The 1153433-nt window shown below is 47.2% G+C and overlaps 5 protein-coding genes across 16 annotated transcripts; 1 reads left to right on the top strand and 4 right to left on the bottom strand.

The window, feature by feature from the left end:
* Positions 1 to 68030: 68030 nt before the first annotated feature.
* Positions 68031 to 68912, bottom strand: LOC137347027 (putative nuclease HARBI1). The gene is made up of 2 exons (XM_068011035.1): positions 68675 to 68912; positions 68031 to 68530 (listed from the first exon to the last, which is right to left on the bottom strand). Exons 1-2 carry the CDS (start codon positions 68910 to 68912, stop codon positions 68031 to 68033), a joined length of 738 nt encoding a protein of 245 aa, XP_067867136.1.
* A 3931-nt stretch (positions 68913 to 72843) lies between these two features.
* On the bottom strand, positions 72844 to 107056 carry LOC137346936 (C-reactive protein-like). Of its 2 annotated transcripts, none has more exons than XM_068010892.1 (3): positions 107017 to 107056; positions 80026 to 80101; positions 72844 to 74370 (listed from the first exon to the last, which is right to left on the bottom strand). In XM_068010892.1, the coding sequence occupies exons 2-3, from the start codon at positions 80087 to 80089 to the stop codon at positions 73754 to 73756; spliced, it is 681 nt and encodes a 226-aa protein (XP_067866993.1). In that variant the 5' UTR covers positions 80090 to 80101; positions 107017 to 107056; the 3' UTR covers positions 72844 to 73753. The 2 variants fall into 2 exon arrangements, with proteins under 2 accessions (XP_067866993.1, XP_067866992.1); XM_068010891.1 differs by lacking the exon at positions 107017 to 107056 and adding an exon at positions 80227 to 80279.
* Positions 107057 to 180074: 73018 nt separating this feature from the next.
* On the top strand, positions 180075 to 808985 carry col16a1 (collagen, type XVI, alpha 1). Of its 8 annotated transcripts, XM_068011106.1 has the most exons (71): positions 180273 to 180566; positions 228347 to 228397; positions 239759 to 239877; positions 246564 to 246635; positions 248960 to 249077; positions 313510 to 313633; positions 315300 to 315575; positions 317584 to 317664; positions 320200 to 320334; positions 334563 to 334601; positions 348148 to 348183; positions 375561 to 375587; positions 396715 to 396732; positions 404533 to 404568; positions 425492 to 425521; positions 427426 to 427488; positions 429650 to 429694; positions 432649 to 432744; positions 433933 to 433971; positions 436080 to 436124; positions 441911 to 441946; positions 443453 to 443560; positions 470011 to 470046; positions 470458 to 470493; positions 471584 to 471706; positions 479559 to 479603; positions 481084 to 481119; positions 486202 to 486255; positions 486648 to 486701; positions 493011 to 493124; positions 510611 to 510718; positions 512634 to 512756; positions 516138 to 516191; positions 516292 to 516333; positions 524551 to 524586; positions 530849 to 530902; positions 534675 to 534743; positions 541324 to 541377; positions 542779 to 542805; positions 548523 to 548600; positions 549680 to 549739; positions 549904 to 549975; positions 553095 to 553148; positions 558078 to 558122; positions 572672 to 572788; positions 584204 to 584248; positions 597811 to 597891; positions 599274 to 599318; positions 600472 to 600516; positions 603092 to 603145; positions 605629 to 605682; positions 624170 to 624223; positions 624960 to 625004; positions 632077 to 632130; positions 633134 to 633169; positions 634832 to 634894; positions 637096 to 637167; positions 651310 to 651363; positions 651448 to 651492; positions 652011 to 652055; positions 669604 to 669657; positions 675777 to 675830; positions 676939 to 676989; positions 677686 to 677775; positions 678664 to 678699; positions 689258 to 689302; positions 691532 to 691732; positions 693427 to 693493; positions 799782 to 799955; positions 800991 to 801068; positions 806213 to 808985. In XM_068011106.1, exons 3-71 carry the CDS (start codon positions 239796 to 239798, stop codon positions 806413 to 806415), a joined length of 4842 nt encoding a protein of 1613 aa, XP_067867207.1. In that variant the 5' UTR covers positions 180273 to 180566; positions 228347 to 228397; positions 239759 to 239795; the 3' UTR covers positions 806416 to 808985. The 8 variants fall into 8 exon arrangements, with proteins under 8 accessions (XP_067867206.1, XP_067867207.1, XP_067867208.1 ...); XM_068011105.1 differs by lacking the exons at positions 180273 to 180566; positions 228347 to 228397 and adding an exon at positions 180075 to 180139; XM_068011107.1 differs by lacking the exon at positions 228347 to 228397 and having other exon boundaries at positions 239783 to 239877.
* Positions 808986 to 814823: 5838 nt separating this feature from the next.
* trit1 (tRNA isopentenyltransferase 1) lies at positions 814824 to 865249 on the bottom strand. 4 transcript variants are annotated; one of them, XM_068011099.1, is made up of 11 exons: positions 865021 to 865249; positions 863100 to 863312; positions 858848 to 858946; positions 854668 to 854840; positions 847484 to 847626; positions 844943 to 845054; positions 840621 to 840730; positions 839061 to 839138; positions 826988 to 827097; positions 821314 to 821431; positions 814824 to 816149 (listed from the first exon to the last, which is right to left on the bottom strand). In XM_068011099.1, exons 1-11 carry the CDS (start codon positions 865156 to 865158, stop codon positions 816034 to 816036), a joined length of 1410 nt encoding a protein of 469 aa, XP_067867200.1. In that variant the 5' UTR covers positions 865159 to 865249; the 3' UTR covers positions 814824 to 816033. The 4 variants fall into 4 exon arrangements, with proteins under 4 accessions (XP_067867200.1, XP_067867201.1, XP_067867202.1 ...); XM_068011100.1 differs by having other exon boundaries at positions 863100 to 863240; XM_068011101.1 differs by lacking the exon at positions 865021 to 865249 and adding an exon at positions 864315 to 864427 and having other exon boundaries at positions 863100 to 863240.
* A 24916-nt stretch (positions 865250 to 890165) lies between these two features.
* col9a2 (procollagen, type IX, alpha 2) lies at positions 890166 to 1049187 on the bottom strand. The gene is made up of 20 exons (XM_068011034.1): positions 1049164 to 1049187; positions 1048333 to 1048386; positions 1047752 to 1047805; positions 1044452 to 1044505; positions 1039791 to 1039844; positions 1038600 to 1038653; positions 1027042 to 1027095; positions 962880 to 962924; positions 960818 to 960871; positions 960650 to 960703; positions 957775 to 957828; positions 933852 to 933923; positions 931400 to 931435; positions 925826 to 925870; positions 924093 to 924125; positions 922785 to 922931; positions 917487 to 917541; positions 906507 to 906695; positions 902812 to 902889; positions 890166 to 890699 (listed from the first exon to the last, which is right to left on the bottom strand). Exons 1-20 carry the CDS (start codon positions 1049185 to 1049187, stop codon positions 890506 to 890508), a joined length of 1404 nt encoding a protein of 467 aa, XP_067867135.1. The 3' UTR covers positions 890166 to 890505.
* Between the last annotated feature and the right edge of the window lie 104246 nt (positions 1049188 to 1153433).

The raw sequence follows: 1153433 nt of genomic DNA, 5'->3' as shown, positions 1-1153433 counted from the left end.
ATTTTTCTTCACCAATCTTTTTCTCTTCACATACCTAAAAAACTTTTACAGTCAGTTTTTATGTTCCCCACAAGCTTGCTCTCGTACTCTATTTTCCACTTCTTAATCAATCCCTTGGTCCTTCTTTGCTAAATTCTAAACTGCTCCCAATCCTCATGTCTGTTGTTTTTTTCTGGTGAATTTATATGCCTCTTCCTTGGATCTAATGCTATCTCTAATTTCCCTTGTAAGCCATGTTATGGCTACCTTCCCCGTTTTACTTTTGTGCCATACAGTGATAAACAATTGTTGTAGTTCCTACATGCTCTCTTTAAATGTTTGCCATTGACTTTCCACTGTAATTCCGTTCAGTAATGTTTCCCAATCTGTCATAGCCAACACGCGCCTCATACCTTCGTAGTTTCCTTTACTAAGATTCAGGACCCAAGTCTCAGGATCAACTACGTCACTCTCCATTTTATGAAGAATTCCATCATATTATGGTCGCTCATCCACAAGGGGTCTCGCACCACTAGATTGTCAATTATTCCTCTCTCATTACACAATACCCAGTCTAGGATGGCCAGTTCTCTAGTTGGTTCCTCAACATATTGGTGCAGAAAACCATCCCGTATATACTCCAAGAATTTCTGCTCTACGGTATTGTGACTAATTTGATTTGTCCAATCTATATGCAGATTAAAGTCACCCATAATTACAGTTGTCGAAAGCCATCAACACCCATTGACTTTGAAAGAGCCAATCCCTCCCCCCCTCTCCCCCACCCCTCCACCACCAATTATGTCTGGGCAGCCTGAGGGAAGACCCATGAATTTCAAAGAAAATTCCAGAAGAACCTCATTAAAACACAAAGAGGTGGTCATATCATGTGACTGCTTGTACAACTCAGAGAGATTGTGAGTGGTGATTCAGAAGGCAATAACTGAAAGTGATCATTGCAACAGTTCTCTCTCTCTCCACTTCTCCCCAGAAGATACAGAAAAGCCTCAGCTGCAGCTGGTAAAGCCTCAAACCTACAAACCGGCACAGCCAGCAAATGGGGACAAGGATCAAACCCCTTCTTCTGCCTTCTGGAGACTGAGAAGCCAATCTAAAACCATAGCCCAGCGAGGACTTTAGGACTACAATTTCAACTAATGACTCTGGGACTGAGATTCATTATTTAAATTCCATTTATTTCAGATGCTACTCCAACCACCCAACTTAGTTTTCCTTCTGTAATCTATTTGTGTGCTTGTGTGCGGCTCTTGTGTGAATGTGGGATTGGGTGTTTAGCATATATTATTAATTTTAACTGAATTAGAATGTGATATAATAAACTTACATCTTTCTTGTTTAAACTCAAGAAAACCTGTCTGATTGGTTCATTTGCAATTATTTTAGAGGAACATGAGCAAGTGCTCACTGAGGTGGTAAGTTCAATCAATGTGCTAAACAAGGATAAACCCTGTTGTGGTCAAACCAGAGAAGGGGCAAAAGGGGAGCCTGAGTCCCCCTCCTCAACTGGATATAACACAATAAATATTTAACATTTTTGTTTAGTGTGTTGGAAAAAGAAAAAAACTATCAAACTAAAAACTAGATGCAAATAATATAAATAACTTAGACTAAGATAGGGCAAAGCAGGTTGTGTGTCTGATCTGCAATATGTTGGAGTTTATGGACAGCAAGACTCTGTTTCAAATCTTGCCGGTTCAGTCATTGAACTGGAGTGTGAGTTGGTGACACTCCGACACATAAGGGAGGGGGAGCAGTATCAGGACAGTTTGTTCCAGACTTCATTCACACCTCGTAGAGAGGTACAGGTTCAGAATGATGTTGGTGTGACTGATAGTGTACAGAGCAAGGAGAACCCAGGTGAGATAGAAAAGGGGGATCTACATCAAGTGATCCTATCCAACGGGTACCATGTACTTGTTACCTTTGAGGATAAGGACAAAGACTGCCGGAAGGACTGCCAGTTGTGGACTGAAGCCAGTCCTGCAGCAGGAACACATTTAAGGTAATGTAAACAGACATTAAAGGATCAAGCAGCTGTACTGAGAAGGCAGTTTGTAAATTGACAATCATCAGAAATGGGCCAGGTTTCATATCCCATGGAACTTTTAACTGAACTCCTAAAACAATCATTGTCACGCGTGTGATCTTAGAACCATAAGAAGTGGGCATTTAGGATAGACTGGGCGACTTTCAAGGGTAACCGCATGAGGACTTGATCATCCGCACAGTCAGGAACATACTCCGCTGAGTGAAAGGGAACAGCGAATATGGGTACTGATTGAAATTTTTAGGGAATTGAGAACAGTGTATGAGAGCACTGCTTGAAATGAAAGTGAACAGCGTCCTGACATTGATATGTTATTTGTGGTACAATAAATAGTTAAAAGAATATTGATTTGTACTGAATTTTGAACATTGACCATTTTACACCCCCACGCCCAAATGGGTTCAGACTGGACTCTGGGATTAGAGTATAAGAGGGAAGGTGCGGGTTCACCAACCGAGAGGACCATGGCACCTTGGAGCAGGAGGCTGTCCAAAAGGGGAGGAGGAGGAGGAAGGACAGTGTAATATGGCAGTTGTAGGGGTTTCAATAATTAGGGGAACAGATCGCAACCTTTGTAAGTAGGTTTGAGAGTCCCTTATGGTACGCTGCCCACCTGATACCAGAGTGAGGGGCAATTTGAACTGGCTTGAAAAGATATTGGAGAGGGAAGGGCGGATCCAATGTCGGGATCAACAACGTCGGGAAGATTAAGCAAGAGGCCCTTTTTTGAGAGTGCCAGGAACTAGGAGCTAAATTAAAGAAAAGGAACTCAAGGGTTATAATCTGTGGACTTATTAGATGAACCACATGAAAATTGTCATAGGATAAACAGGTTAAGGAAGTGAACAGATGACTGAAGGAGTGATAGAGGAAAGAGGGGTTCTATTTCCTGGGACACTGACACCTGTACCATTAGGATGTGCTCCACCTGAGCCAGACCGGGATCAGGGTCCCAACGGAAAGGATAAAGTAGGATGATCATAAGGACTTTAAACTAGCAAATGGGTGCAGTGGTGGGGTGGGGTGGTGGGGAGAGGTGTTGGGGTGGTGGGGTGTGGTGGTGGGGTGAGGTGGTGGGGTGGGGTGGTTGGGTGAGGTGGTGGGCTGGGGTGGTGGGGTGAGGTGGTTGGGTGAGGTGGTGGGGTGAGGTGGTGGGGTGAGGTGGTGGGGTGAGGTGGTTGGGTGTTGGTGTGGGGTGAGGTGTTGGTGTGGGGTGGTGGGGTGAGGTGGTGGGGTGGTGGCGGGGTGAGTTGGTGGGGTCAGGTGGTGGGGTGAGGTGGTGGTGTGGTGGTGGGGAGGTGGTGGGGTGGGTTGGTGGGGTGTGGTGTTGGGGAGGGGTGGTGGGGTGTGGTGGTTGGGTGAGGTGGTGGGGTGAGGTGATTGGGTGAGGTGGTGTTGTGAGGGGGTTGGGTGAGGTGGTGGGGTGTGGTGGTGGGGTGAGGTGGTGGGGTGAGGTGGTTGGGTGAGGTGGTGTGGTGAGGGGGTTGGATGAGGTGGTGGGGTGAGGTGGTTGGGTGAGGTCGTAGGGTGAGGTGGTGGTGTGTGGTGGTGGGTGACGTGGTTGGGTGAGGTGGAAGGGTGAGGTGGTGGTGTGGGGTGGTGGGGTGAGGTGGTGGTGGGGTGAGGTGGTGGGGTGAGTTGTTGGGGAGGGGTGGTGGTGTGGGGTGGTGGGGTGAGGTGGTGGTGGGGTGAGGTGGTGGGGTGAGTTGTTGGGGAGGGGTGGTGGGGTGAGGTGGTTGGGCGAGGTGGTAGGGTGAGGTGGTGGTGTGTGGTGGTGGGGTGAGGTGGTTGTGTGAGGTGGTTGTGTGAGGTGGTGGGGTGTGGTGTTTGGGTGTGGTGTTGGGGTGTGGTGGTGGGGTGAGGTGGTGGGGTGAGGTGGTGGGGTATGGTGTTGGGGTGAGGTGGTGGAGTGAGGTGGTGGGGTGAGGTGGTGGGCTGAGCTAGTGGGTTGTAGTGTTGCGGTGTGGTATTGGGCTGAGGTAGTGGGTTGTAGTGTTGGGGTGTGGTGGTGGGTTGTGGTGTTGGGGTGTGGTTTTGGGGTGAGGTGGTGGGGTGAGGTGGTGGGGTGTGGTGTTGGGGTGAGGTGGTGGGCTGAGGTGGTGGGGTGAGGTGTTGGGGTGGGGTGAGGTGGTGGGGTGTGGTGTTGGGGTGAGGTGGTGGGCTGAGGTGGTGGGCTGAGGTGGTGGGGTGAGGTGTTGGGGTGAGGTGGTGGGGTGGGGTGGTTTGATGGGGTGGTGGGGTGAGGTGGTGGGGTGGGGTGGTGGGTTGGGGTGGTGGGTTGAGGTGGTGTGGTGGGGTGTTTGGGTGAGGTGATGTGGTGGGGTGGGGTGGTGGTGGGGTGTGGTGGGGTGTGGTGGTGGGGTGAGGTGATGGTGTGGGGTGGTGCAGTAAGGTGGTGGTGTGGGGTGGTACGGTGGGTGGTTGGGTGAGGTGGTGGGGTGGGGTGGTGGGGTGGGATTGTGGGGTGTGGTGGTGGGGTGAGGTGGTGGTGTGGGGTGGTGGGATGTGGTGGTGGGTTGGGGTGGTGCGGTGGAGTGGTTGGGTGAGGTTGTGGGGCGGGGTCGTGGGCTGGGGTTGTGGGGTGTGGTGGTGGGGTGTGGTGGTGGGGTGAGGTGGTTGGGTGAGGTGGTGGGGTGAGGTTATGGGGTGAGGTGGTTGGGTGAGGTGGTGGGGTGAGGTGGTGGGGGTAGGTGGTTGGGTGAGTGGTTGGTGAGGTGGTGGGGTGAGTTGGTGGGGTGGGGTGTTTGGGTGAGGGGTTGGGTGAGGTGGTGGGGTGGGGTGGTTGGATGGGGTGGTGTGGTGGGGTGGTGGGTTGAGGTGGTGGGGTGGGGTGGTGGGGTGAGGTGGTTGGTTGAGGTGGTGTGGTGGGGTGGTGGGGTGAGGTGGTTGGGTGGGGTGGTGTGGCGTGGTGGTGGGGTGTGGTGTTGGGGTGAGGTGGTGGGGTGAGGTGGTGGGGTGGGGTGGTTTGGTGAGGTGGTTGGGTGAGGTGGTTGGATGGGCTGGTGGGGTGGGGTGGTTGGGTGAGGTGGTTGGGTGGGGTGGTGGGGTGAGGTGGTGGGGTGAGGTGGTGTGGCGTGGTGGTGGGGTGTGGTGTTGGGGTGAGGTGGTGGGGTGAGGTGGTGGGATGAGGTGGTTGGGTGAGGTGGTGAGGTGAGGTGGTTGGGTGAGGTGGTGGGGTGTGGTGTTGGGGTGAGGTGGTTGTGTGAGGTGGTGGGGTGAGGTGGTTGGGTGAGGTGGTGGGGTGGGGTGGTGGGGTGGGTGTTGGGGTGTGGTGTTGGGGTGAGGTGGTGCGGTGACATGGTGGGGTGAGGTGGTTGGGTGAGGTGGTGGGGTGAGGTGGTTGGGTGAGGTGGTGGGGTGTGGTGTTGGGGATTGGTGTTGGGGTGGGGTGGTGGGCTGAGGTGGTGGGGTGAGGTGGTGGGGTGAGCTGGTTGGGTGAGGTGGTGGGGTGAGCTGGTTGGGTGAGGTGGTTGGGTGAGGTGTTGGGGTGTGGTGTTGGGGAGTGGTGTTGGGGTGGGTTGGTGGGGTGAGGTGGTTGGCTGAGGTGGTGGGTGAGCTGGTTGGGTTAGGTGGTTGGGTGAGGTGTTGGGGTGTGATGTTGGGGTGTGGTGTTGGGGTGGGTTGGTGGGGTGAGGTGGTTGGGTGGGGTGGTGGGGTTTGGTGGTGGGGTGTTGTGGTGTTGTGAGGTGGTGGGGTGTGGTGGTGGGGTGTTGTGGTGGGGTGTTGTGGTGGGGTGTGGTGTTGGGGTGAGGTGGTGCGGTGACGTGGTGGGGTGAGGTGGTTGGGTGTGGTGGTGGGGTGAGGTGGTTGGGTGAGGTGGTGGGGTGTGATGTTGGGGATTGGTGTTGGGATGGGGTGGTGGGCTGAGGGGGTGGGCTGAGGTGGTGGGCTGAGGTGGTGGGGTGAGGTGGTTGGGTGAGGTGGTTGGGTGAGCTGGTTGGGTGAGGTGGTTGGGTGAGGTGTTGGGGTGTGGTGTTGGGGAGTGGTGTTGGGGTGGGTTGGTGGGGTGAGGTGGTTGGCTGAGGTGGTGGGGTGAGCTGGTTGGGTGAGGTGGTTGGGTGAGGTGTTAGGGTGTGGTGTTGGGGAGTGGTGTTGGGGTGGGTTGGTGGGGTGAGGTGGTTGGGTGTGGTGGTGGGATTTGGTGGTGGGGTGTTGTGGTGGTGGGGGAGTTCCATATTTGTGTGGGAAACCCAGCAGTAAGCTTAATGCATCAGTTAATGGCTTTTTGACTCAACCGCCTCATTTTATTTCCAAGTTTCTTGTCCACTCAATGTCAGCAGGTGTGATAAGAACTGGAATGATACAATCTCAACTCCAGTATTTAAAGCAACAAATCAAAGATGCAATTTGAAGTTGAAGTTGGAATCATCAGAAGGAAAAGTTAAATAATGTATTGGAGACATTTCAAGGCTGTGCCCCAGTTCACTGTTGTCTCCCTTGGTGTGCTGCTGGGGGCTGTGACGATCTGGAGAGACATACTATTCTCCAGGAATGGGCGGAATAAACCTGTGGCAGAAACAACGACGGTTTGGCCGCGGCTGCCCAGGAGGTGAGCAGCAGGAGCCAAGTGCCACGCTGCTGGATCCAGCGCAGAAAGTGTTTTAATGACCTGATTAGCTCAGGAAAGGTGAGTACAGTTGAACATTCACCTATATTCTGCTGTGTTCATCACCCCATACATCCTATTGTATGTCTCATCACTCCTAACACCCACTTACCTTGTACAGTCCCCCCTTCTTCTCTTTCTTTGCACCTCCTCACATCCCTATCTATCCATCCACCATGACCACCCACCCTAATAATTATGAAATCTTATGCCTCTTTTTGACAGTCACCCTCACCTATTACACTATATCTATCGGTTAGACTCATGCCATTACAATCACTCATAGGTCTGTTCCGTACCTCATTGTAGGAGAAGTGAGCAGAGAACATCAGGCAGAGGTAGAGAACCAGAGGTATCCCAGATCCAGTCATCTCACAATTCACAACTGTCGAGGAGGAGGCATTGGAAATCAGTGGAGTTTCAGATTCTCTGATCATGAGAGATGGGGAGACAAGGAGCTCTCAGTTACTGGGTGACACAATTAAACATCAGCACCAACATGTCAAATAACACTCAATCATGTTGACTTGATTTCAACGGCCAGTGAAATATGATCATCCTTAGAATGGTAATTTGCAACACATTCTTAACTTGCCAATTCATGACTAATTCTAGTCTTTTATTTCCGACAGGACCTTCACGTGTGCAGCAGAAGTCGCTGGGGGTCATGGATGATGATTCCTCAGAGCAGCTGTGCCATTTTGTGGGTGCACTGACAGAGGACTCGTGTAGACCATGCACCAACTTAGATACTCACACTTAGACATATAGTTGGGTTTTAACCTGCTGGCTCACACTTCACGAGTGAGCAAGTGCAGATAGTGGTGGCAGGGACAGTTGTAGAGAGTCAGTGTTGGATGGTGCTGCCCTCTCCAAGCTCTGTTCAAGTGGACACAGATGCTGTACTCTGTGGGATGTCGATCAAGAGGAGATTCGTTGAGTAGCAGCAGAGAAAGTGCAAGGCACTGACAGGTAGCAAGCCCAACAAGAGAAGGGACAGTTCTGGATTTATTCTTAGGGAATGAAGCTAGGCAGGTTGAAGGGGTATCAGTAGAAGAGCATTTTAATGATAGTGATCATAATTCAGTTGGATTTAAAGTAGTTAAGGAAAAGGGTGAAGATAGACCAGGAATAAAAGTTCTCCATTGAGACAATGCCAATTTTACTAAGCTGAGATGTGATTTAGCAAAAGTGGACTGGAAATAGATACTTGAAGGTAAATCAGTGACAGAGCATTGTCAGAAGCATTCAAGGAGGTGATAGCGAAGTTTCAGAGCAAATATGTTCCCTGAAAGAAAAAGGGTGGGACTCCCATACCTTAAAAAGCATAAGGTTAAGATAACACAGAAAAAGGAAGCTAATGTCAGATACCAAGAGCTCAATACTGCAGAAAGCTTAGACGAATATACAAAGCACAGGGGTGAAATTAAAAAGGAAATTAAGAAACCAAAGAGAAGGCATGAAAAACTATTGGTAAGTAAAATCAAGGAAAACCCAAAGTTATTGTATAAATGCAAAAGAGTAAAGGGATAACTAAGTAAAGAGTAGGGCCTATTTGAGACCAAAAAGGTAATCCATGTGTGGAGGTGGAAGACGTGGGCATGGGTGCGAATGAATACTTCCTGTCTGTTTTCTAAAAAGAGGGAGACGATGCAGACATTGTAGTTAATGAGCAGGAGTGTGAAATATTGTATGGGACAGACACAATGACAGAGGAAAAATTAAGGGATTTAGCATTTTTGAAAGTAGACAAATCACCAGGCCCAGATATAATATATCCCAGGCTGTTAAAGGAAGTAAGGGAGAAAATAGCAGAGGCTGTGACCATCATTTTCCAAACCTCTCTGCCGATAGGTGTGATGCCAAAGGACTGGGGAACAGCTAACATTGTATTGTTTAAAAAGGTGAAAGGGATAGACTGAGTAATAGCAGGTCAGTCAGCCTATCTTTAGTAGTAGGCAAATTATTGAAAAAATTCTGAGGGACAATATTAATCATCAGAAAAGGTCACTCTTCATGAATTTGTTCTGGCAAGGTCGTACCTGACTAACTTGAATTATTTTTTTGAGGAGGTAACATGGGTTGATGAGGGCAGCGTTTGATGTCATACACATGGTTTTGACAAGGTCTCATGAGAGAGGTTGGCCAAGAAAGGAAAAGTCCAATGGGATCCAAGGAAAAGTGGCAAAATTGACTTCATGGTAGGAAGAAAAGGATAATGGTCAGTGGGTGTTTTTGTAACCGAAAGATTGTTTCCAGTGGGGTTCCGCAGAGCTCAATACTAGGTCCTTTGCTCTTTGTGGTATCTGTTAATGATTTAGACTTAAATATAGGAGGTATGATTAAGAAGTTTGCAGATTATATGAAAATTGGCCGTGTGGTTGATGGTGAGGAAGAAAGCTGTAGACTGCAGAAAGATATGCATGGACTGATCAGGTGGGCAGAAAAGTGCAAATGGAATTCAATCGGGAGAAGTGTGAGGTAATACATTTGGAGAGGTCAAACAAGGCAAAGGGCGGCACAGTGGTGCAGTGGTTAGCACCGCAGCCTCACAGCTCCAGTGACCCGGGTTCAATTCTGGGTACTGCCTGTGTGGAGTTTGCAAGTTCTCCCTGTGTCTGCGTGGGTTTCCTCCGGGTGCTCTGGTTTCCTCCCACATGCCAAAGACTTGCTGGTTGATAGGTTAATTGGCCATTATAAATTGCCCCTAGTATAGGTAGGTGGTAGGGAAATATAGGGACAGGTGGGGATGTGGTTGGAATATGGAATTAGTGTAGGATTAGTATAAATGGGTGGTTGATGGTCGGCACAGACTCGGTGGGCCAAAGGGCCTGTTTCAGTGCTGTATCTCTAAACGAAACTAAACTAAATACACACTAAATAAGGAGGATTCTGAGAAGTGTAGAGGAACAGAGGGACTTTGGAGTGCATGTCGACATATTCCTGAATGTAGGACAGGTAGATAAAGTGGTTACGGCCTAAGGCATCTTAGCTGAGGCATAGAATATAAAAGCAGGGAGATTGTGCTAGAATTGTATAACTGCTGGTTAGACCAGAGCTACAGTACTGCATATAGTTTTGGTCACTACTTTACTGGAAGGATATGATCGCATTAGAAAGGGTACAAAACAGTTTACAAGGATGTTGCTAAGAATGGAAAATTTTAACTATAAGGAAAGATCTTATAGAATGGCGGAGCAGGCTCGAGGAGCCGAATAGCCTACTCCTGCTCCTAGTTCATATATTCAAATGTAGATGAAGTGTAGGCCCAATTTAAACTCTCGGGGCATCCATTACTGTGGTTGCTGTGTGACTGGTGAAGGATGACAGGGAAGACTGGGCAGCCCCTTGGTTCTCAGACAATGACCTTGAAGTAATGCTGGAGGCCGTGAGGGAGAGGAGGCAAGTCCTCTACCCAATGGGTGGCATGAGGAGGCCACCCTGACAGACAAAACAGGCTTGGGTTGAGATAGCAGCCATGTCAGCTGCAGAAGCATTGTTAAATGATCCTAGATTCAGTGCAGGGAAAGGTTCAATGACCTCATATGCTCTGGCAACGTGAGTGCAACCCCCAACCCTCAGGTCAGGCCTCTGAGCTTGCACCTTCTAGCAGACACACCAGGTGAGGCACCTCAGGGCGCATGCTGCTCCTGGGCTGTGTGCCAACTTACCCAACTCTCAGAATGGCTCACAGCCATAGTGTGCTGAGGAACTGTCACCAGTGAAACATGTAGCTTCTAATGAATTGGGGCTGATGTCATTGGCCACAAAGGACAGCACTGAATTATCTCACTCCTTTTTGTCCTTAGAATCATGGAAAGTATAAGGCACAGAAAGAGGCCACTTGGCCCATCGTGTCTGTGCCAGACAAAAAACGATCCACCTATTCTAATCCCACCTTCCAGCATTTGGTCCGTAGCCCTGCAGCTTACGGCACTTGAGGTGCATATCCAGACTCCTTTTGAATGAGTTTAGGGTCTCTGCCTCAACTACCCTTTTCAGGCAGTGAGTTCCAGACCATCACCACTCTCTGGGTGAAAAAGTTTTTCCTCATCTCCCCTCTAATATTTCTACTAATGACTTTAAATGTCCTTGCAGGAGAAATGGGCATAAAATTCGCGGGAAAGGGTGCTGTTAAGGACAGGTGGGAGACAGTGTGGGTGACATCCACTACTCACCTCCCAACTGACCATAGTCAGAAGCTTTTAAAAAAATAGTGTTTTAGTCTCCGAGTGTTTGGTCAAATAAACAGACAATCAACATGTTTTCTTGTAGGTTGAAAAAGGAAAGATAAATATTTATTTGAACAATACCTAAAATAATATTTACAACCTCACCCACTCACTCACACACACACACAAGAAATGATAGAGATTAGAGGACAGTATGCAATTAAGTCTGGTTGTTGTTTTCTGGTCAGAAATTTTAAATTTTGCAGGCCTGATGTTCCTTTTTTTGATTCACTGATGTACTGCAGATTCCTTTGATTAGACTCAGTCACATTCGATGGTAAGAATCCCATGAGAATTTCTCACATGGAGAGTTTTCCAGGTCCCCTTGTAGTCTCTGCCTCTGTGGGGTAAAGAAATTTTTAAAGATGTTTCAGAGCAGGATCTTCTTCTTGGTTGAAATGGATCTCTCAGTTGCTGACTTTCTCTCTCTCTCTCTCTCTCTCTAACTGTCTTTTGGATAAATCACTTCCTTGACGAAAACAGCTTATCATGTTTGGTTTCGGTCAGGTAACCACAGATGGGGCTGATTTTTACCAGCCCCCCCGATGTTGGGTGTCATGGCAGGGAGGCCTGGAAAATACCTCCGGGAGAGGCCCACCATGGGCCTAGAAGCCGGGTAGGCACCATCGCATTTTACCAGCGGCGGCGACACCTCGGGGCAGCCCCCACCCACCACCCCACCCCGCCGCTCAGTGGCGGAGCCTTCATTTAAATATTTAAATAAATTTAAATAAATACAAAAGCACTTCTCTTGTCCCGATGGCCGCGCCACGCCGATATTCCGGCCAGTGGCTGCAACTCCCGTGCTTTCCGATCTCTGTTCGGAGATCCAAGGCATGACACTGGTGGGGAGGGGGGAGGAGTTAATTTTCCAGGGTGGGAGGTGGCGGGGAGCGGCAAATGGAACTTTTGACAGAGGCTGGCCCTGCAATGATGCAGGTGCAGCACCCTCTGGAGATGCCTCCACAGGCACGTCCACAAAGAAGATGACCAGCATGGGCACCTCAGCCAGAAGCAGAGACAAGTGAGCAGGCTGCCTCCACCTCCTCTGAGGCCACAAGGGAAGTACCACATAGGAGTGACTGCATGGGGAGGCCATAGTGTCACACGGAGCATGGAGTGGGTCACTGGGGTGTCTTCTTACTGACTCTGTGCTCTATTTCCCTTTTTTAACACTGTATAAATAATGACAGTTTAACCCATACATCCCATGTTTTGGGAGAGCACAGCACAGGCTGTGACCCTGGTAGGAGCGTATTGCAGGATGCCTCTGACTGGTCCAGGCACCAGAGGTGCATCTTGAGAAGCTCGATGGACTGCTCAATGGTTGTCCTAATGGGCAGGCGACATTGGTGTAGGGCCTCTGGGCCTCTGTCTAAGGCTTTTTTAGATGGGTGAGGAGCCATCTCTTCAAGGGATATCCCTTGTCCTTTGGGATCCATCCATGTACTTTGGGGGTTAGAGTGAAGATCTGAGGCAGTCTGGACTGGTGGAGGATGAAGGAGTCATGCCAGCTGCCAGGAAAGTGGGCACACGCGTAGAGGAAGCTCTTGTTGTGGTGACAGACCAGATGAATGTTGAGGGAGTGGAAGCCCTTCCCGTTGATGAACCTGATTGGCCGGTCACTTCACACCTTGAAAGCCACATGAGTGCAATCGATGATTCCAGCAATGGAGGTGAAACCCACTGTCCTCTGTGTCTGCGAGGCTGCATCTGTTGTGAAATGAATGTATCGTCCAGCTCTGGCAAATAGGCATCAGTGACCTGCAAGATTCCACCAAGGCCCGCAGCTGATCCTTGGAAAGAGCCAAAAGCGAAGAAGTTCAAGGGCACAATGACTTTGATGACTGCTAGCAGGGCATGGCAACCAGTGCTGTGAGCTGTGAGGTCTTCAACAATGAGGGTAATCATCCGTAACTATCTGCCTGGAGAGTTGCAGTCTCTTGCAGCACTCTATTGTGGTTATCTCCAGATAGCTCCATCTTTGGCGGTAGATCCTATGTAGAGGGTATAGCATTTATATCCTTCCTGTATCTCATTCCTCTCCCTTACGTTCCTGCTGCCTGGGGCTCCACCCTTCCTGTGCCCATCATCATCCTGGGCCCAAAATCTGAGAGTCATAGTCATTTACGGCACAGAAAGTGGCCATTCTGCCCATCAAGCCAATGCTGGCCCTTCGTGGAGCAATCCAGTTCCACTCCCTCGCTCAATTCCCCATAGCCTGCAAGTTTATTTCCTCAAGTGCCCATCCAATTTCCTTTTGAAGTCATTGATTGTTTCCGATTCCATTACTCTCGTGGGCAGAGTTCCAGATCATTACCAGTCGCTGTGTAAAAAAGTTCTTCCTCACATTCCTCCTCCATCACTTGCCCAAAATCTTCAATCTGTGTCCCCTAGTCCTTGTGCCATCAGTTAATGGGAACAGTTTTTCCTTGTCTAACTTATCTAAGCCTGTCAAAATCTTGTAAGCCTCTAACAAATCTCCCGTCAATGTCCTTTACTCCAAGGAGAACAATCCCAGCTTTTCCAACCTCACCTTGTAACTAAACTCCCCCATCTCTGGAGTCATTCAGGTAAATCTTATCAGCACCCTCCCAAGGGCCCTCACATCCTGCCTAAAGTGTGGTGAACAGTACTGCACACAATCGTCAAGTTGGGGCCTAACTAAAGTTTTATAAAGGTTTAGCATAACTTCCCTGCTTTTGTACACTATGGCTCTATTTATGAAGCCCAAGAACCCATGTACTTTCCTCACTACTCTCTCAATTTGTCCTGACATCTTCAAAGATCTATGCACGTGCACCCCAGGTTCCTCAATTCCTGCACACTCTTTAGAACTGCGCCATTAAGTCTATATTGTCTCATCCTATCCCTTTTGCCAAAATGCATCACCTACACTTCTTTGTATTAAATTACACCTGCCACTTGTCATCCCATTCTGCTAGCCTATCCATGTCCTGTTGCAGACGATTTGTATCATTCTCACTGTTTGCCACTCCTCCAAGTTTGTATCATTGGCAAGTTTTGAAAGTCTACTCTGTATTCCAAGATCCATGTCATTTATATATTGTAAAATAATTAGTGATCCACTGTCTACCTCCTCCAGTGTGAAAACAACCATTTACCACATCTTGCTGTTTTCTGTCTTCAGACAATTTTAAAAAATCTAATTGGACACTGACCCTCCTATTCCATGAGCCTCAATTTTGTTAACCAGCCTTTTATGTGGCACTTTGTCAAATGCTTTCTTAAAATCCAGATAAACAACATCCACCACATTCCCTTCATCAACCTTCTCTGTTACTTCATCAAAAAATTCAATTAGATTCGTCAAGCATGATCTGCCTTTTACAAATCTGTGCTGGACATTCTTAGTTAACTTGAACCTCTCCAAGCTCTTGTTGATTTTTTGTCTCTGATAATACCCACCACTGATATTAAACCAGCTGGCCTGTAGTTTCTAGGATTGTCCTCACACCCTTTCTCATAATAAGGGTGTCACATTTGCCATTCTCCAATCCTCTGGCACTTCCCCCATATCTAGGGAAGATTGAAAGATTATGACAAGCCTTTCCGCTATCTCCACCCACACTTTCTTCAACAACCTGGGATGTAAGCCATCCGGACCAGGAGACTTATATACCCTAGTGCCCCTATTGTCAACTGCAGCCTTCCTTGTGCTCAAGGGTGGCTGCCCAATTGTTCTTGGCTGCTTTTCCCCCTGCTCTTCTACCTAGTGATGCTAGGAGGGTGAGGACCCCCCCACCCCCCACCCCGCGCCCAAGCACTTACCGCCCATTCTCCCAAGGGTGCCTTTTTCCCAATGGCCAAGACCCCTCCATGCTCTTTACCCTTTTATGGGTCTAAAGTAATTTCCAGGGTGGACAAGACCAACTCCCCACTTTGTACTCACCTCCCTTCAACTGGTCTAACCCAGGCAACATGTGCAGCTGAAGAACCCTGTGAGAATTTCTACATCCCTTGTTAATGAGCTGTTAATGAGCTCGTTAACCAGCTTAATTGGCCTTAATCGGGGATTGGGCAAGATTGCGACCCTGCCTCCCCCTTGCCCTACTGAACAGTGCTGCATTGCAAAACCGGTATCCCGGCAGCACCAATACTTTCGAGCCCCTTCCGTCTCTGTATTCGCACTGGTGATACCCAAACATTCAGCCTAACTGTTGACCTTGTTTCCTTTGTCGGCCAGAGAGATTGATTGACATTGCATTGACAATTATCACATTGTTGAAAGGGACAGTTACCCTGAACCATGAGTCTTAACTTTCTGGACACGTTTAATGGGCAAATGCAGCAAGATCTTAAAAATAATGAGGAGGTTAAAGGTGAGATGCCATTTGTGCATAGCAAACGGAGGAGCAGTACAAATCAGTTCGAAAATTGCAGAGATTCACATTTCACCAGGTATTGCTGCATTCCCTGTGTGTGTTTGCCAATTTGCACATTAATAACTGTGTGCATAGTTAACACACCATTATTGTTTTGAAGAACTTGGCTCAAGGGGAGAGGAGGGAGGGTGCAAAGGTGAATGAAGTGAAATGAAGTGAATTGGAGGGAGGGGAGTGGAGGAGAGGGAAGGGAGGGAGGTTTCTCCTCCCAAAGTGCTTCATAGTCAATGAATTATTTTTGAAGCGAACTCACTGTTGTAATGTAAGAAACATGGTAGCTAATTTACACACAGCAAGCTCCCAGAACCAGCAATGAGAAAAAATGAGCAGGAGATCTGTTTTTGGCCATCTTGATTGAGGCTAGAACACTGGGAGAACTCTCCTGCTCTCCTTTGAATAGTACAATGGGATCTTTTACATTTGTCTGAGAAAGAAGATGGGGCCTCAGTTTCATCCCTTCTGTCTACTTCACATCAATTGGATTCCCTTCACTCCCTTCCACTGCGTAACTAGTGGGCACTGAGATCACCACAAACAATCAAGGCTAACATCAGAAAACCTGCTCAGTGTGAATTACTATTGCTCAGGGCCATGGCTCTGTTGATTGTGTATCCTCAAGTTACTCTAGTGGAAACACTACATTCCCTCCAGTGCTCCCAGTGGAAAAGCTGCACATACTCCAACAACCCCAGCAGAGCAACGACAGATTCCCAACAATTCCAGTAGAACAACTACAACTTCTACAGTGATCCCAGCAGAATTGCGTTGCCACCTGCAATGATCTCAGTGGAAATATTCCTCATTCTATTTTGAAGAACAGGCGGACCTGGGAGGAGGCGACTCCAGAGCGGGACCTGTGGAAATAAAGAGCAGGGCTCGAGGCCCTCACCTACCTCAGACTGGAGCAGCAGCAGTCGGCGGAGGACCTGTTTGGGTCAGCGCACGCTGGATTGCAAAGGAGGGAAAAAAACTAACAGTGACACCATGGGAAGTCTGTAAGCTGATTAGTTGGGAAGTAACGGTTGTTATTACCTGTAAAATGGCTTAAAAAAATCAGGGAAAAAAGTTATTTTTTTCAAACCCTCAAATAGCTACCTTGTAATTGGTAAGGTTAGTACTACTAAGGTTTTGTTTCAATTAGTGTAATTTATTAATAATTACTATGTAGAATAGTGCTGTTTGGACAGAGTCAGCTGTGAGTTGTGTGTGAGGGATTTTACTGACTCGGGGAAAGAAGTGCTCTTTGCAGTCTTTCTTTTCTTTTCTGACTTTTCAGCCTCCACGGTACGGGGAAGAAGCTGATTGGAAAGTAACTGGTAAGTTATTCCACTTATTACATTAGCAAAAGTTAGTTTGTAAAGCTAAGTAATGGAAGGGCAGCTCAATCAAGCGGAATATGCCTCCAGTGGCATGTGGGAAGTCATGGATGCACCAGGTGTCCTTGACAAACACATCTGCAGCAAATGTCACCAGCTGCAGAAGCTTGAACTCCGGGTTTCGGTATGCGAGCAGCAGTGACTGGAGTCACTGTGGCACATACGCGAGGCAGAGAAAGACGTGGATAGCAAGTTTCAGGAGGTAGTCACCCCGGAGCTTAAGAGAGCACAGGCAGAGAGGGACTCGGTGGCTGCCAGACAGACAAGAATGTCAAGATAGGTAGTACAGGAGTCCTGAGAGGGCATCCCACTTTCTAACCAGTATTCAGTTCTGAGTGCTGATGGGAAGGAGGGTTCCTCTGGAGAGTGCAGTGAGAGTCATGACCAGAGCACCATGGGTGTCTCAGCTGTGAAGGGAGGGAGGAGAAAGGACAAGAGGGCAATGGTGATAGGGGATTCTATAGTTAGGGGAACAGATAGGCATTTCGGTGGTCGCAGACGTGATTCCAGGATGGTATGTTGCCTCCCTGGTGCAAGGGTCATGGATATCACTGAGTGGCTACAGGGCATTCTGGAGGGCCAGGGTGCACAGCCAGTGGTCATGGTCCACATTGATACCAATGATTCAGGAAGACAGAGGGATGAGGTCCTGCAGGCTGAGTTTAGGGAGTTCGGAAATTAGATTAGCAAGCAGGACCTCAAAGATAGTAATCTCCGGATTACTCCCAAGGCCATGTGCTAGTGAGTATAGAAATAGGAAAATACACCAGATGAATGCATGGCTGGAGAGATGGTGCAGAAGGGAGGGCTTCAGATTTCTGGGGCATTGGCCCCAGTTCTGGGCAAGATGGTCGACACGTGACCAGGACTGGGACAAATATCCTTGCAGGAAGATTTGCTAGTGCTGTTGGGGATGGTTTAAACTAACTTGGCAGGGGGATGGGAACTTGAGTGCAGTCTTAGATAGGGCAATTTCAGGGCAGGGAACAGGAGGCAAAAAATTTGCAAGTGACTCTGAAAGACAGAAGAAGCAAAGGTTAAAAAGTGTGCAACACAGGAATTTGGCAGTGTTAAAGGGTATTTATTTAAACTCAAGGAGTATAGTAAATAAAGCCGATGAACTGAGGGCACAGATAGACACATGGCAACATGATATCATTGCTATAACGGTAACTTGGCTTAAGGAGGGGCAAGAATGGCAACTGAACATCCCTGGATATACAGTTTTCAGGCGGGATAGAAAGGGAGATAAAAAAGGAGGGGGTGTAGCATTACTAGTTAAGGAATCAATAACAGCTTTGAGGAGGGATGATATGCTAAATGAATCATCAAATGAGGCCATATGGGTGGAGCTCAGAAATAAAACAGGGGCAACCACACTACGAGGAGCCCAATAGTGTGAGAGAGGTAGAAGAACAAATATGTAGGCAAATTTATGAGTGCAAAAATGATAGGGCAATAATAGTTGGGGATTTCAACTACCCCAATATCAACTGGGATACAAACAGTGTGAAGGGCACAGAGGGGACAAAATTCTTGAACTGTGTTCAAGAGAACTTTTTTAGCCTGCATGTAACAAGCCCAGCGAGAGGGGGTGCAATTCTAGATTTAGACTTCGGTAATGAAGCAGGGCAAGTGAAGGAAATAACAGTGGGTGGCCATTTTGGAGATAGTGACCATAATACAGTAAGCTTTAGCATAATCATGGAAAAGAACAACGATAAAACAGAAGTAAAAGTTCTAAATTGGGGAAGGCAAATTTTAAGAAACTGAGAGGTGACTGAGAAGGTGGACTGGATACAGCTACTTGAAGGAAAATCAGTGGAAAACCAATGGGAGGCATTCAAAAGCGAGATACTACAGGCACAGTGTAGGCATGTCCCCACAAAGGTAAAAGGTGGTACCGCCAAATCTAGAGCTCCCGGTTGTCTGGAAGTTAAAGCAGAGAAAGAAAGTTTATGATGATCACAAAAATCTTAATACGTTAGCAAACCGAGAGGAGTATAGAAAGTGCAGGGGTGAAGTAAAAAAGGAAATTAGTTAAGCAAAGAGAGGACATGAAAAATTATTGGCAAGTAAAATCAAGGAAAACCCAAAGATGTTTTATCAGTATATTAAGAGCAAGAGGATAACTAAGGAAAGGGTAGGGTCTATCAGAGATGTACAGGGGAACTTATACATGGATGCAGAAGATGTGGGCAGGGTTCTTAATGAGTTTTTTGTCGCTGTCTTCACAAAGGAGAGGGTTGATGTAGACATTGTAGTTAAAGAGGAGGTGTGTGAAATATTAGATAAGATAAGCATAATGAGAGAGGAAGTACTAGAGGGTCTGACATCCTTGAAAGTGGATAAATCACCAAGGCCAAATCGATTGCATCCCAGGTTGTTAAAGGAAGCCAGGGAGGAAATAACAGATGCGCTGAGGATCATCTTCAAATCCCCACTAGATACAGCAGAGGTACCAGACGATTGGAGGTCTGCAAACATTGTACCACTGTTTAAAAAGGGTGCGAGGGATAGGCCAAATAATTATAGGCCGGTCAGTCTAACCTCGGTGGTGAGTAAATTGTTAGAATCTATTTTGAGGGACAGGATAAACTGCCACTTAGAAAGGCATGGATTAATCAGGGATAGTCAGGATGGATTTGTTAAGGGAAGGTCATGTCTTACCAAGTTAATAGAGTTTTTTGAGGAAGTAACAAGAAGGATTGATGAGGTAGTGCAGTGGATGTGGTCCACATGGATCTTAGTAAGACATTTGACAAGGTTCCATATGGCAGACTGGTCAGTAAAATGAAAGCACGTGAGATGCAGGGAAATATGGCAGGTTGGATCCAGAATTGGCTCAGGGACAGGAAACAAAGGGTAGTAGTCGACAGATGATTTTGTGAATGGAAAGCTGTTTCCAGTGACGTTCCACAGGGCTCAGTGTTGGGTCCCTTGCTGTTTGTGGTATATATTAATGAAGGCGTGATTGGGAAATTGGCTGATGACACAAAAATTGGCCATTTAGTTGATAGTGAAGAGGATAGCCGTAGACTGCAGAAAGATATCAATGGTTTAGTTGAATGGGTGCAAAAGTGGCAAATGGAATTCAATCCAGAGAAGTGTGAGGTAATGCATTTGAGGAGGGCAAATAAAGTGAGGGAATACACAATAAACAGGAGGATAATGAGAGGGGTATAAGAAGTGAGAGACCTTGGAGTGCATGTCCGCAGATCCCTGAAGGTGGAAGGACAGGTAGATAGAGTGATGAAGAAGGCATATGGAATGCTTTCTTTTATTGGCCGAGGTATAGAATTCAAAAGCAGGGATGTAATGCTGGAACTGAAAAAATGCTGGTTAGGCCACAGCTGGAGGATTGTTTACAGTTCTGGTCACCACATTACAGAAAGGACATAATTGCTCTGGAGAGAGTCCAGAGGAGATTTACAAGAATGTTGCCAGGGCTTGGAAGTTGCAGCTATGAGGAAAGATTGGATCGGCTAGGGTTGTTTTCCTTAGAACACAGGAGGCTGAGGGGTGACTTAATTGAGGTGTACAAAATTATGAGGGGACTAGATAGAGTAGACAAGAAGGATCTATTTCCCCCAGCAGAGAGGTCAATTACCAGGGGGCACAGATTTAAGGTGATTGGTAGAAGGATTAAAGGGGACACGAGGAAAAGCTTTTTCACCCAGAGGGTGGTGGGTGTCTGGAATTCACTGCCCGGATCGGTGGTGGAGGCAGAAACCCTCAAGTCTTTTAAAAGGTACGTGGAGATGTACCTGAAGTGCTGTAACCTGCAAGGCTCTGGACCAGGTGCTGGAAAGTGGGATTAGAATGGGCGGATCGTTTTTTCAGCCAGCACAGACACAATGGGCTGAATGGCCTCCTTCTGTGCCATAATTTTTCTGTGATTCTATGGTTTTAAATCAAAAAAAGGAAATGTGCAGTAAAACTATTACAGTTCTAAGGATTGGAGGAGGAGGCCCTGCCTCCTTGTACTCCTCTTGGTGAGAGTCAGTCACTTTTTATGTGTGTGGTGGGTTGCTGTTGTTGATCTACTGCTTCTACTAGGAGGTGGTCTGGGGGGCTCCCAGATATCAAGCAAACAAATTGTCTCAATACTGAAGCCCACATCACTCCCAATGCAAGTTGAATCATGCTGGGAAACCTTTAATGGCTGAGGTATAGAATACAAAAGCAGGGATGTAATGCTGGAACTGTATAAAACACTGGTTAGGCCACAGCTGGAGTATTGCGTGCAGTTCTGGTCACCGTATTACAGGAAGGACATAATTGCTCTGGAGAGAATACAGAGGAGATTTACAAGAATGTTGCCAGGGCTTGAAAATTACAGCTATGAGGAAAGATTGGATAGGCTAGAATTGCTTTCCTTAGAACAGAGAAGGCTGAGGGGTAAATTAATTGAGGTGTACAAAATTATGAGGGGCTCAGATAGAGTAGACAGGAAGGATCTGTTTCCCCCAGCGGAGAGGTCAATTACCAGGGGCACAGATTTAAGATGATTGGTAGAAGGATTAGAGGGGACATGAGGAAACACTTTTTCACCCAGAGGGTGGTGGATGTCTGGAATTCACTGCCAGAAATGCTGGTGGAGGCAGAAACCCTGAACTCATTTAAAAGGTACCTGGACATGCATCTGAAGTGCTGCAAGCTGCAAGGCTATGGACCAGGTGCTGGAAGGTGGGATCAGATTGGGAGGCTAGTTTTATCATCCGGCGCAGACACGATGGGCTGTATGCCCTCCTTCTGTGCCATAATTTTTCTATGGTTCTATTGAATCAATGTACGCACCCACCTGGACACACTTCATCAAACTGTGCACTGCATTTAGAGAATTTAGGTGTAAATTTGCATCCTAAACATTCAATTAAAAATAACTTGACTGTAAGAAAAGGGAGACTGAATAGTGCAGTGGATTTGGAGCTCAGCTTTCACTTTTGGGACATTTGACTCAAATGCAGCTCAGTCTGATAGGATAGAATGGAAAGCTTCACTCTGTATCGAGCTGTGCTACACCTGACCTGTAAGTATCTGACTCTGACACTGGGAACAGTGCCATTTTCCAGAATTAAATCCATCATCTTAACACGTGTTTAAAATTTATAAAAATAAAAAGTCATAAAAAAATTCCCTCAACCCAGAAAGGAAATGTATAAACAAAAGAATGAAGAAACATGAAAATTTACAGCTTATTGGAAGCCTGCCTTCAGCCAGCTCACTACACTACAGAACCTGAGACAGCTTTTCATTGTTGCTCAATGTTTCATAAATACCTCTCTTTTCACCAAAATGGTGTTTTGAAACAAATTGAAATTGCACACTAATCCTACAGGCTAGACCCTCCAGGTCACACACCATCCTGACTTTTATTTAGATTTAGAGATACAGCACTGAAACAGGCCCTTCAGCCCTCCGAGTCTGTGCTGACCATTAACCACCCATTTATACTAATCCTACACTAATCCCATATTCCTACCACATCCTCACCTGTCCCTATATTCCCCTACCACCTACCTATACTAGGGGCAATTTATAATGGCCAATTTACCTATCAACCTGCAGGTCTTTTTGGCTTGTGGGAGGAAACCGGAGCACCCGGAGGAAACCCACGCAGACACAGGGAGAACTTGCAAACTCCACACAGGCAGTACCCAGAATTGAACCCAGGTCGCTGGAGCTGTGAGGCTGCAGTGCTAACCACTGCGCCACTGTGCCGCCTATATCGCCATTCCTTCACTGTCGCTGGGTCAAAATCCTGGAACTCCCTTCCGAACAGCACTGTGGGTGTACCTACCTCACATGGACTTCAGCGGTTCAAGAAGGCAGCTCACCACCACCTTCTCAAGGCAATTAGGGATGGGCAATAAATGCTGGCCTGGCCAACGACGCCCACATCCCATGAAAGAATTTTTAAAAATCTGATTAATACTGAACAAGCAGATGGAAAGGATAGCTAGATGGGAGAATTGGTAGACGATTGTGAGACTATTTGTTTAAACCTGCCCCATCAATGATTTTGATGTTCTATGTAATATGTGTCTACCCCATGTAGGGACATTGCAACCTGGTTGGTAAGCTTCACAGGGAAGAGACTTGATGCTCCTCAACTCAACTGTCTGCACAGCCACACCAACCAGTCTATTGGATGGAGACAGATGGCTTTCTCCATGTCAGGGTCACTTGCCTATGTAGTGTTTGATGGTCCTGGCTGACCATGACTGGAATGGAATTCAGAGATCTGCGTTTATACCAAGTGCAGCAGCATCTGCACCTGCACATTCTGTGTCACTCCGAAACAATGCAAAGAGAACATTATCAGCAAAGCATCCCATGATACTCACCCTGCCTGTGGGCCTCTCACTCCCAGTCTCCTGTAACTCAAATCCCTCCACACAAGTTCAAACACTGACTTAATCATCGCTTTCTGAACCAGAGCTATCAATAGAATGATCTAGGACTCATGTGCAGACTCCCTGGTACAATTTCTTAATGTCTCTCTGTGCTTCCAGTAGTTAGTGAGGCATCTGCCCTGATTACAATTATGCCCCACCTCACCCTGCTCTTACACTAACTGACCAAAAAAAAATCCGCTGATTCATCCTGTTTCGTTGTCATTCTATCTGTGCTCCTCTGTCACCCTATCTTTCCTTGGCAGCCATATCTTTCCATCTTTGTGTCTACCCCTGTATCTCCTTTTCCTTTGTCTGTCCGTTTCTCGCACTGTCTCTCCCTCTCTATTCCTCTCTTTTCCTTCTGATTTTTATGCCCCTTGCCTAATTCTATTTGTTTATCTGTATGCCCCTTTATCACCTGTAGTTTTGGCCACATCTGTCTGCTGACCTTTCTGTTCCTCGACTTTACCTTTGACATCCTTTTATCCTGTTACATTTATTCCAAGTTAATCCACAGCTAGGGAAACACTGTTTTGATTTACTGGCAGACCTGATAAAGAACTAGCAGTAAATTAATATCGTTATCAAGGGGATCAACAAGCCCCACTCGAGGACTATCAACATTCACACTTCAGGGCAGCATGGAGGGGAGAGCACAATGTGACAATCAGCTGATGGTAACCAGACCCCTACCCTGCAAATCCTTTTCTGAAGGAGAATATGCAATTCTCCTGGTGTCATGGCCACCATTTCTCCCTCAACCATTACCATCGCAAACAGATTAACCTGTCATTTATCTTGTTGCTCTTTGTAGGTCCCTGCTCTATGCAAATTAGCTGATGGATTTATGACCAAAGAACAGCGGCTTCATTCCAGAAGTAATTCATTGGCTGTGAAGTTCTTTGGGATCTCCTGAAGATGTAAAAGGCAGTGCAAAAATAAAATGCTCTCTTTATTTACACATAGAAATGTTTCTGTTACCTGAATCCTCATAACTTGTGAGTAAATTTATGGCACATTAGGAAATGTCTGTGTTTTTTGTGTAAGCAAGAACTGTGACCAAGAATACAAGATGATTGAAATCTTTCCCAAACTGCAACCTGTGCATTTCCTTGCTGATCAAGATTATGTGCTGAATAAAAGAAGCTGTTGTACAATAAATGATCTTTTCAGGGACACATAAAAGGTCACATCTCTTATCTCTGGTTTGACAAATGTCCCCACTATCTACAGAATTTCCTCTTATTGATCAATCTGCCATCAGTGCAGCTGAAATATCAGCATCAGCCCTTATCACCTGATCAGAGCTGTCACAGTAATGGAAGAAGCATCCAACAGAATGTCAACGTTAGACATTGATGACAGGGTTAAAGACCCAGAGATTTGTCACCATCCTTTGCCTGAAACTCTATCTCAGTGAAGACTGGGGTCAAACAAGGCAATGTCATTGTACCAACCCTCTTCTCCATCTTTCTTGCTTCAATTATACACCTCACCTGCAGAAATTTCTCCACAGGAGTGGAGATAATTTACAGGATGGATGGGAAATTATTCAGTCTTTGTCACCGCCACTTCAAAACCTCAGCCATGAGCTTCAGTACACGGATGATGGTTGTGTCTGCGCTCACTTGGAGGCTAAGTTCCAAGTCATTGTTGACTCCTTCACTGAAACATATGAGAGGATGGGCTTTGTTTTAAACGAAGGTCCTCTTCCAACCCACAGACATTATGCAACATCACTCCCCATTGATCAAGATCGATGATGAGATCCTGGAAAATGTGGATCACTTTCTGCTCGACAAGAGCAGACATAGATGAAGAAATTCACCACCAGCCTCTATGTGCCAGCTGAGCCTTTGGCCAACTAAGGAAAAATATTCAAGGTCCAGGACCTCAGACCTGGGACTAAGGTCATGGTTTACCGGGAGCCAGTGATCCTCATGCTCCTTTATGCTTCGGAGACTTGGACAATCTACAGCAGGCATGTCAAGCCACTGGAGAAATACCACCAATGCTGTCTCCGTGAAATCCTGCAATTCATTGGCAGAATAGGCAGTCTAATGTCAGCATCCTCTCCCAAGCCAATATTCCTGGCATCAATATTCCTAATCACCCAAACCCAGCTTCGCTGGGCAGCTCAGGTTGTTCATATGCCCGACGCCAGGCTTCGGAAACAAATAATCTCCTCCGAACTTCATCAGGGCAAGAGACTCCCAGGAGGTCAGAGGAAACTTTTTAGGGATGTTCTCAAAGCGTTCCTGAAGAGATCAAACATCCCACCAAATCATGGGAATCCCTGGCCTGCAACCCCCCAAAATGGACAAGGAGCATTCGGGAAGCCCTGAACAACACAAAAGACTTTGATGGGAGCTCACGGAGGCCAAGTACAGGCAGCAGAAAGAGTCCACAGCCCCCACAAGCAAATTATTTACTCACTCATTCAAACACTACCTGCCCCACATGTGGTAGAGTCTGCGGATGATGCATCGGACTCTTTAGCCATATTAAACAGACTGAACCAGAGTGGGTGCAAGTCATCCTTAATCCAAAGAAGAAAAAGAAGAAAGACCCATGCATTAGCTGAGTTCCTGTTCATTTCCACAGGACAGAGACTCCATTTTCAAAACCTGGAATTGGAAAAGTCATGCCATTCTTCGATTTGTTTTCAAAAATCGTGCCTTAGTTTCGATATGAACAAATCCTTTGGATGGTGCCATGGGTTAAAAAGAGTGTTTTAGTGTGAATGGGTTAGACTCAGTGGAAGAGTCAGTTACTAGGGGACATAGGTTTAAGGTGCAAGGGGCAAAGTTTAGAGGGGATGTGCGAGGCAAGTTTTTTACACAGAGGGTGGTGAGTGCCTGGAACTTGCTGCCAGGGGAGGTGGTGGAAGCAGATACGATAGCGACGTTTAAGAGACATCTTGACAAATACATGAATAGGAAGGGAATAGAGGGATATGGGCCCCGGAAATGCAGAAGGTGTTAGTTTAGGCAGGAATCAAGATCGGCGCAGGCTTGGAGGGCCGAATGGCCCGTTCCTGTGCTGTACTGTTCTTTGTTCTTTGTTCTTTGACTCAACTCAGGAGTTCAGGAGTTCATTGACACCAGGAGAAGCATTGTGAATTGCACAATGAAACCCCAACTATGGTCAAGATTGTAACCTTTCTTTTGAACGCTGAGAACTTTAAGAACAGAAAGTGGGTAGTTGGCCAAATAAACTAATTTCCTTTTTGATCCCTCTTAGCCCCAGCCGCTCACCTTTTTGTAATATCCCTCAATCTCTTCACTATCTGACTGTGTCCCAATTCACTATGCATTGTCTGCCTCAGCGATCTCCATGACCCTTTGTGTAAAATGATCAGATATCTCACTCCCAACATCTGAAACTCTTTATGTCCCTTGGTATTAGAACCCTTCGCCACAGTGAGCAACTTCCCTGAACCAGCTCATAGAAACATAGAAAATAGGAACAGGAGTAGGCCATTCAGCCCTTCGGGCATGCTCCGCCATTCAAAAAGATCATGGCTGATGGTCTAATTCAGTACCCTGTTCCCGCTTTCCCGCCCCATATCCCTTGATCCCTTTGGCATTAAAAAATATATCTATCTCCTTCTTGAATATATTTAATAAGCTCGGTCACTGCCTTCTCACGATTCAAAACTTCTATTGCCTCACCTTGAAACCTTCCATTTTCTAATGGTTACTGTTTGACTCTTTCCTCCAAATTCAGATTGACACCCGATTTTACCTTCAGAATGAAAAGAGGTTGATTTTCCTCTCCCTTGCTTCTGGGACTCACTCTATTCCTAGGCGCAAAGCAGAGGGGAAAGGCATAGGGATCCATGATGCTAGGTCTCTGCTCCTTTTACCTTGCTCGGGGATTCTCTGAGGGGGGACAGAGTGTTTACACTCCAATAAGACACAGCAATGTAAACGAGGTGCGATTCGGTGTGACAAACCTTCCTGTCTCGTTATCCTCCCTCAATGTCAGACAGGTATCTGAGGAGGAACAACCTTAGGCTATGCTGTTTTCGTACATTACAACAGTGACTACACTTCAAAACTACTTCATTGGCTGTAAGTGCTTTGGGATGAGCTGAGGTTGTGACAGGTACTATAGAAATGTGAGATCTTTGATTTTCCTTCTTTTCATTCAGTCCTCAAATCGGAACAGGAAGGTGGAGCTGAAATAAGCTGAATACATTTCATTAACAGGTACCAGACACCAGCTCTCAGCTTGAAGGCCTACTGGCTGCTGCTTTTAGACAGGCCATTACTAGAATATCCATCCCTGTTTCTAGGTATAAGGCCTTGCTGCGTAGTATCAGGCCTCTTCTGGGAGAGCATCTGGCCTAGACTAATGACAGGAACCCAGATATAACATTCGGTTCAAACTCAACAACCCTAGAAAAGAGAAGACTCAGGGGTGACCTATTAGAGGTCTACAAAATGATGAAAGGGTTTGATACGGTATATGTAGAGAAGATGTTTCTACTTGTGAGACGTGGATGGAGGTGGGTGTGGATCCAAAACTAGAGGCCATAAATATAAGATAGTCGTTAATCTTTGAAAAAACAGAAAATGCTGGAAACACACAGCAGGACTGGCTGAATCTGTGGAGAGAGAAACAGAGAGTTAACATTTCAGAAAGATGATCTTTGTTACGACCAGGTGAGAAAGAGGTCTCTGGTTCCCTTTCAGCCTTCACCTGGTCTTACTGCAACAGGGTTTTATTTTTAAACACACTGTGTTTTTAGTTCCCCCTTGGTGAATCCTTGTTCATCGCTTTCCAATTATAAGGCAAAGAAACCAGCATAAACAGACTTTCTTAGGTTTAAAGAAAAAAAGTTGAAACTTATTAAACTTAAACTCTAATTCGGTTAATGCCTATGGATACACAATGCACCCATGCTAGCATGCAGATGTGATACACACATGCAAATAGAGACAGAAAAAGCAGAAGAAAAATAAAATGGAAAGATTTGAGGCAAAATCTGAAGAGTTTTTGTAACGGTTCTTCGAGCTCACTATAAAGTCCTTGATTGTAGGTAGATCTTGCTTTTCGTTGGAGCCCTACTTTCTTCTTAAACCTTGTTCACTGTAGGAGACTTTTCTGTCTTGGGGTTTATGTGCCTTCAGTGGATGAGAAAGAGATGGGAGCAGACAGGAGAGATTTTCTCAGTCCAGGAGCAGACAGACACTCTGAGTTCAAATTGTTTGGACAATTCAGAAAAACCCAGGTTGCCTAGCAGGTTAGCCATGTGACTAACTAGTCTGACCATGTCTTGGATTGTATCACTGTAGCAGTCTCTGGAATGCTCCTCTTACACACAATGCCTTGTGGTCAAGATCGATTGTGGGTTGAATGTGTCAGGGAATGGTCCTTTGTCCTTCCAATCACCGTCTGCTAATATGCAAATGTATTTTCCAGCCATGGCTGATCTGTTCAACAAGTCCTCCCCTCATAAGAACATAAGAAATAGGAGCAGGAGTAGGCCATTCAGCCCATCAAGCCTGCCCCACCATTCAATAAGATCATAGCTGATCTGTCCCAGTCCTCAACTTCTCTTTCGGGCCTGCTCTGCCGAACCCTCGGCTCCCCGAGATTTCAAAAATCTATCTTCCTTCTCCTTAAATACATTTAGTGACCTAGCCGCCACAACTCTCTGAGGCAGAGAATTCCAGAGATTCACCACCCTCTGAGAGAAGAAATTCCTTCGCATCTCAGTTTTAAATGTGTGCCTCCTTATTCTGTAACTATGTCCCCTAGTTCGAGATTCCCCCACTAGTGGAAGCATCTTCTCAACATCTACCCTGTCAAGCCCCCTTAAAATCTTATATGTTTCTATAAGATCACTCCAATGAATAAAGGCCTAGCCTGTTAAGCCGTTCTTGATAAGACAACCCCTTCATCCCAGGATTCAGCCTAGTGAACCTTTTCTGAACGGCCTCCAATGCTAGTATATCCTTCCTTAAATACAGGGACCAAAACTGTACGCAGTACTCCAGGTGTGGCCTCACCAACACCCTGTACAGTTGTAACAGGATTTCCCTATTTTTAAACTCTACCCCCCTAGCAATAAAGGCCAAAATTCCATTCGCCTTTCTAATTACTTGCTGCACCTGCATGGTAACCTTTTGAGTTTCATGTACAAGAACACCCAGATCCCTCTGTACTGCAGTATTTTGTAGTCTTTCTCCATCTAAATAATAATCTGCCTTTTTATTTTTCCTACCAAAGTGGATTACCTCACACTTTCCCACATTGAACGCCATCTGCCAAATGTTTTGCCCACTCACTTAACCTATCTATATCCCTTTACATCTTCTTTATGTCCTCAGCACAACACACCTTTCACCTATTTTTGTATCGTCAGCAAATTTGGATACGCTACACTCTGTCCCTTCTTCTAAGTCATTAATGTAGATAGTAAATAGCTGAGACCCTAGGACCGATCCTTGTGGCACCCCACTAGTTACGGCTTTCCAACCTGATAAAGACCCATTGATCCCGACTCTCTGCCTTCTGTGTGTTAGCCAGTCCTCAATTCATGCCAACACATTACCCCCAATACACTGAGCTCCTATTTTGTGCAATAACCTTTTATGTGGCACCTTATCGAACGCCTTCTGAAAATCCAAATACACTACATCTAATGGTTCCCCTTTATCCAATCTGCTTATTATATCCTCAAAGAACTCTAACAAATTTGTGAAACATGATTTCCCTTTCATAAAACCATGTTGACTCTGTTTGATTGCATTATGTTTTTCTAAATGTCCTGCTATTTCTTCCTTAATAATGTGCTCAAGCATTTTCCCAACAACTGATGTTAAGCTAACTGGTCAAGAGTTTCCTGCTTTCTGTCTCCCTCCTTTTTTGAATAGGGGTGTCACATTAATGGTTGTCCAACCCACTGGTACCCGACTGGAATCCAGTGAGTTTTGGTATATTATGACCAATGCCTCCACTATCTCTGCAGCCACTTCTTTTAAAACCCTTGGATGCAGGTCATCAGGTCCTGGCGACTTGTCTGCCTTTAGTCCCATCAGTTTGTCCAGCACCTTTTCCCTCGTGATAGAGATTGCTACAAGTTCCTCCCTCCCATTTACACCTTGTTCATCTATTATTGTTGGGATGTTTATAGTGTCCTCCACTGTGAAGACTGATGCAAAATATTGGTTTAAATTATCTGCCATTTCCCTGTTCCCTGTTATTAATTCCCCATTCTCATCCTCTAAGAGTCCCACACTTACTTTAGCTACTCTCTTCCTTTTAATATACCCATAGAAGCTCTTCCTGCTCGTTTTTATATTTCTTGCCAATTTACTCTCGTAATCAATTTTCTCCCACTTTATTAGTTTTTTGGTCCACTTAGTCACTCCAGTAACAGTTTAAAATCAATGTTCATGACAAAATTAATGTGCCTCAATCTTGGCAGGTGGGGGTCTAGCATGACACCTTTCATCAGAACTTTTGCTTTTGTACGAAAAAACCTCTGCTGAGAGAGTGGTTGGAATGTGGAACTTCCTATCACATGAAATGATTGATGTGATTCTTTTTTTTTTTTTCTTTTGGGCCTCCTTATCTCGAGAGACAATGGATACGCGCCTGGAGGTGGTCAGTGGTTTGTGAAGCAGCGCCTGGAGTGGCTATAAAGGCCAATTCTGGAGTGACAGGCTCTTCCACAGGTGCTGCAGAGAAATTTGTTTGTTGGGGCTGTTGCACAGTTGGCTCTCCCCTTGCGCCTCTGTCTTTTTTCCTGCCAACTACTAAGTCTCTTCGACTCGCCACAATTTAGCCCTGTCTTTATGGCTGCCCGCCAGCTCTGGCGAATGCTGGCAACTGACTCCCACGACTTGTGATCAATGTCACACGATTTCATGTCGCGTTTGCAGACGTCTTTATAACGGAGACATGGACGGCCGGTGGGTCTGATACCAGTGACGAGCTCGCTGTACAATGTGTCTTTGGGGATCCTGCCATCTTCCATGCGGCTCACATGGCCAAGCCATCTCAAGCGCCGCTGACTCAGTAGTGTGTATAAGCTGGGGATGTTGGCCGCTTCAAGGACTTCTGTGTTGGAGATATAGTCCTGCCACCTGATGCCAAGTATTCTCCGAAGGCAGCGAAGATGGAATGAATTGAGACGTCGCTCTTGGCTGGCATACGTTGTCCAGGCCTCGCTGCCGTAGAGCAAGGTACTGAGGACACAGGCCTGATACACTCGGACTTTTGTGCACATTAATGGTTGTCCAACCCACTGGTACCCGACTGGAATCCAGTGAGTTTTGGTATATTATGACCAATGCCTCCACTATCTCTGCAGCCACTTCTTTTAAAACCCTTGGATGCAGGTCATCAGGTCCTGGCGACTTGTCTGCCTTTAGTCCCATCAGTTTGTCCAGCACCTTTTCCCTCGTGATAGAGATTGCTACAAGTTCCTCCCTCCCATTTACACCTTGTTCATCTATTATTGTTGGGATGTTTATAGTGTCCTCCACTGTGAAGACTGATGCAAAATATTGGTTTAAATTATCTGCCATTTCCCTGTTCCCTGTTATTAATTCCCCATTCTCATCCTCTAAGAGTCCCACACTTACTTTAGCTACTCTCTTCCTTTTAATATACCCATAGAAGCTCTTCCTGCTCGTTTTTATATTTCTTGCCAATTTACTCTCGTAATCAATTTTCTCCCACTTTATTAGTTTTTTGGTCCACTTAGTCACTCCAGTAACAGTTTAAAATCAATGTTCATGACAAAATTAATGTGCCTCAATCTTGGCAGGTGGGGGTCTAGCATGACACCTTTCATCAGAACTTTTGCTTTTGTACGAAAAAACCTCTGCTGAGAGAGTGGTTGGAATGTGGAACTTCCTATCACATGAAATGATTGATGTGATAACACGGATAAATTTAAGGGGAATCGAGATAAATACATGAGTGAGAAAAGCATAGAAGACTATGTTGATAGGGTGAGATGAAGTAATGTGAGAGGATGCTCATGAGGAGCATAAACACAGGCATGGGTTGGTTAGACTGTATGGCCTGGAAAGGGGCAGCACCAACTGTGCAGGTATATTTAAAATCCACTTGCTCATCTATCTAATGACACTAAGACAACCTTTCAGACATTTTCTCCCATCAGGAACAGAACATATCTTTACCGTGTCTCGCAACAAAACATTCGCTTGTTATTTCTGTGGATCGATGTAGCGAGAGATGACATGGTGGGGGTGGTGGTGGGGGCAGAGGTTTGAAGAGTCGGGCAGAGCCTACTCATGTAACCCTGTAACACCTCGAGTGGGAGGGGCTTGGGCTTCCTTATGACATATTTCCAGTCTGCTGTGTGACTGGCTCCTGGCTTCTTTGTGATGTCACCTGGAGACAGGATAATACCCCTGGTTACACACAATCGGTGTGATGTTACTGTGGGAGGAGCCGGAGTGACAGTGGATATTGTGAGTGAGTTTAGTCCTAATAAGTGGGGACAGGAAAGAAAACAACTTTTCTTTTCGTTCATAGGTTGTGAGTATCACTGGCAAGGCCAGCATTTGTTGTCCTTCCCGGTGGTGAGCCGCCTTCTTGAACCGCTGCAGTCCATGTGGGGTAGGTATACCCACAGTGCTGTCAGGAAGGGAGTTCCAGGATTTTGACCCAGCGACAGTGAAGGAACGGCGATATAGTTCCAAGTCAGGATGGTGAGTGGCTTGGAGGGGAACTTGCAGGTGGTGGTGTTCCCATGCGTCTGCTGCCTTTGTCCTTCTAGGTGGTAGAGGTCGTGGGTTTGGAAAGTAAAAAGTAAGTAATTCATTAAATGTCATTAATTACAAGTAAATTCAAAATAAATATAATCATAGTCACAAAAATACACCTTTTTATTTTAATTCATTTTTATTAATTTTTCAATTTTTTATTTTCAAGATATTAAGGATTACAGATATGGTAGCTAAACAGAAACTATTTCTGTTCATTGAGGACTTAAGGATTAGGGGCAATGTCTAAAAATTCGAGCTAGACCTTTCTGGAGTTGTCAGGCAAGCCTCCCACCTGCCAAAAATGAGGAAAATTAATTTCACCACATGAGCATTGATTTTGGACTGTTGTTGGTGAAGAAAGAACTTGCTTTAAAAAACAATTAGAGGCTGTGGCTGGACAGAGATATTAGCATAGCAACAGACAGTACCCCAAATGACAAAGGGGCTATTCCCTGCTCCAATTTAATCCACAATGGACTTTTGATTACCAGACGTTGAAGATGGAAAGGCTAGCATTCCAGGTTAACTGCTAAGATGGCCGACTACACAAACAGAGCTGGTTGGACCGGTTTGGGTCACATGGCTAACTTACTGTTGAAGTTTTCTGAATTTGAACTTCCAATAAGGAATTTGAAATCAGAACGCTGTTTGTTCCTGGACTGGAAAGACCTTTCTCCTGGCTGCTCTCATCTTCCTCTCACCAGCTTCGGAAACCATTGAAGACATATAAACCCCAAGAGAGAAAAGTCTCCTACAGTGAACAAGGTTTAAGAAGAATACTGGGCCCCAACAAAAAGCAAGACTACCTGCAATCCAGGACCCTACAGCAAGCTTGAAGCACAGTAAAAAAAAAACTCTTTGGAGAGTGCCTCAAACCTCTCCATTTTATTTTTCTTCTCTTTCCTGTCCCTATTTGCATGTGTGTGTCACGTGCGCATGCTAGCTTGGGCGCATTGTTTTTCCGTAGGCATTAAATGTATTAGAGTTTAAATTTAAGGTTTAATAAATGTCACTTTCCTTCTTTAAACCTAAGAAAACCTGGTGTGCTCATTTCGTTGCCTTATAATTGGAAAGCTGTGAACAAGGATTCACCAAAGAGGGAGCTCAAAACACAGTCTGTTTAAAATTAATCCCCGTTACAATAAGACCAGGTGAAGACAGTAAAAGGCCCTGAAACACCTTTCTCACCTGGTTGTGCAGGAGTGCAGTTTGGAAATGCTTGTTCACACAAAGGGTGGGAGAAGTTTGGAATTAATACTCAATCAATTGGTAAATTTGAACCTGAGATTGATAGATCTTTGTTAACTATAGTTATTCTGGGAGATAGGGCAGAGGAATATGGAGTTGGGTCACATATCAAACATGAACACTTTGAATGGTGGAACAGGCTCAAGGAGCTAAATGGTATGCTAGAGTTCCTATTTTCCATTGGCTGGAGTCATAACTAGGACCAAGGAAGATGGTTGTGGTTGTTGGAGGCCAAACATTTTCGCCCCAGGACAACACTGCAGGAGTTCCTCAGGGTAGTGTCCCAGGCCCAACAATCTTCAGCTGTTACATCAATGACCTTTCCTCCATCATAAGGTCAGAAGTGGGAATGTCCACTGATGATTGCACAGTACTCAGTGCCATTTGTGACTCCACAGATACTGAAGCAGTCAGTGCCTGCATGCAGCAATACCTGGACAACATTCATGCTTATGCTGTTAATTGGCAAATAACATTTGCGCCACACAAGTGCCAGTCAGTGACCATCTTCAGCAAGAGAGAATCTAACCATCTCCCCTTGATATTCAATGGCATTACCATCGCTGAACTCCCTCACCATCAACATCCTGGGGGATTACCATTGACCAGAAACTTAACTGGACCAGCAATATAAATACTGTGGCTACAAGAGCAGGTCATAGTTTGGGAATTCTGCAGTGAGTAACTCATCTCCTGACTCCCCAAAGTCTGTCCACCATCTGCAAGGCACAAGCTGGGGTTGTTCTCCTTGGAGAAAAGAAGATGGAACATTGAGATTTGATTGAGGTCTACAAGATTATGACAGGTTTAGATAAGGTAGACAAAGAAAATCTATTCCCATTAGATGATTGTGCAAGGACTAGAGGACATAGATTTAAAGTTTTGGGCAAGAGTTGCGAGTGGTAATGAACTAGAAATTGCTGCCTATGAGGGTGGTAGAAGACAAGAAGATGAATGATTTTAAAAGGAAATTGAATGGGTAATTGAAAGAAATAAACTTGCAGGGCTACGGGGTTAGAGCCGGGGAATAGGACTGACTGGATTTCTCTACAGAGAGCCGCCATGATGATGGGATGAATGATCTCTATGGCTCGACTACAATCATCGTTCTTTTTGCCAGGCATGACAACAGCCAGTGGAGAGATTCTCTCCCTATTACCATTGACTTTAATTTTACCAGGGCTCCTTGATACCACACTTGGTTAAATGATGTCTTGATGTCAAGGGCATTCACTTTCAGCTCACCTCTGGAACTTAACTCTTTTGTGCATGTTTGGCCCAAGGCTGTAATGAGGTCTGGAGCTAAATAGTCCTGTGGATCCCAAATTGAGCATCGGTGAGCAGGTTGTTGCTGAGTAAGTGCCGCTTGATAGCACTGTCGACGACACCTTCCATCACTTTGCTGATGATTGAGAGTAGACTGATGGGGCAGCAATTGACCAGATTGGACTTGTCCTGCTTTTTGTGGACAGAACATGCCTGGGCAATTTTTCACTTTGTCAGGTAGATGCCAGTGTTGCATCTGTACTAGAACAGTTTGGCTGGAGCATGGCTAGTTCTGGATCACAGGTCTTCAACAGTACAACCGGGGTGCTGTCAAGGCCCGTAGCCTTGGTTGTATCCATTGTGCTCAACTGTTTCTTGATTTCCCATGGAATTAATTAAATTGGCAGAAGATTGACTTTTATGCTGCTGGGGAACTCAGGAGGAAGGTGAGATGGATCACCCATTTGGCACTTCTGGTTTAAACACTTCAGCCTTGTCTTTTGTACTCACGTGCTGGGTTCCATCATCATTGAGAATGGGGTTGTTCGTGGAACCTCGTCCTCTGATTAGTTGTATAACTGTCCACCATCATTCACTATTGGGCATGGCGGGATTGAAGAGCTTTGATTGTCCATTGGTTAAGTGTATTAAACAATTACAAAGCTATGAAGACAGAGTTGGTTAAAGTAGAACAAGAAAATAGGTTGAAAGGTAAGATGATAGATAAGCAGTTGCAGTCCTTTAAAGAGATATTTCATAACTCTCACCAAAGATATATTCCATTGGGGTAGAAAGACTCTATGAGAAGGATGAACCATCCGGGGTAACTAAGGAAGTTAAGTATGGTACCAAATTGAAAGATAAGGCATACAATGCTGCAAATATCAATTGGAGGACAGAAGATTGGGAAAATTTTAGAAACAAGCAAAGAATGACTAAAAAAAAGTGAGAAATTAGAGTGAGAGTAAACTAGCAAGAAATATTAAAAGAGATAGTCAGAGCTTCTACAAGTATATAAAAAGGAAGAGAGTAGCTAAAGTAAATGTTGGTCCCTTAGAGGATGAGACTGGGGAATTAATAATGGGAAACAAGGAAACGGCAGAGACTTTGAACAAGTATTTTGTATCTATCTTCACAGCAGAAGACACAAAAAGCATCTCAAGAATAGTAGAAAGTCAAGGGACAAAAGGGAGGGAGGAACTTAAAATAATCACCATCACCAGAGAAAAAATACTAGGAAAACTAATGGGACTAATGACTGGCAAGTCCCCTGGACCTGATGCCCTGTATCCTAGGGCCTTAAAATAAGTAGCTACAGAAGTAGTGGATGTAGTGGCAGTGGTAGTGGTTGTAATCTTCCAAAATTCCCTGGATTCTGGAAAGGTGCATCATTTACAGTAATCCATCATTAAGGAAGTTGTAGCAGGGCATTTAGAAAATCATAACACAATCAATCAGAGTCAACATGGTTTTATGAAAAGGAAGTTGTGTTCCACAAATTTATTAGAGTTCTTTGAGGATGTAACAAGCAGGGTGGATAAAGGGGAACCAGTAGGTATAGTGTATTTGGATTTCCAAAAGGCATTCGATAATGTGAGACATAAAAGATTACTGCACAAGGTAATGTTGAGCAGAATATATTAGCATGGATTGAGGATTGGCTAACTAACAGGAAACAGAGAGTCAAGATAAATAGGGCATTTTCAGGTTGGCAAGCTGTAATTGGTGGGATGCCAAAGGGATCAATGCTGGGGTCTCAACAATTTACAATCTATATTAATGACTTGGATGAAGGGACAGAATGCACTGTAGCCAAATTTGCTGTCAATACAAAGATAGGTGGGAAAGGAAGTCATGAAGAGGAGACAGAGAGTCTATAAAGGGATATAGATGGGTTAAGTGAGTGGGCAAAAATTTTACAGATGGAGTATAGTGTGGGAACATGTGAAGTTGTCCACTTTGGAAGGACAAAAAAAGCAGAATATTATTTACATGGAGAGCAACTGTAAAATGCTGCAGTACAGAGGGATCTGGGTGTCCTTGTACATGAATTACAAAAAGTTAGTATGCAGATACAGCAAGTAATTAGGAAGGCAAATGGAATGTTGGCCTCTATTGTAAGGTGGATGGAGTATAAAAGTAGGGACGTCTTGCTACAGCTGTACAGGGCCTGGATGAGACCACACGTAGAGTATTGCTTACAGTTTTGGTCTTCTTATTTAAGGAAAGATATACTTGCATTGGTGGCAGTTCAGAGAAGGTTCACTCGGCAAATTCCTGGGATGAAGGGGTTTCTTTATGAGGAAAGGTTGAGCAGGTTGGGCCTTTACTCATTGGAGTTTAGAAGAATAAGAGGTGATCTGGCAGTGGCAGTTACCTGTCAATTAGCTGAAAGCAGTTGTTTCAGTAAATGTTAATTACTGTAGTAGCTCGCTAGTGACTCACCAGAGGCTCTATAACAGCAGTCAGGTTTTCAAGCCGCACGGAGTGAGGGGCGCATGGAGTGGTGACTTGCCAAAGTGAGATGTAGTTTGAAGGTTGGAATTTGGTTCATGTGGAAATTTGGTGCAGAGGGGGAAAGAGGAATTGACATGTGATGTTGCAGCAAAGAAGGTAAGTGAGCATTTTTTTCTTTTTTTCTCTTATCTAAACTAAGGAATATTAATTGGAGTTAGTGTAACAGTAATTGGAATAATAAGAATAAGAATCTTCTGAGACTCAGGTAATTTATTAGCAAGGATTTATTAGGCGTGGGACTTAGTAGTAATCGGGTTTATTAATTATAAGTTAATTAATCAAATAGTTAATTAAAACACAATAAAGGCCGCAGGGCAGATAATGTGTTGCGGCTGTTACATGTGGGAACTGGTGAACACCCAGTCTAATCCATGGCAACCACATTTGCAGCTCGAGGAGCTTCGGATCAGAGTGGATGAGCTGGAGGCCGAGCAACAGACACTGCGACGCATCGGGGAGAGGGAAAGTTTCCTGATTACTTTGTTCCAGAAAGCAGTCACACCTCATAGGATAGAGTCTTCTGATTTGGTCAGTGGTCAGGGACAGAAGGGTGTGACTGCGGATGAGGTAGGTAAGGGAATTGGGAAGGCAGAAGTGGAGGAGCCTCAGCCCTTGCAATTGTCCAATAGGTTTGAAGTCCTTTCAGCTTGTACAGATGATACTGAGGGCTGCAGGATGGATGAGCAAACTGACTATGGCACCATGGTACAGGAAGCCATTCAAGTGGGGCGGGGGGTGGGGGGGGGGGTGGGGGGTTGGCGGTGGTGGGGGTGTAAATAGGGATGTAGTGTAGTCGGGGACATTATAGTCAGGCGGATAGACACAATTCTCTGCAGCCAAGAGCAAGAGTCCAGAAGTCTGTGTTGCCTGCCCAGTGCCAAGGTTCGGGACATCTGCTCACGGCTGGAGAGGAACTTGCAGTGGGAAGGGGAGGATCCCGTTTTCATGTGGGTACCAACGACATAGATAGGACTAGGAAAGAGGTTCTAAATCGAGAGTATTAACAGCTAGGGGCTAAATTAAAAATCAGAACCTCAAAGCTCATAATCTCTGGGTTATTACCTGAGCCACGGGCAAATTGGCATACGGTAAATAAGATTAGAGAGTTAAATACATGGCTCAAAGATTGGTGCGGGAGAAATGAGTTTTGATGCATGGGGCACTGGCATCAATACTGGGGGAAGTGGGAGCTGGACCGTTGGGACAGTCTTCACCTGAACTGTGCTGAGACAAGAGTTCTGGCGAGTCGTATAACTAGGGCAGTAGAGAGGGGGTCTTGAGCAAGGCCAGTATTTATTGCCTATCCTTAGTTGCCCTGAGACAGTGCTGGTGAGCTGCCTTCTTCCTGAACTTCTGCAGTCCATGTGGTGAAGGTGCTCCCACAGTGCTGTTTGGTGGGGAATTCCAGGATTTTAACTCAGCGATGATGAAGGTATTGAAGTTCTGTCACATTAAATCTAATGAAACTTCCACCTTTGAACTCTTCCATTCCTTGAAAATGCCATGTATTTCCCAATGACAGATTTCCAGGACCAAGAGACAAGCAGAAGATCGACAGATATGAATGGATAGAATGAATGAAGTGGTGAAAGCTTACAGAATGAAAAATCATGTAAAAAGGGTGAAAGTTATGTAGAATGGAAGAAATAATGTTGGGAAAGCAGAGGTCAAGATAAATGGTCAACAGCTGGAACAGATAACATAATTTAAACATCTGGGAAGCATCCCGTCAGAAGATAGTTACTGCATAATGAAATCTGAGCTAGAAAAGCATTGGCAAAGGCTGCATTCACCAAACATGCAGAATTACTCTTTATAGGAATGAATAGCGATCTTAAGAATTATCAAGACTGCAGTTTGGAGTGTCTTGTTGTGCGGGGTGAAATATGGATCTTGAGAAATGCGAACATCTAAAGATTAGAAAGGTGTGAAATGTGGTTCTGGAGAAGGATGGAGCGGGTCACTTGGAGAGACCACAAGAGCAATGAAGAGGTCCTCAGGATGGAGGAGGAGGATGGATTGTTAGTAATATCATCAAGAAAAGGTTGGATTGGCCATAATCTAAGGCATGAGAACTTGCTGAAGGAATTGATTGAAGGAAGATTAGAAGAATGTAGACCAAAAGGGAGAAAGAGATGATGATGTTAGACAACTCTAAATTGAAGATGGAAGGTTCCTACAAGCAACTGAAGAGGAAAGTGCAAGACCGTGAGGAGTAGAGAAATAAACAGAGGACTTACATTTAGGTAGATCACTATCACAAGAGACAAGAGCCAGAGACAAAAAAAAATAGGATATGTTCAGTCGCACTCTTCAATATCCACCTTGCTCATCTATCTAATGGCTCTTTTCCTCAATCAGCAGCAGAACATCTCTTTAATGTCTCCGCACCTAAACATTGTCTTGTCATGCTTTTAGATAGATGAGGACATGATGGCAGGGAGGTTGTGGGTAGACATTGAACTGTCAAATCACACATGAGGAGGCTGGGACAGAGGATTCATGAAGGGTAATTTTGGGAGGCTCTGTTCCATATTGGGGGCATTATTAGATGGGAGTTGGGGTCAGGCACAGGACCATAACACTATCGGACAGAATCTGTAACCTGCACTCATGCCCAGTGGGACTGTACACTCAGATCACAGCCTGGTCATGAGAACCTTTAACACCTTGAATGGGAGGGGCTTGGGCTGCTTTGTGACACAGTTCCAGGCTGCTGTTGTGATTGGCTCTTATTTCTTTGCTTTGTCGCATGGAAACAGCTTTTCACCCCTGGTTACCCAGAGTCATAGAGTGATACAGCCAACATCAACCACCCATTTATACTAATCCTACATTAATCCTATTTTCCCTCTCCCATCCCCACCTTCCCTCAACTCTCCTAACACCTACCTATACACTAGGGACAATTTTTACAATGGCCAATTTACCTATCAACCCACAGTCTTTAGCATGTGGGAGGAAACCCACACAGTCACAGAGAGAACTTCCAAACTCCACACAGGTAATACCCAGAACCGAACCCGGGTCGCTGGAGCTATGAGACTGCGGTGCTAGCCACTGCACCACCCCTGTGCAGTTAATGGATGTAACTATGGGAGGAGCTGGAGTGACAGCAGATATTGTGAGTTTACTTCATATAAGTAAGGGAAAGGAAAGAAAAGATTTATTAATGTTAAAGTAACTGAATCAAATGCAATAATGATGAATATGTTCATATTATGCTGGGGAGGCAGCCAACATCCCCAGCATATACACCCTACTGAGCCTGTGGCGCTTGAGATGGCTTGGCCATGTGAGCCGCATGGAAGATGGCAGGATTCCCAAGGACACATTGTACAGCGAGCTCGTCACTGATATCAGACCCACCAGCCATCCATGTCTCCGCTTTAAAGACGTCTGCAAATGCGACATGAAATCCTGCGACATTGACCACAAGTCGTGGGAGTCAGTTGCCAGTGATCGTCAGAGCTGGCGGACAGCTATGAAGGTGGGGCTAAAGAGAGGCGAGTCGAAGAGACTTAGCAGGAAAAGAGACAGAAGTGCAAGGAGAGAGCCCTGACAATTTTATCTGCAGCGCCTGTGGAAGAGTCTGTCACTCTAGAATGGGCCTTTATAGCCACTCCAGGCGCTGCTTCACAAACCACTGACCACCTCTAGGCATTTACCCATTGTCTCTTGAGACAAGGAGGCCAAAGAAGATTCATATTATAAAATATAAATTTTAATATTATAAAATATGATGTTTTATCAATACAATAAGAGTAAGAGGATAACTTAGGAGAGAGTAGGGCCAATAAAAGACCAAAAAGGTAACCTAAGTTTAGGGGTAGAAGAGGGTGGTAGTCGAGGGTTGTTTTTCAGTTTGGAGGCCGGTGTGCCGCAGGGATCGGTGCTGGGTCCTCTGTTGTTTGTCATGTATATTAATGACTTGGATGTGAATGTAAAGGGGCATGATTAGTAAGTTTGCAGATGACACCAAAATTGGTGGTATAGTGGACAGTGAAGAAGGTTGTCTAAGGTTACAACAGAGGATAGATCAACTGAGTAGGGATGTCATGTTACAGTTGCACATAACGTTGGTTAGGCCGTATTTGGAGTACTGTGTGTAGTTCTGGTCGCCGCACTACAGGAAAGATGTGATTAAGCTGGAGAGGTGCAGAAAAGATTCACAAGGATGTTGCCTGGTTTGGAGGGCTTGAGTTATAAAGAGAGATTAGATAGGCTGGGTCTGTTTTCCCTGGAGCGAAGGAGGCTGAGAGGGGACATGATAGAGGTATATAAAATTATGAGAGGCATAGATAGGGTAGATAGCCAGAGTCTGTTTCCCATGGTAGGGGTGACTAAAACTAGAGGGCATAGATTTAAGGTGAGAGGGAGGAGGTTTAAAGGGGGTCAAAAGGGTAAATTTTTCACACAAAGAATAGTGGGTATCTGGAATGAGCTGCCTGAGGAGGTGGTGGAGGCAGGAACAGTAGCGACATTTAAGAGACATCTGGACAGGTACTTGAATGAGCAAGGCATAGAGGGATATGGAATTAATGCAGGCAGGTGGGATTAGTATAGTTATGGTCGGCATGGACGCGGTGGGCCAAAGGGTCTTCTGAATGTTGAGTGTAAGCCCCATCTTCTCATATGTCTCAATAAATACACTGATGATTCTCTGAAGATCTATTTCTGACACAGCACTTACTGCAGCATCATCAGAGTACTGGAGGTCAATGACTGAAGTCGGAGTGGTCTTAGTTTTTGAATGGAGTCATCAGAAATTAAATAGTTTATCATCCATTTGATAAATAAGCTACACTCCAGCAGAGAGCTTGTCTCTGGTCAGATGGAGCATGGCTGCTAGGAAGATCGAAAAAAGAGTGTGGGCGATGACACAACTTTGTTTGACTCTTGTCTTAACCTCAAAGGGGTCTGTAATGGATCTGTTGCTGAGGATTACTGCTCACATATCATCATGAAGCAGGTGAAGGATGGTGACGAATTTTAGAGGACCTCTATATTTCAACGGTTACCGTGAAGACCTGTTAGGAATCCTAGAAATACACAGCAGACGGGGCTGTGGCAAACAATTCCTCAACGGTAGAACAGGCGGAGGAAGATATGCCATCCAAAATATCTCAATGGCTGTTCTGGTGGACAAAGGCTGCAGCAGAACAACGCTCCGCCCCCCCCCCCACCCCCCAACAGTCGCCTTGGTTTCCTTACCAATGGATCAAGGTGTTGTTCTGTCAAGATACGTGTGGAAGCTGGTGTGCAACAGTTTCTCCACATTAAAAGATGTCACACACAGGTGTCTTCCTTTCCGAGTACATCCTCCAAACCCTTCAGCGACCAGCAAATGGGGACGGAGTAGGATTGTGTTGTCTGGAAGCTTCTAGTCATGATCTGGCACGGAGGTGGCAGTTACAAGCTCAAGGAACATCGAGGCAGCTATAGAATCACAGAATAATACAGTGCAGAAGAGGCCCGACAGCCCATCGAGTCTGCATCGATGCATTAAAAACACCTGACCTGTCTTCGTAATCCCATTTGCCAGCACTTGGCCTATAGCCTTGAATGTTATGACGTGCCAAGTGCTCATCCAGGTACTTTTTAAAGGATGTGAGGCAACCCACCTCTACCACCCTCCCAGGCAGTGCATTCCAGACTGTCATCACCCTCTGGGTAAAATAGTTCTTCCTCAAATCCCCCTTAAACCTGCTGCCCCTCACCTTAAACTTGTGTCCCCTCGTAACTGACCCTTCAACTAAGGGGAACAGCTGCTCCCTATCCACCCTGTCCATGCCCCTCATAATCTTGTACACCTCGATCAGGTCACCCCTCAGTCTTCTCTGCTCCAGTGAAAACAGCCCAAGCCAATCCAACCTCTCTTCATAGCTTAAATATTCCATCCCAGGCACGATCCTGGTGAATCGCCTCTGCACCCCCTCCAGTGCAATCACATCCTTCCTATAATGTGGCGACCAGAATTGCACACAGTACTCCAGCTGTGGCCTTACCAAAGTTCTAGACAACGCCAACATGACCTCCCTGCTTTTAAAATCTATGCCTCGATTGATAAAGGCAAGTGTCCCATATGCCTTTTTCACCACCCTATTAACCTGCCCTTCTGCCTTCAGAGATCTATGGACAAACAGGCTAAGGTCCCTTTGTTCCTCGGAACTTCCCAGTGTCAGGCCATTCACTGAATACTTCCGTGTTACATTACTCCTTCCAAAGTGTATCACCTCACACTTTTCAGCGTTAAATTTCATCTGCCACTTTTCTGTCCATTTGACCATCCCTTCTATATCTTCCTGTAACCCAAGACACTCAACCACACTGTTAACCACTCGGCCAATCTTTGTGTCATCCGCGAACTTACTGATCCTGCCCCCACATAGTCATCTATGTCGTTTATATAAATGACAAACAATAGGGGACCCAGCACAGATCCCTGTGGTACGCCACTGGACACTGGCTTCCAGTCACTAAAACAGCTGTCTGTCATCACTCTCTGTCTCCTACAGCTAAGCCAATTTTGAATCTGCCTTATCAAGTTACCCTGTATCCCATGTGCATTTGCTTTCTTGTGGGACCTTGTCAAAGGCTTTGCTGAAATCCATGTAAACTACATCAACTGCACTACCCTCATCTACACACTTGGTCACATGCTCAAAAAATTCAATCAAATTTGTTAGGCATGACCTCCCTCTGACGAAGCCATGCTGACTATTCCTCATCAAATTTTGCCTCTCCAAGTGGAGATAGATTCTCTCCTTCAGAATTTTCTCCAATAGTTTCCCTACCACTGACGTGAGACTCACTGGTCTACAGTTCCCTAGCTTATCTCTACAACCTTTCTTAAATAGTGGGACCACATTAGCTGTTCTCCAGTCGTCTGGCACCTCCCCCGTGGCCATAGAGGAATTAAAAATTAGGGTCAGAGCCCCTGCAATCTCCACCCTCGCCACCCACAGCATCTTGGGACACAAATCGTCTGGACCAGGAGATTTGTCCACTTTTAAGCCTGCCAAAACCTCCAATACCTTGTCACTCCCGATGACAATTTGCTCAAGAACCTCACAGTCTCTCTCTCTGAGTTCCATATCTACTTCTTCATTCTCTTGGGTGAAGACAGATGTGAAGTATTCATTCAACACCCTACCAATGTCCTCTGGCTCCACCCACAGATTTCCCCCTTGGTCCCTAATGGGTCCTACTCTTTCGCTGGTTATCCTCTTCCCATTGATATACTTATAGAATATCTTGGGATTTTCCCTACTTTTACCAGCCAGAGCTTTCTCCTATCCCCTCTTTGCTCTCCTAATTGCTTTCTTAAGCTCCATCCTACACTTTCTGTACTCCACTAATGCTTCTATTGATTTGCTCTCCTTGTATTTGCTAAAAGCCTCTCTTTTCCTTCTCATCGTACCCTGAATGTTTCTGGTCATCCATGGTTCTCTGGGCTTGTTGCTCCTTCCTGTTACCCTAGAGGGAACATGTTGGGCCTGTACCCTCCCCATTTCCTTTTTGAATGTCCCCCACTGCTCTTCTGTAGATTTCCCGACAAGTAACTATTTCCAGTCTACCTTGGCCAGATCCTGCCTTCTTTTACTAAAATTCGGTCTCTGTCAATCCGAAACCTTTTTTTGCAACTTGTCTATTTCTTTCTCCATAACAAGCTTAAATTGTACCATGTTGTGGTCACTATCACCAAAATGCTCCCCACCAACACATCAACCACCTGTCCGGCTTCATTTCCCAGAATTAGGTCCAGCACTGCACCCTCCCTTGTTGGATCCTCTACATATTGAGCTAAAAAGTTCTCCTGTATACATTTTAAGAACTCCACTCCATCTAAGCCCTTAACACGATGACTATCCCAATTATTGTTGGGAAAGTTGAAATCACCGAATATAATTACCCTATAATTATTTTTACACACCTCTGCGAATTGCGCACATATTTGCTGCTCAATTTCCCGCTGACTATCTGGGGGTCTATAATAAACACCTAGCAATGTGGCTGTCCATTTTTTATTCCTAAACTCTACCCATAAAGCTTCATTTGATGCCCCCTCCAAGATATCATCTCTCCTTACTGTAGTAACTGACTCCTTAACGAATATTGCAATGCCTCCTCCTCTTTTACCCCCTCCTCTGTCTTGCTTGAAGATTCTACATTCCGGGATATTGAGCTGCCAATCCTGCCCCTCCCTCAACCATGTCTCCGTGATGGCTACAATATCACAATTCCATAAACTTTACTTTCTTCTGAAAGGGAAAATCAGAAGAAGAACACAGAATTCACGGAGTTGGATTTGCCATCAAGAATGAACTTGTCAGCCAGCTTCATGACTTCCCTCTTGGAAGTAATGAGCGCCTCATGACTCTTCATTTCAAACTGGCAAGGAGCCAATATGTCACCGTGATCACTGCATATTCCCCATCTCTAGATACTGCTGACGAAACTAAGGAAGATTTCGAAGCCAAATGGGATCAAGCGCTCTGTGGGATTCTGAAGGAGGACAGGTTTATTCTTATCGCAGATTTCAGTGCTAGAGTTGGAAAAGATTCCAATCTCTGTAATGGAACCATTGGCAAGGAAGGAATTGGAAACGGCAACTCCAACAGCATTCTTTTCCTTACCAAATGTGCAGAACATGGGCTCCTCATCACCAATACCTTGCTCCATCAGAAGAACAAATACAGAACGTCATGGCAATACCCACAGTCCGAACACTAACACCTGATCGATTATGTTGTTGCCCGTGCCCGGAATCACAAAGATATTCGCACCACCAGAGCTATGACAGGAGCTGATGACTGCTGTCATCGACTTATTCGTTCAATTGTGTCCATCAAACTGGCTCTCAAACGACGGATGCAACAGAAGAAATGTCCACGAAAGATCAACGTCAAAACTCTGAAGCACCAATCAAAAGAGACCGATTCCAACAATGCCCTTGGAGAAAAACTTGCAAACTTCAATCAAGAACAGAAGAAGAGTGTCCACAGTGCTTGGGATGTCCTTAAGTCCAATATCATCAATGCCTGCAAAGATATACATGGATTTTCTGTCAGGGAACATCAGGACTGGATTTTTTTTTTAGAGATACAGCACTGAAACAGGCCCTTCGGCCCACCGAGTCTGTGCCGACCATCAACCACCCATTTATACTAATCTGACACTAATCCCATATCCCTACCACATCCCCATCTGTCCCTATATTTCCCTACCACGTACCTATACTAGGGACAATTTATAATGGCCAATTTACCTACCAATGTGGATTGATGAAATTGATCAGGGCATCAATGAACTGATTGATCGCAAGCGCAAGATTTTCTGTGCCTGGCACAATGACCCAAACTCAAAGCAAAAGAAGGTTCTGAAGAAGGGTCACTGACCTGAAGCGTTAACTCTGCTTCTCTCTCCACAGATGCTGCCAGACCTGCTGAGTATTTCCAGCATTTCTTGTTTTTATTTCAGATTTCCAGCATCTGCAGTATTTTGTTTTTATCAAAGCAAAAGAATCTGGTTTACCAACAAGCAAAGGCAGAGGTACCCCCAAAATGAAGAACAGGTGGTGGACAGATAAGGCAAAGGAAATTCAGCATCTCGCTGACATGAATGACCCAAGTACTCAAGGACCAGCTTCTTTGAAGCCTAAGGATGAGGGAGATCTGATCAAGGAAATGGAAGCTGTCAACACCCTTTGGAAGGAGCACTTTGAAGACCTTTTCAATCAAGAATCTATTGTTAATGAGAATGTTTTCAACTCCATCCCACAGCAAACAGTTAGAGATGAGCTCGGAACTCCACCAATGCCTAAGGAGGTGATGAAAGCCATCACACAAATGAAGAACAACAAAGTGGCAGGATGTGATGGAATCCCTGCTGAAATCTTTAAGCATGAAGGAGAGGAACTAACATTACAGCTCCACGCCCTCATCCTCCAGATCTGGAATGAAGAGGAAGTCCTGAATGATCTCAAGGATGCGATTATTGTGACAATCGTCAAGAAAGGAGACAAATCCAACTGTGGAAATTACAGAGGCATCTCCCGGCTCTCCACTGCAGGGAAGAATCATTACAGGAACCCTTCTGAACTGATCATTACACTCGCTGAAGATCTACTCCCTGAATCTCACTGTGGGTTTAGGCCATCAAAAGGCATTGCTGACATGGTTTTCACAACTCGCCAACTGCAAGAAAATGTCATGAACAACATCAACCTCTCTACATAACATTTTTTGACTTGACAAAGGCCTTCGACTCTGTAAATCATGAGGCATTCTGGAAGATTTTGTGATCATCCACAATAGGCTCATGGATGGCAATGGCCTTGTTCACAAAGGAACATACATTCTGGTGCGAGTTGTGGAATGGGGCAGTGAGAGCTGATCCACTGGCACAGTCCACAGGACTGGAGCAGGGAAAAAGAGAGGGATGGGAAGGAGGTTGGCGAGATTAGCCCCCAGCAGGCATGCAGGGCAGAAAGGAAGGGAAAAGGGTAGAATGGGGCAATTGGGGTTGCTGCTTGTTAGGGAGGTAGTGACAAGTACCTTGGTAGGCCTTTTGGGGGATGCCAGGCACAGAGCAAAGCTGTAGGATTATTTAAGAATGGGTTCAAGCCTGGGACGGCAGTAGGACAGTCGGAAAGATGATGAATGCTGAATGATTGAGGTTTGTAAGGGTAGAATACTCAAGGGTGCAGAAAAGAGAGGAAGCATGATGGCTGGAGGGGTAAAGAGAAAAGAGGAATAATGGAGAGAAAAAGGAAACAGAAATGATGGGCTCAGGATCACAGTGGCAGCCAAAACATACACAAAATTTGCCACATGCTGTGTGATTCCTTTAGTGTCCAGGCCAGGTTAAACCAGGTGACCGAGGGTCAGATTTATATTGTTGCTCAGTGCCATTCCATATCTTGTATTTAATGTATTGTCCAATCAGGAAGAGGGTAATTTGGATTTTGGCCAGTGATGTGAAACGGGAGCAATTGATTCTGCTGCCCGATTTACATCTCATCAATTTTACACCCATCAAACTCAGTGCAAATGTAAATCAGAAGAGATGTGTACCAGGCAGCTGAATCAATATCACCTGTTATACACCATCACACAAAGTCAAAATTATGTCCAAAATCCTCATGATTTCTCAATCCTGAGGAAATACAATAACTTTCTTCTCATCAGTGCTCATTTTTGCACACCATAAATATTGTTGAAATGGATCCCTATTTTTCTCCCCTCGCCGTTAGTTCACGACAATCACTATATTCTTGCAGGAGGGTGAGTCAGTCCAACCCATTGATATTGCCATGGATCCTGTCAATGCTAATGTGAGAAAAATGAAGTTTTTGTGCCTATACCTTCATTCAGTATTGGCCCCTTTAATTCCAACACAGCAGCCAAGGAGTTTCATTCACAGAAAAACCTGCCTTAGCTTACTTTGATACAAATGTTTTAATCATTTGGTAAAATCCCCAGAAACCACATCTTGGCTGACTTGTGAGGAAGAGCAGTTGAGAGGTAAAGGATGATCTTTCCCTCGACCCCTACACGACCAAGACTAATGAAGTCAGTCTCCAAATGAAGTCTGAGCATGAAGATGGCTCAGAACTGAAATTGGGTCTCCATATGGTGGACACTCACAGAAAAACGTCTCCTAGTTTATGAAGACACACAAATGTACACCTACTAGACTCTTGAGTATTCAAAATGTTGAAAGAAAGAGTTGGAAGGCATGAGCCTGAATATGTTTACATAAAACTCCAGAGCAAACTCTGGCACAAAGCTCTCAATGTGCAATTCTTGCTCAAAGTTCAAGAAGTATTTATTCAAGTCCTCACTTTATTTTTATTAGGGCTGTATCCCCAGCCACAGCACACCGTCTCCTGCCCGTTGAGAGAAATCTGTTCTATTCCAAACTTTCTTGTATTCCAGATGGCAGAGAGGAATAAAAGCAAAATACTGCAGATGTTGGAAATCCAAAATAAAAACAGAAAGTGCTGGAAATGCGAGACATGCTGACAAGGGTGGTGCTGTTGTTGTCCGGCTTACCGACCTCTACCTTGCAGAGGCTCAGCGCCAACTCTCTCACACGTCTTCCTACCTCCCCCGGACCATGATTCCACCACCGAACATCAAGCCACTGTCTCAAGTATCCTCACCGACATAATTTCCTCCGGAGATCTTCCCTCTACAGCTTCCAACCTCATAGTCCCGCAAACCTGGAAAGCCGCTTCTACCTCTTTCGTAAAATCCACAAACAGGACTGTCCTGGCAGACCCATCATTTCAGCCTGTTCCTGCCCCACTGAACTTATTTCTTCCGATCTTGATTCTATCTTTCACCCTCCTTGAATAGAGGCCCAACCAGTCCCCATCCACCATCACCCTCCTCTGCCTGGCTGAACTTGCTCTCACATTGAACAACTTCTCCTTCAACTCCACTCACTTATTCCAAATAAAAGGTGTTGCTATGGGAACCCACATGGGTCCTAGTTATGCCTGTCTTTTTGTGGGTTATATCGAACATTCCTTGTTGCAGTCCTACTCAGACCCCCTGCCTTAATTCTTTTTCCAGTACATTGATGACTGTTTCGGTGCCATTTCCTGCTCTTGCCCCAAACTGGAAAACTTCATCAACTTTGCTTCCAATTTTCACCCTTCTCTCACCTTTACATAGTCCATCTCCAACACTTCCTTTCCCTTTCTCGACTTCTCTGTCTCCACCTCTGGGGATAGGCTGTCCACTAATATTTAATATCAGTCCACCAATGGCTACCTGAACTACACTTCCTCACACTCTGCTTACTGTAAGGATTCCATTCTCCCAGTTTCTCCATCTCTAGTGCATCTGTTCTGATGATACAACCTTCCACAACAGCACTTCTGATATGTCTTCCTTTTTAACTCAACTAAGGATTCCCCCCACTGTGGTTGACAGGGCCCTCAACCGTGTCTGGCCCATTTCCCGCACTTCTACCCTCACCCCTTCCCCTTCCTCCCAGAACCATGACAGGGTTCAATGTAAGCTCGAGGAGCAGCACCTCATTTACCAATTAGGCACTCTACAGCCTTCCGGACTAAACATTGAGTTCAACAATTTCAGAGCATGACTGGCCTTTTTAAAATTATTTTTTATTTTATATTTTATTTTTAACCATGTGCTTGCTTTAAATTTGTTTTTTCATGTTTGTACTTTTGGACAAAGCTGTTTATAGAGTCATAGAGACATAGAGTTGTACAGCACTGAAACAGGTCCTTCGGCCCATCGTGTCTGTGCCGGCTATTAAGCACCTACATATTCTAATCCCATTTTCCAGGACTTGGCCCGTCGCCTTGTATGCTATGGCATTTCAAGTGCTCATCTAAATACTTCTTAAATGTTGTGAGGGTTCCTGCCTTGACCACCCCATCAGGCAGTGTGCTCCAGATTCCAACCACCCTCTGGGTGTAAACATTTTTCCTCAAATTCCCTCTAAACCTCCTGTCCCTTACCTTAAATCTATGCCCCCTGGTTATTGACCCCTCCGCTAAGGGAAAAAGTTTCTTCCTATCTATCCTATCAATGCCCCGCATAATTTTGTATATCTCAATCAGTTCCCCCCTGAGCCTTCTCTGCTCGCAGGAAAACAACCCTAGCCAATCCAGTCTCACTTCATAGCTGAAATGCTACAGCCCAGGCAACATCCTGGTGAATCTCCTCTGCACCCTCTCCAATACAATCACATCCTTCCTATCGTGTGGTGACCAGGACTGTACACAGTACTCCAGCTGTGGCCTAACTAGCGTTTTATACAGCTCCATCATAACCTCCCTGCTCTTATATTCTATGCCTCGGCTAATAAAGGCAAGTATCCCATATGCCTTCCTAACCACCTTATCTACCTGTGCTGCTGCCTTCAGTGATCTATGGACAAGTACACCAAGGTCCCTCTGACCCTCTGTACTTCCTAGGGTCCTCCCATCCATTGTATATTCCCTTGCCTTGTTAGTCCTCCCAAAATACATCACTTCACAGCTCTCAGGATTAAATTCCATTTGCCACTGCTCCGTCCATCTTACCAGCCCATCTATATCGTCCTGTAATCTAAGGCCTTCCACCTCACTACTTATGACACCACCAATTTTAGTGTCATCTGCAAACTTACCGATGATACCTCCTATATTCACGTCTAAATTATTAATGTACACTACAAACAGCAAGGGTCCCAGCACCGATCTTTGTGGTACACCACTGGTCACAGGCTTCCACTCACAAAAACCACCCTTGACCATCACCTTCAGCCTCCTGCCACTAAGCCAATTTTGGATCCAATTTGCCAAATTGCCCTGGATCCCATGGGCTCTTACCTTCTTAACCAATCTCCCATGTGGGACACTATCAAAAGCCTTACTGAAGTCCATGTAGACTACATCAACTGCTTTACCCTCATCTACACATTTAGTCACCTCCCCGAAAAATTCAATCAAGTTTGTTAGATACGATCTCCCCCTGACAAAGCCATGCTGACTATCCTTGATTATTCCCTGCCTCTCCAAGTGGAGTTTAATCCTGTCCCTCAGAATTTTTTCCAATAGTTTCCCTACCACTGATGTTAGACTCACTGGCCTGTAATTACCTGGTTTATCCCTGCTACCCTTCTTGAATAATGGTACCACATTCGCTGTCCTCCAGTCCTCTGGCACCTCTCCAGTGGCCAGAGAGGATTTTAAAATTTGTGTTAGAGCCCCTGCTATCTCCTCCCTTGCCTCACATAACAGCCTGGGATACATCTCATCTGGGCCTGGGGATTTATCCACTTTTAAGCCTGCTAAAACAGCGAATATTTCCTCCCTTTCAAAGCTAATTTATTCAAGTATATCACAATCCTCCTCCCTGATCTCTACACCTACATCGTCCTTCTCCATAGTGAACACCGATGAAAAGTAATCATTTGAAACCTCACCTCTGTCCTCCGGCTCCACACACAGATTGCCATTTTGGTCCCTAATGGGCCTTACTGTTTCCCTGGTTCTCCTCTTGCCCTTAAAATACTTATAAAACGCCTTGGGATTTTCCTTTATCTTGCACACCAGTGCTTTTTCATGTTCCCTCTTCGCTCTCCTAATTACTTTTTAAGTACCCCCCACACTTTCTATATGCCTCTAGGGCCTCCGCTCTTTTCAGCCCTCTGAATCTGTCTCCTTTTTTTTCCTTATCCAATCCTCTATATTCCTTGACATTATTATTCTGCCATTAACACTCTGGATGAATGCTTTGTCGTTCACCACAAATATTAACACTCCCTTTGCCTTTGCCCCATGACATTTTTACAACTTAATCTCTCCTGCCCTCTGCCCTATCACACACCTTCCCTTTAGTTCTCTCCCCCTCACCCCCACTTCACTTGCTTAAAACGTTTTACATTTCTGACCGTTGCCAGTTCTGATGAAAGGTCACAGACCTGAAACGTTAACTCTGCTTCTCTCTCCACAGATGTTGGCAGATAGGAATGCTGTTCAATGATCTTAATAACAGGTCTGAGGAGCAGGTGTAAAGAGAGGAGCAGCAGGAGTCTTCACTTTGGCTCCTCATTTTCAGGTTGTATATAAAACCAATCTACAAAGCACACTATTAAGACTGATAGTGATTAGATGTTGAGTGTCTTTGGAATGGAGCCATACTCAGAACTGGTCTCTCAGGGAAATAGTGTGGCTCCCAGTTAGATCACCAGAGATTGGATACTGTATCTGCCCAATAGACAAAGATCGAACTCTCTCCTACCGGATCTCAAAGGGAAAACAATCACTGACTGCTCCAAAAAAGAAAGACTTGCATTTATATAGCACCTTTCACAACCACCGGACATCTCAAAGTTCTTTACAGCCAACGATGTACTTTTGAAGTGTAGTCACTGATGTAATATAGGAAACCTGGCAAACAATTTGCAAACAGCAAGCTCCCACAAACAGCAATGCGATAATGATCAGATATTGTATTGTGATGTTGACTGAGGGATGAATATTGACCAGGACAGTAGGGATAACTCCCCTGTCCTTCTTCAAAATAGTGCCATGGGATCTTTGACATCCACCTGAGAAAGCAGACAAAGCCTTGCTATGACATCTCATCTAAAAGGCAACACCTGACAGTGCAGCACTCCCTCAGTACTACACTGCAGTGTCATCCTTGATTAGTGTTTAAGTCCTGGAGTGGACTTTAACCCAGAATCTTCTGACTCAGAGAGAGAGCGAGTGTGCTACCAACTGAGCCACATCTGACACATCGGGTTGAATTTTAGGCAGACCCAGGGGACAGGAATGGAGGCATGGGGGGACATAAAATCGCAATGGAACACATCGGGCAGGAAGTCCAATGTCATGATGGCCCATCCCGATTTCGCCGATGGCGGCAATCACAGCAGGCAGGGGTCTGATGGCGATGCAGCGGGCATTTTAAGATAGTCAAGAGACCAATGGAAAGCAATTTTATGGTTGGGATTGAATTTTATAACTGGTGCACAGGTCTCACGGAGCTTCAGAGGCTCGCCACCTTCACGGAGGTGACATAGAGGCAGGAGAGCATGGCTGGCTGCTCGGGGAGGCCATTGAGAGGGCAACCATCAACTACCTGGCAGGGTGATGATTGTGTGAGGATTGAGGGGAAGGATGTCTGAGCTGCCAGGGGTCCGTTGTAAGGGGGCAACAGGCAAGTGCCACCTCCCCAAAGCTCACAAGTGCGGGCAAGAAGGAGGGCAGCTGGCAGTGAAGGAGTTGCATTTAGGGAGAGACCACCTGTCATGGTCCTCATTCATCCAAGCTTTAGGGACCCATTGAAGAGGAGGTGCAGCAGAGCAGGAGGGAAAGCCAGATACCTGCAGCTGCACCGCAATGGCCTGTGAGTGCACAGGAGGGTCAGCAGTGGCCTCCAGATGGTGGAGTAGCACACAGAGAAAACTCTCCAGGGAGGCCATCACTGACCTGTGTGTCATGACGAGGATGAGCTGTGCCCCAGGGGACTGCGTGGAAATCCAATGCCAGTGGTGCTGAAGGTCACTGTGGCACTGAACATCTACACCTCTGGATCTTTCCAGGGACTCACTGGGGACATGTGTGGGACCTCACAGTCAGCAGCCCATCAATGCATCAAGAAGGTCACCAATGCCCTTTCCAGTAGGGCCAGAGACTATGTGCCCTTCCACACAGATCTCAACTCTCAAGCTGAGATGGCCCTCTAGCTCAGAGACATCGCTGGATTCGCCCAGGTTAAGGATGGCATTAACTGCACACACGTGGCCATCCGAGCTCCTGAACACCAGCCAGTGGCCTTGATCAACAGGAAGGGCTTCCACTCCCTCAATGTACAACTGGTCTGTGACAACTGTAAATGGATCCTGCAGGTCTGTACACGTTTCCCGGGAAGTTACCACAATGTTTACATTTTAAGCCAATCCCAGTGCCAGTACTTTTCTGTCACCTTGTGCGTCTTCAGGGATGGGTCCTTGGAGACAAGGACATGGCTACTGATCCCTGTGAGGAGCCCACACACAGATGCAGAGGAGAGGTACAATGCCTGCCACGGGACAACACAAGCTACATAGAGAAGGCAATCGGATTGGTCAAGATGACATTCAGGTGCCCAGATCAAGCTGGTGGAGTCCTTCAGTATGCCCTGTCGAGTGTCTCACGTATTGTGGTGGCCTGCTGTGCCCTGGCGCTGCAGAGAGGTGAGCCAATGTGCAATGAGGAAAGTGAGGACCGGACTGCCGCCTCAAATGATGAGGATGCGGAGGGGGAAGATCAGCATGCCACGCCAGATGAAGGACCCCATGGCCAACAAGAGAATGGCATTGAGATGCATGCAATGGAGGCTCATGATGCCCTTATACATCTGTGATTCCTTTGATCCTTACTGCCAGTTTTAGCTTGACCAATATAGACTTACCTTTATGCAGCCATGTAGTCACCTTCCTTCCTTCAGGATACACTCGCTCATTGAACTTTTGCACAGCACAGAGCTGGCTAGGCTCCAGAGTCGATACCTCGCAGCATGATGTTTCGTCTCCAGCCTCTTCACAGAAACTGGGTTTCAGCGAAGGGCCAAAGGCCTAATGGAAGAGAAGAGAGGTCATCTATGCTTTAGAGAGACAATTTATCCACATTTACATTTGCATGCATAGGGCACAATCACCAGTGATAATCCCATGGTTTTATGTGCACTTCTTTATTCTCTTGGCTGAACTCCTATGTGGTGCTTCCCCGGCAATGTCAGCTGAGTGGAGGCTGGCTGCTGACCTTACTGCCCCTTGGCCATGATAACCTTGGCGGTCGTCCTTTGAAAGGCTTTGGCCTGGATGGCCCTGCCCCAGCATGCTGAGGGTCTCCTGCAAATAAGCAGTACCACCCTCTGTCGGCAGGGCTGAAGGAGGAACTGGCGACATTGGCAGAGGGGCAGAGGAGCAGCTGTCCACGCCAGGAGCATCCTGAGAGGAGCCCTCACCTGCAGGAGGCAGCTGTGCCTCCTCCATAGCAAGGTAGACTTCAAAGTCTGGGAGGGTAGAGGACCTGATGCTGACTCGATGGCCCCTGTCCCCCTCTCACTTGCCACTGCTGCCTTGCGCCCATGGTTAGGACGAGGGTATGGAGGTCTGCACGAATGTCCTGCAGACACTGGGTTCTCTACTGGATATGGCTCATCATCAGAGCTGCCAACCTCTCAATGGAGGACGTCACTCGTGCACCAGTCAGAGACATTGCTGAGCTCAAAGCCTGGATGGATTCCTCCATTGTCTGCTTTTGGACAGCGTTGCCTCTGGCATCTCTGCAACATGGTTCCATCGCTGCAAATGCATCCTTGGGCCCCTGGCGACGTTAATCACTGTCTTAGGAAGTTGCCCCTATCTCTCTGTCCGCGACAGTCCAGCTGTCATGAGGTCCGGTCAACTCCATGGCCTGCTCCTCCTTTTGGGTTACAGCACAGAGAATAAGCAGCCCAAGGCCAGTCTGGCTCTGTCTTCTCCAGTTGTGTGCTATCTTCTCCTGCCGACAGAGGGAAGAAAGTTGTGGATCATACAGTGAGAACTATCCCAAAATATAGTCCAACATAGTGTTAGTCCAGCTGCTACTCATGGCAGCACCAAGATGCCTCCTACATGCCCCCCTTTGCAGGGGCCCACGTAATTCTGCGATGACAAGAGGCCTCCTTTCAAGGCCACTTTGCCATGCCGTAGTCAGTTTGCATACATACCCTGATCCTTTTCTCACGTCTGGGGGATTAATCCCTCCCCTCCCAATGCACCCTCCTGCTTTGCCAGATGCAAGGCCCAAGAGGATGAGGGCATTTAGAGGTACTCACTTTCACTGCCCTGGTGAGGTCATTGATCCATTTGCCAACTGGATCCATGTCCTCTGCTTTCTGAAGCCATGCCTGTTTGGTTAGGATGCCAGGTCTCCTCCTCCCATCTCTCAGGAACAAGATGTCCCACCTCTCCCTTGAAGCTGGCAGAAGCACCTAGAAGGAGGTATCAGGAAAGCTTGGGGCCACCCAGGGTCTCCTGTCAGCCATCTCTATTTTCACTCGATCACCTCCTCCTCTCCCAGGCCTACAGAATGCAGAGTTCATTGCAGGGCTGGCAACCCTTTAAAAATGGTGGCAGCACCTGCCGAGGTGTGAGCCAATGCCGCACTCCCCTCCTCTGGGCCTGACTCTGACCGTACAATTGGCCGGATGTCACGCTTCATTGACCTTAATTGGCTGGCCGACTCTAGATTGCATGCCTTGCACCTGTTTCCGGTCCCAACGGCAGGACCGGTGTCTTCCCAATAAAATTCCCCCCATAGAGTGAGGTATACAGACAGACCCAAAGAGATCTGTATAGCAACAGAGAAACATTCACAGCCATGAGAGAGAGGCAAACTGACAGAGAGAGTCACAAACAGACAAACATAAAGCTACACACACCCAGGAAGGAAGCGTGTATGCACACACACTCAGAGTGGAAAGATGGGCAAATATACACACACTGGCAGATACACACACGAAAGAGATTAACAGACATGTAGACACACACACAAATAAAGAATTACAGACAGCCACACACTTACACAGAGTACGTAGATACCGACTGCAATTAGATTCACTATTTGCCTTTCTAGTTTATTTGTCAATGCTCTTGCTTCACCATTCAATTGAATGCAATCTTAAAATAATGAAAACCCCTATTCACTCAGTCAAAATATTAATTTTAACTGAGCTGTATTTATTTGGAATTTGATTTTTTTTTTTAAATATTGGAAGGGTGCCACATATTGCTGCAGTCATTAGATTGCAGTTTGTCCTGGACTCACTGAACCCAGTCTCCAGAAAGGATGTTGGAAGGCCTGTATTCTGAATGAGTTTTTCCCTCTTTGTTCAGGTGATCTGTGCCATTGATATTTGGGCTCTGCAATTTCTCTCGCCAGTTTATTGTCCTGTACCTGTGTGATACAGTGCATGTGTTAACATACTGGCTCCACACACCCTGCAGTTACAGACCATGAGTAATTGTTCTGTTTCACAGCAAGAGACTCCCGACTTATAGTTCAAACTATAAATGGATTTGATTAATGGCAATCATGAGAATCAAAGTCATTCATTTTTATTGAAGAAACAATTGCAAAAGATTAATTAAAACAAAGAAGTGGCTTTATATATTTACCCAGCTACTCTCACTCACCTACCCAACCATGTACCCATCTACCCACTGTCTCTCTTACGGGAAGTGTGACGATAAAACATTATGGACTAAAACTGAACAATTATCAAAATTGGCTTTGTCTTTTCAAGAAAATGGATTATGCTACAAAAGATGGCCGCATGTGTCTTTAAACATTGCCACACTGTCTGTTTAGAACAAAGAATACCTTCAAAGCTAGGAGGTGTCAATTGCCCCCAGCCTAAACCCATCCTGAAACATTCCTGAATTGAATGGGCTCTACTGAAACAAAAACGGTATGAAGTGAAAACATTATAACTGGGTTATTCTCATCCTGGCCATTGTGTGATCACCATGGAGGGGGGAGACCAGAGTTTTTCCTACCAGAGAATGATGTGACTAACTTAAAAAGGCAGCCCAAGAAAGAGAGAGAGAGAGAGAGACCTAGAAAGAAGCATAATCAAATAGCTTGTCCATCTAAGGGCTGGGAGAAGATCCAGCAAGCCAGAAAGGAGGTGCCCTGCTGTAAAATCCTACATTTTTAACTTAAGCAGCAGTGAACTGGAAGTGATCCTCTGTCTTCAAGCTGAACTTTCAACCAAGCCGGAAACTGACAAAAATCTCAGGCCTAAAACCAGCGAGAACTTGACTTCTGGGAGAATTCAGCAGGTTTACCGTGAATGCCAAAACCCTACGTCACCTGAAAACCATTTGCCCCTTATTCTCTCTATCTGTCTGTTATGTATGTGTGCAAGTGAATGTGCAAATGGATGCAGTTATGACAATTTTGGGATAAGGCATATTGATCAATAAATAACTAATCTTCTGTTTTAAATGTACAAGAAAACCTGTCACTGTCTGTTTATTTGACAAATCAAACACTAAGTAATCAAACCCAAATAACAAAAACACACTTGCTGCGGTCAGGTGGGAGTTGAACAGTAGGCATCACCCACACCCCTTTCCAAGTGACTGTTCCACCACTCACTCACTCACCCACTCATCCACCCAGTATCCACTCACCAATTCATCAACCTAGTCATGTAATCGACACTCTAACCTTTCAATCCAAATATCCACTTACCCAAAATCAGACATGTCAGGAGATGATGATCAGATCACACAGAATTCAAAGGGGGAGAAATTCATTAGCATAGTTTCAAGTGGCACTACTTAGATTAGGTCAATTTTTTGGGGAGCCAGCAGTGTTATTTGTGTTGTGTTGTGTTGTGTTGTCCGCACACATTTCTTCAATTATATCAATGGTTAAAGCGGCGCTACACGAATGAATTTCTCCCCCAAGTTGTATTTAACTGGACAGAGGAACAACTTATGGTTATATCCAGGAGAAGGAATAGACAAGTCACATCAGAATGCAAGAGCTATCCTAGATTATGTAAGGAACAGAAAGCTGAATTGTAGGTCTGCTCATCTGAATTGTAGCTTATGGAATGTGGTACCATTATTCAAGAAGGGTAGCAGGGATAAACTAGGTAATTATAGGCCTGTGAGTCTAACATCAGTGGGAGGGAAACTATTGGAAAACATTCTGAGAGACAGGATTAATCTCCAGTTGGAGAGGCAGGGATTAATCAGGGATATTCAGCATGGCTTTGTCAGGGGGAGATTATGTCTAACTAACTTGATTGAATTTTTCAAGGAGGTGACAAGATGTGTAGATGAGGGTAAAGCAGTTGATGTAGCCTACATGGACTTCAGTAAGGCTTTTGATAAGGTCCCGCATGGGAGATTGGTTAAGAAGGTAAGAGCCCATGGGATTCAGGGCAATTTGGTAAATTGGATCCAAAATTGGCTTAGTAGCAGGAGGCAGAGGATGATGGTTGAGGATTGTTTTTGCGAGTAGAGGCATGTGACCAGTGGTGTACCACAGGACCACAGGGATCGGTGCTGGGACCCTTACTGTTTGTAGTGTACATTAATGATTTAGATGTGTATGATCAGTAAATTCACAGATGGCACGAAAATTGGTGGTGTCGTAAATAGTGAGGAGGAAAGCCTTAGATTGCAGGACGACATAGTTGGGCTGGTAAGATGGGCAGAGAAATGGCAGATGGAATTTAATCCTGATAAGTGTGAGGTGATGCATTTTGGGAGGACTAACAAGGCAAGAGAATATACAATGGATGGTAGGACCCTAGGAAGTACAGAGGGTCAGAGGGACCTTGGTGTACTTGTCCATAGATCACTGAAGGCAGTAGCACAGGTAGATAAGGTGGTTAGGAAGGCATATGGGATACTTGCCTTTCTTAGCCGAGGCATAGAATATAAGAGCAGGGAGGTTATGATGGAGCTGTATAAAACGCACAGTTCTGGTCACCACACTATAGGAAGGATGTGATTGCACTGGAGAGGGTGCAGAGGAGATTCACCAGGATGTTGTCTGGGCTGGAGCATTTCAGCTGTGAAGAGAGACTGGATAAGTTGGGACAAAAACAAGAAATGCTGGAGTCACTCAGCAGGTCTGGCAGCATCTGTGGAAAGAGAAGCAGAGTTAACGTTTCGGGTCAGTGACCCTTCTTCTGGATAAGTTGGGGTTGTTTTCTTTCGAGCAGAGAAGCCTGGGATGGGGGGGGGGGGGGGGGGGGAACCTGATTGAGGTGTACAATCCGCCATTTCCGTCACCTCCAGTGTGATGCCACTACCAAACGCATCTTCCCCTCCCTTCCCCTGTCAGCATTCCGAAGGGATCGTTCCCTCCGCGACACCCTGGTCCACTCCTCCATTACCCCCACCACCTCGTCCCCGTCCCATGGCACCTTCCCCTGCAATCACAGGAGGTGTAACACCTGCCCTTTTACCTCCTCTCTCCTCACTATCCCAGGCCCCAAACACTCCTTTCAGGTGAAGCAGCGATTTACTTGTACTTCTTTCAATGTAGTGTACTGTATTCGCTGCTCACAATGTGGTCTCCTCTACATTTTATTTAGTTTTATTTTTTTATTTTATTTTATTTTTATTTAGAGATACAGCACTGAAACAGGCCCTTCGGCCCACCGAGTCTGTGCCGACCATCAACCACCCATTTATACTAATCCTACACTAATTCCGTATTCCTACCACATCCCCACCTGTCCCTATATTTCCCTACCACCTACCTATACTCGGGGCAATTTAGAATGGCCAATTTACCTATCAACCTGCAAGTCTTTGGCATGTGGGAGGAAACTGGAGCACCCGGAGGAAACCCACGCAGACACAGGGAGCACTTGCAAACTCCACACAGGCAGTACCCAGAATTGAACCCGGGTCGCTGGAGCTGTGAGGCTGCGGTGTTAACCACTGCGCCACTGTGCCGCCCTATTGGGGAGACCAAACGCAGATTGGGTGACCGCTTTGCAGAACACCTCCGCTTAGTCCGGAAGCAGGACCCTGAGTTTCCGGTTGCTTGCCATTTCAACACTCCTCCCTGCTCTCATGCTCACATCACTATCCTGGGATTGCTGCAGTGTTCCACTGAACATCAACACAAGCTCGAGGAACAGCATCTCATTTTCCGGTTAGGCACACTACAGCCTGCCAGACTGAACATTGAGTTCAATAATTTCAGAGCATGACGGGCCCCCCATTTTACTTTTATTTCTGGTTATTTTTTCTTTTTTCTTTTACATTTTTTACAATTTGTTTTCTTTTGTTTCTTTCATTTCATTGTAGTTTGTTCAGTTTGCTTACCCACAGTTTTTTTTCATGTTTGAACTTGCTGCTGTTCAACCTTCAGTTCGTTAACACCCTATCTGTACTAATGCTTTGTCTTTCAACACACCATTAACATATTGTTTGCCTTTGCTCCATGACCTCTTGGTCAGCTATGTGGCCTTGTCCAATCTACACCTTCTCCTTTGTTATCTCTTGCCCCACCCCTGGCTCACTTGCTTATAACCTTTGACATTTCTAATATTTGCTAGTTCCGAAGAAGGGTCACTGACCCGAAACGTTAACTCTGCTTCTCTTTCCACAGATGCTGCCAGACCTGCTGAGTGGTTCCAGCATTTCTTGTTTTTATATCTGAGTATTGTGTGCAGTTTTGGTCTCCATTTCTGCAGAAGGAAGTTCTTGCCATGGAGGAAGTGCAAAGAAGATTTACTAGGCTGATTCCTGTGATGGCAGGATTGACGTATGAGGAGAGATTGGGTCAACTAGGCCTATATTCACTAGAGTTTAGAAGAATGAGAGGGGTTCTCATAGAAACCTATAAAATTCTAACAGGACTAGACAGGCTCGATGCAGGGAGGATGTTCCCGATGGCTGGGGAGACCAGAACCATGAGTCACAGTCTCAGGATACGGGGTATGCCATTTAGAACCAAGATGAGGAGACATTTCTTCACTCAGAGGTGGTGAACCTGTGGAATTCTCTACTGTAGAAGGCAGTGGAGGACAAGTCATTAAATATATTCACGAAGGAGATAGATATATTTCTTAATGCCAAAGGGATCAAGGGATATGGGGAAAAAGCGGGAACAGGGTACTGAATTAGACGATCAGCCATGATCTTTTTTGAATGGCGTAGCAGGCCCGAAGGCTGAATGGCCTACTCCTGCTCCTATTTTGTATATTTCTATGTTTCTAACCACACAGAAACCTTAACTTACAGTAAGGGTCAGCTGAGGATAGGGATCTCAACAATGACATTCAGAGATTTCAGGTAAGTATGTGGAGTGTATGTTTGAAGCTGTTCCTGCACTGGGACATAAGGGGGTTGGTGAAAAGGAAAGAGAGCGAGAGCGCAAGAGAAAAAGATGGAGCCAAGAGAGAGCTTGGTGGGGGGGATGGTGGGGGATAGTGCGAGGGGGATAAAGACAGAGAGTGAGCAACATTGAGAAACTGAGAAACAGACAGAGAGCAAGCAGAAATAAAAATAAGAAATGCTGGAAATACTCAGCAGGTCTGGCAGCATCTGTGGAGAGAGAAGCAGTTAACGTTTCAGGTCAGTGACCTGAAACTGATCAAAACTGGCAAATGTTAGAAATATAAAAGGTTTTAAGCAGATAAAGCGAAGGTGGGGCAAGAGATGACAAAGGGCAAGGTGTTGATAGGACAGAGGGTCACAGAGAATAACTGACCAGAAGGTCATGGAGCAAAGGCAAACAGTATGTTAATGGTGTGTTGAAACACAAAGTGTTAGTGCAGAGAGGGTGTTAATTGACAGAAAACTGAACAGCCCTGGCCCAAAGCACAAACATGAAAAAACAGTGGGTAGGCACATGGTAAAAAAAAGTGAATGATGAAACAAACTAAAATAATAAACAAATAAAAATAATAAATAAGAAAAAAGAAAAAAGAAAAAATAACTGAAAATAAAAAAGGGGCCCGTCATGCTCTGAAATTATTGAACTCAATGTTCAGTCCGGCAGGCAATAAAGGCAATGAAGACCTGTGCTCCAGAACTAGCCACAACCCTAGCCAAGCTATTCCAGTACACCTACAACACTGGCATCTACCTGGAAATATGGAAAATTGCCCAGGTATGTCCTGTACACAAAAAGCAGGATAAGTCCAACCTGGCCAAATACCACCTCATCAGTCTACTCTCAATCATCAGTAAAATGATGGAAGGTGTCATCGACAGTGCTATCAAGCATCACTTGCTTAGCAATAACCTGCTCAGTGACACTCAGTTTGGGTTCCGCCAGGGCCACTTGGCTCCAGACATCATTACAGCCTTGGTTCAAACATGGACAAAAGAGTTGAACTCAAAAGGTAAGGTAAGAGTTACTGCCCTTGACATCAAGGCAGCATTTGACTGAGTATGGCATGAAGGATACCTAGCAAAACTGGAGTCAATGGGAATCAGGGGAAAACTCTCCGCTGGTTGAAGTCATAACTAGCACAAAGCAAAATGGTTGTGGTTGTTGGAGGTCAATCATCTGAGCTCCAGGACATCACTGCAGGAGTTCCTCAGGGTAGTGTCCTAGGCCCAATGATCTTCAGCTGCTTCATCAATGACCTTCCTTCCATCATAAAGTCAGAAGTGGGGATGTTCGCTGATGATTGCACAATGTTCAGCACCATTCGTGACTCCTCAGATACTGAAGCAGTCCATGTAGAAATGCAGCAAGACCAGGACAATATCCAGGCTTGGGCTGATAACTGGCAAGTAACATTCATGCCACACAAGAGCCAGGCAATGACCATCTCCAACAAGAGAGAATCTGACGATCTCCCCTTGACATTCAATGGCATTATCATCGTTGAATCCCCCAGTATCAACATCCTAGGGGCTATCATTGACCAGAAACTGAACTGGAGTAGCCATAGACTACCGTGGCTACAAGAGAAGGTCAGAGGCTAGGAATCCTGAGGCCAGTAACTCACCTCCTGACTCCCCAAAGCCTGTCCTCCATCTATAAGGCATAAGTCAGGTGTGTGATGGAATACTCTCCACTTGCTGGCATGGGTGCAGCTCCAACAACACATAAGAAGCTCGACAACATCCAGGACAAAGCAGCCCACTTGACTGGCACCCCATTCACAACATTCACTCCCTCCACCACCGATGCATAGTGGCAGCAGTGCGATGTGGGAAAATGGCGCACTGACTCGGAACACAAAAGTCCGAATGTTTCAAGCCTGTGTCCTCAGTACCTTGCTCTACGGCAGCGAGGCCTGGACAACAGATGTCAGCCAAGAGCGACGTCTCAACTCATTTCATCTTCTCTGCCTCCAGGGAATCCTTGGCATCAGGTGGCAGGACTGTATCTCCAACGCAGAAGTCTTTGAGGTGGCCAATATCCCCAGCATATACACCCCACTGAGCCAGCGGCGCTTGAGATGGCTTGGCCATGTGAGCCTCATGGAAGATGGCAGAATCCCCAATGGCACATTGTACAGCGAGCTCATCACTGGTATCAGACCCACCGGCCGTCCATGGCTCCGCTTTAAAGCCGTATGAAAATGCGACATGAAGTCCTGTGACATTGATCACAAGTCGTGGGAGTCAATTGCCAGTGATCGCCAGAGCTGGCGGACAAACGTAAAGGCGGGGCTAAAGTGTGGTGAGTCGAAGAGACTTAGTAGTTGGCAGGAAAAAAGACAGAAGTGCAAGGAGACAGCCAACTGTGTAACAGCCCCGACAACCAATTTTATCTGCAGCGCCTGTGGAAGAATCTGTCACTCGAGAATTGGCCTTTATAGCCACTCCAGGCGCTACTCCACAAACCACTGACCACCTCTAGGCACTTACCCATTGTCTCTCGAGACAAGGAGGCCAAAGAGAGAGAAAGAAAAGAGAATCACAAACACTTTAATTCAAAAGGTAACAGAAAGTCTGAATGAGTTAACTTTTTCTACAAAAGGCAAAGCCTTTAGGTCCCAATGATCACTTTTGATAAACAACTTGAAGTCTTGAAGCTGCTAGACTTGCTTGTTGTCTGATTTATGATGCACCTATTTTAAACAAAAGCACAAAAGATACATTTGGCTTGGAGCCAAATGAGTTAATTTATTCTAGCCGTATCTTGTCAATTTAAAAGAAAATTAAAATTCGTACTTTCCACCATATATAAATTCTCAATCAGCAAATTAGATTTGTAATGAATTAAACAGAAAATAGTGAATTCTCTGCCAGTTGGAAAAAAACAGAACAAAAGTTTTCAAATGTTTTTTTTATTCATTCATGGGATGTGGGCGTTGCTGGCCAGGCCAGCATTTATTGCCCATCCCTAATTGTCCTTGAGAAGGGCAATGAATGAATGTAATGACATCATTACTACACCTTTAAAAAACCTAAGGAACAAAAGACCACATGGTCTCCTTAAACAAAGAGCACTGTCATTATTCTTCAAATTCCAAGCTTTAGATCCCTTTTTTTCACAATTTGAACTAAGAGTACCCAGGATTATTCCAAGCTTGTACTGGTTATTTCCAAATTCCAATTTCTATACTATGATTTTTTTTAAATTTTCCATTTACTTTCTGAGGATTGTGTTCAAAGTAACTTCCAAAATGTTGATCATTATTACTCTCTCTCATATATATATATATATATATATATATTTCAGCTCACATCTCTCATTTCAGTTTAAACTTTGTGTTGAAACTAGTATTGCAAAAACCACAATTTAGGGAAAAACATTAAACCTCGAGACGTACAACAAGAAAAATCCACACAAATCCTTTATCAGACACATTCATTCACTCATGGAGGCTTCCATATTCACACATCATCTCTACAGCATTTAATTAAAAGCAAAATACTGCGGATGCTGGAAATCTGAAATAAAAACAAGAAATGCTGGAAATACTCAGCAGGTCTGGCAGCATCTGTGGAGAGAGAAGCAGATTTAATGTTTCAGGTCAGTGATCCTTCTTCAGAACTGGCAAATATTAGAAATGGAAAAGGTTATAAGCAAGTAAAGTGGGGGTGGGGCAAGAGATAACAAAGGAGAAGGTGTAGATAGGTCGAGGTCACAGAATAGACCAGAAGGCCTTGGAGCAAAGATATGTTAATGGTGTGTTGAAAGACAAAGCATTAGTATAGATAAGGTATTAACGGACTGAGAAATTGAACAGCCACAAGTACCAACATGAAAAAAACAGTGGGGAAGCAAACTGAAGAAACTAAGATGAAATAAAATAAAATAAACACAAAACAAATTTTAAAAAAGGAAAAAGGAAAAAAAACTAAAAATAAAAGTAAAATGGAGGGCCCGTCATGTTCTGAAATTATTGGACTCAATGTTCAGTCCAGCAGGATGTAGTGTGCCTAATCGGTAAATGAGATGCTGTTCCTCGAGCTTGCATTGATGTTCACTGGAACACTGCAGCAATCCTAGGACAGATGTGTGAGCATGAGAGCAGGGGGGAGTGTTAAAATGGCAAGCAACCGGAAGCTCAGGGTCCTGCTTGCGGACTGAGCGAAGTTGTTCCGCAAAGCGGTCACCCAGTCTGCGGTCACCCCTTCCCCACCTTCCCAGAACCGTGATAAGGTTCCCCTTGTCCTCACTGTCCACCCCATCAGCCTGCATATCCAAAGGATCATCCTCCGTCATTTCCACCACCTCCAATGTGATGCCACTACCAAACGCATCTTTCCCTCCCTTCCCCTGTCAGCATTCCGAAGGAATCGTTCCCTCCGTGACACCCTGGTCCACTCCTCCATTACCCCCACCACCTCGTCCCCGTCCCATGGCACCTTCCCCTGCAACCGCAGGAGGTGTAATACCTGCCCATTTACCTCCTCTCTCCTCACTATCCCAGTCCCTAAACACCCCTTTCAAGTGAAGCAGAAATTTACTTGTACTTCTTTCAATGTAGTATACTGTATTCACTGCTCACAATGTGGTCTCCTCTACATTGGGGAGACCAAACGCAGAGTGGGTTTAGTGTCGATGTAACCACAGCCCTCATTAACATATGACCTCCCATGGGCACTAGCATGTTTTGTAGCCGGACACAAGTCATAGAACACAAATGGAGAGGAGGTGACAGACTACATGCATTGAGGTGAGTTTTCATTGGTATATCTATGAGTGGTCATCAGGGAGACTGGAAGCGAGTCATTATGAGGTTGTCCCTTGCCTCTTTGGCACACCCCTCAATCTGCTTGGCCTCCGGTGCAATGTCTTCAGCATCCAGTGCTGCTTCCTCCACATCCTCCCGGTTGGTGGAGGTGTGACACTCACGCGTTTCATCGCCATGTAAGGCCTTCCCCCTCTGCAGTGCTGGATTGTGTAGAGAACAGCAGACCACCACAACAGGGCTTTCCCTTACTGGGGCAAACTGCAGGGCTCCACCTGATCGATCTAGGCAATGGAATCTCAACTTCAGCAGCCCAATGGCCTGTCGATAGTAACTCGGGTGGAGCTGTGGCAAGTGCTGTACCTCTACTCTGCTGCAGTAAGAGGGTTCCTCACAGACATGAGTAGCCATGTCTTCAATGGGTATACCTGTCACCGAGAATCCATCCCTGATGGCAAACAGGGGGTCTGAAAAGCTGTGGCACCTGGGACTGTCGAAGTACGTAGGTGTCGTGGCTGCTTCCCAGGAAATGGGCTCACACCTGCAGGAAACGCTTTTGCAGACCAGTTGAACGTTGATCGAAAGGAAGCCCTTCCTGTTGATGAAGGTGGCTGGCTGGTCCATTGAAGCCATGATGGAGACATGCGTGCAACCTATCACACCTTGCGCCTGGGGGAAACGAGCGATGGCCCCAAACCCAATGACCCTCTCGGCCTGACTGTCAGGGTTGGTCCGGTAGCGCACATAGTCACCAGCCTTCTTGAACAGGGCATTGGTCACCTCTTGGATGCAGCAGTGGGCTGCTGCCTGGGAGATCCAACACAAATCGCCGGTGGATCCTTGGAATGATCCAGATGCGTAAAAGTTCAGTGTTACTGTGATCTTTGGAGCCACTGGCATAGGGTGACGCCCCCGACCCCCACCCACACCCCCCCCCCCCCACCCCCCCCCCACCCACAACCCGTCCTGCAGCAGGGTACTTAAGTCAATGACAGCCTTCCTAGAGAGCCGTAGTCTTTGCTGACAATGCCACTGGCAGTTTTGGAAATAGCTGAGTCGAGCCTGCTACATTCTCTGGCACTGGTGGGCCTGCTTGGCATTGCCACCTTTTTTATTTAATTCATTCATGAGATGTGGGCGTCTCTGGCTAGGACAGCATTTATTGCCCATCCCTAATTGCCCTTGAGAAGGTGGTGATGAGCTGCCGTCTTGAACTGCGGTAGGCCATTTGGGGTAGGTACACCCACAGTGCTGTTAGGAAGGGAGTTCCAGGATTTTGACCCAGCAACAGTGAAGGAACGGTGATATAGTTCCAAGTCAAGATGGTGTGTGACTTGGAGGGGAACTTGCAGGTGGTGGTGTTCCCATGTATTTGCTGCCCTTGTCCTTCTAGTTGGTAGAGGTCGCAGGTTTGGAAGGTGCTGTCTAAGGAACCATGGTGCATTTCTGCAGTGCATCTTGTAGATGGTACACACTGCTGCCACTGTGCATCAGTGGTGGAAGGAGTGAATGTTTGTAGATGGGTTGTCAAACAAGCGGGCTGCTTTGTCCTGGATGGTATCGAGCTTCTTGAGTGTTGTTGGAGCTGAACCCATCCAGGCAAGTGGAGAGTATTCCATCACACTCCTGACTTATGCCTTTTAGATGGTGGACAAGCTTTGGGGAGCCAGGAGGTGAGTTACCAGCCTCAGGATTCCTAGCCTCTGACCTGCTCTTGTAGCCATGGTATTTATATGGCTACTCCAGTTCAGTTTCTTGTCAATGCTAGCCCCTAGGATGTTGATAGTGGGGGATTCAGCGATGGTAATGCTGTTGAATGTCAAGGGGAGATGGTTAGATTCTCTCTTGTTGGAGATGGTCATTGCCTGGCACTTGTGTGGCGTGAATGTTACTTGCCACTTATCAGCCCAAGCTTGGATATTGTCCAGGGCTTGCTGCATTTCTACATGGACTACTTCAGTATCTCAGGAGTCACGAATGGTGCAATCATCAGCGAACATCCCCACTTCTGACCTTATGACTGAAGGAAGGTCATTGATGAAGCAGCTGAAGATGGTTGGGCCGAGGACACTATCCTGAGGAGCTCCTGTAGTGACCACAACCATCTTCCTTTGTGCTAGGTATGACTCCAGCCAGCGGAGGGTTTCCCCCCTGATTCCCATTGACCTCAGTTTTGCTAGGGCTCCTTGATACCATACTCGGTCAACTGCTGCCTTGATGTCAAGGGCAGTCACTCTCACCTCACATCTCTTTTGTCCATGTTTCAACCAAGGCTGTCATGAGGTCAGGAGCTGAGTGGCCTGGTGGAACCCAAACTGAGCATCACTGAGCAGGTTTTTGCTAAGCAAGTGCCGCCTGATGGCAATGTTGATGACACCTTCCCATCACTTTACTGATGATTAAGAGTAGGCTGATGGGGCGGTAATTGGCCATGTTGGACTTGTCCTGCTTTTTGTGTACAGGACATATCTGGGCAATTTTCCACATTGCAGGGTAGATGCCAGTGTTGTAGCTGTACTGGAACAGCTTGGCTAGGGGTGCAGCAAGTTCTGGAGCACAGGTCTCCAGTACATTTGCCGGAATATTGTCAGGGCTCATAGCTTTTGCAGTATCCAGTGCCTTCAGTCGTTTCTTGATATCACGCGGAGTGAATCGAATTGGCTGATGTCTGGCATCTGTGATGCTGGGGACTTCAGGACGAGGCAGAGATGGATCATCAACTCGGCACTTCTGGCTGAAGATTGTAGAGCACCTGCTGATGCTCTTGTCATGAACAGACAGGCGTAGCAGCCTCTTGGCCCTCCCTCCATTGTAGATGCCACAGAGGTCCAAAAAGACAGGGTGTATGAGACACATGCCAGGTGATGGGTGGGCCTACAGAGTGTTTTCAATGCAGAGGAGACCCCACTTTTGACACTTCTCCTGGTAGACTCCTTGATGACCCTCTCTGCCCACCCTTGCTGATAGCCAGCTCTCTCAATCAGCAGCACGGGCAACCAAACATCTCACACAGCAGTTCTGTCACCCAATACACCCACCCAAAGCCAAGCCCCCCACCTTACAGAGCAACCGAAACATGACTCCCCTGGGTAGCAATGCCGCCTTGGTGCTTTCCCACCACTGACAAAATCCAGAAACGACATCATGATGCCGGATTTCCAGGTGGATGCTTACCATGCAATTCTCTATCCTGTCACGCCACCATTTCTGTTTAAAAAGCCAAATAAAATTCTACCCAAAGGGTGGTAGAAGTTTGGAACTCTCATCCGCAAACAGCAATTGATGCTTGATTAACTGTTAATTTTAAATTGGATATTGATAGATTTTTGTTCTGCAAAGGTATTAAGGGATATGGGGCAAAGTTGAATATATAGATTTAAGTTACAGATCAGCCATCATTCCATTGAATGGTGGAACAGGCTCAAGGGGTGAAATGATCGACTCCTGCTTCTATGTTCCTTAAAATCCCCAATAGCATGACTTGCTTCATCCAAGCTGACCATGCAATCTTGTAGCTGCTGCAATGAGGAGACAAGAGTGCGGTCGTCTGCAAGGAGAAGATCAAATGCAAGACTACCCATTGATAAAGAAAGGCTTCCGTTTATGGAGCAACTTATCATGTCTCTCAGGACCACCAATTGACTTCAATGAGAAATGTGCTGTGTACATTCTTTTGAATTGTATGTGAAACAAAGAATGTCTCAGAATCAAGTTACATCCACCCCCCCCCCCCCACCCCCAGTTACAAAGTCTCAATGTCCTGCGTATTATCATTGCAGAAAAGGAATTGGGATGGATTTCCTTCAGGGAGGTGAGTGCCAATGTTTCCTTTTAAGCCGAAATATTGCTGAACTCCCACTGGGGTTGGAGTAGGAGAATTTGCAGGTTACTCTGTAATCACTTCCATGTCTCATTGGCATCGTTTATAGAATTCACTCAGTCCCACTGGCTGAATGATTTCAGCTCATATCAGCCATTCTTCAGTGGTAACACTCTCACATCTGTGTCACTTAAGCTCATAAACCTAGGCTGACATTCCTGTTCGTACTGACAGAGTGCTGCACTGTCGGACCTGCCGTCTCATAGTTGTTTCATTAAACTGGGAACACGTCTGCTCTTTCGATGGACGGAAAAATTCCCATGGTATTAATTCAGAGAACAGCAGGAGAATTCTTTCCTGTGTCCTGGCCAATATGTATCCCTCAACTAACATCACGAGAACAGATTATCTAGTCATTATTACATTGCTGTTTGTGGGAGCTTGCTGTGCACATACAGGCTGCCATTTTTCCTACATTACAACAGTGACTCCAATTCAGAAGCACTTTGAGTGTGAAGGACTTTGGGACAAACTGAGATTGTAAAAGGCGCTATATAAAAGCAAGCTCTTTCTTTTTCATTCCCCTACTACAAGGAATATTCTACAGATTGATTATTGAGCTAAAGAACCCTGTCGAGACTCAGGTCCTTCTCATGGCCGCCAGCTGTCCCCCAGTGTGTGTGTCTAAACAGATAGTGATAGCAAGTTTTGTAACTATGAGGCGCATCACTGCTGGACTCATCCTTGCCCGGATTCAGCACACATAGCCCATCACTGAAAAGTGTATCAGTGGCAGAAATCCTGGTTGATTGCTGTAATGGACCCACCACCATTGTATCGGAATCATCTGACAACCCAGACCAGGGATGTCCTGTCCTGCTCCGTGTGTGAATCACTGAGCCTCACTGGGCAGTGCAGTTATTTAATTTGATGTTGGAGAGCTGGATTGTACTGAGTTTTAATTGATTAGATATAGACACACACACAGAGTAATTTAAACACACAGTAACATTTCCTTTTTAAATGCAAATTTATTACTATGATGAAGCAGCAACATTAGCATTTGATTACAATTTCTTTCCAGGCAGATCACAATGTTTGAACGTTACAAATCATGGTGCAATATAAGAAATGAGAAAGACAGAGAGAGAGAGAGAGAGAGAGAGTGAGACAGAGAGCGAGACAGAGAGCAAACAGTAATAATCCCAAATCAGCAGAGTCACAACCCACAACAGAATCAGCTTCTACTAAAGGGACTTTCTTACAATCTGACTGCCCCTCAACACCACACACATGTACATTTGACTATTTTATTTTCTGTCTGTGTGTGTAACAGATTAGAAGGCAGCAAACATCCTCTGTCACCGTTATATGCTGGTGCACCTTGTAACTTGGGATACAGAACTAATTCAGCTGGGATTTTAAAATGGGCACCAGTGGCATTAATGAAGGTGAATGTGTGGATAAAGTAGGTGGACTTGTCTATTCTGAGCAGTTTGTGAGATTCTCTGGACTTTAGTCAAGGGTCAGTATGTAGTGTAACACCCTGGGGATTTACACCAAGCCCAATCCTGTATGCATTGATCTAATTCCCCAGCTCTCCTTCTCCATCTGTCTCTCAGCATATTGATGGAGAATGGCAGTGATTCTTTTATATTGAGTTTGAAACCATCACCCAGATACTGAGGGAGGTGAGAAACCAAAAGGATATCAAGTGAATCATCCCTGAAACAAACAAAATCAGCCCTATGACAAATTCCCCTTTATTTTAGATTAAACTCAACACTTTTGCTGCCTGGTTTGATTTAGATTACAATGTAAAGCAATAATCTAACAATGCAGTTTGGGAATTTCTCCCCTTCAGCGTTTTCCTTCTAATCCTTTAGCCTGTTGTTCACAAAACTGTTCCATTCACAGAATTTTAAACTGTGCAGTCCTGGTTGTCTTCAATCTTCACCTCTCCTATTTTTCCGTACTGTATTGATTCCCAGTTGATGATGTTCCCCCCAAGACCGTGACAACTCTCACTTACAACCTTGATCTCACTGGCAGTTAACACATGGTCCCACAGATTAACATTTGTTATCTCGCCAACAAAACTCTGATCAATGTCAAACGATCCCCCGACTGAGTCCTGCTCCTGACCCAGGATAAATGTACCGTGACCACGCACCACCCGACTCTTATTGCTAACTTTCCTTACACTTCGCTCCCCATTCACCCAGAATGTCACCAACCCCAGCCGAGACTCCCAGGTCACACAGATGTGTCTCAGCAGCCCATTCATTTCCGGGAGGGAAAAGGAAACTATTGTTCTGCTGAGATACAGGGAAAATTCTCCATTTTTTCCTTTCCAGATCATTAATTCGTTGGCGTTATGTGAGGTCGCATAGGAGAATAAACCATAAGAGCGGGTCTCTTCAGAAGCTGCCGTCATGCAAAGCGTAAAGGCCAACAAATCGGGACAACGGATCGGGTACAGTTTGACAGAACTCGTCTTGGTTTTGGTTGGAAATGTCAGTGACTTCCCTGCAAGGCCTGTAAAATATCAAGAGTTTAGATGTTGTTAAGCGATTGTTTAAAATGTTAACAGTAATGAGCAACACACTGGAAAATAGGGATAGAAAGGAGATTTATCATTAAGAATGAAGGAAAGGGCAACTTACATTTATATAGCACCTTTCGCAACTTCAGGACATCCCAAAAGACTTTACAGCCAAGCAAGTATTTCTGAAGTTTGGACATTATTGTAATTTAGGAAACGTGGCAGCCAATTTGTGCACAGTCCACAAACAGCGATGTAATAATGACCAGTTAATCTTCTTGACTGAAGTTGGTTGCTGGATAAATATTGACCAGGACACAGGAGAATCTCCTGCTCTTCTGTGAAATAGTGCCAAGGGATCTTTTAATCCATCTGAAAAGGCAGACGGGGCCTTGCTTTAACATCATACCTGAAGGACAGCACTTTCAAAGTGCAGGGTCCCTCAGTACCACACTAAAATGTCAGCCTGAAATTTGTGCTAAAGTCTCAGCTGACAGAAAGGACAAAACTGGCCTAAAACATGCCTGTAAACTAATGCAGTTCTAGTCCACCAGGTCAGACTGTTTGTTACGGAAACATTTTCTGCCTAGGACACTACTCTGAGGAACTCCTGCAGTGGTGCCTGGGACTGAGATGATTGACCTCCAACAATCACAACCATCTTCCTTTGTGCTCAGTACGACTCCAACCAGCAGAGAGTTTTCCCCCTGATTCCCATTGACTCCAGTTTTGCGAGGGCTGCTTGATTTGATGCCACACTAGGTCAAATGCTGCTTTGATGTCAACAGCAGTCACTCACCTCACCTCTGGAGTTCAGCTCTTTTGTCCATGCTTGGACCAAAGCTGCAACAAGGTCAGGAGCTGAGTGGGTCCTGACGGAACCCAAACTGAGCATCAGTGAGCAGGTTATTGCTGAGCAAGTGCCACTGGATAGCACTGTCAAGGACCCCTTCCATCACATTGCTGATGATCGGAAATATACTGATCGGCTGGTAGTTGGCCGGGTTGGATTTTTCCTGCATTTTGTGCAGCGGACATACCTGGGCAATTTTCCACATTGCCAGTTTGATGCCAGTGTTGTAGTTGTACTGGAACAGTTAGGCTAGGGGAACGGCAAGTTCTGGAGCACAGGCCTTCAGTACTGTTTTCAGAATGTTGTCAGGGCCCATAGCCTTTGTAGTATCCAGTGCCTTCAGTCATTTCTTGATATCACGTGGCGTTAATCAGAATGGCTGAAGACTGGCATCTATGATGCCGGGCACATCAGGAGGAGGCCAAAATGATTCATCCTCTCGGCACTTCTGGCTGAAGATGGTCACAAATGCTTCAGCCATGTATTTTGCACTGATGTACTGGGCTCCCCCATCATTGGGGAAGGGGATGTTTGTGGAGCCTCCTCCTCCGCCTATCAGTTGCTTAATTGTCCTCCACCATTCACGACTGGATGTGGCAGGACTGCAGAGCTTATATCTGATCCGTCGGTTGTGTGTTCGCTTATCTCTGTCTATTGCATGCTGCATCCACTGTTGTAGCTTCACCAGGCTAACAACTCATTTTTAGGTATGCCAGGTGCTGCTTCTGGCATGCCCTCCTACACTCTTTATTGAACCAGGGATGGTTCCCCAGCTTGATGGTAGTGGTAGAGTGGGGAATTTGCTGGGCCATGAGGTTACAGATTGTGGTTGAACACACTTCTGCTGTTGATGACCCACAGTGCCTCATGGATTCCCAAATTTTAGTTGCTAGATCAGTTTGAAATCTATCCCATTTAGCAAGGTGGTAGTGCCACACAACACAATGGCAGGTCCTTCAATGTGAAGACAGGACTTTGGCTCCACAAGGACTGTGCGGTGGTCACTCCTACCAATAGTCCATGGATAGAAGCATCTGCAACAGGTAGGTTGGTGAGGACGAGATCAAGTAGGTTTGTTCCTCTTGTTGGTTCCCTCACCACCTGCTGCAAACCCAGTCTAGCAGCTTTGTCCTTTAGGACCCTGCCAGCTCAGTCAGTAGTGATGCTACCGAGCCCTCTTGGTGATGGACGTTGAAGTCCCCCAGCTAGAGTACATTCTGCACCCTTGCCACCTTCAGTGCTTCCTCCAGGTGGTGTTCAACATGGAGGAGTACTGTTTCATCAGCCAAAGGGGGTGCGGTAGGTGGTAATCGGCAGGAGGTTTCCTTGCCCATGTGTGACCTGATAGCATGAGACGTCAAGGGGACCGCCCGACTGTATACCACTGTGCCGCCACCTCTGCTGTGTCTGTCCTGCTGGTGGGCCAGGACATACCCAGGGATAGTGATGGTAGTGTCTGGGACATTTTCTGCAAGTTATGTTTCTGTGAGTATGACTATGTCAGGCTGTTGCTTAACTAGTCTGTGGGACAGCTGTCCCAGTTTTGGCACGCACACCCAGATGTTGGTAAGGACGACTATACAGGGTCGACAGGGCTAGGTTTTCCATTGTTGTTTCCAGTGCCTAGGTTGATGCCGGGTGGTCCATCCAGTTTCATTCCTTTTATTAGACTTTGTATCGGTTTGATACAACTTAATGGCTTGCTAGGCCATTTCAGAGGGCATTTCAGAGTCAACTAGGGTCTGGAGTGACATGTAGGCCAGAACAGGTAAGGACGGCAGATTTCCTTCCTTGGAGGACATTAATGAACCAGATGAGTTTTTACGACAATCGACAATGTTTTCATGGTCACAATAGATTAGCTTTTAATTCCAGATTTATTAATTGAATTCAAATTCCACCATCTGTTGTAGAGTATTAGCCTGGGGGCTCTGGGTTACTAGTCTAGTGACATTATCACTGCACCACTGCCTCCCCATCATTGGGAATCAGAGGGGAGACTCTCCACTGGTTGGAATCATACCTAACACAAGGGAAGATGGTTGTGGTTGTTGGAGACCAAACCTTAAAGCCCCAGGACATCACTGCAGGAGCTCCTTAGGGTAATGCCCTAGGCCCAACCATCTTCAGCTGCCTCATCAATGACCATCCCTTCATCATAAGGTCAGAAGTGGGGACGGTCGCTGATGATTGCACAATGTTTAACACCATTCGTGACTCCTCAAATACTGAAGCTGCCCATTTCCATATGAAGCAAGACCTGGACAACATTAGTGGTAAGTAACATTCACGCCACACATGTGCCAGGCAATGACTATCTCAAACAGGAGAAAATCTAACCATCTCCCCTTGCTGTTCAATAGCATCACCATCGCTGAATCCCCCACTATCAACATTCTGGGGGTTTTTGTTGACCAGAAACTGAACTGGACCAGCCACATAAATACCATGGCTACAAGAGCAGGTCAGAGGCTGGGAATTCTGTAGCGAGTAACCCACCTCCTGTCCACCACCTACAAGGCACAAGTCAGGAGTGTGATGGAATACTCTCCACTTGCCTGGATGGGTGCAGCTCCAACAACACTCAAGAAGCTCAACACCATCCAGGACAAAACAGCCCGCTTGATTGGCACCCCATCCACCGTCTTCAACATTCACTCCTTTCACCACCAATGCACAGTGGCAGCAGTGTGTACCATTTACAAGATGCACTGCAGCAACGCACCAAGGCTGCTTAAAGAGCACCTTCCAAACCCGTGACCTCTACCGCCTAGAAGGACAAGGGCAGCAGATGCATGGGAATGCCACCACCTGCAAGTTGCCCCTCCAAGCCACACACCATCCTGACTTAGAACTATATCACTGCTTCACTGTCACTGGGTCAAAATCCTGGAACTCCCTTCTAAGCAGCAATGTGGGTGTATCTACACCACAAGGACTGCTGCAGTTCAGGAAAGCAGCTCACCACCACCTGCTCAAGGGCACTTAAGAATGGGCAATAAATGCTGGCCTAGCCAGCGACGTTCACATCCCATGAACGAATAAAAAAAAATTGCTAGGGCTCCTTGATGCTACACTCAGTCAAAAGCTGCCTTGATTTCAAGGGCAGTCACTCTCACCTCATCTTTTTAATTCAGCTCTTTTGTCCATGATTGGTCTGGAGTTGTGTGGCCTGAATGGCTTGCTTTCCCATCTCAGAGGACAGTTAAGAATCAACCAAATTGTTATGGGTCTGGGGTTGCATCCAGGCCAGACTGGGTAAGCATAGCAAATTTCTTCCCGAAAGGGCATTAGTGAATCAGATGGGCTTTTAATAACAATCCAATAGTTACACAGTCATCATTATTGACACCTGCTTTTTATTCCAGATTTAATTAACTAAATGCAAATCCCCAGCTGGCATGGTGAGATTTGAACTCATTGATCCACATCATTCGTACAGGCCTCTGGATTACTAGTCCAGTAACTTGACCACTATACTCCTGTTCCTGACCACCACTGAGAGAGAAACCTCAACAAGCTGGTGACTCAGGAACAGCCCTGTTGTGGAAAAATGAGTTACAGTCTGAGTGGTCAGTCTGCACAAGACTTACACTAGAGCAGTACAAGGCAAGTACTCAAATGTTCAAAGGTGAAATCCAACTCCTTGAAAGTACAGCATTGGTTATATATTTACAGTGCAGGAAGGGAACAAGGAAACACCAACTTTGGATTTCTGTTCAACTTTTACAACAGCTGTATTCTCATTAGTTGTTATATATTTTTTAGAGTTGAAAAATAAATAGGAAAAAGTGACTATTAGACTTTCAATGAAGCTGTTACCCACCAAAGACAAAGTCACTCTCACCTCCCTTTGACAAGTTCCTTCTTTGTTAATCCATACTTGTCCAATTAGTTGTTAATTTTCTTCAGGATTATTGTTTCTACAAGTTTCCCCAACACTGAGGTTAAACTGACTGGCCTGCAGTTGCAGGGTTTATCGCTCTCCCCTGGCTTTGAACAAGGATACAACATTTGCAATCCTTCAGTCCTCTTGCACCACCCCTACATCAAAAGTGGATTGGAAGATTGTGACCAGTGCTTCTGAAATTTCCACCTTTACTTTCTTAAGCAAACAAGGATGCCTCATCAAGACTGGATGACTTATCCACTTTAAAAGCATGCTGCTAGCCTTTCTAGTCCCTCCCCTTTATGTATCTGTTTTTATCTCATTCAGTATCACAGCAACCTCCTTATTCATCATAGTTGAGGTAGAGTCCTGTTTCTCAGTGAAAACTGATGCAAAGTATTTCAAATATGAGAATAAACAGTGAAGATATTCAACTGTAGAGAGGAAGCAATACAGTTGTTGGTCTTCATTTATTAATACTTTGATATTTGCTCAGAAATGACTGAACATTGGTCAGGATCAGGAGCAGACTTGCCCACTTCTTACCCCAGATACTGAGCCTAATTTTAACACCACAACCCCATCTACTCTTTCCTGCTCCTTGTAGTTTAATCTGATCATTACATTTCTGTTTGCTGCGAACAAATTGGCTGCCCCATTTCCTACATTACAACAGTCACTACACTTCAAAAGAACTTCACTGGAGTTAAAGTGCTTTGGGATGTCCTATGGCCATGAAAGGTGCTATAGAAATGCAAAACTGCCTTTCTCTTTTTACCACACCAGGTGAGATTGGCTGAATCCACACAGGCCAAGAATGGAACCTGGGCTCAGTATCACAGCCCTAAAACATATTTTGAATGCTGTTTGCACCTGCAACCTGTGTATTTCAGTACTATTACATACCCTTATTGGCAGATACTGGCAAGTAAATGCACACCACAAGCACAAAGGGAATAAAGGTTTTCATCCTGTGACCAACCTGTAAAACAAATAATCAATAAGTAATTTCATTTTATTTGGCATCATGTACATCCATTTAAAATTAGAACTATTGCCCAGTTTCAGGTGTATTAGCAACACACAAATAGCTCCCTTGGTACTCACGAAAATACTTCACCAAACAAGTCTTGTCCAGAAGTGAATCCAATAACCTAGGTGCACAACCTGCTATAATTTATACTCTGCTGAGCTCAGTGACAGCCTATCAGATTGAAGTAAATAAGGAGGCGGTGCTAACACTGGCGTTCATCCAAACACTCAGACAGCTCACACTGGCATGACTTCCTGACATCACCAATTTTTAGAATTATCACAAAATAATTAGTATGAGGGTGTCCATTCAGCCCATCCTAGTTCATCCGTCCAGAAAGATAGATGATGAATTTCACCCTTCCCTACCTGATTTTTCCTTAATTGATTGGAGCTATTTCCCATCCCCTACTTTATCTGGGAGGCCATTCCACGTATCGAACCCTCCCAATCTCAGTCCGAAATTTCCTGTCACTAGTTTGACAACAGCTTTGCACCAACATAATTCTCAGACGTTCAGAACTCCAGGTGGCAGTTGTGGGGAAAAGCACTCATTTAGACTTGAAAGGCTGGATTGTGTGCAAGAACATTCGACTTTTAAACTGGGCATTTCATTGGTGTTAGCCTGTTACACTTCATTCCAAGTTAATGGGAAGAATGGTAATAATTCCACAATAAAATACAGGCTCAGAAAGAAAGAACTTGTGTTTTTATAGCACCTTTCATGAACTCAGGACATCCCAAATGTGTTCACAGCCAACAAAGTATTTCTGTAATGTGGGGAAACTCGGCAGCCAATTTGCGCACAGCAAAGTACCAGAAACAGCAACGAGATAATGACCAGATAATCTGTTATAGTGATGTTGGTTGAGGGATAAAGTTTCCCCATCTAGCATCTTGGGAATGGGTCACTCTGGAGCAGAGTACAGTCCACAGAACGGGACACTCCCCGCTACAGGGCAGGCTGCACGGCGGGACACTCCCCGCTACAGGGCAGGCTGCACGGCGGGACACTCCCCGCTACAGGGCAGGCTGCACGGCGGGACACTCCCCGCTACAGGGCAGGCTGCACGGCGGGACACTCCCCGCTACAGGGCAGGCTGCACGGCGGGACACTCCCCGCTACAGGGCAGGCTGCACGGCGGGACACTCCCCGCTACAGGGCAGGCTGCACGGCGGGACACTCCCCGCTACAGGGCAGGCTGCACGGCGGGACACTCCCCGCTACAGGGCAGGCTGCACGGCGGGACACTCCCCGCTACAGGGCAGGCTGCACGGCGGGACACTCCCCGCTACAGGGCAGGCTGCACGGCGGGACACTCCCCGCTACAGGGCAAGCTGCACGGCGGGACACTCCCCGCTACAGGGCAAGCTGCACGGCGGGACACTCCCCGCTACAGGGCAAGCTGCACGGCGGGACACTGTCCAGTACAGGGCAAGCTCCAGTTGTTTATACTCTCCTGTACATTGAACAGTCTCTTGTACGGGACCGTCTCAATTACAGGACATTCTCTAGTATGGGTCACTCACCGGTACAGGACACTACGCGGGACAGGACACTCTCAAGTGCAGACGACTCACCAGTAAAGGATAATTTCGAGTACCTGACATCTCAACTAGAGGGCACTATACACTAAGGGACTCACTCCAGTTGAGCTAATCTCTCCAGTACGCGACATTGTACAGTACAGGACACTCTCCAAGACAGGAAACCTTCCAGCCCAGGACAATCTCCAGTATGGCACACTCTCCCTTGCTGTTCACTCTGCAGTTCAGTATACTCTACCACAGGATACACTCCAGTACGAGACACTCTCCAGTACAAAAGACTCTACATTACAGGACAGTCACTAGTAGAGGACATTCTTCTGTATCAGACACTCTCCAGAATGGGATATTGTCCAGTACAGGTCCTCTCTAGTACAGGACACTCTCCATTACGGGACATTCCCCTGTCCCAGTCACTCTTCAGTATGGGACACTCTCCGTTACAGGGCAATCTCCACTGTGGAACACTTTCCAAATAGAACAATCCCCACTGTGGGACACTCTCCGGTACAGGGCAATCTCTAGCGTGGGACACTCTCCGGTACAGGACACTATCGAGTTGAGTAATCTCGCCAGAATGGATCATTCTGCACTCTGGGACTCGCTCCAGTACAGGACACCCGCACATAGAGGACACTCTCCAGTACACAACACTTTACAATTTGGACATTCTGGAGTGCAGGATATCTCCAATATGAGGTACTCTCCTGTTCTGGACGCTCTCCAGTAGTATATACTCTCCTGTATGCTGGACAGTCTCTCATACAGGTCTGTCTCAATTACACAACACTCTCCAGTATGGGGCCCTCACCGGTACAGGACACTATGCAGTCCAGGACCTCTCAAGTGCAGGACACTCACCAGTAAAGGATAATCTCTAGTATGAGACATGCTCAACTACAGGGCACTATAAACTAAGGGAGACACTCCATTAGAGCTAATCTCTCCAGTACGTGACACTGTACAGTACAGGACACTCTCAAATACAGGAAACCTTCCAGTTCTGGACAATCTCCAATATGGCACACTCTCCATTGCAGTTCACGCTCCAGTTCGGCATACTCTACCACAGGAGACACTCCAGTACGAGACACGCTCCAGTACAGGAGACTCTCCAGTACAGGACAGGATAATCTCCAGTATGGGACACTCTCCAGTGTAGGATCTTGTGCAGTATGGGACACCCTCCAGTGCAGGTCACTCTCCAGTATGCCACATTCTGCTGTCCAGTATGGGACATTCTCCAAGATGGAACATTAGTGAACAGTGTCCCATACTGCACACAGAGCACTCTCCAGTAAGGGACATGCTGCACTCGGGTCAATCTGCAGGAGAGGACTTTGGGACTCACAGGTGATCAGTAATCAGTAATTCACCAACAAATGCCAGCGATGCCCACATCCCATGAAGCAAAAACAAAATTGTCTGAATGTTGCCAGAGAGGAAATAGAAAAATGAGGTGAGTTGATTTGTTGCTCCTTCTCGGAAATGAGTTGATGAGCTGCTGTCACTTGGTCTTTGATCCGATAAGTGCTGGTGATGTTTGTTGAGGGTTGAATGTTGGCTAGGAGACTGGGAGAACTTGCTTTTCTTTGAATAGTGACAAGTATTAAAACCATCTGAATAGGCAAATGAGGCTCTGACAGATGACAGATTGATAAAGGCAGTGAAGGAAAATAATGTATGTGTGGAATTTGGCCATTAGCTGAAAACAAACAATCAATATTGAAGCTGTTATTAAAAGAAAGAATTCTAACCTGGTAACCACTTGGACATTTTGATGACAGACTAACCCTGTGTTGAGCACTGGAGAAGGCATGTTAGAACAGCAGTGATAGATTTTAGGCAACTGCTGAATGAGATCAGCTAACTTAACAGAGTGGAGATTAAACCGAGTTTGCTAAACAGTGAGATTAGCTATCTCTCCGAGACAGGACAATCTCCACTGTGGGAAACTCTCCGATACAGGACAATCTCCACTGTGGGACACGCTCCGATGCAGGACAATCTCCAGTCCGTGACGCTCTCCAGTCCGTGACGCTCTCCAGTCCAGAACACTGTCCTGTGCTAAACATTCTCCAATATGGGTGAGGTGAGAGTGACTGCCCTTCACAGCAAGGCAGCATTTGACTGTGTATGGCATCAAAGTGCACGAGTTTAGATTAGATTAGATTAGAGATACAGCACTGAAACAGGCCCTTCGGCCCACCGAGTCTGTGCCGACCATCAGCCACCCATTTATACTAATCCTACACTAATCCCATATTCCTACCAAACATCCCCACCTGTCCCTATATTTCCCTACCACCTACCTATACTAGTTACAATTTATAATGGCCAATTTACCTACCAACCTGCAAGTCTTTTGGCTTGTGGGAGGAAACCAGAGCACCCGGAGAAAACCCACGCAGACACAGGGAGAACTTGCAAACTCCACACAGGCAGTACCCAGAATTGAACCCAGGTCCCTGGAGCTGTGAGGCTGCAGTGCTAACCACTGCGCCACTGTTGTGTTGGAGAAAATCCAGATTGTGCCCAATTGTTGAACAAATTCTCCGGACTCAGACGTTGAGAATCAAACACTTTATTGCATGATATCATGGGGGATCACACCTTACCTAAAGGCGGTCCAGTGCTACTCCAAAGAGCTACAGATCGCCGTGGATTTATAGTATAACAGAGGCAGAGCTAACAATTTCACAATTAGATAAACGCCCACAAGATGATCACAAGACCACCTACTCAACTGTGCACCATGCAGAGTCCGAGGTCAGCAAAACATCAGTTTCAACAATAACAAACTAGTTCCTTAATTCAATGCCCACTCCAGACACCATATCTGACCGTAACGTCAGATTGTGGTTAGCTGCTCTGTCTACATTTTATGACCGTTGGTTAGATTAGCTACAAGCTGTGTCCTGTTTTTCTGTTCCTACAAAGTCAAGTAACAACTAGCAAGCACAGCAAAACTTCAACGAGCAAAACTCAAGTGCATGGAAATCAGTAGGAAAACACTCCACTGGGTGGAATCATACCTGGTGCAAAGGAAGATGGTTGTGGTTGATGAGGTTAAATTATCTCAGTCCCAGGACAGCACTGCAGGAGCTTCTCATGGTAGTGTCCAAGATCCAACCATCTTCAGCTGACCTTCCCTCCATAAGATCAAAATTGGGGAGGTTTGCTGTTGATTTTTGCACAATGTTCAGCACCATTCCCAACTCCACAAATACTGAAGCAGTCCATGTCCAGATGCAGCAAGACCTGGACGAATCCAGGCTTGGGCTGATCAGTGGCAAGTAACATATGCGCCACACAAATGCCAGGCAATGACCATCTCAAACAAGAGAGAATCTAACCACCTCCCCTAATGTACAAAGGCATTACCTTCGCTGAATCCTCCACTGTCAACATCCTGGGGGTTAGCATTGACTAGAAACTGAATTGGACCTGCCATATAAATGCTGTGGCTACAAGAGCAGGTCAGAGGCTCGGAATCCTTAGGTGAGTAACTCACCTCCTGACTCCCCAAAGCCTGTCCATCAGATACAAGGTACAAGTCAGGAGTGTGATAGAATTTCCGAAGAAGGGTCACTGACCCGAAACGTTAACTCTGCTTCTCTTTCCACAGATGCTGCCAGACCTGCTGAGTGGTTCCAGCATTTCTTGTTTTTATTTCAGATTTCCAGCATCTGCAGTATTTTGCTTTTATTTTAGTGTGATAGAATACTCTCAACTTACCTGGATGGGTGCAACTCGATCAACACTCAAGAAGCTCAACACCATCCAGGACAAAGTAGCCTGTTTGATTGGCACCCCATCCACCACCTTCAACATTCAATCCCTCTACCACCGACGCACAGTGCCATTAGTGTTTACCATCTACAAGATGCATTGTAGCAACTCACCAAGGCTCCTTAGACAGCATCTTCCAAACCCATGACCTGTACCACCTAGAAGGAATTGGGCAGCAGATGCATGGGAACACCATCACCTGCAAGTTCCCCTCCAAGCCACACACCATCCTGACTCGGAACTATATCACCATTGCTTTACTGTCACTGGGTCAAAATCTTGGAACTCCCTTCCTAACAGCACTGTGGGTATACCTACCCCACATGGACTGTAGTGGTTCAAGAAGGCAGCTTATCACCACCATCTCAAGGGCAATTAGGGATGGGCAATAAATGCTGGCCTGGCCACAGAACCCGCCCCCGCACCAATACAGGACCTCTCCAATACATAACCCTCTGCATTACGGGGCACTTTCCAGTATGGGCCACGCTCCAGTACGGGTCATCCTCCAAAACGGGACGCTCTCCAGTACGGGATATCCTCCAAAACGGGACAATCTCCAGAATAGGACATTCTCCAGTACGGGGACAGTTTCCAGCACGGGGCACCCTCCAGCACGAGTCACCCTCCAGCACCCACTCTAGATTATCTGCCTCAGTGGTCTGCATTACCCTTTGTGTAAAACTGTCAGTTTTCTCTCTCCTAACTTCTGATAAAAGTCACTGAGACAAGAAACTTCAGAACATTAATTCTGTTTCTCTCTCCAGAGGTGCTGCCAGACCTGCAGCATATTTCCAGCATTTTCTGTGCTTTTTATTATTGTTACTTAACCAGTATGTAGCACAGCTCTCCCAATTTTGATACCAGTCCCCAGATCTTAGAGGAGCATCAATGCACAAGCAGTCTTCACCACACTGACTGCCTACTTGAGCTATGAAAACATGTGCTTGTACAGCCCTCTGCACATACAGAGTAACATCTCAGAACAGTTGACTTGCCAAGGAGCACAGACTGGAGGGGGAAAGGGTAATGAAGGGTGGAGTGGTGAGCACCCAGTAAGAGAGAAGCTTTTTAAGGAGGTTTTTGAAGGCAGGGATGGAGGGGACAAGCTGGGAGAGTGCAATTGCTAAATTCCAGTCCAGCAGCTTGAACATCTGCTGGTGGTGCAGCAGACAGAGTAGTGTCTGAGGAATAACCTGAGTAGCAGAGAGAGGAGGGGAGATAGAAAGGGTGAGAGGAATGGAGGAAGGAGGAGAATGACAGAACCATAGAATTGTTACAGCACAGAAGGAGGCCATGCTGCCCATTGTATCTATGCCGTCACTCTGCAAGTGCAAGTCAGGTCAATTCCACACTCTGTCATTTCAACATAACCCTGCAAATTTTCCCTGTTCAGATAATTATCCAATCCCCTTTTGAAAGCCACAATTGAATCTGCCTCCACCACACTCCCAGGCCATGGGAACAGTTTCTGTCTCTCTCTACTCTCTCCAGAACCCTAATGATTTTGAACAGCTCTTTTAAATCTCTTCTTAATCTCTCTTCTCAAAGGAGAACATCCTAACTTCTCCAATCTATCCATGTAACAGAAGTCCCTCATCCCTGGAACCATTCTTGTAATTTTTTTTTCCTGAACCCTCTCTAATCCCTTAACATCCTTTTGAAGTGTGGTGCCCAGAATTGGACACAATACTCCAGTTGAGGCTGAACCAGTGTTCATCATAACCCCCTTGCATTTGTACTCTGTGCCTTTATTTATAAAGTCCAGGATGCCGTAGGCCTTTTATACCACTGTCTCAACTTACAATGCCACCTTCAATGATTTGTGCACATATACCCCCAGGTTCCTGCTCCCATTGCCAGACCTGCTGAATATTTCCAGAATTTTCTGTTTCTGTTTCAGATGACCAACATCCGGAGTAATTGAATGCTGGAGCAGGCTCGATGGACCATGTGGCCCATTCTTGCTCCCATTTCTTATGTTGTATATCCTTCCACCTTTAAGGATTTGTGTATATGGGCACCAAGGATTCTTTGCTCGTCTGCACTTTCTAAGATCAAGCCATTTATAGTATACTGTCTTTCCAAATTAGTCCTCACAAATTGCTTCACTTCACACTTCTCTGCGCTGAGCTCAATCTGCCATACTTCTGCCCACTTCACCATCCTGACACTCTAACTGGCCTCATCACTATCTACTACTTGTCAAGTTTCATACCATCCATTAACTTTGTAATGCTGCTCCTTACACCCGAGTCCAGGATATTTCTAACAATGGCAAAGCGTTAGGGACCCAAAACTGACCCTTGGGGAACAGCACTGCAAACCACCTGCTGGTCTGCAAAACATCCATCCACCACCACCACACTTTGTTTGCTGTCACGGAGATAATTTTGTATCCATACCAACAATTTCCCCTTAATTCCATGGGCTCCCATCTTCTTAGTAAGCTTCCAGGGTGGCACTTTGACAAATACCTTATAAATATCCTTTTTTTATTTGTTCATGGGATGTTGCCATTGCTGGCAAGGCCAGCATTTTTTGCCCATCCTGAATTGTCCTTCAGAAGGTGGATGGGCTTTCAGCAGTCAGGAGGTGAGTTACTCGCTGCAGAATTCCCAGACTCTGACCTGCTCTTGTAGCCACAGTACATATGTGGCTGGTCCAGTTAAGTTTCTTGGTGATCCCCAGGATATAGATGGTGGGATATTCAGCGATGGTAATACCATTGAAAGTCAAGGGGAGATGGTTAGATTTTCTCTTGTTGGAAATGGTCATTGCCTGGCACTTGTGTAACATGAATGTTACTTGCCACTTATCAACCCAAGCCTGAATATTGTCCAGGTCTTGCTGCATGCTTGCATGGACTGCTTCAGTATCTGAGGAGTTGTGAATGGAACTTGTCAAGAAAACAGCGCTATGCCAAATGAGGATTTTTAATTCATTGGTTGGAAACTGACATTAAACTTTTAAAAAGGAAAGCTGGGATCCGACAGTTAACTTTTCAAAAAGCTGGCAGCAAAGATAGCTACCACAATGTGAATTGAAATACCTCATTCCCAGACATCGAATTGGAGACACATGTTTAACAAGAATCCCATCCAGGACAATGCTTTAGCTAACTGAGTTGATTATCCAATATCACCCTCTTTAGTGAGTCATTCAAAGCCATCTTTGGACAGAGTGGATCGTCAGAAGCTTTTTCCCCAGGGTGGAAGAGTCAGTTACTAGAGGACATGGGTTTAAGGTGCAAGGGGCAAAGTATTGAGGGGATGTGAGAGGCAAGTTCTTTACACAGAGGGTGGTGAGTGCCTGGAACTTGCTGCCAGGGGAGGTGGTGGAAGCAGGTACGATAGCGACATTTAAGATGCATCTTGACAAATACATGAATAGGATGGGAATAGAGGGATACAGACCCCGGAAGTGCAGAAGGTTTTAGTTTAGACAGGCATCAAGATCGGCACAGGCTTGGAGGGCCGAATGGCCTGTTCCTGGGCTGTACTGTTCTTTGTTCATCTTGAAACATTCACGAGTGGAAACGTACCCCCTGGGGGGAAACACTGACAATACCACCTGAGAGAGAATTGGGTTTTACTTCGGACCTCATTGAAAACAAAAGGGATTGAGAGAACCATGTAGCAGTCTCAGCAGGCTCTGCAAAACTTAAAGTTTTGTTACATACAGCAGACAAGTTTCGAGTGCAAACCAGGTAGAACCCCAATGGGGCTGTGTGTCTCACTCTCTCTCTTTCTCCAGAGATACCGCAAGTTTTTGAAAACTGCCTGGGACTGCAGGACATCCTAGTTTACTATTGCAACAGACAGAGACCCCGGGGAAGAAAGCCACTTACATCACTGCCTCCAAGAAAAACCTAAACCAGCCAGAGACTTCAGAACCACAACTACAGCCTGAAGAAAACTGATTTACAAGACACCACAGACTGTATATTATCTTTTCTTGTTCTGGATTCTAATCCAAACCAAACTATCCCTCATCATTCTGTAATCTATTTGTGCGTGCGTGATTCTCATGTGTGTGTATGTGTGAAAGTGCAGCATAATTTATTGTTTATTTAGATCAGGTTCAGATTTTTAAGTACAATAAACTCACCTCTTGTTTAAACTCAAGAAATCCTGCACGACTGGTTCTTTTATGATCACAATAAAGGTAAAAGGTTAAGCACTCACTGAAGTGGTAATCACATCCACTGTTTAAAAAGGAATAAACCCTGTTTCGGTCAAAGGGGAAGGACATGACCCCAACCCACCAGATCGTAGTAAACTGGAAACTGTGAAATTGTCAGCCAACATCCACACTCTGACCTTATGATGCAGAGAAGGTTATTGATGAAGCAGCTGAAGATGGTTGGGCCGAGGACAGTGCCCCGAGGAACTCCTGCAACGATATCCTGGGACTGAGATGATTGGCCTCCAACAACCACAATCATTTTCCTTTGTGCTAGGTGTGAATCCAGCCCAGTGGAGTTTCTCCCTGATTCCCATTGACTTCAATATTATCAGGGCTCCTTGATGCCACACTTGGTCAAATGCTGCTATGATCTCAAGGGCAGTCACTCTCACCTCACTTTTGGAATTCAACACTTTTGTCCATTTTTGCAGCAAGGCTGTAATGAGGTCTGTAGCTGAGTGGCCCTGGCAAAACCCAAACTGAGTATCTGAGCGGCTTATTGCTGAGTGAGTGCCACTTGATAGCACTCTCGATGATACTTTCCATCATATGCTGATGATTGAGAGTAAACCGATGGGCTGGTAATTGGCCAGATTGGAATTGTCCTGTTTTTTGTGGACAGGGCAATTTTCCACTTTGTCGAATAGATTCCAGTTTTGTAGCTAGAGTCATAAAATCATAGTAATTTGCAGCACAGAAGGTGGCCATTCGGCCCATCCTGTCCATACCAGTTGACAAGTACATGTCCAGCCTAATCCCACTTTCCAGTTCTTGGTCAGTAGCCTTGTAGTTTACAGCACTTCAAGTGTATGTCCAAGTACTTTTTAAATGTTATGAGGGTTTCAGCCTCCACCACCCTTTCAGGCAGTGAGTTCCAAATCCCCACCATCCTCTGGGTGAAAAGAGTTCCCTCAAATCCCCTCTAAACCTACGACGTCTTACCCTAACTCTATGCTCCCTGGTGATGGACCCCTCAATGAAGGGGAATAGGGCCTTCCTATCCACTCGATCTAGACCCCTCATAATTTTATACACTTCAAATAGGTCTCCCCTCAGTCTCCCCTGTTCCAAAGAAAGCAACCCCAGCCTATCCAATCTTTCCCCATAACCAAATCCTCCAGTGCAGGCAATATCCGCATACACTCAAATTTTTATCCTACTCGTATTCTCTAGAGTTTCGAAGAATGAGAGGTGATCTCATTGAAACCTACAAAATACTTAAGGGGACAGGCAGGGTAGATGCAGCTAAGATGTTTCCCCTGCTTGGGGAGCCTAGAACCAGGGGACACAATTTCAAAATAAGGGGAAGCCACCTAGGACAGAGAAGAGCAGAAATTTCTTTCCTCACAAGGTTGTCAATCTTTGGAATTCTCTACCCTGGAGGGCTGTGGCAGCTCAATCATTGAGTATGTTTAAAGCAGAGATTGACAGGTTTCTAAATACCAATGACATAAAGGGATATGGGGATGGTGTGGGGAAAAGGCATTGAAGTGGATGATCAGCCAGGATCATATTGAATGGTGGGGCAGGCTCGATGGGCTGAATGGCCGATTCCTGTTCCTATGTTCCTATAAATCTCCTCTGTACCCGTTCTAGTGCAATCACATCTTTCCTAAAGTGTGATGACCAGAACTGCAAGCGGCACTCCAGTTGTGACCTAACTAGTGGTTCATAGAGATCCAGCATAACCTCTTATAAGTTCTTATATTCTATGCCTTGGATAAGAAAGGCAAGTATCTCTTATGCCTTTTTGGCCAACTTATCTACCTATCCAGCCAACTTCAGGGATTGTTGGGCATGCACTCCAACATCCTCTTGTTCCTCTACACTTCTCTGTATCCTACTACTTATTGTGTATTCCCTTGTTAGCTTTCCCCAAATGCATCACCTCACACTTCTCCAGATTGAATTCCATTTGTCACTTTCATCCACGAGTCAGTCCACTGATATCTTCCTGCAATCAACAGCTTCTTCTTCATTATCAACCACATGGCCAATTTTTGTATCATCTGCAAACTTCTTAATCATACCCCCTACATTCAAGTCCAAATCTTTGAAATATACCACAAAAAGCAAGGGACCTAGGACTGAGCCCTGTGGAACCCCACTGGAAACAGTCTTCCAGTCACAAAAGCACCCATCAACTGTTACCCTTTGCTTCCTGCCTTGGAGCCAATTTTGGATCCAAAATGTTACTTTGCCTTGAATCCCATGGGCTTTTACTTTTGTGACCAGTCTGCCATGCGGGACCTTATCAAAAGTCCTTGTTAAAATCCCTATAGACTGCATCAAATGCACTACCCTCATTAACCCTTCTTGTTACCTCCTCAAAAAATTCAATCATGTTAGTTGTACATGACCTTCCCTTAGCAAATTCGTGATGACTGTCTTTGACTAATTCATGTCTTTCTAAATGAAGATTTATCCTATCCCTCAGAATTCTTTCCATAATTTTCCCACCCCCGAGGTTAGGCTGACTGGTCTCTAATTGCTCGGTCAATCCCTTCTCCCTTTTAAACAATGGTACAACATTAGCTGTCCTCCAGATATCTCGCAATACACCTGTAGCCAGAGAGGATTGGAAATGATGGTCAGAACCTCCACTATTTCTTCTTTTCCTTCCCTTAACAGCCTAGGATACATTTCAACTGGACCTGGGGATTTATCCACTTTCAAAGATGTTAAACCCCTTCATACTTCCTCTCTCACTGTGTTAATTTTGTCTAATATTTCACACTCCCCCTTCCTGATTGCAATGTCTGCATCATCCCTCTCTTTTGTAAAGCAAGTACAAAGTTTTCATTAAGAACCATACCAATGTCCTTCACCTTCACACAGATTACCCTGATGAATCCTAATAGGCCCAACTCTTACTTTAGTTATCCTCATGTTCTTCATGTATTCATAAAAGATCTTTGGGTTTTCCTTGATTTTACTTGCCAATATTTTTTCATGCCCTCTCTTTTCTTTCCTAATTACCTTTTTAATTTCACCCCTACACTTCTTATACTCTAGCTTTCTGCAGCATTGAGCCCTCGGGATCTGTCATAAGCTTCCCTTTTGTTTTTTATCCTCTCCTTTTAGCCCCTTGACATCCAAGGGGCTCTGGATTTGTTAGTCTGTACCTTTTTCCTTTAAGGGAACATACTTGCTCTGAAACCTCAGTAACACATCCTTGAATGTCTCCCATTGATTTGGAACTGATTTAACTTCAAGTAGCCGTTTCCAATCCACTTTAGCTAAATCACATTTCAGCTTAGTAAAATTAGCTTTTCCCCAAATGAGAACTTTTATTACTGGTCTATCTTTGTCTTTTCCTTAACTGCCCTAAAACTAATTATGACCACTTACACTAAAGTGCTCCCCAACTGATGCCCCTTCCACCTGTCCAGCTTCATTCCCTAAAATTAAGTCCAGAAACACCCCCTCTCTTGTTGGGCTTGTTACATACCGGTTAAAACAGTTCTCCTGAATGCATTTTACAAATTTGGCTCCCCCTGTGCCTTTCACACTAATTCTATCCCTGTTTAATATTAGAGTAGCTGAAATCCCCCACTATTACTGCCCTTTCTTTTTGCACTTCTCAGGGATGTGCCTACATATTTGCTCTTCTGTCTCCCTCTGGCTGTTTGGGAGTCTATAGTACACATCCATTAGCGTGATTGGCCCTTTTTGGTTCTTCAGTATAACCTATTTGGCCTAACTTGATGATCCTGCGACCATATTATCCATCCTCATAGCAATAATTCTTGAATCAATATTGCAATGCCCTTCCCCTCTCTCATTTGAAAACCCTGCAATCAGGAATGTTGAGTTGCCATTCCTGCCCTTCTTTCAGCTATGTCTCAGTAATAGCTATAATATCATACAAGTGTCAATCTCTGCGCTTGACTTATCTGCCTTGTTCCCCAGACTTTTTGCATTCAAGTATATACTATTTAGCATTGCCAAACTCCCTTGGTGTCTATGTTCTACCCTTTGTTTCCTCTGCCTTCAAAACATCCTTACCAATTTTCTGTCTTTTATCTCCAACTTTTCTTCTCTCCCTTCTGAATCTATTCTCAGGTTCCCATTCCCCTGCCAAGCTAGTTTAAACCCTCCTAAATAACAGTAGCGAAACCCCCTGCGAGGATGTTTGTCTCGTTCCTGTGCAGTGCAACCCATCTGGCTTGTACAGGTCCCACCTCCCCCAGAAATGGTCCCAATGCCTCAGGAATCTAAAGCAGTCCCTCATGCACCATCTCTCCAGGCATGTATTCATCAGCTTGATCTGTACTGGAACAGCTTGGCTAAGGGCACAGCTAGTTCTGGAGCACAATTCTTCAGCGCTACAGCAGGGATATTGTCAGGACCCAGAGCCTTTGCTGTATCCAGAATGCAGAACATCCACTGCACTACCTTGACTAACTTTTGAGCACAACAGGGGTGACAGAAACAAAAAGACAAAAAGAAGAAAAAAGGAGAGTGATGAGAGAATTCGATCAATGGAAAAAAAAGATATAAGATAAAATCAGGCCATCCCAAAGTACTTGCTAAGCAATGAAGTATGTTTGAAGTGTAATCACTGCTGTAATATAGAGAAGCAAAGAGAAATGGTTAATTAATTAATCTAAAGGGGAAGGGACAAATAGAAAGTGATGTGATATGAAGAGACTAAGGGATGGATTTTCATTGTGGGGGTGGGAAACAGGAACCAGGTCTAATTTTGGGTCAGAAACCCACCTCCTCTGGGAAGCTGATTCAGATTGTAATTTTCAAGTGTGTAGGCCTTAGTTAGAATGGTTGCCAGTCCACATAGAGCCAGTGGGATTGAAAATGGCAGTGGGTCAGATTAAGTGTAGGGCTCATGTAGACTCCTACGGCAGCCATCACTGAGGCTGCTGGTTGTTCTGAGGGAGAGATCTGCCTTCCACAGCACCAGAGGGCAGCAAGATGTCACAGGGGAGCTGGAGGTCTGGGACCAAGGTCAGGCCAGACCCTTGCTTCCACAATGCCTACCTGGATCTAATGCTGCCACCCTCCGGGAAGAGGACCTCCCTCCTCTCCTTCATGGCTTGTTCACATCCAGTCATGAATGGTGGTGGACAATTAAGCAACTAATAGAGGAGGAGGCTCCACAAATATCCCCATCCTCAACGATGGAGGAGCCCAGCATATCAATGCAAAAGATAAGGCTGAAGGATTTGCAACAATCTTCAGCCAGATGTGCCGAGTGGATAATCCATCTCGGCCTCCTCCTGAGGTCTCCAGCATCACAGATGACAGTCTTCAGCCAATTCGATTCACTCCACATGATATCAAGATACCGCTAAAGGCACTAGATACTGCAAAGGCTATGGGCCCTGACAACATTCCGGCAATTGTACTGAAGACTTGTGCGCCCCTAGCCAAGCTGTTCCAGTACAGCTACAACACTGGCATCTACCCGACAATGTGGAAAATTGCCCAGGTATGTCCCATATACAAAAAGCAGGACAAATCCAACCTGACCAATTACCACCCCATCAGTCTACTCTCGATCATCAATAATATGATGGAAGGGGTTGTCTACAGTGCCATCAAGTGGCATTTACACAGTAATAATCTGCTCCTGAACTCATTACAGCCTTGTGTCCAAACATGGACAAAGGAGCTGAACTCCAGAGGTGAGGTGAGAATGACTGCTCTTGACATCAAGGCAGCATTTGACCAAGTGTAGCATCAAGGAGCCCTGGGAAAATTGGAGTCAATGGGAATCAGGGTGAAAATTCTCCGCTGGTTGGAGTCGTACCTAGCACAAAGGAAGATGGTTGTGATTGTTGGAGGTTAATCATCTCAGTCCCAGGACATTATTGCAGGAGTTCCTCAGGATAGTGTCCTAGGCCCAACTATCTTCAGCTGTTTCATCCAATGACCTTCCTTCCAGCATAAAGTGAGAAGTCTGGATGGTCACTGATGATTGCACAATGTTCAGCACCAACCATGACTCCTCAGATACAGAATCAGACCGCGTCCATACGGAACAAGACCTGGACAACATTCAGGCTTGGGCTGATCTGTGACAAGTTACATTCATGCCACACAAGTGCCAGGCAATGACCACAAGAGAATCCAACTATCTCCCCTTGACATTCAATGGCATTACAATTGCTGAATCCCCCACTATCGACATCCTGGGGATTACCATTGACTAGAAATTGAACTGGACCTGCCATCTAAGTACTTTGGTTGCAAGAACAGGTTAGAGGCTAGGAATCCTGTGGCGAGTAACTCACCTCCTGTCCACCCAGTGCCTGTCCACCATCTACAAGGTATAAGTCAGGGCGTGATGGAATACTCTCCACTTGCTGGATGAGTGCAGCTCCAACAACACTCAAGCAGCTCGACACCATTCAGGACAAAGCAGCCCGCTTGATTGGCACCCCATCCACAAACATTCGCTCCCTCCACCACTAACACATAGTGGCAGCAGTGTGTACCATATACAAGATGCACTGCAGCAACGCACCAAGGCTTGTTCGACAGCACCTTCCAAACCTGTGACCCCTAGCACCTAGGAGGACAATGACAGCAGACACATGGAAACACCACCACCAGCAAGATCCCCTCCAAGCCGCACACCATCCTGACTTGAAATTATTCCTTCAGAGTCGCTGAGTCAATATATTGGAACTCCCTTCCTACAGCACTGTGGGTGTAGCTACATCACAAGGACTGCAGCAGTTCAAGAAGGCAGCCCACCACCACTTTCTCAAGGGAAATTAGCGATGGGCAATAAATGCTGTCCCAGCCAGCGACGCCCACATCCCGTGAAAGGATAAGGAGGGGTCACCTCTTTGTGCAGCAGGGGCAACTCTCTGTTCACTGTTATTTCCCCTCCCCTCCCTCTTCCTCCTCCTCTTTTACCTCCTGCTGCTCAGCCGATGAGCTATCTCCTTCCAGGAGCTCACTGTCCTCAAGGTCCATACCTCTCTGGTGGGCCATGTTATGGAGGGCACAGCAGACCACCATATTGATTGAGACCCTTGCAGGAGGGTATTGGTGGGTGCCACCTGACTAGTTCAGGCACCAGAATTACATCTACTGAAGTCCAATGAATTGCTCAATGGTTGATCTGCTGAGCAGGTGGCATTGGCTGTTTTGCCTCTGCCTGGGCCTCCCATAGAGAGGTCAGTAGACATCTCTTCAAGGGATTTCCCTTGTCCCCTTAGAGCCAGCCACGCACTATGGGGGATGGAATGAAATCCTGAGACAGCCTGAACTGGCAGATGATAAAAGAATCGTGGCAGCTGCCAGGAAAGCGAATGCAAACATGGAGGAAGCTTGTTGTGGTAGAGGACCATTTGGACATTGAGGGAGTGGAAGCCCTTCCTGCTGATGGATCTCACTGGCCGGTCGCTGGGTGCCTAGATGGCCAGGTGGGTACAAACGATGAAGGCCTGCACCTGGGGGGAATCCAGCGATGGAGGTTGAGCCCAATGCCCTTTGTGCCTGTGCTAGCCCATCTGTGTTAAAGTGGATGTCGTCTCCTGCCCTCCTGAACATGGCATCTGTAACCTGCCTGATAATGTGATGAGCTGCTGATTGCGAGATGTCACCTAGGTCCACACCTGATCCCTGGAACGAACTGGTTGCTTAGCAATTCAGGGTGTCAGTGATCTTGACTGCTGCAGGTAGGGGACTACCATAGGGGCCATGAGGCCTCAGGTCATTGTGGATCAGAGCACACAGGACCGAGACCATCTGCTGGGAAAGGTGCAGGTTCCTACAGCACTGACACTCTGTTATTTGCAGGTAACCGAATTATTGGCTGTGCACCCGATGTTTCCTCTTGCAGCCCCCGCTGTGCTCCTCTGGCCTCTTGCTGTCCAGGAGGTTACATCTGCCGCAGCTCATACTGGCTGCTCGGTCCCATGTCTGTTCCCATCTGAACTCCCTCAACTGGGCTTTGTGCACTCACCAGGCCTTCTCCTGCCAACCCCAGCTGCCCAAGTGATGCCAGCAGCCTCACATCCCTCTCCAGAGTCCTGCCACTCTCCACTGAGTAAAGCAAGTCTTATAGCTGCAGCAATGTCCACCCTGTGTCACTTTTGAAGCAGCTGTGCTTTATTTAATGCCTCTGCAGTATTTTTAATCAGCCCTTCCCATAACCCTCAAGGCCCTCCACACTGTTCACATTTTCACAACCCTGCCATATTCCCCACTTGGCATCGTCCTGTTCCCAGTCATTAAAATTGTGCACGACTACTGACAAGCCTGTCAATGAGCTCTTTAATGAGCTCAACAGGCACTTAACTGGAGGCGAAGACCCAGCCCATTCCCTCACTGCTGGCGTCTCTTTCAAAATAACATTGCATTCCAGAGGCGACGGGACCCAGGGCCAACCTCGGAGAACACGATCTTGAAATAGTGATATCAGCCGTTCCCGTCATCAGCGGCCTTTGAAAATCTGGCCCTAAAAGAGGGAAATTCAGAGAGGAAAACTGATAGAGAAAACGAGTTTGGGAACAAAAATAGTAACTAGGAAATTGAAAGTGGGAGATGAGGAAAAGAAAACAAGATAGAGTTCCTACTTTGAGCACAGTTGCCGAGCAGGGGGAAAATTGTGCTTAAAATTGTACTCGTTTTTGGAAGTGAAGTTAGAGGCTAAATTTAGTGGAGCTGGCAGGGATCCTCAGACCAGGCTGTAAAGCTGTGGGGAACCCTGCCTCAGCCATTTAGAGCTGCCCTCAGCACAATTTAACGGTAATCATGCAATTCAGTGCCTGGCGCCGAGGTTCCCAGCCCTTTACAAATGGGGATCCTGCTTACCAGAGCTGTCAACCAGAGTGAGTGGTGGCCACAGTCAGTGCTGCACCAGGCTTCGGGGGGGCAGAGGGTGGTCGTTGAGGGCAGGGGTGGGTGGGTGATGGAATAGAGTGTGACTTTTGCTACCGGAAACCCTCCATGGGCAATAAATAGCCAACAGAGGAGGCTCCCTTCAAAGTCCTCAGGGAGGCCGGCTTGTTTACTAGGTGACCTCCCACATGGCGGAGGCCAACACCGCCCGCCGCAGGAATTACAACAGTAGTGGCAGGAAGAGGCCCTTAAGTGGATATTAATTGGCCTATTAAGGGCCTTAATTGGCTGATGGGCTGGAAGGCCATCCTTGGCCTTTCCCACCCCCTACTTAATTGCAGGGCGACAGGAAGGAGGTGGGCATTCCGTCCCCGTCCGGTCATCATTATTTTATGGGCCCCCCACATCACATCCCGGCTTCTGGGTGCCCATAAAATTCCGCCTGTGGCACAAGTTTCTGCTCAACACCATTTGCATAATCACAATGGGGGGAGGGGTGGCGTAGTGGTCATGTCACTGGACTAGTAAGCCAGAGCCCAGGTTAATGCACTGGGGCCATGGGTTCGAAACCCACCATGCCAGATGGTGAAATTTGAGTTCAATTAACAAAATCTGGAATTAAAACAGCTAGTCTAATGGTGTCCTGATGTCCTGGTGTGTCCTCAAATGACACACCAGTCTGACTTGAAACTATATCGCCATCCCTTCACTGACACTGGATCAAATTCCTGGAACTCTATCCCTAACATCACTGTTGGTGTACCTACACCCCAAGGACTGCAGCAGTTCAAGAAGGCAGCTCACCACCACCTTCTCAAGGGTAATTAGGGATGGACAATAAATGCTGGCCTTGCCATGATGCCCACATCCCATGAAAGAATAAAAATAAACACGCGCAGCATCGCTGAGACGAATGCCCAGATATGGAAGCAGCTGCACCTCCCCCTTGGCGCAGTGGTTAGCACCGCAGCCTCACAGCTCCAGGGACCCGGGTTCGATTCCGGGTACTGCCTGTGTGGAGTTTGCAAGTTCTCCCTGTGTCTGCGTGGGTTTTCTCCGGGTGCTCCGGTTTCCTCCCACAAGCCAAAAGACTTGCAGGTTGATAGGTAAATTGGCCATTATAAATTGTCACTAGTATAGGTAGGTGGTAGGGAAATATAGGGACAGGTGTGGATGTTTGGTAGGAATATGGGATTAGTGTAGGATTAGTATAAATGGGTGGTTGATGTTCGGCACAGACTCGGTGGGCCGAAGGGCCTGTTTCAGTGCTGTATCTCTAATCTAATCTAATCTTATAAGGCACACTTGCACCTCCCTGCTGACCTGAGAGGGACGAGGATCTGGTGGAAAATCCAGGTGCCTTACCCCCCTCCCTCTCGCTTTGCCACTGCTGAATGGAACTCATGGACAAAGCGACATTGTGCAGGTCTGCGCACATCTCTGGCAGCCACTGATTGGTTAGCTGGATCAGGCTGTCCATGAGAATCGCCCGTTTCTCAGTGGAGGAAGTTAGACACGCAACTGACAAAGAGAGTGCAGCACCCTAGGTCTGGATGGACTCCTCCATCATTTGCACTTTTGTGCACAGAGTTTCTGGCATTTCTGCCGGATGTTGCCTGACCTCTCGCTGCAGATGCAGAATTTCCTGTTTTGCTGCTGACACCAGAGGTATATCATCAGTCTAGGGCTCAGCATGGGCCTGGGCTGTCTCAGTCCCCAGACCGCCAGTGGCCTGGGCTCTCACAGTCTCTGTCAACTACCTGGGCACATCTGTGATGTTCTCTTGTGCCTGAATCTAAATGAGTTTCACTACCCACTGATGTGAGAGTATCTGCACTGGTGAAGGATGCGGGAAATGATGTGACAGTGCACCCTCTGTGGTTGCCTCCTACTCCTCAGAAGTGGCTGACTAACCCCAAACTCTTCAGTTCTTCTCTCTTGTTGTTAATCTTGATCTGCATGAGAAATCAGAGACACTGAAGGATTAGGGTCTGCCCATCGTCACATTCCAACCATCCCAACTGTGCAGATCCATTGATGCAGTGATCACATAACATTCACGCCAAACAAGTGCTAAGCAATGACGATCTCCAATAACAGAGAATCTAACATCCTCCCTTGATATTCAATGGCATTACCATCGCTGAATCCCCCACTATCAACATCCTGGGGGTTACCATTGACCAAAAAACTGAACTGGACCAGCCACATAAATTCTGTGGTTACAAGAGCAGGTCAGAGGCTGGGAATTCTGTGGTGAGTAACTCACCGCCTGTCCACCATCTACAAGGCACAAGTCAGGAGTGTGGTAAAATACTGCTCACTTGTCTGGATGGATGTGACTCCAACAACAATCAGGAAGCTCGTCACCATCCAGGATAAAGCAGCCTGCTTCATCGGCACCCCGTCTACCACCTTAAACATTCACGCCCTCCACCACCGATGCACAGTGGCAGTAGTGTGTACCATCTACAAGATGCACTGCAGCAACTCAGCACACCTCCCTCAACAGCACCTTCCAAACTCACGACCTCTACCACCTAGAACATAAGGACAGCAAATACATGGGAACACCAGCACCTGAAAGTTCCCCTCCAAATGACACACCAGTCTGACTTGAAACTATATCGCCATCCCTTCACTGACACTGGATCAAATTCCTGGAACTCTATCCCTAACAGCACTGTTGGTGTACCTACACCCCAAGGACTGCAGCAGTTCAAGAAGGCAGCTCACCACCACCTTCTCAAGGGTAATTAGGGACTGGCAACAAATGCTGGCCTTGCCGGTGATGCCCACATCCCATGAAAGAATAAAAATAATCACGCGCAGCATCGCTGTTTAGTACCAGATACACCCTTGTGCTCTAGGAGATGTTCACTCACTCTCTTGGGTAGATGCCCCTGTCTCGCCATCAGTTATGGAGCTGCCGTCTTGTTTCCCTGCCTGTTCCATGGCCTCCTCCTCCAACGGGTGAGGACATGGAGGTATGGCACTCCACCATCTGTCTTTTCCATTGTGGGGGGTCTTCTCCTGCAGCCACAATGATGAACCGAGTTAGTCTCCCAATGGCAAAATGCCCCAGATCTCTGATAGTCCAGCAGTCCATAATGGGGGCATACATGTGGACCCTCTTGAGTGACTGTGTATGGTCTAGCAATGACTGATGTGCACCCCTCACTGAGATACAGTCCAGCCACAGGCATCATGTCCTGATAACTTTCCCCAGTGAATGTGACTGTCTGGCCACTTCCTTAAAAAGAACTGTTTCCGCTCACTGAGCCACAGGCAATGCCCAAAGAGTCCAAGGTATTTGGAATTCTCACCTTCGCAGCCCAGATAAGATCATTGTCCCACTTCCTGCACTGAATCCATGTCCTGGAGGTGACCCCACAGCTGCTGACCTCCTCCGCAATCTCTGTCTAGGCTAGCATGGTCAAACAGGCAGTTCTCATCCTCCCACCTTGCCCTTGCAGTCTGGTGGAGGATCTGCAGGGAGGCATCACTAAACCCTCAGACCAGAATCTTCCTTCAGCCATGGCCAGTGCAGATTGCAATCAGCATCTTGCCCAGTATGCAGCAAAGGCAGCAGACAAGGTCCAGGGGCTGTGAAGGCAGAATTTATACCTCTTGCAGTACCAAGCTGTGTAAAGTGCAGCTCCCTCAGTAACATCCCACTGATGGTGTGTAACCAGGGTGTAAAGCTGTCTTCAGGTGACATCACAAAGGAGCTAGGAGCCAATCACAATGGCAGCCTGAAACTATGTCACAAAGCAGCTCAAGCTTCTCCCACTCAAGGCACGAAAGGGTCACATGACCAGACCCTGATCCTGGTGTGCAGTCTCACTGGGCATGAGCACAGGTTACAGATTCTGTCCAATAGTGTTATGGTCCTGTCTCCAACCCCAACTCCCATCTAACAATCCTCATGTGTGATCTGACTATTCAGTTGCCCCCAGCCCCAACGTCAACTTCATTCCTCATCTACTGAAAGACATAACAAGTTGATGTTTAGATGCAGGAGTCATTAAAGAGTCTGATTATTTTATGGCTAGTGACTGACCTCCTAACTCCCCAAAGCCTTTCCACCATGTACAAGGCACAAGTCAGGAGTGTGATGGAATGCTCTCAACGCACTTAGATGAGTGCAGCTCCAACAACATTTAAGAATCTCAACCATTCAGGAAAAAGCAGCCCACTTGATTGGGATAGCATCCGCCACTTTAAACATTCCCTCCCTCTACCACTGATGCAACCTGGCTGCACTGTGTACCATATACAAGATGATATTAAGATGTGGGAGATGTTGAAGAGAAAGCCTGCTGCTTAGTGGGGAAAAGATCCTAGAATGGTGTTGATATCATTAGTTAGATAGGAAGGTGGATCTTGATGAGTGTGACTGAACATGTCCTACATCTTTATGTCTCTCTCTCATTTCTTCTGTACAGTTCTGGTAATTTTCTGTCAATAATTGAGAGATTGCAGAACTCTGAGATGCAGAGGGATCTGGGTGTCCTAGTACACAAAACACAAAAGGTATAGCAAGTGATTAATCAGGTAAATGCAATAATGTTGTTTATTGCAAGGGAAATGGAGTATAAAAGTAGAGACGTTTTGCTACAGTTGTCTAGGGCAGTGGTGAGACCACATCTCGAGTATTGTGTACAATATTGGTCTCCTTACTTAAGAAAAGATATAATTGCATTGGAAGCAGTTCAGAGAAGGTTCACTAGACTGAGTCCAGGCATGAGAGGGTTAGCTTAGGGGGAAAGGTTGGACAGGTTGGGTCTGCATTCAATGGCGTTTAGAAGGACGAGAGGTGATCTTATTGAAGCATAAAATCCTGAGGGGACTTGACAGGGTGGATATTGTAAGGCTGTTTCCCCTTGTGGGAGAGACTAAAACTAGGGAGCACAGTTTAAAATAAGGGGTCTCCCATTTAAGACAGAGATGAGGAGAAATATTTTCTCTCAGAGGGTCGTGAGTCTGTGGAACTCTTTGCCAGAGAGCGGTGGAGGCTGGGTCATTGAATATTTTTAAGGCAAAGGTAGACAGATTCTTGACAAACAAGGGAGTCAAAGGATATCGGGATAGGCAGGAAAATGCGGTCGAGTCCACAAACACATCAGCTATAATATTATAGAATGCCGGAGCAGGCTCAAGGGGCCTAATAGCCTACTCCTGCTCCTAGTTTGTATGTATGTCTGTACGTCTGAAGGACAGTCCTGGTCTTCAAAGATAAGCTACAATGAAATAAGTGAAGAGATTAAAGCTAGAAAGTTCCTCAGGTTTAACAGCTCACACTGGCAATATTCCAAACACAACCTTAGGAAAAATATAAGCCTCGATTTTAACTCACTGAGAGTGCACTGTGGAGGGCTGAAGCAAGCAAAAAGCTTATGTGGTTGCACCAATCGTAGTTGCATTTTTCCAGTCCTGGCCACATCCTCGTAAATCTCCTCTCTACCCTCTTTAGTGTAATTACATCCTTTCTGTAATGAGGTGACCAGAACTGCACACAGTATTCAAGTTGCGGCCTAACCAATGAGTTATACAGTTCCAGCATAACCTCCTTCCTCTTATATTCTATACCTCAGCTAAGAGAAAGGATTCCACAGGCCTTCTTAACCACCTTATCGACCTGTCCTGCTACTTCAGGGATCAGTGGACATTCACTCCAAGGTCCCTCACTTCTTCTACACTTTCTCAGTATTTTCCCATTCATCATGTATTCCTTTGCCTTGTTTGACCTCCCTAAATGCATCACCTCACACTTCTCTAGGTTGAATTCCATTTGCCACAGAATCAGCTCAGCAGTTTAATTGATGGCCCAGTCTCCGATCCAGTTCCCAGCTAACAATGCCCCAGGCAGGGAGCACAGCCTCCCAAAAGATACTCTTCATGAATCCTTATATTCAACCATCTAATGGGAATTGCCACTATTTAATGTTCCCCAGTTCCCAATACCTTCACCTCCATCTTTCATTGTTTAATGTAACATTTAGCATTGTCCTTGCTCTGTTGATCAATATGTAAATGACAGAAAGATAGGCAGCATTGTAAGCAGTATAGATGGGAGCATAAAATTACAAAGATATATTGATAGATTAAGTGAATGGGCTCAACTCGGGCAAATGGATTTCCATGTAAACAAATGTGAGGTCATCAGTTGGACTTAAAAAGGAAAGAACAGGGAATTTTCTAAATGGTGAAAAACTAGAAACAGTGGAGGTCCAAGGTGACTTGAGGGGTCCAGGTACAGAGATCATTAAAATGTCATGAACAAAAAATAATGAAAAAGGCTAATGGAATACTGGCCTTTATATCTAGAGGAATGGAATATAAGGGGATAGAAGTCATGCTTCAGCTATACAAAGTCCTGGTTAAACCACGCCTGGAGTACTGTGAGCAATTCAGGGCACCACACCTTAGGAAGGATGTATTGGCCTTGGAGGGAGTGCAGAATAGATTTATCAGAATAATAACTGGACTCCGAGAGTTAAATTACGAGGAAAAATTACACAAACTAGGTTTGTATTCTCTGGAATTCCGAAGGTTAAGGGGTGATTTGATCAAAGTTTTCAAGATATTATGGGGAACAGATAGGGTAGATAGAGCAAATCTACTTCTGCTAGTTAGGAGATCTAGGACTAGGGGACATAATCTATAAATTAGAGCCAGACCTCTCAGGAATGAAATTAGAAACACTTCTTCTTGCAAAGGGTGGTAGAAGTTTAGAACTATCTTCCACAAATGGCAATTGATGTGCGTGGTAGCAGTTTTGCTGACCTTGGGGTCTACAGCTCTTTGCTTTAGTGACTCGTTTGTCTGCAGCAACCTGCTAAGCAAAACCGCAACCCACACAGACATTATCAACGGGCGAATGTGGTATCTGGAGTCTGCATTGACTGAAGGAAAATAATAGCTTGTTATGTACAGCCTTCTGCGAAGCTGACCTCGGATTCTGCATGGTGTATAGTCACGTAGGCCGTCCTGTGCTTATCTTGTGGTTTTGTAACTAATTGGGAAACTGTCAGCTCGGCATCTGTTGTACTATATAAATCCGTGGAGATCTGGAGCGCTTTGGAGTAGCACCGGACCGTGATTAGGAAAGGTGTGCACCCCATGATATCATGCAATAAAATTTGTTAATGCTCGAGGTCTGAGTCCGGAGAATGTCTTTGACAATCAAATTTCTTCAACAATGTGACATCAATTGGAAATTTTAAAACAGAGAATGATAGACTCTTGTTTCCAGTTATTAAAGGATAGGGGGTAAAGATGGATATATGAAGTGAGGTAGCAGAGCAGTCATGATGTCATTGAATGTGGAACAGGCTTGAGAGGCTCTATGGCCCAGTCCTATTCCTATGTTTCTAATACTTTTTGAAGTCATCAGGATGCATTAACCAGTTTCCACAAGTAGACTAATGACAGTCTCTGCCTCCTCCATTTACCCTAATATGTGTCCACTCTCTCGAACTGTCTATCCAATACTGAGATCTGAATGAAACAACATTTGCTCCAACTAAATGTCGATCAAACTGACTTCATCCTCCTCGTCTCTCAGACACCAACACTCCCCCAACATTGACTCCATCAGAGTCTCGCCACAGTCCAGAGATGTGGAACCTTGTGTCCAGCCCGACCCTGAGCTCAGCTTCCTCCCTGCCCCACCCCCACACACAATCCATTAGCAGCCTGCTTCCTGTTACCTCCAAAACATTGTCTGCTCACCCTCTGCTGCAAAACCCGAAACTTCCCAATATCACCTCAAAGCTCAATCTCTCAAATACTCCCCCTACAAACCTCCACCTCTGCCCTCCACAAACTACAAGGTACCTTGAAAGCACAGAGCAGGTCTTGACCCACTCCACTGGTCCCAGAAGACATCTCATTCACCTTTCCTTCTGTTTCACCATCAGCAGGTGTTCAATCTGGGCACCTGGAACTCCCAATTTCCCATCTTGTTTCCTCCCTGCCTTTAAAAACCTCCTCAATAACCTTCTCTTTCACCGAGCACTTACTGTCCATCCCTCTTTGCCTTTTCTCCCTCCAGTTTCTGCTCCCTGGTTGGTAAAGTATTCCAAGATGTGTCTCTGAACGTGTGGTATACGATACAGCCATAAGTTGTACTGGTCCAAATGGGCCAGGTGCTGGGCGCTCATCCGTTGATGCTCCACATCGTGGGGTGGCAGCTCCCGGATTCACCCACTGCACCCTCCCCATCACAGTGGAAGCTATATTAACCAAGGTGCTTACACAGAGGGAGGGAAACCATCACAGGCCGATTCTCACTGGGCAGCTGTCCCACAAATCCTAGTGCTGTTCAATTCCAGAATATGTCACTGGAAACAATAGGACTACTTTTGTGACTGTGATTATATTTAATTTGAAGATATTTTCCATTAACACATTTTATTCAATTACTTTAAATATGAAATTGTAAGCAGAAAGACTCAAGGCGATTAGATAAATGGGTAAGGTGGATGTCGATGAGTGTAACTGAACATGTCCTACCTCTTTGGTGTCTCTCTCTTGTGTCTTGCACGGTCCAGGAATTGTGCTGTCAGGAAATGCATGACATCTAAAGGACAGTCCTGGTCTTCAAAGATGAGCTGAAATAAAAGAATTGAATAGGTCAACAGTGAAAAATTCTTTAGGTTCAATGTCACAAGCCCGCAATATTCCAATTGCAGCCATAAAAAGATCATAAAGTCGATAGGAGTGGACAGGGACTGATCTCAAGAGGTTGTTTATGTACCTGCAGAGTTACTGCTGCATCTTCCCAGAATTAACTCCTTGGATTACATTGAATTTACAGCACAGAAATACGCCACGTCAGTGTTTATGTTCCACACAAGCCTCCTCACACTCTATTTACTTAATCTCAGCCTATCCACATATCTTTCTATTGCTTTCTCCCTCATGCATTTATCTAGCTTCTTCCTATATATTTATATGCTATTCTCTCATCTAGTCCATGTGGATGCAGGTTCCACATTCTAACCACTCTCTGGGTAAAGAATTTTCTCCTGAATATTCTACTAGGTGACCAAACAGGTGGATGAGGGTAAAGCCGTGGATGTGGTGTATATGGATTTCAGTAAGGCGTTTGATAAGGTTCCCCACGGTAGGCTATTGCAGAAAATACAGAAGTATGGTATTGAAGGTGCTTGAGTGCTTTGGATCAGAAATTGGCTAGCTGAAAGAAGACAGAGGGTGGCGGTTGATGGCAAATGTTCATCCTGGAGTTTAGTTACTAGTGGTGTACCGCAAGGATCTGTTTTGGGGCCACTGCTGTTTGTCATTTTTATAAATGACCTGGATGAGGGTGTAGAAGGGTGGGTTAGTAAATTTGCGGATGACACGAAGGTCGGTGGAGTTGTGGATAGTGCCGAAGGATGTTGTAGGTTGCAGAGGGACATAGATAGGCTGCAGAGCTGGGCTGAGAGATGGCAAATGGAGTTTAATGTGGAAAAGTGTGAGGTGATTCACTTTGGAAGGAGTAACAGGAATGCAGAGTACTGGGCTAATGGGAAGATTCTTGGTAGTGTAGATGAACAGAGATATCTTGGTGTCCAGGTACATAAATCCCTGAAAGTTGCCACCCAGGTTAATAGGGCTGTTAAGAAGGCATATGGTGTGTTAGCTTTTATTAGTAGGGGGATCGAGTTTCGGAGCCACGAGGTTATGCTGCAGCTGTACAAAACTCTGGTGAGACCGCACCTGGAGTATTGTGTGCAGTTCTGGTCACCGCATTATAGGAAGGATGTGGAAGCTTTGGAAAGGGTGCAGAGGAGATTTACTAGGATGTTGCCTGGTATGGAGGGAAGGTCTTACGAGGAAAGGCTGAGGGACTTGAGGTTGTTTTCGTTAGAGGAGGAGGAGGAGAGGTGACTCAATAGAGACACAAGATAATCAGAGGGTTAGATAGGGTGGATAGTGAGAGTCTTTTTCCTCGGATGGTGATGGAAAACACGAGGGGACATAGCTTTAAGTTGAGGGGTGATAGATATAGGACAGATGTCAGAGGTAGTTTCTTTACTCAGAGTAGTAGGGGCGTGGAACGCCCTGCCTGCAACAGTAGTAGACTCGCCAACTTTAAGGGCATTTAAGTGGTCATTGGATAGACATATGGATGAAAATGGAATAGTGTAGGTCAGATGGTTTCACAGGTCGGCGCAACATCGAGGGCCGAAGGGCCTGTACTGCGCTTTAATGTTCTAATGTTCTAAAAAAAAAATCTTCAAACTGTGCCCTGTCCACAGGCCATAGCTCCAATCTTCCGTGCTGTTGAGGAATCTATTTTATGGATGAAAGAAATGTCATTCTCTTTATGTAATGCAGTGTGACTATGGCCACCTGAAGACCACCACTGGCCAGAGATCTTGGAGCACGCTGCCCTGGGCTGTCCCTACCTCTGCACTCTCTACTGCCCTGCACCTCCCCACCCCTCCCACACCCCCACCAACCCCGCTCTGGGTGCAGAAAATCCACTCCTTAATATGCGGCCGGGTTTGAAAGACAGACAAATCGAAGTAAAACAGGCCAGAGACTCTATCATATTCAAATAACATTTACATATATGTTAATGAGGCACATGAAATTCTCCCATATATGATGCCAAGATTTTGCTGCTGCTCATTGATGCCGCTTTAAAATGGCCATTTAATATAACAGGAGGAGGCCATTCAGCCCCTCCCAGCCAGTTACGTAGCAAGAGGAGGAGGCCATTCAACCCCTTCAGCCTACTCCATCATTCAGTTAGGACATGGCTGATCTGGACTGTAATCAATTCCTATGTTATGAGCATGCACAGTGTGTAATGATGTCATTAAACTCATGAATAGGCCATCTTGTTGTCTGTTTTTCTTTGCATGTGCCTCCCAATACATAACAGATTTTGGCTACATGATTGATTCAAAGTACAAAAACACTGGCAGCAAACGGCAGCAAGGACTGTGATGAACAAGGTCAGACAGCTCCCAGTGACCTACCTGCTCTGATGGCGGAGGTTTCAACTGGATTGTGCTGAGCCTCACTGTTCCTGACATTGCTTCGTCACACTCAGTCGAATGGGTTGCTGCAGGGTCCTAGTGTCCATCTGATTCAACAACTGACTCGGCTGGTTTTGGGTGAGTTTGTTCTAACTAAGGTGACTTAGACTGTATTACTGTTAGAGACAGGCACAGTGAAGACTTACTGTGACATTATTGCATTTGAAATAAGACAAAATGGCTGCTTCCGTGGGATACATCGGAAGGCTAGGAACATATGAAAGAGCTTGAGAACCATTCAGTTTGTATATTGAAAGAATGGACATGTTCTTCAGAGCTAATAACATTTTAGAATTTGAGGGTGTAAGTTAAGACATCCAGACTCACAACAAGACAATTCTTGAGCAAAAGAAAGAAGTTTTACTAACAGAGATTGGCCCGGAAGTGTATGGCATGCTGACAAGCCTTCCTGCTTCCAACAAATAAAACCATGTGCCATTTGAAACGTCCATCACCAATTTGGAAGAACATTTTAATCCTAAACCACTGGAGATAGCAGAATGCTACAAATGTGAAACCAGAAGCCAGAAAAGTAGTGAAACAGTTGGTGAGTACATTTTCACCTTGAAGAATTGATTACATTGAAACTTTGGCACATTCTTAGACTGTGCATTATGAGACAGATTTGTGCATGGATTGGTGAATAAAAAAATCCAGTCAAAGTTACTAAACACACAAGATCCCACATTTGAACTAGCTTGGAAGATTCCACTTTCAATGGAGATGTCATCAAAGAATGTTCGGGAATTTTGTCCTATGCCAGTGACTAGTACAGCTTCTGTCCACTGTCAGAAGGCTTCCGCCAGGCCTAAAGGGGAGAGACTTAGTCAGAAGAATGCTGGTGATAGTGGTTTATTGTCTTGTTATCGCTGTAAGGTCAACCACACGGCACAAGCATGTCAATACTGAAATAGCAAATGCTTTAATTGCTAAAAGAAAGGCCAACTGCTGCTGAATGAAGGCCAAAGCAGGAAAGCAACAAATCAACATTATTGGGTAAGGATTGGCTTCGGAAGCTGAAGTTAGACTGAAAGCATGTTTTCTAAGTTGAGACGACCAAGAAGCTTGATCAGCTATTGCATAGTTACAGCAACATTTTCGTGGACAGTTGTAAAGGTATAATTGGTGTGAAATCTCATATCTGAATCAGGCCTGATGCAAAACCAGTATATTGCTCGGCTAAAGCAGTTCCTTATGGTCCTAAAATCCAGGCTGAAGGGAGATAAAGAAACTAAAGAGGAATGGTGTGGTGAAAACTGACCACAGTGAATGGGCAACACCAATTGTAGTAGTGCCCACGTCAGACAAAACCATAAGCCTATGCTGGGACACAATCAACCAGGCAGTGGATGATGATCAGTATCCACGACCAACCTCTCAAGATTTGGATGTGGAGTTAGCAGGATCCAAGCTATTCCCGAAGTTGTATTTTTAGCGACAGAGACAGCAGTATCTCATGAGAAACGTACACATGGGGTTATACTCCTACACGAAGCTGCCCTATGGTGCGAAGAATCTCCAAATATCTTTCAAGCTATAATGGATAAGATTTTGCAAAGAGTGCTGCATTGCTCATGTAATCAGGATGATGTGCTGATCGTGACCACAGTAGAAGAAGAGAATCTTCAAGTGTTGGATGATCTATTAAAAAGGCTCAATGATCACAATGTGAAGTTGAAAAAGAGCGAGTGTGCTTTCATGCAATCCGAGGTAGTGTACCTTGGCCTGAAAATCAATGAAAATCATCGGTCGGGGCAAAGAGTCTCAAAATAGGCAAGTTATGCTGCAGCTGTACAGAACTTTAGTTAGGCCACACTTAGAATATTGCGTGCAATTCTGGTCTCCACACTACCAGAAGGACGTGGAGGCTTTGGAGAGGGTACAGAAGAGGTTTACCAGGATGTTGCCTGGTCTGGAGGGCATTAGCTATGAGGAGAGGTTGGATAAACTCAGATTGTTTTCACTGGAACGACAGGAGGTGGAGGGGCGACATGATAGAGGTTTACAAAGTTATAAGCGGCATGGACAGAGTGGATAGTCAGAAGCTTTTTCCCAGGGTGGAAGAGTCATTTACTAGGGGACATAGGTTTAAAGGTGAGAGGGCAAAGTTTAGAGGGGATGTGCGAGGCAAGTTCTTTACACAGGAGGGTGGTGAGTGCCTGGAACTTGTTGCCGGGGGAGGTGGTGGAAGCAGGTACCATAAAGACACTTAAGAGGCATCTTGACAAATACATGAATAGGATGGGAATAGAGGGATACGGACCCCGGAAGTGCAGAAGGTTTTAGTTTTGGCAGGCATCAAGATTGGCGCAGGCTTGGAGGGCCGAATGGCCTGTTCCTATGCTGTTCTTTGTTCTTTTTTTGAAAATGAGCTACAGCCAGTGAAAGAGAAGATAGAGACTGTCCTTCATTCCCAGTACAATGACAACATTGAATATCACAGTTCGAAGGAGAATGCTATAGCTAACACATTGTTGCATTTGCCACATGAGGACTCAGAAGTCGGCTGTGAAGGTGCAGCCTTCATTGCAGAAAGACTCAGTGCTGAAAATTGTCTACAAACAGATGTTTAATGGTTGGACAGAATTTGACCAGTGTACAGATGAGGAACTAAAACCATTTCTCAGTCTTCGCAATGCGTTGTCATGTGAACAGGGCTGCATTAAGTGGGGCTATAGAGTGGTGGTTCCTAGTTCTTTGAGATGGGATTCTGGCAGAGCTCCATGCTTAACACACAGGAATAGTCAGTATGAAATCTTTAGCAAGAGGATTTTTATTGGCCTGGTCTAGACAATGATCCAGAATCACTGGTTCGCAAATGTACTATCCGTCAAAATTGAAGTAATAAACCGCCAAAAACTCCTTTGCAATCGTGATCATGAATGAGTCGACCATTTCAAAGAATTCATACAGACTTCTGAGAGAAGGAAAATGCCAATTTCTTAGAACTCATCGATAGTAACTCAAAGTGGATCAAAGTAAAGCACATGGGTCAAAACACCAATGCTGAATGAACAATAGACAAATTACGGTCTCTTTTTGCTTGCCATGGTTTACCAGAAGAGCTTGTCTCACATAACGGCCCTCCATTTCATTCTTCTCCATTCCAAAATTTCATGAAACACAATGGTATCAAACCTACCCTCATTCCTCCTTACCATCCGGCATCAAATGGAGAAGCTGAAAGATCCATTAGGATACTTAAAGAAGTATTCAAGGAACAAGTGCTGCATGGATGTTCAAACTTCAGTATGAAAGATTGGCTGGCTAAACTTCTGCTGAAGTGTAGAAACATAGAAACATAGAAAATAGGAGCAGGAGTAGACCATTTGGCCCTGCTCCATCATTCAAAAAAGATCATGGCTGATTGTCTAATTCATTACCCTGTTCCCGCCTTCTCCCCATATCCGTTGATCCCTTTGGCATTAAGAAATATATCTATCTCCTTCTTGAATATATTTTAATGACTTGGCCTCCACTGCCTTCTGCGGTAGAGAATTCCACAGGTTCACCACCCTCTGAGTGAAGAGATTTCTCCTCATCTCGGTTCTAAATGCCGTATCTAAATCCCCATATCCTGAGACTGTGACCCCTGGTTCTGGACTCCCCAGCCATCGGGAACATCCTCTCTGCATCTAGCCTGTCTAGTCCTGTGAGAATTTTATAGGTTTCTATGAGATCCCCTCTCATTCTTACCTCTAGTGATTATAAGCCCAGTCAACCCAATTGCTCCTCATACGTCAATCCTGCCATCCCAGGAATCAGCCTAGTAAATCTTCATTGCACTCCCTCCATGGTAAGAACATCACTCCTCAGATAAGGAGACCAAAACTGCACACAATACTCCAGATGTGGTCTCACCAAGGTCCTGTATAAGTGCAGAAGACATCCTTGCTCCTGTACTCAAATCCTCTTGCAATGAAGGCCAACATACCACTCGCCTTCCTAATTGCTTGCTGCACCTAAATGCTTGCTTTCAGTGACTGGTGTACAAGGACATCCAGGTCTTGTTGCACCACCCCCTTTCCTAATCTATCACTATTAAGATAATAATCTGCCTTTCTGTTTTTACAACCAAAGTGGGATAACCTCACATTTATCCACGTTATACTGCATCTGCCATGCATTTGTCCACTCACCCAACTTGTCCAAATCACATTGGGGCCTCTTTGCATCCTCCTCACAGCTCACTTTCCCCCCCAGCTTTGTATCATCAAAGAAGAACCCCACACTCCACTACAGGGTATACAGCTGCTGAGTGTTTGCTCAGGAGAATGTTAAGGACCTATTTGAGTCTGATCCTACCAAACTTGACTGTTGAACACAAACACTTCAGTCAAAAACATCAAACAGGAGAGAACAGAGTTTCAGGCTAAATTAACATGTTTGTATTTTGAGACCCTTCACAAGTCACACTAGTGCGATGTGGGAAACGTAGAAGTTTGTGGAACCAAAAGATACTTGGTTGAAATTGACAGAAAGATGAGAAATACCCATGTAGATCACATGATCCTGGCAAGGGATGAACCAAAACATGAGCACAATCCATCTGATTAATGGTTCATGCCAGAGTGTGAACCAGTTCGGATTTCACTGGAAGTTTCAATTTATGAGAAAGAAAGAAACAGGATTGTCTTTGATTACTGAACCAAAATAAACGGTCTGAAACCTGAGATCAGGAAGAATTCACAAACCAGTTATGAAAATTGATTTGCAAATTTTAAAAAGTCAGTTGTAATCATGCCAAGTGTGCATATTCACAAAGAGTTGTTTATTTCATTTCTCTGTTAAAGTTGTATAGCTAGTGAACAGGAAATAGTTTATTAAACTTTTTTTTTTAAAGCTGGAAGCAGTGTAATGTATTCCTAGGCTGTGTACCTCAACTACATTTACCCACTTTTACTCTACAGCCCTCGACACCCTAAAAAATCTATCGATCTCAGTGTTTAAAGTCCCAGTTGTCCCCAGCGACACAGCCATTTGGAAAGCGAGTCCAGATTTCTATTCCTCCTTGTTTGAAGGAGTGTTTCCTGATTTCACTCCTGAATGGTCCAGCTGTAATTTCAAGATTGTGCCCCCTTGTTCTGGATTCCCCACACCAGAGGAAATAGTTTCTCTGCATCTATCATAATAGAGTCAGTTTTAGCATCATCATGGAACAGGATAAAGATAAAACAGGAGTAAAATCAGTGACAAACCAGTGGGAGGCATTCAAAAGAGAGATACTACAGGCACACAGTAGACACGTCCCACAAAGATAAAGGGTGGTACGGCCAAATCTAGAGCCCTCTGCTTATCTAGAAGCTTACAGGGCAAGGTAAAGCAGAAAAAGAAAGCTTATGACGATCACAAATATCTTAATACTTTTGAAAGCCGAGAGGAGTATAGAAAGTGAAGTAAAAAAGGAAATTAGAAAAGCAAAGAGAGGACATGAAAAATTGTTGGCAGGTAAAATCAAGGAAAACCCAAAGAAGTTTTATCAGTACATTAAGAGCAAGAGGATAACTAAGGAAAGGGATGTTGCAGATATTGTAGTTAAACAGGAGGAGTGTGAAATATTAGATACAATAAACATAATGAGAGAGGAAGTACTAGAGTGTCTGACATCCTTGAAAGTGGATAAATCGCCAGGGCCGATGGATTGCATCCCAGGTTGTTAAAGGAAGCCAGAAAGGAAATAATGGATGCGCTGAGGATCATCTTCAAATCTTCACTAGATACAGGCGAGGGACCAGACGATTGGAGGACTCTGAACGTTGTATCATTGTTTAAAAAGGGTGCGAGGGACAGGCCAAATAATCATAGCCGGTCAGTCTGATCTCGGTGGTGGGTAAATTGTTAGAATCTATTCTAAGGGACAGGATAAATTGCCACTTAGAAAGGCATGGATTAATCAGGGATAGTCAGCATGGATTTGTTAAGGCAAGGTCCTGTCTTACTAACTTAATTCAGTTTTTAAGGAAGTAACAAGAAGGATTGATGAGGGTAGTGCAATAGATTCGGTCTACATGGATTTTAGTAAGGCATTTGACAAGATCCCGCATGGCAGACTGGTCAGTAAAATGAAAGCCGATGGGATACGAGGGAATCTGGCAGGTTGGATCCAGAATTGGCTCAGGGATAGGAAACAAAGGGTAGTAGTTGATGGATGTTTTTGTGAAAGGAAAGCTGTTTCCAGTGGCGTTGCACAGTGTTGGGTCCCTTGCTGTTTGTGGGATATATTAATGATTTGGACATAAATGTGGGAGGCATGATTGGGGAATTTGCTGATGATACACAAATTGGTTGTGTAGTTGATAGTGATGAGGATAGCCGTAGATTCCAGAAAGATATCAATGGTTTGGTTCAGTGGGTGGAAAAATGGCAAATGGAATTCAATCCAGAGAAGTATGAGGTAATGCATTTGGGGAGGGCAAATAAAACCAGGCAATTATGCAATAAACGGGAGGATATTGAGGGGGGTAGAAGAAGTGAGAGACCTTGGAGTGCAGGTAGATAGAGTGGTGAAGAAGGCATATGGAATGCTTTCCTTTATTGGCCAAGGTATAGAATACAAAAGCAGGATGTCACGCTGGAACTGTATAAAATGCTGGTTAGGCCACAGCTGGAGTATTGCGTGCAGTTCCTGTCACCACATTACACAAAGGACATAATTGCTCTGGAGGGAGTAGAGAGAGATTTACAAGAATGTCGCCAGGGCTCACAGGTTGCAGCAATGAGGAAAGATTGGATAGGCTAGGGTTGTTTTCCTAAGAACAGAAGAGGCTGAGGGGTGACTTAGTTGAGGTGTAAAAAATTATGAGAGTCCCAGATAGAGTAAACAGGAAGGACCTGTTTCCCCTGGCAGAGAGGTCAATTACCAGAGGGCACAGATTGAAGGTGATTGGTAGAAGGATTAGAGGAGACATGAGGAAAAGCATTGCACCCAGAGGGTGGTCGGAGTCTGGAATTCACTGCTTAGATCAGTGGTGGAGGCAGAAGCCCTCAATTCTTTTAAAAGGTACCTGGACATGCACCTGAAGTGCTGTAACCGAAAAGGCTATGGACCAGGTGCTAGAAGGTGGGATTAGATTGGACGGCTAGTTTTTTTGACTAGCATGGACATGGTGGGCTGAATGGCCTCTTTCTGTGCCATAATTTTTCTATGGTTCTATGGTACCCTATCATATGCTTTTATCATTTTTAAAAGCTTAATTAGATCATCCCTTAATCTTCTAAAAATGGAATAAAAGCCAATTGTTATGACCTGGAATGCACTGCCTCAAGCAGATTCAATATTAACTTTCAAAAAGGAATTGGATAAATGCTTAAAAAAGATAAATTTGTAGGGCGATGAAGAACGAACAAGAGAGTGGGACTATTTGATAGTTCATTCAAAGAGCCAGCACAGGAACGATGGGCTGAATGGGCTCCTTCTGTGCCGTATGATTGTGTGATCCCAAGTCCTCATAATTAACCCAGTTAACATTTTGGTAAATCAGCCCTGCTTTTGTTCCAAGCCCAGTATATCCTTCTACAATTCTCCATCTAACTTGCCCCGAGTGCTTTATGAGTGGAAATACAGTTAACTCAGAGCTGCAGTGCCAGTGGCCCTCATCAGAATATATGATAATGAGGTCACATGGGATGTGATATGGGAAGGGAAAATCCAGAGATTGATTCTGAGGCAGAAAACCAGGAAGAAATAGATTCTGCCTCAATTTGCTGCCTAAGAGAAAAGAATGTCCTCATGTTATACAGTGAATCAACTGTGAAGGGTGCGGGATTTCAGGGCTTTATACTTTAATGAATGTTACAAATTCTGTCCTGAATAAAAGAATAAAAAGAGTGTAAGTAGGAAAAAAAAAAGACTTGCAAATGCTGAAAATCTAAATCAGGGATAGAAAGTGTAGGATGCACACAGCAGGTAAAAAGACAGGTGAATATTGCAGATAATCAGCCATAGGCTGCATGTTCATGATGCAGGGGCTAGCTGATTATGGTTGCCAAGCCTCCAGGATTGTCCTGGAGTCTCCAGGAAGTAAAGATGATCCTGGCATTGTGATTAAACGTGCTGACAAGGGTGGTGTTGATGTTGTCTGGCGTACCAACCTCTACCTTGCAGAGGTTGAATGCCAACTCTCAGCCACTTCTTCCTCCCTCCCCCTCCATCATGACTCCACCAACGAGCTTCAAGTCACTGTCTCCAGGGCTGTCACTGACCTCATCTCCTCTGGACTGGTCACAGGCTTCCACTCGTGAGCTGCCTTCTTGAACCGCTGCAGTCCATGTGAAGTAGGTATACCCACAGTGCTGTTAGGAAGGGAGTTCCAGGATTTTGACGCAGCGACAGTGAAGGAACGGCGATATAGTTCCAAGTCAGGATGGTACGTGGCTTGGAGGGAAACTTGCAGTGCAGAGTAGATTTGCCAGAATGTTCTAGGGATGGGGGAATTTTAGCTACAAGATTAGGTTGGAGAAGTTGGGGTTGTTCTCCTTGGAGTAAAGGATATTGAGGGGAAATTATAAGATTATAACAGGTTTAGATAAGGTAGACAAAGAAAAGCAGTTCCCATTAGCTGATCGTACAAGGACTATGGGACACAGATTTAAGGTTTTGGACACGAAATATAGGGGGTTGTGAGGAAGAACTTTTTACACAGCGAGTGGTAATGACCTGGAGTTCACTGCCTGTGAGGATGGTGGAAGTGGAGATGATCGATGATATTGAAAGGTAATTGGATGGGCACTTGAGGGAAATAAACATGCAGGGCTATGGGGATAGAGTGGGAAATAGGACTGACTGCATTGTGCTACAGAGAGCCAGCATGAACCTGATGGGCCAAATGTTCTCCTGTGCCATAATGACTCCATGTTCAGGATTTTCCCCCCACTCCCTTGGGACCAGGCTGGAAGGTGTGGAGGGGGCTGGGTGCGTAAAATCAGGTGGGATGCTGTGGGGGGAGGGGGGGGGGGGGGTTCCGTGCCCATCATCTACTCACCCCCACTGGTATTTTACCAGCGGCAGGGGAGTTGGCAGGCAGCCCACTTGCCCTTAGGCCAGCAGTGGATTGGCATTTCATCACCGCCCAGTTAAACCTGGCATCCTCCTTGTGGGCTGAGTTGTGAGTCAGTCCTGATCAGACACCCTGTGCCCCACGGAGAGCTCCCCCCACCCACGCACCCGCCCACAGTGGCACAGGTCACCCCTGTTGGCACACCCCCACCTCCTCTCCTGTTCAACAACCCCTCCCCTTCACTGGGGCCTGGCTGATTAGCCCCAGTGAGCCTCAACCCCAGTTACCTTTTCCTCTAGTGTCTATAGCTGACTGGGTCAGGGGCTGCTGCAGTTCCAGCAATTGCCACCGCTCCTAGTGAGGCTACTGGCACTGAAGAGCTGACGGCCCTCTGATTGGCTGGCATCCCTTGGATTTGGGACGTCCTGCCTCAAAGTGGCGGAAGCCACGACCTCAGGCAATTGATTGTCTAAGGACCATTAATACGGATGTGGCTTCCAGGGACGGCGAAGGCAGGCTCACCTTTGGCTTTCCAGCTGGTGGGCAGGGTCACTGACCTATCATGAAATCCTGGCCTTTAACTCTATTTTTAGACCACTCGAACCCTTGTATTAGCTTCCAGCCTGTGACTCATTCCCAGATATTTGTTATTCACTTCCCCTTAACCTTCCAAGAAACACAGTTCTGGTAAGGATTTGCAAAAGACATAAAATGATACAGGGAAATGAGATGAAAGCAGGCACTGTTACAAGTGGGATTCGAGCTGGCACTGGTACAGGCAAGGTTAGAGCAGGCAGTGTGACAGGTGGGATTGGAGTGGGCACGAGTTATAGGTAGGGTTAATTTTGTATGCACCTGAGGACATTTAGGTGCTATATAAATGCAAGCTGTTGTCATTGATACAGGTGTAAATTCATTGATAAATCAATATGCATCAATTCAGTATAGATGAGGTATATGGACTGACTCTGAACTAATAAAGCTACAAATTATTACTGGCTATGGTTCATAGTTTTTCACTATCTGACTCGTTTATTTGTTGTGTGAAATGTGGATTGGAATTGTGGAAAGATTAGGGGTAGAATTCATATCTGTAGTATATCTCAGGATCTATCGGTGTGAAATGTGTGCAGTAAATGACTCTGATAGTTTAAATGGAAAAGAAATTCAGTGAAGCTGCTGATAAAATGAATCAAACAGCAGGTCTTACCTGATCAGGGCTACACAGGGAGGGCTGTGCATCAAACTAATCATCAGCCAATGGTTTCAGACTGCTGCTGTGTGAGTGCTGCACTCAACTGTGGGTCTTCCAATTCATTCATATCCTTTACAGAGACTTCTTTACGAATGTGTATCCTTCCACAGTTCTGGTTACACGATTCCTGGAAGACTGCTGAGGACTTTACTTGAATTTCTCTTTGAATGTTACTTTTGATGGGACTTTGTGTGTGAATTTCACATTTTCTCTGTCCATTTGCTGTTTCAGGACAGGAAGAGTACTGGTTCAACACAGAATAAAACTCCCTCTACACTATCCCATCAAACATTCCCAGGACAGGTAAAGCCTGGGATTGGCTGGGCAATTTGTGGAGCACTCCCTGTGTGCAATCAGCTGAAGCAGCTGCACCTGTGGGAGCAGCAGCTGGAATTGAAAAGGAGGGAACTGAGAACTAACAACTGTAACATGAGTGTGGGACTGAGTTTATTTATTGGAACAAAGGACCTGTGAGTTATTTTGGAGAGGTGGGTGTTGGAGCATGGTGAACTGTTTTGTTTGGACTGTTGGGAGAGGGAGGAGATACTGGAAAATCCAGGGGTAGGGCTGAAAGATTCTATAGGGGGTCCCTGTATTTGCTTCTGTGTTTTCCTGCATCTTGCACTCAGGGGCCTCCCTCCCCACCCCAACTGCATAACTCAGGACTGCTGAAGCTACCTGGGTAAAGAAACTTTGTAGCAAGAGCAGAAAGTGGAAAGAACTGGGGGTTCCAGCCGATGTGGGCAATGAACCCTCCCCTGACCAGAAGACTGGACTTTGTGTTCTGTAAAATAAGGTGCTCCAACCACCAATTGAGAAGAAATATCCTCACAGCCTTTCTCTCCCTTCCACCACTCAGCTACCTAGCCTCTACTCTCCCCTGATTTTCCTTTTCACCCCTAAATCCCCCCCCCCCCCCCTTTCATATTGCTTTAGTTAAAAACAAAGCTGTTTTCTTTATTTCTTAGGGGTGGGTGTGGCTCTTTGACCCCATGGCAAGCCCCTCTTTGCCAGTGGCAGGGCCTCCTCATACATATGCTGCAGCTACACCTGTTGCCCCATCGCAGTTTGCACTAATAACATCAAAGTATGGGGTCAAGAGCAACATCCACCCGAACATGACGATAAAGGTATGTGTTAAGGGAATGGTCGAGGTTGTCGGCCATTGTTGCAGCTTGTAAAATTCACGGGAAGGCTGTATTTTTCCTGAAGACCGAGCGGTTGGTGTCCTTGCCTCTGAGCATAGGGTTCACTGTGGGTGAGACCTTTCTGCTTGTGGAGGCCAGCCTCTGGCATGTGTACTCCTGCTGCCAGTTATTTATGCAGTTGGCGTGGGAGGAGGTCACAGAAGGCCAGTTTAATGTTGAGTTCCAGGGGATGGCCTACTGTGTCTTCTGGACCTTGGACAGGATGCGGTGCCATGTCTGTAAGGGGGTGGGGCATGTTAGTAAGAACTGCCCCAACCTCCTGGCTGCCAACTCTACCTTGGTGGCACTGCTGCACCTCCTCCCACTCCCCCTACACCTCCACCAGACACTGTTCAGTTGGTGCAGGAGGCTGTGGTTTTCATGGCCTCTGGTGGGGAGGGGGGTGCCCGTCCAATTGGAAGGAAGGCACAGTGGAAAAATAAACATCAAGAGGCGTGTCCCCTGAATACCGTAGCACAACCTGAGCCTGAACTCAGCCAAAGGCCCACTCCTGGGGAATCCACCTGCCCCGGGGCTGGGTTCAGGCCCAGGGTAACTTCAAAAAAAAAGGAGGGTGCGGAGGTCCCTGATGACATGAAGATCTCTGGGCCTCTGCGTCCCAATGGGAAAAAGAGAAGGCACCCCTCCACAGATAAACTCAGGGCCCTGAGATGCAGGGCCCATCTGTTGGAGGGGAGCTGTCTCCTGGCTCAGGTCCCCAGGTTTCCCCTGCCACGACCAACATCAAGGCTGCAAAGTCTGGGCAGAAGCTCCCTAGCCCACAGGATGGAGGCGATGGGGAGGGGGAGGCCCCTCTACATGCAGCCCCTCCTGTGGGAGGAAGTGGAGCCCTACTTGTGGGGGAGCCTGGGGACATTTCCCGTTCTGCCGCTGGGTCGGGTGCCCGGAACGGACCGGGCCGAAGGGTTGGCACTCTTAGCCAAAATCCACCACCAACCAGGAGATACCCAACCCAGAGAAACATAGAAAATAGGAGCAGGAGTAGGCCATTCGGCCCTTTGAGCCTGCTTCACCATTCATTATGATCACGGTTGATTATCCAACTCAATAGCCTGTTCCCATTTTTGCCCCATACCCTTTGATCCCCTTAGACCCAAGAGCTATATCTAACTCCTTCTTGAAAACATAGAATGTTTTGGCCTCAACTGCTTTCTGTGGTAGCGAATTCCACAGGCTCACCACTCTCTGGGTGAAGAAATTTCTCCTCATCTCATTCCTGAAAGGTTTACCCCGTATCCTGAGACCATGACCCCTGCTACTGGACTCCCCCACCATCGGGAACATCCTTCCTGCATCTACCCTGTCAAGTCCTGTTAGAATTTTATAGGTTTCTATGAGATCCCCCTTCACTCTTCTGAACTCCAGCGAATATAATCCTAACCGACTCAATCTCCCCTCATAACTCAGTCCCACCATCCCAGGAATCAGCCTGGTAAACCTTCGCTGCACTCCCTCTATAGCAAGAACATCCTTCCTCAGATAAGGAGACCAAAACTGCACACAATATTCCAGGCATGGCCTCACCAAGGCCCAGTATAATTGCAGCAAGACATCCCTGCTCCTGTACTCCAATCCTCTCGCTATGAAGGCCAACATACCATTTGCCTTTTTTACTGCCTGTTGAACCTGCATGCTTGCCTTCAGCGACTGGTGTACGAGAACACCCAGGTCTCGCTGCATATTCCCCTCTCAGTTTACAGCTGTTCAGATAATCTGCCTTCCTGTTTTTGCTACCAAAGTGGATAACCTCACATCTACCTACATTATGCTGCATCTGCCATGCATTAGCCCACTCAAATTGTCCAAATCACCCTGAAGCCTCTATGCATCCTCCTCACAACTCCCCCTTCCACCCAGTTTTGTGTCATCTGCAAATTTGGAGATATTACATTTAGTTCCCTTATATAAATCATTAATGTATATTGTGAATAGCTGGGGTCCTAGCACCGATCCCTGTGGTACCCCACTAGTCACTGCCTGCCCTTCGGAAAAAGACCCATTTATCCCTACTTTGTTTCCTGTCCGCCAACCAATTTTCTATCCATCGCCATACACTACCCCCAATCCCATGCGCTTTAATTTTACACGCTAATTTCTTATGCGCGACTTTGTCAAAAGCCTACTGGAAGTCCAAATAAACCACATCCACTGCCTTCCCCCTCACCAATTCTACTAGTTACATCCTTGAAGAATTCCAGTAGATTTGTCAAGCATGATTTCCCATTGGTAAATCCATGCTGACTCTGCCCGATTCTACCACTGTTCTCCAAGTGCTCTGCTATAAAATCTTTGATAATGGACTCTAGAATTTTCCCCACTACCGACGTCAGGCTGACTGGTCTATAATCACCTGCTTTCTCTCTACCTCCTTTTTAATTAGTGGGGGTTACATTAGCTACCCTCCAATCTGTAGGAACTGTTCCAGAGTCTATTGAATCTTGGAAGATGACCACCAATGCATCCACTATTTCTAGGGCCACTTCCTTAAGTACTCTGGGATGCAGACCATCAGGCCCTGGGGATTTATCGGCCTTAAATCCCATCAATTTCCCCAATACCATTTCTCTACTGATACTGATTTCTTTCAGTTCCTCTCTCTCACTAAGCCCTCTCTTCCCCAATATTTCTGGTCTGATATTTGTGTCCTCCTTTGTGAAGACAGAACCAAAGTATGCATTTAGTTCATCAGCCATTTCTTTATTCCCTAAAATAAATTCCCCTGTTTTGACTGTAAAGGACCTACATTTGTCTTCACCAATCTTTTTATCTTCATATACCTATCGAAACTTTTACAGTCAGTTTTTATGTTCCCCGCAAGCTTGCTCTCGTACTCTATTTTCCTCTTCTTAATCAATCCCTTGGTCCTCCTTTGCTGAATTCTAAACTGCTGCCTTCCTTGGATCTAATGCTATCCCTAATTTCCATTGTAAGCCATGGTTTGGCTACCTTTCCAGTTGTACTTTTGTGCCAGACAGGGATAAACAATTGTTGCAGTTCATCCATGCTGTCTTTAAGTGTTTGCCATTGCCTATCCACTGTCATCCCTTTCAGTATCCTTTCTCAATCCATCATGGCCAACTCGCATCTCATATCTTCGTAGTTACCTTTATTAAGATTCAGGACCCCAGTCTCTCAATCAACTTCGTCACTCTCCATCTTGATGAAGAATTCATATTGTGGTTGCTCGTCCCCAAAGGGTCTCTCACCACTAGATTGTCAATTATTCCCCTCTCATTACACAATACCCAGTCTAGGATGGCCTGTTCTCTAGTTGGTTCCTCAACGTATTGGTCCAGAAAACTATCCCGTATACACTCCAAAAATTCCTCCTCTACAGTATTGTGACAAAATTGATTTGCCCAATGGATATGCAGATTAAAATGACCCATAATTACAGATATTCCTTTATTGCATGCATCTCTAATTTCCTGTTTAATGCCATTCCCAACATTACCACTACAGTTTGGGGGTCTATATACAACCCCCACTAATGTTTTTTGCCCCTTAGTGTTTCTCAGCTCTGCCCATACCAATTCCACATCGTCAAAGCTAATATCTTTCCTCACTATTGCGTTAATTTCCACTTTAACCAGTCATGTAACTGCACCGCCTTTTGCTTTTTGTCTGTCCTTCCTAAATACTGAATATCCCTGGTTATTCATTTCCCATCCCTGGTCACCTTGCAGCCATGTCTCCGTAATCCCGACTATATCATACCCGTTTACATCTATTTGCGCGATTAATTCATCCACTTTATTGTGAATGCTCTGTGTGTTAAGGCACAAATCCTTAAGGCTTGTCTTTTTAACATTACTTGTCGTCTTCCCACTATTTTTCACTGTGGCCCTGTTTGATTCTGGCCCTTGATTTCTCTGCCTATCACTTTTCTTTTTCCTCTTACTGTCTTTTGTTCTTGTCTTTGATCCCCCCTTCTCTGACTCCTTGCAAAGGTTCCGATCCCCCTGCCATTTTAGTTTAAACCCTCCCCAACCACTCTAGCAAATACTACCCCTAGGACATCAGTGCCAGTCCTGCCCAGGTGTAACTTGTCCAGTTTGTACTGGTCCCACCTCCCCCAGAACTGGTCCCGATGCCCCAGAAATCTAAAACCCTCCCCTTCACACCATCTCTTCAGCCACGTATTGATCCGAAAAATCCTGCTATTTCTACTCTGACTAGCACGTGGCACTGGTAGTAATCCTGAGATCACTACCTTTGAGGTCCTACTTTTTAACTTACTTCCTAACTCCCTCTATTCTGCTTTTCGGACTTCATTCTTTTTTTTTACCTATGTCGTCCTGTCTCCCGCATCTCGGCGGCTTCCATGCAGTTGGTGCCATGCTCTGACCACCACCTGGTGTGGGCGAAGTACACTCTGCTCCACACGTGCGCGTGATCCACGTACTGGCACTTTAACAACTGGCTGCTGGAGGACGAACGGTTCTGGGACTTGTTCTGTCAATTCTGGGCCAACTGGAGAAGGAAGCAGGGGGCTTCCCCTCCTTGTGGCTATGGTGGGATGTGGGGAAGACTCATCTGTGTCTTCTGTCAGGAGTACATGAAGGGGTCGACCAAGAGGCGGGAAGCTGAGATCGGGTGCCTATAGAGGGAGGTGCTCGACGTGGAGTCCCGCCTTGGTCATGCCGTCGTGGACCTTGCCCTGTGGCAGGCGTACAAAGGGAAGAAGGGCGCGCTGAGAGATCTGCAGCTCATAGGGTCGCGAGGCGCGTACAGAGGTCACGGATCCAGATCCTGGAAGATTTGGACCGTGCCTCACCCTTTTACTACTCGCTGGAAAAATGGCGGAGGGTCCGTAAGCAGCACGGAAGGAATGGACCTCCTTGTCCATACCTATTACAGTGCTTTGTTCTCTCCGGATCTGTCCAGCAAGTACGCGTGCAGAGTTTTGTGGGAGGACCTGCTGAAGGTCAGCCTGGACGGCGCCGAAGGGTTGGAGGCTCCGCTCACATTGGAGGAGCTGACCGGCGCCCTCCACCAGCTCTCGAGGGGAAAATCCCCAGGGCTGGATGGGCTGAACCTGGAGTTCCTCAGGGAATTCTGGGATGTCCTGGGGGACGAATATGTGCGGGTCCTGGGGGAAAGCCTGGCGACCGGGGAGATGCCCCTCTCGTGGTGCAGGGCGGTCATCGTCCTGCTGAAGAGGGGCAATCTCCGTCCACTTACAAACTGATGTCCGGTCTCCCTCCTCAGCATGGATTATAAGATCTTTGCCTGGGCTATGTCTACCCGCCTGGGTTCCATGCTGGCTCACATGATCCACCCCAACCAGTCCTACCCGGTCCCGGGTCAGTCCATCCAGGACTGGTCCGGGACCTGATCCATCGTTCCCAGAGGACTGGTTCTGTCTATTGCCTTTCTCTCCCTCGATCAGGAGAAGGCGTTCGTCAGGATGGATAATGAATACCTTTTTGAGACTCTGCGTGCATTCAGACTCTGTCCGCAGCAGAGTGTCTGGTCAAAGTTCACGGGTCCTTGACTGAGGTCCTTCGCTTTGGGAGAGGAGTCCGTCAGGAATGCCCCATGTCCGGCCAATTGTATACCATCTGCGTGGAGCCATTCCTGTGCCTGCTTTGCAGGAGGTTGATGGGATTGGCTCTGCGCGAGCCGGCCATGCAGTTCATCCTCTCAGCTTACGCTGATGACGTGCTCCTCGCGGTCACAAATCCCGTTGACTGGTGGATGCATGACTGCCAGCAGACCTTTTCTGCTGCGTCCTCCACAAAGATCAATTGGGAGAAATGTTCCGGTCTCCTGGTGGGTCAGTGGCAGGTGGACTCCCTGCCGGAGGAGTTGAAACCTTTTGCATGGAGCACCACGCACCTCCTCTATCTGGGAGTCCACCTTAGCCCCGTTGAGGAAGCCTGGCCGGCAAACTGGCAGGAGTTGGAGGCAAAGGTCACCACTCGGCTGGGGCGCTGGACAGGACTGCTCCAAATGCTTTCCTACAGGGGCTGAACGCTGGTCATAAACCAATTAATTGTTGACCTCAATGCTGTGGTACCGGTTGGTCAATTTGGCCCCGCCTCCTGCATTTGCCACCAAGATCCAGAAGAAACTCGTCAATTTTATTTTTTTTTTCTCGGGCAAGAGCAACCACTGAGTCTCTCGATCGAGGAGGGCAGCCAGATGTTGGCGTGCGTCCGCACCCAGACTGTGACTCTCCGCCTTTGGACCCTGCAGAGGTACCAGAACTTAAAGCATCCTCCCAGATGGTGTGCGCTGGCGACGTATTTTTTCCGCCAGTGTCACTGCCTTCAAGACGACACGCAGCTCCTGGCAGAGATCGTTAGCCGCGCCTCTCTGAGGGAGATGTCTGTTTTTTACCGGGATCGATTCCAAGTCTGGAACATGGTCGCCTCCAGTCAGGGCGCTCCCCTGCCGGGCGACGACAGCTCCTCGACTATCCGGGCGGTCAACTCCAGGGACAGCCCGGCGGGCGGAGGTGTAGCCGGAACCCCCGGGATGCCCCTCGCTGCGGATGGCAAGAGGGCTCGGGAGTGTGGAGCGCTCCCGGCCAAGCTGACCGCCGCTTGGCCGGAACTGCTCATCGGACCAAGGGCCCGAAACCCTCCTTGGGAGCCGGTCCTGCACAATCCGAGCCGCCTCTCGGAAATGCCCTCTGCCATTCTAATTGGCACGACGGGGTTTCCTGTACGGGCTGCTCCTGCACATCTCCACTTCCTCAAACTCGTCAGCCAGCTGGACACGCCCTGGCTGTCCATGTTGCCATCTGATGGTGAGGGGAAACCCCGATGGAGGTCTCTCTACATGGGAGTCCTCCCCCTTTACATTGGGGACCGGGGTGGAGGGAGCTGCACAGGGCAGTCCCATGCAATAGACTTTTAAGTAGGTTCACGGACTCCCAGGTCACCTGTAATTTCTGCGGCCTGAACAAGTCCATGTTCCATGTATATTTGGAGTGTGCGAGTTTGCAGCCCCTGCTTGAGTATTTGAAGGGCTTCTCCTCAAGTTTTGGCTGCACTTCAGTCCCACGCTCCTGATCTTTGGGCACCTGGTGCGGAGGGTTGAGGGCCGGGAGGAGGATCTCCTCGTCTGTCTGTTCCTGGGCCTGACCAAGGTGGCAATTCACGGGTCCAGGCTGCGGGCCGTCAGGGCATCCATCCTCCCTGATTGCCTGCCCCTCTTCCGAGGTTACATTCACGCCCGGGTATCCCTGGAGAAGGAGCATGCGGCGTCTGCCGATACGCGTCTGTAGGGACTGGAGTGCATAATTGATGCTGAGAATGGCATTTTAATTTGAGTTTTGTTTTACTTTCTGTTTTTAATAGTTATTTTTCTAAAATGTATATAAAGGGGGCCTGAGGAATAAAGGCCCCCTCGACCAAAATAAATAAAAGTGGCCTGGGGCATAAAGGCCACCTTCAAAATAAAAAAGGTGTTAAATACAGAGAAAAGCTCCCTCTACACTATCCCATCAAACAGTCTCCGGGCAGGTACACCTTGGTTTAGATGCAGAGTAAAGCTCCCTCTACACTTGTAAGGGGAACTTATTTTTATGCAATGTTTTTATTGGTAACTTGTAACAGTTTATGAAATTGTGAAATGTGCTTTTTACAGATGTAAACTGGGACTTGGTGATTTTGTGTACAGAGTTTGACAAAGGGTGGTAGAGACAGAGTGCGGAGGATATCTGGATGAAGGGAGAAGAATTCTAACTGAAGACATTATCGCTGAGGCTCGTATTGAACTTTTTAAAAAATAAAGGCAGTTGTATCTGAGCAGGAACACACACACACACACACACACACACACACACACACACACACACTCAGACACATACCGATACACACAAACACCTTCAGACGCACGCACGCACCCCATCAGACACTCTGTCCACAACTCTCGTAGACAGTGGCCTCTCAGAGTATGTATCAATGGCTTTCTTCCTGCCTTATCAAGATGCAGTTATCACATCCATTTCTGGTATGCACCGAAGACACCCTCTGCCGAGAGCAGGAAATGACCTGCAGGTCGTCTTGCCATGGTGGGATTGATAAGGCGCTGAAACCCAATTAGAGAAAGTACCTGGTGTTACATGGCTGTGACTCAGGTTTAGAAAGGCAATGAGAGGTAGCCACAATCAGTTTAATTTCTCTTTAACTTCACACCAACTGCAGTATAACTAGAGCTTTAAAATACCCCCAGTTATATTTAGCATAATGCTGGCTGTCCTCTTGGATCTTTGATGTCATTGAAATTTAAATAATTGACCACTGCAAACTTGTGCAGAACTGACAGACACGACAGGCTGAATGGCCTCCTTCTGTACTGTAACCATTCCATGATTTTTCTGGAGAGTGATTCACAGCCACTGTATAATCCCATGTTGCTGCCTTGTATCAATTTAAGCAGGTATGACCCTCAACCCTGCACTCATGCAACACCACCACTTGCATAGACAGGCTGAAATATAGCTGAGGAGTTACTAGTTGAACCTGAAACTGGAACTCTCTCTGCATGCCCCTCACTGATGGGTTCTTTGTCTGGTTTGAGTCACTAGATGGCAGCCTCAGACTGTCATTGCCTGGGACTCCAGCCTCTCCACACAGCCCTAGTACAGAGATAACAGCTTTGTGGTTGGCACCAGCATTCAGGAATCATGTGGTAAGGATTTGCAAGGAATCTGTATATGTGCCAAGTGATTATTGGAGAAATGATTAAGTCCGCAGTCATTATGGAGCTGGTAGCTGTCTAACAAACCTTTAGGCAAAGGATTCTGGTTTTTGTAGAATATCACTCATTAGTCTTGAGTCCAGTGTATAGTGTCCAGAGTACAGTGTTGAGAGTGCAGAGTTCAACAACAACACTAACTTGTATGTATATTACACCTTTCACATCAAAAAATATCCCCAAATATGACACCGAGCCGCGTAAAGATATTAGCAAAGATGACTAAAAACTTGGCAAGAAAGCTAGCTTTTAAGGAGTGCCTTAAAGGAGGAAAGTGAATTAGAGAGGCGGAGAGGTGTAGGGAGTGAATTCTTAGTGCCTTGGTAGTAAACATACATGGTGGAGAGATTAAAATCAGGGTTGCTCAAGAGGCCACAATTAGATGAGCGGAGATATTTCAGAGGGTTGTGAGGGTGGAGGAGATTAAAGAGATAGGGAGGGGTGAGGCTCGGGGGACTTGAAAACAAGGATGAGCATTTTTAAATCGTGGCGTCACTTAACCTGTAGGTAGTTTCGGTCAGTGAGCACAGGGGTGATGGCTAAATAGGATGTGGTACAAGTTAGGACAGCAGTTTTGGATGACCTCAAGTTTATGAAGGGTCGAATGACAAGGAATGCATTGGCATAGTCACGTCTAGAAGGATCAAGGCATTGGTGAGGGTTTCAGCAGCAGGTGAGCTGAAATGTGCTTGAAAGCTCACTGTAGGGACAAATATGACATGGAGGTTACAAACAGCCCGGTTCAGTTTCAGACTGTTGCCAGGAAGAGGAGTCGGTTGCTAGGGAATGGATTTTGGAGAGGGGAGCGAAGACAATGGTTTCAGTCTTCCCAAAATTTAATTGGAGGAAATTTCTGCTCATCTAGTACGGGATGTCAGATAAGCAGTCTGATAATTTAGAGACAATGGAGATGTCGAGAGATGTGGTGCTCAGGTAGAGCTGCATGTCATCAGCCTACATGTGTTTTCAGATGATATCGCCGAAGGGCAGTGTGTGGATGAAAAATAGGAGGAGCCCAAGGATAAATGCTTGGGGGACACCAGAGGTAACTGTGCAGGAATGGGAAGAGAAGCCTTGATGGTGACTGTCTAGCTTTGATTAGGTAGATAAGGATGGAACCACGCCAGTGCAGTTCCACCTAGCTGGACGACAGTGGAGAGGTGTTGGAGGATGATGGTGTGGACAACTGTGTCAAAGGCTGCAGGCAGGTCGAGAGAGGAGGGATAGTTCAGATTAAGACAGTGTTCCAAATGGAACTCTCGGATTGAGTACCTGGATACACTAAGTTAATGATGGTATTGCAGGACTACAGCTCAACACATCACATAGAGTTATAGAGTCATAGAATAGTACAGCATAGAAACAGACCCTTTGGCCCACTGTGTCCATGCTGACCATAATGCCTATCTATACTAATCCCACCTGCCTGCATTAATTCCATATTCCTCTATGCCTGGCTCATTCAAGTACCTGTCCAGATGCCTCTTAAACGTTGCTACTGTTACTCCCTCCACCACCTCCTCAAGCAGTTCATTCCAGATACCCACTATTCTTTGTGTGAAAAATTTACCCCTTTGATCCCCTTTAAACCTCCTCCCTCTCATTTTAAATCTATGCCCTCTAGTTTTAGTCACCCCTATCATGGGAAACAGACTCTGGCTATCTACCCTATCTATGTGTCTCATAATTTTATATACCTCTATCATATCCCCTCTCAGCCTCCTTCGCTCCAGGGAAAACAGACCCAGCCTATCCAAGCCTATCCAACCTCTCTTTATAACTCAAGCCCTCCAAACCAGGCAACATCCTTGTGAATCTTTTCTGCACCCTCTCTCGCTTAATCACATCTTTCCTGTAGTGCGGCGACCAGAACTGCACACAGTACTCCAAATGGAGCCTAACCAATGTTATGTACAACTGTAACATGACGTCCCAACTCTTGTACTCAATGCCTCGGCCGATGATGGCAAGCATGCCGTCCGCCTTTTTCACCACCCTGTCTACCTGTGTTGCGACTTTCAGGGAACTATGTACTTGCACCCCAAGGTCTCTCTGGCCCAGGGCCCTGCCATTCACTGTATATGTCCTGACCTGGTTTAACTTCCCAAAATGCATCACTTCACACTTGTCTGCATTAAATTCAATTTGCCAATCCCTTGCCCACTTTCCCAGTTGATCTATATCCTGTTGTAACCTTAGACAACCTTCTTCACTGTCCACTATACCACCAATTTTGGTGTCATCTGCAAACTTATTAATCATGCCCCTTACATTCACATCCAAGTCATTAATATATATGACAAACAACAGAGGGCCCAGCACCGATCCCTGCAGCACACCACTGGTCACCGGCCTCAAATCTGAAAAACAACCCTCCACTACCACCCTCTGCCTCCTATTATCAAGCCAATTTTGTATCCAATTTGCTAGCTCACCCTGGATCCCATCTGTTCGAACCTTCTGGACCAGCCTACCATGCGGGACCTTGTCAAAGGCCTTGCCAAAGTCCATGTAGACAAGGTCCATCGCCCTGCCCTCCTCAATCCTCTTGGTCACCTCCTCGAAATACTCAATCAAATTCGTGAGACATGATTTCCCACGCACAAAGCCATGCTGACTATCCCCAATCAGACCGTGCCTTTCCAGATGCATATAAATCCTGTCTCTCAGAATCCCTTCCAATAGTTTTCCCACCACTGATATAAGGCTCACCGGTCTGTAGTTCCCTGGCTTATCCCTGCTGTCCTTCTTAAATAAAGGCATAACATTAGCTATCCTCCAGTCTTCCGGTACCTCACCTGCGGCTAACGATAATACAAAAATCTCTGCCAGAGCCCCAGCAATCTCCTCCCTTGCTTCCTATAGCATCCTAGGATACACCTGGTCAGGCCCTGGGGATTTATCCACCTTAATGTGCTTCAATACCTCCAACACCTCCTCCTTTGCAATGTTGATATGCTCCAGGATATCTGTGTTCCCTCCCTGAACTCACTAGCTTCCATGACCTTCTCCACGGTAAATATGGACGAGAAATATTCATTTAAGACCTCATCTATTTCCCATGGCTCCACACATAGATTGCCACACTGATCTTTAAGGGGACCTACTCTCTCCCTAGTTCCCTTTTACTCTTAATATACTTCTAGAATCTTTTCGGATTCTCCTTTTATCTTATCTGCCAAGGAAATCTCATGGCCCCTTTACGCCCTCCTAATTTCCTTTTTAAGTATAGTCTGACATCCCCTATACTCCTCGAGGGACTCTCGATCCTAGCTGCCTATACCTGACATATGCCTCCTTCTTTGTCCTGATCAGACCCTCAATATCCCTCGTCAACCAAGGTTCCCTAAACTTGCCAGCCTTGCCCTTTCATCTAACAGGAACATGCCAGCCCTGAACTCTTCCTATCTCACTTTTAAAAGCCTCCCACTTGCCAGACATCCCTTTACCTGTAAACAGCCTCTCCCATTCAACTTTTGAGAGTTCCTGTCTGATGCCATCGAAATTAGCCTTCCCTCAATTTAGGACTTCAACCTGAGGACCAGTCCTATCCTTTTCCATAACTATCTTGAAGCTAATAGAGTTATGGTCACGGTCCCAAAGTGCTCCCCCACTGACACATAACACTGTGAGTTATCCTGAAAGAAGACACGTGTGAGTTATTCTAACATATCTCATTGGTCTTATCCTGATACTGAGCACTGTGTGTTATCCTGAGATCAAATACTGTGGGTTACTCTGTTGAACACTGTATTATCCTGATATTCAACACTGTGGGTTACTCTGATATTGAGCATTGTGGGTTACTGTAGAATCATTGAATCAGAGCAAGTTTAAGGCACAGAAAGAGGCCACTTGGCCTATCGTGTTTGTGCTGGCTGAAAAACGATCCACTTATTCTAATCCCACTTTCCAGCATTTGGTCCGTAGCCCTGCAGATTACAGCACTTGCGGTGCATATCCAGACTCCTTTTTAAATGGGTTGAGGGTTTCTGCCTTCAGCTAGCCTTTCAGGCAGTGAGTTCCAGACCCCCACCACCCTCTGGGTGAAAAAGATTTTCCTTATCACACTTCTAATTTTCCTACCAATCCCTTTAAATCCCCTCGTCATTGACCTCTCTGCTATGGTGAATAGACCCTTCACCTCCACTCTATCCAGGCCTCTGATAATTTTGTACATTTCAATCAGATCTCCCCTCAGCCTTCTCTGTTCCAAGGAGAACAACCCCAGCCTATCCAATCTTTCCTAGTAGCTGCATTTTCCAGTCCTGGCAACATATTCGTAAATCTCCTCTGTACCCTCCTCAGTGCAATTACATCCTTTCTGTAATAAGGTGACCAGTACTGCACACATTACTCAAGCTGTGGCCTAACCAATGAGATATACAATTCTAGCATAGAACCATAGTAAAGAACAGCACAGAAGGAGGCCATTCAGTCCATCGTGTCTGCGCTGGCAGAATAAACTAGCCACCCAAACTAACCCCACCTTCCAGTACCTGGTCCATAGCCTTGCAGGTTACAGCACTTCAGGTGCATGTCCAGGTAACTTTTAGAAGAATTGAGGGTTTCTGCCTCCACCACCATTCCGGGCAGTGAATTCCAGACACCCACCACCCTCTGGGTGAAAAAGTTTCCCCTCATGTCCCCTCTAATCCTTCTACCAATCACCTTAAATCTGTGCCCCTGGGAACTGACCTCCCTGCCAGGGGAAACAGGTCTTTCCTGTCTACTCTACCTAGGCCCCTCAAAATTTTGTGCACCTCAATCAAGTCACCCCTCAGCCTCCTCAGTTCCAGGGAAAACAACCCTAGCCTATCAAATCTTTCCTCATAGCTGCAACTTTCGAGCCCTGGCAACATTCTTGTAAATCTCCTCTGTACTCTCTCTGGAGCAATTATGTCCTTCCTGTAATGTGGTGACCAGAACTGTACGCAATACTCCAGCTGTGGCCTAACTAGCATTTTATACAGTTCCAGCATTACATCCCTGCTTTTGTACGCGATACCTTGGCCAATAAAGGAAAGCAACCCATATGTCTTCTTCACCACTCTATCCACCTGTCCTGCCACCTTCAGGACCAGTGGACATGCACTCCGAGGTCTCTCACTTCTTTTACCCCTCTCAATATCCTCCCATTTGTTATGTATTCCCTCGTTTTATTTGCCCTCCCTAAATGCAATACCTCACACTTCTCTGGATTGAATTCCATTTGCCACTTTTCTGCCCACTGAACCAAACCATTGGTATCATTCTGGAGTCCATGGCTTTCCTCCTCACTATTAACTAAACGGCCAATTTTTGTGTCATCAGCAAATTTCCCAATCATACCTCCCACATTTCTGTCCAAATCATTAACATATACCACAAACAGCAAGGGAGCCAACACTGAGCCCTGTGGAACACCACTGGAAACAGTTTTCCATTCACAAAAACATCTGTCAACTACTACCCTTTGTTTCCTGTCCCTGAGCCAATTCTGGATCCAACCTGCCAGATTCCCCTGTATACCATGGACTTTCATTTTACTGATCAGTCTGCCATGTGGGACCTTATCCAATATCCATGTGAACCACATCCACTGCACTACCCTCATCAATCATCCTTGTTACTTCCTCAAAAAACTCATTAACTTAGTAAGACATGACCTTCCCCTAACAAATCTATGCTGATCTCCCTGATTAATCCGTGCCTTTCTAAGTGACAGTTTATCCTGTCCCTTAGAATAGATTCTAACAATTTACCCACCACTGATGTCAGACTGACCAGCCTATGATTATTTGGTCTATCCCTCACACAGTTTTTAAACAATGGTACAACGTTTGCAGACCTCCAATCGTCTGGTCCCTCGCCTGTATCTAGTGAGGATTTGAAGATGATCCTGAGCACATCCGCTATTTCCTTGTTGTCTTCCTTTAACAATCTGGGATGCGATCCATCCGGCCCTGGCGATTTAACCACTTTCAAGGATGTCAGACCCTCTAGTACTTCCTCTCCTATAGTCCCTACCCTTTCCTTAGTTACCCTCTTTCTCCTATTGTACTGACAAAACATCTTTGGGTTTTCCTTGATTTTACCTGCCAATAATTTTCCATGTCCTCTCTTTGCTTTTCTAATTTCCTTTTTTATTTCACTCCTGCACTTTCTATACCCCTCTCGGCTTTCAAAAGTATTAAGATATTTGTGATCGTCATAAGCTCTCTTTTTCTGCTTTACCTTACCCTGTAAGCTTCTAGATAACCAGGGGGGCTCTAGATTTGGCAGTACCACCCTTAATCTTTGTGGGGACCTGTCTAAACTGTGTCCATAGTATCTCACTGTTGAATGCCTCCCACTGGTTTGCCACTGATTTTTCTTCAAGTAGCTGTATCCAGTCCACTTTCGCCAGGTCACCTCTCAGTTTCTTAAAATTTGCCCTCCCCCAATTTAGAACCTCTGCTCCTGTTTTATCTTTGTCCTTTTCCATGATTATACTAAAACTAACTGTATTATGGTCACTGTCTCCAAATGGTCACCCACTGTTACTTCATCCACTTGCCCTGCTTCATTGCTGAAGACTAAATCTAGAATTGTGCCCCACTTGTTGGGCTTGTTACATGCTGGCTAAAAAAGTTCTCTTGAACACAGTTCAAGAATTTTGTCCCTTCTGTGCCCTTCACACTGTTTGTATCCCAGCTGATATCGAAGTAGTTGAAATCCTCAACTGTTATTGTCCTAAAGTTTTTCACTCAGAAATCTGCCTACATATTATTCTATCTCCTCCTCATTATTTGTGGGTCTATAGTACACTCCCAGTAATGTGGCTGCCCCCTTTTTATTTCTGAGCTCCACCCATATGCATTTAACGTATCATCCCTCCTCAAAGTTGCTATTGATTGCTTAACTAATACTGCTGTCCCTCACTATCCCACCTGAAAACTGTATATCCAGGAATGTTGCGCCCCATTAAGCCAAGTTTCCTCTTTTGCAATGATATTTTGTTGCCATGTGTCTATCTGTGCCCTCAACTCATCGGCTTTATTTACTATACTCCTTGCATTTAAATAAATACCCTTTAACACTGCCAAATTCCTGTGTTGCACACTTTTTAACCGTTGCTTCTTCTGTCTTTCAGAGTCACTGGCTAATTTTGCTAATTTTTTGCCTCCTGCTCCCGGCACTGAAATCTGACCAGACCATCAATATCTTCCTGCAGCACTACAGCTACCCTCCTCGCTATCTACCACACGGCCAATCTTTGTGTCATCAGCAAGCTTCTTGAGCATGCCCCCCTACATTTACGTCCAAATCATTAATATATGCCACAAAAAACAGGGGACCCAGTACTGAGCCCTGCGGAATGCCACTGGAAACCACCCTCCAGTCACTAAAACACCTGTCATTAATAACCCTTTGTTTCCTGCCACTGAGCCAATGCTGCATCCACCTTGCTGCATTACCCAGGATCCTCTGGGATTTCATTTATTTTTTTAACCAGTCTGCCATGTGGGACTTTGTCAAAAGCTGTACTAAAATCAATGTAGATCACATCAACTACACTACACTCATCTATTTTCCTTGTTACTTCAAAAAATTCGATCAAGTTGGTCAAATAAGATCCTCCCTGAACAAATCCATGCTGACTATCCTTGATTAATCTGTGCCTTTCTAAGTGGCAGTTTATCCTGTCTCTCAGAATAGATTCCAATAATTTGCCCACTACTGAGGTTAGACTGACTGGTCTGTAATTATTCGGTCTATCCTTCACTCCCTTTTTAAACAGAGGTACAACGTTAGCAGTTCTTAAATCCTCCAGCACCGCACTTGTATCTAGTAAGGACTGGAAAATGATGGTCAGTCCTTCTGCTATTTCCTCTCTTGCTTCTTTTAATATCCTAGAGGACATTTCATCTGGCCCTGGTGATTTATCACCTTTCAAAGATGCTAATCCCATTAATACTTCCTCTCTCCCTTTGTTTAACACATTCAAGACTTCACAGTCCTCCTCCTTAACTATAATATATGCATTGTCCCCTCTTTGGTGAAGACAGGTGCAAAGTATTCATTAAGAACCATACCAACATCTTCCGCCTCTAAACATAGGTTACCTTTTTGGTATTTTATGAGCCCTACTCTCTCCTTAGTTATCCTCTTATTCTTAATGTATTGATAAAACATCTTTGATTTTGCTTGCCAATATTCTGTAATGCCCTCTCTTTGCTTCTTTAATTTCCTTTTTGATTTCACCCCCCACTTTCTAAAGTCCTCTCGGCTTTCTGTAGTATTGAGTTCTCGGTGTCGGACATAAGCTTTCCTTTTCTGCCTTATCTTATCTTGTAGGCTCCTTGACATCCATGGGGCTCTAGATTTGGCTGTCTCACCCTTTTTCTTTGTGGGAACATGTTTATTCTGAATCCCTTGAATCTCTCCTTTGAATGCTGTTCTGACACTGATTTTCCTTCAAGTAGCTGTTTCCAGTCCACTTTTGCTAAATCACTCCTCAGTTTAGTAAAATTGGCCTTGCCCCAATTGAGAACTCTAACTCCTGTTCTATCTCTGTCCTTTTCCATAATTATGTTAAAACTGACTGAATTATGATCACTACCACCAAAATGCTCTCCCACTGCCACTCCTTCCACCTTCCCAGCTTCATTACCTAAAACTAAGTCTAAAACTGTGCCCTCTCTTGGACTTGCTACATACTGGCCAAAAAAGTTCTCCTGAATGCACCTCAAAAATTCTGCTTCCTCAGTTCCTTTCACACTAAAACTATTTCAGTTAATATTGGGGTAGTTAAATCCCCTACCATAACTGCCCTATTGATGGTGCACTTCACAGAGATTTGCCTACATATCTGTTCTTCTATCTCCCTCTGATTGTTTGGAGGTCTATAATAAACTCTGAGCAGCGTGATTGCCCCTTTTTTGTTCTTCAGCTCAATACATATGGCCTCAGTTGATGAACCTTCCAAAATATCCTCGCTCCTCACAACTGTAATAATTTCCTTGACCAAAATTGTCACTTCCCCTCCTTTCTTATTCCCCCCACATCGCATCTGAAAACCCTGTAACCAGGAACGTTGAGCAGCCATTCCTGTCCCTCCTTGAGCATGTTCCTGTATTAGCTATGATATTATATTGTTATGTGTCTATCTGTGCCCTCAGGTCAACTGCTTTATTTCCTATACTCTTTGCATTGAAATAGATACCCTTGATCCCAGCCAAAAACTCCTTGTAAGTTTTCTAACACTTGTTTCCTCTGTCTTCAAAACTCGTCCACTGATTTTCTGGCCTCCATTTTCATTTCTGATTTTGTCCCAACTGAGTCTACACTTAGGTGCCCATGCCCCAGCCAAACTAGATGTACTCTGAGATGGAAGCCTGTGGGCCACTCTGAGATGGAAGCCTGTGGGCCACTCTGAGATGGAAGCCTGTGATAGTCTGACATCCGACAGTGTGGGTTACTCTGATATAAAACAGAGTTACTTTAATAATGAAACCGGTGGGCTACTCTGATACTAAATACTGTGAGATACTTGAATATTGAAGTCTGTGGATTGCTCCGATATTAAGCACTGTTACTCTGATAATAAACACTGAGTTACTTGAATATTGAACATGGTGGGATACACTGATATTAAACATTGTTGTTACTCTGCTTTGAAACATTGTGCGTTACTCTGCTTTGAAACATTGTGCGTTACTCTGCTTTGAAACATTGTGCGTTACTCTGCTTTGAAACATTGTGGGTTTCCCTGATATGGAACATTGTGGGTTTCCCTGATATGGAGCATTGTGGGTTACTCCTTCATTAAACATTGCGGGTTACTCCGTCATTAAACATTGCGGGTTTCTCCGTCATTAAACATTGCGGGTTACTCCGTCATTAAACATTGCGGGTTACTCCGTCATTAAACATTGCGGGTTACTCTGACATGAAATATTGCGGGTTACTCTGACATGAAATATTGTGGGTTACTCCTTCATTAAACATTGCGTGTTACTCTGGACATTAAACATTGTGGGTTACTCTGATATTTATCATTGTGGATTATTATGATAGTAAATATTGTGGGTTACACTGATATTGAACATTGTGGGTTATTCTGGTATTAAACATTGTGGGTTATTCTGGTATTAAACATTGTGGGTTATTCTGGTATTAAACATTGTGTTATTCTGGTATTAAGCATTGTGAGTTACTCTGATATTAAACATTGTGAGTTACTCTGATATTAAACATTGTGTTATTCTGGTATTAAGCATTGTGAGTTACTCTGGTATTAAACATTGTGTTACTCTGGTATTAAACATTGTGTGTTTCCCTGATATTAAACATTGTGTGTTTCCCTGATATTAAACATTGTGTGTTACTCTGGTATTAAACATTGTGGGTTATTCTGGTATGAAACATTGTGGGTTATTCTGGTATGAAACATTGTGGGTTATTCTGGTATTAAACATTGTGGGTTATTCTGGTATTAAACATTGTGTTATTCTGGTATTAAGCATTGTGAGTTACTCTGATATTAAACATTGTGTTATTCTGGTATTAAGCATTGTGGGTTATTCTGGTATTAAGCATTGTGGGTTATTCTGGTATTAAGCATTGTGGGTTATTCTGGTATTAAACATTGTGGGTTATTCTGGTATTAAACATTGTGGGTTATTCTGGTATTAAGCATTGTGGGTTATTCTGGTATTAAGCATTGTGGGTTATTCTGGTATTAAACATTTTGGGTTATTCTGGTATTAAACATTGTGGGTTATTCTGGTATTAAGCATTGTGGGTTATTCTGGTATTAAACATTGTGTGTTATTCTGGTATTAAGCATTGTGGGTTATTCTGGTATTAAACATTGTGAGTTACTCTGGTATTTAGCATTGTGGGTTATTCTGGTATTAAACATTGTGTTATTCTGATATTAAACATTGTGTTATTCTGGTATTAAGCATTGTGAGTTACTCTGGTATTAAACATTGTGGGTTATTCTGGTATTAAGCATTGTGAGTTACTCTGGTATTTAGCATTGTGGGTTATTCTGGTATTAAACATTGTGGGTTATTCTGGTATTAAACATTGTGAGTTACTCTGGTATTAAACATTGTGGGTTATTCTGGTATTAAACATTGTGAGTTACTCTGGTATTAAACATTGTGGGTTATTCTGGTATTAAACATTGTGGGTTATTCTGGTATTAAACATTGTGAGTTACTCTGGTATTAAACATTGTGGGTTATTCTGGTATTAAACATTGTGAGTTACTCTGGTATTAAACATTTTGGGTTATTCTGGTATTAAACATTGTGGGTTATTCTGGTATTAAACATTGTGGGTTATTCTGGTATTAAACATTGTGGGTTATTCTGGTATTAAACATTGTGTGTTATTCTGGTATTAAACATTGTGGGTTATTCTGGTATTAAGCATTGTGGGTTATTCTGGTATTAAGCATTGTGGGTTATTCTGGTATTAAGCATTGTGGGTTATTCTGGTATTAAGCATTGTGGGTTATTCTGGTATTAAGCATTGTGGGTTATTCTGGTATTAAGCATTGTGAGTTACTCTGATATTAAACATTGTGAGTTACTCTGATATCAAACATTGTGTTATTCTGGTATTAAACATTGTGGGTTATTCTGGTATTAAGCATTGTGGGTTATTCTGGTATTAAACATTGTGGGTTATTCTGGTATTAAACATTGTGTTATTCTGGTATTAAACATTGTGGGTTATTCTGGTATTAAGCATTGTGGGTTATTCTGGTATTAAGCATTGTGGGTTATTCTGGTATTAAGCATTGTGGGTTATTCTGGTATGAAGCATTGTGGGTTATTCTGGTATTAAGCATTGTGAGTTACTCTGATATTAAACATTGTGAGTTACTCTGATATCAAACATTGTGTTATTCTGGTATTAAGCATTGTGAGTTACTCTGGTATTAAGCATTGTGAGTTACTCTGGTATTAAACATTGTGGGTTATTCTGGTATTAAACATTGTGTTATTCTGGTATTAAGCATTGTGGGTTATTCTGGTATTAAACATTGTGGGTTATTCTGGTATTAAACATTGTGTTATTCTGGTATTAAACATTGTGTTATTCTGGTATTAAGCATTGTGAGTTACTCTGGTATTAAACATTGTGGGTTATTCTGGTATTAAACATTGTGGGTTATTCTGGTATTAAACATTGTGTTATTCTGATATTAAACATTGTGTTATTCTGGTATTAAGCATTGTGTGTTACTCTGGTATTAAACATTGTGAGTTACTCTGGTATTAAACATTGTGAGTTACTCTGGTATTAAACATTGTGGGTTACTCTGGTATTAAACATTGTGTTATTCTGGTATTAAACATTGTGTGTTACTCTGGTATTAAGCATTGTGGGTTACTCTGGTATTAAGCATTGTGGGTTACTCTGGTATTAAGCATTGTGGGTTATTCTGGTGTTAAACATTGTGGGTTATTCTGGTATTAAACATTGTGGGTTATTCTGGTATTAAACATTGTGGGTTATTCTGGTATTAAGCATTGTGAGTTACTCTGGTATTAAACATTGTGTGTTACTCTGGTATTAAGCATTGTGGGTTACTCTGGTATTAAGCATTGTGGGTTACTCTGGTATTAAGCATTGTGGGTTATTCTGGTATTAAGCATTGTGGGTTATTCTGGTGTTAAACATTGTGTGTTACTCTGGTATTAAGCATTGTGGGTTATTCTGGTATTAAGCATTGTGAGTTACTCTGGTATTAAACATTGTGTGTTACTCTGGTATTAAGCATTGTGGGTTACTCTGGTATTAAGCATTGTGGGTTACTCTGGTATTAAGCATTGTGGGTTATTCTGGTGTTAAACATTGTGGGTTATTCTGGTATTAAACATTGTGGGTTATTCTGGTATTAAACATTGTGGGTTATTCTGGTATTAAGCATTGTGGGTTATTCTGGTATTAAACATTGTGGGTTATTCTGGTATTAAGCATTGTGAGTTACTCTGGTATTAAACATTGTGTTATTCTGGTATTAAACATTGTGGGTTACACTGATATTAAACATTGTGTGTTACTCTGGTATTAAGCATTGTGGGTTACTCTGGTATTAAGCATTGTGGGTTACTCTGGTATTAAACATTGTGGGTTATTCTGGTATTAAACATTGTGGGTTATTCTGGTATTAAGCATTGTGGGTTATTCTGGTATTAAACATTGTGGGTTATTCTGGTATTAAGCATTGTGGGTTATTCTGGTATTAAGCATTGTGAGTTACTCTGGTATTAAACATTGTGTTATTCTGATATTAAACATTGTGTTATTCTGGTATTAAACATTGTGGGTTTCCCTGATATTAAACATTGTGTTATTCTGGTATTAAGCATTGTGTGTTACTCTGGTATTAAACATTGTGAGTTACTCTGGTATTAAACATTGTGAGTTACTCTGGTATTAAACATTGTGTTATTCTGGTATTAAGCATTGTGGGTTACACTGATATTAGACATTGTGTGTTACTCTGGTATTAAGCATTGTGGGTTACTCTGGTATTAAGCATTGTGGGTTATTCTGGTATTAAACATTGTGGGTTATTCTGGTATTAAACATTGTGGGTTATTCTGGTATTAAACATTGTGTTATTCTGATATTAAACATTGTGTTATTCTGGTATTAAACATTGTGGGTTTCCCTGATATTAAACATTGTGTTATTCTGGTATTAAGCATTGTGTGTTACTCTGGTATTAAACATTGTGAGTTACTCTGGTATTAAACATTGTGGGTTATTCTGGTATTAAACATTGTGGGTTACTCTGGTATTAAACATTGTGTTATTCTGGTATTAAACATTGTGTGTTACTCTGGTATTAAACATTGTGTTATTCTGGTATTAAGCATTGTGAGTTACTCTGGTATTAAACATTGTGAGTTACTCTGGTATTAAACATTGTGAGTTACTCTGGTATTAAACATTGTGAGTTACTCTGGTATTAAACATTGTGAGTTATTCTGGTATTAAACATTGTGGGTTATTCTGGTATTAAACATTGTGTTATTCTGATATTAAACATTGTGTGTTACTCTGATATTAAACATTGTGGGTTTCCCTCATATTAAGCATTGTGGGTTACACTGATATTGAATATTGTGGGGTGGGTTACTCTCCTATTGAGCATTTTGAGTTACTCTAATATAAACCACTCTAGGTTTCTTTGATATTGAAAACTGTGTGTTATTTTGATTAACAATGGTGGTTACTCTGATATTGAACATTGTGTGTTATTCTGATATTAAACTTCGGGAGTTACTCTGATCTTTAACACTGTTATTCGAATCTTGAAAACTGTGGGTTACACTGAAATTAAACACTATGTTACTCTGTTATTGATCACTGTGAGTTCCTCTAATATTGAACGTTGTAGGTTACTCTGATATTAATCACTGTGGGTTACTCTGATAACAAATACTATGGCCGGAATTTTACCGTTAGCACTGCTTCTGGGGCGGATGCGGCTTAAGCGGATGAGGGCTCCGGTTCCGCTCTGCGTCTGCTGACCACCGGCAACACACGTGGGGTGGCCATTTAGCGGCCCCGTGACGTATCTGTGAAATGAAAGGGCGTGTGCGGGTGGGATGATAATCAGCCTTGGGGGTGGGTCCACATCTGGGAAAGGCTGATGTTAGCCCTTGAAAATGGTTTACTGCAATGAAATCGAACAGCTTGTTCTTACCTGGATTTGCATTAAGACATCAGTGGCATTAGTTCTGGAGAATTAAAAGGCTCTACACCTGCAAGGAGAGAAGGACTGGCAGAGTACAGGAGAAGTACAAGAAGTGATGGAGGGGAGAAGCATTCGCTCAGCCCCCCGATTTTCGGATGAATCACTGCAGGTCCTCCTTCAGGCGGTTGAGCAGAGGCGGGAGATCCTCTTCAATCCAAATGGCAGAAGGCGACTTTCCCAAGTGACCAAGACGGCCTAGTTGGAGGTCGCGGAGGAGGTCAGCAGCCATGGCGTTGTAAGGCGAATGTGGATCCAGTGCTGCAAACGCCTCAATGACCCGTTTCGCTCTGCCCGGGTAAGGGACATTCCTCATTCATCTAATGGTTAATGTGTCAAGGGAGGGTCTCTGTGTACTCATGATGCAATGTGGAAGCCCTGTGTGATCATTGCTTGGCGACTGCCTTGCATTGGGATGCAAGATGGGCACGTCTGAGATGGACGGTGATGTGGAAGTGTTCAAGTCACACTCAGCACTGACACAGCAGTGAAATGCAACATCAACCCCTTTGGAGTGCGTGAGATGCCAACAAATATGTTTAAACTAAGTATTTTTGTTTAATTAGGAAAAGTGGGCACACAATGCCCGAGAGAAGTCCCGGACAGGTGGTGGCGTGGCCAGTCAGGCAACCTGACAGGGTTAATCTGATTTTGAACATTGCGAGTTACGCTGATATTAAATATTGTGGGTTACTCTGATATTAAACTGAGTTACTCTAATAAACTCTGAGCTACTTTAATATTAAACTCTGTGTGTCACTCTGATATTGAACACTATGAGGAACTCTCATATTGCCAATGTGATTGACTCTGATACTAAACACTCTGGGTTATTCTGATGTTAAACACTGTGAGTTATTTTAAAATTGAACACTATGGTTACTCCAATACTAAAAACTGTGAGTTACACTAATAGTGAAAACTATGAGTTATCCTGATTTGAAAAACTGTTGGTTACTCTGATGCTAAACACTGTGGCTTACTCTGGTATTAAACACTGTGCGTTACTCTGCTATGAAACACTGTGCGTTACTCTGCTATGAAACACTGTGCGTTACTCTGCTATGAAACACTGTGCGTTACTCTGCTATGAAACACTGTGCGTTACTCTGCTATGAAACACTGTGCGTTACTCTGCTATGAAACACTGTGCGTTACTCTGCTATGAAACACTGTGCGTTACCCTGGTATGAAACACTGTGCGTTACCCTGGTATTAAACACTGTGGCTTACTCTGGTATTAAACACTGTGCGTTACCCTGGTATTCAACACTGTGGCTTACTCTGGTATTCAACACTGTGGCTTACCCTGGTATTAAACACTGTGCGTTACCCTGGTATTCAACACTGTGCGTTACTCTGGTATTCAACACTGTGCGTTACCCTGGTATTAAACACTGTGGCTTATTCTGGTATTAAACACTGTGGCTTACTCTGGTATTAAACACTGTGGCTTACTCTGGTATTAAACACTGTGCGTTACTCTGGTATTAAGCACTGTGGCTTACTCTGGTATTAAGCACTGTGGCTTACTCTGGTATTAAGCACTGTGGCTTACTCTGGTATTAAGCACTGTGGCTTACTCTGGTATTAAACACTGTGGCTTACTCTGGTATTAAACACTGTGCGTTACTCTGGTATTAAGCACTGTGGCTTACTCTGGTATTAAGCACTGTGGCTTACTCTGGTATTAAGCACTGTGGCTTACTCTGGTATTAAGCACTGTGGCTTACTCTGGTATTAAAGACTGTGGCTTACTCTGGTATTAAACACTGTGGCTTACCCTGGTATTAAACACTGTGGCTTACCCTGGTATTAAACACTGTGGCTTACCCTGGTATTAAACACTGTGGCTTACTCTGGTATTAAACACTGTGCGTTACTCTGGTATTAAACACTGTGCGTTACCCTGGTATTAAACACTGTGGCTTATTCTGGTATTAAACACTGTGGCTTATTCTGGTATTAAACACTGTGGCTTACTCTGGTATTAAGCACTGTGGCTTACTCTGGTATTAAGCACTGTGGCTTACTCTGGTATTAAACACTGTGCGTTACTCTGGTATTAAACACTGTGGCTTACTCTGGTATTAAACACTGCGTTACTCTGGTATTAAACACTGGCTTACTCTGGTATTAAACACTGTGCATTACACGCATGTTTAACACTGTATTACTATGATATTTAACACTGTTTTATTCTTGAAATTTAACACTGTTGGTTGCTCTGATACTAAACACTGAGTTACTGTGATATTAAAAAGTGTGGGATTCTCTGATATTGAACATTTTAGGTTTCTCTGATATTAAGTACTGTGAATTATCGGGATGTTGAACGCTGTGGGTTACTCTAATATTAAACATTATGAGTTACTCAGATCGTAAACACTGTGGGTTACTCTGATATTAAACATTGTGGGTTGTCTGGCATTAAACACCATGGGTTACTCTGATATTAAACACTGTTGGTTACTCTGATATTAAACACTGAGTTACTGTAATATTGAACAGCGAGTGTTACTCCAATATTGAACTCTGTGTTACTCTGATATGAAACAATGTGAGTGACTTTAATATTGAACATTGTGGGTTACACTGATAAATTATGTGGGTTACTGTAATATTGAACACTGTGGGTTACTCTGATAGAACTGTGGGTTCATCTGCAATTAAACAATAAGAGTTACCCGGATGTTGAAAGCTGCGGGTTACACCGATTTGAAAAACTGTGGGATTTACTGATATCGAACACTGTGAGTTACTCTGATATCGAACACTGTGGGTTACTATTGTATTGAACACTATGAGTACCTCGAGTATTGAACACTGAGTTACTCTGATATGAAATACTGTGAGTTACTCTGATATGAAATACTGTGAGTTACTCTGATATGAAATACTGTGAGTTACTCTGATATGAAATATTGTGAGTTACACTGATATGAAATACTGTGAGTTACACTGATATGAAATACTGTGAGTTACTCTGATATGAAATACTGTGAGTTACTCTGATATGAAATACTGTGAGTTACACTGATATGAAATACTGTGAGTTACTCTGATATGAAATACTGTGAGTTACACTGATATGAAATACTGTGAGTTACACTGATATGAAATACTGTGAGTTACTCTGATATGAAATACTGTGAGTTACGCTGATATGAAATACTGTGAGTTACTCTGATATGAAATACTGTGAGTTACTCTGATATGAAATACTGTGAGTTACTCTGATATGAAATACTGTGAGTTACTCTGATATGAAATACTGTGAGTTACTCTGATATGAAATACTGTGAGTTACTCTGATATGAAATACTGTGAGTTACGCTGATATGAAATACTGTGAGTTACTCTGATATGAAATACTGTGAGTTACTCTGATATGAAATACTGTGAGTTACTCTGATATGAAATACTGTGAGTTACGCTGATATGAAATGCTGTGAAGTAAACTCATATGAAACTCTGAGTTGCTCTGATATTGAAGACTGTGAGTTAAACATTAGAGACAGTCGGCATGGCTTTGCGAGGGGCAGGTCATGCCTCACAAGCCTTATTGAATTCTTTGAAGATGTGACAAAACACATTGATGAAGGAAGAGCAGTGGATGTGGTGTATGTGGATTTTAGCAAGGCGTTTGATAAGGTACCCCATGGTAGGCTCATTCAGAAAGTGAGGGGGCATGGGATACAGGGGAAGTTGGCTGTCTGGATACAAAATTAGCGGTACCATAGAAGACAGAGGGTGGTAGTAGATGGAAAGTATTCAGCCTGGAGCTCGGTGACCAGTGGTGTTCCACAAGGATCTGTTCTGGGACCTCTGCTCTTTGTGATTTTTATAAATGACTTGGATGAGGAAGTGGAAGGCTGGGTTAGCAAGTTTGCCGATGACACGAAGGTTGCTGGAGTTGTGGATAGTGTGGAAGGCTGTTGTAGGTTACAACGGGACATTGACAGGATGCAGAGCTGGGCTGAGATGTGGCAGATGGAGTTCAACCTGGAAAAGTGTGAAGTGATTCATTTTGGAAGGTCGAATTTGAATGCGGAATACAGGCTTAAAGACAGGATTCTTGGTAGTGTGGAGGAACAGAGGGATCTTGGGGTCCATGTCCATAGATCGCTCAAAGTTGCCACCCAAGTTGATAGGGTTGTTAAGAAGGCGTATGGTGTGTTGGCTTTCATTAACAGGGGGATTGAGTTTAAGAGCCGCGAGGTTATGCTGAAGCTCTATAAGGCCCTGGTTCGACCACACTTGGAATATTGTGTTCAGTTCTGGTCGTCTCATTATAGGAAGGATGTGGAAGCTTTAGAGAGGGTGCTGAGGAGATTTACCAGGATGCTGCCTGGACTGGAGGGCATGTCTTACGAAGAAAGATTGAGGGAGCTAGGGCTTTTCTCATTGGAGCGAAGAAGGATGAGAGGTGACTTGATAGAGGGGTACAAGATGATGAGAGGCATAGATAGAGTAGATAGCCAGAGACGTTTTCCCAGGGTGGAAAGGGCTATCACCAGGGGGCATAATTTTCAGGTGATTGGAGGAAGGTTTCGGAGAGATGTCAGAGGTAGGTTCTTTACACAGAGTGGTGGGTGCGTGGAATGCGCTGCCAGCGGTGGTAGTAGAAGCAGATACATTAGGGACATTTAAGCGACTCTTGGATAGGTACATGGATGATAGTAGAATGAAGGGTAGGTAGTTAGTTTGAACTTGGAGTAGGTTAAAGGTTCTGCACAACATCGTGGGCCAAAGGGCCTGTACTGTGCGGTACTGTTTTATGTTCTATGTTCTATACTGATATGAAATAATGTGAGTTACACTGATATTGAACACTGTGAGTTAAATTGATATGAAGCGGGAGTTAGAGGAGCAGATATGTAGACAGATTTTGGAAAGATGTAAAGGTAACAGGGTTGTAGTGGTGGGTGATTTTAACTTCCCCTATATTGACTGGGACTCACTTAGTGCCAGGGGCTTGGATGGGGCAGAATTTGTGAGGAGCATCCAGGAGGGCTTCTTGAAACAGGATGTCGATAGTCCAATTAGGGATGGGGCCATTCTGGACCTGGTATTGGGGAATGAGCCCGGCCAGGTGGTCAAAGTTTCAGTGGGGGAGCATTTCGGAGCAGTGACCATAATTCCATAAGTTTTAAGGTACTTGTGGATGAGGATATGAGTAGGCCTCGGGTGAAGGTGCTAAATTGGAGGAAGGCTAATTATAACAATATTAGGCAGGAACTGAAGAATTTAGATTGGGGGCGGCTGTTTGAGGGTAAATCAACATCTGACATGTGGGAGTCTTTCAAACGTCAGCTGATTAGAATCCAGGACCAGCATGTTTCAGTGAGGAAGAAAGAAAGGTTTGGCAAGTTTCGGAAAGCTTGGATAACACGGGGCAAAGTTTAGAGGGGATGAGCGAGGCAAGTTCTTTACACAGAGGGTGGTGAGTGCCTGGAACTTGCTGCCAGGGGAGGAGGTGGAAGCAGATACGATAGCGACGTTTAAGAGACATCTTGACAAGTCTATGAATAGGAAGGGAAAAGATGGATATAGGCCCCGTAAGTGCAGAAGGTGCTAGTTTAGGCAGGCATCAGGATCGGCGCAGGCTTGGAGGGTCGAATGGCCTGTTCCTGTGCTGTACTGTTCTTTGTTCTTGAAATACTGGGAGTATAACTGACATGCAATACTGTGAGTTACTCTGATATTGAACAATGTGAGTTACTCTGATATTGAACAATGTGAGTTACTCTGATATTGAACAATGTGAGTTACTCTGATATTGAACAATGTGAGTTACTCTGATATTGAACACTGAGTTACTCTGATATTGAACACTGAGTTACTCTGATATTGAACACTGAGTTACTCTGATATTGAACAATGTGAGTTACTCTGATATTGAACAATGTGAGTTACTCTGATATTGAACACTGTGAGTTACTCTAATATTGAACACTGAGTTACTCTGATATTGAACACTGTGAGTTACTCTGATATTGAACACTGTGAGTTACTCTGATATTGAACACTGTGAGTTACCTTTGATATGAAATAGTGAGTTACTCTGATGAGAAATAGTGAGTTACTCTGATATGAAGAAGTGTGAGTAACCCTGATATGAAACACTGTCAGCTACTCTGATATGGAACGCTGTCAGCTACTCTGATATGGAACGCTGTCAGCTACTCTGATATGGAACGCTGTCAGCTACTCTGATATGGAACGCTGTCAGCTACTCTGATATGGAACGCTGTCAGCTACTCTGATATGGAACGCTGTCAGCTACTCTGATATGGAACGCTGTCAGCTACTCTGATATGGAACGCTGTCAGCTACTCTGATATGGAACGCTGTCAGCTACTCTGATATGGAACGCTGTCAGCTACTCTGATATGGAACGCTGTCAGCTACTCTGATATGGAACGCTGTCAGCTACTCTGATATGGAACGCTGTCAGCTACTCTGATATGGAACGCTGTCAGCTACTCTGATATGGAACGCTGTCAGCTACTCTGATATGGAACGCTGTCAGCTACTCTGATATGGAACGCTGTCAGCTACTCTGATATGGAACGCTGTCAGCTACTCTGATATGGAACGCTGTCAGCTACTCTGATATGGAACGCTGTCAGCTACTCTGATATGGAACGCTGTCAGCTACTCTGATATTTTAGAATTAGAACATTACAGCGCAGTACAGGCCCTTTGGCCCTCGATGTTGCGCCGACCTGTGAAACCATCTGACCTACACTATTCCATTTTCATCCATATGTCTATCCAATGACCACTTAAATGCCCTTAAAGTTGGCGAGTCTACTACTGCTGCAGGAAGGGCGTTCCACACCCCTACTACTCTCTGAGTAAAGAAACTACCTCTGACATCTGTCCCATATCTATCACCCCTCAACTTAAAGCTATGTCCCCTCGTGTTTGCCATCACCATCCGAGGAAAAAGACTCTCACTATCCACCCTATCTCACCCTCTGATTATCTTATATGTCTCTATTAAGTCACCTCTCCTCCTCCTTCTCTCCAATGAAAACAACCTCAAGTCCCTCAGCCTTTCCTCGTAAGACCTTCCCTCCATACCAGGCAACATCCTAGTAAATCTCCTCTGCACCCTTTCCATAGCTTCCACATCCTTCCTATAATGCGGTGACCAGAACTGCACGCAATACTCCAGGTGCGGTCTCACCAGAGTTTTGTACAGCTGCAGCATGACATCGTGGCTCCGAAACTCGATCCCCCTACTAATAAAAGCTAACACACCATATGCCTTCTTAACAGCCCTATTAACCTGGTTAGCAACCTTCAGGGATTTATGCACCTGGACACCAAGATCTCTCTGTTCATCTACACTACCAAGAATCTTCCCATTAGCCCAGTACTCTGCATTCCTGTTACTCCTTCCAAAGTGAATCACCTCGCACTTTTCCGCATTAAACTCCATTTGCCATCTCTCAGCCCAGCTCTGCAGCCTATCTATGTCCCTCTGTACCCTACAACATCCTTCGGCACTATCCACAACTCCACCGACCTTAGTGTCATCCGCAAATTTACTAACCCACCCTTCTACACCCTCTTCCAGGTCATTTATAAAAATGACAAACAGCAGTGGCCCCAAAACAGATCCTTGCGGTACACCACTAGTAACTAAACTCCAGGATGAACATTTGCCATCAACCACCACCCTCTGTCTTCTTTCAGCTAGCCAATTTCTGATCCAAAGCTCTAAATCACATTCAACCCCATACTTCCGTATTTTCTGCAATAGCCTACCATGGGGAACCTTATCAAACGCCTTACTGAAATCCATATACACCACATCCACTGCTTTACCCTCATCCACCTGTTTGGTCACCTTCTCGAAAAACTCAATAAGGTTTGTGAGGCACGACCTACCCGTCACAAAACCGTGCTGACTATCGCTAATGAACTTATTCTTTTCAAGATGATTATACATCCTGTCTCTTATAACCTTTTCCAACATTTTACCCACAACCGAAGTAAGGCTCACAGGTCTATAATTACCAGGGCTGTCTCTACTCCCCTTCTTGAACAAGGGGACAACATTTGCTATCCTCCAGTCTTCCGGCACTATTCCTGTCGACAATGACGACATAAAGATCAAGGACAAAGGCTCTGCAATCTCCTCCCTCGCTTCCCAGAGAATCCAAGGATAAATCCCATCTGGCCCAGGGGACTTATCTATTTTCACACTTTCCAAAATTGATAACACCTCCTCCTTGTGAACCTCAATCCCATCTAGCCTAGTAGTCTGAATCTCAGTATTCTCCTCAACAACATTTTCTTTCTCTACTGTAAATACTGACGCAAAATATTCATTTAACACTTTCCCTACCTCCTCTGATTCCACACACAACTTCCCACTACTATCCTTGATTGGCCCTAATCTAACTCTAGTCATTCTTTTTTTCCTGATATACCTATAGAAAGCCTTAGGGTTTTCTTTGATCCTATCCGCCAATGACTTCTCGTGTCCTCTCCTTGCTCTTCTTAGCTCTCCCTTCAGATCCTTCCTGGCTAGCTTGTAACTCTCAAGCGCCCTAACTGAGCCTTCACGTCTCATCCTAACAGAAGCCTCCTTCTTCCTCTTGACAAGCGCTTCAACTTCTTTAGTAAACCACGGCTCCCTCGCTCGACAACTTCCTCCCTGACTGACAGGTACATACATATCAAGGACACGCAGTAGCTGCTCCTTGAATAAGCTCCACATTTCGATTGTGCCCATCCCCTGCAGTTTCCTTCCCCATCCTACGCATCCTAAATCTTGCCTAATCGCATCATAATTTCCTTTCCCCCAGCTATAATTCTTGCCCTGCGGTATATACCTGTCCCTGCCCATCGCTAAGGTAAACCTAACCGAATTGTGATCACCATCACAAGTTATTAAACGAATATGAAATACTGTGAGTTACCCTGATATTAGAATTAGAATATTACAGCGCAGTACAGGCCCTTCGGCCCTCGATGTTGCGCCGAACTGTGAAACCATCTGACCTACACTATTCCATTTTCATCCATATGTCTATCCAATGACCACTTAAATGCCCTTAAAGTTGGCGAGTCTACTACTGTTGCAGGCAGGGCGTTCCACGCCCCTACTACTCTCTGAGTAAAGAAACACAATGAAACACTGAGTTACCTTGATATGAAATACTGAGTTACACTGATATGAAATACTGTGAGTTACACTGATATGAAATACTGTGAGTTACACTGATATGAAATACTGTGAGTTACACTGATATGAAATACTGTGAGTTACCCTGATATGAAATACTGTGAGTTACGCAGAAATGAAATACTGTGAGTTAACCTGAAATGAAATACTGTGAGTTACACTGATATGAAATACTGTGAGTTACCCTGATATGAAATACTGTGAGTTACGGAGAAATGAAATACTGTGAGTTACGGAGAAATGAAATACTGTGAGTTACCCTGAAATGAAATACTGTGAGTTACCCTGAAATGAAATACTGTGAGTTACCCTGATATGAAATACTGTGAGTTACCCAGAAATGAAATACTGTGAGTTACCCTGATATGAAATACTGTGAGTTACACTGATATGAAATACTGTGAGTTACCCAGAAATGAAATACTGTGAGTTACCCAGAAATGAAATACTGTGAGTTACCCAGAAATGAAATACTGTGAGTTACCCAGAAATGAAATACTGTGAGTTACACTGATATGAAATACTGTGAGTTACCCAGAAATGAAATACTGTGAGTTACCCAGAAATGAAATACTGTGAGTTACCCTGAAATGAAATACTGTGAGTTACACTGATATGAAATACTGTGAGTTACACTGATATGAAATACTGTGAGTTACACTGATATGAAATACTGTGAGTTACTCTGATATGAAATACTGTGAGTTACACTGATATGAAATACTGTGAGTTACACTGATATGAAATACTGTGAGTTACTCTGATATGAAATACTGTGAGTTACACTGATATGAAATACTGTGAGTTACTCTGATATGAAATACTGTGAGTTACACTGATATGAAATACTGTGAGTTACACTGATATGAAATACTGTGAGTTACTCTGATATGAAATACTGTGAGTTACACTGATATGAAATACTGTGAGTTACTCTGATATGAAATACTGTGAGTTACTCTGATATGAAATACTGTGAGTTACACTGATATGAAATACTGTGAGTTACTCTGATATGAAATACTGTGAGTTACTCTGATATGAAATACTGTGAGTTACACTGATATGAAATACTGTGAGTTACTCTGATATGAAATACTGTGAGTTACGCTGATATAAAATACTGTGAGTTACTCTGATATGAAATACTGTGAGTTACACTGATATGAAATACTGTGAGTTACTCTGATATGAAATACTGTGAGTTACTCTGATATGAAATACTGTGAGTTACTCTGATATGAAATACTGTGAGTTACACTGATATGAAATACTGTGAGTTACTCTGATATGAAATACTGTGAGTTACGCTGATATGAAATACTGTGAGTTACTCTGATATGAAATACTGTGAGTTACTCTGATATGAAATACTGTGAGTTACTCTGATATGAAATACTGTGAGTTACGCTGATATGAAATACTGTGAGTTACGCTGATATGAAATACTGTGAGTTACGCTGATATGAAATACTGTGAGTTACGCTGATATGAAATACTGTGAGTTACGCTGATATGAAATACTGTGAAGTAAACTCATATGAAACTCTGAGTTGCTCTGATATTGAAGACTGTGAGTTAAACATTAGAGACAGTCGGCATGGATTTGCGAGGGGCAGGTCAAGCCTCACAAGCCTTATTGAATTCTTTGAAGATGTGACAAAACACATTGATGAAGGAAGAGCAGTGGATGTGGTGTATGTGGATTTTAGCAAGGCGTTTGATAAGGTACCCCATGGTAGGCTCATTCAGAAAGTGAGGGGGCATGGGTTACAGGGGAAGTTGGCTGTCTGGATACAAAATTAGCGGTACCATAGAAGACAGAGGGTGGTAGTAGATGGAAAGTATTCAGCCTGGAGCTCGGTGACCAGTGGTGTTCCACAAGGATCTGTTCTGGGACCTCTGCTCTTTGTGATTTTTATAAATGACTTGGATGAGGAAGTGGAAGGCTGGGTTAGCAAGTTTGCCGATGACATGAAGGTTGCTGGAGTTGTGGATAGTGTGGAAGGCTGTTGTAGGTTACAACGGGACATTGACAGGATGCAGAGCTGGGCTGAGATGTGGCAGATGGAGTTCAACCTGGAAAAGTGTGAAGTGATTCATTTTGGAAGGTCGAATTTGAATGCGGAATACAGGCTTAAAGACAGGATTCTTGGTAGTGTGGAGGAACAGAGGGATCTTGGGGTCCATGTCCATAGATCGCTCAAAGTTGCCACCCAAGTTGATAGGGTTGTTAAGAAGGCGTATGGTGTGTTGGCTTTCATTAACAGGGGGATTGAGTTTAAGAGCCGCGAGGTTATGCTGAAGCTCTATAAGGCCCTGGTTCGACCACACTTGGAATATTGTGTTCAGTTCTGGTCGTCTCATTATAGGAAGGATGTGGAAGCTTTAGAGAGGGTGCTGAGGAGATTTACCAGGATGCTGCCTGGACTGGAGGGCATGTCTTACGAAGAAAGATTGAGGGAGCTAGGGCTTTTCTCATTGGAGCGAAGAAGGATGAGAGGTGACTTGATAGAGGGGTACAAGATGATGAGAGGCATAGATAGAGTAGATAGCCAGAGACGTTTTCCCAGGGTGGAAAGGGCTATCACCAGGGGGCATAATTTTCAGGTGATTGGAGGAAGGTTTCGGAGAGATGTCAGAGGTAGGTTCTTTACACAGAGAGTGGTGGGTGCGTGGAATGCGCTGCCAGCGGTGGTAGTAGAAGCAGATACATTAGGGACATTTAAGCGACTCTTGGATAGGTACATGGATGATAGTAGAATGAAGGGTAGGTAGTTAGTTTGAACTTGGAGTAGGTTAAAGGTTCTGCACAACATCGTGGGCCAAAGGGCCTGTACTGTGCGGTACTGTTTTATGTTCTATGTTCTATACTGATATGAAATAATGTGAGTTACACTGATATTGAACACTGTGAGTTAAATTGATATGAAGCGGGAGTTAGAGGAGCAGATATGTAGACAGATTTTGGAAAGATGTAAAGGTAACAGGGTTGTAGTGGTGGGTGATTTTAACTTCCCCTATATTGACTGGGACTCACTTAGTGCCAGGGGCTTGGATGGGGCAGAATTTGTGAGGAGCATCCAGGAGGGCTTCTTGAAACAGGATGTCGATAGTCCAATTAGGGATGGGGCCATTCTGGACCTGGTATTGGGGAATGAGCCCGGCCAGGTGGTCAAAGTTTCAGTGGGGGAGCATTTCGGAGCAGTGACCATAATTCCATAAGTTTTAAGGTACTTGTGGATGAGGATATGAGTAGTCCTCGGGTGAAGGTGCTAAATTGGGGGAAGGCTAATTATAACAATATTAGGCAGGAACTGAAGAATTTAGATTGGGGGCGGCTGTTTGAGGGTAAATCAACATCTGACATGTGGGAGTCTTTCAAACGTCAGCTGATTAGAATCCAGGACCAGCATGTTTCAGTGAGGAAGAAAGAAAGGTTTGGCAAGTTTCGGAAAGCTTGGATAACACGGGGCAAAGTTTAGAGGGGATGAGCGAGGCAAGTTCTTTACACAGAGGGTGGTGAGTGCCTGGAACTTGCTGCCAGGGGAGGAGGTGGAAGCAGATACGATAGCGACGTTTAAGAGACATCTTGACAAGTCTATGAATAGGAAGGGAAAAGATGGATATAGGCCCCGTAAGTGCAGAAGGTGCTAGTTTAGGCAGGCATCAGGATCGGCGCAGGCTTGGAGGGTCGAATGGCCTGTTCCTGTGCTGTACTGTTCTTTGTTCTTGAAATACTGGGAGTATAACTGACATGCAATACTGTGAGTTACTCTGATATTGAACAATGTGAGTTACTCTGATATTGAACAATGTGAGTTACTCTGATATTGAACAATGTGAGTTACTCTGATATTGAACACTGAGTTACTCTGATATTGAACACTGTGAGTTACTCTAATATTGAACACTGTGAGTTACTCTAATATTGAACAATGTGTGTTACTCTGATATTGAACACTGAGTTACTCTGATATTGAACACTGAGTTACTCTGATATTGAACACTGTGAGTTACTCTGATATTGAACAATGTGAGTTACTCTAATATTGAACACTGTGAGTTACTCTAATATTGAACAATGTGTGTTACTCTGATATTGAACACTGAGTTACTCTGATATTGAACACTGTGAGTTACTCTAATATTGAACACTGTGAGTTACTCTAATATTGAACACTGTGAGTTACTCTAATATTGAACACTGAGTTACTCTGATATTGAACACTGTGAGTTACTCTGATATTGAACAATGTGAGTTACTCTGATATTGAACACTGAGTTACTCTGATATTGAACAATGTGAGTTACTCTGATATTGAAAAATGTGAGTTACTCTAATATTGAACACTGTGAGTTACTCTAATATTGAACACTGTGAGTTACTCTAATATTGAACACTGTGAGTTACTCTAATATTGAACACTGTGAGTTACTCTGATATTGAACACTGTGAGTTACTCTGATATTGAACACTGAGTTACTCTGATATTGAACAATGTGAGTTACTCTGATATTGAACAATGTGAGTTACTCTAATATTGAACACTGTGAGTTACTCTAATATTGAACACTGTGAGTTACTCTGATATTGAACACTGTGAGTTACTCTGATATTGAACACTGAGTTACTCTGATATTGAACAATGTGAGTTACTCTAATATTGAACACTGTGAGTTACTCTGATATTGAACACTGTGAGTTACTCTGATATTGAACACTGAGTTACTCTGATATTGAACAATGTGAGTTACTCTAATATTGAACACTGTGAGTTACTCTGATATTGAACACTGAGTTACTCTGATATTGAACACTGAGTTACTCTGATATTGAACACTGAGTTACTCTGATATTGAACACTGAGTTACTCTGATATTGAACAATGTGAGTTACTCTGATATTGAACACTGTGAGTTACTCTGATATTGAACACTGTGAGTTACTCTGATATTGAACACTGTGAGTTACTCTGATATTGAACACTGTGAGTTACTCTGATATTGAACAATGTGAGTTACTCTGATATTGAACACTGTGAGTTACTCTGATATTGAACAATGTGAGTTACTCTGATATTGAACACTGTGAGTTACTCTGATATTGAACAATGTGAGTTACTCTGATATTGAACAATGTGAGTTACTCTAATATTGAACACTGTGAGTTACTCTGATATTGAACAATGTGAGTTACTCTGATATTGAACAATGTGAGTTACTCTGATATTGAACACTGAGTTACTCTGATATTGAACAATGTGAGTTACTCTGATATTGAACACTGTGAGTTACTCTAATATTGAACACTGAGTTACTCTGATATTGAACACTGTGAGTTACTCTGATATTGAACACTGAGTTACTCTGATATTGAACAATGTGAGTTACTCTGATATTGAACACTGTGAGTTACTCTGATATTGAACACTGTGAGTTACTCTGATATTGAACACTGTGAGTTACTCTGATATTGAACACTGTGAGTTACTCTGATATTGAACACTGTGAGTTACTCTGATATTGAACAATGTGAGTTACTCTGATATTGAACACTGAGTTACTCTGATATTGAACACTGAGTTACTCTGATATTGAACACTGAGTTACTCTGATATTGAACACTGAGTTACTCTGATATTGAACACTGTGAGTTACTCTGATATTGAACACTGTGAGTTACTCTGATATTGAACACTGAGTTACTCTGATATTGAACAATGTGAGTTACTCTGATATTGAACAATGTGAGTTACTCTGATATTGAACAATGTGAGTTACTCTGATATTGAACAATGTGAGTTACTCTAATATGAAATAGGGAGTTACTCTGATATGAAATAGGGAGTTACTCTGATATGAAGCAGTGTGAGCAACCCTGATATTGAACACTTTGAATTAAACGGACAAAAAATACTGTGAGTTACTCTGATATGAAACGGTGTGAGTAAACCTGATACTGAACACTGTGAGTTACTCTGATATTGAACACTGAGTTACTCTGATATTGAACACTGTGAGTTACCTTTGATATGAAATAGTGAGTTACTCTGATGAGAAATAGTGAGTTACTCTGATATGAAGAAGTGTGAGTAACCCTGATATGAAACACTGTCAGCTACTCTGATATGGAACGCTGTCAGCTACTCTGATATGGAACGCTGTCAGCTACTCTGATATGGAACGCTGTCAGCTACTCTGATATGGAACGCTGTCAGCTACTCTGATATGGAACGCTGTCAGCTACTCTGATATGGAACGCTGTCAGCTACTCTGATATGGAACGCTGTCAGCTACTCTGATATGGAACGCTGTCAGCTACTCTGATATGGAACGCTGTCAGCTACTCTGATATGGAACGCTGTCAGCTACTCTGATATGGAACGCTGTCAGCTACTCTGATATGGAACGCTGTCAGCTACTCTGATATGGAACGCTGTCAGCTACTCTGATATGGAACGCTGTCAGCTACTCTGATATGGAACGCTGTCAGCTACTCTGATATGGAACGCTGTCAGCTACTCTGATATGGAACGCTGTCAGCTACTCTGATATGGAACGCTGTCAGCTACTCTGATATGGAACGCTGTCAGCTACTCTGATATTTTAGAATTAGAACATTACAGCGCAGTACAGGCCCTTTGGCCCTCGATGTTGCGCCGACCTGTGAAACCAACTGACCTACACTATTCCATTTTCATCCATATGTCTATCCAATGACCACTTAAATGCCCTTAAAGTTGGCGAGTCTACTACTGCTGCAGGAAGGGCGTTCCACACCCCTACTACTCTCTGAGTAAAGAAACTACCTCTGACATCTGTCCCATATCTATCACCCCTCAACTTAAAGCTATGTCCCCTCGTGTTTGCCATCACCATCCGAGGAAAAAGACTCTCACTATCCACCCTATCTCACCCTCTGATTATCTTATATGTCTCTATTAAGTCACCTCTCCTCCTCCTTCTCTCCAATGAAAACAACCTCAAGTCCCTCAGCCTTTCCTCGTAAGAACTTCCCTCCATACCAGGCAACATCCTAGTAAATCTCCTCTGCACCCTTTCCATAGCTTCCACATCCTTCCTATAATGCGGTGACCAGAACTGCACGCAATACTCCAGGTGCGGTCTCACCAGAGTTTTGTACAGCTGCAGCATGACATCGTGGCTCCGAAACTCGATCCCCCTACTAATAAAAGCTAACACACCATATGCCTTCTTAACTGCCCTATTAACCTGGTTAGCAACCTTCAGGGATTTATGCACCTGGACACCAAGATCTCTCTGTTCATCTACACTACCAAGAATCTTCCCATTAGCCCAGTACTCTGCATTCCTGTTACTCCTTCCAAAGTGAATCACCTCGCACTTTTCCGCATTAAACTCCATTTGCCATCTCTCAGCCCAGCTCTGCAGCCTATCTATGTCCCTCTGTACCCTACAACATCCTTCGGCACTATCCACAACTCCACCGACCTTAGTGTCATCCGCAAATTTACTAACCCACCCTTCTACACCCTCTTCCAGGTCATTTATAAAAATGACAAACAGCAGTGGCCCCAAAACAGATCCTTGCGGTACACCACTAGTAACTAAACTCCAGGATGAACATTTGCCATCAACCACCACCCTCTGTCTTCTTTCAGCTAGCCAATTTCTGATCCAAAGCTCTAAATCACATTCAACCCCATACTTCCGTATTTTCTGCAATAGCCTACCATGGGGAACCTTATCAAACGCCTTACTGAAATCCATATACACCACATCCACTGCTTTACCCTCATCCACCTGTTTGGTCACCTTCTCGAAAAACTCAATAAGGTTTGTGAGGCACGACCTACCCGTCACAAAACCGTGCTGACTATCGCTAATGAACTTATTCTTTTCAAGATGATTATACATCCTGTCTCTTATAACCTTTTCCAACATTTTACCCACAACCGAAGTAAGGCTCACAGGTCTATAATTACCAGGGCTGTCTCTACTCCCCTTCTTGAACAAGGGGACAACATTTGCTATCCTCCAGTCTTCCGGCACTATTCCTGTCGACAATGACGACATAAAGATCAAGGACAAAGGCTCTGCAATCTCCTCCCTCGCTTCCCAGAGAATCCAAGGATAAATCCCATCTGGCCCAGGGGACTTATCTATTTTCACACTTTCCAAAATTGATAACACCTCCTCCTTGTGAACCTCAATCCCATCTAGCCTAGTAGTCTGAATCTCAGTATTCTCCTCAACAACATTTTCTTTCTCTACTGTAAATACTGACGCAAAATATTCATTTAACACTTTCCCTACCTCCTCTGATTCCACACACAACTTCCCACTACTATCCTTGATTGGCCCTAATCTAACTCTAGTCATTCTTTTATTCCTGATATACCTATAGAAAGCCTTAGGGTTTTCCCTGATCCTATCCGCCAATGACTTCTCGTGTCCTCTCCTTGCTCTTCTTAGCTCTCCCTTCAGATCCTTCCTGGCTAGCTTGTAACTCTCAAGCGCCCTAACTGAGCCTTCACGTCTCATCCTAACAGAAGCCTCCTTCTTCCTCTTGACAAGCGCTTCAACTTCTTTAGTAAACCACGGCTCCCTCGCTCGACAACTTCCTCCCTGACTGACAGGTACATACATATCAAGGACACGCAGTAGCTGCTCCTTGAATAAGCTCCACATTTCGATTGTGCCCATCCCCTGCAGTTTCCTTCCCCATCCTACGCATCCTAAATCTTGCCTAATCGCATCATAATTTCCTTTCCCCCAGCTATAATTCTTGCCCTGCGGTATATACCTGTCCCTGCCCATCGCTAAGGTAAACCTAACCGAATTGTGATCACCATCACAAGTTATTAAACGAATATGAAATACTGTGAGTTACCCTGATATTAGAATTAGAATATTACAGCGCAGTACAGGCCCTTCGGCCCTCGATGTTGCGCCGACCTGTGAAACCATCTGACCTACACTATTCCATTTTCATCCATATGTCTATCCAATGACCACTTAAATGCCCTTAAAGTTGGCGAGTCTACTACTGTTGCAGGCAGGGCGTTCCACGCCCCTACTACTCTCTGAGTAAAGAAACACAATGAAACACTGAGTTACACTGATATGAAATACTGTGAGTTACACTGATATGAAATACTGTGAGTTACCCTGATATGAAATACTGTGAGTTACCCTGATATGAAATACTGTGAGTTACGCAGAAATGAAATACTGTGAGTTAACCTGAAATGAAATACTGTGAGTTACACTGATATGAAATACTGTGAGTTACCCTGATATGAAATACTGTGAGTTACCCTGATATGAAATACTGTGAGTTACGGAGAAATGAAATACTGTGAGTTACCCTGAAATGAAATACTGTGAGTTACCCTGAAATGAAATACTGTGAGTTACACTGATATGAAATACTGTGAGTTCCCCTGATATGAAATACTGTGAGTTACCCTGAAATGAAATACTGAGTTACCCTGAAATGAAATACTGAGTTACCCTGAAATGAAATACTGTGAGTTACCCAGAAATGAAATACTGTGAGTTACCCAGAAATGAAATACTGTGAGTTACCCAGAAATGAAATACTGTGAGTTACCCAGAAATGAAATACTGTGAGTTACACTGATATGAAATACTGTGAGTTACCCAGAAATGAAATACTGTGAGTTACCCAGAAATGAAATACTGTGAGTTACCCAGAAATGAAATACTGTGAGTTACACTGATATGAAATACTGTGAGTTACCCTGATATGAAATACTGTGAGTTACCCTGATATGAAATACTGTGAGTTACCTTGACATGAAATACTGTGAGTTACCCTGATATGAAATACTGTGAGTTACCCTGATATGAAATACTGTGAGTTACCCTGAAATGAAATACTGTGAGTTACCCAGAAATGAAATACTGTGAGTTACCCAGAAATGAAATACTGTGAGTTACCCAGAAATGAAATACTGTGAGTTACACTGATATGAAATACTGTGAGTTACACTGATATGAAATACTGAGAGTTACACTGATATGAAATACTGTGAGTTACACTGATATGAAATACTGAGAGTTACACTGATATGAAATACTGTGAGTTACCCTGATATGAAATACTGTGAGTGACCCTGATATGAAATACTGTGAGTGACCCTGATATGAAATACTGTGAGTGACCCTGATATGAAATACTGTGAGTGACCCTGATATGAAATACTGAGAGTTACACTGATATGAAATACTGTGAGTTACACTGATATGAAATACTGTGAGTTACCCAGAAATGAAATACTGTGAGTTACCCAGAAATGAAATACTGTGAGTTACACTGATATGAAATACTGTGAGTTACACTGATATGAAATACTGTGAGTTACACTGATATGAAATACTGTGAGTTACACTGATATGAAATACTGAGAGTTACACTGATATGAAATACTGAGAGTTACACTGATATGAAATACTGAGAGTTACACTGATATGAAATACTGTGAGTTACCCTGATATGAAATACTGTGAGTGACCCTGATATGAAATACTGTGTGTGACCCTGATATGAAATACTGTGAGTTATCCTGATACTGGAACCTGTGAGATACCATGATATGAAATACTGTGAGTTACCCTGATACTGGAACCTGTGAGAGACCATGATATGAAATACTGTGAATTACCCTGATATGAAACACTGTGAGCTTCCCTGATATGAAACAATGCGAATTCCCCTGCTATTGAACGCTGTGAGTTAGCCTGATATCAAATACTGTGAGTTACCCTGATATTGAACACTGTGGGCTGCATTTTATTAGGCCGCGGCACCCTTTCAACTCAGCGGCGCACCTTCATTCGCTGGCTGTCGCTGATCCCCTTGATAGTAATCACAGGGGCTCATTAAAATCACGGTACCGAGCCGCCCTCTCCATATTACATGCGGAGAGGCGGGACATTCGGCGCAATGAGAAAGTTTTTGACAGCTGTGCATCAGGTACTGGGGCCCTATTTTAAGCGCCCCAGCACCTGCTTCTTGACAGCTGTCAAAAAAATACTTACCTGACTGCTGACGTGTGGGGCTGCTGTCAATCTGACAGCAAAGTCGGAAGTCCTGCAGAAATTAGCAGGTCAGGCAGCATCTGTGTAGAGAGAAGCAGCGTTAACTTGTCCAAGCTCACTGACCTGAAAGTTAACTCTGCTTCTCTTTCCACAGATGCTGCCTGACCTGCTGAGTGTCCCCAGCACTTTCCACTTTGCTGCCACATACTTACCCTGCTGTGTCCTGTGAAGTTACGATCCTCTTCATGCACTCAAGTGCAGCATTCCTCCTTGTAGGCGTGCCGCACCTGGGTGAATAATCTTAAACTTGCACATTCCAGGACGTGATACTTCAGTAGACCATAAAAGTTATTGCAGAGCTTTACAGAGAACACACTGACACAAATGGGAATGCAGCAAATTAAATACACCTTTCACTAAATGTTCCTCACCAACATGAGTGTCCTTTTCTGTGTGAATGATGTGTGCCAGCATGTAACGCCAATGTTACATCCGTTTGCACCATTGGCCCTTCAGGAAAGCCAACGTATGCAATAACATCATTGCCATGCCACCATTACCCATGAGCTTCTCCACGGATGCAGTGTCATGGACATTGGCTCAGCCCGCTGCTGCCTCTAATGGTTTACACAGGGCTGCTGCAGATGTGGACTGGTGCAAAGCAGGTGTGGAGGGTGATGTGTGGCTTGCAGAGCTCATGTCAGTTCCTATGAAGCAGACAGCCTTTGTCTGATAAGCCACTGCTGTGCATCCCTCCATCACTGCTAGTCCTGCGTGCAGAGCCTGGGTGCCATTTGCCTTCCTTTATGTCTTTCATGTTGTAGTTCCGCAGTGTCCTCATATTCCGAGGAGGAATCCTGTTGACGTCCCTCCTCATCATGCCAGGCCTATTGTGTGCGTAGTTATGTAGAGCAGCAAAGAAAGGAGCTGGCCTTCTCGGCCCGTAGTACAGGGTATCACCCTATCCATACAGGCATCGTTGACGCTCTTTCAGCATGCTGATCTCCTGCTCAATGGTGGCTCATGTAGCTCAGTGGCTGGCGTTCTATCTCTCCTCCTCAGCAGTGGTGGGGTCTCTCACTGGTGTCGGGAGCCATGTCAGCAAAGGATAGCCCTTATCTCCAAGAAGCACTCCTCCATCTGAGCCAGTTCAGTGAACAGCCGGGACTGGCGCAAGACCCAGGTGTCATGGCAGCTGCCTGAGTAGCGGTCACACATTCGCTGCAAGCATCTGCAGTGTTCACATACCAGCTTCACCTAGATTGAGAGGGCTCCTTTAATAGTGATGTCTGAGGGTGGTACCCTGTCAGTAGGGCTGATGGCTACATGAGTGCAGTGTATGAACATTACAACCTATGGTTCTCCAGCAATGGTGCCAGAACCAATGGCCCTCTGGGCCTGGCTGTGAGAGTCCGTCCTGAAGCGGACATACTCGCTGGCCCTCGGGTGCAGGGCATTGGTGACCTCCCTGATGCAGCGGTGCATTGCTGACTGCGTGACCCCACAAAGGTCTCTGGTGGGCCCCTAAAAGGCTGCAGAGGTGTTAGGCTTGAGAACCGCTGCCACTATGAGGATCAAAGGAATGGGATGTCCACCAGAGCCCATGGGTTGCTGGTCATCCTTCAGCAGAGCACAGAGATGTCTCACCACCCTCTCTCTATATGCACAATCGCCTCTGACACTGGTGCTCTGACATCCGATGGCATGTCATGTGGGGCCTGTAGATGCAGGGCAACCGTAATGGTGAGCTCCCCTTGGGGGCTGCTGCTCATGACCGGGGGCCTCTACGTGGATCGCACCTGCCTGTTGGTATTTCCTCTGGCACATACGGATCCTCACATGCAGAGGCTCACACAATATCGGATGAGCCATACCTATTTCCATGTGATAAATAAAGTTGAACTCTGCATGTATTCGAAGGTTCCTAACAGGGTATGGATTGGTGTTGACTGGTACATCAGCTGCTTTCCTGGATCAACTATGTGGCGTGCCAGGATATTGCCCATCTTGGCCAACACTCAGAGTGGCACAGCATGGCCAAATCAAGATCCTATCAGCTGAATCAATTGCCCCCACCTTCCATAAAACCTTCATGTTCCTGCTCTTTCTGGCACCCTCCCCACACACAGGGTGCCTAGTGTGCCATTGCCCCCTCACAAACACAGAGCGTACACTGTTAACGGAGGGATGGTACACGGTACCTCCCTTCATGCCAGCAGTTTTCCCTCCAGTAATCCCAGACCCCCTTCCTTTCAGAATGCAGAGTGTGACATCTGCATCTCCCCCTCATCCCTCACTTCCAGAATGCACAATTAGACCCCTGCATATCCCCCCTTCTCTAAGAATGCAGAGTTAGACCCCTGTGTATTCCCCCTCCCTCTTTCCCTTTAAGAATGCAGAGTTCGACCCCTGTGCAGGGGGAGTTCAGTGAGTTAAAAAAACAGGACCTCTAGGGTTGTAACCTTGGGATTACTCCCTGTGCCACATGCCAGTGAGGCTAGAAATAGGAAGATAGTGTAGCTAAACAACTGGTGTAGGCGGGAGGGTTTCGGATATCTGGATCATTAGGATCTCTTCCAGGACAGGTGGGACCTGTACAAGAAGGAAGGGTTGCATCTAAACCGGAGGGGTACAAATATCCTGGCTGCAAGGTTTGCTAGCGTCACTCGGGAGGGTTTAAACTAGTGTGGCAGGGGGGTGGGAACCAGAGCAGTCGGTCAGCAGGTGACATAACTGAGGGGGAACTAGTGCATAAAGCCAGTAAGACCAAGAGGAAGAACAGGCAGGGAGATGTTGCGGAGCACAGCGGGACTGGTGGTCTGAAGTGCATTTGTTTCAATGTGAGAAGTATAACAGGTAAGGCAGATGAACTTAGAGCTTGGATTAGTACTTGGAACTATGATGTTGTTGCTATTACAGAGACTTGGTTGAGGGAAATACAGGATTGGCAGCTAAACGTTCCGGGATTTAGATGCTTCAGGCAGGATAGAGGGGGATGCAAAAGGGGTGGGGGAGTTGCATTACTGGTTGAGGAGAATATCACAGCTGTACTGCGGGAGGACACCTCAGAGGGGTCATGCAGAGAGGCAATATGGGTAGAGCTCAAGAATAGAAAGGGTGCAGTCACGATGTTGGGGGTTTACTGCAGGCCTCCCAACAGCCAGCGGGAGGTAGAGGAGCAGATATGTAAACAGATTTTGGAAAGATATAAAGGTAACAGGGTTGTAGTGGTGGGTGGTTTTAACTTCCCCTATATTGACCGGGATTCACTTGGTGCTCGGGGCTTGGATGGGGCAGAATTTGTAAGGAGCATCCAGGAGGGCTTCTTGAAACAATATGTAGATAATTCAACTGGGGAAGGGGCCGTACTGAACCTGGTATTGGGGAATGAGCCCGGCCAAGTGGTTGAAGTTTCAGTAGGGAAGCATTTCGGGAACAGTAACCATAATTCCGTAAGTTTTAAGGTACTTGTGGATAAGGATGAGTAGTCCTCGGAGGAAGGTACTAAATTGGGAGAAGGCTAATTATAACAATATTAGGCAGGAACTGAAGAATTTAGATTGGGGGCGGCTGTTTGAGGGTAAATCAACATCTGACATGTGAGAGTCTTTCAAACGTCAGTTGATTAGAATCCAGGACTGGCATATTCCTGTGAGGATGAAGGACAAGTTTGGCAAGTTTTGGGAACCTTGGATAACGAGGGATATTGTGAGTCTAGTCAAAAAGAAAGCATTCGTAAGGGCTAGAAGGCTGGCAACAGACGAAGCACTTGAGTAATATACAGAAACTAGGAAAGAACTTGAGTAAGGAGTCAGGAGGGCTAAAAGGGGTCATGAAAAGTCATTGGCAAACAGGATTAAGGAAAATCCCAAGGCTTTTTATAGGTACATAAAGAGCAAGAGGGTAGCCAGGGAAAGGGTTGGCCCACTCAAGGACAGAGGAGGGAATCTATGCGTGGAATCAGAGGAAATGGGCGAGGTACTAAATGAGTACTTTGCATCAGTATTCACCGAAGAGAAGGACTTGATGGATGATGAGTCTAAGGAACGGAGTGTGGATCGTCTGGGTCATGTCGATATTGAAAAGGAGGAGGTGTTGGGCGTCTTGAAAAACATTAAGGTAGATAAGTCTCCAGGGCCTGATGGGATCTACACCAGAATACTGAGGGAGGCAAGGGAGGAAATTGCTGGGGCCTTGACAGAAATCTTTGTATCCTCTGGCTACAGGTGAGGTCCCAGAGGACTGGAGAATAGCCAATGTTGTTCCTTTGTTTAAGAAGGGTAGCAAGGATAATCCAGGAAATTACAGGCCGGTGAGTCTTACGTCAGTGGTAGGGAAATTATTGGAGAGGATTCTTTGGGACAGAATTTACTCCCATTTGGAAACAAATGGACTTATTAACGAGAGGCAGCAATGTTTTGTAAAGGGGAGGTCGTGTCTCACTAACTTGATCCAGTTTTTTGAGGAAGTGACGAAGATGATTGATGAAGGAAGGGCAGTGGATGTTGTCTACATGGACTTCAGTAAAGCCTTTGACAAGGTCCCTCATAGCAGACGGTACAAAAGGTGAAGTCACATGGGATCAGAGGTGAGCTGGCAAGATGGATACAGAACGGGCTCGGTTTCAGAAGACAGAGGGTAGCAGTGGGAGGTGCTTTTCTGAACGGAGGGATGTGACTAGTGGTGTTCCGCAGGGATCAGTGCTGGGACCTTTGCTGTTTGTAGTATATATAAATGATTTGGAAGAAAATGTATCTGGTCTGATTAGTAAGTTTGCGGACGACACAAAGGTTTGTGGAGTTGCAGATAGTGATGAGGATTGTCAGAGGAATACAGCAGGATATAGATTGGTTGGAGACTTGGGTGGAGAAATGGCAGATGGAATTTAATCCAGACAAATGTGAGGTAATGCATTTTGGAAGGTCCAATACAGGTGGGAAGTATACAGTAAATGGCAGAAACCTCGAGTTTTGACAGGCAGAAAGATCTGGGCATACAGGTCCACAGATCACTGAAGGTGGCCACGCAGGTGGATAAGGTAGTCAAGAAGGCATACGGCATGCTTGCCTTCATCGGTAGGGGCATAGAGTATAAAAATTGGCAAGTCATGCTGCAGCTGTACAGAACCTTAGTTAGACCACACTTGGAATATTGCGTACAATTCTGGTCGCCACACTACCAGAAGGATGTGGAGGCTTTGGAGAGGGTACAGAAGAGGTTTACCAGGATGTTGCCTGGTCTGGAGGGTATTAGCTATGAGGAGAGGTTGGATAAACTCTGATTGTTTTCACTGGAATGACGGAGGTGGAGGGGCGACATGATTGAGGTTTACAAAGTTATGAGTGGCATGGACAGAGTGGATAGTCAGAAGCTTTTTCCCAGGATGGAAGAGTCAGTTACTAGGCGACATAGGTTTAAGGTGCAAGGGGCAAAGTTTAGAGGGGATGTGCGAGGCAAGTTCTTTACACAGAGGGTGGTGAGTGCCTGGAACTTGCTGCCGGGGGAGGTGTTGGAAGCAGATATGATAGAGACGTTTAAGAGGCATCTTGACAAATACATGAATAGGATGGGAATAGAGGGATACGGGCCCCGGAAGTGCAGACGGTTTTAGTTTAGGCATCAAGATCGGCACAGGCTTGGAGGGAAGAATGGCCTGTTCCTGTGCTGTACTGTTCTTTGTTCTTTGTTCTCTGGGACAATCCTACCTACAGGTATTTGTGCTGACGTAACTGCATTCCCCTGTGACACTGTCCCCTAGAGGTCTTCGCAGGTTCCTGTAAATGCTGTTAGCAACTCTGCTGGGGTGCTTCTGGAGTCTACATTTACCGAGGTGGATGTGGCGTCTAACTTTTCACATTTTTCGGGTTTGGTTGCCCAGGCAGTAAGGGTTTTCATCCTGGATTCTTCCTGGAGTTCCTTTAACCTGCCCTCTGCATCACTTTTTCCCCTTCTCTTTCTAAACTTTTGCCAGCTGTGTGCTTGCCTGTCCCCTTTTGTTCTCGGTGGGGGTCCTTTACAGTTCACCAGCCCTCTGCTGGAGGGTCCTCCTAACAAAAGTACAGGACATAGGGGTGCAGATTTCACTGTAGGTTGGGGTTTCCCCTCAACCTGGCACATGTGGCAACTCCTGCAGTACTCCACCACATCTTTGTGGAGTTTTGGCCAGTCAAATTGCTGTCTTATGCGGGCTGTGGTCTTTCGTATACCGACATGTACAGCTCCTGTAGTCTTGTGGGCCCTTCTTAATATTTGTCCCTGGTACCTCTATGGCACCACTAACTGGTGAACCACTGTCCACTCCTTGCTCTCAGGTCTGTGAGGAGAACTCCATTTCCTCATCAATACCTCATTCTTTAAATAGTCACGGTCAGGGACTCCCTCTGCTTCACTTTCAGACTGGGCAGCCTGTGCTAACTCTCTCAATACTGGGTCAGCTCACTGAGCCTCAGTGAGGGAAAATCCATTTAATTCATTCCCTGGGTCTCCTAACTTCCCAAGGAAAGTCTCAGACAGACAGACCTGGTCATCTGCCTGCAGTGCCAATTCAGTCTCCTCTGGGGGTACTGGTTTGATCATGGCCTGATCCACTACACATTCAGGGAAACTGTAGGGATCCATCTCCTGCCACCACCCTGTCTCTCTAACCTCCTGTGGTCTTTCTTTCACTACTGGGGGGGCTACCACCTTTACCCCCAGCAGATCATTATCTAGGAGCAGGTCAACCCCGTCCACAGACAAACTAGGGACAATCCCCACAGTCACCAGTCCTGAATCTAGGTCGCACTCCAGGTGCACCTGGTGTACAGGTACAGGCATACACTGCCCTCCAATACCATTCACCACCATACAGGTGTTCATTGCACTCTCTGGGGGAAAGGTCAGGCCTTTTCCCAGTAAAAGGGATCTGGTGGCTGCTGTGTCCCTAAGAATCACTAGGGGCTCACTTGCCCCACTCAAGGGGTATGGGGTTACTTTCCCTTCAAATGCAAAACCCTGATAGCCTTCAGGAATCTTATTAACTTTTCCTGCACTGGCCGTAGTAAGCTTCCTGGGTTGCACTTTTACTTCAGTTAAAGCCACAGCTTGTTCTGTGTTTTCCATCAGATCCCCATCTTCATTGAGCGGGTGTGCTCTGATTAACCCTACCAATTTCCCCTAGAGTTTCCAGCAGTCAGCTTTTAAATGCCCTGCCTTATTACAATGGAAGCACACAGGTCTCCAGGTCTCACTCTAGCTCGCAGCACCTTCCTTTTTGGCTGGAGGAGTTCCCCTGTGTCTCCTGCTTTCCTTTCTCTTCCCACCCTCTGTCCTTTTCGGATTGGTGGGGCTGATCAGGAAAGGTTCTTCCCCAGGAAACAGACTTGTAAATTCATCGGCCAGAATGGCTGCTTGCAGGCCCCCCGAATGAACTGTTCCTGTACATGTGTCTTTATTGAGAATGGGAGAGAGTTTTGAAATTCCTCTGACAGGATTACTTCTCTGAGAGTCTCAAAAGCTAAGTTGTATTTTTAAAGCCCTCAGCCACTGGTCAAAGCCAGCTGCTTACTTCTTTCAAACTTCAGATAGGTTTGATTGGCTTGCTATTTGAGGATTCTAAACTTCTAACGACAGGCTTCGGTTACTAATTCATATGCCCCGAGCATAGCATTTTTGGTCAGCTCATAGTTTGATGAACTCTCATCTGGCAACAAGGAATAAACCTCATGGGCTTTTCCCGTTAGTTTGCTTTACAGTAAAAGAGACCAGGTCTCAGCTGGCCATTTTAGTTGCCTTGACAGTTTCTCAAAAGACACAAAAAAAAGCTTCCACATCTTCCTCATTGAATTTTGGAATCAATTGGGCGAGTTTTAGCAATCTTATACCCAAGCCTGAATTCTGAAGCTCCATATTGGCCATGCTTTCACTGGGGTTACTTTGTCGCCCCCCTAGCTAACTCAAGCCGCCAAAACTCTCTTTCTTAACATTCCTTCCAGAATATTCTTTCTCTCTCCTTTCTCTTTCCTTCTCCTGTCTTTCTTTTTCTTCACATTCCTTTTGGAAGGCTCTGTCTTTTTCCCTCTCCTGCCTTTCTCTCTCTTTTTCCCTTTCCTCTGTTCCAATTGTATGTTTGCTAACAATACCCTGTCGAATTCTGCTTCTAACCCTGTTTCTACTTATTCAGATTCAAGGAAAAAATGGTTGGCCACCAGCCTTCGGAGTTCAGACTTTCTAGCCTTGCCGTATACAGTGATCCCACACTGCTCAGCCATTTTTCTCAACTCCTCCATAGACAGTGCTTTTAATTTATCCCAAGTTACTTCACCCTGGCTTGGAGAGCTACTCACTTTTTAGTTGCGCTCATATTATTCAATCATACACAACCAGACGAAAACCTGTATTGATTTGCTCTGTTTGATTGGGAACAATTTGGTTCCCACTTCCAATTTCACTCATTTGTCTGTGTGTACATTCCTGGACGCTAGCACCCAATTTCTGTTACGACCAGGTCAGAAAGGTGTCTGGGGGTCTTTGCCTGGTCTCATTGCAACAGGGTTTAATTTTAAACACTGTGTTTTGAGCTCCTCCTTTGTGAATCCTTGTTCACAACTTTCCAATTAGGAGGCAAAGAAATGAGCACAAACCGGTTTTCTGTGGTTTAAAGAAGAAAGATGAAGTTTATTAAACCTTAAACTTAAACTTTAATATGGTTAAGGCCTACAGATATATGACACGCACACACTAGCATGCACACGCAATACACACATGCAAATAGGCACTGAAAAGAGCAGAAGAAAAGATCAGCAATATCTTGTAACTCTTTCTCAAGCTCGCTGTAGTCCTTGATTGAAGATATGTTCTTGTGTTTCGTTGGAGCCCAATATTCTTAGTAAACCTTTTTTTCACGTAGGAAACTTTTTTCTCTTTTTAAGGTTCACGTGTTTTCACAAGATTCAGTTCCATGGGAAAGAGATGGAGACAGGCAGACAAGTGAGGGTTCTGCTTCAGTTCCAGTAGCACAGCCTTCACTCCATGAGCACACGGCTTTGTCTGATTTCAAAATCTGCTTTTCCAATTTAAAACTCTCCTAGTTGGCCAGCAGGTGGTCATGTGACCAACTGGTTTGACCAGGTCTCCTCTTTGTATTGGGGCAGCAACTACTGGGTCCCCATTGTTTCAACATTGTCTGGTACTATGCAAATATCTTTCCAATCAGGGGGCTTGCAATTTTAAGTTTTAATGTTCATGTGGTGAAATCATGTGTGCCTCAGTCTTGGCAGGTTGGGGGGGGGCGGGCAGGTTGCCTGACAGTATTGAGACTGTAATGAGGAAAGATGTTCCATGCAGTTTACCCTGATCCACAGCATGGGCACCTGGAACACCTACACATTCCTGCTGTGCCTAGTGTATATTCCAGCAAGTCTGAGTTCACTGTGAATACAGGCATGAGCGCTAAAAGAAATTGCATTTATATCGCACCTTTCACAACTTCAAGAACACTCAATATGCTTTGCAGACAATGAAGTACTTTTGAAGTGTAGTCACTGTTGCAATGTAGGAAATGCAGCAGCCAATTTGTGCACAGCAAGATCCCACAAAGGCAATGTGATAGTGGCCAAATAATCTGTGCCAGCAATGTTGGTTGAGGGATAAATATTGGCCAGTCCACCAGGGAGAACTCCCATGCTCACCTTTGAAATCGTGCGATGCAAACCATTTGAGAGGGTAAACATTGTTGAACATCTCATCAAAAGACGGCACCCCTGACAAGGCAGCACTCCCTCAATATTACAGCTTAGTTTATGTGCTCATGTCTCTTGCAGGACTGGAACCCACACCTTCTATTTCAGGGCTCAAGCACCACCCCATCGAGAATGACACTATGGGGGAAGGATTTCCAGAGACAGGAGCAGCTCTCGGTGAAGCTGCAGCTTCATGCTGAGATTGTCAATTGTTGTGGAATGTGAAGATGCAGCTGCAGTATCTCTTATGTTCCTGAAATAACATGGAGGGCCCATTTATCTCTATCATGTGTCACGTTGAGAACAAGATTTCTCAGTCATGTTCACTCCCAATGTTTGAAAGGCTATTTTTCTCTTCTACTGAGACAGAGGGAAAAGCCTGCTCCTGGTGACAAAAGCCTGATTTATACGTGTGCTTCTGGAGCTGGGCAGCAGTCTAATGTGTTTTCCTCCTTGTAAATTAGAAACATTTGCCTTTCAGTAAGCTGAAAGCCAGTCATGTTTTCCAATCTCAGACTGTGCTGACATCATTTCCTTTCAGTCCAGTTGCTGCACTCTGCATGACAGTCTAACACTGAATGTGAACACAGCTTGGGACGTCAGGATCCTGCAAAGAATCCAGAGTGGCCAGTGCCATAATAGACCTCCCTGTTTCTGGGTTAGAGATAAGAAAGCATGCAGGATTCCTCCTCTTGATTTGTTATAAAGTGACCTCTCTCCCCATCTTCTCCCAGCACCAACATCAACCACAAAAACTGCAAGTATGTGAATATCTGATATGAGCAAGATTCACTCCATTGTGATACCCCCACAGTCAAATAGCCTGCCAGCACATTGTGCAGGCTCACAGCTGAAGAATGCACACTTGTAAGCTCACAGAGGATTACCAGTATGCATGAATCATCCCCTTCGGGGTGGGGGTGAAAAGGAGTAATGAGGAAAAAAAAATTAAAACTTAAATATTTTGTCACTTCTTGTGCAACATTCCTGTTCTCAGGCCTCTGCCAATTGTCCTCGGTCATGATTCCCCAGGAGGTGTCAGAATGGCACAGAATGACCCAATGCCAGTCCCTCTGGTTTTGGTGAATGTCTCATCGGCACATTACTGCAGGCAGTCTGACGTGCTTCAGCTGAGGTTGAATGAAGCTACATCACCAACTTGCTCATTATAAAGTTTCAGTGTAACAAGGGAAAGTGAAAGTACCATTTTGGAGAGCTCAACAGATGCGGGATCAGCCCTCAAACAGTGCAACGTTAACTGGCAGCTTTGCTGAAACAGATAATATGGAGACCTGGCATGGCAGGTTGGGGCAAAGGTCACATTGACCTACCCTTAAACTGAAATACATAGGGCTTTGAAGAAAAGTAAAGGGTTGGGCTGGCAAAGAGGTTGAAAGGTGAGTTTCTCAGCATATGGAATTGATGGAACACAGAAACAGGAGTAGGCCACTCGGCCGCTCAAACCTGTCCTGCCTTTCAATGAGATCATGGCTGATCTGCATCCTAACTCCTTGACTTTTGGCCCCATAACCCTTAATGCCCTTGACTAACAAAAATATATCAGTCTCAGATGAAGCATTATTAATTGAACAGCTTTTTGTGGGAGAGTTCCATACTTCCACTACTCTTGGCAGGAAGAGTTTCCGAACTTCGAAGGCTTTGATTTTAGCTTTGTCCTAGACTGCCCTATCAGCAGAAGAATGGAAATGCACTTTAAACCTGATGACAAAACAGGTTTTTTAATTTGTTTCATGGGAATGTGGGCATCACTGGCAAGGCCAGCATTTGTTGCCCATCCCTAATTGCCCTTGAGAAGGTAGTGGTAAGATGCCTTCTTGAACCGCTGCAGTCCATATGAGGTAGGTACACCCACAGTGTTGTTAGGAAAGGACTTCCAGGATTTTGACCCAGCGACAGTGAAGGAACGGTGATATAGTTCCAATTCAGGATGGCATGTGGCTTGGAGGGGAACTTGCAGGTGGTGGTGTTCCCACATGTGTGCTGCCCTTGTCCTTCTAGGTGGTAGAGGTCACAGGCTTGGAAGGTGCTGTCAATGGAGGTGTGGTGCGTTGCTGCAGTGTATCTTGTATATAGTACACACTGCTGCCACTGTTCGTCAGTGGCGGAGGGAATGAACATTTTTTAAGGTGATGGATGGTGTGCTGATCAAGCAGGCTGCTTTGTCCTGGATGGCGTTGAGGTTCCTGAGTGTTGCTGGAGCTGCACTCATCCAGGCAAGTGGACTGTATTCCATCAAACTCCAGAGTTGTGCCTTGTAGATGGTGGACCAGCATTGGGGAGTCAGGAGGTGGATTACTCACCACAGAGTTCCCAGCCTCTGACCTGCTCTTGTATTTATGTGGCTGCTCCATTTTAGTTTCTAGTCAATGGCAAACCCAGGATGATGTTAGTGGGGAATTCAGCAATGGTAATGCCATTGAATGGCAAGGGGGAATGGTTAAATTTTCTCTTACTGGAGATCGTCATTGCTTAGCACTTGTGTGATGTGAATGTTACTTGCCACTTATCAGCCCAAGCCTGAATCTTGCTGCATATGGACACAGACTGCTTCAGTATCTGAGAAATAGCGAATGGTACTAAACATCATACAATCATCAGTGAACATCCCCACTTCTGATCTTATGATGGAGGAAAGGTCATTGATGAAGCAAATGAAGATGGTTGGGCCTAGGACACTACCCTGAGGAACTCCTGCAGAAATGTCCTGGGGCTGAGTTGGGGACCTCAGGGGAAGGTCAGAGGCTGAGTATTCTGCAATGGGTGACTCACCTCCAAATTGCCCAAAGCCTTTCCACAACCTGCAAGATGCTCTGCAACTACGTGTCAAGACTTCTTCAACAACCATTTCCCAAATCTGCAACCTCTAACACCTAGAAGAACAATGGCAGGAGGTGCATGGGAACGCCATCACGTGCAAGTGCCCCTCCAAGTCACCAGCATGACTTGGAACTACACACCACTGCTTCTTAATCATTGGGACAAAATACCAGAACTCCCTCCCTAACAGCCCTTTGGACTGCAAATGTTCAAGAAAATTGGCTCAGCAACACCTTCTGAAGAGCAATTAGTGGTGGATAATAAATGCTGGCCCTGCCAGAGTTGCCTGTATCATGTGAATAAATAAATTAAAAATATAAAAGTGCAAGTCTTTCTTTAATTGCGAGTTGGAAGAGCATGATAGGATAGAGAAGATACCAGAAGTAGGGCAGGACCCAGGAGGGATCATGCTCTATGTTGCTTCCAATGGGAGACATTTCAAATGGCCCTGTTGAAAGGTGCTCTCTTGTAGTTACTGTTTCTGGCTGGAATTCTCCGATAACTAAAGGCATTTTCGAAACTGTATCTATTGAACACATTCTGAACACTGTACAATCAAGGCAGCTAAACTCTCCCAGACAGCTCTGCTCTGGATTAATAGAATCCGGACTCACGAACCTGATCAATGATATGAAACTGGCTGCTTTGCAATTGCTGAAACATTGCAATATAGTTTGTGCCCATTTTCATCAATAGTTTGAGGTGTGATGTTGAGTTATCAAACAGAGGGGGAATGAAAAACATTTCCTGTTTTAGAATCTGTGACCTCATCAACCACTCCCAAGGCCAAACTGAGAATAAAACTCTGCATTTTACCTCATCTGTGTACGTTAGCAACCAACATCAGAAGATTATCCCATTGTACCTTTACCTCGCATACCAGCCCTCCATGTAACCTGAGACTGCCACTGACAGCACCAGCTAGGGCGGTTTTGTGCACGAGAATCATGGCCATTTAGCACTGGGTGAACAAATCCAAAGGCATCTCATTTAAGCTTCCTGCAGCTAACACAGGTGAAATATAGTCCATTAGCCTGAGTCACATTTTAATCCAAGTCCCTGAGATGAAACAACTCACATTTATAAAGCCCCTCAGATTTAGTCAAACTTCCCTGATCATGTGATCGGGGTTAGCTGGGTACTGAGCAGGAAATGGAGATGACTGCAAGCAGAGTTAAAGAAGTGAGTCGAAGAGGCTTTTGAAGCAGAAGAGATGGGTAGCCAGGCAACATAATACGGCCAGAGATGCTGGAGTGTGGGGGCATCAGGGAGTCAAAATCCAGCATAGGTCAGAGCTATGGGAGGGAGGGGATTGCAGAAGGTGAGGGGAGGGTGGGGATTGCAGAGGGGGGATGGATGGAGCGGATTGCAGAAGGTGAGGTGAAGGGAGGGAGGGGATTGCAGAAGGTGAGGGGAGGGTGGGGATTGCAGAGGGGGGATGGATGGAGGGGATTGCAGAAGGTGAGGGAGGGAGGGGAGTGCAGAAGGTGAGGGGAGGGAGGGGGTTGCAGAGTGTGATGGAAGGGAGGGGATTGCAGAGGGTGAGAGGAGGGAGGGGGTTGCAGAGTGTGATGGAAGGGAGGGGATTGCAGAGGGTGAGAGGAGGGAGGGGGTTGCAGAGTGTGATGGAAGGGAGGGGAGTGCAGAGGGTGAGAGGAGGGAGGGGGTTGCAGAGTGTGATGGAAGGGAGGGGAGTGCAGAGGGTGAGAGGAGGGAGGGGGTTGCAGAGTGTGATGGAAGGGAGGGGATTGCAGAGGGAGATAGAGGGAGGGGATTGCAGAGGGTGAGGGGAGGGGATGGGATGGAGGGGATTGCAGAGTGTGATGGAAGGGAGGGGATTGCAGAGTGTGATGGAAGGGAGGGGATTGCAGAGGGTGGTAGAGGGAGGGGATTGCAGAGGGTGAGGGGAGGGAGGGGATTGCAGAGTGTGATGGAAGGGAGGGGATTGCAGAGGGCGATAGGGGGAGGGGATTGCAGAGGGCGATAGAGGGAGGGGGTTGCAGAGTGTGATGGAAGGGAGGGGATTGCAGAGGGCGGTAGAGGGAGGGGATTGCAGAGGGCGATAGAGGAAGGGGGTTGCAGAGGGTGAGGGGAGGGAGGGGATTGCAGAGTGCGATGGAAGGGAGGGGATTGCAGAGGGCGATAGAGGGAGGGGGTTGGAGAGTGTGAGGGAAGGGAGGGGATTGCAGAGGGTGCGGAGAGGGAGGGAATTCCGAAGGTGCGGGGATTGCAGAGGGCAACGGATGGAGGGGATGAGGATGGAAGGAAGCCATGTATGGATCTGAAGACAAAGCTGAGTTTGGTAGGACAATGATGCAACGAATTACCTCAGGCAGTGACATGTTGACACTATGTTATTTGAAGAATCTGTATGAGACACAATACAGGAATAAAGAACACTCGGGATTTGTGTCAACCTGGTTATTTCAAATTGAGATTTTCCCAAGGTGACTCAGACCTTTGGATATTTACTGGACACCAGATTGAAATAGTTGGTGGCCATTTCCAACACAGCCAGGATGGTATCTGTAGATTGTATAAGCTCAGTCCTGGTGGTCACCTTGGTCAACATCTGCCTGGCAGGAGTGGCCAAACAATTGGGGACAACGGAGACCTCAATACTGGCAACTAAGAAAGGACATGTCTGCACTAAAGACCATCTTACTTCAATATCCCATTGCCTGCACTGATCCAGTCAAAAGCATCCCGCCTCCTTACAAAGTATTTCTATTTTACAATGTCCCGCCAACTCAATCCTTAAACCAGATGTGAGTTTGAAGTCAGCATCGATCGTCAGTTGATGTCTGAACATCCGCAGTCAAACGTCTGGCTCTAAAAGAAAAGCAAGTTTGTGCAGAGTTTCTAACTTTTTCCACGTTTGTTTTTGGTTAAGTATTGTTGCGGGTTGCTCTTGGATCGGGAGCGGGTTTACATTCCTGCACGTCCCAGAGTTGTGCCATTCCCATTCGGGACCCCTTCTGAACTCGTCTGCAGCTCCTGTCTGGGCAAGTCTGAGTGGGGGGGAAGAGAGAGAGAGGAAGCGGGGGCTCGGTATATCTTCCATCCAGGAGCCCAGGTGATTATCAGGAACACAGTGAGGACAGCCCAGGAAAACTTTCACTGAATGATTTAGGGGGATCCAATTCTAAAAGGGAAAACTAACTCGCTGTGTGAGAGAGAGAGAGGGAGAACGAGAGGTCCCAGACATACCTTCAAACCCACTCAACCTGCCCTCAGGGGATTTACTCAGAAGACTCGCTTGTACAAAGGGTAAGTTTGGAAACTTCTTGACTGTCTCTGTAAACTTCTCCGGTGATCTGAGTGTGTTTGTGTTTTATAAGGAGTCTGTCCCTTCACTGGACATGTTTTCAGAGTTTGACTGTGGTTCTGCTGTGGGAGTGAGGGTTTTGTGAATCAGCCTCTTCTGTGCATTGTCTGCTTACTGACATTTGCCTTTGTAAAGGAAGCGGGGCTGCGGTGCGTTCCCGGGGACTGGACTGGCTGGGAGTCCCATTAAAGCGGAATGTGATACCTGGGAGCCCCAATACAGAGCGTGATGGAGAACAGGGGAGTCCTGGAGAAACTGGGTAGATCAGGGCATAAATTAGGGGGTTTGCCAATCGTGTTTTTGAGGAGAGATTCAGCTACTGTGAGCTGTAGTCCAGGCTGCTAAATTAAGGCGTTTTAAAATGGTTTATTAATGAAACCACAATTCAGACTGACTCCCAAGTTCATACTCATTGTCCCCTCGCCTGCTTCATACTGACTCTCCCTCCAAAGGTTATGTAGAAGAGTGTGAACTTTGTACAGCAATCCCTGGAGCGTGTCAGTATGTGCAGGAAGTTCGCTGCATTGTGTTAGGAGTATCAGCAGTCCCTGGAATTGTCATTATTAATACAGGACTCTGGAATTGTGTCAATATCAATACAGAGCCCTGGAATAGTGTCAATATCAATACAGAGCCCTGGAATAGTGTCAATATCAATACAGAGCCCTGGAATTGTGTCAATATTTATACAGGGCTCTGGAATTGTGTCACTATCAATACAGAGCCCTGGAATTGTGTCAATATTTATACAGGGCTCTGGAATTGTGTCAATATCAATACAGAGCCCTGGAATTGTGTCAATATTTATACAGGACTCTGGAATTGTGTCAATATCAATACAGAGCCCTGGAATTGTGTCAATATTTATACAGGGCTCTGGAATTGTGTCAATATCAATACAGAGCCCTGGAATTGTGTCAATATTTATACAGGGCTCTGGAATTGTGTCAATATCAGTACAGAGCCCTGGAATTGTGTCAAAATTTATACAGGGCTCTGGAATTGTGTCAATATCAATACAGAGCCCTGGAATTGTGTCAATATTTATACAGGGCTCTGGAATTGTGTCAATATCAATACAGAGCCCTGGAATTGTGTCAATATTTATACAGAGCCCTGGAATTGTGTCAATATTTATACAGGGCTCTGGAATTGTGTCAATATCAATACAGGGCCCTGGAATAGTGTCACTATCAATACAGAGCCCTGGAATTGTGTCAATATTTATACAGGACTCTGGAATTGTGTCAATATCAATACAGAGCCCTGGAATTGTGTCAATATTTATACAGGGCTCTGGAATTGTGTCAATATCAATACAGAGCCCTGGAATTGTGTCAATATTTATACAGGGCTCTGGAATTGTGTCAATATCAGTACAGAGCCCTGGAATTGTGTCAATATTTATACAGGGCTCTGGAATTGTGTCAATATCAATACAGAGCCCTGGAATTGTGTCAATATTTATACAGGGCTCTGGAATTGTGTCAATATCAATACAGGGCCCTGGAATAGTGTCACTATCAATACAGAGCCCTGGAATTGTGTCAATATTTATACAGGGCTCTGGAATTGTGTCAATATCAATACAGGGCTCTGGAATAGTGTCACTATCAATACAGAGCCCTGGAATAGTGTCAATATTTATACAGGGCTCTGGAATTGTGTCAATATCAATACAGGGCCCTGGAATAGTGTCAATATCAATACAGGGCCCTGGAATAGTGTCACTATCAATACAGAGCCCTGGAATTGTGTCAATATTTATACAGGGCTCCGGAATTGTGTCAATATCAATACAGGACTCTGGAATTGTGTCAATATCAATACAGGGCCCTGGAATAGTGTCACTATCAATACAGAGCCCTGGAATTGTGTCAATATTTATACAGGGCCCTGGAATAGTGTCAATATCAATACAGGGCCCTGGAATAGTGTCAATATCAATACAGAGCCCTGGAATAGTGTCAATATCAATACAGAGCCCTGGAATAGTGTCAATATCAATACAGGGCCCTGGAATTGTGTCAATATTTATACAGAGCCCTGGAATTGTGTCAATATTTATACAGGGCTCTGGAATTGTGTCAATATCAATACAGGACTCTGGAATTGTGTCAATTTCAATACAGGGCCCTGGAATAGTGTCACTATCAATACAGAGCCCTGGAATTGTGTCAATATTTATACAGGGCTCTGGAATTGTGTCAATATCAATACAGGGCCCTGGAATAGTGTCAATATCAATACAGAGCCCTGGAATAGTGTCAATATCAATACAGGGCCCTGGAATAGTGTCACTATCAATACAGAGCCCTGGAATTGTGTCAATATTTATACAGGGCTCTGGAATTGTGTCAATATCAATACAGGACTCTGGAATTGTGTCAATATCAATACAGGGCCCTGGAATAGTGTCACTATCAATACAGAGCCCTGGAATAGTGTCAATATCAATACAGGGCCCTGGAATAGTGTCAATATCAATACAGAGCCCTGGAATAGTGTCAATATCAATACAGGGCCCTGGAATAGTGTCACTATCAATACAGAGCCCTGGAATTGTGTCAATATTTATACAGGGCTCTGGAATTGTGTCAATATCAATACAGGACTCTGGAATTGTGTCAATATCAATACAGGGCCCTGGAATAGTGTCACTATCAATACAGAGCCCTGGAATAGTGTCAATATCAATACAGGGCCCTGGAATTGTGTCAATATTTCTACAGGGCTCTGGAATTGTGTCAATATTTATACAGGGCTCTGGAATTGTGTCAATATCAATACAGGGCTCTGGAATAGTGTCAATATTTATACAGGGCTCTGGAATTGTGTCAATATCAATACAGGACTCTGGAATTGTGTCAATATCAATACAGGGCCCTGGAATAGTGTCACTATCAATACAGAGCCCTGGAATAGTGTCAATATTTATACAGGGCTCTGGAATTGTGTCAATATCAATACAGAGCCCTGGAATAGTGTCAATATCAATACAGAGCCCTGGAATAGTGTCAATATTTATACAGGGCTCTGGAATTGTGTCAATATCAATACAGAGCCCTGGAATAGTGTCAATATCAATACAGGGCCCTGGAATTGTGTCAAAATTAATACAGGGCCCTGGAATTGTGTCAAAATTAATACAGGGCCCTGGAATTGTGTCAATATTTATACAGGGCCCTGGAATTGTCAATATTTATACAGGGCCCTGGAATTGTGTCAATATTTATACAGGGCTCTGGGAGTGTGAGAGTATTTATACAGGGCCCTGGGTGTGTCAGAATTTATACAGGGCCCTGGGAGTGTGTCAGAATTTATACAGGGCCCTGGGAGTGTCAGTATTTATACAAGGCCCTGGGAGTGTGTCAGTATATTTATACAGGGCCCTGGGAGTGTGTCAGTATTGATACAGGGCCCTGGAATTGTGTCAATATTTATACAGGGCTCTGGGAGTGTGTCAGAATGTATACAGGGCCCTGGGAGTGTGTCAGAATTTATACAGGGCTCTGGGTGTATGTTAGTATATTGATACAGGGCCCTGGGAGTGTGTCAGTATTGATACAGGGCCCTGGGAGTGTGTCAGTATTGATACAGGGCCCTGGGAGTGTGTCAGTATTTATACAGGGCCCTGGGAGTGTGTCAGTATTTATACAGGGCCCTGGGAGTGTGTCAGAATTCATACAGGACCCTGGGAGTGTGTCAGAATTTATACAGGGCCCTGGGAGTGTGTCGGTATTTATACAGGGTCCTGGGAGTGTGTCGGTATTGATACAGGGCCCTGGGAGTGTGTCAGTATATTTATACAGGGTCCTGGGAGTGTGTCAGTATATTTATACAGGGCCCTGGGAGTGTGTCAGTATATTTATACAGGGCCCTGGGAGTGTGTCGGTATTTATACAGGGTCCTGGGAGTGTGTCAGTATATTTATACAGGGCCCTGGGAGTGTGTCGGTATTAATACAGGGTCCTGGGAGTGTGTCGGTATTTATACGCGGCCCTGGGAGGTTTTCGGTCATTACATGGACGATTCTGTCAATATTTGGAGCAAGTCGCAGGATTCATTGAAGCACGTAATCATACAGAATGGAAGGAAGCCATTCAGCACATCATGTCTGTACCAGCTCTTTGGAAAAAGTTGCAGCTGCAGCTCCTGGAAGCCCGGGTTTCAGAGCTGGAGCGGCAGCTGGGGACACTGTGGAGCATCCACGAGGCGGACAGTATTGTGGATGGCACGTAGAGAGGTGGTCACACAGCAAGCTCAGACCCCACAGGCAGGAGGGGAATGGGTGACCACCAGGTAGAGCAAGAGGACCAGGCAGACAGTGCAGGAATCGCCTGCGGCTATTCCCCTGCAAAACAAGGTATACTGCTTTGGATACTGTTGGGGGGAATGGCCTCTCGGGGGAAAGCAGCAACAGCCCATTTCATTGCACAGAGGAGGAGTAAAAAGTGTGGCAATGCAATAGTTATCGGGGATTCAATTGTAAGGGGAATAGATAGGCGTTTCTGTGGCCGCAAAAGAGACTCCAGGATGGTATGTTGCCTCCCTGGTGCTAGGGTCAAGGATGGCTCAGAGTGGTTAGATGACATTCTGGAGAGGGACAGTGAACAGCCAGTGGTCGTGGTACACATTGGTACAAACGACGTAGGTTAAAAAAAGGATGAGGTCATAAAAGCAGAATATAGGGAGCTGGGAAGTAAGTTGAAATGTGGGACCTCAAAGGTAGTGATCTCAGGATTACTACCAGTACCACGTGCTAGTCAGAGTAGAAATAGCAGGATATATTGGATGACGACAAAGAACAAAGAACAGTACAGCACAGGAACAGGCCATTCGGCCCTCCAAGCATGCGCCGATCTTGATGCCTGCCTAAACTAACACCTTCTGCACATCTGGGGCCCATATCCCTCTATTCCCTTCCTATTCATGTATTTGTCGCTGTCGTATCTGCTTCCACCACCTCCCCTGGCAGCAAGTTCCAGGCACTCACCACCCTCTGTGTAAAAAAAAAAAACCTGCCTCGCACATCCCCTCTAAACTTTGCCCCTCGCACCTTAAACCTATGTCCCCTGGTAACTGACTCTACCACCCTGGGAAAAAGCTTCTGACTATCCACTCTGTCCATGCTGCTCATAACTTTGTAAACCTCTATCATGTCGCCCCTCCACCTCCGTCGTTCCAGTGAAAACAATCCGAGTTTTTCCAACCTCTCCTCATAGCTAATGCCCTCCAGTCCAGGCAACATCCTGGTAAACCTCTTCTGTACCCTCTCCAAAGCCTCCACGTCCTTCTGGTAGTGTGGCGACCAGAATTGCATGCAATATTCTAAGTGTGGCCTAACTAAGGTTCTGTACAGCTGCAACATGACTTGCCAATTTTTATACTCTATGCCCCGACCGATGAAGGCAAGCATGCCGTATGCCTTCTTGACTACCTTATCCACCTGCGTTGCCACTTTCAGTGACCTGTGGACCTGTACGCCAAGATCTCTCTGCCTGTCAATACTCCGAAGGGTTCTGCCATTTACTGTATACCTCCCGCCTGCATTAGACCTTCCAAAATGCATTACCTCACATTTGTCCGGATTAAACTCCATCGCCATTTCTCCGCCCAAGTCTCCAACCGATCTATATCCTGCTGCATCCTCTGACAATCCTCATCCTTATCCGCAACTCCACCAACCTTTGTGTCGTCCGCAAACTTACTAATAAGACCAGCTACATTTTCCTCCAAATCATTTATATATACTACAAACAGCAAATGTCCCAGCACTGATCCCTGCGGAACACCACTAGTTGCATCCCTCCATTCAGAAAAACACCCATCCACTGATACCCTCTGTCTTCTATGACCGAGCCAATTCTGTATCCATCTTGCCAGCACCCCTCTGATCCCGTGTGACTTCACCTTTTGTACCAGTCTGCCATGTGGGACCTTGTGAAAGGCTTTATTAAAGTCCATATAGATAACATCCACCGCCCTTCCTTCATCAATCATCTTGGTCACTTCCTCAAAAAACTCAATCAAATTAGTAAGACACGACCTACCCTTCACAAAACCATGCTGTCTCTCGCTAATAAGTTCGTTTGTTTCCAAATGGGAGTAAATCCTGTCCCGAAGAATCCTCTCCAATAATTTCCCTACCACTGACGTAAGGCTCACCGGCCTATAATTTCCTGGATTATCCCTGCCACCCTTCTTAAAGAAAGGAACAACATTGGCTATTCTCCAGTCCTCTGGGACCTCACCTGTAGCCAATGAGAATGCAAAGATTTCTGTCAAGGCCCCAGCAATTTCCTCCCTTGCCTCCCTCAGTATTCTAGGGTAGATCCCATCAGGCCCTGGAGACTTATCTACCTTTAATGCTTTGCAAGACACCCAACACCACCTGCTTTTTGATAATGAGATGACTGACACTATCTACACTCCCTTCCCTAGGCTCATCATCCACCAAGTCCTTCTCTTTGGTGGATACTGATGCAAAGTACTCATTTAGCACCTCGCCCATTTCTTCTGGCTCCACACGTAGATTCCCATCTCTGTCCTTGAGTGGGCCCACCCTTTCCCTGGTTACCCTCTTGCTCTTTATATACGTATAAAAAGCCTTGGGATTTTCCTTAATCCTGTTTGCCAATGAATTTTCATGACCCCTTTTAGCCCTCCTAACTCCTTGCTTAAGTTCCTTCCTACTGTCTTTATATTCCTCAGGTGCTTCGTCTGTTCCTAGCCTTCCAGCCCTTACAAATGCTTCCTTTTTCTTTTTGACTAGGCTCACAATATCCCGCGTTATCCAAGCTTCCCGAAACTTGCCAAACTTGTCTTTCTTCCTCACAGGAACATGCTGGTCCTGGATTCTAATCAGCTGATGTTTGAAAGACTCCCACATGTCAGATGTTGAAGTCACCACGTGGCTGAACAGATGGTGTGAGGCGGAGGGTTATACCATCCTGGGGCATTGGGACCAGTTCTGGGGGAGGTGGGACCAGTACAAACTGGACAGGTTACACCTGGGCAGGACTGGGACTGATGTCCTAGGGGGAGTATTTTCTAGACTGATTGGGGAGGGTTTAAACTAAAATGGCAGGGGGATGGGAACCTTTGCAAGGAGTCAGAGGAGGGGGGATCAAAGACGAGAACAAAAGACAGTAAGGGGAATAAGAAAAGTGATAGGCAGAGAAATCAAGGGCCAGAATCAAACCGGGTCACAGTGAAAAATAGTGGGAAGGGGACAAGTAATGTTCAAAAGACAAGCCTTAAGGCTTTGTACCTTAATGCGCGGAGCATTCGCAATAAAGTGGATGAATTAATCACGCAAATAGATGTAAACGGGTATGATATAGTCGGGATTACGGAGAGATAGCTGCAAGGTGACCAGGGATGGGAAATGAACATCCAGGGAAATTCAGTATTTAGGAAGGACAGATAAAAAACAAAAGGCGGTGGAATTGCATTGCTGGTTAAAGAGGAAATTAACACAATAATGAGGAAAGATATTAGCTCTGATGATGTGGAATCGGTATGGGAAGAGCTGAGAAACACTAAGGGGCAAAAAACGTTCATGATCGGTTGTATATAGACCCCCAAACTGTAATGGTGATGTTGGGAATGGCAATAAACAGGAGATTAGAGATGCATGCGATAAAGGAACATCTGTAATTATGGGTGAATTTAATTTGCATACAGATTGGACAAATCAAATTAGTCCCAATACCGTAGAGGAGGAATTCTTGGAATGTATATGGGATGGTTTTCTGGACCAATACGTTGAGGAAACAACTAGAGAACAGGCCATCCTAGACTGGGTATTGTGTAATGAGAGAGGAATAATTGACAATCTAGTTGTGCGAGACCCCTTGGGGGCGAGCGACCATAATATGATAGAATTCTTCATCAAGATGGAGAGTGGCGTAGTTGATTCTGAGACAAGGGTCCTGAATCTTAGTAAAGGAAACTACGAAGGTATGAGGCGCGAGTTGGCCATGACGGATTGGGAAACGTTACTTAAAGGGATGACGGTGGATAGGCAATGGCAAACATTTAAAGAGTGCATGGATGAACTGCAACAATTGTTTATCCCTGTCTGGAGCAAAAGAAAACTGGAAAGGTAGCCAAACCGTGGCTTACAAGGGAAATTAGAGACAGCATTAGATCCAAGGAAGAGGCATATAAATTTGCCAGAAAAAACAACATAGCTGAGGATTGGGAACAGTTTAGAATTCAGCAAAGGAGGACCAAGGGATTGATTAAGAAGGGGAAAACAGAGTAAGAGAGCAAGCTTGCGGGGAACATAAAAACTGACTGTAAAAGTTTCAATAGGTATGTGAAGAGAAAAAGATTGGTGAAGACAAATGTAGGTACCTTACAGTCAGAAACAGGGGAATTTATTATGGGGAACAAAGAAATGGCTGACCAACTAAATGCATACTTTGGTTCTGTCTTCACAAAGGAGGACACAAATATCAGACCAGAAATGTTGGGGAACACAGGGCTTAGTGAGAGAGAGAGGAACTGAAGGAAATCAGTATTAGTAGAGAAATGGTGTTGGGGAAATTGATGGGATTGAAAGCCGATAAATCCCAAGGGCCTGATGGTATGCATCCCAGAGTACTTAAGGAAGTGGCCCTAGAAATAGTGGATGCATTGTTGGTCATCTCCCAAGATTCTATAGACTCTGGAACAGTTCCTACAGATTGGAGGTTAGCTAATGTAACCCCACTATTTAAAAAGGGAGGTAGAGAGAAAGCAGGGAATTATAGACCAGTCAGCCTGACGTCTGTAGTGGGGAACATTCTAGAGTCCATTATCAAAGATTTTATAGCAGAGCACTTGGAGAGCAGTGGTAGAATCAGGCAGAGTCAGCATGGATTTACAAAAGGGAAATAATGCTTGACAAATCTACTAGAATTCTTCGAGGATGTAACTAGTAGAGTTGATGAGGGGGAGTGAGTGGATGCGGTTTATTTGGACTTTCGGAAGGCTTTCGACAAAGTCCCACAGAAGAGATTATCATGTAAAATTAAAGCGTATGGGATTGGGGGTAGTGTATTGCGATAGATAGAAAATTGGGTGGCGGACAGGAAACAAAGAGTAGGGATAAATGGGTCTTTTTCCGAATGGCAGGCAGTGACTAGTGGGGTACCGCAAGGATCGGTGCTTGGACCCCAGCTATTCACAATATACATTCATGATTTAAATGAGGGAACTAAATGTAATATCTCCAAATTTGCAGATGACATAAAACTGGGTGGGAGGGTGAGTTGTGAGGAGGATGCAGAGAGGGTTCAGGGGGTGATTTGGACAAGTTGAGTGAGTGGGCTAATGCATGGCAGATGCAGTATAATGTGGATAAATGTGAGGTTATCCACTTTGGTAGCAAAAACAGGAAGGTAGATTATTATCTGAACAGCTGTAAACTGAGAGAGGGGAATGTGCAGCGAGACCTGGATGTTCTCGTACACCAGTCGCTGAAGGAAAGCATGCAGGTGCAACAGGCGGTAAAAAAGGCAAATGGTATGTTGGCCTTCATAATGAGAGGTTTTGAGTACAGGAGCAGGGATGTCTTGCTGCAATTATACAGGGCCTTGGTGAGGCCACATCTGGAATATTGTGTGCAGTTTTGCTCTCCTTATCTGAGGAAGGATGTTCTTGCTATAGAGAGTGCAGCGAAGGTTTACCAGACTGATTCCTGGGATGGCGGGACTGATGTATGAGGAGAGATTGAGTCTGTTAGGATTATATTCGCTGGAGTTCAGAAGAATGAGGGAGGATCTCATAGAAACCTACAAAATTCTAACAGGACTTGACAGGGTAGATGCAGGAAGGATGTTCCCGATGGTGGGGGGAGTCCAGAACCAGAGGTCATAGTCTAAGGACTAAGATGAGGAGAAATTTCTTCACCCAGAGAGTGGTGAGCCTGGCATCATTCTAGTAAATCTCCTTGCACCCTCATCAAGGTCTTGATATTCTTCCTAAAGTGTGGTGGATGGAATTGGGCACAGTTCTCTAGCTGAGGCCTAACCAGTGTTCTATAAAGGTTTAGCATAACTTCCTTGCTTTTGTACTCTATTCCTGTATTCAGAAAGCCAAGAATCCCGTATCCTTTTGCAAAAGCCTCATCAACTTGTCCTCCCACCTTCAAAGATTTGTGCACACACACCCCAGGTCTTTCTATTCCTCTACCTCATCATTGCCCCATTCTTCCTTCCAATGCCTGTTTGGCATTTTTTTAACCCAATGTTTTTTCCAGGTGACCATTAATTTTGTCCCCATTTATTGTTCCTAGATGTTTTCCCAACAAGTTGGTGAGGCTGACTAACCTGGGGTTACCTCTCCCCTTTTTTAAACAGGGGTGTAACATCTGAAACTTTCCAGTTGCTGCCATATCTAAGGAGGATTGAAAGATTTTGGCCCAAGCCTCCATTATTTCCACCGTTACTTCCCTCAGCAACTGAGGATGCATCACATCTGGACAGAGTAACCTTTCTATTTAGAGAACTGCTAATATTTTAAGTGTCTTTGTCTATTTTTCCCATCTGATATCCCCTTTACTACTTCATTGGCAGTATATTCTTCATAAGGATAATTATGTTTTCGTCCCGAATCAGCATGACCATTCTTTTTGTTTTTCCTTTTATTCTTTATATGTTTTAAAAAGACTGAAGTCCCCCATTATCAGTACTCTATTGTTATACATCTTTTTGAAATGTGCTTGCAGATTTGTTCCTCTATCTTCTTTCCACTATTTGGTGGTCTACAGTATTCACCCAACTGTGCACCAGATCAAGAAGTGTCTAGGAATGTTATTTATATGGATTTCCAATGGGATTCAATAAGATTCCACAAGGGGACTGGGAACAAAAGTGAGGGTCCCCAGCAACGGTGTCTGGTGCCAACACACAGGGGCTGGCACCATGTTTAAAGGGCTGCAAGCCCTTAGGAGAGATTTTAATTTTTAAAGGAATATTGTCAAAGGTTATTTAATAAAAATTAAATGCATGATGGAGGTCCTTACCCATCAATGCCCCCCCCCCCCCAAAAATGTTTTTTTACAGGACATTCGCAGAAAAGAAACTTTATTACCAACCCTCACTTTCCCCCCCAACCTCTTTACATCTGCCCTTCAACCCCTTCCCACCATCCCCACATCCAATCAAAAGTGTTTCCCCCACTCCTCCACCCCTCCCGCCCTGAAAATTCTATTCCTCGCACTCCCCACCAGGTTTTCGCCTTGGAACTCCGTGTGGAGTTTCAAAAGTGCGTGGAGCACGAACGGCGGCCATAATGTTGGTATGGGATGGCCACCGCCTACAGGTAAGTTTATTTACATATGATTAATGTTAATTTCCATATGCTGATGAAGGGCCTGCTGCCAGGCGGCGGTGGGGGGTGGGGGGCCGCACCGAGGTCCTCCTGCTGCCGCTAATATGTGGTGGGCCCTTTGCGACGTGGCGGGTCGAGGCGGGCCTCTTCCCGCAGAATTTTACCGGCCCCCGCACCGCGACTCGCGGCATCGAAGGGCTAGTAAAATTCAGCCCAGTATTGCAGATGTGGTCTCACCAAAACCCTGTACAATTGCAGCAAGATTTCCTTATTCCTGTACTCCAATCCCCTCGCAAAAAGGCCAACATGCCATTTGCCTTGCTAATTGCTTGCTGTACCTGCATGTTAACTTTCTGCGTTCCTTGTACATGCACATCCAAGTCTCTTTGAACATCGACACTTACAAGTTGCACACCTTTTAAAAAATATTCTGCTTTCCTGTTCTTATAACCAAAGTGCATAACTTCACTCTTCCCTACATTATACTCCATCTGCCATCTCACTTAACCTGTCAACATCTCTTTGCAGTCTCTCTGTGTCCTCCCCTTACCTTTCCACCTACTTTTGTATCATCAGCAAACTTCGATACATTATTCTCTCTGTCTCTTCATCTAAGTCATTAATATAGACCGTAAAAAGTTGAGGCCCCAGCACTGATCCTTGCAGCACTCCACTATTTACTGCCTGCCAACTTGGAAATGCACTGTTTATGCCCACTCATTGCTTCTTGTACGTTAACCAAGCCTCTATATCCATGCTAATATATTACCCCCAACTCCTTAAGCCCTTATCTTGCCTATTAACCTTTCGTGTGGCATCTTATCGAATGCCTTTTGGAAATCTAGGTATACTATATCTTCTGGTTCCCCTTTATCTCCCCTATTAGTTCCATCCTCAAAAAGCTCTAATAAATTTGTCAAACTGGATTTCCCTTTAATAAAACCATGTTGACTTGTTATAATCATACTGTGCTTTTGCATTGTTAAGACTTACTCAATAATAGATTCCAGCATTTTCCCAATGACTGACGTTAGGCTAACTGGTCTGTAGTTCACCGTTTTCTCTTTCCCTCCTTTCTTGAAAAGCAGTGTAGCATTTGCCAACTTCCAATCTGATGGGACCATTCCCGAATCTAAGGAATTTTGGAAAATCGTAGCTAGCACCTCCACTAAATCTGCAGCTATCTCTTTTTAGAACCCTAGGATGTAGGCCATCAGGTCCTGGGGATTTGTCAGATTTTAGTCCCTTAATTTTCTCTAATACCTTTTCTCTGCTGATATGAATTTCCTTAATTTTCTCACTCTCTTTAGCTCCTAAGTTACTGTCTATTTTTGGATTGAAACTGATGTCTTCTACTGTGAAGTTTCTAAATTGGGGGAAGGCAAATTTTACAAAAGTGAGGGGTGTGACCTGGCGAAGGTGGACTGGATACAGTTACTAGAAGGAAAATCAGTGGCAAACCAGTGGGAGGCATTCAAAAGCGAGATACTACAGGCACAGTGTAGGCATGTCCCCACAAAGATAAAGGGTGGTACTGCCAAATCTGGAGCCCCCAGGTTATCTAGAAGCTTCCAGGAGAAGTTAAAGCAGAAAAAGAAAGGTTATGACGATCACAAATATCTTAATACTTTCAAAAGCCTAGAGGAGTGTAGAAAGTGCAAGAGTGAAGTAAAAAAGGAAATCCGAAAAGCAAAGAGATGACATGAAAGTTGATAGGTAGGTAAAATCAAGGAAAACTCAAAAATGTTTTATGAGTATATTAAGAGCAAGAGGATAACTAAGGAAAGGGTGGGCCTTTCAGAGGTGAACTTGTATGTGGATGCAGAAGGTGTAGGGAGGGTTCTTAATGAGTTTTTTGTCTTTCCAAAGGAGAGGGTTGATGTAGAATTTGTAGTTAAAGAGGAGGTGTGAAATATTAGATACAATAAGCATAATGAGCGAGAAAGTACTAGAGAGTCTGACCTTGGTGGTGGGTAAATTGTTAGAATCAATTCTGAGGGACAGGATGAACTGCCACTTAGAAAGGTATGGATTAATCAGGGTTAGTCAGGATGGATTTGTTAGGGGAAGGTTGTGTTTTACCAACTTAATTGAGTTTTTTGAGGAAGTGACAGGAGGATTGATGAGGGTAATGCAGTGGATGTTGTCTAAATGGATTTTAGTAAGGCATTTGACAAAGTCCCACATGGCAGACTGGTCAGTAAAATGAAAGCCCATGGGATACAGGGGAATGTGGCAGGATCCAGAACTGGTTCAGGGCCAGGAAACAAAGGGTAGTAGTCGACAAATGTTTTTGCGAATGGAAAGCAGTTTCCAGTGACGTTCCACAGGGCTCAGTGTTGGGTCCCTTGCTGTTTGTGGTATATATTAATGATTTGGACTTAAATATAGGAGGCATGATTGGGAAATTTGCTGATGACACGAAAATTGGCCGTGTAGTTAATAGTGAAGAAAATAGTTGTAGACTCCAGAATAATATCACTGGTTTGGTTGAGTGGGTGGGAAAGTGACAAATGGAATTCAATCCAGAGAAGTGTGAGGTAATGCATTTGGGCAGGACAAATGAAGCGAGGGAATACACAATAAACGGGAGGATATTGAGAGGAGTAGAAGAGGTGAGTGATCTTGGAGTGCATGTCCACAGGTCCCTGAAGGTGGCGGGACAGGTCGATAGAGTGGTAAAGAAAGCATATGGATTGCTTTCCTTTATTGGCTGAGGTATAGAATGCAAAAGCAGTGATGTGATGCTGAAACTGTATAAAACACAGGTTAGGCCACAGCTGGAGTACTGCGTACAGTTCTGGTCACCACATTACATAAAGGACATAATTTTTCTGGAGAGAGTACAGAGGAGATTTACAAGAATGTTGCTCGGGCTTGAAAGTTGCAGCTATGAGGAAAGATTGGATAGGCTAGGGTTGTTTTCCCTGGAACTGAGGAGGCCGAGGGGAGACTTAATTGAGGTGTACAAAATTATGAGGGGCCTAGATAGAGTAGACAGGAAGAACTTATTTTCCCTGGCGGGGAGGTCAGTTTCCGGGGGACACAGATTTAAGGTGATTGGTAGATGGATTAGAGGGGACATGAGGAGCAACTTCTTCACCCAGATGGTGCTGGAATTCACTGCCACCAATGGTATTGGAGGCAGAAACCCTCAATTCTTTTAAAAGATACCTGGACATGTACCTGAAGTGCTGTAACCTGCAAGGCTGTGGACAGGTGCTGGAAGGTGGGATTAGAATGGGCTGCTAGTTTTATCAGCCAGCATGGACATGATGGGCTGAATGGCTTCCTTCTGTGCCTTAATTGTTCTCTGGTTTTATGGTTCGAAGACAGACACAAGGTATTTGTTCAATGCCTCTGCCATTTCCTCATTCCCCATGATAATTTCTCCTGTCTCTGCTTCTAAGCGACCAACATTTACTTCAGCTACTCTCTTCCATTTTATATACTTATAAAAGCTTTTACAATTGGTTTTTATACTACTGGTTAGTTTACTCATATCCTATTGTTACATTTTTTATCAACTTTTTGGTGGCCCTTTGCTGGTTTCTAAAACACTCCCAATCCTCAGACTTGTTAGTCTTTTTTGCAACATTGTAAGCCTCTTCTTTTAATCTAATACTATCCTTAACAGTGTTCAAATCACACGCAGCTTCCACAGTGCAGACTGCAACACCGACCACTCCCTGGTGTGCAGCAAGGTTAGACCAAAGAAGTTGCATCATTCCAAGCAGAAGGGCCACCCGCGCATCAACGCTAGCAGAATTTCTCATCCACAGCTGTTACAAAAATTTCTAAATTCACTTGTAACAGCCCTTCAAAACACTCCCACAGGGGATGCTGAGACCAAGTGGGCCCACATCAGAGACGCCATCTATGAGTCAGCTTTGACCACCGACGGCAAAAGTGCGAAGAGAAATGCAGACTGGTTTCAATCTCATAATGAAGAGCTGGAACCTGTCATAGCCGCTAAGCGCATTGCACTGTTGAACTACAAGAAAGCCCCCAGCGATTTAACATCCGCAGCACTTAAAGCAGCCAGAAGCACTGCACAAAGAACAGCCAGGCGCTGCGCAAACGACTACTGGCAGCACCTATGCAGTCACATTAAGCTGGCCTCAGACACCGGAAACATCAGGGGAATGTATGATGGCATGAAGAGAGCTCTTGGGCCAACCATCAAGAAGATCGCCCCCCTCAAATCTAAATCAGGGGACATAATCACTGACCAACACAAACAAATGGACCGCTGGGTTGAGCACTACCTAGAACTGTACTCCAGGGAGAATGCTGTCACTGAGACTGCCCTCAATGCAGCCCAGCCTCTACCAGTCATGGATGAGCTGGACATACAGCCAACCAAATCAGAACTCAGTGATGCCATTGATTCTCTAGCCAGTGGAAAAGCCCCTGGGAAGGACAGCATTACCCCTGAAATAATCAAGAGTGCCAAGCCTGCTATACTCTCAGCACTACATGAACTGCTATGCCTGTGCTGGGACGAGGGAGCAGTACCCCAGGACATGCGCGATGCCAATATCATCACCCTCTATAAAAACAAAGGTGACCGCGGTGACTGCAACAACTACCGTGGAATCTCCCTGCTCAGCATAGTGGGGAAAGTCTTTGCTCGAGTCGCTCTGAACAGGCTCCAGAAGCTGGCCGAGCGCGTCTACCCTGAGGCACAGTGTGGCTTTCGTGCAGAGAGATCGACTGTTGACATGCTGTTCTCCCTTCGTCAGATACAGGAGAAATGCCGTGAACAACAGATGCCCCTCTACATTGCTTTCATTGATCTCACCAAAGCCTTTGACCTCGTCAGCAGACGTGGTCTCTTCAGACTACTAGAAAAGATTGGATGCCCACCAAAGCTACTAAGTATCATCACCTCATTCCATGACAATATGAAAGGCTTTCACATGCGTTCAAGTCCTCTGAAGAAGGAATTTTCCTCCACACAAGATCAGGGGGCAGGTTGTTCAACCTTGCCCGTCTAAGAGCGAAGTCCAAAGTACGGAAAGTCCTCATCAGAGAACTCCTCTTTGCTGACGATGCTGCTTTAACATCTCACACTGAAGAATGCCTGCAGAGTCTCATCGACAGGTTTGCGTCTGCCTGCAATGAATTTGGCCTAACCATCAGCCTCAAGAAAACAAACATCATGGGGCAGGATGTCAGAAATGCTCCATCCATCAATATTGGCGACCACGCTCTGGAAGTGGTTCAAGAGTTCACCTACCTAGGCTCAACTATCACCAGTAACCTGTCTCTAGATGCAGAAATCAACAAGCGCATGGGAAAGGCTTCCACTGCTATGTCCAGACTGGCCAAGAGAGTGTGGGAAAATGGCGCACTGACACGGAACACAAAAGTCCGAGTGTATCAGGCCTGTGTCCTCAGTACCTTGCTCTACGGCAGCGAGGCCTGGACAACATATGTCAGCCAAGAGCGACGTCTCAATTCATTCCATCTTTGCTGCCTCCGGACAATACTTGGCATCAGGTGGCAGGACCGTATCTCCAACACAGAAGTCCTCGAGGCGGCCAACATCCCCAGCTTGTACACACTACTGAGTCAGCGGAGCTTGAGATGGCTTGGCCATGTGAGCCGCATGGAAGATGGCAGGATCCCCAAAGACACATTGTACAGCGAGCTCGCCACTGGTATCAGACCCACCGGCCGTCCATGTCTCCGCTTTAAAGACGTCTGCAAACGCAACATGAAATCCTGTGACATTTATCACAAGTCGTGGGAGTCAGTTGCCAGCGTTCGCCAGAGCTGGCGGGCAACCATAAAGACAGGGCTAAAATGTGGCGAGTCGAAGAGACTTAGTAGTTGGCAGGAAAAAAGACAGAGGCGCAAGGGGAGAGCCAACTGTGCAACAGCCCCGACAAACAAATTTCTCTGCAGCACCTGTGGAAAAGCCTGTCACTCTAGAATTGGCCTTTCTCGCCACTCCAGGCGCTGCTTCACAAACCACTGACCACCTCCAGGCGCGTATCCATTGTCTCTCGGGATAAGGAGGCCCAAAAGAATACTATCCTTAACTTCCTGAGTGTGCCACGGGTGGGTCTTTCTGGCTGAGGTTTTGTTTTTCAAAGGAATGTATTTTTCTTGAACATTTTAAATTGTTTCTTTAAAGGTTTCCCACTGTTCATTCACCACCATACCTTTTAGTCTATTTACCCAATTAACCTTAGCCAGTTCTCCCCTCATGCCCACCTAATTGGTTTTGTTTAAGATTAAGATTCTTGTTTGTGATTGGAGCATGTCACTTTCAAACTTAACATGGAATTCAGTTGTATTGTGATCACTGTTTCCCAATGAATCTTTTACTATGACATTGCTTATTAACCCTGCTTCCTTACACAATACTAGATCTAAGATAGCTTTATCCCTAGTTGGCTCCACAATGTATTGCTGCAAGAAACAGTCCCAAAAACATTCAACAAATGCATCTTCTAGACCAATCCTGCCAATTTCATTATCCCTGTCTATATGAAGATTAAAATCCCCCACATTTATTACATTACCTTTGTTACAAGCTACAATAATTTGTGTTTAATGCTCTGTTGAATGGTAGAACTACTGTTAGGGAGCCTATAAACTACTCCCACCAGTGTCTTCTGATTCTTGCTATTCCTTATTTCCACCCAGACTGATTCTACTTTATGATCTTCTGAGGCCAGATCCTTTTTCACAAATGCCCTCATGTCATCCTTTACCATCAGTGCTACCCCTCCTCCTTTGCTATTCTCTTTTTCTGAAATATTGTGTACCCAGGAATGTTTATTTCCCAACCTTGATCACCATGTACCCATGTCTCTGTAATGGCGATTAGATCTAAGTCATGTACCCCTATTTGTGCCATTAGTTCATCTATCCTATTGCAGGTGCTTTGCGCATTCAGATATTGAAACTTTATTTTCATTTTTTTTGCTTCTATTCCCTTCAATTACCTTATTTGCTGATGTACAATTTCTGTCCCTTCTTGTCTATATGTACCTACATGTTAAATTTCTGTGATTCATGTAAAAGGACATCCAGGTCTCTCTGAATGCAAACATTTTCTAGTCTCACCATTCAAAAAACATTCTGCTTTTTTTTATTTTTTTCTACCAAAGTGGATAATTTCACACTAAGTCACATTGTATTCTTGCCCACTCACTCAACATGGCTATGTCCCTCTGCAGCATCTTTGTGTCCCCTCAACACTTATCTTCCAACCTAACTTTGTTTTGTCAGCAAACGTGAATATATTACACTCAGCTGCCTCATCTAAGCCATTAATATAGATTGTAAGTAGCTGAGGCCCATGTACTGATCCTTGCGATACCCTGCTAGTTACAACCACGAACTGGAAAATGTCCTGTTTATTCCTACTCTCTGTTTTCTGTCCATTAACCAATTCTCAATTCATACTCATATATTATCACCATCCTGTGACTTCTAATTTTGAGTAATAACATCTTGAATGGCACCTTTGGCCTTTTGAAAATCCAAATACACGACATTCATTGGTTTCGTCTTGCCCATCTTTAACGGAATACAGCGTTCAAAGGTGCTTCACGGGCATTATAAAAGAAATTATAACACCAAGGAGATATTGGGCTGGATTTTACAGCACCCCCCCACTGACATCGGGGGTCATGGCTGGGGGGTGGATGGAAAATCTCTGAGAGAAGCCTGCCATGGCCTCGACGTCGGGAAGGCCTGGCTTGATATTGCTGGTGGCGGTGAGGCTTCTTGGCGGTGCCCCTCCGCACCCCCACCCCCACCCCCCCCCCCCCCGCCGCTCGGCGACGGGAGCAGCATTAACACAGTCAAAAAAATGAAAATGAAATCATTTAAATACTTCTCCACTCCCACCCTCCATTCTGTTTGGAGATCCAATGCAGGACATTGGTGGGGAGGGAGGAGCAGTTAAGTGTTTCAGTATGGTGGTTGGGGGAGTGGGGTCAAACTGTTCTAATTGGTGGAGGTGAAGGGGTTGAAGTTAAATGTTTATGAATTTTGGGGGAGAAGGTCAGGTAAACAAGGTAAGTATTTGGGGGGGGGGGTGGTGAGAGGCAAGGAATTAACTGAATGAATATTGGGGGGAGATGGGAGAAGTGGTAGAAAATGTTTTTAATTTTTTAAATTAAATCAAAAATGCCGATTCCTTTAAATATTTAAATGAAATGTGAGGGCTGGAAGCCCTTTAAAAATGGCGTTGGTGCCGGACGCTGTTGCCGGAGATGGACCGCCCGCCCCCTCCACGTCATCTGGGGGAGCGGTCCGCCATGGCCATTTAATTGAGCCACCGCGTTTAATATCACAGCGGCTCCGCGACGAACGGTCCATGCGTAAACCATAGTTTACGGCTGGCGGCGGCAATGTAAAATCCAGGCCATCATGCCAGATGACCAAAAGCTTGGTCAGAGGTAGGTTTTAAGGAGTGTCTTAAAGGAAGAAAGGGAGGTGGAGAGGTGTAGGGAGGGAATTCCAGAGCTTAGTGTCACCAAAGGTGATGCGATTAAAATCGGGAATGCTCAAGAGGTCAGCATTAAATGTGCACAGATATCACGGAGGGTTGTAGGGCTGGATGAGATTACAGAGATAGGGAGGGGTGAGGCCGTGGAGGGGTTTGAAAAGAAGGATGAGAATTTTAAAAGCAAGATGTTGCTTGACCAGGAGACAGTGTAATTCTGGAGGACCTCAAGTTTTCATGGGATGTGAGCGTCACTGGCCAGGCCAGCATTAATCACCCATCCCTAATTGCCCTTGAGAAGGTGCTGGTGAGCTGCCTTTTTGAACCACTGCAGTCCATGTGAGGTAGGTACACCCACAGTGCTGTTAGGAAGGGAGTTCCAGGTTCTTGACACAGTGACAGTGAAGGGACGGCGACATAGTTCCAACTCAGGATGGTGTGTGGCTTGGAGGGGAACTTGCAGGTGGTGGTGTTCCCATGCATCTGCTGCCCTTGTCCTTCTAGGTGGTAGAGGTCGGGGGTTTGGGAGGTGCTGTCTAAGGAGCCTTGGTGAGTTGCTGCAGTGCATCTTGTAGATGGTACACACTGCTGCCACTGTGCGTCGGTGGTGGAGGGAGTGAATGTTTGTAGATGGGGTGCCAATCAAGAGGGCTGCTTTGTCCTTGATGGTGTCGAGCTTCTTGAGTGTTGTTGGAGCTGCACCCATCCAGGTAAGTGAAGAGTATTCCATCACACGCCTGACTTGTGCCTTGTAGATACTGGACAGGCTTTGGGGAGTCAGGAGGTGAGTTACTCACTGCAGGATTCCCAGCTTCTGACCTGCCGTTGTAGCCACAGTACTTATATGGCTACTCCAGTTCAGTTTCTGGTCAATGGTAACCTCCCAGGATGTTGATAGTGGGGGATTCAGCAATCGTAATGTCGTTGAATGTTAGGGGGAGATGGTTACATTCTCTCTTGTTGGAGATGGTCATTGCCTGGTATTTGTGTGGCACAATGTTACTTGTCACTTATGAGCCCAAGCCTGGATGTTGTCCAGGTGTGGCTGCATTTCCACACGGACTGCTTCAGTATCTGAGGAGTCACGAATGATGCTGAACATTGTGTAATCATCAGCGAACATCCCCACTTCTGACCTTATAATGGAGAGAAGGTCATGGATGAAGCAGCTGAAGATGGTTGGGCCTAGGACACTACCCTGAGGAACTCCTGCAGTGATGTCCTGGAGCTGAGATGATTGACCTCCAACAACCACAACCATCTTCCTTTGCACTTGGTATGATTCCAACCAGTGAGCGCTAGTTCACTGCAGTCTAGAGATAAGAAAGCACAAATGAGGGTTTCAGCAGCAGATGAGCTGAGGCAGGGCAAAGTCGGGTAATGTTACAGAGGTGGAAATAGGTGGTCTTAATGATGGTGCAAATTTGTGGTCAGAATCTTGATATCAACTATTACACATGGGTTGAGAACAGACAGTTGCTAGGGAGAAGGATGGAGTTGGTAGCTATGGAACACAGTTCAGAGTCAGGACCAAAGACAATGGCTTATTTTTCCCAATATGTAATTGGAGCAAATTTCTGCTCATCCAGTACTGGAAGTCAGATAATCTGTCACTAATTTAGCAACAGTGGTAGAGTTGAGAAAGCTGGTGGTGAGGTAGAGCTGGGTACATGTGGAAATTAACAATGTGCTTTCAGATGATGTCACAGAGGGGCAGCCTGTATCGAATCATAGAATGGTTACAGCACAGAAGGAGACCATTTGGCCCATCAAATCTGTGCCAGCTCTCTGCAAGAGCAATTCAGCTAGTCCCACTCCCCTGCCCTTGCTCCATAATCCTGCAATTTTTTTATCTTCAAGTTCTTATCCTATTCTATTTTGAAAGCTGCAATTGAACCTGCCTCCACCACACTCTCAGGTAGTGCATTCCAGATCCTAACCATGTGCTGTGTAAAAAAATGTTTTCTCTTGTCGTCTTTGGTTCTTTTGCCAATCACCTTAAATCAGTATCCTCTGGCTCTTGACCCTTCTGCCAAAGGGAACAGTTTCTCCCTGTCTGCACGGAATAGACCCCTCATAATTTTGAACACCTCGATCAAATCTCCTCTCAACCTTCTCTTCTCTAAGGAGAACAGCCCCAGCTTCTCCAAACTCTCCTAGTAACTGAAATCCCTCAACACTGGAACCAGTCTCGTAGATCTTTTCTGCATCTTCTCCAAAGCCTTCACATCCTTCCTAAAGTATGGTGCCCAGAATTGGACACAATACCTCCAGTTGAAGCCAAACCAATGTTTTCCAAACATTCATCATACCTTCCTTGTTTTTGTACTTTATGCCACTGTTTATAAAACCCAGGATCCTGTAGCCCTTTTTTAAGCACTTTCTCAACCTACTCTGCCACCTTCAACAATTTATGCACATATACCCCCAGGTCTTTCTGTTCCTGCACCCCTTTTAGAATTGCATCCTTTATTTTATACTGCTTCTCCTAATTCCTCCGAACAAAATGTATCACTTCACACTTCTTTGCATTAAATTTCGCCTGCCCACTCCACCAGCCTGTCTATGTCCTCTTGAGGTCTATCACTATCCTCACAGTTCATGATACTTCCAAGTTTTGTGTCCTCTGCAAATTTTGAAATTGTGCCCTACAAACCCAAGTCTAAGAAATGAATATCGATCAAGAAAAGCAGTGGTCCTAGGGAACTCCACTTTAATAAAAGCAAAATACTGCAGATGCTAGAAATCTTAAATAAAAACAGAAAGAGCTGGAAATACTCATAGGTCTGGCAGCACCTGTGAAGGGAGAAGCAGAGTTAACGTTTCAGGTCTATGACCCTTCATCAGAACTGACAAAGGTTAGAAATGTAATAGATTTTAAGCAAGTAAAGCAGGGGGAGGAAGAGAACAAAAGGGAAGGTGTGTGATTGGACAGAGAGCCGAAGAGATTAACTGACAAGGAGGTCATGGGGCAAAGGCAAAGAGAGTGTGCTCATGGTGTGGTGAAAGACAAAGCATTAGTGCAGAGGGAGTGAAGATCATAATAAGAACTAGGAGCAGGAGTAGGCCGTCCGGCCCCTCGAGCCTGCTCCGCCATTCAATAAGATCTTGGCTGATCTTTTCGTGGACTCAGATCCCCTTACCCGCGCTTAAAGACGGAATAATGTACAGCCCTAGTCAAAAGCACAAACATGAAAAATCCAGTTTAAGGCAGGCACATGGTAAAAAAAGATAAAATAAAATAATAATACAAAGGGGCCAGTCATGCTCTGAAATTATTGAACTCTATGTTCAGTCCGGAAGGCCTGAGTGCCTAATCGGTAAATGAGGTGCTGTTCCTCGAGCTTACATTGATGTTCACTGGAACACTGCAGCAGGCCAAGGACAGACATGTGGGAATGAGAGCAGGGGCGTGTGTTGAAATGGCAAACAACCGGAAGCTCGGGGTCATGCTTGCGGACTGAGTGGAGGTGTTCCGCAAAGTGGTCACCCAATCTGCGATTGGTCCCCCCAGTGTAGAGGCGACCACATTGTGAGCAGTGAATACAGTATACTAAATTGAAAGAAGTACCAAGTAAATCACTGCTTCACCTGGGAGGAGTGTTTGGGGCCTTTGATGGTGAGGAGAGAGGAGGTAAATGGGCATCATGTTGGAGATGGCGGAAATGGTGCAGGATGATCCTTTGGATGTGTAGGCTGGTGGGGTGGAAAGTGAGGACATGGGGAGCCCTGTCATGGTTCTGGGAGGGAGGGGAAGGGGTGAGGAAAGAAGTGCGGGAAATGAGTCAGACATGGTTGAGGGCCCTGTCAACCACAGTGGGGTGGCGGGGGGCGTGGAATCCTCGGTTGAGGAAAAAGAAAGACGTTTCAGGAGCGCTGTTGTGGAAGGTTGCTTCATCAAAATAGATGCGCGGAGATGGAGAAATTGGGAGAATGGAATGGAGTCCTTCCAGGAAGTAGGGTGTGAGGAAGTGTATTCGAGCTGGCTGTGGGAGTCACTTGGCTTAAAATAATATTAGTGGGCAGTCTATTCCCAGAGATAGAGACAGAGAAGTCAAGGAAGGGAAGGGAAGTGTTGGAGATGGACCATGTGAAGGTGAGAGAAGGGTGGAAATTAGAAGCAAAGTTGAAGAAGTTTTCCAGTTCAGGGCAAGAGCAGAAAAATACGGTCATTAATGTAACAGATAAAGGGGGAGGGGACCTGAGTTGGACTGGAACAAGGAAAGTTCGACATCCTCCACAAAAAAGACAGGTATAATTGGGGCCCATGGGGGTACCCATAGCAACTGGGTGTCAAACATGATTTCCCTTTCATAAATCCATGTTGACTCTACTTATATGATTTTCTAAGTGCCCTGTTATCACATCCTTACTAATAGATTTTTGCCTACCACTGATAAGCGAATTGGCCAATAATTCCCCATTTTCTCGCTTCCTCCTCCCTTAAATAGCAGGGTTATGTTTGTTATCTTCCAGTCCTTGGGAACTATTCTAGAATTTAATTAATTCTGGAAGATCAAAAGCAATGCATCCACTATCTCGGCAGCCACCTCTTTTAAAAACCTAGAATGCAGGTTGTCAAGTCCAGGAGACTTATTACGTCTTAGTGACATGGTGGTGTAGTGGTAAAGTTACATGATTTAAATACTCTAGATAGGCCAGGTTAATTTCCTGGGGATATGGGTTCAAATCCTACCATAGCAGTTGGTGAAATTCAATTAATTAAAAAATCTAGAATTAAAAGGTAATCTCATTGATTTTTTAAAAAAATCCGTCTGGTTCAGGAATGTTCTTTACGGAAGGAAATCTGCCATCATTACCTAACATCATGGCCTAACAAGCCACTCAGTTCAAGGGCAATTCGGGATGGGCAACAAATGCTGGCCTTGCCAGGGAAGCCAACATACCATGAAAGAATTTTTTTTTTAAAGTCCCATTAATTTCTCCAGTAATATTTCTTTACTAACACTGATTTATTTAAGTTCCTCATTCTCGCTAGACCCTTGGTTCCCATTATTTTTGGAATGCTTTTTGCTTCTTCTACCATGAAGACAAAGTATTTGTTTAATGTCTCTACCATTTCCTTATTCCCCATTCTAATTTCACCTGTCTCTGCCTTTAATGGGCCCATATTTACTTTCACTAATCTATATATATACCTGTAGAAACATTTACAATCTGTTTTTATGTCTCTTGCTATTCTGTTCTTATATTGTCGTTCCTCTTTCCTGACAATTGTTTGGTCCTCCTTTGCTTAATATTAAATTCCTTGCAATCCATAGGCCTACTACCCCCTTTTGGAAACATTATAAGCCTCTTCCTTTGATTTAGTACTATTTTTAAATCTTCCTGTTAGCGACAGTTGGACCATATTTTCTGTGGAGTTTTTTTGCCTTAAAAGAATGTATATTTGTTGCAAAATGTATATTAATTATTTAAATGTTTACCATTGCTTGTCTACCATCATATTTTTAATGTAGTTTCCCAATTTATTAAAAACCAACTTGCCCTTCATTCCTACATAGTTTTCGTGTTTAGATTTGAGTCCCTAATTTCAGATTTAACTAAATCACTTTCAAACTCAACATAAAATTCTATCATATTTTGGTCATTCTTTCCTAGAGGCCCTTTACTATCAGGTTATTAATTAACTCCTTTTCACGGCATAATACTAGATCCAAAATAGCCTGTTCCCTAGTTGGTTCATAGAATCATAGAATGGTTACAGTACGGAAGGAGGCCATTCGGCCCGTCGAGTCCATACAGGCTCTCTGTGAGACTAATTTACCTAGTCCTCCTCTACAGTCCTTTCCTGTAGCCCTGCGACTTTATTCCCTTCAGGTGCTTGTTCAATTCTCTTTTGAAAGCCATGATTGAATCTGCCTTCATCATGCTCTCAGGCGGTGCATTCCAGATCCTAACCACTTGCTGTGTAAAAACGTTTTCCCTCGTTTCTGTTTTGGTTCTTTTGCCAATCACCTTAAGTCGGTGTCCTCTGGTTCTTGACCTTTTGCTATTGGTAGCAGTTTCCCTCATCAATCTGTCTGGATCTTGTCATGATTTTGAACACCTGTATCAAATCTCCTCTTGACCTTCCCTTCCTGAAGGACAGCAACCCCAGTTTCTCCAATTTATCAGCAGTAACTGAAGTTCCTCATCCCTGGGACCATTCTCGTGAATCTTTTCTGCTTCTTTCTCTAAAACCTTCATATCCTTCCTAATGTGTGATGCTCAGAAATGGACACAACATTCCAGTTAAAGCCTAACTATTGTTTTATAAAGGTTCATTGTAACTTCTTTGCTTTTGTACACTATGCCTCTATTTATAAAGCCCAGGATCCTATATGCATTTTAATCACAACCTGTCCTGCCACCTTCAACAGTTTTTTTTTACATTCACCCCCAAGTCTTTTTGTTCCTTGACACACTGATCCAGCAACCTATCTTGTATACATTCCATGAAGTAATTCTCCGCACTATTACTGCAAATTTGGTTTGCCCAGTCTATATGAAGATTGAAGTCCCCCATGATTACTGTGTTACCCTTGTTACGTGTGCCTCTAATTTCCTGATTTTATACTCTGCCCTACACTACAACTATTGTTCTTTTGGGCCTCCTTATCTCGAGAGACAATGGATACGCGCCTGGAGGTGGTCAGTGGTTTGTGAAGCAGCGCCTGGAGTGGCTATAAAGGCCAATTCTGGAGTGACAGGCTCTTCCACAGGTGCTGCAGAGAAATTTGTTTGTTGGGGCTGTTGCACAGTTGGCTCTCCCCTTGCGCCTCTGTCTTTTTTCCTGCCAACTACTAAGTCTCTTCGACTCGCCACAATTTAGCCCTGTCTTTATGGTTGCCCGCCAGCTCTGGCGAATGCTGGCAACTGACTCCCACGACTTGTGATCAATGTCACACGATTTCATGTCGCGTTTGCAGACGTCTTTATAACGGAGACATGGACGGCCGGTGGGTCTGATACCAGTGGCGAGCTCGCTGTACAATGTGTCTTTGGGGATCCTGCCATCTTCCACGCGGCTCACATGGCCAAGCCATCTCAAGCGCCGCTGACTCAGTAGTGTGTATAAGCTGGGGATGTTGGCCGCTTCAAGGACTTCTGTGTTGGAGATATAGTCCTGCCACCTGATGCCAAGTATTCTCCGAAGGCAGCGAAGATGGAATGAATTGAGACGTCGCTCTTGGCTGGCATACGTTGTCCAGGCCTCGCTGCCGTAGAGCAAGGTACTGAGGACACAGGCCTGATACACTCGGACTTTTGTGTTCCGTGTCAGTGCGCCATTTTCCCACACTCTCTTGGCCAGTCTGAACATAGCAGTGGAAGCCTTACCCATGCGCTTGTTGATTTCTGCATCTAGAGACAGGTTACTGGTGATAGTTGAGCCTAGGTAGGTGAACTCTTGAACCACTTCCAGAGCGTGGTCGCCAATATTGATGGATGGAGCATTTCTGACATCCTGCCCCATGATGTTCGTTTTCTTGAGGCTGATGGTTAGGCCAAATTCATTGCAGGCAGACGCAAACCTGTCGATGAGACTCTGCAGGCATTCTTCAGTGTGAGATGTTAAAGCAGCATCGTCAGCAAAGAGGAGTTCTCTGATGAGGACTTTCCGTACTTTGGACTTCGCTCTTAGACGGGCAAGGTTGAACAACCTGCCCCCTGATCTTGTGTGGAGGAAAATTCCTTCTTCAGAGGATTTGAACGCATGTGAAAGCAGCAGGGAGAAGAAAATCCCAAAAAGTGTGGGTGCGAGAACACAGCCCTGTTTCACACCACTCAGGATAGGAAAGGGCTCTGATGAGGAGCCACCATGTTGAATTGTGCCTTTCATATTGTCATGGAATGAGGTGATGATACTTAGTAGCTTTGGTGGACATCCGATCTTTTCTAGTAGTCTGAAGAGACCACGTCTGCTGACGAGGTCAAAGGCTTTGGTGAGATCAATGAAAGCAATGTAGAGGGGCATCTGTTGTTCACGGCATTTCTCCTGTATCTGACGAAGGGAGAACAGCATGTCAATAGTCGATCTCTCTGCACGAAAGCCACACTGTGCCTCAGGGTAGACGCGCTCGGCCAGCTTCTGGAGCCTGTTCAGAGCGACTCGAGCAAAGACTTTCCCCACTATGCTGAGCAGGGAGATTCCACGGTAGTTGTTGCAGTCACCGCGGTCACCTTTGTTTTTATAGAGGGTGATGATGTTGGCATCGCGCATGTCCTGGGGTACTGCTCCCTCGTCCCAGCACAGGCATAGCAGTTCATGTAGTGCTGAGAGTATAGCAGGCTTGGCACTCTTGATTATTTCAGGGGTAATGCTGTCCTTCCCAGGGGCTTTTCCGCTGGCTAGGGAATCAATGGCATCACTGAGTTCCGATTTGGTTGGCTGTATGTCCAGCTCATCCATGACTGGTAGAGGCTGGGCTGCATTGAGGGCAGTCTCAGTGACAGCATTCTCCCTGGAGTACAGTTCTAGGTAGTGCTCAACCCAGCGGTCCATCTGTTTGCGTTGGTCAGTGATTATGTCCCCCGATTTAGATTTGAGGGGGGTGATCTTCTTGATGGTTGGCCCAAGAGCTCTCTTCATGCCATCATACATTCCTCTGATGTTTCCGGTGTCTGAGGCCAGCTGAATATGGCTGCATAGGTGTTGCCAGTAGTCGTTTGCGCAACGCCTAGCTGTTCTTTGTGCAGTACTTCTGGCTGCTTTAAGTGCTGCGGATGTTAAATCGCTGGGGGCTTTCTTGTAGTTCAAAAGTGCAATGCGCTTAGCGGCTATGACAGGTTCCAGCTCTTCATTATGAGATTGAAACCAGTCTGCATTTCTCTTCGCACTTTTGCCGTAGGTGGTCAAAGCTGACTCATAGATGGCGTCTCTGATGTGGGCCCACTTGGTCTCAGCATCCCCTGTGGGAGTGTTTTGAAGGGCTGTTACAAGTGAATTTAGAAATTTTTGTAACAGCTGTGGGTGAGAAATTCTGCTCGTGTTGATGCGCGGGTGGCCCTTCTGCTTGGAACGATGCAACTTCTTTGGTCTGAGTCTAACCTTGCTGCACACCAGGGAGTGGTCGGTGTCGCAGTCCGCACTGTGGAAGCTGCGTGTGATTTGAACACTGTTTAAGGCGGCTCGCCTTGTGACAATGAGGTCTAGCTGGTGCCAACGACGTGATCTTGGGTGCCTCCATGAAACCTGGTGACAGGGTTTAGTGTGAAAGAACGAGTTGGTGATGCAGAGGTTATGATAGGTACACAACTCAAGCAGTCTCTGCCCGTTCTCATTCATCCTTCCAACGCCATAGCGCCCAAGGCAGGAGGGCCATGAGTCATGGTCGGCCCCAACCCTGGCATTAAAGTCCCCCAGCAGGAATAGGTGTTCGGTGTTGGGGATGCTGCTAATGATGTTATGGAGTTGTTCATAGAACTGGTCTTTAGCTTCAGGTGCGGAACAGAGTGTTGGAGCATAGATGCTGTGTCGGTGTACTGGACCAGAGGTGGTGAGCAGTCGGATGGACAGTATGCGTTCCGAGCCATTTGAGGGAGGCTCTATCATGCTGAGCAAGGAGTTTCTGATGGCGAAGCCCACTCCATGCTGTCTTGGTTCAGAGGACCTATAAACAACTCCCACCAATGTTTTCTGCCACCCAAACTGCTTCTACTTTTTGATTTTCTGAGTAAAGATCCTTTCTCACTACTGTCTTTATCCCATCCTTTATCAAGGATACCCCTCCTGCTTTTCCATTTTTCTTACCTCTTCTCACAATTAAATATCCTGGAATATTTAGTTCCCAGCCTTGGTCACTTTGCAACCACGTCTCCGTAATGGCTATTTGATCAAACCTATTAATTTCTATCTGTGCTTTCAATTCATCTAATTTGTTGTGAATGCCTTTAGCTTTGGAATCTAAACATTTTTCCTGAGGTCACCTTAGTCACTAATACCCTCTCTCTCCATCTTTTCCTGACCCACTCTGCTGCTTCTGATCCAAAATGCTCTACAGCCTTAACATTTTCCCTTGCTGCTTTTAAATTTATAATTTCCTCAATTCCCCCACCCCTCCTTTTATCAGGTTAAAGCCCTGTCTTTTTTATTCGATTGTGCGATGTGGGCGTCACTGGCATTTATCGCCCATTCATAATTGCCCTTGAGAAGATGGTGGTAAGCTGCCTTTTTGAACCGCTGCAGTCCTTGGGATGTAGGTACACAAACAACGCTGTTAGGAAAGGAGTTCCAGGATATGAGTTCCAGCGGCAGTGAAGGGATGGTGATATAGTTCCAAATCAGGATAGTGTGTGGCTTTGAAGGAAACTTGCAGGTGGTGGTGTTCCCATGTATCTGCTGCCCTTGTCCTTCTAGGTGGTAGTGCTCATGGGTTTGGTAGGTGCTGTCGAAGGAGCCTTGGTGAGTTCCTGCAGTGCATATTGTAGAAGGTACACACTGCTAGCACTGTGCATCAGTGGTAGAAGGAGTGAATATTGAAGGTGGTGGATGGGGTGCCAATCAAGTGGGCTGCTTTATCCTGGATGCTGTTGAGCTTCGTTAGTGTTGATGGAGCTGCATCCATTCAGGCAAGTGGAGAGTATTCCATCACACACCTGACTTATGTCTTGTAGATGGTGGACAGGCATTTGGGGAAACAGGAGGTGAATTACTCACCACAGAATTCCTAGCGTCTGACCAGCTCTTGTAGCCATAGCATTTATGTGGTTGGTCCAGTTCAGTTTCTGGTCAATGCTCATCTCCAGGATGTTGATAGTGGGGGATTCAGTAATGGTGATGCCATTGAATATCAAGGAGAGATGGTTAATATATCTCTTGTTTGAGATGGTCATTGCCTGGCACTTGTGTGGTGTGAATGTTATTTGCCACTTATCAGCCCAAGCCTGGATGTTGTCCTGGTCTTGCTGCATCTGGACATGGGCTGGTTCAGTATCTGAGGAGTCGCGAATGGTGCTGAACATTGTGCAATCATCAGTGAACATCCCCACTTCTGACCTTATGATAGAGGGAAGGTCATTAATGAAGCAGCTGAAGATACTTGGGCCTAGGACACTACCCTGAGGAACTCCTGCAGTGATGTCCCGGGACTGAGATGATTGACCTCAACCGTCTTCCTTTGAGTTAGGTATGAAATTGGCCAGTGGAGAATTTTCCCCCAATTCCCATTGACTCCAGTTTTGTTTTGGCTCCTTGATGCCATACTCAGTCAAATGCTGCCCTAGTTGTTTGATTTGGCAGAACACTGGTCCCAGCCTGGTTTAAATGGAGCCGTCCCAACGGAACAGCTCCCTCTTACCCCAGTATTGGTGCCAGTGGCCCATGAAGCAAAAACCCTGCATCCTGCACCACTCCTTCAGTCACACACTTAACCTTCTAATCTGTTTATCCCTACGTCAATTGGTGTGTGGGTCAGGTAACAATCCAAAGATTATTACTTCTGAAGTTCTGCTTTTTATCTTGGGCCCTAACTGCTCAAACGCCCTCAGCTGAACATCATTCCTAGTTCTACCTATGTCATTGGTTCCAACACGGACCACAACGACTGGATCCTCCTCCTCCCTCACCAGGTTGTTCTCCAGTTGCAAGGACATGTCTTTAACTCTGAAACGAGGCAGGCAATACAACCTTTGTAGTCACTGGTCTTGGCTGCAGAGAACAGTATCTATTCCCCTGGCTATACTGTCCCTAATCACTGCCACAGTCCTTTTCACTCCCCCCCCCACTTGAATGGTTTCTTGCACCATGGTGTTCTGGTCAGTTTTCCCATCCACCCTGCAGTTCTTGTTCTCGTTCGCACAGGCAGGAAATGCCTCGAGAGTATTGGTCAAAGTCAAGGACCAAAGTTCAACCGTCACTACATCTTTGATCCCAATACCTGTCTGACTCGCAGTCATACCCTCCTGTTCCTGACCACTGACCAACACTAAAGTTTGGCTTAACCTAAGGAGTGTGACTGCCTCCTGGATCAAAGTGTCCAGGTAATTATCCAGTTCCCTGATCCTCCAAAAATGTCTGCAGCTCGAACTCCAGCTCAGAGCTGAATTTTCTTAAGCCACACACACTTGCCTCAGGTATGGTTGTCCAGGATTGCAATGCTCTCCACAAACGGCCACATGTAGAATTACAGCAAACCACGTGTCTTGTATGTCTAACCTTTATTTATTTATCTGATTGGTTAATTAGTTCCTAATTTAGTAAAGTAATGTAATAGCAAGTTACAGTTTCCTAGTTTAAAGACAAAGGAAAAACACTCACCAGCTGCTGGAGTAAAAAAATAGTAGCATCTCCTTTCACCTCTGCACTGAATTCCTACTTCCACCAGATTTCCGACTTTCGCACTCTGTTAACAAAGCACTCCTTTCTATGACCACTCTGTGCTCTACACAGAAATGCCTGTCTACGCCCCAACAATCAAATGCCTGTAACTAGCCAGAGGCACTTCCTGTACTGGAGTGATTGTCCAGAGCACATGAAATGTCCTGGAATGTGTCGATAGATACAAGGGAATTCCAATATTGTGTATTTTCTGGGAGTTCACAGGGGTGTGTTTTTTGTTATTCGTTCCTTGGATGTGGGCGTCACTGGCTAGGCCAGCATTTATTGCCCATCCCTAATTGCCCTTGAGAAGGCAGTGGTGAGCTGCCTTCTTGAACCACTGCAATCCATGTGGAGTAGGTAAACCCACAGTGCTGTTAGGAAGGGAGTTCCAGGATTTTGTCCCATCAACAGTGAAGGAACGATGATCTAGTTCCAAGTCAGGATGGTGTGTGGCTTGGAGGGGAACTTGCTGTGAACTAGTATTTGCTGTGATCCCCACGTGTGTGTTAATATTTGCTGGGGATCTATGAATGTGTATTAATAATTTAACAGAGTCCCATGGAGTGTGTCAGTATTGGCAGGGACTCCCCTGGAGTGTGTCAGTATTTGCTGGGAGTCACCATCAGAGTATCATTAATTGAAAGGAGTTTTCAGGAATGTGTCAGTATTTACAAGGAAACCCACTGAAATATATTAATATTTCCAGTGAATTTCAGGAAGTCATAGAGTCATAGATGCATATATGGCATAAAAGGAGGCCATTTGGCCCATCATGTGCACAACAGCTCTCCACAGAGCTATGCAGCCAGTCCCACTCCCCAGCTTGATCCCTGCAGCCCTGCAAGCCTATTTCTCTCAGGTGGCCATCCAGCTTCCTCTTGAATCACAGAATCACAGATTTGTTCCAGTGCAGTAGGAGGCCATTTGGCCCATCGTGTCTGCACTAGCTCTCTGAATGAGCAATTCACTGAATGCCATTCCCCTGACTTCTCCCTGTAATCCTGCACATTCTTCCTTTTCAGATAACCGTCTAATTCCCTTTTGAATGCTTCAGATTGAACCTGCCTCCACCACTACACACTCAAGCAGCACATTCCAGACCTTAACCACTTGCTGTATGAAAAAGATTTTCCGTATGTCTCTTTTGCTTCTTTTACCAATTACTTTAAATCTGTGCTCTCTTATTCCAATTTGTGAAAGGATTGAGAACAGTTTCTCCCTATCTATTCTATCCAGACCCCTTATGATTGTGAATACCTCTATCAAATCTCCTCTCAGCCTTCTTTTCTCCAAACTACCTTCATAACTGAAGTTCCTCATCCCTGGAACCATATTCATGAACCTTCTCTGCACTCTCCCCAATGCATTCCCATCCTTCCTAAAGTGTTGTGCCCGGAACACTCCAGCTGAGGCCAAACTAGTGACTTGTACAAGTTCAACATAATTTCCTTGCTCTTGTACTCAATGCCCCTATTAATAAAGCCCAGGATACTGTATGCTTTAACAACTACTCTCTCAACCTGTCCTGCCACTATCAATGATTTATGCACATTTTCACCATTTATTTTATATTGTCTCTCCATGTTCTTCCTACCAAAATGAATCACTTCACAATTCCTCTCATTGTACTTCATCCCCCACTTGTCTGCCCATTCCACCAACCTGTCTCTGTCCTTTTGAAGTTCTGCACCATCTTCCTCACAGTTCACAACACTTGCAAGTTTCATATAACCTGCAAACTTTGAAATTGTGCCCTGTACACCAAGGTCTAGGTCATGATATATATTTGGAAAAGTAAGGGTCCCAACACTGATCCCTGGGGAACTCCACTACAAACCATCCTCCAGCCGAAAAACACCCATTAACCAATGCTCTTTGTTTCCTGTCACTCAACCAATTTCATATCCATGTTGTCACGGCTCCTTTTATTCCATGAGCTACAAGTTTGCTCACAAGTCTGTTGTGTGACACTGTATCAAATGCCTTTTCAAAGTCCATGTATACCACATCAACTGCATTACCCTAGTCAACCCTCTCTGTTACCTCCTCAAAAAACTCCAGCAAGTTAGTTGAATATGATTTTCCCTTAAGAAATCCATGCTGGCTTTCTTTAATTAACTCACATTTGTCCATGTGACTATTAATTTTGTCCTGAATTTATTCTTTCGAGATGTTTCCCCACCACTGAAGTTAAACTGACTGGCCTGTAGTTGCTGGGCTTATCTTAACACCCTATTTTGTACAAGGGTGTAACATTTGCAATTCTCCATTCCTCTGACACCACCCCCGAGTCTAAGGAAGATTAGAAAATTATGGCCAGGGCCTCTGCAATTTCCACTCTCACTTCCCCCAGTATCCTTGGATGCATCTCATACATCCAGCACAGATGCTGCCAGACCTGCTGAGTATTTCCAGCATTTCTTGTTTTTATTTCAGATTTCCAGCATCCGCAGTATTTTGCTTTTATCATACATCCTGGTGCCTTAACCACTTTAAGTACAGACAGCCTAATCAATATCTTCTTTTTCAATTTTAAATACTTCTAGTGTCTGAATTACCTCCTCTTTCACCATTGCCTGGGTTACACCTTCTTCCTTGGTAAAGACAGATGCAAAGTATTCATTTAATACCTCAGCTCTTCCTGCTGCCTCCATGCATAAATCCCCTTTTTGGTTCTTAATAGGTCCCACTCCTCCTTTTACCACTATTTTACTATTTATATGTCCAGAGAAGACTTTGCGATTCCCTCTTGTGTTAGCTGCCAATCTGTTTTCATACTCTGTCTTTGCTTCTCTTATTTGTATTTTCACTTCCCCTCATTGTCATGGATAGTCACCACTTCCACCACCCTTGTGGACAGTGAGGGTCATTACCATCCACTGCATAAAAAAGTGTTTCGTCACATTCCCCCTGCATCTTTTTCCCAAAACCTTCAATCTGTCTCCACTAGTCCTTGTACCATTTGTTAATAGGAACAGTTTTTTCTTGTCTAACTTATCAAAGCCTGTCATAATCTCATACATTTCTATTAAATCTCCTCACAATCCCCTCTGTTCTAAGGAGAACAAATCCAGCTTTTCCAACCTAATCTTGTAACTAAAATCCTCCATCCCTGGAACAATTCTGGTAAATCTCCTCTGCACCCTCTCAAGGACCCTCACCTCCTTCCTGGAGTGTGGTGACCAGAATTGGACATAATAGTCCAGTTGTGGCCTTACCGGAACTTTATAAAGGTTCAGCATAACTTCCCTGATTTTATACTCAATGCCTCTATATTTATGAAGCCCAAGATCCTATATGTTTTACCAACCACTCTCTCGATGGGCTGCATTTTGTGGAGGAGGTGGGGCTCCTGACACTTGGCCTAAAAGGTTGGGAGGAACCAGCCTTGGCCTTTTTGTGCCCCCCGAGCGATCCTCTGGTATTTTCCAGCCTGAGTGCCCCGCACTGGGTTCCCTGTCCATTTAAAGATGGGGAACCTGCCTCCAACAGCTGCCGACCAATCACAGGGCCAGCAGCTCAGCAGTATTGACAGCGCTACCAGGAGTGGTGGCCACTGCCGATACTGAAGAGTCCTTGGACCCAGGCAGAGCACTGGAACCCCAGACCTCAGGAAAGTGAAATCTGGGGTGGGCGGAGGTCCATGGAGGTGGATGTTTTGCTGACGGGGGTCCTCCGTGGGCCACAGATTGCCCACGGCGTAGGGACCACCGCCCCCAAGCCCACAGGGAGTGCACCTTGTTTTACAAGGCGTCCTTCCAATGTGGCAGAGGCACCCTGCCCCCCCCCACCCCCCCCCCCACCCCCGCTGCTGGTTAGATCCCAGCGGTGGCGGGAAGAGGCCCTTAAGTGACAGTTAATAAGCCACTTAAGGGCCTCAATTGACCTCTGGGCAGGAAGGCCATGGGCGGCTTATCCTTCCCCTGGCAAAATTGCTTGGCAGCAGGACAGCAATGGACCCTCCACCTCCCCCACCCGTTGTGATTCTATGGGACCCCCCCCCCCACCCCACCAGCCTTAGGGGGGGGGCCCGTAGAATCCAGCCCAATATGTCCTGCCACCTTCAAAGATCTGTGCACGTACACCCCCAGGTCCCTCCATCCCTGCACACACTGTGCCATTAAGTATATATTGCCTCTCCCTATTCCTTCTGCCAAAATGCATCACCTCACATTGTCAATATTAAATTCATCTGCCACTTCTCTGCCCATTCTGCTAGCCGATCTATGTCCTGTTACAGGTGGTTCATAGCATTCTCACTATTTGCTGCTCCTCCAAGTTTGGTGTCATCAACAAATTTTGAGATTCTACTCTGTATTCCAAGATCCAAGTCATTTATATATAGCGAAAAAAGCAGTGGTCCCAGTACTGACCCCTGGGGAACATCACTGTCTACCATCCACCAGTCTGAAAAGCAACCATTTACTATGATTCACTGTTTTCTGTCATTAAGCCAATTATTTAGTTTAGTTTAGTTTAGAGATACAGCACTGAAACAGGCCCTTCGGCCCACCGAGTCTGTGCTGACCATCAACCACCCATTTATACTAATCCTACACTAATCCCATATTCCTACCACATCCCCACCTGTTCCTATATTCCCCTACCACCTACCTATACTAGGGGCAATTTATAATGGCCAATTTACCTATCAACCTGCAAGTCTTTTGGCTGTGGGAGGAAACCGGAGCACCCGGAGAAAACCCACGCAGACACAGAGAGAACTTGCAAACTCCACACAGGCAGTACCCGGAATTGAACCCGAGTCGCTGGAGCTGTGAGGCTGCGGTGCTAACCACTGCACCACTGTGCTGCCTGACTCTCCTATTCCATGAGCCTCAGTTTTGCCAACCAGCCTTTTATGTGGTACCATATCAAACGCTTTCTTAAAATCCACACGAACAACTTCCACCGCATTCCCTTCATCAATCTTTTCTGTTACATCATCAAAAACTTCAGTTAGATTAGTCGCGCGTGATCTGCCTTTTACAGATCAATGCTGGCTATCTTTAATTAACTCAAACCTCTCTAAGTATCTGTTGATATTTTCCCTGATTATTGTTTCTAAAACTTTACCCACCATTGATGTTAAACTAACCAGCCTGTAGTCGCTAGGACTGTCCTTACTCCCTTTCTTGAATAAGGGTATCACATTTGCCAGTGTCCAATCCTTTGACACCTACCCTGTATCCAGGGAAGATTGGAAGATTATAGCAAACCCTTCCACTATCTCCACCCTCACTTCCTTTAGCAACCTGGGGTACAAGCCATCCGGGCCAGGTGACTTATCTTTTTAGTACTTCCCCTCTCTCAATCTTTACCCTGGTCATTGCCTCTACTCTTTCCGCTCTACCTGTATTTTGTCAGATTCCAGTTCCTTAGTGAACACTGATACATAGTACTTAATCAGTATATTAGCTATGCCCTGTGCCTCTAAGCATATGTTATCCTCTTTTTCCTAAATCGGCCCCATCCCACCTCTTACTACTTGCTTACTATTTACATGCTGGTAGAAGATCTTTGGGTTCCTTTTTATGTTGACTACCATTCTATTTTCAGATTCTGTCTTTGCCAGAACTTATTGTACATGGCCTGGTTTTCACTTGATGAATTCACCTGACATGCGTCATGCACCCTCTTTTTTTTTTTGTTTCATCATAATCTCTATCTCCCTCATCAACCAAGGAGCCCTGTTCTTGGTTCTCCTACCTTTCGCCCTTGTTGGAATGTTCCTAGCCTGTACCTGCAGCATCTCTTCCTTAAAGATAATCCATTCTTCCAAAATAGCTCTTCCTGCCAGTTTTTGGTTCCATTCTACTCTGGATAGATCCCTTCTCATCACGTTGAAATTCTACCTTATTTTGTTCCTTGCTTTTCTGCATTCCTAGTCAAACCCTTATGATATGATGATCACTCTTATCCAAGTGCTCCCCCACAGACACTTGGTCTGCTTGGCCCAGCTCATGTCCCAGCAATGCCTCCTTTCTAGTTGGGCTGAGAACATACTGATCAAGGAAGTTCTCCTGAACATGTTTTATAAATTCCTCTCCCTCCTTACCCTTTACTCTAAAGTTAGCCCAATTGATATTTGGGTAATTAAAGTCTCCCAATATCACCACTCTATATTTCTTGCACATCTTGGTGATTTCCCTGCAGATTTGCCCCTCTCACTATTTGGAGGCCTCTAGAATACCCCCAGTAGTGTGACCATACCCTTTTCGCTCCTCAACTCTAACCAAATGGATTCTGTCCTTGTCCCTTCAAGGACATCCATCCTTTCCAGCGCTGTAAAGTCTTTCCTAATCAGGACTGCTATCCCACATCCCTTTTTCCCTTCTCTATCTTTTCTGAACACTTTTCTTTTGGGCCTCCTTATCTCGAGAGACAATGGATACGCGCCTGGAGGTGGTCAGTGGTTTGTGAAGCAGCGCCTGGAGTGGCTATAAAGGCCAATTCTGGAGTGACAGGCTCTTCCACAGGTGCTGCAGAGAAATTTGTTTGTTGGGGCTGTTGCACAGTTGGCTCTCCCCTTGCGCCTCTGTCTTTTTTCCCGCCAACTACTAAGTCTCTTCGACTCGCCTGAACACTTCGACTGAACACTTTACATCCTTGAATATTAAGCACGCAGGCCTCACCATTTTAAAGCCTCATTTCTGTTATTGCCACTCCACCATATTCACATACTGCTCTGTATGCTCGTAGCTCACCAACCTTATTCACGACACTTTGTGCATTTGCACACATGCACTGTAATCCTGTCTTTTCATTCCTTGTAGTCCTTCTCAGTCCACTCCCATCTAATACGGAATTATTCCCTTCTCTAGTACTGTCGAACATTCTCACTCTGACCCCACCTAATATTTTGCTATTTCTTACTCTAGTGCTATCTGTCTCTTCCAATTCTCTGTGCATCTTGCTGTTCCTCTTTTGTATTATCTGCTGTTACCATATCCCTGTCAAGTTAGTTTACACCGTCCCCAATAACACAAATTCCCTTGCAGGGCAATTTGCTGGTATCGGCTCTGCTCAGGTGCAACCAGTCTGGCCTGTACAGGTCCCACATTCTCCAGAACTGGGTCCAGTGTCCCAGGAATCTAAGCCCTCCCTCCTGCACCATCTTTCCGGCCATGCATTCATCTGCACTATCCTCCTATTTCTAGACTGACTTGCGCGTGGTACTGGGAATAATCTGGAGATTATTACTTTTGAGGTCCTTCTTGCTAATTTCTTACCTAGCTCACTAAATTCGTTCAGCAGGACCACATGCATCTTCCTACCAATGTCGTTGGTACCAATGTGGACCATGCCAGCTGGCTGTTCACCCTCCACGCTCAGGCTGCTCTGTAGCCGTTGAGTGAAATCCTTGACCCTGGCACCAGGGAGGCAACACCCCATCCTGGATTCACATCCGGAGCCACCAGAACACTGTGCGGGTGGCACAGTGGTTAGCACTGCAGCCTCACAGCTCCAGGGACCTGGGTTCGATTCTGGGTACTGTCTGTGTGGAGCTTGCAAGTTCTCCCTGTGTCTGCGTGGGTTTTCTCCGGGTGCTCCGGTTTCCTCCCACAAGCCAAAAGACTTGCAGGTTGGTAGGTACATTGGCCATTATAAATTGTCACGAGTATAGGTAGGTGGTAGGGAAATATAGGGACAGATGGGGATGTTTGGTAGGAATATGGGATTAGTGTAGGATTAGTATAAATGGGTGGTTGATGGTCGGCACAGACTCGGTGGACCGAAGGGCCTGTTTCAGTGCTGTATCTCTAATCTAATCTAATCAGAACACTTGTCTGTTCCCCTGACTATTGAATCTCCTACCACTATTGCTTTTCCAGTCTTCCTTGTACCCCACTGTACAGCTGAGCCACCTGTGGTGCCATGTCCTTGGCTCTGGCTGCATTCCCCAGATGAACCATCACTTTCCTCAGTATTCATAACTGAATACCTGTTGGAGAGTAGGATGCACTCAGGGGTCTTCTGCAGTATCTGCCTGTTTCTTCTTGACTGGCGGTCAACCATTCCCTCATTCCCTGCCTACTCTTAAACTGTGGGGTGACCACATCTATAACGTGCTATCCACAAAGTTCTCCACCTCACAGACACTCCAAAGCGACACCAGCAGTTGCTGAAGTTCCGATACTCGGAGCTTGAGCTGCTGTAACTGACGACACTTCCTGCACATATGGTTATCCAGGACGCAGGAAGAATCCTGGAGTTCCCACATAGCACATGCTGTGTATTAATATGCAGATGGAGTCTCTGAAAGTGTGTTAATATTAATCTAGTTTCTAATTTTACTGGATGTCCCTGGGAGTGTGTCAGTATTTGTTGCAGGTTTCCTATGCTGTTCTAATCCAGTGGGTTACAGAGTGAAGCTTCAACTAATTGTGCTATTGACAGAACCGTGGGGTTGCTCCACTGACGGGTATCAATTACTGTTTAGACTGTGTGCATTATGGAAAGTTACTGGTTACTGTCAGTGCAATGAGCAGACCTGATGGATATGTCTGAATTTGAAAATGCTTGTGGGAGAGGTCCACCACAACCCAAGACGCCGAGAAGGCCCCACTGCATATTATCGGCAGCGGCAAGGCCTCGGTGCAGCCCCCTCCCCACCCCCCCCACTGCCAAGTAGAGTTCAAGGAAAAAGAAAGAACTTACATTTATAAAGTACCTTTCATAACCTCAGACTATCCCAGAACACTTTATAGCCAATGAAGTATTTTTAGCAGAGAATTTGTGCAAAGGAGGTCCACGGTTTAACATCTCATCTAAAAGATGGCACCTCCTGCAGTGCAGCACTCCCTCAGTCTTGCATTGAATTGTCATCCTCCATTATGTGCTTGAGTCTCTGGAATGAGACACAATATTCTAGCTCAGCAAGGGGAGATTAATCTTTAGCTCCTGCAGACTTCAGGGAAAAACCTTACATGGGGCTTTGTTTCCTACTTGCATTGCCAGGCTCATTCACCTGTAAAGTCTGCCAGACCTGACTCTGCGCAGTGTGCCTCAAACATAATGCGAGCCAAAGCAGTGTTATAAATAACATTAACGGCTGTGGTAATAGAGGCAAATGGAAACCATCTGCTGTGGAAGGCAGTTTATTAGTACTTGGACACCAGGAAATAGCTAATAGAGTCTTTATTTAGTTGGAGAAACTCACAGGAATATTCAGGACTCATAGCACAAGAGCCAATTGTGCCAAGAACTCACATTTCCAATGCACCAGAGTGCAGTAGAATTCAAATAAAACTCTATTTGTTCTTGGGATGTGGGTGGTAGCATTTATTGCTCACCCTTAGTTGTCTTGATGAGGGTTGCTTTTACAATTGAGTAGCTGCTACGAATTGGTAAGGCATGTTGGAAGGTGCTAAAGGATAAATCCTCCTGGGTCTGTGCTTGTGTGCAGTGAATGTTGGGTGAGACTAATTTCATACTTACGTGACGTGCAGGGATTGCATATACAGAACTCAAACTGAAGAGTTATAAAAATTGACTTTTCCTTTAAAAAGTGGACAGTGTGCTGGAAACCAGACCTGGGCTTGTATATTCAAACTCTCCTATTGTTTGGTAAGAACAAAAGAATATATTTCAAGCTAAGAAGTGTCAATTACACCCATCGTGAACCCATCAAGACATTTTTGAATTGCATGGGTTCTTCTGAAACAAAGAAGGTGTGAAGTAGCCATATCCTGAGCTAATATGGGTCACCACAGAAGGGGTAGGAGGTCTACATCTCCCAACAGAGGCAAAATGTAAGAGATTTTTGACTTTAAAAAAGTAGCTTCCTGGAGAGAGAAAAAGAACTAGGACAAACATCATGAAAGCCTATCCAGCTAAGGGTTGGGAGAAATCCAGCAAAAGCCAAAGGAGGTGAGTTCTACACTTCAGCTTGTGCAGCAGAGAACTGCAAGTGATTACCCGTCTCCAGATTGAAGACACAACTGCCAAAGAAATCTACAAACAACCCAGGCCTGCAACCTTAAAAAAGAAATTGACCCCTGAGAAGATTCAAAATGTTTACCATGAACCCTGAAAACCCACCTCACTTCAACCGCTTACTCCTTTTCCTCTCTATCTCTTGTTTGTGTGTGTGCACAAATGAGTGTGTGTGCACGGATGAATGTGTGTGTGTGTGTGTGGTTATGACCATTTCGGGAAGGAATATTGCTCAATAAATACTAAATCTTCGGTTTTAAACCTACAAGAAAACCTGTCACATCTGTTTATTTGACAAAATAATACAAAAGAGGTTAAAACTCTAGTAACAAAAACACTTCCTGCAGTCAGTTGGGAGTTGAACAGTGGGAACCACCCATACCCCTCACCACGTGGCCGTAACACTGAGCACAGGTCTCTTAAGGAACCTGTACAATTCTCTTTTCACTTAAAGACAGAAAGGATTCACATTTCTATAGTGTTATGAACGCTGGTCTTTGTAGCATTATTGTTTTAAAAACTGTGTTTTTTAACGTACTGTAAGATGGAGTCAGAGATATCAGGTGACCTCACACCAACTCTGTTTAAAGACATGACAACAAGGAGCCCAGATCAAAGACTCTTTTGAAAAGCAGAGAATGCAGGGTTATAACACCTGACGGACAATGGGTTTCACTTTCCCGGACTCTCAGATTGTAAACAAGGAGCCAGTGGCTCTGAAAAAGGAAATGCAAATTGCAATTGCTAACACCTAGAAACAAAAGTGCTGTGGTCAGACTGGTGGGCTCTACATATTGAAAAAAAACAAATGACTATTGACCTTCTGTTTCTGGATAAATTCTGCAGACTTTGCGAAATCTGCAGGCTGTAAGGAAGACCGGAAAAGAATGACTAGCGGTGGGAGCTTCAAGGAAGAGAGAGAGTGGAGACCTGCTCTCGGAACACTGATATGGCGAAAGGCTGTGAAAGCTTGAACCTGATTTGAAAGTTGAGGTTTGTGGAGGAGGAAAAGACCGACAGGATTATCAGTGGTCACCTTATTCATGGAAGTCCCAGTCGAAAGTGCTCAGAAGAAGTGAGCAAAGAGGACATTGACTTTGAGAAGGTCTTGGAGATCCAACCCAATGCAACTGGGAGGAGTTTGGGACTTACAGCTGCAAAGCGTTTGCTTCAGGGAGGACTGTGTAACATAGAAATGTGGTGTGAAGTTTTCAAGTGTTTTAATGTCAAGAAAATGCATTTCTTTGTAATTTGGAATATTAGCAACTTACAAAGTATTATTTAGTTAATGGTGATCTTCAATTTAGTTGTTACAATAAAAGTGTTAAAACATGAAATCTTATCATGTAATTCTTTAAATTGGTCTGGCACATTTATATCTTGTGATTTAATATTAACGGTCTCACTGTGGTCATAACAATTGCTTATTTCACAACCTCAGAACATCTCAAAGCACTTTACAGCCAATGAAGTACTTTTGAAATGTAGTCACTGTTGTATCAGGCCCTTTACAGGTGAGCACTTTGTCCCACCCAATATTCAATGCTGCAGGCAATCAAGAAAATTCCTTCATGAAGAGTGGACTGAAGTCACATGAAGTCTAGTTTCAGGAATGGTGGAAGGTTCCTTTCTCAGAAGGGCTCCTTATGACAATTCAGCAGTTTTCATAGCCATTTTTAGTTGGATTTATTGGATTAACATCACAATTTGTCAAGGTCGGATTTGAGTTTAAGACTGCTGCTTGTTCAATCCAATAACCTCTCAATACCTATACAAATGTTGGAAACTCACAGTGGGTCATGCAGCATCCAAAGGAGAATGGAACAGGTTAATGTTGTAGATGAGATCCTATTTCAGAACTAAATACACAACACTGGGTTAAAAACAAGAAATGCTGGAAACACTCAGCAGGTCTGGCAGCATCTGTGGAAAGAGAAGCAGAGTTAACGTTTCGGGTCAGTGACCCTTCATCGGAACTGACAAATATTAGAAAAGTCACAGGTTATAAGCAAGTGAGGTGGGGGTGGGGCAAGAGATAACAAAGTAGGGCTAGATTGGACCAGGCCACATAGCTGACCAAAAGGTCACGGAGAAAAGGCAAACAATATGTTAATGGTGTGTTGAAAGACAAAGCATTAGTACAGATTAGGTGTAAATACACTGAATATTGAACAGCAGCAAGTGCAAACCTGAAAAAAAACAGTGGGTAAGCAAACTGAACAAACTAAGATGAAATTAAATAAATGCAAAAAAAGATTGTAAAGAATGTAAAAAAAAAAGGGAAGAAAAATTAACTAAAAATGAAAGTAAACTGGGGGACTGTCATGCTCTGAAATTATTGAACTCAATGTTCAGTCCGGCAGGCTGTAGTGTGCCTAATCGGTAAACGAGATGCTGTTCCTCGAGCTTGCGTTGATGTTCACTGGAACACTGCAGCAATCCCAGGACAGAGATGAGAGCAGGGGGGAGTGTTGAAATGGCAAGCAACCGGAAGCTCAGGGTCCTGCTTGCGGACTGAGCGGAGATGTTCCGCGAAGCGGTCACCCAGTCTCCGCTTGGTCTCCCCAATGTAGAGGAGATCACACTGTGACCAGCGAATACTGTATACTACATTGAAAGAAGTACAAGTAAATCGCTGCTTCACCTGAAAGGAGTGTTTGGGGAACCTGTGACTTTTCTAATATTTGTCAGTTCCGATGAAGGGTCACTGACCCGAAACGTTAACTCTGCTTCTCTTTCCACAGATGCTGCCAGACCTGCTGAGTGGTTCCAGCATTTCTTGTTTTTATTTCAGATTTCCAGCATCCGCAGTATTTTGCTTTTACACAACACTGGGTCTCCACTTGAAATGTGAACACAACTTTTTCTTCTCTGGATGCTGATGGTTTGTCATGGATTTCTGACATTACTGTATTGGTTATTTTACACTTCAGAGCCCATCTCATCAGTGTGCGCCCCAGAGCGCCAAGCCTTCACGATTGCTGATTTGTATTATGTAATCATCGGCATGCTCCTCACCATTTTCAGGTTCAGGATATTATGAGGAGTGCCTGTGATTTACCAGTGTACATTCCTGGTGAGTGAGTCTCCCCTCTGGGGCTATGATTGTTAAATCGACCCAGAGGGCTTCCATTTCCTGGGACACTGATACCAGTGCTGGAATAGAAGCAGCTGCTCTGCTGGGACGCACTGCACCTGAACCGAGCTGCGAAGTGTGAGGTCATCTGCTTTGCATAAATTACCTAGCACTGACAGCATAGAAAGAGGTCATTCAGCCCAACTGACCTATGCTGGTGTTTATGCTCCACACAAGCCTCCTCCAACCCTATTTCATTCAACCCTATCAGCACAAGCTTCCATTTCTTTCTCCCTTTTATGTTTTTATCGAGGTTCCCTTTAAATGCAACCAAGCTATTCACCTCAACTACTCCTTGTGGTAGCGAGTTCCACATTCCAACCACTATCTGGGTAAAGACGATTCTCTTGAAATCAGTATTAGATTTAGCAGTGACAATCATCTTTATAGCCTTTAGCTCTGGTCTACCCTACTAGAGTCAAAGAGGCATGGAAGGAGGACATTCAGCCCATCGAGTCCATGCCAGCTCTCTGTAGAGCAATCCAATCAGTCCAATTCCCTCCACAGCCACGTCAGCTTATTTCTCAAGTGCCCATCCAATTTCCTTTTGAAATCATTCATCAACTCTGCTTCTACCACCCTTGTAAGCAGCAAGTTCCAGGTCATTACCACTCTCTGCAAAAAAAGGTTTTTCCTCACATCCCCACTGCATCATTTGCCCAAGACCTTAAATCTGTATCTCCTAATGGTGTGTGTCAGCTAATGGGAACAGCTTTTCTTTGTCTAATCTATCCAAACCTGTCATAATTTTGGACACCATCAAACCTCCCACAATCTCCTTTGCTTCAAGGAGAACAACCCCAGCTTCTCCAACCTAACTTTGGAGCTAAAATCCTTCATCCTGGAACCATTCTGGTAAATCTCTTCTGCACCCTCTCAACGACCCTCACATTCTTCCTAAAGTGTGGTGCAGAACTGGATGTAGTACTCTAGTTGTGGCCTAATCAGAGCGTTATTAAGGTTCAGCATAACTTCCCTGCTTTTGTACTCAATACCTCTATTTATGAAGCCCAAGATCTCATATGCTTTGCTAACTACTCGCTCAATATGTCCTGCCACCTTCAAAAATCTATGCACTTGAAACCCCGGGTCCCTCTGTCCCTGTACACACTTTAGTACAGGCCCCATGCTAGTTAGTCTATATTGCCCCTTCCTTTCCCTTTTGCCAAAATGCATCACCTTACATTTCTCTGTATTAAACTTCATCTGCCACTTGTCTGCCCATTCTGCTAGCCTATATATATCCTGTTGCAGTCGACTGGTATCACCCTCACTATCTGTAACACCTCCAAGTTTGGTATCATCGGTACAAGTGGAAACAACTTCTCCATGTCTACCATATCAAACCCATTCTTAATCCTTAACACCTCTATCAGGTCCTCTACAGACTTCTTTATTCTACCAAAAAGAGCCCAAACCTGTTCAATCTTTCCTGATAGATATAACCTTCCCATTCTGGTACCATCCTTGTGAATGTATTTTGTATCATCATTCGCACCTCTATATCCTTTTTATAACATGGAGACCAGAACTGTTCACAATATTCCAATTGTGGTCTAAAGAAGTTTGATACAAATTAAACGTAACTTCTTTGCCTTCAATTTTACCCCTCTGGAACCAAACCCAGGGCTTTGTTTGCTTTTTTTTTTAATGGCCTTATTAAGCTGCGTTGCTACTTTTGGGGATTTGTGTATCTGTACTCCCAGAATGTACATTATCCCATGATGAATCATTAGCTACATGACATTAAATAGGTATACTATCTTCATTGCACCCATGTATAGAAACACATTTAAAATAGACAAATAGAATCCCATATCCACTGTCTCCACAGGAGCCAGTGTTTCAGCAGCTAAAGTACTTTCAACAACCCTTTTTATTTTCTTAGCTTCCCAAAGGACAACATTTCTCATTTTCACTGATCAGGAATATGCTGAAACCAGCTGCACTCGAATACCCATCTGGAAGATTAGCATGTAAGCATTGCTAAAAATGACTGGTTTCATGTTCTTTAGATCACTTAAAGATAGGAACTTAAGTTAGCATTGGGAATATACCCTCCAACCATCTGAAGCAAATTCTTTGCATGAACTGTGAAGATGGAAATGGTGTGCAGATCGCAAGCTGAGTGTGGAGATTTGAGTTTGGTGAGTGGGGATTTTATGTGTTATCTTTATAAAAGTTCAGTCTGCAGTTAGCATTTACCTGGGATTTACTCTCTAGATAAAGTAGGGTTAAGGAAATAAAGCAGGGTTAAGAAAGTAAAGTAAGTTTCTTACAGTCTTGGGCAGGGATTAACAGGCTCTACTGTAGAGTAGCTGATTAGTTATGTAACTGACCAGTCAAATCTGGTTGCTGCAGTTTCAGCTTCAAAAGGTATAAATACAGAGATCTGTGTGCAGCCTGCAAACGATGTGCAGAATGCAAGCTGAATGTGGAGATTTGAGTTTGGTGAGTGGTGAGTTCGGTGAAGGGGGCAGCGGTGCTCCATTTATCTACTTTTTTTCATACTTTTTTAACCCTCCAGTATTTGGTTCCTGCTTTGGTGCAGTGGAAGGAGCTGTTTGGTGAGTGCCTGGTAAGCTATTCTACTTATAATAAATAGTCTGTAAAGTTAAGGTATGGCAGGACAGCTCTGCAGAGTGGAATGTAGAGCCTGCAGTATGTGGGAAGACTTGAATGCACCACTGTCCTAGACAGACACATCTGCAGGAAGTGTCACCGGCTGCAGAAGCTTGCGCTCCGGGTTTCGAAACTCGAGCAGCAGCTGGAGTCACTGTTGTGCATCCACAAGGCGGAGGACTATGTGGATAGCATGTTAAGGGAGGTGGTGACACCGCAGGCTAGAAATATGTAGACAAATAGGGAATGGGTGACTGCCAGGCAGTCTAAGAGAACCAGGCAGGTAGTGCAGGAGTCCCCTGAGATGATCTCGCTCGCTAATCAGGTTTCCATTTTGGAGGGAGATGGTTCCTCAGAGGAGTGCAGTCAGAGCCAAGTTTGTGGCACCACAGGTGACTCAACTGCACAGGAGGGGAGGAAGAAGAGTGGAAGAGCAATAGTGATAGGGGATTCGTTAGTTAGGGGAACAGATCGGCATTTCTGCGGCAGTAAACGTGACTCCAGGATGGTGTATTGCCTCTCTGGTGCCAGTTTCAAGGATGTTATGGAGCAGCTACAGGTCATTCTTCTGGGGGAGGGTGAACAGCCAGAGGTCGTGGTCCACATTGGTATCAATGACATAGGTAAGAATGGGGATGGGGTCCTGAAAGCAGATTTTAGGAAGGAGATAAAAAGCTGGACCTCAAAAGCAGTACTCCCAGTCCCAAGTGCCAGTGAGCATAAGAATAGGAGAATTAAGCGATTGAACACGTGGTTGGAGAACCTGGTGTAGGAGGAAGGGCATCATATTTCTGAGGCATTGGTGGGTGGGACCTGTACAAGATGGACGGATTGCATCTTAACAGAACTGGGGTGAATATCCTGGCAGGGAGATTTGCAAGTGCTGTTGGGGAGTGTTTAAACAAAATTGTAAGGGAGATGGGAACCTAAGAGGGAGCTCAGATTGGAGGGAAGCAAAACTGGTAACTTGTCGGGGGTGTGTGAGCCAGGAGAAAGTATTAGAGAGGAATACTGGAGGAGATAGATAGCAAGAGAGTCGGGAATAATACATTATGAGGTGGGGTCGGAGGGTTAATGTGCATGTATGTGAATGCACGGAGCGTGGTTATTGGCGAGGTACAGGTGCAGATTGCCATGTGGAAATATGATGTGGCTATAACAGAGACCTGGCACAAAGAGCAGGACATGGTGTTAAATATTCCTGGATTCAAGGTGTTCAGGAAAGATAGGAAAGGGAAAAAAGTGGGTGGGGGGGTGGGTGGTGGTGGCAGTATTGATTAAGGAAAGCATTGCAGTGCTGGAGAAAAAGGATGTCCCAGAGGGGTCAAGGGCAGAATCAAGAACAAAAAAGATGCGATTACATTGCTCAGTGTTGTCAAAAGGCCACCAGCTAGTAGGAAGGACATGGAGTAACAAATGTGCAAGGAAATTACAGAAAGGTGCAAACATTATAGGGTAGTTCTAATGGGGGACTTAATTATCCAAATATAGGTTGGGATAATAGCAGTGTAAAGGGCAGTGAGGGGCAAGAGTTCCGAGAGTATGTTCAGGAAAATTTTCTGCAACAGTATGTTGCTAGTCCAATGCCACTGGAGGCACTGCTAGACCTGGTTCTTGGGACTGAGGTGGGCCAAGTGGATCAAGTATCAGTAGGAGAGCATTTTGGAGATAGTGATCATTGTATCATAAGGTTTAGGCTGACTATGGAAAAGGTAAAAGAGCAATCCAGGGTAAGAATAATTAACTGGGGGAAAGCCAACTTCAATGGGGTAAGAATGGAGCTGGACGAATAAATTGGAGTCAAAAGTTGGCAGGAAAACTGGTAGCTGAACAATGGGCTACCTTCAAAGAAGAGATAGTTCGGGCACAGTCAAGGTATATTCCCTTGAAGGGGAAAAGGAAGGCAAACAAATCCAGAGCTCCCTGGATGGAAAAAGAGTTGGAGATTATGATAAGGAAGAAAAAACGTGCTCATGACAGATGCAAGATAGAAAATACTATTGAGAACCAGGCTGAATATAGAAGGTCCAGAGGGGAAGTGTAAAAGCAAATAAGAGAAGCAAAGAGAGAGCATGAGAACAGACTGGCTGCTAGCATTAAAGGAAATCCCAAAGTTTTCTGTAGACATTTTAATAGTAATAGGGTGGTAACAGGAGGATTGGGGCTGAATAGGGACCATTAAGGGGATTTACACATGCAGGCAGAGGGCATAGCTGAGGTATTAAATGAATACTTTGCATCTGTCTTTGCCTGGGTTGCATCTTCTTCCTTGGTAATGTTGAAAGAGGAGGTAAGTAAGACACAAGAGGGGTTTAACATTGATAAAGAAGAAGTGTTAGATTGTCTGTCTGTACTTAAAGTGGATAAAACACCAGGGCCGGATGAGTTACATCGAAGGATACTGAGGGAAGTGAGGGTGGAAATCACAGAGGCACTGGCCATAATTTTTCAGTCTTCGTTGGACTCGGGGTGGTCCAGAGGACTGGCGAATTGCAAACGTTACACTCTTGTTCAAAAAAGGGTGTAAAGATAAGCCCAGCAACTATAGGCCAGTCAGTTTAACTTTGGTTGTGAGAAAACTTCTAGCAAAAATAATTAGAGACAAAATCAATAGTCCCATGGGCAAATGTGAGTTAATTAAGGAAAGCCAGCATGGATTTCCTGAGGGAAAATCATGTTTAACTAACTTGCTGGAGTTTTTTGAGGAGGTAACAGAGAGGGTTGATGAGGACAATGCTGTTGATGTGGTGTACATGAACTTTCAAAAGATGTTTGATACAGTGTCACACAACAGACTTGTGTGCAAACTTGTAGCTCATGGAATAAAAGGGACGGTAGCAACATGGATACAAAATTGGCTGAGTGACAGGAAACAAGGTGTAGTGGTTAATGAATGTTTCTCGGGTTGAAGGAAGGTTTGTAGTGGAGTTCCCAAGGGATCAGTGTTGGGACCCTTGCTTTTCCTGATATATATTAATGGCCAAGTGTACAGGGCACAATTTCAAAGTTTGCAGCTGATATGAAACTTGGAAGCATTGTGAACTGTGAGGAGGATAGTGTGGAACTCCAAAAGGACATAGACAAGTTGGTGGAATGGGTAGACAGGTGGCAGATGAAGTTCAATGCAGAGAAATGTGAAGTGTTTCATTTTGGTAGGAAGAACATGGAGAGACCATATAAAATAAAGGGTACAATTCTAAAGGGGGTGCAGGAGCAGAGGGACCTGGGCGTATCTGTGCATAAGTCATTGAAGATGGCAGGACAGGTTGAGAGAGCAGTTAATAAAGCATACAGTATTCTGGGCTTTATTATTTATTATTATTTATTTATTTATTTATTTAGAGATACAGCACTGAAACAGGCCCTTCAGCCCAGCGAGTCTGTGCGACCAACAACCACCCATTTATACTAACCCTACAGTAATCTCATATTCCCTATCACCTCCCTACACTAGGGGCAATTTACAATGGCCAATTTATCTATCGCCTGCAAGTCTTTTGGGGTATAGAGTACAAGAGCAAGGAAGTTATGTTGAACTTGTATGAGACACTAGTTTGGCCTCAGCTGGAGTATTGCATCCACTTCTGGGCACCGCACTTGAGGAAAAACGTGAAGGCATTGGAGAGAGTACAGAAAAGATTCATGAGAATGGTTCCAGGGATGAGGAATTTCAATTATGAAGATAGATTGGAGAAGTTAGGACTGTTTTTCTTGGAGAAGGGAAGGCTGAGAGGTGATTTGATCGAGATATTCACAATCATGAGGAGTCTGGACAGAGCAGATGGAGAGAAACTGTTCCAACTCATGAAATGATCGAGAATGAGAGGGAACAGAGTTAAAGTAATTGGTAAGAGAAGCAAAAGTGACATGAGGAAAAACTTTTACATGCAGTGAGTGGTTAAGGTCTGGAATGCACTGCCTGAGAACGTCGTGGAGGCAGGTTCAATTGACGCATTCAAAAGGAAATTGGACAGTTATATGAAAAGGAAGAATGTGCAGGGTTATGGGGAGATGGCAGGGGAATGGAACTGAGGGAGTTATTCTTTCAGAGAGCCAGTGCGGTCATGATGGGCCGAATGGCGGCCTTCTGTGCTGTAATGATTCTGTGATTTTATGCAGCATTTCATTGATCCATTGCTGAAAGGACTTTCAGCTGTGGGAGTCATGATCAGGATGTTCATCTTTCCACACATATCTCCGAACTTGTTATTGGCAAATTCCCCTCCATTATCAGTCAGAAACATCACTGGTTCCCCAAGTCCAGTCGTATCCATTTCTCCATAATTTTGTTTATAATTACCTTTTTGTCCTCACTATATATTATTGTAGAAAGACTAAATCAGATTGCCAGGTCTGTAAAATGTAGAATGAAAATATTTCTGTCTTTGTCTCATACCTTTAGATCCATGGAACTACCTGCCAATGGAAGGCATACAATAGGACGTGGCTGCATTCTCCAATACTTTTTACAAATTTCACACTTCTCACGAATCTCTTCTATTAGCCTTGTATATCATTCATCAACCACACCTGCATCCTTTAGCAGGATTTTTCATCTTTGACGAGCAAATTGCCGAAGTAACTTGAAGAAATCAGGTTTTGTTTAGTGGATACAATAATGTCCTGATTGGGTAAACTGCAGATCTACTGACTTCCCAAATATAATTGACTCATTTCGAGTTTCATTTGTGCCTTTTTCATCAAAGGTTTACTCAACAGCAAAGTTATCTCAATAGAGACAACATCAGTACTAATAAAATGGCTTCCTCCAGCTATTTTACATGGAATTATAAATCACTTTAGTGTCTTCAATGTGTTGTCATCACCAAACCTAAAGCAAGTAGTACTTAAATATTTCTTAATGCTGCGTCAATCCTCACTACTGAAGAATCTAGATATAACATTTTAACCAATCTGTTCCACATACTGTAGAAGTGCAAGCACTATCTAGCAGAGCACTGTTGAACGAGTCTACAACTGACGTCACAGGACTAAAACTCCTTGTGACAAAAGCAATTCATTCAGATTCATCATTATCGTTATTTGCCTCAGAATTCTTTGTGTCATGTGTTAGTTCAAGGATCGTGCCTCTGTGCTTTAGCCAGTTCATTGCATACTGAAACTTTGATTCATACCTGAAGCACCTATTAACTGTTCCTTGGGCATTCCTGGGATTCATTTGCCAATTATTGCAATTCTAATTCTGGCTTCTGCTGAAATAGCTAGATCTGCCAAAGGTGCTTTAATTCTCATTCCTCCTGTCTGCAACTCTTCCATCGTACTGACACCTGTATCTAGTATCTGGATCATTTTGAAATCTGGAAATCATTGAGTCCTCTTCTTTGTGCCACCGCAGAATTTCCCATTTGCAGGAAATTACTCATTCCCCAGGACTTTTCTTAAGGCAACAGACATCTGATCCAACAGGGAGTCTCTCTCTTAGAACCAAACACCAGTCAGAACCAGGAGCCTGACCATATGCGACACCCTAGCACAATCCAGCAATTTAAATGCTGATTCTGAACTAGGGATCTCTAAATTTAATTTCCTCAATCTTTTATACTGTATATCCGTTAAAGTTCATGATATATTCCTCCATTGAATAACCACCTTTTTTTCTGAAATCTATCAAATTCTGACCATGCCTTGTAGGCATTTAATAGATTATCATTCTTGTAAATTTTATCCAAGAATTCTAACAGAAGATCTAAACTTTCATCAGTATCAACTGACAGGCATCCAGCTCACAAAATAATTTATTTCTTCTTTTACTTCTGTTACGAAGCAATAATGCCAAGGGCATGCCTTGTTTCCTCTTTGGTGGGGTCGTAACCCATGTCCACTTATCCACTTCATTCTTCCATTGGTCATATGGTTCCGATTCCAAGAACAGAATGTTGGAGTGTTATCATACCCAAACAATTTACACATGCTTGCTTCTATTTCACACAATGGACACAAGGATTATAGACTTCTTTCTAATTTTTTTCTTTGTTTCCAACCATTACCGTCAGGCAACAATTCTTTATTACCATATTATTTTCCAGAAAGCCAGCTGGTAAAGCACTGGAGCCAATCTTTACTCAATTCAGCATTTATTTACAGAGTGAAACAGTACAAGCATACACCTCCTAACTGAACCTTACCAAAATCTCACTAAGTGTCTCTTTGGATATGCTCAAGTGAAACTCTAATTAATGCCCTCCACCTGCATATAACTGAACACAATTGAAATACACTTAACAATCTCATTCCCTCCCTTATCCCCTCCTTGTCCCTCATCCCCTCCCCGTCCCGAATCCCCATTTGATTTTGGACTGAGCACAAACTGCCGACTGTAAGAGCCAAAGGAAACAACAGAGCCTGCCAAATCATTTTGCGTTGATCTGTCTGTAGAGATTGGCTCCTCTGTGTTTTACTTCAAGTTCGTCTGAAGTCCTTTGCCTGCTCTCAAAAGGCTTGCTATGAACAAAAAGCACCTTTCTTGTGGTAAAAGCCAAGAGCTTTGCCAAGCTGCCCACAAGTCACTGTGGTTAACCGTAAACTAGGCACAGTACCCTTAACATGTTAAAGGGGCTGTGAGCTTCAGCTTGGGGCTGAGGCTCTTCACTTTAGCAATCTCTGGAATGTTTACTCTTTGTGACTCACATCAATGGGAAGCATTTTTTTTAACCTTAAACTAAATAGTTTATTTTTTATTAAATAAAAACAGAAGTGAATGCATGCTGGGATAGTGTGGAGAGAATTCCTTTGGCTCACAGTCAGATGTATTTGAAATAATGACTGAGACTGATATCTGGGCTGAGTTAGCTATTCTCAGTCAGGGTGGGGGTTAGACTCAATGCCCTGGGCAATACTTTATTCTGCTTTCTTACTTTACGGTGCATTTCTCCTCAAACAATGCAACAAAATGCTTTGTTTCACTTCATTCTCGGGATATGGGCAGCACTGACAGGTCGACACTTATTCCACAGTCCTAGTTATGATAAAACTTTTCAGGTCAGTTGAGAAGAGAGTTATGAGTCAATCACATTGGTGTGGGACTGGAGTCACATATAGGCTGGGTAAGGATAGCAGTTTCCTTGCCGAAAGAACCAACTGGGTTTATATGATAGTCCAACAGTTTTACTGATACTAGCTTTGTATTTGCAGATCATTTTGAACCTGAATTCAAAATGTCAAAGAGAAAGAAAGACTTGCACTTATACAAATATTTCATGCCCTCAGGAAATCCCAAAGCACATTATAGCCAATGAAGTAGCATTTTGAAGTGTAGTCACAGTTATAATGTTTGAAACGTGGCAGCCATTTTGTGCATAGCAAGCTCCCACGAACAGCAATTAGATAATAGTTTCAGTGATTTTCGTTGAGGGATAAATATTCTCCAGGACACTGGGGAGAACTCCCCTGATCACCTTTGAAAAGTGCCATGGGGTTTTTTCCATCAGTCTCTGTGACTGATTCTGCTCTAATAGTCAGGGGGACAGGTTTTACAATGTTACAATACTAACTCTCTCCTAGGTGGGTCTTGTTACCCTCCTGTCCCAAGGAGAGGTAGAATTAACTGCAGCTCTCGCTCTGCATCACTATCTGATGACACAGTGATGGAAAGTGTGAAAGGGAACAGGATTAGGCTTAGCTGTGATCTGTGCTACTGAACCACACAGCCTAGAAAATCACAGCTGCCTCCCCTGCCCTGTGCTGAACTAACTAATTTTCTCTGGCTGTGTTGGGGGACAGGCCATCTTGGGCCTTTTCTCCAAATTGTTATCGGGACAGTCCTGCTGGAAAGTGTATATGTGTGCATGGGTATTGGATGACCACATGATCAGGCTTGGCTAGGATGCCAAGCTCACTTACTGCCTGGAGTGGCCAATATCTGCTGAGGGTGCAGGATTGCCAACCCTCTAGGATTGTTCTGGAGTCTCCAGGAATTAAAGTTTGATTTCCTGGACACTGCTGTGAGCAAACTCGAGGGAGAAAATTCATATGGCATTAAAGAAAGTGGGCTGAATTTTTATAGCTCGCTGCTGAAATCGCGGAGGCTCGTTAACATGGAGGGGCGGGGCTGGACCGCCCGCCCCCTCCATGTCATTGGGAGTGGGTGCACTGTCCCCGGCAACGGCATCTGGTGCCACCACACAGGCGCCAACGCCATTTTTAAAGGACTTCACGCCCTTATGAGTCATCACAATTTTTAAAGAGGAATGGATGTGTGTGTTTCCTCTCATTTTTGTTGAATATTTTCATTTAGAGTTTGTTATTAGTGATGATAAAAATCGGAGCCCCTCTCCCATACCCCCGATGACCACATAATTTATTTATGGCCCTCTCCCGACAAATAAAACGTTTCTTCCCAAGCTGAACTTTCCCCCTCGAACTTCATCACCTTTGCCGTTCAACCCCTTCCCACCATCACCTCAGCCAATAGTAAGGGTTCTCCGCGCACCCTGAAACTTACACTCCTCCCCTTCCCCACCAGCATTACGCCTCAGATTTCCGAATGGAGATCCAAAGGCACGGGACATCAGGCCACCAGCCGGAATATTGGCGTGAGACGGCCGTTGCTGCAAGGTAAATAATTATTCATTCATTAAACTTTATTAACATATTTAAATTAAGGTTTTTGCACTACACAGCAAGGGGGCTGCCCCGAGGCCTCGTCACCACTGGTAAAATGGAGCGGGGCCTTCCCAGCCTCGAGGCCGTGGCGGGCCTTTCCCAGCAGAATTTTCCAGACCCCCCCCCCACCATGACCCCCGACGTCAGGGGCCTAATCCTCTCATTTTTGTTGAATATTTTCATTTAGAGTTTGTTATTAGTAGTGATAAAAATAGAGATGGAAAAAGACTGATTGGGCGGAGCAGTTGGAGGCATGAGGTTATGTGATGAAACCTGCAGGATATTCTTGGTGGTATTTTTCTGAACCAGTGAGGAAGGAGGCATTGCTGGATCGGGAATGAGGTGGGTCAGGTGGATCAAATGTCAGTAGGGGAACATTCAGGGAACAGTCATAATAGTATAAGGTTTAGATTAGTTATGTAAAATTACAAGAAGCAATCTATAGTTAAAATACTTAATTGGAGGAAGGCCAATTTCAATGGGTTGAGAACAGACCTGTCCCGAGTAAATTGGAATGAAAGATTTGCAGGCAAAACTTTAAGGGAACACTGGGGCCGCCTTTAAAAGGAGATGGTTCAGGTATAGTCGACGGGCATTCCCATGATGGGGAAAGGGAGACCAATCAAAGCCAGAGCTCCCTGGATGACGAGAGAGAGAGTAAGATGAAGCAGAAAAAGTCGACATTTGACACCTGCACGGCCATCCTGATAGAACCCTGTTTCATTTATTTAAAAAGTTAGTCTGTGTATTTAATCAACATAACATATAATTTTTAGCCTTTTAACTAATTACTGGTGGTTAGATTCTGTCTTGTTGGAGATGGTCATTGCCTGGCATTTGTGTGGCATTATTAGCCCAAGCCTGGATATTGTCCAGGTCTTGCTGCATTTCTACACGGACTGTTTCAGTATCTGAGGAGTCACGAATGGTGCTGAACATTGTGCAATCATCAGCGAACATCCCCACTTCTGACCTTATGATTGAAGGAAGGTCATTGATGAAGCAGCTGAAGATGGTTGGGTCTAGGACATAATCCTGAGGAACTCCTGCAGTGATGTCCTGGAGCTCAGATGCTTGACCTCCAACAACCACAACCGTCTTCCTATGCGCAAGGTATTGTCCAACCAGCTGAGAATTTTCCCTCTGATTCCCATTGACCTCAGTTTTGCTAGGGCTCCTTGATGCCACACTTGGTCAAATGCTGCCTTGATGTCAAGGGCAGTCACTCTCACCTCATCTCTTGAGTTCAGCTCTTTTGTCCATGGTTGAACCAAGGCTGTAATCAGGTCAGGAACTGAGAGGCCCTAGCAGAACTCAAACTGAGCATCACTGAGCAGGTTATTGCGAAGCAAGTGCTGCTTGATAGCACTGTCGACGACAACCTCCATCACTTTACTGATGATTGAGAGTAGACTGGTGGGGCGGTAATTAGTTGGGTTGGACCTGTCCTGCTTTTTGTGTAAAGGACATACCTGGGCAATTTTCCACATTGCCGGGTAGATGCCAGTGTTGTCGCTGTACTGGAACAGCTTGGCTCGGGGCAAGTTCAGGAACACAGGTCTTCAGTACTACTGCCGGAATATTGTCAGGGTCCATAGCCTTTGCAGTATCCAGTGCCTTCAGTCGTTTCTTGATATCACGCGGAGTGAATTGAATTGGCTGAAGTCTGGCATCTTTGATGCTGGGGACTTCAGGAGGAGGCCGAGATGGATCATCGACTCGGCACTTCTGGCTGAAGATTGTTGCAAGTGCTTCAGCCTTTCTTTTGTATTGATGTGCTGGTTTTCCCCATCATTGAGGATGGGGATATTTGTGGAGCCTCCTCCTCCAGTTAGTTGTTTAATTGTCCACCACCATTCATGAATGGATGTGGAAGGACTGCAGAGCTTGGTTCTGATCCGTTGGTTATGGGATCACTTAGCTCTGTCTATCGCATGCTGCTTACGCTGATTGGCCTGTGAGAAATTGAACTCAGAAATACCGGCACCGTCTTTGAACTGAAGTATTAACTGCCTGGAGACTTTAGCAACCCAGCAAGAGCAAGGTAACCAGCAAAAAAGGCCTGCAACTTTAATACTTACCTTCTAAGAGGATCCCACAGGTTTTCCTGAAAATTGCAGTCTTTCACATCTTGAACTATTAAAGCCTCTTTTTTTGAGTGAGTAAATGTGAGCATGGTTGGTATTGCGAACATTTCTTCAATAAATATTTAATCTTCTGTTTAAACTCACGAGAAAACCTGTCACTCTCTGTTTATTTGGATCAAAAAACACAGGGACTGAAACACCACTTGAAACAAAAACATGACCTGTGGTCAGTTAGGAGGTGACCAGTGGAAACCAGCCATGCCATTTGCCACCTGTCTATAACAGCTTGCAGAAGAGTCGGTAGCTGGGGACAGGTTTAAGGCCATCAGCAATAGAACCAGAAAGGAGAGGAGAACTTGTTTTACGCAGTGAGTTGCTGGGATCTGCAATGCACTGCCTGAAATGGCAGTGGAACCAGATTTAATAATAACTTTCAGAAGAGAATTGGATAAATTCTCGAAAAGGAAAAGTTTACGGGGCTATGGGGAAAGAGTAGGGGAATGGGATTAATTGTCACAGGCATGATAGGCCAAGTGGCCTGTTTCCATGTTGTTTGATTTGAGGCTCCCAGTAACATGTCTTTCTCTTCACCCTGCTACTCTTCCCAGGTAATGATTAATCATTGTTGACAGATAGTGGTGCAGAATGTGGACTGTTTGGATCAGCATCCTGTTGGTGTCCATCCGAGCTCAGCTATCCAGTGGAGGGGTGCTGGCAGCACACAGAGGTAAGGATTTATATTCTGAAATGAGATTGGGCACCACCTTTCTGCTCTCCAGTTCCCTCAGGATGTCTTAGGAGTAGGGGTCAGTGTCTGGGGAGCAGGGGTCAGTGTCCAGAGAGCAGAGGTCAGTGATCAGGGAGCAAGGGTCATTGTCTGGGGAACACCATCGGTGTCCAGCGATCAGGGATCAGTGTCTTGGGAGCAGGGGTCAGAGTCTGGGGAGCAGCAGTTCAGTGATCAGACCAGGAGTTAGTTATCAGCGATCTTGAACAAGGGTCAGTAACTTGGACCAAGGGTCACTGACCGGTGAATGGGTTCAGATCTAGTGACCAATGAATGTGATCAGGGGTCACTGACCAGTGATTGGAATCAGGGGTCACTGACCAGTGATTGGGATCAGGGTCACTGACCAGTGATTGGGATCAGGGTCACTGACCAGTGATTGGAATCGGGGGTCACTGACCAGTGATTGGAATCGGGGGTCACTGACCAGTGATTGGAATCGGGGGTCACTGACCAGTGATTGGGATCAGGGGTCACTGACCAGTGATTGGGATCAGGGGTCACTGGCCAGTGATTGGGATCAGGGGTCACTGGCTAGTGATTGGGATCAGGGGTCACTGACCAGTGAAAGGGATCAGGGCCTCCCACAACACTCAGACCATTAATGGAGATAATAAAAATCAATGTCCCTAACATCCATCCTGTGGAGTTTCACTGGTAACCAGTCTCCAAGCAGATCCTCAACCGTTAATAACCATTTACTGTAAATGAAGAATGTAGCCAGTTCTTAAACCACTGGAAACTCTTCCTACCAATTCATAGGAACATAGGAAGATAGGAACAGGAGTAGGCCATTCAGCCCCTCGAGCCTGTCCTGCCATTCAATGAGATCATGGCTGATCCGCAGCCTAACTCCATATACCTGCCTTTGGCCCATATCCCTTAATATCTTTGCTTCCCAAAAATCTATCTATCTCAGATTTAAAATTAACAACTGTTCCAGCTTCAACTGCTGTTTGTGGGAGAGAGTTCCAAACCTCTACCACCATTTGCGTGAAGAAGTGCTTCCTAACATCTCTCCTGAATGGTCTGGCCCTAATTTTTAGACTATGCCCCCTAGTTTTAGAATCTCCAACCAGTGGAAATAGTTTATCTTTATCTAGCCTGTCTTTTCCTGTTAATATCTTGAAGACTTCGATCAGATCACCCCTTAACCTTCTAAATTCTAGCAAAAACAGGCCTAATTTGTGTAATCTCTCCTCGTAACTTAACCCCTGTAATCCAGGTATCATTCTTGTAAACCTACGTTGCACTCCCTCCAAGGCCAATATATCCTTCCTAAGGTGTGGTGCCCAGAACTGCTCACAGTACTCCAAGTGGGGTCTAACCAGGGTTTTGTACAGCTGCAGCATAACCTCTGTGTGTTTATACTCCATTCCTCTAGATATAAAGGCTAGCATTCCATTAGCCTTTTTGATTGCTCGTGGCATTTTAAAGATCTATGCACCTGAACCCCCAAGTCTCTTTGGACATCCACTGTACTTAACCTCTTCCCATTTAGACAGTACCCTGCTCTATCCTTTTATGGTCCAAAATGGATAATCTTACACTTGCCCACATTGAAATCCATCTCCCACAGTATCTCTTTGCAATTTTATGCTATCATCTAGACTGTCTACAATGCCACCTAACTTTGTATCATCAACAAATTTGGATATATGGCTTACTATGGCCATCATCCAAGTCGTTAATGAATAATGTGAATAATTGAGGCCCCAACACAGATCCCTGCAGGACACCACTAGTCACATCCTGCCAATTGGAGTACTTACCCATTATCCCCACTCTCTGTCGCCTACCACTCAACCAACCTCCTAACCATGTCAATAATTTTCCCTCAACTCCATGGGCTTCTACCTTAGTTAACAGTCTCTTATGTGGGACTTTATCAAATGCCTTCTGGAGGTCCATATAAATAACATCCATAGACATTCCCCTGTCCACTACCTTAGCCACCTCTTCAAAAAATTCAATGAGATTTGTCAGGCATGACCTTCCCGTCATGAATCCATGCTGGCTATCCCTGATTAACTGAAATTTTTCTAAGTGTTCAGTCACCCTATCCTTGATTATAGACTCCAGCAACTTGCCCACCACAGATGTCAGGCTAACTGGTCTGTAACTTCCTTGGTTCACCCTTTCACCCTTCTTAAAAAGTGGAGTGACATGTGAAACTTTCAATGAGACAGACCATTTAAACATGGGGTAGTAATGGTGCTGACCATTTAAATATGGGGTGGGAATGGGACAGACCATCTAAGCGTGGGGTGAGAATGGTACAGACCATCTAAACATGGGGTGAGAATGGGACAGAACATCTAACAGCACTGTGGGAGTACCTTCACCACATGGTCTGCGGCGGTTCAAGATGGTGGCTCACCACCACCTTCTCTTGGGACCCCGGGATGGACAATACATACCGGCATTGCTAATGACGCCCATATACATAGAATGAATAAAATGGCACTCTTGTCACTAGTTCTGTGGGAGTGCTGTAGAAGGCTGAGGAATTAAAGGAAGATCATATGTGATGGGTCTGGCTTTCTCTGTCAGTTTCTGTGCTGCAGCATTCCTGACCTTGAGTGTTCTGTGCACTGAGGTGACAGCATCTTGGGGTAAGTTTTCGGTCAGCATTCAGAGTTAGATTAAATGATTCAGAATAAACGGTGGATTTAAACCAGAGATCAGCAAGCAAGTTCTAACTGGCAAAGAAGTTAGCAAACTATTTTGTTAGCCACACAGAAACCTTAACTTATAGTGAGGATCAGTTGAGGGTAGGGATCTCAACCTTAACATTCAGAGATTGTAGGTAAACATGTGGAGTGTACGTTTGAAGCTGTTCCTATACTGGGACATAAGAGGATTGGCGAGAAGGGGAGAGAGAGAAAGAAGTGGGAGAGCCAGATAGAGAGAGCAAGACAAAGAGGGAAACTGAGAGAGAGTTTATGGGGGATGGGGGGTGCAGAGAGGGGATAATGGCAGAGAGCGAGAGACAGTGGGAGACTGAGAAACAGACAGAGCAAGCAGAGATCCACAGAGACATAGAGGGAAACAGAGATTGAGAAAGAGACAGGCAAAGACAGAAAATGTGAGAAAGAGAGAGAGGGGGAAAGTGACAGAAAAAGAGAGACAGTGGGAGATAGATGGCAAGGAGTTTGTATGGGGACAGAGTGGGAGATGGAGGGAGAGCTCCTGGTGAGGGGGTGGAGAAGAAATGATGAAAAAGGAAGCCTTGTATTTAAACAACTCCTTATCCTATTCTCGAGAAACATTACGCAGAAAGTCACATCAAACAAATAACTTTGAGGTGCAGCATATGTTATGAGGGTAAATAGGGAAATGAAAGCAGGCCTTTGTATATTTAAAGAGCCAAACACCTGTATCAGGTGTGGGTTCTGGATGCCTTTTTTTTTACCTATTCCAATATGGAGGATGACGCAATCCAAGCTCCTAATGAGCATGTCCTTCCTGTTGGCCATATATTGAAGGCTTAGGCAGCTATTTTAGCTTATACACCCTACTGAGCCAGCGGCGATTGAGATGGCTTGGCCATATGAGCCGCATGGAAGATGACAGGATCCCCAAGGACACATTGTACAGCGAGCTTGTCACTGGTATCAGGCCCACCGGTCGTCCATGTCTCTGCTTTAAAGACGTCTGCAAACGTGTACGAAGTCCTGTGACATTGATCACAAGTCATGGGAATCAGTTGCCAGTGATCGCCAGAGCTGGTGGACAGCCATAAAGGTGGGGCTAAAGAGAGGTGAGTTGAAGAGACTTAGCAGTTGGCAGGAAAAAAGACAAGCACAAGGAGAGAGCCAACTGTGTAACAGCCTCGACAACCAATTTTATCTGCATCACCTGTGGAAGAGTCTGTCACTCTAGAATTGGCCTTTATAGCCACTCCAGGCGCTGCTTCACAAACCACTGACCACTTCCAGGCGCGTATCCATTGTCTCTCGAGATAAGGAGGCCCAAAAGAAAGAAAACCTGTGGAGGAGTCTGTCACTCTAGAATTGGCCTTTATAGCCACTCCAGGCGCTGCTTCACAAACCACTGACCACCTCCAGGTGCTTACCCATTGTCTCTCGAGACAAGGAGGCCAAAGAAGAAGAAGGCAGCTATTTAGTGCCCGATAAACACATGCATCATCTTGGAATTTCTTGCCATTGTATTTTGTCTGTTACATTTTAGGAATGCAGGATCCTTGAGTCAGTACTTTGCATCCTAGTCATAATAGATTTTTACTCTCTCTTTCCATTTCACAAGCTCATTGTTGGGTTAGGCACAGTTCCAGTCCAGTCAGAAAAACTGCTGCAAATTTATTTCAACACAGGGATGATCCATCCTTAATTGTAAAGCACCGTTTGTACAAGGTTTATCAGAAGATCCTCAACTAAAACACTGCGCTCAGTTAGCTTAGCCAAAGCCTGGCATGATCTTGGGATGTCGAAGCATACCTCCCAGTCCATATTGTGGATAACAACCCAAAGGCTATCCATGGAGAGCACAATAACCTCCTCAGTAATTACTCATTCCCAGTTAGGGTCACCAACGTTCCAGGATTAGTCCTGGTGTCTCCAGAAGGTAACAATTAATCTCCTAAGCACTGCCTCCAGAAAAATCAAAAGGGCACTTCAAAAATGTGAAATAAAAACAGAAAGTGCTGGAAATACTCATCAGGTCAAGCAGCATCTGTGGAGAGAGAAACAGAATGAACGTTTCAGGCCTTTGACCTTTCATCAGAATTTTCCACCCCACCAGCCTTCACATCCAAAGGATCATCCTCTGCCATCTCCAGCAAGCTGCCACCACCAAACACATCTTCCCTCCCCTCCCCTATCAGCATTCCGAGGGGATTGTTCCCTCCGCGACACCCTTGACCACCCCTCCATCACCCCCAACACCTCGTCCCCTTCCCACAGCACCTTCCTATGCAATCGCAGGAGGTGTAATACCTGCCCTTTTACCTCCTCTCTCCTCACCATCCATAGCCCCAAACAATCCTTTCAGGTGAAGCAGTGATTTACTTGTACTTCTTTCAATGTAGTATACTGTATTCACTGCTCACAATGCAGTCGCCTCTACATTGGGGAGACCAAACGCTGACTGTGTGACCTCTTTGCGGAACACCTCCGCTCAGTCCGAAAGCATGACCCAAGCTTCCAGTCGCTTGCCATTTCAACACCTCCCTCCCCCCGCCCGCTCTCGTGCCCACATTTCTGTCTCTGACCTGCTCCAGTGTTCCAGTGAACATCAACGCAAGGAGCAGCACCTGATCTTGCGATCAGGCACTCTACAGCCTTGCAGACTGAACATTGAGTTCAATAACTTCAGAGCATGACTGGCCTTTTTTGTATTTTCATTTTATTTTATGTTATTTTTTAACTATGTGCCTGTTTTACATGTAGACAGAGCTACTCATTACTCTGCCATTAACACTATCTCTGGACTAATGCTTTATCTTTCACCACAAGTATTAAACTCTCTTCGCCTTTGTCCAAGGACAGCTTTGTTATTTAATCTCTCCTATCCTCTGCCCTATAACACACCTTCCCTTTTGTTCTCTTCCCCACCATCACCCCCCCCCCCCCCCCCACTTCGCTTGCTTAAAACCTAATTCTTTTTTAACCTTTGTCAGTTCTGATGAAAGGTCACAGACCTGAAACATTAACTCTGCTTCCCCTCTCTACAGATGCTGCCTGACCTGCTGAGCATTTCCGGCACTTTCTGTTTTTATTTCAGATTTCCAGTATCTGCAGTATTTTGCCATTTACTTTGACCACTTTTGCTATTAGTTATAAAAATATTGGAGATGGAACAAAAGTTGCTTGACTGAGTCAAGAGTCACTCAATCAGGTAAAAAAGAGTTTGTTTGCTTTCCATGTGATGCAGGAAGATGTGTCAGGCAACCAATGGCAGCAGCATGGGGACAGGATGGTTGAAAGTAGCAGGGTCATGTGGTGACACCTCCAGGAATAAGTCCAACAAGAGTTGGTAACCCTAGTTCCCAGCCGGAGCCTCCGACCTGAACTTCCCGGCAGCAGATTGTGATTTCAGATGGTGTCGAGTGTGATCACTTGGGCAGTTCAGAGTGACAGCAATTCAAGCTGACAAGGGTTTCTGTTTGATCTTTGGGCTTATTACATTACCAGATATTATTTGATAAGGAAAACTCTGGTTTATAGGGAGCAGGGGATTAGTAATGGGAATGCTCGATGGCACTGAGCAGAACCAAACCTAAACATTACCTGTATTGAGAGCTGTGCTTATTGCCGTATTTGGCCTTTTATCTCCAGACGATACTGATACCTGCTGGGTTACAGTTCCAAAGCTCCATTCTTCGTATGTAAGCCTAGGCATCAGGTGCTTGGCAGACTATTCGATTGCAAGGACATCACTGTTTACTCAGGTCCTGTCATTTATCTCAGCCAATTTGTGTGAAGCAAGCTTGCACAAACAGCAATCACATTTTCCGACATTTCAAAAGTATTTCATTGGCTGTGAAACAGTTTGAGATATCCTGTGGTTTTGAAAGACACAATGTGAGTTGTTCCCTTCTATATGTAAGTGTAGATGGATGCAATAACAGTGCTTAGAGTCATTCATGGATCTTTCTTCTGCAGATATTCCGTGCCCTCGTGTACATGGCGATGGATGGAAGTTACAGAACCAGGAGCAATATGTTAATGTTTCAGGTAGAGTGCCTCACTTCAGAATCACTCACTAATTGTCAGCGTGGGCCACAATAACCCCTGACTTTTGCTGAAGGCCCATTCGCTTGAATCCTGTACCACACTGACATGACATGAGTTGGCAGCTGACACTGCCCACAGTGACCTCCTTGATTTCAGTCATCCCAGATTGGTACCTGCCTCTCAGATTTGCTGCATCACTCCCTAACTTCTGTCTTTGATGCCCTTGTACCCATTAAAACCATACCCCTCTCTCACCCAGGCCATTCCCCTTGTCATGACCCAAAGCTTCACTCCTTTAAGTCCTACAGACACAGATTGAAAGTTTATGACAGACAACTGGTTTAGCCATTCACTGCCAGATCTGACTGGACCACATCAAGTGTTATCAGGCCCTGCGGCTCAAACTGTTCACTATTCCAGGATCATGCTGGAACACAAAGAAAACCCCAGGCTTCTTTCTCTATTGTAAACTGTCTTCTTATACCCCTTGCCACTGCTCCCTCTGCACTCATTTCCAACAAGTGTGAGGAGCTCATGAACCTTTTTGTCTCTAAGATTGAAGCCATCCATTTAACTGCCTCTGTTGCTTCCCTCCCTGCCCCTAGCCCATCGAGTCAAACTTCCCCCAGCTTCCCCCTGCCCTAATCCTGAACTTGTATCTTTCTTTGCTTTCTCTCCTATTTTCCACCATTCCCTGTTCAAACTCAACTTGTCTTTGCAACCCACCTGCTCCTCCTTTGACCCGATTCCCACTAAACTGCTGACTACCCAACTTCCCTTCCTGACCCCACATTGCCTCATACTGTCAATGACTCTCTCTTCAGGTACTGTTCCCCTCCCTTTCAACCCAGCCATCATCACCGACTCCTCAGAAAACCACCCTTCACCCCTTTGTCCTTGGAGAATTTCACCCCATCTCCAACCTCCTTTTCCTCTTCAAAATCCTTGAATGGTTATCCTCCTTCCAAATGCATATGCATCTTTTCTGGAACTCCAAGTTTGAATCTCTCCAATCAGGTTTCTGCCCCCGCCAAAGTACCAAAACAGCATTTATCTAAAGCACAAAATGACATCCTGTGTGACTCTGATTGGAGTAAACTATCCCTCCTTATCATTCTCACCATGTCTGCTACCTTTGACCTCCTGCATTGTCCAACTCACTGGATTGCCCTGGCTCCACACTTATTTATCCAGTCATACCATTGAATGTTCAGTGATGACTTCTCTTCCCACTCCTGCATCGTTACCTCTGGAGCTCCCAAGGATCTGCATGTTTTTGGTATCTCTCTAGACTTGACTATTCCAATGCTCGCCTGCCCAGTGTCTCATTTTTCACCCTCCATAAATTTGAGCTCATCCAAAACTCTTCACCTGCATCCTAACTTATACCAAGTCCAGCAATGCCTCGATTTTAAAATTATCATTCTTGTGTTCAAATCCCTCTATGGCCTCGCCCTTGCTCCCACCTCTGTAACCTCCTCCAGTCCTACAACCCTCCAAAAACTCTGCATTCCTCCAACTCTAGCCTCTTATGCATCCTCACTTCCTTCACCCAATCATTGGCAGCTGTGCCTATGCCCTAAACTCTGGAATTCCCTCCCGAAACCTCTCTGTATCTCCACCTCTCTCCTCCTTTAACATGCTCCTTAAAGCCCTTGGACCAAGCCTTTAGGCCACTTCCTAATATCTCCTATGCTCCCATAATGCTCCTTGGGGCATTTTAATATTTTAAAGGAGCTCTATAAATGCAAATTGTTTTGCTTACTTTTCATTTTCCCAAAATTCACAATTCTACACAAGGGAAGTGGCCATATCTGAGGACCACTGAAATACAGAAGCATTTCAGGCTAAGTTCAAAAAGTTGCAACTCCCCTCCCCCTGCAGTTCCCAATGTCATGAATCATGTCGGTCAGTGAGAAAGGTGTTTACAGGAGTGTGTGCACTGCAGCACCCTCACACTAAAGTCATTGACAACTTCGACTGTGAGGCTCTCTCTTGGTAGAGGGGACATCAGTCTGTTCCGCAGCGCAGCTGTTTCACAAGACCATATCTTCCTGTTTCCTCTTCTGATGCACTGGGCTCAGAGTCAGGCCTACACCTGGACTGGAGGCAGCCCTGAGCCTCATGGCCGAGGCTTAGTTGTGATCCACATCTAAATTTCGGATGACAGCAGCTCCTTGATGATGTGTTAGTGATGGAGGCTGCAGTGGTCTATTGAACCCTCCAGATAGGATTGAAGGGGAGAAAGTAGGAAATTGTGGAAATCTGCAAAGCCCTGATGTCAGGACAGTTAACATTTATTAAAGCTCTGTCTTTCCTTTCAGGCTTTAATTTGCTGAGGAGGTTCTCCCTCTTTAAGACACCAGCGGTGAAGAAAATCCGGAATCCAACAGGATCTTTAGTTGTGAGATTAGGAAGATTATCACTCGTCAGACCTACTGAGTAAGTCCCAGTTTGTGTGATGATGGAAGCCGTGACTATACATCGTGAGTTGACAGCAGGGTTAGTCAAGTGCTGTGCTGGGGGCAAGTCTTAATGGAATGGCAGTTCAAAGTGACACAGTCCCCTTGAAAGGACTCTGGTGAAGTTGGGTTATTAGGGGAGAATTATAGTGGTGAATGTCCCCAGTGCGGGGAAAGGGGTGGTTGATTGTCGTAACTTTGATGCAAGAACTGTAGAAAATCTACAGCACGTTACAGCAGCTTCCCCCATAACCCCTCCGAGCAATACCAGGCTTTAGCCATGCCCTGAACCCTCACTAGGCCATTTTCATGAGGGGTCCCCAGATCGTTCCAAAGACCCCTGAAGTGATCAATCACATGACTCCCCAGTGACCCTGCAACATTGGAGGGGTCGGTAAAGGAGGCTAAGGAGCAGCACTTGCACCATGACGTGCCACGCCATGCATTTCCGGCCAGTGCTTTTACACGTGAACTTATAGCATTGTGCCATGTATTTGTACGAAATCTTGAAGGGCTCGCCCTGCTAACGGTCAGATTTCTGTCTCTCTTTCACACAGTGCTTTAGAGTAGCTGGTGGTAACAATGGAAACTGGCCTCCATTATGGAGTTTGACAGTGGGGATTGTCTATCGAAATCAGGCCAGTTAATTGATTAGGAAATTAGTCAGGACACTGAGCTTTCAGATTATCAAGGCACCAGCAGGTATCTGACTGTCTCGCAATGTGTGACAAACTGTCTAAAAGCATTTCATACAAACCACCCTACCTGCTGTGTGCTTTGATGGAGCAGTTGATGACACTGATTCCTGTGTGTGACCCACGCTCACACTCCTTTATCTGGGGAAATGCTTCTCTCTCACTCTGCATCTAGGGAGACCCCTCTCTCGCACTCTGTACCTGGGGAGATCCCTCTAACCCTTCAGGATCTCTTGAAGTGAAGAACTGTGAAATTCTCCTTTAATCATTAGTTATTGCAAAAGATCTGAATTCTGGATGAACTATAATAAATATCATCTTTACGCAATGTTTCATCTTCCATGTCTACAGCAGAGAGTTTCATCTTGTAGTCCTGTTGTTCCTTACACTCAGTTAGAATAGTCTTTTAAAAGATGTGGACTGCCTTCAGTTTTATTCTTTCTGTGTAGTTTTCTTAAGGAACAGACTTCTGTTCATTTCTTAACCTGTAATAAATCTAACTCAGTAGTTTAGCCTGTATACAATGGTATTTCTCACCTTTCAAATGAGAAAGAAGAATGTTCTTTAGGCATCATTTGTCGTCTCCAGTGAGCATCATTTTGTGATTAGGGTATAATTGTTAAGTGGGCTATGTTTCTCTGTACACAGCATATACAAGGGCCAGGTTTTAGTTCATAAAAAACTCAATTGCTTACAGAACCCATAAACATACAAATGTGGTTGAAACAATTCTTGATTCAGGAATCGCTCCTTTAGAATGGACAATTGCACGAGTCATTCTGCTAGTTAAAAAAGGTGAGAGAGGTAAACCAGAGAATTGTAGACCAGTTAGCTTAGCATCTGTTGTCAGAATCAATAATTAAAGATAGTGTGACAGAACGTCTTGAAATTTTTCAGCTGATCAGAGAGAGCCAACATGGACGAACCTGATTTAATATTTTTGAAGAGGTAACTGAAGTAGTGGACAGGGTAATGTCTATGGATGTTATTTATATGGACCTCCAGAAGGCATTTTATAAAGTCCCTCTTTAAGACACTCTTAGCTAAAGTAGAATCTCATGGAATTGAAGGCAAATTAATGATCTGGTTGTGAAATCGGCTAAGCGGCAGGAGAAAGAGAGTCGAAAAGAGGAATAAGGTGCAGAAAAGAGCGAGTGTTGGATAGTACTAGAGAAGGAACTTGTACCTTATTAGAAAGGAGCAGACTAAGTAGAACTACGAGGAAGATGAAGACTGGCTTAGAATGCATGTATGTAAATGCACAAAGTGTGGTGAATAAGGTTGGTGAGCTACAAGCACAAATAACTGTGTGACAATATGATGTCATGGCAACAATGGAAACATGGCTTAAAGATGGTGAGGTATTGGTGCTTAATATTCAAGCGTGTAAAATGTTTAGAAAAGATAGGGAAGGAAAAAAAGGAGGTGGGGTGGTGGCACTGATCAGAAAAGACATTGTAGCGTTGGAAAAAAGGAATGTCCTTGAAGGAGCAAAGACAGAATCTATTTGGCTAGAGTTGAGAAGCAAAAAGGGTGCGATCACCCTACTGGGGATATACTTTAGGCCTTAAAATAATGAGAGAGGGACAGAGGAGCAAATCTGCGGGGAAATCACAGCAATGTGCAAGATCTATATAGTAGTGATATTGGGGGACTTTAATTACCCAAATATCGACTGGGATAATGTTAGAATAAAGGGAAAGGAAGGGGAGGAATTTCCGAAATGTGTTCAGGAGAACCTCTTTGACCAGCATGTTCTCGGAGGGAGGCATTGTTGGATCTGGTGCTGGAGAATGAGGTGGGCCAAGTGGACCAAGTGTTTGTGGAGGAAACTTGGGAAGGAGTGATAACTGTATCATAAGGTTTAGATTAGCAATGAAGAAGAGCAAGGAACAATCTGAAATAGAACGTCGAAATAGCCAGGATAAAATGGAACAAAATGTTGACAGAAAAAACTATAACGGAACAATGGGTGCTCTTTAAGAAGGAGAAGTTTCAGCTACAGGCTGAGTCCATTCCAACAAGGGTGACAGGAGAACCAAAGTCAGGGCTTCTTGGATGACGAGGGAAATAGGGAATATGATGAAATAAAAAAGAGGATGTATGATGCACGTCAGCTGAATTCTTCAAGCGAGGTCCAGACCAAATGCAATAAGTTGAGGGGGGAAGTGAAGAGGAAAATAAGACAGTCTCTCTTTGTCAATGTGTATAGAATGGCAGTTAACATTAAAAGGAACCCAAAAATCTTCTACTGGCTTGTAAATAGTAAGCGGGTTGTAAGAGGTGGGGTGCGGCCTATTTGGGACAAATATATATATAAATGACTTGGATATTGGAATAAAAAATAAAATATCAACATTTGCTGATATCAAACTTGAGCAGGCAGTGAGGATGATACCAATCGACTGCAACAGGACGTCGATAAGCTGGCAGAATAGGGAAAAGCAATATAGACTTAATGGCTAATGACATGGTTCTAAAGTGTATACAAGGGCAGAGGGTTCATGTGCATTGTCATGAACACGTGCTGTGCAGAATGATGATTCTTAATCCATCGGTTGGAAACCTGAATGAAACGTTTTTTTTTAAAGGAGATAAAGAACTGATAAGGTGATTGCTAGCAGCTAAAATGGCCACCACAATTTGCATCAAAATACCCTACGTACCAAGGTATTGAAGTGGAGATGCATGTCTGAATATCTTTCATCCCGAACAATGAATTGAGCATTTTGAATGAGCTACCTGCCTCACTTCCATTAGCAAGACAGTCAGAGCCACCTTGGAACATTAACACTAGTGGAGATGAACTCCTCAAGGGGTAAACACTGAAACAATGAGACCCAAGAGAGATTGGATTTCTTAGACTTGGATCTCATTAAAGTGCAAATGAGAGAATACGCTGGAGCAGCATGTGACTGACACCACCCCCCCCCACCCCCTTCCAATATCTGGGTGAAAACTTGCAGTTTCGTCTTGCTACAGGTGACAAGTTCCTGAGTTTTTGCCCAGTGCAGGACCCAAGGAGGGGTCTCTCTCTCTCTGTCCAAGTGACCTTGGATGTTCCAGCCCTGTCTGCTGGCTGCAAAACCTCCAAGTCTACCATTGCTTCAGACGGAGACTCCAGGAAGAATACCAGCTCATCGCTGTCGCCAAGAAACCCCCAAACCAGTGTGGCTACATATACCAGCCAGGAACTTTAGGACCACGACTTCAGCTGGAAGACAACTGGATTACCAGACTTCACAGACTATATTTTTTTTATTTAATCTGGACTCTAATCCAACCAATCTATTCTCCACTCTGTAACCTATTTGTGTGTGTGTGTGTTCGCATGTGTGAGAGAGAAAGTGAAAGTTGGAGTATAGCTTATTAATTTTACTTAGATAAGATTTTGGTTTTAAGTACAATAAACTAACCTATTTCTTGCTTAAACTCAAGAAAACCTGTCTGGTTCTTTTATGATCATAGCACAAAAAGGGTGAAACACTCACTGAATTGGTGAGCATAATTGTTTAAAAGAAATAAATCCTGGTGTGATCAAACAAGGAGAGGGACAAGAGGGGAGCCTTTTGACCCCTGCTCATCTGATCGTAACAGAAATTTGGGGCCTCGCGTCTGGGATCAAAAGCCAAAGACAAACGAGAAATTGGAAGTGGGGAACTAAATTGATCCCCAGCAAAATTTTAAAAACTTCGATCACAGGTTATCTTGTGGTTTTCAGTGCTAGAGTACTAAAATGTCCACATTCGAGGCCAGTACCTTCCTAGACCAGAGCGAAGTAACTTGGAGAAGGTTAAAAGTCCGATCTGCTGAAGAGTTAAGGAATGTAGCTGGGCAGCTACAGATTACTATCTATCCAAAAGCTAGGAAACCTGAAATCCTAAAACTTGTAGCCAACCATTTTGCACTTGACACTGAGGAATCAGAGACTGGTTTAGAGTTGGAAACAAAGTAACATTAGCTAAGATACAGCTGGAATCGAGGAGACTAGAATTAGAATTCCAGAAGGAGAGAGAGGAGAGAGAATATCAGGAAAGGGAAAAAGAAAGAGCTTTCCAAAGGGAGGTAAGGAAGCTCAAACTAATTAGGGAACTAACTAGGACTTAATGCACCCAGTGAAGGCACCACTAGTGAGGGAATTACCCCTAGCTCAGGACTGAGTGCTGAACTCATAACATTCTCCCAATTGATGCCAAAGTTCAATGAGGGGGATGTGGAAGCATTTTTCATCTCTTTTGAAAAGCTTGCAAAACAGCTGAAGTGGCCAGCAGACAGCTGGACCCTGTTATTGCGGAACAAACAAACAGAAAAAGCCCATGAGGTTTATTCACTGTTGCCTGATGAGAGTTCATCAGACTGATATGTCCAAAAATGTTATCATGAGTGCATACAAGCTGATACTGGAGGTGTACCACCAAAAATTCCAAACCCTCCAAAAGCAGCCCGAACAAACTTAGCTCGAGTTTGAAAGAGTGTAATCAACTCGATTTTGACCAATGGATATGGGCACTCAAAGATACAGCCCACACATAAAACCACAGAGAAGTGATCCTTCTCCAGGGTTTCTCACTTCCCCTGTCCATTAAAACCCACGTGGAGGAACAAAAGGTTCCAAGAGCCAGGCAGGCAGCACACCCGGCTGATGAATTTATGCTTGTCCACAAGTACTTACCCCAAGGGAAACCTTTCCCTAGTCACCCCCAAAAACCCGAAAAGGATAAAAGGTGGGAGGGTGACAGGCGTCTGAACAGTCATGGGTAAGAAGGGAAAGCTGGACACACAGGGGGCCTTGCTCAGGCCAAAAAGGACAATGCTGAGAGCAGGAGTGATGCCTCAAAGCCTGTGTGTTTGCATTGTAACTAGGCAGGTCACTTTCGAGCTGACTGCTGCAAGTCACGGGGAAAACCTGTCAGATTAATCGGGGCACACTAGATCAGTGCAGGAAAAGGGGCCCTGATGGAAAGCACAGCAGACCAGGGTATTGCTTTAACTGTGGCAGTCAGACCCAGTAAACATGTCATGAGAAAACTTAAACATAGACATAGAGAGTTACCAGGATTTTGTGTCCAAGGAAAAGTGACCCCATACTCGTCAAGTGAGGCGAGTAAGCCCATTGTCATACTTAGAGATTCAGGACCATCCAATCCCTTCTACTGGGAAAAGGCATGAATGCTTGAGTGCTAGTAAACGGTATTGGAGGAAGGTATATGTCCATACCCTTACACCGGGTGCACCTGGAGTGTGGCCTTGTTTCAGGACTAATAACCGTAAGGATTGTTCCTAGTTTACCTGTGGATGGTTTCAACCTGCTCCTGGGTAATGATCTGGTGGGGGGGGGCGAAGGTGGTAGCTTACCCAGTGGTTTTAGAGAGACCAAACAAAGTCAGGGAGACAAAGCACTTACAGGAGAAGGTCCCTGGCATTTCCCTGACTATGGCCAAACAGGCTCTGTCAGAGGAGGCTGAACTGGCACTGTAGACAGATGACCCTGTTGTCTGGTTATCCAAAACCTCCTTTGGGAAGTTAGAGGATCCAAAGGATGTGTTAAAAGGGTCTTTTTTGGTTGAGGCTCAGCAAGCCGACCCAATGTCAAAAGAGTTAGGACAGACTGCCCAAACTGAAGCTGAAAGGGAGTCCCAGAGTGCTCCTATTTAAAGAATGAGATGCGGATGAGGAAGTGGCGATATCCTGACAGACCTGCGGACAAAGAGTGGGCAGTGGTCCAGCAGTTAGCGGTGTCACCAAGTTACCGTAAGGAAATACTAAGAATTGCCCATGAACTTCCGATGGTTGGACATGGTATACGAGAAACCCAAGCCCACATAAGACAGCATGGGAACTTGCAGGTGGTGGTGTTCCCATGCATCTGCTGCCCTCGTCCTTCTAGATGATAGAGGTCGTGGGTTTGGAAGGTGCTGTTGAAGGACCCTTGTTGAGTTGCTGCAGTGCATCTTGTAGATGGTACACACTGCTGCCACTGCACCAGGTAAATGTTAAAGGCAGTGGATGAGGTGTCGATCAATCAGGCTTCTTTGGCCTGGATGGTGTTGAGCTTTTTGAGTGCTGTTGGAGCACTACTCATCCAGGCAAGTGGGGAGTATTCCATTACACTCCTGACTTGTGGATAGGCTTTGGGGAGTCAGGAGGTGAGATACTCACTGTAGAATTCCCAGCCTCTGACCTGTTCTTACAGCCACAGTATTTATGTGGCTGGTCCAGTTAAGTTTTTGGTCAATGGCAACCCCAAGAATGTTGATGGTGGGATATTCAATGATGGTAATTCTGTTAAACTTCAAGGGGAGATAGTTAGAATTCCCCTTGTTGGAAATGGTCATTGCCTGACACTAAATGCCATTTATCAGCCCAAACCTGAATGATGTCCAGGTCTTGCTGCATTTCTACGTGTACTGCTTAAGTATCTGAGGAGTTGCAAATGGAACTGAATATTGTGCAATCATCAGCGAACATCCTCGCTTTTGACCTTATGATGGAGGGAAGGTCATTAATAAAGCAGCTGACGATGGTTGGACCTAGGACACTACCCTAAGGAACTCCTATAGCGATGTCTTGTGGCTGAGATGATTGGTCTCCAACAACCACAAGCATCTTCCTTTGTGCTAGGTATGACTTCAACCAGTGGAGAGTTTTCCCCCTGATGCCCATTGACTTAAATTTTGCTAGGGCTCCTTGTTGCCACATTTGGCCAAGTGCTGCCTTGATGTTCAGGGCAGTTACTCTCACCTCACCTCTGGAATTCAGCTCGTTCAATGGCCGTGGCATTGAACAAATATTTTGTGTCTGCCTTCACAGTAGAAGACGTAAGTTTCATACCAGAAATAAACAGTAACCTAGGGGTAAAAAGAGTAAAGAAATTAAGGAAATTAATATCAGCAGAGAAAAAGTATTGGAGAAACTTAAGGGACTAAAATCCGACAAATCCCTGGGACCTGATGGCCTACATCCTAGAGTTCTAAAAGAGGTAGCTGCAAAGATAGAGGATGCACTAGCCATGATTTTTGAAAATTCCTCAGATTCAGGAACAGTCCCATCAGATTGGAAGTTGTCAAATGTTACACTACATTTCAAGAAAGGAGGGAGAGAGAAAACAGGGAACTACAAGCCCTATCAGTCTACTCTCAATCATCAGTAAACTGATGGAAAGTGTCATCGACAGTGCAATCAAGTAGCACTCAATTTGGGTTCCGCCAGGGCCACTCAGCTCCTGACCTCATTACAGCCTTGGTTCAAACATGGATAAAAGAGTTGAACTCAAGAGGTGAGGTGAAAGTAGTGCCTTTGACATCAAGGCAGCATTTGACCGAGTATGGCATCAAGGAGCCCTAGCAAAACTGAAGTCAATGGGAATCAGGGGGAAAACTCTCCGCTGGCTGGAGTCATACCTAGCACAAAGGAAGATGGTTGTGGTTGTTGGAGGTCAATGATCTGAGCTCCAGGACATCACTGCAGGAGTTCCTCAGGGTAGTGTCCTAGGTCCAACCATCTTCAGCTGCTTCATCAATGACCTTCCTTCAATCATTAGGTCAGAAGTGGGGATGTTCGCTGATGATTGCACAATGTTCAGCACCATTCATGACTCCTCAGATACTGAAGCAGTCCATGTAGAAATGCAGCAAGACCTGGACAAAATCCAGGCTTGGGCTGATAAGTGGCAAGTAACATTCATGCCACAGAAGTGCCAGGCAATGACCATCTCCAACAAGAGAGAATCTAACCACCTCTCCTTGACATTCATTGGCATTACGATTGCTGAATTCCCCCACTATCAACATCCTGGGGGTTACCATTGACCCGAAACTAATCTGGAGTAGCCATAAAAATACCATGGCTACAAGAGCAGGTCAGAGGCCAGGAATCCTGCAGCGAATAACTCAACTCCTGACTCCCCAAAGCCTGTCCACCATCTACAAGGCACAAGTCAGCAGCATGATGGAATACTCTCCACTTTCCTGGATGGGTGCAGCTCCAACAACACTCAAGAAACTCGACACCATCCAGGACAAAGCAGCCCTCTTGATTGGCACCCCATCTACAAACATTCACTATCTTCACCACCGTCGCACAGTGGCCGCAGTATGTACCATCTACAAGATGCATTGCAGCAACGCATCAAGGCTCCTTAGACAGCACCTTCCACGACTAGAAGGGCAAGGGCAACAAATGTTTGTGAATACCACCACCTGCAAGTTCCTCTCCAAGCCACACACCATCCTGGCTTGGAACTATATCGCTGTTCCTTCACTGTCGCTGTGTCAAAATCCTGGAACTCCCTTCCTAACAGCACTGTGGGTGTACCTACCTCACATGGACTGCTGTGGTTCAAGAAGGCAGCTCACCACCACCTTCTCAAGGGCAGTTAGGCATGGGCAATAAATGCTGGCCTGGCCAGCGACGCCCACATCCCATGAATAAATTAAGAAAAATCTAAGTTTGCTGATGATACAAGGGTAGGAGGAAAGGTAAGCTGTGAGGAGGACAGAGAGACTGCAAAGAGATGTAGACAGCTTAAGTGAGATGGCAGATGGAATATTATGTAGGGAAGCACGCAGTTATTCACTTTGGTTATAACAACAGAGAAGCAGAATAATTTTTAAAAGTGGTGAAATTTGTAAGTGTTGATCAGATAGACTTGGGTGTGCTCGTACAAGGAATGCAAAAAGTTGGCGTGCAGGTACAGCAAGCCATTCGGAAGGAAACTGGCACGTTGGCCTTTATTGCAGGGCGATTGGAGTACAGGAATAAAGAAGTCTTGCTGCAATTGTACAGGGTTTTAGTGAGACAACATCTGGTGATTGTGTGCAGTTTTGGTGCCCACATTTAAGAAAGGATATACTTGCATTGGAGGCAGTACAGCATAGTTTCACTAAATTGGTTCCTGGGATGAGGGGGTTGTCGTATGATGAGAGGCTGAGTAAATTGGGCCTATATTCTCTGTAGTTTAAAAGAATGAGAGGTAATCTCATTGAAATCATATAAGATTCTAAAGGGGCTCGATTGGGTAGACATGGAGAAATTGTTTCTGCTGGTCGGTGAATCTAAAACACTGGGGCACAGTTTCAGGATAAGGGGCTGATCATTTTACTCGAAAGGTTGTGAATCTTCAAATTCTCTATCCCAGAGGTTGTGGGTGCTCCATCATTGAACACATTTAAGGTTGGGATAGACAGATATTTGGTCTCTCAGGGAATCCAGGGATATGGATAGACAGGAAGGACCTGTTTCATCTCGTGGAGAGGTCAATTACCAGGGGTACAGATTTAAGGTAATTGGTAGGATGTTTAGAGTGGACATGAGAAAAATCTTTTTCACCCAGAGGATGGTGGGTGTCTGGAATTCACTGCCAGGAATGGTGGTGGAGGCTGGACTCATTTATAAGGTATCTGGACATGCACCTCAAGTGCTGTAACCCAAAAGGCTACGGACCAGGTGCTGGAAGGTGGGATTAGAATGGGCGGCTAGTTTTTTTTCATCCGGCTCAGACATGATGGGTTGAATGGCCTCTTTCTGTACCATAACTTTTCTATGGTTCTATATGGCGAGTGGCCGGGAAAGTGGAGTTGAAGCCTAAGATCAGTCATGCTCGTTTTGAGTGGCAGGACAGACTCGACAGACCATATGATCTACTCCTGTTCCTAATTCTTGTGCTCTTTTGTCCATGTTTGGACCAAGATTGTATTGTGGTCTGGAGTAGAGTGGCCCTGGAGGAAACCAAACTAAGCATGATTGAGCAGGTTATTGCTGAGTAAGTGTGTTTGATAGCACTTTTGATGACACCTTCCATCACTTTGCTGATAATTGAAAGTAGATTGATCGGGTGATAATTGGCTGGATTGGATTTGCCCTGCCTTTTGTTGACAGGATGTACCTGGGCAATGTTCCACATGGCTGGGTAGAGTCAATGTTGCAGCTGTACTGGAACAGCTTGCCTAGGAGCACAGTTAGTTCTGGAGCATAAGTCTTCAGTACTACAGACGGAAAGTTGTCGGGGGCCCATAGCCTTTGTTGTATCCAGTGCCTTCAGCTGTTTCTTGGTATCGCATGGCGTGAATCAAAGTTAATTTTTAGAGAATGCTGAGAGCAGTTAGTAACATCACTGCTTCAGTTGTGTCTCACAGACTGACCAGCACGGGTTCATGTTAATAAGTGTGCCACAGGTTTGTGCTAATACTCTGTTTAATTCTGCATGTGTGTGTTTGGGTGGAGGAGCGAGCGCTAGGACCTGGGTTCTGGTCTGGCTCAGATCAGTAGATATTGTTTTAATTTGCTTTTAAGAGACCTCTAGTTGTACACTTGGATTGATATCAATTTATTCTGAAACTTATATCTTTGAAAAGCTTTGGCATAAAAATCCATACATACCAACTGGCAAACAGCTGCGAAAAATCTGACAACTCAAAAAAACAATGTTAAATGTCTTCTTCCTTGAACTCAACCTTTCAGCAGCTCAGAATCCTCTTCACTTTGCTGTTTGTGCCTTCTCCCTCTCTCCAGGACACCCACCTCTCCTGTTCCCCTTGATCATCTGGTCAGGAAGGGGCAACTGATTGCCACATGGATAGGGTCATGTTTCATTGTATTAATCCCTGGTGTTGGCTGCAACCAGGCACTGTTACACTCAGCCAACTGTACCCCTTCACCCTGCCAACTGTACCCCAAACTCTGTCAGCTGTGCCCCTTCACTTTTCCAACTATACCACTCCACTCTTCCAGCTGTACCCCAAACTCTGTCAGCTGTGCCCCTTCACCTTGCCAACTGTACCCTACACTCTGGCAACTATTCCGTTACACTATACCCTAACCCTAACACTGTAAGCCTGCCAACTGTACACATACACTTTGCCAAATGTCCCCCAAACTCTGCCAACTGTACCCCCACACTCTGCCAGCTATACCCTTAGTGTGCTAATTGTAACCAGTCACACTGCCAACTGTAAACCTGGTCAACTGTACCCCCACACTCTACCAATAGTGCCCCTTCATTCTGCCAACTGTACACCTACACTTTGTGGACTCTACCTCTATAAGCTGTCAACTGTGCCCCTTTTATAGAATCATAGAAATTTACAATATGGAAAGATGTCATTCGGCCCATCGTGTCCGTGCTGGCCAGCAAGTAGCCAAGTACCTCTACACTCTGCCAACTGTTTCCCTACACTGTGTCAGCTCTACCCCTCCCCATTTGTCCATCCCACTCATTCACTGTCAGTGGAAATTAAAATGGGGCAAGATGTGTAATGGGTGGTTGAATGGCTATCACCTGTTTGATGATCACCAAAAGTCATATTTTCTCCCAATCAGTCTTGGTGAGCTTGCTGGGGACTAAAAGGATGATCACAAGAGAGACAAGACCTCCCCACACCAATCCAACATCCGGTCTGCGTTTCACAGGCTGCCGTTGCTATGGCTTCATGAGATTTACCCACTCACTGTACAAACTGAGACTGCTGGCATCACTGCTGGGTCAAAGGGGCAATGCCAGGTAGCACTGCTGGGCAGGTTGGGTGAGGTTTCCTCAGGAATCAATGCTGGGCATCAGTGCAGGGCAATTCGGTTCCCCAGTGCTGAGATTTCCTCAGCTGACTCTACAGGACTCCATTTGGCTTTGTAGAATTTTCTATGCAAATGATCTGTCACAGCCTGCCAGCTGTGATTTTCCAGATGGCGGAGAATCCCAATTGACATCATTCTTATGTCTTAACAATTTATCTATTTCAACAATAAATAGCAATATAAAATAAGGAAAGACACTGAGATTTCAGATTGGGTATAAAAACAAGAACTGCTGGAAATACTGAGCAGGTCTGGCAGCATCTGTGGAGAGAGGAGCAGGGTTAGCATTTCAGATCAGTGACCTTTCATCAGATTGGGTAGTTCAGTAATCTATCTTGTACCTCGGTCCAGAGGAACCTGAATTGTGGTGAGAACTGGGGTCCGGCCTCAGGTATCTTTAGGTTGTGGCGATGTTGGAGATCAAGTTTGAGATGCAGCAAACAAATGCATTATGTATAAAAAGAATTCATCAATTTTCTATCAAGCTCTATAGTTCAAACATAAAACTGAAAACCTGCTAACGTAACTGGCAGGTGATATGTGAGGCTGTAACTGTCGTCTAATAAAATAGCCTTGGATAGATTTAATTGTCTCATGGATACATCCCTATGTTTATTTGTTTATCTACATGCAAGGAGATAAGGCATTTTTTATTCGACTGCAAGATTGTGCTGTGGATCCTTTTTCAATTTTTGGCACGTTGAGGTCACAATACATAGTGTAAGACCAAGAGTGCTGACGGTGGAGGAAGTGCGGTAGTAGCCTTTTAACCCAGCTGACAAAGTGTGACTAGTGTAATCTGAGGTTGGAAGAAATTGGAGGGGAGAGAAGAGAGGAGAGGGGGAGGGGGGAACTGGGAGAGGAGAGAGAGGAAGAGGGGGGAGGAGAGAGAGGAAGAGGGGGGAGGAGATTGTGCTCTTCTGCAAAGAATCTCGTGATCTTGGTATTGGCTGAGAGAATATTTGTTCATTTAACCGTTAATAAATCGGCAAGTGTTTGACTCATTGTTTCAATCTCACTCTTGGCACATTAAACTGCAGCCTCTGATTATTTTATTTCAAAAAATTCATTTCCAACAGTCACAAGGCAACAGAAATGATTTTGAAATGTAGATCCGGAGAAAGGCTAGCTCTGCAGTGTGAGAGTTCTGCTCCCATTTCCCAAAACAGCCATTCCTGTGGTCTGTCTGAATGGGATTGCCAATTCAGTGGCAACAGTGCCCTATGAGGGAATTTTTTTAAAATCATGGATGCATGCCCAATCGGAAATTTGGTGGGACCGCCTCAAACTCATTTAGGATGGAGCCAGCAGAACAGAAAGAAATAAAGATTTGTGTCTTATCATGTCTCACAGAAAATGCTTCAGAAGGAATGAATTAGTGTGGGTGAATGTGACGGCCTTTTCAGAGGTCCACAAAAACAAAATAAATCCAACTCAGCCAATTTCTGATTTGGAAATAACGCTTACTTAGCAAAACCTGCTCACCAATGCTCAGTTCAGGTTCCACCCCTCATTCTAGCCTGGGTCCAAACATGGAGTCAAGAGCTGAATTCCAGAGGTGAGATAAAAGTGACTGCCTTTGACATCAAGGCAGTGTGGTACCAAGCGAGAGTGGCATCATGGGGTCATGGATTATTTAATTATCTCCTTTTTATCTATTTTTATCCTCTCCAATTTCTCCACCACCTCCTCCTCCTTTACTGCTACATTAGGAGCACCCTGTTCTGTGAAGACAGATGTAAAGTGCTCATTTAGTACCTCAGCCATACCCTCTGCCTCCCACAAGAAGATTCTCCTTTTTGGTCCCTAATTGGTCCAAACCTTCCTTTCACAATCTTTTTACAATTTATATGTTCAGAAAAGAATTTCGAATTCCTTTTTGTTAGTCGCAAATCTATTCACATACCCATCAGTCTGACTGGATTTGGACTCAGGGCCCTGGAGTGAAAGGGCAGTGTTTACAATTACCACATAAGGAAATCTTCAGGAGCTCTATCGCTGCAACTAATGAGTATCTTCCAATTCTTCCTACATACAACAGTGACTACACCTGCAAAGTGCTTTTGGACATCCTGAGGTCATGAAAAGTGTTACATCATTACAAATTCTTTCCTTCTCCACACACATTCTATGGGATGAGAGAGACTGGAAAGGGCTGAGAGTACAAACACCCTCCCAATGTGCTGCTTATGACTCCAGAAAGGAAAGGCATGTTGGTTTTCTCAATCCATAAATCTGGGTGAGGACTGGTCCGTAGAGATTTCGAGCAAAACAACTGGACTAGCTGGGGTTTGTGTGTGTGCAGTTGTGGGCCAGGGTGAGAATATGCACTTCATAGATATTGACACAGAATAATAGCATTAACTCACCCCCAGGCATCCCCCCCCTCAAGAACTTAGTGCATGCTCCAGTCAGCATATTCCTGCTCCCCCCACCCCTCTCTCCTGCATTAATTGTCCTCCTGCCCCTCTGTTAACTCCTTCTGTCTCTCGCTTTTGTGCTTGTACTGCAGTCAGTGTCTTCTTGCTACAGTCTGACTGAGATCAGCAATTTTCCCTCATGGACTCATGGCCATTAAATTTGTGCCCTTGCTCCATGCACTTTGATATTGTAAAGCTCCTGCCCACCACACCAGCCCATAGCAAATAGGAAGAAAATTAGAGATGAGATTGCTGCCATATTGGCTCATTGTCCCTTTAATATGTGTCCTGTCATCTGCTCCCTGTTGGAAGACAGAGGTGTAGTATTGGTTCAAAAACAAGAAATGCTGGATTCACTCAGCAGGTCTGGCAGCATCTGTGGAGCAAAATACTGCGGATGCTGGAAATCTGAAACAAAAACAAGAAATGCTGGATTCACTCAGCAGGTCTGGCAGCATCTGTGGAACTGCCAGACCTGCTGAGTGAATCCAGCATTTCTTGTTTTTGTTTCAGATTTCCAGCATCCGCAGTATTTTGCTTTTAGTGTAGTATTGGTTATTATCTAATAGTCGTTTGATACTCAGTGAGAAACATATGAATTAAATACTATTAGTCACATTAGGGAGAGTTTAAACATTGAGCTTGGAAGCAAATCTCTGCATGTTTTCCATAGTTATGAAATACTAAATTGATTTTCCAGCTGCTGCTAATATCTTCTACTTCTTGTTTATCAGCCTGACACTAACAGTAGATGTTATTGTGTAAAGCACTGACTTCAGTCACATTATTTTTCCGTTTCACTATTTTAACACGGCCATTAGCCAAGTTCAAATAGATTGACCTGTACATCTTAAAACAGCAGTAAGAGGAATTTCACTAATGTCCTTCAAAGAAGGAAATCCCCTGTGCTTACCTGGTGTGGCCTAGAAGTGTCTTCAGACCCACACAACATGACTCGCAACCATCTCTAAATGACCTAACGAAACATTCCGTTGTATCTAAACTACTCAATGTTTCGTGAAGAAAGCCCACCACCACCTTCGCTGGGCAACTCGGGATGGGCAATAAATGCCAGCCTTGCAAGTGATGTTTTAGTTTTTAGTTTAGTTTAGAGATACAGCACTGAAACAGGCCCTTCGGCCCGAGTCTGTGCTGACCATTAACCACCCATTTATACTAATCCTACACTAATCCCATATTCCTACCACATCCCCACCTATCCCTATATTTCCCTACCACCTACCTACACTCGGGGCAATTTATAATGGCTAATTTACCTACCAACCTGCAAGTCTTTTGGCTTGTGGGAGGAAAATGGAGCACCCGGAGTAAACCCACGCAGACACAGAGAGAACTTGCAAACTTCACACAGACAGTACCCAGAATTGAACCCGGGTCGCTGGAGCTGTGAGGCTGCGGTGCTAACCAGTGCACCGCCCCTTTGGCGTCCTGTAAATGAAAAAAAAAAGTATCTGGGGTTCAGACCCTGTCATAACCCAGAACTGCAATTCAGAGCCTATCATAACCCAAACCTGGGGTCCAGACCCTGTCATAAACCACACCTGGGATTTAGATCCTGGCATCGAAGAATGAGAGGTGATCTCATTGAAATTTACAAAATACTTAAAGGGTTAGACAGGGTAGATGCAGCTAAGATATTTCCTCTGGTTGGGGAGTCTAGAACCATGGGACACAATTTCAAAATAAGGGGGAAACCACTTAGGATAACATGTGCTGTATCTGCCCTGGGAGTGTTTGATGGGATGGTGTAGAGGGAGCTTTACTTTGTATCTAACCCATTTTTTTCTTTTTTTTTTGTCGAGGGGGCCTTTATTTTCCAGGCATTTTTATAGACATTTTAAAATAACTTTTATTAAAGAACAGATAAATAAAAAACTCAAATTAAAATGCCATTCTCAGTGTCGATGATGCACTCCAGTCCCTGCGGTGTCCACTGGTCGCGAAAGACCTCAAGTGCGCTGGCAGACGCCGCATGCTCCTTCTCCAGGGACACCTGGGCACGAATGTAACCTCAGAAGAGGGGCAGGCAATCAGGGCGGTCGGAACCCCGATGACCCATAGCCTGGACCTGTGAATTGCCACCTTGGCCAGGCCCAGGAGCAGACCTGATGAGGAGATCCTGCTCACAGCCCACGCCCCTCCACTCTCAGTACCCAAAGATCAGGAGCGTGGGGCTGAAATGCAACCAAAACCTGAGGAGCAGCCCCTTCAAATACTCAAACAGGGGCTGCAACCTCGCACACTCCACATATACATGGAACACAGACTCATCCAGGCCGCAGAAATTACTGGCAGCCTGGGAGTCCATGAACCTACATAATGTCTATTGCATGGACTGCCCTGTGCAACACCCTCTACCCCAGGTCCCCGATGTAAAGGGGGAGGACTTCCACATAGAGAGACCCCCACCGGGGTTTCCCCTCGCCGCCAGAAGGCGACATGAGGCCGGCTGATGAGGGCGAGGAAATGGAGAGTGTGCAGGAGCAGCCTGTTCAGGAAACCCTTCCACACCGATCGGAACGGAGGGCATTTCGAGAGGCGGCTCAGGTTGTGTGGGATCAGTGCCTGAGAAGGGTTTCGGGGCCTGGGTCCGATGAGCAGTTCAGGCCGAGCTGACCCCCGCTCGGCCGGGAGCGCTCTGCAGTCCCGAACCCCCTCATCACCCACAGTGAGGGGTGTCCCAGGGGCTTTGGCGGCTACTCCGCCCGCCGGTCCATCCCCGGAGTCGGTCGCCCGGACAGCCGAGGCACTCTCCTCCGCCGGCGGGGGAGCGCCCTGACTGGAGGCGGCCATATTCCAGACTCTGAATAGATCCCGGTAAAAGACAAGCAACTCCCTCAGAGAGGCACAGCTAACAGACTCCGCCGGGGACTGAGTGTCGTCTTGAAGGCAGTGACACTGGCGGAAAAAATATGTCACTAGCGCACACCACCTGGGAGGACGCTTGACGTACGGATATCTCTGCAGGTTCCGAAGGCGGAAAGTCGCAGCCTGGGTGCAGACGCACACCAGCGACTGGCCGCCCTCCTCGATCAGGAGACTCAGGACCGTGGCAAAGACCCAGAAGAAATCGACAAGCTTCTTCTGGATCTTGGTGGTGAAAGCAGGGGGTGGAGCCAAAGTGACCAACCTGTACCACAGCATCGAGGCCACCAGTTGTTTTGTGACCAGCGTTCAGCCCCTGTAGGAAAGCACTTGGAGCAGTCCTGTCCAGCGCCCCAGCTGAGTGGTGACTTTAGCCTCCAACACCTGCCAGTTTGCCGGCCAGGCTTCCTCGGCGGGGCTCAGGTGGACTCCCAGATAGAGGAGGTGCCTGGTGCTCCACGCAAAAGGTGTTAAATCCTCTGGTAGGGAGTCCACCCGCCACTGACCCACCAGGAGTCCGGAACATTTCTCGCAATTGATCGTTGCAGAGGACGTGGCAGAAAAGGTCTGCTGGCAGTCGCGCATCCTCTGTGACGGGATCTGTGACCGCGAGGAGCACGACATAGGCGTAAGCCAAGAGGACGACCCACATGGCTAGCCCATGCACAGCCTATCCCGTCAACCTCCCGCGAAGTAGGCACAAGAACAGCTCCACGCAGATGGTACAAAATTGGCCGGACATGGAGCATCCCTGACGCACTCCTCTCCCAAAGCGAAGGGGTGCAGTCAAGGACCCGTTAACATAGACCAGACACTCTGTGGCGGCATATCAAAGTCAGACCCGGGCCACAAAATGCGGCCCCAGTCCAAATGCGTGCAAAGTCCCGAAAAGGTATTCGTGATACACCCTGTCTAAAGCCTTCTCCTGATGAAGGGAGAGAAAGGCAACCGACAGACCAGTCCTCTGGTAAAGATGGATCAGGTCCCAGACCAGGTGGATGTTATCCTAGATGGACCGGCCTAGGACTGGTCTGCGTGGATCATGTAGGCCAGCACGGAGCCCAGGCGGGTAGACATACTCCGGGTAAAGAGGAGGGAGATCGGACGCCAGTTTTTAAGCAGGTGGAGATTGCCCCTCTTCGGCACCAAGACGATGATCACCCTGCGCCATGAGAGGGGCATCTCCCCGGTCGCCAGGCTTTCCCCCAGGACCAGCGCATAATCGTCCCTCAGGATGTCCCAGAACGCCCTGAGGAACTCCACGGTCAGCCCATCTAGACCCGGGGATTTTCCCCTTGAGAGCCGATGGAGAGTGCCAGTCAGCTCCGCCAACGTGAGCAGAGCCTCCAATCCTTTGGCGCCCTCCTGGCTGACCTTTAGCAGGTTCTCCCACAAAACTCTGTGCGCGTTTTCGCTGGATGGATCCGGAGAGAACAACGCTCTATAGTAGTTATGGACGAGGAGGCCCATTCCCTCCAGATCCGTGATGGAGGATGCGCCGTCGGAGAGCAGCTCGATGAGCTGCTTACGGGCCCCCCACCATTTTTCCAGCAAGTAGAAAAGGGTGAGGAGCGTTCCAAATCTTCCAGGATCTGGATCCGCGACCTCACGTAATGGCCTCTGGACCGTATGAGCTGCAGGTCCCTCAGTGCGCCCTTCTCTTTGTACGCCTGCCACGACGGCATGACCGAGGCGGAACTCCAAGTCGTGCACCTCCCTCTCTAGGTGCCCGATCTCAGCTTCCCGCCTCTTGGTCGACCCCATGCGTACTCCTAACAGAAGACATGGATATGAGTCTCGCCCACATCCCACCATAGCCTCAAGGAGGGGAAGCCCCCCCTGCTTCCTCCTCCAGTCGGCCCAGAATCGACGGAACGAGTCCCAGAATCACTTGTCCTTCAGCAACCGGTTGTTAAAGTGCCAGTAGTGGACTCCACCCACATCAGGTGGTGGTCCGAGCATGGCACCAGCCGCACGGAGGCGGTTGAGACGCGGGAGACATACGCCTGCGAAAAGTAGGCGCTCGAGTCGGGATGGCGATTCCACCAGACATCCACCAAATTGAGGGAACTGATCAGTTCCCTCTACTTTTCCACCGACACTTGGGGACCAGAGCGATCCTCCACCTCGAGGGTATAGTTAAAATCCCCCACCCCAAGGATGATGCACTCGCCGCTATCAATGGAGCTCAAGAGAGCGGACACTTCTTCAAAGAACTGCGCTTGCAATGCGCCAGGCCTGGGCGCATATACGTTCACAAAGTGGAGCGGCACGCTACCCAGGCAAACGGCGAGGTGGAGCAAGCGGCCCGGCATGAGCTCCTTGACCCCCAAAATCTCCAGCTGAACAGTTGGGCCAACAAGATAGCCACCCCAAGAGAAATAGGGGTGAGGTGGCTCATGTAGACCCCATCCTGCCACTCGAGGAGCCAGGTGGCTTTGTCTTCCGGAACGGTGTGGTTTTCCTGCAGAAAGCTCACCACATATCTCCCTTTCCTCAGAATTGAGAGATTGTGAAATCTGTGGTGAGTCCCCCTACTGCCATTGATGGTGAGGATGGCTATGGTTATCTTTATGCCAAAAGTACTCTGAAACCTGTCACCAACACCTCACTGTGAGAAGGGAGTGGAAGTGCACCTGGCCTTCCACTCCTCCAGCAACCCATTAAGGAATGCGTTAAACCGGCGCCTCTCAACCAGTTTCACGGCCGCGCCTTTCCCTGCTTTCTTGAGGGCGGCACGGATGGACCGGATGATCAACGCCAGATTCGACCAACAGCCGAGGGCCAGTTGAACTTTATTGCGGCAACCCCTGTATGCTGCGAGGAAATCCCGGAGTTCCGCCGTGGGGTTGAGAGGAGGCTCGGTGGGAGGCATGAGAGTCTCCACTTCCTCACTAGCGACGGAATCAAGATCGTCCTCCATGCCCCACATTGAGTCCCCGTCCTCATCCAAGCCAGCGGCCGACATACCCACTGCACACTGTGGGGCGGACGTCGCGGCCGCGCCAGCTGATCCCACTTGAGTCACGATTCCACCCCCAGGATCGATGGCGGAGGAGTCCTCTCTGGGTTCTCCTGTGGAACTAGAACCTATGGGCGCAAGCAGTTCAGGACCCTCCTGCACCTCCGTCCCCAGGCCAATGAGCGCTCCAGGAGAGAAGGAAGTTCCCGACTCCAGAAATCCAGCTGGAGCCGAGACCGGAGGCGGAGAGAGGTGGCCATCTCCTGCCCCGACAGCGCAGCATTTTCAATTATAACTGGGTCGGGTGCATCCTGGTGGGGAGTGGATTCTGGCTGGGAGGGCCGACCCTTTGGGGCCTCGCCCTCCCCTCCAGTCAGGCCACCCGACCCAGCGGCAGGAAGGGAGTGGTCCTCGGGCTTCCCACCACAAGCAGGGCTCCACTTGCTCCTTCAGGAGGGGCTGCGTGCACAGGAGTCTCCCCCTCTCCTCCATCCTTAGGGGTAGGGAGCTCCTGCCCAGACTTTGCAGCCTTGATGGTGGTGGTGGCAGAGGGAACCTGATGACCCGAACCAGGAGACAGCTCCCCTCCAACAGATGGGCCCTGCACCTCAGGGCCCCGTGTTACCTCTGTGAAGGGGTGCCTTCTCTTTTTCGCAATTGGGCATGTAGGTTCAGAGACCTGCATGTCATCAGAGGCCTCCACACCCTCCTTTTTATTTCAGTTACCCTGGGCCTGAGCCCAGCCCTGGGGCAGGTGGGTACCCCGAGAGCGAGCCTTGGGCTGAGCTCAGGCTCGGGTTGTGCCATGGTATCCAAGAGACATGCCGCTCAGTTTATATTTTTCCCCATGCCTTCCTTCCACTCAGACGGGCACTTCCCTTCCCTTCCCGCTGGAGGGCATGAAAACCACAGCCTCCAGAACCGACTGAGCGGTGTCTGTCGGAGGTATAGGGGAGTGGGAGGAGGTGCAGTGGCGCCACCCTGGGCTGCCGAGGTGGAGTTGACGGCCGGGAGGTTGGGGCAGTTCTTAAGAACATGCCCCACCCCCTTGCAGACATGGCAACGTGCCCCGTCCGAGGTCCAGAAGACGCAGTAGGCCATCGCCTGGATCTCCACACTGAAGTTGCCTTCCAAGACCTCCTCCCACGCCAGCTGCATAAATAGCTGGCGGCGGAGGAAGTAGGCATGTCGAAGGCTGTGCTCCCGAAGACCGAGCGAGATTGGGGTGATCCCTGACCTCACCACCTCCAGTTGGTGCAGGTGGGGGTTGTGGAGGTCATCAGGAATGAAGGGCGGGATGTTTGATAATATTATCCGCTGCGCACTGGCCCCCAGAGGGTTCACTGGCAGGAAGGTCCCACCCACTGTGAGCCCCTTACTCAGGGCAGGGGCCAGCGCCCACTTGGTCTTCAGGAAGAACACAGCCTTCCCGGACATCTTTGAGGCTGCCACAATGGCCGAGGGGCCAACAACCTCGGCCATTGCCTTAACGCAACCCTCAATAGTCATGGTTGGTTGGGTGTAACTCTTCATCCCATGCTTTGATGTCAAGATTTTAAAAGGCGACGGGGCCACAAGAGCGCCTGCCACAGCTGCTGCAGCATCAGAAGGCCCCGCCACAGGAGAAGGCTGAGAAACCATGCGGTAGGAGAGTTAGAGTTACACGGACTGTGTGTTGAGAGAGCAAAAAAAAAGTAAATACAATAATAAATGGAAAATGCAAACACTTAAAGGATTATAGCAAAGGGGGAAGAGGCTGAGGGGGAGGAAGGCCAGGAGGAATCAGTTTTGTTGGTATTTACAACAAGTATTTTAGCTGGTCTTCGAGTTGGGAGGGTGGGGGCGATGTCTTCACCTGGGTCAGCTGTAAGCTGCCCAGGCAAATGGCGCTTTAGATGTTGAGATAAAAAGTCTTTTCACCTGGGCAGCTCCAGCTGTCCCAGGCTTGGTGGTTGGGGTGGGGAGGGGAGGGAGCTTCCTATCCAAAGGTGTTAAACACAGGGGCTCCCTATTGAACAATCGAGCCCCAGCCAAGGTCTTCAGGTCTCTTCTCCCCCCACCCCCAACAATCAATGAAAAAGACTTCAACGTGAAACAAACTCACAGAAGAGCGACCAGTTCTCTGCCTTCCTTTGTTGCCAATGTGGAAAAACCTTTCATTCAATCTCAGTCTCTCCCTCTTGCAGCAGGCACACAGCTTCCAGCCTCTGCTCACAGCCACAGTCAGCTGAACCTTGTTTACCACTCAGTACCTCCAATTAGGCAGCAGCAAACCCTGTTTTTTTTTAAAAACATAACTTTATTAAAACCAGATAAATAAACAAAAAACTCAAATTAAAATGCCACTCTCGGCGTCAACAATGCACTCCAGTCCCTGCGGTGCCCACCGGTCGCGGAAGGCCTCAAGCGTACCGGCGGACACCGCATGCTCCTTTTCCAGGGACACCCGGGCGCGAACGTAACCGCGGAAGAGGGGCAGGCAATCGGGGAGGACGGACCCCCCGACGGCCCGCAACCTGGACCTGTGAATTGCCACCTTGGCCAGGCCCAGGAGCAGACCGACGAGGAGATCCTCCTCCCGGCCCAAGCCCCTCCGCACCGGGTGCCCAAAGATCAGGAGCGTGGGACTGAAGTGCAGCCAGAATTTGAGGAGCAGCCCCTTCAGATACTCAAATAGGGGCTGCAACCTCGCACACTCCGTATAAATGTGGAACACGGACTCGTCCAGGCCGCAGAAAGTACAGGTGGCCTGAGAGTCCGTGAACCTACTTAAAAGCCTATTGCACGGGACTGCTCTGTGCAGCACCCTCCACCCCAGGTCCCCGATGTAAAGGGGGAAGACTCCCGCGTAGAGAGACCTCCATCGGGGTTTCCCCTCGCCGCCAGATGGCAACGCGGACCGCCAGGGCGTGTCCGGCCGGCTGACGAGGGCGAGGAAGTGGAGAGTGTGCAGGAGCAGCCCGTACAGGAAACCCCTCCGCGCCGATTGGATTGGCACGGAGGGCATTTCCGAGAGGCGGCTCGGGTTGTGTGGGACCGGCTCCCGAGGAGGATTTCAGGGCCTGGGTCCGATGAGCAGTTCCGGCCGAGCAGGGGTCAGCTCGGCCGGGATCGCTCCACACTCCCGAGCCCCCTCGCCACCCACAGTGAGGGGCGTCGGCTACTCCTCCGCCCGCCGGACCGTCCCCGGAGTCGGCCGCCCTGACAGCCGAGGCGCTCACCTCCGCCGGCGGGGGAGCGCCCTGACTGGAGGCGACCATGTTCCAGACTCGGAAAAGATCCCGGTAAAAGACAGGCAACTCCCTCAGAGAGGCGCGGCTAACGGACTCCACCGGGAGCTGCGTGTCGTCTTGAAGGCAGTGACACTGGCGGAAAAAATACGTCGCCAGCGCACACCATCTGGGAGGACGCTCGACGTACAGGTATCTCTGCAGGGTCCGAAGGCGGAGAGTCGCAGCCTGGGTGCGGACGCACACCAGCGACTGACCACCCTCCTCGATCGGGAGACTCAGGACCGCGGCAGAGACCCAGTGTTTCCTCTTGCCCCAGAAGAAATCGACGAGTTTCTTCTGGATCTTGGTGGCAAATACAGGGGGCGGGGCCAAAGTGACCAACCGGTACCACAACATGGAGGCCACCAGTTGGTTTATGACCAATGCTCGGCCCCTGTAAGAAAGCACTCGGAGCAGTCCTGTCCAGCGCCCCAGCCGAGCGGTGACTTTCGCCTCCAACTCCTGCCAGTTTGCCGGCCAGGCTTCCTCAGCGGGGCTAAGGTGGACTCCCAGATAGAGGAGGTGCGTGGTGCTCCACGCAAAAGGTGTCATCTCCTCCGGCAGGGAGTCCACCCGCCACTGTCCAACCAGGAGTCCGGAACATTTCTCCCAATTGATCCTCGCGGAGGACGCGGCAGAAAAGGTCTGCTGGCAGTCACGCATCCTCCGCAAGTCAACGGGATCTGTGATTGCGAGGAGCACGTCGTCGGCGTAAGCCGAGAGGACGACCCGCATGGCCGGCTCACGCAGAGCCAATCCCGTCAACCTCCTGCGAAGCAGGCACAGGAAGGGCTCCACGCAGATAGTGGCGCAGTGGTTAGCACTGCAGCCTCACAGCTCCAGGGACCCGGGTTCGATTCTGGGTACTGCCTGTGTGGAGTTTGCAAGTTCTCCCTGTGTCTGCGTGGGTTTTCTCCGGGTGCTCCGGTTTCCTCCCACAAGCCAAAAGACTTGCAGGTTGGTAGGTAAATTGGCCGTTATAAATTGTCACTAGTATAGGTAGGTGGTAGGAAAATATAGGGACAGATGGGGATGTTTGGTAGGAATATGGGATTAGTGTAGGATTAGTATAAAACGGGTGGTTGATGGTCGGCACAGACTCGGTGGGCCGAAGGGCCTGTTTCAGTGCTGTATCTCTAAAAAAAAAAAATGGTATACAATTGGCCGGACATGGGGCACCCCTGACGCACTCCTCTCCCAAATCGAAGGGGCGCCGTCAAGGACCCGTTAACTTTGACTAGACACTCTGCGGCGGCGTATAAAAGTCGGACCCGGGCCACAAAATGCGGCCCGAGTCCGAAAGCGCGCAGAGTCCCGAAAAGGTAATCGTGATCCACCCTGTCGAACGCCTTCTCCTGATCGAGGGAGAGAAAGGCGTCCGACTGACCAGTCCTCTGGGAAAGATGGATCAGGTCCCGGACCAGGTGGATGTTGTCCTGGATGGACCGGCCCGGGACCGTGTAGGACTGGTCGGGGTGGATCATGTGGGCCAGCACGGAGCCCAGGCGGGTAGACATCGCCTGGGCAAAGATCTTATAATCCGTGCTGAGGAGGGAGACCGGACGCCAGTTTTTAAGCAGGCGGAGATCGCCCCTCTTCGGCAGCAGGACGATGACCGCCCTGCGCCACGAGAGGGGCATCTCCCCGATCGCCAGGCTTTCCCCCAGGACCCGCGCGTAATCGTCCCCCAGGACGTCCCAGAATGCCCTGAGGAACTCCACGGTCAACCCATCCAGCCCTGGGGATTTGCCCCTTGAGAGCTGGTGGAGGGCGCCAGTCAGCTCCGCCAACGTGAGCGGAGCCTCCAATCCTTCGGCGCCCTCCGGGTTGACCTGCGGCAGGTCCTCCCACAAAACTCTGCGCGCATCCTCGCTGGACGGATCCGGAGAGAACAACGCACTGTAATACGTCCGGACCAGGAGGCCCATTCCCTCCGGATCCGTGATGGAGGATCCGTCGTCGGCCAGCAGCTCGACGAGCTGCTTACGGACCCCCCGCCATTTTTCCAGCGAGTAGAAGAAGGGTGAGGCGCGGTCCAAATCTTCCAGGATCTGGATCCGCGACCTCACGTACGCGCCTCGGGACCCTATGAGCTGCATGTTCCTCAGCGCGCCCTTCTTCTCTTTGTACGCCTGCCACAGGGCCGGGTCCACGACGGCATGACCGAGGCGGGATTCCAAGTCGAGCACCTCCCTCTCAAGGCGCCCGATCTCGGCTTCCCGCCTCTTGGTCGACCCCTTTGCGTACTCCTGACAGAAGACGCGGATGTGAGTCTTGCCCACATCCCACCATAGCCTCAAGGAGGGGAAGCCCCCCTTGCTTCCTTCTCCAGTCGGCCCAGAATCGACAGAACGAGTCCCGAAATCGCACGTCCTCCAGCAGCCGGTTGTTAAAGTGCCAGTACGCGGACCCCGCCCGCGTGCGGAGCGGAGTAAACTCCGCCCACACCAGGTGGTGGTCCGAGCACGGCACCAGCCGCATGGAGGCCGCCGAAACGCGGGAGACGTACGCCTGCGAAAAGTAGAGGCGGTCGATTCGTGACCCCCCTCCTCCAGACCTCCACGTGAAGGCGCTGGAGTCGGGATGGAGATTCCGCCAGACGTCCACCAAGTTAAGGGAGCTGATCAGTCCCCTCAACTTCTCCACCGACGCTTGGCCGCGCTGGGGACCGGAGCGATCCCCCACCTCGAGGGTGCAGTTAAAATCCCCCCCGAGGATGATGCACTCGCCGCTATCGATGGAGCTCAAGAGAGCGGACACTTCTTCAAAGAAGCGCGCTTGCAACGCGCCGGGCCTGGGCGCGTACACGTTCACAAAGTGGAGCGGCACGCTACCCAGGCGAACGGCGAGGTGGAGCAAACGGCCCGGCACTAGCTCCTTGACCCCCAAGATCTCCGGCTGAAAAGTCGGGGCCAGCAAGATAGCCACCCCACTAGAAATAGGGGTGAGGTGACTCATGTAGACCCCACCCTGCCACTCCAGGAGCCAGGTGGCTTCGTCTCCCGGAACGGTGTGGGTTTCCTGCAGAAAGCTCACCGCGTATCTCCCTTCCCTAAGGACTGAGAGATTGTGAAATCTGCGGTGAGCCCCTCTGCTGCCGTTGATGTTGAGGCTGGCTATGGTTATCTTCATGTCAAAGGTAATTAAAAACCCGTCACAAACACCTCACTGTGAGGAGGGAGTGGAAGTGCACCTGGCCCTCCATTCCCCCAGCAACCCATTGAGGAACACATTATAACGGCGCCTCTCAACCAGTTTCACGTCCGCGCGCTTGCCCGCTATCTTAAGGGCGGCACGGACGGACTGTATGATCAGCGCCAGATTCGACCAACGGTCGAGGGCCAGCTGAACTTTATTGCGGCAACCTCTGCAAGCCGCGAGGAAATCCCGGAGTTCCGCCGTGGGGATGAGAGGAGATTCGGTGGGAGGCACGAGGGACTCCACCACCTCACTGGCGATGGAATCAAGATCATCCTCCGTGCCCCGCACCGAATCCCCATCCTCCTCCGGGTCGTCACCGCCAGCGGTCGACACATCCACCACACACTGTGGGGCGGACGTCCCGGCCGCGCCAGCTGGTCCCGCCTCCGTCACGATCCCACCCCCAGGATCGATGGCGGAGTCCTCCTCTCTGGGTTCTATTGTGAAACTGGAGCCTGTAGGCACCAGCGGTTCAGGACCCCCCTCCACCTCCATCCCCAGGCCAATGAGTGGTCCAGGGGAGACAGAAGTTCCGGACTCTGGGAAACCAGCCGGAGCCGAGACTGGAGGCAGCGAGAGGAGGCCATCTCCCGCTCCGCCAGCACCCACAGGCCCAGCAGATGGGGCAGCATTCTCAGTTATAACTGGGTCGGGTGTCTCCTGGTTGGTGGTGGACTCCGGCTGGGAGGCCCGACCCTCTGGGGCCTCGCCCTCCCCTTCATTCAGGGCACCCGGCCCAGTAGCAGTGGCGGAATGGGCGGCTTCCCCAGGCTCCCCCACCACAAGCAGGGCCCCACTTACTCCTTCAGGAGGGGCCTCAAGTACCGGGGCCTTCCCCTCCCCTTCATCCTGAGGAATAGAGTGCGCCTGCCCGGACTTTGCAGCCTTGGTGGTGGCAGTAGGGGGAACTCGAGGACCAGAAACAGGAGGCAGCTCCCCTCCAACAGATGGGCCCTGCACCTCAGGGCCCTGTGTTATTTCTGTGGAGGGGTCCCTTCTCCTCTTTTTCGCACTTGGGCGCGGAGACTCAGAGACCTCCATGTCATCAGAGGCCTCCGCCTCCGCACCCTTTTTTCCCTTTTTAGTCACCCTGGGCCTGAGCCCAGCCCTGGGACAGGTGGATTCCATGGGAATGGGCTTTGGGCTGAGCTCAGGCTCGGGTCGAGTCAAAGTGTCCAGGGGACGCGCCTCATGATGTTTCTTTTTTCCCCGCGTCTTCCTTCCGCTCGGACGGACGCTCCCCTCCCCGCCAGAGGCTGTGAAAACCACAGCCTCTGGAACCGACTGAGCGGTGTCTGTTGGATGTCCGGGGGGAGTGGGAGGAGGTGCTGTGGAACCACTCTGGGCCGCCGAGGTGGAGCTGGCGGCCGGGAGGTTGGGGCAGTTCTTACGAACATGCCCCACCCCCTTGCAGACGTGGCACCGCGCCCCATCCGAGGTCCAGAAGACGCGGTAGGCCGTCCCCTGGAACTCCACATAAAATTGGCCCTCCGTGTCCTCCTCCCGCGCCAGCTGCATAAATAACTGGCGGCGGAAGGAGTAGACATGTTGGAGGCTGTGCTCCCGAAGACCAAGCCGGACTGGGGTGATCCCCGACCTCACCTCCCCCAGATGGTGCAGGTGGGGGAGGAGGAGCTCACTGGGAATGAAGGGTGGGACGTTGGACAACATTATCCGATGCGCAGTGGCCCCCAGAGGGTCCACTGGCAGGAAGGTCCCCCCCACAGTGAGCCCTTTACTCAGGGCCAGGGACACCGCCCGCTTGGTCTTCAAAAAGAACACAGCCTTCCCATACATCTTTGAGGCCGCAACAATGGCCGAGGGGCCGACAACCACGGCCATTGCCTTAACGCAGGCCTCAATAGACATGTTGGGGTGGGGATAGCTCTTCACCCCATGGCTGCATGTCAATAATTTAAAGGGTGACGGGGCCACGTGGGCAGCCACAGAAGCTGCAGCTGCGTAGGTAGTAGAGGGCCCCGCCACCGGTGATGAAGGGCTTGCCATGGGTCTAACAGCTAAACCCACCCCAAATTGTGGACTTGCACACTAAATATCAGAGATTCACAGAAAAAAAAAAATTGAATATGTATTAAAGACAAACAAACAAACAACAGATTAGTGGAGAGGCTGAGGTAAGAGAGGAGAGGTAAAGACAGGCTGGAAGGGATGACTTGCTTTCTGGAGGTGGTGCTCACAGTACACTTAAAACAAACAGTCTTTGAAGTTGGTCTTCTGGTTGGGGGAGTCGTCTTCACCTGGGTCAGCTGAAGCTGCCCAGGCACTATCTATCCCCTTCCGTCTGTTTAGCTGGGCAGCTTCAGCTGACCCAGGTTTGGAAATTGGGGTGGGGAGGGAGCTTCCCTGTGTGCTTGTGCAGTAGCACAGACTCCTGTTGAATTGGCAGCCCCACCCCTTGTTGTTCCAGCCACTTGTTCCTCCCCCAACAGTCCAAAGTAAATTACTGGTGTTCAGCACCCACCTCCAGACAAAGCCTTGTTTCCAAAAAATGTCTCTTTCTTCTCTTTAATGGAGACTGTTGTTGGAGTTTTCCTCTGCTTGTTTGTAGCTGCTCTCCTTTGCTCAGTGCAGCTCCTCTCTCCACCTCTGCAACCTCCAACTGCCACCAGCACTGTCAGCTGCACCTCGTTGAGGCACTCAACACTCAGGCTTCCCAATCAGAGAACAGCCAACCCCGTTTTTTTTTTTTTAGTTTTAGTTTTAAAATAACTTTATTAAAACAGATAAATAAACAAAAAACTCAAATTAAAATGCCATTCTCGGCGTCGACGATGCACTCCAGTCCCTGCGGTGCCCACCGGTCGCGGAAGGCCTCAAGCGTACCGGCTGACACCGCATGCTCCTTTTCCAGGGACACCCGGGCGCGAACGTAACCGCGGAAGAGGGGCAGGCAATCGGGGAGGACGGAACCCCCGACGGCCCGCAACCTGGACCTGTGAATTGCCACCTTGGCCAGGCCCAGGAGCAGACCGACGAGGAGATCCTCCTCCCGGCCCAAGCCCCTCCGCACCGGGTGCCCAAAGATCAGGAGCGTGGGACTGAAGTGCAGCCAGAATTTGAGGAGCAGCCCCTTCAGATACTCAAATAGGGGCTGCAACCTCGCACACTCCGTATAAATGTGGAACACGGACTCGTCCAGGCCGCAGAAAGTACAGCTGGCCTGGGAGTCCGTGAACCTACTTAAAAGCCTATTGCACGGGACTGCTCTGTGCAGCACCCTCCACCCCAGGTCCCCGATGTAAAGGGGGAAGACTCCCGCGTAGAGAGACCTCCATCGGGGTTTCCCCTCGCCGCCAGTTGGCAACGCGGACCGCCAGGGCGTGTCCGGCCGGCTGACGAGGGCGAGGAAGTGGAAAGTGTGCAGGAGCAGCCCGTACAGGAAACCCCTCCGCGCCGATTGGAATGGCACGGAGGGCATTCCCGAGAGGCGGCTCGGGTTGTGCGGGACCGGCTCCCGAGGAGGGTTTCGGGGCCTGGGTCCGATGAGCAGTTCCGGCCCAGCGGGGGTCAGCTCGGCCGGGATCGCTCCGCACTCCCGAGCCCCCTCGCCACCCGCAGTGAGGGGCGTCCCGGGGGTTTCGGCTACTCCTCCGCCCGCCGGACCGTCCCCGGAGCCGGCCGCCCGGACAGCCAAGGCGCTCTCCTCCGCCGGCGGGGGAGCGCCCTGACTGGAGGCGACCATGTTCCAGACTCGGAAAAGATCCCGGTAAAAGACAGGCAACTCCCTCAGAGAGGCGCGGCTAACGGACTCCACCGGGAGCTGCGTGAAGTCTTGAAGGCAGTGACACTGGCGGAAAAAATACGTCGCCAGCGCACACCATCTGGGAGGACGCTCGACGTACAGGTATCTCTGCAGGGTCCGAAGGTGGAGAGTCGCAGACTGGGTGCGGACGCACACCAGCGACTGACCGCCCTCCTCGATCGGGAGACTCAGGACCGCGGCAGAGACCCAGTGTTTCCTCTTGCCCCAGAAGAAATCGACGAGTTTCTTCTGGATCTTGGTGGCAAATACTGGGGGCGGGGCCAAAGTGACCAACCGGTACCACAGCATGGAGGCCACCAGTTGGTTTATGACCAACGCTCGGCCCCTGTAGGAAAGCACTCGGAGCAGTCCTGTCCAGCGCCCCAGCCGAGCGGTGACTTTCGCCTCCAACTCCTGCCAGTTTGCCGGCCAGGCTTCCTCAGCGGGGCTAAGGTGGACTCCCAGATAGAGGAGGTGCGTGGTGCTCCACGCAAAAGGTGTCATCTCCTCCGGCAGGGAGTCCACCCGCCACTGACCAACCAGGAGTCCGGAACATTTCTCCCAATTGATCCTCGTGGAGGACGCGGCAGAAAAGGTCTGCTGGCAGTCGCGCATCCTCCGCAAGTCAACGGGATCTGTGATTGCGAGGAGCACGTCGTCGGCGTAAGCCGAGAGGACGACCCGCATGGCCGGCTCGCGCAGAGCCAATCCCGTCAACCTCCTGCGAAGCAGGCACAGGAAGGGCTCCACGCAGATGGTATACAATTGGCCGGACATGGGGCACCCCTGACGCACTCCTCTCCCAAATCGAAGGGGCGCCGTCAAGGACCCGTTAACTTTGACTAGACACTCTGCGGCGGCGTATAAAAGTCGGACCCGGGCCACGAAATGCGGCCCGAGTCCGAAAGCGCGCAGAGTCCCGAAAAGGTAATCGTGATCCACCCTGTCGAACGCCTTCTCCTGATCGAGGGAGAGAAAGGCGACCGACTGACCAGTCCTCTGGGAAAGATGGATCAGGTCCCGGACCAGGTGGATGTTGTCCTGGATGGACCGGCCCGGGACCGTGTAGGACTGGTCGGGGTGGATCATGTGGGCCAGCACGGAGCCCAGGCGGGTAGACATCGCCTGGGCAAAGATCTTATAATCCGTGCTGAGGAGGGAGACCGGACGCCAGTTTTTAAGCAGGCGGAGATCGCCCCTCTTCGGCAGCAGGACGATGACCGCCCTGCGCCACGAGAGGGGCATCTCCCCGGTCGCCAGGCTTTCCCCCAGGACCCGCGCGTAATCGTCCCCCAGGACGTCCCAGAACGCCCTGAGGAACTCCACGGTCAACCCATCCAGCCCTGGGGATTTGCCCCTCGAGAGCTGGTGGAGGGCGCCAGTCAGCTCCGCCAACGTGAGCGGAGCCTCCAATCCTTCGGCGACCTCCGGGCTGACCTGCGGCAGGTCCTCCCACAAAACTCTGCGCGCATCCTCACTGGACGGATCCGGAGAGAACAACGCACTGTAATACGTCCGGACCAGGAGGCCCATTCCCTCCGGATCCGTGATGGAGGATCCGTCGTCGGCCAGCAGCTCGACGAGCTGCTTACGGACCCCCCGCCATTTTTCCAGCGATTAGAAGAAGGGTGAGGCGCGGTCCAAATCTTCCAGGATCTGGATCCGCGACCTCACGTACGCGCCTCGGGACCCTATGAGCTGCAGGTTCCTCAGCGCGCCCTTCTTCTCTTTGTACGCCTGCCACAGGGCCGGGTCCGCGACGGCATGACCGAGGCGGGATTCCAAGTCGAGCACCTCCCTCTCAAGGCGCCCGATCTCGGCTTCCCGCCTCTTGGTCGACCCCTTTGCGTACTCCTGACAGAAGACGCGGATGTGAGTCTTGCCCACATCCCACCATAGCCTCAAGGAGGGGAAGCCCCCCTGCTTCCTTCTCCAGTCGGCCCAGAATCGACAGAACGAGTCCCGAAATCGCACGTCCTCCAGCAGCCGGTTGTTAAAGTGCCAGTACGCGGACCCCGCCCGCGTGCGGAGCGGAGTGAACTCCGCCCACACCAGGCGGTGGTCCGAGCACGGCACCAGCCGCATGGAGGCCGCCGAGACACGGGAGACGTACGCCTGCGAAATGTAGAGGCGGTCGATTCGTGACCCCCCTCCTCCAGACCTCCACGTGAAGGCGCTGGAGTCGGGATGGAGATTCCGCCAGACGTCCACCAAGTTAAGGGAGCTGATCAGTCCCCTCAACTTCTCCACCGACGCTTGGCCGCGCTGGGGACCGGAGCGATCCCCCACCTCGAGGGTGCAGTTAAAATCCCCCCCGAGGATGATGCACTCGCCGCTATCGATGGAGCTCAAGAGAGCGGACACTTCTTCAAAGAAGCGCACTTGCAACGCGCCGGGCCTGGGCGCGTACACGTTCACAAAGTGGAGCGGCACGCTACCCAGGCGAACGGCGAGGTGGAGCAAGCGGCCCGGCACTAGCTCCTTGACCCCCAAGATCTCCGGCTGAAAAGTCGGGGCCAACAAGATAGCCACCCCACTGGAAATAGGGGTGAGGTGACTCATGTAGACCCCACCCTGCCACTCCAGGAGCCAGGTGGCTTCGTCTCCCGGAACGGTGTGGGTTTCCTGCAGAAAGCTCACCGCGTATCTCCCTTCCCTAAGGACTGAGAGATTGTGAAATCTGCGGTGAGCCCCTCTGCTGCCGTTGATGTTGAGGCTGGCTATGGTTATCTTCATGTCAAAGGTACGTAAAACCCGTCACCAACAGCTCACTGTGAGGAGGGAGTGGAAGTGCACCTGGCCCTCCACTCCCCCAGCAACCCATTGAGGAACACATTAAAACGGCGCCTCTCAACCAGTTTCACGTCCGCGCGCTTGCCCGCTATCTTAAGGGCGGCACGGACGGACTGTATGATCAGCGCCAGATTCGACCAACGGTCGAGGGCCAGCTGAACTTTATTGCGGCAACCTCTGCAAGCCGCGAGGAACTCCCGGAGTTCCGCCGTGGGGATGAGAGGAGATTCGGTGGGAGGCACGAGGGACTCCACCACCTCACTGGCGATGGAATCAAGATCATCCTCCGTGCCCCGCACCGAATCCCCATCCTCCTCCAGGTCGTCACCGCCAGCGGCCGACACATCCACCACACACTGTGGGGCGGACGTCCCGGCCGCGCCAGCTGGTCCCGCCTCCGTCACGATCCCACCCCCAGGATCGATGGCGGAGGAGTCCTCTCTGGGTTCTATTGTGAAACTGGAGCCTGTAGGCACCAGCGGCTCAGGACCCCCCTCCACCTCCGTCCCCAGGGCAATGAGTGGTCCAGGGGAGACAGAAGTTCCCGACTCCGGGAAACCAGCCGGAGCCGAGATTGGAGGCGGAGGGAGGAGGCTATCTCCCGCTCCGCCAGCACCCACAGGCCCAGCAGGTGGGGCAGCATTCTCAGTTATAACTGGGTCGGGTGTCTCCTGGTTGGTGGTGGACTCCGGCTGGGAGGCCCGACCCTCTGGGGCCTCGCCCTCCCCTTCATTCAGGACACCCGACCCAGTAGCAGTGGCAGAATGGGCGGCTTCCCCAGGCTCCCCCACCACAAGCAGGGCCCCACTTACTCCTTCAGGAGGGGCCTCATGTACCGGGGCCATCCCCTCCCCTCCATCCTGAGGAATAGGGAGCACCTGCCCGGACTTTGCAGCCTTGGTGGTGGCGGTAGGGGAAACCTGGGGACCCGAAACAGGAGACAGCTCCCCTCCAACAGATGGGCCCTGCGCCTCAGGGCCCCTTGTTACCTCTGTGGAGGGGTGCCTTCTCCTCTTTTTCCCAGTTGTGTGCGGAGGCTCAGAGACCTCCATATCATCAGAGGCCTCCACCTCCACACTCTCCTTTTTTTTATTCACCCTGGGCCTGAGCCCAGCCCTGGGGCAAGTTGACTTCCCGAGATCGGGCCTTGGGCTGAGCTCAGGCTCGGGTAGTATCACGATATCCAGGGGACGCACCTCTCGATGTTTATTTCTCCTCCGCGCCTTCCTTCCACTTGGACGGTCACCCCCCTCCCTGCCGGAGGCCGTGAAAACCACAGCCTCCGGTACCGACTGAATGGTATCTGGTGGTGGTGTAGTGGGGGTGGGAGGAGGTGCAGTGTCGCCACCCTGGGCCGCTGAGTTGGAGTTGGCAGCCGGGAGGTTAGGGCAGTTCTTACGAACATGCCCCACCCCCTTACAGACATGGCACCGCACCCCGTCCAAGGTCCAGAAGACGCGGTAGGCCGTCCCCTGGAATTCTACATTGAAGTGGCCCTCTGTCACCTCCTCCCGCGCCAGCCGCATGAATAACTGGCGGCGGAAGGAGTAGACGTGTCGGAGGCTGTTCTCCCGAAGACCGAGCGGGACTGGGGTGAGCCCCGTCTTTACCTCCCCCAGATGGTGCAGGTGGGGAAGGAGGAGCTCACCAGGGATGAAGGGTGGGACATTGGATAAAATGAGCCTTTGCGCAGTGGCTTCCAGGGGGTCCACTGGCAGAAAGGTCCCGCCCACGGTAAGCCCCTTGCTCAGAGCCAGGGACACCGCCCGCTCGGTCTTCAGGAAAAACACTGTCTTCCCGTACATTTTAGAGGCTGCAACAATGGCCGAAGGGCCGACAACCTCGGCCATTGCTTTCACGCATGCCTCTATAGTCATGTTCGGGTGGACGTAGCTCTTGACCCCATGCTTCGTTGTTAATAAAGCAAACGGTGACGGGGCAACAGGTGCAGCTGCAGCAGCCGCAGCAGCATATGAACGGGAAGGCCCCGCCACCGGCGAAGAGGGGCTTGCCATGGGGTCTAAGAGCTACGTCCACCCCCAAGAAACAAAACAAATTTACACAATTTTTTTTTAAAAAAGCAAACTTTAAACAAGGTGGAGTGGGAGTAGAGGAGGATGGCGTAGGATGGTAAAGGAAAAGGGGAGGATAGGTGATTGAGGCGACTGAGTGGAGGAAGGGAGAGAAAGGCTGAAAAGGATGTTTGTTTCAACTGCCAGTTGGAGCACCTTTATCACAATTAGTCCAAAACTGTATGTTGTCTTCCAGTTGGGGGAGGCTTCTTCGCCCGGGACAGCTGGAGCCGCCCGGTACTCTCCTCTTCTGATTTTAATAAGACAGTCTTCACCCGGGCAACTCCAGCAGGCAGTTGGGGTGGGGAGGGAGCTCCCTGTGTGCAAACACCAATACAAACACAGGGGCCCTTACTGGATTTGGCTGCCCCACCCCTGAGTCTTCAGGCCTCTTCTCCCTCCCCCAAACAGTTTAAACTTAATAGTCTTTCAGGTGCCCTGACACCCACCTCTCCAGAAAAATTGCAGCCTTCCTTGATGGTTTCCCTCCACTCTGTATTGACCTTTCTCCAGTCTCTCTCTCCAGTTGCTGCAGTTTCCACTCTGTCTTCAACTTTCTCCAGTTGCTGCAGTCTCCACTCTCCTCTCTGCAATTGCTGCAACACAGGTGCAGCTGCTCCCCCTGATTGCTGGCAGGAAGTGCTCCAAATTGACCAGCCAATCCCAGTGCTGTACCTGTCCTGGGAGTGTTTGAAAGGACAGTGAAGAGGAAGCTTTACTCTGTGTCTAATGAGAAATTTCTTTACTCAGAGGATTGTGAATCTTTGGAATTCTCTACCCCAGAGGGCTGTGGAAGCTCAGTTATTGAGAATGTTTAAAGCAGAGATTGACAGATTTCTAAATACCAATGACAAAAGGGGATAGGAGATTAGTGTGGGGAAAAAGACACTGAAGTGGATGATCAGCCATGATCTTATTGAATGGCAGGGCAGGCTCAATGGGCTGAATGGCCTACTCCTGTTCCTATAACCCACACTTGAGGTTGGATCCTGTCATGAGGAGGAGGGATGGCAGTATTAGAAAGGCTGGCTGTACTTAAAGTAGATGTCATCAGGACTGGACAGGATGCATCTGTGGATATTGAGGGGAGGAAACTGCGGATGTACTGGCCATATCTTCCAATCCTCCTTAGATATGGGGGTGGTGCCAGAGGACTGGAGAATTTAAATGCTACAACCTTGTTCAAAAAAATGTGTAAGGATAAACCCAGCAACTACAGGACAGTCAGTTTAACCTCAGTGGTGGGAATGCTTTTAGAAATGATAATCCAGGACAAAAATTTCACAGTCACTTGAACAAATGTGGATTAATGAATGAAAGTTGGCATGGATTTGTTAAGAGGAAATTGTGTTGAATGAATTTGATTGAGTTTTTCAATGAGGTAACAAAGAGGGTTGATGAGGGTAATGCGGTTGATGTGGTGTACGTGGACTTCCAAAAGGTGTTTGATAAAGTGCCACATAACAGGCTTGTAAGCACAGTTGAAGCCCATGGAATAAAAGGTTCAGTGGCAGCATGGATACGAAGTTGGCTGCATGACAGGAAATGGAGAGTAGTGGTAAATGGTTGTTTTTCAGACTGGAGGCAGGTATATGGTGGGGTTCCCCAGGGGTCAGTGTTAGGACCACTGCTTTTCTTCATATATATGAATGACGTGGGTGTACAGCGCACAATTTCAAAATTTGCAGATGACACTAAACTTGCAAGTATTGTAAACTGTGACGAAGATAGTGATGGACTTCAAGAGGACAGAGACAGGCTGGTGGAATGGGTGGGCACATGGCAGATGAAATTTAATGCAGAGAAGTGTGAAGTGATACATTTTGGTGGGAAGAACAAAAGAAACTGAAGGGTACAATTCGAAAAGGGGTGCAGAAACAGAGACACCGAGGGGGCCATTTGTGCGCAAATCGTTGAAGGTTGAGGAAGTGGTTCTTAATTCATATGGGATCCTGAGTTTTATATATACAGGCACAGAGTACAAAAGCAAGGGGGTTATGATCAACATTTATGAAACATCGGCTCGGCCTGAACTGAAGTATTGTGTCCAATTATTGCTATCATACTTTAGGAAGGATGTCAAGGCTTTGGAGCAGTGGCTCTCAAACATTTTTTGTCTGTCGGCCACTTAGGCGGGGCAAAAGACCCCACAGACCACCTACCAGTCCTACCCCACCTGTTTTCACTTGCCACCGTAAAAAACTTATCAGAATTAATGGGAACTTAAGGAAACAAATATTTTTCTGCTTTTTCCCTACTAAATAAAATAAATTTACATGCATTTGTTAAAAATTAAATACAAGTAAATTAATAATTCATGGCAGGAAAGTATAGACATTTTCATATTATAAACATTAATACTACAATAAAACATGTTTATTTGAAAGTTTCTATGTGTTATAAAATCATCACAATAGGCTTCTTCTGAGAAACTAATACTTAACTGACATCTGTATTAATCAAACAAAATCACCAGTAAGTTAAATCTTGCTTACAGAACCAGTGGACACTGATTTAAGGTGAATGGGAAAAGAACCAACGGTGACATAAGGAAAAGCTTTTTCCCACAGCCAGTGGTTAGGATTTGGAATGCAATGCCTGGAAGGGTGACTTTCAGAGAAACATAGAAAATAGGAGCAGGAAGAGGCCTTTCTCCAGCATCGGCAAAATCGGCAGCAAGCAGGACAAAACTTACTCCAAAATTCTGTTCGGTTTGGTCAACAAGCACCTGCACAATTCTCCAGACAGAATGTACATCGTGTTCCAAGACCTGGATGCTGCTAATGTTGGCTGGAATAGCACCACCTTCTGATCCAGAGGATTCCTAAATGACCACTGTAATAAAAAATGTTCAAGCCTGCTCCGCCATTTATTATGATCATGGCTGATCATCCAACTCAGTAACTTGTTCCCGCTTTCACCCCATATCCTTTGATCCCTTTAAACCCAAGAGCTATATCTAACTCCTTCTTGAAAACATACAATGTTTTGGCCTCAACTGCTTTCTGTGGTAGCGAATTCCACAGGCTCACCACTCTCTGGGTGACAAAATTTCTCCTCATCTCAGTCCTGAAAGGTTTACCCCGTATCCTTAGACTATGACCCCTGGTTCTGGACTCCCCTACCATCGGGAACATCCTTCCTGCATCTACCCTGTCAAGTCCTGTTAGAATTTTATAGGTTTCTATGAGATCCCCCCTCACTCATCTGAACTCCAGCGAATATAATCCTAACCGACTCAATGTGTCCTCATACGTCAGTCCCGCCATCCCAGGAATCAGTCTGGTAAAACTTCGCTGCACTCCCTCTATAGCAAGAACATTCTTTCTCAGATAAGGAGACCAAAACTGCACACAATATTCCAGATGTGGCCTCACCAAGGCCCTGTATAATTGCAACAAGACATCCCTGCTCCTGTACTCGAATCCTTTCGAATCAAGGCCAACATACCATTTGTTTTTTTTATTGCCTGTTGGACCTGCTGCTTACCTTCAGCGACTGGTGTACGAGAACACCCAGGTCACGTTGCATATTCCCCTCTTTCAGTTTATCGCCGTTCAGATAATAATCTGCCTTCCTTTTTTTGTTACCAAAGTGGATAACCTCACATTTATCCACATTATACTGGATCTGCCATGCATTAGCGCACTCACTGAAGTTGTCCAAATCACCCTGAAGCCTCTCTGCATCCTCCTCACAACTCACCCTCCCACCCATTTTGTGTCATCAGCACATTTGGAGATATTACATTTAGTTCCCTCATCTAAATCATTAATGTATATTGTGAATAGCTGGGGTCCTAGCACCGATCCCTGCGGTACCCCACTAGTCACTGCCTGCCATCAGAAAAAGACCCATTTATCCCTAATCTTTGTTTCCTGTCCGCCAACCAATTTTCTATCCATCACAATACACTACCCCCAATCCCATGCGCTTGAATTTTACATGTTAATCTCTATGTGGGACTTTGTCAAAAGCCTTCTGAAAGTCCAAATAAACCACATCCACTCGCTCCCCCTCATCAACTCTACTAGTTACATCCTCGAAGAATTCTAGTAGATTTGTCAAGCATGATTTCCCTTTCGTAAATCCATGCTGACTCTGCCCGGTTTTACCACTGTTCTCTAAGTGCTCTGCTATAAAATCTTTGATAATGGACTCCAGAATTTTCCCCACTACCAACGTCAGGCTGACTGGTCGAGAATTCCCTGCTTTTAAATAGTGGGGTTACATTAGCTACCCTCCAATCTGTAGGAACTGTTCCAGAGTCTATAGAATCTTGAAAGATGACCACCAATGCATCTACTATTTCTAGGGCCACTTCCTTAAGTACTCTGGGATGTAGATTATCAGGCCCTGGGGATTTATCGACCTTCAATCCCATCAATTTCCCCAACACCATTTCTCTACTAATACTGATTTCCTTCAGTTCCTCTCTCTCTCACTAAGCCCTGTGTTCCCCAACATTCCTGGTATGATATTTGTGTCGTCCTTTGTGAAGACAAAACCAAAGTATGCATTTAGTTGGTCAGCCATTTCTTTATTCCCCATAATAAATTCCCCTGTTTCTGACTGTAAGGTACCTACATTTGTCTTCACCAATCTTTTTCTCTTCATATACCGATAGAAACTTTTACAGTCAGTTTTTATGTTCCCCGCAAGCTTGCTCTCGTACTCTATTTTCCCCTTCTTAATCCCTTGGTCCTCCTTTGCTGAATTCTAAACTGCTCCCAATCCTCAGGTCTGTTGTTTTTCCTAGCAAATTTATATGCCTCTTCCTTGGATCTACTGCTATCTCTAATTTCCTTGTAAGCCATGGTTTGACTACCTTTCCAGTTTTACTTTTGCGCCAGACTGGGATAAACAATTGTTGCAGTTCATCCATGCGCTCTTTAAATGTTTGCCATTGCCTATCCACCATCATCCCTTTACACAATGTTTCCCAATCCGTCATGGCCAACTCGTACTTCATACCTTCGTAGTTTCCTTTACTAAGATTCAGGACCCTCGTCTCAGAATCAACTACATCACTCTCCATCTTGATGAAGAATTCTATCATATTATGGTCGCTTATCCCCAATTATTCCTCTCACATTACACAATACCCAGTCTAGGATGACCTGGTCTCCTGTTACTTCCTCAACGTATTAGTCCAGAAAACCATCCCGTATACACTCTAAGAATTCTTCCTCTACTGTATTGTGACTAATTTGATTTGCCCAATCTATATGCAGATTAATGTCACCCATAATTAGAGATGTTCCTTTCACGCCTGCGTCTCTAATTTCCTGTTTAATGCCATTTCCAATATCACCACTATAGCTTGGGGGTCTATATACAACCCCCACCAACGTTTTTGCCCCTTAGTGTTTCTCAGTTCTACCCACACAGTTTCCACATCGTCAGACCTAATATCTTTCCTCACTATTGCATTAATTTCCTCTTTAACTAGCAATGCACTCCACCGCCTTTTGCTTTTTGTCTGTCCTTCCTAAATACTGAATATCCCTGGATGTTCATTTCCCATCCCTGGTCACCTTGCAGCCATGTCTCCGTAATCCCGACTATATCATACCCGTTTACATCTATTTGCGCGATTAATTCATCCACTTTATTGCGAAAGCTCTGCGCGTTAAGGCATAAAGCCTTCAGGCTTGTCTTTTTAACATTACTTGTCCCCTTCCTGCTATTTTTCACTGTGGCCCTGTTTGATTCTGGCCCTTGATTTCTCTGCCTATCACTTTTCTTATTCCTCTTGTTCTGGTCATTGATCCCCCCCTCCTCTGACTCCTTGCAAAGGTTCCCATCCCCCTGCCATTTTACTTCAAACCCTCCCCAACCACTCTAGCAAATACTCCCCCTAGGACATCAGTCCCAGTCCTGACCAGGTATAACCCGTCCAGTTTGTACTGGTCCCACCTCCCCCAGAACTGGTCCCAATGCCCCAGGAATCTAAAACCCTCCCCCTCACACCATCTCTTCAGCCACGTATTCATCCGATATATCCTGCTATTTCTACTCTGACTAGCACGTGGCACTGGTAGTAATCCTGAGATCACTACCTTTGAGGTCCTACTTTTCAACTTACTTCCTAACTCCCTATATTCTGCTTTTAGGACCCCATCCGTTTTTTTACCTATGTCGTTTGTACCAATGTGTACCACGACCATTGGCTGTTCACCCTCCCCCTTCAGAATGTCCTGTAACCGCTCTGAGACATCCTTGACCCAGGGAGGCAACATACCATCCTGGAGTCTCTCTTGTGGTCACAGAAATGCCTATCTATTCTCCTTACAATTAAATCCCTATAACTTTTGCAATCCCATACTTTTTACTCCTCCCCTGTGCAGCAGAGCCAACCGTGGTGCAACGAATTGGGCTGTTGCTGCTTTCCCCTGAGAGGCCATTCCCCCCAACAGTATCCAAAGCAGTATACCTGGTTTGCAGGGGAATAGCCACAGGAGATTCCTGAACAGCCTGTCTAGTCTTCTTGCTCTGCCTGGTGGTCACCCATTCCCCTCCTGCCTGTGGTCTCTGAGCTTGCTGTGTGACCACCTCTCTATACATGCTATCCACGATACTCTCCGCCTCGTGGATACTCCACAGTGTCCCCAGTTGCTGCTCCAGCTCTGAAACCCGGGCTTCCAGGAGCTGCAGCTGGATACATTTCCTGCAACATGCTGGTCCCGGGCACTGGAATTGTTCCCGGCTTCCGACATTGAGCACGAGGAGCACACCATGGCTTTGCGCTCTCCTGCCATGACTTAACCCTTTAAATTAAATTAAACCTTCTGGAAGATTTTAATGTCCAATAATATTAGTTGCTTTAGGGCCCTTCTTCCCTGCTCCTCGTTACTACAGAACTCCCTAAAAAAAAAAACTACTTACTATATTTGAAATAAACTTTAAACTTTTCTTACCTGAGATACTTACCCAGCTATTTAGAGCTATTCCCTAACAGCATTGACTCACCAACCAATCACATGGCAGCTCTCCTGTGACGTCACTGTTGGCTTTTTTTTTTCAAAACTTCGGCATGCTGCCGCTGCACTTTTAAACTCTGCCGGTCTCACTCAGTCTCGCTCCTTCCCGCTGCCGCTGCACCTTTAAACTCTGCCAGTCTCACTCAGTCTCGCTCCTTCCCGCTGCCGCTGCATTTTTAAACTCTGCTGGTCTCACTCAGTCTCGCTCCTTCCCGCTGCCGCTGCACCTTTAAACTCTGCCAGTCTCACTCAGTCTTTCAAAATAGAGTTGGATGATAAAGCAGGAAAAACTTGCAAGGCCAGCTGAGCCACTCTTGCAGAGGGGCAGCACAGATACAATGGGCCAAATGGCCTCCTTCTGTGTTATCACAATTCTATGATTCCATGTTGCAAAAGGACATGTGATTTTATTTGCTCCGTTTTCGCTACAGGAAATCTGGAAATCGGCTTTATGTTCTGACTTTGTCACTGTTGGGAGGGTGACCCTGTTCCCCGTAGCAGTCATGGGCCTGACTGTGCCATCAGGTTACTTAACAATGGAGATACCATCATTATCCTGGGAAGTGTGGGAGCAATAGAGGAGCCATCAACTTAAACTCTATCTGTTGATTTGGATATCAGCAGATCCATCACCTGAAGAAAATAAAATACCTGTCGCCAAACACATCTTCCATAAAATTACAAGTCCAATAGATATTATTGGAGTTTCCAGAAGCATTACCACCAAGGGTTTCCATGCCAATCAGTGATGAACATCAGATTCTGGTACATAGCTAGAGATTTCCTCAGAACCATTCAAGATGGGTCACATGATGCCTGGCATGCTTTTATACATTATTTGTCGAGGAGGCCTTTATTCCCCAGGACCCCTTTATTATACATTTTATAAATAAATAACTTTATTTGGTTTTAAGAAATAAAACAAAAACTCAAATTAAAATTGCATTTTCAGCATCGATGATGCACTCCAGCCTCTGCGGTGCCCACCAGTCATGGAAGGCCTCAAGCAAACCACTGGATACTGCATGCTCCTTCTCCAGGAATCCTCAGTTATGAACGTAACCACGGAAGAGGGGCAGGCAATCAGAATGGACAGAATCCCCGATGGCCTGCAGCCTGGACCTGTGAATTGCCACCTTGGCCAGGCCCAGGAGCAGTTCGGCGAGGAGATCCTCCTCCCCCCCCCCCCAACCCCTCTGCTTCGGGTGCCCAAAGATCAGGAGCGTGGGGTTGAAGTGCAGCCAAAACCTGAGGAGCAGCCCCTTTAAATATGCAAACAGGGACTGCAACCTCGCATATTCCATATAAACATGGAACACGGACTCGTCCAGGCTGCAGATATTACAGGCGGCCTGAGAGTTTGTGTACCTGCTTAAAAGTCTATTGCACAAGACTGCCCTGTGCAGCACCCTCCACCCCAGGTCCCAGATGTAAAGGGGGAGGACTCCTGTGTAGAGTGACTTCCATCGGGGTTCCTCCTTGCCTCCTGATGGCAACACGGACCACCAGGGTGTGTCCAGCTGGCTGACAAGGGCGAGGAAGTGGAAAGTGTGCAGAAGCAGCCTGTGCAGCAAACCGCTCCGCGCCAATTGGAATGGCACAGAGGGCATTTCCGAGAGGCGGCTCGGGTTGTGCGGGACCAGCTGACGAGGAGGGTTTCGGGGCCCGGTTCCCATAAGCAGTTACGGTGGGTCAGTTCGGCCAGGAGCGCCCCGCACGCCCAAGCCCCCTCGTCACCCGCAGTGAGGGGTGTCCCAGGGGCTTCGGCTACTCCTCCGCCGGTCGGTCCGTCTTCGGAGCCGGCTGCCCGGACAGCCGAGGTGCTCTCCTTTGCCGGCGGGGGAGCCCCCTGACCGGAGGTGACCGTGTTCCAGACTCTGAATCGATTCCAGTCCAAGATGTTCTCCGTTGGCAGCTGCGTGTCATCTTGAAGGCAGTGCCCCAGTAGAATAAATACGCCACCAGCGCACACCATCTGGGAGGACGCTCGACGTACAGGTATATCTGTAGGGTCCGAAGGTGGAGAGTCGCAGCCTGGGTTCAGATGCACACCAGCGACTGGCCGCCCTCCTCAATCAGGAGACTCGGGACTGCGGCAGAGACCCAGTGTTTCCTCTTGCCCCAGAAGAAATCGACAAGCTTCTTCTGGATCTCGGTGGCAAATGCAGGGGCCTACATGACCAACTAGTACCACAGCATTGAGGCAACCAGTTGGTTTATGAACAGCGCTCGGCTCCTGTAGGAAAGCATCCGGAGCAGTCCTGTCCAGCGTCCCAGCCGAGTGGTGACTTTCGACTCCAACTCCTGCCAGTTTTGCCGGCCAGACTTCCTCAGCGGGGCTAAGGTGAACTCCCAGATAGAGGAGGTGTGTAATGCTCCACGCAAAAGGTGTCAACTCCTCCAGCAGGGAGTCCACCCACCACAGACCCACCAGGAGTCTGGAACATTTCTCCCAATTGATCCTTGCGGAGGACGCGGCAGAAAAGGTCTGCTGGCAGTCGCGCATCCTCTGCAAGTCAACGGGATCTGTGACCGCGAGGAGCACGTCATCAGCGTAAGCCAGAGGATGACCCTCATGGCCAGCCCATGCAGAACCAATCCAGTCAACCTCCTGCAAATCAGGCACAGGAATGGCTCCACACAGATGGTATACAATTGGCCGGACGTGGGGCATCCCTGACGCACTCCTCTCCCAAAGCGAAGGAGCACCGTCAAGGACCCGTGAATTTTGACCAGTCACTCTGCGGTGGCATATAAAAGTCGGACCTGAGTCCAAATGCACGCAGACTCCCAAAAAGGTATTCGTGATCCACCCTATCGAACGCCTTCTCCTGATCGAGGAAGAGAAAGGCAACCGACTGACCAGACCTCTGGGAAAGATGAATCAGGTCCCGGACCAGGTGGATGTTGTCCTGGTTGGACCAGCCCAGGACCGTGTAGGACTGGTCAGGGTGGATCGTGTGGGCCAACATGGAGCCCAGGCAGGTAGACAGAGCCCGAACAACGATCTTATAATCCGTGCTGAGGAGGGAGAGTGGACGCCAGTTTTTAAGCAGGTGAAAATCGCCCCTCTTCGGCAGCAGGACGATGACCGCCCTGCACCACGAGAGGGGCATCTCCCCGGTCGCCAGCCTTTCCCCCAGAACCCGCGCGTAATTGGGCTCCAGGACGCCCCAGAACACACTGAGGTACTCCACGGTCAGCCCATCCAGACCTGGGGATTTACTCCTCGAGAGCTGGTGGAGGGTGCCGGGCAGCTCCAGCAATGTGAGTGGAGCCTCCAAACCTTCGGCACCCTCCATCCTGACCTTCAGCAGGCCCTCCCACAAAACTCTGTGCGTGTCCTCGCTGGATGGATCCGGAGAGAACAACGCACTGTAATAGGTATGGACCAGGAGGCCCATTCCCTCTGGATCTGTGATGGAGGATTCATCGTTGGCCAGCATGCTCATTGAGCTGCTTACGGACCCCCTGCCATTTTCCCAGCGAGTAGAAGAAGGGTGAGGCGCAGTCCAAATCTTCCAGGATCTAGATCCGTGACCTCACGTACGTGCCACGGGACCCAATGAGCTGCAGGTCCCTCAACGCACCCTTCTTCTCTTTGTAAGCCTACCACAGGGCCAGGCCTGACCGAGGCGGGGTACCAAGTCAAGCACCTCCCTCTCTCAGCACCCGATCTCTGCTTCCCACCTCTTGTTTGGCCCCTTTGCGTACTCCTGACAGAAGACACGGATGTGGGTGTAGCCCGCATACCACCATAGCCTCAGGGAGGGGAAGCTCCCCTGATTCCTTCTCCAGTTGGCCCAGAATCGACGAAATGTGTCCTGGAATCACTCGTCCTCCAGCAGCCGGTTGTTAAAGGGCAAGTACGCGAACTCCGCCCACGTGCGGAGCAGAGTGAACTCCGCCCACACCAGATGGTGGTCCAAGCATGGCACCAGCCGCATGGAAGCTGTCAAGACGCAGGAGACGTACGCCTGCGTAAAGTTCAGGCAGTCGTTTTGGGACCCTTCTCCTCCAGACCTCCACGTGAAGGCGCTGGAGTTGGGATGGAGATTCCGCCAGATGTCCACCAAGTTGAGGGAGCTGATGAGTTCCCTCAACTTCTCCACCGACGCTTGGCCACGCTGGGGACCGGAGCGATCCCCCACCTCGAGGATGATGCACTCGCCGCTATCGATGGAGCTCAAGAGAGCGCTCACCTCTTCAAAGAAGCGCGCTTGCAACGCGCCGGGCCTGGGCGTGTAGACATTCACAAAGTGGAGCGGCACGCTACCCAGGCGAACGGCAAGGTGGAGCAAGCGGCCTGGCACAAGCTCCTTGTCCCCCAATATCTCTGGCTGAAAAGTCGGGTCCAACAAGATAGCCACCCTACTAGAAATAGGGGTGAGGTGACTCATGTAGACCCCACCCTGCAGCTCCAGGAGCCAGGTGGCTTTGTCTCCCGGAACGGTGTGGGTTTCCTGCAGAAAGCTCACCACATATCTCCCTTCCCTGAGGACTGAGAGATTGTGAAATCTGCGGTGAGACCCCCTGCTGCCGTTGATGTTGAGGCTGGCTATGGTTATCTTCATGTCAAAGGTGCTGAAAAACCGTCACCAACACCTCACTGAGAGGACAGAGCAGAAGTGCACCTGGCCTTCCACTCCCACAACAACCCACTGAGGAACACTTTAAACCGGCGCCTCTCTACCAGTTTCACGCCCACATCCTTCCCGCTTTCTTGAGGGTGTCATGGAAAGACTGGACGATCAGCGCCAGATTCGACCAATGGCCGAGGGCCAGCTGAACTTTATTGCGGCAACCCGCAAGGGAGGTGGGGGGGGAGGGGATGGCCAACAGTTGTAATCTATCTGAGAAAACACGAGGCTGGGAATTAACGGCTCTCCATATCTTCCCCCTCCCCCCACACACAAAAAAAAAGCAACCGAAAGGAGGAGGTTAGACCTCGAAACAAGATGAAGACTCGTGTCACTGGTTGCAAGAACTGGGACCTCCGTAGCCGCTAAACCGGCCTCGGGAGTAGCCATCATTCCGGTAATAACCATCGCCCCTCGATTCGTACTGCCGAGAGCTGTAACCGCCACCGCCTCGTCCACGTCCGTAGCGGCCGCCTCGGCCTCCTCCGTAGCCGCCGCCCGATTTTTTTCTCTGCCTGGTCCACACGGATCTGCCGCCCGTCGATGGATTTTCCGTTCATCGCGTGCATCGCGTCTTTGGCGTCACCGCCAGCAGCCAACACACCCACTGCACACTGTGGGGCGGACATCCCGACCATGCCAGCCGGTCCCACCTCCATCACTATCCCACCCCCAGGATCGATGGCGGAGGAGTCCTCTCTGGGTTCTACTGTGGAACTGGAGCCTATGGGCACCAACGGTTCAGGATCCCCCTCCACCTCCGTCCACAGGCCAATGAGCAGTCCAAGGGAGATGGAAGTTCCCAACTCTGGAAATCCGAGACCGGAGGTGGAGAGAGGAGGCCATCTCCTGCCCCGCCAGCAGACGGGGCATTATTTTCAACTGTAACTGGATCAGGTACATCATTGTCAGGCGTGGATTTTGGCTGGAAGGGCTGACCCTTTGGGGCCTCGTCCTCCCCTCCACTCAGGGCACCCGACCCAGTGGCAGAATGGGAGGCTTCTGCAGGAACATCCCCAGGCTCCCCCACCACAAGCAGGGCTTCACCTGCTCCTTCAGGAAGGGCCACTTGTCTCCCCCCTCCTCTCCATCCTGAGGGCGAGGGAGCTCCTGCCCAGACTTTACAGCCTTTATGGTGGTGGTGGCAGGGGGAACCTGGGGACCCGACCCAGGAGACAGCTCCCCTCCAACAGATGGGCCCTGCACCTAATGGCCCTGAATTACCTCCGTGGAGGGTTGCCTTGTCCTCTTTTTCCCACTAGGGCACGGAGGCTCAGAGACCTCCATGTCATCAGAGGCCTCTGCCTCTGCACCCTCCTTTTTTTTTAAGCTACCCTGGGCCTGATCCAGCCCTGGGGCATGTGGGGGCCCCGGGATTGAGCCTTGGGCTGAGCTCAGGCTCAGGTTGTGCCACAGTGTCCAGGATGTTTATTTTTCCTCCGCACCATCCTTCCACTCGGACGGGCACCCCCTCCCTGCCGGAGGCCGTGAAAACCACAGCCTCTGGAACCGATGGAGTGGTGTCTGTTGGAGGTTTAGGGGGGAGTGGGAGGAGGTGTAGTGGCGCAACCCTGGGTCACCAAGGTGCAGTTGGCAGCCAGGAGGTTGGGGCACTTCTTACGAACATGCCCCACCCCCCTGCAGACATGGCACCACGCCCCATCCGAGGTCCAGAAGACACAGTAGGCTGTCCCATGGAACTCCACATTCAAGTGACCCTCCATGACCTCCTCCCGCGCCAGCTGCATAAATAGCTGGTGCGGAAGGAGTAGACATGCTGGAGGCTGTTTTCCCGAAGACCGAGTGGGACTGGCGTGATCGCCGACCTCCCCTCCCCCAGATGGTACAGGTGGGGGAGGTGCAGCCCACTGGGAATGAAGGGTGGGATGTTCGACAATATTATCTGCCGTGCAGTGGTCCTCAGAGGGTCCACCGGCAGGAAGGTTTCCTCCCTTCCCCCCCCCACAGTGAGCCCCTTACTCAGGGCGAGGGATACTGCCCGCTTGGTGCTCAGGAAGAACACAGCCTTCCCGTACATCTTCAAGGCCGCAACAATGGCCGAGGGGCCGACAACCTCGGCCATTGTCTTCACACATGCCTCAATAGACATGTTGGGGTGGGCATAGCTCTTCACCCCATGGTGAGAAGTGATAAACTTGAATGGTGAAGGGGCCACATGGGCAGCCGCAGAGGCTACAGCCGCATAGGTATGAGAGGGCCCGCCACCGGTGATGATGGGCTTGCCGTGGGTTCAGGAGCCAAACCTATCCTGAGTTGCAGGCTTGCAAAATAAAAAACAAACAAAAGTTCACAAGAAACAATGTCTAATCAACAAGTAGATTTGGGGAGAGGCTGAGGGTATACAGGAAAGGGGAAAGACAGGCTGCACGCAATGACTCCGCTTTAAGGATGGTACAGAGAGCACTCTAAACAGTCCAGAGTACCACTCCTAGTCTTCTGGTCTTCCAGTCTTCTGGTTGTGGGAGGGGTCTTCACCTGGGTCAGCTGAAAGCTGTCCAGGCCCTAACTATATCCTTCTGTCTCTTTAGCCAGGCAGCTTCAGCTGACCCAGCCTGGGCAATTAGGGTGGGGAGGGAGCTTTCTTGTATATTAAATGCAGTTGCACAGCCCCCTGTAGAATAGTACATCCCCCGCCCCTTGTTGTTCCGGCCTCTTCCACCTCCCACAACAGTCCAAATCAAATAAAGATCTGGTGCTCGACCACCCACCTCCAAATACAGCCTTATTCCAAAGTCTTTTCCTCCTCTGCAGCAAAAGTTGTTGGAAGTGTTGCAGCTCTCACCTCAGCTCTCCCTCTCCAGCAGCACCTCCAGCAACTGACTGCAGCACTGTCAGCTGCACCTCGTTGCCCAATCAGAGAGCAGCCAACTCCGTGCTGTACCTGTCCTGGGAGTGTTTGATGGGACAATTTAGAGGGAGCTTTACTCTGTATCTAAGTGATTTGAGTAGGTTGTGGTGAGGTTGGGCTTCCTTTGTAGTTGTGTAATGGTAGTTGGAGGCAGAATATTCCAGTTCTTGCACCACTGATGCCAGTTCTCAAGAGCAGTTAATCCCTCAGCTCATTTTACAATAACAAACTCCAGATGAGCTCAGTTTGATTTCTGGTTCTTAGATTCTGAAAAGTTTTGGACAGCAATGACCTAATATTTCATATTTTGCTGCTGATGAGGATTTTTCTCATATTTTGATCCTAAATGGGCCAATAACAAAAGGGTCAGTGATAAAATGGCTGTAAAATTGGCTACAGGACAGAAACAGAGAGTAATGGTAAAGGGTTGCTTTTCAGACTGGAGGAACGTACGCAGTGATGGCCTCCAGGCGTCGATATTGGGACCATTGCCCTTTCTGATTTATATTAATGATGTGGGCTTTGGTATAGGAGGCAAATTTTCAAAATTTGCAGATGAAGCAAAACATGGAAATGTAGTTAACAGTGAGGAGGATCGAAAAGTCTTCAGGAGAACATAGACATAGTCAATAGTAATTTTCAAAAGGGAAATGATATATACTTGCAAAGGAAAAGATTGCAGGGCTGTAAGAAAAAACAGGCGAGTGGGGATAATTGGATAGCTTTTTTGAAGGGCCAGCACAGGTGCGATGGGCCGAATGACCTCTTTCTGTACTGTAAAATTTTGCGATTCAATAGGAAGGTAGACTGCAGTGGTCTGAGCTCCGACAACTTTCGAAAGCCTGGCCAAGCCTCCTTCTGCAGGTCACTGAACTAGATTTCTCTCGATGGAATGACCCCAGCCCGGTGATGTCAGACTGTCGGGCGTTTCTCGATTTATAATGATGATGGAGTTTAGACGTTGTCATGCTCACGAGGAGTGTAGCGCTGAAAATACAAACTGAAAAGTTATAAAACTAAAAACAAATTTCAAAAGATTGGGACATTAGTTGTCAACAAAGTGGAGGCCAAGACACATGTTCATACCACCTCCCGCCCTGTAATACGCATCCAATGTCTACTAAGACTGAAAACCAATCAACACTGTGTGAAAATAAGACAAATAATCACACATGGATGTGAGCTTTACTCAAACAAACTAAGACAAAGGTCTTCTCCAGACTTTGTATCTCCAACTAACCTTCACTACAATGGAGTGTGAACAGCCCTCATATCCTCAAAATGGAGCCATCAAAAGGCCATTGTGCAGCCCAGCAAGAACTGAAGCATAAAGTCACATGGATAGAACTAACACTAAGTTCACCTTAAAAGTTAATCATTTTGAGGAACAAAGGTGGGGTCTGACCAGTACAGAACTTCAGACATCAAGGTCAGGCTGGTCTCTCCTCAGCCACAAGCCAAAAGACTTGCAGGTTGGTAGGTAAATTGGCCATTATAAATTGCCCCTAGTATAGGTAGGTGGTAGGGAAATATAGGGACAGGTGGGGATGTGGTAGGATTAGTATAAATGGGTGGTTGATGGTCGGCACAGACCCGGTGGGCCGAAGGGCCTGTTCCAGTGCTGTATCTCCAAACTAAACTAAACTAAACTACACAGAAAAACAAAAAGCCATCTTGAATCCAGCAAGGCTGAGAGAGAGAGAAAGAGAGAGAGAAAGATCACAGTAACATCACGGAGAAGGCAATCCAAGGGCTGCAGAAAGATCTAGCCTAAAACAAGTGGAATCCCTGCTGCTAATTATACACTTCAACTTGATGCAGCAGAGAAATGAAAGTAGCCGCCACCTCCAATCTGAAATCTTAACCACCAGAAATCTACATCTCAACAAGTTCAAGACTACAAACAACCCCGGCCTGCAGCTTTAAAAAGAGACTCTCCCACTTCGAAAATTCACACCATGAGCACCTACCACACCTTGAACTCTTACCCTTTACCTTCTATCTATCTTCTCTTGAGAGTGCCTGTGCGGGTGAATGCGTGCATGAATGGTGTTGCAAATATTTCAAGGAATGAATATTGTTCAATAAATAGTTAATCTTCTATTTTAAACTTACAAGAAAACCTGTCATTTGTCTGTTTATTTGACCCTAAAAAACACTCAGGGGCTGGCTCATCATTTTAAACTAAGCACGATTACGGTCAGTTGGGAGGTAAACAGTGGGAGCCACATTCCTGAGGTCCTGTCCATAACAATGTCGAACCCCTCAGTCTTCTGTTCAACTTCTCTTCCCTATAAACTCACAGGGTTGAAATTAATTTGTAAATTTGATGATGCCATATGCCAAGCTGGTTGAAGACTAGGTCAGAGTATTCCCATCTCCATCTGTCATTCCCTTTAAGCATAGCTCCCTTTTGGGATAGCGGGACTGTTGAATTTATCCTCAAGCCGTAACCGTTCTTGTCTCTCTCTCTCTCTCTCTCTCTCCCTCTCTCACTTTTATTCGTACAATATGATCAGTGCTCCTCAGGACTGCTCTTGTTCTTCAACATGCTGTCCTGGGATTCCTTCTGCCCTTCTGTTAAAATCAGAATTCGCCACACCATTTTCTTCTCCAGCTCATTCTGTCCTGAGACTTCAAAGCTGTGGAACTCTTCACCTTCTCCCACTCTTCCCTTCCTCATTCAATTGGCAGCTTCATAAAACCCAATCTTGGTGTCACCTAACCAGTGCCATTTGCCTCATTGTCACTCCCATTCTTCTCAAGCTTGATGGCATCCTGCATTACTGCCTTTGGCCTTTCCCTTGGGTTACTCAACAGAGCAATTCTTGGTACAAGATTTTGAAGCTGTAGTGATGTCAAGTGTTCGTGAATAAATTCAAGTCTCACCATTTGCCAGTACTCATAGCAGGTTGGTTGGGATGATCTTCCCAATAGCAGATAGGTAAAGAAAGAAGAAAGAGTTTGCATTTCTATAGCTCCCCACAAACAGCAATGTGATAATGAGCAGATCATTTACTTTAGTGATATTGATTGCGGGATACTTATTGACCAGGACATCGGGAATAACTCCTCTGCTCTTCAGAATTGTGTCATGGGATCTTGTGTATCCACCTGAGCGGGCAGATGGTTTAACGTCTCATCTGAAAGTTGGCACTTCCAACAGTGTAGCACTCCCTCAGTATTGCACTGGAGTGCCATCCTAAATTTTTGTGCTCAAGTCTCTAGAGTGGGTCTCAATCCCACAATCTTCTTACCCAGATGTGAGAGTGCCACTACTGAGACTAAGCCACAGGTAGGACCTGCATGGTAGTAATGGGGGAGTTGGCACTATTGCAATGGATGTCCCTTGATCTGGGAATAGTGGGAGGCAGTGTTGGAATTTGGGAGCAGTGTAATGGAGAACGGGGTGCTAATGTTTGAAAATATTATGTTGTGGCCTCCAAAGACAGGGAAGCAATTGGGAATGTTATGGGGTGCCGTGAGCTGGATGTGGTGGGGATGGGGTGTGCTTGTATTGGTGGAAGTTGAGTATTGGAGACTTGGAGTACTGAGAGAGGCAAGTTAAGTGTTTGTGTATTAGGGAGGGGTCTCAGAGAATCTGGCATTATTAGACACAGTGCAAGGACTGCTGTGCTTAGGGAACTGTACCGGAATGTTGTGGCAGGGGATTCAGGATCAGTATGGATATGGCAGGGTCTAGGAATGTTTGGTACAAGTGTCATGGGATTTGAGATGGGGGATAGTGGGGAGGATGATGAGAGAGTCTAGGAGGATTGAGGAGGGGAGTCTCAGTTTTTGCGTGGATTGGGATGGTGGTCTGCCATTTTGGAGGGGTTGGGGTCTGGGAGTGAGAGAAGTGATAGGACCAGGGGGAGATGGTGTATAGAGTGGAGGCTATGATTGTTGAGACCCATGTCCCTCGATAGACAATGCATTGTTAACAACTGGTCTATCTCAGCACTGAGCCAGGCATCGGCTGTTGATTAAAGAGTTTAACACGGCCAAGTGAATGAAAATAATTGGGTTATTGGCAACTAGCATTGTTCCAAAAGGAAGAGATCTTGACTCAGTAAATTCCTTGACTTCTTTAAAGTGGCGTCCTAATTGGATGATGGGAAGCTGTAATGTCCAGAGTGCCTAGACTTCCATAAAAACTTTGGTGCCATCGTACATGAAAGGCTGCTACAAACTTAAAATCGTGATTATGCTGGGTAAAACTTAGAGGTGGACATGGCATCAGCTGAATAGGAAGAAGCAATGGGTGATGCTAGGCTGAGAATATGCACTGAATGTAGTGTCTTCTAATGTCTGCAGATGGTAAGATGGTGGGTTCTGATCACAACTGAGTGCTCCTTAGCCATGGAGGACAGAAATGATACCTTTTAGTTTCTACAATTAATACCATTTTAAAGGGTAAATAGGAGTAAAGACACCTGGGGTTGTTTGTACACAAATCTTAGAAGGTGGCAGGACAAGCTGAGAAGGCTGTTAAAAAGTATATGGGATCCTGGGCTTTATAAATAGAGGATAGAGTTCAAAATCAAGGAAGTTTTGCTAAATCTTTATAAATCACTGGTTCAATCTCAGCTGGAGTATTATGTTCAATTCTGGCACCACAGTTTCGGAAGATGTCAAGGTCTCAGAGAGGGTGCAGAGGTGATTTACTAGAATGGGTCCAGGGGTGAGGGGTTTTAGTTATGTGGGGACACTGGAGAAGTTGGGTTGTTCTCTTTGGAGCAGAGAGGATAAATGGAGATTTAATAGTGGTGATTAAAATTAGGAGAAGTTTTGATGGAGTGAATAAGGAGAAACCAAGTGACAGGAGGGACATTACTAGAGGACACTGGTGCATGTTAATTGGCAAAAGAAAACAGAAGGGAGATGAGTGGGCACTTTTTTTATGCAAAAGTTGTTGTGAATGGGCACTTGAATAAATACTTGAAAAGGAAATATTTGTAGGACTGTGGGAAAAGAGCAGGGCTGTGGGATTAATTAGATAGCTCTTTGAAAGAGCTGGCACTGGCATGATGGGTAGAATGGTCTCCTACTGTGCTGCATTATTCTATGATTCTATGGTGAACAATGAACTGAATTTGGTTCTTATTTCACATCTCCAATAACTTGTTGACATTCCAGCTCTGAAATTTCTGGTCCTGGAAAGATGCCAGGACATGGATCCACCAGATCGCCACACCTTGGGCTGCATGTGCGGGCTGCAGGCCAAAGAGCCACCGCGATCTCCAGCACAGCAGCTCATTTAAATAGCCGCAGTGGCCCACGGCTATTTAAATCACGTGGAGGAGGGGGGGGGCTGTCCGTCCCCAGCAATGGTGTCAGCTGTCTGCGCACAGGCACTGGCGCCATTTTTAAAGGGCAACCAGCCCTACGGCCCAATAAAATTTTTTAAAGACATACCCACCAAAATTAAATATATAAATTCCTAACGCCCCTTCCCCCCCCCCACCCCCCACCATTACAATAATTATTTTCCCTTTCCCCTGGTCCCAAACACTTAACTTTTAAATGTGACCTTCCCCCCCATCCTCCCAGGCTGCACAAAGTTTAAAGTTCACCCCTTCCCACCATCCCCTACACCCATCATGTTTATTTAACCCTGTCTCCCCCCACTCCCCCGCACTGAAAATATTACCTCCTCCCCCCTCCCCACCAGTGTGGCACCACCTTTCCCCGGACAGGGAATTGAAGGCGCGGGATTGCCGACCGCCATGCCAAAGATCACGGCAGGCGCTCAAGATTGCAGGGAAGTCGATGTAAATGTATTCCTTTATTCATTTGAATATTGTAATTGAGGTCCCGTTGTCCAGTGGCGGGGGGGTGGGGGGCATCACGGAGCCTCGCCACTGCCGGGAGGATCAGGCCGGGCCGTGCCGTCGTCGAGGTCCGTGGTGGGCCTAATTCGGACCCATTTTCAGGCCCCCCCCCTCCCCTGCCATGGAGCCCGACATCGAGGGCTTGGTAAAATCCAGCCCCTTGTGTCAATTCTGAAGGAGATTAGGGAAGGGGTATCACCCTGTTCCCCCAAAAACGGCACAATGCAGATGTATTTGCTATGACAGGATAACATCTGGGCCCACAATGTCTTCGTAACTGGCGACCTTTAACTGGAGATTTTGATTCTGAAACTCTGAGCTCTTGCAACAGAAGAGTCTGTTCCTGCCAACTTAGGCAAGGGGCTGGTGCCCTTTGAACTCCACAGTGCTTTTAGTTCTTTCACGGAGTTGTGTCAGTCCCAATCAACTACACGAGGGTTGCCAACTCGCCTGGATTGTTATGCAGCCTTCAGAAATTAAAGCTTCAAATATCATAAAGAATTCCCAGTCAGAAACTCCAACATAGTACATACCAACCATTTACAAAAGAATATTCTGCCATCTGGGTGAACTTAGAATTCTTTCCGGGATGGTTGTATATTAACACAGGGCGGGCAGACTGCTCACTCCATTACATTATCGAATTATGTTTAACCAGAGCTGGAGGTCCAAATGAGATTGCGGGCTGATTCCCAATCCTCTGTGTGTAGGAGAATCAGGCTGACTGTGCTGCACAATTTCAGGAAGAGCAGAGGAGTTCTTCCCAATATCCTGCCCAATATTTATCGCTAATTTGTCCAGATATCATGAAAAAGTGATTATCTGGTCATTATCACATTGTCGTTTGTGGGATCCTGCTGTCTGCAAATTGGCTGCTGTGTTTCCAACATTACAACAGTGAGTACACTTTAAAAGTACTTCATTGGCTGTAAAGCATGAGGGAATTCTGAGGGTCTGAAATCCTCTATTTAAATCCAAGTTCTTTCTTTTCATTCTTTCAATTCTTAGCCCAGAGCTTATGAGCGATCAGTACCCAGGAATGATGCTGGGTTTCATAACAGGCACAACCGCCCAAGGCAACTCATATAAACAATCCCTCTGCCCAATCCTGACATCTACTCTCGTCTTTAAATAGCTGGTGGGTTTCCCTCTGCTCTTTGGTTTATAACTCTGGAAGAAATATATCTCCTCCCAGAACTCCCCCATTCTTGGGCAGCAACCCACAGAATGCGCAATCCTGACTCATAAAAGCCACTACTGGATAATTGGCAGTATTACAGAACGATTCATTCATCATGTCACTGTGTGCTGCAGTGAAAAGTTATGATCCCTGCAAAGGGACATTGTGTATGGATCTGCTGACACTGTTATTTCCTGTGCTCCAGTATTGGTTGCCGTGCTTCAGCTGTCCGGGCCCTAAGCTCTGGGATTTCCACCTCTCTCCGATAAGAGGTTGTTTAAAACCTCCCTCTTTGACCAAGCCTTTGGACATCTGTCCGAATGTCTCCTTGTGGTTCCATGTCAAATTTTGTGTGATTACACTGATGCAAAGCACCATAGACATTTTACGACATTAGACGTGCTACAAAATTGTTTTTGTGGTTGGGCAAATGTGTTGCACAATGAGCAGCAGTGACACAGTGAAAGATTTACAACACACAGAAATTAGTGCTGTTAACTGTTTGGTAATTAGAAAAGGGATCATAATTTATAATATCTCCAACACTTATTGTAAAGCTACCAGTGAGAGTCAGCACCTTCAGGAACTGTAACAGGGGTACAGTTCCTGATGGTGCTGACTCTCACTGGGGTAAAATTCCTGAAGGTGCTGACTCTCACTGCTGTAAAGTTCCTGAAGGTGCTGACTCTCACTGGGGTACAGTTCCTGAAGGTGCTGACTCTCACTGGGGGAAAGTTCCTGAAGGTGCTGACTCCCACTGGGGTACAGATCCTGAAGGTGCTGACTCTCACTGGGGTAAAATTCCTGAAGGTGCTGACTCCCACTGGGGTACAGTTCCTGAAGGTGCTGACTCTCACTGGGGGAAAGTTCCTGAAGGTGCTGACTCCCACTGGGGTACAGATCCTGAAGGTGCTGACTCTCACTGGGGTACAGTTCCTGAAGGTGCTGACTCTCACTGGGGTACAGATCCTGAAGGTGCTGACTCTCACTGGGGGAAAGTTCCTGAAGGTGCTGACTCCCACTGGGGTACAGATCCTGAAGGTGCTCACTCTCACTGGGGTACAGTTCCTGAAGGTGCTGACTCTCACTGGGGTACAGATCCTGAAGGTGCTGACTCTCACTGGGGTAAAATTCCTGAAGGTGCTGACTCCCACTGGGGTACAGTTCCTGAAGGAGCTGACTCTCTGGGGGAAAGTTCCTGAAGGTGCTGACTCCCACTGGGGTACAGATCCTTAAGGTGCTGACTCTCACTGGGGTACAGTTCCTGAAGGTGCTGACTCTCACTGGGGTACAGATCCTGAAGGTGCTGACTCTCACTGGGGTACAGTTCCTGAAGGTGCTGACTCTCACTGGGGTACAGTTCCTGAAGGTGCTGGCTCTCACTGGGGTACAGTTCCTGAAGGTGCTGACTCTCACTGGGGTAAAGTTCCTGAAGGTGCTGACTCTCACTGGGGTAAAGTTTCTGAAAGTGCTGACTCTCACCGGGGTACAGTTCATGAAGGTGCTGACTCTCACTGGGGTAAAGTTCCTGAAGGTGCTGACTCTCACTGGGGTAAAGTTTCTGAAAGTGCTGACTCTCACTGGGGTACAGTTCCTGAAGGTGCTGACTCTCACTGGGGGAAAGTTCCTGAAGGTGCTGACTCCCACTGGGGTACAGATCCTGAAGGTGCTGACTCTCACTGGGGTAAAATTCCTGAAGGTGCTGACTCCCACTGGGGTACAGTTCCTGAAGGTGCTGACTCTCACTGGGGGAAAGTTCCTGAAGGTGCTGACTCCCACTGGGGTACAGATCCTGAAGGTGCTGACTCTCACTGGGGTACAGTTCCTGAAGGTGCTGACTCTCACTGGGGTACAGATCCTGAAGGTGCTGACTCTCACTGGGGTACAGATCCTGAAGGTGCTGACTCTCACTGGGGTACAGTTCCTGAAGGTGCTGACTCTCACTGGGGTAAAATTCCTGAAGGTGCTGGCTCTCACTGGGGTAAAGTTCCTGAAGGTGCTGACTCTCACTGGGGTAAAGTTTCTGAAAGTGCTGACTCTCACCGGGGTACAGTTCATGAAGGTGCTGACTCTCACTGGGGTAAAGTTCCTGAAGGTGCTGACTCTCACTGGGGTAAAGTTTCTGAAAGTGCTGACTCTCACTGGGGTACAGTTCATGAAGGTGCTGACTCTCACTGGGGTACAGTTCCTGAAGGTGCTGACTCTCACTGGGGTAAAGTTCCTGAAGGTGCTGATCTCACTGGGGTACAGTTCCTGAAGGTGCTGACTCTCACTGGGGTACAGTTCCTTAAGGTGCTGACTCTGACTGGGGTAAAGTTCCTGAAGGTGCTGACTCTGACTGGGGTAAAGTTCCTGAAGGTGCTGACTCTCACTGGGGTAAAGTTCCTGAAGGTGCTGCCTCTCACTGGGGTAAAGTTTCTGAAAGTGCTGACTCTCACTGGGGTACAGCTCTGAAGGTGCAGACTTTCACTGGGGAACAGTTCCTGAAGGTGCAGACTTTCACTGGGGAACAGTTCCTGAAGGTGCTGACTCTCACTGGGGTACAGCTCTGAAGGTGCAGACTTTCACTGGGGTACAGATCCTGAAGGTGCTGACTCTCACTGGGGTACAGTCCTGAAGGTGCAGACTTTCACTGGGGAACAGTTCCTGAAGGTGCTGACTCTCACTGGGGTACAGTCCTGAAGGTGCAGACTTTCACTGGGGAACAGTTCCTGAAGGTGCTGACTCTCACTGGGGTACAGTTCCTGAAGGTGCTGACTCTCACTGGGGTAAAATTCCTGCAGGTGCTGACTCTCACTGGGGTACAGTTCCTGCAGGTGCTGACTCTCACTGGGGTACAGTTCCTGAAGGTGCTGACTCTCACTGGGATACAGTTCCCGAAGGTGCTGACTCTCACTGGGATATAGATCCTGAAGGTGCTGACTCCCACTGGGGTACAGTTCCTGAAGGTGCTGACTCTCACTGGGGTACAGTTCCTGAAGGTGCTGACTCTCACTGGGGGAAAGTTCCTGAAGGTGCTGACTCTCACTGGGATACAGTTCCTGAAGGTACTGACTCTCACTGGGATACAGTTCCCGAAGGTGCTGACTCTCACTGGGGTACAGTTCCTGAAGGTGCTGACTCTCACTGGGGAAAGTTCCTGAAGGTGCTGACTCTCACTGGGATACAGTTCCTGAAGGTACTGACTCTCACTGGGATACAGTTCCCGAAGGTGCTGACTCTCACTGGGGTACAGTTCCTGAAGGTGCTGACTCTCACTGGGGTACAGTTCCTGCAGGTGCTGACTCTCACTGGGGGAAAGTTCCTGAAGGTGCTGACTCTCACTGGGGTACAGTTCCTGAAGGTGCTGACTCTCACTGGGATACAGTTCCCGAAGGTGCTGACTCTCACTGGGATACAGATCCTGAAGGTGCTGACTCCCACTGGGGTACAGTTCCTGAAGGTGCTGACTCTCACTGGGGTACAGTTCCTGAAGGTGCTGACTCTCACTGGGGGAAAGTTCCTGAAGGTGCTGACTCTCACTGGGATACAGTTCCTGAAGGTACTGACTCTCACTGGGATACAGTTCCCGAAGGTGCTGACTCTCACTGGGGTACAGTTCCTGAAGGTGCTGACTCTCACTGGGGGAAAGTTCCCGAAGGTGCTGACTCTCATTGGGGCACAGATCCACAGCTGTTTGCACAATCCTGATGCGTTGAATGGCCTCCTTCTACTGTATGATTGTATGTGCATTTTGAAATATTCATGGTCTGACAGGATGTGGAGATTTACCGCTTCTGTTGATTACATGCCCGAGGACCTGTTATTGTAGATTTAAATAACAGCCTTGTTTGGATAGTTTGCAGATCACAGATATTACCTCAGGAATCTGGTATGCAGATGAGGTATTCATTTTTCACAGACTTCTTTTCTGGGTCAGATCAACAGCCCGATCAATTCTACATTGGATTATCGAACCAACTCCACCCAGATGCTGGCACATTTGAAAATACAAAATGTCAAAGTAATAAACATCCTGTCAACATCTGAGCATTTGATATGTCGAGTTAGCCTTTCATCTGTTGCAGCTTTGTTTATCTGTTCAACTACTCAGATGTGTCTGCAATGTCAGAAGTTCCTGCAAAGAACTTTGATAAGATCAGGACGAAGCAATTCAGCATCTCAAGCCTTTGCCAACATTCTGATCTGTATGTTAACTCCATTTTCCCACCTTGTTTCCTTAACCTTTAAAACCTTAACAAAAATCACATTGTGAAATTTTCAGTTGATCCCCAGCCTTAGCAGCTTTGTGGGGGAGAGACTTCTCGAATTTCACTAACCTATCAGTGAAGAATTGTTCCTGACATCACCCTTGAATGGCTTGTCTCTAAATTTACGGTTATGCTGCCAGCAACATTTAAAACTCCATGTTTGGAGGTTCACGGGCACAGAGGAGCTGTGAAGGGACTCGTGCGCTGACTCAGCATTGCTGTCGATGTATTGAGTTTGTGCTGCGGCCACTTCCCAATACTCCGTACCCGCAGAGCTCAATATCGTCAGGCCCAATCCAGTCTGCGCTCAGGGCAGCAGCACTGACCAGCAGTCAGCCCAGGGTGAGCCTGTGCAACTACCAGGGCATTCTCAAGACCCACCGGCCCCGTCCTGCCAACAGATTTGGTGCCTGGGGGGTGGGAGGGGTTTCCTGCCCATTGGCGGGCGGTTGAGGAGGAAGGTTAATCAGCAGTCCCTAAGACCCAATTGAGCCCCCATGGCTGTCTATTCAAGGGACCGATGCAGTTTTTAAACTTTGTTTTGGGTCCAGCCACTGAGCTGGTGGGGCCACCTACGCCCACCCGGAGATTGGCAGATCTCACCTCACTTGGAATAATAAAGCAGATTGCAGCTGAGCTGGGGAAGCAGGAAGTGCAGCGTAGGGAGTCCCCACAACGCCCCCCCCCCCACCCCCCCATCACTAGGCACTAGGGCTTCCATCTGTCATCATTGGCCTAAGAAATTCCGGCACAGGATCAGCCTCTCAGAAGACCACCTGAGAAAGCCCAGCACTGGCTGCTGGCACAGCTTGTCCCTGCCATTTTCTGATAGTTCCACCAGATTCCTGATGGGGTTCAGAGGAAATCTGGGACTCTTTTATCATCCAGTAGGTAAAATAAAGAAAGATCTCAAATGTGGGAATTGGTCTGAGTTTTTAATGCACACACTGGGCCGGGATTTGAACCCCTGCCTCCCTCACCTGGCCCAGTGAGCAGGGTGCAGGGGAGGGGAGGGGAGGTCAGACCGAGGCTTTAGGTTGATCTGTCTCCACCCAGCGCCATTTCACTTTCACCGACCTTCAAGTTGTCCGAGGCTTCCAGCAGTTAGTGGAATGGCTGGGTCCGGGCAGCACTTTGGGAACTGGTACGTTCATGAGGCCCTGCGTTAAGATCGGCTGAGCCTCCACACCCCCAGATTCTCCAGTGCTGCACTGGCTTTGGGGCTCACGCAAACTGATCCCACCCCCATTTAAAGGTTGGAAATACTCCGTTTTTAATGTGCTGGCGAAGTGTTACTGGGACAGAACTGTTGATAAAGTACAAACTGAACCAATCACAAAGTTGACATATATCCTGTAACCAGGGAGACCATAGCAACAAGCGAAGCAGCATTGCTTCAGGATAAACCTGGGACAAGACTGCCTAAAAACTGTTCCTTTAAATTTAACAAAAATTTAACATCACAAAAAGAACAAAGGCTGCGATTTGGAAGTTTTAGGATGATAGAAGCAGAGTCCATCACAGCCTTTAAAAGGGAAGAGGATAAGTATTAAGATAATTTTAAAAATTAAAGGTATTGGGGGGTAAGAGATAGGTAAATAAGAAGGAAAGACCTGCATTTATATCGCATTTTCTATAAGCTCAGGCTGTCCCATACTGGTTTACATACAATAAAGTACTTTTGAAGTGTAGTCACTGTTGTAATGTAAGGAGTAAATGTGCAGCTCAGAGAGCCAGCACAGGCATGATGGACCAAGTGGTCTCCTGTCTTGTAAAAGTCTATAATTCTGTGACACTAAGGGCCTGGAATGGGTGGCATGTCTGTAGCTCGCAAGTTATTAACATTTGTGCGAGCTGTGACACCTGCTGAGCCTGTACGGGCAGCTAGCTGATAAAGATAAATATCAAACTGCGTGCCTCAATGGGCAGAGGAGACCTGGAGGTGGGGGAGAGCTCATGCCAGCAATGGCCCTTGGGAACACACTCCTGCTCCATGTCAAGCTTGAAAAGAAATTGCTTACCTCATCAACATCTGGAAAAGCTGAGTAGAGCAGGCTCGAAGCATCAGAGCATTTTCCCTGAGGGGTCCGACAACAATTGTTAGGCCCCTCATTAGCATATGCTGAGATGGCTGAAAAACGGCTCGACCTAATATCAGGTCAGACATTTTTCAGCCACGCCTGGGGCCCGTGACATTGCTCCCCAAAAACTGAACCTCATTGGAACAGTCTCGTGGCCTATAAAACAGGCACAAGGAGATCCAGTTTCTACCCAGAAATCGAAAGTTATCCGCCATTTTTACCACAATGAATTGGAGTGCGAGGAATCTTGCTAATGGAATTGGAGAATGAGGCAACTGGTTATTTGCTGGAAGTTGATTGAGAGTTTACTGCCTCAGCTTTCATTTCTATTGTGAATCTACCCCTGATCCAGAATAAATTCCAGGGAGCATTCACCATAACTTGTGCTGACGAGTATTCAGCACTGTGGCCAGTAGGTTGCAGGTGTGAGCTGCTATTGGACAGAAATCTACATGTATATAGTGCCTTTAAAGTAATGAACTGTCCCAAAGCATTTCACAGGAGAGTAAAATTGGCTGAGCCACATCAGGAGATAGCAGGACAGGTGACCAAATGCTTGGTCAACGAGGGAGGCTGTAAGTAGCATCTTAAATGAGGAGAGCGACATCGAGAGGCAGAGACACTCAGGGAGGGAATTCCAGTGTTTAGGGCCTCGGCAGCTGAAGGCATGGCAGCCAATGTTGGGGTGAGGGAAGTGGGGGTGGACAAGAGGCCAGAATTGGAGAAGTGCAGAAATCTTAATGGGTTGTGGGGCTGGAGGAGGTTACAAAGATGAGGAGCTGTGAGGCCATGGAGAGATGGTAACACAAAGATAAGAGTTTTAAAATCAAGGAGTTGTTGGACTGGGAGCCAATGTTGGTCAGTAAACACAGGGGTGGTGGGGGAACGGGACTTGGTGGGCCATTGGTCATTCAATTAAATCCTTGTTTTTCTAATATTTCAGACTGGTGTTCCCTCATGGCCTGCCACATGACTTCACCTTTCTCACTACACTGCTGCTGAAAAAGAAGAAATTGAAGGAGAACTGGTACATGATAAAAATCACTGACCAGCAGGGCCTGACTCAGGTAACATGAAGATAGCATGTTTCAGCCATGCCAGTCCCATATTTACACAGTGTTCTGACCACCGAGACAAACCCAATCGTGCTGGGCTGGAAGTCACTGAGTCCGGAGAAGCTGGACTGGACATTAGCTGTCGTTAAGCTCACTGGAGTCAATTTTGACTTTCAGTCAGCTGTGCATTCTGATGGTGAAAAGGCCTCAGTCTCATTTCAATTCAGCAGCTGGAGGCCAAACAGGAGTTGTGGTACAGTTCGCTCGACTGAAACTGAAGATACCCCCGTGGTGTCTGCCAGCAAGGCATTAGAGGGTGGTGGGGTAGTGACCGTGGAGGGTATGGGTCCCAGGTGACAGCAGCCTAGATTAATTTTGTAAAGCCCAGAGGATTCCTCAAAGTTATTTGGCAGCTACCTTTGGTGGGCCTCGACTCATCTATCATCTATAGAACCAGTCACATGATACATGGCACAGCTCTGACCAGAGCTAAACAAAATTGCAAGTTTCCCTCATGTCCCAGCCAATATCTCTCAATCAATCCCTCAAAGCAGATGGTCTGGTTATCACAGAGCTGTTTGTGGGACCTTGCTGTGCGCTAATTGGCTACCACATTTCCTTCAGTGCCATCATGTCAAAGGAACTTCCTGCAGATCCTGAAGTCATGAAAGGCACTATATAAATGCAAGTTATTTCTTTGTCTTGAAAGGGGGAGGTTCCTCTCTCAGTTTAAGCTGTTTTTGGGGTTTGGAGGGGAGGAACCCACCAGTTAGATCACTCTGACACAAACATGAACAGCTGGAATTTCCACAATAGTTCTCCCATCTCCAGCCATTCCAATCTCCGTTAAAACCGTTTGTCTGGGAATTTTACCCAAGAGATTAAAATCAAAGTGAAATCATGGGCTAGATTTCAGCAGACCGTTGGGGATGAGCTGGAAGGCGGAAAAGCTGACAAGATGGTACGGGAAGGTGACGGGTAGTGTGCCCACCATCTTCCTGCTGCCATGCCATCTTGCCAGCAATGGGAAAGGTGGCAGCCAGCCCTCCCCCTCAGAGCTCAATTAAGCCACTGAAATGGCCAACTAAGGGCCTCTTCTGTCCTCTGCTGGCATTTTACCAGTGGTGGGGGGACCTCCATCATGTGGGGATATCATTCGCAGCCTCCCGGTGTGCTCTTTGCGGGGGAGGGGGTGCATGGTGGCGTCCTTTGTGGCACTCTTTGGCCCTTGGAGGGGCCCTTGGCAGCAATGGCTGCCCCCCGCCATAATGGCGCCACCTGCCCTCACCAAACACATTCCCCCTCACCGGGGCCTGTTTAACTTGCCCCTGCGCCCCCAGATCCCACTTAACTGGTTGTGAGGGCGCAGGTCCATTGATGCACACTCCTCCTCCAGGTGTAGCCCCAGCAGTGGCCACTACCCCTGGTGGTGCTGCTGTGCTGCTGACCCTCTGATTGGCCATCAGCTTTTGGAGGCAGGCAACTGTCCTTAATATTAATTTGCTGCCACTGACAAGATATGTTCCTGGGTCCCTCTGACCTCACTCCCTGCTTTCGGGCCTGGCGATGGGACCCCTGCCGCAGCATTAAATCCAGCTCCATGGTTTTTTTTTGCTGTTGATGCTTTGTACTGATGTTTGGATCTTGTTGTCTGATTTCTTTTCTCTGTCATTTTTAGTTTTCAGTTCGCATTGATGGAAGGGACAAAGCGGTGGAATACAAAGCCAAAGGTCGTTTCCAAGACTATGTGCACTGGGTGTTTGGCAGCGAGGGGGTGGCTGCCCTGTTCGACCTGCGGTGGCATAAGCTGGCAATCAGCGTGCAGGCGAACGTGGCTTCCCTCTACATCGACTGCCACCTGATCGAGATCAAATCCGTGGAAGAGAGGGCTAACATTGACATCAAGGGTCAGACGGTCATGAGCAGACTTGTCGGGGAGAACAAGCCAGCTGAGGTTTGTGTCATTGTCACACCACAACCCACAGCGCATATCATGCCCTCTCTGGCTCCCATGGCAATACTGAACACTGGGGTGGAGTTGGGGGTGGGGGGAGAGCAGCCATCTCTGGCGTCCAGCAATGACATGGTGACAATGATGGGATATGTCAGATAATGCGGTTCCCCCAATTGTATATTGTTTTATGATGCTTACTCATATATGGCCCAATGCTACTGGAGAACCTCCTCGTTTCCAGTGGGAAATCCCAGAATGGGGGAAAGGCAGCTGATTGATTCCCACTGCATGTCCCCACCCAAGCTAATAGGAACGTAAGAAAAGGAGGAGGCCATTCAGCCCCTCGAGACTGTTCCGCCATTCAATTAGATTATGGTTGATCTGCACCTCAACTCAGTTTACCCACCTTGCTTCCATAATCTGTAATACCCTTATCCAATAAATGTCTTTCTATATCAGTTTTGAAATTTTCAATTGACTCCCAGACTCAACTGCATTTTGGAGGAGAGAATTCCAGATTTCCATCACCCTTTGCCTCCTGACCTCACCCCTGAACAGCCTAACTTTAATTTTAAGGTTCTGTCCTCTTGTTCTCGACTCTTCCATCAAAAAAAATAGTTTCTCTCGATTTACCCTATCAAATCCTTTAATCGTCCGAAACACTTCAATAAGATCACCCCTTAAACTTCTCTGCTCAAGTGCTCACCAAGGTTATACCAGAAAAATGCCGTTCCCACTGCCAAGCATGTACCCAGAAATACTGGAGTCTAGGGCAGAGGAGGTGCTGAGTGAGGGACACTACTGGGGACCTGCATGCATCCAGAACCAGCCACAGTCTCGTGAGGAGAGAGAAGAATGGCTCAAATCCAAGGAATTTTCATTGTAACAGACTTAGTTCTTTACATCAAGCTTCAATGAGTTGAATGGGTTCACTGATGGTTGGAGTTTGCCCCTTCGTATTTGCTGAAGGAATGCTGGTTTAGAAAGAGCTTTGCAGATGAACCTTCAAATAGGTGATTTTTAAGAGTCATTGTTGAGGCTTTCTCAATGATTCAGGGTATCAAAATGCTTCCTGACCTGATACTCAGACATACAGACCAGGATGGGGCCCTACAATTGGTCTCTATTACTCTGAACTAGGAAGGAGGGAGGGAGGAGTCAATAGATTGAGTCCCATTACAGGTACCAAGGGATTCTTTTATATTTGTTAGTGGGATGTGGGCATTGCTGGCTAGGCAATGTCCATCCCTAATTGCCTTTGAACTGAGTGGCTTGCTAGGCCACTTCAGTGGGCAGTTTCGAGTCAACCACATTGTTGTGGGTCTAGAGTCATATGTAGACCAGATAAGGACAGTAGATTTCCTTCCCTAAAGGGCATTTATAAACCAGATGGGTTTTTACAACAATTGACAATGGTTTTATGGCCATCATTCGACAAACTTTTTAATTTCAGATTTATTAATTTAATTCAAATTTCACCATCTGCCATGGTGTGATTCAAACCTGTGATACCAGTGCATTAGTCTGGACTCTAGATTACTAGTCCAGTGACATTACCACTAGACCAACATCTCCCCCACTTCTGATTGCTGTCCAATAACTCTTGAGAAGGTGATGTGTATGACATTGGGTAAGGGCATGGTCATGCTTTTCTTATGATTCCTTTCCTGGTACAAGAGGTTGCCAACATCCATTGTGCACACTGATGCAATAAGAATGGTGACTTGTGTGATGGAGGACTTCCAGTGCCCCTGACAACATGACCCTCTCAACACCGCTCCCCCCCACCCCTGAATTTATACGAACATCAGTCACCACCTCAGGACAGGAGACAATTGGAAAGGTGCGAGTGGAAACCACTCTGTACAATTCAGGCTCTCACTCCACTGTCCATATACTCAAAGGCCAATGGCAACACTGACTGAGCAAAGCCAGCTGATATTGGTCAATCACATGGAAAGATCTGAGCTCTCCTCTTCTAAATTTATTGCCCTGTCTCTCTTTACAGGTCGACCTACAGCAGATGATTCTGTTCTGTGACCCTCTCATGGCAGAGAAAGTGATGTGCTGCGAAATTCCAGGGATCAGGGTAAGTGACAGAATCTCAGCAACTTCCGAATCCCACCAGAAACCTGTCATCGACCTGAGCGTCTGACGGCATTCCTGGAATCCAGGAATCACCTCCTGCTGAAGTATCCCATGGTTTCTGTAAGATCAGAGATGGTCATCAGCTGCTTCCTCAGCACTGGAGTTACATCTGATGGCCGAGAGAAAGAGACTGTCCAGTGAGCTGTCCAGTTGGATTCAGCCAACTGTCCACTGATGTCCATATCTATCTATCTATATCTATCTATATTTATCTATCTATCTATCTATCTATCTATTCAGTGAGCGAGTGGTCTATCTTTGGAATCTTGAGCGATGCTGGGAGCACTTAGTGTCAATTACTTGAAATGCAAAGAAGATAGATTTCTTTCAGAAAATAACATTTTGGGAAACAGAGTATGAGCAATTAGCAATGTAACAAATGATAAGTGTAGCTTGGGAGGCACAGGTAAGTTTGGATCTATCCCAAAGCTCTCCACCACTGGGATTTTCCTCACCTTGTGTCTGGATCTGTTGCAGACTATCTATAGAGATTGATTGCTGTGATTAGTCAAGATTCCCATTATTGTTGTATTATGTGATTGCCAGGATAGCAGAAGGTGCACTTTGGTCTTTGTTCGTCCAGCAATCCCTAAGTTTCTAACTATTCTCCATCTCTCTATCCATATTCTTCTTCAGATACTGGTACAATAGTGTACAGATTTCAATGTCACATTCATGATTTACTCCAACATCAGTGTCACACCTTTTGATTCAAATCTCACATTCAACAAATGATGAGACAGTAGGTAAGAACACAACAAAAAAACTCAAAATCTTTTCCACCATAACCAGTCAGAACTCATTAACTACAAGATTGAGCAAATAAAAAAATATAACTTCATATGTAAGTAATATGTAAAAACAGAAAACATTACAAAAATATTTTCACTTGCCCTTAAAAAGAGACCAGTGAATGTATTAAATGTCACATCAAGACCTAGGGCTTGTACATTAGACACACTCAACCTAGCATGGTGAGTTCCTGACCCATCATAGGCAATTCTTTATAAACCCTTAAGTATATACACAAAGGTTTGGGACATGTCCATCATTTCACACTATCACACTGCCACACAGACATCCCATTACACCATCACACTGCCACACAGTCACACTGTAACCCCATTACACCATCACACTGCCACACAGTCACACTGTAACCCCATTACACCATCACACTGCCACACAGTCATACTATCACATTGCCATACTGTGCACCATCATACTGTCACGCCATTACACCATCACATGTTCAGATTTTTATGTCACATTTAAAACAAAACCTGAGAGAATAGTGAAGGAGACAATCATTTCCAATACACAGAGAAGCTTCCTGGGCGGTAAAAATTGTTTACTAATTAACATCAGGGCTCACGTATAAAAATAGCTCTTTGACTGTTCTGGGCCTGAAGGAGGCCCAGCAATAACACTTTGTGGCCTTACAGTGAGTCAGAAAGTTAGGCACAAGTGCACTTTACCAGTGGAGTACTGCATTGTGCAACACATGTCAAAACTCCTTGCGTATAAGACAGTGTATTTATCTGACTTACTATGGGCCTTGGCACAGTAGATAAGTATTGCATCAAAAATACAAATTGCTGCAATAATGTTGTTCAGTTCTGATGAAAGGTCACAGACCTGAAACATTTACTCGGTTTCTCTCTCCACAGCTGCTGCCAGACCTGCTGTGTATTTCCAGCACTTTCTGTTTTTCTTTCATCCACTCAGTTCGGGCTGGATTCAGATCGAGGATGTAGAGGTCCTGGGATGGTGTCCCAATCTCCTATATCATCCGGTCCCTTCAAACGTACTACATCTACTGAAAATATTATGAAGCAGTCACAGATTTTAAAACATTGTCTTTCAACTTTCCCTGGGAACAATTGCTGATGGGTATCTGATGGGTTTTCCCAGCTGTGAGCAGGGTGGGTGGATGTGATGTTATCTACAATGATGGAGCATTCTACCTGGGGGAGATCGCCCTTCCCTATAGTGTACACTTCCTTGCTTACTCAGTGCTGCTGAATGCTTCATTGAAGCATTGAACCTCTGGAATACCCTGTCCCCCCAATAGGCTTCCTGGATCTCCATGGGTAAAACAACTCCCACCTCTCTGCACAGTTGCCACAAAGATGTTCCTGGGCTCCCAGGTGGTTATCAGCTCCTTTTCTCCCCAGTTCTTCACCTCCCTTTGTTTATCCTTCACCTAAACACAACATCCTGGACTACCTCATCCACTTTCCTCTCTTCACCCTTGGTCTATCCTATGCTGTGAGCCTCACACAAGGTTTCCCAGTTAAAAAGCTAAAAAGCAGTGTGGGAGCACAGGGCTGAACATATGGGCATCTTAGGTGAGGGGAAATTGAATTACATTATGGTTAGAATTAAAAGTTTCTCTCTCAGTTGAGTTTTTGCGGTCAAATAAATGTCAGGTGTGCATCGCTAATTAGTTGCCATTGACTGTCCTCCCTTGCAGTGTGCAACGGAGTCACTCATTCTGAAGAATCGGCGGAATGCTGAGGTGGAGAAGAAGTTGATTACAGCACTACCTCAGATGAGCGGGAAGGTGCACACCAAGTGTTTCTGCGTCGAGGAAGATGCAAAGACAAAGGTAAGCCAGGGCAGTTCGCCTGCCAGTTCTGTGTTGCACATTGTGGAGAACATTAAGCCCAGTGTTCTGATCTGCTGTACTACCCAGACTGTATATCAGGGGCAGCTTTAACAAACAATGCCAACCTTTGTATGGGCTGTGAGCACAGCGAATTTGTACAATGACTGTGTGTCCTTCAGCTGAATTCTCCAGTAAACAAAGTGCACCTTAATTTGACATTTCACAACTGAACTGAAGTAATGTTGACATTACTGGGTGGCAGTGGGGATATTTTTTCAATACTAGTTTTAACACTTGAGACAAGCTCGCATCTTGTTTTGAAATGTTTCAGTGAAAATCTTAAAATATCCTGTTTTGCAGAATCTTGTATGAAAAGTTCTTGAACTCTCCAACAACCTGTGCATTTTAAAGTGTTAGTTGTGGCTCAGTGGTTGCATTTTTATCTCTACATCAGAAGGTCAGGGGTTCAAGCCCCACTCCAAAGTCTTGAGTACAAAATATAGATTGATACTTGAGTATGATACTGAGGGAGTGCAGCACTGTCAGAGGTGTTGTCTTCTGGTCGAGACATTAAACCCAGGCTCCATCTGTCCTCCTCAGGTGGATGTCAAAGATCCCACGGCACTATCTGAGGAAGCGCAGAGGAGTTCTCCCTGGTGACCTGGCCAATATTTATCTTTCAACCAGCATGACTAAAATACATTACCTGGTCATTATTTTATTGTTGTATGTGGGATCTTGCTGTGCACAAATTGGCTGCTGTGTTTCCTATGTTACAGCAGTGATTACACTTCAGAAACTCTTCATTGGCTATAAAACCGTATTGGTCTCCTTATTTAAGGAAGGATGTAATGCGTTAGAAGTAGTTCAGAGAAGTTTTACCAGATGAATACCTGGAATGGGCGGGTTGTCTTAAATGGAAGAGGGTGGGAAATTGGTGCAATCACTGTGTGTATTGACATTGTCAACATATTTCAAAACAATTTGCTTCATTACACGCATTGGTGGAGACAAGTTATTTATGGGGAGATGTTTGGATGGGAACTTGTCAAAATAAAAGGTCTCTTTTTCAAATCAGAATTTCACAATGAGGTTCAAATAGAAACATTGGTTCCAGTAATCTCACAATTTGAATAAAGCTAAACGACCTTGTCAAGTAAAAACTCAAGAACACACATTCCAAGCCCCAGTGATGTGTTGCTGGGCTGTCAATACTTTTGCTCCTATTCACGACAATATCCCAGTGAACATTTAGATTGTGAGTTCTATGGAAAGGAGTGGTCAGATTAAAAAAATAATAAAAATTTCGGGGACCACAACGCCATTTCTCCGCTATATGATCCAACGAACTGTGCTCGGCTCCCCCACCACCCCCTCGTGTGTTGATCTTATCTGTCTGCAAATTTTCTCAGGTTCCTACGTTCATAGCAACATCAATAACTTGCATTTATATAGCACCATTAACATAGGAAAATGTCCCGAGGCGCTTCAGAGAATCGAGAAACAAATAAAATTTGACAGCAAACCACAAAAGTAGATATTTGGACAGGTGACCAAAAGCTTGGTCAAAGAGGAAGGTTTCAAGGAGCGTCTCAAAGGAGGAGAGAGAAATAGAGAGGTGGAGAAGTTTAGGGAGAGAATTCCAGAGCTTAGGACCAAGGCAGCTGAAGGCATGGCTACAAATGGTGGAGTGATGAATTATCAAGGATGCACAGCAACCCAGAATTGTAGGAGCATAGCTATCTTTCAGAGGGTTTTAGTGCTGTAAGAGGTTACAGAGATAGGGAAAGGCTGGGTTTGAATACAAATCCTGTTGCTGGATCCAGACCCAATGTAGGTCAATGAGCAGAGGGGTGAGACAGAATACTGATAGCAGAGTTTTGGATGAGCTTAAGTCTATGAAGAGTGGAAAATGGGAGACTGGCTAGGAGAGCATTGGAATAGTCAAGTCTAGAGGTAACAAAGGTGTGGATGAGGGATTCAGCAGCAAATGAACTGAGGCAGGGTTGGTGCTGGTCAATGTTACAGAGGTCAAAGTTTTGGTGACGGAGTGGATATGTGGTCAGACACTCATCACAGGGTCAAATCGGACAACATGATTGTGAACAGTCTGGTTTGATCTCAGACAATGGCGAGGGAGAGGGATGAAGTTGGTAGCTAGTGAATGGAGTTCAGAGCAGGGACCAAAGGGCTTTGGTCTTCCCAATATTTAGTTGGAGGAAATTTCTGCTCAAAGAGTATTGGATGTTGGACAAGAAGTGTGACAAATCAGAGACAGTGGAAGTGTCGGGAGAGGTGGTGATGAGGCAGAACGGGGTGTCATCAGTGAAGATGTTGAGTTTTTGGTTGATATTATTGAGGGGCAGCATGTAGATGAGAGATATGAGGGGGCCGAGGATAGGTCCCTGGGGGCTTCCAGAGGTAATGGTGCGGGAGTGGGAAGAGAAACCACTGGAGGTGAGTCTCAGACTATGATTGGAGAGATAAGAGTGGAACCAGGCAAGTGCAGTTCCCACCCAGCCAGACGATGGGCTAAGGGCTTTGGAGGAGGATGGTGTAGTCAACCATGTCAAAGGTTGCAGACAAGTTGAGAAGGATGAAGAGGAGTTTACCATGGTCACAGTCACATAGGTTGTTATTTGTGACTTTGATAAGGGCCATTTTGGTATTGTGACAGAAACTGATTGAAAAGTTTCAAACATGGAGTTGTTGGAAAGATATGCTGAGATTTGGGAAGTGACAGCACGTTCAAGGACTTTAGAGAGGAATGGGAGGTTGGAGATGACATGGTAGTTTGCAAGGACAGAGGGATCAAGGGTAGTTTTTTGAGGAGTGGGCAGTAATGATGGTAGATGAGAAGGAGACAGTACCTGAGAAGAGATCAAAAGGTTAACAATATCAGCTAACAAGGGGCCAGGAACAGAAGTTGGGTGATCAATGGTTTAGTGAGAATAGGTCAAGGGAGAAGGCAAGATGAGCTCAGAGACAGCATCAGGGGAGATAGGAGAGAAACCAGAGAAAGATGTAAGCTCAGGGGTAGCCTTAGGGAAAGTTTAGCTGGTAGGCGAGGGAAAGAAAGGGAAACAGTAGGGGCAGCTAATCAGATGTCCTTGGTCTCACTGACAAAGAAGTCCATGAGCTCCTTGCAGGTGTTGAGGTGGGAGGAGGCAGGGGAGACAGGTTTAAAACGACAGTTTGTAGTGGAGAAGAGAAGCCTAAATGCAACTCAGCCTAACCATGGTCAGCTAGCCATCCCCACCAGTTTTGTTTTGGAGTTTGACTTTGAATATTGAAAGCTTCCTGTCTTCCTGATGCAGGAGGAGGGGCCAAGTGATTTGCCTCCCTCACACCGCACACCCAAACTTACATCAGCACGTTCAGATTAAGTGACACCAAACTTGAAGTTTAAAAGCATGCGGGATGTAGGAAAATGCCAGAAGATGATCAGAGGTTGCACAGCCAGAGAGATAGGACTTAAATCCAGGAGCAATTGTGCACTTCACTTCAATTTCTTTTCTTCATTTATGGGATGTGAGCGTCACTGGCTAGGCCAGCATTTGTGCCCATCCCCAATTGCCCTTGAGAAGGTGGTGGTGTGCTGCCTTCTTGAACCACTGCAATCCATGTGGTGTAGGTACATCCACAGTGCTGTTAGGGAGGGAGTTCCAGGATGTTAGCCCAACGACAGCGAAGGAACAGTGATATAGTTCCAAGTCAGGATGGTGTGTGACTTGGAGTGAAACTTGCAGGTTGTGGTGTTCCCCATGCATTTGTTGCCCTTATTGTCCGAGGTGGTAGAGGTCGCGGGTTTGGAAGGTGCTGTTAAATGAGCCTTGACGAGTTTTTGCAGTGCATCTTGTAGATGGTACACACTGCTGCCACTGTGCACCACTGGTGGAAGGAATGAATGTTTAATGTGCTGAATGGAGTGCTGATCAAATGGGCTGCTTTATCCTGGATGGTGTTGAGCTCCTTGAGTATTATTGGAGTCACACTCATCCAGGCAAGTGGAGAGTATTCCATCATACTCCTGACTTGTGCCTTGTAGATGGTGGGCGGACTTTGGGGTGTCAGGAGGTGAGTCACTCACTGCAGAATCTCCAGCCTCTGACCTGCTCTTGTAGCCACAGTATTTATATGGCTGATGCAGTTACGTTTGTGGCCAATGGTAACTCCCAGGATGTTGATAGTGGGGGATTCAGTGATGGTATTGCCATTAAGCATCAAGGGGAGATGGTTAGATTCTCTCTTGTTGGAGGTGGTCATTGCCTGGAACTTCTGTGACATGCATGTTATTTGCCATTTACTTCAGCCTATACCTGGATGTTGTCCATGTCTTGCTGCATGTAGACAAGGACTGCTTCAGTATCTGAGGAGTTGCGAATGGTACTGAACACTGCATAATCATTTGTGAACATTCTGACTTCTGACCTTATGATGAAGGGAAGATCATTGCTGAAGCAGCTGAAGATGGTTGGGTGGAGGACACTACCCTGAGGAACTTCTGCAGTGATTTCCTAGGGCTGAGATGACTGACCTCCAACAACAACAACCATCTTCCTTTGTTTTAGGTATGACTCCAAGCAGCAGAGCATTTTCCCCTGATTCCCATTAACTTCAATTTTGCTAGGGCTCCTTGATGCTGCACTCTGTCAAGTGCTGCCTTGAGTCATAGAGTCATTTATGGCACAGAAGAAGGCCATTCAGGCCATCGAGCCCATGCCAGCTATCTGCAGAGCAATCCAGTCAGTCCCACTCCCCACTCGATCCCCGTAGCCCTGTAAGTTTATTTCCTGCAAGTGCCCATCCAATTTCCTTTCAAAATCATTGATCACTTCCGCCACCCTCATGGACAGTGAGTTCCAGGTCATTACCACTCACTGTGTAAAAAATGTTCTTCCTCACATTCCCCCTGCACCTCTTTCCCAAAATCTTCAATCTATGTCCCCTCGCCCTTGTACCATCGGTAATGGGAACAATTTTTCCTTATCCAACTTATTTAAGCCTGTCATAATCTTGTACACATCTATTAAATCTCCCCTCAATCTCCTTTGTTCTCAGGAGAACAGCCCCAGCTTTTCCAACCTAACCTTGTAACTAAAATTCCCCCAGACCTGGGACCATTCTGGTAAACCTCCTCTGCACCCTCTCAAGCACATTCACATCCTTCCTAAGGTGTGGTGCAGAACTGGATGCAATAATCTAGTTGTGGCCTAACCAGAGCTTTCTAACGGTTCAACATAACTTCCCGGCTTTTCTACTCTATGGGCTGAATTTTACGAGTGCGCTGCAGTTTGCAGCGCCGCACTCTGATGGTGGCATGCATCCCGCGTGGATGCGCCGTCCCTGCGCCCCCGCGGTATTATGTGCGGGGGCTCATTTAAATGGATGGGGTGGAACGGCTTTCCCCGATGACGTAGAGGGGGCAGCCACTGCATCCCCGACAACGGTGTCCAATGCCACCGTGCAGGCACCGGCACCCTTTTTAAAGGGCTGCAAGCCCTTAGGAAAAATTTTAATATTTAAAGTAATATTGTGCAGCATTGTGTCTAAAAGATTAAATAAATACTGGAGGCCCTTTCCCACCTTTTCAGGGCAGTATCATCAAAAGGAACTTTATTCCCAACCCGAACTTTCCCCCCCACCCTCTTAACATTTGCCCTTCAACCCCTTCCCACCATCCCCAGAGCCAATAAGATGTGTTATTCCCGCTCCCTTCCCTCCCACCCTGATAATTTCACTCCTCCTCACTCCCCACCAGTGACTCGCCTCGGAACTCCAAATGGAGTTCTAAAGGCGCACGAGTTGTGGCTGGTGCCCGTAATATAGGCGTGGGACAGCCGCCGGGACTAGGTGGGCTCCTCTGCATGTTTATTTAACTCATTGTAATATGTAAATGAAGGCCCCGCCGCTCGGCGGTGGGAGGGGGAGCGCTGCACCAAGGCCTCGCCTCCGTCGGTAATAAGCATTGTGGATCATGGCGGGCCTCTCCCGCAAGTATTTTACGGGCTCCCCCGCGACGACCCACCAAGTCGAGGGGCTGGTAAAATTCAGTCCTATGTCTCTATTTATGAAGTCGAAGATCCCATTTGTTTTACTAACTACTCTCTCAAAATGTCTTGCCACTTTCAAAGATCAATGCACATGCTCCCCAAGGTCCCTCTCTTCCTGCACGCTCTTTAGAATTGTGCTGTTAAGTCTATGTTGCCTCACCCTATTCTTTCTGCCAAAATGCATCTCCTCACACTTTTCTGTATTAAATTCCACCTCCCACTTGTCTGCCCATTCCGCTAGCCTATCTATAGATGTCCATGGCAGTCACTGTCACCTCATCTCTCGAATTAAGCTCACCTGTCCATGTTTGGATCCAGGTTATAATGAGGTCTGGATCTGAGTGGCTCTGGTGGAACCCAAATGAGCAACAGTGAGCAGGTTGTTGCTGAGTAAGTGCTGCTTGATAGTTTTTTTTATTCTTTCATGGGATGTGTGCGTCGCTGGCAAGGCCAACATTTGTTGCCCATCCCCAATTGCCCTTGACAACTGAGTGGTTTGCTAAACCATTTCAGAGGGCAGTTAAAGAGTCAACCACATTGCTGGGGGTCTGGAATCACATGCAGGCCAGACCTACTTCCCAAATGGTCATTAGTGAACCAGATGGGTTTTTAATGACAATTGATAGTTTCATGGTACCATTACTGAGTCTAGCTTTCAATTCCAGATTTTTATTAATTAATTGAATTTAAATTCCACCTGCTGCCATGGTGGGATTTGAACTCTTGTCCACAGGGTATTAGTCTGGGCCCTTGGATTACTAGTTCAATGACATTACCACTACACCACCATCTCCCCAACTGGCGACCACACTTTCTATCTCTTTGCTGATGATTGAGAGTAGACTGATCGGGCGGTAATTGGCCAGATTGGATTTGCCCTGCTTTTTATGGACAGGACTTACCTGGGCAATTTTCCACATTGTCAAGTAGATACCAGTGTCTGTATTGGAACAGCTTGGCTAGGGGTGCGGCTAATTCTGGAGCACAAGTCTTCAGCTGAGGTGTTGTCAGGGCCCACAGCCTTTGCAGTATCCAGTGCCTTCAGCCATTTCTTGATACAATGTGGTGTGAATCAAATTGTCTGAAGACTGGCATCTATGATGCTGGGGACCTCAGGCAGGGGCCGAAATGGATCATCAGCTCAGCACTTTTGGTAGACGATGCTTGCAAATGCTTCACTCTTATTTTTTGCACTGACATGCTGGGCTCCCCCATCATTGAAATGGGGCTGTTTGTGGAGCTTCCTCCTCCAGTTAGTTGTTGAATTGTCCACCACCTTTTTGGACTGAATGTGGCCGTTCTTTCTGCAGGCCTTTGATGTGATCCAACGGCTGTGGGATCGCTTTGCTCTATCACATGTTGCTTCTGTGTTTAGAATGCATGTAGTCCTGCATTCTAGCTTCACCAGGATGGTACCTCATTTTTAGGTATGCCTGGTGCTGCTGCTGGCATGCTCACCCGCACTCCTGATTGAACCAGGAGCCATGCGTAGAGTTTGGGCCGTCGGGGACATCCTGTGTTTGGAAAAGGGATAGAGGAGGGAAACTAAACTCATGTAGACATGAGGGAGAGGGAATGGAAGGATACCAGGTGAGGGGCAGGGTGGGAAGAGGTAATTAGAGTGGGAGGAGGCATATGACGAGCATTGAGCAGTTGGGCCGAATGGCCTGTTTTTGTGCCATAGATTCTATCAATATCTGAAATAGCAGAAGGGGCAAGGGAATCTTTACATTGGATTAAAGAACACTCAGGAGAGCTTTTTGAGTTTGTACAGGTAGTGCACTGAATGCACTGAATCTTAATAAGTTGTTTGACTGTGAGCAAGCTGGGCAGGTGCAGACCTAAACTCAGAAGAGGGCAGGTGAATAGACAGTTGCAATTACTGCACGGACCATGTGTGTAGTAAGCTGTCTGCAGAGAAAGCAGAGGAGATTCTAGAGGAATCAGGATAATTTCTTGAAGTGGCTGTGAAGTATAAAAGATTTGGGCCAAGATTTCAAGTTGGTGCTGGACCTGAGCGTGAGCCAGAGAGAGGAGTGATATATCTCAACTCAGAGCTCGCTTTTAGCAAGGCTGGTGGGCAATAAAGTGAGGCAGTTTCTGAACACCTGCCCCAACCAGATGTGGTACATATGTTTCCCTTGATCCTGATGCTGATTTAAACAGAAACAGTCTGTTCCATTTATAGTTTTTCCTGGTGAATTCCATTATTAAACTTTTTGTTGGATCCGTGCCTCTTCCAACTTCGACCCAGAGCTGAAAGGTGAAAGTTCAGCTCTGGGCTGTCTGCCTGTTGGGAGCTGTTTTATTTTTACAGCCTCTGCCTGTGATTCAGATCTTGGTGAGTTTGCAAGCCCTGGCAAACTGCTTTTTTCTTACAGATTCCCCTGAATGGGCCATGTTTCTGCTCGTCCTGCTTGTGGGAGGAGACTAGAGAGGGGGTTAGAGGTGCAGCCAGGAGCAGTGTTCTATGGAGATCTGATTTTCACACATTCAAAACCCATCAATATACACAGAGTTAAAATCGAGCCCCAGGTTCAGAATTCAACTCCAATGCCATTCTGGTGTCTGTCTACAGTGACTCTGGTTTCATTCAAGCCACAATAAGAGGGGGGTGGAATTAAGTAAAAGTTGCATTTATATATTGTCTTACACAACCTCAGAACTATAGCCAATGAAGTAGTTTTGAAGTGCAGTAACTGTTGTAATGTAGGAAATGCAGCAACCAATTTGCACACAGCAAGCTCCCACAAACGGCAAAGTGATAACTAGATTGTCCATTTCAATGATGTTGGTTGAGGGATCAATAGTGGCCACGACACTGAGGAGAACATCCCTGCTCTTCAAATAATGCCATGGAATCTTTCACAGCCATCTGAGAGGGCTAACGAGGCCTTATCTCAACGTCTTAATGTCTTATCTCAAAGACGGCACCTCTGAGAATGCACTGGAAAGTCAGCCTAGATTAAATGCTCAAGTCTTTAGAGGGGCATTTCAACCCACAACCTTCTGACTCAGAGGCAGCAGTCAACTGAGTCATGGCTGACACTTAATTACTACCAACCGCTGACTAGACTTTGTGTTGCCTCCATAATCACCCATTTCCACAATAATGTTTGAACCATCTCTCTGTAAATCTGTTTGCAGTAAGAGAGCCGACAATTCCCTTAGACAGGCCGTCGACGTGGATCTGCTGTGTGTCAGCTGGGCTCGGTTGGTGATGCACTGGGTTAGAAGGTTGGAAACTTGAACACATTCGTTGGTCTGACACACCAGTGTCTTGTGCATTGAGGAACAGCTGCTAGATCTGTCCCTCAGGATAAACCATTAAATTGATGTATCACCTGCCCATTCCAGTCATCGCTCCAGCCTTCGGGACAGATTTGTGCATTGGCAAAACCTGACTAGAGTTCAACAATTAAAATGAGGCATCTGCCAATCATTCAGTAGATTACAGCAACCCATTATATGACACTGAGCAATTTACAAAGATCTCAGGTTTAATATCTGCTTTGTGCTGAGTTAGCTGATATCAGTTGTTAGGAATTAAAATTTGTCCTAAGTACCTGAAGACAAAGAGGGACAGGAGGAGGCCATTTAACCCCTCGAACCTTTTTCACTATTCAGTTAGATCATGACTGATCTGTACCTGAAATCCATTTATCCACCTTTGATAATCATGTGTCAGGGTTTGGATGTTGATGAGAACACCCTGGTGATAGCTAGGGATGTCCTTGTTGGTTGATTGGTATCCTGACCCTCACTGTCTAGGTTGCAATGCAAAGAATGGCCACTCGGGGAACTGTGGAGCTGTGGGCTGCAGCTATCTGTTGAGATGTAACCCACTACATGTCAGCAACTTTAGAAGGGGAGAAAAGTAAATTGGAGAAGGAAGGAAAGGCAGTGAGATGGCCAAATCACGCCTGGTGCTGTGCTACGAAACAGGCCCAGGCGTCAGGTTTCCCCGTTAAGTCCTAAATCACTTGTCACAGGATGGGAGGAGGAACAGATAAGAGGGATGAATCAATTCAGACACTTGTACATCTTGAAGAACCTCCTCTCAGGACAGAGTGACAGCAGTTTGACTGCAGGTCCTTTTCTCTAAGGATGTTCTTGGCTGAGGTGAAGAATAGAATCAGCTAGGGAAACCTATTTGAATCAGGAAATTTAGTATGTTTGAATTTGAACAAATGGTTTGCCCAGTGACTCTGAATGAATACAGCTTATAGCTTTACCACTCAGAGCAGGAGTACCAGATTCAATCTCAGCCTGTGCTAAGTTAGCTGAGCTGAGCCAGTGGCCAGTGTATTACAATTGGCCTCAGTGTCCTGGGTTAGGGGTGGGAAAATGCAGCCACATTTGTTCATTATCCAGTTACTTGTCTGGGAAACATCGGAACCGCAAATGTCCTGAGGGTAGGACCCAGCTCGACCAATGACTCTCATGGTTGAATAGATGACTATGTTCGTTGTCTTAGCTCATAAAGTCAAGAATGTTTTGGGATGTTACTCATTGCGATCAAGTCCGTCTACACTGTCCCATCAAACACTCCCAGGACAGGTACAGCAAGGGGTTAGCTGCAGAGTAAAGCTCCCTCTACACTGTCAAAAAAACAAAAAATGGGTTAGATACAGAGTAAAGCTCCCTCTACTTGTCCCCATCAAACACTCCCAGGACAGGTATGGCACGGGGTTAGATACAAAAAAAAGAGGGAAAAAATGGGGTGAGATACAGAGTAAAGCTCCCTCTACACTGAGTAGATAGTGAGGGGCAGTCACAGCCAGAGAGAGAAATGGAGACAGAAAGAGGGAGAAAGACAAACAGAGCAAAAAGAAAGGGAGGGAGATAGACATGTCAGAGAGAAGGAGAGGGATAGATAGAGAGGCAGTGCTGCTAGGTATACTGATAGATAGGAGAATATGGGGCAGCAGAGGGAAGGAGGGATCTTTGACTGTGGGAGGTTAATTGTGATGAGATGAGGAAAGTGCAGCTGGAAATGCTGATCAGGGAATGAAGTGGAGATGCTGTTTGCACGTGGGCCGTGGGCTAGAGGAAGAGCCAAAGAGTAATTCTAGCCCGGCTAGTTCAACATTTGTGACTAATTGAAGTATTAAGCTTATCGAGCAATTAGGTGGAAGGAGCAACATGTGACAGTGTTCTGTTAAGCATTCAAGACACGAGTTGAATTTCTGTTCCAGCTGTGCAATTAAAGATATTCCCCTGATAAAGCCTAATAATGTGTGAAAATAAAAGCTGACCGTCTCTGTTGATTTCCACAATCTGGGACCGAAGGGCTGATGTCAAATTTAACTCCCAGCATGCCTTGCTGCTGCTCTGAAACTGCTGGACTTCACTGATGCAGTGTCATGGGCAAAATGGGCAACCGCGAGCACCAAAACTCAAACCAAAACTGAACATGTCAGAAACAGATAACAGTTCAATCAGAATTTCTTTGTTCTCAGAGAAACGTGGCCCTGTAGTCTATCCTTGAACCCCTGATAATGGACACACCCAGAGTGTCCTGGAGGTTTCATCATATGACCACCTGCCTCCAACCATCCAGGCTCCACCTTCCCACCATTGGTCACCCATGTCATCCTTGCAGAGCCCTGCCTTCCCAAACCAATTGGAAAGCAAAAAGATTCTTCATTATTCAAGTGAATGATTCTTGACTATCAGTTAAACAGCCTTTCTTCTCCAATCTCCAATATTTTTAAAATAATAACTAAAGTGTTCAAACAAATGGAAAAAGCACACCATTTATTTATGCCTCCAATGATCTTTCTCTGGGTTGCACGTAGCAACGCCTTCAATTCCTGGTCACTCCTGGACAATCCTGGAGAGTTGGCTGTTATATGATTGCCTTTAAGAGTGATGTCCCTTTAAGATCTTAGTATACTAATGAACTAAGTACCAGGATGCAGTCATGTGACTCAGAGCCAGAGTCACTGTCCAACTATAACAGCCAGATTAAGGTTCTGTAAATAGTTAGCTCTGTACTGTATATAATAGTGTAGCTGTAAATAAACCTGTTTTGAGATCTTCAACATAACTGAACTCCACACATCTCATTTACATTGCATCAGACAACATAAAAGAACCCATTAAATGGTGGCAACGGTGGTGAGAAAAAAAAAAGTCTAAGTTGAAGACCACAGGTAAAACTGTTCTGAAAAAGATCTTCCCTACAGCCACTGGAGAGAAAGTTCAGAAAATATTGGCACAAATGGTTAAAAAAAGAACTTACCTAAAGGTGTAAAAGACAGAGCACAGAACGACAGGCTGCAAGGGAATAGGATGAGTCATTGTGCTAACAGTCAAGGGATACTGTTTTTAAAAGAATCAACCCTTGAAGTGCTAAAAGATTGATCTTTTTCTGAAGCTCTGTGTAAAAAAAACAAGGAAGACCCAACTCCCCTCCCGGGCTGATCAAGGTCAGTGCCATTGCAACAGGAGTCCGTCAGAAAAATCACAGGAAAACCCGATCACTGCAGAGCCTTCATCCACGCAGCCAAAGTTTTAAAAAAAATTAAAACCACTCAAGCATGAATAAGAGCTTCCATTCACGAAGCCACAGTAAAAAAAACTCATAAAACCTTAAAGATTATTAAAAGGGAAATGGTGCAGAGTCCTAGAACAGGTCTTAAAGCAAGTCTTAAGCAAAACAACAGCAGGAAGATGGATAGCAAAATTTCCAGCATGAACACGAAGGCCATGGATATCCTATCCAAGTTCCAACTGTTCAAACAAAGAATGTAGTTATCCTTCACAGACCAAGTAATTGTAGAACCAGAAAAACAGGCTGTGCAAATATTAATAGCAGTTGGAAATGAGGGGTTACACAGAATCAACTGTGTAATCAACTCTGTGACTTAACTGAAGAGGACAGAAAGATCCCGCAAAGATATGGAAGTTGCTGGAAGATCAACTCCGATTACGAGTGAATTTTAGAATTCATCTCCTGGAATTGATGTCCAAAAGGCAACAGCCACAGGAATCAATAGACCAATTCATTAGTAGATGCCGTTGTGAGAGCAATGAATGGGACTTCTCAGAAACTGAGCTGTCAGACTGAATAATGGAGCTGGTGATTGTATCAACATCTATTGAAGTGTTTCAGAAAGACCTCTTGGAGAAAAAGAAAGATCACAGCAATGATCTGCTGCTGGAAGATGGCAGGAAATGCAAAGCCATTGTAACTGGACAACAGCACCTGCAAGCACTAGGTGCAGCCAACAGTATTGGTACAGTAACCAATTTGAAAAGAGCAAACAAGCTGTTAAGTGTGGTTAGTCCCACTCACTGCGAAGTTGTCCTGCATTTTGAGACCTGTGCAAGGTGTACAATGCAAAATGACACTGAGCCCGCTTATGCAAACAATCTGGCTCCAAAGATATGGCCAGAAGTCACAGTCGGACACAAACAAACAGATGACAGGAGTGGCAACAGCAGCAAAGAAAGTGCCAGAGATCTGCATAAACGCAAGCCGATACACAAAGTCCACAGCAAAGCAGACCTGAGACAAGACTCAGAGAGAACTAATTCTCAGCGAGAAGACAAACTAGTGATATTGATTGAGGGATAAATATTGGCCAGAATGCCAGAGGTAACTCCCCTGCTCTTCTAATAGTGTCATGGAATCTTAAAGTAAGGCCCTAAAGAGGAAGGTGGGGCCTCAGTTTAATGCCTCACCCGATCGATGGCACCTCCCTCAACATTGCACAAAAGTGACAGCTGGATTTTGTGTTCAGGTCTGTTGAGTGGGACTTGAACCCATGATCTTCTGTCAGACGCAAGAGTGAGCCAAGGCTGCCACCTAAGAGACTGAAGTGAAGCAGCATAAATTAGCATGTGGTTTGCAAACTGTGTGGGATCAGTATTAGCACACACCAGCACAGGCTGATAGAAGGTGTTTGTACAACAGTGACACCCAGACTCAGTGTGAGTATTGTCTGGGAGGTGCCAGTAACCCTACTGTTTGATGGCTTTCTCTCCATCTTCAGCACCGCGTTTGTATCTTTGACTAACAGGCTCACCTGAAAGATTCTCAAACTGTCCGGGTGCCCATGTTGATCAAATGATAAACTGGAAGCCACAGGAAATGAATTGATGGCTAAGGGTTGTAACATCAATTCATATCTGAAAGCTCATTTTACCTGTATTTTTTCTCTGCAGGTTGGTAAAGCTGGGCAAGAAGAAGAGAATGATGGAGAGGTGAGCCTATTTTGATTTGAAGCTCCTGTGTTGTTTAATTGATGAGACAGGACAGATCTGAAGGTTTTTGTTCCTCAGGGTTCTTTAACTTGTTACTAGTTATCCTGCACTCCCTCGGCCCAGGCAGCTGAAAACAACTTCCATTTACCAGGCATTCTCCAACCTTGGGAAACACATCCTGACTGCGGTGATTGCTCCCCACTTGTTTCTATATATTGCATTTCAATAAATAATAGTCAGTAACAGAACCAATTCAGCCACAGGGAAATCAGCTTTGAGATGAGCTCAGTCTGAAGATTCTGATTCAGAAATTCATTGCAGTTGAATCCAGACTTGACTATTCCAAAGCTCGCCTGCCCTGTCTCCCATCTTCCACCCTCCAAAACATTGAGCTCATCCAAAACTCTGCTGTCTGTATCCTAACATATACCTAGTCCTGTATACCCGTCACCACTGTGCTTACTGACCCATATTCATCCCCAGTTCCCACATGCCTCCATTTAAAAATCTGCAGTCTTATGTTCAAATCCCTCCATGGCTTCACCCTTCTCTCTCTCTCTAACCTCCTCCAGCCTTACAACCCTCTGAGAACTCTGCCTCCCTCCAACTCTGGCCTCTTGTACAGCCCTGACTTCCTTCATCCCAGCATTGGTTACCATGCCTTCAACTGTCTGGGCCCTGAGCTCTGGATTTCCCTCTCCAAACCTTTCTACCTCTCTAATTCGCACCAAGTCCTGTTCACCCATCACTCCTGTACTTGCTACTTAACATTGGTTTTCGGTCCAACAATGCTTCATTTTTAAAATTCTCACCTTAATTTTCAAGTCCCTGCATGGCCTCGCCCCTCACTATCTCTGTATCCTCCTGCAGCCCTACAACACTCCACGCTCCTCCAATTCTGGCCTCTTACACATCCCCAATTTTAATTGCTCCACTGTTGGTGGCTGTGCCTTTAGCTACCTAGATCCTAAGCTCCAGAATTCCCTCTCTAAACCTCTCTGCCTCTCTATCTCTCTCTGCTCCTTTAAGATGCTTCTTAAAACCTACCTCTTTAACCAAGCTTTTGGTTATCTTTCCTACTATTTCCTTTTGTGCCTCAGTGTCAAATTTTGTTTAATAATGCTTCTGTGAAGCACCATGGGACATTTCGCTATGTTAAATGTGCTATAGAAATATGAGTTCTTGTTTAATCTTTTGCTGTGGTGACGCCTTCAGTCTCCTCTCCATTCAAACCACACCTCAACGTCTGTCCCTTTGTTTAATTTATTTTTCTATTTATTCCCACTCCATAAATCACATTGGGAACGTTATCAACATTAAAGGCCCTAATCCAATGCAAGTTATGACTGTTTAACTAGCAGGAGGTAGACATTGAATTGGGGCAGTTAGGAGTGAGAATGGTAATAGAGTTAGGGAATGAGTTACCAGGGAAGGAGGTTGAACAGATAGGGGCCAAGATACGATTAGATACACTTCGAGAGAGTGAAGGAATTGAAGAACATGGTGAGAAGGTGAAGAGGGGGGACTGAGGTATATACTTATCGAGAAAGTCGGAACAGACTGGGGCTGTTTTCTCTAGAAAGAGAGGGCTGAGGGGTGACCTGATAGAGACCTTTAAGATAATGAATGTGTTCAATAGGGTGGACATAGAGAAAAAGTTTCGAGCTATGGGGGTGTCCAAACTAGAGGTCATAATAGAAGATGGTCACTTATAAATCCAGTAGGAAATTCATGAAAAACTTAATTGCCCAGAGAGTGGTGCAAATGTGACACTTGACATCACAACATAGATGCATTTAAGGAGAAGTTTGATGAGAAAAGAATAGGAGGGTATGCTGATAGAGTGAGATGAAGTAAGGTGGAAGGAAGCTCATGTGGATGATGGCATGGATGTATTGGGCCGAATGTCCTGTTTCTGTGCAATAGGTTCAATGGAATTCTATGTAAGGTGAGGAATTGGGGCTTTGAGAGATGGTGAGAAGGCAAATGGGTGGGATTGAGGGATATGGTGAGATGGTTGTGTAAGTGCATGCGTGCATGTGTTTAAGTGTTTCTATATCAATGAATCTGTGCCACTGGAAGAAATTCTCCACCAAATTGTCTTATAACTTTTAACTGTCCAGCATTTGGCCCTGCATTCACCATGGAATGTAAAGATAACCCCTGGCTCCTTTACTCCACAACCAACTGTCTCCTAGTCGGGATGCTGTGTTGCTTGGAGGGGAACTTGCAGGTGGTGGTGTTCCCGTGCATCTGCTGCCCTCATCCTTCCAAGTGGTATAGGTCACGGGTTTGGAAGGTGCTGCCGAAGGAGCCTTGGTGAGTTGCTGCAGTGCATCTTGTAGATGGTACACACTGCTGCCACTGTGTGCCAGTGGTGAACGGAGTGAATGTTTAAGGTGGTGGATGGGGTGCCGATCAAGTGAGCTACTTTGTCCTGGATGGTTTTTTCTATTCATTCATAGGATGTGGGCATCGCTAGCTAGGCCAGCATTTGTTGCCAATCCTTAATTGCCCTTGGGAAGGTGGTGGTGAGCTGCCTTCTTGAACCGCTGCAGTCTATGTGAGGTAGGTACACCCACAGTGCTGTTAGGAAGGGAATTCCAAGATTTTGACCCAGCGACAGTGAAGGAACGGCGAGATAGTTCCAAGTCAGGATGGTGTGTGGCTTGGAGGGGAACTTGCAGGTGGTGGTGTTCCCATACATTTGCTACCCTTGTCCTTCTAGGTGGTAGAGGTTGCGGGTTTGGAAGGTGCTGTCTAAGGAGCCTTGGTGCGTTGCTACAGTGCATCTTGTAGATGGTACACACTGCTGCCACTGTGCGTCGGCGATGGAAGGAGTGAATGTTTGTAGATGGGATGCTTTCCTGGGTGGTGTCAAGCTTCTTGAGTGTTGTTGGAGCTGCACTCCTCCAGGCAAGTGGAGAGTATTCCATCACACTCCTGACTTATGCCTTGTAGATGGTGGACAGGCTTTGGGGAGTCAGGAGGTGAGTTACTAACCACAGGATTCCTGGCCTCTGACCTGCTCTTGTAGCCACAGTACTTATATAGCTACTCCAGTTCAGTTTCTGGTCAATGGTAACCCCCAGGATGTTGATCGTGGAGGATTCAGCAATCGTAACGCCATTGAATGTCAAGGGGAGATGGTTAGATTCTCTCTGGAGATGGTCATTGCCTGGCATTTGTGTGGTGCAAATGTTACTTTCCACTTATCAGCCCAAGCCTGGATATTGTCCAGGTCTTGCTGCATTTCTACACGGACTACTTCAGTATTTGGGAATTGCAAATGGTGCTGAACATTGTGCAATCATCAGCGAACATCCCCACTTCTGACCTTATGATTGAAGGAAGGTCATTGATGAAGCAGCTGAAGATGGTTGGGCCTGGGACACTACCCTGAGGAACTCCTGCAGTGATGTCCTGGAGCTCAGATGATTGACCTCCAACAACCACAACCATCTTCCTTTGTGCTAGGTATGACTTCAGCCAGCGGAGGGTTTTCCCCCTGATTCCCATTGACCTCAGTTTTGCTAGGGCTCCTTGATGCCATACTCGGTCAAATGCTGCCTTGATGTCAAGGGCAGTCACTCTCACCTCATCTCTGGATTTCAGCTCTTTTGTCCATGTTTGAACCAAGGCTGTAATGAAGTCAGGAGCTGAGAGGCCTTGGCGGAACCCAAACTGAGCATCACTGAACAGGTTATTGCTAAGCAAGTGGACGACACCTTCCATCACTTTACTAGTGATTGAGAGTAGACTGAAGGGACAGTAATTGGCCTGGTTGGACTTGTCCTGCCTTTTGTGTACAGGACATACCGGGGCAATTTTCCACTTTGCCGGGTAGATGCCAGTGTTGTAGCTGTACTGGAACAGCTTGGCTAGGGACGCGGCAAGTTCTGGAGCACAGGTCTTCAGTACTATTGCCGGAATTTTGTCAGAGCCCATAGCTTTTGCAGTATCCAGTGCCTTCAGTCGTTTCTTGATATCACGTGGAGTGAATCGAATTGGTTGAAGACTGGCATGTGTGATGCTGGGGACTTCAGGAGGAGGCAGAGATGGATCATCCAATCGGCACTTCTAGCTGAAGATTGTTGCAAATGCTTCTGGCTTTTCTTCTTGTTGAGCTTCTTGAGTGTTGTTGGAGCTGCTCTCGTCCAAGTCAGTGGAGAGTATTCCTATGACTGTGAAGAATTACCCCGTCTCATGCATTATACAGACCTTTACAGCCCAGCCTTGGTGCATCCTGATTTATCTCCTCTTCATGTCTTCACATCCTCTACCATGCTGCTGACTTCACCTGGGAGAATCCCAGACTGATCTGGCCTGAGGTGATTTTAATTAATAATTGTCTGCAGAATGGATACCTGATTGATCTACCTGTTCATCCTATTGATTCTGTGTCACTTGCTTCAGTTATTAATTTGCAATGAAGGCTGTGAGGTTTTGTTTCCCTCTGTCTGTAAAAACCCAAGATTTCTGTAAGCCTCAGTTTGATTGATGGAATGGACTTGCATCATTGCCTTGAGGGGTGGGGGGGTGGGGCAGCATTACTATTTTGAACATAAAGATGGATGGGGCCCCAAGAGGGACTAAACCAATAATAACTGGCATTAACATGAAGCCATCGTCAAAGTGGTCCCAAAACACTCACTGTTGAGGTGTGGAGAATTTCATTTCAATGATCACATTTCAAACCTAGATTTTGTTTTCTTTCCATGACGAGCATTTTGATCAACAATCCCCTGTTCAGAATTGCAGATCCTACAGATGTAAGCTCCTGATGTGTCTGGCATTTTCACAGAGGTTGTAACAGAATTTAACTAATTCCCATCCAGTGGTTTAAAACAGGAACTCGCAACCACGCTTTTTATGTCCCGAATGTGAATTTTAATCCTTTCTTATCTCTCAGTTTTCACCACACAATTATGAACATTATTTCTCAGACGTTTCTTCGCAGGTTCCGTCAATGCTTCAAATACAAATGCACTATTCATGCCCCAAACACCCTCTCAGCGTTCAAAGGAATACGCATTGCATCATCTCCTAATTTGGCAGGTGGGCTGTTCAACTGACCAGGTGATGTAATCCTCACCCTGTACTGTGTGGCTCTCACCATCTTCCATTGAAACTGCTCTTGGGTGCAGGCAACAAAGCCACCTTCCTAAAGCAGCGGAGTGCCTCTTTATTGGGCTCTGACCTTAGCTATGACCTGTCTGGGGAAATCGCTGCAGCTTTTCCCACCAGATAGAGAACAACAGTGGGAGCACAAGAGGCCACTTGAAGTCAGGTTTCTTACTTACCTCTGAGGGGCCAGGGGTGCTCCTATGAACGCCACAAAGAAAATTTAGGCCTTCACTTTCCCTGGACTTCTCTTGCCTTCCAACCTATGAGTCCCCAACCCAGAACCCTCTCTGAGTCCCAGCAGCTGGACAGGGACTGCCGAGATCTCCGCACTCCGTCAGTGTACAGCCCCAATTTCGATCGCTCCACTATTGGTGGCTATGTCTTTAGCTGCCTGGGCCCGAAGCTCTGGAATTCCCTCCACAAACCGCTTCACCTCTCCATCTCTCTTCCTTTAAGATGCTCTTTGAAACCTACTTCTTTTGGTCACCTGTTCTAGTATCTCCTTATGATACTTGGTGTCATTCATATAAAGCCTTCAACATAGTAAATCTTGTAGTCTATACAAACCAAAATGTTTTCTTTCAGTGGCTTCACCTGCACTTGTACTTTCAAGGAATTGCCTCACATTACTCTTCATACTCGCATACCCAAGGACCTTCTGTATGGTGAGGTAGCTGGGGCCAGACGACCAGTGGGACGCCCAAAGCTCTGCTTCAAGGATGCTTGCAAGCGTGACATGAAGTCTCTAAATGTCAACTATCTGTTGCACTAGCTGGTGAAAGAGGGAAATGATGACACAGTCTGTGCATTGGTCTGCACTACCATGACGACCAGTGGCTGCAGCATCTTGGCAACTGACACCAACGTCAAAAACAACAATTCACAGCGTCACTTGGCAGCTTCACGTGCAGCAAATATGGCAGAACCAGCCTCTCAATGGCCGATGGATGTTTTTGCAAATGGAAAGTGGTTTCCAGTGCCGTTCCACAGGACTCAGTGTTGGGGCCCTTGCTGTTTGTGGTATATATTAATGATTTGGACTTAAATGTAGGAGGCATGATTGGGAAGTTTGCTGATGACACAATAATTGGTTGTGTAGTTAATAGTGAAGAGGAAAGCTGTAGACACCAGAATGATATCAGTGGTTTGGTTGAGTGGGCGGAAAAGTGGCAAATGGAATTCAATCCGGAGAAGTGTGAGGTAAAGCATTTCGGGAGGGCAAACAAAGCGAGGGAATACACAATAAACGGGAGGATAGTGAGAGGGGCAGAGGAAGTGAGAGACCTTGGAGTGCATGTCCACAGGTCCCTGAAGGTGGCAGGGCAGGTAGATAGAGTGATGAAGAAGGCTTATGGGATGCTTTTTGTTATTGGCCGAGGTATAGAATACAAAAGCAGGGATGTAATGCTGGAACTGTATAAAACGCTGGTTAGGCCACAGCTGGAGTGTTGCGTGCAGTTCCTGTCACCATATTACAGGAAGGACATAATTGCTCTGGAGAGAGTTCAGAGAAGATTTACAAGAATGTTGCCAGGGCTTGAAAATTGCAGCTATGAGGAAAGATTGGATAGACTAGCGTTTGCCTTCGAGCAGAGGCGGCTGAGGAGTGACTTAATTGAGGTGTACAAAATTATGAGGGGCGTCGATAAAGTAGACAGGAAGGACCTGTTTCCCCTAGTGGAGAGGTCAATTACCAGGGGGCACAGATGATTGGTAGAAGGATTAGAGGGGACATGAGGAAAGACTTTTTCACCCAGATGGTGGAGGGTGTCTGGAATTCACTGCCAGGAATGGTGGTGGAGGCAGAAACCCTCAATTCTTTTAAAAGGTACCTGGACATGCACCTGAAGTGCAGTAACGTGCAAGGCTATGGACCAGGTGCTGGAAGGTGGGATTAGATTGGGCAGCTAGTTTTTTTCTGCCAGCGCAGACATGCTGGGCTGAATGGCCTCTTTCTGTGCTGTAAATTTTCTATGGTTCTACGGTTCAAGGATTGGCCTTCACAGCCATCAGCAAACGTGCACCAAGAGAAGACACCCCACCTAAATGGATTGTTTTCTGCGTGTCCATCATCTTTCAAGTTCAAATTGTCCATACTTAATGTGGACAAAAGTGGACCCAGCACTGACCCCTAGGGCACATCAGCAGTAGCAGCAGCAGTAGACTGTACAGCTCCTCGAGCCAGCTCCACCATTCAGTGTGATCAGGGCTGATCTTCGATAATAACTCTACTTTCCTGCCTGCTCCGCCTGTCCCTTGGTTCCCTGAGAGACCAAAAATCTATCTCAGCCTTGAATGTACTCGACAATGGAGCATCTACCATCCTCTGGGGTAGAACATTCCAAAGATTCACAAACCTCCAAGTGAAGAAATGTCTCCTCATCGCAGTGCTAAATGATCAACCCCTTAACCTGAGACTGTGCCCCCGTGTTCTAAATTCCCCAGCCAGGGGAAAGAACCTTCACCCTGTTAAGCCCCTTCAGAATCTTGTATGTTTCAGTGAAATCACCTCTCATTCTTCTGAACTTCAGAGAGTTTCAGCCCAGTTTACTCAGCCTCTGATCATTGGCTATCCCTCTCATCCCAGGAACCAATCTACTGAACCTTTGTTGTACTGTGTCCAAGGAATACACTCCTTAGATGTGGAGACCAAAACTATGCACAATTTTCCAGGTTCAACATCTCTGCATTTCCTCAATTCCCATGATAATTTCTCCTGGCTCTGCCTCTAAAGGAGCTTCATTCACTTTAGCTAATCTTTTAATATACTTATAAAAGCTTAAAATCCGTTTTTCTATTTCTGGCTAGTTTATTCTCATTCTATTTTTTTCCCTTTTTGTCAACTTTTTGGTCACCCTTTGCTAGTTTCTAGAAGTCTCCCAATCCTTAGGCTTACGACCATTCTTCACAATATTATAAACCTCTTCTTTTAATCCAACATTATCGTTAACTTCCTTAGAAAGCTGCAGATGCATCTTTCTGGCTGAGTTCTTGCTTTTTAATGGAATGTATTTTTGGTGAACATTTTGAATCAATTCTTTAGATGTTTCCCACTGTTTATTTACCAGTCTATCTTCTACTCTATTTACCCAATCAACCTTTGCCAGCTCTCCCAACATGCCTATCTAATTGGCTTTGTTTAAGTTTAAGATTCTTGTTTTGGGCTCGAATGTGTCATTCACAAATTTAATACGAAAATCAACTGTATTATGATCACTTTTTCCCAGAGGATCTTTTACTCTGAGATTACTAATTAACCCTTCTTCATGACACAATACTAGATCTAAAATAATTTTGTCCCTAGTTGTTTCCACAAAGTATTGTTCTAGGAAACTGTCATGAAAGCATTCTACAAACTCATCTTCCAGACTACCTTTGCACATTTGATTTGTCCAGTCTACATGAAGATTAAAACTCGCACGATTTTTACATTGTCTTTGTTACAAGTTCTGATTATTTCTTACTTAATGTTCTTACTATTGTTAGGGGGCCTATAAACTACTCCCACCAGCTTTTTCTGACTCTTGCTATTCCTAATCTCTAACCATACTGACTCTACTTCCTGATCTTCTGTGTCAAGATACTTTCTCACTACTGTCCTTATGTCATCCTTTACTATGAGGGATACTCCCCTTCCTTTTCTATTCTGCTTGTCTTTTCGAAATGTTGTGTACCCTGAAATATTTATCTCCCAACCTTAGTCACCTTGCAACCATGTCTCTGTCATGGTGATTAGATCTAAATCATTTATCTGTTTGTGCCACTGGTTCATCTATTTTATTGCAGATGCTTCACATATTCAGATAAGAGCCTTTAAGTAAATTTTTTTACCGCTATTCTTTGCATGACCCTTATTCGCTAATGTACTGTTGCCGTTAAACTCTCTGTCCCTTCTTGTCCCACTCTGCTTGTCTTTACCCAAATCGCTACAGTGCTCTATTGCCTCAACTTTTTACATTTCTAAATCTCTCTTCACCTGAACACCTTTTCCCTCTCTTTTAGCTTAAAGCCTCATCCACACCCCAGTTATACAATTCGCCAGGACACTGATCCCAGCCCAGTTTAAGTGGAGCCCATCCCAATGGAACAGCTTCCTCTTTCCCCAGTACTGGTGCCAGTGCCCCATGAATTGAAACCCCATCTTCCCACATCACTCATTGAGCCATGTGCTTAATTCTCTAATTTACTTGACCCTAGGCCAATTGCTGTGTGGCTCAGCTAACAATCCAGAGATTATTACCTATGAGGTTCTTTGCTTTAATTTGGACCTGAACTCCTGAAACTCGCTCAGCAGAACATAGTTCTATCTATGTCACTAGTTCCTATATGGACCATAACAACATAGAGTCATAGAGTTATAAAGCACAGAAACAGGCCCTTCGGCCCATCGTGTCTGTGCCGGCCATCAAGCACCTATCTATTCCAATCCCACTTTCCAGCATTTGGCCCGTAGCCTTGTATGCCAAGGCATTTCAAATGCTCATCTAAATAGTTCTTAAATGTTATGAGGGTTCCTTCCTCTACCACCCCTTCAGGCAGTGCGTTCCAGATTCCAACCACCCTCTGGGTGAAAATTTTTTTCCTCAAATCCCTCCTGAACCTCCTGCCCCTTACCTTGAATCTATGCCCCCTGCTTATTGACCCCTCTGCTAAGGGAAAATGTTTCTTCCTATCTATCCTATCAATGCCCGTCACAATTTTGTATACCTCAATCAGGTCCCCCCTCAGCCTTCTCTGCTGTAAGGAAAACAACCCTAGCCTATCCAGTCTCTCTTCATAGCTGAAATTCTCCAGCCCAGGCAACATCCTGGTGAATCTCCTCTGCACCCTCTCCAGTGCAATCACATCCTTCCTATAGTGTGATGCCTAGAACTGTACTCAGTACTCCAGCTGTGGCCTAATGAGCATTTTATACAGCTCCTTTATAACCTCCCTGCTCTTATATTCTATGCCTCAGCTGATAAAGGCAAGTATCCCAGATGCCTTCCTAACCACCTTATCTCCCTGTGCTGCTGCCTTCAGTGATCTATGGACAAGTACACCAAGGTCCCTCTGACCCTCTGTACTTCCTAGGGTCCTACCATCAATTGTATATTCCCTTGCCTTGTTCGCCCTACCAAAATGCATCACCTCACTCTTCTCAGGATTAAATTCCATTTGCCAATGTTCCACCCATCTTAGCAGCCCATCTATATCATCCTGGAATCTAAGGCTTTCCTCCTCACTATTTACGACACAACCAATATTCATGTCATGTCCGAACTTACTGATCAAACCTCCTATAATCAAGTCCAAATCATTAATGTACACTACAAACAGCACCGATCCCTGCTGGTCACAGGCTTCCACTCGCAAAAACAACCCTTGACCATCACCCTCTGCCTCCTGCCAGTAAGCCAATTTTGGATCCAGTTTGTCAAATTGCCCTGGATCCCATGGGCCCTTATCTTCTTCACCAATCTCCCATGCAGAATCTTATCAAAAGCCTTACTGAAGTCCATGCAGACTATATCAACTGCTTTACCCTCATCTACACATCTAGTCACCTCCTCGAAAAATTCAATCAAGTTAGTTAGACACGATCTCCCCCGACAAAGCCATGCTGACTATCCCTGATTAATCCCTGCCTCTTCAAGTGGAAATTAATCCTGTTCCTCAGAATTTTTTCCAATAGTTTCCCTACCACTGATGCCTGTAATTACCTGGTTTATCCCTGCTACCCTTCTTGAATAATGGTACCACATTCGCTGTCCTCCAGTCCTCTGGTACCTCTCCTGTGGCCAGAGAGGATTTGAAAATTTGTGTCGGAGTCCCTGCTATCTCCTCCCTTGCCTCATATAACAGCCTGGGATACATCTCATCTGGGCCTGGGGATTTATCCACTTTTAAGCCCGCTAAAACAGCTAATACTTCCTCCCTTTCAATGCTAATATGTTCAAGTATATCACAATTCTCCTCCCTGATCTCTACACCTACATCGTCCTTCTCCATAGTGAACACAGATGAGAAGTAATCATTTAAAACCTCACCTATGTCTTCCGGCTCCACACACAGATTGCCACTAAGGTCCCTAATGGACCCTACTCTTTCCCTGGTTATCCTCTTGCCCTTAATATACTTATAAAACGCCTTGGAATTTTCCTTTATCTTCCCCGCCAGTGTTTTTTCATGTCCCCTCTTCGCTCTTCTAATTACTTTTTTAAATACCCCCCTACACTTTCTATACTCCTCAAGGGCCTCCGCTGTTTTCAGTGCTCTGAATCTGCCATAAGCCTCCTTTTTTTTTCCTTATCCAATCCTCTATATCCCTTGACATCCAGGGTTCCCTGGACTTGTTGGTCCTACCCTTCACCTTTACGGGAACATGTTGGCCCTGAACTGTCACTGTTTCCTTTTTGAATGACTCCCACTGGTCTGATGTAGACATTCCTCCAAGTAGCTGCTCCCAGTCCACTTTGGCCAGATCTTGTTTTATCATATTGAAATTGGCCTGCCCCCAATTCAGTACCTTTATTTCTGGTCCGTTTTTGTCCTTTTCCATAACTACCTTAAATCTTACAGAGTTATGGTCACTATCCCCGAAATGTTCCCCCACTGACACTTCTACCACTTTTCCGGCTTCATTCCCTAGGATTAGGTCCAGTACTGCCCCTTCTCTTGTAGGACTTTCTACCTGCTGGCTCAAAAAGCTCTCCTGTATTCACTTTAAGAATTCCGCCCCCTTTAAACCTTTTGCACTAAGACTGTCCCAGTTGATATTGGGGAAGTTGAAATCCCCTACTATTATTACCCTATTATTTTTGCACCTCTATGAGATTTGCCTCCATTTCTGCTCCTCTATCTCTCCCTGACTGTTTGGAGGTCTGTAGTTCACTCCCAGCCAAGTGATTGCTCCTTTTTTGTTTTTAAGTTTTACCCATATGGCCTCGTTTGAGGAACCTTCGAAGATATCATCCCTCCTTACTGCAGTAATTGACTCCTTGATCAACAGTGCAATGCCACCTCCTCTTTTACCCCCTCCCCTGTCATGCTTGAAAGTTCTATACCCTGGAATATTGAGCTGCTAGTCCTTCTGTTCCCTCAACCATGTCTCTGTGATAGCAATAATACCATATTCCCATTTGTTAATCGATGCCCCCAATTCATCTGCCTTACTCGTCAGACTCCTTGCCTTAAAATAGATGCAATCCAGCCTTGCATTATTCGCTTGTGCCTTCACAGGTCTTCATTTGCTCTGCCTTCCAGACTGACTCAGTTTCTCTTCAATATTTGACTGTGCATCACCCCCTACTGCACCTCCACTCTGTATTCCATCCGCCTGCCAAATTAGTTTAACCCCCCTGCCCCCCAACAGCACTAGCAAACCTCCCAGCAAGGATGTTGGTCCCTTTCTGGTCCAACTTGTACAGGTCCCACCTTTGCCAGAAACAGACCCAGTGATCCAGAAAACTAAAACCCTCCCTCCTGCACCATTTCCTCAGGATCCTCCCCAACACTCCAAGTTCATCTCCGCAAGGAGATGTCTTTAACCCTAGCACTGAGCAGGTGACACAATCTTTAAAACATCCAGTCGCAGCTGCAGAGAACAGTATCTATCCCCTGACTATTCTGTCCCTCTACACTTCTGCATTCCTTTTCACTGCCCCCACTTAAATAGCTTCCTGCACCATGTTCCAATGATCAGTTTGCACATCCATCCTGCAGTCCTTGTTTTCATCCACACAGACAAGTACCTTAGTACCTGTTGGTCAAGGTCAAGGGCCGAGGCTCCTCCATCACTACATCCTGGATTCCCATCGTAGCCTGATGTGCAGTCACACCCTCCTGTCCCTGACTATTAACCAACTCTAAGGTTTTGCTTAACCTAAGGGTGTAACTGTCTCCTGCAACAAAGTGTTCAGGTAATTCTCCCACATCATGATGCCCGGCAGTGTGTGCATCTTGGACTCCAGCTCTGAATTGAAGATGCTTGAGCTGCAGACAGTTACTGCAGATATGGTTGTCCACACCCACGTGTCTCATCTTATTTACTTTTTTATTTGATTAGTTCATTATTTACTAATTTAGTAAAGTAAAGTAACAGTTAGTTACAGTTTCCTAGCTTTGAAACAAGGGAAGAACACTAACCAGATACTGGAGGTAAAGCACAAGGAATAAAAAAAGGACCATCTCCTTCCCCCACTTCACTGAATTCCCAGCTTCAGCACTCTGTTTACCGAGCACTCAGTTCCCTGATCACTCTGTGCTCCACACACACTGTCAAGGCTGATAGATGCACTGTCAAGGCTGACACATACATTGCTGAGACTGGACATGCACACTGTCATGGCTGAGTGTGTGAAGCTTTAGTCTTATCAATGGCTGAGCAATGGATCCATTTGCTTCAATGACATTGGCTTTTTGTGTCTTTCTTTTCCAGTGCAAGTCATGCATCGAAAGGGCACCTGGACAAAATGTGAGTACTGCATGGATTCCTTTCCAGTTATTAAGAACTGTACATTTCCTTTACTAAATGGTATATTACCTTGGCATTACTGGAATCTCAGGATATCCTGGCATTGGATTCCCAGTGGAGAGAGCAGTGAGATTAGATTGCAGTGATGGCAACCTATGAACACAGCTCTGGCCATGGGACTGAGGCCAGAATGTTATGAAATAGCTTCGTCTCTGACTGAGTTACAGTTCTCATGTCACCAAGTGATGTTGGACTCAGCTCATTACATATTATCCTTCGGTGTTCTTCACCTGTTCTTTATAATCGGTCAGTGTCAGTGTCAGTGTCAGTTTCAATGCCTGAACTCCGTGGAACCTGCTGCTTTGCGCTCATTGGTTCAATCTTGTGTATCAGTAACACCGTCATGTTGCATCACAAATTGGTCACACTGCTGGGGTGGTATAGGCCCATGCAAACCAGGTTCAATCCCCAGTCTGTGCTCCATTTCCCCACACTGCTTCTGGATGAGAGCAGAATACAACTATAGGCAGGGTTGCCTCTCCAGTTAACTACCCAGTGCTAGAAAGTGAGTGTGTATGCACGTTGGGTGAGGGACATTCAGCATGATTGGCCCAATGTTGAATATCCCGCGCTGCCTACGCTGGGTGCCAAACGCAATTTGCATGGTGGCTTTGATCATGGTGGGCAACTGATATGGGTCCTATTGAGCAGAAGTTATTTCGATTCACATTGGCACGCATTCTGACTGTTTGTTTGGATGTCAAATGTGTTCAATGTAAACAAATTTCCAAACGTGGGATCCTGCACCTAATCTGTGCTGTCAGCATGGCAATTACCATATTGATCCTCATTGCTTTTAGGCATCCGTGCTGAATAGCTGGGTCTGCACTGGATTGTAGGTGTGTCCATCTTAATGCCCAAAGGAACTCAACTTTCATTCCCATGGTCGGTGACCTACTCATTCTCCCTCCCTAGGAGCACAACAGGAACAGGAAGAGGCTATTTAGCCCCTTGAGCCTGTTCCACCATTCAATGAGATCATGGCTGATCTGTGACATAACTCCATATTTTCACCTTTGATATATTATTGATATTATCATTTAATATCTTTGGTTAACAGAAATCTATCAATCTCCGTTTTAAAATTAACAATTGTTCTAGGATCAATTGCTGTTTGGGGAAGAATTCCACATTTCCACCACCCTTTGTGTGTTTTCTAACTTCACCACTGAAAGATCTGATTTTAATTTTTAGACTATGCCCCCTAGTTCCAGACTCCCCAACCAGTGGAAATAGTTTCTTTCTATTTACCCTATCTATTCCCCTTAACATCTTGAATACTTTGATCAAATCACCCCTTAACCTTCTAATTTCTAGGCAATACAATCCTGATTTGTGTAATGTCTCCTCATAAGTTAATCCTTCGAATCCAAGTATCATTCTGAACAATCTATTTCCTCCAATGCCATATATCCTTCCTAAAGTGTGGTGCCCAGAACTGTTCACAATACTGCAGGTGTGGTTTAACTAGGACTTTGTATAGCTGAAGCATGACGTCTACCTCTCTGTATTCTTATCTAGTTCTCTAGATATAAAGGCCAGCGTTCTATTAGCCTTTTTTGGTTATTTTCTGTCCCTGTTCATGGCATTTTAATGATCTATGTGCCTGGACCTTCACTGTTTCTAGATTTTCACCATTTAGAAAATACCCTGTTCTATTCATTTTTAGGTCCAAAGTAGATGACCTTAGTGAATAGTTGAGGCCCCAACACGGATCCTTTCAGAGCACCGCTAGTCATATTCTACCAATTAGAGTACCTGCTCATTATCCCTACTCTCTCGCTGCTGCTACTCAGCCATTTTCCTAACCAGGTCATTAAGTTCCATTCAATTCCATGAGCTTCAACTTTAGCTAACAATCTCTTACGAGGAACTTCATCAAATGCCTTATGAAAGTCCATATAAATAACATCGATAGACATTCACCTGTCCACTACTTTAGTCACCTCTTCAAAAAATTCTATCAGATTCATCTGGCGTGATCTATCTTTTTGAAATCCATGCTGGCTCTCTCTGATCAGCTGAAAATTTGCAAGGTGTTCAGTCACTATCTTTAATTATAGACTCTAGTAATTTCCCAACAACAGATGTTAGGTTGGTTGGCATCCTTCCATCTATGAAAGATGATGGACATGCAGTAAACAATCCATTTCGGTGGGGTGTCTTCTCTTGGTGCATCTTTGTTGATGGCTGTGAAGGCCAATCTTAGGTAGTCAGGTTCTGCCACTAGTGTTGCATGTGAAGCTGCCAGGTGATGCTGTGAGTTGTTGTTTTTGATGTTGGTGCCTGTTGCCAAGCTGCTGTAGCAACCGGTCATCATGGTAGTGCACACCAGTCCACAGGATGTGTCACCTTTTCCCTCTTTCACCAGCTAGTTACTCCCAGGTGCAATTTAGGGCCTTTAGCGCCTTGATGTCACGCTTACAAGCACCCTTGAAGCAAACCTTTAGGCACCCCGCTGGTCGTCTGGCCGCGGCTCCCTCACCATACAGAAGGTCCTTGGGTTTGCGACGGCCTTCCATCCTGCGGACATATCCGATCTACCGAAGCCGCCTCTGTTTGATTGGTGCCAACATACTTGGGAGCTCTGCCTTTGAGAGGACTGCAGCATTTGTGATTTTGTCCTGCCAGGATATATCCATCATGTGCCACAGACAGCGAAGATAGAAATTATTGAGCTTCTTTTCCTGGTAGCTGTAAGTCACCATGTTTCACAGCCATACAGCAAGGTGCTGAGAACACAGACGTAACCATGGGCGTAAAGGTCAGCTTGGTGTTATCCCATGAGCGATTCGCAAGTCGGCCGAAGGTGGTTGTTGCTTTCCCAATGTGTGTCGCGATGTTAACTGGTCCATAATTCCCTGGTTTCCTTCTCATCTGTCTTAAATAGCAGTTACATGTGCAGTTTTTTAATCTAAATGTACAGTTCCCGAATCATGAGAATTTTGGAAAATTATAGTTAAAACATCTACAATATTCTCACTGACTCCCTTTAAAATCCTAGGATGGAAACCATCAGGTCCTGTGGCTTTATCACTCTTTAGTGCCATTATTTTCTTCATTACTATTATTTTGCTTATGTTAATTTTGTTCAGTCCCTGTCTCTGATTTGATATACATATTCTTGGTATTTTCGGCATGCTAACCTCTTCCTCTACTGTAAGTACTGCAAAGAAATGATTCAATATGTCCACCGTTTCCTTATTTTCACTGCCAATATCATTGTTATCTGTTTTCTAGGGACCCACATTGCTCCTGACCATGCTCTTTTTCCTAATATAATTCGAAAAGTTTTTTGTGTTGATTTTGATATCTCTTGCAAATTTCTTTTCATACTGCCTTTTTGTAACTCTTATTATCTGCTCTGTCACTCTTTGGTGTTCTTTGTACCATTCGCATTCACCAGAATCTGTGCTGCTTTTTGCATTTTTATATGCATTTTATTTTAGTTTTATGTTGTCTCTGTATTTGTCCACGGCTAATTTTTTGGCAAGTAGAGCTCTTGTCCCTTAGGGGTATAAACTGTGTCACATTAAATTCTTTTTTGAACCCTGCCCCAGCTGTTCACAATATATGTTTATATATATATATATATATATATAATATATTAATGACTTGAGTGAGGGAACTAAATGTAACATTTCCAAGTTTGCAGATGACACAAAGCTGGGGGGGAAAGTGAGCTGTGAGGAGGATGCAAAGAGGCTCCAATATGATTTGGACAAGTTGGGTGAGTGGGCAAATGCATGGCAGGTTCAGTATAACGTGGATAAATGTGAGGTTATCCCACTTTGGTTGTAAAAACAGAAAGGCAGATTATTATCTGAATGGTGATAGATTGGGAAAGAGGGTGGTGCAACGAGACCTGGGTGCCCTTGTACACCAGTCGCTGAAAGCAAGCATTCAGGTGCAGCAAGCAATTAGGAAAGCAAATGGTATGTTGGCCTTCATTGCAAGAGGATTTGAGTACAGGAGCAAGGATGTCTTACTGCAGTTATACAGGGCCTTGGTGAGACCACATCTGGAGTATTGTGTGCAGTTTTGGTCTCCTTATCTGAAGAAGGATGTTCTTGCCATGGAGGGAGTGCAAACAAGATTTACTAGGCTGATTCCTGGGATGGCAGGATTGATGTATGAGGAGAGATTGGGTTGACTAGGCCTATATTCACTAGAATTTAGAAGAATGAGAGGGGATTTCATAGAAACTTATAAAATTCTAACAAGATTAGACAGGTTAGATACAGGGAGGATGTTCCCGATGGCTGGGGAGTCCAGAAACCAGCGGTTACAGTCTCAGGATACGGGGTATGTCATTTAGAACCGAGATGAGGAGAAATTTCTTCACTCAGAGGGTGGTGAACCTGTGGAATTCTCTACCGCAGAAGGCAGTGGAGGCCAAGTCATTAAATATATTCAAGAAGGAGATAGATATATTTCTTAATGCCAAAGGGCGCAAGGGATATGGGGAGAAAGCGGGAACAGGGTACTGAATTAGACGATCGGCCATGATCGTTTTTGAATGGCGGAGCAGGCCCAAAGGGCCGAATGGCCTACTCCTGCTCCTATTTTTTATGTTTCTATGTTTCTTCTGTTGTTTTATCCATAAACAGATTTGCCCAGTTTACTGTGGAAAGGTTTTGCCTTATTGCATTGAAGTCAGCATTACCCAAATCTAGAGTCCTAGTAGCTATATTGTGCTTCTCCCTTTCAAACACTTCATTAAATTTGTTCATAGTAGGAGTGCTATTAGATAAATGTTCATACACTGTTAGGTTGTGAACTAAATCTGGCTCATTACTCATGACTAAATGTAAATGTTGGTTCTAGGACATATTGTTGCAGAAAGCTATCCCAGACACACTCGAGATATCCATTACCTTTCTGACCTGTGCTAATCTGCGTATCCCAATCTATATGGAAGTTAAGATCCTCCACCCCCCCCACCCCCCCATTAAAACCACACTGCCTTTGCTACATGCTTGACTAATCTCTGCATTTATTCAATCTACCACTTCATAGCTGCTATTTGGGGATCTATGCACGATTCCCACTACAGTCTGAAATCCTTTTCTATTCCTCAATTCTACCCATAAAGTTTCCACTGCCTGCTTAGCTCTCATTATATCCTTTCTTATCATTGAATCACAGAATCACAGAATAATACAGTGCAGAAGAGGCCCTTCGGCCTATCGAGTCTGCACCGATGCATTAAAGACACCTGACCTGTCTACCTAATCCCATTTGCCAGCACTTGGCCCATAGCCTTGAATGTTATGACGTGCCAAGTGCTCATCCAGGTACTTTTTAAAGGATGTGAGGCAACCTGCTTCTACCACCCTCCCAGGCAGTGCATTCCAGACCGTCACCACCCTCTGGGTAAAAAAGTTCTTCCTCAAATCCCCCTTAAACGGCACAGTGGTGCAGTAGTTAGCACCACAGCCTCACAGCTCCAGGGACCCGGGTTCGATTCTGGGTACTGCCTGTGCGGAGTTTGCAGGTTCTCCCTGTGACCACATGCGTTTTCCCCGGGTGCTCCGGTTTCCTCCCACAGCCAAAGACTTGCAGGTGATAGGTAAATTGACCATTGTAAATTGCCCCTAGTGTAGGTTGGTAGGGAATATGGGATTACTGTAGGGTTAGTATAAATGGGTGGTTGTTGGTCGGCAGAGACTCGGTGGGCCGAAGGGCCTGTTTCTGTGCTGTATCTCTTTAAAAAAAAAACCTCCTGCCCCTCACCTTAAACTTGTGTCCCCTCGTAATTGACCCTTCAACTAAGGGGAACAGCTGCTCCCTATCCACCCTGTCCATGCCCCTCATAATCTTGTACACCTCAATTAGGTCACCCCTCAGTCTTCTCTGCTCCAGCAAAAACAACACAAGCCTATCCAACCTCTCGTCATAGCTTAAATGTTCCATCCCAGACAACATCCTGGTGAATTGCCTCTGCATCCCCTCCAGTGCAATCACATCCTTCCTATAATGTGGCGACCAGAATTGCACACAGTACTCCAGCTATGGCCTTACCAAAGTTCTATACAACTCCAACATGACCTCCCTGCTTTTGTAATCTATGCCTCGATTGATAAAGGCAAGTGTCCCATATGCCTTTTTCACCACCTTATTAACCTGCCCTTCTGCCTTCAGAGATCTATGGACAAACACGCCAAGGTCCCTTTGTTCCTCGGAACTTCCCAGTGTCAGGCCATTCATGGAATACTTCCGTGTCACATTACTACTTCCAAAGTGTATCACCTCACACTTTCCAGGGTTAAATTCCATCTGCCACTTTTCTGCCCATTTGACCGTCCTGTCTATATCCTCACTGTTAACCACTCGGCCAATCTTTGTGTCTTCCACGAACTTACTGATCCTACCCACCACATAGTCATCTATGTTGTTTATATAAATGACAAACAATAGGTGACCCAGCACAGATCCCTGTGGTACGCCATTGGACACTGGCTTCCAGTCACTAAAACAGCCGTCTGTCATCACTCTCTGTCTCCTCCAGCTAAGCCAATTTTGAATCCACCTTATCAAGTTACCCTGTATCCCATGTGCATTTGCTTTCTTGATAAGTCTCCCATGTGGGACCTTGTCAAAGGCTTTGCTGAAATCCATGTAAACTACATCAACTGCACTACCCTCATCTACACACCTGTCACATGCTCAAAAAATTCAATCAAATTTGTTAGGTATGACCTCCCTCTGACAAAGCCATGCTGACTATTCCTAATCAAATTTTGCCTCTCCAAGTGGAGATAGATTCTCTCCTTCAGAATTGATGTGATTTCATCCTTAATCACAAAGACTATTCTCCCCCTCAACCGATTTCTGTATCTTCCTGACGGTCTTGCAGCCATGTCTGATTAATGGCTACCAAGTCATAACCTTCAAGTTGAATTTTTGCTTGCAATTCATTCAATTTGTTCCTTATATCCTGTGCATTTGTATAAAGACACTGATTTGAGCCAAACACCCGTACCTGTCCTTCTGCTGTGGTGTTTTACTCACACTTTTCTTATTTCTTGTTCCAGGTTTAATTACTTTACATATTTTAGTTTTCCCTTTACCTTCAGTGCCTAAAATGAAATTTCTGACTGATACTCTACCCTCTTCCCTTTTGTTTATTTTTGAACTATCATCTATACTACCTTTTCCACTTGAGCCCTCCCCCAATTTAGTCATCCTTGTGAACACTCTATTTATCCTTTCCACTAGGACCCTGGTCCCAGCCTGGTTAAGGTGGAGCCCGTCCCAGTGGTACAGTTCCTTCCTGTTCCAGTACTGGTGCCAGTGTCCCATGAAATGGAACTCCTCATTCCCACACCAGTCCTTCAGCCACATGTTCTCTTCCCGAATGTGCTTATCCCGATTCCAATTTGATATATGTCTTGCGTAATAATCCAGAGATTATAACCCTTGAGGTCCTGTTCTTTAATATAGCTCCTAGTTCCTGGTACTCTTCCCTATGTTCTTGGTTCCAACACTAGATCCTCCCCCTCCCTCTCCAATATCCTTTCAAGGCAGTTCAAGATGCCCCTCACCTTAGTACCAGGTAGGCAGTATACCATTTGGGACTCTCAAACCTGATAACAAAGGTTGCTATCTGTTCCCCCTAATTATTGAAACCCCTACAACTAGCACATTATACTTCCCTTCTTCCTCTTTCTCCCTTTAGATATCCTCCTGCTCCAAGGTGCTGGGGTCTACATTCTGGCTGTCCTTCCGACATTGTACCTGTTAAATAGGATCATTCTGCTGTTCCTCATTCTCTATCTCGCCTGTACCCTTACCCTGTATGCTAATGGTCACACCAACACCATTCTGAGCCTGCACCTCCCTATGAGGTGTAACCAAAGTCTGAAGCAAACTATCCAGATACTGCTCCCCTCGCTTGTGTTTCGGAGTGTCTCCAACTCTTGCAGAAGCTCAATGACTCTGAGTCAGAGAGATTCAAGGTGGAGACCTACACTGCAGATGTATTCACTTGGGACAGTCTCACAGTCCACAAACCCCCACATACTGCAGTCCAGACACACAACCTGCTCTCCAATTAGTCAAAATTATTTATACTATTTATATCTGGCTGTGTTTGTTGACAACACAACCACTAGGTGGTGCAGTACTGGTACATGCTCAAATGCAGCCACATCCACTGAAACGTCACTGTCTGCGACATCTCAGGCAGCTGCTAGTAATAGATATGGCACTGCTCAATTTGTCACAATTTGTTGGGGTGGGAGACAGCACTACACCCCCCACTGAGAGCTTTGGAATCCACAAACGCAGGAATGGTTGAGCGAGCTGGTCACATGACTAACGGGCTGGTCCAGGCTTTTGAACTAGGCACAGGACACTTTGAAGTCAGACTGCAGATTGTAACTGAACTTGGTTCCCTCCTGGCTGGTTCTCTCTCACTTTCTCACAAGCCCCCAGACCCATTGAAGTCACTTAAACGCAAGAGAGAGAAGACGCCTGCATCGAAACAAGTTAAAGCATGCACTGGGCCCCAACGAACAGCAAGACTTACCGGCAACCAAAGACTCCACATTGAACTTAAAGGACCATAAATAACTACCAGATATTGCCTCAAGCTTTTCCCCTTTATTCCTTCTACTTTTTCTGTCTCTATCTGTGTGTGTTTATCGCGTAGGCATGCTAGCGTGGTCACATTGCATCCTCTTAGTCGTTAACCGAATTAAAGTTTAAGATGAATAAACTTCCACCTTTCTTGATTAAATCTAAGAAGACCTGTCTGATTTCTTTGCCTTGCAATTGGAAAACAGTGAACAAGGATTCACTGAGAGGGAGATAAAAACATGGTGTTTTAAAAAATTAAACCCTGTTACGGTTAGACCAGGCAAAGGCTGAGAGGGAACCCCTAGACCCCCATCTCACCTGAACATAACAGAAATTTGGGGGCTAACGTCCGGGATTTGACCCACAGACAAACGAAAAATTGGACGTGGGAAGTCAAATTGTTCCCAATCAAAAAAAATAAAAGATTTCAATATAGGTTTTCTTGTTGTGTGATTGAATATTAACATGTCTGCAACTGAAGCTCTCCAAGCCAGGGTGAAGTAACTTGGGATAAGTTAAAAGCACTGTCTATGGAGGAGTTGAGAAAATGGCTGAGCAGTGTGGGATCACTGTATGTGGCAAGGCTAGGAAGTCTGAACTCCTAAGACTAGTGGCCAATCATTTTTCCCTTGAATCTGAAGAAGCAGAAACAGAGTTAGAAGTAGATCCTGACAGGGTATTATCAGCACAGATACAATTGGAACAGAGGAAACTTGAATGAGAAGACAGGGGAAGAGAAAGAGAGAGACAGGAGCGAGAAAGAGAAAGAATCTTCCAGAAAGAATGTGAAGAGAGAGAGCTGAGGCAACTTGAGTTAACTAGGGGGTGACAGAGTAACCCCAGTGAAAGCTGGTCAATATGGAGGAGCATAATTCAGTGCTGGGTACAGAATTGTAAAACTTTCCAAACTGATACCGAAATTCAATGAGGGAGACGTGGAAGTGTTGTTTGTGTCCTTTGAAAAACTGGCAAGGCTGTTAAATTGGCCAGCTGAGGTTTGGACTCTGCTGTTACAGAGAAGATTAATAGAAAAAACCCATGAGTTTTAATCCATGTTGCCAGATGAAAGCTCATCAGATTATGAACTGACAAAAATCCTATCCTCGGAGCATATGAGTTACTACCGGAAGCCTATCACCAAAAGTTTAGAACCCTCAAGAAGCAAGCTGATCAAACTTACCTGGAGTTTGAGAGAAATAAGCAGCTGGCTTTTGACCTGTGGCTGAAGATTCTTAAAGTACAGCTCAGCTATGAAAATCTCAGAGAAGTAATTTTGCACATGAAGTGGAACAGAAGGTTCATAGAGCCCGGCCAGCAGCAGTTCTGGCCGATGAGTTTGCTCTCATTAATAAGTCGGTTGCCCAGGGGAAAATCTTTCCTAATCACCCCCACAAATCTGAAAAGAACAAAGGGTGGGAAGGTGATAGAAGACCAAGCAGTCCTGGGAGGGAAAGAAAATCAGGAGACAGAGGAGGCCCTCCTCCAGCCAAAGATGAAAGTGCTATAAGTAGGAGTGAGACCCGGAGACCTGTGTGCTTCCATTGTAATAAAGCAGGGCATTTAAGAGCTGACTGCTGGAACCTAAAGGGAAAACCTGTAGGGTTAATCAGGGCATACCCACTCAGTGAAGGAGAAGAGACCCTGATGGAAAACACAGCAAAACAAGCAAAAACAAGAAATACTGGAATCACTCAGCAGGTCTGGCAGCATCTGTGGAAAGAGAAGCAGAGTTAACGTTTCAGGTCAGTGACCCTTCTTCGGAACTGACAAATATTAGAAAAGTCACAGATTATAAGCAAGTGAGGTGGAGGTGGGGCAAGAGATAACAAAGGAGAAGGTGCAGATTGGACCTGGCCACATAGTTGACCAAAAGGTCACGGAGCAAAGGCAAACAATATGTTAATGGTGTGTTGAAAGACAAAGCATTAGTACAGATTAGGTGTGAATACACTGAATATTGAACAGCAGCAAGTGCAAACCTGAAAGAAAACCTGAAAAAAACAGTGGGTAAGCAAACTGAACAAACTAAGATGAAATCAAATAAATGCAAAAAAAGATAGTAAAAAATGTAAAAAAGAATGTAAAAAAAAGGAAGAAAAAATAACTAAAAATGAAAGTAAAATGGGGGGCTGTCATGTTCTGAAATTATTGAACTCAATGTTCAGTCCGGCAGGCTGTAGTGTGCCTAATCGGTAGATGAGATGCTGTTCCTCGAGCTTGCGTTGATGTTCACTGGAACACTGCAGCAATCCCAGGACAGAGATGTGAGCATGAGAGCAGGGGAGAGTGTTGAAATGGCAAGCAACCGGAAGCTCAGGGTCCTGCTGGCGGACTGAGCGGAGATGTTCCGCAAAGCGGTCACCCAGTCTGCGCTTGGTCTCCCCAATGTAGAGGAGACCACACTGTGAGCAGCGAATACAGTATACTCTTTCTTCTTTTTCTTTTGGGCCTCCTTATCTCGAGAGACAATGGATACGCGCCTGGAGGTGGTCAGTGGTTTGTGAAGCAGCGCCTGGAGTGGCTATAAAGGCCAATTCTGGAGTGACAGGCTCTTCCACAGGTGCTGCAGAGAAATTTGTTTGTTGGGGCTGTTGCACAGTTGGCTCTCCCCTTGCGCCTCTGTCTTTTTTCCTGCCAACTACTAAGTCTCTTCGACTCGCCACAATTTAGCCCCGTCTTTATGGCTGCCCGCCAGCTCTGGCGAATGCTGGCAACTGACTCCCACGACTTGTGATCAATGTCACACGATTTCATGTCACGTTTGCAGACGTCTTTATAACGGAGACATGGACGGCCGGTGGGTCTGATACCAGTGGCGAGCTCGCTGTACAATGTGTCTTTGGGGATCCTGCCATCTTCCATGCGGCTCACATGGCCAAGCCATCTCAAGCGCCGCTGACTCAGTAGTGTGTATAAGCTGGGGGTGTTGGCCGCTTCAAGGACTTCTGTGTTGGAGATATAGTCCTGCCACCTGATGCCAAGTATTCTCCGAAGGCAGCGAAGATGGAATGAATTGAGACGTCGCTCTTGGCTGGCATACGTTGTCCAGGCCTCGCTGCCATAGAGCAAGGTACTGAGGACACAGGCCTGATACACTCGGACTTTTGTGTTCCGTGTCAGTGCGCCATTTTCCCACACTCTCTTGGCCAGTCTGGACATAGCAGTGGAAGCCTTACCCATGCGCTTATTGATTTCAGCATCGAGAGACAGGTTACTGGTGATAGTTGAGCCTAGGTAGGTGAACTCTTGAACCACTTCCAGAGCGTGGTCGCCAATATTGATGGATGGAGCATTTCTGACATCCTGCCCCATGATGTTCGTTTTCTTGAGGCTGATGGTTAGGCCAAATTCATTGCAGGCAGACGCAAACCTGTCGATGAGACTCTGCAGGCATTCTTCAGTGTGAGATGTTAAAGCAGCATCGTCAGCAAAGAGGAGTTCTCTGATGAGGACTTTCCGTACTTTGGACTTCGCTCTTAGACGGGCAAGGTTGAACAACCTGCCCCCTGATCTTGTGTGGAGGAAAATTCCTTCTTCAGAGGATTTGAACGCATGTGAAAGCAGCAGGGAGAAGAAAATCCCAAAAAGTGTGGGTGCGAGAACACAGCCCTGTTTCACACCACTCGGGATAGGAAAGGGCTCTGATGAGGAGCCACCATGTTGAATTGTGCCTTTCATATTGTCATGGAATGAGGTGATGATACTTAGTAGCTTTGGTGGACATCCGATCTTTTCTAGTAGTCTGAAGAGACCACGTCTGCTGACGAGGTCAAAGGCTTTGGTGAGATCAATGAAAGCAATGTAGAGGGGCATCTGTTGTTCACGGCATTTCTCCTGTATCTGACGAAGGGAGAACAGCATGTCAATAGTCGATCTCTCTGCACGAAAGCCACACTGTGCCTCAGGGTAGACGCGCTCGGCCAGCTTCTGGAGCCTGTTCAGAGCGACTCGAGCAAAGACTTTCCCCACTATGCTGAGCAGGGAGATTCCACGGTAGTTGTTGCAGTCACCGCGGTCACCTTTGTTTTTATAGAGGGTGATGATGTTGGCATCGCGCATGTCCTGGGGTACTGCTCCCTCGTCCCATTGAAAGAAGTACAAGTAAATCGCTGATTCACCTGAAAGGAGTGTTTGGGGCCTGGGATCGTGAGGAGAGAGGAGGTAAATGGGCAGGTATTACACCTCCTGCGATTGCAGGGGAAGGTGCCCTGGGACGGGGACGAGGTGGTGGAGGTAATGGAGGAGTGGACCAGGGTGTCGCGGAGGGAACGATCCCTTCGGAATGCTGACAGGGGAAGGGAGGGGAAGATGCGACTGGTAGTGGCATCACGCTGGAGGTGGCGAAAATGGCGGAGGATGATCCTTTGGATATGGAGGCTGGTGGGATGAAAAGTGAGGACAAGGGGAACCCTGTCACGGTTCTGGGAGGGAGGGGAAGGGGTGAGGGTAGAGGTGCGGGGAATGGGTTGGACACGGTTGAGGGCCCTGTCAACCACAGTGGGGGGAAATCCTCGGTTGAGGAAAAAGGAGGTCATATCAGAAGCACCGTCATGGAAGGTAGCATCATCAGAGCAGATGCGTCGGAGACGGAGAAACTGGGAGAATGGAATGGAGTCCTTACAGGAGGTAGGGTGTGAAGAAGTGTAGTCGAGGTAGCTGTGGGAGTCGGTGGGCTTATAATGGATATTGGTAAACAACCTATCCCCAGAGATGGAGACAGAGAAGTCGAGGAAGGGAAGGGAAGTGTCAGAGATGGACCATGTAAAGGTGAGAGAAGGGTGGAAATTGGAAGCAAAGTTGATAAAGTTTTCCAGTTCGGGGCGGGAGCAGGAAACAGCACCGATACAGTCATCAATGTACCGGAAAAAGAGTTGGGGGAGGGGGCCTGAGTAGGACTGGAACAAAGAATGCTCGACATATCCCACAAAAAGACAGGCATAACTAGGACCCATGCGGGTACCCATAACGACACCTTTTACTTGAAGCAAAACAAGCTGTGGCTTTAACTACAGTAAGAGTGAGACCCAGGAAGCTTACGGCTGCAAGTGCCAGAACATTTAACAGGATTCAGGGTTTTGTGTTTGAAGGGAAAGTAACCCCATACCACTCAAGTGGGGCAGGCAAGCCCAGAGTAATTGTTAGGGACACGGGCCACTATTTCCCTTTTACTGGGAAAAGGCCTGACCTTTCCCCCAGAGAGTGCAGAAAACACCAGAATGGTGATGAATGGTATTGGAGGGCAGTGTATGCCTGTACCTGTACACTGGGTGCACTTGGAGTGCAACCTAGTTTCAGGACCGGTGACCATAGGGTTTGTCCCTAGTTTGCCTGTGGACGGGGTTGGCCTGCTCCTCGGTAACGATCTGGCGGGCACGAAGGTGGTAGCTTCCCCAGTAGAGAAAGAGAGCCGCAGGAGGCCAGAGAGACAGGGCAGTGGCAGGACACAGTCCCCTGCAGTTTCCCTGAATGTGTAGTGAATGAGGCCATGATCAAACCAGCTCCCCCAGAGGATACTGAACTGGCACTGCAGGCAAATGACCATGAGTTCCGTCTGTCTGAGACATCCTTTGGAAAGTTAGAATACCCAGGGAATGAATTAAATGGATCTTTCCTAGCTGAGGCTCAGTGAGCTGACCCAGTATTGAGTTAACACAGGCTGCCCAGTCTGAAAATGAAGCAGAGGGAGTCTCAGATTGTTACTATTTAAAGAATGAGGTATTGATGAGGAAATAGAGTTCTCCTCACAGACCTGAGAGCAAGGAGTGGGCAGTAGTTCACAAGTTAGTGGTGCCGCAGAGAGACTGGAGAGAAATAGTAAGAATGGTCCATGAGATTACAGTGACTGTACATGTCGGTGTATGAAAAACTAAAGCCCGCATAGGACAGCAGTTTGACTGGCCAAAACTCCACAAAGATGTGGTAGAGTACTGTAGGAGTTACCACATGTGTCAGGTTGAGGGGAAACCCCAACCTACAGTGAAATCTGCACCCCTAAGTCCATTATCAGTGATTGGAGGACCCTCTAGCAGAGGGCTGGTGAACTGTAAGGGACCCCTGCAGAGAACAAAAGGGGACAGGCAGGCACAAGGCTGGCAAAAGTTTAGAAAAGAAAGGGGAAAAAGGGACCAAGAGGGCAGGTTAAAGGAAGCCTGAGAGGAATCCCTACTGTCCAGTCAGCCAACCACGAAATATTTGAAAAGTTAGACCCCACATCCTCCTATGTAAATGCAGAAACTAGAAACACCCCACCAGAGTTGCTAATAGCATCTACTGGAACCTGAAGAGACAAAGAAAGTCCTCAAGAATGCAGAGAAACTGTGAGGATGATGCCTCACCTCGTCGAAGTGCTGCAGGGGAGTGCAGTAGAATCTGGACAAATACCTGCGACCAGGAGTGTCCCAGAGGAGAAGGAAGATGAGCAAAGAATCTTCCCCCACATTCAGGAAAAAAAGGAACCAGCCATCCCCTAAGGTGAAAAGCTCTTGCATGACTCATCAAAGCACTGAAAAAGAGTTCAGAGTGGAACTGCCCACTGCCACTGCCCCTGAGCAGAACTCCAACCTCGGACTAATTAAATCTAACCTCCCCCCTGCAGATCTCAACAAGAAGAAAGACACCCTAGGCAGTCATTGAAATGTGCAAACTGAAAAACTTCCCCAGAAACCACATGTTTATTGAGATGCCAAAAAAGGGCAGTTTAAAGCAACACTGCTACCAAAAAAAGACAGGCTGTAACAACTGTTAGGATTTCTGAATGAATAAGAGAGATGCATGTGTGTTTTCCTGTATTTACCTTCTCTCTAGTCTCTTTTAATGAAATGCTCATTTTAAAAAAAATTACATTTCATGCCGCTAGGTGTGGAGGTGTCATGAAGAGCCCCACCTGCCAAGAATGAGGCATATTAATTTCGTAATATGAACATTAATTTCAAACTGTTGCTGGAGTCAAAAAATGACTTGTTGATAAAGAGATCACCAGACACTTGGCTGGAGGACATTTGCATACTAAAAGACAGTGCTTGGAGAGACAAAAGAATTGCTCACTGATTCAATTAACAGAGATTGGGCTGAGCAATGATGATCCACATCTTGTCTGGCTGGGAGACAGCACTACACCCCCCCCGCCCCACCTCCCCCAACGAGAGCTTTGCAATCCACAAACGTAGGAGTGGTTAAGCCAGCTGGTCACATGACTAACCAGCTAGTCCAGGCTTTTTGAACTAGACCCAGGGCAGTTTGAACAGACTGCAGATTGTAACTGAACCTGGATCAAGACAGCCTCTCTCCTGGCTGGCTCGCTCTCACTTTCTCACAAAGCTCTGGACCCAGTGAAGACGCTTAAACCTCAAGAGAGAAAAAACTCCTGTATCGAAACAAATTGAAGTGTGCATTGGGCCCCAACGAACAGCAAGACTTACCATCAACCAAAGACTCCACACTGAACTTAAAGAACTGTAAATAACTACCAGATATTGACTCAAACTTTTCCCCTTTATTCCTTCTACTTTTTCTGTCTCTATCTGAGTGTGTGTTTATCGTGTATGTATTCTAGCATGGTCGCGTCTCATATTCGTAACCGTTACCTGAATTAGAGTTTAAGATTAATAAACCTCCACCTTTAATGTTTAAATCCAAGAAAACCTGTCTGATTTCTTTGCCTTGCAATTGGAAAGCAGTGAACAAGGATTCACTGAGGGGAGCCAAAAACAGTGTTTTTATAAGTTAAACCCTGTTACGGTTGAACCAGGCAAAGACTGAGAGGGAACCCCTAGGCCCCTATCTCACCTGGTCAGAACACAAACACAGCCTAAATCCCCACAGTGACTGTGATCTCCATCTCCATCCCATCCCCAACAGTAAGTACCCTGCTCCCTCCTGCCACACACTGCGGCACAGTGGTGCAGTGGTTAGCACCGCAGCCTCACAGCTCCAGCGACCCGGGTTCAATTCTGGGTACTGCCTGTGTGGAGTTTGCAAGTTCTCCCAGTGTCTGCGTGGGTTTTCTCCGGGTGCTCCGGTTTCCTCCCACATGCCAAAGACTTGCAGGTTGATAGGTTAATTGGCCATTATAAATTGCCCCGAATATAGGTAGGTGGTAGGGGAATATAAGAACAGGTGGGGATGTGGTAGGAATATGGGATTAGTGTAGGATTAGTATAAATGGGTGGTTGTTGGTTGGCACAGACTCGGTGGGCTGAAGGGCCTGTTTCAGTGCTGTATATCTCAATCTAAAATCTAAAAATCACCGCTTCTCTTCGCCACTCCCTCCCACACCCGTCTACTCGCCGATCGCTCCATGCCTCGCCGCTTCTTCCCCCTCGGCCACTCGCTCCCTGTCTTCCCACTGCTTTTCCTCAGCCACTTACTCCCCTCTGCGCCGCTTCCCCAACTTGGCCGCTCACTTCCCTCTCCCCTCCACCCAACCCCGGCCGCTCGCTCCAGGCATCTTCACTCCCCTTGTCTTCGCCACTGGCTCCCGTGACGCCCCGTCACCCCTCAGCCTCTCGCTCCCCACCTTGCCGCTTCGGCGGCTCGTTCCCCGCTCCCTCCAGCTTCTTCGGCTGCGGCAGCGGGGAGCAATCTGCCGAAGGGGGAAAAGATGAAGCTGGGAGTCAGTGGCTGAGGGGAGGAACGACGAGGGCAGGAGTGGGGAGTGGAGTGGGAAGCAAGCGGCCAAAGGCGAAAGAGACAAGGCCGTTAGTGAGCGGTCGAGAGGGGGGAAGGGCGATGTGGGGAGCGGGTGGCTGCAGGGGAAAGCGGCGAGGCTTGCAGCAAGCGGCCGGGTGGGAGGGGAAGCGACAAGGGCGGGAGCGAGTGGCTGAGGGAAGGCAGTGGTGAAGCAGGATGGAGCTGGAAACTGAATGCAGCGATTGAAGTGGGATGGTGGGGTATTGTTTGGTGGGGTATTGTTTGGGGGAAAGGCGATCGTGGCTATTGAGCGGTGATGACGTCAGTGCGTGGTGACATCAGCACACATGTGCGCACATTCACACTGGCAAGCTGTTGTCAGGAGTCACTTTGTTTATATCTAGTCATTAGTTTGTTGCAAGTTTGCATTTTTTCTTTTCCTACAGAATAACTTGCGCTAAGCACTAACTCTACACACTTTTAAAGCCTATTTTTATTAGCCTACTATCTTAACTTACTAGAAATAAACTTCGGACTTATTCCTGATCTGATCTGGGAAAAAATACCCACCACAAGTGTATGATAGATGTCAGGTTGATAATACAAGTGAGAACCAGGCTGAATATAAAAAGTTCAGAGAGGAAGTGCAAAAGCATATCAGAGAGGCAAGAAGAGAGTATGAGAAGAGACTGGCAGCCGACATAGAAGGGAATCCAAAAGTTTTCTATAAGCATATAAATAGTAAAAAGGTATTAAGAGGTGTTGTGGGCCAATTAGGGACCAAAAAGGGGATGTACAAATGGAGGTAGAGGGCATGGCTGAGGTACTAAATTAGTACTCTGCATCTGTCTTTACCAAGCGGAAGATGCTGCCAAAGTCATAGTGGAATAGGAGCTAATTGAGACATTGGATTGGCTAAAAATTGATAAAGAAGAGGTATTAGAAAGGCTGGTTGTACTTAAACTTGATAAGTCACCAGGAGCGGATGGAATGCATCTGAGAATACTCCGGGAAGTAAGGGTGGAAATTGTGGAGGTACTGACCATCACCTTCCAAAACTCCTTCGATACAGGAGGAGCGGTGGTGATGGAGTGGGGGGGGGGGAGGGGGTGAGGGGAAGGGGTTGGTGGGGAGGTGGTGGTGATGGAGTCGGCGGGGGGGGTGGTGGAGATGGGGGAAGGGGTTGGTGGGGAGGCAGCGGTGATGGTGGAGATGATGCCAGAGGACTGGAGAATTGCAAATGTTACACCCTTATTCAAAAAAGGGTGTAAGAATAAACCCAACAACTACAGGCCAGTCAGTTTAACCTTGGTAGTTTGAAAGCTTTTGGAGACGATAATCTGGGACAAAATTAACAGTCACTCTGACAAGTGCTGATTAATTAGGGAAAGCCAGCATGGATTTGTTAAAGGCAAATCATGTTTCACTAACTTGATTGAGTTTTTCAATGAGGTAACAGAGAGGGTTGATGAGGGTAATGGGGTTGATACATGGACTTCTAAAAGGCGTTTGATAAAATGCCACATAATAGGCTCCGGGCGGCACAGTGGCGCAGTGGTTAGCACCACAGCCTCACAGCTCCAGGGACCCGGGTTCGATTCTGGGTACTGCCTGTGTGGAGTTTGCAAGTTCTCTCTGTGTCTGCGTGGGATTTCGCCGGGTGCTCCGGTTTCCTCCCACATCCAAAGACTTGCAGGTGATAGGTAAATTGGCCGTTGTAAATTGCCCCCAGTGTAGTTAGGTGATAGGGAATATGGGATTACTGTAGGGTTAGTATAAATGGGTGGTTGTTGGTCAGCACAGACTCGGTGGGCCGAAGGGCCTGTTTCAGTGCTGTATCTCTAAATAAATAAATAAAATAGGCTTGTCAGCAAACATGAAGCCCACGGAATAAAAGGGACAGTGGCAGCATGGATACGAAGTTGGCTGAGTGACAGGAAACAGACAGAAGTGGTAAACAGTTGTTTCTCAGACTGGAGGAAGGTCCCCAGGGATCGGAACTAGGATCACTCTTTTTCTTCATATATATTAATGGCCTAGACTTGGGTGTACATGGCACAATTTCAGAATTTGCAGATGACACGAAACTTGGAAATATTGTGAACTGTGAGGAGGATTGTGATCGAGTTCAAGAGGACATAGGCTGGTGGAATGGGCGGACACATGGCAGATAAAATTTAACAGAGAGAAGTATGAAGCGATACATTGTCGTAGGAAGAATGAGGAAAGACAATATAAAATAAATGGCACATTTCTAAAGGGGGTGCAGGAGCAGAATTGTTGAAGGTGGCAAGGTAAAGCCTGGCTCGGGTGTAAAATTAAAACCCAACCCGTGCCCAACCCGACAACAGCCAACCCGAACCCAACCTGGGCCCGAGTCCTTTAATTTTTTTAAATGCCTGACCCAACCCGAAAATAACAGACAGGAGATTCTGTGGTCACGAGCGAGACTCCCGGATGGTATGTTGCCTCCCGGGTGCCAGGGTCAGGGATGTCTCGGATCGAGTCTACAGGATTCTTAAGGGGGAGGGGGAGCAGCCAGAGGTCGTGGTACCAATGACATAGCGAGGAAAAGGGATAAGGACCTGAAAAGCGAATATAGGGAGTTAGGTTGGAAGCTGAAAGGCAGGATGAGCAGGATAGTATTCTCAGGATTGGTACCGGTGCCACATGCGAGTGAGGCTAGAAACAGGGAGCGAGTGCAGCTTAACACGTGGCTACAGAACTGGTGCAGGAGGGAGGGATTCAGATATGTGGATCATTGGGATACCTTCTGGGGAAGGTGGGACCTGTACAAGAAGGACGGGTTGCATCTGAACTGGAGGGGCACCAATATCCTGGGCGGGAGGTTTGCTAGAGCTCTTCGGGAGGGTTTAAACTAGTTTGGCAGGGGGATAGGAACCAGAGCTACGGATCAGTGGATGGGGTAGCTGTTGAACAGGCAGATACCGAGTGCAGAGAGTCTGTGAGGAAGGTTAGACAGTTGACAAGGCAAAGTTGCAGCCAGTATAATGGGTTGAAGTGTGTCTATTTTAACGCAAGAAGTGTCAGGAATAAGGGTGATGAACTTAGAGCATGGATCAGTACTTGGAGCTATGATGTTGTGGCCATTACAGAGACGTGGATATCACAGGGGCAGGAATGGATGTTGGATGTTCCGGGGTTTAGATGTTTCAAAAGGAATAGGGAGGGAGGTAAAAGAGGTGGGGGAGTGGCATTGCTAATCAGGGATAGTATCACAGCTGCAGAAAGGGAGGTCATCGAGGAGGGTTTGTCTACTGAGTCATTATGGGTGGAAGTCAGAAACAGGAAAGGAGCAGTCACTTTGTTGGGAGTTTTCTATAGACCCCCCAATAGCAACAGAGACATGGAGGAACAGATTGGGAGGCAGATTTTGGAAAGGTGCAGAAGTAACAGGGTTGTTGTCATGGGTGACTTCAACTTCCCTAATATTGATTGGAACCTCCTTAGTGCAAATAGTTTGGATAGAGCAGTTTTTGTCAGGTGTGTCCAGGAAGGTTTCCTGACTCGATATGTAGATAGGCCGACTAGAGGGGAGACTATGTTGGACTTGGCGCTTGGCAACGAACCAGGCCAGGTGGCAGATCTCTCGGTGGGAGAGCATTTCGGTGATAGTGATCACAACTCCCTGACCTTTACTATAGTCATGGAGAGGGACAGGAGCAGACGGAATGGGAAAATATTTAAATGGGGGAGGGGGAATTACAATGCTATTAGGCAGGAACTGGGGAACATAAATTGGGAACAGATGTTCTCAGGGAAATGCACGACAGAAATGTGGAGGTTGTTTAGGGAGCACTTGCTGCGACTGCTGGATAGGTTTGTCCCGATGAGGCAGGGAAGGGATGGTAGGGTGAAGGAACCTTGGATGACGAGATGTGGAACAGCTAGTCAAGAGGAAGAAGGAAGCTTACTTAAAGTTGAGGAAGCAAGGATCAGACAGGGCTCTACAGGGTTACAAGGTAGCCAGGAAGGAACTGAAGAATGGACTTAGGAGAGCGAGAAGGGAACATGAAAAAGTCTTGGCGGGTAGGATTAAGGAAAATCCCAAGGCGTTCTACACTTATGTGAGGAACAAGAGGATGGCCAGAGTGAGGGTAGGGCTGATCAGGGATAGTGGAGGGAATTTGTGCCTGGAGTCGGAAGAGGTAGGGGAGGTCCTAAATGAATACTTTGCTTCAGTATTCACTAGTGAGAGGGACCTGGTCGTTTGTGAGGACAGCGTGGAACAGGCTGATATGCTCGAACAGGTTGAAGTTAAGAGGGGGGATGTGCTGGAAATTTTGAATGATATGAGGACAGATAAGTCCCCAGGGCCAGACGGGATATACCCAAGGATATTACGGGAAGCTAGGGAAGAGATTGCTGCGCGTTTGGCGATGATCTTTGCGTCTTCACTGTCCACTGGAGTAGTGCTGGATGATTGGAGGGTGGCAAATGTTGTTCCCTTGTTCAAGAAAGGGAATAGGGATAACCCTGGGAATTATAGACCAGTCAGTCTACGTCGGTAGTGGGCAAATTATTGGAGAGGATTCTGAGAGACAGGATTTATGATTATTTGGAAAAGCATGGTTTGATTAGAGACAGTCAGCATGGCTTTGTAAGGGGCAGGTCATGCCTCACAAGCCTTATTGAATTCTTTGAAGATGTGACAAAACACATTGATGAAGTAAGAGCAGTGGATGTGGTGTATATGGATTTTAGCAAGGTGTTTGATAAGGTTTCCCATGGTAGGCTCATTCAGAAAGTAAGGAGGCATGGGATTCAGGGAAAGTTGGTTGTCTAGATACAAAATTGGCTGGCCCATAGAAGTCAGAGGATGATAGTAGATGAAAAGTATTCAGCATGGAGCTCAGTGACCAGTGGTGTTCCACAAGGATCTGTTCTGGGACCTCTGCTCTTTGTGATTTTTATAAATGACTTGGATGAGGCAGTGGAAGGCTGAGTTAGCAGGTTTGACGATGACACAAAGATTGCTGGGGTTGTGGATAGTGTGGAAGGCTGTTGTAGGTTGCAACGGGACATTAACAGGATGCAGAGCTGGGCTGAGAAGTGGCAGATGGAGTTCAACCTGGAAAAGTGTGAAGTGATTCATTTTGGAAGGTCGAATTTGAATGCGGAATACAGGCTTAAAGACAGGATTCTTGGTAGTGTGGAGGAACAGAGGGATCTTGGGGTCCATGTCCATAGATCGTTCAAAGTTGCCACCCAAGTTGATAGGGTTGTTAAGAAGGCGTATGGTGTGTTGGCTTTCATTAACAGGGGGATTGAGTTTAAGAGCCGCGAGGTTATGCTGAAGCTCTATAAGGCCCTGGTTCGACCACACTTGGAATATTGTGTTCAGTTCTGGTCGCCTCATTATAGGAGGGATGTGGAAGCTTTAGAGAGGGTGCAGAGGAGATTTACCAGGATGCTGCCTGGACTGGAGGGCATGTCCTATGAAGAAAGTTTGAGGGAGCTGGGGCTTTTCTCATTGGAGCGAAGAAGGATGAGAGGTGACTTGATAGAGGGGTACAAGATGATGAGAGGCATAGATAGAGTGGATAGCCAGAGACTTTTTCCCAGGGTGGAAAGGGCTATCACCAGGGGGCATAATTTTAAGGTGATTGGAGGAAGGTTTCGGGGAGATGTCAGAGGTAGGTTCTTTACACAGAGAGTGGTGGGTATGTGGAATGCACTGCCAACGGTGGTAGTAGAAGCAGATACATTAGGGGCATTTAAGCGACTCTTGGATAGGTACATGGATGATAGTAGAATGAAGGATAGGTAGTTAGTTTTGATCTTAGAGTGTGTAAAGAACCTACCTCTGACATCAGATGGTGGCATAGTGGTAATGTCACTGGACTAGTAATCCAGAGGCCCAGGCTAAAGTCCTAGGGATATGGGTTCAAATCCCACCATTGCAGCTGGTAGAATTTATAGGGAGGCACAGTGGTTAGCACCGCAGCCTCACAGCTCCAGCGACCCGGGTTCAATTCTGAGTACTGCCTGTGTGGAGTTTGCAAGTTCTCCCTGTGTCTGCGTGGGTTTCCTCCGGGTGCTCCGGTTTCCTCCCACATGCCAAAAAGACTTGCAGGTTGGTAGGTAAATTGGCCATTATAAATTGCCCCTAGTATAGGTAGGTGGTAGGGAAATATAGGGACAGGTGGGGATGTGGTAGGAATATGTAATTAGTGTAGGATTAGTATAAATGGGTGGTTGATGGTCGGCACAGACTCGGTGGGCCGAAGGGCCTGTTTCAGTGCTGTATCTCTAAAAACTAAAAACTAAAGGTTCGGCACAACATCGTGGGCCGAAGGGCCTGTACTGTGCTGTACTGTTCTATGTTCTATAACAAACATATTTTTGAAAGAGTAAAAGATCATGGACTAAAACAAAAACAATACGAAACAAAATAGTACAGTCCAGCCCGAGCCGACCCAAACCCGAATGCTGGACGCCGAATATAGACCTGACCCCACCTGAACCCTACACGTAGTTGGGTTTGGTTGGGTTCGGGGCGGGTAGCCAGGCTTTATGGCGGCTTTATGGCAAGACAGGTTGAGAAAATGATTAAACAGGTATATGTGATCCTGGGCTTTATAAATAGAGTACAAAAGCATGGACGTTACGATGAAACAAAACACTGGTTCAGTCTCAACTGGAGTATAGGGCAGGATTTTAAGCAGCTGGTGGGAGTCCTGATGCCAGGCCAAAAAGGAGGGGAATCCTGCCTCAACCATTTGGGGGATGCCTGGCTGCATCTTACTGCACTCGGGCAATTCACATCCTGGCGCCGAGGCCCCGTCCCTTTAAAGGGGATTCCACCTCCAAGAGCTCCCGGCCAATCAGACGGCCGGCAGCTCAGCAGTCCCAGCAGCTCCACTGAGAGCGGTGGCCACTGCTGGAACTGCAGCAGTCACTGCACAAGGAGGAGCCACGGAGCCCCGAACCGCAGGTCAGTGGAGGTGGGCTCACAGGGCATCAGGAAGGCGGTGAGCGTTCCACCCTGCCGTCCTTCACAATTTTATGAACCCGCCTTCGCCATCCTTCCTGTCCTTCGAGGGCTCATAAAATTCAGCCCATTGTGTCCAATTCTGGGCACCAAACTTTAGAAAGGATGTGAAGGCTTTAGGGAGGATGCAGAAAGGATTTACAAAAATGATTCTGAGGATGAGGGACTTCAGTTATGCGGATAGATTGGAGACGCTGGACCTATTTTCCTTAGAGAAGGAAAGGTTAAGGGGAGATTTGATGGAAGTGTTCAAAATCATGAGGAGCCTGACCAGAGTAGATAGGGAAAAACTGTTCCCGTTGTCAGAAGAATCAAGAACCAGCGGACACAAATTTAGGGTGTTTGCCAAAAAGAACGAACAGTGACATGAGGAAAAAGTTTTTTTTACACAGAGAGTGGTTAGGATCTGGAATGTTCTGCCTGAGTATGTGGTGGCTCCCCTCCAAACCCCACACCATCCTGACTTGGAACTATATCGCCGTTCCTTCACTGTCGCTGGGTCAAAATCCTGAAACTCCCTTCCTGACAGCACTGTGCACGTACCCACACCACATGGACTGCAGCAGTTGAAGAAGGCATAAGAGCTTTCAAAAGGAATTGGATAAGCACCTGAAGAAAAAAAAACTTGCAGGGCTACAGGGAAAGGTGAGGGAGTGGGACTAACAGATTTGCTCTTCCAGAGAGCCACACAGACATGATGGGCTGAATGGCCTCTTTCTGTGCCGTAACTTTTCTATGGTTCTAAATATTCTATATGCAAGTAAATAGATATTTCACTTATATACTTGCCGTAAACACTTTGATTCTGCTTTTTAAAAAAATCTTTCATGGGATGTGGGCATCGCTGGCTAGACCAGCATTTGTTGCCCATCCCTAATTGCCCTTGAGACGGTGGTGGTGAGCTGCCTTCTTAAACCGCTGCAGTCCATGTGATGCAGGTACATGCACAGTGCTGTAATGAAGGGAGTTCCAGGATTTTGACCCATCAACAGTGAAGGAACACCGCTAGAGTTCCGAGTCAGGATGGTGTGTGGCTTGGAGGGGAACTTGTAAGTGGTGGTGTTCCAATGCATTTGCTGCCCTTGTCTTTCTAGGTGGTAGAGGTCACGGGTTTGGAAGGTGCTGTCAAAGGAGGCTTGGGAGTTGCTGCAGTGCATCTTGTAGATGTTGCACACTGCTGCCACTGTGCATCAGTGGTGGAGGGAGTGAACGTTGAAAGTGGTGGATGGGGTAAATGTTTGGAGATGGGATGCCAATCGAGCGGGCTGCTTTGTCCTGGCTGGTGTTGAGCTTCCTGAGTGTTGTTGGAGCTGCACTCATCCAGGCAAATGGAGAGTATTCCATCACACTCCTGACTTGTGCCTTGTAGATGGTGGACAGGCTTTGGGGAATCAGGAGTTGAGTTACTCATCACAATAGTCCCAGTCTCTGACCTGCCCTTGTATTTATGCGGCTGGTCAATGGTAAGCCCTCAGGATGTTGATCGTGGGGGATTTAGCGATCATAATGATATTGAATGTCAAGGCGAGATGGTTATATTCTATCTTATTGGGGAGCATCATTGCCTAGTATGTGTGTGGCGCGAATGTAACTTGCCACTTATCAGCCCAAGCCTGAATGTTGTCCAGGTCTTGCTGCATATGGACATGGACTGCTTCAGTATCTGAGGAGTTGTGAATGGTATCCTGACTTGGAATTATAATCACCGTTCCTTCACTGTCGCTGGGTCAAAATCCTGGAAATCCCTCCCTAACAGCGCTGTGCGTGTATCTACACCAGGTGGACTGCTGCAGTTTAAGAAGGCAGCTCACCACCACCTTCTCAAGGATAATTAGGGATGGGCACTAATTCTGGCCTAGCCAGTGATGCCCTCATCCCAAGAATGAATAAATAGATGTTTGCCACAAAGCGGTGATTAGATGATTTCACATGATGCCCACTTTTAGGCAAAGTAGGAAATGTTCAGAAACAGAGGGGAAGGATCAAATTACACTTGGATTTAAGTTCTCTCAATGGCCTAGTGGGTAAAGAAGCCACAATGGGAAGGTCCCAGGTTTGATTCCTACATCCTATTGAGTTAGTTGACCTCAACCAGGGTGACAGGTGGGTGACAGACCTGGTCTCAATACATTGAGGGTAAGCAGAGCAAAACCAGCCAGGAGTTCATTCCTGATCATGATCCAGTACTGATGCATGTTGGGCAAGGTGAAACATAGAAACATCGAAAATAGGAGCAGGAGTAGGCCATTCAGCCTTTCGAGCCTGCTCCACCATTCATTATGATCATGGCCGATCATCCAACTCAGTAACCTGTTCCTGCTTTCATCCCATACCCTTTGATCCCTTTCACCCCAAGAGCTATATCTAACTCCTTCTTGAAAACATACAATGTTTTGGCCTCAACTGCTTTCTGTGGTAGTGAATTCCACAGGCTCGCCGCTCTCTGGGTGAAGAAATTTCTCCTCATCTCAGTCCTGAAAGATTTACCCCATATCCTTAGACTATGACCCCTGGTTCTGGACTCCCCCAACATCGGGAATATCCTTCCTACATCTACCCTGTCAAGTCCTATTAGAATTTATAGGTTTCTATGAGATCCCCTTCTCACTCTTTTGAACTCCAGCGAATATAATCCTAACCGACTCAATCTGTCCTCATACGTCAGTCCCACCATCCCAGGAATCAGTCTGGTAAACCTTCGCTGCACTCTCTCTATAGCAAGAACATCCTTTTTTAGATAAGGAGACCAAAACTACACACCATATTCCAGGTGTGGCCTCACCAAGGCCCTGTATAATTGCAGCAAGACATCCCTGCTGCTGTACTCGAATCCTCTCGCTATGAAGGCCAACATACCATTTGCATTTTTTACCGCCTGTTGGACCTGGGTTTAGATTCTGCTGTGCTGCTTCCTTGGTGGAATACGTTGCTGACAACTATCCTACCAGGTGAATGAGCAAGGTGCTGGCTGGAGGAACTGAACCCCAGAGAGAGACACCATCTTCAGCAGAGGAGCTGGAGGAGGTGGAAACTGGCCAAATATTATTTGGAAATGGAATTAATTCAGCTCTTTTCTATCAATCTCTTGCAGGAAGCCAGTGGAGTGGCCAGACAGAAGGTAATTAACAGTAATCACTGAGTTTCAAGCTCTAGGTATTTACAGTAACGCTTCAGTAATGAACTCCAGTGGGCATGAATTGGAGCTTCTGTGAATCTGCGAGTAGAATGTAAATGCATCAAAGGCTAATGGAGATTAGTCAGTGACTGATTCTAAACATAACCATCATAAACACTGGGCTTACTAACACTGCAGTGGCTCAGACTGCTTCATTTTTCACTGTGCGAGAGAGGAGAGGTGTAATTTGCATATTTATTAGTAATAAGCTTCCAAATCTCTCTCCATTCAGGAATTGTGCCAGCAGATTGAAAAATTGCAAATGTTTCTTCATTATTTAAGAAGGCTGGGGGAGAGGTGCCCAGGCTAGAATTTTATGCCTCCAAAGCAGATGGTAGTGGAGGTGGGGTGGGCCATAAAATTGCGTGAGTTAGAACAAGTCGGACCTCTGACATCATCACGCCGGGGCTGCAATTTACCGGTGGTGGACAGGAACCCGCATGGGGACGCACTAGTGTTTTCAAAAGGAGCAAATTAGAGATAATTAACATTGTCAAGAAGCCAATAGTTTGCGATTTTATGGGCCCCTCTGGATTTTGCGATGAGAGCGCGGGGGACACAGGGCACCGGAGACTCTGCAGGTTTTAAAGGGCAGCAATGGGGCAGCAGCTGAGGTCAGAGCTGTAATCAGCAGCACTTTTTCTTCATTGGTAGGAAGGTCCAGTGTAGGCATAACATTTATCATGCAGGCGAGGTAGTTAGGAAGTCATTGATCTGAGGTCGAGCCTCCATCAATGCCATTGAGGACCTGGCAGGGGAAACAATTGAGAGGGGCCTGAGACAAGAGGTGGGGCGACGAGTGTTGCAGCAGCTGCGGGCAGGCTGACACTTCAGACTGGCAGTGCCCAAGTGCCATGGGCATCGTTCTTTCAGGAGGAGGGTCCTCCAGTGAGGAGGAGAACCTGAGAGGACGATGTGGGCAAACAACAGCAGCAGCTGCAACCTCATGGCCCACCTGCCGTGCCAGCCTTGTGATGGGGAAGCAGTAGAAGGCCGCTGAGGGGACTGTGAGCAGGTGCCAATGCAGAGGTGAAGGTACCTTGCAGCAAGGGTATACAGAGAGAGGATGAACTAGCTCCAGAAGTTGGGGACGCAGTGTCACCACAGACTGTGCCTCTCCCAAGAGTCCATGACTGATCTTTGTGCCATGTTGGTGGAGGAGGTGAGCTCTGATTACAGTGGTGGTCACCCAAAGCCAGTGGCCATTAAGGTCACCACGGCCCTACATTTCTAAGCCTCCGGTTCATTCCAAGGGCCCACTGGAAATGCCTGGCATCTTCCAATCAGCCACACATCACTGCATCAAGGTGGTGACAGATGCCCTCTGCAGGAAGGCCAGCCAATACATACAGTTCCGAATAGATGCAGACAGTCAGGCCGAGAGAGCCAGAGGATTTGCACCATCACTGGATTCCTTCAGGTATGAAGTCTCATAGACTGCATGCATGTGGCCATCAAGACTCACACACTTCAGCCAGCGACTTCAGTAACTGTAAGGTATTTCATTCCCTCAATGTGCAACTGGTCTATGACCACACACAGTGGTGTGTGCTCGTTACCCTGGCAGCAGTCATGATGTTTATATATTCCAGCACTTCCAGGAGCCACAGCTTTTCACCACCACCCACCAACCTCACGTACCTGCGAGGATGGATTCTTGTTGACCAGGGATATGCACTGAATACCTGCGAGAAATCCCAGAACAGAGGCTGAGGAACGTTACAACGTGAGCCACATGGTAACCCGAGCGACCATCGAACAGGCCATCTGGGATCCATAGGCGGAGAGTTGCAGCCTGGGCACAGACACGCACGAGCAACTGACTGCCCTCCTCAATCAGAAGATTCAGGTCTGCAGCAGAGACCCAGTGCTTCCTCTTGCCCCAGAAGAAATCGATGAACTTCTTCTGGATCTTGGTGGCAAATGCAGGGGGCGGGATCAAAGTGACCAACTGGTACCACAGCATCGAGGCAATCAGTTGGTTTATGACCTGAGCTCGGCCCCTGTAGGAAAGCACTCAGAGCAGTTCTGTCCAGCGCCCCAGCTGAGTGGTGACTATCAGACAACTCTTGTCAGTTTGCCGGCCAGGCTTTCTCAGCGGGGCTCAGGTGGACTCCCAGATAGAGGAGGTGCGTGGTGCTCCACACAAAAGGTGTTAACTCCTCCGGTAGGGAGTCCACCCGCCACTAACCCACCAGGAGTCCTGAACATTTCTCCCAATTGATCCTTGCGGAGAACACGGCAGAAAAGATCTGCTGCCACTCGCGAATCCTCTCTAAGTCAAGGGGATCTGTGACCATGAAGAGTACGTCATCGGTTTCAGCCGAGAGGCTGCCCAGCCCGCACAGAGACAAACCCACCAACCTCCTGTAAAGCAGGCACAGGAATGGCTCCACACAGATGGTATACAATTGGCCAGACATGGGGCATCCCTGACACACTGCTCTCCCAAAGCAAAGGGGTGCCGTCAAGGACCCGTTAACTTTGATGAGAACTCTGCGGCAGTGTACAAAAGTTGGACCCGGGCCACAAAATGCAGCCCGAGTCTTAACACATGCAGTGTGCCGAAAATATATTTGTGATCCAGCTGGTTAAACGCCTTCACCATATTGAGGGAGAGAAAGGCGACCGAAAGACCAGTCCTCTGGGAAAGATGGATCAGGTCATAGAATTTTAGAATCATAGAAAGTTTAAGGCACAGAAAGAGGCCACTTGACCCATTGTGTGTGTGCCAGCCGAAAAATGATCCACCCAGCCTAATCCCACCTTCCAGCATTTGGTCCGTAGCCCTGCAGCTGACAGCACTTGAGGTGCATATCCAGACTCCTTTTGAATGAGTTTAGAGTCTCTGCCTCAACTATCCTTTCGGGCAGTGAGTTCCAGACCATCACCACCCTCTGAGTGAAAAAGTTTTTCCTCATCTCGCCTCTAATTTTTCTACCAATCGCTTTCAATCTATGCCCCCTCATCACTGACCCCCCACCCCCCCAGCCCCCGCTAAGGTGAATAGACCCTTCACCTCCACTCTCTCCAGGCCCCTCAAAATTTTGCATATTTCAATCAGATCTCCCCTCAGTCTTCTCTGTTCCAAGGACAACAACCCCAGCCTATCCAATCTTTCCTCATAGCTGCATTTTTCCAGTCCTGGCAACATCCTCGTAAATCTCCTCTGTACCTCTCCAGTGCAATTACATCCTTTCTGTAATGAGGTGACATTGAGCACACAGTACTCAACTTATGGTCGAACCAATGAGTTATACAGTTTAGTTTAGTTTAGAGATACAGCACTGAAACAGGCCCTTCGGCCCACCGAGTCTGTGCCGACCATCAACCACCCATTTATAGTAATCCTACACTAATTCCATATTCCTACCACATCCCTACCTGTCCCGATAGTTCCCTACCACCTACCTATACTAGGGGCAATTGTTAATGGCCAATTTACCTATCAACCTGCAAGTCTTTGGCATGTGAGAGGAAACCGGAGCACCCGGAGGAAACCCACGCATACACAGGGAGAACTTGCAAACTTCACACAGGCAGTACCCAGAACTGAACCCGGGTCGCTGGAGCTGTGAGGCTGCGGTGCTAACCACTGCGCCACTGTGCCGCCCCAGCATAACCTCCCTGCTCTTATATTCTATACCTCAGCTAATAAAGGAAAGGATTCCATATGCCTTCTTAACCACCTCATCGACCTGTCCTGCCACCTTCAGGGATCTGTGGACATTCACTCCAAGGTCCCTTCCTCTACATTCTCAGTATTTTCCCATTAATCGTGTATTCCCTTGCCTTGTTTGACCTCCCCAAATGCATCACCTCACACTTCTCCAGGTTGAATTCCATTTGCCACTTTTCTGCCCACCTGACCAGACCATCAATATCTTCCTGCAGCCTACAGCTATCCTCCTCGTTATCTACCACACGGCCAATCTTTGTGTCATCCGCAAACTTCTTGATCATGCCCCCTACATTTACATCCAAATCGTTAATATACACCACAAAAAGCAGGGGACCCAGTACTGAGCCCTGCAGAATGCCACTGGAAACAGCCCTCCAGTCGCCATCAACAATTACTCTTTGTTTCCTGCCACTGAGCCAATTTTGAATCCACCTTGCTGCATTTCTCTGGATCCCAATGGATTTAATTTTTTTAACCAGTCTGCCATGTGGGACCTTGTCAAAAGCCTTGCTAAAATCCATGTAGACCACATCAACTGCACTACCCTCATCTATCTTCCTTGTTACTATTTCAAAAAATTCGATCAAGTTGGTCAAACAAGATCTTCCCTTAACAAATCATGCTGACTATCCTTGATTAACCTGTGCCTTTCTAAGTGACAGTTTATCTTGTCTCTCAGAATAGATTCCAATAATTTTCCCACTACTGAGGTTAGACTGGGTAATGATTCGGTCTATCCTTCGCTTTTTAAACAGAGGTTCAACATTAGCAATCCTCCGGCACCACACCTGTATCCAGTGAGGACTGGAAAATGATGGTCAGACCCTTTGCTATTTCCTCTCTTGCAGCTTTTAACAGCCTAGGATACATTTCATCTGGCCCTGGTGATTTATCAACTTTCAAGGATATTAATCCCTTTCCTTTCTCCCTATATTTATCACATCCAATACTTCACACTTCCTCCTTAACTACAATATCTGCATCGTCCCCCTCTTTTGTGAAGACAGATGCAAACTATTCATTAAGAACCACAGCAATATCTTCCACACCTACACATTGGTTACCTTTTTGGTCTTTTATGGGCCCTACTCTCTCCTTAGTTATCCTCTTACTCCTAATGTATTGATAAAACATCTTTTGGTTCACCTTGATTTTGCTTGCCAATATTCTTTCATGCCCTCTCTTTGCTTTCCTAATTTCCTTTTTGATTTCACCCCCCACTTTCGATACTCCTCTTGGCTTTCTGTAGTATTGAGTTCTCGGTGTCAGAAGCTTTCCTTTTCTGCCTTATCTTACTCTGTAGGCTCCTTGACATCCAAGGGGCTCTAGATTTTGCTGGCTCACTCTTTTTCTTTATGGGAACATGTTTACCCTGAATCCCTTGAATCTCCCCTTTGAATGCCTCCCACTGCTCTGACACTGATTTTCCTTCAAGTAGCTGTTTCCAGTCCACTTTCGCTAAATCACTCCTCAGTTTTGTAAAATTGGCCTTGCCCCAATTGAGAACTCTAACTCCTGTTCTATCTCTGTCCTTTTCTATAATTATGTTAAAACTGACTGAATTATGATCACTATCGCCAAAATGCTCTCCCACCGCCACCCCTTCCATCTGCCAATCTTCATTTCCTAAAACTAAGTCTAAAACTGCACCCTCTATTGTTGGACTTATTACATACTGGCCAAAAAGGTTCTCCTGAATGCACCTCAAGAATTCTTCTCCGTCAATTCCTTTCACACTCAAACTATCCCAGTTAATATTGGAGTAATTAAAATCCCCTACTATCACTGCCCTATTGTTATTGCACTTCTCAGAGATTTGCCTACTTATCTGCTCTTTTATCTCCCTCTGACTGTTTGGGGGTCTATAGTGCACTCCCAACAGTGTGATTGCCCCTTTTTTGTTCCTTAGCTCAATTCATATGGTCTCAGTTGATGAACCTTCCAACATATCAGCCCTCCTCACAACTGTAATAATTTCCTTGACCAAAATTGACACTCCTTCTCCTTTCTTATCCCTCTCCTTATCGCGTCTGAAAACCCTGTAACCATGAATGTTGAGCTGCCATTCCTGTCACTCCTTAAGCCATGTTTCTGTAATAGCTATGATATCATACTGCCACGTGTCTATCTGTGCCCTCAGCTCATCTGCTGTATTTGCTATACTCCTTGCATTGAAATGGATTCCCTTGAACACTGCCGAACTCTTTTTCTTAATTTTCCTTTTTTTTATTTTCTATTTTCTTATCCCGACTAGCTGTATGTTGTCCTGGATGGACTGGCCCGTGACCGTGTCGGACTGTTCGGGATGGATCATGTGGGCCAGCACAGAGCCCAGGCGGGTAGAGATAGCCTGTGCAAGGATCTTATAATCTGTGCTGAGGAGGGAGACTGGATGCCGGCTCTTAAGCAAATGGCAATCACCCCTCTTCAAAAACAGGACAATGACTGTCCTGTGCTGTGAGAGGGGCAGCTCCCTAGTCACTAGGATTTTCCCCAGGACCCACATGTAATCAGCCCCAGAATGCTCTGAGGAACTCCCCAGTCAACCCGTCCAGCCCCAGGGATTTTCCCCTCGAGAGCTGGTGACGGTGCCGGGTCAGCTCCGCCAGCGTTAACGGAGCCTCCAGTCCTTCGCCACCCTCCGGGCTGACCTTTGGCAGGTCCTCCCACAAAACTCCATGCACATCCTTGCTGGATGGATCCGGAAAGCACAATGTGCCGTAATAGGTACAGACCAAGAGGCCCATTCCCTCCTGATCCGTGACAAGGAATCCGCCGTTGGCCTGCAGCTCGATGAGCTGCTTATGGAACCCCCCCACCCCGTCATTTATCCAGCGAGTAGAAGAAGTCCAAATCTTCCAGGATCTGGATCCGTGACCTCATATAGGTGCCTCAGGACCCTACGAGCTGCAGATCCCTCAGCGTGCCCTTCTTCTCTTTGTAAGCCTGCCACAGGGCCGGGTCCGCGACGGCCTGACCGAGATGAGACTCCAACTCTTGAACCTCCCTCTCCACGAGCTCGATCTCGGCCTCCCATCTCTTGGTCCACCCCTTCGTATACTCCTGACAGAAGACACGGATATGAGTCTTGCCCACATCCCACCACAGCCTTAAGGAGAAGAATCCCCCGCTTCCTTCTCCAGTCGGCCCAGAATCGACGGAACGAGTCCTGGAAGTGCCAGTCCTCCAGCAGCCAGTTATTAAAGTGCCAGTACGTGGACCGCGCCCATGTGTGGAGCAGAGTGAGCTCCACCCACACCAGATGGCAGTCCGAGCATGGCTGCATGGAGGCTGCTGGGACGCAGGAAACATACGCCTGCGAAATGGCGAGGTGGTTGATTCAGGACCCTCCTCCTCCAGACTTCTGGGTGAAGGCACAGGAGTCGAGAAGAAGATTCCGCCAGACGTCCACCAAGTCAAGGGAGCTGATCAATTCCCTCAACCTCTCCACCGACGATTAGCCACGCTGGGGACTGGAGCGATCCCCCACCTCAAGGGTACAGTTAAAATCCCCCCCACCCCACCCGAGGATAATGCACTCGCCATTATCGATAGAGCTCAAGAGAATGGACACTTCTTTAAAGAAGCGCACTTGCAACGCACTGGGGCCAGGTCCGTGCACGTTCACAAAGTGGACCGGCACGCTACCCAGGCGAAAGGTAAGGTGGAGCAAACAGCCCAGCCCATGATCTCCAGCTGAAAAGTCGGGGCAAACAAAATAATCACCCCACGAGAAATAAGGGTGAGGTGACTCGTGTAGACCCCACCCTGCCACTCCAGGAGCCAGGTGGCTTCGTCTCCCAGACAGTGTGGGTTTCCTGCAGAAAGCTCACTGCATACCTCCCTTCCCTGAGGACGGAGAGATGGTGAAATCTACGGACAGACCCCCTGCTGCTGTTGATGTTGAGGCTGCCTATTGATACCTTCGTGTCAAAAGTACTTTGATCCTATCACCGAAACCTCACTGTGAGGAGGGAGCGTGTTTGTCGCCTGCCACTCGCCCCACAACCCAGAGAGGAACGCATTAAAACCCCGCCTCTCAACCAGTTTCACTTTCTTGAGGGTGGCATGGATGGATCGGATGATCAGCACCAAATTCAACCACTGGTTGAGGGCCAGCTGAATTTTATTATGGCAACCCTCCAGACAGCAAGGAAGTCCCGGAGTTCTGCAGTGGGGATGGTTGGAGACTGTGGGAGGCACGAGGGATTCCGCTGCCTCACTGGCGATGGATTCAACACTGAGTCCCCATCTCCTCTGGGTAGTCATCACAGCGGCCGACACACGCACCCCCCCCCCCCTCACACACTGTGGGGCAGATGTCCCAGCTGCGCCAGCTGTTCCCACCTCTCCTTCACGATCTCACCTCCAGGGTTGATGGCAGAGGAGACCTCCCTGGGTGCTTCTAGGGAACCTGACCCTATGGGCACCAGCGGTTCAGGAGCCCCCCACCCCCCCATCCCCAGCTCTGGGTCAGGTACATCCCGGGCGGCAGTAACAGGTGGTTGGAAGTGTTGACCCTCAAGTCTCACCCCCCGTCCAGGACCTGACCCAGTGGCAGATGTTGCAGTGTTGCAGATGAAGGGAGAGTAGGGGGAGGTACAGCGGCGTCACCCTGGGCCGCCGAGGTGGAGCTAGCAGCCCGGAGGTTGGGGCAGCTCTGCCAAACATGCCCCACCCCCTTGCAGGCATGGCGCTGTGCCCCGTCCGAGGTCCAGAAGACATGGTAGGCCGCCCTCCGAGCTCGACATCGAAGTGGCCCTCCAAGGCATCCTCCTGCACCAGCTGTATAAAGAGCTGGTGGCAGAAGGAGTAGACATGCCGGGGGTTGCTTTCCCAAAGACGGATCAGGACTGAGGTGATCCCCAACCTCACCTCTCCCAGAAGATGTAGATGGGGGAGGAGGAGCTCACCTGGAATAAAGAGCAGGACGTTGGATAGCATTATGCGCTGCACAGTGCCCCAAGGGGTTCACTGGCAGGAAAGTCCCATCCAATGTAAGCTCCCTACTCAATGCCAGGGACACTGCCCACTCAGTCTTCAGGAAAAACACTGCCTTTCTGTACATCTTCGAAGCGACAACAATGGCCTAGGGGCCAACAATCTCAGCCATTGCCTTTACACAGGCTTCAATGGACATGTTGGGGTTGGGATAGCTGTTCATCCAATGGCTGGAAGTGATTAGTTTGATATATGACAGGGCCTCATGGGTGGCCACAGAGGCTGCAGCCGCACAGGTGTCAGAGGGCCCTGCTCCTGCGCAGCTGGATTCGCCATGGGTTCAAGAGCTAAACCCACTCCAATTGTAGGTCTGCAGATTTCAAAAAAGTTTACAAGAATATAAATAACAAACTAACAAACAAGTTATGAGGGAGGCAGAGGGTACACTGAAAAAGGAAAAGACAGGTTGAGAGCAATGACTTTGCTTTCTGGAGGTGGTGCACGCAGCACACTTAAAACAATCTTTGCCAACACATTTGCTCTTCCGGGATCTGGTTTGGGGAGGCGTCGTCACTTGGGTCAGCTGAAAGCTGTCCAGACACTACTTGTCTCCTTCTGGCTCTTTAGCCAGGCAGCTTCAGTTGGCCCAGGCTGGGTAAATGGGGTGGGGAGGGAGCTTCCCTGTGTGCTTAATGAAAGTGCACAGCTCCCTTCAGAGTTGACAGCTCCACTCCTTGCTATTCCGGCCACTTCTTCCTCTCCCAACAATTCAAAGCAAAGAAACCCTCTGAATTAGAAGTTATCAGTGGATGGGTGCTTTTCTGAATGGAGGGATGTGACTAGTGGTGTTCCGCAGGGATCAGTGCTGGGACCTTTGCTGTTTGTACTATATATAAATGATTTGGAGGAAAATGTAGCTGGTCTGATTAGCAAGTTTGCGGACGACACAAAGGTTGGTGGAGTTGCGGATAATGATGAGGATTGTCAGAGGATACAGCAGGATATAGATCGGTTGGAGACTTGGGCGGAGAAATGGCAGATGGTGTTTAATCCGGACAAATGTGAGGTAATGCATTTTGGAAGGTCTAATGCAGATGGGAAGTATACAGTAAATGGCAGAACCCTTAGGAGTATTGACAGGCAGAGAGATCTGGGTGTACAGGTCCACAGGTCACTGAAAGTGGCAACGCAGGTGGATAAGGTAGTCAAGAAGGCATACGGCATGCTTGCCTTCATTGGTCGAGGCATAGAGTATAAAAATTGGCAAGTCATGTTGCAGCTGTACAGATCCTTAGTTAGGCCACACTTGGAATATTGCGTGCAATTCTGGTCGCCACACTACCAGATGGACGTGGAGGCTTTGGAGAGGGTACAGAGGAGGTTTACCAGGATGTTGCCTGGTCTGGAGGGCATTAGCTATGAGGAGAGGTTGGAAAAACTTGGATTGTTTTCACTGGAACGACGGAGGTGGAGGGGCGACATGATAGAGGTTTACAAAGTTATGAGCGGCATGGACAGAGTGGATAGTCAGAAGCTTTTCCCAGGGTGGAAGAGTCAGTTACTAGGGGACATAGGTTTAAGGTGCGAGGGGCAAAGTTTAGAGGGGATGTGCAAGGCAAGTTTTTTACACAGAGGGTTGTGAATGCCTGGAACATGCTGCCAGGGGAGGTGGTGGAAGCAGGTACGATAGCGACGTTTAAGAGACATCTTGACAAAAACATGAATAGGAAGGGAATAGAGGGATATGGGCCCCGGAAGTGCAGAAGGTGTTAGTTTAGGTAGGCATCAAGATCGGCGCAGGCTTGGAGGGCCGAATGGCCTGTTCCTGTGCTGTATTGTTCTTTGTTCTTTGTTCAGCACCCACCTTCAAACAAAAGTTTGGAAAAGTCTCTCCCTTCACTGTAAAGGTCGTTATTCAAGCTCTCCCTCTGCTCAGTGTAGCTCCTCTCTCCACGTCTGCAACCATCACCTGCTACCAGCACTGTCAGCTAAGGCTCGTTGCTGTACTCAGCACCTCCAATTAAGCAACAGCCAGCCTTGTGCTGTACCTGTCCTGGGAGCTATCACAGGGGTCAGTTCCACCGTGAGAACACCCTCCAGTCTGTATTGAAACTGTTTTACCAGTAATGGGTTTCATACATTATCTCATTGCTAGAATATGTTAATTTGGTTGAAAATCCCTCTTTACTAACCCTGATAACCCCATGCCCTAAGCATACACCCAACACCAGCCCCAAACCGACTTGCCCCACCAGCCCAAGATCTGATTTTACGGTAAGTAATTAATGGTGATATTCTGAGTTTGTGATTCTGCAGGGCACCTGTTGCACAGGGGAGGTGTTTCTGAAGATTGTGATGGACATACCCTGACTGGTACATGGCCTCTTGACTGTCCATCTATTGGATTATTCCGGCCTATTGTGCAGTCTGACACTTTGTGCCATGAGCTGACCATTCTAATCTTTTATACTTTCTGCAAAGGAATGTGCAAGTGAGCCTCAGCCACTCCTTGGCTCCTAGGCTTGAAGCTGCATGCAGATCTGCAGGCCTCTGTGGGCTAGCTCTAATCATTCCTGGTCCCTCCTTCCCTAACAACTCAGGCAAGTTCTGTATTGCCTCCACTAGAATCAGCACAATATGTCACACACACGGCCATTTTATTTCCAGATTACTCAACCATTGAGGGTCTCATGGCTGTGCCCAAACCACCCCTTAACAGGACATTATTGTGAGGTGCTGGAACCCCAGTTTTCTTTCCCTTTCTGCTTCTCCAGGAGGCCAATTGTATCACCCGCTTATTACTGCTCTGCCTCAGAACAGCTACCTCTGCAGAGATCAAGGGTCAAGCTTGGGATCTTGCTACTCTTTAAAGGTCAGCACTACAGGAAGTGGTGCCTTTGATCTTTGAGAATTCAGTGATCTCGTGCGTCTGCTTGTATACAGCCTGCATTCTGCTGCCTTGCCAAACCACAGTAGTGACTGCACTGTGCTCATCCCTTTTGTCTTCACTCCCTTCACTTCCTTTTTCCAGTCTCTCCTCACCAACATCTGCAGTGCATAATTCATAACATTTTTCTTAATACCCTTTTAACTTCATGTTTATCAAAATCAAAAGAAATCGCCTGACTGCGATGGCCAAGCCCTGTTGCTATGTTCGTGACATGTAGGCCTGAGGCTCCCTAGCAAGGCCTCACAACAGCCCTGATTACAATAAACTATTTGATTTAGACACATAACAGGGATTGGCAGTAAACCCAGAGCTTTATATTATGACACGTGTCCACGTAGAGCAGTGTGCTTGCTGGAGACTTTGCAGCAAAGAGATGAGTTTCTAACCCAAGCAGTTTGTGGGTTGGAGACGTTGGGCATTCAGCCAAAGCTCAATGTGGTAACCATTAAACAAAACGGCCGACTGCCAACTCCAACAGCTGCTTTTTTTCAGGCTATGGATTCCCAAAGCAGAGTGAGGGAAGAACAGCCCAACCTGGGGCCCTTCTTGTGAGGTGGAGGCAGAGACCATAATATCATTGAAACAGGAATTGAAGAAGTATTTGACACTGAAAGTCTAAAACAATTCGAACTAGAGTTGCCAACCTAACCATTGTCCTGGAGTCTCCGGGAATTAAATATGAATCTTTCAAACAGTGAGCAACTCAGGCAAAAAATCACACGGTTTAAAAACCTTTACTTGGAACACTTTAGGTAATTCATTATAAACATATTGGAGATGGGATAAAGAGGATGTTTGACTAACAGTCAAGAATTATTCAGTCAGGTAGCAAAGAGTATGTTCGTTCTCATGGCATGGAAATTCCTGGAGGTGTCATCATGGCTTCCTGCCTCCGACTGCCCGTCCCCACTCTCCCGCCATTTCTGGAAAGGGAGTGCACTAGAAGGTTGGACGTGTTGTGCAGCCAATGGCGGGATTGTGGGGGCAGGGTGGTTGCAGCCAGGAGGTTGTGGCGAGATCCAGGAAGATGTTCAACCAGAGTTGAAAACTCTAATTAGTGTAGAAGAGCTCACACGAGCACAGGCATGATAGGCCAAATGGCCTCCCTTTGTACTGTAATGTCTAAAATTCTATATCCACCATTTTTTTTAGGTTTTTTTATCACTAGCTGTTATTGTCACCATTCGCAACAAGTCATAGAGTTATACAGCACAGAAACAGGCCCTTCGGCCCACCGTGTCCGTGCCGGCCAACAAGTCTATCTATTCTAATCCCATTTTGCAGCACTTGGCCCGTAGCCTTGTATGATCTGGCATTTCAAGTATTGATCTAAAAACTTCTTAAATGTTGTGAGGGTTCCTGCCTCTACCACCCCTTCAGGCAGTGCGTTCCAGATTTCAACTACCCTCTGGGTGAAAAAATATTTCCTCAAATCCCCTCTAAACCTTAAATTGATGCCCCCTGGTTATTGACCCCTCCGCTAAGGGAAAATGTTTCTTCCTATCTAGGCCCCTCATAATTTTGTATACCTCAATCAGGTCGCCCCTCAACCTTCTCTGCTCTAAACAAAATAACCCTAGCCTATCCAGTCTCTCTTCACAGCTGAAATGCTCCAGCTCAGGCAACATCCTGATGAATCTCCTCTGCACCCTCTCCAGTGCAATCACATCTCAACTGTAATTTAACTGTAGTCTTCACTTGTCCATTGTCCCTTTCTGTCCTAAATATAATCCATTCCTTTTCACCTCAGGCCTCCGAGTGACTGATTTAGACCCTAGCACAGTGATGTCAGTGACTTTTTCTTTTCAAAATGTAGCTTTGTTATTTAAGGTTTGTTCCTTCAGAGAAACACGGAATTGCCTGAGCACCTGAGTGAGGAAAGTTCTTGCAGTAACAATAAATGTGGAACTTGAAACAGGTTTTCAAACATACATTTAGTGGATGAAGGAAATCCCTGCCTGGCGGGAGCTGAAGGTCCTGGAGTAGCTGGTAGAGTTAAGCTCAGCTCAGGTCTTGGCCAGATTGCTCCACAGGGCAGATAGAATTTACCCCAACCCTGCATTACCGACACATGCTGACAAGTGGTGCCACAACCGTTCATGGTGGAATATAGAGGGCATCAGCAGCCACTTTGGTGAGAAGGAGCAGGGACAGGAGGGGCAGTACTTCACCTCCTAACTCAATACATCCTTCGGCAGAAGCTTGGAGTTCTGATGGGACTAGCACAGTCCTGACGGCGAGCATTACTCACAGTGTGCCTGGAAACAGGCCCAGCTCTAGACGAATTTATCTTGATGAAGATACAGAGTCTATGACATATTTTACAATTGGGCTGTGTATCAGGCCCGATTTTATAGGCCATTACTTCCTGGCATTAGATTTTTGGTACAATAAAAATACTAGCTGGGTTAGATGTGGACTATCCTGTGAGGACTGATAAAATACAGCCTATAAATATTCCAGCAACCTATCAGATGCTTCAGCCTCCATCCGTAGAATAAACATTATTGTTATTCATTGTTTTTAATTAAGGAAGCAAATGTAAGCCCAAGCGAATGTGTGCTTTGCTATTGTAAGGAACATTAAAGAAGAATATTCAAAAAAAAAAGTTGGTCTTTTTTTCTTGGAGAAAGCATTTGAAGTTTTGAGGATTGTGAAGGGTTTTGTCAGAGCAGGTTCAGTGTGATTTGGGACTTTTGCCAAACTGTTCTACTGTTTAAGAAACGGAGGTCTTCATTGCAGTGACGTCATATTCCATGATCTGCGAATATGACTTTCTGATCTCATGCCAAATGTGCTAGAGTTAGAAGAAACAGATGAGCAGCCCTTTAAAACATCTTCAATTAATTTAACTAAAACTGGGTGGGAGGGTGAGTTGAGAGGAGGATGCAGGGAGGCTTCAGGGTGATTTGTACAAGTTGAGCGAGTGGGCAAATGCATGGCAGATGCAGTAAAATGTGGATAAATGTGAGATTATCCACTTTGGTAGCAAAAACAGGAAGGCAGATTATTATCTGAACGGCTATAAATTGAGAGAGGGGAATGTGCAGCGAGACCTGGGTGTTCTCGTACACCAGTCGCTGAAGGTAAGCATGCAGGTGCAACAGGCAGTAAAAGGGCAAATGGTATGTTGACCTTCATAGTGAGAGGATTCAAGTACAGGAGCAGGGATGTCTTGCTGCAATTATACAGGGCCCTGGTGAGGCCACACCTGGAATATTGCGTGCAGTTTTGGTCTCCTTATCTGAGGAAGGAAGTTCTTGCTATAGAGGGAGTGCAGCGAAGGTTTACCAGACTGATTCCTGGGATGGCAGGACTGACGAATGAGGAGAGATTGAGTCGGTTAGGATTATATTCGCTGGAGTTCAGAAGAGTGAGGGGGGATCTCATAGAAACCTATAAAATTCTAAGAGGACTTGACAGGGGAGATGCAGGAAGGATGTTCCCGAGGGTGGGGGAGTCCAGAACCAGGGGTCATAGTCTAAGGATACGGGGTAAACCTTTCAGGACTGAGATGAGGAGAAATTTCTTCACCCAGAGAGTGGTTAACCTGTGGAATTTGCTACCACAGAAAGCAGTTGAGGACAAAACATTGTATGTTTTCAATAAGTAGTTAGATATATCTCTTGGGTTTAAAGGGATCAAAGGATATGGGGTGAAAGTGGGAACAGGTTACTGAGTTGGATGATCAGCCCTGATCATAATGAATGGCGGAGCAGTCTCGAAGGGCCGAATGGCCTTCTCCTGCTCCTATTTTCTATGTTTCTATATTGATTCCCTTGGTGAAAGGTCTTGGTGTTTTTTTTTACTAATTCAGACAGCTGCAAATTATGGGCATGTACTATTGATTCTGCTTTGACCCTGAGGTAAAGCACTGACCACATACCCTCTCCAGCACCAAGACCATCTACCTCCACCTCCACCCCGCCTCAACTCATCTGCTGCTGGAGCCTAATCCATGTTTTTCTTACCTCTAGACTTGACTGTTCCAATGCTCTCCTGGCCAGCCTCGTATCTTCCACCGTCTATAAACTTGAGCTTGTTAGAAACCCCACTGCCCGTCTAATAAGTCGCATCAAGTTCCATTCACCCATTACCCCGGTGCTCACTGGCCTACAGTGGCTTCTGGTTAAGCAATGCCTCAGTTCTAAAATTTTCATCCTTGTTTTCAAATCTCTCCATGACGTCACTCTTCTCTATTTCTGTAACTTCCTTCAGCCCACAACCATCCAAGATCTCTGCACTCCTTCAACTCTGGCCCCTTGTGCATCCCTAATTTTCATCACTCCACCATTGGCGGCTGTGCAATCAGCTGCCTAGGCCCTAAAATATCGAATCTCCTCCTTAAACCTCTCCCTCCTCCTTTCAGATGCTTCTTAAAACCTTCCTCTTTGACCAGGCTTTTGGTCACCTATGCTAATATCTCCTTACGTGGCTTGGTTTCAAATTATATGAATCACCTTGGGCCATTTTACGACAGTGAAGGCACGAGATAAGTGCAAATTATTGTTGTTACCTAATGAAAATACATTGTGGGACAGGCTGAGTAATGTGATTGTCTGTTGATGATTCAGTAAAGGACGACAATGACGCTGACTCAATTCACTGGTTTTATTGATGTGACTCTGCAAGAGGGAAATTTGAGATTAATTTACAGGGCTGGATTTTATGCACCTGCCGCTGAGAGTGGCAGCGGGCGGAAAAATGGCAGCCCGCGTGTGTGGGCCATGAGCCACCATGACCTTCCTCGCGGCAGCTCACAATAATATGGCGGTTGGGCCGCCCCTGCCCCCACAATCATGTGGAGGGGGATGGGCTCTCCGATACGAATAATGGTATCAGCTGCCTGTGCATTGGCGCTAGCACAATATTTAAAGCCCGGCCGGCTAATTAAATTTTTTTAATTTATAGCAACCACCCCCCCCCACCCCCCCAACTGTACTGATTAAAAATCTGCCGCCCCTTTCCCATCCCCCAACAACAATAAAATTCATTATTTGCCCTCTCTTCCCCCCCACTCCCCCCCCCCCACCCCACCACAAAACACGTACCTTCCACACTTGACCTTGCCCCCACCAAACTGAACAAAGTTCACAGGTCATTCCTTCCCACCATCCCCTATACTAATGACGAAAGTTTGACCCCGTTTCCCCCCCCCCCCACCCCTCACAGCGCTAAAAATCTCATGTTCCCCCCTTCCCCACCACTGCGGCACCTGCTTTCCCCACGGGAAAGTGAAGGTACGCAAGTGCCAGCCGCCACTCTGAAGATTGCGGCCCAACAGTAAGATTGGAGTCAATTTTATTTATATGTATGCATTCTGCTAATTTGAATATTTTAATCCGGATCCCGTCGCCCAGCGGCGGGGAGGCTGCCACAGAGCCTAGCCGCCACCGGGAAGATCGGGCCCGGCCCTCCCGGCGCGGGTTTTGTGGCGGGACAACGTTCCAGACCCCCGCCATGGAGCCCGATGTTGGGAGCTTTGTAAAATCCCAGCCATTGTGTGACAGTCAATCTGCGTTTGAATAATTTCTTTATATAAAATTTGCAGGACAGTATCTAATTGAATAATCCTTTTCTTGTGTGTCTATGTGTGTGCAATACTCTTCTCTCAACCTTATGCTCTATCACTTTTTTAATTGTTTTATGGGATGTGGGTGTCACTCGCAAGGCCAGCATTTGTTGCCCAATTGCCCTTGGCAACTGAATGGCTTACTATGCCATTTCAGAGGGCAGTAAAGAGCCAACCACTTTGCTGTGAGTCTGGAGTCACTAGATGGGTTTTTACAACAATCGATAGTTTCCTGGCACCATTCCAATGGTTTCAATTCCAGATTTTTATGAATTAATTGAATTTAAATTCTACCAGCTGTCGTTGTGGGTCTTGAACTCATGTCCCCAGGGCATTAGCCTGGGCCCCCGCATTACCAGTTCAGTGACATTACCACTGCGCCACTGTCTCCCCTATTTCCACCCATCAATCTCATCGCTGTCTCTCTCTTTCCAGTTCCTATGTGGCGGTAATTAGAACTGCTGCCTCACAGTTATGTGATTAATGTTCCATGTGGTGTATAAAATGGTTCTTGCCAAAAGCCTTTATTTTACTTATCATGACATCAGAGGTCACGTGTACGGCAAGCCAAAGTGTACAAAAGTATTTCTGCAAATGTCCCTGTTTTCATAAAAAATGTCTGTTCTTTCTTGTCCTTTCAAATTTGTCTGAGCCGACACACACAATTCACAAGTAGGGCTGGATTTTACGGACCCTCTGACGTGGGTTTTGTGGTGGGGTGGCCTGAAAATGCCTGCAGGAGAGGACCGCCACGCACCTTGACACTGGGAGGGCCTGGCTCGATATTGCTGGCGGTGGCGAGGCCTCATGGCAGCACTCATTCCCACCCCCCTGCCGCCCAGCGACAGGACCCCTATTTGCATATTCAAATAAATGTAAATGAATGAATTAATTATACCTGCGACCCCGCCTGGAGTTCTCACTCTGATCTTTGGCCCAGTAGCCGGCACTCCCATGCCTTCAGATCCCCGTCCAGGGAAACGAGGCGGACCAATTGTGGGCATGGGGGAGGAGGTAAGTTTCTCAGTGCAGTTGGTGGGCAAATGGGGTCAAAGTAACATCATTGGTGCAGGGGATGATGGGAAGGGTTTGAGGTTACAGTTTATGCACTTTGGAGGGGCAAGGTCATGTGGACATGGTAAGTTTTTTGGCGGGGTGAGGGCAAATAATTAATTTAATTTTCTTATTTGGGGGTGAGAGAGAGGCAGAAGAAAAGTTTTTATTTTTATTTCCTTGCGCTTTAAATATTTAAATTTAATCATTTGGTTTGAAACCCTTTAGAAATGGCGTCAGCGCCTGCGCACAGGCAGCTGACGCCATTGCCGGGGACATACAGCCCGCCCCCTCCATATGATCAGGACGGCTATTTAAATGAGCCACCGCACTTAGGATCGTTGCGGCTCCATGACGTGCAGCGCCTCACCCGTATTGTTCTTACCCACTGCTGAAATCAGCAGCAGGCTTATAAAATTCAGCTCATAATCTTTAAAGCATTCAGGTACCATCGCTGAATCCTCCACTATCAACATCCTGGAGGTGACCATTGACCAGAAACTGAACTGGAGCAGCCACATGAATACTGTGGTTACAAGAGCAGGTCAGAGGCTGGGAATTCTGCAGCAAGTAACACCTCCTGACTCCCCAAAGCCTGTCCACCATCTACAAGGTACAAGTCAGGAGTGTGATGGAATACTCTCCACTTGCCTGGATGGGTGCAGCTCAAACAACACTCAAGAAGCTCGACTACATCCAGGACAAAGCAGCCTGCTTGATTGGCATCCCATCTGCAAACATTCACTCCCTCCACCACCAATGCACAGTGGCAACAGTGTGTACCATCTACAAGATGCACTTCAGCAACTCACCGAGGCTCCTTCGACAGCACCTTCCAAACCAATGACTTCTACCACCTAGAAGGACAAGGGCAGCAGATGCATGGGAACATCACCACCTACAAGTTCCCCTGCAAGCCACACACCATCCTGACTTGGATCTTATCGCCGTTCCTTCACTGTCGCTGGGTCAAAACCCTGAAACTCTCTTCCTAACAGCACTGTGGGCGTACCTACTCCCCAAGGACTGCAGCGGTTTAAGAAGGCAGCTCACCAGCACCTTGTCAAGGAAAACTAGGGATGGGCAATAAATGCTGGCTTTGCCAGCGATGTCCAGCTGCCATGAATGAATAAAAAAAAAGGTTGTTTCATGGTTCGCGTGTGAGTTGTTATTGGCTGTTTGTCTGGCGTCTGCTGGTCCCTTGGGTGATGTTGCTGGTGTACTTCCTCTGGGGAACGTTGTTGCTATGGTGATTGTTGCTGCTGATCTATTGCTCTGGTTGGAGTACAGTTGACCATTGGGACTGATGGTCATTCAGTTCCTTGCTCAGTTGGCGAACGCAGTTCCCATTAACAGCAATGAAATAAATGACCTGATATTCTGTTGTAGTGATGTTGCTCTAGGGATGAATATTTGTCCAGACACCAGGAAGTATTCTCCTCTTCTATCTGAAATCATGCCGTGGCATTTTTTATATCCACCTGAGAGTGCCTCCATTTAATGTATCATCTGAAAGTCAGCTCCTCTGACAGTGCAGCACTCACACAGCATTGCACTGGAGGGTTCAGCCTAGATTGTGTAGTCAAGTGTCTGGAGTGGGATTTAAACTGACAACCTTCCAACGCAGAAGCAGAATAGCTCCACTGTTGCTGAGCTAACACTTAGGCATCACAACCATCATCAGAAGAGCAGCCAGTAGCAGCCCAGCCTGGTGTTTCTCCATAGCCCACTCCAGTGGTCCTGTGAGTAAGATTGCCAACTAGCACCAGATTAGAGGAACTGCCATAAACTGGACTGAAACTGCCCAACCCAATCCATTTTTGGACTCTTACGACTAAGTAAGGGGGAAATTTCATCACATTGGTGTAGGCTGATATTCCAAAGCTCAATGTGCTTTCCCTTCCAACCCATTCCACCTCCTTTGCTGCTCTGCCTGTCTTGGTCAGACGCAGTGTGTTTGTGCCATGTGAAAAGTAAATATGTTCCAGGCAATAAATGAAAGGCAGTATCATTTTGGCGGTGTGTCTACCAGTATTGATGGGAGTGCAAACCTGGTCCCATCTTCACACATGCACTTTCCAGCAATTGTCACTGGGCAATAATCAAGAGCAGGAACCCTGACTTATTTTATTGTTGCACAGCCCAGGGCACTGAGGCCAGTTGGAGTGGCTGCTCCTGCTGTCCTGGCTGATGTTGCATGTTCTTTGAGATAGGCGGCACAGTGGCGCAGTGGTTAGCACTGCAGTCTCACAGCTCCAGGGACCCGGGTTCAATTCTGGGTACTGCCTGTGTGGAGTTTGCAAGTTCTCCCTGTGTCTGCGTGGGTTTTCGCCGGGTGCTCCGGTTTCCTCCCACAGTCAAAATCTTGCAGGTGATAGGTAAATTGGCCATTGTAAATTGCCCCTAGTGTAGTCCTAGTGTAGGTAGGTGGTAGGGAATATGGGATTACTGTAGGGTTAGTATAAATGGGTGGTTGTTGGTCGGCACAGACTCGGTGGGCCGAAGGGCCTGTTTCAGTGCTGTATTTCTAAATAAAAATAAATGTTATTTGGTTGCTCGTCCTCAAGTTCCTGCATTCCAGCCCATTGTTACGGTCCAATCTCTGGTCAATCGTATGGACATGTGATCTGTTCAGAGGTCTATTCTCATATCATTCTGATGCTAGCTATTAAGATGTGTATAAGAGTAGCATGAGTTAATTGAGGAGGTGCCTTTCCTCTGTTGGGTGCGCCTTGTAGATGTCAGCTGAGATCAGAATCTGCCCATATGGGAACCACTGAAGATGTTCTAGATTTGTACAATGTCAATGGTAAAAGTTACAGTTTTGATCTGTATTTGTACATTTTTAATTTTTTTTTTATTTTCCCTCCAGGCTGAAGGCTGTGTAATGGTAAGTAACTATCAATCTCCTATAATAACAAAAAGTGCTGGAAATACTCAGCAGGTCTGGCAGTTCTGTGCATAGAGAAGCAGAGTTAACATTTGAAGTCAGTGACATTTCATCAGAACTAGCAAAGGTAGGAATGTAATAGATTTTAAACAAATAAAGTGGGGTCTGGGAAAAGAGAACAAAAGAGAGGACAGAGGCTCAGAGAGATCAACTGACAAGGAGGTCATGGGGCAAAGGCGAAAAGTGTGCTAATGGTGTGGTGAAAGACAAAGCATTGGCACAGAGAAGGTGTTAAATGACAGAATAATGAACAGCCATAGCCAAAAGCACAAACATGAAAAAAAATGGGCAAGCACATGTAAAAAAAAAATGGATGATGAAATAAACTAAAATAAAATAAAAATGAAAAATAAAAATAAAAAGGGCCAGTCATGCTCTGAAATTATTGAACTCTGTTCAGTCCGGTAGGCTGTAGCGTAAATGAGATCCTGTTCCTCGAGCTTACGTTGATGTTCACTGGAACACTGCAGCAAGCCCAGGACAGAGATGTGGACATGAGAATGGTGGGGTGGGGGGGCGGGGTGGGGTGGGTCGGTGTTGAAATGGAAAGGACAGGAAGCTTGGGGCCATGTTTTCGGACTGAGTGGAGGTGTTCGCAAAGCTGTCACCCAATCTGCGTTTGATATCCCCGGCGTAGAGGAGACCGCATTCCCCCACCCCTGCTTTATTTATTTTAAATCTATTACATTCTTACCTTTGCCAGTTCTGATGAAAGGTCACAGATCTGAAACGTTAACTCTGCTTCTCTCCACACAGACCTGCCAGACCTGCTGAGTATTTCCAGCACTTTTTGTTTTTATTTCAGATTTCCAGCGTCTCCAGTATTTTGCTTTTATATCAATCTCCTATATTCGTGATTAAAAGGACACTTTAATTGATATTGAAGAACCTTGGAAGTAACACTTATCACCACACAGATTTGCGATGCTCCAGAACAAAGCATAGGAAAAGTCAATCGCCCCTTCCCATTGTATAGAATTCCAATTCATCAAACTCTCTTCCATTCACTCTCAATGTATAGCATCCCAATGGATCAAACCCCTTTCCATTCATTCATATTGTGTAGAATCCCAATGGATCAAACTCCTTCCCATTCACACACATTGTATAGAATCCCAATGGATCAAACTCCTTCCCATTCACTCTCATTGTATAGAATCCCAATGGATCAAACTCCTTTCCATTCATGCTCATTGTATAGAATCCCAATGGATCAAACTCCTTCCCATTCACACACATTGTATAGAATCCCAATGGATCAAACTCCTTCCCATTCACTCTCATTGTATAGAATCCCAATGGATCAAACTCCTTCCCATTCACACACATTGTATAGAATCCCAATGGATCAAACTCCTTCCCATTCACTCTCGTTATATAGAATCCCAATGGATCAAACTCCTTTCCATTCATGCTCATTGTATAGAATCCCAATGGATCAAACTCCTTCCCATTCACTCTCATTGTATAGAATCCCAATGGATCAAACTCCTTCCAATTCACTCTCATTGTATAGAATCCCAATGGATCAAACTCCTTCCCATTCACACACATTGTATAGAATCCCAATGGATCAAACTCCTTTCGATTCATGCTCATTGTATAGAATCCCAATGGATTAAACTCCTTCCCATTCACTCCCATTGTATACAATCCCAAAGGATCAAACCCCTTCCAATTCACTCACATTGTATAGAATCCCAATGGATCAAACTCCTTCCCATTCACTCTCGTTATATAGAATCCCAATGGATCAAACTCCTTTCCATTCATGCTCATTGTATAGAATCCCAATGGATCAAACTCCTTCCCATTCACTCTCATTGTATAGAATCCCAATGGATCAAACCCCTTCCCATTCACTCCCATTGTATAGAATCCCAAAGGATCAAACCCCTTCCAATTCACTCTCATTATATAGAATCCCAATGGATCAAACTCCTTCCCATTCACTCTCATTGTGTAGAATCCCAATGGATAAAACTCCTTTCCATTCACTCTCATTATATAGAATCTCAATGGATCAAACTCCTTCCCATTCACTCTCATTGTATAGAATCCCAATGGATCAAACTCCTTTCCATTCATGCCCATTGTATAGAATCCCAATGGAACAAACTCCTTTCCATTCACTCACATTGTGTAGAATCCCAATGGATCAAACTCCTTTCCATTCACTCTCATTACATAGAATCCCAATGGATCAAACTCCTTTCCATTCACTCATATTGTGTAGAATCCCAAAGGATCAAACCCCTTCCCATTCACACTCATTATATAGAATCCCAATGGATCAAACTCCTTTCCATTCACTCTCATTGTATAGAATCCCAATGGATCAAACTCCTTTCCATTCATGCCCATTGTGCAGAATCCCAATGGATCAAACCCCTTCCCATTCACTCATATTGTGTAGAATCCCAAAGGATCAAACCCCTTCCCATTCACACTCATTATATAGAATCCCAATGGATCAAACTCCTTTCCATTCATGCCCATTGTATAGAATCCCAATGGATCAAACCCCTTCCCATTCACTCATATTGTGTAGAATCCCAAAGGATCAAACCCCTTCCCATTCACACTCATTATATAGAATCCCAATGGATCAAACTCCTTTCCATTCACTCTCATTGTATAGAATCCCAATGGATCAAACTCCTTTCCATTCATGCCCATTGTGCAGAATCCCAATGGATCAAACCCATTCCCATTCAGACTCATTGTATATAATCCCAATGGATCAAACTCCTTTCCATTCACACTCATTATATAGAATCCCAATGGATCAAACTCCTTTCCATTCACTCTCATTGTATAGAATCCCAATGGATCAAACTCCTTTCCATTCACACTCATTATATAGAATCCCAATGGATCAAACTCCTTTCCATTCACACTCATTATATAGAATCCCAATGGATCAAACTCCTTTCCATTCACACTCATTATATAGAATCCCAATGGATGAAACTCCTTTCCATTCATGCCCATTGTGCAGAATCCCAATGGATCAAACCCATTCCCATTCACACTCATTATATAGAATCCCAATGGATCAAACTCCTTTCCATTCACTCTCATTGTATAGAATCCCAATGGATCAAACTCCTTTCCATTCATGCCCATTGTGCAGAATCCCAATGGATCAAACCCATTCCCATTCAGACTCATTGTATATAATCCCAATGGATCAAACTCCTTTCCATTCACACTCATTATATAGAATCCCAATGGATCAAACTCCTTTCCATTCACTCTCATTGTATAGAATCCCAATGGATCAAACTCCTTTCCATTCACTCTCATTATATAGAATCCCAATGGATCAAACTCCTTTCCATTCACACTCATTATATAGAATCCCAATGGATCAAACTCCTTTCCATTCACACTCATTATATAGAATCCCAATGGATCAAACTCCTTTCCATTCACTCTCATTGTATAGAATCCCAATGGATCAAACTCCTTTCCATTCACTCTCATTATATAGAATCCCAATGGATCAAACTCCTTTCCATTCACACTCATTATATATAATCCCAATGGATCAAACTCCTTTCCATTCACACTCATTATATAGAATCCCAATGGATCAAACTCCTTTCCATTCACACTCATTATATATAATCCCAATGGATCAAACTCCTTTCCATTCACACTCATTATATAGAATCCCAATGGATGAAACTCCTTTCCATTCATGCCCATTGTGCAGAATCCCAATGGATCAAACCCATTCCCATTCAGACTCATTGTATATAATCCCAATGGATCAAACTCCTTTCCATTCACACTCATTATATAGAATCCCAAAGGATCAAACTCCTTTCCATTCATGCCCATTGTGCAGAATCCCAATGGATCAAACCCCTTCCCATTCACTCTCATTGTATAGAATCCCAATGGATCAAACCCCTTCCCATTCACTCCCATTGTATAGAATCCCAAAGGATCAAACCCCTTCCAATTCACTCACATTGTATAGAATCCCAAAGGATCAAACCCCTTCCAATTCACTCACATTGTATAGAATCCCAATGGATCAAACTCCTTTCCATTCATGCCCATTGTATAGAATCCCAATGGATCAAACTCCTTTCCATTCATGCCCATTGTATAGAATCCCAATGGAACAAACTCCTTTCCATTCACTCACATTGTGTAGAATCCCAATGGATCAAACCCCTTCCCATTCACTCTCATTATATAGAATCCCAATGGATCAAACTCCTTCCCATTCACTCTCATTGTATAGAATCTCAATGGATCAAACTCCTTCCCATTCACTCTCATTGTATAGAATCCCAATGGATCAAACTCCTTCCCATTCACTCTCATTGTATAGAATCTCAATGGATCAAACTCCTTCCCATTCACTCTCATTGTATAGAATCTCAATGGATCAAACTCCTTCCCATTCACTCTCATTGTATAGAATCCCAATGGATCAAACCCCTTCCCATTCACTCTCATTATATAGAATCCCAATGGATCAAACTTCTTCCCATTCACTCTCATTGTATATAATCCCAATGGATCAAACTCCTTTCCATTCACACTCATTATATAGAATCCCAATGGATCAAACTCCTTTCCATTCACACTCATTATATAGAATCCCAATGGATCAAACCCATTCCCATTCACTCTCATTGTATAGAATCCCAATGGATCAAACCCCTTCCCATTCACTCCCATTGTATAGAATCCCAAAGGATCAAACCCCTTCCAATTCACTCACATTGTATAGAATCCCAATGGATCAAACTCCTTTCCATTCATGCCCATTGTATAGAATCCCAATGGAACAAACTCCTTTCCATTCACTCACATTGTGTAGAATCCCAATGGATCAAACCCCTTCCCATTCACTCTCATTATATAGAATCCCAATGGATCAAACTCCTTCCCATTCACTCTCATTGTATAGAATCTCAATGGATCAAACTCCTTCCCATTCACTCTCATTGTATAGAATCTCAATGGATCAAACTCCTTCCCATTCACTCTCATTGTATAGAATCTCAATGGATCAAACTCCTTTCCATTCACTCTCATTATATAGAATCTCAATGGATCAAACTCCTTCCCATTCACTCTCATTGTATAGAATCCCAATGGATCAAACTCCTTTCCATTCATGCCCATTGTATAGAATCCCAATGGATCAAACTCCTTTCCATTCATGCCCATTGTATAGAATCCCAATGGAACAAACTCCTTTCCATTCACTCACATTGTGTAGAATCCCAATGGATCAAACCCCTTCCCATTCACTCATATTGTGTAGAATCCCAAAGGATCAAACCCCTTCCCATTCACACTCATTATATAGAATCCCAATGGATCAAACTCCTTTCCATTCATGCTTATTGTATAGAATCCCAATGGATCAAACTCCTTCCCATTCACTCCCATTGTATAGAATCCCAATGGAACAAACTCCTTTCCATTCATGCTCATTGTATAGAATCCCAATGGATCAAACTCCTTTCCATTCACTCTCATTATATAGAATCTCAATGGATCAAACTCCTTTCCATTCATGCCCATTGTATAGAATCCCAATGGAACAAACTCCTTTCCATTCATGCCCATTGTATAGAATCCCAATGGATCAAACTCCTTTCCATTCACTCACATTGTGCAGAATCCCAATGGAACAAACTCCTTTCCATTCACTCTCATTATATAGAATCCCAATGGATCAAACTCCTTTCCATTCACTCACATTGTGCAGAATCCCAATGGATCAAACTCCTTTCCATTCAGACTCATTATATAGAATCCCAATGGATCAAACCCCTTCCCATTCCCACTCATTATATGGAATCCCAATGGCTCAAACTCCTTTCCATTCACTCACATTGTGCAGAATCCCAATGGATCAAACTGCTTTCCATTCACTCACATTGTGCAGAATCCCAATGGATCAAACTCCTTTCCATTCAGACTCATTATATAGAATCCCAATGGATCAAACCCCTTCCCATTCCCACTCATTATATAGAATCCCAATGGCTCAAACTCCTTTCCATTCACTCACATTGTGCAGAATCCCAATGGATCAAACTCCTTCCCATTCACTCACATTGTGTAGATTCCCAATGGATCAAACTCCTTCCCATTCACTCTCATTATATAGAATCCCAATGGATCAAACTCCTTTCCATTCACTCACATTGTGTAGATTCCCAATGGATCAAACTCCTTTCCATTCACTCACATTGTGTAGAATCCCAATGGATCAAACTCCTTTCCATTCATGCCCATTGTATAGAATCCCAATGGATAAATCCCTTTCCATTCACTCCCATTTTATATCTCTTTTGGACCAATGGGAGGTTGTTAATAAAGAGGAACTAAGTGCCCCTTCTGCAAGGGGCACCACTAATATACTGCAACAAAAAACCCAAAAATTTTAAAGGAAACTTGGCTTATCAAACTAAAGTGACATTCCCAGGGAAGATCATGCACTCCAGTACTTCCCCACCCCTCCCCCCCACAACACCACCAGTTGCAGAAGGCCTCAAGAGTACTGGCGAACAACGCATGCTCCATCTCCAGGGACATCCAGGCATGAACGCAGACACAGAAAAGAGGCAGACAGTCGGCTGGCCGACCCCCCTCAACCACCCACTGCCTGGACCTGTTGATGACCACCTTGACCAGGCCCAGGAGCAGTCCCATGAAGAGGTTCCCTGATCTGCCCACTCCCCTCTGCACTGGTGGCCAAAGGTCAGGAGCATGCAGCCAACAATTGAGGAGCAGCCCCCTCAAATAATGCAAGAGGTGCTGCAACCTGTCACACACTCTCTCTATATATATATACACACACACACATATATATATATTCCAGGTGGCCGGGAACTTGACTCCACAGCCTTCTGACTCAGATGCAAGAGTGTTACCAACTAAGCTGACAGTAGCCACTCCCATTTTATCGACTCCCAATGGAAAAACCTTCCCCTTGACACTCATTCAGATTTTATACAGTGCGAGTGAATTGAAATTATTTAATCCAGTAGAATTCTGTACAGTGGAAGGGAATAATAGGGGCTCTGCTTGGATTAATTAGACTTTCATTGGATAGGTTCGGATTTACCAGGAGTGGGTTGCAAATGAAAAAAAAGATTGAGCATTTGGGAGTCAGATTCCAGGTCGAGCAGCTGCAGAAGAAGCACTGATCATTCCTGATTTTAATAATCCATTGAGGAGGAGTCTGCAGACCTGGTGAAAAGTGTATAAATTGCCAAGTGCGAGCTTGCATCTCCCTCACAAATCAGAATACAGGCAAATTTACGGAATTCTTATGAATTTAAGTTAAGATTATTTTTTTATATTTTCATGTGGAGTCAAGTTGTGCTCCTGCCAGCTCCACAGTCCTTCTGCCCGATGCGGGCTGTGATTCCAATACCCCCAGGTCAGCCACCTTGCTGTCCTCCCTCCCCAACATCCTCCCCCCCATTCACTGAGGCCACTGCAGCCAAGGTGGGTGGCCTGAAATCCAATGGTGCAGAAGAGCCTGTCGAGGCACAGTTAGTGCTTGTAGCTAGCCCACATTATTTAGATAAAGCCTGAGGCCCTATTCTGGGCCAGCCTCGGGCCTCCTGGTTTGCGCAGGAGTTGATGCCTCACTTTGCCTGCATGCTCAAAACCAGACACCCATGAATTTGTACCCCATAAATTCTCCCTGAAGGATAACCTGACTGAACCTTTCTCATTTACTTCCAGTGTCCACAAGGGCAGAAAGGAGAGAAGGGAGAGCCGGTGAGTATTAACCTTCCTCACTGTTAACAAGTCAGTGCTTCTGAGTCTGTAAAGTGAAACTCACTCTCATCCCTGAAGAATAAAAGATTATTTCTGCTTTTTAATGCTGTTGCTGCTCTTTCTAGAACATCTCAGCCCCTTTCCTCTGTTAATGATTACTCTCAGCCATTCTCTCTCACCCACATGTGCTTCTCATGGTTACCAGTCGGATACACATAAAGGATGCAAGGCCTGGTTGCACTTAACTGACTGCCCAGTGTGCTACTGAGTCATCCAAATCAGGAAGCACCCGGGTTTGATCCCGAGTCCATACTGATCTCAGCCTGGCCCCTGGTAGAGGTTCCTGGGATAGGAATGGGCAGAAATCAGGTAGTGTTCCACTCAGGATTGTTGGATAAATCCTCCACCCAGTAAGCAGATTCATACAACTAGAGACAGCAATCCATGGGATAATTCACTTCATTTATTATTGGCAAAACGTTAATCTTAAACACCCGAACCAACCATGCAGAGCATTGCACATCAGCATCGCACCCAGACCTTACTGAGCATGGATTTAATGAGGACCTGTGAAGGTGGCTTCTCCGAATCCGTTTACGCTGTTGGGTCTCGATGGAAGCAAAGATCTTTCTTTACTTCTCATTAAAAGCATGGCATTTCTTATAACCATTTTCTTTTATGGTCTATTTCCCGTTGGATACGACCCTATCTAATGTTTTATCACCATCCAGTTGATTAAACTGATTGCCAAGTAGATGAGAGGACCCATGCCTTTTCATACTGCACTAATACTTCCTATCAATGCTTTCCTGTTCACCTATCACCCTTGTGCTCACTGACCTACATTGACTCCCAGTTAAGCCATGCCTCGATTTAAAAATTCTCATCCTTGTTTTGAAATCCCTCCATGGCCTCACCCCTCTCTATCTCTGTAACCTCCTCCAGCCCCACAATCCCTCTGAGATATCTGTAATCCTCTAATTCTGGCCTCTTGAGCATCTCGATTTTAATCGCTCCACCATTGGTGGCCAGGCCTTCAGCTGCCTCAGACTAAGCTCTAGAATTTCCTCCCCAAATATCTCCACCTCGCTCCTTGCTTTCCTCCTTTAAGAGGTCGCTTAAAACCTTCGACCAAGCTATTGGCCTTCTGTTGTTATATCTTATGTGGTTTGGCGTCAAATTATTTTGATAATGCTCCTATCTTAACGATGCTATACAGATACAAGTTGTTGTTTTCCCTGAGCCGTAGCTTTGCTGAAAATAACCTTTAATGTTCTTACACTACCTGCTGCTGTGACGAAAAGCCAGGATTTTCAAGAAGACAATTTAAACCAATTGTATCTACATTACTGATCGGTCTTTGTTATAAACAAAAGTAATGTAAAACGTATCAATATTGTTACAATGATTTCTAGAAATATGGATGTCAAATAGAGTGCCCTCCTACATCCTTAGCACTAGGGCCCTCGCAGGAAGTGTGGCCACTTTGGTAAGGTAAGGGCTGCACCCATGAGACCAAAGCTTCACAAGAACTAGGACCTTCAGTAGAGGAGAACAAATATAAAAAGAAAATAGAAAAACAATGTATGGGTACAGCAGTCAAGCTTGTGTCTCAGTGGCTAGCTCAATAGCTTAGTTACCTTCTCAAGAGGCCAATTTATATGTAATTATTCTATGCATGGGCAAACCCAACCGTCCCTACCCCATGTACCTCTTAAAGCTGATTAACAATGGCAGTGCCAAGGAGATTCACACAGTGCTGAAGACAGAGCCAGTTAGAAATGGTACATTGCCAGCTACCAGTCACTACAAAAACATTCTAACCTCCTGTGCCAAGGGCACCCTCACACTCAAGTACTACAGTGTGTAGACAAATCACAGTCTTTTGAAGCTGAGGGTCGAGGAGTGCTTTGTGACTTTATTGGTTCTGTGCTAGCCCGCACTGGCACTCGGTTCTGCATGTGGTGGAAATTATACCCTTGTTTGGGTTTCAGTATGTAATGAGCCTGTAATTAGCCCCGCTGGGCAGACATGACTTTTGTTAAGAGACTAGCTCCAACCAATTTATTTTCTTGACTGTGCCAAGAAATGTTTCTTAGATTGCAAATTAGGCAAATACTGGATCTGGCCCTGGATGATTTGTTCTGTATTTAGTCTCATTCAACTGTAAACTAGGTCACACATCATACTAGTCAGTCCCCCACCCTCAGGCCTCATTTACATCAGGGCTCACACTGATATTTTCACTCTAAATTGGTGGCTGAGTGAAATGTACAGGGGTGAACACTTTCCCAGCTGAAGTGAGCCTGCAACCACTGTTAGGAATGAAGAAAAAAATATTTGTGTCATCAATCCCATTTTCTCCAACAGAGCTTTCCTCAGTTTTATTTCATCTCCTAAGTGAGTAGGTATAACATCTCATACGGTGAATCAAACAGGATTTGCTCAGATCAGAAGGTTTGTGGAGGGATCCATTGAAAGTTATCCTTGTAAGAGTTTTCAGTCTCCCAGTGACTCAATGTAAATACCCTGTCAGATATAACTGAACCAGAAATAAAAACAGAAAGTGCTGGAAATACTAAGCAGGTCAGTCAGCATCTGTGGAGAGAGAAGCACAATTAATGGAAATATTAAATCAGCTGAATATTTCCAGCTTTTGCTTTTATTTCAGATTTCCAGCGCCTGCAGTATTTTGCTTTTATTTAACTGAACCAAAAAGGCCAGTCAGGTAGTAGGTCTGGTTTGTGTTGTATTATCTCAGTTGGCGTGGTACTTAGGGTTGGGGAACTGGCCTCTCCATTGCTTTCAATCTCAAGCTGTTCACACAGACGGACTGATTCAAGTCTGATTTACTTTTGTATATTTGTTCCTGCTACGTTCAACCTTGTTTGTAACCAGCTACCTAACCTGATAATCTCTCTATTTGAATAAAAGTCCTGAAAACGTCACTCACGTTCCAGACACCAGACTCCAGACATTGTGCACAAGACATCACACTCCAGACTCCAGACACCATACACAGGTTATCATCCTCCAGGCATCATGCACAGGAAATCACACACCAGACTCCAGACACCAGACATTGTGCACTAGACATCACACTCCAGACACCATGAACAAGACATCACACTCCAGACACCATGAACAAGACATCACACTCCAGACCCCAGACATTGTGCACAAGAAATCACACTACAGACTCCAGACACCATGCACAGCACATCACACTCCAGACACCATGCACTGGACATCACACTCCAGACCCCAGACATCGTGCACAAGAAATCACACTACAGCCTCCAGACTCCAGACACCATGCACAAGACATCACACTCAGACCCCAGACACCATGCACAGCACATCACACTCCAGACACCATGCACTGGACATCACACTCCAGACACCATGCACTGGACATCACACTCCAGACACCAGACATCATGCACAAGACATTACACTCCAGACCCCAGACACCATGCACAGGACATCACACTCCAGACTCCAGACACCAGACATTGTGCACAGGACATCACACTCCAGACACCAGACATCATGCACAGCACATCACACTCCAGACTCCAGACACCATGCACAGGACATCACACTCTGGACACCAGACTCCAGACGATAGACATCAGACACCATGCATAGGACATCTCACTCCAGACTCCAGACACCATGCACTGGACACCAGACTCCAGATACCAGACATCAGACACCATGCACTGGACATCATACTCCAGACACCAGTCACCATGCACAAGACATCACACTCCAGACTCCAGACACCATGCACAGGAAAACACACTTCAGACATCCAGACACCATGCACAGGACATCATACTCCAGACTCCAGACACCATGCACACGACATCACACTCCAGTCTCCAGACACCAGATACCATGCACTGGACATCAGACATAAGACATCAGACAGCACGCATAGGACATCACACTCCAGACTCCAGACACCATGCACAGGACATCACACTCCAGACACCAGACACCATGCACTGGACATCAGACATCAGACATAAGACATCAGACAGCACGCATAGGACATCACATTCCAGACTCCAGACACAATGCACAGGACATCACACTCCAGACTCCAGACACCAGACACCATGCACTGGACATCACACTCCAGACACCTGACACCAGACATCATGCACTGGACATCACACTCCAGACACCATGCACTGGACATCACACTCCAGACACCATGAACAAGACATCACACTCCAGACACCATGCACTGGACATCACACTCCAGACACCATGAACAAGACATCACACTCCAGACACCATGCACTGGACATCACACTCCAGACACCATGCACTGGACATCACACTCCAGACACCATGAACAAGACATCACACTCCAGACACCATGAACAAGACATCACACTCCAGACACCATGCACCGGACATCACACTCCAGACTCCAGACACCATGCACTGGACATCACACTCCAGACTCCAGACACAATGCACAGGACATCACACTCCAGACTCCAGACACCAGACACCATGCACTGGACATCACACTCCAGACTCCAGACACAATGCACAGGACATCACACTCCAGACTCCAGACACCAGACACCATGCACTGGACATCACACTCCAGACTCCAGACACCATGCACTGGACATCACACTCCAGACTCCAGACACCAGACACCATGCACTGGACATCACACTCCAGACTCCAGACACCATGCACTGGACATCAGACTCCAGACTCCAGACACCAGACACCATGCACTGGACATCACACTCCAGACTCCAGACACCATGCACAGGACATCACACTCCAGACTCCAGACACCAGACACCATGCACTGGACATCACACTCCAGACTCCAGACACCATGCACTGGACATCACACTCCAGACTCCAGACACCAGACACCATGCACTGGACATCACACTCCAGACTCCAGACACCATGCACAGGACATCACACTCCAGACACCATGCACTGAACATCACACTCCAGACTCCAGACACCATGCACAGGACATCACACTCCAGACACCGTGCACTGGACATCACACTCCAGACACCATGCACTGGACATCACACTCCAGACACCATGCACTGGACATCACACTCCAGACACCATGAACAAGACATCACACTCCAGACACCATGAACAAGACATTACACTCCAGACACCATGAACAAGACATCACACTCCAGACACCATGCACTGGACATCACACTCCAGACACCATGCACTGGACATCACACTCCAGACACAATGAACAAGACATCAACCTCCAGACACCATGAACAAGACATCACACTCTGGACACAATGCACTGCACATCACACTCCAGACTCCAGACACCATGCACTGGACATCAGACATCAGACAGCACGCATAGGACATCACATTCCAGACTCCAGACACAATGCACAGGACATCACACTCCAGACTCCAGACACCAGACACCATGCACTGGACATCACACTCCAGACTCCAGACACCATGCACTGGACATCACACTCCAGACACTATGCACTGGACATCACACTCCAGACACCATGAACAAGACATCACACTCCAGACACCATGAACAAGACATCACACTCCAGACACCATGCACTGGACATCACACTCCAGACTCCAGACACCATGCACTGGACATCACACTCCAGACTCCAGACACAATGCACAGGACATCACACTCCAGACTCCAGACACCAGACACCATGCACTGGACATCACACTCCAGACTCCAGACACAATGCACAGGACATCACACTCCAGACTCCAGACACCAGACACCATGCACTGGACATCACACTCCAGACTCCAGACACCATGCACTGGACATCACACTCCAGACACCTGACACCAGACACCATGCACTGGACATCACACTCCAGACTCCAGACACCAGACACCATGCACTGGACATCACACTCCAGACTCCAGACACCATGCACTGGACATCACACTCCAGACTCCAGACACCAGACACCATGCACTGGACATCACACTCCAGACTCCAGACACCATGCACAGGACATCACACTCCAGACTCCAGACACCAGACACCATGCACTGGACATCACACTCCAGACTCCAGACACCATGCACTGGACATCACACTCCAGACTCCAGACACCAGACACCATGCACTGGACATCACACTCCAGACTCCAGACACCATGCACTGAACATCACACTCCAGACTCCAGACACCATGCACTGGACATCACACTCCAGACACCATGCACTGGACATCACACTCCAGACACCATGCACTGGACATTACACTCCAGACACCATGCACTGGACATCACACTCCAGACACCATGAACAAGACATCACACTCCAGACACCATGAACAAGACATCACACTCCAGACACCATGCACTGGACATCACACTCCAGACTCCAGACACCATGCACTGGACATCACACTCCAGACACCATGAACAAGACATCACACTCCAGACACCATGAACAAGACATCAACCTCCAGACACCATGAACAAGACATCACACTCTGGACACAATGCACTGGACATCACACTCCAGACTCCAGACACCATGCACTGGACATCACACTCCAGACACCATGAACAAGACATCACACTCCAGACACAATGAACAAGACATCAACCTCCAGACACCATGAACAAGACATCACACTCCAGACACAATGAACAAGACATCAACCTCCAGACACCATGCACAGGACATCACACTCTGGACACCAGACTCCAGACGATAGACATCAGACACCATGCATAGGACATCTCACTCCAGACTCCAGACACCATGCACTGGACACCAGACTCCAGATACCAGACATCAGACACCATGCACTGGACATCATACTCCAGACACCAGTCACCATGCACAAGACATCACACTCCAGACTCCAGACACCATGCACAGGAAAACACACTTCAGACATCCAGACATCATACTTCAGACTCCAGAGACCATGCACACGACATCACACTCCAGTCTTCAGACACCAGATACCATGCACTGGACATCAGACATAAGACATCAGACAGCACGCATAGGACATCACACTCCAGACTCCAGACACCATGCACAGGACATCACACTCCAGACACCAGACACCAGACACCATGCACTGGACATCACACTCCAGACTCCAGACACCATGCACAGGACATCACACTCCAGACACCATGCACTGAACATCACACTCCAGACTCCAGACACCATGCACTGGACATCACACTCCAGACACCATGCACTGGACATCACACTCCAGACACCATGCACTGGACATCACACTCCAGACACCATGAACAAGACATCACACTCCAGACACCATGAACAAGACATCACACTCCAGACACCATGAACAAGACATCACACTCCAGACACCATGAACAAGACATCACACTCCAGACACCATGCACTGGACATCACACTCCAGACTCCAGACACCATGCACTGGACATCACACTCCAGACACAATGAACAAGACATCAACCTCCAGACACCATGAACAAGACATCACACTCTGGACACAATGCACTGCACATCACTTTCCAGACTCCAGACACAATGCACTGGACATCACATTCCAGACTCCAGACACCATGCACTGGACATCACACACCAGACTCCAGACACCATGTACTGGACATCACACTCCAGACACCATGAACAAGACATCTCACTCCAGACACAATGCACTGGACATCACACTCCAGACTCCAGACACCATGAACAAGACATCACACTCCAGACACCATGCACTGGACATCACACTCCAGACTCCAGACACCATGCACTGGACATCACACTCCAGACACAATGAACAAGACATCAACCTCCAGACACCATGAACAAGACATCACACTCTGGACACAATGCACTGCACATCACTTTCCAGACTCCAGACACAATGCACTGGACATCACATTCCAGACTCCAGACACCATGCACTGGACATCACACACCAGACTCCAGACACCATGTACTGGACATCACACTCCAGACACCATGAACAAGACATCTCACTCCAGACACAATGCACTGGACATCACACTCCAGACTCCAGACACCATGAACAAGACATCACACTCCAGACACAATGCACTGGACATCACACTCCAGACACCATGCACTGGACATCACACTCCAGACACCATGCACTGGACATCAAACTCCAGACACCATGAACAAGACATCACACTCCAGACACTATGCACTGGACATCACACTCCAGACTCCAGACACCATGAAAAATACATCACACTCCAGACACAATGCACTGGACATCACACTCCAGACTCCAGACACCATGCACAAGACATCACACTCCAGACACCATGCACATGACATCACACTCCAGACACCATGAACAAGACATCTCACTCCAGACACAATGCACTGGACATCACACTCCAGACTCCAGACACCATGCACATGACATCACACTCCAGACACCATGAACCAGACATCTCACTCCAGACACCATGCACTGGACATCACACTCCAGACACCATGAACAAGACATCTCACTCCAGACACGATGCACTGGACATCACACTCCAGACTCCAGACACCATGCACTGGACATCACACTCCAGACACCATGCACAAGACATCACACTCCAGACTCCAGACACCATGCACTGGACATCACAGTCCAGACACCATGCACAAGACATCACACTCCAGACTCCAGACACCATGAACAAGACATCACACTCCAGACACAATGCACTGGACATCACACTCCAGACACCATGCACTGGACATCAAACTCCAGACACCATGAACAAGACATCACACTCCAGACACAATGCACTGGACATCACACTCCAGACTCCAGACACCATGCACAAGACATCACACTCCAGACACCATGAACAAGACATCTCACTCCAGACACAATGCACTGGAAATCACACTCCAGACTCCAGACACCATGAACAAGACATCACACTCCAGACACAATGCACTGGACATCACACTCCAGACTCCAGACACCATGCACAAGACATCACACTCCAGACACCATGCACATGACATCACACTCCAGACACCATGAACAAGACATCTCACTCCAGACACCATGCACAAGACATCTCACTCCAGACACAATGCACTGGACATCACACTCCAGACTCCAGACACCATGCACTGGACATCACACTCCAGACACCATGCACAAGACATCACACTCCAGACTCCAGACACCAAGCACTGGACATCACAGTCCAGACACCATGCACAAGACATCACATTCCAGACTCCAGACACCATGCACTGGACATCACACTCCAGACACCATGCACAAGACATCACACTCCAGACACCATGCACTGGACATCACACTCCAGACTCCAGACACCATGAACAAGACATCACACTCCAGACACCATGCACATGACATCACACTCCAGACACCATGCACATGACATCACACTCCAGACACCATGCATATGACATCACACTCCAGACACCATGAACAAGACATCACACTCCAGACACCATGCTGTGGACATCACACTCCAGACACCATGCACATGACATCACACTCCAGACACCATGAACAAGACATCACACTCCAGACACCATGCTGTGGACATCACACTCCAGACACCATGAACAAGACATCACACTCCAGACACCATGAACAAGACATCACACTCCAGACACCATGAACAAGACATCACACTCCAGACACCATGAACAAGACATCGCACTCCAGACACCATGAACAAGACATCACACTCCAGACACCATGAACAAGACATCACACTCCAGACACCATGAACAAGACATCACACTCCAGACACCATGAACAAGACATCACACTCCAGACACCATGAACAAGACATCGCACTCCAGACACCATGAACAAGACATCGCACTCCAGACACCATGAACAAGACATCACACTCCAGACACCATGAACAAGACATCACACTCCAGACACCATGAACAAGACATCGCACTCCAGACACCATGAACAAGATATCACACTCCAGACTCCAGACACCATGAACAAGACATCACACTCCAGACACCATGAACAAGACATCGCACTCCAGACACCATGAGCAAGACATCACACTCCAGACACCATGAACAAGACATCACACTCCAGACACCATGAACAAGACATCACACTCCAGACACCATGAACAAGACATCGCACTCCAGACACCATGCACAAGACATCACACTCCAGACACCATGAACAAGACATCACACTCCAGACACCATGCACAAGACATCACACTCCAGACACCATGAACAAGACATCACACTCCAGACACCATGCACAAGACATCACACTCCAGACACCATGAACAAGACATCACACTCCAGACACCATGCACAAGACATCACACTCCAGACACCATGCACAAGACGTCACACTCCAGACACCATGAACAAGACATCACACTCCAGACACCATGCACAAGACATCACACTCCAGACACCATGCACAAGACATCACACTCCAGACACCATGCACAAGACGTCACACTCCAGACACCATGAACAAGACATCGCACTCCAGACACCATGAACAAGACATCACACTCCAGACTCCAGACACCATGAACAAGACATCACACTCCAGACACCATGAACAAGACATCGCACTCCAGACACCATGAACAAGACATCGCACTCCAGACACCATGAACAAGACATCACACTCCAGACACCATGAACAAGACATCACACTCCAGACACCATGAACAAGACATCACACTCCAGACACCATGAACAAGACATCGCACTCCAGACACCATGAACAAGACATCACACTCCAGACACCATGAACAAGACATCACACTCCAGACACCATGAACAAGACATCACACTCCAGACACCATGCACAAGACGTCACACTCCAGACACCATGCACAAGACATCACACTCCAGACACCATGCACAAGACGTCACACTCCAGACACCATGCACTGGACATCACACTCCAGACACCATGCACAAGACGTCACACTCCAGACACCATGCACAAGACATCACACTCCAGACACCATGCACAAGACGTCACACTCCAGACACCATGCACAAGACATCACACTCCAGACACCATGAACAAGACATCACACTCCAGACACCATGAACAAGACATCACACTCCAGACACCATGAACAAGACATCACACTCCAGACACCATGAACAAGACGTCACACTCCAGACACCATGCACTGGACATCACACTCCAGACACCATGCACAAGACGTCACACTCCAGACACCATGCACAAGACATCACACTCCAGACACCATGCACAAGACGTCACACTCCAGACACCATGCACTGGACATCACACTCCAGACACCATGCACAAGACGTCACACTCCAGACACCATGCACAAGACATCACACTCCAGACACCATGCACAAGACGTCACACTCCAGACACCATGCACAAGACATCACACTCCAGACACCATGAACAAGACATCACACTCCAGACACCATGAACAAGACATCACACTCCAGACACCATGGACAAGACATCACACTCCAGACACCATGCACAAGACGTCACACTCCAGACACCATGCACTGGACATCACACTCCAGACACCATGCACAAGACGTCACACTCCAGACACCATGCACAAGACATCACACTCCAGACACCATGCACAAGACGTCACACTCCAGACACCATGCACTGGACATCACACTCCAGACACCATGCACAAGACGTCACACTCCAGACACCATGCACAAGACATCACACTCCAGACATCATGCACTGGACATCACACTCCAGACACCATGAACAAGACATCACACTCCAGACACCATGAACAAGACATCGCACTCCAGACACCGTGAACAAGACATCACACTCCAGACACCATGAACAAGACATCACACTCCAGACACCATGAACAAGACATCACAGTCCAGACTCCAGACACCATGTACTGGACATCACACTCCAGACACCAGACGCCATGCACTGGACACCAGACTCCAGACCCCAGACATCAGACACCAAGCACAGGACATCACACTCCAGACACCATGCCCTGGACACCAGACTCTTGACACCAGATGCCATTCACAGCACATCACACTCTAGACACCAGACACCATGCATTGGGCATCATACTCCAGACACCAGACACCATGCACTGGACACCAGACTCCAGATACCAGACATCAAACACCATGCACAGGACATCACATTCCAGACTCCAGACACCATGCACAGGATATCACACTCCACACTCCAGGCACCATGCACAGGCCTCCAGACTCCAGACATCATGCACAAGACATCAGACTTCAGACTCCAGACACCATGCACAGGACATCACACTCCAGACACCAGACACCATGCACAGGACATCACATTCCAGACTCCAGACGCCATGCACAGGACATCACACTCCAGACACCATGAACAAGACATCACACTCCAGACACCATGAACAAGACATCACACTCCAGACACCATGAACAAGACATCGCACTCCAGACACCATGAACAAGACATCACACTCCAGACACCATGAACAAGACATCACACTCCAGACACCATGAACAAGACATCACACTCCAGACACCATGCACAAGACGTCACACTCCAGACACCATGCACAAGACATCACACTCCAGACACCATGCACAAGACGTCACACTCCAGACACCATGCACTGGACATCACACTCCAGACACCATGCACAAGACGTCACACTCCAGACACCATGCACAAGACATCACACTCCAGACACCATGCACAAGACGTCACACTCCAGACACCATGCACAAGACATCACACTCCAGACACCATGAACAAGACATCACACTCCAGACACCATGAACAAGACATCACACTCCAGACACCATGAACAAGACATCACACTCCAGACACCATGAACAAGACATCACACTCCAGACACCATGAACAAGACATCGCACTCCAGACACCATGAACAAGACATCACACTCCAGACACCATGAACAAGACATCACACTCCAGACACCATGAACAAGACATCACACTCCAGACACCATGCACAAGACGTCACACTCCAGACACCATGCACAAGACATCACACTCCAGACACCATGCACAAGACGTCACACTCCAGACACCATGCACTGGACATCACACTCCAGACACCATGCACAAGACGTCACACTCCAGACACCATGCACAAGACATCACACTCCAGACACCATGCACAAGACGTCACACTCCAGACACCATGCACAAGACATCACACTCCAGACACCATGAACAAGACATCACACTCCAGACACCATGAACAAGACATCACACTCCAGACACCATGAACAAGACATCACACTCCAGACACCATGAACAAGACGTCACACTCCAGACACCATGCACTGGACATCACACTCCAGACACCATGCACAAGACGTCACACTCCAGACACCATGCACAAGACATCACACTCCAGACACCATGCACAAGACGTCACACTCCAGACACCATGCACTGGACATCACACTCCAGACACCATGCACAAGACGTCACACTCCAGACACCATGCACAAGACATCACACTCCAGACACCATGCACAAGACGTCACACTCCAGACACCATGCACAAGACATCACACTCCAGACACCATGAACAAGACATCACACTCCAGACACCATGAACAAGACATCACACTCCAGACACCATGGACAAGACATCACACTCCAGACACCATGCACAAGACGTCACACTCCAGACACCATGCACTGGACATCACACTCCAGACACCATGCACAAGACGTCACACTCCAGACACCATGCACAAGACATCACACTCCAGACACCATGCACAAGACGTCACACTCCAGACACCATGCACTGGACATCACACTCCAGACACCATGCACAAGACGTCACACTCCAGACACCATGCACAAGACATCACACTCCAGACATCATGCACTGGACATCACACTCCAGACACCATGAACAAGACATCACACTCCAGACACCATGAACAAGACATCGCACTCCAGACACCGTGAACAAGACATCACACTCCAGACACCATGAACAAGACATCACACTCCAGACACCATGAACAAGACATCACAGTCCAGACACAATGAACAAGACATCACACTCCAGACACCATGAACAAGACATCACACTCCAGACACCATGAACAAGACATCACAGTCCAGACTCCAGACACCATGTACTGGACATCACACTCCAGACACCAGACGCCATGCACTGGACACCAGACTCCAGACCCCAGACATCAGACACCAAGCACAGGACATCACACTCCAGACACCATGCCCTGGACACCAGACTCTTGACACCAGATGCCATTCACAGCACATCACACTCTAGACACCAGACACCATGCATTGGGCATCATACTCCAGACACCAGACACCATGCACTGGACACCAGACTCCAGATACCAGACATCAAACACCATGCACAGGACATCACATTCCAGACTCCAGACACCATGCACAGGATATCACACTCCACACTCCAGGCACCATGCACAGGCCTCCAGACTCCAGACATCATGCACAAGACATCAGACTTCAGACTCCAGACACCATGCACAGGACATCACACTCCAGACACCAGACACCATGCACAGGACATCACATTCCAGACTCCAGACGCCATGCACAGGACATCACACTCCAGACACCATGCACAGGACATCACACTCCAGACACCAGACGCCATGCACAGGACATCACACTCCAGACTCCAGACTCCATGCACAGGACATCACACTCCAGACACCATGCACAGGACATCACACTCCAGACACCAGACACCATGCACAGGACATCACACTCCAGACACCATGCACAAGACATTACACTCCTGACTCCAGACACCAGTCACCATGCACCGGGCATCACACTCCAGACTCCAGACACCATGCACCGGGCATCACACTCCAGACTCCAGACTCCAGACACCATGCACAGGATATCACACTCCACACATGACAAATTGTATAAAACAGCAGCAACCTATGACTGAACAATCCTGGAACAGTTATACGGAAAGAGAAGGAAAGCCAGTCATTCTTGTTGCTTTGTCCTGATCTTCATATTAATTGGTGGTTTGGAAAAGGAAATAAATGGAAGTGGTGACAAACTGCTGCAAGTCTGGAGAAACATACTGCAACATCAGAAATGAGTCTCTGATAATTATTAGCACAGACTGAGACCACACTATCTGGAGGAATACCTAAGCGGTGGTGTTAATGGCATAGGCCAGGTTAGGAGTTAAACATTACAGTCAGGCTCCAGGCCCTAGACCAATGATGAGCAATGTCATGAGAGGTCAAATCATTTATAAAGCAACTGCAAGCAACTACATATTAAATGATCCTCTCATTACTCCCACAAACACCTTTGCAGTTCCCTATAATTTTCAAGTCTTGCTGTTTGTCTACCAGTGTTTAAATTAGGCAAACTGGCTTTGCCTACAATTTCGATGCCATTGAGCAGTTTGAAACACCTCCACACTCATCTCCAATTAAAATGAACCAAAACAAAGCTATGGACATGCTTTCCTGCTGTGCGGAGATACTGGTGCTTGATGCACCTCATAGATACAAGTGACAGAAAGAAAGCTAAAGTGTTTCACTTCAACCTCTGTGCTCAGAGAGTTTGAGATTCAAAGTAAAGCAGCGGTGGATGGCGAGAGTAGCAGAATTAACCAGTGCCGTTTTTCCCCATAAGATTAACGCCATTAAGTAGTTCTATTTCTTCCCAGTAAGGTTAACATTATTGACTAATATTATTTCTACCCCTCTATCAAAAGACTATAACTAGTGCTATTTCTCCAGCCCCTACCAGATCCTGTAGTGCTCCCCCAATCACACTGACTGATGTGTCCACCCTTCTTGTTATGAGCAGGCTATTTGACTCTGGGAGGGCAACATTGCCAAGCCCAATCTTGTCTGACACACATTGACACATACCATTTGTCAGATGCTCATGAACAGGTATCCAAGCTACTATTTTCCACCTTACTAGCCCAGGGGTAGCCAAAATCTTTCATAGTGCCCCAAGTACCTCTTCAAGTGTGAGGCTAACACATTAAAGCTATAACTTTCTTGGTCTAACTCATTTTTATATTGGGCCTATCATCCTACAGGGTTGACCTCCTAGTCTTTTTTTTTTTATTCATCCATGGGATGTGGGTGACGCTGGCCAGGCCAGTATTTATTGCCCATCCCTAATTGCCCTTGAGAAGGTGGTTGTGAGCTGCCTTCTTGAACCGCTGCAGTCCATTTGGGGTAGGTACACCCACAGTGCTGTTAGGAAGGGAGTTCCAGGATTTTGACCCAGCGACAGTGAAGGAACGGCGATATAGTTCCAAGTCAGGATGGTGTGTGACTTGGACGGGAACTTGCAGGTGGTGGTTTTCCCATGTATTTGCTGCCCTTGTCCTTCTAGTTGGTGGAGGTCGCTGGTTTGGAAGGTGCTGTCTAAGGAGCCTTGGTACATTGCTGCAGTGCATCTTGTAGATGGTACACACTGCTGCCACTGTGCGTCAGTGGTGGAGGGAGTGAATGTTTGTAGATGGGGTGCCAATCAAACGGGCTGCTTTGTCCTGGATGGTGTCAAGCTTCTTGAGTGTTGTTGGAGCTGCACCCATCCAGGCAAGTGGAGAGTATTCCGTCACACTCCTGACTTATGCCTTGTAGATGGTGGACAGGCTTTGGGGAGTCAGGAGGTGAGTTACTCGCCTCAGGATTCCTAGCCTCTGACCTGCTCTTGTAGCCACAGTATTTATATGGCTGCTCCAGTTCAGTTTCTGGTCAATGGTGACCCCTAGGATGTTGATAGTGGGGGATTCAGCGATGGTAATGCTGTTGAATGTCAAGGGGAGATGGTTAGATTCTCTCTTGTTGGAGATGGTCATTGCCTGGCACTTGTGTGGCGCGAATGTTACTTGCCACTTATCAGCCCAAGCCTGGATATTGTTCAGGTCTTGCTGCATTTCTACACGGATTGCTTTAGTATCTGAGGAGTCACAAATGGTGCTGAACATTGTGCAATCATCTGGGAACATCCCCACTTCTGACCTTATGAAGGAAGGTCATTGATGAAGCAGCTGAAGATGGCTGGGCCTCGGACACTACCCTGAGGAATTCCTGTAGTGATGTTCTGGAGCTCAGATGATTGACCTCTAACAACCACAACCATCTTCCTTTGCACTAGGTATGACTCCAGCCAGCGGAGGATTTTCCCCCTGATTCCCATTGACCTCAGTTTTGCTAGGGCTCCTTGATGCCATACTCGGTCAAATGCTGCCTTGATGTCAAGGGCAGTCACTCTCACCTCTTGAGTTCAGCTCCTTTGTCCATGTTTGAACCAAGGCTGTAATGAGGTCAGGAGCTGAGTGGCCCTGGCGGAACCCAAACTGAGCGTCACTGAGCAGGTTATTGCTAAACAAGTGCCGCTTGATGACACTGTCGATGACACCTTCCATCACTTTACTGATGATAGAAAGTAGGCTGATGGGGTGGCAATTGGCCGGGTTGGATTTGTCCTGCTTTTTGTGTACAGGACATACCTGGCCCCACTTTGCAGGGTAGATGCCAGTGTTGTAGCTGCACTGGAACAGCTTGGCTAGGGGCGCAGCAAGTTCCGGAGCACAGGTCTTCAGTACTATTGCTGGAATATTGTCAGGACCCATAGCCTTTGCAGTGTCCAGTGCCTTCAGTCTTTTCTTGATATCACGCGGAGTGAATCGAATTGGCTGAAGTCTGGCATCTGTGATGCTGGGGACTTCAGGAGGAGGCCGAGATCGATCATCAACTCGGCACATCTGGCTGAAGATTGTTGCAAATGCTTCAGCCTTATCTTTCGCACTGATGTGCTGGGCTCCCCCATCATTGAGGATGGGGATATTTGTGGAGCCACCTCCTCCAGTTAGTTGTTTAATTGTCCATTCACGGCTGGATGTGGCAGGACTGCAGAGCTTAGATCTGATCCGTTGGTTATGGGATCGCTTAGCTCTGTCTATTGCATGCTGCTTATGCAGTTTGACACGCAGATAGTCCTGTGTTGTAGCTTCACCAGATTCACACCTCATTTTGAGGTATGCCTGGTGCTGCTTCTGGCATGCCCTCCTGCACTCTTCATTGAACCAGGGTTGGTCTCCTGACTTGATGATAATGGTAGAGTGGGGGATATGCTGGGCCTTGAGGTTACAGATTGTGGTTGAGTACAATTCTGCAGCTGCTGATGGCCCACAGCGCCTCATGGATGCCCAATTTTGCACTGCTAGATTTGTTCGAAATCTATCCCATTTAGCACGGTGATCGTGCCACACAACACGATGGAGGGTATCCTCAATGTGAAGGCGGGACTTCGTCTCCACAAGGATTGTGCGGTGGTCACTCCTACCAACACAGTCATGGACAGAAGCATCTGCAGCAGGCAGATTGGTGAGGACGAGATCAAGTATGTTTTTCCCTCGTGTTGGTTCCCCCACCACCTGCCGCAGACCCAGTCGAGCAGCCAAGTCCTTTCGGACTCGTCCAGCTCGGTCAGTAGTGGTGTTACCGAGCCACTCTTGGTGATGGACATTGAAGTCCCCCACCCAGAGTACATTTTGTGCCCTTGCCACCCTCAGTGCTTTCTCCAAGTGGTGTTCAACATGGTGGAGTACTGAGACATCAGCTGAGCGAGGGCGGTAGGTGGTAATCAGTAGGAGGTTACCTTGCCCATGTTTGACCTGATGCCATGAGATTTCATGGGGTCCGGAGTCGATGTTGAGGACACCCAGGGCAACTCCCTCCCTACTGTATACCACTGTGCCACCACCTCTGCTGGGTCTGTCCTGCCGGTGGGACAGTGGGACTTAGTGGGAAAGAGCCCAGGATAGACTTTCACTAACCTCTGACCTCAGCTAGACCTGGCACAACAGCTAGAGGGACAGTAGCAAGGCTACTCTTCACTGCCAAATCCCAGGAAAATCCTGCAATGCACTGACAGGAAGTACCAGTGCCACCTCAGCTGGGCAGTGTCACTCTGAATGGTGGCCAGGACCAAGCTTTGGCCACCCAACATCATCATACAAATTAAACTCTCATGTTTCTGTACATGTGTGGGCACCTCCTAGACAGAAAAACTGAGGGACTGAACAGAGGCCTAAAAGTGACAGAAGCCTGGTGGCACAGTAGTGGAGGGCCAGGGCTGACAGAGGCCTGATCACTGCCTACCTCTTGGTTGCAAAACAGGGAAAACAAATTCTGTAAAAGAAAATATCACGAAGAAAAGACGAGCAATATAACTTGGAAAGCCTGACCGACAGGCGTTCACTGATGTCGGATCATAAAATCATCAGAAATAGGAGGAGATGTCAGCCGTTTGGCCCCTTGAGCCTGCTCTGCCATTCAATAAGATCATGCACGATCTGATTTTGGCCTTAACTTCACTTTCCTGCCAGTCCCCCATCACCTTGACTCCCTTGTCGATCAAAAATCTGTCTAACTCAGCTTTGAATATATTCATTGACCCAGCCTCCACTGCTCTTGCTAGTTTATGAGTTCAGAGAACCTCATTCATTTCCTGCACTCACAGATCTGTGAAAAAAAACCCTGTTTTGGGCGGGAATCTCCTGGAATTAGTCATTGGTCTCGGCGTGCTGCTACTGGCAGCTCAGGAGAAACGTTCCCTGTTAATGCAGTTTGCGTATGTGCAGTACCCTGGCTGTTGTGACTTACAAGCAAACCATGATGTCTCGGCCTGCTGAGTCACCCCACTATTCAGAAACATCACTTCATTGTCGGTTGTGAGGATGACAACAAGAAACACTAAATCTATGTGTTCTCAGAGAGAAACTGGGGAAGGGAGAGAGAAACTGGGGAAGGGAGAAAAAAACACAAACTGGGGAGAGAGAGAGAGAGAAACAAACTGGGGAGGGAGGGAGAGAGAAAAAAACTGGGGATGGAGAGGGAGAGAGAGAAACACAAACTGGGGATGGCGAGAGAGAGAGAAACACAAACTGGGGAGGGAGAGAGAGAGATAAATACAAACTGGGGAGGGAGAGAGAGAGAGAGAGAAACACAAACTGAGGAGTGAGAGAGAAAGGGAAACACAAACTGGGGAGGGAGAGAGAGAGAGAAACACAAACTGGGGAGGGAGAGAGAGAGAAACACAAACTGGGGAGGGAGAGAGAGAGAAACACAAACTGGGGAGGGAGAGAGAGAGAGAAATACAATCTGGGGAGGGAGGGAGAGAGAGAGAGAAACACAAACTGAGGAGTGAGAGAGAAAGGGAAACACAAACTGGGGAGGGAGAGAGAGAGAGAAACACAAACTGGGGAGGGAGAGAGAGAGAGAGAGAAACACAAACTTGGGAGGGAGGGAGAGAGAGAGAAACAAACTTGGGAGGGAGAGAGAGAGAGAAACAAACTTGGGAGGGAGAGAGGGAGAGAAACACAAACTTGGGAGGGAGAGAGAGAGAGAGAGAAACACAAACTTGGGAGGGAGAGAGAGAGAGAGAGAGAGAAACACAAACTGGGGAGGGAGAGAGAGAGAAACACAAGCTGGGGAAGGAGGGAAAGAGAAACACAAATTGGGTAGGGAGAGAGAGAGAAAAACACAAACTGGGGAGGGAGGGAGAGAGAGAGAAACATAAACTGGCAAGGGAGAGAGATAGAAACACAAACTGGGGAGGGAGGGAGAGAGAGAGAGAAACACAAACTGGGGAGGGAGAGAGAGAGAGAAAAACACAAACTGGGGAGGGAGGGAGAGAGAGAAACACAAATTGGGTAGGGAGAGAGAGAGAGAAAAACACAAACTGGGGAGGGAGGGAGAGAGAGAGAAACATAAACTGGCAAGGGAGAGAGAGAGAAACACAAACTGGGGAGGGAGACAAACTTCCCAAATAATTTGAGTTTATTCTGTTGTTAAACAGGGAATTCTAGGAGGACCCATGGGGCCTCGGGTAAGTGTTTCTGCAAACTTTCAGTCATGATACATGTTGAAAAGAAGTCTGCCTCTATTGGTTCAGTAGGATCTCTTTTGAACCGTATTCTCATTGTATTTCTCCCAACTGTCTCACTCATTGTCATATCAGTATTATTGAGATTCTGCAGCAGAGTTTCTGAATTGGATGCAATCAGCTATTCTGGCACAAACTGTGCCCAAAATTGAATCCGTTTTGACAAGCGTTTGTTTCCTTGGGTTTCTGCTCAAACTCATTTGCATACCAACAAACATCAAACCTGCCATGAACCGTCACAATTGACAGCGTTTTAAAATGGTTTTTATTTTGCGTTAAAAAAAATGTTCTTCGTTATTTTTAAGAGAGGCTGTTTGGTGCAGATTGATGAATGCAGCTGAAAATGGGTTTATCACAAATAATAAACATTTTAAATTACAGTATCAAGCTACAACGTCTGAGTAACTAGATTTCAAATCACTGAAAATTACTTTAAAAATTACACAGAAGCATATTGGAGTACTTATAAATCAGTTCCTTATGAAATGAAAAAATGTGCCCAAAATAACCAGCTTAATTTTTGGAGTCTCCTTGAAGGACTGCAACCAAGAGCAATTAATGGAAACTTTCAATGGTGATTAATTTGAACTGGCCCTCTTGTGGGCGGAGTCTGCATCTAGCACAATGGTATTAAAACTAGCTCAAAAGATCACAAAATTCAAATTGTGCTGCATGCAATTTACTTTTAAAATTCCATGATGTTTGGCATGGTTATGGTAATATTGGGGGAATCGCGCCAAAAAAAACAGCACAATCAAGGAGAAACTCTAGGCCTTCATGTTTTTATGTCTTTTTATTTACCGCATAATCTATGATGAAATTGAACGGCCTCTGGCCACAGAGGAGCCTGCACAGGGTGAACATTGCACCGACCTCAGAATTAAAATGAACCAGCTCTCCGATTCTCTCCTCATCATGTCCTTGCTCCTTTTCTGCCTCGCCATGGGACTCACTCCTCTTTGCATTGGCTCTTCAGTTTAGTTTAGAGATACAGCACTGAAACAGGCCCTTCGGCCCACTGAGTCTGTGCCGACCATCAACCACCCATTTATACTAATCCTACACGAATCCCATATTCCAATAACATCCCCACCTGTCCCTATATATTTCCCTACCACCTACCTATACTAGGGTCAATTTATAATGGCCAATTAACCTATCAACCTGCAAGTCTTTGGCATGTGGGAGGAAACCGGAGCACCCGGAGGAAACCCACGCAGACACAGGGAGAACTTGCAAACTCCGCACAGGCAGTACCCAGAATCGAACCCGGGTCCCTGGAGCTGTGAGGCTGCAGTGCTAACCACTGTGCCACTGGCTCTCCTGCCAGTCATGTGCCAGCTTGAGTCAGTTGGTAGTAGTCATGGATTTGAATCAAATTCTGCACCAGGATTTACACACACAATCTAGGCTGGCACTCCAGTGCAGTGCTGAGGGAGTGCGGCACTGTCAGAGATGCCATCCTTCAGGTGAGATATTAGACTGATGCCAACCTGCCCATTAGGCTTGGAGTTCTCAAAGAATGGGATACAATGGCTGCCTTCAGCTAAATATTAATCCTTTAGGCTGACAAATAAACCCAGGACCCTGTCTGATGTATTGGTACAGTTTAGGCCACTAGTTGCTGTGCCCATTTCTAGTTAGCTGACTCCCAGTAAGCAGAGTGTGGAGACACTAACTGATGGCATTCGTATCAATTGTTCTTGGTCTCAGTTGCTCCCAGAGGTGTGCCACCCTTTCCATTGACTTCTTTCTTTCTAATTTTGTGTTGGAACGTGAGCAGGTTTTTGAGTTGGAGCCTGCATTTATTCGTGTCTAACTTGAGAACATTCTGTTTGCCTCTGCAGTCTGAAAAAGGTCAGAAGGGTGAGCCAGGATTGCAGGGATCAGCTGGTTTCCCAGGCAGAGATGTGAGTATTCTGCGTATTCTGATTAAACTTTCTTATTATGTTAGAAAACTTGACACAAATTCACTCCAATCAGTGATGGGATACTGGATTCATGGGAAGGAATAAATTTAAGACCTGGATGTTATGACAGGAAGAGAGTAGGGTTGATGTTCTGGAAGGTGGAGCTCATCTTCTGCTTCCCAACCAACCTTGTGATATTTAACAGATGCAACACCAGGAAAGGTGGATATGCAGTGGCTTTAAGATTAATGGAGAGACCCAAATGATGACTGCATGATTTTTATCTATTCATTTATGGGATGTGGACCTGAGAGGTAGTGATGAGCCTTCTTATTGAAACACTTTAACACAACTGAGTGGCATGCTGGGCCACTTCAGAGACCAGAAACAAGCACATGGGACTGGAGTCACCTCACAGGCTAGACTGGATAAGAACGGTAGAAATCCTTCCCTAAAAGGTATTAGTGAAGCAGTTGGATTTTTACAACACTCCAACAGTTTTTTTTAAATCTCTAGTTCTGGTCACCACACTATAGGAAGGATGTGATTGCACTGGAGAGGGTGCAGAGGAGATTCACTAGGATGTTGCCTGGGCTGGAGCATTTCAGCTATGAAAAGGCTAGGGTTGTTTTCCTTAGAGCAGAGAAGGCTGAGGGGGGACCTGATTGAGGTATACAAAATTATGAGGGGCATAGATAGGGTAGATAGGAAGAAACTTTTTCCCTTAGCAGAAGTGTCAATAACCAGGGGGCATAGATTTAAGGTAAGGGGCAGGAGGTTCAGGGGGGATTTGAGGAAAAAATGTTTCACCCAGTGGGTGGTTGGAATCTAGAACGCACTGCCTGAAGGGGTGGTAGAGGCAGGAACCCTCACAACATTTAATAAGTATTTAGATCAGCAATTGAAACTCATACAAGGCTACGGGCCAAGTGCTGGAAAACGGGGTTAGAATAGATAGGCTTGATGGCCGGCGGAGACATGGTGGGCCGAAGGGCCTGTTTCTGTGCTGTATGACTCTGTGACTCAGACCTTTTAAAATGACCTCAAAATGCCACATTGGGATTTGAACTGACATTCTTCAATTACCAGTCCAGGCATCTGGGTAACGAGTCCAGGCCTTGGAATTCCTAGTCCAGTCCTCTGGGTAACCACCACACGGACATACCCTGTGAATGAAAGTTGTGTGCTTTTGCAAAATATGTTTTTTCTGAGACCTGGGTTTGAATCCAGCCTGGACTGTTAGGATGAAATTCTGTTCTATCTTCCAACATGGCCTATTTGAAATGCATCTAGCAGATTTTGGGATGTGGCTATCTGTCAAGGCAGTATTTGTTATCCATTCCTAGTCACCCTGAGGACATTGAGAACCAACCACACAGCATGAGACTGGAGATACCCATAGAGCAGACTCAGTTAAGGAAGGCAGGTTTCCTTCCCTGAAGGACATTGACCAACCAGTTGGGTTTCTACAGCAATTTGATCACTGGCCTACAAATGGCCAGATTTATAAAATTCAATCTCACTACATGCTGTGGGTAGACATCCAGAGTGTGAAACTGAAACAGTGTTAGATTCTTTCATCATTTGAAAATTATCATATGCAAATCACAGGGTGGTTCAAATGTGGATTGTTGTTGAAGCAGAATTCAAAAATAATTTTAAAAGTAAGTTAGACAGTGCATGGAAAAGAATAATAATAAAGGGAATGGGGAGCAAGTAGGGGATTTGGATTGGGCTGTGTGGGATATTAAAGTGCATGGGGAATGAGCAAGAGAATGGGATCATATTAGGAGAGCTCGTATGGAGAAAACCACTGGTGGATTTGATGGACTGAATGGACTGTTCCTGTGCTACAACGTTGTATGATTGTATCAGGAGGTAATTTCAGTTGCCACTGAAGAGTCAGAACCCAGTGGGTTGCTCCAGTAAGAATGGGATACCTGAAGGTGGGCTTCTTGGCCACTAGGGGCAGGATGACATCACTGCACCAATCTCCCTCCAATTTGATGCTTTAAATGAAGCACTGATTCTGCGAAACAGGAGTCACTATCCAATAACTAGATTTAAATTGTTTTAGAACTGATCGTCCATGTTTGGTTTCATTGTTCTATTCTTCATCGCCATTCTAACTGTTCTTTCTCCTGTATTTTTCTCTTATTAGGGAAAACCAGGAGAGTTGTGTGTGGCTGGACCAAAGGGTGCAAAGGTTTGCCAATAATCTCTCATAGCTTCTCAATGTGTTGTGTTGTGTTTGAAAAGTACAAGTTGCTGGGACTGTGGTATGAGGCTACAACAACTGGAGGGAGTGGGGATGATATCAGGAAATGGGAGTCTGACCTTTAACCCCTGAGGCATGTGGAATAGCTTTCGACTCTGTTGAAAAAAATGTTCAGAGGAAGCTGATCCCTGAATTCAGAGGAATGGGAAAGACTGGGAGACATCTTTAACCTTAAAGGGAGGTGAGTGATGGGAGATATCTTTAACAATGCTTATTGAGCTATCAAAGATATTAAATGGTAGTTTCTTTATTCATTCATGGGATGTGGGCATCACTGGCAAGGCCAGTATTTATTGCCCAGCCCTAATTGCCCTTGACAAAGTGGTAGTGAACCGCCTTTAGGCTGAAATGTGACTGACTCTTTGGGAAAGGGGTCAGGGACCCATTCTGCCAGCTCACTGCCTGTTTGCTGCCTTCCTGTGTCCTGCCTACAGTGGCAAACCTGTCCACATATATTTAAATGACAACAATACATTACCTGACCCGTTTTCCATCACTTGTGGCATAGCAACCCCAGATGGTTGGGATACCTGTTCATCTGCCATGTCGCTATGGCAGCAGAAGGATGGTAATTAAAATTCACAATAATTGATTGTGCGGGGATGGAGGGATGCTGGTTAGGCAGCACCATCTCCACACCTGCCCCTCCAGGATGGAGACTGTGGGAGTCCACCTCATTTATTGGAATGACTCACAGGCCAGGAAATTGGTCTTGGGTCAGAGCAAATCGTAGACCTTCCACTCTAACAGTGCATTCCCTTCAGCTCTGCAACAGCAGCATGATCTAGCCCTCACTGTGCAGTAGGTTAGTTTCTCAATTCTTCAGATCACGTTAAGCTGCAACCATCTTATTCCGAGGCCTGGGATTCGGAGTCCTTTGGCAATGCCTGCAGTGTCCAACATATGATTGGGGAGGTGGAAGGAGGAAGAGAGGCAAAGGGCAGGAGTAGGGCGGAGAGGGGGTGGTTAGGAGGTTGGCAGTGTGAGGAAACAACACCATCTTCAGGCAAACCCCCCCCCCCCCCCTTACAGGACAGGTAGTGCACACGAGTGTTTTAAAGGGGCATGGCCAGGGTTCCCAGGAGGTACAAACGGCCCACATCATTTTTGAAACATGAAAGTGACGCTCTGGTTTTTCATGGTTAAAAGTGAATTAAATGGGGAAAAATTTTATTTGTAAGAATTTGCAAATACAAATTCACATATGTATGACATGTGGCCTAGAAATTTGGGCACCCTGGAGATCACGTGGGTGGGGATGGAGAGTTATGGGCAGCATCAGCTCGTGTGGTTCCAATCTAGGGTCACGAGGACAACTCCTACATCTCCTGGCTCCACATTCCGATAAGTATATTTTAAACACTTACCCTGTTAGTTACGGCCTTCAAAAGTCCCTTTGAGAGCTTTTAGGCTGCATGTTTTTTTATTATTCATTCTTGGGATCCAAGGTCACTGGCAAAGCTAGCGTTTATCACCCATCCCTAATTGCCCTTGAGGAGGTGGTGGTGAGCTGCCTTCTTGAACCGCTACAGTCCATGTTGGGTAGGTACACCCACAGTGCTGTTAGGAAGAGAGTTCCAGGATTTTGACCCAGCGACAATGAAGGAATGGTGATATAGTTCCAAGTCAGGATGGTGCGTGACTTGGAGGGGAACTTGCAGGTGGTGGTGTTCCCATGCAACTGCTGCCCTTGTCCTTCTAGGTGGTAGAGGTAGTGGGTTTGGAAGATGCTGCCTGAGTAGCCTTGGTGCATTGCTGCAGTTCATCTTGTAGATGGTACACACTGCTGCCACTGTGCTTTGCTGAATGGTGAAGGGAGTGAATGTTGAAGGGGCGCTGATCAAGTGGGCTGCTTTGTCCTGGATGGTGTTGAGCTTCTTAAGTGTTGTTGAAGCTGCACCCATCCAGGCAAGTGGAAAGTATTCCATCACACTCCTGACCTATGCCTTTCATATGGTGGACAGGCTTTGCGGACTCAGGAGATGAGTTACACGCTGCAGAATTCCCAGCCTCTGATGTGTTCTTGTAACCACTGTACTTATATGGCTGCTCCAGTTCAGTTTCTGGTCAATGATAACCCCATGAATGTTGATAGTGGGAGATTCACCAATGGTAATGCCATTGAACGTCAAGGGGAGATGGTTAGATTCTCTCTTGTTTGAGTTGGTCATTGCCTGGTACTTGTCTGACATGAATGTGACTTGCCATTTATCAGCCCAAGCCTGGATTTTGTCCAGGTCTTGCTTCATATGGATATGGACTGCTTCAGTATCTGAGGAGTTGTGAATGGTACTGAACACTCTGCAATCATCAGAGAACATCTCCATTCCGACCTTATGTTGGAGAGTAGGCCATTGATGAAGCAGTTGAAGATGGTTTGGCCCAGGACGCTGCCCTGAGGAACTCCTGCAGGCCTGATTTCCCTGAGTGCCAGCTGCCTTAGGGTAAACTAATCTTGCAACTGGGGCCTCACACGGGCATTTGGCTCTTTATTTGCCGATGCCTAAAGTTTTAATGCCTATTTCAGGCATATGCACTGCAAGCTAATGTTTCAGCTTTTAGCAACTTTGTGAGTGGCACACTTCCAGCTCATAGAGTGTGTGGGCCTCCTACCCACCATGTTGGATACTTAGGAAGCTGTTTAGCACCTGAAAATTAGGCACTGTGTGGCCAGGTCACTGGGCCATTGTCCCTTTGGCATGCTATTGATTCAGAAATCCTGCAGTTAATGCTGACCAGCACCATGGCAACTGAGTGTCTACCAGCCTGGGATTTGCCAGTTGCTTGGTTCTGATTTTTAGCGTACATCCGTTCACCAAAATGTTCTCGCGAGAATGAGACTGTCTCGTTCGGATTTAGATTCTGTTTGTTCTGTTAATTAGGGAGATCCAGGACCAGTTGGGCCAGAGGGACTGGCCGGTGAGCCAGGATCCCCAGGACCCCCAGGACCCCCAGGAATAGGAGTTCCAGGAAAACCGGTGAGTGTCCCAACAGTTCCCTGTTGCAGGCTAGACAGCAGAAGGAGTAAGCAAGGGAGTGCAGCCCACAGTGTTACTGCAGCACAGGATGACAAGGTCAAGCTGGGCGAGGAGCCTAGACCGCCCTCAGTGTGACCATCCCCTTCCCTGCGTTTCCCAGTGGAGTAATCTTCCTTTCATTGAGGTGCAGTATATTCCCTGAAGGCATGATAGTCAGTTAGAACCAGAAACATGTGGTGATCGCACTCTGGGTGAGGATCACACATTCCTCCTCATCACACATCACCTTCCTCCTCCCCCTCACTGCACCATCCCCCACCCCTCACCATCCCCCACCCCTCACCATACCATCCCCCACCCCTCACCATACCATCCCCCACCCCTCACCATCCCCCACCCCTCACCATCACCCACCCCTCACCATCACCCACCCCTCACCATTCCCCACCCCTCACCATCCCCCACCCCTCACTATCCCCCACCCCTCACCATACCATCCCCCAACCCTCACCATCCTCCACCCCTCATCATACCATCCCCCCTCTAACTCACCATCCCCTTCCCCTCCCCCTTGCCATTCCCATCTTCACTCCCTCTCCGCACCGTACTGTCACCTTCTAACTCCCCTTCACCGCACCATCCCCCTCACCTTCGTCCTCCCCCTCCCCATCATTCTCCCCCTCCCCTCCTCTCTTGCCTGTCAGTCACACAGCCTTTTTCCCATTTCCAGTATATCTTAGAAACTAATCAATTAAAGTGTTGAAAGAAAATGTAAATGTAAAGTATCATTTTGTTTCCTGTCTCTGTGATCCTTCTCCTGGGTGTTGCTCACAGCAATGTGCTGGAAATTAATCTTCAATTCCCGGCAACCCAGGACAATCCTGGAGATTTGGAAACTATACCTCCCTCCCTGCTTTGTTTACTCTTCCCATCGGGCTCCCTGATTCCAGTTTCCTGAAAGGTTATACCTGAAACATATAGTGTTTTTCTCTGTTCCCCTGGATCTTGTGTATTTCCAGTGTTTTCTGTTGTTGTAGCTGTAAGTTTTGCCTCTTTGCTGATCTCTGCTCCTCTGTGTTCAAAAGGGCATCGAGCTCGATCTCCTTTGTTTATTCCTATCGCCCTGTTACAAACAGCTTGATCATCTCTGGTTAGTACAGTTCTAACGTTTACTTTTATTTCCGAAAGGGAAAACCCGGAGGCCCACCTGGACCAAAAGGAGACAGGGTAAGTTCTTTTCAGAAATAGGCCTTCTCCAGCTCAAACCTCCTGACCAGGAAGTGCTGCTCAGTCCCTCCATTTTAAGCCACTCAAGTCCTGGCTAATCTCAACCTCATGTCCCTTGATCATTGCTGCTGGATACTCCCCCTTCACTGCCCTGGTCTATGTCACTAGTTAGCTGTTGCAAATGGGTAAATTCAATCTTACAGGAGTGCTGCAGTCTCCAGGAATGAAAGATTAATCACCCAGACAATGCTGCAAGCAGTTGGGGAGTAAAATCACTGAGGCATTAAAACACAACTGTGTGTTTTTGTTTTCTTTGAACAGTTTCTAGGGTCGGGTGCTGCTCAGGGCCCAGTATTTACAGAGAGGCGAGGAGGATGCATGGGCGGGCAAAACACACCAGGGAACTGTCAAATTGACAGACTGGCCGACTGCTGGGCAGGAAGCCACAACCAGGACCCTTAGAGACAGCCCTGGGTAATCTGGGAGGGGTGTAGACCAGAGATCAAGGCCTTGAGGAGTGGTGGGGAGTTGGTCGTGATCACAGTCAGGAATGAGCAACCGAGAGAGCAAATCTGCGGTTGACAGAGGGGATACCAAATGCTTCCTTGAGGGGCTGGTAGGGTGGGGTGGGGTGGGGGGGTGCAGTTCTGCTCTTCCTGCACACCAGGAATTCTGGGAAAAGTATTACCCTGTGAAGCCAACAGCTTCTGCCTCCATTTCACTCTCAGGTTTCCCTGAGCCCTGGGAAGCCCAGCCAGCGTCAAATTTAAATCAGGCTCCCAGATGGACTGTGGGGGGCCCTATTTAAATATGTTAATGAGGCACCCTGCCTCTCCACAGGAGGATACACATATGGCAGGAAACTCATGCTGATTTGGGAGGGGGCACGTTAATAAGAAGACTTGCATTTATATCGCGCCTTTCATGACCAGAGGACGTGCCAAAGTGCTTTACAGACAATGAAGTACTTTTAAAGTGCAGTCACTGTTGTAAGAAACGTGGCAGCCATTTTGCGCACAGCGAGCTCCCACAAACAGCAATATGATAATGATCCGATAATCTGTTTAGTGATGTTGATTGAGGGATAAATATTGGCCAGGAATCTGGGCAGAACTCCCCTGCATTTCTTCATAATAGTGCTATGGGTTCTTTTACATCCACTTGAGAGGGCAGATAGAGGCTCAGGTTAACGGCTCATCCAAAAGACAGTACCTGTGACAGTGCAGCACTCCCTCAGTACTGCACTGGAGTGTCAGCCTTGATGTTGGTGTTCAAGTCTCTGGAGTGGGACTTGAACCACAACCTTCTGCCCCACTGGTGAGAATGCCACCAACTGAACCATGGCTGAGACTTTCTCTATTTTTGTTAATGGCCCCCACCCTCTCCCAACTTTTGTGGGGGCGTGAATATTGAGCTCAGTGTCTCAGTAAAGTCACCGTCCAATGCTTAAGTGTTTGCTTCAGTTACACAGAACCGAAATGACATGTCGAATGGTGCTCCTGGTATCTGACTATTACTACCATTTACAAGTAACAGTTTGAGTTATGAATTGCTCGACCCTGAAGGGTTGGGTCTTGGAACTTGTCTGCAAGCTAGTTCCTGGAAATCTGCAATAAAAACAGAAAATACTGGAAATACTCAGCAGGTCAGTCAGCATCTGTGGAGACGTTTCAGATTGATGATCTTTCATCAGAACCGGAGAAAGATTATCAACATGATATTTTAACCCTACCTTTCTCTCGCCATCGATGCTGCCTGACCTGCTGAGTATTTACAGCATTTAAAGTTTAATTCACTGTTCTAAATCTGAATTGGAACCTCGTTGTTAAATTTACATTGCTCCCCCTTCTCCTTCCCAACACTGCTTCTGTTGGACTCTTCCATCCAGTGGGTCGAACAGTAGAAGGAGATTCCACCAATCTTTAGGGAAGGGGGAACTGATTTAAAATGTTGTTGGATTATCATGAAATGTGGGGGCTGGACAAGGTGAGCTGAAGGATGAGGTCATAGGTCAAGTGATTCTGACCTCTTTGTGGTTAAACAGCAGCAAGCAGCTCCTGACGGGGCATTTTGTCTTCAGTGCCTTCACCTGTCCTTGTGTTCTGTAGGGAGACGACGGCGATCCTGGCCAGGACGGCATCCGGGGAAAACCTGTGAGTATCACTTTTGCGTGGCTTTGAAGGAGAAGTTATTTTTGCCCACTGATTCCAGCAGTCAGGTGCATTTCAGGATCAACTCAACTCCTAATGGGTGTGAACACACCAGCGAATTGTTTAATCCTGCAATCCGAATCTTAGTCAGAGTGGCCAAGGGGCTAGCAAGTGAGAAAGAGTTTGCAGTAAGTGATTTCATGTAACATCACCAATTAAAGCCCAAAATTGGGGCTGTGCAGAGGGAGCTTTATATTTATAGGGAAAAGATAGCAAAATGTAATTACATTACAGGGCTCCAGCTGAAGCTGGCTTTTCTCTATGCTGTAATTTAGCTTTATTATCTTTCCAATATTTAGTTCAGTGTAAACGAGCTTTACTCTGTACCTAAGCTGTTTTTTTAAAATTTATTTATTTATTTTTTTATTTTTTTTTGTATCTAACTCCGTGCTGTACCTGTCCTGGGAATGTTTGATGTGGACAGTGTAGAGGGAACTTTACTCTGTATCTAACCCCGTGCTGTACCTGTCCTGGGAGTGTTTTATGGGGACAGTGTAGAGGGACATTTACTCTATATCTAACCTGTGCTATACCTGTCTAGGGAGCATTTGATGGGACAGTGTAGAGGGACATTTACTCTGTATCTAACTCATTCTGTACTTGCCTTGGGAGTGTTTGATGGGACAGTGTAGAGGGACATTTACTCTGTATCTAACTCATTCTGTACTTGCCTTGGGAGTGTTTGATGGGACAGTGTAGAGGGAGCTTTAAGTTCCTGCTTTATTTTAATGAATGAAAGCAACTTGTCAAAACAGATACCTCAACCAGTTCCATCACTGTGGTCTGGAGTATAATAGGTTGATTGCTGATATCAATGCTTAACACAAATAGCTCTTCAATAAATAACTTTTGAGAACTTGTGGGACTTCAGTCAAGTTGAACAAGTGAGTTCCCACCCACACCCATTCTTCCACCACCCCAGCCCCCCAGTGAACAAGAGAGCCAGTCGGAGCTCTCTCTCTGCTCCCTAACAAGGGTTACCCCTGCCCTGGCCGACTGGTGTTCCTGCTTCAGTGTCAAGAATTACACAGGGCCCTTAAATCTGGCGTTTACAATCAGCATTTTTCTGTAAGTCTTAAAGTAATGTTGAGTGAAAAGTCTAGGCCTTAGCATGTGTATATTATGTGACCACGTTACCCGCCCCCCATCCACCCACCACCACTCCCTCTGGTGGTCTGTCCTGCTGGTGAGACAGTACATACCCAGGGATGGTGATGGAGGAGTCTGGGACATTGGCTCATAGATATGTTTTCATGAGTTTGACCATGTCAGGCTGTTGCTCAACTCATCAGTGGGGCAAAGCTGCCCACTTTAACTCTGGTCCCCATCAGGGTGCCTTTGTGGGATTGCTCAAGTTTTGTCCCCATACAGTGCCTGGGCCATTGGCATTTCAGTTGTTCTGTTTTGTAGCAATTATATTTAACAATTGAGTGGTTTCTACGGTCACATCAGAGGGCATTATGAATTCAACATGTAATGTGGAACTGGAGTTACATTTAATATAGAATCATAGGATGGTTACCACACAGAAGGAGGCCAATTGGCCCATCATATCTGTACTGGCTCTCTGAAGGAACAATTTACCTAGTGCCACTCCCCCGCCTTCTCCCCGCAGCCCTGCACATTCTTCCTTTTCAAATAACAATCCAATTCCCTCTTGAATGCATCAATTGAACTTGCCTCCACCATCCTGTCAGGCAGTGCATTCCAGGTCCTGACCACTCACTGCATGAAAAAGTTTGTCCATATGTCATTATTGCTTCTTTTGCTGATTGCCTTAAATCTGTGTCCTCTGGTTCGCAACGCTTCCACCAATGGGAACAGTTTCTATCTACTCTGTCCAGACCCCTCATGATTTTGAATAACCCTGTCAAATCTCATCTCAACCTTCTCTTCTCCAAGGAAAACTGTCCCAACTTCTCCAATCTATCGACATAACTAAAATTCCTTATCACTGGAACCATTCTCGTGAATCTTTTCTGCCCCCTTTCTAACACCTTCATATCCTTCCTAAAGTGCAGTGCCGAGAATTGGACTCAGTATTCCAGTTGAGGCCGAACCAGTGTTTTATACAAGTTCAACATAACTTCCTTGCTTTTGTACTCTATGCCCCTATTAATAAAGCCTGGGATGCTGTAGGTTTTATTAACTGCTCTCTCTACCTGTCCTGCCACCTTCAATGATTTGTGCACATATACACCTTGGTCCCTCTGCTCCTGCACCTCCTTTAGAATTGTAGCCTTTATTCTATATTGTCTTTCCATGTTCTTCCTACCAAAATGAATCACTTCACATTTCTCTGCATTGAACTTCATCTGCCACCTGTCCGCCCATTCCACCAACTTGTCTATGTCCTTTTGAAGGTCTACACTATCCTCCTCACAGTTCACAATGCTTCCAAGTTTCATATCGCCCGCATATTTTGAAATTGTGCCCTGTACACCAAGGTCTAGATCATTAATATATATCAGGAAAAGCAAGGGTCCCAACACTGATCCCTGGGAAACTCCACTACAAACCTTCCTCCAGCTCAAAAAACATCCATTCACCACTATTAGTTTCCTGTCACTCAACCAATTCCGTACCCGTGTTGCTACTGTCCCTTTTATTCCATGAGCTATAACTTTGCTCAAAGTTCTGTCGTGTGGTATTGTATCAAACGCCTTTTGAAAGTCCAAGTATTTGAATGTCCATCAACTGCATTGCCCTCATCAAACCTCTCTATTACCTCTTCAAAAAACTCCACCCTAACTTATCCTCCATTTCACCAACCTATGCCCTTTTGAAGATCTACACCATCCTCACAGTTTGCTATCCTTCCAAGTTTTGCATTGCCTACAAACTTTGAAATTGTGCCCCGTACACCAAGGTCTAAGTCATTCATACATATCAGGAAGAGCAGGAGTCTGAACACTGGCCCCTGGGATCTCCACTACAAACCTTACTCCAGTCCAAAAAACATCCATTAACCACCGCTCTCTGTTTTCTGTCACTCAGCCAATTCTTGTTGCTACTGTCCCTTTTATTCCATGAAATCTAACTTTGCTCACAAGTCTGTTGTGCGGCACTGTATCAAACACCTTTTGAAATTCCATGTACACCATATCAACAACATCACATCAACAATACCCTTACCAACCCTTTCTGTTAACTCTTCAAAATACTCCAGCAAGATAGTTAAACATGATTTGCCCTGCACAAATGCATGCTGGCTTTCCTTAATTAACTCGCATTTGTTCAAGTGGCTATTAATTTTGTCCCGAATTATCGTTTCTAGAAGTTTCCCCACCACTGAGTTTAAATTGACTGACCTGTAGCTGTTGGGCTTCCTTTACACCCTTTTTTGAACAAGGGTGTTACATTTGAGATTCTCCAGTCCTCTGAGTCAAAGGAAGATTGGAAAATTATGGCCAGTGTCTCTACAACTTCCACTTTCACTTTCCTCAGTATCTTTGGATGCATCTCATCCGGTCCTGGTGTCTTATCAACTTTAAGTACAGACAACATATCCAATACCACCTCCTTGTCAATTTTAAACCCTTCAGATGTCTAAACTACCTCTTCTTTCACCGTAATTTGTGTAGCATCATCTTCCTTAGTAAAGACAAATGCAAAGTATTTATTTAATACCTCAACCATGCTCTCTGCCTCCATGTGTAAATGCCCTTTTGGTCCCTAATCAGCCCCACTCCTCCTTTTACCATCCTTTTACTATTTATATGCCTATAGAAGACTTTTGAATTCCCTTGTATGTTAACTGCCAGTGTCTTCTCATACCCTGTCTTTGCTTCTCTTATTTGCTTTGTCAATTCCCATGTGAACCTTCTATATTCAGCCTGGTTCTTGGTTGTATTATCCACCTGGCATCTGTCATAAGTATTCTTTTTCTTCTTTATCTTAATCTCTATCTCTTTTGTCATGCAGGGAGCTCTGGATTTCTTTGCCCTACCTTTCCCCTTTGTGGACTATGCCTTGACCTTGCCTGAACTATCTCTTTTTTAAAGGCAGCGCATTGTTCAGTTACCGTTTTGCCTGCCGACCTTTGATTCCAGTTTATCTAGATTAGATCCATTCTTACCCCATTGACGTTGGCTTTCCCCAGTTAATTATTCTTACTTTGGATTGTTCCGTGTCCTTTCCCATAGCCATCCTAAACCTTATGATACAATGATCACTGTCCCCTAAATGCTCTCCTACTGACACTTGATCCACTTGGCCCACCTCATTCCCAAGAACCAGGACTAGCAGTGCCTCCTTTCTCATTGAACTGGAAACATACTGCGATAGAAAATTCTCCTGAACACCCTCTGGAAACTCTTGCCCCTCTCTGCCCTTTACACTACCACTATCCCACTCTAAATTTGGATAAAGTCCCCCATTATAACTACTCTATAATTCTTGTACCTTTCTGTAATTTCCTTGCAAATTTGTTCCTCTGCATCTTTCCCACTAGTTGGTGGCCGAAAGACAACACCGTGCAATGTAATTACAGCTTTTTTTCTTCCTTAGCTCTAGCCAAATAGAATCTGTCCTTGACCCCTCTGGGACATTCTCTCTCTACAGTACTGCAATACTCTCATTAATAAATACTGCCACACTCCTCCTTTTGTTAAGACCTTGTATCTAGGAGTATCTAATACCCAGTCCTGCCCTTCTTTGAGCCAGGTCTCAAAGGAATCCATGAATTAGTTGAAGTTATAGCTTCAACATCATATTTCCACATGGCTATCTGTGCCTGCAGCTTCCCAATCTTATTTACCACACTCTCTACATCCACATACATGCACAGTAAACCTAATTTGGACGTTATTACTTTCATCTTACACTAACCTCACTTAATGCCTTACTATTACCTACTCTGGTGCTATTTGTCTCTCCCATTATTCAGTGCACCTTGGTATTCTTCTCTAGTATTATCTCCTGGTTCCCACAGCCCTGTCCCTGCCAAATTAGAGTAAACCCTCCCCAATAGCACTAGTAAATTGCCCCGCAAGGAAATTGGTCCTGGCTCTGTTTAGGTGCAACCCATCTGGCCTGTACAGGTCCCATCTCCCCCAGAGCTGCACCCACTGTCCCAGGAATCTAAAGCCCTCCATCCTGCACCTTCTTTCCAGCCACAGATTCATCTGCTTTATCCTCCTATTTTTACACTCACTTGCACATGGTACAGGGAGTAATCCAGAGATTACTACTTTAGAGGTCCTGCTTGCTCATTCCCGATTTAGCTCTCTAAATTCTGACTGCCGGACCACATCCCTCTTTCTGCCTATGTCATTGATACCAATGTGGACCATGACTGCTAGCTGTTCACCCTCCTCCCTCAGGATGTAGGCCAGACCAGGACAGGCATCGTGAATTAGTTGGACTTTTTATGGATGTTTTTGCTGGTACCAGCCCACAAATTATCAGATTTATTGGCTTCAATTTCACAATTTTCCCTGGTGAGATTTGAACTCATGACCTCAGGGTTGCTAGTCCAGCACCATAACTGTACTCACTGTCTGTCAGTGCAGTATAATGTACAGAGCTGCTGGCAGTGTGTCCTGCAGCAATCTGACTAAGTAATTCTGTATACGCAATATTATAAAATGATTTGATTTATGGATCTGATCACTGTTATTGCTTCTGACAGTAGGAAACGGATGTTGCTGTTTGTAATTAAAGTTTCATCAGCTCCTCTGACACTCTGAGATTCATCAAATCATGGCCTTTTTTTCCCCACATTTTAGGGTAAAGCTGGATTGTCGGGGCCAAAGGGAGAAAAGGTGAGTCACTGCGACTCTAAGCAGCTGACAGCTTCAGCTGTAATTCCGCCAGTTCCTGTCGATGTAGAATTGGTCACCATGAGGTAGAATCAGCCCAGCCTGAAGAACATAAAATGATTGAGCAAAGCTCCACTCATAGCTGACTCAATAAATATACAGCCCAGTGCATTACAGAGCAGAGAGGCTCCAGGATTTATCTGGGGCCTGAGCTGACCATGCTCATCTCAGCCTGGTGTGGATTTGGAGCTGTTACAGCAGGTTCTCAGTGTCTCTGGGCTATGAAGGGGACATTCTGGGTGGTGGTGGTGGGGTGGGGGTCCTGTTCCTGATCCTGAATCACTGACTCCTGCTGGAAGTGTATGTACTTGGGTTTGTGTGAAGAATCCTGCTCAGCTAGAGTGACCCTTAGGGTCAAGCAGCTTACCAGTAATCACTGTCGACGCTGATAAAAACTAATCACTTGGGTGAGATATAGAACTTGGATTTGGTGGGTATAAAATTAGGAGGAAAACCACTTTTAGGATAAAAAAATAAGGCCACTAGGCCCAGAAAGCTTTCACCATTCTGGCTGATCACAGTCCCAAATTCTCACCATATCCTTCAGTGCCTTATCTCTCTAGAATTTTATCCAGATCCCTCTTGAACCCATTTTCCTCAATGAGATGGGGATTGCATTCGAATCCAGAAAGCCACTTGGTGAGGGATAGAACTGGATCCATCTTTGCACACTTTTAGCTTTTTTTCTAGAGTTACACATTATAAGCATACACCTCCTAATCTAACAACCACAGTTTCAGTCTATGTCTATTAAAAGGGGCTCAAATGAATTACCAGTTTGTGTATATGCAAGACCACCACTTGCACACAATTAAACACAATTAATATACAATTAATTGGTTGTTCCCCAGCCTTCCACTAGGGGTCACATGTAAATATGCCCCCGCCCCATCAAGGATCATGTGTAAATATGGCCCCTGCTATTGGTATGGGCTTCTGCTAAGGGTCATGTGCAAATATGAGGCCCCAGTAGAGGTCACACGTAAATTCAGCCCCCCCTCCCCCACCATCACCAAGGGTGACGTGCAAATATGGGGCCACATTAAGGGTCATGTGTAAATGTGGAACCCCTGGTAAAACATGGTTGTGTTTTAATGGATTGAGAGAGGGGGGATTGTGTGGGGAGAAGGATAGGATGTTGGGGGAAGCAGGAGGAGGGTAAAAGGGTTCTGAATACACTTGGTTCCCCAGGGCCAAAAGAATTCTTAGTCAGACTCTGTTTGTTCGTACTTTTCCTCGCAACTTATTCCGTGCATCCAGCGCCCACTCAGCAAAGATGTCCCACCATCTTCCCTCGACACTCTGAATTTCCAACTTTTGAACTCATCACTTCTGGAATGTGAGCTGTTCAGCACAATTTCTTAATTTTCTTTACTGGTTTTGAAGAGCTGAGATTTCTGAAGCTGATTTGCAGTCCGCTGGTAATGAAGCCCATGTTATTGTCCACAGGGAGATCAATGCGGGGTTTGTCCTACACACCTGGAGGGAGGTGGAGGTGATGCTAAACTCACAGGAAGCCACAGTAAAGGAGCGGAGCCTGGAGAGGCTGGGAAACCGGTGAGTGTTGGTCCCTGGATCTGGGAGTGCACTTGTCAGAGGATGGGAGTTCTTACAAGTTACTCCACAAAATAGTAGTCTACATACCATTGAATGTAGATGTTCACAGAATTATTAAGAATTTTGGTAATACTTATTATTGACAATAACTAAACATCGAACCCGGGTCACAGCTCCAGGGACCCGGGTTCGATTCCTGGTACTGCCTGTGTGGAGTTTGCAAGTTCTCCCTGTGTCTGCGTGGGTTTTCTCCGGGTGCTCCGGTTTCCTCCCACAAGCCAAAAGACTTGCAGGTTGATAGGTAAATTGCCCCTAGTATAGGTAGGTGGTAGGGAAATATAGGAACAGGTGGGGATGTTTGGTAGGAATATGGGATTAGTGTAGGATTAGTATAAATGGGTGGTTGATGTTCGGCACAGACTCGGTGGGCCGAAGGGCCTGTTTCAGTGCTGTATCTCTAATCTAATCCAATTAACAGAAACATGACAAAACCTTGCAAGTTTTAGCCAGGAAATCCAAAACATGTTAACGTTCCAAATGCAAAGCAGGCTCGGAGGGCCGAGTGGCCTACTCCTGCTCCTAATTCTTATGGTCGTATAATGTACTTGTTGATCAAATGTTTGAATTCCAACATATTGGCCAGCACAGACACGATGGGCCAAGTGGTCTCTTTCTGTGCCTTAAACTTTCTATGATTCTATGTCCACTCTTTGTATCCATTTTCACAACCAGATTCTGACAATCAATATGTTCCACAACATTATCTGAAGCTAGTTATCATTCAACACGGATTTGCTTGTCATGTCCTTGTAGCCATTGATTGTACTCCTAACTTGGCTCACACTCTCTAACTTTTCAGATCGATAGTCTTTCTCAGGCAAGTGCTTCTGCAAGGCTCTTTTAAAAAAGGGAGCATTCCTGCCTGTTCTGTGTCTGATAACTTTAGTTTTAACAAGTTATTTTCCTTTATCAATACCCTGCTTCTGAAAAGGATGATGTATTTGCAAATATATCCTCCGGCAAAACTTATCAACTAATTACTGGAATGTCTTTTAATTGGGTTTACTGTTCAAACTAACAATTACCCTTCATTGAATTCTGTGTTAATAAAGTAAAACAAACTTGTTTTATGATTACACTTTCATTCCTTTAACAGAAACTCACTTAATGGACAAAGGCTGAAAGTTAATATTCCTACAATATAAAAGACGGTTGATTTAACCCTTCCTTTACGCACTCTATTTCAAATGCTTCTCGTCTCTCACATCCTCCTCCAGTTAAAGGGGCAGGATGGCCAGACAGTACTAGTCTGTGATTGGCAGTCTGTGCTGTAGCTAGGTTGGAAGTTACTGTCCCTTCTGTGCCCCTCTGCTGATGATGAAAGATCACTTGTACCAAGAGGTGTAAGGTCACTAAAGGTTCAAACACTCAGAGCGAAGGATGACAGGTGTGAGCGACGGGATGAAGAGCCCTGGGCTCCCTCGACTTATTTTGGAAATAAAAAAAAAACAGAGTTGGATGTTGGGCAGCCATTCAACTCACCTAACTGAAGGCATGCAGTCTGAGTGGATAGGGAATGCAAAGACTGTACGTCAGATGTGTCAGAGGTCTCGCTCTCTGTCCCTCTGTCTCTGTCTTTCTCTCCTAATCTCTGTTTCTCTCTCTCTCTCTCTCTCTCTGTTTGTCTCTCTGTCTCTATCCCTCACTGCCTCTCTCTCTTTCTCTGTTTCTCTCTCTCTCTATTTGTGTCTCTGCAGGCCAGTGACAGAGCAGGGGAGGACCTGAGCCCCTGGCTGCTGAAGCTGAGGTGGTTTGGCAGGAGGTGGTCACAGGGTGGATTGTCCTCTGTACCAGTTCATTTCTCCATCCCAGTGAGCCAAACTGCAGCATTGCTGGGAGAAGTTGGAGAGAGGCCAGAGGCAGCAGTAGGCCAGCAGTGGCTTTGGATGTTGCGGCCCCAAGCTGCATGTGGGCAGCAGGAGTTCTTACAGCAGACAACACCCCACATCTGGCTCTCAGCTGACCCAGAGCTTGCAAAGATAGCTCCACACAGTTATTGCCAGGTCTGTGCGACAATTCCTGAAAATGTAGGTGACATCTTGGCATAATGGGCCATTAGGCTTTGCTGGGTGACAATCTCCCTGTCTGCTATACCATATGAAGCAAGACATGCGATGATTCATGGCTGATTAGGGATGTTGTAACTCTTTTTGCTGTGTTTTTTGTTGTTCCTGCTGTTGCTGTCACTGTTCTCAATGGCCCAACATGGTTTTATGAAAGGGAAATTGTGTTTGGTAAATCTATAACGAGTAAGATAGATAAGGGGGAACCGTGGATGGAGTTTATTTGGATTTTCAAAAAACATTTCATAAGGTGCCACGCATGAAATTATTACACAAAATTAGGATCATTGGAATTGGGGGTAATATATTAGCATGTATTGAGGATTGGTTAACAGCAGAAAACAGAATAGGAATAAACGGGACATTTTTGGGTTGCTGGGCTGTAACTAGTGGGGTACCACAAGAATCGGTGCTTGGGCTTCAGCTATTTACATTCTATGTTACTGACTTAGATGAGGGAACCATGTGTAATGTATCCAAGTTTGCTGATGATACAAAGTTAGGCGGGAAAGTAAGCTGCAAGGAGGACGCAAAGAGGCTTCAATGTAATATAGACAGGTTAAGTGATTTGGCAAGAGCTTGGCAGATGGAATGTAATGTGGAGAAATGTGAAGTTATCCACTTTAGAAGTAAAAATAAAAATGCAGTATATTTTTAAACCGTGAGAGACTGGGAAATTTTTGCATTCAGGGGGACCTGGGTGTCCCTGAACATGAATCACTGACAGTTAACATGCAGGTACAGCACCAATTAGGAAAGCAAATGGTATGTTAGCCTTCATTAGAAAAAGATTAGAGTATGGGCCTCAGTGAGACCACACTGTGTATAGGATATGTTTACCTTAGAGGGAATGCAACAAAGTTTCACTAAACTGATTTGTGGGAATGAGGGGGTTGTCTACGAGCAGAGATTGAGTAGACTAGACCTTTACTCTCAAAGGTTTAGAAGAATGAGAGGTGATCTAATTGAAACATAAAATTCTTAGGGGACTTGATCAGGCAGATGCTGGGAGGATAATTCTCCTTGCTGGGGAGTCTAGAATCGGGATCACAGTCTCAGAAAAAGGGTCAGCCATTTAGGACTGAGATGAGGAGAAACTTCTTCACTCAAAAGGCTTTAGATCTTTGGAATTCTCTACCCCAGAGGGCTATTAATGCTCATTCATTGAGTATATTCAAGATAGATGTCAATATATTTCTGGATACTAAGGGAATTAAGGGATCTGGAGATTAAGGGATATTGCGGGAAGGTGAAATTGAGGTAGAAGATCAGCCATAATTTTATTGAATGGTGGAGCAGGCTTGAAGGGCTGAATGGCCGACTCCTGCTATTTCCTATGTTCTCATGACCCTTTAAACTGACTGCTCTGTACCTGTTGATTGCCCAGCAGCCATAGATATTACTCACAGAGAAGTGACCTGGACGTGTAATAAACACAAAGGTCAGAAAAGGATATGGGAGGTATCATAATGGCCCTCCAATTGCATATCATAAAGTAATTCTGGATTGAAGGAAGAAGCTGCCTCCTTCTGCATTCAGGCCCATTGAAAATGCATGTGCAGAATAATCACATATTAACAGTAGACTCCATTTTACAATGGTCCAGGAAGCAAAAGATGGTTTGGAGTACACCTTGTCTATGCAGTTGTTTGATTAGATGTGGAAAAAACAAACCTGGAATCTTTATCCCTAGGTCAGGAGATTCAGGTAGAAGATCAGACATAATTGAATTAAATGGTGGAGAAGGTTTGAAAGGCCAAATAGTCGACACCTGCTCCTATTTCTCACGTAATTATGACCCTTTAAACTTATTGCACTGTACTGTTGAGTGCCCAGTAAATTGTTCTATTAAATATGAAAAACTCTAAACCCATCATCGTGAATCCTTTACTCAGTCTGAAGTTGACATATCTACCTGTATTTCACATCACACTCTGCACAGTGGGAGTGAATGCAATAGGGTTTGGTCAATAGGATTCGATACATTGGAATTGAATGGGAAGGGGTTTGTTCAATAGATTTCTATATGGTGGAAGTGAATGGGAAGGAGTTTGGTCAATGTGATTCTATACGGTGGAAATGAATGGGAAGGGGTTTGGTCACTGTGATTCTATACAGTGGAAATGAATGGCAAGGGGTTTGGTCAATGTCATTCTACACAGTGGAAGGAAATAGGAAGGGGGATGGTCAATAGAATTCTATACAGAGAAAGTGAATGGGAAGGGGTTTGGTCAACGTCATTCCATACAGTGGAAGTGAATGGGAAGGTGTTTGGTCTATAGGATTCCATACATTGGAAGTGAATGGGAAGGGGTTTGGTCAATGTGATTCTATGCAGTGGAAGTGAATGGGAAGGGGTTTGGTCAATAGGATTCTACACAGTGGAAGGAAATAGGAAGGGGGATGGTCAATAGAATTCTATACAGAGAAAGTGAATGGGAAGGGGTTTGGTCAACGTCATTCCATACAGTGGAAGTGAATGGGAAGGTGTTTGGTCTATAGGATTCCATACATTGGAAGTGAATGGGAAGGGGTTTGGTCAATGTGATTCTATACAATGCAAGTGATTGGGAAGGGGTTTGTTCAATAGATTTCTAAATGGTGGAAGTGAATGGGAAGGGGTTTGGTCAATGTGATTCTATGCAGTGGAAGTGAATGGGAAGGGGTTTGGTCAATAGGATTCTACACAGTGGACGGAAATAGGAAGGGGGATGGTCAATAGAATTCTATACAGAGAAAGTGAATGGGAAGGGGTTTGGTCAATGCCATTCCATACAGTGGAAGTGAATGGGAAGGTGTTTGGTCAATAGGATTCCATACATTGGAAGTGAATGGGAAGGGGTTTGGTCAATGTGATTCTATACAATGCAAGTGATTGGGAAGGGGTTTGTTCAATAGATTTCTAAATGGTGGAAGTGAATGGGAAGGGGTTTGGTCAATGTGATTCTATGCAGTGGAAGTGAATGGGATGGGGTTTGGTCAATGTCATTCTACACAGTGGAAGTGAATGGGAAGGGGTTTGGTCAATGTGATTCTATACAGTGGAAATGAATGGGAAGGGGTTTGGTCTCTGTGATTCTACACACTGGAAGTGAATGGGAAGGGGTTTGGTCAATAGGATTCTACACAGTGGAAGTGAATGGGAAGGGGTTTGGTCAATAGGATTCTATACAGTGGAAGTGAAGGGAAGGGGTTTGGTCAATGTGATTCGACACAGTGGAAGTGAATGGGAAGGGGTTTGGTCAATGTGATACTATACAGTGGCAGTAAATGGGAAGGGGTATGGTCAATAGGATTCTATACAGTGGAACTGAATGCAAAGGGGTTTGGTCAATAGGATTCTATGCAGTGGAAGTGAATGGGATTGGGTTTGGTTAATGTGATTCTAAACAGTGGAAGTGAATGGGAAGGGGTTCGGACAATAGATTTCTATACAGTGGATGTGAATGGGAAGGGGTTTGGTCAATGTGATTCTTTACAGTGGAAGTGAATGGGAAGGGGTTTGGTCAATGTGATTCTATACAGTGGAAGTGAATGGGAAGGGGTTTGGTCAATGTGATTCTATACAGTGGAAATGAATGGGAAGGGGTTTGGTCAATGGATTTCTATACAGTGGAAGTGAATGGGAAGGGGTTTGGTCAATGTGATTCTACACAGTGGAAGTGAATGGGAAGGGGTTTGGTCAATGTGATTCTACAAAGTGGAAGTGAATGGGAAGCGGATTGATCAGTGTAATTCTATACATTGGAAGTGAATGGGAAGGGGTTTGGTCAATAGACTTCCATACATTGGAAGTGAATGGGAAGGGGTTTGGTCAATGTGATTCGATGCAGTTGAATTGAATGGGAAGGGGTATGGTCAATCTTCGACTGCAGAGTGGAAGTGAATGGGAAGGGGTTTCGGCAATGTGATTCTACACATTGGATGTGAATGGGAAGGGGTTTGGTCAATAGGAATCTATACAGTGGAAGTGAATGGGAAGGGGTTTGGTCAATGTGATTCTATACAGTGGAACTGAATACGAAGGGGTTTGGTCAATGTGATTCTGCACAGTGGAAGTGAATGGGAAGGGGATTGGTCAATGTGATTCTATACAGTGGAAGTGAATGGGAAGGGGTTTGGTCAATGTGATTCTATACAGTGGAACTGAATACGAAGGGGTTTGGTCAATGTGATTCTGCACAGTGGAAGTGAATGGGAAGGGGTTTGGTCAATGTGATTCGAGACAGCGGATGTGAATGGGAAGGGATTTGGTCAATGTGATTCTACACATTGGATGTGAATGGGAAGGGGCTTGGTCAATAGGATTCTACACAGTGAAAGTGAATGGGAAAGGGTTTGGTCAATGTGATTCTACACAGTGGAAGTGAATGGGAAGGGGTATGGTCAATGTGATTCGATACAGTGGAAGTGAATGGGAAGGGGTATGGTCAATGTGATTCGATACAGTGGAAGTGAATGGGATGGGGCTTGGTCAGTGTGATTCGAGACAGCGGATGTGAATGGTAAGGGATTTGGTCAATGTGATTCTACACATTGGATGTGAATGGGAAGGGGCTTGGTCAATAGGATTCTACACAGTGAAAGTGAATGGGAAGGGGTTTGGTCAACGTGATTCTATACAGTGGAAGTGAATGGGAAGGGGTTTGGTCAATGTGATTCTATACAGTGGAAATGAATAGGAAGGGGTTTGGTCAATGGATTTCTATACAGTGGAAGTGAATGGGAAGGGGTTTGGTCAATGTGATTCTATGTAGTGGTAGTGAATGGGAAGGGGTTTGGTCACTGTGATTCTACACAGTGCAAGTGATTTGGGAAGGGGTTTGGTCAATGTGATTCTACACAGTGGAAGTGAATGGGAAGCGGTTTGATCAGTGTGATTCTATACATTGGAAGTGAATGGGAAGGGGTTTGGTCAATAGATTTCCATACATTGGAAGTGAATGGGAAGGGGTTTGGTCAATGTGATTCTATGTAGTGGTAGTGAATGGGAAGGGGTTTGGTCACTGTGATTCTACACAGTGCAAGTGAATGGGAAGGGGTTTGGTCAATGTGATTCTATGCAGTTGAAGTGAATGGGAAGGGGTTTGGTCAATGTGATTCTATGCAGTTGAAGTGAATGGGAAGGGGTTTGGTCAATGTGAGTCCACAGAGTGGAAGTGAATGGGAAGGGGTTTCGTCAATGTGATTCTACACATTGGATGTGAATGGGAAGAGTTTTGGTCAATAGGATTCTATACAGTGGAAGTGAATGGGAAGTGGTTTGGTCAATGTGATTATATACAGTGGAACTGAATACGAAGGGGTTCGGTCAATGTGATTCTACACATTGGATGTGAATGGGAAGGTGCTTGGTCAATAGGATTCGACAAAGTGAAAGTGAATGGGAAGGAGTTTGGTCAATAGATTTCTGTACAGTGGAAGTGAATGGGAAGGAGTTTGGTCAATGTGATTCTATCGAGTGGAAGTGAATGGGAAGGGGTTTGGTCAATGTGATTCTATATAGTGGAAGTGAAAGGGAAGGGGTTTGAACAATGTGATTCTATACAGTGGAAGTGAATGGGAAGGGGTTTGGTCAATAGATTTCTATATGGTGGAAGTGAATGGGAAGGGGTTTGGTCAATGTGATGCTATACAGTGGAAGTGAATGGGAAAGGGTTTGGTCAATGTGATTATACACATTGGAAGTGAATGGGAAGGGGTTTGGTCAATAGGATTCTACACAGTGGAAGTGAATGGGAAGGGGTTGGTCAATAGGATTCTACACAGTGGAAGTGAATGGGAAGGGGTTTGGTCAATGTGATTCCATACAGTGGAAGTGAATGGGAAGGGGTTTGGTCAACATGATTCTATACAGTGGAAGTGAATGGGAAGGGGTTTGGTCAATGTGATTCTATACAGTGGAAGTGAATGGGAAGGGGTTTGGTCAATAGAGTTTTATACAGTGGAAGTGAATGGGAAGCGGTTTGGTTCATGTGATTCTATGCAGTGGAAGGGAATGGGACGGTATTTGGTCAATGTGTTTCTGCACAGTGGAAGTGAATGGGAAGCGGTTTGGTTAATGTGATTCTGTGCAGTGGAAGGGAATGGGAAGCGGTTTGGTCAATGTTATTCTACATAGTAGAAGTGAATGGGAAGGGGTTTGGTCCATGTGATTCTATACATTGGAAGTGAATGGGACGGAATTTGGTCAATGTGATTCTGTACAGTCAAATTGAATGGCAAGGGTTTTGGTCAATGTGATTCTGCGCAGTGGAAGTGAATGGGAAGGGGTTTGGTCAATCGTTTTCTATATGGTGGAAGTGAATGGGATGGGGTTTGGTCAGTGTGATTCGAGACAGCGGAGGTGAATGGGAAGGGGTTTGGTCAATTGGATTCTCCACAGTGAAAGTGAATGGGAAGGGGTTTGGTCCATGTGATTCTATACATTGGAAGTGAATGGGACGGGATTTGGTCAATGTGATTCTGTACAGTCGAAGTGAATGGCAAGGGTTTTGGTCAATGTGATTCTGCGCCAGTGGAAGTGAATGGGAAGGGGTTTGGTCAATCGTTTTCTATATGGTGGAAGTGAATGGGATGGGGTTTGGTCAGTGTGATTCGAGACAGCGGAGGTGAATGGGAAGGGGTTTGGTCAATTGGATTCTACACAGTGAAAGTGAATGGGAAGGGGTTTGGTCCATGTGATTCTATACATTGGAAGTGAATGGGACGGGATTTGGTCAATGTGATTCTGTACAGTCGAAGTGAATGGCAAGGGTTTTGGTCAATGTGATTCTGCGCAGTGGAAGTGAATGGGAAGGGGTTTGGTCAATCGTTTTCTATATGGTGGAAGTGAATGGGATGGGGTTTGGTCAGTGTGATTCGAGACAGCGGAGGTGAATGGGAAGGGGTTTGGTCAATTGGATTCTACACAGTGAAAGTGAATGGGAAGGGGTTTGGTCCATGTGATTCTATACATTGGAAGTGAATGGGACGGGATTTGGTCAATGTGATTCTGTACAGTCGAAGTGAATGGCAAGGGTTTTGGTCAATGTGATTCTGCGCAGTGGAAGTGAATGGGATGGGGTTTGGTCAGTGTGATTCGAGACAGCGGAGGTGAATGGGAAGTGGTTTGGTCAATGTGATTCTATACAGTGGAAGTGAATGGGAAGGGGTTTGGTCAATGTGATTCTACACATTGGATGTGAATGGGAAGGTGCTTGGTCAATAGGATTCTACACAGTGAAAGTGAATGGGAGGGAGTTTGGTCAATAGATTTCTGTACAGTGGAAGTGAATGGGAAGGAGTTTGGTCAATGTGATTCTATCGAGTGGAAGTGAATGGGAAGGGGTTTGGTCAATGTGATTCTGTATAGTGGAAGTGAAAGGGAAGGGGTTTGAACAATGTGATTCTATACAGTGGAAGTGAATGGGAAGGGGTTTGGTCAATAGATTCCTATATGGTGGAAGTGAATGGGAAGGGGTTTGGTCAATGTGATTATACACATTGGAAGTGAATGGGAAGGGGTTTGGTCAATAGGATTCTACACAGTGGAAGTGAGTGGGAAGGGGTTGGTCAATAGGATTCGACACAGTGGAAGTGAATGGGAAGGGGTTTGGTCAATGTGATTCCATACAGTGGAAGTGAATGGGAAGGGGTTTGGTCAATAGAGTTTTATACAGTGGAAGTGAATGGGAAGGGATTTGGTCAATGTGATTCTGCACAGTGGAAGTGAATGGGAAGCGGTTTGGTTCATGTGATTCTATGCAGTGGAAGGGAATGGGACGGTATTTGGTCAATGTGTTTCTGCACAGTGGAAGTGAATGGGAAGCGGTTTGGTTAATGTGATTCTATGCAGTGGAAGGGAATGGGAAGCGGTTTGGTCAATGTTATTCTACACAGTAGAAGTGAATGGGAAGGGGTTTGGTCCATGTGATTCTATACATTGGAAGTGAATGGGACGGAATTTGGTCAATGTGATTCTGTACAGTCAAAGTGAATGGGACGGGATTTGGTCAATGTGATTCTGTACAGTCGAAGTGAATGGCAAGGGTTTTGGTCAATGTGATTCTGCGCAGTGGAAGTGAATGGGAAGGGGTTTGGTCAATCGTTTTCTATATGGTGGAAGTGAATGGGATGGGGTTTGGTCAGTGTGATTCGAGACAGCGGAGGTGAATGGGAAGGGGTTTGGTCAATTGGATTCTACACAGTGAAAGTGAATGGGAAGGGGTTTGGTCCATGTGATTCTATACATTGGAAGTGAATGGGACGGGATTTGGTCAATGTGATTCTGTACAGTCGAAGTGAATGGCAAGGGTTTTGGTCAATGTGATTCTGCGCAGTGGAAGTGAATGGGATGGGGTTTGGTCAGTGTGATTCGAGACAGCGGAGGTGAATGGGAAGTGGTTTGGTCAATGTGATTCTACACATTGGATGTGAAAGGGAAGGGGTATGGTCAATGTGATTCTATACAGTGGAAGTGAATGGGAAGGGGTTTGGTCAATGTGATTCTACACAGTGGAAGTGAATGGGAAGGGGTATGGTCAATGTGATTCTATACAGTGGAAGTGAATGGGAAGGGGTTTGGGCAATGTGATTCTACACAGTGGAAGTGAATGGGAAGGGGTTTGGTCAATGTGATTCTATACAGTGGATGTGAATGGGAAGGGGTTTGGTCAATGTGATTCCATACAGTGGAAATGAATGGGAAGGGGTTTGGTCAATGTGATTCTATGCAGTTGAAGTGAATGGGAAGGGGTATGGTCAATGTGAGTCTACAGAGTGGAAGTGAATGGGAAGGGGTTTGTTCAATGTGATTCCACACAGTGGAAGTGAATGGGAAGGGATTTCGTCAATGTGATTCTACACATTGGATGTGAATGGGAAGGGGTTTGGTCAATAGGATTCTATGCAGTGGAAGTGAATGGGAAGGGGTTTGTTCAATAGATTTCTATATGGTGGAAGTGAATGGGATGGGGTTTGGTCAGTGTGATTCGAGACAACGGATGTGAATGGGAAGGGGTTTGGTCAATGTGATTCTACACATTGGATGTGAATGGGAAAGGGTGTGGTCAATGTGATTCTACACAGTGGAAGTGAATGGGACGGGATTTGGGCAATGTGATTCTATACAGTGGAAGTGAATGGGAAGGGGTTTGGTCAATGTGATTCTACACAGTGGAAGTGAATGGGAAGCGGTTTGATCAGTGTGATGCTCTACAGTGGAAGTGAATGGGAAGGGGTTTGGTCAACGTGATTCTATACTGTGGAAGTGAATGTGAAGGGGTTTGGTCAATGTGATTCTATACAGTGGAAGTGAATGGGAAGGGGTTTGGTCAGTGTGATTCGACACAGTGGGAGTGAATGGGAAGGGATTTCGTCAATGTGATGCTTTCCAGTGGAAGTGAATGGGAATGGGTTTGGTCAATGTGATTCTATACAGTGGAAATGAATGGGAAGTGATTTGGTCAATGTGATTCTATGCAGTGGAACTGAATACGAAGGGGTTTGGTCAATGTGATTCTACACAGTGGAAGTGAATCGGAAGGGGTTTGGTCAATGTGATTCTAGACAGTGGAAGTGAATGGGAAGGGGTTTGGTCAATAGATTTCTATATGGTGGAAGTGAATCGGAAGGGGTTTGGTCAATGTGATTCTAGACAGTGGAAGTGAATCGGAATGGGTTTGGTCAATGTGATTCTAGACAGTGGAAGTGAATGGGATGGGGTTTGGTCAGTGTGATTCGAGACAGCGGATGTGAATGGGAAGGGGTTTGGTCAATGTGATTCTACACATTGATGTGAGTGGGAAGGGGCTTGGTCAATAGGATTCGACACAGTGAAAATGAATGGGAAAGGGTTTGGTCAATGTGATTCTACACAGTGGAAGTGAATGGGAAGAGGTTTGGTCAATGTGATTCTGTACAGTGGAAGTGAATGGGACGGGGTTTGGTCAATGTGATTCTATCCAGTGGAAGTGAATGGCAATGGGTTTGGTCAATGTGATTCTGCTCAGTGGAAGTGAATGGGAAGGGGTTTGGTCAATAGGATTCTATACAGTGCAAGTGAATGGCAAGGGGTTTGGTCAATGTGATTCTACACAGTGGAAGTGAATGTGATGGGGTTTGGTCAATGTGATTCTACAAAGTCGAAGTGAATGGGCAAGGGGTTTGGTCAATGTGATTCTATACAGTGGAAGTGAATGGGAAGGGGTTTGTTCAATAGATTTCTATATGGTGGAAGTGAATGGGATGGGGTTTGGTCAGTGTGATTCGAGACAACGGATGTGAATGGGAAAGGGTGTGGTCAATGTGATTCTACACAGTGGAAGTGAATGGGACGGGGTTTGGGCAATGTGATTCTATACAGTGGAAGTGAATGGGAAGGGGTTTGGTCAATGTGATTCTACACAGTGGAAGTGAATGGGAAGCGGTTTGATCAGTGTGATGCTCTACAGTGGAAGTGAATGGGAAGGGGTTTGGTCAACGTGATTCTATACTGTGGAAGTGAATGTGAAGGGGTTTGGTCAATGTGATTCTATACAGTGGAAGTGAATGGGAAGGGGTTTGGTCAGTGTGATTCGACACAGTGGGAGTGAATGGGAAGGGATTTCGTCAATGTGATGCTTTCCAGTGGAAGTGAATGGGAATGGGTTTGGTCAATGTGATTCTATACAGTGGAAATGAATGGGAAGTGGTTTGGTCAATGTGATTCTATGCAGTGGAACTGAATACGAAGGGGTTTGGTCAATGTGATTCTACACAGTGGAAGTGAATCGGAAGGGGTTTGGTCAATGTGATTCTAGACAGTGGAAGTGAATGGGAAGGGGTTTGGTCAATAGATTTCTATATGGTGGAAGTGAATCGGAAGGGGTTTGGTCAATGTGATTCTAGACAGTGGAAGTGAATCGGAAGGGGTTTGGTCAATGTGATTCTAGACAGTGGAAGTGAATGGGATGGGGTTTGGTCAGTGTGATTCGAGACAGCGGATGTGAATGGGAAGGGGTTTGGTCAATGTGATTCTACACATTGATGTGAGTGGGAAGGGGCTTGGTCAATAGGATTCGACACAGTGAAAATGAATGGGAAAGGGTTTGGTCAATGTGATTCTACACAGTGGAAGTGAATGGGAAGAGGTTTGGTCAATGTGATTCTGTACAGTGGAAGTGAATGGGACGGGGTTTGGTCAATGTGATTCTATCCAGTGGAAGTGAATGGCAATGGGTTTGGTCAATGTGATTCTGCTCAGTGGAAGTGAATGGGAAGGGGTTTGGTCAATAGGATTCTATACAGTGCAAGTGAATGGCAAGGGGTTTGGTCAATGTGATTCTACACAGTGGAAGTGAATGTGATGGAGTTTGGTCAATGTGATTCTACAAAGTCGAAGTGAATGGGCAAGGGGTTTGGTCAATGTGATTCTATACAGTGGAAGTGAATGGGAAGGGGTTTGGTTCATAGGGTTCTATACAGTGGAAGTGAATGGGAAGGGGTTTGGACAATGTGATTCTATGCAGTAGAAGTGAATGGGATGGGGTTTGGTCAATGTGATTTTTCAGTGGATTTGAATGGGAAGTGTTTTGGACAATGTGATTCTATACAGTGGAAGTTAATGAGAAAGGGTTTGGTCAATGTGATTCTACACAGTGGAAGTGAATGGGAAGGGGTTTGGTCAATAGGATTCTATACAGTGGAAGTGAATGGGAAGGGGTTTGGTCAATGTGATTCTATACAGTGGACGAGAATGGCAAGGGGTTTGGTCAATAGTGATTCTATGCAGTGGAAGTGAATTGGAAGGGGTTTGGTCAATGTGATTCTATCCGGTGGAAGTGAATGGGAAAGGGTTTGGTCAATGTGATTCTACACAGTGGAAGTGAATGGGCAGGGGTTTGGTCAATGTGATTCTATGCAGTGGAAGTGAATGGGAAGGGGTTTGGTCAATAGGATTGTATACATTGGAAGTGAATGGGAAGGGGTTTGGTCAATGTGATTCTGCTCAGTGGAAGTGAATGGGAAGGGGTTTGGTCAATAGATTTCTATATGGTGGAAATGAATGGGCAGGGGTTTGGTCAATGTGATTCTATGCAGTGCAAGTGAATGGGAAGGGGTTTGGTCAATAGGATTGTATACATTGGAAGTGAATGGGAAGGGGTTTGGTCAATGTGATTCTGTACAGTGGAAGTGAATGGGAAGCGGTTTGTTCAATAGATTTCTATATGGTGGAAATGAATGGGAAGGGTTTTGGACAATGTGATTCTATCCAATGGAAGTGAATGGGAATGGGTTTGGTCAATGTGATTCTACACAGTGGAAGTGAATGGGAAGGGGTTTGGTCAATAGGATTGTATACATTGGAAGTGAATGGGAAGGGGTTTGGTCAATGTGATTCTACACAGTGGAAGTGAATGGGCAGGGGTTTGGTCAATGTGATTCTATGCAGTGGAAGTGAATGGGAAGGGGTTTGGTCAATGTGATTTTATACAGTGGAAGTGAATGGGAAGGGTTTTGGACAATGTGATTCTATCCAATGGAAGTGAATGGGAATGGGTTTGGTCAATGTGATTCTACACAGTGGAAGTGAATGGGTAGGGGTTTGGTCAATAGGATTGTATACATTGGAAGTGAATGGGAAGGGGTTTGGTCAATGTGATTCTGTACAGTGGAAGTGAATGGGAAGCGGTTTGTTCAATAGATTTCTATATGGTGGAAATGAATGGGAAGGGGTTTGGTCAATGTGATTCTTTGCAGTGGAAGTGAATGGGAAGGGGTTTGGTCAATGTGATTCTATACAGTTTAAGTGAATGGGAAGGGGTTTGTTCAATGTGATTTTACACTGTGGAAGTGAATGGCAAGGGGTTTGGTCAATGTGATTCTATACCGTGGAAGTGAATTGGAAGGGGTTTGGTCAATGTGATTCTATACAGTCGAAGTGAAAGGGAAGGGGTTTGTTCAATGCGATTATATACAGTGGAAGTGAATGGGAAGGGGTTTGGTCAATAGGATTCTACACAGTGGAAGTGAATGGGTAGGGGTTTCATCAATCTGATTCTTTGCAGTGGAAGTGAATGGGATAGGGTTTGGTCAATAGGAATCTATACAGTGGAAGTGAATGGGAAGGGGTTTTGTCAATGTGATTCTAAACAGTGGAAGTGAATGGGAAGGGGTTTGGTCAATGTGATTCTATACAGTGGAAGTGAATGGGATGGGGTTTGGTCAATGTGATTCTATACAGTGGAAGTGAATGGGAAGGGGTTTGGTCAATGTGATTCTGTACAGTGGAAGTGAATGGGAAGCGGTTTGTTCAATAGATTTCTATATGGTGGAAATGAATGGGAAGGGGTTTGGTCAATGTGATTCTATCCAGTGGAAGTGAATGGGAAGGGGTTTGGTCAGTGTGATTCTATACATTGGAAGTGAATGGGAAGGGGTTTGGTCCATGTGATTATGTACAGTGGAAGTGAATGGGAAGGTTTTTGGTCACTGTGATTCTACACAGTGGAAGTGAATGGGAAGTGGTTTGGTCACTGTGATTCTGCACAGTGCAAGTGAATGGGAAGGGGTTTGTTCAATGTGATTCTATACAGTGGAAGTGATTGGGAAGGGGTTTGGTCAATGTGATTCTTTGCATTACCAATTATTTGATCCACTTAAATATGTTCAGAAGAACGGTGAGGTTTCCTGGAGTCAACCATTATGAAGATGAGTTCAAGCTTGCGGGAAACAGAAAACCTGTCTGTAAAAGTTTCTTTAGGTATGTGAAGAGAAAAAGATTAGTTAAGGCAATTTTTTTTTAAAGAGATACAGCACCAAAACAGGCCCAACAAGTCTGCACTGACCATCAAGCACACATTTATACTAATCCTACATTAATCCCATTTTTTCCTCTCTCAGCCCCACCTTCCCTCAATTCTCCTACCACCTACCTACACTCGGGGCAATTTTTTTTTAACAATGGCCAATTTACCTATGCAACCCACCCTATCCAACCCACAAGTCTTTTGGCATGTGGGAGAAAAGTAGAGCACCCAGAAGAAACCCATGCAGTCACAGGAAGAACTTGCAAACTCTGCACAGGCAGTACCCAGAACCAAACCCGGGTCGCTGGAGCTATAAGGCTGTGGTGCTAGCCACTGCACACTGTGTCACCCTTAGGGCCCTTACAGTTAGATACAGGGTAATTTATTATGCGGAACAAAGAAATTTCTGACCAACGGTCTTAACAAAGGAGGGCACAAATATCATACCAGAAATGTTGGGGAACACAGGGTTTAGTGAGATAGAGGAACTGAAGGAAATCGGAATTAGTAGAGAAATGGTGTTGGGGAAATTGATGGGATCCCAGAGTACTTAAGGAAGTGGCCCTAGAAATAGTGGATGCATTGTTGGTCATCTTCCAAGATTCTATAGACTCTGGAACAGTTCCTACAGATTGGAGGGTAGCTAATGTAACCCCACTATTTAAAAAGGGAGGTAGAGAGAAAGCAGGGAATTGTAGGCCAGTCAGCTTGACATCGGTAGTGGGGAAAATTCTAGAGTCCATTATCAAAGATTTTATAGCAGAGCACTCAGAACAGTGGTAGAATCGGGCAGAGTCAGCATGGATTTACAAAAGGGAAATCATGCTTGGCAAATCTACTAGAATTCTTCAAGGATGTAACTAGTAGAGTTGATGAGGGGGAGCCAGTGGATGTGGTTTATTTGGACTTTCAGAAGGCTTTCGGCAAAGTACCACATAAGAGATTAGCGTGTAAAATTAAAGCGCATGGGTTTGGGGGTAGTGTATTGCAATGGATTGAAAATTGGTTGGCAGACACGAAACAAAGAGTAGGGATAAATGGCCGGCAGTGACTAGTGCGGTACCGCAGGGATCGGTGCTAGGACCCCAGCTAATCACAATATATATTAATGATTTAGATGAGGGAGCTCAATGTAATATCTCCAAATTTTCAGATGGCACAAAACTGGGTGGGAGGGTGAGTTGTGAGGAGGATGCAGAGAGGCTTCAGGGTGATTTGGACAAGTTGAGTGAGTGGGCAAATGCATGGCAGATGCAGTATAATGTGGATAAATGTGAGGTTATCCACTTTGGTAGCAAAAACAGGAAGGCAGATTATTAACTGAACGGCTATAAACTGAGACAGGGGAATATGCCACGAGACCTGGGTCTTCGCGTACACCAGTCGCTGAAGGTAAGAATGCGGGTGCAAAAGGCGGTTAAAAAAAGGGCAAATGGTATGTTGGCCTTCATAGCGAGAGGATTAGAGTACAGGAGCAGGGATGTCACCTATAAAATTCTAACAGGACTTGACAGGGTAGATGCAGGAAGGATGTTCCCGACGGTGGGGGAGTCCAGAACCAGGGGTCATAGTCTATGGATACGGGGTAAACCTTTCAGGACTGAGATGAGGAGAAATCTCTTCACCCAGAGAGTGGTGAGCCTGTGGAATTCGCTACCACAGAAAGCAGTTGAGGCCAAAACATTTTATGTTTTCAAAAAGGAGTTAGATATAGCTGCTGGGTCTAAAGGGATCAAAGGGTATGGGGAGAAAGCGGGAACAGTTTACTGAATTGGATGATCAGCCATGATCATAATGAATGGCGGAGCAGGCTTGAAGGGCCGAATGGCCTACTCCTACTCCTATTTTCTATGTTTCTATGGTTCTATGAGTTTCACAGTAAACAGACTGAGACTGTGCAAAGACCTGCAACATACCTGCCTAGTCTGTATTTGGAAATTAAATGTTTGACAGTGACTGAAATCCTATGTATTCAGCAATTCCCAAAACTTATAGCAAGTGAATGTGCCAAATAGGTGAACTTGAATTACTGGAGCAGTTGAAATAAAGACTGGAAGCTCCTGGCGGATGTCACAACTTGATTAGGTTCATATGTTCAAGTAATTCTCAGTGTAAGAGTACTTCAAGTGCCTGCTGCCTGGCACATGTAACTATTGCAGATGGAAACTAGGAGAGAAAAGGGTGAACACACAGAGCAGGAAGCCAGTCAGGCAGCGCACGTTTGCTGAGTCTTCCTCTCACCTGAGCCTACTTTGCTGGGCGTTATACCTCATCAGCATCTGATTGTCAAATACACGCTCCTCTTCCATGTGGGATATGCAACTTACTCAACTTACATAGAATTATATAGTATTTACTGCACAGAAACAGGCCATTCGGCCCAACAGGTCCATTCCAGTGTTTATGCTCCAAACAAACCTCCTCCCACCCCTCTTTATCTCACCCCTTATCAGCATATCCTTTCTCCCTCACGTGTTTATCTAGCTTCCCCTTGCATGCATCTATGCTATTCACTGAAACTGATCCTCATGGTAATGAGTTCCACAATCTACCTATTCTCTGTGTAAAGAAATTTCTCGTGAAATCCATTTTGGATTTATTTGCAATGACCTTTTATTTACTTAGATAATTATAGAAATCAACAAGCGCATGGGTAAGGCTTCCACTGCTATGTTCAGACTGGCCAAGAGAGTGTGGGAAAATGGCGCACTGACACGGAACACAAAAGTCCGAGTGTATCAGGCCTGTGTCCTCAGTACCTTGCTCTACGGCAGCGAGGCCTGGACAATGTATGCCAGCCAAGAGCGACGTCTCAATTCATTCCATCTTCGCTGCCTTCGGAGAATACTTGGCATCAGGTGGCAGGACTATATCTCCAACACAGAAGTCCTTGAAGCGGCCAACATCCCCAGCTTATACACACTACTGAGTCAGCGGCGCTTGAGATGGCTTGGCCATGTGAGCCGCATGGAAGATGGCAGGATCCCCAAAGACACATTGTACAGCGAGCTCGCCACTGGTATCAGACCCACCGGCCGTCCATGTCTCCGTTATAAAGACGTCTGCAAACGCGACATGAAATCGTGTGACATTGATCACAAGTCGTGGGAGTCAGTTGCCAGCATTCGCCAGAGCTGGCGGGCAGCCATAAAGACAGGGCTAAATTGTGGCGAGTCGAAGAGACTTAGTAGTTGGCAGGAAAAAAGACAGAGGCGCAAGGGGAGAGCCAACTGTGCAACAGCCCCAACAAACAAATTTCTCTGCAGCACCTGTGGAAGAGCCTGTCACTCCAGAATTGGCCTTTATAGCCACTCCAGGCGCTGCTTCACAAACCACTGACCACCTCCAAGCGCGTATCCATTGTCTCTCGAGATAAGGAGGCCCAAAAGAAAGAAAGAAAAAAAGAAAATTATACTTACAGCATAAGAGTGACACTGAAACATACATGAACCATAAATTATACGTCAGAAGAACCCAACATGAAGTGACTGGCTTTCTTCCTATTTTTATTCAAAGATTTGTAATAAAGTATGACAGCTGGAGTAGTCGACAGAAGAGATATAATAACAATGACCTAATTTCATACAATCCCTTTAATATAGACCAGTGTCTCAGGATGCTTTGCAGAGACATAATGGGAAATAACCAGACACTGACTGAGGTTTTATTCACCCCACCTCACATCTTCTTGGCTCAAAGAGGTGACTTTTAAGGACAGTCTTTGGCTTTGCATTCACCATAACATTTCTGCGACTGATTTGCTCAATTCTCACTTCCACCTTTGATGCTCTAATCCTGAATAAAACCATTCCTCTCTCTCACCCTGGCTATTCCTCCTGTTACAGCCCTCATCTCCACTCTCTAAGCCCAAGGGGTGCAGACTTTCTGCCTTTAAGACACTCCTTAAAACCTAATTCTTTTACCAAGCTTTTGGCCACCTCGCTTATTGTCACCTTATGTGGCTCGATGTCATATTTTGCTTTATAATTCTCCTGTGAAGTGCCTTGGGATGTTTTATGACATTAAAGGTGCTATATAAATAAAAGTTGTTGTTGTAAAGGAGGAGTGGGACATTGAGAGGTAGAGGTGCTTAGGGAGGGAATTCCAGAACATTGAACCTGGACAGCAAAGGCTTATCCATCAGTGAGGGGACAATGGACTAAAGGTTAGAGTTGGAATGAATGCACAGTTCTCTGAGGGTTGTAGGGCTGGAGCAGATTACAAGGTAGGGAAGGGTGAAGCTATGGAGAAGTTTAAACTTGTGGATCAGAATTTTAAATTGGTGGTGTTGAGGGTCTAGGAACCAGTGTAGGTCAGCAAGCATAGAGTAATGGGTGAACAAGACTTGCTATAAGTTAGGATACAGTCAGCAGACTTATGGATGAACTCAGGTTTTTGGAGGGTGCAAAGCATTGGAATACACGATTCTAGAGATAGCAAAAGCATGGATAAGGGTTTCAGCAGGAGATGAGCTGAGGCAGGGAGGAAGAACAAGATCAGATCCTTGTGAACTCCAGAAGTAACAGTGCTGAAATGCAAAGAGAATCCATTTCAGGAGATGCTCTGGCTATGACCAGATCGGTAAAAAGGATACCAAGTGAGAGCACATCCACTGCAGTTCCAGAGGAAAAGGTTGACCATGTTAAAAGTTGTAGATAGGTCGAGATGGTTGTGGTTGAAGGAAGATGGTTGTGATGGTTGGAGGTCAATCATCTGAGCTCCAGGACATCACTGCAGGGGTTCCTCAGGGTTGTGTCCTAGACCGAACCATCTTCAGCTGCTTCATCAATGACCTTCCTTCAATCATAAGGTCAGAAGTGGGGATGTTCGCTGTTGATTGCACAATGTTCAGCACCATTCGCGACTCCTCAGATATTGAAGCAGTCCGTGTAGAAATGCAGCAAGACCTGGACAATATCCAGGCTCGGGCTGATAAGTAGCAAGTAACATTCACACCACACAAGTGCCAGGCAATGGCCATCTCCAACAAGAGGCATAGTGGCGCAGTGGTTAGCACCGTAGCCTCACAGCTCCAGCGACCCGGGTTCAATTCTGGGTACTGCATGTGTGGAGTTTGCAAGTTCTCCCTGTGTCTGCGTGGGTTTCCGCCGGGTGCTCTGGTTTCCTCCCATGGCCAAAGACTTGCAGGTTGATAGGTAAATTGGCCATTGTAAATTGCCCCTAGAGTAGGTAGGAGAATGGTGGGGATGTGGTAGAGAATATGGGGTTAATGTAGGGTTAGTATAAATGGGTAGTTGTTGGTCGGCACAGACTCGGTGGGCCGAAGGGCCTGTTTCAGTGCTGTATCTCCAAATAAAAATAAATAAAAAACCATCTCCCCTTGACATTCAATGGCATTGCCATCGCTGAATCCCCCACTATCAACATTCTAGGGGCTACCATTGACAAGAAACTCAACTGGAGTAGCCATATAAATACTATGGCTACAACAGCAGGTCAGAGGCTAGGAATCTTGCGGTGAGTAACTCATCCCCTCACTTCCCATAGCCTGTCCACCATCTACAAGGCACAAGTCAGGAGTGTGATGGAATACTCTCCACTTGCCTGGATGGGTGCAGCTCCAACAACACTCAGGAAGCTTGACACCATCCAGGACAAAGCAGCCCACTTGATTGGCACCCCATCTACAAACATTCACTCCCTCCACCACCGATGCACAGTGGCAGCAGTGTGTACCATCTACAAGATGCACTGCAGCAATGCACCAAGGCTCCTCAGACAGCACCTTCCAAACCCGCGACCTCTACCAACTAGAAGGACAAGGGCAGCAAACACATGAGAACACCACCACCTGAAAGTTTCCCTCCAAGTCACACACCATCCTGACTTGGAACTATATCGCCGTTCCTTCACTGTCGCTGGGTCAAAATCCTGGAACTCCCTTCCTAACAGCACTGTGGGTATACCTACCCCAAATGGACTGCAGCGGTTCAAGAAGGCAGCTCACCACCACCTTCTTCAGGGCAATTAGGGATGGGCAATAAATGCTGGCCTGGCCAGCGACGCCAACATCCCATGAATGAATTTTAAAAAAACAGAAGAGGGGGAATAATGCGTCATGGCCATAATAATGTGGCCTACACCAAAACCCACATGCAATCACAATCAAATGCTGATAGAATACACCTGGCCACCCCTCCCCCAACTCATCCGGACATTCCATGTGTAGAGTTACATTGAATTTTATAGCATAATAACAGGCCATTCAACCCCTCAGTTCCATGCTGGTGTTTATTTAGAGATACAGCACTGAAACAGGCCCTTCGGCCCACCGAGTCTGTGCCGACCATCAACCACCCATTTATACTAATCCCATATTCCTACCACATCCCCACCTGCCCCTATATTCTCCTACCACCTATCTACACTAGGGGCAATTTATAATGGCCAATTTACCTATCAACCTGCAAGTCTTTGGCTGTGGGAGGAAACCGGAGCACCCGGCGAAAACCCACGCAGACACAGGGAGAACTTGCAAACTCCACACAGGCAGTACCCAGAATTGAACCCGGGACGCTGGAGCTGTGAGGCTGCGGTGCTAACCACTGCGCCACTGTGCCGCACGCTCCACACCAGCCTCCTCCCACCCTACTTCAACCAACCCTATTACCAATCCTCTATTCATTTCACGCTCACGTGCTTATCTAGCTTCCCCTTAAATGCAGCTGTACTATGTGCTTCAATTTCTCACTGTGGTAGTGAGTTCCACATTCTCACCACTCTCTGGGTATAGAAGTGGCCCCTGAATTCCTTGCTGGACTTATTAGTGGCCCCCACAGTAAAGATTTGATCTCACCTGAGCCATTGGGAGTAATGAATAAGCACGAACAAGATACTTATCAAGTGGGAGGGAAATAAGTTCCTTTTTAAGTGTGTCTCTGTTTATATCCATATCAATCTATCACTGGAGGGGGTCTTCAATTGGGTAGTAAACCAGTCCTCTGATATTGGCTCTGATGTGCATGCTGGTGTGGAGAGGCCAGTGAGTTGGAAGAACATATCAAATAGAAAAGTAGGAAAGTGACAGGATTGTTGAATGTAACATAAAACAAGCCTGAGCTGGAAATTTTCCCAAAGTTATTTTTATCTGCTCAGTCGGGAGTTTCTGATGCAATGGTTTTGGCCAGCACAAACTTGCTGCATTGATGTGAAGCAAAAATCACCCATGAGGCCAGCAAGTTTCCTTTTGCTTATTCTTCATTGTTTTTATTCCAAGTTTAGCTGAATGCTGATCCAAGAAAAATCTTCCGAGTGAAAGAGATCCCAAAGATCTCACGGAATTACAGGTTCTTGTCAGCCAGTCTGTTCAGGTCATTCACTCAATGTTCGCTTTGCATTAATCTTTGGCTGTTCTGAACTTGCTTGCTCTAGACTTTATTACGTTCAGAGGGAGGTTGACAGCTTTGTAAATCACAGAAACGTTACAGCACTGAAGGAGGCCATTCAGCCCGTCATGTCTGTGCTGGCTCTCTGAAAACAATTCGCTCAGTACCACTCCCCAACCTTCTCCCTGTAGCCCTGCAGATTCTTCCTTTTCAGATAACAATTAAATTCTCTTTTCAATGCCTTGATTGAACCTGCCTCTGAAGTGATTTATGACTTTAACCCCTTATAGGGACTAAACCAAATCAGGAGTACATCCCTGTTAATCACTTTCAATTAAGTTCAAACCAGACAGATTCTCACAGATACTTGTGTGGGTCCAAAGAATTGAACTCGCTCGCCTTTAAAGAAAGAAATTCACAGAGAATATTACCATCCTTCGGATAGCCTATTTTAATAATTTAGAGCGACGCAGAAATATCCCAGATGTATGGGTCTGGGAAATTCTCTTCAATGCAAGGCCCCACTTAAGGAGACACAGAGAGGGGGTTCTTGCAGTTGTATACAGCATGCTACATGAGACGATTTATTAACTTTTATAAATATATTAAAGAATTGAACGTGCAATACACTTTAAGTGGCTAAGTATACTACATCAAAGATTACTAAACGATGTAAAACATAATCTTATTTCTAAAATAGAATCCAGAAGTTTAACCTTGACAATGGGCGGCACAGTGGCGCAGTGGTTAAGACCGCAGCCTCACAGCTCCAGCAAACCGGATTTGATTCTGGGTACTGCCTGTGTGGAGTTTGCAAGTTCTTCCTGTGACCGCGTGGGTTTCTGCAGGTGCCCTGGTTTCCTCCCACAGCCAAAGGCTTTCAGGTTGATAGGTAAATTGGCCATTATAAATTGCCCCTAGTATAGGTAGGTGGTAGGGGAATTGAGGGAAGGTGGGGATGTGGTAGGAATATGGGATTAATGTCGGAAAAGTATAAATGGGTGGTTGATGGTCGGCACAGACTCGATGGGACGAAGGGCCTGTTTCAGTGCTGTATCTCTAAATAAATAAATATTACAGCAGTGTCTTAGAATATCCATCAAAATTCAGAGTAAACTGTTACCTTAAACTCCCCAAGTAGACTTCCTGCTTCACAATACAAAACAGTCTCCGTTAAGAGTAGAGTTCTCTTGCCACACAGTCGGCCACCATTACCATAGGTTGAGAAGCATTATTGAGGAACTCAATACTTATGATTTTTCAATTCAAAACTCTCATGTTTATATTGTTTCTAATCAATTAACTCGTCCTTGGCAAATGTGAGTTTACATTTCTGTAAATGTTCCTCCCCCTTTCATTATCCATATATGGTTGTATCATTCCCAATGAATTTAATTGCTGAGAATTCACTTATCATTTAGTTGTGAGCTTTTATCTGGTCAAAATGTCTGTGGTGTTTTATAGTCAAACTGTTACTTTGTTTTATAAATGTGTTCTTTTCTAAAACGCTGTTTTTTAAAACGAACTTTGTGCAGTAACTGATTTTCTCTTAAATTAAATTGGAGTTGCATGGCATCTGAAATTCTTACGTAATGTGCTATTTTTGTGATTGGTCATTCGTAATGATTCTTTGGTGATATTATTGTCTATGTTTTTATATTATTATTAGAAATGTGAAGTGATTCATTTTGGTAGGAAGAACATGGAGAGACAATATAGAATAAAGGGTACAATTCCAAAGCGGGTACATGAGCAGAGGGACCTGGGTGTAAATGTGCATAAATCATTGAAAGTGGTAGGACAAGTTGAGAGCAGTTAATAAAGTATACAGTATCCTGGGCTTTATTCATAGGGGCATAGAGTACAAGAGCAAGGAAGTTATGCTGAACTTGTATAAGACACTAGTTTGGCCTCAGCTGGAATATTACGTCTAATTCCGGGCGCCACAATTGAGGAAAGATGTGAGGGCATTGGAGAAAGTACAGAAAAAATTCACGAGAATGGTTCCAGGGATGAGGAATTTCAGTTCTGAAGATAGATTGGAGAAGTTAGGGCTGTTTTCCTTGGAGAAGAGAAGGCTAAGAGGTGATTTGATGGAGGTATTCAAAATCATGAGGGGTCTGGACAGAGTAGATAGAGAGAAACTATTCCCATTGGTGAAAGGATCGAGAACGAGAAGGCAAAGATTTAAAGTAATTGCTAAGAGAAGCAAAAGTGATATGAGGCAAAACTTTTTGACGCAGCGAGTGGTTAAGGTCTGGAATGGGCTGCCTGAGAATTGAAACATTCAAAACGGAATTAGACTGTCATATGAAAAGGAAGAATGTGCAGGGTCACGGGGAGAAGGTGGGGGAATGGCACTAGGTGAATTTCACTTTTGGAGAGCCGGTGCAGACACAGTGGGCCGAATGGCCTCCTTCTGCGCTGTGACAATTCTGTGATTCTGTGAATTCTGGAAACCCAGAAGTGTTGGCTACAGTTTTGGAGCTATGCTAATTAGCAGCAGAGGGTTTTGGGGGTGGTCTTGTAGAATCACAGAGAGAAAGGATTGTATCTCAGGGAAGGGGAGCTATCAATATCCCAGAGGAGCTGCTTGTGGAAGGGCTACCTATATCCTGGGAAGGGGGGAGTGGAGATGGGGGAGGGAGGGGGGGGCTCTATCCCTGGGAGAGTTGAAGCTATTTATATCTCCGAGGAGCTGTGGAGGGGAAGACTTGTATCCTTGGGTGAGGGGCTGCATTAGCTTTAATGTGAACCTCAGTTTCAGACCCGCCCGGGAACTGTTCCAAAGTGACTCAACCTGGGAAAGCGCATACTCCTGACAGTGCTCGCTGTGCACTGTTATTAGATAATGCCGATTACATGTTAGGGCATTCTCCCCCAGTCTTCCCTTCTCCCTTATGAAATATCAGCAATACTTTTTGTTTCTGTTGTTTTGCTAACACTTGAAAAATGCCATTATTAATCAGCCTTCAGTCACAGCCTTAGACTGAGGTTATCGCAGCTCGACCGATTTGACTGTATAAAATATTAGGGAGAGGAGTGGTGTTATTTGTCACCACATGTTTCCATCTGGATGGCAATGATCTCGGGAATGTAAATGAAGATGTTAGCTGTCAAAGGATTCTGACTAACAGGCTGCCTTGTCTGTGAGTCATCTCTACTGAAAGATATTATATGATATCTAATTATCTTTTTCTATTCAATCCTAGGGCATGTCTGGACCTCCAGGAACACAGGGTGAGAAGGTACGTTATAAGAACCAAGCGAACTAGATCTGTATCCCTGCATTAGTAGGATTGTGGGGTATTTATTGGGATCAGAGGTTGGGTGGTGTGGGATATTTATTAGGATTAGAGGCACGTGCTATTCAGCACTCCAAATTGCCTGTCTAACTTCATAACCTGCTTTGTCCAGTTGGTTTTTCTGACATGTTTCCATTATTCCCTTATTCCACAACATGGACAGGACATGACATCAACTCAGAGGTTTGAGGTTTTAACAAGCTGCTGACTTGGAGATTTGCCAGTTTAAAAAAAATGTGGTGGGATACTTGGACGTTTGATTGTTATTAATTTGGATTGTGTCCCAGACGGCGTAATGTTATAAAAGAACATTAATTGTTTTATCTGATGAATCTTTGTTTAAATTCCACTCAGGGAGATACAGGAGATCCTGGTCTGAAGGGAGAGAAGGTGAGTTCACTAACTGTTGAAAGCCAAGAATTCCTATTCATAAGTCCATCGTCATAAAAGTTAATTGCCTTTACGTGAACAGAAACATATGCTTCCTCTGTCCTCTGCCTCATATCTAAGGGCCACAAATGGGAGACCAAGATAATTGGCAGAAGTACCATAGGGGCGATGAGGGGAATTATTTTTACACAGTGAGTTTTGTGATCTGGAATGTGCTGCCTGAAAGGCTGAAGGAAGCAGATTCAATGGTAGCTTTCAAAAGAGAACTGGATAAATATTTGAATAGGAAACTTTTTCAGGGCTATGGGAAGGGGCAGGGAAGTGGCACTAATTGGACTAATTCATGGAGCTGGCACAGGCACATTGGGCTGAATGGCCTCTTTCTGTGCTGCATCATTCTTCGATTCTAAAGTCTAAATCTAGGGCTCAGGTACATTCTGCTGAACCATACATAGTCGGAGTTTCTACACTTCTGGCTTTTTGAAGTAGCATTTACTCATTCAAACAGCCTGAAAACAGATTCAGTGGGTGGACGACACCCCTTGTGATCTGAAATGAGCTCATGTAGAGCCAAGGTAACCCCAATCTGTCCAATAACCCTGATTTTCATTAAATGTAGATTCTCACTGTGGCTTAAGGCGATCAGACACTAAGGATGATAGATGACCTGCTAAACTACTAAGCAACTAACCTCATGTATTTACTCTAAAATAATTGACAGTAGCAAGGATATCCGGGAAGGACAGTACAATCTGAGTAGTAATTTGCAATACACATGCCAAGATTATATTCTCAAGAATTAGTTACATTGACAGTTTTTCTTGGCATGACTCAGTGTATTATCACATGACTCTGGGAGAAAGTTGGCAGCTGGTACATAAACCAGCTGCTCACCCAGTTCTAAGTTTGAATCAGGTTTCAACAATCGGAGAGGAATCCTTTTAAGGATAGGGCTGTCATTACCATAGATACCAAGTTACTTTGTCATGTGAGGATATGTGTAGAATCATTCTGCTGTTGTTTTGTTGGGAAGGCTGGGGAGGGGATTACTCACCAAGATGACATATCTCATCCCTGTTCCATATCATAGGGCGAGTCGTGCAAGATCTGTCCACAACTTCCTGATGAACTTGGAAACATTGTGGGACTTCCAGGACCACCAGGAGCTAAAGGTGACCCAGGGCCCCCAGGAGTTCAAGAACCTGGCCCACCTGTGAGTACCCAAAATGAAGGGGGTTCAAGAGTCAAAGGGAAATAAGTCTCTCCTGCATGGAAATCACCTCACACTTCATATCTTTGCATTGATTCTGCTCAGTTGTCATGGGAGGATTTGGAAAAACAGCGACATCTCTTGATCCATATCACTGCCCCACATTAAAGCAAACCTCGTGGCTTCACTAGTGTCACCTCAATGGACCTGCCAAACTCTCAAAATAAGCAAGTCTGCTTGGAAAACCAGTTGGAGGCTCGGGAAAGTTGAGTTCAAATTTCCTTTGCCTCCTTTGTCTGGAATTGCTTCAGAGCTGGAGGTAAACTAGCTCCAGGTACAAATGCCCTCACTGAATAGAAAGCCCCTTTTCTCTGAGCAGTTTGCTGTTCGCCTGTGTTGGTTAGTTCAGGATCAATCTCACCTTCTCAGTGTATTGGAGGTGTGTTTGATTGACCCCAGGACCTGCTCTGTGATGTAATTTTCTGTAAACACTGTTAATCTTAGTTTGGGTTTACGCTGAATGATCTTCAATGGTCAGAATAAGGCAATTGTTCAAATCTGTCAACCAAAAGCAAGATGGCTACTGGTGTTTGCACACACTCTGAATCATGGTAATTAGTTGCTTGAGCAGCCATGTGATTCAATCCCTGGCACAGATTAGCTGTTTGGTGATAATCACTTGGGACATAAGAGTTGCCAACTGTGGTTGGACTTATTCCGGGAGACTTCATCACATGACTATCTGCCTCCAACTGTCCCTCCCCCAAGCTCCCACTAATATGTCCATCCTTGTGCACCCCGTCTTGCCACGCCAATTGGTAGCCAAATTGGGTGATTATTGGCTCTCAATCAAACAGCTTCTTTCCCATCTCTGATGTTTTTATAACTAATAAAAGTATTCAAAGAAAATATGAAAAAGACACTTTTATTTATTGCCGCTGTGAATTTTCTCCTGAGCCATTCGCATCAGTGTCCTGGGGATTATGGGGGGGAGGCAGTCATGGTAATGTCACTGGACTAGTAATGCAGAGGTCAAGCTACTGCTCTGGGGACATGGGTTCAAATCGTGCCACAGCAGATGGCAAAATTAATAAATTATTATTCAATTAATAAATCTGTAATTTAAAAAAACTGGTTTAATGGTGACCATAAAACCATTGTCAGTTGTTGTAAAAACTCATCTAGTTCACTAATGTCCTATAGGGAAGGAAATCTGCTGTCCTTACCTGGTCTGGCCTACATGTGACTCCAGACACACAGCAATATGGCTAACTCTGAAATGGTCTAGCAAGCCACTCAGTTCAAGGGCAAATAGGGATGGGCAATAAATGCCCACATCCCTATATTATGAAAATATTTTTAAAAGATTCTCCAATTCCTGGAGAATCCTGGGAAGAGCAACTGATTTTCATCTGCGCAATGTTCCATAAAATTATGGACTGTCTGCATTTGATTGGCAAACATGAATTTGAAGCTAAAATAAAAGCAAAATACTGCAGGTACTGGAAATATGAAATAAAAACAAAAAGTGCTGGAAATACTCAGCAGGACTGGAGCATCTGTAGAGAGAGAAGCAGGGTTTGCCTATTACATTTCTAACCTTTGTCAGTTCTGATGAAGGGTCACTGACCTGAAACGTTAACTCTGCTTCTCACTCCACAGATGCTGCCAAAGCTGCTGAGTATTTCCAGCACTTTTTGTTTTTATTTGTGAATTTGAACCTTTTTGACAAGGAAATGAGTCCTGTGGAATTAGTTCTGAACAAATCAGTGCTGAATAACGCTGACCAATACCTCCTGGTTATGTTAGTGGTTCTGACTGCCCTCCGTGCCTCTGTCTGTTAGAATTCAGGTTCCTGATCAGTCAGATATGCACCAGCATGAAATTTCTGTTCGGGAGCAAACAGCAGCTCCCCCTGATGGCTCAGTTACTAAATACACCATTCAGTTCAGGAGTGATCCACACAGAAAGGAAGCTCCCAGGGTCAATTCTTAGTCTTTGTCAAGTTTACTGATCTCAACTGGGATTGTGGTGGGACTTCAGAATTGGGCTCAATGCCAGTGGGATATAGGATAGGTGACGAATCAGAACCAAACTGCATTGACCAGATCCACAGATTAGAGAGATATTTATACTTTGTTTTATAATGCTCCTGTAAAATGCCCTGACACATTTTATTATGTTAAAAGCACGATACAAGTGTAAGTTGTTGTTGTTGACTAATGCAACAACATGGATTGAGAATTGGTTGACAGACAGGAAACAGAGAGTAGGGATAAATAGATCTTTTTCTGGGTGGCAGGCAGTGACTAGTGGGATACTGCAGGGATCAGGGCTTGGGCCCCAGCTATTCACAATATATATTAATGACTTGGGTGAGGGAACTAAATATAGCATTTCCAAGTTTGCAGACGACACAAAGCTGAGGGGGAAAGTGAGCTGTGAGGAGGATGCAAAGAGGATCCAATGTGATTTGAACAAGTTGGGTGACTTGTCAAATGCATGACAGATGCAGTATAACATGGATAAATCCACAGATGCTGCCAGACCTGCTGAGTGGTTCCAGCATTTCTTGTTTTTATTTCAGATTTCCAGCATCCGCAGTATTTTGCTTTTATTTTAGTGGATAAATGTGAGGTTATCCACTTTGGTTGTAAAAACAGAAAGGCAGATTATTATCTGAATGGCAATACATTGGGATAGGGGGAGGTGCAATGAGACTTGGGTGTCCTTGTACACCAGTCGCTGAAAGTAAGCATTCAGGTGCAGCAAGCAATTAGGAAGGCGAATGGTATTTTGGCCTTCATTGCAAGAGGATTTGAGTACAGGAGCAAGGATGTCTTACTGCAGTTATACAGGGCCTTGGTGAGACCACATCTGGAGTATCATGTGCAGTTTTGGTCCCCTTACTTGAAGAAGGAAATACTTGCCATGGAGGGAGTGCAAAGAAGATTTACTAGGCTGATTCCTGGGATGGTAGGATTGACGTATGAGGAGAGATTGGGTCGACTCGGCATATATTGACTAGAGTTTAGAAGAATGAGAGGGGATCTTATAGAAACCTATAAAATTCTAACAGGACTAGACAGGCTATATGCAGGGCGGATGTTCCTGATGGCTGGGGTGTCCAGAACCAGGAGTCACAGTCTCAGGATATGGGGTCTGCCATTTAGAACCAAGATGAGGAGAAATGTCTTCACTCAGAGGGTGGTGAACCTGTGGAATTCTCTACCGCAGAAGGCAGTGGAGGCCAAGTCATTAAATATATTCAAGAAGGAGAGAGATATATTTCTTAATGCCAAAGGGATCAAGGGATATGGGGAGAAAGCGGGAACTTTTTTTTATTCATTCATGGGATGTGGGTGTCACTGGCTATGCCAGCATTTATTGCCCATCCCTAATTGCCCTTGAGAAGGTGGTGGTGAGCTTCCTTCTTGAACTGCTGCAGTCCATGTGGGGTAGGTACACCCACAGTGCTGTTAGGAAGGGAGTTCCAGGATTTTAACACAGCAACAGTGAAGGAACGGTGATATAGTTCCAAGTCAGGATGGTGTGTGACTTGGAGGGGAACTTGCAGGTAGTGATGTTCCCATGCATCTGCTCCCCTTGTCCTTTGAGGTGGTAGAGGTCACGGGTTTGGAAGGTGCTGTCTAAGGAGCCTTGGTGCATTGCTGCAGTGCATCTTGTAGATGGTACACACTGCTGCCACTGTGCGTCGGTGGTGGAGGGTTTGAATGTTTGTGGATGGTGTGCCAATCAAGCGGGCTGCTTTGTCCTGGATGGTGTCGAGCTTCTTGAGTGTTGTTGGAGCTGCACTCATCCAGGCAAATGGAGAGTATTCCATCACACTCCTGACTTGTGCCTTGTAGATGGTGGACAGGCTTTGGGGAGTCAGGAGGTGAGTTACTCGCCACAGGATTCCTAGCCTTTGACCTGCTCTTGTAACCATGGTATTTATATGGCTACTCCAGTTCCGTTTTTGGTCAATGGTCGCCCCTAGGATGTTGTTAGTGGGGGATTCAGTGATGGTAATGCCATTGAATGTCAAGGGGAGATGGTTAGATTCTCTCTTGTTGGAGATGGTCATTGCCTGGCACTTGTGTGGTGCAAATGTTACTTGCCACTTATCAGCCCAAGCCTGGATGTTGTCCAGGTCTTGCTACATTTCTACACGGACTGCTTCAGTATTTGAGGAGTTGTGAATGATACTGAACATTATGCAATCATCAGCGAACATCCCCACTTCTGACCTTATGATTGATGAAGCAGCTGAAGATGGTTGGGCCTAGGACACTACCCTGAGGAACTCCTGCAGTGATGTCCTGGAGCTCAGATGATTGACCTCCAACAACCACAGCCATCTTCCTTTGCGCTAGGTATGACTCCAACCAGCGGAGAGTTTATCCCTGATTCCCATTGACCTCAGTTTTGCTAGGGCTCCTTGATGCCATACTCGGTCAAATGCTGCCTTGATGTCAAGCGCAGTCACTCTCCCCTCACCTCTTGAGTTCAGCCCTTTTGTCCATGTTTGAACAAAGGCTGTAATGAGGTCAGGAGCTGAGTGGCCCTGACGGAACCCAAATTGAGCGTCACTGAGCAGGTTATTGCTAAGCAGGTGCTGCTTGATGGCACTGTTGATGACATCTTCCATCACTTTACTGATGATTGAGAGTAGACTGATGGGGCAGTAATTGGCCGGGTTGGACTTGTCCTGCTTTTTGTGTACAGGACATACCTGGGCAATTTTCCACATTGCCGAGTAGATGCCAGTGTTGTAGCTGCACTGGAACAGCTTGGCTAGGGATACGGCAAGTTCTGGAGCACAGGTCTTCAGTACTATTGCTGGAATATTGTCAGGACCCATAGCCTTTGCAGTATCCAGTGCCTTCAGTCTTTTCTTGATATTACGCAGAGTGAATTCAATTGGCTGAAGTCGGGCATCTGTAATGCTGGGAACTTCAGGAGGAGGCCGAGATGGATCATCAACTTGGCACTTCCGGCTGAAGTTTGTTGCAAATGCTTCAGCCTTATCTTTCGCACTGATGTGTTGGGCTCCCCCATCATTGAGGATGGGGATATTTGTGGAGCCACCTCCTCCAGTTAGTTGTTTAATTGTCCATTCACAACTGGATGTGGCAGGACTGCAGAGCTTAAATCTCATCCGTTGGTTATGGGATCGCTTAGCTCTGTCTATTGCATGCTGCTTATGCAGTTTGGCATGCAAGTAGTCCTGGGTTGTAGCTTCACCAGGTTGGCACCTCATTTTGAGGTATGCCTGGTGCTGCTCCTGTCATGCCCTCCTGCACTCTTCATTGAACCAGGGTTGGTCTCCTAGCTTGATGGTAATGGTAGAGTGGGGAATATGTCGGGCCATGAGGTTACAGATTGTGGTTGAGTCCAATTCTGTTGCTGCTGATGGCCCGCAGCACCTCATGGATGCCCAATTTTGCATTTCTAGATCTGTTCAAAATCTATCCCATTTAGCACAGTGATAGTGCCACACAACACGATGGAGGGTCTCCTCAATGTGAAGGCAGGACTTCATCTCCACAAGGACTGTGCTGTGGTCACTCCTACCAATACAGTCATGGACAGAAGCATCTGTGGCAGGCAGATTGGTGAGGACAAGGTCAAGTATGTTTTTCCCTTTTGTTGGTTCCCTCACCACCTGCCACAGACCCAGTCTAGCAGCTATGTCCTTTAGTACTCGGCTAGCTTGGTCAGTAGTGGTGCTACTGAGCCACTCTTGGTGATGGACATTGAAGTTCCCCACCCAGAGTACATTTTGTGCCGTTGCCACCTTCAGTGCTTCCTCCAAATGGTCTTTAACATGGAGGAGAACTGAGTCATCAGCTGAGGGAGGACACAGTAGGTGGGAATCAGTAGGAGGTTACCTTGCCCATGTTTGACCTGATGCCATGAGACTTCATGGGGTCCGGAGTCGATGTTGAGGACTCCCAAGGCACCTCCTGCCCTACTTTATCAAAGTAGAGTGGGAGAGTTAAGGCCAATATTTACCCTCTATCAACATCACAAAAACATTATCTGGTCATTATCATGTTGCTGCTTGTGGGAGCTTGCTGTATGTACATTGGCTGCTGCATTTCCTACATCACAACAGTGACTATGTTTCAGAAGTCCTTTGTTGGCTGTAATGTGTTTTGGAATTCTATATAAATGCAAGTCTTGTTTTTTTCTTTTTAGTTGATGTCTCTCAGAGGAGATGCTAAACCAATTTCCTATCTGCCTGTTGATGTAGATATTAGTTTCCCATGGCCTGAATTTCCCTTCTCTATTCTGGCCCAATCAATGGGGGTGGGTGGGGGGGGGGGTGGAATAATGGGAGACATGGCAGGGAAGATCGAGTGCTGAGGTCCCCAGCCCCCCTCCCAATTAATTATTTTTCCCCTGCCCAAGTCAGAACCACCTGCATTTCCACCCTCCACAACCCCACTCCCCCATCCATGCCCAATGCATCCAAACACTAGCCGGGAGGTGGGGCTTGAGTTCCCTGCCATATGCCCCTCTTCTTGCTGCTGTTCGGCACTATCAGGTGAACTCTGAGTGATTGCCGTGGAGTCAGGATGGGAAAGCCCCAACATGTGGGAATGGAGAGAGGGGGATTTGGTGTGGCTTCCTGTCCCTCCAGATTGGCCTTCAGACAGCTGCCTTAGTTTTGGGTAAGGCCAACAAAACCTTGAGCTGACTGTTTCTGTGAAGCGCTGCAGGCCTCTGCAGTGCCCTCTCCCACACTGGGTGTTGTAGAGGTCTTCCTACTGCAAGACCTACAAGAGGTTCAGAAGGAGACGTGATGGTGTGAAGTGGGTATACTTTATAAATAGATTTAAAAGAACGCACAGCAGTCACAAAGTTAACGAGCTGACATAATCCTTACATTCAAGAACTGCCTAGTAGTTCAACAAGTTACGAGTAATGCAGACATGATATTACCCAGTCCTGCTGGGAGGATCATTGACTTCAGGGCACACTTCCTTCTCTGTCTCCACATGTGGAACTTCTTGTGCTATTTCACACTTTGCCATATCTTGTTATTTGCAGCTCATCAGTCAGGGTGTTGTGGGAGATCAAGAATGGCTACATCTAATCAAGCACCCCTGACCTGCTGAAATGTATTCTGGGATACTTAGCCATTTTAGATTGTATCTTATAGATCGGTTCAGTATTTCAGGCTTGTGCTTCCAGTTGGTGATCCTGCTGGGTGTCCACCATAAATACATCAAGGGGTCTGTGTGGCATGTGGATTGTCGTTCCTCCCCTTGCCCATAGGAGCAGATTAAGGAAAATGCAGACCAATACCTTTATTTAAAGAGGAGCAGGGTATAGTGTTGTGCTGTGTTCTTAAGCCTTCATTAAGTGATAGCCACAGGCTTTTTCTTCAGATTCAGCACAAACATTATTTATTGTCTTACTTCATTGCATGATCTCAGACCAGTGAGGAAAATACCTGGACCTGTTTGTGTGTGCTCTGCAAGCCATGTGCTGAGTGTGTCTCTCAAAATGGTGTCTCTTAATATATGCATGATGATGTCATCAGTAGCCTGGGGGGTCTCTTAAAGGGATGGTTTCCTAAAGTTGAAGTCACCACATTACATAGGGAGTTCTTCCAGTATCCTGGCCAGCATTCCTCCCTTGGCCAACAACACCAATTAAAAACAGATTAATGGTCATTCATTTGCTGTTTTGTGGAATCTTGCTTTGCATAAGTTGGTTGCCACCTTTACCTAAATAAGAACAATGATTGCATTTCAAGAAGTAATTCATAAGCTATGATGTTCTTTGGGACATCCTAAGGAAGTGATGAGCTGCCATATCAATACATGTTGTCTCTTTATAGGGCCAACCGGGGCCTCCAGGCCTACCTGGCTTAAATGGAGAAAAGGTAAGTCACTGAGTCAACAATATCTAAAAAAACTGCACTTCAACAAACAAATTGCCTGGTTCAAGTCATGTTGAACAGTACTGTAGTGTAGTGGTTATCTTCGTTGACTAATAATCCAGAACTAAACTCAATCCAGAGAACCTGACTTCAAATCCCACTCTGGCCATTTGAGAATATTTCAGACAGATAGATGCCACAGTGGAAGTATACTGTGTATATAATATTGGCAAAGATTCCTCATTTGGTCCTTCTCATGATCTGCTTGTGATCAGGATCAAGGTACAAAACCCTTCTACCTCTTCCCCAGGCCCTGAGTCAAAAATGATCAAATGTAATGCTGATTGTTGCTTGAGTTTTGTGACAGTCTGAATGGGATCAAGGTTTGCCTGCAGTCCACCTCTTCTTCACCTGTGGACCTCTGCAGATCAGCATTTTCCTCTGAACCTCTATACACCACCCTGTAGTGCCAGGATACCACGAGTCACATTCTGCCAGTTTGGGTACAATACCCATTTTGCCTGCTCTCTGTGTCCTTCTTTCTAACCAGTTCCATTTTTGTTCTGTGTCTTATCTGGAGACTTGTGGATTGCCTTCTGGAGATCCTATAATAACATCCATTGATATATTCCATTATCTGTTAGTTACCTCCTCAAATAATTCAGCTAGGTTAGTTACACATGACTTAGTCTTTACAAATCCATGCTCATATTTGTCCAAGTGCTCAGTCACTCTCCCTCCAACAACAGATTCCAGTACCATCCCCACAACTGATGTTAGACGAATAGGTCTATAGTTTCCTGCTCGATCTCTCTGACCTTCTTAAATAATTGAGTGACATTGGCAATTTTCCAATCCAAGGGAACAATTTCTGAATCAAGAGAGCTTTGGAAGATCATGACTAGCGCCTCAACAATTTCCTCCCTTACGTCCCTTAATACCCTGGGGTGAAAGCCATTGGCTCCTGAAGGTTTGTCTGCTTTAATCTCATGAACTTTCCCATCAACATTTTTTTTTTACTTATATTGAATCTAGTTAGTTCCTTCCCTTAATTAATTTTTTTAATTTTCCTTGTATTTCTGGTATTTTATCCCCCATCTCTACTGTGAAGATCAATACAAAGTAGTGTTTTAGGAAGTCTGCCATTTCCTGATTTCCAATTACATTATCACCTGTGTCTGTTATTAAGCTGCCCACAATCCTCTTAGCTACCCTGTTTCTCTTAATATAATTGCAAAAATCTTTAGTGTTGCCCCTGATATCCCTTGCAAGCTTTGTAACATATTCCTTTTTGCAGATTAGTTAGTGAAAGGTTGGTAAAAAGCATCAGGTTAGTTTAAATATTGTGTAAACGTGAATCCTGTGACTCATCAAGTTAAGCCAACGTCTGGAGAACTGAGTGTGTAAAAAAATGAGTCCCTTTAAACAGACTGGAATTCCTGGCTGTTGTACACTGTTCAAGTGACAAGTCTCCATTTCACAGGGTAACATCGGCAAGCCAGGAGCCACTGGGAAAACCGTGAGTACAGTGACCATTTCTCGCTTACTTTACAACCTCCTGTCTCACATCAGTTACAATAGGACTAACACAGAACATAAAACCGAGCCTTCATACAGAGTGGAATGAAGTGCTCGTACCAGAGACAAGGATTCAACTGCAAGAAACAGTGAACCTGCTCACTCCGTTGTGCACTCTGGCTTTTCCTTTGGGGCCCCAGTTTTCAATCCAGCTCAACCTAAAGGGTTGAAATTCTCATCTCTTCACTGGTTGTTAGGATCCTAAATGCAATGAGGTTAAATCCTGAACACAGAAACACTTATTTTGCAATAACCTTTGATGCACTTGCCCTGGGAACAGAAGAATAGGAAGCCAGTTCGCCCCTCGGGCTTGTTCCACCACTCAGTGAGATCATGGCTGATCTGTGACCTAACTCTATATGCCCATCTTTGACCTGTATTTTTCCCATTTACTTGGATCTGTGCTATTTGTTTGCACTTTTATATGCTACTTTGTTTAGTTTTATGTTCTCTTACCTCTTTGGCCATCCAAAGAAAGAACAAAGAACAGTACAGCACAGGAACAGGCCATTCGGCCCTCCAAGCCTGCGCCGATCTTGATGCCTGCCTAAACTAACACCTTCTGCACTTCCGGGGCCCATATCCCTCTATTCCCTTCCTATTCATGTATTTGTCAAGATGTCTTTTTTTTTGGCCAGTAGAGTTCTTGCCCTTTTGGAGCGTAAACTGGTTCTGTATCGTATTAAATTCATTTTTGAACACCTCCCACTGATCTTGTCATTTTGCCCATAAACAGATTTGTCTAGTTTACTGTGGACAGTCTCTGTCTTGTCCCATTGAAGTCAGCCTTACCTAAATCTAGAATCTTAGCAGCTGTTTCATGTTTCTCCCTTTCAAACACTATTTTGAATTTGATCATGTTATGATTGCTATTAGATAAATGTTCATGTACCGTTAGACCTGGCTCATTACTCATTATTAAATTTAATAAGGCATGCCCCCTTATTGGTTCTCAGATATATTGTTGCAGAAAACTATCCAGAACATACTCAAGAAATTCACTGGCTTTCTGACATGTGCTAGTCTGCCTGCCCCAATCTATATGGAAGTTAAAATCCCCTCTATTAAAAGCATTCTGCCTTTGCTACATGCTTGTCTAATATCTGCATTTATGCAATCTACCACTATACAGCTGCTACCAAGAGGTCTTTCACTACAGTCTTAAATCTTTTCCTATTTTTAATACTACCCATAATGTCTCCACTGCCTGCTTACCTCTCATCATTGAAGTGATTTCATCTTTAATCACGAAGACTACTCCTCTTCCACTTTCCATTTTCCTGAAAATTCCTGTAGACATTACAAGCTGGTATATTTAGTTCTTAATATTTAGTTTAGGAGTGTTTGATGGGACAGTGTAGAGGGAGCTTTACTCTGCATCTAACCCGTGCAGGACCTTCCCTGGGAGTGTTTGAAGGGACAGCATAGGAGGAGCCTAATCTATATATAATCCATGTTTTTCCTGCGCTGGGAGTGTTTAATGGAATACAGTTCAGGGAGATTTACTCTGTGACCAACAGGATACAGACACTCTTCAAAATTGTTTATTTCACATGAATAACTGCAAATAAAAAACAAGAAAGATAAATCAGTGTCAGAACAGTGGGAGGCATTCAAAGGGGAGATTCAAGGGGTTCAGGGTAAACATGTTCCCACAAAGAAAAAAGGTGAGGCAGCCAAATCTAGAGCCCCATGGATGTCAATGAGCCTACAGGGTAAGATAAGGCAGAAAAGGAAAGCTTATGTCCGACACCAAGAACTCAATACTACAGAAAGCCGAGATGAGTACAGAAAGTGGAGGGGTAAAATCAAAAAGGTAATTAGGAAAGCAAAGAGAGGGCATGAGAGAATATTGGCAAGCAAAATAAAGGTGAACCCAAAGATGTTTTATCTAGACATTAAGAGTAAGAGGATAACTAAGGAGAGAGTAGGGCTCATAAAAGACCAAAAAGGTAACCTATGTGTAGGAGCGGAAGACATTGGCATTGTTCTTATTGAAACATTTGCGTCTGTCTTCACAAAAGTGGGGGATGATGCAGATATTGTAGTTAAGGAGGAGTGTGAAGTATTAGATGTGATAAACATAGGGAAAGAGGAAGTATTAATGGGATTAGCAACCTTGAAAGTTCATAAATTACCAGGGCCAGATGAAATGTATCCTAGACTGTTAGAAGAAGCAAGAGAGGAAATAGCAAAGGGTCTGACCATCATTTTCCAGTCCTTACTGGATACAGGTGTGGTGCCGAAGGATTGAAAAATTGCTAACGTTGAACATCTGTTTAAAAAGGGAGTGAAGGATAGACTGAATAATTATAGGCCAGTCAGTCTAATCTCAGTCGTGGGCAAATTATTGGAATCTATTCTGAGAGACAGGATAAAATGTCACTTAGAAAGGCGCAGGTTAATCAAGGATAGTCAGCATGGATTTGTTAAGAGAAGATCTTTTTTGACCAACTTGATCGAATTTTTTGAAGTAACAAGGAAGATAGATGAAGGTAGTGCAGTTGATGTGGTCTTCATGGATTTTAGCAAGGCTTTTGACAAGGTCCCACATGGCAGACTGGTTAAAAAAATAAAATCCATTGGGATCCAGAGAAATGCAGAAAGGTGGATACAAAATTGACTCAGTGGCAGGAAACAAAGGGTAATTGTTGACGGCTGTTTTAGTGACTGGAGGGCTGTTTCCAGTGGGGTTTTGCAGGGCTCAGTACTGGGTCCCCTGGTTTTTCTGGTGTATATTAACGATTTGGACAGAAATGTAGGGGGCATGATCAAGAAGTTTGCGGACGACACAAAGATTGGCTGTGTGGTAGATAGTGAAGAGGATAGCTGTAGGCTGCAAGAAGATATTGATGGTCTGGTCAGATGGGCAGAAAAGTGGCAAATGGAATTCAACTTGGAGAAGTGTGAGGTGATGCATTTGGGGAGGTCAAACAAGGCAAAGGAATACACAATTAATGGGAAAATACTGAGAAGAGTAGAGGAAGTAAGGGAGTTTGGAGTGAATGTCCACAGATCCCTGAAGATAGCAGGGCAGGTCGATCAAGTGGTTAAGAAGTCATATGGAATCCTTTCCTTTATTAGCCGAGGTATAGAATATAAGAGTAGTGAGGTTATGCTGGAACTGTATAAATCATTGGTTAGGCCACAACTTGAGTACTGTGTGCAGTTCTGGTCACCTCATTACAGAAAGGATGTAATTGCACTAGAGAGGGTACAGAGGAGATTTACGAGGATGTTGCCAGGACTGGAAAAATACAGCTATGAGGAAAGATTGGATAGGCTGGGGTTGTTCTCCCTGGAACAGAGAAGGTTGAGGGGAGATCTGATTGAAATGTACAAAATTTGAGGGGCCTGGATAGAATGGAGGTGAAGGGTCTATTCACCTTAGCAGAGAGGTCAGTGACTAGGGGGTCATAGAATTAAAGTGATTGGTAGAAAAATTAGATGGAAGATGAGGAAAAACTTTTTCACCCAGAGGGTGGTGGGGGTCTGGAACTCACTGCCTGAAAGGGTAGTTGAGGCAGAGACCCTCAACTCATTCAAAAGGAGTCTGGATATGCACCTCAAGCGCTGTAATCTGCAGGGCTATGGACCATATGCTGGAAGGTGGGATTAGAATAGGTGGATCGTTCTGCAGTTGGCACAGACACAATGGGCCAAGTGGCCTCTTTCTGTGCCTTAAACTTTCTACAATTCTATACACATTTTCAATCATTGATCATTTATAACAGGGTTATTTTTCTGAAAGCAACTGCCCAGTGTCAGTGAGGAGGCAGCTGCTCCAATTGATTCTCCTCTGAGCTCATTCATATATCGCAGGCAGATTGCATCCTTAGCCAGGGTGTTCACCTGTAAATCAGTAAGAACATTGCAGTTGAGTTGTAGACCTTGCAGTGACTTCAAGGTTTGAAGCCTTGTGACTGCTGCTGGAAAGCTAATTGTCCCAAGGAGGAGGGAAGGTTAGGTGAAATGAAAGCTGTGAAAAGTCACCTTGAAGTCTGTAGTCCACTGGCAGGACACCCTCACCCTTGCCCCCGAGACCCCTCAGTCCATGGTAATCTAATGGTGGGCTTTGCCTGGTTTTCACAGGTGGCCCTCTGTTGTGTCGACTGGGTGAAAGTGCAAGGTAACAGGTTGTCTCTCTTCCCTCATTGTAATAGATAGTCTGGGCCTGGGGCCTGCGACAGGCCCAATTATCCTGGCAGGGAAGGCCCCAGGATATCCTGGGGTGGGTAGGGGCAGGCAAGGAGAGACCTGAGGAAACATAACTGCTCAGCCAATTCCCGAGATCCAAGGGAGAAGGAAATCTCCCTCAATTTTATCTTGTGAGCAATTTTTGACTATGATTAGAAGGTGAAGATTGGAGAATCTTCCCACAGTGAAGGATCCTTCCCGCTGGCATCAGCAAGGCTCTGCAACTGCAGATTTCCCTCGGGACCCCTCGTCCCTGATCCTTCTCAAAGCAGACATGTCATCAGCAAAATAAGTGGCGGTTACCAATGTTTGTTCGGTGTCCGCCGTGGCTCAACTGGTAGCACTCTCACCTCTAAGCAGAAAGTTGTGGATTCAAGTCCCACTCCAAAGACTAGACAACAAAATCTAGGCTGACACTCCCAGTACAGTACTGAAGGAATGCTGCACTGTTGGAGGTGCCGGCTTTCGGATGAGATGTTAAACCGAGTTCCTGCCTGTCCTCTCAGCTGGATATAAAAGACGCCATGGAGTAGGGGAATCCTTCCAGCATACTGGGCCAATATTTACCCCCCAATCAACATGACTAAAAGAGATGATCTATTCATGATCATATTTCCATTTGTCGGAGCTTGCTGTACACAAATATACCACAGCATTTCCTACATTACAGCGGTGACTACACTTCAAAAGTATTTAATTGGCTGTAAAGTGCTTTAGAATAGCCTGGAATTGTGAAAGGCACTATAGAAATACAAGCCTTTCTTTCTTTAATCTCTATATCTTTGCCATCCTTGACCAAAGCTGTGTTTTCTTTTGTTTCTTAAAGGGCAAGCGTGGTAATCAGGGGATCCCTGGGCATGACGCTGAAAGGGGTGACAAGGTAAGTGCTTGTATCTCTAAACATTACTTTGCAACTTTTCCCTGCTTCTACAGTTCAGCTTCCAGAGATGGGAAGATTTGTGCACGAAACGTTATTCTTACAAAGTATCTGGAGTGGGATATCTAGCCCGCAGCCTCCAGCTGCATATACCTCCTGATCCCCCAACCGAACCTCGGGGGGCAGCAAACGAAATCTGAATTAAACTACTCCACAAAATGCAATGGTTTCATCAGCTGAGGCCTGATGAATGGTTACTGGTAAAATGATTACCTGTGGAACTGTATCCCAGTCAGAATTTTGTTTTTAGGAAACTGGTGTACTCTCGGTTTAAATCTATCACTGTGTTACACTTGGGGTTGAATTTTCCATCTACACTCTTGTCTGTTCTATAGGGTGATCGCGGAGATCGAGGGATTGCTGGAGCTCCTGGGTCCAAAGGAGAAAAGGTTTGCATTACATTTTGTTGCAAAAAAATAGTAAGATTTCTTGTCTGCCAGTACCTCGCGAGTTTATCTCCATTTTGTTCCTCCCTATTTATCAGTGACAATCATGGCTGGGAGGTAGCACTCTCACTGTGGCTCAGAAGATTGTGAGTTCAAGTTCATTCCAGATTCCTGAGCATGTAATTCAAGCTAATGTTGCAATGCAGTACTGAGGGAGTGTTGCACTGTCAGAGATGTTGTCTTTTGCAGGAGAGGTTAAACCAATGATCTGTCTGTCTTCTCAGGTGGACATCCAAGATCCTATCACTATATTTGAAGAGCAGTGGAGTTCTCTCTGGTGTCCAGGCCAATATTTTTCTCTGCGCTATCATCAATATAACAGATTATCTGATCAGTTAACTCATTACTGTTAACATAACTGTGTGCAAATTCACTGCCATGATTCCTAATCAGAAGACCTCAAATATACTTCATTGGCTATAAGTCAGCATCCTGAGATTGTGAAAGGCACTGTGTAATGCAAATTGTCCCTTAGAATTAGACTGTCTCTTTATATCAAATGCAAACAATAAGAAATTGCATTTGTCTCAGTGCTACAACAGTCCAATGTACTTCACAGAGGCTTAATAAGAAATGAATTGATGCTGAGGCAAAAGGGGTAGACTTGGGGCCAGGAAGGGCATTAGGGTGGTCAACAATCAGCAAGTCTCTTTGGTGAGTAAAGCTTGGAGAGGGCATAGTCGCAAGATAAGAGAATAACTAGACAAGGATGTGGGGTCAGGGTTAGATCAGGGGATCCCTTAAGGGAATAAAAGCAAAATTCTGCAGATGCTGGAAATCTGAAATAAAAATAAGAAAGGCTGGAAATACTCAGCAGGTCTGGCAGCATCTGTGGAGGGAGAAACAGAGTTAATGTTTCAGGTCTGAGACCTTTCATGAGAACGGTGGGGAGGTGGTTCCCTTGGGGAGATTCCCTTGGGGGAAGTTTGGCTTGTTGGTGAAGGGGAGAAACAGCAGTGGCAGCTGAACAAATAGTCTAGGCCTTAGTGAAACAAGAGTCCATGCACTCCTGGCACTTGTCGATGAAGATGGAGGAGGAAGGGGAGAGGGGTTTAAGAAGATGGTTGATAATGGAGAGAAGAAGTTAAGGGTTAACATTGTGTTCCAAGATGATTCTGGACAGTTTTCTAAAAGGACAGCAAGGCCAACCAGATCTGGTGATTGATGGCCAAACCTGTTCTGCACTTGATACTCACAAGTCTGCACCTTTTGGGCTTGAGGGAGTGATGATGAAGGGGCATGATGACCTGGATGGCAGTGAGTAAAGATTTTACTCAGGGCAAGGGCTTTGAAAATGGAGGTGAGAGAGGGGTTGAGTAGATTGATGGCTGCAGATGTTTTATGGTGACTGGAGATTGGTAAAATTATCCCTCGATGGATGCATTGCGTGGAAGATCAAGAGAAGAGAGGAGGTTGGATTTGTTGCTCTTAAGGAGATAGCCACGGGTGTCCTGATGGGCCCTTCGGAGAATGGCAAGAATGCAGTGGGTTTATCTAAAGGTTATTCAAACCTGGAGCAGCGACAGAAGATTTGTAAGGCAGAGGACTGGTTGAGATAGAGACTGGTGGGGTGGGGGGCAAAGTTACAAAGTACCCAAGAACAGAGAAATCAAAAGTGGCTTGACTGGGTGGCAGGAGTCATACTGGGCTGGATTTTTAAAGCACACTGGGGGCAGGAGCGGGTGTGCTTACAAATTAAAAATTGCATGCTTGGAGGTTGGCAATAGGTCCCATAAGCTGCGGAACACAAAACTATTTTTAAAGGGATGCCGGGAAGGAGGAAACAGCAACCTCCAATTGAGTGCTTGTTGAGCTCATTGCGGACTTCATTAACAGCCTTGTCAGTAGCAGTTTACAATTTTTAAAGGAAGGGAATGGGGAGAACGTCATGTCTGGGACACAGCACTGTGTACAAGTTGTGAACAATGCAATGGCCATGAGGGCTATGGGAAGGGCTGATTAAAATAATGCAGAGGCACGAAACAAAACTCAGCTGCTCCAAGAGTGCTACAGAGTGGTCACTGCTGGAATTGTAAGACTTGTTTTTCTCAGTGGTGAATTCAGAGAAGGACATGAGGCCTCTGACATCACTTGGGCAGCTGGGGTGGGCAGGGGAAGGCTTGGTGAATGCACAAACCCCAGCTGAGGGATTTCAGATAGGAACAGATTACTCTGACATTGGGCACGTCAGCCAGGAGATGCAACCTCCTGGACAGCAGGAGGCCAGAGGAGCACAGCAAGGGGGGCTGCAAGGAGATGAAGGTGCTACCCAAGACATCAGGTGTACCACCCAAGATTCAGCTACCTGCAAATGATAGAGCACCAGTGCTGCAGGAGCCTGTGCCTATCCATGCAGATGGTCTTGGACCTGCGTGCTCTGATCCACAATGGCCTGCATGGCGGTTCCTTACTGAAGCCATCAAGGTTATCAATGCCCTAAACTTCTCTTCAACCGAGGTCTTTCCAGGGATTAGCTGCAGACCTAGGTGTGCAATCAGCAGCTCATTACACCATCAGGCAGGTGGCAAATTTCACATTCAGGAAGGTAGGGGACTACATCCACTTTGACACAGATGGGCCATTGCAGGAACAGAGGACTTTGGGCTTTGCTGGAAATGATGGATCCCCTCAGGTCCAAGGGCTCATTGATTGTACCCACATAGCCACAAAGGCACTGACACACCAGCTAGTCAGATTCCTGAACAGAAAGGGTTACCATTCAATGAATGTTTAACTGGTCTGTGACCACAGGAAGCGAATCTTGCATGTCTGCACACAGTTCCTGGGCAGCTGTCATGACTCCTTTATCCTGCAAGAGTCCCAAGTGCTGCACCTCTCCAGATTCCATGGCTTTCTGCTGGGGGATAAGAGTTAGATCCCCTAAGGAGATGGGTCCTGGTGCCCGTCCGAAACCGATACGCAGGTGGGGAGAGGTGCTACAACCAGAGCCGCCACCTAACATAGACCTGCATTGAACAGACCATTAGCCTCTTGAAGATGTGCTTCCGTTGGCTTGACCAGTCAGGGGTGGTGCTCTCCAGTACGAGCCAGCCAGAGTGTCTCAGAGTGTCATATCACAACATGACACTGGCGGTGGATGACGACGAGGAGCTGGAACACCACTCCACTTCAGAGAAGGGCTGGAAGGAGGAGGAAGGGATCGATCAAGAGGTGGCCGGCGCCCAGGCAGTGGAGGATGCCTGTCAACGCTGTCCGAGACCTCAGGTCGAACTGCAAGCTGACATGGCAGCAAGGGCCACACTGATTTAGCAGCGCTTCACCTGATCACCCTTAACCCCTTATGGCTGATGACATCACAACTCACCTTCCAGCATACAGAGCTATTTCACCACCATGACCCTTAACTGCGAGGTCTCATTGGCAGCCATGCAGACTGAGGGTTCCTCTGCCAACATTGGCCAACATCACAAGGCATGGGCACAGAATATTCTCAGGGCCCCACATCCCTGTCACCCACCCCACAATATTACGTCCCCCTTCTGAGATGAGACATCAAAAGCACACCTGTCAGAGTGATGACTAAAGAAGTTATATTGTGATGCCAACAAAGTAACACAGATGTAGACAATAGCACCCATGTGATGCATTAAGTGAATTCAATAGTGTGGTGCCTTCCTCTCCCTACCACTTCTATGGGGTGCTCCCCTGTGGCAGAAGATGAGGTGAATGCAGACTTCTCCCTACGCTCTGCCTCCAGCTGAAATGCCTATGGCTTCCTTCCTTGTTTTGGAGTTGCCCGTGGAGGCTCCTTCACAGGCTGCCGGGCCTGCATCATTGCATGGGTTGCCTCTGTCACAGTGCCCTGGCACATAGATGGCTCCTGAATCGGAGTGGGCGAGGGGCTGAAGGGTGATGCCGGTGCCCCCTGAGGCACAGATCCTTTGTCTGCTGCCACCGACTGGGATGCAACTGGCATCCACTCTGAGCACCTTTGCGCCATCAGTGACACTGAACGGTCAGTGCTACAGAGAGTCTCACTCTTTCTGTGCATGTCAGCACGCTGCTCCTGCAGGGTGAGGTAAAGTCACCCATGGGCAGTCCCCCTTTGGAGGACAGAGGACAGACACAGTGATGCTTCACTGAGCCAAGATGCTGGGCCTCAGATGTCACAGACAAGGAGGGCCTTCCTCGAGAATCAGAGTCAAATAAGTTCCCAATTGTTAGAGTTCCTTGAGGCCTTAAGGAGCCATGGCCAATCCATGCAGTGCATGTGCTCTGCCATGACTCAGGGATTCGATTGCATGTGCTCCTCCATTGGGAGACTGGGCATTCTTGGAGAGCAAAATGTTGCACCACACTGTGTGAGTGTTTGCACTGCTGTGAGGTTCACCCAGCACTCCCCTTTCTATGCTAATCCATCAAATGAAAAATCAGCCCATAGAGTCATAAAAGCACAGAAGGAGGCCATTCGGCCCATCAAGTTCATGCCAGCTGTCTGGAGAGCAATCTGGTCAGTCCCAGTCCTCGGCTCTATACTCGTAACCCTGCAAGTTTATTTTTCTCAAGTGTCCATCCAATTTCCTTTTGAAATTATTTACCATCCCCACTTCCACCACCCTCGTGGTCAGTGAGTTCCAGGTCATTACCACTCACTGCATAAAAAATTTCTTCCTCACATCCCCCCTGCATCTCCTGCCCAAAACCTTAAATCTGTGCCCCCTGGTCCCAATGGGAACAGCTTTTCTTCGTCTACCTTATCTGAACCTATCATAATCTTGCCCACCTCTATCAAATCGCCCCTCAATCTCATTTACTCCAAGGAGAACAACCCCAGCTTATCCAACCTAACCTTGTAGTTAAAATCCCTCGTTCCTGGAACCATTCTGGTAAATCTCCCCTGCACCCTTTCAAGGACCCTCACATCCTTCCTAAAGTGTGGTGACCAGAACTGGGTGCAATACTCTAGTTGTGGCATCAACAGAGCTCTATAAAGGTTCAGTATAACTTCCCTGCTTTTGTACTCAACACTTCTATATATGAAGCCCAAGACCCCATATAGTTTGCTAACTACTCTCTCAATATGTCCTTACAGCTTTCAAAATCTATGCACATGCACCCCCAGGTCCCTCTGTTCCTGCACATTCTTTAGAACTGTGCCATTAAGTCTATATTGCCTCTCCCTATTCCTTCTGCCAAAATGCATCACCTCGCATTTCTCTGTATAAAATTCTATCTGAAACTTGTCTGCCCATTCTGCTAGCCTAACTATGCCCTATTGCAGTTGATTGGTATTATCCTCACTGTTTGCCACACTTCCAAGTTTCATATCATTGGCAAATTTTGAAATGTTACTCTGTATTCCAATATCCAGGTCATTTATATCTATATATATTTATATCCTAGCACTGACTCTTGGGGAACTCTACTGTCCACTATCCTCCAGTCTGAAAAATAATCATTTACCCTGACTTAAAAAGAAAAAGTGCTGGAAATACTCAGCAGGTCTGGCAGCATCTGTGGAGAGAGAAGCAGAGTTAACGTTTCAGGTCAGTGAGATCAGGAGATCTGATGAAAGGTCACTGACCTGACCCCTCTCCACAGATGCTGCCAGACCTGCTGAGTATTTCCAGCACTTTTTCTTTTTATTTCAGATTTCCAGCAGCTGCAGTATTTTGTTTTTAATTTTCCATGACTTGTTGTTTTCTGTCCTAAAGCCATTTTTTTAATCCAAGCTGACACTGAACTTCCTATTCCATGAACCTTAATTTTGTTAACCAGCCTTTGTTCCAACCCCAGCTTCTCCAACCTAACCTTGTAGCTAAAAGGAAGGTGGAGAGACCGGAGAGAAGGATCAAGAGAAAACAAAAAGGAGGTAGAAATAATGTGCTTGAGTCTGGAAAGGCAACCGAACTTCACACACAAATGGACAGGAAGTGGGAATTCAGGTTACATAGGCCTGGTCATAAACAAAGCACAGGGAGGAAATTGAATGAGAGATCCAAAATTAAAGTCTGCCTGGGACTAAGTTGACTCATAGATAAGATGGAGTCAATTTGGAGTGTGCATGGGGCAATGTCCAGTTATGGAGGTAGTGGTGAAGAAGGAATGGAGGGTAGAGTGACTCACTGAGAAACTGCAAGCCTGTCACCGCAGTGTGATGAGCCCACTTGGCCACTGTTGAATTATTTGCGTGTGAGTTCCAGGCTGTCAGAGGGCATGTTATTGCCAGTGTGGGTTGCTAGAGAGTTGGCAATCTGCACCGCGACTCACATCTTTCTCTTTACAATTTAGGGCGATGGATGTGGGCTCTGCTTGACTGCTCAACCTGGTCATCTTCAAGCAATTGATGGAAACAGGAGCAACACAGGAACACAACCTGCATCCCAAATTCAGCCTGGCAAACAGGTGAGAAATTCCAGATCACCTGAAGGATCCTGACTTTTCCTCTCTCGTGTCCTCAAATTTGGAAACAAATCAGTTGTCATGTGTTGTGGAATGTTGTGTGTGATGGGAACTATTGATATTTTTCTTCTGATTTAGATGGAGTAAGGCCCTTTGAATAGTTTCTTGGTGAGGAATATGCTCATGACGCCAGATGCTTGACTGGAAAATCATTACTACCTATTCCCATGACCCTGGTTTGTGCAGGGTTGATATGACTCTAATACCCACTTCATCTTTATGTGTATGTGAAAAGCCATTTTGTTGGTTTAAGAACCACTGCAGGATTTAGTTGCACCTCAGCAGAATGTCAGCAACTGGTCATTAGCGTGGGAGAGCGAGCTTTCCCTGATGGATGAAAGACGCATCTCCATTGCCCTTCCTTGGGCAAGAGGATCAGTTAAGGCCTACTCCACTTTAAAGCTAAGAAAGATAGATCAGAGTATTGTTTAAATGGTGTAAAGCTAGAAACTATGAAGAGATTTAGGAGTCCAAGTACAGAAATCACTAAAAACTAGTGGACAGGAACAAAAAATAGTTAGAAAGACTAATGGAATATTGGCCTTTATCTGAAGAGGGTGGAGATTATGTTACAACTGCATAGAGCCCATTTCTAGTACAGTGCTCAGCTCTGGACACCGCAAATCAGGAAGGATGTATTGGCCTTGGAGTGGGTGAGGGCAGATTCACCAGAATTATACTGGGGCTAAAAGGTTTAAAATATGAGGGCAGGTTGCATAGACTTGGTTTGTATTCCTTTGCGTATAGAAGATTAAGGAATGATCTTAATGAGGAGTTCAAGATGATTAAAGGATTTGATAGGATAGATAGAGAAAAACTAGTTCCTCTGCTGGAAAATTCCAGAACAAGTTGGCAGAACCTTAAAACTAGAGCTAGGCCATTTGGGGGTGATGTCACACAAGGAGTAGTAGAAATCTGAAACACTCTCCCCCATAGCTGTTGGGGCTCCGGGTCAATTGAGCTTTGGAGCTTTATTAGGCAAGGATATTAAGGGTTATGGAACCAAGGTGGGGAGATGGAGTGAAGATGCAGGTCAGCCATGATTTAATTGAATTGCGGAACAGGCTCGAGGGACTGAATAGCCTCCTCCTGTACCTAAGTTCCTAGTGGCCTTATCAAATAATGTTCTGTGTCAGTAGCTAATGGGGACAGATGGTACCGTTTCCCTAGAGACCCACTAGCTCCATTCAGCACCTCTCTAAAATGGTGAGGCTCAGGCCAGTGGGGAGATAGTGAGTGGAAACTGGTAGGTTTCCTATGAGGGAAGGAAGGAAACCCTGGGACCTACTGTCCACTGACCTCCCCTAACACACCGATAACCTACAGCATCCTGTAGGATTTTTATCCAGACGGTCTGATGTGATGAGGGTTGCTCACTCTGGTTGGACAGATTCCTGGCGATTTGATCATGTGACACCTGATCATAAGCAAGGAACAGCAATGATTGGTCAAAGCTACCAATTATTTTATGGAAATGAGCTCCCTGATTCCTCACTCGATCATCAGACTACCCAACCTGTTATATCCCAGTGAGAGTCAGTGCCAGGAACCAGATCCCAGCCACAATCTCTGGAGCACGGCTCAGGCACTGTGTTCACAACCCCTCTGGTCCCTCCAGTGCTATCAGCCATCTCAATTCACCCTCAGTAAGTGCTTACAAGTATCAAACACAGGAGTGGGAGATGTGCTGAGGTGCTGCAATGAACTCAAGTTTGAACCCTAAAGGTGTCAGCTGTGACTCAGTGATAGCATTCTCACCTCTGAGTCAGAAGTACAAGTCCCACTGCAGGGATCTAAGAACATAGAAATAGGAGCAGGAGTAGACCACATGGCCCATTGAGCCTGCTCCGCCATTCAATATGAATACGGCTGATCATCAGCTTCAACTCCACCTTCCTGCCTACTGTCCATATTCTTTGACTCCCTGAGAGATCACAAATCTATCGATCTCAACCTTAAATATGCTCAACTATCAACCATCTGTAACCCTCTGCGGTAGATAATTCCAAAAATTTACAACATTCGGAGATAAGAAATTTCTCCTCATCTCAGTCCTAAATGATTGACCCCTTATCTTGAGGCTTTGCCCCCATGTTCTAGATTCTTCAGCCAGGAGGAACAACCTCTAAGTGTCTACCCTGTCAAGTCCCTTCAGAATCTTTTATATTTCAATGAGATAACCTCTCAGTCTTCAAAACTCCAGAGAGTATAGGCCCAATCTACTCAGCCTTTCATCATAGGACAACCCTTTCATCCAGTAAAGCAATCTAATGAACCTTCGCTGTACTAACTCCAAGGCATGTATATACTTCCTCAGAAATGAAGGCAAAAACTGTGCATAGGTGCTCCAGGTGTGGTCTCACCAAAACCCTATACAATTGTGGAAAGACTTTGTGATTCTTGTACTCCAACCCCCCTTGCAATGAAGGCCAACATGCTATTTGATTTCCTAATTGCTTGCTTTATCTGTATGTTAACTTTGTGTTACTTGTATGACTACACCCAAGTCTCTGTGAACATCAACATTTAGACATTTCACACCTTTTAAAAAATATTCTGTTTTTCTATTCTTACTATCAAAGTGAATAACCTCACACTTCCCACATTATGCTCCATCTGGCATCCTGTTGTTCTTTCACTTAACGTATCTATATCTCTTTGCAGCCTCTTTGTGTCCTCCTCACAATTGCATTCCCACCCAACCTTGTATTGTCAGCAAATCTGGATACATTACTCTCTGTCACTTCGTCAAAGCCATCAATATAGATTGTAAATAGCTGAGGCCCCAGCACTGAACCACTAGTTATAAATTCCTGCCAACTTGAAAATGCCCCATTTTTCCCTACTATCTGCTTCCTCTCCACTGACCAATCCTCCATCCATGCTAATATATTGCCCCCAACTATATGAGCCCATATCTGCTTAATAACCTTTTGTATGGCACTTTATCGAATGCCTTTTTGAAATCTATGTATACTACATCTGCTGAGTCCTCTTTATCTATACTACTAGTTACATCCTCAAAAAACTAATACATTTTTTAAACATGATTTCCCTTTCATAAAATCATGTTGACTTTGACTGATCATCTTATGATTTTCTAAGTGCATTGTTAAGACTTCCTTAATAATAGATTCCAGCATCTTCCCGGTGACTGATGTCAGGCTAGCTGGCTTGTCGTTGGCTATTTTTTCTCTCCCTCCTTTCTTGAACAACAGTGCTACATTTGCTAACTCCCAATCTGCTGGGGCCATTCTAGAATCTAGGGAAAATTGGAAAATCATAACCAGTGCACCCACTATCTCTGCAGCTACCTCTTTTAGAACCCTAGGATGTAGACAATCAGGTCCTGGGGTTTTAGCAGCTTTTAGTCCCTTCAATTTCTTCAATACTTTTTCTTTGCTGATATTAATTAACTGATATTCCTCACTATTATTAGCCCATTGGTTACCCTCTATTTCTGGTACGTAATTTGTGTCTTCTACAGTGAAGACAGACACAAAATATTTGTTCAACGTCTCTGTCATTTCCTCATCCCCCATGATAATTTCTCCTTTCTCTGCCTCTAAGGGACCGATGTTTATTTCTTTTTATATACTTGTAAAAGCTCTTACAATCGATTCCTGGATAGTTTACTCTCCATTTTTTTCCTTTTTATCAACTTTTCGGTCACCCTTTGCTGGTTTCTAAAACATTCCCAATCTACAGGCTTACTAGTATTCTTTGCAACATTATAAGCCTCTTCTTTTCATCCAATACTCTCCTTAACTTCCCTCGTAAATTATAGATGGATCTTTCTTGCTGAATTTTTTGATTTTTAATGGAATGTATTTTTCTTGAACATTTTGAATCATTTCTTTAAATGTTTCCCACATTTTACTCTATTTACACAATAAACTTTAGCCAGCTCTCCTCACATACCTATGTAATTGACTTTGTTTAGGTTTAAGATTCTTGTTTGGGACTGGCATATGTCACTTTCAAACTTAATATGGAATTCAATTGTATTATGATCATTTTTCTCCCCAAAGGATCTTCTACTGAGATTACAAATTAAACCTGCCTCATTGCACAATACTAGATATAAAATAGCTTTATCCCTAGTTGGTTCTGCTAACTATTGTTCCAGGAAACTGTCATGAAAGCATTCTACCAAGTCATTTTCCAGACCAACTTTGCCAATTTGAATTGTCCAGTCTACATGAAGATTAAAGTCCCCACATTTATTACATTGTCTTTGTTACAAGCTCCAATAATTTCTTGCTTAATGCTCTGTACAACAGTATAGCTCCTGAAAGGGGCCTTTAAACTACTCCCACCAGTGTTTCTGGCTCTTGTTATTCCTAATCTTCACTACTTCCTGATCTTCTGAGCCAGGATCCTTTCTCACTCCTGTTCTTGTGTCATCCTTTACTATCAGGGCTACTCCTTTGCCATTCTGTCTGGCTTTTCAAAATGTTGCGTACCCTGGAATATTTATTTCCCAACCTTGATCACCATGTAACCATATCTCTGTAATTGTGATTAGATTTAAACCATTTACCTCTATTTGTGCCATTGATTCATCCAACTTATTTCAAATGTTTTGTGCATTCAGATAAAGAACCTTTTTTTTTACTGCTATCCTATGCATGAACCTTATTCAATGATAAACTATTACCGTTAAACTCTCCGTCCCTTCCTGTTCCACTCTGATTCTCTTTACCCATATCACTTCACTGCTCTGTTAGCTTGTCTTTTCTCTTCCACCCCTACCACCTGCGCAACTCCCACACCCCACCCCCAGTATAACCCCTATCTAGCGCCCTCGTTATATGATTCACGAGGACACCAATCCTAGCCCAGTTTAAGTACAGTCCATCTCAACAGAACAGCTCCCTCTTTCCCCACTACTGCTGCCAAAGCCCCATGAATTGAAATGCCTTCTTCCCACACCACTCTTTGAGCCACACATTTAAATTCTCTAATTAGCCTGACCTGAGTATATAAGCTATACTGACACACCAGTGCAGTTCTGACGGAGGTATCCTCTTTCAGATAAGATATTAAACCAAGTCCCCATCTGCCATCTCAGGTAGATTTTTTTATTTTTTATAGATACAGCACTGAAACAGGCCCTTCGGCGCACCAAGTCTGTGCCGACCAGCAACCACTCATTTGTACTAACCCTGCAGTAATCCCATATTCCCTACCACCTACCTACACTAGGGGCAATTTACAATTGCCAATTTACCTATCAACCTGTAAGTCTTTGGCTGTGGGAGGAAACCGGAGCACCCGGCGAAAACCCACGCTGTCACAGAGTGAACTTGCAAACTCCGCACAGGTAGTACCCAGAATCGAACCCGGGTCCCTGGAGCTGTGAGGCTGCAGTGCTAACCACTGCGCCACCCTAGATGTAAAAGATCCCATGGCATTAATTAAATAAGAGCAGGGAAACTCTCCCTGGCATCCTGTTCAATATTTGTCCCTCAACCAACATCACCAGAAATAGATTTCTGGCCATTATTTCATTGCTGTCTGTGGGATCTTGCAAGGAACAATTTGGCTATTGCATTTCCTACAACAGTGACCACACTTCAAAAATACTTCGTTAGCTGTAAAGACTTTGAGATATCCTGAACTTGTAAAAGGTGCAATGTAAATGCAAGGCCTTGAGTTACTTTCCTATAATGTGTGCCTATATATAAAAAAAAAGTGTTGCCTCCAATGTGTGTGTCACTGCATCTCATTGATTCAAATATGCCTTGTAAAACAGCAACAACTGACAGCTGAGTGGAGAAGAAGCCCATCGAACTGACAAGTGTCAATTTAAAGAGAGAGACTGAAGGCAATTTACCTCTAATTGGCTTCAGGATGGGCAATTCACAGCAATTAATCTTTGTGTCCTAAAGGGACATCCAAGCTGCTCCAGCTCTGCCAAAGCAGAATATCACATACATAAAAGTTCAAACATGGAGTCCGTCCATTCAGCCAATGTTGGTGTTAACCCTCAAAATAGCAAACCGTTCAAATCACATTGACCTGGCCTGTTCCCATATTGTTTCATCCACCTATCCAAATTTACCTTGAATATTGACATAGTTTTTGCCCCAACCACTCGCCCTGAAAGTAAATTGCACAGCCTCACAACTCTCTGTGTGGAGTTTCTCTTATATTTAACATTGTATTAATGATCCATTATTCATGACACCTCAACTACTGGAAACAGTCTGCTTCTATCTACCCTGTCCTAAAATGTCATAATTTTAAGCACTCCGATTATGTTCCTCCATAGTTTTTTTCACGTCTTTCTTTATATTTGCATTTCCTCATACCAGGCAGCATCATGGAGACTCTATTATACCCTATCTAAAGCATTGATATCCTTCCCGTAGTGTGAAGCCCAATTCTGCACACTCGAACTGAGGTCTTATTATACTTTAATATTGTTCATCATTATCCCTTGGTGTTTATATCCAGTAAATTCTTTGATTAGATCTGAAAATTACATTAGCATTTTTAATGGCCTTATCAACCTGAGGTGCTACCTTTAGGAACATAGGAATCAGGATGGTCTTCACCTGAACCAGAGGGGTACCAATATCCTGGGGGGGAGATTTGCTAGTGCTCTTCGGGGGGGTTTAAACTAATTCAGCAGGGGAATGGGAACCTAAAATGTAGTGCCAGTGTACAGGATGTTGAGAGTAGTGAGGTCAGGGATAAGGTTACAAGGACGCAAGAGGGCACTGGCAAGCAAGAACCTGGCTTAAAGTGTGTCTACTTCAACGCCAGGAGCATCCAGAATAAGGTGGGTGAGCTTGCAGCATGGGTTGGTACCTGGGATCTTGATGTAGTGGCCATTTCGGAGACATGGGTAGAGCAGGGGCAGGAATGGATGTTGCAGGTTCCGGGATTTAGATGTTTCAGTAAGAACAGAGAAGATGGTAAAAGGGGGGGGGGGGGTGTGGCATTGTTAATCAAGGAGAGTATTACAGCGACAGAAAGGACGTTTGAGGACTCGTCTACTGAGGTAGTATGGGCCGAGGTTAGAAACAGGAGAGGTGAGGTCACCCTGTTGGGAGTCTTTTATAGACCTCCAAATAGTTCCAGAGATGTAGAGGAAAGGATAGCGAAGATGATTCTCGACAGGGGCGAGAGTAACAGGGTAGTTGTTATGGGGGACTTTAACTTTCCAAATATCGACTGGAAATACTATAGTTCGAGTACTTTAGATGGGTCAGTTTTTGTCCAGTGTGTGCAGGAGGGTTTTCTGACACAGTATGTAGACAGGCCAACCAGGGGCGATGCCACATTGGATTTGGTACTGGGTAATGAACCCGGCCAGGTGTTAGATTTAGATGTAGGTGAGCACTTTGGTGATAGTGATCACAATTCGTTTAGGTTTACCTTAGCGATGGGCAGGGACAGGTATATACCGCAGGGCAAAAATTATAGCTGGGGGAAAGGAAATTATGATGCGATTAGGCAAGATTTAGGATGCGTAGGATGGGGAAGGAAACTGCAGGGGATGGGAACAATCGAAATGTGGAGCTTATTCAAGGAGCAGCTACTGCGTGTCCTTGATAAGTATGTACCTGTGAGGCAGGGAGGAAGTTGTCGAGCGAGGGAGCCGTGGTTTACTAAAGAAGTTGAAGCGCTTGTCAAGAGGAAGAAGAAGGCTTATGTTAGGATGAGACGTGAAGGCTCAGTTAGGGCACTTGAGAGTTACAAGCTAGCCAGGAAGGATCTAAAGGGAGAGCTAAGAAGAGCAAGGAGAGGACACGAGAAGTCATTGGCGGATAGGATCAGGGAAAACCCTAAGGCTTTCTATAGGTATATCAGGAATAAAAGAATGACTAGAGTTAGATTAGGGCCAATCAAGGATAGTAGTGGGAAGTTGTGTGTGGAATCAGAGGAGGTAGGGGAAGTGTTAAATGAATATTTTGCGTCAGTATTTACAGTAGAGAAAGAAAATGTTGTCGAGGAGAATACTGAGATTCAGGCTACTAGGCTAGATGGGATTGAAGTTCACAAGGAGGAGGTGTTATCAATTTTGGAAAGTGTGAAAATAGATAAGTCCCCTGGGCCAGATGGGATTTATCCTAGGATTCTCAGGGAAGCTAGGGAGGAGATTGCAGAGCCTTTGTCCTTGATCTTTATGTCGTTGTCGACAGGAATAGTGCCGGAAGACTGGAGGATAGCAAATGTTGTCCCCTTGTTCAAGAAGGGGAGTAGAGACAGCCCTGGTAATTATAGACCTGTGAGCCTTACTTCGGTTGTGGGTAACATGTTGGAAAAGGTTATAAGAGACAGGATGTATAATCATCTTGAAAAGAATAAGTTCATTAGCAATAGTCAGCACGGTTTTGTGACGGGTAGGTCGTGCCTCACAAACCTTATTGAGTTTTTCGAGAAGGTGACCAAACAGGTGGATGAGGGTAAAGCAGTGGATGTGGTGTATATGGATTTCAGTAAGGCGTTTGATAAGGTTCCCCATGGTAGGCTATTGCAGAAAATACGGAAGTATGGGGTTGAAGGTGATTTAGAGCTTTGGATCAGAAATTGGCTAGCTGAAAGAAGACAGAGGGTGGTGGCTGATGGCAAATGTTCATCCTGGAGTTTCGTTACTAGTGGTGTACCGCAAGGATCTGTTTTGGGGCCACTGCTGTTTGTCATTTTTATAAATGACCTGGAAGAGGGTGTAGAAGGGTGGGTTAGTAAATTTGCGGATGACACTAAGGTCGGTGGAGTTGTGGATAGTGCCGAAGGATGTTGTAGGGTACAGAGGGACATAGATAGGCTGCAGAGCTGGGCTGAGAGATGGAGTTTAATGCGGAAAAGTGTGAGGTGATTCACTTTGGAAGGAGTAACAGGAATGCAGAGTACTGGGCTAATGGGAAGATTCTTGGTAGTGTAGATGAACAGAGAGATCTTGGTGTCCAGGTGCATAAATCCCTGAAGGTTGCTACCCAGGTTAATAGGGCTGTTAAGAAGGCATATGGTGTGTTAGCTTTTATTAGTAGGGGGATCGAGTTTCGGAGCCACGAGGTCATGCTGCAGCTGTACAAAACTCTGGTGAGACCGCACCTGGAGTATTGCGTGCAGTTCTGGTCACCGCATTATAGGAAGGATGTGGAAGCTATGGAAAGGGTGCAGAGGAGATTTACTAGGATGTTGCCTGGTATGGAGGGAAGGTCTTACGAGGAAAGGCTGAGGGACTTGAGGTTGTTTTCGTTGGAGAGAAGGAGGAGGAGAGGTGACTTAATAGAGACATATAAGATAATCAGAGGGTTAGATAGGGTGGATAGTGAGAGTCTTTTTCCTCGGATGGTGATGGCAAACACGAGGGGACATAGCTTTAAGTTGAGGGGTGATAGATATAGGACAGATGTCAGAGGTTGTTTCTTTACTCAGAGAGTAGTAAGGACGTGGAACGCCCTGCCTGCAACAGTAGTAGACTCGCCAACTTTAAGGGCATTTAAGTGGTCATTGGATAGACATATGGATGAAAATGGAATAGTGTAGGTCAGATGGTTTCACAGGTCGGCGCAACATCGAGGGCCGAAGGGCCTGTACTGCGCTGTAATGTTCTAATGATCTAAAGGAGGCCATTCAACCCCATGAGCCGTTTCTGCTATTCAATTAGATCATGGCTGATCTGTAACCGATCTGCATTTACCCATTGTAGTTCCATAATCCTTCAACCCCGAAATAACAAAAATCTAACAAACTCAATTTTGAAATTTTCATTTGACTTCCCCCACCAGTCTCAACAGCTTTTTGAGGAGACAGTTCCAGATTTTCACTACCCTTTCTGTGAAGAACTGCTTCCTGACAACACCCTGAACCCCTGAGCTCTAATTTGAAGATTCTGCCCCCTTGTTCTGGACTCTTCCACCAGAGAAAATAGTTCTATTTATCCTATTAATTCCCTTAATGATCTTAAACGCCTCAATTAGATCATTCCTTAATCTTCCATTCTGAAAGGGATACAAGTCCAGTCTATGCAACCTGTCCTCATAATTTAACCCTTTTAGCCCCTTTTTAAAATTTGTTCATGGGATGTGGGCATCACTGGCATGGCTAGAATTTATTGCCCATCCCAAACTGCCCTTGAGATGGTGGTGGTGAATCGCCTTCTTGAACCACTGCAGTCCATATGGTGTTGGTACAGCCACAGAGCTGTTAGGAAAGGAGTTCCAGGATCTTGACCCAGTGACAGTGAAGGAACGGTGATATAGTTCCAAGTCAGGATGGTGTGTGACTTGGAGGGGAACTTGCAGGCGGTGGTGTTCCCATGCATCAGCTGCCCTTGTTCTTCTAGGTGGTAGAGGTCGTGAGTTTGGAAGGTGCTGTCAAAGGAGCCTTGGTGAGTTTTTGCAGCACATACGAACGTATAAATTAGGAGCAGGAGTAGGCCACTCAGCACTTCGAGCCTGCTCCACCATTCAATAAGTTCATGGCTGAACTGATTACTCCACATTTCCACCTACCCCCGATAACCTTCCATCCCCTTGCTTATCAAGAATCTATCTACCTCTGCCTCAAAAATATTCAAAGACTCTGCTTCCACCACCTTTTGAGGAAGAGAGTTCCAAAGACTCACGACCCTCTGAGAGAAAAAATTTCTCCTCATCTCTGTCTTAAATGGGCGACCCCTTATTTTTAAACAGTGACCCCCAGTTCAAGATTCTCCCAAAAGGGAAAACATCCTTTTCACATCCACCCTGTCAAGATCCCTCAGGATCTTATATGTTTCAATCAAGTTGCCTCTTACTCTTCTAAATTCCAGCAGATACAAGCCTAACCTGTCCAATCTTTCCTCGTAAGACAGCCCGCCCATTCCAGGTATTAGTCTGGTAAACTTTCTCTGTACTGCCTCCAGCGCATTTACATCCTTGTTTAAATAAGGAGACCAGTACTGTACACAGCACTCCAGATGTGTTCTCACCAATGCCCTGTATAGCTGAAGTATAACTCCCTACTTTTATATTCAATTCCCCTTGTGGTAAATGATAACATTTTATTCGCTTTCCTAATTACGTGCTGGACCTGCATACTAACCTTTTGTGATTCATGCACTCGGACACCCAGATCCCTCTGCATCTCAGAGCTCTGCAATCTCTCACCATTTAGATAATATGCTTCTTTTTTATTCTTCCTGCCAAAGTGGACAATTTCCCACTTTCCCACATTGTACTCCATTTGCCAGGTCTTTGCCCATTCACTTAACCTATCTATATCCCTTTGTAGCCTCCTTATATCCTCTTCATAAGTTACTTTTATACCTATCTTTGTGTCATCAGCAAATTTAGCAACCACACCTTCGGTCCCTTCATCTAAGTTATTTATATAAATTGTAAAAAGTTGAGGCCCCAGCACAGATCCCTGTGGCACAGCACTCGTTACATCTTACCAATCAGAAAATGACCCATTTATGTCTATTCTGTTTCCTGTTAGCTAGCCAATCTTCTATCCATGCTAAAATGTTAACCCCTACACCATGAGCTTTGATTTTCTGCAATAACCTTTGATGTGGTACATTATCAAATGCCTTCTGGAAATCTAAGTACAATACATCCACTGGTTCCCCTTTATCCACAGCACATGTAACTCCCTCAAAGAACTCCAATAAATTGGTTGAACATGATTTCACTTTCACAAAACCATGTTGACTCTGTATAACGTCTTTAATAATAGCTTCTTCCATTTTCCCTAAGACAGATGTTAAGCTAACTGGCCTTTAATTTCCTGCTTTCTGTCTCCCTCTCTTTTTGAACAAAGGAGTTATATTCACTATTTTCCAATCTAACGGAACCTTTCCCGAATTTAGGGAATTTTGGAAAATTAAAAGTAACGCATCAACTATCTCACTAGCCACTTTTAACACCCTAGGATGAAGTCAATCAGGACCCAGAACTTGTCAGCCCACATCTCCAACAATTTGTTCAGGACCATTTCCCTGGTGATTGTAATTTTCTTGAGATCCTCCCTCCCTTCCATTTCCTGACTTACAGCTGATACTGGGATGTTACTTATATCCTCAATAATGAAGACCGATGCAAAATATCTGTTCAATTTATCTGCCATCTCCTTTTATCCATTATTAATTCCTCAGACTCACTTTCTACAGCACCAATGCTCACTTTGTTAACTCTCTTTTTAAAATATCTATAGAAACGCTTACTATCTGTTTTTATATTTCTCACTAGCTTTCTCTCGTACTCTAATTTTAGCTTCCTTATCAATCTTTTCGTCATTCTTTTCTGTTTTTTATGTTCTGTCCAATCTTCTGACCCGCTTCCCATCTTTGTGCAATTATAGGCTTTTTCTTTAAGTTTGATACTATCTTTAACTGTTTTAGTTAACCACGGATGGCGGGTCCTCCCTTGGAACTTTTCTTTCTTGTTGAAATGTATCTATTCTGTGTATTCTGAAATATCCCCTTAAATGTCTGCCATTTCATCTCTACTGGCCTTTACCTTAACTTTATTTGCCAGTTCACTTTAGCTAGCTCTGCTTTCATGCCCTCATAATTGCCCTTATTTAAGTTTAAAATATTAGTCTTGGACCCACTCTTCCCTCCCTCAAACTGAATGTAAAATTCAATCATATTGTGAACGCTGCTACCTAGGGCTGCCTTAACTATGAGTCATTAATTAATCCTATCTTGTTGCACAATACCAGGTCTAGTACAGCCTGCTCTCTGATTGGCTCCAGAATGTATTATTCCAAGAAATTATCCTGAAAACATTCTCTGTACTCCTCATCTAGGCTACCTCTGCCCATCTGATTTTTCCAGTCTATATGTAGATTAAAATCCCCCATAATTATCACTGTACCTTTCTGACAATCTGCCATTATTTCTTCCTATATACCCCGTCCTGGAGTGTGGTTAATGTTAGCTGGCCTCTACACCACACCCACAAGTGACTTCTTGCCTTTATGATTTCTCATCTCTACCCAAACTGCTTCTACATCCTGGTGTCCTGAACTTAGGTCATCCCTCTCTATTGCGCTTATATTATTAATTAACAGAGTTACCTCTCCACCTTTTCCTCGCTTCCTGTCCTTCCTAAATGCCATGTACCCTTCAACAGTCAGGTCCCAATCTATGTTGTCCTGTAGCCATATCTCTGTAATAGCTATCAGATCATACTTATTTATTTCTGTCTGAGCTCTCAGTTCATCTGTTTTGTTTTGAATGCTACGTGCATTCAGAGACAGAGCCTTTAGTTTTGTCTTTTTATTACTTTTGTAACTTCTAGCCTTATCTGTTGATTTACACTTAGATTTGTGCGCTCTGTCCCTTCCTGTCAGTCTATCATTTCCCAAATTACTACCTTTCTCTCTTGCCTTGTCTCTACTCCTTGATTTACCATATCTTCCCAAATTTGATCCCTTGCCCCCACTATTCAGTTTAACACCTTCTCTACTTCCCTAGTTATGCGGCTCGCTAGAACACTGACCCCAGCACGGTTCAGGTGAAGACCATCCCAACGGTACAGCCACCACTTTCCCCAGTTCTGGTGCCGGTGCCCCACGAACTGGAACCCACTTCTACCACACCAGTCTTTGAGCCACGCATTAATTTCTCGAATCTTATTTGCCCTATGCCAATTTTCATGTGGCTCAGGTAATAAAGATCAAAGAACAAAGAACAGTACAGCACAGGAACAGGCCATTCGGCCCTCCAAGCCTGCGCCGATCTTGATGCCTGCCTAAACTAAAACCTTCTGTACTTCCGGGGTCCGTATCCCTCTATTCCCATCCTATTCATGTATTTGTCAAGATGCCTCTTAAACATCGCTATCGTACCTGCTTCCACCACCTCCCCCGGCAGCAAGTTCCAGGCACTCACCACCCTCTGTGTAAAAAACTTGCCTCGCACATCCCCTCTAAACTTTGCCCCTCGCACCTTAAACCTATGTCCCCTAGTAACTGACTCCTCCACCCTGGGAAAAAGCTTCTGACTATCCAGAGATTATTACCTTTGAGGTTCTGCTTCTTAATTTGGTGCCTAGTTACTCATACTGACTATGCAGAACCTCTCTCCTTGTCCTGCCTGTGTCATTGGTACCTGCATGGACCGTGCTGACTGGATCCTCCCCCTCCCACTGTAAGTTTCTTCCAGCCCTGAGCAGATGTCCCGAACCCTGGCACCGGGCAGGCAACACAGTCGTCTGGACTCTCACTCTTTGCTGCAGTGAACAGTGTCAATCCCCCTAACTATACTGAACCCTACTACCACTACATTCATTTTTTCTCCCTCCACTTGAATGGCTTCCTGTACCATGGTGCCATGGTCAGGTTGCTCATCCACCCTGCAGCCCCCACTCTCATCCAAACAAGCTGACAAAACCTCCAACCTGTTGGGCAATCACAAAGGCTGAGGCTCCTGCACTCCTGCCCTCTGGGTCCCCTTACCTGCCTCAGCTGCAACCACACTCTCCTGTCCCTGACCACTGACCGAATCAGAAGACCCTATCCTAAGGGGTGTGACCACCTCTTGGTACAAAATGTCCAAGTAACTTTCCCCCTCCCTGATGTGTCGCAGTGTCTGCAACTCAGACTCCAGTTCAATGACTCTGAGCCAAAGCTCTTCGAGCTGCAAACACTTATTGCAGACGTGTTTGCCCTGGATCACACTGGCATCCAGGAGCTCCCACATGCTGCAGCCATGACACTTCGCCTGTCCTGCCATCCTTAATGTGTTTCAATTAACTACTTAATTATTTTATTCAATTATTTATTTCATTTTCCTTAGTTTATATGTTTTATTAAGCTTACCACTTGTTCCTTTACTATTTTGAACGTTAGGATTAGAATGGACCTTAATCACTTAACAGATACTCACCAAACAGGTAGCTTCTTCCCAAACCAATCACCTACCTGCTTGCCTGTGATGTTTGATGCTATGTTTGATTGAAATTAAGTTAAATTAAAAGCTTACTGTATACTCACCTCGGCGGCTCTCCGTTCCCCTGCTCTCACTGTTGATTGTGACATCACTTTTCGATTTTTCCCTAATCCGCTCGAGCTCCTCCTTCTCTCTCTGCTCCCGGCATGCTCCTCTGTCTCCGCTTCCGCCGTGCTCCTCGCTCTCTCTGCTCCCGCCGTGCTCCTCGCTCTCTCTGCTCCCGCCGTGCTCCTCTCTCTCTCTGCTCCCGCCGTGCTCCTCTCTCTCTCTGCTCCCGCCGTGCTCCTCTCTCTCTCTGCTCCCGCCATGCTCCTCTCTCTCTCTCTCCGCTCCCACCGTGCTCCTCGCTCTCTCTGCTCCCGCCATGCTCCTCTCTCTCTCTGCTCCCGCCGTGCTCCTCTCGCTCTCTGCTCCCACCGTGCTCCTCTCTCTCTCTGCTCCCGCCATGCTCCTCTCTCTCTCTGCTCCTGCCATGCTCCTCTCTCTCTCTGCTCCCGCTGTGCTCCGCTGTCTCCGCTTCCGCCGTGCTCCTCTCTCTCTCTGCTCCCGCCTTGCTCCTCTCTCTCTCTGCTCCCACCGTGCTCCTCACTCTCTCTGCTCCCGCCATGCTCCTCTCTCTCTCTGCTCCCGCCGTGCTCCTCTCTCTCTCTCTCTGCTCCCGCCATGCTCCTCTCTCTCTCTGCTCCCACCGTGCTACTCTGTCTCTACTCCCGCCGTGCTCCTGTCTCCGCTCCCACCGTGCTCCTCTCTCTCTCTGTTCCCGCCGTGCTCCTCTGTCTCCACTCCCACCATGCTCCTCCTCCTTGCTCTGCTCCCGCTGTGCTCCTCTCTCCGTCTCCGCTCCCACCGTGCTCTTTTCTCTCTCTCTCTGCTCCCACCTTGCTCCTTTCTCTCTCTCTCCGCTCCCACCATGCTCCTCTCCCTCTCTCCGCTCCCACCATGCTCCTCTCCCTCTCTCTGCTCCCACCATGCTCCTCCTTCTTGCTCCGCTCCCGCTGTGCTCCTCCTTCTTGCTCCGCTCCCGCTGTGCTCCTCTCCCTCTCTCCGCTCCCACCGTGCTCCTTTCTCTCTCTCTCCGCTCCCACCGTGCTCCTTTCTCTCTCTCTCCATTCCCGCCGTGCTCCTCTCTCTCTCTCCGCTCCCGCCGTGCTCCTATCTCTGTTTCCACTCCCATCATGCTCCTCTCTCTCTCTCTCCACTCCCACTGTGCTCCTTTCTCTCTCTCTCCGCTCCCACCATGCTCCTTTCTCTCTCTCTCCGCTCCCACTGTGCTCCTTTCTCTCTCTCTCCGCTCCCGCTGTGCTCCTTTCTCTCTCTCTCCGCTCCTGCTGTGCTCCTCTCTCTCTCTCTCACTCTGTCTCCGGTCACCGACTCTGGACTTTTGATGTGCTTTTTAAACCTCCTCTCCCACCGTGCTCCTCTCTCTCGCTCTATCTTCAGTCTGTAGATGGTACACACTGCTGCCACTGTGTGTTATTGGTGGAAGGAGTGAATGTTTAAGGTCGTGGATGAGGTGCCAGCCAAGTGAACTGTTTTATCCTGGATGGTGTCAAGATTCTTGAGTGTTGTTGGAGCTGTGCCCATCCAGTCAAGTGGAGTGTATTCCATCACATACCTGACTTTGCCTTCTAGATGGTGGACAGGTTTGAGGGAAGTCAGAAGATGAGTTACTCTGCAGAATTCCTGACCTGCTCTTTGTAGCCACAGTATTTATATGGCTGGTTCAGTTAAGTTTCTGGTCAATGGTAACCCCCAGGATGTTAATGGTTGGGGATTCAGTGATGGTAATGCTGTTGAATGCCTTGGGGAGATGACTAGATTCTCTCTTGTTGAAGATGCTCGTTGTCTGCCAGTTGTGGTGTGCGAATGTTACCTTTCTGCCCAAACCTCCAGGTTTTGCTGCATTTGGGATTTTAATGTCCTGTGAACCTCTATCCCCAAATCCCTCTGTTTCTCCATGTTATGTTACATCTTGTAACCCCTTGTCATAACCTGTATTATCCAATGTACTGTTAACAGTACCATGGGAGAGGGAGCCAGCAAGTCATCCTCGGGCAGTACAGGGTCCAATCAGAGATGGATCGGCACCTTCTCTGCCTTAGACTTGTGGAACAGCAGTTCACCCAGTGGTTTGGAGACACTGCAGAAGCAGTCTAGCTTATCCAAGTGCCTGTGTGTGCTAGGGGAGTGGGAGAGAATATCCCGACAGAAGGGGCCTACCCCAATTGCACTAAAGCAATTTGTGTCCAGCTCCACTCTCCTACCTCTCTCTGCCGAATCGCCCCACCAAGTGGAGACGAGATGAATTCCTGCAGCTCCCTGCCCTTACCTCAGGTTTTTCTTTTCCTTTTGCCACTGTGAGGAGCCTTGGGATATTTCTCTATGTTCTAGGTGTAATATAAATGCAAGTTGTTGTTGCTGCTGACACTTGGTGGCAGGGTGGGTGTGCAGTGGGGAGCTTGGATTTAAATTTTAAATGGGACATGCATGTAACTCGTGACTTTCTGACGTTATCCCCTTGATTTAGGATGAACCTGGTCCAAAGGGTGACACAGGAGAGCCGGGTCCAAGAGGAATTCCAGGTATACCTGGGATTCCAGGGCTGCAGGGCCACCATGGACTGAAAGGTGAAAAGGTAAGTCAGCAAATTATCATTGGCCTTTATCTCAAGGGGTCTGGAATACAAAGGGGGGGAAATAATTATGCTTCAGATGTACAGAGCCTTTGGTAGATCCCATCTGGAGTAACTGCATTCAGTTCTGGGCACCGTACCTCAGGAAGGAGGTATTGGCCTTGGAGGGGATGCAGCACAGATTCACCAAAATTATACCAGGGCTAAAAGGGTTAAATTACAATGGCAGGTTGCACAGACTTGGCTTATATCCCCTCGAGCATAAAATATTGAGGGGCAATCTGATCGCTATCTTTAAAATGATAAAAGGATTGAGAGAGAAGCTGTTTCCTCTGATGGGGTGTCCAGAATAAGTGGGTGTAATCTTAAAATGTGATCATTCAGGAGTGAAATCAGGGAGCACTTGTTCACACAAAGGGTGGTGGAAATATTGAATTCGCTTTCCCAAACAGCTGTGGATGCTCAGGGTCAAATGGAGCTTTCAAGACTGATATTGACAGACCTTTGTTGGGTAAGGGTATCAAGGGTCATGAGTAAAGGTGGGAAACTGTAGCTGAGGTACAGGTCAGCCATGATTGGACTGTATGATGCCTGTGGCTACAAGACTGTTGAGGTAGGGAGAGGTCGTTCGTGTTAATTGTATACCAGTTGGTGCTTAATAGCATTCAGGAGTGGGTATTAATTAGGGACTAACCTGTGCTCTATATATGCATGATATGCAATGTGTGTCTTTGTAAATGAAAGCTTCTAAGTATCTAAAGACTAAGCTCCAGTTCTATCTGGCTATCTGAGTTGTAACACTCCAGGATTCCCTAAGTTAGGTGGCCCTGTATCCAGCCCTGAATTGGGATGTAGCATTGGCAGGTAAATCGAATTTCACTTCTGCTGGTTTCGGCAAGGTGCATCTAGTCTCAGCAGACAAACCCTGCTGAAACTGGTCCCCCAAAGATGATTTGTTAAAGTCGCCTTCTGAAACAGTTCAGAAGTGGGTCCCTAAATGATCTATACTCCACTTCTACCTCTTCTTTTTCTACATGTTGCTCCATTGTGGTCTTTAGTAGAAGTCAAACTCTATTGACACAATGGCCATGTCAGCTGAAGTGTTCACCCCCTGCCAGGTTAATAATGAGCTGTAGAGAATTATTTATTATTTTTATTTATTCATTATTTAGAGATACAGCACTGAAACAGGCCCTTCGGCCCATCGAGTCTGTGCTGACCAACAACCACCCATTTATACGAACCCTACAGTAATCCCATATTCCCTATCACCTACCTACACTAGGGGCAATTTACAATGGGCAATTTACCTATCACCTGCAAGTCTTTGGATGTGGGAGGAAACCGGAGCACCCGGCGAAAACCCATGCAGACACAGGGAGAACTTGCAAACTCCGCACAGGCAGTACCCAGAATCGAACCCGGGTCCCTGGAGCTGTGAGACTGCGGTGCTAACCACTGCGCCACCCAATTACTAGACACTAATTCAAATCTCACCTCTGCTCTGTTCGAAAGCAGTCATTAATTACCTCTTTCGTTCTTAGAAGGTGGGCATTTCTGGGAAGGCCAATATTTATTGTCCGGGTGTTGAAGGGGTATTAACCCTGGTCCATCCACTTTGCTACTGGTTTCCGCACTCATTAGGCAGCCTCCAAACACCCACCCATCCAGCTTGAGTCAATGCTTGCTATCACTTCCAATTACTGCCTCCTTGCCCTGATAGCATGTCAAATTTCTACCCAAACTTACTTCAACTCTCTCTTTACTGTTACATTCACCCTTCAATAATTCATCTAATTCCTCTCCAATAATCCCACTGTTTTAATGAGCTGCCAAACCCCCTGACTCAAAAGTCCTGATTCTGGCAGGTTTTGTTTGATTAATTCAGTTTGTACTGAGGTCTCGTTGTGTTGTGCAGGGGGATCAGTGTGAAATTTGCCCCACCATTCCGGAAGACTTCAAAGACGTAATAGGACTTCCAGGGAAACCAGGCCCTCAAGGGGACCCCGGACCGCCTGGGACAGGAGAACCTGGAAAACATGTGAGGCCAAGTCACTAAAACCAGACTTTGATGTGTATGTGTACCAGATGGAGTATTGCATTGGAAAAAGAGCTTGGGACAACAAGCTGTATAAGTCACTCACTTGTAAATTACACCAGCGTGTTTGTCTTTCAATATCCAACCTCTCAGTCTCTGACTCTCGCTCTGTCTCTCTCAGTCTCTGGTCTCTCGCTCTCTCGCTCTGTCTCTCTCAGTCTCTGATCTCTCGCTCTATCTCTCTCAGTCTCTGGTCTCGCTTTGTCTCTCTCAGTCTCTGATCTCTCGCTGTATCTCTCTCAGTCTCTGGCCTCGCTCTGTCTCTCTCAGTCTCTGATCTCTCGCGCTGTCTCTTTCTCAATCTCTGATCTCTGGCTCTATTTCCCTCTCTCGGTCTCTGATCTCTCGCTCTGTCTCTCTCTCTCAGTCTCTGATCTCTCGCTCTGTCTCTCTCTCTCTCTCAGTCTCTGATCTCTCGCTCTGTCTCTCTCTCTCTCTTTCTGATTCTTGCTGTCTCTCTCTCAGTCTATGATCTCTTGCTCTGAATCTCTCTCTCTCTCCTGGCCTCTGATCTCTCGTTCTGTCTCTCTCTGTCTCTGATCTCTCGCTCTGTCTCTCTCTCTCTCCTGGCCTCTGATCTCTCGTTCTGTTTCTCTCTCCTGATCTCTGATCTCTCGCTCTGTCTCTCTCAGTCTCTGATCTCTCGCTCTGTCTCTCTCGCTTTGTCTCTGATCTCTCGCTCTGTCTCTGATCTCTCGCTCTGTCTCTCTCTCTCTCTCTCTCTGATTCTTGCTCTGTCTCTCTCTCTTTCTCTTGGCCTCTGATCTCTTGCTCTGTCTCTCTCCTGGTCTCTGATCTGTCGCTCTGTCTCTCTCTCTCTCTCTCCTGGCCTCTGATCTCTCGCTCTGTCTCTCTCTGTCTCTGATCTCTTGCTCTGTCTCTCTCCTGGTCTCTGATCTCTCGCTCTGTCTCTCTCTCTCTCTCCTGGCCTCTGATCTCTCGCTCTGTCTCTTTCTCTCTCTGTCTCTGATCTCTCGCTCTGTCTCTCTCTGTCACTGATCTTTCGCTCTGTTTCTCTCTCCTGGCCTCTGATCTCTTGCTTTGTCTGTCTGTCTGTCGGATCTCTCACTCTGTTTGACCAATTGTTTCTTGCAACTGATGTGTCGCTTCCCATTTGACAAGTTTGTATTGGGTTTGTATTGCCAGGAGGATGTCACAGCTGCTGACCTTGCAGATCAGTTATCGGGGTCGTGGCCTGAGCACACTCCCGGTGTATCACTCGATCACCACCTCAGTACAGTCCAAAAAATGGCGCCAGTGGAGATCTGGGAGCTGGACTTTATTGTAATTGTATGGGTCACAGGATGGTATGTGAAGTGACAAGTGGGGAAGGAGAAGGAGCAAAGACTGAGAGCAAAGGAGGAAATAAAATTATTGTAAAGATTCCTCCCAACAGGCACAGCAATACCAATATGGGGATGGTTAGTGCCCAAAGCTTGCCAAGCCATGCTCAGGAGCTGAGATATGGGCCGGAATTTTACGCTGGACGGACGGGAGCCAGACTCCGACATAAATGTCGGTGCCGAACCCGCTTCTGCCCAGCCTGGGGATCCGTCCCGTATTTTACGGATCCCCAGCCTTTAATTGGCCCGAGGCGGGACTTCCACCCACTTGAGGGAGGAGGTCCTGCCTCAGTGAGCTGCCGGCCAATCAGCGGGCCAGCAGCTCTTAGTCTCAGCAGCGCCACTGGGAGCAGTGGCTGCTGCTGGGACTGCAGCCCAGCCGATGGAGGAGGACGCAATGGAAGTGGGACAGAAGGTAGGTTTGGGCAGCCTCACCAGGGGAATCGGTCATGCCCTGGTGAGGCTAGGGTGGTCGTTTGAGGGGAGGGAGGTGTCTTGGATCCTGGGGTTGGGTTGTGAGGCAGGGCTGGCCGTCAATCGGGCACCCTCTGCCCGATTGCCAGGCAACCCTCCCCGGGGTGCGGAAAGGCTGGCAGCTATAGCTGGGCGGCTTTTCACATCCCCGGCACACCTGCTTGCCACGGGTAAAATAACCGTGGAGGCGGACGAGGACCCTTCAGTGGCCACTTAAGGGTCTTGATTGGCCTCGGGCGGGTGGGCCGCTTATCGCCCCCCGGACCCCTGACGGACCTCCGTAAACTTGGTCGGAGTCGGAATCGGGGCGGTTAGGCCACCCGGAGCCTGCCGCTCAATTTTACGCCGCCCCCATGCCACCACCTTTCCTGGGGAGAGGTGGAAGAGGGATGATGCCACAGAGATACAAAGAACCATGCTCATCTGTCCGCTGTGGCCAGCAGAGAGCCTGACTGGCAAAGAACTGGGGACAGGTCACGACGTACTCTCCTGACTGGAGACAGAGCAAAACCAGGGTACGAAAGCTATGTTTTTGCTGCATGAAAGATACTTCAAAGCTCCCCAAAGCTTCTGTTGCAGTGTCTCACATGGTAAAGAACCCTTATGATCCAGGAATTTCCAAATTGGAGCCCTGGTCTGCGCTGTGTTTGCGGATCTCTCCCAGAGTTGCTGGAATGGTGGTACAATTGGCCTCAGCACTTGGTTGATGAGATGAAGATCATTCTGACTTCCTGCTTCCTGCAGCTACTCGGTAGTGTGTGTGTTTTTTTCATTTATTTGTTCTTGGGATGTGGGCGTCACTGGCTAGGCCAGCATTTATTGCCCATCCTTAATTGCCTTTGAGACGGTGGTGGTGAGCTGCCTTCTTGAACTGCTGCAGTCTATTTGGGGTAGGTATACCCACAGTGCTGTTAGGAAGGGAATTCCAGGATTTTGACCCAGCAACAGTGAAGGAACGGCGATATAGTTCCAAGTCAGGATGGTGTGTGGCTTGGAGGAGAACTTGCAGGTGGTGGTGTTCCCAGGCTTCTGCTGCCCTTGTCCTTCTAGGTGGTAGAGGTCGCGGGTTTGGAAGGTGCTGTCTAAGGAGCCTTGGTGAGTTGCTGCAGTGCATCTTGTAGATGGTACACACTGCTGCCACTGTGCGTCGGTGGCAGAGGGGGTGAATGTTGAAGGTGGTGAATGGGGTGCCAGTCAAGCGGGCTGCTTTGTCCTGGATGGTGTTGAGCTTGAGGCAAGTGGAGAATATTCCATCACACTTCTGACTTGTGTGTGCCTATAAGTGTGTGTGTGTGTGTGTCTCTCTGCCTGGCTCACAGCTGAAAAATGGAGCCTTGGGTGAGCTCTGGGAGGGGAGGGAAAGGGAGGAGACTGCAGAACACTTGGAATTGTCTCCAACAAGCTTTGGTGCCTTCAGGGAAAGAAAGGAGATGATTAAACATAAACAACATATATGTGTGCTAAAAACGCAATGTTTTAATAACTTGTAAATGTTGGATTAATTTAGGGTCAACCCGGACTGCAGGGATTGACGGGGTCTCCTGGTATGAAGGGTGAAAAGGTAAGTGTGAAGTCTCCACACTTGTGCTCAATGGTCCTTTCTGCTCGATGCAGCTTCATGTGATTAGTGTGTTAATGATTGATCCTTTTACCTCTTACAGGGACAGGCAGGACTCCCAGGAAAAGGACTGTCCGGATTGCCAGTGAGTTAATAACTTGCATTTGTTTAGCATTATTAATGTAGTAAAATGTCCCAAAGCACTTCCCAGGAGTGTTTACTAACAAATTTGGCACCAAGCCACATAAGGAGATATTAGAGCGGGTGGCCAACAGCTTGGTCAAAAAGGTAGGTTTAAAGGAGGGTTTTAAAGGAGGGAAGAGAGGTAGAGTGGTCAAGAGGTTTAGGGGAGGTATTCCAGAGCTTAGGGCTAGGCAACTGAAGGCATGGCCACCAATGATGGAGCGATTAAAATCGGGGATGCACTACAGGCCAGAAGAGCCAGCACAGAGTTCTTGATGGGTTGTGGGGCTGGAGGAAATACTGAGATAGGGAGGGGCGAGGCCATGGAGGGGTTTCAGAACAAGGATAAGAATTTTAAAATTGAGGCATTGTCTGATCAGGAGCCAATATAGGTCAGCGAGCATTGGGGTGATAGGGGAACAGGACTTGGTGTGAGTTAAGATACAGCAGCAGAGTTTGGATGTCCTCAAGTTTACGAAGGGTAGAATGTGGGAGACCAGCCAGGAGTGCATTGGAATAGTCAAGTCTAGAGGTAAAAATAAAAAAGCATGAATGAAGATTTCAGCAGCAGTTGAGCTGAGGCAGGGGCAGAAACAGGACATATTACGGAGGAGAATTAGGCGGTCTTGGTGATGAAGAGGATATGGTATCAGAAGGGTTAAATATGACTCTCAGGTTGTGAACAGTCTGGTTCAACCTCCAACAGTTACCAAGGAGAGGGATGGGGTCAGTAGTCGTGGAATGGAGGGACCAAAGCAATGGCTTCAGTCGTCCCAATATTTAGTTGGAGGAAATTTCTGCTCATCCAGTACTGGATGTCAGACAAGCGGCCTTATAATTTAGCAATAGTGGAGGAGTCGAGAGAGGCAGTGATGAGGTAGAGCTGAGTGTTGTCAGTGTACATGTGAAAATGAACATGTTTTCAGATGATGTCACTGAGCAACAGCATCTGGTGAGAAATAGTAGGGGGTCATGGATAGATCCTCGGGGGACACCAGAGGTAACATAGTGGGAGTGGGAAAAAAAGCAATTGAAGGACATTCTCTGGATAGATTGGAATGGAACCAGGTGAGAGCACAACTGGACAATGGAGGAGGATGGTGAGGTCAAGGACTGCAGACAGGTCGAGCAGATGAGGAGGGATAGTTACCATGGTCAGATTCACATAGGATGTCATTTTTAACTTTGAGTAGAGCCGTTTCAGTGTTGTGCTAGGGGCGGAAACCTGATTGGAACAGATCCCTTTGAACCCAGCCCCATTCCCCTTTTCTCCTGCCTATTTCATGATAACTCCCTGCTTTGTATCCTGTTTTATTTTATCTTGGCACTCCATATTCCAGGCACCATTCATTATCCAGTTGGGCCTGGATAGATTTTTGACAAACTACCAGACGGCTGCTAACAGTTTCTTTCAAATACTTCTCTTAATCTCTGACAATTTCCTCCTTTCCTGTTTCCCATCTCAGTTGCTGCAGAAACTGTGGGTGGCTCGGGTATAAAATTAAAACCCAACCCGGGCCCGACCCGACAACAGCCAACCTGAACCCAACCCGAGCCCAAGTCCTTTTATTTTTTTAAATGCACAACCCGACCCGAACCCAACACGTAGTCGGGTTTGGTCGGGTAGCCAGGCCGAGTGCAGAGTCCGGACTGTCATTTCCCACCTTGATGTCCTGAATGTTCGTTTGAAGATTACTTCCCGGAGCAAGGCAGCACTGTCCACATCCAAACCAACCCGACCCGAGCCCGAATGCTGGACCCGGAAGAGAGACACGGCCCGACCCGAACCCGACACATGTCGTTGGGTCTGGTCGGGTTCGGGTCGGGTAGCCACGCTTTACTCCAGTCAGCTATTGGAGAGAGGGCAGGCAGAGGCTGCCAATTCCCATCAGATGTGAGACTGCAAGACCTTGTTTCAGTGTGAGGTTAGTGTGTACCCTTGCACTCTGCTTATCTCTCACTCTTTGCTGTTCTGTCACTTGCTCTCTGTCTCCCTCTCTCGCTCTTGTTCTCTCTGTCTCTCACTGTCTCTCACTATGATGCTCTTTGTGGGTGGAATCTTACCGTTTTTGAAATTTTTCTGCTGTCGGGAACAAATGTGGGTCCCAACCCCAATGGTAAGAAGTAAGGAGTCCAGCTCGATGGAGTACTGCTTTGACAGAGTACTTAATTTGGGAAATTTGGTGAGTGAGTGAGGGAATTTGGCACAGTGAGGGAAGAGGTGCTGTCCTGGTCTTCTACAAAACAAGGAGTGGTCCGTGTGAGGGAGTTGGGGACAGTGAGACCTGAAGTCTAGAGGCATTAATTAGGTGAGCAGGGAGGAGCTCATCTGTATTACAGAGAGACTCAGTGGCAGCAGCAGTAGTGGCAGACCTGGGTGGACACTGAGCACAGCAACCGAGGAGTTAAAGAAGGAGAGAGAAATTCCAGTGAAATCTCCAACAACAAAAGCAGCATCTGCAAAACAACGAGAGTGACGTCCCAACCAGGGATGGTGCCAACTGGTGAGTAGCTGACAAGTGTTTCCAGATAATAGACTAGAAAGTAAAGGCATGGCAAGGAACCTCAGCCCCGGGGAATGCACATCCTGTGCCATGAGGGAAATACTGGACACTTCTCGTGACCTGGACGACCACACTGTGTGTGTTGCCAACTACAGCAACTCAAGTATTTGTTTTCAAACCTTGAGCAGCAGCTGGAGTCACTACAGGACATCGCAAGGCTGAGAGTACTATGAAAAGCACGTTTCTGGAGTTGACCACCAGGCAGGCGGGGATACCATGAGTGCAGCTCGCTCTCCAACAAGTATTCAGTTCTGAATACAGGTGAGAGTGATGGCTCTGCCTGCACTCCTCAGAGAAACCAAGTCCACAACACCATGGGTGGCTCAGCTGCACAGGTGGGGGGTGCGGAACTAAGAAGAGTGGAACAGCAATAGTGGTAGGGAATATGATATTGAGGTCAACGGACAGGCGCTTCTGCAGCCGCAGATGTGACTCCCAGATGGTTATGTTGCCTCCCTGATGCCAGGGTCAAGAATTACACTGAGCGACAACAGGACATTCTGAGGAGGAGGGGGAGCAGCCAGAGGTCGTGGTCCATATCGGCACCAATGGTGTAGGCAGAAAGAGTGCTGTTGGGGAGGGTTTAAACTAGCTTGGCAGGGGGATGGGAACCTAAGATACAGATTTGGAAAGAAAAAAGAAAGACTTGCATTTATATAACGCCTTTCACGACCACCAGACTCAAAGCTTGACAACCCATGAAGTATTTTTTGAAGTGTAGTCACTGTTGTAATTCAGGAATGGAGAGAAGAAAAGTTGGAAATGGAAGGCAGAAAATTAGTAAACATCTTTGGAAGGCAGACGAAACGAAGGCTAGAAAATAGACACTAAGGGACTTTAGCAGTGCAGTATGGTATATACTTCAATGCAAGAAGTCTAAGGAAGAAGGCAGATGAGCTGAGAGCATAGATTGACACATGGGAGTATAATATTATAACTATTACTGAGACATGACTGAAAGAAGGGCAGCAATGGCAGCTCAGCAAGATAAAAAAGGACAGAGGTGTCACAATATTGATTAAAGGAACAATTATAGCGGCGAGGAGGGATTTTATGGTAGAAGATTCATTAAATTAGGCTGTATGGATTGAACTGAAATCCAAAAAGGGGCACTCACACTACTGGGAGTGTTCTATAGACCCCCAAACAGAGCGAGATAGAGGTTGGAATAGAGGTGCTCCCAGTGGTCCTGTTGGGACTGAGGAGCTCCCAGCTCTCTGGCTGGCAGCTCTTGGAGGCAGGACCAAGGCTTATTAAGGGCCTAGGCAACGTCAAATTGCTGTGTGACTTCCAGGCCTGGCGGAGGAGGGCTGTCCTCCGACTTTTCAGCTGATGGGCTGGACCATCCCCTCAACGTAAAATTCTGGACAGAAGAGCAAATATGCAGGCAAATCTCTGAGAAGTTGCAAATACAATAGGGCAGTAATAGTGGGGGATTTCAACTACTCTAATATTAACTGGGATCGAATTAGTGTGAAAGGCTCAGAGGGAGCAGAATTCTTAAAATGCATTCAGGAGAAATCTTTGGCCAATACATTGCAAGCCCAACAAGAGAGGGGGCGGTTCTGGACTTAGTTATAGGGAATGAAGCTGGACAGGTGGAAGGGGTATCAGTTGGGGAGCACTTTGGTGTAAGTGGTCATAATTAGATTTAGGGCAGTTATGGAAAAGGACAAAGATAGACCAGGAAAAAAAACTCTCAACTGGGGAAAAGCTCATTTTACTAAGCTGAGATGTGATTTAGCTAAAGTGAATTGGAAACAGCTACTTGAAGGTAAATCAGTGTCAGATCAGAGGGAGGCATTTACGGGAGAGATACTGAGGGTTCAGAGCAAGTATGTTCCTTCAAAGAAAAAGTGTGGGACTAACAAATCCAGAGCTCCCTGGATATCAAGGGGCTTAAAGGAGAGGATAAATAAACAAAAGGGAAGCTGATGACAGATTCTGAGGGCTCAATACTGCAGAAAACCTAGAAGAGTATAATAAGTGTAGGGATTAAATTAAAAAGGAAATTAGGAAAGCAAAGAGAGGGCATGAAAAACATAGGCAAGTAAAATCAAGGAAAACCCAAAGATTTTTTTATCAATACATAAAGAGCAAGAGGATAACTAAAGAAAGAGTAGGGCCTAGTAGGGACCATCAGGGCAACCTATGTGTGGAGGTGGAAGATGTGGGTATGGTTCTTAATAAATATTTTGTGTCTGTTTTCACAAAAGAGAGGGACGATGAAGACATTGCAATTGGGGAGGAGGAGTGTGAAATATTAGATGAAATTAACATAGTGAGAGAGGAATTATTAAGGAGTTTAACATCTTTGAAAGTCGATAAATCTCAAGCTCTGGATGAAATGTATCCTAGGCTGTTAAGGGAATCAAGAGAAGAAATAGCACAGGCTTTGACCATCATCTTCCAATCACCAGTTCCGATGAAGGGTCACTGACCCGAAACGTTAACTCTGCTTCTCTTTCCACAGATGCTGCCAGACCTGCTGAGTGATTCCAGCATTTCTTGTTTTTATCTTCCAATCTTCTCTGGCTACAGGCATGGTGCCAGAGGACTGGAGTGCAGCTAATGTTGTACCATTGTTTAAAAAGGGAGAAGGGGATAGATCGAGTAGCTACAGGCTAGTCAGCCTAACCTCAATGGTAGGAAAAGTATTGGAAGAAATTCTGAAGAACAGGATAAATCTTCATTTAGAAAGACATGGATTAATCAAAGACAGGCAGCATGGATTTGTTAAGGGAAGGTGGTGTCTAACTAACATGATTGAATTTTTTAAGGGTGTAACAAGGAGGGTGGAGCATTTGATGTTGTTTATATGTATTTTAGCAAGACTTTTGATAAGGTCCCACATTGGCAGGTCACGAAGGTAAAAGCCCATGGAATCCAAGGCAAAGTGACAAGTTGGATCCAAAATTGGCTCAGAGGCAGGAAGCAAAGGGGAATGGTCGATGGGTGTTTTTGTGACTGGAAGGCTGTTTCCAAAGGGATTCCACAGGGCTCAGTACTAGGTCCCTTGCTTTTTGTAATATACATCAAAGATTTGGACTTGAATGTAGGGGGTATGATTAAGAAATTTGCCGACGATATAAAAATTGGCCATGTGGTTGATAATGAAGAAGAAAGCTATAGACTGCAGAAAGATATCAGTGGACTAGTCAGTTGGGCAGAACAGTGGTAAATGGAGTTCAATCCGGAGAAGTGTGAGGTAATTCATTTCGGGAAGACTAATAAGGCAAGGGAATACACAATAAATGGTAGAATACTGGGAAATATAGAAGAACAGAGAGACCTTGGAGTTCATGTCCACAGATCCCTGAAGGTATAGAACAGGTAGAGAAAGTGGTTAAGAAGGCATATGGGATATTTACCTTTAATAGCTGAGGCATAGAATATTATGTTGTACTATTCTGTGATTATTCTATGATAAGAGCTGGGAGGTTATGCTGGAACTGTATAAATCACTAGTTAGGTCCACAGCTTGAATACTGTGTGAAGTTCTGGTCACTGCACTATAGGAATGATGTGATTTTACTAGAGAGGGTACAGAGGAGATTTATGAGAATATTACCTGGACTGGAGAATTTTAGTTATGAGGTAAGATTGGATAGGCTGGGGTTGCTTTCTTTGGAACAGGGGAGGCTGAGGGGAGACCTAATTGAAGTGTATAAAATTATGAGGGGTCTAGATATAGTGGATAGAAAAGCCCTATTCCCCTTGGTTGAGGGGTCCATAACCAGGGGCGTAGATTTAGGGTAAGAGGTAGAAGGTTTAGAGGGGATTCAAGGGGAATTTCTTTCCCCCAGAGGGTGGTGGGTTTCTGGAACTCACTGCCTGAAAGGATGGTAGAGGCAGAAACCCTGATAACATTGAAAAAGTATTTCGATCTGTACCTGAAGTATCGTATTCTACAAGGCTACAGACCAGGAGCTGGAAAGTGGAATTAAGCTGGATGTCACCTCATTGGCCAGCGTGGACATAATGGGCCGAATGGCCTCCTTTCATGCTGGAAATTTCTATCATCCTTTTTATGATTCTATGGTGTCGGCTGACCACATGGCCTTACAATCTTACAGGAAGCGGCCAATTAAGATGCCGGCTCCGCATTCGCCGTCCAATTAAGAATGATGGGCAGGTTCCCAGGGAGGGAGGCCCAATCAGAGGGTGCAAAGCTGTGGACGGCTGGCAGCCCCACCGGGACAGGTGGGCAATGCTGAAACCTGTAGGGGACCTCAAGGGCACCTCAAACTGGGGGCGCTCTCTGAAGCCTTATGAAAATATAAGACTCATTCAGCGCCATAGCTAACAGGCCATCAGTGTGAAAGCGGATCTGCTACACAGGTTGGTTTGTGGCCGTGGCTCTGGTCATCTCATCCCAGAGGCTCTGTGCTGGGATGATTACGAGGAAGTGCCGATGGCTCTGCGACCTGCTGCCAGAGGCTGCCTCCTTTCACTTGCCATATCCAGCCTGAGCGGAGGGGGCACATCTGTCATCACAAAGATCCTGGTAAACTTCCCCAAGTTGCTCCCTTAAAGGGCCTAATTGGCTACCCACACTGCTGGGAGGGGAGCTGCCGCATTAACCCTGTCTCCGGCAAGATCGCTCAGAGGCGATCAGGGAACCGAACCAATGTGCTAATTTCCAAGTTTTTCCTGGTCCCACCTCCAAGTCCACCTCCGCGGTTCTGGGAAGATTCCATCCTGCGTGTCTTTCTCTCTCAAGACAGGACTTTTCCTGCGGGCTTCAGGACTCCGATTTCAGGGTCAAATGAGGGTCAGAACCCTGCACTGTGTGGGGAAGTCACCCGACAGTGATTTTCCCCAAATTGGCCAATTAGTGGCCAGAGGGCAGGCTCATTGTCCATTTAAGGGTGGTAGGTGGGCTGTTGAAACTGGAGGGCCAATAGGAGGCCCTCCAGCACGGAAGAAGCTACAGGCAGCCTTTTCATGTGAGAGAGGGCGAGGGGGCACCTGAAGATGGAAGCACCCTCGCTCCAACTTTCTAAAGTTTTAAATAAAAAATAGGCTGAGCAGCTGGGCGACAATTGTGGAGGAACCCCTTCACGGGGTGGCACTGCTGAGGCCAGGCAGGCAGGTTAGAGGGTTCAAAGCCTGCCTGGAGCCTTGCCCCCTCACCCACCCCCACTCCTCCTGATCTGCTGCCAGGAGGCTCCAGGCATCTGATCTCTGCTCCAACATCTCCTTAATTGGCCTTTAATTATCATTAAGTGGCTACTGACCGCTTGCTAGGAAAATGGCCCAGGGGTGGGACGGAACCAGCAAACTGGCACGCCAGCTGGCAGCGTAAATTGTCACGCCCACCCGCCTGCCTCTGTGCAATCCCCATTGGGGGCTAGAAATCCTCCCCTTTATTTCTTTTTTTCTTTCCCCCTAGCTTTCTGTCTGTGTCTCTGTCTCTTTCTCTGTCCTGTTCTGTCCCTCTCTCTCTACCACCCCCACGACCCTCCGCTCCCTCCCTCTGTGTGTCTGTCACTCAGAGACAGCACTTGGTCAGATTTTGCGAATTTGTAACAGTTTTGTATGGAGATAATCCCACCGGTTCAGTGCAAATACACATTTTGTAAATATTTAAGTTTAATCTTATTTATTTTTAGGGAAAGGATGGCATGATGGGAAAACCAGGAAACCCGGTGAGTAAATCCTTGGAATGTTTCAACATTTGCTGGAACTAGATTATATTCTGATGCTCACAGGCAAGCGAGTGACTGTTGACTCGAGCTTTTTACCTTTTGGCATTGAAGAATGGTGTCTCACCTGTGCCAGTGAAGCTGCAGTCTGTTGTCAGCCCAGGAACCTAGGGCCAGATCTTGTGCTCATTTGGAAGGTGGGTCTCTTGGCGGGAGGGGCCGGAGAATCAGAGCAGAATTGCCCGCCACAGAACCTGATGCCAGAATTCCCGGTTCCGATCTTCCAGGCGGCGGGATAGGCCGATGACGACGTTGCCACACAGAGGCCAATTGAGGCAGGGGCCGGGCCTCTGCTGCACGGGCAGGACACTTTGTAAAACGAGGTGCCCTCCCTATAGCCTTGGGGGGGATCTCTGCTTCGTGGGTAATTTGTGGCCCACAGTGAAACCCCCCCACCCCTCCCTCAGTCTGGAAGGCCCCAAAGACCCCACCTCACCGACCTGACCTCAGGTAGGTCTGGGCTTCCAGCACTGGATCTGTGTCTGAGGCCTCTGTAGTACTGGCAGTGACCACCTCTTCCTGTAGCGCTGCTGAGCTGCCAGCCCTGTGATTGGCCAGCAGCTGTTGGAGGCGGGATCCCTGTCTCTATAAAGTTTTTAGCTCCAAAAGACCAGAGGATCACTCCGGGGGGCTGCAAAATTCTGAGGTGGGAATCCCCCTGCCTTTTTGGCCTGGTGCCGGGAGCCCTGCCTCCTGCACAAAATCCAGCCCCAGAGTGTCAGACTGTATTCGTGAGCCTGTGTATGGAGTGCTGAATCTTCCAGTATCAGTGTGGGTAAGCAGCTATCACCCAGCTCCAGACACAATGCAGCCACTGCCTGGAACATGGACTGCACAACAGCTTGGAAAGTGGTCAGCTTGTATCTGGTAAATGTTGGTGGTTCCCCTGCGTTTCGGTACTTGGGTCACCATTGTCATTGGCAGATGTTCGACCAGAGCCAGCACAGTGTCAACATCACAAGGAAACTGTTTCCAATGGCAGGAGTGTCATTAACCAGAGGACACAGATTTAAGGTAATAGGCAAAAGAACCAGAGGGGAGATGAGAATTTTTTTATGCAGCAAGTTGTTGTGATCTGGAATGTTCCGCCTGACAGGGTAGTGAAAGCACATTGAATAATAACTTTCAGAAGGGAATTGGATAAATACTTAAAATGAAATATTTGCAGGGCAATGGGGAAAGAGCAGGGGAGTGGGACCAATTGGATAGGTCTTTCAAAGACCTGGCACAGGCAAGATGGGCCGAATGGCAGTAAGATTCTAAGATTAGTTTTGAATTTACCTCTGTTGACCATGCGATGCTCATGAACCTCTGCAGAGCCATCGGAGACTGATCCAGAGGTCGGTGGGGGCAGGGTTCGGAGGCTGGTGGACAAATTCGAAGGGCTACTGCCCTAAGGTGCAGTGAGGGGGTGAATTACAGCTAACGTGTGGTGCTCTGCCTCCCACCCATGCCTGCTTTAAGCATGGCCTGACTGCTGAGAGCACAGGTCGTAGACAACACCCTCAGCTCTTTAGGCAATGAGTTCACTCATCCGTAGCCAGCAGAGAGGTGACCCTAAGAAGCCATTGTACAGTCATCTCCAGGAGCAGAGAGACTGAGCTGGCCCAGTTCTTCACAGAGGATCGTAGGAATAGGAGGAGGCCATTCAGCCCCTCAAGCCTGTTCCAACTTTCTGTTAGATAATGGTAGATCGATATTTAACTTAATTTATCTGGCTTGGTTTTGTAACCCCTATTACTCTTACCTAATCGATCTCAGTTTTGAAAGTTTCAACTAATGCCCAGCCTTGGGGAAAGAGTTCCAGATTTCCAGTAGTGTGTGTTAAGAAGTACTTCCTGACATTATCCTTGAATGGCTTAGCTCTAATTTTAAGGTTATGCCCCTAGTTCTAGACTCCCCTCACCAGAGGTGATAGTTCCTTTCTATCTACTCTATCAATTCCTTTAATCATCTTAAACACCTCAATTAGAACACCCCTTAATCTAAATTTGAGGGAGTACAAGTCTAGTCTAGGCAACCAGTCCTCATAATTTAACCCTTTTGGCCCCAGTATCATTCTGGTGAAGCTGTACAGCTCCTCCTCGTGCTCTTTCTGCCAGGCTCTAGAGACTGAAATGTTTCAGGTGAGCTCCTGGTGCCAGCTTTGATGCAACATACAAGCCTGCACTTGGCTCCTCTGCAGGGGGTTGGAGAGCAGAGAGCCAGGGAGAGGCAGCGTGCATTGTGCTGAGGTTTGGGTGTGTTGTGTGCAGTGGGATTAGGGAAGAACTGTCAGGCTGGGTCATTTAGAACCATCTTCGTAGATAGGACTAGCTGTGGATATCAGAGTGAGTTCAGTTCTGAGATGAGTGCAGAAATGGTCCTCCAGGCCCATCTCCTTTCACTGATTAATCTGTTCAAAGTGGGAGAGGTGACCATTAACCTCCCCCGCCTCCCCTCCTCTCGTAATTCTCAATCCACCCTGAGATCTCACCTCCATCCCTGAAATCACTCCATCGCCCCTGAAACCCCTTCCCAACCTGAGGGTGTTTGCCAATGGCATGAAACTCAGAAATGTAGTTTACAGTGAGGAGGATAGTAACAGAATTCAGGAGGACACAGGGAGACTGTGAAATGGACAGATACATGGCAGATGAAATTTAACACAGAAAAGTGAGAAGTAACATATTTTGAAAGGAAGAATGAGAGGCAATATAAGCTAAATGATACAATTATAAAGAGGGTGCAGGAACAGAGAGACCTGGGGTATATGTACACAAATCTTTAAAGGTGATAGGACAAGTCGAGAAGGCTGTTCAAAGGCATACAGGATCTTGGCTTTATAAATAGAGATAGAGTACGAAAACCAGGAAGTAATGCGAAACTCTTATAAAACACTGGTTAAGTCCCTGCTGGAGTATTGTGTTCAATTCTTGGCACCAGACTTTAGGATGGATGTCAAGGCCTTAGAGATGGTGCTGATTTACTAGAATGGTACCATTGATGAGAGACGTCAGTTATGTGGCAAGACTGGAGAAGCTGGGGTTGTTCTCCTTAGAGCAGAAAAGGTTAAGGGAGATTTAATCGAGGTGTTCAACATTGTGAAGGATTTGGTAGAGTAAATAAGGAGAAACTGTTTCCAGTGGCAGAAAGGTCAGTAACCAAAGGATACAGATTTAAAATAATTGGTGAAAGAACCAGCAGGGAGATAAGGAGACTTAATTTTAGACAGTGAGTTATTGTGATCAGGAATGCATTGCCTGAAAGGGTGGCGCAAACAGATTCAATAGTAACATTGAAAAGGGAATTGATTTAGTAGTTGAAGGGGGAAAATTTACAGGGCTATGGGGAAAGAGCAGGGGAGTGGGATGAATTGAATAGCTCTTTCAAAGGGCCAGCATAGGCACAGTGGGCCAAGTGGCATCTTTGGATTCAACAGTTAGGGGGAGTGGTAGCATCCTTTGTAAGTGGGGTTGAGAATCCCACATGGTATGTTGCCTACCTGGTGCCAAAGTGAGGAACATCTCGAATCAGCTTGAAAAGATATCGCAGAGAGAGAGGGAGCATCCAGTGGTGTGATCCATGCTGGGACCAACAACATAGGGAAGAGTAGGCAAGAGGTCCTGTTTGGAAAGTACCGGGAACTAGGAGCTAGATTAAAGAACAGGACCTCAAGAGTTATAATCTTCGGATTATTACCCAAGCAGGGTGCAATTTGGTATTAAGGATAAACAGATTAGTTTAGTTTAGTTTAGTTTAGTTTAGAAATACAGCACTGAAACAGGCCCTTCGGCCCACCGAGTCTGTGCCGACCATCAACCACCCATTTATACTAATCCTACACTAATCCCATATTCCTACCAATCATCCCCACCTGTCCCTATATTTCCCTACCACCTACCTATACTCGTGGCAATTTATAATGGCCAATTTACCTACCAACCTGCAAGTCTTTTGGCTTGTGGGAGGAAACCGGAGCACCCGGAGAAAACCCACGCAGACACAGGGAGAACTTGCAAACTCCACACAGGCAGTACCCAGAATTGAACCCGGGTCGCTGGAGCTGTGAGGCTGCAGTGCTAACCACTGTGCCACTGTGCCGCCCCTTTGAGAGGTGAACAAATGGCTGAAGGACTGGTTTGGGAATGAGGGGTTCCATTTCATGAGACATTGGTACCAGTATTGGGACCAGAAGGAACTGTGCATTGGGACGGGCTCCACCAGAACCAGGCTGGGACCATGGTCCCAATGGAAGGGATGAAAAGAGTGGTCACAAAGACTTTAAAGTAGTAAATTAAGTTTGAAAACAAACAAAAGGGAAGAAAGTAGAGTAACAGTCAAATTGTGCTTTAGGCACCATGCGTACAGGGAATACTAAAAGATGTTTAGTGATTAAACCAAGAGAGAGAAATAAGAAACATGTGAGTCTAGAACTAGAACAGGACAGATTATCAGGAGTGGCCCAAATAAGGATTCTTTATGCAAACACATGGAGTATAAGAAACAAATTGAATAAATTGGAGGCACAAATTCAACTTGGAGGGTACAACTTGGTAGTCATTACTGAGACATGGTTGCAAGATACGCTGGACTGGGAAGTAAATCTACCAAGTTATAAGGTCTACAGGAAAGATAGGGAAAATAGTAGAAGGGGAGAGTAGTCTTAGTGATTAAAGATAAAATCACTTCACTGATGAGAGGGGATATAAGAAAAGATAAACTGTAATGGAGACTTTATGGATAGTATTAAAAAATAGTGAAGGATTTAAGACTGTAGCGGGAGTTCTGTATACGCCCCCTGGTAACAGCTGTGAAGTGGCAGATTGTATAAATACAGAGATTTGACAAACATGTAGCAAAGGCAGAGTGGTTTTAAAATGGGGGATTTAACTTTACAAGGGGGTAGAAGTCATGCTTCAGCTATAAAAAGCCCTGGTTAGACCAGACCTGGAGTTACTGTAAACAGCTCTGGGCATCACACCCTAGGAAGAATATCTTGGTCTTGGAGGGAGTGCAGAGTAGATTTACCAGAATAACTGGACTCCAAGGGTTACATTATGGGGAGAGATTACACAAAAAAGGGCTGTATTCCATGGAATTTAGAAGATTAAGGGGTGATTTGATCAAAGTTTTCAAGACATTAAAGGGAGCAGAAAAGGGTAGATAGAGAGATAATATTTCTGCTGATTGGTGAGTCTAGGACAGATGGTATAATCTAAAAATTAGAGCCAGACCTTTTAGGAGTGAAATTAGGAAACACTTCTACATACAAAGGGTGGTAGAAGTTGGAACTCTTCTGCCCAAATGATAATTGATAGTTTTAAAATCTGAGATTGATAGATTTTTGTGAATCAAATGTATTAAGATTATGGGGCAAGGGTGGGTATATGGAGTTTGGTTGCAGATCAATCATGATCTCATTGAATGGCGAAATGGGCTTGAGGGGCTAAATGGCCAATTCCTCTTACGTTCTGTGCTGTATTGCAAAGGTATTGCAAAGGAAAAGCAAGACTGCAATACCAAAGAGCCGCCAGCAGGTGAGGATGCTGTGCTTTGGAAAGCTTTGCCCTTCAGGACAGAAGCTTTGAACATTTTTTTCACAATGTTCCCTGGGCTGCCACAAAGGTTGCCAACTCTGGTTGGACATAGTCATGGAGGATTCATCCCGTAACCTCCTGTGTCCAACTGGCCAGCCCAGTCAAACAGCTTTTTCCCAACTCTAATATTTTTATATCTAAAAAAATTAAAGTGATGCTTCAATGATTTTTGTCCGAGGTGTTACATGCAGCAGAGTCCTGAAGATTAATTTTCACTTCCTGGAGGGTTGGCAACCCAACTCGCAATTCAACAAACTAGTTGTTGCTGAAGTCGTTCCAATCTACCTGTCCTGGGAGTGTTTGATGGGACATGTGGAGGGAGCTTTACTCTGTATCTAACCCTGTGCTGTACCTGTCCTGGAAGTGTGTGATGCTGACACCAGGCACAAATTAATGAACTGAAGGTGTTGATGGGCTGTTAATGAAGCAGACCAGGGTGACGAGCCAGGATTAACCCATGCCTGCACCATCCACAGTCCAGAAACTTCCACTATTCACCCTGATGTCAGTAAAACAGGCACTGGAGCCGTCGTTGTACAATAACTTCCCTTCCACCTCGAGGACAGCTCAGCAGCCAGACCCTGTCCTTTGTACCGACTCTTTCTAATATATGTGCTTCTCTGCAGGGTGCAGCAGGAATCCCTGGGACACCAGGAGCTGGAGGACCAAAGGGCAGCAAAGTAAGTATCTACCATTCATTGCACCTTTTATAAAGAATTCCCATTCCTCACCCCCAGTCTCACATTTAGTTTGGCATTTCTGACCATGAAAATAAGTAATTACTTCCTCATCACTGGTCAAAGACCCCCAGAACCGGACCCACTCCCATCCCCCAGTCAGATTGGAACCCTCTCCCCAGTCAGAGTGGGAACCCCAGGTCAGGGCAGGACTTCCAGTGCAGACACCCTGCACACAGTTAATGGAGGATGTGAACACCATCCCAGATGGTGGAAATGGAATAGTTTAAATAGCCAGGGCTAACAGCTGGCGCTTTCACTGGTGCAAAGGAGGTACCCGTGGGACTACAAGAAGTGATTTATGACTTTAACCCCTTGTAGGGACTAAACCAAATCAGGAGTACATCCCCACGAATCTCCTTTAATCAAGTTCAAACCAGAAAAATTCTCAGACACTTATTTGGGTCCAAAGAATTGTACTAGCTTTCCCTCAAAGAAAGAAAACCAATAGAGAATTTTACCATCGTTCGGATAGCCTATTTCTAATATTTTTATGACTAAGTCATAAATATCCCAGATATTATAAGAGTCTGGGAAACTCTCTTCAATATGTATCTCTCATCTTAAAGAGACACAGAGAAGGGGGTTCTTGTGGTTGTATACAGAATACTACATGAGACAATTTATAAACTTTTATATATTTATTAAAGAATTTAACATGCAATAAACTTCTTAAGTGGATAAGTAGATCACAATATCAAACATTATTGAGATATGTATCACATATTCTTACTTCTAACATAGAATCCAAAAGTTTAACCTTGCTAATGTTACAGCAAAATTATCTTAGAATATCCAGAATATCCATCAAAATTTAAAGTAAACTTGTACCTTAAATCCCAGAATAAGGCCTGGGATGAGAAGTGTTGTTCGAGGATTCAACACCCCTAAGTGTTTGCTGCAGAACCTTGTATTTTTATGCTATTTCTAAGGTGTCATATGACTTTTGCATTAAATGTGTTCCCTTTTAAAATCTATATCTTTAATTTAATGTTTTACTGGAATTTGAAGTTTGTGAGCTTTTATCTGGTCAAAATATTCATAATTGTGTTTACCTGACCTCTCTTGTTCCTGTGAGTACATTCCATTTATTGTTAATTACCCTTTCCACGGTCCCCACAGCAACCTCCGGAGCCGACCTGTCTGAACAACAACCCCATAAACCAATTAAGTTTTATTGCTACCTCTTACTGAAGTCACACAGGATATTTCAATGTATGTGTTTATCTCCCAAGTCTGTGGTAACAGCAATTCTATTCTAACAGAGACCCCCTGGTAACAGAGATTCTATTCTAACAGACACCTTGAAATGTTTAACTCTTCCATCTTAAATGGAAACTTCAGTGAGCTCTGAAAGCTAACCATTTATTCAATCTTTAACTCTAAAGGCATAATACGCTAACTATTTCCAAATTCTACTTAATCAAGCCTATTATACCGATATTCCTTCACATACCCAGAAGAGGATCAGCATGTCACGATCCTGCCCCCTTAAGCCAGGAAGGGCTGAGAGCCAGTCCCACAAACTACTGACTTTCCCAAAAGGAAACAAATGCCTCAGTTTTGAGCTAATCTATCCCACCCTGGGATCTGGTCCTTTGATGGGGCCTTTGCAAGGCCTGTTGTTGAAACACACCTGGCTTCTGCTGGGCTATTGCAGGCAAATGCAGGCTTGAGAATACCCCTTGTTATCCCTCCAAAGCTGCACTCTGGAGTTCCTGTGGCAATAAAAACTTTCTCACTAGACGTAGCCAGAGCATCTCCAGCCCTGGCTTCTCTTCCCAACCCCACACTGCCACCTCTAAGCTCCTGCAAGGACCTATCCCAGACTCCCTCCTTTTCCTCATCTACATGCTAACCCTCAGCAACGTCATTCTGAAATATGGGACCAACCTCTTACATAAATCCCAATGGCCTACAGTTCTACATCAGCATCACCTCTCTTGACCTCTCCACTGTCTCTGTGTTCTCAGACTGCTTGTCCAACATCCAGTTTGAGACGAGCTGCAATTTCCTCCAATTAAGCATTGAAAAGACCAAAGTCATCATCCTAGACTCCCTTCACAAACTCTATACCCTCACCACTGATTCCATTCGTCTCTTTCAGGCTGACCCAGACAGTTCGCAACCTCTGTATCCTATTTGACCCCAAGTTCAACTTCCGACCCCATACCCTTTCCATCGCAAAGCCTATTTCTACTTGTGTAATATCATGTGTCTCTGCCCCTGCTTCAGCTCATCTTCTGCTGAGACTCTCATTCAAGCTCTTGTTAACATTAAAACTTGACTGTTCCAATGTTCCCGTGGCCAGCCTCCCAACTTGCACCTTCCAAAAACTTTAGCTGATCCAAAACTCTGCTGCTCATATCCTGACTTGCACAACGTCCAGCTCATCTGTCACTCCTGAGCTCACTGACCTACGTTGGCTCATGGTCCCCAATATCTCCAATTTAAAATTCTCATCCTCATGTTTATATCCCTCCTTGTTCTCACCCCTCCCTGTCTCTGTAACTTCCTCCAGTCCTACAACCCTTCAAGAACTCTAATTTTCTGATTTGTTGCATCCCCTACCTCCTTTGTTCCTCCATTGATGGTGTAACTTCAGCCACCTAGACCCCATGTTCTGGAATTTCCTCCCTAAACTGTCTGCTTCTCTACCTGTCTATCTTTAATGCCTTCATTTTAAACCCATCTCTTGGACCAAGCTTTTGATGGCTCCTGCTAATATCTCCTTCTTTGACATGACATCCATTTTTATCTAATTACACTTCTGTGAAGGGCTTTTTTCTATGTTAAAGGCGCTGTATAAATGCAAGTTGTTGTTGATCTGAGAGTATTTGGTAGGATAGCATAAATGGAACTTTACTCCAATAATAAAAGCAAAATGTGCCAGACCTTGTTTTTATTTACTCTAATAATGTTTGATACTGACACTGGGGGTGTCAAAACATGGAATACATTCCATTCTCCAGTCACTTGGCTGACACAAAATTCATGCACCACAAAACCTGTGCTTGAACTGCACATTAGCAGCAAAGTTCTGAGAAAGGGCTGTGTAATTTTCAGTGCACTTTCAGCATTGTAAAACTGCGGAATAATGCAAGAGGTTTTGAAACGTCACAGGGAGTTGGTTTGCTCCACAATCCACTCCCAGATTGAATTCCTGAGTTGAGTGCGAACTTCCCATTGGAAATGGAAGGGAAGGGAAGAATAGCAATTGTTGAGTTTTGGGGTAAGTTAGTGTAATGTAGTGTTTATGTTATTGGACTAGTGATCCAGAGAACGTGAATTCAAATCCACCCTGGCAGTTTGAGAATTTGAATTCAGTTTTGACAAACTGGAAATAAGAGGCTGATGTCAGTGAAAGTGATCATGAAGCTATCGAATTGTTGTAAGAACCCAACTAGTTCACTAATGTCCTTACCCATTCTGACCTATATGTGACTCGTTCCACACCAATGTGGTTGACTCTTAACTGCCCACTAAAGTGGTCAAGTAAGACACATGGTTAGCAACAAGGGGTAGGCAATTAATGCAGCCTTGCCACTGATACCAACCTCCCATTAATGTTTGCCCCTACAGGGGCTTTTACACAGGCTTAGTGGGCATGCTACCCAGGCCATCAGTAGTGGGAGCCAAATTTATAAGAAATACTAGAGGCAAAATGTGACTGATTTTCAAACAATCGTATTTCTAATTTTATCTTGTGTTTTAGGGACAAGCTGGAGAGCATGGGATCCCAGGCCACCCGGGGTCCCCTGGTGTGGGGTTACCTGGAATGCGGGTAAGCACAATCTACTCAATTAAACCTCGTTAGCTCTGAGCTGCCCCTTCATCCAAGGGTGAACTCCTATGACTGGGCAGTGTGACAATGCCTTGGCGATTCAAAGAGATTCTCCACCTGCCCTCCACAAAGGTGCCATGAGTAATGTGGGGAACTTTAACGATAAAATGCCTGAAAGAAATGGAGTAAAAACAGAAAATGCTGGAAATACTGAGCAGGGCAAGAAGCATCTGTGAAGAGAGAAACAGAGTTAATGTTTCAAATCGATGACCTTTCATCAGAACTCAGGATGATATAGATGGGCTGGTAAGATGGGCAGAGCAGTGGCAAATGGAATTTAATCCTGAGAATTCTGAGGTGATGCATTTTGGGAGGACTAACAAGGCAAGGGAATATGCAATGGATGGTTGGACCCTAGGGAGTACAGAGGGTCAGAGGGACCTTGGTGTACTTGTCCATGGATCACTGAAGGCAGCAGCACAGGTAGATAAGGTGGTTAGGAAGGCATATGGGATACTTGCCTTTATCAGCTGAGGCATAGAATATAAGAGCAGGGAGGTTATAATAGAGCCACAGCTGGAGTACTGTGTACAGTTCTGGGAACCACACTACAGGAAGGATGTGATTGCACTGGAGAGGGTGCAGAGGAGATTCACCAGGATGTTGCCTGGGCTGGAGCATTTCAGCTTTGAAGAGAGACTGAAAAGGCAAGGGTTGTTTTCCTTAGAGCAGAGAAAGCTGAGGGGGGACATGATTGAGGTGTACAAAATTATGAGGGGCATAGTTAGATTAGATAGGAAGAAACTTTTTCCCTTAGCGGAGAGGTCAATAACTAGGGGACATAGGTTTAAGGTAAAGGGCAGGAGGTTTAGAGGGGATTTGAGGAAATATATTTTGACTCAGAGGGTGGTTGGAATCTGGAACGCACTGCCTGAAGAGGTGGTAGAGGCAGGAGCCCTCACAACATTTAGGAAGTATTTAGATGAGCGCTTGAAATGCCATAGCATACAAGGCTGCGGGCGAAGTGCTGGAAAATGGGATTAGAATAGTTAGGTGCTTGATGGCCGGCACACACACGATGGGCTGAAGGGCCTGTTTCTGTGCTGTATAACTATGACTCAACAGGATCCCAAGGAAATGGAGGCCTGGGACTGGGGAATATCAGGCCACCCTCCTGGGGTCAAACACATTGGATAAAAATCTCTTCTATCTGCTGGCTGTATGGAGTGCAGAGTGAAATGAATTTGTCACAGACTAAGTCAAGCACCTGGAGGCAAGAACTGTGCAAGGAAATAGCACATGATACCAGCCTGATTCAGAACGCTGCTCTGAGAAAAGAAAGACGTAAGACAAAAAATGCATTTTGTTGCGTTAGGGGCATTTTTCTGAGGGCTGGGACTGAGGTAAGTTGTTAAGGCAATGCTAACGGGAGCTTATTTCTACATATACGTACCTGCCCTGGGAACATTTGATGGGGATAATATAGAGGAAGCTTTACTCTGTATCTAATCCATGCTGTATTTGCCCTGGGAGTTTTTGATGGGACAGCGTAGAGCAGGGTTGTCCAACAGATGGCCCACGGGCCAGGATCGGACCTGCCAAAGGTTTCAAATGGTCCGCGGATGTAAACTGTACCTGGGGCCGTTCCTCATCCTCACCAGGGGATCCGTGACTGGAGAAGGGATATTTCCTTTTGTCTTCCTCTTGTAGACCGGTCTTTTATAAAAACATCGCACTGTCAGTTTCACAGATGACAGCTACTGAAGCAGGAATGCACTTCCCAACTTCAGACAGATTCGGGGTTTTCCAACTTTTTTTAAAAGCCCGCTGGAAAACCCATATCTATCTGAAGTTGTGAAGTGCATTCCTGTTTCAGTAGCTGTCAGCTGTGAAACTGTTAGTGCTATGTTTTTAAAAGGGGGGACAGAGAGAGAGGAGGGAAACAAAGAGACAGAGAGGGGGGAAACAACGAGGGGGAGGAAACAAATAGAGAGGTGGATACCAAAGAAAGAGAGTGGGAGAAACAAAGAAAGAGGGGGGAGCAAATAAAGAGAGAGATGGAGGAAACTAAGAAAGAGAGAAGGGGGAAACAGAGAGAGAGGGGAGAAACAAAGAGGAGAGGACAGAGAGAGAGGGGGAACCGAGAGAGAGAGAAACAGAGAGAGAAAGGGAGGGGAAACAAAGAGAGAGGGGGAGAAACAGAGCGAGAGAGGGTGAACCAAGCGAGGGGGTGAAGTAAAGATAGGGGGGAACAGAGAGAGAGGGGGAGAAACAGAGCGAGAGAGGGGGTGAAGTAAAGATAGGGGGGAACAGAGAGAGGGGGCAGCGGAGAGAGAAAGAAGGTTTGGACAGAGAGAGGGGCGGACAGAGAGAGAGAGGGGAGCCGGACAGAGATAGGGAGCTAGAGACACAAAGAGAGCTAGGAGGGGACAGAGCGAGAGAGAGGGGGTCACAAAGAGTGGGCATGACACAGAGGGGGGGAAACAACACAGAGAGGGGGAAACTCAGGGAGAGAGAGACCGTGCGAGAGATCAAGATCACTCCTGACAGATGGCTATCTATCCGGAATACAAGAAGTGTGTGGGCATACATTGACTACTTGTGCAAGCAAAAAAATACCAGGTATCGCACTAAATTAGTGTCCAACATAGTGATGAGAAAGTAAGTCAATAAATTAATTTTCTCATTTAAAGCTTGTTCACAAAAATGTACATTTGCTGTTGTTTTGATCAAAAGTAAAATAACTTTTTAATACCTTTATCTTTATGATATTGTTTCACTGGCCCCCCATGAAAAACAAAAGTTGTAATGTGGCTCCCCACGTGAAAAGGTTGGACGACCCTAGTGCAGAGAGAGCTTTACAGCATGTGCTGTACCTGCCCTGGGCATGTTTGATGGGACAGTGTAGAGGGAGCTTTACTCTGTATCGAGCATGCTGTATCTGTCTTGGGAGTGTTTGATGGGACAGTTTTGCTTTTTGAAAGGTGCAGAATCCCCTTCGAATGTTTGAATCTTCAAAGCAAAATACTAAGAAATCCCCACAGAGTCTGTAATCTCTGTAGGAATGCACTCCCTATCTGTGACAGATAGAATTCCGGTCACAATGCTAGGTATAGCTGCACAGGACTCAGTAATGATCCTGAAATACTGCTCCATCATTATCCATACCCTGCGATACTGCAGAGAACCCAGTGCAGGTATTGGATTACTGGCTGTGCCGCAAAGCTGTTCCAATCTTCTCAAGTCTGTTGGAGATGTGGACCCCATACAATGGCACTAATGGTGGGGGAGGGGGCACGATCCTACCCAACAGACCCCATGGTACTGAGCAAATTCATGACAATGGAACTATGAAAATTAAAAAGTAGGACCTCAAAGATAGTAATCTTCAGATTACTCCCAGTGCCATGGACTAGTGAATACAGAAATTGGAGGATAGAGCAGCTGAATGTGTTGCTGGAGAGATGGCGCATGAGGGCAGGCTTCAGATTCCTGGAGCATTGGGACCAGTTTGGTGGAAGGTGGAACCTGTACAGGCTGGATGCTTTCACCTCAACACGACTGGAAGCAATGTCATGGCAGGGAAGTTTGCCAGTGCTGTTGGGAAGGGTTTGAATGAGCTTGGCAGGGGAGGGGGAACCTGAGCATAGATTCAGGAGGAAGCTGGAACTCGAAGGCAGAAAGTTAATAAGCGAGTATGGAAGACAGAGGAAACAAAGAAAAAAGCTGAGAGTGCAGATGGGCACTTGGAAGTCTGATATCATGGCTATTACTGAAACCTGGCTTAAGAAGGACAGAAATGGCAGCTCATTCCAGGTGACAGGGTTTTCAGGCAGGATGGTGGGGTGCGGAGGTGAAAAAAGGAGTGGGACTGGTCGCAATATTGGTTAAGGAAATGATTATAGCTGTGAGGAGGGAAGCTATGGTAGAAGGAGCATCAAATGAAGCCATATGGGTTGAATTGAAGAGCCAAAAAGGTGCAATCACACTACTTGGAGTGTACCATAGACCCCCAGTCAGCGGGTGATAGAAGAGCAAATATGTAAGCAAATTGCTGAAATTGCAGAAACAAAAGGGCAGTTATAGTAGGGGATGTCAACAACCCTAAGATTAACTGGGATGAGTTTATTGTAAAAGCTACAGAGGATGCAGAATTCTTAAAATGCATTCTGGAGAAACCTTTTAGCCAGTATGTAGCAAGCCTATCAAAAGAAGGGGTGGTTCTGGTCTTAGTTTTAGGGAATGAAGCTGGGCAGGTAGAAGGGGTATCAGTGGGACAACATTTTGGTGATAATGATCATAATTCATAATTTAGCATAGTTATGGAAAAGAATAAAGGTAGATTAAGAGTAAAAGTTTTAAATTGGAGAAAAGGCCAATTTTTACTTAGCTGAGAGGTGATTTAGTAAAAGTGGACTGGAAACAGCTACTTGAAGGGAAATCAATGATAGGGCAGTGGGAGGTATTCAAGGAGATATAGAGGGTTCAGAACAACTATGTTCCCACCAAGAAAAAGTGTGGAACACCTAAATCTAGAGCCCCCTGGATGTCAAAGAGCATACTGAATGGGATAAGACAAAAAAGGGAAGATTATGTCAGATACCAAGAGCTCAAAACAGCAGAAAGTCTAGAGGAGTATAGAAAGTGTAGGGGTGAAATTCAAAAGGAAATTAGGAAAGCAAAGAGAGGGCATGCAAAAATGGTAAATAAAATAAAGGAAAATCCAAGGATGTGTTATAAATACATAAAGAACAAGAGGGTAACGAGGAAAGAGGAGGGCCAATTAGAGACCAAAACGGTAACTTGTGTGTGGAGGCACAAGACGTGGGCATGGTTCTTAATGAATAATTTGCTTCTGTTTTCACAAAAGAGAGGGATGAAGCAGACAATGAAGGAGGAGTGTGAAATATTGGATGGGATAAACATGGTGAAGGAGGAAATATTAAGGTGTTTAGCATCCTTGTAAGTAGATAAGTCACTACTTCCCAATGAAATGTATCCCAGGCTGTTAACGGAGTCTGACCATCATTATCCAATTGTCTCTGGCTACAGGTGTGATGCCAGAGGACTGGAGGCTGCTAACATTGTACAATTGTTTAAAAGGGAAGGAAGGGTGAGATGGAGTAATTACAGGCCAGTCAGTCTAACTTCAGTGGTGGGCAAATTATTGGACAAATTTCCGAGAGGCTGTATAAATCATTTAAAGAAGCATGGATTAATCAAGGACAGTCAGCATGGATTTGTGGAGGGAAGGTCATGTCTGACTAACTGGATTGATTGAAGTTTTTGAGGAAGTAACAAGGAGGATGAATGAGGGTAGCACGTTTGATGTAGTCTACATGGATTTTGGCAAGGTTGCACATGGCAGATTGATCAGTAAATTAAAAGCTCATGGGATCCAAGAGAAAATAGCAAGTTGGATCCAAAGTTGACTCAGTGGCAGGAAGCAAAGGGTGTTTTTGTGAATAGAAGGCTGTTTCCAGTGGGTTCCACAGGGCTCAGTACTGGGTCCCATGGTATATATTAATGATTTAGACTTAAATGCAGGGGCATGATTAAGAGGCTCGCAGATGATAAGAAATTAGTCATGTGGTTGATAGGAAGAAAGTTGTAGACAGCAGCAAGATATCAATGGACTGGTCAGGTGAGCAGAAAAGCGGCAAATAGAATTCAATCTGAAGAAGTGTGAGGTAATGCATTTGGGGAGGACAAGCAAGGTGAGGGAATACACAATAAATGGTCGAATTCTGAAAAGTGTCGAGGAACAGAAGGATCTTAGAGTGTATGTCCATAGATTCCTGAAGGTAGCAGGACATGTAGATAGGATAGTTGAGAAGGCATACTGGATACTCTCCTTTATTGGCCGAGGCCTGGGGTAAAAGAGCAGGGAGGTTATGCTAGAACTGGATAAAACGCTAGTTAGACCACAGCTAGAATACCGTGTAAAGTTCTGACACCACATTGCAGGAAGGATGTGATCACACTAGAAAGGGTACAGAGGAGATTTATGAGGATGTTGTCAAGAATGGAGAATTTTAGCTATGAGAAAAGATTGGAAAGGCTGGGTTTGTTTTCTTTGGAAGAGAGGAGGCTGAGGGGAGATTTAATTGAGGTGTATAAGATTATGAGGGGCCTGGAGTGGATAGGAAGGACCTATTTCCATTAGCAGAGAGGTCAATAACCAGGGGGCATAGATTAAAAATAATTGGTGAAAGGATTAGAGGGGATTTGAGGAGAAGTTTCTTCCCCCAGAAGGTGGTAGGAGGCTGGAACTCACTGCCTGAAAGGGTGGTACAGGCAGAAGCCCTCATCACATTTAACAAAATGCTTGAAAATTCATTTGAAGCCATAAACTTGCAGGGCTGCAGACCAAGAGCTGGAAAGTGGAATTAGGCTGGCACAGACATGATGGATTGAATGGCTTTCTGTGCTACAAATCTTTGTGTTGCTATGCTGTTAAACAAACTAAAGAGGAATACTTTGAATCAACACCCAGTTACCCGCAATTGGGCGTCATCATGTAATAAATGGGAAAGTCTCTCTGACCCTCAATGGACTGACTCCTGTTTGTATTTACCAGGGAAAGGATGGAGAGATCGGAGATTCAGGGTTACCAGGGAAACGAGGCCTGCCTGTAAGTGCTGTTCAATCTATTACTGATGGTCCCTCATTCACTTTTGCCATGGTAGATTCGTTAGCCAGCTCCAACTGTCTAGGGGCAGACATGATGGGTGAGGGGGGAGTCTGGTGCAAGAGCCGCATCCCAGGGAGCACCTCAGGACAGGAGCAGAGATATAAGAAGGAAACTAAAGGAGAAAGGGAGTAAGGCAAAGAGAACCATCAGCAGGACAGGGGTGTCTGTCCCAGGATTTCCAGAAACACTATAAATTATACCATTTCATGTCCTGATCTCCCCGCCATGAACTTACTCCACAATTTCCAGAAGAAGTAATTTGAATCTGCCACAGTGAGCGTAATGGTGAATCAGGGTCCTCAGGATTGGCCCAGACAAACACCTTACTGTGCTGAATTTCATCACTAGCAAAAGATTAGTTGGGTTCTGGACTCTCTCGGCTGCTGTGTTTACTTTTCAGGAACATTCCAAATCACAGATTTATCTTTTTTTACTATTAATTTAGAAAATGGCATCATAGTAATTTAAACGACCAGAGAAGGTTCCACAAGATGGTGCTGCACAAAGATGGATGTGTTGAGCGATCAACGGCAGAAGTTTGAGGTTGAGGTTATTGGAGATGGGAGGTCATGTGATGAAATTTCCAGGAATACATGTAATCAAAGTTGGTAACCCTAGGTCTCCAATATTAGGCAAATATTGAGTGAAAGGTCAGACAATTGTCTAGATTATCGAGAAAACCTTGAATGAATGAGCGTGCTATCAGCGAGGCAATGCTCAAAGTGTCTATGTACCTCTCTTCAAAGGGTTAAATTATGACAACAAGTTGGGTAAACCTGGCTGGTGTTCCTTTGAAGATTGTGGGCTAATCTGATCAAGGTGTTTAAAATGATTAAAGGATTTGATAGGGTAAATAGGGAGAAACTATTTCCTCTGGTGGGAGCGTTCAGACAAAGGGTCACAATCCCAAAATTAGAGCTAGGCTGTTCAGGGGTGAAATCAAGAAGCAATTTTGCCATACATCTGAAATCTGGAACCCTCTCCTGCAAAAGGCTGGGATCCTGGGGGACAATGGGAGCATTCAAGCCTCAGATTGATAGATTATTTTTGGGTGAGGTTAGCAAGTAATATGGAGCAAAGGGAGGTGAATGAGATTGATGATACAGATCACCAATGATCTAACTAAATGGTGCAGCAGGCCTGTGGAGCTCTTCCAAAGTTCCTCTGTCCACCAGTTTAATCGAGATGTTTGCCTGTTTAATATAAAGAGGGTAGATATATTATTATGGGCAATGGGATGCCCCACAAGCATGTTAAGCATCTGTTCACCACAGGAAAGTTCTCAGCTTTGAACTCTCCCAGTTACTGAACAAACTTCTTTCATGTCTTTCTTTTTTTTAGGGTATGCCAGGAATCAAAGGTGAAAAGGTATGCCCGTGTGAAGAGGTTTATGCATTTATTGTAAAATGCCAAAACAAAGTCTTGTGGATTGCGGAGTTTCCCAAGAGAGAGTCAGCAGGTGGAGTGGCAGTTTAATTGGTGCTAAGCATTAAAGTGGAAGGTCTCACTTGGAACAGCAACCCCTCTGCTGACACGAACAGTCCCAACAGCCCTTGTATCATTTCATTTACTGGGATTGTCCTGTCTCTATCAGAATGATACAGCAGAGAATCCATTCAGCCCATTGTACCTGTGCTCCTTCTGCCTCGACTCCACACAAACCCAACAGCTGGAAGCTGCAATAAAACCCCAAAGCTCATCCGGCACAGACTCAATGGGCTGGATGTTCCCACGGGTGTCGGGACCTCAATGTCGAGACCACATGCTGGTCCTGAGCGCGAGCATGGCCTCAGCACACCTGCTGCAGCAACTTTACATGAGGGGGCTTCCTAAATGTCCTCCTCCACATTCGGTGTCCAAATAAGGACGGTGGGTACACCCGGGAAGCGGGAGGCCCAATAGGAGGGCCCGTGGCAACGCCTGGACAACAGCCCCAGCTGGAGAGCTGCGCACTGCTGGAGAAGAGGGAAACCGGGGGTGGGGGGGGGGGGGGGGGGTGCGGGGAGCGAAGGGGAAGGGGAAAGGGGGGGGGGGGGGGTAGGTACCTCAAAATGGAGACTCTCAGGAAGGCTTCTTTCTCCAGTGATGAAAAAGATGACAAAGTACAGTGAGGGGCCTCAGGGTGGAGGGTTGACCCCTCCAGAAGGGTGCCTGCGGCCTACTCCTGGATCCCTGTGAGCTTTGCGGCTCCCTGATACTGCAAATTAATTCAGCCACCCAGGGCCCACCGAGCTCCCAATGAGGGGCATCCTCTACAGCATTGTCGAGCTCTCGACGCAGTGTGGGCGGGGGGGGCCTATATGACACTGGGAAAGTTGCAGCGCTATGAGAAACTTGCCCTTAATTGGGGCTTTAATTGGCTTCATTGCCCCTGCCCACCTCCATGGAGCCCCCTGGGAAACACACCTGAGGCAGGACAGCCTCGGGGAGCTGTCCTGACTGGGTTTTCCGCTACTTTCCTGGTCGCCCACCCACCCCACCTCCAAACCCATTTCCAGGAGGCTGGGAATATTCAGCCCATTGTCTCAACAGATTTGGCAGCATTATTTAATGGCATGAAAGTGCACTATGAGATTTCAGCCATATCAGTGGTGCTGAAGGGAATGATACCTCACATTCTCCAGTGTTAAATTCCTCAAAATAGCGATGGTGGTAACAGCTACTCTGAAGGGAATGCAGCCCGACTTCAAACTTATATGTAAATTGAAGTGCTCAATCAGACAGTGTGGAGGGAGCTTTATTCTGTATTGAACTCATGCTGTACCTGTCCTGGGAGTGTTTGATGGGACGGTGTCGAGGAACCACTCACTATAATATTTACTCTAGCTCCCTTCTGTAGTATAATGGTCTGAAAGGGTTAATGTTGAGAGAGTGTAAAGAATACCTCCTATCATGATGATGTAAGAGAGACTTGAAGATAGATGCAGCATGGCTTTAGAGGAGTCTCACGGACTGGTGTGAAGCTATACATAATTACAATGTAATAAAGGTTAATGTTCCAATTACTCCAGACTAAGGAATCTCTCTATGGTAGACTAACTAAACAAATATATAACAAGGTAATCAGCAGTGAGATCAAAAACAACAGTGGTTCTTATCATTCTACATCCAGAAGAAGATTTTAAAGAAAATGGAAGAGGGCTGACCTGGGAAAAGTGCAAAAACTGCAGAACTTGATAAGAGGCTGTGGAGAAGTTTCAGAGCTCCAGACACGGATCGTCGGGCAATCAGCAGTAGAAATCTGGTCCAGCGATAGAAGGCTTCGAGTTGGCAAACCAAGCAACGATCAAGGATCCGATGAGCAACCCTGAAAGAGGATCAAAATCTTACTCGGCAGGCAGCACCAGAAAAGTCCTTGACGGGGTTGATCTGAGGTCAGAACCATTGCACATGGTGACCAAAGCAAAGAGAGAAAATAAAACAAGGTTACAAATATTTGATTCTCCGCAAGAAGGGAGTTAAAGGATTATAGCAGTAACTCTATAAAACAGAGTTTAATACAAGGAGCAAATTAATCCTAAGTCTTGCAGCAAGATTTCAAAAACAGAAACATTGGCCATAGCGGAAGTCAGCGTGGGGCTGAAAAAGCACAGGCAAAATCCAATACTGGAGGGGAAAAAACCCCAAAAGTGAAAGTAAAACAAATTGAAGTATGGAGCTTAAATTCACAATACCAGAGAGGATTTTGGAGAGACAAAACTGCTTCCAAATTAGACAGCCGTTTGAAACAGAGCAAGTTAACACATTGTTGTATTCCATTGGGGCTAGAGCAGATGATATTGCAAGACAAGGCATTAATGAAACATCTGCCAAATTCGAGGAAGTTTTAAAAGCTTTTGATTCTAATTTCAACTGGCAGAGCAATGAGATTTTAGAAAGAGCAAGATTCAACAGAAAGGTCCAGAAATCAGGCACAACAGCTGATGCTTTTATCAATGACCATTATAGGCTAGCTGAAGGATGTGAATATGGAGATCTTAAAGAAGAATTAATGAATCCCTATCAGATTTATTGCAGTCTAAAGAAGACCTAACCCTGGACAAAGCTATTCAGATAATGAGACAAGCAGAGGTCCGCAAGAACAACAGAGCAATCTGAAAGGTGAAGAAAGACCTTGGTTCAGGAAACCTCCAGCAACCATACAGTTTCTTAACCAGAGGACTGTAAATGAAGCAACAGAAAAAAGGTACACTGTGGGAGGCGGGTGGGAGGAAAAGACGCCATTAAATCCCACCAGCGATGTGGCGGCAAAAGTACGCACAGTCACGAACAGTGTCCTGTAAACAAAGCAGAATGCTTCCACTCTCACAAAATAGGGCATTTTGGTAAAATGTGCCAAAGTAAAATCTCTACTCCCACAAGTTCAAAAGAAAAGCATTCAAACATAGACTGGTTACCGAAGTTAAACAACCTCCTTCAGGAGAGCACCCAAAACACTTTCTTGGTGAGATCAATGATCCTAATTAGGCATTTTGATCTGCAGATATACATGTCAACAGACATGTCACTAATTTTAAACTCGACACCAGAGCAAGTGTAACGGTCTTGGATAAAAAGCCATGGTTATCTACCCATTTTCTGCAACTGATAGAAACTCAGTTACATGGCCCAGGAGGGGTTGAACTCGAAGTAAAGGGGAAGTTTCAGGCAACACTCCAGTGCAAGGGAAAGCAAATATTAGAAACATTGTATGTTCTAAGGAATCAGGAATTCTCTCTCTTAGTAGAAGAGCTTGTATTGATCTTCATTTTATAAAGAAAATGGAAGAAGTGAAGCAACAAGAAGCCAGGAATCACTTCCAAGAGGAATTTCCAAAATTGTTTACTGGTCTAGAGAGACTGAAGACCGAATATAGTATTGATTTGCGAAAAGATGCTAAGCCAGTATGTCTTTTCACACCTAGGAAGATTACACACCCACTAATGAGGCTGTGACACGGGAAGTTGATCTGATGTCCTCAGCGGCCAAAAGCTTGGTAAAGTTATCCTAAAGTACTGTCTTCAGGAAGCTTGACGACAATAGTGGCTTTTGGCAAGTTCCATTGGATAAGAAGTCAAGGTTATTGACAACCTTCATTACACCGTTTGGAAGATTTTTGTTTTAATGTCTACCATTGATATCATGTCAGAACCGGAAATATTCTAGAGAACTATGTCGAATATTCTGCAGGGTTTTGAAGGTGTAACATGCCATATAGATGACATCTTAGTTCATCGTGAGTCCATTGAAGAACATAATCTGAGGGTTAGAGCGGTTTTGAATTGTCTGCAGGATGAAGGCCTAACACGTAATGAGAAGTGTGAATTTTCAAAAATATCCATTCATTTTTTTCGGACACAGTGTCAGCAGTAGCGCTCTCATGGCAGACCCACAAAAATTGAGAGCCATTAGCGAATTTCTACTTATTTCGGTCCAACAAATTGATCAAGGGTAGATGCAAGATGAAGAATGCATCTCTGTCCACCAATATTGCAAGCACGGTTAGCTGCAACAGAGTCCCAGTGGTACGAGGATGAAAATCATCTTCAAACTCAGACAATTTACCATAGATTTACTGGTATATGATGAGAGACTGGTGATTCCAGAGTCACTCCGGGTAGATATCTTGGAGAAAATACACCAGGGTCGTATGGGCATAACTAAATGTAGAGCACGGGCTCAGGTGTCCACGTGGTGGCCAAGATTACCGAAGGTTATCAAAGAAATTATTTCAAATTGCCACGTATGTGCAGTTCACAGACAGGATCAGAGAGAACCTCTTATCTCGACGCAATTCCCAACCAGACCGTGGGAACGTTTAGCGGTGGATCTGTTCATCTTTAATGGAAAATCCTATCTGATTGTAGTCGATTACTTTTCTAGGCGGATCAAGGTTAAATGTATGTACACAACAACAACTGAAGCAGTCATTCGAGTGTTACAAGAAATCCTCACAGCACATGGTATACCTGATGAGATAGTGTCTGATAATGGACCAATTTGCAAACAATTACTTCACGCACTTTGCAGAAAACTGTGGATTTGTAAATCTAACAAGTTCCCCTAGATATCCCAATCTAATGGAGAAGCTGAGCGAGCAGTCAGAACCATTAAAGCACTGTAAAAGAAAAATCAAGAATTCCAAACAGCACTTCTGAACTACAGAACGACTCCATTGTTATGTGGATTAGCACCATCCGAAATGTTAATGGGAAAAAAACTTAGAACACAACTTCCAATCCTACCCAAGAAGTTACCTCCAGGGCTACAAGTCCATGATGATCAGAAATTTCAAAACAGAAAAAAAGTCTTACTGAAAGCAACAAGCCTATAATTATAACAAGGAACCTACCAAAGTTGTCAGAAGGGTAAAAGGTATGGGTACGAGACCAAAGCAAAGGAGTAATTGTCCAGAGAGAGAGAATCAACAGCAATCTTATTTAGTAAGAACTTCAGAAGGTACTATATGAAGAAACAGAGGAATCTTATTCCTGTACATCAAAGACGCCAATCAGTCATTCATTTGAACGAATCAGAGGTTGAACCTGAAATTCAGAAAGCACCGGATACTACAGACCTCAATGAAGGCTGTCCAAGTCAATAAACAAGAGTTCAGAAAAAAGACTACCAATCTTCCTCATCTGACAACAACAAGATCAGGGAGAGTTGTGAAGCCTCCTAACAGATTGTTGTCAGAGACTTGGGGGGAGATAGGGTAGTATGTAAATAAAAAGTGAATGTATGTAATTATATATTTGGAGAAAGACTTGGGGGGAGATATCGTATAAGGTTCTGAAAGGGTTAATGTAGAGAGAGTGTAAAGAATAATGATGATGTAAGAGATCACACGTGAGAGAGATTTGAAGATAGATGTCGTGTGGCTTTGGAGGAGTCACACAGACTGGTGTGAAGCTGTATATAGTTGTAATGTAATAATAGTTAATGTTCTAATTACTCTAGATTAAGGAATCTCTCTAAGATCGATTAACTAAGCATATTAAGGTGGCAGCATACCAAATGAACACACAACACCTTCCTGCCACTCTGTTGCACGTTGTTACAGTATTTTTTGATAAATCACTGAAGCTGTACTTTGTGCTGTGCAGGGAGCAGCTGCTGAGCCTTGTATCTGTGTCAATGGGCCCCCAATGCAGCCAGGGGAAGGGCGATACCCAGGAGCTTCTGTAAGTATCTACAAAATGTGTGGCGATAACTAACTGGAGGCTTGTGTCCACGTACATATGCTCTGCATGGGGATCCTCCTGGTGATGGCAATGTTTTGGTTGTGTAGTATCTGAAGTCTGCAGGTTTCTCACCAATGTTAAAAATACAGTCAATCCAATATCCTTGCATTAATTTCAATGGAAATAAACCCGAGGTGGTGTGTAAGCCTGAGTAATCCTCCTGGCACAGATTACTTTTTGCTCCTCTCACCCACCCTCTCGGGGAAGGACTGAGCATCCCACAGGCTCTTGGCATGATCTTCTGTCCAGTCAATGAGTGTGGAATGGACAATGACTATCTCAGCCAGCACCTCTAGCCCCTAATGATGGTTTACCCCCGTCACTGCAGCATGATGCAGCGGAAGATTGACCTCACCTTCTCTGTGACTGTCACAGTCTCTCCTGTGCATGGTCTATATTTTGTGACATTGCGACTGTGCTCACGCTAACAGCCTGGTAACAACAAGGAGTCAGATGGAGCTTGTGCCCTGTGACATTAAGGTTACTCAAAGCTACCAAGAAATCAGCAGCTCAATTTTAACCTCATAGGTTCAGAGTTTGAAGCATTGTATCCAAACTGGATTATGTTGGGCTTGCTGATGTAGAAATTTAATGAACAGGGTTGAGTCCATGATCAGGCAGAGTGTATGTGAGCTGTGGGAGGAGACTAAATGGGTGGGAAGAATGTACATGGGTTGTGGAGTGACTGGGTTTGATTTTGCTCCCCTTGATTGTTGGGTTCAGTAATTCCTGTCAATAAGTTCTCTCAATTACATTCAGAGTATTTACTCTTCCCAAAATCAACCAAATAGACAGAAAATCATCAGCAAATAATATTATACACAATTCCATGTACATGTTTGACCTTTGAGTGGGTTACCTAATGGTGGCATTCCTTCTTTTTATGGACTCTTATGAGAGACATCCAACAAACATTGCTGCAAGAATCTGTGCAGATTGGTTTTCATGATAAGTTGCTGACCTGTATCACGTTGACCTGTTTTCATTGACTTAGCACCTTGCTCTTTGATTTACTGAAGGGAGAACAAGGCCATCCAGGTGCCCCGGGCGAGCGAATGACATGGGCTCTGGGTCCTCTGGTAAGTGTGACTTTCTGCACAATTGGCTTCTTGCCTTTAACTGCCCGTTTACCTTAACCTTCTACCGTTAGACAAAGACACAGCAAACATGTAAAACTTCAGCAGTTAAATTTCAATCTTTATTTTCAGTTGACAAAATCATTTTTTCAATTGATTTTCGCCAGGGCCCACCTGGACCACCTGGACCACCTGGGCCTCCAGGACCAGCAGGATTACCTGGAGGAAATGGCCGGCAGGTAAGATTTGTAGAAGAAACAAATCACACAGAGGGAAAAAAGTCAATTCAGCTCAACGCGTGCTGCTTGGAAATGGTTATCCACTGTAATACTCTGATCTACCCACACCCCCTCACTTTAATACTGTGATAAACCCAACACCCCTCAATATTACACTCTGATATACCCCACACCCCTCACTAACATTCTGATATGCCCCACAACCCTACTGTAATACACAGACATACCCCACACCCCTCACTAAAAAACTCTGACATATCCCGCACCCTCACAGTTACCCTCTGATATACCCCACAACCCTCACTGTAACACTGATATACCCCACGCCCCTCAATATTACACTCTGTTATATCCCACACCCCTCACCGTAACTCTCTGATATACCCACACCCCTTCCTGTAACACTCAATATACCCCACACCCCTCACTGTAACACTCTGATATACCCCACACCCCTCACTGTAACACTCTGATATACCCCACACCCCTCACTGTAACACTCTGATATACCCCACACCCCTCACTGTAACACTCTGATATACCCCACACCCCTCACTGTAACACACTGATGTAGCCCACACCTAATTTTCCTGCTACGTTGGCTGCAAATAAATCACTAAAAGCCACTTGAAAATTATTTCACATCATGACAATAAGTCATTCTAAACTGAAAACGAGTAACCTGGGCAGTAACACACATGAACTCTTGGCTCTGTCACTGATCCAGAGGCCCAGGGACAGATCCCTGACTCTCTTACTGATCCAGAGGCCCAGGCACCTGAACTGGAACGGGACCAGCAACCTTGCTGGGAGGTCTGCTAGTGCTGTTGGGGTGGGCGGGGGCATTTAAACTATATTGGCAGGGGGATGGGATACAGAGTGGAAGCACAGTAGGGGTGTTGTACAATCAAATATAAATGAGAAGCTAAATCAGTCTGGAGGGCAGAGTAAATATAGACCTGTTAAGGCTCAAGCAAATAATGCAAGGCTGGATTGTATCTATTTTAATGCAAGGAGTCTTACTAGTAAGGCAGATGAAAAGAGGGCGTTGATTAACACCTGGGAATATGATATTATTGCTATCACAGAGACATGGCTGAGGAAAGGGCAGGACTGGCAGCTTAATATCCCAGGGTATAGAATCTTCAGACATGTTAGGGGAGGGGGTAAAAGAGGCGGTGGCATTGCACTGTTGATTAAAGAGTCAATTACTGCAGCAAGGAGGACATAGGTGAGCTTTTAAATGATTACTTTTCATCTGTGTTCACTATGGAGAAGGACGATGTAGGTGTAGAGATCAGGGAGGGGGATTGTGATATACTTGAACATTTTAGCATTGAAAGGGAGGAAGTATTAGCTGTATTAGCGGGCTTAAAAGTGGATAAATCCCCAGGCCCAGATGAGATGTATCCCAGGCTGTTATGTGAGGCAAGGGAGGAGATAGCAGGGGGCTCTGACACAAATTTTCAGATCCTCTCTGGCCACAGTAGAGGTACCAGAGTATTGGAGGACAGCGAATGTGGTATCATTATTCAAGAAGGGTAGCAGGGATAAACCAGGTAATTACAGGCCAGTAAGTCTAACATCAGTGGTAGGGAAACTATTGGAAAAAATTCTGAGAGACAGGATTAATCTCCACTTGGAGAGGCAGGGATCAATCAGGGATAGTCAGCATGGCTTTGTCAGGGGGAGATCTTATCTAACTAACTTGATTGAATTTTTCGAGGATGTGACTAGATGTGTAGATGAGGGTAAAGCAGTTGATGTAATCTACATGGACTTCAGTAAGGCTTTTGATAAGGTCCTGCATGGGAGATTGGTTAAGAAAGTAAAAGCCCCTGGGATCCAGGGCAATTTGGCAAATTGGATTCAAATTTGGCTTAGTGGCAGGAGGCAGAGGGTGATGGTCGAGGGTTGTTTTTGTGAATGGAGGCCTGTGACCAGTGGTGTACCGTAGGGATCAGTGTTGGGACCCTTGCTGTTTGTAGTGTACATTAATAATTTAGACGTGAATATAGGAGGTTTGATCAGTAAGTTTGCAGATGACACGAAAATTGGTGGTGTCATAAAGAGTGAGGAGGAAAGCCTTAGATTACAGGAAGATATAGATGGGCTGGTAAGATGGGTGGAGCAGTGGCAAATGGAATTTAATCCTGAGAACTGTGAGGTGATGCACTTTGGGAGGACTAACAAGGCAAGGGAATATACAATGGATGGTAGGACCCTAGGGAGTACAGAGGGACCTTGGTGTACTTGTCCATAGATCACAGAAGAAAGCAGCACAGGTAGATAAGGTGGTTAGGAAGGCATATGGAATACTTGCCTTTATTAGCCGAGGCATAGAATATAAGAGCAGGGAGGTTATGATGGAGCTGTATAAAACGCTGGTTAGGCCACAGCTGGAGTACTGAGTACAGTTCTGGTCACCTCACAATAGGAAGGATGTGATTGCACTGGAGAAGGTGCAGAAGAGATTCACCAGAATGTTGCCTGGGCTGGAGCATTTCAGCTATGAAGAGAGACTGGATAGGCTAGGGTTGTTTTCCTTCGAGCAGAGAAGGCTGAGGGGGGACCTGATTGAGGTATACAAAATTATGCGGGGCATTGATAGGATAGATAGGAAGAAACTTTTTCCCTTCGGGGAGGGGTCAATAACCAGGGGGCATAGGTTTAAGGTACGGAGCAGGAGGTTTACAGGGGAGGGGAGTTGAGGAAAAATGTTTTCACCCAGAGGGTGGTTGGAATCTGGAACACACTGCCTGAAGAGGTGGTAGAGGCAGGAACACTCACGACATTTAAGAAGTATTTAGATGAGCATTTGATATGCCATAGCAAACAAGGCTATGGGCCAAGTGCGGGGAAGTGGGATTAGTTTTGGACGGATGCTTGATGGTCGGCGCAGGCGAGTTGGGCCGAAGGGCATGTTTTTGTGCTGTAAAACTCTATGACTCTATGACAGACCCCTGACTAAAACAAGACACCTCCCGACAACACTGACTTAATCCATTGCTTCTGCTTCCTTCACGAACAACAACAGTGCCCAAAGTGCCTTCCTCACCCTGTGACAGTACACTCTTGCTGGGGTGAAGCTTGCATCTAACACTATTTTTATTTTTCAGGGAATTCCAGGGAATGATGGGATGCCTGGTGCCCCTGGACTTCCAGGAATGGTGGTGTGTACATTAGTATCTGTAGATTGTTTGGGATGTGGAGAGAGTAAGATGAATGTCTTCTAATGTTGTCTATAACTGACAGGCCCCAACCCCTTGCCCCATTCGCTCGATTTCCAACCACATACCCCAGCACCTCTGCTGGAGTGTTTGGTAAATTTTAGTCATTTCCAACACTGAGGGTCGATTTTTCACTGCGCTCAGCTGGTGTTACCAGGGCAGTAACGGCCTCAGGATGGTCTCAGTAACCTTGCCATCCCAATAATACCAGCAATGCCATGTTAAAAGGGGCTTCCTAACGGGTGTCCAAATCACTCGCCTGTTTCAGGCATGGCCCCATTTAATATGGAAATCAGGATCCTATGGCATCCCTTTTTGGTAGGATCTGGTTGGAGCCTGGGCCATGCTTATCCTCATCAGTTCCTTGGGCAATGAAATAGAAGAGGTTCAGCAAAGATACAATTTGAATTATTTTTATGTATCGAGAGAAGTAGAAATGCTCCTCTGGAACCTATATAAAAAAAACTGGGGTGTTCCCCTCGCCACCCGCCCTGCCATCCCATTCCAGGTCCCCACCCTCAGCGATTGCAACCTCTCTCCCTGCATCTTTCCTCACTAATGGTTGTCCAGATTGACAGTACTCGAGCAAGCGAGCTGTGTCTGGACTCCAGTTTGGCACCTGCCAGTGGAAATCAGGCCAGAGCCTCAATATACAAATCTTGATATTCACCAGCAGCATGGTCAGTCAACCAAAAGTCAAAATCTACCCCCTGGAGTTTATATTCTTACAGAAAAGAAACATCAAACACCCTCTGTCCCCCACAAGGACAGCAATACTGCCGGAGGAGGGCTCAGTTATGTTTTGATATTCCTTCACTGGATAAACCACTTGGGCTCAGTGTTGATGACCACTCCTGTAAGTGGGCTTTGCATCCCCTATGTATCGGAGTGTGACTTTATCTCCCTAATATGTAGTGGGCCTGGGGATCGAACAGAGACTCCTTCCTCCCATGTTCCAGTTCTTGGAATATCTCACTATCATCCACGTGATGCTGCCTTCAGTGGGAGACTGAAGAATGCACTCCATCAGACCAAGGGTAAAGCTACAAACCACCAGGCATGTTTATTTAGGATTGGTCAATGAGCATTACTCAGTACAAACAAAATATTTACAGTCATTCCAAACGATACTATTTTTCACAAGTTGTCGAAACAATATAAACGTTTCTCCTGTGAAAACCCTCTACATAAAATTCATCCTTTAAACATAATTCATTGTATTTAATCAGCATAATGTCAGACCTGGCTTCAGACTGACTGAGGATCCATCTTGACATTGTGCATGAGTGTAAAATGGATATTAGTGAGTCTGTAGCCTGTTTTACATCTCTCCTGATTTTGATTAACATTAAAGTCAATGGGAATAAAGTCTGTTTTTCACTATTGTTTAAAGTCAACGTTTCCCCCACTGACTTTATAGGAGAACCAATGTTGCAAAAAAAAATGAAAGATAAAAATCCATGGCTTGGAATTTCCTCAAAGCTGCTCTCAGTGTAACCTCACCGTAACCTCAGCATAATATCACTAACTTCACCATAACTTCACCATAACTTCACCATAACTTCACCATAACTTCACCATAACTTCACCATAACTTCACCATAACTTCACCGTAACTTCACCGTAACTTCACCGTAACTTCACCGTAACCTCACCGTAACTTCAATGTAACCTCACCATAATATTGCTGTAACCTCACCATAACTTCACCGTAACCTCACCATAATATTGCTGTAACCTCACCGTAACTTCACCATAACCTCACCATAATATTGCTGTAACCTCACCGTAACTTCACCGTAACCTCACCATAATATTGCTGTAACCTCACCGTAACTTCACCGTAACCTCACCATAATATTGCTGTAACCTCACCATAACTTCACCGTAACCTTGCCATAATATCGCTGTAACTTCATCAAAACTTCACCTGTAACCTTGCCTTAACCTACTTGTGACGGCACCATTAACTTGCTGTAACCTCACCGTAGCTTTAGCATAACATGCCATAGTGTTACGATGACCTCACTGTAACCTCACCATAAGTTTCCCATTACCAAGTTATATTGTCAATATAACCTCACAGTTTGATGTGTAAATGGGCTAAACACATCCAACATGATTACGGCCGCGGAATGGGGGCAGGTCTGAGAAAATTCCCAATCCACAGCTCTCAACATTAAATCAACCATTCACAGGCTCTCAGTTCCATGCAGCATTAATCCACACAAGTTTAGCTACCACTTCCAGGAAGATCTGCCTGTCTCCCTGTCTGTGTCCTAACCAAACACCTAAGCAGACAGGGGACAAGACGAGGCTGTTTGAATGGCCATGTCCAATACTTCCAATTACCTGCAAGAAAGGTTCGCATTCAGGCACTAATTGAAGATCCATACCAAGGGATTACTGCCTTGCACTGAGCTGCAAGTATTTGCCAGTCTGCAGTACCAGTTGTCACCAGCCAGCAAGAACTGTCCTCAAGTCCGTGCGTGCACTGGAGCCAAGAATAAAAATAGAGTTGATATTTAAATCAAGTTGAAATGCCAATTAATGTAGTGGGTCAGGCATCTGTAATAGAACCCACTCCCTTTGGAAAATCAGGATCTTTCCATACTGTATGCAATCCCGGTTTTACACTCCAGTGTTAAGGTGAGGATTACCTGCTTCACTTCCTCCTCTTCTTTCAGGGGAGGGGTCGCTGTCACACTCGCTCCCAGAGCTTTTTGCTCCCCCCCCCCCAAGAGCCTCTCCCACTCTCCCACCCAAAGCCTCCTTCTCCCCCTCTCTAACCTGTTCTTTCTCCCAGACCCTCTTCCTTCTCCTTGTCAGACCTACTCCCCTCTCTTTCACCCAGACCCTCTCTCTCTCCCTTCCAGATGAGCTTGCTCTTTTCCTCTCAGATGCTTTCCCAGTTACCCCCCCCCCCCCCTCAAAGGCCTCTCACTCCCCCTCCAGGACTCCCCTCCTCTCTCCCTCCGAGAGCCTCATCCCTCCCTTTCTCAGACCTTCTGACAGTCCCCCTTCAAGAGCCAAACCCTTCCCCTCCCATACGCTCTCTGCACCCTCTCCCAGAGCCTCTCACTCCCCCTCCTAGACCCCTCAGCCCTCTCCCTACCAGACCCACTCCCACGTCCCTTCCCATAGTCACAGTGACAGAGGCTGATGGATATATTCACTGTGGTGCATGGGGATGTTACAGATAACATGAAACAGGACAAAGTTGCCTAGTATAAGATGGGGTGGGGGATAGTATTCTTTGTGCTCTGACTCGCTGGGAGCTCCTCGCAGAGATTCAGTCACAGACTACTGGTGATTTCCGGAGTGTGCGCAGGTGAATGAATAACGAAGTTCAGTTTGATTCAGATATGCTGAGTGTTCTTCTGTTCACCAAGGGAGCCAACCACGGCCTAAAAACCTGCCCGATTTCCCTCAGAATTGTAGCTGCCCTGACCAAGAAAGAAAGACTTCCGTTTATATAGTGCCTTTCACAACCTAAGTATGTCCCAAAGCACTTTACAGCCAATTAATTGTTTTTGAAGTGTAGTCACTGTTGTAATGTAGAGAAATGTGGCTGCTAATGTGTGCACAGCAAGATCCCATAATTGGCAAGGTAATCTGTTTTAATGATGTTGTTTGAAGGATAAATATTGGCCAGGAAACCAGGAGAATTTCCCTCTCTTCAAATAGTGTCATGGGATCTTTTCTATCTACACGAGTGGGCAGACGAGAGATTCAGTGCAGCACTCCTCAGTACTGCATTGGGAGTGTTAGCCCAAATCTTGTGCTCAGCTCTCTGGAATGGGACTTGAATCTACATCCTTCTAACTCAGAGGTGAGAGTGCTACCACTGAGCCACAGCGATTGTTCCTAGTGTTACGACCAGGTGAAAAAGGGGTCTAGGGTTCCCTCTCAGCCTTCACCTGGTCTTACCGTAACAGGGTTTTATTTTTAAACACATCGTGTTTTTAGCTCCCCCTTGGTGAATCCTTGTTCACCGCTTTCCAATGATAAGGCAAAGCAACCAGCACAAACAGGTTTTCTTAGGTTTAAAGAAGAAAGGTTGAAATTTATTAATCTTAAACTTAAAGTCTAATTCGGTTAACGCCTATGGATACATGACGTGCCCACGCTAGCATGCATACGCAATACACACATGCAGATAGAGACAGAAAAGAGCAGAAGAAAATAAAATGGAAAAGTTTGAGGCCATCGCTGAAGAGGGTTTTTGTTACGGTTCTTCGAGCTCACTGTAGAGTCCTTGATGGTAGGTAGAGTCTGCTTTTCGTTGGGGCCCAGTATTCTTCTTAAACCTTGTTCACTGTCGAAGACTTTACTCTCTTGGGGTTCATGTGTCTTCAGTGGATTTGGAGTTCCATGAGAAAGAGATAGGAGCAGACAGGAGAGGCTGTGGCGAGCCAGTCAGGAGAGGTCTTTTTAGTTCAGGAGCAAACAGACACTCTGAGTTCAAACTATTTGTACAATTGAGAAAAAAACAGGTTGCCAAGCAGGCTAGTCACGTGACCAGTTGGTCTGACCACGTCTGTTTGTGGATTCTCTGGTCTTAGCCGACCCTGGAATGTCTCTTCTGACACACAATACCTGGTGCTCAAAGTCCATTGTGGGTTAAATTGGAGTAGGGAAGTAACCCCTTTGTCTCCACAAGCACTGTCTGTTAATATGCAAATGTATTTCAGCTGGCAGCCCTTGTAACAGGCCTTCTCTTCTTCCCAGCAAGTTTTAAAATCAGTGTTCATACGACACAATTAATATGCCTCATTCTTGTCAGGTGGGGGCCTGCATGACACTTAGAGTTAGGATTTTTTCCCACTTTCAATGAACTCATTATTTTAAAAGCTCTACTTTGTATTTCAGCCTCCGCTATCAATGGTTGCTGACAGGAACGATTCATTATTCAAGGTAGGCAGCAGACTCCTGGAGACTGACCTTAAAGAGAATTGCAAATACACTTGAAACAGAAACATTCACAGGCCTGTGGGAAAGAGCAGGAGAGTGGGGCTAATTGGATGGTTCATTTAGAGAGTCAGCACAGGCACATGGGTTGAATGACCTCTCTGTTGGAAAATGAACCTGTGCACTTATTAGCACACGGATAATGTGTTTAAATGAAAGCCCTTATTCATTGGTATAACAGCACTATTTACCAATTTATTTTAAAAGGATTTGCACCTTTTTAAATAAAAATGGTAATCAAAGGAATTTCATACAAACTGTGAAGCATTTAAACACTGTGTCATTATCAGGCATTTTGCGTTTATCTACACAAACGTTTGTCACTACATTCAGGCCTTTTACCACACTTTGCTCCCAGATAAGCAGCTGGACAGTCCATTGCCAATGTCAGGTTGCCAACCCTCCAGGATTAACTTGGAGTCTTGAAGAATTAAAAATTAATTTCCTAGTCACTGCTTTGAGTGACCCAGGAGGAAAATCATTCAAAAATTCAAAAAAAATGTTTTTAATAAAAAATTTTATTGGTTATAAGAACACTGAAAATGGGAAAAATGTTTTTTGACTGACGCTCAAGAATCATCCAATCAGCTTTCAGATAGGCATGGATAGGTGGTGCCCTGTGAGGATGCATGTGTTGGGTAGCCAATGGCATAAGCATGGGGGCAGGTCAAGTGAAGACTGGAGGCCATAAGATGAAACCGGTAGGACCACATGCAACCAGAGTTGACAATCAGGCAGTTAATCCAAGCTGTCTCTTGCTTGGTCTGGCTTCCGACCGTTATTTACCATGTGAGAGTAACACTTTGATGGGACACCTGTGCAAACAGTGGTGTGGATTTTAATTCAGTTTCCTGCCAGCTTCTGGCACTCGTGTTTAGTTTCTGGATAATTGAGTGACAATATTGTTTTCCTGAGCCTCCCCTAGATATAGACTTTTTTTAAATTCATTCATGGGATGTAGGAGTCACTGGCTAGGCCAGCATGTATTGCCCATCCCTAATTGCCCTTGAGAAGGTGGTGGTGAACTGCTTTCTTGAACTGCTGCAGTCCTTGGGGTGTAGGTACATCCACAGTGCTGTTAAGGAGGGAGTTCCAGGATTTTGACCCAGCGACAGTGAAGGAACAGCAATATAGTTCCAAGCCAGGATGGTGTGTCACTTGGAGGGCAACTTGCAGTTGGTGGTGTTCCCATGCATTCGCTGCCCTTGTCCTTCTAGGTGGTAGAGGTCAGGGGTTTGGTGTGGGGCTGAAATAGCTCAGTTGGGAGAGTGTTAGACTGAAGAGCGAAAGGTCCCTGGTTCAATCCCAGGTTTCAGCAATTTTAAGGCGGCACAGTGGCCACAGTGAACACAAAAGTCCGAGTGTATCAGGCCTGTGTCCTCAGTACCTTGCTCTACGGCAGCGAGGCCTGGACAACATATGCCAGCCAAGAGCGACGTCTCAATTCATTCCATCTTCGCTGCCTTCGGAGAATACTTGGCATCAGGTGGCAGGACTATATCTCCAACACAGAAGTCCTTGAAGCGGCCAACATCCCCAGCTTATACACACTACTGAGTCAGCGGCGCTTGAGATGGCTTGGCCATGTGAGCCGCATGGAAGATGGCAGGATCCCCAAGGACACATTGTACAGCGAGCTCGCCACTGGTATCAGACCCACCGGCCGTCCATGTCTCCGTTATAAAGACGTCTGCAAACGCGACATGAAATCGTGTGACATTGATCACAAGTCGTGGGAGTCAGTTGCCAGCATTCGCCAGAGCTGGCGGGCAGCCATAAAGACGGGGCTAAATTGTGGCGAGTCGAAGAGACTTAGTAGTTGGCAGGAAAAAAGACAGAGGCGCAAGGGGAGAGCCAACTGTGCAACAGCCCCAACAAACAAATTTCTCTGCAGCACCTGTGGAAGAGCCTGTCACTCCAGAATTGGCCTTTATAGCCACTCCAGGCGCTGCTTCACAAACCACTGACCACCTCCAGGCGCGTATCCATTGTCTCTCGAGATAAGGAGGCCCAAAAGAAAAAAAAGACAGTGGCGCAGTGGTTAGCACTGCAGCCTCACAGCTCCAGCGACCCGGGTTCAGTTCTGGGTACTGCCTGTGCGGAGTTTGTAAGTTCTCCCTGTGGCCGCGTGGGTTTCCTCCCCAATGCCAAAGGCTTGCAGGTTGATAGGTAAATTGGCCATTGTAAATTGCCCCTAGTGTAGGTAGTAGGAGAGTTGAGGGAAGGTGGGGATGTGAGAGGGAAAATGGAATTAATGTAGGGTTAGTATAAATGGGTGGTTGATGGTTGGCACAGATTCGGTGGGCCGAAGGGCCTGTTTCAGTGCTGTATGACTCTATGCTGTCGAAGGAGATTTGGTGAGTTGCTTCAGTGCATTTATGTGGCTGGTCCAGTTCAGTTTCTGGTCAGTGGTGACGCCTAGAATGTTGATGGTGAGGAATTCAGCGATTGTAATGCCATTGAATGTCAAGGGGAGATGGTTAGATTCTCTCTTGTTTGAAATGGTCATTGCCTGGCACTTGTGTGGCATGAATGTTACTTGCCGCTTCGCATCCCAAGCCTGGATGTTGTCCAGGTCTTGCTGCATCTGGACATGGACTGCTTCAGTATCTGAGGAGTTGCAAATGGCACTAAACAATCATTAGCCAACGTCCCCACTTCTGACCTTATGATAGAGGGAAGGTCGTTGATGAAGCAGCTGAAGATGGTTGGGCCTAGGATGCTATCCTGAGGAACTCCTGTAGTGTAGTCATGGGACTGAGAGGATTGACCTCCAACAACCACAACCATCTTCCTTTGTGCTAGATATGACTCCAACCAGCGGAGAGTTTTTCCCTTGATTCCCATTGACTCCAGTTTTGCTTGGGCTCCTTGATGCCATACTGGGTCAAATACTGCCTTGATGATAAGGGCAGTCACTCTCACCTCATTTCTGGAGTGCAGCTCTTTTGTCTTTGTTTGGACCAAGGCTGTAATGAGGTCAGGAGATGAATGGTGTGGGCGGAACCCAAGCTGAGCGGCAGTGAGCAGATTATTGCGAAGCAAGTGCCGCTTAACAACACTGTCAACAACTCTTTCCATCACTTTGGAATTGATCGAGAGTAGACTGATGGGGCGGTAATTAGTCAGGTTGGACTTATCCTGCTTTTTGTGTACAGGACATACCTGGACAATTTTCCACATTGCAGGGTAGATGTCAGTGTTGTAGCTGTACTGGAACAGCTTGGCTAGGGGCGCGGCAAGTTCTGGTCTTCAGTACTATTGCCGGAATGTTGTCAAGGCCGTTAGTCTTTGCAGTATCCAGTGCCTTCAGCCTTTTCTTGGTATCACATGGAGTGAATCGGATTGGCTGAAGACTGGCATCTGTGATGCTGGGGACTTCAGAATGAGGCTGAGATGGATCATCCACTCGGCACTTCTGGCTGAAGATGGATGCAAATGCTTCATCATTGTCTTATGCACTGATGTGCTGGGGTCCCCCAACATTGAGGATGGGAATATATGTAGAGATTCCTTCTCCTGTTAGTTGTTTGATTATCCACCACCATTCACAACTGTGCAGGACTGGAGAGCTTATATCAGATCCCTTGGTTATGGGATCACTTAGCTCTGTCTATTGCATGCTGCTTCTGCTGTTTGGCATGCAAGTAGTCCTGTGTTGTAGCTTCAGCAGGCTAACACCTCATTTTGAGGTAAGCCTGGTGCAGCTCCTGGCATGCCCTCCTGTACTCTTCATTGAACCAGGGTTGATCCCCCGGCTTGATGGTAATGGTAGAGTGGGGGATATGCCGGGCCATGAGGTTAAAGATCCATAGAATCATCGAAAGTTTAAGGCACAGAAAGAGGCCACTTGGCCCATCGTGTCTGTGCCGGCTGCAAAATGATCCACCTATTCTAATCATAAGATCATAAGATCATAAGAACTAGGAGCAGGAGTAGGCCGTCCAGCCCCTCGAGCCTGCTCCACCATTCAATAAGATCATGGCTGATCTTTTCGTGGACTCAGATCCACTTACCCGCGCTCCCACCGTATCCCTTAATTCCTTTATTGTTCAAAAAGATATCTACCTTAGCTTTAAAGACGTTTACTGAAGAAGCATCAACTACTTCACTGGGCAAGGAATTCCATAGATTAACAACCCTCTGGGTGAAGAAGTTCCTTCTTAATTCAGTCCTAAATCTGCTCCCTCTAATCTTGAGGCTATGCCCTCTTGTTCTAGCTTCACCTGCCAGTGGAAACATCCTCTCTATTTGTATCTTATCTATTCCCTTAATGATTTTATATGTTTCTGTAAGATCCCCCCTCATTCTTCTGAACTCCAATGAATATAATCCCAATCTACTCAGTCTCTCCTCATAAGCCAACCCCCTCAACTCCGGAATCAACCTAGTGAACCTCCTCTGCACCCTCTCCAGTGCCAGTACATCCTTTCTCAAGTAAGGAGACCAAAACTGCACACAGTACTCCAGGTGCAGCCTCACCAGTACCTTATACAGCTGCAACATAACCTCTCTGCTTTTTAAACTCAATCCCTTTAGCAATGAAGGACAAAATTCCATTTGCGTTCCTAATTACTTGCTGTACCTGCAGACCAACCTTCTGTGATTCATGCACAAGGACACCCAGGTCCCTCTGCATAGCAGCATGCTGCAACTTTTTACCATTCAAGTAATAATCCTTTTTACTGTTACTCCTACTGAATGACTTCACATTTATTAACATTGTATTCCATCTGCCAGACCTTTGCCCACTCACTCAATGTATCTATGTTACTCTGCAAAGTTTCACAGTCATCTGCACACTTTGCTCTGCCACTCATCTTAGTGTCATCTGCAAACTTTGACACCCTACACGTGGTCCCCAACTCCAAATCATCTGTATAAATTGTAAATAATTGCGGTCCCAACACCGATCCCTGAGGCACACCACTAGTGACTGATTGCCAGCCAGAATAGCACACTTTCCAGCATTTGGTCCGTAGCCCTGCAGCTTACAGCGCTTGAGGTGAATATACAAACTCCTTTTGAATGAGTAGAGGGTCTCGACTTCAACTACCCTTTCAGGCAATGAGTTCCAGACCATCATCACCCTCTGGGTGAAAAAGGTTTTCCTCATCTCCCCTCTAATTTTTCTACCAATCACTTTAAATTTATGCCCCCTCATCACTGACCTCTCTGTTAAGGTGAATAGACCCTTCACCTCCACTCTATCCAGGCCCCTCAAAATGTTATGCATTTCAATCAGATCTCCCCTCAGCCTTCTCTGATCCAAGGAGAACAACCCCAGTCTATCCAATCTTTCCCCATAGCTGCATTTTTTCCAGTCCTGGCAACATCCTCATAATCTCCTCTGTACCCTCTCTAGTGCAATTACATCCTTTCTGTAATGAGGTGACCAGAACTGCACACAATACTCAAGTTGTGGCCTAACCAATGAGTTATACAGTTCCAGCATAACCTCCCTGCTCTTGTATTCTACACCTCGGCTAATAAAGGAAAGGATTCCATATGCCTTCTTAACCACCTTATCGACCTGTCCTGCTACCTTCAGGGATCTGTGGACATTCACTCCAAGGTCCCTCACTTACTCTAGACTTTCACAGTATTTGTCTATTTATCGTGTATTCCTTTGCCTTGTTTGACCTCCCCAAATGCATCACCTCACACTTCTCCAAGTTGAATTCCATTTGCCACTTTTCTGCCCATCTGACCAGACCATCAATATCTTCTTGCAGCCTACAGCTATCCTCTTCACTATCTACCACACGGCCAATCTTTGTGTCGTCCGCAAACTTCTTGATCATGCCCCCTGCATTTATGTCCAAATCGTTTAGATATTCCACAAAAAGTAGGGGACCCAGTACTGAGCCCTGCGGAACGCCACTGGAAACAGCCCTCCAGTCGCTAAAACAGCCATCAATAATTACCCTTTGTTTCCTGCCACTGAGCCAATTTTGTGTCCACTTTGCTGCATTTCCCTTGATCCCACGGGATTTTATTTTTTTAAGCAGTCTGCCATGTGGGACCTTGTTAAAAGATTGTGGTTGAATACAATTCTGCTGCTACTGATGGCCCACAGTGCTTCATGGATGCCCAGTTTTAAATTGCTAGATCTGTTCGAAATCTATCCCATTGAGCACATTGGCAGTGCCACACATCACAATGGTGGGTACCCTCATTGTGACAACGAGACGTCATCTACACAAGGACTGTGCGGTGGTCACTCCGACCAATACTGTCATGGACAGATGCATCTCCGATAGGTAGCTTGGTGAGGATGAGGCCAAGTAGGTTTTTCCCCCTTGTTGGTTCCCTCACCACCTGCCGCAGACCCAGTCTAGCAGCTATGTTCTTTAGGACTCGGCCAGCTTGGTCAGTAGTGGTGCTACCGAGCCACTCTTGATGATGAACATTGAAGTCCCCCACCCAGAGTGCATTCTGTGCCCTTGCTACCCTCAGTGATTCTTCCAGTTGGTGTTCAACATGGAGAAGCACTGATTCATCAGCCGAGGCGAGGTGTGGTGGGGGCGGGGGGGCAGTAGGTGGTAATCAGTAGGAGGTTTCCTTGCCATATTTGACCTGATGCCATGAGACCTCATGGGGTCTGGAGTCAATGTTGAGGGCTCCCAGGGTAACTCCCTCCTGATGGTTTACCACGGTGCCGCCACCTCTGGTGGGTCTGCCCTGCCGGTGGGACAGGACATACCCATGGATGGTGATGGTAGTGTCTGGGATTAGATTAGATTAGAGATACAGCACTGAAACAGGCCCTTCGGCCCACCGAGTCTGTGCCGAACATCAACCACCCATTTATACTAATCCTACACTAATCCCATATTCCTACCACATCCCCACCTGTCCCTATATTTCCCTACCACCTACCTATACTAGTGACAATTTGTAATGGCCAATTTACCTATCAACCTGCAAGTCTTTTGGCTTGTGGGAGGAAACCGGAGCACCCGGAGGAAACCCACGCAGACACAGGGAGAACTTGCAAACTCCACACAGGCAGTACCCGGAATCGAACCCGGGTCCCTGGAGCTGTGAGGCTGCGGTGCTAACCACTGCGCCACTGTGCCGCCAGATATTCTCTGTGAGGATGTATATGCACACATCCCCAATTAAAGTTTCCAAGATTGTGAAGAAATGTGATCATATCAGATTGGAGTAGGCCATTCAACCCCTCAAGCATGTTCTGCCATTAAATTAGATCACAGCTGATCTGTATCTTCTCTCCATTTACCCGCCTTGGTAGCCTATTCCTTGTTAAATCTTGTTTTATCTCAAGAGGGCTGGACAACAAAGGATGGAAGTTATGTAACAGTTGTATAGAGCTCTGTTCTGCAACTCTCTCTCTCAAAAAGCTGTTGAGCTGGGGGTCAATTGAAAGTTTCAAAACTGAGATTGACAGGTTTTTGTTAGGTAAGGGTATGAAGGAATATGAAGCCATGGCAGGTAAATGGAGTTGAGATACTAATCAGCCGTGATCTTATTGAATGGTGGATCAGGCTCGAGGGCATGAATAGCCCTTCCTATATTTTGTTCATGACAGTCAAAAATTTGAAAGTAGGAATAGGATTTGCACAGGGCATCTTACATGAAAGGGAGTTAGATTTGGGCAAAAAAATAACAGAGAGGATCACTGAAGTTTAAATGGGCTCAATTTGCAGCTGAAAATCTTTCTGGAGAGGGAAGTGCTGTATCTCTGTACTTACGATATTTACATGCAGCTTTATCTGTATTGATAATATACACACGGTGCTATATGTGTATTGATAATATACAGACGGTGCTATACGTGTATTGATAATATACAGACGGTGCTATACGTGTATTGATAATATACAGACGGTGCTATACGTGTATTGATAATATACAGACGGTGCTATACGTGTATTGATAATATACACACGGTGCTATACGTGTATTGATAATATACACACGGTGCTATACGTGTATTGATGATATACAGACGGTGCTATACGTGTATTGATGATATACACACGGTGCTATACGTGTATTGATAATATACACACGGTGCTATACGTGTATTGATAATATACACACGGTGCTATACGTGTATTGATAATATACAGACGGTGCTATACGTGTATTGATAATATACAGACGGTGCTATATGTGTATTGATAATATACAGACGGTGCTATACGTGTATTGATAATATACAGACGGTGCTATACGTGTATTGATAATATACACACGGTGCTATACGTGTATTGATAATATACACGGTAGCTTTTCCTTTTATATTTATTGTACGGCTGCGTTTGCTGACGATGCAACCATTAGGTGTCGCAATACTGGCACATGCGCAAATGCAGCCTCATCCACTGAAACGTCACAGCCTGCGACATCTCAGGCAGCTTCCAGGAATCAAGATGGCGCTGCTCAATTTATCACAAAAGACAATTTGAGCCCAAGTCCCCTCAATGGCTGCGATCGCCGCCTGCATCCCACCCCAAACAGTACCCTGCTTCCTCCCGCCATCGCACTTCTCTTCACTGCTCACTCCTGCGCCCGTCTGTTTGCCACTCGCTCCCTGCCTTGTGCATTGGCGACTCGTTCCCCACCACTTCGGGCGGCGCAGAAGGGAGCAATCGGCCGAGGGGAGCACGTGGTGAGGCCTGGGGCAAGCGGCCAGGATTGGTGGTGGGGGGGGGGGGTAAAGTGGGGTGAGCGGGAAGCGGCAAGGCCAGGAGTGAGTGGTTGAGGGGAGGCAGTGGGGAGGTCAGGAGTGAGTGGTTGAGGGGAGGCAGTGGGGAGGTCGGGAGTGAGTGGTTGAGGGGAGACAGTGGCGAGGTCGGGAGTGAGTGGTTGAGGGGAGACAGTGGCGAGGCCGGGAGTGAGTGGCTGAGGGGAGGCAGTGGCGAGGTCGGGAGTGAGTGGCTGAGGAGAGGCAGTGGCGAGGCTGGGAGTGAGTGGCTGAGGAGAGACAGTGATGAGATCAGGAGTGAGTGGCTGAGGGGAGGTAGTGACGAGGTCGGGAGTGAGTGGCTGAGGGGAGACAGTGGCGAGGCCGGGAGTGAGTGGTTGAGGGGAGATAGTGGCGAGGCCGGGAGTGAGTGGTTGAGGGGAGGCAGTGGCGAGGCCGGGAGTGAGTGGCTGAGGGGAGGCAGTGGCGAGGTCGGGAGTGAGTGGCTGAGGGCAGACAGTGGCAAGGCCGGGAGTGAGTGGCTGAGGGGAGGCAGTGGCGAGGTCGGGAGTGAGTGGCTGAGGGGAGACAGTGGCGAGGTCGGGAGTGAGTGGCTGAGGGGAGGCAGTGGCGAGGTCGGGAGTGAGTGGCTGAGGAGAGGCAGTGGCGAGGTCGGGAGTGAGTGGCTGAGGGAAGGTAGTGGCGAGGCTGGGAGTGAGTGGCTGAGGGAAGGTAGTGGCGAGGCTGGGAGTGAGTGGCTGAGGGAAGGTAGTGGCGAGGCTGGGAGTGAATGGCTGAGGGGAGGCAGTGGCGAGGCCGGGAGTGAGTGGCTGAGGGGAGGCAGTGGCGAGGCTGGGAGTGAGTGGCTGAGAGAAGGTAGTGGCGAGGCTGGTAGTGAGTGGCTGAGGGGAGGCAGTGGCGAGGCTGGGAGTGAGTGGCTGAGGGAAGGTAGTGGCGAGGCTGGGAGTGAGTGGCTGAGGGAAGGTAGTGGCGAGGCTGGGAGTGAATGGCTGAGGGGCGGCAGTGGCGAGGCTGGTAGTGAGTGGCTGAGGGGAGGCAGTGGCGAGGCTGGGAGTGAGTGGCTGAGAGAAGGTAGTGGCGAGGCTGGTAGTGAGTGGCTGAGGGGAGGCAGTGGCGAGGCTGGGAGTGAGTGGCTGAGGGGAGGTAGTGGCGAGGCTGGGACTGAGTGGCTGAGGGGAGGCAGTGGTGAGGTCGGGAGTGAGTGGCTGAGGGGAGGCAGAGGCGAGGCTGGGACTGAGTGGCTGAGGGGAGGCAGTGGTGAGGTCGGGAGTGAGTGGCTGAGGGGAGGCAGTGGCGAGGTCAGGAGTTAGTGGCTGAGGGAAGGTAGTGGCGAGGCTGGGAGTGAGTGGCTAAGGGAAGGTAGTGGCGAGGCGGGGAGTGAGTGGCTGAGGGGAAGAAGTGGCGAGGCCGGGAGTGAATGGCTGAGGGGAGGCAGTGGCGAGGCTGGGAGTGAGTGGCTGAGGGAAGGTAGTGGCGAGGCTGGGAGTGAGTGGCTGAGGGAAGGTAGTGGTGAGGTCGGGAGTGAGTGGCTGAGGGGAGGCAGTGGTGAGGCTGGGATGAGTGGCTGAGGGGAGGCAGTGGTGAGGTCAGGAGTTAGTGGCTGAGGGAAGGTAGTGGCGAGGCTGGGTGTGAGTGGCTGAGGGGAGGCAGTGGCGAGGCTGGGTGTGAGTGGCTGAGGGGAGGCAGTGGCGAGGTTGGGGAGTGAGTGGCTGAGGGGAGGCAGTGGCGAGGTATGGAGTTAGTGGCTGAGGGGATGTAGTGGTGAGGCTGGGAGTGAGTGGCTGAGGAGAGGCAGAGGGTAGGTAGTGGCGAGGCCGGGAGTGAGTGGCTGAGGGGAGGCTGAGGGGAGGTAGTGGCGAGGCTGGGAGTGAGAGGCTGAGGGGATGTAGTGGCGAGGCTGGGAGTGAGTGGCTGAGTGGAGGTAGGGGCGAGGCCGGGAGTGAGTGGCTGAGGAGAGGCAGAGGGTAGGTCGTGGCGAGGCCGGGAGTGAGTGGCTGAGGGGAGGCTGAGGGGAGGTAGTGGCGAGGCTGGGAGTGAGTGGCTGAGTGGAGGTAGGGGCGAGGCTGGGAGTGAGTGGCTGAGGGGAGGTAGTGGCGAGGCTGGGAGTGAGTGGCTGAGGGGAGGTAGTGGCGAGGCCGGGAGTGAGTGGCTGTGGAGGTAGGGGCGAGGCTGGGAGTGAGTGGCTGAGGGGAGGTAGTGGCGAGGCTGGGAGTGAGTGGCTGAGGGGAGGTAGTGACGAGGCCGGGAGTGAGTGGCTGAGGGGAGGTAGTGACGAGGCCGGGAGAGAGTGGCTGAGGGGAGGTAGTGGCGAGGCTGGGAGTGAGTGGCTGAGGGGAGGCTGAGGGGAGGTAGAGGCGAGGCCGGGAGTGAGTGGCTGAGGGGAGGTAGTGACGAGGCCGGGAGTGAGTGGCTGAGGGGAGGTAGTGGCGAGGCTGGGAGTGAGTGGCTGAGGGGAGGCAGTGGCGAGGCCGGGAGTGAATGGCTGAGGGGAGGCAGTGGCGAGGCTGGGAGTGAGTGGCTGAGGGAAGGTAGTGGCGAGGCTGGGAGTGAGTGGCTGAGGGGAGGCAGTGGTGAGGCTGGGAATGAATGGCTGAGGGGAGGCAGTGGCGAGTCTGGGAGTGAGTGGCTGAGGGAAGGTAGTGGCGAGGCTGGGAGTGAGTGGCTGAGGGGAGGCAGTGGCGAGGCTGGGAGTGAATGGCTGAGGGGAGGCAGTGGCGAGGCTGGTAGTGAGTGGCTGAGGGGAGGCAGTGGCGAGGCTGGGAGTGAGTGGCTGAGGGAAGGTAGTGGCGAGGCTGGGAGTGAGTGGCTGAGGGGAGGTAGTGGCGAGGCTGGGAGTGAGTGGCTGAGGGGAGGCAGTGGCGAGGCCGGGAGTGAATGGCTGAGGGGAGGCAGTGGCGAGGCTGGGAGTGAGTGGCTGAGGGAAGGTAGTGGCGAGGCTGGGAGTGAGTGGCTGAGGGGAGGCAGTGGTGAGGCTGGGAATGAATGGCTGAGGGGAGGCAGTGGCGAGTCTGGGAGTGAGTGGCTGAGGGAAGGTAGTGGCGAGGCTGGGAGTGAGTGGCTGAGGGGAGGCAGTGGCGAGGCTGGGAGTGAATGGCTGAGGGGAGGTAGTGGCGAGGCTGGTAGTGAGTGGCTGAGGGAAGCTGGTGGCGAGGCTGGGAGTGAATGGCTGAGGGGAGGCAGTGGCGAGGCCGGGAGTGAATGGCTGAGGGGAGGCAGTGGCGAGGCTGGTAGTGAGTGGCTGAGGGGAGGCAGTGGCGAGGCTGGGAGTGAGTGGCTGAGGGAAGGTAGTGGCGAGGCTGGGAGTGAGTGGCTGAGGGGAGGTAGTGGCGAGGCTGGGACTGAGTGGCTGAGGGGAGGCAGTGGTGAGGTCGGGAGTGAGTGGCTGAGGGGAGGCAGAGGCGAGGCTGGGACTGAGTGGCTGAGGGGAGGCAGTGGCGAGGTCAGGAGTTAGTGGCTGAGGGAAGGTAGTGGCGAGGCGGGGAGTGAGTGGCTGAGGGGAGGAAGTGGCGAGGCCGGGAGTGAATGGCTGAGGGGAGGCAGTGGCGAGGCGGGGAGTGAGTGGCTGAGGGGAGGCAGTGGCGAGGCCGGGAGTGAATGGCTGAGGGGAGGCAGTGGCGAGGCTGGGAGTGAGTGGCTGAGGGAAGGTAGTGGCGAGGCTGGGAGTGAGTGGCTGAGGGAAGGCAGTGGCGAGGTCAGGAGTGAGTGGCTGAGGGAAGGTAGTGGCGAGGCTGGGAGTGAGTGGCTGAGGGAAGGTAGTGGCGAGGCTGGGAGTGAATGGCTGTGGGAAGGTAGTGGCGAGGCTGGGAGTGAGTGGCTGAGGGAAGGTAGTGGCGACGCTGGGAGTGAGTGGCTGAGGGAAGGTAGTGGCGACGCTGGGAGTGAGTGGCTGAGGGAAGGTAGTGGCGACGCTGGGAGTGAGTGGCTGAGGGGAGGCAGTGGCGAGGTTGGGGAGTGAGTGGCTGAGGGGAGGTAGTGGCGAGGCTGGGAGTGAGTGGCTGAGGGGAGGCAGTGGCGAGGTTGGGGAGTGAGTGGCTGAGGGGAGGTAGTGGCGAGGCTGGGAGTGAGTGGCTGAGGGAAGGTAGTGGCGAGGCTGGGAGTGAGTGGCTGAGGGGAGGCAGTGGCGAGGCTGGGAGTGAGTGGCTGAGGGAAGGTAGTGGCGAGGCTGGGAGTGAATGGCTGAGGGGAGGCAGTGGCGAGGCCGGGAGTGAATGGCTGAGGGGAGGCAGTGGCGAGGCTGGGAGTGAGTGGCTGAGAGAAGGTAGTGGCGAGGCTGGTAGTGAGTGGCTGAGGGGAGGCAGTGGCGAGGCTGGGAGTGAGTGGCTGAGGGAAGGTAGTGGCGAGGCTGGGAGTGAGTGGCTGAGGGAAGGTAGTGTCGAGGCTGGGACTGAGTGGCTGAGGAGAGGCAGTGGTGAGGTCGGGAGTGAGTGGCTGAGGGGAGGTAGTGGCGAGGCTGGGACTGAGTGGCTGAGGGGAGGCAGTGGTGAGGTCGGGAGTGAGTGGCTGAGGGGAGGCAGTGGCGAGGCTGGGACTGAGTGGCTGAGGGGAGGCAGTGGCGAGGTCGGGTGTGACTGGCTGAGGGAAGGTAGTGGCGAGGCTGGGAGTGAATGGCTGTGGGAAGGTAGTGGTGAGGTCGGGAGTGAGTGGCTGAGGGAAGGTAGTGGCGAGGCTGGGAGTGAATGGCTGTGGGAAGGTAGTGGTGAGGTCGGGAGTGAGTGGCTGAGGGAAGGTAGTGGCGAGGTCGGGAGTGAGTGGCTGAGGGAAGGTAGTGGCGACGCTGGGAGTGAGTGGCTGAGGGAAGGTAGTGGCGACGCTGGGAGTGAGTGGCTGAGGTGAGTGGCTGAGGGGAGGCAGTGGCGAGGCTGGGAGTGAGTGGCTGAGGGGAGGCAGTGGTGAGGCTGGGAGTGAGTGGCTGAGGGGAGGCAGTGGCGAGGTTGGGGAGTGAGTGGCTGAGGGGAGGCAGTGGCGAGGTATGGAGTTAGTGGCTGAGGGGATGTAGTTGAGGCTGGGAGTGAGTGGTTGAGGGGAGGTAGTGGCAAGGCCGGGAGTGAGTGGCTGAGGAGAGGCAGAGGGTAGGTAGTGGCGAGGCCGGGAGTGAGTGGCTGAGGGGAGGCTGAGGGGAGGTAGTGGCGAGGCTGGGAGTGAGAGGCTGATGGGATGTAGTGGCGAGGCTGGGAGTGAGTGGCTGAGGGGAGACAGTGGCGAGGTCGGGAGTGAGTGGCTGAGGAGAGACAGTGGCGAGGTCGGGTGTGTGTGGCTGAGGGGAGACAGTGGCAAGGTCGGGAGTGAGTGGTTGAGGGGAGACAGTGGCGAGGTCTGGAGGGAGTGGTTGAGGAGAGACGGTGGCGAGGCTGGGAGTGAGTGGCTGAGGGGAGGTAGTGGCGAGGCTGGGAGTGAGTGGCTGAGGGGGGACAATGGCGAGGTCGGGAGTGAGTGGTTGAGGAGAGACGGTGGCGAGGTCTGGAGAGAGTGGCCCAATTCCAGCACAGAATGACGTTTTAGAGCACATTGTGGATTACTCCTGACGAGCCGTGTGCTGATGCAGGCTGTGCATGCACAGCACTATACTGGCAGGAAGAAACCGTTCTGCTCATCTGTGCAGCTGGAAAAGCTCTGCTGACGTCTGCACTTGGCTGCATTATCAGGAGTCACTTTGTTATTGTACAATCAGCACTTACCTTCCAATGACTGGTGACTGGATATCAGATTCAGAATTCCAGTGTTGCAGTGTCACAAGTGGTGCAGGTGTTGACACAACAGTGTCACTTGTTCCTTCCTTTTGATTTGTTATTTTTCCCATTCTTTGTTCTGTCTGTTGTAGAGTTTTTGTGGTAACTGCACTTCTGGATTCCCTGGAGCACAGGCATTCACAGCGATGAAGGTGGAGCAGATCGAACATGGCACTCCCGGGGCAGCTGGTGTGGACCATTGTGAAAAGGTCAGTGTGCCCTCTTGGTCCAGTCTTTATTTTACAGTCTTGCCATGAGCAGGCGCTCATGCTCTTGCCAGGAGTCCACTGTCTGGACCTCTTCAGTGTCTGCATTTCAGAAGGTATACCACCAAGGTCCCTGTTTTCAAACACCCATTTTCAAAAGCTGACCAAACACAAGAATCTGCCATCTCAGGCCTTCCCTCAGTCTCCGTTGGCAGATGACAACTCTGTTTAGATTAGATTAGATTAGATTAGAGATACAGCACTGAAACAGGCCCTTCGGCCCACCGAGTCTGTGCCGAACATCAACCACCCATTTATACTAATCCTACACTAATCCCATATTCCTACCAAACATCCCCACCTGTCCCTATATTTCCCTACCACCTACCTATACTAGTGACAATTTATAATGGCCAATTTACCTATCAACCTGCAAGTCTTTTGGCTTGTGGGAGGAAACCGGAGCACCCGGAGAAAACCCACGCAGACACAGGGAGAACCTGCAAACTCCACACAGGCAGTACCCGGAATCGAACCCGGGTTCCTGGAGCTGTGAGGCTGCGGTGCTAACCACAGCGCCACTGTGCCGCCCTGTTCTATGAGAGGGTTCTCCGAAGTGCAAGCCCCTCGTCTCCCGAGAGAATTGTCCCCACATGTGAGTGTCAAGGGCAGGGTTCATCTCAAGGAAAGGAGGATGAATGTTAAAAAATTTAGAAACAGTGGAGGTTCGAAGAGATTTAGGGGTCTCTGCACACAGATCGTTAAAGTGTAACAGTGGGATACAAAAAACAATCAAATAGGCTAATGAAATGTTCGTCTTTATATGTAGGGGACTAGAATATAAAGGGGAAGGAAATTTATCTACACCTGTACAAAGCCCTGGTTGGACCACATCTAGAGTATTGTGTATAATTTTAGCACCTCAGCTTAGGAAGCATATATTGGTCTTGAAAGAAGTGCAGTGCAGATTTACCATCATGTTACCAGTGCTCCAACGTTAGATTATTTGGCAAGATTGCATAAACTCGATTTGTATTCCCTGGAATATACATAGAATTAGAGAATATTCAGAGCAGAAACAGGCCATTCAGCCCAACTAGTCTATGCTGACGTCAGTACTCCTCCCATTCCATCTACCTTGCCTCAGCGTTTTTCACCTTTTTATCCCCTTTTCTCTCATGTACTCACCTAGTTTGCTTCTACATGCATCTCATTTGCCTCAACCATTTCCTGTGGTAAGTTGCACATGCTAACCGCTTTCTCAGTAAAGAAATTTCACCTTATTTCCCGATTTGATTTATTACTAACCACTTTGCATTTATGGCCCTGAGTTTTGTATTCTCCCACAGCTGGAAACATTCTTTCCACATCTACCCAATCAACCTGTTCAAAATTCGAAAGACTTCTATCAAGTCACCTCTAAGTCATCTTCTTTTCTAAAGAATATATTATGTTAAGCTCATCCTGATCACGTTGTACTAAGTGACAGAAATTTGTCGGAATAAATCCCAGTGCTTTGCCCTGGATATAGAGTTTTCAGGCGGGATAGAGAGGGGGATAAAAAAGGAGGGGGTGTAGCATTATTAGTTAAGGAATCAATAACAGCTTTGAGGAGGGATGACATGCGAAATGAATCATCAAATGAGACCATAGTATTTATACCTAGAGGGCTGGAATATAAGGGGAAGGAAATTTATCTACTACTATACAAAGCCATGGTTGGACCCCATCTAGAGTACTGTGTATACTCTCAGAAATAAAAAAAAACGGGCAGCCACACTACCAGGTGTGTACTATAGACCCCCAAATAGTGAGTGGGAGATAGAAGAACAAATATGTAGGCAAATTTCTGAGTGCAAAAAGTATAGGGCAATAATAATTGAGGATTTCAACTATCTGAATATCAACTGGGATACAAACAGTGTGAAAGGCACAGAGGGAACAAAACTCTTGAACTATGTTCAAGAGAACTTTTTTAGCCAGCATGTGAAAAGCCCAACGAGAGGGAGCACAATTCTAGATTTAGTCTTCAGTAATGAAGCTGGGCAAGTTACAGTGGGTGAAGTTACAGTGGGTGACCATTTTGGAGATAGTGACCATAATACAGCACGTTTTAGCATAATCATGGAAAAGGACCAAGATAAAGCTGGAGTAAAAGTTCTAAATTGGGGCAAGGCAAATTTTAAGAAATGAGATGTGACCTGGCGAAAGTGGACTGGATACAGCTACTTGAAGGAACATTAATGGCAAACCAGTGGGAGGCATTCAAAAGCGAGATACTACAGGTACAGTGTAGTCATGTCCCCACAAAGATAAAAGGTGGTACTGCCAAATCTAGAGCCTTCTGGTTATTTAGAAGCTTACGGGTTAAGTTAAAGCAGAAAAAGAAAGCTTATGATGATCACAAAAATTTTAATACTTTCGAAAGCCTCAAGGAGTATAGAAAGTGCAGCGGTGAAGTAAACAGGAAATTAGAAAAGCAAAGAGAGGACATGAAAAATTATTGTCAAGGAAAACCCGAAGATGTTTTATCAGTACATTCAGAGCAAGAGGATAACTAAGGAAAGGGTAGGGCCTATCAGAGATGTACAAGGGAATTTATGTGTGGATGCAGAAGATGTGGGCAGGTCAGCAGTGGTCAGCATTTTCATTGCTTTGCTAACCTGCTTTTAATGTTTGTTCACCTGCATCCCAAAATCCCTTTGCTCTTCTACCCCATTCAATTTCTTATTTTTGAAGGTGCAGGTGATGTTTCTATTTTTCTTACCAAAGTGCATCACCTCACATTTACTTCTGTTAAAGTTAATTTGCCACTTAACTGCCCAGTTTGCAAGTTTCCTTATGTCTTCTTGTAACATGTTGCATTCTTCCTCAGTGTTAGCTGTACCTGACTCCCCCAGTTCGGTATCAACTGCACATTTCAATATTGAGTTACTTGTTAAATCCAAATCATTAATATAAATTATGAATAACAGTGGTCCCAGCACGGATCCTTGTGGAACACAACTTTCCACCTTCCTTCAATCTGAATCACTGCCCTTTACTACCTCGAGCAGGTGAAAGGGTGAGTTCATTGAGTTTTTAGGATTTTAATAGGAATTGATCGGGTAGATGCTGTGAGTGTCAGGACAAGGGGACATAAACTTAAAATAAGAGCCAGGCTATTCATGAGAGAAGTTAGGAAACACTTCTTCATGCAAAGTGTGGTGGAAGTTTGGAACAAAAAGTAGTTAAAAACCTGCTCAATTAATAATTATAGAATAATAGTCATTTATGGCGTAGAAGGAGGCCATTCGCCCTCTTGCGTCCGTGCCAGCTCTCCGTTGAGCAATACAGTCAGTCCTATTCCCCCGCTTGATCCCCATAGTCTGCAAGTTTATTTCTTTCAAGTGCCCATCCAATTTCCTTTTGAAATCATTGATTGTCTCTGCTTCTACCACCCTCATGGGCAGCGACTTCCAGGTCATTACCACTCGCTGCATAAAAAATGTTCATCCTCACATTTCCCCTGCATCTTTTGCCCAAAACATTCAATCTGTGTCCCCTCGTCATTGTACCATCAGTTAATGGGAACAGATTTTCCTTGTCTAATATATCTAAGTCTGGCATAATCTTGTACACCTCTATCAATTCTCCCCTCAATCTCCTTTTCTCCAGGGAGAACACCACCAGCATTTCCAACCTAACCTTGTAACTAAAATCCCCCATCTCTGGAACCAGTCTGGTAAATCTCCTCTGCACCCTCTCAAGGACCCACACTCAGCATAACTTCCCTGCTTTTGTACTCAATGCCTCTATTTATGAAGCCCAAGCTCCCATATGCTTTGTTAATCACTATCTCATTCTGTTCCGCCACCTTCACAGATCGATGCACATGCACCCCCAGGTCTCTCTGTTCCTGCACATTCTTTCGAACTGTGCCATTAAGTCTACATTGCTTCACTCTATCCCTTTTGCCAAAACGCATTACCTCACACCTGTCTGTATTAAATGTCATCTGCCACTTACCTGCCCATTCTGCTCGTCTATCTATGTCCTATTGCAGGCAGTTCGTATCATCCTCACTGTTTGCCACACCTCCAAGTTTGGTATCATCAGAAAATTTTGAAATTCTACTCTGTATTCCGAGATCCAAGTCATTTATAGAAAGCAAAAAAAGCAGTGGTCCCACCACTGACCCTTGGGGAACACCATTGCCTGCAATCCTCCAGTCTAAAAAACTACCATTTACCATGATTTGATGTTTTCTGTCCTTGAACAATAGAACATAAGAACTAGGAGCAGGATTAGACAATTCAGCCCCTCGAGCCTGCTCCGCCATTCAATACAATCATGGCTGATCTCATCTTGGCTTCAACTCCACTTTCCTGCCCGTTCTCCATAACCCTTCAACCCTTTACTAATTAAAAATCTGTCTATCTCCTCCTTAAATTTACTCAATGTCCCATCATCCACTGCATTCTGGGGTAGTGAATTCCACAGACTCACGACCTTTTGAGAGAAGTAATTTCTCCTCATCTCTGTTTTAAATCTGCCAACCCTTATCCTAAAACTATGACCTCTCATTCTAGATTGCCCCACAAGAGGAAACATCCTCTCTACGTTTACTTTGTCAATGCCCTTCATCATTTTATACACCTAATTTAGATCTCCTCTCATTCTTCTAAACTCTAGAGAGTAAAGGCCTAAACTGCTCAATCTCTCTTCATAAGACAAACCCCTCATCTCTGGAATCCATCTAGTGAACCTCCTCTGAACTGCCTCCAATGCAACTACATCCTTCCTCAAGTAAGGGGACCAAAACTGTACGCAATACTCCAGGTGCGGTCTCACTAATGCCTTGTACAGTTGCAGCAACACTTCCCTACTTTTATACTCTATTCCTTTAGCAACAAATGCCTAAATTCCATTTGCCTTCCTTATGACCTGCTGTACCTGCAGACTAGTTTTCAGCGATTCATGCACGAGGACACCCAGATCCCTCTGCACTGAAGTTTCTCTCTAGTTAGATAATTTGCCTTTCTATTCTTCCGACCAAAATGGATAACCTCACACTTATCCACGTTAAACTCCATCTGGCAAATTTTGGCCCATTCACCTAACCTATCCATATCCATTTGTAAATTTCTTATTTCTTTATTTCAACTTACTTTTTTTTTGTTAGTTAGAGATACAGCACTGAAACAGGCCCTTCGGCCCACTGAGTCTGTGCCGACTATCAACCACCCATTTATACTAATCCTACACTAATCCCATATTCCTACCACATCCCCACCTGTCCCTATATTTTCCCTACCACCTACCTATACTAGGAGCAATTTATAATGGCCAATTTACCTATCAACCTGCAAGTCTTTTGGCATGTGGGAGGAAACCGGAGCACCCGGAGGAAACCCACGCAGACACAGGGAGAACTTGCAAACTCCACACAGGCAGTACCCAGAATTGAACCCAGGTCGCTGGAGCTGTGAGGCTGCAGTGCTAACCACTGCGCCACTGTGCCGCCCTTTTAAAAAGGCCCTTTGGCCCACCGAGTCTGTGCCGACCATTAACCACCCATTTATACTAATCCTACACTAATCCCATATTCCTACCACATCCTCACCTGTCCCTCAATTCCCCTACCACCTACCTATACTAGGGGCAATTTATAATGGCCAATTTACCTATCAACCTGCAAGTCTTTTGGCTTGTGGGAGGAAATGGGAGGAAACCGGAGCACCCAGAGGAAACCCACGCAGACACAGGGAGAACTTGCAAACTCCACACAGGCAGTACGCAGAATTGAACCCGGGTCGCTGGAGTTGTGAGGCTGCGGTGCTAACCACTGCGCCACTTATCCCACCTATTTTAGTGTCATCTGCAAATTTGGCTATAATACCTTCTATCCCTGCATCTAAGCCATTGATCTAGATTGTAAATAGTTGAGGCCCGAGGACCGAACCCTGTGGCACCCCATTAGTTACATCTTGCCAACCAGAAAAAGACCCATTTATCCCAACTCTCTGTTTTCTGTTGGTTAGCCAATCCTCTATCCAAGCTAATAAATTGCCCCTAACCCCATGTATTAACCTTTTGTGTGGCACCTTATCAAATGCCTTCTGGAAGTCCAGATAAACTACATCTACAGGATCCCCATTATCCACTTTGCTTGTTACATCTTCGAAGAACTCTAGCAAATTAGTCAAACACGATTTACCCTTCATAAAACCATGCTGACTCTGATGGATTGCGTTTTGACTTCTTAAATGTCCTGTTATTACTTCCTTAATAATGGATTCTGATAATTTCCCAACGACAGATGTTAAACTAACTGATCTATAGTTTCTGCCTCCCTCCTTTTTTGAATAAGGGCGTTACATTAACTTTTTTCCAATCCACTGGAACCTTTCCTGCATCCAGGGAATTTTGGAATATTATAATCAATGGATCCACTATCTCCACTGCCACTTTCTTTAAGACCCTAGGATGTCAGCCATCGGGCCCTGGGGACTTGTCTGCCTTCAATCCCAATAGTTTGCTCAGTACTTTTTCCCTAGTGATGATGATTGTTCTAAGTTCCTCCCTTTCTATAACCTCTGCATTACCTGTTACTATTGGGATGGTACTAGTGTCCTCCACCGTGAAAACTGAGGCAAAATACTGATTTAGTGTCTCCGCCATTTCTGTGTTCCCCACTATTAACTCCCCAGTCTCATCCTCCAAAGGACCAACATTCACTTTAGCTACTCTCTTCCCTTTTATATACTAAGAGAAGCTTTTGCTATCCGTTTTTATATTTTGCACTAGTTTTCTTAATTTACCTTTGCTCTTTTTATTACTTTTTTAGTAATCCCTTATTGATCTTTAAAAGTTGCCCAATCTTTCAGTCTGCCACTGACCTTTGCAATATGGTATGCCATAGTTTTTGTCTTTATGTTATCCTTAACTGCCTTGCTTAGCCATGGATGTTTTTCCCCCTCTTTTTTTATCCAATTGGACACTGACCCTCCTATTCCATGAGCCTCAGTTTTGTTAACCAGCCTTTTATGTGGTACTTTATCAAACACTTTCTTAAAATCCATATAAACAACATCCACTGCATTCCCTTCATCAACCTTTTCTGTTACTTCATCAAAAAATTTAATTAGATTTGTCAAGCATGATCTGACTTTTGCTGGCTATCCTCAATTAACTCAAACCACTCCAAGTGCCTTTTAATTTTGTTTTCCTGATTATTGTTTCTGAAACCATATGTTAAACTAACTGGCCTGTAGTTGCGAGGACTGCCCTTACACCCTTTCTTGAATAAGGTGTCACATTTGCCACTCTCCAATCCTCTTACAGCTCCCCGTATCTAGGAGAGATTAGAAGATTATGGCAAGCCCTTTCATTATTTCCATCCTCACTTCCTTTAGCACCCTGGGATGCAAGCCATCTGGACCTTGTGGCTTATCAAACCTAAGCAAACCAAGCCGTTCCATTACCTACTCATTCTCAATTTCTACCCTATCCATTGCCTCGACTCGCTACGCTTCTACCGATATTTTGTCAGATTCCTCTTCCTTAGTAAATACTGATACAAAATACTCATTAAGTATATGGCCTTGTCCTGTGCCTCTAAGCATATAGAGTCATAGAGTCGTAGGCCCCGCTCCACCTCTTACTATCCACTTACTATTTACATGCTGATAAAAGTTTTTTTGGGTTCCCTTTTATGTTGACTGTCTTCACCTCCCATCTCAACTTATGGTATATGGCCTGGTTCTCACTCGAAGAATTCACCTGACATGCATCAGGCACCCTCTTTTTTTGTTTCATCATAATCTCTATCTCATCCAAGGAGCCCTGTTTTTCATTCCCCTACCTTTTGCCCTTGTTGGAATGTACCTATCCTGACCTGAAGCAACTCTTCCTTAAAGGTAACCCATTGTTCTGTTACAGTTTGCCTGTCAGTCTTTGGTTCCATGTTACCCTGGCTAGATCCCTTCATACTGCATTGAAATTAGGCCTCTTCCAAACTAGCCCTTCTACCTTATATTGTTCCTAGCATTTCTGCATTACTAGGCTAAACCTTATGACACAATGATCATTCTTACTCAAATGCTCCCTCACGGACACTCAGACCATTTGACTCACCTCATTTCCCAGCACCAAATCCAGCAATGCCTCCTTTTCTTGTTGGGCCGAGAACATACTGATCAAGGAATTTCTCCTGAACAGAATCCAGAAATTCTGCCCCCTCCTTTCTCTTTACTCTAAAATTACCCCAATTGATATTTGGGTAATTAAAGTCCTCCAATATCACCACTCTATAGTTCTTGCACATCTCTGTGATTTCCCTGCAGATTTGTTCTATATCTCTCTCTCAATATTTGGAGGCCTATGGAATATCCTTAATAGCATGATCAGACCCTTTTTGCTTCTCAACTTAATAGATTCTTTCCTTGCTCCCTCAAGGACATCCTTTCTTTCCAACACTACAATGTCTTCCCTAATCAGGACTGCCACCCCCCCCCCCTCCTCAATGTTATCCTTCTCTATCCTTTCTGAACACTTTATATCCTTGTATATTAAGTGCCCAGTCCTCACCCTTTTTAAGCCACATTTCTGTTATTGCCACTACATCATATTCCCACACAGCTATTTGTGTTTGTAGCTCACCAATCGTATTCACCACACTTTGTGCATTTAGGCCCTTCCCAGTTTGCTCCTATCCAATATAGAACTATTTCCTTCTCTGGTACTGTCTAACACTCTCACATTATGCATCTTATTCCTCTTTTCTACTTCTATATGCTGGTGCCCACCCCCCCTGTCAATTTAGTTTAAACTCTCCCCAACCACACTAGTGAATATCCCCGTGAGGACATTGGTCCCAGTCCTGTTGAGGTGCAAACTGTCCCTTTTGAATAGGTGCCTCTTGCCCCAGAACTGGTCCTATATATGGGATATGAGGATAGTGTGGGAAAAAAGGCCACAAGAATCTGAAGCCATCTCTGCACCATGCTTCAAGCCATGCATTGATCCTCCCTAGCCTCCTATTTCTACTCTCGCTAGTATGTGGAATTGAGTAATCCAGAGATTACTACCCTCGAGGCCCTACTCCTTAACTTCCTCCCTAGCTCCTGACAATCTGACCATAGGACCTCAATACCTGCCCTTACTATGTCATTGGTACCAATGTGTCACAACTTCTGGTTCACTCACTTCCCCCTGCAGAATATCCTGCACCCTTTCCGTGATGTCCTTAACCCTGGCACCAGGGAGGCAACATTTCATGTGGGACTCACGATGATGGTTACAGAAATGCCTATCTGTCCCCCTAGCTGTGGAATCTCCCATAACAACTGCATTTCTACACTTTGCTGCTTCCTCCTGTACAGTCCCTTGTCCATTGGTACCATGGTCTGGACTACACACCTTGACGGTCTCATCACTCCCAGCAGTCTCCAATGCTGAGTACCTGTTTGAGAGTGGTACACACCCCAAAGACTCCTGCACCTCCTGTCTCTTCCTAGTCTTTCAGTTGGGCACCCACCTGGTACCCTGAACCCCTACTGCTTGTGGGATGCCCACCTCCTGTAAAGTACGATCCAGGAAACTCTCCTGCTGCTTGATGCTCCGCAGTGACTCCAGCTGATGCTCATATTTGGAAATCCTGAGCTTGAGCTGAAGCAGCTGGAGTCACTTCCTACACATGTGGTTCCCCAAGACACGCAAAGTGTCCTGGAGTTCCCACATGGTGCAGGAATTGCAAGCAACAGGTCGCAGCTACCCATCTATGATCTAAAAAAAAAAACATCTTTTAGAATCTAGTTGGTACCTTATTTAGGAACATAGGAGCAGGGGTAGGCCATTCAGCTCATCGAGCCTGCCCTGCCATTCAATACGATCATGGCTGATCTTCCACACTTAACTCATATCCCATATAGTTATCATATTTGCATTTAGAAATCTGTCAATCTCTGCTTTAAACATACTCAATGACTGAGCTTCCACAGCCCTCTGGGGTGGAGAATTCCCAAGATTCACAACCCTCTGAGTCAAGAAATTTCTCCTCATCTCTGTCCTAAGTGGCTTCCCCCTTATTTTGAAATTGTGTCCCCTGGTTCTAGACTCCCAAACCAGGGGAAACATCTTACCTGCATCTACCCTGTCTATCCCTTTAAGTATTTTGTAGGTTTCAATAAACTATTAATTTTAATTAATACCTCTAGACCTGCGCTGTCTAATACTTGTATTAATTCACTCACTGTTATACTCACCCTGATAGAGATTATTAATTTCTCGGCTCCTAATTTGAAAAATGGCCCTAATTCAGAGAAAGAAAAAGGGAAATACTCACCAACCGGTTACTTACCTACTTTCCTGTGACATCACTCTGATTTTTTCTTTCCCCCTGGTTTCCTCTCACAGTGTGCTCTCCCTCACTCTCTCTCTCTCTCTCTCTCTCTCTCTGCTGCTGCTTTATCCCCGCTGTGTTCTCAGTCCTTCCCCGCTCTTCTCGCTGTGCTCTCTGTCTACCGCTACTTTATCCAGGCTGTGCTCTCAGACCTTCCATACTGTTATCGCAGTGCTCTCTCTCTCACTCTCTCTGCCGTTGTCAGATCCCCGCTGTGCTGTCAGACCTTCCACACTGTTTTCTCTCTCTCTCTCTCTCTCTCACTCTCTAAGATTGATCTGAGATTGATAGATTTTTGCTAGCCAAGGGTATTAAAGGAAAAACAATCAAAGCAGGTGGGTAGAATTTGGATACAGATCAACCATGACCCCGATAAATCGAAGACAGGTTCAAGGGGCTGAATGGCCTCCTGTTCTTAGGATGTCCCTAAAACCTCCAAGAGTGAACTGCCCTCTTCTTCAAGGATTGTCTCTCTGTAGGTCCATGAGGGAAGATCTGTGTTCAGCCCTGGAAATAAATGTCAATTCAAATGTGATTGGTAGTGGCTTGGCCTAAATGTGGGTGAAACTCTGTATCTATCTGAGCAATGATTAAAGTTCCACAACCATGGCAATTCCTTTGTTGGGTCCAGGGAATTCTGAAAGGTTCCCAGTTTTACATATAATTAAGGACATGAAAAGACCTTTCAACCAATCAAGACCATCCCATCAGACATAGTGTAGTCTCCATCCCAGTATATCTCCTTCCACCCACTTCCCCTCCTGTCCCAGTATCACATTCCTTTGGGAAAGGCAAAAAGCAGAGGAAAATACTTGTCAGCAATTGAGGAAATAACTGGGAAATTCCTTTCTGACCTAAATCCTTCAGGTAAGGTGATTGGAATAACTTCTCAACCACTTCAATTGGTAGCTACAAAGGGGAGTGTCTTCTCTGCAGAACAAGGCAAGCTATCTCTTCAAGAAAAGCAAGGAGACCATATTTGGTCCTGTTCCTTTACACTGCTTGTGTAACCCCTCTAATTCTTTCCTCCACAGTGCAAGCTGCAGCAGCGTGAAATTCCTAGATCAGAGGAGCATATGGTATGTACCATAAAACACCAAACCATTACTATTACAATGACAGTCCTTGTTCCCATGGTTTTTGTGCTGAGATGCTGGATGGTTAGGGCACATGATGCAGCAGCCCTTATAGCTGCTCCCAGTCCTGTAAATTTCATTAGCCAGAGAGTGGTTAGAATGTGGAACTCGTTACCACAAGGAGAAGTTGAGGTGAATAACATTAATGCATTCCATGGGAAACTAAATAAACACATGAAGGAGAAAGGAATCGAAGGATATGTTGATATGAAGTGATTTATGACTTTAACCCCTCATAGGGACCAAACCAAATCAAGCGTACATCCCTATAAGTCTCCTTTAATTAAGTTCAGACCAGACAGATTCCTACAGACACTTGATTGGGTCTGAAGAACTGAGCAATTCTTCCCTCAAAGGAAGAAAGCTAACAGAGAATATTACTATCTTTCAGATAGCCTATTTTTAAATAATTATAGCTAAGTCATAAATATCCCAAATATTATAAGGGTCTGGGAAACTCTCTTCAATAAGTATCTCCCCACTTAAGGAGAGGGGATTCTTGTAGTCATATACAGAATGCTACTTGAGATGATTTATTAATTTTTATATATTTATTAAAGAATTGAACATGCAATACACTTTAAGTGGCTAAGTATAATACAATGTCAAAGATTACTAAGAGATATAAAATATAATCTTATGTCTAAAATAGAATTCAAAAGTTCAACCTTGACAATGTTTCAGCAAAATATCTTAGAATCTTACCTTAAATTCCCCAAGTACCTTAGGTTGAGAAGCATTGATGAGGATTTCAAGACTTCTGTTTTTTTTGGTTCAAAATTCTCATGTTTATACTATTTTTAATCTTTCATCTCATCTTTTAGAATGTAGGTGTTACCTTCCTGTGTGTTTTTCCTGCTTTTGAGATCCATATATGTTAATATCATTAGCTACCATTCCCACTTAATGTATTTGCTGGAAATTCCCTTCTCTTGAAGTTGAGAGCTTTTATCTGGTCAAAGTGTTTGTAATTGAGTTTACTTGTTTTTGTAAGTTGAAAACTGATCATTTATTCAATCTTTAATTCTAAAAGGTATAATGTATTAATTATATCTGAATTCTACCTAATTAAGCCTATTATACCTATGTTTTATCATACCCCCCCCCCCTTCTTGATCAGTATAAAGGCGAACAGCGAAGATAGGTTGTTTTAACTAAGGATTGTCTAAAATGTAAACATGCAATAAAGTGTTACTACCTATTTTTTTTAAACAATGCAATAATACAAAAGACTACATCCACAACAATCATAGTTCGCCTTCTTACATGGATTATCTAAAGTTTCCAAAAATTAATCTTTTATCACTGAGTTCAGAATAATACTATGCGAAGTGTCAGTGATCTGAGGTCGCGAAATGTTTAATGAGATGATTGTATCTTGTCATGTCGAACATCAATGATCAATCAATAAAACCCATGTGATGAGTTAAAGAAGTCTGATGAAGCGAAGTAGACACGTCTTTGATGAGATGGACAATAAAACCGCTCAACGCTGGTCCGAGATTCTATTTGCGGAGCTAAAAAAACTTACAGCAGCAAAAGAGAAAAAAAGAAAAAACCCTGCAACGACTACAGTATTGAACATAATTTGAAAAGGAGGAGAAAGAACAATCTCTATTACAGTGAATGAAGATAACAATCTCTATTACAGTGAGCACTGAAACGTGATATGAGAATATACCAGAAGTACATCCAAACACTCCTGTGACAGCATCAGTAAGACATCCAATGGCAGATTTAGCAGCAGAGGTCAATCCCAGTATTGCCTCTACAACCCCTTGACCAATAGCCTGTAGCCAATTTGGTGCTTGCCAAATATTAGTCAATTTAACCTGTGACAGCAAGTGTTGTGCCCTTTTAATAGTTTCCTCAACTAAATAATCGGTATAGGTAAGAATCAAATCTATGCCCTGTAAATGGCTAAGTACGGTACTAAGCTTACTAAGTTTAACAGGCATATAAATAACACAAGGAGCATAGGAATTTCTAGATCTAGAGGATTTAATATGTTGGAAAGTGTGAGCACAGCAAGTAACATCTTCAGAGGGTGTGTTTGTAGAGAAGTAAGGTTCCGTAGCTGCCTCTCGATCTTGAATCGATAAAGTCCTGTTGGCATAAACTAAATGTGCTTTAGTCTATTTTTAGTCACATTCCAGCCAACATCCTCACACCAGGAATAAAGTGAATAGACCTTAACATCAGGGAATTCTGATGTTTCCTGGATAGAAGTGTTATTCGGAACTTGCTTATCTTTTATAACAGATGTACACTCCATCAGAAGCTAACTTGGCGATACAAAGAGAAACCTTTCCACCATGTATTCCTTTGTGCCATCGCACTCTTCCAATGTGATAATGAATGGGACCATTACATGCATTACCTCCCCTCCAAATGTCACTCAGGTCAAATGCAGTAAAATGTTTCATTTCTGCTTCTCTGCAGGAAATCGTATAGTGTGAGGTGTTCAAGTAGGAAGACATTTCTGCCATGTCACATGCACTGCTTGCATCCAGAAGACCTTTAACTAAGAATTTACCAGTACCTTAATCCTTTCTTTACGTCAGAGCAAGTCCCATCACTGAGAGTCTTTGATGCTTTGTTCCTTTCCCGCAGTATTTCTGTCTTCTGATATTGTGACTTGACTATCACTCGTTGCGTCGGATGTGGTTCCCAGTGAAACCAGCCTTTGAGGCGCTGTGAGGTCCTGCATGGGGGAGGAACAGTTATTGACGCAGTTCGATTAACGTTGTTTCTGATGCCATCCTCCAGACTATGTCCTGAAAGACAGTGTACGACTGCACCTTGTACTGTTCCTCCATTCCTGTACCCTTCAAGACACCTCTTCAGGTTGTCTACAGAGACAATTTTAAGAGATTGCTTGCCATTCAGCTGGTTAACAAATATTTTGACAGTTGTTTCATTAATAACAGAATGTATTTGAACACTTAGGTCTCAAACCAGGTTGCTGTTCAAACTTTCTCTCCTGAACCCACTCCCCAGTTACAGGTTTCCAAGCTTTGTTAGTTGTCTGTTTTTGTCCAGCCTTCTCTCTGATTTTCTGATCAATTTTATGAATTTGATCGGTTATTTCTTGTTTCAAATCTAATTGTTGCTGTCGGGTCAAGGAGTCAGAAAGCATAGAGGCAAAAAAAGAACCGCATTTCAACGCCAAATATTAAATAATACGGTGTTCTAGGGAACACTGTCCCTGATGCACACATGGGTACATTATTTAGTGATAACTGTACTTCCGGAATGATGGCGGCCCACTTATTCCCTCTGATTCTCAACAGTTTGGTCAATAGCTTTTTTACTTCCTGGTTTTTACGTTCCACCAGTCCCGCTGACTGCGGATGATGTGGTGCGCTTTGCTCTAACCCAATACCCCTTTGCACACAACAGTCTTTGAAAATCTTGGAAACAAAGGCTCTGCCTTGATCAGAGTGTAGGATTTTGGGTGTACCAGCTACAGTAATAATGTCAGTTATAGCATTGACAAGTGCAGTTTCTGAAACAGTTTTTATGGCGACCAGCCAGCAGAAAGAAGTGCAGCCAGAAATACAAACGAGAATATGTTTATACCCCATTGATGCGGGTAGTGGTCCAATGAAATCAATAAAAAATTTCTCCATTGATTTATTAGGCTTCACAGGAGCCAATGGTGGTGGTTTAATAAGTGATGATTTGTTGATCAAATTACAGGGCTCACAATTTGCCACATACATTTTACAGGTTTTAAGCATGCCTGGCCACTAATATAAAGGAGTCAATTTACAGAATGTTGTTCAGGCACCACTATGTGCCTGACATATACCCTCGTGAGCTTCTTTTATAAGCTATCCTCGTCTGTGAGTCGGGGGTACGTCCCGGACACCCTTGGGCAACTTAACCAGTACAATACCAGTCAGGGTCTCCGAACAGAGGTACTTTGATGGATATTCATTTGGATTCTCTTTCATCGGGTCTAATAGCTGAATCAGTTCCCCATCCTGAAAGGGGAGGGTGAACAGTCAGAGGTTGTGGTACACATTGGTACCAATGACATAGGTAGAAAGAGGGATGAGGTCCGGCAACAAGAATTTAGGGAGCTAGGTAGCAGATTAAAAAGCAGGACCTCAAAGGTTGTAATCTCTGGATTACTCCCAGTGCCACGTGCTAGTGAGTATAGGAATAGGAGGATAGTACAGATAAATGCGTGGCTGAAGACATGGTGCAGGAGGGAGGGCTTTAGTTTCCTGGATCACTGGGTCTGTTTCTGGAGAAGGTGGGACCTGTACAATTTGGACGGATTGCACCTGAACCGGAATAGGACCAACATCCTTGCTGGGAGGTTTGCAAGTGCTGTTGGGAGGGGGTTTAAACTAATTTGGCAGGGGTGGGGGGGAGTGGGATACAGAGTGGAGGTACAGTAGGGAGTGATGCACAGTCAAATATAGAAGAGAGACTGAGTCAGTCTGGAAGGCAGATCAAATATAGACCAGTTAAGGCACAAGCGAATAATGCAAGGCTGGATTGCATCTATTTTAACACAAGGCGCCTTACTAGTGAGGTAGATGAATTGAGGGTGTTGATTAACACATGGGAATATAATGTTATTGCTATCACAGAAACATGGTTGAGGGAACGGCAGGACTGGCAGCTCAATATTCCAGGGTATAGAATCTTCAGGTGTGCCAGTGGAGGGGGTAAAAGAGGAGGTGGCATTGCACTGTTGATCAAGGAGTCAATTACTGCAGTAAGGAGGGATGATATCTTAGAAGGTTCCTCAAATGAGGCCATATGGGTAAAACTTAAAAACAAAAAGGGTGCAATCACTTGGCTGGGAGTGTACTACAGGCCTCCAAACAGTCAGGGAGAGATAGAGGAGAAGATATGTAGACAAATCTCAGAGAGATGTAAAAATAATAGGGTAATAATAGTAGGGGATTTCAACTTCCCCAATATCAACTGGGACAGTCTTAGTGCAAAAGGCTTAAAGGGGGCGGAATTCTTAAAGTGCATACAGGAGAGCTTTTTGAGCCAGCATGTAGAAAGTCCTACAAGAGAAGGGGCAGTACTGGACCTAATCCTAGGGAATGAAGTCAGACAAGTGGTAGAAGTGTCAGCGAGCATTTTGGGGATAGTGACCTTAACTCTGTAAGATTTAAGGTAGTTATGGAAAAGGACAAAGAGGGACCGGAAATAAAGGTACTGAATTGGGGGAAGGCCAATTTCAATATGATGAAACAGGATCTGGCCAAAGTGAATTGGGAGTAGCTACTTGTAGGAAAGTCTACATCAGACCAGTGGGAGTCACTCTAAAAGGAAATAGTGAGAGTTCAGGGCCAACATGTTCCCGCAAGGTGAAGGGTAGGTCCAGCAAGTCCAGGAAACCCTGGGTGTCAAGGGATATAGAGGATTGGATAAGGAAAAAAAAGGAGGCTTATGGCAGATTCAAAATGCTGAAAACAGCGGAGGTCCTAGAGGAGTATAGAAAGTGTCGGGGGGTACTTAAAAAAGTAATTAGGAGAGCGAAGAGGGGACATGAAAAAACACTGGCGGGCAAGATAAAGGAAAATACCAAGGCATTGTATAAGTATATTAAGGGCAAGAGGATAACCAGGGAAAGGGTAGGGCCCATTAGGGACCAAAGTGGCAATCTGTGTGTGGAGCCCGAGGACATAGGTGAGGTTTTAAATGATTACTTTTCATCTGTGTTCACTATGGAGAAGGACGATGTAGGTGTAGAGATCAGGGAGGAGGATTGTGATATACTTGAACAAATTAGCATTGAAAGGGAGGAAGTATTAGCTGTTTTAGCGGGCTTAAAAGTGGATAAATCCCCAGGCCCAGATGAAATGTATCCCAGGCTGTTATGTGAGGCAAGGGAGGAGATAGCAGGGGCTCTGACACAAATTTTCAAATCCTCTCTGGCCACAGGAGAGGTACAGAGGACTGGAGGACAGCGAATGTGGTACCATTATTCAAGAAGGGTAGTAGGGATAAACCAGGTAATTACAGGCCTGTGAGTCTAACATCAGTGATGGAGAAACTGTTGGAAAACATTCTGAGAGACAGGATTAATCTCCACTTGGAGAGGCAGAGATTAATTAAGGATAGTCAGCATGGCTTTGTCAGAGGGAGATTGTGTCTAACAAACTTGATTGAATTTTACGATGCAGTGACTAGATGTGTAGATGAGGGTAAAGAAGTTGATGTAGTCTCCATGGACTTCAGTAAGGCTTTTGATAAGGTCCCACATGGGAGATTGGTTAAGAAGGTAAGAGCCCATGGGATCCAGGGTAATTTAGCAAATTGGATCCAAAATTGTCTTTGTGGCAGGAGGCAGAGGGTAATGGTTGAGGGTTGTTTTTGCGAGTGGAAGCCTGTGACCAGTGGTGTACCGCAGGGATCGGTGCTGGGACACTTGCTGTTTGTAGTGTACATTAATGATTTAGACGTGAATATAGGAGGTTTGATCAGTAGGTTCGCAGATGACACGAAAATTAGTTGTGTCGTAAATAGTGAGGAGGAAAGCCATAGATTCCAGGACGATATAGATGGGCTGGTAAGATGGATGGAGCAATGGCAAATAGAATTTAATCCTGAGAAGTGTGAGGCGATGCATTTTGGGAAGACTAACAAGGCAAGGGAATATACAGTGGATGGTAGGACCTTAGGAAGTACAGAGGAACAGAGGGACCTTGGTGTACTTGTCCATAGATCACCGAAGGCAGCAGCACAGGTAGATAAGGTGGTTAGGAAGGCATATGGGATACTTGCATTTATTAGCCGAGGCATAGAATGTAAGAGCAGGGAAGTTATGATGGAGCTGTATAAAATGCTAGTTAGGCCACAGCTGGAGTACTGAGTACAGTTCTGGTCACCACACTATAGGAAGGATGTGATTGCACTGGAGAAGGTGCAGAGGAGATTCACCAGGATGTTGTCTGGGCTGGAGCATTTCAGCTATGAAGAGAGACTGGATAGGCTATGGTTGTTTTCCTTGTTTTTTAAGGTTTTAGTTTAGACAGGCATCAAGATCGGCACAGGCTTGCAGGGCCGAATGGCCTGTTCCTGTGCTGTACTGTTCTTTGTTCTTTGTTCTTTAAAGCAGAGAAGGCTGAAGGGGGACCTGATTGAGGTATACAAAATTATGAGGGGCATTGATAGGATAGATAGAAAGAAACTTTTTCTCTTTGCGGAGAGATCAATAACCAGGAGGCATAGATTTAAGGCAAGGGGCAGGAGGTTTAGAGGGGATTTGAGGAAAAAAATTTCACCCAGAGGGTGGTTGGAATCTGGAACACACTACCTGAAGGGACGGTAGAAGCAAGAACCCTTACAACATTTAAGAAGTATTTAGATGAGCGCTTGAAACGCCATCGCATACAAGGCGATGGGCCAAGTGCTGGAAAATGGGCTGAAGAGCCTGTTTCTGTGCTGTATAACTCTATGACTATGATTCCTGATTAGCTATGCGTTCTGCCCTAGTGATTACATTAACTATGGCAGGCGCCTTTCGAGGGGGTGTCATGCAGAATGAATGTTTTGCCTGTCCATCTGCAAGACAGTTGCCCTTTGAATGTACTGAACCAATGGTATGCCAGGGTATATGAATTACTTGACAATTATGTTTCTCCTTTCATAAATGGACAATATGTTCCCACAATGATTTGTGTTTTATTGGTTTACCTTTGTGATTGGTAAAGCCTGTTCGCTTCCAGAACACAGTCTCGGTTGTAGGCCCATTTACAATAGTCACTATCTGTCCAAATTAATGAGGGCTTAACAGTGTCTGCCTTTTCTAAAGCATACCCTAATGCTGCAGTTTCAGCATACTGTGCTGTCCATTGGCCAAGGGGTATGGACAGCAATTCTTCTGAATAGAAAGAATAAGAATCCCGAAAGATACCTATTAATATCCCCATCCCAGCTGAGGATTGTTAGGATGTCCCTTTTTTAATAATCTTATCTTTCAGAATGTGTTACCTTTCTGTGTGTGTGTGTGTGTGTTTCCTGCTTTTGAGATCCATATATGGTAATATCAATAGCTACCATTCCCACGTAATGTATTTGCTGGAAATTCCCTTCTCTTGAAGTTGTGAGCTTTTATCTGGTTAAAACTTTTGTAATTGGGTTTGCTTGGCATCTGTTTTTGTACGTACCATTTCATTTTATAATTTTCCATCTGTTGTTGTCTTTTTATGGTACCTTGTACTATCCTCTTGAGTCAGTCTGTCTATATCACTAATACTATCAACTAATTAAGTTTATAGTTATCAGTACTGACCTCACATAAATTGTCCCGTGTGCTTCATCTTCTAATTCCATTGTAGCAGAGACCTTGGTGCAAACTGACCATTTTTTCAATCTTCAATTCTAAAAGGTATAATGTATTAATGATATCTAAATTCGACCTAATTAAGCATATTATACCTATGTTTCATCACAGATAGAGTTAGATGAAAAAGGGCGAGAGGAAGTTCGTGTAGAACAGAATGACCAGCATGGATCAGTTGGGCTGAATGACCTGTTTCTGTGCTGTAAATATTATGTAATTTTAATATTAAGTACATTGTTCAGCATCCATCTGCATATTAAGGGAAATTTAATAATTTTTTGCCCTTTGCATACAGCAACACCCCGCTGGAGCACATGTTGGGAACTCTAGAGCATGAGCCCATGATATTGCACAAAAGAGCAAACATTCTCAAGAAGTACATCTCCAAATTGCTGACATGCACTCCCAACAGGCAAGGTTCTGTGCCAGGGCTGGGAGTTTGCAAAGTTACCCCGAAGTGCTAGTTCATGTGATAAAACTTGCATGGATTCATTCAAATGAAGAGCAAATGATATTGGGACCTTGTGGTTTGTATTTGTATGTTGTTATGGACAGGAGAGAGATGATAGGGATGGCTCCCCCTTTTCACCTCTTGACTGACTGAAGACAACGTGTTTAAAAAAAGTGTTTTAACTCCTGAGTGTTTTAATTGTCAGGAATGGTCAAATGAAAGGTTTTCTCATAAGTTTTAAAAGAAAGATAAATGTTTACTGCTCAACACTCAAATATACACAGCTACACTCAAGAAAAGATGGCAATGTTAAAAGTAGTATGCAGTTAGGTCTCATGATTTCATGAGTTCTCTGTTACACTTGTTTTTCCCTGGGTTGAGGTCTTGAAACGATGCAGGTCTGTAATCCCTTTTTTGTCCACTGAAGAAAAGCTCTGTAGGTTTAGGAGGATGGATTTGCTCATGTTTTATTTTTGCAGCAGAAGATTTCTCTTGTTATACTCCAGTCAAGGTTCAATGGTAAAGCCCTGGTGCAGAGTTCAGGGCCAACTAGAATCTCTGTCTTGTTTCGACCGACCGCTCCTGTCAAAGCCCCCCAATCAAAATATACGATTCTGATTGTGGTGGCATCAACACACTGTTGATTCAATCCCGTCACTCCACAGATCCCGTCACTCCACAGATATCATTTGAAACTTTCCAAATTAAATAAAGGCCCAGCCAAATTGTACCATCTATTAACCTCCAAATGAGGCTAACCAAACCAGGTGTCTTTAAATCAATAAACTAACTCTTTAATTAGAAGAACTAAATTCTTAAATACTATGAAGATATAAACCACATTTAAAATAGAAAAAATTAGAGTCCTTGCAAACTTACAGTCCAATGTTGCTTGAAGTTCTCACAGGATGTTGCTCGAAGTCCTCACAGGATGTTGCTTTCCTTCTCCAGTGAATTTCAACAATTAATGACTTGCAAATACTTTCAACAGAATCAGTCTGACTTTAGAGTTTTTGAGGGAAAAATGTTTGTCACAGTCTAACTTCCCTTTCTTCTCTGTTTTGGCTTGACTTTTTCTTAGAATTTTGAGAGATAATAATAAACAAAGAACAAAGAACAGTACAGCACAGGAACAGGCCATTCGGCCTTCCAAGCCTGCGCCGATCTTGATGCCTGCCGTAACGAGCACCTTCTGCACTTCCGGGGCCCATATCCCTCTATTCCCTTCCTATTCATATATTTGTCAAGATGTCTCTTAAACGTCGCTATCATATCTGCTTCCACCACCTCCCCCGGCAGCAAGTTCCAGGCACTCACCACCCTCTGTGTAAAAAACCTGCCTCGCACATCCCCTCTAAACTTTGCCCCTCGCACCTTAAACCTATGTCTCCTAGTAACTGACTCTTCCACCCTGGGAAAAAGCTTCTGACTATCCACTCTGTCCATGCCGCTCATAAATTTGTAAACCTCTATCATGTCGCCCCTCCACCTCCGTCTTTCCAGTGAAAACAATCCGAGTTTTTCCAACCTCTCCTCATAACTAATGCCCTCCAGACCAGGCAACATCCTGGTAAACCTCTTCTGTACCCTCTCCAAAGCCTCTGCGTCCTTCTGGTAGTGTGGCGACCAGAATTGCACACAATATTCTAAGTGTGATCTAACTGAGGTTCTGTACAGCTGCAACATGACTTGCCAATTTTTATATTCTATGCCACGACCAATGAAGGCAAGCATGACGTATGCCTTCTTGACTACCTTATCCACCTGCGTTGCCACTTTCAGTGACCTGTGGACCTGTACGCCCAGATCTCTCTGCCTGTCAATACTCCTAAGGGTTCTGCCATTTACTGTATACCTCCCACCTGCATTAGACCTTCCAAAATGCATTACCTCACATTTGTCCGGATTAAACTCCATCTGCCATTTCTCCAACCCAAGTCTCCAACCGATCTATATCCTGCTGGATCGTCTGACAATCCTCATCATTATCCGCAACTCCACCAACCTTTGTGTCGTCCGCAAACTTACTAATCAGACCAGCTACATTTTCCTCCAAATCATTTATATATACTACAAACAGCAAAGGTCCCAGCACTGATCCCTGCGGAACACCACTAGTCACATCCCTCCATTCAGAAAAACACCCATCCACTGTTACCCTCTGTCTTCTATGACCAAGTCAGTTCTGTATCCATCTTGCCAGCTCACCTCTGATCCCGTGTGACTTCACCTTTTGTACCAGTCTGCCATGAGGGATCTTGTCAAAGGCTTTAATGAAGTCCATGTAGACAACATCCACTGCCCTTCCTTCATCAATCATCTTCGTCACTTCCTCAAAAAACTCAATCAAATTAGTAAGACACGACCTCCCCTTCACAAAACCATGCTGCCTCTCGCTAATAAGTTTGTTAAACAAACTAAATTCCTATTCCTTCAGTTTAAATGGTAGAGAGCTCTTTTTCCAGATGCTACCACCAGCTGTCCTCTGTGTCTATCTGTTAGAACAAATTGTCTTCCCTAACAGCCAATTCAAAACTGAATTGAAACAAATGTATCGCATCAGACTCACTCCCAAAGGCTATATCTATGGTAACGAGAATGCACCATTTGAATCGCAGTCGCCAAATGGCTGTTTCTAAGGCAACGAAAATGCACATTCCTGTAACCCCTAGGGCTTGCCGGCTCTTAAAGCAATACTGATCCTCTGCAAACCTTAGAGGCAAACTGCATATCCCGAAAAAAACTACAGGACCATGACAGCCTACATGTGGTCTAAAGCTGGTGGTCTTAGTCAGGGTCTGTACTCTTCATTGGCATAGATGTTTTTCTGCTTCTGTCTGCCCAGAATGTGTCTAGTTTCTGTCATGTGACCAGAGTATCTCTTTCCATTGTCCTCATAAATAGTGTCTGATGGTTAGGCCATTGTCAGACAATGGAGTCTGTATAACTCATCCACCTACCGTCTTGATAAAATAGAGATTTTTCACACCCATTTTCTGGATTTCAAGTTTGGAGTCGAAGGGTCTGCAACAGTATTGTGAACTTGAAGAAATACAGCCATTACCTCAGCAAGTGTCGTTTGCATTTTAATGAATTCTCAAAGATATGTCCAGACATGACAATTAACTTGTGCTTCTTGCAGTTCCATGTGTATTGGAAAGAAAAGGTCATCTGACCGTCCAACTCCATTGCAGGAAAATGTGTGTTTTGTGTTCACTTCATAAGTTGATAATTATATTTCATTAAGTTCATTTTAGACGATGTCTAATAAAATCTGTCCCAAGAGCCTGTTTCTGTGCTGTATATCGCTCTGACTCTATGACTCTAAGAGGATATATCTGTATGTAAACCCCTAATCAATAACAACAAAAGAACATAAGAAATAGGAGCAAAAGGAGATCACGTGACCCATCAAGCCTGTCCGCCATTTAGTATGATCATGCCTCATCTTCGGCTTCAACTTCACTTTCCCGTCTGCTTCCCATATACCTTGATTCCCTGAGAGACCAAAAATCGATGTATCTTAGTCTTAAGGTACAATGTCAGTAATAGAGTTGGAAAGGGAGCTGTGTAATACACTGAGGTAGACTTTGGCCTTTCAACTTTGGGACAAGGATTTTAAATCTCATCTGCATTAATGGGTTGGAAGCAATGCTCGCTTTAAGCTACGCGGGTGTGCAGCCACACAGCAATCCGAATGTACCGCGCAGGGAACAAACAGGCCATGCATAACCAACGTTCCCTTTAAGATGCAAGCATGCACAGTCATGCAAAATCTTAAAGAGACAGTACATTGCAACAAGCAGGCCACGCAGAAGAAAGAAAAATTAGAAGGAACATCAGTTCGAAGGGTCTTGTCTTTGTGAGTGGGGTTCCTACTTTCAATAAATTTGGTAGTCTGGGTTCAGTTCCTAGTTTCGGGCTCTCACAACGTAAAACTGTTCTCAGTTTGGTAAACGTTCTCATCGAGGACACAGGGTGGGAAAAGGAAAATTAACACACTGGAGAACTCCTCTATAGATTTTATGAATAGTGTGGAAGGGTTTTACTCTGCATCCCACCCATACCATACCTGCCCTGGGAGTGTTTGACACAACAGTGTAGAGGGAGCTTTACTCTGTATCTAACCCGTTTTTTTTTGTTGAGGGGGCCTTTATTCCTCAGGCCCCCTTTATATACACACTTATATTTTTAAAATAACTTTATTAAAAACAGAAATAAACAAAAACTCAAATTAAAATGCCATTCTCGGCGTCGACAATGCACTCCAGTCCCTGCAGTGCCCACCGGTCGCGGAAGGCCTCAAGCGTACCGCATGCTCCTTCTCCAGGGACACCCGGGCGTGAACTAACCCTGCTAGTGTCCATCACTTCCTAGTCTCTGAGTTATTCGCCATGCTCTCAGCATCCCATAAATTCTGCTCTTGGGATTTCTCCCTTCCTTAAGTATTGTTTCCTCTTTGTGGTTAGGTGTGTGTCTAAGTGACTCAGCCTCTCCTTTAAACCACCATGTAAGGATACAGTAAGAAAACAGCAAATGTGTGTCTCGTCACCCTGTGACATTGCACCTTTCTGCGATGGATTGTTGATGTTCTGTTCTTTGCTCCTTGCTGTTCCTGAAGCGAATGGCGGCTGAGCCAGGAACAGTCCCATTCCATCCGGGAGTGTGTTGGCAGAGGAACGCGATTGAAAAATGCTGGTAATCAGAATCATATGTTTTGGTTTTCTCTAGCCAAACCATAGAGACTGCGGATATCCAGGGCTTCCTGGGATGCCTGGACCTCCAGGTGAAACAGGAGTGAAAGGAGAACAGGTGAGGATATTGGGATACAAAGAACAATTGCTGAAATTACAAAGGAGATGAGCTGAGGGAAGGACAGAGGAACATTAAGTAACAAAGGAGGGAGAAAAAAAGTGGGAATGAGAAGTCTGAAAGGAAATGTGTCTCATTGTTGAAACCAGCACTCATTGAGTCATGTGTTTGTTGACCTTGGTTATAGTCTAGCAAGCACAGACGAAAACCTTTTGCCGTTCAGTGGACAATTCTTTCACCTCTAGACTCTCTCCTCTGAAGCTGCTTGGAACATTCTTGTCTTCTCCATCTTTCACTTCCGCTACTCTCTCTTCTTCTCCTTCCTGCATAAGAGTACAGTCACAGGAGTAGGCCATTCAGCCCCTCAAGCCTGACTGCTATTCAGTGGCTGATCTGTATCCTAACTCCATACACCCACTTTGGCTCCAAATCCCTTCATACCCTTGCTAGTAAAAATCTATCGATCTCAGGTGATATTGAACTAGCATCTATTGCTTTTTGTGGGAGAGAGTTCCACACTCCCACTAAGCTTTGCACAAAGTGTTTCCTAACTACTGTCCTGAACGGCCCTGCACTGATTTTAAGATTATCCCCTCTTGTCCTGAACTCCTCCAGCAGTGAAAAATGTTTCTCTGTCCAGCCTATGAATTCCTTTCAAAACCCTAAAAACTTCAACCAAAGCACCCCTTAACTTTCTATATCTCACGGAATACAAACCTAGTTTATGTAATCCCTCCTCATCATCCTCACTGCGCTGAAGTTAAATTCTTCCTTCCATCTCCAACTCCAACTCATTTCTCTACAGAATCTCCACATGGTAGAACTCAGTAACCCTAAAAATTCACAGACCTTTGCCACCACGACTTGTTACGTTATCTCAACTTCTTTCCTACTTATTTCATCCTGGCTCTATCCTGGTTTCTCCGCAATATCATTTTAAAAAAGCAGTGATGCAAGTGCCAAGGAACAAGGGAGGCATTCAGTCACTGTGAGCTGCGCAGGGACGAGCCACAAGGCCGATCCCAGTGTCAGGTCAGAGTGACAAGGAGAGACGACAGAGATTTGGGCTTTTCATCCAGGAAAGGAGGCGACTGAGAGACCATTTTAAAGAGGGATAGAAGATTGTTGAGGGCATGGAAAAAGTTAACCCGGAATATTATTTCAATTAAACTGCAGAGTTTCAAACGAGAGAAAACTAATGTTAGCACTGATATCGGTAAGCTCTTCACACAGAGGGAGCAGGTTATAGGATCTCTCTGGAGAGAGAAATTAAGATGGGCCAAATGGCCTTCCTCATCTGTAATTATCTTGTAGTTACATGGAGATGCAGACCTGTTTTGCTGTCTAATTTACATTAAAAAGAAACCATTTTCTTTCTCCAGGGTCCTCCAGGTCTCCGAGGATATGCTGGGCCCCCGGGGCCACCAGTGAGTATTGCTTTAACCCACTCAGGCCGGACTGGAACAGCTCATATAAAAGGAAATCCATCTATCCAGCAGTAAATTCCTCCCTCAGAACATGTTCTCCAACCAGTCAGTGGCTGAATACATGGACTGTCACATAGACCATAAATGTCATCTCCCCCAATATGGACTATTCCACTGAGTGATAGAATTATGAAAGGTTTTGATAAAGTAAATAAGGAGAAGCTACTTTCAATGGCAAGAGGGTCAATAACCAGAGGACACAGATTTAAGATAGTTGACAAAAGAACCAGAGGGGGAGCTGAGAATGTTTTTACGCAGTGAGTTGTTGTGATCTGGAAGGCACTGCCTGAAAGGGTAGGGGAGGAAATTCTAACCAGGCCAGCAGGAGCTCGCAGGTAGGAGGCCACAGCTGGGATCAGTGCACAGCGGTCAGGGAATTGATAAGGGAAGAGCCGCTGGGTGCGAAGGCAATGGGGAGAAGTGGAGGGAACCCGGAGAAAGGGAGCTCCAGGGTTTCCTTGTAAAGCCTGTAGTGGTGCTGCTACTCCTTCTGGTGCTGCAGAATGTTTAAACCTCACCTGCCTGGACCTCTTCTGCCCCTTGACCCCCTTTGGGTGGGGGAGGGGAGGTGGGCAAGCCGTCACTGCTCCCTCACATCACATCCCAATGATGCCATCAGGCTCTTATCTGCAAAGTCTCAATGCCACTAGGCTAGGCAGAGGAAAGAACAGCCAAGGTCTCTCCTCGTAATCACAGGCCACCTTATGTGGACAGGATCAGAGTCGGCTGTGATGCCTCTCATGCATGAATAGCCTTCCCACTCTGGCTTAGACGTGAAGGCTGGTTACTGTCTTCAGGGTTCTAGAGCTGCTGGGATTTATGGAATTTATAACAAGATTCAGCATCTTCGGCAGAGAGAGGAGAGAAAATGGGAGGAAAAAATAGAAGGAAACATTGGGAGAAAGGTCAGAGGTGTACAGAAGAGTTTTGAAATCTTAGAAAGTCAGCAAGTCACAGGGATCACAGGGTTCATAGGTCAAGAGATCACAGGCTCACAACACGTCAGTTTCCATCTATTACCTTGATGAATTTATCCCCTGTTCTCCTTCACTTTCTGCAGTTTAGCACTAATTGAATATTGTTTTGCCTTTAGGGACCCTCTGGATTCCCTGGTTCTCCCGGAACCTCTGGTTTACCTGTAAGTACCCAGTGGGCAAAGTATCCCATCACTTTTCATCTTGGACTGTGTGAGAGATGGACAGGGATGAGGCAGGGAGCTGAGCTGCTTCACCCAGCGTAGTTACAGCAGCCATATAAGGAATGTCAAGCAGCAAAGACCAAGCTAGGAACAGGCACCAAAAAGAATAATGTTTGATTAAAACACCCAGACATCCCTCCTTGACACTCCACATTTATCGTAGGATCCACTGGTATCTGCCAGACACTTGGAGAAATTCCCTAATTGAGGAGGAAATGAAACTGGAATGTCTGTGATGAGTTTTTAGGAGTGAATCTCTCACCTGACAACACATGCTGTCCGTGGACCTTCCACACAGTAGCAAGCAGAAAAGATTCACGAGAATGGTTCCAGGGACAAGGGCCTTTAGTGGGTGGAGGTGGCATAGTGGTAATGTCGCTGGACGAGTAACCCAGAGCCCAGGCTAATGCTTTGGGGTCATGGGTTTGAATCCCACCATGGCAGAAGGTGGAATTTGAATTCAATTAATAAATCTGGAATTAAAAGCTAGTCTAATGATGGCCATGAAACCATTGTCGATTGTTGTAAAAACCCATCTGGTTCACTAATGTCCTTTAGGGATGGAAATCTGGCCTACATGTGACTACAGCAATGTGGTTGACTCTAAAATGCCCTCTGAAATGGCCTAGCAAGCCGCTCAGTTATATCACACCAGTACCTACACCCCAAGGACCGCAGTGGTTCGAGAAGGCAGCTCGTCATCACCTTCCCAAGGGCAATTAGGGATGGGCAGTAAATGCTGGCCTGGCCAGCGATGCCCACAACGCATGAGTGAATTTTTAAAAAAAGATAGATTGGAGAAGTTGGGATTGTTTCCCTTAGAGAAGAGAAGGCTGAGAGGAGATTTGATAGACATGTTCAAAATCATGAGGGGTCTGGACAGAGTAGAAAGGGGAAAAACTGTTCCCACTCGTGAAAGAATCAAGAAAAAGAGGGCACAGATTTAAAGTAATTGGCAAAAGGAGTAATGATGACATGAATTTTCACACAGCGAGTGGTTAAGGTCTGGAATGCACTGACTGAGAGTATGGTGGAGGCAGGTTCAATTGAGGCATTCAAAATGGAATTAGACAGTTATCTGAAAAGGAAGAATGTGCAAGGTAACTTGAAGAAGGCAGGACAATGGCACTAGGTGAATTGCTCAATCGGAGAGCTGGTGTAGACATGATGGGCCGAATGGTCTCCTTCTATGCTGTAACAATTCTGTGATTTTGTCTTAATCTCGAAATTCCAGCCCCTTCTAAATAGGAATATGGGACAGGATTCAGATCTGCCTGGATTCTGCCCCACTTCAATCCAGCATTCTGACTCAGAGTGAATGCTTTTCTGCCCACACACCGCCTCCACTTCCCTCCCTTCCCCTTCCCTCCCCTCCCCTTCACTCTCGTCCCCTCCCCTTCGCTCTCCTCCCCATCATATGGACCAGTTTGCCTATGTATCTGAGGGCTGCAGAGAGCAGCTGCAAAAGGAAAGATTGGATAACGCCTATTTCTCTCGGACCTTTCACCACCTTCAGACATCCCAAAGTGATTTATAGCCAATGAAGTACTAGTGAAGAGTGGTCACTCTTGTAATACCTGAAACATAGCAGCTAATCTGCGCACAGCAAGCTCCCACAGACGGCCATGTAATAAGGAACAGATAATCTATGTTAGTGATGTTGAAGGATAAATATTGGCCAGGACACAGATCTCCCCCCACCCCCACTGTTCTTCAAATAGTGCCATGTGACCATTTAGATCCATCTGAGAGAGCCAACAGGGCCACTGTTTCACATCGCATCTGTAAGACAGCACTATGAATGTCAGCCTAGATTTTTGTGCCCAAACCTCTGGAGTGGGACTTGAACCCATGAGCTTTGGGCTCAGGAGTAAGAGTGCTCCCACTGAGCTGCAGGTTATGATGCAGATCTACAAAGGAGATGTGAGGAAATAGATCACAGGGAAATGATGCACCATTGTTGCGCCTTTCATTCACGGGAGGGATGTTACTTTGTTTGGTTTCAAACAAAGGCCCAATGAGGTCCTTGAGTTGGCTCTCTTGGGATGGCGAGACAGTTGTTCTGGGTTCGCGCTGGCATTGCTGGGCAAACATCTCCCCAGACACAGGACGCCTGCCCCGATTAGTCAATGACAGGAACTCTGTGATTTGAGACAGAGTCTGGGCGAGGCCAAAGTGATGGAGTGAGGACTGATCCCTTCACTCAGTGTCAAGGTCCTGCAACCTCTGTGTTACGGTATCTTTGTGTTCTCTGAGTAACAGGGCAGTAAGTTATACACAGGCAGGGCTCAAAGGTGATTGTACAATGGAGGAGCAACTTATACCTGGGCACGGATTATACATTGTATCAACAACCAGTTGAGAAGCCTGCCAGGCAAAACTTGGAGCACAATCTCCCAGGAGCCTATCAGAGAATACAATCCAATATCAGATTCTCACTTTGACAAGAGTCATTGCTGAAAGAAGTTAATGACTGCACTGAAAATCTTTTAAGAAATATATTTTTCACTAACAGGGCCTTCAAGGAGAGCGGGGTTTGCCAGGACTGTCTGGACATAAAGGAGAGCAGGTGAGTCCAGGCCCTCGGGGCTCTGTAGCTATAACAAAACAGTGTTTGATGTGTTCCGATTAATGTTTGATATGCAGCTACGTGGCTGGAAATTACTGCCAGCATTAGGGAGATGTACCTCTGGCCAAGAGAGTGTGGGAAAATGGCGCACTGACACGGAACACAAAAGTCCGAGTGTATCAAGCCTGTGTCCTCAGTACCTTGCTCTATGGCAGCGAGGCCTGGACAACGTATGTCAGCCAAGAGCGATGTCTCAATTCATTCCATCTTCGCTGCCTCTGGAGAATACTTGGCATCAGGTGGCAGGACCGTATCTCCAACACAGAAGTCCTCGAGGCGGCCAACATCCCCAGCTTGTACACACTACTGAGTCAGCGGCGCTTGAGATGGCTTGGCCATGTGAGCCGCATGGAAGATGGCAGGATCCCCAAAGACACATTGTACAGCGAGCTCGCCACTGGTATCAGACCCACCGGCCGTCCATGTCTCCGCTTTAAAGACGGCTGCAAACGCGACATGAAATCCTGTGACATTGATCACAAGTCGTGGGAGTCAGTTGCCAGCGTTCGCCAGAGCTGGCGGGCAGCCATAAAGACGGGGCTAAAGTGTGGCGAGTCGAAGAGACTTAGTAGTTGGCAGGAAAAAAGACAGAGGCGCAAGGGGAGAGCCAACTTTGTAACAGCCCCGACAAACAAATTTCTCTGCAGCACCTGTGGAAGAGCCTGTCACTCTAGAATTGGCCTTTATAGCCACTCCAGGCGCTGTTTCACAAACCACTGACCACCTCCAGGCTCTTACCCATTGTCTCTCGAGATAAGGAGGCCAAAGAAGAAGAAGAAGAACCACTGGAGAGTGAAAGAGCACTTGTATCAGGAGCAACGTGTATCAGCAGGAGTGGGACATAGCATCAGGACATGGGCTAGCATCAGGATTGAGGTGTAGATGCAGTACCTACCTGTTTATCGCATGCAGTATTTTGCAGAGGCAACAATTTCCTCACTCTCACCACTGACTAAAATTGAGTTTTGCCATCTTTCCCAGAATACAGGGAGTCATTGCTTGACTCCGTCATGTTATTTGGGCCCCGCAATGAACCAAACGGGGTTTTATTATCTCTGTGCCCAATTCGTATACCAGCACGGAGTGCTGCCCTGGGAGGAGTCACAATGTCACCATCCCAAGGCCATCATTTTGTCATCTGTATCTGAAGGGGTTTGAGAAGGGAGAGAGACCAGCTCTCATGATGGCCTTGTGCCAACAAACAACAGGAAGCAAAGTGGCGCAGTGGTTAGCACCGCAGCCTCACAGCTCCAGCGACCCGGGTTCAATTCTGGGTACTGCCTGTGTGGAGTTTGCAAGTTCTCCCTGTGTTTGCGTGGGTTTCCTCCGGGTGCTCCGGTTTCCTCCCACATGCCAAAAGACTTGCAGGTTGATAGGTAAATTGGCCATTATAAATTGCCCCTAGGTGATAGGGACAGGTGGGGATGTGGTAGGAATATGGAATTAGTGTAGGATTAGTACAAATGGGTGGTTGTTGGTCAGCACAGACTCTGTGGGCCGAAAGGCCTGTTTCAGTGCTGTATCTCTAAATAAATAAATAAACAAAGCACAGAGACAATGGGATCTTTGGCTTTATTAATAGAGGCATGGATTGCAAAAGCAAGGAAGTTATTCCTTACCCTTTATAAATCATTGGTCAGACCCCAGCTGGAGTTTTGTGTTCAATTCTGGCAGCTAGACTTCAGGAAGGATGTCAAGGCCATGGATAGGGTGGAGAGGAGATCTATTAGAATGAGATGAGGGATGAAGGAGTTGAGTTATGTGGACAACTTGAAGAAACTGGGATTGTTCTCTTTAGAGTAGAGAAGGTTAAGGGGAGCTTTGATAAAATCACGAAGGATTTTGCTGAATAAGGGTTTGAATAAGAAGAAACTATTTCCAGTTTCCAGTGGTAAAGAGAGGAGACAGATTTAAGGCGATTGGCAAAAAAAAAAACAGAGGCAACATCAGGAAAAAAGGAGGCACAGTGAATTGTTATGATGCGGAACACATTGCCTGAAAGGGTGGTGGAAGCAGATTCAGTAACATCTTTCTAAAGGGAAACCATTTGCAGGGCTATGGGAATATAACAGGGAATGAGATTAATTGGATAGCTCATTCAAAGAGCACAATGGGCTGAATAGACTCTTCCTCTGCTCTATCAATCTGTGGTTCTTGCAAGGCTCATACTGCAACCAGAATGAGAATCAAACATACTGCAGGGGACCTGAAGGAGCCTTTCAAGTCCACCCCTGGGGTGGACTAGCCCAACAGGCTCTCATTAGTAACCATTATCTGTTGCCTGCTCCGTAGATTTGCTTTATTTGCAATGTGGCTGCAGGAACACTGAAGCTGCCCAGTGAACCCCTCAGAATAAGCTGCTCTCTTTATGAAGTTAGACCAGTCAGCTGGAGTAATCATGCTGTGATGTGTTTGCATCCTAGGGTCCTATCGGCCAGTCCGGATACCCAGGATCAGCAGGACTGCCCGGTCTCCCGGTAGGTCTCATGTGAGAAGCTTCTGTGAAATGATCGCGGTTACCGGGTTACAGTCTGGGACGGACCGGGGCAGCAGCATGTTCTCTACACAATTAGCACCTGCTTCGTGTATTACCTGCCCTGGCTCTGTTAGAAAATATCCTTCCTGCGGGAACCATCTGAATCCAGAAGGTCCCAGGTTCAAACCCTAACTTTTATTGAGTTAGCTCATCACAATCTCAATGCCACTGCTCCAAATCACTGTCCAGTGTCCCTGCTCCAAATCACTGTCCAGTGTCCCTGCTCCAGGTCACTGTCCAGTGTCCCTGCTCCAAATCACTGTCCAGTGTCCCTGCTGCACGTCACTGTCCAGTGTCCCTGCTCTAGGTCATTGTCCAGTGTCCCTGCTCCACATCACTGTCCAGTGTCCCTGCTCCATGTCATTGTCCAGTGTCCCTGCTCCAGGCCACTGTCCAGTGTCCCTGCTCCACATCACTATCCAGTGTCCCTGCTCCACGTCACTGTCCAGTGTGCCTGCTCCACATCACTGTCCAGTGTCCCTGCTCCACATCACTGTCCAGTGTCCGTGCTCCACGTCACTGTCCAGTGTCCCTGCTCCACATCACTGTCCAGTGTCCCTGCTCCAGGTCATTGTCCAGTGTCCCTGCTCCACATCACTGTCCAGTGTCCCTGCTCCACATCACTGTCCAGTGTCCCTGCTCCACGTCACTGTCCAGTGTCCCTGCTCCAGGTCATTGTCCAGTGTCCCTGCTCCACGTCACTGTCCAGTGTCCCTGCTCCACATCACTGTCCAGTGTCCCTGCTCTAGGTCATTGTCCAGTGTCCCTGCTCCACATCACTGTCCAGTGTCCCTGCTGCAGGTCACTGTCCAGTGTCCCTGCTCTAGGTAATTGTCCAGTGTCCCTTCTCCAGGTCATTGTCCAGTGTCCCTGCTCCACATCACTGTCCAGTGTCCCTGCTCCAGGTCACTGTCCAGTGTCCCTTCTCCAGGTCACTGTCCAGTGTCCCTGCTCCACATCACCGTCCAGTGTCCCTGCTCCACGTCACCGTCCAGTGTCCCTGCTCCACGTCACCGTCCAGTGTCCCTGCTCCACGTCATTGTCCAGTGTCCCTGCTCCACGTCATTGTCCAGTGTCCCTGCTCCACGTCACTGTCCAGTGTCCCTTCTCCAGGTCACTGTCCAGTGTCCCTGCTCCACGTCACTGTCCAGTGTCCCTGCTCCAGGTCATTGTCCAGTGTCCCTGCTCCACATCACTGTCCTGTGTCCCTGCTCCAGGTCATTGTCCAGTGTCCCTGCTCCACATCACTGTCCAGTGCCTCTGCTCCACATCACTGTCCAGTGCCTCTGCTCCATGTCACCGTCCAGTGTCCCTGCTCCAAGTCACTGCCCAGTGCCACTGCTCCACGTCACTGTCCAGTGTCCCTGCTCCACGTCACCGTCCAGTGTCCCTGCTCCAAGTCACTGTCCAGTGTCCCTGCTCCACATCACTGTCCAGTGCCTCTGCTCCAGGTCACTGTCCAGTGCCCCAGCTCCTCCTCACTATCCAGTGCCACTGCTCCATGTCACTGTCCAGTGTCCCTGCTCCACATCACTGTCCAGTGCCTCTGCTCCAGGTCACTGTCCAGTGCCCCAGCTCCTCCTCACTATCCAGTGCCACTGCTCCATGTCACTGTCCAGTGTCCCTGCTCCTCCTCACTGTCCAGTGCCACAGCTCCACGTCACTGTCCAGTGCCCCTGCTCCTCCTCACTGTCCAGTGTCCCTGCTCCTCCTCTCTGTCCAGTGTCCCTGTTCCACGTCAATGTCCAGTGCCCCTGCTCCTCCTCACTGTCCAGTGTCCCTGCTCCACATTACTGTCCAGTGTCCCTGCTCCTCCTCACTGTCCAGTGCCCCAGCTCCTCCTCACTATCCAGTGCCACAGCTCCACGTCACTGTCCAGTGTCCCTGCTCTAGGTCACTGTCCAGTGTCCCTGCTCCTCATCACTGTCCAGTGCCAATGCTCCTCATCACTGTCCAGTGCCAATGCTCCTCGTCACTGTCCAGTGCCACTGCTCCACATCACTGTCCAGTGCCCTTGCTCCTCATCACTGTCCAGTGCCCCTGCTCCTCGTCACTGTCCAGCATCCCTGCTTCACGTCACTGTCCAGTGTCACTGCTCCTCGTCACCGTACAGTGCCCTGCTCTTCATCAATGTCCAGTGCCCCTGCTCCTCATCACCGTCCAGTGCCCCTGCTCCTCGTCACTGTCCAGCGTCCCTGCTTCACGTCACTGTCCAGTGTCACTGCTCCTGGTCACCGTACAGTGCCCTGCTCTTCGTCAATGTCCAGTGTCTCTGCTCCCTGTCACTGTCCAGTGCCCCTGCACGCCGTCACTGTACAGAGTCGCAGCTCCTCATCAATGTCCAATGTCCCTGCTCTGGGTCACTATCCCATGCCCTGCTCCTCATCACTGTCCAGTGCCTCTGTTCCTTATCACTGTCCAGTCCCTCTGTTCCTTATCACTGTCCAGTCCCTCTGCTCCTTGCTGGAGAATGTCGGTGTGAGCGTCACGGGAAAATAGAAATAGGCGTGGCCTGTGATGCCCCCATGCTTCAAGAGCTTGCCAACACCGCTGTCTCTCAGTCACACACAAACAACAGGGTATTGGGTGAGACATTGGAGGCAGTGGACATTCATGAAACCATCAGCCTCCAGGAGAGGAGGGTTTCCATTTCACAAGGCTCTGTGCGTTTAAGTGGTGCCTTGAGTTTGTTTTGCACTCAGACTTTGTTTGAACCAAAGTATTGATTGGCCACTCTTCATACTTGATTCAGACTGAGCCACGTCCCATCGGGCAGAGTTAGCAAATACAGCTCTACATTGGGCACAAGTTGGCACTAAATTGAATAAGAGTGACCTGACGATGGAATGGTATAACGAATAGTGATAGGTCAGAGCTGCAGTTGGCCGCTGATGTACAACTGGGGCTGACTTACATTTATAGCAAAGTGCAGAGGGAGCTTTACTCTGTATCTAACCCACACTGTACCTGCCCTGGGACTGTTTGATGGGTCAGTGTAGAGGGAGCTTTACTCTGTATCTAACCCACACTGTACCTGCCCTGGGACTGTTTGATGGGTCAGTGTAGAGGGAGCTTTACTCTGTATCTAATCCTTTTTTTTTTAACCTGTTTATTTTTCTTTTTTTAGGTGGCCTTTATACCTTAAGCCCTATTATTTTGTCAAGGGGGGGCCTTTATTCCCAGGCCCCCTTTATACACATATTAAATAAATAACTTTATTTTAAAACAGATAAATAAAACAGATCTCAAATTAAAATGCAATTCTCTGCATCTACGATGCACTCCAGCCCCTGCAGTGCCCACCGATCGTGAAATGCCTCAAGCAAACTGTTGGATACCACGTGCTCCCTCTCCAGGGACACCCTGGTGCGAGCATAATTTTGGAAGAGGGGCAGGCAATCTGGGCAGATGGACCCCCTAATGGTCTGCTGCCTCAATCTGTGACTAGCCACCTTGGCCAGGCCCGGGAGCAGGCCAACGAGGAGATCCTCCTCCCAGCCCACGCCCCTCCGCACCGGGTGCCCAAAGATCAGGAGCGTGGAGCTGAAGTGCAGCCAAAACCTGAGAGCAGCCCCCTCAACTACTGAAAGAGGGACTGCAATCTCGCGCATTCCACATACACATGGTATACGGACTCATCCAGGCCGCAGAAATTACCGGTAGCCTGGGAGTCCGGGAGTCCATGACCCTGCTTAAGGGTGTATTGCATGGGACTGCCCTGTGCAGCACCCTCCACCCCAGGTCCCCCATGTAAAGGGGGAGGACTGCCGCATAGAGAGACCTCCACTGGGGATTCCCCTCGCCGCCAGATGGCAACACGGACCGTCACGGCGTGTCTGGGCAGCAGACGAGGGCGAGGAAGTGGAGAGTGTGCAGGAGCAGCCCGTACAGGAAACCCCTCCACACAGTGGGGAATGGCATCAAGGGCATTTCCGCGAGGCTGCTCGGGTTGTGTGGGACAAGCTCCCGAAGAGAGTTTTGGGGCCTGAGTCCGATGGGCAGTTCCAGCCGAGCGGGGGTCAGCTCAGCCAGTGAGGCGCGTCCCGGAGGCTTCAGCTACTCCTCCATTTGTTGGTCCGTCCCCAGATCCGGCTGCCCGGACAGCCAGAACCCTCTCCTGTGCCGGCGGGGGAGCACCCAGACTGGACGCAACCATTTCTTTTTTTCTTCTTTTGTTTTTCTAAGCTGGCCTTTATACCCCAGGCCCCTTTTATATTTTTCATGTCGAGGGGGCCTTTATTCCTCAGGCCCCCTTTATATACATATTTACAAAAATAACTTTATTAAAAACAGATAAATAAGCCTCACAGCTCCAGGGACCCGGGTTCGAATCTGGGTACTGCCTGTGTGGAGTTTGCAAGTATTGATTGGCCACTCTTCCTGTGTCTGCGTGGGTTTTCTCCGGGTGCTCCGGTTTCCTCCCACAAGCCAAAAGACTTGCAGGTTGATAGGTAAATTGGCCATTATAAATTGTCACTAGTATAGGTAGGTGGTAGGGAAATATAGGAACAGGTGGGGATGTTTGGTAGGAATATGGGATTAGTGTAGGATTAGTATAAATGGGTGGCTGATGGTCGGCACAGACTCGGTGGGCCGAAGGGCCTGTTTCAGTGCTGTATCTCTAATCTAATCTAATCTAATCTAAAAAAAACTCAAATTAAAATGCCATTCTCGGCCTCGATGATGCACTCCAGTCCCTGCCGTGCCCACCAGTCGCGGAAGGCCTCGAGCGTACCGGCAGACACCGCATGCTCCCTCTCCAGGGACACTCGGGCGCGAACATAACCACAGAAGAGGGGCAGGCAATCGGAGAGGACGGACCCCCCGATGGCCCGCAGCCTGGACCTGTGAATTGCCAACTTGGCCAGGCCCAGGAGCAGACCAACGAGGAGATCCCCCTCCCGGCCCATGCCCCTCCGCACCGGGTGTCCAAAGATCAGGAGCGTGGGACTGAATTGCAGCCAGAACTTGAGGAGCAGCCCCTTCAAATACTTGAACAGGGGCTGCAACCCCGCACACTCCATATATACATGGAACACGGACTCGTCCAGGCTGCAGAAAGTACAGGCGGCCTGGGAGTCCGTGAACCTACTTAAAAGCCTATTGCACGGGACTGCCCTGTGCAACACCCTCCACCCCAGGTCCCCGATGTAAAGGGGGAGGACTCCCGCACAGAGAGACCTCCATCGGGGTTTCCCCTCGCCGCCAGATGGTAACGCGGACCGCCAGGGCGTGTCCAGCCGGCTGACGAGGGTGGAGAAGTGGAAAGTGTGCAGGAACAGCCCGTACAGGAAACCCCTCCGCGCCAATTGAAATGGCACAGAGGGCATTTCCAAGAGGCGGCTCGGGTTGTGCGGGACCGGCTCCCGAGGAGGGTTTCAGGGCCTGGGTCCGATGAGCAGTTCCAGCCGAGCGGGGATCAGCTCGGCCGGGAGCGCTCTGCGCTCCCGAGCCCACTTGCCACCCGCAGTGAGGGGCGTCTCGGGGGCTTCAGCTACTCCTCTGCCCACCGGTCCATCCCCGGAGTCGGTCGCCCGGACAGCTGAGACACTCTCCTCCGCCGGCGCGGGAGCGCCCTGACTGGAGGGGACCAGACTCGGAATAGATCCCGGTAAAAGACAGGCAACTCCCTCAGAGAGGCGCGGCTAACGGTCTCCGCCGGGAGCTGCGTGTCGTCTTGAAGGCAGTGACACTGGTGGAAAAAATACGTCGCCAGCGCACACCATCTGGGAGGACGTTTGACGTACAGGTATCTCTGCAGGGTCCGAAGGCGGAGAGTCGCAGCCTGGTGCACACCAGACTAGAACCGCGGCCTACCCCCTGTGTTTCTTCTTGACCCAGAAGAAATTGATGGCTTCTTATGGATCTTGATGGCTGTTATGACAAGGTGAGAAGGGGTCTAGGGGTTCCCTCTCAGCCTTTGCCTGATTTAACCATAACAGGGTTTAATTTTAAAAACCATGTTTGTACTCCCCCTTAGTGAACCCTTGTTCACTGTTCCAATTGTAAGGCAAAAAATCAAACAGGTTTCCTTAGATTTAAACAAGTAATGTAGACGTTTATTAATCTTAAACTCTAATCCAGTTAACAAACTATGAATATGCGACGCGACCACACTAGCATGCATACGCGATAAACATACACGCAGATAGAGACAGAAAAAGTAGAAGAGAAGAAAGGGGAAAAGTTTGAAACAATATCTGGTCGTTACAGTCCTTTAATTTCAATGTGGAGTCTTTGGTTTCCGGTAAATCTTGCAATTCGTTGGGGCCCAGTTCACACTTCAACTTGTTTCGATGTCGGAGTCTTTTCTGTCTTGAGGCTTATGTGTCTTCTGTGGGTCGGGAGGGTTCGGTGGCTTGGGAGAAAATGAGAGAGAGAGAGAGAGCTTCCTTGTTCCAGCTTCAAATGCACACTGACTTCTAAATTCCAACTGTCCTGTGGCTAGTTCAAAAAACCTGGACCAGCCACTTAGTGATGTGACCATCCTGGTTCTGTGGACTGTATCATCTTAGCAGTCTCTGGAGTGCGCTTCCTTACACCTTCAATATCTGGTGATCAAAATCCATTTGGGTTAATTGGAGCAGGGAATAGTCCTTTGTCTCCACAAGCAGCGTCTCTTAGTATGTAAATGTCCTTCCAGCCCAGTGTCTGGTGATCTTCAAACAAGTCATTTCTTTACTCCAGCAGCAGTTTGAAATCAATGTTCATATAACAAAATTAATATGCCTCATTCTTGGCAGGTGGAGGTCTGCATGGCAATGGCAAATGCAGGGGGCGAGACCAAAGTGACCAACCGGTACCACAGTATCGAGGCACCAGTTGGTTTATGACCAGCGCTCAGCAGCTGTAGGAAAGCACTCGGAGCAGTCCTGTCCAGTGCCCCAGCCGAGAGGCGACTTTCATCTGCAACTCCTGCCAGTTTGCCGGCCAGGCGTCTTCAACGGGGCTCAGGCTCTGGAAGACACTCCCAGATAGAGAAGTGCGTGGTGCTCCACGCAAAAGGTGTTAATTCCTCCAGCTGGGAGTCCACCCGCCACTGACCCACCAGGAGCCCGAAACATTTATCCCACTTGATCCTCATGAAGGATGTTAGCGGGAATGAATCTAGAAGAATCACTCGACACTCAGGTCTGCTCCAATGTCAAACAGTTTATTTAAGTTACGCCAGCGGGGAGCAGGTCACTGGTCTGTCCAGATGCCTCTCCACTGAACAAAGGAAAATCCACAACAGATAAACAGTTACTCAGCCCATCCCGGCTGGACATAATCCAATCATAACGGTTATTGATTACATACATTATATTCATTACCAATAAAATTATTAATTATGCATCATGTGGTTGTGGGGATAGCTCATGGTATGCCCCTGACCATCTCAGCTTGTTTACAAAACCCCCCTTATCAACTATCCTTGAGTCTTCACAATGAATCCTTCTACCTCTATCAGGCCTGCATTCCTAGTTGCTTTGTGCAGTCCGCAATTAGACAGAGCAGCTGTCTTTTGAGGGGCCCTCCTTGGTCAGGCTAATTGCCTGTGCTAAGCAGTACCATTCTCAAGGCTGCAAGCTAACTAACTTGTCCCACAATGCCTTGGGTAAATATCCCATTTTGTAACAATATGTGGCTACACTTTCATCTTATATATATATATGTGTATTTATTTAGCTGCATCGGCCACAATTTTTCCCTCTACAATCCCCCCTTTCGGTAAAGGACTACCCCTAGTCCTGTTAACCGACATACCTACTTTATTATCCCCGTTTTACCCCTGTCCGGTATTCCCTGCCTCTATGTACTGGCCAGTCACGTGATTTCAGGAATCCCGGTCACTTAAATCAAATCAATATGACCCAAATTATCGTGTCCCTTTGAGGTTAACCTCCTGTGTTGTTCCTTTACCAAAGCCTTTGCTTTCATTCGCATAGTATATTGTCCGCATGATCTGTATTCCCTAGGTGAGAGCCAGTACCAATTGCACTCCCACCAACACGTGTGATATTATCCTGATCCAAGGGTGAATATTGATGTTCATCCCCCAATACCAAACTCTTCCCCGCCAGCTTGTACTTTGAAGTTCCTGTTCAGTATTTTCCTTGAGAACCTTTAACTTTCTTTTTAACTGATGGTAAAGCTTCACTGAGTGACCTACTTTGTCCCGTAATCCGCTCAATTTCTCATCTACGTGTGGGATTGGGGCTTGCTCTGACTCTTTATAATGCTGGAGGTGATCGTGGAGCTGATCAGTTGCATTAATGGTTTCCAGCCCCCGCTGTTGGATATAAACTATCCAGGCTAGTCCTATAGTGACTGGTTGTTGAGGGGTAAAACAGAAGTCTGGGTATGGTATGGGACAGCGTCAACTTCCATAGCAGTATGATGTTTCGATGGTGGAAACGCAGGACTTTCCATTTCCCTGGTACCCCGACCTTGCAAAATCTCTGTCAGATAATATCGGAGGGAGGTATTGCCCTGTCGATCCAATCTGGTACCTCCCCCGTTTGGAGCTGATCGAGGTTGTGTTTCATTTGTTCCACCATCCACAGCCCATAAGTGTGGCACAATTGTCCCTGCCGGGTACAGCATCCAAAGTGATTAATAGTCTTGGCATGGGCCTCCAGCACTGCTATTCCATCTAATTGTATTTCCATTGTTCTCTGCCCCAGACCTGTTTGATTGGGCCCCCTCAGCTTGAATTATGAGCTCCCTTATAACCCTCCAGAGTCGTTCCACATTCTCGTTTACCGCTTGTGTATGTAAAGAATTGATTAAAGAAGTCCCAATATTGATCCCTGTTACTTCATCATTTAATATTTTTTTCCTCTTGTATCTATGAAATGGGTTACGCCCCCTTATCCTTGTGGCCCCTGTGGCGTCAGCAGCTTGTCGCACTATTACAGTGGCTAACATACTATACATATTCTTAGCCTGTTCTGAACAATACTCCGGCATCCGGATACCTGAGACATTGATCAACACAGGCACAATTTCATGTTTTACATTATCACACAACGCTTCCCCTGGGCTCGATGTACCCACACACATCCATGTTCCTTTCAAATTTCCTTATCATCTGTTGCCCAATGGGAGAGGCACAAACAATTCCAAAGACACAGCTCTCAGTTACCCCTTCCCCTTTCTGTCTGGTCACGCAGTTAGCACGGTCATCTGTGGAACACCGTACACATACTGCATCTTTGCCCGGATTCACCGTAAACCATGCATTCAAGTAGGTTTACTCGCCGTTATACACTTCCCATCCAACATGTTGTGCAATGCCCCATAGTTCATATAGTCCAAATTAATACTCCTTTCATTAATCTGTTGTGCATCCATTACCGGGTCTTTGTTCTTCCTCTCCGGATATTAGCATCAGGCCCCACAGCCACTGCAGTCCAGTTCCTTCCCATTTTCCACTAGTGGTTATATCTGTAATTTAAACACACTGCCCTGGTGGTCACCAGGTGTTAGTACTTGTCCATGTTATGAGTATTCCCTGATGAGGGATACATGTCTACCTGTGGGGACCGAACATGTCCTGGGGAATCCAGGAGTTAATTTATATTCTTATCATCTCTACTCTTTTGAAATTATCTATATGGTCCCATCACGCTCGGGCTTCGTTCCCCACAATCCTTGCCCAGTTAGTAGCCCATCTAATAATAATCCAAATGCCCATCAATAATACCATTATTCCCAGTCCCCCGAGTAGTCCATTCTCAAGTGTATTCTTCCATTCCCGGTATCTCTTTGTGTACCAGGTGGTGTTTATTTCGGAGTCTATCATTTGCTGTTGTCTTTATATACCTTCATTTGGGACCTTTGTTTCCATCGGCCCTTCCCTTTACCATTACTTTGTCACCCACAACAGGCACCTTTGTCAGTTCCTCTTTCATGTTTCTATAGAACCTCCTGCCTCACCTTGTGCAATTGTCTGCACAACTCCTTCAAAAATCTTTTAACCATTTCTCTTGCGGGTCCTATTTCCTCACTACCTGCTATGACATCCCCTGGCAACCTCATTGCCCTTCCTGTCGTTATTAAGGTGTTTAATTTATCCTGATTATTATAAAGTCATTTTCTCTATGTGAGTTGTCTCACTGCACTGGCTGCATTAAACATTTCATGCCATGCTGTTTCTCAAGTCAGTAAACATGTTTGAGACCCGTTCGTCAGGTGATCTTATCAAAAGATCAAAAATGGCCAGACTTTCAAATGTAGCTCTCTTAAAAACTCATATCTCCAAGAGAAAACTATCAATTGCCAGTCTTATCTACACTTTCCTGACTTTCACTGGAAAATTCTAGACTTCTTGGAAATTTCACACTTCATTAATTTAACTGTTTGAATTCTAATTTCACCATTTGTTTATCCCCAGAATTCCTTTATTAGCTCTTGCATCCGCCAGATCTAATTGCCAATTCCTATTAATTATAATTCTATTTCATTGTGAGCCCTGGAGAACCTTTACAATCAATATTCATAATTCCTTAAAACAGAAATCAAACATTTCCATTTGATTACTATATATTGTTTGTTTTTTTTTACCTTAGATGACATTTTAATTCCTTAAATAACTTGCCAGATTAAACCTGGATTTTTGACATCTCAGATGATTCCAAATTCAAATAATAGTAAATTTCCCTTTGAATGCTTTAAATCACCACTCATATCAATTTAATTTTGTTTATCGATTCCAATTTCTTATGCCCAGACTTGGTGATATTGCATTTTTTTTTACTAAAGACAGAAGTGCTTGCAACTATTTCTCCTTCTCAAGCACTTTGTCTCATTGATAAAGATAGCTGCAGCAAGGTTAATTTCTTTGCTTGTCTCCAAGGGGGCGGAGCAAAGCATTCTCAACTGTGTCGCTTCAGGTAACCTTTTTATTTCCTTTTCGAAAAGAACTAAACTCCACTTTCAACGTTTTTTTGGTATCCTTAGGATTTTCAAACAACAAAATCTTTAGTAACATTATCAACTTCAAAGGAAACCATCTCCATCAGGAAAGACAGCATTTTAGATTGAACTCCAATTGTTTCCAAACTTTTAGCATCTTTTGTAAGAGATTTCTAGTCCAAGGATTTTATACGGCCGAGATGATTCCAAATTCCGGTTCACGTCAATAAACATTTAAAAGTTTTCCTCAACTTAACAGGTTACTTTGTGTAGTCCGCAATTAGACAGAGCAGCTGTCTTATGCACTGATATGGGGGGCCCTCCTTGGTCAGGCTAATTGCCTGTGCTAAGCAGTTCCATGCTCAAGGCTGCAAGCTAACTAACTTGTCCCACAATGCCTTGGGTAAATATCCCATTTTGTAACAATATGTGGCTACACTTTCATCTTATATATATGTGTGTATTTATTTAGCTGCATCGGCCACAATTTTTCCCTCTACAAAGGACGCAGCAGAAAAGATCTGTTGGCACTCGCGCATCCTCCGCCTGTCAGTGGCATCTGTGACGGTGAGGAACACGTCATCGGCGTAAGACTAGAGGATGATCCGCATGCCCAGCCCATGCAGAGCCAAACCCACCAACCTCCTGTGAAGCAGGCACAAGAATGGGCTCCACACAGATGTTATATAATTGGCCGGACATAGGGCATCCCTGACGAACTCCTCTCCCAAAGCGAAGAGGCTCTGTCAAGGACCCGTGAACTTTGACCAAACACTCTGTGGCAGCATACAAGTCGGACCCAGGCCACACAATGCAGCCCGGGTCCAAATGCGTACAAAGCCTCGAAAAGATACTCATGATCCACCCTGTCGAGCACCTTCGCCTGATCGGGGGAAAGAAAGGCGACCGACAGACCAGTCCTCTGGGAAAGATGGAACAGGTCCCAGACCAAGTGATAAAAGCAAAATACTGCGGATGCTGGAAATCTGAAATAAAAACAAGAAATGCTGGAACCACTCAGCAGGTCTGGCAGCATCTGTGGAAAGAGAAGCAGAGTTAACGTTTCGGGTCAGTGACCCTTCTTCGAAGAAGGGTCACTGACCCGAAACGTTAACTCTGCTTCTCTTTTCACAGATGCTGCCAGACCAAGTGATGTTGTCCTGGATGGACTGGCCCTGGACCGTGTAGGACTGGTCAGGGTGGATCCTGTGGGCCAGCATGGAGCCCAATTGGGTAGTCATAGCCTGGGCTAAAATCTTATAATCTGTGCTGAGCAGGGAGACCGGACTTTAGTTCTTAAGCAAGTGGAGGATGCCCCTCTTTGGCAGCATGACAGTGACTGCCCTGCGTCATGAGAGGGGCATCTACCCGGTTGCCAGGCTTTCCCTCAGGACCTGCATGTAATCGCACCACCCTCATCCCCCAGGACGTCCCAGAACACCTTGAGGAACTCCGTGGTCAGCCCATCCAGCCCCGTGAATTTGCTCTCGAGAGCTGGTAGAGGGCGCCGGTCAGCTCCGCCAACATGAACAGAGCCTCCAATCCTTTGACACCCTCCCAGCTGACCATCAGCAGGTCCTCCCACAAAACTCTGCGCGCATCCTCGCTGGACGGATCCAGAGAGAACAACGCACAGTAATAGGTACAGACCAAAGGGTCCTTTCCCTCTGGATCTGTGACAGAGGATCGGTCATCAGCCAGCAGCTCAACGAGCTGCTTACGGACCTCCCACCATTTTTCCAGTGTGTAAAAGAAGGGTGAGGTTCGGTCCAAATCTTCCAGGATCTGGATCTGCGACCTCACATAGATATCGCCTCGGGATCCTCAAGCTGCAGGTCCCTCAGCGCCCCTTCTTCTCTTTGTACACCTGCCACAGAGCCGGGTCCGTGACGGCATGACCGAGGCGGGACTCCAAGTCGAGCACCTCCCTCTCTAGGAACCCTATCTCATCTTCCCGCCTCTTGGTTGACCCCTTCGTGTACTCCTGACAGAAGACACAGATGTGAGTCTTGCCCACAGCCCACCATCGCCTCAAAGAAGGGAAGCCCCCTGCTGCCTTCTCCAGTCGGCCCAGAATCGACGGTATGAGTCCTGGAGTCACTCGTCCTCCAGCAGCCTGTTGTTAAAGTGCCAGTGCGTAGACCCCGCCCGTGTGCAGAGTGGAGTGAGCTTCGCCCACACCAGGTGGTGGTCCGAGCACAGCACCAGCCACATGGAGGCGGCCGAGATGCAGGAGACATAAGCCTGCGAAATGTAGAGGCAGTCAATTCGGGACCGTGACCTCCATGTGAAGGCTCTGGAGTCAGGTTGGAGACTCTGCCAGACTTCCACCAAGTCGAGGGAGCTGATCAGTTCCCTCAACTTCTCTACCAATGCTTCGCCGCGCTGGGGACCAGAGCGATTCCTCACCTCAAGGGTACAGGTAACAACCCCCCCCCACTCAAGGATGAAGCACTCACCGCGATCGATGGAGCTCAAGAGAGCAGAAACTTCTTTAAAGAAGCGCGCTTGCAACGTGCTGGGCCTGGGCGCGTACACATTCACAAACTGAAGCGGCATACCACCCAGGCAAATGGCGAGGTGGAGCAAGCAGCCCGGCACAAGCTTCTTGACCCCCAAGATCTCCGGCTGAAAAGTGGGACCAACAAGATAGCCACCCGACAAGAAATAGGGGTGAGGTGACTCATGTAGACCCCACCCTGCCATTTCAGGAGCCAGGTGACTTTGTCTCCTGGAACGGTGTGGGTTTCCTACAGAAAGCTCACCACATAGTTCCCTTCCCTGAGGACTGAGAGATTGTGAAATCTGCGGCAAGACCCCCTGCTGCCGTTGATGTTGAGGCTGACTATGGTTATCTTCATGTCAAATGTACACTGAAATCCGTCACCAGCACCTCGCCTTCCACTCCCCCAGCAATCCTTTGAGGAACGTTTTAAACCGATGCCTCTCAACCTGTTTTACGCCTGCACCCTTCCCTGCCTTCTTGAGGGTGGCATGGACGGTCTGGATGATCAGTGCTAGACTTGTCCACTGGCCAAGGGACAGCTGACCATTATTGCGGCAACCCCTGCAGGCTGCAAGGAAGTCCTGGAGTTCCGCGGTAGTGATGAGAGGAGACTCGGTAGGAGGCACGAGGGAGTCCACCACCTCACTGGCGATGGATTCAAGATCATCCTCTATGCCCAACACCAAGTCCCCATCCTCCTCCGGGTAGTCACCGCCAGCGGCCGACATACCCACTACACGCTGTGGGCTGGGTGTCCTGGCCACTCCAGTTGGTCCTGCTTCCATCACGATCCCACCCCCAGGATCAAAGGCGGAGGAGTCCTCTCTGGGTCTTGAATGGAACTGGAGCCCATGGGTGCCAGTGGTTCAGGAAGCCCCCCTCCCCACCCCCAACCTCGTCTCCAGGCCAATGAGTGGCTCAGGGGAGATGGTCGTTCCCGACTCCAGAAATCCAGACAGAGCCAGGATCGGAGGCCGAGAGAGAAGGTCATCTTCTGCCCCTCCAGTGCCCACAGGCCCAGCAGATGGAGAACTATGCAAATTGGCCTCAGGGTCGGTTATATCCTGGGCGGCAGCATCAGGTTGTTGGGAGGGTTGACCCTCACATGTCTCACTCCCACCCAGGACACCGACCCATCGGCCAAAGAAGTGATTTCTCCCATGGGGTCTAAAGGCTCCCCCACCACATTCGGGCCTTCTCCCCCTCATCCGGAGTTCTCAAAGCTATTGGGGCATCTCTCCCCCCCTTCATCCTGAGGGACAGAGGTTTCCCACCCAGGGCTCGAGGCCCTAATGGTGCTGGTAGTGGGGGGAGCCCGAGGACCCATGCCAAGAGATGGGCCCTGCAACTCAAGGCCCTCTTCAGAGGAGGGGCGCCTCCTCCTCTTATTCCGGGAGGGGTGCGGAGGCTGAGAGACCTCCATTTCAATCGAGGCCTTTGATTCTACCCCTGCACTCCCCTGCTCAGATTCCTCGGGCCTGTGCTCAGCTGTGGGGCAGGTGGGCTCCCCTGGATTGGGCCGAGGGCTAAGCTCATGCTCAGGTTGTTGTGTTGTATGCAGGGGGCGGGCCTTTGGGTGTCTTGACTTGCGCTGTGCCTTCCTTCCACCTGGATGAGTCTCCCCCTCCCCACCAGAGGCGGTGAAAACCATGGCCTCCGGAATGGCCTGAGCGGTGTCTGATGCAGGTTTAAGGGGAGGTCAGCGGTATCACCCTGGGCCGCCTAGGTGGAGTTGGCAGCCCGGACGTTGGGGCAGCTCTTACGAACATGCCTCACCCCCTTGCAGGCATGGCAGCATGCTCCATCTGAGGTCCAGAAGACACAGTAGGTCGTCCCCTGGCACTCGACATTAAATTTGCCCTCCGTGACCTCCCCCCCCCCCCCCCCCCCGCAGCAGCTGCATAAAGAGCTGGCGGTGGGCGGAAGGAGTACATATGCCAGAGGGCTGTTCTGCCGAAGACCGAGCAAGATTGGAGTGAGCCCTGTCTTTACCTCCGCCAGATGGTGTAGGTGCTGGAGGAGGAGCTCACCAGGAATGAAGGGCGGGACATTTGACAAAGTGACCCGCTGCGCAGGGGCCTCCAGGGGGTCCACTTGCAGAAAGGTCCCGCCCACAGTGAGCCCGTTGCTCAGGGCCAGGGACAACCGCCCGCTCGGTCTTCAGGAAAAAGACTGCCTTCCCATTCATTTTAGAGGCAGCAACAATGAGGCCGACAACCTCAGCCATTGCTTTTACACATGTCTCTATTGACATGTTGGGGTGGATGTAGCTCTTGACCCCATGCTTAGATGTATTCAGCGCAAACGGTGACAGGGCAACAGGTGCAGCTGCAGCAGCCGCTGTAAGAAGGCCCCGCCACCATGGGGGTCGAAGAACTACGCCCACCCCTCAGGAAAAAAAGCAAATAACAGTTTTGTTTTAGACTTTAAGCGATATGATGGGGTGGGTGGGAGTAGAGCAGGATAGGGGTGGAAAGGAAAAGAAGAGGACAGGTGGCCCAGTGGTGGAAGGGAGAGAAAGGCTGTGAGGATGTTGCTGTATGATTGGTGGTCGGAGCACCTTCCTGCAGAGTCCAAAATCCAGACTTCCAGTCAGGGGAGGGTTCTTCTCCCAGGTCGGCCGGAACTGCCCGGTTCTCTCCTTTTCCTTCTGTTGTATAAAAACTTACTTCAGCCGGGCGGCTCCAGCTGTCCCGAACCACGCAGTTGGAGGTGGGGAGGGAGATCTCTTTGTGCAGGATAGAAGAAAAACACAAGAGCAAATACAGGAGCTCCCTATAGAATTTGGCAGCCCCACCCCTGGATCTTCCGGTACCTCCTCCCTCCCCCAACAGTTCAAACTAAAAAACAGTTCTCTGGTGCTCCAACAAACACTTGTAGGTCTTCTTTGTTCTCACAAAATAGAAACAGTTCCACAGTTGATGTTGTAAATCTGTCAGCTCTCTGATCTCTCCTGTCCAGTTGCAGCTCCCACCAGCCTGCACGGGTGCTGCTGTTTCACCTAATTGCACACAGGAAGTACTCCAAACTCTCCAGCCAATCCCATGCTGCACCTGCCCTGGGAGTGTTTGATGGGGACAGTGTAGAGGGAGCTTTACTCTGTATCTAACCCCGTGCTGTACCTGTCCTGGGAGTGTTTGATGTTGATATTTGATAGCTAAAATCATGAGCAGAAATACTCTCTACCCTGATCTAAATGTGATGATCACAAGAGGTGAATTGAGTGAGTGTGGCGTGGTCAAGAAAATTGCTGGGAATTTCCTCAGGACTGTTTCCGCTGTGCTGGTGGTCCTTTGCTGGAAGTGTGGCAGGAATTCCAAGCGCATGCTTAACTGGGGCTTCCACTGAAAAACCAAATTAGGAAAAGCTCCGAGGACTTTTGCAACCAATAACTTCTGCTGTGATTGGCTGTTGTGAAGTGCACATGGATGGTGCAGGTTTTCACCATCCTCCCTGCACCGCTTCCACAGAGAATTGGCATCTGACTGACATTCTCTTCCCCTCCAGGGAGAGTGCTGCAATGAAACTGGGTCACTGATCCTGCCACTGGGCAGACCAGGGCTTTCCAAAGATCCACCTTGTCGGATCACCTTGTAGATTTATTTTACTGACCGTCCGTATCACCAGCAGCACGCTCCTGGCTTAGTTCTACCGGGACTGCAGTGGAGTGACTGGAGATTTGGCCTAGAGCTGACATGTTAAGTCCGAGCCTCCACTGCTTATTTTTGGGGGCGGAGGAGGAGGCACCTGTTTGGAATGGACCATCTGATGTGCCCTTGCTGCTGGGTTGGGGAAGAAGGAATTCCACATCTCTAACCTGACAAGCACTCGCCAAGGTGTACAGGCCCTCTACGTGGAGAAGGTGGGGCCCACCAGGGGGATCCAGGCCACTGTGTGACAAGATGACTGTCCCCACCCCGATCTGCAGGAACCACTGTCAGAAGACCTTGCTGCTGCCCACTGCTGCATTACACACCCGCACCCCTTCTACTAACACCCTCTCCCTTCTCCGTCGTCCCACCTCTCTTTCAGCTCTTAAAATGCTCCTTCAAACCTACTTCTTTCACCAAGCTTTTCGTGATCTTTCCTAATATCTCCTTTGCCTCAGTTCAATTCTTATGTGATAATGCTCCTGTAAAGCATCCTGGGACATTTTACTACATTAAAGGCACTGTGTAAATGCAAGTTGTTGTTGTTGTTGTTGGGGATAAATGGGAATTAATGGGCACAGGAGTTCAAGCTGTATATTTATATAATGCCCCATGGTGCTGACCTATATGACGCAGGAGGACGAGAAACTGAGATGCCCTCTGTACCTATAACCCTCCCTGCTTTGTTGTTACATCTCTGCTTCTCCAAGTTCTATTGGGGTGATCCCAGCCTTATGATTGGAGAATGGGATGTAAGTGATGTAGCACTGGAATCCTAAAATGTTTTATGACAGATGGTCTTAAGTGACGGCTGCTGGAAAATTACTGAAAAGTAGTCAGGTCGGAACAAAATTGGAAGCACGTCATGCATGGGTGAAATGTGTCACTGATTGGCTGAGGGTGGATGATGTCATAGCATTGGATGCCGCATGGAGTCGGGCTGAGGGGCGCGGTTTATAACGAACTGCCTTAATGGGGAAAGTCAGAACAGGAGCAAAGACCAAAGGCATGAATAGTTTCAACACATGATCACCTGTTCTGTACAGGTTTGGGAAATGTCCATCTTTTGTACTTAACTGTCTTGTTACTGTCGGTAACTAGTTGTTCTATAATCATTAAAATTACTGATGCTAATGTGTTGGTTGTATTACCAAACTGACCTACAGCACTATCTCAGCCCACACTCTCTTAGAGCAATCTAAAAAGCTTATGCAGCAAAATAATGTTGCCAAGTACCCCTTAGTTACATGGATGTGTCCTTGTGATGGGACCTGTGCTGTCAGGCCGTCAATTTATGCAGAAAATTCCATTCATTCCTGAATGCCGGAGAGTGACAGATATCCCCATAAATTTATTTTTTAATGTTTTTTCAGGGACTGAAAGGAGAGCGGGGCTATGCTGGTTCTGCTGGAGAGAAAGGCGAGCCGGTAAGAACAAAATGATAAGTAAAGACAGAGAATCTGTATTGACTAGCTCAGCACCTGTGGCATTGCGCAGGCCAATTTCTTTTTAAATTGTAGTTCTCTTTCTGTCACTTCGACCTCTCATAATCTCTATTGCTTTCTCTCTTTCTCTGGTTTTGTTTTACAGGGCCCAGGAGAAACACTTCTGGTCCTTGTTGAAAGTGAAAAAGAAACTTTGGCCATTTTCTGGGTGGCCTCCAGTGGTACATTTAAGACCTGTTGGTCAGGCTGCTTATTGCCTGCTACAAATGGGCAGAGAATACACAGAGAACACTCCACCCATTGGTACCTCATTATTACAAATGGGGTCCCATAAACATCATAAAACCCTGATTTACATATTACAGGTGGCCTCTTGCCTGAAACAGGCAGTTGCTTTGGTCACCCAAATCAGGACCCTATCTAAGAATGCAGCAATCAGAGTTTCAGTGTAAATGGGGCAATAATTGACCTCCACCAGCTTGGGGCCCTTCACATCTTCCCTACTATGTCCAATCCATTTGGTGCCTGATATGGGAGTGTTTGATGCTGATAGTGTCTCGGGTTCAAACAGACGATTTGAGCCTGAGCTGAGCTTCCAACCCCATAATCCTGCCCGCCACCACGACCGCCTACTTCCAGCCCTGTACAGTAAGTACTTCACATCCTAGCTCCTCCATTCTGACAGAATGCTTCTCATTGGTGTCCTTCTCTCCTGCAGGGTCCACCTGGTATCCCTGGTTCCCAAGGCCCAGCAGGCCCAGTGGTGAGTATGCTATGTTCTGAAATAAATGACTATTGATAGATCGATAAGAAAAGCTAGATTATTAGAAACCACAAACTAGATCTAGCTTATATGTGTGAGCCAACTGTGTGGTCAAAGGGGAAGCCACAACACTCCAAAGGTCTGTTAAATTAAACTAACTGTACAGATGATGGAGTCAAAGGGACTGACTGTAGAGCAGAGTGGAAGGCAGTTTAGAGCAGGCCTTTAGGAAACATTTCACAAGTCGTATGTCTCATCCCAAGGCAGGTTTTCTGCTATTGACTGTCAGTCGGATGGGAAATTTAACCCAGCCTCCTGGGTATTGAGGTGACGGTTGCTCTCAGCAGTGTGTAATGTTCATCCCCGTTACTGGTACAGGAGCAGATGTGACAAAAGTTCAATTGTGAATCAACTTTATTGAAAGAAAGCCAGAACAAATTTATTCAGTTTTATGCAAACTAAAGCAATAAACCTGGGCAGCGATCGACAGTCTAACGCATGTTATATACTTCCTGCATTAGTGCTGGACGGGGAGTGCGAGTCTTCTCTTGCAGCTTTTGGTCTTCAAACTTATTTTCTCTTTGTCTTCTTGTTTCTGGTTCTCTCCATCTTGCAGACCCGACCAGGAGGGTCTCTTTTATCCTGGCTGTTATCCAATTAACACCTCCCAGTGCCCAATCATGCTCATCCCCACGGTGATCATGCCCTGTGCATGATAGATCATGTGAACTACACTCGCCTGAGCATAATCTCGTAAGGTTTTCCCGTTCTGTTTCCCCTTATCTCGACCTGCTACATCCTGTGGTTTCTTATCTGAGAGAGTCTCCATCACTTCTGCTCTTTTAGCTTACACAAGCAATTTGAAGTTTCTGCAAGGACTTAGCTTTTAGCTGCTGCAAGTGTTTTACAGCTTGACATTAGTTTCCATAATTCCTCTACTTTGATATGATTTAATAGTATGACCTGCTTCTGTATACTGTCCTAAATTTCCTGTTAACACATTAGGAATCTGCCGGCGACTGCGGAGTCTCATCCCAACCTGGGTCACTGACTTTAAAAAAGGAAGAATGAACTTGTACTTATTGAGCCCCTGATATTATCCTTAGGATGTCCCAAAGTGTTTCACAACCAACAAATTACTTCTGAAGTGATATTGCTGATATTAGATAGGGAAAAGCTGCACAACTTACACAAAATAACCAATGATTGGTTAACCTATTTATGGGGATATTTTACCCAGGATGGCAGAAGTACTCCCTGCCCCTCTTCAAATAGCACTATGGGATTTTCAACATATGTTCCTGTTTAACATCTTAGGCAGCACTGCATTCCCTTGGGACTGCACTGTAGTGTCGGCCTGGACTTTCGGAGAAAATAGAAGAAAAGCATCATCAGCTGACCCACATCAAACATCTTCCTGACTGTGTGATAGGACAGGTAGCGTGTGGACCACGTCTAACCTTCTAGCATGCTTCCCACAAGTGTAGCTGAAAGTACACACGTTGAGAGGATTTAGGGCTTGTTGGAAATCTATTGTCATTAAATATCCAAGCGACATTCTTGTGTCCCACACTTCAGCTTATTTACTAATTTAATGTGTGCAGGCTCCATGTATAATTCTGGATATTTTATGACAATTCCAGTCCTCATGAGCACATAGACTGCCAGATCATTTAGTTATTGGGTAATGATTCACTGATGTGGACATGGATTATATTCATCCACAAGAACACTTATCATCTTCATGAAGGCCCCACAGGTAAAGAGCTTAGGTGTGCTGTCCTAGTCCAGTTGAGCAGTGCCTAACTAACACGTGACCAGTTGAATCCTGGTTAATGATCTGTAGGGTTGGAGATGAAATGGTAATTTATAGGAGCAACTGCTGTCCACTCTTCACACTAGTAAGTTGGTAAAGAAAATTCAAAGGAGTCATAAAAGATTGGCAATAATAGGTGTCACGAGAGGAGCTACACTGTTGTTGGGCTGTTCCTCCACAGGGAGCTGTTGCTATTGCCGTACCAGTCTGGGTATAACTATGGGGCTAATATTATGGTCTGGACATGGTGAAGCATTGGGCACTGGCCATGGGGTCCCAACTGACACAGGGTCAGATAGTTAAAATATTTCAGTGGTGGTCCGAGGGAAAAACATGTGTGGAACTGAGAACATGCTGAGGTCCTGGGGCAAATAATCAGGTGGCAACAGCTGTTAAAGGGCTGCTGGTTGCCCTTAAAGATTCACTGGCTTTGTTTTTGGAAAAATATGGCTTCCACTCGCAACACCATAATCATTGACAGGGTGTTGGAGGCAGTGGAACAAGACGCTGTGCAGTACAGGGTGGCCCGAGGTGGAGGAGAGAGGCATCCATCAGAGTGATGTCCTTGTTGCAAACTGCACTTAGCATATGTAGCACTGTACATATCCTTTCCCTACATAGAATGGGCCCTAGAATGAGCCTCTGGCACAACAGTTGACTCCCACTCAACATGAGCTGGCATGTCCAGGCTTAGTGCCAGGACCTTGTAGCTTTATTGGCCCTCTATGTATCTGTAATAACGTGTGTGGTTATACAGTTTCCCAGTGCAGGGCTTCATTGGACAGCAGTGCAAGTAAGAAGTTTTTTTTTCTTTCACAGGATGTGGGCATCATTGGCTAGGCCAGCATTTATTGCCCATACCTAATTACCCTGGAGAAGATGGTGGTGAGCTGCCTTCTCGAACCACTGCAGTCTATGGGGTGTAGCTACACCCACACTGTTGTTAGGAAGGGAGTTCAAGGATTTTGACCCAGCAACAGCGAAGGAACGGTGATATAGTTCCAAGTCAAGGTGGTGTGTGGCTTGGAGGGAGCCTTGCAGGTGGTGGTGTTCCCAGGTGTCTGCTGCCCTTGTCCTTCTAGGTGGTAGAGGTTGCTGGTTTGGAAGGTGCTGTCGAAGGAACCTTAGTGAGTTGCTGCAGTGTATCTTGTAGATAGTACCCACTGCTGCCACTGTGCGTCGGTGGTGAAGACACTGAATGTTGAAGGTGGTGGATGGGGTGCCAATCAAGCAGGCTGCTTTGTCCTGGACGGTGTCGAGCTTCTTACGTGTTGTGGAGCGGCATTCATCCAGACAAGTGGAGAGTATTCCATCACACTCCTGACTTGTGCCTTGTAGATGGGGGACAGGCTTTGGGGAGACAGGAGGTGAGTTCCTCGCTGCAGAATTCCCATCCTCTGACCTGCTGTTGTAGCCACAGTATTTATATGGCTGATCCAGTTATGCTTCTGGTCAATGGTAACCCCCAGGATGTTGATAGTGGGGGATTCAATGATGGTAATGCCATTGAACATTAAGGGGAGATGGTTGGATTCTCTCTTGTTGATGATAGTTATTGCCTGGCACTTAGTGGTGCAAATGTAACTTGCCACTTATCAGGCCAAGCCTGAATGTTGTCCAGGTCTTGTTGCATATGTACACAGACTGCTTCAGTATCTGAGGAGTTGCGAATGGTGCTGAACATTGTGCAATCATTAGTGAACATCCCACTTCTGACCATATGATGGATGGAAGGTCATTGATGAAGCAACAGAATATGATTGGGCCTGAGGAACTCCTGCAGTGATGTCTTGGAGCTGAGATGATTGACTACCAACAACCAACAACCACAATCATTTGCCTTTGCGCTAGGTATGACTCCAACCAGTGGAGAGTTTTTCCCCTGATTCCCATTGACTCCAGTTTTGCTAGGGCTCCTTGACGCCATCTTCAGTCAAATGCTGCCTTGATGTCATGGGCAGTCAATCTCACCTCATCTCTTGAGTTCAGCTCTTTTGTTCATGTTTGGACTAAGGCTGGCCAAGTAGGACTATAACACTGAAGGCCAGTTCTCAGATCTGAACCTCCCTCTAGTGAAGCTTCACGCTGGAATCTTGAGTCACTCTGTTCATCCCTTGGCGTTAGTCTATTGGTGAGACTGAGCACCAATAACAAAACCAAATCTCCCAACCTCCGCTGGTGAGAACAGAATGGAAACTGGCTCACTGCTCCTTGTGTCTTTATGCTGCTGTGTCATATCTGTTACCAAAACAGCTGATTTTCTGTTAAAAGAACGAATTCACTTTTATGTAGCACCTTTCACAATCTCAGGACATCCCAGAATGCTCTTGCAGTGTATTCACTGCTGGATTGTAGGAGCCATGACTGCCAAATTGCACACATCAAGATCCCATGAACAGCAATGAGCTAATGATCAGACAATCTGTTTTAGTTACCTTAGTTGAGAGATAAATATTGACCAGGACACTGGGAAAACTTCTCTGCTCTTGTGGTGGTGGTGGTGGTGGTGGGTGATTTTAACTTCCCCTATATTGACTGGGACTCACTTAGTGCTAGGGGCTTGGATGGGGCAGAATTTGTGAGGAGCATCCAGGAGGGTTTCTTGAAACAGTATGTAGATAGTCCAACTAGGGATGGGACCATTCTGGACCTGGTATTGGGGAATGAGCCCGGCCAGGTGGTCGAAGTTTCAGTGGGGGAGCATTTCGGGAGCAGTGACCATAATTCCATAAGTTTAAAGGTACTTGTGGATAAGGATAAGAGTAGTCCTCGGGTGAAGGTGCTAAATTGGGGGAAGGCTAATTATAACAATATTAGGCAGGAACTGCAGAATTTAGATTGGGGGCGGCTGTTTGAGGGTAAATCAACATCTGACATGTGGGAGTCTTTCAAAGGTCAGCTGATTAGAATCCAGGACCAGCATGTTCCAGTGAGGAAGAAAGACAAGTTTGGCAAGTTTCGGGAAGCTTGGATAACACGGGATATTGTGAGCCTAGTCAAAAAGAAAAAGGAAGCATTTGTAAGGGCTGGAAGGCTAGGAACAGATGAAGCACTTGAGGAATATAAAGACAGTAGGAAGGAAATTAAGCAAGGAGTCAGGAGGGCTAAAAGGGGTCATGAAAAATCATTGGCAAACAGGATTAAGGAAAATCCCAAGGCTTCTTATACATATAGAAAGAGCAAGAGGGTAACCAGGGAAAGGGTTGGCCCACTCAAGGACAGAGATGGGAATCTACGTGTGGAGCCAGAGGAAATGGGCGAGGTGCTAAATGAGTACTTTGCATCAGTATTCACCAAGGAGAAGGACTTGGTGGATGATGAGCCTAGGGAAGGGAGTGCAGATAGTCTCAGTCATCTCATTATCAAAAAGGAAGAGGTGTTGGGTGTCTTGCAAAGCATTAAGGTAGATAATTCCCCAGGGCCTGATGGGATCTACCCTAGAATACTGAGGGAGGCAAGGGAGGAAATTGCTGGGGCCTTGACAGAAATCTTTGCATCCTCATTGGCTACAGGTGAAGTCCCAGAGGACTGGAGAATAGCCAATGTTGTGCATTTGTTTAAGAAGGGTGGCAAGGATAATCCAGGAAATTATAGGCCGGTGAGCCTTACGTCAGTGGTAGGGAAACTATTAGAGAGGATTCTTCGGGACAGGATTTACTCCCATTTGGAAACAAACGAACTTATTAGCGAGAGACAGCAGCATGGTTTTGTGAAGGGGAGGTCGTGTCTTACTAATTTGATTGAGTTTTTTGAGGAAGTGACGAAGATGATTGATGAAGGAAGGGCAGTGGATGTTATCTGTATGGACTTTAGTAAAGCCTTTGACAAGGTCCCTCATGGCAGACTGGTACAAAAGGTGAAGTCACACGGGATCAGAGGTGAGCTGGCAAGACGCATACAGAACTGGCTCTGTAATGGAAGACAGAGGGTATCAGTGGATGGGTGTTTCTCTGAATGGACAGATGTGACTAGTGGTGTTCCGCAGGGATCAGTGCTGGGACCTTTGCTGTTTGTAGTATATATAAATGATTTGGAGGAAAATGCGTCTGGTCTGATTAGTAAGTTTGCAGACAACACAAAGGTTGGTGGAGTTGCGGATAATGATGAGGATTGTCAGAGGATACAGCAGGATATAGATCGGTTGGAGACTTGGGCGGAGAAATGGCAGATGGAGTTTAATCCGGATAAATGTGAGGTAATGCATTATGGAAGGTCTAGTGCAGGTGGGAGGTATACAGTAAATGGCAGAACCCTTAGGAGTATTGACAGGCAGAGAGATCTGGGCGTACAGGTCCTCAGGTCACTGAAAGTGGCAACGCAGGTGGATAAGGTAGTCAAGAAGGCATTCGGCATGCTTGCCTTCATCGGTCGGGGCATAGAGTATAAAAATTGGCAAGTCATGTTGCAGCTGTACAGAACCTTAGTTAGGCCACACTTAGAATATTGCGTGCAATTCTGGTCGCCACACTACCAGAAGGACGTGGAGGCTTTGGAGAGGGTACAGAGGAGGTTTACCAGGATGTTGCCTGGTCTGGAGGGCATTAGCTATGAGGAGAGGTTGGAAAAACTCGGATTGTTTTCACTTGAACGACGGAAGTGGAGGGGTGACATGATAGAGGTTTACAAAGTTATGAGCGGCATGGACAGAGTGGATAGTCAGAAGCTTTTTCCCAGGGTGGAAGAGTCAGTTACCAGGGGACATAGGTTTAAGGTGCGAGGGGCAAAGTTTCGAGGGGATGTGCGAGGCAAGTTTTTTACACAGAGGGTGGTGAGTGCCTGGAACTTGCTGCCAGGGGAGGTGGTGGAAGCAGATACGATAGCGACGTTTAAGAGCCATCTTGACAAATACATGAATAGGAAGGGAATAGAGGGATATGGGCCCCGGAAGTGCAGAAGGTGTTAGTTTAGGCAGGCATCAAGATCGGCGCAGGCTTGGAGGGCCGAATGGCCTGTTCCTGTGCTGTACTGTTCTTTGTTCTTCAAATATCAGCACGGATCTTTTAGTTTGACCTAAAAGGGCAGACTAGGCCACAGTTTAACATCTCACTGGAAAGACAACACCTCCGACAGTGCAACACTCCATCAGTACTGCAATGAGTGCCAGCCTAGATCTCGTGCTCAAGTTTCTGTGCTGGCCTTAAATCCCTGACCCTCTTACTCAGAGGTGAGGGTACTACCATTGAGCTACAGTTGACATCTCAACTGTTATACTGTCTTCTATGATGTTGAACCCTCCTGCTTTTTTTTTCCTGACAGGGCCTCAAAGGTAGCAGAGGAGTACCTGGTGCTCGAGGAGAGAAGGGAGATCAAGTAAGTGTGCTTTTGATTGTAGTTTTGACCTATAATTAATGCCCATAGTCCTTTGGGTAAATTCTTCCATCCAAAATCCTGGTGGACAACCAATTCCGAAATTGTTGGTCAGGGAATCACAATTACAGCATTGTACACTGCCTCTGACCCACGACCCCGCCATGCAGGCCCCACCCTGCTGGAGGTCTGGCTCACAGAGTGTATATTTTTGAGGTTGCCTCTCCATCCTAGGCTGCACATCTCTGTTAGAGCTTCGGACTATCATAGGTGAGAGCGCAGTCTTTCATCAGTGGAACTCGTGCCTGGTTATAGCCCAGATTCACAATGGTAAGCCTCCCCATGACAGGGATTCAAAGACACTCTGCATTAGAGCGCTGTTCTTTCCTCTTGAAACTGAATGTGTCCCAGATCAAAGGGATGTTCACTCTGATGAACAGCCCAGGCCTGTGGTGAGTTCGAACAAGGGGCATCATCTTAAAGTTGGAACCAGGCCATTCATGGGTGATGTGGGGGTGCACTTTTTCACAGAAAAAGTATTGCAAATCTGAAACACTGTCCCACAAAAGGCTGTGGAACCTGGGGGTAATTGAAAGTTTTAAAACTGATATTGATAGATTTTTGTTAGGCAAGGGTACTAAGAGATATGGAACAAAGGTAGGTAAATGGAGTTGAGGTACAGATCAGCCAAGATCTAACTGAGTAGCAGAACAGATTCAATGGGCTGAATGGTCTCCTGCTATTCCTAAGTTCCTAACATTGGTCTTTTACTTCTGGAACCAGGCGTGAGATTGGGGTAAGTGAACCTGGGCACCATCCAACTGATGTTGGTCCAGCTTGGCATTATTGAGGAACGGGGGGCAGAATTGCTGCCTGGGAGTCGTGGGGAATTGGAATCTAAAGGGGCTGGGTGAGGGTGGCTCTGTTTCAATGATGATGCTGAAGGTGAGAAACAACATGGTAGAAATTCCAGATCTAGGTCTCATTTCCCAGTATTCTTTTCCAGGGATTTCAAGGACAGCCTGGATTTCCTGGACAGCAGGTGAGAGAGACTTGACTGTAAGGAAGTTGAATGGTTGAACAATGCTTTGGGAGTTAACATGTTCAGATGGACAGACAAGACTATTTTTAAGCTGGACTCCAAGCTTAGAATTAGAGGATTTGAGGGCAACATTAGGAAAATGAGATTAGATTCCCTCTCCACCGCCTCCCCCCACCCCCCTCGGGTGTGGAGATGTGGAACAGAATCCCAATAAATTATAGTTAATACTTTTTTACAAAGAGGTGTCTGAATATCTGCTTAGAAGAAAGACTTTCATTATCCAGCACCTGTCACATCCTCAGGAAATCCCAAAGCTCTTCACAACCAAAGATGTACTTTTGGAGTGTAGTCAAATTCTTCTGTCAGCAGACACAGTGCCCAATTTATGTAGAGGAAGAAGCCACAAACAGCGTTGAGATAAATTGACAATTCATCTGTTTTTAGTGAGTTGATTGAGGGGCAAATATTGGCCGGGACACTGGGAGATCTCCCCTGCTCTTTAAATAGTTTCATGGATCTTTTATCAAAGAGCAGATGGGGCCGCAGTTTAAATTTCAGCAGGGTCCTCCCTGCACCACCATCCCACCTGATTTCATGCTCTCCCCGCCTTCAAACCGCCCCAGAGGAGAGCATAAAATTCCACCCTTAGTTTCCATCCTGTGAAGAGCAGGAAGTTTGCAGAGGCCCTTCCTCAGGGTGTGAGATAGTTGGGGAAAGTTTATGACAGCCAATTGTCTCTTTGTATTTTCCCAAGACCAATTTGCAAGCAGGAGATAGTTACCACTTTTCATAAATGTTTACGGAAAAATAATGTTGAACATACTGACCAGTGTAGCCAGGATACAGTGAAGAGTCGACGCTATACTGTCTCAGGATGTGTGAGATTCACAAGACAGCTTTCAAAGCAAAGGTTTAGGGACCAAACTGAACCTTTTGGGAACTTGCCGAACCCCCATCATTTAACACCAAACATCATTAGGAAATGACACCCAATGAAAGAGTAGCTTCTTAAGATTTTATTCTCAGACTGAACCTACTGTCCACTGTATCTTGTGTTGCTGTGTTGTACTGATATTCAGTGCTGGGCTGTACAGGTGTTCAGTACTGTGTTATATGGATGTTCAATCTCACCTTGTACAGTGATGTAGAGATGTCCAGTGCAGTTCTGTAGAGATGTGCAATACTGTGTTGTATAAATGTGCGGTTGTGTGATGTAAAAATGTGTAATGCTCTGCTTTGTGCTGTGTTGTGCTGATATTTGAATGGAGGTTTTCAAATTATGAAAGTGAATACTGAGATGATATTTCTCTGATTGAGGGGTCAGTGATGAGGGGTTATTAATCTATAATGGTCATTAGGAGTGTGCCAGAGAGGTTGGGTGAAATGTCTTTCTGGAGAAAAACATAAAGAATCTTGGAGGTAGAGGCCATTCAGTTTTTTAAGATAAAACTGATAAACTTTTCAAGAACAGGAAGATACAGGGCTGTGGGGAGTTTTGGAATACTGTAGGAAAGAGCTGGCAGATGGGCTGAATGGCCTCCTTTTGTGATGTAAATTTCTTTGGTTCTCTATAATTTATGGGATTATTATTTGCAGAAACACAATGATTGTGGCAGTAAATAATCTACATTCTTAACCCTGCCTTTACTGTGTGTTTGCTAGGGGCCTATAGGTTTCCCAGGAAAGTCTGGCCCACCCGGATCCCCAGGACCTTCCGGTGAAAAAGTAAGTCCAATCTGATGAAAATTGGTTAAATTGGGAGTGATGAAGTGAGCAGATGTCAGCAAGACTGAGATGGATAGATTTTTGTTGGGTAAGTGTGTCAGGGCATGGAGCAAAGGTGGGAAAATGGAGTTCCAGTGCAGATCAGCCATGATCTAATTGAATGGTGGAACAGACTTAAGGGCTGAATGTTCCTGTAATTCAAAGCTGTGGAGGGTACTACACCATATACTCATGTGAACCCATGGATACAGTGTTACGGACAGTGAGGAGATGGTGTGGATGGCTTCCACTCTTCACCTCTCAACATTGTTCTTAAAAATATTTTTTTAGTCCCTGAGTGTTTTAGTGGTCAAACAAACAGACGAATGACAAGTTTTCTTGTAGGATTAACAGAAAGATAAATCATTTATTAAACAATACCTTAAAATATTCACAACCTCATCCACTCTCACATGCACACACACAAGAAGCGATAGCGATTAGAAAATAGCATGTATTTAAGTCCGATTGTTGTAAAAAGAGTTCACTTTGAAACCTTCTTGGCTTTCTAGGAGGATTTTTATTTTAACAGTGGTGCAGGCCTGGTGATCCTTTTCTTGGTTCACTGATATATTGCAGACTCCTCTGCTAAAGAGTCAGTCTAAGTCATTGGCGAGAAGCCTGTTACAATTTCTCAGTTTTCAAGGTCACTTTGCAGTGTCTCTACCTTTGTGGTTTAAAGATGTTGAAGCAGGGATGGATATTCTGCTTCCTGGCTGGCTGGTTTTCTCTCCTGTCTTTCAGAGAAGTCTATTTTTTAAGGAAAAACTTATGTTTGGTTTTGGTCAGATGACCATAGATGCTCTCTCCTGGTGTTCATACAATATCTTTGAACATGTGGCCATTGCTACACAATGAGGTTTGAATGTGGCTTAGCTTGATAAAGTGGTGTTATGTCCCACCTGTTATCTTGGCTTTGAATCTGTAGTCTCCCTGTCTGCGAAGACCTTTGTCAACCCAATCCTTGAAGATAGGAGCCATTGAGCATTGAATAGGCTGTTTCGCATTTAATGTGCCTTCCCCAGAACTAGTCCAGACATGATGAACGGTTTAGTCTCACTATGTATATTTGCAGTACAGGAAAGGTCACCTGACCTCTCACTCCATCTTGTCTGTAGCAAAGGTGTCCATTTTTTGGAGGTTAGTTCATCAGTTCATTTCTACAGTTCATAATTGCTCCCGTTTACTTTAGTTTGTAACTGTTCCTTGCATAAGCTTGACGACAGTATCAATGGATAAAATGAGCTCCACACTTTCCAGTCAAAAACCTGAAATAAAGAAGCTATGGCCCAAGTGTAAGATGCCCCAATTGTTTGTGCCCCTCCCTAAGAGCAGGAACTTGGATTTAATGCCCACTGACAGTCCCACTCATAGATATAAGAGAAGCTGAGAGAAGGGAATGGAAGAGAGCAGAATGGAAGGCCAGGAGTGGGAGAGGTGTGAGTGGGACACCGGGAGCAAGATAGGAATGATAGATCTTGAACAGGAGAAAGGGGAATGGAAGACCAGGAGTTGGAGAGAGGGGTAACACGAGACCAAAGGACAGGACGAGACCAGGACTGAGTAAGAGGGGAGCTGGCGTTGAGGAGCCTGAGAAGGGAGCAGTGGTGAGAACCTAATGAGTTGCAGGAGAGTCCAGAATAGATAGGAGACTGATCAGTCCTGGAGGAAGTGAGTTCCATCACAGTGGACTGACTGTTAAAGGACTCAAAATGTGACCCAGATTTCTAGCTTTTTAGTGACTGTTTACAAAAGATATGGCCCTTTTATAGCTGTCAATATGGATCAATGACAACCTAGTAACCCTACATTTGTCACTATGAGTCAGTGAAGGAACAAGTAACCCTACTCTACTCAGTGTGGGTCAGTGAACTCTGTGATGACATTATTGCTGTTAGTGTGGTTCAGTAAAGGCTGTGGTGACCCTGTGGTTTCCACATTGGTCAATAAAAGTCAGGTGACCCTACAGTTGTCCGTTTAGATTATCAAAAGTTTGGTGGCTGAGCTAAGTCTGAAACAAGAAAGAAACAACTTTCCAGACTTCCATTTGTGCCCAAATTATATACTGGAGGTAATGGGACTAAACCAGATAATGGGTGGTTTCTGTAGAAGCAGGTGAATACCTATCGATAAATGAGATACATTTCTGTTCTGTGTTACAGGGTAATGATGGGAGTCCAGGTCCAGTAGGGCCAACTGGCCCCGCAGGTCGAAGTGGGTCTCCTGGACTGCAGGTGAGTCATTCTTCCCATTGGTATTTTTTTGTGTTTATTTTATTTTATTTCATCTTAGTTTCTTCAGTTTGTTTACCCACTGTTTTTTTCATGTTTGTACTTGTGGCTGTTCAATTTTCAGTCCGTTAACACCCTTTCTGTACTAATTCTTTGTCTTTCAACATACCATTAACATATCTTTGCTCCATGACCTTCTGGTCTATTCTGTGACCTTGTCCTATCTACACCTTCTCCTTTGTTATCTCTTGCCCCACCCCCACTTTACTTGCTTATAACCTTTTACATGGAGCAAAAATGTCAATGGTGTGTAAAAAAAAAAGGAAAAAGAAAAAATAACTAAAAATAAAAGTGAAATGGGGGGCCTGTCATGCTCTGAAATTATTGAACTCAATGTTCAGTCCGGCAGGCTGTAGTGTGCCTAATCGGTAAATGAGATGCTGTTCCTCGAGCTTGCATTGATGTTCACTGGAACACTGCAGCAATCCCAGGACAGAGATGTGAGCATGAGAGCAGGGGGGAGTGTTAAAATGGCAAGCAACCAGATGCTCAGGATCCTGCTTGCGGTCTAAGTGGAGATGTTCCGCAAAATGGTCAAGCAGTCTGCGTTTGGTCTCCCCAATGTAGAGGAGACCACATTGTGAGCAGCGAATACAGTATACTACATTGAAAGAAGTACAAGTAAATCGCTGCTTCACCTGAAAGGAGTGTTTGGGGCCTGGGATAGTGAGGAGAGAGGAGGTAAATGGGCAGGTATTACACCTCCTGCGATTGCAGGGGAAGGTGCCGTGGGAAGGGGATGAGGTGGTGGGGGTAATGAAAGAGTGGACCAGGGGTTACGGAGGGAATGATCCCTTCGGAATGCTGACCGGGGAAGGGAGGGGAAGATGCGACTGGTAGTGGCATCACGTTGGAGATGGCGGAAATGGCGGAGGATGATCCTTTGGATCTGGAGGCTGATGGGGTGGAAAGTGAGGACAAGGGGAACCCTGTCACGGTTCTGGGAGGGAGGGAAAGGGGTGAGGGTAGAGGTGCGGGAAATGGGCCGGACACGGTTGAGGGTCCTGTCAACCACAGTGGGGGGAAATCCTCAGTTGAGGAAAAAGGAAGACATATCAGAAGCACCGTCATGGAAGGTAGCATCATCAGAGCAGATGCATCGGAGACGGAGAAACTGGGAGAATGGAATGGAGTCCTTACAGGAGGCAGGGTGTGAAGAGGTATAGTCAAGGTAGCTGTGGGAGTTTTTGGGAATCACTTTATCAAACACCAGGAGGGAAATAAAAAGCAATGAAGGTGAACAAGATAAAAGCGACAAACGAAAATCCCGTCGGAGAGAAGAGCAGAACTTCTTCAAGGTAGGCATTCCTGGAAGAGAAGTGGCAGTGAATTCAACACAGTTCCAGTCTCAGCCAGTCTGGAGAAATCACAGTTCCAGTCTCAGCCAGTCTGTATAAATCACAGTTCCAGTCTAGATCAGTCTGTATAAATCACAGTTCCAGTCTAGACCAGTCTGTATAAATCACAGTTCCAGTCTAGATCAGTCTGTATAAATCACAGTTCCAGTCCGGACCAGTCTGTATAAATCACAGTTCCAGTCCAGACCAGTCTGTATAAATCACAGTTCCAGTCCAGACCAGTCTGTATAAATCTCAGTTCCAGTCTGGACTAGTCTACATAAATCACAGATCCAGTCTAGATCAGTCTACATAAATCACAGTTCCAGTCTAGATCAGTCTGTATAAATCACAGTTCCAGTCTAGACCAGTCTGTATAAATCACAGTTCCAGTCTGTATAAATCACAGTTCCAGTCTAGATCAGTCTGTATAAATCACAGTTCCAGTCTGGACCAGTCTGTATAAATCACAGTTCCAGTCTGGACCAGTCTGTATAAATCACAGTTCCAGTCTAGACCAGTCTATATAAATCACAGTTCCAGTCTAGACCAGTCTGTATAAATCACAGTTCCAGTGTGGACCAGTCTGTATAAATCACAGTTCCAGTCTGGACCAGTCTGTATAAATCACAGTTCCAGTCTGGACCAGTCTGCATAAATCACAGTTCCAGTCTGGACCAGTCTGTATAAATCACAGTTCCAGTCTGGACCAGTCTGTATAAATCACAGTTCCAGTCTGGACCAGTCTGCATAAATCACAGTTCCAGTGTGGACCAGTCTGTATAAATCACAGTTCCAGTCTGGACCAGTCTGTATAAATCACAGTTCCAGTCTGGACCAGTCTGTATAAATCACAGTTCCAGTCTGGACCAGACTGCATAAATCACAGTTCCAGTCTGGACCAGTCTGTATAAATCACAGTTCCAGTCTGGACCAGTCTGTATAAATCACAGTTCCAGTGTGGACCAGTCTGTATAAATCACAGTTCCAGTCTGGACCAGTCTGTATAAATCACAGTTCCAGTCTGGACCAGTCTATATAAATCACAGTTCCAGTCTAGACCAGTCTGTATAAATCACAGTTCCAGTCTGGACCAGTCTGTATAAATCACAGTTCCAGTCTGGACCAGTCTGTATAAATCACAGTTCCAGTCTGGACCAGTCTGTATAAATCACAGTTCCAGTCTGGACCAGTCTGTATAAATCACAGTTCCAGTCTGGACCAGTCTGCATAAATCACAGTTCCAGTCTGGACCAGTCTGTATAAATCACAGTTCCAGTCTGGACCAGTCTGTATAAATCACAGTTCCAGTCTGGACCAGTCTGTATAAATCACAGTTCCAGTGTGGACCAGTCTGTATAAATCACAGTTCCAGTCTGGACCAGTCTGTATAAATCACAGTTCCACTCTGGACCAGTCTGTATAAATCACAGTTCCAGTCTGGACCAGTCTGCATAAATCACAGTTCCAGTCTGGACCAGTCTGTATAAATCACAGTTCCAGTCTGAACCAGTCTGCATAAATCACAGTTCCAATCTGGACCAGTCTGCATAAATCACAGTTCCAGTCTGGACCAGTCTGTATAAATCACAGTTCCAGTCTGGACCAGTCTGTATAAATCACAGTTCCAGTCTGGACCAGTCTGTATAAATCACAGTTCCAGTCTGGACCAGTCTGTATAAATCTCAGTTCCAGTCTGGACCAGTCTGTATAAATCACAGTTCCAGTCTAGACCAGTCTGTATAAATCACAGTTCCAGTCTAGACCAGTCTGCATAAATCACAGTTCCAATCTGGACCAGTCTGCATAAATCACAGTTCCAGTCTGGACCAGTCTGTATAAATCACAGTTCCAGTCTGGACCAGTCTGTATAAATCACAGTTCCAGTGTGGACCAGTCTGTATAAATCACAGTTCCAGTCTGGACCAGTCTGTATAAATCACAGTTCCAGTCTGGACCAGTCTGCATAAATCACAGTTCCAGTCTGGACCAGTCTGTATAAATCACAGTTCCAGTCTGGACCAGTCTGTAGAAATCACAGTTCCAGTCTAGACCAGTCTGTATAAATCACAGTTCCAGTCTGGACCAGTCTGTATAAATCACAGTTCCAGTCTGGACCAGTCTGTAGAAATCACAGTTCCAGTCTAGACCAGTCTGTATAAATCACAGTTCCAGTCTGGACCAGTCTGCATAAATCACAGTTCCAGTCTGGACCAGTCTGTATAAATCACAGTTCCAGTCTGGACCAGTCTGTAGAAATCACAGTTCCAGTCTAGACCAGTCTGTATAAATCACAGTTCCAGTCTGGACCAGTCTGTATAAATCACAGTTCCAGTCTGGACCAGTCTGTAGAAATCACAGTTCCAGTCTGGACCAGTCTGCATAAATCACAGTTCCAGTCTGGACCAGTCTGTATAAATCACAGTTCCAGTCTGGACCAGTCTGCATAAATCACAGTTCCAGTCTGGACCAGTCTGCATAAATCACAGTTCCAGTCTGGACCAGTCTGTATAAATCACAGTTCCAGTCTGGACCAGTCTGTATAAATCACAGTTCCAGTCTGGACCAGTCTGTATAAATCACAGTTCCAGTCTGGACCAGTCTGTATAAATCACAGTTCCTGTCTGGACCAGTCTATATAAATCACAGTTCCAGTCTAGACCAGTCTGTATAAATCACAGTTCCAGTGTGGACCAGTCTGTATAAATCACAGTTCCAGTCTGGACCAGTCTGTATAAATCACAGTTCCAGTCTGGACCAGTCTGCATAAATCACAGTTCCAGTCTGGACCAGTCTGTATAAATCACAGTTCCAGTCTGGACCAGTCTGTATAAATCACAGTTCCAGTCCGGACCAGTCTATATCAATCGCAGTTCCAGTCTGGACTAGTCTACATAAATCACAGTTCCAGTCTAGACCAGTCTGTATAAATCACAGTTCCAGTCTAGACCAGTCAGTGTAAATCACAGTTCCAGTCGAGACCAGTCTGTATAAATCACAGTTCCAGTCTGTATAAATCACAGTTCCAGTCTGGACCAGTCTGTATAAATCACAGTTCCAGTCTGGACCAGTCTGTAGAAATCACAGTTCCAGTCTAGGCCAGTCCGTATAAATCACAGTTCCAGTCTGGACCAGTCTGTATAAATCACAGTTCCAGTCTGGACCAGTCTGTATAAATCACAGTTCCAGTCTGGACCAGTCTGTATAAATCACAGTTCCAGTCTGGACCAGTCTGTATAAATCTCAGTTCCAGTCTGGACCAGTCTGTATAAATCACAGTTCCAGTCTAGACCAGTCTGTATAAATCACAGTTCCAGTCTAGACCAGTCTGCATAAATCACAGTTCCAATCTGGACCAGTCTGCATAAATCACAGTTCCAGTCTGGACCAGTCTGTATAAATCACAGTTCCAGTCTGGACCAGTCTGTATAAATCACAGTTCCAGTGTGGACCAGTCTGTATAAATCACAGTTCCAGTCTGGACCAGTCTGTATAAATCACAGTTCCAGTCTGGACCAGTCTGCATAAATCACAGTTCCAGTCTGGACCAGTCTGTATAAATCACAGTTCCAGTCTGGACCAGTCTGTAGAAATCACAGTTCCAGTCTAGACCAGTCTGTATAAATCACAGTTCCAGTCTGGACCAGTCTGTATAAATCACAGTTCCAGTCTGGACCAGTCTGTAGAAATCACAGTTCCAGTCTAGACCAGTCTGTATAAATCACAGTTCCAGTCTGGACCAGTCTGCATAAATCACAGTTCCAGTCTGGACCAGTCTGTATAAATCACAGTTCCAGTCTGGACCAGTCTGTAGAAATCACAGTTCCAGTCTAGACCAGTCTGTATAAATCACAGTTCCAGTCTGGACCAGTCTGTATAAATCACAGTTCCAGTCTGGACCAGTCTGTAGAAATCACAGTTCCAGTCTGGACCAGTCTGCATAAATCACAGTTCCAGTCTGGACCAGTCTGTATAAATCACAGTTCCAGTCTGGACCAGTCTGCATAAATCACAGTTCCAGTCTGGACCAGTCTGCATAAATCACAGTTCCAGTCTGGACCAGTCTGTATAAATCACAGTTCCAGTCTGGACCAGTCTGTATAAATCACAGTTCCAGTCTGGACCAGTCTGTATAAATCACAGTTCCAGTCTGGACCAGTCTGTATAAATCACAGTTCCTGTCTGGACCAGTCTATATAAATCACAGTTCCAGTCTAGACCAGTCTGTATAAATCACAGTTCCAGTGTGGACCAGTCTGTATAAATCACAGTTCCAGTCTGGACCAGTCTGTATAAATCACAGTTCCAGTCTGGACCAGTCTGCATAAATCACAGTTCCAGTCTGGACCAGTCTGTATAAATCACAGTTCCAGTCTGGACCAGTCTGTATAAATCACAGTTCCAGTCCGGACCAGTCTATATCAATCGCAGTTCCAGTCTGGACTAGTCTACATAAATCACAGTTCCAGTCTAGACCAGTCTGTATAAATCACAGTTCCAGTCTAGACCAGTCAGTGTAAATCACAGTTCCAGTCGAGACCAGTCTGTATAAATCACAGTTCCAGTCTGTATAAATCACAGTTCCAGTCTGGACCAGTCTGTATAAATCACAGTTCCAGTCTGGACCAGTCTGTAGAAATCACAGTTCCAGTCTAGGCCAGTCCGTATAAATCACAGTTCCAGTCTGGACCAGTCTGTATAAATCACAGTTCCAGTCTGGACCAGTCTGTATAAATCACAGTTCCAGTCTGGACCAGTCTGTAGAAATCACAGTTCCAGTCCAGACCAGTCTGTATAAATCACAGTTCCAGTCTGGACCAGTCTGTATAAATCACAGTTCCAGTCTGGACCAGTCTGTATAAATCACAGTTCCAGTCTGGACCAGTCAGTGTAAATCACAGTTCCAGTCTGGACCAGTCTGTATAAATCACAGTTCCAGTCTGGACCAGTCAGTGTAAATCACAGTTCCAGTCTGGACCAGTCCATATAAATCACAGTTCCAGTCTAGACCAGTCTGTATAAATTACAGTTCCAGTCTGGACCAGTCTGTATAAATCACAGTTCCAGTCTAGACCAGTCTGTATAAATCACAGTTCCAGTCTAGACCAGTCTGTATAAATCACAGTTCCAGTCTGGACCAGTCTGTATAAATCACAGTTCCCGTCTAGACCAGTCTGCATAAATCACAGTTCCAGTCTAGACCAGTCTGTATAAATCACAGTTCCAGTCTAGACCAGTCTATATAAATCACAGTTCCAGTCTAGACCAGTCTGTATAAATCACAGTTCCAGTGTGGACCAGTCTGTATAAATCACAGTTCCAGTCTAGACCAGTCTGTATAAATCACAGTTCCAGTCTAGACCAGTCTGTATAAATCACAGTTCCAGTCTGGACCAGTCTGCATAAATCACAGTTCCAGTCTGGACCAGTCTGTATAAATCACAGTTCCAGTCTGGACCAGTCTGTATAAATCACAGTTCCAGTCCAGACCAGTCTATATCAATCTCAGTTCCAGTCTGGACTAGTCTACATAAATCACAGTTCTAGTCTAGACCAGTCTGTATAAATCACAGTTCCAGTCTAGACCAGTCTGTATAAATCACAGTTCCAGTCTAGACCAGTCAGTGTAAATCACAGTTCCAGTCGAGACCAGTCTGTATAAATCACAGTTCCAGTCTGTATAAATCACAGTTCCAGTCTGTACCTGTCTGTATAAATCACAGTTCCAGTCTGGACCAGTCTGGACCAGTCTGTATAAATCACAGTTCCAGTCTGGACCAGTCTGTAGAAATCACAGTTCCAGTCTAGGCCAGTCCGTATAAATCACAGTTCCAGTCTGGACCAGTCAGTGTAAATCACAGTTCCAGTCTGGACCAGTCCATATAAATCACAGTTCCAGTCTGGACCAGTCTGGACCAGTCTGTATAAATCACAGTTCCAGTCTGGACCAGTCTGTAGAAATCACAGTTCCAGTCTAGGCCAGTCCGTATAAATCACAGTTCCAGTCTGGACCAGTCAGTGTAAATCACAGTTCCAGTCTGGACCAGTCAGTGTAAATCACAGTTCCAGTCTGGACCAGTCCATATAAATCACAGTTCCAGTCTGGACCAGTCTGTATAAATTACAGTTCCAGTCTGGACCAGTCTGTATAAATCACAGTTCCAGTCTAGACCAGTCTGTATAAATCACAGTTCCAGTCTAGACCAGTCTGTATAAATCACAGTTCCAGTCTGGACCAGTCTGTATAAATCACAGTTCCCGTCTAGACCAGTCTGCATAAATCACAGTTCCAGTCTAGACCAGTCTGGATAAATCACAGTTCCAGTCCAGACCAGTCTGTATAAATCACAGTTCCAGTCTAGATCAGTCTGTATAAATCACAGTTCCAGTCCAGACCAGTCTGTATAAATCACAGTTCCAGTCTAGACCAGTCCATATAAATCACAGTTCCAGTCTGGACCAGTCAGTGTAAATCACAGTTCCAGTCTGGACCAGTCAGTGTAAATCACAGTTCCAGTCTGGACCAGTCTGTATAAATTACAGTTCCAGTCTGGACCAGTCTGTATAAATCACAGTTCCAGTCTGGACCAGTCCATATAAATCACAGTTCCAGTCTGGACCAGTCTGTATAAATTACAGTTCCAGTCTGGACCAGTCTGTATAAATCACAGTTCCAGTCTAGACCAGTCTGTATAAATCACAGTTCCAGTCTAGACCAGTCTGTATAAATCACAGTTCCAGTCTGGACCAGTCTGTATAAATCACAGTTCCCGTCTAGACCAGTCTGCATAAATCACAGTTCCAGTCTAGACCAGTCTGGATAAATCACAGTTCCAGTCCAGACCAGTCTGTATAAATCACAGTTCCAGTCTAGACCAGTCCATAAAAATCACAGTTCCGGTCTGGACCAGTCTGTATAAATCACAGTTCCAGTCTGGACCTTTCTGTATAAATCACAGTTCCAGTCTAGACCAGTCTGTATAAATCACAGTTCCAGTCTAGACCAGTCTGTATAAATCACAGTTCCAGTCTAGACCAGTCTATATCAATCACAGTTCCAGTCTAGACCAGTCTATATCAATCACAGTTCCAGTCTAGACTAGTCTATATCAATCTCAGTTCCAGTCTAGACCAGTCTGTATAACTCTCATTTCCAGTCTAGACCAGTCTGTATAAATCTCATTTCCAGTCTGGACCAGTCTGTATAAATCACAGTTCCAGTCCAGACCAGTCTGTATAAATCTCAGTTCCAGTCTAGACCAGTCTGTATAAATCACAGTTCCAGTGTGGACCAGTCTGTATAAATCACAGTTCCAGTCTGGACCAGTCTGTATAAATCACAGTTCCAGTCTGGACCAGTCTGTATAAATCACAGTTTCAGCCTAGACCAGTCTGTATAAATCTCAGTTTCAGTCTGGACCAGTCTGTATAAATCACAGTTCCAGTCCAGACCAGTCTGTATAAATCAAAGTTCCAGTCTCGACCAGTCTGTATAAATCTCAGTTTCAGTCTGGAGCAGTCTGTATAAATCACAGTTCCAGTCGAGACCAGTCTGCATAAATCTCAGTTTCAGTCTGGACCAGTCTGTATAAATCACAGTTCCAGTCCAGACCAGTCTGTATAAATCAAAGTTCCAGTCTCGACCAGTCTGTATAAATCTCAGTTTCAGTCTGGAGCAGTCTGTATAAATCACAGTTCCAGTCGAGACCAGTCTGTATAAATCTCAGTTCCAGTCTAGACCAGTCTGTATAAATCACAGTTCCAGTCCAGACCAGTCTGTATAAATCAAAGTTCCAGTCTAGACCAGTCTGTATAAATCTCAGTTCCAGTCTAGACCAGTCTGTATAAATGACAGTTCCAGTCTAGACCAGTCTGTATAAATCTCAGTTCCAGTCTAGACCAGTCTGTATAAATCACAGTTCCAGTCCAGACCAGTCTGTATAAATCAAAGTTTCAGTCTGGACCAGTCTGTATAAATCACAGCTCCAGTCTGGACTAGTCTGTATAAATCACAGTTCCAGTCAGGACTAGTCTGTATAAATCACAGTTCCAGTCTGGACCAGTCTGTATAAATCACAGTTCCAGTCTGGACTAGTCTGTATAAATCACAGTTCCAGTCTGGACCAGTCTGTATAAATCACAGTTCCAGTCTGGACTAGTCTGTATAAATCACATTTCCAGTCAGGACTAGTCTATATAAATCACAGTTCCAGTCAGGACTAGTCTGTATAAATCACAGTTCCAGTCAGGACTAGTCTGTATAAATCACAGTTCCAGTCTGGACCAGTCTGTATAAATCACAGTTCCAGTCTGGACTAGTCTGTATAAATCACATTTCCAGTCAGGACTAGTCTATATAAATCACAGTTCCAGTCAGGACTAGTCTGTATAAATCACAGTTCCAGTCAGGACTAGTCTGTATAAATCACAGTTCCAGTCTAGACCAGTCTGTATAAATCACAGTTCCAGTCAGGACTAGTCTGTATAAATCACAGTTCCAGTCTGGACCAGTCTGTATAAATCACAGTTCCAGTCTGGACTAGTCTGTATAAATCACAGTTCCAGTCTGGACCAGTCTGTATAAATCACAGTTCCAGTCTAGACCAGTCTGTATAAATCACAGTTCCAGTCTGGACTAGTCTATATAAATCACAGTTCCAGTCTGGACCAGTCTGTATAAATCACAGTTCCAGTCAGGACCAGTCTGTATAAATCACAGTTCCAGTCTGGACTAGTCTGTATAAATCACATTTCCAGTCAGGACTAGTCTATATAAATCACAGTTCCAGTCAGGACTAGTCTGTATAAATCACAGTTCCAGTCAGGACTAGTCTGTATAAATCACAGTTCCAGTCTAGACCAGTCTGTATAAATCTCAGTTCCAGTCTAGACTAGTCTGTATAAATCTCAGTTCCAGTCTAGACCAGTCTGTATAAATCACAGTTCCAGTCAGGACTAGTCTGTATAAATCACAGTTCCAGGCTAGACCAGTCTGTACAAATCTCAGTTCCAGGCTAGACCAGTCTGTACAAATCTCAGTTCCAGGCTCGACCAGTCTGTATAAATCTCAGTTTCAGTCTGGACCAGTCTGTATAAATCACAGTTTCAGTCTGGACCAGTCTGTATAAATCTCAGTTCCAGTCTAGACCAGTCTGTATAAATCTCAGTTCCAGTCTAGACCAGTCTGTATAAATCACAGTTCCAGTCCAGACCAGTCTGTATAAATCACAGTTCCAGTCTAGACCAGTCTGTATAAATCTCAGTTCCAGTCTGGACCAGTCTGTATAAATCTCAGTTCCAGTCTAGACCAGTCTGTATAAATCACAGTTCCAGTCCAGACCAGTCTGTATAAATCTCAGTTCCAGTCAGGACCAGTCTGTATAAATCACAGTTCCAGTCTCGACCAGTCTGTATAAATCTCAGTTCCAGTCTAGACCAGTCTGTATAAATCACAGTTCCAGTCCAGACCAGTCTGTATAAATCACAGTTCCAGTCTGGACCAGTCTGTATAAATCTCAGTTCCAGTCTAGACCAGTCTGTATAAATCACAGTTCCAGTCCAGACCAGTCTGTATAAATCAAAGTTTCAGTCTGGACCAGTCTGTATAAATCTCAGTTCCAGTCTAGACCAGTCTGTATAAATCTCAGTTCCAGTCCAGACCAGTCTGTATAAATCAAAGTTTCAGTCTGGACCAGTCTGTATAAATCAAAGTTTCAGTCTGGACCAGTCTGTATAAATCACATTTCCAGTCAGGACTAGTCTATATAAATCACAGTTCCAGTCTGGACTAGTCTGTATAAATCACAGTTCCAGTCTGGACTAGTCTGTATAAATCACATTTCCAGTCAGGACTAGTCTATATAAATCACAGTTCCAGTCTGGACTAGTCTGTATAAATCACAGTTCCAGTCTAGACTAGTCTGTATAAATCTCAGTTCCAGTCTAGACCAGTCTGTATAAATCACAGCTCCAGTCTGGACTAGTCTGTATAAATCACAGTTCCAGTCAGGACTAGTCTGTATAAATCACAGTTCCAGGCTAGACCAGTCTGTACAAATCTCAGTTCCAGGCTAGACCAGTCTGTATAAATCACAGTTCCATTCAGGACTAGTCTGTATAAATCACAGTTCCAGGCTAGACCAGTCTGTACAAATCTCAGTTCCAGGCTAGACCAGTCTGTATAAATCACAGTTCCAGTCAGGACTAGTCTGTATAAATCACAGTTCCAGGCTAGACCAGTCTGTACAAATCTCAGTTCCAGTCGAGACCAGTCCGTATAAATCTCAGTTCCAGTCTAGACCAGTCCGTATAAATCTCAGTTCCAGTCTAGACCAGTCTGTATAAATCACAGTTCCAGGCTAGACCAGTCTGTACAAATCTCAGTTCCAGTCGAGACCAGTCCGTATAAATCACAGTTCCAGGCTAGACCAGTCTGTACAAATCTCAGTTCCAGGCTTGACCAGTCTGTATAAATCTCAGTTCCAGTCCAGACCAGTCTGTATAAATCACAGTTCCAGTCAGGACTAGTCTGTATAAATCACAGTTCCAGGCTAGACCAGTCTGTACAAATCTCAGTTCCAGGCTAGACCAGTCTGTATAAATCACAGTTCCAGTCAGGACTAGTCTGTATAAATCACAGTTCCAGGCTAGACCAGTCTGTACAAATCTCAGTTCCAGGCTAGACCAGTCTGTATAAATCACAGTTCCAGGCTAGACCAGTCTGTACAAATCTCAGTTCCAGTCGAGACCAGTCCGTATAAATCACAGTTCCAGGCTAGACCAGTCTGTACAAATCTCAGTTCCAGGCTAGACCAGTCTGTATAAATCTCAGTTCCAGTCCAGACCATTCTGTATAAATCACAGTTCCAGTCAGGACTAGTCTGTATAAATCACAGTTCCAGTCCAGACCAGTCTGTACAAATCTCAGTTCCAGGCTAGACCAGTCTGTATAAATCTCAGTTCCAGTCCAGACCAGTCTGTATAAATCACAGTTCCAGTCAGGACTAGTCTGTATAAATCACAGTTCCAGTCCAGACCAGTCTGTACAAATCTCAGTTCCAGGCTAGACCAGTCTGTACAAATCTCAGTTCCAGTCTAGACCAGTCTGTATAAATCACAGTTCCAGGCTAGACCAGTCTGTACAAATCTCAGTTCCAGGCTAGACCAGTCTGTATAAATCTCAGTTCCAGTCCAGACCAGTCTGTATAAATCACAGTTCCAGTCAGGACTAGTCTGTATAAATCACAGTTCCAGTCCAGACCAGTCTGTACAAATCTCAGTTCCAGTCCAGACCAGTCTGTACAAATCTCAGTTCCAGGCTAGACCAGTCTGTACAAATCTCAGTTCCAGTCTAGACCAGTCTGTATAAATCACAGTTCCAGTCAGGACTAGTCTGTATAAATCACAGTTCCAGTCCAGACCAGTCTGTATAAATCACAGTTCCAGTCAGGACTAGTCTGTATAAATCACAGTTCCAGTCCAGACCAGTCTGTACAAATCTCAGTTCCAGTCCAGACCAGTCTGTATAAATCTCAGTTCCAGTCCAGACCAGTCTGTATAAATCACAGTTCCAGTCAGGACTAGTCTGTATAAATCACAGTTCCAGTCCAGACCAGTCTGTACAAATCTCAGTTCCAGTCCAGACCAGTCTGTACAAATCTCAGTTCCAGGCTAGACCAGTCTGTACAAATCTCAGTTCCAGTCTAGACCAGTCTGTATAAATCACAGTTCCAGTCAGGACTAGTCTGTATAAATCACAGTTCCAGTCCAGACCAGTCTGTACAAATCTCAGTTCCAGTCCAGACCAGTCTGTACAAATCTCAGTTCCAGGCTAGACCAGTCTGTACAAATCTCAGTTCCAGGCTAGACCAGTCTGTACAAATCTCAGTTCCAGTCCAGACCAGTCTGTACAAATCTCAGTTCCAGGCTAGACCAGTCTGTACAAATCTCAGTTCCAGTCTAGACCAGTCTGTATAAATCACAGTTCCAGGCTAGACCAGTCTGTACAAATCTCAGTTCCAGTCGAGACCAGTCCGTATAAATCACAGTTCCAGGCTAGACCAGTCTGTACAAATCTCAGTTCCAGGCTAGACCAGTCTGTATAAATCTCAGTTCCAGTCTGGACCAGTCTGTATAAATCTCAGTTCCAGTCTCGACCAGTCTGTATAAATCTCAGTTCCAGTCTAGACCAGTCTGTATAAATCTCAGTTCCAGTCCAGACCAGTCTGTATAAATCACAGTTCCAGTCAGGACTAGTCTGTATAAATCACAGTTCCAGGCTAGACCAGTCTGTACAAATCTCAGTTCCAGTCTAGACCAGTCTGTATAAATCTCAGTTCCAGTCCAGACCAGTCTGTATAAATCACAGTTCCAGTCAGGACTAGTCTGTATAAATCACAGTTCCAGGCTAGACCAGTCTGTACAAATCTCAGTTCCAGTCTAGACCAGTCCGTATAAATCACAGTTCCAGTCTCGACCAGGTATAAACCACATTCACTGAACACAATGATGGCTTCGTACGTCATATGTTTCAGTCTTGTCTCATGATATTGCAATAATTGGCAAATTTTAAGAAGATGTTTTGTTGAAATATTTACTGGTGAAGATAATGCTCCTTCAACAGGAGCAGTGTCTACACTGGCCAATAGGATAATGGAACCTAAGTGGACAGGTGATCCTACTTGAATTGGTCCATTTCTGCATTGCTCCAGCCTTCTACTGATACATGTTTTATTTTTTCTTTCCACAGGGCCCACCGGGAATGGATGGCCTAGATGGGAAGGAAGGGAAGCCTGGCTCACGGGTAGGACATTACCTCATGTCCAATGCTTTGAGGTCTTCTCAGTCAGTTGGCAGAGACACTGATGGTGATTGTTTTGTTTTGCAGGGTGAGATTGGCCCTCTTGGACCCCCAGGGCCCAGGGGTCCTCATGTAAGTAATTGTACTGTCCAGCCAGGAGCACAGGAGACTTCCTTCACTTTGCTCCCGATTATGTAAAATAATTTTTAAACAATTTTCCATCTAGAATGATACTGGAGCTTAAAGGGATAAGATGACAGGCTGCATAAACTTGGTTTCTATTCCTTTGAGTTTACAAGATTGAGGGTTGGTGCAATTAGTTATTGAAAGTGACTAAAAGATTTGATAGGGTAGATAAGGAGGAAACTATTTCCTCCGGTGGGAAAATCCAGAACAAGGGGTATAACCTTAAAATCAAAGCCAAGCCATTCAGGGGTGATGTCAAGAAGCACATTTTCACACAAAGCATAGTGAATATCTGGAACCCTGTCCCCTGTAAGCCTGTGGATGCTGGGCGACAGTTGGAACTTTCAAGGCCGAGATGGATCGAGTTTTGTTATGGAAGGGGATTAAACAAGGTGTTTCGGGGAGGGGTTTCAGTGATACCTTAAAGGCGAGAGCTACGCTAACTGGCTTCTTTTCTTCAACAGGGATTTAAAGGAAAACACGGACTTCCAGGGCAACCCGGACAGAGAGTAGGTATCTGTGTGTGTGGATTCTGTAGGTATCTGTGTGTGTGGGTTCTGTAGGTATCTGTGTGTTTGGGGGTTCTGTAGGTATCTGTGTGTGGGGGGGGTTCTGTAGGTATCTTTGTGTGGGGGGGTTCTGTAGTTATCTGTGTGTGTGGGGGTTCTGTAGTTATCTGTGTGTGTGGGGGTTCTGTAGGTATCTGTGTCTGTGGGTTCTGTAGTTATCTGTGTGTGTGGGTTCTGTAGGTATCTCTGTGTGTGGGTTCTGTAGTTATCTGTGTGTGTCGGGGTTCTGTAGTTATCTGTGTGTGTGGGTTCTGTAGTTATCTGTGTGTGTGCGTTCTGTAGGTATCTGTGTGTGTGGGTTCTGTAGTTATCTGTGTGTCGGGGATCTGTAGTTATCTGTGTGTGTGGGTTCTGTAGGTATCTGTGTGTGTGGGTTCTGTAGTTATCTGTGTGTGGGGGTTCTGTAGTTATCTGTGTGTGTGGGTTCTGTAGTTATCTGTGTGTGTGGGGATTCTGTAGGTATCTGTGTGTGTGGGTTCTGTAGGTATCTGTGTGTGTCGGGGTTCTGTAGGTATCTGTGTGTGTGGGTTCTGTAGTTATCTGTGTGTGTGGGGGTTCTGTAGGTATCTGTGTGTGTGGGGGTTCTGTAGTTATCTGTGTGTGTGGGGGTTCTGTAGGTATCTGTGTGTGTGGGGGTTCTGTAGGTATCTGTGTGTGTGGGGGTTCTGTAGGTATCTGTGTGTGGGGGTTCTGTAGTTATCTGTGTGTGTGGGGGTTCTGTAGGTATCTGTGTGTGGGGGTTCTGTAGTTATCTGTGTGTGTCGGGGTACTGTAGGTATCTGTGTGTGTGGGGGTTCTGTAGTTGTCTGTGTGTGGGGGGGTTAGAACATAGAACATAGAACATAGAAAATACAGCACAGAACAGGCCCTTCGGCCCACGATGTTGTGCCGATCCTTTGTCCTCTGTCAAGGACAATTTAATCTATACCCCATCATTCTCCTTTATCCATATACCTATCTAAAAGCCGTTTGAAAGTCCCTAAAGTTTCTGACTCAACAACTTCCCCAGGCAAGGCATTCCATGCCCCGACCACTCTCTGGGTAAAGAACCTTCCCCTGACATCCCCCTTATATCTCCCACCCTTCACCTTAAATTTATGACCCCTTGTAACGCTTTGCTCCACCCGGGGAAAAAGTTTCTGACTGTCTACCCTATCTATTCCCCTGATCATCTTATAAACCTCTATCATGTCACCCCTCATCCTTCTCCGTTCTAATGAGAAGAGGCCTAGAATGTTCAGCCTTTCCTCGTAAGACTTATTCTCCATTCCAGGCAACATCCTGGTAAATCTCCTCTGCACCCTCTCCAAGGCTTCCACATCCTTCCTAAAATGAGGCGACCAGAACTGCACACAGTACTCCAAATGAGGCCTTACCAAGGTCCTGTACAGCTGCATCATCACCTCACGGCTCTTAAATTCAATCCCTCTGCTAATGAACGCTAACACCCCATATGCCTTCTTCACAGCCCTATCCACTTGAGTTGCAACTTTCAACGATCTATGCACATAGACCCCAAGGTCTCTCTGCTCCTCCACATGCCCAAGAACCCTACCGTTAACCCAGTATTTTGCATTCGTGTTTGTCCTTCCAAAATGGACGACCTCACACTTTTCAGGGTTAAACTCCATCTGCCACTTTTCAGCCCAGCACTGCAACCTATCCAAGTCCCTTTGCAGACGACAATAGCCCTCCTCGGTATCCACAACTCCACCAACCTTTGTATCATCTGCAAATTTACTGACCCACCCTTCGACTTCCTCATCCAAGTCGTTAATAAAAATCACAAACAGGAGAGGACCCAGAACTGATCCCTGTGGCACGCCACTGGTAACTGGGCTCCAGGCTGAGTATTTACCATCTAAGACCACTCTCTGCCTTCTATCAGTTAGCCAATTCTTAATCCAACTGGCCACATTCCCCACTATCCCATGCCTCCTGACTTTCTCCATAAGTCTACCATGGGGGACCTTATCAAATGCCTTACTAAAATCCATGTACACCACATCCACTGGTTTACCCTCATCCACTTGCTTGGTCACCTGCTCAAAGAATTCAATCAGGCTTGTGAGGCAAGACCTACCCCTCACAAAACCGTGCTGACTGTCCCGAATCAAGCAGTGTCTTTCCAGATGCTCAGAAATCCTATCCCTCAGCACCTTTTCCATCAACTTGCCTACCACCGAAGTAAGACTAACTGGCCTGTAATTCCCAGGGTTGTTCCTATTCCCTTTCTTGAACAGGGGCACAACATTTGCCACCCTCCAATCACCTGGTACCACCCCCGTCAACAGAGAAGATGAAAAGATCATTGCCAGCGGCTCTGCAATTTCATCCCTTGCTTCCCATAACATCCTTGGATATACCCCTTCAGGCCCGGGAGACTTGTCTATCTTCAAGTTATTCAAAAACCCCAACACATCTTCCCTCCTAACGAGCACTTCCTCGAGCTTACCAGTCTGTTTCACACCGTCCTCTTCAGTAATACACCCCTTCTCATTCGTAAATACCGAAGAGAAGTACTCATTCAAAACCTCACTTATCTCTTCCGGCTCAACACACAGTCTCCCGCTATTGTCCTTGACCGGACCTACGGTCCCCCTAGTCATCCTCATATTTCTGACATACGCGTAAAAGGCCTTGGGGTTTTCTTTTATCCTACCCGCCAAGCATTTTTCATGCCCTCTCTTAGCTCTCCTAATCCCTTTCTTCAGATCCTTCCTGGCCATCTTGTATCCCTCCAGAGCTATGCCTGTGCCCTTTTTCCTCAACCTTATATACGCATCCTTCTTCTTCCTAACAAGACTCTCAACCTCTCTTGTCAACCACGGTTCCCTCACATGACCATCCCTTCCCTGTCTGACAGGGACATGCTTATCAATGGCCCCTACTATCTGCTCCTTGAAAAAGTTCCACATTTCGACCGTGCCCTTCCCTGCCAGCATATGCTCCCAACTTATGCTCCTCAGTTCCTGCCTGACAGCATCATATCTACCCTTCCCCCAATTGTAAACCTTGCCCTGTTGCACATACCTATCCCTCTCCATTACCACAGTGAATGCTACAGAATTGTGATCACTATCTCCAAAGTGCTCGCCCACCAACAGCTCTATCACTTGCCCTGGTTCATTACCTAGTACCAAATCCAATATTGCCTCCCCTCTGGTCGGGCAGTCTACATACTGAGTCAGAAAAGCTTCCTGGACATACTGCACAAACACTACCCCATCCAAACTATTCGATCTAAAGAGTTGCCAATCAATATTTGGGAAGTTGAAATCCCCCATAATTACTACCCTGTGACTTCTGCTCCTTTCCAAAATCTGTTTCCCAATCTGCTCTTCCACCTCCCTGCTGCTATTGGGGGGCCGATAGAAAACTCCCATCAAGGTGACTGCTCCTTTCCTGTTCCTGACCTCAACCCACAGTGCCTCAGTCGGCAGATCCTCCTCGAAAATTCTTTCAGCAGTTGTTACACTATTTCTAACTAACAATGCCACTCCCCCACCTCTTTTACCACCATTCCTAATCTTATGAAAACATCTATAACCAGGTACCTCCAAGAACCATTCCTCCCCCTCACCTATCCACGTTTCAGTGATGGCCACAACATCGTAGTCCCAAGTGCCCAACCACGCCTTCAATTCACTCACCTTATTCCTGATGCTTCTTGCGTTGAAGTATACGCACTTTAACCCTTCTCCGTGCCCATCTGTCCTCTGCGACAGTGCTACCTTCCCCAATACCTCACTACACTCTTTGTCTTTCTGAGTGGACCCACTGGTCCCTGGACTACAAGTCCGGTTCCCATCCCCCTCCCAAACTAGTTTAAACCCTCCCGAACAGTACTAGCAAACCTCCCTCCCAGGATATTGGTGCCCCTCTGGTTCAGATGCAGCCCGTCCTGTTTGAACAGGTCCCATCTTCCCCAGAATGCAGTCCAATTATCCAAGAACTGGAAGCCCTCCCTCCTACACCATTCCTGCAGCCACGTGTTCAGCTGTGCTCTCTCCCTATTCCTAGCCTCACTATCACGTGGCGCCGGCAACAAACCAGAGATAACAACTCTGTCCGTCCGAGCTTTCAGCTTCCAGCCTAACTCCCTAAACTCACTTCTAACATCTGTGCCACCCTTCCTTCCTACGTCGTTGGTGCCAATGTGCACCACGACCTCTGGCTGCTCCCCCTCCCCTTTAAGGATCCTGAAGACGCGATCACAAACATCACGGACCCTGGCACCAGGGAGGCAACAAACCATCCGTGCGTCTCGCTTGCTCCCACAGAACCGCCTGTCGGTACTCCTCACCATCGAGTCCCCGATGACTAGTGCTCTCCCGTTCTCCCTCCTTCCCTTCTGAGCCACAGTGCAGGACCCCGTGCCAGAGGCCCGTTCACTGCAGCCTGCCCCCGATAGGCCGCCCCCCCCAACAGTATCTAAAACTGTATACTTGTTGTTGAGGGGAACGACCACAGGAGATCCCTGCACTGACCTCTTCCCACCTCTAACTGTTACCCAGCTGCCTTTGTTTTGTGGAGTAACGACATCCCTGTAGCTTCTATCTATCACCCCCTCAGCTTCCCGAATGATCCTCAGTTCATCCAGCTCCAGCTCCAGTTCCCTAACACGGTCTGATAGGAGCTGGAGACGGATGCACTTCCAGCAGGTAAAGTCGGCAGGGTCCCCGGAGGTTCCCCTCACCTCGAACATACTGCAGGAGGAGCACTGCACTCCCCTGGCTGCCATTTCTTTTACTCAATTACCCCTTAATTAAGTACAAATATAGATATTAACAAAAACAGTGAAATAGCTTACCTGTTCAGTCCTTTTTGGTTAGAGGAGGAGGGTAAAAAGGGTCTTATTATTAGGTTAGAGGAGGAGGATGGGTGGGAGACACTACATGTGTAGTGTCTCGGGTTAACTCTGCTCCGCACCTTTAAAGAAAATACCAACCCAGGAGTCCTTGCTGCCGTCCAGCTTCCGGTTCCTCCCGCGCCAAAAGTAACTTGAACACAAGGAAAACAGTAAGTACAACTTTTAAAACACAGCTCCTGGTGCCTTCACTTACCCACCGAAGAGTCGCTACCTTCTCCTGCTGCTCCGCCGGGAAAATGTGTGTGGGGGTTCTGTAGTTATCTGTGTGTGTGGGTTCTGTAGTTATCTGTGTGTGTCGGGGTTCTGTAGGTATCTGTGTGTGTGGGGGTTCTGTAGTTATCTGTGTGTGGGGGGTTCTGTAGGTATCTGTGTGTGGGGGTTCTGTAGTTATCTGTGTGTGTGGGGGTTCTGTAGGTATCTGTGTGTGGGGGGGGTTCTGTAGGTATCTGTGTGTGTGGGGGTTCTGTAGGTATCTTTGTGTGGGGGGGTTCTGTAGTTATCTGTGTGTGTGGGGGTTCTGTAGTTATCTGTGTGTGTGGGGGTTCTGTAGGTATCTGTGTCTGTGGGTTCTGTAGTTATCTGTGTGTGTGGGTTCTGTAGGTATCTGTGTGTGTGGGTTCTGTAGTTATCTGTGTGTGTCGGGGTTCTGTAGTTATCTGTGTGTGTGGGTTCTGTAGTTATCTGTGTGTGTGGGTTCTGTAGTTATCTGTGTGTGTGCGTTCTGTAGGTATCTGTGTGTGTGGGGGTTCTGTAGGTATCTGTGTCTGTGGGTTCTGTAGTTATCTGTGTGTGTGGGTTCTGTAGGTATCTCTGTGTGTGGGTTCTGTAGTTATCTGTGTGTGTCGGGGTTCTGTAGTTATCTGTGTGTGTGGGTTCTGTAGTTATCTGTGTGTGTGCGTTCTGTAGGTATCTGTGTGTGTGGGTTCTGTAGTTATCTGTGTGTGTGCGTTCTGTAGGTATCTGTGTGTGTGGGGGTTCTGTAGGTATCTGTGTCTGTGGGTTCTGTAGTTATCTGTGTGTGTGGGTTCTGTAGGTATCTCTGTGTGTGGGTTCTGTAGTTATCTGTGTGTGTCGGGGTTCTGTAGTTATCTGTGTGTGTGGGTTCTGTAGTTATCTGTGTGTGTGCGTTCTGTAGGTATCTGTGTGTGTGGGTTCTGTAGTTATCTGTGTGTCGGGGATCTGTAGGTATCTGTGTGTGTGGGTTCTGTAGGTATCTGTGTGTGTGGGTTCTGTAGTTATCTGTGTGTGTGGGGGTTCTGTAGTTATCTGTGTGTGTGGGTTCTGTAGTTATCTGTGTGTGTGGGGATTCTGTAGGTATCTGTGTGTGTGGGTTCTGTAGGTATCTGTGTGTGTGGGTTCTGTAGTTATCTGTGTGTGTGGGGGTTCTGTAGTTATCTGTGTGTGTGGGTTCTGTAGTTATCTGTGTGTGTGGGGATTCTGTAGGTATCTGTGTGTGTGGGTTCTGTAGTTATCTGTGTGTGTGGGGGTTCTGTAGTTATCTGTGTGTGTGGGTTCTGTAGTTATCTGTGTGTGTGGGGATTCTGTAGGTATCTGTGTGTGTGGGTTCTGTAGGTATCTGTGTGTGTGGGTTCTGTAGTTATCTGTGTGTGTGTGGGTTCTGTAGTTATCTGTGTGTGTGGGTTCTGTAGTTATCTGTGTGTGTGGGGATTCTGTAGGTATCTGTGTGTGTGGGTTCTGTAGGTATCTGTGTGTGTGGGTTCTGTAGTTATCTGTGTGTGTGGGGGTTCTGTAGTTATCTGTGTGTGTGGGTTCTGTAGTTATCTGTGTGTGTGGGGGTTCTGTAGTTATCTGTGTGTGTGGGTTCTGTAGTTATCTGTGTGTGTGGGGGTTCTGTAGTTATCTGTGTGTGTGGGTTCTGTAGTTATCTGTGTGTGTGGGGGTTCTGTAGTTATCTGTGTGTGTGGGTTCTGTAGTTATCTGTGTGTGTGGGGGTTCTGTAGTTATCTGTGTGTGTGGGTTCTGTAGTTATCTGTGTGTGTGGGGGTTCTGTAGTTATCTGTGTGTGTGGGTTCTGTAGTTATCTGTGTGTGTGGGGGTTCTGTAGTTATCTGTGTGTGTGGGTTCTGTAGTTATCTGTGTGTGTGGGGGTTCTGTAGTTATCTGTGTGTGTGGGTTCTGTAGTTATCTGTGTGTGTGGGGGTTCTGTAGTTATCTGTGTGTGTGGGTTCTGTAGTTATCTGTGTGTGTGGGGGTTCTGTAGTTATCTGTGTGTGTGGGTTCTGTAGTTATCTGTGTGTGTGGGTTCTGTAGGTATCTGTGTGTGGGGGTTCTGTAGTTATCTGTGTGTGTGGGTTCTGTAGTTATCTGTGTGTGTGGGGATTCTGTAGGTATCTGTGTGTGTGGGTTCCGTAGTTATCTGTGTGTGTCGGGGTTCTGTTGGTATCTGTGTGTGTGGGTTCTGTAGTTATCTGTGTGTGTGGGGGTTCTGTAGTTATCTGTGTGTGTGGGTTCTGTAGTTATCTGTGTGTGTGGGGGTTCTGTAGGTATCTGTGTGTGTGGGTTCTGTAGTTATCTGTGTGTGTGGGGGTTCTGTAGTTATCTGTGTGTGTGGGTTCTGTAGTTATCTGTGTGTGTGGGGGTTCTGTAGTTATCTGTGTGTGTGGGTTCTGTAGTTATCTGTGTGTGTGGGTTCTGTAGGTATCTGTGTGTGGGGGTTCTGTAGTTATCTGTGTGTGTGGGTTCTGTAGTTATCTGTGTGTGTGGGGATTCTGTAGGTATCTGTGTGTGTGGGTTCCGTAGTTATCTGTGTGTGTCGGGGTTCTGTTGGTATCTGTGTGTGTGGGTTCTGTAGGTATCTGTGTGTGTGGGGGTTCTGTAGTTATCTGTGTGTGTGGGGGTTCTGTAGGTATCTGTGTGTGGGGGTTCTGTAGTTATCTGTGTGTGTGGGGGTTCTGTAGGTATCTGTGTGTGGGGGTTCTGTAGTTATCTGTGTGTGTCGGGGTACTGTAGGTATCTGTGTGAGTCGGGGTTCTGTAGGTATCTGTGTGTGTGGGTTCTGTAGTTATCTGTGTGAGTCGGGGTTCTGTAGGTATCTGTGTGTGGGGGTTCTGTAGTTATCTGTGTGTGTGGGGGTTCTGTATTTATCTGTGTGTGTGGGGTTTCTGTAGGTATCTGTGTGTGTGGGTTATGTAGTTATCTGTGTGTGTGGGGGTTCTGTAGGTATCTGTGTGTGTGTGGGTTCCGTAGTTATCTGTGTGTGTGGGGGTTCTGTAGTTATCTGTGTGTGTGGGGGTTCTGTAGTTATCTGTGTGTGTGGGGGTTCTGTAGGTATCTGTGTGTGGGGGTTCTGTAGTTATCTGTGTGTGTCGGGGTACTGTAGGTATCTGTGTGTGTGGGGGTTCTGTAGTTATCTGTGTGTGTGGGGGTTCTGTAGGTATCTGTGTGTGTGGGTTATGTAGTTATCTGTGTGTGTGGGGGTTCTGTAGGTATCTGTGTGTGTGGGTTCCGTAGTTATCTGTGTGTGTCGGGGTACTGTAGGTATCTGTGTGTGTGGGGGTTCTGTAGGTATCTGTGTGTGTGGGGGTTCTGTAGTTATCTGTGTGTGTGGGGGTTCTGTAGGTATCTGTGTGTGGGGGTTCTGTAATTATCTGTGTGTGTGGGGGTTCTGTAGTTATCTGTGTGTGTCGGGGTTCTGTAGGTATCTGTGTGTGTGGGGGTTCTGTTGGTATCTGTGTGTGTGGGTTCTGTAGTTATCAGTGTGTGTGGGGGTTCTGTAGGTATCTGTGTGTGTGGGGGTTCTGTAGTTATCTGTGTGTGTGGGGGTTCTGTAGTTATCTGTGTGTGTCGGGGTTCTGTAGGTATCTGTGTGTGTGGGGGTTCTGTAGTTATCTGTGTGTGTGGGGTTCTGTAGGTATCTGTGTGTGGGGGTTCTGTAGTTATCTGTGTGTGTGGGGGTTCTGTAGTTATCTGTGTGTGTGGGGTTTCTGTAGGTATCTGTGTGTGTGGGTTATGTAGTTATCTGTGTGTGTGGGGGTTCTGTAGGTATCTGTGTGTGTGTGGGTTCCGTAGTTATCTGTGTGTGTGGGGGTTCTGTAGGTATCTGTGTGTGGGTTCTATAGGTATCTGTGTGTGTGGGGGTTCTGTAGTTATCTGTGTGTGTGGGGGTTCTGTAGGTATCTGTGTGTGGGGGTTCTGTAGTTATCTGTGTGTGTCGGGGTACTGTAGGTATCTGTGTGTGTGTGGGTTCTGTAGGTATCTGTGTGTGGGGGTTCTGTAGTTATCTGTGTGTGTGGGGGTTCTGTAGGTATCTGTGTGTGTGGGGGTTCTGTAGTTATCTGTGTGTGTGGGGGTTCTGTAGGTATCTGTGTGTGGGGGTTCTGTAGTTATCTGTGTGTGTGGGGTTCTGTATTTATCTGTGTGTGTGGGGTTTCTGTAGGTATCTGTGTGTGTGGGTTATGTAGTTATCTGTGTGTGTGGGGGTTCTGTAGGTATCTGTGTGTGTGTGGGTTCCGTAGTTATCTGTGTGTGTCGGGGTTCTGTAGGTATCTGTGTGTGTGGGTTCTGTAGGTATCTGTGTGTGTGGGGGTTCTGTAGTTATCTGTGTGTGTGGGGGTTCTGTAGGTATCTGTGTGTGTGGGTTCTGTAGGTATCTGTGTGTGTGGGGGTTCTGTAGGTATCTGTGTGTGTGGGGGTTCTGTAGGTATCTGTGTGTGGGGGTTCTGTAGTTATCTGTGTGTGTGGGGTTTCTGTAGGTATCTGTGTGTGTGGGTTATGTAGTTATCTGTGTGTGTGGGGGTTCTGTAGGTATCTGTGTGTGTGTGGGTTCCGTAGTTATCTGTGTGTGTGGGGGTTCTGTAGGTATCTGTGTGTGGGGGTTCTGTAGTTATCTGTGTGTGTCGGGGTACTGTAGGTATCTGTGTGTGTCGGGGTACTGTAGGTATCTGTGTGTGTGGGGGTTCTGTAGGTATCTGTGTGTGTGGGGGTTCTGTAGTTATCTGTGTGTGTGGGGGTTCTGTAGGTATCTGTGTGTGGGGGTTCTGTAGTTATCTGTGTGTGTGGGGGTTCTGTAGGTATCTGTGTGTGTGGGGGTTCTGTAGGTATCTGTGTGTGTGGGGGTTCTGTAGTTATCTGTGTGTGTGGGGGTTCTGTAGGTATCTGTGTGTGGGGGTTCTGTAGTTATCTGTGTGTGTCGGGGTACTGTAGGTATCTGTGTGTGTGGGGGTTCTGTAGTTATCTGTGTGTGTGGGGGTTCTGTAGGTATCTGTGTGTGTGGGTTATGTAGTTATCTGTGTGTGTGGGGGTTCTGTAGGTATCTGTGTGTGTGGGTTCCGTAGTTATCTGTGTGTGTCGGGGTTCTGTAGGTATCTGTGTGTGTGGGTTCTGTAGTTATCTGGGTGTGTCGGGGTTCTGTAGTTATCTGGGTGTGTGGGGGTTCTGTAGGTATCTGTGTGTGTGGGGGTTCTGTAGTTATCTGTGTGTGTGGGGGTTCTGTAGGTATCTGTGTGTGGGGGTTCTGTAGTTATCTGTGTGTGTGGGGGTTCTGTAGGTATCTGTGTGTGTGGGGGTTCTGTAGGTATCTGTGTGTGTGGGTTCTGTAGTTATCTGTGTGTGTGGGGGTTCTGTAGGTATCTGTGTGTGGGGGTTCTGTAGTTATCTGTGTGTGTCGGGGTACTGTAGGTATCTGTGTGTGTGGGGGTTCTGTAGTTATCTGTGTGTGTGGGGGTTCTGTAGGTATCTGTGTGTGTGGGTTATGTAGTTATCTGTGTGTGTGGGGGTTCTGTAGGTATCTGTGTGTGTGGGTTCCGTAGTTATCTGTGTGTGTCGGGGTTCTGTAGGTATCTGTGTGTGTGGGTTCTGTAGTTATCTGGGTGTGTCGGGGTTCTGTAGTTATCTGGGTGTGTGGGGGTTCTGTAGGTATCTGTGTGTGTGTGGGTTCTGTAGTTATCTGTGTGTGTGGGTTCTGTAGTTATCTGTGTGTGTCGGGGTTCTGTAGGTATCTGTGTGTGTGGGGGTTCTGTAGTTATCTGTGTGTGTGGGGTTCTGTAGGTATCTGTGTGTGGGGGTTCTGTAGTTATCTGTGTGTGTGGGGGTTCTGTAGTTATCTGTGTGTGTGGGGTTTCTGTAGGTATCTGTGTGTGTGGGTTATGTAGTTATCTGTGTGTGTGGGGGTTCTGTAGGTATCTGTGTGTGTGTGGGTTCCGTAGTTATCTGTGTGTGTGGGGGTTCTGTAGGTATCTGTGTGTGTGGGTTCTGTAGGTATCTGTGTGTGGGGGTTCTGTAATTATCTGTGTGTGTGGGGGTTCTGTAGGTATCTGTGTGTGGGGGTTCTGTAGTTATCTGTGTGTGTCGGGGTACTGTAGGTATCTGTGTGTGTGTGGGTTCTGTAGGTATCTGTGTGTGGGGGTTCTGTAGTTATCTGTGTGTGTCGGGGTACTGTAGGTATCTGTGTGTGTGGGGGTTCTGTAGTTATCTGTGTGTGTGGGGGTTCTGTAGGTATCTGTGTGTGGGGGTTCTGTAGTTATCTGTGTGTGTCGGGGTACTGTAGGTATCTGTGTGTGTGGGGGTTCTGTAGTTATCTGTGTGTGGGGGGGTTCTGTAGGTATCTGTGTGTGTGGGTTATGTAGTTATCTGTGTGTGTGGGGGTTCTGTAGGTATCTGTGTGTGTGGGTTCCGTAGTTATCTGTGTGTGTCGGGGTTCTGTAGGTATCTGTGTGTGTGGGTTCTGTAGTTATCTGTGTGTGTGGGTTCTGTAGTTATCTGGGTGTGTGGGGGTTCTGTAGGTATCTGTGTGTGTGGGGGTTCTGTAGTTATCTGTGTGTGTGGGGGTTCTGTAGGTATCTGTGTGTGTCGGGATTCTGTAGGTATCTGTGTGTGTGGGGGTTCTGTTGGTATCTGTGTGTGTGGGTTCTGTAGTTATCTGTGTGTGTGGGGGTTCTGTAGCTATCTGCGTGTGTGGGTGCTGTTGGTATCTGTGTGTGTGGGTGCTGTTGGTATCTGCGTGTGTATGTATGTGTGTGTGTGTGTGTGTGTGCTGGAAGTATCTGTGTGCTCAAGGATACTACTATCCACACACGTGCCTGAAGATGAAGTAGGTATATTTGTGTCAGTCATATATTTCTTTGTGTGAGTGTGCATCTGTGTGTGTGTCTGTTTCTGTGTATCGATGTCACTTAGAGTGGGAGGAGAAGGATCCAGTTGTTGTGGTCCATGTAGGAATCAACAAAATAAGATCGAACTAGGAATTATGTTCTATGTACATATGAGCATACATACATCTATTCACTGAGAGAATTGGAAGTGTTGGGGGTTCAAATTGAACAGCTGAACCTCAAAAGTAATAATCTCTGGATTGTTACCTGAGCCACACACTAATTGGCATCGGGATAAAGAGATTGGAAGGTTATATGTGTGACTGATGGACTGGTGAGGGAGGCAGGGGTTTCACTTCATCGGCCACTGGCATCAGTACTGGGGAAAGAGGCAGCTGTTCCATTGGGTTGGGCTCCATTTAAACCAGGCTGGCACCAGTGTCCTGGTGAATTGAATAACTTGGGCAATAGACAGGGCTTTAATCTAAAAAAGGGATGGGGTCATGGTGGGAGAATTCAAGAAAGGGTAAATTCAAAAGCAGCAAGGGAAATGTCAAGGCTGTAGTGCAGAGCAGTGTTCTGGGAAAAAATAAGCAGAGTGGTCAGGAAAGGATGGAGAGAGTAACAAAGGTAATATGGTATTAGTGACTAAGGTAACATCAGGGAAAATTAGAAATAAAGTCAAAGCTAAAGGCACCATGTCTGAATGTGCACAGATTCACAACAAATTCGATGAATTAATAGCACAATTATAAATTAATAGGCTTGATCGAATAGCCATTAGGGAGACGTTAATTTTTTCTACTTGTTGGGAACCAAATGCGGGTTCTGATCTTGATGGTGTTGGCTAGTCACATAGTGTTGCAATCTTGCGGGAGGTGGTGACTTAGGAGGCCGCCTCTGCCTTCGTCACCCAATTAAGGACGACAGGCAGTTTCCAGAGGCAGGAGGCCCAATCAGAGGGCCTGAAGGTATGGATGACCAGCAGTCCTTCCGGGAGAGGTGGGCACTGCTGAAGCTTGTAGGGGACTGCAGTGGCACCTCAAAATGGAGGTGCTCTGTGAAGCCTTATGAAAATTTGTACGTGACGAATGGCCACAACTGGCAGCTCATCCTTGTGGAGGAGGAACCCCTCTACAGGATTTCTCTTAGCCCTGGTTATGTCTCCAGTATGGGGGTATTGAAAGCAGGCATCGATGGCTGTCCAGCCTGCCAGTGAGAGGTCACTTGCAGGTACCTACCGGGCTTCGGCCTCAGCAGGGAGCCCTTCCAAAATCGGGAAGATCCCAGCGGTGGCAGCATTCTTCCCCCACTTGGTCACTAAAGTGGTCTTAGTTGACTACGTATTGCTGCCAGGCAGGTAAGCACTGCTGCATTGACCCCACTTCCGGCAAGATTACTTGGAGGTGGGAACATGTAGGGCCAGCTCCGCTCCCACCTTCAGCCCTACCTTCTGTGGGGCCGAATTCCACCCAAGGTGCGAGAACTAAATATTCCTGGACACTTAACTTTCGAAGAGATTGGCAAAAGTTAAAAGCAGGAGGGGAGCCCTAATAACAAAGGATGGGCTAAAGACAGTGGAAAGAAAGAATCTTAGCTCATAAAATCAAAAAGTATATTAGTTTGGGTGGAGCTAAGAAAAAGCAAGGGGCAGAAAACATTGATGGGAGTTGTTTATAGGCCCCTTAACTGTAGTTGTACTAGTGGGCAGATTATAAATTAGGAAATTAGAGCTGCATGTAATAAGGATAATACAGTAATCATAGGGGACATATAGTTCTCTAGATCAGTGTGTCAAGGAACCAACTAGCGAACATGCTATTTTGGTTCTAGTATTGTACAATGAGAAAGTGTTAATTAATAACTTTGTAGTAAAGGCTTTAGGGAAGAGTGACCATAAGATGATAGAATGTTATATTGAGTTTGAAAGTGATTTAGTGAAATCTGAAAATAGGGTCTTAAATCTAAACAGTGAAAACTATGTGGGTATGAGGTCCAAATTGGCAAAGGTAAATTGGGAAACTACATTAAAGGACATGACGGTAGACAAGCAATAGCTAGCATTTAAAGAATTAATACACAATTTGCAACAAATATGCAGTCCATTAAGGCACAAAAATGCCACAGAAAAAGTGGCTAACAAGAGGATTTAAAGAGAGTATTAGATTATAGGAAGAGGCTTATAATGTTCCCAAAAAGAATAGTAAGCCTGACGATTGGGAGGATTTGAGAATTCAGCAAAGGAGGACCAAGAAATTGATGAGGAAAGAGAAAAGAGAATATCAGAGTAGACCTGCAAGTGACAAAATAAACAGATTGCAAGCATTTTTATAGGGCTGTAAGTAAGAAGAGATTAGTGAAAGTAAATGTGGACCCATTATGGAAGGGACAGGTGAAATTATAACGTGGAATAATGGAATATAGAGACATTAAACAAATACATTGGGCTGAATTTTATTAGCGTGCCACAAATCATGGCGGCGTGCTTTGAAGATAGCGGTCTTCAGGCACAGATGCGCCATCGCTGAGCCCTCGCAATATTTTGTGCAGGGGCTCATTTAAATGGAGGGGGCGGAGTGTGGCCGCTCCTTCCCCAGCAACGGCATCCAGCCCCACCGCGCAGGCACCACCCTCATTTTTAAAGGGCTTCAAGCCCTGCAGTTTAGTTTACATTTTTAAAGGTCCCACTGGATGAAAATTGTACATATTTAAACTTTGAATCCACTTTCACACAACACAAAGCACACTGAGTTCACCATAAATAAAATGACTACCCACCATGAAAACCACTTTTTAATATGCCGACCTTTCATTCCACCCCCCCCCCCCCCCCCCCATCTTCAGCACATTTAACGTGGCGTAGTGGTATTGTCACTGGACTAGTAACCCAGAGACCCAGGGTATTGCTTTGGGGGCATGGGTTCAAATCCCACCACAGCAGAAGGTGGAATTTGAATTGAATTCATAAATCTGGAATTTAAAAAAAAAAGCTAGTCTAATGATGGCTATGAAACCATTGTCGATTGTTGTAAAAACCCATCTGGTTCACTAATGTCCTTTGGGGAAGGAACTCTGCTGTCCTTACCTGGTCTGGCCGACATGTGACTCCAGACCCACAGCAATGTGGTTGACTCTTGCATGCCCTCTGAAATGGCCAAGCAAGCCACTCAGTTGGCAGCTCACCACCACCTTCTCAAGGGCAGTTAAGGATGGGCAATAAATGCTGGCCTGGCCAGCGACGCCCACATCCCATGAATGAATAAAAAAAAACCCTTCCTACCATCCCTACAGCCAATTACAAGAGTTCTCCCCTCTCCCCCCCCCCCCCCCCCCCCCTGAAATTTTCACTTCTCCCCCATCCCCACGCCTCGAAGATGAGTTCTGGCCGACGGACAGAATATCGGCGTGAAACGGCTGTCACTACCAGGTAGGTAATTATTCTTTCATTTTAATCTTATTTGCATATTAAGATGAAGGCAGTTGGGGGGCTGCATCGAGACCTCGTCACCGCTGGTAAAATATGGGGAGGCCTTCTTGGTGTGGAGGTTGTAGCAGGCCTCTCCCGGAAGAATTTTCCGCTTCCCGCCTCCCCACCCCCCTGTCATGACCCCAGACGCCAGAGGGCTCATGAAATTCAGCCCATTGTATCTGTCTTCATGGTAGAAGAGGCAAAAAAATTCTGGAAATAATGGGGAAACCAAGGGTCCAGCAAGAATGAGGAATTCAAAGAAATCAGTATAAGTAAATAGTACTGGAGAAATTTATGGGACCAAGTGGGGACAATCCCCTGGACTTGACGGTTTGCATTCTTGGATTTTAAAAGAAGTAGCTGCAGAGATAGTGGATGCCTTGGCTTTGATCTATCAGAATTCCTTACATTCTAGAACACTTCCCAGGATTGGAAGGCAGCAAACATAACCCTGCTATTTAAGAAAGGAGGAAAAGAAAAAATGGGGAACTATAGGACAGTTAGTCTGACATCAGTAGTAGGCAAAATGCGAGAATCTATTATTAGGGACATGGTAACAGGGCACTTAGAAAATCATAATATGATTAAGTAGAGTCAACAGAGATTTATGAAAGGGAAATTGTGTTTGACAATCTGTTATTAGAGATTTTTGAAGATTTAACTAGTAGGATGGATAAGGGGGAACCAGGAGATGTAGTGTATTTGGATTTTTAAAAAGCATTGGTAAAGTGCCAGACAACAGGTTATTACACAAAGGTAGGACTCATGGGATTGGGATTATATTAACATATAATGAGGATTGGTTAATGGACAGAAAACAGAGAGCAGGAATAAATGGTACATTTTCAGGTTTGTAGACTGTAACTAACAGGGTACCAGAAGGATCAGTACTTGGGCCTCAGCTATTTACAATCTATATTAATGACTTAGAAGAGGAGACTGAGTGTAACGTATCCAAGTTTGTTGTTGATACAAAGTTAGGTGGAAATGTAAGCAATAAGGAGACTGCAGAGGGATATAGACAGGTTGGGTGAGTGGGCAAGAACATGGCAGATGGAATACAATGTAGCAAAGTGTGAAGTTATCCACTTTGGAAGGAAAACGTTTAAAAAGCAGAATAGTTTTTGAATGGTGAGAGACTGGATAATGTTTGCATTCAGAGGGACCTGGGTGTCTTTGTACACAAATCATAGAAAGTTAACATGCAGGTACAGCAATCCAATAGGAAAGCAAATGGTGTGTTAGCTTTTGTTACAGAAGGATTGGAGTATAAAGTAAAGAAGTCTTACTACAATTATACAGGGCATTAGTGTGGCCACACCTTGAGGACTGTGTGTAGTTTTGGTCTCCTTACCTTAGGAATGACATACTTGCCCTAGAGAGAGTACAACGAAGGTTCACTGGACTGGTTCCTGGGATAAGGGGATTGTCCTGTGTCAGAGATTGAGCAGACTAAGCCGATATTCCCTGGAGTTTAGAAGATTGAGAATTGAAACATAATTGATCGAATTAAACATATAAAATTCTTAAGGGGCTTCACAGAGTAGATGTTGAGAAAATGTTTCCCCTGGCTGGGGAATCTAGAACACTGGGTCACAGTCTCAGAATAAAGTGTTGGCCATTTAGGACTGAGATGAGGAGACATTTCTTCACTGAAAGGGTAGCGAATCTTTGGAAATGTCAATCCCAGAGGGGAGTGGATGCTCAGTCGTTGAGGATATTCAAGACAGAGATCGATAGATTTTTGGCTACTGAGGGAATTAAGGGATATGGGGATAGTCTGGGAAGGTGGAATTGAGGTAGAAGATCAGCTATGATCTTGGTGAATGGTGGAACAGGCTCGAAGGACCAAAATAGTCGAATCCAGCTCCTATTTCTCATGTTCTTATGTTCTTATGTGTATGTGTTTCTGTGTATCTGTCAGTGTGCATGCCTCTGTGTGTGATTTTAGTATGTGTGTCAATGCATGAATCTTTTTGTGTGTCCTAATGTCTGTGTGTGTGTGTGTGTCCCGCAGTGGATACCTTCACTCTTGTGCACATGTGTTTGTACAGCAATGGATGTATTTGATATCAGTCTCTCCACTCACTGCTACAGGGTGAACCAGGCATAGCAGGACCATCTGGAAATGCAGGCCGGCCAGGTTTTGAGGTAAGTTTGAAAACTTTTTAATTGTTTATGTACTTTTGAAACATGATTTTCCATGCATTCCCTATACGCTCCCCCCCACCACCTCAACAATGTGGGTCTGCTTTTAACCCATTCAAAATCCACCCACTTGCACAGAGTTAAAACCGGGCCCACAGTCGGGTTTATTTAAACCCTGTATCTGGGTATTTTCGACTGCAGCAATGACTCCCACACACACTTCACAGCAGAAACAGGGGGTCCCTGGGAGTGTGTCCTAGTATACAGGGGGTTCCTGGGAGTGTGTCCTTGTATACAGGGGTTCCCTGGGAGTGTGTCCCTGTATACAGGGGGTTCCTGCGAGTGTGCCTAGTATACAGGGGGTTCCTGGGAGTGTGTCCTTGTATACAGGGGTTCTCTGGGAGTGTGTCCTTGTAAACAGGGGGTTCCTGGGAGTGCGTCCCAGTATACAGGGGGTTCCTGGGAGTGTGTCCTTGTATACAGGGGTTCTCTGGGAGTGTGTCCTTGTAAACAGGGGGTTCCTGGGAGTGCGTCCCAGTATACAGGGGGTTCCTGGGAGTGTGTCCTTGTATACAAGTGGTTCCTGGGAGTGTGTCCTAGTATAGAAGGGGTCCCCAGCAGATGTCCTTGTATACAAGGGGACCCCGGGAGTGTGTCCTTGTATACAGGGGGTCCCTGGGAGTGTGTCCTTGTCTCCAGGGGGTCCCTGAGAGTATGTCCTAGTATAGAAGGGGTCCCCAGGAGATGTCCTTGTATACAGGGGGGGGGGGTCCCTGGGAGTGTGTCCTTGTATACAGGGGGTCCCTGAGAGTGTGTCTTTGTATACTGGGGGTCCCTGGGAATGTGTCCTTGTATACAGGGGGTCCCTGGGATGTGTCCTAGTATACAGGGGGTCCCTGGGAGTGTGTCCAAGTACACAACGGGTTCCTGGGAGTGTGTCCTTGTTTGCAGGCGGACCCTGGGAGTGTGTCCTAGTATGCAGGGGTCCCTGGGAGTGTGTGCTAGTATATAGGGGGCCCCTGAGAGTGTTTCCTCGTAAACAGGGGGTTGCTGGGAGTGTGTCCCAGTATACAGGGGGTCCCTGAGAGTGTGTCTATGTATACTGGGGGTCCCTGGGACTGTGTCCTTGTATACAAGGGTTCCCTGGAAGTGTGTCATTGTGTACAGGGGATCCCTGGGAGTGTGTCCTAGTATACAGGGGGTCTCTGGGAGTATGTCCTTGTATACAGCGGGTCGCTGGAACTGTGTCCTTGTGTACAGGGGATCCCTGGGAGTGTGTCCTTGTATACAGGGGTTCCCTGGAAGTGTGTCCTTGTGTACAGAGGATACCTGGGAGTGTGTTCTGGTATACAGGGGGTCCCTGGGACGGTGTCTTTGTATACTGGGGGTCCCTGGGAGTGTGTCCTAGTACACAGGGGGTCCCTGGGAGTGTGTCCTTGTATACTGGGGGTCCCTGGGAGTGTGCCCTAATGTACAGGGGGTCCCTGGGAGTGTGTCCTTGTATACTGGGAGTCCCTGGGAGTGTGTCCTTGTATACAGGGGGTTCCTGGGACTGTGCCCTTGGATACAGGGAGTTCCTGGGAGTGTGTCCTTGTATACTGGGAGTCCCTGGGAGTGTGTCCTTGTATACAGGGGGTTCCTGGGACTGTGCCCTTGGATACAGGGGGTTCCTGGGACTGTGCCCTTGTATACAGGGGGTTCCTGGGACTGTGCCCTTGTCTACAGGGGGTTCCTGGGACTGTGCCCTTGTATACAGGGGGTTCCTGGGAGTGTGTCTTTGTGTACTGGGGGTCCCTGTGAGTGTGTCCTTGTATACAGGGGGTCCCTGAGAGTGTGTCTTTGTGTACAGGGGATCCCTGGGAGTGTGTCCTAGTATGCAGGGGGTCCCTGGGAGTGTGTCCTGGTATACAGGGGGTCCCTGGGACGGTGTCTTTGTATACTGTGGGCCCCTGGGAGCGTGTCCTAGTATACAGGGGCTCCCTGGGAGTGTGTCCTGGCATACAGGGGGTCCCTGGGACGGTGTCTTTGTATACTGGGGGTCCCTGGGAGTGTGTCCTAGTATACAGGGGGTCCCTGGGAGTGTGTCCTTGTATACAGGGGGTTCCTGGGAGTGTGTCCTAGTATACAGGGGGTTCCTGGGAGTGTGTCCTTGTACACAGGGGTTCCCTGGGAGTGTGCCCTTGTCTACAGTGGGTTCCTGGGAGTGTGTCCTTGTATACAGGGGGTTCCTGGGAGTGTGTCCTTGTATACAGGGGGTTCCTGGGAGTGTGTCCTAGTATACAGGGGGTCTCTGGGAGTGTGTCCTAGTATGCAGGGGGTCCCTGAGAGTGTGTCTTTGTATACAGGGGGTCCCTGAGAGATTTTCCTCGTATACAGGGGGTCCCTGGGAGTGTGTCCTAGTGTGCAGGGGGTCCCTGAGAGTGTGTCTTTGTATACTGGGGGTCCCTGGGAATGTGTCCTTGTATACAGGGGGTCCCTGGGAGTGTGACCTTGTATACAGGGGGTCTCTGGGAGTTTGTCCTAGTATGCAGGGGGTCCCTGAGAGTGTGTCTTTGTATACAGGGGGTCCCTGAGAGATTTTCCTCGTATACAGGGGGTCCCTGGGAGTGTGTCCCAGTATGCAGGGGGTCCCTGAGAGTGTGTCTTTGTATACTGGGGGTCCCTGGGAATGTGTCCTTGTATACATGGGATCCCTGGGATGTGTCCTAGTATACAGGGGGTCCCTGGGAGTGTGTCCTAGTACACAGCGGGTTCCTGGGAGTGTGTCCTTGTTTACAGGAGGTCCCTGAGAGTGTCTCCTCGTATACTGGGGGTCCCTGAGAGTGTGTCGTTGTAAACAGGGGGTCCCTGAGAGTGTTTCCTCGTATACAGGGGGTCCCTGAGAGTGTTTCCTAGTATACAGGGGGTCCCTGGGAGTGTGTCTTTGTATACAGGGGGTCCCTGAGAGATTTTCATCGTATACAGGCGGTCCCTGGGTGTGTGTCCTAGTATGCAGGGGGTCCCTGAGAGTGTGTCTTTGTATACTGGGGGTCCCTGGGAATGTGTCCTTGTATACATGGGATCCCGGGGATGTGTCCTAGTATACAGGGGGTCCCTGGGAGTGTGTCCTAGTACACAGCGGGTTCCTGGGAGTGTGTCCTTGTTTACAGGAGGTCCCTGAGAGTGTCTCCTCGTATACTGGGGGTCCCTGGAAGTGTGTCCCAGTGTACAGGGGAACCCTGGGAGTGTGTCCTAGTATACAGGGGGTCTCTGGGAATGTGTCCTAGTCCACATGGGGTCCCTGGGAGTGTGTCCTTGTATACAGGGGGTCCCTGAGAGTGTTTCCTCGTATACAGGGGGTCCCTGAGAGTGTTTCCTAGTATACAGGGGGTCCCTGGGAGTGTGTCTTTGTATACAGGGGGTCCCTGAGAGATTTTCATCGTATACAGGCGGTCCCTGGGTGTGTGTCCTAGTATGCAGGGGGTCCCTGAGAGTGTGTCTTTGTATACTGGGGGTCCCTGGGAATGTGTCCTTGTATACATGGGATCCCGGGGATGTGTCCTAGTATACAGGGGGTCCCTGGGAGTGTGTCCTAGTACACAGCGGGTTCCTGGGAGTGTGTCCTTGTTTACAGGAGGTCCCTGAGAGTGTCTCCTCGTATACTGGGGGTCCCTGGAAGTGTGTCCCAGTGTACAGGGGAACCCTGGGAGTGTGTCCTAGTATACAGGGGGTCTCTGGGAATGTGTCCTAGTCCACATGGGGTCCCTGGGAGTGTGTCCTTGTATACAGGGTGTCCCTGAGAGTGTGTCTTTGTATACAGGGGGTCCCTGGGAGTGTGTCCTAGTATACAGGAGGTCCCTGGAAGTGTGTCTTTGTAAACTGGGGGTCCCTTGGAGTGATTCGTAGTACACAGGGGGTCCCTGGGAGTGTGTCCCAGTATACAGGGAGTCCCTGGGAGTGTGTCCATGTATACAGGGGGTTCCTGGGTGTGTGTCCTTGTATACAGGGGGTTCCTGGGAGTGTGTCCTTGTATACAGGGGGTTCCTGGGAGTGTGTCCTAGTATGCAAGCGGTCCCCAGGAGTTGTCCTTGTAGACAGGGGGTTCCTGGGAGTGTGTCCTTGTATACAGGGGGTTCCTGGGAGTGTGTCCTAGTATGCAAGCGGTCCCCAGGAGTTGTCCTTGTATACAGGGGGTTCCTGGGAGTGTGTCCCAGTATACAGGGGCTTCCTGGGAGTGTGTCCTAGTTTACAGGGGGTCCGTGGGAGTGTGTCTTTGTATACAGGGGGTCCGTGGGAGTGTGTCCTAGTGTACAGGGGGTCCTTGGGAATGTGTCTTTGTCTACAGGGGGTCCATGGGAGTGTGTCCATATATACAGGGGGTCCGTGGGAGTGTGTCCTTGTATACAGGGGGTACGTGGGAGTGTGTCTTTGTATACTGGGGGTCCCTGGGAGTGTGTCCTAGTATACAGGGGGTCCGTTGGAGTGTGTCCTTGTATACAGGGGGTCCGTGGGTGTGTGTCTTTGTATATAGGGGGTCCCTTGGTGTGTGTCTTTGTATACTGGGGGTCCCTGGGAATGTGTCCTAGTATACAGGGGGTTCCTGGGAGTGTGTCCTTGTAAACAGGGGGTTCCTGGGAGTGTGTCCTAGTATACAGGGGGTTCCTGGGAGTTTGCCCTTGTATACAGGGGGGTTCCTTGGAGTGTGTCCTAGTTTACAGGGGGTCCCTGAGAGTGTGTCTTTGTCTACTGGGGGTCCCTGGGAATGTGTCCTCGTATACAGGGCGTCCCTGGGATGTGGTCTAGTGTACTGGGGGTCCTGGGAGTGTGTCCTTGTACACAGCGGGTCCCTGGAAGTGCGTCCTAGTATACAAGGGTTCCCTGAGAGTATTTCCTCGTATACAGGGGGTTGCTGGAAATGTGTCCTCGTATACAGGGGGTCCCTGAGAGTGTGTCTTTGTATACTGGGGGTCCCTGGGACTGTGTCCTTGTATACAGGGGTTCCCTGGAAGTGTGTCCCAGTATACAGCGGGTCCCTGGGAGTGTGTCCTTGTATACTGGGGGTCCCTGGGAGTGTGTCCTAGTATACAGGGGGTCCCTGGGAGTGTGTCCTAGTATACAGGGGGTCCCTGGGAGTGTGTCCTTGTATACTGGGGGTCCCTGGGAGTGTGTCCTAGTATACAGGGAGTCCCTGGGAGTGTTTCCTAGTATACAGGGGGTTCCTGGGAGTGTGTCCTTGTGTACAGGGAGTCCCTGGGAGTGTTTCCTCTTATCCAGGGGGTCCCTGGGAGCGTGTTCTTGTGTACAAAGATTCCAAGGAGTCTGTCTGCTGTTTCTCCTGGTCCCACAGAATGACAAGCTAGAAGGAAACTTTAGCATTTTCATGGCACCTGCAGTCCCTTTTAAGAGCTGCTGGATCGGCTGCTCAGTGCCTGGTCAAAATGGTGGAGACAAGCATGGGGCACTCAATCCATTTTGAGCCCAATTTGCCAGTTTAAGCAGCCTCGCTGCACGTCCTTTCACAGGCCCATATGAAAATTGCAACAGGTGTGCCTTGGATGTCAGTGGGGAAGCTGAGGTTCCCTGAGCCAGACAACCTTCCGAGATATCTGCACTCCTGACCATCCCTGAATTTCATTGCTCCACCATTGGTGGCCGTGCCTTCAGCTGCCTGGGCCCAAAACTCTGGAATTGTCTCCATAAATCTCTCTGCCTCTCCACCACTCTTTCCTCCTTTAACACATTCCTTAAAACCTACTTCTTCCCTTTCCTAATATCTCCTCCTTTGGCTCAATGTCAAACGTTCTTTGATAATCACCCAGGAAGCACCTTGAGACATTTTACTATATTGAAAGTGCCACATACAGGCCAGTTGTTGCTGAATATTTTCTCTCTCCAGCCACATTTTTGACATTGTTTTGAGGTAGGCGGGTGCAGGAATAGGAACTGCAATATATTTTTGTAAATTTCTTCTTTAACGAGATGGTTTTTGAAGGACCACCAGCGAACTAAAACAAGGCAAGTGTGTTTATGTCACAGACAGTGATGCCCACCTGCCCTGTGCCTGTTTTCAGAATGATGGATAGAAACCGATCTTCGATCTTTAAGGCAGCTGAATGAATGTATGGATTTTTGTTTGTTTGCAGGGTGAGCCCGGCCCACCGGGGCCTGTGGGACCTCCGGGACTCCCTGGGCACATTGTGAGTATTATTAATATCTAGCTCAAGGTTGGAATGTTCATGAGGGGACTCCCAATGCCCCTGGTGTGCCCTGAGATGTGTACCCTGTTTCTCTGGAGGTTTCCCAGGAGACTGGAGAACTCCAGTGGAGTTACAGTGAACTATGGAACTCCAAAGCACACACACAATGGCCCCGAAACTCTTCAGGGTCAGTTCCACCAGCGCAGGTCCGACCGATTCAGGCCCAGTACTGGGGGCCAGGGTCATTTCATAGACAGGGAAGGCTTCTCAGCCTGCAAGGGGACATCAAGCAGCAGCTGGCCTGGTTCAAGCTGAACTGGACATTTACAGAGTGGAACAGTGCACAGCTTCGCGCACCCCCCTCACCCACCCCTACTGAGGGTCTCCGAGGCTCGAAGAGGTGAAGAGACAATCTCCTGTCTTCACTTCAAAAGGAGTCATTACTGCAGGAGTTATCCCCTCAGTCTGCTATACAATCAGGTCTTCACATAATCTCAAAGCCATTTAGGCTAAAGACTGGCATCATAGAATCACACAGCACCAAAGAAGGCCATTCAGCCCACCGTGCCTGAGCTGGCTCTTGGAAAGAGCGATTCAATTAGTCCCACTTCCCTGCTCTTTCCCCACAGACCTGTAAATGTCGCCTTTTTCCCATGTTTATCCAATTCCCTTTGGAAAGTTATTATTGAATGTGTTTCCACTGCCCTTTCAAACAGTGCATTCCTAATCACAACAATGAACACTAAAGGGTAGAATATTCTAGGGAAGCCCAGGAACTACCCCAAGACATCTACTTGATGTGGGAAGGGGTGCGGGGTTGCAAGCAGAATATCCACCCACAGTACCCCCTCCCCCCGCACCAATCTAAACAGAGTGACTGGGTTCTACCCAACAATCCAGGACCCCCGGGTGAATATCAGGCTGTGATCCCCTCCAGTGTGTTCGGGGCAGTGTGCAATCATGCGAAGGGATACAGCTGTTCAGTGCATTGTTCGGGCAGGTGTCCTGCACTTCCCTGTATGAGCACCAAGTCTGAGCCTATGAAAGAGCTCAGACTAATTTCTCCCCGATTGTCTCCTGTGTTTAACGGCCTCGTTCTCATTGTCAGGGTGCAGCTGGGATTCCAGGAGCTCCAGGTCCTGCAGGACCACCAGGAATGGTGAGTCAACAAGTGACCATTCACGGGAGACACAGCTCGAGCTTCAGTACAGCTCTCTCTCTCTCTGTTACACCATCACTGACAGTACAGAGCTCTCTCTCTCTCTCTGTGTTACACCATCACTGACAGTACAGAGCTCTCTCTGTGTTACACCATTACTGACAGTACAGAGCTCTCTCTCCCTCTCTGTTACACCATCACTGACAGTACAGAGCTCTCTCTCTCTCTCTCTCTCTCTCTCGCTCGCTCTCTGTTACACCATCACTAACAGTACAGAGATCTCTCTCTGTGTTGCACCATCACTAACAGTACAGAGCTCTCTCTCTCTCTCTCTCTCTCTCTCTTTCTCTCTGTTACACCATCACTAACAGTACAGAGCTCTCTCTCTCTCTCTGTTACACCATCACGAACAGTACAGAGATCTCTCTCTCTCTGTGTTACACCATCACTGACAGTACAGAGCTCTCTCTCTCTCTCTCTCTCTGTTACACCATCACTAACAGTACAGAGATCTCTCTCTCTCTGTGTTACACCATCACTGACAGTACAGAGCGCTCTCTCTCTCTCTCTCTCTCTATTGTCTTTGTCACTTGCACTAACCTGTCAATTTCAATTTTAATTGTTACACTCTGCGCTCAGTTTAAAATTTCCTCATAATACTGATTGCATTTTTTTTTACTGATTGGTTGTATTTAGGGAGCAAAGGGTGATCGAGGACCTTCTGGAGAAAGAGGCTTGCCTGGATTGGCAGGCCCACACGGCCCACCTGGAGCCCCTGGGTTGATGGTAGGTCCCCTTCTGCTGTTACGTCCCCTTCAACCACAGTTACTGGCTGTATCCAAACGCCAGGTTTGGATGGCTGCTTATCACTCAACACTTGGCAGTGCTCAGGGTGCTAGGCTGAGCCTCTGTTTTCAAGCAGTGTTCAGTCTGGTTTGACTGCACTACCATTTATTTAGACTCTGATCAGTGATGTGGCCTCCTGATTTAAATGCCCTCAAAATTTAAGAATCACATCTGTTTCTCAGTTATCTGCAAAAGACGCAGGTGGAGTCCGCACAGTTGCCCACTGTTGAAATTGTTGCGTATTGTCAAGTGGAAGCTAAAGTGGTTTAATTGGCTCACTTTAAACAGAAATCCAGTCCCCTCCTTTCTCATTTCGAACACAGTTCGACCTGGGTAGATTTCTGAGCTGCCTGCCATTGCTGGGGTTTGAAACTGGTTCTCGTTGTACTGACCGCTGTACTGCAGGACCAGCCGATGTACTGGACAGACCTTGGCCTGGTATTGGTAGGGAGGGCCAAGGGTCCCCCCACAGTGGTCAGTGAATCCAGCAAGGCCATAATATGGTGATCAGTACAACCTCATGTAAATAAATCACTGCAGATCCCGACCCAATAGCTGGCCTGATGGACTAGCCAGACTGGCCGGTGAGAGGGAGAGCAGTTAGCAGCAGGAGGCTGCAGGCTGGGTGCTGTGGGGGTGGCCCCCAGCAGTCTGCATGGGGTGGGCCTGGGTTAAAATCAAGACCGTCGAGTGGCCTGGCCAAGCTCAGAGGGAATATTCTGAGTGAAGTCTGAAAGAAGGGTGTTTGAAATTGTACATTCAAACACCTAACTGTATACAATCATGTGTCCCCAGCTAACTTCTGTCTATATCCTTCCATTTCTTTAGGGAGAGCCAGGCCAAGATGGGCCAGTCGGAAAAGAGGTAAGATGGGTAAAACATATATATTGATATCGGGCTAAAGTGAGTCATTCTCATTTGTTCAAAGTATGAGGGAGAGAGTCTCTGGTTAGACTGATTGCCTGCGATATTCCAGAATTCTAGGTGGTGAAGGATAGAGCTGGAGCCAAACTTTACACGTTTTTATAAGCATTTCTTTACAGAGATACACGATAAAAACATGCATCTCCTAAACTAACAACTACCCTTTCAGTCTGTTCCTATTTATAGGAACACAAGTGAATCCCCAGTTAATGCCCACAACCTCTATACAATTAAACACAATTATTATACAATTTATACAGTTAACATTGCCTCTTGTGAAGGAAGGTTAAGACTTTGTGCTCCAGTGTGAAGCCTTTCCACTGACTGGGCTCATTCCCTCCAAGATACCGTATACAACCAGTGCCAGCAGAGACCTTCCTCACATCTGGAAACATCTGGCAGGTGGGAATAACTTCGGATACTACATCCCAGCAGGAAAAGTGCTGCTGTTTCTCTCTGAACCTGAAAGGAATCGAATGAAAGGTTTTTGTGCCTCTTCCTGTATTCAGATATTTTTCTCCCCCACTTTTTCGCTGCCGCCCCCTCTCCCCCACAAGAAGTGAACATTCTTCATTTCTGAGTCTGGACAATATGCGTCAGCTGGCTGATCAACCATGAAGTTCATCCAGCTGAGCTGAAACCTGTTCTCACCCAACCAGCGAACGCACACCCTCACATCTTTCATTGCCGTGGATAGTGATCAGGAGCAAAATAAATCAGCCAATTTTTATCTTCCCAACCCAGGTCACAGGTCAACCATTTCATCCCTACTACCAGCATGTTGAGATCAGCCACTGTATATATACTTCCCTCCAGTCTGAAAAACAATCTTTCCCTGCTGCTTTCTGTCCTTCAGCCAATTTTGTATCCATGCTGCCACTGCCCCTTTAGTCCTATACACAAGAAATAGGAGCAGGAGTAGGCCTTTTGCCCCCTTGAGCCTGCTCGGCCATTCAATAAGATCATGGCTGATCAGATCGTGGCCACAACTTCACTTTCCTACCTGTTCCCCATCACCTCTTACTCCCTTGTAGATCAAAAATCTATCTAACCCAACCTTGAATATATTCAATGACGCATTCTCCACTGCTCTCTGGGATAGAGAATTCCAAAGATTGGAATTCTAGAGGTGAAATTCCTCCTCATCTCAGCCTTAAATGGACAACCCCTTATTCTGAAACTATGCCCCCTAGTTCTAGATTCCCTCACAAGGGGAAACATCCTCTCAGCATCTACCCTGTCGGGCTCCCTCAGAATCTGATATCTTACAGTAAGATCACCTCCCATTCTTCTAAACTCCAATGAGTATAGGCTCAACCTGTCCTCATAAGACAACCCCTTCATCCCAGGAATCAGCTTAGTGAACCTTCTCTGAACTGCCTCCAATGAAAGTATGTCCCTCCTTAAATAAGGTGACCAAAACTGTATGCAGTACTTTAGGTGTGGTCTCATCAATGCCCTGTATAACTGTAGCAAGACTTCCGAGCTTTTATACTCCCTTTCAATAAAGGCCAACATTCCATTTGCCTTCCTAATTACTTGCTGTACCTGCATGCTTTTTGTTATTCATGTATGAGGACACCCAGATCCCTCTGTACCACAGCATTCTGCAGTCTCTTTCCATTTAAATAATATTCTGCTTTTCTATTCCTCCTACCAAAGTGGATAGCCTCACACTTTCCCACATTATACTCCATCTGCCAAATTTTTGCCCACTCACTTAACCTATCTATAACCCTTTGCAGACACTTTGTGTCCTCCTCACAACTTGCATTCACAGCTATCTTGTATTGTTAGCAAATTTAGCTGCAATACACTTGGTACCTTCATCCAAGTCGTTAATATAGATCATAAATAGTAGAGGCACCAGCACCGATCTCTGTAGCACTCCACTAGTTATAGTTTGCCAACCTGAAAATGACCCATTTATCCCGACTTTTTTTCCTGTTAGATAGCAAGTTCTCTATCCATGTTAATATATTAGCCCCAACACTATGAGTTCTTATCTTGTGCAGTAACCTTTTATTTGGCACCTTATCGAATACACTACATCTACTGGTTTCCCTTTATCCACTCTGCTTGTTACATCCTCAAAGGACTCTCATAAATGTGTCAAATGTGATTTCCCTTTCATAAAACCATTGACTGCTTGATTGTGTTATGATTTTCTAAATACCCTGCTACTTCTTCCGAAATAATAGATTCCAGCATTTTCCCAATGATTGACGTTAGGCTAACTTGTTTACAGTTTCCTGCTTTCTGTCTCCCTCCTTTCTTGAATAGAGGCTTTACATTTGTGGTTTTCCAGTCCTCTGGGACCTTTCCAGAATCTAGGGAATTTTGGAAGATGGCAACCAATGCATCCACTAACTTTTCAGCCACTTCTTTTAAGACCCTAGGATGCAGGCTATCAGGCCCAGGGGACTTGTCAGCCATTCGTTTTCCTAGTACATTATCTCTAGTGATAATTGTTTTCGGTTCCTCTCTCCCTTTTCTACTATTCTTGGGATTCTTTTAGTGTCTTCTAAGAGAAAACAGAATTGTAGACTATTAGAATGGTTACAGCACAGAAGGAGTCCATTTGGCCCGTCATGACCATGCTCGCTCTCTGCAAGAGCAGCTCAGATAGCCCTTAATCCCACTCCATCACCTTAAGCCCATAGCCCTGCAGATATTTTCTCCAGATATTTGTCCAATTCCCTTTTGAAAGTCTTTATTGAATCTGCCTCCACCTCACGTCTTAAATCAGTGGCTTCTGGTTCTGGATCCTTCAGCCAATGGGAACAGTTTCTCTCTATCTACTCTGTCCAGACCCCTCATGATTTTGAACACCTCTATCAAATTGCGTCTGAATCTTCTCTACTCCAAGGAGAACAGACCTAGCTTCTCCAACCTATCCACGTAACTTAAGTTGCTCATATATGGAACCATTCTTATGAATCTTTTCTGCACCCTCTCTAATGCCTGAACATCCGTCCTAAAGTGCGGTGCCCAGAATTGGACACAATACTCCAATTGAGACCAAACCAGTGTTTATCATAATTTCCTTGATCTTGTACTCTATGCCCCTATTTATAAAGCCGAGGATCCCATATGCTACATTAACCGCTTTCTCAACCTGCCCTGCCACCTTCAATGATTTGTGCACATATACCCCCAGGTTCCTCTGCTCCTGCACCTCCTTTAGAATTGTACCCTTTAATTTATATTGCCTCTGCTCATTTTTCCTACCACAATGAATCACTTCACACAAAATGCTTGTTCAAAGTCTCTGCCATTTCCCTGTTTCCCATTATTAATTCCCCAGTGTCATCCGCTAAGGAACTAACACTTAGTTTAGCTATTCATTTGCATTTTATACACTAATGGAAGCTCTTCTTGACTTTTTTTTTATGTTTCTTGCTAGTTTACTCTCATATTCTAATTTCTTCCTCTTTATTTTTAGTCATCCTTTGCTGGTTTCTAAAAAATGTTCTAATCTTCTGGCCTACCACTAATCTTCACAGCATTGTTCACCTTTTCTTTCAATTTGATACCATCCTTAACTTCGTTAGTTAGCTACGGATGGTTCCTCCTTCTCAGAGTCTTTCTTTCTCAATGGAATATATCTTTGTTGAGAGTTACAAAATGTCTCCCTAAATGTCTGCCACTGTTTTGTCAAACCCCTTTTGAAAGTCCATATACACATCAACTGCACAACCCTCACCAACCCTCTCCGTTACTTCATGAAAGAACTGAATCACGTTAGTCAAACATGATTTTCCTTTAACAGATCCATACTGACTTTCATTTATTAACCCATACTTTTCCAAATGACAACTAATTTTCTCCCAGAAAATTGTCTCTGGAAGTTTCCCCACAACACGGTGACTTGGATATCACAGGGGCAGGAATGGATGTTGGATGTTCCGGGGATTAGATGTTTCAAAAGGAATAGGGAGGGAGGTAAAAGAGGTGGGGGAGTGGCATTGCTAATCAGGGATAGTATCACAGCTGCAGAAAGGGAGGTCGTCGAGGAGGGTTTGTCTACTGAGTCAGTATGGGTGGAAGTCAGAAACAGGAAAGGAGCAGTCACTTTGTTGGGAGTTTTCTATAGACCCCCCCAATAGCAACAGAGACACGGAGGAACAGATTGGGAGGCAGATTTTGGAAAGGTGCAGAAGTAACAGGGTTGTTGTCATGGGTGACTTCAACTTCCCTAATATTGATTGGAACCTCCTTACTGCAAATAGTTTGGATGGAGCAGTTTTTGTCAGATGTGTCCAGGAAGGTTTCCTGACTCAATATGTAGATAGGCCGACTAGAGGGGAGACTATGTTGGATTTGGTGCTTGGCAACGAACCAGGCCAGGTGGCAGATCTCTCGGTGGGAGAGCATTTCGGTGATAGTGATCACAACTCCCAGACCTTTACTATAGTCATGGAGAGGGACAGGAGCAGACGGGATGGGAAAATATTTAATTGGGGGAGGGGAAATTACAATGCTATTAGGCAGGAACTGGGGAACATAAATTGGGAACAGATGTTCTCAGGGAAATGCACGACAGAAATGTGGAGGTTGTTTAGGGAGCACTTGCTGCGACTGCTGGATAGGTTTGTCCCGATGAGGCAAGGAAGGGATGGTAGGGTGAAGGAACCTTGGATGGCAAGAGATGTGGAACAGCTAGTCAAGAGGAAGAAGGAAGCTTACTTAAGGTTGAGGAAGCTAAGATCAGACAGGGCTCTAAAGGGTTACAAGGTAGCCAGGAAGGAACTGAAGAATGGACTTAGGAGAGCTAGAAGGGGACATGAAAAAGTCTTGGCGGGTAGGATTAAGGAAAATCCCAAGGCGTTCTACACTTAAGTGAGGAACAAGAGGATGGCCAGAGTGAGGGTAGGGCCGATCAGGGATAGTGGAGCGAACTTGTGCCTGGAGTCGGAGGAGGTAGGGGAGGTCCTAAATGAATACTTTGCTTCAGTATTCACTAGTGAGAGGGACCTGGTTGTTTGTGAGGACAGCGTGAAACAGGCTGATATGCTCGAACAGGTTGATGTTAAGAGGGAGGATGTGCTGGAAATTTTGAAAGACATGAGGACAGATAAGTCCCCGGGGCCACATGGGATATCCCCAAGGTTATTACGGGAAGTGAGGGAAGAGATTGCCGCGCCTTTGGCGATGATCTTTGCGTCCTCACTGTCCACTGGAGTAGTACCAGATGATTGGAGGGTGACAAATGTTATTCCCTTGTTCAAGAAAGGGAATAGGGATAACCCTGGGAATTATAGACCAGTCAGTCTTACGTCGGTAGTGGGCAAATTATTGGAGAGGATTCTGAGAGACAGGATTTATGACTATTTGGAAAAGCATAGTTTGATTAGAGACAGTCAGCATGGCTTTGTAAGGGGCAGGTCATGCCTCACAAGCCTTATTGAATTCTTTGTAGATGTAACAAAACACGTTGATGAAGGAAGAGCAGTGGATGTGGTGTATATGGATTTTAGCAAGGCGTTTGATAAGGTTCCCCATGGTAGGCTCATTCAGAAAGTAAGGAGGCATGGGATACAGGGAAAGTTGGCTGTCTGGATACAGAATTGGCTGGCCCATAAAAGACAGAGGGTGGTAGTAGATGGAAAGTATTCAGCATGGAGCTCGGTGACCAGTGGTGTTCCACAAGGATCTGTTCTGGGACCTCTGCTCTTAGTGATTTTTATAAATGACTTGGATGAGGAAGTGGAAGTCTGGGTTAGTAAGTTTGCCGATGACACAAAGGTTGCTGGAGTTGTGGATAGTGTGGAAGGCTGTTGTAGGTTGCAACGGGACATTGACAGGATGCAGAGCTGGGCTGAGAAGTGGCAGATGGAGTTCAACCTGGAAAAGTGTGAAGTGATTCATTCTGGAAGGTCGAATTTGAATGCAGAATACAGGCTTAAAGACAGGATTCTTGGTAGTGTGGAGGAACAGAGGGATCTTGGGGTCCACGTCCATAGATCCCTCAAAGTTGCCACCCAAGTTGATAGGGTTGTTAAGAAGGCGTATGGTGTGTTGGCTTTCATTAACAGGGGGATTGAGTTTAAGAGCCGCGAGGTTATGCTGAAGCTCTGTAAGGCCCTGGTTCGACCACACTTGGAATATTGTGTTCAGTTCTGGTCGCCTCATTATAGGAAGGATGTGGAAGCTTTAGAGAGGGTGCAGAGGAGATTTACCAGGATGCTGCCTGGACTGGAGGGCATGTCTTACGAAGAAAGATTGAGGGAGCTAGGGCTTTTCTCATCGGAGCAAAGAAGGATGAGAGGTGACTTGATAGAGGGGTACAAGATGATGAGAGGCATAGATAGAGTGGATAGCCAGAGACTTTTTCCCAGGGTGGAAAGGGCTATCACCAGGGGGCATAATTTTAAGGTGATTGGAGGTAGGTTTCGGGGAGATGTCAGAGGTAGGTTCTTTACACAGAGAGTGGTGGGTACGTGGAGTGCACTGCCAGCGGTGGTAGTAGAAGCAGATACATTAGGGACATTTAAGCGACTCTTGGATAGGTACATGGATGATAGTAGAATGAAGGGTATGTAGGTAGTTTGATCCTAGAGTAGGTTAAAGGTTCGGCACAACATCGTGGGCCGAAGGGCCTGTACTGTGCTGTACTGTTCTCTGTTCTAACTAAAATTAGGTTGACTGACGTGTAGTTTCTGGATTTATCCCTCTCACCTTTTTGAATAAGGGCGTAGGATTTGCAATCCCGCAGTTCTCTGTCGCCATTCCCATAATGAAGAATTGGAAGATTGTGGCCAGAGCCTCCTTTATCTCTACCCATACTTCCCTCAGCAACTAGGGTGCATCCCAACCAGACCAGGTGACCTTTATACTTTGAGGACTGCCAAACTTTTAAATATCTCCTCTTTATTCACTTTTATCCTATCTAATGTTGCTATGCCTCTTCCTTTACTGCTACATTGGCAGCAATCTCTTGTCTAGTGAAAGCAGATTCAAAGTATTCAATTCGGACCTCAGCCATAAACTCTACCAACACGTGTCCATAATCAGCCCCACTCTTCCTTTAAACTGCCCTTTTGCTATTTATATGTTTGTAAAATATCTTTGGGTTCCCTTTTCTAGAACCCACTAATCTGTTCTCAAACATACCCTCTTATTCCCTTTTTTAGATCTACTGTATATTTTCTGTATTCAGCTTAGTTCTCAACACTATTAAGAACCTAACGTTTATCATCAACCTCCTTTTTCTGTTTCATTTTAACCTCTATATCTTTAGTTATCCAGGGATCTCTAGCTTTGAATGTCCTTTTCTCCACCATAGGAATGTGGCTTATCTGTATCTGAACTGTATGCTCTTTGAAGGTGCTCCATTGTTCAGTTACTGTTTAGCTTGCCAATCTTTGATTCCAATCCACACTTTTCAAATCATCAAAATTAGCCCTCCTCCAGTTGATATTTTCAGATTTGATTGTACCTTGTCCTTTTCAATAACTACTCTAAACCAAATTATATTGTGATCACTGTTTCCCAGATGCTTTCCCACTGAAACATGCTCCACTTGCCCCATTTCATTCCCCAGAACGAAATCCAGCACTGCTTGCTACTTCATTGGGCTGGAAACATTCTGATCAAGAAAGTTCTCTTGTACACATTTAGTCATAGAGTGATACAGCACTGAAACAGGCCCTTCGGCCCACCAAATCTGTGCCAACCATCAACCACCCATTTATACTAATCCTACATTAATCCCATATTCCCTACCACTCTCCTACCTACACTGGGGGAAAATTACAATGGCCAATTTACCTATCAACCTGCAAGTTTTTGGCGGTGGGAGGAAACTGGAGCATCCGGTGGAAACCCACGCGGTCACAGGGAAAACCTGCAAACTCCACACAGGCAGTACCCAGAACTGAACCCGGGTCGCTGGAGTTGTGAGGCTGTGGTGCTAACCACTGTGCTGCCCAGAGATGATGGTTTTATGGTACCACTACTGAGATTTTAATTAATTGAGTTTAAGTTCCACCTGAAGTGGGATTTGAACCTGTGTCCATAGGGCATGAATCTACATAGGTGAGCTTTTAAATTATTACTTTTCATCTGTGTTCACTATGGAGAAGGACGATGCAGGTGTAGAGATCAGGGAGGGGGATTTTGATATACTTGAACATATTGGTATTGAAAGGGAGAAAGTATTAACTGTTTTAGGGGCTTAAAAGTGGATAAATCCCCAGGCCCAGATGAGATGTATTCCAGACTGTTATGTGAGGCAAGGGAGGAGATAGCAGGGGGCTCTGACACAAATTTTCAAATCCTCTCTGGCCACATTAGAGGTACCATAGTATTGGAGGACAGCGAATGTGGTACCATTATTCAATAAGGATAGCAGGGATAAACCAGGTAATTACAGGCCAGTGAGTCTAACATCAGTGGTTGGGAAACTATTGGAACAAATTCTGAGGGACAGGATTAATCTCCACTTGGAGAGGCAGGGATTAATCAGGGATAGTCAGCATGGCTTTGTCAGGGGGAGATCATGTCTAACTAACTTGATCGAAGTTTTTGAAGCAGTGACTAGATGTTTAGATGCGGGTAAAGCAGTTGATGTAGTCTACATGGACTTCAGTAAGGCTTTTGATAAGGTCCCGCATGGGAGATTGGTTAAGAAGGTAAGAGACCATGGGATCCAGGGCAATTTGGCAAATTGGATCCAAAATTGTCTTTGTGGCAGGAGGAAGAGGGTAATGGTCGAGGGTTGTTTTTGTGAGTGGAAGACTGTGACCAGTGGTGTACCACAGGGATCAGTGTTGGGACCCTTGCTGTTTGTAGTGTACATTAATAATTTAGACGTGAATATAAGAGGTATGATCCATAAGCTCGCAGATGACACGAAAATTGGTGGTGTCGTAAATAGTGAGGAGGTAAGCCTTAGATTACAGGACGATATAGATGGGCTGGTAGGATGGGCGGAGCTGTGGCAAATGGAATTTAATCCTGAGAAGTGTGAGGTGATGCATTTTGGGAGACTAACAAGGCAAGGGAATATACAATTGATGGTAGGACCCGAGGAAGTACAGAGGGTCAGAGAGACCTTGGTGTACTTGTCCATGGATCACTGAAGGCAGCAGCACAGGTAGATAATGTGGTTAGGAAAGCACATCGGATACTTGCCTTTATTAGCCGAGGCATAGAATATAAGAGCAGGGAGGTTATGATGGAGCTGTATAAAATGCTCGTTAGGCCACAGCTGGAGTACTGTTTACAGTTCTGGTCACCTCACAATAGGAAGGATGTGATTGCACTGGAGAGGGTGCAGAGGAGATTCACCAGGATGTTGCCTGGGCTGGAGCATTTCAGCTATGAAGAGAGACTGAAAAGGTTAGGGTTGTTTTCCTTAGAGCAGAGAAGGCTGAGGGGGGACATGATTGAGGAATACAAAATTATGAGGGGCATTGATAGGCTAGATAGGAAGAAACGTTTTCCCTTAGCGGAGGGGTCAATAACCAGGGCGCATAGATTTAAGGTAAGGTGCAGGAGGTTTAGAGTGGATTTGAGAAAAAAAAATTTCACCCAGAGGGTGGTTGGAATCTGGAACACACTGCCTGAAGAGGTGGTAGAGGCAGGAACCCTCACAACATTTTCCAAGTATTTAGATGAGCATTTGATATGCCATAGCATACAAGGCTACAGGCCAGGTGCTGGAAAATGGGATTTGAATAGTTAGGTGCTTGATGGCTGCCACAGGCACGATGGGCCGAGGGGCCTGTTTCTGTGCTGTATAACTCTATGACTCTATGTTTGATTAGTGCCAACAAACTTGGAGCTCTGCCTTTGAGAGGACTACCACATTGGTGATTTTGTCCTGCCAGGGGATACCCAGAATGCGCCACAGACCTTATTAAACCACACTACGTGCATTTACACACATACATTCCAAACCCATTCTAGTCTGCCTTGCATTCCTGTCCCCTCCCCCAACCCCCATCAGACCCCTCCTATTCCTGAACACCTTTTTATTCTAGCGCTGCTTTTCTCTCCCAATCCTCTGTGTATCTGTTTCCCCTCTCTAATTCATCCTGGTGTTCCTCCTCCTGCCAAATTAGTTTAAACCCCTCCCGAGGATATTGTAAATCCATGTGCATTTTGAATGCTCAGTCTCATTATTACTCAAGTCATATTCACTGTGATATCAGAGCAACACACGAGCAAAGTCAGAATTGCACTCCTTCAACCCCCAGTTCTTCATTACAATTCATATTACCAGCTTGCTGCTTATTATCAAGTCAGCAGTGAGGGGGGTGAGCCCTTATTTCAGAGGTCATGATAAACAAAAACTTTCTTCTGTTTAGAACCAGAATAGCAGGGCAGGATGTCAGTCCATTACATTGCAGGCGTCTAACGGACCCTGAGTATATTAAATAAAAACCAAAACATGTTGGTGGGCTTTCCAGTTCTTGGGTTTTATCAGTCACAAGGCCTTGTAGCGTGTTCATGCTTCAAACTGTAATGTACGTTACTTTTGTTCTCCTAGGGTTCAGCTGGTGCACCTGGAATTATGGGACAACCTGGGCCAAAGGTATGAAATCTTACTGAGGAGATTCTTTATAAATTAAATGGATTGGCTTGGCTCAGTGGAATACTCCAGGGATTATCTGTACTTTTGTAAGAATATTGAAGCCTTTTTATTGTTTCCTTACTCAGTTGGTATGTCAGTAGCGCTAGATAACAGGCACTCACTAAAGGGTTTATTTTATGTTTGAGGCGAAAGCCCTTTCTGCTTGAGGTCCATAAAGAGGATGGACGATCTAACCCCTGACCTCCAGCAATGCTGCTATAACTAGAGGTTTGGTCCATTCGCTGCGTGGGTGACTTTCTCCCTGATTTCCCCTCACTTCCTGCACAACAACACACACCAGCTGCTCAGCAGCTCCCCAGAGTAATTATTGGGAGCGCAATGGTGTGGGCTTCTCTCGGATCACCACTTCCTGCCTCTCAGCATTGCTGCTGCAGTGCGGCACCTGCTTGGGTTTTTGTCAGTCTCACCAGCTGTTAATAGGATCATCATCTTTTCACAGTCTATTAAAGGGTTCTCAAAGCATTCATCAGAGAATGTTGCTCAAAAAGAAACTACTATGTAACAGCGCAGGTGGGATCTAGCAATACCCACCCATCATGCCAGGCCCCATTGTAGATGTGTTGGAGCAAATGATGAATCTGTCTTGTTGACTGGTCGGAATGTTCTAGAAGAATTTTGAAACAAAGTCAAAGACAAGACTGAAGATGAGGCACAGAGTATAATGAAGAAGAAAGGATTGCGTTTGTGTTGCACCTTATCGCAAAAACAACTCAAAGTGATTCAGGGACAATTACTCAGTTTGAAGCAGAACCATTTTTTGCTCAGCATTGAGATGAATGTCCAGTTAATCTGACTTTGATAGTATTGGTTGAGGGCAGAATATTGACCAGAAAACTGGAAAACTTCTGGCTCTTCTTCAAATGAGTGTTGTGGGATGTTTAGCATCTACCTAAACAGGCACCTCTTCAGCATATCATTTAAGGATCGGACATCTGGCAGTGCAGCATTAATGTTGTAGCGTCAGCCTAGATCAGGTACAGAACCTGAACTCGCAACCACTGTTCAGAAAGCGCTGTGGAATTGCCAGTTCTTTCTTTTTATCGATCATTTCAAAGTCCTGCCTGCTTACTTAAGGGTGTTTTATTTTCCAAATGACCATCCATTATGTGCTGTTTGATTCCCATAATCCATGAGGAACTTGCAAGGCCTTATGAAGCCTGTTTGGTCAGAGCCACCCATCCCTCTATTACTAGTGGTTGTCGCGTGTTCTCTTAACTTCTGTGTTAGCTGCTACTATACACAAAGCACTGACCACTCAAGACGGGATCAGTAACACAGCAATGTGGATTCTTTCTTTGAGGATGGTTCTGCAACTACACAGAGGTCTTTGCTGTACAGTACTTACTTAACACTGCCCACCATCCAGAAATCACATGGTGTTTTACATCACAGCTCTTACACTGTGGCATGTTAACATAATCACCCTCTTAAAGGTGTACACACAACAGTGATGTCATCCTTCCTCCCCAGGTGGTGTTCACACTTTGTTCCATCTCTTGTATTAGCACAATTACTGAATACAGAGCGGGCCCACAGGATCACTGATGTTATAAATTCATTCTCAGGATGTGGGCGTCACTGGCAAGGCTGGTATTTATTGCTTATCCCTAGTTGCCCTGAGAAGATGGTGGGCCTACTTCTTGGAATAACTGTCCCTGTGAGGCTTACTAGGCCCCCTCAGAGGGCAGTTAAGCTTCAACCATGTTGGCCTGGGATTGGATTCACAGATGAGCCAGACTGGGTAAGGGCAACTTGTTTTCTTCCTAAAAAGAAATAAGACACCTGACTTCCGTGATCTTGTTTCCTCATTGATTATGTGAATCAAACTGTACATAGAGGATGGTCTATTCGGTAACCAGACAAGGCTTTGAAATGATATAGGCTCTTCGGCTCCTCACAGGTATTAGTGAACCTATTCAGTTTTTGCAATCCACCAACTTCATGGTCACTTTTACAGATGTGAGCTTTTTGTTTCTCGATTTTAGTAAACTGAATTCAGCTGGGATTTCAGCTCAGGTTCTCTGGATAATGAGCAGTACAAGGAATACTACACATTCGCAAATCAGCCTGTCATATTGTGCCCCATTTCTTCCCGGGGATGTGGGGAAGGAATCCTATCCCAGGCAGGGAATGAATATCTAATACTTTCTCCACACTTTTTATCCCAAGGGTGAGCCAGGAGCACCGGGTGAAAAGGGCGCACAGGGAGAGAGAGGAAAACCTGGGATGTACGGAGGGTATTCGGGCAAGAGTGGCGGCATGGGGCTCCCAGGCCCTCCTGGTTCTCTCGGAGAAAGAGGATTGCCTGGCCCCACAGGACCTGCAGGTATTCCTGGAATGCCAGGTACACCAGGAACACCAGGAACAGCGGTAAGGAGTTCAGCAAAGTGTACTTAATGTAGAATGGTTCTTTCAGAAGATGTGAGCCTTCTCTTGGGTCTTTGGTAAGCACTGAACTGTGTGCCATGGGTCCGATTCCTCTCCACTGTGGACCAATTTTTCCCACGCCCTTCCTGTTGCATTCGTTGGAAACTCTCAGGACTTCAAAAGGCGCTGACCGTAAGAATTCATAGTTTACATTGGGATCATGCCCATGGTGGAGTGCCTCCAGTGACCCTGCTGAAGTCCTCGAGATCAGGGGGAAGATCCCACAGAAGCAGCCTTTCAGTGTTGTGCCCAACAAACATAGGAGCATCGGAACAGGAGGAGGCCATTCAGCCCTTCAAGCCTGTTCCACCAGTCAATTAGATCATGGCTCATTTGTATCGGAACTTTGTTTACCTGCTTTGGTTCCATAATCCTTAATACCCATACCTAAACAAATCTCTTGTTTTGATCACTTCAATTGACCCCCAGCATACAGAACCTTTTGGAGAGGGAGTTCCTGATTGCCACTACCCAGATTCCAGAAACATCAGCAGTAGCTGACCTGCCCCCTTCAGAGTGAGAATTTGGGCACTCCTTTGCTTCGTTCCTAAGTCTGTGACTTTGGATCGACTTTAAACTGCATCTGCCAGTTGTTGGCCCAGTTCTTCAACCAATCCCTCCACTCGCCATGCTCCCACCACCCCCCCACAACCCCCGCCCCCAACTTGGTGGAGATTGAGGTGCTCACTAGATATAATGCTGTTTGGGGTCATTTAACATCAATAGGCTTCGCCATCAGCTCAGCAGCTGGTAGGAAGCACATAGAGGCCATTGGCTCAGTGAAAAACATCCCCTTGTTGGACCAGGATGAGCAGGTGTTCCCCAGATCTCAGGAGGTCAGATGTGGCCTCCCATGATCCAGCCTGTTCCACAGGTATTTCTCTGACTCCTCCCTTGATCAGTAATTCTTCAGTAGTCCTGTCAATAAAACTGACCATCTCTTCGTATCCACCCCCCACTGCCACCTCTCCAGGTGGCAGGTTCAAAGAATACATCTCCTGCTATGATGAAACATCGGGGAACAGTGTAGCTGCTTCCCAGTGGCAGACCGGTGTGGAGAGGAGATGGTCAATCTTTCCGAATAGTTATCATCTCTCAGTTCTGGTAAAAATCCATGTAAATCCTTTTATTATATGGAGATCAGAACAGTGGTTCTGAGAAACCTGATCTGGTGACAGAAACTCATTCACCCCAAAGACATATTCAGGAGGTTAACCAGGAAAAGTTAATAAATCCTGAAGTTAGGGATCATATGGCATGTTTATTATTTTTCTTGTCCTTAAGGAGAGTTCTGTAATTAGGTGGACCAAGGTGATGACATACAATTAAATCTGTTATTCCAAGATATTTCAAGCGGCATTGCCTTCATTCTTTTGTTGAGCCCACACCATATAACATAAATGATCTTAAAGCACCTCATCACTCTGGATTCATGTGCCAGCGGAGGGTAAATGTGTGCCATGTGTGGTGAAGCTGCAAACTTGTTCTGTCTAAATGTGTTTACGTATCTTTTAACACAAAGGGAACATTCCCTCATGCAGTTTCCATAAGGGAACTCCCGCTTCAACCTGATTTCTCCACTCAGTCAAGTGACCCTTTCTCAAACTAACGCAGTAGTCTTTGATTCCATCCCCCAGGCTGAAGCTGTTAATTTTGATGAGATCAAGAGGTTAATAAGACAGGAAGTTACAAAAATCTTTGATGGTGAGTGAACCTTTTTATTTACGTTCCTTTATCTCCTTCAGTTCACACATTGGATAATTACAGTTCCACAATCTCAACAAGGAAATTTATTGTCTGCCTCCTTACCAAACAATAACCTGGGGCAGGGTTTTCCCCACAGGCTTCATCACCCTCAAATAGGGGTTGAAGTCCGCACTGTGTGGGGAACAGTTACCCCTCTGGTTTTCCCCAAATTACCCAATTATTGCCCAGAGGGTGGGCTCACCATCCAATTAAGGGCAGTGGAGAGGGATGGGGATGCTGTTGAAGCTGAAGGACCAATAGGAGTCTCTCCAGCTTGCTAAGCAGCAGGATATCTTTGCAGGGAAGTAAGGGAGAGGATGCCCCAAGATGGAGGCGCCTTCTCTCCAACTTCTTAAATTTAGAATAAAAAATGGCCTCAGCAGCCAGATCACCATTGTGAAGGGGAGCCTGTCCACAGGGCCACCTGCGGCTGTATCTGAAACCAGGCAGGGAGGGTCTCTAAGCCTGCCTGGAGCACTGATACCGTGTTCCCTGCCCCCCCCCCCCCACACACTGGTCTGTCACTGGGAGGCCTCTTACAGGCAGCTACACTATTCCCCGACATCTCCGGAGACCTGGAGGCCGACTGTTAAATATCAAATTCCAGACAGCCTACAGCAATAGGCCTTAATCAGCTGAATCAGCTACCTGCCACTCCAGGAAAATAGCCCAGGGAGGCGGGATGGAGCCAGAGAACCGGAACACCGGCCGGCAACAGGAATTTCCATGCACATCCCCTCCATGTCTGCCACATCAGGGGCTAAAACTCCTCCCTATGATGACTGGGAACTGATTTGCCAGGGACAGAACGACACACACCCAGTTCCTCCTAATTCCAGAATTCCTGATCTGGGTCCTTTTGCTATAAGGAGCTGCTGAGTGGAAGCTGGGTACTCTTTCCCTCCTGTCATGTTGGAGGAGAGGGTAATGATCTCTGAGCCACACTCACACAATTTGTATGAGCATCAGGCAGCTGGGATTGATAGTGGCTGGCGTCTGGGAAGGGTCATTAACTCACCCTCTGAGTCACGAGAGGAGCGAAACCCATAAATAATCTCATTGTATCACTGACAGAATGGGTACTCTGTCATCGGCAAAATGGTGCTGCCTGGCATCCCTCTTCTCAGTGGAGGGACATCACTCTCCCCATTATAGGGGCAACCCTCTCCCCACCAAAGGTACATCCCTCTCCTCAGTGGAGGGACATCCCTCTCCCCTCCAAAGGGACATCCCACTCCCCACCAAAGGTACATCCCTCTCCTCAGTGGAGGGACATCCCTCTCCCCTCCAAAGGGACATCCCCCTCCCCACCAAAGGGACATCCCTCTCCCCTCCAAAGGGACATCCCTCTCCCCTCCAAAGAGACATCCCTCTCCCCTCCAAAGGTACATCCCTCTCCCCTCCAAAGGTACATCCCTCTCCCCACCAAAGGGACAACCCTCTCCCCTCCAAAGGTACATCCCTCTCCCCTCCAAAGGGAAATCCCTCTCCCCACCAAAGGGACAACCCTCTCCCCTCCAAAGGGACATACCTCTCCCCACCAAAGGGACATAACTCTCCCCACCAAAGGGACAACCCTGTCCCCTCCAAAGGGAAATCCCTCTCCCCTCCAAAGGGACATCCCTCTCCCCTCCAAAGGGACATCCCTCACCTCAGTGTAGGGACATCCCACTCCCCTCCAAAGGGACATCCCTCTCCCCTCCAAAGGGACATCCCTCTTCCCTCCAAAGGGACATCCCTCTTCCCTCCAAAGGGACATCCCTCTTCCCTCCAAAGAGACATCCCTCTCCCCTCCAAAGGTACATCCCTCTCCCCAGTGTAGGGACATCCCTCTCCCCAGTATATGGCTGACCCTCTCCCCAGTATATGGCTGACCCTCTCCCCAGTATATGGACGACCCTCTCCCCAGTCTATGGACGACCCTCTCCCCAGTCTATGGTCGGCCCTCTCCCCAGTCTATGGACGACCCTCTCCCCAGTCTATGGACGACCCTCTCCCCAGTCTATGGACGGCCCTCTCCCCAGTCTATGGACGGCCCTCTCCCCAGTATATGGACGGCCGTCTCCCCAGTATATGGAAGGCCCTCTCCCCAGTATCTGGACTGCCCTCTCCCCAGTATATGGACTGCCCTCTCCCCAGTATATGGACGGCCCTCTCCCCAGTATATGGAAGGCCCTCTCCCCTGGATATGGACGGCCTTCTCCCCAGTATATGGACGGCCCTCTCCCCAGTATATGGAAGGCCCTCTCCCCAGTATATGGAAGGCCCTCTCCCCAGTATATGGAATGCCATCTCCCCAGTATATGGAAGGCCCTCTCCCCAGTATATGGACGGCCCTCTCCCCAGTATATGGACGGCCCTCTCCCCAGTAGATGGACGACCCTCACCACCGTATATGGACGACCCTCTCCCCAGTATATGGAAGATCCTCTCCCCAGTATCTGGACGGCCCTCATCCCAGTATCTGGACTGCCCTCTCCCCAGGATCTGGACGGCCCTCTCCCCAGTATATGGACGACCCTCTTCCCAGTATATGGACGACCCTCTCCCCAGTAAATGGAAGGCCCTCTCCCCAGCATATGGATGGCCCTCTCCCCAGTATATGGAAGGCCCTCTCCCCAGTATATGGACAACCCTCTCCCCAGTATCTGGACGGCCCTCTCCCCAGTATCTGGACTGCCCTCTCCCCAGTATCTGGACGGCCCTCTCCCCAGTATCTGGACGGCCCTCTCCCCAGTATCTGGACGGCCTTGTCCCCAGTATATGGAAGGCCCTCTCCCCAGTATATGGACATGCCTCTCCCCAGTATATGGACGACCCTCTCCCCAGTATATGGAAGGCCCTCTCCCCAGTATATGGAAGGTCCTCTCCCCAGTATATGGACGGCCCTCTCCCCAGTATATGGACGACCCTCTCCCCAGTATATGGACATCCCTCTCCCCAGTATATGGACATCCCTCTCCCCAGTATATGGACATCCCTCTCCCCAGTATATGGAAGGCCCTCTCCCCAGCATATGGAAGGCCCTTTCCCCAGTATAAGGACGGCCCTCTCCCGAGTATATGGACGTGTCTGTCCCCAGTATATGGACGGCCCTCTCCCCAGTATATGGACGGCCCTCTCCCCAGTATATGGACGGCCCTCTCCCCAGTATATGGACGGCCCTCTCCCCAGTATATGGGCGGCCCTCTCCCCAGTATATGGGCGGCCCTCTCCCCAGTATAAGGACGGCCCACTCCCGAGTATATGGACGACCCTCTCCCCAGTATTTGGAAGGCCCTCTCCCCAGTACATGGACGGCCCTCTCCCCAGTACATGGACGACCCTCTCCCCAGTATATCGACATCCTTCCCCCAGTATATGGAAGGCTCTCTCCCCAGTATATGGAAGGCCCTCTCCCGAGTATATGGACGTGTCTGTCCCCAGTATATGGAATGCCCCCTCCCCAGTATATGGACATCCCCTTCCCCAGTATATGGACATCCCTCTCCCCAGTATATGGAATGCCCTCTCCCCAGTATATGGAATGCCCTCTCCCCAGTATATGGACATCCCTCTCCCCAGTATATGGACATCCCTCTCCCCAGTATATGGAATGCCCTCTCCCCAGTATATGGAATGCCCACTCCCCAGTATATGGACATCCCTTTCCCCAGTATATGGACATCCCTCTCCCCAGTATATGGAATGCCCTCACCCCAGTATATGGAATGCCCTCTCCCCAGTAAATGGGCATCCCTCTCCCCAGTATATGGAATGCCCTCTCTCCAGTATATGGACAGCCCTCTCCCCAGTATATGGACATCCCTCTCCCCAGTATATGGAATGCCCTCTCCCCAGTATATGGGCATCCCTCTCCCCAGTATATGGAATGCCCTCTCTCCAGTATATGGACAGCCCTCTTCCCAGTATATGGAATGCCCTCTCCCCAGTATATGGACATCCATTTCCCCAGTATATGGAATGCCCTCTCCCCAGTATATGGAATGCCCTCTCTCCAGCATATGGACAGCCCTCTCCCCAGTACATGGACATCCCTCTCCCCAGTATATGGAATGCCATCTCCCCAGTATATGGACGACCCTCTCCCCAGTATATGGAATGCCCTCTCCCCAGTATATGGAATGCCCTCTCCCCAGGATATGGAATGCCCTCTCCCCAGTATATGGAATGCCCTCTCCCCAGTATATGGAATGCCCTCTCCCCAGTATATGGAATGCCCTCTCTCCAGCATATGGACAGCCCTCTCCCCAGTACATGGACATCCCTCTCCCCAGTATATGGAATGCCATCTCCCCAGTATATGGACGACCCTCTCCCCAGTATATGGACGACCCTCTCCCCAGTATATGGAATGCCCTCTCCCCAGTATATGGAATGCCCTCTCTCCAGCATATGGACAGCCCTCTCCCCAGTACATGGACATCCCTCTCCCCAGTATATGGAATGCCATCTCCCCAGTATATGGACGACCCTCTCCCCAGTATATGGACGACCCTCTCCCCAGTATATGGAAGATCCTCTCCCCAGTACATGGACATCCCTCTCCCCAGTATCTGGACGGCCCTCACCCCAGTATCTGGACGGCCCTCTCCCCAGGATCTGGACGGCACTCTCCCCAGTATATGGACGACCCTCTCCCCAGTATATGGACGACCCTCTCCCCAGTATATGGACGGCCCTCTCCCCAGTATATGGACGGCCCTCTCCCCAGCATATGGACGACTCTCTCCCCAGTAGATGGACGACCCTCACCACCGTATATGGACGACCCTCTCCCCAGTATATGGACGACCCTCTCCCCAGTAAATGGAAGGCCCTCTCCCCAGTATCTGGACGGCCCTCTCCCCAGTATCTGGACGGCCCTCTCCCCAGTATCTGGACTGCCCTCTCCCCAGGATCTGGACGGCCCTCTTCCCAGTATCTGGACGGCCCTCTCCCCAGTATTTGGACGGCCCTGTCCCCAGTATATGGAAGGCCCTGTCCCCAGTATATGGACATGCCTCTCCCCAGTATATGGACGACCCTCTCCCCAGTATATGGAAGGCCCTCTCGCCAGTATATGGAAGGTCCTCTCCCCAGTATATGAACGGCCCTCTCCCCAGTATATGGACATCCCTCTCCCCAGTATATGGACATCCCTCTCCCCAGTATATGGAAGGCCCTCTCCCCAGCATATGGAAGGCCCTTTCCCCAGTATAAGGACGGCCCACTCCCGAGTATATGGACGACCCTCTCCCCAGTATTTGGAAGGCCCTCTCCCCAGTACATGGACGGCCCTCTCCCCAGTACATGGACGGCCCTCTCCCCAGTACATGGACGGCCCTCTCCCCAGTACATGGACGGCCCTCTCCCCAGTACATGGACGACCCTCTCCCCAGTATATCGACATCCTTCCCCCAGTATATGGAAGGCCCTCTCCCCAGTATATGGAAGGCCCTCTCCCGAGTATATGGACGTGTCTGTCCCCAGTATATGGAATGCCCCCTCCCCAGTATATGGACATCCCTTTCCCCAGTATATGGACATCCCTTTCCCAGTATATGGACATCCCTCTCCCCAGTATATGGAATGCCCTCTCCCCAGTATATGGACATCCCTCTCCCCAGTATATGGACATCCCTCTCCCCAGTATATGGAATGCCCTCTCCCCAGTATATGGAATGCCCACTCCCCAGTATATGGACATCCCTTTCCCCAGTATATGGACATCCCTCACCCCAGTATATGGAATGCCCTCTCGCCAGTAAATGGGCATCCCTCTCCCCAGTATATGGAATGCCCTCTCCCCAGGATATGGAATGCCCTCTCCCCAGTATATGGAATGCCCTCTCTCCAGCATATGGACAGCCCTCTCCCCAGTACATGGACATCCCTCTCCCCAGTATATGGAATGCCATCTCCCCAGTATATGGACGACCCTCTCCCCAGTATATGGACGACCCTCTCCCCAGTATATGGAATGCCCTCTCCCCAGTATATGGAATGCCCTCTCCCCAGTATATGGAATGCCCTCTCTCCAGCATATGGACAGCCCTCTCCCCAGTACATGGACATCCCTCTCCCCAGTATATGGAATGCCATCTCCCCAGTATATGGACGACCCTCTCCCCAGTATATGGACGACCCTCTCCCCAGTATATGGAAGATCCTCTCCCCAGTACATGGACATCCCTCTCCCCAGTATCTGGACGGCCCTCACCCCAGTATCTGGACGGCCCTCTCCCCAGGATCTGGACGGCACTCTCCCCAGTATATGGACGACCCTCTCCCCAGTATATGGACGACCCTCTCCCCAGTATATGGACGGCCCTCTCCCCAGTATATGGACGGCCCTCTCCCCAGCATATGGACGACTCTCTCCCCAGTAGATGGACGACCCTCACCACCGTATATGGACGACCCTCACCACCGTATATGGACGACCCTCTCCCCAGTATATGGACGACCCTCTCCCCAGTAAATGGAAGGCCCTCTCCCCAGTATCTGGACGGCCCTCTCCCCAGTATCTGGACGGCCCTCTCCCCAGTATCTGGACTGCCCTCTCCCCAGGATCTGGACGGCCCTCTCCCCAGTATTTGGACGGCCCTGTCCCCAGTATATGGAAGGCCCTGTCCCCAGTATATGGACATGCCTCTCCCCAGTATATGGACGACCCTCTCCCCAGTATATGGAAGGCCCTCTCGCCAGTATATGGAAGGTCCTCTCCCCAGTATATGGACGGCCCTCTCCCCAGTATATGGACATCCCTCTCCCCAGTATATGGACATCCCTCTCCCCAGTATATGGAAGGCCCTCTCCCCAGCATATGGAAGGCCCTTTCCCCAGTATAAGGACGGCCCACTCCCGAGTATATGGACGACCCTCTCCCCAGTATTTGGAAGGCCCTCTCCCCAGTACATGGACGGCCCTCTCCCCAGTACATGGACGGCCCTCTCCCCAGTACATGGACGGCCCTCTCCCCAGTACATGGACGACCCTCTCCCCAGTATATCGACATCCTTCCCCCAGTATATGGAAGGCCCTCTCCCCAGTATATGGAAGGCCCTCTCCCGAGTATATGGACGTGTCTGTCCCCAGTATATGGAATGCCCCCTCCCCAGTATATGGACATCCCTTTCCCCAGTATATGGACATCCCTCTCCCCAGTATATGGAATGCCCTCTCCCCAGTATATGGAATGCCCTCTCCCCAGTATATGGACATCCCTCTCCCCAGTATATGGACATCCCTCTCCCCAGTATATGGAATGCCCTCTCCCCAGTATATGGAATGCCCACTCCCCAGTATATGGACATCCCTTTCCCCAGTATATGGACATCCCTCACCCCAGTATATGGAATGCCCTCTCGCCAGTAAATGGGCATCCCTCTCCCCAGTATATGGAATGCCCTCTCCCCAGTATATGGAATGCCCTCTCCCCAGTATATGGACATCCCTTTCCCCAGTATATGGACATCCCTCACCCCAGTATATGGAATGCCCTCTCGCCAGTAAATGGGCATCCCTCTCCCCAGTATATGGACATCCCTCTCCCCAGTATATGGAATGCCCTCTCTCCAGTATATGGACATCCCTCTCCCCAGTACATGGACGGCCCTCTCCCCAGTAAATGGGCATCCCTCTCCCCAGTATATGGAATGCCCTCTCTCCAGTATATGGGCATCCCTCTCCCCAGTATATGGAATGCCCTCTCTCCAGTATATGGACAGCCCTCTTCCCAGTATATGGAATGCCCTCTCCCCAGTATATGGGCATCCCTCTCCCCAGTATATGGAATGCCCTCTCTCCAGTATATGGACAGCCCTCTTCCCAGTATATGGAATGCCCTCTCCCCAGTAAATGGGCATCCCTCTCCCCAGTATATGGACATCCCTCTCCCCAGTATATGGAATGCCCTCTCCCCAGTATATGGGCATCCCTCTCCCCAGTATATGGAATGCCCTCTCTCCAGTATATGGACAGCCCTCTTCCCAGTATATGGAATGCCCTCTCCCCAGTATATGGACATCCATTTCCCCAGTATATGGAATGCCCTCTCCCCAGTATATGGACATCCCTCTCCCCAGTATATGGAATGCCATCTCCCCAGTATATGGACGACCCTCTCCCCAGTATATGGAATGCCCTCTCCCCAGTATATGGAATGCCCTCTCCCCAGGATATGGAATGCCCTCTCCCCAGTATATGGACAGCCCTCTCCCCAGTACATGGACATCCCTCTCCCCAGTATATGGAATGCCATCTCCCCAGTATATGGACGACCCTCTCCCCAGTATATGGACGACCCTCTCCCCAGTATATGGAATGCCCTCTCCCCAGTATATGGAATGCCCTCTCTCCAGCATATGGACAGCCCTCTCCCCAGTACATGGACATCCCTCTCCCCAGTATATGGAATGCCATCTCCCCAGTATATGGACGACCCTCTCCCCAGTATATGGACGACCCTCTCCCCAGTATATGGAAGATCCTCTCCCCAGTACATGGACATCCCTCTCCCCAGTATCTGGACGGCCCTCACCCCAGTATCTGGACGGCCCTCTCCCCAGGATCTGGACGGCACTCTCCCCAGTATATGGACGACCCTCTCCCCAGTATATGGACGACCCTCTCCCCAGTATATGGACGGCCCTCTCCCCAGTATATGGACGGCCCTCTCCCCAGCATATGGACGACTCTCTCCCCAGTAGATGGACGACCCTCACCACCGTATATGGACGACCCTCTCCCCAGTATATGGACGACCCTCTCCCCAGTAAATGGAAGGCCCTCTCCCCAGCATATGGATGGCCCTCTCCCCAGTATATGGAAGGCCCTCTCCCCAGTATATGGACAACCCTCTCCCCAGTATCTGGACGGCCCTCTCCCCAGTATCTGGACGGCCCTCTCCCCAGTATCTGGACGGCCCTCTCCCCAGTATCTGGACGGCCCTCTCCCCAGTATCTGGACTGCCCTCTCCCCAGGATCTGGACGGCCCTCTTCCCAGTATTTGGACGGCCCTCTCCCCAGTATTTGGACGGCCCTCTCCCCAGTATTTGGACGGCCCTGTCCCCAGTATATGGAAGGCCCTGTCCCCAGTATATGGACATGCCTCTCCCCAGTATATGGACGACCCTCTCCCCAGTATATGGAAGGCCCTCTCGCCAGTATATGGAAGGTCCTCTCCCCAGTATATGGACGGCCCTCTCCCCAGTATATGGACATCCCTCTCCCCAGTATATGGACATCCCTCTCCCCAGTATATGGAAGGCCCTCTCCCCAGCATATGGAAGGCCCTTTCCCCAGTATAAGGACGGCCCACTCCCGAGTATATGGACGACCCTCTCCCCAGTATTTGGAAGGCCCTCTCCCCAGTACATGGACGGCCCTCTCCCCAGTACATGGACGGCCCTCTCCCCAGTACATGGACGACCCTCTCCCCAGTATATCGACATCCTTCCCCCAGTATATGGAAGGCCCTCTCCCCAGTATATGGAAGGCCCTCTCCCGAGTATATGGACGTGTCTGTCCCCAGTATATGGAATGCCCCATCCCCAGTATATGGACATCCCTTTCCCCAGTATATGGACATCCCTTTCCCCAGTATATGGACATCCCTCTCCCCAGTATATGGAATGCCCTCTCCCCAGTATATGGACATCCCTCTCCCCAGTATATGGACATCCCTCTCCCCAGTATATGGAATGCCCTCTCCCCAGTATATGGAATGCCCACTCCCCAGTATATGGACATCCCTTTCCCCAGTATATGGACATCCCTCACCCCAGTATATGGAATGCCCTCTCGCCAGTAAATGGGCATCCCTCTCCCCAGTATATGGAATGCCCTCTCCCCAGTATATGGAATGCCCTCTCCCCAGTATATGGAATGCCCTCTCCCCAGTATATGGACATCCCTTTCCCCAGTATATGGACATCCCTCACCCCAGTATATGGAATGCCCTCTCGCCAGTATATGGAATGCCCTCTCCCCAGTATATGGACATCCCTCTCCCCAGTATATGGAATGCCCTCTCTCCAGTATATGGACATCCCTCTCCCCAGTATATGGAATGCCCTCTCTCCAGTATATGGACATCCCTCTCCCCAGTATATGGAAGGCCCTCTCCCCAGTATATGGACATCCCTCTCTCCAGTATATGGACATCCCTCTCCCCAGTATATGGACATCCATCTCCCCAGTATATGGACATCCATCTCCCCAGTATATGGAATGCCCTCTCCCCAGTATATGGACATCCCTCTCCCCAGTATATGGAATGCCCTCTCTCCAGTATATGGACATCCCTCTCCCCAGTATATGGAATGCCCTCTCTCCAGTATATGGACATCCCTCTCCCCAGTATATGGAATGCCCTCTCCCCAGTATATGGACATCCCTCTCTCCAGTATATGGACATCCCTCTCCCCAGTATATGGACATCCATCTCCCCAGTATATGGAATGCCCTCTCTCCAGTACATGGACATCCCTCTCCCCAGTATATGGAATGCCATCTCCCCAGTATATGGACGACCCTCTCCCCAGTATATGGACGACCCTCACCACCGTATATCGACATCCTTCCCCAGTATATGGAAGGCCCTCTCCCCTGTATATGGAAGGCCCTCTCCCGAGATTATGGACGTGTCTGTCCCCAGTATATGGAATGCCCCCTCCCCAGTTTATGGACATCCCTTTCCCCAGTATATGGACATCCCTTTCCCCAGTATATGGACATCCCTCTCCCCAGTATATGGAATGCCCTCTCCCCAGTATATGGAATGCCCTCTCCCCAGTATATGGAATGCCCACTCCCCAGTATATGGAATGCCCACTCCCCAGTATATGGACATCCCTTTCCCCAGTATCTGGACGGCCCTCTCCCCAGTATCTGGACGGCCCTCTCCCCAGTATCTGGACTGCCCTCACCCCAGTATCTGGACGGCCCTCTCCCCAGGATCTGGACGGCCCTCTCCCCAGGATCTGGACGGCCCTCTCCCCAGGATCTGGACGGCCCTCTCCCCAGGATCTGGACGGCACTCTCCCCAGTATATGGACGACCCTCTCCCCAGTATATGGACGACCCTCTCCACAGTATATGGACGACCCTCTCCACAGTATATGGACGGCCCTCTCCCGAGTATATGGACGTGTCTGTCCCCAGTATATGGAATGCCCCCTCCCCAGTTTATGGACATCCCTTTCCCCAGTATATGGAAGGCCCTCTCCCCAGTATATGGAAGGCCCTCTCCCGAGTATATGGACGTGTCTGTCCCCAGTATATGGAATGCCCCCTCCCCAGTTTATGGACATCCCTTTCCCCAGTATATGGACATCCCTTTCCCCAGTATATGGACATCCCTCTCCCCAGTATATGGAATGCCCTCTCCCCAGTATATGGAATGCCCTCTCCCCAGTATATGGAATGCCCACTCCCCAGTATATGGAATGCCCACTCCCCAGTATATGGACATCCCTTTCCCCAGTATCTGGACGGCCCTCTCCCCATTATCTGGACGGCCCTCTCCCCAGTATCTGGACTGCCCTCACCCCAGTATCTGGACGGCCCTCTCCCCAGGATCTGGACGGCCCTCTCCCCAGGATCTGGACGGCCCTCTCCCCAGGATCTGGACGGCACTCTCCCCAGTATATGGACGACCCTCTCCCCAGTATATGGACGACCCTCTCCCCAGTATATGGACGACCCTCTCCCCAGTATATGGAAGGCCCTCTCCCCAGTATATGGCCGGCCCTCTCCCCAGTATATGGCCGGCCCTCTCCCCAGTATATGGCCGGCCCCCTCCCCAGTATCTGGACGGCCCTCTCCCAGTATATGGACGGACCTCTCCCCAGTATATGGAAGGCCCTCTCCCCAGTATATGGAAGGCCCTCTCCCCAGTATATGGACGGCCCTCTCCCCAGTATATGGCCGGCCCTCTCCCCAGTATATGGCCGGCCCCCTCCCCAGTATCTGGACGGCCCTCTCCCAGTATCTGGACGGACCTCTCCCCAGTATATGGACGGACCTCTCCCCAGTATATGGACGGCCCTCTCCCCAGTATATGGCCGGCCCTCTCCCCAGTATATGGCCGGCCCCCTCCCCAGTATCTGGACGGCCCTCTCCCAGTATATGGACGGACCTCTCCCCAGGATCTGGACGGCCCTCTCCCCAGGATCTGGACGGCACTCTCCCCAGTATATGGACGACCCTCTCCCCAGTATATGGACGACCCTCTCCCCAGTATATGGAAGGCCCTCTCCCCAGTATATGGACGGCCCTCTCCCCAGTATATGGCCGGCCCCCTCCCCAGTATATGGCCGGCCCCCTCCCCAGTATCTGGACGGCCCTCTCCCAGTATATGGACGGCACTCTCCCCAGGATCTGGACGGCCCCCTCCCCAGTATCTGGACGGCCCTCTCCCAGTATATGGAAGGCCCTCTCCACAGTATCTGGACTGCCCTCTCCCCACTATCTGGACGGCCCTCTCCCCACTATCTGGACGGCCCTCTCCCCAGTATATGGACGACCCTCTCCCCAGTATATGGAAGATCCTCTCCCCAGTATCTGGACGGCCCTCTCCCCAGTATATGGACGACCCTCTCCCCAGTATATGGAAGATCCTCTCCCCAGTATCTGGACGGCCCTCTCCCCAGTATATGGACGGCCCTCTCCCCAGTATATGGAAGATCCTCTCCCCAGTATCTGGACGGCCCTCTCCCCAGTATATGGACGGCCCTCTCCCCAGTATCTGGACGGCCCTCTCCCCAGTATATGGAAGATCCTCTCCCCAGTATCTGGACGGCCCTCACGCCAGTATCTGGACTGCCCTCTCCCCAGGATCTGGACGGCCCTCTCCCCAGTATATGGACGACCCTCTCCCCAGTATATGGACGACCCTCTCCCCAGTAAATGGAAGGCCCTCTCCCCAGTATATGGATGGCCCTCTCCCCAGTATATGGAAGGCCCTCTCCCCAGTATATGGACAACCCTCTCCCCAGTATCTGGACGGCCCTCTCCCCAGTATCTGGACGGCCCTCTCCCCAGTATCTGGACGGCCCTGTCCCCAGTATATGGAAGGCCCTCTCCCCAGTATATGGACATGCCTCTCCCCAGTATATGGACGACCCTCTCCCCAGTTTCTGGAAGGCCCTCTCCCCAGTATATGGAAGGTCCTCTCCCCAGTATATGGACGGCCCTCTCCCCAGTATATGGACGGCCCTCTCCCCAGTATATTGACGACCCTCTCCCCAGTATATGGACATCCCTCTCCCCAGTATATGGACATCCCTCTCCCCAGTATATGGAAGGCCCTCTCCCCAGTATATCGACATCCTTCCCCCAGTATATGGAAGGCCCTCTCCCCAGTATATGGACGTCCCTCTCCCCAGTATATCGACATCCTTCCCCCAGTATATGGAAGGCCCTCTCCCCAGTATATGGAAGGCCCTCTCCCGAGTATATGGACGTGTCTGTCCCCAGTATATGGAAGGCCCTTTCCCCAGTAGAAGGACGGCCCTCTCCCGAGTATATGGACGTGTCTGTCCCCAGTATATGGACGGCCCTCTCCCCAGTATATGGACGGCCCTCTCCCCAGTATATGGAATGCCCTCTCCCCAGTATATGGAATGCCCTCTCCCCAGTATATGGACATCCCTCTCCCCAGTATATGGAATGCCCTCTCCCCAGTATATGGAATGCCCACTCCCCAGTATATGGACATCCCTTTCCCCAGTATATGGACATCCCTTTCCCCAGTATATGGACATCCCTCTCCCCAGTATATGGAATGCCCTCTCCCCAGTATATGGACATCCCTCTCCCCAGTATATGGAATGCCTTCTCTCCAGTATATGGACATCCCTCTCCCCAGTATATGGAATGCCCTCTCCCCAGGACATGGACATCCCTCTCCAGTATATGGACAGCCCTCTTCCCAGTATATGGAATGCCCTCTCCCCAGTATATGGACATCCCTCTCCCCAGTATATGGACATCCCTCTCCCCAGTATATGGAATGCCCTCTCCCCAGTATATGGAATGCCCTCTCCCCAGTATATGGAATGCCCTCTCCCCAGTATATGGGCATCCCTCTCCCCAGTATATGGAATGCCCTCTCCCCAGTATATGGAATGCCCTCTCCCCAGTATATGGAATGCCCTCTCCCCAGTATATGGGCATCCATCTCCCCAGTATATGGACATCCATCTCCCCAGTATATGGAATGCCCTCTCCCCAGTATATGGAATGCCCTCTCCCCAGTATATGGACATCCCTCTCCCCAGTATATGGGCATCCCTCTCCCCAGTATATGGGCATCCCTCTCCCCAGTATATGGAATGCCCTCTCTCCAGTATATGGGCATCCCTCTCCCCAGTATATGGAATGCCCTCTCTCCAGTATATGGACAGCCCTCTCCCCAGTATATGGACATCCCTCTCCCCAGTATATGGAATGCCCTCTCTCCAGTATATGGACATCCCTCTCCTCAGTATATGGAATGCCCTCTCCCCAGTATATGGACATCCCTCTCTCCAGTATATGGACAGCCCTCTTCCCAGTATATGGACAACCCTCACCCCAGTATATGGACATCCCTCTCCCCAGTATATGGAATGCCCTCTCCCCAGTATATGGACCTCCCTCTCCCCAGTATATGGACATCCCTCTCCCCAGTATATGGAATGCCCTCTCCCCAGTATATGGACATCCCTCTCCCCAGTATATGGAATGCCCTCTCTCCAGTATATGGACATCCCTCTCCCCAGTATATGGAATGCCCTCTCCCCAGTATATGGACATCCCTCTCTCCAGTATATGGACAGCCCTCTTCCCAGTATATGGACATCCCTCTCCCCAGTATATGGACATCCCTCTCCCCAGTATATGGAATGCCCTCTCCCCAGTATATGGAATGCCATCTCCCCAGCATCTGGACGGCCCTCTCCCCAGTATATGGACGACCCTCTCCCCAGTATATGGACGACCCTCTCCCCAGTATATGGACGACCCTCACCACCGTATATGGACGACCCTCTCCCCAGGATATGGAAGATCCTCTCCCCAGTATCTGGACGGCCCTCACCCCAGTATCTGGACGGCCCTCTCCCCAGGATCTGGACGGCCCTCTCCCCAGGATCTGGACGGCACTCTCCCCAGTATATGGACGACCCTCTCCCCAGTATATGGACGACCCTCTCCCCAGTATATGGACGACCCTCTCCACAGTATATGGACGACCCTCTCCACAGTATATGGACGACCCTCTCCACAGTATATGGACGGCCCTCTCCCCAGTATATGGAAGGCCCTCTCCCCAGTATATGGACGGCCCTCTCCCCAGTATATGGCCGGCCCTCTCCCCAGTATATGGACGGCCCCCTCCCCAGTATCTGGACGGCCCCCTCCCCAGTATCTGGACGGCCCTCTCCCCAGTATCTGGACGGCCCTCTCCCAGTATATGGACGGACCTCTCCCCAGTATATGGACGGCCCTCTCCCCAGTATCGGAACGGCCCTCTCCCCAGTATCTGGACGGCCCTCTCCCCAGTATCTGGACGGCCCTCTCCCCAGTATATGGCCGACCCTCTCCCCAGTATATGGAAGATCCTCTCCCCAGTATCTGGACGGCCCTCACCCCAGTATCTGGACTGCCCTCTCCCCAGGATCTGGACGGCCTTCTCCCCAGTATATGGACGACCCTCTCCCCAGTATATGGACGACCCTCTCCCCAGGAAATGGAAGGCCCTCTCCCCAGCATATGGATGGCCCTCTCCCCAGTATATGGAAGGCCCTCTCCCCAGTATATGGACAACCCTCTCCCCAGTATCTGGACGGCCCTCTCCCCAGTATCTGGACGGCCCTCTCCCCAGTATCTGGACGGCCCTCTCCCCAGGATCTGGACGGCCCTCTCCCCAGGATCTGGACGGCCCTGTCCCCAGTATATGGAAGGCCCTCTCTCCAGTATATGGAAGGTCCTCTCCCCAGTATATGTACGGCCCTCTCCCCAGTTTCTGGAAGGCCCTCTCCCCAGTATATGGAAGGTCCTCTCCCCAGTATATGGACATGCCTCTCCCCAGTATATGGACGACCCTCTCCCCAGTTTCTGGAAGGCCCTCTCCCCAGTATATGGAAGGTCCTCTCCCCAGTATATGGACGGCCCTCTCCCCAGTATATGGACGGCCCTCTCCCCAGTATATGGACATCCCTCTCCCCAGTATATGGAAGGCCCTCTCCCCAGTATATGGAAGGCCCTTTCCCCAGTATATGGAAGGCCCTCTCCCCAGTATATGGACATCCCTCTCCCCAGTATATGGACATCCCTCTCCCCAGTATATGGACATCCCTCTCCCCAGTATATGGAAGGCCCTCTCCCCAGTATATGGAAGGCCCTTTCCCCAGTATATGGAAGGCCCTTTCCCCAGTATATGGAAGGCCCTCTCCCCAGTATATGGAAGGCCCTCTCCCCAGTATATGGAAGGCCCTTTCCCCAGTATATGGACATCCCTCTCCCCAGTATATGGACATCCCTCTCCCCAGTATATGGAAGGCCCTCTCCCCAGTATATGGAAGGCCCTTTCCCCAGTATATGGAAGGCCCTCTCCCCAGTATATGGAAGGCCCTTTCCCCAGTATATGGAAGGCCCTCTCCCCAGTATATGGAAGGCCCTTTCCCCAGTATAAGGACGGCCCTCTCCCGAGTATATGGACGTGTCTGTCCCCAGTATATGGACGTCCCTCTCCCCAGAATATGGACGGCCCTCTCCCCAGTATATGGACGGCCCTCTCCCCAGTATATGGACGGCCCTCTCCCCAGTATATGGGCGGCCCTCTCCCCAGTATATGGACGGCCCTCTCTCCAGAATATGGACGGCCCTCTCCCCAGTATATGGACGGCCCTCTCCCCAGTATATGGACGGCCCTCTCCCCAGTATATGGACGGCCCTCTCCCCAGTATATGGAAGGCCCTTTCCCCAGTGTAAGGACGGCCCTCTCCCGAGTATATGGACGTGTCTGTCCCCAGTATATGGACGGCCCTCTCCCCAGAATATGGACGGCCCTCTCCCCAGTATATGGACGGCCCTCTCCCCAGTATATGGGCGGCCCTCTCCCCAGTATATGGGCGGCCCTCTCCCCAGTATATGGAAGGCCCTCTCCCCAGTATAAGGACGGCCCACTCCCGAGTATATGGACGACCCTCTCCCCAGTATTTGAAAGGCCCTCTCCCCAGGACATGGACGGCCCTCTCCCCAGTACATGGACGACCCTCTCCCCAGTATATCGACATCCTTCCCCCAGTATATGGAAGGCCCTCTCCCCAGTATATGGACGTCCCTCTCCCCAGTATATCGACATCCTTCCCCCAGTATATGGAAGGCCCTCTCCCCAGTATATGGAAGGCCCTCTCCCGAGTATATGGACGTGTCTGTCCCCAGTATATGGAATGCCCCCTCCCCAGTTTATGGACATCCCTTTCCCCAGTATATGGACATCCCTTTCCCCAGTATATGGACGACCCTGTCCCCAGTATATGGAAGGCCCTCTCCCCAGTATATGGACATGCCTCTCCCCAGTATCTGGACGACCCTCTCCCCAGTACATGAAAGGTCCTCTCCGCAGCATATGGAAGGTCCTCTCCCCAGTATATGGTCGGCCCTCTCCCCAGTATATGGACGGCCCTCTCCCCAGTATATGGACGGCCCTCTCCCCAGTATATGGACATCCTTCTCCCCAGTATGAGGACGACCCTCTCCCCAGTAAATGGACGACCCTCTCCCCAGGACATGGAAGGCCCTCTCCCCAGTATATGGAAGGCTCTCTCCCCAGTATATGGACGACCCTCTCCCCAGTATATGGACGACCCACTCCCCAGTATATGGACGACCCTCTCCCCAGTATATCGACATCCTTCCCCCAGTATATGGAAGGCCCTCTCCCCAGTATATGGACGTCCCTCTCCCCAGTATATCGACATCCTTCCCCCAGTATATGGAAGGCCCTCTCCCCAGTATATGGAAGGCCCTCTCCCCAGTATATGGAAGGCCCTCTCCCGAGTATATGGAAGGCCCTCTCCCGAGTATATGGACGTGTCTGTCCCCAGTATATGGACGGCCCTCTCCCCAGTATCTGGACGGCCCTCTCCCCAGTATCTGGACGGCCCTCTCCCCAGTATCTGGACGGCCCTGTCCCCAGTATATGGACGGCCCTCTCCCCAGTATATGGACATCCCTCTCCCCAGTATTTGGACATCCTTCTCCCCAGTATTAGGACGACCCTCTCCCCAGTAAATGGACGACCCTCTCCCCAGGACATGGAAGGCCCTCTCCCCAGTATCTGGACGGCCCTGTCCCCAGTATATGGACGGCCCTCTCCCCAGTATATGGACATCCCTCTCCCCAGTATATGGACGGCCCTCTCCCCAGTATTTGGACATCCTTCTCCCCAGTATTAGGACGACCCTCTCCCCAGTAAATGGACGACCCTCTCCCCAGTAAATGGAAGGCCCTCTCCCCAGTATATGGAAGGCCCTCTCCCCAGTATATGGAAGGCCCTCTCCCCAGTATATGGAAGGCCCTCTCCCCAGTATATGGACGACCCTCTCCCCAGTATATCGACATCCTTCCCCCAGTATATGGAAGGCCCTCTCCCCAGTATATGGACGTCCCTCTCCCCAGTATATCGACATCCTTCCCCCAGTATATGGAAGGCCCTCTCCCCAGTATATGGAAGGCCCTCTCCCGAGTATATGGACGTGTCTGTCCCCAGTATATGGACGGCCCTCTCCCCAGTATCTGGACGGCCCTCTCCCCAGTATCTGGACGGTCCTCTCCCCAGTATCTGGACGGCCCTCTCCCCAGTATCTGGACGGCCCTGTCCCCAGTATATGGAAGGCCCTCTCCCCAGTATATGGAAGGCCCTCTCCCCAGTATATGGAAGGCCCTCTCCCCAGTATATGGAAGGTCCTCTCCCCAGTATATGGACATGCCTCTCCCCAGTATATGGACGACCCTCTCCCCAGTATCTGGACTGCCCTCTCCCCAGTATCTGGACGGCCCTGTCCCCAGTATATGGACGGCCCTCTCCCCAGTATATGGACATCCCTCTCCCCAGTATTTGGACATCCTTCTCCCCAGTATTAGGACGACCCTCTCCCCAGTAAATGGACGACCCTCTCCCCAGGACATGGAAGGCCCTCTCCCCAGTATATGGAAGGCCCTCTCCCCAGTATATGGACGACCCTCTCCCCAGTATATGGACGACCCACTCCCCAGTATATGGACGACCCTCTCCCCAGTATATCGACATCCTTCCCCCAGTATATGGAAGGCCCTCTCCCCAGTATATGGACGTCCCTCTCCCCAGTATATCGACATCCTTCCCCCAGTATATGGAAGGCCCTCTCCGCAGTATATGGAAGGCCCTCTCCCCAGTATATGGAAGGCCCTCTCCCGAGTATATGGAAGGCCCTCTCCCGAGTATATGGACGTGTCTGTCCCCAGTATATGGACGGCCCTCTCCCCAGTATCTGGACGGCCCTCTCCCCAGTATCTGGACGGCCCTCTCCCCAGTATCTGGACGGCCCTCTCCCCAGTATCTGGACTGCCCTCTCCCCAGTATCTGGACGGCCCTGTCCCCAGTATATGGACGGCCCTCTCCCCAGTATATGGACATCCCTCTCCCCAGTATATCGACATCCTTCCCCCAGTATATGGAAGGCCCTCTCCCCAGTATATGGACGTCCCTCTCCCCAGTATATCGACATCCTTCCCCCAGTATATGGAAGGCCCTCTCCCCAGTATATGGAAGGCCCTCTCCCGAGTATATGGACGTGTCTGTCCCCAGTATATGGAATGCCCCCTCCCCAGTTTATGGACATCCCTTTCCCCAGTATATGGACATCCCTTTCCCCAGTATATGGACATCCCTCTCCCCAGTATATGGAATGCCCTCTCCCCAGTATATGGAATGCCCTCTCCCCAGTATAAGGAATGCCCACTCCCCAGTATAAGGAATGCCCACTCCCCAGTATATGGAATGCCCACTCCCCAGTATATGGACATCCCTTTCCCCAGTATATGGACATCCCTCACCCCAGTATATGGTATGCCCTCTCCCCAGTATATGGACATCCCTCTCCCCAGTATATGGAATGCCCTCTCCCCAGTATATGGAATGCCCACTCCCCAGTATATGGAATGCCCACTCCCCAGTATATGGACATCCCTTTCCCCAGTATATGGTATGCCCTCTCCCCAGTATATGGACATCCCTCTCCCCAGTATATGGAATGCCCTCTCCCCAGTATATGGAATGCCCACTCCCCAGTATATGGAATGCCCCCTCCCCAGTTTATGGACATCCCTTTCCCCAGTATATGGACATCCCTTTCCCCAGTATATGGACATCCCTCTCCCCAGTATATGGAATGCCCTCTCCCCAGTATATGGAATGCCCACTCCCCAGTATATGGAATGCCCACTCCCCAGTATATGGACATCCCTTTCCCCAGTATATGGACATCCCTCACCCCAGTATATGGTATGCCCTCTCCCCAGTATATGGACATCCCTCTCCCCAGTATATGGAATGCCCTCTCCCCAGTATATGGAATGCCCTCTCCCCAGTATATGGACATCTCTCTCCCCAGTCTCTGGAATGCCCTCTCCCCAGTATATGGAATGCCCACTCCCCAGTATATGGACATCCCTTTCCCCAGTATATGGACATCCCTCTCCCCAGTATATGGAATGCCCTCTCCCCAGTATATGGACATCCCTCTCCCCAGTATATGGAATGCCCTCTCTCCAGTATATGGGCATCCCTCTCCCCAGTATATGGAATGCCCTCTCCCCAGGACATGGACATCCCTCTCCAGTATATGGACAGCCCTCTTCCCAGTATATGGAATGCCCTCTCCCCAGTATATGGACATCCCTCTCCCCAGTATATGGACATCCCTCTCCCCAGTATATGGAATGCCCTCTCCCCAGTATATGGAATGCCCTCTCCCCAGTATATGGGCATCCCTCTCCCCAGTATATGGAATGCCCTCTCCCCAGTATATGGAATGCCCTCTCCCCAGTATATGGAATGCCCTCTCCCCAGTATATGGGCATCCATCTCCCCAGTATATGGACATCCATCTCCCCAGTATATGGAATGCCCTCTCCCCAGTATATGGAATGCCCTCTCCCCAGTATATGGACATCCCTCTCCCCAGTATATGGGCATCCCTCTCCCCAGTATATGGGCATCCCTCTCCCCAGTATATGGAATGCCCTCTCTCCAGTATATGGGCATCCCTCTCCCCAGTATATGGAATGCCCTCTCTCCAGTATATGGACAGCCCTCTCCCCAGTATATGGACATCCCTCTCCCCAGTATATGGAATGCCCTCTCTCCAGTATATGGACAGCCCTCTCCTCAGTATATGGAATGCCCTCTCCCCAGTATATGGACATCCCTCTCTCCAGTATATGGACAGCCCTCTTCCCAGTATATGGACAACCCTCACCCCAGTATATGGACATCCCTCTCCCCAGTATATGGAATGCCCTCTCCCCAGTATATGGACCTCCCTCTCCCCAGTATATGGACATCCCTCTCCCCAGTATATGGAATGCTCTCTCCCCAGTATATGGACATCCCTCTCCCCAGTATATGGAATGCCCTCTCTCCAGTATATGGACATCCCTCTCCCCAGTATATGGAATGCCCTCTCCCCAGTATATGGACATCCCTCTCTCCAGTATATGGACAGCCCTCTTCCCAGTATATGGACATCCCTCTCCCCAGTATATGGACATCCCTCTCCCCAGTATATGGAATGCCCTCTCCCCAGTATATGGAATGCCATCTCCCCAGCATCTGGACGGCCCTCTCCCCAGTATATGGACGACCCTCTCCCCAGTATATGGACGACCCTCACCACCGTATATGGACGACCCTCTCCCCAGTATATGGAAGATCCTCTCCCCAGTATCTGGACGGCCCTCACCCCAGTATCTGGACGGCCCTCTCCCCAGTATCTGGACGGCCCTCTCCCCAGGATCTGGACGGCACTCTCCCCAGTATATGGACGACCCTCTCCCCAGTATATGGACGACCCTCTCCACAGTATATGGACGACCCTCTCCACAGTATATGGACGACCCTCTCCACAGTATATGGACGGCCCTCTCCCCAGTATATGGAAGGCCCTCTCCCCAGTATATGGACGGCCCTCTCCCCAGTATATGGCCGGCCCTCTCCCCAGTATATGGACGGCCCCCTCCCCAGTATCTGGACGGCCCTCTCCCCAGTATCTGGACGGCCCTCTCCCAGTATATGGACGGACCTCTCCCCAGTATATGGACGGCCCTCTCCCCAGTATCGGAACGGCCCGCTCCCCAGTATATGGAAGGCCCTTTCCCCAGTATATGGAAGGCCCTTTCCCCAGTATATGGACATCCCTCTCCCCAGTATATGGACATCCCTCTCCCCAGTATATGGAAGGCCCTCTCCCCAGTATATGGAAGGCCCTTTCCCCAGTATATGGAAGGCCCTCTCCCCAGTATATGGAAGGCCCTTTCCCCAGTATATGGACATCCCTCTCCCCAGTATATGGACATCCCTCTCCCCAGTATATGGAAGGCCCTCTCCCCAGTATATGGAAGGCCCTCTCCCCAGTATATGGAAGGCCCTTTCCCCAGTATATGGAAGGCCCTCTCCCCAGTATATGGAAGGCCCTTTCCCCAGTATAAGGACGGCCCTCTCCCGAGTATATGGACGTGTCTGTCCCCAGTATATGGACGGCCCTCTCCCCAGAATATGGACGGCCCTCTCCCCAGTATATGGACGGCCCTCTCCCCAGTATATGGACGGCCCTCTCCCCAGTATATGGGCGGCCCTCTCCCCAGTATCTGGACGGCCCTCTCCCCAGTATATGGACGGCCCTCTCCCCAGTATATGGACGGCCCTCTCCCCAGTATATGGAAGGCCCTCTCCCCAGTATATGGAAGGCTCTTTCCCCAGTATAAGGACGGCCCTCTCCCGAGTATATGGACGTGTCTGTCCCCAGTATATGGACGGCCCTCTCCCCAGTATATGGACGGCCCTCTCCCCAGTATATGGGCGGCCCTCTCCCCAGTATATGGGCGGCCCTCTCCCCAGTATATGGAAGGCCCTCTCCCCAGTATAAGGACGGCCCACTCCCGAGTATATGGACGACCCTCTCCCCAGTATTTGAAAGGCCCTCTCCCCAGGACATGGACGGCCCTCTCCCCAGTACATGGACGACCCTCTCCCCAGTATATCGACATCCTTCCCCCAGTATATGGAAGGCCCTCTCCCCAGTATATGGACGTCCCTCTCCCCAGTATATCGACATCCTTCCCCCAGTATATGGAAGGCCCTCTCCCCAGTATATGGAAGGCCCTCTCCCGAGTATATGGACGTGTCTGTCCCCAGTATATGGAATGCCCCCTCCCCAGTTTATGGACATCCCTTTCCCCAGTATATGGACATCCCTTTCCCCAGTATATGGACATCCCTCTCCCCAGTATATGGAATGCCCTCTCCCCAGTATATGGACATCCCTCTCCCCAGTATATGGAATGCCCTCTCCCCAGTATATGGAATGCCCACTCCCCAGTATATGGACATCCCTTTCCCCAGTATATGGACATCCCTCACCCCAGTATATGGAATGCCCTCTCCCCAGTATATGGACATCCCTCTCCCCAGTATATGGAATGCCCTCCCCCAGTACATGGAATGCCCTCTCCCCAGTATATGGAATGCCCTCTACCCAGTATATGGAATGCCCTCTCTCCAGCAGATGGACAGCCCTCTCCCCAGTACATGGACATCCCTCTCCCCAGTATATGGAATGCCATCTCCCCAGTATCTGGACGGCCCTCTCCCCAGTATATGGACGACCCTCTCCCCAGTATATGGACGACCCTCACCACCGTATATGGACGACCCTCTCCCCAGTATATGGAAGATCCTCTCCCCAGTACATGGACATCCCTCTCCCCAGTATCTGGACGGCCCTCACCCCAGTATCTGGACGGCCCTCTCCCCAGGATCTGGACGGCCCTCTCCCCAGGATCTGGACGGCCCTCTCCCCAGGATCTGGACGGCCCTCTCCCCAGGATCTGGACGGCCCTCTCCCCAGGATCTGGACGACCCTCTCCCCAGTATATGGACGACCCTCTCCCCAGTATATGGACGGCCCTCTCCACAGTATATGGACGACCCTCTCCCCAGTATATGGACGACCCTCTCCCCAGTATATGGAAGGCCGTCTCCCCAGTAAATGGAAGGCCCTCTCCCCAGCATATGGATGGTCCTCTCCCCAGTATATGGAAGGCCCTCTCCCCAGTATATGGACAACCCTCTCCCCAGTATCTGGACGGCCCTCTCCCCAGTATATGGACGACCCTGTCCCCAGTATATGGAAGGCCCTCTCCCCAGTATATGGACATGCCTCTCCCCAGTATCTGGACGACCCTCTCCCCAGTACATGAAAGGTCCTCTCCGCAGCATATGGAAGGTCCTCTCCCCAGTATATGGTCGGCCCTCTCCCCAGTATATGGACGGCCCTCTCCCCAGTATATGGACATCCCTCTCCCCAGTATATGGAAGGCCCTCTCCCCAGTATATGGAAGGCCCTCTCCCCAGTATATGGAAGGTCCTCTCCCCAGTATATGGACATGCCTCTCCCCAGTATATGGACGACCCTCTCCCCAGTATCTGGACTGCCCTCTCCCCAGTATCTGGACGGCCCTCTCCCCAGTATATGGACATCCCTCTCCCCAGTATATGGACATCCTTCTCCCCAGTATTAGGACGACCCTCTCCCCAGTAAATGGACGACCCTCTCCCCAGGACATGGAAGGCCCTCTCCCCAGTATATGGACGGCCCTCTCCCCAGTATATGGACGGCCCTGTCCCCAGTATATGGACGGCCCTCTCCCCAGTATATGGACATCCCTCTCCCCAGTATTTGGACATCCTTCTCCCCAGTATTAGGACGACCCTCTCCCCAGTAAATGGACGACCCTCTCCCCAGGACATGGAAGGCCCTCTCCCCAGTATATGGAAGGCCCTCTCCCCAGTATATGGAAGGCCCTCTCCCCAGTATATGGACGACCCTCTCCCCAGTATATGGTCGACCCTCTCCCCAGTATATCGACATCCTTCCCCCAGTATATGGAAGGCCCTCTCCCCAGTATATGGACGTCCCTCTCCCCAGTATATCGACATCCTTCCCCCAGTATATGGAAGGCCCTCTCCCCAGTATATGGAAGGCCCTCTCCCCAGTATATGGAAGGCCCTCTCCCGAGTATATGGAAGGCCCTCTCCCGGGTATATGGACGTGTCTGTCCCCAGTATATGGACGGCCCTCTCCCCAGTATCTGGACGGCCCTCTCCCCAGTATATGGACGGCCCTCTCCCCAGTATCTGGACTGCCCTCTCCCCAGTATCTGGACTGCCCTCTCCCCAGTATCTGGACGGCCCTGTCCCCAGTATATGGACGGCCCTCTCCCCAGTATATGGACATCCCTCTCCCCAGTATTTGGACATCCTTCTCCCCAGTATTAGGACGACCCTCTCCCCAGTAAATGGACGACCCTCTCCCCAGGACATGGACGGCCCTCTCCCCAGTATATGGACGGCCCTCTCCCCAGTATATGGACGACCCTCTCCCCAGTATATGGACGACCCTCTCCCCAGTATATGGACGACCCACTCCCCAGTATATGGACGACCCTCTCCCCAGTATATCGACATCCTTCCCCCAGTATATGGAAGGCCCTCTCCCCAGTATATGGACGTCCCTCTCCCCAGTATATCGACATCCTTCCCCCAGTATATGGAAGGCCCTCTCCCCAGTATATGGAAGGCCCTCTCCCCAGTATATGGAAGGCCCTCTCCCGAGTATATGGAAGGCCCTCTCCCAAGTATATGGACGTGTCTGTCCCCAGTATATGGACGGCCCTCTCCCCAGTATCTGGACGGCCCTCTCCCCAGTATCTGGTCGGCCCTGTCCCCAGTATCTGGACTGCCCTCTCCCCAGTATCTGGACGGCCCTGTCCCCAGTATATGGACATCCCTCTCCCCAGTATTTGGACGACCCTCTCCCCAGTAAATGGACGACCCTCTCCCCAGTAAATGGACGACCCTCTCCCCAGTATATGGAAGGCCCTCTCCCCAGTATATGGACGACCCTCGCCCCAGTATATGGACGACCCTCTCCCCAGTATATGGACGACCCTCTCCCCAGTATATGGAAGGCCCTCTCCCCAGTATATGGAAGGCCCTCTCCCCAGTATATGGAAGGCCCTCTCCCCAGTAAATGGACGACCCTCTCCCCAGTAAATGGACGACCCTCTCCCCAGTATATGGACGACCCTCTCCCCAGTATATGGACGACCCTCTCCCCAGTATATGGACGACCCTCTCCCCAGTATATGGAAGGCCCTCTCCCCAGTATATGGACGACCCTCTCCCCAGTATATGGACGACCCTCTCCCCAGTATATCGACATCCTTCCCCCAGTATATGGAAGGCCCTCTCCCCAGTATATGGACGACCCTCTCCCCAGTATATGGACGACCCTCTCCCCAGTATATCGACATCCTTCCCCCAGTATATGGAAGGTCCTCTCCCCAGTATATGGACGTCCCTCTCCCCAGTATATCGACATCCTTCCCCCAGTATATGGAAGGCCCTCTCCGCAGTATATGGAAGGCCCTCTCCCGAGTATATGGACGTGTCTGTCCCCAGTATATGGACGGCCCTCTCCCCAGTATCTGGACGGCCCTCTCCCCAGTATCTGGACTGCCCTCTCCCCAGTATCTGGACGGCCCTCTCCCCAGTATCTGGACGGCCCTCTCCCCAGTATCTGGACGGCCCTCTCCCCAGTATCTGGACGGACCTCTCCCCAGTATCTGGACGGACCTCTCCCCAGTATCTGGACGGCCCTCTCCCCAGTATCTGGACGGCCCTGTCCCCAGTATATGGAAGGCCCTCTCCCCAGTATATGGACATGCCTCTCCCCAGTAAATGGACGACCCTCTCCCCAGTATATGGAAGGCCCTCTCCCCAGTATATAGAAGGCCCTCTCCCCAGTATATGGAAGGCCCTCTCCCCAGTATATGGAAGGCCCTCTCCCCAGTATATGGAAGGTCCTCTCCCCAGTATATGGACATGCCTCTCCCCAGTATATGGACGACCCTCTCCCCAGTATCTGGACTGCCCTCTCCCCAGTATCTGGACGGCCCTGTCCCCAGTATATGGACGGCCCTCTCCCCAGTATATGGACATCCCTCTCCCCAGTATTTGGACATCCTTCTCCCCAGTATTAGGACGACCCTCTCCCCAGTAAATGGACGACCCTCTCCCCAGGACATGGAAGGCCCTCTCCCCAGTATATGGAAGGCCCTCTCCCCAGTATATGGACGACCCTCTCCCGAGTATATGGACGGCCCTCTCCCCAGTATATCGACATCCTTCCCCCAGTATATGGAAGGCCCTCTCCCCAGTATATGGACGTCCCTCTCCCCAGTATATCGACATCCTTCCCCCAGTATATGGAAGGCCCTCTCCGCAGTATATGGAAGGCCCTCTCCCCAGTATATGGAAGGCCCTCTCCCGAGTATATGGAAGGCCCTCTCCCGAGTATATGGAAGGCCCTCTCCCGAGTATATGGAAGGCCCTCTCCCCAGTATATGGACGGCCCTCTCCCCAGTATATGGACGGCCCTCTCCCCAGTATCTGGACGGCCCTCTCCCCAGTATCTGGACGGCCCTCTCCCCAGTATCTGGACTGCCTTCTCCCCAGTATCTGGACGGCCCTGTCCCCAGTATATGGACGTCCCTCTCCCCAGTATATGGACATCCCTCTCCCCAGTATTTGGACATCCTTCTCCCCAGTATTAGGACGACCCTCTCCCCAGTAAATGGACGACCCTCTCCCCAGTAAATGGACGACCCTCTCCCCAGTAAATGGACGACCCTCTCCCCAGTATATGGACGACCCTCTCCCCAGTATATCGACATCCTTCCCCCAGTATATGGAAGGCCCTCTCCCCAGTATATGGACGTCCCTCTCCCCAGTATATCGACATCCTTCCCCCAGTATATGGAAGGCCCTCTCCCCAGTATATGGAAGGCCCTCTCCCGAGTATATGGACGTGTCAGTCCCCAGTATATGGACGGCCCTCTCCCCAGTATCTGGACGGCCCTGTCCCCAGTATATGGACGGCCCTCTCCCCAGTATATGGACATCCCTCTCCCCAGTATTTGGACATCCTTCTCCCCAGTATTAGGACGACCCTCTCCCCAGTAAATGGACGACCCTCTCCCCAGTAAATGGACGACCCTCTCCCCAGGACATGGAAGGCCCTCTCCCCAGTATATGGACGGCCCTCTCCCCAGTATATGGACGACCCTCTCCCCAGTATATGGACGACCCACTCCCCAGCATATGGACGACCCTCTCCCCAGTATATCGACATCCTTCCCCCAGTATATGGAAGGCCCTCTCCCCAGTATATGGACGTCCCTCTCCCCAGTATATCGACATCCTTCCCCCAGTATATGGAAGGCTCTCTCCCCAGTATATGGAAGGCCCTCTCCCGAGTATATGGAAGGCCCTCTCCCAAGTATATGGACGTGTCTGTCCCCAGTATATGGACGGCCCTCTCCCCAGTACATGGACATCCCTCTCCCCAGTATATGGAATGCCATCTCCCCAGTATCTGGACGGCCCTCTCCCCAGTATATGGACGACCCTCTCCCCAGTATATGGACGACCCTCACCACCGTATATGGACGACCCTCTCCCCAGTATATGGAAGATCCTCTCCCCAGTACATGGACATCCCTCTCCCCAGTATCTGGACGGCCCTCACCCCAGTATCTGGACGGCCCTCTCCCCAGGATCTGGACGGCCCTCTCCCCAGGATCTGGACGGCCCTCTCCCCAGGATCTGGACGGCCCTCTCCCCAGGATCTGGACGACCCTCTCCCCAGTATATGGACGACCCTCTCCCCAGTATATGGACGGCCCTCTCCACAGTATATGGACGACCCTCTCCCCAGTATATGGACGACCCTCTCCCCAGTATATGGAAGGCCGTCTCCCCAGTAAATGGAAGGCCCTCTCCCCAGCATATGGATGGTCCTCTCCCCAGTATATGGAAGGCCCTCTCCCCAGTATATGGACAACCCTCTCCCCAGTATCTGGACGGCCCTCTCCCCAGTATATGGACGACCCTGTCCCCAGTATATGGAAGGCCCTCTCCCCAGTATATGGACATGCCTCTCCCCAGTATCTGGACGACCCTCTCCCCAGTACATGAAAGGTCCTCTCCGCAGCATATGGAAGGTCCTCTCCCCAGTATATGGTCGGCCCTCTCCCCAGTATATGGACGGCCCTCTCCCCAGTATATGGACATCCCTCTCCCCAGTATATGGAAGGCCCTCTCCCCAGTATATGGAAGGCCCTCTCCCCAGTATATGGAAGGTCCTCTCCCCAGTATATGGACATGCCTCTCCCCAGTATATGGACGACCCTCTCCCCAGTATCTGGACTGCCCTCTCCCCAGTATCTGGACGGCCCTCTCCCCAGTATATGGACATCCCTCTCCCCAGTATATGGACATCCTTCTCCCCAGTATTAGGACGACCCTCTCCCCAGTAAATGGACGACCCTCTCCCCAGGACATGGAAGGCCCTCTCCCCAGTATATGGACGGCCCTCTCCCCAGTATATGGACGGCCCTGTCCCCAGTATATGGACGGCCCTCTCCCCAGTATATGGACATCCCTCTCCCCAGTATTTGGACATCCTTCTCCCCAGTATTAGGACGACCCTCTCCCCAGTAAATGGACGACCCTCTCCCCAGGACATGGAAGGCCCTCTCCCCAGTATATGGAAGGCCCTCTCCCCAGTATATGGAAGGCCCTCTCCCCAGTATATGGAAGGCCCTCTCCCCAGTATATGGACGACCCTCTCCCCAGTATATGGTCGACCCTCTCCCCAGTATATCGACATCCTTCCCCCAGTATATGGAAGGCCCTCTCCCCAGTATATGGACGTCCCTCTCCCCAGTATATCGACATCCTTCCCCCAGTATATGGAAGGCCCTCTCCCCAGTATATGGAAGGCCCTCTCCCCAGTATATGGAAGGCCCTCTCCCGAGTATATGGAAGGCCCTCTCCCGGGTATATGGACGTGTCTGTCCCCAGTATATGGACGGCCCTCTCCCCAGTATCTGGACGGCCCTCTCCCCAGTATATGGACGGCCCTCTCCCCAGTATCTGGACTGCCCTCTCCCCAGTATCTGGACTGCCCTCTCCCCAGTATCTGGACGGCCCTGTCCCCAGTATATGGACGGCCCTCTCCCCAGTATATGGACATCCCTCTCCCCAGTATTTGGACATCCTTCTCCCCAGTATTAGGACGACCCTCTCCCCAGTAAATGGACGACCCTCTCCCCAGGACATGGACGGCCCTCTCCCCAGTATATGGACGGCCCTCTCCCCAGTATATGGACGGCCCTCTCCCCAGTATATGGACGACCCTCTCCCCAGTATATGGACGACCCTCTCCCCAGTATATGGACGACCCACTCCCCAGTATATGGACGACCCTCTCCCCAGTATATCGACATCCTTCCCCCAGTATATGGAAGGCCCTCTCCCCAGTATATGGACGTCCCTCTCCCCAGTATATCGACATCCTTCCCCCAGTATATGGAAGGCCCTCTCCCCAGTATATGGAAGGCCCTCTCCCCAGTATATGGAAGGCCCTCTCCCGAGTATATGGAAGGCCCTCTCCCAAGTATATGGACGTGTCTGTCCCCAGTATATGGACGGCCCTCTCCCCAGTATCTGGACGGCCCTCTCCCCAGTATCTGGTCGGCCCTGTCCCCAGTATCTGGACGGCCCTCTCCCCAGTATCTGGTCGGCCCTGTCCCCAGTATCTGGACTGCCCTCTCCCCAGTATCTGGACGGCCCTGTCCCCAGTATCTGGACTGCCCTCTCCCCAGTATTTGGACGACCCTCTCCCCAGTAAATGGACGACCCTCTCCCCAGTAAATGGACGACCCTCTCCCCAGTATATGGAAGGCCCTCTCCCCAGTATATGGACGACCCTCGCCCCAGTATATGGACGACCCTCTCCCCAGTATATGGACGACCCTCTCCCCAGTATATGGAAGGCCCTCTCCCCAGTATATGGAAGGCCCTCTCCCCAGTATATGGAAGGCCCTCTCCCCAGTATATGGACGACCCTCTCCCCAGTATATGGACGACCCTCTCCCCAGTATATCGACATCCTTCCCCCAGTATATGGAAGGTCCTCTCCCCAGTATATGGACGTCCCTCTCCCCAGTATATCGACATCCTTCCCCCAGTATATGGAAGGCCCTCTCCGCAGTATATGGAAGGCCCTCTCCCGAGTATATGGACGTGTCTGTCCCCAGTATATGGACGGCCCTCTCCCCAGTATCTGGACGGCCCTCTCCCCAGTATCTGGACTGCCCTCTCCCCAGTATCTGGACGGCCCTCTCCCCAGTATCTGGACGGCCCTCTCCCCAGTATCTGGACGGCCCTCTCCCCAGTATCTGGACGGACCTCTCCCCAGTATCTGGACGGACCTCTCCCCAGTATCTGGACGGCCCTCTCCCCAGTATCTGGACGGCCCTGTCCCCAGTATATGGAAGGCCCTCTCCCCAGTATATGGACATGCCTCTCCCCAGTAAATGGACGACCCTCTCCCCAGTATATGGAAGGCCCTCTCCCCAGTATATAGAAGGCCCTCTCCCCAGTATATGGAAGGCCCTCTCCCCAGTATATGGAAGGCCCTCTCCCCAGTATATGGAAGGTCCTCTCCCCAGTATATGGACATGCCTCTCCCCAGTATATGGACGACCCTCTCCCCAGTATCTGGACTGCCCTCTCCCCAGTATCTGGACGGCCCTGTCCCCAGTATATGGACGGCCCTCTCCCCAGTATATGGACATCCCTCTCCCCAGTATTTGGACATCCTTCTCCCCAGTATTAGGACGACCCTCTCCCCAGTAAATGGACGACCCTCTCCCCAGGACATGGAAGGCCCTCTCCCCAGTATATGGAAGGCCCTCTCCCCAGTATATGGACGACCCTCTCCCGAGTATATGGACGGCCCTCTCCCCAGTATATCGACATCCTTCCCCCAGTATATGGAAGGCCCTCTCCCCAGTATATGGACGTCCCTCTCCCCAGTATATCGACATCCTTCCCCCAGTATATGGAAGGCCCTCTCCGCAGTATATGGAAGGCCCTCTCCCCAGTATATGGAAGGCCCTCTCCCGAGTATATGGAAGGCCCTCTCCCGAGTATATGGAAGGCCCTCTCCCGAGTATATGGAAGGCCCTCTCCCCAGTATATGGACGGCCCTCTCCCCAGTATATGGACGGCCCTCTCCCCAGTATCTGGACGGCCCTCTCCCCAGTATCTGGACGGCCCTCTCCCCAGTATCTGGACTGCCTTCTCCCCAGTATCTGGACGGCCCTGTCCCCAGTATATGGACGTCCCTCTCCCCAGTATATGGACATCCCTCTCCCCAGTATTTGGACATCCTTCTCCCCAGTATTAGGACGACCCTCTCCCCAGTAAATGGACGACCCTCTCCCCAGTAAATGGACGACCCTCTCCCCAGTAAATGGACGACCCTCTCCCCAGTATATGGACGACCCTCTCCCCAGTATATCGACATCCTTCCCCCAGTATATGGAAGGCCCTCTCCCCAGTATATGGACGTCCCTCTCCCCAGTATATCGACATCCTTCCCCCAGTATATGGAAGGCCCTCTCCCCAGTATATGGAAGGCCCTCTCCCGAGTATATGGACGTGTCAGTCCCCAGTATATGGACGGCCCTCTCCCCAGTATCTGGACGGCCCTGTCCCCAGTATATGGACGGCCCTCTCCCCAGTATATGGACATCCCTCTCCCCAGTATTTGGACATCCTTCTCCCCAGTATTAGGACGACCCTCTCCCCAGTAAATGGACGACCCTCTCCCCAGTAAATGGACGACCCTCTCCCCAGGACATGGAAGGCCCTCTCCCCAGTATATGGACGGCCCTCTCCCCAGTATATGGACGACCCTCTCCCCAGTATATGGACGACCCACTCCCCAGCATATGGACGACCCTCTCCCCAGTATATCGACATCCTTCCCCCAGTATATGGAAGGCCCTCTCCCCAGTATATGGACGTCCCTCTCCCCAGTATATCGACATCCTTCCCCCAGTATATGGAAGGCCCTCTCCCCAGTATATGGAAGGCCCTCTCCCGAGTATATGGAAGGCCCTCTCCCAAGTATATGGACGTGTCTGTCCCCAGTATATGGACGGCCCTCTCCCCAGTATCTGGACGGCCCTCTCCCCAGTATCTGGACGGCCCTCTCCCCAGTATCTGGACGGCCCTCTCCCCAGTATCTGGACTGCCCTCTCCCCAGTATCTGGACGGCCCTGTCCCCAGTATATGGACATCCCTCTCCCCAGTATATGGACATCCCTCTCCCCAGTATTAGGACGACCCTCTCCCCAGTAAATGGACGACCCTCTCCCCAGTATATGGAAGGCCCTCTCCCCAGTATATGGACGACCCTCTTCCCAGTATATGGACGACCCTCTCCCCAGTATATGGACGACCCTCTCCCCAGTATATCGACATCCTTCCCCCAGTATATGGAAGGCCCTCTCCCCAGTATATGGACGTCCCACTCCCCAGTATATCGACATCCTTCCCCCAGTATATGGAAGGCCCTCTCCCCAGTATATGGAAGGCCCTCTCCCGAGTATATGGACGTGTCTGTCCCCAGTATATGGACGGCCCTCTCCCCAGTATCTGGACGGCCCTCTCCCCAGTATCTGGACTGCCCTCTCCCCAGTATCTGGACGGCCCTCTCCCCAGTATCTGGACGGACCTCTCCCCAGTATATGGACGGCCCTGTCCCCAGTATATGGACATGCCTCTTCCCAGTAAATGGACGACCCTCTCCCCAGTATATGGAAGGCCCTCTCCCCAGTATATGGAAGGCCCTCTCCCCAGTATATGGAAGGCCCTCTCCCCAGTATATGGAAGGCCCTCTCCCCAGTATATGGAAGGTCCTCTCCCCAGTATATGGACATGCCTCTCCCCAGTATTTGGACGACCCTCTCCCCAGTATCTGGACTGCCCTCTCCCCAGTATCTGGACGGCCCTGTCCCCAGTATATGGACGGCCCTGTCCCCAGTATATGGACGGCCCTGTCCCCAGTATATGGACGGCCCTCTCCCCAGTATATGGACATCCCTCTCCCCAGTATTTGGACATCCTTCTCCCCAGTATTAGGACGACCCTCTCCCCAGTAAATGGACGACCCTCTCCCCAATATTTGGACATCCTTCTCCCCAGTATTAGGACGACCCTCTCCCCAGGACATGGAAGGCCCTCTCCCCAGTATATGGAAGGCCCTCTCCCCAGTATATGGAAGGCCCTCTCCCCAGTATATGGACGACCCTCTCCCCAGTATATGGACGAACCACTCCCCAGTATATGGACGACCCTCTCCCCAGTATATCGACATCCTTCCCCCAGTATATGGAAGGCCCTCTCCCCAGTATATGGACGTCCCTCTCCCCAGTATATCGACATCCTTCCCCCAGTATTTGGAAGGCCCTCTCCGCAGTATATGGAAGGCCCTCTCCCCAGTATATGGAAGGCCCTCTCCCGAGTATATGGAAGGCCCTCTCCTGAGTATATGGACGTGTCTGTCCCCAGTATATGAACGGCCCTCTCCCCAGTATCTGGACGGCCCTCTCCCCAGTATCTGGACGGCCCTGTCCCCAGTATCTGGACGGCCCTGTCCCCAGTATATGGACGTCCCTCTCCCCAGTATATGGACATTCCTCTCCCCAGTATATGGACATCCCTCTCCCCAGTATTTGGACATCCTTCTCCCCAGTTTTAGGACGACCCTCTCCCCAGTAAATGGACGACCCTCTCCCCAGTAAATGGACGACCCTCTCCCCAGTAAATGGACGACCCTCTCCCCAGTATATGGAAGGCCCTCTCCCCAGTATATGGAAGGCCCTCTCCCCAGTATATGGACGACCCTCTCCCCAGTATATGGTCGACCCTCTCCCCAGTATATCGACATCCTTCCCCCAGTATATGGAAGGCCCTCTCCCCAGTATATGGACGTCCCTCTCCCCAGTATATCGACATCCTTCCCCCAGTATATGGAAGGCCCTCTCCCCAGTATATGGAAGGCCCTCTCCCGAGTATATGGACGTGTCTGTCCCCAGTATATGGACGGCCCTCTCCCCAGTATCTGGACGGCCCTCTCCCCAGTATTTGGACATCCTTCTCCCCAGTATTAGGACGACCCTCTCCCCAGTAAATGGACGACCCTCTCCCCAGGACATGGAAGGCCCTCTCCCCAGTATATGGAAGGCCCTCTCCCCAGTATATGGACGACCCTCTCCCGAGTATATGGACGACCCTCTCCCCAGTATATCGACATCCTTCCCCCAGTATATGGAAGGCCCTCTCCCCAGTATATGGACGTCCCTCTCCCCAGTATATCGACATCCTTCCCCCAGTATATGGAAGGCCCTCTCCGCAGTATATGGAAGGCCCTCTCCCCAGTATATGGAAGGCCCTCTCCCGAGTATATGGAAGGCCCTCTCCCGAGTATATGGACGTGTCTGTCCCCAGTATATGGACGGCCCTCTCCCCAGTATCTGGACGGCCCTCTCCCCAGTATCTGGACGGCCCTCTCCCCAGTATCTGGACGGCCCTCTCCCCAGTATCTGGACGGCCCTCTCCCCAGTATCTGGACTGCCCTCTCCCCAGTATCTGGACGGCCCTGTCCCCAGTATATGGACGGCCCTCTCCCCAGTATATGGACATCCCTCTCCCCAGTATTTGGACATCCTTCTCCCCAGTATTAGGACGACCCTCTCCCCAGTAAATGGACGACCCTCTCCCCAGTATTTGGACATCCTTCTCCCCAGTATTAGGACGACCCTCTCCCCAGGACATGGAAGGCCCTCTCCCCAGTATATGGAAGGCCCTCTCCCCAGTATATGGAAGGCCCTCTCCCCAGTATATGGACGACCCTCTCCCCAGTATATGGACGACCCACTCCCCAGTATATGGACGACCCTCTCCCCAGTATATCGACATCCTTCCCCCAGTATATGGAAGGCCCTCTCCCCAGTATATGGACGTCCCTCTCCCCAGTATATCGACATCCTTCCCCCAGTATATGGAAGGCCCTCTCCGCAGTATATGGAAGGCCCTCTCCCCAGTATATGGAAGGCCCTCTCCCGAGTATATGGAAGGCCCTCTCCTGAGTATATGGACGTGTCTGTCCCCAGTATATGAACGGCCCTCTCCCCAGTATCTGGACGGCCCTCTCCCCAGTATCTGGACGGCCCTGTCCCCAGTATCTGGACGGCCCTGTCCCCAGTATATGGACGTCCCTCTCCCCAGTATATGGACATCCCTCTCCCCAGTATATGGACATCCCTCTCCCCAGTATTTGGACATCCTTCTCCCCAGTTTTAGGACGACCCTCTCCCCAGTAAATGGACGACCCTCTCCCCAGTAAATGGACGACCCTCTCCCCAGTATATGGAAGGCCCTCTCCCCAGTATATGGAAGGCCCTCTCCCCAGTATATGGACGACCCTCTCCCCAGTATATGGTCGACCCTCTCCCCAGTATATCGACATCCTTCCCCCAGTATATGGAAGGCCCTCTCCCCAGTATATGGACGTCCCTCTCCCCAGTATATCGACATCCTTCCCCCAGTATATGGAAGGCCCTCTCCCCAGTATATGGAAGGCCCTCTCCCGAGTATATGGACGTGTCTGTCCCCAGTATATGGACGGCCCTCTCCCCAGTATCTGGACGACCCTCTCCCCAGTAAATGGACGACCCTCTCCCCAGGACATGGAAGGCCCTCTCCCCAGTATATGGACGACCCTCTCCCCAGTATATGGACGACCCACTCCCCAGCATATGGACGACCCTCTCCCCAGTATATCGACATCCTTCCCCCAGTATATGGAAGGCCCTCTCCCCAGTATATGGAAGGCCCTCTCCCCAGTACATGGAAGGCCCTCTCCCCAGTATATGGAAGGCCCTCTCCCGAGTATATGGAAGGCCCTCTCCCAAGTATATGGACGTGTCTGTCCCCAGTATATGGACGGCCCTCTCCCCAGTATCTGGACGGCCATCTCCCCAGTATCTGGACGGCCCTCTCCCCAGTATCTGGACGGCCCTCTCCCCAGTATCTGGACGGCCCTCTCCCCAGTATCTGGACGGCCCTCTCCCCAGTATCTGGACGGCCCTCTCCCCAGTATCTGGACTGCCCTCTCCCCAGTATCTGGACGGCCCTGTCCCCAGTATATGGACATCCCTCTCCCCAGTATATGGACATCCCTCTCCCCAGTATATGGACATCCCTCTACCCAGTATTTGGACATACTTCTCCCCAGTATTTGGACATACTTCTCCCCAGTATTAGGACGACCCTCTCCCCAGTAAATGGACGACCCTCTCCCCAGTATATGGACGGCCCTCTCCCCAGTATCTGGACGGCCCTCTCCCCAGTATCTGGACTGCCCTCTCCCCAGTATCTGGACGGCCCTCTCCCCAGTATCTGGACTGCCCTCTCCCCAGTATCTGGACGGCCCTGTCCCCAGTATATGGACATCCCTCTCCCCAGTATATGTACATCCCTCTCCCCAGTATTTGGACATACTTCTCCCCATATTAGGACGACCCTCTCCCCAGTAAATGGACGACCCTCTCCCCAGTATATGGAAGGCCCTCTCCCCAGTATATGGACGACCCTCTTCCCAGTATATGGACGACCCTCTCCCCAGTATATGGACGACCCTCTCCCCAGTATATCGACATCCTTCCCCCAGTATATGGAAGGCCCTCTCCCCAGTATATGGACGTCCCACTCCCCAGTATATCGACATCCTTCCCCCAGTATATGGAAGGCCCTCTCCCCAGTATATGGAAGGCCCTCTCCCGAGTATATGGATGTGTCTGTCCCCAGTATATGGACGGCCCTCTCCCCAGTATCTGGACTGCCCTCTCCCCAGTATCTGGACGGCCCTCTCCCCAGTATCTGGACGGCCCTCTCCCCAGTATCTGGACGGCCCTGTCCCCAGTATATGGACATGCCTCTCCCCAGTAAATGGACGACCCTCTCCCCAGTATATGGAAGGCCCTCTCCCCAGTATATGGAAGGCCCTCTCCCCAGTATATGGAAGGCCCTCTCCCCAGTATATGGAAGGTCCTCTCCCCAGTATATGGACATGCCTCTCCCCAGTATTTGGACGACCCTCTCCCCAGTATCTGGACTGCCCTCTCCCCAGTATCTGGACGGCCCTGTCCCCAGTATATGGACGGCCCTGTCCCCAGTATATGGACGGCCCTGTCCCCAGTATATGGACGGCCCTCTCCCCAGTATATGGACATCCCTCTCCCCAGTATTTGGACATCCTTCTCCCCAGTATTAGGACGACCCTCTCCCCAGTAAATGGACGACCCTCTCCCCAGTATTTGGACATCCTTCTCCCCAGTATCTGGACGGCCCTGTCCCCAGTATATGGACGGCCCTGTCCCCAGTATATGGACGGCCCTGTCCCCAGTATATGGACGGCCCTGTCCCCAGTATATGGACGGCCCTGTCCCCAGTATATGGACGGCCCTCTCCCCAGTATATGGACATCCCTCTCCCCAGTATTTGGACATCCTTCTCCCCAGTATTAGGACGACCCTCTCCCCAGTAAATGGACGACCCTCTCCCCAGTATTTGGACATCCTTCTCCCCAGTATTAGGACGACCCTCTCCCCAGGACATGGAAGGCCCTCTCCCCAGTATATGGAAGGCCCTCTCCCCAGTATATGGAAGGCCCTCTCCCCAGTATATGGACGACCCTCTCCCCAGTATATGGACGACCCACTCCCCAGTATATGGACGACCCTCTCCCCAGTATATCGACATCCTTCCCCCAGTATATGGAAGGCCCTCTCCCCAGTATATGGACGTCCCTCTCCCCAGTATATCGACATCCTTCCCCCAGTATATGGAAGGCCCTCTCTGCAGTATATGGAAGGCCCTCTCCCCAGTATATGGAAGGCCCTCTCCCGAGTATATGGAAGGCCCTCTCCCGAGTATATGGACGTGTCTGTCCCCAGTATATGAACGGCCCTCTCCCCAGTATCTGGACGGCCCTCTCCCCAGTATCTGGACGGCCCTCTCCCCAGTATCTGGACTGCCCTCTCCCCAGTATCTGGACGGCCCTGTCCCCAGTATATGGACGTCCCTCTCCCCAGTATATGGACATCCCTCTCCCCAGTATATGAACATCCCTCTCCCCAGTATTTGGACATCCTTCTCCCCAGTATTAGGACGACCCTCTCCCCAGTAAATGGACGACCCTCTCCCCAGTAAATGGACGACCCTCTCCCCAGTATATGGAAGGCCCTCTCCCCAGTATATGGAAGGCCCTCTCCCCAGTATATGGAAGGCCCTCTCCCCAGTATATGGACGACCCTCTCCCCAGTATATGGTCGACCCTCTCCCCAGTATATCGACATCCTTCCCCCAGTATATGGAAGGCCCTCTCCCCAGTATATGGACGTCCCTCTCCCCAGTATATCGACATCCTTCCCCCAGTATATGGAAGGCCCTCTCCCCAGTATATGGAAGGCCCTCTCCCGAGTATATGGACGTGTCTGTCCCCAGTATATGGACGGCCCTCTCCCCAGTATCTGGACGGCCCTCTCCCCAGTATCTGGACTGCCCTCTCCCCAGTATCTGGACTGCCCTCTCCCCAGTATCTGGCCGGCCCTCTCCCCAGTATCTGGACGGACCTCTCCCCAGTATCTGGACGGCCCTCTCCCCAGTATCTGGACGGCCCTGTCCCCAGTATATGGAAGGCCCTCTCCCCAGTATATGGACATGCCTCTCCCCAGTAAATGGACGACCCTCTCCCCAGTATATGGAAGGCCCTCTCCCCAGTATATGGACATGCCTCTCCCCAGTATATGGAAGGCCCTCTCCCCAGTATATGGAAGGCCCTCTCCCCAGTATATGGAAGGCCCTTTCCCCAGTATATGGAAAGCCCTCTCCCCAGTATATGGAAGGCACTTTCCCCAGTATAAGGACGGCCCTCTCCCGAGGATATGGACGTGTCTGTCCCCAGTATATGGGAGGCCCTCTCCCCAGTATATGGGAGGCCCTCTCCCCAGTATATGGACGTCCCTCTCCCCAGTATATCGACATCCTTCCCCCAGTATATGGAAGGCCCTCTCCGGAGTATATGGACGTGTCTGTCCCCAGTATATGGAATGCCCCCTCCCCAGTCTATGGACATCCCTTTCCCCAGTATATGGACATCCCTCTCCCCAGTATATGGACATCCCTCTCCCCAGTATATGGACATCCCTCTCCCCAGCATATGGACATCCCTCTCCCCAGTATATGGAATGCCCTCTCCCCAGTATATGGAATGCCCACTCCCCAGTATATGGACATCCCTTTCCCCAGTATATGGACATCCCTCACCCCAGTATATGGAATGCCCTCTCCCCAGGATATGGGCATCCCTCTCCCCAGGATATGGGCATCCCTCTCCCCAGTATATGGGCATCCCTCTCCCCAGTATATGGAATGCCCTCTCTCCAGTATATGGACAGCCCTCTCCCCAGTATATGGACATCCCTCTCCCCAGTATATGGAATGCCCTCTCTCCAGTATATGGACATCCCTCTCCCCAGTATATGGACATCCCTCTCCCCAGTATATGGACATCCCTCTCTCCAGTTTCTGGACAGCCCTCTTCCCAGTTTCTGGACATCCCTCTCCCCAGTATATGGACATCCCTCTCCCCAGTATATGGAATGCCCTCTCCCCAGTATATGGACATCCCTCTCCCCAGTATATGGAATGCCCTCTCCCCAGTATATGGACATCCCTCTCCCCAGTATATGGAATGCCCTCTCCCCAGTATATGGACATCCATCTCCCCAGTATATGGACATCCCTCTCCCCAGTATATGGAATGCCCTCTCCCCAGTATATGGAATGCCCTCTCCCCAGTATATGGAATGCCCTCTCTCCAGTACATGGACAGCCCTCTCCCCAGTATATGGACATCCCTCTCCCCAGTATATGGAATGCCATCTCCCCAGCATCTGGACGGCCCTCTCCCCAGTATATGGACGACCCTCTCCCCAGTATATGGACGACCCTCACCACCGTATATGGACGACCCTCTCCCCAGTATATGGAAGATCCTCTCCCCAGTATCTGGACGGCCCTCTCCCCAGTATCTGGACGGCCCTCTCCCCAGTATCTGGACGGCCCTCTCCCCAGTATCTGGACTGCCCTCTCCCCAGTATCTGGACGGCCCTGTCCCCAGTATATGGGCGGCCCTGTCCCCAGTATATGGACGGCCCTCTCCCCACTATCTGGACGGCCCTCTCGCCAGTATCTGGACGGCCCTGTCCCCAGTATATGGGCGGCCCTGTCCCCAGTATATGGACGGCCCTCTCCCCACTATCTGGACGACCCTCTCCCCAGTATCTGGACTGCCCTCTCCCCAGTATCTGGACGGCCCTGTCCCCAGTATCTGGACGGCCCTGTCCCCAGTATATGGACATCCCTCTCCCCAGTATATGGACATCCCTCTCCCCAGTATTTGGACATACTTCTCCCCAGTATTAGGACAACCCTCTCCCCAGTAAATGGACGACCCTCTCCCCAGTAAATGGACGACCCTCTCCCCAGTAAATGGACGACCCTCTCCCCAGTATATGGAAGGCCCTCTCCCCAGTATATGGACGACCCTCTCCCCAGTATATGGACGACCCTCTCCCCAGTATATGGACGACCCTCTCCCCAGTATATCGACATCCTTCCCCCAGTATATGGAAGGCCCTCTCCCCAGTATATGGACGTCCCACTCCCCAGTATATCGACATCCTTCCCCCAGTATATGGAAGGCCCTCTCCCCAGTATATGGAAGGCCCTCTCCCGAGTATATGGACGTGTCTGTCCCCAGTATATGGACGGCCCTCTCCCCAGTAACTGGACGGCCCTCTCCCCAGTATCTGGACTGCCCTCTCCCCAGTATCTGGACGGCCCTCTCCCCAGTATATGGAAGGCCCTCTCCCCAGTATATGGAAGGCCCTCTCCCCAGTATATGGAAGGCCCTCTCCCCAGTATATGGAAGGCCCTCTCCCCAGTATATGGACATGCCTCTCCCCAGTAAATGGACGACCCTCTCCCCAGTATATGGAAGGCCCTCTCCCCAGTATATGGAAGGCCCTCTCCCCAGTATATGGAAGGCCCTCTCCCCAGTATATGGAAGGTCCTCTCCCCAGTATATGGACATGCCTCTCCCCAGTATATGGACGACCCTCTCCCCAGTATCTGGACTGCCCTCTCCCCAGTATCTGGACGGCCCTGTCCCCAGTATATGGACGGCCCTGTCCCCAGTATATGGACATCCCTCTCCCCAGTATTTGGACATCCCTCTCCCCAGTATTAGGACGACCCTCTCCCCAGTAAATGGACGACCCTCTCCCCAGGACATGGAAGGCCCTCTCCCCAGTATATGGAAGGCCCTCTCCCCAGTATATGGAAGGCCCTCTCCCCAGTATATGGACGACCCTCTCCCCAGTATATGGACGACCCACTCCCCAGTATATGGACGACCCTCTCCCCAGTATATCGACATCCTTCCCCCAGTATATGGAAGGCCCTCTCCCCAGTATATGGACGTCCCTCTACCCAGTATATCGACATCCTTCCCCCAGTATATGGAAGGCCCTCTCCCCAGTATATGGAAGGCCCTCTCCCCAGTATATGGAAGGCCCTCCCCCGAGTATATGGAAGGCCCTCTCCCGAGTATATGGACGTGTCTGTCCCCAGTATATGGACGGCCCTCTCCCGAGTATATGGAAGGCCCTCTCCCAAGTATATGGACGTGTCTGTCCCCAGTATATGGAACGCCCTCTCCCCAGTATATGGAAGGCCCTCTCCCGAGTATATGGAAGGCCCTCTCCCAAGTATATGGACGTGTCTGTCCCCAGTATATGGACGGCCCTCTCCCCAGTATCTGGACGGCCCTCTCCCCAGTATCTGGACGGCCCTCTCCCCAGTATCTGGACTGCCCTCTCCCCAGTATCTGGACGGCCCTGTCCCCAGTATATGGACGTCCCTCTCCCCAGTATATGGACATCCCTCTCCCCAGTATATGGACATCCCTCTCCCCAGTATTTGGACATCCTTCTCCCCAGTATTAGGACGACCCTCTCCCCAGTAAATGGACGACCCTCTCCCCGGTAAATGGACGACCCTCTCCCCGGTAAATGGACGACCCTCTCCCCAGTATATGGAAGGCCCTCTCCCCAGTATATGGAAGGCCCTCTCCCCAGTATATGGACGACCCTCTCCCCAGTATATGGTCGACCCTCTCCCCAGTATATCGACATCCTTCCCCCAGTATATGGAAGGCCCTCTCCCCAGTATATGGACGTCCCTCTCCCCAGTATATCGACATCCTTCCCCAAGTATATGGAAGGCCCTCTCCCCAGTATATGGAAGGCCCTCTCCCGAGTATATGGACGTGTCTGTCCCCAGTATATGGACGGCCCTCTCCCCAGTATCTGGACGGCCCTCTCCCCAGTATCTGGACTGCCCTCTCCCCAGTATCTGGACGGCCCTCTCCCCAGTATCTGGACGGACCTCTCCCCAGTATCTGGACGGCCCTCTCCCCAGTATCTGGACGGCCCTGTCCCCAGTATATGGAAGGCCCTCTCCCCAGTATATGGACATGCCTCTCCCCAGTAAATGGACGACCCTCTCCCCAGTATATGGAAGGCCCTCTCCCCAGTATATGGACATGCCTCTCCCCAGTATAGGGAAGGCCCTCTCCCCAGTATATGGAAGGCCCTCTCCCCAGTATATGGAAGGCCCTTTCCCCAGTATATGGAAAGCCCTCTCCCCAGTATATGGAAGGCACTTTCCCCAGTATAAGGACGGCCCTCTCCCGAGTATATGGACGTGTCTGTCCCCAGTATATGGACGGCCCTCTCCCCAGTTTCTGGGAGGCCCTCTCCCCAGTATATGGACGTCCCTCTCCCCAGTATATCGACATCCTTCCCCCAGTATATGGAAGGCCCTCTCCCCAGTATATGGAAGGCCCTCTCCCGAGTATATGGACGTGTCTGTCCCCAGTATATGGAATGCCCCCTCCCCAGTCTATGGACATCCCTTTCCCCAGTATATGGACATCCCTCTCCCCAGTATATGGACATCCCTCTCCCCAGCATATGGACATCCCTCTCCCCAGTATATGGAATGCCCTCTCCCCAGTATATGGAATGCCCACTCCCCAGTATATGGACATCCCTCTCCCCAGTATATGGACATCCCTCTCCCCAGTATATGGAATGCCCTCTCTCCAGTATATGGACATCCCTCTCCCCAGTATATGGACATCCCTCTCCCCAGTATATGGACATCCCTCTCTCCAGTTTCTGGACAGCCCTCTTCCCAGTTTCTGGACATCCCTCTCCCCAGTATATGGACATCCCTCTCCCCAGTATATGGAATGCCCTCTCCCCAGTATATGGAATGCCCTCTCCCCAGTATATGGACATCCCTCTCCCCAGTATATGGAATGCCCTCTCCCCAGTATATGGACATCCATTTCCCCAGTATATGGAATGCCCTCTCCCCAGTATATGGACATCCCTCTCCCCAGTATATGGAATGCCCTCTCCCCAGTATATGGAATACCCTCTCCCCAGTATATGGAATGCCCTCTCTCCAGTACATGGACAGCCCTCTCCCCAGTATATGGACATCCCTCTCCCCAGTATATGGAATGCCATCTCCCCAGTATATGGAAGATCCTCTCCCCAGTATCTGGACGGCCCTCACCCCAGTATCTGGACGGCCCTCACCCCAGTATCTGGACGGCCCTCTCCCCAGGATCTGGACGGCCCTCTCCCCAGGATCTGGACGGCACTCTCCCCAGTATATGGACGACCCTCTCCCCAGTATACGGACGACCCTCTCCACAGTATATGGACGACCCTCTCCACAGTATATGGACGGCCCTCTCCCCAGTATATGGAAGGCCCTCTCCCCAATATATGGACGGCCCTCTCCCCAGTATATGGACGGCCCCCTCCACAGTATCTGGACGACCCTCTCCCCAGTGTCTGGACGGCCCTCACCCCAGTATCTGGACGGCCCTCTCCCCAGTATATGGACGGACCTCTCCCCAGTATATGGACGGACCTCTCCCCAGTATATGGACGGCCCTGTCCCCAGTATATGGAAGATCCTCTCCCCAGTATCGGAACGGCCCTCTCCCCAGTATGTGGACGGCCCTCTCCCCAGTATGTGGACGGCCCTCTCCCCAGTATCTGGACGGCCCTCGCCCCAGTATCTGGACGGCCCTCTCCCCAGTATATGGAAGGCCCTCTCCCCAGTATATGGACAACCCTCTCCCCAGTATCTGGACGGCCCTCTCCCCAGTATCTGGACGGCCCTCTCCCCAGTATCTGGACGGCCCTCTCCCCAGTATCTGGACTGTCCTCTCCCCAGAATCTGGACGGCCCTCTCCCCAGTATCTGGACGGCCCTCTCCCCAGTATCTGGACGGCCCTCTCCCCAGTATCTGGACGGCCCTGTCCCCAGTATATGGAAGGCCCTCTCCCCAGTATATGGAAGGCCCTTTCCCCAGTATAAGGACGGCCCTCTCCCGAGTATATGGACGTGTCTGTCCCCAGTATATGGACGTCCCTCTCCCCAGTCTATGGACGGCCCTCTCCCCAGTATATGGGCGGCCCTCTCCCCAGTATATGGGCGGCCCTCTCCCCAGTATATGGAAGGCCCTCTCCCCAGTATAAGGACAGCCCACTCCCGAGTATATGGACGACCCTCTCCCCAGTATTTGGAAGGCCCTCTCCCCAGTACATGGACGGCCCTCTCCCCAGTACATGGACGACCCTCTCCCCAGTATATCGACATCCTTCCCCCAGTACATGGAAGGCCCTCTCCCCAGTATATGGACGTCCCTCTCCCCAGTATATCGACATCCTTCCCCCAATATATGGAAGGCCCTCTCCCCAGTATATGGACGTGTCTGTCCCCAGTATATGGAATGCCCCCTCCCCAGTTTATGGACATCCCTTTCCCCAGTATATGGACATCCCTCTCCCCAGTATATGGACATCCCTCTCCCCAGTATATGGACATCCCTCTCCCCAGTATATGGACATCCCTCTCCCCAGTATATGGAATGCCCTCTCCCCAGTATATGGAATGCCCACTCCCCAGTATATGGACATCCCTTTCCCCAGTATATGGACATCCCTCACCCCAGTATATGGAATGCCCTCTCCCCAGTATATGGACATCCCTCTCCCCAGTATATGGAATGCCCTCTCCCCAGTATATGGAATGCCCTCTCCCCAGTATATGGACATCCCTCTCCCCAGTATATGGAATGCCCTCTCCCCAGTATATGGAATGCCCACTCCCCAGTATATGGACATCCCTTTCCCCAGTATATGGACATCCCTCTCCCCAGTATATGGAATGCCCTCTCTCCAGTATATGGACAGCCCTCTCCCCAGTATATGGACATCCCTCTCCCCAGTATATGGACATCCCTCTCCCCAGTATATGGAATGCCCTCTCTCCAGTATATGGACATCCCTCTCCCCAGTATATGGAATGCCCTCTCCCCAGTATATGGAATGCCCTCTCCCCAGTATATGGACATCCCTCTCCCCAGTATATGGAATGCCCTCTCCCCAGTATATGGAATGCCCACTCCCCAGTATATGGACATCCCTTTCCCCAGTATATGGACATCCCCCTCCCCAGTATATGGAATGCCCTCTCTCCAGTATATGGACAGCCCTTTCCCCAGTATATGGACATCCCTCTCCCCAGTTTATGGAATGCCCTCTCTCCAGTATATGGACATCCCTCTCCCCAGTATATGGAATGCCCTCTCCCCAGGACATGGACATCCCTCTCCAGTATATGGACAGCCCTCTTCCCAGTATATGGAATGCCCTCTCCCCAGTATATGGACATCCCTCTCCCCAGTATATGGACATCCCTCTCCCCAGTATATGGACATCCCTCTCCCCAGTATATGGACATCCATCTCCCCAGTATATGGACATCCAACTCCCCAGTATATGGAATGCCCTCTCCCCAGTATATGGACATCCCTCTCCCCAGTACATGGAATGCCCTCTCCCCAGGATATGGAATGCCCTCTCCCCAGTATATGGAATGCCCTGTCTCCAGCATATGGACAGCCCTCTCCCCAGTACATGGACATCCCTCTCCCCAGTATATGGAATGCCATCTCCCCAGTATCTGGACGGCCCTCTTCCCAGTATATGGACGACCCTCTCCCCAGTATATGGACGACCCTCACCACCGTATGTGGACGACCCTCTCCCCAGTATATGGAAGATCCTCTCCCCAGTACATGGACATCCCTCTCCCCAGTATCTGGACGGCCCTCACCCCGGTATCTGGACGGCCCTCTCCCCAGGATCTGGACGGCACTCTCCCCAGTATATGGACGACCCTCTCCCCAGTATATGGACGACCCTCTCCCCAGTATATGGACGGCCCTCTCCACAGTATATGGACGACCCTCTCCCCAGTATATGGACGACCCTCTCCCCAGTATATGGAAGGCCGTCTCCCCAGTAAATGGAAGGCCCTCTCCCCAGCATATGGATGGCCCTCTCCCCAGTATATGGAAGGCCCTCTCCCCAGTATATGGAAGGCCCTCTCCCCAGTATATGGACAACCCTCTCCCCAGTATCTGGACGGCCCTCTCCCCAGTATATGGACGACCCTGTCCCCAGTATATGGAAGGCCCTCTCCCCAGTATCTGGACGACCCTCTCCCCAGTATATGTACGACCCTCTCCCCAGTATATGGACGACCCTCTCCACAGTATATGGACGACCCTCTCCACAGTATATGGACGGCCCTCTCCCCAGTATATGGACGGCCCTCTCCCCAGTATATGGAAGGCCCTCTCCCCAGTATATGGAAGGCCCTCTCCCCAGTATATGGCCGGCCCTCTCCCCAGTATATGGACGGCCCCCTCCCCAGTATCTGGACGACCCTCTCCCCAGTATCTGGACGGCCCTCTCCCCAGTATATGGACGGACCTCTCCCCAGTATATGGACGTACCTCTCCCCAGTATATGGACGGCCCTCTCCCCAGTATACGGAACGGCCCTCTCCCCAGTATCTGGACGGCCCCCTCCCCTGTATCTGGACGGCCCTCTCCCCAGTATATGGACGACCCTCTCCCCAGTATATGGAAGATCCTCTCCCCAGTATCTGGACGGCCCTCACCCCAGTATCTGGACTGCCCTCTCCCCAGGATCTGGACGGCCCTCTCCCCAGTATATGGACGACCCTCTCCCCAGTATATGGACGACCCTCTCCCCAGTAAATGGAAGGCCCTCTCCCCAGCATATGGATGGCCCTCTCCCCAGTATATGGAAGGCCCTCTCCCCAGTATATGGACAACCCTCTCCCCAGTATCTGGACGGCCCTCTCCCCAGTATCTGGACGGCCCTCTCCCCAGTATCTGGACTGTCCTCTCCCCAGGATCTGGACGGCCCTCTCCCCAGTATCTGGACGGCCCTCTCCCCAGTATCTGGACGGCCCTCTCCCCAGTATCTGGACGGCCCTGTCCCCAGTATATGGAAGGCCCTCTCCCCAGTATATGGACATGCCTCTCCCCAGTATATGGACGACCCTCTCCCCAGTATATGGAAGGCCCTCTCCCCAGTATATGGAAGGTCCTCTCCCCAGTATATGGACGGCACTCTCCCCAGTATATGGACATCCCTCTCCCCAGTATATGGAAGGCCCTCTCCCCAGTATATGGAAGGCCCTCTCCCCAGTATATGGAAGGCCCTTTCCCCAGTATAAGGACGGCCCTCTCCCGAGTATATGGACGTGTCTGTCCCCAGTATATGGACGTCCCTCTCCCCAGTATATGGACATCCCTCTCCCCAGTATATGGACATCCCTCTCCCCAGTATATGGAAGGCCCTCTCCCCAGTATATGGAAGGCCCTTTCCCCAGTATAAGGACGGCCCTCTCCCGAGTATATGGACGTGTCTGTCCCCAGTATATGGACGGCCCTCTCCCCAGTCTATTGACGGCCCTCTCCCCAGTATATGTGCGGCCCTCTCCCCAGTATATGGGCGGCCCTCTCCCCAGTATATGGAAGGCCCTCTCCCCAGTATAAGGACAGCCCACTCCCGAGTATATGGACGACCCTCTCCCCAGTATTTGGAAGGCCCTCTCCCCAGTACATGGACGGCCCTCTCCCCAGTACATGGACGACCCTCTCCCCAGTATATCGACATCCTTCCCCCAGTACATGGAAGGCCCTCTCCCCAGTATATGGACGTCCCTCTCCCCAGTATATGGAATGCCATCTCCCCAGTATCTGGACGGCCCTCTTCCCAGTATATGGACGACCCTCTCCCCAGTATATGGACGACCCTCACCACCGTATGTGGACGACCCTCTCCCCAGTATATGGAAGATCCTCTCCCCAGTACATGGACATCCCTCTCCCCAGTATCTGGACGGCCCTCACCCCGGTATCTGGACGGCCCTCTCCCCAGGATCTGGACGGCACTCTCCCCAGTATATGGACGACCCTCTCCCCAGTATATGGACGACCCTCTCCCCAGTATATGGACGACCCTCTCCCCAGTATATGGACGGCCCTCTCCACAGTATATGGACGACCCTCTCCCCAGTATATGGACGACCCTCTCCCCAGTATATGGAAGGCCGTCTCCCCAGTAAATGGAAGGCCCTCTCCCCAGCATATGGATGGCCCTCTCCCCAGTATATGGAAGGCCCTCTCCCCAGTATATAGAAGGCCCTCTCCCCAGTATATGGACAACCCTCTCCCCAGTATCTGGACGGCCCTCTCCCCAGTATATGGACGACCCTGTCCCCAGTATATGGAAGGCCCTCTCCCCAGTATCTGGACGACCCTCTCCCCAGTATATGTACGACCCTCTCCCCAGTATATGGACGACCCTCTCCACAGTATATGGACGACCCTCTCCACAGTATATGGACGGCCCTCTCCCCAGTATATGGAAGGCCCTCTCCCCAGTATATGGAAGGCCCTCTCCCCAGTATATGGCCGGCCCTCTCCCCAGTATATGGACGGCCCCCTCCCCAGTATCTGGACGACCCTCTCCCCAGTATCTGGACGGCCCTCTCCCCAGTATATGGACGGACCTCTCCCCAGTATATGGACGTACCTCTCCCCAGTATATGGACGGCCCTCTCCCCAGTATACGGAACGGCCCTCTCCCCAGTATCTGGACGGCCCCCTCCCCTGTATCTGGACGGCCCTCTCCCCAGTATATGGACGACCCTCTCCCCAGTATATGGAAGATCCTCTCCCCAGTATCTGGACGGCCCTCACCCCAGTATCTGGACTGCCCTCTCCCCAGGATCTGGACGGCCCTCTCCCCAGTATATGGACGACCCTCTCCCCAGTATATGGACGACCCTCTCCCCAGTAAATGGAAGGCCCTCTCCCCAGCATATGGATGGCCCTCTCCCCAGTATATGGAAGGCCCTCTCCCCAGTATATGGACAACCCTCTCCCCAGTATCTGGACGGCCCTCTCCCCAGTATCTGGACGGCCCTCTCCCCAGTATCTGGACTGTCCTCTCCCCAGGATCTGGACGGCCCTCTCCCCAGTATCTGGACGGCCCTCTCCCCAGTATCTGGACGGCCCTCTCCCCAGTATCTGGACGGCCCTGTCCCCAGTATATGGAAGGCCCTCTCCCCAGTATATGGACATGCCTCTCCCCAGTATATGGACGACCCTCTCCCCAGTATATGGAAGGCCCTCTCCCCAGTATATGGAAGGTCCTCTCCCCAGTATATGGACGGCACTCTCCCCAGTATATGGACATCCCTCTCCCCAGTATATGGACATCCCTCTCCCCAGTATATGGAAGGCCCTCTCCCCAGTATATGGAAGGCCCTCTCCCCAGTATATGGAAGGCCCTTTCCCCAGTATAAGGACGGCCCTCTCCCGAGTATATGGACGTGTCTGTCCCCAGTATATGGACGTCCCTCTCCCCAGTATATGGACATCCCTCTCCCCAGTATATGGACATCCCTCTCCCCAGTATATGGAAGGCCCTCTCCCCAGTATATGGAAGGCCCTTTCCCCAGTATAAGGACGGCCCTCTCCCGAGTATATGGACGTGTCTGTCCCCAGTATATGGACGGCCCTCTCCCCAGTCTATTGACGGCCCTCTCCCCAGTATATGTGCGGCCCTCTCCCCAGTATATGGGCGGCCCTCTCCCCAGTATATGGAAGGCCCTCTCCCCAGTATAAGGACAGCCCACTCCCGAGTATATGGACGACCCTCTCCCCAGTATTTGGAAGGCCCTCTCCCCAGTACATGGACGGCCCTCTCCCCAGTACATGGACGACCCTCTCCCCAGTATATCGACATCCTTCCCCCAGTACATGGAAGGCCCTCTCCCCAGTATATGGACGTCCCTCTCCCCAGTATATCGACATCCTTCCCCCAATATATGGAAGGCCCTCTCCCCAGTATATGGAAGGCCCTCTCCAGAGTATATGGACGTGTCTGTCCCCAGTATATGGAATGCCCCCTCCCCAGTTTATGGACATCCCTTTCCCCAGTATATGGACATCCCTTTCCCCAGTATATGGACATCCCTCTCCCCAGTTTATGGAATGCCCTCTCCCCAGTATATGGACATCCCTCTCCCCAGTATATGGAATGCCCTCTCCCCAGTATATGGAATGCCCACTCCCCAGTATATGGACATCCCTTTCCCCAGTATATGGACATCCCTCACCCCAGTATATGGAATGCCCTCACCCCAGTATATGGACATCCCTCTCCCCAGTATATGGAATGCCCTCTCCCCAGTATATGGAATGCCCTCTCCCCAGTATATGGACATCCCTCTCCCCAGTATATGGACATCCCTCTCCCCAGTATATGGAATGCCCTCTCTCCAGTATATGGACATCCCTCTCCCCAGTATATGGAATGCCCTCTCCCCAGTATATGGAATGCCCACTCCCCAGTATATGGACATCCCTTTCCCCAGTATATGGACATCCCTCTCCCCAGTATATGGAATGCCCTCTCTCCAGTATATGGACAGCCCTCTCCCCAGTATATGGACATCCCTCTCCCCAGTATATGGAATGCCCTCTCTCCAGTATATGGACATCCCTCTCCCCAGTATATGGAATGCCCTCTCCCCAGGACATGGACATCCCTCTCCAGTATATGGACAGCCCTCTTCCCAGTATATGGAATGCCATCTCCCCAGTATATGGAATGCCCACTCCCCAGTATATGGACATCCCTTTCCCCAGTATATGGACATCCCTCTCCCCAGTATATGGAAGGCCCTCTCCCCAGTATATGGAAGGTCCTCTCCCCAGTATATGGACGGCCCTCTCCCCAGTATATGGACGGCCCTCTCCCCAGTATATGGACGACCCTCTCCCCAGTATATGGACATCCCTCTCCCCAGTATATGGACATCCCTCTCCCCAGTATATGGAAGGCCCTCTCCCCAGTATATGGAAGGCCCTTTCCCCAGTATAAGGACGGCCCTCTCCCGAGTATATGGACGTGTCTGTCCCCAGTATATGGACGTCCCTCTCCCCAGTCTATGGACGGCCCTCTCCCCAGTATATGGGCGGCCCTCTCCCCAGTATATGGAATGCCATCTCCCCAGTATCTGGACGGCCCTCTCCCCAGTATATGGACGACCCTCTCCCCAGTATATGGACGACCCTCACCACCGTATGTGGACGACCCTCTCCCCAGTATATGGAAGATCCTCTCCCCAGTACATGGACATCCCTCTCCCCAGTATCTGGACGGCCCTCACCCCGGTATCTGGACGGCCCTCACCCCGGTATCTGGACGGCCCTCTCCCCAGGATCTGGACGGCCCTCTCCCCAGGATCTGGACGGCCCTCTCCCCAGTATATGGACGACCCTCTCCCCAGTATATGGACGGCCCTCTCCACAGTATATGGACGACCCTCTCCCCAGTATATGGACGACCCTCTCCCCAGTATATGGAAGGCCGTCTCCCCAGTAAATGGAAGGCCCTCTCCCCAGCATATGGATGGCCCTCTCCCCAGTATATGGAAGGCCCTCTCCCCAGTATATGGAAGGCCCTCTCCCCAGTATATGGACAACCCTCTCCCCAGTATCTGGACGACCCTCTCCCCAGTATATGGACGACCCTCTCCCCAGTATATGGACGACCCTCTCCACAGTATATGGACGACCCTCTCCACAGTATATGGACGGCCCTCTCCCCAGTATATGGAAGGCCCTCTCCCCAGTATATGGCCGGCCCTCTCCCCAGTATATGGACGGCCCCCTCCCCAGTATCTGGACGACCCTCTCCCCAGTATCTGGACGGCCCTCTCCCCAGTATCTGGACGGCCCTCTCCCCAGTATATGGACGGACCTCTCCCCAGTATATGGACGTACCTCTCCCCAGTATATGGACGGCCCTCTCCCCAGTATACGGAACGGCCCTCTCCCCAGTATCTGGACGGCCCCCTCCCCTGTATCTGGACGGCCCTCTCCCCAGTATATGGACGACCCTCTCCCCAGTATATGGAAGATCCTCTCCCCAGTATCTGGACGGCCCTCACCCCAGTATCTGGACTGCCCTCTCCCCAGGATCTGGACGGCCCTCTCCCCAGTATATGGACGACCCTCTCCCCAGTAAATGGAAGGCCCTCTCCCCAGCATATGGATGGCCCTCTCCCCAGTATATGGAAGGCCCTCTCCCCAGTATATGGACAACCCTCTCCCCAGTATCTGGACGGCCCTCTCCCCAGTATCTGGACGGCCCTCTCCCCAGTATCTGGACGGCCCTCTCCCCAGTATCTGGACTGTCCTCTCCCCAGGATCTGGACGGCCCTCTCCCCAGTATCTGGACGGCCCTCTCCCCAGTATCTGGACGGCCCTCTCCCCAGTATCTGGACGGCCCTCTCCCCAGTATCTGGACGGCCCTGTCCCCAGTATATGGAAGGCCCTCTCCCCAGTATATGGACATGCCTCTCCCCAGTATATGGACGACCCTCTCCCCAGTATATGGAAGGCCCTCTCCCCAGTATATGGAAGGTCCTCTCCCCAGTATATGGACGGCCCTCTCCCCAGTATATGGACGGCCCTCTCCCCAGTATATGGACGACCCTCTCCCCAGTATATGGACATCCCTCTCCCCAGTATATGGACATCCCTCTCCCCAGTATATGGAAGGCCCTCTCCCCAGTATATGGAAGGCCCTTTCCCCAGTATAAGGACGGCCCTCTCCCGAGTATATGGACGTGTCTGTCCCCAGTATATGGACGTCCCTCTCCCCAGTCTATGGACGGCCCTCTCCCCAGTATATGGGCGGCCCTCTCCCCAGTATATGGGCGGCCCTCTCCCCAGTATATGGAAGGCCCTCTCCCCAGTACATGGACGGCCCTCTCCCCAGTACATGGACGACCCTCTCCCCAGTATATCGACATCCTTCCCCCAGTACATGGAAGGCCCTCTCCCCAGTATATGGACGTCCCTCTCCCCAGTATATCGACATCCTTCCCCCAATATATGGAAGGCCCTCTCCCCAGTATATGGAAGGCCCTCTCCGGAGTATATGGACGTGTCTGTCCCCAGTATATGGAATGCCCCCTCCCCAGTTTATGGACATCCCTTTCCCCAGTATATGGACATCCCTTTCCCCAGTATATGGACATCCCTCTCCCCAGTATATGGAATGCCCTCTCCCCAGTATATGGACATCCCTCTCCCCAGTATATGGAATGCCCTCTCCCCAGTATATGGAATGCCCACTCCCCAGTATATGGACATCCCTTTCCCCAGTATATGGACATCCCTCACCCCAGTATATGGAATGCCCTCTCCCCAGTATATGGACATCCCTCTCCCCAGTATATGGAATGCCCTCTCCCCAGTATATGGAATGCCCTCTCCCCAGTATATGGACATCCCTCTCCCCAGTATATGGAATGCCCTCTCCCCAGTATATGGAATGCCCACTCCCCAGTATATGGACATCCCTTTCCCCAGTATATGGACATCCCTCTCCCCAGTATATGGAATGCCCTCTCTCCAGTATATGGACAGCCCTCTCCCCAGTATATGGACATCCCTCTCCCCAGTTTATGGAATGCCCTCTCTCCAGTATATGGACATCCCTCTCCCCAGTATATGGAATGCCCTCTCCCCAGGACATGGACATCCCTCTCCAGTATATGGACAGCCCTCTTCCCAGTATATGGAATGCCCTCTCCCCAGTATATGGACATCCCTCTCCCCAGTATATGGACATCCCTCTCCCCAGTATATGGACATCCATCTCCCCAGTATATGGACATCCAACTCCCCAGTATATGGAATGCCCTCTCCCCAGTATATGGACATCCCTCTCCCCAGTACATGGAATGCCCTCTCCCCAGGATATGGAATGCCCTCTCCCCAGTATATGGAATGCCCTCTCTCCAGCATATGGACAGCCCTCTCCCCAGTACATGGACATCCCTCTCCCCAGTATATGGAATGCCATCTCCCCAGTATCTGGACGGCCCTCTCCCCAGTATATGGACGACCCTCTCCCCAGTATATGGACGACCCTCTCCCCAGTATCTGGACGGCCCTCTCCCCAGTATATGGACGACCCTCACCACCGTATGTGGACGACCCTCTCCCCAGTATATGGAAGATCCTCTCCCCAGTACATGGACATCCCTCTCCCCAGTATCTGGACGGCCCTCACCCCGGTATCTGGACGGCCCTCTCCCCAGGATCTGGACGGCACTCTCCCCAGTATATGGACGACCCTCTCCCCAGTATATGGACGACCCTCTCCCCAGTATATGGACTGCCCTCTCCACAGTATATGGACGACCCTCTCCCCAGTATATGGACGACCCTCTCCCCAGTATATGGACGACCCTCTCCCCAGTATATGGAAGGCCGTCTCCCCAGTAAATGGAAGGCCCTCTCCCCAGCATATGGATGGCCCTCTCCCCAGTATATGGAAGGCCCTCTCCCCAGTATATGGAAGGCCCTGTCCCCAGTATATGGAAGGCCCTCTCCCCAGTATCTGGACGACCCTCTCCCCAGTATATGGACGACCCTCTCCCCAGTATATGGACGACCCTCTCCACAGTATATGGACGACCCTCTCCACAGTTTCTGGACGGCCCTCTCCCCAGTATATGGAAGGCCCTCTCCCCAGTATATGGCCGGCCCTCTCCCCAGTATATGGCCGGCCCTCTCCCCAGTATATGGACGGCCCCCTCCCCAGTATCTGGACGACCCTCTCCCCAGTATCTGGACGACCCTCTCCCCAGTATATGGACGGACCTCTCCCCAGTATATGGACGTACCTCTCCCCAGTATATGGACGGCCCTCTCCCCAGTATACGGAACGGCCCTCTCCCCAGTATCTGGACGGCCCCCTCCCCTGTTTCTGGACGGCCCTCTCCCCAGTATATGGACGACCCTCTCCCCAGTATATGGAAGATCCTCTCCCCAGTATCTGGACGGCCCTCACCCCAGTATCTGGACTGCCCTCTCCCCAGGATCTGGACGGCCCTCTCCCCAGTATATGGACGACCCTCTCCCCAGTATATGGACGACCCTCTCCCCAGTAAATGGAAGGCCCTCTCCCCAGCATATGGATGGCCCTCTCCCCAGTATATGGAAGGCCCTCTCCCCAGTATATGGAAGGCCCTCTCCCCAGTATATGGAAGGCCCTCTCCCCAGTATATGGACAACCCTCTCCCCAGTATCTGGACGGCCCTCTCCCCAGTATCTGGACGGGCCTCTCCCCAGTATCTGGACGGCCCTCTCCCCAGTATCTGGACTGTCCTCTCCCCAGGATCTGGACGGCCCTCTCCCCAGTATCTGGACGGCCCTCTCCCCAGTATCTGGACGGCCCTCTCCCCAGTATCTGGACGGCCCTGTCCCCAGTATATGGAAGGCCCTCTCCCCAGTATATGGACATGCCTCTCCCCAGTATATGGACGACCCTCTCCCCAGTATATGGAAGGCCCTCTCCCCAGTATATGGAAGGTCCACTCCCCAGTATATGGACGGCACTCTCCCCAGTATATGGACATCCCTCTCCCCAGTATATGGACATCCCTCTCCCCAGTATATGGAAGGCCCTCTCCCCAGTATATGGAAGGCCCTTTCCCCAGTATAAGGACGGCCCTCTCCCGAGTATATGGACGTGTCTGTCCCCAGTATATGGACGTCCCTCTCCCCAGTATATGGACATCCCTCTCCCCAGTATATGGACATCCCTCTCCCCAGTATATGGAAGGCCCTCTCCCCAGTATATGGAAGGCCCTTTCCCCAGTATAAGGACGGCCCTCTCCCGAGTATATGGACGTGTCTGTCCCCAGTATATGGACGGCCCTCTCCCCAGTCTATTGACGGCCCTCTCCCCAGTATATGGGCGGCCCTCTCCCCAGTATATGGGCGGCCCTCTCCCCAGTATATGGAAGGCCCTCTCCCCAGTATAAGGACAGCCCACTCCCGAGTATATGGACGACCCTCTCCCCAGTATTTGGAAGGCCCTCTCCCCAGTACATGGACGGCCCTCTCCCCAGTACATGGACGACCCTCTCCCCAGTATATCGACATCCTTCCCCCAGTACATGGAAGGCCCTCTCCCCAGTATATGGACGTCCCTCTCCCCAGTATATCGACATCCTTCCCCCAATATATGGAAGGCCCTCTCCCCAGTATATGGAAGGCCCTCTCCAGAGTATATGGACGTGTCTGTCCCCAGTATATGGAATGCCCCCTCCCCAGTTTATGGACATCCCTTTCCCCAGTATATGGACATCCCTTTCCCCAGTATATGGACATCCCTCTCCCCAGTATATGGAATGCCCTCTCCCCAGTATATGGACATCCCTCTCCCCAGTATATGGACATCCCTCTCCCCAGTATATGGACATCCCTTTCCCCAGTATATGGACATCCCTTTCCCCAGTATATGGACATCCCTCACCCCAGTATATGGAATGCCCTCTCCCCAGTATATGGACATCCCTCTCCCCAGTATATGGAATGCCCTCTCCCCAGTATATGGAATGCCCTCTCCCCAGTATATGGACATCCCTCTCCCCAGTATATGGACATCCCTCTCCCCAGTATATGGAATGCCCTCTCTCCAGTATATGGACAGCCCTCTCCCCAGTATATGGACATCCCTCTCCCCAGTATATGGAATGCCCTCTCTCTAGTATATGGACATCCCTCTCCCCAGTATATGGAATGCCCTCTCCCCAGGACATGGACATCCCTCTCCAGTATATGGACAGCCCTCTTCCCAGTATATGGAATGCCATCTCCCCAGTATATGGAATGCCCACTCCCCAGTATATGGACATCCCTTTCCCCAGTATATGGACATCCCTCTCCCCAGTATATGGAAGGCCCTCTCCCCAGTATATGGAAGGTCCTCTCCCCAGTATATGGAAGGCCCTCTCCCCAGTATATGGACGGCCCTCTCCCCAGTATATGGACGGCCCTCTCCCCAGTATATGGACGACCCTCTCCCCAGTATATGGACATCCCTCTCCCCAGTATATGGACATCCCTCTCCCCAGTATATGGACATCCCTCTCCCCAGTATATGGAAGGCCCTCTCCCCAGTATATGGAAGGCCCTTTCCCCAGTATAACGACGGCCCTCTCCCGAGTATATGGACGTGTCTGTCCCCAGTATATGGACGTCCCTCTCCCCAGTCTATGGACGGCCCTCTCCCCAGTATATGGGCAGCCCTCTCCCCAGTATATGGGCGGCCCTCTCCCCAGTATATGGAAGGCCCTCTCCCCAGTATAAGGACAGCCCACTCCCGAGTATATGGACGACCCTCTCCCCAGTATTTGGAAGGCCCTCTCCCCAGTACATGGACGGCCCTCTCCCCAGTACATGGACGACCCTCTCCCCAGTATATCGACATCCTTCCCCCAGTACATGGAAGGCCCTCTCCCCAGTATATGGACGTCCCTCTCCCCAGTATATCGACATCCTTCCCCCAATATATGGAAGGCCCTCTCCCCAGTATATGGAAGGCCCTCTCCGGAGTATATGGACGTGTCTGTCCCCAGTATATGGAATGCCCCCTCCCCAGTTTATGGACATCCCTTTCCCCAGTATATGGACATCCCTTTCCCCAGTATATGGACATCCCTCTCCCCAGTATATGGAATGCCCTCTCCCCAGTATATGGACATCCCTCTCCCCAGTATATGGAATGCTCTCTCCCCAGTATATGGAATGCCCACTCCCCAGTATATGGACATCCCTTTCCCCAGTATATGGACATCCCTCTCCCCAGTATATGGACATCCCTCTCCCCAGTATTTGGAATGCCCTCTCCCCAGTATATGGAATGCCCTCTCCCCAGTATATGGACATCCCTCTCCCCAGTATATGGACATCCCTCTCCCCAGTATATGGAATGCCCTCTCCCCAGTATATGGAATGCCCACTCCCCAGTATATGGACATCCCTTTCCCCAGTATATGGACATCCCTCTCCCCAGTATATGGAATGCCCTCTCTCCAGTATATGGACAGCCCTCTCCCCAGTATATGGACATCCCTCTCCCCAGTATATGGAATGCCCTCTCTCCAGTATATGGACATCCCTCTCCCCAGTATATGGAATGCCCTCTCCCCAGGACATGGACATCCCTCTCCAGTATATGGACAGCCCTCTTCCCAGTATATGGAATGCCCTCTCCCCAGTATATGGACATCCCTCTCCCCAGTATATGGACATCCCTCTCCCCAGTATATGGAAATCCATCTCCCCAGTATATGGACATCCATCTCCCCAGTATATGGAATGCCCTCTCCCCAGTATATGGACATCCCTCTCCCCAGTACATGGAATGCCTTCTCCCCAGGATATGGAATGCCCTCTCCCCAGCATATGGACAGCCCTCTCTCCAGCATATGGACAGCCCTCTCCCCAGTACATGGACATCCCTCTCCCCAGTATATGGAATGCCATCTCCCCAGTATCTGGATGGCCCTCTCCCCAGTATATGGACGACCCTCTCCCCAGTATATGGACGACCCTCACCACCGTATATGGACGACCCTCTCCCCAGTATATGGAAGATCCTCTCCCCAGTACATGGACATCCCTCTCCCCAGTATCTGGACGGCCCTCACCCCGGTATCTGGACGGCCCTCTCCCCAGGATCTGGACGGCACTCTCCCCAGGATCTGGACGACCCTCTCCCCAGTATATGGACGACCCTCTCCCCAGTATATGGACGGCCCTCTCCCCAGTATATGGACGGCCCTCTCCCCAGTATATGGACGGCCCTCTCCACAGTATATGGACGACCCTCTCCCCAGTATATGGACGACCCTCTCCCCAGTATATGGAAGGCCGTCTCCCCAGTAAATGGAAGGCCCTCTCCCCAGCATATGGATGGCCCCCTCCCCAGTATATGGAAGGCCCTCTCCCCACTATATGGACAACCCTCTCCCCAGTATCTGGACGGCCCTCTCCCCAGTATATGGACGACCCTGTCCCCAGTATATGGAAGGCCCTCTCCCCAGTATATGGACATGCCTCTCCCCAGTGTCTGGACGACCCTCTCCCCAGTACATGAAAGGTCCTCTCCCCAGTATATGGACGGCCCTCTCCCCAGTATATGGACGGCCCTCTCCCCAGTATATTGACATCCCTCTCCCCAGTATATGGACATCCCTCTCCCCAGTATTAGGACGACCCTCTCCCCATTATTAGGACGACCCTCTCCCCATTATTAGGACGACCCTCTCCCCAGTATATGGACGACCCTCTCCCCAGTATATGGACGACCGTCTCCCCAGTAAATGGACGACCCTCTCCCCAGTATATGGACGACCCTCTCCCCAGTAAATGGACGACCCTCTCCCCAGTATATGGACGACCCTCTCCCCAGTATATGGACGACCCTCTCCCCAGTATATCGACATCCTTCCCCCAGTATATGGAAGGCCCTCTCCCCAGTATATCGACATCCTTCCCCCAGTATATGGAAGGCCCTCTCCACGGTATATGGAAGGCCCTCTCCCCAGTATATGGAAGGCCCTCTCCCGAGTATATGGAAGGCCCTCTCCCGAGTATATGGAAGGCCCTCTCCCGAGTATATGGACTTGTCTGTCCCCAGTATATGGACGGCCCTCTCCCCAGTATCTGGACGGCCCTCTCCCCAGTATCTGGACTGCCCTCTCCCCAGTATCTGGACTGCCCTCTCCTCAGTATCTGGACGGCCCTCTCCCCAGTATCTGGACAGCCCTGTCCCCAGTATCTGGACGGCCCTGTCCCCAGTATCTGGACTGCCCTCTCCCCAGTATCTGGACTGCCCTCTCCCCAGTATCTGGACGGCCCTCTCCCCAGTATCTGGACTGCCCTCTCCCCAGTATATGGAAGGCCCTCTCCCCAGTATCTGGACGGCCCTCTCCCCAGTATCTGGACGGCCCTCTCCCCAGTATATGGACATGCCTCTCCCCAGTAAATGGACGACCCTCTCCCCAGTATATGGAAGGCCCTCTCCCCAGTATATGGACGGCCCTCTCCCCAGTATATGGACGACCCTCTCCCCAGTATATGGACATCCCTCTCCCCAGTATATGGACATCCCTCTCCCCAGTATATGGAAGGCCCTCTCCCCAGTATATGGACATGCCTCTCCCCAGTGTCTGGACGACCCTCTCCCCAGTACATGAAAGGTCCTCTCCCCAGTATATGGACGGCCCTCTCCCCAGTATATGGACGGCCCTCTCCCCAGTATATTGACATCCCTCTCCCCAGTATATGGACATCCCTCTCCCCAGTATTAGGACGACCCTCTCCCCATTATTAGGACGACCCTCTCCCCATTATTAGGACGACCCTCTCCCCAGTATATGGACGACCCTCTCCCCAGTATATGGACGACCCTCTCCCCAGTATATGGACGACCCTCTCCCCAGTAAATGGACGACCCTCTCCCCAGTAAATGGACGACCCTCTCCCCAGTATATGGACGACCCTCTCCCCAGTAAATGGACGACCCTCTCCCCAGTATATGGACGACCCTCTCCCCAGTATATGGACGGCCCTCTCCCCAGTATATTGACATCCCTCTCCCCAGTATATGGACATCCCTCTCCCCAGTATTAGGACGACCCTCTCCCCATTATTAGGACGACCCTCTCCCCATTATTAGGACGACCCTCTCCCCAGTATATGGACGACCCTCTCCCCAGTATATGGACGACCCTCTCCCCAGTATATGGACGACCCTCTCCCCAGTAAATGGACGACCCTCTCCCCAGTATATGGACGACCCTCTCCCCAGTATATGGACGACCCTCTCCCCAGTATATGGACGACCCTCTCCCCAGTATATGGACGACCCTCTCCCCAGTATATCGACATCCTTCCCCCAGTATATGGAAGGCCCTCTCCCCAGTATATCGACATCCTTCCCCCAGTATATGGAAGGCCCTCTCCACGGTATATGGAAGGCCCTCTCCCCAGTATATGGAAGGCCCTCTCCCGAGTATATGGAAGGCCCTCTCCCGAGTATATGGAAGGCCCTCTCCCGAGTATATGGACTTGTCTGTCCCCAGTATATGGACGGCCCTCTCCCCAGTATCTGGACGGCCCTCTCCCCAGTATCTGGACTGCCCTCTCCCCAGTATCTGGACTGCCCTCTCCTCAGTATCTGGACGGCCCTCTCCCCAGTATCTGGACAGCCCTGTCCCCAGTATCTGGACGGCCCTGTCCCCAGTATCTGGACTGCCCTCTCCCCAGTATCTGGACTGCCCTCTCCCCAGTATCTGGACGGCCCTCTCCCCAGTATCTGGACTGCCCTCTCCCCAGTATATGGAAGGCCCTCTCCCCAGTATCTGGACGGCCCTCTCCCCAGTATCTGGACGGCCCTCTCCCCAGTATATGGACATGCCTCTCCCCAGTAAATGGACGACCCTCTCCCCAGTATATGGAAGGCCCTCTCCCCAGTATATGGACGGCCCTCTCCCCAGTATATGGACGACCCTCTCCCCAGTATATGGACATCCCTCTCCCCAGTATATGGACATCCCTCTCCCCAGTATATGGAAGGCCCTTTCCCCAGTATAAGGACGGCCCTCTCCCGAGTATATGGACTTGTCTGTCCCCAGTATATGGACGTCCCTCTCCCCAGTATATGGACATCCCTCTCCCCAGTATATGGACATCCCTCTCCCCAGTATATGGAAGGCCCTCTCCCCAGTATATGGAAGGCCCTTTCCCCAGTATAAGGACGGCCCTCTCCCGAGTATATGGACGTGTCTGTCCCCAGTATATGGACGGCCCTCTCCCCAGTATATTGACATCCCTCTCCCCAGTATATGGACATCCCTCTCCCCAGTATTAGGACGACCCTCTCCCCAGTATTAGGACGACCCTCTCCCCAGTATTAGGACGACCCTCTCCCCAGTATATGGACGACCCTCTCCCCAGTATATGGACGACCCTCTCCCCAGTAAATGGACGACCCTCTCCCCAGTATATGGACGACCCTCTCCCCAGTATATGGACGACCCTCTCCCCAGTAAATGGACGACCCTCTCCCCAGTAAATGGACGACCCTCTCCCCAGTATATGGACGACCCTCTCCCCAGTATATGGACAACCCTCTCCCCAGTATATCGACATCCTTCCCCCAGTATATGGAAGGCCCTCTCCCCAGTATATCGACATCCTTCCCCCAGTATATGGAAGGCCCTCTCCACGGTATATGGATGGCCCTCTCCCCAGTATATGGAAGGCCCTCTCCCGAGTATATGGAAGGCCCTCTCCCGAGTATATGGACTTGTCTGTCCCCAGTATATGGACGGCCCTCTCCCCAGTATCTGGACGGCCCTCTCCCCAGTATCTGGACGGCCCTCTCCCCAGTATCTGGACTGCCCTCTCCCCAGTATCTGGACTGCCCTCTCCCCAGTATCTGGACTGCCCTCTCCTCAGTATCTGGACGGCCCTCTCCCCAGTATCTGGACAGCCCTGTCCCCAGTATCTGGACGGCCCTCTCCCCAGTATCTGGACTGCCCTCTCCCCAGTATCTGGACTGCCCTCTCCCCAGTATATGGAATGCCCACTCCCCAGTATATGGACATCCCTTTCCCCAGTATATGGACATCCCTCTCCCCAGTATATGGAAGGCCCTCTCCCTAGTATATGGAAGGCCCTCTCCCCAGTATATGGAAGGTCCTCTCCCCAGTATATGGACGGCCCTCTCCCCAGTATATGGACGGCCCTCTCCCCAGTATATGGGCGGCCCTCTCCCCAGTATATGGGCGGCCCTCTCCCCAGTATATGGAAGGCCCTCTCCCCAGTATAAGGACAGCCCACTCCCCAGTACATGGACGACCCTCTCCCCAGTATATCGACATCCTTCCCCCAGTACATGGAAGGCCCTCTCCCCAGTATATGGACGTCCCTCTCCCCAGTATATCGACATCCTTCCCCCAATATATGGAAGGCCCTCTCCCCAGTATATGGAAGGCCCTCTCCAGAGTATATGGACGTGTCTGTCCCCAGTATATGGAATGCCCCCTCCCCAGTATATGGACATCCCTCTCCCCAGTATATGGACATCCCTCTCCCCAGTATATGGAATGCCCTCTCCCCAGTATATGGAATGCCCACTCCCCAGTATATGGACATCCCTTTCCCCAGTATATGGACATCCCTCACCCCAGTATATGGAATGCCCTCTCCCCAGTATATGGACATCCCTCTCCCCAGTATATGGACATCCCTCTCCCCAGTATATGGACATCCCTCTCCCCAGTATATGGAATGCCCTCTCCCCAGTATATGGAATGCCCACTCCCCAGTATATGGACATCCCTTTCCCCAGTATATGGACATCCCTCTCCCCAGTATATGGAATGCCCTCTCTCCAGTATATGGACAGCCCTCTCCCCAGTATATGGACATCCCTCTCCCCAGTATATGGAATGCCCTCTCCCCAGGACATGGACATCCCTCTCCAGTATATGGACAGCCCTCTTCCCAGTATATGGACTGCCCTCTCCCCAGTATATGGACATCCCTCTCCCCAGTATATGGACATCCCTCTCCCCAGTATATGGACATCCATCTCCCCAGTATATGGAATGCCCTCTCCCCAGTATATGGACATCCCTCTCCCCAGTACATGGAATGCCCTCTCCCCAGGATATGGAATGCCCTCTCTCCAGCATATGGACAGCCCTCTCCCCAGTACATGGACATCCCTCTCCCCAGTACATGGACATCCCTCTCCCCAGTATATGGAATGCCATCTCCCCAGTATCTGGACGGCCCTCTCCCCAGTATATGGACGACCCTCTCCCCAGTATATGGACGACCCTCACCACCGTATATGGACGACCCTCTCCCCAGTATATGGAAGATCCTCTCCCCAGTACATGGACATCCCTCTCCCCAGTATCTGGACGGCCCTCACCCCGGCATCTGGACGGCACTCTCCCCAGTATATGGACGACCCTCTCCCCAGTATATGGACGACCCTCTCCCCAGTATATGGAAGGCCGTCTCCCCAGTAAATGGAAGGCCCTCTCCCCAGCATATGGATGGCCCTCTCCCCAGTATATGGAAGGCCCTCTCCCCAGTATATGGACAACCCTCTCCCCAGTATCTGGACGGCCCTCTCCCCAGTATATGGACGACCCTGTCCCCAGTATATGGACGGCCCTCTCCACAGTATATGGACGACCCTCTCCCCAGTATATGGACGACCCTCTCCCCAGTATATGGAAGGCCGTCTCCCCAGTAAATGGAAGGCCCTCTCCCCAGCATATGGATGGCCCTCTCCCCAGTATATGGAAGGCCCTCTCCCCAGTATATGGACAACCCTCTCCCCAGTATCTGGACGGCCCTCTCCCCAGTATATGGACGACCCTGTCCCCAGTATATGGAAGGCCCTCTCCCCAGTACATGGACGGCCCTCTCCCCAGTACATGGACGACCCTCTCCCCAGTATATCGACATCCTTCCCCCAGTATATGGAAGGCCCTCTCCCGAGTATAAGGACGTGTCTGTCCCCAGTATATGGAATGCCCCCTCCCCAGTATATGGACATCCCTTTCCCCAGTATATGGACATCCCTTTCCCCAGGATATGGACATCCCTTTCCCCAGGATATGGAATGCCCTCTCCCCAGTATATGGACATCCCTCTCCCCAGTATATGGACATCCCTCTCCCCAGTATATGGAAGGCCCTCTCCCCAGTATATGGACAACCCTCTCCCCAGTATCTGGACGGCCCTCTCCCCAGTATCTGGACGGCCCTCTCCCCAGTATCTGGACGGCCCTCTCCCCAGTATCTGGACGGCCCTCTCCCCAGTATCTGGACTGTCCTCTCCCCAGTATCTGGACTGTCCTCTCCCCAGGATCTGGACGGCCCTCTCCCCAGTATCTGGACGGCACTCTCCCCAGTATCTGGACGGCCCTCTCCCCAGTATCTGGACGGCCCTCTCCCCAGTATCTGGACGGCCCTGTCCCCAGTATATGGAAGGCCCTCTCCCCAGTATATGGACATGCCTCTCCCCAGTATATGGACGACCCTCTCCCCAGTATATGGACGGCCCTCTCCCCAGTATCTGGACTGCCCTCTCCCCAGTATCTGGACGGCCCTGTCCCCAGTATATGGAAGGCCCTCTCCCCAGTATATGGACATGCCTCTCCCCAGTATATGGACGGCCCTCTCCCCAGTATATGGACGGCCCTCTCCCCAGTATATGGACGACCCTCTCCCCAGTATATGGACATCCCTCTCCCCAGTATATGGACATCCCTCTCCCCAGTATATGGAAGGCCCTCTCCCCCGTATATGGTAGGCCCTTTCCCCAGTATAAGGACGGCCCTCTCCCGAGTATATGGACGTGTCTGTCCCCAGTATATGGACGTCCCTCTCCCCAGTCTATGGACGGCCCTCTCCCCAGTATATGGGCGGCCCTCTCCCCAGTATATGGGCGGCCCTCTCCCCAGTATATGGGCGGCCCTCTCCCCAGTATATGGAAGGCCCTCTCCCCAGTATAAGGACAGCCCACTCCCGAGTATATGGACGACCCTCTCCCCAGTATTTGGAAGGCCCTCTCCCCAGTACATGGACGGCCCTCTCCCCAGTACATGGACGACCCTCTCCCCAGTATATCGACATCCTTCCCCCAGTACATGGAAGGCCCTCTCCCCAGTATATGGACGTCCCTCTCCCCAGTATATCGACATCCTTCCCCCAATATATGGAAGGCCCTCTCCCCAGTATATGGAAGGCCCTCTCCGGAGTATATGGACGTGTCTGTCCCCAGTATATGGAATGCCCCCTCCCCAGTTTATGGACATCCCTTTCCCCAGTATATGGACATCCCTTTCCCCAGTATATGGACATCCCTCTCCCCAGTATATGGAATGCCCTCTCCCCAGTATATGGACATCCCTCTCCCCAATATATGGAATGCCCTCTCCCCAGTATATGGAATGCCCACTCCCCAGTATATGGACATCCCTTTCCCCAGTATATGGACATCCCTCACCCCAGTATATGGAATGCCCTCTCCCCAGTATATGGACATCCCTCTCCCCAGTATATGGAATGCCCTCTCCCCAGTATATGGAATGCCCTCTCCCCAGTATATGGACATCCCTCTCCCCAGTATATGGAATGCCCTCTCCCCAGTATATGGAATGCCCACTCCCCAGTATATGGACATCCCTTTCCCCAGTATATGGACATCCCTTTCCCCAGTATATGGACATCCCTCTCCCCAGTATATGGAATACCCTCTCTCCAGTATATGGACAGCCCTCTCCCCAGTATATGGACATCCCTCTCCCCAGTATATGGAATGCCCTCTCTCCAGTATATGGACATCCCTCTCCCCAGTATATGGAATGCCCTCTCCCCAGGACATGGACATCCCTCTCCAGTAGATGGACAGCCCTCTTCCCAGTATATGGAATGCCCTCTCCCCAGTATATGGACATCCCTCTCCCCAGTATATGGACATCCCTCTCCCCAGTATATGGACATCCATCTCCCCAGTATATGGAATGCCCTCTCCCCAGTATATGGACATCCCTCTCCCCAGTACATGGAATGCCCTCTCCCCAGGATATGGAATGCCCTCTCCCCAGTAAATGGAATGCCCTGTCTCCAGCATATGGACAGCCCTCTCCCCAGTACATGGACATCCCTCTCCCCAGTATATGGAATGCCCTCTCCCCAGTACATGGACGACCCTCTCCCCAGTATATCGACATCCTTCCCCCAGTACATGGAAGGCCCTCTCCCCAGTATATGGACGTCCCTCTCCCCAGTATATCGACATCCTTCCCCCAATATATGGAAGGCCATCTCCCCAGTATATGGAAGGCCCTCTCCGGAGTATATGGACATGTCTGTCCCCAGTATATGGAATGCCCTCTCCCCAGTATATGGACATCCCTCTCCCCAGTATATGGAAGGCCCTCTCCCTAGTATATGGAAGGCCCTCTCCCCAGTATATGGAAGGTCCTCTCCCCAGTATATGGACGGCCCTCTCCCCAGTATATGGACGGCCCTCTCCCCAGTATATGGGCGGCCCTCTCCCCAGTATATGGGCGGCCCTCTCCCCAGTATATGGAAGGCCCTCTCCCCAGTATAAGGACAGCCCACTCCCCAGTACATGGACGACCCTCTCCCCAGTATATCGACATCCTTCCCCCAGTACATGGAAGGCCCTCTCCCCAGTATATGGACGTCCCTCTCCCCAGTATATCGACATCCTTCCCCCAATATATGGAAGGCCCTCTCCCCAGTATATGGAAGGCCCTCTCCAGAGTATATGGACGTGTCTGTCCCCAGTATATGGAATGCCCCCTCCCCAGTATATGGACATCCCTCTCCCCAGTATATGGACATCCCTCTCCCCAGTATATGGAATGCCCTCTCCCCAGTATATGGAATGCCCACTCCCCAGTATATGGACATCCCTTTCCCCAGTATATGGACATCCCTCACCCCAGTATATGGAATGCCCTCTCCCCAGTATATGGACATCCCTCTCCCCAGTATATGGACATCCCTCTCCCCAGTATATGGAATGCCCTCTCCCCAGTATATGGAATGCCCACTCCCCAGTATATGGACATCCCTTTCCCCAGTATATGGACATCCCTCTCCCCAGTATATGGAATGCCCTCTCTCCAGTATATGGACAGCCCTCTCCCCAGTATATGGACATCCCTCTCCCCAGTATATGGAATGCCCTCTCCCCAGGACATGGACATCCCTCTCCAGTATATGGACAGCCCTCTTCCCAGTATATGGACTGCCCTCTCCCCAGTATATGGACATCCCTCTCCCCAGTATATGGACATCCCTCTCCCCAGTATATGGACATCCATCTCCCCAGTATATGGAATGCCCTCTCCCCAGTATATGGACATCCCTCTCCCCAGTACATGGAATGCCCTCTCCCCAGGATATGGAATGCCCTCTCTCCAGCATATGGACAGCCCTCTCCCCAGTACATGGACATCCCTCTCCCCAGTACATGGACATCCCTCTCCCCAGTATATGGAATGCCATCTCCCCAGTATCTGGACGGCCCTCTCCCCAGTATATGGACGACCCTCTCCCCAGTATATGGACGACCCTCACCACCGTATATGGACGACCCTCTCCCCAGTATATGGAAGATCCTCTCCCCAGTACATGGACATCCCTCTCCCCAGTATCTGGACGGCCCTCACCCCGGCATCTGGACGGCACTCTCCCCAGTATATGGACGACCCTCTCCCCAGTATATGGACGACCCTCTCCCCAGTATATGGAAGGCCGTCTCCCCAGTAAATGGAAGGCCCTCTCCCCAGCATATGGATGGCCCTCTCCCCAGTATATGGAAGGCCCTCTCCCCAGTATATGGACAACCCTCTCCCCAGTATCTGGACGGCCCTCTCCCCAGTATATGGACGACCCTGTCCCCAGTATATGGACGGCCCTCTCCACAGTATATGGACGACCCTCTCCCCAGTATATGGACGACCCTCTCCCCAGTATATGGAAGGCCGTCTCCCCAGTAAATGGAAGGCCCTCTCCCCAGCATATGGATGGCCCTCTCCCCAGTATATGGAAGGCCCTCTCCCCAGTATATGGACAACCCTCTCCCCAGTATCTGGACGGCCCTCTCCCCAGTATATGGACGACCCTGTCCCCAGTATATGGAAGGCCCTCTCCCCAGTACATGGACGGCCCTCTCCCCAGTACATGGACGACCCTCTCCCCAGTATATCGACATCCTTCCCCCAGTATATGGAAGGCCCTCTCCCGAGTATAAGGACGTGTCTGTCCCCAGTATATGGAATGCCCCCTCCCCAGTATATGGACATCCCTTTCCCCAGTATATGGACATCCCTTTCCCCAGGATATGGACATCCCTTTCCCCAGGATATGGAATGCCCTCTCCCCAGTATATGGACATCCCTCTCCCCAGTATATGGACATCCCTCTCCCCAGTATATGGAAGGCCCTCTCCCCAGTATATGGACAACCCTCTCCCCAGTATCTGGACGGCCCTCTCCCCAGTATCTGGACGGCCCTCTCCCCAGTATCTGGACGGCCCTCTCCCCAGTATCTGGACGGCCCTCTCCCCAGTATCTGGACTGTCCTCTCCCCAGTATCTGGACTGTCCTCTCCCCAGGATCTGGACGGCCCTCTCCCCAGTATCTGGACGGCACTCTCCCCAGTATCTGGACGGCCCTCTCCCCAGTATCTGGACGGCCCTCTCCCCAGTATCTGGACGGCCCTGTCCCCAGTATATGGAAGGCCCTCTCCCCAGTATATGGACATGCCTCTCCCCAGTATATGGACGACCCTCTCCCCAGTATATGGACGGCCCTCTCCCCAGTATCTGGACTGCCCTCTCCCCAGTATCTGGACGGCCCTGTCCCCAGTATATGGAAGGCCCTCTCCCCAGTATATGGACATGCCTCTCCCCAGTATATGGACGGCCCTCTCCCCAGTATATGGACGGCCCTCTCCCCAGTATATGGACGACCCTCTCCCCAGTATATGGACATCCCTCTCCCCAGTATATGGACATCCCTCTCCCCAGTATATGGAAGGCCCTCTCCCCCGTATATGGTAGGCCCTTTCCCCAGTATAAGGACGGCCCTCTCCCGAGTATATGGACGTGTCTGTCCCCAGTATATGGACGTCCCTCTCCCCAGTCTATGGACGGCCCTCTCCCCAGTATATGGGCGGCCCTCTCCCCAGTATATGGGCGGCCCTCTCCCCAGTATATGGAAGGCCCTCTCCCCAGTATAAGGACAGCCCACTCCCGAGTATATGGACGACCCTCTCCCCAGTATTTGGAAGGCCCTCTCCCCAGTACATGGACGGCCCTCTCCCCAGTACATGGACGACCCTCTCCCCAGTATATCGACATCCTTCCCCCAGTACATGGAAGGCCCTCTCCCCAGTATATGGACGTCCCTCTCCCCAGTATATCGACATCCTTCCCCCAATATATGGAAGGCCCTCTCCCCAGTATATGGAAGGCCCTCTCCGGAGTATATGGACGTGTCTGTCCCCAGTATATGGAATGCCCCCTCCCCAGTTTATGGACATCCCTTTCCCCAGTATATGGACATCCCTTTCCCCAGTATATGGACATCCCTCTCCCCAGTATATGGAATGCCCTCTCCCCAGTATATGGACATCCCTCTCCCCAATATATGGAATGCCCTCTCCCCAGTATATGGAATGCCCACTCCCCAGTATATGGACATCCCTTTCCCCAGTATATGGACATCCCTCACCCCAGTATATGGAATGCCCTCTCCCCAGTATATGGACATCCCTCTCCCCAGTATATGGAATGCCCTCTCCCCAGTATATGGAATGCCCTCTCCCCAGTATATGGACATCCCTCTCCCCAGTATATGGAATGCCCTCTCCCCAGTATATGGAATGCCCACTCCCCAGTATATGGACATCCCTTTCCCCAGTATATGGACATCCCTTTCCCCAGTATATGGACATCCCTCTCCCCAGTATATGGAATACCCTCTCTCCAGTATATGGACAGCCCTCTCCCCAGTATATGGACATCCCTCTCCCCAGTATATGGAATGCCCTCTCTCCAGTATATGGACATCCCTCTCCCCAGTATATGGAATGCCCTCTCCCCAGGACATGGACATCCCTCTCCAGTAGATGGACAGCCCTCTTCCCAGTATATGGAATGCCCTCTCCCCAGTATATGGACATCCCTCTCCCCAGTATATGGACATCCCTCTCCCCAGTATATGGACATCCATCTCCCCAGTATATGGAATGCCCTCTCCCCAGTATATGGACATCCCTCTCCCCAGTACATGGAATGCCCTCTCCCCAGGATATGGAATGCCCTCTCCCCAGTAAATGGAATGCCCTGTCTCCAGCATATGGACAGCCCTCTCCCCAGTACATGGACATCCCTCTCCCCAGTATATGGAATGCCCTCTCCCCAGTACATGGACGACCCTCTCCCCAGTATATCGACATCCTTCCCCCAGTACATGGAAGGCCCTCTCCCCAGTATATGGACGTCCCTCTCCCCAGTATATCGACATCCTTCCCCCAATATATGGAAGGCCATCTCCCCAGTATATGGAAGGCCCTCTCCGGAGTATATGGACATGTCTGTCCCCAGTATATGGAATGCCCTCTCCCCAGTATATGGACATCCCTCTCCCCAGTATATGGAATGCCCTCTCCCCAGTATATGGAATGCCCTCTCCCCAGTACATGGACATCCCTCTCCCCAGTATATGGAATGCCATCTCCCCAGTATCTGGACGGCCCTCTCCCCAGTATATGGACGTCCCTCTCCCCAGTATATGGACGACCCTCACCACCGTATATGGACGACCCTCTCCCCAGTATATGGAAGATCCTCTCCCCAGTACATGGACATCCCTCTCCCCAGTATCTGGACGGCCCTCACCCCGGTATCTGGACGGCCCTCTCCCCAGGATCTGGACGGCACTCTCCCCAGTATATGGACGACCCTCTCCCCACTATATGGACGACCCTCTCCCCAGTATATGGACGGCCCTCTCCACAGTATATGGACGACCCTCTCCCCAGTATATGGACGACCCTCTCCCCAGTATATGGAAGGCCGTCTCCCCAGTAAATGGAAGGCCCTCTCCCCAGCATATGGATGGCCCTCTCCCCAGTATATGGAAGGCCCTCTCCCCAGTATATGGACAACCCTCTCCCCAGTATATGGAAGGCCGTCTCCCCAGTAAATGGAAGGCCCTCTCCCCAGCATATGGATGGCCCTCTCCCCAGCATATGGATGGCCCTCTCCCCAGTATATGGAAGGCCCTCTCCCCAGTATATGGACAACCCTCTCCCCAGTATCTGGACGGCCCTCTCCCCAGTATATGGATGACCCTGTCCCCAGTATATGGAAGGCCCTCTCCCCAGTATATGGACATGCCTCTCCCCAGTATCTGGACAACCCTCTCCCCAGGATATGGAAGGCCCTCTCCCCAGTATATGGAAGGCCCTCTCCCCAGTATATGGACGACCCTCTCCCCAGTATATGGACGACCCTCTCCCCAGTATATCGACATCCTTCCCCCAGTATATGGAAGGCCCTCTCCCCAGTATATCGACATCCTTCCCCCAGTATATGGAAGGCCCTCTCCTCAGTATATGGAAGGCCCTCTCCCCAGTATATGGACAACCCTCTCCCCAGTATCTGGACGGCCCTCTCCCCAGTATATGGACGACCCTGTCCCCAGTATATGGAAGGCCCTCTCCCCAGTATATGGACATGCCTCTCCCCAGTATCTGGACGACCCTCTCCCCAGTACATGAAAGGTCCTCTCCCCAGTATATGGACGGCCCTCTCCCCAGTATATGGACGGCCCTCTCCCCAGTATATGGACATCCCTCTCCCCAGTATATGGACATCCCTCTCCCCAGTATATGGACATCCCTCTCCCCAGTATTAGGACGGCCCTCTCCCCAGGATATGGAAGGCCCTCTCCCCAGTATATGGAAGGCCCTCTCCCCAGTATATGGACGACCCTCTCCCCAGTATATGGACGACCCTCTCCCCAGTATATGGACGACCCTCTCCCCAGTAAATGGACATCCCTCTCCCCAGTATATGGAATGCCATCTCCCCAGTACATGGACGACCCTCTCCCCAGTATATCGACATCCTTCCCCCAGTACATGGAAGGCCCTCTCCCCAGTATATGGACGTCCCTCTCCCCAGTATATCGACATCCTTCCCCCAATATATGGAAGGCCATCTCCCCAGTATATGGAAGGCCCTCTCCGGAGTATATGGACATGTCTGTCCCCAGTATATGGAATGCCCTCTCCCCAGTATATGGACATCCCTCTCCCCAGTATATGGAATGCCCTCTCCCCAGTATATGGAATGCTCTCTCCCCAGTACATGGACATCCCTCTCCCCAGTATATGGAATGCCATCTCCCCAGTATCTGGACGGCCCTCTCCCCAGTATATGGACGTCCCTCTCCCCAGTATATGGACGACCCTCACCACCGTATATGGACGACCCTCTCCCCAGTATATGGAAGATCCTCTCCCCAGTACATGGACATCCCTCTCCCCAGTATCTGGACGGCCCTCACCCCGGTATCTGGACGGCCCTCTCCCCAGGATCTGGACGGCACTCTCCCCAGTATATGGACGACCCTCTCCCCACTATATGGACGACCCTCTCCCCAGTATATGGACGGCCCTCTCCACAGTATATGGACGACCCTCTCCCCAGTATATGGACGACCCTCTCCCCAGTATATGGAAGGCCGTCTCCCCAGTAAATGGAAGGCCCTCTCCCCAGCATATGGATGGCCCTCTCCCCAGTATATGGAAGGCCCTCTCCCCAGTATATGGACAACCCTCTCCCCAGTATATGGAAGGCCGTCTCCCCAGTAAATGGAAGGCCCTCTCCCCAGCATATGGATGGCCCTCTCCCCAGCATATGGATGGCCCTCTCCCCAGTATATGGAAGGCCCTCTCCCCAGTATATGGACAACCCTCTCCCCAGTATCTGGACGGCCCTCTCCCCAGTATATGGATGACCCTGTCCCCAGTATATGGAAGGCCCTCTCCCCAGTATATGGACATGCCTCTCCCCAGTATCTGGACGACCCTCTCCCCAGTACATGAAAGGTCCTCTCCCCAGTATATGAAAGGTCCTCTCCCCAGTATATGGACGGCCCTCTCCCCAGTATATGGACATCCCTCTCCCCAGTATATGGACATCCCTCTCCCCAGTATTAGGACGACCCTCTCCCCAGTATATGGACGACCCTCTCCCCAGTAAATGGACGACCCTCTCCCCAGGATATGGAAGGCCCTCTCCCCAGTATATGGACGACCCTCTCCCCAGTATATGGACGACCCTCTCCCCAGTATATCGACATCCTTCCCCCAGTATATGGAAGGCCCTCTCCCCAGTATATCGACATCCTTCCCCCAGTATATGGAAGGCCCTCTCCCCAGTATATGGACATCCCTCTCCCCAGTATATGGAATGCCCTCTCTCCAGTATATGGACATCCCTCTCCCCAGTATATGGAATGCCCTCTCCCCAGGACATGGACATCCCTCTCCAGTATATGGACAGCCCTCTTCCCAGTATATGGAATGCCCTCTCCCCAGTATATGGACATCCCTCTCCCCAGTATATGGACATCCCTCTCCCCAGTATATGGAAATCCATCTCCCCAGTATATGGACATCCATCTCCCCAGTATATGGAATGCCCTCTCCCCAGTATATGGACATCCCTCTCCCCAGTACATGGAATGCCTTCTCCCCAGGATATGGAATGCCCTCTCCCCAGCATATGGACAGCCCTCTCTCCAGCATATGGACAGCCCTCTCCCCAGTACATGGACATCCCTCTCCCCAGTATATGGAATGCCATCTCCCCAGTATCTGGATGGCCCTCTCCCCAGTATATGGACGACCCTCTCCCCAGTATATGGACGACCCTCACCACCGTATATGGACGACCCTCTCCCCAGTATATGGAAGATCCTCTCCCCAGTACATGGACATCCCTCTCCCCAGTATCTGGACGGCCCTCACCCCGGTATCTGGACGGCCCTCTCCCCAGGATCTGGACGGCACTCTCCCCAGGATCTGGACGACCCTCTCCCCAGTATATGGACGACCCTCTCCCCAGTATATGGACGACCCTCTCCCCAGTATATGGACGGCCCTCTCCCCAGTATATGGACGGCCCTCTCCACAGTATATGGACGACCCTCTCCCCAGTATATGGACGACCCTCTCCCCAGTATATGGAAGGCCGTCTCCCCAGTAAATGGAAGGCCCTCTCCCCAGCATATGGATGGCCCCCTCCCCAGTATATGGAAGGCCCTCTCCCCACTATATGGACAACCCTCTCCCCAGTATCTGGACGGCCCTCTCCCCAGTATATGGACGACCCTGTCCCCAGTATATGGAAGGCCCTCTCCCCAGTATATGGACATGCCTCTCCCCAGTGTCTGGACGACCCTCTCCCCAGTACATGAAAGGTCCTCTCCCCAGTATATGGACGGCCCTCTCCCCAGTATATGGACGGCCCTCTCCCCAGTATATTGACATCCCTCTCCCCAGTATATGGACATCCCTCTCCCCAGTATTAGGACGACCCTCTCCCCATTATTAGGACGACCCTCTCCCCATTATTAGGACGACCCTCTCCCCAGTATATGGACGACCCTCTCCCCAGTATATGGACGACCGTCTCCCCAGTAAATGGACGACCCTCTCCCCAGTATATGGACGACCCTCTCCCCAGTAAATGGACGACCCTCTCCCCAGTATATGGACGACCCTCTCCCCAGTATATGGACGACCCTCTCCCCAGTATATCGACATCCTTCCCCCAGTATATGGAAGGCCCTCTCCCCAGTATATCGACATCCTTCCCCCAGTATATGGAAGGCCCTCTCCACGGTATATGGAAGGCCCTCTCCCCAGTATATGGAAGGCCCTCTCCCGAGTATATGGAAGGCCCTCTCCCGAGTATATGGAAGGCCCTCTCCCGAGTATATGGACTTGTCTGTCCCCAGTATATGGACGGCCCTCTCCCCAGTATCTGGACGGCCCTCTCCCCAGTATCTGGACTGCCCTCTCCCCAGTATCTGGACTGCCCTCTCCTCAGTATCTGGACGGCCCTCTCCCCAGTATCTGGACAGCCCTGTCCCCAGTATCTGGACGGCCCTGTCCCCAGTATCTGGACTGCCCTCTCCCCAGTATCTGGACTGCCCTCTCCCCAGTATCTGGACGGCCCTCTCCCCAGTATCTGGACTGCCCTCTCCCCAGTATATGGAAGGCCCTCTCCCCAGTATCTGGACGGCCCTCTCCCCAGTATCTGGACGGCCCTCTCCCCAGTATATGGACATGCCTCTCCCCAGTAAATGGACGACCCTCTCCCCAGTATATGGAAGGCCCTCTCCCCAGTATATGGACGGCCCTCTCCCCAGTATATGGACGACCCTCTCCCCAGTATATGGACATCCCTCTCCCCAGTATATGGACATCCCTCTCCCCAGTATATGGAAGGCCCTCTCCCCAGTATATGGACATGCCTCTCCCCAGTGTCTGGACGACCCTCTCCCCAGTACATGAAAGGTCCTCTCCCCAGTATATGGACGGCCCTCTCCCCAGTATATGGACGGCCCTCTCCCCAGTATATTGACATCCCTCTCCCCAGTATATGGACATCCCTCTCCCCAGTATTAGGACGACCCTCTCCCCATTATTAGGACGACCCTCTCCCCATTATTAGGACGACCCTCTCCCCAGTATATGGACGACCCTCTCCCCAGTAAATGGACGACCCTCTCCCCAGTAAATGGACGACCCTCTCCCCAGTATATGGACGACCCTCTCCCCAGTAAATGGACGGCCCTCTCCCCAGTATATTGACATCCCTCTCCCCAGTATATGGACATCCCTCTCCCCAGTATTAGGACGACCCTCTCCCCATTATTAGGACGACCCTCTCCCCAGTATATGGACGACCCTCTCCCCAGTAAATGGACGACCCTCTCCCCAGTAAATGGACGACCCTCTCCCCAGTAAATGGACGACCCTCTCCCCAGTATATGGACGGCCCTCTCCCCAGTATATTGACATCCCTCTCCCCAGTATATGGACATCCCTCTCCCCAGTATTAGGACGACCCTCTCCCCATTATTAGGACGACCCTCTCCCCATTATTAGGACGACCCTCTCCCCAGTATATGGATGACCCTCTCCCCAGTATATGGACGACCCTCTCCCCAGTATATGGACGACCCTCTCCCCAGTAAATGGACGACCCTCTCCCCAGTATATCGACGACCCTCTCCCCAGTATATGGACGACCCTCTCCTCAGTATATGGACGACCCTCTCCCCAGTATATGGACGACCCTCTCCCCAGTATATCGACATCCTTCCCCCAGTATATGGAAGGCCCTCTCCCCAGTATATCGACATCCTTCCCCCAGTATATGGAAGGCCCTCTCCACGGTATATGGAAGGCCCTCTCCCCAGTATATGGAAGGCCCTCTCCCGAGTATATGGAAGGCCCTCTCCCGAGTATATGGAAGGCCCTCTCCCGAGTATATGGACTTGTCTGTCCCCAGTATATGGACGGCCCTCTCCCCAGTATCTGGACGGCCCTCTCCCCAGTATCTGGACTGCCCTCTCCCCAGTATCTGGACTGCCCTCTCCTCAGTATCTGGACGGCCCTCTCCCCAGTATCTGGACAGCCCTGTCCCCAGTATCTGGACGGCCCTGTCCCCAGTATCTGGACTGCCCTCTCCCCAGTATCTGGACTGCCCTCTCCCCAGTATCTGGACGGCCCTCTCCCCAGTATCTGGACTGCCCTCTCCCCAGTATATGGAAGGCCCTCTCCCCAGTATCTGGACGGCCCTCTCCCCAGTATCTGGACGGCCCTCTCCCCAGTATATGGACATGCCTCTCCCCAGTAAATGGACGACCCTCTCCCCAGTATATGGAAGGCCCTCTCCCCAGTATATGGACGGCCCTCTCCCCAGTATATGGACGACCCTCTCCCCAGTATATGGACATCCCTCTCCCCAGTATATGGACATCCCTCTCCCCAGTATATGGAAGGCCCTTTCCCCAGTATAAGGACGGCCCTCTCCCGAGTATATGGACTTGTCTGTCCCCAGTATATGGACGTCCCTCTCCCCAGTATATGGACATCCCTCTCCCCAGTATATGGACATCCCTCTCCCCAGTATATGGAAGGCCCTCTCCCCAGTATATGGAAGGCCCTTTCCCCAGTATAAGGACGGCCCTCTCCCGAGTATATGGACGTGTCTGTCCCCAGTATATGGACGGCCCTCTCCCCAGTATATTGACATCCCTCTCCCCAGTATATGGACATCCCTCTCCCCAGTATTAGGACGACCCTCTCCCCAGTATTAGGACGACCCTCTCCCCAGTATTAGGACGACCCTCTCCCCAGTATATGGACGACCCTCTCCCCAGTATATGGACGACCCTCTCCCCAGTAAATGGACGACCCTCTCCCCAGTATATGGACGACCCTCTCCCCAGTATATGGACGACCCTCTCCCCAGTAAATGGACGACCCTCTCCCCAGTAAATGGACGACCCTCTCCCCAGTATATGGACGACCCTCTCCCCAGTATATGGACAACCCTCTCCCCAGTATATCGACATCCTTCCCCCAGTATATGGAAGGCCCTCTCCCCAGTATATCGACATCCTTCCCCCAGTATATGGAAGGCCCTCTCCACGGTATATGGATGGCCCTCTCCCCAGTATATGGAAGGCCCTCTCCCGAGTATATGGAAGGCCCTCTCCCGAGTATATGGACTTGTCTGTCCCCAGTATATGGACGGCCCTCTCCCCAGTATCTGGACGGCCCTCTCCCCAGTATCTGGACGGCCCTCTCCCCAGTATCTGGACTGCCCTCTCCCCAGTATCTGGACTGCCCTCTCCCCAGTATCTGGACTGCCCTCTCCTCAGTATCTGGACGGCCCTCTCCCCAGTATCTGGACAGCCCTGTCCCCAGTATCTGGACGGCCCTCTCCCCAGTATCTGGACTGCCCTCTCCCCAGTATCTGGACTGCCCTCTCCCCAGTATATGGAATGCCCACTCCCCAGTATATGGACATCCCTTTCCCCAGTATATGGACATCCCTCTCCCCAGTATATGGAAGGCCCTCTCCCTAGTATATGGAAGGCCCTCTCCCCAGTATATGGAAGGTCCTCTCCCCAGTATATGGACGGCCCTCTCCCCAGTATATGGACGGCCCTCTCCCCAGTATATAGACGACCCTCTCCCCAGTATATGGGCGGCCCTCTCCCCAGTATATGGAAGGCCCTCTCCCCAGTATAAGGACAGCCCACTCCCCAGTACATGGACGACCCTCTCCCCAGTATATCGACATCCTTCCCCCAGTACATGGAAGGCCCTCTCCCCAGTATATGGACGTCCCTCTCCCCAGTATATCGACATCCTTCCCCCAATATATGGAAGGCCCTCTCCCCAGTATATGGAAGGCCCTCTCCAGAGTATATGGACGTGTCTGTCCCCAGTATATGGAATGCCCCCTCCCCAGTATATGGACATCCCTCTCCCCAGTATATGGACATCCCTCTCCCCAGTATATGGAATGCCCTCTCCCCAGTATATGGAATGCCCACTCCCCAGTATATGGACATCCCTTTCCCCAGTATATGGACATCCCTCACCCCAGTATATGGAATGCCCTCTCCCCAGTATATGGACATCCCTCTCCCCAGTATATGGACATCCCTCTCCCCAGTATATGGACATCCCTCTCCCCAGTATATGGACATCCCTCTCCCCAGTATATGGACGGCCCTCTCCCCAGTATCTGGACGGCCCTCTCCCCAGTATCTGGACGGCCCTCTCCCCAGTATCTGGACTGCCCTCTCCCCAGTATCTGGACTGCCCTCTCCCCAGTATCTGGACTGCCCTCTCCTCAGTATCTGGACGGCCCTCTCCCCAGTATCTGGACAGCCCTGTCCCCAGTATCTGGACGGCCCTCTCCCCAGTATCTGGACTGCCCTCTCCCCAGTATCTGGACTGCCCTCTCCCCAGTATATGGAATGCCCACTCCCCAGTATATGGACATCCCTTTCCCCAGTATATGGACATCCCTCTCCCCAGTATATGGAAGGCCCTCTCCCTAGTATATGGAAGGCCCTCTCCCCAGTATATGGAAGGTCCTCTCCCCAGTATATGGACGGCCCTCTCCCCAGTATATGGACGGCCCTCTCCCCAGTATATAGACGACCCTCTCCCCAGTATATGGGCGGCCCTCTCCCCAGTATATGGAAGGCCCTCTCCCCAGTATAAGGACAGCCCACTCCCCAGTACATGGACGACCCTCTCCCCAGTATATCGACATCCTTCCCCCAGTACATGGAAGGCCCTCTCCCCAGTATATGGACGTCCCTCTCCCCAGTATATCGACATCCTTCCCCCAATATATGGAAGGCCCTCTCCCCAGTATATGGAAGGCCCTCTCCAGAGTATATGGACGTGTCTGTCCCCAGTATATGGAATGCCCCCTCCCCAGTATATGGACATCCCTCTCCCCAGTATATGGACATCCCTCTCCCCAGTATATGGAATGCCCTCTCCCCAGTATATGGAATGCCCACTCCCCAGTATATGGACATCCCTTTCCCCAGTATATGGACATCCCTCACCCCAGTATATGGAATGCCCTCTCCCCAGTATATGGACATCCCTCTCCCCAGTATATGGACATCCCTCTCCCCAGTATATGGACATCCCTCTCCCCAGTATATGGACATCCCTCTCCCCAGTATATGGAATGCCCTCTCCCCAGTATATGGAATGCCCACTCCCCAGTATATGGACATCCCTTTCCCCAGTATATGGACATCCCTCTCCCCAGTATATGGAATGCCCTCTCTCCAGTATATGGACAGCCCTCTCCCCAGTATATGGGCATCCCTCTCCCCAGTATATGGAATGCCCTCTCCCCAGGACATGGACATCCCTCTCCAGTATATGGACAGCCCTCTTCCCAGTATATGGACTGCCCTCTCCCCAGTATATGGACATCCCTCTCCCCAGTATATGGACATCCCTCTCCCCAGTATATGGACATCCATCTCCCCAGTATATGGAATGCCCTCTCCCCAGTATATGGACATCCCTCTCCCCAGTACATGGAATGCCCTCTCCCCAGGATATGGAATGCCCTCTCTCCAGCATATGGACAGCCCTCTCCCCAGTACATGGACATCCCTCTCCCCAGTACATGGACATCCCTCTCCCCAGTATATGGAATGCCATCTCCCCAGTATCTGGACGGCCCTCTCCCCAGTATATGGACGACCCTCTCCCCAGTATATGGACGACCCTCACCACCGTATATGGACGACCCTCTCCCCAGTATATGGAAGATCCTCTCCCCAGTACATGGACATCCCTCTCCCCAGTATCTGGACGGCCCTCACCCCGGCATCTGGACGGCACTCTCCCCAGTATATGGACGACCCTCTCCCCAGTATATGGACGACCCTCTCCCCAGTATATGGAAGGCCGTCTCCCCAGTAAATGGAAGGCCGTCTCCCCAGTAAATGGAAGGCCCTCTCCCCAGCATATGGATGGCCCTCTCCCCAGTATATGGAAGGCCCTCTCCCCAGTATATGGACAACCCTCTCCCCAGTATCTGGACGGCCCTCTCCCCAGTATATGGACGACCCTGTCCCCAGTATATGGACGGCCCTCTCCACAGTATATGGACGACCCTCTCCCCAGTATATGGACGACCCTCTCCCCAGTATATGGAAGGCCGTCTCCCCAGTAAATGGAAGGCCCTCTCCCCAGCATATGGATGGCCCTCTCCCCAGTATATGGAAGGCCCTCTCCCCAGTATATGGACAACCCTCTCCCCAGTATCTGGACGGCCCTCTCCCCAGTATATGGACGACCCTGTCCCCAGTATATGGAAGGCCCTCTCCCCAGTACATGGACGGCCCTCTCCCCAGTACATGGACGACCCTCTCCCCAGTATATCGACATCCTTCCCCCAGTATATGGAAGGCCCTCTCCCGAGTATAAGGACGTGTCTGTCCCCAGTATATGGAATGCCCCCTCCCCAGTATATGGACATCCCTTTCCCCAGTATATGGACATCCCTTTCCCCAGGATATGGACATCCCTTTCCCCAGGATATGGAATGCCCTCTCCCCAGTATATGGACATCCCTCTCCCCAGTATATGGACATCCCTCTCCCCAGTATATGGAAGGCCCTCTCCCCAGTATATGGACAACCCTCTCCCCAGTATCTGGACGGCCCTCTCCCCAGTATCTGGACGGCCCTCTCCCCAGTATCTGGACGGCCCTCTCCCCAGTATCTGGACGGCCCTCTCCCCAGTATCTGGACTGTCCTCTCCCCAGTATCTGGACTGTCCTCTCCCCAGGATCTGGACGGCCCTCTCCCCAGTATCTGGACGGCACTCTCCCCAGTATCTGGACGGCCCTCTCCCCAGTATCTGGACGGCCCTCTCCCCAGTATCTGGACGGCCCTGTCCCCAGTATATGGAAGGCCCTCTCCCCAGTATATGGACATGCCTCTCCCCAGTATATGGACGACCCTCTCCCCAGTATATGGACGGCCCTCTCCCCAGTATCTGGACTGCCCTCTCCCCAGTATCTGGACGGCCCTGTCCCCAGTATATGGAAGGCCCTCTCCCCAGTATATGGACATGCCTCTCCCCAGTATATGGACGGCCCTCTCCCCAGTATATGGACGGCCCTCTCCCCAGTATATGGACGACCCTCTCCCCAGTATATGGACATCCCTCTCCCCAGTATATGGACATCCCTCTCCCCAGTATATGGAAGGCCCTCTCCCCCGTATATGGTAGGCCCTTTCCCCAGTATAAGGACGGCCCTCTCCCGAGTATATGGACGTGTCTGTCCCCAGTATATGGACGTCCCTCTCCCCAGTCTATGGACGGCCCTCTCCCCAGTATATGGGCGGCCCTCTCCCCAGTATATGGGCGGCCCTCTCCCCAGTATATGGGCGGCCCTCTCCCTAGTATATGGAAGGCCCTCTCCCCAGTATAAGGACAGCCCACTCCCGAGTATATGGACGACCCTCTCCCCAGTATTTGGAAGGCCCTCTCCCCAGTACATGGACGGCCCTCTCCCCAGTACATGGACGACCCTCTCCCCAGTATATCGACATCCTTCCCCCAGTACATGGAAGGCCCTCTCCCCAGTATATGGACGTCCCTCTCCCCAGTATATCGACATCCTTCCCCCAATATATGGAAGGCCCTCTCCCCAGTATATGGAAGGCCCTCTCCGGAGTATATGGACGTGTCTGTCCCCAGTATATGGAATGCCCCCTCCCCAGTTTATGGACATCCCTTTCCCCAGTATATGGACATCCCTTTCCCCAGTATATGGACATCCCTCTCCCCAGTATATGGAATGCCCTCTCCCCAGTATATGGACATCCCTCTCCCCAATATATGGAATGCCCTCTCCCCAGTATATGGAATGCCCACTCCCCAGTATATGGACATCCCTTTCCCCAGTATATGGACATCCCTCACCCCAGTATATGGAATGCCCTCTCCCCAGTATATGGACATCCCTCTCCCCAGTATATGGAATGCCCTCTCCCCAGTATATGGAATGCCCTCTCCCCAGTATATGGACATCCCTCTCCCCAGTATATGGAATGCCCTCTCCCCAGTATATGGAATGCCCACTCCCCAGTATATGGACATCCCTTTCCCCAGTATATGGACATCCCTTTCCCCAGTATATGGACATCCCTCTCCCCAGTATATGGAATACCCTCTCTCCAGTATATGGACAGCCCTCTCCCCAGTATATGGACATCCCTCTCCCCAGTATATGGAATGCCCTCTCTCCAGTATATGGACATCCCTCTCCCCAGTATATGGAATGCCCTCTCCCCAGGACATGGACATCCCTCTCCAGTAGATGGACAGCCCTCTTCCCAGTATATGGAATGCCCTCTCCCCAGTATATGGACATCCCTCTCCCCAGTATATGGACATCCCTCTCCCCAGTATATGGACATCCATCTCCCCAGTATATGGAATGCCCTCTCCCCAGTATATGGACATCCCTCTCCCCAGTACATGGAATGCCCTCTCCCCAGGATATGGAATGCCCTCTCCCCAGTAAATGGAATGCCCTGTCTCCAGCATATGGACAGCCCTCTCCCCAGTACATGGACATCCCTCTCCCCAGTATATGGAATGCCCTCTCCCCAGTACATGGACGACCCTCTCCCCAGTATATCGACATCCTTCCCCCAGTACATGGAAGGCCCTCTCCCCAGTATATGGACGTCCCTCTCCCCAGTATATCGACATCCTTCCCCCAATATATGGAAGGCCATCTCCCCAGTATATGGAAGGCCCTCTCCGGAGTATATGGACATGTCTGTCCCCAGTATATGGAATGCCCTCTCCCCAGTATATGGACATCCCTCTCCCCAGTATATGGAATGCCCTCTCCCCAGTATATGGAATGCCCTCTCCCCAGTACATGGACATCCCTCTCCCCAGTATATGGAATGCCATCTCCCCAGTATCTGGACGGCCCTCTCCCCAGTATATGGACGTCCCTCTCCCCAGTATATGGACGACCCTCACCACCGTATATGGACGACCCTCTCCCCAGTATATGGAAGATCCTCTCCCCAGTACATGGACATCCCTCTCCCCAGTATCTGGACGGCCCTCACCCCGGTATCTGGACGGCCCTCTCCCCAGGATCTGGACGGCACTCTCCCCAGTATATGGACGACCCTCTCCCCACTATATGGACGACCCTCTCCCCAGTATATGGACGGCCCTCTCCACAGTATATGGACGACCCTCTCCCCAGTATATGGACGACCCTCTCCCCAGTATATGGAAGGCCGTCTCCCCAGTAAATGGAAGGCCCTCTCCCCAGCATATGGATGGCCCTCTCCCCAGTATATGGAAGGCCCTCTCCCCAGTATATGGACAACCCTCTCCCCAGTATATGGAAGGCCGTCTCCCCAGTAAATGGAAGGCCCTCTCCCCAGCATATGGATGGCCCTCTCCCCAGCATATGGATGGCCCTCTCCCCAGTATATGGAAGGCCCTCTCCCCAGTATATGGACAACCCTCTCCCCAGTATCTGGACGGCCCTCTCCCCAGTATATGGATGACCCTGTCCCCAGTATATGGAAGGCCCTCTCCCCAGTATATGGACATGCCTCTCCCCAGTATCTGGACAACCCTCTCCCCAGGATATGGAAGGCCCTCTCCCCAGTATATGGAAGGCCCTCTCCCCAGTATATGGACGACCCTCTCCCCAGTATATGGACGACCCTCTCCCCAGTATATCGACATCCTTCCCCCAGTATATGGAAGGCCCTCTCCCCAGTATATCGACATCCTTCCCCCAGTATATGGAAGGCCCTCTCCTCAGTATATGGAAGGCCCTCTCCCCAGTATATGGACAACCCTCTCCCCAGTATCTGGACGGCCCTCTCCCCAGTATATGGACGACCCTGTCCCCAGTATATGGAAGGCCCTCTCCCCAGTATATGGACATGCCTCTCCCCAATATCTGGACGACCCTCTCCCCAGTACATGAAAGGTCCTCTCCCCAGTATATGGACGGCCCTCTCCCCAGTATATGGACGGCCCTCTCCCCAGTATATGGACATCCCTCTCCCCAGTATATGGACATCCCTCTCCCCAGTATATGGACATCCCTCTCCCCAGTATTAGGACGGCCCTCTCCCCAGGATATGGAAGGCCCTCTCCCCAGTATATGGAAGGCCCTCTCCCCAGTATATGGACGACCCTCTCCCCAGTATATGGACGACCCTCTCCCCAGTATATGGACGACCCTCTCCCCAGTAAATGGACATCCCTCTCCCCAGTATATGGAATGCCATCTCCCCAGTACATGGACGACCCTCTCCCCAGTATATCGACATCCTTCCCCCAGTACATGGAAGGCCCTCTCCCCAGTATATGGACGTCCCTCTCCCCAGTATATCGACATCCTTCCCCCAATATATGGAAGGCCATCTCCCCAGTATATGGAAGGCCCTCTCCGGAGTATATGGACATGTCTGTCCCCAGTATATGGAATGCCCTCTCCCCAGTATATGGACATCCCTCTCCCCAGTATATGGAATGCCCTCTCCCCAGTATATGGAATGCTCTCTCCCCAGTACATGGACATCCCTCTCCCCAGTATATGGAATGCCATCTCCCCAGTATCTGGACGGCCCTCTCCCCAGTATATGGACGTCCCTCTCCCCAGTATATGGACGACCCTCACCACCGTATATGGACGACCCTCTCCCCAGTATATGGAAGATCCTCTCCCCAGTACATGGACATCCCTCTCCCCAGTATCTGGACGGCCCTCACCCCGGTATCTGGACGGCCCTCTCCCCAGGATCTGGACGGCACTCTCCCCAGTATATGGACGACCCTCTCCCCACTATATGGACGACCCTCTCCCCAGTATATGGACGGCCCTCTCCACAGTATATGGACGACCCTCTCCCCAGTATATGGACGACCCTCTCCCCAGTATATGGAAGGCCGTCTCCCCAGTAAATGGAAGGCCCTCTCCCCAGCATATGGATGGCCCTCTCCCCAGTATATGGAAGGCCCTCTCCCCAGTATATGGACAACCCTCTCCCCAGTATATGGAAGGCCGTCTCCCCAGTAAATGGAAGGCCCTCTCCCCAGCATATGGATGGCCCTCTCCCCAGCATATGGATGGCCCTCTCCCCAGTATATGGAAGGCCCTCTCCCCAGTATATGGACAACCCTCTCCCCAGTATCTGGACGGCCCTCTCCCCAGTATATGGATGACCCTGTCCCCAGTATATGGAAGGCCCTCTCCCCAGTATATGGACATGCCTCTCCCCAGTATCTGGACGACCCTCTCCCCAGTACATGAAAGGTCCTCTCCCCAGTATATGAAAGGTCCTCTCCCCAGTATATGGACGGCCCTCTCCCCAGTATATGGACATCCCTCTCCCCAGTATATGGACATCCCTCTCCCCAGTATTAGGACGACCCTCTCCCCAGTATATGGACGACCCTCTCCCCAGTAAATGGACGACCCTCTCCCCAGGATATGGAAGGCCCTCTCCCCAGTATATGGACGACCCTCTCCCCAGTATATGGACGACCCTCTCCCCAGTATATCGACATCCTTCCCCCAGTATATGGAAGGCCCTCTCCCCAGTATATCGACATCCTTCCCCCAGTATATGGAAGGCCCTCTCCACAGTATATGGAAGGCCCTCTCCCCAGTATATGGACAACCCTCTCCCCAGTATCTGGACGGCCCTCTCCCCAGTATATGGACGACCCTGTCCCCAGTATATGGAAGGCCCTCTCCCCAGTATATGGACATGCCTCTCCCCAGTATCTGGACGACCCTCTCCCCAGTACATGAAAGGTCCTCTCCCCAGTATATGGACGGCCCTCTCCCCAGTATATGGACGGCCCTCTCCCCAGTATATGGACATCCCTCTCCCCAGTATTAGGACGGCCCTCTCCCCAGGATATGGAAGGCCCTCTCCCCAGGATATGGAAGGCCCTCTCCCCAGTATATGGACGACCCTCTCCCCAGTATATGGACGACCCTCTCCCCAGTAAATGGACATCCCTCTCCCCAGTAAATGGACATCCCTCTCCCCAGTATTAGGACGGCCCTCTCCCCAGGATATGGAAGGCCCTCTCCCCAGGATATGGAAGGCCCTCTCCCCAGTATATGGACGACCCTCTCCCCAGTATATGGACGACCCTCTCCCCAGTAAATGGACGACCCTCTCCCCAGGATATGGAAGGCCCTCTCCCCAGTATATGGAAGGCCCTCTCCCCAGTATATGGACGACCCTCTCCCCAGTATATGGACGACCCTCTCCCCAGTATATCGACATTCTTCCCCCAGTATATGGAAGGCCCTCTCCACAGTATATGGAAGGCCCTCTCCCCAGTATATGGAAGGCCCTCTCCCGAGTATATGGAAGGCCCTCTCCCGAGTATATGGACTTGTCTGTCCCCAGTATATGGACGGCCCTCTCCCCAGTATCTGGACGGCCCTCTCCCCAGTATCTGGACGGCCCTCTCCCCAGTATCTGGACTGCCCTCTCCCCAGTATCTGGACGGCCCTCTCCCCAGTATCTGGACTGCCCTCTCCCCAGTATCTGGACGGCCCTCTCCCCAGTATCTGGACTGCCCTCTCCCCAGTATCTGGACGGCCCTCTCCCCAGTATCTGGACTTCCCTGTCCCCAGTATCTGGACGGCCCTGTCCCCAGTATATGGAAGGCCCTCTCCCCAGTATATGGACATGCCTCTCCCCAGTAAATGGACGACCCTCTCCCCAGTATATGGAAGGCCCTCTCCCCAGTATATGGACGACCCTCTCCCCAGTATATGGACGACCCTCTCCCCAGTATATGGACGACCCTCTCCCCAGTATATGGACATCCCTCTCCCCAGTATATGGACATCCCTCTCCCCAGTATATGGAAGGCCCTTTCCCCAGTATAAGGACGGCCCTCTCCCGAGTATATGGACGTGTCTGTCCCCAGTATATGGACGGCCCTCTCCCCAGTATATGGGAGGCCCTCTCCCCAGTATATGGGCGGCCCTCTCCCCAGTATAAGGGCGGCCCTCTCCCCAGTATAAGGACGGCCCACTCCCCAGTATATGGACGACCCTCTCCCCAGTATATGGACGGCCCTCTCCCCAGTACATGGACGGCCCTCTCCCCAGAATATCGACATCCTTCCCCCAGTATATGGAAGGCCCTCTCCCCAGTATATGGACGTCCCTCTCCCCAGTATATCGACATCCTTCCCCCAGTATATGGAAGGCCCTCTCCCCAGTATATGGAAGGCCCTCTCCCGAGTATAAGGACGTGTCTGTCCCCAGTATATGGAATGCCCCCTCCCCAGTATATGGACATCCCTTTCCCCAGTATATGGACATCCCTTTCCCCAGGATATGGAATGCCCTCTCCCCAGTATATGGACATCCCTCTCCCCAGTATATGGAATGCCCTCTCCCCAAAATATGGACATCCCTTTCCCCAGTATATTGACATCCCTCACCCCAGTATATGGAATGCCCTCTCCCCAGTATATGGGCATCCCTCTCCCCAGTATATGGAATGCCCTCTCTCCAGTATATGGACAGCCCTCTCTCCAGTATATGGACAGCCCTCTCCCCAGTATATGGACATCCCTCTCCCCAGTATATGGAATGCCCTCTCTTCAGTATATGGACATCCCTCTCCCCAGTATATGGAATGCCCTCTCTCCAGTATATGGACAGCCCTCTCCCCAGTATATGGGCATCCCTCTCCCCAGTATATGGAATGCCCTCTCTCCAGTATATGGACAGCCCTCTCCCCAGTATATGGACATCCCTCTCCCCAGTATATGGAATGCCCTCTCTTCAGTATATGGACATCCCTCTCCCCAGTATATGGAATGCCCTCTCCCCAGTATATGGAATGCCCTCTCCCCAGTATATGGACATCCCTCTCTCCAGGATATGGACAGCCCTCTCCACAGTATATGGACATCCCTCTCCCCAGTATATGGACATCCCTCTCCCCAGTATATGGAATGCCCTCTCCCCAGTATATGGACATCCCTCTCTCCAGGATATGGACATCCCTCTCCCCAGGATATGGACAGCCCTCTCCCCAGTATATGGACATCCCTCTCCCCAGTATATGGACATCCCTCTCCCCAGTATATGGAATGCCCTCTCTCCAGTATATGGACATCCCTCTCCCCAGTATATGGAATGCCCTCTCCCCAGTATATGGACATCCCTCTCTCCAGTATATGGACAGCCCACTCCCCAGTATATGGACATCCCTCTCCCCAGTATATGGAATGCCCTCTCCCCAGTATATGGACATCCCTCTCCCCAGCATATGGACATCCCTCTCCCCAGCATATGGACAGCCCTCTCCCCAGTATATGGACATCCCTCTCCCCAGTATATGGAATGCCCTCTCCCCAGTATATGGAATGCCCTCTCCCCAGTATATGGAATGCCCTCTCCCCAGTATATGGACATCCCTCTCCCCAGTATATGGAATGCCCTCTCCCCAGTATATGGAATGCCCTCTCTCCAGTACATGGACAGCCCTCTCCCCAGTATATGGACATCCCTCTCCCCAGTATATGGAATGCCATCTCCCCAGTATCTGGACGGCCCTCTCCCCAGTATATGGACGACCCTCTCCCCAGTATATGGACGACCCTCACCACCGTATATGGACGACTCTCTCCCCAGTATATGGAAGATCCTCTCCCCAGTATCTGGACGGCACTCTCCCCAGTATATTGTCGACCCTCTCCCCAGTATATGGACGACCCTCTCCCCAGTATATGGACGACCCTCTCCACAGTATATGGACGACCCTCTCCCCAGTATATGGATGACCCTCTCCCCAGTATATGGACGACCCTCTCCCCAGTATATGGAATGCCCTCTCCCCAGTATATGTAAGGCCCTCTCCCCAGTATATGGAATGCCCTCTCCACAGTATATGGAATGCCCTCTCCCCAGTATATGGACATCCCTCTCCCCAGTATATGGAAGGCCCTCTCGCCAGTATATGGAATGCCCTCTCCCCAGTATATGGACATCCCTCTCCACAGTATATGGAATGCCCTCTCTCCAGTATATGGACAGCCCTCTCCCCAGTATATGGACATCCCCCTCCCAAGTGTATGGACATCCCCCTCCCAAGTGTATGGACATCCCTCTCCCCAGTATATGGACATCCCTCTCCCCAGTATATGGAATGCCCTCTCCCCAGTATATGGACATCCCTCTCCCCAGTATATGGAATGCCCACTCCCCAGTATATGGACGACCCTCTCCCCAGTATATGGACATCCCCCTCCCAAGTGTATGGACATCCCTCTCCCCAGTATATGGACATCCCTCTCCCCAGTATATGGACATCCCCCTCCCAAGTGTATGGACATCCCTCTCCCCAGTATATGGACATCCCTCTCCCCAGTATATGGAATGCCCTCTCTCCAGTATATGGACAGCCCTCTCCCCAGTATATGGACATCCCCCTCCCAAGTGTATGGACATCCCTCTCCCCAGTATATGGACATCCCTCTCCCCAGTATATGGAATGCCCTCTCCCCAGTATATGGACATCCCTCTCCCCAGTATATGGAATGCCCTCTCCCCAGTATATGGAATGCCCTCTCCCCAGTGTATGGAATGCCCTCTCTCCAGTATATGGACAGCCCTCTCCCCGGTATATGGAATGCCCTCTCCCCAGTATATGGACGACCCTCTCCCCAGTATATGGAAGATCCTCTCCCCAGTATCTGGACGGCCCTCACCCCAGTATCTGGACGGCCCTCTCCCCAGGATCTGGACGGCCCTCTCCCCAGTATATGGACGACCCTCTCCCCAGTATATGGACGACCCTCTCCCCAGTAAATGGAAGGCCCTCTCCCCAGCATATGGATGGCCCTCTCCCCAGTATATGGAAGGCCCTCTCCCCAGGAAATGGACAACCCTCTCCCCAGTATCTGGACGGCCCTCTCCCCAGTATCTGGACGGCCCTCTCCCCAGTATCTGGACTGCCCTCTCCCCAGGATCTGGACGGCCCTCTCCCCAGTATCTGGACGGCCCTCTCCCCAGTATCTGGACGGCCCTGTCCCCAGTATATGGAAGGCCCTCTCCACAGTATATGGACATGCCTCTCCCCAGTATATGGACGACCCTCTCCCCAGTATATGGAAGGCCCTCTCCCCAGTATATGGAAGGTCCTCTCCCCAGTATATGGACGGCCCTCTCCCCAGCATATGGACGGCCCTCTCCCCAGTATATGGACGACCCTCTCCCCAGTATATGGACATCCCTCTCCCCAGTATATGGACATCCCTCTCCCCAGTATATGGAAGGCCCTCTCCCCAGTATAAGGACGGCCCTCTCCCGAGTATATGGACGTGTCTGTCCCCAGTATATGGACGGCCCTCTCCCCAGTATATGGACGGCCCTCTCCCCAGTATATGGAATTCCCTCTCCCCAGGACATGGACATCCCTCTCCAGCATATGGACAGCCCTCTTCCCAGTATATGGAATGCCCTCTCCCCAGTATATGGACATCCCTCTCCCCAGTATATGGACATCACTCTCCCCAGTATATGGACAACCATCTCCCCAGTATATGGAATGCCCTCTCCCCAGTATATGGACATCCCTCTCCCCAGTATATGGACATCACTCTCCCCAGTATATGGAATGCCCTCTCCCCAGTATATGGACATCCCTCTCCCCAGTATATGGAAATCCCTCTCCCCAGTACATGGAATGCCCTCTCCCCAGTATATGGATTGCCATTTCCCCAGTATATGGAATGCCCTCTCTCCAGCATATGGACAGCCCTCTCCCCAGTACATGGACATCCCTCTCCCCAGTATATGGAATGCCAACTCCCTAGTATCTGGACGGCCCTCTCCCCAGTATATGGACGACCCTCTCCCCAGTATATGGACATCCCTCTCCCCAGTATATGGACATCCCTCTCCCCAGTATATGGAATCCCCTCTCTCCAGTATATGGACATCCCCCTCCCCAGTATATGGACATCCCTCTCCCCAGTATATGGAATGCCCTCTCTCCAGTATATGGACAGCCCTCTCCCCAGTATATGGAATGCCCTCTCTCCAGTATATGGAATGCCCTCTCCCCAGTATATGGAATGCCCTCTCCCCAGTATATGGAAGGCCCTCTCCCCAGTATATGGAAGGCCCTCTCCCCAGTATATGGAATGCCCTCTCCCCAGTATATGGAATGCCCTCTCCCCAGTATATAGAAGGCCCTCTCCCCAGTATATGGAATGTCCTCTCCCCAGTATAAGGAATGCCCTCTCCCCAGTATATGGACATCCCTCTCCCCAGTATATGGAAGGCCCTCTCGCCAGTATATGGAATGCCCTCTCCCCAGTATATGGAATGCCCTCTCCCCAGTATATGGAATGCCCTCTCCCCAGTATATGGAATGCCCTCTCCCCAGTATATGGACATCCCTCTCCCCAGTATATGGACGGCCCTCTCCCCAGTATATGGACATCCCTCTCGCCAGTATATGGAATGCCCTCTCCCCAGTATATGGAATGCCCTCTCCCCAGTATATGGAAGGCCCTCTCCCCAGTATATGGAATGCCCTCTCCCCAGTATATGGAATGCCCTCTCCCCAGTATATGGACATCCCTCTCCCCAGTATATGGAAGGCCCTCTCGCCAGTATATGGACATCCCTCTCCACAGTATATGGAATGCCCTCTCTCCAGTATATGGACATCCCTCTCCCCAGTATATGGAATGCCCTCTCCCCAGTATATGGACATCCCTCTCCCCAGTATATGGAATGCCCTCTCCCCAGTATATGGACATCCCTCTCCCCAGTATATGGAAGGCCCTCTCCCCAGTATATGGACATCCCTCTCCACAGTATATGGAATGCCCTCTCTCCAGTATATGGACAGCCCTCTCTCCAGTATATGGACATCCCTCTCCCCAGTATATGGAATGCCCTCTCGCCAGTATATGGAATGCCCTCTCCCCAGTATATGGAATGCCCTCTCCCCAGTATATGGACATCCCTCTCCACAGTATATGGAATGCCCTCTCCCCAGTATATGGACATCCCTCTCCCCAGTATATGGAATGCCCTCTCGCCAGTATATGGAATGCCCTCTCCCCAGTATATGGAATGCCCTCTCGCCAGTATATGGAATGCCCTCTCCCCAGTATATGGAATGCCCTCTCCCCAGTATATGGACATCCCTCTCCCCAGTATATGGAATGCCCTCTCGCCAGTATATGGAATGCCCTCTCCCCAGTATATGGAATGCCCTCTCCCCAGTATATGGACATCCATCTCCCCAGTATATGGAAGGCCCTCTCCCCAGTATATGGAAGGCCCTCTCGCCAGTATATGGAATGCCCTCTCTCCAGTATATGGACAGCCCTCTCCCCAGTATATGGACATCCCTCTCCCCAGTATATGGAATGCCCTCTCCCCAGTATATGGACATCCCTCTCCCCAGTATATGGAATGCCCTCTCCCCAGTATATGGAATGCACTCTCCCCAGTATATGGACATCCCTCTCCCCAGTATATGGACATCCCTCTCCCCAGTATATGGACATCCCCCTCCCAAGTATATGGACATCCCTCTCCCCAGTATATGGACATCCCTCTCCCCAGTATATGGACATCCCTCTCCCCAGTATATGGAATGCCCTCTCCCCAGTATATGGAATGCCCTCTCCCCAGTATATGGAATGCCCTCTCCCCAGTATATGGACATCCCTCTCCCCAGTATATGGAATGCCCTCTCCCCAGTATATGGAATGCACTCTCCCCAGTATATGGACATCCCTCTCCCCAGTGTATGGAATGCCCTCTCTCCAGTATATGGAATGCCCTCTCTCCAGTATATGGACAGCCCTCTCCCCGGTATATGGAATGCCCTCTCCCCAGTATATGGACGACCCTCTCCCCAGTATATGGAAGATCCTCTCCCCAGTATCTGGACGGCCCTCACCCCAGTATCTGGACTGCCCTCTCCCCAGGATCTGGACGGCCCTCTCCCCAGTATATGGACGACCCTCTCCCCAGTATATGGACGACCCTCTCCCCAGTAAATGGAAGGCCCTCTCCCCAGCATATGGATGGCCCTCTCCCCAGTATATGGAAGGCCCTCTCCCCAGTATATGGACAACCCTCTCCCCAGTATCTGGACGGCCCTCTCCCCAGTATCTGGACGGCCCTCTCCCCAGTATCTGGACGGCCCTCTCCCCAGTATCTGGACTGCCCTCTCCCCAGGATCTGGACGGCCCTCTCCCCAGGATCTGGACGGCCCTCTCCCCAGTATCTGGACGGCCCTGTCCCCAGTATATGGAAGGCCCTCTCCCCAGTATATGGACATGCCTCTCCCCAGTATATGGACGACCCTCTCCCCAGTATATGGAAGGCCCTCTCCCCAGTATATGGACGACCCTCTCCCCAGTATATGGACATCCCTCTCCCCAGTATATGGACATCCCTCTCCCCAGTATATGGAATGCCCTCTCCCCAGTATATGGAATGCACTCTCCCCAGTATATGGACATCCCTCTCCCCAGTGTATGGACAGCCCTCTCCCCGGTATATGGAATGCCCTCTCTCCAGTATATGGACAGCCCTCTCCCCGGTATATGGAATGCCCTCTCCCCAGTATATGGACGACCCTCTCCCCAGTATATGGAAGATCCTCTCCCCAGTATCTGGACGGCCCTCACCCCAGTATCTGGACTGCCCTCTCCCCAGGATCTGGACGGCCCTCTCCCCAGTATATGGACGACCCTCTCCCCAGTATATGGACGACCCTCTCCCCAGTAAATGGAAGGCCCTCTCCCCAGCATATGGATGGCCCTCTCCCCAGTATATGGAAGGCCCTCTCCCCAGTATATGGACAACCCTCTCCCCAGTATCTGGACGGCCCTCTCCCCAGTATCTGGACGGCCCTCTCCCCAGTATCTGGACTCCCCTCTCCCCAGGATCTGGACGGCCCTCTCCCCAGGATCTGGACGGCCCTCTCCCCAGGATCTGGACGGCCCTCTCCCCAGTATCTGGACGCCCCTCTCCCCAGTATCTGGACGGCCCTGTCCCCAGTATATGGAAGGCCCTCTCCCCAGTATATGGACATGCCTCTCCCCAGTATATGGACGACCCTCTCCCCAGTATATGGAAGGCCCTCTCCCCAGTATATGGAAGGTCCTCTCCCCAGTATATGGACGGCCCTCTCCCCAGTATATGGACGGCCCTCTCCCCAGTATATGGACGGCCCTCTCCCCAGTATATGGACGACCCTCTCCCCAGTATATGGACATCCCTCTCCCCAGTATATGGACATCCCTCTCCCCAGTATATGGAAGGCCCTCTCCCCAGTATATGGAAGGCCCTTTCCCCAGTATAAGGACGGCCCTCTCCCGAGTATATGGACGTGTCTGTCCCCAGTATATGGACGGCCCTCTCCCCAGTATATGGATGGCCCTCTCCCCAGTATATGGGCGGCCCTCTCCCCAGTATATGGGCGGCCCTCTCCCCAGTATATGGAAGGCCCTCTCCCCAGAAGAAGGACGGCCCACTCCCGAGTATATGGACGACCCTCTCCCCAGTATTTGGAAGGCCCTCTTCCCAGTACATGGACGGCCCTCTCCCCAGTACATGGACGACCCTCTCCCCAGTATATCGACATCCTTCCCCCAGTATATGGAAGGCCCTCTCCCCAGTATATGGACGTCCCTCTCCCCAGTATATCGACATCCTTCCCCCAGTATATGGAAGGCCCTCTCCCCAGTATATGGAAGGCCCTCTCCCGAGTATATGGACGTGTCTGTCCCCAGGATATGGAATGCCCCCTCCCCAGTTTATGGACATCCCTTTCCCCAGTATATGGACATCCCTTACCCCAGTATATGGACATCCCTCTCCCCAGTATATGGAATGCCCTCTCCCCAGTATATGGACATCCCTCTCCCCAGTATATGGAATGCCCTCTCCCCAGTATATGGAATGCCCACTCCCCAGTATATGGACATCCCTTTCCCCAGTATATGGGCATCCTTCACCCCAGTATATGGAATGCCCTCTCCCCAGTATACGGACATCCCTCTCCCCAGTATATGGAATGCCCTCTCCCCAGTATATGGAATGCCCTCTCCCCAGTATATGGACATCCCTCTCCCCAGTATATGGAATGCCCTCTCCCCAGTATATGGAATGCCCACTCCCCAGTATATGGACATCCCTTTCCCCAGTATATGGACATCCCTCTCCCCAGTATATGGAATGCCCTCTCTCCAGTATATGGACAGCCCTCTCCCCAGTATATGGACATCCCTCTCCCCAGTATATGGAATGCCCTCTCTCCAGTATATGGACATCCCTCTCCCCTGTATATGGAATGCCCTCTCCCCAGGACATGGACATCCCTCTCCAGTATATGGACACCCCTCTTCCCAGTATATGGAATGCCCTCTCCCCAGTATATGGACATCCATCTCCCCAGTATATGGAATGCCCTCTCTCCAGTATATGGACATCCCTCTCCCCAGTATATGGAATGCCCTCTCCCCAGGACATGGACATCCCTCTCCAGTATATGGACACCCCTCTTCCCAGTATATGGACATCCCTCTCCCCAGTATATGGACATCCCTCTCCCCAGTATATGGAATGCCCTCTCCCCAGTATATGGACATCCCTCTCCCCAGTATATGGAATGCCCTCTCCCCAGTGTATGGACATCCCTCTCTCCAGTATATGGACATCCCTCTCCCCAGTATATGGAATGCCCTCTCCCCAGGACATGGACATCCCTCTCCAGTGTATGGACATCCCTCTCCCCAGTATATGGACATCCCTCTCCCCAGTATATGGACATCCCTCTCCCCAGTACATGGAATGCCCTCTCCCCAGTATATGGAATGCCCTCTCCCCAGTGTATGGAATGCCCTCTCTCCAGCATATGGACAGCCCTCTCCCCAGTACATGGACATCCCTCTCCCCAGTATATGCAATGCCATCTCCCCAGTATCTGGACGGCCCTCTCCCCAGTATATGGACGGCCCTCTCCCCAGTATATGGACGACCCTCTCCCCAGTATATGGACGACCCTCACCACCGTATATGGACGACCCTCTCCCCAGAATATGGAAGATCCTCTCCCCAGTACTTGGACATCCCTCTCCCCAGTATCTGGACGGCCCTCACCCCAGTATCTGGACGGCCCTCTCCCCAGGATCTGGACGGCACTCTCCCCAGTATATGGACGACCCTCACCCCAGTATATGGACGACCCTCTCCCCAGTATATGGACGGCCCTCTCCTCAGTATATGGACGACCCTCTCCCCAGTATATGGACGACCCTCTCCCCAGTATATGGAAGGCTGTCTCCCCAGTAAATGGAAGGCCCTCTCCCCAGCATATGGATGGCCCTCTCCCCAGTATATGGAAGGCCCTCTCCCCAGTAGATGGACAACCCTCTCCCCAGTATCTGGACGGCCCTCTCCCCAGTATCTGGACGGCCCTCTCCCCAGTATCTGGACGGCCCTCTCCCCAGTATATGGAAGGCCCTCTCCCCAGTATATGGACATGCCTCTCCCCAGTATCTGGACGACCCTCTCCCCAGTACATGAAAGGTCCTCTCCCCAGTATATGGAAGGCCCTCTCCCCAGTATATGGAAGGTCCTCTCCCCAGTATATGGACGGCCCTCTCCCCAGTATATGGACGGCCCTCTCCCCAGTATATGGACATCCCTCTCCCCAGTTTATGCACATCCTTCTTCCCAGTATTAGGACGACCCTCTCCCCAGTATATGGACGACCCTCTCCCCAGTAAATGGACGGCCCTCTCCCCAGGATATGGAAGGCCCTCTCCCCAGCATATGGATGGCCCTCTCCCCAGTATATGGAAGGCCCTCTCCCCAGTATATGGACATCCCTCTCCCCAGTATATGGAAGGCCCTCTCCCCAGTATATGGACGACCCTCTCCCCAGTATATGGACGACCCTCTCCCCAGTATATCGACATCCTTCCCCCAGTATATGGAAGGCCCTCTCCCCAGTATATGGACGTCCCTCTCCCCAGTATATCGACATCCTTCCCCCAGTATATGGAAGGCCCTCTCCCCAGTATATGGAAGGCCCTCTCCCCAGTATATGGAAGGCCCTCTCCCGAGTATATGGAAGGCCCTCTCCCGAGTATATGGACGTGTCTGTCCCCAGTATATGGACGGCCCTCTCCCCAGTATCTGGACGGCCCTCTCCCCAGTATCTGGACGGCCCTGTCCCCAGTATCTGGACGGCCCTCTCCCCAGTATCTGGACGGCCCTCTCCCCAGTATCTGGACGGCCCTCTCCCCAGTATCTGGACGGCCCTCTCCCCAGTATCTGGACGGCCCTCTCCCCAGTATATGGACATGCCTCTCCCCAGTATCTGGACGACCCTCTCCCCAGTACATGAAAGGTCCTCTCCCCAGTATATGGAAGGCCCTCTCCCCAGTATATGGAAGGTCCTCTCCCCAGTATATGGACGGCCCTCTCCCCAGTATATGGACGGCCCTCTCCCCAGTATATGGACATCCCTCTCCCCAGTATATGGACATCCTTCTTCCCAGTATTAGGACGACCCTCTCCCCAGTATATGGACGACCCTCTCCCCAGTAAATGGACGACCCTCTCCCCAGGATATGGAAGGCCCTCTCCCCAGCATATGGATGGCCCTCTCCCCAGTATATGGAAGGCCCTCTCCCCAGTATATGGACATCCCTCTCCCCAGTATATGGAAGGCCCTCTCCCCAGTATATGGACGACCCTCTCCCCAGTATATGGACGACCCTCTCCCCAGTATATCGACATCCTTCCCCCAGTATATGGAAGGCCCTCTCCCCAGTATATGGACGTCCCTCTCCCCAGTATATCGACATCCTTCCCCCAGTACATGGAAGGCCCTCTCCCCAGTATATGGAAGGCCCTCTCCCCAGTATATGGAAGGCCCTCTCCCGAGTATATGGAAGGCCCTCTCCCGAGTATATGGACGTGTCTGTCCCCAGTATATGGACGGCCCTCTCCCCAGTATCTGGACGGCCCTCTCCCCAGTATCTGGACGGCCCTGTCCCCAGTATCTGGACGGCCCTCTCCCCAGTATCTGGACGGCCCTCTCCCCAGTATCTGGACGGCCCTCTCCCCAGTATCTGGACGGCCCTCTCCCCAGTATCTGGACGGCCCTGTCCCCAGTATATGGAAGGCCCTCTCCCCAGTATATGGACATGCCTCTCCCCAGTATATGGACATGCCTCTCCCCAGTAAATGGACGACCCTCTCCCCAGTATATGGAAGGCCCTCTCCCCAGTATATGGAAGGTCCTCTCCCCAGTATATGGACGGCCCTCTCCCCAGTATATGGACGGCCCTCTCCCCAGTATATGGACGACCCTCTCCCCAATATATGGACATCCCTCTCCCCAGTATATGGACATCCCTCTCCCCAGTATATGGAAGGCCCTTTCCCCAGTATATGGACGGCCCTCTCCCGAGTATATGGACGTGTCTGTCCCCAGTATATGGACGGCCCTCTCCCCAGTATATGGGAGGCCCTCTCCCCAGTATATGGGCGGCCCTCTCCCCAGTATATGGGCGGCCCTCTCCCCAGTATAAGGACGGCCCACTCCCGAGTATATGGACGACCCTCTCCCCAGTATTTGGAAGGCCCTCTCCCCAGTACATGGACGGCCCTCTCCCCAGTACATGGACGACCCTCTCCCCAGTATATCGACATTCTTCCCCCAGTATATGGAAGGCCCTCTCCCCAGTATATGGACGTCCCTCTCCCGAGTATATGGACGTGTCTGTCCCCAGTATATGGAATGCCCCCTCCCCAGTATATGGACATCCCTTTCCCCAGTATATGGACATCCCTTTCCCCAGGATATGGAATGCCCTCTCCCCAGTATGTGGAATGCCCACTCCCCAGTAAATGGACATCCCTTTCCCCAGTATATGGACATCCCTTTCCCCAGGATATGGAATGCCCTCTCCCCAGTATATGGAATGCCCTCTCCCCAGTATGTGGAATGCCCACTCCCCAGTATATGGACATCCCTTTCCCCAGTATATGGACATCCCTTTCCCCAGGATATGGAATGCCCTCTCCCCAGTATATGGACATCCCTCACCCCAGTATATGGATAGCCCTCTCCCCAGCTTATGGACATCCCCCTCTCCAGTACATGGACATCCCTCTCCCCAGTATATGGACATCCCTCTCCCCAGTATATGGAATGCCCTCTCTCCAGTATATGGACAGCCCTCTCCCCAGTATATGGACAGCCCTCTCCCCAGTATATGGACAGCCCTCTCCCCAGTATATGGAATGCCCTCTCCCCAGTATATGGACTTCCATCTCCCCAGTATATGGACTGCCCTCTCCCCAGTATATGGACATCCCTCTCCCCAGTATATGGAATGCCCTCTCCCCAGTATATGGACATCCCTCTCTCCAGTATATGGACAGCCCTCTCCCCAATATATGGACATCCCTCTCTCCAGTATATGGACATCCCTCTCCCCAGTATATGGAATGCCCTCTCTCCAGTATATGGACATCCCTCTCCCCAGTATATGGAATGCCCTCTCTCCAGAATATGGACATCCCTCTCCCCAGTATATGGAATGCCCTCTCCCCAGTATATGGAATGCCCTCTCTCCAGTAGTTGGACATCCCTCTCCCCAGTATATGGACATCCCTCTCCCCAGTATATGGAATGCCCTCTCCCCAGTATATGGAATGCCCTCTCTCCAGAATATGGACATCCCTCTCCCCAGAATATGGACATCCCTCTCCCCAGTATATGGAATGCCCTCTCCCCAGTATATGGAATGCCCTCTCTCCAGAATATGGACATCCCTCTCCCCAGTATATGGAATGCCCTCTCCCCAGTATATGGAATGCCCTCTCCCCAGTATATGGACATCCCTCTCCCCAGCATATGGAATGCCCTCTCCCCAGTATATGGACATCCCTCTCCCCAGGATATGGAATGCCCTCTCTCCAGTATATGGAATGCCCTCTCTCCAGTATATGGACATCCCTCTCCCCAGTATATGGAATGCCCTCTCTCCAGTATATTGACATCCCTCTCTCCAGTATATGGACATCCCTCTCCCCAGTATATGGAATGCCCTCTCTCCAATATATGGACGGCCCTCTCCCCAGTATATGGACATCCCTCTCCCCAGTACATGGAATGCCCTCTCCCCAGTACATGGAATGCCCTCTCCCCAGTACATGGAATGCCTTCTCCCCAGTATATGGAATGCCCTCTCTCCAGTATATGGACATCCCTCTCCCCAGTATATGGACATCCCTCTCCCCAGTATATGGAATGCCCTCTCTCCAGTATATGGAATGCCCTCTCCCCAGTATATGGAATGCCCTCTCTCCAGTATATGGAATGCCCTCTCTCCAGTATATGGAATGCCCTCTCTCCAGTATATGGAATGCCCTTTCTCCAGTATAGGGACATCCCTCTCCCCAGTATATGGAATGCCCTCTCTCCAGTATATGGACATCCCTCTCCCCAGTATATGGAATGCCCTCTCCCCAGTATATGGAATGCCCTCTCTCCAGTATATGGAATGCCCTTTCTCCAGTATATGGACATCCCTCTCTCCAGTATATGGAATGCCCTCTCCCCAGTATATGGAATGCCCTCTCCCCTGTATATGGAATGCCCTCTACCCAGTATATGGAATGCCCTCTCTCCAGTATATGGAATGCCCTCTCCCCAGTATATGGAATGCCCTCTCTCCAGTATATGGAATGCCCTCTCCCCAGAATATGGAATGCCCTCTCTCCAGTATATGGACATCCGTCTCTCCAGTATATGGACATCCCTCTCTCCAGTATATGGAATGCCCTCTCTCCAGTATATGGAATGCCCTCTCTCAAGTATATGGACTTCCCTCTCCCCAGTATATGGACATCCCTCTCCCCAGTATATGGACATCCCTCTCCCCAGTATATGGACATCCCTCTCCCCAGTATATGGAATGCCCTCTCTCCAGTATATGGACATCCCTCTCCCCAGTATATGGAATGCCCTCTCCTCAGTGTATGGACATCCCTCTCCCCAGTATATGGAATGCCCTCTCTCCAGTATATGGACATCCCTCTCCCCAGTATATGGAATGCCCTCTGCCCAGTATATGGAATGCCCTCTCCCCAGTATATGGAATGCCCTCTCCTCAGTATATGGAATGCCCTCTCTCCAGTATATGGACGGCCCTCTCCCCAGTATATGGAATGCCCTCTCTCCAGTATATGGACATTCCTCTCCCCAGTATATGGAATGCCCTCTCTCCAGTATATGGAATGCCCTCTCTTCCGTATATGGACATCCCTCTCCCCAGTAAATGGAATGCCCTCTCTCCAGTATATGGACATCCCTCTCTCCAGTATATGGACATCCCTCTCCCCAGTATATGGAATGCCCTCTCCCCAGTATATGGACATCCCTCTCCCCAGTATATGGACATCCCTCTCCCCAGTATATGGAATGCCCTCTCCCCAGTAAATGGAATGCCCTCTCCCCAGTATATGGACATCCCCCTCCCCAGTATATGGAATACCCTCTCTCCAGTATATGGAATGCCCTCTCTCCAGTATATGGACATCCCTCTCTCCAGTATATGGACATCCCTCTCTCCAGTATATGTACATCCCTCTCCCCAGTCTATGGAATGCCCTCTCTCCAGTATATGTACATCCCTCTCCCCAGTATATGGAATGCCCTCTCTCCAGTATATGGACATCCCTCTCCCCAGTATATGGACATCCCTCTCCCCAATATATGGAATGCCCTCTCCCCAGTATATGGAATGCCCTCTCTCCAGTATATGGACATCCCTCTCTCCAGTATATGGAATGCCCTCTCTCCAGTATATGGAATGCCCTCTCTCCAGTATATGGACATCCCTCTCTCCAGTATATGGACATCCCTCTCTCCAGTATATGGAATGCCCTCTCTCCAGTATATGGACATCCCTCTCTCCAGTATAGGGACATCCCTCTCCCCAGTATATGGACATCCCTCTCCCCAGTCTATGGAATGCTCTCTCTCCAGTATATGGACATCCCTCTCTCCAGTATATGGACATCCCCCTCCCCAGTATATGGACGGTCCTCTCCCCAGTATATGGGCATCCCGCTCCCCAGTATTTGAAAGCCCCTCTCCCCAGTCTATGGACATCCCCCTCCCCAGTGTATGGACATCCCCCTCCCCAGTATTTGAAAAGCCCTCTCCCCAGTCTATGGACGGCCCTCTCCCCAGTGTATGGACATCCCCCTCCCCAGTATATGGCCATCCCGCTCCCCAGTATATGAAAGGCCCTCTCCCCAGTCTATGGACGGCCCCCTCCCCAGTCTATGGACGGCCCTCTCCCCAGTATATTGGCATCCCGCTCCCCAGTATATGAAAGGCCCTCCCCCCAGTCTATGGAAGACCCTCTCCCCCGTCTATGGACAGCCCTCCCCCCAGTCTATGGACGGCCCTCTCCCCAGTCTATGGACAGCCCTCCCCCCAGTCTATGGACAGCCCTCCCCCCAGTCTATGGAAGGCCCTCTCCCCAGTCTATGGAAGACCCTCCCCCCAGTCTATGGACAGCCCTCCCCCCAGTCTATGGACAGCTCTCCCCCCAGTCTATGGAAGGCCCTCCCCCCAGTGTATAGACGGCCCCCTCCCCAGTTTATGGATGTCCCCCTCCCCAGTGTACGGACGCTCTCTCCCCATTATCGTGATGGCCCTTTAGCGATGCTGAAGGAATCATTTGCTTCTTTGGATCATCCTTCTTTGCCACTGCCATTGTTTTTAATCTTCGACCCCACGCTAAGTCACGTGGTACATGCCAGGAGTGCCAAGAAAATATTTCAAAGGAACTGACATGACATTATCGGGCAAGATTCAACTCAGTCATGTGCACCCTCGATCCTATGGCGCAGTGCAGCTGGGGTCACAGTATTGAACCCTTTGTCCCTTTTCCACTTTGCATCATATTCTATTCTCAGTGCCCTAGGCTGTCTTTGAGCAGAGGAGGTGCTCAGTATAGGCCTGTCGGCTAACCTCCCCCTCGATTCACAGAGAAGGCCCGGACTGCCATCATTCTGCAATGCAGTTTTCCAAGGTGTTCCCATTAATTGCCAGTCTTCATTGGATGTTCAAACAGTATAATGCTCAGGAGAACTGACTGCCACTCATTAAATGGCCCACGTTCTATTTTATAGAAAGAATGGCATATTACCTCGCCAGAATACGCTCTCCAGCAGACTCAACAAGCCCGGGAAGACCAGGAGCCCCTGGTAAAGTTGGAACTCCTGGACATCCTGGGCAACCAGGCCAACCTGGAATGCCAGGACAGCCTGGAAGAGATGGACGCCCTGGTTTGCCTGGGCCAAAAGGTATAATTCATTTTAAACATATACAATCGCACTTAGGGAGCTGCATTAATGTTCAACTCCATGTGGTCCATGTTGATGCTCGTTCTGTGTAGGTAGCCTCATGTCCAGTCTGATCATAACAGGGCTAACCATGAGTTCACTTGTTTCTGTGCTGGATTCCAAAGTGACGCTCTGATGACAGATTTTAAAAATGACAGCTAGCAGCTCCTCCGCAAGTCTGGCAGCATCTGTGGAGGGAGAACCAGTCTTAATCTTCCAGGTCAAAATATCATATAACGTCGTATAATTAGCCATTTGCTTACATTAGTTGGATCACACTGTGCTGCATCAGCACTGCTGGGATGCTCGTCCCATGGAGGGTGAATAAATGATGCCACTGTCCATGAAAGGATTGAGAACAGACTGAGTATCACACAATATTCCATCCATTGTGTTAAAGCAGGATTTAAATAAATATGTATCATCTCCAAATCATTTCTGGTAATTTGGTACCCAGCTCTAAATCTACTCAAAGGGAAATGGAATGAGAATCCCATCTCTCTGCTGGGTGGCAGGGTTTCCATGGAAATGTGTTAAAGAGGATTTGAACTGTCTCCAAATAGACTAGGTGCAACAGGCAATTAACTAGCCAAATTTGAGGCGGAATTGGCATTCCCAGCCAGAGACTCATAATGAAGGAACATACATTTATATAGTGCCTTCCATATCCTCACGATGTCCTAAAGTCCTTCACAGCCAAATTATTACTTTTAATATATATTACTACAGCTAATTGCAAAAAAGCAAGTGATTCATGTGCAACAAAATATTACAAACAATACAGAGATGTCGTGTCCCTGCCCTGGGTGTGTTTGATGGGACGGTGTTGAGGGAGCTTTACTCTGTATTGAACCTTCGCTGTACCTGCTTCCAGAGTCATTGAAGAGCTGAATCATTTCTGTCGAACTGTGAACTTGAATTATTTGCTTCTGTTGCACTTGCTGGGATCTTATAAATTCTAGTCCTTAATAAGTTGTTGAAATATTTCTGAAACAGGTCCCAGTGGTCTTAAGGGAGATCGAGGTGAAAATGGCATTGGCCGTTTGGGCGAGCCTGGTGCACCCGGACCTCAAGGTGAGACACATTCACACTCAGAACTCACGTTGTGCTTTGATATCTGAAGAACCCTCCTTTCAATGGATTCCTCTGGTTTCTGCAGGGGTTTTTTTGCAAAAGAAATGCAATGGCACAATCAGTACAGAAAGTAACTTGTTGACATTGACAAGTCAGTCGTGCAGCAGGCTGGATTACTGCTGGGCTGGGTCATTGAGTTGGGAATTCGTGGGCTCACATCTTTCCTCCTGATTCTTGACATCAGCCAGATGAATCGTGAGCCAAAATCAGTGTGTGTGAAAAGCACTCCTCCCAGCAGGTATCGCCAAGGCAGGTATGATAAAGGCCCCTGTAGAGGGCATAGTGCTGCACTGTTGGGTATCCTGACCAACATGGCTGTATTATTTGATGAATTAACAGAAAAAAAAAGATAAGTGTAATGCAGATGCAATACAATTAGAGTTTTCAAAAGGCCTTCAATAAGATAACTCGTAGTACACTTTTAACTACAGTTAGAATGCGTGGAGTTAGGGGTCAGGTAGCAGAATGGACAGCAAGCAAAACAGTAAGTATGTGTTAAAGTTAGTTACTCGGACTAGTGGAAAGTGGGAAGTGTTGGGACAATTGTTGTTCTCTATTTACATAAATGATTTGGACTCTGGAATCAGAACTACAATTTCACTATTTAAAAAGGGCGGTAGAGAGAAAACAGGGAATTATGGACCAGTCAGCCTGACGTCAATAGTGGGGAAAATTCTAGAGTCCATTATAAAAGATTTTATAGCAGAGCACTTAGAGAACAGTGGTAGAATTAGGCAGAGTCAGCATGGATTTACGAAAGGGAAATCATGCTTGACAAATCTACTAGAATTCTTCGAGGATGTAACTAGTAGAGTTGATGAGGGGGAGTGAGTGGATGTGGTTTATTTGGACTTTCAGAAGGCTTTCGACAAAGTCTCACATACGAGATTAGCATGTAAAATTAAAGCGTATGGGATTGGGGGTAGTGTATTGCGATGGATAGAAAATTTGTTGGCGGACAGGAAACAAAGAGTAGGGATAAATGGGTCTTTTTCAAAATGGCAGTCAGTGACTAATGGGGTACCGCAGGGATCGGTGCTTGGACCCCAGCTATTCACAATATATATTAATGATTTAGACGAGGGAACTAAATGTAATATCTCCAAATTTGCAGATGACACAAAACTGGGTGGGAGGGTGACTTGTGAGGAGGATGCAGAAAGGCTTCAGGGTGATTTGGAAAGGTTGAGTGAGTGGGCTAATGCATGGCAGATGCAGTATAATGTAGATAAATGTGAGGTTATCCACTTTGGTAGCAAAAACAGGAAGGCAGATTATTAACTGAACGGCTATAAACTGAGAGAGGGGAATATGCAGCGAGACCTGGGTGTTCTCGTACACCAGTCACTGAAGGTAAGCATGCGGGTACAACAGGCGGTTTGAAAAAAAGGGCAAATGGTATGTTGGCCTTCATAGTGAGAGGATTCGAGTACAGGAGCAGGGATGTCTTGCTGCAATTATACAGGGCTTTAGTGAGGCCACACCTGGAATATTGTGTGCAGTTTTGGTCTCCTTATCTGAGGAAGGATGTTCTTGCTGTAGAGGGAGTGCAGCAAATGTTTACCAGACTGATTCCTGGGATGGCGGGACTGACGTATAAGGAGCGATTGAGTTGGTTAGGATTATATTCGCTGGAGTTCAGAAGAGTGTGGGGGGGATCTCATAGAAACCTACAAAATTCTAACAGGGCTTGACAGGGTAGATGCAGGAAGAATGTTCCCGATGGTGGGGGAGTCCAGAACCAGGAGTCATAGTCTCAGGATACGGGGTAAACCTTTCAGGACTGAGATGAGGAGAAAGTTCTTCATCCAGAGAGTGGTGAGCCTGTGGAATTCACTACCACAGAAAGCAGTTGAGGCCAAAACATTGTATGTTTTCAAGAAGGAGTTAGATATAGCTCTTGGGTCTAAAGGGATCAAAGGGTATGGGGTGAAAGTGTGAACAAGCTACTGTGTTGGATGATCAGCCATCATCATAGTGAATGGTGGAGCAGGTTCGAAGGACCGAATGGCCTACTCCTGCTCCTATTTTCTATGTTTCTATATTTCAATATTTGCAATTGGGGGTGGAGGGGTATAGTTAATTTTTTAAAAATTGTATTTTAGTTCATTCATTCATGGGATGTGGGTGTTCCTGGTAAGGCCAGCATTCATTGCTCATCCCTAATCGTCCTCACATGGTGGTGAACTGTCTGCTCAAACTGCCACTGTCCATGTAGTCCAGATACACCCACAGTCCTGTTAGGTAGGGAGTTCCAGGCTTTTGACCCAATGACAATGAAGGAACAGTGATAGACTTCCAAGTCAGCATGGTGTGTGTTAATACTAAGGAAAACTATAACAAAATACAAGAAGATGTTGATAAACTTGTAGAATTACTGTGTAAATGCCAAATGAATTTCTATCCAGATAAGTGTGAGATGATGTATTTTAGTAGGAAGAATAAGGAGGTTACACAGGAGGTTAATTGGAGTGGAGAAAACTTGGGGTACAAACTCACAAATCATTAAAACTAGCAACACAAGTTAACAAGGCCAGGAAAATGTATACAAAGTACTGGGGTTTATTTCTGGAGGAATGGCATTGAAAAACAAAGAAGCTATGGTAAACTTATATAGAATCTTGGTTAGACCAGAGACCAGAACTGTTCACAGTACTCCAACACAAAAGAAAAGACTTGCATTTATATAGCGATTATCATGATCACAGGATGTCCCAAAGCACTTTTACAGCCAATGAGCTGCTTTTTGAAGTGCAGTTCCTGTTGTAATGTAGGAATATTATAAAAAGGATATAGAGGCCTCAGAGAAGGTGCAAAAATGATTTAAAAGGATGAGACTCGAACTAAGAGGTTATAACTATCAGGAAAGACTGAACAGGCTAGGACTCTTTAGATTAGCGAAGACTGATAACGTGGAGAAGATGTTTCTACTTTTGGAGATTTCAAAACTGGCGGCCTTAAATATAAAGTAGATATTAATAAATTTATTGGCCTCGCCTAGTGATTTTTTTATTCGTTCAGGGGATGTAGATGTCGCTGGCTAGGCCAGCATTTATTGCCCATCCCTAATTACCCTTGAGAAGGTGGTGGTGAGCTGCCTTCTTGAACCGCTGCAGTCCTTGGGGTGGAGGTATACTATTAGGAAGGGAGTTCCAGGATTTTGACCCAACGACAGTGAAGGAACAGCGATATAGTTCCAAGTCAGGATGGTGTGTGGTTTGGAGGGGAACTTGCAGGTGGTGCTGTTCCCATGCATCTGCTGCCCTTGTCCTTCTAGGTGGTAGAGGTTGCAGGTTTGGAAGGTGGTGTCTAAGGAGCCTTGGTGCGTTGATGCAGTGCATCTTGTAGATGTTACACACTGCTGCCACTGTGCGTCGGTGGTGGAAGGAGTGAATGTTTGGGGATGGGATGCCAATCAAGCCGGCTGCTTTGTCCTGGATGTAGTCGAGCTTCTTGAGTGTTGTTGGAGCTGCACCCATCCAGGCAAATGGAGAGTATTCCATCACACTCCTGACTTGTGACTTGGTAATGGTGGACAGGCTTTGGGGAGACAGGAGGTGAGTTACTTACCACAGAATGCCCAGCCTCTGACCTGCTCTTGTAGCCAAAGTATTTATGTGGCTGGTCCAGTTCAGTTTCTGGTCAATGGTAACCCCCAGGATGTTGATAGTGAGGGATTCAGCGATGGTAATGCCATTGAACTTCAAGGGGAGATGGTTAGATTCTGTTTTGTTTGAGATGGTCTTTGCCTGGCACTTGTGTGGAGCGAATGTTACTTGCCACTTATCAGCCCAAGCCTGAATATTGTCCAGGTCTTGCTGCATCTGGACATAGACTGCTTCAGTATCTGAGGAACTGCGAATGGCACTAAACATTGTGCAATCATCAGCCAATATTCCCATTTCTGACCATATGATGGAGGGAAAGTCACTGATGAAGCAGCTGAAGATGGTGGGGCCTCAGGCACTACCCTGAGGAATGCCTGCAGTGATGTCCTGGGACTGAGATGATTGACCTCCAACAACCGCCATCTTCCTTTGTGCTAGGTATGATTCCAACCAGCGGAGCATTTTCCCCCTATTCCCACTGACTCCAGTTTTGCTCGGGCTCCTCGATGCTATACTCGGTGAAATACTGCCTTGATGTCAGGAGCTAAACTCTTTTGTCCAATTTTGCACCAAGGCTGTAATGAGATCAGGAGCTGAGTGACTCTGGCAGAACCCAAACTGAGCATCAGTGAGCAGGTTATTGCTGAGCAAGTGCTGCTTGATAGCACTGTTGATGACCCCTTCCATCACTTTACTGATGATCGGGAGTAGACTGATAGGGCGGTAATTGGCTGGGTTGGATCTGTCCTGCTTTTCGTGTACAGGTCACAGCTGGGCGGGCAATTTTCCACATTGCCGGGTAGATGCCAGTGTTGTAGCTGTACTGGAACAGCTTGGTTAAGGGCACAGCTAGTTTTGGAGCACAGGTCTTCAGTACTGTTGCTGGAATGTTGTCAGTGCCCATAGCCTTTGCTGTATCCACTGGCTGTCTCAGGTAACTGTCTCAGAATGGTGTTGGTGATCTTCATGCCCCATCAACACTGGCAATTTAACTGACAGGGGCTGCTCGTTGGGTGTCCAAAGCGCTCACCTGTTTTAGACGACAGACCCCTTTTAGCAGGGTCATTGAGGCCCTGTGAAAGGAACCTGATTGCCATTTTAGGTATGAAGTGGCCAGAGCCTGCATTGTGTAGCCTTTGACCAGCTCCACAGGAATTGGAAGAGAGGAGGCCTGGCAAAGCATTAATTTTGTGGAGCCCAAAGGAGTTAGAGTGCATCTTCAAAACCTGAAAAATTAATCTGGGCTGCTACCATCCTGGGATCCACACTCTCAGCAATCATATGCTCCACCCTTGGAATTAAACTTGCTGGCAATCACCACAATTTGATCTGGAGGCCTCAATCTGGCAAGCTGCACTGCGACCCCTGTTTGATCCCCTGTAGCTTACCTGCTAGATTTAAATGAAGATGGGGCCTCAGCCATGGGAATATGAGTCCCTTGTTTCCAGTTTCCAATATCTTGCCTTTCAATTTCAGGTCCACCAGGTCTCCCAGGATACAGTAAAATTGGCCTACCGGGTCCAGCCGGCCAGCAGGGTGTGCCAGGTGTTCCAGGGCAACCAGGACTACAAGGAGCATCAGGGAAAAATGGGCATTGCGCACGCTCTGACTGCATCATGCGGGTACACGAGCCTTATAACGCCAAGAATTCGAAAGGACCGTCTCACTGGATGAATTAATAAAGACATTTTTCGTTTGCATTTTTTGGGGGGGGTTGGTTAAAATGTCTAATTTTTTTTTTCCTCAGTTATTCCTTTTGAATGAATCATGTGAACAGCTTTTGAAGGTAGGCCCAAGCAATAATTTATCCACCCAATGTATTATTTAAATAGTGTTTGTAAAGGTTTCTGATTTTCTCCAGCCCAATGTTTTACTCACTATGATTAAGCCCCATTAAGCTTTCCAGCACCATTAAAAATGCATAATGGGGGGGTGTCCCTGTGAAGGACCGAGAGTCTGTCCCTGGTCCATGTGGGTCAACTGGCCACCAAATTGGGCTCAGGGTTGCTAACTATGGTTGGACAGACTTCAAAAGTTTCATCACATGACCTTCTACAGCCTCTCCCCTCACCCTCACACCATTGGCTGCTTGACATATCAATCCTCGCAGCGTCCTGCCTTCCCATGGCTGATTGGATGATTCTCCGTCAAAAACCCTTTTTCCCATCTCCAATATTTTTATAACTTTTTTTTCATTTTCTTTGAGCACTTTTGTTTATAAAAAGATTTTTCTCACTGTTTGCTCACACAGGAGATTAATCTTGAATTCCTAGAGCCTCCAGGACGGTCCCAGAGGGTTGTTAACCCGGGTTGGGACACTGCCATTAGCCCTTTCTGTGGGTGGAGGAGGTAGGACATAAGCTGGGTATCCTGTTCCTCAGCACCCCCTGCTGGAAAGAATGTCCATGTGGCTGTTGGTGAAAACAGAATCATCTTTGGCTGTGATGCCTGGTACAGCTGAATAGCCCACTGACACTCATTGTGTAGTCTCAGGCATTAAGAGAGATCACTCTTGTGAGATAGCAGAGGGCAATCTATGTTTAAGGTACCCTGTCCCAAGTGAGAGTTAACAGTTTCAGGAGGAGAAAATATAATTTGATAAAAGATGGGAGTCAGTGCGAGTCAGCTGGGCAGCCAGGTGTGAAGGGCTGTGCCTACCGGTGGGGTATAGCAGCCACTGATACACACTCACAGACGCAGTTTTATAGCAGCCTTGGGTCCTTACCTTATTCCCATTACAGAATAAAAAAGAGCAGTTAAAGTCTTTGAGAGAAACTATTGGTGCTACAAAAAGCAATGGAGAAATTCTGTCCAGTCCTACTGGTCCCATGGAACAGAGGCTGAGAATATTCCAGCACAGACTCCATTCAGCCTATTTTTTTCCACATGAGCCATTCAGTCTAATCTCATTCTTGATAAGCTTTAATACTGCTTAATAACTCATACCCTTTAATAAAAAAATTCTTAGACCCTGCTTCACCAACAGTTTGTGGCAGAGAATTCTACAGTCTATCTTGTATTAAATCTTTTCTAACCTCCCCTTTAATTCCCTTGTTAGAGTTAAACATCTTGTAGACCAATAGAAATAATCTATCAATATTTCCCTTATCACATTCTTCATTATCTTGAAGACCTTGATTAAGCCTGTGAGCAGGCCCCGCCTGTGCCCACTGACCGAGACCCGCATACAGGACCCGCCTGGGCCCACTTACCAGGCCCTGCATACAGGCCCCACCTGGGCCCACTGACCAGGCCCACATACAGGACCCACCTGGGCCCAGTGATCAGGCCCTGTGTACAGGTCCCACCTGGGCCCACTTACTAGACCCTGCATACATGACCCAACTGGGCCCAGTGACCAGACCCCATGTACAGGACAAACCATTGAATGCCCACACTGATTGCTTCCATGTCCCATCTCTTATCAGCCCTCTGTCCCATCTCGATCACATCCTACATCCATCCCATTCCACCCCCTCTGCTCAACCCCACCTCACCCCATGCCCTGACCCTGTCCAACTCTCTGGTTATGCATTGGGGAGGGCAGCAATGATTATAGGTGACCATGTACCACAGATTCAAGAGTGATTGGAAAATGGTGGATGATGACGCAGCATTTTGGCACCTCAAGTTAAAAGGTAACTTTCCAACTTTGTGCTCCCAACAAGTAAGGCTTCTCACTGGGAGAGCATATCAGAAAGTTTTCCCTTAACTGGAAATTACCTTGTGGTGATTTCCTAACCAGTGAGAATCTAATCCCCTGGCAACTGGAAACCCAGGCCCTTCCCTTGACAGTTACCACTTTCTAACTAAAACCTTTCCAGTTTCCCTATGCTTTCCCAATCTGTGCTTCTGCTACTGGGACAGGCCCACGACTGATTGTAGGCTTCTTGTTTACATATTTGTACTTCAGCACCTGCTGGTACAGGTTAATGCTGGTCCATCACACAGTCAGACTGACCAACTTACAGCTGATGGAAGCTGGACTTCCTGATTCACAGCAGCTATACCTCAATAGTGGGCCTCTCCCAAGTAACCATCTTCTCTGCCATTGACATGTATGCTGGCAAAATCCTTCCTGCCTCTGTGCTTGTCTTCATTTGCCAAGATTTCATCATGAAATGGGAACATGTTGCCTGGAATTGTCTGGTGAAATGTCTTATCGCAATCATGTGTTATTGTATCGTCTAAATGCCACTGTTGGAGATCAGGGAGTTCCTTGTGATTCCTGCATTAACGAGCATTAAAGAGAACTTTGAAAGAGCTGATCTTTGGAATTTATTGATTTTTCCTTATTTGGTGATATCGAAATGTGATTACAAGCTGGTGGCACTCTCTTCAGTGAGAGTTGTTTGGTGAGTTCCATTTCTGTTAATCAGAACTCTACTCCTGGTAAAGGGATCTGGTCTTGAGCATCACTCTGCGTATTTCCAGCCTGTTGTGTATATTTCTGCACCTTTCTGGTCTCCAGCGATGTCTCTGCCCCATTGGCCTTGAGTCCGCATCCAAATCCCATGCAGTCTGGAAGACTGGACAACAACTAAAAACAGAAATTGCTGGAAATACTCAGCAGGTCTGGCAGCATCTGTGGAGAGAGAAGCAAAGTTAACGTTTCAGGTCAGTGACCTTTCATCAGAACTAGCAAATGTGAGAAAATAATTCGGTTTTAAGCAAGTGAAGGAGTGGGGGGGTGGGGGGGTGGGGTAAGAGAACAAAGTGTTTGATAGGGCAGAGGGCAAGAGAGATTAAACAACAAAGATGTCATGAGACAAAGGCAAAGAGAGTGTTAATGATTGTGCTGAAGACAAAGTATTAGACCAGAGAGAGTGTTAATGATAATAATAATAGACAGCTCTGTCCAAATGCACAACATGAAAAATCAAGTTTAAGGCAGGCACATGGTTAAACAATAAAATAAAACAGTTTAAAAACAAAAAAATAAAAGAATAAAAAAGGCCAGTCATGCTCTGAAATTGTTGAACTCAATCTTGAGCCCAGAAGGCTGTAGAGTGCCTAATCGGTAGATGAGATGCTGCTCCTCGAGCTTGCGTTGATGTTCACTGGAACACTGCGGCAGGCCAAGGACAGAGATATGGGCATGAGAGCAGGGTGGTGAGTTGAAATGGCAAGCAACCGGAAGCTCGGGGTTATGCTTTCGGACTGAGTGGAGGTGTTCAGCGGTTGCCCAGTCTGCGCTTGGTCTCCTGAATTGTGAGCAGCCAATACCGTATACTAAATTGAAGGAAGTAAATCGCTGCTTCACCTGGAAGGAGTGTTTGGGGCCTTGGATGGTGAGGAGAGAGGAGGTAAAAGGGCAGGTAGATTGAGTCCTGCTGGTAGGAGCCTTGCCCAGGGATAGCACAGATATAGGAAAGTCAGCTACGTACTGCCCTCAGGTCGGTGTTCCATTCGTAAAATGGACCCATTATTTCCAGGCACTGTGGGCCAATTTATATCTTTTTGACACTATCTCCCAATGCTTTGTACCACAAACTATTCACAGTCCAAAAGGACAGGTAAATCACCCATTTCCAGGCCTGGGGCCTTGTTGCTCTTGGTCTGGTTGCTGTAGTTTGAGTAGGAGAACATCTCTGAGCAGAGTCCCACTCAGAAACCCACCGCTGGGGCAGAGGTCCGGCCACCACTGTCTCTGAACATGGGCATTTTATCAGGTCAGAAGTGAAGCAGAAATGTCTGGGATACCAGACTGTTAACTGTGATGTGTGATGATCTCCCAGTCGAACAAAAAGTGTTCAAACATGGCACAATTCTAAACGCCACACAAGGAGCTAATGCTTGGAACCGAGTGAAAGATGGGCTTTAAACAGAAGGACAAAAATAGAAAATGCTGGAAATAGACAGGTCAGGCAGCATCTGTGGAGATAAAAAAAGGAGTTAACATTTCAGCTCTTTGACCTGCATATGTACCACTCTCCCAGTTTCTCCGTCTCCATCACATCCATTCAGACGATGCAACCTTCCATACTAGCACTACTGATATGTCCTTTTTCCTCAACCGAGGATTCTCTCCCCAACGGTGGTTGACAGGATCCTTGACCGTGTCCAATTTTCTGCTCTCACTGCATCCCCTCCCTTTCAGAGCCATGACAGGATTCCCCTTGTCCTCACCTTCCACCCAACTAGCCTCTGTATTCAACAGATCATCCTCCATCATCTCCGCTACCTCCAGTGTGATACCACCACCAAACACATCTTCCCTTCCCCTCCCCTTTAAGCATTCCAAAGGGCCCATACGCTTCGTGACACCCTGGTCCATTCCTCCATCACCACCGACACATCGTCCCCTTCCCACGCATGGGAAGATGTCAAGTGCAGGAGATGCAACACCTGCTCTTCTAGAAAGTTTATGGCACAGAAAGAGGCCACTTGGCCCATCTTGTCTGTGCCAGCCGAAAAACGATCCACCTATTCTAATCCCACCTTCCATCATTTGGTCCATAGCCCTGCAGATTATGGTACTTGAGGTGCATATCCAGACTCCTTTTGAATGAGTTGAGGGTTTCTGCCTCAACTACCCTTTCAGGCAGTGAGTTCCAGACCATCACCACCCTCTGGGTGAAAAATATTTTCCTCATCTCCCCTCTAACTTTTCTACCAATCACTTTAAATCTATGCCCCCTCGTCACCGATCTCTCTGCTAAGGTGAATAAGCCCTTCTCCTCCACTCTATCCAGGCCCCTCAAAATTTTCTACATTTCAATCAGGTCTCCCCTCAGTCTTCTCTGTTCCAAGGAGAACAACCCCAGTCTATCCAATCTTTCCTCACAGCTGCATTTTTCCAGTCCTGGCAACATCCTCGTAAATCTGCTCTGTACCCTCTCTAGTGCAATTACATCCTTTTACCTGCTCTCTTCACCATTCAAGGCCCCAAACACTCCTTCCAGGTGTAAGTGATTTATATGCACTTCTTTCAATTTAGTATACTGTATTCACTGCTCACGATGTGGTGTCCTCAACACTGGGGAGACCAAATGCAGACTGGGTGACCGCTTTGTGAAACACCTCCATTCAGTCCACAAGCACAATCCAGAGCTTCCAGTCACCTGTCATTTCAATTCTCCACTGTGCTCCCATTCTGACCTTTCTGTTCTTGGCCTACTGCAGTGTTTCAATGAAGCTCAATGCAAGCTCGAGGAACAGCACCTGATCTTTCAACTGGGCACCTTACAGACTTCTGGTCTCAACATTGAGTTCAATAATTTTAGATCATAACCTCTGCCCCTATTTTTTTCTTTTTTTTTGCTGGTTTGTTCCCCCCATCCCCCATTTCTTTTTTAATCCCTTTACTTGGCATTTGAATGGCTGCTGTCCTGCCATTCACAACTCATCCAGACACATCTTTTGTTTCTTGTCCCATTACCACTCCCTTTGGTTTTGTACCATGAAACCTGTTGTCATTTAATCTCTCCTGCCCTCCACCCTGTAACAGACCTTCCCCTTTGTTCTTCTCCACCCGCCCCCATACCACCTCCCCCCACCACCCCCTCGCCCCATCCCTTCAGCTTCTCAAAATCTATTACATTTCTAACTTTTCCCAGTTCTGATAAAAGGTCAAAACCTGAAATATTTAAAAGTCAAAGACCTGAAACATTAGCAGCTTTTCTCTCCACAGACACTGCCTGACCTGTTGAGCATTTCCAACATTTTCTGTTTTTATTTCAGATTTCGAGCATCTGCAGTATTTTGCTTTTCCACAGGGAGTTGGGTAGCGGGTAAAATCAGGAGTCTGCCTCGGACTGCTCTCAGCCTCAACTCAGCAGCTGGACCGACAGCAACACTGGCCAGGTCCTGGGAGCAGGTCACTTGCACACTTGGCCTTGCATAATTTGGGGGTAAAATTTAACTTCCTCAGGTGCACAAAACAAGTGGATCAGTCACTCGCTATGCTCACATTTTCCATTCATTGAATAACAGTTGGGTCCATCCACTACTACCTGTTTTGTCCCTGATGAAGTTAAATTGCACTGTTTTGGAGGTAAAACTTTGTCTTGGGCAGCAATGTGAAACAGGTGAATCACAGCTGCTGCCAGTTCTACATCCCACCCCATATTCAGGTCCACTGTGTGACTGAAACTACCTCCCAAATATCTCAAACACAGAAAAACTGAGATGTGTGCGATTTTAACAAGGATTGTACAGATGAAAACAACATGGCATAAGTTTTCTTTATGTATGTCAGAGAAATTATAGTTATTCAAAAACTGATGAAAATGAAGCTGAATTTATTGGGTTTTAAAATACAAATGAATGGAGTGAGTGATGGTGTAAAATGATTGATATCGGATCAGCTGCCCGTGTTACATTTCGCCAACTTCATTTCCAGAAAATTAGCCAGTCAGGAGAATCAAAAGTCAAGCCTGCCCCACAGCACGATCCCTGGACTATCCTGCCCCACCCCACGATCCCTGGAGCTTCCTGCCCCACAGCACAATCCCTGGAACATCCTGCCCCACAGCACGATCCCTGGAACATCCTGCCCCACAACACGATCCCTGGAACATCCTGCCCCACAGCACAATCCCTGGAACATCCTGCCCCACAGCACGATTCCTGCAGTATCCTCCCCCACCCCACGATCCCTGGAGCATCCTGCCCCACCCCACGATCCCTGCAGTATCCTCCCAAACCTCACTATCCCTGTAGCATCCTGCCCCACCCCATGATCCCTGGAGCTTCCTGCCCCACCCCACTATCCCTGCAGCATCCTACCCCACACCACTATCCCTGCAGCATCCTGCCCCACCCAACGATCCCTGGAGCTTCCTGCCCCACCCCACGATCCCTGGAGCTTCCGGCCCCACACCACTATCCCTGCAGCATCCTGCCCCACCCAACGATCCCTGGAGCTTCCGGCCCCACACCACGATCCCTGCAGCATCCGGCCCCACTGCACTAACCTTGGAGCATGATGAATAAACACTTCCCAAACTCCCCTGACACCCTACCCGATCCTCCCACCCTCAGCACCAGCCATAATCTCCTTGGAGAGGCAAAAACCCTGGTAAAGATCCAGGGTCAATAATCATTGAATGGTTACAGCATAGGAGGCCATTCGGCCCATCGTGTCCATGCCAGCTGTCTGCAAGAACAACTCACCTGGTCCCACTCCCCAAGTTAGCCAAACACAACTTTTCCTCATCAAATCCACGCTGGATCTCCTTTACTAATCCTAGCTTGTCCAAGTGGCTGCTAATTTTCTCCCAGTTATTGTTTCTACAGGTTTCCCCACCAATGACATTAAACTGACTGGTCTTTAATTACTCGGGTTATCCTTCTGCCCTTTTTTGAACAAGCGTGTAACATTTGCAGTCCTCTGGTTCTCTGGCACCCCTCCCCAATCTAAGGAGGATTGGAAGATTGTGGCCAGCAACTCTGGAATTTCCACCCTTAATTCCCTCAGCGACCTGGGATGCATCCCATCTGGACTGGGTCACTTATCCACTTTAAGTACCACCTAACTTCCTAGTACCTCCTCCTCATCAATTTTTTTTCATCGCCTCCAGTATCCGGACAACCTTCTAGCTTACTGTAGTTTTGACAAGATCCTCCTCGGTAAACACTGATGCAAAATACTCATTCAGTATCTCAGCAATACCTTCACCCTCCACCAAAAGATCTTCATTTTGATCCCTAGTTAGCCCCACCGCTCCTTTGCCAACCCTTTTACTGACAATACAGCATTAGAAGACCTCTGGATTCCCATTGCAGGAGTAGAAATAAGTTGAGAGGCAGAGATGTTTAGGGAGGGAGTTCCAGAGCTTAGGGCTTAGACAACTGAAGGTACAGCTGCCAATAGTGCAGCAAAGGAAATCAGAGATGTATAAGAAAGCAGAAGTGGAGGAACACAGTTCTCGAAGGGTTGTACGCCTGGAGGGGGTTCTCACCTGACACTTGCATTGCCAGTAGGAGTAACAGCAGTGATTAGGAAAGGGGACCCAAACCTGAACAGTAAACCCCACGGACATCAGCTAACTGAACAGAGACCCAGCATCTTCCGACACGCCTTTACATTACACAGAACTGTGCAGTTACTCCTATTTATTAGTAGAGGGGGAGTCACACATCATTCTATAAACATCTGACATTCAATTTTATTAATATGCTGAAAGCAATGGGGAAATTAAAATCGTTGTAAAAAATCTTTTGATCTCTTCAGCTGCTCAGAGTATGTCCAACTGGAATATCTCCCTCTTTCACTAGGATTTCAGAGAATATTCATTAAAAGTACAACATAATGCAGAAAAGAACAGTTATAAAATTGAACAGGAGCATTCAATGGAGAGGACTTCACAAGGCAATGTCTTGTAGGCCTACACCGCCTGCAGACTCTTGTTCCAGAGTTCACCCCATGTCAGTGCCAAGCGGAAGGTTTTTGCTGGTTAAAGCTGTCACTCTCATACAAACAGAATCATTGTACGGCTTGATGGCATTTCCTGCTTCTGCTGTCAGCCTCCACTTTCCTCATCTTTCTCGCCGTCACGAACAGAGTGAGGATGGTGTCGAACACAAGCTTATACAAATAGCAATATAGAATGTCATAACTGGGAGAAATTTCTGCACACTCACATCCAGCCCGGTGAGGGCTGTATTTCACATCAATGATTGGTCACTGGCTTCTCATTTTGTACACATGCCTTGCAGGTACAAGTGAGAGAGGAGCAGCCTACTGCAGACACTCTAGGATTGACCCTTCAGTCCAAACATCTGCTATCTTTCACCATGTTTACTCAATTACTGCCGTCTGGTATCAGGTTGTCAACTAAAGATTAATTTCCAGGACACAGCTGTCAGCAAGTGCAGGAGAAAAATCATTGGAGTACTAAAAAAATATATATTTTCATGAACTGTTTTGTTAATTGTAACAATACTGGAGATGGGGACAAAAGGCTGTTTGACTGGGTGAGGCATTTCCAGGAAGGGTGTCAGGTGATGAAACCTGCAGGAATATGTCCAACCCCACATGGTTTCAATAAAATCATGAAATTTTCCTGCTAACATTGATTCAACAGAAAGCTCACTGCAGCCTGATTTGGAAACTGTATCCATGATCGATTCCTGTGCAACTTATGTAGAACACGGGCACAGACAGAATTATAACTAGCAGCAGTGGGCCTTTTGATACCATCAATGCTTCAAGTTCATGTAGCCATGTAACATAACTCAATAGTAGGTAGCATCAAAAGGCCATGGGACCTTGACTACTCTGTATCATCTACACAGGTCCCAATACATCCCTGAGCAAGTTCCTGAGATACAATTGCACACTGAGGCAGACTCTACATTTCTTGTGGGATGTTTTTGGTGGTGTCGGGGAAACTGTGTGTATTTAACTGTGCCTCAGCCCTCTTCCTCCTCTTCAAATGGTACTGGTGATTCTTGGATTTCAGATGAGCTGCAAGGTAAACAAATCAGTATTAACATGAGTCTCGCTGGAAATTCTACTGCCCAATCATCTCAACTTAGCATACGCAAAAACCCAGAGTCACGTGACTGGCTGTATTTGATGTCTAGTTTTCAGAAAGAAACTAAAGATTGAGACTATCCCATCAGCTGCCTCTGGCAGTTCCCTCCCTTCCCCCAACTGGACTGACTTTTCTGCAAGGCTCCGTCCTGCTCTAGTCCTGAACTCACATCTTTTTCTAGTTTTTCTCCTATCTCTCCGCATGCCCTCTCTGAGCTCATCATATCCATTAGACCCACCTCCTGCTTCCTCTATCCTACTCCTACAAAACTGCTAACAAGCCAACACTCCCGCTGGGCTTCCATGTTAGCTGATATTGTTAATGGCTCTCTCTGCTCAGCTACTGTCCCTCTCCTCAAAAAAACAACCCTTGACCCCGCCGTCCTTGCCAACTGCTACTTCATCTCCAACCTATCTTCCCTCTCCAATGTTTTGTCACCTCCCATGTCCACACCCACCTTTCCTGGAACTCCATGTTTGAATTGCTCCAATAAAGTTTCCGCCCCGCCTCAGTACTGAAACAGCTATTGAAGTAACAAATGACATCTTATGTGATTGTACCAAAGGTAAATTATCCTTTGTCCTTCTCGGCCTGTCTCCAGCCACTGGCATGGGTGACATCATCCTCCTCCAACGTCTCTCTGCGGTCATCCAGCTGGTTGGAACAGCTCTCACCTGGTCCCATTCTTACCTATCCAACTGTAGCCAGAGAATCAACTGCAACAGCTTCTCTCTCACTCCCACATCATTACCTCTGGTGTCTCCCAAGGAGCTATACTTAGTCTCCTCCTATTTCCCATTAACATTCTGCCCCTCGGTAACATTATCTGAAAACAGCATCAACTTCCACATGTACGTTGACGACACTCAGCTCTATCTCACCACCACCTCTCTCTACCCCCCACTGTCTCTAAATTATCAGACTACTTGTCAGACATCCAGTACTGGACAGACCGAAATTTCTATCAATTAAATATTGGGAAATCCAAATCCATTGTCTCCAGTCCCCACCACAAACTCCATTCCCTAGCTACCAACTCAATCCCTCTCCCTGGCAACGGTCTGAGGCTGAACTACACTGTTTGCAACCCTGGTGTCATATTTGGTCCCGAGATGAGCTTCCAAACATATCCGCACCATCACTTATATGGCTCAGTGTTAAATTTGTTTGAAAACGCTCCTGTGAAAGGCCTTGGGTCGTTTGACTATGTTAAAGGCACTAGATAAATTCAAGTTGGCCTATTTCCAACTCCATAGCATCGCCTGATTCTGCCCCTGCCTCAGCTCATCTGTTGCTGAAACCCTGATTCATGCCTCTGTTACCTCTAGACTTGACTATTCCAACACACCCTTGGCCAGTCTCCCATATTCTACCCTCCATTAACTGAAGATCATCCAAAAATCTATTGCCTAAATCCAAACTTGCACCAAGTCCCGTTTACCCATTACCCCTGTGCTCGCTGACCTATATTGGTTCCTGGTTAAGCAATGCCTCATTTTAAAAATCTCATCATTTTCAAATCTCTCCCATCTTTAATCTCCTCGAGCCCTACAACTCATATCTGGGCTCCTCCAATTCTGGTACATCCCGGATTTTAATCACCCCATCATTGGCATCTGTGCCATTAGCTGCCAAGGCCCGAAGCTCCGAATTTCCCTCCCTAAACCTCTCTGCCTCGCTTGCTTTCTTTCCTTCTTAAAAACTAACCTTTGGTCATCTGGTCTAATAGCTCCTTATATGGCTCAGTGTCAAATTTGTTTGAAAACACCCCTGTGAAAGGCCTTGGGACATTTTACTATGATAAAGACACTAGATAAATTCAAGTTGTAGTTATTGTAGAGGCTTTCCCAATGTTTAAGCCTATTATAGCTATTACGGAAACGTGGTTGAGGAATGGGCAGGACTGGCAGCTCAATGTTCCGGGGTACCGATCCTTCCGGCGTGACAGAGGTGGAGGTAAGAGAGGAGGGGGAGTTGCACTATTGATTAGGGAGAACATCACGGCAGTACTTAGAGAGGATATCCCGGGAGGGAGTGTCCAACGAGGCCATATGGGTAGAACTTAGAAATAAAAAAGGGGTGATCACTTTGATGAGATTATACTATAGGCCCCCCAATAGTCAGAGGGAAGTGGAGGAGCATAGATGTAGGAATTATAGGATTGTAATAGTAGGTGATTTTAACTTCCCTAATATTGACTGGCACTGCCTTAGTGCTAAGGGATCAGATGGGGAAGAATTTGTTAAGTGTGTCCAGGATAGTTTTCTGAAGCAGTATGTGAATGGCCCTACTAGAGAAGGGGCTACACTTGACCTCCTCTTAGAAAATGAGGATGGGCAGGTGGTTGATGTGTCAGTGGGGGAGCACTTTGGGACCAGTGACCATAACTCTATTAGCCTCAACATAGTTATGGAAAAGGATAGGACTGATCCTCAGGTTGAAGTCCTAAATTGGGGGAAGGCTAATTTCAATGGCATCGGACAGGAACTCTCAAAAGTTGAATGGGAGAGGCTGTTTACAGGTAAAGGGACAAGTGGGAGGCTTTTAAAAATGAGATAGGAAGAGTTCAGGGCCAGCATGTTCCTGTTAGAGGGAAGGGCAAGGCTGGCAAGATTAGGGAACCTTGGTCGACGAGGGATATTGAGGGTCTGGTCAGGATAAAGAAGGAGGCATATGTCAGGTATAGGCAGCTGAGATCAAGCGAGTCCCTCGAGGAGTAAAAGGGATGTCGGACTACACTTAAGAAGGAAATTAGGAGGGCGAAAAGGGGCCATGAGATTTCCCTGGCAGATAAGATAAAGGAGAATCCTAAAAGATTCTATAAGTATATTAAGAGTAAAAGGGTAGCTGGGGACAGAGTAGGTCCCCTTAAAGATCAGTGTGGCAATCTATGTGTGGAGCCACGGGAAATGGGTGAGGTCTTAAATGAATACTTCTCGTCCGTATTTACCGTGGAGAAGGTCATGGAAGCTAGTGAGTTCAGGGAGGGAACACCGATATCCTGGAGCATATCAACATTACAAAGGAGGAGGTGTTGAGGTTTTGAAGTGCATTAAGGTGGATAAGTACCCAGGGCCTGACCGGGTGTTTCCTAGGATGCTTTGGGAAGCAAGGGAGGAGATTGCTAGGGCCCTGGCTGAGATTTTTGTATCATCATTAGCCATGGGTGAGATACCAGAAGACTGGAGGATAACTAATGTTGTGCCTTTATTTAAGAAGGGCAGCAGGGATAAGCCAGGGAACTACAGGCCAGTGAGCCTTACATCAGTGGTGGGAAAGTTATTGGAAGGGATTCTGAGAAACAGGATTTATATGCATCTGGAAAGGCACGTTCTGATTAGGGAGAGTCAGCATCGCTTTGTGCGTGGGAAATCATGTCTCACGAATTTTATTGAGTTTTCGAGGAGGTGACCAAGAGGATTGACGAGGGTAGGGCGATGGACGTTGTCTACATGGACTATAGCAAGGCCTTTGACAAGGTCCTGCATGGTAGGCTGGTCCAGAAGGTTCGAACACATGGGATCCAGGGTGAGCTAGCAAATTGGATACAAAATTGGCTTGGTGATAGGAGGCAGAGGGTGGTAGTGGAGGGTTGTTTTTCAGATTTGAGGCCAGTGACCAGTGGTGTGCCGCAGGGATCGGTGCTGGGCCCTCTGTTGTTTGTCATATATATTAATGACTTGGATGTGAATGTAAGGGGCATGATTAATAAGTTTGCAGATGACACCAAAATTGGTGGTATAGTGGACAGTGAAGAAGGTTGTCTAAGGTTACAACAGGATATAGATCAACTGGGAAAGTGGGCAAGGGATTGGTAAATTGAATTTAATGCAGACAAGTGTGAAGTGACGCATTTTGGGAAGTTAAACCAAAGCAGGACATATACAGTGAATGGCAGGGCCCTGGGGAGTGTTGTTGAGCAGAGAGACCTTGGGGTGCAAGTACATAGTTCCCTGAAAGTGGCAACACAGGCAGACAGGGTGGTGAAGAAGGCGTATGGCATGCTTGCCTTCATCGGCCGAGGCACTGAGTATAAGAGTTGGGACGTCATGTTACAGTTGTACATAACGTTGGTTAGGCCGCATTTGGAGTACTGTGTGCAGTTCTGGTCGCCGCACTACAGAAAGGATGTGATTAAGCTAGAGAGGGTGCAGAAAAGATTCACAAGGATGTTGCCCGGTTTGGAGGGCTTGAGTTATAAAGAGAGATTGGATAGGCTGGGTCTGTTTTCCCTGGAGCGAAGGAGGCTGAGAGGGGACATGATAGAGGTATATAAAATTATGAGAGGCATAGATAGGGTAGATAGCCAGAGTCTGTTTCCCATGGTAGGGGTGACTAAAAATAGAGGGCATAGATTTAAGGTGAGAGGGAGGAGGTTTAAAGGGGATCAAAGGGGCAAATTTTTCACACAAATAACAGTGGGTATCTGGAATGAGCTGCCTGAGGAGGTGGTGGAGGCAGGAACAGTAGCGACATTTAAGAGGCATCTGGACAGGTACTTGAATGAGCAAGGCATAGAGGAATATGGAATTAATGCAGGCAGGTGGGATTAGTATAGATAGGCATTATGGTCGGCATGGACGCAGTGGGCCGAAGGGCCTGTTTCTATGCTGTACGACTCGATGACTCTAGATCTGGTCCCCAGCTCCATCACCAATCTGGGACAAGCCAGTTGATCTCTGCTGGGAATTGGCAGGCATGCTGCAATTGACCTCAGTACTAATCAGAATCTAGCAAATGGGAACTTGGCCAAGAATCTGGCTCCCAATCACTATTCATTCACCCCTGCTGTAAGTGTCCAAGTGGAGATTGAATGTCAACAGGGTGATGCAAACACTCACTGTCTAACCTCACACATGAATGGATATTAGCAAAAATATCCAGGAACGAGTGAACACTAGTCCGAAAGGAAAAGGTCGGTAATAATCTTACTGTGGATGGAGACCAATCCGACCTGTTAGACAGAGTGGGGTATCAGGAAACAGTATCTCAGTCTCACCCACTCAATGAGGGTTAACGAGACTTTCCCCCTGTACCCTCAATCCCACTCATTCACTCTGGGTTACTGTTGTTACTTAATCCCATTCTTCTTACCCTTCCATTCACGGTCACCAAGGACGATTTTGTCACACAATTCACATCGTCGCCGGTTCCTCTTTCCCTCGTTTTGGTCATATTCCACGGTTAGGGGCAGCACTGTAGGCTCCTCTCCCTGCAAACAAGGGGAGCAGCTTTCAAACAGGATGCAAAGTGTAAGCACAACATCAAGTGACAGCTACGCAGCAGGTTGGAATCACTGAACTGAATAAAACCGTCAGCTGCCATTCAATTGAGTCATTAATAAACTATTTTGAAAAGTTCTACAGTTTCTTTATGCTGGAGCAGAGTGTTCAGTTTCTCTGGCACCAGCTGAGTCAGGGATAGGCTGCAATATCTAAAGAATGAAAAAACTTGCATTTAGAATCATGGAATGGTTACAGCACAGAAGGAGGCCATTCAGCTCGTCAGGTCTGTGCCAGCTCTCAGCAAGAGTAATTCAGCCAGTGCATCTCCCTGCCTATTCCTCATAGTCATGCAAATTTTATCTCTTCAAATAATTATCCAGTTCTCTTGAAGGCTTTGATTGAATCTGCCTCCATCACACTCTCAGGCACTGCATTCTTGTTCCTAACCACTCTGTGTAAAAAAGATTTTCTTCATGTCGCCATTTCTTCTTTTGACAATCAGCTTAAATTAGTGTCTTTTGGTTCTTGATCTTTCAGTCAATGGGCACAGTTTCTCCCTATCTACTTTGTCTAGACCCCTCATGATTTTGAACCGCTCTATCAAGTCTCCTCTTAATCTTCTCTTCTCCAAAGAGAACAGACCGAGCTTCTCCAACCTATCCATGGAACTGAAGTTCCTCATTCCTGGAACCATTCTCCTGAATCTTCTCTGCAACCTCTCTCATGCCTTAACATCCTTCCTAAAGCGTGGTGCCCAGAATTGGACACAATACTCCAGTTGAGACCAAACCAGTGTTTTATACAGGTTTATCATAACTTCCTTGCTTTTGTACTCAAAGCCTCTATTTATAATGTGCAGGATCCTGTATGCCTTTTTAACGACTTTCTCAACTTGCCCTGCCACCTTCCATGATTTGTGTACATATACCCCCAGGTCCCTCTGCTCATGCACCCGCTTTAGAATTGTACCCTTTGTTTTATATTGCCTCTCCTCGTTCTTCCTATCAAAATGAATCACATCACATTTCTCTGCATTAAATTTCATCTGCCACTTGTCCGCCCCTTCCACCAGGCTGTCTATGTTCTCTTGAAGTTTATCAACATTCTCCTCACAATTCACAATACTTCAAGTTTGTGCCATCCACAAATTTTGAAAATGTGACCTGTACACAAGTCTAGGTCACTAATATATATCAAGAAAAGCAGTGGTCCTAACACTTCCTCCAGTCTGAAAAACAACCATTCACCACTACTCTCCATTTCCTGTCATGCAGCCAACCTCATATCCATGCTCCTACTGTCCCTTTTATTCCATGGGCTCTAACTTTGCTGACAAGCCTGTTATGTGGCACTTTATCAAATGCCTTTTGGAAGTCCATGTACGCCACATTAACCACACTACCATCATTAACCCTCTCTGTTATTTCATCAAAAAACTCAAGCAAGTTAGTTAAACATGATTTGCCCTTAACAAATCTTGCTGGCTTTCCTTAATTTATCCACATTTGTCCCAAATTATCATTTCTAAAAGCTTTCCCACCACTAAGGTTAAACTGACTGGCCTGTAGTTGCTGCGCTTATCCTTACACAGTTTTTTAAGCAAGGGTGTAACATTTGCAATTCTCCAGCCCTCTGGCACCACCCCTGTATCCAAGGAGGATTGGAAGATTATGGCCAGTGCCTCTGAAATTTCCACCCTTAACTTCCCTCAGCATCCTTGGATGCATCTCCAGTCCTGGTGACTTATCAACTTTTAAGTACAGCCTGCCTATCTAATACGTTCTCTTTCAAGTTTTAGTCCATTCAGTGTCTCAACTACCTTCTCTTTCACTATGACTTGGGCAGCATCTTCTTCCTTGGTTAAGACAGATGCAATGTATTAGTTTAGTACCTCAGCCATGCCCTCTGCCTCCATACATAAATCTCCCTTTCGGTCCCTAATTGGCCCCATTCCTCCTTTTACCACCCTTTTTCTATTTATATGCCTTAGAAGACTTTTAGATTCCCTTTTATGTTAACTACTAGTCTCTTCTCATACTTTCTTTGCTTCTCTTGTTTGTTTTTTTCACGTCCCCCCTGAACCTTCTATATTGAGCCTGGTTCTCACTAGTATTATTCACCCAACATCTGTCATATGCATCCTTGGTCTGCTTCATCTTATTCTCTTTATCTCACCCAGGGAGCTCTGGATTTCTTTGCTCTACCCACCCCTCCCTACCACCACACCCCCCCCCTCCCCCCACATGGGAATATACCCGAATTATCTCCACTTGAAAGGCAATTCAGTTACAATTTTGCCTGCCAATCTTTGATTCCAATTTACCTGGGCCAGATCTGTTCTCACCCCATTGAAGTTGGCCCTCCCCCAATTAATTATCTTTACTTTGGATTGCTCCTTGTCCTTTTCCATAGCCTACTTAAACCTTATGATGCTATGATTACTGTCCCCTAAACATTTCCTTACTGACACTTGATTCACTTGACCCACCTCATTCCCAGAACCAGATCCAGCAATGCCTCCTTCCTCGTTGGACTGGAAATGTACTGATGTAGAAAATTCTCCGAACACACTGTAGGAACTCGTCTCTCTCTCTGCCCTTTACACGATTGCTATCCTTGTCTATATTGGAATGACTTAAGTCCCCCATTATAACTATTCTATAATCCTTGCACCTCTCTGTAACTTCCTAGCAAATTTGTTCCTCTATATCTTTCCCTCTAATTGGTGGCCTATAGATTACACCCAGCAATGTAATAGTACCTCTATTGTTTCTTAGCTCTAACCAAATAGATTCTGTCCTTGACCCCTCTAGGACATCCTCTCTCTCCTGCAGTGTAATGTTCTCCTTAATCAATACAGCTACCCCTTCTCCTTTCTTTCCTGAACACTTTGTATCCAGGAATATTTAGTACCCAGTCCTGCCCTTTTTTGACCCAGGTCTCCGTTATCGCCAGAACATCACATTTCCACGTTGCTATCTGTGCCTGCAGCTCACCAACCTTATTTACTACATTCTGTGCATTCGCATACATGCACAGTAAACCTAATTTAGACTTTATTACATTCCCTCTTTATATAGCGCCTTTCACAACCACAGAATGCCCCAAAGTGCTCACCAGCTAATGAAGTACTTTTGAAGTGCAGTCACTACTGCAATGTAGGAAATATTGCAGTCAATTTGCATACAGCAAGTTTCCACAAACAGCAAGGTGACAATAACCAGACAGTCTGTTTTAGTGATGGTTGCGGGCTAAATATTGACCAAGACATCGTAGAGTAGTCCCCTGCTCATCTTTGAATAGTACTGTGGGATCTTTTACATCCATCCGAGAAGGCAGACGGGACCTCAGTTTAAAGGTCTCATCTGAGACACAGCATTAATGTAGATCATAACCATACAAATATTAAATAGTGTGTTCAGAGTGGTGCGGGCTAGTGACTGGGAACATTAAAATGTAAACAGCACAGCTAGAAAACAATGAAGTAACTCAGGCACCAGGGCAAGAGGGATTAAAAACTCAAGGAAGAAGAAAAATAAATTAAGCAGCAGGTTCATGGCAGAGGGGGTAGAAAGCTAAGCAGTGGGCAGCTGACAGGAACATGGCAAAGAGAAAATTAAGTGGGTGATATAAGCAGGGGATTTGGAAATTCCATAATACATAGAACACATAGCAATTACAGCACAGGAACAGGCCATTTAGCCCAACTGCTCTATGCCAACGTTTTTGCTCCATATAAATCTTCTTTTATCATTCTTCATGTCATCCTATTCATTTCTCCCTCTAGTATTTATCCAGTTTCCACGTAACTGCCATGTGGTAGTAAGTTTCACATTCTTACCACCCTGGATAGAAAGGTTTCCCCTGAATTCCCTATTGGATTTATTGCTGGCTATCTTATATTTGTAGTCCCCAGCTTTGGACTCAAATACAGTTGAAACACCTTCTCGACAATCTACCCCATGAAACTCCTTCATAATTTTAAAGACCTCCATCAGGTCACTTCCTCAGCCTTTTGTTTTCCTTAAAAACTTTGCTGCTCATTGACTGACTTGCACCAAGTCCCATTCATCCATCAATGCCTGTGTTCACTGACCTACACCGGCTCCTGGTCTGGTAATGTCTCAGTTTTAAAATTCGCATCCTTGTTTTCAATCCCTCCATGGCCTCGTCCCTCCCTATCTCTCTAACCTATTCCACCCTCCAAGACATCTGTATCCTTCAATTCGGGCCTCCTATCCATCACTGAATTTAGTTGCTCCATCCCTGCCTGTCGTGTCTTCGGCTGCCAAGATCCTAAGTGCTAGACTTCTCTGCCTTAAACCTCCTTACCTGTACAGTCTTTCCTGATAGTTGCACCCTCCCAGTACCAGTATCATTGCTTCAAATCTGTTTTACACCTTCCCTAGTGCTGCTATATCCTTTTTGTAATATGGAGACCAGAACTGTGCACAATACTCCAAGTGTGTTCTAACCAAGATTCACCCTTAGAATCATAGAATGATAGAAAACAAGGCCATTTAGCCCACAACACCTGCTCTTTAGTAGAACTATCACTCCTCTGCTTTCCCCAGAACGCTGTAATTTTTTTTCAAGTTTATCAAATTGCATTTTGAAAGTTACTATTGAACCTGCTTCCACCACTCTTTCAGGCAGTGCATTCCAAATCACAACAATATGCAATGTTATAATTTTCCCCTCATGTTGCCTATGCTTCTTTTGCCAATTATCTTAAATCTGTGACCTTTGGTTACAACTCTTCTGTCACCTAGATCATTTGCTCCTTACTTACTCCCTCCATCAAAATCATTCATGACTTTGACCACCTCTATAGAATCTCCTCTAATCCTCTCTGCTGTAAGAAGAACAATCCCAGCTTCTCCGGTGTTTCCACTTAACTGAAGTTCCTCATCATAGATACCATTCCAGTAAATCTCCTCTAAGGCCTGGACATCCTTTCTAAAGTGTGGTGCCCAGAATTAGCCACAATACTCCAGCTGAGGCCTAACCAGTGTTTCATAGAGGTTTAGCAGAACTTCCTTTTTTTTATCTCTATGCCTCTTCATAAAACCAAGGATCCCATAGTCATTTTTAAAAGAAATGTCTTCTCTGCTTTTTAATTCTATTCCTCTTGAAATGAACCACAGTAGTTTGTCTGTTTTTCCTCTGGCTCTGCCATTGATGTGACATTTTTAATAGCCAGGGTCAAGCCATGGCCCAACACATGCTGGACATTTCAGCTTTAATTGGCAGCTGAGTTCATCAGACCTTGGTCATGGGACTCCAAAGATCAATGGAAATGTGGCCTTTTTGTGAAGTTTGTTTTCCTCCCGTTCTTCCCCTTTATCTCGGATCTGGGGGCTTGAGGCTGAATTTTTTTTCTACGGCAATGTGCTTTGCTGCTGAGGGGTATACACAGTACAGACGATGATGGAGGTTCGTGCTCAGGGTTTAAACAAATGAAAGAACATGTGGAGCCAGAAACTAACTGGACCATAGTACTTCATACCTCACTCATCAAACAATACATCATGTTTCTGTACCTTTAAGAAGCTTTCAAGGATCTGCATTGCAGGTCGCAGCACGGTCTCTTCCCATTGGCTGACATCTGTCACATCCAGACCATACACTGGAGGAACATTAGCACCCGGCCCTTTGAAGCAAAATCACAAAGTGGTTACAGAATGCTTGCAGTTATCTCACAGGGTAGTTAGTGTTCCTGTTCTGCTTTATCAGTTTTACACACTTCCCTTTCTACTTGCCAGTCTCCCACCTTAAAGGATTTCACACATTTTCTATGTCTTGTACATGCTTTTGTGATAGAGTCATAGAGAGTTACAGCACCGAAACAGGCCCTTCGGCCCCCGAGTCTGCGCCGACCATCAACCACCCATTTATACTAATCCCATTTTCCCTCACACATCCCCTCTATTCTCCTACCACCTACCTACACTACGGGCAATTTTTTACAATGGCTAATTTTACCTATCAACCCGCAAGTCTTTGGCATGTGGGAGGAAACCGGAGCACCCGGAGGAAAACCACGCGGTCACAGGGAGAACTTGCAAACTCCACACAGGCAGTACCCTGAACCGAACCCAGGTCACTGGAGCTGTGAGGCTGCGGTGCTAACCACTGCGCTGCCCTTCACGTTATGACCAGGTGAGAATGGTGTCCAGGGGTCCCTCTCAGCTTTCACCTGGTCTTACTGTAATAGGGTTTTATTTTTAAAGACACCAAGTTTTTAGCTCCCCCTTGGTGAATCCTTGTTCACCGCTTTCTAATTATAAGGCAAAGAAATGAGCACAAACAGGCTTTCTTAGGTTTAAAGAAGAAAAGTTTAAATTTATTAAACTTAAACTCTAATTCGGTTAACGCCTACGGATACACAACGCGCCCACACGAGCATGCATACGCCATACACACATGCAAAGAGAGACAGAAGACTGAAGAAAAATAAAGTGGAAAAGTTTGAGGCAATATCTGAAGAGTTTTTGTTATGGTTCTTCACGCTCACTGTAGAGTCCTTGATTGTAGGTAGATCTTGCTTTTTGTAGGGGCCCAGTACTCTTCTTAAACCTTGTTCGCTGTAGAAGACTTTTCTCTCTTGGGGTTCATGTGGCTTCAGTAGATTCAGAGACTTGTGAGAAAGAGATGGGAGCAGACAGGAGAGATCTTCTCAGTCCAGGAGCAAACAGCCACTCTTAGTTCAAACTGTTGGTACAATTCAGAAAAAACCCAGGTTGCCAAGCAGGTTAGTCATGTGACTAACTGGTCTGACCACGTCTCGGATTGTATCACCTTAGCCGTCTCTGGAATGCTCTTCTTACACATAATACCTGGTGATCAAGGTCCATTGTGGGTTGAATGTGTCAGGGAATGGTCCTTTGTCCTTCCAATCACAGTCTGTTAATATGCAAATGTATTTTCCAGCTACGGCTGATCTGTTTAACAAGTCCTTTCTTCACTCCAGTAACAGTTTAAAATCAATGTTCACGACAAAATTTATGTGCCTCATTCTTGGCAGGTGGGGGCCTAGCATGACATTTTTCTTTCTTTGATCTCTCTAATTATCCCTCCGAAAGTCACTTTTTAATTTAAACATTTCCTGTTCTCCAATTAAGCATTTTACAGATCTTTACAACAAGCACAAGGTGGGTGGAGAGGACAGCAAGTGCTACAGAGAGCAAGTGACAGACAGAGAGCAAGAGAGCACGAGTGAGCAGAGAGACAGAGAGAGGGAGGTAGAGCAAGCACCAGACAGAGAGAGACACACAGAGAAAGAACACAAGAAAGAGTGGCAATCAGAGGGAGATTTTAGATTTTGATTTGTGGCATATTGTTTAAACTGTTCGGAAGCATTAGTAAGAATGTGTCCGGTGAGATGTGATTTCTGAGTATGCCCAGAATTGCTGATTGATTGACACTGACAAGATTTATATCCATCAGATTTTGCAGACAGCGTTCTGTGCTTTGATTCACATTTCGATGTGAAGTTTGGATATTTTCACTTGAGTTTCTCTGCATTTGGCAATGTGGAGATTTGGACAGCAGGTGGTGCAACCAGAATTTGCACAGGCAAAGGTCCCTGTGGGCCAAGTTACAAAACTGTTCCCATCCCAGACATTCTTAGAAAAGATAACTGACCCACTGTTGACTTTCCTGTTAGACTGATGTATTTATATATTGCGCTTTGTACTTTTCTGTACTTTGTATCTCTGTTAGTCATTCTGGTTTATAGCAGCATACAAATTAGGAGCAGAGGAGGCCACTCGGCCCCTCAAGCCTGCTCTGCCATTCAATAAGATCGTGGCTGATCTGATTGTAACCTCAACTCCACCTTCTCGTCTCCCCTACCATTCACCCCCTTGCTTATCAGGAGTCTGCCTTAAAAATATTCAAAGACTGCTTCCACCGCCTTTGGAGGAAGAGAGTTCCAAATACTCACGACCCTCAGAGAAATTTCTTCTCGTCTGTCTTAAATGGGCGACCCCTTATTATTAAACAATGACCCCTAGTTCTAGATTCCCCCACGAGGAAACATCCTTTCCACATCCACCCTGTCAAGACCCCTCAGGATCTTATACGTTTCAATCAAGTCACCTTTTACTCTTCTAAATTCCAGCGGATACAAGCCTAGCCTAGCCAACCTTTCCTTGTAAAACAACCCGCCCATTCCAGGTATTAGTCCAGTAAACCTTCCCTGAATTGCTTCCAAAGAATTTACATCCTTCCTTAAATAAGGAGACCAATACTGTACACAGTACTCCAGATGTGGTCTCATCAATGCCCTGTATAACTGAAGCAAAACCTCCCTACTTTTGTATTCAATTCCCCTTGCGATAAAACAACAACATTCTATTAGTTTTCTTAATTACGTGCTGTACCTGCATACTAACCTTTTGCAATTCATGCACTAAGACACCCATATTCCTCTGCATCTCAGAGCTCTGCAATCTCTCATCATTTAGATAATATGTTTCCTGCCAAAATGGACAATTTCACATTTTCCCACATTATACTCCATTTGCCAGATCTTTTCCAACTCACTTTTTTATTCATTCATGGGATGTGGGCATCGCTGGCCAGGCCAGCATTTATTGCCCATCACTAATTGCCCTTGAGAAGGTGGTGGTGAGCTGCCTTCTCGAACTGCTGCAGTCCATGTGGGGTAGGTACACCCACAGTGCTGTTAGGAAGGGAGTTCCAGGATTTTGACCCAGCGACAGTGAAGCGATATAGTTCCAAGTCAGGATGGTGTGTGACTTGGAGGGGAACTTGCAGGTGGTGGTGTTCCCATGCATCTGCTGCCCTTGTCCTTCTAGTTGGTAGAGGTCGCGGGTTTGGAAGGTGCTGTCAAAGGAGCCTTGGTGCATTGCTGTAGTGCATCTTGTAGATGGTACCCACTGCTGCCATTGTGCATCGGTGGTGGATGGAGTGAATGTTTGCAGATGGGGTGCCCATCAAGTGGGCTGCTTTGTCCTGGATGGTGTCGAGCTTCTTGAGTGTTGTTGGAGCTGCACCCATCCAGGCAAGTGGAGAGTATTCCATCACACTCCTGACTTGTGCCTTGTAGATGGTGGACAGGCTTTGGGGAGTCAGGAGGGGAGTTACTCGCCGCAGGATTCCTAGCCTCTGACCTGTTCTTGTAGCAGCGGTATTTATATGGCTACTCCAGTTCAGTTTCTGGTCAATGGTAGCCCCTAGGATGTTGATAGTGGGGGATTCAGTGATGGTAATGCCATTGAATGTCAAAGGGAGATGGTTGGATTCTCTCTTGTTGGAGATGGTCATTGCCTGGCACTTGTGTGGCGCAAATGTTACTTGCCACTTATCAGCCCAAGCCTGGATATTGTCCAGGTCTTGCTGCATTTCTACACGGACTGCGTCAGTAGCTGAGGAGTCACGAATGGTGAACATTGTGCAATCATTAGCGAACATCCCCACTTCTGACCTGATGATTGAAGGAAGGTCATTGATGAAGCAGCTGAAGATGGTTGGTCCTAGGACACTATGCTGAGGAACTCTTGCAGTGATGTCCTGGAGCTCAGATGATTGACCTCCAACAACCACAACCTTCTTCCTTTGTGCTAGGTATGACTCCAGCCAGCGGAGGGCTTTCCCCCTGATTCCCACTGACCTTAGTTTTGCTAGGGCTCCTTGATGCTATACTTGGTCAAATGCTGCCTTGATGTCAAGTGCAGTCACTCTCACCTCACCTCTTTGGTCCATGTTTGAACCAAGGCTGTAATGAGGTCAGGAGCTGAGTGGCGCTGGCGGAACCCAAACTCAGCGTCACCAAGCAGCTTATTGCTAAGCAAGTGCCGCTTGATAGCACTGTCGATGACACCTTCCATCACTTTACTGATGATTGAGAGTAGGCTGATGGGGCGGTAATTGGCCGGTTTGGACTTGTCCTGTACACAAAAGGCAGGACATACCTGGGCAATTTTCCACATTGCAGGGTAGATGCCAGTGTTGTAGCTGTACTGGAACAGCTTGGCTAGGGGCGCGGCAAGTTCTGGTCTTCAGGTCTTCAGTACTATTGCTGGAATGTTGTCAGAGCCCATAGCCTTTGCAGTAGCCAGTGCTTTCAGTCGTTTCTTGATATCACGCGGAGTGAATCGAATTGACCGAAGTCTGGCATCTGTGATGCTGGGGACTTCAGGAGGAGGCCGAGATGGATCATCAACTCGGCACTTCTGGCTGAAGATTACTGCAAATGCTTCAGCCTTATCTTTCGCACTGATGTGCTGGGCTCCCCCAACATTGAGGATCGGGATATTTGTGGAGCCACCTCCTCCAGTTAGTTGTTTAATTGTCCACCACCATTCACGGCTGGATGTGGCAGGACTACAGAGCTTAGATCTGTTCCGATAATTATGGGATCGCTTAGGTCTGTCTACCGCATACTGTTTACGCAGTTTGGCATGCAGATAGTCCTGTGTTGTAGCTTCACCAGGTTGATACCTCATTTTGAGGTATGCCTGGTGCTGCTCCTGGCATGCTCTCCTGCACTCTTCACTGAACCAGAGTTGGTCTCCTGGCTTGATGGTAGTGGTAGAGTGGGGGATATGCCGGGCCATGAGGTTACAGATTGTGGTTGAGTACAATTCTGCTGTTGCTGATGGCCCACAGCGCCTCATGGATGCCCAGTTTTGCATTGCTAGATCTGTTCGAAATCTATCCCATTTAGCACGGTGGTAGTGCCACACAACATGATGGAGGGTATCCTCAATGTGAAGGCAGGACTTCGTCTCCACAAGGAATGTGCAGTGGTCACTCTTACCAATACTGTCATGGACATATGCATCTGTGACAGGCAGATTGGTGAGGACGAGGTCAAGTATGTTTTTCCCTCTTGTTGGTTCCCTCACCACCTGCCGCAGACCCAGTCTAGCAGATATGTCCTTTAGGACTCGGCCATCTCGGTTAGTAGTTGTGCTACCAGTCACTCTTGGTGATGGACTCTGAAGTCCCCCACCCAGAGTACATTCTGTGCCCTCGCCATCCTCAGTGCTTCCTCCAAGTGCTGTTCAACATGGAGGAGTACTGACTCATCAGCTGAGGGAGGGCGGTAGGTGGTAATCAGCAGGAGGTTTCCTTGTCCATGTTTGAACTGATGCCATGAGACTTCATGGGGTCCAGAGTCGATGTTGAGGACTCCCAGGGCAACTCCCTCCCTACTGTAAACCACTTTGCCGCCACCTCTGGTGGGTCTGTCCTGCCGGTGGGACAGGACATACCCGGGGATGGTGATGGCAGTGTCTGGGACATTGTCAGTCAGGTATGATTCTGTGAGTATGACTATGTCAGGCTGTTGCTTGACTAGTCTGTGGGACAGCTCTCCCAACTTGGCACAAGCCCCCAGATGTCAGTAAGGAGGACTTTACAGGGTCGACAGGGCTGGGTTTGCCGTTGTCGTTTCTGGTGCCTAGGTCGATGCCGGGTGGTCCATCCGGTTTCCTTCCTTTTTATTGACTTTGTAGCAGTTAGATACAACTGAGTGGCTTGCTAGGCCATTTCAGAGGGCATGTAAGAGTCAAGCACATTGCTGTGGGACTGGAGTCACATGTAGGGCAGACCAGGTAAGGACAGCAGATTTCCTTCCCTAAAGGACATTAGTGAACCAGATGGGTTTTTACAACAATCGACAATGGTTTCATGGACATCATTAGACTAGATTTTTAATTCCAGATTTATTAATTGAAGTCAAATTCCACCTTCTGCTGTGGTGAGATTTGAACCCATGTCCCCAGAGCAATACCCTGGGTCTTGGGTTACTAGTCCAGTGACAATACCACTACGCCACTGCCTCCTTAACCTATCTATACCCTTTTGTAGCCTCGTGTCCTCTTCACAACTTACTTTCCTATCTATCTTTGTGTCATCAGCAAATTTAGCAACCATACCTTCATCCAAGTCATTTATATAAATTGTAAACAGTTGAGGCCCCAGCACTGATCCCTGTGGCAAACCACTCATTACATCTTGCCAACCAGAAAATGGCCCATTTATGCCTACTCTCTGTTTCCTGTTAGCTAGCCAATCTCCTATCCATGCCAATATGTTACCCACTACACCATGAGCTTTTATTTTCTGCAATGCCAGTTCTGATGAAGGATCATCGACCTGAACCGTTAATTCTGTATCTCTCTTCACAGATGCTGCCAGGTCCGCTGAGTTTTCAAGCATTTTCTGTTTTTTCCCTGAATGCAGCTGTTGCTCCATTAGTAGCTCTTGATAAACTCTGCACAGCTTCAATGACAATAACCCAGGTTTGAAAAACACCTCAGGAACATATTTCATTCCAAGACTTTTCAGACTCCGTTGGTAATCAAGGATATTAAAATATGAGCACAAAGCACATGGGTGAGCATAAGTGGGAGTGTATAATAAGGCAAGTTAACAGCTTGACATAGGTAAAGAACACCAGGGTTAATATAGGGAGCTACATTGAATGTACACAGACTACCCAAATTCTGCTGAATATAGAGAACAGACTGATTGAGAAGGAATAAATATGAAAAACAGAATTAAAATCAGCAGGCATCAATGTAACTAAGAGCAGAGCTGACTAAAACTATCGATAAGTAGAATGCTTAGCTTGGATGGAACTTGCGTCACATTGGTTGGAACAAAGGTTAATGTATGCCATGACAATCCCAGGCCTGAAGGGAAAGTGCCAAAATGTGCTCATCAGAGGAATGAAAGGGCAACATGATACAGCAACCTGAAGATAAAGCAACTAGACAGAAACAAAGGAAAAGGATATGGGGTCCGAGTTACACCAAATCCTGTGACTAAAGTAGGTGGTATAAAGGTATAAATGCACCCAAGGAGAGACTCAAGGCTGTGAACTGCATGGTGAGGCACTCAGCTGACATTTGCCAGATGGGCATGCTATGTGTGAATATACAGTCCTACTGCCCGCATGTACCATTCAATGTGTTGTCTTCAATAAACATATGTCAGATAAATCACTATCTCATGGGTTTTCAAATCTTTTAATTAAATAAAGGATTAAAAATAGGGAACTGGAGCACTAGGCCTAATGTTATAAAGTCCAGAGTGCAATATCCTTTACTAGAACAAGAATGGTGCAACATCTCTAAATGGCTGTGAACAGTACAAACTGTGCTGGGGCAGCAGTACTCTGTGAGCAGGTCAATCGCTGATACACAAAACCACAAGATAAACAATTTATTCCAAACTCCTCTGTTTCTTATGAATGAAATCAAGGAATGATGTATTGGACATCAGGTTGGATTTTCACTCTAGATATTCTTCCTTGAATTCAGCATACTCCTCTGAGTAGATCTCCACTAATCAGCGTGTTTCTTTACTGCCCAATATCTGTGGATTTCAGCAGGACCCTGGAGCCAAGCAGAGAATCTGTGCCACTGTACTCCAGCTTGCAGAAAACATCATGTTCTGCCATTTTCATCATCTCAACTTCAAACAATGGAGCAATGTATACTCTCAGACTGGGATTCAGGTTACTGACCACATTTACAAAGTTACAAGTATTTACAGCCCAGAAACACGTGCTGTCAATGTTTATGCTGTGAACGAATTTCTTCCCAAACTTCTTCATACCACTTTATCATTGTAACCTTCTATTCCTCTCTCCATCATGTGCTTATCTAGCTTTCTCTTAAATGTATCTATGCTATTTGCCTCAACCATTCCCTGTGGTAGTGAGTTCCACATTTTCACCACTCTCTGGGGAAAGACGTTTCTCCTGAATTTCCTATTGACTTTATTATATGTTATAGTTATGACCACTAGGTCTGGCCTCCTCCACAAGTGGAAGCATCTTCTCCATGGCCGGGATTTTATGAGCCCCCTGCGGCGGAGGGGGCACAAAGTATTGTGATGGGTTGCCCGTCGCCTCCCCGTCACGAAGCGATCTTCCCAAGGGGCAGGACAGGCTGACAATGTCATTCCCACCCAGAGGCCAATTGAGATGAGGTGTATCCCAGGCTGTTATGTGAGGCAAGGGAGGAGATAGCAGGGGCTCTGACACAAATTTTCAAATCCTCTCTGGCCACAGGAGAGGTACCAGAGGATTGGAGGACAGCGAATGTGGTATCATTATTCAAGAAGGGTAGCAGGGATAAACCAGGTAATTACAGGCCAGTGAGTCTAACATCAGTGGTTGGGAAACTATTGGAAAAAATTCTGAGGGACAGGATTAATCTCCACTTGGAGAGGCAGGGATTAATCAGGGATAGTCAATATGGCTTTGTCAGGGGGAGATCATGTCTGACTGACTTGATCGAAATTTTTGAGGCGATGATGAAATGTGTAAAGCAGTTGATGTAGTCTATATGGACTTCAGTAAGGCATTTGATAGGTCCCGCATGGGAGATTGGTTAAGAAGGTAAGAGCCCATGGGATCCAGGGCAATTTGGCAAATTGTATCCAAAATTGGCTCAGTGGCAGGAGGCAGAGGGTAATGGTCAAGGGTTTTTGCGAGTGGAAGCCTGTGACCAGTGGTGTACCGCAGGGATCGGTGCTGGGACCAAGCCGGGTCCGACCGGGTGCTGTTTGTAGTGTACTTTAATGATTTAGACGTGAATATAAGAGGTATGATCAGTAAGTTCATAGATGACACGAAAATTGGTGGTGTCGTAAATAGTGAGGAGGAAAGCCTTAGATTACAGGACGATATAGATGGGCTGGTATGATGGGTGGAGCAGTGGCAAATGGAGTTTAATCCTGAGAAGAGTGAGGTGATGCATTTTGGGAGGACCAACAAGGCAAGGGAATATACAATGGATGGTAGGGCCCTGGGAAGTACAGAGGGTCAGAGGGACCTTGGTGTACTTGTCCATAGATCACTGAAGGCAGCAGCACAGGCAGATAATGTGGTTAGGAAAGCATATCGGATACTTAACTTTATTAGCCGAGGCATAGAATATAAGAGCAGGGAGGTTATGATGGAGCTGTATAAAATGCTCGTTAGGCCACAGCTGGAGTACTGTGTACAGTTCTGGGCATCACACTATAGGAAGGATGTGATTGCACTGGAGAGGGTGCAGAGGAGATTCACCAGGATGTTGCCTGGGCTGGAGCATTTCAGCTATGAAGAGAGACTGAAAAGGCTAGGGTTGTTTTCCTTAGAGCAGAGAAGGCTGAGGGGGGACATGATTGAGGTATACAAAATTATGAGGGGCACTGATAGGTTAGATAGGAAGAAACTTTTTCCCTTAGCGGAGGGGTCAGTAACCAGGGGGCATAGATTTAAGCTAAGGTGCAGGAGGTTTAGAGGGGATTTGAGGGAAAAAAAATTTCACCCAGAGGTTGGTTGGAATCTGGAACACACTGCCTGAAGAGGTGGTAGAGGCAGGAACCCTCACAACATTTAAGAAGTATTTAGATGAGCACTTGAAATGCCATAGCATACAAGACTATCTAAAAACGGAGATAGAACAAATCCAGGAACTATAGACCAATTAGCTTAATGTCAATGGTAGGAAAGACAATAGAATCCTCACTCAAAGATGCAACAAAAAAAACTGCTTTCAAAAGGGAAGGTCATGCTTGATCAAACTTAGTGAATTTTTTGAAGAAGTAACAGAAAGTGTAGACAAGCGTATTACAGTCCAAGAGGCCCCAGTGAGGGGGTGGTCGTCCAGTCTAGGGGGAGGGGCGGTCCCAGGGGCGAAGTGTATCTTGGGGTGGGGGCCCTTGGAAAATGGGATTAGAATAGTTAGGTGCTTGATGGCCGGCACAGACATGATGGGCCTGTTTCTGTGCTGTATAACTCTATGACTCAATGAGGGCCTCTTCCTGCCGTCACTGGGATCTTACCAGCGGCAGGGGGGTGGGGGGAGGGCGTCCGCCACGTGGGGAGGTCACTTTGTAATACGAGGGCCCCTCCCTGAAGCCTTGCGGGTTGGGTTCCTCCGCCATGGGCAATCTGTGGCCCACTGAGGGCCCCCACCCCAAGATACACTTCACCCCTGGAACCGCCCCTCCCCCTGGACTGTACGACCACCCCCTCACTGCGGCCTCTTGGACTGCAATACACTTGTCTACACTTTCTGTTACTTCTTCAAAAAATTCACCACGTTTGATCAAGCATGACCTTCCCTTTTGAAAGCAGTTTTTTTTGTTGCATCTTTGAGTGAGGATTCTATTGTCTTTCCTACCATTGACATTAAGCTAATTGGTCTATAGTTCCTGGATTTGTTCTATCTCCGTTTTTAGATAGAAATTACATTAACTGACCCGCCAGCTCCTTGACACCATTCCCATATAGGCATAGATATAGGTATGTAATAGTGGCTCCGCTATCTCTTCCCTAACTCAATTTTTAATACACACAGATGTAATCCATCCAGACCAGGGGTTTTATCCTAAGTTTGATTGGTTTATCAATTATCTTCTCCCTTTCTATCTTAAATTTTTTTTTTTTTTTAAACTTCTTCTAATGTCATGGCCACCCACTGGACTTCCTGAAAAATACTGAGGCAAAGTGATTATTTAATATTTGGCATTTCGCTGTCAATAACTGCAAGTTTGTTGTGTGTATTCCCTTAGCTGCCCTATCCCTATCCTGATTGTTCTTTTGTTATTTGTGTGCCTGTAAAATACTTTTTCTTTTATATTCGTTGAAACCTATGTGGTTTCCTTTTACCTTCCTAATGGCTTTTTGACTTCTTTCCTAACCTTTTTGTACTTTTTTTGTCATCCTCTCCACCGTTGTCTGTTTACTTAGTGAACCTCTTTTACTTTAGTTTCAATATTGTCCTTATTTCTTTATTCAGCCATGATTTTTCATTACTGCCTAGTTTGTTCTTGATTTTTTAGCAGAATATATTTCTCCTGGACTCTACTGATCATCAGTTTAAATGTTTCCCACTGCTGATCTATTTCTTTACTCATCAGTAATTTTTTCCAGGTCATTTTCCCCAGTTCCATTCTCAACCTCTTAAAATCAGCTTTATTCCAATTTATTACTTTGGTCTTTGTCTGGCTTACGTCCTTCTCAATCTTTATGTTGTGATCATTTATTTAACTTTAAACAGGTAAACCAACAGCCACAGAACAAACAGTATATTCACAACATTTATAACATTTACTAGTCTGTTAGCGCCTCGTTATGATACCGTCTTGTGAGCTCATAAAATCATACAGCACAGGAGGCCATTGAGGCTATTGTGCCTTTGATGAAGTTTTGAAAAAGCTATCCAATTAATTCCATTCCCCTGTTCTTTCCCCAAAGCCCTGCAAATCTTTCCTTTTCAAGTATTTATCCAATTCCCTTTTGAAAGTTACGATTGAATCTGCTTCCATTGCCTTTTCAGAGTGTATTCCAGAGCAGAACAATGTGTGTAAAAATCATCTCGCCCCCAGTACTTATTACTGATTCTTTCCCATCAGCCTCAGTCCATTCCCATTTGGAATGGAAGCTTCTATGTGTTTCTGTTGCAGTGCCAGTGCAGACACCTGGTTTGTTGGAGATAGTCTGCGGTCAGGATTGGACATATTCATAAAAACCCTGAATGGACATACATGATCTTTAATATTGCATGCTAATAGAAACTGGCTCATGTTCCTACCAGGTCCCTTGGTTTGCTTTTCAGCTCTCATTCTGCTACTTACTTTTCAAGAAACGATTACGGACCCATTTGTTTTGCTTTCTTGCATAACGCTTTGTGACTTGCTTCAGCGCAGCGATACCTGCCGGGGACAGGACATGGCGTAAACAGACCAGTCACACACTCCTTCACACTCATGCTGTGATGACTCTATGACTAATCTATGTCTAATCACTCCAAACAAACAACTCAGAGTCGCAGTGAGCAGTGTGTAAATACACACCTCTACACTCCAAATAAACATTGCAGAATCTGAAGTGCATAAATACAAGATCTGCTTCAAGGCTCCTACGGTATGCGCAATGATGGCTGCTGTGGAAGCACAGATCTCTAGCGTCAGCTTGGCTCAGTAGGTAGCACTCTTGACTTCAGGAGGTTTTGGGTTCAAGCTCGACGATAGATTTCTGAATACTAATGGCATCAAGGGATATGGGGATAGTGGGGTAAAATGGCATCGAGGTAGATGATCAGCCATGATGTTAGATTGGCACAGCAGACTCAATGGGCTGAATGGCCTACTCCTGCTCCTATTTCCTATTATCCTACAATCCTATGACTCCAGGTGCTAAACCCACAATCCAGCTGATAGTGCAGATTTCCCTCAGTGCTGCACTGCACTGTCGGGGACGCTGTCATTTGGATGAGACATTAAATTGAGGCCTTGTGTGCCCCCTGAGATGGGCAAAAAAGATCCCATGGCATTATTCGAAGAATAGCAGGGAATTCTCCGATGTCCTAGCTAACTTTTATCCCTCAACCAACATCATAAAACAGGTTATCCGATTATTACCATACTGTTGTTTGTGGGACCCTGCTATGTATAAATTGGCAACTACGTATATCTACATAATAACAATGACTAGACTTCAAAAATAATTAATTGGCTGGGAAGCACTTGGGGATGTCCTAAGGATGTGAAAGGTGCTATGTAAATGCAGATTCTTTCCTTCTTTGAAACTGTGCAGCAGATATTTGTAGGTGCTATACAAGTGTCAGAGGAAAGCCTTGGTCTCCTACGGGCTGATATTCAGGGAGGACCAATGGGGGAGGGGAAGGAAGAACTGGCATAACAGCTGCCAGAAAAGTACTCAGTGACCTGCAGGTTCCTGTGCAGACTGTCACTAACTAACTACATACTCATGGAATAGAACCCTTGCAATTCATGTGGGCTGCAGTTCTGCAGGCAGAGGACCCTACAAACACCAGGCCCTTTCCTGTTCCCCACTGTCCATAGGCAGAGTATGACGATGTTTGCTCTGCCAAACAATGCATCAGATATCTAATGGATACCTTCATGAATTCCAGCTCAACTGAGATTATTGATTTTCCTTGTGCCAGAGACAACCAAGTGACTGTTACTGCAAGAGGCAATGTCTAGTTTGCCTTGGGGCTGGGGCTTGGATGCAACTCCCATGCAATGTGCAGCACAAGTCCGTAACTGCCTCCCTCCTGAAGCATAACCTCCACATGCATTGCTCTCTAGTCAAGCTTTCCTTATCACGTACACTCAGATGCGAACTATGTACACTATTACCATACCCGGTATTGCATTATACAGTGTTACCTTGGGTCAGCAGTTTTTCCCTAGTTTCACTGCAGCTGCTGTTGGAGGTCAGATAGTCATGGAATTCCTTGAAGCCGATGGACTGGAAGATGCCATGTTGATAATCCTGGCTGTGTCCCAATAGAAAAAGAACCAGACACAGATTCAATCAATAATCTGCCAATTACTGAAGCAAAGGACAGCACAGCAGAATGATCCACCAAATACACAACTCCAAATGCCTCAGTATGGCAACATCGCACGGGGTGGAGACACACACTCTTCATCACTGATGTGGATACACATTTCTCACTAATGGGCTCTCCTCACCACTGAGGGAAAGGTGAAATACCCCCAAATCGTAAGGTGGTCTACAGTTTCTTTATTAACAGAAAAACGCTGTGAAAAATGGAGCAGGATATGGGTTGTTCACAGCAAGATGCATGTTTACATCTCTGATGGCCTTTGCAAATTGTGCTGATTTCCTCAGGATGTAATGCTACAACTTTCCCTTTAGGAAGTCTAGTCAAACCAGATGTTATTATTAGAAAGGATGTCAGCTTGTGACAGCACTGCTATTCCTTACAGCCCTCAACTGAACTCACGACCCCCAGTGATAGCACTGAGCTGTTTAATAAGAATGGAGCTTTTACAAACATGCAAAAAAGGATGACTTATAAGTGAAGGGGGATAGCTTATACCTCAGTGACAGAATGGTAGAGGTGTTTAATAAGTATTTCACCTCAGTGTATACAGAGGAAAATGAAGGTGGGGCTGCTGGAGTAAGCTGTAAAAGTACAGCCATGACTCATGATATATATTTTGAAAGGGAACAGTATTAAAAAAAAGTTAATTGGACTAAATGAAGGAAATTCATCAGTCTCAAAAGTTATCCATTCTAGAATACAAATGAAGGTTTGGGAGAGATAGCTCAGATAGATCATAATTCAAGGAATAGTGTTAAAAGGATGGGAAAATGGAAAATGCTCAGGAAAGGGAATGGGATCAACCAACAAATTATAGGCCAGTTAGTCTTACCTCAGTTGCGACTTACCACACGTCCACAATACAAAAGGAAATTAGTCAACACACTCAACGTTGAGATCAGAGACAGTTAGCATGAATCTGGAAAAGGCACTTTGTGTTTGAATAAATTAACTGGATTGATTGAGGAAATCACTTGGTGTTTAGAAGCACTGGATGTTCCCTATATGGGGTTGCAAGAAAACCTTCAATAAGGTGACACACTTAAGAAAATTGAAGTAGGTGGTACGAAGGGAGGATAGCTGAATGCAAAGATGTGGCTAGGGCGCAGAAAAGACAAGACTAGAAGTAAATGGATTGGACAGCACTGTTAGAGAGGACAAGTGGATAACATGCAGAAATACTACACACAGAGCACAGAAACAAACTGAACAAACAAACTTGTATTAATATAGCACCTTTCACCATCTCAGGCCATCCCAAGTGCTTCACGGCCAATGAAAGTACATTTGAAGAAGTACTGTGATGCAGGAAATGTGCAGCCAATTTGCACACAGCAAGATCGCACAAACAGCAAATAAATAAATGACTAGATCATTAGATTTAGGTACTGGATAAAGGATAAATGTTAGCCTGGACACCAGGGTGAACCCCCTGCTCTTCTTTCAATAGAAGTGCCAGGGGATCTTTTACATCCACCTGAGAGGACAGAAGGACCTTGGTTTAATGTTTCATCTGAAAGACAGCGCAGCACTCTCACGGCACTGCAGTGATGTGTCAGGTTAGGTTTTATTCTCAAGTCTCTGGAGTGGAACTTGATCCCAAAACCTTCTGGCTCAGAGCTACCACTGAGCCACAGCCGACTCATAAATAGACAAAGACCACTAGGGGAGGAGGAACAATGGAAATAAATGTGGGCAATAAGGATGAAAAAATTATTTCTAAAGTACAAACGTATCTAGAAAGATATATATAAAAATGATAAAAAGTTAGGAAATTGGAGGGAAATTGAGTTAGAAAATTAGCTGAGGATAGCATGGAATATAGAAAAAGGCAACCACAGCAAGCAAGATGAAGAGAAAAATTAGCAAAGTTATTTTTTGATTTTGTTCATGGGCACGTTGCTGGCAAGGCCAGCATTTATTACCCACCCCTAATTGTCCTTGAGAAGGTGGTGGTGAGGAGATGTCAAGACATAAAATGACCAAGGGATAACAAGTGACCAAATGAATTCCCCTGTATGTCCCAGAGAGGTCGTGGGGGCCTTTCCCCATCACACAACATGAATTTTGAGGGGGTGAGGAAGTAGTAAAAGAAACTGAAATTTGAAATCAGATGCTCACTGATGGGCTGAGGCAGTGAAAAGAGGACAAGGCCCAGATGGACCACACGTGGTATTTAAATAAACGGCGTGTGAAACAGAAGTTATTACAGGCCCGATATCCAAAATCCGGCTGTCCGAAAACTGGACATTTTTGAAAATATTCAGATGCAACAACAGTTTAGTGCTAATTAGTCATAATTACTTGGATTAAACCTGAAACGATTGACCCAGTTATTCATAGTATCCTCCTTAAAACGTAATGTTAGGTCAATGTTTCTCTTAAGTTTAATTTCTCTTTCAGTCAATTTTTACCCGACTTGTTTCAAAATTGTGAAATGTTGGTGGCAACTGGCGGATCCTCCCCTGCAACACCCTGTTCCTTGGCCGGGCTCCTGTTGACGGGGGACAGTACTCGGCAGGTGATAACTGAGTCTCGTGGTTATCTTCAGGCTCTGGCTGACCCAGAGGGCAGTCGCCAGCTCCATGTGTTCGAAATCCAGCACAGTCTCAGTCCTGCCTTAAACATTCAGTCCCTCCACCACCAGCACACAGTGGCAGCAGTGTATACCATCTCTAAGATGCACTGCAGTAACTCACCAAGGCTTCTTCAACAGCACCTTCTAAACCCACAACTTCTCCCTCGAAGGACAAGGGCAGCAGATACATGGGAACACCACCACCTGCAAGTTCCCTTCCAAGCTACACACCATCCTGACGTGGAACTATAATCACCGTTCCTTCACTGTTGCTCGGTCAAAATCCTGGAACTCCCTCCCTAACAGCACTGTGGGTGTACCCACACCACATGGACTGCAGCGGTTCAAGGAGGCAGCTCACCACCACCTTCTCAAGGGTAATTAGGAATGAGCAATGAATTGCCCACATCCCAGAAATGAATTAAAAAAAAAACAGAAATTGTGCCAGAGGATGGGCAGACGTAGCAGAACAGCAATCCTTAAAAAGGGGCGAAGGGACAATGCAGAAACCTACAGGCCTGAGTCAGTTATGGGTAAAACTTTAGAAGGCAAGCCTCAAAGGGTGGAAAAATAAAAGATGTGGTGAGTATGGGATCATGAGAGGGAGCCAGTGTGGAATTCGGGGAGGGCAGATTTTCCCAATTCATTTACTGTCGTTCATGAAAATGATAGACCTTGTTGACAACAGTAATTGTATGGCTGGCATACAACAGCAGGGAGATTCAACCAGGAGACAATGCAGAAAAGGGAAACCAAACTGATACTGTGTTTCAGGCATCTGAGAAGTCTTTGGATAGTTTACACAGGAGAAGAGTCTTTTTTTATTCTTTTCACGGGATGTAGGCGTCGCTGGCAAGGCCAGCAATTGTTGTCCATCCCTAATTGCCCTTAAACGGAGTGGCTTGCTTGGCTGTTTCAGGCGGGCAGTTAAGAGTAAACCATATTGCTGTGCGTCTGGTGTCACATATAGGCCAGACCAGGGGGTAAGGATATTAATGAACCAGATGGGTTTTTACAACAATCAAATGATAGTTTCAAGCCATCATTACTGAGACTAGCTTTCAATTCCAGATTTTTATTAATTAACTGAATTTATTGTTAATTAATTGTTTAAAATTCCACCAGCTGCCATGGTGGTATTTGAACCAGTGTCCCCAGGGCATTAGCCTGGGCTTCTGGATTACTAGTCCAGTGTCATTATCACTACACCACCATTGCCCCCAATCCATGCTTCTGTCACCTCTAGACTCACATCTCATGTTTTCCTGGCTGGCCTCCCATCCTCCACCCTCTAAAGTTCAGCTCATGCAAAACTCTGCTGCCTGTACCCTAGCCAACACGAAGTCCCACTCAACATCATCCACCTGTACTTGTTGCCCGATACTGCTTGCTTGGTTCCCAAACAACTCAAATTTAAAATCTGCATCTTCACATTTAAAACGTCTTCACAGTCTGTACTTCTGTCACCTCCTCCAGCTTTACAACAGCATTTACAACAACTTTGAGCATGAAGCTCTAACAGGACAGATTTTTCTGTCCAACTCTGCCTGTGACCAGACCTGTTTTCGGCTATTTTCTGCTGGTTGTATTGAGCATGAAAACCATTCAATTCTTCCAGAAGGCCCGCGGCCAGCATGTCATCGACTCGATGATCCAAGCGCTCATCGAGAACTAGAGACAAAAAATTTACCATAAGGTTTGCAACACTTTATGAATATTTTACAACAAATTATTGCACAAGAGAAAAGATAATACAAACCTAGGAAACGAGGAAAGAGAGGTGGAGAGGTTTGGGGAGAGAATTCCAAAGTTTAGGGCTTCAGCAACTGAAGGCAAGCTACCAATGGTGGAGGAATTAAACCATCAAACCACGAAACCACCAGTTATGGTCTAAATGCATCAAGTTGCATCACCTCACGATATCTGACATCAAGGGCTTTTCCTCTCCCATTATTGAGGACATTACCCCTGTGCTCACTATATTGGTTCCCAGTTAAGAAATAGCACAATTTTAAAATTCTGATCCTTGTTTTCAAATTCCTCCATGGTCTTACCCCTCCCTCTCTCTCTCTCTGTAAGCTTCTCCAACCCAAAAAACCTCCTAGATCTCTGCCCTCTTCAGCACCCCGACTTTAATTCCTCCACCATTGGCGGCTGTGCCTTCAGCTGCCGAGGCCCTAAGCTCTGGAATTCCCTCCCCAAACCTTTCCACCTCTCTTTCCTCCTTTAAGATGCTCCTTAAGACCCAGCTCTTTGAGTAAGCTGTTGGTCACCTCTCCCAATATCTCTTTATAAGGCTTGGTATCAAGCATGTTTGATAATGATCCTGTCAAGTGCCTCGGGACGTGCTGCAGGAATACAATTAGTTGCTGATGACAAGGAAAGCCCAATATCCCTTTCTCACAGCCATCCCCTCCAACCTTCATCTGTTGTATTTGCCATTCCCACCACTGACCCTAGATGTGGGAAATTCATAGATTTCATTATCTGCAAATTGTGGTCATCTTTCAACCAGCTGGACCTCCTCCACCCTCTCCTCTTCTCCACACCTATTTTACTATTCAACCCAGTCCACAACATCCTCACCAGACACATTCCCCTGAAACACACCTACTCCTTCAATCCCCTTCCAACCCAAATCATGACCACTCAGATTTTACTCCTCAACTTCATACTTGTTGAAGTGCACTACCTGACAACCTGAAAGGGCAGTGGAAGCTTTCACAAGGTAACTGGTTAAGCATTTGTAAAGGAAACACTTGTAGAGCTATGGGGAAAGAGCTGGGATATGGGACTAATTGGATAGCTCTTTCAAACCACATCACATGCACAATGGGCCGAATGGCCCCCTGTGCTGTATGATTCTATCAACTCATAAAACAGTGATAAGAGACTCTTAAAGATAATAATTATTATAAAGATACTGCTTGTAATTCCACACACAGCTTCATTATCAATGCAGACTTTCACCTCACCATTACCCTATCTCTTCTCTCTCCAAGGCTTCTTAATGAGTTTCTGTCACCCTCCCAGGTGTCCATTTCTCCCATCCCCTTCCAATTAGAACAAGCTCATCACTGCAGCTGCCCGGGGTTGGGGCAGAGGGCGTGGCAGGTGGGGGGCGGGGGTTCACATCACAGCTTTGGGGCAGTCTCACACCACAGCCGCAGGGGAGGGGGGCAACATTGATGTGAAATGGCGTTATGCCACATTGAAACTTGCCACAGACGGTAACTTCTTCCAACTCACTAGGATCACCAACCTCCGAAACCCTATCACAACCCCAGCAATAACTGTGTGGTGGTTTCTCAGCCCTGACACCATCTCTACCTACCTGGCATCTTCTCCTCCTTTCAACACCTCATCTTCCACCACTTCTCCTTCACAGCTTCTCACTCTTTCAAGTCACCGAGCACTTCATCCCCCCAAATCTCATTCCTGCTCTCTTCACTTAGCAGCTTCCAAGTGATATTTCCCAAAGACCCTTCCTCCAATTTGTCTGCACTCTTGCTCTCACTCAACCTCACTCTGCACGGGCTGATGTCCTAGAAGAGCATTTGAAACAAAGCTGAAACAACAGGAGGAAAATCTCATTGAGAAGCTACAGCTAAGGGTGTTGGATTGGCAGCAAGAAGACGTCAATCTTTTAACACAGGATATACTGTCATTGTAACAGTGTAACTGATTCCTGTGAGGAATGTTTGATGCTGTAGAGTATCTGCCCCAGAGAGGAAAGGCAAGAAAAACAAACGTTATTATTTAAAAGGTAAAACACATCTTGTCAGATCCGCAAACCACCCCAAACAAAAATATCTACAGCACCATTCCTGCTGTCCAGTCAGGGGTATGTCCTCAATATACTCCTGATTATTTTCAATTCATGCATATATTTGCACTGCCAGGTTCCTTGAGCCTGGGAAACTATAAGACAACTGTCAAATTTAAAACAGGCTCCCAACTGCACTGTGGGAAGCTGATTTAAATATTATAATGAAGCATGCCACCACTCCACAGCTTGAAATGCTCAGTCATGAAAACAGTGACAGGCCTGCACGTGGCTGGTTGGGGAAGCAGATTTGCTTCATCACACTTGTTCTTACCTGACAGGTCAGCGTTCAGCCACAGTATGCAGGGCTGTCGAAAGCGCAACGCTCCCCCGAGGGGACCTCCCCCTTCCTCCTCATGCTGCTGCAGTAGAAGTTTGCTGTGGGGGACTCCGATCTCCTCATAGACCTGTAGACTTCTGCTCAGAGAAAGACTGCATGTTACTGAAATACCAACAAGCAGGACACTGGTACAAGCAAACAGCCGTCGTCTCCCTACATCGGGATACAACTTTAACACACTTAAAATGTTTCCACTCGTGGAGAGTCGAAAACTAGGGATCATAAACATAAGATAGTCACCAATAAATCCAATAGGGAATTCAGGAGAAACTTCTTTCCCAGAGAATGGTTAGAATGTGGTAGTGGCTACCACAGGGAGTACTTGAAGTGAATAGCATAGATATATTTAAGGGGAAGCTAGATAAACACATGAGAGAGAAAGGAATAGAAGGATATGTTGATAGGGTGAGACAAAATAAGATGGGAAGTAGGCACATATGTAGCATAAACATGGACACAGACGAGATGAGCTGAAAGGCCTGTTTGTGTGCTGTATTGTGAACTGTGAGGATAGTGATAGACTTCAAGAGTCCCTAGACAGGCTGATGGAATGGGCAGACACGTGGCAGATGATATTTAATGCAGAGAAGTGTGAAGTGATAAATTCTGGTAGGAAGAACGCGAAGAGGCAATATAAATTAAAGGGTACAATTCTAAAGACGGTACAGGAAGAGAGAGAACTGGGGTATATGTACACAAATTGTTGAAGATGGCAGGGCAGGTTGAGAAAATGGTTAATAAGGCATACATGATCCTGGGCTTTATAAACAGGGCATACAGTACAAAAGCAAAGAAGTTATGGCTAACCTTTATAAAACACTGCTTTGGCTTCAACTGGAGTATTGTGTTCAATTCTGGCCACCACACTTTAGGAAGGATGTGAAGGCATTAGACAGGATGCAGAAAAGATTCACGATAATGGTTCCAGGGATGAGCACTTCAGTTACGAGGATAGATTGGAGAAACTGGGGTTACTCTCCTTGAAGGGAAGATTGAGAGGAAATTTGATAGAAGTGTTCAAAATCATGAGTTGTCTGGACAGAGTAGATAAGGAGAAACTGTTCCCATTGGTGGAAGGATCGAGAGCCTGAGGCAACCAATTTAAGGTGACTGGCAAAAGAACCAGAGGTAACACGAGGAAAAACTTTTTTATGCAGCGAGTGGTTAGGATCTGGCATGCACAGCCTGAGAGGGTGGTGGAGGCAGATTCAATCATGGCTTTCAAAAAGGAATTGGATAATTATCTGAAGAGAAAATATTTGCAGGGCAGTGGGGAAAGAGCAGGGGAGTGGGACTAGATGAGTTGCTTTTGTAGAGAGCTGGCATGGACATGATGGACCGAATGGCCTCGTTCTGTGCTGTAACCATTCTATGATTCTAAATTCAATGTACAATTTAGTAAAATGGGCTTTTCTCTTGGTTTTTATGATGATAATTTGCCTGTCGTGTTGACTAGCAACAGTCAGCTGAAGTTAGCAAGATCTAAGTCCCTGAGCCAAATAATTAACTGCAATTTACAGCTCAGCCATGTAGAGCAGCTGTTTCACACCACTGGATTTAAAACGTTCACTTCAGCAGTCTGCCATGCTACATCCCTATACTATCGTATTGTAATCTAAGAGAAATACACAGAGACTGCATCACTGCCATGTGTCAAAATATGATTGGGGCAAGAGGGTTGGCGACGAGCCAAAGTCAGATGTCTGTGGGTTCAATCCCACTCCAGGAGACAAGTACATAAAACAAGGCTGACACTTCAGTACATTACTGAGGGAGTGCTGCACTGTCGCAGGTGCCATCTTTCGCATGAGGACTCGTCTGCCTGCTCAAATGTAGAAGAGTTCTCCCGGTGTCCTAGTCAATATTTATCTCTCAATCAATAGCATTAAAAACAGGAGTAGAATAAACAGACATGGTCCAAACTAGCAAAACATAATTACAGACTGTTAGTAGCAAATTCTTCACATAAAACTGATGATACATTGGACTATTGGATGGAGTAGAGACGTCATGTACATTGGAATCATTTAAGAAATAATTAACAGAAGGTTTGGATTGGAGAGTGTGAGGTAAGAGAAGGCATTCAATGATATGGTGGATTTAAATCTGCTATGGAATGCAGCAGAAGAATGCCAGATTTCATTTAATACTGACAAATATAAATCTATATTGAGCAAAAATGAGTGTTGTAGGTACACTGCAAAGAGAGTAAAATCAGCAGAGGGAGAATTTGAAAGGATTTGGAACAACAGATTCTTCACGTTCACTGTTGAGATGATGTGGAGAAGCAATAAGAAATCGAATGTTGGGATCGGTAATGAGAACAGTGGACAATGTACAGCCTACAGGTTAGGCTCAGTTTTATAATTCTCTGGCTAGACCTCACCTGGACTATTGCACTTAATTCTGACTGCCAAATTTCCAAAGGAACATACATGCACTGGAGAGAGTGCACAGGACAAGAAGAATGGTCCCACACGCAAGGGGACAAACCTAATGAGCAGAATTATGGAAATAAAATTTAATACAGGTAAGATATACACACTGGAGGAAAACACGGGGAATATTTTTAATGAATGGTGTATAGCAAGTGAGGGAAGTGGCTGAAAGAGGTTGGGAGTGATAAGTGATCCAGTCATTGCAAACCAGGAATCAACAAATAAGATAGAGTTATATTGCCTAATCAGCAGAGTACGAGTGTGGATAGTGTGAACTGTGCACAGTTCTGGTCTCCATATCATAAAAAAGATAGTGGCACTGCAAAATGAGCACAAATTCACAGGTATGACAGCAGAACTGAGAGGTTATAACAATCAGGAACGACAAAGAGACTGGGGCGCTGTATAGGAAAGAGAAAGCTGAGGGTTGACCCCATGGAGGTCTTAAAATGAACATTGAACTTGCTACCACAAAGGAGTAGTTGAGGTGAATAGCACAGATGCATTTAAGGAGAACAAGAGGTAAGTACATGAGTGACGGGAGAATAGGATACGCTGATACAGTGAGATGAGAAGGAGCTGGAAGAGGCTCTTGTGGAGCATAAACACCAATTTGGATAAGTTGGGCTAAATGGCCTGTTTCTGTGCTGTAAATTCCATGTAATTCAGCACCTGTAGCGCTGACTGGAATCGCCTCAGGCAGCAGTTGGACTCACTCAGAGCTGATTCTAAAGCAACAGACGTCCCCATAAATCATATGCAGCACTTGAACAGCACGTGTTATAATACAATCATCACAAAGGAAGCCTCTTTCCTTCTGTGGGGTCCCTGCTCTTAAAGGTACATTGTTGTTTTTAATGTATTTGTAAGTCACAGTTTCTCTGCTATATTGCTGCTGAACAAAAGGAGGGAGAGACACTTGAATAGTTTCTTACAACTGTACTGCACCTGTTATCTACACCTGATTGTTCAGGGAACAGTTATTGCACTGATCTACGAGGAGCTATGAGTGACCTTACAGACAACAATATCTTTGTTCCGAAGAAGGGTCACTGACCCGAAACGTTAACTCTGCTTCTCTTTCCACAGATGCTGCCAGACCTGCTGAGTGATTCCAGCATTTCTTGTTTTTGTTTCAGATTTCCAGCATCCGCAGTATTTTGCTTTTATATCTTTGTATTTGTTGGTCCTGGAGGAGCAGCATCAGAGGAAGCATGGCAGACAGATGTCCTTACATTTGAAATGTTCCATTAGACTTGGACTTTGCTGTTGACACTCATGTGTAAACGGACAGACTCTTGTACTTAGACATAGCCAAAGAAACCCACCTTAACGAAGAGTTCCCAAGCACAAGTCAGGAGTGTGATGGAATACTCTCCACTTGCCTGGATGAGTGCAGCACCAACAACACTCAAGAAGCTCAACACCATCCAGGACAAAGCAGTCCACTTGATCTACCACCTTAAACATTCACTCCCTCCATTACCATCGACAAGATGTCACACAGCAACTCGTCAAGGCTTCCTTGACTAGGACAAGAGGGACAGATGCATAGCAACGCCACCACCTCCATGTTCCCTCCAAATCACACACCACCCTGACTTGGACATAGATCACCCGTTGCTTCACGGTCACTGGGTCAAAATCCAGGAACCCTCTACCTAACACAGTGTGAAGTACCTTCACCACACACACTGCAGCAGTTCAAAGAGAAGGCAGTTCACCACCACATTCTCGATGGTAATTAATACCAAACTTTGCAATAATGCTCAAATCCAAGGATTGATTTTTTTTTGAATACCAGGCTGTCCCAGAATTATGTATGATCTTACAGCCCTACCTGGGACCACTTCCAGGAAAAAGGACAGCTTGACCATAACCTGTCAAGGTTATAGCTTCGTTGAAACGTTATACAGCAGGTTGGCCTAGATTTTGAGCTCGAAGGGCGGGATTTTCCAGCGAGCGTCAGGACCCCAACGTTGGCCCATATGGGGGTCCCGAGCCCCCCCTTGTCGTCAGCGTGCCCACTGGCGCAGCCTTCTGAGTGGTGTCCTCTTAATTGGCAGCCTCTGCTCATCATCTAATTAAGGATGGCGGCTGAGCTCCCAAGACTGCAGGCCCAATCAGAGTGTGAGCAGAGACGTCAGACCTGCGTTCAAGTGATCAATTAAAGAGGCATGAAGCTGGTAGGGCCAACTCCACAGGACTATTAACGGATGGGGCTGCAGCCTTTGATCTCCACAGCCCCGGCATTGGGGTGTGGAGCCTCTGACTCTGATGGCCCCTGGCCTGTTGCCAGGTGGTTGCCTCGATTCAGCTGGTGGCCTCTGCACACGGCGGGGAGACTTCTCTGATGTTGGTAAAATACCAGCGCCGCTGCAAAATGACTCCTAAGTGGAGCCTCAGTTGCACAAATTGGTTGCCCGCCTCCATGCAGTGGGCAGCCAACCCAGTTCCCAGCTGACCCCAGAGGCAGGAAAGTGCCAGGGAGCCAAGCAGACACAGATCCCTCCTAGCTTCCCAGTCCTCCTGCCTCCAACCCTGTGTCTCCACAGGGCTGAGAAAACTCAGTCCAAAGTCTCTGGAGTGGGTCTTTAACCCATGTGAAGATGCAGTTGGTCTCAGACCATGGAGAGAATAGTATGAACATGAATATCCTCTATCCCAAAATCTCCTTTGTTACAAGAATGCCAGGTAGATCGGGCATCAGCTGAACACCCTTCATGAGCACTTTACAGCCAATTAAATATTTTTAGGTTTAGTCACCGTTACAATGCATGCAGCAAAATCCCACAGACAGCAATGTGCTGACCAGATATTTCAGTAATAAGAACTGAAAGTGTCAGTAATACACAGCAGGTCTGGCAGCATCTGTGTAGAGAGAAACAGAGTTAACGCTTCAGGTCTGTCACCTTTCATCAGAACTGGCAAAAAGTTAGAAATGTAACAGTCTTTGAGCAGGTGAAAGTGGGGAGCGGGAAGAAGAACAAAAGAAAAGGTTTGCGATAGGACAAAGGGCAGGAGAGATTAAATGACAGAGATGTCATGGAACAGAATGCAAATGGAGTGCTAAATAGTTCCAGTGAAAGACAAAGCACGAGTCCAGAGACAGTGCTAATGGCAGAATAATGAACAGCTCTGTACAAAAGCAAAAACATGAAAAACAAGTTGAAAACTAGCACGTGAAGCATTCCCTCCGCGACACCTGGCTCCACTCCTCAATCAACCTGGGCACCTCGTCCCGTTCCCAAGGCAGATTCCCAAGCAATTGCAGAAGGTGTAATACCTGCTCTTTTACCTCCTCTCTCCTCGTCATTCTTAGCCCCAAACACTCCTTCCAGGGGAAGCAGCAATTTACTTGTACTTTCAATTTAGTATACTGTATTCGCTGTGCGGTTGCCTCTACATTGGGGAGACCAAATGCAGATTGAGTGACTGCTTTGTGAAACACCTCCGCTCTGTCCACAAGCATTACCCCGAACTTCTGGTTGCTTCCAATTTTAATTCACCACCCTGCTCTCACGCTCACGTTTCTGTCCTCAGTCTGCTGCAGTGTTCTAGTACAAGCTTGAGGAACAGCAACTTATCTTCCAATTAGACACACTACAGCCCTCTGAACTAAATATTGAGTTCAATTATTTCAGACCATGAGTCCCATTATTTTTTATGCATTTATTATTTTCATTTTTTTATTATTTATTTTTAATCATGTGCTAGTCTTAAACTTGTTTTTCATGTTTTTGCTTTCGCACAGAGCTGTTCATTATTCTGTCATTAGCACCCTCTCTGGACTCATGCTTTGTCTTTTACTGCAGCTATTTAGCACTCCATTTGCCTTTTATTCTGTGACACCTTGGTCATTTAATTGCTCCTGCCCTCCATCCTATCACAGTCCTTCCCTTTTGTTATAAAAGCAAAATACTGCGGATGCTGGAAATCTGAAACAAAAACAAGAAATGCTGGATTCACTCAGCAGGTCTGGCAGCATCTGTGGAAAGAGAAGCAGAGTTAACGTTTCGGGTCAGTGACCCTTCTTCGGAACCCTTCCCTTTTGTTCTTCTTCCGCCCCCCCCCTTTCACTTGCGCAAAGACTGTTGCATTTCCAACCTTTGCCAGTTCTGATGAAGGGTCACAGACCAGAAACGTTAACTCTATTTCTCTCTACACAGATGCTGCCAGACCTGCTGAGTATTACAGGCACTTTCCGTTCTCATTTCAGAGTTCCAGCATACACAGTATTTTGCTCTTATTTTAGATATTGCAGTAATGTTGGTTGAAGGATTAACATTGACCAGCACACCAGGGAGAGTTCCACAACTCTTTTAGATGCATCTGAGAGTGGGCATGTCAGAGCGTGCGGCACTCCCCAGTACTCACTGGAGTATCAGCCTGGATTACGTTCTCAAATCTCTGGCGATAGACTTGAACCCACAACCTCTGAGTCTGGCATTAGAGAGTGCTACCAACTGAGCCACTGCTGACACTCCATCTGGTACTAAGCAGTTTGTGTGTATCTTGGCGTCAGCTCTAATGCAGGGAATGTCTTGAAGTTCAATGACAACAAGAAGCAAGAATACAGTATGTGGACTAGATTGAATTAGACAATTGTTAAGTCAACTCCATCCGATGAAGGAGAGGTAATGATGTTCAGTCTACACCTGGCACTCAGATTAAGCTGACCTTGCCACCTTGCGTTTATCGTGTGGGTGTAATTTTTCTGCCATATCAGGATCAACTTCAGCCAGTCGTTTGTAGAGTTCTTGACAGTTGAGTTTTTCCAGCTCTTCCTTCCTGTTGGGCGAAGATGTTCGATTCCCAACTGCCCTGTCTGTTGCAGAACAAACTTTCTCTTCCTGCAGCACAAAGCATAGCACCAATTAACCACATGAAGTGACAGAGTGTCACACAAATTAATCACAACAAGTGAGATTCAGAGTACCACAATTTAATCTTATGAAGTGGGTCAGAGAGTGTTAGAAATTCAGGGCTGTAGTAAAACCCTTCACAAGGTCAGCAGCATCAGTCACTCCTACAAGTCATTAAAGCACCATTCTATTATGGGACTTCACTACATCTACTTATGCAGAGGTAACACGGGGATACAACAGCAGCACTCCTGATCGGGATATTCAACCAATCTCTTTAATGGCACACTGTTACACTTGTTGAGAGGAGGCTTCATATCAATGATTAAGCTGTTTCTTTTTTAAAATACAGATCTAAAGTAATGATCAGATTCACGTACCTCAGCTGGTATTACTTACATTTTGCATAATACAAAATAATAAAAGCTTTACATTCCCCCTTATATGTAGTTCATCTTAATTAGAAGATTAATTGCATTCTCTCCTTCAGCCTACAGCATGTCATTCTCCTGAAATGTTTTTACAGTGGGCAGTGAGTTCCTTCCTTGCTATTACGTGATACAATATCCAGTAACCCACCCACTCTGTGATACTATATCCAATAACCCACTCTCCCTTTTTTTTTTAAATTCGCTTGCGGGATGTGAGCGTCACTGGCTAGGCCAGCATTTATTACCCATCCCTAATTGCCCTTGAGCTGATGGTGGCGAGTTGCCTTCTTGAACCACTGCAGTCCTTGGGATGTGAGTACACCCACAGTGCTGTTAGGAAGGGAGTTCCAGGATTTTGATCCAGCGACAGTGAAGGAACGGCGATAAGATCCAAGTCAGGATGGTGTGTGGCTTGGAGGGGAACTTGCAGGTGGTGGTGTCCCCATGCATCTGCTGCCCTTGATCTTCTAGGTGGTAGAGGTCGCAGGTTTGAAAGGTGCTGTCACAGCAGCCTTGGCGAGTTGCTGCAGTGCATCTTGGAGATGATGCACACTGCTGCCACTGTGCATCGGTGGTGAAGGGAGTGAATGTTGAAGGTAGTGGACGGGGTGCCAATCAAACGGGCTGCTTTGTCCTGGATGGTATGAGCTTCTTGAGTGTTGTTGGAGCTGCACCCATCCAGGCAAGTGGGGAGTATTCCATCACATTCCCGACTTGTGCAGTGTAGATGGTGGACGGGCATTGGGGTGACAGGTGTGAGTTACTCGCTGCAGAATTCCTAGCCTCAGACCTGTTCTTGTAGCCACAACATTTTTGTGGCTGGTCCAGTTCAGTTTCTGGTAATGCTAACACCCAGGACGTTGATAGTGGAAGATTCTGAGATGGTAATACCATTGAACATCAAGGGGAAATGGTTAAATTCTCTCTTGTTTGAGATGATAAGTGCCTGGCACATGTGTGGCATGATTATTACTTGCCACTTATCAGCCCAAGCCTGGATGTCGCCCAGGTCTTGTTGTATCTGGACATGAGCTGCTCCAGTATCTGAGGAGGCGTGAATGGTGAACATTGCGCATTCATCGGCGAATATCCCCACTTCTGATCTGATAATCGAGGGAAGGTCATTGATGAAACAGCTGAAGATGGTTGGGCCCAGGACACTACCCTGAGGAACTCCTGCAGTGATGTCAAGGGACTGAGATGATTGACCTCCAATAACCACAACCATCTTCCTTTGTGCTAGATATGACTCCAACCAGAGGAGAGTTTGCCCCCGGATTCCCATTGCTCGAGCTCCTTGAAGTCATACTCGGTCAAATGCTGCCTTAATGTCAAGGGCAGTCACTCTGACCTCACCTCTGGAATACAGCTCTTTTGTCCATATTTGGACATTGGCTGTAATGAGGTTGGGAGCGATGTGGCCCTGGCGGAACCCAAACTGAGCGTCAGTGAGCAAGTTATTGCTAAGCAAGTGCCACTTGATCACACTGTTGACGACACCTTCCATTACTTTACTGATGATTGACAGTAGACTAACGGGGTGGTAATTGGCCCAGTTGGACTTGTCCTGCCTTTTGTGCACAGGACATACCTGGGCAATTTTCCAGATTGCCGGGTAGATGCCAGTAAAGTAGCTATACTAGAACAGCTTGGTTAGGGGCGCAGCTAGTTCTGGAGCACAAATCTTCAGTACTATTGCCGAAATGTTGTCAGGGACCATAGCCTTTGTAGTATCCAGTGCCGTCAGCCGTTTCCAGATATCACATGGAGTGAATCGGACTGGCTGAAGATTGGCATCTGTGATGCTGAAGACCTCAGCAGGAGGCCATGATGGATCATCCACTCGGCACTTCTGGCTGTAGATGGGTGCAAATGCTGAAGCCTTGTCCTTTGCACTGATGTGCTGGGCTTCCCCATCATTGAGGATGGGGATATTTGTGGAGCCTCCTCCTCCTGTTAGTCCTTTAATTGTCCACCACCATTCACGACTGGATGTGGCAGCACTGCAGTGCTTAGATCTGATCCGTTGGTTATGGGATCGCTTAGCTCTATCGCATGCTGCTTCCACTGTTTGGCATGCAAGTAGTCCTGTGTTGTAGAGTCACCAGGTTGACACCTCATTTTGAGCTATGCCTGGTGCTGCCCCTGGCATGCCCTCCTGCACTCTTCATTGAACCAGGGTTGGCCCCCCGGCTTGATGGTAATGGTAGAGTGGGGGATATGCCAGGCCATGAGGTTACAGATTGTGGTTGAATACAATTCTGCTGTTGCTGATGGCCCACAGCGCCTCATGGATGCACAGTTTCATGTTGCAAGATCTGTTTGAAATCTATCCCATTTAGCACAGTGGCAGTGCCACACAACACGATGGTGGGTATCCTCAATGTGAAGATGGGACTGTGCAGTGGTCACTCCTGCCAATACAGTCATCGACAGATGCATCTGCGACAGGTAGATTAGTGAGGACGAGGTTAAGTCGGTTTTTCCTTCATTATTCTACCATTAACACTTTCTCTGGCACTATGCTTTGTCTTTCACCACAAGCATTAACACACACTTTGCCTTTGTCCCAGGACAAGTTTGTTATTTAATCTCCCTTTGCCCTATCAAAAACTTTCCCCTTTGTTCTCTCCACCACACCCCTCCCCTTCACTTGCGTAAAACCCAATTCTTTTCTAATCTTTGCCAGTTCTGATGAAAGGTCACAGACCTGAAATGCTAACTTTGCTTCTCTCTCCACAGACGCTGCTTGACCTGCTGAGTATTTCCAGCACTTTTTGTTTTGTGTCAGATTTCCAGCATCTACAGTATTTTGCTTTTATTTTAGGTTTTTCCCTCTTGATGGTTCCCTCACCATCTGCCGCAGACTCAGTCTGGCAGCTATGTTCTTTACGACTCGCCAGCTCAGTCAGTAGTGGTGCTACCGAGCCACTCTTGGTGATGGACATTGAAGTCCCCCACCCAGAGTACATTCGGTGCCCATGCCACCCTCTGATTCTTCCAATTGGTGTTCAGCATGGAGAAGCACTGATTCATCAGCAGAGGGGGGCGGGGGTAGTGTGGGTGGTGGTAGGTGGTAATCAGCAGGAGGTTTCCTTGTCCATTTTTGACCTGGTGTCATAGACTTTATGGTGTCCAGAGTCAATGTTGAGGACTCCCAGGGCAACTCCTTCCCGACTGTGCTGGTGGGTCTGACCTGCCCGTGGGACAGGATGTACCCAGGGATGGTGATGGTGGTGTATGGGACATTGTAAGGTATGATTCTGTGAGTATGACTATGTCAGGCTGTTGCTTGACTAGTCTGTGGGACAGCTGCCCCAATTTTGGCACAAGCCCCCATAACCCACCCTCTCTGCAATACAATACCCAGTAGCCCACCCTCCCTGAAATACAATACCCAGTAGCCCACCCTCCCTGAAATACGATACCCAGTAGCCCACCCTCCTTGCGATAGAATACCCGGTAACCCACTCACTGTGATATAATGTTCAGTGAAACTCTCTACTCTGTTGATTTGTGGTTGATGAGCCACTATATAAGGCTCAATGAGACCCTCCCCAGTACCTTCGTGTCCACCAGCACTTTCCAAAGCAGCGACTCGATGTAGTAATTGGTTCCTCCCACAATAATTGGGATCTTCTGTCTGTCAATGATATCTTCAATGTATGAAGTTAATGAAGATTTCAACTGTTTAAAAGTTTGAGGACTGCATTCAACCTGAACATTAAAATGCACAAGGCTTTGGTGATGGATAGGTTTGAGCTCAATGGATAACATGGTCTCTTTCCAAGCCAGGGAGCACAGCTCAGTAGAGGCAACGTGCAGGATTGTATCATTAAAAATACACCAACACTGGAGGAGAATCAGGTCAGTTGGTAGCACTCTCGCCCGCGTCAAAAGGCTCCAGCCCACTCCAGCATTAAGGGAGTGCTGCACTGTCAGAGATGTCATCTTTCAAATTAAAACCTGAGACACTGTCTGCCAAAAGGTTTTCCTCATTTGAACTTATCTTGTGAGTCAGCACTTCAGGAGAAAACTAGGTACAAACTACAAGACAACATTGTTCAAGTGACTGTCAGGAAAAACCAAAGCCAATGAATCAGGCAGTGTCTGCAATCTCAGCTTCAACACCAAAACGGAGCACAGACCTAGTGAACTGATTTCAGCTCACCTCATCTCCTCTCACTGGTTTCTGATCTCACAACCTGCAAATCTTATTTTGTGTTTCTTTCTAGCCATGGATAAAATCATAATGAGTCCTGCTTCCCTCTGCCAAGACTGCTCATTCTTCCACGGTCATCCTGGAATGCAAAGATAAAGCCCGACTTCACCGCCTTCTTAAATCCTCTCCCACCCTCACCTTCAACAAGTGCTATGAGCTCATAGACTTTCTAGTCACTGATTGAGACCATCAGTTCAGCTGCCTCTGCTACTTCCCCTCCTTCCTCTAGTCCGCCAAGCCTAACTTCCCCAAGGATGGCCCCTTGACCTAACCTCGGACTTGCATCATTCTCCAGTTTCTCTCCTATCTCCTGTCATGCCCGTTCCAAGTTCATCTTGACCATGAGACCAACCTCATGCTCCCTTGACGCTATTATTAACAGCTGACCATCGAACATCCCCCGCTGGCCCCAGTGTTAGCTGATATTGTTAACAGTTCCCTCTCCTTAAGTACTGTCCAATTCTCTCAACAGCACCCCTCTCCTGGAAAAAAAAAACCCTTGACCCCTCTGGCCTGGCAAATTACATCCCATTTCCAACCACCTTTTCCACTCCATATCCTAGAACATGTTGTCACCTTCCAAATCCCTGCTCATCCTTCCTGCAACTCCATGTTTGAATTCCTCCAATCAGGTTTTTGTCCCTACCATGGTATGGAAGTGAGCCTCATCAAAGTCAAAAACGACATCCTAGGACTGTAACAAAGGTAAACTATCTCATCTTATCCTTCCAACTCGTTTACAGCCTTTGAGTGGGTTGACCACACCATTTTCCTCTAATGCTTTTCTTAGTTTGCTGACAATACGAAGCTAGGTGGGAATGTAAGCTGTGAGGACATAGAGAGGTTGCGAAGAGATATAGACAGGTTAAGTGAGTGGGCAACAAGGTGGCAGATGGAGTATAATGTGAGTAAGCGTGAGGTTATTCACTTTGGCAATAAGAATTGAAAAGCAGATTTTTTTTTTTAAAAAGGCTTGAAACTTGTAAACATTGATGTTGAGAGAGACTTGGGTGTACTTGTACAAGGAACACAGAAAATTATCAAGTAGGTACAGCAAGCAATTAGGAAGGCAAATGTCATGCTGGCCTTTATTGCAAGGGGATTAGAGTACAAGAATAAGGCGACAGTTATATAGGGCTTTGATGAGACCACAGTTGGAGTACTGTGTGCAGTTTTGGTCTCCATGCCTAAGGAAGGATATACTTGCATTTTAGGTGGTACAATGAATGATCATTAAATGTTCTCTGGGATGAGAGTGTTGTCCTATGATGAGATGCTGAGTAAATTGGGCCTGGAGTATAGAAGGTTGAGAGGTGATCTCTTTGATATGTACAAGATGCTGAAGGGGCTTGACAGGGTAGACATCAAAAGGTTGTTTCCCCTGGCTGGGGAAACTAGAACCCGGGAGCTCAGTCTTAGGATAAGGGGTCAATCATTTAGGACTGAGATGAGGGCAAACATCTTCACTCAGAGGGTTTTGAATTCTTGGAATTCTCCATCCAGAGGGTTGTGGATGCTCCATCGTGGAGCTGAGATAGACAGACAGATATTTGGTTTCTCTGGGAATCCAGGGATATGGGGAGCGGGCAGGAAAGCAGAGTTGAAGCAGAAGATCAGCCATGATTGTATTGAATGGCAGAGCAAGCTCGAGTGGCTTGTTTGCTATACTTCTGCTCCTATTTCTTATGTTAGCCTTTGTCCAGCTGGTGGGACTGCCCTCATCTGCTTCCTATCTCACCTATCCAGCTGTGGCCACAGAATCACCTGAAATTTCTCATCTATTTGCTACCTTCATTGATATCATCTGAAAACACATCAGGTTCCACATGTAGAATAATCACAACAGACTCTACCTCACCAGTACCTCTCGACCCTTATCACTGTAATTTACTCCAGCCGCACACCCTCCCAAGATACCTCCTCCAACTCGGGCCATTTGCACACAGCTGATTTTCATCGCTCCACCATTGGCAGCTATGCAGTCAGCTACCGAGGCCCTAAGCTCAGGAATCCTCTCCCTAAACCACTCCTCCTCTCAAACTCTCTCTCTCCCATTAAGACTTTCCATAAAACCTAGCTCTCTTACACAGCTTTTGGTCACCTACCCTAATATCTCATGTTGCTCGGTGTCAAATTTGGTTGCGAACACTCCTGTGAAGTGACTCAGTACATTTTACTATGCCAATACTGAGAGATAAATACAAGTTGTTGTATCACAATACCCCCCAATACAGACTGAAATCACAACAAATCCCCCAATACAGATTGAAATCACAACAAATCCCCCAATACAGACTGAAATCACAACAAATCCCCCCAATACAGACTGAAATCACAACATCCCCCCCCAATACAGACTGAAATCACAACATCCCTCCTAATACAGACTGAAATCACAACAAATCCCCCAATACAGACTGAAATCACAACACCCCCCCCCAATACAGACTGAAATCACAACATCCCCCCCCAATACAGACTGAAATCACAATACCCCCCCAATACAGACTGAAATCACAACAAATCCCCCAATACAGACTGAAATCACAACATCCCCCCTCAATACAGACTGAAATCACAACATCCCTCCCAACACAGACTGAAATCACAACATCCCTCCCAACACAGACTGAAATCACAACAAATCCCCCAATACAGACTGAAATCACAACATCCCTCCCAATACAGACTGAAATCACAACACCCCCCCAATACAGACTGAAATCACAACACCCCCCCAACACAGACTGAAATCACAACACCCCCCCAACACAGACTGAAATCACAACACCCCCCCAACACAGACTGAAATCACAACACCCCCCCCAACACAGACTGAAATCACAACACCCCCCCCAACACAGACTGAAATCACAACACCCCCCCCCAATACAGACTGAAATCACAACACCCCCCCTCCAATACAGACTGAAATCACAACACCCCCCCCAATACAGACTGAAATCACAATCCCCCCCAATACTGACTGAAATCACAACACCCCCCCTCTACAGACTGAAATCACAACACCCCCCCAATACAGACTGAAATCACAACCCCCCCCCAATACAGACTGAAATCACAACACCCATCCGCCAATACAGACTGAAATCACAACATCCATCCGCCAATACAGACTGAAATCACAACACCCCCCAATACAGACTGAAATAACACCCCCCCAATACAGACTGAAATCACAACACCCATCCGCCAATACAGACTGAAATCACAACATCCATCCGCCAATACAGACCGAAATCACAACACCCCCCAATACAGACTGAAATAACACCCCCCCCAATACAGACTGAAATCACAACACCCATCCGCCAATACAGACTGAAATCACAACATCCATCCGCCAATACAGACCGAAATCACAACACCCCCCAATACAGACTGAAATAACACCCCCCCAATACAGACTGAAATCACAACATCCATCCGCCAATACAGACTGAAATCACAACACCCATTCGCCAATACAGACTGAAATCACAACCGCCCCCCAATACAGACTGAAATCACAACCCCCCCTGCCCCATTACGGACTGATATCCAACACACACCCTGTACAGGATGAAAGGATATTACAGACAGCGCCTTATTCCTGAAGTCGACGACAGAGTAGGAGGAGACCAGGGGATCAAGGAAGCTGATCATGTGGTGAGTGCACAGTTGTTGCTCCTCGCGAGTCACTTTGTTTGTGATGATGTCCAAACCTTTGTAAACCTGTCGTGCACACATCAATGTCATCATCATCACTGGGCTCCAGCTCATTTGAGATTTGCTACCTACAAAATACTTAAAGGGATAGACAGGGTAGATACAACTTATTTGTTTCCCTGGTTGGTGAGTCTAGAACAATGGGACACAATTTCAAAATAAGGGGTCACCCATTTAAGACAGAGATGAGGAGAAATGTTTTCTCTCAGAGGATCGTGCGTCTTTCGAACTCTCTTCCTCAAAAGGCAGTGGAAGCAGAGTCTTTGAATATTTTCAAGGCAGAGGTAGATAGATTCTCGATAAGCAAGGGGGTGAAAGGTTACCGGGAGTAGTTGGTAATGTGGTGTAATCAGTTCAGTCATGAACTTATTGAATGGTGGAGCAGGCACGAGGGGCCGAGTGGCCTACTCCCGCTCCTAATTTGTATGTTCCTTAAACTGGTGGCAACAGAAAAGCTACCTCAAACATCACATCTAAGTTAGATTGCCAGGCCAAAGCTTCCAGAATAACAGTGTGGATAGCTTGTAATAAAAACTGAAATATAGAGCAGGTCTGGCAGCATCTGTGGAGAGAGAAGCAACGTTAACATTTCAGCTCAATGACCTTGCATCAGAACTGAAACATTTAGCTCAGTTTCTCTCTCCACAGAAGCTGCCAGACTCGCTCTATATTCCCCGCATTTTCAGTTTTTATTTCAGATTTCCAGGATCCACAGTATTTTGCTCTTAGATATCTTGTTGGCTGCCTGTGAATTTCCACTGAGGGCAGTGTTCCATGATGTGTTCCAGGGTCTGATCAGGAGCTCCGCACTCACGTGATGGGGATGCTTTAATCTATCTATGGAGAAGTTGAGCATCTACCATGTCAGGTTCTGAGGTAGTTAATGGTGGTCTGCTCGCTGCGAAGAAGGTTTGATCCTTCAGGTTGGACTGTGGGGCCTGTATAAGGAATCTATCTAGTATGTTGCAGTTCTTCCAAGCATTATGCTATCCAGTCAAAGGTCGAGGGGAGATCAGTGAAAGACTTCAGTAACAGTCCAAAAATGGTGTTCTAGATCTCAGACGTTTTGGTCAACCTCACCTGGATCAGCACTCTTTGCAGGTATCGTGGTTGGATTCTCTGGAGACTGCATATTTGCAGTGTAGGTGTGTTGGTGCGATGTTTGCAAGCTCAGGCAGACAAGGAGCTGGTGTCACTAAAGGCAAACCAGTGATAATGATTATAGTAGCGTTCAGCTGGACACGAATGTATTTGAAATGTGGACTTGATAGCCATGCCAGAGAGCAGGGGTTCACTGGAGAGTAGAGTCAGGTGAGAGCTGCTGTTCCCCATATTTACCCAGTGAGTTTGGGGTAAATAAAAACAAGAAATGCTGGAAATACTCAGCAGGTCAGGCAGCATCTGTGGAGAGAGAAGCAGAGTTAATGTTTCAGGTCTGTGACCCTTCTTCAGAGCTGAATTTGGGGGTTGGGTTGAAGGTTTATTTTCTTTGTTGAGGTTCTGTCTGTCCCACTGGGTCTGATGGAGCCTGACTCCTACACAAGGAGGGGCTTTGCCAGGGTTCACAGCTGCCCGGCTAAAGGACCTGGTCAGGGCGGTGAAAGATCCAAGACACAAGATGTTTAACCGATGTCTGGAGCCTCAATGAGCACAGGCTGAAAAGCAGCAGCTCCGCTCCGAGCGGCTGGGCCTGGGAGACAGGGACCGGGAGCTCAACCACCCTCCCCCCCGGGCTGCTGACAGACTGCCAGCGGCGCCCAGGCCCCAATCCCCGGCCTCCCGCTACCTGCATCGAGTCGGCGCTGACGATCTCCCCGCGGAACCGGCGGCCCAGCTCCAGCGCCAGCCGCGACTTCCCGGTCCCGGTGGCCCCAAGAACCACAACCAACGGCACCGAGCGACCCAGCGGCTGCATCCCAGCCATGGGAGACGGGGGGACAGAAACAACCGGGCTGTGGCTCGGGGGGGACCGGATATAGGGGACACCGGGGGACCGGATGTAGGGGGCACGCGGGCCCAGGATACCTGGGTGGGGCTAAAATGGGAGTGAGATACAGGGGACAAGTGGCAGATATAAGACATGGAGTCATGGTAAGTTAGTATAAAATAGATGATAATTGGTGAGTTTTTTAATCTTAATTTCTGTTAAAAATCTAGTTGATAAATAGAGGAAGGGCAACTCAGTCCTGTGGAATGCATGTCCTGTTCCATGTGGGAGCTCCTGGATTCTTCTCATGTCCTGGACAACAATATGGGCACAAAGTGTCATGAGCTGGAGCAACTTGAACTCCAGGTTTTGGAACCTGAGCAGCAGCTGACATCACTGTGGTGGATTTGTGAGGCTGAGAGCTATGTGGGTAGCATGTTTCTAGAGGTGGTCACCTTGTAGCTAAAGAGAGTGCAGGCAGAGATGGAATGGGTGACCACCAGGTAGTGGAGGAGTCGGCTGAGTAGATCCCGCTCTCCAGCTAATATTCAGTTCTGAATACTGGTGAGAGTGATGGTTCATTTGGGGAGTGCTGCCAGAGCTAAGTCCATGGCACCGCGGGTGGCTCACTGTACAGGGGTGGGGTAGGAGGAAGATTGGGAAAGCAATAGTGATAGGGGATTCTTTAGTTAGGGGAACAGACAGGAGATTTTGCAGCTGCAGATGCAAACCCAGAATGTTGCCTTCCTGGTGCCAGGATCAAAGATGTCACTGAGCAGCTACAGAGCACTCTGAGGGGGGAGGGTGACTTGCCAGAAGTCATGGACCATATCAGTACCAATGACATGGGTAGAAAAAGGGGTGGTGGCCTGCAGATAGAATTTAGGGAGCGAGGAAGGAGAGTAGCAGGCAGGGCCTCAAAGGCAGTAATCTTCAGATTACTCCCGGTACCACGCGTTAGTGTGTATAGAAATAGGAAGATAGAGCAACTGAATGCATGGCTGGAGAGATGGTGCACTGTAGAGGACTTTAGATCCCTGGGACATTGGGACTTGTTTGGGGGGAGATGGAGCCTAAAAAGGCTGGAAGGATTGCATCTCAACAGAGCCTGGACCAATGTCCTTGCGGGTTGGTTTGCTAGTGCTGTTGGAAATAGTTTAAACTATTGGCAGGACAATGGGAACAAGCATATAGTAAAAGAAAGGAGTAACAATGTTCACAAAGGATTGGGAGAGAGAGATAGCACTGGAATAATAGTGTGGTTAGAGTTAGAGGGAATGCAGTAAGGTCTAAATAAGGTTAACAGTGTATGTATGTAAGTGCACATAGCATAGGAAATAAGGTTGATGAGCTGAAAGTGCAGATATCCACATGGGAGTATGATGTCCTGGTGATAACGGAGGCGTGACTCAAAAAGGGGCAGGGCAGGACAGAAATAAGAAAAGGGTGATCACTTTGATGGGATTATACTAAAGGCCTCCCAATAGTCAGAGGGAAGTGGAGGAGCATATATGTAGGGAAATCACAGTTAGGTGTAGGAATTATAGGGTTGTAATAGTAGGTGATTTTAACTTCCCTAATATTGACTGGGACTGCCTTAGTGCTAAGGGATCAGATGGGGAAGAATTTGTTAAGTGTGTCCAGGATAGTTTTCTGAAGCAGTATGTGGATGGCCCTACTAGAGAAGGGGCTACACTTGACCTCCTCTTAGAAAATGAGGATGGGCAGGTGGTTGATGTGTCAGTGGGGTAGCACTTTGGGACCAGTGACCATAACTCTCTTAGCTTCAAGATAGTTATGGAAAAGGATAGGACTGGTCCTCAGGTTGAAGTCCTAAATTGGGGGAAGGCTAATTTCAATGGCATCAGACAGGAACTCTCAAAAGTTGGATGGGAGAGGCTGTTTACAGGTAAAGGGACGTCTGGCAAGTGCGAGGCTTTTAAAAGTGAGATAGGAAGAGTTCAGGGCTGGCATGTTTCTGTTAGATGGAAGGGCAAGGCTGGCAAGTTTAGGGAACCTTGGTTGACGAGGGATATTGAGGGTCTGGTCAGGACAAAGAAGGAGGCATATGTCAGGTATAGGCAGCTGGGATCGAGTGAGTCCCTCGAGGAGTACAGGGGATGTAGGACTACACTTAAGAAGGAAATTAGGAGGACGAAAAGGGACCATGAGATTTCCTTGGCAGATAAGATAAAGGAGAATCCTAAAAGATTCTATAAGTATATTAAGAGTAAAGGGGTAGCTAGGGAGAGAGTAGGTCCCCTTAAGGATCAGTGTGGCAATCTATGTCTGGAGCCACGGGAAATGGACGAGGTCTTAAATGAATATTTCTCATCCGTATTTACCGTGGAGAAGGTCATGGAAGCTAGTGAGTTCAAGGGAAGGAACACCAATATCCTGGAGCATATCAACATTACGTAGGAGGAGGTGTTGGAGGTTTTGAAGTGCATTAAGGTGGATAAATACCCAGGGCCTGACCAGCTGTATCCTAGGATGCACTGGGAAGCAAGGGAGGAGATTGCTGGGGCCCTGGCAGAGATTTTTGTATCATCATCAGCCACGGGTGAGGTACCGGAAGACTGGAGGATAGCTAATGTGCCTTTATTTAATAAGGGCAGCAGGGATAAACCAGGGAACTACAGGCCGGTGAGCCATACATCAGTGGTGGGAAAGTTATTGGAAGGGATTCTGAGAGACAGGATTTATATGCATCTGGAAAGGCATGGTCTGATTAGGGATAGTCAGCATGGCTTTGTGCGTGGGAAATCATGTCTCACGAATTTGATTGAGTTTTTGGAGGAGGTGACCAAGAGGATTGATGAGGGCAGGGCGATGGATGTTGTCTACATGGACTTTAGCAAGGCCTTTGACAAGGTCCCACATGGTAAGCCTGTCCAGAAGGTTCGAACACATAGGATCCAGGGTGAGCTAGCAAATTGGATACAAAATTGGCTTGGTGATAGGAGGCAGAGGGTGGTAGTGGAGGGTTCTTTTTCAGATTGGAGGCCGGTGACCAGTGGTGTGCTGCAGGGATCGGTGCTGGGCCCTCTGTTGTTTGTCATATATATTAATGACTTGGATGAGAATGTAAGGGGCATGATTAGTAAATTTGCAGATGACACCAAAATTGGTGGTATAGTGGACAGTGAAGAAGGTTGTCTAAGGTTACAACAGGATATAGATCAACTGGGCAAGTGGACAAGGGAGTGGTAAATGGAATTTAACGCAGACAAATGTGAAGTGATGCATTTTGGGAAGTTAAACCAGGGCAGGACATATACAGTGAATGGCAGGGCCCTGGGGAGTGTTGTTGAGCAGAGAGACCTTGGGGTGCAAGTACATAGTTCCCTGAAAGTGGCAACACAGGTAGACAGGGTGTGAAGAAGGCGTATGGCATGCTTGCCTTCATCGGCCGAGGCATTGAGTACAAGAGTTGGGACGTCATGTTACAGTTGTACATAACGTTGGTTAGGCCGCATTTGGAGTACTGTGTGCAGTTCTGGTTGCCGCACTACAGGAAGGAAGTGATTAAGCTAGAGAGGGTGCAGAAATGATTCACAAGGATGTTGCCTGGTTTGGGGGGCTTGAGAGATTGGATAGGCTGGGTCTGTTTTCCCTGGAGCAAAGGAGGCTGAGAGGGGACATGATAGAGGTATATAAAATTATGAGAGGCATAGATAGGGTAGATAGCCAGAGTCTGTTTCCCATGGTAGGGGTGACTAAAACTAGAGGGCATAGATTTAAGGTGAGAGGGAGGAGGTTTAAAGGGGATCAAAGGGGTAAATTTTTCACACAGAGAATAGTGGGTATCTGGAATGAGCTGCATGAGGAGGTGGTGGAGTTCGGAACAGTAGCAACATTTAAGAGGCATCTGAACAGGTACTTGAATGAGCAAGGCATAGAGGGATATGGAATTAATGCAGGCAGGTGGCATTAGTATAGATAGGCATTATGGTCGGCATGGACGCAGTGGGCCGAAGGGCCTGTTTCTATGCTGTACGACTCTATGACTGGGTACTAAATATCCCTGGATACAAGATGAGCAGGAAAGGTAGGGAAGGAAAGAAAGGAGGAGGGGTGGCAGTATTGATTAAGGAGAATGTTACGGTGCTTGAGAGCGAGAGAGGATGTCCTATATATGATCTTACATTAGCTTCCCCATTAGATTGGGAGGTACTCATTAACTGTTCCAAAAAACTACTTTGTTATTCTACCTTGATGTGTTGTAATTTTTTTGGAATTCTCAGTATCATCTTAATGGCAGACTTGGTATCTCTTTAATAGATTTTCCCATGACTTGTTTAACTATGGTGGCTATTGTAGAGGTTACAGGATGGGAGGGTAACTAGTCTGAACTAGAATCTGGGCCCAAACTAGTCAAAAGCATGAGGTGATAGCCAAAGTTCTAATTTTTGCATTCCGTACACCATTAACATTCTGCGTTAGCAATCTGTCGAGATTGTAATTCTGCTGAAGTTTTTACTTTTCATTTCAAGAACAGAATATATTTGGTTAGGTGTTAAGAATATATGTACCATTTCACTACTGGGTGTGTTCTATAGGCCACTAGCTAGTGGAAAGGATATAGAGGAAGAAATTACAGAGAGGTGCAACAACTATAGATTAGTGATAATGGGGCCTTTAATTATCCAAATATAAACTGGGATAGTAATAGTGTAAAGGGCAGAGAGGGACAGAGTTTCTGAAGTGTGTTCAGGAGAATTTTCCTGATCAATATGTTTCCAGCCCAATGAGGAAGGAGGCATTACTGGATCTGGTTCTGGGAGTGAGGTGAGTCAAGTGGATCAAGTGTAAGTAAGGGGACATTTTGGGAACAGTGATCATATTATCATAAGGTTTAGATTAGCTATGGAAAAGGACAAGGAGCAATCTAGAGTTTAAAAATACTTAATTGGAGGAGGGCCAATTTCAGTGGGGTGAGAACGGATCTGTCCCAGCTAAATTGGAATCAAATATTGGCAGTCAAAGCTATAATGGAACAATGGGCTGTCTTTAAAGAGGAGATGATTTGGGGTACATTCCCATGAGGGGGAAAGATAGGGCAAACAAAGCCATAGCTCACTGGATGATAGAAGAGATAGAAAGCAAGGTGAAGCAGAAAAAGGGCACAGATGACCATACAAGTGGGAACCAGGCTGAATATAGGAAGTTCAGAGGGGAAGTGAAAAAGGAACCGAGAAGCAAAGAGCGAGTATGAGAAGAGACTAGCAGCTAACATAAAAGGGAATCCAAAAGTCTTCCATAGCAGTGGTTCTCAAAGTGTGGTCTGCAAGCTGGTCCAAAATGCAAGTCACTGACACGCAACGGCCAAGGCCATCCGCGAGAACAGACCAGAACCCTCATCCCACCACTTGCTTGACATCACACAACCAGGCTGGTCCCATGTGCGCAACACAAGCCGCTATAAGTAAGAGCAGCAACAATGTAGTTTTATAAGCAATATTTATGTTACCGTTACAACATACAACTGCAAGATCGTATTTTCAACACTTGTGGGGCTGAAAACAAAGAAAAGGAACTGCTGAACTTGGAGCCTGACATGGGACTGAAGCTTTCCAGTTTGGAACCAGACATCACCTCGTTGATGTCTCATCAAAAGCAGCAGCATTCTTCACATCAATTCTGATGAGTTTTTTACAGTGGCAAGCAAAAGTGGGAGGACTGGTAGGTGATCCACGGGGCCTTTTGCCTCCTGGAGTGGTCTATGAACAAAGAAGTTTGAGAACCACTGTTCTATAGGCATATAAAGGGGTAGTAAGAGCAGCAGTGGGGTCGATTAGGGATCAAAAGGAGATTTACACATGGAGGCAGGGGGCATGGCTGAGGTACGAAATGAGACTTTGCATCTTTCTTTACCAAGGAAGAATATAAGTCATAGTGAAAGAGGAGGTAGTTGAGATACTGGATAGGCTAAAAATTGATAGAGGAGGTATTAGAAAGACCAGGTGTACTTAAAGTTGATAAGTCACCAGGACCAGATGGGATGCACCCCAGGATGCTGAGAGAAGTGAGGATGGAAATTGTGGAGTCATTGGCCATAATCTTCCAATCCTTAGATACAGGGGTGGTGCCAGAGAACTGGAGAATTTCAAATGTTACACCCTTGTTGAAAAAAGGGAGTAAAGATAAACCCAGCAACTACAGGCCAGTCAGTTTAACCTCACTGGTGGGAAAGTTTTCGAAATGATCATCCAGGACAAAATTAACAGCCACTTGGACAAGTGTGGATTAATTCAGGAAAGCCAGCATGGATTTGTTAAATGCAAATTGTGTTTAACGAACTTGCTTGAGATTTTTGATGAGGTACCAGAGAGGGTTGATGAGGATAATGCAGTTGATGTGGTTTACATGGACTTCCAAAAGGCATTTGTTAAAGTGTCAAGTAACAGGCTTATCAGCAGAATTAGAGCCCATGCAATAAAAGGGACAATGGAACCAAGGATATGAAGTTGGCTGTGTGGCAGGAAACAGAGAGTAGTGGTGAATGGTTGTTTTTTGGTCTGGAGGAAGGTAAATAATGGGGTTTCCCAGGTGTCGGTACTAGGACCACTGCTTTTCTTGATGTATATTAATGATCTAGACTTGAGTGTGCGCAATTTCAAAATTTGTTGACACAAAAATTGGAAGGAAGATAATGATCAACTTCAAGAGGGCATAGACAGGCTAGTGGAGTGGGCAGATATGTGGCAGATGAAAATTAATGCAGAGAAGTGTAAAGTGATATATTTTGGTTGGGATAACGAGGAGGGGCAATACAAAAGTAAAGGATGCAATTTTAAAGGGGATGCAGGAACAGAGAGACTTGGGGTATATGTGCACAAATCATTGAAGGTGGCAGGGTAGATTGAGAAAGCAGTTAATAAGACATATGGGTTCATGGGCTTTATAAATAGAGGTATAGAGTACAAAAACAAGGAAGTTATTATGAACCTTTATAAAACACTGGTTCAGCCTCAACTGGAGTATTGTGTCCAGTTCTGTTCACTGTTTAGGAAGGATGTGAAGGCTTTAGAGAGGATGCAGAAAAGGTTTATGAGAATGATTCCAGTGATGAAAACTTAAGTTACTAGGTTAGATTGGAGAAGCTGGGGCTGTTCTCCTTGGAGCAGAGATTAAGAGGAGATTTGATAGTGGTATTCAAAATCATGAGGAGTCTGGACAGAGTAGATAGAGAGAAACTGTTTTCATTGGTGGAAGGGTCGAGAACCAGAGGAAACCAATTTAAGGTGAATGGCAGCTGAAGATTAAAAAACTTGAACGAGCTGGGGAGTGGAACTAGCTGATTTGCTCTTGCAGAGAGTTGGCACAGATGTGATGGGCCGAATGGCCTCCTGTGTTGTAACCATTCTGTGATTCTAGGAGGTAGGTTAACTATTCTAGCTGTTGGGTCTGGCAGCTGTTTTATTCAGTGGAGACTGGCAGTGAAGTTGTTGTAACTCTTTGCTGACTGCTGTCCCGGTGAACACTATTTCGTTATACCATTAGATGTAAAATACTATGTTTTAATTGTTGCATTTCAAGCTTTGCAGGAGTTTCAAACAGATTTGTCATCCTATTTTTTTTCACGTCTGTGTTCTGTAAACAGCATATGATATATAATAAAATTTGTTTAAAACATAAATTGTTGGGTTTGCTTAGCTAGAAAATGTGATTCTTATCCTCCGTTTTTAACACCTCTGCAGAAATGAATAGGCCTATATCCATAGTAGAGAGGAGTAAGAACCTGGGGGAGGAAGACACCATGGCATGGGCTAATTACCCCTAAAAGCTCCAGTGCCACACAGCAGCTGTCTGGGCCACATGGGTCCACTAGCTTCCATTGGGTTCAAGAAAGGGCCTGGCCCTATTTTCCCCATCAGCAACGGCCTCTTCTGCGAATCTATCAGGGGAAATCAATCTACAACATTATGTGGCTCTGGTTACAATGATGTGTATGAAGTCAGTGTTGCATTCAGTCAGTTTTGTGTAAGAAATGGAACTAGTGTTTATATAGTTGGCTGGGTCTGTAATTATCACCTCATGGCCTCCAGTGGTTTTGCTTTGGCCTTTGACTGCTCTAATCTGGCCTCTGGCTGATCTGATGCAGGCTTTGCTCAATGCAGGCCTCTTAAATTCAGGATGGGCACAGCAATATGGGAACAACACTGCATGGACTGCAGGTAAGCTGTGTTTGGGAGTCTGGCTCAGGATCATAGATTGGTCCTTTCGTACTGAGATACAAGGACACTACAGACAACAACTTACATAAGCAGATATTAGGATAGTGATTAAACGCTTAGCCAAAGCGGTAGGTATCAGGCAATGTCTTAAAGGAGGAGAGAGAGATGCGGAGAGGCTTAAGGAGGGAATTCCAGAGCTTAGGGCCTAGGCAGCTGAAGGCCGCCAGTTGTGTTGCATTGAAAATCAGGGATGCACATGAGACGCAAGAGAGATCTCGGAGAGTTGTAGGGATGGAGGAGATTACAGGCATTTGCAGAGGCAAAGCCATGGAGTAACAACACAAAAATGAGAATTTGAAAATAAAGTGTTTCCAGACAGTGAGCCAATGCAGCTCAGCGAGCACAAGGGTGATAGATGAACGGGATTTGGTACAAATTAGTGTAGGGACAGCAATATTTTGGATGAGCTCAAGTTTATGTAAGTGGCCAGGGGAGCTTTGGAATAGTCGATTCTGGAGGTAACTAAAGCATGAACGAGGGTTTCAGCAGCAGATGATCTGAAGCGGGAACAGAGACAGATGATGCTACAGAGATGGAAGTAGGTGGTCTTGGTGATGGAGAGGATATGGAGTCAAAACTCTGCTTAGGGCCAAATAGGATGCCAAGGTTGTGAACAGTTTAGTTCAGCCTCTGACAGTGACCAGGGAGAGGGAATGGAATTGGTGGCTTAGTAATGGAGTTCGGCAATGGCTTCAATCTTCCCAATGTTCAATTGGTGAAAATTTCAGTTTATCTAGTACCGTTAGTCAGACAAGCAGCCTGACAATTTAGAGACTGTGGAGGGGTCGAGAGAGGTAGAGGTGAGGTAGAGTTGGGTGTCGTCAGTGTACATGTGAAATCTGATATGTTTTCAGATGATGGGCAGCATGTAGATGAGAAATAGGAGGGGGGCAAGGATAGGTCCTTGGGGGACACCAGAGGTAACTACAGAAGTGGGAAGAGAAATCACTGCAGGTGCTTCTCTGGCCATGACTGGATAGATAGAATGGAGCCAGGCAAGTGCAGTCCCATCCAGCTGGACAATGGAGGAGAGGTATTGGAGGAGGACGGTGTGATCAACTGTGTCAAAGGCTGCAGTTGGGTTGAGAAGGACGAGGAGAGATAGTTTACCATGGTCACAGACACTGATGACATAATTTGTGATTTTGATTACAGCCATGTCAGTACTGTGGAAACCTGGTTGTTGCAAGAACGATAAGCATGGATTTGGGAAGTGACAAGATTTTCAAGGATATTGGAGAGGAATAGGAGGTTGAAGATGAGGTGGTAGTTTTCAAATTAATCAAAGTAGACAGGACTTTGTGCCTCAGAGTGGAGAGATTGAGATGCTGGTGTCCTCATGTTCTCAATTTCCCCGTGTAGTCTGTCAGCGATTGGTCAGCATACTGTTCCCCCATGGTTACAGTACAATCCTGTGCAGCTGTATTTAGAGGATTGGTTGCTCTGAGCTCTCTCTGAAGATGTAACATAGTCATCAGTTTAGTATGAATTCATGAAAGAAGCATATGGTACATGGCCCACTGGTGTAGCCATGGGTCTGCCATGGCCCATTCAAATATGTAGCAGAATTGACTGGATCCCAGTCCCTACCCTGTGGGCACTGGGAGCAGAACCTTTGGAGTGGGCTCTTGCATTTCAATGGAAGAATTGGGAGAGGAAGATTCAGCAAACCAAAGGTCTGGGATCTGAGGGAGTGGGGACTGAAAGACATGGGGGGGGTGGGGGGGGGGTGCGGGGAAGCACTGGGGGAGTAGTGGGATGGAGGGAGTGGGGTCTGGGATGCTTGCCGGTGGTGGTGTTCCCTAGCATCTGCTGCCGTTTTTCTAGATGATAGCGGTCGCGGATTTGGAAGATGATCTGGAAGGAGCCTTGGCGGGTTGCTGCATCTTGTAGATTATGCACACTGTGCGCCAGTGGTGGAGGGAGTGAATGTTTAAGGTGGTGGATGGGGTGCCAATCAAGTGGGTTTCTTTGTCCTGAATGGTGTTGAGCTTCTTAAGTGTTGGAGCTGCAGTCATTCAGGCAAGTGGAGAGTATTCCATCACACTCCTGACTTGTGCCTTGTAGTTGGTGGACAGGCTTTGGGGATTGAATTACTTGCCACAGAATAGCCTCTGACTTGCTCTTTATGTGCCTGGTCCAGTTAAGTTTCTGGTCAGTGGTGACCCCCACCCCCTGCCCCAAGATATTGATGGTGGGGATTTCAACATTGGTCATGTCATTGATTATCAAGGGGAGGTGGTTACACTCTGTCTTGTTGGAAGTGGTTATTACCTGGCACTTGTGTGGCATGAATGTTACTTGCCACTTACCAGCCCAAGCCTGAATGTTGTCCAAGTCTGGATGTATGCATTTGTGGGAGAATTTGGAACTGGGGGCATAGTTTCAGAATTAGGGGTAGCCCATTTAAGACAGGGTTGAGGAGGAATTTCTTCTCTGATGGTCATGAATCTTTGGAATTCTCTACCCCAGAGAGCTGTGGAGACTGAGTCATTCAGTATATTCAAGGTTGAGATCGACAGATTTTTGAACTATGGGGAGTCGAGGGTTAAGGGGAACAGGCAGAAAAGTGGAGTTGAGGCCAAGATCAGATCAGCCATGATCTTATTGAATGGCGAAGTAGGCTCATGGGGCCATATGGCCTACTCCTGCTCCTATTTCTTTTCTTATGTTCTTATGCAGGCAAAGACTGCTTCAGTATCTGAGGAGTGGGAATGGTATGGAACACTCTGCAATGATCAGCAAACATCCCCACTTCTGACCTTATGATGGAGGGAAGGCCACTGATGAAGCAGCTAAAGATGGATAGGCCTTGGATACTACCCTGAGGAACTCCAGCAGTGTTAATCTGCGACTCCGTGCTTTACATTTTTATGACCAGAAACTGTACCATTCCATAAGCAGCAGTAGGTTGTATGTGTGCGTGGGATGGATTGTGCCTCCAATTCAGCCACTGGCATAGTTCATTAGTGCTGTTATGTCCTGATTCATGTATGGCCTGACCTTTGAACTGCAGGGTCAACTTTCATTTCAAGGCTGCAATTCAAATCTGATCAACAGTTCTGTCCTATTTACCATTATCCTTATTTTTGTTTCCAGCACCTGTGTAATAGAATTAACACATTAATCTGGAATTAGAAACGTAGGAACAGGAGTAGGCCATTCAGCCCGTCGAGCCTGCTGTCCCATTCAATCAGATCATGGCTGATCATCTACCTCAATGCCACTTTCCTGTGCTATCTCCATATCCCTTGATGTTGGATCTGAGCAACTGTTTTTATTTAAGAATTCGAGTTTTCAAAACTTTACATTTTGTGATTCTTTCCTTCCCCATCTTTGGTATTTGAGTTTCTTTTGTACTAGATCTACAATTCAGTCCTGTTGCAGGGATAGTCCCAGCATTTCTCAATTTGCCACAGCTCAGCATCAGTGGTGGGTAAGGTGAAGAGTGGACTGAATGGGATCGATGTCCTAGCTGTCTGTGCTGCTGTCCTGCAAACACCCAGCTGACAGACAATGTGAGACATTTGAAGGATGGTTCTGCTTTTTAAGGGTGAGCTGAAATAAAAAAATGAGATGTGAAAGTTGGAAAATTCCTCAGATTTGATGTCACACCTGCAATATGCTGGTTGCAAACCACAAGAAAATCTCTAAAGGTTACTCATGTATCTGCACAGTTAGTGCTGCCCTCTTCTAATGTGTGTTCCTGAGTTTGGGGTGTTTAATGCTCCTGTGGAACCTTGGTGTGCTCCTCATCTTGAGTGCAGCTTCCTCCCCACATGATTTGTCACAAAGCCTGCTTCTTTACCACCTCCAAGACATCATCTCTCAGCTCCTAACTTCACCCTCTGCAGCCCAAACTCTAATCCTTCCCTTGAGGCAGGAGCTCTCAAGCACCCTCCTTGCACCCACCCCACTTCCACCCTCCATACACTACAAGTCAACAAGATCACTGCTCCATGTTCTCACCTGATCTTGGGCTCAGATCCACGTCTTCTCCAATCCTCTCAAAGCTTTCACGACTTCACATGTTCCAGACAATTGACTTCAACTCGCCTTCAAATCCTTCAGTAGCCACACCAGTAATGGCATTCCTAAAGGATCTGCCCAGCACTCACCCAAACAACCTAATTCCCATTTTCTGTTGCATCTCCCTCATCCCTCTACATGCCATCCTCGAATTAGTGCCTGGTTTCATGTCCCATCAAACCCCCTGCCTGAGCGACCTGGTGCCAGTGTAGCACTCACCTGCAAATTCCACCTTGATATTTTTTCCCTGTTCCTCCTGTTACCTGTTTGTATTTGAATATCCTTCCACAACATTCTCATCATCTACATCCCTTCATATGCCTTTCTCATCAAATTCTCAGCCCTGTTGTCTGTTCTCAGTATCTGCAGTGAGTAACTCCTTAACGTTGATTATTTCAACCTCCATCATAACTCATCCATCCACTTCAACCAACCCCCTTGCCCTGCTTACTTCCCTCAATCCCCATTTTGACGTCTGAAGTTTCTATCAACATCAGGACTCGGAGTACGTTCTCATCTCTTATACAAATCTTTCCGCATTCCTCATTGTAGAACTGCAAGGCACGAGGAGGGAGTGGGATTAATTGGATAGCTCTTTCAAAGAGCCAACACAGGCGTGATGGGCCAAGTGATCTCCTTTTGTGCTGTAAGATTCTATGAAATTCCTCTATTTCACCTTTGCCCCTTGGAAAAGCTCTATTTCAAATAGTTCACAATTGTCCTCTCACACTCCGACCTTCCCCTCATCTTGCCAACCACCCTTGATGACATTGACTGTCGATTTTCAGAAATATCTCACCATCTCTTTTCACATCTTCATGTCATTACCAACCCATCCCCTTCTGGCACAACAGTCTCCTCTGTAGCACCAAATCTGCCAGCTGTAAAACCACAGTTCATTCACTTAGTGTACAAGTTACCAAATGGTCATACATCACACAATATGGCTCAACCAGCTTAACTGTACCACCACTCTTACAATGGCCAAGCCCCCATAATCCTCTAAAACGATCTTGGAAACCAAGAATTTCAAACTGCTCTATTAATTATCCCAATGTGAGGAGTTTGTAACTTTCTTGTCTCCAAAATTCAGGTAAACAATAGACACATTCCTACTCTTTGGGGGCGTGGGGTGGTGGTGGTGGTGGGGGGGGGGCATCCAAAGCTACAGTTCCTCAATGACAAAAGATATAGATAATAAAATGAAACAGAAAAAAGAGGCTTAAGACAAATGTGAGTTTGATAATACAGCAGAAACCAAACTGAATATAGAAAGTACAGAGGAGATCTAAAAAGGGATGAGAGGGGCAAAGAGGAAGTATGAGAATAGGTTAGCAGCTAACATAAAAGGGAGCCCAAAAGTCTTTTTTAAACACATAACTAGTAAAAGAGTAGATAAAGGAAGGCTGGGCCAATTAGGAGCCACAAAGGAGGCAGAGGTCACGAGGTCATGGCTGAGGTACTGAATGAATACTTAGCATCGCTGTTCACTAGAGAATAGGGTGCTGCCAATGTAGCAGTAAAGGAGGAGGTAGTAGTGATATTGGATAGGATAAAAATAGATATAAAGGTGGTTCTTAAAAGGTTGTCAGCCCTCAAACTAGGAAAGTCACCTGGTCCTGATGGGATGCATCCTAGGTTACTGATGGAAGGGTGCAAATTACAGAGCTGCTGGCCACAATCTTCCACTCCTCTTTAGATATAGGGGTGGTTCCAGAGGACTGGAGAATTGCAAATGTTATACCCCTGTTTGAAAAGGGGAGAGGGATAAACTCAGCAACTACAGGTCAGTCAACCTAATGTTAGTGGTTGGGAAACCCTCAGAGGCAATAATCCAGGACCACATTAATTGGCATTTGGAAAAGTATGAGTTAATGAATGGAAGCACAGATTTGTTAAAGGCAAATCGTTTTTGATGAACTTGATAGAATTCTTTGACACAATAACAGAGAGGGTTGATGAGAATAGTGTAGTTGATGTGAATGTGAAATTTCAAAAGGTGTTTCAGAATACACAGCATAGGTACATTCCAACGAGAATGAAAAATTCCAAGGGGAGTGCCCACCATCCATTAAAGATAGTATCAAACTTAAAGAAAAAGCATATAGTTACGCAAAGATGGGTGGCAGGTCGGAAGATTGGACAGAATATAAAAAGCAGCAAGGAATGACTAAAAGATGAATAAGGAGGGAAAAATTAGAGTATGAGAGAAAGCTGGTGAGAAATATAAAGACAGATAGAGTTTCTACAGATATTTAAAATAGGAAAGAGTTAACAAAGTGAGCGTTGGTCCTATAGAAAGTGATTCTGGGGAATTAATAAGGGAAAATAAGGAGATGGCAGATGAATTGAACAGGTATTTTACATCGGTCTTCACTATAGAGGATACAAGTAACATCCCAGAAATAGCTGTAACGCAGGAAATGAAAGGGAGGGAGGAACTCAAGAAAATTACAATCACCAGGGAAGTGGTACTGAGCAAATTGTTGGAGCTGCGGGCTGACAAGTCCTCGGGTCCTGATGGACTTCATCCTCGGGTCCTAAAAGAAGTGGCTAGTGAGATAGTTGATGTGTTGGTTTTGATTTTCCAAAATTCCCTAGATTCGGGGAAGGTTGCATTATATTGGAAAATAGCCAGTGTAACTCCTTTATTCAAAAAAGGAGGGAGACAGAAAGCAGGAAACTACAGGATAGTTAGCTTAACATCTGTCACAGGGAAAATGTTAGAAGCTATTATTAGAGATGTTGTAGCTGGGCACTTAGAAAAATTCAAGGTAATCAGGCAGCGCCAACATAGTTTTGTTAAAGGGAAATCATGTTTAACCAATTTATTGGAGTTCTTTGAAGAAATAACGTGCTGTGGATAAAGGGGAACCAGTGGATGTATTGTACTTAGATTTCCAGAAGGCATTCGATAAGGTGCCACATCAAAGGTTATTATGGAAAATAAAAGCTCATGGCGAAGGGGATAACATATTGGCATGGATAGAAGATTGGCTAGCTAACAGGAAACAGAGTAGGCATACTCTGGTAGCATTTTCTGGTTGGCAAGATGTAACGAGTGGTGTGTCACAGGGATCAGTGCTGGGGACTCAACTTTTTACAATTTATATAAATGACTTGGATGAAGGTAAATTTGTTAATGACAAAGATATGTAGGAAAGTAAGTTGTGAAGAGGACATAAGGAGACTACAAAGGGATATAGATAGGATACATGAGTGGACAAAGATCTGGCAAATGGAGTATAATGTGGGAAAATGTGAAATTGTCCATTTTGGCAGGAAGAATAAAAAAGAAGCATATTATCTAAATGGTGAGAGATTGCAGAGCTCTGAGATGCAGAGGGATCTGGGTGTCCTAGTGCATGAATTGCAAAAAGGTTAGTATGCAGGTACAGCAAGTAATTAGGAAAGCGAGTAGATTATTACTTATTGCAAAGGGAATTGAATACAAAAATAGAGAGGTTATGCTTCAGCTATACAGGGCATTGGTGAGACCACATCTGGAGTACTGTGTACAGTACTGGTCTCCTTATTTAAGGAAGGATGTAAATACGTTGGAAGCAGTTCAGAAAAGGTTTACTAGACTAGTACCTGGAATGGGTGGGTTGTCTTATGAGGAAAGGTTGGACAGGCTAGGCTTGTATCCGCTGGAGTTTAGGAGAGTAAGAGGAGACTTGATTGAAACATATAAGATCCTGAGGGGTCTTGACAGGGTGGATGTGGAAAGGATGTTTCCTCTTGTGGGAGAATCTAGAACTAGGGGTCACTGTTTAAAAATAAGGGGTCACCCATTTAAGACAGAGATGAGGAGAATTTTTTTTCTCTGAGGATCGTGAGTCTTTGGAATTCTCTTCCTCAAAAGGTGGTGGAAGCAGAGTCTTTGAATATTTTTAAGGCAGAGGTAGATAGTATTCTTGATAAGCAAGGGGAGTGAAAGATTATTGGGGGTAGGCGGGAATGTGGAGTTGAGGTTATAATCCGATCAGCCATGATCTTATTGAATGGCAGTGCAGGCTCGAGTGGCCTACTCCTGCTCCTAATTTGTATGTTTGTATGTTCGTATGTGCTTTATTTCTGTGATCCTATGAATTGTTTATACAATAAGCCTTTTGAAGGAAGAATGTTAAATCATTCACCATAAGTTTGCTCTCATTCTCTAAATGTATTCCACATTCAGAGCTCCCTCATTTCCTTACCCCTGGGTTTCCTTTCTGACCTCGAGTAACCTCTCCTTACTTCCTGTGTTTCAAATTTTCATCTTAGTCTTCGAACTGCTTCCTCCAGTAGAATGAACTGAATGTGCCAAAAGAGGTGGAAAGAGGGCTCGATCAGGAGGTCGCAGGGATAGTGGGAATCTCTTAAAGGGACAGGGGGTTCACTCACAGAAATTGCATTTCTTTATGGAAATTGACTACACCAAGAGAATGATGAAAGCTACACCTACAGAATGTAGTTACCCATTACACACACAGTTTCATATTTTCTTCGTTCACTTGTCCATCAGATTTAAGCTGAAAGGGTTTCACTTTGTTTTGATCAATATCGGTTTCTCAAAAGGGAACATAAAATGAGTCCAAAATGAAAGATCCCAGCATGCTCCCTTTTTATCTGGGCACTAATTAATCTGAAAAATTACATTATGGGAAATCAAACCTTGATTTATTTTGCTGGGCACTCTCACAGGTCAGGTAATGTACAAGGCAATGGAAGCATTTCCTTCCCACCTCCCAGATACAGAAGTGGTTGACCTCCTGTCTCACCAACTCAGTATTTATTGCTCAACTTTTCCATTAAGAACATAAGAAATAGGAGCAGGAGTAGGCCATTTGGCCTTTCGATCCTGCACCACCATTCAATAAGTTCATGGCTAATCTTCAATTCTCATCTCCGTCCTGAATGGCCGACCCCTTATTCTGAGACGATGACCCTTAGGCCGGGATTTTATCCGGGCAACGGGGGTCTCGACCAACGGCAAAAGTGCCAGCGAGAGCCCCGCTTCACTTTCTCTGGGGAAGGCCCACCAGATCAAATGCCAATTAGGCACTTAGGTGAACAGCGGCGGGCCTTTCCCAAGATTAAGGACCCCGGCAGCAGAAGTCCTGCCTGCTGAGAGCTCTCAGCCAATCAGAGGCTGTCAGCTCTTTTAACTGATCAGCACCACCGCGGTGGTGGTGGCTGCTGCTGGTGGAGCACTTACCCGAGGCCCTGGACACAAGCCACAGGTAAGTCTCAGCGGGAGGGCTTTCGTGGGGTAGGGGAATCGGCAGCAAGAGCAGGGTGTGGCTCTCAGTGGGTCCCCCACTTCCCAGTGCTGGGTCCCGCAGTCAGGCACTAATTGCCTTTTAATGAGCCTCCCCCTCACCGGAGCCGTCAAGTAACTCGTACGTTTTTTCTTGCCGTGCTTCCCGTGCGGCAACAGGCCCGCCAGGTGCTGGGCTAATTCTGGTGACGGCGAGATGAGGCCCTTAGTTGGGCATTAGTTGCCCACTTAAGGGCCTCAATTGGCGGCAGGACAGGAAGGCCATTCACAGGCCTTCCCGCCACAGACTTAATTTGGGTGGCGGTGGGAAGGTGGCAGGGTCCTCCCCCGTTATCATCCCACACGATTGTATGCTCTCACCGCCTCCAAAACCAACATGGGGGAGAGCATAAAATTCCCCCTGTCCCGCAAATTCTAGACTTCCCAACCGGGGGTAATATCCTTCCGGCATCTACACTGTCAAGCCTTTAGTCAAGAGTTTTCTATGTTTCAATGAGATCACCTGTCATTCTTCTAAACTCTCGGGAATATAAGCCTAGTCTACTCAATTTCACCTTATAGGAAAATCCTCTCATCCCAGGAATCAATCTACTGAACCTTTATGGAACTCCCTCCAAGTCAAGTATAGCCTTCCTTAGGTAAGGGGACCAAAGTTACACAGTATTCCAGTTACAAAAGCAAAATACTGCAGAGGCGGGAAATCTGAAATAAAAACGGAAAATACTGCTTAGTATTTCTAGCATTTTCTGCTGTTATTACAGGATTCCAAGTGTGGTGTTACCAAGGCCCTATACAATTGTAGTAAGACTTCTTCACTCTTTTACTCCAATTCCTTTGTAGTAAAGGCACAGTGGCGCAGTGGTTAGCACCGCAGCCTCACAGCTCCAGCGACCCGGGTTCAATTCTGGGTACTGCCTGTGTGGAGTTTGCAAGTTCTCCCTGTGTCTGCGTGGGTTTTCTCCGGGTGCTCCGGTTTCCTCCCACATGCCAAAGACTTGCAGGTTGATAGGTAAATTGGCCATTAGCAATTGCCCCTAGTATAGGTGGGTGGTAGGGAAATATAGGGACAGGTGGGGATGTGGTAGGAATATGGAATTAGTGTAGGATTAGTATAAATGGGTGGTTGATGGTCGGCACAGACTCGGTGGGCCGAAGGGCCTGTTTCAGTGCTGTATCTCTAAACTAATATCATTTGCCTTCCTAATTCCTTGCTAACCTGCATGTTCACTTTCTCGTGTACAAGGACACCTAGGTCCCTCTGAATACCAACATTTCCCAGTCTCTCACCATTTTAAAAAATAGGTCGCTTTTCTATTTTTCCTCCTAAAGTGGATAACTTCACATTTCTCCACATTATATTCCATCTGCCATGTTCTTTCCCACTCATTTAGCCTATCTATTGATTCTTTCTTTGTGGCTCTCATTAACAGCACCAGACTGGAGATGCCAGTCACTGCCACCGGCCCTCATCCCCACTGCAAACTCAATCAAAGTACAAAATATTTTTAAATTTGGGACAGGAAGAGCTGGCAGGAGGTTCAATTCAGCCCAGCTTAAATGCAATCTTTCTTCCCGGAACTTGTTTTCATTTGTAGCTTACTAAACTTGCCACCTTCCAGAACCTTTTACATCTCCAGCCATAAGTTGTCCATTAGTTGGGCAAATGCTTTGGTGCAGGGGCAGAGCTAAGGTTGAAGGATTGGGGAGGGTGGGGGCAATGTCCAGGTTTGGCCGACTGGGCACAGCCACAACCTTGTCTTCAAATGCCGTTCGAGTCCGACTCAAAAGGGCAACATGATTGGGTGTTTAAATTTAGCAAACAAATGACTTGCTGTTAGTTTTGACCAAGTTAACCAAACTCAGAACGATTGAGAGCTCATGATCCCTCCCACTGCCCCTCCCCCTCCTTCCCATCACTGGTTTGACGTAATGTGAGGAGCCAACTTCTACAGTCACTGGGCTGGACTTTGTTCTTATTCCAATGGTGGGTTTTGTGGCGGTGAGAGTTGGGGGCGGTGGGCGCTGGAGAATCGGGGCAGAATTGCCCACCACAGAACCCGAAGCCGGGATTCCTAATTCTGATTCTCTCGGGGGGTGGATAGGCCAATGACGACCTTCCCAACCAGTGGCCAATTGAGGCCCTTAAGTGGCTTATTGAAGGACAATTAAGGGCTTCTTCCTGCCGCCGCTGGGATCTGGGGTGTGGGAGGGGTGCCCCGCCGCTTGGGGAGGATGCTTTGTAAAACGAGGCACCCTCCCTGTGAGTTTGGTTGGGGGAGAGAAGGCCACTCCTTCATGAGCAATTTGTGGCCCATAAAGGACCCCCCCAGGAACAACAGTACCCCCCAGAAACTCTCACCCATTGGACCGAACACCCAACTTTACACTGCGCCTCGCCGGGGCCTTCTGGACTAGTCCTGGCGACACTGTCTCACCTACCTCTTCTCCGGGGTTCCACCGCTGGGCCTGCGTTCAAGGCCTTTGCAGTACCTGTGATTGGCCAGCAGCTCTTGGGGGCGGAATCCCCACCCCTATTAAGTCTTTAAAGGGACGGGGATCGCACCGGAAGTTTGCTCAAGGGGTCTGAAAAATGCAAAGGCAGGGCTCCCTGTCCTCCTGCACAAAATCCAGCCCACTGTGTGTAACGCGATTATTTCCCCAAGCAGTGAAAGTTAAAAGGCTGGGACTTGTATCAAACCTTTCACAACTTCAGGATGTCCCGCAGCACTTTACAGCCAATTAAGTTCTTTTAAAGCATAGTCATTGTTCTAATGTAGGAACTGTTAAAACTAACTTGTACACAGCAAGCTCCCACAAACAGCAAGATGATAATGACAAGATAATCTATTTTACTGAAATAAAAACAAAGTGCTGGAAATAGCAGGTCTGGCAGCATCTATGGAGAGAGAAACAGAGTTAACGTTTCAGGTCGATGACCTTTCATCAGAACTCAGCTATTTTAGTGATGTTGGTTAAGACATAAATATTGACCAGGACACCAGGGAGAACACTCCTGCTCTTCAAATAATGCCATGCAATCTTTTACATCTCATCAAAAGACAGCACTTCCAACAGTGCTGTGCTCCCTTGGCACTGCACTGGAGTGTTAGCCTCAGGTTTGTGTTAAAGTCTCTGGAGTGGGACTTGAACCCACAGCATTCTAATTCAGAGGTAAAATTCTGACCAACTGAGCCATGGCTGACATGAAATTGTAGACTCCAAGCCCCAACCAAGGGCTTCCCTGCATCTCCTTTCAATAAAGGCAAGTGGGAAACACTAGAGAGGGATTTTTTTTTTAAATTTAGAGATACAGCACTGAAACAGGCCCTTCAGCCTACAAGTCTGTGCCAACCAACAACCACCCACTTTTTAATACTAATCCTACATTAACCCCATATTCCCTACCACATCCCCACCACCTACCAACACTAGCGGCAATTTACAATGGCCAATTTACCTATCAACCTGCAAGTCTTTGGCTGTGGGAGGAAACCGGAGCACCCAGCAGAAACCCACGCAATCACAGGGAGAACTTACAAACTCTGCACAGGCAGTACCCAGAATTGAACCTGGGTCGCTGGAGCTGTGAGGCTGCAGTGCTAACCACTGCGCCACTGTGCCGCCCTAAATCACAACTAAAATACTTCTCTTCAACTCCATAGTTTTATGCACACATTTATTGACAGTGAAAGACATAGAATTAAAACAAAACAAATCAAAGATTGTCAGGCAAAACTAATGAAACAATGGGTTTCCTTTAAAGAGGAGATAGTTCAGGTTCATTCCCATCTGGGGGAAAGATCGGATAAACACAGCCAGAGTTCTTTGGATGACAAAAGACATAGAGAGTAAGATGAAGCAGAAAAAGGGTGTGTATATCAGATGTCAGGTTGATAATACAAGTGAGATCCAGGCTGAATATAGAAAGGTCAGAGGGGAAGTGAGAAAAGAAGTGACAGCAGCAAAGAGAGAGTATGAGAAGAGATTGGTGGCTAACATAAAAGGAAATGCAAAAGTCATCTATAGACGTACAAATAGTAAAAGGGTGGTAAAAGGAGGAGTGGGGCCAATTAGGGACCAAAAAGGGATTTATGCATGGAGGCAAGGAGCTGAGGTACGAAATGCATACTTTGTATCTGTCTTTACCAAGGAAGAAGATGCTGCCAAAGTTTCATGCAAGAGGAGGTAGTTGAGTCACTGGATGGGCTAAAATTTGATAAAGAGGAGGTATTAGATAGGCTGGCTGTACCTAAAGTTGGTAGATCACCAGGACCGAATCAGGTGCATCTGAGGATATGGAGTGAAGTGAGGGTGGAAATTGTGGAGGTATTGGCCATATTCTTCCAATCCTCCTTAGATATAGGGGTGGTGCCAGAGGACTAGAGAATTGCAAATGTTACACCTTTGTTTAAAAGGTTGTAAGGACAAGCCCAGCAACTACAGGCCAGTCAGTTTAACCTTGGTGTTGGGTAAACTTTTAGAAATGATAATCCAGGACAAAGTCACTTGGACAAATGTGGATTAATGAAAGAAAACCAGCTTGTATTTAAGGACAAATCATGTTTAACTAATTTGATTGAGTTTTTCAATGAGTTAACAGATGTGGTTGATGTGTGTACATGGACTTCCAAAAGGCATTTGATAAACTGCCACACAACAAGCTTGTCAGCAAAGTCAAAGCCCGTGGAATAAAAGGGACAGTGGCAGCATAAATATGAAATTGGCTGAGTGACAGGAAACAGAGAGCAGTTGTGAACGGTTGTTTCTTGCACTGGAGAAGGTATACGGTGGAGTTCTCCAGGGGTCAGTATTAGGACCACTGCTTTTCTTACTCTGTATTAATGACCTAGACTTGGATGTGCAGGGCACAATTTCAAAATTTGTTGATGACACAAAACTTGGAAGCATTGTGAACTATGAGGAGGATAGTAATAGACTTCCAGAGAACATAGGCTGGGGAACGGGAAGACAAGCGGCAGATGAAATTTAATGCAGAGAAGTGTGAAGTCATAAATTTTGGTAGGAAACATGAGGAATGTCAGTATAAAATGAAGGATACAATTCTAAAGGGGGTGCAGGAGCAGAGAAACCTGGGGCAATATACGCAAAAATCATTGAAGATGTCAGGGCTGGTTGAGAAACTGGTTAATGAGGCATATGGGATCCTTGGCTTTATAAATAGAGGCATAGAGTACAAAAGCAAGGAAGTTCTGGTAAACCTTTATAAAACACTGGTTCAGCCTCTGGAGTATTGTGTCCAATTCTGGGCACCGCACTTTAGGAAGGATATGAAAGCATTGGAGATGGTGCAGAAAAGATTTACGATAATCGTTTCGGATTGAGAGACTTCAGTTATGTGGATAGATTGGTGAAGCTGAGGCTGTTCTCCATAGAAAAGAGAAGGTTGAGAGGAGATTTGATAGAGGTATTCAAAATCATGAAACTGGATAGAGTAGATGGGGAGAAACTGTTCCCGTTGGCAAAAGGGTTGAGATCCAGAGGACACTGATATAAGGTGATTAGCAAAAGGACCAGAGGCAACATGAGGAAAAGTGTTTTTACGCAGCGAGTGGTTAGGATCTGCAATGCACTGCCTGAGAGTGTTGTGGAGCCAGATTTAATCGTGGCTTTCAAAAGGGAATTGGATAATTATCTGAAGAGAAAATATTTGCAGGGCTACAGGGAAATGGTGGGTGAGTGGGTCTGGGTGAGTTGTTCTTACAGAAAGCCAGCACGGATACAATGGCCTCCTTCTGTGCTGTAACCATTGTAACCATAATTCTAAAACAACCAAAGAGAAGAGCAAAGTGAGGTTGCAAGGTCCTGGTGCATGGTCCAAGTACAAGATCCAAGTACACAGTCTGGGTGCAAGGGCCCAGCACAAGGCCAAAGTGCAAGGATCCAGTGCAAGGTCCAAGTATCAGGACAGAGCACTAGGACCCAGCACAAGGTCCAAGTGCATGATCCCAGCACAAGGCCAGAGTCCAGTGTCCGCACAGGATCATCTGCAGGTGACAGAAAAACATTGTCTTTTACAAAATGTCCGTTTTATTGGATGGTGCTCCAGTACAACGAGAGGCAAACACACCGTCTTTACAGTCGCACAAGATTTAAAACATAATAAATAAAATGATGTTAATGAAGTTAATCAGCAGGGTTTATTTTATTTTTGGGTGTATGGGTCTACATTGAATAGTGGCTTCAAATATCTTCTTCATTAAGAAGTGTCTATCTGCCGAGTCACGTGTAGGAAAATAACCTACTGATTAAGGCCATTACCACAGGGCCCTCAACCTGGCTTTTTGCTGTTTGATTCATGGACCAGTATTTTCTTCTGTGCCAGTCCTCTAAAAGACTAATTGTACATTTACAGTGAGAAAATCTACTGTTGAGTTGGTTGATTTGATGTCACACAAGGGGACATTCTCAATGTTGATGAGAGGGGGAGGGCAGGGTTTGTACAGAGATACCGTGACAGTGTGAAACTCAGACTGTTGGTTGGCATGAGCATTGCCCAATGATCTGAAGCACCCACTCTCTGAAAGTTGACACTTGGCACCATTCACAACACAGCTCAGTGTCAATGCTGCTCTGATCAAAATTAAACCAAAAGGGAAACTTTAAAAGAACTCCTCAATCAAACCCAAAAATGCTGGAAATATCCAGCTGGTCAACCGACATCTGAAAGAGAAAAGACTGCTGAACCTTTCACGATCCATCATGAATGAGCCTTTGGCTCAGTGGTAGCATTCCCACCTCTGGGTCAGAAGGTGCAGCGTTTAACCCCTATTGCAATCAGTCTGGGTGACTGGAGACCAGTGAGCTCTGCCTCTAATCTCTGGGTTGAGTGGGATACTTGTGTCCAGTGGGTGTGGTGCTGCCCCCATTCCTCCCCATCAAATAGATTGCGGGAGCCCATAAAAAGTGTGAAGGTACTGAAACAACAGTACCATGTCAGGCTGTTAGTCAGCTTGTCGCTACTTCACATGGTTCTCCAAGGGAAGAAAATATATGAAACTATCAGAACTGTCTGAAAGACAAACATCCCATTACTCTGACTGATGCTGATTGATCTCCTGTGTAATCTCAATTTCCAGCACTTGTTTAGTTTTGATCCTGTCGAAGATGCCACGAACAGCTTTCCCTGTTCCCTACCACAGTGAAATGTGGCTCACTGAACCAAACAGGTTTGACGGTTAGGGATGTGGAATAAGTACGTAGCAGTCTGTGGTGAGAAGACGAGTGAGGTGATGGAGAGAGCACATCCACAATGGGCTGGGTCTCTGCATATGGTCAGACCATATAACAAGGTGCCCGGTAATAACACATTTAATCCAGTAAAGAATACAATGAGAAGGAACTCCATTATACACAAACACAGAGAGACAGACTGCAGCACTATTCAGCTTTACACAAGGGACTGATGCAAATTCACATCACTATTAACATCCCCGAATACTTTATCTGATTAATTTTAAAATAATTAAATGGAATGAAAAGTTAGGAACCAATGTACATCAATTCAATCCTTGCTCAAATAAACATGCCAATGCAAAATCTGTTGTTTTAAACCTTTGGACTTTCATTTAATCTGAAAAGCAGTAACTTTTTTTTTCTTTTTTGTTTCCTTTGAGTTTCCTTTTTTTTTAAAAAAAAGCACCAAGTATTTAAAATCAGTTCAGTCTTCAAGAGAACCCCTTCTGTTGGGTTTGTTTCTTGGCGGACACTTTGTTCTCCTCTTCTCCCTCTCCGCCGTGCATGCGGCACTTGGTGGTCAGTTTTGCCGCGCACTAGTTGTCGGTCACGGTTAGTTCAAGGCCCCTTGAAGTCCGGTCCCCCACCCGAGGCCAGGTATGCTGAGGCACCTAAGCAAGCGGCAGCTTCACAAAATCCGGGTATACCAGGGGGTCCAGGCAGACCAGGGCGCCCAGGCTGTCCGGACACACCTGGCACACCTTGTTCACCGTCTCTGCCACCTACACTACGTCCTGGCATTCCTGTGGGTCCTGGAAAGAAAAACAAAGAACTTGCATTGATATAACAATTTTCATGGCTTCAGAACTCACTGGCTTCAGAGGGGTAATGGGAGATAATTGGGGGGACAAGGAAGCGACTGCGAGACTTGATCCAGTGCAGATATAGGCTCCCATTGGGGTGGATGCATAGAAAATATTTCCAAAGATGTCAGAAACCCTGTCAATCCTCATCAGTAGGACTTTTCAAACATGTTTTTGAAGGAAAATTCCAAGTCAACAAATTGGCATTGACTGGACTCAGTAGAAACTTACCCATTCCAATAAATTCCAAGCATCTTGATCCTTGAATTGTCAGTTTTGGTTCTCATCTCCACTGGTTTTCCATTTGATGTTCCCAAGTTTCTTTGGGATAGTGCAACTTACCAAGGTTATTTCAGTAGCACCTTTACCACCAGGAAGGAAATGGCAGCATTGTGGTGGGACCACCATTGCCACGAAAATTGGTGGTGTCGTAAATAGTGAGGAGGAAAGCCTTAGATTACAGGACGATATAGATGGGCTGGTAAGATGGGCGGAGCTGTGGCAAATGGAATTTAATCTTGAGAAGTGTGAGGTGATGCATTTTGGGAGGACCAACAAGGGAAGGGAGTATACAATTGATGGTAGGACCCTCGGAAGTACAGAGGGTCAGAGAGACCTTGGTGTACTTGTCCGTAGCTCACGGAAGATAGTAGCACAGGTAGATAGGTTGGTTCGGAAGGCATATGGGATACTTGCCTTTATTAGCCGAGGCATAGAATATAAGAGCAGGGAGGTTATGATGGAGCTGTATAAAACGCTAGATAGGCCACAGCTGGAGTACTGTGTACAGTTCTGGTCACCACACTATAGGAAGGATGTGATTGCACTGGAGAGGGTGCAGAGGAGATTCACCAGGATGTTGCCTGGGCTGGAGAATTTCAGCTATGAAGAGAGACTGAAAAGACTAGGGTTGTTTTCCTTAGAGCAGAGAAGGCTGAGGGGGGACCTGATTGAGATATACAAAATTATGAGGGGCATTGATAGGTTAGATAGGAAGAAACTTTTTCCCTTAGCGGAGGGGTCAATAACCAGGGGGCATAGATTTAAGGCAAGGGGCAGGAGGTTTAAAGAGGATTTGAGGAAAGATTTTTTCACCCAGAGGGTGGTTGAAATCTGGAACGCACTGCCTGAAGAGGTGGTAGAGGCAGGAGCCCTCACAACATTTAGGAAGTATTTAGATGAGCACTTGAAATGCCATAGCATAGAAGGCTAAGGGCCAAGTGCTAGAAAATGGGATTAGAATAGTTAGGTGCTTGATGGCCGGCACAGACACAATGGGCCGAAGGGCCTGTTTCTGTGCTGTATAACTCTATGACTCTAAGTTTCCCTCCAAGTCATATACCACGGCGCAGTGGTTAGCACCGCAGCCTCACAGCTCCAGGGACCCGGGTTCGATTCCGGGTACTGCCTGTGTGGAGTTTGCAAGTTCTCCCTGTGTCTGCGTGGGTTTTCTCCGGGTGCTCCGGTTTCCTCCCACAAGCCAAAAGACTTGCAGGTTGATAGGTAAATTGGCCATTATAAATTGTCACTAGTATAGGTAGGTGGTGGGGAAAATATAGGGACAGGTGGGGATGTTTGGTAGGAATATGGGATTAGTATAAATGGGTGGTTGATGTTTGGCACAGACTCGGTGGGCCGAAGGGCCTGTTTCAGTGCTGTATCTCTAATCTAATCTAATCCTGACTTGGACATATATCACTGTATCTTCTTCATCGCTGCGGCAATATCCTGGAACTACCTACTTAATACCATAGTGGGAGTACATTTACCATAAGGTCTGCGGCAGTTCAAAAGTGGCTCACCATTGCCTTCTTAGGGCAATAAATGCCGACCTTGTCAGCGATTCCCATATTCCAAAAAAAGACTTGCATTGCTGTAGTTTTTTCACAACCACAGGATGTCCCAACATACTTTACAGCCAGTGACGTACTTTTGAAGTGTAGTCACTGTTGTGATGTAGGAAATGCAGCAGCCAATTTGCACACAGCAAGCTCCCACAAACAGCAATGTGATAATAACCAGATAATCTGTTTTTGTGATGTTGATTGAGGGATAATTATTAGCCAGGACACCGGGGAGAACTCTTCTTCAAAATAGTGCCATGGGGTTTGAGATGGCAGAGGGGGATTAATGTCTTATCTGAAAGACGGCACTTCCGATGGTCCTGCGCTCCCTCAGTACTGCACTGGAGTGTCAGCCTTGATTATTCTGCTCAAGTCCTAGAGTGGGACTTCAACCCAGAATCATTTGACTCAGAGGCAACAGTGCTACCAACTGAGCCATGACTGACACACCGAGGAAAAAAAATTAATATTCTGACAGTCTTGTGCTCTTGGATGTCCAGTCTGACAGCTGCTGAGGAATAAACCTTACTACCCATGTGACCAGATGCGAATGGAGACTTACTCCAAATTTGGCTGTTTCTCAACGAGGAGGAAGAGCAGGCAGGAAATTGGAGATTTCCTCAAAATAAATTCAACGGGATTTGATAGAATGAGAAGTTTGTTGTCCAGCAGATACAATGTACTTGCTACCTATGAGGATAAGGATGAAGGGAGAATGGCCAAAATGATAACCATGGCACCATGGAGCAGTCCAAGAGGTGGGGGGGGGGGTGGGGGGGTGATGAGGAAGCAGAAAAGAAAGATTGTAGTAATGGGGGAGGTGATAATTGGGAGGTAGATAGTATCTTCGGCAGTGTGACTGAGGGCCCAAAACGATGAGTTACCTGATGGGTGCAAGGATAAAAGACATCTCACCATTCTTTAGGGAAAGAAGTTTCTTCTGAATTCTCTATTGGATTTCTTGGTGACTATCTTATATTAATGGCCTCCAGTTTTGCTCTTTTCCACAAGTGAAAACATTCTGTGTCTACTCTATCAAAACCTTTCATAATTTTAAAGCCCATTATTAGGTTTTCCCTCAAGAGAAAAGAGACTCAGCCTGTTCATCCTCTCCTGTTAGAAATACCCCCATATTCCAGGTAAATCTTTTTTGTATCCCTATATCTTTTTATACTTTGCTGATCAGAATTGTACACTCCTCCCAGGTGTGGTCTGACCAATGTTCAATACACGTTTAGCGTAACTGCTTTACTTTTCAATTCTCTCCCTATAGAAATAAACCCGGCTGCTTGGTTTGCTTTTATGACCTTGGTAACCTGAGTTATCCTGGGTGTCTGGTGTAGTATGTGAGGAGTAGTCCCTTTGTACTCTTGTCAGCTGCACATCCATGACAGCATGGGTATGGAGAAGGACCACTGGTCTCCCACTACTATCCAACTCTTGTTTATGCTTCCAAGGACCTGGTAGTGCACATCAGCGAGCACATCCTGGGACCTCGCCTCAGCTAGACTAAGTGAGGGGGAACAACAACTTCATAAGATGCTGTACAAGGGGCGTCACCCTTTTCAAATGTGCAAAGCCTGAACCAGCGGCTTAGGCAGAACTCACTATTCAGAGTCAATGGCTCAGAAAGCAAAACAGTAAGGTGTGTGACACATTTAGGACAGAGTCATGATGGTTAAGGACAAATGGCCAGCCACTTTGGAAGAGTTAGGGTACTCGCCAAATATCACCCATAATTAGTCATGGAATCTAGTATAGACAGTAGTAGTGATGTCAGCAGACCTAGGCCCCCTGCAGAGATGTGTGCTCTAGTTAGGAACAGGGGAGAAGAGGACTTGATAGGAAGTAGAAATAGCCAGGTGAATGAGGACGGCGGTCCAAACTCAGAAGAAAGGCTACCAGCTGATGACGCTACTCTCAAACCCAGACAAGAACTCCTGAAAATAGGAACATGGAATGTGAGGACACTCTACCAGAGAGGTAATATCGACAATTGCATGGAAGAGATATTTAGACTCAATATCGCATTTTAGGTTTTGGAGAAGTTAGATGGACGGAATCGGGGAAAATAGTCAAAGGAAAGCAGGTGTTAATTTTCTTAGGTGGTAGAGAACATGAGAATGGAGTTGGAATAATGATGACAAAGCAGGTAGCACGAACCATGCAAAGGATACTGGCCAATATCAGAGAAAGTGATTATGGCAAAATTTAAAGGGAAACTAATGAACATTGTTTACAATTGTATGGGCCCAAGCAGGATCACAGTGATGAGGAAGTGGAAGTATTCTATGAGAAGGTGCAAAAAGCATTGAAGTATGCAAAGAGTGGAGACATCTTGTCAGTCAAGGGTGATTTGAACACAAAAGTGACGGAGAGAGGCATGGAAATGTGGTAGGAGCTTATGGACTAGGAATGAAGAGCAGACATCAATTCAGATCACTGCTGGCTTGTAATGAAGATGACGATCAGGCTGAAAATCCCGAAAAGGAATCCCATGAAAGATCAAGCCAACTTAGATAGACTGAGAGAGAAAGATGTGATGAAGAAGTATGCTGCGGCGGTTACTATCAAGTGTCACACCAAAGTGCTTTGTTGAATGATAATTTTCTTTAATCCACTGACTGGAGATATGAATTTAAAAGTTTTAAAAAAGGAACAGATAAAAGATTACTTTGCTAGCAGCTTAAGATGGCCACCTAATTTGCAACACTGTATCCTACATTAGAGGCCTGCTACCCGACCTGAACCCGACGGGACCCGACGACGTGTGTCGGGTTCGGGTCGGGTCGGGCCCATCTTCCGGGGCCGGCTTTTGGGCTGGGGTCGAGTCGGGCCGAGTCCAGATCGAATCGAGTCGGGTCGGGTCGGGCCGGACACACGCGGTAAGTGCTCTGTTGGTAAGTATTAAAAATAAAAAAACTTACCTGAAATGAGAGTCTGCGCAGTGAGTGAGTGACATCACTATGACATCTCGCGCATGCGCTGCAGCTTCTTACAGGTTCAATGTCAGAAAAGTAAGTAAAGGGATGGTCGGGTCAGACCGACTTGTGGCGGGTTCAGGTCGGGTTGGGCTTAGGGCAACATTGGAGGGACTCGGGCCGGGTCGGGCTTGGGCCCGCTGTAGTTTGGTCGGGTTCAGGTCGGGTTCTTTTTCCTGACCTAAAGCAGGCCTCTATCCTACATTACAAGGCCTGTGAGGAGGGAGATGAAATGTCTGCTCATCCCAGCAAGAACCAATACCCAGGACATTGAAGGGAACTGTTCGTTCTTTTTCTTTTAGCATGAGAAAATACTGCTAACTACTACGCTTCAATCACTGAGTGACTGTCATGTGACAAGCCCCTCCCCATCTGTGGTTTTTAAGTTGTGTTTCTCTACAGCAGCAAGCAGCATTTGGACTCTGGCACATACAGACTCAAGTGGGGGTCCCTCTCTCCATTCCAACTTGTAAGCTTCAAATCCTGCCTGTTGACTGACTACCTTTGCCTACTCTGGCTACAATCAGAAACCCCATTGGAAGAAATCATCCGCATTACTGTCTCCAAGAGACCCACCAAATCCGTCATCTATCTCTTCAAACTAAAAGCCTCAGGACCACTGAATTCAGCTAGAAGCCAGCTGAATCACCAAACTCCACAGACCGTATGCCTTTTTTTCTATGGATTCTAACTCAACCAATCCATCCTTCCCCACTCTGTAACCTATTTGTGTGTGTGTAAACCCCTAGTATGTGTGTATGTGGGTGAAAGTTAGCCCGTAGTTTATTATTTTAATTAGTTTGATTGAAGTGCAATAAAGTTAACCTCTTTGTTAAACTCAAGAAAACCTGTCCAATTGATTCTTGTTATGTTCATAGCAAGTAAATAATCAAACATCTACTGAATTGGCCAGTACATCTAGTTTAAAAAAGAATTAAACCTTTTGTGGTCAAACAAAGAGAGGGAAAAAAGGGAAGCCTTTCAACCCCTCCTCACTTGACCATAACACAAATATGAAGCTTTACTTCAGGAAGGGACAGTGCAAGATTTTAGTGAGGAGAAAACAGAAAGGTATTGGGAAAGATTCATCCAAGACATTAATATAGATTGTAAATAGCTGAGGCTGCAGCACTGATCCCTGTGGCACCCCACAAGTTACAGTTTGCCAACCTGAAAATGCCCCATTTATCCCGACTCTTTGTTTCTCATTAGTTAGCCAATCCTCTATCCATCCATATTACCCCAATATCATGAGCTCTTATCTTGTGTAGTAAGATGCCACCTTTTATGTGGTACTTTATCAAATGCCTTTTGGAAATTCAAGTACACTGCATCTACTGGGTCCCCTTATCCACCCTGCTTGTTACATCTCAAAGAACGCTAATAGATTTGTCAAGCATCATTTCCCTTTCATAAAACCATATTGGCTCTGCCTGGTTGTATTATGATTTTCTAAATGTCCTGTGCTATGAAAGTGCTTCCATTTTTGTTAAATATTTTTGGGGACTCATATTTAAATTGTGGAAATGGATTCAATTTGGAAGGCTGAAGATTTCATAGATGCTGGACTTTGTTTTTTGTTAAAAGTTCTCTGAAAGGACATTGAGAGGTCTTGTTTGAAAACAAACCTTTACTGGATATCAAATGTCTTAAACTCAATAAACAACAGAAACATTGGTGACTTGGGGAAGATGTTTACAGAGAAGTGACATGTCAAGATTTATGAGGGTCAGGAATTGATTTAGCTGCTGAGATGTGTTTTTGATTTAGTTGGGGTGGGGAGAGTGTTGAAAAGCAGTTGGTTTTGTAGCCTGCTGAAAAGAAACCCCCAGCTCATCTTTGCTGCACCTCTCCAAGAGACCCTGAGAAATCCAGTGCATCAATTCCTCTTTCTTGACCTCTTTGGAAAAAATCCTGCAAATCCAGAGCGTGATAACTGAAATCTCTGATGCCACATTTCTCCTGGAAATTCTACCAGACTATTTCTTGACATCTCCAGAACGAACTGCTTCTGAAAGGATTCCAGTGACCCAACCCCTTATATCCGGATGCCAGACCAAAATGGACAATTGACAATTTTCCATATCTTCTCATTTTTTCTTCCAGAATTAGCAAATATTTGGCCAAAGTACTTTTTTTGTCTTTTTTTTTGTAAAAGGCCTCTGCAGAGGGAATTTCTTTATTTTTTTCAGTGTGTATGTGAGTGTGTTGGGTATTTAAAAAAGAACTTTCATATTTCAATCTGGGTGTTAATGCTTTGCTTCATTACTGGATAAGTCTTGTTTTTATAATAAACTGATAATTTTATTGTTTACTAAAGAATATGGTTGGTGTATTTTATTCTGGGATAAAGAGTGGAGCATATGATTGACCGTATCGGTGACTGGGTCAACATTTAAAATAAATGTTGTGACCTGTGGAGAAGTGGAACAAGAAAAGTACACACCTCATAACACCTGCTACTACTTCTTTACTAATGAATTCTAGCATTTTCCCAATGACAGGCGTTAGGCTAACTGGCCTATAGTTCCTGTTTTTTGTCTCCCTCCTTTCTTGAATCGGGGTGTTACATTTGCAGTTTTCCAATCCACTGGCACCTTTCCAGAATCACAGGGATTTGGGAAAATTAGAACCAATGCATCCACTATCTATGCAGCCACTTCTTTTATGACCCTTGGATGCAGGCCATCAGGTCCAGGGAACTTGTCAGCCTTCAGTCCCATTAGTGATATTGATTGTTTTAGGTTCCACCTTCCCTTTTTCCTCTTGATTTTCTACTATTCTTGGGATGCTTTTTGTGTCTTCTACTGTGAAGACAGATACAAAATACTTGTTCAAATTCTCTGCCATTTCCTTGTTTTCCATTATTCATTGCCCAGTTTCATTCTCCAAGGGACCAACACTTACTTTAGCTACTCTATCTTTTCACATATTTGTACAAGCTTTTACTGTATGTTTTCATATTTCTTACGAACATATGAATTAGGAGCAGGAGTAGGCCATTTGGTCCCTCGAGCCTGCTCTGCCATTCAATATGATCATGACTGATCATCCACTTCAATACCTTTTTCCCTACACTCATATCCCCTTATGTCATTTCTATTTAGAAATCTGTCAATCTCTGCTTTAAACATACTCAATGACTGAGCTTCCACAACCCTCAGGGGTAGAGAATTCCAAGGATTGACAATCCTCTAAGCAAAGAAATTTCTCCTCATTTCTGTCCTAAGTGGCTTCCTCCTTATTTTCAAATTGTGTCCCCTGGTTTTAGACTCCCCAACCAGGGGAAACATCTTACCTGCATCTACCTGGTCTATCCCTTTAAGTATTTTGTCGGTTTCAATGAGAACACCTCTCATTCTTCGAAACTCTAGAGAATACAGGCCAGTTTCCCCAATCTCTCTTCATAAGACAGTCCCGCCATCCCGGGAACAAGTCTGGTGAACCTCCGTTGCACTCCCTCTATGGCAATAATATCCTTCCTATGGTAAGGGGACCAAAACTGCACACTACTCCAAGTGCAGTCTAACCAAGTTTCTATACAATTGAAGCAAGACTTCACTACTCCTGTACTCAAATCCTCTTGCGATAAATGCTAACATACCATTAGCCTTCCTAATTGATTGCTGCATCTGCATGTTAGCTTTCAGTGACTTATTGACAAGGACACCCAGGTCCCTTTGTATATCTGCACCCTAGCTGCTGATACTCCATCAGCAGAACCTCTTGCTTAGTCCTATCTATGTCGTTGGTACCCACATAAACCACGACAACTGGATCCCTCCCATCCCACTCCGAATACCCTCCAGCCTCGAGGAGATGTCCTTAACCGTGGCACCAGGCAGGCAACACAGCCTTTGGGACTCACGCTGTCAGCTGCAGAGAACTAATTGACCTTGAGATTGTGATGGTGACAACTGAGTGGCTTGCTAGGGCATTAACAAAGGAACAGGAATAGGTCATTTAGCTCCTCTAGCCTGTTCCGCCATTCAGTGGCTGATCTGTAACCAAACTCCATGTACCCATCTCTGCCCCTTATCCCTTAATACCTTTGGATAACAAAAAATCTATCAATCTCTGATTTAAGATTCACAATTGATCTAGCATCAATTGCCATTTGCAGAAGAGAGTTCCAAACTTCTACCACCCTTTGTGTGTAAAAGTGTTTCCTAAATTCACTCCTGAATGGTCTGGCTCTAATCCCCAACCCAGGGTAGTTAAGAGGCAACCTCATAGGCGAGGCCAGAGGACATCAAGCTTCCTTCCTTAACGAACATTACTGAATCAGTTGGGATTTTATGACAATCTAATGGGTCATCATTATTGACACTTGCTTTTTCCAGATCTATTTAATTAACTGAATTCAAATTCACAAACTCTAATAGTGGAATTTGAACCCATGCCTCCAGATTATTAGCCGAGACATTTGGATTACTAGTCTAGTAACATATCCACTATACTACCATATACTACCAATGATCAAAAAAATTTAAGACATTTTAGATAGAAAAGGGGAGATAATTGATAAAGTATTCAAACTTATCAAGAGGATAAAACCCTTGGGTCTGGATGAATTGCATCTGCGCATACTAAAAAGAAACTAGGCAAGAGTCAGCAGACACACTTACATATAAATAAAATCTTATTAGAAAAAGAACTAGTGGACAGCTACTGTGATTCCTATATTTAAAAGGGGAAATAGAACTATACATCACTTAGCTTAACACGAGTGGTAGGAAAAATAATGGAATCTTTATTGAAAGGTGCCATAGAAACACATCTAGACTTGGAAATATAATAAAGAATAGTCAAGTACGGATTTCAAAAGGGAAGCTCAAGCTTGGCCAACCTTACTGAATTCTTTGAAAAAGTAACATAAATGGTAGATAAGGGTAATGTGGTCAATGTAATAAATTTGGCTTTTCAAAAGACTTTTGATAAAGTACCACAAAGTAAATTCATAACTAAGGGCAGAGCATGTGGAGTCAAGGGACAGGTAGCAGAATGGATAGCGGAGAGTGGGGGTTACTGATAGTTACTCAGCTTAATGGAAGGTGGGAATTAGTGTTACATAGGGACCAATGTTGTTTGCAATTTACATAATTTCAACTCTGGAATTGGATGTATATTTTCAAACTTTGCTGCCAACATCAAATTGTGGGGGTATAGTTAATACTGAGGCAAACTCTGACAAAATACAAGAATACATTAATAACCTTGCAGAATGGGCATGTAATTGTCAAATGAATTACAATATAGATAAATGTGCACTGCTACATTATGGTAGGAAGAATAAGGAGGCCATCTACTTCTGGGACAATATGGTCGAGCAGCAAAGGGACTGGGGGTACAGAAGTGAAATCAGGAAGTACTTTTTCACACACAGAAGCTAGTGGAAATTGGAATTCTCTCCTACAAAAGGCTGTGGATGTTGCGACAATGGAAACTCTCAAACCCGAGAATCGATAGTTTTGTTAGCTTAGAATATCAAGTCATATGGCGATGAGATATAGAAGAGCCATGATCTAATTGAATAGTGAAACAGGTTTGAGGGCCTGAATGGCCTACTCCTGTTTCTGTGTTCCTAAACTTGAATAAGAAAGAAAGCATTTACATAGCACCTATCATCAGTATGGGACATCCCAAAGTGCTTCACAGCGAATGTAGAAAAGACACACAAATTACTAAAAGTAGCACTGCAGGTTAATAAGGCAATGAAAAATCAAAGAAAACAGCGGAGTTCAAGTCTAGACGGATAGAATTGAAAATCAGAGAAGTTATGTTACGCTTGTATTAAACCTTGGTTGGATCAGACTTGTGCAGTACCGTGAATAGTGCTGGTCTATATATCATAAAAAAGATGTAGAAGTACCAGATAATGTGCAAGAAAGATAGGCATTAATAAATCCAATGAGGAATTCAGGAGAAACTTCTTAACCCAGAGAATGGTTAAAATGTGGAACTCACTACCTCAAGGATTAGTTGAGGTAAATAACAGATGCATTTAAGGGGAAGCCAGGTTGCCCCTAGTGTAGATAGGTGGTAGAGGAAGGTGGGGATGTGGTAGGGAATATAGGATTAATGTAGGATTAGTATAAATGGGTGGTTGTTGGTCAGCACAGACAAGGGGGGCCAAAGGGCCTGTTTCAGTGCTGTATCTCTGTATGATTCTATGATTCTATGATATGTTGATAGGGTGAGATGAAGAGAGGTGGAAGGAGGCTCATAGAGAGATACAGCACTGAAACAGGCTCTTCGGCCCACCGAGTCTATGCCAGCCAACAACCACCCATTTATACTAATCCTACATTAATCCCATATTCCCTACCACATTCCCACCATTCTCCTACCACCTACCTACACTAGGAACAATTTTCAATGGCCAATTTACCTATCAACCTGCAAGTCTTTGGCTGTGGGAGGAAACCGGAGCACCCAGCAGAAACCCACACAGTCACAGGGAGAACTTGCAAACTCCGCACAGGCAGTACCCTTCTGAAATTTTCCATGAGAAGCTATTTTACAAAAATGTCAGTAGCATTGGAAAACTCCCCAAATCAGCAGGGAAAAGGTGGTATTTTTATAAAATACCAGAGACACTGAATAATGAGCAAGAACAGGCACCAAGTAGGGAAGCTCCAAAATGTACCAACTGGGTAAGGCCTACAGTGAGAAGATAGAACTACAGAAGAATAACAATCCATCCTGGAGTGTTGCTGAGTGAAATGGTCAGGCCCAGTAGGATGTGGATTCCTGTTGTCCAGCTTCCAGCAGTTAAGGGATCTATAACGAGGGACCAGACATATAAGATTAAACATAAGAGATTTAGAACAGAGGCCAGCAGAAATTTCTTCACACAGAGAGTTGTGAGGATGTGAAATTCACTTCTGCAGTTAGTGTTTAGGCAGAAACCGTCAACATTCAAGTTTGGATAGGTGGATGGAGGGACGTGGAACAGACTGGGTCAATGTGATTAGGACAGTTTTCTTGCCTGGATGGTAAACACCAACATGGACTGTTTTGACTGAATAACCTGTTTCTTTTTCTGACTTCTTTGTATTTCTATGATTACAAAGATAGAAAGATCGAGTGCAGAAGGGATTAAACAACATGGGCTCCAGATACAATCTACTGGGAGAAGGATTCCAAAACTGAGTCTCAAACCGCAAACATATGACAGCACCAACTTAAATGCAGTAGAAAGGCACTGAATATGGTGGAGTCTCCTCATCTTACCCGTGATGCCTGGTGGGCCCGGGAGGCCTGGGTGTCCACGTCCTTTTTCACCTTGATCACCCTTCTCCCCTCGTTTGCCTTGATTTTAAAAAAAGCACAGATTGGGAAAGATTCCAGCACCAGTCACATGGTTCACATTAAATTCATAATTAATCAGGGAACAATCACTGGACTTCACAATCAATCAGGGAACAATCACTGGACTTCACAATCAATCAGGGAACAATCACTGGACTTCACAATCAATCAGGGAACAATCACTGGACTTCACAATCAATCAGGGAACAATCACTGGACTTCACAATCAATCAGAGAACAATCACTGGACTTCACAATCAATCAGGGAACAATCACTGGACTTCACAATCAATCAGGGAACAATCACTGGACTTCACAATCAATCAGGGAACAATCACTGGACTTCACAATCAATCAGGGAACAATCACTGGACTTCACAATCAATCAGAGAACAATCACTGGACTTCACAATCAATCAGGGAACAATCACTGGACTTCACAATCAATCAGGGAACAATCACTGGACTTCACAATCAATCAGGGAACAATCACTGGACTTCACAATCAATCAGGGAACAATCACTGGACTTCACAATCAATCAGAGAACAATCAGTGAATGTTTGCTACCTGACTGGTTGGACTATCTTTTTTGATACATTGTCTTTACCTTAAAAATAATGATTAGAAAAGGGTTGTTCCACCTTTTCGTGTGGGGGGGGGCCACCTTACAATTTTTGTCTTACATAGGGGGCCGGTGAGACAATTTCAGAAAGATAAAGGCATTAAAAATGTATCTTACTATTAATTAAAACAACAACAAATGAGTATTTCTGTGAAGAAGCTTTAAATGAGAAGACTAATTTATTGACTTACTTTCTCATCACTACGTTGGACACTGATTTAGTGAGCTGGCTTTTTTTTTGCTTGCACAAGTAGTCAATGTTTGCCTGCATACTTCTTGTAGCAATGCTGGATAATCTGGATAGATGATGTATCTGTCAGGAGTGATCTTGATCATTCTCTCCCTCTCTCTCCCTGTGTTCCCCCCTTACTGTGTTGTTTACCCTCTCTCTGTGTAGTCCTTGCACTGTGCCCCCCCCTCTTTCTGTCCCCCCTCTTTCTCCCTCTCTCCCCTCTCATTCTCTCTCTGTTCTCCCCCTCTCTCTCTCTGTCCCCCTCTCTCTCTCTGCCTCGCTCTCTGTCTCTGCCCCACTCTCTCTCTCTGTACCCCCCTCTTCCTCTCTCTGCCTCCACTCTCGCTCTCTGCCCCTGCCGCCCCCTCTCTCTCTGCCCCCCCTGGCCTCCCCTCTCTTTGCCTGTCCCCCCCTCTCTCTGTCCCCAATCTCTGTTTCTCTGTCCCCTTCTCTCTCTCTGTCCCCTCTCTCTCTGTCCCTCCCCCCTCTCTGTCCCCCTCTCTTGCTTTTTCTGCCCCCTCTCTTTCCCACTCTCTGTCCCCCCCCTCTCTCTCTATCCCTCTCTTTCTCCCTTTCTCTGTTCCCCCCCGTCCCTCTCTGTCTCTTTATGTACCCCCTCTCTCTCCCTCTGTCCCCCCTCTCTCCCCCTTCTCTGCCTCTGTCCCCCTCTCTCTCTCTCCCCATTTCTCGCTCTTTCTGCCCCCTCTCTCTGTCCCTCACTCTCTCTCTCTCTCTGTCTCCCCTCTCTCTCTCTCTACCTCCTTTCTCTCTCCTCCCCTTTTTCTTTGCCCCCCTCTCTCTCTACTCCCCTCTGGCTCTGTCCCCCCTTCTCTGTCCCTATCTTTCTCTCTCAACTCTTTCTGTCCCCATTCTCTCTCTCTCTGTTCCCCCCGTTCCCCTCCTCTCTCTCTCTGTCCCCCTCTCTCCCCTCTCCGCATTCTCTCCCACCTCTCTCTCCACCCTCTCTCTCTGTCCCGCCTTTCTCTCTCTCTCTGTCCCCTCCCCCCTCTGTCCCCCCACTGTCTCTGTTCCCCCCTCTCTCTCTGTCCCCCTTCTTTCTCTGTCCGCCTCCCTCCCCCACTCTCTCTCCCCCTTTGTCTCTCTGCTCCCCCCCTCTCTCTGTCCCCACCTATCTCTCTCTGTCTCTCCCCCCCCCCCACCCTTCTCTCTCTGCCTCCCCCCCCCTTCAGTCCCTCTCTCTCTCCCCCTTCTCTCTCTCTCTCTGTCCCTATTCTCTTTCGCTTTTCCTCCCCCGTTCCTGTCCTCTCTCTTTCTGTCCCCCTCTCTCCCTCTCTGTCCTTCTATACCTCCTCTCGCTCCCCTCCCCTTTCTCTCACACCTCTCTCTCTCTCCACCCTCTCTCTCCCTGTCCTGCCTTTCTCTCTCTGTCCCCCCGCTCTCTCTGTTCCCCCGTCTCTCTCTCTCCCTCCCCCTCTCTCTCTCTGTACCCCTCTCTCTCTCTGTCCCACCACTCTCTCTTTCCTCCTCTCTCTCTGTCCCCCCCTTTCTCTGTTCCCCTCCCTCTCTCTCTCTGTCCCCCTCCCTCTCTCTCTCTCTGTCCCCTTATCTCACTCTGTCTCTCTGTTCCCCCCTCTCTCTCTCTCAGTCCCTCTCTCTCTCTGTCCCCCCCATGTCTCTCTGTCTCTCCCCCCACCCTTCTCTCTCTGTCTTCCCCCCCACCTCAGTCCTTCTCTCCCCCTTCTCTATCTCTCTGTCCCCCTCTCTCACTCTCTCCTCCCCCCTCTCTCCTTGCATGGAGTGGCAGCGCTCAGCACAGCAGCTTTGTGGTTGGTCAGTTCTTAAACAAAAACTTGAACTATCAGTTTCACAGCTGACAGGTGCTGACGTTGGGAACAGTGGTTTCTCAACTTCAGAAAGATTTGGGGTTTTCCGACAGTCTTTTTAAAAAAAAGTCAGAACCCGCCGGGAAACTCTGAATCTGTCCAAAGTTGGGAAGCCTGATGTCAGCATCTGTCAGTTGTGAAACTGACGTGATTTTTTTTTAAAGCTGGTCTGAAAGAAGAAGACAAAGCGAAATTGCTCATCTGTGAAATACATCCACGGTTCGGATGGAAACCTTTGGTGGGCCCGATCCTGGCCCACAGGCCGTATGTTGAACAACCCTGGATTAGGGTTTCCAATAAACTTCCATTATCAGCAAACACAAATCTGAGAACTTGAGCCATGATCCCACACTTAACCCGCTTGTAACCTTCTCCTTGCCAGGCTTTCCCATCCTTAGCATGCCTCTGTCACAGATAGATAAAGAAGAAAACTCCTACTCTGCCCTAATCTTCCTCAGCCAGAGGCTAAGAAGAAGATTCCCCTCCCTGCTACTGCAACTTTGTGACACACTGCCATTTTCCACATCAGTCATCCTGTGACCTCTCTCATTCAGCTGACCAATTCAGGGCTGAATAGAATCAGTTTTGTGAGATAGTCCCATGGTCTCTAGAAACTGGATTGACACTTCTCGAAACTCACAAAAGGACCCTGCAGCTAGCAGACGAGAGACTTTCAACACATCAGTGCGAGCTGGATTTGAACTGTGAGGGTCTGTGACTGGAGCCCTGCACATAAAGAACATCAAGTACTTGCACCTTAATAAACAAGATGTTCAAGCTGCAGATCTACAGATTTTCCTGTGTGAGTAGGACCCCCAAATTCATTTCCACTGCAGTGACACCTTATATGGTGCTTTTAAACTCTGTGTTTCAGAGCCGAGCGCTCTCTGCCAACCGCCAACACTTTGACATCTTACCTTTTGGTCCTGTATTTCCGATCTGGCCTTGAACGCCTGTCAGACCAGGTACGCCACGAGGCCCAGGAACACCGTGGTCCCCTTGTTCACCAGGAAAGCCGGGCATTCCAGGGGGTCCGGGGGGTCCAGTCATTCCGGCTCCACCCAGCACTGCTCTCTTAGCACTGACTGCTACTGCTGCTAACTGCTCTGTAACACATACAAATAAAGGATTCAGTATGAGTCGTTCAGGTACTCCAGAAAATGGCAAAGGTTTATTGTCAAGTTCAGGGATCACAGTAATTCCAGTCACACAAAATCGGAAAAGGGAAACTCATCAACTATTATGGACAATAATATATCATATACTAATACTCAGTGATACACAGACTGATACAGAATCATAGAATGGTTATAACATAGAAGGAGGCCATTCGGCCCATTTTATAACAGAGACGCCAGTCCCGCCGTTGGGACTGGAACCGGACACAAGGCACATCGGGGTCAGGAGTGGCCAGCCGAGTGCAATTCAGCAGCGGATGGCCAATTAAGCTAATGAGCTGTGAACTCCGATCAATTGTGTGGTCAGTGTCGGGCCCAAAGGTGGGGAGCACAGCGTCAAGTGACATCTAGGCAGATGCTGGGTCCAGTGCCTCAAGCAGCTCAACAACCTTAGCCGGCTGCGAAAGTGAGTACTTTTTAATGTCTCTTGGATCTTGCATCTGGCAAAGCAGGATGGAGAATTGAGAGGAGAGAAATTAATCCCCCAGATGTGGTCATAGGGCCAGGGGATGCAAGATGACTGGCAGCAGCATAGCGAGGTGGCCCTGAAAGGAGGCCCCCTGTCATAGCGCTATCTTGTGCGATCCCTGGAAAGGAAACACATGCAGGAGGTGAATGTATGCTCCTGTCAGTGGCAACTGGACTACCAGCAGCCTGTGTGTTGGGATTGATCTTGCTGGGGGACCAGCAGCTTTCTTCCTACTGTCTGCAAGAGAAGATCGCACACAATCTCATAGAGCAGCCGTGTGCTGCCCATTCTCCATGAACTAACCCCCGATGGAGGAGGAGGCCATGGAGTTGGCTGGACCGTAGGATGGCTGGATCATTGTGGACCGAGAGACAGGGGCACCTTCCCAAGACAGTGAGTAAGGTCACCGTGGGGCACAAGACTGCATCGGCAGCAATGGAGCCATGCTGCTTAACAGGCATCCGATGCCCACAGGGTTTGCATTATAGGGGTATGTGCTATGGCAGGAGGGCAGACAATGAACCTTACATCTCTCTGTTCTCTCATACAGGCTAAATCAGACAGTCTCTGAGACTGCGGGGGAGGGAGACTGCCACCTCTGAGGGGGAGGAAGGAGCTGCCTCCAGCAGCTGGGGGTGCTCCTGACGCGGGCAGCTGCCAGTTCCTCCTTCATCCCTGCCAACAGAGGTACTGCTTCTGTGCAGGAGGCCCTCACCAAGTTGGGGCCCCCTAGGCCCAAGGCATCCAGAGGATGACCGCCAAGGTCATCCGTAGCTACAAGTCACAAGGTCAGCCTTCATCTCATCTGACAGTGCAAGGGGTGCACCGCATAGAAGTTCACGAAGGAGAATTAAGAAGTGGACGGAGAAGCACAGGGTTATCACGGGCAAGTGTATATTTCAAATGCAAATTGCAGTCTGTAGTCTGAATATAGATAAATTGTCTTTGCTAAGCATGGACACCCTACCTTTATCTTCCGTCAAGGACTTGGCCCTTTGCTGCATCCCAGCCTCTATGAAAAGGCTGGAGGCAATCAAACATGCTGCAAGGGGTCAACTCTGGAGTCTTTTCAGATCTGCTCTGCACAAATGTCCAATCAGCCACTGCATCCTTAAGAAAGGGTCAACATGGCTGCATAAAGGTGGGTCTTTATTGGTGAAGGTGCAAGGGGCAGTAAGTATCAAAGGAAACATGAATGTATAAGGGCATCGTGAGCCTCCCTAGTACATCTCTCATGGTCACTCTCCTGTTGTCCCTGGGGTTCTCCATCTGGCCTGGTTTGCCCATCTTCACCTCCGTATCCTCATCATTTAAGAAGGCAGTGCGCCTCTCATTGCTCATTGGCTCCCCCCCTCTGAAGGGTCAGGTCGTGTGGTGCACAGCAAACCACCATGATACAGGAGACCCTCGCCGGGGTATACTGAAGAGCTCCACTGGACCAATCTAGGCGCCTGAATCTTATCTTCAGCAACCATGTCCTCAGTGGGTAGCCCATGTCTTGAAGGATCCATCCCTGAAGGCTGGAGGGAGGCTGGAAAATTCAGACACCTGGGACTGTCTCAACGTGTAGGCACCATGGCAACGTCCCGTAGATGTGCACAGACCTACAGAGTCTGTTTACGGTGGTCGCAGACCAGTTGTACATTGAGGGAGTGGATGCCCTACCTGATGATCAAGGCCACTGGCTGGTGTTCAGGAGATTGATAGCCACATGTTTGCAGTCCATAACACCCTGCTTGGGGCAGCTCCCTCTCTCTTTCCTCCATGACTTTCTCCAGCATTCATCAACCGCTGCTGACCCTCACAGGTTGTGGTGGTACAGCTGCAGGTAACTGGCCCTTTCTCGCTTTGCTCCAACTCATCTTCAACAGGGTCCCCAAAGCTTGGATGAACGACGGCCATGGTAGGTAGCCTCTCCCTGAAGGCAGTCTTTCTTTGCTAGTGTCTCTCTCTTGTTATTCCCACTTGTGATCCTTGCATAGGTGTCATTTTCCTATTGCCCTCCTTGTAATGGCTCCCAAACCAACCTTCCCCTCACTCCTGACACATTGTGCACAGCACTCCATTCGTGGCCCTTCCAGACCCTAAATGGTTTCCCTCCTGATGGCCTCTCCTTGCGGCCAGCCATGCTCTGCCACCTCCTTAAAGGAGGCAAAGCCTCTGAAGCCCCATGAGACCAGTATGGTGTTTATAAAATTCAATCCACTCCATAAAATTGCATTCAATTGGCCTCTTAACTGTCTTAAATACCTGCCACTGCAATGACGTTGGACCTCCGCCCTCCATCTTTGCCACCATGGATGCCAGACTTCCTGTCCAACATGTCATGTCTTGATTTTATATCCCCCCAATGCCTCCATTCCCGTCCACTGCGGTCCCTTAAAATCTGTGTCCATACCGGCTGTCTGCGAGAGCAACTCAGCTAGTCCACTCCCCTGTCCTTTCCCCGTAGCCCTGCAAATCTTTTCTCTTCAGATGCTTATCCACTTTCCTCTTGAAAACCACGATTGAATCTGCCTCCACCACACTCTGAGACAGTACATTCCAGATTCTAATCACTCGCTATGTAAAAGAGTTTTCCCTCATGACACCTCTGGTTCTTTTGCCAATCACCTTAAATCAGTGTCCTCTTGTTCTTGACCCTTCTGCCAATGGAAACAATGTCTCCCGATCTACTCTGTCCAGACCCTGATTGCATTAGTCTGTCCATTGATCAGTGTTCACTTTGTTTGATTGTTTAAGCCTCATTGAAACTGAAACTAAAAGAGACAGACTTTTCTGAGAAGGCATTGAACTGAGATCTTGTAAGTGCTGAGATATTTTAAAGTACTGTAATAAACCAGTTGCTGATTTAATACAAGTGTGATATCTGCTTTGCTCTGAGATAAAGCAGATATACAAATATTCAGCAACCCGGTGTAAACACAACACCATGAAATCTCCTCGCAACCTTCTCTAAGGAGAACAACTTCAGCTTCACAATCTATCCATGTAACTGAAGTCCCACATCTCTGGAACCATTCTCGTAAATCTTTTCTGCGCCCTCTCAGCCTTCACAGCCTTCCAAACAGTGGTGTCCAGAATTGGACACAATACTCCAGAGGCTGAATCAGTGTTTTATAAATGTTCACCATTACTTCCTTGCTTTTGTGCACTATACCTCTATTTGTGAGGGCGGCACAGTGGCGCAATGGTTAGCACTGCAGCCTCACAGCTTCAGGGACCCGGGTTCGATTCCGGGTACTGCCTGTGTGGAGTTTGCAAGTTCTCCCTGTGTCTGTGTGGGTTTTCTCCGGGTGCTCCGGTTTCCTCCCACAAGCCAAAAGACTTGCAGGTTGGTAGGTAAATTGGCCATTATAAATTGTCACTAGTATAGGTAGGTGGTAGGGAAATATAGGGACAGGTGGGGATGTTTGGTAGGAATATGGGATTAGCATAGGATTAGTATAAATGGGTGGTTGATGGTCGGCACAGACTCGGTGGGCCGAAGGGCCTGTTTCAGTGCTGTATCTCTAATCTAATCTAATCTTATAAAGCCTAGGATCTCCGTATGCCTTTTTAACTACTTTTTCAACCTGCCCTGCCACCTTTGATGATTTGTGCACATATACCCCCAGGTCCCTCTGCGTCTGCACCTGCTTTAGAATTGTATCCTTTATTTTATATTGCCTCTCCACGTTCTTTCTTACTACTTCACATGTCTCTGCATTAAATTTCATCTGCCAAGTGTCCCCCCATTCCAGCAGCCTGTCTCTGTCCTCTTGAAGTCTGTCACTATCCTCCTCACAGTTCACAATATTTCCAAGTGTCATCTGCAAATTTTGAAATTGTGCCCTGTACACCCAAGTCTAGGTCATTAATATAGATGAAGAAAAGCAGTGGTCCTAATACTGACTCCTAACCATTCACCACTACTCTGTTTCTGTCACTCAGCCAACTTCATATCCATGCTGTCACTGTCCCTTTTATTCCATGGGCTTCAGCTTTGCTGACAAGCCTGTTATGTGGCACTTTATCAAACGCCTTTCAGAAGTCCATGTACACCACATCAACCGCCTTACCTTCATCAACCCTCTCTGTTACCTCATCATAAACTCAATCAAATTAGTTAAGCACAACAAATCCGTGCTGGATTTCCTTAATTAATCCACTTTTCGTATTCATTCATGGGATGTGGGCGTCACTGACTCAGCCAGCATTTATTGCCCATCCCTAATTGTCCTTGAGAAGGTGGTGGTGAGCCATTTTCTTGAAAGGCTGCAGTCCATGTGGGGTAGGTACACCAACAATGCTGTTAGGAAGGGAGTGACAGTGAAGGAACGGCGATATAGTTCCAAGTCAGGATGGTTTGTCCAAGTGACTGTTAATTTTATCCCAGATTATCATTTCTAAAAGTTTTCCCACCACTGAGGTTAAACTGACTGACCTGTAGTTGCTGGACTTATCCTTATATCCTTTTCTGAACAAGTGTGAAACATTTGCAATTCTCCAGTCCTCTGGCACCACCCATGTATCTAAGGAGGATTTGAACATTGTGACCAGTGCCTTCCCAATTTCCACCCTTTCTTCCCTCAGTATCCTTGGATGCATCTCATCCAGTCCTCGTGATTTACCAATAGTCAGCCTATTAATGTTTGTGTGTGTTGTGTGTCACTGAGTTGTATTGTGTGAATTGTTGTTAGAACCTGAAGTTGTTGAACTCAATGTTAAGTCTGGAAGACTGTAAAGTGCTTCATCAAAAGATGAGGTGCTGATCCTCAAGCTTACAAGGAGCTTCACTGGAGCAGTGTGGGAGTGGAGCAGGGGATTAAAATGACAGGTGACCGGCAGCTCAGGGTCACACTTGTGGAATGATTGGAGGTGTTCCGCAAATCGGTCACCCAATCTGAGAACATAGAGGAAGCTGCATTGTACACAGAGAATACAGCATATCAAATTGAAGGAAGTACAAGTAAAATTGCTGTTTCATTTAGAAGGAGTGTTTGGGGCTTTGGAGCTTTGGACGGTGAGAAAAGAAGAGGTAAAAGGGCAGGTGATACATCTTTAGTGCTTGCATGGAAAGGGGAGTGATTAAGTGGTGCACCAGGGTGTCACGGAGGGAACGGTCCCTTCAGAATGCTGAAGTGGGGGGAGGGGAAGATGTATTTGGCGGTGAATCACGCTGAAGATGGCTGAAACAGCAGAGGATGATCCGTTGAATACGGAGGCCGGTGGGATGGAAGGTGAAGACAAGTGAAACCCTATCATGGCTCTGGGAGAAAGGGGAAGGGGTGGGAACAGAAGTATATGAAATTGAATGTACACGGCCGAGGGCCCGGTCAACCACAATGAGAAGGAGAAAGGAAGACATATCAGAAGTGCTAGTATGGACTTTTGCATTATCAGAAAAGATGCGACAGAGACAGAGAAACTGGGAGAATGGAATAGAGCCCTTACAGGAAGCAGGGTGTGAGGCAGTGTAGTCGAGGTAGCTGTGGGAGTCTGTGAGCTGATAGCAAATATTGATCGATAGCCCATCCTCAGAAATGGATACAGAGGAGTCAAGGAAGGGAAGGGAAGAGTCAGAGATGGACCAAGTGAAAGTGAGAGAAGGGTGAAAAATGGAAGCAAAGTCAATGAAACTTTCCAGTTCATGGTGAGAGCAGGAAGCAGCACTGATACAGTCATCAATGTACTGGAAAAAGAGTTGGGGGAGGGACCCTGAGTAGGACTGGAACAAGGAATGTTCCACATATCCCACAAAAAGTTAGGAATAGCTAGGACCCATGCAGGCACCCATAGCATATGAAGGAAGTGAGTGGAGTTAGAGAGATTGTTCAATGTGAGAACAAGTTCAGCCAGGAGAGGAGGGTGGTGGTGGATGGGGACTGGTTGGGTCTCCATTCAAAGAAGAAGAGGAGACTGTCCTGGTGGGGTTGGGGGTGGAGAGAGGTTGGACGCCTATAGTGAGATGGTGAGGGCCAGGAAACTAAAACTGACGGAGGGCGTCAGAAGTGTCATGGTTGTAGGTGGGAAGAGACTGGACAAGGGGAACAAAAAAGTGTTGAGATAGGAAGAAATTAGTTCAGTGGGGCAGGAACAGGCTGAAACGGCAGGTCCTGTTTGTGGATCTTGGGAAGGAGGTAGAAATGGGCTAGTCACGGTTGGGTGATTTTGAGGTAGGAGGCTGTGAAGGGAAGATCTCCAGATGAGATGAGGTCAGTAACAACCTGGAGACAATGACTTGATGTTCAATGGTGGGGTCATGGTTCAGGGGGAAGTAGGAGGAAGTGTTGGAGAGTTGGCGTTCGGCCTTTGCAAGGTGGAGGTCAGTTTACCAGACAATAACAGCACCAACCTTGTCAGTAGGTTTGATAGCAATATTCAGGTTGGACCTGAGAGAATGGAGTGCTGCAAGTTCAGAGGGAGATAGGTTAGAGTGAGTGAGGGGAGCAGAGAAATTAAGATGGCCAATATCGTGCTGACAATTCTCAATGAAAAGATCTAGAGAGGCTAAGGGGCCAGAGGGAGGGGTCCAAGTGGAGGGAGAATACCGGAGATGGGTAAAAGGGTCCACTGTGTAGGGGGGGGGCGGTGGGGGAGGACTCCTGGCTAAGGAACTTGTCCTGGGGACAAAGGCGATGGAAGAAGAGCCCAATGTTGTGCCAACCTTGAAATTCATTGAGGTCGGGAGGTAAGGGGATGAAGCTGAGGACTTTGCTGGGGACAGATCATTCAGGGTCAGAGAGCGGAAGGTCAAAGGGTAGCTTGAATACACAACAAGGGATGAAATTGGAAGAAGGGATGGGGTCAGAGGGAAGTGGAGGTGAAGGCAGATCCAGAGGGAGGGGTTGGTAGCCATGAGTTGTTGAAGCTTGTGATCCTTCATACCTGAAAGGAAGATAAGATGTTTTCTGTTATAGCGCTGGATGAGATGAAGGATAAAATAAAACTGCAGACCAGGGCAGCTTTGAGATAGAGTGAGTTGGTGCTGCTTAAGAGAGAGAGATTGAGAGAGTCCATGTGGTGACGCATGGTGTTGAGAGTGGTCTCAGGATGTGGTGAGAACATTGGTTTAAGGAACGCTGAAGACCTTAGAGATATCTGTAATCATGGGTGGATCCAAAACATGAAGAGTGGAATTTCAGCTGGAATTCACAAGGAATAAGTCAGAGCTGGAGACAGTTGCTGAGTAAAGAGATGTGGCTGTGAAAGCAGTCTTGATAGCTTTGTCAACCGTGGCTCAATTGGTAGCTTCTGAGTTAGATGGTTGTGGGTTCAAGTCTCATTCACTGACTTTAACATAAAAATCGTGGCTGATACTTCAGTGCAGTATTGAGGGAGTGCTGCATTGTTGGAGATGCTGTCATCTAAATGTGATGTTAGACTGAGGCCTTGTCTGCCCTGTCAGGTGGATGTAAAAGATACCATGGTACTATATTAAAGAAGCACACGGGACTTCTCTCTGGTCCCGTGGTCAATATTTATCACTCAATCAACATCACTGAAACCGATGATCTGATCATTATCACAATGCTGTTTGTGGGATCTTGCTGTGTACAAATTGGCTGCTGTGTCTCCTACATTGTAACAGTGACTACACTGTAAAAGTACCTCATTGGCCGTAAAGCACTTTGGGACATCCAGTGGTTGGGAAAGGTGCTATATAAATGCAAGTCTTTATTTTCTTTAGTGACACACAAACAACCAATATTTATGTATAAAACATCCCAAGGTGCTTCACAGGGGCATTATAAAACAAAATATGACACCGAGCCACATAAGGAGATATTAAGTCACGTGACCAAAAGCTTGGCCAAAGAGGTAGGTTTTAAGGAGCATCTTAAATGAGGAAAGTGTGATGGAGAGGCGGAGAGGTGTAGGGAGGGTTATTCAGAGCTTGGGGCCTAGGTAACTGAAGGCGCGTCCACCAATGGTGGAGCAATTAAAATCAGGGATGGTCAATTGGCCAGAATTCGAGAAGTGCAGATTTCTCAGACGGTTGTGGGGCTGGAGGAATTTAAAGAGATAGGGAGGGGTGAGGCCATGGAGGGATTTGAAAATAAGGGCAAGAATTTTTAAAACAAAGCGTTGCTTGACTCGGGAGCAAATGTAGGTCAGTGAGCACAGGGGTGATAGGAGATTGGGACTTGGTATGAATTAAGATGCAGGTAGCAGAGTTTTGGATGACCTCAAATTTACGGAGAATAGAATGTGGGAGACCTGCCAGGGGTACTTTGGAATAGTCAAGTCTAGAGGTAACAAAGGCATGAATGAGGGTTTCAGCAGCAGAAGAGCTGAGGCAGGGCGAAGTTGGGCAATGTTATGGAGGTGGAAATAGGTGATCTTAGTGATGGCACGAATATGTGGTTGGAAGTTCATCTTGAAGTCAAAAGTGACACCACGGTTGCAAAGAGACTGTCTTAAACTCTTCCTAATATTTAACTGGAGGAAACTTCTACTCATCCATTACTGGATGTCGGATAAACAGTCTGACAAATTAGAGACAGTGGAGGAGTCGAGAGAGAGGTGGCAGTGAGGTAGAACCTGGTGTCGTCAGTATACATGTGAAAACAAACACTGTGCTTTCAGATGATGTCGCCAAGGGGCAGCATGTAGACGAGAAATAGGAAAAGGCCAAGGATAGATCCTTAGGGGAACAGCAGAGGTAACAGTGCGGGAGCAGGATGAGAAGTCATTGCAGGTCATTTTCTGGCTTTGATTAGATAAAAATGGAACCAGGTGACAGCAGACCCACCCAGCTGGATGACCATGGAGAGGCGTTGGAGGATGATGATGTGGTTAACCGTGTCAAAGACTGAAGGTAGGTCGAGAAGGACGAGGAGGGAAAGTTTACTTTTGTCACAGTCACACAGGATGTCATTTATGACTTTGATAAGAGCTGTTTCAGTACTGTGGCAGGGCGGAAACCTGATTGGAGAGATTCAAGCATGGAGTTCCAGGAAAGATGGGAATGGGTTTGGGAGGCGACAACACATTCAAGGAGTTGGAGAGGAAAGGGAAGTTGGAGATGGGAGGGTAGTTTGCAAGGACAGTGGGGTCAAGGATTGTTTTTTATTTGAGGAAAGGGGTGATGACAGCAGATTTAAAGGAGAGAGGGACAGCACCTGAAGAGTGAGAACCATTTATAATATTGACTAACATGGGGATCAGGAGGAGAATTTCAATGATCAGCAGTTTAGTGGGAATAGGATCGAGGGAGAAGGCAGTGGGTTTCAGTGACAAGATGAGCTTGGAGAGGACATGAGGGGAGATAGGAGAAAAACTCGAGAAAGGTGAGAGTTCAGGGCGAGGGCAGGGGGCAGTTTTAGAGGAAGTTTGGTCCAGTGGGCTAGTGGAAAGGAGGGAAGCGGCAGAGGCAGCTGATTGGATGGTCTCAATCTTAGTGACAAAGAAGTTCGTGAGCTCCTCACACATTATTGGAGGTGAGGGTGGAGGGGAGAGGGGAGAGCAGTTTAAGATGGTTTGCAGTGGAACAGAGCACTGCTGGCACAGTGGATCAAAAATAAGCTCAGCACCTCCCCTAACTGGCCATTAATGGTAATGCAACCATTTGTGATAATCCAGGAACATGGGATCCTCCTGAAATTGGATGCAGAGTAGAAAACCTTTCTAAAAGCTGTTACTGAATTGAGTTGTAAAGCAGCTCATTCACTTTCGCGGTTTAACAGTTAGAGTAGGCCAAGCATGTGTGTTCCTAAGGAAATGGGGGTTGTGCTCACAGCACCTACATAATCTGAATAATTCATGGCCATATCTGACTCACAGTTAACTTGGGGCTATGCCATACATCAGCATTCCAGGATAATCCTGGAATAGTGAGCAGTTTTAGCAGAGAAGAACAGCACCTGACAGTGTTTTATGTGGTCCAACCAGACCTGGCGGTGGTTTACTAAATCAGTTACCCGTCATATCCTTTCAAGTCTGTGTCCCATGGATTTACGGAAGCGGAGATGAGGGCCGTGCCAGGGCAAATGGCCAGGGCAAGAGAGAGTAATGGTTTTATTGGAGACTCAGGCATCAAAAGTGGAGGTGAGGGCACGGTTGAGCAAATCAGTAGCTGCAGAAATGTTGTGGTGAACAGAGGGCTAAAAGCTAGTCAGTTGGGATTCAGACACACACACACTGACAGTAACACTTGCGCACACACCGATAATCAGTGACACACACTGTTAATATGTGGCACTGCCCAGCAATACTCAGTATCTTTTAGTACCATTTTCAATAATGAACTGTCTCTCAGCACTGACCTTGCATCATTTTCAAGCACACCTCAACAATATGCTGATCTCCTGCATCTCGTCCCTGTAGAAAGAAAGGGGACAGAACAGAAGGTTTTAGTTTAGACAGGCATCATGATCGGTGCAGGCTTGGAAGGCCCAATGGCCTGTTCCTGTGCTGTACTGTTCTTTGTTGAACAGTTTAGGAGCCTCGTCCTCTTGGACTGAGTAGACCAGAACCTGACCCACTCCATCTTTACAGTCAGGGCTCACTTACAGCCCTTTAATACTTTATTACAGAAACAAGCATATTCCACAATTTTTACCTTTCTCTGTGACATATAATTAGTCTATCATTGTCACTTTCCCATGGTTTTCACATTTTGCAAGTCCAGTTTGAAAGAAACTGGCTCACAAAATAGAAGAGTTTTTCCATCTCTCAGGGTTCTGTGGTCAGACACTCAGCTTGCAGCACCACAAACAGACTGCAGGTGGCACTGCTGGCACAGTGGATCAAAAATAAGCTCAGCACCTCCCCTAACTGGCCATTAATGGTAATGCAACTATTTGTGATAATCCAGGAACATGGGATCCTCCTGAAATTGGGAGCAGAGTAGAAAACCTTTCTAAAAGATGTTATTGACTAGAGTTGTAAAGCAGCTCATCCACTTTCACAGTTTAACAGTTAGAGTAGGCCAAGCATGTGTGTTCCTAAGGAAATGGGGGTCGTGCTCACAGCACCTACATAATCTGAACAATTCATGGCCATATCTGACTCACAGTTAACTTGGGGCTATGCCATACATCAGTTAAGAAGCTAGAGCTCATTACTGAAGAGAATTCAGGTACAGAGTAAAGCTGCCTTTATACTGTCCTATCAAACATTCCCAGGGCCATACAGCACGGGGTTAGATACAGAGTAAAGCTCTCTCTACACTATCCTATCAAACACTCCCAGGGCCATACAGCATGGGGTTAGATACAGAGTAAAGCTCTCTCTACACTATCCTATCAAACATTCCCAGGGCCATACAGCACGGGGTTAGATACAGAGTAAAGCTCTCTCTACACTATCCTATCAAACATTCCCAGGGCCATACAGCACGGGGTTAGATACAGAGTAAAGCTCTCTCTACACTATCCTATCAAACATTCCCAGGGCCATACAGCACGGGGTTAGATACAGAGTAAAGCTCTCTCTACACTATCCTATCAAACATTCCCAGGGCCATACAGCACGGGGTTAGATACAGAGTAAAGCTCTCTCTACACTATCCTATCAAACATTCCCAGGGCCATACAGCACGGGGTTAGATACAGAGTAAAGCTCCCTCAACACTATCCTATCAAACATTCCCAGGGCCATACAGCATGGGGTTAGATACAGAGTAAAGCTCTCTCTACACTATCCTATCAAACATTCCCAGGGCCATACAGCACGGGGTTAGATACAGAGTAAAGCTCTCTCTACACTATCCTATCAAACATTCCCAGGGCCATACAGCACGGGGTTAGATACAGAGTAAAGCTCTCTCTACACTATCCTATCAAACATTCCCAGGGCCATACAGCACGGGGTTAGATACAGAGTAAAGCTCTCTCTACACTATCCTATCAAACATTCCCAGGGCCATACAGCACGGGGTTAGATACAGAGTAAAGCTCTCTCTACACTATCCTATCAAACATTCCCAGGGCCATACAGCACGGGGTTAGATACAGAGTAAAGCTCCCTCAACACTATCCTATCAAACATTCCCAGGGCCATACAGCATGGGGTTAGATACAGAGTAAAGCTCTCTCTACACTATCCTATCAAACATTCCCAGGGCCATACAGCATGGGGTTAGATACAGAGTAAAGCTCTCTCTACACTATCCTATCAAACATTCCCAGGGCCATACAGCATGGGGTTAGATACAGAGTAAAGCTCCCTCTACACTATCCTATCAAACATTCCCAGGGCCATACAGCATGGGGTTAGATACAGAGTAAAGCTCCCTCTACACTATCCTATCAAACATTCCCAGGGCCATACAGCACGGGGTTAGATACAGAGTAAAGCTCCCTCTACACTATCCTATCAAACATTCCCAGGGCCATACAGCATGGGGTTAGATACAGAGTAAAGCTCCCTCTACACTATCCTATCAAACATTCCCAGGGCCATACAGCATGGGGTTAGATACAGAGTAAAGCTCCCTCTACACTATCCTATCAAACATTCCCAGGGCCATACAGCATGGGGTTAGATACAGAGTAAAGCTCTCTCTACACTATCCTATCAAACATTCCCAGGGCCATACAGCATGGGGTTAGATACAGAGTAAAGCTCCCTCTACACTATCCTATCAAACATTCCCAGGGCCATACAGCATGGGGTTAGATACAGAGTAAAGCTCCCTCTACACTATCCTATCAAACATTCCCAGGGCCATACAGCATGGGGTTAGATACAGAGTAAAGCTCCCTCTACACTATCCTATCAAACACTCCCAGGGCCATACAGCATGGGGTTAGGTACAGAGTAAAGCTCCCTCTGCACTATCCTATCAAACACTCCCAGGGCCATACAGCACGGGGTTAGATACAGAGTAAAGCTCTCTCTACACTATCCTATCAAACACTCCCAGGGCCATACAGCATGGGGTTAGATACAGAGTAAAGCTCCCTCTACACTATCCTACCAAACATTCCCAGGGCCATACAGCACGGGGTTAGATACAGAGTAAAGCTCCCTCTACACTATCCTATCAAACACTCCCAGGGCCATACAGCATGGGGTTGGATACAGAGTAAAGCTCTCTCTACACTATCCTATCAAACATTCCCAGGGCCATACAGCATGGGGTTAGATACAGAGTAAAGCTCCCTCTACACTATCCTATCAAACACTCCCAGGGCCATACAGCATGGGGTTAGATACAGAGTAAAGCTCCCTCTACACTATCCTATCAAACATTCCCAGGGCCATACAGCATGGGGTTGGATACAGAGTAAAGCTCCCTCTGCACTATCCTATCAAACACTCCCAGGGCCATACAGCATGGGGTTAGATACAGAGTAAAGCTCCCTCTACACTATCCTATCAAACATTCCCAGGGCCATACAGCATGGGGTTAGATACAGAGTAAAGCTCTCTCTACACTATCCTACCAAACATTCCCAGGGCCATACAGCACGGGGTTAGATACAGAGTAAAGCTCCCTCTACACTATCCTATCAAACACTCCCAGGGCCATACAGCATGGGGTTGGATACAGAGTAAAGCTCCCTCTGCACTATCCTATCAAACATTCCTAGGGCCATACAGCATGGGGTTAGATACAGAGTAAAGCTCCCTCTACACTATCCTATCAAACATTCCCAGGGCCATACAGCATGGGGTTAGATACAGAGTAAAGCTCTCTCTACACTATCCTATCAAACATTCCTAGGGCCATACAGCATGGGGTTAGATACAGAGTAAAGCTCCCTCTACACTATCCTATCAAACATTCCCAGGGCCATACAGCATGGGGTTAGATACAGAGTAAAGCTCTCTCTACACTATCCTATCAAACATTCCCAGGGCCATACAGCATGGGGTTAGATACAGAGTAAAGCTCCCTCTACACTATCCTATCAAACATTCCCAGGGCCATACAGCATGGGGTTAGATACAGAGTAAAGCTCTCTCTACACTATCCTATCAAACATTCCCAGGGCCATACAGCATGGGGTTAGATACAGAGTAAAGCTCCCTCTACACTATCCTATCAAACACTCCCAGGGCCATACAGCATGGGGTTAGATACAGAGTAAAGCTCCCTCAACACTATCCTATCAAACATTCCCAGGGCCATACAGCATGGGGTTGGATACAGAGTAAAGCTCCCTCTACACTATCCTATCAAACACTCCCAGGGCCATACAGCACGGGATTGGATACAGAGTAAAGCTCCCTCTGCACTATCCTATCAAACATTCCCAGGGCCATACAGCACGGGGTTAGATACAGAGTAAAGGTCTCTCTACACTGTCCTATCAAACACTCCCAGGGCAGGTACAGTGCAGGTTGGTTTTATGCCTTGGACCCCTACACTTGTAACTGGGCTGAGAAGCTGAAACATCAGCTCACAGAAAGAGCAGATGTGCATCTCATCAGTTTGGGGTCGATTTGAAACTGGTCCAAAAGGCAAAAGGTCAGAGTTTGAACCAATACAAACAGCCCTCTCTGATTCTAGAATGAATGTGTGAACTAACAGAAGTGAGTATTTGATCTTCTGTCAATCTCAGAAAACTTTGCTTCACCGATTATAGCACAGAAGGAGATCATTCAGCCCATCTAGCTCATGCCAGCTCTCTGCAAAAGCAATTTAGTTAGTCCCACTCCCCCACCTTTTCCCCGTAGCCCTGCAAATATTTTCCCGTCAGGTGATTTTTCCAATTCCATTTTTGAAAGCCATGATTGAATCTGCCTCCACCACACTCTCAGGCCATGTATTCCAGATCCTAACCACTCGCTGCACAAAAATCTTTTCCTTGTGTCACTTTTGGTTCTTTTGCCAATCACCTTAAATCAGTGCCCTCTGGTTCTCGACCCTTCCGGCAATGGGAACAGTTTCTCCCCATCTACTCTGTCCAGACCCACCATGATCTTGAACACTTCTAACAAATCTCCTCTCAATCTTCTGAACCCCAGCTTCTCAAATCTATCCCCGTAACTGAAGTCTCTCATCTCTGGAATCATTCTCGTAAATCTTTTCTGTATCCTTTCTAAAGCCTTCACATCCTTCCTAAAGTGTGGTGCCCAGAATTGGACACAATACTCCATTTGAGGCTGAACCAGTGTTTTAGAAAGGTTCACCATAACTTCCTTGCTTTTGTACTCTATACCTCTGTTTATAAAGCCCAGGATCCCATATGCCTTTTTAGCCACTTTCTCAATCTGCTCTGCCGCCTTTAACAATTTATGCACCTATACCCCGGGTCCCTCTGCTCCTGCACCCCTTTTAGAATTGTACCCTTTATTTTATATTGCTTCTCCGCATTCTTCCTACCAAAATGATTCACTTCACACTTCTCTGCATTAAATTTCATCTGCCATCTGTTTGCCTATTCCACCAGGCTGTCTATGTCCTCTTGGAGTCTATGACTATCCTCCTCACAGTTCACCAAGAAGTAGCATGGCATTGAGAGCTGACCATGTTTGTAGGTTGTGTGTTGGGGGTCTATGCCTGTTGTAGCTGGTCCCTGACCTCTGCTCTTTCGTCAGCCAATAGCCTGCTCCTATTTTCTTATGATCTTATGAGACCACTCACTGTTCAACACTGTGGAGATACTTACAGCGATTCCCTGACGACCAGTCGCTCCGGTAACACCGCGCTCTCCATTGGGACCTCGGGGGCCTGGCAATCCAGTCCGACCCTGAGCTCCTGGCTCTCCGGGGTTACCAGAGGGGCCTCGATAGCCCGGCTCCCCCGTCACACCTTGCTGCAGGGAAACAAACAAGGTTAGATTCCAGTCAGCGTGCTGGCAGCACGGCTGATAAACCCACCCCACCCCACTGGCCCACATGCATTCCGCCAACCACCCCATCCCAAACCCCAACATACCTCCCCCACCCCTCCCTCCAACCCAATACCCCATCTCTCCACACACACACACGGCTCCCGTCCTGACCCCTGCCAGAGATGTCACTGATTGGACATTGGGAGAGGAACGAATCATCCTCAGGCGTACTGCCTCCCATGATCAAATAATCCAGCAGCACTCCCTGACCAGGATCACAGCAGGATTTACGAGCTCTCACACAAGGTAACAGATGCAGTCGTCACCTAGTACCCACAAGGACTGAGATAGACTCATTAACACTTCATTAATGTGGGAGAAGTTTGCTGAGCTTTTGCTTCTATAACTGTTATTTGAGTAAGTAGATTAATATAATCCTAGTGAATACGTATACATATATTCTTTCATATATAAGTTGAAAGTATAGCTACATATTGGTACAAAATGGAGTATTTGATCCGAGGCATTGTGGGACAGATTAGTTAATTCACAGTTGGAGCTTGGAACAGCATGGCACAGATACCAAAAGTGGGCCCCTCTTATCTGTGTAACTGCAGACTGTGCGAAACCCTCAGGAATGCAGGCCTAATTAAAAGTGACAGTTGGAAGACTCCAGGATAATTGATAGGGCCTGAGCTCATCAATTGGTGATCAGGGCTGGCATGAGCTGATCATGTTGCCACATGATGCCTAATCAGTAATCTAATTGGTACTATGTGTAATGTATGTAATCAATAACCATTCTGATTGGATTGTGTCCAGCCGGGATGGGCTGAGTAACTGTATATCCGTTGTGGATATCCTTTGTTGTGTGGAGTAGCACTGGACCGCTTTTAGGTAAGGTGTGATCCCCATGATATCATGAATAAAGTGTTTATTCTCAACGTCTGCGTCCGGAGAATTTGTTGAATAATTGGGCATAATCTGGACTTTTCTCCAACAATTAGTAATTAACATTTTAGTTACAATGCAGGAGCCAGACTTTATAAACCTGTCTGAAATAAACACCAGGCTAAATATTAACTATGTACAAAACGAGTTTTTAGAAAAGTAGCCAAGGTTTTGGATTGTGATCAGACTGACCTGTCCCTTCACTCCGGGCTCCCCCGAGTCTCCCTGTGAGGGAAGAGTGAGATTGTTAGCTGGATTCAAACAATTCAACATCACTCCAACACCAACAGTTAAATCAGATAGACAGCAAACTGGAGCTGGACTGGACTGGACTGGACACAGTGCCTGGGGGTGTAGAGGACTCAGATTATACTGATTTTGCAAATCCATCCCCAGTTTGGTCTCTGCGTTTAATTAGTGTATTTGTCAGACTCCTGATAGCTGGACCTAGTGTTCCCGAGGCCTCCAGAGGACCCACAACTGACAGCAGAGGCGACCTGCTGCTCTGAAGCAGAGCTTTTGAGGAGGAGTGTTTCCTTGGAGGTCTCCTCTCTGTCAGTGCAGTGAAAAGGAGCACTCCAAAACTCTGGGCCTTGGTCTGGGGTCTGGGCTTAGTATAGAGCTCTTAGGCCTGGTGCTTGGGACTGGGTACAGGCCCCCTGGGCCTGGGGCTTGGGGCTGGGTATAGGGCCCCTGGGCCTGGGGCTTGGAGCTGGGTATAGGGCCCCTGGGCCTGGGGCTGGGTACAAGGTCCCTGGGCCTGGGGCTGGGTACAGGGTCTTTGGGCTTAGTACCGGTACAGGGTCCCTGGGCCTGGGGCTGGGTACAGGGTCCCTGGGCATGGGGTTGGGTACAGGTACAGGGTCCCTGGGCATGGGGCTTGGGGTTGGGTATAGGGCCCCTGGGCCTGGGGCTTGGGGCTGGGTACAGGCCCCCTGGGCCTGGGGCTTGGTGCTGGGTATAGGGCCCCTAGGCCTGGGGCTTGGGGCTGGGTATAGGGCCCCTGGGCCTGGGGCTGGGGGCTGGGTACAGGCCCCCTGGGCTTGGGGCTGGGTACAGGTACAGGGTCCCTGGACATGGGGCTTGGGGCTGGGTACAGGTTGCCCGGGCCTGAGAATTGGGGCTGGGTACAGAGTCCCTAGGGCCTGGTGCGCGGGGCTGGGTATAGGGTCCCTGGGCCTGGGTACAGAGTCTCTAGGGCCTGGTGCGCGGGACTGGGTACAGGGCCCCCGGGCCTGGGGCTCAGGGCTGGGTACAGGGTCCCTAGGCCTGGGGCTCAGGGTTGGGTACAGGGCCCCTGGGCCTGGGGCTTGGGGTTGAGTACAGGGTCCCTGGGCCTGGGGCTTGGGGTTGAGTACAGGGTCCCTGGGCCTAGGGCTCGGGGCTGGGTACAGGGTCCCTCGGCCTGGGGCTCAGGTGAGCAAGCTTTCTGCTTCACTGCACTTCTGCAGGTGGAGCTGATTCCCTGATATCCTGGAGCTGGCCTGCTGGTTCGGTTATTAAGTGGTTAATTCACACAGAGAAACAATTCCTTTCAGACACTAAATCCCCCATTGGATGGGAGTTGGAGATCTCACAGCTACTGAGAGGCCTGGCCTGAGACTGATAAAGTGAAAAAAAAGGACAAAATCTTGGACACTGAAACAACATTTCTGGGCCTGAACCCAACCTGTCATCTCATTTATTACTTGAGGGATAAGGGGACAATTGAGACATTCTTTGCAACATGTTCCCGGTTACTTAGGTACGGCACAAGCTAACACCAGCTACAGTTAAGGACTGATTTCACCATCACTGCAGTCTGGTTCCTGGTGTGGGTGGGTTGTGTACACATCACCAGTGCTTCAGAACCAGGGACAATTAATTCAAGTGTGCTGTAAACTTTGACTGATTGAAAATAAGTGTACGATCCCACTGGATGTTACCTGTTCACCGTTATCGCCATCCAAGCCTTCCACTCCAGGGTCACCCTACAATAAACAATGTAAACAGTCACATTTATTGGTATAAATCAGACCAACCAGTTCTTTGCAATGTTAAGAATGTAAAACAAAGAACGAGCAACCGTCAGGAAGTCCCCAGCTTCTCTCTCCCACACACACAGATAAAGATACACAACACATTCAGCCAGAAAGAGACAGTCAACAACAACAACAACTTGTGTTTGTTTGGCATCTTTAATGCAGGAAAACATCCCAAGGCATTTCACAGGAGCATTATAACACTAACACTGAGCAACAGAAAACAATATTAGGGCAGCTGATCCAAAGCTTGGTCAAAAAGGTAGGTTTTAAGGAGCATCTTAAAGGAGGAAAGCAAAGTAGAGATGCAGACAGACTGGAGGGAATTCCAGAGCTTAGAACCTGCCACCAATACTGGAGCAATTAAAATTGGGGATGCTCAGGAGGCAGATATCTTGGAGTGTAGTGGGACTCGAGGAGATCACAGAGGTAAGGAGTGATACCATGGAGCAATATGGCCTAGAACCAACAAGGGGGCATGCCATATTAGATTTAGTGATGAGTCATGAGCCAGATTTGGTTAACAGTTCGTGAACATTTATCTAATATCATAGTACGATCGAGTTTAATATAGTGTTTGAAAGGGAGAAAGGTGAATCAGCTACTAAGATTCTAGATTTAGGTAAGGCTGACTTCAATGGGATGAAACAGAGACTTTCCACAGTAAAAGTCACAAATTTCTTGGACCTGGTGGCCTAAATCCTAGGGCTTAAAAAGAGGTAGCTGCAGAGATCGTGGATGCATTGGTTTTCATTTTCCAGAATTCCTACATTCTGGAACAGTCCCCATGGATTGGAATGTAGCAAATGTAACACTGCTATTCGAGAAAGGAGGAAGGGAGAAAACAGGGAACTACAGGCCAGTTGCCTGACATTAGTAGTTTGGAAAATGCAAGGATCTATTATTAGGGATATGGTGACAGAGAACTTATAGAATCAACACATGATTAGGCAGGGTCAACACAGGTTCTGAAACAGAAGTTTAATGAGTTTTTTGTGGTTGTAACTAGTAAGATAGATAAGAGGGAACCAGTGGATGTGATGCATTTGGATTTTCAAAAAGTGTTCGATAAGGTGACAAACAAGAGATTATTACACAAACTTAGAGCTCATGGGATTGAAGGTAATATATCAGCATGGATTGAGGATTAGTTAATGGACAGAGAACAGGGAGTAGGAATAAACGGATCATTTTTCAGGTTGACAGGCTGTAATGAATGGGGTAGCACAAAGATCAGTACTTGGGCCTCAGCTATTTCCAATCTATATTAATGAGTTAGATGTGGTGACTGAGTGTAATGTATCAAAGTATGTTAATGACACAAAGTTAGATGGGAAAGTGAGCGGTGAGGAGGATGCAAAGAGGCAGTAGAGGGATATAGTCAGGTTGGATGAATGAGACATAAAATGGCAGATGGAGTACAATGTGGTGAAATGTGAAGTCCTCCACTTTGACAGGAAAAATAAAAAAGCAGAATATTTTTAAAACCGTGACAGACTGGGAAATGTTTGCATTCAGAGGGACCTGGGTGTTCTTGTACATGAATCACAGAAAGTTAACATGCAGATACAGCAAGAAATTAGGAAAGCAAATGGTATATTAGGTTTTGTTACAAATGAATTGGAATAGAAGAGTGAAGAAGTCTTACTGCAATTGTAGAGGGCCTTGGTGAGATCACACCTGAAGTACTCTGTACAGTTTTGGGCTCCTTACCTAAGGAAGGATATACTTGCCTTGAAGGGAGTGCAATGAAGGTTCATTAGACTGATTCCTGGGATGAGGAGATTGTCTGATGAGAAGAGATTGAGCAACTGGGCCTGTCATTCCTTGGAATTTAGAAGGATGAGAGGCGATTTCCTTGAAACATGTCCAAGGGGTTTAACAGGGTGGATGCTGAGAAAATGTTTCCCCTGACTGGGGAGTCTAGAAAACAGGGTCACAGTCTCAGAATAAGGGCTCAGCCATTTAGGACTGAGCTGAGGAGAAATGTCTTCACTCAAAAGGTTGTGGATCTTTGGAATTCTCTATCGCAGAGAGCTGTGGCTACTCCATCGTTGATATATTCAGGACAGAGATCGATAGATTTTTGGCTACTGAGGGAATTATGGGATATGGGGATAGGGCGGGAAGTTGAGGTAGAAGATCAGCCATGATCGTATTGAATATTGACCTGTTAGGAAATTAGCTGAGTGGCAGAAGATAGGGAGCCGGGTTAATGAGCAGGTACTCTAACCGGCATTGCTGCAGCATCTCCAGAAACGCTTGTGTCTCTGTTGGAAGGAAAGATCTGCACCTCAAGGCATACCTGATGTAAACATCGTCACCTTGTACAATAATAAGGGGGAATGGCAGTGACTGCAACAATTACCAAGGCATCTCCTTGCTACGAATTGTGGGGAAGGTCTTTGCTCAGGTTGCTGTGACCAGATTGCAGACCCTGGTGTCACGTATCTATCCTGAGTCTCAGTGCAGCTTCAAAGCTGCCAGATCGACAAGCAACATGATTTTCTCACTTTGGCAGTTACAGGAGAAGTGCCACAAACAGCACAGACCACTCGACATTGCCTTTCTAGACCTCACCAAGGCCTTCGATCTTGTCAGCGGAGACAGACTCTTCAAACTGCTACAGCAAATAGGCTGTCCCCTTGGATTCTTGGGTGTCGTCTCTCCTTTCTCCTCAGAGGTATAAACCTGGTCTGTATTATATTAAATTCTTCTTTTGAGCACTTCCCAATGATTTTCTGTCATTTTATCCATTAACAGATTTGCCCGGCTAATCCACTATTCAATATGATCATGGCTGATCTTTTCCTTCAATTCCACCTCCCACCCTATCCCCATATCCCTTAATTCCCTCAGTAGCCAAAAATCTATCGATCTCTGTCCTGAATATACTGAACGATGGAGCAGCCACAGCTCTCTGCGATAGAGAATTCCAAAGATCCACAACCCTTTGAGTGAAGACATTTCTCCTCAGCTCAGTCCTAAATGGCCGAGCCCTTATTCTGAGACCGTGATCCTGTTTTCTAGATCCTTTGCATAGTTCTGTCAGTTCCAATGGAGCAACATCATCAGCAGAGGGGTAAAGCAGGGCTGCATCCTGGCACCAACTCTCTTTGGCATATTCTTCTCCATGCTGCTATTGTACACTTTTGGCAACTCAGATGGGGGTGTCCACTTGCATACCAGAGCTGACAGTAAGCTGTTCAGCTTGGAAGACTGCGCGCCAAGATTAAAGTGCATAAAGTCCTAGTCCGTGAGTTGCTGTTTGCTGATGACACTGTGCTGACATCCCATAATGAAGTTCACTTGCAGCAGCTTGTAGATCGCTTCTCCTGGGCCTGCAAGGAGTTTGGACTGACAATCAGCGTCAGGAAGAACAAAGTTATGGGCCAAGACATAGAGACTCCACCTTCCATCAACATGGACAACCTCACTCTGGAGGTCGTCAACAGTTTCACGTACCTTGGATCACCAATCACCAGCAATCTGTCCCTTGAAGCCAAAATCAGTACCAGGATTGCCAAGACTGCAGCTGTCATGTCAAAGCTGAGAAGACAACTGTTGACCAATAGAAAACTAACCGAAAATACAAAGATTTGTGTGTACCAGGCTTGTGTTCTCAGCATCCTCCTTTACAGTAGCGAAGGATGGACAACTTATGCAAGCCAAGAAAAGCGGTTGAACAACTTCCACCTCTGCTGCCTCAGACAAATATTGGGCATCTCCTGGCAGGACACAGTGCCGAATATGGAAGTACACCAGCGTGCAGGGATCCCTAGCATGTTTGCCCTCTTGAATCAGCGGTAACTGCATTGGCTGGGTCGTGTATATATATATAGATGAGTACTTGAAACGTCATTGCATACAAGGCAAAGGGCCAAGTGCTGGAAAATGGGATTAGAATAGTTAGGTGCTTGATGGTCGGCACAGACATGATAGGCCAAAGGGCCTGTTTCTGTGTTGTATAACTCTATGACTCTCTATGACTCTATGTGTGCGTGAAATGGATAATGGTCGCATCCCCAAAGACAATCTCTGTGGCAGGCTTGCTATTGGCACGAGACCAACAGGTCGCTCACAGCTGCGACACAAGGATGTCTGCAAGCGAAACCTCAAGTTCATCGGGATTGGAGTCAATGTATGGGAAGTCCGGCTGCTGACCTTATCCCTATGCCAATTTACACATGGTTTGGATAATAATCCAGAGATTATAACCATTGAGGTCCTGTGCTTTAATTTAGCTTCTTGTTCCTGGTAGTCTCTAAAGAGGACCACATGCCTAATCTTCCCTATGTTGTTGGTCCCAACATGGACCTCAATAATTAGATCCTCCCCTCCTACTCTAAGTTCTTCTCCAGACTTGAGGAGATGTCCTATACCCAGGCAGGCAATAAAACGTTTGGAACTCCTGGTCGCAGCTGTAGTGAACAGTATCTGTCCCCCTGATTATAATGTTCCCTAGCACTACCACATTCCTTTTCACTCCCCAACTTGAATAGCCTCCTGTAACATTGTGCCATGGTCAGTTTGCTCATCCAACCTGCAGAGTTTGCCCTCATCCGCACAGCAACAAGAACCTTGAACCTGCTGGATAAGGGCAAAGGCTGAGGCTCCTCCAGCACTGCACCTGGAATCCCCTTACCTGCCTGACTCGCTGTCAAACCCTCCTGTCCCTGATCACTAACCACATGTGCACCACATCCTATCCTAAGGGGTGTGACTGCCTGCTGCATCAAAGTGTCCAGGTAACTCACCCCCTACCTGAGGCCCTGCAATGTCTGCATCTCAGACTTCAAACAATTCTGAGCTGAAGATCCTCGGGATGTAGACAGTTACTGCAGATGTGGTTGTCCGAGATCACAACACTCTCCACAAACTCCCACATGCTGCAGTTCTGGAACACCACCTGCACTATCATCCTGATATAACACTGTTTAAATTATTTCATTAATTAATCTGTGTATTTAATCAACTTAGCTCATAGATTTTTATTTTTAAATTAATTAATGATCCAGTTTGCCTGTAATGTTATGGTATTTCTCCTGTGCTGCTCTCAGTCTCTCCCTTTTCTTCGACCTTAGGTCTATTTTTGAACCTAAAGGATACTATGCCCTTAATGCTTAGATAAATGATAAATTGAACCCTTAGCTCTGATTCCTCAAACCTTGCTTGATCCTATGATATCACCTTTTGAGTTATCCCCTCTGTCTGGTATCAACTGCTGCTCACTCCCACACAGCTCCTTTACACTCCCTGATGCTGGGGTTCCAGCTCTTTTTAAACCAAACACAAATGCACACCACAAAGACAGACACACAGACAACACACACACACAAATGCAAGCAGAAAGACAGACATGCAAGATACACGTGCACACACAGATAAAGACGCTCATAAACAGAAATAAGCACATATACCAAGACAAATGTAAACACACACACAACACACTTCAATCATATATAATCAAGTACTTACAAAACCGCCTTTGGGTCCTGATTTACCTTGGAATCCCTAGAGACAGAGTAGAAAGAAAGTCTTAGATTAGAGCTGTTCAGCTTTCCAATGACATTGAGACAGGGCTATCTGACATTCGATTCCCGAACGGAAAGGGTGGAACAGTCTTGAGAATAACTTCTCCCTGTTCATACCACTGGGCTCCTGTGCAACAATGGGAACCTCAACACACTCCCATCATTCCTTACACACTGACCCTTAACACCCTCTCATCATTCCTTACACACTGACCCTCAAAACCCTCCCAACAATCCCTACACAGTGACCGTCAACACCCTCCCATCATTCCACACACACTGACCCTCAAAACCCTCCCATCATTCCTCACACACTGACCGTCAACACCCTCCCATCATTCCCTACACACTTTACCCTCAAAACACTCCCATCATTTCCTACACACTGACACTCAACACCTTCCCATCATTCCCTGCACTCTGACCCTCAACACCCCCCATCATTCCCTATACACTGACCCTCAAAAACCTCCCAAAATTCGTCACACACTGACCCTCAGCACCCTCACATCATTCCTGAGACATTGATCCTCAACACCCTTCCATCATTCCTCACACACTGACCCTCAAATCCCTCTCATCCTTCCTCACACACTGACCCTCAACACCCTTCCATCATTCCTGAGCCATTGATCCTCAACACTCTCCCATCATTCCCTACACACTAACCCTCAACACCCTCCCATCATTCCCTATACACTCACCCTCAACACCCTCACATCATTCCCTACACACTGATGCTCAACACCCTCCCATCATTCCCTACACACTGAACCTCAACACCCTCCCATCATTCTTCTCACACTGACCCTCAACACCCTCCCATCATTCCCTACACATTGACCCTCAAGACCCTCCCATCATTCCTCACACACTGACCCTCAACACCCTCTCATCATTCCCTACACACTGACCCTCAAGACCCTCCCATCATTCCTCTCACACTGACCTTCAACATCCTCCCATCATTTCTCACACTGACCCTCAACACCCTCCCATCATTCTTCTCACACTGACCCTCAACACCCTCCCATCATTCCCTACACATTGACCATTAAGACCCTTCCATCATTCCTCACACACTGACCCTCAACACCCTCTCATCATTCCCTACACACTGACCCTCAAGACCGTCACATCATTCCTCACACACTGACCCTCAACATCCTCCCATCATTTATCACACACTGACCCTCAACACCCTCTCATCATTCCCTACACACTAACCCTCAACACCCTCCTATCATTCCCTACACAGGGACCCTCCAGCGTCTCCCATCATTGCTCACAGATTGACCCTTAACACCCTCCCAGCAATCCCTACACATTGACCCTCAACACCCTCCCATCATTCTCTACACACTGACCCTCAAGGGTCTACCATCATTCCTCACACACTGATCCTGAAATCCCTCCCATCGTTCCTCAAACACTGACCATCAAATCATCTCCCATCATTCCTCTCACACTGACCCTCAACAGACTCCCATCATTCCCTACACACTGACCCTCAACAGACTCCCATCATTCCCTACACACTGACCCTCAACACCCTCCCATCGTTCCTCACACACTGACCCTCAACACCCTCCCTACATTCCCTACACACTGACCCTCAACACCCTCCCATCGTTCCTCACACACTGACCCTCAACACCCTCCCATCATTCCATACACACTGAGCCTCAACACACTATCATTCCCTATACACTAACCCTCAACACCCTCCCATCATTTCCTACACACTGACCCTCCACACCCACCCATTATTCCTCCAACACAGACCCTCAACACCCTCTCATCATTCCTCAAACACTGACCCTCAACACACTCCCATCATTCCTCAAACACTGACCCTCATCACACTCCCATCATTCCTCACTCACTGACCCTCCACCTCTTCCCATCATTCCCTACACACTGACCCTCAACACACTCCCATCATTCCTCAAACACTGACCCTCAACACCCTCCCATCGTGCATAAAACACTGACCCTCAGCACCATCCCATCATTTCCTACATACTGACCCTCAATGCCCACCCATTATTCCTCCAACACAGACCCTCAACATCCTCCCATCGATCCTCACACATTGACTCTCAACACACTCCCATCATTCCTCAAACACTGACCCTCAACACATTCCCATCATTCCTCACACACTGACCCGCCACCTCTTCCCATCATTCCCTACACACTGACCCTCAACACACTCCCATCATTTTCAAACACTGACCCTCAACACCCTCCCATCATCCCTCACACACTGACCCTCCACCTCTTCCCATCATTCCCTATATATTGACCCTCAACACCCTCTCATCATTCCTTTCACAGAAAATAATGAGTGCCACAACTGTGTTCCATTTTGTACAGAGGTGTCCATTCCTTACCTTATCTCCTTTATGTCCAGGGACACCCTGAGGACCTGGGATCCCAGTGGGTCCTCGTTCTCCTTTAACACCCTTGGAACAAGGAAAATATTGGTTTAAAAATGTGAATGAAAGAAAACAAATTTGCACAGCCACCACTCATAATTCCGACAAATAATCCTCCATTCTACACTAATACTGGTTGTGATCATTCTCGCCGGATGTGTCATTGTCACTGGTCTCCTTGGTCGCTGGCATGTGTGTGTGTGTAGTGATCGAGTGAAGCGTATATTCAGTTGCTTTCTGACTGGCCTATTCCAGAATAATTCCATCATTCCTCACACACTAATGGCCAACAATCTCCTCTAACTAGGGCTGTGGATAGGGCTTTCAACTAAAAGCCCAGGTGTCGGAGGGGGTGTAGGGAAGATGGTTCAGGTGAAGGGAGATTTCAAAATTTAAAGAGAAAAGTCAAGACAATAGAGCAGTGCAGCTTTGGATAAAGAGAAGCAGAGAGGGTCAGCGAGGGACAGAGTGTTTAGTGGTAATCATGCAACAGCAAATATGGTCCATGCAAACAATAATCGTAAAAAGATAAATTTTAAGGCTCTTTATCCGTATGTGTGATGCATTCGTAATAAGATAGATGAACAAGCAGCACAAATAGGGATAAATAGTTGAGATCTAATTACCATTATAGAGACATTACAAGGTGGCCAAAGTTGGGAAATAAATATTCCAGGGTACACAACATTTCAAACAGACAGAATGGAAAAGGAAGAGGAGGAGTAGTCCTGATTGAAAGGATGACAGCAGTGAGAAAGGATCTTAGCTCAGAAGAACGGGAAGTAGAATCTGTCTGTGTGGAGATTAGGAATAGCAAGGGTCAGAAACCACTTGGTGGGAGTCGTTTATAGGCCCCCTTACAGTAGTTATATTGGCCAGAGCATTAATCAAGAAATAATTGGAGCTTGTAACAAAGGCATTGTAATAATTGTGGGGTCTTTAATCTTCATATAGATTGGACAAATCAAATTGGCAAAGGTAGTCTAGAGAATGAGTTTGGAGAATGCTTTTGTGACAGATTCCTGGAATAATACTTTGTGGAACCAACTGAGGATAAAGCTATTTTAGATCTCGTATTGTGCAATGAGGCAGAGTTAATTAGTAATCTCATAGTAAAAGATCCACTGGGAAAAAGTGATCATAATACTTCTGAATTCGATATTAAGTTTGAAAGTGATATACTCCAGTCTCAAATAAGAATCTTAAACTTAAATAAAGCCTATTACCTAGGTATGAGGGGAGAACTGGCTAAGGTTGATTGGGTAAATAGAGTAAAAGGTATGACAGTAAATAAACAATGGGAAACATTTAAAAGAACAATTCAAGATATTGAAGAAAAATACATTCCACTAAAAAACAAAAACTCAGCAAGAAAGATCCATCCATGGCTTACTCGGGAAGTTAAGGATAGTAATAAATTAAAAGAAAAGGTTTATAATCTTGCAAAGCATAGCAGTAAGCCTGATGATTGGGAGTGTTTTAGAAACCAGGCAAGGGCAACCAACAAGTTGACAAAAGGAGAAAAATAGAATAGTTTTCTAGTTAGGAATATAAAAACAGATTGTAAGAGCTTTTAAGAGTATATAAAAGGAGGAGAGTAGCTAAAGTAACCTTTGTCCCTTAGAGGCAGAGACAGGAGAAATTATCGTGGGGAATGAGGAAATGGCAGAGACCTTTGAACAATTTTTTTTGTGTCTGTCTTCATAGTGGAAGACAGAATTTGCAAACCAGAAATAGAGAGTAACTTAAGGTAATTAATACCATCAAAGACAAAGTATTGGAGAAACTTAAGGGACTAAAGGCTGACAAATAGTCAGGACCTGATGGCCTTCACTCTAGGTTCTAAAAGAGGTCGCTGCAGAGATAATGGGTGCACTGGTTATGATTTTCCAAAATTCCCTAGATTCTAGAACAATCCCAGCAGACTGTAAGTTAGCAAATGTAACATCGCTATTTAAGAAAGGAGGGAGAGAGAAAACAGGGAACTACAGGCCAGTTAGCCTGACATCAGTCATCTGAAAAGTGCTGGAATTTCTTCTGAAGAAGTTTTAACAATGTACTTTAAAAATCATAGTGTGATCAGACAGAGTCAAAATAGTTCTACGAAAGGGAAATCGCATTTGGCAAATTTATTCGCTTTTTTAAGGATGTGACGAGTAGGGTAGGCAAAGGGAGCCAGTAGATGGGCACATTTGGATTTCCAAAGGGCATTCCATTAGGTGTCACACAAAAGGCTAATACACAAGATAAGGGCTCATGGAGTTGGGATAATATATTAGCATGGACAGAGGATTGGTTAATGGACAAGAAGCAAAGAGTAGGGCTAAACCGGGCATTTTCAAGTTGGCATGCTGTAACTAGGATCAGTGCTGAAGCCTCAGCTATTTACAATCTATATTAATGACTTAGACAAAGAGACAGAATAATGTATCTACCTTTGCTAATGATACAAAGCGAGGTGGGAATATAAGCTGTGAGGACACAAAGAGGCTGCAAAGAGATATAGGCAGGTTAAGCGAGTGGGCAACAAGGTGGCAGATGGAGTATAATGTGGGGAAGTGTGAAGTGATTCACTTCGGTAGCAAGAATAGAAAAGCAGAATATTTTTTTAAATCAATGAAACGTCTAAATGTTGATGTTCAGAGGGACCTGGGTATACTTATACAAAGAACACAGAAAATTAGCAGGCAGGTACAGCAAGCAATTAAGAAGGCAAATGGCATGTTGGCCTTTATTGCAAGGGGACTGGAGTGCAAAAATAAAGAAGTCTTGCTACAATAGTACAGGGCTTTGGTGAGACCACACCTGGAGTGCTGTGCGCAGTTTTGGGTTCCATATCAAAGGAAGGATATACTTGCCTTGGAGGTGGTACAGCAAAGTTCATTAGATTGGTCCCTGGGATGACAGGGTTGTCCTATGATGAGAGGCTGAGTAAATTGGACCGATACTCTCTGGAGTTTAGAAGAACGAGAGGTGATCTCATTGAAATCTACAAGATTTTGAAGGGGCTTAACAGGGTAGACAGGAGTGTCCAAGAGGTGTTTGAAAACATTCCTCAGGTCTGGGAACACAGGCACCAATTTTAGGGAGGGAAGAGGGATGTGAGGTGTGAATGCAAGCCCCGAAGCAAGTGGTGAATCTGGGGAGTCCAGGGACGTGGTGGCCAGGCCAAATGTGGGAACGATCCCCAGCAGTCAGTGAGGGGCTCTGAACACAATTGTGGGAAGGCTGGGGGCGCCTGGGGCAAGGGAGGCCCAAAGCTTCCTTATGAGGCCCAGAGGTTGTCCTACAAGGAAGCCTAAAACTACATTTTTAAAAAATTCCTTCATGGGATGTGAGCGATGCTGGCCAGGCCAGCATTTATTGCCTGTCCCTAATTGCCCTTGAGAAGGTGGTGGTGAGCTGCCTTCTTGAACCACTGCAGTCCATTTGGGGTAGGTATACCCACAATGCTGTTAGGAAGGGAGTTCCAGGATTTTGACCCAGCGACAGTGAAGGAACGGCGATATAGTTCCAACTCAGGATGGTGTGTGGCTTGGAGAGGAACTTGCAGGTGGTGGTGTTCCCATGTATTTGCTGCCCTTGTCCTTCTAGGTGGTAGAGGTCGTGGGTTTGGAAGGTGCTGTTTAAGGAGCCTTGGTGCATTGCTGCAGTGCATCTTGTAGATGGTACACACTGCTGCCACTGTGCGTCGGTGGTGGAGGGAGTGAATGTTTGTAGATGGGGTGCCAATCAAGCAGGCTGCTTTGTCCTGGATGGTGTCGAGCTTCTTGAGTGTTGTTGGAGCTGCACCCATCCAGGCAAGTGGAGAGTATTCCATCACACTCCTGACTTGTGTCTTGTAGATGGTGGACAGGCTTTGGGGAGTCAGGAGGTGAGTTACTCACTGCAGGATTCCTAGCCTCTGACCTGCTCTTGTAGCCATGGTATTTATATGGCTGCTCCAGTTCAGTTTCTGGTCAATGGTAGCCCCTAGGATGTTGATTGTGGGGGATTCAGCGATGGTAATGCTGTTGAATGTCAAGGGGAGATGGTTAGATTCTCTCTTGTTGGAGATGGTCAATGCCTGGCACTTGTGTGGTGCGAATGTTACTTACCACTTATCAGCCCATGCCTGGATATTGTCCAGGTCTTGCTGTATTTCTACACAGACTGCTTCAGTATCTGAGGAGTCACGAATGGTGCTGAACATTGTGCAATCATCAGCGAACATCTCCACTTCTGACCTTATGATTGAAGGAAGGTCATTGATGAAGCAGCTGAAGATGGTTGGGCCTAGGACACTACCCTGAGGAACTCCTGCAGTGATGTCCTGGAGTTCAGATGATTGAACTCCAACAACCACAACCATCTTCCTTTGCGCTAGGTATGACTCCAGCCAGCGGAGGGTTTTCCCCCTGAGTCCCATTGACCTCAGTTTTGCTAGGGCTCCTTGATGCCATACTCAGTCAAATTTAATTACTTATCTGTTTGGGTCTCTTCTGGCCCACAATCCACCTCTTGGCAGGTCTGGCCTGATAGGGAGCCATCACTGCTCCCCCTCTCTCAGGCCTATGAGTAATATTGCAGTCAGGTTCAGGAGCCAATCTGCATACTTAATAAAGGAACTGCTGCCTTCCCGTAGGTTCCCTATTCGACTGCTCAAAACAGAAGGTTAACATCGAGACACAGCGGATTCAAAGGGTTAAATGCCTGCCCTTGTTTTGACCACCTGCCCGGTATCCACCAGTGTTTAAGTCTTTGATCAACGGGCTTTTATTAGAATTACAGAGGGAACAATTGAGGACAAGAGTGTCAATAAACAGAGGACTAAGATGGAAGATGGATCAAAGATAAGATGTGGGAATGTTGAGCCTCTCGAGAGATGTAACAGAACTGTGCCTTCAAAATGCTGAAAGAAACCTGGAACAGAATTTTTAATTGCATGGCCTCCTTAGAACTGCACGTGAGCTCAAAGAAACCATCTCACCAGCAATGTCACAGAGCCTAAGCTTTTATATACAGGCAGCATTGTTGCCAGTACATATTGGAAAATTGAAGGCGCTAGCTGGGATCGTCTGTCCACTGAAATGGGTGAAAAAACAGTTATAAATTCCAATATGCATTGGTGATGGTTTTGAGTTGTACTGAATTGAGGATCCCCCTATACTGAGATCTGCTGGGTTGGGTAGGTGGTCACCATCGTTACAACTGAGGTGGGAGGAGTGCACTGTTTATTCTACTCCCAGCTCTCCACAGGTCACAACATATATTTCAAATTTTCACACTTACTGATACAGTCAATCATATACCCTATTTTTTCCCAGAATAGAACACACTAACCAGGTTTCGTAAATGAACAACAACATTATCAGTTTATCATAAAACAAAACTTAAATACTAGTGAAGTAAAGCAGAACTAGACAGATTTAAATTTTAAAGTCCCCTTTTTACCTTAAACACACACACACACACACACACACACACACACACACACACACACACTGGTTAAACGGAAAAATAAAAAGGGATTTTGGTTCAGAGCTCTGTTACAGACAAAAAAACACTTGGGTTGATTACTTGCTCATTCCTGAAGAAAACAGCAGATGAGATATATTGTACTCCAAACTGGCATATGGTTCAGAGCTCTGTTACAGACAAAAAAACACTTGGGTTGATTACTTGCTCATTCCTGAAGAAAACAGCAGATGAGATATATTGTACTCCAAACTGGCATATGGTTTAACTTCCGATTATATGTAGACGGGATCACTGAGATCTTTTAGAACAGTTCTTTTCAGGTGGCATTGAGAACCAGCATAGCAGGCTTTTCCTCAAAGACAGGAGATGAGATGAATTGACACAATGGACTTCTCAGGGTCTTTTAGAGATGCTGGAATGCGAGCTGGGTTGTGGTCTTCTCTTCTTCCTTCACTTTTTCAGCAGCAGGCTAACTTTATTAGCTGCTCACTCCAGAAGGTAAAACACTCTGACACTACAACCAAAAGCTTGTGAGTTTTTCTGCTCTGCTGCTCCCTGGCTTGTCCAATCAAGGGGCATGCGACTGACTTCTCTGCCTACATCTGCCCTGTTACTAGGGTTTCTGTTCTATTTTTAACTTGAGTCATGTGACAACCATTGAACATTGTTGCCAAGCTAGCTCTTTCAATGCCCTCTTGAAAAAAAACTGTCCAACATTTATTCAGTTTAACTATGAATTCCTCAAAAAATATTTTAACAAAAAACAGAATCACTTTGATAACACATCCAACCTTGCAGGAATGAAACACCATTTTAAAATACGTTTCATTTCAAATTGTGGGAAAAATAGAAGGTCAAAAATTTTTAAAACACATTTTCACACTCATGCTCATTCACTCTTTTCTTGTAGTTAATACAATTCTGCTCTGTACCCTCTTTTCATTCAGATAACTTGAACAAAGTTATATTCTCGATAAGGCATTTGCAATAATATTATTTTTGCACCCAATGTGGATAATATTTAATTGATAAGGTTGTAATAGTAAACTTCATTGGAATAATCTGGCATTCTGGTTTTTAAAGTTTTCCTCAAAGGCTAGAAGGTTATGATCAATATATACCAGTGTCTCTCTGTAGTCCTGGCGGACATAGATTTCAAAATGTTTAAGAGCCAGGAGAAAAGAGGGTTTTTTTTTCCACTGTTGAATACCTTTTTTGGTGTTGAATAGATTTTTGGAAAAGTATCCACTGGCCTTTCTATCCCTGATTTATTGTCTTGTAACAGGACTGCACTGAACCCCAGGTCACTAGCTTCAATTGCTACCTTGAAAGGCTTAGTGAAATTTGGAGCAACCAACACTGGTTCATTGATCAAAACAGCTTTCAGCCTCTCAAAGGATGCTTGGAATTCCCCTGACCACACTATCTGGGTATTCGTTTTTCGTAGTAAATCTGTCAGTGGAGCAGTGAGAGTACTGAAGTTTGGAACAAACTTTTGGTAGAAATCACACATCCCCAAAAAACTCATGATTTCTCGCTTAGTCCTAGGGGTGGGGAACTCCACCAATGCTTGTACTTTCGCTGTTCTTGGCAACACTTGTCCTTTCCCTACTATATGCCCGAGGTAGGTCACTCTCACTTTCGCAAATTCACTTTTGGCAAGGTTTACCACTAAATCAGCCGATTGTAATTTTCTAAACAGAGCTTATAGTTGTTCCAAGTGGTCCTTCCAAGTGTCACTATAGACCAGCACATCATCAAGGTAAACTACACAATTAGGAACACTGGCTACCACTTGGTTCATTAGTTTCTGAAAGGTTACTGGGACATTTTTAAGCCCGAATGGCATTACTCAGCACTGGAAAAGAGCCAATATTGCTTTAGCTTGGGGCGTTAAAGGAATTTGCCAATATCCCTTTAACAAATCTATTTTTGTAAGAAACATGGCACTGCCCACTCTGTCAATACAGTCTTCCAAAGGAGGAATTGGGTAGGAGTCTGCCTTTGTTATTTCATTAACTTTTATGTAGTCTACGCAAAGTCTGGTTGAACTGTCAGGTTTAGGCGCTAACACTACAGGCGAACTTCAGCTGCTTTGACTGGGTTCTATTCGGCAGTTCTCCAGCATGTATTGGATTTCTGCTTTTACCTGGGCTTGTTTCTTTGGACTTAAGCTGTGAGGATGCTGTTTTATAGCAAAGGATTCCCTTACATCCACATCATGGCCTGGATTTTATGTTGCTGCCGCCGTCATCGGCGGTGGCCGAAAACATGGCGGCCCGCATGCGCAGGCTTTACCCCGGAAGCCACCACGATATTAAAAGCAGCAGCTCATTTACATGGCTGGGGCGGAGCGCCTCTCCCCCATGATGTGAGAGGGGGTGGGCGATCCATCCCCAGCAACGGCATCCGGCACCATTGCACAGGCGCCAATGACATTTTTAAAGGGCTTCCAGCCCTTACATTTAATTAAAATTTTTGAAGAAACCTGATTGTAAAAGTGTGAATGAAGTTATTGCGACCCTGTCCCACCACCCCCCCATGACCTTAAAATTTATTACTTACCGTCTCCCCCCCACAAAAAACTTACATTGTGATCCCAACCTTACCCCCAAAGTTAATAAACTATGAACTTTACTCCTTCCCACCACCCCCTAGACCAATCAAAAACATTTCACCCTCCCCACCCCACTGCCCTGAAAACGTATCTCCACCCCCGCCCCACCATGTCCCGCATTGGATCTTCAGACGAAGATCAGAAGGCGCGGGAGTCCCAGCAACCGACCACAATATCGGAGCGGGACGGCCGACTGGAGCAGGTAAGTCATTAATTCATTACTTTGCATGAATTAACATACTTAGATTCTGCTCCCATCGCCGAGCAGTGGGGGGCACCGCCACAAGGCCTCGCTGCCGCCGGCAATATGGGGCCAGGCCTTGTCAGCATCAAGGCCCGTGGCGGGCCTCTCCCGGAGGCATTTTCCAGGCCCTCCCGCCATGACCCCCGACATCGGGGGTCGGTAAAACTCAGTCCCATGTGTGGCTAAGGTTGTACATCCTGGCTTACCCCTACAGACCTTTAAATACTGTGAGTAGCCTTGTTAGGTCTTCTCGTTGGTCTGCATCTCTATATGAAAGCGTAATGTCCAATCTCCCTAGCAGTTCAGTATTAGCTAACTGGATAGTAGGAGGTTCAATGTGAGAATTGTCTAGGCCTCTTTCTGCCTCATCCTCACTATCTCTTTCATCTTTCACTGTCCCTATACCTGACATACCTGTTCTTGCTTATCCTCCTCCTGGCGATGATATTGTTTTAACATATTGATGTGACACAGCTGATTCTTTTTCCGGCGATCTGCAGTGTCAATCAAATAATTTACTTTACCAATTCTCTTGACCACTTTATATGAACCATTGAACCGTGCTTTCAACAGTTCAACCTGTATAGCAGTAATACTAACACTTCATCCCCTGGTTGAAATGTTCGGGTCTTGGCATGATTGTCTGCTCCTTTCTTCATTGTTGTTGGGAAGCTTTAAGGTGTTCGTGAGCCACTTTGCAGGATATCATGAGCCGTTCCTGGAACATGGATACGTAATGTAGCACGGTAGTTTCATCCCTCTGTTCTAAAATCTTTTCTTTAATTAGTTTTTAGAGGACCTCTTATCTCATGTCCATAAACTAATTCAAAAGGACTCAAACCTGTAGATTCATTAGATGAATCTCTAGTGGCAGACAAAAGAAATTCTAGCCCTTTATCTCAATCATGGGGATATTCATGACAGCATGCTCTGATCATTGTTTTGAGGGTCCGATGGTACCTTTCTAAAGCCCCTGTGTCTGTGGGTGATATGCTGAGGGCTTTAACTGTATTATGCCCAAGTTACCCATAACTTCCTGAAAGATTTTAGACATAAAACTGCAACCTTGATCTGACAGAATCTCAATTGGTAATCCATATCTAATGAAGAACTGGGTTAACGTCTCTACCATTACCTTAGCAGAAATTGCTCTCAAGGGAATGGGCTCTGGAAATGGAGTAACCATATCCATGATAGTGAGTATATATTGGTGTCCTGCTTTTGTTTTCGGTAAAGGTCCTACACAGTCCACCAACACCCTACTAAATGATTCCCCAATAACTGGTAAGGGAATTAGAGGTGCTGGTTTTACTGCAGGTTGCGGTTTTCCCACAATCTGACACGTATGGCATGTTTTACAAAACTGCACCACTTCCTTGGAAAGACCTGGCCAGTAAAAATGTCGACTTATACGTGATTGGGTCTTCCAGATCCCCACATGTCCCGCTATAGGAATTTCATGTGCTATTCTTAATAGTTCCCGGCGATACTTTGGCAGCACCACTATCTGATGAACATCTGTCCATTCTTCGTCCGCAGGTCTGTGAGGAGGTCGCCGCTTCCTCATTAGAATCCCAACTGTAACATAATAGTCTTCTGGAACTCCTTTTGGCTCAGCTTCTGTCAGAGCTGATTGTGCCACTTTATTTAATTCTGGATCAGCTTGCTGAGTCGTGATCAGTGGAGACTTATTAAACATTTCCTTTGGATTATCCAAATCCCCAAAGAAAGTTTCAGGTATTCGGCTATCTGACAGTGATGCCAATTTTACCTCCGACAATGGAATTTGTTTACCCATTGTTCACGTTACTATACAAGAAGGAAAAATTTCTGGAACCTTTTCCTGTAACTGTTCTGTCTCTTTGACTTCACTTGGTTTTTTTCCACGACTACTGGAGAAGCTATTACTTTTGCTACAAACAAATCGTTCGCCAGGAGTAGGTCAACTCTGTCCACTGGCAAACTATGGACAACTCCTACAGTTACTGTTCCAGACATTAGGTCACACTCTAGGTGCATCTGATACAAAGTTACGGTTATATACTCTCTGCTAATATCATTCACTTAGCATTCAGTGCGTTCTCTGGCGGAAATGCTATGCCTTTCCCCAGCAAAAGAGTCTGGGTGGCTCCTGTATCCCTAAGTATAATTATAGGTTTACCTGCCTCACTTGAGGGATAAGGAGTTACTTTTCTGTTTGACAAGAATTCCCTATAATTCTCAGGTATCTTATACATAACCCCTACACTCACATTATTTTTTGTATTTAGCCTTACAGCTGTAGTCAGAGCTACAGCCTGATCTGCTGTACTCTTGGTCAAGGCCCCTTTCTCTGCATTGGCTTTTTGTACCCCAATAAGTCCTATGGGTTTATTCCACAACTTCCAGCATTCTGTACGAAGGTGTCCCACCTTGTGGCAATGGTAACACTTTGGCTTGCAGACCTCACTTCTACTCTCAGCACCTTCCTTTCTGGCCTGAGGAGGAGATGCTGGGGCATTCCCAGCTGTCCCTTCTTATCCTCAGCTACTCACATTCCTTTCACCCTCCCACCTTCTATCCTTCTCGGGTTTGTGGGGGTGAAGGACAAAGGGTATGGCTTATACACAAGCTCATAATCATCAGCAATTTCCACTGCCTGTCTGGTTGTTGAAACCTTCTGGTTCTCTACATGGATTCTTACTAATGGAGGGAATGAATTTTTAAATTCTTCCAGGAGAATTAGTTCCCTAAGATTCTTATACGTGGTTTCCATCCTTAGTGCCCATATCCAACGATCAAAATTAATTTGTTTTACCCTCTCAAATTCTATATAAGTCTACCCAGACAGTCTCTGGAGGTTCTGAAATTTCTGTTGGTAAGATTCAGCGACTAACTCACATGCAGCGAGGATAGCCTTTTTTGCCATCTCATAATCCGCTGAAGCTTCCTCAGGAAGCATGGCATAAACTTCATGAGCTCTGCCCATCAACCTGCTTTGCATAAGCAGTGTCCAGCTTTCCTTTGGCTACTTCATCTGTTTGGCTATCTTTTCAAAAGAAATGAAAAATGCCTCTACTTCCCTTTCCTCAAACTTAGGGAGGGCTTGCACAAATTTAAACAGCTCTCCACTGGGTCCTGGGCTGGAGCCAGACCTTTCCCCATCAGAATTTTTACTGGAGTCAAGAGCACTCTTTTGCCTTCTTCCATCTTTTTTAAATTCGAATTCCTTTTCTTCTCTTTCCCTTTCCTTTTCCTCAAGTTCAAGTCTTTTCATTGTCCATTATTTTTCAAGCTCAAGTTTTTTCAATTCTTTTTCCTGCTCAAGCTTTTTATTTCTTATTTTTTGTCAAGTTCAAGCTGCCTCATCTCTAACTGAATTTTAGCTAATTCAGCTGCATTACCCTCTGGTTTGCTTTCTTCTTCTTCCAATTGTAAATGCTGTGCTATTACTTCAATTATGCCTGCTTTCTTAGCTCCTAGTTTGAATTCTAATACCAACAGTTCTGCCAAATCCTTTAGTTTAACCTTGGTTAAGTTCCTCAAATCATTCAGGGATACATCCTCCTTCCCCAGAAAAGTCGCAGCAACTGTTAAAGACATTCCAGTGGTGTAAACTTTACTCTATTACACAAGAAACCGGGTTCTTTTTATTTGTTTTCCTTTTCCAATTATTATTACCCCACTTACAATTGTAGGTTGTTGGCATTGGGTTTATCCCAGAAAGAGAGCTCCCAATTATATGTTACGACCAATGCGGAGGAATACACACTTATTCTAGTCCCACTTCTCCACAGGTCACAACATCTATTTTAAATTTTCCCACTTACTGATACAATCATATACTCTATTTTTCCCAGAGTAGAACACACGAACCAGGTTTCTTTAATGAACAACAAAATTATCTGTTTATTATAAAACAAGTCTTAAGTAGTAATGAAGTAAAGCATAAACACACAGATTTAAATTTTAAAATCCCCCTACCTTAACCCCTCACACTCACGCATACATACATACACTGGTTAACTTGAAATATAAAAAGGGATTTTGGTTCAGAGCTCTGTTACAGACCAAAAAAACCACTTGGGTTAATTACTTGCTCATTCCTGAAGAAAACAGCAGATGAGATATACTGTGTTGCAAAACTGGCACACAGTCTGACTTCTGAGTACATGTAGATGGGTCACTGAGATCTTTCTGAGCAGTTCTTTTCAGGCAGCATTGAGACCCAGTATAGCAGGCTTTTCCGTAAAGATAAGAGATGAGATGAATTGACACAGTGGACTTCTCAGGGTCTTTTAGAGATGCTGAAATGCGAGCTGGGTTGTGGTCTTCGCTCCTTCTGTCACTTCTTCAGCAGCAGGCTAACTTTATCAGCTGCTCACTCCAGAAGATAAAACACACTGACTCTACAACCAAATGCCTGCGAGTTTTTCTGACCTCTAAGGTGCACTCTGCTGCTCCCTGGCTTGTCCAATCAAGGGGCATGTGAGTGACTTCTCTGCCCACGTCTTCCCCTGCTACCAGGGTTTCTGTTCTATTTTTAACTTGAGTCATGTGACAACCAGTACACATTGTTGCCAAACTAGTTCTTTCAGTGCCCTCTTGAAAAAAAACTGTCCAACATTTATTCAGTTTAACTATGAATTCCTCAAAAAATACTTCAACAAAAAAAGTGTCACTTCCATCACACCAGGCATTGCCCTGTCCTTGAGTTGAGGGACACCCTGTTTGGAGTTAGGGTATACCTTTTACCGGATTGGGAGCAGAGGGGTGGTCATTTAGTACCGAATAATACTCAGTTGGGGGTAGATTCACGCTGTGTTGAGCTTTAGAATTGGGGACATCCTGTATTGAGTGGGGATCAACCTGTATTGAGCTGTACTGAGTTGCAATCACCCTTTATTGAGCGAAGAATGACACTGAGCTTTAATAAACTGACTGATTGGTCTTACTTGTAACTTCTAAAGATCAGCTTGTTGCTCATTATATTGGCTCGTAAGGTTAGAATGGCAGTGACCAGGAGCATGGTAAAGATCACCTGTCACTTTTAATTAATGTGCTGTGATATCAGGCAGTTCATTTCAAAGCAAGAATTTGAAAATGATTCCTAATTATTGTAAAAAGCCTTCTAGAAATTGGCCTTTTGTTGTGCTAATCTATTGTAATTTGTCCCTTCTTTCAAGTGCGATAGATCACCGCGGGTGATCCTTCACTCCACCTTCTTTTTTATATTTGAAATCTTTGGATTTGTTCTCTGTCAATTGGAAGGTCCTAATCATTGCGACTGAGGTCCTGAACTCTCCTTCTGCCTGTGGAGGCTCCGAAGAGGTACACTGGTCCTGCTTCAGGTACCACTGAGGGTATAAAGACTCGCTGTGCCCTTCTTAGTGTACAAACAGCATTGAACCTCAACTCAGTTACATGGGGCCAACGCAGAGAAACCATTGCCTCAAGTAGTCTGACCACAGCATAACTCAAAGAATTGTAAACATGGATATATATGAGAAATTTATTTTACACAGTGAGTTGTTGTGATCTGGAATATGCTTGAAAGGGTGGTGCCAGCAGATTCAATAATAACTTTGAAAAGGGATATATACTGGGAAAGGTGAAATTTGCAGAGCTATGGGGAAGAGCAGGGAGTGGCACTAATTGGATGGCTCTTACAAAGAGCTAGCACAGGCATGATGGGTTGAATGGCCTCAGTCTGTGCTATATAATTCTATAAATTGACAATATTGGTGAAAAAGTTGGCTTTTTTATAAAGTGGTAATATAGCAGTAAGTGGTAGAGACATAGAGTTATACAGCACAGAAACAGGCCCTTCGGCCCATCATGTCTGTGCCATCCATCAAGCACCTATCTATTATCATCCCATTTTCCAGCACTTGGCCCGTAGCCTTCTATGCTGTGGCATTTCAACTGCTCATTTAAATATTTCTTAACTATTGTGAGGGTTTCTGCCTCTACCATCCCTTCAAGCAGTGTGTTCCAGATTCCAACCACCCTCTGGGTGAAATTTTTCTTCCTCAAATCCCCTCTAAACCTTCTGCCCCTTAGCTTAAATCTATGCCCCCTGGTTATTGACACCTCCACTAAGGGAAAAAGTTTCTTCCTATCTATCCTATCAATGCCCCTCGTAATTTTGTATACCTCAATCAGGTCCCCCCTCAGCCTTCTCTGCTCTAAGGAAAACAACCCTAGCCTATCCAGTCTCTCTTCATAGCTGAAATACTCCAGCCCAGGCAACATCCTGGTGAATCTCCTCTGCACCCTCTCCAGTGCAATCACATCCTTCCTATAGGGTGGTGACCAGAACTGTACACAGTACTCCAGCTGTGGCCTAAGTAGCATTTTATACATCATAACCTCCCTGCTCTTATATTCTATGCCTCGGCTAGTAAAGGCAAGTATCCCATATGCCTTCCTAACCACCTTATCTACCTGTGTTGCTGCCTTCAGTGATTTATGGACAAGTACGCCAAGGTCCCTCTGACCCTCTGTACTTCCTAGGGTCCTACCATCCATTGTATATTCCCTTGCCTTGTTAGTCCTCCCAAAATGCATCACCTCACACTTCTCAGGATTAAGTTCCATTTACCATTGCTCCGCCCATCTTACCAGCCCATCTATATCGTCCTGTAATCTAAGGCTTTCCTCCTCACTATTTACGACACCACCAATTTTCGTGTCATCTGCGAACTTACTGATCATACCTCCTATATTCGCGTCTAAATCATTAATGTACACTACAAACAGCAAAGGTCCCAGCACCAATCCCTGTGGTACACCACTGATCACAGGCTTCCACTCGCAAATTACCATTACCCTCTGCCTCCTGCCACTAAGCCAATTTTAGATCTAATTTGCCATATTACCCTGGATCCCATTCTTAACCAATCTCCCAAATGGGACCTTATCAAAAGCCTTACTGAAGTCCATGCAGACTACATCAACTGCTTTAACCTCATCTACACATCTAGTCACCGCCTCTAAAAATTCAATCAAGTTAGTTAGACACGATCTCCCCCTGACAAAGCCATGCTGACTATCCCTGATTAATCCCTGCCTCTCTAAGTGGAGATTAATCCCGTCCCTCAGAATTTTTTCCAATAGTTTCCCGACCACTGATGTTAGACTCACTGGCTTGGTTTATACCTGCTACCATTCTTGAATAATGGTACCACATTTGCTGTCCTCCAGTCCTCTGGTACCTCTCCTGTGGCCAGAGAGGATTTGAAAATTTGTGTCAAAGCTCCTGCTATCTCCTCCCTTGCCTCACATAACAGCCTGGGATATATCTCATCTGGGCCTGAGGATTTATCCACTTTTAAGCCCACTAAAACAGCCAATACTTCCTCCCTTTCAATGCTAATATGTTCAAGTATATCACAATCCTCCTCCCTGATCTCTACACCTACATCATCCTGCTCCATAGTGAACACAGATGAAAATTAATCGTTTAAAACCTCACCTGTGTCCTCCGGCTCCACACACAGGTTGCCACTTAGATCCCTAATGGGTCCTACTTTTTCCCTGCTTATCCTCTTGCCCTTAATATACTTATAAAATGCCTTAGCATTTTCCTTTATCTTACCCGCCAGTGCTTTTTCATGTCCCCTCTTCGTTCCCCTAATTACTTTTTTGAATGCTCCCCTACACTTTCTATCCTTGTCTAGTGCCTCCGCTGTTTTCAGCGCTCTGAATCTGCCATAAGCCTCCTTTTTTTCCTTATCCAATCCTCTATATCCCTTGACATCCAGGGTCCCTGGACTTGTTGGACCTACCCTTCACCTTTACGGGAACATGTTGGCCCTGAACTCTCACTATTTCCTTTTTGAGTGACTCCCACTGGTCTGATGTAGACTTTCCTACAAGTAGCTGCTCCCAGTCCATTTTGGCCAGATCCTGTTTAATCATATTGAAATCGGCCTTCCCCCAGTTCAGTACCCTTATTTCCAGTCCCTCTTTGTCCTTTTCCATAACTATCTTAAATCTTACAGAGTTATGGTCACTATCCCCGAAATACTCCCCCACTGACACTTCTACCACTTGTCCGGCTTCATTCCCCAGGATTAGGTCCAGTACTGCCCCTTCTCTTGTAGGACTTTTATGTACTGGCTCAAAAAGCTCACCTGTATGCACTTTAAGAATTCTGCCCCCTTTAAACCTTTTGCACTAAGACTGTCCCAGTTGATATTGGGGAAGTTGAAATCCCCGACTATTATTGCCCTATTATTTTTACACCTCTCTGAGATTTGCCTACATATCTGCTCCCCTGACTGTTTGGAGGCCTGTAGTACACTCCCAGCCATGTGATTGCCCCCCTCCCCCACTTTTTGTTCTTAAGTTCTCCCCATATGGCCTCATTTGAGGAACCTTCTAAGATATCAACCCTCCTTACTGCAGTAATTGACTCCTTGATCAAAAGTGCAATATAGCAGTAAGTGGTAATGCAAGAATAATATAGAAGTAAATGGTAATACAACAGTAATGTATCAGTAACTGGTAATGTAGCAGTAATGTATCTCTAAGTGGTAATGCAACAGTAATGCAGCAATAAGTGGTAATGCAGCAGGAATGCAGCAGGAATGTATCTCTAAGTGGTAATGCAACAGTAATGCAGCAATAAGTGGTAATGCAGCAGTAATGCAGCCGTAAGTGGTAATGCAGTAATAAGTGGTAATGCAGCAGTAATGCAGCCGTAAGTGGTAATGCAGTAATAAGTGGTAATGCAGCAGTAATGCAGCCGTAAGTGGTAATGCAGTAATAAGTGGTAATGCAGCAGTAATGTGTCCCTAAGCGGTAATGCAGTAATAAGTGGTAATGCAACAGTAATGTATCACTAAGTGGTAATGCAACAGTAATGCAGCAATAAGTGGTAATGCAGCAGGAATGTATCTCTAAGTGGTAATGCAACAGTAATGCAGCAATAAGTGGTAATGCAGCAGTAATGCAGCCGTAAGTGGTAATGCGGTAATAAGTGGTAATGCAGCAGTAATGCAGCAGTAATGTATCTCTAAGTGGTAATGCAACAGTAATGCAGCAATAAGTGGTAATGCAGCAGGAATGTATCTCTAAGTGGTAATGCAACAGTAATGCAGCAATAAGTGGTAATGCAGCAGTAATGCAGCCGTAAGTGGTAATGCGGTAATAAGTGGTAATGCAGCAGTAATGCAGCCGTAAGTGGTAATGCAGTAATAAGTGGTAATGCAACAGTAATGTATCACTAAGTGGCAATGCAGCAGTAATGCAGCAGGAAGTAGTAATGCAGCAGTAATGCATCTCCCCAGGCTACACCCTACTATTGCAGCATCTACAGCACAAGCACTTTTAACTCTGTTTGATGACAACATAAATATGTCAGAAACTATCCCTGCAATGTTCAACTTCAAAATCATTTTTCTTGTCTATAATTCTTCACCTTTCTGGTACCTAATTTATGCTTCCCCTTTAACTCACAGTCAGATGTTGCTCAGTTGGGAGTATTCTTGCCTCTGAGTTTATATGGTTGTGGGTTGATGTCCTGCTCCAGGACTTGAGCACAAGAATCTAGGCTGACACTCCAATACTGAGGGAGTGCTGTCTTTTAGATGAGACACTAAATGAGACTTCATCTTCTTGCTCGGGTGGATGTAAAAGATCCCATGGCACTATTTTATGGAAGAGCGGGGAAGTTTTCCTTGGTGTAAAATAAAACAGAAAGTGCTGGAAATACTCAGCAGGTCTGGCAGCATCTGTGGAGAGAAACAGTTAACCTTCCAGGTCAGCACTTTCTGTTTTTATTTCAGATTTCGAACATCCGCTTTTAAGTTTTCCCCGGTGTCCTGGCCAATATTTATCCCTCAATCAACATCACAAAAATATTACATCTGGTCATTACCTCATTGCTGTTATTGGGATCTTGCTGCGTGCACACTGGCTCCCGCGTTTCTGACATTATAACAGTGACTAAACTTTTAAAAGTATTTCGCTGGCTGTAATGAAAGGTTGTGAAAGGTGCGATAGAAATGCAAGTCTTTCTTTTTTCAAATCAGTAAGAAAGATAGGATGAGAATGGTCAGGATAGATAGGAGCAAGTGGATAAGAAGGAGGAAAGTCAGGGGGGTAAATGGAAGGAAGTGGAGAACATAACAACATAAGAAATAGGAGCAGGAGTAGGCCATTCAGCCCCTCAAGCCTGCCCCGACACTCAGTAAAATCATGGCTGATCTGTCCCAGGCCTCAACTCCTCTTTCGGGCCTGCTCCGCATAACCCTCGATTCCCCGAGATTTCAAAAATCTATCTACCTCTTCCTTAAATACACTTAGTGATCTAACCACCACAACTCTCTGAGGTGGAGAATTCCAGAGATTCACCACCCTGTGAGAGAAGAAATTACTTCGCATCTCAGTTTTAAATGTGTGCCCCCTTATTATGTATTGCACTGTTGAACTACAAGAAAGCCCCCAGCAAGTTAACAACTGCAGCACTTAAAACAGCCAGAAGCGCTGCACAAAGAACAGCCAGGTGCTGCGCAAATGACTACTGGCAACACCTATGCAGTCATATTCAGCTGGCCTCAGACACCGGAAATATCAAAGGAATGTATGATGGCATTAAGAGAGCTTTTGGGCCAACCATCAAGAAGATCGCCCCCCTCAAATCTAAATCAGGGGACACAATCACTGACCAACGCAAACAAATGGACCACTGGGTGGAGCACTACCTAGAACTGTACTCCAGGGAAAATGTGGTCACTGAGACTGCCCTCAATGCAGCCCAGTCTCTGCCAGTCATGGATGAGCTGGAGGTACAGCCAACAACATCAGAACTCAGTGATGCCATTGATTCTCTAGCCAGCGGAAAAGCCCCTGGGAAGGACGGCATTACCCCTGAAATAATCAAGAGTGTCAAGCCTGCTATACTTTCAGCACTCTACGAGCTTTGCCTGTGCTGGGATGAGGGAGCAGTACCACAGGACTGTGTGATGCCAATATCATCACCCTCTATAAGAACAAGGGTGACCGCGGTAACTGCAACAACTACTGTGGAATCTCCCTGCTCAGCATAGTGGGGAAAGTCTTCACTCGAGTCTCTTTAAACAGGCTCCAGAAGCGGCTGAGCACAGTATGGCTTTCGAGCAGAGAGATCGACCATTGACATGCTGTTCTCCCTTTGCCAGCTACAGGAGAAATGCCGTGAACAACAGATGCCCCTCTACATTGCTTTCATTGATCTCACCAAAGCCTTTGATCTCGTCAGCAGACGTGGTCTCTTCAGACTACTAGCAAAGATCGGATGTCCACCAAAGCTATGAAGTATTATCACCTCATTCTATGACAATATGAAAGGCACAATTCAGCATAGCGGCGCCTCATCAGACCACTTTCCTATCCTGAGTGGCGTGAAACAGGACTATGTTCTCGCACCTACACTGTTTGGGATCTTCTTCTCCCTGCTGCTCTCACATGCGTTCAAGTCTTCAAAAGAAGAAATTTTCCTCCACACAAGATCAGGTGGCAGGTTGTTCAGCTTTGCCCGTCTAAGGACAAAGACCAAAGTACGGAAAGTCCTCATCAGGGAACTCCTCTTTGCTGACGATGCTGCATTAACATCTCACACTGAAGAGTGTCTTCAGAGACTCATAGACAGGTTTGTGGCTGCCTGCAATGAATTTGGCCTAACCATCAGCCTCAAGAAAACGAACATCATGGGACAGGATGTCAGAAATGCTCCATCCATCAATATCGGCGACCACGATCTGGAAATGGTTCAAGAGTTCACCAACCTAGGCTCAACTATCACCAGTAACCTGCCTCTCGATGCAGAAATCAACAAGCGCATGGGAAAGGCGTCCGCTGCTATGTCCAGACTGGCCAAGAGAGTGTGGGAAAATGGCGCACTGTCACGGAACTTAAAAGTCCGAGTGTTTCAAGCCTGTGTCCTCAGTACCTTGCTCTACGGCAGTGAGGCCTGGACAACGTATGCCAGCCAAAAGCGACGTCTCAATTCATTCCATATTCGCTGCCTCTGGAGAATACTTGGCATCAGGTGGCAGGACCGTATCTCCAACACAGAAGTTCTCGAGGCGACCAACATCCCCAGCACATACACCCGACTGAGCCAGCGGCGCTTGAGATGGCTTGGCCATGTGAGCCACATGGAAGATGGCAGAATCCCCAAGGACGCATTGTACAGCAAGCTAGTCACTTGTATCAGACCCACCGGCCGTCCATGTCTCCGCTTTAAAGACGTCTGCAAACAAGACATGAAGTCCTGCGACATTGACCACAAGTCATGGGAGTCAGTTGCCAGCGATCGCCAGAGCTGGCGGGCAGCTGTAAAGGCAGGGCTAAAGAGAGGCGAGTCGAAGAGACTTAGCAGTTGGCAGGAAAAGAGACAGAACTGTGTAACAGCCCCGACAACCAATTTTATCTGCAACGCCTGTGGAAGAGTCTGTCACTCTAGAATTGGCCTTTATAGCCACTCCAGGCGCTGCTCTACAAACCACTGACCGCCTCTAGGCGCTTACCTATTGTCTCTCGAGACAAGGGGGCCAAAGAAAGAAAGTCATCCGCTGCTGGTTTCTGAAAAATTTCTAATCCTCTGGCCTACCACTAGCTTTTGCCGATTTGTACGCCTTTGTTTTTGATTGGATACTCTCCTTGACCGCCTTTGTTAACCACGGGTGGTTCATCGTTCTCATCGAGTCCTTCCTTCCGACTGGAATAAATGTTTGCTGAGTGTTCCGAAATATCTGCTTAAAAGTCCCCACTGCTCCTCTATTGACTTCCCCTGTAGTCTATTTTTTCAGCCCGCTTTAGACAATTTTTCCTTCATTCCTTTGAAATTGCCCTTGTTTAAGTTGAAGACACTGGTTTGAGACCCACAGTTGCTCACCCTCAAACTGAATTTGAAATTCTACCATGTTATGATCGCTTCCCCCTCGAGGATCCTTAACTATGAGATCTCTTATTAATCCTACCTCATTACACATTACCAAATCTAAAATAGCCTATTCCCAGGTAGGTTTTGCAACATATTGTTCTAAGAAACAATCCCTGATGCACTCTACAAATCCGTCTTCCATGCTACCCTTGCCAATTTGATTTGTCCAGTCTGTATGCAAATTAAAATCGCCCATGATAATTGCAGTGCCCTTCTTACACGCCTCCATTATTTCCTGTTTAATATCTTGTCCTACAGAGAGGCAACTCCTTGGGGGCCTATAGACCACTCCCACCCGTGATTTCTTTCCCTTGCTATTCCTTATTTCCACCCAAACTGATTCTACATCACGATCTATTACACCTATATCATTACTGATCTCTATATGTTATCACTGATACCTTCCTTTAATAACAAAGCTACTCCACCTCCTTTTCCTTTCTGCCTATTCTTCCGGAACGTTGTATATCCTTGAACATTGAGTTTCCAGTCCTGGTCATCCTGCAACCACATCTCAGTGAAAGCTATCAAATCATATTCATTTGTTTCTATCTGTGCCGTCAGCTCATCTATCTTGTTACAAATGCTACGTACGTGCATTCAGATAAAGAGCCTTAAGCTTTGACTGTTTACTACTTTTACCTACTCTGGTTCTAATTTCTGCTGCACTCTTATGCTTGTAATCTCTGTCCCTTCCTGTCACACTCTGACTGATGTATGCCTCTTCACTACCCTGCACCTCTGCTCTCTCGTTACTTATTGACTTTTTAAACTTCCTTTCAATTGAAGGAGGTAAAAAAGGAAGCTACAAAGGAGGAGAGTCAGGCGGGGTAAGAGAAGGTGAATCAAACAGCAAGAAAGACAGACGTAGGCGAAGGAGTGGGCAGATCACAAGAGAATGTCATATCTAGTGACTCAGAGATAGTATGAACCAAACTGTATGAAACAGATTAAATGCGGAGCTCAAAGACTGGAGTCCTAATTAAATCTAAGAGGTCATTTTTGAGTCTTTGTCTTCAGCATAGATCCCTTGTTAGTGCCTGTTGCCAGTCAAAAATCAGATGACGCAGGTGGATAAGGTAGTCAAGAAGGCATCCGGCATGCTTGCCTTCATCGGTCGGGGCATAGAGTATAAAAATTGGTAAGTCATGTTGCAGCTGTACAGAACCTTAGTTAGGCCACACTTAGAATATTGCGTGCAATTCTGGTCGCCACACTACCAGAAGGACGTGGAGGCTTTGGAGAGGGTACAGAGGAGGTTTACCAGGATGTTGCCTGGTCTCGAGGGCATTAGCTATGAGGAGAGGTTGGAAAAACTCAGATTGTTTTCACTGGAACGACGGAGGTGGAGGGGTGACATGATAGAGGTTTACAAAGTTATGAGCAGCATGGACAGAGTGGATAGTCAGAAGCTTTTTCCCAGGGTGGAAGAGTCAGTTACCAGGGGACATAGGTTTAAAGTGCGAGGGGCAAAGTTTCGAGGGGATGTGCAAGGCAAGTTTTTTACACAGAGGGTGGTGAGTGCCTGGAACTTGCTGCCGGGGGAGGTGGTGGAAGCAGGTACGATAGCGACGTTTAAGAGGCATCTTGACAAATATATGAATAGGAAAGGAATCGAGGGATATGGGCCCCGGAAGTGCAAAAGATTTTAGTTTAGGCAGGCATCAAGATCGGCGCAGGCTTGGAGGGCCAAATGGCCTGTTCCTGTGCTGTACTGTTCTTTGTTCTTTTTGTTCTTTTGACAATGTTATTACCTTATGTCTGCTAACACACTCACCGCTAGCAAGGCTGCGTATGAGACTGTAACCAGGAGAGATGACCCCTTTCATCGGTCAATAGCCAAGAGGGCCCCGTAGCTGGCTCAGCAGAGACAGCAATCTCTCAAGGCTAAGGAAAATGTCCTTCCTCCGCACTCATACCTCAACAAACTGCCGGGAAATTGAAATTCCTGGATTCAAGGAATAACAAGTCTTTCTCTAACCATTTCCTACTGTGGCAACCAGACCCTGAATAATTTCCAAGGAGGATTTATACATCCTCTGTGTTCAGCTTCCACTCAACAAATGCTTCTTTCAGTTTAGCTGCTCACTCAATGCTCTCTAGTTACTGTGTCAATTCTGCCAGTCTCAGAAACATACAGAGAGCCATTTATCCAACCTCATCAAACCACAGAGAAGCAGCCAGAACATGCAGGACACAAGAGGGCACTGGCTACAAATCGTGTTAAAAAGTGAATAAACAGATAATCTGAGTAAAGCTTTGAAATAACAGCAGGAGATTGCTGTGTGTTTCTCTAAACCCTGTTCCCTTTGAATGAAGCTCCCCGAACAACAAGATCCGCAAATTCACCCAGAGCTTATTGAAACAAATACTTCAAAATAGGAATGAAAACAACAACTGCCTTTTTGTTTACAGGTCTACCCCAGGCCCCCCCCTCCCTGAGTAAAATTAAAATACAACCAGAATTTGGACCAAAAGATGACACAACTTTCTCAGGCTATAAATGAAATAAAACTAAATCTCGAGGTACAGAAACCGAAACTAAAGGCAGTTATTATTGTGGCATTGAGTGCAGTATAATGGGAATGCTTCATATCGGATATCGATTCTTCTCCACTGATACAGACTGATTCTCAATACTTACAGCCTTGCCTCTGGGTCCTGGAGGACCAGTTCCACCAGCCATTCCTCTGTCACCCTAGAGAGAGAGAAACAAAGTTAATGTGATGCTGCAGTATTTGCAGGACTAACAAATCATCTCACGACAAAGAGGTCCCATGGCCAAGGGTAATCCACTGTCACTTCAAAACCATGAATCAGAGATTTCCGCATTGCCAGAAATGCACCAAAGGACATTTGTTACCTTGTTGAGTTCCAGTGATGTGATGTTAATGGCAACAGAACCTATACCAGTGACGCACCTTCTGGTGTTTAACAGCACAGCTGAGGTGACCTAATTGAGATCTTCATGAAGGATCTTTATAAGAAAAGGGACGACAGATTTTCCCTGGTCACCGAGATGTAATAAGAGGGCAGCAATTTGGATAATGAGGGAAAGAATTACAGGAAAGGTTAGAAGAATTTTTTTTTTTTATTCTCTGTCACAAACCATTGTTGGAGCAGAGTTTGCATCAAAGGGAAGTTCATCACCAGAACCCCACATTAGCACTCTATCACAGTGCGCGTACACATATCCCACTGTGCAATTTACTAGCTGCACATGGATGCAAATGCCACAGTGCAGTATACGGGTTGTGAGTCGTTCTGCAACAGCCAAGCCAGAAGCAACACATGCTTCATACAATCAGTAAAACATTCGATAATTACCCTGCAGTTAGAGTCGCTGACCTTCCCGGATTGATCTGGAGTTTCCAGAAATTAACCATCAATCTCCAAAGACTCAGCTGCAAGCTGAGAAATTACTGGGGAATTTTTAAAATATCGGAGATGGGGGAAAAAAAGCAGCTTGACGGACAGTAAACAATCATCCAATCAGGTAAGGAGTATCTTCGCTTTCCAATGGCATGGAAAAGCTGAGTGTCGGGAGGATGGACGTGTTGGGTGACCAATGGCAGGAGTGAGATTTATCAGCCCCACCCACAACCCCCCCCCCCCCACCCATGCCGTATTCCTCAACCCCACCCAGCACATCCCTTGTGGGATCGGAATTCCTCCCCCCCGCCCCTCCAAACTGGACTTTAAAACTGGACTTTGTGGAGTATGGGGAAGGAACCCCAACCCCCACGGACACTAGTACTGTGAATAAGAGCCAAACCTCAAAACAAAGCACACAGAGGCAGGCTGCATTCGATTAGTCAAATTTCAAACATCCCAACATCACAACAGAACTGATACTGTTAAAGGACTGGATTTTGGGACATTATCATAACAGTGACACAGGATAACTGCCATCATGTTAAGTAATCGGGGAGGCCATTGTTACAACTAACCGGCCCCAGAGCACATCATTCACTCCTGTCAAGACAGGAGAGAAACCTCTTTCATGGATATGAGCTTTGGATCCTGGGTTACCTCACCTTGGTGGAGTTCATTTTTCTCGGTCAGGGAAATCACATCAGCACTAAATGGATCTGTCTGGGCCAGGCAGGTAACAGAGGAAAGAGATTAAAAGGTGCTAAGTGCTGACCATCCAGCAGGATGGCTTCAGGAAATGTGTTCAAAATATTTCAATAAGGATCATCATAAAAAAGGACAAGATCGAAGGGTTTGGCACTGCAGTTATGTGAAGAAGGACGTGGACTGGTCATCTCAGGTCCAGGCCTACAATCAACATTGGTAATGACCAGCCGTGTGGGTGATTGAAGGTTTTTCAGTCAAATCTTGAAGGGGTTTGTACTGTGGGGACTGCAGTCGAGAAGGAGGGTCAGGAACGGTCTACCTGGCTCATGGACCTACAAATTCTCACCGGAAGAACCAACTGTGTGGAGGATTGTAAGTTATCAGCCAAATCCAAGGGGTATTTGAGGCTGAGTTGTAAAATAGTTTTAAGTGTAGCAACCAAATTCTGGGAGGGTTTGGGTTTTGAAATGAGTGAATTTGGGGCAGAACCGTAGGGTTTTGCCTGTGGTTTTTTTCGAAAAGTCAGGGTGACTTGTGTGTTTGGGTGAGCGCCGAGGTTAAATCGTAGAGGGATTTAAATTGGACTAACCAATCAAAGTGTCATGTGGTGTCCTTTAAATTAGTTTAGAGGTCTTTGTAAAAGGGTGTTAGGAGGGTTTTTTTTTAATTAAGCAAATTTGTGGTTCAGCCTAACCCTGTGTTGTGTGCAATTTTGCTCTTGTAATTCCCAAAGTCCAAGAACTGTAATAAGGGGGTATGGGACAGAACCTCTTACACCCTCATCCTCACCAAATCACCATATCCCTCAGCCCCCTCTACCATATCGATCAGCCCCACCTACTGTATCCCTTAACCCCACCCAGCACATCCCCCAACCTTGCCCACAATATTCCCCAACCCCACTCACTATATCCTTCGACCCCAGACATCATATTGTCTCAACCTAATCCACCATATCGATCAACCTCATCCACGATATCCCTCAACCCTACCCACCATATCCCTTAACTCCACCCATCTACCATATCCCTCAGCCCTACCCACCATATCCCTCAACCCCACCCACCGTATCACTCAACCTCAACCACTCACCATATCTCTCAGCCTCACCTACAAATGATATCCTTTAGCCCACCTCCCCACCCTATCTCTCAACCTCACCAACGCACCTAATTCTGGAGGTGGGGGGGTGTGTGTATACGTGCAGTGAGGGCCGCACTATCACTTCAATAGATGTTCAAAACAAACTTTAGGTGGTTGTTGGAGTCCAACATGGTGGGTGCAGGGTGGTGGGGTTGGTGCACAAGGCTGGTAGGTTATAAGGTGACAGCACCGTAAACTCCCATGGACCTGCTTGTGAAGGTTTCCCAAAGCAACCACAGCACTGGCTAGCATTTGAAAGCCTTCTTGCATTAATTGTGACTTTGCATATGACTCACCTTCAGACCCATGGGTCCTGGTGGGCCGATCTCCCCCTGAGGTCCACGCTCACCCTGTCAACACCACAACAGATAGTTAGTCTTTCCATCCTTTTTGGAATTTTACAGAATGTTAATTTTGTAGAAAAAGTAGTAATAAGATTAAATAAATTGATGCATTTTCCTTACAATTTGACCTCGAGGGCCAGGAGGACCAGTCATTCCCTGTAAGCCACTTTCACCCTATTGTGAAAAACACCATCAGTTAGTGAGGTAGGAGAAAAGGTTGTTAAATGGAAACAAAGCCCCAGACAGGGATATGGAGACAACAACAACTTGCAATAGGGATACTTTATAACTTTCCTAACCCGTGATTGTTTAGTGCGTAATTAACGTGATGTCACTCTCTGGCAAAAATTCCACTTGGGAGAAATCTCACTAAATCCATGCCAGATCTATTCTAGTTTGAGAATGACTTTGAGGCTTGTAATTGGCCCAAAGGGTGCCTCTGCTGATCCCTGGGTATATTAGAGTCTGTAAAGGCTGCTGTTAGTCTGCAGAGTCTCTTACTGTCGGGCTGTGTGGTACAGGGAGAGTGTTTATAAATTTTAAAATTCCAGATAATGTCCTTTTTCACATTTTGTCCTTCAGACTTTTTTTTACACTGTCCTCTGAACTCTGATCAAATAAGCAGGCGAAATTAGCCAGAGCAGATTTGATCGCTCTAGGTCAACCATCCAGAATCATAAAATCCTGAGTTTAATCAGTCAGCTATTCAGAAAGGGAGAAAATGATTTAAGCTAATGGTAAATGCTGACAGCTGCTTTTTGGAATTGAATATATGCCTGAAAAGGCAAAATCTGCAGGGCTCCATAGATAGAGCAGGGGAGTGGCACCAATTGGACAACTCTTTCACAGAGTCAGAATAGGCATGATGGGCTGAATGGCCTCCTGCTGCACAGTATGGACTGGATTCTATGTTGCCGTCACCGAGTATGACAGGAGCTGTAAAAGATGGTGGCCCGCATGGGTTTACTCTGGGGTGGATTGCCCCCGTAATGACGTGGAGGGGGTGGTGCCGGCGCCATTTTTAAAGGGCTTATTAAAAGGACAGTGCATGTGAACTTATTAAAAATGATTGCAGAGATATTCCCAGCCCCTCTCCCACCCCCTCAACAGCATTACATGTCATTCCTGTCCCTTCCCCCTCCCCCCGAAATACTTACCTTGAATATACGATCTTCGCCCCCTCCCCGCAAAGTTCAGAACCTTTTCCCATCACCCCCTAGACGAATCAAGTAAGTCTGACCCCGCTCTCCCACTCTCGCACTGATAAATGTACCTCCTCCTCCCCTCTCCACAGGTGTCACGCCCCGTTTCCCCAGACAGGGATCCGAAAGGATGTCACTGCCGGCCGCCAGGATGAAGATCGTGACAGCACATCAGGAAGTGACAGGAAATTCATTAATGCAGGTAGGTTCATTTATTTTACAAATTTAAAGTGAAGTCCCATCGCAGAGAGGCTGGGGGGCCGCCACAAAGCCTTGCCACCACCGACTAGATCAGGACAGGCCCTGCCGGTGTCAAGGTCTGTGGCGGGCCACATCTGGGGCAATCTTCATGCCACCCCCACCCGGCCACGGATCCTGATGTTGAGGACCCTATAAAATCCAGCCCTAAGATTCTAGGAGTTGGTGTGCATCAGTAGCTGCATCCCCAGTCTCTCCTGCCCCTGTGTTTGCTACCGCCTCCCCACTCCTAGCCTGAAACCTCAGAACGTGACACAGGTAACAAATGGTGGGCTCTGGGGTGAATTACCCCTGGTATGAAGGGCAGGTTGAGTGCAGTCTGCACGAAGAAGGCAAAACCAATAGTACTATTTCCGGATTTAAATCCAATTCTGAAATTCATCTGACAGAGGTATTTGGCTGGATTAACTTGAAATCAGAAGGGTGAGATATATACTGTAGTTCAGTGAAGCCTCCTTTTCACACACCATGGACCTTTGTTCCCTGAGACCCTCAGAGTGGAAACCGTTCATCCCGTTCGCAAGAAGTTAGATCACTAACCAGAAGGGTCACTGAGCCGAAACGTTGACTCTGCTTCTCTTTCCACAGATGCTGCCAGACCTGCTGAGTGATTCCAGCATTTCTTGTTTTTATTTTATATTAAAAGGCATGTCCTACTGCAACTGAAAGCGACATTTCTCTGAAGTATTTTAAACTGAATGTTTGGAGGAATGTTCTGTTACCTGAGAACCAGCAGCTCCCTTCTGACCCGGTTGTCCTGATAAACCCTGTCAAAGCAATTAGAATCCATTAGCTTTCTGCTCGATGAATAGATCACTGTTAGAGAAAAAAGCACCAGTTATATATTTTATTTTCGGTCTCTTTTCCTTTCCTCTCCTGAAGGTAATAATTCTCATTAGGGTGCAGTGCCTGAAGGTGCTGACTCTCACTGGGTGACATTTCCAGAAGGTGCTGACTCTCACTGGGGTACACTTCCTGAAGGTACAGACTCTGACTCGGATACAGTTCCTGGAGGTGCTGAATCTCACTGGGATACAGTAACTGATGGTGCTGACACTCACTGGGGTACAGCTCCAGATGGTGTTGACTCTCACTGGGGGACAGTTCCTGAAGGTGCTGACTCTCACTGGGGGACAGTTCCTGAAGGTGCTGACTCTCTCTGGGGTACAGTTCCTGAAAGTGCTGACTCTCACTGGGGGACAGTTCGTAAAGGTGCTGACTCTCACTGGGGGACAGTTCCTGAAGGTGCTTACTGTCACTGGGGGAGAGTTCCTGAAGGCTCTGACTCTCACTGGGGTACAGTTCCTGAAAGTGCAGACTCTCACTGGGATACAGTTCCTGAAGGTGCAGACTCTCACTGGGGTACAGTTCCTGAAGGCTCTGACTCTCAATGGGGTACAGTTCCTGAAAGTGCAGACTCTCACTGGGATACAGTTCCTGATGGTGCTGACTCCCACTGGGGTACAATTCCTGAAAGTGCAGACTCTCACTGGGATACAGTTCCTGAAGGTGCTGACTCTCACTGGGGTACAGCTCCTGAAGGTACTGACTCTCACTGGGGTACAGTTCCTGAAGGTACTGACTCTCACTGGGGTAAAGTTCCTGAAGGTGCTGACTCTCACTGGGGGACAGTTACTGAAGGTGCTGCCTCTCACTGGGGTAAAGTTCCTGATGGTGCTGACTCCCACTGGGATACAGATACTGAAGGTGCTGACTCTCACTGGGGGACAGTTCCTGAAGGTGCTGACTCTCTCTGGGGTACAGATACTGAAGGTGCTGCCTCTCACTGGGGTAAAGTTCCTGATGGTGCTGACTCCCACTGGGATACAGATACTGAAGGTGCTGCCTCTCACTGGGGTAAAGTTCCTGATGGTGCTGACTCCCACTGGGATACAGATACTGAAGGTGCTGACTCTCAATGGGAAACAGTTCCTGAAGGTGAGACACTCACGAGGGTAAGGTTCCTGAAGGTGCGGACTCTCACTTCGATACAGATCCTGAAGGTGCTGACTCTCAATGTGAAACAGTCCCTGAGGTTGCTGACTCTCACTGGGGTACAGTTCCTGAAGGTGCAGACTCTGACTGCGGTACAGTTCCTGAAGGTGCTGACACTCACTGGGTGACATTTCCAGAAGGTGCTGACTCATTGGGTACAGTTCCTGAAGGTACAGACTCTGACTCGATAACAGTTCCTGACGGAGCTGACTCTCACTGGGATACAGTTCCTGAAGGTGCTGACTCTCACTGGGATACAGATCCTGATGGTGCTGACTCTCACTGGGATACAGTTCCTGAAGGTGCTGACTCTCACTGGGATACAGTTCCTGAAGGTGCTGACTCTCACTGGGATACAGATCCTGATGGTGCTGACTCTCACTGGGATACAGTTCCTGAAGGTGCTGACTCTCACTGGGATACAGTTCCAGAAGGTGCTGACTCTCACTGGGATACAGTTCCTGAAGGTGCTGACTCTCACTGGGGTACAGTTCCTGAAGGTGCTGACTCTCACTGGGATACAGATCCTGATGGTGCTGACTCCTACTGGGGTACAGTTCCTGAAGGAGCAGACTCTCACTGGGATACAGTTCCTGAAGGTGCAGACTCTCACAGGGATACAGCTCCTGAAGGTACTGACTCTCACTGGGGTACAGTTCCTGAAGGTACTGACTCGCACTGGGATACAGTTCCTGAGGTGCTGACTCTCACTGGGATATAGTTCCTGAAGGTGCGCACTCTGACTGTGGTACAGCTCCTGATGGTACTGGCTCTCACTGGGTGACATTTCCTGAAGGTGCTGACTGTCACTGGGGAACACTTCCGGAAGGTGCTCACTCTGACTGCGGAACAGCTCCTGATGGAGCTGGCTCTCACTGGGTGACATTAGCTGAAGGTGCTGACTCTCACTGGGGTACAGTTCCTGAAGGTACTGACTCTCACTGGGGTACAGTTCCTGAAGGTGCTGACTCTCACTTGGATACAGTTCCTGAAGGTACTGACTCTCACTGGGGTAGAGTTCCTGATGGTACTGACTCTCACTGGGGTACAGTTCCTGAAGGTGCTGACTCTCACTTGGATACAGTTCCTGAAGGGACTGACTCTCACTGGGGTACAGTTCCTGAAGGTGCTGACTCTCACTTGGATACAGTTCCTGAAGGTACTGTCTCTCACTGGGGAACAGTTCCTGAAGGTGCTCACTCTGACTGCGGTACAGCTCCTGATGGTGCTGGCTCTCATTGGGGTACAGTTCCTGAAGGTACTGACTCTCACTGGGGTACAGTTCCTGAAGGTACAGACTCTCACTGGGATACAGTTCCTGAAGGTGCTGACTCTCACTTGGATACAGTTCCTGAAGGGACTGAATCTCACTGGGGTACAGTTCCTGAAGGTGCTGACTCTCACTTGGATACAGTTCCTGAAGGTACTGTCTCTCACTGGGGAACAGTTCCTGAAGGTGCTAACTCTGACTGCGGTACAGCACCTGATGGTGCTGGCTCTCACTGGGTGACATTTGCTGAAGGTGATGACTCTCACTGGGATACAGTTCCTGACAGTAGTGACTCTCACTGTGATACAGTTCCTGAAGGTGCTGACTCCCACTGGGGTCCAGTTCCTGAAGGTGCAGATTCTCACTGGGATACAGTTCCTGAAGGTGCAGACTCTCACAGGGATACAGCTCCTGAACGGCCTGACTCTCACTGGGGTACAGTTCCTGAAGGTACTGAATCGCACTGGGGTACAGTTCCTGAAGGTGCTGACTCTCACTGGGGGACAGTTCCTGAAGGTGCTGCCTCTCACTGGGGTAAAGTTCCTGAAGGTACTGACTCTCTCTGGGGTACAGTTCCTGAAGGTGCTGACTATCACTGGGATACAGTTCCTGAAGGTGCAGACTCTCACTGGGATACAGTTCCTGAAGGTGCAGACTCTCACAGGGATACAGCTCCTGAAGGTACTGACTCTCACTGGGGTACAGTTCCTGAAGGTACTGACTCGCACTGGGATACAGTTCCTGAGGTGCTGACTCTCACTGGGATATAGTTCCTGAAGGTGCGCACTCTGACTGTGGTACAGCTCCTGATGGTACTGGCTCTCACTGGGTGACATTTCCTGAAGGTGCTGACTGTCACTGGGGAACACTTCCGGAAGGTGCTCACTCTGACTGCGGAACAGCTCCTGATGGAGCTGGCTCTCACTGGGTGACATTAGCTGAAGGTGCTGACTCTCACTGGGGTACAGTTCCTGAAGGTACTGACTCTCACTGGGGTACAGTTCCTGAAGGTGCTGACTCTCACTTGGATACAGTTCCTGAAGGTACTGACTCTCACTGGGGTAGAGTTCCTGATGGTACTGACTCTCACTGGGGTACAGTTCCTGAAGGTGCTGACTCTCACTTGGATACAGTTCCTGAAGGGACTGACTCTCACTGGGGTACAGTTCCTGAAGGTGCTGACTCTCACTTGGATACAGTTCCTGAAGGTACTGTCTCTCACTGGGGAACAGTTCCTGAAGGTGCTCACTCTGACTGCGGTACAGCTCCTGATGGTGCTGGCTCTCATTGGGGTACAGTTCCTGAAGGTACTGACTCTCACTGGGGTACAGTTCCTGAAGGTACAGACTCTCACTGGGATACAGTTCCTGAAGGTGCTGACTCTCACTTGGATACAGTTCCTGAAGGGACTGAATCTCACTGGGGTACAGTTCCTGAAGGTGCTGACTCTCACTTGGATACAGTTCCTGAAGGTACTGTCTCTCACTGGGGAACAGTTCCTGAAGGTGCTCACTCTGACTGCGGTACAGCACCTGATGGTGCTGGCTCTCACTGGGTGACATTTGCTGAAGGTGATGACTCTCACTGGGATACAGTTCCTGACAGTAGTGACTCTCACTGTGATACAGTTCCTGAAGGTGCTGACTCCCACTGGGGTCCAGTTCCTGAAGGTGCAGACTCTCACTGTGATACAGTTCCTGAAGGTGCAGACTCTCACAGGGATACAGCTCCTGAACGGCCTGACTCTCACTGGGGTACAGTTCCTGAAGGTACTGACTCGCACTGGGGTACAGTTCCTGAAGGTGCTGACTCTCACTGGGGGACAGTTCCTGAAGGTGCTGCCTCTCACTGGGGTAAAGTTCCTGAAGGTACTGACTCTCTCTGGGGTACAGTTCCTGAAGGTGCTGACTATCACTGGGATACAGTTCCTGAAGGTGCTGACTCTCATTGGGGTACAGTTCCTGAAGGTGCTGCCTCTCACTGGGGTACAGTTCCTGAAGGTGCTGAATCTCACTGGGGTACAGTTCCTGAAGGTACTGACTCTCACTTGGATACAGATCCTGAAGGTGCTGACTCTCACTAGGATACAGATCCTGAAGGTGCTGACTCTCACTCGGGTACATTTCCTGAAGGTACTGACTCTCACTGGGGTACAGTTCCTGAGGTGCTGATAATCACTGGGATACAGTTCCTGAGGTGCTGACTCTCACTGGGATATAGTTCCTGAAGGTGCGCAATCTGACTGTGGTACAGCTCCTGATGGTGCTGGCTCTCACTGGGTGACATTTCCTGAAGGTGCTGACTGTCACTGGGGAACACTTCCGGAAGGTGCTCACTCTGACTGAGGAACAGCTCCTGATGGAGCTGGCTCTCACTGGGTGACATTTCCTGAAGGTGCTGACTCTCACTGGGGTACTGTTCCTGAAGGTACTGATTCTCACTGGGGTACAGTTCCTGAAGGTGCTGACTCTCACTGGGGTACTGTTCCTGAAGGTACTGACTCTCACTGAGATACAGCTCCTGAAGGTACTGACTCTCACTGAGGTACAGTTCCTGAAGGTACTGACTCGCACTGGGATACAGTTCCTGAGGTGCTGACTCTCACTGGGATATAGTTCCTGAAGGTGCGCACTCTGACTGTGGTACAGCTCCTGATGGTACTGGCTCTCACTGGGTGACATTTCCTGAAGGTGCTGACTGTCACTGGGGAACACTTCCGGAAGGTGCTCACTCTGACTGCGGAACAGCTCCTGATGGAGCTGGCTCTCACTGGGTGACATTAGCTGAAGGTGCTGACTCTCACTGGGGTACAGTTCCTGAAGGTACTGACTCTCACTGGGGTACAGTTCCTGAAGGTGCTGACTCTCACTTGGATACAGTTCCTGAAGGGACTGACTCTCACTGGGGTACAGTTCCTGAAGGTGCTGCCTCTCACTGGGGTAAAGTTCCTGAAGGTACTGACTCTCTCTGGGGTACAGTTCCTGAAGGTGCTGACTATCACTGGGATACAGTTCCTGAAGGTGCTGACTCTCATTGGGGTACAGTTGCTGAAGGTGCTGCCTCTCACTTGGGTACAGTTCCTGAAGGTACTGACTCTCACTTGGATACAGATCCTGAAGGTGCTGACTCTCACTAGGATACAGATCCTGAAGGTGCTGACTCTCACTAGGATACAGATCCTGAAGGTGCTGACTCTCACTCGGGTACATTTCCTGAAGGTACTGACTCTCACTGGGGTACAGTTCCTGAGGTGCTGATAATCACTGGGATACAGTTCCTGAGGTGCTGACTCTCACTGGGATATAGTTCCTGAAGGTGCGCAATCTGACTGTGGTACAGCTCCTGATGGTGCTGGCTCTCACTGGGTGACATTTCCTGAAGGTGCTGACTCTCACTGGGGTACTGTTCCTGAAGGTACTGATTCTCACTGGGGTACAGTTCCTGAAGGTGCGCACTCTGACTGTGGTACAGCTCCTGATGGTGCTGGCTCTCACTGGGTGACATTTCCTGAAGGTGCTGACTCTCACTGGGGTACTGTTCCTGAAGGTACTGATTCTCACTGGGGTACAGTTCCTGAAGGTGCTGACTCTCACTGGGGTACTGTTCCTGAAGGTACTGACTCTCACTGAGATACAGCTCCTGAAGGTACTGACTCTCACTGAGGTACAGTTCCTGAAGGTACTGACTCGCACTGGGATACAGTTCCTGAAGGTGCTGACTCTCACTTGGATACAGTTCCTGAAGGGACTGACTCTCACTGGGGTACAGTTCCTGAAGGTGCTGACTCTCACTTGGATACAGTTTCTGAAGGTACTGTCTCTCACTGGGGTACAGTTCCTGAAGGTACTGACTCTCACTGGCATACAGTTCCTGAAGGTGCTGACTCTCACTTGGATACAGTTCCTGAAGGGACTGACTCTCACTGGGGTACAGTTCCTGAAGGTGCTGACTCTCACTTGGATACAGTTCCTGAAGGTACTGACTCTCACTGGGGTATAGTTCCTGATGGTACTGACTCTCACTGGGATACAGTTCCTGAAGGTGCTGACTCTCACTTGGATACAGTTCCTGAAGGTACTGTCTCTCACTGGGGAACAGTTCCTGAAGGTGCTCACTCTGACTGCGGTACAGCTCCTGATGGTGCTGGCTCTCACTGGGGTACAGTTCCTGAAGATACTGACTCTCACTGGGGTACAGTTCCTGAAGGTACTGACTCTCACTGGGATACAGTTCCTGAAGGTGCTGACTCTCACTTGGATACAGTTCCTGAAGGTACTGTCTCTCACTGGGGAACAGTTCCTGAAGGTGCTCACTCTGACTGCGGTACAGCACCTGATGGTGCTGGCTCTCACTGGGTGACATTTGCTGAAGGTGATGACTCTCACTGGGATACAGTTCCTGAAGGTGCTGACTCACACTGGGGTACAGTTCCTGAAGGTACTGACTCTCACTGGAGTACAGTTCCTGAGGTGCTGACTCTCACTGGGATACAGATCCTGAAGGTGCTGACTCTCACTCGGGTACATTTCCTTAAGGTGCTGACTCTCACTGGGGTACAGTTCCTGAGGTGCTGATAATCACTGGGATACAGTTCCTGAGGTGCTGACTCCCACTGGGATATAGTTCCTGAAGGTGCGCAATCTGACTGTGGTACAGCTCCTGATGGTGCTGACTCTCACTGGGTGACATTTCCTGAAGGTGCTGACTGTCACTGGGGATCACTTGCGGAAGGTGCTCCCTCTGTCTGCGGAACAGCTCCTGATGGAGCTGGCTCTCACTGGATGACATTAGCTGAAGGTGCTGACTCTCACTGGGGTACAGTTCTGGAAGTTGCAGTCTCTCACTGGGATACAGTTGCTGACGGTAGTGACTCTCACTGGGGTACAGATCCTGAAGGTGCTGACTCTCACTTGGATACAGTTTCTGAAGGTACTGTCTCTCACTGGGGTACAGTTCCTGAAGGTACTGACTCTCACTGGCATACAGTTCCTGAAGGTGCTGACTCTCACTTGGATACAGTTCCTGAAGGGACTGACTCTCACTGGGGTACAGTTCCTGAAGGTGCTGACTCTCACTTGGATACAGTTCCTGAAGGTACTGACTCTCACTGGGGTATAGTTCCTGATGGTACTGACTCTCACTGGGATACAGTTCCTGAAGGTGCTGACTCTCACTTGGATACAGTTCCTGAAGGTACTGTCTCTCACTGGGGAACAGTTCCTGAAGGTGCTCACTCTGACTGCGGTACAGCTCCTGATGGTGCTGGCTCTCACTGGGGTACAGTTCCTGAAGATACTGACTCTCACTGGGGTACAGTTCCTGAAGGTACTGACTCTCACTGGGATACAGTTCCTGAAGGTGCTGACTCTCACTTGGATACAGTTCCTGAAGGTACTGTCTCTCACTGGGGAACAGTTCCTGAAGGTGCTCACTCTGACTGCGGTACAGCACCTGATGGTGCTGGCTCTCACTGGGTGACATTTGCTGAAGGTGATGACTCTCACTGGGATACAGTTCCTGAAGGTGCTGACTCACACTGGGGTACAGTTCCTGAAGGTACTGACTCTCACTGGAGTACAGTTCCTGAGGTGCTGACTCTCACTGGGATACAGATCCTGAAGGTGCTGACTCTCACTCGGGTACATTTCCTTAAGGTGCTGACTCTCACTGGGGTACAGTTCCTGAGGTGCTGATAATCACTGGGATACAGTTCCTGAGCTGCTGACTCCCACTGGGATATAGTTCCTGAAGGTGCGCAATCTGACTGTGGTACAGCTCCTGATGGTGCTGACTCTCACTGGGTGACATTTCCTGAAGGTGCTGACTGTCACTGGGGATCACTTGCGGAAGGTGCTCCCTCTGTCTGCGGAACAGCTCCTGATGGAGCTGGCTCTCACTGGATGACATTAGCTGAAGGTGCTGACTCTCACTGGGGTACAGTTCTGGAAGTTGCAGTCTCTCACTGGGATACAGTTGCTGACGGTAGTGACTCTCACTGGGGTACAGATCCTGAAGGTGCTGACTCTCACTGGGGTGCAGATCCTGAAGGTACTGACTCTCACTAGAAGACAGTTTCTGAAGGTGCTGACACTCACGAGGGTAAAGTTCCTGAAGGTGCTGACTCTCACTGGGGTACAATTCCTGAAGATGCTGACTCTCACTGGGGTACTGTTCCTGAAGGTACTGATTCTCACTGGGGTACAGTTCCTGAAGGTGCTGACTCTCACTGGGGTATTGTTCCTGAAGGTACTGATTCTCACTGGGGTTCAGTTCCTGAAGGTGCTGACTCTCACTGGGGTACTGTTCCTGAAGGTACTGACTCTCACTGGGATACAGCTCCTGAAGGTACTGACTCTCACTGGGGTACAGTTCCTGAAGGTACTGACTCGCACTGGGATACAGTTCCTGAGGTGCTGACTCTCACTGGGATATAGTTCCTGAAGGTGCGCACTCTGACTGTGGTACAGCTCCTGATGGTACTGGCTCTCACTGGGTGACATTTCCTGAAGGTGCTGACTGTCACTGGGGAACACTTCCGGAAGGTGCTCACTCTGACTGCGGAACAGCTCCTGATGGAGCTGGCTCTCACTGGGTGACATTAGCTGAAGGGACTGACTGTCACTGGGGTACAGTTCCTGAAGGGACTGACTCTCACTTGGATACAGTTCCTGAAGGGACTGACTCTCACTGGGGTACAGTTCCTGAAGGTACTGACTCTCACTGGGGTAGAGTTCCTGATGGTACTGACTCTCACTGGGGTCCAGTTCCTGAAGGTGCTGACTCTCAGATGGATACAGTTCCTGAAGGGACTGACTCTCACTGGGGTACAGTTCCTGAAGGTACCGACTCTCACTGGGATCCAGTTCCTGAAGGTGCAGACTCTCACTTGGATACAGTTCCTGAAGGTGCAGACTCTCACAGGGATACAGCTCCTGAAGGTGCAGACTCTCACAGGGATACAGCTCCTGAAGGTACTGACTGTCACTGGGGTACAGTTCCTGAAGGTACTGACTCGCACTGGGATACAGTTCCTGAGGTGCTGACTCTCACTGGGATATAGTTCCTGAAGGTGCGCACTCTGACTGTGGTACAGCTCCTGATGGTACTGGCTCTCACTGGGTGACATTTCCTGAAGGTGCTGACTGTCACTGGGGAACACTTCCGGAAGGTGCTCACTCTGACTGCGGAACAGCTCCTGATGGAGCTGGCTCTCACTGGGTGACATTAGCTGAAGGTGCTGACTCTCACTGGGGTACAGTTCCTGAAGGTACTGACTCTCACCGGGGTAGAGTTCCTGAAGGTGCTGACTCTCACTTGGATACAGTTCCTGAAGGGACTGTCTCTCACTGGGGTACAGTTCCTGAAGGTACTGACTCTCACTGGGATACAGTTCCTGAAGGTGCTGACTCTCACTTGGATACAGTTCCTGAAGGGACTGACTCTCACTGGGGTACAGTTCCTGAAGGTGCTGACTCTCACTAGAAGACAGTTTCTGAAGGTGCTGACACTCACGAGGGTAAAGTTCCTGAAGGTGCTGACTCTCACTGGGGTACAATTCCTGAAGATGCTGACTCTCACTGGGGTACTGTTCCTGAAGGTACTGATTCTCACTGGGGTACAGTGCCTGAAGGTGCTGACTCTCACTGGGGTACTGTTCCTGAAGGTACTGATTCTCACTGGGGTACAGTTCCTGAAGGTGCTGACTCTCACTGGGGTATTGTTCCTGAAGGTACTGATTCTCACTGGGATACAGTTCCTGAAGGTGCTGACTCTCACTGGGGTACTGTTCCTGAAGGTACTGATTCTCACTGGGGTACAGTTCCTGAAGGTGCTGACTCTCACTGGGGTACAGTTCCTGAAGGTGCTGACTCTCACTGGGGTACTGTTCCTGAAGGTACTGACTCTCACTGGGATACAGCTCCTGAAGGTACTGACTCTCACTGGGGTACAGTTCCTGAAGGTACTGACTCTCACTGGGGTACAGTTCCTGAAGGTGCTGACTCTCACCTGGATACAGTTCCTGAAGGTACTGACTCTCACTGGGGTATAGTTCCTGATGGTACTGACTCTCACTGGGATACAGTTCCTGAAGGTGCTGACTCTCACTTGGATACAGTTCCTGAAGGTACTGTCTCTCACTGGGGAACAGTTCCTGAAGGTGCTCACTCTGACTGCGGTACAGCTCCTGATGGTGCTGGCTCTCACTGGGGTACAGTTCCTGAAGATACTGACTCTCACTGGGGTACAGTTCCTGAAGGTACTGACTCTCACTGGGATACAGTTCCTGAAGGTGCTGACTCTCACTTGGATACAGTTCCTGAAGGTACTGTCTCTCACTGGGGAACAGTTCCTGAAGGTGCTCACTCTGACTGCGGTACAGCACCTGATGGTGCTGGCTCTCACTGGGTGACATTTGCTGAAGGTGATGACTCTCACTGGGGTACAGTTCCTGAAGGTACTGACTCTCACTGGAGTACAGTTCCTGAGGTGCTGACTCTCACTGGGATACAGATCCTGAAGGTGCTGACTCTCACTAGGATACAGATCCTGAAGGTGCTGACTCTCACTCGGGTACATTTCCTTAAGGTGCTGACTCTCACTGGGGTACAGTTCCTGAGGTGCATTTAATCACTGGGATACAGTTCCTGAGGTGCTGACTCCCACTGGGATATAGTTCCTGAAGGTGCGCAATCTGACTGTGGTACAGCTCCTGATGGTGCTGGCTCTCACTGGGTGACATTAGCTGAAGGTGCTGACTCTCACTGGGGTACAGTTCTGGAAGTTGCAGTCTCTCACTGGGATACAGTTGCTGACGGTAGTGACTCTCACTGGGGTACAGATCCTGAAGGTGCTGACTCTCACTGGGGTACAGATCCTGAAGGTACTGATTCTCACTGGGGTACAGTTCCTGAAGGGACTGACTCTCACTGGGGTACAATTCCTCAAGATGCTGACTCTCACTGGGGTACTGTTCCTGAAGGTACTGATTCTCACTGGGGTACAGTTCCTGAAGGGACTGACTCTCACTGGGGTACAGTTCCTGAAGGTACTGACTCGCACTGGGATGCAGTTCCTGAGGTGCTGACTCTCACTGGGATATAGTTCCAGAAGGTGCGCACTCTGACTGTGGTACAGCTCCTGATGGTACTGGCTCTCACTGGGTGACATTTCCTGAAGGTGCTGACTGTCACTGGGGAACACTTCCGGAAGGTGCTCACTCTGACTGCGGAACAGCTCCTGATGGAGCTGGCTCTCACTGGGTGACATTAGCTGAAGGGACTGACTGTCACTGGGGTACAGTTCCTGAAGGGACTGACTCTCACTTGGATACAGTTCCTGAAGGGACTGACTCTCACTGGGGTACAGTTCCTGAAGGTGCTGACTCTCACTTGGATACAGTTCCTGAAGGTACTGACTCTCACTGGGGTAGAGTTCCTGATGGTACTGACTCTCACTGGGGTCCAGTTCCTGAAGGTGCTGACTCTCACATGGATACAGTTCCTGAAGGGACTGACTCTCACTGGGGTACAGTTCCTGAAGGTGCTGACTCTCACTTGGAAACAGTTCCTGAAGGTACTGTCTCTCACTGGGGAACAGTTCCTGAAGGTGCTCACTCTGACTGCGGTACAGCTCCTGATGGTGCTGGCTCTCACTGGGGTACAGTTCCTGAAGGTGCTGACTCTCACTAGGATACAGATCCTGAAGGTGCTGACTCTCACTCGGGTACATTTCCTTAAGGTGCTGACTCTCACTGGGGTACAGTTCCTGAGGTGCATTTAATCACTGGGATACAGTTCCTGAGGTGCTGACTCCCACTGGGATATAGTTCCTGAAGGTGCGCAATCTGACTGTGGTACAGCTCCTGATGGTGCTGGCTCTCACTGGGTGACATTAGCTGAAGGTGCTGACTCTCACTGGGGTACAGTTCTGGAAGTTGCAGTCTCTCACTGGGATACAGTTGCTGACGGTAGTGACTCTCACTGGGGTACAGATCCTGAAGGTGCTGACTCTCACTGGGGTACAGATCCTGAAGGTACTGATTCTCACTGGGGTACAGTTCCTGAAGGGACTGACTCTCACTGGGGTACAATTCCTCAAGATGCTGACTCTCACTGGGGTACTGTTCCTGAAGGTACTGATTCTCACTGGGGTACAGTTCCTGAAGGGACTGACTCTCACTGGGGTACAGTTCCTGAAGGTACTGACTCGCACTGGGATGCAGTTCCTGAGGTGCTGACTCTCACTGGGATATAGTTCCAGAAGGTGCGCACTCTGACTGTGGTACAGCTCCTGATGGTACTGGCTCTCACTGGGTGACATTTCCTGAAGGTGCTGACTGTCACTGGGGAACACTTCCGGAAGGTGCTCACTCTGACTGCGGAACAGCTCCTGATGGAGCTGGCTCTCACTGGGTGACATTAGCTGAAGGGACTGACTGTCACTGGGGTACAGTTCCTGAAGGGACTGACTCTCACTTGGATACAGTTCCTGAAGGGACTGACTCTCACTGGGGTACAGTTCCTGAAGGTGCTGACTCTCACTTGGATACAGTTCCTGAAGGTACTGACTCTCACTGGGGTAGAGTTCCTGATGGTACTGACTCTCACTGGGGTCCAGTTCCTGAAGGTGCTGACTCTCACATGGATACAGTTCCTGAAGGGACTGACTCTCACTGGGGTACAGTTCCTGAAGGTGCTGACTCTCACTTGGAAACAGTTCCTGAAGGTACTGTCTCTCACTGGGGAACAGTTCCTGAAGGTGCTCACTCTGACTGCGGTACAGCTCCTGATGGTGCTGGCTCTCACTGGGGTACAGTTCCTGAAGGTACTGACTCTCACTGGGGTACAGTTCCTGAAGGTACCGACTCTCACTGGGATACAGTTCCTGAAGGTGCTGACTCTCACTTGGATACAGTTCCTGAAGGTACTGTCTCTCACTGGGGTACAGTTCCTGAAGGTACTGACTCTCACTGGGGTACAGTTCCTGAAGGTACTGACTCTCACTGGGATACAGTTCCTGAAGGTGCTGACTCTCACTTGGATACAGTTCCTGAAGGTACTGTCTCTCACTGGGGTACAGTTCCTGAAGGTACTGACTCTCACTGGCATACAGATCCTGAAGGTGCTGACTCTCACTAGGATACAGATCCTGAAGGTGCTGACTCTCACTCGGGTACATTTCCTGAAGGTACTGACTCTCACTGGGGTACAGTTCCTGAGGTGCTGATAATCACTGGGATACAGTTCCTGAGGTGCTGACTCTCACTGGGATATAGTTCCTGAAGGTGCGCAATCTGACTGTGGTACAGCTCCTGATGGTGCTGGCTCTCACTGGGTGACATTTCCTGAAGGTGCTGACTGTCACTGGGGAACACTTCCGGAAGGTGCTCACTCTGACTGAGGAACAGCTCCTGATGGAGCTGGCTCTCACTGGGTGACATTTCCTGAAGGTGCTGACTCTCACTGGGGTACTGTTCCTGAAGGTACTGATTCTCACTGGGGTACTGTTCCTGAAGGTACTGACTCTCACTGAGATACAGCTCCTGAAGGTACTGACTCTCACTGAGGTACAGTTCCTGAAGGTACTGACTCGCACTGGGATACAGCTCCTGAGGTGCTGACTCTCACTGGGATATAGTTCCTGAAGGTGCGCACTCTGACTGTGGTACAGCTCCTGATGGTACTGGCTCTCACTGGGTGACATTTCCTGAAGGTGCTGACTGTCACTGGGGAACACTTCCGGAAGGTGCTCACTCTGACTGCGGAACAGCTCCTGATGGAGCTGGCTCTCACTGGGTGACATTAGCTGAAGGTGCTGACTCTCACTGGGGTACAGTTCCTGAAGGTACTGACTCTCACTGGGGTACAGTTCCTGAAGGTGCTGACTCTCACTTGGATACAGTTCCTGAAGGGACTGACTCTCACTGGGGTACAGTTCCTGAAGGTGCTGACTCTCACTTGGATACAGTTTCTGAAGGTACTGTCTCTCACTGGGGTACAGTTCTTGAAGGTACTGACTCTCACTGGCATACAGTTCCTGAAGGTGCTGACTCTCACTTGGATACAGTTCCTGAAGGGACTGACTCTCACTGGGGTACAGTTCCTGAAGGTGCTGACTCTCACTTGGATACAGTTCCTGAAGGTACTGACTCTCACTGGGGTATAGTTCCTGATGGTACTGACTCTCACTGGGATACAGTTCCTGAAGGTGCTGACTCTCACTTGGATACAGTTCCTGAAGGTACTGTCTCTCACTGGGGAACAGTTCCTGAAGGTGCTCACTCTGACTGCGGTACAGCTCCTGATGGTGCTGGCTCTCACTGGGGTACAGTTCCTGAAGATACTGACTCTCACTGGGGTACAGTTCCTGAAGGTACTGACTCTCACTGGGATACAGTTCCTGAAGGTGCTGACTCTCACTTGGATACAGTTCCTGAAGGTACTGTCTCTCACTGGGGAACAGTTCCTGAAGGTGCTCACTCTGACTGCGGTACAGCACCTGATGGTGCTGGCTCTCACTGGGTGACATTTGCTGAAGGTGATGACTCTCACTGGGATACAGTTCCTGAAGGTGCTGACTCACACTGGGGTACAGTTCTGGAAGTTGCAGTCTCTCACTGGGATACAGTTGCTGACGGTAGTGACTCTCACTGGGGTACAGATCCTGAAGGTACTGACTCTCACTAGAAGACAGTTTCTGAAGGTGCTGACACTCACGAGGGTAAAGTTCCTGAAGGTGCTGACTCTCACTGGGGTACAATTCCTGAAGATGCTGACTCTCACTGGGGTACTGTTCCTGAAGGTACTGATTCTCACTGGGGTACAGTTCCTGAAGGTGCTGACTCTCACTGGGGTATTGTTCCTGAAGGTACTGATTCTCACTGGGGTACAGTTCCTGAAGGTGCTGACTCTCACTGGGGTACTGTTCCTGAAGGTACTGACTCTCACTGGGATACAGCTCCTGAAGGTACTGACTCTCACTGGGGTACAGTTCCTGAAGGTACTGACTCGCACTGGGATACAGTTCCTGAGGTGCTGACTCTCACTGGGATATAGTTCCTGAAGGTGCGCACTCTGACTGTGGTACAGCTCCTGATGGTACTGGCTCTCACTGGGTGACATTTCCTGAAGGTGCTGACTGTCACTGGGGAACACTTCCGGAAGGTGCTCACTCTGACTGCGGAACAGCTCCTGATGGAGCTGGCTCTCACTGGGTGACATTAGCTGAAGGGACTGACTGTCACTGGGGTACAGTTCCTGAAGGGACTGACTCTCACTTGGATACAGTTCCTGAAGGGACTGACTCTCACTGGGGTACAGTTCCTGAAGGTGCTGACTCTCACTTGGATACAGTTCCTGAAGGTACTGTCTCTCACTGGGGAACAGTTCCTGAAGGTGCTCACTCTGACTGCATTACAGCTCCTGATGGTGCTGGCTGTCACTGGGGTACAGTTCCTGAAGGTACTGACTCTCACTTGGATACAGTTCCTGAAGGTACTGACTCTCACTGGGGTACAGTTCCTGAAGGTGCTGACTCTCACTTGGATACAGTTCCTGAAGGTACTGACTCTCACTGGGGTAGAGTTCCTGATGGTACTGACTCTCACTGGGGTCCAGTTCCTGAAGGTGCTGACTCTCACATGGATACAGTTCCTGAAGGGACTGACTCTCACTGGGGTACAGTTCCTGAAGGTGCTGACTCTCACTTGGATACAGTTCCTGAAGGTACTGTCTCTCACTGGGGAACAGTTCCTGAAGGTGCTCACTCTGACTGCGGTACAGCTCCTGATGGTGCTGGCTCTCACTGGGGTACAGTTCCTGAAGGTACTGACTCTCACTGGGGTACAGTTCCTGAAGGTACCGACTCTCACTGGGATCCAGTTCCTGAAGGTGCAGACTCTCACTTGGATACAGTTCCTGAAGGTGCAGACTCTCACAGGGATACAGCTCCTGAAGGTGCAGACTCTCACAGGGATACAGCTCCTGAAGGTACTGACTCTCACTGGGGTACAGTTCCTGAAGGTACTGACTCGCACTGGGATACAGTTCCTGAGGTGCTGACTCTCACTGGGATATAGTTCCTGAAGGTGCGCACTCTGACTGTGGTACAGCTCCTGATGGTACTGGCTCTCACTGGGTGACATTTCCTGAAGGTGCTGACTGTCACTGGGGAACACTTCCGGAGGGTGCTCACTCTGACTGCGGAACAGCTCCTGATGGAGCTGGCTCTCACTGGGTGACATTAGCTGAAGGTGCTGACTCTCACTGGGGTACAGTTCCTGAAGGTACTGACTCTCACCGGGGTAGAGTTCCTGAAGGTGCTGACTCTCACTTGGATACAGTTCCTGAAGGGACTGTCTCTCACTGGGGTACAGTTCCTGAAGGTACTGACTCTCACTGGGATACAGTTCCTGAAGGTGCTGACTCTCACTTGGATACAGTTCCTGAAGGGACTGACTCTCACTGGGGTACAGTTCCTGAAGGTGCTGACTCTCACTAGAAGACAGTTTCTGAAGGTGCTGACACTCACGAGGGTAAAGTTCCTGAAGGTGCTGACTCTCACTGGGGTACAATTCCTGAAGATGCTGACTCTCACTGGGGTACTGTTCCTGAAGGTACTGATTCTCACTGGGGTACAGTGCCTGAAGGTGCTGACTCTCACTGGGGTACTGTTCCTGAAGGTACTGATTCTCACTGGGGTACAGTTCCTGAAGGTGCTGACTCTCACTGGGGTATTGTTCCTGAAGGTACTGATTCTCACTGGGGTACAGTTCCTGAAGGTGCTGAGTCTCACTGGGGTACTGTTCCTGAAGGTACTGACTCTCACTGGGATACAGCTCCTGAAGGTACTGACTCTCACTGGGGTACAGTTCCTGAAGGTACTGACTCTCACTGGGGTACAGTTCCTGAAGGTGCTGACTCTCACTTGGATACAGTTCCTGAAGGTACTGACTCTCACTGGGGTATAGTTCCTGATGGTACTGACTCTCACTGGGATACAGTTCCTGAAGGTGCTGACTCTCACTTGGATACAGTTCCTGAAGGTACTGTCTCTCACTGGGGAACAGTTCCTGAAGGTGCTCACTCTGACTGCGGTACAGCTCCTGATGGTGCTGGCTCTCACTGGGGTACAGTTCCTGAAGATACTGACTCTCACTGGGGTACAGTTCCTGAAGGTACTGACTCTCACTGGGATACAGTTCCTGAAGGTGCTGACTCTCACTTGGATACAGTTCCTGAAGGTACTGTCTCTCACTCTGGAACAGTTCCTGAAGGTGCTCACTCTGACTGCGGTACAGCACCTGATGGTGCTGGCTCTCACTGGGTGACATTTGCTGAAGGTGATGACTCTCACTGGGATACAGTTCCTGAAGGTGCTGACTCACACTGGGGTACAGTTCCTGAAGGTACTGACTCTCACTGGAGTACAGTTCCTGAGGTGCTGACTCTCACTGGGATACAGATCCTGAAGGTGCTGACTCTCACTAGGATACAGATCCTGAAGGTGCTGACTCTCACTCGGGTACATTTCCTTAAGGTCCTGACTCTCACTGGGGTACAGTTCCTGAGGTGCATTTAATCACTGGGATACAGTTCCTGAGGTGCTGACTCCCACTGGGATATAGTTCCTGAAGGTGCGCAATCTGACTGTGGTACAGCTCCTGATGGTGCTGGCTCTCACTGGGTGACATTTCCTGAAGGTGCTGACTGTCACTGGGGAACACTTCCGGAAGGTGCTCACTCTGACTGCGGAACAGCTCCTGATGGAGCTGGCTCTCACTGGATGACATTAGCTGAAGGTGCTGACTCTCACTGGGGTACAGTTCTGGAAGTTGCAGTCTCTCACTGGGATACAGTTGCTGACGGTAGTGACTCTCACTGGGGTACAGATCCTGAAGGTACTGACTCTCACTAGAAGACAGTTTCTGAAGGTGCTGACACTCACGAGGGTAAAGTTCCTGAAGGTGCTGACTCTCACTGGGGTACAATTCCTCAAGATGCTGACTCTCACTGGGGTACTGTTCCTGAAGGTACTGATTCTCACTGGGGTACAGTTCCTGAAGGGACTGACTCTCACTGGGGTACAGTTCCTGAAGGTACTGACTCGCACTGGGATACAGTTCCTGAGGTGCTGACTCTCACTGGGATATAGTTCCAGAAGGTGCGCACTCTGACTGTGGTACAGCTCCTGATGGTACTGGCTCTCACTGGGTGACATTTCCTGAAGGTGCTGACTGTCACTGGGGAACACTTCCGGAAGGTGCTCACTCTGACTGCGGAACAGCTCCTGATGGAGCTGGCTCTCACTGGGTGACATTAGCTGAAGGGACTGACTGTCACTGGGGTACAGTTCCTGAAGGGACTGACTCTCACTTGGATACAGTTCCTGAAGGGACTGACTCTCACTGGGGTACAGTTCCTGAAGGTACTGACTCTCACTGGGATACAGTTCCTGAAGGTGCTGACTCTCACTTGGATACAGTTCCTGAAGGTACTGACTCTCACTGGGGTCGAGTTCCTGATGGTACTGACTCTCACTGGGGTCCAGTTCCTGAAGGTGCTGACTCTCACATGGATACAGTTCCTGAAGGGACTGACTCTCACTGGGGTACAGTTCCTGAAGGTGCTGACTCTCACTTGGATACAGTTCCTGAAGGTACTGTCTCTCACTGGGGAACAGTTCCTGAAGGTGCTCACTCTGACTGCGGTACAGCTCCTGATGGTGCTGGCTCTCACTGGGGTACAGTTCCTGAAGGTACTGACTCTCACTGGGGTACAGTTCCTGAAGGTACCGACTCTCACTGGGATACAGTTCCTGAAGGTGCTGACTCTCACTTGGATACAGTTCCTGAAGGTACTGTCTCTCACTGGGGAACAGTTCCTGAAGGTGCTCACTCTCACTGGGATACAGATCCTGATGGTGCTGACTCCTACTGGGGTACAGTTCCTGAAGGTGCAGACTCTCACTGGGATACAGTTCCTGAAGGTGCAGACTCTCACAGGGATACAGCTCCTGAAGGTACTGACTCTCACTGGGGTACAGTTGCTGAAGGTACTGACTCGCACTGGGATACAGTTCCTGAGGTGCTGACTCTCACTGGGATATAGTTCCTGAAGGTGCGCACTCTGACTGTGGTACAGCTCCTGATGGTACTGGCTCTCACTGGGTGACATTTCCTGAAGGTGCTGACTGTCACTGGGGAACACTTCCGGAAGGTGCTCACTCTGACTGCGGAACAGCTCCTGATGGAGCTGGCTCTCACTGGGTGACATTAGCTGAAGGTGCTGACTCTCACTGGGGTACAGTTCCTGAAGGTACTGACTCTCACCGGGGTACAGTTCCTGAAGGTGCTGACTCTCACTTGGATACAGTTCCTGAAGGGACTGTCTCTCACTGGGGTACAGTTCCTGAAGGTACTGACTCTCACTGGGATACAGTTCCTGAAGGTGCTGATTCTCACTTGGATACAGTTCCTGAAGGGACTGACTCTCACTGGGGTACAGTTCCTGAAGGTGCTGACTCTCACTGGGGTACAGATCCTGAAGGTACTGACTCTCACTAGAAGACAGTTTCTGAAGGTGCTGACACTCACGAGGGTAAAGTTCCTGAAGGTGCTGACTCTCACTGGGGTACAATTCCTGAAGATGCTGACTCTCACTGGGGTACTGTTCCTGAAGGTACTGATTCTCACTGGGGTACAGTGCCTGAAGGTGCTGACTCTCACTGGGGTACTGTTCCTGAAGGTACTGATTCTCACTGGGGTACAGTTCCTGAAGGTGCTGACTCTCACTGGGGTATTGTTCCTGAAGGTACTGATTCTCACTGGGGTACAGTTCCTGAAGGTGCTGACTCTCACTGGGGTACTGTTCCTGAAGGTACTGACTCTCACTGGGATACAGCTCCTGAAGGTACTGACTCTCACTGGGGTACAGTTCCTGAAGGTACTGACTCGCACTGGGATACAGTTCCTGAGGTGCTGACTCTCACTGGGATATAGTTCCTGAAGGTGTGCACTCTGACTGTGGTACAGCTCCTGATGGTACTGGCTCTCACTGGGTGACATTTCCTGAAGGTGCTGACTGTCACTGGGGAACACTTCCGGAAGGTGCTCACTCTGACTGCGGAACAGCTCCTGATGGAGCTGGCTCTCACTGGGTGACATTAGCTGAAGGTGCTGACTCTCACTGGGATACAGTTCCTGAAGGGACTGACTGTCACTGGGGTACAGTTCCTGAAGGGACTGACTCTCACTTGGATACAGTTCCTGAAGGGACTGACTCTCACTGGGGTACAGTTCCTGAAGGTGCTGACTCTCACTTGGATACAGTTCCTGAAGGTACTGACTCTCACTGGGGTAGAGTTCCTGATGGTACTGACTCTCACTGGGGTCCAGTTCCTGAAGGCGCTGACTCTCACATGGATACAGTTCCTGAAGGTGCTGACTCTCACTTGGATACAGTTCCTGAAGGTACTGTCTCTCACTGGGGAACAGTTCCTGAAGGTGCTCACTCTGACTGCGGTACAGCTCCTGATGGTGCTGGCTCTCACTGGGGTACAGTTCCTGAAGGTACTGACTCTCACTGGGGTACAGTTCCTGAAGGTACCGACTCTCACTGGGATACAGTTCCTGAAGGTGCTGACTCTCACTTGGATACAGTTCCTGAAGGTACTGTCTCTCACTGGGAAACAGTTCCTGAAGGTGCTCACTCTCACTGGGATACAGATCCTGATGGTGCTGACTCCTACTGGGGTACAGTTCCTGAAGATGCAGACTCTCACTGGGATACAGTTCCTGAAGGTGCAGACTCTCACAGGGATACAGCTCTTGAAGGTACTGACTCTCACTGGGGTACAGTTCCTGAAGGTACTGACTCGCACTGGGATACAGTTCCTGAGGTGCTGACTCTCACTGGGATATAGTTCCTGAAGGTGCGCACTCTGACTGTGGTACAGCTCCTGATGGTACTGGCTCTCACTGGGTGACATTTCCTGAAGGTGCTGACTGTCACTGGGGAACACTTCCGGAAGGTGCTCACTCTGACTGCGGAACAGCTCCTGATGGAGCTGGCTCTCACTGGGTGACATTAGCTGAAGGTGCTGACTCTCACTGGGGTACAGTTCCTGAAGGTACTGACTCTCACCGGGGTACAGTTCCTGAAGGTGCTGACTCTCACTTGGATACAGTTCCTGAAGGGACTGTCTCTCACTGGGGTACAGTTCCTGAAGGTACTGACTCTAACTGGGATACAGTTCCTGAAGGTGCTGACTCTCACTTGGATACAGTTCCTGAAGGGACTGACTCTCACTGGGGTACAGTTCCTGAAGGTGCTGACTCTCACTTGGATACAGTTCCTGAAGGTACTGACTCTCACTGGGGTAGAGTTCCTGATGGTACTGACTCTCACTGGGGTACAGTTCCTGAAGGTGCTGACTCTCACTTGGATACAGTTCCTGAAGGGACTGACTCTCACTGGGGTACAGTTCCTGAAGGTACTGACTCGCACTGGGATACAGTTCCTGAGGTGCTGACTCTCACTGGGATATAGTTCCTGAAGGTGCGCACTCTGACTGTGGTACAGCTCCTGATGGTACTGGCTCTCACTGGGTGACATTTCCTGAAGGTGCTGACTGTCACTGGGGAACACTTCCGGAAGGTGCTCACTCTGACTGCGGAACAGCTCCTGATGGAGCTGGCTCTCACTGGGTGACATTAGCTGAAGGTGCTGACTCTCACTGGGGTACAGTTCCTGAAGGTACTGACTCTCACCGGGGTACAGTTCCTGAAGGTGCTGACTCTCACTTGGATACAGTTCCTGAAGGGACTGTCTCTCACTGGGGTACAGTTCCTGAAGGTACTGACTCTCACTGGGATACAGTTCCTGAAGGTGCTGACTCTCACTTGGATACAGTTCCTGAAGGGACTGTCTCTCACTGGGGTACAGTTCCTGAAGGTACTGACTCTCACTGGGATACAGTTCCTGAAGGTGCTGACTCTCACGAGGGTAAAGTTCCTGAAGGTGCTGACTCTCACTGGGGTACAATTCCTGAAGATGCTGACTCTCACTGGGGTACTGTTCCTGAAGGTACTGATTCTCACTGGGGTACAGTGCCTGAAGGTGCTGACTCTCACTGGGGTACTGTTCCTGAAGGTACTGATTCTCACTGGGGTACAGTTCCTGAAGGTACTGATTCTCACTGGGGTACAGTTCCTGAAGGTGCTGACTCTCACTGGGGTACTGTTCCTGAAGGTACTGACTCTCACTGGGATACAGCTCCTGAAGGTACTGACTCTCACTGGGGTACAGTTCCTGAAGGTACTGACTCTCACTGGGGTACAGTTCCTGAAGGTGCTGACTCTCACTTGGATACAGTTCCTGATGGTACTGACTCTCACTGGGGTATAGTTCCTGATGGTACTGACTCTCACTGGGATACAGTTCCTGAAGGTGCTGACTCTCACTTGGATACAGTTCCTGAAGGTACTGTCTCTCACTGGGGAACAGTTCCTGAAGGTGCTCACTCTGACTGCGGTACAGCTCCTGATGGTGCTGGCTCTCACTGGGGTACAGTTCCTGAAGATACTGACTCTCACTGGGGTACAGTTCCTGAAGGTACTGACTCTCACTGGGATGCAGTTCCTGAAGGTGCTGACTCTCACTTGGATACAGTTCCTGAAGGTACTGTCTCTCACTGGGGAACAGTTCCTGAAGGTGCTCACTCTGACTGCGGTACAGCACCTGATGGTGCTGGCTCTCACTGGGTGACATTTGCTGAAGGTGATGACTCTCACTGGGATACAGTTCCTGAAGGTGCTGACTCTCACTGGAGTACAGTTCTTGAGGTGCTGACTCTCACTGGGATACAGATCCTGAAGGTGCTGACTCTCACTCGGGTACATTTCCTTAAGGTGCTGACTCTCACTGGGGTACAGTTCCTGAGGTGCATTTAATCACTGGGATACAGTTCCTGAGGTGCTGACTCCCACTGGGATATAGTTCCTGAAGGTGCGCAATCTGACTGTGGTACAGCTCCTGATGGTGCTGGCTCTCACTGGGTGACATTTCCTGAAGGTGCTGACTGTCACTGGGGATCACTTGCGGAAGGTGCTCCCTCTGTCTGCGGAACAGCTCCTGATGGAGCTGGCTCTCACTGGATGACATTAGCTGAAGGTGCTGACTCTCACTGGGGTACAGTTCTGGAAGTTGCAGTCTCTCACTGGGATACAGTTGCTGACGGTTGTGACTCTCACTGGGGTACAGATCCTGAAGGTGCTGACTCTCACTGGGGTACAGATCCTGAAGGTACTGACTCTCACTAGAAGACAGTTTCTGAAGGTGCTGACACTCACGAGGGTAAAGTTCCTGAAGGTGCTGACTCTCACTGGGGTACAATTCCTGAAGATGCTGACTCTCACTGGGGTACTGTTCCTGAAGGTACTGATTCTCACTGGGGTACAGTTCCTGAAGGTGCTGACTCTCACTGGGGTATTGTTCCTGAAGGTACTGATTCTCACTGGGGTACAGTTCCTGAAGGTGCTGACTCTCACTGGGGTACTGTTCCTGAAGGTACTGACTCTCACTGGGATACAGCTCCTGAAGGTACTGACTCTCACTGGGGTACAGTTCCTGAAGGTACTGACTCGCACTGGGATACAGTTCCTGAGGTGCTGACTCTCACTGGGATATAGTTCCTGAAGGTGCGCACTCTGACTGTGGTACAGCTCCTGATGGTACTGGCTCTCACTGGGTGACATTTCCTGAAGGTGCTGACTGTCACTGGGGAACACTTCCGGAAGGTGCTCACTCTGACTGCGGAACAGCTCCTGATGGAGCTGGCTCTCACTGGGTGACATTAGCTGAAGGGACTGACTGTCACTGGGGTACAGTTCCTGAAGGGACTGACTCTCACTGGGGTACAGTTCCTGAAGGTGCTGACTCTCACTTGGATACAGTTCCTGAAGGTACTGACTCTCACTGGGGTAGAGTTCCTGATGGTACTGACTCTCACTGGGGTCCAGTTCCTGAAGGTGCTGACTCTCACATGGATACAGTTCCTGAAGGGACTGACTCTCACTGGGGTACAGTTCCTGAAGGTGCTGACTCTCACTTGGATACAGTTCCTGAAGGTACTGTCTCTCACTGGGGAACAGTTCCTGAAGGTGCTCACTCTGACTGCGGTACAGCTCCTGATGGTGCTGGCTCTCACTGGGGTACAGTTGCTGAAGGTACTGACTCTCACTGGGGTACAGTTCCTGAAGGTACCGACTCTCACTGGGATACAGTTCCTGAAGGTGCTGACTCTCACTTGGATACAGTTCCTGAAGGTACTGTCTCTCACTGGGGAACAGTTCCTGAAGGTGCTCACTCTCACTGGGATACAGATCCTGATGGTGCTGACTCCTACTGGGGTACAGTTCCTGAAGGTGCAGACTCTCACTGGGATACAGTTCCTGAAGGTGCAGACGCTCACAGGGATACAGCTCCTGAAGGTACTGACTCTCACTGGGGTACAGTTCCTGAAGGTACTGACTCGCACTGGGATACAGTTCCTGAGGTGCTGACTCTCACTGGGATATAGTTCCTGAAGGTGCGCACTCTGACTGTGGTACAGCTCCTGATGGTACTGGCTCTCACTGGGTGACATTTCCTGAAGGTGCTGACTGTCACTGGGGAACACTTCCGGAAGGTGCTCACTCTGACTGCGGAACAGCTCCTGATGGAGCTGGCTCTCACTGGGTGACATTAGCTGAAGGTGCTGACTCTCACTGGGGTACAGTTCCTGAAGGTACTGACTCTCACCGGGGTACAGTTCCTGAAGGTGCTGACTCTCACTTGGATACAGTTCCTGAAGGGACTGTCTCTCACTGGGGTACAGTTCCTGAAGGTACTGACTCTCACTGGGATACAGTTCCTGAAGGTGCTGATTCTCACTTGGATACAGTTCCTGAAGGGACTGACTCTCACTGGGGTACAGTTCCTGAAGGTGCTGACTCTCACTGGGGTACAGATCCTGAAGGTACTGACTCTCACTAGAAGACAGTTTCTGAAGGTGCTGACACTCATGAGGGTAAAGTTCCTGAAGGTGCTGACTCTCACTGGGGTACAATTCCTGAAGATGCTGACTCTCACTGGGGTACTGTTCCTGAAGGTACTGATTCTCACTGGGGTACAGTGCCTGAAGGTGCTGACTCTCACTGGGTTATTGTTCCTGAAGGTACTGATTCTCACTGGCGTACAGTTCCTGAAGGTGCTGACTCTCACTGGGGTACAGTTCCTGAATGTGCTGACTCTCACTGGGGTACAGTTCCTGAAGGTGCTGACTCTCACTGGGGTACTGTTCCTGAAGGTACTGATTCTCACTGGGGTACAGTTCCTGAAGGTACTGACTCTCACTGGGATACAGCTCCTGAAGGTACTGACTCTCACTGGGGTACAGTTCCTGAAGGTACTGACTCGCAATGGGATACAGTTCCTGAGGTGCTGACTCTCACTGGGATATAGTTCCTGAAGGTGCGCACTCTGACTGTGGTACAGCTCCTGATGGTACTGGCTCTCACTGGGTGACATTTCCTGAAGGTGCTGACTGTCACTGGGGAACACTTCCGGAAGGTGCTCACTCTGACTGCGGAACAGCTCCTGATGGAGCTGGCTCTCACTGGGTGACATTAGCTGAAGGTGCTGACTCTCACTGGGATACAGTTCCTGAAGGGACTGACTGTCACTGGGGTACAGTTCCTGAAGGTGCTGACTCTCACTTGGATACAGTTCCTGAAGGTACTGACTCTCACTGGGGTAGAGTTCCTGATGGTACTGACTCTCACTGGGGTCCAGTTCCTGAAGGTGCTGACTCTCACATGGATACAGTTCCTGAAGGTGCTGACTCTCACTTGGATACAGTTCCTGAAGGTACTGTCTCTCACTGGGGAACAGTTCCTGAAGGTGCTCACTCTGACTGCGGTACAGCTCCTGATGGTGCTGGCTCTCACTGGGGTACAGTTCCTGAAGGTACTGACTCTCACTGGGGTACAGTTCCTGAAGGTACCGACTCTCACTGGGATACAGTTCCTGAAGGTGCTGACTCTCACTTGGATACAGTTCCTGAAGGTACTGTCTCTCACTGGGAAACAGTTCCTGAAGGTGCTCACTCTCACTGGGATACATATCCTGATGGTGCTGACTCCTACTGGGGTACAGTTCCTGAAGATGCAGACTCTCACTGGGATACAGTTCCTGAAGGTGCAGACTCTCACAGGGATACAGCTCCTGAAGGTACTGACTCTCACTGGGGTACAGTTCCTGAAGGTACTGACTCGCACTGGGATACAGTTCCTGAGGTGCTGACTCTCACTGGGATATAGTTCCTGAAGGTGCGCACTCTGACTGTGGTACAGCTCCTGATGGTACTGGCTCTCACTGGGTGACATTTCCTGAAGGTGCTGACTGTCACTGGGGAACACTTCCGGAAGGTGCTCACTCTGACTGCGGAACAGCTCCTGATGGAGCTGGCTCTCACTGGGTGACATTAGCTGAAGGTGCTGACTCTCACTGGGGTACAGTTCCTGAAGGTACTGACTCTCACCGGGGTACAGTTCCTGAAGGTGCTGACTCTCACTTGGATACAGTTCCTGAAGGGACTGTCTCTCACTGGGGTACAGTTCCTGAAGGTACTGACTCTCACTGGGATACAGTTCCTGAAGGTGCTGACTCTCACTTGGATACAGTTCCTGAAGGGACTGACTCTCACTGGGGTACAGTTCCTGAAGGTGCTGACTCTCACTTGGATACAGTTCCTGAAGGTACTGACTCTCACTGGGGTAGAGTTCCTGATGGTACTGACTCTCACTGGGGTACAGTTCCTGAAGGTGCTGACTCTCACTTGGATACAGTTCCTGAAGGGACTGACTCTCACTGGGGTACAGTTCCTGAAGGTACTGACTCGCACTGGGATACAGTTCCTGAGGTGCTGACTCTCACTGGGATATAGTTCCTGAAGGTGCGCACTCTGACTGTGGTACAGCTCCTGATGGTACTGGCTCTCACTGGGTGACATTTCCTGAAGGTGCTGACTGTCACTGGGGAACACTTCCGGAAGGTGCTCACTCTGACTGCGGAACAGCTCCTGATGGAGCTGGCTCTCACTGGGTGACATTAGCTGAAGGTGCTGACTCTCACTGGGATACAGTTCCTGAAGGGACTGACTGTCACTGGGGTACAGTTCCTGAAGGGACTGACTCTCACTTGGATACAGTTCCTGAAGGGACTGACTCTCACTGGGGTACAGTTCCTGAAGGTGCTGACTCTCACTTGGATACAGTTCCTGAAGGTACTGACTCTCACTGGGGTAGAGTTCCTGATGGTACTGACTCTCACTGGGGTCCAGTTCCTGAAGGAGCTGACTCTCACATGGATACAGTTCCTGAAGGTGCTGACTCTCACTTGGATACAGTTCCTGAAGGTACTGTCTCTCACTGGGGAACAGTTCCTGAAGGTGCTCACTCTGACTGCGGTACAGCTCCTGATGGTGCTGGCTCTCACTGGGGTACAGTTCCTGAAGGTACTGACTCTCACTGGGGTACAGTTCCTGAAGGTACCGACTCTCACTGGGATACAGTTCCTGAAGGTGCTGACTCTCACTTGGATACAGTTCCTGAAGGTACTGTCTCTCACTGGGAAACAGTTCCTGAAGGTGCTGACTCTCACTGGGATACAGATCCTGATGGTGCTGACTCCTACTGGGGTACAGTTCCTGAAGGTGCAGACTCTCACTGGGATACAGTTCCTGAAGGTGCAGACTCTCACAGGGATACAGCTCCTGAAGGTACTGACTCTCACTGGGGTACAGTTGCTGAAGGTACTGACTCGCACTGGGATACAGTTCCTGAGGTGCTGACTCTCACTGGGATATAGTTCCTGAAGGTGCGCACTCTGACTGTGGTACAGCTCCTGATGGTACTGGCTCTCACTGGGTGACATTTCCTGAAGGTGCTGACTGTCACTGGGGAACACCTCCGGAAGGTGCTCACTCTGACTGCGGAACAGCTCCTGATGGAGCTGGCTCTCACTGGGTGACATTAGCTGAAGGTGCTGACTCTCACTGGGGTACAGTTCCTGAAGGTACTGACTCTCACCGGGGTACAGTTCCTGAAGGTGCTGACTCTCACTTGGATACAGTTCCTGAAGGGACTGTCTCTCACTGGGGTACAGTTCCTGAAGGTACTGACTCTCACTGGGATACAGTTCCTGAAGGTGCTGACTCTCACTGGGGTACAGTTCCTGAAGGTGCTGACTCTCACATGGATACAGTTCCTGAAGGTACTGACTCTCACTGGGGTAGAGTTCCTGAAGGTACTGTCTCTCACTGGGGAACAGTTCCTGAAGGTGCTTACTCTGACTGCGGTACAGCTCCTGATGGTGCTGGCTCTCATTGGGGTACAGTTCCTGAAGGTACTGACTCTCACTGGGATACAGTTCCTGAAGGTGCTGACTCTCACTTGGATACAGTTCCTGAAGGGACTGACTCTCACTGGGGTACAGTTCCTGAAGGTGCTGACTCTCACTTGGATACAGTTCCTGAAGGTACTGTCTCTCACTGGGGAACAGTTCCTGAAGGTGCTCACTCTGACTGCGGTACAGCACCTGATGGTGCTGGCTCTCACTGGGTGACATTTGCTGAAGGTGATGACTCTCACTGGGATACAGTTCCTGACAGTAGTGACTCTCACTGTGATACAGTTCCTGAACGTGCTGACTCCCACTGGGGTACAGTTCCTGAAGGTGCAGACTCTCACTTGGATACAGTTCCTGAAGGGACTGACTCTCACTGGGGTACAGTTCCTGAAGGTGCTGACTCTCACTTGGATACAGTTCCTGAAGGTACTGTCTCTCACTGGGAAACAGTTCCTGAAGGTGCTCACTCTCACTGGGATACAGATCCTGATGGTGCTGACTCCTACTGGGGTACAGTTCCTGAAGGTGCAGACTCTCACTGGGATACAGTTCCTGAAGGTGCAGACTCTCACAGGGATACAGCTCCTGAAGGTACTGACTCTCACTGGGGTACAGTTGCTGAAGGTACTGACTCGCACTGGGATACAGTTCCTGAGGTGCTGACTCTCACTGGGATATAGTTCCTGAAGGTGCGCACTCTGACTGTGGTACAGCTCCTGATGGTACTGGCTCTCACTGGGTGACATTTCCTGAAGGTGCTGACTGTCACTGGGGAACACCTCCGGAAGGTGCTCACTCTGACTGCGGAACAGCTCCTGATGGAGCTGGCTCTCACTGGGTGACATTAGCTGAAGGTGCTGACTCTCACTGGGGTACAGTTCCTGAAGGTACTGACTCTCACCGGGGTACAGTTCCTGAAGGTGCTGACTCTCACTTGGATACAGTTCCTGAAGGGACTGTCTCTCACTGGGGTACAGTTCCTGAAGGTACTGACTCTCACTGGGATACAGTTCCTGAAGGTGCTGACTCTCACTGGGGTACAGTTCCTGAAGGTGCTGACTCTCACATGGATACAGTTCCTGAAGGTACTGACTCTCACTGGGGTAGAGTTCCTGAAGGTACTGTCTCTCACTGGGGAACAGTTCCTGAAGGTGCTTACTCTGACTGCGGTACAGCTCCTGATGGTGCTGGCTCTCATTGGGGTACAGTTCCTGAAGGTACTGACTCTCACTGGGATACAGTTCCTGAAGGTGCTGACTCTCACTTGGATACAGTTCCTGAAGGGACTGACTCTCACTGGGGTACAGTTCCTGAAGGTGCTGACTCTCACTTGGATACAGTTCCTGAAGGTACTGTCTCTCACTGGGGAACAGTTCCTGAAGGTGCTCACTCTGACTGCGGTACAGCACCTGATGGTGCTGGCTCTCACTGGGTGACATTTGCTGAAGGTGATGACTCTCACTGGGATACAGTTCCTGACAGTAGTGACTCTCACTGTGATACAGTTCCTGAACGTGCTGACTCCCACTGGGGTACAGTTCCTGAAGGTGCAGACTCTCACTGGGATACAGTTCCTGAAGGTGCAGACTCTCACAGGGATACAGCTCCTGAACGGCCTGACTCTCACTGGGGTACAGTTCCTGAAGGTACTGACTCGCACTGGGGTACAGTTCCTGAAGGTGCTGACTCTCACTGGGGGACAGTTCCTGAAGGTGCTGCCTATCACTCGGGTAAAGTTCCTGAAGGTACTGACTCTCACTGGGGTACAGTTCCTGAAGGTGCTGACTATCACTGGGATACAGTTCCTGAAGGTGCTGACTCTCACTGGGGTACAGTTCCTGAAGGTGCTGCCTCTCACTGGGGTACAGTTCCTGAAGGTGCTGAATCTCACTGGGGTACAGTTCCTGAAGGTACTGACTCTCACTGGGGTACAGTTCCTGAGGTGCTGACTCTCACTTGGATACAGATCCTGAAGGTGCTGACTCTCACTAGGATACAGATCCTGAAGGTGCTGACTCTCACTCGGGTACATTTCCTTAAGGTGCTGACTCTCACTGGGGTACAGTTCCTGAGGTGCTGATAATCACTGGGATACAGTTCCTGAGGTGCTGACTCTCACTGGGATATAGTTCCTGAAGGTGCGCAATCTGACTGTGGTACAGCTCCTGATGGTGCTGACTCTCACTGGGTGACATTTCCTGAAGGTGCTGACTCTCACTGGGGTACTGTTCCTGAAGGTACTGATTCTCACTGGGGTACAGTTCCTGAAGGTGCTGACTCTCACTGGGGTACTGTTCCTGAAGGTACTGATTCTCACTGGGGTACAGTTCCTGAAGGTGCTGACTCTCACTGGGGTACTGTTCCTGAAGGTACTGATTCTCACTGGGGTACAGTTCCTGAAGGTACTGACTCTCACTGGGGTACAGTTCCTGAAGGTACTGACTCGCACTGGGATACAGTTCCTGAGGTGCTGACTCTCACTGGGATACAGTTCCTGAAGGTGCTGACTCTCACTGGGATACAGCTCCTGAAGGTACTGACTCTCACTGAGGTACAGTTCCTGAAGGTACTGACTCGCACTGGGATACAGTTCCTGAGGTGCTGACTCTCACTGGGATATAGTTCCTGAAGGTGCGCACTCTGACTGTGGTACAGCTCCTGATGGTACTGGCTCTCACTGGGTGACATTTCCTGAAGGTGCTGACTGTCACTGGGGAACACTTCCGGAAGGTGCTCACTCTGACTGCGGAACAGCTCCTGATGGAGCTGGCTCTCACTGGGTGACATTAGCTGAAGGTGCTGACTCTCACTGGGGTACAGTTCCTGAAGGTACTGACTATCACCGGGGTACAGTTCCTGAAGGTGCTGACTCTCACTTGGATACAGTTCCTGAAGGTACTGACTCTCACTGGGGTAGAGTTCCTGATGGTACTGACTCTCACTGGGGTACACTTCCTGAAGGTGCTGACTCTCACTTGGATACAGTTCCTGAAGGGACTGACTCTCACTGGGGTACAGTTCCTGAAGGTACTGACTCGCACTGGGATACAGTTCCTGAGGTGCTGACTCTCACTGGGATATAGTTCCTGAAGGTGCGCACTCTGACTGTGGTACAGCTCCTGATGGTACTGGCTCTCACTGGGTGACATTTCCTGAAGGTGCTGACTGTCACTGGGGAACACTTCCGGAAGGTGCTCACTCTGACTGCGGAACAGCTCCTGATGGAGCTGGCTCTCACTGGGTGACATTAGCTGAAGGTGCTGACTCTCACTGGGATACAGTTCCTGAAGGGACTGACTGTCACTGGGGTACAGTTCCTGAAGGGACTGACTCTCACTTGGATACAGTTCCTGAAGGGACTGACTCTCACTGGGGTACAGTTCCTGAAGGTGCTGACTCTCACTTGGATACAGTTCCTGAAGGTACTGACTCTCACTGGGGTAGAGTTCCTGATGGTACTGACTCTCACTGGGGTCCAGTTCCTGAAGGTGCTGACTCTCACATGGATACAGTTCCTGAAGGTGCTGACTCTCACTTGGATACAGTTCCTGAAGGTACTGTCTCTCACTGGGGAACAGTTCCTGAAGGTGCTCACTCTGACTGCGGTACAGCTCCTGATGGTGCTGGCTCTCACTGGGGTACAGTTCCTGAAGGTACTGACTCTCACTGGGGTACAGTTCCTGAAGGTACCGACTCTCACTGGGATACAGTTCCTGAAGGTGCTGACTCTCACTTGGATACAGTTCCTGAAGGTACTGTCTCTCACTGGGAAACAGTTCCTGAAGGTGCTCACTCTCACTGGGATACAGATCCTGATGGTGCTGACTCCTACTGGGGTACAGTTCCTGAAGGTGCAGACTCTCACTGGGATACAGTTCCTGAAGGTGCAGACTCTCACAGGGGTACAGCTCCTGAAGGTACTGACTCTCACTGGGGTACAGTTGCTGAAGGTACTGACTCGCACTGGGATACAGTTCCTGAGGTGCTGACTCTCACTGGGATATAGTTCCTGAAGGTGCGCACTCTGACTGTGGTACAGCTCCTGATGGTACTGGCTCTCACTGGGTGACATTTCCTGAAGGTGCTGACTGTCACTGGGGAACACTTCCGGAAGGTGCTCACTCTGACTGCGGAACAGCTCCTGATGGAGCTGGCTCTCACTGGGTGACATTAGCTGAAGGTGCTGACTCTCACTGGGGTACAGTTCCTGAAGGTACTGACTCTCACCGGGGTACAGTTCCTGAAGGTGCTGACTCTCACTTGGATACAGTTCCTGAAGGGACTGTCTCTCACTGGGGTACAGTTCCTGAAGGTACTGACTCTCACTGGGATACAGTTCCTGAAGGTGCTGACTCTCACTGGGGTACAGTTCCTGAAGGTGCTGACTCTCACATGGATACAGTTCCTGAAGGTACTGACTCTCACTGGGGTAGAGTTCCTGAAGGTACTGTCTCTCACTGGGGAACAGTTCCTGAAGGTGCTTACTCTGACTGCGGTACAGCTCCTGATGGTGCTGGCTCTCATTGGGGTACAGTTCCTGAAGGTACTGACTCTCACTGGGGTACAGTTCCTGAAGGTACAGACTCTCACTGGGATACAGTTCCTGAAGGTGCTGACTCTCACTTGGATACAGTTCCTGAAGGGACTGACTCTCACTGGGGTACAGTTCCTGAAGGTGCTGACTCTCACTTGGATACAGTTCCTGAAGGTACTGTCTCTCACTGGGGAACAGTTCCTGAAGGTGCTCACTCTGACTGCGGTACAGCACCTGATGGTGCTGGCTCTCACTGGGTGACATTTGCTGAAGGTGATGACTCTCACTGGGATACAGTTCCTGACAGTAGTGACTCTCACTGTGATACAGTTCCTGAAGGTGCTGACTCCCACTGGGGTACAGTTCCTGAAGGTGCAGACTCTCACTGGGATACAGTTCCTGAAGGTGCAGACTCTCACAGGGATACAGCTCCTGAACGGCCTGACTCTCACTGGGGTACAGTTCCTGAAGGTACTGACTCGCACTGGGGTACAGTTCCTGAAGGTGCTGACTCTCACTGGGGGACAGTTCCTGAAGGTGCTGCCTATCACTCGGGTAAAGTTCCTGAAGGTACTGACTCTCACTGGGGTACAGTTCCTGAAGGTGCTGACTATCACTGGGATACAGTTCCTGAAGGTGCTGACTCTCACTGGGGTACAGTTCCTGAAGGTGCTGCCTCTCACTGGGGTACAGTTCCTGAAGGTGCTGAATCTCACTGGGGTACAGTTCCTGAAGGTACTGACTCTCACTGGGGTACAGTTCCTGAAGGTGCTGACTCTCACTTGGATACAGATCCTGAAGGTGCTGACTCTCACTAGGATACAGATCCTGAAGGTGCTGACTCTCACTCGGGTACATTTCCTTAAGGTGCTGACTCTCACTGGGGTACAGTTCCTGAGGTGCTGATAATCACTGGGATACAGTTCCTGAGGTGCTGACTCTCACTGGGATATAGTTCCTGAAGGTGCGCAATCTGACTGTGGTACAGCTCCTGATGGTGCTGGCTCTCACTGGGTGACATTTCCTGAAGGTGCTGACTGTCACTGGGGAACACTTCCTGAAGGTGCTCACTCTGACTGCGGAACAGCTCCTGATGGAGCTGGCTCTCACTGGGTGACATTTCCTGAAGGTGCTGACTGTCACTGGGGAACACTTCCTGAAGGTGCTCACTCTGACTGCGGAACAGCTCCTGATGGAGCTGGCTCTCACTGGGTGACATTTGGTGAAGATTCTGACTCTCACTGGGGTACAGTTCCTGAAGGTGCTGGCTCTCACTGGGGTACAGCTCCTGAAGGTACTGACTCTCACTGGGGTACAGTTCCTGAAGGTACTGACTCGCACTGGGATACAGTTCCTGAGGTGCTGACTCTCACTGGGATATAGTTCCTGAAGGTGCGCACTCTGACTGTGGTACAGCTCCTGATGGTACTGGCTCTCACTGGGTGACATTTCCTGAAGGTGCTGACTGTCACTGGGGAACACTTCCGGAAGGTGCTCACTCTGACTGCGGAACAGCTCCTGATGGAGCTGGCTCTCACTGGGTGACATTAGCTGAAGGTGCTGACTCTCACTGGGGTACAGTTCCTGAAGGTACTGACTCTCACCGGGGTACAGTTCCTGAAGGTGCTGACTCTCACTTGGATACAGTTCCTGAAGGGACTGTCTCTCACTGGGGTACAGTTCCTGAAGGTACTGACTCTCACTGGGATACAGTTCTTGAAGGTGCTGACTCTCACTTGGATACAGTTCCTGAAGGGACTGACTCTCACTGGGGTACAGTTCTTGAAGGTGCTGACTCTCACTTGGATACAGTTCCTGAAGGGACTGACTCTCACTGGGGTACAGTTCCTGAAGGTGCTGACTCTCACTTGGATACAGTTCCTGAAGGTGCTGACTCTCACTTGGATACAGTTCCTGAAGGGACTGACTCTCACTGGGGTACAGTTCCTGAAGGGACTGACTCTCACTGGGGTACAGTTCCTGAAGGGACTGACTCTCACTGGGGTACAGTTCCTGAAGGTGCTGACTCTCACTTGGATACAGTTCCTGAAGGTGCTGACTCTCACTTGGATACAGTTCCTGAAGGGACTGACTCTCACTGGGGTACAGTTCCTGAAGGGACTGACTCTCACTGGGGTACAGTTCTTGAAGGTGCTGACTCTCACTTGGATACAGTTCCTGAAGGGACTGACTCTCACTGGGGTACAGTTCCTGAAGGTGCTGACTCTCACTTGGATACAGTTCCTGAAGGTGCTGACTCTCACTTGGATACAGTTCCTGAAGGTGCTGACTCTCACTTGGATACAGTTCCTGAAGGGACTGACTCTCACTGGGGTACAGTTCCTGAAGGTAATGACTCTCACTGGGATACAGTTCTTGAAGGTGCTGACTCTCACTTGGATACAGTTCCTGAAGGGACTGACTCTCACTGGGGTACAGTTCCTGAAGGTGCTGACTCTCACTTGGATACAGTTCCTGAAGGTGCTGACTCTCACTTGGATACAGTTCCTGAAGGGACTGACTCTCACTGGGGTACAGTTCCTGAAGGTACTGACTCGCACTGGGATACAGTTCCTGAGGTGCTGACTCTCACTGGGATATAGTTCCTGAAGGTGCGCACTCTGACTGTGGTACAGCTCCTGATGGTACTGGCTCTCACTGGGTGACATTTCCTGAAGGTGCTGACTGTCACTGGGGAACACTTCCGGAAGGTGCTCACTCTGACTGCGGAACAGCTCCTGATGGAGCTGGCTCTCACTGGGTGACATTAGCTGAAGGTGCTGACTGTCACTGGGATACAGTTCCTGAAGGGACTGACTGTCACTGGGGTACAGTTCCTGAAGGGACTGACTCTCACTTGGATACAGTTCCTGAAGGGACTGACTCTCACTGGGGTACAGTTCCTGAAGGTGCTGACTCTCACTTGGATACAGTTCCTGAAGGTACTGACTCTCACTGGGGTAGAGTTCCTGAAGGTGCTGAATCTCACTGGGGTACAGTTCCTGAAGGTACTGACTCTCACTGGGGTACTGTTCCTGAAGGTACTGACTCTCACTGGGGTACAGTTCCTGAAGGTGCTGACTCTCACTTGGATACAGATCCTGAAGGTGCTGACTCTCACTAGGATACAGATCCTGAAGGTGCTGACTCTCACTCGGGTACATTTCCTTAAGGTGCTGACTCTCACTGGGGTACAGTTCCTGAGGTGCTGATAATCACTGGGATACAGTTCCTGAGGTGCTGACTCTCACTGGGATATAGTTCCTGAAGGTGCGCAATCTGACTGTGGTACAGCTCCTGATGGTGCTGGCTCTCACTGGGTGACATTTCCTGAAGGTGCTGACTGTCACTGGGGAACACTTCCTGAAGGTGCTCACTCTGACTGCGGAACAGCTCCTGATGGAGCTGGCTCTCACTGGGTGACATTTCCTGAAGGTGCTGACTGTCACTGGGGAACACTTCCTGAAGGTGCTCACTCTGACTGCGGAACAGCTCCTGATGGAGCTGGCTCTCACTGGGTGACATTTCCTGAAGGTGCTGGCTCTCACTGGGTGACATTTCCTGAAGATGCTGACTCTCACTGGGGTACAGTTCCTGAAGCTGCTGGCTCTCACTGGGGTACAGCTCCTGAAGGTACTGACTCTCACTGGGGTACAGTTCCTGAAGGTACTGACTCGCACTGGGATACAGTTCCTGAGGTGCTGACTCTCACTGGGATATAGTGCCTGAAGGTGCGCACTCTGACTGTGGTACAGCTCCTGATGGTACTGGCTCTCACTGGGTGACATTTCCTGAAGGTGCTGACTGTCACTGGGGAACACTTCCGGAAGGTGCTCACTCTGACTGCGGAACAGCTCCTGATGGAGCTGGCTCTCACTGGGTGACATTAGCTGAAGGTGCTGACTCTCACTGGGGTACAGTTCCTGAAGGTACTGACTCTCACTGGGATACAGTTCTTGAAGGTGCTGACTCTCACTTGGATACAGTTCCTGAAGGGACTGTCTCTCACTGGGGTACAGTTCCTGAAGGTACTGACTCTCACTGGGATACAGTTCTTGAAGGTGCTGACTCTCACTTGGATACAGTTCCTGAAGGGACTGACTCTCACTGGGGTACAGTTCTTGAAGGTGCTGACTCTCACTTGGATACAGTTCCTGAAGGGACTGACTCTCACTGGGGTACAGTTCCTGAAGGTGCTGACTCTCACTTGGATACAGTTCCTGAAGGTGCTGACTCTCACTTGGATACAGTTCCTGAAGGGACTGACTCTCACTGGGGTACAGTTCCTGAAGGGACTGACTCTCACTGGGGTACAGTTCCTGAAGGGACTGACTCTCACTGGGGTACAGTTCCTGAAGGTGCTGACTCTCACTTGGATACAGTTCCTGAAGGTGCTGACTCTCACTTGGATACAGTTCCTGAAGGGACTGACTCTCACTGGGGTACAGTTCCTGAAGGGACTGACTCTCACTGGGGTACAGTTCTTGAAGGTGCTGACTCTCACTTGGATACAGTTCCTGAAGGGACTGACTCTCACTGGGGTACAGTTCCTGAAGGTGCTGACTCTCACTTGGATACAGTTCCTGAAGGTGCTGACTCTCACTTGGATACAGTTCCTGAAGGTGCTGACTCTCACTTGGATACAGTTCCTGAAGGGACTGACTCTCACTGGGGTACAGTTCCTGAAGGTACTGACTCGCACTGGGATACAGTTCCTGAGGTGCTGACTCTCACTGGGATATAGTTCCTGAAGGTGCGCACTCTGACTGGGGTACAGTTCCTGAAGGGACTGACTCTCACTGGGGTACAGTTCTTGAAGGTGCTGACTCTCACTTGGATACAGTTCCTGAAGGGACTGACTCTCACTGGGGTACAGTTCCTGAAGGTGCTGACTCTCACTTGGATACAGTTCCTGAAGGTGCTGACTCTCACTTGGATACAGTTCCTGAAGGTGCTGACTCTCACTTGGATACAGTTCCTGAAGGGATTGACTCTCACTGGGGTACAGTTCCTGAAGGTACTGACTCTCACTGGGATACAGTTCTTGAAGGTGCTGACTCTCACTTGGATACAGTTCCTGAAGGGACTGACTCTCACTGGGGTACAGTTCCTGAAGGTGCTGACTCTCACTTGGATACAGTTCCTGAAGGTGCTGACTCTCACTTGGATACAGTTCCTGAAGGGACTGACTCTCACTGGGGTACAGTTCCTGAAGGTACTGACTCGCACTGGGATACAGTTCCTGAGGTGCTGACTCTCACTGGGATATAGTTCCTGAAGGTGCGCACTCTGACTGTGGTACAGCTCCTGATGGTACTGGCTCTCACTGGGTGACATTTCCTGAAGGTGCTGACTGTCACTGGGGAACACTTCCGGAAGGTGCTCACTCTGACTGCGGAACAGCTCCTGATGGAGCTGGCTCTCACTGGGTGACATTAGCTGAAGGTGCTGACTCTCACTGGGATACAGTTCCTGAAGGGACTGACTGTCACTGGGGTACAGTTCCTGAAGGGACTGACTCTCACTTGGATACAGTTCCTGAAGGGACTGACTCTCACTGGGGTACAGTTCCTGAAGGTGCTGACTCTCACTTGGATACAGTTCCTGAAGGTACTGACTCTCACTGGGGTAGAGTTCCTGATGGTACTGACTCTCACTGGGGTCCAGTTCCTGAAGGTGCTGACTCTCACATGGATACAGTTCCTGAAGGTGCTGACTCTCACTTGGATACAGTTCCTGAAGGTACTGTCTCTCACTGGGGAACAGTTCCTGAAGGTGCTCACTCTGACTGCGGTACAGCTCCTGATGGTGCTGGCTCTCACTGGGGTACAGTTCCTGAAGGTACTGACTCTCACTGGGGTACAGTTCCTGAAGGTACCGACTCTCACTGGGATACAGTTCCTGAAGGTGCTGACTCTCACTTGGATACAGTTCCTGAAGGTACTGTCTCTCACTGGGAAACAGTTCCTGAAGGTGCTCACTCTCACTGGGATACAGATCCTGATGGTGCTGACTCCTACTGGGGTACAGTTCCTGAAGGTGCAGACTCTCACTGGGATACAGTTCCTGAAGGTGCAGACTCTCACAGGGATACAGCTCCTGAAGGTACTGACTCTCACTGGGGTACAGTTGCTGAAGGTACTGACTCGCACTGGGATACAGTTCCTGAGGTGCTGACTCTCACTGGGATATAGTTCCTGAAGGTGCGCACTCTGACTGTGGTACAGCTCCTGATGGTACTGGCTCTCACTGGGTGACATTTCCTGAAGGTGCTGACTGTCACTGGGGAACACTTCCGGAAGGTGCTCACTCTGACTGCGGAACAGCTCCTGATGGAGCTGGCTCTCACTGGGTGACATTAGCTGAAGGTGCTGACTCTCACTGGGGTACAGTTCCTGAAGGTACTGACTCTCACCGGGGTACAGTTCCTGAAGGTGCTGACTCTCACTTGGATACAGTTCCTGAAGGGACTGTCTCTCACTGGGGTACAGTTCCTGAAGGTACTGACTCTCACTGGGATACAGTTCCTGAAGGTGCTGACTCTCACTGGGGTACAGTTCCTGAAGGTGCTGACTCTCACATGGATACAGTTCCTGAAGGTACTGACTCTCACTGGGGTAGAGTTCCTGAAGGTACTGTCTCTCACTGGGGAACAGTTCCTGAAGGTGCTTACTCTGACTGCGGTACAGCTCCTGATGGTGCTGGCTCTCATTGGGGTACAGTTCCTGAAGGTACTGACTCTCACTGGGGTACAGTTCCTGAAGGTACAGACTCTCACTGGGATACAGTTCCTGAAGGTGCTGACTCTCACTTGGATACAGTTCCTGAAGGGACTGACTCTCACTGGGGTACAGTTCCTGAAGGTGCTGACTCTCACTTGGATACAGTTCCTGAAGGTACTGTCTCTCACTGGGGAACAGTTCCTGAAGGTGCTCACTCTGACTGCGGTACAGCACCTGATGGTGCTGGCTCTCACTGGGTGACATTTGCTGAAGGTGATGACTCTCACTGGGATACAGTTCCTGACAGTAGTGACTCTCACTGTGATACAGTTCCTGAAGGTGCTGACTCCCACTGGGGTACAGTTCCTGAAGGTGCAGACTCTCACTGGGATACAGTTCCTGAAGGTGCAGACTCTCACAGGGATACAGCTCCTGAACGGCCTGACTCTCACTGGGGTACAGTTCCTGAAGGTACTGACTCGCACTGGGGTACAGTTCCTGAAGGTGCTGACTCTCACTGGGGGACAGTTCCTGAAGGTGCTGCCTATCACTCGGGTAAAGTTCCTGAAGGTACTGACTCTCACTGGGGTACAGTTCCTGAAGGTGCTGACTATCACTGGGATACAGTTCCTGAAGGTGCTGACTCTCACTGGGGTACAGTTCCTGAAGGTGCTGCCTCTCACTGGGGTACAGTTCCTGAAGGTGCTGAATCTCACTGGGGTACAGTTCCTGAAGGTACTGACTCTCACTGGGGTACAGTTCCTGAGGTGCTGACTCTCACTTGGATACAGATCCTGAAGGTGCTGACTCTCACTCGGGTACATTTCCTTAAGGTGCTGACTCTCACTGGGGTACAGTTCCTGAGGTGCTGATAATCACTGGGATACAGTTCCTGAGGTGCTGACTCTCACTGGGATATAGTTCCTGAAGGTGCGCAATCTGACTGTGGTACAGCTCCTGATGGTGCTAGCTCTCACTGGGTGACATTTCCTGAAGGTGCTGACTCTCACTGGGGTACTGTTCCTGAAGGTACTGATTCTCACTGGGGTACAGTTCCTGAAGGTGCTGATTCTCACTGGGGTAGTGTTCCTGAAGGTACTGATTCTCACTGGGGTACAGTTCCTGAAGGTGCTCACTCTGACTGCGGTACAGCTCCTGATGGTGCTGGCTCTCACTGGGGTACAGTTCCTGAAGGTACTGACTCTCACTGGGATACAGTTCCTGAAGGTGCTGACTCTCACTTGGATACAGTTCCTGAAGGTACTGTCTCTCACTGGGGAACAGTTCCTGAAGGTGCTCACTCTGACTGCGGTACAGCACCTGATGGTGCTGGCTCTCACTGGGTGACATTTGCTGAAGGTGATGACTCTCACTGGGATACAGTTCCTGAAGGTACTGACTCTCACTGGAGTACAGTTCCTGAGGTGCTGACTCTCACTTGGATACAGATCCTGAAGGTGCTGACTCTCACTCGGATACAGATCCTGAAGGTGCTGACTCTCACTCGGGTACATTTCCTTAAGGTGCTGACTCTCACTGGGGTACAGTTCCTGAGGTGCTGACTCTCACTGGGATACAGATCCTGAAGGTGCTGACTCTCACTCGGATACAGATCCTGAAGGTGCTGACTCTCACTCGGGTACATTTCCTTAAGGTGCTGACTCTCACTGGGGTACAGTTCCTGAGGTGCATTTAATCACTGGGATACAGTTCCTGAGGTGCTGACTCCCACTGGGATATAGTTCCTGAAGGTGCGCAATCTGACTGTGGTACAGCTCCTGATGGTGCTGGCTCTCACTGGGTGACATTTCCTGAAGGTGCTGACTGTCACTGGGGAACACTTGCGGAAGGTGCTCCCTCTGTCTGCGAAACAGCTCCTGATGGAGCTGGCTCTCACTGGATGACATTAGCTGAAGGTGCTGACTCTCACTGGGGTACAGTTCTGGAAGTTGCAGTCTCTCACTGGGATACAGTTGCTGACGGTAGTGACTCTCACTGGGGTACAGATCCTGAAGGTACTGACTCTCACGAGAAGACAGTTTCTGAAGGTGCTGACACTCACGAGGGTAAAGTTCCTGAAGGTGCTGACTCTCACTGGGGTACAATTCCTGAAGATGCTGACTCTCACTGGGGCACTGTTCCTGAAGGTAATGATTCTCACTGGGGTACAGTGCCTGAAGGTGCTGACTCTCACTGGGGTACTGTTCCTGAAGGTACTGATTCTCACTGGGGTACAGTTCCTGAAGGTGCTGACTCTCACTGGGGTATTGTTCCTGAAGGTACTGATTCTCACTGGGATACAATTCCTGAAGGGACTGACTGTCACTGGGGTACAGTTCCTGAAGGGACTGACTCTCACTTGGATACAGTTCCTGAAGGGACTGACTCTCACTGGGGTACAGTTCCTGAAGGTGCTGACTCTCACTTGGATACAGTTCCTGAAGGTACTGACTCTCACTGGGGTAGAGTTCCTGATGGTACTGACTCTCACTGGGGTCCAGTTCCTGAAGGTGCTGACTCTCACATGGATACAGTTCCTGAAGGGACTGACTCTCACTGGGGTACAGTTCCTGAAGGTGCTGACTCTCACTTGGATACAGTTCCTGAAGGTACTGTCTCTCACTGGGGAACACTTCCGGAAGGTGCTCACTCTGACTGCGGAACAGCTCCTGATGGAGCTGGCTCTCACTGGGTGACATTTCCTGAAGGTGCTGACTCTCACTGGGGTACTGTTCCTGAAGGTACTGATTCTCACTGGGGTACAGTTCCTGAAGGTGCTGACTCTCACTGGGGTACTGTTCCTGAAGTTACTGATTCTCACTGGGGTACAGTTCCTGAAGGTGCTGACTCTCATTGGGGTACTGTTCCTGAAGGTACTGACTCTCACTGAGGTACAGTTCCTGAAGGTACTGACTCGCACTGGGATACATTTCCTGAGGTGCTGACTCTCACTGGGATATAGTTCCTGAAGGTGCGCACTCTGACTGTGGTACAGCTCCTGATGGTACTGGCTCTCACTGGGTGACATTTCCTGAAGGTGCTGACTGTCACTGGGGAACACTTCCGGAAGGTGCTCACTCTGACTGCGGAACAGCTCCTGATGGAGCTGGCTCTCACTGGGTGACATTAGCTGAAGGTGCTGACTCTCACTGGGGTACAGTTCCTGAAGGTAATGACTCTCACTGGGGTACAGTTCCTGAAGGTGCTGACTCTCACTTGGATACAGTTCCTGAAGGGACTGACTCTCACTGGGGTACAGTTCCTGAAGGTGCTGACTCTCACTTGGATACAGTTTCTGAAGGTACTGTCTCTCACTGGGGTACAGTTCCTGAAGGTACTGACTCTCACTGGGATACAGTTCCTGAAGGTGCTGACTCTCACTTGGATACAGTTCCTGAAGGGACTGACTCTCACTGGGGTACAGTTCCTGAAGGTGCTGACTCTCACTTGGATACAGTTCCTGAAGGTACTGACTCTCACTGGGGTATAGTTCCTGATGGTACTGACTCTCACTGGGATACAGTTCCTGAAGGTGCTGACTCTCACTTGGATACAGTTCCTGAAGGTACTGTCTCTCACTGGGGAACAGTTCCTGAAGGTGCTCACTCTGACTGCGGTACAGCTCCTGATGGTGCTGGCTCTCACTGGGGAACAGTTCCTGAAGGTGCTCACTCTGACTGCGGTACAGCTCCTGATGGTGCTGACTCTCACTGGGGTACAGTTCCTGAGGTGCATTTAATCACTGGGATACAGTTCCTGAGGTGCTGACTCCCACTGGGATATAGTTCCTGAAGGTGCGCACTCTGACTGTGGTACAGCTCCTGATGGTGCTGGCTCTCACTGGGTGACATTTCCTGAAGGTGCTGACTGTCACTGGGGAACACTTGCGGAAGGTGCTCCCTCTGTCTGCGGAACAGCTCCTGATGGAGCTGGCTCTCACTGGATGACATTAGCTGAAGGTGCTGACTCTCACTGGGGTACAGTTCTGGAAGTTGCAGTCTCTCACTGGGATACAGTTGCTGACGGTAGTGACTCTCACTGGGGTCCAGATCCTGAAGGTGCTGACTCTCACTGGGGTACAGATCCTGAAGGTACTGACTCTCACTAGAAGACAGTTTCTGAAGGTGCTGACACTCACGAGGGTAAAGTTCCTGAAGGTGCTGACTCTCACTGGGGTACAATTCCTGAAGATGCTGACTCTCACTGGGGTACTGTTCCTGAAGGTACTGATTCTCACTGGGGTACAGTGCCTGAAGGTGCTGACTCTCACTGGGGAACAGTTCCTGAAGGTGCTCACTCTGACTGCGGTACAGCTCCTGATGGTGCTGGCTCTCACTGGGTGACATATGCTGAAGGTGTTAACTCTCACTGGGATACAGTTCCGGAAGGTGCAGACTCTCACTGGGATACAGTTCCTGATGGTAGTGACTCTCAGCGGGAAACAGTTCCTGAAGGTACTGACTCTCACTGGGGTACAGTTCCTGAAGGTGCTGACTCTCACTGGGGTACAGTTCCTGAAGGTGCTGACTCTCACTGGGGTACAGTTCCTGAGGTGCTGATAATCACTGGGATATAGTTCCTGAAGGTGCGCAATCTGACAGTGGTACAGCTCCTGATGGTACTGGCTCTCACTGGGTGACATTTCCTGAAGGTGCTGACTGTCACTGGGGAACACTTCCGGAAGGTGCTCACTCTGACTGCGGAACAGCTCCTGATGGAGCTGGCTCTCACTGGGTGACATTAGCTGAAGGTGCTGACTCTCACTGGGGTACAGTTCTGGAAGGTGCAGACTCTCACCGGGATACAGTTGCTGACGGTAGTGACTCTCACTGGGGTACAGATCCTGAAGGTGCTGACTCTTACTTGGATACAGATCCTGAAGCTGCTGACTCTCACTCGGGTACCATTCCTGAAGGTAATGACTCTCACTGGGGAACAGTTCCTGAAGGTGCTCACTCTGACTGCGGTACAGCTCCTGATGGTGCTGGCTCTCACTGGGATACAGTTCCTGATGGTGCTGGCTCTCACTGGGTGACATTTCCTGAAGGTGCTGACTGTCACTGGGGAACACTTCCGGAAGGTGCTCATTCTGACTGCGGAACAGCTCCTGATGGAGCTGGCTCTCACTGGGTGACATTCGCTGAAGGTGCTGACTCTCACTTGGATACAGTTCCTGAAGGTGCTGACTCTCACTGGGTTACAGAGCCTGAAGCTACTGACTCTCACTGGGATACAGATCCTGAAGGTGCGCACTCTGACTGTGGTACAGCTCCTGATGGTGCTGGCTCTCACTGGGTGACATTTCCTGAAGGTGCTGACTTTCACTGGGGTACACTTCCGGAAGGTGCTCACTCTGACTGCGGAACAGCTCCTGATTGAGCTGGCTCTCACTGGGTGACATTAGCTGACGGTGCTGACTCTCACTGGGGTACAGTTCTGGAAGGTGCAGACTCTCACAGGGATACAGTTGCTGACGGTAGTGACTCTCACTGGGGTACAGATACTGAAGGTGCTGACTCTCACTGGGGTACAGATCCTGAAGGTACTGACTCTCACTAGAAGACAGTTTCTGAAGGTGCTGACACTCACGAGGGTAAAGTTCCTGAAGGTGCTGACTCTGACTGGGGGACAGTTGCTGAAGGCGCTGACTCTCACTGGGGTACAATTCCTGAAGATGCTGACTCTCACCGGCAAGCAGTTCCTGAGGTGCTGACTCTCACTTGGATACAGTTCCTGAAGGTACTGACTGTTACTGGGGTACAGTTCCTGAAGGTGCTGACTCTCACTGGGGTACAGTTCCTGAAGGTGCTGACTCTCACTGGGGTACAGTTCCTGAAGGTGCTGACTCTCACTGGGGTACAGTTCCTGAGGTGCTGATAATCACTGGGATACAGTTCCTGAGGTGCTGACTCTCACTGGGATATAGTTCCTGAAGGTGCGCAATCTGACAGTGGTACAGCTCCTGATGGTGCTGGCTCTCACTGGGTGACATTTCCTGAAGGTGCTGACTGTCACTGGGGAACACTTCCGGAAGGTGCTCACTCTGACTGCGGAACAGCTCCTGATGGAGCTGGCTCTCACTGAGTGACATTAGCTGAAGGTGCTGACTCTCACTGGGGTACAGTTCTGGAAGGTGCAGACTCTCACAGGGATACAGTTGCTGACGGTAGTGACTCTCACTGGGGTACAGATCCTGAAGGAACTGACTCACACTAGAAGACAGTTTCTGAAGGTGCTGACTCTCACTGGGGTACAATTCCTGAAGATGCTGACTCTCACTGGGGTACCGTTCCTGAAGGTACTGATTCTCACTGGGGTACAGTTCCTGAAGGTACTGACTCTCACTGGAAGACAGTTTCTGAAGGTGCTGACTCTCACTGGGATACAGATCCTGCAGGTGCGCACGCTGACTGTGGTACAGCTCCTGATGGTGCTGGCTCTCACTGGGTGACATTTCCTGAAGGTGCTGACTGTCACTGGGGAACACTTCCGGAAGGTGCTCACTCTGACTGCGGAACAGCTCCTGATGGAGCTGGCTCTCACGGAGTGACATTAGCTGAAGGTGCTGACTCTCACTGGGGTACAGTTCTGGAAGGTGCAGACTCTCACTGGGGTACAATTCCTGAAGGGGCTGACTCTCACTGGGGTACTGTTCCTGAAGGTACTGATTCTCACTGGGGTACAGTTCCTGAGGGTACTGACTCTCACTGGGGTACTGTTCCTGAAGGTACTGATTCTCACTTGGATACAGTTCCTGAAGGTACTGACTCTCACTGGGGTACTGTTCCTGAAGGGGCTGACTCTGACTCGGGGACAGTTGCTGAAGGTGTTGACTCTCACTGGGGTACAATTCCTGAAGATGCTGACTCTCACTGGGGTACTGTTCCTGAAGGTACTGATTCTCACTGGGGTACAGTTCCTGAGGGTACTGACTCTCACTGGGGTACAGTTCCTGAGGTGCTGCCTCTCACTTGGATACAGTTCCTGAAGGTACTGACTCTCACTGGGGTACTGTTCCTGAAGGTGCTGACTCTGACTGTGGTACTGCTCCTGATGTTGCTGGCTCTCACTGGGGTACAGTTCTGGAAGGTGCAGACTCTCACAGGGATACAGTTGCTGACAGTAGTGACTCTCACTGGGGTACAGATCCTGAAGGTACTGACTCTCACTAGAAGACAGTTTCTGAAGGTGCTGACTCTCACTGGGATACAGTTCCTGAGGTGCTGACTCTCACTGGGATATAGTTCCTGAAGGTGCGCACTCTGACTGTGGTACAGCTCCTGATGGTGCTGGCTCTCACTGGGTGACATTTCCTGAAGGTGCTGACTGTCACTGGGGAACACTTCCGGAAGGTGCTCACTCTGACTGCGGAACAGCTCCTGATGGAGCTGGCTCTCACTGGGTGACATTAGCTGAAGGTGCTGACTCTCACTGGGGTACAGTTCTGGAAGGTGCAGACTCTCACTGGGATACAGTTGCTGACAGTAGTGACTCTCACTGGGGTACAGATCCTGAAGGTGCTGACTCTCACTGGGGTACAGATCCTGAAGGTACTGACTCTCACGAGAAGACAGTTTCTGAAGGTGCTGACACTCACTGGGGTACAATTCCTGAAGATGCTGACTCTCACCGGGAAGCAGTTCCTGAGGTGCTGACTCTCACTTGGATACAGTTCCTGAAGGTACTGACTGTTACTGGGGTACAGTTCCTGAAGGTGCTGACTCTCACTGGGGTACAGTTCCTGAAGGTGCTGACTCTCACTGGGGAACTGTTCCTGAAGGTACTGATTCTCACTGGGATACAGATCCTGAGGTGCTGACTCTCACTGGGATATAGTTCCTGAAGGTGCGCAATCTGACTGTGGTACAGCTCCTGATGGTGCTGGCTCTCACTGGGTGACATTTCCTGAAGGTGCTGACTGTCACTGGGGAACACTTCCGGAAGGTGCTCACTCTGACTGCGGAACAGCTCCTGATGGAGCTGGCTCTCACTGGGTGACATTAGCTGAAGGTGCTGACTCTCACTGGGGTACAGTTCTGGAAGGTGCAGACTCTCACTGGGATACAGTTGCTGACAGTAGTGACTCTCACTGGGGTACAGATCCTGAAGGTGCTGACTCTCACTGGGGTACAGATCCTGAAGGTACTGACTCTCACTAGAAGACAGTTTCTGAAGGTGCTGACACTCACTGGGGTACAATTCCTGAAGATGCTGACTCTCACTGGGGTACAGTTCCTGAAGATGCTGACTCTCACTTGGATACAGTTCCTGAAGGTACTGACTGTTACTGGGGTACAGTTCCTGAAGGTGCTGACTCTCACTGGGGTACAGTTCCTGAAGGTGCTGACTCTCACTGGGGTACAGTTCCTGAAGGTGCTGACTCTCACTGGGGTACAGTTCCTGAGGTGCTGATAATCACTGGGATACAGTTCCTGAGGTGCTGACTCTCACTGGGATATAGTTCCTGAAGGTGCGCAATCTGACAGTGGTACAGCTCCTGATGGTGCTGGCTCTCACTGGGTGACAGTTCCTGAAGGTGCTGACCCTCACTGGGGAACACTTCCTGAGGTGCTGACTCTCACTTGGATACAGTTCCTGAAGGTACTGACTCTCACTGGGGTACTGTTCCTGAAGGTGCTGACTCTGACTGTGGTACAGCTCCTGATGTTGCTGGCTCTCACTGGGTGACATTTCCTGAAGGTGCTGACTCTCACTGGGGTACAGTTCTGGAAGGTGCAGACTCTCACAGGGATGCAGTTGCTGACGGTAGTGACTCTCACTGGGGTACAGATCCTGAAGGTACTGACTCTCACTAGAAGACAGTTTCTGAAGGTGCTGACACTCACGAGGGTAAAGTTCCTGAAGGTACTGATTCTCACTGGGATACAGTTCCTGAAGGTGCTGACTCTCATTGGGGTACAGTTCCTGAAGGTGCTGACTCTCACTGGGATAAAGATTCTGCAGGTGCGCACGCTGACTGTGGTACAGCTCCTGATGGTGCTGGCTTTCACTGGGTGACATTTCCTGAAAGTGCTGACTGTCACTGGGGAACACTTCCGGAAGGTGCTCACTCTGACTGCGGAACAGCTCCTGAAGGAGCTGGCTCACACTGAGTGACATTAGCTGAAGGTGCTGACTCTCACTGGGGTACAGTTCTGGAAGGTGCAGACTCTCACAGGGATACAGTTGCTGACGGTAGTGACTCTCACTGGGGTACAGATCCTGAAGGAACTGACTCACACTAGAAGACAGTTTCTGAAGGTGCTGACACTCACGAGGGTAAAGTTCCTGAAGGTACTGATTCTCACTGGGATACAGTTCCTGAAGGTGCTGACTCTCATTGGGGTACAGTTCCTGAAGGTGCTGACTCTCACTGGTGTACAGTTCCTGAAGGTACTGACTCTCACCGGGATACAGTTCCTGAAGGTGCTGACTCTCACTGGGGTACAGTTCCTGAGGTGCTGACTCTCACTTGGATACAGTTCCTGAAGGTACTGACTCTCACTGGGGTACTGTTCCTGAAGGTGCTGCCTCTGACTGTGGTACAGCTCCTGATGTTGCTGGCTCTCACTGGGTGACATTTCCTGAAGGTGCTGACTCTCACTGGGGTACAGTTGCTGACGGTAGTGACTCTCACTGGGGTACAGATCCTGAAGGTACTGACTCTCACTGGAAGACAGTTTCTGAAGGTGCTGACTCTCACTGGGATACAGATCCTGCAGGTGCGCACGCTGACTGTGGTACAGCTCCTGATGGTGCTGGCTCTCACTGGGTGACATTTCCGGAATGTGCTGACTGTCACTGGGGAACACTTCCGGAAGGTGCTCACTCTGACTGCGGAACAGCTCCAGATGGAGCTGGCTCTCACGGAGTGACATTTGCTGTAGGTACTGACTCTCACTGGGGTACAGTCCTCGAAGGTGCAAACTCTCACAGGGATACAGTTGCTGATGGTAGTGACTCTCACTGGGGTACAGATCCTGAAGGTGCTGACTCTCACTGGGGTACAGATCCTGAAGGTGCTGACTCTCACTGGGGTACAGATCCTGAAGGAACTGACTCACACAAGAAGACAGTTTCTGAAGGTGCTGACACTGACGAGGGTAAAGTTCCTGAAGGTGCTGACTCTGACTCGGGGACAGTTCCTGAAAGTACTGATTCTCACTGGGGTACAGTTCCTGAAGGTGCTGACTCTCACTGGGGTACTGTTCCTGAAGGTACTGATTCTCACTGGGGTACAGTTCCTGAAGGTGCTGACTCTCACTGGGATACAGTTCCTGAAGGTGCTGACTCTCACTGGGGTACAGTTGCTGAAGGTGCTGACTCTCACTGGGGTACTGTTCCTGAAGGTACTGATTCTCACTGGGGTACAATTCCTGAAGATGCTGACTCTCACTGGGGTACTGTTCCTGAAGGTACTGATTCTCACTGGGGTACAATTCCTGAAGATGCTGACTCTCACTGGGGTACAATTCCTGAAGGTACTGATTCTCACTGGGGTACTGTTCCTGAAGGTACTGATTCTCACTGGGGTACAATTCCTGAAGATGCTGACTCTCACTGGGGTACAATTCCTGAAGGTACTGACTCTCACTGGGGTACTGTTCCTGAAGGTACTGATTCTCACTGGGCTACAATTCCTGAAGATGCTGACTCTCACTGGGGTACAGTTCCTGAAGGTACTGATTCTCACTGGGGTACAGTTCCTGAAGGTGCTGACTCTCACTGGGATACAGTTCCTGAAGGTGCTGACTCTCACTGGGGTACAGTTGCTGAAGGTGCTGACTCTCACTGGGGTACTGTTCCTGAAGGTACTGATTCTCACTGGGGTACAGTTCCTGAAGGTGCTGACTCTCACTGGGATACAGTTCCTGAGGTGCTGACTCTCACTTGGATACAGTTCCTGAAGGTACTGACTCTCACTGGGGTACTGTTCCTGAAGGTGCTGACTCTGACTGTGCTACAGCTCCTGATGTTGCTGGCTCTCACTGGGTGACATTTCCTGAAGGTGCTGACTCTCACTGGGGTACAGTTCTGGAAGGTGCAGACTCTCACTGGGATACAGTTGCTGACAGTAGTGACTCTCACTGGGGTACAGATCCTGAAGGTGCTGACTCTCACTGGGGTACAGATCCTGAAGGTACTGACTCTCACGAGAAGACAGTTTCTGAAGGTGCTGACACTCACTGGGGTACAATTCCTGAAGATGCTGACTCTCACCGGGAAGCAGTTCCTGAGGTGCTGACTCTCACTTGGATACAGTTCCTGAAGGTACTGACTGTTACTGGGGTACAGTTCCTGAAGGTGCTGACTCTCACTGGGGTACAGTTCCTGAAGGTGCTGACTCTCACTGGGGAACTGTTCCTGAAGGTACTGATTCTCACTGGGATACAGATCCTGAGGTGCTGACTCTCACTGGGATATAGTTCCTGAAGGTGCGCAATCTGACTGTGGTACAGCTCCTGATGGTGCTGGCTCTCACTGGGTGGCATTTCCTGAAGGTGCTGACTGTCACTGGGGAACACTTCCGGAAGGTGCTCACTCTGACTGCGGAACAGCTCCTGATGGAGCTGGCTCTCACTGGGTGACATTAGCTGAAGGTGCTGACTCTCACTGGGGTACAGTTCTGGAAGGTGCAGACTCTCACTGGGATACAGTTGCTGACAGTAGTGACTCTCACTGGGGTACAGATCCTGAAGGTGCTGACTCTCACTGGGGTACAGATCCTGAAGGTACTGACTCTCACTAGAAGACAGTTTCTGAAGGTGCTGACACTCACTGGGGTACAATTCCTGAAGATGCTGACTCTCACTGGGGTACAGTTCCTGAAGATGCTGACTCTCACTTGGATACAGTTCCTGAAGGTACTGACTGTTACTGGGGTACAGTTCCTGAAGGTGCTGACTCTCACTGGGGTACAGTTCCTGAAGGTGCTGACTCTCACTGGGGTACAGTTCCTGAAGGTGCTGACTCTCACTGGGGTACAGTTCCTGAGGTGCTGATAATCACTGGGATACAGTTCCTGAGGTGTTGACTCTCACTGGGATATAGTTCCTGAAGGTGCGCAATCTGACAGTGGTACAGCTCCTGATGGTGCTGGCTCTCACTGGGTGACAGTTCCTGAAGGTGCTGACCCTCACTGGGGAACACTTCCTGAGGTGCTGACTCTCACTTGGATACAGTTCCTGAAGGTACTGACTCTCACTGGGGTACTGTTCCTGAAGGTGCTGACTCTGACTGTGGTACAGCTCCTGATGTTGCTGGCTCTCACTGGGTGACATTTCCTGAAGGTGCTGACTCTCACTGGGGTACAGTTCTGGAAGGTGCAGACTCTCACAGGGATGCAGTTGCTGACGGTAGTGACTCTCACTGGGGTACAGATCCTGAAGGTACTGACTCTCACTAGAAGACAGTTTCTGAAGGTGCTGACACTCACGAGGGTAAAGTTCCTGAAGGTACTGATTCTCACTGGGATACAGTTCCTGAAGGTGCTGACTCTCATTGGGGTACAGTTCCTGAAGGTGCTGACTCTCACTGGGATAAAGATTCTGCAGGTGCGCACGCTGACTGTGGTACAGCTCCTGATGGTGCTGGCTTTCACTGGGTGACATTTCCTGAAAGTGCTGACTGTCACTGGGGAACACTTCCGGAAGGTACTCACTCTGACTGCGGAACAGCTCCTGAAGGAGCTGGCTCACACTGAGTGACATTAGCTGAAGGTGCTGACTCTCACTGGGGTACAGTTCTGGAAGGTGCAGACTCTCACAGGGATACAGTTGCTGACGGTAGTGACTCTCACTGGGGTACAGATCCTGAAGGAACTGACTCACACTAGAAGACAGTTTCTGAAGGTGCTGACACTCACGAGGGTAAAGTTCCTGAAGGTACTGATTCTCACTGGGATACAGTTCCTGAAGGTGCTGACTCTCATTGGGGTACAGTTCCTGAAGGTGCTGACTCTCACTGGTGTACAGTTCCTGAAGGTACTGACTCTCACCGGGATACAGTTCCTGAAGGTGCTGACTCTCACTGGGGTACAGTTCCTGAGGTGCTGACTCTCACTTGGATACAGTTCCTGAAGGTACTGACTCTCACTGGGGTACTGTTCCTGAAGGTGCTGCCTCTGACTGTGGTACAGCTCCTGATGTTGCTGGCTCTCACTGGGTGACATTTCCTGAAGGTGCTGACTCTCACTGGGGTACAGTTCTGGAAGGTGCAGACTCTCACAGGGATACAGTTGCTGACGGTAGTGACTCTCACTGGGGTACAGATCCTGAAGGTACTGACTCTCACTGGAAGACAGTTTCTGAAGGTGCTGACTCTCACTGGGATACAGATCCTGCAGGTGCGCACGCTGACTGTGGTACAGCTCCTGATGGTGCTGGCTCTCACTGGGTGACATTTCCTGAAGGTGCTGACTGTCACTGGGGAACACTTCCGGAAGGTGCTCACTCTGACTGCGGAACAGCTCCTGATGGAGCTGGCTCTCACTGAGTGACATTAGCTCAATGTGCTGACTCTCACTGGGGTACAGTTCTGGAAGGTGCAGACTCTCACAGTGATTCAGTTGCTGACGGTAGTGACTCTCACTGGGGTACAGATCCTGAAGGTGCTGACTCTCACTGGGGTACAGATCCTGAAGGAACTGACTCACACTAGAAGACAGTTTCTGAAGGAGCTGACACTCACGAGGGTAAAGTTCCTGAAGGTGCTGACTCTCACTGGGGTACAATTCCTGAAGATGCTGACTCTCACTGGGGTACTGTTCCTGAAGGTACTGATTCTCACTGGGGTACAGTTCCTGAACGTGCTGACTCTCACTGGGGTCCTGTTCCGGAAGGTGCTGACTCTGACTGGGGTACAGTTCCTGAAGGTGCTGACTCTCACTGGGATACAGTTCCTGAAGGTACTGACTCTCACTGGGGTACAGTTCCTGAGGTGCTGACTCTCACTTGGATACAGTTCCTGAAGGTACTGACTCTCACTGGGGTGCTGTTCCTGAAGGTGCTGACTCTGACTGTGGTACAGCTCTTGATGGTGCTGGCTCTCACTGGGTGACATTTCCTGAAGGTGCTGACTCTCACTGGGGTACAGTTCTGGAAGGTGCAGACTCTCACAGGGATACAGTTGCTGACGGTAGTGACTCTCACTGGGGTCCAGATCCTGAAGGTGCTGACTCTCACTGGGGTACAGATCCTGAAGGTACTGACTCTCACAAGAAGACAGTTTCTGAAGGTGCTGACTCTCACTGGGATACAGATCCTGAAGGTGCGCACTCTGACTGTGGTACAGCTCCTGATGGTACTGGCTCTCACTGGGTGACATTTCCTGAAGGTGCTGACTGTCACTGGGGAACACTTCCGGAAGGTGCTCACTCTGACTGCGGAACAGCTCCTGATGGAGCTGGCTCTCACTGAGTGACATTAGCTGAATGTGCTGACTCTCACTGGGGTACAGTTCTGGAAGGTGCAGACTCTCACTGGGATATAGTTGCTGACGGTAGTGACTCTCACTGGGGTACAGATCCTGAAGGTGCTGACACTCACTGGGGTACTGTTCCTGAAGGTACTGACTCTCACTGGGGTACTGTTCCTGAGGGTACTGACTCTCACTGGGATACAGTTCCTGAAGGTGCTGACTCTCACTGGGGTACAGTTCCTGAGGTGCTGACTCTCACTTGGATACAGTTCCTGAAGGTACTGACTCTCACTGGGGTACTGTTCCTGAAGGTGCTGACTGTGACTGTGGTACAGCTCCTGATGGTGCTGGCTCTCACGGAGTGACTTTAGCTGAAGGTGCTGACTCTCACTGGGGTACAGATCCTGAAGGTACTGACTCTCACTAGAAGACAGTTTCTGAAGGTGCTGACTCTCACTGGGATACAGATCCTGCAGGTGCGCACGCTGACTGTGGTACAGCTCCTGATGGTGCTGGCTCTCACTGGGTGACATTTCCGGAATGTGCTGACTGTCACTGGGGAACACTTCCGGAAGGTGCTCACTCTGACTGCGGAACAGCTCCAGATGGAGCTGGCTCTCACGGAGTGACATTTGCTGTAGGTACTGACTCTCACTGGGGTACAGTCCTCGAAGGTGCAAACTCTCACAGGGATACAGTTGCTGATGGTAGTGACTCTCACTGGGGTACAGATCCTGAAGGTGCTCACTCTCACTGGGGTACAGATCCTGAAGGTGCTGACTCTCACTGGGGTACAGATCCTGAAGGAACTGACTCACACAAGAAGACAGTTTCTGAAGGTGCTGACACTGACGAGGGTAAAGTTCCTGAAGGTGCTGACTCTGACTCGGGGACAGTTCCTGAAAGTACTGATTCTCACTGGGGTACAGTTCCTGAAGGTGCTGACTCTCACTGGGGTACTGTTCCTGAAGGTACTGATTCTCACTGGGGTACAGTTCCTGAAGGTGCTGACTCTCACTGGGATACAGTTCCTGAAGGTGCTGACTCTCACTGGGGTACAGTTGCTGAAGGTGCTGACTCTCACTGGGGTACTGTTCCTGAAGGTACTGATTCTCACTGGGGTACAATTCCTGAAGATGCTGACTCTCACTGGGGTACTGTTCCTGAAGGTACTGATTCTCACTGGGGTACAATTCCTGAAGATGCTGACTCTCACTGGGGTACAATTCCTGAAGGTACTGATTCTCACTGGGGTACTGTTCCTGAAGGTACTGATTCTCACTGGGGTACAATTCCTGAAGATGCTGACTCTCACTGGGGTACAATTCCTGAAGGTACTGACTCTCACTGGGGTACTGTTCCTGAAGGTACTGATTCTCACTGGGCTACAATTCCTGAAGATGCTGACTCTCACTGGGGTACAGTTCCTGAAGGTACTGATTCTCACTGGGGTACAGTTCCTGAAGGTGCTGACTCTCACTGGGATACAGTTCCTGAAGGTGCTGACTCTCACTGGGGTACAGTTGCTGAAGGTGCTGACTCTCACTGGGGTACTGTTCCTGAAGGTACTGATTCTCACTGGGGTACAGTTCCTGAAGGTGCTGACTCTCACTGGGATACAGTTCCTGAGGTGCTGACTCTCACTTGGATACAGTTCCTGAAGGTACTGACTCTCACTGGGGTACTGTTCCTGAAGGTGCTGACTCTGACTGTGCTACAGCTCCTGATGTTGCTGGCTCTCACTGGGTGACATTTCCTGAAGGTGCTGACTCTCACTGGGGTACAGTTCTGGAAGGTGCAGACTCTCACAGGGATACAGTTGCTGACGGTAGTGACTCTCACTGGGGTGCAGATCCTGAAGGTGCTGACTCTCACTGGGGTACAGATCCTGAAGGTACTGACTCTCACTAGAAGACAGTTTCTGAAGGTGCTGACTCTCACTGGGATACAGATCCTGCAGGTGCGCACGCTGACTGTGGTACAGCTCCTGATGGTGCTGGCTCTCACTGGGATATAGTTCCTGAAGGTGCGCACTCTGACTGTGGTACAGCTCCTGATGGTGCTGGCTCTCACTGGGTGACATTTCCTGAAGGTGCTGACTGTCACTGGGGAACACTTCCGGAAGGCGCTCACTCTGACTGCGGAACAGCTCCTGATGGAGCTGGCTCTCACTGAGTGACATTAGCTGAAGGTGCTGACTCTCACTGGGGTACAGTTCTGGAAGGTGCAGACTCTCACAGGGATACAGTTGCTGACGGTAGTGACTCTCACTGGGGTGCCGATCCTGAAGGTGCTGACTCTCACTGGGGTACAGATCCTGAAGGAACTGACTCACACTAGAAGACAGTTTCTGAAAGTGCTGACACTCACGAGGGTAAAGTACCTGAAGGTGCTGACTCTGACTCGGGGACAGTTGCTGAAGGTGCTGACTCTCACTGGGGTACAATTCCTGAAGATGCTGACTCTCACTGGGGTACTGTTCCTGAAGGTACTGATTCTCACTGGGGTACAGTTCCTGAAGGTGCTGACTCTCACTGGGGTACTGTTCCTGAAGGTACTGATTCTGACTGGGGTACAGTTCCTGAAGGTGCTGACTCTAACTGGGGTACAGATCCTGAAGGTACTGACTCTCACTAGAAGACAGTTTCTGAAGGTGCTGACTCTCACTGTGGTACAGCTCCTGATGGTGCTGGCTCTCACTGGGTGACATGAGCTGAAGGTGCTGACTCTCACTGGGGTACAGTTCTGGAAGGTGCAGACTGTCACTGGGATACAGTTGCTGACGGTAGTGACTCTCACTGGGGTACAGATCCTGAAGGAGCTGACTCTCACTGGGGTACAGTTCCTGAGGTGCTGACTCTCACTTGGATACAGTTCTTGAAGGTACTGACTCCCACTGGGATACAGTTCCTGAAGGTGCTGAGTCTCACTGGGGTACAGTTCCTGACGGAGCTGACTCTCACTGGGATACTGTTCCTGAAGGTACTGACTCTCACTGGGGTACAGTTCCTGAAGGAGCTGACTCTCACTGGGATATAGATCCTGAAGGTACTGACTCTCACTGGGGTACAGTTCCTGAGGTGCTGACTCTCACTTGGATACATTTCCTGAAGGTGCTGACTCTCACTGGGGTACAGTTCCTGAGGTGCTGATAATCACTGGGATACAGTTCCTGAGGTGCTGACTCTCACTGGGATACAGTTCCTGAAGGTGCGCATTCTGACTGTGGTACAGCTCCTGATGGTGCTGGCTCTCACTGGGTGACATTTCCTGAAGGTGCTGACTTTCACTGGGGTACACTTCCGGAAGGTGCTCACTCTGACCGCGGAACAGCTCCTGATGGAGCTGGCTCTCACTGGGTGACATGAGCTGAAGGTGCTGACTCTCACTGGGGTACAGTTCTGGAAGGTGCAGACTGTCACTGGGATACAGTTGCTGACGGTAGTGACTCTCACTGGGGTACAGATCCTGAAGGAGCTGACTCTCACTGGGGTACAGTTCCTGAGGTGCTGACTCTCACTTGGATACAGTTCTTGAAGGTACTGACTCCCACTGGGATACAGTTCCTGAAGGTGCTGAGTCTCACTGGGGTACAGTTCCTGACGGAGCTGACTCTCACTGGGATACAGTTCCTGAAGGTACTGACTCTCACTGGGGTACAGTTCCTGAAGGAGCTGACTCTCACTGGGATACAGATCCTGAAGGTGCTGACTCTCACTGGGGTACAGTTCCTGAAGGTGCTGACTCTCACTGGGGTACAGTTCCTGAAGGTACTGACTCTCACTGGGGTACAGTTCCTGAGGTGCTGACTCTCACTGGGATACAGTTCCTGAGGTGCTGACTCTCACTGGGATACAGTTCCTGAAGGTGCGCATTCTGACTGTGGTACAGCTCCTGATGGTGCTGGCTCTCACTGGGTGACATTTCCTGAAGGTGCTGACTTTCACTGGGGTACACTTCCGGAAGGTGCTCACTCTGACCGCGGAACAGCTCCTGATGGAGCTGGCTCTCACTGGGTGACATTAGCTGAAGGTGCTGACTCTCACTGGGGTACAGTTCTGGAAGGTGCAGACTCTCACTGGGATACAGTTGCTGACGGTAGTGACTCTCACTGGGATACAGTTCCTGAAGGTGCTGACTCTCACTGGGGTACAGATCCTGAAGGTGCTGACTCTCACTGGGGTACAGATCCTGAAGGTACTGACTCTCACTAGAAGACAGTTTCTGAAGGTGCTGACTCTCACTGGGATACAGATCCTGAAGGTGAGCACTCTGACTGTGGTACAGCTCCTGATGGTGCTGGCTCTCACTGGCTGACATTTCCTGAAGGTGCTGACTGTCACTGGGGAACACTTCCGGAAGGTGCTCACACTGACTGCGGAACAGCTCCTGATGGAGCTGGCTCTCACTGAGTGACATTAGCTGAAGCTGCTGACTCTCACTGGGGTACAGTTCTGGAAGGTTCAGACTCTCACAGGGATACAGTTGCTGACGGTATTGACTCTCACTGGGGTACAGATCCTGAAGGTGCTAACTCTCACTGGGGTACAGATCCTGAAGGTACTGACTCTCACTGGGGTACTGTTCCTGAAGGTGCTGACTCTCACTGGGGTACAGATCCTGAAGGTACTGACTCTCATTAGAAGACAGTTTCTGAAGGTGCTGACACTCACGAGGGTAACGTTCCAGAAGGTGCTGACACTCACGTGGGTAACGTTCCTGAAGGTACTGACTCTCACTGGGACACATTTCCTGAAGGGGCTAACTCTCACCGGGAAGCAGTTCCTGAGGTGCTGACTCTCACTTGGAAACAGTTCCTGAAGGTACTGACTGTTACTGGGGTACAGTTCCTGAAGGTGCTGACTCTCACTGGGGTACAGTTCCTGAAGGTGCTGACACTCACTGGGGTACAGTTCCTGAAGGTGCTGACTCTTACTGGGGTACAGTTCCTGAAGGTACTGAATCTGACTGGGGGACAGTTCCTGAAGGTGCTGACTCTCACTGGGATACAGTTCCTGAAGGTGCTGACTCTCACTGGGTTCAGTTCCTGAGGTGATGACTCTCACTTGGATACAGTTCCTGAAGGTACTGACTGTTACTGGGGTACAGTTCCTGAAGGTGCTGACTCTCACTGGGGTACAGTTCCTGAAGGTGCTGACTCTCACTGGGCTACAGTTCCTTAAGGTGCTGACTCTCACTGGGGTACAGTTCTGGAAGGTGCAGACTCTCACTGGGATACAGTTGCTGACGGTAGTGACTCTCACTGGGGTACAGATCCTGAAGGTGCTGACTCTCACTGGGGTACAGATCCTGAAGGTACTGACTCTCACTAGAAGACAGTTTCTGAAGGTGCTGACTCACACTAGGGGACAGTTGCTGAAGGTGCTGACTCTCACTGGGGTACAGTTCCTGAGGTGCTCACTCTCACTTGGATACAGTTCCTGAAGGTACTGATTCTCATTGGGGTACAATTCCTGAAGGTACTGACTCCCACTGGGGTACAGTTCCTGAAGGTACTGACTCACTGGGATACAGTTCCTGAAGGTTGTGACTCTCACTGGGGTACAGTTCCTCAAGGTACTGACTCTCACTGGGATACAATTCCTGAAGGTACTGACTCCCACTGGGGTACAGTTCCTGAAGGTACTGACTCACTGGGATACAGTTCCTGAAGGTGCTGAGTCTCACTGGGGTACAGTTCCTGAAGGAGCTGACTCTCACTGGGATACAGTTCCTGAAGGTACTGACTCTCACTGGGGTACAGTTTCTGAAGGAGCTAAGTCTCACTGGGATACAGATCCTGAAGGTGCTGACTCTCACCGGGGTCCAGTTCCTGAAGGAGCTGACTCTCACTGGGATACAGTTCCTGAAGGTGCTGACTCTCACTGAGCTACAGTTCCTAAAGGTGCTGACTCTCACTGGGGTACAGTTCCTGAAGGTACTGATTCTCACTGGGGTACAGTTCCTGAGGTGCTGAATCTCACTTGGATACAGATCCTGAAGGTGCTGACTCTCACTTGGGTACATTTCCTGAAGGTGCTGACTCTCACTGGGGTACAGTTCCTGAGGTGCTGATAATCACTGGGATACAGTTCCTGAGGTGCTGACTCTCACTGGGATGCAGTTCCTGAAGGTGCGCACTCTGACTGTGGTACAGCTCCTGATGGTGCTGGCTCTCACTGGGTGACATGAGCTGAAGGTGCTGACTCTCACTGGGATACAGTTGCTGACGGTAGTGACTCTCACTGGGATACAGTTCCTGAAGGTGCTGAGTCTCACTGGGGTACAGTTCCTGAGGTGCTGACTCTCACTTGGATACAGTTCTTGAAGGTACTGACTCTCACTGGGATACAGTTCCTGAAGGTGCTGAGTCTCACTGGGGTACAGTTCCTGAAGGAGCTGACTCTCACTGGGATACAGTTCCTGAAGGTACTGACTCTGACTGGGGTACAGTTCCTGAAGGAGCTGACTCTCACTGGGATACAGATCCTGAAGGTGCTGACTCTCACTGGGGTACAGTTCCTGAAGGTGCTGACTCTCACTGGGGTACAGTTCCTTAAGGTGCTGACTCTCACTGGGGTACAGTTCTGGAAGGTGCAGACTCTCACTGGGATACAGTTGCTGACGGTAGTGACTCTCACTGGGGTACAGATCCTGAAGGTGCTGACTCTCACTGGGGTACAGATCCTGAAGGTACTGACTCTCACTAGAAGACAGTTTCTGAAGGTGCTGACTCACACTAGGGGACAGTTGCTGAAGGTGCTGACTCTCACTTGGATACAGTTCCTGAAGGTACTGATTCTCATTGGGGTACAGTTCCTGAAGGTTGTGACTCTCACTGGGGTACAGTTCCTCAAGGTACTGACTCTCACTGGGATACAGTTCCTGAAGGTGCTGACTCCCACTGGGGTACAGTTCCTGAAGGTACTGACTCACTGGGATACAGTTCCTGAAGGTGCTGAGTCTCACTGGGGTACAGTTCCTGAAGGAGCTGACTCTCACTGGGATACAGTTCCTGAAGGTGCTGACTCTCACTGGGATACAGTTCCTGAAGGTACTGACTCTCACTGGGGTACAGTTTCTGAAGGAGCTAAGTCTCACTGGGATACAGATCCTGAAGGTGCTGACTCTCACCGGGGTCCAGTTCCTGAAGGAGCTGACTCTCACTGGGATACAGTTCCTGAAGGTGCTGACTCTCACTGAGCTACAGTTCCTAAAGGTGCTGACTCTCACTGGGGTACAGTTCCTGAAGGTACTGATTCTCACTGGGGTACAGTTCCTGAGGTGCTGAATCTCACTTGGATACAGATCCTGAAGGTGCTGACTCTCACTTGGGTACATTTCCTGAAGGTGCTGACTCTCACTGGGGTACAGTTCCTGAGGTGCTGATAATCACTGGGATACAGTTCCTGAGGTGCTGACTCTCACTGGGATGCAGTTCCTGAAGGTGCGCACTCTGACTGTGGTACAGCTCCTGATGGTGCTGGCTCTCACTGGGTGACATGAGCTGAAGGTGCTGACTCTCACTGGGATACAGTTGCTGACGGTAGTGACTCTCACTGGGATACAGTTCCTGAAGGTGCTGAGTCTCACTGGGGTACAGTTCCTGAGGTGCTGACTCTCACTTGGAGACAGTTCTTGAAGGTACTGACTCTCACTGGGATACAGTTCCTGAAGGTGCTGAGTCTCACTGGGGTACAGTTCCTGAAGGAGCTGACTCTCACTGGGATACAGTTCCTGAAGGTACTGACTCTGACTGGGGTACAGTTCCTGAAGGAGCTGACTCTCACTGGGATACAGATCCTGAAGGTGCTGACTCTCACTGGGGTACAGTTCCTGAAGGTGCTGACTCTCACTGGGGTACAGTTCCTGAGGTGCTGACTCTCACTTGGATACTTTTCCTGAAGGTGCTGACTCTCACTGGGGTACAGTTCCTGAGGTGCTGACTCTCACTGGGATAAAGTTCCTGAAGGTACTGTCTCTCACTGGGGAACAGTTCCTGAAGGTGCTCACTCTGACTGCGGTACAGCTCCTGATGGTGCTGGCTCTCACTGGGATAAAGTTCCTGAAGGTACTGTCTCTCACTGGGGAACAGTTCCTGAAGGTGCTCACTCTGACTGCGGTACAGCTCCTGATGGTGCTGCTTCTCACTGGGGTACAGTTCCTGAAGGTACTGACTCTCACTGGAGTACAGTTCCTGAAGGTACTGACTCTCACTGGGATACAGTTCCTGAAGGTGCTGATTCTCACATGGATACAGTTCCTGAAGGTACTGACTCTCACTGGGATACAGTTCCTGATGGTGCTGATTCTCACATGGATACAGTTCCTGAAGGGACTGACTCTCACTGGGGTACAGTTCCTGAAGGTGCTGACTCTCACTGGGATACAGTTCCTGAAGGTGATGACTCTCACTACGTGCAGTTCCTGAAGGTACTGACTCTCACTCGGGTTCAGTTCCTGAAGGTGATGACTCTCACTAGGGTGCAGTTCCTGAAGGTGCTGACTTTCTTGGGGTACTGTTCCTGAAGCACTGAGTCTCACAAGATATGAACTGTAGGTTTCCTTTCTTGAAGGATATTTGTGAACGTGTTGGATTTTTAGCGATGGTGTCATAGCTTCCTCTTAACTTTTAACTGGTAGAGGGTAACATAGTGGTCATGTCACTAGACTAGTCATCTAGAGACCCAGGTTAATGCTCCTGGGGCAGTGTTCAAATCCCACCAAGCCAACTGGTTTGAAGTTAAATTCAATTAATTGAGAGAAAAAATCTGGAATTAAAAGCTAATCTCAGATACAGCAATCAGTTCCAGCAACACCCACTGATATCTTTGCTATGATTGCTTATTCAACAGCAGCATGGGAATGACCCTGTGTACTCAGTGTGGGGTGGAAAATAATTGGGGATAGGTGGAAATGTGAAATAATCAGTTCAGTCACGAACCTATTGAATGGTGGAGTAGTCTCGATGGGCCGTGTGGCCTACTCCTGCTCTTAATTCGTATGTTCATATGTTCGTATGTCCAGTGTGCTGTGATATCCACCTTTGCTCCATCACATACTTCCATTTCCTGTTGACAGGGAAGTGTGGGAAGTCCATGTACTGTTGTCATTTCCACACATCTACACAAGAGTGTGACTTAATTGGGAATTGTATTGACACCTATTGTATCTACACTCGGCACCATGTGACCTGGTACAGTCTTTCTCCTTCCCTCTCAATGGTCTTTTTTTCTCCTCTTCCTCATCCCCATTCTGTAAATGCCCTTAGTGAGCTTTCTTCAAATCCACATGCCTGCTATAATCCACCCACAAGTCAGATCCCGTTTTCCAAAACTTTCATGAATCTTTTCCAAAAAAGTCAGAATTTGAGCACAACTGTATCTTTGATGAACCGGAAAAATGATTGGTGAATCAAGGCCCAGTCTGGCCAGCTAGTGTATAGTGTGGACTATCTGTGTATTTGGAACTGGTTAATAAATGTGTGCTGACACTTACAGCTCCTCCCTGGGGACCAGCGGGTCCTGGAATTCCAGATCGTCCTGTTACTCCCTACAGGGAAAGGAAGATAGAGAAAAGTTTATTAAGTATTCAGCAAACATAGATCCTTTATACCCAACATCAGAACATTCCAGCTCAGCAACATCCACTATAGTGTATTGTCATTCACTCTACCTGAAGATGAGGAGAAGACAGTGTTGCTTTTGTGTTGTTGTCAATCATGTTAAGTGTTGCGGTTACTTTTTGAAGGAGTACCGTCTGCACGTAGTGTGAAGAAGGGAGTTTGGTAGGTGAGTGAATTTTAAGGGTTAATCTCTCAAGACTAGTTTTGTTTTGTTTACATCTAGCAATTAATTGAAATTACTGTCTCAGTTCAAAGGTAAGTTAGGTTTCTTGCAGTTTTAAACTAACACTCGGAGAATAGCTCGGAGAATAGCTGTAGCTAGTTAATTAGGTAGTTAGCGTAAACTGGTTTCTGAGCTGTAGCAGAGCTCTAGCAGAGCTGACACAGCATTGTCTTCAGAGTATAAATTCAGGGGACTGCGACATGTCTGCACTGAGTGCTGCTGGAGGGCACAGTGTGTTAAGGGAGTTTGGTAATTGAAGGAGTTTGGGAAGGAGGGGAACATAAATTAAGAAGAAAATAAATCTGAGTGCATAGAGTGTGAAGTGAGTTTGGTGCGTGAGGGAGGAGCTCCTTTCTTTCTTCTACCTTTTTTCAGCCTCCAGTAGCTGCCTCTCTCTTCAGTACAGTTGATTGGTGAGTACCCAGTAAATTATTTTACTTCTCATTGTAATAAAAAGTTTTTAAAGTTACGTTATGGCAGGTCAACTTGGCCAAGTGGAATGTACATCCTGCGGTATGTGGGAAGTCTTGGACGCACCATGTGTCCTAGACAAACACATCTGCAGGAAGTGTCACCGGCTGCAGACGCTTGAGATCCGGGTTTCGGAACTCGAGCGGCGGCTGGAGTCACTGTTGTGCATCCGCGAGGCAGAGGATTACGTGGATAGCAAGTTTAGGGGGGTGGTCACACCTCAGGTTAGGAGCATGAGGGTAGAGAGAGAATGGGTGGTCTCCAGGCAATCTAAGGGAACCAGCAGGCAGTGCAGGAGTCCCCTGAGTCTATTTTGCTTGCTAATTGGTTTTCCATTTTGGATACTGTTGAGAACAATGGTTTCTTGGGGGAGTGCAGCCACAGCAAATTCTGTGGCACCACGGGTGGCTCAGCTGCATAGGAGGGGAGGAAGAAGAATGGAAGAGCAATGGTGATAGGGGATTTGATAGTCAGGGGATCAGACAGGTGTTTCTGCGGCAGAAAACGTGATTCCAGGATGGTGTGTTGCCTCCCTGGTGCCAGAGTCAAGGATGTCATGGGAGCGGCTGCAGGACATCCTTCTGGGGGAGGGTGAACAGCCATTGGTACCAAGGGCATAGGTAGGAAGAGGGATGAGGTCCTGAAAGCAGATTTTAGGAAGTTAGGAAGGAAATTAAAAAGCAGGACCTCCAAAGCAGTAATCTCAGGATTACTCCCAGTGCCACATGCTAGTGAGCATAGCAATTGGAGGATTGATCGATTGACCATGTGGCTGGAGAACTGGTGTAGAAGGGAGGGCATCAGATTTCTGAGGCATTGGGGCCGGTTCTGGGGCAGGTGGGACCTGTACAAGATAGACAGGCTACACCTTAACAGGAGTGGAACTAATATCCTCGCAGGGAGATTTGCTAGTGCTGTTGGGGAGGGTTTAAACTAGCTTGTCAGGGGGATGGGAACCTAAGGGGTAGCTTACATTGGAAGGAAGTAAAGCTGGTAACAGGAGGTAGAAAAGTAGCAAGTGACATTGGAAGGCAGGTAAAACAAAGGCAAGCATCAACTCGGCTTAGAATGCAGAATAATGTCAAGAAGACAAAGTTAAGGGCACCCTACCTGAATGCATGCAGCATTCGCAACAAAGTAGATGATTTAAAGGCCCAAATAGAGGTAAATAGGTATGATCTAATCGCCATAACAGAAACGTGGCTACAGGGTGACCAAGACTAGGAACTAAATATTCAAGGATATTCAACATTTAGGAAGGTCAGACAAAAAGGAAAAGGAGGTGGTGTTGTGCTGATAATAAGGGATGGGATAAGTACATTAGTAAGGGAAGATCTCAGATTGGAAGAACAAAATGTGAAATTTGTTTGGGTGAAGCTAAGAAACAGCAAGGGGCAGCAAACATTGGTAGGAGTTGTTTATAGGCCACCAAACAGTAGTGATAGTGTGGGGCATGGTATTACTCAGGAGATTAGAGAAGCATGTGGCATGGGTAATACAGTAATCATGGGTGAATTCAATCTGCATATAGACTGGGTAAACCTAATGAGCACTAATGCTGTGGAGGACAAGTTTCTGGAGTGTGTTAGGGATGGTTTTCTAAAGCAGTATGTTGTGGAACCGACAAGAACAGGTTATTTTAGATCTAGTATTATGTAATGAGAAAGGTCTAATTAATAATCTTGTTGTAAAAGAACCTTTAGGGATGAGTGACCATAATATGATAGAATTTTACATTATGTTTGAAAGTGAAGTAGTTTAATCTGAAGACATTGTGTTAAATTTGAACAAAGAAAATTATGAAGGTATGAGGGGCAAATTGGCTGAGGTGGATTGGAAAATACATTAAAACATATGACAGTACACAGGCAATGGACAGTCTTTAAAGAAATATTACATAGTTTACAGCAACTATACATTCCTTCAAGGCACAAAAACCCCAAAAGTAAAGGCAGTCAACCGTGGATAACAAAGGAAGTTAAGGATTGTATAAGATTAAAAGAAAAGGCCTATAAAGTTGCGAGAAATAGTAGTAAACCTGAGGATTGGGAGGATTTTAGAATACAGCAAAGGAGGATCAAGAAACTGATAAAGAAAGGGAGAATAGAATATGAATGTAAACTAGTAAAAAATATAAAAATGGACTGTAAAAGCTTCTATAGGTATGTAAAAAAGAAACATTTGGCTAAGACAAATATGGGTCCATTACAGGCAGAGTCAGGAGAATTTATAATGGACAATAGAGAAATGGCAGAGAAGCTAAATGATTACTTTGTGTCCGTCTTCACTGAGGAAGATACAAGAAATCTCCCAGAATTAGAGATCCAAGGGTTTAGGGGGAATGAGGAATTGAAGGAAATTAATATTAGTAAGAAGGCTGTATTGGAGAAATTAATGAGGCTGAAGGTTGATACGTCCCCAGGACCTAGCATTCTTCAACCCAGAGTGTTGAAAGAGGTAGCTATGGAGATAGTGGATGCATTGGTGATCATCTTCCAAAATTCTATAGATGCTGAAGCAGTTCCTGCAGATTGGAAGGTCGCAAATGTCACCCCACTATTTAAGGAGGGAGGGAGAGAGAAAACAGGGAATTACAGACCTGTTAGCCTTACATCAGTCGTTGGGGGAAAATGCTAGAATCTATTCTAAAGGATGTGATAAATGGATACTTGGATAATAATGATCTGATTGGGCATAGTCAACATGGATTTATAAAAGGGAAATCACGTTTGACAAACTTGTTGGAGTTTTTTGAGGATGTTACTAACAGAATTGATAAAGGGGAGTCGGTGGACATGGTATACTTGGATTTTCGGAAGGCTTTTGATAAAGTCCCCCACAGGAGGTTGGTTTGCAAAATTAAAGCACATGGGATAGGAGATAATATACTGGCATGGATTAAGGATTGGTTAACAGGCAGAAAGCAGAGAGTAGGAATAAACGAATCATTCTCGTGTTGGCAGGCTGTGACTAGTGGGGTACCGCAGGGATCAGTGTTTGGGCCCAAGCTATTCACAATATATATCAATGATTTGGATGTGAGGACCAAATGTAGTATTTCCAAGTTGGCGGATGACACAAAACTAGGTGGGAATGTGTGTTGTGAGGAAGGTGCAAAGCGGCTTCAAGTGGATTTGGACAGACTTAGTGAGTGAGCAAAAAAGTGGCAGATAGAATATAATGTGGAAAAATGTCAGATTATCCACTTTGGTAGGAGGAACAGATGTGCAGTGTATTTCTTAAATGATAAGAGATTAGAAAGTGTAGATGTACAAAGGGACCTGGGTGCCCTGGTCAATAAGTCACTGAAAGCTAACATGCAGGTACAGCAAGCAATTAGGAAGGCTAATGGTATGTTACCCTTTATCACAAGAGGTTTTGAGTACAGGAGTAGTGAAGTCTTGCTTCAATTGTATAGAACCTTGGTTAGACCGCACTTGGAGTACTGTGTGCAGTTTTGGTCCCCTTACCTTCAGAAGGATATTATTGCCATAGAGGGATTGCAACAAAGGTTCACCAGACTTGTTCCCGGGATGGCAGGACTGTCCTATGAAGAGAGATTGGGGAAACTGGCCCTGTATTCTCTAGGGTTTCGAAGAATGAGAGGTGATCTCATTGAAACCTACAAAATTCTTAAAGGGGTGGGCAGGGTAGATGCAGGTAAGATGTTTCCCCTGGTTGGGGAGTCTAGAACCGGGGACACAATTTCAAAATAAGGGGAAGCCACTTAGGACAGAGATGAGGAGAAATTTCTTTAGAACATAGGAAACATAGAAAAATAGGAGCAGGAGTAGGTCATTCGGCCCTTTGAGCCTGCACCGCCATTCAATACGATCATGGCTGATCATCCAAACTCAGTACCCTGTTTCCGCTTTCTCCCCGTATTCCTTGATCCCTTTAGCCCCAAGAACTATATCTAACTCCTTCTTGAATATATTTAATGATTTGGCCTCAACTGCTTTCTGTGGTAGAGAATTCCACCAGTTCACCACTCTCTGGGTGAAGAAATCCCTCCTCATCTCAGTCCTAAATGGCTTACCCCTTATCCTTAGACTGTGACCCCTGGTCCTGGACTCCCCCGCCATCGGGAACATTCTTCCTGCATCTAGTCTGTCCAGTCCTGTTAGAATTTTGTAGGTTTCTCAGATCCCCTCTCATTTTTCTAAACTCTAGCGAATGCAAACCTAATCGAGCCAATCTCTCTTCATACATCAATCCTGCCATTCCAGGAATCAGTCTGGTGAACCTTCACCGCACTCCCTCCACAGCAAGAACATCCTTCCTCAGATAAGGTGACCAAAACTGCACACAATACTCCAGATGTGGTCTCACCAAGGCCTGTATAATTGCAGCAAGACATTCCTGCTCCTGTATTCGAATCCTCTCGCTATGAAGGCCAACATACCATTTGCCATCTTAACTGCCTGCTGTACCTGCATACTTACTTTCAGTGACTGGTGCACAAGGAAACCCAGATCTCGCTGCACCTCCCCCTTTCCCAATCTATCGCTGTTCAGATAATTGTCTGCCTTTCTGTTTTTGCCACTAAAGTGGATAACCTCACCTTTATCCAGATTATACTGCATCTGCCATGTATTTGCCCACTCACTCAACCTGTCCAAATCATACTGGGGCTTCTCTGCTTCCTTCTCACAGCTCCCACTCCCACACAGCTTTGTGTCGTCTGCAAACTTGGATATACTACATTTAATTCCCTCATCTATATCATTAATATATATTGTGAATAGCTGGGGTCCTCGCACTGATCCCTGCAATACCCCACTGGTCACTGCCTGCCACTCAGAAAAAGACCCGTTTATTCCTACTCTTTGTTTCCTGTCTGCCAATCAGTTCTCTATCCGTGTCAGTACCTGCCCCCAATTCCATGTGCTTTAATTTTGCACGCTAATCTCTTATGTGGGACCTTATTGAAGCTTTCTGAAAGTCCAAATACACCACATTCACTGGTTGTCTCTTATCTATTATACGAGTTACATCCTCAGAGGAATGTGAATCTTTGGAATTCTCTACCCCAGAGGGCTGTGGAAGCTCAGTCATTGAATATGTTTAAAGCAGAGATTGACAGATTTCTAAATACAAATGGCATAAGGGGATGTGGGGATAGTGTGGGAAAAAGGCATTGAAATGGATGATCAGCCTTGATCAGATTGAATGGCGGGGCAGGCTGGATGGCCTACTCCTGCTCCTATGTTTTCATGCAAATCTGCATTTGCAACCAAAGGCTTCACACATTGCTAATGATGTAAATCATAAAGAAACATGTCAGGTCACTTTCACATGAGGAAATTAATGGAGAATTTCTCTGGTTCCTTCTCACCCTTGAAACAGGAAACCATTCTGAACCAGTCAGTTGGTGAGAATTTAAGGGAGACAGCAAGGGTTCAAAAAGCTTCTTTGCCTTATCGAACTCATCCCTGAAGTGTTCCAACTCATTCTCAGCTCCATTCTGAGCTCCCTTAATGTCCAGTTCCATGGCTTTACTTGTTTTTTTTCCAAATGTTCACCACTTTTCAAATGAAGACTTTTTTCCCACAATCCCTTTCAAATTGTTACTAATTTCATGCTATGTCTATTGGTCCTACTGATTTTGAAGGAATAAAGTTCACTTTCTGTAAACTATTTAATAATTTATACAGCTCAGTGAGGTCCCCCTTCATCACTTTCCCTCTACTATGCAGCAAATTCATATCGTTAATGGAGACAGCACTCCTTTAATAACACCATAGATTCAAAAAGGTGTCCAAAGTCTTGAAAACAAAGACGGTGTACACTTGACTACTAAACCTTAAATGAAATAACTTGCATTTATAATACACCTTTCACAAATTCAGGACACCCAAAGCTCTTTACATCAAATGAAGTATCTATTTGAAGTGTAGTCATTGTTGTAATGTCGGAAAATGTGGCAGTGAATGTGTGCACAGCAAGATCCCACAAACAACAATGTGAGAATGGCCAGGTAATCTGTTTTTAATAGTGACTGGTTGAAGGATAAATATTGGCCAGGCCACTGGGGAGAACTCCCCTGCTCTTCTTCAAAATAGGACCATGGGATTTTTATATCCACCTGAGAGGACTGACAGTGCTTTGGGTTAACATCTGATCTGAAACAGTGCAGCAGTCCCCCATACTGCACAAGACTGTCAGCCGTGATTATGGACTCCATTCCCCGGCATAGGTCTTGAACCCACAACCTCCTGACTCACTGAACCACGGTTAACAGGGATCAAGTCATTGACACAGTCTGAATTGTCCCAGTGATTTACTTTTCTGGTTCTTTCACACACAAAGATCTTGTTTCTTTTACCTTTGATTTTCTCACCTTCTCTCCTGAAGGTATCAGGCCATGCTGGGGTATAGAGCCTCACCTCAGGGGCCACTCTTTGTGTGTGCGTCCCAATCGTAGGTGTTGCTGAAGTGTGCAGGGAACTCACAGCCAAGCGCAATCCTGCCTCCACTCAACAGCTTTGCATGCACGCAAATAATGAATCGGGAGCAGCTGAATGTTCCCCTCCTTAACCCAAGCACTGAGGCCAACTGAAGCAAACTCGGCTTAGATTAGCTGCTTGTCATTCATTCTCAGGATGTGGGAATCACTGCCAAGACCGGCATATATTGCTTATCCCAAGTCACCCTTAAGGTAGTGGTGGGGCTTCTGGAACCACAGTGTGATGAAGATTCTCCAACAGTGCTGTCCAGGAGGGAGTTCCAGCATTTTGACCCAGTGATGATGAAGTAATGGTGACATATGTCCAAGTCATGATTATGTGGGTCTTGGAGGAGAACTTGGAGGTAGTGGTGCTCCCATGATATTGCTGCCTTTACCTTTCTAGGGGTTAGAGGTTGTGTGTTGGGAGGTGCTGTCGAAATAATCTTCATCAGTTGGTGCAGTGCACCCTGTAGATAGTACACACTGCTGCCACAGTGTGTGGATGGTGGGAACTCACTCAATACAGACCAATGCAGAGCCTGAGACCAACGTTTTTTGTCGGGTGCAGCTGATTCATTTAAGTGCCTGGGCGCTCTAAATTGATTTGTGCAGTTGCGCATGCGTGTTAACTTAAAGGGGCCAACCAAGGACTTAGAGGAAAAATTGCCTGGAACCCTCTGATCTGAAGGTTCCTTGGGTGAGGGGTTTACCCACTGGGTAACTGGGGAGGGTTAATACTGATAGATTTTAGTGTGAAGCTTCCAGACAACATTTACAAAATGTGAGGGAAGGGCAGCACAGTAATTGTCCGTAAACTGCATACAATTGTTTGTCAGCCAATCACTTGGCAAAAGAAATCGACAGAGTTTAAAATTGCAGCTTCTGCATTCAGATCAGTTCTTTCCACTGATATTAGTGAGCGAAGGAATATATTGATCAGGAACAGTGACACAGTGTGTGCGGTTTCACATTGATTGAGAACATTGTGTGACATTGTCGGATTTCTCATTAATCTATTCAAGAGTGGAGGGAGAGAGAAGACAGGGAAGTACAAACCAATTAGTGTAACATCAGTCATCGGAAAAATTCTGGAATCTATTTTGCAGGAGGTATTAACAAGGCAATCAAAAATCATAACCTGATTAGGCAGAGGCAACATGGTTTTATGGAGGAAAATGGTGTGTGTCAAATTTAGAGAATCACAGGTGATCTCATTGAAATGTATCAGATTCTGAGGGGAATTGACTGGGTTGTGCTGAGAGATTGTTTCCCCTGGCTGAAGAATCTAGAACTAGGGGTCATAGTCTCAGGATAAGGGGTCAATCATTTAAGACTCAGATGAGAAATTTCTTCACTCAGAAGGTCGTGAATCCTTGGAATTCTCTACCATATAGGACTCTGGATGCCTAATCATTGAATATATTCAAGGCTGAAGCAGATATATTTTTGGACTCTAGGTGAATCAAGGGATATGGGGATAGGATGAAAAAATGGAGTTGAGGGCAAAGATCAGCCATGATCTTATTGAATGGCGGAGCAGGCTTGAGGGGCCGAATGGCCTACTCCTGCTCCTGTTTCTTCTGTTTTTAGACCTGTGTGTGACAGTTTGTAGTGTCAGATTGATCCAATGAGTAAATTACCAGAGGGAGTGAATCATTCCCTTTTACCCGCTATGCACATGTACAGGAGCTGACCCTGAGACATGCACAGTACCGGATAGGAGTAAACCTTTCCAATTCCAGAGACTGGAGCACATAATCTAGGCCAACACTTCAGTGCAGTATTGAGGGGGCACTGCACTGACTGAGGTGCTGTTTTTCAGATGAAACATTAAACCAAGGACCTCTCAGATGGAGCTAAAAGATGCCATGAGCAAAAGGTTCTCCCTGGTGCCTGGCCAATATTTATCCCTCAACGAACATCACTATAAAATAGATTACCTAGTTATTGTCACATTGCCATTTGTAGGACCTTGCTGTACACATATTGGCTGCCGTGTTTCCTACATTACATCAGTGGCAGTGGCCGGAATTTTACGTGGTGGCGAAGTCCCCGCCCACCGGCCAAAAAATTGGAGCTGAGCACGCCTCCGCTGGGCTTGGAAGCCATGCAGTGATTTTTACGTGACCCAGGCCCTTAATTGGCCTCGGGTGGGACATCATTCCCTCTGAGGCAGGAAGTCCCACCTTCAAGACCTGCTGGGCAATCAGTGGGCCTGCTGCTCTCAGTCCCAGCAGCGCCACCGGAAGCAGTGGCCACTGCTGGGATTGCACCCGTGTGAGGAGCAGCAATGGCGTAGGCCCCAGAATAGAGTTAAGTGCGTCGGGCCTAGCTGGGGACAATCGGCTGGACCCCGGTGAGGCAAGGGGGGGGTTGGGGTCAGTTGAGGGCCGGGGGTGAATGTGATGCAGTGGGGGCAGCTTGTGCCTTGGGGGTGGCCCTCCATAGGGCACAGGGTGCCCAATCAGGAGGGCCTCCCCAGCCCGCAAGGAGGCTGCCAGGTTTTACTGGGCAGCCTCTTGAGGTGCTGAGCCGCCCATCCACCGCTGGTAATATACCAACAGAAGCGGGAGGAGGCCCTTAAGTGGTAATGAATTGGCTACTTAAGGGTTTTAATTGGCCTGGGGTGGGAGGGCGGTTTGTCACTGCCACCACCACTCGTAAAATTGCATCAGGGGTGAGAGGCGACAGGAACGGCACACTCCACATCCCACTCAATTTTATATCACCCGACTTCCAGCCCACTTCCATGGTGGGCGTAAAACTCCAGCCAGTATTTCATTGACTGTAAAGCACTTTGAGACATTCTGAGGTTGTGAAAGGCTCTATATAAATACAAGGTCTTTCTTCACCCGTTGTGCACTGCACATTTATTGGAAGTGGCAGAGATCTGTTCAGTTATTAGAGGCTGAGAGTTGAAGTAGGGACTCACAGTCATAGCCCTGATGCTGCCTTTGTCACTTTGCCATCAGGGGAGGCAACATTGAGGATATGGATCTTTGTACTTACCCGCTTACTGAAAATTCAGTGATAGGCTTCACCTGAAGTAGAAGTTTTGTATTGATGTCCTGTTAAACTGGAATGATGATAAGAAAGCCTGTATATGTGCTTTTCTGAATGGAGGGCTGTGACTAGTGGTGTTCCACAGGGATCAGTGCTGGGACCTTTGCTGTTTGTAGTATATATAAATGATTTGGAGGAAAATATATCTGGTCTGATTAGTAAGTTTGTGGACGACAAAAGTTGGTGGAGTTGCGGATAGTGATGAAGATTGTCAGAGGATACAGCAGGATATAGACCGGTTGGAGACTTGGGCGGAGAAATGGCAGATGGAGTTTAATCCACAAATGTGAGGTAATGCATTTTGGAAGGTCTAATGCAGGTGGGAGGTATACAGTAAATGGCAGAACCCTTAGGAGTACTGACAGGCAGAGAGATCTGGGCGTACAGGTTCACAGATCACTGAAAGTGGCAACGCAGGTGGATAAGCTAGTCAAGAAGACATACGGCATGCTTGCCTTCATCGGTCGGGGCATAGAGTATAAAAATTGGCAAGTCATGCTGCAGCTGTACAGAACATTAGTAAGGCCACACTTGGAATATTGCGTACAATTCTGGTCGCCACACTACCAGAAGGATGTGGAGGCTTTGGAGAGGGTACAGAAGAGGTTTACCAGGATGTTGCCTGGTCTGGAGGGCATTAGCTATGAGGAGAGGTTGGATAAACTAGGATTGTTTTCACTGGAACGACGGAGGTGGAGAGGCGACATGATAGAGGTTTACAAAGTTATGAGTGGCATGGACAGAGTGGATAGTCAGAAGCTTTTTCCCAGGGTGAAAGAGTCAGTTACTCGGGGACATAGGTTTAAGGTGAGAGGGGCAAAGTTTAGAGGGGATGTGCGAGGCAAGTTCTTTACACAGAGGGTGGTGAGTGCCTGGAAATTGCTGCCGGGGGAGGTGGTGGAAGCAGATACGATAGCGACGTTTAAGAGGCATCTTGACAAATACATGAATAGGATGGGAATAGAGGGATACGGGCCCCGGAAGTGCAGAAGGTTTTAGTTTAAACAGGCATCAAGATCGGCGCTGACTTGGAGGGTCGAATGGCCTGTTCCTGTGCTGTACTGTTCTTTGTTCTTTGTTCTTTCTTTGTGAACCGTACCAGTGGTCGATTGATTTAACCAGGCCTCCCAAGATTCACTGCTTTGGTCCTAAACTCCCGTGAGGAGTGATATATCTTACAATAACTCTCCCAAACGAAGTCTGATCTTTTCACCATTAAATACCTTCATACCAGGAACCCCAGGGGTGCCATCCTTGCCATCGATGCCTGGTAATCCCTGTAATAAAACACACAGGACAGAGTAAGTATCGGGAATCAGTGTGCGAAGAATGTGTACATCAGCACCAGGTTTATACAGCAGGAATACTCAGCAGATCAGTTCTTGTTTTCCAGTAAGGAAGTGATGCTACATTCATCTCGAGTCTTGATCAGTACCCACTTAGAGCAATTGTGTTCAGTTCTGGGCACTGCACCTCAGGAAAGATGTAATGACCTTAGAGAAGGTGCAGCACAGACTCACCAGAATGATATCGGGGCTAAATTATAAAGCAGGTTGCATAGACTGTGTTTGTACTCCTTCGAGAATAGAAGATTGAGGGGTGATCTAATTGAAGTGTTGAAGATGATTAAAGAATTTGATAGGATGGACAGAGAGAAACTAATTCCTCGGTGGGGACGTCTAGAACCGGGGGCATAACTTTAAAATTAGAGCTGTTCAGCAGTGATGTCAGGAAGCATGTCTTCACACAAAGGATAGTGGAAAACAGGAACTCTCTCCACTAAAATGCTGTGAGACTGGAGGCCAATTGAAAATTTCAAAATTGAAATTGATAGATTTTTGATAGGCAAGGGTGTTACGTAATCAAGGTGAGTAAATGGAGTTGAGGTGAAGATCAGCCCTGATCTAATTGAATGGTGGAACAGGGTGGTGGGGTTGAGTGGCCTCCTCCTGTTCCCATGTACCCTGTGTTTCTGCTCTTGCACTGAGGTGTAGATTTGAAAGCTCCCAATGGCCCTCTGATATCCTACCCAAGTAACCATTCTCCATGACAGTGGCTGCCAGTGAGTTAGTCTACCATGGAGGGCATCGCCACCAAGCCCAATTCAGTCCTTCGCCCAATCTCCATACATTTGTACTATCCAACGCCAGCCATCAGGAGCAGGAAAATCAGCCAGCCTACACTGAGAACAAACTGCAACACCCCTTTCAGCCCCTTGGCTGAGATCAGCTACCTGCATGCAGACCAGAAACCAAAACCCAGTACCAACCCTGAGCTGTACGACTCAGCAACAACACAACCTCACAAGTGGAAAATGAGTCATGACCATGTGTAAAAAATAATTCACTGACTAGCAGCACTCATGCCCAGTTTTGAACCAATTGTTGTTATTAATTAACTATAAAATGACTCACGTTTTGTCCCTTGAGTCCAGTTAGACCTTGGCGTCCCCGTTGCCCTCGTATTCCCTGTAAAGTGACAGGACAGTCGGACATCAGGAAATGAGTGATGGGGTGTGCAATCAGACAATGTTTCCACTTAAATACATTTCAAAAGAAGAAAAAGACGTGCGACACACAAACCACAGAAAAGAAACTGGCCTTATTTTGTCTATTGGTAACAGCATGTGCTAGAAGGAATCCTGCACTCCCAGGATGGATCCACAGGGAGTGTGGGTCTGAGAATCAGGCCATTAATTTGCCTGTACTAAGTACTAAGGCCCACTTTCCTGCAAACGCACACTCTGTTCAGCTGCTGAGGTTTAGCTCTTCGAGAAAAATTGCACATCAACCAACACATTTTAATGATGTGTGGTACCCTTAATCAACCAATCACGTCGTTATTCCACCAACTACCAGCAATACTGACAGGCCTGTACCTACCTGTACTGCATCCCAGTTAAAAACATCCCCATTGGAAACCTTCTACTTCCCTTACTTCACCCCATTAATGCCCTGTATCCACTAATACTTCACCCATTGACAGACATAAACCCCCTAATACTTCACCTGCTGTAGAATGTGCGTCTTCTGCCTTGCATTAAGCCAACTTATGCAGTCCAGTGAACAGAACAGCTTTGGATTGTACTGTGTCCAGGAACAAGAGGGGGATTCTTAACAGTCGCGCCCCGCACCAACACGGCCGAACAGTATGAGTCTGAACTTCTGGAGTTCCGACTCCAATGTTAGAGTGCTGCCAAAACGGCACTCCCTGCTGGCCTTGGAGAAGGCAGTGACCCTGTCCCAGACCAGAGTGCCCTGCCGACACACATTCAGTATGTTGTGTATGTGTGTTGGGGGTGGAGTGGGGTGTGGCCTTGGCAGGCAGAAGACAATACCTTTACTCCACCCCCGCTCATCCAATCAGGTTTTCAAATGTTGGATCACTTTTTTTTATTATTCGTTCATGGGATGTGGGCATTGTTGGCTAGGCCAGCATTTAATTCCCATCCCTAATTGCCCTTGAGAAGGTGTTGGTCATCCACCTTCCTAAACCACTGCAGTCCATGTGGGGTACCTACACCTACACCTACAGTGCTGTTAGGAAGGGGGTTCTAGGATTTTGATCCAGTGACAGTGAAGGAACGGCGATATAGTTCCAAGTCAGGATGGTGTGTGGCTTGGAGGGGAACTTGCAGGTGGAGGTGTTCCCATGCATCTGCTGCCCTTGTCCTTCTAGATGGTAGAGGTCGTGGGTTTGGAAGGTGCTGTTCAAAGGACCTTGGTGAGTTGATGAAGTGCATCTTATAAATGGTACACACTGTTGCCACCAGTGGTAGAGGGAGTGAATCTTTAAGGTGGTGGATGGGGTGCCAATCAAGCGGGCTGCTTTGTCCAGGATTGTCAAGCTTCTTGAGTGTTGTTGGAGCTTCACTCATTCAGGCAAGTGGAGAGTATTCCATCACACTCCTGACTTGTGCCTCATAGATGGTGGGCAGACTTTGGCATGTCAGGAGGTGAGTTACTCGCCTCAGAATTTCCAGCTCCTGAACTGGTCTTGAAGCCACAGTATTTATATGGCTGGTCCAGTTCAGTTTCTGGTCAATGGTGATCCCAAAATGTTGATTGTGAGGAATTCAGTGATGGTAATACTGTTGAATGTGAAAGGGAGGCAGTTAGATTCTCTCTTCTTGGAGATGGTCATTGCCTGGCACTTATGTGGCATAAATGTTACCTGCCACTGATCAGCCCAAGCCAGAATGCTGTCCAGGTCTTTCTGTATGTGGGCATGGACTGCTGCAGTATCTGAGGAGTTGAAAATGGGACTGAACATTACAATCAACAGTGAATAGTCCAGTTCTGACCTTCTGTTGGAGGGAAGTTATTGATGAAGCAGCTGAAGATGGGTGGGGCCTCAGGCACTACCCTGAGGAATGCCTGCAGTGATGTCCTGGGACTGAGATGATTGACCTCCAACAACCACAACCATCTTCTTTTGTGCTAGGTATGACTCCAACCAGTGGAGTCTTTTCCCCGATTACCATTGACTTCAATTTTGCTCGGGCTTCTTGAAGCCACACTCGGTGAAATGCTGTTTTAATTTCAGGGCAGTCGCTCACACCACATCTCTGGAATTCAGCTCTTTTGTCCATGTTTGGACCAAGACTGTAATGAGATCTGGAGCTGAGTAGCTTTCGCAGGACCCCAAACTAAGCGTCAGTGAGTAGGTTGTTGCTGAGTAAGTGCTGCTTGATAGCACTGTCAATGATACCCTCCATCACTTTGCTCATGATCAAAAGTAGACTGATGGGGCTGTAATTGGCCGGACTGGATTTATGTGGACAGGACATACCTGAGCAATTTTCTATATTGTCGGGTCGTTGCCAATGTTGTAGCTGTACTGGAACAGCTTGGCTAGGGGTGAACAAGTTCTGGAGCACAAGTCTTCAGCATTACTGCCGGGATGTTGTTGTGGACCATAGCCTTTGCAGTAACCAATGCATTCAACTGTTTCTTGATATCATGTGGAGTGAATTAAATTGGCTGAAGACTGGCATTTGTGATGCTGGGATAAAAAGAAATGCTGTTTCCACTGTTTGGCATGCACCTAGTCCTGTGTTGTAGCTTCACCAGGTTGGCACTTCATTTTTAGGTATGTCTGGTGCTGCTTCTGGCATGCTCTCCTATATCCCTCATTGAACCAGGGTTGGTCCCTCGGCTTGATGGTAATGGTAGGGTGGGGGATATGCCTGGCCATGAGGTTCAGGATTATGGTGGAATACAATTCTGCTGCTGCTGATGGCCCACAGATCCTCATGGATGCCCAGTTTCGAGTGGCTAAATTTGTTGTGAATCTATCCCATTTAATATGGTGATAGTGCCACACAACCCGAAGGAGGGTATCCTCAGTGTGAAGAGGACTTTGTCTCTAAGGTCTGTGCAGTGGTCACTCCTCCCAATATGTCATGGATAGATACAGCTGTGCAGATAGATTGGTCAAGTAGGTTTTACCCTCGTGTTGGTTCCCTCACCACCTGCCACAGGCACAGTCTAGCAGCTATGTCCTCTAGGACTCAGCCCACTGAGTCAGTAGTGGTGCTACCGAGCCACTCTTGGTGATGGACATTGAAGTCCCCCAACCAGAGTGCATTCTGTGCCCTGGCTACCCTCAGATTATTCTTCCAAGTGGTGTTCAACATGGCAAAGCACTGATTCATCAGCTGAGTGAGGGCAGTAGGTGGTAATCAGTAGGAGGTTTCCTTGGTCATGTGTGACCTGATGACATGAGACTTCAAGGGGTCCGGAACCAGTGGGGCAGGACATATCCAAGGATGGTGATGAAGGAGTATGAGACATTGCCTGAAAGGTATGATTCTGTGTGTATGACTAGGTCAGACTGCTGCTTGACTAGTCTGTGGGTCAGCTCTCCCAGTTTTGGCACAAGCAACCAGATGTTAGTCAGGAGGGCTTCCCAGTAGAGGCCTGCTACCCGACCCGAACCTAACGGGACCCAACGGCATGTATCAGGTTTGGGCCGGGTCGAGCCAATCTTCAGGATATGGCTTTCGGGCTCGGGTCGGGCCGAGTCCAGGTCAAGTCAGGTCGGGTCGGGCCGGACACACACGGTAAGTGCTCTGCTGGTAAGTATTAAAATTTTAAAACTTACCTGAGCTGTGAGTCTGGGACGAAACTGAGCCTGCGCAGTGAGCGAGTGGTGTCACTATGACGTCATTGCGCATGCACTGCAGCTTCGTGGAGCTTCTCAGTCAGTAGGTAAGTAAAGGAATGGTCGGGTCGAGTCGGGGTGGGCTTGGGTTGGGTTCTTTTTTCCTGAGAGCAGGCCTCGACTTCACAGGGTCGACTGCACAGGATGTGCTTTTGTCAAGTTCAGTGCCTAGGTTGATGTTGGGTGGTCTGTCTGGTTTTATTATACCTTGCTGCACTGGTTTGATACAATTGAGTAGCTTGCTAAACCATTTTAGAGGGCAGTTAAGAGTCAACCACACTGCTATGGGTCTAGAGTCACACAAAGGCTAGATGGGGTAAGGACAGCAGACTGCGTTCCCTAAAGAACATCAGTGAGCTGGTTGCGTTTTTATGACAATCAGGTACTTCCATGGTCACTCTTACTGATATGAGCTTTTTATTCCAGATTTATTCAATTAACTAATTTTAACTTCCCTTGCTGCCATGGTCTCCAGATTACCAGTCCAGTAACATAACCTCGATGGTACTGTTCCTGACAAATGGGGCGGAAACTGGTTGAATTGGGACTTCGACCCAGATTGCAGCCTCTCCTGCGGAATTATGCTGCTTCCCGCCACTCTCCTCCCCAGCTCCCTTTCACAGCCACCCCCTGAACCCCAGAATTCCAGGGCTGCAGGTTTCTTGAGTTGAGTGTGAATTCTGTGACCTCTCACTGTGCTGATTTGTGTCCCCACAGCACAAGAGATGCTCACGAATTCTGTTGCATTACAACAGTGACAACACTTTTAAAGCACTTCAGCTGTTGTTAAAGCTCCTTTGGGAGGTCCTGAGGTTGCAACAGCTGCTGTTCAAATTCAAGCTCTTCCTGTCTTTTCATTCAGTAACATGGATGCAAGGTGAATTTAAGGCACAATTTTGAAATAACTCACCCTGTTTCCTTTGTCACCAAAATCTCCAAGCGGCCCCTCAGGACCTTGCTTACCCTAAAAGCAGAGAGTAAGAAATCCAGTCAGTCAGATTTTCAATTTGAAGGCATAAACATAGCAATAATTCAAGGAGTAAGGCTGTAATGGTGATGAAGGATGTTGAGTATGAGTGAAGAATGATTAACAGCAGCTTCAGTCAACTGCCTCACTGAGGCCATTCACCAACATCAATTCATTCCTACATTCCTGAGACTGATGTGATTTTTAGGTTCTATTGATTATAAGGGAATGTCACCATCATCAGTAAACAGTCTGCTATCACAGGAACTCTCCAATGACGGCTTGTTGCAATGGGAGGCTTGAGTTCTCGACGTCAAAGAGACCCAGTTCAGGTTTGTTAAGGGGGATGGAAAAGGTTGAATCAAGCAAATTGTTCCCTGTGGTGAAGGGCCGAAATCTCGGAAAACCATATGGTAAATCAGGAGCAAAAGGCGACATTAAACATAACACTGTCACCCAAAGGCTAATCAAGTCACATCAATTATTGCAGAAGGATATGGAATGAAGGCAGTATAAGGGATCAAGAGACTCATATTTTGAAGAAAAGGGTTTGAGGGGAACAGGAAGAAGACGTATAGGTGATGTTAAGGGATGTGGTGAGGTGGTTAGGTGGGATTGAGGGATACAGGGAGAAGGTGGGTGAGTGGAGTTAAGGGATATGGGGAGAAGGTGAGTGGATAGGATTGAGGGATTTGGGGAGAAGGTGGGTTGGTGGGGTTTATCCATGGAAATGAGATGGGGCTTAATGAGATTTTCCTGTTCCTGGGAATTCTTGTGACAGCCTGGAGGAACTCAAGTCTGTTATGGTGAATGATTTGTTCTGAAGCCTCCAATCAGGCACCAATGGCCCTTTAAGAGAAAAGTACAATGGATCCAGAGATGTGATTTCTTCCATCTCACAGCAGCTCATTGTCCCATCAACTCTTGTATAAGCCCCACAGTCGAGCAGTTTCTGTAGTGCAGCTCCGTGTCATATAAGGATACATGAACAGCAATGCAATGCAGCGTAAGGGATTGATTCCCCTTTTGGAGAAAGGTTGCCAGCCGTAAGCAGACCAACAATGTCCCCCTGTTGATACAAAGCTGGAAAGTGCTCCCTAGGTCTTGTTACAGGAGGCAGCAACTTGGAACGAGAGCGAAACCTTGACGTTTGGAAATCACCCTGTGAAGGCCAGACGAAGAACTGGTCTTCTAAAGTGGATTTACACCATTCAATCAGGGGAGGGGAGGGGAAGGAGTAACATAATCCAGAGCTAAATAGACATCTTTTAAAAATTAAAATCATTGAATTTTCTTTGACAACTAATGCAGTATTGCTAATCAAGTTACTGCTTTGTCCAAAATATATTAATATTTTGGTCCAGAATTGTTTGAGGTGCTAAATACAGAGGCAGGAGATTAAATTGTTCAGCTCTCATCCTGTGAGGAGATGGGCTACATTATATAAGAATATAACATGCCAATGGGTCTATTTAAAGTCAAAAGCATTAAATTAATGGGAGTAGAATGAACGAACAGTGAGCGGGATTGTCATTGCTCCATGACACACAGGCTTGTGCCCATTGTTGCTCCATATGGAAACATGCAGGCCTTGGCTCTGTCTTTACAGAGACTTCATGGCTCCCTGGCACTCCACAGTACAACTGAAGATATGCCAACTCTGCCAACACTGTGATATCCAGAGTTACACTTTTATATCCCACCACAGGAACCATTAGGGATTGGACACATGGTATTACTGAAAGAGGAACAAGCACCAATTTAATACAAAACTGGAATCTATGGATCTTCTTATATTGTTGACTTTATCTTTTATTAAGTCAAGTGTTTAATATAATTAATCATCCTGTAGTTTTATTTTTCTCTTCCTTCCACATGGTAACTGTGCTGAGGCAGATTGTTGGGTTAGAGGTTATAGGTCAGAGTTCCCCTTGTGGGGGAATTTAGAACTGGGGCCACAGTTTCAGAATAAGGAGTCTCCCATTTAAGACGGAGATGAAGAGGAATTTCTTCTCTCAGAGGGTCATTAATGTTTGGAATTCTCTTCACCAGAGAGCAGTGGAAGCTGGGTCATTAAATATATTCAAGGCTAAGCTGGACAGATTTTTGATCGACAAAGGAATCAAGGATTATGGGGAACAGGCAGGAAAGTGGAGTTGAAGTTAAGATCAGATCAGCTATAATCTTATTGAATGGTGGAATAGACTTGAGCGGCCATATGGCCTACCCCTGCTCCTTTTCCTTGTTCTTAGTAGCATGGCTGCAAGCAAAAGCTCACTGTATAGGGCTAGTAGGTGCATACCTGCGTCCCATGAATGACACAGCATGCAGACAGTTCCTACAGTGGACTTCAAACAAGACATTGATTGTGACTGTGACCCTCACAAAAAGGCAGCAACATTGGCAAAATCCAGGCTGTGAATGGGCGCCAATATTAAACTAAGTAAAGGCACTGGACTCATATACTAACAAATCCCCTGTGGAATTGCTCATGGCAGGTCAGATGATACAAAGCTTAAGGACAGGAATGGTCTCATATGTAACACAAAACCTTTTATTCTGGTGGAAGATCAATTTATCTCTAAATGGCCCAGGTAGATATCTCATAATTACTGCTTGTGGTTTCAAAGGGGTACAGAAATGTAAACACAAACTGCAGTGTATAACTTTCTGCATTGCTTTAAGACCACCTGATGCAATTGTAAATCTTCCTGGGTCACTTAGAGACTAATTGCGCTGAGGCAGATTGGAGGGTTGGAGGTCGTATGTCAGAGTGAGGTTTTTTTAAGTGTGTCTCCTGAAGTCAATCAAAAGATATTTCCTGCTGCTGGAGGAGTTTCTCTGTACTTTGGAGATTATTGTTCCTTCAAGCACAACACAGAAACTTGGTCTTGCCATGGATAGATGTATATAGTTAGCTGGGTCAAAACCAACCTGTTGACCTTGTACATGTCATTAGAATGATGTAATTAACTGCCTTTAGCCCCATATGTGCCCTTGTAAATCACAATATACATTTTAAGTACCATAAAAAGTGAGACAATGCTTTGATAAAATGTTGAGCAACTGAATCAAGTTGTTTGATTATTTCTGAAGGATCGGGGAGTTCCAGTTCCACACTCACTGCTGTTGGTGCGTCACCTTCTCATTCTCCCTCCTAATGGTCAGAAGCCAAGAACAGTTTATTAGGAGAGAAAGACAGGCAGAGACAGAGAGAGAGAGAAATGTTCACACTTCACTCACCTGAAGTCCCATAGGACCAGTTGGACCCACCATGCCCTTATAGCCACGAGTACCCTGTGAAGAAAAAGAAACCATGGAGTGAGCCACTGGCATTTACATGATACATATTCTGAGAGCCAGCTGTTTCTGTTTGGGACAGCATCTGAACCTGTCCCATACTTTACCCACTCTTGGTCCAGGACCAGTGTTGTGCTTGACCCATTCTCAATATAGGAACCTGTCCCATGCATGGTTCACCCTTGGCCAACAACCAGTCTGTGCTTGGTCCACTCTTAGTCCAAAGAACCAATGCCATGCTTGGCACAGCCTTGGCTGAGATCCTGGCTCGCCTCTGATCTGAGACCTGACACCTGTGGTCCAACAGTTGTCTGGCCCCAGTGATGTGATGTCAACTTCTAAGACATGGAAGCTTAATCAACCAAAGTGCTAAAACTCTCTATTGCATCTGATTGAGAAATAGCTGCATCAGGCGGAGAATTTCTTGGGCTGTGTTGAGCACGCTTGACTGTGAAGGAAATCCACTATTCACATCCCACACTTCAAACCAAATACTCAACAGGTATACTTCAAAAGTTGCTTACTCTTTGGCCTTTTGCTCCCATCATCCCAGGGTATCCTCGAAGACCCTGAGGGCCCTGTAGGTTAAAAAAGAGTAAATAAATAAATTCTGAAGCACATTAAGCTCCAACATCATAGGCTTTGCTCCTAATGCCTTCCTGTTGTACACGGCCTGGACTCCCAGGCCCTGAATTTCTCAGGCCTGCTCTAGCACTGAAAGCGCAATGGAGCAGAACTCCTGCCTACCCTAACCCCAGGCTCGAGATTCAGTTCCAGATCCTGGAGACAGGGTCATATGCACAGTCTGGACGGGTGGTTATCTGGCATTCCCTTGCCCACCCTTCATCTGGCCCACCTTGATTTGATTTGTAGGGTGGAGCAGCATCAGGCTGACCTAGCGTGGTCAAAGAAAATAAAGGGAGCCATTCTGTTACACAAGGTAATGTGTCCCTTCTGGGATTGAATACCTTAGTTTAGGAAATGTTTGGGGCTTTTCAGAAGGCCTTAAAGGGCCAGTGCTCAACTGTCAGCTGTCTTGAGTTCTCTTAAAGCCTTTTGAAGGTGTAAAGTGCAGAATTTCTGATGTAAATCAGGAACTACCCCACCCCCCACAACTTGCCCTCGTAACTTGGGAGTGAGCAAACAAACAAAGGTTCTGAAATTTACCATTCCCTTGTATCCCCTGCCTTATTTGAGTACATCAGTCTATATCCCCTGTAACTTTCAATCCCACCCTGACTAGAAACTTATCCAGCTCCTTGTGAGGAATTAAACATCACGGCGTTAACAGTTTCTGCTGTGAGTCTGTTCCATATGCACAGCGCTGTGAGGGAGAGTGAGGGCTCTTCGAATACCTGAACTCTGGTCTTGTAGAGCATTTGCTTGAGCAAAAGAGATTGCTTACAGCTACATCATTTCTTTCACACAACCAACCCATTGTATACAAGTCTGGGCGTCTCTCTGGGTGTACCTCCAACCTCCTATCATATGCAAGCCTGAGCCTTACTTCATTGTGCCTTACTCTCACCATGCACAAGCCTTGACCCTACTACTCTGTACTGGTAACCTCACAAAAGACCAGCCTAGGGCACCTAATCTCCATGGTTCACCTCACTTAATAGTTCAGCCTCAGGCCTTACTCTATACTAGTCTCCTAGCAACCATACACATAATCTTTGGTTGCTTGCCACAGTAAGGAGAAAACAGAAATACTTTACTGGTTGGCCGGGAATGCCTTGTTCTCCGGAAATTCCAACTGCACCTTTAATGCCCTAGACAGAAAGAGGAAACAAAATATTAATTTCTTTATTGATAAACATTTCCACAAAGCACAACATAATGTTCAGTCAGTCACATAATTGCCTGTCTAAAAACCAAATGTCACCAGCCAGCCAGGCCACTCCTGGGGTGTCACCTAATCATTACACACCAAATTGTCTGGTTGACAGTGGGAACTGTGGTGGTGAATACTTTTCGAATTGATATACTGAAAAAAATAAATCGCTCTGCAGTTTGAGCAGAACTTAAAGGCCCCACATACACCATTAGCAAACTGCACAGTCAGCATGATCAAATAGTCCCACTGCCTACATTATCAGCAGTGGGATAAAACCATGAAGGCTGATATATATTATATAGAGGAGTTATAATCAGTAACCCACCCCCCCCCCCCACCCCCCAGTGTGTTATTATATAATATTTACAGTGTTATACCCAGTATCACACAGTGTGTTACCTATAATAATAATATTTAGTTTTTGTCTGTCCGTAATATTTTGATTAGTCAGTTTAAGGGGTTCATCTGGTGGGTGGTGCCTGGCACACACAGAGGCACATGGAGCAAGTGGAGGACCAGAGTGTGCGTGCACGTAGGGCTGCCAATGGTTGGTGGTGGTGGTGACGGTGCGATGAGGGAGTTAGTGGAGAACAAAAACAGCAGAAGGTAAGGGAAGCCCAACAACAAAGTTACCCTGGCTGGAGAGATTGTTTCTGTAAGGGATGGGATGGGAATGATGGGAGGGATGGGGATGGCATGTTAGGGAGGGAATTGTATGTGAGGGGTGGATGAGATGATGGAATTGGTTAAGTTTGGCAAAATGGCTGGGACAATTATTTGATACAAACTTATTCTTCCAAAGCTATCCTTTGTGCTAAAAATGAAGATTCATTAGATTTGAATGAAAAAGTTTTCGAAGAGCTGTCAGGTGAATTAAAAGAATACATCAGCATTGATTCTATAGACAAAGAAGATGATAACAGTTTATACCCTCCAGAGTTTCTACACAGACTAAATCTAATGAACATGCCACCGCACAAACTTAGACTCAAGGAAAGAGCAGTTATAATGTTGCTACGAAACGTGAATCCTAAACAGAGACTTTGTCATGGAACAGATTAGTAATTAGGAAGCTGTTTTCTTCAACAATAGATGCTGAAATTATAACAGTCAGATTTCAAGGAAATAGAATGTTTATTCCTCAAATAATATTGAGTCTATCAGATGTAAACTTGCCTTTTCAACTCAGGAGAAAACAGTTCCCAATTAAACTTTCATATTCTTTGACTATAAACAAGTCACAAACCAGACTCTTGACAAAATTTGGCCTGTTTTTGCACGTGCACAACTTTATGTAGCTTTTTCCAGAGTGAGAAGTTTTGATTCTGTGAAAGTCTTTAGTGAAATAATAACTAGAAATTCTGTATTTAAAGAAGTACTGTTGCAATAAAGATACTAATTTGACTGCAAATGTTTTGCGGGTGTCTGCTAGTTTGTAGCGGAGTGTTGAACCCAGAAACACATGGGATGTTATATAATTTATAGAGTGTTATACCCAGTAACAAATGGTGTGTTATTATATGAGATACAGTGTTAAACACAGTAAATCATCTACCCAGTCATATACAGTATGGTACATGGAGATATGGTGCCATAGTGGTAATGGACTAGTAAACCCAAGCTACTACCCTGGGACATGGGTTCAAATCCCACCATATTAGCTGGTGAAATTTCAATTAATTAATAATCCAGAATTAAAAATTCATCTCAATAATGATGCCAATGAAACTATCATTGATTGCCATGAAAATAAACCCATGTGGTTCTCTAAAGCCCTTTAGGGAGGGAAACCTGCTATTGTTACCTGGTCTGGCCTACATGTGACTTCAGATCCACAGCAATGTGGTCGACTTTTAACAGCCCTCTGAAATGGCCTAGCAAGGCAATTAGGGATGGGAAACAAATGCTGGCCTGCCAGCAATGCCCGCATCCCACGAAAGCATGATAAGAGTGTTACACCCAGTAACATGGAGTGTGTTATTATATAATATATAAAGTGATATAACCAGGAAAACATGGTTATTATAGAATATATACACTGTTATACCAAGTAATACGTGGTGTGTTAATTACATAATATACAAAGTGTTACAACCAGTATCACATAATTATTATGTAGTATATACAGTCTTATACCCAATAAAGCAGCACGGAATCCACTTCGATGGAGTATGCATTGTTACGACCAGGTGAGAGGGGGTCTGGAGGTTCCCTCTCAGCCTCTGCATGGTTTAACCATAACAGGATTTAATTTTAAAAACACCGTGTTTTTAGCTCCCCCCTCAGTGAATCCTTGTTCACTGCTTTCCAATTGTAAGGCAAAGAAATCAATCAGACAGGTTTTCTTAGATTTAAACAAGAAAGGTGGAAGTTTATTAATCTTAAACTCTAATTCGGTTAACGACTATGAATACACTATGAGACCACGCTAGCATGCATACGTGATAAACATACACGCAGATAGAGACAGAGAAAGTAGAAGGAATAAAGGGGAAAAGTTTGAGGCAATAGCTGGGTTCTTTTTACGGTCCTTTGAGTTTGATGTAGTCTTTGGTTGCCGGTATGTCTTGTCATCTTGTTGGGGTCTCTCTGGAGGTTTAAGTGACTTCATGGATCCGGTGATTAGTGAGAGAGAGAGAGAGAGAGAGAGAGAGAGAGGGAGAACTAGCCAGGAGAGAGGCTCTCTTCTTTCAAGTTCAGTTGCAATCTGCAGTCTGAGCCAAGCTGTCCTGTGAGCAGTTCAAAACCAGATCTGGGCCAACAGGTTAGTCATGTGATTCACTTTTTCAACAAACTCCTTCGTTTGTGGATTTCAAAGCTTGTGGTGGGGGGATGTAGTGCTGTCTCTTACACTGACAAGATGTGGATCACCATTGCCCAGACCAATCTCTGTTAATTGAATCAGTGAGCAGTTCCCATTGTCTTTTCCTCAGCGACTGTCTCTTAGAATGCAAATTTTTTCCCAGCCACTGCTCATCTCTCCACTCCAGCAACAGTTTAAAATTAATGTCCATGAGATGAAACTAAAATGACTCATTCTTGGCAGGTGGGGGTCTTCATGACAGCATCTACAGAATACTTAATGTGGGAGTTTGGTGAAGGAGTGAGGGAATTCTAAATGTTTTAAAGGTTAATCTCTTTCTAAAATCTAGTCATGATTTGCAATTAGCATCTAACTTAACTTTAACCTTGAGTTGTGATCTCTTTCACAGTGTTAGGCAGTGGTAAACAAGCTGCCTGCTCGTAGCAGTTGCACAGTTAGGGCTGGATTTAGTGGAGCCAGGTGGGCTCCTGGCGCGGGCCGAAAATGTAGTGGGAACCCTGCCTCGGCCATTTGGAGCCCCCCAGTTCTATTTAACAATACTCGGACAATTAACAGCCCAGCTCTGGGGTCCCTGTCCCTTTAACGATGAGGATCCCGTCTCCAGGAGCTGCCGGTCAATCTGTAGCACTGGGAACGGTGGTACTGCAGGAGGCCCTGGATCCAGGCCCAGCGCTGGAGACCCAGCCCTCAGGTAAGTGAGAGGGGGTCAGCGGGGCCAGTCCGGCAGGCCCCAACGATGGGAGAAGGGAGGGTGGACGTTGAGTGCAACAGGAGGGAGGTTCAGGGAAGTGGGTTGTTTTCCACTGGGGGCCCTCCACGGACCACAGATTACCCATGATGGAGACCCCCCCACCCCCAAGACTGCCGGGAGGCCGTCTTGTTTACTGGGTGACCTCCCTGCATGGGTTTTTTAAAAAGCCCGCTGAAAAACACCAAATCTGTCTGAAGTTCAGAAACAGCTGTTCCCGATGTCGGGATCTGTCAGCTGTAAAACTGACGAGATTTTTTTAAAAACTGATCAACCATCTGCTGAGCGTCCCACTCTCTGCAACTGTCAGAGAGAGAGGGACAGAGAGAGAGAGGGACATGGAGAAAGGGGAACAAAGAGAGAGGGAAAGGGGGACAGAGAGAGCGAGGACAGGGACAGAGAGAGGGGGGACAGAGAGAGAGAGAGAGAGAGAGAGTGATCAAGACCACTCCTATCAGAATGATATCGATCCAGAATACTCCGCATTGCTACAACAAGTGGGCAGACAAACATTGACTACTCGTGCAAGCAAAAAAATGCCAGGTATCTCACTAAATCAGTGCCAACATCATGACCAGGAAGTAAGTCAATAAATTAGTCTTCTCATTTAAAGCTTCTTCACAAAAATGCACCTTTGTTGTTGTTTTGATTAATAGTAAGAGAAATTTTAATGCCTTTATCTTTCTGAAATTGTCTCCAGCCCACCACCACCACCCCCACCCCAAGATAAAAATTGTAACGTGGACCCCCAGGTGAAAAGGTTGGACACCCCTGCTTTAAAGAGACAGGGATCCCGCCTCCAAGAGCTGTCAGCCAATCAGAGGGCCAGCAGCTCAGTAGTATCGGCAGCGCCACTGGCAGCAGTGGCCACTGCCGGTTTGGCAGAGGCCTTGGACCCAGCGCTGGAACCCCGGACAAGAGGTAGGTGAGGCGGGGTCATCGGGGCCAGTGCAGAAGGCCCCGGTGAAGTGGGGGTGGGGACGGAGTTGTGCAGTACAGGGGGGTGGTTTCTGGAGGGTAAACTGGCTTCTGGCGGAGGTCCTCTGTGGGCCACAGATTGCCCACGAAGGAGGGACCTCACACCCCCAGCAGCAGTGGGAAAAGTGCCTAATAGGCCACGTAAGGGCCTCAATTGGCCTTTGGGCGGGAAGGCCATCGTTGGCCTATCCCGCCCCTGGGAAAATCGCTTGGCAACAGGGAGGTAACGGGCCTCCACCCCCCCACCCCCCCGCCACCTGTCACAATACTCCATGCCCTTACATGTCTGCCCCTGCCTCAGGGGGCCATGTAAAATCCCAGCCACCGTGTGTCATTATACAACATATTCAGGAGTAATATGCCGATAAACACATTGTGTGTTATTATATAATATTTACAGATGTGTTACACCAGTAATGCAGGGTGAGTTATTATATGATGTGTACATTATTATAACAAGTAACACAGGATGCTATATATATAAGGTGCCATACCCAGTAACACACTGTGTGTCATCATATAATATGTACATTGTTGAGTTATGTACATGGTGAGTTACAATATAAAGTGTGCTCTTATATAGCATATACAGTAACACACTGAAATTATATAATACATAAGAAACTATAACCAGTAACACACTGTATCTTATTATGTAATATATCCAGCATCATACCCAGTAAGACACAGTGTGGTATTATATAACATAAACAGGAATGTTACACCCAATAATGCACCGTGTGTTATATGGTATATAGAATGTTATATCCATTCACATACGGTGCATTACTAGATAATATATACAAGAGTATTATACCAGTAATACACAGTGTATTATATAATGTATAGTATTATACCCAGTAACACATGGTGTGTTATATATGTACATTACTATACCCAGTAACACACGGTGTTATAGTGTATATACAGTATTACACCCAGTAAGACATGGTGCATTATATATTGCATGCAGTTTTATACCCAGTAATGCACAGTGTGTTATTATTTAATAAATCAGAAAGTAGAATCAGTACGGGTAGATATGAGGAATACTAATAGTCAGAAAACACTGGTTGGAATACTTTATAGGCCTCTCTAACAGTAGTTATACCATTGGACAGAGCATTAAACAAGAAATTATTGGAGCATATAACAAAGGCAATGTAATAATTATGGGTGACTTTAATCTTCATATAGACTGGACCAATCAAATTGGCAAACATGGGTCTGGTACATGAGTTTGTAAAAGTCTTTTGTGACAGTTTCCTGGAGCAATACACAGTGGAATTAACTGGGGCAAAGGCTGTTTTAGATCTCGTATTGTGTAATAAGGCAGGGTTAATTCGTAATCTCATAGTAAAAGTGCCACTGGGAAATTGTGATCATAATCAATTGAATTCCATATTAAGTTTGAAAATGACATACTCCAATCACAAACAAGAATCTTAAACAAAGCCAATTACATAGGTATGAGGGGAGAACTGGCCAAGGTTGATTGGGTAAATAGACTAAAAGGTATGTCGGTAAATGAGTGGGAAACATTTAAAGAAACAATTCAAAATGTTCAACAACAATGTATTCCATTGAAAAATAAAAACTCAGCAAGATCCTTTCATAGCTTACTAAGGAGGTTAAGGATTGTATTAGATTAAAAGAAGAGGTTCATAATGTTGCAAAAAATGATAGTAAGTCTGAGGTTTGGAAACCAGCTAAGGGCCACCCAAAAAGTTGATAAAAAGGAAAAAAAATTGAATGAGAGTAAACTAGCAGGAATATAAAGATGGATTGTAAGAGCTTTGCAAATACAAAGTGACTCCTGACAATGCAGCTGCCAGATGACATCATCAGAGTGCTCCAAGCTGGCGCATGCGCGGGATGACATCATCACACAGCACCAACGTCTCCACGCATGGTCCATCTTCACACATATGCGATAAAGCATTATCAGGTATCTAGCCCCCCATTCAGCTGGAGGAAGTGGCTGAATGGTAGACTTTGAGGCTGGAGCTCTCCCCCCTCGGTAACTCGCTCCAGGCCTCAACGCTTCCTCCCCTCAGCTGCTCCAGACCTCACTGCTCCCCCCCCCCCCACTCCCCTGGCTGATTGTTCATCGCTTTGCACCACCCCACTCTCTGGCCACTCACTCCCCGCTTCCCCGCCCCCCTCCTCCCACTCCAGGCACTAGCTCTAGGCTGTGCCGCTTCCCTCCTCTCGGTTACTCACTCCTATGACACCCCTTGTGGCCTGCCTTGTTTCTTCGGGCAGCGCGTGGAGAATGATCTAATGTGGGAGAGAGTAGATGAAAGGAAGGTAGCGGCGTGGCCTATAACTAATGGCTGAGGGGTGGGGAGCGACCGACTGACCAGAGAGAGGGGTGGCGCAAGCGGAGAACAATCGGCCAGGGAAGTGGGGGGGGAACAGCGAGGTCTGGAGCGAGCGGCTGTAGGGGGGAAGCGGCCGGTAGGGAGGAGGGGAAGAAAGCGAGTTGCCGAGAGGGGAGAACGGCCAGTGGGGTGGGAGCTAGTAGCTGCGTTCGAGTGAAATCAGCCCTGGTCAGTCACATAAATGAATTACGATAACAAATTGGCTGCACATTTTATACTCTGCTCGATTTTCTTTTCCATTGATCGGGGTGCCAATTCACTATTTCCAATGGAAATTCAATCGTAAAATTGTATTTAACAGGATTACTAGATTATTAAATGGATCTGAGGATTACAGTTAGTATCCTATAATTACATAGCATATTACTGAGCTTCCATCCAATTTAATGTAAGGTTAGTTTGCTAGCACGATCTAGCCATAAGCATTTCCTGTGATAAATTGAGCAGCACCACCTTTAACCCTGACAGCTGCCTGAACGTCGCAGACAGTGACGTTCCAGTTGAAGAGCCTGTATTTGCGCATGTGCAAGTACTGAGCCACCTAGTGATTACGTTGTCAGCAAACGCAGCCTTGCAAGTATATAAAAAGGAAGAGAATAGCTTGAGTCCTAAGAGTTCACCTACCTAGGCTCAACTATCACCAGTAACCTGTCCCTCGATGCAGAAATCAACAAGCGCATGGGAAAGACATCTGCTGCTATGTCCAGACTGGCCAAGAGAGTGTGGGAAAATGGTGCACTGACACGGAACACAAAAGTCAGAGTGTTTCAAGCCTGTGTCCTGGACGACAGTTGTCAGCCAAGATTGACGTCTCAACTCATTCCATCTTCGCTGCCTCCGGAGAATCCTTGGTATTAGGTGGCAGGACCGTATCTCCAACACAGAAGTCCTCGAGGCGGCCAACATCCCCAGCTTATACACCCTACTGAGCCAGCGGTGCCTGAGATGGCTTGGCCATGTGAGCCGCATGGAAGATGGCAGGGTCCCCAAGGACGCATTGTACAGAGAGCTCGTCACTGGTATCAGACCCACTGGCCGTCCATGTCTCCGCTTTAAAGACGTCTATAAACGCGACATGAAGTCCTGTGACATTGACCACAAGTTGTGAGAGTCAGTTGGCAGTGATCGCCAGAGCTGGCAGACAGCCATAAAGGCGGGGCTAAAGTGTGGCGAGTCGAAGAGACTTAGCAGTTGGCAGGAAAAAAGACAGAAGCGCAAGGAGAGAGTCAACTGTGTAACAGCCCCGACAACAAATTTTATCTGCAACACCTGTGGAAGAGTCTGTCACTCTAGAATTAGCCTTTTTAGCCACTCCAGGCGATGCTTCACAAACCACTGACTACCTCCAGGCGCTTACCCATTGTCTCTCGAGACAAGGAGGCCAAAGAAGAAGCTAAAGGTAATGTTGGCCCGTTAGAAGCAGAGACAAGAGAAATTATCATGGGGAATGAGGAAATGGCAGAGACATTGAACAAATATTTTGTGTCTGTCTTCACAGTAGAAGACACAAGTTACATATCAGAAATAGAGGGTAACCTGGGGGGAAAAGCATGAGGAAATTAAGGTAATTAATATCAGCAGAGAAAAAGTACTGGAGAAGCTTGAGGGACTAAAATCCAACAAATCCCCAGGACCTGATGGCCCACATCCTAGGGTTCTAAAAGAGGCAACTGCAGAGATAGTGGATGCGCTGGGTTATGTTTTTCCAAAATTCCCTAGATTTTGGAGCAGTCTCAGCAGTTTGGAAGTTAGAAAATGTAACACCGCTATTCAAGAAAGGAGGAAGAGAGAAACGGGGAACTACAGGCCAGTTAACCTGATATTAGTTGTCGGGAAACTGCTGAAATCTATTATGAAGGAAGTCTTAACAATGTACTTTGAAAATCATAGTATAATCAGATAAAGTCAACATGGTTTTACGAAAGGCAAATCGTGTTTGACTAATGTATTAGAGTTTTTTGAGGATGTAACTAGTATCACAGAATCACAGAACTGCTACAGTGCAGAATCAGGCCATTCGGCCCATCGTGTGCGCACTGGCTCTCCAAATTCATTCAGTTCCATTCCCCCACTTTCTCCCCGTAGCCCTGTGCATTCTTCCTTTACATATAACAGTCTAATTCCATTTTGAATGCTTCAATTGAATCTGCCTCCACCACACTCTCAGGTAGTGCATTCCAGACTTTAACCATTCGCTGTGTGAAAAAGTTTTTCCTCATGTCACTTTTGCTTCTCTTACCAAATACTTTAAATCTCTGCCCTCTTGTTCTCAATTATTTCACGAGTGGGAACAGTTTCTCTCTATCTCCTCTATCCAGACTCGTCATGAGTTTGAATGTCTCTTTCAAATCACCTCTCACCTCTTTTCCAAGAAAAACAGTCCTAACTTCTCCAATCTATCTTCATAACTGAGGTTCCTCATCTCTGAAACCATTCTCATGAATCTTTTCTGTACTCTCTCCAATGCCCTCCTGTCTTTTCTGAAGTGCGGTGCCCAAAACTGGATGCAATACTCCAGCTGTGACTGAACTAGTGTCTTATACAAGTTCAACATAACTTATTTGCTCTTGTACTCTACGCCCCTATTAATAAAGCCAGGATACTGTATCCTTAATTAACCGCTCTCTCAACCTGTCCTGCCACCTTCAATGACTTATGCACATATGCACCTAGATCCCTCTGCACCCCCTTTAGAATTGTACCCTTTATTTTATATTGTCTCTCCATGTTCTTCCTACCAAAATGAATCACTTCATATTTCTCTGCATTGAACTTCATCTGCCACCTGTCTGCCCATTCCACCAACTTGTCTATGTCCTTTTGGAGTTCTACACTATTTTTCTCACAGTTCACAATGCTTCCAAGCTTCGTATCATCTGAAAACTTTGAAATTGTGCTCTGTACACAAAGGTCTAGATCATTAATATATATCAGGAAAAGTAAGGGTCCCAACACTGACCCCAGGGAACCCCACAAACCTTTCTCCAGCTCGAAAAATATCCATTAACCACTACTCTTTGTTTCCTGTCACTCAGCCAGTTTCGTACCCACATTGCTACCGGCCCTTTTATTCCATGAGCTATAATCTTGCTCACAAGTCTGTTGTGCGGCACTGTATCAAACGCCTTTTGAAAGTCCATGTCCATCAACAACAATGCCCTCACCAACCCTCTCTGTTACCTCCTCTAAAAACTCCAGCAAGTTAGTGAAACATGATTTTCCCTTAAGAAATCCATGCTGGCTTTCCTTAATTAACCCGCATTTGTCCATGTGATTATTAATTTTGTCCCAAATTATTTTTTCTAAAGGTTTTCTCACCACCGAAGTTAAACTGACTGGTCTGTAGTTGCTGTGCTTATCTTTACACCCTTTTTTTGAACAAGGGTGTAACGTTTGCAATTCTCCAGTCCTCTGGCACCACCCCCGAGTCTAAGGAAGATTGAAAAATTATGACCAGTGCCTCCACGATTTCCACTCTCTCTTCCCTCAGTAAGCTTGGGTACATCTCATCCGGTCCTGGTGCTTTATCCACGTTAAGTACAGACAGCCTATCTAATGAAGATGTAACTAGTAGAATAGATAAGGGAGAACCAGTGGATGTGGTGTATTTGGATTTTCAGAAGGCTTTTGATAAGGTCCCACAAAAGAGGTTAGTGTGCAAAATTAAAGCACATGGGATTGGGGGTTAGATACTGGCATGGATTGAGAACTGGTTGACAGACAGAAAACGGAGAGTAGGAATAAATGGGTCTTTTTCCGGGTGGCAGGCAGTGACTAGTGGGGTACTGCAGGGATCAGTGCTAGGACCCCAGCTATTCACAATATATATTAATGACTTGGGTGAGGGAACTAAATGTAACATTTCCAAGTTTGAGAAGACAGAAAGCTGGGGGGAATGTGAGCTGTGAGGAGGATGCAAAGAGGTTCCAATGTGATTTGGACAAGTTGGGTGAGTGGGCAAATGCACGGCAGATGCAATATAATGTGGATAAATGTGAGGTTATCCACTTTGGTTGTAAAAAACAGAAAGGCAGTACGTGATCTGAATGGTGATAGATTGGGAAAGGGGGAGCTGCAATTGCGTGCAATTCAGGTCGCCACACTACCAGAAGGGCGTGGAGGCTTTGGAGAGGGTACAGAAGAGGTTTACCAGGATGTTCCCTGTTGCAGGGCATTAGCTATGAGGAGAGGCTGGATAAACTCGGATTGTTTTCACTGGAACGACAGATGTGGAAGGGCGACGTGATAGAGGTTTACAAAGTTATGAGCGGCATGGACAGAGTGGATAGTCAGAAGCTTTTTCCCAGGGTGGAAGAGTCAGTTACTAGGGGACATAGGTTTAAGGTGCGAGGGGCAAAGTTTAGAGGGGATGTGCGAGGCAAGTTCTTTACACAGAGGGTGGTGAGTGCCTGGAAATTGCTGTCGGGGGAGGTGGTGGAAGCAGGTACGATAGCAACGTTTAAGAGGCATCTTGACAAATACATGAATAGGATGGGAATAGAGGGATAGAAGGTTTTAGTTTAGGCAGGCATCAAGATCGGCGCAGGCTTGGAGGGCTGAACGGCTTGTTCCTGTGCTGTACTGTTCTTTGTTCTTTGAGACATGGGTGTCCTTGTACACCAGTCATTGAAAGCAAGCATTCAGGTGCAGCAAGCAGTTAGGAAGGTGAATGGTATGTTGGCCTTCATTGCAAGAAGATTTAATTACAGGAGCAAGGATGTCTTACTGCAGTTATACAGGGCCTTGGTGAGACCACATCTGGAGCATTGTGTGCAGTTTTGGTCTCCTTATCTGAGGAAGGATGTTCTTGCCATGGAGGGAGTGCAAAGAAGATTTACCAGGCTGATTCCTGCGATGGCAAGATTGATGTATGAGGAGAGATTGGGTCGATTAGGTTTGTATTCGCTAGAGTTTAGAAAAATGAGAGGGGATCTCATAGAAACCTATAAAATTCTAACAGGACTAGACAGGCTATATACAGGGAGGGTGTTCCCGATGGCTGGGGAGTCCAAAACCAGGGGTCACAGTCTCAGGATATGGGGTTTGCCATTCAGAACCGAGATGAGGAGAAATTTCTTCACTCAGAGGGTGGTGAACCTGTGGGATTCTCTACCGCAGAAGACAGTGGAGGCCAAGTCATAAATATATTCAAGAAGGAGATAGATATATTTCTTAATGCCAAAGGGACCAAGGGATATGGGGAGAAAGTGGGAACAGGGTACTGAACTAGACAATCAACCATGATCTCTTTTGAATGGCGGAGCATGCCCGAAGGGCCGAATAGCCTACTCCTGCTCCTATTTTCTATGTTTCTATGTTTACATTCTCTTTATCAATTTTAAATCGTTCTAGTGTCTCAATTACCTCCGCTTTCACTATTGCCTTGCCTGGGTTGCATTTTCTTCCTTGGTAAAGACAGATGCAAAGTATTCATTTAATACCTCAGTTATGCCCTCTGCCTCCATGTGTAAATTCCCTTTATGGTCCCTAATCGGCTCCACTCCTCCTTTTACCACCCTTTTACTATTTGTATGTCTGTAGAAAATTATGGGATTCCCGTTAATGTTAGCTGCCAGTCTCTTTTCATTCTCTCTCTTTGCTTCTCCTATTTTCTTTTTCACTTCCCCTCTGGACCTTCTATATTCCACCTGGTTTTCAATAGTATTTTCCACCTGGCATCTGCTAAATGCTCACTTTTTCTTCTTTATCTTAATCTCTAGCTCTTTTGTCATCCGGGAGCTCTGGATTTTTTTGCTCTATTCTTCCCCTTCGAGGGAACATACCTTGACTGTGTCCAAACTATCTCTTCTTTGAAGGTAGCCCATTGTTCAGTTACTGTTTTTTCTGCCAACCTTTGACTCCAATTTATTTGCCCCAGCTCCATTCTTACCCCACTGAAGTTGGCTTTCTCCCAGTTAATTAATGATCAGTGTCCCCTAAATGCTCTCCTGCTAATACTTGATCCACTTGGCCCACCTCATTCCCAAGAACCAGGTCGAGCAGTGCCTCCTTTCTCATTGGACTAGAAACACACTGCTTTAGAAAATTTTCTTGAACACACTCGAGGAACTCTTGCCCCTCATTGCCCTTTACACTATTATCGCAGTCTATGTTTGGAAAATTAAAGTCCCCCATTATAACTACTCTATAATTTTTGCACTTGCTGTAATTTCCTGCAAATTTGTTCCTTCACACCCTTCCCACTAGCTGGTGGCCTATAGACAACACCGAATAATGTAACTGCACCTTTTTTGTTCCTTAGATCCAGCCAAATTGATTCTATCCTCAACCTCTCTGGGACATCTTTTTTCTCCAGCACGGCAATGCTCTCCTTAATCAATACTGCCACCCCTCCCCCTTTTTTCCCTTTCCTATCTTTCCTGAACACCTTGTATCCAGGAATACTTAATACCCAGTCTTGCCCTTCTTTGAGCCAGGTCTCTGTTATAGCCACATCATCATATTTCCACATAGTAATCTGCGCCTGTACCTCACCAGTCTTATTAACCACATTCTGTGCATTCACATACATGCACATTAATCCTGATTGAGACTTTATTACTTTCTCCCTTACTCTGATCCTACCTAATAACGTAATATTCCTTAATCTAGTGCTATCTATCATCCCCAGTATTCTGTGCTCCTTGGTTTTCCTTATACTTGCTCCTGGTTCCCACACCCCGACAAAGAACACAGAACAGTACAGCACAGGAACAGGCCATTCGGCCATCCAAGCCTGCGCCAATCATGATGCCTGTCTGAACTAAAACCTTCTGCACTTCCAGGGCCCATATCCCTCTATTCCCATCCTATTCATGTATTTGTCAAGATGCCTCTTAAACGTCGCTATCATACCTGCTTCCACCACCTCTCCTAGCAGCAAGTTCCAGGCACTCACCACCCTCTGTGTAAAAAACTTGCCTCGCACATCCCCTCTAAACTTTGCCCCTCGCACCTTAAACCTATGTCCCCTAGTAACTGACTCTTCCACCCTGGGAAAAAGCTTCTGACTATCCACTCTGTCCATGCCGCTCATAACTTTGTAAACCTCTATCATGTTGCCCCGCCACCTCCGTCGTTCCAGTGAAAACAATCCGAGTTTTTCCAACCTCTCCTCATAGCTAATACCCTCCAGACCAGGCAACATCCTGGTAAACCTTTTCTGTACCCTCCCCAAAGCCTCCACATCCTTCTGGTTGTGTGGCGACCAGAATTGCACGCAATATTCCAAGGGTGGCCTAACTAAAGTTCTGTACAGCTGCAGCATGACTTGCCAATTTTTATACTCTGTGCCTCGACCGATGAAGGCAAGCATGCTGTATGCCTTCTTGACTACCTTATCCACCTGCGTTGCCACTTTCAGTGATATGTGGACCTGTATGCCCAGATCTTTCTGCCTGTCAATACTCCTAAGCGTTCTGCCATTTACTGTATGCTTCCCACCTGTATTAGACCTTCCAAAATGCATTTCCTCACATTTGTTCAGATTAAACTTCATCTGCCATTTCTCCGCCCAAGTCTCCAACCAATCTATATCCTGCTGTATCCTCTGACAATCCTCATCACTATCCGCAACTCCACCAACCTTTGTGTCGTCCGCAAACTTACTAATCAGACCAGCTACATTTTCCTCCAAATCATTTATATATACTACAAACAGCAAAGGTCCCAGCACTGATCCCTGCGGAACACCACTAGTCACAGCCCTCCATTCAGAAAAACACCCTTCCACTGCTACCCTCTGTCTTCTATGACAGAGCCAGTTCTGTATCCATCTTGCCAGCTCTCCTCTGATCCCGTGTGACTTCACCTTTTGTACCAGTCTGCCATGAGGGACCTTGTCAAAGGCTTTACTGAAGTCCATGTAGATGACATCCACTGCCCTTCCTTCATCAATCATCTTCGTCACTTCTTCAAAAAACTGGATCAAGTTAGTGAGACACGACCTGCCTTTCACAAAACCATGCTGCCTCTCACTAATAAGTACATTTGTTTCCAAATGGGAGTAAATCTTGTCCCGAAGAATCCTCTCCAATAATTTCCCGACCACTGATGTAAGGCTCACCGGCCTGTAATTTCCTGGATTATCCTTGCTACCCTTCTTAAATAAAGGAACAATATTGGCTATTCTCCAGTCCTCTGGGACCTCACCTGTAGCCAATGAGGATACAAAGATTTCTGTCAAGGCCCCAGCAATTTCCTCCCTTGCCTCCCTCAGTATTCTGGGGTAGATCCCACCAGGTCCTTTGGACTTATTTACCTTAATGTTTTTCAAGATGCCCAACACCTCCTCCTTTTTGATATCAACATGACCCAGACTATCTGCACTCCCTTCCCTGGACTCATCATCCACCAAGTCCTTCTCTTTGGTGAATACTGATGCAAAGTACTCATTTAGTACCTCGCCCATTTCCTTTGGCTTCACGCATAGATCCCCTCCTCTGTCCTTGAGTGGGCCAACCCTTTCCTTGGTTACCCTCTTGCTCTTTATATACATATAAAAAGCCTGGGGATTCTCTTTAATCCTGTTTGCCAATGACTTTTCATGACCCCTTTTTGCCCTCCTGACTCCTTGCTTAAGTTCCTTCCTACATTCTTTATATTCCTCAAGGGCTTTGTCTGTTCCCAGCCTTCTAGCCCTTATATATGCTTCCTTTTTCTTTTTGACTAGGTTCACAATATCCCTCGTTATCCAAGGTTCCTTAAACTTGCCAAACTTATCCTTCATCCTCACAGGAACATGCTGGTCCTGAATTCTAATCAACTGACATTTCAAAGACTCTCACATGTCAGATGTTGAGTTACCCTCAAACAGCCGCCCCCAATCTAAATTTTTCAGTTCCTGCCTAATATTGTTAGAATTAGCCTTCCCCCAATTTAGCACCTTCACCCAAGGACTACTCTTATCCTTATTCACAAGTACCTTAAAACTTACGGAATTATGGTCACTGTTCCCGAAATCCCGACAAGTTACCAGTTTTTCTTCCCTCCAATCTGAGCTCCCTCTCAGGTTCCCATTCCCTGCCAATTTAGTTTAAACCCTCCCCAACAGTACTAGCAAATCTCCCTGTGAGGATATTAGTCCCAGTCCTGCTAAGATGCTACCCGTCCATCCTGTACAGATCCCAGGTGCCCCAGAACTGGTCCCAATGTCTCAGAAATCTGATATCCTCCCTCCTACACCAGTTCTCCAGGCATGTGTTCAATCGTTCCATTCTCCTATTCCTATGCTCACTTGCACATGGAACTGGGAGTAATCCTGAGATTACTGTTTTTGAGGTCCTGCTTCTTAATCAGAGAATCATAGAACATTTAAGGCACAGAAAGAGGCCACTTGGCCCATCATGTCTCTGCCGGAAATCACCTAGCTCTCTAAAATCTGCTTTCAGGACCTCATCCCCCTTCCTACCTATGTTGTTGGTGCCAATGTGGACCATGACCCCCCGAAGAATATCCTGTAGCCACTCTGTGACATCCTTGACCCTGGCACCAGGGAGGCAATACACCATCCTTGAGTCACATCTACGGCCGCAAAAACGCCTGTCTGTTCCCCTAATTAATGAATTCCCTATCATTACTGCTCTTCCACTCCTCTTCCTCCCTTCCTGTGCAGCTGAGTCACCTGTGATGCCACAAACCTGGCTCTGACTGCACTCCTCTGAGGAACCATCACCCTCACCAGTATCTGAAATGGAAAACCAATTAGCGAGTGAGATCGTCTAAGGGGACTCCTGCACTACCTGCCTGGTTCTCTTAGACTGCCTGGTGGTCACCCATTCCCTATCTGCCTGCATTTTCCTAACCTGAGGTGTGACCACCTCTCTAAACGTGCTAACCACGTAGTTCTCTGCCTCACGGATGCATGACAGTGACTCCAGCCGCCGCTCGTATTCTGAATCCCAGAGCTCAAGCTCTGGTAGGGTAGATAAAGGGGAACCAATAGAAGTAGTATCCTTGGATTTCCAGAATTCTTTGGAATTCTCTAACCACAAGGGTTGTGGATGGTCAATCATTGAATATATTTAAGGCTGAGATAGATAGATTTTTGGTCTCTCAGGGAATAAAGGGATATGGGGAGTGGGTGGGAAAGTGGAATTGAAGCTGAAGATCAGCCATGATCATACTGAATGGCAGAGCAGACCTGATGCACCAAATGGTTTACTCCTGCTCCCATTTTTTATGTTCTCATACAGTAACACATGGTGCATTGATATAATCTACCATGTTAAATCCAGTAACGCACCATGAATTATACATTATATACAGTGTTATACCCTGTAACAGATGGTGTATTATGATATATATAAATATATTATATCCATATATACATGTATACACAGCGTTATATAATACACTCTACATTACTGGATATAATATATACAGGAGTGTTAAGCCCTGTAACACATGTTGTGTTATTATATAATATATACAGTGTTAATGTACTATGTGTTACTGGGTTTAACAATGTATATGTTATAAAATAATGCACTGTGTGTTACTGGGTTTATTAAATAAAATATACAGTGTTATACACAGTAACATACTTGTGTTATTATATAATATATACAGCAGTGTTACACCCAGTAAAACATGGTGTTATTATACAATATATTGTCTTACACCCAGTAACGCATGGTGTGTTATATAATATATACAGTGTTAAACCCAGTATGCACAGTGTGTTATTATATAATACACACAGTAACACTTGATTTGTTATTATACCATACATACAGTCTTGAACCCAGTGACACACTGTGTTATTGTATAAAATATAGTGTCATACCAGTAACACATGGTGTATTATATAATATATACAGCATTAACCCAGTTATGCATGGTGTGTTATATTATATATACAGGAGTGTTATACCCAATAACACACGGTGTGTTATATAATCTACACAATGTTACACTTAGTAGCACATGGTGTATTACGTATAATATATGTAATATTAAATCCATTGACACACAGTGTGTTCATATATACCATATGCAGGTTACACCCAATAACACAAAATGTTATTATATAACCTATACGGTGTTAAACCCAGAAACACATGATGTGCTATTAAATAATATATACAGTATTATACCTAGTAACACACAGTGTGTTGTATAATACATAAATAAGTTCTATACCCAGTAAGACATGCTGTGTTATTATATAAATTATATAGGAGTGTTACACACAATTGCCTTTTGAAAGCCATGATTTAATCTATCTCCACCACACCCTCAGGCCATGCATTCCAGATTCCAGTCACTCACTGCATAAAAAGGCTTTTCCTCGTGTCGCCGTAAATTCTTTTCCCAATCAACTTAGCTCGGTGTCCTCTGGTTGGCAACGCTTCTGCCAAAGGGAACAGTTTCTCTCTATCTACTCTGTCTGGACCGCTCATGATTTTGAACACCTCTAACAAGTGTCCTTTCAACCTACTCTTCTCTATCCACATAACAGAAGGCATTCATCCCCGGAACCATTTTCATAAATTTTTCTGCACCCCCTCTAAATTTTCCTGATCAGTAATGTTTCCAGCCCAACGAGGAAGATGCAATTGCTAGATCTGGTCTAGTGTCAGGAGGTTAACATTTAGGAGTCAGTGATGATAGTATCAAAGTTTATGTTAGTTACGGAAAAGGACAAAGAGGAATCCAGAGTAAAAATAATTAATTGAAGGAGGGCCAATTTCAATGGGATGAGAACGGATCTGTCTCAGGTAAATTGGAATCAAAGATTGGCAGGCAAATCTGAAATGGAACAATGGGCTGCCTTTAAAGAGGAGATGGTTCAGGTACAGTCGAGGTATATTCCCACAAGTGGGAAAGGTAGGACAAACAAAACTAGAGCTCCCTGGATTTCAAGAGAGTAAGATGAAGCAGAAAAGGTACGTGTGACTGATGTCAGGTTGATAAATATAAGTGAGAACCAGGCTGAATATAGTCACTTGGACAAATGTGGATTAATTAATTAAGGAAAGCCAGCATTGATTTGTTAAAGGCAAATTGTGTTTAACTAACTTGCTTGAGTTTTTGAATGCCTTCTGTTATGTGGATAGAGAAGAGTAGGTTGAAAGGACACTAGTTAGAGATGTTCAAAATCATGAGGGGTCCAGAGAGGTTGATGAGGGTAATGCGGTTGATGTGGTATACATAGGCTTGCAAAAGATGTTTGATAAACTGCCACATAACAGGCTTGTCAGCATAGTTAAATCCCATGGAATAAAAGGGTCAGTGGCAGCATGGATACGAAGTTGGCTAAGTGGCAGGAAACAGAGAGTAGTGGTGAACAGTTATTTTTCAGACTGGAGGAAGGTATATAGTGGGGTTTCCCAGGGATTGGCATTAGGACCACTGCTTTTCTTGATCTATATTAATCACCTTGACTTGGGTGTGCAGGGCACAATTTCAGAATTTGCGAATGACACAACACTTGGAAGTATTGTGAACTGTAAGGAGCATAGTGATGGACTTCAAGAGGACATAGACAGGCTGGTGGAATGGGAGGACAAGTAGCAGATGAAATTAAATGCAGAGAAGTGTGAAGTGATTAATTTTAGCAGAAAGAATGAGGATAGGCAATATAAAATGAAGGATACAACTCTAAACGAGGTGCAGGAGCTGAGGGACCTGGGTGTATATGTGCACAAATCGTTGAAGGTGGCAGGGCAGATTGAGAAAGCATTTAGTAAGGCATGCGGCTTTATAAATAGACGAATACACACTTTAGGAAGGATGTGAAGGCATTAGAAAGAGTGCAGAAAATATTTACAAAAATGTTTCCAGGGATGAGGGACTTCAGTTCCGTAGATTGGTTGGAGAAGCTGGGGCTGTTCTCCTTAGAGAAGATTAAGAGATTTGATAGAGGTGTTCAAAATCATGAGTGGTTTGGATAGAGTAGATAGGGGAAAACTGTTCGCATTGGCGGAAGGGTCGAGAACCAGAGGACACCGATTTAAGGTGAATGGCAAAAGAACCAAAGGCGACATGAGGAAAAACCTTCTGACACAACGAATGGTTCTGATCTGGAATGTACTGCCTGAGATTGTGGTGGAGGCAGATTCAATCGTGGCTTTCAAAAGGGAATTGGATAATTATCTGAAGAGAAAACATTTGCAGGGAAAAGGCGGGAGAGTGGGACTAACTGAGACACAACGGGCCAAATGGCCTCTTTCTGTGCTGTAACTATTCTATGATTCTACAATGCTACATCCTGTGACCTACCCCCCTGCTAAGTTAGTATAAAATCTCCCCAACAGCACTAACAAACCATCCCATAAGGATGTTGGTCCTGCTTCTGTTTAGGTACAACATGTCCAGCCTGTACATGCCCCACCTCCCCCAGAACCAGTCCCAATGTCCCAGCAATCTAAAGCCCTCCCTCCTTGATCATCTCTCCAGCCACACATTTATCTGGTCTATCCTTCTGTTTCCATACTCACTCACGCGTGATACCGGGAGTAATCCAGAGGCTACTCCCTTTGAGGTCCCGCTTGCTAGTCTCCTTCCTAGCTCCATAAAATCTGCCTGCAGGACCTCATTCCTCTTTTTACCTTTGTCATTGGTATCTATATGGACCAGGGCCTCTGGCTGTTCACCCTCCCCCCTCAGAGTGCTCTGCAGCTGCTCAGTGACATCCTTGATCTTACCACCAGGGAGACAACATACCATCCTGGAATTAACATCCACAGCCACAGAAACATCTGTCTCTTCCCCTAACTATAGAATCCATTATCACTATTGCTTTCCCAATCTTCCTCCTGTCCCCTTGTACAGCTGAGCCACCCATGGTGCCATGGACTTGGCTCTGGCTGCACTCCCCAGAGGGGAATCATTACTCTTACCAGTATTCAGAACTGAATACCAGTTGCAGAGCGAGATGCACTCAGGTGTCTTCTTTTCCTTTGTTTAGTTCACCGACTCACAGTCAGACTGGCTCTCTGACCTCTCTCCTCCTGACCTCACTGCTCCCGGGCCTTACCCTTTCTGACCTCTCTGCTCCTGACCTCTCTGCTCCTGACCTCACTGTTCCCGGGCCTCATCCTCTCTGACCTCTCTGCTCCTGACCTTACTGCTCTCGGGCCTCACCCTCTCTGACCGCTCTGCTCCGGGCCTCACTGCTCCCGGGCCTCGCCCTCTTTGACTGCTCACTCACAGCCTCATCCTCATCCAGTTCCGAAGAAGGGTCACTGACCCGAAACGTTAACTCTGCTTCTCTTTCCACAGATGCTGCCAGACCTGCTGAGTGAATCCAGCATTTCTTGTTTTTGCCTCATCCTCTCTGACTGCTCTGCTCCTGGACCTCACCCTCTCTCACCGCTCTGCTCTGGTCCTCTGCTCCCGGGCCTCACCCGCTCTGACCACTCTGCTCACAGTCTTGCCCTCTCTGAACACTCCACTCACAGGACTCACCCTCTCTGACTGCTCTGCTCCTGGCCTCTCCCTTTCTCTTTCTGATCGCTCTGCTCCCAGGCCTCTCCATCTCTGACTGCTCTGCTCAAAGCCAAGCCCTTTCTGACCGCTCTGCTTCCAGCCTCACCACTCGATCTCACCCTCTCCTTAACGCACCATGTGTTGTTGTATAATATATTCTGGAGCATTACACCCAGTAATACACGGTGGGTTATTACACAACATATACAGGTGTGATTTACCCAGCAACACACTGTTTGTTAGGGTATAAGATATACTGGAGTGTTACACCCAGTAACACCCAGTGCGTTATTATATAACATATATAGCTCCACAAACCACTGACCACCTCCAGGCGCTTACCCATTGTCTCCCGAGACAAGGAGGCCAAAGAAGAAGAAGATAACATAAACAGGATTTTTATACCTGGGAACATACTGTGTGTTGTTATATGAAATTGCTACAATTTTTGGTTCCACTAGTACGTATCTTTTTGGGTTCAATGACGTTAGTCTCTCATGTAAGTGGATCCTATGTCCTTTATGTGCTGGAAGTCACTCACTCACCCAATATCTATTGATATGCTATTGTAACTGGGTTGTTACAATTGAAAGAGAAAGGCCAAAGCAACGGAACAGTATAGTGCTGTGGGTAAAGACAAGCAGAATGGGACAGAAAGGGACAGAGAGTTTAACAAAAATTATACATCAGCGAATAAGTTCATTGAAGGGAAAAGAATTTTTAAAATGAAATTAAATGTTCTTTATCTGAATGCACAAAGAATCTGCAATAAGATAGATGAATTGGTGGCACTAATAGAGGTACATGACTTAGATCTAGTCACTATTACAAAGACGTAGTTACATGGTGATCAAGGTTGGGAAATAAATATTCCTGGGTATACAACATTTCAGAAAGACAGAATAGCAAAGGAGGAGGGGTGGCACTGATGGTAAAGGATGACATAAGGGCATTAGTGAGAAAGGATCTGGCCTCAGAAGATCATGAGATAGAATCAGTATGGGTGAAAATAAGGAATAGCAAGAATCAGAAAACACTGGTGGGAGTAGTTCATAGGCCCCCTAACAGTAGTTATACCATTAGACAGAGCATTAAGCAAGAAATTATTGCAGCTTGTAATAATTGTGGGGGATTTTAATCTTCATATAGACTGGGATAATGAAATTGGCAGGAAAGAAGATAAGTTTGTAGAAGTTTTCGGGACAGTTTCTTGGAGCAATACGTTGTGGAGCCATCTAGGGAAAAAAGCTATCTTAGATCTAGTATTGTGTAATGAAGCAGGGTTAATAAGCAACGTCACAGATCCACTTGGAAACAGTGATCATAATACCATTGAATTCCATGTTAAGCTTGAAAGTGACATGCTCCAATCACAAACAAGAATCTTAAACTTAAAGCCAATTATGTAGGCATGAGGGAACAGTTCCATCAGATTGGGAGTTGGCAAATGTTACGCAGCTTTTCAAGAAAGGAGGGAGAGAGGGAAAGAGAAAACAGGGAACTACAGACCAGTTAGCCTAACATCAGTTGTTGGAAAATGCCGGAATCTATTATTGAGTAAGTTTTAACAATGCACTTAGAAAAGCACAGTATGATTAGAACAAGTCAACATGGTTTTACTAAAGGGAAATCCTATTTGACAAAGTTATTCGAGTTTTTTGAGGATGCAACTAGTAGAGTAAATAAAGGGAAACCAGTAGATGTAGTATACCTGGATTTCCAAAAGGCATTCGATGAGGTGCCACACAAAAGGCAAGATAAGGGCTCATGGAGTTGGGAGTAATATATTGGCATGGATAGATGATTGGTTAACGGATAAGAAGCAACAGGTGGCCATAAACAGGGCATTTTCAAGTTGGTAGGCAGTGAATAGTGGAGTGCCGCAAGGATCAGTGCTGGGGACTCAGCTATTTACAATCTATATTTATGAATTAGTTGAAGAGGCAGAGAGTAATGTATCTAAGTTTGCTGATGATACAAAGGTAGGTGGAAAGGTAAGCTTTGGGGAGGACACAGAGAGGCTGCAAAGAGATATAGACGGGCTAAGTGAGTGGGCAACAAGATGGCAGATGGAGTAAAATGTAGGGAAGTGTGAAGTTACTCACTTTGGTTGTGAGAATAGAAAAGCAGAATATTTTTTCAAAGGTATGAAACTTGTAAGTGTTGATGTTCAAAGAGACTTGGGTGTGCTTGTACAAGGAATGCAGAAAGTTAGCATACAGGTACAACAAGCAATTTGGAAGGCAAATGACATGTTGCCCTTTATTGCAAGGGGATCGGATAAGGAAGTATTGCTACAATTGTACAGGGTTTTAGTGAGATCATATCTAGAGTACTGTGTGTAGTTTTGGTCTCCACATTTAAGAAAGGGTATACTTGCATTGGAGGTGGTGCAGCGAAGGTTCACTAAACTGATCCCTGGGATAAGGGGATTGTCCTATGATGAGAGGCTGAGTAAATAGGGCCTGTATTCTCTGGAGTTGAGAAGGATGAGAGGTGATTTCATTGAAGCATATAAAGTTCTAAAGGGACTGGATAGGGTAGACACTGAGAGATTATTTCCGCAGGTCAGGGAATCTAAAACACGGGGGGGAACAGTCTCAGGATAAGGGACCCGATCATTTAGGGCTGAGATGAGGAGAAATTACTTCACTCAAAGGGTTGTGAATCTTTGGAATCCTCTACCCCAGAGAGTTGTGGATGCTTCATCGTTGAATACATTTAAGTCTGGGATAGACAGATTTTTGGTCTCTCAGGGACTCAAGGGATATGGGGAATGGGCACGAAAGTGAAGTTGAAACCTAAGATCAGCCATGATTGTTTTGAATGGCGGAGCAGGCTCGATTGGCCATTTGGTCTACTCCTGCTCCTAATTCTTGTGTTCTTTCCCCTTGACATACAAATGTAACACTGTAAACTTGCAAATGTATTTATCTGATCTTACAGTGGGCAGAACTGATGAACACTCTGGGTAGACGAGATCAATGAGAAATCAAGAAGCTGGATCATTAGGAATATGGGAACTGTTAGACCAAGGAAGACCCAGGTCCATCTAGTTCATCTTCTACCATCCCGGTAGTTGCATGATAAAATGATAATGGAGTTGTTAATTAATCACAGCGATCAATCTACAACAAACTCAGAGATGATTAAATAAAAGCTCAGTGGGGGAGGGGCTTTGGAAGTCGTAGGTCTTAAGTCATCAGTTCCTCCAAGCCATTCTACACTTACCATTCTGCAAAATACGTATGATTGAACAGAAATACCCTTATAAACTTCTGCAATGTCTCCTGGAAAAATAAAAGACAACTAAAGCACACTACACTATCCAGAATAGTGGATGGAATATTTCCTCTTTTTTAAAAATTTCTTTTAATGTCTGGAGAAATTGACCAGTTATATCTTAATTTCCAGCTCAGGCCCAGGCCGCCCACCTTGTTGCCTTTGTTAGAACTGACTGTCTCCGAACCTGGGTTTTTCTCTCCTCTTTGTTAACTCTGACCACAGGAACTAAAATATCATCCGATAACCCCAGTAACTATCCCTGCTGAGCTCAACTGAATCAATCGAGTCATTTCAGCAGGCATGAATGAGCACTGATACTGGGACTGCTCGACAGCTGGGGCGGAGGACACGAGAGAAGCTCCATGTTTAAGCCTCTCCAGTCAGATTTCTGACCCTGCCAAAGCACTGACAGCCCTCATCAAAATACAAATGCCATCCTAGGTGATGGCAACTGTAATAAACTAACCCTCCTCATCCTTCTCAAACTGTCTGCAACCTTTGGCACAGTTGACCGCACCATCCTCTTTTAATGTTTTTTCTGTTGTCCAGCTGGGCGGGACTGCCCTCACCTGCTTCCATCCCCACCTCTCCAATTGTAGCCAATCTCCTCCAATGGCTTCTCTGTCCATTCCTGCATTGGACCTCTGGAGTTCCCCCAAGGATCTATCCTTGGACCCCTCCTATTTCTCATTGACAGGCTACCCCTCAGTGACATCATCTGAAACCACAATGTCAGGTTCTACATGTATCCTGACGACACACACTCTATCACCACCGCCTCTCTCAACCATCCAACTGTATCGGATTTCTCATGCTGCATGCCTGACATCCAGCACTGGATGAGTGGAAACTTCCTCCAACTAAATATTGGGAAGACTGAAGCCATTGTCTTCGGTCCCTGCCACAGATCCCATTCCCTAGTCACTGACTCCATGCCCCACACTGTCCATTGTTTGTGAATGAACCAGACTGTTCACAACACTGGCAACTTATTTGACCCTGAGCTGACCTTCCAGCTCCATATTCACACCGTCACTAAGACTGTCTACTTCCACCCCTGTATCATCACTCTGTCTCTGCCCCTGCTTCAGATCAACTGCTGCTGAAACTCTCATCCATGCTTTTATTACCTCTAGACTCAACTATTCCTACACTCTCCTGGTTGGCCTCCCATCTTGCACCCTCTGTAAATGTGAGGTCATCTGAAACTCTGCTGTCCGTATCCGAACTCACACCAAGTCCTGTTCCCCTGTCACCCCTGTGTTCGCTGACCTACGTTGGCTCCTGGTCTGACAATGCCTTGATTTTAAAATTCTCCTTTTTGTTTTCAAATCCTTCTACGACCTCACAACTGTCTGTCTCTGTAACCTCCTCCAGCTCTACAATGCTCAACAATCTCTACACTCCTCCAATTCTGGCAGTGGTGCCTTCAGCTGCCTGGGCCCTGAGATCTGCAATTCTCTCTAATCCCCTCTGCCACTCTCAGCTCTCTCTGCTCCTTTAAGACAACTCTTAAAACCTACTTCTTTGACCAAACTTTGAGTCATCCATCCTAACACCGCCTTATGTGGCTTGGTGTCAAATTTTGTTTGATAATCACTCCTGTAAAGTGCCCTGGGACATTTTGCTACATGAAAGGCATTATGTAAATGAAAGTTGTTGTTGTTATAAACTCCTCTGTTGGGCAGTGCTTTGCAGCAGTGGGCTGGGAATATTGGGGTACAGCACTTGCTGACAAGGGCTTGAGTCCTCATGTTGGAGGGGTACTATGGTTTGGAGCACTGGGAAGTGGTCCTGGAATTCAGCAGCACCATGGAGAAGCGTGCTAAGAATTATTATCATGACCTTCCCTCACCCCATCTGGCTCAACCCCCTCTTCTTATTTTTTCTTACTTTTCCTTTCGTTCTCATTTCTCTCTCTCTTTCTTTTTCTGTTTCAATCTGACTTGAATTCACCCCATTTCTTTCCCCAGCATTTACCCTGTTTCCTTCTCTCTCCTTAAATCTCATTGGTTAAGGTGAAAGACCACTGGATCTATGCGTCACTGTGCTCTGAGATGTCCTGTTGCTCTCATTATCAGCTCAGGTTTCCACACAAAGAATACCATCAGAAGGATGAGGAAAAGATTCCAAACTTTGCCACAAAATGCCCCACTCCAACAATTTCTGGGCCATTCCCTGAGTCTTGCACAAACTCCCAAACTCCCTCTTTCACATTCTGTCTCTCTCTCATTCTTGCTCAGAATGTCACACTCTCTGTCTCTCACTTCCCTCTTACATGCACTGTTCTCTACAGTAGTAATGAGTGCTGCTGGTGTTACAGACAAATGCTAAATACACTCATACCAAATTCCCCTCTGCGCCATTATAACAGAACCATTAGCTCGGTTAAAATAAACATTTTTAAGCCATCTGTTAAAACAGCAAGAATCATCAAAACACCATGTGCTATATTCAAGAATGATCTTTAACATACTCACTGGGGGTCCCTGTCTGCCAGAATTTCCTGGAGGTCCCAGTCGGCCCTTGTGTCCCTGTGAATGTAAATGTTGCAGTTGTTTGGTTAATCACTGCTCGTTCAACTTTTGCTGAAACAGCAATACCAATGGCATCAAGTAGGCTGGAATGATGATTCTACACTGTAATAGTCTGCTTTGGTGCTATTTTGTATTTCACTATTTTGTTAAACTGTGTTAAACTACTACATCTTATAAAATGTATAGTAAACAAGCACGTTTAGTTCCATGTGACAAAAGGGTCTTACCTTGAGCCCCTGAAGTCCTTGTGGGCCTTTCAGTCCAGGAGGGCATGAAGTTGGGCACTGGAATAAGACACACAGAATTTAGAGAATCGTCAGCCGTGGAATGAATTTTAGGGCCTGTGCTTCATTCCTACGCTGCACTTCCCCTCTGGCTGGTAAATGTTTGGTAAACACAGAGATGAATCACGAATTCAGGGCCTGGGCCTACAACCAGACTGGATTGTTTCTCAGTCCCATTGCTCGCCTGAAGACAGTGAGTGATGTTGAGGTTTAGTCCTCCCTGGCACTTGACCTATTCTTTATATGTAAGCCAGGACAGCGAGCATTCTGCGGATGTCATGGGGGACTCCTCATCTCAAGGACACAGATACTTCCCAGCAGGGCAACAATGCAGAGCTCTGACCCTGCCCATTTATTTCATTTCCGAGCCCAGGACAGTGAAGGCCAATTGCAGAGCCCATGCTTGACCCGGCTGAGATCATCTGGTACACTAGAGATCCATGACTGAACCTAATAGGCCAGACAGTCCCACACTGGACAGACAGCATCCAACAAAATATCAAATAATGTAGAATCACCCAACACAGGAGGAGGCCATTCGGTTCATTATGTCTGTGCCCACTCTTTGAAGGAGCTGTCCAATTATTCCTGCTCCCCTCCTCTTTACCATAGCCCTCTGACTTTTTTTTCATTTTCAAAAATATATCCGATACCCGTTTGCAAGTTACTATTGAATCTGCTTCCACCGCCCTTTTAGGCAGTGCATTCCAGATCACACCAACTCACTGCTTTCCCCTCTGGTTCTTTGGCCAATTACCTTAAAATATAAACAGACAACATTCTTTTCTACCTGCCTCCCTCTTTATTTAGTTACAGATCAGCATGCATGTGGCCTTGACTGGTAGTGAACAAGCACTGAGTTTCTGATCAGTTCTCCACTAAATCACTCTGCAAGTTTTTTTTATAACTCATCATTGTGCCCACTGACAGAGTTCCCACCCCAGCAGGTCACACACACACCAACAGCCACTCACCGGCCATACCAGATTGCTGCTGGCAGAAGGGATGGTGAGGCACAGAATACGCGAACTGAAGACACCATGACATAGCAGTGCTGGGGACTGAGTACAGAAGACAGAGGCTGAGAAACCTGAAGCTGAGGGCCTTGCCACTGGATCCAGGCTCTTGATGGAGAACAGGAGTGAGTGTTTTCCAGGCCCAGACCACGAACAAAGAACAGTACAGCACAGGAACAGGCCATTCGGTCCTCCAAGCCTGCTCTGATCTTGATGCCTGTCTAAACTAAAGCCTTCTGCACTTCCGGGGCCCATATCCCTCTATTCCCATCCTATTCATGTATTTGTCAAGGTGCCTCTTAAACATCGCTATCGTACCTGCTTCCACCACCTCCCCCGGCAGCAAGTTCCAGGCACTCACCACCCTCTGTGTAAAAAACTTGCCTGGCACATCCCCTCTAAACTTTGCCCCTCGCACTTTAAACCTATGTCCCCTAGTAACTGACTCTTCCACCCTGGGAAAAAGCTTCTGACGATCCACTCTGTCCATGCCGCTCATAACTTTGTAAACCTCTATCATGTCATCCCTCCACCTCTGTCGTTCCAGTGAAAACAATCCTAGTTTATCCAGCCTCTCCTCATAGCTAATGCCCTCCAGACCAGACAACATCCTGGTAAACCTCTTCTGTACCCTCCCCAAAGCCTCCACGCCCTTTCTGGTAGTGTGGTGACCAGAATTGTATGCGATATTCCAAGTGTGGCCTAACTAACTAACTAATCTTGGCCAAATAATAAACTTTCCATATATCTTCATGCCTTGATACGGGATCCCCACAGACACAAATCACCCTAACTGCTGATTGAAAGGGGTGATAATGCAAGGCCCAAGGGTGCCCGTCCAACAAGAGAGGGGAAAATTGAACTGGAAAGACAGGGAACAACCCATGCCATCTCATTTGCAGGAGATCACTGTGACTCTTCCCCAGTGGAAACCCCAGGGCTGCAAAAAGTGGTGGAGATCCAGTGGGACAAACTTTGTGAAAGGGGAATAGGCATTACGGGGGCAAAGTTCAGAAAAGTCAGCCCCTAAAAGTAACTCACTGCTTTGTATAATACCTCGATACATTACAGCTCTGTGGTGACAGTGTTATAACAGGAAGCCAGCATATTACACTTCCAGAGAGAAAGGTAATGGAGATTTCCGCAGTGCTGGGCTGAACGGCTACGTCGACATGGAAGTTACAACACGTGCAAAGGCCGTCCTGCACTCATCTGCCTTTACCCTGCACATGACCAACTGATTCTAGTTACATTTACCCACCCTCTCTCAAAACCCTTCACCCCTTTATTCTTCATCCACCTATCTGATCTAATCGTGAATGTTGACAGTTTCTGCCTCAACCATTGACCTTGGAAGTGAACTGCATTGTTTCCCAACTCTGTCTGAAGAAGTTTGTCCTATCTTCTGTTTCAAATCTCTTATATTTAATCTCCTTGTTGTTGACCCTCCACTACTGGGTAGAATTTGTTTTTATTTACCCTGCTTCATCCTTTCATGACTTTGAAAAGTTCTATTGTATTGCCGCATATTTTTTTTTAGATACAGCACAGAAACAGGCCCTTCAGCCCACTGATTCTGTGCCGACCAACAACCACCCATTTATACTAATCCTACATTAACCCCCCTATTCTCTACCACATCCCCACCTACATACACTAGGGGCAATTTACAACGGCCAATTTACCTATCAACCTGCAAGTCTTTGGCTGTGGGAGGAAACCGGAGCACCCGGAGGAAACCCACGCAGACACAGGGAGAACTTGCAAACTCCACACAGGCAGTACCCGGAACTGAACCCGGGTCGCTGGAGCTGTGAGGCTGCAGTGCTAACTACTGTGCCACTGTACCACCCTGCACTGTTCGGGAAGAAGCACCAATTTTTCAATTCTTTCTTCAGGTTTGTATTTCCTCACCTCAGGCAGCATCCCAGTGAATCTGCACCGTAACATTATAAACTTAATGTCCTAGCAAATCCATGAGCACACCTTGTCTGCACTGGCCTGCAGTATCAAGCAGTTGATGTCAGTACAACATAAACCAAATCATAGCGTAACTGCTTTCAGCATCTAAGTGGAGTATAATGCGACAGTTAAACATTGAATGGGCCATTCTTACCAGAAGGTCAGCACTGCCTTCTGCACCATGGAGGTTACCAGGAAGCCCCTGAACAAACAGAGCACACAACAATCATCATCAATCCACTTTTACGACAGACCGCTCCAGTCAAAGCCCCCAATCAAAATATACGATTCTGATTGTGGTGGGAGAAACACACTGTTAATTCAATCCCGTCCCTCCATAGATCGCATAACAGGTCATTTTAAACTTTCCAAATTAAAGAAAGACCCAGCCAAAGTGTACCATCTATTAACCCCGAATGAGGCTAACCAAACCACATGTCTTTAAATCAACAAATTAACTGTTTAATTAGAAAAACTAAATTCTTAAACACTATGAAGATATAAACAACAATTAAAATAGAAAAAATTAGAGTCCTTGCAAATTTACAGCCCAATGTTGCTTGAAGTCCTCACAGCCGCCCGATGGAGAAAAAAGGTTCTTCAACAGTAGAACAGTCCATAGTCTAATTCCAGCAGTAAGTGATGCTTTCCATCTCCAGTGATGGATTTCAACAATTATCAACTTGTAAACACTTTCAATAGAATCAATCTGACTTTAGAGTTTTTGAGGGATAAAAGATTGTCACAGTCTAACTTCCCTTCCTTCAGTTTAAATTATCAGAGATTTCTGTTTTGGCTTGACTTTTTTAGAATTTTGAGAGATAATAATAATCAAACAGACTAAATTCTCTTCCTACAGTTTAAATGGCTGAGAGTGCTTTTTCAGGTGCTAACACCAGCTGTCTGTCTGTGTTCTGTTAGAGCAGACTGTCTTCAACTAAAAAGCCAGTTCAAAATCGAATTGTAACAAATGTATCGCTTGATGCTCAGTTCAAGTGGCTGTATCCAAGGTAACGAGAATGCACCCTTTGAATCATCGTCTCCAAATGGCTGTATCCAATGGCAACCAAAAATGCATTTTCTCTAACTCCTGAGGCTTGCTGGTTCTTAAAGCAGTACGGCTCCTTTTCCAGCCTTAAAGACACACCACACATTCTCCAAGAAAAAAAACTACTGGACTATGACACCACATAGACAATAATTGGACTCACGCCCTATCAGACTGAAAGGTGAGAAACTGTTTGGGATTAGATCTGTAATATTGATTAGATTCCAGCCTGTAACCCACTCCCAAGGATCCATTAATAAATAATTAAACCATAAGAACTTCTAAATTATATTTTAGTGTGTGCTTGAATCCCTGGTTATCATTTATTCTGTTAATGTGTCAGTAAGTTAAACATCTGAGTAAGATCATTTTGTACAGTGTAGTAGATCTCAGGAAGTCACATGTCCTCCAACACGGCAACGAGGAGACTGTTTACTGAGAGTCATCAATTACCTTTGTGTTGAAAAGTAAACTGTTATGTTCACAAAATGAAGCAAGATTTGTCAAGGTGTAATTTAGAAATACGAACCTGTTGACCTGGTGGCCCCGGCCGGCCTATTGCTCCAATCCGTCCTGCTGCACCCTTAAAAATAAATAAATAGTAGCAGCATAACTAGGCCTTAACTGTAAAACATAGTGAGTTCAGTAACAATGAATAAATTGGTAGAGTAGAAAATTGTGGAAAAATTTCAGGGGACATGGTGGTTGGGGGACGGTGGTTGAGAGCAGTGCAGAGTTGGAAAGGACACAGTGTGTGATGGGAAGAGTGGAATAACCTGCGGTGTGGGCATGTGGAAGGGTGTAGGATGGTCAAGAGTACAACAGGGAGCGGGAAAACAGGAATGTTGAGAACGGGAGAGAAAGAAATAGGTGTAGAGTTGGGTAAAAGAGTGTAATCTAAGGGAACAGTTAGGTGGATAATAGAGTAGAAGAGGAGAGAGAGAGTAGAATAATGGGATTTAGCAAAGTGAGGTAGAAAGAGAAGGGCAAGATCTGTATTTATATAGCACCTTTCACAACCTTAGGGCATCCCAGAGCGTTTTAGTATCAGTAAATGCTGGGAAAAAGAGTGTTCAATAAGGAAAGACAGAAGACTATAGTGTAGGCAAGGATAATATAAAAGAGATGAGGCCATAAAAAGTCAACTGAAGATACCGAAGCAGTCCGTGTCCGCATGCAGCAACACCTGGATAGCATTCAGACTTGGGCTGATAAATGGCAATATTCGCACCACACAAGTGCCAGGCAATGACCATCTTCAACAACAGAGAATCTAACCATCTCCCCTTAACATTCAATGGCATTACCATCGCTGAATCTACCAGCATCAACATCCTGGGGGTTACCATTGACCATAAATTTAATTGGACCACTGTGGCGACAACAGCAGATCAGAGGCTGCGAATTCTGTGGTAAGTAACTCACCTTCTGATACCCCAAAGCCTGATCCCCATCTACAAGGCACAAGTCAGGAGGTTGTGATGGAATACTCCCCACTTGCCTGGATGAGTGCTGCTCCAACAACACGCAAGAAGCTCATACCATCCAGGACAAAGCAGCCCGTTTGATTGGCCACCTTAAACATTCACTCCTTCCACCACCGGCATACAGTGGCAGTAGTGTGTACCATCTACAAGATGCACTGCAACAACTCACCAAGGCTTCATCAACAGCGCTTTAGAAACCTGCGACCTGTACCACCTAGAAGGACAAGGGCAGCAAATGCAAGGGAACATCACCACCTGCAAGTTCCTCTCCAAGGTACGCACCATCCTGACTTGGAACTATCTCATCGTTCCTTCACTGTTGCTGGGTCAAAATCCTGGAACTCCCTCCCTAACAGCACTGTGGGTGTACCTACACCACATGTACTGCAGTGGTTCAAGAAGGCACTTTCTCAAGGGCAATTAGGGATGGGCAACAACATACGACCATACGAATTAGGAGCAGGAGTAGGCCACTCAGCCCCTCGAGCCTGCTCCGCCATTCAACAAGATCATGGCTGATCTGATTGTAACCTCAATTCCACATTCCCGCCTAGCCCCGATAACCTTCCACCCCCTTGCTTATCAAGAATCTGTCTACCTCTGCCTTAAAATATTCAAAGACTCTGCTTCCATCACCTGTTGAGGAAGAGAATTCCAAAGACTCACAACCCTCTGAGAGAAAAAATGTCTCCTCATCTCTGTCTTAAATGGGTGACCCCTTATTTTTAAACAGTGACCCCTAGTTTTAGATTTTCCCACAAGAGCAAGCATCCTTTCCATATCCACCCTATCAAGACTCCTCAGGATCTTCTATGTTTCAATCAAGTCGCCTCTTACTTTTCTAAACTCCAGAGGATACAAGCCTAGCCTGTCCAATCTTTCCAATAAACGCTGGTCTTGCAAGCAACGCCCACATCCCATGAATGAATAAAAATAATCGGAAGCCTCGGTATTGTATCTAGAAAGATGTACTATAAAGCCAGGAGATAATGCTGTATTTGTACAAGACCTTGGTTCAGCCTCAGTTGGAATATAGTGAACAGTTTTGGGTACCTCATTATAGGAAGGAGATTAATACAGTGGAAAAAGTTCAGCATAGACTTGCTAGGATGTTATCGAGGTTGAGGGATCACAATTATAAAGAAATGCAAAATGTTAGGCCTTGTTTTAACTGCAGCTGAGGAATTTAAGAGCTGACTGCTAGAGGCTTTCAAGATTATGCAAGGCCACGTTGAGGTAGGAGGTAGAAATGCTGTGTCTGTGTCATCAGTTCCTCAGATAGCCTGGTGAGCAGATGTGAACACTCTGGTCTCTGAATACTAGGTGGACTTTCAGTAAGATACTGCTGCCCAGTGGGACCCCTTTCCCCATTGCAGCCCTGATGAACAGGAGACCAGAGCTTCGACCTCTGAATAGTACATTGACATTCAGCAGGGTACTTGCTTCAGCTGAGAGTGGAGAAGTTACCACCCAACCCCCTCTCCCCACAATAACATCTAACTGGTTTTCCTGGTAGGGAGGTGTATCATCTAATGACCTGCCCACGTGAGAAATGATGCACAGCACGATCTTATGGATGTAAAACAGAGGTAAAAATGGGTTGTCTTGTTTGCTGTGAGCTTAGGCTAGGTATTAAAGGGTATGGAAAGGGAGCAGGAACGCATGATTAAACTGGGTGGGATATTAATGAGCATAGGGAGCAGGTGGGAGAGAGGTATTGGACTGGGTGGCTTATTTGGAGAAATACACAGGCTGAATGGCCTGTTGGTGTGCAGGAATTTTCTATATTCTATGATTAGGGTAGCAGAGTTATTTGAAACCACAGGGGGTGGTCGTCCCTGCTTTTTTGCAAGTCGTCCCCAGGCCCAGGTAAGGGACCCATGTTCAGGGTTACGAGCTATGGCCAACGGCAGAACCAGCAAATTTTCAGTGATGATGGCAGAAGAACTAGAACCACGAGGGACAGCAGCTGCTTACAGGCGGAGGATCCTTCAGGAAGAGGACTTGTGTTTCCTTTGAAGTACACATGAAGGCAAGGGGAACCACCTGATATACTTTTTCCCTAGTCATATTGCTCATTTCTCATGGAAGTTAAAAAATGGGAGGTTCTTATGATCCACTGAAGAGCAAAGCACAGGACTGTGGGGAGTGGAGGAATGAGCAGAGGACCTGTCCTTGGGCAGATCACCACAACCACTATGATTCTATAAAACAGACAAGGATAGAAGAAATATAATGCAGAGAAGCCTTAATAGGATAGAATTGTGTAGTATAGGTAAAGGTAGGGTAGAGGAGCATTCAGTAGTACAAGAACAAGTGGACAGTGCAGGGAAAGGTAGAACAATGTTGTGTATAATAGAGTATAGATTAAATGTAGAGTGTAGAAGAGTGTGTGGGAAAAGATAGACTAGGTGGATAAAGAAGGGTTGAGATGTACAGTCTGAATGTACAGGAAAGATCTGAACATAGGGCAGATAATAGTACAAAATGTATGAAGGGACAGGTAGAATAGTGTCTTGGAAATCACTGCAGTGTAGAATGGTGAAGAGTGTAAGAGCCTAGAAGAAGGATGAAAGGTGTAAGACTGCAATATAGGACAGAGCAACACAATGAAGGATAGTGAACGGTATAGGTTTGGTGAAGGGTCAGGTAGAAGAGCGTGGAGAGATAAGGGTTCAAGTAGAGGGTAGAGACAGATAGAGCAGTGTGGAGGAAGAAGTATGTAAGTTGGGATAACGACAGATAGAACACTGTGGATAGGGAAGGGTGCAAGTGTGGGGTAAGGACAGGTAGAACAATGTGGGCAGTGAAGGGTACAAGTGTAGAATCGACTCGTACAGAAAAGCACCAGCACAGACTGGATGGACCAAGTGGCTTGTTTCCATACTGTAACATTCTAGAGAAGGCAAACAATATATACTAGTGAAGAGTTTAAGATCAGGTGGAGAACAGAGGGATAGTGAAGAATATTGGATTCTAGAAGGGTAAGGACATAACATTTTGGGATACAGCATATGAATAATCTGAGACATGAGCATGCTTGGGAGGAAGAAGGTGACTTTAGACCCATGGTTCCCAAAGCTGTCCACCACTGGGGGTTTCCTTGCCTGATATGTGGGTCTATTGTAGAATAATTGAGAGAGATTAATTGTTGGAGTGCAAATCAGTTTAGAACTATAAGCTTAATGAGTCATCTCATTAAAGTGATCTTGAAAATCATAATAGAAAGATATAATAACACATTTGAAGCAGAAATTGGTAAAACACAGTCTGGATTTCGACCTGGAGTAGGAACAAGAGAGGGAATATTTAACTTAAGGACAATTTTCGATAAATATCTGGAAGTAAACAAGAACATTTACATATAGATTTACAGATTATTAAAAAGCGTTTGATTGTGTTTATCACCAAAAGCTAATAGACATGTTGCTAAAACATGGCATTGACAGTAAAGATGTGAGATTTATCCAGAGCCTATATCGGGACCACATGGCAAGCATCAGGCTAGAAGATGGACAATCAGATATGTTTCAAGTTTTTTTTAATATTCTTTCATAGGATGTGGGCGTTACTGACAAGGCCAGCATTTGTTGCCCATCCCTAATTGTCCTTGACAACTGAGTGACTTGCTAGGCCGTTCCAGAGGGCATGTAAGAGTCAACCACATTGCTGTGGGTTTGGAGTCACATGTAGGCCAGACCAGATAAGGACAGCAGATTTCCTTCCCTAAAGGACATCAGTGAACCACATGGGTTTTTACAACAATTGATGATAGTTTCATTGTACCATTACTGAGACTAGCTTTCCATTCCAGATTTTTATTAATTAATTGAATTTAAATTCCACCAGTTGCCATGGTCAATATACAGAAGGGAAAAACATGAATAAGGGAGGAAGTAATGGTTGTATAAAGTGGACAAGATTGACCTGGGATAGGTAGGGCAAACATTTATTTTACAAAACTTAACAAATAGATGATAAATTATCCCATTTTGAAAAATTGTTTTTATTTTTCATTTTTTTAATTCATTCATGGGATGTGGGGTTCGCTGGTTAGGCCAGCATTTATTGTCCATCTCTAATTGCCCTTGAAAAGCTGGTGGTGAGCCACTTTCTTGAACCGCTGCAGTCCATGTGGTGTAGGTACACCCACAGTGCTGTGAGGGAGGGAATTCCAGGATGTTGGCCCAGTAATAGTGAAGGAACGGGCGATATATTTCCACATCAGGGTGGTGTGTGGCTTGGAGGGGAACTTGCAGGTACCATACTTTCATACCAGAGTAAGAAAGAGATTCAAACTAGCAGTTCAGACTCCTGATATCTGACTGTCGCAAGTCCAAGACTGTGTTTGCTGTCAAAATAAAGAAACTGCCTTGATGCACATTATGATGAAGCATTAAACAGATATTTCTGGGCATGTTGCTGATCCAAAATGTGTCACGGGATAGTGTGTTGGGACCAGGATTCCCACCGCACCAGCTCTGAATCTCCCTGATGCCATGGAGGAACCAAATACATCTCACAGGACAGAAGAGAGAAAGCTGGTGCTTGAATTACCCTGGGCCATTCTTGCAGATCTCTTACAGCTGTCTCCAGGCCAGCATTGGCAAAGAACTGGGAACAGCATAGCACAAAGGGAAAGGAGTACATTTTCTGATTGAGTGCTGCCTTCATAGAACTTTGCACAACAGGAGCACATATGGGAATTTGGGTACATGGATCAATTTGGCCAGTCTGCCGCCTGTACAATCTTACATCCGGTCATTTTAATGAATGGAAAACTGTGTTGCCTGACCTCCACACCTGAATTCCCTACAGATTCTCCTGCCATTTGAAGCTCCAGATCCACCTTTTCAAGGGCAATTAGTGATGGGCAATAAATACCAGCCTTGCCAGCAGCACCCACACCATAAGAGTGAATTAAAAAATAATGCCGCTCCTATGTGTTAATTGTATATTAATTGTTTTAGTTGTATGCAGGTGGTGGACATTAACTGAGGATTCACTTGTAAATAGACACAGACTGAAACTTTGGTTGTTGGGTTCAGAGGTATATGTTTGTCTTGTAAATTAATGCTTATGAAAGTATGTAAAGATTGGCTCCAGTTCTATCCTTCACCACCTGGCTTTCTGGAATATAACACTGTGTACAGTACAGAATAAGAAATATATTACTTGCTGCAAATCCCAGTTGGAGCAATGAGACTTTGAATTGGTCATGTGGCTAAAAAGTTCAGAGAAGTGGATTAGTGTTTATTATTTAATTATCACTTACTTTAGCTCCTGGACGCCCAATTTCTCCAGGAAGACCAATCGGACCAGAAGGACCCTTAAGAAAAGTAAACAAGGTTACATAGCTAGCTTCTTATTACAGGTAAACTGCACTGACCCGATCTTGTCTGGACCTGATATCTACATGAGTCTACCTTCCAACAGGAATATTTGAAGAGAGAGCAGAGGAAAGCTTGTACAGTGTTCCCATTATAACACAGGACAATCATCCTGCCCCTTCCACCAGACTGGGGGAGATTGTCTATAAGAAGGACCGCTAGAGTTTGATAGCTATTCAAAGCCAATGTAAGCAGCAGGAGAATGTGAGTTCTGTGCTAAGTATATTGCGAATTTGGGGACAGCTTAATAAATAAATACTTTTGAAGTACAGGTTGCCCATGATCTATTTATCTGTTTGCAGCTATTCAAACCTGGCTGTATCATCGTATTTTTCATTAAGCCAAGTGAGACAGAGTTTAGTAAGAAATGATAAGCAAAACCTCGTAACCAATATCTCAAGTTCTGCATTAAAATGGCAATGACATGAGTGATCAGCAGAGAGAAACACAGCAGTGTTCCCCAGTCATCCAGTGGTTAGGATTTTGTTCTTTCAGTCCGGGTTTGATTCCCAATCAGGCAATATGATTTTCGGCTCTAGTGGATCATAAATACCGGCACAGACAAGTTGGGCTGATTGGCCTGTTTCTGTGCTGTAATCCTATGTAGGACCCCACAAGCAGCAAAGAGATGAATTGCCAGTTAATTTGATTTTGGTTACATTGATTGAAGGAGGTTTTTTTTTTATAATTCATTAACCTAATTGCCCTTGACTGATAGGCTTACCAGGTTATCTCAGTGGGCACATTGCTTGAGTGTGGAGTCACATGTAGACCAGACCAGGTGAGGATGGCAGATTTCCTTCCCTAAAGTGCGTTAGTGACCAAAAGTGTTTTTACTCCAATCTGGGAGTTTCATGGCCACTATTACTGATACTAGCTCTTTGTTCCAGATTTATTTAATTCATTGAATTTAAATACCCCAGGCACCATGGTGGGATTTTAACTCATGTCTCCGAATCAGAGATTTACCAAAGCTATCTGACTAAAGAGCTGTGATCAATGGGGCCACATGATCCCCATGTACTTCATACCTTGCAGATTTTAGTTACAGGTAAAGAGTGAAATATCAGGGGATTTAGGAGCCACATGTCCATGGGAATTAGAAAATTGAACATCATTCAGAATCAGAACCCCAGGTATTAGTTTCAGATCACCAGACATTGGTATATGAAGTACTGGTATTGATACAGCAGCAATTACTACATCAAGTTTATACCTGGCATATCAGTACAGATACTGTTGTGTGATTGCCTTTAGGAGTGATGTTCCTTTAAGATCTTACTATGCTAATGAGCTACATGCCAGGACGGAGTCATGTGACTATGTGCCAATCTCACTCTGTAACTGTAACACTGAGAGGAACGTCCTGTTAATAGTTAGCTCTCTACCATATATATTAGTTAGCTGTTTAATAAACCTGTTTTAAGATCTTCAATCAACTGAAATCCACGCATCTCATTTTATGCTGCATCTGACAACATAAAAAGCTTCTCATTACAGATATAAGGCACTGATATTACTACACCAGGTATTGGTGCTGGTATACCAAACATTGGATTATCAGGTAATGGTACACCAGACTTTGTTATAGATACATTAAACACTGATACACCTGGTACAGGTATTTGTGTACCAGGAACTGTTAGATCAGGCATTAACATTGGTAGATCAGGTATCAGTAAATCAGAGACTGTACTTGTTACAGTCACCCTGTTAAGCACCTTGCTTACATGTAAGGGTAGCACCTGAATCAGTGGTCTGACATTCAGCAAGTGTCCTGCAACTCCATGGCTGACAGGATCAGCTCACCAGCACCATTTCCCTGAATGACAGGCCAAGTAACTGACGTCTTCTCAGTGCTGCTCAGTAAATGAATTCTCAGTGGTGTTGCAGGTGTCCTAATTTTAACCTTTAAATTCCCTCTTTCTGCTGTTGATTTTCACTGCCTTTCCTAGTGTTAACGGGACAATACAGCCTCAGAATAGGGCCAGTGGCCTTACTGTGCTGTTAACACCGGTGATGTGACCGGTTCCATTTTACATAGAGTTACATAAAATATACAGCACAGAAACAGGCCATTTGGCCCAACTAGTCTGTGATGGTGTTTATTCTCCACATGAGTCCCCTCCCATTCCTTCTACCTCATCTCAGCCTGTCAGCACATCTTTCAATCCCCATATTCATCCTGTTTCCTTTTTGAACTCAAGAGCAACATGTAATGTGCTCACATCCCCACACAACACGTGTTGGAAAAATTAAAATTCAGCCCCCCCACCCATAACAACTACAAACATCACAACCGTTTCACAAATGGCCCAATAATAATTGGCATTTCTATAAATCTGTTAAACTTACAGTTGGTCCCATAGTTCCAGACCCCTAAAAATAAATCAGACACAAAGAAGGTAATCAGAAAAGTCATTGTAGAATCAGATCAATAGACGAATAATTGACAAAGCATTTGATAGTCTTGTGATAATTGAAAATACTGGGGGTGAAATAAGCAGAGCTGGACATTATAGAATGGTCTGGTTATACTCACTGATGGTCCAGCAGGTCCAGGGAGGCCGACCTGACCCTGGAGAAGAAATGAAAACATTTACTGATTAAATAAAACCCAGTTGCAAGTGTGGAGCAGGGAGCAGACTGTAGAGTGAGGATAGGCTGCACAGTGAGGACAGACTGTAGAGTGAGGACAGACTGCACAATGAGGGCAGACTGCAGAGTGATGGCAGACTGTAGAGTGAGGATAGACTGCACAGTGAGGACAGACTGTAGAGTGAGGACAGACTGCAGAGTGAGGGCAGACTGTAGAGTGAGGACAGACTGTAGAGTGAGGACAGACTGCACAGTGAGGACAGACTGCACAGTGAGGACATACTGTAGAGTGAGGACAGACTGCACAGTGAGGGCAGACTGTAGAGTGAGGACAGACTGCACAGTGAGGACAGACTGTAGAGTGAGGACAGACTGCACAGTGAGGGCAGACTGTAGAGTGAGGACAGACTGCACAGTGAGGACAGACTGTAGAGTGAGGACAGACTGCACAGTGAGGACAGACTGTAGAGTGAGGATAGACTGCACAATGAGGGCAGACTGTAGAATGAGGACAGACTGCAGAGTGAGGGCAGACTGTAGAGTGAGGACAGACTGCACAGTGAGGACAGACTGTAGAGTGAGGACAGACTGTAGAGTGAGGACAGACTGCAGAGTGAGGGCAGACTGTAGAGTGAGGACAGACTGCACAGTGAGGACAGACTGTAGAGTGAGGACAGACTGTAGAGTGAGGACAGACTGCAGAGTGAGGACAGACTGTAGAGTGAGGACAGACTGCAGAGTGAGGACAGACTGCACAGTGAGGATAGACTGCACAATGAGGGCAGACTGCAGAGTGATGGCAGACTGTAGAGTGAGGATAGACTGCACAATGAGGGCAGACTGCAGAGTGATGGCAGACTGCAGAGTGAGGATAGACTGCACAGTGAGGACAGACTGCAGAGTGAGGACAGACTGTAGAGTGAGGACAGACTGCAGAGTGAGGACAGACTGCAGAGTGAGGACAGACTGCAGAGTGAGGGCAGACTGCAGAGTGATGGCAGACTGCACAATGAGGGCAGACTGCAGAGTGATGGCAGACTGTAGAGTGAGGATAGACTGCACAGTGAGGACAGACTGTAGAGTGAGGACAGACTGCAGAGTGAGGACAGACTGCACAGTGAGGACAGACTGCAGAGTGAGGACAGACTGTAGAGTGAGGATAGACTGCACAATGAGGGCAGACTGCAGAGTGATGGCAGACTGCAGAGTGAGGACAGACTGCAGAGTGATGGCAGACTGCAGAGTGATGGCAGACTGCAGAGTGAGGACAGACTGCACAATGAGGGGAGACTGCAGAGTGAGGACAGACTGCAGAGCGAGGGCAGACTGCAGAGTGATGGCAGACTGCAGAGTGAGGACAGACTGTAGAGTGCGGACAGACTGCACAGTGAGGACAGACTGTAGAGTGAGGACAGACTGCACAATGAGGGCAGACTGCAGAGTGATGGCAGACTGCAGAGTGAGGACAGACTGCACAATGAGGGCAGACTGCAGAGTGATGGCAGACTGTAGAGTGAGGACAGACTGTAGAGTGAGGACAGACTGCACAGTGAGGACAGACTGCAGAGTGAGGACAGACTGCACAATGAGGGCAGACTGCACAATGAGGGCAGACTGCAGAGTGATGGCAGACTGCAGAGTGAGGACAGACTGCACAATGAGGGCAGACTGCAGAGTGATGGCAGACTGCAGAGTGAGGACAGACTGCACAATGAGGGCAGACTGCAGAGTGATGGCAGACTGTAGAGTGAGGACAGACTGCACAGTGAGGACAGACTGCAGAGTGAGGACAGACTGCACAATGAGGGCAGACTGCAGAGTGATGGCAGACTGCAGAGTGAGGACAGACTGCACAGTGAGGACAGACTGCAGAGTGAGGACAGACTGCACAATGAGGGCAGACTGCAGAGTGATGGCAGACTGCAGAGTGAGGACAGACTGCACAATGAGGGCAGACTGCAGAGTGATGGCAGACTGCAGAGTGAGGACAGACTGCACAATGAGGGCAGACTGCAGAGTGATGGCAGACTGTAGAGTGAGGACAGACTGTAGAGTGAGGACAGACTGCATAGTGAGGACAGACTGTAGAGTGAGGACAGACTGCAGAGTGAGGACATACTGTAGAGTGAGGATAGACTGCACAATGAGGGCAGACTGCAGAGTGAGGACAGACTACAGAGTGAGGGTAGACTGCAGAGTGAGGACAGACTGCAGAGCGAGGGTAGACTGCAGAGTGAGGACAGACTGCAGAGTGAGGGCAGACTGCAGAGTGATGGCAGACTGCAGAGTGAGGACAGACTGCACAATGAGGGCAGACTGCAGAGTGATGGCAGACTGCAGAGTGAGTGTAGACTGCAGAGTGAGGACAGACTGCAGAGTGAGGGTAGACTGCAGAGTGAGGACAGACTGCAGAGTGAGGGTAGACTGCAGAGTGAGGACAGACTGCAGAGTGAGGGTAGACTGCAGAGTGAGGACAGACTGCAGAGTGAGGGTAGACTGCAGAGTGAGGACAGACTGCAGAGTGAGGGTAGACTGCAGGGTGAGGACAGACTGCAGAGTGAGGGTAGACTGCAGAGTGAGGACAGACTGCAGAGTGAGGGTAGACTGCAGAGTGAGGACAGACTGCAGAGTGAGGACAGACTGCAGAGTGAGGGTAGACTGCAGAGTGAGGACAGACTGCAGAGTGAGGGTAGACTGCAGAGTGAGGGTAGACTGCAGAGTGAAGACAGACTGCAGGGTGAGGGCAGACTGCAGGGTGAGGGCAGACTGCAGAGTGAAGACAGACTGCAGAGTGAGGGTAGACTGTACAGTGAGGGCAGACTGTAGAGTGAGGACAGACTGCAGAGTGAGGGCAGACTGCAGAGTGAGGGCAGACTGCAGGGTGATGGCAGACTGCAGGGTGAGGGCAGACTGCAGGGTGAGGGCAGACTGCAGAGTGAGGACAGACTGCAGAGTGAGGGCAGACTGCAGAGTGAAGACAGACTGCAGAGTGAGGGCAGACTGCAGAGTGAGGACAGACTGCACAATGAGGGCAGACTGCAGAGTGATGGCAGACTGCAGAGTGAGGGTAGACTGCAGAGTGAGGGTAGACTGCAGAGTGAAGACAGACTGCAGAGTGAAGACAGACTGCAGAGTGAGGACAGACTGCAGAGTGAGGGTAGACTGCAGAGTGAAGACAGACTGCAGAGTGAGGACAGACTGCAGAGTGAGGATCGACTGCACAATGAGGGCAGACTGCAGAGTGATGGCAGACTGCAGAGTGAGGACAGACTGTAGAGTGCGGACAGACTGCACAGTGAGGACAGACTGTAGAGTGAGGACAGACTGCACAATGAGGGCAGACTGCAGAGTGATGGCAGACTGCAGAGTGAGGACAGACTGCACAATGAGGGCAGACTGCAGAGTGATGGCAGACTGTAGAGTGAGGACAGACTGTAGAGTGAGGACAGACTGCACAGTGAGGACAGACTGTAGAGTGAGGACAGACTGCACAGTGAGGACAGACTGCAGAGTGAGGACAGACTGCACAATGAGGGCAGACTGCAGAGTGATGGCAGACTGCAGAGTGAGGACAGACTGCACAATGAGGGCAGACTGCAGAGTGATGGCAGACTGTAGAGTGAGGACAGACTGCACAGTGAGGACAGATTGCAGAGTGAGGACAGACTGCACAATGAGGGCAGACTGCAGAGTGATGGCAGACTGCAGAGTGAGGACAGACTGCACAGTGAGGGCAGACTGCAGAGTGATGGCAGACTGCAGAGTGAGGACAGACTGCACAGTGAGGACAGACTGCAGAGTGAGGACAGACTGCACAATGAGGACAGACTGCAGTGATGGCAGACTGCAGAGTGAGGACAGACTGCACAATGAGGGCAGACTGCAGAGTGATGGCAGACTGCAGAGTGAGGACAGACTGCACAATGAGGGCAGACTGCAGAGTGATGGCAGACTGTAGAGTGAGGACAGACTGTAGAGTGAGGACAGACTGCACAGTGAGGACAGACTGCAGAGTGAGGACATACTGTAGAGTGAGGATAGACTGCACAATGAGGGCAGACTGCAGAGTGAGGACAGACTGCAGAGTGAGGGTAGACTGCAGAGTGAGGACAGACTGCAGAGTGAGGGCAGACTGCAGAGTGATGGCAGACTGCAGAGTGAGGACAGACTGCACAATGAGGGCAGACTGCAGAGTGATGGCAGACTGCAGAGTGAGGACAGACTGCAGAGTGAGGGTAGACTGCAGAGTGAGTGTAGACTGCAGAGTGAGGACAGACTGCAGAGTGAGGGTAGACTGCAGAGTGAGGACAGACTGCAGAGTGAGGGTAGACTGCAGAGTGAGGACAGACTGCAGAGTGAGGGTAGACTGCAGAGTGAGGACAGACTGCAGAGTGAGGGTAGACTGCAGAGTGAGGACAGACTGCAGAGTGAGGGTAGACTGCAGGGTGAGGACAGACTGCAGAGTGAGGGTAGACTGCAGAGTGAGGACAGACTGCAGAGTGAGGGTAGACTGCAGAGTGAGGACAGACTGCAGAGTGAGGGCAGACTGCAGAGTGAGGACAGACTGCAGAGTGAGGACAGACTGCAGAGTGAGGGTAGACTGCAGAGTGAGGACAGACTGCAGAGTGAGGGTAGACTGCAGAGTGAGGGTAGACTGCAGAGTGAAGACAGACTGCAGGGTGAGGGCAGACTGCAGGGTGAGGGCAGACTGCAGAGTGAAGACAGACTGCAGAGTGAGGGTAGACTGTAGAGTGAGGGCAGACTGTAGAGTGAGGACAGACTGCAGAGTGAGGGCAGACTGCAGAGTGAGGGCAGACTGCAGGGTGATGGCAGACTGCAGGGTGAGGGCAGACTGCAGGGTGAGGGCAGACTGCAGAGTGAGGACAGACTGCAGAGTGAGGGCAGACTGCAGAGTGAAGACAGACTGCAGAGTGAGGGCAGACTGCAGAGTGAGGACAGACTGCACAATGAGGGCAGACTGCAGAGTGATGGCAGACTGCAGAGTGAGGGTAGACTGCAGAGTGAGGGTAGACTGCAGAGTGAAGACAGACTGCAGAGTGAAGACAGACTGCAGAGTGAGGACAGACTGCAGAGTGAGGGTAGACTGCAGAGTGAAGACAGACTGCAGAGTGAGGACAGACTGCAGAGTGAGGATAGACTGCACAATGAGGGCAGACTGCAGAGTGATGGCAGACTGCAGAGTGAGGACAGACTGCAGAGTGAGGGTAGACTGCAGAGTGAGGACAGACTGCAGAGTGAGGGCAGACTGCAGAGTGATGGCAGACTGCAGAGTGAGGGTAGACTGCAGAGTGAAGACAGACTGCAGAGTGAAGACAGACTGCAGAGTGAGGACAGACTGCAGAGTGAGGGTAGACTGCAGAGTGAAGACAGACTGCAGAGTGAAGACAGACTGCAGAGTGAGGACAGACTGCAGAGTGAGGGTAGACTGCAGAGTGAAGACAGACTGCAGAGTGAAGACAGACTGCAGAGTGAGGACAGACTGCAGAGTGAGGGTAGACTGCAGAGTGAAGACAGACTGCAGAGTGAAGACAGACTGCAGAGTGAGGACAGACTGCAGAGTGAGGGTAGACTGCAGAGTGAGGGTAGACTGCCCTACCTGGTGCTGAAATCAAAACTCATCAGGTTAAAACTTAACTTTATGGAATGTTTCAAAAAAGAGTGATAGGAGCTCTCTTTCCATCGCTCCCTACTTTCATTCCCACGGACATCATTATCAATGAAAATTGGGAGAGATGTACAACATCGAAGGATTCTCACAGTGAGACCTGTAACACGGGGACAGGTCACACACTGAGACCTGTCACATGGGGAGGGGTCACAGAGTGAGACCTGTCACATGGGGAGGGGTCACAGGGTGAGACCTGTCACATGGGGAGGGGTCACAGAGTGATGAAAGGTGTCAGACTGCAATATAGGACAGAGCAACACAATGAAGGATAGTGAACGGTATAGGTTTGGTGAAGGGTCAGGTAGAAGAGCGTGGAGAGATAAGGGTTCAAGTAGAGGGTAGAGACAGATAGAGCAGTGTGGAGGAAGAAGTATGTAAGTTGGGATAAGGACAGGTAGAACAATGTGGGCAGTGAAGGGTACAAGTGTAGAATCGACTCGTTCAGAAAAGCACCAGCACAGACTGGATGGACCAAGTGGCTTGTTTCCATACTGTAACATTCTAGAGAAGGCAGACAATATATACTAGTGAAGAGTTTAAGATCAGGTGGAGAACAGAGGGATAGTGAAGAATATTGGATTCTAGAAGGGTAAGGACATAACATTTTGGGATACAGCAATTTTTGATAAATATCTGGAAGTAAACAAGAACATTTACATATAGATTTACAGATTATTAAAAAGCGTTTGATTGTGTTTATCACCAAAAGCTAATAGACATGTTGCTGAAACATGGCATTGACAGTAAAGATGTGAGATTTATCCAGAGTCTATATCGGGACCACATGGCAAGCATCAGGCTAGAAGATGGACAATCAGATATGTTTCAAGTTTTTTTTTATATTCTTTCATACGATGTGGGCGTCACTGACAAGGCCAGCATTTGTTGCCCATCCCTAATTGTCCTTGACAACTGAGTGGCTTGCTAGGCCGTTCCAGAGGGCAGTTAAGAGTCAACCACATTGTTTAGGTCTGGAATCCCAGGGTGAGACCTGTCACATGGGGAGGGATACACAGTGAGACCTGTAACAGAAGGAGGGTCACACAGTGAGACCTGTAACATGGGGAGGGGTCAAACAGTGAGACCTGTAACATGGGGAGGGATACACAGTGAGACCTGTAACAGAAGGTGGGTCACACAGTGAGACCTGTAACATGGGGAGGGGTCAAACAGTGAGATCTGTAACATGGGGAGGGGTCACACAGTGAGACCTGTAACAGAAGGAGGGGTCACACAGTAAGACCTGTAACATGGGGAGGGGATACACAGTGAGACCTGTAACAGAAGGAGGGGTCACACAGTAAGACCTGTAACATGGGTGGGGATACACAGTGAGACCTGTAACAGAAAGAGGGGTCACACAGTCAGACCTGTAACATGGGGAGGGGTCACACAGTGAGACCTGTAACATGGGGAGGGGTCAAACAGTGAGACCTGTAACATGGGGAGGGAATACACAGTGAGACCTGTAACAGAAGGAGGGGTCACACAGTGAGACCTGACACATGGGGAGGGGTCACATAGTGAGGCGTGTAACATGGGGAGGGGATACACAGTGAGACCTGTAACATGGGGAGGGGTCAAACAGTGAGACCTGTAACATGGGGATGGGTCACACAGTGAGACCTGTAACATGGGGAGGTGCCAAACTGTGAGACTTGTAACATGGGGAGGGGATACACAGTGAGACCTGTAAAAGAAGGAGGGGTCACACAGTGAGACCTGACACATGGGGAGGGGTCACATAGTGAGGCTTGTAACATGGGGAGGGGTCAAACAGTGAGACCTGTAACAGAAAGAGGGTCACACAGTGAGACCTGTAACATGGGGAGGGGTCAAACAGTGAGACCTGTAACATGGGGAGGGAATACACAGTGAGACCTGTAACAGAAGGAGGGGTCACACAGTGAGACCTGTAACATGGGGAGGAGATACACAGTGAGACCTGTAACAGAAGGAGGGGTCACACAGTGAGACCTGACACATGGGGAGGGGTCACATAGTGAGGCTTGTAACATGGGGAGGGATACACAGTGAGACCTGTAACAGAAGGAGGGTCACACAGTGAGACCTGTAACATGGGGAGGGGTCAAACAGTGAGACCTGTAACATGGGGAGGGAATACACAGTGTGACCTGTAACAGAAGGAGGGTCACACAGTGAGACCTGTAACATGGGGAGGGGTCTCACAGTGAGACCTGTAACATGGGGAGGGAATACACAGTGAGACCTGCAACAGAAGGAGGGTCACACAGTGAGACCTGTAACATGGGGATTGGCCAAACAGTGAGACCTGTAACATGGGGAGGGGATACACAGTGAGACCTGTAATAGAATGAGGTATCACTCAATGAGACCTGTAACATGGGGAGGGGTCACACAGTGAGACCTGTAACAAGTGGAGGGGTTACAGAGTGAGACCTGTAACATGGGGAGGGGTCACATAGTGAGACTTGTAACATGGGGAGAGGTCACGCAGTGAGACCTGTAACATGGGGAGGGAATACACAGTGTGACCTGTAACAGAAGGAGGGTCACACAGTGAGACCTGTAACATGGGGAGGGGTCACACAGTGAGACCTGTAACATGGGGAGGGAATACACAGTGAGACCTGTAACAGAAGGAGGGTCACACAGTGAGATCTGTAACATGGGGAGGGGTCACACAGTGAGACCTGTAACATGGGGAGGGAATACACAGTGTGACCTGTAACAGAAGGAGGGTCACACAGTCAGATCTGTAACATGGGGAGGGGCCAAACAGTGAGACCTGTAACATGGGGAGGGGATACACATTGAGACCTGTAACAGAAGGAGGGTCACACAGTGAGACCTGTAACATGGGGAGGGGTCACACAGTGAGACCTGTAACATGGGGAGGGAATACACAGTGAGACCTGTAACAGAAGGAGGAGTCACACAGTCAGACCTGTAACATGGGGAGGGGTCTCACTGAGGGGTATATAGAGAGACCTGTAACACAAAGAGCAATTTCATAGATGGGCTATTGATTTAAACCTCATGAGAGAGAGGCATGCTGGTCCTTGCCACATCTCCCACTCCAGCGATAGCAGTCCAGCAACTACACAGTTAATGCAGAAGTTAATGCACCAACATGTTGAGAAAGATCTAGTATTAGTTCCTGCTGGGGCTTCTAATCCGTTTGTTATTAATTAGTCAGTCAGAGAAAATCCTCAAATTACACCCTGTAATAATCCTGAGCTCACAGTTGTGATACACTCTGGGGTATCAAGCAAAATAGTGAAACTGTCAGATTAATTTGTCACAGAAACTCAGCTCTTTCCAAGGACTTTATTCACTAATTGGTGCTTTCATCTCTTGCTCCATAAGCGGCAATTTGATATGACAGATAAAGACCGAATTTAAATATAATTACTGTCTTCCTAGAAAGGTTGTTTCAGTGATAAGAGAATATTGTTGGATGTGATGTGTACCTCCAAGTGTGTGGAATGCCAGAGCCAGAATGGCTGCAGTCTGTGTACTGACCTCTGTGTGAACTCACCCAATGTTTACTGAATAACAATTCGACTTTGTCGTCGCCAAGTGACATAGAGCTACCCTTTAGTAACAGAGTCACATGGTAAGATGTTGCGGTCCTTTTGAAGCAGCACATTATCTAGCTTAGCATCAGTAGCGCCAGGTTATAATTAGGACATTTTCAATATTTGGATTGCTTCCTTAGGGTAATTCTGACTTTTGGAGATCGTATAAGACTGTAATATCATATCGGCTGCCTGTTACCCATCTTTTCCCATTTTCATTGCAGTAGTTTGACGGTTTTGGTGATATTGGTTAAGGGATAAATAAACAGCAGACAGAACTCTCCTGTTTTTCGTCAAGAAAATAGTGCCATTCAATCTTTTATGTCCTCCTGCGAGGGCAGACAGGGACTCAGTTTAACATCTTATCCAAAAAGCTATCAACTCCAACAGTGCAGCACTCTCTCAGTACTGCACTCAAGCATCAACATAGGTTTTATATTCATGTATCTGGAATGGGATTTGAATCCACAACCTTCTGATTTAAAGGCAAGATGGCTCCCACTGATCCACAACAGAATTCTCAATGGGGCACATAAAACAGACGGATAGACTAAAGAATGTCCAGCAAAGCAAGCATTAGGAAAAAAATTGACAGGGATTTGGATTTGGGTTTTTACTGTTCAGTTCATGAATTAAGGATGAATAAATCCACTCCTGATGTTTGAGTAGATCAGTGGGCAGTGGCAGGAGTTCTGCACTGACCGGTAGTTTTACATTTCACTGTAATACCATTGCCTATGGCACATCAGTCAGCCCTTCCTTTCCCTTACCCCTCTCTCCCCGCTCCTGCATTACCACCTGCCCCATGGTCAATATACAGATAACACAGTTGAGACTGGGCAAAATGTGCACTTCAACCATGGCTGCTAGGTTTGGAATGCTGTAGGATGAAGGAGCCCTTTCAGACTGGGTCAGGGGAAGTACCTCAGAGTGTCAAATTCCTTTACAAACTGTAGGGTTAGTGTGATGTTTAAACACAAGCCTTTTCCTCAGTGCCCATTGCAGCTGCACAGGAAGACGATACATTCCATACTCAACATAGGCTGTCTGTGAAGCGTCTGCTCAATATTGACTGACATCCAACAGGGGAACCTTTTATTGGTCAGGACAATGGGATCAGTGACTGAAACAGTGTACTCTGACCCTGTGCATTTCAGGCGAGGAATAACTTCACCTTGGCTTTCATTCTACTTTTAGTTTAATCTTCAATAAGGGACCTTAAGGAGTTATTTCATTTTTTTCAAGCCTTTTACATGACATTACTAGATTCTCGGGAGATGAGGGGGAATTCTGCTCAGTGAGGTTAGTTGCTGGGGAAGTGAACACATCTCTGCTTTACTTTAACATTGGGCACTCCCAGGATTTATCAGTTAACAGATGTGGAGCAACATTCTCTCCGCTCTGCTTCGTCAATGGAGCAGGACTTTCATGGGCAGTTACAGTTTAGGGTTGGTGCAAAGGGATTCGACCAACACTCAACCTTTATCTCTAGGTTTACTTCAAGGCGATTGAAACACAAAATTGCGGAAGTGACACATTAGCTGTACAGAGCCTTGGTCAGACCCCATCTGGAGCATTGCATTCAGTTTAGGCACCAAATCTCAGGATGGACATATTAGCATTGGAGAGGTACAGCACAGTCTCACCAGAGCTTACACACAGTTTAGATAAACTTGGCTTGTATTCTCTCGGGTTTAGAAGATTGAGGTGTGATCTGATCCATGTATTTAAGATGATAAAAGGATTTGAAAGGGTAGATATGATTTTCTCTGGTGAGGAAATCCAGGACAAGAGGGCACAATATTAGCATGAGAGCGAGGACACTGAGCACTGAGAGTGGAAATCTGGAGGTGTCTCCAAAAAGGCTAGAAATGCGAGGAGTCAACTGGAGCTTCCAAGGCTGAGATTGCTACAATTTTGTTAGGTGAGGGTATCAAAGCACATGCATCAAAAATAGGTAAATGGAACTGAGATATAGATCAGCCACAATCTGACATTTTGTTTTTCTGATTTAAGGGAAGTATACAGCAGTCTCCGCAGGGGTTAGTATCAGGACCGCTGCACTTTTCATATTTATTAATGACCTGGGTTTGGGTATGCAGAGCATAATTTTAAAGTTTTCAAATGGTACAATAGTACCAATCGTGAAATAGTACTGAAATAGTAAATAGTGAGGAGGATAGTAGCAGATTTCAGGACACTGACAGACTGGTGAAATGGTTAGACACATGGTAGATGAAATTTAATGCAGAGATGAGTGAAATGATACATTTTGGAAGAAATAACTAGAGAGGCAATATAAACTAAATGATACACTTTTTAAGTGGATGCAGGAACAGTAAGACCTGGGGGTTCTTTCAAGGTGGCACAACAAGTTGATATGATTATTAAATAAAACATATAGGATCCTTCACTTTTAACTACAGGTATAGAGTACAAAAGCAAGTAAGTTAATCTAAACCTTTATAAATCACTGGTTGGGCCTCAGTTGGCATATTTCAGCAAATTCTGGGCATCAAACTTTAGGAAGGATGTCAAGGCTTTGGAGAGAGTGCAGAGGGGATTTACTAGAATGGTATTAAGGATGTCCTTTCACATGCGTTCAAGTCCTCAGAAGGAGGAATTTTCCTCCACTCAAGATCAGGTGGCAGGTTGTTCAACCTTGCCCGTCTAAGAGCGAAGACCAAAGTACGGAAAGTCCTCATCAGGGAACTCCTCTTTGCTGACGATGCTGCTTTAACATCTCACACTGAAGAGTGTCTGCAGAGTCTCATCGACAGGTTTGCGGCTGCCTGCAATGAATTTTGCCTAACCATCAGCCTCAAGAAAAAGAACATCATGGGGCAGGACGTCAGAAATGCTCCATCCATCAATATTGGCGACCACACTCTGGAAGTGGTTCAAGAGTTCACCTACCGAGGCTCAACTATCACCAGTAACCTGTCTCTAGATGCAGAAATCAACAAGCGCATGGGAAAGGCTTCCAGTGCTATGTCCAGACTGGCCAAGAGAGTGTGGGAAAATGGCGCACTGACACGGAACACAAAAGTCCGAGTGTATCAAGCCTGTGTCCTCAGTACCTTGCTCTATGGCAGCGAGGCCTGGACAACGTATGTCAGCCAAGAGTGACGTCTCAATTCATTCCATCTTCGCTGCCTCCGGAGAATCCTTGGCATCAGGTGGCAGGACCGCATCTCCAACACAGAAGTCCTCGAGGCGGCCAACATCCCCAGCTTATACACACTACTGACTCAGCGGCGCTTGAGATGGCTTGGCCATGTGAGCCGCATGGAAGATGGCAGGATCCCCAAAGACACATTGTACAGCGAGCTTGCCACTGGTATCAGACCCACCGGCCGTCCATGTCTCCGCTTTAAAGACGTCTGCAAACGCGACATGAAATCCTGTGACATTGATCACAAGTCGTGGGAGTCAGTTGCCAGTGATCGCCAGAGCTGGCAGACAGCCATAAAGGCGGGGCTAAAGTGTGGTGAGTCGAAGAGACTTAGCAGTTGGCAGGTAAAAAGACAGAGGCGCAAGGGGAGAGCCAACTGTGTAACAGCCCCGACAAACAAATTTCTCTGCAGCACCTGTGGAAGAGTCTGTCACTCTAGAATTGGCCTTTATAGCCACTCCAGGCGCTGCTCCACACACCACTGACCAACTCCAGGCGCATACCTATTGTCTCTCGAGATAAGGAGGCCAAAGAAGATTAAGGATGAGCGATTTCAGTTATTTGGAGTGATTAGAGATGCATGAATTGTTTGCTTTAGAGCAGAGAAAGTTAAGGGGAGATTTAATAGAGATGTTCAAAATGATAAGGGTTTTGATAGAGTTTACAGAGAGAAGCTGTTTTCACTGGTAGTAATCTGACAATACTGATTTAAGATAGTTGGCAGAAAAGGGGGAGTATGCGGGGAATTTTTTTTACACAGTGAGTTGTTGTGTTCTGGAGTGTGCTGCCTGAAAGGGCAGTGGAAGCAGATTCAATATTTATTTTATTTTTATTTAGAGATACAGCACTGAAACAGGCCCTTTGGCCCACTGAGTCTGTGCTGACCATCAACCATCCATTTTATACTTTTTCTTTCCTTTTTCTTTTGGGCCTCCTTATCTCGAGAGACAATGGATACGCGCCTGGAGGTGGTCAGTGGTTTGTGAAGCAGCGCCTGGAGTGGCTATAAAGGCCAATTCTGGAGTGACAGGCTCTTCCACAGGTGCTGCAGAGAAATTTGTTTGTTGGGGCTGTTGCACAGTTGGCTCTCCCCTTGCGCCTCTGTCTTTTTTCCTGCCAACTACTAAGTCTCTTCGACTCGCCACAATTTAGCCCTGTCTTTATGGCTGCCCGCCAGCTCTGGCGAATGCTGGCAACTGACTCCCACGACTTGTGATCAATGTCACACGATTTCATGTCACGTTTGCAGACGTCTTTATAACGGAGACATGGACGGCCGGTGGGTCTGATACCAGTGGCGAGCTCGCTGTACAATGTGTCTTTGGGGATCCTGCCATCTTCCATGCGGCTCACATGGCCAAGCCATCTCAAGCGCCGCTGACTCAGTAGTGTGTATAAGCTGGGGGGGTTGGCCGCTTCAAGGACTTCTGTGTTGGAGATATAGTCCTGCCACCTGATGCCAAGTATTCTCCGAAGGCAGCGAAGATGGAATGAATTGAGACGTCGCTCTTGGCTGGCATACGTTGTCCAGGCCTCGCTGCCGTAGAGCAAGGTACTGAGGGCACAGGCCTGATACACTCGGACTTTTGTGTTCCGTGTCAGTGCGCCATTTTCCCACACTCTCTTGGCCAGTCTGGACATAGCAGTGGAAGCCTTACCCATGCGCTTGTTGATTTCTGCATCTAGAGACAGGTTACTGGTGATAGTTGAGCCTAGGTAGGTGAACTCTTGAACCACTTCCAGAGCGTGGTCGCCAATATTGATGGATGGAGCATTTCTGACATCCTGCCCCATGATGTTCATTTTCTTGAGGCTGATGGTTAGGCCAAATTCATTGCAGGCAGACGCAAACCTGTCGATGAGACTCTGCAGGCATTCTTCAGTGTGAGATGTTAAAGCAGCATCGTCAGCAAAGAGGAGTTCTCTGATGAGGACTTTCCGTACTTTGGACTTCGCTCTTAGACGGGCAAGATTGAACAACCTGCCCCCTGATCTTGTGTGGAGGAAAATTCCTTCTTAAGAGGATTTGAACGCATGTGAAAGCAGCAGGGAGAAGAAAATCCCAAAAAGTGTGGGTGCGAGAACACAGCCCATTTCACACCACTCAGGATAGGAAAGGGCTCTGATGAGGAGCCACCATGTTGAATTGTGCCTTTCATATTGTCATGGAATGAGGTGATGATACTTAGTAGCTTTGGTGGACATCCGATCTTTTCTAGTAGTCTGAAGAGACCACGTCTGCTGACGAGGTCAAAGGCTTTGGTGAGATCAATGAAAGCAATGTAGAGGGGCATCTGTTGTTCACGGCATTTCTCCTGTATCTGACGAAGGGAGAACAGCATGTCAATAGTCGATCTCTCTGCACGAAAGCCACACTGTGCCTCAGGGTAGACGTGCTCGGCCAGCTTCTGGAGCCTGTTCAGAGCGACTCGAGCAAAGACTTTCCCCACTATGCTGAGCAGGGAGATTCCACGGTAGTTGTTGCAGTCACCGCGGTCACGTTTGTTTTTATAGAGGGTGATGATGTTGGCATCGCGCATGTCCTGGGGTACTGCTCCCTCGTCCCAGCACAGGCATAGCAGTTCATGTAGTGCTGAGAGTATAGCAGGCTTGGCACTCTTGATTATTTCAGGGGTAATGCTGTCCTTCCCAGGGGCTTTTCCGCTGGCTAGGGAATCAATGGCATCACTGAGTTCCGATTTGGTTGGCTGTATGTCCAGCTCATCCATGACTGGTAGAGGCTGGGCTGCATTGAGGGCAGTCTCAGTGACAGCATTCTCCCTGGAGTACAGTTCTAGGTAGTGCTCAACCCAGCGGTCCATCTGTTTGCGTTGGTCAGTGATTATGTCCCCCGATTTAGATTTGAGGGGGGTGATCTTCTTGATGGTTGGCCCAAGAGCTCTCTTCATGCCATCATACATTCCTCTGATGTTTCCAGTGTCTGAGGCCAGCTGAATATGACTGCATAGGTGTTGCCAGTAGTCGTTTGCGCAACGCCTAGCTGTTCTTTGTGCAGTACTTCTGGCTGCTTTAAGTGCTGCGGATGTTAAATCACTGGGGGCTTTCTTGTAGTTCAAAAGTGCAATGCGCTTAGCGGCTATGACAGGTTCCAGCTCTTCATTATGAGATTGAAACCAGTCTGCATTTCTCTTCGCACTTTTGCCGTAGGTGGTCAAAGCTGACTCATAGATGGCGTCTCTGATGTGGGCCCACTTGGTCTCAGCATCCCCTGTGGGAGTGTTTTGAAGGGCTGTTACAAGTGAATTTAGAAATTTTTGTAACAGCTGTGGGTGAGAAATTCTGCTCGTGTTGATGCGCGGGTGGCCCTTCTGCTTGGAATGATGCAACTTCTTTGGTCTGAGTCTAACCTTGCTGCACACCAGGGAGTGGTCGGTGTCGCAGTCCGCACTGTGGAAGCTGCGTGTGATTTGAACACTGTTTAAGGCGGCTCGCCTTGTGACAATGAGGTCTAGCTGGTGCCAACGACGTGATCTTGGGTGCCTCCATGAAACCTGGTGACAGGGTTTAGTGTGAAAGAACGAGTTGGTGATGCAGAGGTTATGATAGGTACACAACTCAAGCAGTCTCTGCCCGTTCTCATTCATCCTTCCAACGCCATAGCGCCCAAGGCAGGAGGGCCATGAGTGATGGTCGGCCCCAACCCTGGCATTAAAGTCCCCCAGCAGGAATAGGTGTTCGGTGTTGGGGATGCTGCTAATGATGTTATGGAGTTGTTCATAGAACTGGTCTTTAGCTTCAGGTGCGGAGCAGAGTGTTGGAGCATAGATGCTGAGTAGGTGTACTGGACCAGAGGTGGTGAGCAGTCGGATGGACAGTATGCGTTCCGAGCCATTTGAGGGAGGCTCTATCATGCTGAGCAAGGAGTTTCTGATGGCGAAGCCCACTCCATGCTGTCTTGGTTCTTCAGGATCCCTGCCCTGCCAGAAGAAGGTGTAGTCTTGCTCTGCTAGAGAGCCACTCGCGGGGAGGCGAGTCTCCTGAAGTGCTGCAATGTCCACATTGAATCTACTGAGCTCGTTGTTAATGATGGCGGTCTTCCGAGAATCGTTGATTTGTGTAAGGTCTTCCGACAGGCCAGGACACATAGTTCTGACGTTCCAGCTTGCAAAGCGAAGGGCTGGTACCTTCTTTCCTTTTTTCATGTTGTTTGGTGCGGTGTATCAGTCCACCTTTCGGGCAATGACCCTGAGCTCCAAGCACCCATTGAAGCAGGCAGACTGTGGCGGGACAGAACCTTATTGACCGGGGGCTGCCCGGTTTGAGGCGGGCGGTAGCTGTCCAGTGAGGTGCAATGACCTCTCCCACCGACAAAGGCAACCCGTGGCGCCCAGTTTCTACGCCAATTTATCTGGACTTATAACCCGTAACTGCTGCCTTCCGTGTTGTTTCAGTCGCTGTGAGGCAACTATGGAGTGACCTCTCCATGGCGCATGCCTGGGCAAATTTATGGAGGTTGAGAGTTGCCCAGTCGTCAAAACCCCCCTCTCGGCCTTTCTGGTGGGGTCCAAAGAAGTGCAGGACACGACGTTTGGCACCAGTATGGCTGCAGGAACTGCCGGAAACATGCCAAAGGTGACACATGACCGCCTACGGGGTTCCGCTCCGGATTTTCTGTTAGGGTTTACTCCCTTAGCCTTGGTCTCTCCCGAGACGCCCACAAGGCAGTGGGGTTGTTGGGGCCCCTACACAGGTGTAGGATGGTGCCGGTGGGAGGAGGGGATGCAAGGGGGAGGGGTAGAGGGAGGGGGTGGGGGGGATGCAGGGGAAGGGGGTGCGGGGTGAAGATGGTGCGAGGGGGGGGCGGGCTGGGACGGGGTTGTGAGGGGGTGAGCTGAGAGGGTGGAGCAGGGAAGGGGACGGGGGTGGGGGGGGGGTGGAAGGGGGGTAAAGGGGGGGGAGGGGGGGTGGAATCTGGTGCAGGTAATAAGCCATTTCCTCAGTGCCCACCATCGACGTCCGGAAAGCTCATCCACGTCCTTCGGGAGGTGAAGCATCATTTGGCAGACTTAGAGGTGGTTACATTTGCTAAGGGTTTTTTTTTTGCAGTGGTTTAAATAAAGGCATGCAGCATTGCCGACAGTGCGCTGCAGATGCTCTCCGAGCCATCTCCCGCGGGCGCTTTGAAGTTGCGGCTGGGGGGGCCGTTCGTGGATGTTTTGGGTGTTCGGGGCACCTTTTCACAGGACTTCTCTCGGGTCCCGCAGCTCCTTCTTCACCTCAATGGACTTACCGCATGCCGTGGCTGCAGACACTCTGGACTGTGAAGACAGCAGGATCGGAGATTGAAGTATCGACAGCTGTGCTCGTCAGTTTCATCCGGATCAATTTCATTGAGAAAACAAAGAGCAGGTGTGGCTGGGGGAGGGCAGTGGGCCCAGGTAACATACACTAAACTAACTGTTAACTTTTAGATAGGGCTAAAATGAACTGATTTAAAGAGCCAGGGGAATTTAAACAGTTTAAGAGGGCAGATTGGGGGAGAAAACGTTAGGGATGGGAGCAGATATACTAATCCTACATTAATCCCATATTCCCTACCCCATCCCCACAATTCTCCTATCACCTACCGACACTAGGGGCAATTTACAATGGCCAATTTACTTATCAACCTGCAAATCTTTGGCTGTGGGAGGAAACCCGCACAGTCACAGGCAGTACTCAGAATTGAACCCACGTCACTGGAGCTGTGAGGCTGCAGTACTAGCCACTGTGCCGCCTAATATAATAACTTTCAAAAGGGAAATTGATATATACTTGAAAAGGAAAAAATTGCAGAGCTATGGGGTAAGTGCAGGGGACTGGGACTAATTGGATAGCTGGCACGATGGGATGAATGTCCTTCTTACGTGCTGTATTATTCCATGATTATGACTCTATAATAGCTCAATAGCCTGAATAGATTAATCCTGTTCCTATGTTCCAAATGAAACGGGGGCATATAGCATGAATTATGATTGCATAAACTTGGCTTCTCTTTCCTTGAGTATAGAAGATTGAAGCAGGATCTGATCGAGGTGTTTAAAATGTTATAAGGATTCAACAGTGTAGATAGAATCTATTTCCTCTGATGGGGAATCAAAATATCTCTAAATAAATAAAATGAACATAAAATTAGACCAAGGCCACGTAGGAGGGAAATCAGGAAGTACTTTTTCACATAAAGCGTAGTGTAAGTAAGGATCTCTCTCTCCCCAAAAAGCGACAGTTCAATCTTTCAAGACTGAATTCAGTAGATTTTTGTTAGGAACAGCATTGAGGGGTATGGAACAAAAGAGGGCAAATGGAGTTAAGATACAAATCAGCCATGACCTAACTGAATGGCAGAATAAGCTCAGGGGCTGAATGACCGACTCCTGTTCCGAAACGTAAGAAAGAAAGATGGCTACAATGAAAATTAAACACAGATTTCTTTCCTCAGAGATTCTTACTGAGTTTTGCTTTGGATTCAGGCCACATAGGAATCAACTTTTGTCCAAAGTTACAGCGATACTGTAAATGCACCCTTCACCCCAATGGCAAGAATCATTCTTTATGCAACATTGAGAGATTTTCACTTGGCAGCTCCCTCTTGGGTTGAGTGAAACAAAAATGATAGTCCATAGCTGTTAAGGCTCTCAATAAAATGACAGACTGAAGAATCTTAGAAGTACATTTGACCTGACCACCATCAATCTCTCACAAAGCAATTTTAATCTTATTGTGATCTGAGGGATTGTCAATGTAGCTCCGATTGGAGCCATAGTTGAGGAGTTTTCTGTTGCAGATTCGTGCCCACTAGGGCCAGAGTTGAGACTGTCTTGAACTCATTTCCCAAACTCCTACACTGGGCTTACTCCTAAAGCATTGCACTAACCCACTGTGGAATCATCTCATTTAACATCATGGCATTCGAACTAATTATCAGCCCACCTGCTTTCGTCAGATATCATCTCTTATTTCCTGTCCGATGATAAATTTGTTAAAATGTCTGAAAGTGATGGGGAGTTTTAAAAACTCACAATGAGAACTTAACACTAAGAATGCAGCTCCATTTTTCCCCTTAACCCCCAAAAGATTGATATTTAAAATTTGGACAGCGGTCTCCATGAGCAACCTCAGAAAAGAGATTGGGAGCCGTAACGGAGGGAGAGGAGCTCCCATCTTTGGACCCCTGACCTGCAACTCAGTGGGATTGCCAGTGCTGCACCAGGGTCTAACACCCCCTGCATTTACTGGGTCCCGAAGGTTAATGGTGACATGTAGGAACAGGAGTGGACCATTCAGTGTCTTGAGCCCATTCTGCCATTCATGCAGATCATGGCTGATCTGTCCTCAACTCTATTCAGACACATTAAACAAATTCTTCCAATTTCCCCTCTGACTCTTTTGCCAATTATCTTAAATCTATGTCCTTTGGTTACAGACCGTCCTGCCACTGTTTCTCCCTGCCTAATTATCCAAAATCCTTCATCATTTTAAACACCCATATTACATCTGTCGTTATCCTTCTCTTCTCTAAGGAGAACAATCCCAGCTTCTTTAGTCCCTCCACATAACTGAAGTCCCTGATCCTGTGGGATTTCAGTTAAGTGAAGAAACCAAGTGGCTTTTTTCCATATGTGATACTGAACAGTGTCATCCAGCCTGTGCTCATCACTGCCCCATTCTTCCCAGCCCCTGCTCACCACTGACGCATCCTTCCTAGCCCCTGCTCACCACTGACCCATCCTTCCTAGCCCCTGCTCATCAATGCCCCGTTCTTCCCAGCCCCTGCTCACCACTGACGCATCCTTCCTAGCCCCTGCTCACCACTGACCCATCCTTCCTAGCCCCTGCTCATCAATGCCCCATTCTTCCCGGCCCCTGCTCACCACTGCCCCATCTTTCCTGGCCTGTGCTCACCACTGCCCCATGCTTCCTGACCCCTGCTCACCAATGCCCCATTCTTCCTGGCCTCTGCTCACCACGTCCACATCCTTCCCGCCCCTGCTCACCACCACCCCATGATTCCCGGCCTGTTCTCACCACTGCCCCATTCTTCCAGCCCCTGTTCACCACTGCCACATCCTTCCCAACCTCTGCTCACCATTGCCCCAAACTTCCCGGCCTCTGCTCACCAGTGCTCCATCCTGCCCAGTCTCTGTTCACCACTGCCACATCCTTCCCACCCCTGCTCACCACCACCCCATGATTCCCGGCCTGTTCTCACCACTGCCCCATTCTTCCAGCCCCTGTTCACCACTGCCACATCCTTCCCAACCTCTGCTCACCATTGCCCCAAACTTCCCGGCCTCTGCTCACCACTGCTCCATCCTGCCCAGTCTCTGTTCACCACTGCCCCATCCTTCCTGGCCCCTGTTCGCCACTGCCCCATCCTTCCCAGCCTCTGCTCACCACTGCCCCATCCTTCCTGGCCCCTGTTCACCACTGCCCCATCCTATCCCAGCCCCTGCTCACCACTGCCCCATCCTTCCCAGCCTCTGCTCACCACTGCCCCATCCTTCCCGGTCTCTGCTCACTACTGCCTCATCCTTCCCAGCCTCTGCTCACCACTGCCACATCCTTCCCAGCCTCTGCTCACCACTGCCACATCCTTCCCGGCCCCTGCCCCATCCTTCCCAGCCCCTGTTCACCACTGCCTCATCCTTCCCAGCCCCTGCTCACCACTGCCACATCCGTCCCACCTCTGCTCACCACTGCCCCATCCCTCCCGGCCTCTGCTCACCACTGCCCCATCCTTCCCGGCCCCTGCCCACAACTGCCCCATCCTTCCCAGCCCCTGCTCACCACTGCCCCATCCTTTCCAGCCCCTGCTCACTACTGCCTCATCCTTCCCAGCCCCTGCTCACCACTGCCACATCCTTCCCAGCCTCTGCTCACCACTGCCCCATCCTTCCCGGCCTCTGCTCACTACTGCCTCATCCTTCCCAGCCCTTGCTCACCACTGCCCCATCCTTCCCAGCCTCTGCTCATTACTGCCACATCCTTCCCAGCCTCTGCTCACTACTGCCTCATCCTTCCCAGCCCCTGCACACCACTGCCCCATCCTTCCAGTTGAAGTAACTCCTACAGCTGAGGCTCACATGCTGCCTATGGAAGAGGACAGACATCACCCACTTAACCATAACCCCAGAAGCTGCCAAGGAAAGGATGAGAGAGAATTGTACAAAAATATTCATGTAAATTGTTACTTGAACTTGTTAACATTGCATCAAATCTTAATGAGCACCTAGTCTTCATCGTGGCTCAAAAGAGACACTGAAGTCTATCGCTCAGCAATGTTTTGAGTCAACAACAAAATCACAAGCTTACAACAATTCACAACAATAACCTGTCATTTTTACAATCCTACTCTCCTTCCTCCATAACCACAGATCCCAATGTGATGTTTCAGTGTATGTGAAAGATCATCACTCACAACACCTCAGTCACTCAGTGACCTGCTTCATGTTTGATGTTTTACAATGTAAAACTGTAAAGCGTTATACTCACTTTAGGACCTGGTCTTCCAGGAATCCCTGGCTCTCCCTTCGGACCTTCCAGACCCTGTATGATAAACAAAAGAAAGTAGCAGTTAAGATACATCTTTTAAATAATCAAATAGTCTTTCAGTCAAACTATTCTTAAATATAACTCATCCTGTGTTCCTTGTTCCAATTTTGATGCTTGTTAATGTGCTTGAAATCTTTATGAGGTTTAAGTGCGGCTCCCAGATTCTGCTAAATCCCAGCAATGTGCCTGAACCCAAACTCAGAAAAATATTCCCATTTCCCCAGTCTGACATTATTCCCATTTCTCCAATAAAAACAAAAAATGCTAGAAATACTCAGCAGGTCTGGCAGCATATGTGGAGAGAAACAGAGTTAACATTTCAGGTTGCTGACCTTTCATCAGAACTGGAAAATGTAACAAGTGTTAAATAAGTACAGAGGCAGGGAAAGGGATGAGGGGGAAAGAACAAAAGGGCTAGGGCGGAAGACAGGAGAGATTAAGTGACAAAAGGGATGATTGTGCAAGGCAAGCTATGATGATAACAGGACATGTAAAGAAACAAAAGATGAGTATACAGGAGGAGTAAATGGCAACAGCAGAATCATTACCAACATCTGCTGTCTGAAAACAAAAAAACAAAAGAAATGGGGACAGAGTTTATGATCTGAAATTGTTGAACTCAATGTTGGGTTCACAAAGTTGTAAAGTGCCTAATTGAAAGATGAGGTGCTATTCCTTAGGCTTAAGCTGAACTTCATTGGTACAGTGTTGGACATTGAGGACAGAAAGGTCAGATGGGAGTGGAGAAGAGAATTAAAATGACAGGCGATCAGAAGCTTAGGATCATGCTTGCAGACAGAATGGAGGTGTTCCGCAAAGCAGTCACCCAATCTACGTTTGGTCTCACCAATGTAGAGCAGACCGCATTGTCAGCAGTGAATCTAGTAGAGTAAATTGAAAGAAATACAAGTAAATCGCTGCTTCACCTGAAAGACGTTTTTGGGGCCTTGGATGATAGGGAGGAACAAAAGCATAGGATTTATATCTCTTGCACTGTGGGAGGGGGAGTGGGTGTTGGGGGTGATTGAGGAGTGGACCAGGATGTCACAGAAGGAACGGTCCCTTTGGAATGCTGAAAAGGGAGAGGAAGATGTGTTTGGTGGTGGCAACACACTGGAGGTGGTGGAAATAGTGGAGGATGATCCGTTGAATCGGGAGGTTGGTGGGGTGGAAGGTGAGGACAAGGGCAATGCTATTATGGTTCTGGAGGCAGGGGAAGGGGTGACAGCAGAAGTGTGTGGCTCAAGGTATAACGTCATCGTTTGATTAGGCACTTGACAGCTTTTCGGTCTTAGTTTAGTTTAGTTTAGTTTAGTTTAGAGATACAGCACTGAAACAGGCCCTTCGGCCCACCGAGTCTGTGCCGACCATCAACCACCCATTTTATACTAATCCTACACTAATCCCATATTCCTACCACATCCCCACCTGTCCCTATATTTCCCTACCACCTACCTATACTAGGGGCAATTGCTAGTGGCCAATTAACCTATCAACCTGCAAGTCTTTGGCATGTGGGAGGAAACCGGAGCACCCGGAGGAAACCCACGCAGACACAGGGAGAACTTGCAAACTCCACACAGGCAGTACCCAGAATTGAACCCGGGTCGCTGGAGCTGTGAGGCTGCGGTGCTAACCACTGCGCCACTGTGTTGAGATCAACAATTTCAGATCATAACCACTGCTGTTGATTTTTGTGCTGTTTGTACAGCTCCTACTCTAGACACATCTTTTGTTTCTTTATTTGCCCTGTTTACCATCTCCTTTTGCCTTGCACCATCATCCCTGAAGTTATTTAATTACTCCTGCCTTTGATCCTATTACAGACCTTCCCTTTTGTTCTTTCTCCCTCCCCTCTTTCCTTCCCTCTGTACTTGCTTTAAACCTGTTACAACTTTCTTCAATTCTGATGAAAACTCATCGACCCGAAATATTAACTCTGTTTCTCTCTCTACAGATGCTGCCCGACCCTGTTGAGAATTTGCTGTTTGTATTTCAGATTTTTGTTTTTGTATTCCCATCTCCCCAGTATGACATTTCTATTTCCCCCAGTGTGACATTATTCCCATTTCTTCAGTCCAACATTTCCATTTCCCCTACCTCTGTGTTTTCGATGAATAAGACTGAAATCTACGGTAATCAGTACGAGATAAGGGGCCGTTTTTCTGCACTCTTGAGAAGAGGGGATTGCCATTTCACAATCTTGGGCAGGTCGAAGGCCAGATACCAAAAACAAAGTAACCAAGTGTCCAACTCCGAGCCCTCCAACTGACCAGTAAATGCCCGCTGCTCAGCAAAGGTAAAAGGCCCTTCAGGAGAAAGGGAATTGTACAATTTACTGTGGGGGAAGGGGCTTTGCCATTATAACACTTTCTCATCCACTAATTGTTTCTTAAAATGAGAAGCTGATAGTATGGTTTGAAAGTTCTTCTGTACTTGAATCCATTTGCTTAGTGCACTGAGCAGCACTAAGTATGAATACTTCGACAGAAGTTAAGTAGGAGTGTTTGAAATGAAATATGTGGCATTGTTCAATCAAAATTCTGAAACTAGCAAATAGAAAGTGGATTCTGAAACTAGAAGTCCACTTTGACTCTAAATTACAGGAGACCACTATTGGATTCTTCACTATCAAAACCAATGTTCATAAATAAGTGAACTTTAACCAATTGCTTCATTTGACAACCCTGCTAATGTCTAATAAGTTACTGGAATGACTTCATTGACAGGATGCATTCAAACCCAGGTTTTAGGGGGACAGGTACCTATTGGGGTCAATTCCTTGGCTGGCTATGGTCCCTTATTTCTATTCTTAAATTAGTCCCTCAAAAGAACAGGTCAACCCTCAGCCTTTGTTACCAGAAAGTGATAATGTAGTGACATAATAGTAAAATAGTGCAACATCCAAAGCGTTTCCCAGTCATAATACCACATATGTCTATGTTGCTGGTCTGTCCTGTCCTGTGAAGTTATTTTTAAGCAATTCCTGCATCATTCTTTGCTATCTTTCTTCCTGCCATGTGATGCCGTACCCATTGCCATCTTCAGAAGACAACGATGGTGGGTGTTGTAGACAGTAATATACTCTACAACTGATATGTGGTTCCCAGCAGTATAACTACTCACAAGTACAAGAGTAACCTAATTGAATGTAGAAAATATAGAATATTTAGCTGGAGTTGGTTCCTGGCTACAAGACAGTTTCAACATCTAAACATTCATTAACTGGCATTTAGCTCTTAGGGTTTATGGTCAATTGAACACTTAATCTGTGTGTAGTCCAATAAGTTTTTGAGATGGCCCCATCCAGTCCATGTTTTGAGATGGACCTTTTCAGTACATGTTTTGAGATGGCCCTATTCAGTACATATTTTGAGATGGCCCCATCCATGCCATGTTTTGCGATTCCCCCATCCAGTCCATGTTTTGAGATGGTCCCATTGAGTCCATGTTTTGAGATAGCCCTATTCAGTCCATGCTTTGAGATGGCCCTATTCAGTACATGTTTTGAGATGGTCCCATCCAGTTCATGTTTTGAGATGGTCCCATTGAGTCCATGTTTTGAGATAGCCCTATTCAGTCCATGCTTTGAGATGGCCCTATTCAGTACATGTTTTGAGATGGTCCTATTGAGTCCATGCTTTGAGATGGCCCTATTCAGTACATGTTTTGAGATGGTCCCATTGAGTCCATGTTTTGAGATTGCCCTATTCAGTCCATGCTTTGAGATGGCCCCATCCAGTTCATGTTTTGAGATGGTCCCATTGAGTCCAGGTTTTGAGATAGCCCTATTCAGTCCATGTTTTGAGATGGCCCTACTCAGTCCATGTTTTGAGATGGGCCTATTCAGTCCATGTTTTGAGATGGTCCCATTGAGTCCATATTTTGAGATGGTCCTATTCAGTCCCTGTTTTGAGATGGCCCTATTCAGTCCATGTTTTGAGATGGTCCCATTGAGTCCATGTTTTGAGATGGTCCTATTCAGTCCATGTTTTGAGGTGGCCCTATTCAGTCCATGTTTTGAGATGGTCCCATTGAGTCCATATTTTGAGATGGTCCTATTCAGTCCCTGTTTTGAGCTGGTGCCATTGAGCCCATGTTTTGAGATGGTCCTATTCAGTCCATGTTTTCAGATGGCCCTATTCAGTACATGTTTTGAGATGGTCCCATTGAGTCCATGTTTTGAGATGGTCCCATTGAGTACATGTTTTGAGATGGCCCTATTCAGTACATGTTTTGAGATGGTCCTATTCAGTACAGGTTTTGAGATGGTCCCATTGAGTCCATGTTTTGAGATGGTCCTATTCAGTACATGTTTTGAGATGGTCCCATTGAGTCCATGTTTTGAGATGGTCCCATTGAGTACATGTTTTGAGATGGCCCTATTCAGTACATGTTTTGAGATGGTCCTATTCAGTCCATGTTTTGAGATGGTCCTATTCAGTACATGTTTTGAGATGGCTCTATTCAGTACATGTTTTGAGATGGCCCTATTCAGTACATGTTTTGAGATGGCCCTATTCAGTACATGTTTTGAGATGGTCCTATTCAGTACATGTTTTGAGATGGCTCTATTCAGTACATGTTTTGAGCTGGTCCAATTGAGTCCATGTTTTGAGATGGTCCCATTGAGTACATGTTTTGAGATGGTCCTATTCAGTACAGGTTTTCAGATGGCCGCATTGAGTCCATGTTTTGAGATGGTCCCATTGAGTACATATTTTGAGATGGTCCCATTTAGTACATGTTTTGAGATGGCCCTATTCAGTCCATGTTTTGAGATGGCCCTATTCAGTACATGTTTTGAGATGGCCCTATTCAGTACATGTTTTGAGATGGTCCTATTCAGTACAGGTTTTGAGATGGACCCATTGAGTCCATGTTTTGAGATGGCCCTATTCAGTCCATGTTTTCAGATGGCCCTATTCAGTACATGTTTTGAGATGGTCCTATTCAGTCCATGTTTTGAGATGGTCCTATTCAGTACAGGTTTTGAGATGGACCCATTGAGTCCATGTTTTGAGATGGCCCTATTCAGTCCATGTTTTCAGATGGCCCTATTCAGTACAAGTTTTGAGATGGCCCTATTCAGTACATGTTTTGAGATGGCCCTATTCAGTCCATGTTTTGAGATGGTCCTATTCAGTACAGGTTTTGAGATGGACCCATTGAGTCCATGTTTTGAGATGGCCCTATTCAGTACAAGTTTTGAGATGGCCCTATTCAGTACATGTTTTGAGATGGTCCTATTCAGTACAGGTTTTGAGATGGTCCTATTCAGTACATGTTTTGAGATGGTCCCATTGAGTCCATGTTTTGAGATGGTCCCATTGAGTACATGTTTTGAGATGGCCCTATTCAGTACATGTTTTGAAATGGCCCTATTCAGTACATGTTTTGAGATGGTCCTATTCAGTCCATGTTTTGAGATGGCCCTATTCAGTACATGTTTTGAGATGGCTCTATTCAGTACATGTTTTGAGATGGCCCTATTCAGTACATGTTTTGAGATGGCCCTATTCAGTACATATTTTGAGATGGTCCTATTCAGTACAGGTTTTGAGATGGTCCCATTGAGTCCATGTTTTGAGATGGTCCCATTGAGTACATGTTTTGAGATGGCCCTATTCAGTACATGTTTTGAGATGGTCCTATTCAGTACATGTTTTGAGATGGCTCTATTCAGTACATGTTTTGAGATGGCCCTATTCAGTACATGTTTTGAGATGGCCCTATTCAGTACATGTTTTGAGATGGCTCTATTCAGTACATGTTTTGAGCTGGTCCAATTGAGTCCATGTTTTGAGATGGTCCCATTGAGTACATGTTTTGAGATGGCCCTATTCAGTACATGTTTTGAGATGGTCCTATTCAGTCCATGATTTGAGATGGCCCTATTCAGTACATGTTTTGAGATGGCTCTATTCAGTACATGTTTTGAGCTGGTCCAATTGAGTCCATGTTTTGAGATGGTCCCATTGAGTACATGTTTTGAGATGGCCCTATTCAGTACATGTTTTGAGATGGCCCTATTCAGTACATGTTTTGAGATGGCCCTATTCAGTACATGTTTTGAGATGGCTCTATTCAGTACATGTTTTGAGCTGGTCCAATTGAGTCCATGTTTTGAGATGGTCCCATTGAGTACATGTTTTGAGATGGCCCTATTCAGTACATGTTTTGAGATGGCCCTATTCAGTACATGTTTTGAGATGGCTCTATTCAGTACATGTTTTGAGCTGGTCCAATTGAGTCCATGTTTTGAGATGGTCCCATTGAGTACATGTTTTGAGATGGCCCTATTCAGTACATGTTTTGAGATGGTCCTATTCAGTACAGGTTTTCAGATGGCCGCATTGAGTCCATGTTTTGAGATGGTCCCATTGAGTACATATTTTGAGATGGTCCCATTTAGTACATGTTTTGAGATGGTCCCATTGAGTACATGTTTTGAGATGGCCCTATTCAGTCCATGTTTTGAGATGGTCCTATTCAGTACATGTTTTGAGATGGCTCTATTCAGTACATGTTTTGAGATGGCCCTATTCAGTACATGTTTTGAGATGGCCCTATTCAGTACATGTTTTGAGATGGCTCTATTCAGTACATGTTTTGAGCTGGTCCAATTGAGTCCATGTTTTGAGATGGTCCCATTGAGTACATGTTTTGAGATGGCCCTATTCAGTACATGTTTTGAGATGGTCCTATTCAGTACAGGTTTTCAGATGGCCGCATTGAGTCCATGTTTTGAGATGGTCCCATTGAGTACATATTTTGAGATGGTCCCATTTAGTACATGTTTTGAGATGGCCCTATTCAGTACATGTTTTGAGATGGCCCTATTCAGTACATGTTTTGAGATGGTCCCATTGAGTACATATTTTGAGATGGTCCCATTTAGTACATGTTTTGAGATGGCCCTATTCAGTACATGTTTTGAGATGGCCCTATTCAGTACATGTTTTGAGATGGTCCTATTCAGTACAGGTTTTGAGATGGACCCATTGAGTCCATGTTTTGAGATGGCCCTATTCAGTCCATGTTTTGAGATAGCCCTATTCAGTACATGTTTTGAGATGGTCCTATTCAGTACATGTTTTGAGATGGTCCTATTCAGTACAGGTTTTGAGATGGACCCATTGAGTCCATGTTTTGAGATGGCCCTATTCAGTCCATGTTTTGAGATGGCCCTATTCAGCACATGTTTTGAGATGGCCCTGATCAGTACACGTTTTGGGCTGGTCCCATTGAGTCCATGTTTTGAGATGGTCCCATTCAGTCCATGTTTTGAGATGGTCCTATTCAGTCCATGTTTTGGGATGGCTCTATTCAGTACATGTTTTGAGATGGCTCTATTCAGTACATGTTTTGAGCTGGTCCAATTGAGTCCATGTTTTGAGATGGCCCTATTCAGCACATGTTTTGAGATGGCCCTGATCAGTACACGTTTTGGGCTGGTCCCATTTAGTCCATGTTCTGAGATAGTCCCATTCATTCCATGTTTTGAGATGGTCCTATTCAGTCCATGTTTTGAGATGGCCCTATTCAGCACATGTTTTGAGCTGGTCCAATTGAGTCCATGTTTTGAGATGGTCCTATTCAGCCCATGTTTTGAGATGGCCCTATTCAGTACACGTTTTGAGCTGGTCCCATTGAGTCCATGTTTTGAGATGGTACCATTCAGTCCATGTTTTGAGATAGTCCTATTCAGTCCATATTTTAAGATGGCCCCATCCAGTCCATGTTTTGAGATGGCCCCATGCAGTCCATGTTTTGAGATGGTCCCATTGAGTCCATGTTTTGAGATGGCTCCATTGAGTCCATGTTTTGAGATGGCCCTATTCAGTCCATGTTTTGAGATGGCCCTATTCAGCACATGTTTTGAGATGGCCCTAATCAGTACACGTTTTGGGCTGGTCCCATTGAGTCCATGTTTTGAGATGGTCCCATTCAGTCCATGTTTTGGGATGGCCCTATTCAGTCCATATTTTGAGATGGCCCTATTCAGTACACGTTTTGGGCTGGTCCCATTGAGTCCATGTTTTGAGATGGTCCCATTCAGTCCATGTTTTGAGATGGTCATATTCAGTCCATGTTTTTAGATGGTCCTATTCAGTCCATGTTTTGAGATGGTCCTATTCAGTCCATGTTTTGGGATGGTCCCATTGAGTCCATGTTTTGAGATGGTCCCATTCAGTCCATGTTTTGAGATGGTCCTATTCAGTCCATGTTTTGGGATGGTCCCATTGAGTCCATGTTTTGAGATGGTCCCATTCAGTCCATGTTTTGAGATGGTCCTATTCAGTCCATGTTTTGGGATGGTCCCATTGAGTCCATGTTTTGAGATGGTCCCATTCAGTCCATGTTTTGAGATGGTCCTATTCAGTCCATGTTTTGGGATGGTCCCATTGAGTCCATGTTTTGAGATGGTCCCATTCAGTCCATGTTTTGAGATGGTCCTATTCAGTACAGGTTTTGAGATGGACCCATTGAGTCCATGTTTTGAGATGGCCCTATTCAGTCCATGTTTTGAGATGGCCCTATTCAGCACATGTTTTGAGATGGCCCTAATCAGTACACGTTTTGGGCTGGTCCCATTCAGTCCATGTTTTGAGATGGTCCTATTCAGTCCATGTTTTCAGATGGCCCTATTCAGTACATGTTTTGAGATGGTCCCATTGAGTCCATGTTTTGAGATGGTCCCATTGAGTACATGTTTTGAGATGGCCCTATTCAGTACATGTTTTGAGATGGTCCTATTCAGTACAGGTTTTGAGATGGACCCATTGAGTCCATGTTTTGAGATGGCCCTATTCAGTACATGTTTTGAGATGGCCCTATTCAGCACATGTTTTGAGATGGCCCTAATCAGTACACGTTTTGGGCTGGTCCCATTCAGTCCATGTTTTGAGATGGTCCTATTCAGTCCATGTTTTCAGATGGCCCTATTCAGTACATGTTTTGAGATGGTCCCATTGAGTCCATGTTTTGAGATGGTCCCATTGAGTACATGTTTTGAGATGGCCCTATTCAGTACATGTTTTGAGATGGTCCTATTCAGTACAGGTTTTCAGATGGCCGCATTGAGTCCATAATTTGAGATGGTCCCATTGAGTACATATTTTGAGATGGTCCCATTGAGTCCATGTTTTGAGATGGTCCCATTGAGTCCATGTTTTGAGATGGCCCTATTCAGTACATGTTTTGAGATGGACCCATTGAGTCCATGTTTTGAGATGGCCCTATTCAGTCCATGTTTTCAGATGGCCCTATTCAGTCCATGTTTTGAGATGGCCCTATTCAGTACATGTTTTGAGATGGTCCTATTCAGTACAGGTTTTGAGATGGACCCATTGAGTCCATGTTTTGAGATGGCCCTATTCAGCACATGTTTTGAGATGGCCCTGATCAGTACACGTTTTGGGCTGGTCCCATTGAGTCCATGTTTTGAGATGGTCCCATTCAGTCCATGTTTTGAGATGGTCCTATTCAGTCCATGTTTTGGGATGGCTCTATTCAGTACATGTTTTGAGATGGCTCTATTCAGTACATGTTTTGAGCTGGTCCAATTGAGTCCATGATTTGAGATGGTCCCATTCAGTCCATGTTTTGAGATGGTCCTATTCAGTCCATGTTTTGAGATGGCCCTATTCAGCACATGTTTTGAGATGGCCCTAATCAGTACACGTTTTGGGCTAGTCCCATTGAGTACATGTTTTGAGATGGTCCCATTCAGTCCATGTTTTGAGATGGTCCCATTGAGTCCATGTTTTGAGATGGTCCTATTCAGTACATGTTTTGAGATGGCCCTATTCAGTCCATGTTTTGAGATGCTCCCATTCAGTCCATGTTTTGAGATGGTCCCATTGAGTCCATGTTTTGAGATGGTCCCATTCAGTCCATGTTTTGAGATGGTCCGATTCAGTACATGCTTTGAGATGGCCCTATTCAGTACATGTTTTGAGATGTTCCCATTGTGTACACGTTTTGAGATGGCCCTATTCAGTCCATGTTTTGAGATGCTCCCATTCAGTCCATGTTTTGAGATGGTCCTATTCAGTACAGGTTTTGAGATGGCACTATTCAGTCCATGTGTTGAGATGGCCCTATTCAGTACACTTTTTGAGCTTGTCCCGTTAAGTCCATATTTTGAGATGGTCCAATTCAGTCCTTGTTTTGAGATAGTCCTATTCAGTCCATGTTTTCAGATGGCCCTATTCAGTCCATGTTTTGAGATGGCCCTATTCAGTACATGTTTTGAGATGGTCCTATTCAGTACAGGCTTTGAGATGGACCCATTGAGTCCATGTTTTGAGATGGCCCTATTCAGCACATGTTTTGAGATGGCCCTATTCAGTCCATGTTTTGGGATGGCTCTATTCAGTACATGTTTTGAGATGGCTCTATTCAGTACATGTTTTGAGCTGGTCCAATTGAGTCCATGTTTTGAGATGGCCCTATTCAGTCCATGTTTTGAGATGGCCCTATTCAGTCCATGTTTTGGGATGGCTCTATTCAGTACATGTTTTGAGATGGCTCTATTCAGTACATGTTTTGAGCTGGTCCAATTGAGTCCATGTTTTGAGATGGCCCTATTCAGTCCATGTTTTGAGATGGCCCTATTCAGCACATGTTTTGAGATGGCCCTAATCAGTACACGTTTTGGGCTGCTCCCATTGAGTCCATGTTTTGAGATGGTCCCATTCAGTCCATGTTTTGGGATGGCCCTATTCAGTCCATATTTTGAGATGGCCCTATTCAGTACATGTTTTGAGATGGCCCTATTCAATACACATTTTGGGCTGATCCCATTGAGTCCATGTTTTGAGATGGCCCTGATCAGTACACGTTTTGGGCTGGTCCCATTGAGTCCATGTTTTGAGATGGTCCCATTCAGTCCATGTTTTGAGATGGCCCTATTCAGTCCATGTTTTGGGATGGCTCTATTCAGTACATGTTTTGAGATGGCTCTATTCAGTACATGTTTTGAGCTGGTCCAATTGAGTCCATGTTTTGAGATGGCCCTATTCAGTCCATGTTTTGAGATGGCCCTATTCAGCACATGTTTTGAGATGGCCCTAATCAGTACACGTTTTGGGCTGCTCCCATTGAGTCCATGTTTTGAGATGGTCCCATTCAGTCCATGTTTTGGGATGGCCCTATTCAGTCCATATTTTGAGATGGCCCTATTCAGTACATGTTTTGAGATGGCCCTATTCAATACACATTTTGGGCTGATCCCATTGAGTCCATGTTTTGAGATGGTCCTATTCAGTCCATATTTTGAGATGGCTCTATTCAGTACATGTTTTGAGATGGTACCATTCAGTCCATGTTTTGAGATAGTCCTATTCAGTCCATGTTTTAAGATGGCCCCATCCAGTCCATGCTTTGAGATGGCCCCATGCAGTCCATGTTTTGAGATGGCCCCATTGAGTCCGTGTTGTGAGATGGCCCTATTCAGCACATGTTTTGAGATGGTCCTAATCAGTCCATGTTTTGAGATGTTCCCATTGAGTCCATGTTTTGAGTTGGACCTATTCAGTCCATATTTTGAGATAGTCCTATTCAGTCCATGTTTTGAGATGGCCCTATTCAGTCCATGTTTTGAGATGGTCCCATTGAGTACATGTTTTGAGATGGTCCTATTCAGTCCATGTTTTGAGATGGTCCCATTGAGTCCATGTTTTGAGATGGTCCTATTCAGTCCATGTTTTGAGATGGCACTATTCAGTCCATGTTTTGAGATGGCCCTATTCAGTACACTTTTTGAGCTTGTCCCGTTAAGTCCATATTTTGAGATAGTCCTATTCAGTACATGTTTTGAGATGGCCCTATTCAGTACACTTTTTGAGCTTGTCCCGTTAAGTCCATATTTTGAGATAGTCCTGTTCAGTCCATGTTTTGAGATGGTCCCATTGAGTACATGTTTCGAGATGGTCCTATTCAGTCCATGTTTTGAGATGGTCCTATTCAGTACATGTTTTGAGATAGCCCTATTCAGTCCATGTTTTGAGATGCTCCCATTCAGTCCATGTTTTGAGATGGCCCTATTCAGTCCATGTTTTGAGATGCTCCCATTCAGTCCATGTTTTGAGATGGTCCCATTCAGTCCATGTTTTGAGATGGCCCTATTCAGTCCATGTTTTGAGATGGTCCTATTCAGTACATGCTTTGAGATGGCCCTATTCAGTACATGTTTTGAGATGTTCCCATTGTGTACACGTTTTGAGATGGCCCTATTCAGTCCATGTTTTGAGATGCTCCCATTCAGTCCATGTTTTGAGATGGTCCTATTCAGTCCATGTTTTGAGATGGCACTATTCAGTACATGTTTTGAGCTGGTGCCATTGAGTCCATGTTTTGAGATGGTCCCATTGAGTCCATGTTTTGAGATGGTCCTATTCAGTCCATGTTTTGAGATGGTCCCATTGAGTACATGTTTTGAGATGGTCCTATTCAGTCCATGTTTTGAGATGGTCCCATTGAGTCCATGTTTTGAGATGGTCCTATTCAGTACATGTTTTGAGATGTTCCCATTGAGTACATGTTTTGAGATGTTCCCATTGAGTACATGTTTTGAGATGTTCCCATTGAGTACATGTTTTGAGATGGTCCTATTCAGTCCATGTTTTGAGATGTTCCCATTGAGTACATGTTTTGAGATGTTCCCATTGAGTACATGTTTTGAGATGGTCCTATTCAGTCCATGTTTTGAGATGTTCCCATTGAGTACATGTTTTGAGATGTTCCCATTGAGTACATGTTTTGAGATGGTCCTATTCAGTCCATGTTTTGAGATGTTCCCATTGAGTACATGTTTTGAGATGTTCCCATTGAGTACATGTTTTGAGATGGTCCTATTCAGTCCATGTTTTGAGATGGTCCCATTGAGTACATGTTTTGAGATGGCCCTATTCAGTCCATGTTTTGTGATGTTCCCATTGAGTACATGTTTTGAGATGGTCCTATTCAGTCCATGTTTTGAGATGTTCCCATTGAGTACATGTTTTGAGATGGTCCTATTCAGTCCATGTTTTGTGATGTTCCCATTGAGTACATGTTTTGAGATGGTCCTATTCAGTCCATGTTTTGAGATGGTCCCATTGAGTACATGTTTTGAGATGGTCCTTTTCAGTACATGTTTTGAGATGGCCCTATTCAGTATATGTTTTGAGCTGGTCCCATTGAGTACATATTTTGAAATGGTCCTTTTCATTACATGTTGTGAGCTGGTCCCATTGAGTCCATGTTTTGAGATGGTCCTATTCAGTCCATGTTTTGAGATAGCCCTATTCAGTCCATGTTTTGATATGGCCCTATTCAGTACATGTTTTGAGATGTTCCCATTGAGTACATGTTTTGAGATGGTCCCATTCAGTCCATGTTTTGAGATGGCCCTATTCAGTCCATGCTTTGAGATGGCCCTATTCAGTCCATGTTTTGAGATGGTCCTATTCAGTCCATGTTTTGAGATAGCCCTATTCAGTCCATGTTTTGATATGGCCCTATTCAGTACATGTTTTGAGATGTTCCCATTGAGTACATGTTTTGAGATGGTCCCATTCAGTCCATGTTTTGAGATGGCCCTATTCAGTCCATGCTTTGAGATGGCCCTATTCAGTCCATGTTTTGAGATGGTCCCATTCAGTACATGTTTTGAGATGGCCCTATTCAGTCCATGTTTTGAGATGGTCCCATTCAGTCCATGTTTTGAGATGGCCCTATTCAGTCCATGCTTTGAGATGGCCCTATTCAGTCCATGTTTTGAGATGGTCCCATTCAGTACATGTTTTGAGATGGCCCTATTCAGTCCATGTTTTGTGATGGCCCTATTCAGTCCATGCTTTGAGATGGCCCTATTCAGTCCATGTTTTGAGATGGTCCCATTCAGTACATGTTTTGAGATGGCCCTATTCAGTCCATGTTTTGAGATGGCCCTATTCAGTCCATGCTTTGAGATGGCCCTATTCAGTCCATGTTTTGCGATGGTCCCATTCAGTCCATGTTTTGAGATGGTCCCATTGAGTACATGTTTTGAGATGGTCCTATTCAGTCCATGTTTTGAGATGGTCCCATTGAGTCCATGTTTTGAGATGGTCCTATTCAGTACATGTTTTGAGATGTTCCCATTGAGTACATGTTTTGAGATGTTCCCATTGAGTACATGTTTTGAGATGGTCCTATTCAGTCCATGTTTTGAGATGTTCCCATTGAGTACATGTTTTGAGATGTTCCCATTGAGTACATGTTTTGAGATGGTCCTATTCAGTCCATGTTTTGAGATGTTCCCATTGAGTACATGTTTTGAGATGTTCCCATTGAGTACATGTTTTGAGATGGTCCTATTCAGTCCATGTTTTGAGATGTTCCCATTGAGTACATGTTTTGAGATGTTCCCATTGAGTACATGTTTTGAGATGGTCCTATTCAGTCCATGTTTTGAGATGGTCCCATTGAGTACATGTTTTGAGATGGCCCTATTCAGTCCATGTTTTGTGATGTTCCCATTGAGTACATGTTTTGAGATGGCCCTATTCAGTCCATGTTTTGTGATGTTCCCATTGAGTACATGTTTTGAGATGGTCCTATTCAGTCCATGTTTTGAGATGTTCCCATTGAGTACATGTTTTGAGATGGTCCTATTCAGTCCATGTTTTGTGATGTTCCCATTGAGTACATGTTTTGAGATGGTCCTATTCAGTCCATGTTTTGAGATGGTCCCATTGAGTACATGTTTTGAGATGGTCCTTTTCAGTACATGTTTTGAGATGGCCCTATTCAGTATATGTTTTGAGCTGGTCCCATTGAGTACATATTTTGAAATGGTCCTTTTCATTACATGTTGTGAGCTGGTCCCATTGAGTCCATGTTTTGAGATGGTCCTATTCAGTCCATGTTTTGAGGTAGCCCTATTCAGTCCATGTTTTGATATGGCCCTATTCAGTACATGTTTTGAGATGTTCCCATTGAGTACATGTTTTGAGATGGTCCCATTCAGTCCATGTTTTGAGATGGCCCTATTCAGTCCATGCTTTGAGATGGCCCTATTCAGTCCATGTTTTGAGATGGTCCTATTCAGTCCATGTTTTGAGATAGCCCTATTCAGTCCATGTTTTGATATGGCCCTATTCAGTACATGTTTTGAGATGTTCCCATTGAGTACATGTTTTGAGATGGTCCCATTCAGTCCATGTTTTGAGATGGCCCTATTCAGTCCATGCTTTGAGATGGCCCTATTCAGTCCATGTTTTGAGATGGTCCCATTCAGTACATGTTTTGAGATGGCCCTATTCAGTCCATGTTTTGAGATGGTCCCATTCAGTCCATGTTTTGAGATGGCCCTATTCAGTCCATGCTTTGAGATGGCCCTATTCAGTCCATGTTTTGAGATGGTCCCATTCAGTACATGTTTTGAGATGGCCCTATTCAGTCCATGTTTTGTGATGGCCCTATTCAGTCCATGCTTTGAGATGGCCCTATTCAGTCCATGTTTTGAGATGGTCCCATTCAGTACATGTTTTGAGATGGCCCTATTCAGTCCATGTTTTGAGATGGCCCTATTCAGTCCATGCTTTGAGATGGCCCTATTCAGTCCATGTTTTGCGATGGTCCCATTCAGTCCATGTTTTGAGATGGTCCCATTCAGTCTATCGCCTTTGGTAAATTCCTTTCTATGGCTTGTGGTTGATACAGTCAGAGCACTGAGTGAAATAAGAGAACGATGGAGTCATGTGTGAGGCAGAGCACATGGCTGAGGAAGATGGGTGATAAACAGCATGTACAATATATTTATGTTCACTTTCAGACTGTGTCACAGAATCATCGAATCTTACAGCACAACAGGAGGAATCTCAGCCCATCATGCCTTTGCTGACTCTTTGAAAGAGCCATCTAATTTAGTCCCACACCCCAGCTTTCTCCCCCATAATCCTGCAAGTTAGTCCTCTTCGGTGCATGTCCATTGCCTTTTGAAAGTTCCAACAGAATCTGATCCCACAACTCTTTCAGTGAGTGCATTCCAGATCTTAACAACTCTCTCTGAAAAGATTTCTCCTCATTTCCCCTCTAATTCTTATGCTAATTATTTTAAATCTATAATCTCTGGTTACCAACCCACTTGCCAAAGGAAACAGTTTCTCCTGACTTGCTCCATCAAAACCCCTCATAATTTTGAATATCTTCTCAATTCTAAGGAGAACAATCCAAATTTCTCCAATCTCTGCATATAACTGAAGTCTCTCATCCCTGGCATTGTCCTGGTACCTCTATACCCTCTCCAAAACCCTAACATTCTTCCTAAAATGTGGTGTCCACAACTGGCTGAGGCCTAACCAGTGTTTTCGAACTATTTAGCCTGACTTCCTTGTTTTTATGTTTAACGTTCCTATTTACAAAGCCAAGTATTGCACACACTTTCTTAACTGCCTCATATCAACTTGCCTCGCCATCTTCAAAGATTTCTGAATAGTTACCCCAAGGTCCTTCTACTCTTGCAATTCCTCAAATGAGCATCATTTTGATTATACTGCCTCTGCATGTTGTTCTGCCCAAACTTCACACTTGCCCTGTCATCTGTCTGCCCATTTCACCACTGTCTATATCCTCCTGAAATCTGCTACTATCCTGCTCAGTATTTACCACTTTGCCAAGTTTTGTATCATCCGCAAACTTTCAAATTGCACTCCACAACTCCAAGTCATTTATATATATAACATGAAAAGCAATGGTCCTATTACCAACCCCAGGGAACCCCATTGCATACTTCCCCCCAGTCAGATAAATATCTGTTCACCACTACTGTCTACCTCCTATCCCTTAGCCAATTGCTTACCCAAGTTACCACTGTCCCTTTAATTCCATGTGCTATTTTCAAATAAGTCTGTTTGTTATTGGTTGTTTATGAAATGCCTTTCCAAATTCCATATATGCATCTACTGTGTTACCTTAATCACCCCTCTCTGTTATTTCTTCATAGAACGCAATCAGGTTAATTAGACATGATTTGCCTTTATTAAATCTGTCCCTTGTTGACTCATGCTTCTACAAGTGAGAATTAATTTGGCCTTGATAACAGTTTCTCGTAGTTTTCCTACTACTGCCATTAGACTGACTGGCCTGCAGTTACCAGGTTTATCTCTCTCTTCCCTTTTTTTAACAGGATGTAACATTTGCAATCCTCCAGTCCTCTGCCACCACTCCCATATCCAAGGAGGATTGGAAGATTGTGGTCAGAGCTTCTTCTATCACCATCCTAGCTTCTCTCAGCACCCCATCTGTACTAGGTGACTTGTTAACTTTGAGTGATGCCAAACTATTTAGCACCTCCTTTCTATCTGTTTTTATCCTATACAATGTCTCTACACCCCTTTGACCACTTACTAGAAATACAATAATAATTAGCCTTTGGCTGTATTCACACTGACTGACATGGGCAAAGCAGCATTACTAAAATGTTGAAAATGCCAATTCTAAAAATCTCTTTCCAATAATTATTTCAATATTTAAATAATAATTGCCAAATTAGCACAGAACTATTCTCCTACTGAGGTCACTGAGGCTCCCTATAAACAGGACCGAATGGTTCAGAGAGCCGGTGCAGACATGATGGGCCGAATGGCCTCCTTCTGTGCTGTAGCAATTCTGTAGTTCCTTTCCATTATTTCTGCACAGACCATGCCACAGGGTCTTTTTGTCCTACATCTTTTGCCTTCGCTATTCGGTTTATTGTGATTCCTCCCAAAGCTTTTGTGGCTGTCGTCTCATGACCTCAGCAACACTATGTTGAATCACAATATCACATTATGTTCACTCTGGATGATTGCCACTGGATCCAGTCTGTCCTGAGTGAAGTGAGTGAAAAAGTCATCTTTTGTTTTCACTAAGCATTTATTACATCTTACTGGAACAATTTGCAAAAAAAACTTTCCATTTCATCTGCCTTCAATAGATGAACTCTAGTCTCTTAGAGTCATGGAGAGATACAGCACTGAAACAGGCCCTTTGGCCCACCGAGTCTGTGCTGACCATCAACCACCCATTTATACTAATCCTACATTAATCCCATATTCCCTACCACATCCCCATAATTCTCCTACCACCTACCTACACTAGGGGCAATTTACAGTGGTCAATTTACCTATCAACCCACGAGTCTTTGGCTGTGGGAGGAAACCAGAGCACCCGGCGGAAACCCACACAGTCACAGGGAGAACTTGCAAACTCTGCACTGACAGTACCCAGAACTAAACCTGCGTCACTGGAGCTGTGAGGTTGCAGTGCTAATCACTGCACCTTTGTGCTGCTCTGATATCTCCTAAGCATCAAATATGCCAATCAACACACTTTACCTCAGCCCTTCACATCTTCACTTTGATGAAGCTATTGTGCTCTCTCCTACTCACAATTCACTCTTTCTCAGGAACTTCAATCAAGATTTCCTTATCTCCATCCTACAATCTTCAAGTTTTCAACAGTCAATCACTACATCGTCATTGAGCTCAGCTTCTTCCCACTCATTTTAACCTGTGGTTTCCAGGGACCTTTCACTGAAGTTTCACAATTTAAGTCAGTTTAAGATTTCATTGTTTTGGAATGTTGCAACAAATACATTACCAAGGGAATCAGAGAGGGATTTTCCAGGTTTTCTTCCCCAAATTAGCTTTTTTAAAATTTGTTTTCACCTCTCATGTGAGATTACTCAGCCTTGGGTGGGTCGGGAAGTGTAAGGTGTCACAACTGTGTTGAAAGGCTGGATGAAGCAGTAGGTCTTTTCCTGTCTGGCATTTTTCATATGTTCAAACCTCCACCAACAGTTGGAGACAAAGCTCGTCATTCACTTCTGCCTGTCCTAGGCTTTCAACATGGTTTTCAGTCAGTGCACTAAATGTTCAGCTGCTTCTTTCTACAAGGACCAGTGCCAAAATCAGCAACATGCCCAATGCCAGCTGGAGATAAAGAATCCAGAGCATCACATTGCCGTCCAATGGAAATGAAGGTGTTTGTTCTACTGATATTCTGCCACTAGGTGAAGTGAAATATTTAAAAATATTGTATGTCATATTCATAAGTAATGGTAAACATTGCTCAGAGCAGAATGTCATGACTGAACCAATCATTTTCCCTTTCATTAGAATCATACAGCACTGAGGAGGCCATTCAGCCCATCATGCCTGCGCCAGCTCTTTGAAAGAGCTATCGAATTAGTCCCACTCCCCTGCGCTTTCCCCATAGCTCTGCATATTTATTTTCTTCAATGCAGGAAAGAACTCCTGGATTCTGCATATGTGGTTCTGAATGTACCTCTAGTTTTTGAGTCCTGGATTGAATGGTTCAAGAACCCAACTCTCAACGCTTATACCAAGCTGTGTCAAAACAAAGAAATAATCCCACAGTGGTTGTACGTGTAGCACTGTGTCTCTCGAGTTCATTCAGGTGTTGAGGCTGAAGACTGCAGATGTCACTTCATTGTTTATGCTAAACAAAATAAAGATCCTCAGGGACCAGGTAGCTTCCCCTGGTCAAACGTGTCCACATTACAGGCCATAGTCCCAATATGGGATAAGTTGGATGAGTACATGAGAATGGTGAACTGCAAAACATCAGAACAGAGTGAGAGGCTGGATTCAATATCAGTTGGCTGTTGGCTACTGGCAGTTACACAGGGGAGTTGAAGGTTATTTCGCAGGATGACCTCCAGAACTCAAGAAGGCACCAATGCATCAGTTGAAGGTCGGATTGTCCAGAGCCACAGGTCCACCATATTCCAGATGCCTGCTGCAAAAGGCTGTTTCCAGCATGTACTGTGTGATGGCATCACTGAAAGATATGCAGGATAATGTCATGGCATCTTTTAACCAAATTCAGAGAGGGTATACATGAGCATCAAATTTATTGACCCTTACACATTTCTACACACCAAGATCCCTCCTTGTTAGTACATGCAGTGTACACAATGCGGATCCTCATTCTCAATACGCGGAGTTTACACAATGCAGATCCTCATTCTCAGTACACGGAGCGTACACAATGCAGATCCTCATTCTCAGTACATGGAGCATACACAATGCAGATCCTTATTCTCAATACGCGGAGTGTACGCAATGCAGATCCTCATTCTCAGTATGTAGAGTATATGCAGTGCAGATGCTCATTCTCAGTACATGGCATGTACACAATGCAGGTCCTCATTCTCAGTACATGAAGTGTACACAATGAATGTCCTCATTCTTAATACATGGAGTGTACACAGTGCAGGTCCTCATTCTCGGTACATGGAGTGTACACAATGCAGGTCCTCATTCTCGGTACATGGAGTGTACACAATGCATGTCCTCATTCTCAGTATGTGGAGTGTATGCAATGCAGATCCTCATTCTCAGTACATGGAGTGTACACAATGCAGGTCCTCATTCTCAGTACATGGAGTGTACACAATGCAGGTCCTCATTCTCAGGATGTGGAGTGTATGCAATGCAGATCCTCATTCTCAGTACATGGAGTGTACACAATGCAGGTCCTCATTCTCAGGATGTGGAGTGTATGCAATGCAGATCCTCATTCTCAGTACATGGAGTGTACACAATGCAGGTCCTCATTCTCAGTACATGGAGTGTACACAATGCAGGTCCTCATTCTCAGTACATGGAGTGTACACAATGCAGGTCCTCATTCTCAGGATGTGGAGTGTATGCAATGCAGATCCTCATTCTCAGTACATGGAGTGTACACAATGCAGGTCCTCATTCTCAGGATGTGGAGTGTATGCAATGCAGATCCTCATTCTCAGTACATGGAGTGTACACAATGCAGGTCCTCATTCTCAGTACATGGAGTGCACACAATGCAGGTCCTCATTCTCAGTACATGGAGTGTACACAATGCAGGTCCTCATTCTCAGGATGTGGAGTGTATGCAATGCAGATCCTCATTCTCAGTACATGGAGTGTACACAATGCAGGTCCTCATTCTCAGGATGTGGAGTGTATGCAATGCAGATCCTCATTCTCAGTACATGGAGTGTACACAATGCAGGTCCTCATTCTCAGTACATGGAGTGCACACAATGCAGGTCCTCATTCTCAGTACATGGAGTGTACACAATGCAGGTCCTCATTCTCAGTACGTGGAGTGGACACAATGCAGGTCCTCATTCTCAGTACATGGAGTGCACACAATGCAGGTCCTCATTCTCAGTACATGGAGTGCACACAATGCAGGTCCTCATTCTCAGGATGTGGAGTGGACACAATGCAGATCCTTATTTTCAGTAAATGGAATGTACACAATGCTGATTCCAGTATATGGGGTGTACACAGTTCAGATCTCTATCCCAAGTGTGCTGATATTTTCCGAATAAATCCTCAAGCAGAGTGTGTATAAGGGGTGGTAGGCATCAGACAAAATTAGGAATCAAATCGAATTTATAATCCAAGAGCTGGGATAAATCCTCCCCAAGGACCTCTCGTTGTCCCAGTGCATTCCCGACTCTGGTTGTCTTCAAAGGAAGAGTGAGGAGGGACAGAGCCTTAAACACATAATATATTTAACAGTGTCTGGTCCTCCCTGAGATACAGGAGGTGCAGCCTTTCACCAATGCAGTAACTACCCAGTAAAAACTATCACAACACCACTTCTCCAGAAGGTACTCACATCATATCCTGGGTCACCTTGAGGTCCGTCTGGTCCAGGCTCACCAGGGTCACCTTTTAGCCCCTAAATACAGTGAAAATTGAGAGTCTTGTTAATTTTTATGTGGAAATGTTAAAATAATCTTTCTCTAATAAAGTTGAACAGACAGATTTTAGGTAAATTGAGCAGAGTCACTTACTGCTGGACCAGGGGGGCCAGGGGGCCCAGGTTCACCCTAGAGAAAGAACACACATCCCATTATTGCATCTTTGGAACCTTTGGAAAACATTCCTTCAGGAACAGTGAGGTAATACACCGTGCTCTCTCTCTTGTATATTCCACTGACCCATCCCTTTAAATTTCCAGTTTGAACACTGAATTAAACTCTAGTGCTGCTGATGTCCCAGGTCTTTTACCAGTCACTCTGACACCCGGGCGTTATTATAAACCAGTTAAATAATGAATAAGCTGTAGGTTTAATGGCATTCCCGAATGCAATGACGGCCTGATACTTTCACCTCTTAGGCAGTCCCTCGGGAATGAGAATGACTTTCCTCCACTCCGGGGTTGTGGGTCCTTAGGTGACTGAATAGTCCAACTCTGGATCACTTTGCACTGTCACTGTTCAACTGTATCCTTTAAATTTAACTCTTTATGTCTTTATTAGCTTAGCTCTGGTCATTTGGGTTGCATTTTATCCCAGTTTTAATCTGTATGCTTCCTAGTTTACAGCAATAACCCCAACTGGCCTCAAACATTCCCAATGACAGATCATAGGATATCATCTCACTCTCAGAAACAATTGCTTCCTTGCGTCTTGACAGTTTGCCCGTTAGCTTTCTGTTCAGACAGCCATTATACTAAAAAAAAATCCAACATTGAATTTGCTCAAAGGAGAAATTGATTTGCTGATGTTTTATTAATTATTAATGGCTATAATGAAATCAATGTCCCCTAAACAGTGAGGATGTCAGATGCAGATAGCTGCTGCTGCAGCCTCCACCTCCCCCTCCCCCCACCCCCCCCTCTACTCCGAGCCCCGTCGGTGCAATCCTCAAGCTCTGGCACCTGGGACAATGAGGCTCTTTGTCCAAACCTCCTCCAATACACAAACTCACATCTATCCCGTCTGCTCCAGGAACCCCAGCTGGGCCCGGGGAACCCACTTCACGTCGTTCACCTATCGGACCCTGGCAAGTAAGAGAGAGAAAGAATTAACCAGTGGAGCAAAATATATAAAACACATGATCGCAACGGATTAGAAAACAGAAAATGACCCAGGAGTGGAGCTGAGAAAATGTCAAGTATACTTTATGAAATGTGACCCAAGGATAATTTTTAAACTGATAGATTAGAGTTAGAGTAGATGAGAATAACAGACTACAGCTACATATCCTTCTACGAGGAGAATTCGCCCCTCTATTTCTGTCGTTGGGTTCCGGGCAGCTAGGAGCTAGAGTGGAGTTTTGCCCTTTACCTTATTGTGGCACTGGTTCCTGCACTAAGTGTGCTGTCCTGTCTTTTCTCATCACTCTCCTCACGCTGTGCTCTGTGCTGCGGATTGAACACACGGTGCATACCTGAACCACCACCCAGCCACATCCCAAGAGCTCTCACACACACACATACACACACACACACACACACACTCACACACACACACACACTCACACACACACAATCAATTTAATCTGACCCAGCATGCTGTGGTTACTCTGAATTGACAGCAGTGCAAAGTTGGGGAGAGAGTTTGAGAAGTTCACATGGCAGTACACTTCGATCTGTGATTTCCGATTAGATTTCAATTTCCCAGTGATACAGTGGGTAGATGATGGGTCCTGCTCTTGTTAATTGAGGATAAATTTGCAGTGCAAACATAGAGCCTGCCCCTCACTGATCATGTTAGGATTCAGTCACCAAGTTCTCTCTCTAATTGTGATTGACTGCAGTCTCAGAAAGTGTTTCCACAGAGGCGTGGATGTGAGGGGAACAGCTTAAAGTCAATAAAAGTGAGCAAACTGCAAGTGTTATGGAAGAGATTTACTTTATCAAAAACTAAAAGGTAACATTTCTGCAAACCCAAGCTCTGCCACTGAACCTATTATCACTCTCTGCCCTGAACTTACCTGAGTGAGACACAAGCAGATGGTTTGCAGCAGGACTGCGAGCTGAAGGAGTCCAGGACGGGGCCAGACACCAGACAGACTAGCCATGTTGAGTTGCTCCGTCTGAACTGGGCAAAAATAAAATCCACGCGTCTCTCCCTGGCTGAGACAAACAGCTGGAGCCCCCTGGAGAAAGACAAGCCCAGCCGGAGGCACTCAGAAAACCCAAATCCTTGCACAGACCTGACTGGATCAACAGTCCAGCCAGTGGGGCGGGGATAAGGTGAAATAGCTCATGAATATGAAGCAGGTCAGGAAGTGGGCAAACTTCACACATTTCCAGAACATCCCAGAGGGAGAGGGAAGTTTCATGAATATGAATGAACTCAGAGCTTGTGGCAACAGGAGCTGTGGGAGACTGAATATATCAAAATGTTTCATCAATAATAGAGATGCCAGGAGAAAGGATAATTGTTATGACGAGGCAAGAGGAGTGCATTGTTTATTCTAGTTCCACTTCTCCACAGTTCACAACATATATTTAAATTTTCCCACTTACCGATACGGTCAATCATAGACTATTTTCCCCTGAAAAAAAACACACCGATCAGGTTTCTTTAAAAAACAACAAAATTATTATAATTATTATAAGTTTATTATGAAACAAGTCATAAACAGTAATGAAGCAAAGCATAAACACACAGATTGAAGTAAAACAGTTCCCTTTTTACCTCAGCCCCTCACACACACACACCACACACACACATACATACATAGGTTAACCAGAAAAATAACAGGATTTTTTGTTTTAGAGCTCTCTTACAAAAAATAGACAAAAAAAACAGTTAGGCTGAATACTTGCTCATTCTTGAAGGAAAAAGAGAAGACACGGAAAGATGTCTTTTGTTTTGTTTTGGCATCCCAATTGCTGTTAGTGGAATCTTCCTAGGCAATATTGGTGATCAGTTTGGGTAGGCTTTCCAAGAAATGCAGCTCCAGATGTTTCAGATAGGCCTTACAGCAGAAATGCAGCAACAGGGGTTTCAGTTCCCACACATTCGACAAACAGGGTTTATTCAAATGCAGGAGGAAAGAGGAGACTGATACACTGGATACACAGGGTTTCTTTCCAAGAGAGAGAAAGAGATAAGCTGGGTTTCCTTGGCAGAAAAAAAAACTGTACTCCAAGCAGTTTACACTCCAACTCAAACCAAAACTATGGGCTGAATTTAATCAGCTTGCCGTGTTCCGCTGTGGCACGTTGTGAAGTTAGCGGCCTTCTGACACGGAGGTGCCGCTGCCGAGGACCTGCAATATTACACGTGGGTGCTCATTTAAATAGAGGGGGAGGAGCGGCCGCCCCCCGATGACATAGATGGGGCAGCCGCCGCGTCCCCGGCAATAGCGCCCGGTGCCACTGTGCCGGCGCCATTATTAAAGGGCTTCGATGCCCTTAGATGAAATTTTAATATTTAAATTTATTAAATGAATATTTAATGTTCGTTTACATTTCATTGTAAAATTTTATTGAAACCTGGAGGCCCTTTCAACCCACCCCCCAATGTCTATTTTAGGGCCACCGACGCTGAATTAACTTTATTGACATTGCAAACTTACCCCCTCAACCTCGTCACATTTTCCCTTCAACCCCTTCCAACCATCCCCACAGCTAATAAAAAAATATTTTCCCCGCTTCCCCCTCTTCCTGCCCTGATAATTTTAGTTCTCCTCCCTCCCCACCAGCTTCTCGCCTCGGAACTCCATATGGAGTTCCAAAGGCGCGCGAGTTGCAACCGGCGGCCATAAAATCGGCATGGGATGGCGCGCGCCAGCAGGTAAGGTCTTTTGCATTTTATTAATGTTCATTTAAATATTTAGATGAAGGCCCTGCCGCCAAGTGCTGGGGATGCTGCGCCGAAGTCTCCTTGCCGCCGTTAATATCCAGCGGGACTTCTTGGCATCGTGGGTCGTGGCGGGCCACTCACGCTAGCATTTTACAGGCCTCCCCGCCATGACCCATGGCATTGAGGGGCTGGTAAATTTCAGCCCAATGTCACAAGAATTAAGCCTCCTGACCCCTATAAATATTGACCTGTCACTTCTCTGTAAATATCTTCTCCAAGTCAAAACAACCCCTGCTGGCTAATTATCTGCAGACATATACCAGTAATTGTTTGTTTTCAAGCTCAGTCCAGAAACTTCCTGGTGACCTCCCTTAAAAATATACAAAGTTCAGCAACTCTTCAAACTTCAATGAATCAATGTCCATAATTCAACTATATATCCTTAGAAACATATTTTACAAAAAATAAAAGCACTCTCGTAACACCTCCACCCTTGGAGGAATAAAAGGCCATTTTTAAAATACGATTCATTACAAAGTCTAAAAAAACAGAAGATGAAAACATTTTAAAAGACATTTTCACGCTTATACCCATTCACTCTTTACTTATAGTTAATACAATTCTCCTTTGTACCATCTTTGCATTCAGATAAGTCAAAACAAAGTTAGGTTGTAGATAATGGATCTGCAATAACATTATTTTTGCCCACAATGTGGATAATCTTTTAGTGATAAGGTTATAATAGTAAACTCCAACAGAATAGGATGGCACTCTGGTGTTTGATTTTTTCCACCAAGTTTACCACCAAATCAGCCGAGTGCAACCTTCCAAACAGGACCCCACAGTTGTTCCAAGTGGTCCTTCCAAGTGTCACTATAGACCAGCAGATCATCAAGGTACAACACACAGTTAGGAACACTGGCAACCACTTGGTTCACTAGTCTCAGAAAAGTGTTTTTTTCGGAAAGGATTCCACAACATCCACATCATGTGTGGCTAAGGTTGTTTTCTTTTCTTTTTTCTTTTGGGCCTCCTTATCTCGAGAGACAATGGATACGCGCCTGGAGGTGGTCAGTGGTTTGTGAAGCAGCGCCTGGAGTGGCTATAAAGGCCAATTCTGGAGTGACAGGCTCTTCCACAGGTGCTGCAGAGAAATTTGTTTGTTGGGGCTGTTGCACAGTTGGCTCTCCCCTTGCGCCTCTGTCTTTTTTCCTGCCAACTACTAAGTCTCTTCGACTCGCCACAAGGTGGCTAAGGTTGTACATCCTAGCTTATCCCTACAGACTCTTTTAAATGCAGTGAGTAGCCCTGTTAGGTCTTCTCATTGTTCTGCATCTAAATATGAAAGCATCGTGTCCGATCTCCCTAACAATTCAGTATTAACTAACCGGATAGTAAGAAGTTCAATTTGAGAATTGTCTAGGCTTCCTTCTGCCTCATCCTCAGTAGCTCTTTCATCCTTCACTGTCCCTACTTCCTGGCATACCTGTTCTTGCTTGTCCTCCTCCTGGCGATGATATTGTTTCAACATATTGATGTGACATAGCCAATTCTTTTTCTGGCGATCTGGGGTGTCAATCAAATAATAGTTGTTAGGGAAGCTTTAAGATGTTCCTGAGCTATTTTGCAGGCTCTCGTGAGCCATTCCTAGAACACAGATATGTAATCTAGCACAGTAGATTCATCCCTCTGCTCTAAAAACCTTTCTTTAATTAGTTTTAGAGGACCTCTTATCTGATGTCCATAAACTAATTCAGAAGGACTAAAACCTGGAGACTCATTCAGTGAATCTCTAGTGGCAAACAAAAGAAATTCCAGCCCTTTATCCCAATCATGGGAATATTCATGACAGTATGCCCTGATCATTGTTTTGAGTTTCTGATGATACCTTTCGAAAGCTCCCTGTGTCTGTGGGTGATACGGTGAAGACTTTAACTGTGTTATACCCAAATTACCCATAACTTCCTGAAAAATTTTAGACATAAAATTGGAACCTTAATCTGACTGAATTTCAATCGGGAAAGGTCCTACACAGTCCACCAACACCCTACTAAATGATTCCCCAATAACTGGTAAGGGAATTAGAGGTGCTGGTTTTACTGCAGGTTGCGGTTTTCCCACCATCTGACACGTATGGCATGTTTTACAAAACTGCACCACTTCCTTGGAAAGACCTGGCCAGTAAAAATGTCGACTTATACGTGATTTTCTCTTCTGGATCCCCATGTGTCCCGCTATAGGAATTTCATGCGCTATCCTTAATAGTTCCCGGCGATATTTTGGCGGTACCATTATCTGATGAACTACCATCCATTCTTTGTCCGCATGCCTGTGAGGAGGTCTCCACATCCTCATTAGAATCCCATCTTTAACATAATAGTCTTCTGGAACTCCTTTTGCCTCAGCTTCTGTTAGAGCTGATTGTGCCACTTTATTTAATTCTGGATCAGCTTGCTGAGTCGTGATCAGCGGAGACTTATTAAACATTTCCTTTGGATTATCAAATATTCAACTATCTGACAGTGGTGCCAATTTTACCTTCAACAATGGAATTTATTTACCCATTGCTCGGGTCACTACACATGAAGGAAATATTCCTGGAACCTTTTCCTGTAACTGTTCTGACTTTTTAACTTCACTTGGTTTTTTCCGTGACTACTGGAGAAGCTACTACTTTTGCTCTGGTCAAATCATTCCCCAGGAGTAGATCAACTCCGTCTACTGGCAAAATATGGACAACTCCTACAGTTACTGTTCCAGACATTAGATCACAGATACAAAGGTACGGGTATATACTCCCTGCCAATACCATTCACTAAAACCCTGGCATTCAGTGCACTCTCTGGTGGAAAGGTTATGCCTTTCTCCAGCAAAAGAGTCTGGGTGGCTCCTGTATCTCTGAATATAACTATAGGTTTACCTGCCTCACTTGAGGCATAAGGAGTTACTTTTCCTTTCAACAAGAATTCCCTGTAACTCTCAGGTATCTTATTCACAACACTTGCACTCACAGTGGTTTTTGTATTTGGCCTGACAGCTGTAGTCAGAGCTACAGCCTGAACTGTTGTATTTTCAGTCAGGGCCCCTTTCTCTACATTGGCTTTTTGTAGATTAGATTAGATTAGAGATACAGCACTGAAACAGGCCCTTCGGCCCACCGAGTCTGTGCCGAACATCAACCACCCATTTATACTAATCCTACGCTAATCCCGTATTCCTACCAAACATCCCCACCTGTCCCTATATTTCCCTACCACCTACCTACACTAGTGACAATTTATAATGGCCAATTTACCTATCAACCTGCAAGTCTTTTGGCTTGTACCCCAATAAGTCCTATGGGTTTACCCCGCAACTTCCTGCATTCTGCATGAAGGGGTCCACCTTGTGACAATGGTAACACTTAGTTTTGCAGACCTCACTTCCACCCTCAATTTCTTCCTTTCTGGCCTAAGGAGGAGATCCTGGGGTGTTCCCACATGTCCAGGCTACTCACATTCCTTTCACCCTCCCACCTTCTATCCTTCTCGGGTTTGTGGGGGTAAAGGACAAAGGGTATGGGCTTTTTCACAAGCTCATAATCATCAACAATTTCCACTGCCTGTCTGGTTGTTGAAACCTTCCGGTTCTCTACATGGATTCTTACTAATGGAGAGAATGAATTTTTAAATTCTTCCAGGAGAATTAGTTCCCTAAGGTTCTCATGCGTGGCTTCCATCTTTAGTGCCTGTATCCAATGATCAAAATTAATCTGCTTTACCCTCTCAAATTCTATTTAAGGCACCCAGACAATCTCTGGAGGTTCTGAAATTTCGGGCGGTAAGCTTCAGGGACTAATTCGTATGCAGCGAGGATAGCCTTTTTTGCCATCTCATAATCTGCAGAAGCCTCCTCAGAAAGCATAGCATAAACTTCATGAGCTCTGCCCATCAACCTGCTTTGCATAAGCAGTGTCCAGCTTTCCTTCGGCCACTTCATTCTGTCTGGCTATCTTGTCAAAAGAAATGAAAAATGCCTCTGCTTCCATTTCCTCAAACTTAGGGAGGGATCGCACAAATTTAAACAGCTCTCCATTGGGTCCTGGGGTGGAGCCAGATCTTTCCTCACCAGAACTTTCACTGGAGTCAAGACCACCCCTTTGTCTCAGTTCCATCTTTTCAACTCTGAATTCCTTTATTTCTCTTTCTCTTTGAAATGGTCTCTCTTTTTCCCTTCCCTCTTTTTCAAATTCAAGCTTCTTTGCTGTCAATTCTCTTTCAAGTTCAAGTTTTTCAATTCTATTGCTTTTTCTTTTTCCCATTGAAGCTTAAGTTTTTCTATTTCCTGCTCCTGCTCAAGTTTTCTCTTTTCTATTTCTTTGTCAAGTTCAAGCTGCTTCATCTGCAACCAGATTTTAGCTAATTCAACTGCATGACCCTTTGGTTTGCTTTCTTTGTCTTCCAATTGTAAATTGTGACTGTGGTTTTCGGGCGGACTTTGAAAAAAAAATTGGAACCCACCGGAAAACACTGAAATTGTTCGAATTAGAAGTCACTGCTCCAGCTCTGAGCACCTGTCAGCTGTGAAACTGAAAGTAACGGGTGCAATTTTTTTTCAAGTCAGACTGGTTGAAAGTAGAAGTCAATGGTAAATTTCTCATTCCTGAAATTACCAGTCACAGACCTCAGAGTATTTTACCATGGACACTGGTGTGCGTGTAAGGACACATTGCTAAACCCTGGGAGTGGGTGTGACAGTGGCGCCGTGGTTAGCACCACAGCCTCACAGCTCCAGCGATCCGCGTTCGGTTCTGGGTACTGCCTGTGTGGAATTTGCAAGTTCTCCCTGTGACCGCGTGGGTTTTCGCCGGGTACTCCGGTTTCCTCCCAAAGCCAAAGACTTGCAGATTGATAGGCAAATTGGCCATTATAAATTGCCCCTAGTATAGATAGGAGAATTGTGGGGATGTGGTAGGAATATGGGATTAATGTAGGATAAGTATAAATGGGTGGTTGATGGTCGGCACAGTCTCGGTGGACCGAAGGGCCAGTTTCAGTGCTGTATCTCTAAAATTAAAACTAGAAACAAAAGTGTGGTGTGTGTGAGACAGTGTGAGGGGAAATGTGGTTGAAAGTGTGAGGGAGGCGTGTGTGCATCAATGTATAAGTGGGAGAGTGTGAGGGGAAGTGTGTGTGAAATAATGAAGGGGGGGGGGAAGTGTGAGGGGGGAATGAGTCTGCGTGACAGGGAATGTGAGTGTCTGACGGTGTGAGGGAGGAATGTGTGCGTGTGCGTGTGAGACAGGGAGAGGGGGGAATGTGTGTGCGTGAGACAGTGTGAGGGGGGAATGAGTGTGTGTGACAGTGTGAGGGGAGAGTGTGTGTGTGCGACAGTGTGAGGGGGGAAAGTGTGTGTGCGCCAGTGTGAGGGAAGAATGTGTGTGTGTGACAGTGTGAGGGGAGAGTGTGTGTGTGTGACAGCGTGAGGGGAGAGCGTGTATGTGTGACAGTGTGAGGGGAGAGTGTGTGTGTGTGTGAGACAGTGTGAGAGAGGAATGTGTGTGTGTGTGAGTCAGTGTGAGGGGGAATGTGTGTGTGTGTGACAGTGTGAGGGAGGAATGTGTGTGTGTGTGTGACAGGGTGAGAGAGGAATGTGTGTGTGTGTGTGAGTCAGTGTGAGGGGGAATGTGTGTGTGTGCGAGTCAGGGTGAGGGGGAATGTGTGTGTGTGTGACAGTGTGAGGGGGGAATGTGTGTGTGTGTGACAGTGCGAGGGGGGAATGTGTGTGTGTGAGAATGTGTGAACGGGGATTGTGTGTGTGACAGAGTGAAGGGGGAATGTGTGTGTGTGTGTGTGAGACAGTGAGAGTGGGGAATGTGTGTGTGTGTGAGACAATGTGAGGGAGGAATGTGTGTGTGTGTGTGACAGGGTGAGAGAGGAATGTGTGTGTGTGTGTGAGTCAGTGTGAGGGGGAATGTGTGTGTGTGTGTGTGAGTCAGTGTGAGGGGGAATGTGTGTGTGTGTGACAGTGTGAGGGGGGAATGTGTGTGTGTGTGACAGTGTGAGGGGGGAATGTGTGTGTGTGACAGTGTGAGGGGGGAGTGTGTGTGTGTGACAGTGTGAGGGGCTAGTGGGTGTGTCAGACAGTGTGAGGGGGGAATGTGTGTGTGTGTGAGACAGTGTGAGGGGGCAATGTGTGTGTGTGAGAGACAGTGTGAAGGCGAATGTGTGTGTGACTGTGTGAGGGTGGAATGTGTGTGTGTGAGAGACAGTGTGAGGGGGGAATATGTGTGTGACAGTGTGATGGTGGAATGTGTGTGTGTGAGAGACAGTGTGAAGGGGGAATGTGTGTGTGTGAGAGACAGTGTGAGGGGGGAATGTGTGTGTGACAGTGTGAGGGTGGAATGTGTGTGTGTGAGAGACAGTGTGAGGGGGGAATGTGTGTGTGTGAGAGACAGTATGAGGGGGCACTGTGTGGGTGTGAGAGACAGTGTGAGGGGGAATGTGTGTGTGACAGTGTGAGGGGGGAATGTGTGTGTGTGAGAGACAGTGTGAGGGTGGAATGTGTGGGTGTGAGTGACAGTGTGAGGGGGCAATGTGTGTGTGTGAGAGACAGTGTGAGGGGGGAATGTGTGTGTGACAGTGTGAGGGTGGAATGTGTGTGTGTGAGAGACAGTGTGAGGGGGGAATGTTTGTGTGAAACTGTGAGGGTGGAATGTATGTGTGTGAGAGACAGTGTGAGGGGGAATATGTGTGTTTTGAGACAGTGTGAGGGGGGAATGTGTGTGTGTGCGTGAGACAGTCTGAGGAGGGAATGAGTGTGTGTGACAGTGTGAGGGGGGAACGTGTATGTGTGTGACAGTGTGAGGGGGGAATGTGTATGTGTGAGACCATGTGAGGGGAAAATGTGTGTGTGAGACAGTGTGAGGGGGAATGTGTGTATGTGACAGTGTGAGGCGGGAATGTGGGTCTGAGACAGTGTGAGGGGTGAATGTGTGTTTGTGAGATAGTGTGAGGGGGGAATGTGTGTGTGTGACATTGTGAGGGAGGATTGTGTGTGTGTGTGAGGCAATCGGAGGAGGGAATGTGTGTGTGTCTGTGACAGTGTGAGGGGGGATTGTGTGTGTGAGACAGTGTGAGGGGGAAATGTGTGTGTGCGACAGTGTGAGGGAAGAATGTGTGTATGTGAGAGACAGTGTGAGGGGGGAATGTGTGTGTGACAGTGTGAGGGTGGAATGTGTGTGTGTGTGTGACAGTGTGAGGGGGGAATGTGTGTTTGTGAGACAGTGTGAGGGGGCAATGTGTGTGCTGTGTGTGACAGTGTGAGTGGGGAATGTGTGTGTGTGTGAGACAGTGTGAGAGAGGAATTGTGTGTGTGTGAGTCAGTGTGAGGGGGAATGTGTGTGTGACAGTCTGAGGGTGGGAATGTGTGTGTGTGACAGTGTGACGGGGGAGTGTGTGTGTGTGAAAGTGTGAGGGGCTAGTGTGTGTGTCAGACAGTGTGAGGGGGGAATGTGTGTGTGTGAGAGACAGTGAGAAGTCGAATGTGTGTGTGAAAGTGTGAGGGTGGAATGTGTGTGTGTGAGAGACAGTGTGAAGGGGGAATGTGTGTGTGTGAGAGACAGTGTGAGGGTGGAATGTTTGTGTGTGTGTGACAGTGTGAGGGGGGAATGTGTGTGTGAGAGACAGTGTGAGGGGGCAATGTGTGTGTGACAGTGTGAGGGGGGAACGTGTACGTATGTGACAGTGTGAGGGTGGAATATGTGTGTGTGACAGTGTGAGGGGTGAATGTGTGTGTGACAGTGTGAGGGTGGAATGTGTGTGTGTGAGAGACAGTGTGAGGGGGCAATGTGTGTGTGTGAGAGACAGTGTGAAGGGGGAATGTTTGTGTGTGTGTGACAGTGTGAGGGGGCAATGTGTGTGTGTGACAGTGTGAGGGTGGAATGTGTGTGTGTGAGAGACAGTGTGAGGGTGGAATGTGTGTGTGTGTGAGAGACAGTGTGAGGGGGCAATGTGTGTGTGTGAGAGACAGTGTGAAGGGGGAATGTGTGTGTGTGACAGTGTGAGGGGGGAATGTGTGTGTGAGAGACAGTGTGAGGGGGCAACGTGTGTGTGTGACAGTGTGAGGGGGGAACGTGTATGTGTGTGACAGTGTGAGGGGGGAATATGCGTGTGTGACAGTGTGAGGGGTGAATGTATGTTTTGAGACAGTGTGGGGGGGAATGTGTGTGTGTGTGTGAGACAGTCTGAGGAGGGAATGAGTGTGTGTGACAGTGTGAGGGAGGAACGTGTATGTGTGAGACCATGTGAGGGGAAAATGTGTGTGTGAGACAGTGTGAGGGGGAAATGTGTGTGTGTGTGAGACAGTGTGAGAGAGGAATTGTGTGTGTGTGAGTCAGTGTGAGGGGGAATGTGTGTGTGTGAGAGACAGTGTGAGGGGGGAATATGTGTGTGACAGTGTGATGGTGGAATGTGTGTGTGTGAGAGACAGTGTGAAGGGGGAATGTGTGTGTGTGAGAGACAGTGTGAGGGGGGAATGTGTGTGTGACAGTGTGAGGGTGGAATGTGTGTGTGTGAGAGACAGTGTGAGGGGGGAATGTGTGTGTGTGAGAGACAGTATGAGGGGGCACTGTGTGTGTGTGAGAGACAGTGTGAGGGGGAATGTGTGTGTGACAGTGTGAGGGGGGAATGTGTGTGTGTGAGAGACAGTGTGAGGGTGGAATGTGTGGGTGTGAGTGACAGTGTGAGGGGGAATGTGTGTGTGTGTGACAGTGTGAGGGGGGAATGTGTGTGTGTGTGACAGTGTGAGGGGGGAATGTGTGTGTGTGACAGTGTGAGGGGGGAGTGTGTGTGTGTGACAGTGTGAGGGGCTAGTGGGTGTGTCAGACAGTGTGAGGGGGGAAAGTGTGTGTGTGTGAGACAGTGTGAGGGGGCAATGTGTGTGTGTGAGAGAGACAGTGTGAAGGCGAATGTGTGTGTGACTGTGTGAGGGTGGAATGTGTGTGTGTGAGAGACAGTGTGAAGGGGGAATGTGTGTGTGTGAGAGACAGTGTGAGGGGGGAATGTGTGTGTGACAGTGTGAGGGTGGAATGTGTGTGTGTGAGAGACAGTGTGAGGGGGCAATGTGTGTGTGTGAGAGACAGTGTGAGGGGGGAATATGTGTGTGACAGTGTGATGGTGGAATGTGTGTGTGTGAGAGACAGTGTGAAGGGGGATTTGTGTGTGTGTGAGAGACAGTGTGAGGGGGGAATGTGTGTGTGACAGTGTGAGGGTGGAATGTGTGTGTGTGAGAGACAGTGTGAGGGGGGAATGTGTGTGTGTGAGAGACAGTATGAGGGGGCACTGTGTGTGTGTGAGAGACAGTGTGAGGGGGAATGTGTGTGTGACAGTGTGAGGGGGGAATGTGTGTGTGTGAGAGACAGTGTGAGGGTGGAATGTGTGTGTGTGAGAGACAGTGTGAGGGGGGAATGTGTGGGTGTGAGAGACAGTGTGAGGGGGCAATGTGTGTGTGTGAGAGACAGTGTGAGGGGGGAATGTGTGTGTGACAGTGTGAGGGTGGAATGTGTGTGTGTGAGAGACAGGGTGAGGGGGGAATGTTTGTGTGAAAGTGTGAGGGTGGAATGTATGTGTGTGAGAGACAGTGTGAGGGGGAATATGTGTGTTTTGAGACAGTGTGAGGGGGGAATGTGTGTGTGTGCGTGAGACAGTCTGAGGAGGGAATGAGTGTGTGTGACAGTGTGAGGGGGGAACGTGTATGTGTGTGACAGTGTGAGGGGGGAATGTGTATGTGTGAGACCATGTGAGGGGAAAATGTGTGTATGTGACAGTGTGAGGCGGGAATGTGGGTCTGAGACAGTGTGAGGGGTGAATGTGTGTTTGTGAGATAGTGTGAGGGGGGAATGTGTATGTGAGACATTGTGAGGGAGGATTGTGTGTGTGTGTGAGGCAATCGGAGGAGGGAATGTGTGTGTGTCTGTGACAGTGTGAGGGGGGATTGTGTGTGTGAGACAGTGTGAGGGAAGAATGTGTGTATGTGAGAGACAGTGTGAGGGGGGAATGTGTGTGTGACAGTGTGAGGGTGGAATGTGTGTGTGTGTGAGACAGTGTGAGGGGGGAATGTGTGTGTGACAGTGTGAGGGTGGAATGTGTGTGTGTGTGACAGTGTGAGGGGGGGAATGTGTGTGTGTGACAGTGTGAAGCGGGAGTGTGTGTGTGTGACAGTGTGAGGCGCTAGTGTGTGTGTCTGACAGTGTGAGGGGGGAATGTGTGTGTGTGAGAGACAGTGTGAGGGGGCAATGTTTGTGTGACAGTGTGAGGGTGGAATGTATGTGTGTGAGAGACAGTGTGAGGGGGCAATGTGAGTGTGTGACAGTGTGAGGGGGGAACGTGTATGTGTGTGACAGTGTGAGGGGTGAATGTGTGTTTTGAGACAGTGTGGAGGGGAATGTGTGTGTGTGTGTGAGACAGTCTGAGGAGGGAATGAGTGTGTGTGACAGTGTGAGGCAGGAACATGTATTTGTGAGACCATGTGAGGGGAAAATGTGTGTGTGAGACAGTGTAAGGGGGAAATGTGTCTGTGCGACAGTGTGAGGGAAGAATGTGTGTATGTGAGAGACAGTGTGAGGGGGGAATGTGTGTGTGACAGTGTGAGGGTGGAATGTGTGTGTGTGTGTGACAGTGTGAGGGGAGAGTGTGTGTGTGTGACAGCGTGAGGGGAGAGTGTGTATGTGTGACAGTGTGAGGGGAGAGTGTGTGTGTGTGTGAGACAGTGTGAGAGAGGAATGTGTGTGTGTGTGAGTCAGTGTGAGGGGGAATGTGTGTGTGTGTGACAGTGTGAGGGAGGAATGTGTGTGTGTGTGTGTGTGACAGGGTGAGAGGAATGTGTGTGTGTGTGTGAGTCAGTGTGAGGGGGAATGTGTGTGTGTGTGTGACAGTGCGAGGGGGGAATGTGTGTGTGTGAGAATGTGTGAACGGGGATTGTGTGTGTGACAGAGTGAAGGGGGAATGTGTGTGTGTGTTTGTGAGACAGTGAGAGTGGGCAATGTGTGTGTGTGTGAGTCAGTGTGAGGGGGAATGTGTGTGTGTGAGACAGTGTGAGGGGGGAATGTGTGTGTGTGTGACAGTGTGAGGGGGAACGTGTACGTATGTGACAGTGTGAGGGGGGAATATGTGTGTGTGAACAGTGTGAGGGGTGAATGTGTGTGTGACAGTGTGAGGGTGGAATGTGTGTGTGTGAGAGACAGTGTGAGGGTGGAATGTTTGTGTGTGTGTGACAGTGTGAGGGGGGAATGTGTGTGTGAGAGACAGTGTGAGGGGGCAACCTGTGTGTGTGACAGTGTGAGGGGGGAACGTGTATGTGTGTGACAGTGTGAGGGGGGAATATGCGTGTGTGACAGTGTGAGGGGTGAATGTATGTTTTGAGACAGTGTGGGGGGAATGTGTGTGTGTGTGTGAGAAAGTCTGAGGAGGGAATGAGTGTGTGTGACAGTGTGAGGGAGGAACGTGTATGTGTGAGACCATGTGAGGGGAAAATGTGTGTGTGAGACAGTGTGAGGGGGAAATGTGTGTGTGCGACAGTTGGAGGGAAGAATGTGTGTCTGTGAGAGACAGTATGAGGGGGGATTTTGTGTGTGTGTGAGGCAATCTGATTAGGGAATGTGTGTGTGTGTGTGACAGTGTGAGGGGGGAATGTGTGTGTGACAGTGTGAGGGTGGAATGTGTGAGTGTGTGAGATAGTGTGAGGGGGGAATGTGTGTGTGTGAGAATGTGTGAAGGGGGATTGAGTGTGTGACAGAGTGAAGGGGGAAAGTGTGTGTGTGTGTGAGACAGTGTGAGTGGGGAATGTGTGAGTGTGTGTGAGGGGGGAATGTGTGTGTGTGTGACAGTGTGAGGGGGGGAATGTGTGTGTGTGACAGTGTGAAGCGGGAGTGTGTGTGTGTGACAGTGTGAGGCGCTAGTGTGTGTGTCTGACAGTGTGAGGGGGGAATGTGTGTGTGTGAGAGACAGTGTGAGGGGGCAATGTTTGTGTGACAGTGTGAGGGTGGAATGTATGTGTGTGAGAGACAGTGTGAGGGGGCAATGTGAGTGTGTGACAGTGTGAGGGGGGAACGTGTATGTGTGTGACAGTGTGAGGGGTGAATGTGTGTTTTGAGACAGTGTGGAGGGGAATGTGTGTGTGTGTGTGAGACAGTCTGAGGAGGGAATGAGTGTGTGTGACAGTGTGAGGCAGGAACGTGTATTTGTGAGACCATGTGAGGGGAAAATGTGTGTGTGAGACAGTGTAAGGGGGAAATGTGTCTGTGCGACAGTGTGAGGGAAGAATGTGTGTATGTGAGAGACAGTGTGAGGGGGGAATGTGTGTGTGACAGTGTGAGGGTGGAATGTGTGTGTGTGTGTGACAGTGTGAGGGGAGAGTGTGTGTGTGTGACAGCGTGAGGGGAGAGTGTGTATGTGTGACAGTGTGAGGGGAGAGTGTGTGTGTGTGTGAGACAGTGTGAGAGAGGAATGTGTGTGTGTGTGAGTCAGTGTGAGGGGGAATGTGTGTGTGTGTGACAGTGTGAGGGAGGAATGTGTGTGTGTGTGTGTGACAGGGTGAGAGGAATGTGTGTGTGTGTGTGAGTCAGTGTGAGGGGGAATGTGTGTGTGTGACAGTGCGAGGGGGGAATGTGTGTGTGTGAGACTGTGTGAACGGGGATTGAGTGTGTGACAGAGTGAAGGGGGAATGTGTGTGTGTGTGTGTGAGACAGTGTGGGAGAAGAATGTGTGTGTGTGTGAGTCAGTGTGAGGGGGAATGTGTATGTGTGTGAAAGTGTGAGGGGGGAACGTGTGTGTGACAGTGTGAGGGGGGGAATGTGTGTGTGTGTGACAGTGTGAGGGGGGGAATGTGTGTGTGTGACAGTGTGAAGGGGGAGTGTGTGTGTTTGACAGTGTGAGCCGCTAGTGTGTGTGTCAGACAGTGTGAGGGGGGAATGTGTGTGTGTGTGTGTGTGAGACAGTGTGGGAGAAGAATGTGTGTGTGTGTGTGAGTCAGTGTGAGGGGAAATGTGTGTGTGTGTGTGACAGTGTGAGGGGGGAATGTGTGTGTGTGAGAGACAGTGTGAGGAAGGAATGTGTGTGTGACAGTGTGTGGGTGGAATGTGTGTGTGTGTGTGTGTGTGACAGTGTGAGGGGGGAACGTGTGTGTGTGTGAGACAATGTGAGGGGAGAATGTGTGCATGAGAATGTGTGAAGGGGGCTTGAGTGTGTGACAGTGTGAAGGGGGAATGTGTGTGTGTGTGTGTGTGTGTGAGACAGTGTGGGAGAAGAATGTGTGTGTGTGTGAGTCAGTGTGAGGGGGAATGTGTGTGTGTGACAGTGTGAGGGGGGAACGTGTGTGTGACAGTGTGAGGGGGGAATGTGTGTGTGTGTGACAGTGTGAGGGGGGGAACGTGTGTGTGTGTGAGACAATGTGAGGGGAGAATGTGTGCATGAGAATGTGTGAAGGGGGATTGAGTGTGTGACAGAGTGAAGGGGGAATGTGTGTGTGCGTGTGTGTGAGACAGTGTGGGAGAAGAATGTGTGTGTGTGTGTGTGAGTCAGTGTGAGGGGGAATGTGTGTGTGTGTGACAGTGTGAGGGGGGAACGTGTGTGTGACAGTGTGAGGGGGGAATGTGTGTGTGTGTGACAGTGTGAGGGGGGAATGTGTGTGTGTGTGTGACAGTGTGAGGGGGGAAATGTGTGACTATGAGAGACAGTGTGAGGGGGCAATGTGTGTGTGTGACAGTGTGAGGGGGGAACGTGTACGTGTGTGACAGTGTGAAGGGGGAATATGTGTGTGTGACAGTGTGAGGGGGGAACGTGTATGTGTGAGACCGTGTGAGGGGAAAATGTGTGTGTGTGACAGTGTGAGGGGAAAATGTGTGTGTGAGACAGTTTGAGGTGGGAATGTGGGTGTGTGAGAGACGGTGTGAGGGGGCAATGTGTGTGTGTGACAGTGTGAGGGGGGAATGTGTGTGTGTGAGACAGTGTGAGGGGGGAATGTGTGTGTGTGACAGTGTGAGGGGGGAATGTGTGTGTGTGAGACAGTGTGAGGGGGGAATGTGTGTGTGTGACAGTGTGAGGGGGGAACGTGTACGTGTGTGACAGTGTGAAGGGGGAATATGTGTGTGTGAGACAGTGTGAGGGGGGAATGTGTGTGTGAGACAGTGTGAGGGGGGAATGTGTGTGTGTGACAGTGTGAGGGGGGAATGTGTGTGTGTGAGACACAGTGTGAGGGGGGAATGTGTGTGTGACAGTGTGTGGGTGTAATGTGTGTGTGTGTGTGTGACAGTGTGAGGGGGGAACGTGTGTGTGTGTGTGTGTGTGAGACAATCTCAGGAGGGAATGAGTGTGTGTGACAGTGTGAGGGGGGAACGTGTGTGTGTGTGTGTGAGACAATGTGAGGGGAGAATGTGTGCATGAGAATGTGTGAAGGGGGATTGAGTGTGTGACAGAGTGAAGGGGGAATGTGTGTGTGTGTGTGTGAGACAGTGTGGGAGAAGAATGTGTGTGTGTGTGAGTCAGTGTGAGGGGGAATGTGTGTGTGTGTGACAGTGTGAGGGGGGAACGTGTGTTTGACAGTGTGAGGGGGGAATGTGTGTGTGTGTGTGAGACAGTCTGAGGAGGGAATGAGTGTGTGTGACAGTGTGAGGGAGGAACGTGTATTTGTGAGACCATGTGAGGGGAAAATGTGTGTGTGAGACAGTGTGAGGGGGAAATGTGTGTGTGCGACAGTGTGAGGGAAGAATGTGTGTATGTGAGAGACCGTGTGAGGGGGGAATGTGTGTGTGACAGTGTGAGGGTGGAATGTGTGTGTGTGTGTGACAGTGTGAGGGGGCAATTTGTGTGTGTGAGACAGTGTGAGGTGGAATGTGTGTGTGTGAGACTGTGTGAGGGGGAAATGTGTTTGTGTGTGTGTGACAGAGTGAGGTGTGAATGTGTTTGTGTGAGACAGTGAGAGTGGGGAATGTGTGTGTGTGAGACTGTGTGAGGGGGAAATGTGTGTGTGTGTGTGAGACAGTGTGGGAGAAGAATGTGTGTGTGTGTGAGTCAGTGTGAGGGGGAACGTGTGTGTGTGTGACCGTGTGAGGGGGGAACGTGTGTGTGACAGTGTGAGGGGGGAATGTGTGTGTGTGACAGTGTGAAGGGGGTGTGTGTGTGTTTGACAGTGTGAGGCGCTAGTGTGTGTGTCAGACAGTGTGAGGGGGGAATGTGTGTGTGTGTGAGACAGTGTGAGGGGGCAATGTGTGTGTGTGAGAGAC

The sequence above is a fragment of the Heterodontus francisci genome, chromosome 31 (assembly GCF_036365525.1).
Source record: "Heterodontus francisci isolate sHetFra1 chromosome 31, sHetFra1.hap1, whole genome shotgun sequence".
NCBI classification, from domain to species: domain Eukaryota; kingdom Metazoa; phylum Chordata; class Chondrichthyes; order Heterodontiformes; family Heterodontidae; genus Heterodontus; species Heterodontus francisci.
Note: the sequence above shows the minus strand (reverse complement) of the source record. Positions and strands in the feature narration are given on the sequence as shown.

Coding starts and splice junctions, on each gene's coding strand:
- LOC137347027 (XM_068011035.1), bottom strand. CDS start 68,912: ATGCCAGTGGCTCCAAAGATCACAGTAACACTGAACTTTTACGCATCT. Junction 68,531..68,674: donor TCGTTTCCCCCAGGCGCAAG/GTGTGATAGGTT, acceptor TTTCCTGGGAAG/CAGCCACGACACCTACGTAC.
- LOC137346936 (XM_068010892.1), bottom strand. CDS start 80,089: ATGAAAACCTTTATTCCCTTTGTGCTTGTGGTGTGCATTTACTTGCCA. Junction 74,371..80,025: donor GCCAGTATCTGCCAATAAGG/GTATGTAATAGT, acceptor GATATTTTACAG/GCCTTGCAGGGAAGTCACTG.
- col16a1 (XM_068011105.1), top strand. CDS start 239,796: ATGTGGACTGTTTGGATCAGCATCCTGTTGGTGTCCATCCGAGCTCAG. Junction 549,740..549,903: donor CATGGGCTCTGGGTCCTCTG/GTAAGTGTGACT, acceptor GATTTTCGCCAG/GGCCCACCTGGACCACCTGG. Junction 693,494..799,781: donor AGTTACAAAAATCTTTGATG/GTGAGTGAACCT, acceptor TCTATTTTATAG/AAAGAATGGCATATTACCTC.
- trit1 (XM_068011099.1), bottom strand. CDS start 865,158: ATGGCTGGGATGCAGCCGCTGGGTCGCTCGGTGCCGTTGGTTGTGGTT. Junction 847,627..854,667: donor GATAAACGCAAGGTGGCAAG/GTCAGCTTAATC, acceptor TTCTCTGAGCAG/AAGTCTACAGGTCTATGAGG. Junction 827,098..839,060: donor CCGTAATCGTTTCTTGAAAA/GTAAGTAGCAGA, acceptor TTTGCTTCAAAG/GGCCGGGTGCTAATGTTCCT.
- col9a2 (XM_068011034.1), bottom strand. CDS start 1,049,187: ATGCTCTACAAGACCAGAGTTCAG. Junction 957,829..960,649: donor CAGGACCCATGGGTCTGAAG/GTGAGTCATATG, acceptor CTCTCTCTCTAG/GGTGACAGAGGAATGGCTGG. Junction 925,871..931,399: donor CAGGACCCAAAGGCGGTTTT/GTAAGTACTTGA, acceptor TGTTTATTGTAG/GGTGACCCTGGAGTGGAAGG.